Genomic DNA, 1,052,998 nt, shown 5'->3' on the forward strand with positions numbered 1-1,052,998 from the left:
TACGTTTTCTTCGTTGTGGGCGCTCCATTTCCTTTATTTGTAAATGTGAATGAAAATGAAATAGGGCGGGAAATGTACAGAACATAAGCAACTGAATTGAGTGGGATACCATTTATCTCTTTTCGCCCTCACAACGCATTGTTCCGTTGATTCCCTGTTCTTTAAACGAAATCTGAAACAAAATTCGACAAATAATTACCGTGGCTATCCGTACTTTCGCTAAGTAAACAATAAAATGGATTTAATTACAAACAGAAATTACAAAAAGGAATCTCGGCTATAATTCAGTAATACTTACTTAAAGTACGATATATCCTTGGTTTTATTACTCCGATTTGAACAACCATACGCTGGCATTTTTGAAAGCGAGAATCTGTTTTCACTTCTTAAAACTTAGGGAATTAAATTGGCATGCACGATCTCCCTGTCACCTCAACATATGCTCTCGCGCCAATTCGCTTTGTTTTGACAACCGTTAACAAGGCTGCCCCTTATCAACTTGCTTCAAGCAGGGAGCGCTGATGACAGGCTTACAGCCCCTCTATGTTATTCTAGCTCGTTGAGTAGTACCACAACAAATAAATACGACGATCAACGACATTAAACATATAGACTGCTAATCTGATGGCCATCTTTGAATCTACTTGAACCACTGGCAGCCATATGCTTGTAGGCAAAACGTATGCTTATTTCCTCTGAATCTGGCATAGAAAGGCTCTGCAGAAGTTGTTGCGTGATGGAGTACGGTCTTTGAGAAGGTGTGCAAGGTTAAAATAAATAAATAAATGTAGGCTATGAATTCAGTCGAATGAAGTCAGGCGAGGTTTGACCAAGAGAGGTCCGGTAGAAACATTAAAGTGGTAAAGCTGGTACGATACCGTATGTGGAAGGAATGTTACACTCAACCAGGGATCAGGTGTTCTCAACTTTAGAATCTGGGGTTACCCCATTTAGTGGCCCCTTACGACAGGCAGAGGATGCCGTAGAGATATTGTACACCGCAACCAATGGACGTCTGTGCTACATGTCGCACAGCAGTTCTTAGAAAGTAGCCGTAAGTAGCAAAAAGCATAAAACGTAACAAACCAGACAAAGAAGCAAAATTCAAAAATTATACCAGAATGACACTGAAGGTGTAATGGAGTTTGAATAACTACTCGTCATGGTACTATGTCGTCTCTATTACATTCATGCCTTCACATCATTTGTCTGCATCTCCGAGTGTTGAATATCGTAACTGCATGGGCTTTTCATTAAATTGCTCATGGTGAGCCATCTAGTGGTGGATTTAGTACTAACAATTCGAAGTGAGTAGTTGGTGCTGCTATCTGGCCGCCAAGAAGATAAGCTTGCTTGGCCGTGAACCGTGCTCTAACAATCAACGTGAGCAGTTGTTCTGCTTCTTGGCTTTTAAACTGGAAGACGCGTTCAGCTAATCTCTGCTGGTTGTACCTTAAAGATACAAATTATCTTACAAGAAGGGAAGATGGTGTGGATATTTGATCCCGGGTGATGGATTCTCCATCTGGCATAAGTGCCGAAGATGTGGTTTGTTTTTTGAAACGATTTAATTTCTCGTAAACACCGACCTCGTAAGTAGCTTCATTGGATGTCATGACTGTTTTAACTGAGGAACTAATCCTGTTATTTTATGGTGCTAAGACGCTGAGCACTTAAGTCTACGATATGTGAGAATTTCTAAAGGTGATGTTCGGATCATTTGTGGGTAAAAAAAATTTAGAGTCGAAAACAGGTCATTGTCGTTAACTTGTAATGTGAAAATATTTGAGGTTTCAATTTAATTTAAGAAGATAATTATATGTTAATTTTTGCTTCTGCATTCAGTTATATTAGGTTTCGTGCACGAAAGGAATAATTATGTTCAAGGAGCTCCGACAAGATGGTGTACGAATTAATTGTATAACCTTAAAAGCCTGGTTTTATTTCTTTTCTTGTTTTAAAACATAATCAAATATTTATTATTTAAAATATTTTCAAACCATTTCGGGCTGTTAAAAAGAAAACTTGTGCTTTAAATGAAAGCTGATCTAATGACTTACTCGGTACATCGTGTTCTCATTTTATCATGGCGGTTGTCCTGTGTAACACAGCTGTGTAATAGAATGCAAACGCAATGAGGGCGTTGCTGTGTTGTATCTGACATTTGAGTGTCTGATTATTATTGTGGTCTTGACGTTCATCTGTATTGGGAATAGTTGCGTGCATTGGATCATTTCTGCTGTATTTGACTTACTCCTTCGATTTTAGTTATCGTCTCTGGGGGATATTGGATTATTTAATCCTACTTCTGTATTTTATTGCATGTTCGTGAATTATTTCTTCGATTTGTGATATAGTGTGTTTGGTTGGTCCTTACTGTTTTCACGCAACCTTCGAAAACCGAGATAGTCTATTAGATAGGTTTTCATTCTCCATTCTATAATGGTGGATTTAATTATTTAATTTTCAATTGAACCTCGTTCATTTATTATTCTAAAGAGGTCTTCTGTTTTCATTCAGCAATTATTGATATAAGGATTTTACTTTCTACTGGGTTATTCTTTTAATTGATCTAAATAGAATTCAGTATTTATCGTATTTTTAAATCAATTAAAAAAATATTAATTTTGAGGTCGGTAAATTATAAATGTTTTGGTATTATTAAAGTTTTCTTAAATGAATCAAGGAATTATTATTTCAGTCAATTAGTTAAGCTTATTTTAAGTTGATTCGCTTGGCCTCTTGAGTCCAGTGCTTCCTCAATCAGCAACGGCCTTTGGGTTGGGATAATTGTAAGTATTTCCTTTAATTTATTTATTTATCCCTGGTCGTGCTAACACTCTTGACCTTTACTTACGTTGTGAGAGTGTGTTTGGTAGCAGAGCGTGGTTTTCTGTACAGCTACGTTCTGATATCTTGTGAAAGCACATTTTTCTTTCTTGTTTCTTGTGACTGTTGGCTATTTCGTCAGGCCATTGATATCACCTTGGCTGAAATAATAAGTCAATTGAGACTAGTTAATTAAACTTGTGAAGGGAAAGACAGGCTTATATTGAGTGCTAACCTTGGTGTTTTCTGTTTCATATCAATATGAGTGCACGTGCTGTGTTGTTGCCAAGAATGCTGAGGAAGGGTGAGCTCGATATTCGGGGTTTGATGTCCACTGGTTCTATGGAAGGCGATGTTAACTTGCTTCTGGCCTCCCTTGATTCCCCTGTAGATCCAGGTAACATGAGCATCGACTTGGGTAAGTCAGTGCATGCAATGTCCAGTTCTATTAACGAATTTTTAGTGTTTATAAAACAGTTAAAAGAGTGTAGTCCATCAGATTACCAATTGAGAAGATTAAAAGCTCGTACCAATCACTTTATTAACAGGGTGCAAGATTTGATTTCTCTTGGACCTGAAGGTGAATTGATGTCTCAATGCACTTCGTTGTTGACTTCAGTAATTAATGTTTCGGTTGAACTCGATTTTATGATTAATATGAAGAAGGTTGGTCGGTTATCATTAAGTGATGAGATTGAAACTAATGAAGGTAACAACCTTGGTGCCACTAATGAGTTAATTACTCCTCAGACCGTCAATAATCCATCCTCATCTCATTGCTGCGGACTTAGTCCTGCGGTTGAGAATTTGTTGATTAGGTCATGTTCGGCTCCTAATTCTATTAAGGATCTTTTCAAAAATGTAATGACCTTTTCTGTAGATTCCATTGACGAAACCATCAGATTCCTGCGGTTTCTAGTAGAATTATCTGAGTCGGCTAATGTGTATTGCATGGATGCTCTTGGAATTTTTAGAGTATTATTTCCCAACTGTCAAGGTGTACTTAAAAGAGAAATTTCTAAGGCTATTAGCAGTAATTTAAGTGTAAATGAATTTCACGAGTTAATCTGGACAAGGTTTATTCCGTCCCTTGCGTTACAAAGTCTGGTTCCAAAACATTGTTATAGAACGCAGTTCTTGCATGAAAATCTATTGGCCTATGTCTTGGATTTGAAATTTTATTGCGAGGTTTTTAAAATCATGGTACCGGAAGAAGAGATGGTAGGTCGTATAATCAAAGGCATTACTCCTCAATATCGGTCCTTTTTATCCTTGATTAAGTGCCCGAGTAGTTTTGCAGAACTCGAGCAAGCTTGTACATTTGCCGAGGATGTAAAACATGGAGATGAGTCCCGGCACACTAGGTATCCCCCTCCCTGTGTTTCATTTCGGTCTAACAATGTCTCCGCTCATCCTGTGCCTTCTTCTTCCTTCAAAAAATGTTACGCTTGTGGATCTAGAGATCACCTGAGGAATAATTGCCCTTCCGAGAGAAGTAAAGATACATTGTGTCGTAGACAAAATGGTAGTTGTTATGTTTGCGGATCTAAGTCACATATGAAAAGGCAGTGCCCTAAGGTAAACAATAGCAATTTTCAATGACCGTGTGGTATGCCCAATGCAGATAATGAGAGCTGGTCGGTTGAAGGTCATGTGAATAATGAGTGTTCTTTTCCGGGAATGTTAGGTATTTCTAGTAATGTTGTTTCTAAAACCTCGACCATTTGTCTTGAAGTGAATAACGAACCTGCATTGGGATTGATAGATTCCGGTAGTGCTGTGTCACTTATGAGTGAGACTTGGTATTCGAGGATGAAGGTTTGTTGCAAATTACCTGAAATTAGGACTTCTAAACTTAATTGTGTGACTGCTAATGGAGGCAGATTAAGAATTCTAGGTTGTATATCTGTCAAAATTAGAATTGCCGAGTTTACTTGGAAAACAGATTGTCTCGTGGCTTCTGATTTATCTTATCAAGTAATTTTAGGGACGGATTTTATGGGCAAGGTTGGAATGATTTTGAATTTACAAGATAGGAACTTTAGTTTCAAATTTTGTCCTAATAGAATTTTCAAATTTCATGAAGATGTAGTGTTTCAAGGGTATTCTGCTTGTGCATTGGATGAGGATGTTGAGGAAGGCGAAGGTAATAAATTAGATCTTGATCACCTGCCTCTCGATCAAGCTCGTAAAATTCGTGATCTTTGTGCTAGGTATCCTGAAGTTTTCACTGATAAATTGGGATTGACTAATGTGCTTAAATACCACATTGATATTACGGACAAGATTCCTGTTAGATCTCCGCCCTATAGGTTATCACCACCTAAGATGGTTGAATTAAAGAAAATCATCGATAAGATGCTTCAGGATGGTGTTATTCGACCTTCTATCTCTCCGTACTCGTCTCCGATGTTTCTGGTGCCCAAGTCATCTGGAGGTTTCAGGCCAGTGACGGATTATAGAGAGTTAAACCGTAAGATCGTCATGCAGTCTGTGCCCCTACCGGATTTGCATACTTGCTTCTCTTGGTTCCATGGTGCTAATTATTTTTCGACCTTTGATTTGAATCAGGCATACAACCAAATACCTCTTGATGAGGAATCTATTCCTCTCACTGCTTTTGCCACTGACTGGAATCTGTATGAATACACGGTTATACCTTTTGGGCTGTCGACGGGAGCGGCTGTGTTAACTCGATTACTGGATTCTGTGTTTGGGGATGTGAAATTTAAGTACGTTATTCATTATCTTGACGATCTTGTTGTATATTCTGCAAATTTCGAAGATCATCTCAAGCATGTACAGGAGGTAGTTGAAAGATTGAAGAAAGCAGGTTTAACTGTCAAGCTTTCCAAGACCAATTTTGCCAAATCTCAAATCTCCTTCTTGGGACATATAGTATCGTCACAGGGTATTTCAATTGATCATGCCCGTACTCAAGCTATTCACGATTTTAAACCACCTAAAGATGTAAAAGGGATTGCCAGATTCATCGGCATGACTAATTTCTTTAGAAAATTCGTTCCGAATTATGCTGAAATTGCTGCCCCTTTGAATTCCTTACGTAGAAAGAATGTCAAATTTGTGTGGGAAGACCCTCAACAAAGAGCCTTTGAAACCTTGAAGAGAGCTCTCAGTAATGCCCCTATACTTGCTATTCCTGATTTTAATAAAAGATTCATTATCCAGACTGATGCCTCAGGCAAGGCTATTGCAGGAGTCTTATTGCAAGAGTCGGAAATGGGTAGAAGTCCTATCGCTTACGCATCTAGAGCTCTCTCCCCTCTGGAAAGAAAATATTCTGTCTATGAATTAGAGTGTTTAGCGGTACTATTTTCGTTGGAGAAATTCCGTGTTTATGTGGAGCACGTTAATTTTGATTTAGAGACAGACAATGAAGCTCTTTCCTGGGTTCTGAAAAGACCCAAAAGAACTGGAAGACTAACTAGGTGGGCGCTGAGAATTTCTGCTTTTAAATTTAATGTTCGGCACATTCGTGGAACGGAAAATGTAAACGCTGATGGGCTTAGTCGCATGTTTGATGAGGAGGATGGTTTTGAAAACTTGGAAGCGAAGAGTGTACCTCAAGTTGGTTCGGTAAATGTGAATTCTATCTTGACTAATCTTCCAATGTTGTATCAAGATATTGCTCTGCATCAAAACGATGATCCTCAGTTAAAGGAAATTCTGGAAAAGATTAATTCTGGTAAAATTATCAAACCCTATCCTTGGTGAAAGTGGTACTCTGTTGTCAATCTCGTTATGATAAAAGGATAAAGATCGTTGTCCCCAAGGTTTTAATTCCTGTCATATTTCAGTATTACCATGATAGTCCTGTTGGTGAACAGTTGGGAAACTTCAAAACTAGGTCAAAATAACGGAGTTCTTTATTTGGAAAAACATGGATCGGGATATCACATCCATGGTTAAGTCTTGTAAAAGTTGCGCCATTAGTAAACCTAATCTAAACAAACGTGCGGGGTTGTTGTCATCGACTCAAGCTTCCAGAGCTATGGAGCGATTGTTTATCGATCATGTTGGACCTTTTCCACGTTCCAGTCGAGGAAATACTCATGCATTGGTGTGCATTGATGGGTTTACCAGGTTTTGCTGGATCTTCCCGACTAGATCGACCAATTCGCAGTCCACTATTTCTTGTTTAAATTCTAATTTTGCCTCCTTTGGAACTCCTAAGTTTCTTGTATCTGACAATGCTGCTGGGTTTACTAGTCATTTATTCAGGAAGTACTTGTTTGACTTGTGCATCTCCCATGTGACCACTACTCCATATTATCCCAATCCCTCATATTCCGAGAGAATGAATAGAAATTTAAAGTCTGCTCTCATAGCTTACCACCACTCGAATCATACCAAGTGGGACACCTGTCTTCATTGGTTGTCATATGCATTTAATACTGCTGTTCATGAGTCTCATGGCAAAACTCCTATGGAATTAATGTTGAGTTTTGTTCCATTTTCTCCTCTATCTAATCTCCTTCGAATTGAGGAACTGCTTCCTGAATTCTCTACTCCTCGCGATGTGCGAAAGGTGTGGGATGAGGCCAAAACGAGGTTGGCTGTGTCGTATGAAAAGGTACGAAAGAACTATGACAAAGGCCGAAAACCCACCAAGCTAAGTGTTGGAGACCAAGTCTTCGTAAAATGTTATCCTGTCAGCAAGGCTATAAATAAATTTACTTCAAAATTAGCTCCTAGATTTCAGGGACCTTGTACGATATTGCAGTTTTTGAGCCCTGTATCTATGCTTGTCAGTGATCCTGTGGCAAAAAGGATTCGGAGAGTTCATTTATCCCAAGTGAAAGCGACTTGATATATTGTGGGGGGTTGGTTGAGTTCAAAATCTTATTTGTGGTTGGTAATTATGGATCGGGTTATTGTTTGATTAAAATGGATAATGGAAGTGCGGAAATTGTGCTGTCCATATGGAGGTTGGGAAGTTATGTATTGGGGCGTGTGTATCTGGATAATTTTCATCCTTGGTGAGTATGAATCTTGTTGAAGTGGACAAAAGTAAGAAAGACTGTATTAGATGTTTCATCATGTTTAAGTAGGGAATATCTGTGAAATTAATACTCAGTGATCAATGGATGGGAGTTTGAAATAATGTTATTATTATCATTGTTAAGTATTATCGGTGTGAATTTAATTGGAGCCTGTTGTGGTGGGGGATTGAAATTTGAGAATTGAGGTGGTTCCCAGTTTTGGTAATATGGCCTTGGTAGTATGATTCAGCGGTGTGCAGGATGGATGTCTATAAGAGAACCTTCTGTGTTAAAATTTTTTTTTGGTGAAATTGGTATTGATATAGTGTCTATTAGAAAAATTCTATGATTTTAATTATCTATGTTGAGTGTTGCGTTCCATAACGTAGTACAGTAAAATTTCTGATGTATCTTGTAATCTCGAGATTTTTCCTTGTCTGGGTACTTACTTGCGGTGATAATAAGAAATGTGTTTCTCTGGAGCTATGGGTATTAAAGGTTTTGTTATGAAAACTTGAGGAAAGGTGTTGAGGATATTGGATACTCTGCCTTTATCCGAGTGAAGTTAATTGGGTGAAATCCTGTCGCCCGGAGCTGGAGAAGAGTTACTGGTTGTTGTGTGCATGAGCCTTGTGCTCTTACTGTATCTTAATTCTTGGTTTCTGGGGAAAAATGGATTTCTTTTTTTTTGGGTAAATGAACTTCACATTTTTCTTTGAAGTAATTTGGTTCTCTGTATACATCGCGTTTATTTCATGAACCTCTTGTTGCTGTTCTTTAATTTCGTTTGGCATGTGAATTACTAAGGTAGGTGGTCCGCTAAATCTTGTAGCGTTATTTCTGAGCCTATGCAAGTTGTAATCGGGTGGCCTTATTTTGAATTGCAGTCGAGTATCTTGCCTGTACATCACTGTTTTCTTTCTGCTGAGGGTTTTAGGAAAATTTAAACCTATTTTGCTGTACTGATTTGGTGTAGAGTTGTAGAGTCATGTTAGAGGTTTGGCATTCGTCGGCTTATGGGTTATTGTGAGATTTTGGTTTAGGTAATATAGGATTCATGACCTTAGGAGTGTAGGCCTACATCCTTTGACCTTATGGTATGGTTTCTGATCCTTGTGTATCGGTGAAGTTTGGAATTATGGGTTTGATTTTGGGAATTATTTGGGGTGGCATTATGGTTTCGTTGAGAGGTAACTGTGTTCCTCTGAAGTCATGATGGTGGTTATTGCGGTTGTTGTAATGATATTGGGTGGGCACTCTGTGATTTGTGGGATGCTGACGAGGATTTGTATGTCCTTTACCATTGTGGCTGACATATCGGCACTGGTAATCATTAGAGTGGTGTTGGATTGTTGTTGTGGTAATCTAGTTTGGGGAAGTTTTCGATGGACATCAAGAGAAGGTTGGACATGACCTCTGATGTGATTTCTTGGTGTCGAGTGGGATTTAAATAGAACTAATCTATGCATCTACAACTCTTTTGGGAATGATTATTAGCTAATTGGTACCTTGGTGACTGTCGTCTTGTTCTTGGTTCAACTTCTTATATTCTCTGCCATAACCCGTTCTTCTGAAGTCATCTTGTTAATCCTACGATCTTAATTTTCATTTCGATTAACCTGCCTGTCTAGCGCATTTTTTTTAAATGGAGCCTTTCCTGGATTAGTGTCATTGGTATCGTAACTTATCGTTCTGTGATGTAGAACAATAAGTATGGGATTATTCTCCTTATACAGTCGGTATTGCAGTCATCGATCCTCTACCTGCATATGGGAGCTTGTAGTAGGACTGTGTGATTTCAGGCTAGTTTGTCTCCGGTGTTTCTCCTGGTCATTTTCTATCCCGGTGTAAGTGTTGATATTGTGTGTTGATTGCCTGGTAATTGCTGATAGTTCGGTTGTTGATGACCCACCTTACGCGTACCCTACATCTGAATTGTACATATGTCTCCAACTGTAATTAACCTTTAACCAGTGCTCTAAACATTCTTATCTTCTACTCTTGCTTAGCTGCCTGTTCTAAACGTGTTATTCAGTATTTTTCTATTTATTATTGTTTCTTGTTTTCACCTTCTGCTTGGAACGAGTATATGTGTAGTAAGCCTATGGAAGTTGAAGCTGTGAGAATGGAATATTAATTTAAGCCAAGAAATGATTTGAAAATTTAAAAAAAGGTTATCATCTATTGATTGGGGGGTTTTGATTTCACAGATGTGTCTGTTAAAATTTTAACTTTATTGATATTTTGATTTATTTGCTACACTTAAACTTGATGTGATAATTATCGTGAATGATCTGATATTCAGGTTTCGGCTCTTGCTGTGGTATTCTGATCGGATTGGAGGAAACTGACGATTGAGTGATTAGTGTGATAAGTTACTTAAATAATTATCTAATGTTTGTTGCACTGACTTACTTCTTGTAGAGGCTTATGTTTTCCTATTTATTTTGGTCCTTTTCTTCTTCTTTTTCTTCTTCTTGTGTTTTCCTTTTGGGGTATTTATGTGGTAATATGGTTATCACTCTTGAAGTCTTGTCATTCCCTATAATTGAAGCCCTGAATTATGTTCGAATGAGAATTATGCTATGTTTTAAACATTGTAAGACCTGTTTTCTTGTGTAGGTTATGTGTCTGAAAATTTATTGTGATTAAGCAAACTCCGATTACCTTAGTAATCTTAGTATTATCTGAACATTTCAAGGAAAATTGGCGTGCTGATGATATTACGCGTGAAAACATGGACTTAATTGAACACTAAACAACTGTGAGTGGTCTGATCACTGTTATATATCACCCAAGTATATCTCTGTTCACATTGAGAAGTGTTTATGTTAAATTATCGAAGATGGAACCTTTATTACACATATTCTTGAGACAACAGATGGTTTTCAACTATGACTGCTTGTTATACGCCACCCCAGGTTGATGGATTCGGGGGGGAGGCTGTAATGGAGTTTGAATAACTACTCGTCATGGTACTATGTTGTCTCTATTACATTCATGCCTTCACATCATTTGTCTGCATCTCCGAGTGTTGAATATCGTAACTGTATGGGCTTTTCATTAAATTGCTGATGGTGAGCCATCTAGTGGTTGATTTAGTACTAACAATTCGAAGTGAGTAGTTGGTGCTGCTATCTGGCCGCCAAGAAGATAAGCTTGCTTGGCCGTGAACCGTGCTCTAACAATCAACGTGAACAGTTGTTCTGCTTCTTGGCTTTTAAACTGGAAGACGCGTTCAGCTAATCTCTGCTGGTTGTGCCTTAAAGATACAAATTATCTTACAAGAAGGGAGGATGGTGTGGATATTTGATCCCGGCTGATGGATTCTCCATCTGGCATAAGTGCCGAAGATGTGGTTTGTTTTTTTGAAACGATTTAATTTCTCGTAAACACCGACCTCGTAAGTAGCTTCATTGGATGTCATGACTGTTTTAACTGAGGAACTAATCCTGTTATTTTATGGTGCTAAGACGCTGAGCACTTAAGTCTACGATATGTGAGAATTTCTAAAGGTGATGTTCGGATCATTTGTGGGTTAAAAAAAATTTAGAGTCGAAAACAGGTCATTGTTGTTAACTTGTAATGTGAAAATATTTGAGGTTTCAATTTAATTTAAGAAGATAATTATATGTTAATTTTTGCTTCTGCATTCAGTTATATTAGGTTTCGTGCAAGAAAGGAATAATTATGTTCAAGGAGCTCCGACAAGATGGTGTACGAATTAATTGTATAACCTTAAAAGCCTGGTTTTATTTCTTTTCTTGTTTTAAAACATAATCAAATATTTATTATTTAAAATATTTTCAAACCATTTCGGGCTGTTAAAAAGAAAACTTGTGCTTTAAATGAAAGCTGATCTAATGACTTACTCGGTACATCGTGTTCTCATTTTGATCATGGCGGTTGTCCTGTGTAACACAGCTGTGTAATAGAATGCAAACGCAATGGGGGCGTTGCTGTGTTGTATCTGACATTTGAGTGTCTGATTATTATTGTGGTCTTGACGTTCATCTGTATTGGGAATAGTTGCGTGCATTGGATCATTTCTGCTGTATTTGACTTACTCCTTCGATTTTAGTTATCGTCTCTGGGGGATATTGGATTATTTAATCCTACTTCTGTATTTTATTGCATGTTCGTGAATTATTTCTTCGATTTGTGATATAGTGTGTTTGGTTGGTCCTTACTGTTTTCACGCAACCTTCGAAAACCGAGATAGTCTATTAGATAGGTTTTCATTCTCCATTCTATAATGGTGGATTTAATTATTTAATTTTCAATTGAACCTCGTTCATTTATTATTCTAAAGAGGTCTTCTGTTTTCATTCAGCAATTATTGATATAAGGATTTTACTTTCTACTGGGTTATTCTTTTAATTGATCTAAATAGAATTCAGTATTTATCGTATTTTTAAATCAATTAAAAAAATATTAATTTTGAGGTCGGTAAATTATAAATGTTTTGGTATTATTAAAGTTTTCTTAAATGAATCAAGGAATTATTATTTCAGTCAATTAGTTAAGCTTATTTTAAGTTGATTCGCTTGGCCTCTTGAGTCCAGTGCTTCCTCAATCAGCAACGGCCTTTGGGTTGGGATAATTGTAAGTATTTCCTTTAATTTATTTATTTATCCCTGGTCGTGCTAACACTCTTGACCTTTACTTACGTTGTGAGAAAGGTATGTCATGAAAAGGCAGGGTATCTTTCTCTACGCGTGTGAATTCCTCAATGAACTGTTGTACGTATAACATGTCTTTCTGTAGTGAATGACTTTATTGTTAGTGCATGACGCCGAATTATCCATCCTTCTACATTCGTAATTCTCGTTTTAACCAAGCAAATGCTCACCATATTCACTGCGCTTATTTCATTATAACATCAATGCAACATTAAGCATGTTTGAAAATGTCGTGTTTATTCTTAAATATATCTTTAATTTGCAATAACGTATAATCTCATCAATTCATTGAAGGGCTAACTGTCAAGACCAAGAAATGGCAACCGCCATGACAGTTGCAGGTAAAAGTTAGTTCGCTGTGCTTCAACCAGGGGCGCTGTAACGAGTATGTTTAGCAGTCTATATATCTTTTAATGTCGTTGACGACGATTGATCGAAGTTTCACTTTCGTATGTTATTACGTTTTCACTTTCTGCCGCCAACTATAACAGAGCGCTTCCATCGTGAAGCCTCCGTCTGAATTCAAGCACTGCTAGAAGGTCGGAGACTTGCCTGCGGACTTTTTGTCGGCGGACTTAACGACCATACACGCAGAGACTCTTCTGGAAAGACTGGCTTGTGCAGACTTACCTCCGGCTAAGTCTGCGCGTGTATGGGGCCCTTAAGATCAAGATAGGAATTAGCGGGAAAACAAGTGAATGTTAACAGCAACATCAGTGCAGTCACCTTTGGAACGATAAAGTTTCTTATTGTTATATTTACTCTTTGATGCGCAAAAAATTAAAAAAATAGTAGAAAATCATTCCTATTCACCCCTGCATTCCTATTGACCCCGTTCTACGGTATGTAATAAATTTAAGTGTTCATAATATGATTAATACAGTGTAGATTTATATCTTCTAGGGTCCGTTAAATATGCGAAAGTGAAGAAGGCTGTAGATATATTTCCCAAGAAGAGGGCGATAACTGACAAGGGTGCTGTTATTACCATCGATGAAGTAGGAAAAACAGATCTAGAAAATTCGCCTTGGACTGAAATGATTAGAGCGGAGATGAAAACAGAGTATGCATCGGTAGCTAAAAGTTTGTGTGAAGAGCTGTGCAACAATAGCGTCAATATTGGCATAAGAACAAAATTTTATAAACTCGTGAACGAGTGGCTTCACCTTAAGATGATTCCACAGTATTCACTTCTGGAGAGTTTGTTTTAGGTGACGATTTTTATACTTCCCACATTACAGTAACAACAGAAAAAAATAGTCGATATACCGGTAGCATTTAAAACTCAGTTTCCAAGTGAAGATGATGAATGGTTGAAGGTGCGGGCACTACGCATTTCCGCTTTAAGTCGCTCATGAATTAGCAAAAAAATTCCTTGAGGAAACTCCCATGTCTCATAGAAATCTTATTTATGGCAAGGCTACTGAGGGCATTGCCCTGAAAGAGTACTCCTCTTTAACAGGAATGGAATGTGTAATCTCGGGGGTAGTAATACACTGTAAACAACCCTGGCTTTGTGCTACACCGGACGGGTTGGTTCTAGGAAAGGACGGACATATTTCCAAGGTTCTAGAAATTAAGTGTCCGATTTCGTGCAATGATAGACCAATAATTGAACCTCCTGACACCATAAATGTTAAATACTTGCACAGAGACCTAGGTGGTAATTTGAGACTGAAAAATAGTCATATCTATTACAGTCACTGTCAGATACTGTTATATTGTACATGACTTCAGGAGCTGGATTTTTAAGTATATTCACCTCTGGGTTCTGTTATTGTCCCTGTGAAGTATGATTATTTCTTTCTTGAAACATCCATTCCATGGTTGGAAAGGTTTTATTTTGGCCACTTCATCTCTTTATTGCAGCAGAAGACGAAAGCCTAAGGTCAGTAAATGATTGTTGAATTATCAGTACATCAAACGAGAAGAATTAAAGTCAAACAGTGTTATTATATGCTCTTTTTATTAAATAGCGAATTATGACTACAATGTACAAGCGTTAATCTCCTGTAAAGCACATCTTATCTGTCAGCATGTTGAAAATACTGTGCACACTTTTTAAATATAACTTAGGTTCCAAAAAAAAGTACTGTAGATATAAACATACATTTAAACCTGATATTATTGTCACAGGCGAAATTAATAACAACTGTAACTACCTCATATCTATGAATCTGTGAAAACTCAAATTTCGTGAGTGAGATTTCCGGTGTGTTTTTGACAAGCTATTGACAGGCAACATCCAGTAAGCAAACGAACAGGAATTCAGTTGGAATTCAGTGGATTATGTGCAGGGGTTACAGCTCTACGTTCTTTATTATTGCTAGCACACAAGCTATGTAAACAATGTCGCTGATACACGGTGTACCAAGAGGAACTCTCCTTCGTCATGTACTTTTAAATTTACAATTCATACAGGTCGATCTGCATATATTATATCTTTGTAACATGTGTGTTTTTTTCTTCCTATCTTAATAAAGTACAAATGTTGTCCCGTTCCCTCATGGCCCCAGGGAAATGAGAAATTATTTCCGCCCTGGTGGCACCCTCCAAATTGTGTTGGCAAGCCTTCCTCCGACCTGCGCACTTGTCGTGTTCTCTCTCCACCTTGCCCCTCCTCGCCTCTGCCGAGGGATGGCACGGTGCTCGCAGAAAACTTCGTTCAGTTCGCTTGGAGCGAGCAAGCAGCTTGGTCATCTAGCCGCGAGCGTGGAGGTAGGAAAGCTTACCAACCAACGTTAGGCTTAGGGAGGGAGTTGCCTTATATTGAGAATGTAACGTATTTGTTCTCTTGTTAATAGAGGCTAAGAGCCTCAGTAAATAGAAGAGGGTTTGCTTCTGTAAAAGTTAATGTGTTAACGGGGTTTCTTTTAATTCAACATGTTGTCACTAAAAGGAGTTTGTTAAGAATTGAGAATTGAGAGTTGTAATATTTGAATTGTTGGAGGGCAGGTCCCCCAAATGAATACGGACTTTATTTGTGCGCACTTATTATTGTAATAAATGTTTAGCATTACAACGACTCGGTTTTCGCTGACTGCGTTATGGCTCTCCTTGCCCGTCACTGGTATTCAGCCTTCGGTCTTGAAGCCCGCACCTTCCTTATTTCCACATCGCTGCCAATTTTACTTGGTGCAGCAGTCTGGTAGCAGAGCGTGGTTTGTGCTCCTACCAGTTCTTTCGGGCAATTTTGAGTGTGCGTGGTCTCTCTCTCTCTTTCGGTTACGGTGTTTCCCGTTCAGCTTGGTGGCCGGCGATATCTTTACCATGGCTACTAGAGACGTGGCATATCCTGGGTCTCTTAGAAAAGAAGAGTTGTTATACGAACTGTCAATTCGTAATGTAGAGTCTAAAGGGACAGTTAAAGCGGATGAGTTATTATTACGAACTAATTTAGATAAAGTTGTTGTGGTACCCAAGCTCTCTGACGGTGAGGCTGCGAGTGTGGCGTCCCTTATTCAGGCCAATTTGACTGAAATATCCTCAATTATGGATTTTTTAGAGAACGATGTAGCGTCTCTCCATCAGTTAAAACGAGTCCAAGGGCGTCTAACCCATTACGTTTATCGGACGGAAGATTTACTCTCCTTAGAATTAAAGGAGGAACTAGTAAGTCAAATTGGAGCTTTGAAGGACAAGGCGGTCCAACTTTTAGGAAAGGTTGAGGCTTGGTTGGCCGCACTCTCCATTAAATCTAAACCTGTCACTCCTTCTGTTAATCGGGTTGACGAGGAACCCAATAAGGTTATTGGTAATCCTGAGTTGGATGGTGTGCAAGGCTTGCTGGAATCGCAGCAAGGTTCTTTACCTAGGATTCTCCCCCAGGCTAATCTTCCAGTTCAGCAATCGATCTTGCCTTCTGTGAATTTGCCCTTTTCTAGTATCCCTCACCCGTTAAGTAGTATGTTGAAAGACGTTCCTCGTTATTCGGTAAATTCTGCCGATGTAGTTACCTTTTTGCGATTTTTGTGGAATTTCAGGATCATGCTCTTGTGTTCGGGCTAACTCACGTTCAAATATTGCAAATTCTTTATCCGTATACTACAGGAGTGCTTTCCAATAAAATAGTTAGTGCTATTTCTGATCAGTTGTCACTTCAGCAGTTTCATGCTTATTTGCTTACTCATTTTATTCCGGCTAGGGCTCTCAGCTCTCTAGTGATGAAATTTTATTTCAGGGTTCAACGCTCGGACGAGCCTTTAACAGAATATGTTGCTGATGTTAAATTTTACGCTAGGGTGTTTGCGTTACATTATACAGAAGAGGAGATCGTTCTCACGATCGTAGAGGGCATTTCCCCGTTATACCGCTCCTGTCTTTGTTTTGCTGCTCAAACTCACAGTTTTGCGGAGCTCGAAGCGATAGTGGTATCGGCTGAAGGTGTTCGCCATGCGGACTCGCTTCGTATTGCTAGCTTGCCCCCGGTTGGTTCTAATGACAGGGAGTCTGTGGTGGTTCGTAAGCCTAACTTATTAAGAAAGTGTTATAATTGTGGTGCTTCTAATCATTTGCGTAATAAATGCCCCTCTCGGTCTCGTAACAACAGTCAGGGTGCTAGTGCTGGTTCTAGGGTAGAGGTTCCACCCAGAACCAGTAATATTGTATGCTTTCGGTGCGGGGTCGCAGGTCATCTTGCGCGACATTGTACCACCCATTCAAATAGCTCTTGACTACAGCGGGAGGTGGTGCAGGACAATGGTACCGCCTCGCCTTCCCCTGTTATTAATCAAACATCTTGTTCGTTTGGTGAACCGGCTCCTATTTGCCCTGTGGGCTGTTTAGAGATATCTACGGAAATTAAAGGTTTGAGTCCGTTGGTTGAGGTCGAAATAAACAATGAGCCCGTTTCGGCCCTTCTTGATTCTGGTAGTGTGGTGTCATTTATTAGTGAAAGATGGTTTGCTTTACATAAAGCTGTCTGTAAATTTCCTCATTTATCTCCGGTTTTGCATTCGTTTGTATCAGCCAGTTCTTCCAGAATTGAAATCCTGGGACTGGTAAAATGTAAAATTCGTCTTTCCAATTTTACTTGGAAATTTTCCTTGTATGTTGCGAGTAATTTACCGTATCCGGTCATTCTTGGTTCAAATTTTTTCGAACATTCTGGTTTAGTCTTAGATATTCAGGAGCGTTCATGTTGGTTTAAGTTTTCACCAATGAATAAAATACCTTTGCACATTAGTAATTCTGCTTCAGCGTCGTTGGTATCGCCGCCTCAGGACGTAGTGGTGTCAGATCTTAGACATTTGACTGAGGATGAGGCGCAGCGTATTAGGGAGTTGTGCGAGGCCTACCCGGATGTGTTTACTGAGAAATTGGGGATGACGAATATCTTAGAGTATAAAATAGAGGTCACGGATTCGGTCCCTGTCAGATTTCCGCCCTACCGTTTATCTCCTCCTAAGATGCAGGCATTGAAGGAGATCATTAACAACATGCTTGAGGAAGGGATCATCCGGCCCTCTACTTCGGCTTACTCTTCCCCCATTTTCCTGGTGCCCAAGCCCCAGGATGGTTATAGGCCTGTTTTGGATTACAGGGCTCTTAATCGTAAAGTGGTCTTGCAGTCTGTCCCGCTCCCGGATTTACATACGTGTTTTTCATGGTTCAAGAGGGCGAGGTACTTCACTGTCCTGGACCTCAATCAAGCTTATTACCAGATTCCGCTCGCGGAGGAGTCTCGTCATCTGACGGCCTTCGCGACGGACTGGAACCTTTATGAATTTTGCCGGCTGCCTTTTGGGATCTCGACAGGCGCCGCCGTTCTCACGAGACTCCTTGATCAGTTGTTTTCCGACATTAAATTTGACTTCCTTTATCACTATCTTGATGACGTAGTTTTGTATTCGGAGACGTTCGAGGATCATCTCCAGCACCTCGATGAAGTATTGTCACGCCTGAGGAAGGCTGGCTTGACAGTCAAATTGTCCAAGGTCTCGTTCGCCAAACCTCAGATGTCCTTTTTGGGGCATATTGTATCCTCTAACGGTGTCTCGGTCGATCACTCCCGCACTCAGGCCATTCAGGATTTTCCTCCTCCGCAGGATGTGAAAGGTGTGTCCCGCTTTGTCGGAATGGTTAACTTCTTCCGAAAATTCGTCCCGAATTTTACCAGTCGTGCGGCCCCTCTTAATGCACTCCGGCGTAAGGGAGTGAGGTTTCAGTGGGGAGCTTCTCAGCAGGCTGCTTTTGACGATCTCAAGCTGGCCATTTCTAACGCTCCGGTGTTAGCTATGCCGGATTTCACTAAGGTCTTCATAGTGCAAACCGACGCTTCTTCGTCAGCTGTCGCAGCCGTCTTGCTCCAGGAATCTGAGTTAGGGAGACGCCCCATTGCTTATGCTTCACGGGCTCTTACCCCTTTAGAAGCTAAGTACTCCGTGTACGAGCTTGAAGGCTTGGCTGTTCTTTTTGCTCTAGAACGCTTTCGTGTGTACCTAGAGCATGTTAAGTTTGAGCTTGAAACTGACAACCAGGCGTTAAGTTGGGTGCTTGGGAAACCACGGAAAACTGGTCGCTTGGCTCGTTGGGCCATTAGAATTTCCGCCTTTCAATTCAACGTCCGTCAGGATGTTTTCTGAACAACCTATTCTTGATGACGAACCAGGTCCTTCTGAGTTCTCTTTAGCAATATCTTTGGTTGGAGCGATTTTATCTGATACCCCTCTCTTGTATCACGATATAGGTAAATTTCAATTGGAAGATCCGCTCTTGGCTCCTATCGTCCAAGACTTGAAGGATGGGAAAATTGTCGATCCGTATGTATTGAGGAACGGAGTTCTTTGTTGCCCCTCCCGTCATGATCGTAAGATGAAGGTTGTAATTCCATCTGTATTGGTCCCTATGATCTTTAAGTATTTTCATGAAACTCCCCTCACAGGTCATCAGGGAGTATTTAAAACAAGGGAGAAGATCAGAGAAAATTTCATCTGGAAGGGAATGGACGGAGACGTTCGCGAACTTGTTAAGGCTTGTAAGATTTGTAGGATTAGCAAGCCATGTGTTAATTCTCGGGTTGGGTTGCTATCCTCTACCCAAGCTACCCGTCCTATGCAACGTCTATATATTGATTTCGTAGGACCTCTCCCGCGATCGAAATCTGAATCAAATAGGTTTATATTGGTCTGCGTGGATGGCTTCACTCGTTTTACATGGTTATTTCCGACGAGGATGGCCAACGCTGAAACAACCATTAGATGTTTAAAAACCATATTTTCATCATTTGGTCCTAGCCAGTATTTGGTTTCAGACAATGCTAAAGCCTTTACGTCTAATCTTTTTAAGAACTTCTGTTTTAGCCTGTCGATTACTCACGTCACGACTTCCCCTTACTACCCCCAGCCTTCGTACGCGGAGAGAGTTAATAGGAATTTACGCTCGGCCCTCATTGCTTTCCATCACCACGATGTTCAGAGGTGGGACACCACTTTGCCGTGGCTGGCTTATGCTTTTAATACTGCGGTGCATGAGGCGCACCAGTTTTCCTCTTTCTCTCTCATGTTTTCGTTTCTTCCGAACTCGCCGCTTTCCAATTTGTGGCATATTGATGATTTGTTGCCTGAGAGGGTGGATCCTCTTAATATTCGCGCGAACTGGAAGAAAGCTAAAGAGAATCTTCAGGTCTCCTACCAGAGGAAGAAGGAGCGCTACGATAAGGGGCGTCAGCCTACCAGCCTGGCTGTCGGGGATGAGGTATTCATTAAGAATTTTGTTCCCTGTGGGAAGTTGGCACCAAGGTTTCGTGGTCCTTTCCGGATTATTGATTTTCTTACCCCGGTCACCCTGTTGGTGAGAGACCCCGTGACCGAGAGAGTTTTTCGTGTTCATCTTTCTCAGCTTCAATCTGCTCAATGAAGTTTTTGCTTTAATTGGTTGGCGAGAAACGATACGTCTGTGGTGTTCATGTTTGCGGGGTTTGTTCCCCTGTTGTTTTGCTAACTTCTGTATTTTATAGGGAGTTGTATTTTACTTAGTTTGTAAGAGTTTTTAAATTTGGTATGTGAGCCCTCCTGCAGCCCTACCTAGCCTCCTACCTCCACGCCCGGCGCGCTGACCCAGGATTGTCTTCCTCCACCTTCACTCTTATATCTTATCGGCTCTTGTGAAGACAAAACTGCTGGCCTTAAACTTGTATGTTTCAGCATTATGGAGGTTCCATCTTCGCCGTCGCTCCGTGAGAAGGGCCCCTCATGTGGGCGTGTTTTGGCATGCGCTGACTCCATCGGCCGTCCTTCCGGGCCGTTTTTCTGCATGTTGTATGTTTGGCGCTGGCTAGCATTCGCCGCCAGTTGTGGCACGCATCGTCCATCTGGCTTATTGCATCTTGGTGTGCCTGGTTGCCGTGTGTTCGGCATTCGTCATTCATTTCGAGCCATGCCAGTTTCGTCCTCACTTGGACTTGCAAGCCGGTAGCTCGCCCGGAGATTCTCCTTCAACTTATTCTAATCTTTGAGATGTGCATCTTGAGATATGGATTCTCACGGACTGGCTTTTATTGCCTTTCGCCAAGCTAAAAGGTGTTTACCTAATGAAATGTTAGGCCAGTTGTTGGTGTATCCTTAGCAAAGACTCTTTCTCCAAGTGTTTTTAATTGCTTAAGCAAACTGTTATTTATTTGTTTGGAAAAAAGAACCTTTTATCAAGAGCTCTTGTGATGTCTAAAGTAAAAGAAGAAAGACTTTTCCAACCTGGTTGGAAACTTAGGGAGGGAGGTCTGTACCAAGAGGAACTCTCCTTCGTCATGTACTTTTAAATTTACAATTCATACAGGTCGATCTGCATATATTATATCTTTGTAACATGTGTGTTTTTTCTTCCTATCTTAATAAAGTACAAATGTTGTCCCGTTCCCTCATGGCCCCAGGGAAATGAGAAATTATTTCCGCCCTGGTGGCACCCTCCAAATTGTGTTGGCAAGCCTTCCTCCGACCTGCGCACTTGTCGTGTTCTCTCTCCACCTTGCCCCTCCTCGCCTCTGCCGAGGGATAGCACGGTGCTCGCAGAAAACTTCGTTCAGTTCGCTTGGAGCGAGCAAGCAGCTTGGTCATTTAGCCGCGAGCGTGGAGGTAGGAAAGTTTACCAACCAACGTTAGGCTTAGGGAGGGAGTTGCCTTATATTGAGAATGTAACGTATTTGTTCTCTTGTTAATAGAGGCTAAGAGCCTCAGTAAATAGTAAGAGGGTTTGCTTCTGTAAAAGTTAATGTGTTAACGGGGTTTCTTTTAATTCAACATGTTGTCACTAAAAGGAGTTTGTTAAGAATTGAGAATTGAGAGTTGTAATATTTGAATTGTTGGAGGGCAGGTCCCCCAAATGAATACGGACTTTATTTATGCGCACTTATTATTGTAATAAATGTTTAGCATTACAACGACTCGGTTTTCGCTGACTGCGTTATGGCTCTCCTTGCCCGTCACTGGTATTCAGCCTTCGGTCTTGAAGCCCGCACCTTCCTTATTTCCACATCGCTGCCAATTTTACTTGGTGCACACGGAAACAGATCTTTAGGAATAATTTTCAAGATTTCGAAATTTGTTGCCCTCTGTCTTTCAACATGAATTCGCACACTCTGAGTTTGTAACACTTCATCTTCTGTACATTGTGAAGAAAAGGCGACATAACAAGTAAAGACTGTGTTTTAATGCCTGGGAATCCTTTGTCAACGTCCCCTTCACTCAAAAGATTGAGGAAGCCTGAATTGTTAACAATAAAAGTATCACTAGTTCTTCCACCATAACAAGAGGAAACAAATACAGTAGTCCCATTTGGGTCCATAGCTAATAAAAATTTAAATGTACAACATGACTTATACGAAGAATACATGTAACATCTCTCATCTATTCTTGCTGGCGTTTCAGTTTTCATTTCTGTGCAATCTATTATATCTCGTGCGTCAGGATAAAATGTTTTTAAAGTGCGAGGCAAAGTATTTTGCACAGATAGTTTGCTAGGCCGGAAAATAAAATTAGAAGTGCGTTTCTTGATTACTCCGAGAGCAGTAAAAAATATTCGCGCAGCAGTAGTCCGATGTACACCAAATATGACTGCCAAGGCAGCAAAGGTTATACCAAAATTCATTTTCATTAAAAAGAGTAAACAAACATACTGTAGTTATTACTTATATTTATAGACACTTTAGAAACAAAAAAAAAGTAAAAACATTGAATGATTTAAATGAAACACTTGTTCAATCCTTCAACTGTGCCTTACTTTTTACGCTCTGGTATCCATGAAATCCTCTGTGTATGTCCAGGGGGGTGTTGGGACCACAACTTGCATCCACCTTCTCCGAAATACTTGGAGGTACTGTGCTTGAGTTGCACTGCGTGTCGTTGCTTCAATCTGAAATGCTGCTTGCACCGACTTGTGTAGTTTCTCACAATAAATTCATGAGTTTCCTGATTAGAAGACGTGTGTAGATTTGAGCATTTCATTCGTTTACTCGCTCTTTGAAACCGGGATACATCACATTCTCTTTTCGGTTTCTTCTTATAGCTCTCATGAAACACAGATGGTATATATGATGGATGATTTTCAATATTACTTGGTTTTCCTCCAACAAAATGTTCACTGCAAATGACGGAGCATTTGGTGGGTTCCCATGGAGTTCCATCTGCACTGAAATGCAGGGAAACATTTTATTATTATTATTATTATTATTATTATTATTATTATTATTATTATTATTATTACAAATATTCGGTGTAGTCAAGACACAAGCACATGGAAGGACATGAATGTAAACATACGAACCTGCTGCAATGCATGAAATGTACTACGATTATTTCAAAGTGTACTTAAATGAACGTGTTCTTGACTTGGCATACCGGTACCTGGTATGTTTGAAATGTGCGATATGAAATGCGTAATTTAAGTCGCAAATGAAATAAGGTACGGTACTGTACTTACTTGATTCTTCCCACAGCCGAAATCACTTCCTGCGTCTGTCCGATTCCCATGGACGACCAGGAAATGTGTGAAATGTAATTCCTTTTCCATGCGTGTTTCTTTGTGTGTTGTGACAGTTCACTGCGCAACAGTTTCTATTTGATTCAAGCATTTTGATACACTACTACTACCACAATTTCACACCCACAGTTACACAGCCTGGACTGACCGCTCAAGACAAGATCACCGAAACGTTACCGATTTCTTCCGCGAGAGGCGCTAAGAGCGGCCGTGCACGCTCCCTATAGGTAAAAATAAAGACAAATAATTAATATGTTCTTCTGGCATTCGGCTGTGCGGGGACCTGTGTTGTCAGGCGGATACTACTGCCCGGGTACATGACATTCCCACCCGCCGCTTCCTGGGTGGTTACTGACACCCCAGCGTCAGTGGGTAGGGTCTGACACATCCCAATCTGATGAGTCTAGTGTCAGACCTAAGACAAAACGCTGGTTAATAGCGCAAATGCCTGAAAAGCCTTACATCTGATCTGTTTTTTGAACAACGTTGCGTTGACTGAGAGATGCTTGAAGATGTTTCAGTTGTAGCACTTAGCGCAATTAACCACTCAATTACACTAAGTGACAGCACAAATTCTCGGACCATACCTAGAAGGTACCGATCCGAGTCGTGGAAACGTGCAAAACCAAACAAGTATCAAAAAGAAAAATGAACTAGGACTCACCGTTTAGTGAACCGGTGACACTAGAGGGGTGGATTAAATGGAGACCTGGTCATCTAAAAATGTTTTACCTTTTACAAATGAACACAACCACAACCTTGAAACAAAGAGAGATTTAATAATTGTTGAATACGTAGCGGCGAACCACTATAAGAACACAAATTTCAATAGCCATGCAGCCAGTCCAAAAATGTTTACAGAGAGGGTATAAATTATTACGCCGGTGTGCATGCTGAGCAAGACACTACGTAATCTTCAAGAGAAAAAGCACAGTGTGTGTTTTGTTATGCACAGAACTGATTATTACTAGATGAAATTGTGTGCCAAGTGTTCAATGATTCTCTGATTGATTCAACATGGCATTAGTCGTTCATTTATTCCACATTGAGAAGTTGTATAGTACAGTGAGGTTTTCCCATACAGTTATAACGCACAGTAAATTGATTCCACGGTGATGATGACCCTCGCCTTATTCATATGAAATCATCAATCTGAAGTGTGGCCTGCAGAACTACGTACATTTGTGGATGGTAGATTGTAGATGATGCTTGTGGATGTTTATTTTTGTAAGCGACAAAACGAGTTGATCTCATCACATGATGATTATTGCTGGGGTTTTTGTTATTTTTTATTTTGTTTCATGAGAAAATTTACATAGTGAAACTTATGGTAAATCTTTGTTTCTTTTTATTGGTGGAGTAACAAAAAGCCTGGCACACTACCCAAATTAATTTTAAGAGTTAAATAGTAGAAGGTAAGCCTGATGACCGTGGCCTTGGGAGAGCAGAGGCCTGGCAATGGGTGTATGCAATTCGGCCACAGTCACAACGTGGTTACGTCATAGGCTGTGAAGGTTGGGCGAAGTTCTTCCAGGCACTCTCGATCACTGCGTAATATCCCAGTTTGAAATGCATGCAGAAAATAATGAAAGAAAGAGGGCAGAAATCCCTATTTATGTTATAAGAAATAAGTACAATAAAGAGTTAGGCCAACAACATCAAATATTTTCAGTTCATGAAAGAATTGTCTCATAGAAGTCGACCTTTTCAATACAGTTTGTGATTTATTAAAAATCAAAATCAAAGTTACATGTTAAAATATCGGGACCTATAATATAATATGCATCTTCAGCCGTGTTGACCTTAACATTAAAGTTAAAATTAAAGAGATAGACTAGACTTAAAATGCTACATAAAGTGGCTTATAACTAGACCTGGGATTTTAAGGCAAATGCCTATTCTGTTCCTTACAAAATAACATGACTTTTTAAAAAATATGTTGACGTTTCATGATAAATCGCTTACATTAATAGAGTTTTATAGTGCCCTAAAATGCCTATTTGGACCTTTAGAGCCTATTTTACTATTTTAGTGCCTAAAATGCCTATTTTCTACATTTACAATAACATTCAACTGTCATTTTTACAATCACACAATGGATATCCCTGGAACGAGCAGAAGAGCAGAGGGTGGGGTTTTCACAGAAACGTGCTCTTCCCAGACAACTGTCACCAAAGGAAAGCTGAGTGAAGGGTGGAGGGGGAGGATTATCTAGGAAGAACAAGGAGCAGGTAGTAAGAAGGGACATACTGTGTCAAGTCGCCAGTCAAAGAACATCTGTTTAAGTGAATATAGTTCATCATAGTTAAAATTGAAATAATAAAGAGGTTCAACCTATTCAATACCAAAGAATAAGAAATGCAGTGATTACATTCTTATTTAATAATTAGAAGTGGTACCGGTTTCGACCTTAGTCCAGGCCATTATCAGCCGATTAAAACATGAAAAACAATGCATACGAAAAAGAAAATGTGTTATCGATTATTCGATTGTGTTATGACTTTGTGCCTAACAGTGTATACAAGCTAGCTCATTTAACCGTTCTCTGCTTTTCATAAACATTATAAGACTTTGCCTAACACTGCGTGTGCCATACTGCCGCTCAGAAAATTACGCACTGTTTTTTTTAAGTGACTTACATTTTACTTCTTCTGAATTTTACAGTGTCTACCCCCGTCATTTTTTATATCGCCTCTTCTACTGATCCGGAGTGAACTTGATCTTTTCTTTTCTTTTTCCTATGCATTGTTTTTCATGTTCTAATCGGCTGATGATGACCTGGACTAGGGTCGAAACCGGTACCACTTCTACTTATTATTAAATAAGAATGTAATCACTGCATTTCTTATTCTTTGGTATTGAATAGGTTGAATCTCTTTATTTATTATTTCAATTTTAACTGTGATACTTTTTAATGCGGAACAATGAAATTTTTATCTTTAAATATAGTTCATCATGCCTAAAACGAAATCATCTAAGATTACAATGGCTTGTACAATTTCTAGGGAGACATTTGATGGCAAGATTATTTTCTGCCAGTACTGCAATAAGCAGCTATGTGCATATATCTTAAATTTCATATTAATCTAAAACTAAGGTTTTGATATTGGCTCCTCTAATTAATTGTAGAGACCTAGTCCAGGCGACCTGGGTTCGATTTCCAGTACCGGCAGTAATTTAGAAATCTATGAGGTCTGGAACGGTGTTGACCCAGCACCGTGAGGACATTTGAGAAGCTACAGTAGGCAGGGGTCACGGAGGCAAGGCAATACGGCTGAGGGATCTATCGTGCTGACCACACACCACCCAATATCTGCAGGCCATGAGCTGGGCAGCAACCGTTATTGAAAGCCAAGGCACTTCGGGGACTGTAGTGTTCTTGTTCATAATTAAACTGAGAATAATAATGGCTTAATTTAAATAGTTCAAAATTACAAATTTTATTCAATAGCTCACCTTTTCTACTCCTCATCTTAGTCTCTAATTGACATCACTTTATTAAGTTTTAGATTTCACATGAGAAAAAATGCCACCTTCAGCAGCATGCGGATACTGTCAGTCACAAAGCGAAAGCAGCCATGAAAAGTAACATTAGACAGACTCTGCTCACACAAAGTATATCTCCTACAACGTATAATGGCTTCTATGCTAATATGTGTAGAGCCCTAGTTGCAGCAAATATCCCCTGGAATGCTGTGCATAATACGGTTTTCAGAGATTTTTTACAGAAATGCACAAAGCAGCACATCCCATCAGCATCTACATTAAAGAAAATATATTTGTTACAATGAGGTCATTTTGTCAATCAGGGAGGATATTGGGGAGTCTTGTATATGGTTGTGTGTGGACGAAACCACCGACTCTGTGGGGAGGTACATTGCTAACCTTATAGTAGGAAAACTGGAACCCAATCAGGCATCTGCCGCTCACCTTCTTTGCTCTAAACAGCTTGAGAAAGTCAATAGTCAGAGCATTGCGTACTTCATCAACAAGGGGATGCATTTGTTGTATCATGGGAGTGTTGATGATTCTAAAGTTTTTCTTCTTGTCTCCGATGCTGCTTCCTACATGATTGCCACTGCACCTCTCCTCAAAACTTTCTATCCTTCTTTAATTCATGTTACTTGCATGGCCCATGCCTAGCATAGACTCGCAGAAACAGTTAGGGCCGAGTTTCCTGCAGTAAATACTCTCATTTCAACAATGAAGAAAGTGTTCTTAAGGCTCCATCAAGAATAGCCATCTTTCGAGAGAAACTCCCCTCTATTCCCCTTCCACCGCAACCAATCATAACCGCTGGGGTTCCTGGATGGAAGCTGCCCTGTGTTATGCAGAACCTCTTGAGGAAATCATGACTGTGATAGACAACTTGCCTTTAACGGACACCTCTGCATGCATGTCGTCTGTCAAAGAGTTGTTAAATTATTGTTCCAGTGTTCAGAGAGACGTTGCGTATATTCAAGCAAATTTTTCATTTCTTCCAGTCACCATTACAAAAATGGAGTAAAAAGAAAACAGTCTCAAACAGCAATTTTCTGTAATTGAGGAAGCTGAGAATAACATACAAAGTGCTAGGGGTAATGTAGGGGATAAAATAAGAGACAAGTGGTCCAGTGTATTGCAGAAGAACCCAGTTTATTCAGTGCTGAAAAGGGTACATCAGGTAATGGATGGGGAAAAGGTAGACTTACCAAGTGAAATTAAATTGAAAAATGTGGGTAAATTTTCCTATGCCCCTCTAACATCTGTGAGTGTGGAGCGATCTTTTTCTGCTTTCAAAATGATTTTAACAGACAAAAGACACAGCCTGACTGTGGAAAATTTGAGAAGATTATTGTTATGTACTGTAAAGCAAACTACGAATGAAAGTACTGTAGGAATGTTCCTCATAAATAATAAACACATACTCCATTCGCGTTTACACAGTTATTGGATGCCTACAGTGCTGTAATTATGTACAGTGATTTTAGTATTAAGGTTTTAGATCAGTACTGATAATGATATATAATCCATAAATTTTTTGACACATGACTTTTTATATTGTTTTTGATAAATGTCTTTTTTATTCTGTCTTAATTTTACAGTTATTTTGGTTAATAATAGGGATACCACATTTGTTAAAGTAAAGAAAGTATCACGTTACATTTTAAGTGTATATTGTAATATTTTAAAGTCTATTTCCTGCCCATCCACACATTTTAAAAACATATTTTATGTGCCTATTTTCTCTTTTAAATGCCTATTTACTTGTCTTAAAAGCCTATTTTTGGTGCCTAAAACTAATTTTTTAGAGCCTAAAATCCCAGGTCTACTTATAACATTAAAAGAAGTATTACACAAACACACTGGTTTAGATAAAATAAGCACTTGAGTGTGGGTAAAACAATCAAGAGTAAGTATTGTAACAACACACTGCTGCACCTAGGCTGTGGACTAGTCTCCCACCACAACTTTCTCTTGAAGCCATATAGGGCTGCTCTGTCTTCAAGATGCACACAAACCAAGCCCAGCTACCATGACTCATAAGTTCAAGATTTTAAATAGCCACAATCACAGTCTTAATCAGCAGCAGCACTTTTATCCTAGGAAGACACAAGTTTTATGATTACAAGTACAAGTGTACCTGCGTGCTTGTAAATATTAACTGCCATACACAACCAACATCATTTTACCCACCATGATGTGCTTGAAATATTCTACCTGTTCCAGCTTTGTATCACTTCTCTTTGGTTTCTCACCTACTGACATAACTTTACTCTTAGAAAAGCTAATTTTTATATCATACTCATTACACCTATTTTCAAGTTCTAAGACAGACAAAATTCTGCTATTAGGACCAATTCGTCAGCATAGGCCAGACTCATTAATATATTTCTACTTAATTTAATCCCCAACAATCTCGTTCATCAACAAAATTTTTGCATAGAGTATTGTATGTTTTAATCAACAGGAGTATGAGTGGTGGCAGTATAAGATTTCTAATCACTAGATTACTCATATAGAGTGGAAAGGAAGGGGGTCTGTGTCGGTGTGACGTAAAGCAAATTATTTAAAAAAAATTCATCATGCAGTGTCAGGAAACTGCCATATAATACTAAAACCAGCTTGGGTAGCTCCAGAGATCCCAGAAATACCAAAAATAAGCTGAAAGAAATTTACTATTTTTTATTATTATTGTTATTAGACTCAAGCCATTGACATTCAGCAGAAAACTAAGTCCCTGGTTCTGTAAAGAATATATTTCTGGCACTTACACTACATTGTCCTATGGCTCACTGGCACTATTTGTACTTAGAAACTGACAAAAGAACAAACTCGAGACATTACTACGTACAAGTGACCATGGGTAAATACAGGCTAGGGTAAATATACATCAACATTGTCTAAAGTCCGTCCTTCAGCTTTGTTAATCATCGTACCGAATGCAAGGCAAATAGCAAACTAGAGCCTTAAAATTAAATGGAAGAATAGTATCGGTGGTTTTAAATCAATTCTATCGTCGCCATAAGACCTATCTGTGTCGGTGCGACGTAAAGCCCCTAGCAAAAAAAAATCAATTCTAGAAATCAAAACTCTCTGTCCAACATTTAACCCCTAATAATTTCAAGATCCAAATAATCACTGCATTTTTTGTACAATTAATCTTGTTCTGTTTAGAAGCTGCTGCGAATTTTCTTACTAACATTACAATTGCTCCAGGTTTAATTCTAATTAATTCTAATCTTGCCAGGACCATCCATAAAGTAAGCTTAATTTTATTTGTACTGTTCTCTTGCATAGCGATCATTAATGATGATCGTTCATCATTTGCTTTCTGAATAATTCAGTCATAATTAGTATCTGGGAGCATGGAAGATTCATTCCTTCCAGTAAATGTGTCACCCGAATGTTGGAAGAGAAAAAACTTTTAATTTTATCATCTTGCTGACGTCGCGGAGAAGAAGATCTCAATGTTTCTTTACCATCGGAGCTTTTTCATTCTTCTTTCTTTTTTCACATTGTCACTGTGCAAATCTCAGGAAGAAGAGAAGCAAGATGAGGTACAAGAAGATTTCAACGCTTCTTCCTTATCAAAACAAGTTCCTATACATCAACTTTCTGCATGTAGACAAGAGTGCTAAGAGCCTAGCATGATGCTCGTTATACAGACATAGAGCAAGAATAACATTGTGCAGGTATTGTTCAGAGTGAAGGTCTCAACTGTAAGTTCACTCCCCCTCCTCCTTAGGCCTCTAGCAGTAGAGTCGGTCTCAAGTTCGGATAAAGGAGGAGCGTCAGCTCACCTGAGAGCCCCTGTGTATATGCACTACCTCCCTAGTCGCATTGCAACACCTATCGTGGTCAGAAATGTTGTCTGTATACCTCTCTTTCTTTGGAAAAATAGCACGAACCATTTTTGGTTGTGATATAGAGTTGAGGTCTAAACCAAGCGTTCCTCACTTTAGTCTCTTTATCCCTCTAGTTTTTTTAATTTCTAAAAGCAATTCAATCATCCAAGACTTTAACATTCGAGGTTACTTTTACCTCAAAATTTTTAAAAGAAACACTTGTTATATATCACCTGTTAGAGATAATGAATTTTTAAATTAAGCGATGTTTCCACCCCGACTCATTTTTTACTTTAAATGTTACTAAAAGTATCATCGCTGCAGTCTCTTAATTGCGGCCAGTATCCAGTATTTGGGAGATAGTGGGTTTGAACCCCATTGTCGGCAGCCCTAAAGATGGTTTTCTGTAGTTTCCCGTTTTCACACCAGGCAAATGCTGGAAATGTACCTTCATTAACGCCACGGCCGCTTCCTTCCCAGTCCGAGCCCTTTCCTATCCCATCGTCGCCATAAGACCCACCTGTGTTGGTGCGATGTAAATCCAATAGAAAAAAGTATCATCAGAGACTTTTTAACGTTTGAGATTATTTTTACCTATAATTTTGAATAGTTATGCCATAATAAATCCATTGCCTACATTTAGGCTTCTAGCAACGAAACAAATTATCGGACTAATATGAAAGTTAATGAAATGGATCGTAAACATACCACTTAAACCTGTTTTACAAACTTTGGGGATTGGTTCCTTACACCAAAACAAGAAAAAAAGTTCATTTGAAAACATGTCCTCTAATCATTCATTTCTGTCATAGGTGGACCATTACTACGTTAATTTAATAATTATATTGTATTCATTTTTGTGTAATTAATTTATTGACACATTGAGAAACACATTGACACAATGACACAACAAAACACCTGCATTTATCTACGCACTCATTTCATAGAAGGTTTTGGCTCGTTGTATCCTACGTAGATGGCGATAGACTTGTTTACTTCAGTGTACCTTTGTTACAGTGAACGTGTTTCTTTCAACCATGGCAGGGTGTTGTACGGCCGTGCGAATGGTCACTTTGCCGAGACAGAGATCGTATGCCTGACACACTCTCCAGTCTATTTAAGAAGATCCAGGTATTAGCAGAGCCTTTCGCCTGCCGATCACCCACAACTGCCAATCCGCTGTTTGTCTCTGTTTACAGATGAGGCAACAACCAACACATCAGCCTTACAGGTGGTTGCTAGAGGACGTGACAAGAAATATGATGGGGCTCCATTGTTCGGGTGACTACCAGAAGAGATGGATAGGCACATTCCTCCTTTGGAAGGTACCTTAAACAACTGCTTTATGCAGCAAACAACTCTTCGACGTGTCATGGAAGGTTGCGAAACCATTGAAAGGGTGCAACAGTCCACGATTTGAAGACTGCATGCGTCAGAACCTGAATTAACACTTTCACATGGTTCAGAAGAGGTAGACACTTGAACTTCAGAAATTGAGTTAGGCAACTCGTCCCTTCAAGCAAGCCTACGATTTCCCTTTATCCAGCTGTAGCCGGGTAGGGGCAAATATGGTTCCTCTCCACTTTCTTTGGTCTTTCCACTACTCCTCCTCCAACACTGTGTCCCAGTCCAGGTTTCTTTCTATAATGCTGCGTTGGATGGTATCCTTCCATCTCAATCGTGGTCGTCCACGGCCTCTCCTTCCTTGGATTTGCATTTCCATCACCTTTTTTGGCATTCTTTCGTCGCTCATTCATCTTAGCCTAATGAGATGAGATGCATCCAGCATCTTCTCTATTCTATCATTCATTTTTTCCACTCCAATTTCTTCCCGGATTTTCTCATTCCTTATTTTGTCTCTTTTACTCTTCTGTATCATACTCCTCAAGAACTTCATTTCGGCTGCCTGTATTCGACTCTCATTCTTCTTTGTCATTGTCCAAGTTTCTGCTCCGTAAGTTGTTATGGGTACGTAATACATCTTGTACATAGTATCCTTTGCTTCCACTGGCACATCTTTGTCCCATAACATGTTTCTTACACTATGATAGAAACAACTTCCAGCTTGAATCCTCTTATTAATCTCAGCATCCAGTCGAGCATTCTCCATTAATTCACTCCCCAGGTATTTGAACGTTTCCGCTACTTCGAGGGGCTTGTCTGCAAGTCTAATCTGACCTTTCCCTTCTTTCTCCCCTCTAGTCATAACACGAGTTTTACTCTTTTCTCCACTTATTTTCAATGCATATTCTTCAATCTTCCTATTCACCACGTTCAACTGTTCTTGAACCTTCGTGTTGTCTTCTCCCCAAATCACAATATCTTTATTTATTTATTTATTTAATTACTAGATACAGCCTATGGAGGGCCATTTTACACTAATAATAATAATAATAAGTTTAAATACGTATAAAAGATAACAAAGGTATAAACAACAATATTAAGTAACAACAATAAATTAACAATTTTAACAGTAACAATGTAACAACAATGACAACGGTAACTGGCAAGTGTCGGTTACTGAAATTAGGAAGAAGAAAGGTCGAGGATTGGAGGGACGGAAGAAAGTGAAAACCTGGGGATGACTTAGAGGAATCTTCTAATTTTTTGTTTGAAGGATGCGAAAGGTGTGAATATGTCAATATCGGGTAGTGAGTTACCAAGAGTAGGGAGACGGTGGAAGATAGAGTGGTGTTGTAAAGTTAGGAGCGGATGGGACACATGATGAGTGCGCGGGTTGCGAGTAGTGCGGGGAGGAACGTGTATAGGGAAGTACGCCGGAAGAGTATTACATTTGGTGTAGCCATTGATTATTTTGTGAAGGTAACATAGATCAGAGAACTCTAAACGGCTTCTCAGGTCAAGTATACCCAGATAGTTCATAATGTCAGATTTAGTTTTGTTCTTAAAAACAGGATTGCGAGTCTTAACAATGAAAGTGAAAATGTTAAAAATACTATTTAGTTGAGACATGTTTGTGATAGCAGATGAGGACCAAATAGGGGAACAAAAGTCAATAATGGGGAGAACATACGAGACAAATTATAATTTTAAGGCGTTAATATAATTAATTTCAGTAAACCTGTAAAGAATGCCTAGAGTAAGCACAGCACGGGATTTTATAGAGTGAATGTGAGCAGAGAAGATTAGTTTACAGTCTATTATAATGCCTAGGTCTCTTACCTGAGAAGCCGATTGCAATGTATTTCCCTGGATGGTATATGCAGTGTTCATTCTTTGCTTTATCAATGAAAAGGAGATTGTATTGCACTTCTTAACATTGAGAGAAAGATTCCATTTCTTAAACCAGTCACCTCATGAATTGAGAACAGTCTGTAATTCATCACAGTCATCAGGCATAGACACTTCTCTTAGGATTTTCAGGTCGTCAGCGAACAAGAGGAGGGAACACTGACTATTTTCGGTACAAAGAATTATGTCGTCGATACAGAGAACCCAAGAATACTGCCCTGAGATACACGTGATAACACAGGTAACCATGATGAGGCAGATTCAGGGAGTACCACCCTTTGTTTTCTGCCGGAGAGGAAACTTGTTATCAATGACAAGACGGAGCGGTGGATATTAAATCTGGCAGCGAGCTTATGAAGATGAAGTGCATGATCCACTGTGTCGAATGCCTTGGCCAGATGTATATAGATTATATCTGAGATTTATTTTCCATTGCTGTATTGATGTGGTGATTGAGAACAGTGAGGTTAGTGAGGCATGATTTTCCGGGAGTGAATCCGTGTTGTTACGGCTGTGTGAAAAAGAGGAGTCGGCGGTGGATTATTCTTTCAAGGACAGAGGATAGTATTGGAACGATAGATACTAGGCGGTATGATAACATGTTTGTTGCCAGATTTAAAAATAGGTGTGATATCAGCTTGTTTCCAGCTGTCGGGGAATGTACCAGTAGCCATACACAGGTTTAAGATTGTAGATAACGGTACACAGAGAGATACAGAAGTATTTTTGAGGAATATAGGGCTAATATCATTGGGCCCGGTGGAACGGCTTGTTGGGAGACTATTGAGAATATTTTGAAATTCGTTAGGGGTCTTTGATATTTGCGACAGAGAGTAACTGCAAACACTACTGATCTGTGGTACTTCTGTGAGAGATGCAGGAGGGGTAAAGGTGGAGTGAAAGTACTCATTGAAATTTTGAGACCTTAATTCAGTTGGGACATCATCACTATGTATTTCAAGATTCAGTGGTATCCGGGGTGACTTTCTACGTGATGAAATGAGGGTCCAGATTTTTTTAGGGTTGCTTTTAATGTTTCCAGTTATAGAAGTGATGTGCCGGTTGTAGTCATTTTTAAGATGCGATTTTGAAATTTTCCTGAGGTGTTTAAAAGTATTATACGTGTGTGAAGTGGGGATGGACTTAGAGGGACCACGCACGGGTTTAGTTCTTTAGTAGCAATTTAGTTTCCGCACTCAGCCAGGGGGGATATTTGTGTGTTTTGGGTTTGGAGAAAGGCACGTGCTGTTTAATAGTGGTAAATATTAAATCCTCAAACAGGGAAACTGCACTGTTGACGTCACGCTCAGCTGATAACCAGCACCAAGGGAGGGATGACAAGTCCTGGTTGACGACTAGCCAGTCCACTTTACTCCACAGAGGAAATGTTTGCCTCGCAGCGGGTGGGAAGCCTTTATGTTGATAAGCAGGTAGGCTGAGGGTAGCTTCGATTGAGTCATGGTCTTGATTTATGAATTTCATTTTCCGTATTGACATTTACCAATCGTCATAAAAGGAAAGAAAAATTCCACCTAATCAATACATTTATTTTCTTGTAAAGTATTACAATCTAGGACCGGTTTCGACCCTCCATAGGTCATCCTCAGCTATATCAGAATCACATTTTCATTTCTATTTTATACCTCTGAAAGACCTTCATGATATATTGTTTCATAATTTTCAGTGAAAACTTATCTTAAAAACTTTCAAATTTCTAAGCGTTGTGTTAAAATTAAAAATTAAAATTACAAAAGTTTGTCTATTATATACATGCCCTTTGGCTGACAGAATGCGTCTTTGGGTTGATTAAGCATCTATCTTAGGTATTGTTGCTTATTCTTTGAATCGATCTCTAGGGGAGGTGAGCTTCGAGCGACAGGTGACGTCACTTGACTCCGCCTAGTGCACTCATGGAGTCTGGCACATACTGGAACATTCTTTACTTAGATGTTCGTACGTCGGTCGGATCTTTTATGCTGGAATAACGTTTCTTTCGATTGATATGGACCAGGAACTAGGCTTTCCTGGTACAGTATCTAGCTAAAGAGTGCAGCACTGAGGTTTGCGATGCAAGATGGCGGATGACAGCTGTGACGTAAAAATTACCCGCCACCACATTTCAAATGTAAGTAGCTAAAGAGGGCAGCACTGTGCTCTATGGATTAAAGATGGCGGATGACAGCTGTCAAAAAAGCACGTGGATTTGTTTATTTCGCGCTAGTGAGGTTAAGTTGGTAGTACTAAGGTTTAGGCCCGCCAAGATGGCAGCACTGCCGATGACAGGTGACGAATTTGCAGCTATTGCGATAAAGAGGGCAGCACGGTGCTCTGTAGTTTAAAGATGGCGGAAGACAGCTGTCAAAAAAGCACGTGGCTGTCAAAAACACGTGGATTTGTTTATTTCGCGCTAGTGAGGTTAAGTTGGTACCACTAAGGTTTAGGTCCGTCAAGATGGCTGCACTGAGGTTAGCGATACGTTGTTGTCTGTCAAAAACCACGTGGCTGTAAAAAACACGTGGATTTGTTTACAAATTCAAATCTCGCGCTAGTAAGGTTAAGTTGGTACTACTGAGGTTTAGGCCCGTCAAGTTGGCAGTACTGAGGTTAGCGATGCGTTGTTGTCTGTCAAAAAGCACGTGGCTGACAAAAAACACTAGGCTTTGTTTACCAATTCAAATCTCGCGCTAGTTAGGTTAAGTTGGTACCACTGAGGTTTAGGCCCGTCAAGATGGCAGCAGTGAGGTTAGCGATGCGTTGTTGTCGATGACAGCTGTCAAAAAGCACGTGCCTTTGTTTACAAATTCAAATCTCCCGCCAAAATTCAAATTTCTCGCCAAAATTCAAATTTCCCGCGGGAGGCGGAGGGGCCCCTGGGAGCCCGGAGGAGGAGGCGGCGCCCGAACCATCCAATTATACTACTTACATTAAAATATCATGTTACATCTTTATACCATATTGCTGGAGTGATATTATTTTAGGTAGAATATAAATGCGTGTTGACCTCTATAAAATATTTTTACATAAACACACTAATATATTTTAAAGTCTAATCATTGTACTTTAAAGTCTAAAATACTTATTGCTTTGGATCTTGCGTTGTTATGTGGTAAAATATCGTAACAATTTGTCTTATATAACATCAGATATTGATAATATTTAAATATGCCGTGTATGGTTGGCTTTTAAGTCTAATGATTAAATGTCAGTTCCTTCTTGCATAAAATTACAAGTTTCATATTATGTTGATTATGTATTGTATAAAACATAAATGTCTATTAAATAGAATGCTTATCATTTACTACAGAAGTTTTTTAAAAACACTTGAATGTCTAGTAATATAGTCAGTGTATTAGTGACACTGAAACGTGTTGGCCTTGATTCTTGCGTTATATTTCCATAATTTGCCTTTTTTTAAATATATGTCGAATGTTGGTCTTTATAGGTTCCATTTGTAAATAACAGCACTTTCCTATAATTGTGAAATGGATCAATATAAGCTTGATACGTGTTAAATTATGCACTATACGTGAGATTCAGTTCTGGCCTAACTTCTGGAGTTTTCTCCCATCAAATGCCGTAAGAATGTGGTGGTTCCTATCCCTTTTTGAGGCTGGTAAAGTCTGTAAGCCAAAATGAATGAAGTGAGTTAGATTTCAATAAAAGTGTCCTAGATTGTAATACTTTACAAGTAAATAAATGTATTGATTAGGTGGAGTTTTTCTTTCCTTTTATGACGATTGGTAAATGTCAATACGGAAAATGAAATTCATAAATCAAGATGTTAACGCCAACCAGGCAAAGAGTCAAGCATATGAACATAGGAATATCAGAATTAAATTAATGAGTACAATTAAGAACATCGCATTTTTGAAAGAATGCCTCGCTCATGACCTAATTCCAAAGTTTTTAACTAAATATAACAACAAACATAGAAACACAAGACAGACACGTGACACTTTAAAGAAAACCAATAAAATCTGGATAAAAACTGAAATGAAATTTTTTATCGTAAAAAGCAACACTTGAATAATATACTATACCCTTTACATTTGAAAGTATCCCAAGGGCTACCACGTAGCTATTGGGATCACTTCCAACATGTTACGAATGAGAAAATCGAACATCTAGCCATAAAAAAACAGAACACCCTAGACAAGAAATTAGAAACCTTGAAACGAACACAGAAAGAAAAACAGGTAACTCACCTTACAGAAAATAATAACTTAGCTCAGTCCACAGGAGATAGAATACATCACTTTTACCCACCATTAAAAAATCTCACGGATACAATATTCAGTAAAGCAGAGTATGAAGTTTTAAGCAAAGGACCAAAACATAACTGGAATAACGCCTCAATATTACAGAACGTTACTACCGCAATAGCAGAAACAGAATTAGCCATACGGAGAATTCTGCATGAAATACGTGAGGAAGTTAGACACGATATTGTAAAAAACTCCCGCAGTACATCAACAGAATACAAGAAAACATATCTAATAGCAATAAAATGGACAAAACAAACATTAACAGCCTAAAAGAAAAGGTCTAACGTGATAATCTCCTGATAACAAAAGCCGACAAAGGAAACACAACGGTAATTATGAACAAAGATATCTACAATCAAAAAACAAAAGAATGTTTCAATAATAACACATTCCGCACAATACGTATAAAGACTCCACATTTACAGTATAAAGGAATCTAAAAAACGTGCTTAAGAACACACTTTTTTACTCACCGAAGCAGAAGCAAATTGCTCAATAATAATGAACCCCCAGTTACCGAATGCTCTTCCCAAAATTCACAAAGAAAATACTCCTATGAGAGCCATAGTAAATTATAGATCTAGTCCCACATATAATCTCTCTAAATTTATTCAGAAATTTCTAAAAAAATCACTATTCCTTTCAGGCTAATAAGAGCATACGAAATTCCATAGATTTTTGCAATAAAACAAAGAACTTAAAGTTAGATAAATATCATTCCATAGCCTCCTATGATATAGCAAATATGTATCAAAATATCCCCACTGACAAATCCTTAAACATAATCAGAACTAATCTCTAAACACATAGAAAATTAAGCACATTGGAAATTGAAGAATTTATGATATTACTCAAATTTGCAGTCAATAACAATTTCTTTAAATTTCACGATACAATTTACCAACAAACAGGTCTACCTATGGGATCACCCGCCTCCGGGATAATAGCAGATATATACTTAGACTACTTAGAACATACTGCATTTAGTAAAATTGAAGGAATATCTTTCTGGTGCAGATTTGTGGATGATGTATTCGTCGTCATCAACAACAGAACAACCAACGAAAATGCAATATTGGATAAAATAAATGCCACAGATACATGTATACAATTCACCAAGGAATCTGAGAATAACGCTCAACTAAATTACCTAGATTTAACGGTTACTAGACACAAAAAACATCTCACCTTCAAAATTTACTGGAAACCTACACATACAATAAACACCATAGAAATAGATTCTAATCATCCTAAACCACATAAAAAGCAGCATATCAAAGTATGATTTATAGAGCGTTTAATATACCGATGTCAAAAGCAGATCTCAAAGATGAACTACAACTAATTCACGAAATAGCTAAAAAAATGGTTATAGAAAATAAATGGTTAATTCCATCATTCGTAAGTTCAAATCACGACCCAACACCACTCTGACGAAAGCAGATCAACCCAGAAAAAATTACGCAACTTTCACTTTCAATAATACAGGCGTATATTTACTAACCAATGTTCTGAAGAAGCATAACATTAAAATAGCATTTAAGACTACACAAAATAATAGGCATGTCATATATAATAGCAAATCAGTAAATAGCAGTAACAAATATCTTCAATCAGGAGTCTACCGAATGGAATGTAACAACTGTTTAACAAGTTATGTCGGGCGTACGGGCAGGAATTTCACGACTAGATATAATGAGCACGTAAACGCAATTAGGCATAATCATTTCTCGGCAATAGGGCAACATATGCATGAATATAAGCACAATTTTACGGACATAAATAACGATTTAAAAATATGAAGTGTAGAACCTAAAGGTCCTTTGCTTAATATAAGTGAAGAATTATATATAACACTAGATCAGTATGCAAATCCTAATTGTAACATAAATGAGTTACCTGAAAAAACTAATATTTTGTTCAATAAAATCGGTCCTGTCTTAAAAAACGACTACGTCAAAATAGTCAACAGACGACGTCATACACAAGCTACGGCGCAGACAGCGAACCTCAGTGACTCCGCCCATACACACGTAACAACCTCCCCTACTTATCCCTCCGCCCCTCTCACAACAGACAACACAAGAATCATCAGTACGAGGTACATTACTCGTCAAACGGCCAAGAAACTCGCATTTCAAACATCCAGCAGTAAGTAAATTAATTCAGGCTTTACAAATTCACACAATATTACACTTTTATTGAAATCTAACTCACTTCATTCATTTTGGCTTACAGACTTTACCAGCCTCAAAAAGGGATAGGAACCACCACATTCTTACGGCATTTGATGGGAGAAAACTCCAGAAGTTAGGCCAGAACTGAATCTCACGTATAGTGCATAATTTAACACGTATCAAGCTTATATTGATCCATTTTACAATTATAAGAAAGTGCTGTTATTTACAAATGGAACCTATAAAGACTAACATTCGACATATATTTAAAAAAAGGCAAATTATGGAAATATAACGCAAGAATCAAGGCCAACACGTTTCAGTGTCACTAATACACTGACTATATTACTAGACATTCAAGTGTTTTTAAAAAACTTCTGTAGTAAATGATAAGCGTTCTATTTAATAGACATTTATGTTTTATACAATACATAATCAACATAATATGAAACATGTAATTTTATGCAAGAAGGAACTGACATTTAATCATTAGACTTAAAAGCCAACCATACACGGCATATTTAAATATTATCAATATCTGATGTTATATAAGACAAATTGTTACGATATTTTACCACATAACAACGCAAGATCCAAAGCAATAAGTATTTTAGACTTTAAAGTACAATGATTAGACTTTAAAATATATTAGTGTGTTTATGTAAAAATATTTTATAGAGGTCAACACGCATTTATATTCTACCTAAAATAATATCACTCCAGCAATATGGTATAAAGTTGTAACATGATATTTTATTATAATTATCACACAAGCTTTATTTATTAAATTTTACTAATAGTCTATTCACGATTGTACATAAGTATAAAAGGGAATCGATTCAACAGAATAAGCAACAATACCTAAGATAGATGCTTAATCAACCCAACGACGCATTCTGTCAGCCAAAGGGCATGTATGTAATAGACAAAGTTTTGTAATTTTAATTTTTAATTTTTTTGCTAGGGGCTTTACGTCGCACCGACACAGACAGGTCTTATGGCGACGATGGGATAGGAAAGGCCTAGGAGTTGGAAGGAATCGGCCGTGGCCTTAATTAAGGTACAGCCCCAGCATTTGCCTGGTGTGAAAATGGGAAACCACGGAAAACCATCTTCAGCGCTGCCGATAGTGGGATTCGAACCTACTATCTCCCGGATGCAAGCTCACAGCCGCACGCCTCTACGCGCACGGCCAGCTCGCCCGGTAATTTTTAATTTTAACACAACGCTTAGAAATTTGTAAGTTTTTAAGATAAGTTTGCACTGAAAATTATGAAACAATATATCATGAATGTCTTTCAGAGGTATAAGATAGAAATGCAAATGTGATTCTGATATAGCTGAGGATGACCTATGAAGGGTCGAAACCGGTCCTAGATTGTAATACTTTACAAGAAAATAAATGTATTGATTAGGTGGAATTTTTCTTTCCTTTTATGACGATTGAGTCATGGTCAGCGCTAAGAATGTTTCTGCCAACAGATACACTAACAGTAGTTACTGTAGAGAAGAGGAGGTCCAATGTTGCCAGATTTCTGGTGGGTTTTAAGGAGAACTGATGTAGATGAAGAGCGTTTATGAAAGTAGACAAAATAAATGAGTCCACAGGGTCGGTTACTTTTCCACTGGTTGTAGATTGCCAGGATATGTGCGAATTGAAATCACCGATTAGCACAATATCGTTGGATTTATTCAGAGCCAAAACAGTTGAATTAAAGCAATTTTCTAACGCTGTGATATCACCGGAGGGTGGGCGGTAGAAGCACCCAACAAACACGTTTTTAGTTCTGGAGATCGTAATTTCAACCCAGGTTGTCTCACATTCAGTTTCTACCTCGGGTCTGTGACGGGCTTTAAGTTTATTACTTACTGCAATCATAACACCACTCGCACGTTTACCGGTACCTCTGTTTTTACGGAACACTGAAAACATGTTCATTTCTCTTCCTCCATATGCTGCTTTTGCTGTTCTCATGATGTCATCCCTTACTACTGTAAACAGGATTGGCGATAGAACACTTCCCTGTCTCACCCACTAGTTATTTTGAACCAACTTGTCCTGCCAACTTGTGTTTGCATGCAACTACAACATTCCATATACAATGCCATGATCATTTTTATTAATCCCTCTCCAATTCCCTTTTGAACCAAACTGTCCCAAACTTTAGACCTGGGGACACTGTCATGTGCCTTTTCGATGTCAATGAATGTCATCACCATATCATCCCCATACTCCCATTGCTTTTCCATCAGTTGTCTCATAACAAAAATGGGCTCTATTGTTGACCTTCCACTTCTGAAAACAAACTGATTTTCCTGTATCTGATTCTCAACCCTCAACCTTATTGTACTTTCCAGTATCCTTTCCATTATCACAGCAATATCAGAGTAATTCACATGTAGTTCAAAACTTTCTTATCACCTTTCTTTATGACTATTCATTTTTGCCAATCCTCAGGGACCTCCTTATTCTCCCAGACATTCCTGAGAACCTGATATGTCCACTGCAGTCCTACAGCTCCAGCTGCCTTTATTATCTCCACTGAAATTTCATCTATTCCAGCAGTTTTTCCATTCTTCATCTTTCTTACTGACATTTCAATTTCATTCATTGTAATTTCTTTATCCATTTCTTCATCAACTAATAGCCTTTCCTTGTCGTCCATTGAATGACTGTCATCCGTTCTTATATTCAGCAGCTTCTGAAAATACACTCTCCATCTATTTATTTTTTCTTCTGCCTTTGTTAATATTTTGCCATCTTCATCCTTCACAAATCTGGTGTTTACTTGATCTCTCTTTTTGTTTCTTAAGATACCATACAGTAATTTCTTGCTGCCCTGCATATCATCTCTCAATTTCTGTGTGAATAAGGCCCAGCTTTTCCTCTTTCCTTTCTCCACTACTTCCTTGGCCAAATTCTTTGCCTCCACATATTTTCTTCTACTTTCTTCAGTCTTAGATGTTTTCCATGCTTTCCATGCCTTTTTCTTTTCCTTCACTTTAATCTTTACCCTATCATTCCACCAGTGTGTCTATCTTTCACATTTCCTTATGTTCTACCACATACCTTTTCTGCACATCCAACCAGTGCTTCCTTAAATCTTTTCCATTCATATTCAACATTCCCCACCTCCGTCCTAGGTACCAAGGGTATTATTTCCCTTTGAAATTCTTCTTGTATGCTTTTGTCCTTCAACTTCCATACTTTAATTCTTTTCTCTCTTCTTAATGGGACTTTTTCAATCTTTCCCACTTTCAATTTTCCTATCACAACTCTATGATCTCCACCAAAGGCTTCTTCAGGCACGGCTGTTACATCTAAAAGGTTCTTCCGGTGTTCTTTCTCTATGATTATATAATCAATCGTGGTCTTTGTTTGTCTGTCTCCCCAACCATACCTTGTAATCTTCTGACTGTTCTTTTTCCTAAACCAGGTGTTTCAAACAATCATTTAATTCCTCATGCAAAAATCCACCAACAACTTGCCTTCTGGATTTACATTTCCATAATAAAAGGGCCCTACAACATCTTCCTTTCCTTGTCTTTCCATTCCAACTTGTGCATTTAGATCTCCCATCAATAGTACTTCCTTATCTTCTATCTGTCTCTCCACTTCCTCTAAGAAGTCCTCTAGATGTTCATCTATGCAACCAGTTTGTGGGGCATACAACTGAAATAGATCTTTCACTTCATTTTCAAACTGGAGTCTCATCATCATCATCCTATCGCTGACGAATTTTGTATATTCCACATATTCTTAGATTTCTCTTCTAAGTATGATGGCCACTCCATTTTTTGCTTCAGGTCCTCCGCTGTAATACAGCCTGTATCCTTCTCTCAGAGGAATCTCCCCTGTTCCCCTCTTCTTGGTCTCGCACAGTCCAAGTATGGCTATATCTTTTTCTATCATGAAGTCAACCAGTTCTTCTGTCTTTCCCGTCAGTGTCAGTACATTTATTGTTGCAATCTTGATGTAGTTTGGTGCTGATTGCCCATTTATCACAGTTCCCCCAGCACATGAAGAGCTGCGCGTCGCTTTTAGTAGGGGACGCCCTAACCTTTCCCGAGGCACCATGTCTACTTTGTCCATATAGGCTATTGTTGCGATGGACTCGTCACACCCAAAGGCATTTTATACCTACTGCCAGTTTCAAAATTAGGCCGCCCCTAACATGGAGACAGACAACTTTCGTAGCCGCTCCTCTAGAGTACAGACGCTACGCGTTTGCCTCTTCCGCTATCTCCACCGTACCGAGGTCCACCTTCTCTGCCGTAGATGCCGTTGAGGTCTTCACTCGTAACCCTGAGCTGGGACCCATACCAGATGTTACACACCGGGTCAGTGTGCTCTGGGACTCATAGGCAGGGGCGCCACTCCCTTGGTAGGGCTGCCTCCGAAGAGGGTCCCTACCTGCTACCTAAGATTCTGTCAAATATCCTAGGAAATTGTATTAATACTCACACTCCTGCCGCTCAACTACTGGCAATCTGAGAGACTACAAATCCAAAATCTGATCCAGATAATGTTGTAATTGTGCTTTAACACATACTAATTGACCATGTGAGGGCTCAGAAGAACAGAAAGCAACAAGAATGTCATTAAATTCTGGCAATTTATCTCTAACCGCTGCCAAGGACTCATGGAATTCGTCTGTAGTTAATGCAGGAATAGTTACCGGTAAATTAAGAGACTGTTTCAACAAGCTCAAGTCATCTGTGACATTTCCTGCAGAATTTAATTTACGAATTCCGAGTTCATAAATTAATTCTTCCTTTCTCAAATGAAAAGGTTTAGGAACAACGCGAGATATGTTGACAGCACGAAACTGCAATTCAAGATAATTCAACAACAACTTACATTTTTAGCTTATCTAAGACGATTACTGTTAATCTCTTTTATCTGCAACCACTTGGTCTGCTACCATTATGTAACCACTATGGATTTCATAACACAAAAAACAGTAAAATTATTTTTAAAAAGGATTTAAACTTCATGCGATTTGAACATTTTGAGTAAAACGAAACTTCCACACTATTAATATTGAGAAACAGCATAGAGAAATAAATTCCAGGTTAACCAACATTATGACAATAGGAAATGGTAAACCCTACAAGGTAGTGCGTTATCCCTTTCTGAACACTTAAATTTACTGAATAAAATCAAGCAGATTAAGATACAAAGCATATTAATCTGCAAAACAGCCAAAATATCACATCGAATCCAAATAATGTTAAATAGTTCCTATTATATACAATAAATCGTGTCAGTCAGTTATCAGGATTACAGACAATGGCCTTTTACAATTATATTTAATAAAATGAAATCACGATGAAAATAATACCGTTTACTAAGGGTTTCACTTTACATTTGAGAAAATGAAATCAACGTGAAAATTATACAGTTCACTATAAGGACTAATCTCATATAACAAGTGAAATTAAGAAAGGGGCATGTTGAAATGTTTACTAAGAGATAGATAGTTGCAAAAAAAAAAATTAAATTTAATGAAGAGGCCAATTAAGTTGTTGCCTTTCCTAAAACACTTGAGTAAAAGGCGCATAGCTTTAACTGATGTACATGTACCAGAGGCAACCCCATGGAAATTAAAACTTTACATATTACTTATAAGACCTTAAACCAACATTACATTTACCTTTTAATTAGAATATTCAAACAAAAAAAAGGGAATTGCCTCCTAAAATCAAATAGGTATGACTCTCTGAAAGGCCTAATTCATTTCGAAATTAAAAATAGGCGAATGCGAATATCGCGGGCAAACTCCGGTGCACATATTAAAATTTATATTAAAATTTACATTTGATGTTAAAATCCAAAAATATAAAGAGTGCTCACACCAAGGGCCGGTAGTCCCTTTGCCGGTCAGAAATCAGACGCTCTCACAGAGCTGCTGATGAGGGCGGATCTGACATTCACCAATAAGAAAATTGGTTATTCTAGCCTATCACGGAGCTTTTCTGCTGAACCTGCATCTTACAGTAAATTAGGAAATTACTGGAAAAATACTCTTAACTTTTAGACGTGGCAGTACACCCTGCCTCACATGTTACCTACCTACAACGCATACGTATTGTATGTATGTTGGGTATTCAGCCCGAAGGCTGGTCTGATCCCCCACAGCTCCACCAAAGGCTATCATAGACAGCCTAGGCATCACTGAAGAGGCATACTAGGGAAATGAGAAGTGAGGTAGTTTCCCATTGGTTTCCTCACTGAGCCAAAAGTTGCTATTGCATATCAGTCTGCCAAGTCCAATGAAAAGCATACACCAACTGACCCTATGGGCGATATTTTCACACCAATCATAACAGGGACTGGCTGCATAAGCAATGGTATTACTAGCATCGCTCATACCTCGGTCACTTTCATATTGTCAAAGCCAAGGATGAGACAGAGACAGGGCCATAGCGCACTGTAAACACTACATCTCGCCAGCGAGGGCAACATACTTATTTGTTTTCTAAAATAAATCCAGAATTACGTGCATTATCCATCTAAAATGCATAATTTCTTCAATTTACATAAATTATTTATAGAGTTAACATTCTCAAACCAAATAACACTATCCTTGACGTACAGAAAATAAAATGATAATAATAATAATCATCATTTTATCTTGCACCAAACAAGCTCCCAGAAGTTTTTTTTTAGTCCTCATCCAAAAAGATTTTAAATATTACAAAATATCGCAAAACCAAATAAAGACCTTCGGTAACAATTTGTATTCTGTTCCCGCATAGTTCTCAACCAGACAGTCATAAAGAAATACCGTTCTACTAACTGCTTTTACGGTCTTCGGAGATGCCGAGGTGCCGGAATTTAGTCCCGCAGGAGTTCTTTTACGTGCCAGTAAATCTACCGACACAATGCTGACGTATTTGAGCACCTCCAAATACCACCGGACTGAGCCAGGATCGAATCTGCCAAGTTGGGGTTAGCCGTCTGAGCCGCTCAGCCCGGCTACTGTGGAAGAGCAAAACAACCTTTCGTGAGGAGTGGGGAGGGAGACTCATGTAAAACTGGCATGGAGGGTAAGAAGGGGTTAAACTTGGAACACCCATCATATCCTCTTGTCCAGCTCCTGTTGATCACTTATTTGGTGGTTAATACACCCCTAGCACCCGTACGGAAGGGGTCGACAGGAAAAAAAGACTGAATTAGTGTCAAATCAATAGTTTTCGGGGTCATTGAGATGAATTGCAACATTCCTAGTTCAGCCTCCATAAGAACTCTAAGCTACAATATAGTTTGTCACAATTGTTTCAGACAGTCAAGCACTGGACAGCTAGTTTTTACTTTAGATAAGCAGGTAATGGATCAGTTCCTTCTCATATAGAGCTCTAGCCTGTTAAATGTTATGGGAATTATCCACATAACTCATTCCATCTAATTCCCATTGGGGCTGCATACATTCTTCTCATGGACATTATTGCTGCAGGGAAAAAACTGTTGTTAATATTATTGTATCTGCTGATGCATCTAAATCAACCAAGATAGGGAATTGCCTCTGGCTCGGATGTGTAGGAAAAGACACATTCTTTTCTTTGTCCCTATATTCTTGTCTGATTGGAATTCAGTGCAAATCAGGTGATTATCGTCACAACGAAGAGAATTTAATTTGGCATATAAATGCATATTTTGGCTATTTTTTGCCATAGTTTAGTAGAAACATCATATTTCGATCGTATTTCGTTTGATGACAGCTCTAGGTGTGCAAAATCACCTTCAACTTACCGAATGCGAACTAGTGTTCACAAAACTGCTTCTCGCTGTTGATAAAAGTGGAATGACTTTTGTATACAATGAAGGGCATAGACCTCATCCTAACAAAGCCACTCTACTCAGCAACCAGGTCTCCCAGATAGAGACAGAAATAAGCCAGCAGTGAGCCAACTACTTCTGGTGGTCACTCACTTGCCTTTCTTCAGTTTACTGTAAATTGTATCCCAGCACACATTCCACTATGCCTAAGGAAAAGTCTTCTACTAGTGTTCATGGTTCATGTGTGTGGGTTACTGTAGTCAAGTCCTAGATCGTGAACCATGGGCAACGGCTGAGTGGCCTAGTAAGTGGTCCTGAGAGTCGGGATACCAGTTGCTATGGAATGGGAGTGGGCATCTCGGACATATTCTGAGTCGTGGCCGTCCTTGTGCTCAGGCGGCTAGGACTATACAATTCACCGGTGGTCCATAACCCGTTAGAGGAGAGATTCTCACTTGGACTATGTGCAAGTAGGGTAGCATCCTGCTTCATGAATCGACCGAGCTCAGAACATTTTAAGCAAGCCTCGGACATATGGGAGTAACGGAGTCCCACTCCCATTTGACATGCAGGCGAGGGACTCCTTGGAAACAACTTGGCGAACGAAATGGAATTCGATGGGGAGCTATCAATATTAATGGGGCTTATGGAAGAAAGAAAGTAGAACTGGCTGAGTCAGCAAGGAGGATGCATCTGGATGTGCTAGGAGTAAGTGATATTCGGGTAAGGGGAGATAACGAGGAAGAGATAGGAGATTATGAAGTGTACTTGACGGGTGTTAGAAAGGGAAGGGCAGAGTCCAGGGTAGGTCTCTTTATCAGGAATACCATTGCACGCAACATAGTTTCTGTTAGGCATGTAAATGAGCGAATGATGTGGGTAGATTTGTTAGTTGGAGGAATTAGGACTAGAATTGTGTCCGTGTGAGGGTGCAGATGAGGATGAAGTTGACAAGTTTTATGAAGTATTGAGTGACATCGTGGTCAGGGTCAACAGCAAGGATAGAATAGTGCTAAAGGGCGATTTCAATGCGAGAGTTGGGAATAGAACTGAAGGATACGAAAGGGTGATTGGTAAATGTGGGGAAGATATGGAAGCTAATGGGAATGGGAAGCGTTTGCTGGACTTCTGTGCTAGTATGGGTTTAGCTGTTACGAATACATTCTTCAAGCATAAGGCTATTCACCGCTACACATGGGAGGCTAGGGGTACCAGATCCATAATAGATTATATCTTAACAGAATTCGAATTCAGGAAATCTGTGAGGAATGTACGAGTTTTCCGGGGATTTTTCGATTATACAGACCACTATCTAATCTGTAGTGAACTATGTATCTCTAGGCCTAAGGTAGAGAAAGTGAAATCTGTCTGCAAACGAATAAGAGTAGAAAATCTCCAGGACGAGGAAATTAGACGGAAGTACATGGATATGATTAGTGAGAAGTTTCGAACAGTAGACAGTATGCAGGTTCAGGATATAGAAAGTGAATGGTGGCATACAGGGATGCTGTAGTAGAAACAGTAAAGGAATGCCTAGGAACAACTGTATGTAAAGGTGGGAAAAGGCGAACATCTTGGTGGAATGATGAAGTAAGAGCAGCTTGTAAACATAAAAAGAAGGCTTATCAGAAATGGCTCCAAACAAGGGCCGAGGCAGACAGGGAGTTGTATGTAGATGAAAGAAACAGAGCGAAACAAATAGTTGTTGAATCCAAAAAGAAGGCATGGGAAGATTTTGGTAACAACCTGGAAAGACTAGGTCAAGCAGCAGGGAAACCTTTCTGGACAGTAATAAAGAATCTTAGGAAGGGAGGGAAAAAGGAAATGAACAGTGTTTTGAGTAATTCAGGTGAACTCATTATAGATCCCAGGGAATCACTGGAGAGGTAGAGGGAATATTTTGAACATCTTCTCAATGTAAAAGGAAATCATCCTGCTGGTGTTGTGAACAGACAAGCTCATGGGGAGGAGGAAAATGATGTGGGTGAAATTATGCTTGAGGAAGTGGAAAGGATGGTAAACAAACTCCATTGTCATAAGGCAGGAGGAATAGATGAAATTAGACCTGAAATGGTGAAGTATAGTGGGAAGGCAGGAATGAAATGGCTTCATAGAATAGTAAAATTAGCATGGAGTGTTGGTAAGATACCTTCAGATTGGGCAAAAGCAGTAATTGCACCTATCTATCAGCAAGGGAACAGGAAGGATTGCAACAACTATCGAGGTATTTCATTGATTAGTATACCAGGCAAAGTATTCACTGGCATCTTGGAAGGGAGGGTGCGATCAGTCGCTGAGAGGAAGTTAGATGAAAACCAGTGCGGTTTCAGACCACAGAGAGGCTGTCAGGATCAGATTTTCAGTATGCGCCAGGTAATTGAAAAATGCTACGAGGAATAGGCAGTTGTGTTTATGTTTCGTAGATCTAGAGAAGGCATATGACAGGGTACCGAGGGAAAAGATGTTCGCCATACTGGGGTACTATGGAATTAAAGACAGATTATTAAAAGCAATCAAAGGCATTTATGTTGACAATTGGGCCTCAGTGAGAATTGATGGTAGAATGAGTTCTTGGTTCAGGGTACTTACAGGGGTTAGACAAGGCTGTAATCTTTCACCTTTGCTGTTTGTAGTTTACATGGATCATCTGCTGAAAGGTATAAAATGGCAATTATGGATTCATTTAGGTGGAAATGTAGTAAGCAGTTTGGCCTATGCTGATGACTTGGTCTTAATGGCAGATTGTGCCGAAAGCGTGCAGTCTAATATCTTGGAAATTGAAAATAGGTGCAATAAGTATGGTATGAAAATTAGCCTCTCGAAGACTAAATTGATGTCAGTAGGTAAGAAATTCAACAGAATTGAATGTCAGATTGGTGATATAAAGCTATAACAGGTCGATAATTTCAAGTATTTAGGTTGTGTGTTCTCCCAGGATGGTAATATAGTGAGATTGAATCAAGGTGTCGTAAAGCTAATGCAGTGAGCTCGCAGCTGCGATCAACAGTATTCTGTAAGAAGGAAGTCAGCTCCCAGACGAAACTATCTTTACATCGGTCTGTTTTCAGACCAACTTTGCTTTACGGGAGCGAAAGCTGGGTGGACTCAGGATATCTTATTCATAAGTTAGAAGTAACAGACATGAAAGTAGCAAGAATGATTGCTGGTACAAACAGGTAGGAACAATAGCAGGAGGGTACTCGGAATGAGGAGATAAAGGCTAATTTAGGAATGAACTCGATGGATGAAGCTGTACGCATAAACCGGCTTCGGTGATGGGGTCATGTGAGGGGAATGGAGGAGGATAGGTTACCTATGAGAATAATGGACTCTGCTATGGAGGGTAAGAGAAGTAGAGGTAGACCAAGACGACGATGGTTAGACTCGGTTTCTAACGATTTGAAGATAAGAGGTATAGAACTAAATGAGACCACAACACTATTTGCAAATTGAGGATTGTGGCGACGTTTAGTAAATTCACAGAGGCTTGCAGACTGAACGCTGAAAGGCATAACAGTCTATAATGATAATGTATTGTAACTTTTTTGATAATAACTAAATAAAATCATGAATAAAAATATATAAATAAAATTACTCAAAAACTTAATAAAATTAATAAGCATAATTAACCGAAATGTCCGTAGTATGGGCGCCAGAGTTCACCAGAATGGATCCCTCGAATTTAGATAAGAGCATGATAGACTTTATATCCCAGGGCGTGTACATAATGCTGCGTACTGGTACATCTGCTGCAGTACCAGTAACCTCCTGAAAACGACTAATTAGGTAGGAACTGCACCTAGGTTCATCAATAAGACAGATTCTAAAATAGCTAACTATATTCTGAACAAATTCCGTGCATGAGCACCTCATCAACATACAACATTATACATATAATACACATATAAAATATTGCTGGAAGACTCCATATTTACAACAACAATAATAATGAAAATCGTGGGAAAACGAAAGCGAGAACTAAGTTACCATTTGTAAATAGTCCGATGAACAATGTACATGTATGAAGATAAATACCCTTCACTGTCTCTATATCAATTCGACTTACCGATTTTCATAATCGGCAGTTATCACATCACACAGATACTGTACCTTGTACTACTGTGTTCACATATTTTAACACTTGTAAAGATATATACACACGTCTGTCGATCCTCAACATAAATTATGGAAAGTCTGAGATAGCTTTCACCAACATATAACGCTAGGCCACCACAAGTGCTACAATACTTAATGCGCAAGCACTCTCCACAATCAGTCACTTTCCACGAACATAACAAGACTACCCTCCATGAACGTTTGAAGTCCAGTCCATTGCAGCCGTGTCACTCCAGTACCGTGTATCAGCACCACTTCCTTCCAGCACAGTCCGTCAGTTGTAGTTGTAGTTGTAGTTGTAGTTATCTTCCTTCTCGTTCCTTTACAATCACTTCTACAATCACCCTTACAATGTTCCTGGTTGCCGCCGTATGATCAACCTTTATAGACATCAACATCCCCCTCCTCTCAGATGAGACGTCTGGATTGGTGCTTGCCCACCAATCATGAGTGAACCTCTTGTCAAGACCAAGCCCTGAACTACATCTTCCTCCCAAGACAATAACAAACTCTGGGGTATATTCCATGAATCACCAAACTTTCCTAATACAACAACAAGCTCATCTCATCAGGCTGGGATATATACATGACTCATGAATTTCCCGACACAAGTACATCACAACAAACACTGGGGCAGCCATATGACTCATTCAAATTACCAGAGTTATTAAAGCAATGTTTCCCCACTCATGCAAAACAAATTATTCATACCTACATATGTGGATATCTTCCAGCTTACCAATATAAATGGCGAAAAATACAAATGAAATACTGATAATAGTAATAATAATAATAATAATAATAATAATAATAATAATAATAATAATAATAATAATAATAAATCGAATACTGACAATAATATCTCTACCTTCTACATATAATTCGGGGGTGTGATATATGTACTATCACAGTATGTATGTATGTATGTATGTATGTATGTATGTATGTATGTATGTAGTGTTAAGTTACGAAGCTTTCTTAAGGAATTTGGTAAGGAATATTTCTGTAGAGATGGTTTTAAGTTGTGTGAAGTGAAAGTCGTGGCTGAAGAACGTTTTAATGTGCAACAGCATTGTAACACTGCAAAACACAGCTGCAATGTCAAACGACAACATGTCGATAAGAAGAGGCAGCAATTGATATTCATAACGCTGTTACATCTTCTGCGATGGACAGATGTTTGGATTTTTCAAAGGAACTTTGTGAGATGATGGTGTCTGCAAACATTCCTCTAAACAAGATGAACAATCCCCATTTCAAGAAATTCCTGGAGAAACACACTAAAAATTCTGTTCCTACAGAATCAAGACTGTGAAAAAATTATTTACCACTTTGCTATGAAGATACTCTAAATCAAATACGACACAGTGTAGCAGAAAATAAGATTTGTATATCTACTGATGAGATGACGGACACTGCAGGTAGATATATAGGGAATTGAATTATTGGAACACTCCATGTTGTTTGCCCTGGGGATATTTTTCTACTAACCTGAGAAGTTTTAGAGAGAGCAAATCTTTCAACGATTGCAATTCTTTTCGATAATGCACTGAAAATTTTATGGAAGGATGAATTTACTGATGCTGCTTCGTACATGGTGAAAGCTGCTGAAGGCCTCAAGCTGTTTTATCCAAGAATGATTCACGTAACTTGTCTTGCGCGTGCTCTGCATAGGGTGGTAGAAGAAATTCGTGGACATTTTCCTGAAGTCGATAAATTAATATCCAACGTCAAATTTTTTTTGAAAGCACCACTGTGGGTTGCGATTTTCAAGGAGTTAGCTCCTTCGACACCACTCCCTCCACTAGGTGGGGGACGTGGCTCCATGCTGCTGCGTATTATTGCGAAAACTTCAACAAAGATGATGCCTCTTCTATCAAGATTGCGCAGGAATTGTTTTCCAACAGTTTGTCGAAAAGTCTGGCATATATTAAGTCGAACTTTGGAATTATGTAGAGTGCAATTACTCGTTTAGAATCTGGTAGCTTAGAATTCATGCAAGTATTGACATTGTGAGAAGTACGGTAAACTGGGGTGAATAGGGACAAAAACTGGGGAAATTAAATTGAATTAAGCAGCTCGCTTGTGTTTTGGTCTATGGTGATGGTACCGGTGCACTTAAGATGGATAGCCTGTTGTTTACAATATGTTTTGGTGCCAAAATTGTTATATTTCATTTCTTGTGTCAGCAGACCTGCTAATGGGATGTTAATTTTGTTAGAATTTCTATACTGTGTAAAATGTTGTCCGATGTCAACTTGTGGCTATACTGATGTGTTACTGCAATACTATTCTCATTTGAGAGTGTTTTGGTGATTATTTTCACAAAATAGATGTTAATGTACCTTTAATTTGAAATCAGCTGTTTATTTTCTTGTTGGAGGCATATTTTTTTCATTAAATCGGGGTGAATAGGGACAAGATGAAAAATGTACAAAATAAACACGTTTATCTGAAAAATTGAGTGTGACTGTAGGTGATTTTGATTAAACTAATGAAGATGTTCCAGAACAACAAGAATCTGTTCAAAATGAAGTAAACTCAAGTGAGGAAGAAGAACAAGATGGTGAAGTGGAGAAAGCAAGTGAAGGAATAAACGATCTGAAGGAAGGACACTGGGTCGAGGACCAATTTTTTTATGATAAGGGTGTGAAGATATTCAATGGAATGGTTCTACAAGAACTCGAAAAGGAAAAGGACAAATACATTGCAACTTTTCTTCGCCACTCAATCAAATGTTCAGATGTATTTGTGTTCCCTTATGTGCGTGATGAATACAAATTCTCAAAAGCTGATGAACTTGCTTTTTTAAAGCCACCGACTGTGCGAAGAGAACATTACACCTTCAAGCCAAACCTACTTTCAAAGTGACTGGTTTATTTGGAAAATTAATTTTTTTAAATAAATTATGTCAGCCGTCCTGTTAAAATTTGTAATGTGTGTCTTTGTGCCATTAAAATGATAGAAAAAGGTTTAAAATTAATATTTGTGTTTTTAATTTTGTAATAAATGATAATTTATTTTTAAAGAGTTAAATCATGTCCCTATTCACCCCTTGTTTGGTGTGAATAGGGACATGAATATATGTAAATATATATGTTCAGGGGAAAGGAGAAGCAGATTTGTTATATGTTATGAACAACCTACGGGACATTACAAAATATAAAAATATAACTTTCAATACTAAGTTATTCATTGCTAAGATATATAGCAAAAACTGAAAAAGTTGTCGCTATTCACCCACAATCACATGGAATAGTTGGTGACAGTGAAAAACATTAACTTCAAAATGCGCTTAATCGAAATGATGGTTTTCACCGAGTGTGCAAGATACATGATGTTCTTAGAGGAGAAGGTACCATTTAATTTCAAGATGAGTGCATAGTCGACAGCAGTGATTTAACATTATTTAAGTATGCACCAATAATGTTTTGTGACGTAGAAAGGAGCTTCTCTTCTTACAAGAATGTGTTAAGTGATAATGAGAGGTTTTTGAAGGTGAATCTTGTCATGCCTGCAGAGAAGAATGAAAACGGTATGCAAGTTTCCACTATACTGTATGCCCTACCATAAAGACATCTATTTAATTTGTTTCTTGGTGCTCAATTTACTTTAATGCATTTGAATAATGTTAATGAAATCTGGGCTTAAACATTCCAATCTATGTTTTTAAAGAGATTGATTTTTAGTTTTCTCGTATTTCAAACCACCGATGGAGGGTGCAAACATGTTTTGACTTTTAAAATGTTGTGTGATCTGATAATCTTAGTAGTCTATAGGTGTGTATTCACAAAAGGTTGATTAGTGAATCAAGGATAATAGACTGAATAACTGCTGCACATGTATATTCAGAAAACCAATATTAAAGTAAGAATAAAGAATTTAGTTAACAAATATGTATCAGAGGAATTGCCGTTTCGATTTACAATTTACGTTAAAATGCCCATACTTTAATTAATCATTTTTGGGTCATATTTTGTAATTTTTACATCATATTTTGTCACTTTTGAGGTCATATTTGCTTGCTTATTTGAGCTAATTTTAGGTCTTAAACATCCGAATCCTAATAACAATATTCTAGCTTATCTGAAGATTTAACGAAATATGGCAATTAATAATGTATGCTTACTGAGAAAAGGGCTAATATAATCTATTTAACAGACCAAGGCCTGGTTTCATCAACACCTTTTAAATATATACTAACAAATAATTAGTTAATAACATATTAGGTTTCTTCAAACTTTTCCTCAGAAATGTTAACTAATTGGCTCTTAACTGTCCCAACATAGCGAACTGGTGCGAATCAAGGAGGCAGCGCGCTCCGATGTACTTTTGTTTGATAATAGCTGTTAAAAAACAACTCAAAAAAGAAGTGAGACTCCCTGCAACAGTACCAAAGGAGGTCAAGTTTACGTCTGAAAGCGAGGGTGAGAACACAGAAGACATTGTTGTGAGTCTCTGCATAAACAGGAGGCCAACGTAACCAAAACTCACATTGACAGGAACCACAGAGTAGGACCAAAGGTGCCCGGAAAACCTCGACCCGTCATTGTGAATTTCACGTCGTTCCGCTCCAGGCAGGAGGTTTTTACATGGAAGCGCCAACTAAAAGGAACACTCGCCACGATACATGAGGACTTGACTGCAACTTGTCTAGCAATTTTGAAGGCAGCCATCACTGTTCATGGGCTGAGGAACACTTGGACTGATCATGGGGATGTTGTAATTAAGTTGGCAGATTGTAATCTGCAAACATCACTACATCTGCTTTTAATATGAGTACCCTTGCTTTCATAGGAGGAATACACTACAGTTAACTTTCACTTCCTATCACATCTTTTACTATCTGTTTTCCAAGTAGCTTGAACCATTAGATTCATTTGTATGATTTTTCTGTAGTGTATTCTGTCATTGTTATTAGCCTCGCATTATCTTTTATTTCTACAGTAATCGGTAACCGTAGTCCTCTCGTAAGTTCTGTTTTAGTTTTACTTCTCTATTCCATAGTTGGCATACCTTTTAGCACAACTAGGACATACACACATAGCTGGTAGGTCCTATTTCAGCCACTGAAACCGTGAAACAATTTCCAAGAGCTCTTAACAATTGTGCAGTCTTTGCTGTTTCAAACGCGCCTGACCTGTCTTTTTTGCGCCAGTTCCATCCAATTTTTATGCCTGAAGCGTGGTTGACCAGCACATGCCCCAGCTCAGCTGCGACATGACCGCCAAAGGTAAAGGCGTTGGGGGCATGGCTGCTTTATGTTGCCAGAGACCTCGATCCTCAAATAATTAGCCATTCACTTTATTTATTTAGCATATGATGCTTACAAGGCAATAAGAATTACATTAAATTATATATTGTTACATATATATACAATTTATAGCATTGGGACCACTTTTCAGATATGGATAGAAAGGTCTGCAATCCATTTCATTCCTTCTGGAGATGCTGAGTGAAGTTCATCCAAGGAGCCGGAATATACTCGTAGAGAGCACTCCTGCACAATATGCTTGATGGTTTGCAATTCAAAACCGCAGTCATATTGGGGAGAATTTATGCAACCCCACTGACATAGGGCTGCACCAGTTCGACCAGTACCACACCTCGATCAGACTGTCCGAGGTAGAGCTTCCTAGTGGGATCACTAACTGAAGTAGGCCATAAGGTGTAGAGTTTAACCATTCATCTCTCCAGGCATTTCAAAGGTTGAACCTGGTTGACGTAAGATCTACAGCCGTCTTGCAAGCTGGCTTTCTTGATTTTAATCTCGGTTTAGAAAGACGTTCGACATCATGTTGAATTTGAAGAGCATCATTTTCCATGATCCTACACCACAGGCGAACAAGAGCGATGTTACGTAGTACAGGCAACCACTGGGAGGGAGTACCAGAGATAATACGCATTGTCTGGCCTGCACAATATTCAGCTGGGGAATATACAACAGCCAAAGCAGTAGTCCTGAGTGTACTGGCGTCGGTACCCCATGATGTTCCAGCTACTAAGTATGTAGTTACGACTTTTCAGTTTTGCAGCTGTTTTTCCAATATGATTTTGGTAGGTCAGTGTCCTGTCCAATGTTACACATAAGTACTTAGGACAGCTATTGTATTGATTTCTAAACTTCACTCTAGGATGATAGTTTGCTTGTAGGTGACTAAGGTGAAATGTGGCAACCTCAGATTTTGAGGCACTTGGCTGGAGCTGCCAGTTTCTGAAGTACTCATCCATCTTCCCAAGATCTGCATTTATTATCTCCTCAGCTTCATAAAAGGTGTTAGCTTGAACTGTAAGATTTATATTGTCTGCAAAGGTCAATTTGCGAGATAGACTTTCGGGTAGATCATGAGTATACAAGTTGAATAGCAGAGGAGTTAGAACGGATCCCTGCGGTAGACCATTATTGATTGTGTGGAACCTCTTCCTGACATTTCCAATTAGAACTTGGAATAGCCTGCTACTCAGCAAATTGCCAATCAGTGTGAGTATTTTAACGCAAGGAACTGCCTTTATAAGTTTGAGGAGAATTCCTCTTTTCCAGACTGTGTCATAGGCTGCTGAGAGATACAGAAACACAGGAATACTTTTGAGCTTCTTCTCAAAACCAACTTCTAAGTAGGAAGACAGACAAGAACTTGATCAGTGCAGTCTTGTTTTTGGCAAAATCTGGCTTGTTCAATAGGAATCAACGACTCAATTGCAGGAACAATTCTATTTAGTAAAAGCTTTTCAAGTAGTTTGCGCGTGACATTAAGTAATGAAATTGGTCTGTAGCTTTGAAGTATCTTTGGATCCTTTCCTGGTTTTAATATTGCAATAATTTTGGCCTTCTTGAAAGATGGAGGCAGACACCCTGAATTCAAAATGGAGCTGAAGAAGGTCGTAAGCCATCGCAACACTTCTTAAGGAACTGTGGATAAACACCATGAAATCCTGCTGCTTTACCAGTCTGAAGACCATCTAAAACCTTTTGTATCTCTTCTAAAGTGAATGGCTGTGAGTACACCGGATGTGGGTTGACTTTCTGTTTTAACTGATTGAATTCCAATCGTATCTTTCTACTGAACTTCTTGTGTCCTACAGTCTTAGATGTAGAAACGAGGTGGTTAGCTATGGATTCCATATTGATACATGAATTCTTTCTTGATGGTATATATGTTGCGTACACCTTTTGTATGAGGGACCATGCTTTCCTACTTGAGTGAATAAAGTTCAAGGTTTCTAAACAGTCTTGGTCCATTTCTCTCTTCTAGCATTGTCACAAGTTCAAATGCTTTTTCATGAATACTGTCTTGTTCAAATTCACAGCTTTGGCGAGTTGTTTCTTCATTCCAACTGGAGACATAGTGCCATTTACCTTCACAGTATTAACATAAACCGGAGTTTTTGTTTGTAGAAATAACACTGTTTAGAGCGAAAAGCTTGCTAGGAGCAGTTTACAAGCCTCCGAAAGTAGGGTATTTGCCTGACTATGAACATGTTATTATAATGCGAGACTTCAACACAAATTTGTTACACAGTACCGCAGCTTCAACTTGCAGTGCATTAACACATGTGACAGATGACATAAGTCAAGCCATGGACAACAACTGACAGTTCTAGCATTATTAGACTTTGATTGACAGAGCCATACTTATAACCAAATTAAATAGTATAAATTTCTCCCCGAGTGCACTCCAGTGGATCAGTTCCTATCTCACCAACCGCCTGAATATTCAAATTGGCGTATGGTTGACATAGAAATACAACAGGGATCTGTACTGGGCCCCATTTTTCTCTTTGTATATAAATAGCATAGCTTCCAGATTAAAACACTGTAAATACCACTTATACGCAGACGACTTACAGATATACACTGACTGAGCAAATAGCGGAGCACTGATGCGCAGGTGTGTTGTCTGCGCACCACACGGCCCCTGTGCCAGCAGCAGTTGTTTAGGAGACCTTGTAAGCAGTGGCTGTGCATGTGATAGGTGTAACATGGAACGTCGTCGTGAGCTGACACCGTTCGAACTGGGTATGGTGATCGGTGCCCGACGGATGGGAAGTGCGATTTCGGAAGTGGTGCGGGAATTCGGCTTCACACAATCAACCGTGTCCCGGTTGTATCGTGAATGATTGAATGCGGATGTCACCGTCCACAATAGACGAACGACCGGCCATCCGGCCACCCTCTATGACCGTGACCGGCGACATCTGAGACAGATTGTCAATAGTGACAGGCGGGCAACCGTGGAACAAATCACGGGTCAATTCAACACAGGCCATGCTAGACACGTCTCCCAGTGGACAATCCGTAGGAACATGGGTTCTATGGGGTATGGGAGCCAGCACCGCACACGGGTGCCACTGTTAATCCAACGGCATCGGGCACAACGATGCACATTTGTCACCAGTGACCAGGGATGGACACTGGAACAATGGCGTAACGTGATATGGTCAGACAAATCACGATTTCAAATGCACCATGCCGATGGGAGGCACCGTGTATGGCGCAGACCACATGAAGCGATGGATCCCGCCTGCCTCGAAGGTGTGGTCCAGGGCGCTGGTGTGTCTGTTATGCTCTGGGATGCATTATCCTGGTATGGAATGGGCCCCCTAGTTGTTCTGGAATAGACTTTGAATGGTACGCGGTTAGTTGAGCTGCTCGGAGACCATCTCCACCCATTTTTGTCCTTCCAGCGCCCAGACGGTTCTGCGGTGTTTCAAGATGATAACGCGCCGCCACATCGCTTGCACGTCTCCCGAAAATGTTCCGGGAACATGCAGCGGAGGTCCAACGACTGCCATGGCCCCCCAGGAGCCCCGATATGAACCCTATCGAGCATATCTGGCATGTCCTGGAACGCAGGCTCCGTGCCATGGATCCTGAACCCACGAACAGACCAGCATTGGCGGCCGCTCTGCAAACGATTTGGTGTCAGCTGCGTCCAGAGGACTACCAGGGACTTGTCGACTCACTTCCACGGCGTCTCACTGCAGTTCGCAGGGCCAGAAGAGGCCCCACACGCTATTAGGTGACTGTCCCATGACATTTGCTATTAAAACACACACGCACACACACTAAACCTGAAAACGTACACTCAGAAACACTTCCTCTGAATGAAGACTTTATTATCATAGATATTGTACCGGGAACGCCGCTACGGAAGCGAAGTTCGAAGTATGTTTATTGAACTTCGCGCGAGACGGAAGATATGCAGCCCGCCGAACTCAATGACGTACGCAGCGAGTGACGTAGCCACCTCGGGTGTCCTCTACATGACCATATATGGTCGTGTTCCAGCCTACCTGCAAAAGTCTATTTTGCGTTAAAATATTGCTATTTTGACACTGCCAACGGAGAGACCATTATATTGGACGCAACCTGCCAACATTTCAGGGAAATCCACCGTATACTTTAAGAGTTATAAGGGTCGATAATACCCATGTTCTAGATACTTCCACACAATCGGGTATAAAAGGAGGACGACCCGGACTACTCCACCGTCTCTGCAGCAAGGGTGACGGGAGGAGCGCTGTGAGTGCAGACCGAACCTATAGTTGAAAAAGTCTTTGAAATCCGAGTGTTGGAACTTTGTTATTTTCTTAAAGTGCCGCGTCGGGACTTTGTTATTTTCTTAAAGTGTCGTGTTGGGACTTCGTTATTTTCTTAAAGTACCGCGTTGGAACTTTGTTATTTTCTTAAAGTACCGCGTTGGAACTTTGTTATTTTCTTAAAGTATCGCGTTGGAACTTTGTTATTTTCTTAAAGTACCGCGTTGGAACTTTGTTATTTTCTTAAAGTATCGCGTTGGAACTTTGTTATTTTCTGAAAGTACCGCGTCGGGACTTTGTTATTTTCTTAAAGTACCGCGTTGGAACTTTGTTATTTTCTTAAAGTACCGCGTTGGGACTTCGTTATTTTCTTAAAGTACCGCGTTGGAACTTTGTTATTTTCTTAAAGTATCGCGTTGGAACTTTGTTATTTTCTAAAAGTGTCGTGTTGGGACTTCGTTATTTTCTTAAAGTATCGCATTGGAACTTTGTTATTTTCTTAAAGTATCGTGTTGGAACTTTGTTATTTTCTTAAAATACCGCGTTGGAACTTTGTTATTTTCTGAAAGTGTCGTGTTGGAACTTAGTTATTTTCTTAAAGTACCGCGTTGGAACTTTGTTATTTTCTTAAAGTACCGCGTCGGAACTTTGTTATTTTCTTAAAGTACCGCGTTGGAACTTTGTTATTTTCTTAAAGTACCGCGTTGGAACTTTGTTATTTTCTTAAAGTATCGCGTTGGAACTTTGTTATTTTCTTAAAGTACCGCGTTGGAACTTTGTTATTTTCTTAAAGTACCGCGTTGGAACTTTGTTATTTTCTGAAAGTGTCGTGTCGGGACTTCGTTATTTTCTTAAAGTATCGCGTTGGAACTTTGTTATTTTCTAAAAGTACCGCGTTGGAACTTTGTTATTTTCTTAAAGTACCGCGTTGGGACTTCGTTATTTTCTTAAAGTACCGCGTTGGAACTTTGTTATTTTCTTAAAGTACCGCGTTGGGACTTCGTTATTTTCTTAAAGTATCGCGTTGGAACTTTGTTATTTTCTTAAAGTACCGCGTTGGAACTTTCTTATTTTCTTAAAGTATCGCGTTGGAACTGTTATTTTCTAAAAGTGTCGTGTTGGGACTTCGTTATTTTCTTAAAGTATCGCATTGGAACTTTGTTATTTTCTTAAAGTATCGTGTTGGAACTTTGTTATTTTCTTAAAGTACCGCGTTGGAACTTTGTTCTTTTCTGAAAGTGTCGTGTTGGAACTTAGTTATTTTCTTAAAGTACCGCGTTGGAACTTTGTTATTTTCTGAAAGTGTCGTGTTGGAACTTTGTTATTTTCTTAAAGTACCGCGTTGGAACTTTGTTATTTTCTTAAAGTACCGCGTTGGAACTTTGTTATTTTCTGAAAGTGTCGTGTCGGGACTTCGTTATTTTCTTAAAGTATCGCGTTGGAACTTTGTTATTTTCTAAAAGTACCGCGTTGGAACTTTGTTATTTTCTTAAAGTACCGCGTTGGGACTTCGTTATTTTCTTAAAGTACCGCGTTGGAACTTTGTTATTTTCTTAAAGTTCCGCGTCGGGACTTTGTTATTTTCTTAAAGTTCCGCGTTGGAACTTTGTTATTTTCTTCAAGTGCCACATTGAAACTTTGTCATTTTCTTCAAGTGTCGCGTTGGGACTTCGTCATTTTCTTCAAGTGTCGCGTTGGGACTTCGTTATTTTCTTCAAGTGTCACGTTGGAACTTCGTTATTTTCTTCAAGTGTCGCGTTGGGACTTCGTTATTTTCTTCAAGTGTCGCGTTGAGACTTTGTTATCCAGTGACTATTGAAGGAACTTAAAATTCTCGTGAGTGTTGTGACTTCTGCAAGTACCACGTTTGAACTTATATTTCGAACTTGTGCTTTCGTGGATCAATTTCAGGAACACAGAAATTCTCTGAGTATATAAGTTGGACTTGTGTTCTATGACAAGCTGTGTCAACGTAAACTTTCGTGTGAATGGTATGATTAAACGTAAGGAACTTCATCTTTTTGTCCGTATTGAACTGAGATCACAATTAAATTAGAATCTAGCGGGTTCCACCTTTTCAATACAAAATACAATGTTGTTGGATGGTATTTACAACATTGTTGGATTAAAAGTTCGTTATATACAATATGATTGTTAAAACTGAGCCGTCTTCTTAAATTTATTAAGTACAAAAAACTTATTTTTAATGCTGTATGCGTGGTTGGAACTAATTTAATTTGTCCTACAGTTGTTAGGCGGACATATATTCTCAGTTAAATGGAACCCTGCAATGATGAAACCCAATGTTAAGAGAAAAGCGAGAATATTGATAAAGAAAACTAATAGAATCTAACTGTTGATACGGCTGACTCACCTCTAAAGCTGTGTACTTCGCGTGACGGCTGTGTCTGCTAGTATCTTGTGCTGAGTGAGGAAGCGCCAGGGAAGGAGAAGGGGATGTTTCTAGAACGTCAAACTTTTTGGGAGAGAGTCCAGGGGGCATTGTGGACGAAGACAGTAGTAAGCAAAGTTGTTACGTAGAGTTCGAAACACGTTCGAATTTTCTGGAATTTTTAACTTGTTAAGTAATAGAATCAAACAATGAAATAATACCTTGGGGTTTTCCGAGATTTCATTCAGATTAAGGTTAGCGTTATAGTATTGGTCTAGATGTATTAGACATGCCTCCGTAATGTCAACAGCTGAACAAAACATTTAATAATAATAATAATAATAATAGTAATAATAATAATAATAATCATAATAATATTAATAATAATAATAATCATAATATTAATGATAATAATAATCCACAAGGCCGGAGACCCCATTAGGCCAATAATCAATTACAGACCTAGCCCCCCACTATCCGTAACCTTGGCACTTGATGGGGTAAAGTGGTTAGCTCTACGCCCGGCCGCCTTTGCCCCCAGGAATTAACCTGGTACTCATTTTTGGTGTAGGCTAAGTGAACCTCATGGCCATATGCACCTCCGGAAGTGGAAATCTCATTTCTTAAATTATACGACTTCCTGACTGGGATTTGAACCCACGTCCTTCCGGGCGAACCGAGCACTCCTTTACTGCCTCGGCCAGGCAATTGTCAATATCATGTGTACGTAGACACACGCACATCATCGTGACTAACACCCCTGAATCTTCTAGTACTCCTACCAGATCATCATCCACCTCATCGTTCACCGCTCAACTGACTACAGTCTCCGCCAGTCGAATTGGGAATCCTCTACCCGCATGTCAAACCACCCCGCTTTAAGAAATTCTGTCAAACATGGTTAATAAACAATAATTATTGATAACATACTGTGCCAGGACAAAATGTTTATCTTTGAGGCGCTTGACACTAATTTGATGAGCATGGACAATGTCTTAGGGTTGCAGTTGGTACAGAGAGGGGCATAGTTCATCGAATTTAGAGATTTTTTAAAATAATCTGAGTTGTTTGATCATTATTATTATTCTCGTGTCAGATACATCAAAAAAGAAAACAGTTACAATAATTTCAAGTACGGTAACATTTAAATAATCTTAGACCAATACAACGCTACTTCGAGTCCTATCTTCGTAGCTCGATGCAGGTCATCTTGCGTGCACAAAGATGGACACAGCGGACACTGAAGCATATGCTGGATGGTTTGATCTTCTCCGCAGTCACACTTGGTGTTGGCGCCATTGATGAAGCCCCATCTTGCCAAATTAACTTTGGACCTTCCCACTCCTGATCTCAACCTATTGAGAGATTTCCAGATTGTCCAGCTCTCATTGCAACCGGGTGGCAAATGTTCCTCAACCGCCATCTGCTCAGAGCCTTGGGGGATCTTCGTCTTCCATAGCTGTATCCTTGCCTTCTCAGCTGGTACTATAAGTTCCTGAGATGTTCGTAGGAAGTAGTCTCTGTACTGGAAGCTCATGTCCATGCAGTAGATGAGTACTTTCGTGCTTAACCTTTGTCCTTTCCTTATTTGCAGCTACTTCTCTTCGCACACCGGGTGGTGCTATCCCTGCAAGACGATAGAGTTTTTCAGATTTTAGACAACCTGTAACAAGCCTGCAGGTCTCATTAAGTGCTATGTTTACCTGTCTGGCATGAGATGAATTGTACCAAACAGGGCAGGCATATTCCGCTGCAGAATAACATACTGCCATGGCGGAAGCACGAATAGTTTTTGGTTGACTGCCCCATTCTGATCCAGATAATTTACGTAGAAGATGATTTGTGGTGGAAAATTTCAGTTTAGTGTTCATGCAGTGTTTCTTGAATGTAAGAGCTCTATCAAGCGTCACTCCTAGGTATTTTGGAGTTTCACAGTATTGTAACTCAACACCTGATGCAGCTTACGATGAGCTTCCCTATTTTTCAGATGAAAGGCACAAACTTGTGTTTTCATAGGGTTAGGCCTTAACTGGTTTGCCTTGTAATAGGATGACAAACTTTCGAGGGCGATGGTTAGATTCCTTTCCACTGTCTCAAAGTCTGTACATTGTGTTGCCAGAGCAAGATCATCAGCATACAAGAAACTTCTGCTATTTGGAGCTACCGGCTGGTCATTCGTGTATATATTAAAGAGGATTGGTGCCAGCACACTTCCTTGAGGTAAACCGTTTTCTTTGTGTCCTCCACCGACTGCGCTGTCCTTGGAAGTCCACCAAAAACCTACGGTTCTGAAGAAGGGTTGCGATAAATCTGGTTATCTTTATATCCTTGGCCAGATTGTAGACTTTAACTAACAGAAGTTGACGGTTGACGGAGTCATACGCTCCAGTCAAATCTACAAAGACTACACTTGTCACCTTGTGTCTTTCAGAGCCATCCTCAACGAATTGTGTAAGATTCAGTAGTTGTTCAGTGCTGCTCTTACGCGGACGAAATCCAGCTTTTTGTTGATGAATATTGAATATTCACGACCGCATTGTAATCGAAACTGACTTCCAACGTATAGGTCGTGTTACGTACATGCAGTACGTGTTGAAGAGATGTTAAGTACAGAACAAAAATGGCCAGCCAGACACCAGTGGGATCCGAACACAAAACCTTCCGATTTCGCGTTCGTTGCTCTACCAATTGAGCAATGGTGGCCTAGGAAATCTTTGTTCTGTTTGAAAGGGTCTGAGCTACAGGTCTGGCACTGCTAATAGCAAACTGTAAAGTGCGTTTAAGTCGCTCGTTGTGGGGCATGTCAATGAATATTGCATTGTCACGACCGTATTGTAATCGAAACTGACTTTCACGTATAGGTCGTGTTACATACATGTAGTACGTGTTGAAGAGATGTTAAGTGCAGATCAAAAATTGTCAGCCGGACACCAGTCGGATCCGAAACGACAATCTCCCGATTTCGCGTCGGTTGCTTTACCAGTTGAGCTATGGTGGCCTAGAAAAATCATTGTTCTGTTTGAAAGGGTCTGAGCTACAGGTCTGGCACTGCTGCTAGCAAACTGTAGAGTGCGTTTAAGTCCCCCGTTGTGGGGCATGTCAATGAATATTGAATTTTCACGACCGCATAGTAATCGAAACCGACTTCCAACGTATTAGGTCGTGTTACGTAAATGTAGTACGTGTTGAAGAGATGTTAGGTACAGAACAAAAATGGCGAGCCTGACACCAGTGGGATCCGAACCCTCAACCTCCCGATTTCGCGTCGGATGCTCTACGAATAGTGCTATGGTGGCCTAGGCCATCATTGTTCTGTTTAAATGGACCTGAGCTACAAGTCTGGCGCTGCTGCTAGAACAATGTACAGTGCGTTAATGTCGCCCGTTGTGGGGCATGTCAATGAATATTGAATTTTCAAGAGCGCATTGTAATGAAAACGGGCTTTCAACGCATTAGGTCGTGTTATGTGCAACTGGGGAGAATGACCAGTACCTCGCCCAGGCGGCCTCACCTGTTATGCTGAACAGGTGCCTTGTGGAGGGATGGGAAGACTGGAAGGGATAGGCAAGGAAGAGCGAAGGAAGCGGCCGTGGCCTTGTGTTAGGTACCATCTCGGCATTCGCCTGGAGGAGAAGTGGGAAACCACGGAAAACCACTTCCAGGATGGCTGAGGTGGGAATCGAACCCACCTCTACTCAGTTGACCTCCCGAGGGTGAGTGGACCCCGTTCCAGCACTCATACCACTTTTCAAATTTCGTGGCAGAGCCGGGAATCGAACCCTGGCCTCCGGGGGTGGCAGGTAATCACGTTAAGCACTACACCACAGAGGAGGCCGGGATGTAAAGTACAGAAGAAATATAGCCAGCCGGACACCGGTGGGATCCGAACCCAAAACCTCCTGAGTTCGCGTCAGTTGCTCTACCAATTGAGCTATGGTGGCCTAGGCCATCTTTGTTCTGTTTGAAAGGATCAGAGCTACAGGTCAGGCACTGCTTCTAGCACACTGTAGAGTGCGTTTAATGTGGGGCATGTCAATGAATATTGAATATTCACGACCGCATTGTAATCGAAACAGACTTTCAACGCATTAGGTCGTGTTACGTACATGTAGTACGTGTTGAAGTGATGTTAAGTACAGAACAAAAATGGCCAGCCGGACACCAGTGGGATACCAACCCACAACCGTCCGACTTTGCGTCGGTTGCTCTACCAATTGAGCTATGGTGGCCAAGGCCATCTTTGCTCTGTTTGAAAGGATCTGAGCTACGGGTCTGGCACTGCTGCTAGAACAATCTAGAGTGCGTTAAAGTAAACCGTTGTGGGGCATGTCAATGAATATTTAAATTTTCACGACCGCATTGTAATCGAAACAGACTTTCAACGAATTAGGTCGTGTTACGTACTAATAATACGTGTTGAAGGGATGTTAAGTGCAGAACAAAAATGGCCAGCCAGACACCAGTGTGATCCGAAACCACAACCTCCCGATTTCGCGTCGGTTGCCCTACCAATTGCGCTATGGTGGCCACATTGTTCTGCTGGAAAGGATCTGAGCTACAGGTCTGGCACTGCTGCTAGCACACTGTAGAGTGCGTTTAAGTCGCCCGTTGTGGGGCATGTTAATGATTATTGAATTTTCACGACCGCGTTGTAATCGAAACAGACTTTCAACGCATTAGGTCGTGTTTCGTACATGTAGTACGTGTTGAAGGAATGTTAAGTACAGATCAAAAGTGGCCAGCTGGACACCAGTGGGATCCGAACCCACAACCCCCCGGTTTCGCGTCGGTTGCTCTATCAATTGAGCTCTGGTGGCCTAAACCATCTTTATTCTGTTTGAAAGGACCTGAGGTACAGGGCTGGCACTGCTGCTGGCACACTGTAGAGTGATTTTAAGTCGCCCGTTGTGGGGCATATCAATGAATATTGAATTTTCACGACCGCGTTGTAATCGAAACAGACTTTCAACGCATTAGGTCGTGTTTCGTACATGTAGTACGTGTTGAAGGAATGTTAAGTACAGATCAAAAGTGGCCAGCCGGACACCAGTGGGATCCGAACCCACAACCTCCCGGTTTCGCGTCGGCTGCTCTACGAATTGAGCTATGGTGGCCTAAGCCATTCTTGTTCTGTTTGAAAGGATCTGAGCTACGGGTCTGGCACTGCTGCTAGCACACTGTAGAGTGCGTTTAAGTCGCCCGTTGTGGGGCATGTCAATGAATATTAAATTTTCACGACCGCATAGTAATCGAAACAGACTTTCAACGTATTAGGTCGTATTACGTACATGTTGAAGTGATGATAAGTACAGAACAAAAATGTCCAGCCTGACACCTGTGGGATCCGAACCCACAACCTCCCGATTTCGGGTCGGTTGCTCTACCAATTGAACTATGGTGGCCCAGGCCATCTTTGTTCTGTTTGAAAAGATCTGAGCTACAGGTCTGGCACTGCTGCTAGCACACTGTAGAGTGCGTTTAACTCGCACCTTTTGGGGCATGTTAATGAATATTGAATTTTCACGGCCGTATTGCAAGCGAAACACACCTGCAACGCATTAGGTCGTGTTACGTACATCTAGTACATGTTGAAGTGATGTTAAGTACAGAACATAAATGGCCAGTCGGACACCAGTGGTATCTGAACCCACAACCTCCCGTTTTCGGGTCAGTTGCTCTACCAATTGAGCTATGGCGGCCTAGGCTACCTATGTTCTGTTTGAATGGATCTGAGCCACAGGTCTGGCACTGCTGCTAGCACACTGTAGAGTGCGCTTAAGTCGCCCGTATTGGGGCATGTCAATGAATACTGAATTTTCACGATCGCATTGTAATCGCAACAGACTTTCAACGTATTAGGTCGTGTTACGTATATATAGTACGTGTTGAAGAGATATTAAGTACGGAACAAGAATGGCCAGCCGGAAACCAGTGGGATCCGAACCTACAACCTCCCGATTTCGCGTCGGTTTCTCCACCAATTGAGCTATGGTGGCCTCGGCCATCTTTCTTCTGTTTGAAAGGATCGGAGCTACAGGTCAGGCACTGCTGCTATCACACTGTAGAGTGCGTTTAAGTCGCCCGTTGTGGGACATGTCACTGAATATTGAATTGTCACGACCGCATTGTAATCGAGACCGACATTCAATGTATTAGGTCGTTTTACGTACATGTAGTACGTGTTGAGAAGTTAAGTACAGAACAAAAATGGCCAGCCGGTCACCAGTGGGATCCGAACCCACAACCTCCCGATTTCGCGTTGGTTCCTCTACCAATTGAGCTATGGTGGCCCAGGCCAACTTTGTTCTGTTTGAAAGGATCTGAGCTACAGGTCGAGCATTGCTGCTGGCATACTGTACAGTGCGTTTAAGTCGCCCGTTGTGAGGCATGTCATGAATACTTAATTTTCACGACCGCATTGTATTCGAAACAGACTGTCAACGTATTAGGTCGTGTTACGTACATATAGTACGTGTTGAAGAGATGTTAAGTCATCATCATCATCATCATCATCATCATCATCATCCGTTTACCCTCCAGGTTCGGTTTTTAGATCGGACTTAGCGGTGGATCCCACCTCTACCGCCTCAAGGGCAGTGTCCTGGAGCTTCAGACTCTTCGTCGGGGGATTCGCCTAAAGGAGAAGTGGGAAACCACGGAAAACCACTTCCACGATGGCTGAGGTGGGAATCGAACCCACCTGTACTCAGTTGACCTCCCGAGGCTGAGTGGACCCCGTTCCAGCGCCACGTACAATTTTTCGAATTTCGTGGCAGAGCCGGGAATCGAACCCGGGCCTCTGCGGGTGGCAGCTAATCACGCTAACTACTACACCACAGAGGCGGACTGAAGAGATGTTAATTACAGAACAAAATGGCCAGCCGGACACCAGTGAGATCCGAACCCACAACCTCCCGTTTTCGGGTCAGTTGCTCTACCAATTGAGCTATGGCGGCCTAGGCCATCTTTGTTCTGATTGAAAGCATCTGAGCTACAGGTCTGGCACTGCATCTAGCACACTGTAGAGTGCGTTTAAGTCGCCCGTTGTGGGGCATGTCAATGAATATTGAATTTTCACGACCGCATTGTAACCGAAATAGACTTTCAACGCATTAGGTCGTGTTACGTTCATGTAGTACGTGTTGAAGATATGTGCAGTGCAGAACAAAAATGGCCAGACGGACACCAGTGGGATCCGAACCGACAACCTACCGATTCCGCGTCGGCTGCTCTACCAATTGAGCTGTGGTGGCCTAAGCCATTCTTGTTCTGTTTGAAAGGATCTGAGCTTCAGGTCTGGCCCCTCTGCCAGTACACTGTAGAGTGCGTATAAGTCGCACGTTGTGGGGCATGTCAATGAATATTGAACTTTTACGACCGCATTGTAATCGAAACAGGCCTTCAACGTATTAGGTCGTGTTACGTACATGTAGCACGTGTTGAAGAGATGTTAAGTACAGAACAAAAATGACCAGCCGGGCACCAGTGCGATCGGAACCCACAGCCTCCCGATTTCGCGTCGGTTGCTCTACCAATTGAGCTATGGTGGCCTAGGCCATCTTTGTTTTGTTTGAAAGGATCTGAGCTACAGGTCTTGCACTGCTGCTACCACACTGTAGAGTGCGCTTAAGTCGACCGTATTGCGGCATGTCAATGAATACTGAATTTTCAAGACCGCATTGTAATCGAAACAGACCTTCAACGCATTAGGTCGGGTTACGTACATGTAATACGTGTTGAGGAGATGTTAAGTACAGAACAAAAATGGCCAGCCGGACACCAGTGGGATCCCAACCCACAACCGCCCGATTTCGCGTCGGTTGCTCCAGCAATTGAGCTATGGTGGAATAATCAATTATTGTTCTGTTTGAAAGGATCTGAGCTACAGGTCTGGCACTGCTGCTAGCACACTGTAGAGTGCGCTTAGGTCACCCGTAGTGCGGCATGTCAATGAATATTTAAATTTTCACGACCGCATTGTAATCGAAACAGACTTTCAAAGCATTAGGTCGTGTTACGTACATGTAATACACGTTGAAGAGATGTTAAGTACAGAACAAACGTGGCCAGCCGGACACCAGTGGGATCCGAACCCACAACCTCACGATTTCACGTCGGTTGCTCTACCAATTTAGCTTTGGTGGCCAAGGCCACCCTTGTTCTGTTTGAAAGGATCTGAGCTACAGGTCTGACCCCTCTGCCAGTACACTGTAAAGTGCGTCTAAGTCGCACGTTGTGGGGCATGTCAATGACTATAGAACTTTTACGACCGCATTGTAATCGAAACAGTCATCATCATCATCATAATCTGTTTACCCTCCAGGTTCGGTTTTTCCATCGGACTTAGCGAGGGATCCCACCTCTACCGCCTCAAGGGCAGTGTCCTGGAGCTTCAGACTCTTGGTCGGGGGATTCAACTGGGGAGTATGACCAGTACCTCACCCAGGCGGTTTCACCTGCTGTGCTGAACAGGGGCCTTGTGGAGGGATGGGAAGATTGGAAGGGATAGGCAAGGAAGAGGGAAGGAAGCGGCCGTGGCCTTAACTTAGGTACCATCCCGGCATTCGCCTGGAGGAGAAGTGGGAAACCACGGAAAACCACTTCCAGGATGGCTGAGGTGGGAATCGAACCCACCTCTACTCAGTTGACCTCCCGAGGCTGAGTGGACCCCATTCCAGCCCTCCTACCACTTTTCAAATTTCGTGGCAGAGCCGGGAATCGAACCCGGGCCTCCGGGGGTGGCAGCTAATCACGATAACCACTACACCACAGAGGCGGACGTGATGATAAGTACAGAACAAAAATGTCCAGCCTGACACCTGTGGGATCCGAACCCACAACCTCCCGATTTCGGGTTGGTTGCTCTACCAATTGAACTATGGTGGCCCAGGCCATCTTCGTTCTGTTTGAAAAGATCTGTGCTACAGGTCTGGCACTGCTGCTAGCACACTGTAGAGTGCGCTTAAGTCGACCGTATTGGGGCATGTCAATGAACACTGAATTTTCACGACCACATTGTAATCGAAACAGACCTTCAACGCTTTAGGTCAGATTACGTACATGTAATACGTGTTGAAGAGATGTTAAGTACAGAACAAAAATGGCCAGCCGGACACCAGTGGGATCCGAACCCACAACCTCCCGATTTCGCGTCGGTTCCTCTACCAATTGAGCTATGGTGGAATAATCCATTATTTTTCTGTTTGAAAGGATCTGAGCTACAGGTCTGGCACTGCTGCTAGCACACTGTAGAGTGCGCTTAAGTCACCCGTAGTGAGGCATGTCAATGAATATTTAAATTTTCACGACCGCATTGTAATCGAAACAGACTTTCAACGTATTAGGTCGTGTTACGTACATGTAATACGTGTTCAAGAGATGTTAAGTACAGAACAAAAATGGCCAGCCTGACACCAGTGGGATCCGAACCCACAACCTCCCGATTTCGCGTCGGTTGCTCTACCAATTGAGCTTTGGTGGCCAGGCCATCTTTGTTCTGTTGGAAAGGATCAGAGCTACGTGTCTGGCACTGCTGCTAGCACACTATAGAGTGCGTTTAAGTCGCCCGTTGTGGGGCATGTCAATGAATGTTAAATTTTCACGACCGCATAGTAATCGAAACAGACTTTCAACGTATTAGGTCGTGTTACGTACATGTTGAAGTGATGTTATGTACAGAACAAAAATGGCCAGCCGGACACCAGTGGTATCCGAACCCACAACCTCCCGTTTTCGGGTCAGTTGTTCTACCAATTGAGCTATGGCGGCCTAGGCTACCATTGTTCTGTTTGAAAGGATCTGAGCTGCAGGTCTGGCACTGCTGCTAGCACACTGTAGAGAGGGTTTAAGTCGGCCGTTGTTGGGCATGTCAATGAATATTGAATTTTCACTAGCGCATTGTAATCGAACCAGATTTTCAACGTATTAGGTCGTGTTACGTACATGTTGAAGTGATGTTATGTACAGAACAAAAATGGCCAGCCGGATACCAGTGGTATCCGAACCCACAACCTCCCGTTTTCGGGTCAGTTGTTCTACCAATTGAGCTATGGCGGCCTAGGCTACCATTGTTCTGTTTGAAAGGATCTGAGCTGCAGGTCTGGCACTGCTGCTAGCATACTGTAGAGAGAGTTTAAGTCGGCCGTTGTGGGGCATGTACTGGGTTTATACCCGGTAGCTTTCAAGGAAAGAAGCGGTGGGCCAAGGCACGATAAGTTTGCCAGATAACAATTTATTATATAAATGGAAGCTTGCGTTACTTCGGTATACAATATTTAACAACACCAGGGACATGTCCCAATTTGAAGCACCATTCTAAAAGAATTTAAATACATGTGACCAGCACAATTTACTGATTAGTATAATATTCGTTAGAAACCGGGGCCTAGCCCTGTAAACCATACATCATTTACTTTACAAACACCCAACTTAGGGTCTCCTGGTATCCCAGACTCCTCAATAGTACCAAAAGTTCTAGATCATACCAGTATAATCTTTAACTTAGAAAACTACGCAAGAGCGTTTACCACATAAGTATCGTACATAACAGCAAGAATTTTAAACACATGATACTTGCTCAATACATCATAGCCTTCTGGTACCCTCTCGTACTCAGTAATTACACACATTTACCGAAACTCTTTTAAACTTCTAAGACGGAATGGTTTACGCTAATACAAATTTAAAAACATTGTTTAAAAGTGATCTGTCCCATACATAAGGACAACATGGCAAAAAGAAACACAGGTCTTATGACCCTAAAGTACCTCCATCATACATACTATATTTTTGAGTGAAAACTTGCCCGGGGCGAGAACCCATTAAAACCTTACGTAAACTAGAGCTTTAACATGAAATTCTTTAAGATTGCGATCCGCTTCCTCAACTTTCCTAACGCGCTACACAAGGGAGTAACTCTCTAAATTCTTACCTCCACGTCTGGTGAGTCCTCGGTTCGAGGCCGCAGCGGGACCGGCTGCAAATGTGCAGCGAGCGAGTAAGTCAGTCAGAATGACGGCAAGGTCCAGCGAGCGCTCACCTGCCCAGCAGGGAGCGGCGCGCGCACACCCAAAGGGGAGGGGAGTTTTCTCACCAGATCGTGAAGGCAAGAGGACGATAGCCAACATAAGATGGAAAATACCCCATGACGGGAAGAAACTTCCCCTTATCCTGGGACCATGAGGGAATGAGGACAACGTTTTATTTAAGGAAAGGGCAATGCAAAACATAATACAATATAACATGTATAAATAACACCTGAATTAAAACAGCTTGCAAGCACAATTACACACGAATAAAATAAGACGAGGAGTGGAAAGGACATTTTCTTCACGGTACAGATCTCCCCCCCCCCCCAAAAAAAACTCCAAACAGGGTGCAAAGTTCCATAGAAAACCTTGGTTTACGTAGAAGTGATTGTCGTTCAGGAGTAAGTTCCAGACCCCAAACAAGGTGGTCGTACATGAGACGCACACAACAATTCGCGCCACGCGACCCCTCCGAGGATAGCTTTTCATTTGATGTTTCGAAGAAGGTTACCAGCACTCTGGAGAGTAGGGTCCAATGCCCAGCAGCGCTGAGCGATGTAATAGTGCTTTATACCATAGCACAGTTGGAAATTCCATCAGGACGGAAAGAGCCTGAGAGGCAAGCAACCTCCATGTGAAGATCAATCCAGGGAGCATGGTAGCCCTGGGGCTCAGTGCATACGGAAGTGTCCGTACTAGCCGTAAGGAACGGCCGCCGAAGACGTAGAAGCCGACAAGAGGCTCAACTGAGGGGCCCTCTCAGAGAGCAAACGGCGAGGCAGAAACTCCAGGCAACTGGAAAATAAATGCAGAGCCAACAGTATGTTTCACCAACATCCCAATTCTTGGGGAGGGACGGGCATAGAGAGGGGGGAGCGACCGCACACGGAATAACCGAGCACAGACGTGGAGGTAAGGACCATACCCAAAAACCAATAGGGAGGGGAGGGTGATACAGAAAAGGATGAGGAAGCGGAAGCATAACAAATTCAAACAATAATTTAATTTAACGCCCCATAAACGTAAACACAGTTTACCTTAGAAATACCAAGAAACCCCACACTACAATACAGAAGCAAGGCAAATTCGTTCCACTTTGAACAAAAGAAAACTTAAGCAAGCTTAACCTGCGAGAGGTGGACCCTAAAAGTTCTTCCGTCTTTGGGGTCCCTGAGAAGTAGAGTTACGGGAGTAAGAAAATCCACTACCGTACAGGGCCCCCGAAACCGAAGAGCTAATTTACCAGACGGGGTGAAATTCTTCACAAATACACTGTTGCCGACGGCGATGTTCGAGGGCCTACGCCCCTGATTATAACGCTCCTCTTTCTTCAAACGGTAGCTCTTAAGATTATTCAAGGCACGCTTCCAGGTGGCCCTAATGTTAGGAGGATCGATGTTCTCAGGCAATAGTTCACCAATGCTCCACAAGTTGCATAAGGGAGAATTAGGGACAAACGAAAACATTAAAGAGAAGGGGGTCGCCTTATGGGCCTCATGATTAGCCGTATTAAAGGCGTAAGCCAACCAGGGAATCGAGGTGTCCCACCTCAAAACATCTTCATGGTGGAAGGCAATGAGGGCAGAACGCAAATTACGGTTGACCCTTTCGGCGTACGAGGGTTGGGGATAGTACGCCGAGGTGGTAACATGAGATATGGAAAGACTAAAACAAAACTTTCTAAATAGGTTGGAAGTAAAAGCTTTAGCGTTATCTGAAACTAAAACCTGGCAGGGACCAAAGACGGAAAAATGGACTTCAAGCACCTTACCGTGGTTTCAGCGGTAGCGAGTTTAGTTGGGAACAGCCACGTAAAACGAGTAAACCCGTCAACACAAACTAAAACGAACCTGTTCCCATCTCCCTTAGATTTAGGTAAGGGTCCCACGAAATCGATGAAAAGACGCTGCATGGGGCGCGTAGCTTGAGTAGAGGAGAGAAATCCTACCTTAGAATTCAACGCTGGCTTACTAACTCTACAGATCTTACAAGCCTTAACCAACTCCCGTACTTCACCATCTAGACCCTTCCAAATGAAATTTTCCCTGATTCTCTCCCTCGTTTTGAACACTCCCAGATGCCCCGCAAGAGGAGTCTCATGATAATATTTAAATATCATGGGTACTAATATAGCAGGTACCACCACCTTCATCTTTTGGTCGTGCCTAGCGGGACAACAGAACATTCCTCAGAACATACGGAGGGAGGTGTTTCCCACTCTCCAAATCTCGCACAATAGGACCTAACACCGGATCTTCGCTTTGAAACTTGGCAACATCATGGTACAAAAGCGGGGTGTCAGACAAAATCGCGCCCGTAAGGGTCGGTGAACCATTAAGCAGGGGAAGGGACGAGTCGTCGTCTTGAACCTCGGGATGACCAAGCATACGACTCAGGGAGTCAGCCAAGACATTATCGGTGCCCCGAATATGACGGACGTCAAATTGTAACGCCGAAATTCGAATCGCCCACCGAGCTAATCGACCGGTTTACCTTGGCCTACCTAACACCCAGCTCAATGCCTGGTTATCCGTCTCGAGCTCGAATTTTACATGCTCCAAGTACATACGGAATTTTTCAAGAGCGAATAATACAGCCAATCCTTCCAGCTCATAAATCGAGTACTTAGACTCAAGGGGTGAAAGCGTCCTAGACGCATAAGCAATCAGACGTCTCCCAAACTCTGACTCTTGCAACAATACAGCCGCTACCGCAGATGAAGAGGCATCGGTTTGCACGATAAAGGTTTTAGAAAAGTCTGGCATCGCCAAGACCGGGGCATTCGAAATGGCTAACTTAAGGTCGTCGAAAGCCGCTTGTTGGGACGGACCCCACTCAAATTTTACCCCTTTACGACGCAACAAATTAAGCGGAGCCGCACGCCTAGCCAGATCCGGGATAAACTTCCGAAAGAAACTGATCATGCCCACAAAGCGAGCAACTCCTTTCACATCGTTCGGAGGACGGAACTCACGAATCGCCTGTGTACGAGACAGATCCACAGACACGCCCTCAGCCGACAAAATATGCCCCAGGAAGGACATCTGCGGTTTCGCGAAAGAAACCTTAGACAGCTTGACGGTCAACCCGGCGTGGCGAAGACGAGTCAAGACTTCACGTAGATGTAGGAGATGGTCTTCAAATGTCTCAGAGTACACAACTACATCATCCAAATAGTGATAAAGGTACTTGAACTTGACGTCCGAAAAGAGCTTATCCAGGAGCCTCGTGAGCACAGCGGCTCCAGTCGAAATTCCGAAAGGCAGGCGGCAAAATTCGTACAAATTCCAATCGGTGGCAAAGGCGGTCAAATGGCGCGATTGTTCCGTGAGAGGAATTTGATAATAGGCTTGGTTTAAGTCTAACACAGTGAAATACTTGGCCTTCTTAAACCAAGAAAAGCACGAGTGTAAATCCGGGAGAGGAACCGACTGTAATACAATCTTCTTATTCAAGACCCTGTAATCCAAAACAGGCCTAAACCCACCTTGAGGTTTAGGGACGAGAAAAATAGGCGACGAATAGGCAGACGTCGAAGGCCGAATAATTCCCTCCCGAAGCATATTATCGACAATCTCCTTCAAAGCCTTCATCTTAGGAGGAGAGAGCCGATAAGGGGAATCCTGACTGGGATCGAATCCGAGACCTCAATTTTATATTCTAAGATGTTAGTCATGCCTAATTTTTCCGTGAATACATCTGAAAAGGTATTACACATCTCCCTAATACTCTGCGCCTGTTCCTCAGGTAGATGGCTAAAATCACACACCGTCTCACACTGAGGGGGCGTGACAGAAAATAGCGAAGCAGAATTAACGAAAGTTAACGGAATCTTCACCGTCTCACAAAACTTGAACCAGCAGGAACGGTCCTGGAGGTCCAATACTAATCCAGAATAGGAAAAGAAATTAGTCCCCAAAATAACAGGGCACGACAAATTTTTTGCAACATAAAAAGAAAACCTCCAAGTAAAATTGGAGACACGGGCTTTACATTTAACCAAACCCATAATCTCAACTTTAGAGGAATTAGCAGAAACGCAAGTAATGGAAGTGGGTTCTAAATTGGAAAACTTACAAATAGTTTTATGAGCGACATACCACTGCTCACTAAGCAGAGAGACTACACTGCCAGAGTCCAAGAGCGCAGAAACAGGCTCGTTGCCAAGTTCGACTTTGATGAAAGGGACACATCCTCTAACATCAGCGGAAATGCGCGCACACTCCACCGGACACGTAATAGAGCACTGATTTATCAGGACATCTTTACTGCGGTTATCCAAGGGGGTTCCATCGGTGAAAGAATCCACACTGGCCCCCTGTCCTAGTCAACTGGAACTCGGGTTCGCGGTACAACGTCTCGCCACATGTCCAGCAAGGCCACAGCGAAAACAAATGACACTGCCACTGCTAGCAGAAATGTTCACATCAGCTGCCACATGAGGTGGCCGCGCGCCCGGCGTACGAGAAGGACAGCGGTTTCGTAAATGATCAGCGGACCCACAGGCATAGCATTTCCTAGAATTACTTCTTCTTCTTGCTAGGGGCTTTACGTCGCACCGACACAGATAGGTCTTATGGCGACGATGGGATGGGAAAGGCCTAGGAGTTGGAAGGAAGCGGCCGTGGCCTTAATTAAGGTACAGCCCCAGCATTTGCCTGGTGTGAAAATGGGAAACCACGGAAAACCATCTTCAAGGCTGCCGATAGTGGGATTCGAACCTACTATCTCCCGGATGCAAGCTCACAGCCGCGCGCCTCTACTTTCCTAGAATTAACCGGCTTTCGTAACATAGGGGTACTAGCAACTTTAGCTGGCAAGGACTCACTACCCATACGTAAAGAGTCCGCATGGCGAACCCCTTCGGCCGAGACGACCATAGCCTCCAATTCAACGAAGGAGTGGGGGTGAGCCACGAAACACAAACAAGACCTATAGATGGGTGAAATCCCCTCCACAATCGTAGCAACCATCTGCTCTTCCGAATAATCCAGAGCAAACACCCTCGCATAAAATCTAATATCAGAGATAAAGGCATATAATGATTCCTCCATACGTTGTACCCTGAAATAAAACTTCTGAATAAATGAATTGAGAGCCCTAGATAGAATATAATGGGTCAATAGATACGCATGAAACTGCTGAAGGGACATTTGTTCGGCAATAGCACTGACGATTTTTTGAGAAAGAACTCCATCCGTATGCGGGTAGATAATCTGTAAAACTTGATCATGCGATAACCCGAAAACTAAGGCATGATCTTAAAATTCAACGAAAAATCGGAGAAAAGACACCGCGTCACTAGCCGAATTGACAGAGTACCGGAGAGCCCCCTTTAACATTAATGTCAGCGGGTGGGGAATGCTAGAAAAGGCAGAAACATAAGACGGTAAGGTGGGCCGTACAGATTGCTGTTCAGTAAACGCACCATTCTCCGTAGGTTTACTTAGCTCCTCTCCAAGTAAAATAGAACTGGCAGGAACCGACTTAGGTTTAGTTACTAAATTAGAAAGCCATTGGTCAGTTTTCTCTAAGGGATTAAGCGCTTTAGTCTCCAATCCCTTTACCTGGCTCCTTATTTCCTCGCCTAAGTCCAAGGAGAGAAGGTCTCCGATACGATGGACATAGTGGGTCAAGCGACCTTGAACTCTTCGAAGCTGATGATGTGAAGCGACATCACTTTCTAGGAAATCGATTACTGAAAGAATATCAGAAAGATTCGCGTCAATCAGGGCCGCAGCAGTCCCGACCTCGTCGTCAGTACATTGAGGGACAGAAATAGCCCTATCTAAGCTCGACCTTAATAACGCTTCATCACCCTTCATTGTACCACTGGTTTCAACATTACGGATTTTTTGCTCATATAGTAGCTCATCCTTTCGGAGCGCCCCCGGGTTGGGAACGTCACGAGTAGACATTTTAAGAAAGGCAAAAACTCAAGAAATACTCTGACAAAAGAACTTCCAGACTCCACCCCTACACAAGGTTAACTGCCAAGTATAAGTAAGATAAGCCCCATTCAACCCACACTCTGCTACCAGATTTTGTACTGGGTTTATACCCGGTAGCTTTCAAGGAAAGAAGCGGTGGGCCAAGGGAATGGGGCGTAAAGGCACGATAAGTTTGCCAGATAACAATTTATTATATAAATGGAAGCTTGCGTTACTTCGGTATACAATATTTAACAACACCAGGGACATGTCCCAATTTGAAGCACCATTCTAAAAGAATTTAAATACATGTGACCAGCACAATTTACTGATTAGTATAATATTCGTTAGAAACCGGGGCCTAGCCCTGTAAACAATACATCATTTACTTTACAAACACCCAACTTAGGGTCTCCTGGTATCCCAGACTCCCCAATAGTACCAAAAGGTTCTAGATCATACCAGTATAACCTTTAACTTAGAAAACTACGCAAGAGCGTTTACCACAAAAGTATCGTACATAACAGCAAGAATTTTAAACACATGATACTTGCTCAATACATCATAGCCTTCTGATACCCTCTCGTACTCAGTAATTACACACATTTACCGAAACTCTTTTAAACTTCTGAGACCAAAATGGTTTACGCTAATACAAATTTAAAAACATTGTTTAAAAGTGATCTGTCCCATACATAAGGACAACATGGCAAAAAGAAACACAGGTCTTATGACCCTAAAGTACCTCCATCATACATACTATATTTTTGAGTGAAAACTTGCCCGCGGCAAGAACACATTAAAACCTTACGTAAACTAGAGTTTTAACATGAAATTCTTTAAGATTGCGATCCGCTTCCTCAACTTTCATAACGCGCTACACAAGGGGGTAACTCCCTAAAGTCTTACCTCCACGTCTGGTGAATCCTCGGTTCGAGGCCGCAGCGGGACCGGCTGCAAATGTGCAGCGAGCGAGTACGTCAGTCAGAATGACGGCAAGGTCCAGCGAGCGCTCGCCTGCCCAGCAGGGAGAGGCGCGCGCAAACCCAGAGTTATCTCACCAGATCGTGAAGGCAAGAGGACGATAGCCAACATAAGATGGAAAATACCCCAGGACGGGAAGAAACTTCCCTTTATCCTGGGGCCATGAGGGAATGAGGACAACGTTTTATTTAAGGAAAGGGAAATGCAAAAAATAATACAATATAACATGTATAAATAACACCTGAATTAAAACAGCTTGCAAGCACAATTACACACGAATAAAATAAGACGAGGAGTGGAAAGAAAATTTTATTCACAGTACAGGGCATGTCAACGAATATTGAATATTCACTACCGTATTGCAATCGAGACAGACTTTCAACGCATTAGGTCGTGTTACTTACATGTAGTACGTGTTGAAGAGATGTTAAGTACAGAACAAAAAAGGCCAGCCGGACACCAGTGGGATCCGAACTTACAACCTCCTGATTTCGCGCCGGTTTCTCTACCAATTGAGCTAGGGTGGCCTAGGCCATCTTTGTTCTGTTTGAAAGGATCTGAGCTACAGGTCTGGCACTGCTGCTAGCACACTGTAGAGTGCGTTTTAAGTCGCCCGTTGTGGGGCATATCAGTGAATATTGAATTTTCACGACCGCATTGTAATCGCAACAGACTTCCAACGTATTAGGTCGTGTTACGTACATGTAGTATATGTTGAAGGGATGTTAGGTACAGAACAAAAATGGCCAGCTGGACACCAGTGGGGTCCGAACCCACAACCTCCCGATTTCGCGTCGGTTTCTCCACCAATTGAGCTATGGTGGCCTAGGCCATTTTTGTTCTTTTTGAAAGGATCTGAGCTACAGGTCTGGCACTGCTGCTATCACACTGTAGAGTGCGTTTAAGTAGCCCGTTGTGGGGCATGTCACTGAATACTGAATTGTCACGACCGCATTGTAATCGAGACCGACTTTCAATGTATTAGGTCGTTTTATGTACATGTAGTACGTGATGAGAAGTTAAGTACAGAACAAAAATGGCCAGCCGGTCACCAGTGGGATCCTAACCCACAACTTCCCGATTTCGCGTTGGTTCCTCTACCAATTGAGTTATGGTTGCCTAGGACATCTTTGTACTGTTTCAAAGGACCTGAGGTACAGGATCCCCTACCAATTGAGCTATGGTGTCCTAGGCCTTCTTCGTTCTGTTTGAAAGGATCTGAGCTACAGGTCGGGCACTGCTGCAAGCACATTGTAGAGAGCGTTTAAGTCGCCCGTTGTGGGGCATGTCAATGAATATTGAATTTTCACGACCGCATATTAATCGAAACAGGCTTTCAACGTATTAGGTTATGTTACGTACATGCTGAAGTGATGTTAAGTACAGAACAAAAATGGCCAGCCGGGCACCAGTGGGATCCGGACACACAACCTCCCGAATTCGCGTCGGTTGCTCTACCAATTGAGCTATGATGGCTCAGGTCAACTTTGTTCTGTTTGAAAGGATCTGAGCTATAGTTCGGGCACTGCTGCAAGCACATTGTAGAGAGCGTTTAAGTCGCCCGTTGTGAAGCATGTTAATGAATATAAAATTTTCACTAGCGCATTGTTATCGAACCAGATTTTCAACGTATTAGGTCGTGTTACGTATAGGTAGTACGTGTTGAAGAGATGTTAAGTACAGAACAAAAATGGCCAGCCGGACACCAGTGGGATCCGAACCCACAACCGGCCGGTTTTGCGTCGGTTTCTCCACCAATTGAGCTATGGTGGCCTAGGCCACCTTTGTTCTGTTTCGAAGGACCTGATCTACAGGTCTGGAACTGCTGCTAGCACACTGTAGATTGCGCTTAAGTCGCCCGTACTGGGGCATGTCAATGAATACTGAATTTTCACGACCGCATTGTAATCGAAACAGACTTTCAACGTATTAGGTCGTGTAACGTACATGTAGTACCTACGTGTTGAAGAGATGTTAAGTACAGAACAAAAATGGCCAGCCGGACACCAGTGGGAAACGAACACCCAACCGCCCGACTTTGCGACGGTTGCTCTACCATTTTAGCTAAGGTGGCCTAATCCATCTTTGTTCTGTTTGAAAGGATCTGAGCTTCAGTTCTGGCACTGCTGGTAACACACTGTAGAGTGCGTTTAAGTCACCCGTTGTGGGGCATCTCAATGAATATTGAATTTTCACGACCGTATTGCAATCGAGACAGATTTTCAACGCATTAGGTCGTGTTACTTACATGTAGTACGTGTTGAAGGGATGTTAAGTACAGAAAAAAAAGGCCAGCCGGACACCAGTGGGATCCGAACCCACTACCTCCCGATTTCGCGTCGGTTCCTCTAACAATTGAGCTATGGTGGCCCAGGCCAACATTTTTCTGTTTGAAAGGATCTGAGCTACAGGTCGGGCACTGCTGCAAGCACACTGTACAGAGCGTTTAAGTCGCCCGTTGTGGGGCATGTCAATGAATATTGAATTTTCACGACCGCATATTAATCGAAACAGACTTTCAACGTATTAGGTCATGTTACGTACATGCTGAAGTTATGTTAAGTACAGAACAAAAATGGCCAGCCGGGCACCAGTGGGATCCGGACACACAACCCCCGATTTCGCGTCGGTTGCTCTACCAATTGAGCTATGGTGGCCCACGCCAACTTTGTTCTGTTTGAAAGGATCTGAGCTACAGGTCTGGCACTGCTGCTAGCACACTGTAGAGTGCGTTTAAGTCACCCGTTGTGAGGCACGTCAATGAATACTGAATTTTCACAACCCCATGTTATTCGAAACAGACTTTCAACGTATTAGGTCCTGTTACGTACATATAGTACGTGTAGAAGAGATATTAAGCACAGAACGAGAATGGCCATCCGGACACCAGTGGGATCCGAACCTACAACCGCCCGATTTCGCGTCGGTTTCTCCACCAACTGAGCTATGGTGGCCTAGGCCATCGTTGTTCTGTTTCAAAGTACCTGAGCTACAGGTCCGGCACTGCTGCTAGCACAATGTAGAGTGCGTTAAAGTCGCCCTGTGTCGGACATGTCAATGAATATTGAATATTCACGACCGCATTGTAATCGAGACAGACTTTCAATGTATTATGTCATGTTACTTACATGTAGTACGTGTTGAAGAGATGTTAAGTACAGAACAAAAAAGGCCAGCCGGACACCAGTGGGATCCGAACCCACTACCTCCCGATTTCGCGTCGGTTCCTCTAACAATTGAGCTATGGTGGCCCAGGCCAACATTTTTCTGTTTGAAAGGATCTGAGCTACAGGTCGGGCACTGCTGCATGCACACTGTACAGAGCGTTTAAGTCGCCCGTTGTGGGGCATGTCAATGAATATTGAATATTCACGACCGCATTTTAATCGAAGCAGACTTTCAACGCAAGAGGTCGTGTTACGTCCATGTAGTACGTGTTGAAGTGATGTTAAGTCATCATCATCATCATCATCATCATCATCATCATCTGTTTACCCTCCAGGTTCGGTTTTTCCATCGGACTTAGCGAGGGATCCCACCTCTACCGCCTCAAGGGCAGTGTCCTGGAGCTTCAGACTCTTGGTCGGGGGATTCAACTGGGGAGTATGACCAGTACCTCACCCAGGCGGCTTCACCTGCTGTGCTGAACAGGGCCTTGCGGACGTATGGGAAGCTTGGAAGGGATAAGCAAGGAAGAGGGAAGGAAGCGGCCGTGGCCTTAACTTAGGTACCATCCCGGCATTCGCCTGGAGGAGAAGAGGGAAACCACGGAAAACCACTTCCACGATGGCTGCGGTGGGAATCGAACCCACCTCTACTCAGTTGACCTCCCGAGGCTGAGTGGACCACGTTCCAAACCTCGTACAATTTTTCAAATTTCGTGGCAGAGTCGGGATTTGAACCCTGGCCTCTGGGGGTGGCAGCTAATCACGCTAACCACTACACCACAGAGGCGGACTGAAGAGATGTTAAGTGCAGAACAAAAATGTCCAGCCGGACACCAGTGGGATCCGAACCCACAACCACCCCATTTCGCGTCGGTTTCTCTACAAATTGAGTTATGGTTGCCTAGGACATCTTTGTACTGTTTCAAAGGACCTGAGGTACAGGTCTGGCACTGCTGCTAGCACACTGTAGAGTGCGTTTAAGTCGCCCGTTGTGAGGCATGTCAATGAATATTGAATATTCATGACCGCATTGTAATCGAAACAGACTTTCAACGTATTACGTCGTGCTACGTACATGTAATACGTGTTGAGGATATGTACAGTGCAGAACAAAAATGGCTAGACGGACACCAGTGGGATCCGAACCCACAACCAACCGATTCCGCGTCGGCTGCTCTACCAATTGAGCTATGGTGGCCTGAGCCATTCCTGTTCTGTTTGAAAGGATCTGAGCTACAGGTCTGGCCCCTCTGCCAGTACACTGTAGAGTGCGTCTAAGTCGCACGTTGTGGGGCATGTCAATGAATATTGAACATTTACGACCGCATTGTAATCGAAACAGGCCTTCAACGTATTAGGTCGTGTTACGTACATGTAGCATGTGTTGAAGTGATGTTAAGTACAGAACAAAAATGGCCAGCCGGACACTATTGCGATCCGAACCCACAACTTCCCGATTTCGCGTCGGTTGCTCTACCAATTGAGCTATGGTGGCCTAGGCCATCTTTGTTCTGTTTCAAAGTACCTGAGCTACAGGTCTGGCACTGCTGCTAGCACACTGTAGAGTGCGTCTAAGTCGCCCGTTGTGAGGCATGTCAATGAATACTGAATTTTCACGACCGCATTTTATTCGAAACAGACTTTCAACGTATTAGGTCGTGTTACGTACATATAGTACGTGTTGAAGAGATATTAAGTACAGAACAAGAATGGCCAGCCGTACACCAGTGGGATCCGAACCTACAACCTCCCGATTTCGCGTCGGTTTCTCCACCAATTGAGCTAGGGTGGCCTAGGCCATCTTTGTTCTGTTTGAAAGGATGTGAGCTACAGTTCAGGCACTGCTGCTATCACACTGTAGAGTGCGTTTAAGTCGCCCGTTGTGGGACATGTCACTGAATATTGAATTGTCACGACCGCATTGTAATCGAGACCGACTTTCAATGTATTAGGTCGTTTTACGTACATGTAGTACGTGTTGTGAAGTTAAGTACAGAACAAAAATGGCCAGCCGGACACCAGTGGGATCCGAACCCACAACCTCCCGATTTCGCGTTGGTTCCTCTACCAATTGAGCTATGGTGGCCCAGGCCAACTTTGTTCTGTTTGAAATGATCTGGGCTACGGGTCGGGCACTGCTGCTAGCACACTGTAGAGTGCGTTTAAGTCGCCCGTTGTGAGGCATGTCAATGAATACTGAATTTTCACGACCGCGTTGTATTCGAAACAGACTTTCAACGTATTAGGTCGTGTTACGTACATATAGGACGTGTTGAGAAGTTAAGTACAGAACAAGAATGGCCAGCCGGACACCAGTGGGATCCGAACCCATTACCTCCCGACTACCGCGTAGGTTGCTCTACCAATTGAGCTATGGTGGCCTAGGCCATCTCTGTTCTGTTTGGAAGGATCTGAGCTACAGGTCTGGAACTGCTGCTGGCACACTGTAGAGTGAGTTTAAGTCGCCCGTTGTGGGGCATGTCAATGAATATTGAATATTCACAACCGCATTTTAATCGAAGCAGACTTTCAACGCAAGAGGTCGTGTTACGTACATGTATTACGTGTTGAAGAGATGTTAAGTCATCATCATCATCATCATCATCTGTTTACCCTCCAGGTCCGGTTTTTCCCTCGGACTTAGCGAGGGATCCCACCTCTACCGCCTCAAGGGCAGTGTCCTGGAGCTTCAGACTCTTGGTCAGGGGATTCAACTGGGGAGTATGACCAGTACCTCACCCAGGCGGCCTCACCTGCTGTGCTGAACAGGGCCCTTGTGGAGGGATGGGAAGCTTGGAAGGGATAAGCAAGGAGGAGGGAAGGAAGCGGCCGTGGCCTTAACTTAGGTACCATCGAGGCATTCGCCTGGAGGAGAAGTGGGAAACCACGGAGGGACACTTCCAGGATGGCTGAGGTGGGAATCGAACCCACATCTACTCAGTTGACCTCCCGAGGCTGAGTGGACCCCGTTCCAGCCCTCATACAATTTTTCAAATTTCGTGGCAGAGCCGGGAATCGAACCCGGGCCTCTGGGGGTGGCAGCTAATCACGCTAACCTCTACACCACAGAGGCGGACTGAAGAGATGTTATGTACAGAACAAAAATGGCCAGCCGTACAACAATGGATCCGAACCCACAACCTCCCGATTTCGCGTCGGTTTCTCTACCATTTGAGTCATGGTTGCCTAGGCCATCTTTGTTCTGTTTGAAAGGACCTGAGGTACAGGTCTGGCACTGCTGCTAACACACTGTAGAGTGCGTTTAAGTCGCCCCTTGTGAGGCATGTCAATGAATATTGAATATTCACGACCGCATTGTAATCGAAACAGGCTTTCAACGTATTACGTCTTGCTACGTACATGTAGAACGTGTTGAAGAGATATTAGGTGCAGAAAACAATGGCCAGCCGGACACCAGTGGGATACGAACCCACAACCTCCCGATTTCGCGTCGGTTGCTCTACCAATTGAGCTATGGTGGCCTAGGCCATCTTTGTTCTGTTTCAAAGTACCTGAGCTACAGGTCTGGCACTGCTACTAGCACACTGTAGAGTGCGTCAAAGTCGCCCGTTGTGGGGCATGTCAATGAATATTGAATATTCACGACCGCATTGTAATCGAACCAGACTTTCAACTTATTAGGTCGTGTTACGTACATGTAGTACGTGTTGAAGAGATGTTAAGTACAGAACAAAAATGGCCAGCGGGGCACCAGTGGGACTCGAACCCACAACCTCCCGTTTACGCGTCAGTTGCTCTACCAATTGAGCTATGGCGGCTTAGGCCATCTTTGTTCTGATTGAAAGGATCTGAGCTACAGGTCTGGCACTGCTTCTAGCACATTGTAGAGTGCGTTTAAGTCACTCGTTTTGGGGCATGTCAATGAATATTGAATTTTCACGACCGCATTGTAATCGAAACAGACTTTCAACGTATTAGGTCCTGTTACGTACATGTAGTACGTGTTGAAGAGATGTTAGGTACAGAACAAGAATGGCCAGCTGGACACCAGTGGGTTCCGAACCCAGAACCTCTCGAATTCGCGTTGGTTCCTTTACCAATTGAGCTATAGTTGCCTAGGCCATCTTCGTTCTGTTTGAAAAGATCTGAGCTACAGGTCGGGCACTGCCGCTAGCACAGTGTACAGTGCGTTAAAGTCGCCCGTAGTGGGGCATGTCAATGAACACTGAATTTTCACGACCGCATTGTAATCGAAACAGGCCTTCAACGTATTAGGTCATGTAACGTATATGTTGAAGTGATGTTAAGTACAGAACAAAAATGGCCAGCCGGACACCAGTGGGATTCGAACCCATAACCTCCCGACTATCGCGTCGGTTGCTCTACCAATTGAGCTGTGGTGGCGTAGACCACCTTTGTTCTGTTTGGAAGGATCTGAGCTACAGCTCTGGCACTGCTGCTAGCACACTGTAGAGTGCACTTAAGTCGCCCGTTGTGGGGCATGTCAATGAATATTGAATTTTCACGACCGCATTGTAATCGAAACACACATTCAATGTTATAGGTCGTCTTACGTACATGTAGTACGTGTTGAGATGTTATGTACAGAACAAAAATGACCAGCCGGTCACCAGAGGGATACTGTGCCCTACAGGACTCTAAAGTTCCGGCCAGGCGAAAGCCGGTCTCGAACCCAGAGTACAGTAGTGAAAGAACTCTCACAAACGTGAGCTGGTGCACATAGTGTTACCTGAACACATACCTTCGCTCAGCCGTATAAAAGCGCTCTTCTCAGGGATAACATGGGGATAATGGGCAACATAAAGATAAACACTAGGATATGTGACTAATCAGGTAAGAATCAGCTAAATAAAAATTAAAAAATATCTAACAGAAAACATCGCTGCATTCAAAGTTTAACAAACAGGGATTTATTACATAAAATTAAATTATTTACAAATATAAGAGCTTTCAAAATGCTTGGGTCAAGATAATGTTGAGCCGATGACAACCAGTTCACTGCCTTCACGAAAACAGCTGTGCTGTAACAAGCATGTTACAATTGTGTAAGTAACGAATTCTCTAGAAAAACGAATATCTGCTGAAACACACATCTAACAATAATTCCCATAAAATTTACTATGCCTCGTACCATCGAACCCCGGGGCAAACAAATATCACCACATAATGTACAGTGTCCTGACTCGGTCACGAACCCTAGTCCCATGAAGAGTAAGGCGTATCATATTCATATGCAAACAATATAAAAAGAATACAACCAACATATCCAAGGGTGTCAATATCAAACGGGTCAGTGTAAAATGAATGTAGAGCAAATAGAACATTAAAAAAATCTCTCCCGGCTTTCAAAACATCAAGGTCGTATCTTCCCCTTACCACACTCGACAAGCTGCAGACGGTAATATCACCAAGTTTCAAGACTGTGACGTCAGGCACAACACATTCACCCTCCGACCACTTTACAAGCGACAGTCCACATAATTTACGAGCTCAGCTGGGCCGCAGGCTAAAAAATCTCGCCTCTCAAAAACACCGTACGTAATCTGACTGCTAAAGCACTCTTTTAAATACACCTGGGCTATCCGCCCTCATCTCAATATCACCAGCACTATAATAAATCTTACTTCCGCCTCCCATGGGCTCAACCTTGATAATACAAAAACACAAATCACGAAATGATAGTCACATAACCATATTAAGGCATCTCCAATACATCAAATACACTCTCTAACTGTGCTGGGCTTTCTCATATCAATACATACAGTCAGCTGTCTGCATAATGCTCATATCTCTCAAATATTCGGACTCGCTCGCCCTGTCATTGAAGCTAGGTGGATTACGGGTTATATCCTGGTCACAACTATACACATCTACGTCTGCAGAAACAAATGCCTGAACGCGACACAATAAAAAATGCCTGCCTGTTAGACTAACCTACTATGACCAAGGGAGTTCGACCTGACCCATAAAGACAACACGTACGCTAATATAATACTTTCAAAGGAAATATAAACACGCCAACAAGAAATCTACAAACAATCATCTACCCTAATGTACGGGGTTCGAGCTTGAGGCCTAGCTCTATATTACTAAGAATTTTTCCTACCATAACTAATCTGTTGACTGACGGCCCCCCTATGCCTATCTAAATTTAAATGACATGCTTGAAACAGAATTGGAAAGCTCTGACCTTATGTTATTGATGACATGACGGAACGGCCCTCCCTGTGGACCACTGAATTTACCACATCATGACAGACTGCGACGCTTGCAGCAGATACTGTTCACCACTTGGAGACATTCTTTCTTGCGTGACTCCTTCGTACAGCTCCCTAGTTGGATAGAAGATGTCCCCTTCGACGTCGCGCTGATCAGGTGCTCCCAACGTTCCTGGATCGATGCCCGTTGTCGTGTTGGCTTCAGCTCCGGTTGTGGCTTCCTCGCAATGATGATGTCAAAACTCGTTCTGACTTGATGCTGGGGTAGTTCCTCGCAGATACAGTAGTACCAGTAGTATGCGCAGCTCGAAGACAAAGCGTTGTTCTCACTACCAACACGCAGTATGACGACTCGTTCAAGCAGCCTTCCGGTCAAAGAATGAGCTTGATATGCCAGGCGGCCTCACTTTTATAATCCAGTTTAGCGTAACCACGCCGCTTGATCGCGTGCAGGATACGCGCGCCCGCGACTCGAAGTTTCCCGCACAAAGTACGTCGCGTACTCTATTTAACGAGTCCATTTATGATTGCAGCCCTAATGCATATCAAAATTAAGCAGAAATTATGCAGGTTGCAATTCTTGCATCAAATCCAATGCAACGCTTCCGTAACCAAAGATATTAATTTAATTCTTTCTTCCCTCCTAATGTAAGTTTTGCCGGGATCTTCATTAAGAGGCTTGGCTTGGGACATAACTCCCTTTAATGAGGTTCTGGAGATTTCTCATAACGACGCTCCAGCTCTCTTCACACAAGAACGCGTCTTCTGGACTCTTTTATGAAATATGCTATAAGACAATGACTTCGTGGGTGGTCTCATGTAATCCCAATCTCAATACTGTAATCGATACTCTTAGTCCATGAACAGTATGGTTCAATACGAACACACAACCGCCCGATTTTTCGTCGCTTGCTCTACCAATTGAGCTATGGTGGCCTAGACCATCTTTGTTCTGATTGAAAGGATCTGATCTGCAGGTCTGGCACTGCTGCTAGCACACTGTAGAGTGCGTTTAAGTCGCCTGTTGTGCGGCCTGTCACTGAATATTGAATTGTCGCGAACGCATTGTAATCGAAACAGACTTTCAACGTATTAGGTCCTGTTACGTACATGTAGCACGTGTTGGAGAGATGTTAAGTACAGAACAAAAATGGCCAGCCGGACAACAGTGGGTTCCGAACCCACAACCTCCCGATTTCGCGTCGGTTGCTCTACCAATTCAGTTATGGTGGCCTAGGCCATCTTTGTTCTGTGAGAAAGGATCTGATCTGCAGTTCTGGCACTGCTGCTAGCAAACTGTAGAGAGCGTTTAAATCGCCCCTTGTGGGGCATGTCAAAGACTATTGAATTTTCACAACCGCATTGTAATCGAAACACACTTTCAACGTATTAGGTCGTGTTACGTACATGTAGTACGTCTTGAAGAGATGTTAAGTACAGAACACAAATGGCCAGCCTGACGCCAGTGGGATCCGAACCCACGACCTCCCGATTTCGCGTCGGTTGCTCTACCAATAGAGCTATGGTGGCCTAGGCCATCTTTGGTATGAGCTACAGTTCTGGCACTGCTGCTAGCACACTGTAGAGTGCGCTTAAGTCACCCGTTGTGGGGCATGTCAATGAATACTGAATTTTCACGACCGCGTTGTAATTGAAACAGACTTTCAACGTATTAGGTCGTGTTACGAACATGTAGTACGTGTTGAAGGGATGTTAAGTACAGAACAAAAATGGCCAGCCGGACACCAGTGGGATACGAACACAGAACCGCCCGATTTTGCGTCGGTTGCTCTACCAATTGAGCTATGGTGGCCTAGGCCATCTTTGGTCTGAGCTACAGTTCTGGCACTGCTGCTAGCACACTGTAGAGTTTGCTTAAGTCAGCCGTTGTGGGGCATGTCAATGAATACTGAATTTTCACGACCGCATTGTACTTGAAACAGACTTTCAACGTATTAGGTCGTGTTACGTACACGTAGTACGTGTTGAAGAGATGTTAAGTACAGGACAAAAATGGCCAGCCGGACACCAGTGGGATCCGAACCCACAACGTCCCGATTTCGCGTCGGTTGCTCTACCAATTGAGCTATGGTGTCCTAGGCCATCTTTGTTCTGTTTGAAAGGATTCGAGCTACAGGTCAAGCACTGGTGCTAGCACACTGTAGAGTGCGTTTAAGTCGCCCGATGTGAGGCATGTCAATGAATACTGAATTTTCACGACCGCATATTAATCGCAACAGACTTTCAACGTATTAGGTCGCGTTACGTACATGTATTACATGTTGAAGGGATGTTAGGTACAGAACAAAAATAGCCAGCTGGACACGAGTGAGATCCGAACCCACAACCTCCCGATTTCGCGTTGGTTCCTCTACCAATTGAGCTATGGTGGCCTAGGCCTTCTTCGTTCTGTTTGAAAGGATCTGAGCTTCAGGTCGGGCACTGCTGCTAGCACACTGTAGAGAGCGTTTAAGTCGCCCGTTCAATCAATCAATCAATCAATCAATCAATCAATCAATCAATCAATCAATCAATCAATCAATCAATCAATACTGATCTGCATTTAGGGCCGTCGCCCAGGTGGCAGATTCCCTTCTGTTGCTTTCCTACCCTTTTCCGAAATGATTTCAAAGGAATTGTTAATTTATTGAACATCTCCCTTGGTAAGTTATTCCAATCCCTAACTCCCCTTCCTATAAATGAATATTTGCCCCAGTTTGTCCTCTTGAATTCCAACTTTATCTTCATATTGTGATCTTTCCTACTTTTATAAACGCCATTCAAACTTATTCGTCTACTAATGTCATTCCACGCCATATCTCCGCTGACAGCTCGGAACATACCACTTAGTCGAGCAGCTCTTCTTCTTTCTCTCAATTCTTCCCAACCCAAACATTGCAACATTTTTGTAACGCTACTCTTTTGTCGGAAATCACTCAGAACAAATCGAGCTGCTTTTCTGTGGATTTTTTCCAGTTCTTGAATCAGGTAATCCTGCTGAGGTTCCCATACACTGGAACCATACTCTAGTTGGGGTCTTACCAGAGACTTATATGCACTCTCCTTTACATCCTTACTACAACCCCTAAACACCCTCATAACCATGTGCAGAGATCTGTACCCTTTATTTACAATCCCATTTACGTGATTACCCCAGTGAAGATCTTTCCTTATATTAACACCTAGATACGTACAATGATCCCCAAAAGGAACTTTCACCCCATCAACGCAGTAATTAAAACTGAGAGGACTTTTCCTATTTGTGAAACTCACAACCTGACTTTTAGGCCCGTTTATCAACATACCATTGCCTGCTGTCCATCTCACAACATTTTCGAGGTCACGTTGCAGTTGCTCACAATCTTGTAACTTATTTATCACTCTATAGAGAATAACATCATCCGCAAAAAGCCTTACCTCGGATTCCACTCCTTTACTCATATCATTTATATATATAAGAAAACATAAAGGTCCGATAACACTGCCCTGAGGAACTCCCCTCTCAACTATTACAGGGTCAGACAAAGCTTCATCTACTCTAACTCTCTGAGATCTATTTTCTAGAAATATAGCAACCCATTCAGTCACTCTTTTGTCTAGTCCAATTGCACTCATTTTTGCCAGTAGTTTCCCATGATCTACCCTATCAAATGCTTTAGACAGGTCAATCGCGATACAGTCGATTTGACCTCCAGAATCCATAATATCTGCTATATCTTGCTGGAATCCTACAAGTTGAGCTTCAGTGGAATAATCTTTCCTAAAACCGAATTGCCTTCTATCGAACCAGTTTTTAATTTCACAAACATGTCTAATGTAATCAGAAATAATGCCTTCCCAAAGCTTACATACAATGCATGTCAAACTTACTGGCCTGTAATTTTCAGCTTTGTGTCTATCACCCTTTCCTTTATACACAGGGCTACTATAGCAACTCTCCATTCATCTGGTATAGCTCCTTCAACCAAACAATAATCAAATAAGTACTTCAGATATGGTACTATATCCCAACCCATTGTCTTTAGTATATCCCCAGAAATCTGATCAATTCCAGCCGCTTTTCTAGTTTTCAACTTTTGTATCCTTTTGTAAATGTCATTGTTATCATATGTAAATTTTATTACTTCTTTGGCCTTAGTATCCTCCTCTGTCTCGACCTTATCCTTGTAACCAACAATCTTTACATACTGCTGACTGAATACTTCTGCCTTTTGAAGATCCTCACATACACACTCCCCTTGTTCATTAATTATTCCTGGAATGTCCTTCTTGGAACCATACCTATACATACCCTTCCATTTTTCACTAAAATTTGTATGACTGCCAATTATGCTTGCCATCATGTTATCCTTAGCTGCCTTCTTTGCTAGATTCAATTTTCTAGTAAGTTCCTTCAATTTCTCCTTACTTCCACAGCCATTTCTAACTCTATTTCTTTCCAGTCTGCACCTCCTTCTTAGTCTCTTTATTTCTCTATTATAATAAGGCGGGTCCCTACCATTCCTTACCACCCTTAAAGGTACAAACCTGTTTTCGCATTCCTCAACAATTTCTTTAAACCCATCCCAGAGTCTGTTTACATTTTTATTTACCGTTTTCCACCGATCATAGTTTCTTTTTAGAAACTGCCTCATGCCTGCTTTATCAGCCATATGGTACTGCCTAACAGGCCTACTTTTAAGACCTTCCTTTCTATCACATTTATTTTTAACTACCACAAAAACAGCTTCGTGATCACAAATACCATGTATTGCTTCAGTTTCCCTATAGAGCTCAACTGGTTTTATCAGCACGACATCCAGGATATTTTTCCCTCTGGTTGGTTCCATCACTTTCTGAATCAGCTGACCTTCCCATATTAACTTATTTGCCATTTGTTGGTCATGCTTCCTGTCGTTCGCATTTCCATCCCAATTTACACCTGGCAAATTCAGATCTCCCGCTACAATCACATTTCATTCCATGTCGTTTCCCACATAGCTGACTATCCTATCAAATAATTCCGAATCCGCATCAGTGCTACCCTTTCCCGATCTGTACACTCCAAATATATCAAGTTGCCTATTATCTTTAGAAATGAGCCTTACACCTAGAATTTCAAGTGTCTCATGTTTAACTTTTTCGTAGCTTACAAATTCCTCTTTCACCAGAATGAACACTCCCCCGCCCGCAATTCCTATCCTATCTCTACGATACACACTCCAGTGCCTTGAGAAAATTTCTGCATCCATTATATCATTTCTCAGCCATGATTCAACTCCTATTACAATATCTGGTAAATATATATCTATTAAATTACTTAATTCTATTCCTTTCTTTACAATACTTCTACAGTTCAACACTAACAATTTTATGTCATCCCTAGTTGATTTCCAGTTCCCTGTTCCCTTATCACCGCTCCCTAGGCCATCCCGTTTCCCTGAATGTACCTCCCTATTACCCTTCCAAACAAATTTCCTAACTTATACATACCACTGCGGTTTTAATGAAGGCCATCCGAGCGAAGATCCCTACCTCCTACCCATCCATTAGGATCAAGAAATTTCACTCCCAGTTTCCCACATACCCACTCCATAGTCTCATTTCAATCCCCAATCACCCTCCAGTCAGTATCCGTCCTACACAGTTGAAGGGCATGTCAATGAACATTGAATTTTCACGACCGCATTGTAATCGACACAGACTTTCAACGTATTAGGTCGTGTTACGTATAGGTAGTACGTGTTGAAGGGATGTTAAGTACAAAACAAAAATGGACAGCCGGACAACAGTGGGATCCGAAACACAACCGCGAGATTTTGCGTCAGTTGCTCCATCAGTTGAGCTATGGTGGCCTAGGCAATCTTTGTTCTGTTTGAAAGGATCTCAGCTACAGCTATAGCGCTGCTGCTAGCACACTGCACAGTGCGTTTAATTCGCCCGTTGTGGGCATGTCCATGAATATTGAATTTTCACTAGCGCATTGTAATCGAACCAGATTTTCAACGTATTAGGTCGTGTTACGTATAGGTAGTACGTGTTGAAGGGATGTTAAGTACAGAACAAAAATGGCCAGCCGGACACCAGTGGGATACGAACACCCAACCGCCCGATTTTGCGATGGTTGCTCTACCAATTTAGCTAAGGTGGCCTAATCCATTTTTGTTCTGTTTGAAAGGATCTGAGCTACAGGTGTGGCACTGCTGCTAGCACACTGTAGAGGGCGTTTAAGTCACCCGTTGTGGGGGATGTCAATGAACATTGAATTTTCACGACCGCATTGTAATCGACACAGACTTTCAACGTATTAGATCGTGTTCCGTACATGTAGTATGCGTTGAAGAGATGTTAAGCACAGAACAATAATGGCCACCCGGACACCAGTGGGATCCGAACCCACAACCTCCCGATTTCGCGTCGGTTGCTCTACCAATTGAGCTATGGTGGCCTAGGCCATCTTTGTTCTGTTTGAAAGGATTTGAGCTACAGGTCTGGCACTGCTGCTAGCACACAGTAGAGTGTGTTTAAGTCGCCCGTTGTGGGGCATGTCAATGAATATTGAATTTTCACGACCGTATTGCAATAGAAACAGACTTTCAACGCTCTAAGTCGTGTTACGTACATGAAGTACGTGTTGAAGTGATGTTAAGTACAGAACGAAAATTGCCACCCGGACACCAGTGGAATCCGAACCCACAACCTCCCGAATTCGCGTCGGTTGCTTCACCAATTGAGCTTTGGTGGCCTACGGCATCTTTGTTCTGTATGAAAGGATCTGAGCTACAGGTCTGGCACTGCTGCTAGCATAGTGTAGAGTGCGTTTAAGTTGCCCGTTGTGGGGCATCAATGAATATTGAATTTTCACGACCGCATATTAATCGAAACAAACTTTCAACGTATTAGATCGTGTTACGTACATGTTGAAGTGATGTTAAGTACAGAACAAAAATGGCCAGCCGGACACCAGTGGGGTCCGAACCCACAACCTCCCGATTTCGCGTCGGTTGCTCCACCAATTGAGCTTTGGTGGCCTACGGCATCTTTGTTCTGTTTGAATGGATCTGAGCTACAGGTCTGGCACTGCTGCTAGCAAAGTGTAGAGTGCGTTTAAGTCGCCCGTTTTGGATCATGTCAATGAATATTGAATTTTCACGACCGCATTGTAATCGAAACAGACTTTCAACGCATTACGTCGTGTTACATACATGTAGTACGTGTTGAAGAGATGTTAAGTACAGAACGAAAATTGCCACCCGGACACCAGTGGGATCCGAACCCACAACCTCCCGAATTCGCGTCGGTTGCTCTACCAATTGAGCTATGGTGCCCTAGGCCACCTCTTTCAATGGATCTGAGCTACAGGTCTGGCACTGCTGCTAGCACACTGTAGAGTGCACTTAAGTCGACCGTTGTGGGGCATGTCAGTGAATATTGAATTTTCACGACAGTATTGTAATCGAAACAGACTTTCAACGCATTAGGTCGTGTTATTTACATGTAGTACGTGTTGAAGAGGTGTTAAGTACAGAACGAAAATTGCCACCCGGACACCAGTGGGATCCGAACCCACAACCGCCCGATTTCGCGTCGGTTGCTCTACCAATTGAGCTATGGAGGCCGAGGCCAACTTGGTTCTGTTTGAAATGATCTGGTCCACACATCTGGCACTGCTGCTAGCACACTGTAGAGTGCGTTAAAGTCGACCGTTGTGGGGCATGTCCATGAATACTGAATTTTCACGACCGCATTGCAATCGAAACAGACTTTCAACGTATTAGGTCGTGTTACGTACAAGTAGTACGTTTTGAAGAGATGTTAAGTACAAAACAAAAATGGCCAGCCGGACACCAGTGGGATACGGACCCACAACCGCCCGATTTTGCGTCGGTTGCTCTACAAATTGAGCTATGATGGCCTAGGCCATCTTTGTTCTGTTTGAAAAGATCTGAGCTACAGGTCTGGCACGGCTGCTATCACACTGCAGAGTACGCTTATGTCACCCGTCGTGAGGCATGTCAATAAATATTTAAATTTTCACGACCGCATAGTAATCGAAACAGTCTTTCAACGTATTCGGTCGTGTTACGTACGAGTAGTACGTGCTGAAGAGGTGTTAAGTACAGAACAAAAATGGCCAGCCGGACACCAGTGGGATACGAACCCACAACCGCCCGATTTTGCGTCCGTTGCTCTACCAATTGAGCTATGGTGGCCTAGGCCAACTTTGTTCTGTTTGAAAGGATCTGAGCTACAGTTCTGGCACTGCTGCTAGCACACTGTAGAGTGCGTTAAAATCGCTAGTTGTGGGGCATGTCAATGAATACAGAAATTTCACGACCGCATTGTAACCGAAACAGACTTTCAACGCATTAGGTCGTGTTACGTACATGTAGAACGTGGTGAAGAGATGCTAAGCACACAACAAAAATGGCCAGCCGGACACCAGTGGGATCCGAACCCACAACCGCCCTTTTTCGCGTCGAAGTCTTGAAGTTTGAAAGATAGCGTGAAGGCTTCTTCCTTTTATCTTGTAGGCCGTATTTATCTGTAAGTAGAAACTTAGTGTGTGAGAAGTTGCGTCTACTAGGTTTTAAGTTAGAGGTAAAAGAGTGTGCGTTGTACTTACAATGGATGTTGACACTGTTGTGCATACACGGCAGCACGGCGAGTACTGTAGCATTTTTGTCTAGAGCTGCTGCTAGTGGCTGCTGAGGGGAAGTTTGAAGGGGTAGAAGGTGCGGCTGCTGGGAGAGTGAGACCTGAGTGGCGGGTATCTCTTGGCGTTCTTTTGTGTGTATCGGGTGTTGCTTCTTAACTCTTTTTAGGTAATTATTTTTTAAGAGGGGGATGACTGCATCAAAAAGGATGTTGGTTTTTTCTGTGATTTCGTTCAAATTAAAATTTGGGTTGACATATTGATCTAGGTTTTATAAAATTCTTCCATTATATTGAGTAAGGGGCTCTTGGGGTTAGTACTTAGTATTTGCATGTCATTTTCAATATTTGTAAATTTGTGTTTGTCATCTTCGATATGTTGTCCTGTGGTTGAAAAATGACTGTTTTATTGCATTCATATGCTCATTGTATCGTATCTGGATGTTCCTCCCAGTACGTCCAATGTAACTGGCTTCACAGTCGTTGCACCTCATGCGATAGACTCCTGAGTGGCAGTATTGATTATTATTGTTAATAGATTTGGAATTATGTAGGATGCTGATATTATTGTGTGTAGTTTTATAGGCAATTTTTAGGCCTCGTTTCTTGAAGATGTTCGTTATGGGATATATATGGGTGTTGTTGTAGGTGAATAGTACGTAATCTTTCTTGGTTTTTTCAGTTCTGATTAATTTGGATTTGGATTGATTTTTTATTTTGTATATGATTTTGTTGATCATCTTTTTTAATATCCGTTTTGTCTGGCTATTTCATGGATCAAGTTGAGTTCTTTATTTAGTTCTTCTTTTGTTAGTGGTATATTAAAAGCTCTATATATCATACTATAGTATGCTGCTTTCTTGTGTGCGTTGGGGTGGGTGGAGTCTATTTCTATTGTGTTGGATGTATGTGTGGGCTTTCTGTTTCCATGGTGAATTTTATATGCGTGTCTATTGTAATTAATTGTTCTAAAATTTTGGTTTCATATGTGTATCTATTGTCTATTATGACAAATATATCATCCACAAATCTACACCAGAAAATAATATTGTCTATTTTTTGGATTTCTTGGTGTTCTATATAATATATATAGATTTCAGCTAATATACCTGATGTTGGGGAATCCCATTGGTAAACCTTGCTGGTGATATATGGTGTCATGAAATTTAAAATAGTTGTTGGTGATAGCAAAACGGAGTAATTTAATGAACTCTTCTATTTCTAGGGTACTGAGTTTGCTGTGGTTTTTGAGATTAGATTACATTATTTTTATGGTTTTTTGCGTGGGTATGATAGGGTACATGTTTATTATATCATATGATGGCGGTCTATGGCGTTATTCTATTTTTGTTTCTTTTGTGGTGTTGCAGAATCTATTGAATTTTGTATTGACTTTTAGCTAAAAATACGTTGTATTTTTTAATGAATGTTTGGATAAATTGTGACAGTTTGTAAGCTGGACTCGGTCTGTAGTTTATTATAGGCCTCATTGGGACGTTGTCTTTGTGAATTTTCGGGTATGCTTTGGCGGTTGGTAGTCCTGGGTTCATTGTAATGAGTTTCGCAGTTTCTTGTTCGTTTAGAAGAAAATGGGTGTTGTTAGTAATGTTTTTAGGTTTCTTTGGATGCTGTTAGTAGGGTCTTTGTTTTTGATTTGGAAAGTTTCATCTTGAAAACAGATTTTGGTTTTGGCTATGTATTCCTTTTTGTCCATGATGACAGTTGTGTTGCCTTTATCTGCTTTAGTGATTAATAAATTGTTCTGTTTGATTTTGTTTTTGAGTTTTTTAATCTGTATATTGTTCTTGGTACCTTTGTTGCTGTTCTCCTTACTGATTTTGTTAATATACTGTGATAATCTTTTCCTAATTTCGTATCTAATTTCATCGCGTTGTTCATGAGGTATTTTATTTACGGCATTCTGAGTTTCTGTAATGATTGTAGTGATATTTTGGAAAACTGAATTGTTTCCCCAATTATGTTTGGGTCCCTTACTCAGTATAATGGATTCTGTTTCATCGAATTTCGTATTCGTTAAATTTTTCATTGGTGGATGAAATGTATGTTGGTTGCTATCGTTAGGTCTAGTCAAATTCTGTCTATTGGGGGCACAACCCTGCATATCCTGGCTATGTGATTGTTTCAATGCGTTTAACTTCCTATTTAATGTGTTCTGTTTTTGGATCGCTATGTTTGTTAGTTTTTCATTAGTTATTTGTTGGAAATTGTCCCAGTAACTGTCCGGTAGGTCATGGGAAGTTGTTTTTTCCTATATAAGAATTTTAATTCTTCTTTTAGCCAAACTTCGTTTGTCTTTTTCTGTGTATTACGGGTTTGGTTAGTGTGCCTGCGTTTGTTGTTGTATTTTCTGAGAAATTTAGGCATTAGTCCACTTGATAGGCATTATTTTTAAAAAGGTGATGCTTTTGACTACATTTGTTATTTTCATTTTTAAATTTTGATATTTATACGCAGTTTGTTTCAGTTTGGGATAGGGATGTTTCATGGTGTGGGTTACTGTAGTCACGTCCTAGTTCGTGAACCATGGGCAACGGCTGAGTGGCCTAGTAAGTGGTCCCGAGAGTCGGGATACCAGTTGCTATGGAATGGGAGTGGGCATCTCTGACATATTCTGAGTCATCGCCCTCCTTGTGCTCAGGCGGCTAGGACTATACAATTCACTGGTGGTCCATAACCCGTTAGAGGAGAGATCCTCACTTGGACTACGTGCAAGTAGGGCAGCATCCTGCTTCATGAATTTACCAAGCTCAGAACATTTTAAGCAAGCCTCGGACCTATGGGAGTAATGGAGTCCCACTCCCATTTGACAGGGGAGGGACTTCTTGGAAACAACTTGGCGAACGAAATGGAATTCGATGAGGTGCTATCAATATTAATGGGACTTATGGAAGAAAGAAGGTAGAACTGGCTGAGTCAGTAAAGAGGATGCATCTGGATGTGCTAGAAGTAAGTGATATTCGGGTAACGGGAGATAATTAGGAAGAGATAGGAGATTATAAAGTGTACTTGACCGGTGTTAGAAAGGGAACGGCAGAGTCTGGGGTAGGGCTCTTTATCAGGAATACCATTGCACGCAACATAGTTTCTGTTAGGCACATAAATGAGCGAATGAGGTGGGTAGATTTGTCAGTTGGAGGAATTAGGACAAGAATTGTGTCCATGTATTCACCATGTGAGGGTGCAGATGAGGATGAAGTTGACAAGTCTTATGAAGCATTGAGTGACATCGTGGTCAGGGTCAACAGCAAGGATAGAGTAGTGCTCAGGGCGATTTCAATGCGAGAGTTGGGAATAGAACTGAAGGATATGAAAGGGTGATTGGTAAATGTGGAGAAGATATGGAAGCTAATGGGAATGGGAAGCGTTTGCTGGACTTCTGTGCGAGTACCGTATGGGTTTAGCTGTTACAAATACATTCTTCAAGCATAAGGCTATTCACCGCTACACACGGGAGGCTAGGGGTACCAGATCCATAATATACTATATCTTAACAGACTTTGCATTCAGGAAATCTGTTAGGAATGTACGAGTTTTTCGTGGATTTTTCGATGATACAGACCACTATCTGATCTGTAGTGAACTAAGTATCTCTACGCCTAGGGTAGAGAAAGTGAAATCTGTCTGCAAACGAATAAGGGTAGAAAATCTCCAGGACGAGGAAATTAGACAGAAGTACATGGATTTGATTAGTGAGAAGTTTCGAACAGTAGACAGTAAGCAGATTCAGGATATAGAAAGTGAATGGGTGGCATACAGGGATGCTGTAGTAGAAACAGCAAGGGAATGCCTAGGAACAACTGTATGTAAAGATGGAAAAGGCGAACATCTTGGTGGAATGATGAAGTGAGAGCAGCCTGTAAACGTAAAAAAGATGGCACCCAGATCCTTGATCATAATCTCGCATGAATTGTTGAACTGGAAGCATATGATGCAAAACTTTGTTCCTCTCTTCTGAGACATGCTAATATAGCATGTCCGTAAAAAGCAATGTTTCCTTTATTGCTAAGAGCTTGTATCAGCTTTAGCTTGATTGACTATTTCCAAGGTTGTACTACAGAGGGCAGCACTCTCAGTTGTGAACACGGAGGGTTATTCTTTCCGGCGAGTCTGTAACTTTATCTCTTTGACTCGAATGTCTGTTGTGGTTATGAAAGAGGAATATAAAATGGACTCCCCGCAGATCGGAGTGGCTTTTCTGAGCTACAGATGGGTATTTAGTCGATTTAAATTCAGCCTATATAGCTAACATTCTTTTTTAATTTGATGGCTGATATTGCAGGTATGGTGATCCTTGTATTTATATTGGTCCCATGATTATCTCGTGGTTTTCTTGTGCCTTTAAGCATAGCTGATTGACATGCATCTTTCTGCTCTGCGGCGTGAATGGACCGCGTGTTTGTTGATGTTATTGTTGTAACCGTCCAGGCTTCTCCAGCCCTACTAATTTAATATAATATCATTTTACGCGATATCATTTGATATCAAGTTTATCCGCCATCGGCAATTATTTGTAATAACATATTTATTCAACGTCAATCATTTGTAATCAAGGCATTTTGGAATCATATTGTATATATAATAGCATCGTTTTATTATTTAAATTATTATATTATGTAGGATAAGAATTCATTATGTTGTAAATACGGTCAATATGCTGAGACATAGTTGTTTTCATTTCATCTCATGTTTATGTATACGGAGGTTTATTCTTGAAGCTTGGAATTTTGCGTGCGTCATGGGTTTATTTTATGACCAAGGCTAGTAAACAGCGACCCGTGCGCGAGGCTTGCAAGCTAGTCAGCTATATCATCGCCACGCCTTCGGGACTTGTCGAGGAAGAAGGGAAGGGGAGTTGATGCTTCGATCTATCGAATCCGATACTTCGTTGTATGTGAGTTTTGAGATTGAACTGTTACCAAGAGTGGGGGTGAGCCCGGATATATACTGATTCTCAACACGAGAACGGGACCGTACAACCTTAGAACCTTCAAACCTGACAACCTAACTACGTGAACTCCATCACTACTACTTCTATTGTGAACATCTACTTTGTACGACGTGATTTGATATTGGAAACAGTGTGTGGTCGCTCTGCGACATAGTTACTTTTGTACAATGAGTTGTCGCTTCGGTTATGTTATCGGATCTACGAGAAACGAAACAAGCTTATGGCTTGTGTGATATTCAGTAAATATTGTGGACGAAGAACTATGTTTAGTTCAAGTCTACGGAATTTTGGTACAAGTCTGTACCGTATAAATAGTATAGCTCAGTTGGATTGAGATTTCTACTAATATGGAAAAATTCATATCTCTGAATTTTCTTCTCATACGATCAACGCTGATCAGTTTTTACAAGTATAGGGCCAATGTCTAATTTAAAGACAAGGCAAATAGGGAGTGCTAGTCCAGATATCCCGTACCATATCAGAGAAGGAAGGAAGGATGTCCATGGAGCAAAGTCTACATCGAGAAGAAGAGAAGGAGTAACCACGGAAACCAGATGACTTCAACGGAAGCTGCAATTGGTGAGCTTCAATTAGATAAAGCAAACAATAATTAAATTCAGTAAATTGAATTATAAATTCCTCCACGCTTTAAGGAAACTTCTCCGTTTCATCTCATTTTTTGGTATAATAAATTCATTTGTATTTTATATTGCGTTAATTTTCTTTCTTAAGCGATACTTAATGGTTAATTATTTAAAATCCTACCCCTGTGATTTAAGTATAAGTCTCTATGCTAGTAAATATAAATTTTGGTTTACAGTTTTACTTAAAACTGTAACCATGGCGCCCAAACATTACATAGAGAAATGGGGAACCATGGAATATTAATTGTTTCTATTTGCATGGCAATTTGCGGGCAAGCCACAAATAGTTTAGTTAATATTCATGTGTCCCAAGATAATAATCTCCCCAAGTGTTTTGACGAGAGGGAACAGTTACATTGTGATGGTGTGATATGGGTAACTGGGTCTCTGATCAATTCTATTTATGTGCACTGCATTCTAATGTATGTTGCCCTCAAATGAATGTATGCCCTGCGTGTCGACGCGGAGTTCCATTCGTGTCGTACGGAGTGCGTATGCTGGTGGACCTATGCGTGACCAACGAGTACCTATTATCCTGCTGATGAAATATTTGCGTCGTGCAAGTTACTCCGACATAGGTGAGACCTTTGTTTGTGACCAACTTATTGAATGGAGCTACTGCTCGCATTATTGCCCGATACCGGCAATGTCTGAATATTTGGGTGTGTGTTCGTGAGTGTGGGGAGTAAAAAGATGACGTATAAGTCAGTTTAATTCTTCCTTTTGATCTTGTTTCCGTATCATGTGTTTGTTTTTTGGTATGGTGTTAATTATTTTGCCTTGGTCCCTATTTTGACAGTTTGCTTACACGCGAGGGCGCCATGTTTGTTTACTTAAATTCAGGTGATGCGCTGCCTGTGATTCTCTTTGGATTTGACATTTGTTACCTTTCTATAGCTATTGTTGTCGAGATGATGGAGTTTGATGGACGCGTATGTAAAACAATGTAATTAATCTCGTGGAAAGAACAACCAAATCTGTGTGGATTGTTTTCAAATTATCTAATTATGTAGCGAAATTATAATTGAGATGGTGAGCACGTCGTAAATTAAATATTAATTTGGGTGTTTGAGAAATGATGTGCTCACGGATTTGTGTTACTACATCGACTGAACCAAATGAACACAAGTATGTATCCTTTTTTATTGGTGGCTTCATTTTCCTTTTCTTTGAAATCTTATTATATTAATAAACCCTCATTTAAAATGTATTTTAATTTTACTGCTAGTAGTTAGTTTCAACCCTGTTGTGCATTGTTAATGAGGGACGTTTCCAGTTCAGGGCTGTCTCTTGGCCTTTCCTAGTCGGGGTCTGCGCCTCGAATCTCCCAATGTGCGTATAGTATTATGTAGTATATCATCGGTAAGGGAGGGGTGTAGTTCAAATAGTAGCAGATGCGTGCTCGACTAGGATTTCTCCTCTGAAAAAGGCTCGGGCGAGATAGAACTGGTGATTCACATTTGATATATTAAGTGAATCCTTAACTTACCCTCGATTTAGCCTTGTGAAGCCACTATATTCTGACCTTAATCTTGAGTGTTACTTACAATGTATGTGTATTGCTGTGACCATTTGCATGCGTGTGTCGTGTCTGTTACCGTTGAAAAACATTGCCTCGAATATGGAAAGTCAGAAAACCTTAGAGATGAGTAAAAATACCAAAGTTTTTACTGGGGAGGTCTCCACCATTGAGAGAGATGAGAGGGAAGGTATTGATGAAGTAAATGCATCGCTCGTGTCTGGTAGCGATAGTGGTAGATGCCCTGATGGTAGGAATGCTATTGCATGTAGAAATTGTGCCCTCGACGAGAACCGTGTGGAGCACATTTCCTCCATTTCTAGACCTGCTAGTGATCGTAATGCTAATGCAAATGTGAACCCTGTTTTTGATGTCGTCTGGAAATGAAAGCTAATTTTTTCTGGAGAAGGGAACAGCTCCAGTGCCATAGAATTTCTAGAGCGGGTGGAAGATATCGCCGAATGTAGCTCACTACCCCTTGACCTATTCGTTCACATCATCCCCGGGATGCTGCAAAGGCCAGCGTTAAAATGGTTCAGGCTGATCAAACCTAGTATTGTCATGGGATGATTTTGCTGCTCGTATCAAACAGCGCTTTGGGTTCTCCGACATGGACTACTGTTTAAAACAAGAAATTCTCAGAAGGACTCGGGGAGTAGGGGAAGGATTTGATGATTACGCCACAAGCATTTTGACATTGTTCAACCGTTTGTGTGACAAGGTACTTGAATCTGAAATCTACGACCAGTTTTATCGAAATATTGCCCCTGATTATAAACTACGCATTATAAGATCTCAGGTTGAATGTGTTGAAGATATTGTTAATTTAGATCGTGAGTTCGAGTCGACAGTCAGTCAGAATAAATTGTACCGTCCGCCTCCGGCTCCGTCCGGTTGTTCATTTCCCGACGTTGCCTGTCTTACGCCCGTCAGATTGGTCTCTTTTGGTACAACCCCTTCTCTATCTCGCCCCTATGGTAGTCCCGATTGCAGGTCCGGCGTTGTATGTCCGCCTCGACGCTGTGTAAACGCCATTCAACCTTCTAACTCGCCTATAGTAAGTGATGGTAGAGCAAGGAAGTGCTGGAATTGTGGGAAAGTAGGGCATGTTTCAAAGAATTGCTGGTCTAAGCCTCCTCTGAAATGTTCAAATTGTGGTCTAGCTGGTGTCACTAGGCACGTGTGTGCTCGGTGCAGCCCTCAGCAGGGAAACTAAAGGCTTGTCGCTGGCGCCTGATGTTGGGGTTAATAAAAGGATCTGGGGCCATCCCTCATCTACACACTGGGCCAAGATTTATGTTGCATCGCGTGTACTGTATGCCTTTTTAGACACCGGTTCCTGCGTTTCGTTCATGAACCAATCCCTTGTGTCTTCTATGGATTTAAAATATCTCCAAGCCTGTGAGAGCTTGGGAAAGTTCATGTCTGCTGATGGCCGACAGGTATGTCCGGTGGGTCAAGTGTCATATTAAAATTCATGACCTTTCATGGGATTGGACATTTAATGTTGTTCCCGATCTGTCTGTCCCCGTTATTTTAGGAACCAATTTTATGCTGACTACAGGTCTATCTATTGATTTCATCACTCGTACCTTTGCCTTTTGATTCAAATCGGGTGTAAGTTACCCTTTTGAAGACCCTTTCCAACGTGCCACTGTATGTGCTTTTTCAAAATCTCAACTACCCAACGCCTCATGTGATTTGACTGACAACCAAAACTTAATGTTAAACGGTCTTTTGGAAGAATTTTCTGATGTTTTAACTGCTGATTTAGGTTGTGCTAAAAAAATTCTTATTCCATCGAACTGAAAGATGATACCCCTGTTAGGTCGCCTCCAAAACTATCTGCTACGAGAGAATGTGTTAACAACTGTTGGAAAAGAAGGTAATTAGTCCCGAAAAAGGACGGTAAATTTAGGTTCGTGATAGATTATCGTAAGGTCAATAAGAACATTGTCTTCGACAGCTTCCCCTTACCCACCAGTGAAAGTGCCTTTCAACATTTTCATGGCGCTAAATTCTTCACCGTTTTTGACTTTAATTCGGCGTTATTTCCAAATCCCTTTGGACCCCAAAAGACGCCCTTGCATAGCCTTCGCCACTCCTTTCGGACTATTTGAATTTAATAAAGTACCGATGGGCATCTCTATTGATGGATCTGATCTTCGGAGATCTGAAATTTTCCTGTATTCAATTTTCTGGATGAAATTCTAATTTTTTCTCCAAGCTTTGACGAGCACCTAGCTCACCTACGTGAGGTACTTAGTCGTTTGCGCTAGCACGGTTTTACTATCAATCCCAAAAAGGTGTCTTCTTTGCTCCAAGCGCTTAAATTTCCTAGGTCATGTCATATCCAATTCTGGAATTGCTGTGAACCCTGACAGAGCCAAAGAATGTCCGCGGTGTGAGAAGATTCTAGGGTATGGTCGGTTTCTACAGCCGTTTCATCCAAGACTTTTCCCAAATTTTGGCCCCCTTACACCTTCTGAAGAGGAAAAAACTCCTGTTTCGTCCGGGGCGAAGCTCATACCCATGCTTTCGACAACTGAAAAATTCCCTTTGCCAAGCCCGTGTTCTCCACAGACCAAATTTTTCCCTGTCTTTGTCCTGCAGTGTGACTCAAGTGAACTTGCCGTTTCTGCTGTACTTAACCAATCCGATGAGGATGGGAAGCTAGTCCCTATTGCGTATTTCAGCAAGTTGTTGCATGGAGCTGAAATACGATATTCCATTTACGAAAAGGAATGCCTGGCCGTAGTTTTAGGTGTTGAGAAATTCCGTTCTTATTTGGAGCAACGTCATTTCTTCGTCCATACGGATGATCAAACCCTATCGTGGATGAGCGCCAACGTCAAGCGACTTAGCACGACAGCTAGGAGGATCCTCCAGTTATCAGCCTACAAATTCACAGTTGTGCACGTTCGTGGGAAGGAGAATGTTGTGGCCGACTGTTTGTCACGTATGTTCGACGGGGTAAAAGAGTGAGGTCGAACCTGAGGAAAACTGTCATCAGTCTGATAGTGTTGAAAGTGTCAATATTTTGCAAAATTATCCTTGGTCCTTTACGGACATTTCTGAGCACCAGAAAGATGACAGCGAGTGTCAGGAACTGATGAAAGGAGTCGCTGATGGGTGTCTTTGAGACAAGTTGTTTGGTATCAAACGAGGGTTGTTTGTTCATCGTAGCCGTAAAAATAGAAAGGATAAGATTTACGTTCCTCTCAAATTAAGATCCATGATGTTGCATTACTATCTTGATTCTTACCTGGGTGCTCATCTAGGTCAATACAAAACCTTGCATCGTATCTCTCGTGATTTCTTTTGGCCTAGCCTCAAAAAGGATGTATTAGAGTATGTGAAAAGTTGCGACGTATGTCAACGATGAAAATCTGCGCAATCCTGTCAAATTGGACTTCATTCCGCTGACGTTGCATCCTACCCGGGAGAAAAGTTATTTGTCGATTATCTCGGTCCTCTCACGAAATCCAAGAATGGCAACATTGGAATTCTGTCCGTCGTCGACGCCTTCTCTAAATTCATATGGTTGTTCCCAGTCTGAAAAATAAACTCGAGCAGCGCCATTCGCTTCTTATCTCGGCAAATCTTTGGAGTTTATGGCCCCCTGAAAGTGTTTCTCGGACAACGCGTCTACCTTCAGCTGGCGTAAATTTCATCACCTGTGTTTTGGATGGGGAGTAAAGCATGTTTTTCTGAGCTCCCACTACCCCAAACATTCCCACGTTGAAAGATTTCACCGTAATCTGAAATCCTATCTTGAGTGCTTTCCAAAGCGCTGATCAGCGCAGCTGGGATGATAATTTGGAATTTTCTGTTTTAGCCTTCAACAGCGCTGTACACGTATCACACCGCCGCACCCCCAGCTTATCTACTTCTAGGTAGAAACCTTGCTTACTCGCTGCAGTTGAAATGGCACATTGAGTATGTCAGAGCCATCGAGGAAGATGAATACTGAGCAAAAATGGAAGGAATCGTTGCTCACTTGGTCCGAACCCGAGACCGGGTGGCAAAAAGATTCCACCGGGGGAGGAAAAACGTCACCCTGGAAGTCGGAGACTTGGTTGTGGAGAAAATGTTCCCTATAAGCTTGACGGCGAACCAAATCGCCGCCAAACTCTGCTATAAATGGTAAAGTCCCAAGAGAATTGTAAGGTTCCTGGGACCGGTAACTGTAGAATTGGAGGATCTGACAAGCAAGAAGTTACTAAGGCTCATGGTCTCACTATTGAAACCATATCATCAATGGAGCCAGTAAAACTTTATCTACACTGACTGACAGAGCAAATGCAACACCAAGAAGGAGTGGTCAGAACTTTATGCCAATTGCAGGGTAGACTGACGTCACTGAGGTATGCTCATGATGTGAAATGCGCCGCTGTGCTGCGCACGTAGCGAACGATAAATGGGACACGACGTTGGCGAATGGCCCACTTCGTAACGTGATTTCTCAGCCGACAGTCATTGTAGAACGTGTTGTCGTGTGCCACAGGACACGTGTACAGCTAAGAATGCCAGGCCGCCGTCAACGGAGGCATTTCCAGCAGACAGACGACTTTACGAGGGGTATGGTGATCGGGCTGAGAAGGGCAGGTTGATCGCTTCGTCAAATCGCAGTCGATACCCATAGGGATGTGTCCACGGTGCAGCGCCTGTGGCGAAGATGGTTGGCGCAGGGACATGTGGCACGTACGAGGGGTCCAGGCGCAGCCCGAGTGACGTCAGCACGCGAGGATCGGCGCATCCGCCGCCAAGCGGTGGCAGCCCCGCACGCCACGTCAACCGCCATTCTTCAGCATGTGCAAGACACCCTGGCTGTTCCAATATCGACCAGAACAATTTCCCGTCGATTGGTTGAAGGAGGCCTGCACTCCCGGCGTCCGCTCAGAAGACTACCATTGACTCCACAGCATAGACGTGCACGCCTGGCATGGTGCCGGGCTACAGAGACTTGGATGAGGGAATGGCGGAACGTCGTGTTCTCCGATGAGTCACGCTTCTGTTCTGTCAGTGATAGTCACCGCAGACGAGTGTGGCGTCGGCGTGGAGAAAGGTCAAATCCGGCAGTAACTGTGGAGCGCCCTACCGCTAGACAACGCGGCATCATGGTTTGGGGCGCTATTGCGTATGATTCCACGTCACCTCTAGTGCGTATTCAAGGCACGTTAAATGCCCACCGCTACGTGCAGCATGTGCTGCGGCCGGTGGCACTCCCGTACCTTCAGGGGCTGCCCAATGCTCTGTTTCAGCAGGATAATGCCCGCCCACACACTGCTCGCATCTCCCAACAGGCTCTACGAGGTGTACAGATGCTTCCGTGGCCAGCGTACTCTCCGGATCTCTCACCAATCGAACACGTGTGGGATCTCATTGAACGCCGTTTGCAAACTCTGCCCCAGCCTCGTACGGACGACCAACTGTGGCAAATGGTTGACAGAGAATGGAGAACCATCCCTCAGGACACCATCCGCACTCTTATTGACACTGTACCTCGACGTGTTTCTGCGTGCATCGCCGCTCGCGGTGGTCCTACATCCTACTGAGTCGATGCCGTGCGCATTGTGTAACCTGCATATCGGTTTGAAATAAACATCAATTATTCGTCCGTGCCGTCTCGGTTTTTTCCCCAACTTTCATCCCTTTCGAACCACTCCTTCTTGGTGTTGCATTTGTTCTGTCAGTCAGTGTATTTTCCATTATATTTTAGTAGTTGTGCATGTTCATTTTGCTTGTTGTATAATTACCTGTGTTCTAAAGTCCTTTTTCTTTCAGGGAAAATAATATTGAGAAAAGAAAGGGAAAGGAAAGGAATATCGGTCACTGGGTGAAGATGAGACGAAATAGTTGCGAATTCCTTGGAGACCTGAGGATTTTGTGGTTAATATCAATTTTCCCTTGGCTACCTGAATCATGCTCGTGAATATATTGAATGAATTGCTTGAAAAACAAAAGACTGATTGGTTCAGCGTGATATCGATAAAGAAAATACTGAGCCTATGATTGAGGCGGACTGCTTTTTTGTGCATTGATATAACTGATTTTTTGTAACTGTGTATATAATAGGCATTTACCTAGTTTTAGTTAGATTTTAGGTTCTTTAGTATTTAGTAGTGCGCACACTTTAATTTTAAGGGTTTTTGAACCTCACTTTAAAATGCGTCTCCTTGTCTGATCAACAAGAAAAGACATTTTAAAGGGGGGCAGTGTGATGAAGAGACATGCTAATATAGCACGTCAGTAAAAAGCGATGTTTTCTTTATTGTTAAGAGCTGTATCAGCTTTAGCTTGATTGACTTAACTATTTCCAAGGCTGTACTACAGAGGGCAGCACCCTCAGTTGTGAACACAGAGGGTCATTCTTTCCGGCGAGTCTAACTTTATCTCCTTGACTCGAATGTTTGTTGTGGTTATGAGAGAGGAATATAAAATGGACTCCCCGCAGATTGGAGTGGCTTTTCTGAGCTACACATGGGTATTTTGTCGATTTAAACTCAGCCTACACAGCCATCCTTCTTTTTAATTTGACTTCTGATATTGCAGGTATGGTGATCCTTGTATTTATATTGGTCCCGTGATTATCTCGTGGTTTTCTTGTGCCTTTAATCATAGTTGATTGACATGCATCTTTCTGCTCTGCGGCGTGAATGGACCGCGTGTTTGTTGATGTTATTGTGATGGTGTGATATGGGTAACTGGGTCTCTGATCAATCCTATTCATGTGCACGGCATTCTAACGTATGTTGCCCTCAAATGAATGTATGCCCTGCGTGTCGACGCGGAGTTCCATTCGTGTCGTACGGAGTGCGTATGCTGGTGGACCTATGCGTGACCAATGAGTACCTATTATCCTGCTGATGAAATATTTGCATCGTGCAAGTTACTCTGACATAGGTGAGACCTTTGTGACCATGAGTTTGTGACCAACTTATTGAATGGAGCTACTGCTCGCATTGTTGCCTGATGCCAGCAATGTCTGAATGTTTGTGTGTGTGTGCGTGAGTGTGGGGAGTAAAAAATGACGTATTGGTCAGTTTAATGTTTCCTTTTGATCTTGTTTCCATACCTTGTGTTTGTTTTTTGGTACGGTGTTAATTATTTTGCCTTGGTCCCTGTTTTAACCGTTTGCTTGCGCACAAGGCCGCCGTGTTTGTTTACTTAAATTCAGGTGATGCGCTGCCTGTGATTCTCTTTGGATTTGACATTTGTTCTTTGGTCCAGTGATATTTTCTCTCTCGGCCATCCCGATACCTGCATTCCTTTAATATATCTGCTGTGTGTTTCTTCTCCGGGATGCTTGGGGATGTTATCTTTCTATAGCTATTGTTATCGAGATGATGGAGTTTGATGGAGGTGTATGTAAATCAATGTAATTAATCTCGTGGAAAGAACGACCAAGCAAATCCGTGTGGATTGTTTTCAAATTAGCTAATTATGTAGCAAAATTATAATTGCGACGGTGAGCACGTCGTAAATTAAATATTAATTTGGGTGTTTGAAAAATGCTGTGCTCACGGATTTATGTTACTACTTTGACTGAACCAAATGAACACAAGTATGTATCCTTTTTTTTTTATTGGCGGCTTCATTTTCTTTTTTTTGAAATCTTATTATATTAATAAACCCCCATTCAAAATTTATTTGAATTTTACTGCTAGTAGTTAGTTTCATCCCTGTTGTACATTGATAATGAGGGACATTTTCAGTTCAGGGCTGTGTCTTGGCCTTTCCTAGTCAGGGTCCACGCCTCGAATCTCCCGATGTGCGTATTGTATTATGTAGTATATTATCGGTAAGGGAGGGGTGTGGTTCACTTCTTTGAACTTAACAGAATCAGTTTTGTGATCGTTGTTTTGAAACTTTTCATTAGTAGATGGAAGTTTAATTTTTCCCAATCCGTAACATAATGTCATATGTTCCTAATTTAAAAAGAAAATGTTTTCAGTTTTCACATAAATAAATGTTCCTGCCTGTATAAATGAAATAACAAATGCATCTCTGTTCTCCTTGTTGGCAACACTTCAGCTCTGTACTATTAAGTCATATTTCAACCGCCTTGTAATATTATTGCACGTATATGTATTTTCTTGGCTTTCATCATAAATTTCAAATCTGACTGAAGAATGCCCTGTAACCGCTGTTTTAAAATGGAAAATACTCCCCCATCTTCCTCTTCCTATGCCGTCTATAGGAAGAGGTAGGGATCAGGGACGGCCGGAAGCTGAAAAAAAGCAAGGGCGAGAAAGGAGGAGGGTAGAGATGGGAGAGCACGAGCGGTGCCACACGCCCTACCCGCTTCGTTCTAAGTCAAATTGTCATAGGACCTCTTCTGTTATAAATGTTGTCTACTTTCCATATTTCCAGGCATTACTTCCCAAAAATACAAAAATGGTTTCTTAAAAAATCCATGAGTGAAGGGTTTTCTTAAAATTTTGGGGGACTGTGGAGGACGTTTTGATGGGGAGTTAAAAATTCAGATTCAGCAACCCAAAATACAAAAGTAAGTCAATTTCCAGAACTGCCATGGATTTTTTCAGGTATAATAGAGATGGCCTCAGGTAGTGTGCAGATATTTTTATTTAACGCCACATGGCTGGCTGCTCATCAAGTGGGCGTCTGTGGTGGAGTGTCAATGTGATTAGTCTGTGCTGTTGTGCCCTGACTTACCTTGTCTACCGGCCATTCACACTGCACTACCATCCGCCAGACTTGTTCTCCACTGACTGATCGTCATTTTGAACGATCATCTGACTTCGCTTTAATGTCTTGCACGTTCAAGAATGAAGTGTCCATCATATATATACGCCTCACCTCGCCCAGCTGGGCAGGTTGAACAAGATGTGCGAGCACATCACACTGGACAAAGCTGGTTCTCTAATCCCTTGACTGCTGCTCTCTTTGGCTTCAGGTGAGACAGAGAGATCAACTCATAAAACATTGCGCATTTATATTTCTAAATAATGACGGAGTTGGGAGAATCATGCATTCACACGGCATCGAAATTCATCTGTGTTTTTTTGGTCAGTGACCCTCAATGCAAGCTTGGACTTACACACCTTACCATATTTTGATCTACTTCACTCTTCAAGCAAGTTTTATTTTTCATGTCCCTGCCGTTATTCCTATTAGAACTCAGTTGTGTCAGTTGTGTCTCTCAGTTCCCTCATTCCCGTCCTGCCTCCACCCCTTATCTTGTTTGAAATTTTGTACAACTCTATGGTATTAGGAATTTAAAATTTAGATCTGAACTTAACTATCACTTGATCAATCTCATTGTTGATTTTTTGAATTGTGTTACTCATTCAGTTAAATTTATATCACTTTTTAACGATTTGGCACAAGAGTTTCCATGTCTATGCATCTGTATTAACTATACAATGTATTTAAACTAAACACGTACCATACACTTTCAATATTTATCCTAGTATCCGTCGAATTATATTTGTTATGCTTTGCACCCGCTGGTTGGTTGTGTACACAAACATATATCTATTCTAGTATGTTGTTATGATTACTGAAATTACCTTTTCATTTAGTTGTATATCTTGTTACCATCCTTTATGCCCCGGATACCTCTGGGCTATATCCACTGCGCACAAAAGTGTTTAGTCATTATTATTATTATTATTATTATTATTATTACTACTGTCATCGTCATCAGTAATATTAATGATAAACCTGTACTCTGTCATTGAGCAGTAGCTTCGGCCTAACATACGGTCACCACATGGTGCCAGAATACCAATATAACCTAGTAACAGTTGATAACGTAGTAACATTTTATAAGAACATGAAAAGCAATAACAACAACAAAATGTAACATGTCAAAATGTAACAAGTCCACCTTGATCAATACATTAAATGTGCCGAAGGATATTCTGAAGTAAAATCAAATTAAAGGTACATATTTTGACCTTGAAAAAGAAAAGTTTATAGACCAGTCTAAGAAACACCAAACTAAAAGGCCAAATGAAAGATTAATTTCCAAACATTTAAACTCATTGTAATGTAAAAAAATAAACATAACAAAAACATTTAGAAGAATATTATACAAACACTCATTCTTCAAGTCTCGATAAGTATCAATATGTAAGATAGCATACAAATTATTGTCCTGTAGAAAAGTTTAGAAGTTAGATACATTCTTTTTGAAGGAATAGTATTTTTTAAATTATAATATGTTATATTACAATAAAAGCCTAAGGCACTGGTACACATTAAAATAAGTTACATTACAATAAAAGCTTACCACACTGGTATACATTAAAATAAGTTACATTACAATAAAAGCGTAAGGCACTGGTACACATTAAAATAAGTTACATTACAATAAAAGCGTAAGGCACTGGTACACATTAAAATATGTTATATTACAATAAAAGCCTATCTTTTATGAACGAATCACCCCTTCACCTGCCAATGAGATACTTAGTGGAATATAACCATCTGAGCTGAGAATCATGTCCTGTTTATACTGGATTGCAGCTGATGGTTGGAAATACAATTTGAGAACAACAACTTCTTTTCCTTCGATAGGAACAACAGTTCTTTGAGTGGTGAATGGTGAACTTAAATTGCCGACCTTGACCTGTGAAAACAAATGGCATTGTTAGTACTGAAGAGGAAAAAATGGGAGGAGGAGAAGAAGGACAGTATGAGAGGCCAAACAAACCTGTAACGGATTTGCAGACTCGTTCCTCATGATACACTTGACAACAGAAGCAGATCCGACTGCAGTCTTCCGAAACTCCAGATTTTTACTCTCGCAATGAAGAGGCAATGGTTTTCTGCATTTTCGTTGCAAGTTATTATCCTTTGGCTTAGAAGAAGGTGACATTTTTTTGGTAGAGGTATCATCCATTTTTTGCAAATCTGGTGAAGGTTCAGGTGGTTTGTTGTTCTTTATGTTGATGGGCACACACTTCACATCGTTCTCCATGTAGACCTAAACAAGAACAGTAAACTTGTCAACATTTCAATCAGGTTATACCCTAATGTGTCACCGTCAGATACTCGTGTTCATTGTAACCATATTATAATAGGGCCTTGCATTGAAAATACACTGAAATGCATTAATGGTGACTAAAACGGTCCCCATTGCTCATAAAAAAATTACTTATTAAACTTGATAAAAGGAACATAAATTCTCCTTTTCAGTTTCAAGAAGGTTAAAAAGCAATCGACTACTGACTGACAAGAGGAGCCTCAAACTTTGGGAGATTGTGCCAATGGCCAGCGTACCTACTGTGAGTATATATGTAGCACTTCCATCTGGGCAACTCAGCTTCGATGCGGATGAGGAAATGTGCATGTTAAATACAAGCTGTACCATTGTTATTTGCTGCTTCACAAATGCTCACTTTTTCTGTTATTTTTATAATTGCTGCCGTCATGATAGACTGTTGCTGATTATATATAAGACAGCGGCTCTCAAACAGGAGCAGGGAAACAATACATAAAAGCATACAGAAAATGGGAGAAAATGACAGTTATGATTAGGGGCCGTATATTTTGGTAATAGTGATATACACAAAGTTTTTCATATCTTCTTTCTTGCCTACATATGACCTCACAGGTACTGTACCGTATTTTAGCAAAATATTGCAAAATCTGATTTATTATGCGAACTGCACAAATAATCACAAAATATACCCCACTTGGTACAAAAAATGAGAAACCATATCAGAAAAGCTCCCCAATGCTACTGAGAACTTGACTGTTTGGTCTCCTTCTCAGTTGCTTGATAGCACAGTGTATTCAGTTCTGCGATCTCTAAGGCAATCTGTTATTGATTACAGCAAATGGTGGTGTGGTCGTAGATACAACAGTGTGCATTATACTCTTTTGCAGTGAGAATTCGCTACAAACATGCCGAAAACTAAAGTCACAACAGTTTTTTTGAGCGCCGAGGAATACAACAGTGAGGCGTTCCATGTATTTGATGCTGCAAGAAAGATTGTAATGTGTAAGTACTGTAATAAATACTGCAGAGAATCAGAAACACACAAAAAGAAGAAAGAAGCAAATGAACATAATTGTAAGCAGCAAACAACAGTCGGCAATACTTAACACATTGCAAAGAAGTTGGAATTTGTAATAGATACAACAAGAGTACGAGGACTACATTAGGCCCCTTATTGTAAATGTTACTGATTTAACATCGCACTAACTACTTTTATGGTTTTTGGAGATGCCAAGATGTTGTCCCACAGGAGTTCTTTTACTAGTAACACGGGGCTGGGCAGGACCAGCATATCCACTGCTTAGCCTGATACATTATTAGTGAAGTTTTAGGAGGTTTGAAAGAAGAACACAGTAAAGTTGCATCCAAGTATTCACAAGCATTATGGTTTCGACATCTACACAAAGATACTTTCTGACTGTTGCACAACTCTGCACCCTGATGAGATTGAAACCATGCTTAGTTTGTACTTCGGAGAAAAGTAATTCAAAATGTAAAAAAATGTAGGCTATATATAAATTCCTAACTTCCACTTCATTTATGTGTGAGTATTTATTTCTATAATATGGCTGAATTTTGGAAAGTAGTGGGGAAATGATGGAAGCCTCTTCATCTATTGTTTAGAAAAATTGATTTATTGTTTTGGAATTTTTTAGTTATGCTGTTGTACAAGATCATGTTTAGCCCTTTGGACATTGAAAAAAAAAAAAAAAAAAAAAAATTATTAATATGTGAATTCTTTTTGTATCTAAATAGTGAAACAGCCTATACCTACACATGCCGTTTCTAGAAGCACATTTCCTGTCACTTCTTGTTTCGCAAAAGACTTTTGAATCATCAAGAATGAAGAGACGTTTGATTGGTCACAATGAGCATAATTATTATTTGTGAATATGAAAGTCAAGAATAAATTCAGTATCCTGATAGGTTACTTCAGTGCTTGCACCATTTCCTATTTCTCAATCTCATCGGCTCCTTCCGTGGGAGCGAGGTAGCCTCCTCGTCTTTTGCTTCTTGACCACCTTTGAGAGTGGTCGTGCTCCTGCATCAATCCCGTCATGGGATAGCAGTCTTGGGGTAAGCACTATTTCTTCTTGTTTTTCAGACATTAACTTAATTTAAATGTGATTATTTTCCTTTATTGCTCAGGAGTTTATCCTTTGGATTCACATTCATCACTTTCCCCTCGGGTTTCTCTTATCAATGTTCTTTATCTGAAGTTACTGATGCTAGTTTTTGGTGCCTCTGTGTTAGATTTTGTTTCTTTCTTTTTTCCTAATTTGTAGCATATATCATTGTGTGTAACTTGTAGCGCATATCTGCAGGCCCAGTTAAAACCTTAATCTTGTGAGTTTGTTTACCTCTTTTGTTATGATTTTTGGTTTGCCATTCTATTAATTTATTTTGTTTATCACATAACTTTTCGAAATACCTCAAATAAAATGTCAAGGGCAATTACTATCTTTTAGTTCTTTATTCACAAATGAATATGTTCTATTACCTCTACGGACCTCGCCATTTTCCACATCCATTTTGTACTTGTCAAGTTTCCCAACCTGTTGTTTAAGTCTTATGCTACTTCGAGTCAATGCAGCACGAGTCTGTTCTAATATTTTTAATGTGTTTTTAAATTCATAATATTTATCATAAACTTTTATTACATTATCATAATTATTTTATTATTGTTATTATGATTGTGTAACCCGTGAAGTGGTTACTTTTGATAGCAGAGCGTGGTTGTGAACGAAGGATTAGTGGTGGTTGACCCGAGCTAACCTTAAAATTAGTTAAATAGCAAATGCAAACTATCTTGCATTCTAGTTTCATCCTTTCATGATGTCTCGAGCTGTTCCTACTCATTTGAGAAAGGAGGAATTACGTTACAAACTCTGGATTGTAAGGTAAATCCCGGAAGGACTGTTAGGGACGACATGATTAGATTTTTCTCTTAACTTACCGGTGACCGTTTCTGTGCTAACTGCAGATGAACTGCGCGAGTCTTTGGCGGCGATTCGAGATAAATTACCTGAGTTTAATGCTATAATTTTGTCTTTTCATTCTTCTAAGACCCCAGAAAATCAATCAATGCAGGCTAAAGGTCAATTAAAATATTACATGGATCATATCCGGGATTTGTCGTCCCTCAATATTCAGGAAAATTAGCGGCAGGAGTGTGAATCACTGTTAACATTATTTTCCCAATTGTTTGACAAAACTGTAAGCTTGCTTGAAGGGCATGATTTGTCTAAGTGTCTGATGTTCAAGTCCCTACCTCTTCAGAATCTTGTGAAAGAGATTGTAATTAACTACTGATTGAATCTCCAGTTATTCCTCAAACAAGTGAAAGTGTTACTCCAATTTCTATTTCAACAGCTCCTCAAGCTTGTACGGTAGTCACTAATGCTAATGTTATTTGGGAATCTAATGTGGGTAACACTTCCCAGGTTTCTTCCTCTGCTCTCTTTTCAAGTGCTTTGGTGGTCGTAAATTATGCATGTAATGTGTCTTCTTCGCATGTCGGCATACCAGCTAATCTTTCTATCACATCTACTAACTCTAAGAGTTTCTCAGTGTCAGCCTATCTTTGGTGCACAAACTGTTTCTCATGCGATAGTGCAAAACTATCCTCCTATACAAGTGCCATCTGTACCAGGTGTTCCTTTAGGTTGCATAACCGCTAAACAAGTAGTCAATGCTCCGACAGTTTCTCAAATTAGTGAAAATGTTTTGGAGATTAGGATGTTACATTACAGTCTAGCCTCACTCTCAGTGCTCCATCCTTTCCTCAAGTGCGCTGAAATCAGGGTTATTATGCTGCTGTAATTTCTTCTCAGGAACACTCTAGTCCTTCCCTTCTCCCAGACTTTCTCCGATTTACCTCAACCATTGACAACTATATTTAAGGGAGTGTATTTTTTAAAAATTTTTAAAATTAATTTATTTATTTATTTATTTATTTTTTTTTTTTGTGGGTTACTGTAGTCACATCCTAGTTTGTGAACCATGGGCAACGGCTGAGTGGCCTAGTAAGTGGTCCTGAGAGTCAGGATACCAGTTGCTATGGAACGGGAGTGGGCATCTCTGACATATTCTGAGTCATGGCCCTCCTTGTGCTCAGGGGGCTAGGACTATACAATCCACCGGTGGTCCATAACCCGTTAGAGGAGAGATCCTCACTTGGACTATGTGCAAGTAGGGCAGCATCCTGCTTCATGAATTTACCGAGCTCAGAACATTTTGAGCAAGCCTTGGACTTATGGGAGTAATGGAGTCCCACTCCCATTTGACAGGCGAGGGACTCCTTGGAAAAAACTTGGCGAACAAAATGGAATTCGATGGGGAGCTATCAATATTAATGGGGCTTATGGAAGAAACAAGGTAGAACTGGCTGAGTCAGCAAAGAGGTTGCATCCAGATGTGCTAGGGGTAAGTGATATTCGGGTAAAGGGAGACAACGAGGAAGAGATAGGAGATTATAAAGTGTACTTGACCGGTGTTAGAAAGGGAAGGGCAGAGTCTGGGGTAGGGATCTTTATCAGGAATACCATTGCACGCAACACAGTTTCTGTTAGGCATGTAAATGAGCGAATGATGTGGGTAGATTTGTAAGTTGGAGGAATTAGGACAAGAATTGTGTCCGTGTATTCATCATGTGAGGGTGCAGATGAGGATGAAGTTGACAAGTTTTATGAAGCATTGAGTGACATCGTGGTCAGGGTCAACAGCAAGGATAGAATAGTGCTAATGGGCGATTTCAATGCGAGAGTTGGGAATAGAACTTAAGAATACGAAAGGGTGATTGCTGATTGGTAAATGTGGGGAAGATATGGAAGCTAACGGGAAAGGGAAGCGTTTGCTGGACTTCTGTGCTAGTATGGGCTTAGCTGTTACGAATACATTCTTCAAGCATAAGGCTATTCACCGCTACACATGGGAGGCTAGGGGTACCAGATCCATAATAAACTATATCTTAACAGAATTTGAATTCACGAAATTTGTTAGGAATGTAAGAGTTTTTTGCGGATTTTTCAATGATACAGACCACTATCCGATCTGTAGTGAACTAAGTATCTCTAGGCCTAGGGTAGAGAAAGTGAAATCTGTCTGCAAACGAATAAGGGTAGAAAATCTCCAGGACGAGGAAATTAGACAGAAGGGCATGGATACGATTAGCGAGAAGTTTCGAGCAGTAGACAGTAAGCAGGTTCAGGATATAGAAATTGAATGGGTGGCATACAGGGATGCTGTAGTAGAAACAGCAACGGAATGCCTAGGAACAACTGTGTGTAAAGATGGGAAAAGGCAAACATCTTGGTGGAATGATGAAGTGAGAGCAGCCTGTAAACGTAAAAAGAAGGCTTATCAGAAATGGCTCTAAACAAGGGCTGAGGCAGACAGGGATTTGTACGTAGATGAAAGAAACAGCGAAACAAATAGTTGTTGAATCCAAAAAGAAGTCATGGGAAGATTTTGGTAATAACCTGGAAAGACTAGGTCAAGCAGCAGGGAAACCTTTCTGGACAGTAATAAAGAATCTTAGGAAGGGAGGGAAAAACGAAATGAACAGTGTTTTGAGTAATTCAGGTGAACTAATAATAGATCCCAGGGAATCACTGGAGAGGTGGAGGGAATATTTTGAACATTCTCAATGTAAAAGGAAATCATCCTGGTGATGTTTCAAACAGCCAAGCCCATGGGAAGGAGGAAAATGATGTTGGTGAAATTATGCTTGAGGAAGTTGAAAGGATGGTAAATAAACTCCATTGTCATAAGGCAGGAGGAATAGATGAAATTAGACCAGAAATGGTGAAGTATAGAGGAAAGGCAGTGGTGAAATGGCTTCATAGAGTAGTAAAATTAGCGTGGAGTGTTGGTAAGGTACTTTCAGATTGGACAAAAGCAGTAATTGCACCTATCTATAAGCAAGGGAACAGGAAAGATTGCAACAACTATCGAGGTATCTCGTTGATTAGTGTACCAGGCAAAGTATTCACCGGCATCTTGGAAGGGAGGGTGCGATCAGTCGTTGAGAGGAAGTTGGATGAAAACCAGTGTGGTTCCAGACCACAGAGAGGCTGTCAGGATCAGATTTTCAGTATGCGCCAGGTAATTGAAAAATGCTACGAGAGGAATAGGCAGTTGTGTTTATGTTTCGTAGATCTAGAGAAAGCATATGAAAGGGTACCGAGGGAAATGATGTTCGCTATACTGGGGGATTATGGAATTAAAGGTAGATTATTAAAATCAATCAAAGGCATTTATGTTGACAATTGGGCTTCAGTGAGAATTGATGGTAGAATGAGTTCTCGGTTCAGGGTACTTACAGGGGTTAAACAAGGCTGTAATCTTTCACCTTTGCTGTTCGTAGTTTACATGGATCATGTGCTGAAAGGTTTAAAATGGCAGGGAGGGATTCAGTTAGGTGGAAATGTAGCAAGCAGTTTGGCCTATGCTGACGACTTGGTCTTAATGGCAGATTGTGCTGAAAACCTGCAGTCTAATATCTTGGAACTTGAAAATAGGTGCAATGAGTATGGTATGAAAATTAGCCTCTCGAAGACTAAATTGATATCAGTAGGTAAGAAATTCAACAGAAGTGAATGTCAGATTGGTGATACAAAGCTAGAACAGGTCGATAATTTCAAGTATTTAGGTTGTGTGTTCTCCCAGGATGGTAATATAGTGAGATTGAATCAAGATGATGTAAAGCTAATGCAGTGAGCTCGCAGTTGCCATCAACAGTATTCTGTAAGAAGGAAGTCAGCTCCCAGACGAAACTATCTTTACATCAGTCTGTTTTCAGACCAACTTTGCTTTACGGGAGCGAAAGCTGGGTTGACTCGGGATATCTTATTCATAAGTTAGAAGTAAAAGACATGAAAGTAGCAAGAATGATTGCTGGTACAAACAGGTGGGAACAATGGCAGGGGGGTACTCTGAATGAGGAGATAAAGGCTAATTTAGGAATGAACTTGATGGATGAAGCTGTACTCATAAACCGGCTTCGGTGGTGGGGTCATGTGAGGCGAATGGAGTGTGACGATATTAAATAATGTGAGCCTCCCCCTTATAAACATTTTGAACTGGCCTGTGAGTCCTAGAATATCCGTGTCAATTGAGTGCTCGACATACCGTTTTAAACTAATGTAAGCCGCGCGCCGTTCTCCTAGCTCTGTTTGGTTGCGCATGCGCAGACCTGCTACCAGGCAAAACTTGCCTGCTGCTTGCTTGCCGACGCGAGTTCAGTTCGCTTGAGTCAGCCATGATAGCGAGCTCGTGTGGTTTTGTGTCCGGCGTCATGGAGTCGTGGAGTAGCTGGAAACCACCGTAATCTCCCGATAACGGGGATTTGCCCCAGATGAACTAATTGGAGACCTCCTGCCATTCCTTCTGACCATGTTTTTAGATTTATTTTTCGTCTGGATACTTCACAACGAGGTCTGGATGCTGGTGGTGTGACTGTTTTTCTTCATCAACAATGTCAGGTTAAAATTCTTCTCATTTCTTCATCACCAAAGGTATGTACCAGTGTTTGGCACACTTTAAACGTCGTCCTGAAGAGGATTTTGATATTTTCGAAGATTTCTGGAAAAATAATAATAATAAATATTTGGACTTCGCCGTTAACTTAATTCCTATTTGCGTGTGTGGTATCGAAAATCTGAAAAACAGTTTCGGCAGCTAATCACAGTAATGTGGAAGGTTCACCATGAACTAAATTGGAATTATTAATTTAAAATTTTACTGTTCTACTTTTGGCACTTTCAAATTGTAACCTTCTTTGTAAACCAAGGTACAGCCTCCAAGGTATCGTGCTTTACCTTCTTCGGCTTTCTGTTTGCTTTCCTGTGTTTTGTTTTCTAATTTGTTTGGTATGTTTTCTCCCCCCCCCCCCTTCTGGGGTTTTTGGGGTGAATTATTTTCTCTAGCCTGTTTTCCTCCGTGTTTTTGGTGGCGTTGCTTTTGTTTTTCGGGTTTCCTTGGCAACGGTTCGTGTGTGTATTGTTGTCGGGTTAAGAGTTGTCTGGCGTGTTGAGCCGGTGTGGATCTTGAATTATATATTTCGGGGTTGAGTGTATCGTTTTCTGTTTAAATTAATTTATTTTATTTTCTCCTCCTTTTATGTTGTGTTACCATTCCCTTGCCCCGCGTGAGGAGGTATTTTAACGTAAAATTCTGTTTGTCTTGGAAACTGTCCTTGGTGTAAACTGAACGTTTTCAAATTTGGTAATTATGAGAAGCGACCGCGTTGAAGATCCAGTTTATTGAATAATTGTTAACTTAGTTTTTTTATTAAATAACTATCCGTGATCGATCACATTTTTTTTAAGTTGTACTTATGTAAGAGAGTCTATTGGTTTTCCGTTGTTTTCTGATCACATTTTATTAGGTAGGGAGGTCACCCCTTTCCTTTCTTTGTTGTTTTCATAAAGTTCCCCATTTATTATCTGTTAAAGAGTATTTATTTTCCATTAATTGTCAATTAGTAATGAATTAATTTTCTTTTAAACCCTACCTGGGTATATTCTTATTTATTTAATTTATTGTTAACTTCCCTTTCCATTTTTCAACCTTACGTTTATTTTATTTACATTTTGGCCTTACGCTTTAAAATAAACTTAGGTTTTATCAACTTAATGTCTTGGTTTGTTACTTACTATTTGCCCTTCCATTAAGTATTTTTTTAAACTTCATGTAAATGCTGGTTTTCATTCGCCACGTTCGGTGGAGCACTGCCACCGTTTTTCTTGTGCATTAACGTCCACGGCCTTTTAGTCGTCTTCCTCCGCTGTTTCCGGTAAGTTTTCTATGGTTCTTGTTTTTTATATTGTGACTGTACTTGTTGCTCTTCTTGTGCCCATCTTCTCCCTCGTGTTCGCTATTTCTCCCTTTTTGGGGCGGACACGCTAACAACCTTCTCACCAGGGTCTCTCTCTCTCTCTCTTTTTCTCTCTCTCTCTCTCTCTCTCTCTCTCTCTTCTCCTCTCTTCTTCTCTCACCCTGGTGGGTAAGGTTATTCACCTCATCACCCCTAGGTGGTACCGGGGACCTAGAGGGTGGTGAGCGGTGAGAGTGGTATCAGAGCGGTGGTTGTTTGTTGTTCCACTGTTGTTGCTCTGCTGCCTAATCTCTGTTGTTCTGCCTTGTGCAGCCTAATTTTCCTCCCTTTCTATCCTTGGTTGGTGCAGTGCTGTAGTGAATGTTGGTGATTGAAAATCAAAGATTTAAGAAACAAAAGGTGTTATTGTCAATAACTATTGTAAAAGGAAATGCAAGGATCTCGTGTAATTCCCTATGTTATTTGTTTCATGTACCTGTGTTTTGGAGTTCCCTGTTGCTTTCAACTGTGTTTTTGCTGAGCTGTATGGACTTATCTACTTGCTGATTATGATTTTGAAACCCTTTGGGTACCTGTGCTGTGAATTCTGCTTCTGCTTTGCTGTTTCGAGGTGACCTGTAGATTTTTTCTTCCTTTTCCTGGCGGATTTGGTGAGTGACTGCATGTAATTAATTATTCTGGGTTGGTGGAAGTTGTAAAAATTGAACAACTTGTAATGGAGTATGACTTGGTTGACTCAGGGCTACTGGTGTACTACCGCCTGGTACATGTCCTGTATTATGCGTACTGGCTGTCAACCTTGTATTTTTGCTGCCTACCTGCATACTGTGGTTGCGATTTCGGTGGGAATTAATCTGGTTTTATCGTGGAGAGCTTTTCTGATCATTATGTTAGGTGAAGGTTGCTCGGTTGCTTTTGGAGAGTGACATAGTGTGTCCTGGGATCACCTTGTTGTGTTACCTGCTCTGGCCTTGCTTTGGGCTCCGAGACTTAATGTTGTTATTATCATTTCTAGCATATTTCCTGTATGGTACCTTGGTGGTGTACATGCTAACCGTTTATTGGTCTTCTAAATTTAATACCTTCTTCTGCGTTAACTCTAGTGTGTGATTCTGATTATAATTTGACCTGGCCACTAAGCATGTCCAAATATGCCTACTTATATGTGTAATCGGTTATGTGCTGTAGTGTACGGTGATGTGTTATGCCCTTTCATGGTTTTGAAATGTGACCCGGTGTTTTGGCATTGATGGTTGTATGTGCTTTTCATTTAATTGGGGCTGTGTGGGTAAGTTATTTGCCCCTACTAACTTATGGCTAACCTCCGTTGTTTCTATGCCAGTAACCGTTCTTGGCTGTTAGTATCTGATAATCTAGGGGGCAACATCATGGTATTTTGAAACTTTTCAAGCCTGTAATGTTTCTGTGCTCTTTGGTTGGTTTTTAATTTGGAAGTTGCTTAACCTTACTTGTCTTTTATTATTTCTTTATATTTGGTTTAAGTTTCTGTTATCTGAAGTGTAGTTGGCTTTTAGTGTGGCATTAAATATGCACCCTTGTGAGATCATGTCTGGTTTATTTGACCTGTTATTATAGAGACGTGTTCCCATCCTTGTGTGGAATTTGGTATATTGAAATCTGCCTATATGATGTGCCTCAATCATTACCGAGCTGTGTGTGTTTGTGCTTTGGCTGAGTACTGTGTGTTGTTGGCATGAGTGTTCTTTCATTTCATCATCCCACCTGTGAATATGTGTATGTATGCCTGGTCTTGGTTTGTGGTTGGAGTTATCTTTTCTGTCAACTGGTTGTGAGGCAGTCATCAGTTATGGTTAGGCCATGTTGGCCGGTATTAGGTTGGGATTACTAGATGGCCTTGTGCTTGAGCTATTATAGTTTTAACTGGTTTTTCCCTTCCTGATTATTGGTCGGACGTACTTAGCTATTTCTGGTGTGTCGTGAACCATCTTCCTCGTGTAACCTATCAACTAGTTCAAGGATATTTATCTGGTGTCTGGGCCACTTCAAGTTTTGCTACTCGTAACTTGCCTTGCTGTGTAGTAATTAATCTGACTGACCTTTTCTGAACTACTGCTTTGGATTTCATCCTGCTGTAAACATTACTTGGTAATTTGGTGTTGCTTATGCCCGATTATTCACTCCATTTTGGTATCGTGCACTACCGCGGTAATTATAGGCCTAGAATATGTGTTGTCAAAATTTTGTTAACCTATTGGTATTTATCTAATTCCTTTGAGTTGTGGGTTCAAGTATTCCCTACCATATCTACTTGTCGGGTCTTGTGTTGTGTTGTTGATGATCCTCTGCCTGAGGGGTGGTATATGCCCTTTTGAACCTTGATTGGGATGGCTTTGGACATATGTAAGGTGGTTGTGTTGTGACGGTACCGTGGATTATTTTTGGGGATGTATTTTGGGGTGGCATGAGAACTTCACGGCATGTTGTTGAGGATGTTTGTGTTCCTTTAATCCCTTTGTGGAGCTGACACATGTCCGGTGTGGTTTGTCATGGTTGGGTTATTCTTTGTGTTGTATTATTTGGTGATGTTGGCACCTTGGTATGGGCAGTGTTCGTGTCTGTCTTTGATTTACCTCCATGTTCTGTGGATATGGCCATTTCTTCTACATGAATCTACTACTCTCAGAATTAGCTTGTTGGTTTTCAGTAATGTGTCTGTTTGGTATGCTCGGGTTTTACTTTCCCCTGTTGTCACCCTTTTGCAACTCGAGATCATGCATTCCCTTAATATCATAGGAGACTTGTAAAGGTATTCATGCATTAAAAATTAATTTACCACCGTGCTTGAGAAAATAACCTGGATGCGTGGACTTATAACCATGTGGGTTTTGTTTAATTTTGGTCAGTATATCTGTGATTAGTGTGAGAGTGGCCGAAACTCAAGGTGAACTGCGTCATGTGTCATAAACTGTATCATTGTGTGATGCATTGAAAACATGTGTATTAGGTGAACCTGAAACTTTGGTGAACTCTGGTCATTGTGCTCTCTATTTGATGATAAACATTATTCTGGTGATTTACCGAGTGATCGGTTAACGTTTGTGGACACTGATGTTGATTGCACCCCGCCAATTATTTCTAAAAGCTATGTGATATGGAACTGTGTCTTGGACTATTAACCTGGTCATGTGAACTTCTAACTAAAACTAGTTAATCTTGGTGGTCGTTTTCTGTTGAACAACTCCGCCCAAATTTAGTGTATGTGTGACCACCTCATCATTGATGGCATGTGCATGAGATTTTGTCGTCGATTCGGGGCGGGAGGGCTGTGACGATATTAAATAATGTGAGCCTCCCCCTTATAAACATTTTGAACTGGCCTGTGAGTCCTAGAATATCCGTGTCAATTGAGTGCTCGACATACCGTTTTAAACTAATGTAAGCCGCGCGCCGTTCTCCTAGCTCTGTTTGGTTGCGCATGCGCAGACCTGCTACCAGGCAAAACTTGCCTGCTGCTTGCTTGCCGACGCGAGTTCAGTTCGCTTGAGTCAGCCATGATAGCGAGCTCGTGTGGTTTTGTGTCCGGCGTCATGGAGTCGTGGAGTAGCTGGAAACCACCGTAATCTCCCGATAACGGGGATTTGCCCCAGATGAACTAATTGGAGACCTCCTGCCATTCCTTCTGACCATGTTTTTAGATTTATTTTTCGTCTGGATACTTCACAACGAGGTCTGGATGCTGGTGGTGTGACTGTTTTTCTTCATCAACAATGTCAGGTTAAAATTCTTCTCATTTCTTCATCACCAAAGGTATGTACCAGTGTTTGGCACACTTTAAACGTCGTCCTGAAGAGGATTTTGATATTTTCGAAGATTTCTGGAAAAATAATAATAATAATAATAAATATTTGGACTTCGCCGTTAACTTAATTCCTATTTGCGTGTGTGGTATCGAAAATCTGAAAAACAGTTTCGGCAGCTAATCACAGTAATGTGGAAGGTTCACCATGAACTAAATTGGAATTATTAATTTAAAATTTTACTGTTCTACTTTTGGCACTTTCAAATTGTAACCTTCTTTGTAAACCAAGGTACAGCCTCCAAGGTATCGTGCTTTACCTTCTTCGGCTTTCTGTTTGCTTTCCTGTGTTTTGTTTTCTAATTTGTTTGGTATGTTTTCTCCCCCCCCCCCTTCTGGGGTTTTTGGGGTGAATTATTTTCTCTAGCCTGTTTTCCTCCGTGTTTTTGGTGGCGTTGCTTTTGTTTTTCGGGTTTCCTTGGCAACGGTTCGTGTGTGTATTGTTGTCGGGTTAAGAGTTGTCTGGCGTGTTGAGCCGGTGTGGATCTTGAATTATATATTTCGGGGTTGAGTGTATCGTTTTCTGTTTAAATTAATTTATTTTATTTTCTCCTCCTTTTATGTTGTGTTACCATTCCCTTGCCCCGCGTGAGGAGGTATTTTAACGTAAAATTCTGTTTGTCTTGGAAACTGTCCTTGGTGTAAACTGAACGTTTTCAAATTTGGTAATTATGAGAAGCGACCGCGTTGAAGATCCAGTTTATTGAATAATTGTTAACTTAGTTTTTTTATTAAATAACTATCCGTGATCGATCACATTTTTTTTAAGTTGTACTTATGTAAGAGAGTCTATTGGTTTTCCGTTGTTTTCTGATCACATTTTATTAGGTAGGGAGGTCACCCCTTTCCTTTCTTTGTTGTTTTCATAAAGTTCCCCATTTATTATCTGTTAAAGAGTATTTATTTTCCATTAATTGTCAATTAGTAATGAATTAATTTTCTTTTAAACCCTACCTGGGTATATTCTTATTTATTTAATTTATTGTTAACTTCCCTTTCCATTTTTCAACCTTACGTTTATTTTATTTACATTTTGGCCTTACGCTTTAAAATAAACTTAGGTTTTATCAACTTAATGTCTTGGTTTGTTACTTACTATTTGCCCTTCCATTAAGTATTTTTTTAAACTTCATGTAAATGCTGGTTTTCATTCGCCACGTTCGGTGGAGCACTGCCACCGTTTTTCTTGTGCATTAACGTCCACGGCCTTTTAGTCGTCTTCCTCCGCTGTTTCCGGTAAGTTTTCTATGGTTCTTGTTTTTTATATTGTGACTGTACTTGTTGCTCTTCTTGTGCCCATCTTCTCCCTCGTGTTCGCTATTTCTCCCTTTTTGGGGCGGACACGCTAACAACCTTCTCACCAGGGTCTCTCTCTCTCTCTCTCTTTTTCTCTCTCTCTCTCTCTCTCTCTCTCTCTCTCTCTTCTCCTCTCTTCTCTCACCCTGGTGGGTAAGGTTATTCACCTCATCACCCCTAGGTGGTACCGGGGACCTAGAGGGTGGTGAGCGGTGAGAGGAGGAGGATAGGTTACCTAGGAGAATAATGGGCTCTGCTATGGAGGGTAAGAAAAGTAGAGGGAGACCAAGACGACGATGGTTAGACTTCGTTTCCAACGATTTGAAAATAAGAGGTATAGAACTAAATGAGGCCACATCACTAGTTGCAAATCGAGGATTGTGGCGACGTTTAGTAAATTCACAGAGGCTTGCAGACTGAACGCTGAAAGGCATAACAGTCTATAATGATAATGTTTGTATGTATGTATGTATGTATGTTTTCTTTTTGCTATTTGCTTTACATCACACCGACAAAGATATGTCTTACGGCAACGATGGGATAGGAAAGGCCTAGGAATTGGAAGGAAGCGGCCGTGGCCTTAATTTAGGTACAGCCCCGGCATTTGCCTGGTATGAAAATGGGAAACCACGGAAAACCATCTTCAGGGCTGCCGACAGTGGGGCTCGAACCCACTATCTCCCGATTACTGGATACTGGCCACACTTAAGCGACTGCAGGTTTCGAGCTCCGTAAGGGAGTGTATAAATTTTTCTATTGATGAAGTTATATATTTCCTTCGGTTTTTAATAGAATTTAAAGATCAGGCTATTTGGTACAATTTGATTAATGATCACATTTTTCAAGTCTTATATCCACATGTATCTGGAGCTCTTCCTGAGCATATCATTAGAGCAATTTCTGAGAGATGGACGGTGGATCAGTTTTTGTGCATGTACTTGAATTATTCATTCCTTTAGTAAAATTAATGAACTTCATTGTTTGTCCATATTGAACCACGATTACAACTTTTATTATAATTTTGGGTCCATCTTAATTTGTTGCGTAGATGTAATTACAACATATATTTTTCAATCAGTACTAGTTTTGATGCCCCACTGCGTCATCATCAGCTGATAGAAGTTTGTAGAAAAATTGACAATCATGTAAGTTTATCAACGTCAAATTCATCACAATTTAAAACCATCTTAATAACACTAACTGTGTTAAAAATATACTGTCTCTAAGTTCATATTTTGAACAAGTCAAAGACTTGCAAGACTTATGCTATAAACTAATAAAAACATATGCAAACCGGTCTGTTCACTTATGATATCAAGTGGATTTAAAAAAGAACAACAAATTATAAAATAGAATAGTCTTGAAACACTATGTGCTTAATTTATCACACTTCTTAAAACTTCACGTATTATCGTAGTAGAAATAATTCAATAAAAACTACAGTGTCCCTTTAATGGAGCAATCCTAATGAGGTGGAAACGGGCACTAAGAACAACATTCCTGGTCAATGCGGACCTGTAATAATATAAAATTGTCTTTTACAACGTAATTGTTTTTACGCGACTCACCTAAAAATGTTGCTGTCTATGCGAAGCGCAATGAATCACAGCAAGTGGTGTTGTGATAAAAATCAAGTGTCCAAGGTGGGTTGGGATTGAAGAGAGGAAGTGGGGGAAAGTGGGAGGAGCAACTGAGGGACAGCAATTTGTATGAGCTCTGGAGAGCGTGCTCGTAAGAAGCAACTAGCAAAGCTCATGAAACTCTGAACTGTACGTTTAAAAAAAAACGCAAAAAAGGAAATCAAATAGAATATTTAATTTTTCAGAAATCTCATTTAAATTAAGGTTTGGATTAAAATACTGTTCCAGGTGAATATAGCAACACTCAGTAACATCCAGCAAACTTCCTTTTCCTAAGTTCTCCAAGACTTCAATGTCATGTTCTATAGATGTAAATTTATGCTTTAGATCGTGCATATCCTGTCCTACCGTGGATAACCTGTCGTATTTTATGGCATTAGTATGTTCTGTATATCTAATTTTAAAGTTTCGTCCTGTTTGACCTAGATACAGTATTGCACCCACAGTCGTTACATTTAAATCTATACACACCCGATTTGGAATATGGGTTCGATCTATTGACTGAGGCTGAATTATGCAATACATCACTATTATTATTATCATCATCATCAGCAGTATGAAACAAAACCCTGACATTATGCTTCTTGAAAATATTAGTAAACATATATCCTTGTTGTAAGTAAATATTGTGAATGCCTTTTGATTAGGTTTGTGAACAAATTCAACAATTCTAGCTTTTAATTAATGTACATATTGTAAACTATGTAAATATCACGTAAGGCACTACTTTTGTAAAAAAAAAAATTTTTTTTTTAGCATAAGACCATTGTATTTAGTATTAAGTTCCAATGTTTAATAGATTTAAGACTTGACCTTAAGATTAGTATTAGGCTGAAGATGCCCAAAAGTAGGGTGAAACATGTTCCTAACTAGTGTTTATAATTCATGTAGGATTTAATAACTACAAAATAGAATTGTACTTAATAGGTGCACACAGTAATTTTATTCTTGTAAGAATTTTACTTATTGTATCTTCAGTATGGAACAAAATGAGATTAGTTACTTGTAACATACGACTTGCACGTTACAATTCTCATTTTGGTACGTATTGAAAAGTGCGTTAAGACAAAGAATGTTACAAGTGTTTATTAATTTCCACCTAATCAATACAAAGTGAGTTCTTGTGATTAAGAATTATATTTCATCATATTAATTACAGGGACATGTTTTGCCCATCATCAGCCTTAAACTCAAACCTGTAGGATAAAAATCAGGATCCTGAATGTTCTTAATCGAAGTTTTGAAGAGAAAAGTACATATCATAAAGTTGAGGAAACTTGTTTAACATTTACGTACTAAAAGATGAAAGAGTAGGATGACTGTTGTTACAACACTCTTACAATAAAATCTTTTTTTAAACCTTACAATCAGTTCTTATTTATAACTTTTAAGAATGTCCATAGCTAAAATTGTGATATCAAGTTGCATGTTATAAGCTCTACATGAACACTTGTTGGGTGCGTTAAATGGAACCTGGTTAAAGGCGTCCCATAATGGCTGAGGGCGTAAAATGTTAAAGAATATGAAAAGCTTAATCTTTAGATAATGATGTAGAAATGTGTTTTAGATCACTCCTAGTGGAGGTAAAGTTAGAATGTAAAGCTGTTGGACTGTTTAAGTTGTTACGGTTGTTAATCTTGTATGATAAGATGAATCAACAGTGTTTTTAAAGTTCATTGTAGAAGCGAGGAAGGGTGTAGCCGTATTTATCTTAGCTTGAAGGTGTGACTGCAGCTTCTTATATTGATAGTCGACAGGGAACACTCAGGTTTTATGTAGATCAGAGCTTGGATGTTGACTTTTAGGAATGTGTGGTGTATTGTCTGTAAAGAGAGGAGAGTAAAATACTTAGGAATAAAATGAAAGAAAGGATGAGTTTAAAGAAAAACGTTCTGTGTATACTCACTCCTTTGACTTCGAGAAATCGTCAGTGATAATCCATATTATCTGTTTTATCTGTATTTCCGATTTTTGGATTTCTGTTGGTGGATTCTTCACATACTCCTATTATGAGAATTTTCGATACAGTAGGATTTGAATATTTGTCTGTGATTATGCTCTATTTCTCAGTTAATAATTAACTTAGTAAATGAATGATTACCGTATTTCACGGCATAATCGTCGCACTTTTTATACCAAAATTTTCGAAAAAAATTGTAGGGTGCGACCATTATACGATGAATATTTAATACCAGTATTTGTATTTCTCAAAAAATGTATTTATAACTAAATTGTATTTGATACAAATTTAAGATGCACGTAATACTCGCGTTTATACATCAAAATAATTAAAATAGTCTAAAACAAAATTCATAATTTTTTGCAACAATTCGGCGAACGTTTTTCCAACCTGAAAATAAAAATGAACGTATTAAGTTAATTTGTCATTAATTTGAGTATTAAAGTTAAAATATTACACTTGCAAAAAATGATCGCTTTGTTGTGAAATGCGGACTTACTGGTTCGCAATTTATTCCAAATCTTAGGTGTCGCTATCGCAGATTTCCCTATCTGATGCGCCGTCCTCGCCTCTGTTAATACCAGTATCAGATTCTTTGTCTCCCTGCCACACTGCGTCATCTTCGGAACCGTCTAGTGCAAATGGAAATTCTAAGTTCCCATGGAGGGAATTAGATTCTTTTCCACCAATAGAGCATATCAAAAATCAGATCAAAAATTAGATGGATGGCTTTTCCAGCGTTTGCTCTATTAACCAGCGTTTCGTCTTAGGTCTGACACTAGACTCTTCAGAGTGGGATGTGTCAGACCCTACCCACTGACGCTGGGGTGTATGCAGGTGAACTTATCAGAAGCTTATTTATGAAGCACAGTCTGATAACTGCATACGGGAGATAAATCTCCACAATGGAATTATTGCCCGTCTAGCAATTCCGAATGGATTTTTGATCTGATGTTTGATATGCTCTATTGGTGGAAAAGAATCTAATTCCCTCCATGGGAACTTAGAATTTCCATTTGGAATTGCTAGGCGGGCATTAATTCCATTGTGGAGTTTTATCTCCCGTATGCAGTTATCAGACTGTGCTTCATAAATAAGCTTCTGATAAGTTCACCTGCATACACCCCAGCGTCAGTGGGTAGGGTCTGACACATCCCACTCTGAAGAGTCTAGTGTCAGACCTAAGACGAAACGCTGGTTAATAGAGCAAACGCTGGAAAAGCCATCCATCTAATTTTTGATCTGATTTTTGATATGCTCTATTGGTGGAAAAGAATCTATTTCCTTCCATGGGAACTTAGAATTTCCATTTGGAATTGCTAGGCGGGCATTAATTCCATTGTGGAGTTTTATCTCCCGTATGCAGTTATCACACTGTGCTTCATAAATAAGCTTATGATAAGTTCACCTGCATACACCCCAGCGTCAGTGGGTAGGGTCTGACACATCCCACTCTGAAGAGTCTAGTGTCAGACCTAAGACGAAACGCTGGTTAATAGAGCAAACGCTAGAAAAGCCATCCATCTAATTTTTGATCTGACCGTCTAGTGCATTCGAAATCCCAGTCCTTTTGAAGCTCTTGGAGACTAGTTCAGGTGGTATGAGATCCCAACTCTTCTTCACCCACGAGCATAACAAGTCCAAGGGTGGACGCCTGATATTTCCGGCGGGCGTCAATTGCTGATCGCCGCTCATCATCCACTCGTAAAATCGACGTACGTGGTCTTTAAAGGGTTTATTAACACATACGTCTAGTGGCTGCAAAGCAGATGTTAGGCCACCAGGAATGACTATCTGTCGTGTCTTATTTGTAGTGAGAATTTGCTTCACTTCGTTCACGAGGTGACCTCGGAAACTATCTAAAACAAGCAGAGCTGGTTGTTTTAGTAGTGCACCAGGTCTTCTATTCCACACAGTTTTAACCCAGTCCAGCATGAGTTCTACGTCCATCCAACCCTTTGGTTGCACTCGTACATGAATTCCACGGGGAAACTGTATATTCTTAGGCATCGTTTTCCTCTTGAAAATGATGTAAGGCGGCAACTTTCTCCCGTCAGCTGTAATGGCTAGCATTGCCGTGCATCGCAACTTCTCACTACCGCTGGTTTTCATTAATACACTCCGTGATCCTTTTAGCGCAATAGTGCTGTTGCGAGGCATATCAAAAAAGATTGGAGTCTGATCGGCATTACCGATTTGAGAAAGCAAGTACGAAGTTTCCTTGCGCAAACGTATGACAAATCGGTGAAAATTTACAATCTTGTCCGTGTAATCAGCAGGCAACTTTTGGCTTAGTGTTGTTCTCCTTCGCACTGACAGATTGTGTCGTCGCATGAACCCCTTAATCCACCCACGAGTCGCCTTAAACTGAGTTACCGGTATGTTGTGTTTGCGCGCTACCTCCTGTCCCTTAATTTGTAACATTTCATATGATACACTGCAGCCATTGTTACGTATTTCACTGACGTACCTAAACACTTCTTCGTCAATTATAGGAAACTTCCCTGTTTTAGGACCTTTAAACGCGCGTCTAGAAGGGTTTGTGCTTTTTAGCTTGTTTACTTTCCGCCAGTCACGCACCATCTTTTCACTCACAGAAAATTTTCTTTCTGCCGCTCTGTTCCCGTGCTGTTCAGCGAAGGCAATTACGCTTAGCTTGAAGCCCGCAGAATAGTTTCTATATTTACCCATAATCGCTTATAAATGCTTCACACGTTAATGTTTTGCGATATAAATGACTTTCCGTAATTGCAGGACATATCAGATCAGTTAGATTCAGGAGGCCAGTTAGATTGCACAGCTATAGATCTTTCCAAAGCCTTTGATAGAGTGGAACATGGAATATTATTAAAGAAATTGGAGGGAATAGGATTGGATGTAAGGGTTATACGTTGGATAAGAACATTTCTAAATTCAAGGGTTCAGAAAGTCAAAGTAGGAAATAATATATCACAGGAAGAGAAAGTCTGGAAGGGAATTGCACAGGGTAGTATAATCGGTCCGTTACTTTTCTTAATATACGCAAATGATTTAGGGAACAATATAACATCGAAAATAAGATTGTATGCAGATGACATAATTGTTTATAGGGAAATAAATAACATTGAGGATTGTTCAGAATTACAAAGGGACCTTGACAGTATCCAAGAATGGGTTGAAGAAAATAATATGAAGATTAATGGAGGCAAATCAACTGTTACAACATTTACAAACAGGAGCTTTATAACTGAATTTGAATATACTTTGGATGAGGTAGTTATTCCAAAAGATGGCAAGTGCAAATACTTAGGTGTGAGATTTGAAAGTAATTTGCACTGGAAGGGTCACGTTGATGACATTGTTGGGAAAGCATACAGATCGTCACATGTCATAATGAGACTACTTAAAGGATGCAACAAAGAATTAAAAGAAAAAAGTTACTTAAGTATGGTTCGTCCATTATTGGAATATGCAAACAGTGTTTGGGATCCTCACCAAGAATACCTAATAAAAGAACTAGATGGTGTGCAGAGGAAAGCAGCAAGATTTGTAACAGGGGATTTCAGGAGAAAGAGTAGTGTATCAGAAATGTTAGAGGAACTTGGGTGGGAAACTTTAAGTAAGAGAAGGGAGAAAACTAGACTTACAGGATTATATAGAGCCTATACAGGAGAAGAAGAAGAAGCATGGGGAGATATCCGTGAGAGGCTTCGGTTGGAAAATAATTATATTGGTAGAACTGACCACAAGTACAAAATTAGAAGGAATTTTAGCAGAAGCGATTGGGGTAAATTTTCTTTCACTGGGAAGGGCGTGAAGGAGTGGAACAGTTTACCAGGGGTAGTGTTTGATCCTTTTCCCAAATCTGTACAGATATTCAAGAAGAGAATAAACAACAACAGAGATAATAAATTAAATGTTAGAGGGCATTCGACCAGTGCAGAATATTGTAAATAATAAATGTGTGTGATTAAATTAATTCCATCCCCTGGTCTAAGGAGTTTGGACAGCCCAAGTAGGGGACTGCCTGTAGGGGTGAAGTACAGTGGGGACTTCGAGGGCCCTGGGACCGCTACGGTAGCTGTGAAGGCCCTTCAGGAACTCTGAAAAGTGGTGGCAAAAGGGGCTCTGGTTAAGACGCAGCAGGTCGTTATGCTACTTAGGTTCCAAAATGGGTAAAATATAAATATGTAAATAAATTCATGTTAATTTTAATCTTATACCAGTTGTATAGTATTATTAGAAGTAATTTCACATACCGTACTGTATATGAGTTGACTATGTTTGTAAGATATTTTAAGTAGAATTTTGTAAACAATATAAATTTATTAAGGATGATATGTGTGTTTAATAGAAAAAATTATTAGCGTAAATTGTATAATATTGTATTCTAGGAAAATTTTCTTCGTTTCCTGTTAATTTAAAGTTTAGTGCTTGACAATAATGTATTTTAGTGTACCATTTGCCACCGAGGTAGACACCTCATTTGCAAATAAAGAGATTTTGATTTGATTTGATTTGATTTGTTCACTATTAAAACAAATTATTTCTGCAAACACCCAAAACACAAATTAAAAACTTAAATTCTCACGCACACATGTCTACAGTAATCACGTAAATCTGAAACAAATAAATGCATCTGTGATCTGTCCATTTCAGAGCAGCCAATACTGTTAGGCAGCAAGGAAGCATGCAACAATTTATCAGTTTAGCTCGTTGGTTGCGACACACTACTGCGCTTGCGCAAAGCTCGCAAACCGGAGCTCTAGCTAGCGCGGTGTAGATCTACTGTATAGTTGACTGTATTCCGAGACGTCAGTAACAAACATTCATTTTTTTCAATTTCTTTTAAACATACGGTAATTAGGTTAATATTTCTTCCCAGTTATTGATGATTTTACATTACATTACTGACGAGTTTATAAAATAAAACTTTAATAGCATTGGATAATAATTATCTTGACTGCTTGGATAAAAGTTTTCATCCCATGCCCGGACACGTATGACGTAGTAGTAAGATAAGAGTCTAGCGATGACAACTGAGACATCGTAAATAATTCGGCTGAATAATTCTGTGGAAATCTGCGTTATCGTCTTGGATTTCACTTCGTGCACAATAACACAGGAGCCGGCCCCATGGTGTAGGGGTAGCGTGCTTGCCTCTTACACGGAGGCCTCGGGTTCAATTCACGGCCGGGTCAAGGAATTTTACCTGTATCTGAGGGCTGGTTCGAGGTCCATTCAACCTACCTAGCCGGTATTTCCTGGCGACGTTGCCGATAAGCGATAACTTACAGCCTTACGTATTTCAAATGGGAACTCCTAATATGTACAGTAGGTGGTGAATAAATAGTACACTGCCTCGCGACCACGTTGTCAAACTGCCGATAGCCTACCGGTAAGCATAATATGTAGGTGGTGAATAAATAGTACACTGTCTCGCGACCACGTTGTCAAACTGCCGATAGTCTACCGGTAATCCATGCGTCGTACATATACCGGTATTATTTATTTATACGTTGTGCAACATGTCGCAAACGTGACTGTGTTGCCAAATTGCCCATAAACCATACACATATTTAAATTGCGCATTCATGTGCAACTTACGTTGCAGTTCCATTTACCTTTTAACCAGATTAGTGAACAAAATTTGGACGTGCGACGATTATGTAATTAAAGTTTTAAAGTCCGATTTTTGTACTGAAAATAAAGGATGCGACAATTACGCGGTGGCGACGATTATGCCGTGAAATACGGTATTCGCAACTAGATGTAGGAATTCAATCAAACAGAATCTGCGAAGGAAGGGAATCAGCCAAAGAACTTGAATAAATAATTGTAAAAGAATTTGAGAATAATTGTAAACAAATTTGAGAAGTTTTAAAAGAATTTGAACGAAATTTATTTGTAAAAGGAAATACTTGAATTATAACTAATTATTAATTCGTAAATGAAATAGAGGAAGCAAGAGTATTACCTAGAGCCTAATTTTAAAGGAATGTAGATACAGTGATGTTCAATTATGACAAACATTTCTACTAATATTATTTTGATTTGTTCAATGTTACAGTCACGTTAAATCAACATTGAGACTGGAGGAAATACTTGTGGATAAAGAATTCAAGAAATATTTTGATTGTGACTTTAAAGGAAAGCAAAAGCACACAGTGTAAATAAGTTTTTATTCAAGGAGTCCAGGTGCACTCATTTCTTAAATTTTACGACTTCCTGACGGGGATTCGAACCCACGTCCTTCCGGGTGAACCGAGCACACCTTTACCGCCTTGGCCAGGCAGCCCCTAAATCTGAGAACTTTATTTAATTGATGATATGTTTCTTTTATCGGTTGTAGTGCATTCCTAATTCCTGTTTATTTGTGTTTTTCATGAAGTTTGCTCGAGTTCAATATTCACATTCCGAGAGAGCTACCTATTATCTCTTATAAGGCATTTGAATGTGTTTAGCATTTTGTCTGTCATGTGGAATCTGTGTTTTACTGTTTGTAACCTTGGAGGAAATGGTAAGCCACTGTCCGTAACCTTTTCAGTTTTACTGTCAATTTCCATATAGAGTTTTCTTGGTGGCAAGCCTTCTGCTAAACACGTGTTTGTTGGTGTTAAGTTATATTATCACATTGCGTGTGCGTGTGTCGTGTTTGAATTCTTAAGTCTTCTGTAATAAGTTCAAAATGTGTTTGATCATTTAAAGTTTTCTAGATCCGAGTGTTTCTATCGTAATATCTGCGTGATCACCTGTTGCGTTGAACTACCAGTATATCATGAAATTATGCTAAGTGCTGTACTTTTTGTGTGACTTCGCTTATCTTTAAAAGAGCGGGCGTTCGTATCTGTGGGAGACAGCTGATTACTAACCTATACTGAGTGGTGCCGGCATATTCCATCCTAAAAGTTACTCATGTCGTATTCTTCTTGTCTTCTCCAGATTTGCAAGTTGTCCACTTCATGACCGTTTCAATGAGTATAATGAGGTGGTTCTTTAATTATACTTGTTGATTCTCCAGATTTTGTAAATATGTAGTGTTGATCATTGTACTCATTATCGTGTTCGGTTTAATAATTTTTAGCATGGAGTCTCATTGGATTTTTTGATTAAACATCTGTTTTGGTGAAGTTTGAGCAATACAATTTTAGGTTAATGGCCGTAATTTTGTCAACAATGTTTGAGTATTTTTCTGTTTTGCAAATCTCATGTTTCGGCTAATTATTTTCAAATTGCATTTTTTGTCGCATCCTGTGTTTTATTTGGAATTATTCTTCGTGTGTGATCTTTTAAAATTCTGATACGGGGTGTTTTGGCTCAGTGTATATATCTAAATTTCTGGTCATGTACGGTGTGGTGTTTCGGTCTTCTACTGTACCTGGGATTGTTTGTGAGGAGATATGGGACTACTTGGGCAGTTCCCAGCCAGTTGCTAAATTCTTCAATCAGATAAGAGGTTATGAGGTCTCTCGATATAATGTTCTTGTTCTTCTGTTGAGCGTTTCCATCGTGCTACTTTTTGTTTCCTTGTCACGTATGTTTATTTACCCGTGTATTCCTATACTTGCTAGGAAGGTTCTATGAGGACTGGCATATTCTCATAGGGTGAAACATGCTCACCATATTTTTATAAACCAAGTAACGCTGAGGCCATAATGGCAAAATTTTGACGGGTTGTGGATCTGCACTTGTGCTCATGACATATTTGAAATCTGGTGTGCATCTGATGAGATTCTTCTGTAATGGAAAATAGTGTTCATTGTTGTTGTAAATTATGTACTAGGGTGTTTGCTATGTGCTTCCCTTTCCCCACAACGCCATACTTTCCCATGGCCTCATTAGGGTTTCTTCCACATTTCCACATCCTTCCACAGTTGTCACTTGTTAGACCTGTAAGTTAAAGTTGTTGTAATGCAAACATGGGGTTAATTTGATTTTAATTTCATATTTTCCCTTTTATTATTATTATTATTATTATTATTTTTATTTTTATTATTATTATTATTATTATTATTATGTGCACTCAACTGCTGCTACAAGTATCAACCTACCTACCTACCTACCTACCGGTAATTCTTGTGAATATCTAAATTTAGGCCTAATTGGAATTTTCACTTCTATTTGTGCTTAGTAAGAAGCTAGGATACCTCCGAACGTAGTTTTAACATTATTGTAGTGTAGTGTAGTGTAGTATAGTGACTTATTAGAAATTAGAGTGCCTATTCTATAATTTTGAGTAGTTTTGCGAATTTCGAACTTTAATGGTAATTTTCTTTTCTGTTTTTGCTTGGTAATAACCTGTTGTAATTAGAATACGTCTGAACGTAGTTTAAAATTATTGTAGTGCATCTTATTAGAAAGTAGTGTGTTTATTCTATTACTGTGAAATATTTGCACAGTATAGTACCGTTTCTGTGGTATCTGCAGTAACTCTCTTTTTTTTTTTGCTAGGGGCTTTACGTCGCACCGACACAGATAGGTCTTATGGCAACGATGGGATAGGAAAGGCCTAGGAGTTGGAAGGAAGCGGCCGTGGCCTTAATTAAGGTACAGCCCCAGCATTTGCCTGGTGTGAAAATGGGAAACCACGGAAAACCATCTTCAGGGCTGCCGATAGCGGGATTCGAACCTACTATCAGCCCGGATGCAAGCTCACAGCCGAGCGCCTCTACGCGCACGGCCAACTCGCCCGGTCAGTAACTCTCTTACTAAAATTCTGTTGTTGTAGTTAGGGTAGACTTAACTGCAGTTACGAATTGTGTAATTCTTGTGTATTATTCACTGTTTCCAGTAATTAACAGCAATTTTAATCGTGTTAGCGGGTTGTAGGAATAAAAATAGTACAATTAAGAAGTATTGTAGTGTAGTAGTAGCCTATATTAAATAACTTACTGTCATGTGTTATTTGTGAACTAACCTAGACAATATTTCTTTCCTTTCATTTTTATTTTGCACAGAATAAGTTATCTTATTTTTCCTTTTCTTTTCATTATTTAGTAAAAAATGGTTATGCAGTGCGAGTGTAGGAACTGTGGGTGTGGCCAGGCATTAAGGAGTATGAGGGAGGAGTTGGAGAGCTTGAGGGAGATAATTAGGATTCTCTCAGAGGACAGGAAGGAAAGTAGGCCTCCCTCAAACAATCTACAGGATACAGTAGGTGTAATAGAGGGATGGGAAGGAAAGGGGGGGAATTGTGGAAGACAGGTGGACTAATGCTTTAAGGGGAAGGAGATTGCAGGCTAAGGGCTCCTTTCAGGATCAAAATTCAGGACAGGTGACTGTGAGAAATCTGTACGAGTCACTGCAGGTAGAACAACTGAGGGAAGGTGAGGAACAGGGAAATGTGGAGTAGCGGATAGGAAAAGACAGGTGGAACAGGGTCATGGGATGGAGAAAAGGGAGGAGGAAGTAGGTTCTGCAACTGTCAGGAAAGATAGGACTGACTAGGAGGGGAGGGGATCAAATGAGGTGGGTAGGATTGAAGCTCTGGTCATGGGGGATTCTATCGTCAGACATGTCGGGAAAGTGTGTGGAGGAAAGGGAACCAGGGTAGAGTGTTATCCAGGAATTAGGTTAAGGCAGATGTTGAAGAAAGTAGAAGAGAACGAGGAGGGAAAGGAGAAGGTGGTAGTGTTTCACGTTGGTACTAACAACATAAGACAAGCAGGTACAAGTACCAACATAGTTGGGGATGTGTGGGATCTGGTAAATGCAGCACGGATGAAGTTTAAGGAAGCAGAGATTGTTATCAGTGGAATACTGTGTAGGAGGGATACTGACTGGAAGGTGATTGGGGATTTAAATGAGACTATGGAGTGGGTATGTGGGAAACTGTCTAGATCCTAATGGGTGGGTAGGAGATAGGGATCTGTGCTCGGATGGCCTTCACTTAAACCGCAGTGGTACATATAAGTTAAGAAATTTGTTTAGAAGGGTAATAGGGAGTTACATTCAGGGAAACAGGGTGCGCTAGGCAGCGGTGTTAATGGAACAGGGAACTGGAAATCAAGTAGGGATGACATAAAACTGTTAGTGCTCAACTGTAGAAGTATTGTAAAGAAAGGAATAGAATTAAGTAATTTAATAGATATATACTTACCAGATATTGTAATAGGAGTTGAATCATGGCTGAGAAATGATATAATAGATGCAGAAATTTTCTCACGGAACTGGAGGGTGTATCATAGAGATAGGATAGGAAAGGTAGGAGGGGGAGTATTCATTCTCGTGAAAGAAGAATTTGTAAGCTACGAAAAAGTTAAAGATGACAAGCACAAAATTCTAGGGGTAAGGCTCATTTCTAATGATAATAGGCAACTAGATGTCTTTGGAGTGTACAGACCAGGAAAGGGTAGCGCAGATGCTGATTCAGAATTATTTGATAAGATAATCAGCTATGTGGGAAACTATAAGGAAAGGAACGTGATCATAGCGGGTGATCTCAATTTACCAAATGTCAATTGGGAAGGTAATGCGAATGACAGGAAGCATGACCAACAAATGGCAAATAAGTTAATATGGGAAGGGCACCTGATTCAGAAAGTGATAGAACCAACTAGAGGGAAGAATATTCTGAATGTGGTGCTGGTAAAACCAGATGAGCTTTATAGAGAAACTGAAGTAATAGATGGTATTAGTGATCACGAAGCTGTTTTTGTGGTGATTAAAAATAAATGTGAAAGAAAGGAAGAGATTAAAATTTGGACTGTTAGGCAGTATCATATGGCTGATAAAACAGGCATGAGGGAGTTTTTAATAAGCAACTATGATCGGTGGAAAACTGTAAATAAAAATGAAAACAGACTCTGGGATGGGTTTAAAGCAATTCTTGAGGAATGTGAAAATAGGTTTGTACCTTTAAAGGTGGTAACGAATGGTAAAGATCCACTGTATTATAACAGGGAAGTAAAGAGACTAAGAAGGAGGTGCAGGTTGGAAAGAAATAGAGTTAGAAATGGCTGTGGAAGTAAGGAGAAATTGAAGGAACTTACTAGGAAATTGAATCTAGCAAAGAAGTCAGCTAAGGATAACATGATGGCAAGCATAATTGGTGGCCACACTAATTTTAGTGAAAAAAGGAAGAGTATGTATAGGTACTTTAAGGCAGAAACATGTCCCAAGAAGGACATTCCAGGAATCATTAATGAACAAGGGGAGTGTGTATGTGAGGATCTTCAAAAGGCAGAAGTATTCAGTCAGCAGTATGTAAATATTGTTGGTTACAAGGATATTGTCCAGATAGAGGAGGTGACTAATACTATAGAAGTATTAAAATTTACCTATGACAGCAATGACATTTACAGCAAGATAAAGTTGAAAACTAGAAAAGCAGCTGGAATTGATAAGGTTTCGGGGGATATACTAAAGACAATGGGTTGGGTTATAGTACCATATCTGAAGTACTTGTTTGATTTTTGTTTGCATGAAGGAACTTTACCAAATGAATGGAGAGTTGCTATAGTAGCCCCTGTATATAAAGGAAAGGGTGATAGGCACAAAGCTGAAAATTACAGGCCAGTAAGTTTGACATGCATTGTATGCAAGCGTTGGGAAAGCATTCTTTCTGATTATATAAGACATGTTTGTGAAATTAATACATGGTTTGACAGAAGGCAGTTTGGGTTTAGGAAAGGTTATTCCACTGAAGCCCAACTTGTATGATTCCAGCAAGATATAGCAGATATCCTGGATTCAGAAGGTCAATTGGACTGTATTGCGATTGACTTATCTAAGTCATTTGACAGGGTAGATCATGGGAGACTACTGGCTAAAATGAGTGCAATTGGACTTGACAAAAGAGTGACTGAATGGGTGGCTTGGTTTCTAGAAAGTAGAACTCAGAGAATTAGAGTAGGTGAAGCTTTATCTGTCCCTGTAAAAATTAAGAGGGGAATTCCTAAAGGCAGTATTATTGGACCTTTATGTTTTCTTATATATATCAATGATATGTGTAAAGAAGTGGAATCAGAAAGGCTTTTCGCAGATGATGTTATTCTGTACAGAGTAATAAATAATAAGTTACAAGTTACAGGGGAGAATGAGCCTTACCTTGATAGTTGCTTTGCAGGCCTTTTTCTTGGCAGAGCAAGTGATAGTCAAAATTGTCTCCCCCATGGCAGGAACAATACCTGAACTGGGCTGAATGTTGAGGAAGGTATCACTACTTTGAGCTTCAAACATCTGGTCTTCCTTAAACTTGCTGCTCAGCGTTATGCAACCTCCCATAATGTCGGGAATCATCAGCGTCAGACTAGAAGGCGTAACATTCCACGTGCCGTCGGCATACATGTCCGACTCGTCGCTTGCGCAAGTGAAAGTCGTATTGTCTTGGAGCATTGTTGTGAAAAACACACCCTGGCCTGCTGCATCTCCCCCACCGACATACGTTTGCATAGCAAAGGACTTGTCCGCCAACTTCTCAACTGTAAGAGCTATTTCTTGCTGTTGGAATGTTCGGTATAAGAACTGCAGAGATGTCTGGAAGAAAATAAACAATAACCTGATAATCTTTCTATATAAGTCCAGCAAAGCAATAAATTAGGAATAGTATGAGCTCATAAGTTGACTGGATTAACTGAAATAAGCAGACAGAACAGTAGAAAGTGTTCACAATAACAAAATATTTATAACAGTAAACTTCAAAGGCACAGGCCTAAACATACATTATGACATCTTTGAAATTTGAAAAGTAATCCTAATTGCTTTGCCAACCTTTCTCATTTGATCCACTTAGCACACATTTTCTTCCTAACTTCTGTACTCTGCCAAGGACGCACCATTTACAATCTTTTTCCATTACTTTTAATTCTTATAAACATGATGGTGTATAGGCTTTTGGGCTTATGCCGTATCAAGAAAATTATGTGAAATTCATAACATTTTGCAGAAAACTGTGCTCTGCGTCCTCAGAAGAAATCTCGACTGACCACGAGAAAGGCTTCTTAAACAATGACACTTTGAAATTTGGACGTTATAATAGAAGTAGAAATGGTACGTTCGCCACCAGATGGCCCCCAGGACGTGGCACAACGCTAGCGTTTAAAGTGGAAGCTGACCGAACCATCATAATCAGCCTAAGCAGTTCACATAACATGTTTGCATAACATATGACATAGACACAAGCCTGGAATGAAACACATGAAGACAAGGAACATATGAATTTGGAAAACACTGAGACGAAATAACATTAGTGAAATGGACAGGGGAGGGAACTACCTAAGTAAATTCTTAATGGCTGGCAACCAGGTATTACTTAATTGATAGCCGGTGTCCCTGTTGAAATTGTTAGGACTTCTACGTATTTCCACAGCTTCCTGTATAATCCTGGACCTGTACTGTCTAGTGTGGGCAAGAGCTCCAACATCTTGGAACATGACATCATGACCCAACGATAGAGCGTGCTAAGTACGGGCAACTTTTAATTATTGTAAGGGCTTACTCAATAATATGATGTTAACATAATGAACTATACAATACAAATCACAAGATGAGTTACACTGAATTCACAACAACAGGAGTCAACTTGCAGCCATTTTTAAAATGTTGCAGATTGAATTGTCAGTTTTGATTTTTGCTTTTCCTTGCAATCTAGTACACAAGAAGGGTATCTACTCAGCATAGCAGAGGAGGAGAGTCAACAGTGGACGCTTGAGATTATTCAGCAGTTCTGCAACCAAAGAAATAGGAGCTCAGTGTGTTTACAAGTAAATGAAGAAAAGAGGAAATACAGGAGAAAGAGTTGTGCAGCCCTGACAAATGCTTGCAGTAACATGACAGGGAATCATAATTTAAAAAAAAAGTACATTTGTGTTCTTTCTATGGGTTTATTTATTTAGGATTTGGCTGTACATATCAACATTAGTAAAAATAAAATACGTATTTACATTATTTACAGTTTACAATCATTCACCATTCATCACCTTGCCAGATCACATCTGGCATTGTAAGCCCTGACTTCGGTCAGAAATGTATTGATCATTGATCAGACAATCAGCCTATTATGATTTGTCTTCTAATGAAATATCCACCGGTTTGGATACACACGATCATCAGATCCAAACAAAGACACCATTCGGATACGGTGGGGTGTCACATGGAAGACCAAGGCGAGTCGGAGCGCCTGCAACCCATTAAACAACATGCAGACCCATCCGATCAAGAGGAAACTTAAATTTAATAAATCAGGACACTTCTCATATTTCGCTACAGTGAACATAAATTCATTAATGAAAGTGGGCAAATTAAAATATCTCACAGACGTCTTAGATCAACATAAGATACTGATAACTGCTCTTCAAGAATTGCGCAATACGGATCAAGACCCCCTTGAGTCAGGGGGATATCGCCTATACAAGGGTCCCCCAGGTGAAAGAGTACTAAAGAGTGTTCCTCAGTTTGGAGTCGGCTTTTTGGTTCATACTAGTATCTTAGATTCAATTGAAGATTTTTCTTCCACCTCCCCCCGAACGGCATTGATGACAAAGTAGAGAATAAAACGTACACATTGATAAACGTCTATGCTCCAATGAATGAAAAAAACAGGACCAACAGGGAAGACGCAGACAAATTTTGGGAAGAACTAGACCAACTATTATCATCCATTTCCGATAACCATATTAAAATTATGGTTGGCGATTTCAATGCTAAAATAGGCCATGAGAAAAAGTTTCGTAATGTTGTAGGTAAGTGGCCAGCTCATCATCTAACTAACAGGAATGGTCAGAGATTGATCGATCTTTGTATTGATCATGGGCTACTTTTGGAAACCACACGATTAAAACGACGACCACATAAACTGATGACTTGGAAGTGCCCTAATGTTAAATTAGGGGAGTTCCAAATTGATCATGTAGCTATGGATAAGAACTATCATAAGGAAATTTACAATGTGAGGGTCCTCCGTGGAGTGGACATAGATTCAGATCATTATTTGTCCAAAATTAAAATAAAATTAACTCCAAAAAAGAAACGCATTCTCTCCAAATATAATAGGAAGAAAACATATGACCCTAGCTATCTCATTAATAATAAATTATATTATGAACAATCTAAAAACTATCTAAGTGATGATTTGGGGACGGTAATTAACAGGCTAAAAACCATTGCTGACGAAAACGCTCCCGTTAAAAAGAGGAAAAAACATGCTTGGTGGAATGAGGAGTGCGATGCAGCGATTTAACACCGACACAAGGCATGGTTGATTGATCAACAACGGAAAACAGAACAGTCACGCGAAGAACTTGTTATTGCTAGACGACATACGGCTAAAATCATCCGAAGGGTTAAGAGAAATTATCACACGGAGATCTTACACTCTATTGACGAAGCATCTCTATTGACGAAGCATTTACTCAACATAAGACAAGAGATTACTATAAAACATTTCGGCAATACCAAACTAATTATACTCCCCCAACACTCCTAATGAGAGATACTAATGGAAAACAGGCACATACGAATCAAGATAATGCGGAAATTTTAGCTAGATACTTTGAGAACTTACTTAACAGTGAGGAACCTTCAGAATATCTGCAATATGACACACATCCAAAAAATAGGATACCTTTAGAAAAGGTTACACCACCCATTTATAATGAAGTACGAGCAGCAATTGATTCCCTTAAAAATTATAAAGCACCGGGAGAGAACCAAATCGTCGCAGAGGTATGGAAGTATGCTAATGACCAAACCGTTCAGAATCTACATAAACATCTTATAGATATTTGGAATACTGCTACAATGCCTGAAGAGTGGAATATGGCAATAATTCAACCATTGCATAAAAAGGGCGATAGATCTGATCCAAATAATTATCGGGGAGTATCATTATTAGATAATACATATAAGATTTTATCTAAGATTATCTATAACAGAATACCGGGTCATCGTGACTGTGAACTAGGGGAATATCAAGGTGGATTTCGTCCAGGAAGAAGCTGCCCTGACCAAATCATCAGTTTAAAATGGATTATGAAACATCATAGATCTAGAAACAAAAATTTAGTTATTACGTTTGTTGATTTTCAAAAGGCGTATGATAGTATATATCGTGAATCACTGTTGAATGTCCTTCAGGAATTTGGTCTACATTCCAAACTTATTAGCCTGATTGGTATGACTCTTAAGAATACTCAATCTAAAGTTAGATTCAGAAATGAGTTATCTAAATCATTTGCAATTACAACAGGCCTCCGCCAGGGAGATGGACTATCGCCATTATTGTTCAATTGTGTATTGGAAAAGGTCATGCGAGAGTGGACTAAGGTATGTCCTCCAAAAGTCAAAATTGGAAAAAATATCAAACTAAACTGCTTGGCATTTGCGGATGATCTTGCGATACCGGCAAATGGTTTCGAAGAGGCTAAAGTTCAATTGGAAGAACTTGCAAATGTAGCGAAAAAAGGTGGATTGCAAATTTCGTATGATAAAACAAAAATAATGCCTACTTGCAGAACTTTAAATTCAGAGCTATTATTAAATAATAGTAAACGAATTGAAATTGTAAGTACATTTAAATATTTGGGTGAAAATCTCATTTGGAATTGCAATGAAAAACCATCAATAGAGAGCAGAATATATAAACTGAAGCAGGCACAACGGATAACTTGGCCTACATACAAAAAGAAATGTCTTTCGATTAATGCTAAATTTAGGCATTACAACTCTGTTATTAAACCAGAAGCAACTTATGCTTGTGAAACATTATTTAAACTCAATACTAGATCAACAACAGAACGCTTGCAACGAGTTGATCGAAGAATACTCAGGACGATCATAAACAAGAAACATCAGGTGGATGGACAGTGGAGATTGTTGCCGAATGAGGTTATCTATCGGGAAAGTGAGTCCATCACAGACACGATGAGAAAAAGAAGAATTGCCTTTTTTTGTCATACATTTCAAAATTCAAGTTTCAAATCAACTATACGTTTAGTTACCAATGCAGTTGTACAATGCAATTTACAGTGATGTGAAAAGGGTTATCCAAAATCTAGCGTACCTCAAGTGATACAGAACTACCGGAGGCAAACCCCAAGGGAAATAATATTCAACTACAATCTACATATTTTAGTGAAACAAGAAATGGTAATGCCTCGGAAACGAACAGGTAAGCCCAGCTGAAAAACTAAGGCGTCATAAGTAACTAATTTGGTGAATCTAGGCGAGGTTAGGGCAGACTCCTGTATGAAAAGCAAATCGGAACATTGCGGAAATTTTAGCAGGAACGGAATTCAAGAGTGCTTACCCGAGGAGAGTGCCATCCCGGAAACCGGGAGACGTCAACCAGATAGGCTGCTCGCAGACAGATAGACCAAGAACGACAGAATTCAGGATACAGAATTCATTTGAACACTGCCTCGCTCACTATATATAGGAAATTCCGGCCTTGGAGGCAGCCAATCAGCGTGCACAAGTTCCCTATCGCCACCTAGACTCACCAATCACAACCTTACTTTCGGTCGCGAACTTTGACTAACATTCTAGAATACGCCTGATCGCGAATGTCGTATTTCCAGAACAGTCAGAAATATTTTCTAGAATACATTACCCACAAAACAACACACCCTGTTCCATAATTCATGTAACTTTCTGGATCCTTCCAGGAAATATAGAACAGAATTCTACTATTTACAAATGCCTATGTTACAATATTATACAGTACAGGTTAGGTCATAATAAATAAAACATCATATTGTACTTCACAAATACAGTCTTAAAAAAAAAAAACCTTTCCACTTGCACTACATAGTTCACTTGTGACAGTCCGTGCTCCCCCGTGCAGCAGAAAATCTGGCGTCAGTAGTTCACTAGGTTCAGACTGGACTTGTGAGGACACAGATCATGTCATACAATATGTTGGACTCCTGTCTGTGTACTGACATAAAGCGCGGCTGCAATGCTGTATTAAACATAATAATTGGAGGTTTTACGACATTTAGGATGTCGTACCTACGACAAATCTAGCTGTGTGAACCTAGTGAACTACTCACACCAGCTGTTCTGCTGCAGAGCGGAGCAGTGATGACAAGCAGTACTGATGCTCCGCTCTACGTCAGTACAGAGAAAGGACTCCGCCATGACGATATTGTACGAAATGGTCTGTGTCCTCACGAGTCCAACCTGAACCGAGTGAACTACTCACACCAGCTGTTCTGGTGCACAACGGAGCACTGACGACAAGAACTATTGCTGCCCCGCTCTATGTCAGTACACAGACAGGATGCCAACATGACAATATTGCACGACATGATCTGTGTCCTACTCGCAACTGTAGCCAGAACCTAGTGAACTACTGACGCCAGATGTTCTGCTGCACAGGGGAGCACAGACAACAAGCAGTATTGATGCCCCGCTCTATGCCAGTACACGGACAGGTCTCCGACATGACGATATTGTAAGACATGATCTGTGTCCTCCTCACAATTGTAGCCAGAACCTTGTGAACTACTGACGCCAGCTATTCTGTTGCATACAGGAGCACAGACGACAAGCAGTTGCTGCTCCGCTCTATGTCAGTACACGGACAGGTCTCCGACATGACGATATTGTAAGGCATGATCTGTGTCCTCCTCACAATTGTAGCCAGAACCTTGTGAACTACTGACGCCAGCTATTCTGTTGCACACAGGAGCACAGACGACAAGTAGTTGCTGCTCCGCTCTATGTCAGTACACGGACAGGTCTCCGACATGACGATATTTTAAGACATGATCTGTGTCCTCACAAGTGTAGGCAGAACCTTGTGAACTACTGACGCCAGCTATTCTGTTGCACACGGGAGCACAGACGACAAGCAGTATTGCTGCTCCGCTCTATGTCAGTACACGGACAGGTCTCCGACATGACGATATTGTAAGACATGATCTGTGTCCTCCTCACAATTGTAGCCAGAACCTTGTGAACTACTGACGCCAGCTATTCTGTTGCACACAGGAGCACAGACGACAAGCAGTTGCTGCTCCGCTCTGTGTCAGTACACGGACAGGTCTCCGACATGACGATATTGTAAGGCATGATCTGTGTCCTCACAAGTGTAGGCAGAACCTTGTGAACTACTGACGCCAGCTATTCTGTTGCACACAGGAGCACAGACGACGAGCAGTTGCTGCTCCGCTCTATGCCAGTACACGGACAGGTCTCCGACATGACGATATTTTAAGACATGATCTGTGTCCTCACAAGTGTAGGCAGAACCTTGTGAACTATTGATGCCAGCGGTTCTGCTGAACACATATTGTAGAAGTTGCATTATGTTAAGATATCTCTAGTTAACCTCTCGACGTAATGGCAAAGCACTTGGAAAAATACACCTAATTTGTATTTTGGAAATGGTGTAACTAGATTATGTGGATAGATGAATTTTGTTCGGAATTTACCTTGTAATGTTTATTTCGGAAAATAATATCTTGAATCAAGAGATCACCGTTGATTTTTCTGGAAACCAGCAACTTTCGTATCTCTATGGCCATGGTAGGTTTCCCAGCCCCGTTCCACGTTCCTTTATTATAGTCGTCAGGTTGCCCAGCCTGATATTTGTTTGTGTGTATTTGGCGCAGTTCATCTGATGTTTACTGCGTGTTAAGGTTTTAAAATACCATGTAATTTGATTTATTTTCCTCCTCTTTTAACTGTGCATCGTGTAACCACTGAAAACAGCTTACAGAAAGAGTCTCTCTCTTCCTACTTTGGCATTGGCGTCACCAAGGAATACTTTTACGTCGTAAGATTGTGTACCTTCGTATACCAATTCTAGATCTTTGTAGAAACTGTCTTTTTCATCATCTTTTTCTTCAGTAGGTGCATGGAATGATATCATTGTTAGGTTGTAAAACTTTCCTTTCATTCTTAACCAGTAGAACCTTTCACTGATTGCCTTGAAGTCCATAATGTTCCCTCTCATTCTACTGGCTACTGGAAAACCAACTCCAAATTGATGTCTGCCTTCTGCATTTCCACTATAGAAGTAGCTATAGAATTTATTTTTATGCATCCCTTCTCCAGGCCATCTCATCTCTTGCGGTGCCACTATGTCAAGATTTTACCTATTCAGTTCATCGAACAGCTTAACCGCTCCAGAAGTGTACAGTGATCTTACATTCCAAGAGCCACACTTCAGCCTGTGATTGTTTTGTGACCTTCTCTCATTAACCAGTGCCTTTCCAGTAATCATTATTGTCCCGTTTTGAATCCGAGGCTACATCTTGGCGTTTCGTAACAATTTGTTTTTTATGGTGTGGGGTTGTTGGCCCCACGCCCAACCTGGAGGATCAGACCCTAAAGACTAAGGTAGTAATATCTATCTGTCCAAAATATGTCCATTGTAAAGGTTCCAAAGGTATAGACTCCAACGTCGATAAGAGCATGTATAGTTTCCATGGCATTGACGGCAGACAAAACAGAATGGCTGACACTTATGGCAAATGCAAATATAGTCTATATATATATAAAATAAGAGTTTTGTCTGTACATTGCTCAGAATTTGAAAAGAATAGTATTTCTGTATCGATCATGTCCACAGTAACAAGAAAATGCAGTTTTTACTTTTCCGTAATTTCTGTATGTATGTATGTATGTATGTATGTATGTATGTATGTATGTATGTATGTACATGCATCACGAGAAAACGGCTGAAGAGAATTTAATAAAAATCGGTATGTAAAGTCGGGGGGTGAGCCGCTACAATCTAGGCTATAAATTATTTTATTCATGCTGAGTGAAATGGTAGTTTAGGGGAAGGCCTAAAATTATTTCTCAAATATTTATATTATTAGTGGTCATATTGATAAATACTACATAGCTAAAGTTATAAAGAATTTAATTTCTGATCATTTATGACTTATGCCTTTTTACCGTACCGGCCATGATGACACAGATATTCATGAATTTGGATTTGTGTTGCTAGATCCATATCAACGCCGAGCCCCGAGAAAATCGGTAAACAGAATTTAATGAAAATCAGTATATTGAGTCGCGGAATAAGAAGCTACAGTTTAAGCTATAAACAATGTTATTCACCCTGAGTGAAATGGTAGCTTAGGTAAAGGCACCTAAAATTTCATTTTTAAATACCTATGTTCTTGGTCCAATGGAAAAGTACTACATAACAAAAGTTATAGAGAATACAATTTCCGATCATTTATGTTTTATTCAGTTTTACCGTACCGACTATGATAAGAGTGGTATTTCAGAACCGGAAGACAATTAATAATGTGAAGGCCTACAATATCGAAAGCGCGTAACATTGATCAACAATAACATTACACTGGCCGTTGTTTGTTGTAATGTTCATTGTCTCTTATGCTGACATTCAACTTCGATAGATGGGATTACTGCTGCGTACCGAGTACAACAGCCTAACTGAATATTTGCGGGAAATAGCTGAGGAGTTAGATAACTTTCTTCTTTAGCATGCCATTCTTCTGGTTCATACATTTTCTGATACTGCTGGTACGTAACACACTGGTTCATCATAGTATGCCAGCTATTCGATACCTACTTTGACGCGCTGTTTTGAATAAGCAGTGTGCGCACTTAAGTCAGAGGCTCAGTTAGTAGTAGTAGTAGTAGTAGTAGTAGTAGTAGTAGTAGTAGTAGTAGTAGTAGTAGTAGTATGAACTGGTCTAGAATTACAATTTAGGCCTATTGCAAATTATAGTACCACAATTCAGTAAATAACAAAATTCAACCCTGAAAAGAGCAGTTTCTTAAGAAAAGCTTCTTCCTCTTCACTTTTATTACATCTACCTTCATTTTATTCCAAATTAGCAGTGAAGATGTGGTTTCTTCTCTGGCTTGGAGGAGAAATTGCCTCCACGTCAGATAGTTCTTTCCCCTGCCAGTGTGGTGAATTGAGATTTTCCGACTCATCGGGTACTCCCAGGAAACAGATAAGTAAACGGGCATAGTTTTTGCCCTGGAACTATCCACTATTCGACCCCTCCCCCCCGCCGAAAAAAAAAAAAAAAAACGAAGATTGTTCACAGATGTCTGCGTCTCGGTCATTCCAGCTCTGTAGCTTTGGCCTGTTAGTTCTGCAGCGTAGTACTGTTCATTAAAAGTGAGAAAATTTGTGGGTTTTAATTTGATCGAGTATTTCATATGAAAGCATTGCTTTTAATCGCGCCATTCCTACTGACGTCATTGTAATAATCCATGTTCATTTCAGTTGGGAAAACCGCTAAGAGAGTCTTTCTGAGAATCTATAAAGGCAGGCGGAGAGTGAGTGTCTGCCATTATAATGAAAACTCCCCAACCTGATTGTGACTGATGGTAGTCAAGCTGGCCTACCATTACAATGAAAATTCCCTAACCCAGTCTTCATAGGAGAAAAGACGTTGGTGACTTCCCCGTCGTGTTTCTAGGGCAATGTTAAGATCAATGCAACTTAATACAATCTTGCTCACAACGTTTACACTACCTAACCTAGAATTCTGTATAGCCTACAGTTTAGAATTCCATAGCGAAGCACGGGTAGATCAGCTAGTAAATAAATATATTGAGTGTCTCTCTTAGAAACATTGTCTATGGATTGAGGGCAAAACAAAATGACTATCGTCTATGGCATAAAAAACACAATAGACTTACATTAAAAAATCAATATCAAATGACCACAAATTCACTAGACGACACTCGCATACAGTAAATATATGCCACAGTGTCATAAATACTGCCAGGAAGCTGCTAACAAAGAACAGATCTCCTTATTTATAGATATTTGATGCTCTTACACCACACTAGATCTTGTATTTGAAAGCCATCTTTGTCATAAGGATTTCTAGTAATCGTTAAATCGAACAATTAATTACTTTATTAGTTTCTGACTCAAGCGTAAATTTAATGTGGGGGTCGATGTCATTTCGATCCTGCAGGGTGGAGATCGCGTTCTTAATTTGTTCATTCATAACAACTAATGTATTGCCAACGTAACTGGCCCATATAAGAGTATTTGGAAAGGTGTTACTGAATTTTGTATATTCTAGATAATGTAAGTAAATATAAACCAGCATTCCCGAAGCGGGTGATCCCATAGCCAGTCCATTTTGTTGATAGATGGTTTAATATAAAGAAATTGCTATTAATGACTAAGACAATATCTTGTCTTTCAAGTCTGCTAAGAGACTATCTGTGTACCGATGTGGAGCGGAGCAGCAATACTGCTAGTCGTCTGTGGTCCGCTGTGCAGCAGAACAGCTGCCGTGAGCAGTTCACTAAGTACACGATGGACGTGTAAGGACACAGACAGTGTTTACAACAAGTGCAGAATTCTGTTACTGACATTTAAGTAACTTCATGGTGTGTGTTACTGTAGTCACGTCCCAGATTGTGAACCATGGGCAAACGCTGAGTGGCCTAGTAAGTGGTCCTGAGAGTCGGGATACCAGTTGCTACGGAATGGGAGTGGGCATTTCGGACATATTCTGAGTCATTGCCCTCCTTGTGCTCAGGCGGCTAGGACTATACAATTCACGGGTGGTCCATAACCCGTTAGAGGAGAGATCCTCACTTGGACTATGTGCAAGTAGCGCAGCATCCTGCTTCATGAATTTACCGAGCTCAGAACATTTTGAGCAAGCCTCGGACCTATGGGAGTAACGGAGTCCCACTCCCATTTGACAGGCGAGGGACTCCTTGGAAAAAACTTGGCGAACAAAATGGAATTCGATGGGGAGCTATCAATATTAATGGGGCTTATGGAGGAAAGAAAGAAGAACTGGCTGAGTCAGCAAAGAGGATGCATCTGGATGTGCTAGGAGTTAGTGATATTCGGGTAAGGGGAGAACACGAGGAAGAGAAAGGAGATTATAAAGGGTACCTGATGGGTGTTAGAAAGGGAAGGGCAGAATCTAGGGTAGGGCTCTTTATCAGGAATACCATTGCACGCAACATAGTTTCTGTTAGGCACGTAAATGAGCGAATGATGTGGGTATTTTTGTCAGTTGGATGAATTAGGACTAGAATTGTCTCCGTGTATTCACCACGTGAGGGTGCAGATGAGGATAAAGTAGACAAATTTTATGAAGCATTGAGTTTAAAGTTAAGAACTTCATATTTAGGTTCCGTATTGAAGCAGAATTCACATCAAAGAAAAGTACAATAAGTTCCACCTTTTCAATACATTATATTATGTGACAGTTTTACGTTACAGTTAAACCTTCACATTTTTATACACTCGGGACCGGTTTCGACAGTGTACCTGTCATCATCAGCCAAGAACAATTAATCGAGGACAATAAACCTTACAATACTTCAGGTATGATATAACAGTGAATATAAAATTATACATTATCTATCTACAAAAAGGTGTGAACATGTCCAGGTAAAAAATCACGATTTAAGAAAATCATAGTCCTGTAGGGTGTACACTTATAAAATTTCTAATTAAAATAACGTGTTAAAAACCTGCTGTTATATTATAGCTATAGCAGAGATGTTTATAGGTGTAAATCTATGGAGTTTTGGCACTCAAGACATATAGCTGTGTTTGACAAGTTAAAGTGTTCAAACATTTAGTTAAATGGTGTTCCACTTAGAATATGTGATACAGTTCAGCTGAGGTTATAGTAATATGTTTGTAGGCTTAGTTTTGGTATTTTTAACACTCGGGACATATAGCCATGTGTGACAAGTTAAAAGTTGATAAAACATTTAGTTAATGGTGTTCCACTTAAAATATATGGTAAAGTTCAGCTGAAGCTACAACTTGGACTTGAGGAGCAGATAATTATGTAAAATATCAATATAAGTAGAAATGAACAATTTGAATGGGTCACTGCTTATTGATGTAGATGATCAGCGAGTCCTATTAAACAATTATACATGTCGACATGTGGTTGTATATCATCTTGCTGAGAAGTAACAAAGGTCCTGGCTAAAATGGTGCTTGTAGATCTTATGTTGTAGGTTGTGATTACATAAATTGACTAGAAGGGATCGTAGTGGAACTACGTTCCGTCTACCATCAACTTGGCACCTGAGGTTCCGACTTGGATCAGGATCCCTTCTAGTCAATTTATGTAATCACAACCTACAACATAAGATCTACAAGCACCATTTTAGCCAGGACCTTTGTTACTTCTCAGCAAGATGATATACAACCACATGTCGACATGTATAATTGTTTAATAGGACTCGCTGATCATCTACATCAATAAGCAGTGACCCATTCAAATTGTTCATTTCTACTTATATTGATATTTTACATAATTATCTGCTCCTCAAGTCCAAGTTGTAGCTTCAGCTGAACTTTACCATATATTTTAAGTGGAACACCATTAACTAAATGTTTTATCAACTTTTAACTTGTCACACATGGCTATATGTCCCGAGTGTTAAAAATACCAAAACTAAGCCTACAAACATATTACTATAACCTCAGCTGAACTGTATCACATATTCTAAGTGGAACACCATTTAACTAAATGTTTGAACACTTTAACTTGTCAAACACAGCTATATGTCTTGAGTGCCAAAACTCCATAGATTTACACCTATAAACATCTCTGCTATAGCTATAATATAACAGCAGGTTTTTAACACGTTATTTTAATTAGAAATTTTATAAGTGTACACCCTACAGGACTATGATTTTCTTAAATCGTGATTTTTTACCTGGACATGTTCACACCTTTTTGTAGATAGATAATGTATAATTTTATATTCACTGTTATATCATACCTGAAGTATTGTAAGGTTTATTGTCCTCGATTAATTGTTCTTGGCTGATGATGACAGGTACACTGTCGAAACCGGTCCCGAGTGTATAAAAATGTGAAGGTTTAACTGTAACGTAAAACTGTCACATAATATAATGTATTGAAAAGGTGGAACTTATTGTACTTTTCTTTGATGTGAAGCATTGAGTGACGTCATGGTCAGGGTCAACAGCAAGGATAGAATAGTGCTAAAAGGTGATTTCAATGCGAGAGTGATTGGTAAATGTGGGGAAGATATGGAAGCTAATAGGACTGGGAAGCATTTTCTGGACTTCTGTGCTAGTATGGGTTTAGCAGTTACGAATACATTCTTCAAGCATGAGGCTATTCACCACTACACATGTGAGGCTAGGGGTACCAGATCCATAATAGACTATATCTTAACAGACTTTGAATTCAGAAAATCTGTTAGGAATGTACGAGTTTTTTTGGGAATTATTCGATGATACAGACCACTATCTGATCTGTAGTGAACTAAGTATCTCTACGCCTAGGGTAGAGAAAGTGAAATCTGTCTGCAAACTAATAAGGGTAGAAAATCTCTAGGACGAGGAAATTAGACAGAAGTAGATGGATATGATTAGTGAGAAGTTTCGAACAGTAGACAGTAAGCAGGTTCAGGATATAGAAAGTGAATGGGTGGCATACAGGGATGCTGCAGTAGTAACAACAAGGGAATGCCTAGGAACAACTGTGTGTAAGGATGGGAAAAGGCGAACGTCTTGGTGGAATGATGAAGTGAGAGCAGCTTGTAAACGTAAAAAGAAGGCTTATCAGAAATGGCTCCAAACAAGGGCCGAGGCAGACAGGGATTTGTACGTAAATGAAAGAAACAGAGCGAAACAGTTGTTGAATCCTAAAAGAAGTCGTGGGAAGATTTTGGTAATAACCTGGAAAGGCTCGGTCAAGCTGTAGGGAAACCTTTCTGGACAGTAATAAAGAATCTTTTAATGAACAGTGTTTTGAGTAATTCAGGTGAACTCATAATAGATCCCAGGGAATCACTGGAGAGGTGGAGGGAATATTTTGAACATCATCTCAATCTAAACGGAAATCATCCGGGTGGTGTTGCGAACAGCCAAGCTCATGAAGAGGAGGAAAATGATGTTGGAAAGCAGCAGGAATAGATGAAATTAGACCTGAAATGGTGAAGTATAGCGGGAAGGCAGGGATGAAATGGCTTCATAGAGTAGTAAAATTAGCGTGGAGTGTTGGTAAGGTACCTTCAGATTGGACAAAAGCAGTAATTGCACCTATCTATAAGCAAGGGAACAGGAAGGATTGCAACAACTATTGAGGTATCTCATTGATTAGTATACCAGGCAAAGTATTCACTGGCATCTTGCAAGGGAGGGTGCGATCAGTCGTTGAGAGGAAGTTGGATGAAAACCAGTGTGGTTTCAGACCACAGAGAGGCTGTCAGGATCAGATTTTCAGTATGCACCAGATAATTGAAAAATGCAATGAGAGTAAAAGGCAGTTGTGTTTATGTTTCGTAGATCTAGAGAAAGCATATGACAGGGTACCAAGGGAAAAGATGTTCACTATACTGGGAGACTATGGAATTAAAGGTAGATTATTAAAATCAATCACAGGCATTTATGTTAACAACTGGGCTTTGGTGAGAATTGATGGTAGAACGAGTTCTTGGTTCAGGGTACTTACAGGGGTTAAACAAGGCTGTAATCTTTCATCTTTGCTGTTCGTAGTTTACATGGATCATGTGCTGAAAGGTTTAAAATGGCAGGGAGGGTTTAAGTGTTCATTCTGGTGAAAGAAGAATTTGTAAGCTACGAAAAAGTTAAAGATGAGACACATGAAATTCTAGGTGTAAGGCTCATTTCTAAAGATAATAGGCAACTTGATATATTTGGAGTGTACAGATCGGGAAAGGGTAGCACTGACGCGGATTCAGAATTATTTGATAGGATAGTCAGCTATGTGGGAAACGACATGGAAAGAAATGTGATTGTAGCGGGAGACCTGAATTTGCCAGATGTCAATTGGGAAGGAAATGCGAACGACAGAAAGCATGACCAACAAATGGCAAATAAGTTAATATGGGAAGGACAGCTGATTCAGAAAGTGATGGAACCAACCAGAGGGAAAAATATCCTGGATGTCGTGCTGATAAAACCAGATGAGCTCTATAGGGAAACTGAAGTAATAGATGGTATTAGTGATCATGAAGCTGTTTTTGTGGTAGTTAAAAATAAATGTGATAGAAAGGAAGGTCTTAAAAGTAGGACTGTTAGGCAGTACCACATGGCTGATAAAGCAGGCATGAGGCAGTTTCTAAAAAGTAGCTATGATCGGTGGAAAACGGTAAATATAAATGTAAACAGACTCTGGGATGGGTTTAAAGAAATTGTTGAGGAATGCGAAAACAGGTTTGTACCATTAAGGGTGGTAAGGAATCGTAAAGACCCACCTTATTATAATAGAGAAGTAAAGAGACTAAGAAGGAGGTGCAGACTGGAAAGAAATAGAGTTAGAAATGGCTGTGGAAGTAAGGAGAAATTGAAGGAACTTACTAGAAAATTGAATCAAGCAAAGAAGGCAGCTAAGGATAATATGATGGCAAGCATAATTGGCAGTCATACGAATTTTAGTGAAAAATGGAAGGGTATGTATAGGTATTTTAAGGCAGAAACAGGTTCCAAGAAGGACATTCCAGGAATAATTAATGAACAAGGGGAGTGTGTATGTGAGGATCTTCAAAAGGCAGAAGTATTCAGTCAGCAGTATGTAAAGATTGTTGGTTACAAGGATAATGTCGAGATAGAAGAGGAGACTAAGGCCAAAGAAGAAATAAAATTTACATATGATAACAATGACAGTTACAATAAGATACAAAAGTTAAAAACTAGAAAAGCGACTGGAATTGATCAGATTTCTGGGGATATACTAAAGACAATGGGTTGGGATATAGTACCATATCCGAAGTACTTATTTGATTATTGTTTGGTCGGAGGAGCTATACCAGATGAATGGAGAGTTGCTATAGTTGCCCCTGTGTATAAAGGAAAGGGTGATAGACATAAAGCTGAAAATTACAGGCCAGTAAGTTTGACATGCACTGTATGTAAGCGTTGGGAAGGCATTCTTTCTGATTATATTAGACATGTTTGTGAAATTAATAACTGGTTCGATAGAAGGCAATTCGGTTTTAGGAAAGGTTATTCCACTGAAGCTCAACTTGTAGGATTCCAGCAAGATATAGCAGATATCTTGGATTCAGGAGGTCAAATGGACTGTATCGCGATTGACCTGTCTAAAGCATTTGATAGGGTGGATCATGGGAGACTACTGGCAAAAATGAGTGCAATTGGACTAGACAAAAGAGTGACTGAATGGGTTGCTATATTTCTAGAAAATAGATCTCAGAGAATTAGAGTAGGTAAAGCTTTATCTGACCCTGTAATAATTAAGAGGGGAATTCCTCAAGGCAGTATTATCGGACCTTTATGTTTTCTTATATATATAAATGATATGAGAAAAGGAGTGGAATCGGAGGTAAGGCTTTTTGCGGATGATGTTATTCTCTATAGAGTGATAAATAAGTTACAAGATTGTGAGCAACTGCAACGTGACCTCGAAAATGTTGTGAGATGGACAGCAGGCAATGGTATGTTGATAAACGGGGTTAAAAGTCAGGTTGTGAGTTTCACAAATAGGAAAAGTCCTCTCAGTTTTAATTACTGCGTTGATGGGGTGAAAGTTCCTTTTGGGGATCATTGTAAGTATCTAGGTGTTAATATAAGGAAAGATCTTCATTGGGGTAATCACATAAATGGGATTGTAAATAAAGGGTACAGATCTCTGCACATGGTTATGAGGGTGTTTAGGGGTTGTAGTAAGGATGTAAAGGAGAGGGCATATAAGTCTCTGGTAAGACCCCAACTAGAGTATGGTTCCAGTATATGGGACCCTCACCAGGATTACCTGATTCAAGAACTGGAAAAAATCCAAAGAAAAGCAGCTCGATTTGTTCTGGACGATTTCCGACAAAAGAGTAGCGTTACAAAAATGTTGCAATGTTTGGGTTGGGAAGAATTGAGAGAAAGAAGAAGAGCTGCTCGACTAAGTGGCATGTTCCGGGCTGTCAGCGGAGAGATGGCGTGGAATGACATTAGTAGACGAATAAGTTTGAATGGCGTTTATAAAAGTAGGAAAGATCACAATATGAAGATAAAGTTGGAATTCAAGAGGACAAACTGGGGCAAATATTCATTTATAGGAAGGGGAGTTAGGGATTGGAATAACTTACCAAGAGGGATGTTCAATAAATTTCCAATTTCTTTGAAATCATTTAGGAAAAGGCTAGGAAAACAACAAATAGGGAATCTGCCACCTGGGCGACTGCCCTAAATGCAGATCAGTACTGATTGATTGATTGAAGTTAGGTGGAAATGTAGTAAGCAGTTTGGCCTATGCTGAAGACTTGGTCTTAATGGCAGACTGTGCCGAAAGCCTGCAGTGTAATATCTTGGAACTTGAAAATAGGTGCAATGAGTATGGTATGAAAATTAGCCTCCCTAAGACTAAATTGATGTCAGTTGGTAAGAAATTCTACAGAATTGAATGTCAGATTGGTGATACAAAGCTAGAACAGGTCGATAATTTCAAGCATTTACGTTGTGTGTTCTCCCAGGATGGTAATATAGTAAGTGAGATTGAATCAAGGTGTCGTAAAGCTAATGCAGTGAGCTTACAGTTGCGATCAGCAGTATTCTGTAAGAAGGAAGTCAGCTCCCAGACGAAACCTTCTTTACATCGGTCTGTTTTCAGACCAACTTTGCTTTATGGGAGCGAAAGCTGGGTGGACTCAGGATATCTTATTCATAAGTTAGAAGTAACAGACATGAAAGTAGCAAGAATGATTGCTTGTACAAACAGGTAGGAACAATGGCAGGGGGTACTCGGAATGAGGAGATGAAGGCTAATTTAGAATGAACTGGATGGATGAAGCTGTACTCATAAACTGGCTTCGGTGGTGGGTCATGTGAGGCGAATGGAGGAGGATAGGTTACCTAGGAGAATAATGGACTCAGTTGTGGAGGGTAAGAGAAGTAGAGGTAGACCAAGGTGACAATGGTTAGACTCAGTTTCTAACGATTTAAAAATAAGAGGTTAGAAGTATCAATGAGGTATCTCATTGATTAGTATACCAGGCGAAGTATTCACTGGCATCTTGGAAGGGAGGGTGCGATCAGTCGTTGAGAGGAAGTTGGATGAAAACCAGTGTGGTTTCAGACCACAGAGAGGCTGTCAGGATCAGATTTTCAGTATGCACCGGATAATTGAAAAATGCAATGAGAGTAAAAGGCAGTTGTGTTTATGTTTCGTAGATCTAGAGAAACATTGAGAAATTGAGGATTGTGGCGACGTTTAGCAAATTCACAGGGGCTTGCAGACTGAATGCTGAAAGGTATAACAGTCTATAATGATAATGTATGTATGTATGTATGTATGTATGTATGTATGTATGTATGTATGTATGTATGTATGTATTGTGCCATTTCACCGTTCTATAGTTGCAGTATTAGGAACAAAAATGGCGTTCCAGCCATTAAAGAATTAAAATAAAGTAATTAGCAGCGGTACGAGCCGAAGAGACAATAAATTCAACCGGCAATCATGGAAAGAACCACTTTTAGAAGGCGGTGCGAAAGAATGACTAGAGCAGATTATTTAAACCTATTATTGAAAAAAAGTCTTCCATTAGAACAAATCTCAATCCAGCACTGCATCGAAGAAAGGACGGAGTCGAGTAAAGAAACCAGTTACTTATCGGATTCTTTAATCAATTATTGAAGAAAAGATCAAATCTGCGATAACCCGCTTAACATCAGCTGTGGTTGACACATATACGTGAGATTATAGATCAGCTGTTAGGAAACGTCAAGTTGGATCTGTACTACGTCACGGTTGGGCTCGGAACATTGTATTTGCCCGATACTGCACAACGTCAAGAGAGCTGAATTAAACGGAAAATAAAGTGCAATTCTAAAAGCACGTAAAATTCACACCGTTTCGGCGAGCAAGGCAGTTGGAATAAGACGATATTTAGAGCTGTTATAAGCAAACTAGACGGACCAAATTATATATATATTTTTCGCATTAGCACTACTAAGCAGATTACAGCATGTATAAATCAACTAATGCCTTGTGTTATTCTGTCCTTGACGCAATGAAGACCACTATGATGTTCTAAGAAGCTGAGGCAGAGACTACTCCGGCTATGGTGGCGCTTCACGAGATTGATGACCCAGGAGGGCGGTAATCAGCTGTGAGGACGAGATGGACCCGATTACCTAAGCCGAACCATGGAGCGAGGCCTACCATCCCATGACGATTAACAGCGAGATGGAAGTCAATATCCAATAAGCAAAGTTAAGTCCCCATTTGAGTCGTGTCGTAAGTAGAAACCTTTATTCTTTTGGTCAATATATAATGTGCATTATGACATTGTGTGTGCGTAGTTAATATACAAGTGTACTTACAAGGAAATAGGTATTCATCTGAAGTTACCATAAATCCCAGACATAGGTGTAAAATACCAGTGAATGCCGTTCGTAAGTTTGTCAATATGGTATTGGAGAAGTGATTGATATCTTCCTTAATTCGTTGTCAGTGAAGTGTTAGAGTATTAAGAGGAAGCTAATATATACATGCGTGATGGCTTTAACAAAATAACAAGCGTAAAGATCGTATTTAGGGAATGTTACAATAAAATATAGTGGCACAGTTTTAAGGTTACGATGTGCTGTTCTTTGATACTATGACAGTAATGATAATGATTTATATATGTGTAGGTTATGGCACATATGTTGCGTATTTTGATGAAACGAGTGCTTTGATTATGAATGATACGCGATAATTGAAGTGTTAAATGGTGAATGTAATAAGTATATGAGTTGATAGTATATTTTGATGGTGATAGTTATTGTTATTTAGGAAGTTGGTCATAGTATTCTTCGAGAGATGGTAGTATGTGTAGGTTGCACATGCTCTCTCTCTTTCTTAGCATTAATCCCGACTTGCAGGGTCTGCTGCTTTGCTACATCTCCTCCATTTCTGTCTGTCGTTGACATCTTCTGGTGTTAAGCCAACACTGTGCATGTCTGCCCTGATGTTGTCAGTCCATCTCTTTGCCGGTCTTCCTCGTGGTCTTGTTCCCTCTGGGTTGATGTGGAGCGCTGTTTTGGCAACTGAGTCGTCCTGTTTTCTCATGACGTGGCCGTACCAGCGGAGACGGGCTTCCCTCACTTTGTCTATGATGGGCGCGACACCAAACCTTTGCCGGACGTCCGTGTTCCTTATGTGGTCACATCGGGTCAGCCCCATGGACCATCGAAGCATCTTCATCTCCATGGTTGTCAACATTTGCTCCTGTTGTTTCGTCATGGGGCGACATTCAGTCCCATAGATCGCTGATGGCCGTACCACACTCTTATAAACTTTTGCCTTTAGATATTGAGGCATCTTTTTATCACAGAGGACTCCAGTGACCTGTCTCCACTTGAGCCAAGCTGCATTTACCCTCATCCGAGTATCAGGAGTGGTGTCACAGTTTGAGGTGACGACGGATCCTAAGTACTTAAATTGCATGGTCTTCTGCAGGTCTTCTTCACTGATACTGATGGCTACGTCTCTTGTAGGTTGCACATGCTAAGGTATATGTATTGAAACATACTGTTTTCAATTGCTATTTATTCCCTAATATATATAATACAGATTAGGATACGATCTCAATGCCATCAGTATAGAATTAATTGAGTAAGTAGGATCATCAGAAGAGCCGAGAGGCCACTTACGTCAATATTTAGGCCTTCACTGACATATCTACGATTGTTTTCATGTATTCTCACATACGGCAATTTAACTTATGATTTTATGGGAGCAACTTAACACATCACTGGTAACTTAGTCTTTCATATGTGGATTTTAGATGAAGATAGAGTCTTCCTATGTGTCAATTTTTCCACCTATGGTATTATTTCGTTGGAAGTTAATTAAATACACTTGGTAATGCTATATTAAGTCATATACGCATTTTAATTGATTTTCAACCATGAATTAAAATAATAATTGAATGATTTAGCCACATAAGCCTTACGATGGAATTAATTTGAGATTGCTTACGACTTAAAGTGGACTTAGATTTGCTTATATGGAGGTCAGTTAGTATGAAATATGAAACATACGAAAATTTGAAATATCAATTAGTGAAAATCCCTAATGGACAGACATCATTTTCTCACACGATTTTTCTACTGTGCGTGGACATTGATGTGAAGTGTTCAGCCGAGTGATATGCATTTCTTTTATTGCATGTGAATTTAGGTTCAGACGATTGAATTTTGGTAATTTTAAGGAGCAATCCAGCTTAATATGGAAAGATTCCAGATCTTAATTAATTAATTAATTGATTGATTAATTATTGGCTACCTTCTTTGCGTTTTCACATTTTCAATTGAAACCCAATTTGAACATTGTATATGGTAGGGAGTATAGCCTGTTTTACTTAAATCATTTGGATGCATCCAATTATTACAATTATGTTGAATAATTTTACTTGATTATATAATTTATTTATTTTTCTTTTCATTTAATTTCCTTGGATACTACTTAATTATGATACAATTCTTCGACAGGCCAGGATTAAGACATAGATAAATGAGGCCTAATTTCATTTATTTATTAGAGGTTTCTCTAAACCTGTTTTCTCCAAGGCAACATAATTACATCATTTAGAGATGTTGATTGCGTAGGAAACCAGCCACATTGTATAAATAATTTTCCAAGTTATTCTACCTTTATTTCAACTCATACTTAGACCAATTTATTAATAAAAGCTGAGTAGTGGAAACATTAAAATTCTTTCAATGTCTACTTAGAATAAGTACTAGATATAAGCTAGATATAAGCTTATAATGACTAATTCTGATTGCGATTATGATGATGACATGTACGGAATTCTTGACAAGCCATGATAATCTGATTTTTACGATAAAATTCGGTATCATACAAGTACGGTATCCGACTGATAGCGTGTTGAAGACGTTCATCTACGTAGGTTGGGATTTACCGTAGGCCATTGGTGTACTTTCTCACGCGGAACTCACAACCCAGCAATAGTTGGCAGATGGAATTATTATTAAGAGCTAGTCTGGAACTCGTGTATTCCCACCTGGACGCGGGAGTGGTGCAGTATGTATGTATGTATGTATGTACAGGTATGTATGTATGTGTTAGAGTATCCTCCAGTGGGATACATTAAAAGCTGATGAAAAGTATTGTGAAGTATTGTTTTACCAATATTTGAATTAGTTTAATAATGTGAAACGCCCCGCCCGCATGTGTGTTCACATGTGTGATTTTTGTGTTGGTTTAGTTGGCTTTTTTAAGAGATGTGCATCTTTATTGCTTCCTTTATGTATAATTATTGGCTTTTTTAAATGTGTAAAATTCTTAGACTTCTGCCGTTGGTTCATGTTACCATCATCAATGCATGATCCGAGCGTGTTGACAAGTCACTTACTTTCCAGTCTAATATAAATGGAAGAAGTGAAGAAGTGCCTGCCCTTGGAGTTTGGGTTTAGCTCCTGTGTTAAGAACAGACATTATTAGCGCTACAGAAGTCGTGGAAGAGTCTCCCTCAACCGGGCTGTCCCAGGAACCGTGATAAGCAGTGATTTCCCACGCAGATCATCGCATATTTCTTGAATAGCATTTAAGTCTATAGCCAAGTAAACATTACATTCACGCTGAACTGAGTTAGCAACACTATAGCCGCTAAACAAGTGGTATTTCTTGAACTATGCATGTGAAAGCCTATTACGTTATTATTCCTTACATTTGGTGCCTGTAGGCAGATACTAGTTCTCTCATTGTGTTCATGATTTAGAAGCAGCTCCTGTGTAGGCACAATTGATTTGTGCAAATTTTATTGGTATATTATCAGCTTAATCTTGGATTTAATAATATTAAATATTTTCCTGTAAATTTGACAATCTGGTGATATAGCAGGATGCTGGGTGTTCAATTTTTCTTGCTGTTTTCTTGTAGCTTGTTTTTGATTTTGAGACTTGCAGTTGATTTTAGGACAGTCGTCAACATTATGAGACCGAACTGTCATATACGACCTCTCAGTCAAGGAAAACGGAGAAGCAGCACACCTAGAGGTCCTTCTCAGGGCCCTCAAGTTCGTAACATTGGCCCTTCAATGAAAATATGCCAGCTTAACATCGAGGGCATAAGCAGAGCAAAGCGTGAACACCTAGCAAAGATTCTCAAAGAACACCAGGCTCATATCATCCTGCTTCAAGAAACCCACACGGAAAATGATCTCCAACTGCAATCCAGAGGGAGAATTCCAGGATTTAAATTAGTGTCTGCAGTTAATCATGCAAAGTACGGGATTGCCACCTACGTGAGGAGCGATATCACCCACTATCAAGTCTTGCCATCCTCCTCAGATAATGAAATATTTACTACCTCAGTCAAAGTCTGTGATTTGACAGTAGTTAATGAATATAAACCTGCTGGAACTCTCTGGCCATCTCCACCAATTCCAACCCTGCGAAATCCAAGTATAACTGCATGCGACTTCAACACACTATGGGGATACAAGGAGAATGACAGTAATGGGGAAAAGCTCACTGACTGGATGGAAACTAAAAACTTTAAACTTATCTATGATGCCAAGGATATAGCTTCCTTCTCTTCTGCACGATGGAACAAAGAATACACTCCTGACCTCTGTTTTGTAACACAGTCACAACACCCACTCAGCAACATACGATGCACAGTGCTCAATAAATTTCCTCACAGTCAGCACAGACCAATAATTCTCCAATCCGGATTGCTTGTGCCCATCATTCACTTCTGCCCGAAACAGAGATGGAATTTTAAAAAAGCCAATTGGGAAGAATTTTCTAAACAGGTTGACTCCAACCTGCGATGGATAAGACCTATCCATAGTAACTACAGCAGATTCATCGGTGTAGTTGTAAGTGCAGCAAAATGATGTATCAAAAGAGGATATCGTAAACAATACATCCCCGGCTGGAACGAGGAGGGTGAAAAGGCTCTTTAAAGAATATGAGGCCAATGGTGATCCAGATACAGTTTCGGAACTGTTACAATCCCTAAATGAAAACAGGAAGAGAATTTGGCAAGAAACTGTCGAGTCAATAGACCACTCACTCCAGCAGGGAAGCTTGGAGCCTGATCAGGAAATTGGTCACACCAAACAGCAAAATTAGACCGAAAACAAGCATTAGTCTGGACGACATGGCCAAGCATATGATCTCTACCTCAAAGGTTTCAGTTGAAAAGCATCATAGAAGGCACATAAAGCACCTCTTGAAGGAAAAGAAACATTTGGTTCAACGATCCTCTGAATTCTCTGCTCCTTTTCAACCACAAAAACTAAGCAGGCCTTAGAAAGTCTAAAACCTGGCAAAGCGGCAGGTGCAGATGGTCTATACCCAGAGTTCCGTCTTCATCTTGGACCAGCTGCTGCTAAATGGCTTACCAACTTCTTCACAAACATACTAGAGACAGGTAACCTACTTTCAGTCTTCAAGAAAACAAAAATAATAGCTGTACTGAAAATATCTAAGGACCCAACAAAAGTTGAGAGTTACCGGCCAATAGCACTACTCAGTGTTACAATGAAGCTTCTGGAAAGGCTGATATATAACAGGATCTCTGCGACAATAAACGAGCATATTCCAGTCGAGTAAGCCGGATTTAGACCTGGATGAGGATGTGAAGAACAGGTTTTAGCAGTAGTTACCCACATTGAAAATGGATTTGAGAACAAAATGGTAAGCACGGGTGTCTTCTTAGATCTGACAGCTGCATATGACACCGTGTGGCAAGATAAGCTCCTTCTCAAATTTATCAGCATTATGCCTTGCCTGAAACTCTCCACATTACTCAGTAACATGCTGAGTAATAGGTACTTTCAAATTTTTTCAGGAGACTCCACAAGTAAAGTACATAAGATATATGGTAGACTCCCTCAGGGCTCTGTATTGGCCCCACTTCTATTCAACCTGTACACATATGACCTTCCAGTAACCAAATCCAGAAAACTCATCTACGCAAATGACATCGCATTGGTCGCCCAACACCAACACTTCAATGAGCGAGTCTATGCTTACATCAAACTTAAAGATTCTAGACAGTTACTTTCATCAGAACAACGTTAGACCAAACCCTCAGAAAACTGTTGTGTCTACCTTCCACTTGCGGAATAGACGTGCTGGGTACAAACCAACCATACCATTCAGAGAAGAGAATCTACAGTATTGTAGTAACCCAAAGTACCTGGGAGTCAGCCTGGACAGGTCCTTGACCTACAAGAATCACCTCTATAATGTGTCAGCCAAGATAAAGACCAGGAATAACATCCTTCAAAAGCTGGCAGGTACATCCTGGGGTGCTAATGCCCAAATCCTGAGATCCACTGCTCTTGCACTTTCTTATTGTGTCGCTGAATATTGCTGCTCTACCTGGCTTAACAGTGCTCACACTGGATTAGTAGACTCCCCGCTGAACCAAACAATGCGTATCATTACAGGATGTATCCGACCAACTAACACACACACTGGCTTCCCACCTTAAACCACATACCACCTCCATCCCTAAGATGATTACAGTCACTGATTAACTTATGGAAGAAAACAGAAAAGAATCCTCACCTCCCTATTAATTCTGACATAGCAGCCTCTCCAGCTAAAGGACTGAAATACAGACACCCTTCTCGGCCTACTGCAATGAATCTACAGGACACCTTTAATGTATCGGACGCCTGAAAAAAACAATGGCAACAGCAATCCTCGTTACCACATCATCACATCATAGAGAACCCGTGCAAGTGCCCAAATGGATTTCCCTTCCCAGACGGCAGTGGAGGACGCTAAACCGAATTAGGATCAGCCAAAGTAGATGTGGAGCCACTCTCTACAAATGGCGATGGAAGACATCACCACAATTGTGACTGTGAAGAAGAGGAGCAGACAGTGGATAACATTGCATTTGAGTGTCCTTTGCGTGCTTATAGAAGCCTAACATTGTTTGTTAGTTTGTTTCTTAAGATATTAAGATGTTGAGAGATGGCGACACACAATATGCCGTTGTTGCAGTCACCCCTGCCATCTTGAAGAAACTTTGTATTGGATACACCAGATGCAGTGTTAATGAATACATCTCCATTACAAATGTCTCGGTTATGGCCATTTTTCCATTGAGATTTGAGTTTTGTAATCTACCACGTGATTTTATGGCTGAATTAAGTCTCAAATAGAGAAGAAACATGTCCCTAAATATTTTTAATATGTTTTTAATTAATTACATAGTTCACTTGTAAAGTGATGTGTATTGATTGGGTGGTCCAGCATTGTTTCTTAATTTTTAACTCGATCTACACAACAAAGTTCTTCATCTCTTACCGGTCGTCTCACATCGCTAGCTCATTATTGGGAAAACTAACCTCAATTCCATGTATAATAATTCTAGGACTATTTAAGAGTGGAATTGAAGCTCTTAGCTCAGAGCAATTTGTACGGACGGAATCTATGACAGTTTGGCATTCCTCTACTTTTTAGAGTTCTAAAGGACTCCTTTGTTACGAATTTTCTTCACACTTAACTCCTATTCTTGCTGTGCTTTCTTTGGTTGTTGATTGCAACAACTTTAAAGTCTGCTCAGAATCCTTAACCAAGTTTTCATCTTTGGGAGATATTTGAGAACTTTGGAATACCATTACAAGATGTTATTTCTCCTGTCAACTTCATTTTTTAAATCTTCCCAGCGTGTGTTTAATCATGTCCACAGAGAAAAGCACTTCCTGACACCAATTTTTGTTACTGCGTTTGTCACCATTTAAGATACTGATTTGCGGCAGAGCGATACAGCTTACCCACGTCCACTGCCATCTTCAATTCACTCTTGCTTAGTCTACCTCTGTGCTATTCCAGATTTTTTTTTTTGCTAGTGGCTTTACATCGCACCGACACAGACAGGCCTTATGGCGATGATGGGACAGGAAGGAACTAGGAGTGGGAACGAAGCACCCGTGGTCTTAATTAGGTGCAGCCCCAGCATTTACCTGGTGTGTAAATGGGAAACCACGGAAAACCATCTTCAAGGCAACTGAAAGTGGGGTTTGAACCCACTACCTCCCGAATACTGGATACTGGCCGTAATTAAGCGACTGCAGCTATCAAGCTCGGTAAAAGAAGAATAATATCCTGGACATGGTGCTGGTAAAACCAGATGAGCTCTATAGAGAAACCAAAGTAATAGATGGTATTAGTGATCAAGAAGCTGTTTTTGTCATAGTTATGATGATGATGATGATGATGATGATGATGCTTGTTGTTTAAAGGGGCTTAACATCTAGGTCATCGGCCCCTAATTGTACAAAATGAGATGAAATGAAATGACAAATTAAAAGCCCAAAAACATCCACTGACCACAATTCAAAAGTTGAGGATAAAGAATAAATGGATGGATGGATATGAATTTGAAACTATCAGTGGAACCGACCCACAGTGTCTCACATGCACAGAAACTGGCGTAGAACAATAGTAGTACCGACTAAGGGACTCCTTCTATAGCACAATACTCAATCGATGATACTTTTAGTCAAAAGGGGTCCAAAATCCCAGTTAGCGGCCCCTCACAACGATACTTATCGGTAAGAAAGTAGAACCATGGTATTTGTCATGTTGTGGTACTAATAAACAGTAGCGTAGACTCACGACATTCCATACAGTAGGGTACTACTCGGATAATGAAATTCGCACATGTATTACAGACCAACACTGTTTCGCACATTGCGGCGCCTTTTACAGGCAATAATGTAGAGTTGGAAGGATGTTCCACCATTCAACACATTGCAACAATTTATTAAATTATAAGAAGACCGGTTTCGACTCCCATGGAGTTATCATCAGTTCTTGGTGAAACTTAAATTAAGGGGAATCTGATAATCATCATAATGAAAAATCCATGCACCTATAGGTGGTTCCATGGAAATACATCATTGAGTTGATAGATATTACCTTGAATTGCAACATACACTTGGCAAGGAGAACTTGGAGCTTAGAAAGTTCCCAGTTCTGGCTCTAACAGTCTTGTGTTCATAGAATTACATGTACTGGATTGAAAATATATACAAAACACAATAAGGACACTTATAATGGTGTGGAAAACTTGGCTCTCTAGGAGCATCCTTGGATTTGACAGTCCTCTTTCTGTCTGAAGAAGATTGGATGAAATACACACAATGAGAGGTGCAACAGTAGCGTAAGACATAGATCTAGTCTAAACTATCGCGCGTTCATGTACACGGAACACTGAACACTTGTATTGATTGATAACACAGTTGTTCAAATGAAAACACTTATAACCACATGAAATATTGGCGTTACAAGAACGTTTATGGGTTTGACTGTCCTGCTTCCCAAAAGGTTCACATATTCCGGTTGATTGTGACAAGACCGCTCGACAAGTCTATGTCAAGTTGTGTAAACATACAATATTTTACTCAGATCGAAGAATATTAAAGTGCCAAGTGTTTCGCATTGGTGCATAAACTTTTAATCAATTAATTTCAACTGCGTTAATGCATTAGTTTCCAGTAGACAGAAGTAGGACCAGCAGTTCTATTCTGTGTTCCATGAACACATGACAATTTCTGAAACAAAAACCCAGAACTTTAAATACCATACAATGTATATTTATTTCACTAGTTTAGTCAGGGGAAGCTTGCCTATGATTATCATCATCATCATCATCTTCCTTCCAAGTGCTTGACCATGTGTCCCGTTACTGTCTTGCATTTTTCTTTTTACAAGACTTGAAAGCATTCAAATGTCCTTCCGACGGGTTGCTAGCCTGAAGGAAGTAAGACCATTGGTGGGGCTGCCACCTCTCAGCTAATGGATTAGCTGAAATTACAGCATTTCCTCCATAATTGATGTAATGGTTATACCGCCGTGACCGCCCACTATATGAGAAACACCACAGGATAGTACGAGTCCCTGTGGATAGTACCCTTATGTGATGAACACCATAGGTTTGCGTTGCCTGTAAAATCGTAAGTTATGATCTTCATTTCCGTGTTGACGTTTAACCAATAATGTAGAGTTTGAGGGATGTTCCACCATTCAACACATTGCAACAATTTATTAAATTATAAGAAGACCGGTTTCGACTCCCATGGAGTCACCATCAGTTCTTGGTGAATATTAAATTAACCCCTCAGCGTCGCAGCCGTTTAAAGAACTTCCTACCGCGCGGCCGGATGAGATTTCAACTACGCGCGACAGAAATACATTGATTCACTTAAAGCATTACTACTAGTATAAGAGTAGCCCGATATTAACGAAATTTGGAATTCCTTATGGTAGAACTATGTACATGAAGGTAATTACATAATTGTTTCACATTTCCTTAGTAATTTAGTTCCGTGTGATAAAGTTCGAAGCACTCTTCGAGACAGAGACCCAAGGCACACTCCTGGCAGCAGTACACCGATGTCTTCTTTTCACCGTGTTTTGAACACGCGATACAACATCTCTGAGGTTTGGATATCTCACTCTTGGGTGCTAATTATCTGATAAAATGTATTTCCTGCAACCTTGGAACTGTATTATCTGATGCGCGCCGACCTTGAATATTTCATTTCCCGCCCGAGAAGCGTATTTTGTACTACGTAAACAAACCTTCCTTCAGCTGAAACTGATAAGATAACTGCTCAATGTTTGTCCCTGCGACTTGTCTAAATATTATTGGAGAATCTAGGAATCATAATTCACTGTTGAAAACTTCCCTTTGACCTGTATGAGTATCTATAGTCTCCTACATGAAATTTCCAAGTACTGGTTCCTCCTCATCGTCACTCTCATCATTTACCACTGCATCGGCCACAGCCACATCATCTATTTCATTATCACTACTGCTAATACTGTCAATACTACTTCCGACTAAACTTTCATTTGAATTATACAATATTTCAAGCACGTTACTCTCAGCAGGAGCTAGCCATTGAGCGTGGTGCGTCACACAAGCTGATGAAGCTGCAGCGGGACCGAAAGCGGCAGGACGAAACTGAATGAGGGGAATAACATTTATGATGAATCAAACCAACTCGATACATATTTCAGATTAAAAGGTCGATACATCGTCTTTCAAATGAGATATATACCATGCACAACTGCTTCTCGTGTCGTATGACAGAAAGCAGCATTAACTGATGCCTACACAGAGCACTCGTGGAGAGTTACGAAAAGACTACACGCTGAGAAATAAAGACAAATATAATAAATAAACCGCACTCTTAATACAAAATTAGAGCAAAGAACATCACACGAAAAGACAAACTTCTCAGATATTCGTTTCTTTATTTTATTCTGTGGGAAAGAGTGAAGCAAACGGACTATTAAAAAAGCAGGGATTGGTGCTTGGACATAATTGACAAATAATTATCATTGCAAACACAACTACACTTTAACGATTTTCAATTCTTATTTACAACACTGATAAACCCAAAAATGTCTTCTTGGAAACAAAACAAGTTGCATATAAAAAACTCCAAAACTCTTCGCGCTATAGCCGTAAATGCGAAACCATGTATGGGTCTATACCACGTATAGAGGTTGGCGGCTACGGAAGAAAAGGGGGTCTATACCACGTATACAGGTCGGTGCTGAGGGGTTAAGGGGAATCTGATGGGTTCCCTCATCCCATGGTGTTGCTCATATAGTGCTACTAATCACAGGTACTGTAAAAGGCGTCAAGCCCTCGTTTGCTACTAATCACAAGCAGTGTCATGGTTCTATATAATCATCCCTTGGTCGCCCTTTTTAGCTGCCTCTTACGACAGACAAGGGATACCGTGGGTGAATTTTTCATCTGGTTCCCCCAACCACAGGGGGTTTGTCATAGTTTAAAATAAATGTGAAAGAAATGAAGGTTGTAAAAGTAGGACTATTAAAAACAGGCATGAGGGAGTTTTTAAAAAGTAACTATGATCTGTGGAAAATGGTAAGTAAAAATGTAAACAGACCCTGGGATGGGTTTAAAGCAATTGTTGAGGAATGTGAAAACAGGTATGTACCTTTAAGGGTGGTAAGGAATGGTAAAGATCCACTCTACCATGACAGAGAAGTAAAGAGACTAAGGAACTTACTAGGAAATTGAATCTAGCAAATAAGTCAGATAAGGGCAACCATAATTGGCGGTCATAAAAATTATAGTGAAAAATGGAAGGGTATGTATAGGTACTTTAAGGCAGAAACAGGTTCCAAGGACATTCCAGAAATCATTAATAACTAAGGTGTGTATGTGAGGATCTTCAAAAGGAAGCAGTATTCAGTCAGCAGTATGTAACGATTGTTGGTTACAAGGATAATTTCCAGATAGAGGAGGTGACTAATGCTAACGAAGTATTAAAATTTACATACAATAACAATGACATTTACAATAAGAAGCAAACATTGAAAACTAGAAAAGCAGCTGGAATTGATAAGATTTCTTCGGATATACTGAAGACAATGGGTTGGGGTACGGTACCATATCTGAAGTACCATATTAATGCGAATAATCCCTGCATATTATTTTTTTTAAATTGGAGGTACGAAATAGGGGTGCGGGTTTTATTTGCGTTAAGGTTGGCAACACGCTCCTGGTGTTCAGTTATGCTTTATGTAACTGCAGACAGAAGAACACTGCCATATTTAAAGGAAATACAATTCCGACTTTGAATTCAAAACTGCCTTTGCATTAACCCATTGACATACTTATTTTAATGTACTGAGCATGCGCATGAATATAATTTTTGCATGCATTTTTTCCTAAACCCGAACTGCCATTTATCGAACCAGTTGCTAATTTCGCACACATGTGTAGTATAATCAGAAAAAATGTTTTCCCCAACCTCAAATGCAACGCATGTCAAACTTACTGGCCTGTGTTTTTCAGCTTTATGCCTATCACCCTTTCCTGTATACACAGTGGCTACTACAGTGGAACCTCGATTCTCCGTTTTTGGAGGGACCACGAGATACAAAAAAAGAAAAAACATACAACACGGAGAAACAGAAAATCCCGGAACGAATGAACTATCAACAATTTGGCTAAACATTACAAAAATGAAATATGTATACTTAAAATCTTACAAACAACCTTAAACCAAAACAAACTACAGCCCCAATGGGCCTTCTGCTTACCAAGAGTTTGCTGTTCGGTCCGAAGGCCTGTGGATTACGAGGTGACGACGCAGGGTCAGTGTGACGAATCCTCTGGGCTGTTATTGCTGGCTCTCTAAACCGGAGTCGCCATCTCGCCATTAAATAGCTCCTCAATTAAAGATAATCGTAGAATGAGTGAACCTGTAACCAGCTCTCATATCCAGGTAAAAATGAGTGACCTGGCCGGGAAACGAACCCAGGCCCTCTGGGTGAGAGGCAGGCATGTTAGACCGCAGGGCCGGCTTCATACATTAATTACTGGTACGCGACTTAAAAATCTCCAAATTTTACATTCAGTTTTATCGGGGAAACTTCGTCAGTTTCCTCTGAAAACTTCTTTCAGTTCAGCACCTTTGATCAGTCAAACTCTTTGAAAAATCTAATACCTGTAACGCCAAGCCAAACAACAATCAACCACAAGTTGTTTTTAATTCTCTAATAGAATAAAACAATGCACATTAGATACAAAAGCACCCAACATGATGGCAAAATCCCTTTTTCTTTAATCTTCCATTGTAATTTGGTCACCAGTATACTGTTCGTAGTAAGTTTATGGAAATCTTGTATCATGTAAATTAAGCCTATATCAACTTTTAAAGGTTATGTTGAACTACAGAATATGGTTTCGAATGCAAGTATCGATTCTCAAGTTCTCAAATGCATTATATTCAATTCTCCCTGTCACCAATCACAATGAAATTGGAAAGAGAGAAAATATCATTAACACTTCCAAAATTACGGTTATTTGCGACCTTGAGCTCAGCTGGAAAGCATGCTCGCTGTACAAGTCTGTACGAGTGCGGAATGATACAAAGTTTTTAAATGTAACATACGCAGATAAAACGACTGTGGTTTTTATAACATTTTAACACAAAAACATGAAATTCCCAGTTTTATATTAGGACCAAAACAGTAATAGGCAATCCCAAAACCTCCCATGGCTTTTTGTATGCAAGGTGCAACATGTTCTGGTCTCGATAACAATCGTATATGATAAAATTAAAATACTAAATTTGTGTTGCTTAAGAAGGAGCAATTTCGATTCCTGCCTGAAAGCCCAGGGACTATACAGTGCCCTGAGGGAAGTGCCGAAAACCTGTTCGGCGATACCCTCGAAAAAAAGAAAAAAAGTAAAAGATAAATAAATAAATAAATAAATAAATAAAAATAAACATCTAACCCTGGACATAATGTGGACATTTCAATAAACCCATTCCATCTTCCAGTAGAGCTGTCAAAATGCGTTCTATCTCCTTCCAGTTGTTGTATACACACTGATTTCTGAGGATTCTCTAAACAATACCATCCGAATGCAATGGCTAAGATGGTCCCTTATGCAAGTTCACCGCCAGTACAGTACCGTACTTTCTCAAATGACCGCAATAACGGGACGTTAACACCAAGATCTGTAAGTATGCTTTAGCTGTCTTTCGCGAGATACAGTTTCTTGAAAAACATGTGATTTCGGTTTTAGCATTGATCCCGGATACCATTTCCTCGAGGAACGGATAATGCAACACTTTTACTATGTGCCTTAATTAGGACGCTCGTGGGACCATGTAATTTGAACAAATAATATGGGGAAACGTAGTTTCGGGGAATGCATAATCGAGGTTCAACTGTATAGCAACTCTCCATTCATTTGGTATAGCTCCTTCAGGCAAATAACAGTGAAGTATGTACCGTATTTATACGAATAATCCCCGCACCCTAATTCTTGAAAGGATACTTTTGAAAAAATGAAAAGAACTTAAATTCCTTCCAGCAAAAGCATAACGTAGGCATAAACAAACATTTCATATCACTCCTCGAGTTGCACGTGGCCTTTACGCAAATATGAACATGACGGATATAGCTTCTTCACCTGAACATATTTGAGATGATAAAAATGCATTATTGCTCCTATAAAATTAGCAAGTAGGCCTTCTTACGTGACAGGCATTTCATTAATCTGAACTTGCAATAGGCTGTAGAGAGGAAGATTCTTTGTTTCTTGCATCACTAGAATCCTCTCCTAAATTACTTAGGGCCTACAAACTTACTAACTACAGTACTTAGTAGTAAAGTGTTCCATGACAACAAACATTATCAAGAAAGGGTCATTTTGTCTGTATGTGAGAAAAATGTTATATATTGAAAATGTATCATGTAAAACTGAATAACATAACGTCTTAAGATATGGGGATTATTAATGTATGATGTAGAAATCGCTGATGAAGGGAGTTGGACTTCCGAAACATGTACGAGTGAAGCATTGTACAAAATTAGAAACTGATAATATATCGACAGGGTGGACCAAACAATCACCCGTAGTATATTATATATACCTCACTTTACCCTCCACAGCAGAAGACCAACTATTAAAATTACATTCATTCTCAATCACATGGTTAACTTAACATGGTATCTTGTATTATCCCTAGGATATTGCTTCACCTGATATATGTGACTGGAATGCCCTTCCTACTTTGTGTTCCCATTCCAGTGTGGAGTTTATTGAACTCTTTTCACAACTTACCTCAGGATCATTGAGAGCACCAACATCAATTACAGGTTCTCCAGGGAATGGAGCACATATTTTCTCTAAGTTTGGAATATCAGTGTCTTCCTTACTTCGCTTCTCTCTGATCCTAGAAAAGAATGAAGCAAATATCTTACATCATACCATGGAGAATTACATGACATACATTTAAATAAAGTTGTTGTTCTTTCTCTATTGGGTCGGGTATGAAGAGAGATGAATCTTTGTAGGGAGTCTTTACGACTGAGTGCACCTCATCAGAGGATGTGTTGTATGATTGTAGGGAGAGTGCCAGCACATAGCATCACATGCCCTCATTCCATATCAAGATTGCAGAGAGCATTGGAACCAAACCAGGCTTTTGGCACGCAAATTAAGTGATCACCACCACCTCCCCTACCCTGCAGGCCACCATTTTTTTTTCGACCAATGTGACTAAGTGTGAGACTTGAGGTCTGCACTGTCATGGCCACCAGCTGGGTAACTTAACAACTCAATATTCAAATCAGACTTCAGTTTTGTTGAATCAAAACTTCCAAGAGAACTTGGGTAATAAATTTCTATTTCAGCACCAAAACTAACAGATTGTTAGACGTTTAACCAATTGTTTTAATTCACGTAATGCATTTTTGCGTTTAACGATAACCACGTAAGTAATTCTGTATAACTGTCAGAAAGTGGAAATGACATCCATTTGGTTAACATTTCTTGACATTTACTAGTGATCTATTTAAATCAAACAGCAGCTTTTTGCTTTGAGCAAAGTAAATACTGTATACACAGTTTTAGACTGAGAAGGAAAAGGATGTTGAAGTCCTTCAATTTCCCATTTTAATTTGTTTTAAAGATTTCAAATTGATTAACTTTTCATTATACAGTGTTTTATAATGGATATGAACCAGATTTATTAAGGGACTGATCCAACTGAAACCACTGGTTGGGCAGCTATCAATTATATAATTTCTCTTGTGTTATCATTAAAGATTGATGTAAAAAAGAAGCAGCCCCAAATAAAATCTGAATATGTCAGCATTAAAGAAACTTACCTTCGAAGTCTATGGCGTGTAGCTTCGTCACCGTACAAGATAGAAAGCATTCCTACTTCGATCACCTCTCTCTCATCCTTCATTAGAAACTTTACATCCTCTGGATGCAAGTGATAACGAACCTCGACCAGAACAGAACATCCAGCTCCTACAACTACTTCCGATGGCTCGATGTTTACCACTGGCTGCAGCAGAGGGCCAATTCCTGTATTAAAAGAACGTACTTTAGTTGACCTTTCTTCAAATTGTGATAACTTGTGCAAATAATTCTATTGTCGACAACTCAGCATGTCCTGTATAACTGCAGATCTTTAAGCATTTCTGTTTGGTCAGCAGAGGGAAGGGAGCATGGGAAAGAGAACAACTTACCCTAATAGGATTTGAGAAATTTTATTTCTTTCCTTTCAGACTGATATTAATTGAACAACAAGCAACAAAGAGCACAGATGCTCAAACAATATGATAGTTAGCAATATCAGTGGAGCTTGTCAGCCCTGAATAAATGAAAAAAACCCAGCTTTTAAGCCCCAAACAGGTACAATTATTTATTTTGTATGGCGTATAGAGGGTACACAGAAACTATATGTGTGTTCACTGGTGTCAACAATACCAAAGCTAATTCCCTCAATGATCGTCTGTTCCGACAACTTTGCCATGAAAATGGTGAGGAATTCGAATGCTTGCTTCCACATAAGGCCGTGAGGTGGCTTTCCAAAGGAAACTGTTTGCGCCGTTTCTTCGAATTATTTGACATGGTTACTGAATTTCTCGACATGTCTGATCCTCTTTTAAGTGAGAATTTGAATTAACTCAAGTTAGAACTTGCGAACCTTACAGATATTTTTGAAAAAAATGAACAAAGTCAATATAAGGCGACAAGGAAACAAGATGAACCTTATCAAGGCTAAAGAAATCATTTCATCATTCATCGGCAAGTTTGATATTCACAATGTAAATATTGGCCGTAAAAGGCTGGTTCAGTTTCCGACCCTTCAAAACTGTTCAGTGTCAGATAAGGAGACTCCTGAACTCCCAAAAGACAAAATCCTAATTTTTATTGATAACCCTGACCAGTTAAAAAGTGACATGGAATCAAGATTTGAAGATTTGACCAACTTACAAATTCCAGATTGGATTCTAGATCCATTCTCTTTTGAAGCTGTGGATAAGCTTGATAATTTTTGGAGACGGAGTTTCTAGATCTAAAGTATAAATGTGAGGCGAAAATCATTTTCAAGCAGAGCAGTTACGAGTTAGCTTATGGACACTTATCCACAAATGTGGGGTAAAACTGAACCACTTCTCGTTGTCCAGCCCCGCACAAAACAAAGAAATAAGTTGGACATTTGCCTCAAAGGAGACTTGTGCCTGAACTTGGCGAACGTAAAGCCGGATATTCAAGCTTTAAGCGATTCCACCAAGCACAAGGCAGCCATTGAAAAGGTAAAATAAAACAATAACCAAGTTTTCAAACTTTCATTTGTTTTTTAAAATTTTAACTGTCAACTTGCTCAATTTTTCCAGATTCCAGTTTGAAAATATGTACTCTTGTTTTTTAAATGTACCTCAATGATCTTAGTTAATTACTTCACTCCTTTTTTCTTAAAAATATCTGTAAAAAGTACATTTTCTATTTTATTTAAGAGTGACCGGATAAAACTGCTTTGGTTGTTTTTATATACAGTATTAAATTGTTTAAAATAATAAAACTGCTTTATTATTTACACTTTACTTCAAATTAAAATTAGGTATACAATGAAAATGAAAAGGGGGCGATAGGTGTTAGTCAACTTCCAGAAAGGGGCGATGGGCCACAAAAGTTTGGGAACCACTGGCCTAGATAAACATATTCGTCCACGTATTGCAATGCATTTCCGTTGATTGTAATGGAGTTTGATGTCCTATTGGACATTAGTTTTGTTTTGCCATGGTTTATTGCAAGTCCTACTGTTTTACTGGCTGCACTTAGACTGATAAGCATTTGAGGTAGTTCCCTGACAGAGCGTGCGACCAGCACGATATCGTCAGCAAATCGCATGTTTATCAGTCTCTTCCCTGTTTATCTTTATGCCGTACGTCATCCCATTTTAGTTTTCTGAAGATATCTTCCAGCATGTAGTTGAATAGTTTGGGGAAGATGGGATCGCCCTCTCTCACTCCTCTGCCCAGACGGAAGGGCTGTCCCTCTTTCCCGGTGTTCACTTTGGCGATGTTCTGACTGTAGATTTTTTCCAGAATGCTGATGTATTTAAAGTCTATTCCTTGGTTGCTTAGTGCCTGGAGTACACTTGAATGTTCCACTGAGTGGAATGCCTTGCTGTAATCAGTGAAGGCTATATGCCGCAGTAGATTGTATTCCACTGACATCTTTATGATTTGGTTGAGGGTGTGAATGGAAACCTGCTTGTTCACATGGTTGGTTCTCATCCAGTCATTTCATCAGCCTTCTTGAGAACAGTTCATATAAGCTGGCGGTCTGTAATTGTTTAGATCGTCTTGTGCTGCTTGATTTCCATTGCTCTGGAATGATTTTTGTTTCCAAGATCTCATTGTACTAGAAGTTCTGCTCCCTGCTTTATGAACTTATTCCAGATACCGTCTTTACCTGGTGTTTGCCGTTCTTGAGTTCTGCAATTGCACTTCTTACTTTGCTTGGCAGTATAGGGGGAACTTGCAATCTGATGTCTTTCTTGTTTGTCGTCTTATTCTGGTGAGAGCTCGTATCTAGAGTTTTGTAGGAACTAGTTGCTTCTTCTAATATTTCTGTTCTCTTTGTCGTGCTGTACCCTGATACTTTCTTCTCTCCCAACATCCACCATTTCCCTTTGGTTAGATTTTTCTTCACTCTTCTGGTAGACTTTGTAGTTTTCAGTATTTGTCTCGTTAATTGTGTTCCGGAGTTCCTGTATATCTTTCCGAATTTCTCTTTTAGTCGATCTGTCTAGCTCGGCATAATCGGCTTTGGCTCTGTCTGAGTTGAATCTGGAGTTCTGAAGCTTTTCTCTCTGTTCTATAAGTGGGATGGTTGATGGCTTTAGGTTGTTTATGGACCTCTTGGTGTCCTTTATTCTTACGCTGTGTTGCCTGTTTCTAGTATGTACCGTTCCAGTGCGTTGTAGAGCTCCGCGACTTTGTGATCCGTGTTAAAGTCTGCCTGTGAGAGGTGGATTTCTAAGTGCTCCTGAAAATTGTTTTCGCCCATTGTTTCTATATTTGGCCTAGCTCGTTGCTATTGACCTTAATTACTGCTCTTATCATTCTTGATCAATTTTGAATTTTAGGTTCCTGATCACCTGGATGTCCTTTATTTCTTTTAGTTCAGTGCTAAGGATACAGTCGATTTCGTTTTGTGTTTTCCTGTCAAGCGACAGCCATGTCCATCTTGACTGTGGGTTCTTTTTAAAGAATGGGTTTATAATTTTCAATTTCTGCTCTTGTGCAAACCGGATCAGTCTTTCATCTGTTTCATTGTGTTCTCAATAGCGCCAGCTTGCTCTGCTCCTATGACAAGGTTCGTTGGCAGTCTCCAGCAGTTCGTAGAAATCTTCTATTTCTTGCGAAGACTAAATCTAAAAAAACAACTTTCACAAATTTCAATGGACGGTCCAATTGTTAATAAAAAATTCCTTCAGGGTATGAATAATTTATTAACCTCTTAAGCGAGGAGCTCCCAGGTGGGGAGCGATTTATCTGAATTACTTGCTTAAATTTTTGACATTAAATAAAAGTAATCATACACTAAAATGAACTATAGAAATAATTACTTGAATATAGGGTATTCAAATGCTGAAAAATTCTATTATAATTTTTTGATACTTTGTGCAAAGAACATACTGTGACACTGAGCTTGTTTCTTCCCTGGTTTTCGTTTACACAGTAACTTATACCTAAATACTTAAGCAGTTTACTAACAATCTCTGCCTGGAAATAAAATTTTTGTTCATGTAAACTGTGGATTAGAAAGTTTACATGTACTTAAATAAAAGATTTAGAGTTGAATAAATTACATAACTTGCAAAATTTTCTGCTAGGTTTGTTAGTGTTTTTGAAGGATCCTATGGTTCGTAGGTTACACACACAAACTATATTTACAGTCTTCACACTGTTATATCTTTTACAGCCGTTCATTATGATTCACAAAGACGCAGATCATGTTACATACCCTGACCTGGCTACGCATAATTTGTATGATTCTATTCTGAAATGCGGTAGTTTTCTTGGCATGTAAACTTTCCACCCTAGCCACCCTTTCCATAACAAGAAGTTCTCATTAATAGACACTTTACAATCAGTGGTGTAAGCTACAAAGTGGTCAAGTATTGGCTTTATCTTTTAAGTTGTCCATTATACGCCAGAGGAATGTGAAAAAATGTCATCAGCTCATAGAAAATAGGTATCATCAACAAGCGATTATTTCTGTACAATTCCCTGTGGCAGCAGTATGCCCATCTTGATTTTGTCAGGACCCCGTCTCTATCTTGACTCCTTTGTTTCATCATACTAAACTGAGTTTTATGTACGTTTTTCTGCTGGGTGTAAAGATTTGTCTGTTGGACCGAGTGGCTCAGATGGCTGAGGCGCTGGTCTTCTGACCCCAACTTGGCAAGTTCGATCCTGGCTCAGTTCGGTGGTGTTCGAAGGTGCACCAGCCTCGTGCCTGTAAATTTACTGGTACGTAAAAGAACTCATGAGGGACAAAATTCTGGCACCTCGGCGTCTCCCAAAACCGTAAAAGTACTTAGTGGGAGGTAAAGGAAATAACATTCATATTAAGATTTGTCTGTTCGGATATGTTCTGGCATAACTCATCATCAAAAAATAATTCAAATATTTCGCTCTGTTTTGATTTCCCTAAAGACCCTCCCTTTACACCATGATGGAATTTTAAATCAAAGGAGGACCTTCTTTGTCCATTTTCAGGCTAAGTTGACGAAGAAGTTGCTCTGGTTGGAATATTATCAGTACAGTGGAACCTTGATATCTGGAATCACCTCGGGAGCTAAATTTTATTTAGAGTTATCAAAATTTTGAGATAGAGAGAATACCGTTTTTGAGCATGTACTGTATAGCACATAACTGAATCATATATATCTACAGGCTTATTCTGAATACATCATTTTTAACAGTATCTAAAAATATACAAACTCTGTTTTATGACATCACTTTGATTTTAAGCTTTATTATAGAAACTTTTAAAAAGAAAGGATACAGTACACTGATAGATAGATAGATGTCTTTTTTGGTGTAGTTAAGGCCATTAGGCCCTCTCTTACACTAAACCAATTTGTACATAGAATCAAAGTTAACACTACTGTAATTAATACTAAGTATAGCACAGTTAAATACAATCTAAATACTTTATAACAGAAATAAAATTCCACCCCAGTGATATATACATACTTACAATAATAATAAGAAGAAGGAGTAAAGAAGAAGAAGGAAAAGAAATGCCTTAATGAACTCCTATATCGACCAAAAGATGAAACTGCTACTTCATAAAGTTGGAACTTTAACCAGAAGATGTCACTGCTGAAGTATTAAGGAATTGTGTTATTGTGAAGTTGCCTAAACTGACTGGACTTATTTGCTTTGTGTTGGTTTAAACTTTCCTCCATAGATGTCATTTCAAAACTCTGGTCATGCACTTTGGTGCAAGGTGGAAGAACTTATAATTTAAAGAAGTTTTGTGTTCCTAGGTTTTCATAACTGAATCAATGTCAATTATTTTTGGGTTGGGTACACTTCCTTTTCATTCCACCAGTTCTGAATCTGACCTATTAGAAATTTCTGTAATTATTTTTCAGCCTATCACAGGCTTCTTGGATGTAACTTTTGAGTTTACCAATAAAATTGAGAGGGTGTGTCCGGACTAGTCCGGAATCCTCTCGAACCTTCCCTTCGGGTACATAAGCTGAGGCTTTTCTCGGCTACCTTGTCTCATTGATAGCCGTCTTTCTGAGTGTGAGTTACGGCAGGAAGCGGGGAGCCCCATTCTTCGGCAGGCAGAACAAATGCCAGGTAATGGCCACATAAATTCTATCTTTCTTGCTGTCTTCGCAAATTTATCCGAGGGGAAGGTCCGAATTTCTAACTATGTAACCAACATTTTCTAAAATGTAAATTTTCGTTCAGCTAATGTAATACTTCATAAAGTCTTTAACTGTAAATCGGGGATAGAGAGTGCGTTACCCTCCGAGTTCCCCTTTAACTTGGTTTGAGGTGACTACGATTTTGTAACCATTTTTTCTTCTTTTCTGTATTGCCTTAAAGTAACTTTCATTTGAGTCACCTCAGTAGCTTGGGATTAACCCCTGTATCACTGGGCCGAGAGCCCCGTTAGGATTTTATTTTTCATTTAGGAGTGCAAGTATACGCCTCCATTCATTTTTTGTTCCGGCCATTAATTTAACCTGTTATTCGTTTTCCACAAAGGCCCCGTAGGTTGGGTACTAGATACCACTGTATACTAACTTTTATCAACAGTAAATTGTGCCCAGAAAGGCCAGAGATCTTAAAATTTTGTGTAATGTTGCCTTGAGAAGGCTGTTTGAAATTGAGAGCATGTAGGCTCTTTTCTGAGTTTTGGAATAGTGAGGCGTGCCTCTGGAAGGCTAAATATTGTAACTTTTGGAGCAAGTGCTCTTAAATTGGGATATTTCCATCCTTGTCTAAACTTTGAGATTTTGCAAGTTTTGTAAACTGGATCCAGTATCTCAGAATTTGTAAACTAAGGGCTTGAAGACCCAAATCTGTAAAAATTCAAGACTGGCATTGTACCTGAGATTTCCTTGTTATTTCACCTAGTGAAAATTTGTAAAGTTTTTTTTTTTTGAAAGAAATATAACCTTTTTTTAAAGTTTTAATTCAAATTTTGATATCGTAGTTAGACCCATTCAAACCCAGCACCTCTTTCTGCTCCAAGGATAACCCTGGATCAATAATAATAATAATAATAATAATAATAATAATAATAATAGCTAGTGGTAATAATGTGCTAGCATGATCATTAAAATACTACAAATGCACAGTTCATTCGTATCCTGCTGTACCTCTTAACACTCTTTTAAATGACCCTGTGGTTGGTATTCCTCTGATGTCATCTGGTAAATGATACCATTCTCAGGTGGCAAACACAGAAAATGAGTTATTACATGTGGCAGTTCGATAGTGAGGAATGATGAGCAGGTTTGATGTTTGAGCCCTTGTATCTCTTTATGCACATTTGAGAAATAATGAAAACGAAAGAAAGGTAGGATGGGGAAGATGTAACAAAGACTCTGTGGAGGAGAGACACAATGTGATGATTGCGGTGAACGTGGAGTCATGACCACTCTAGTTCTAGGAAAGATGACGACACATGGTCATATTTTCTTAGATTGCATATATACCGCACACATGCATTTTGAGCACGTTGTAGCCTTAGGGACAACAGTGGCCTCACATCACTGAAAACAACATCACAATAGTCGTAATGTGGCATTACAAGAGCCTCGATTAATTTCTGCTTAAGTTTTATTGGAAATATATATTTATATAAAGAATGAAGAGCAGAGAAAACCTTTTGGCAGATATGTAAGATATGCTCAGACCAAGTCATGCGTTCGTCCACGATAACGCCGAGGTTCTTCACTTATGATACAAAAGGAATCGCAACATTCGGAAGGATTACTCTCGGCAATGGACGTTTATTAATACTTGCCATTTGATTTTGATGGCCAAGAAGGATTATTTGTGACTTTGTAGGGTTCAATTGCAGGCCATGCACAGCAGACCACTCACTAACAGTCTGTAAGTCAATTTTTAGTAAGTCTATATTTTCCTGAAGGTCTTGTGCTGTAGAGTCCGTGTAGAGTTAAAGGTCATCAGTGTACATGTGGTATTTGCAATGCCTTAAATTGGATGATATGTCATTCACAAAGAGTGTGAAAAGAAGAGGTCCAAGTACAGAGCCTTGAAGGACTCTTCTATGCACGTGGCGCCATGAGGAAACAATTCCATTAATACCTTTCACACACTGTTGATGTCCGTGAAGATAGGAATGCATCCAAGCAATTGTACTCTGAGAGAAATGTAGAACCTTGAGTTTTACAAGTAATATGTAAATGTCTATGCTGTCAAAAGCTTTACTGTAATCCAGCAGTACTAGAACCGTGACTCGTCCTCTGTCTATTTCTTGTTGAACGTCCTCAGTAACTTTGAGTAAAGCTGTAGTTGTACTATGTTCTTGTCAGAATCCGGACTGGAAAGGATTAAGGAGAGTGTGCATTTGAAGGTACTCTGACATTTGTGTATGGGCTATACTGTATATTCCAAGATTTTAGATAAAGCTGATAAAATACAGCTTGGATGATAGTCTCCCTCGTTCGAAGGCGTTTGACTTTTCGGAAGAGGTTGAATATGTGGATTATAGAAGAGAGAAATTGATTATATGGGTAAGGTTGGTAATATAAAATCAAGAATTAGTTTGACAACATCAGTCCCAATGTCATCAATTCCTTTCGCTTTCGTGCTTATCCTAAGGACTGCTTTTCTGATTTGGAGGGGTGTCACGTGACTGAAATAGAATCGTAATGGTTCAGAAGTATCTGTTTGTCGACAGGGCGTACTGCGGAGGAACTATCAATGATGTACTCGTTAAGAGCCTAGAGAGGTACTGTAATTTCATCTTTGTTTTTGTTCTTCATAAGTCCAAGGTTATTAATAGATTTCCACAGTGTCATCGCTGTTTTACTGTTGGGCCTAATTAAACTGTAAGCGCGCCGCAGTTTAGCATTCCGTATTTGTAGCGTTGATTAGAGCGCGTACACAGATAAATAATAATAATAAAAATAATAAATATTTACATAAAATATGAATAAAGAAATAGTAAAATGACGCAGTGGCGGTGATTACACATCAAAACATGGAAACGGGATGGAAAACATATTAAAAATAACGAAGAAAGTTTTACAAGAAGCAGGTTAAATTACATAGCAACTGATGCTTGACGCAATGACAGATACACGTTGGCTAACCAAAGCGAAAACATACTCATGATGCTTAACTCCTTTAGTAAAACACAAGTTAAACGTATGTAGATTTACACAAGGCTTGTCAATTCAAATGTAGGTATAAGACTTGAAGTTACAACCTACGAGAATCTAGGGCAAACTCGGACACGTTAAAACAAAACCTTAAAAATTATATTAAGCGAGAAAATACCAAAATACAAAAGTAGTTAAATTAAATCAAAATCAGAAAACATTGAAATGGCACATACCAAAAAGGAGGTAGGGTCCTCGGAGGGGAAACCCTCGAGCACAACTGCACTCGCTAGGGTGGTCAGATGGAAATGACGCCAAGCACACGCAGCATTTTCCCAAAGCCGGCAAGAAGATCGTAAATGGGCCGATCAAAATTAACCAATAAGAAACAATTTCTACTAGATTCTCGTTTACCAATGGTCATTTCCTGGCCTACTGATTCGAGAGGGATTACATCACCTGTTTCAACATCCGTAACTGCGCGTGCAGTATAGGATACTTCAAAATAAAGCACCTTACAAAATTTTACATCAGATACAATTTTGACATACAGAATTACAAAAATTAATTTTTAAATAATTCAAAAATTCTTGAAGTTAAACATCACAAATGTTTTTTTTTTAATGCTTGCTGACATGATTTTTAAATGATCGATTACATAAAATTTACATACAGAAAAAATCACTTCGAAACAATTCTCGCATCTTGCAATGTTCATTTTAAAAAAATATTTTAAAAAATAAAAATTATTACACATATATTTAAATTACATAAATATTATAGCAGAGTCCAGGATTCTTATTTCTTCGTTTCTCACAATACAAAATATTACAAAAAAAAAATTAAATTCTGCTGTCCTTTCTTGATGACCAAATTGCAATTCTGCTGTTCTTTCTTAATAATACACCTGCCACAGTATTTGTTGTGTTGTCTTGTTTCGTAACTTTCTATATTCGTCAAACTTTTGTACATACATACATTATCATTATAGACTGTTATGCCTTTCAGCGTTCAATCTGCAAGCCTCTGAGAATTTACTAAACTTCGCCACAATCCTCGATTTGCAACTAGTGTTGTGGCCTCAGTTAGTTATACACCTCTTATCTTTAAATCGTTAGAAACCCAGTCTAACCATCGTCGTCTTGGTCTACCTCTACTTCTTTTACCCTCCATAGCAGAGTCCATTATTCTCCTACGTAACCTATCCTCCTCCATTCGCCTCACACGACCCCACCACCGAAGCCGGTTTATGCGTACAGCTTCATCCATAGAGTTCATTCCTAAATTAGCCTTTATCTCCTCATTCCGAGTACCATCCTGCCATTGTTCCCACCTGTTTGTACCAGCAATCATTCTTGCTACTTTCATGTCTGTTACTTCTAACTTATGAATAAGATATCCTGAGTCCACCCAGCTTTCGCTCCCGTAAAGCAAAGTTGGTCTGAAAACAGACCGATGTAAGGACTAGTTTCGTCTGGGAGCTGACTTCCTTCTTACAGAATACTGCTGATCGCAACTGCGAGCTCACTGCATTAGCTTTACTACACCTTGATTCAATCTCACTATATTACCATCCTGGGAGAACACACAACCTAAATACTTGAAATTATCACCAATCAGACATTAAATTCTGCTGAATTTCTTAATTACTGACATAAATTTAGTCTTCGAGAGGCTAATTTCATACCATAATCATTGCACCTATTTTCAAGTTCCAAGATATTAGACTGCAGGCTTTCGGCACAGTCTGGCATTAAGACCAAGTCGTCAGCATAGGCCAGACTGCTTACTACATTTCCACCTAACTGAATTCCTCCCTGGCATTTTATACCTTTCAGCAGATGATCCATGTAAACTACGAACAGCATAGATGAAAGATTACAGCCTTGTCTAACCCCTGCAAGTACCCTGAACCAAGAACTCATTCTACCATCAATTCTCAATGAAGCCCAATTGTCAACATAAATGCCTTTGATTGATTTTAATAATCTACCTTTAATTCCATAGTCCCCCAGTACGGCGAACATCTTTTCCCTCTGTATCCTGTCAAATGGTTTCTCTAGATCTACGAAACATAAACACAACTGCCTATTCCTCTCGTAGCATTTTTCAATTACCTGGCGCATACTGAAAATCTGATCCTGACAGCCTCTCTGTGGTCTGAAACCACACTGGTTTTCATCCAACTTCCTCTCAACGACTGATCGCACCCTCCCTTCCAAGATGCCAGTGAATACTTTGCCTGGTATACTAATCAATGAGATACCTCAATAGTTGTTGCAATCCTTCCTGTTCCCTTGCTTATAGATAGGTGCAATTACTGCTTTTGTCCAATCTGAAGGTACCTTACCAACACTCCATGCTAATTCTACTACTCTATGAAGCCATTTCATCCCTGCTTTCCCACTATACTTCACCATTTTACGTCTAATTTCATCTATTCCTGCTGCCTTATGACAATGGAGTTTATTTACTATCCTTTCCACTTCCTCAAGCATAATTTCACCAACATCATTTTCCTCCTCCCCATGAGCTTGGCTGTTCGCAACACCACCAGGATGATTTCCTTTTACATTGAGAAGATGTTCAAAATATTCCCTCCACCTCTCCAGTGATTCCCTGGGATCTATTATGAGTTCACCTGAATTACTCAGAACACTGTTCATTACCATTTTCCCTCCCTTCCTAAGATTCTTTTTTACTGTCCAGAAAGGTTTCCCTGCTGCTTGTCCTAGCCTTTCCAGGTTATTACCAAAATCTTCCCAGGACTTCTTTTTGGATTCAACAACTATTTGTTTCGCTCTGTTTCTTTCATCTACGTACAAATCCCTGTCTGCCTCGGCCCTTGTTTGGGGCCATTTCCGATAAGCCTTCTTTTTACGTTTACAGGCTGCTCTCACTTCATCATTCCACCAAGATGTTCGCCTTTTCCCATCTTTACACACAGTTGTTCCTAGGCATTCCCTTGCTGTTTCTACTACAGCATCCCTGTATGCCACCCATTCACTTTCTATATCCTGAACCTGCTTACTGTCTACTGTTCGAAACTTCTCACTAATCATATCCATCTACTTCTGTCTAATTTCCTCGTCCTGGAGATTTTCTACCCTTATTCGTTTGCAGACAGATTTCACTTTCTCTACCCTAGGTGTAGAGATACTTAGTTCACTACAGATCAGATAGTGGTCTGTATCATGGAATAATCCGCGAAAAACTCGTACATTCCTAACAGATTTTCTGAATTCAAAGTCGGTTAGGATATAGTCTATTATGGATCTGGTACCCCTAGCCTCCCATGTGTAGCGGTGAATAGCCTTATGCTTGAAGAATGTATTCGTAACAGCTAAACCCATACTAGCACAGAAGTCCAGCACACGCTTCCCATTCCCATTAGCTTCCATATCTTCCCCACATTTACCAATCACCCTTTCGTATCCTTCAGTTCTATTCCCAACTCTCGCATTGAAATCGCCCATTAGCACTATTCTATCATTGCTGTTGACCCTGACCATGATGTCACTCAATGCTTCATAAAACTTGTCAACTTCATCCTCATCTGCACCCTCACATGGTGAATACATGGACACAATTCTAGTCCTAATTCCTCCAACTGACAAATCTACCCACATCATTCGCTCATTTACATGCCTAACAGAAACTATGTTGCGTGCAATGGTATTCCTGATAAAGAGCCCTACCTCAGACTCTGCCCTTCCCTTTCTAACACCTGTCAAGTACACTTTATAATCTCCTATCTCTTCCTCATTATCTCCCCTTACCCGAATATCACTTAATCCTAGCACATCCAGATGCATTGTCTTTGCTGACTCATCTAGTTCTACCTTCTTTCTTCCATAAGCCCCATTAATATTGATAGCTCCCCGTCGAATTCCATTTCGTTCGCCAAGTTGTTTCCAAGGAGTCCCTCGCCTGTCAAATGTGAGTGGGACTCCATTACTCCCATAGGTCCGAGGCTTGCTTAAATTGTTCTGAGATCGGTAAATTCATGAAGCAGGATGCTACCCTACTTGCACATAGTCCAAGTGAGGATCTCTCCTCTAACGGGTTATGGACCACTGGTGAATTGTATAGTCCTAGCCGCCTGAGCACAAGGAGGGCCATGACTCAGAATATGTCAGAGATGCCCACTCCCATTCCATAGCAACTCGTATCCCGACTCTCGGGACCACTTACTAGACCACTCAGCCGTTGCCCATGGTTCACGAACTATGACGTGACTACAGTAACCCACAAATATGTAGTAGGGTCATTTTTGTATTATCTGTCTCATCATTTAACCACGGGGAGGGTCCTTCGGATATTCTCACTCGCCGCTTCGGGGCATGCTTGTCAGATAGTTTCGTTACTTTGCTGTTAAAGATGGTGACTTTGTCCCCTAGTTTGTTACAGGTCGTTATGTTATGCTAGGGTATGTTGCTTGCGTCCTCGAAGAGTCTATCTTTATTTATATTTTTCAATGGTCGATGGTTAATAAATTTCTGGGAGGGTTTCGGTGGCCAGAGGTTATACGAGATGTATATTGCATCATGTGCAGAAATATCAGGCAGAGAGCTTTGACCAATATTGAGAACTCTGTCTGAATTGCTGGTAACTATAAGATCTAACAGTGTGGTCGAATGAGATGTGTGGCGAGTTGGAGAGAGAGGCAAGATGTACATATTATAGGCTTGAAACAATGTTTTAAGTCACGTGGATTTGGGAGAAGTTACGTCAATTAAGTCCGTATTAAAATCTCCCATAATTAGTCTGGCAGCAGTTCAGTTCAGTTCAAAATCTTCTAAGTGGCCTATATTCGGAGGTTTGTAAACTACTCCTACAAGGACTTTAATCCCATTCACTTATTTCTACAAACATGTATTCTGGTTTCCTCTCATACCTGTCTGGTGAATGACCTAACATTTAGGGTTTAAGGCTGGTTAAGGAATAGCCACATACCCCTCCACCTTGCTTGTGGGTGCAGTCATTTCTCAGAAGCAAGTAACCATGACTCAGACACTAGTAGGAATTGGAAAACTGGGCTGAATATTTCTGTAAGCTCATCCATTTGAGTGGCAGCTAATAAGCTTTTGCCGTTTATATGACAGACCCGAAGGTCTGTAGGATCTTGCGAGATGAAGTTCTTAAGAATGTTAGTGGTACTTTAGTCAGGGTTGGAACTAGAGCGTGGGAGGAGTGGAGACAGCGGAAGGAAAGGGTAGATGGCCTGGTGGCTGCTGAGATAGACAGGTGACGTCAGAGGAATGTGCATTGTGACACGTAACAGTAACCAACTTGGTAGAATGTAAATGACGAAAATACACAAACGCGAGGGGCTAGGAGGAGATTATCGTTAACTGAAGTACAGGGATGCAGGTAATGAATTAACTGTGCATACAATTATGTAATATTCTTAAAGTCCAACTAAATTGGTGGTCTCTTGTCTAAAATTAATGAAGTATATTGTACCGGGAATGCTGCTACGGAAGCGAAGTTCGAAGTATGCTTATTGAACTTCGCGCGAGGCGGAAGATATGCAGCCCGCCGAACTCAATGCCGTACGCAGCGAGTGACGTAGCCGCCTCGGGTGTCCTCTACATGACCATATATGGTCGTGTTCCAGCCTACCTGCAAAAGTCTATTTTGTGTTAAAATATTGCTACTTTGACACTGCCATCGTAAAGACCATTATAGTGGACGCAACCTGCCAACATTTCAGGGAAATCCACCGTATACTTTAAGAGTTATAAGGGTCGATAATACCCATGTTCTAGATACTTCCCCACAATTGGGTATAGAAGGAGGACGACCCGGATTACAAATTCAGTATCTGTCACTCCACCGTCTCTGCAGCACGGGTGACGGGAGGAGCGCTGTGAGTGCAGACCGAACCTATAGTTGGAAAAGTCTTTGAAATCAGAGTGTCGGAACTTTGTTATTTTCTTCATGTGTCGCGTTGGAACTTGTTATCCGGTGACTACTGAAGGAACTTAGAATTCTCGCGAGTGTCGTGGCTTCTGCAAGTAACACGTTTGAACTTATATTTCGAACTTGTGCTTTCGTGGATCAATTTCAGGAACATAGAAATTCTCCGAGTGTGTAAGTTGGACTTGTGTTCTACAACAAAGCTGTGTCAACGTAAACTTTCGTGTGAATGATATGGTTTTTGTTCCAAGTACCACATTGAACTTATGTCTTATGACAAACTGTGGAACTTAAGGTATTTTTAAACATTGCGTTCGATTGTGAAAATATGAAATACCTTCCGAGTACTGCATCAGGACTTGTGCTTAGGCTCGTGTCAACATAATAGACTGTGACAACTTAGAATACAGATGCCATGTTCCAAGGGAACATAGAACTTTCCAGCGTTATAAGTGAACTCACAATTTACGGAGTTAGACTTTTTCCAAGTACCATTTTTTCTTTAATGATTATTTACTTTGCTTATCGACGGAATAAGACATTTTCCGAGTGCTATTTCATTTACTAAGCTTATTGCAAATGTGCCAATGTGTTCCAAACCTTCATAAACTGTGCATTAAGAACTGTGGTGACTATAAACGGCAATCCTATAGAACATTCTAGTTTACCGTGCCTGTGTTAGAAAGCTCTCGTCACGAACTTAACATGTTACACATTAATTCCACCAGTACAAGGTCAAATATTTAATGCAATCATCCTGTTTTCCATTGACTGTTTAGGAACATTTTCGATTCAATGAAGTGTCTGAATCAAGTAGATGCAATCATTGAACGAAATGGCGTAACAGTGCCACAAATAAATGGAGGGCCATACAGGGACTTGCACGTGAATCACGTCTTAAAAATCGAACCCCAGAACGTGTGCGTCCAGAACTTCGAGAAATTCCAGAACTTCACATCCAGGCGGGCGTGGTTCCTACCCAGGCCATATCCAGCGCCATCCCAGGACCCGGAGTTACCAACCAGCCACAACGCTTCAATTCTACTGTATGAAGGCGATATTAACTTTTTTTCAATGGTCAATAAACTCAGATTATCCAAAAAATCTCCAAGTTCGATGAACTATACCCCTCTCTGTACCAACTCCAATGTTTTAAGCCACACCCTAAGATATAGTCCATGCTCATCAATTTAGTGTCAAGCGCCTCTAAGATAAACATCTTTTCCTGGTATAATATATTACTGGTAAAGTACTGAAATTATGTTACATTAATATTAATAATAAAAAATAAGAATGCAAATACACGTATTTAGTTAAATTAAATTCAAAACTTAATTAAAATTAAACATGAAGTGTTATGAATAGGAAAGGTATATACAAATATAGTAATACTGAAATATTAAAGTTAAAGTTCAGAATAGTGGGCAACGGAGTTTCATAACTGTGGAAAATAATGTTATCTTAATATTTACAATGTGATGTGTTCCATCCGTGTTGCACGGATTTTCCACACGTTACGCAATCCGTAGAGCTCCACTGCTGCACGAAGGATGCTCAGCCGGCAGGTCGTCAGATCTTCCTGGATGGTGAGTCCACTCTGGTCCACACGCTACGCAGTCCTTGGAGCTCCACTGCTGAACGAAGGGTGCTCAGCCGGCAGGTCGTCAGATCTTCCTGGATGGTGACCCCACTCTGGTCCACACGCTACGCAGTCCATGGAGCTCCAGTGCTGCACTCAGCCGGCAGGTCGTCAGATCTTCCTGGATGGTGACCCCACTGTGGTCCACACGCTACGCAGTCAGTGGACCTCCACTGCTGCACTCAGCCGGCAGGTCGTCAGATCTTCCTGGATGATGACCCCACTCTGGTCCACACGCTACGCAGTCCGTGGAGCTCCACTGCAGCACTCAGCCGGCAGGTTGTCAGATCTTCCTGGATGGTGACCCCACTCTGGTCCACACGCTACGCAGTCCATGGAGCTCCACTGCTGCACTCAGCCGGCAGGTCGTCAGATCTTCCTGGATGATGACCCCACTCTGGTCCACACGCTACGCAGTCCATGGAGCTCCACTGCTGCACTCAGCCGGCAGGTCGTCAGATCTTCCTGGATGATGACCCCACTCTGGTCCACACGCTACGCAGTCCGTGGAGCTCCACTGTTGCGTGAAGGATGCTCAGCCGGCAGGTCTTCCTGGATGGTGACCCCACCCTGGTTCACACGCTACGCAGTCCGTGGAGCTCCACTGCTGCATTCAGCCGGCAGGTCGGCAGATCTTCCTGGATGATGACCCCACTCTGGTCCACAAGCTACGCAGTCCATGGAGCTCCACTGCTGCACTCAGCCGGCAGGTCGTCAGATCTTCCTGGATGATGACCCCACTCTGGTCCACACGCTACGCAGTCCGTGGAGCTCCACTGTTGCGTGAAGGATGCTCAGCCGGCAGGTCGTCAGATCCTCCTGGATGGTGACCCCACTCTGGTCCACACGGTACGCAGTCCGTGGAGCTCCACTGCTGCGCGAAGGATGCTCAGCCGGCAGGTCGTCAGATCTTCCTGGATGGTGACCCCACTCTGGTCCACACACTACGCAGTCCGTGGAGCTTCACTGCTGCACTCAGCCGGCAGGTCGTCAGATCTTCCTGGATGGTGACCCCACTCTGGTCCACACGCTACGCAGTCCGTGGAGCTCCACTGCTGCACTCAGCCGGCAGGTCGTCAGATCTTCCTGGATGATGACCCCACTGTGGTCCACACGCTACGCAGTCCGTGGAGCTCCACTGCTGCACTCAGCCGGCAGGTCGGCAAATCTTCCTGGATGATGACCCCACTCTGGTCCACACGCTACGCAGTCCGTGGAGCTCCACTGTTGCGTGAAGGATGCTCAGCCGGCAGGTCGTCAGATCCTCCTGGATGGTCACCCCACTCTGGTCCACACGCTACGCAGTCCGTGGAGCTCCACTGCTGCACTCAGCCGGCAGGTCGTCAGATCTTCCTGGATAATGACCCCACTCTGGTCCACACGCTACGCAGTCCGTGGAGCTCCACTGCTGCACTCAGCTGGCAGGTAGTCAGATCTTTCTGGATGATGACCCCACTCTGGTCCACACGCTACGCAGTCTGTGGAGCTCCACTGCTGCACTCAGCCGGCAGGTCGGCAGATCTTCCTGGATGGTGACCCCACTCTGGTCCACACGCTACGCAGTCCGTGGAGCTCCACTGCTGCACTCAGTCGGCAGGTCGGCAGATCTTCCTGGATGATGACCCCACTCTGGTCCACACGCTACGCAGTCCGTGGAGCTCCACTGCTGTACTCAGCCGGCAGGTCGTCAGATCTTCCTGGATGATGACCCCACTCTGGTCCACATGCTACGCAGTCCGTGGAGCTCCACTGCTGCACTCAGCCGACAGGTCGTCAGATCTTCCTGGATGATGACCCCACTCTGGTCCACACGCTACGCAGTCCATGGAGCTCCACTGTTGCGTGAAGGATGCTCAGCCGGCAGGTCGTCAGATCCTCCTGGATGGTGACCTCACTCCGGTCCACACGCTACGCAGTCCGTGGAGCTCCACTGTTGCGTGAAGGATGCTCAGCCGGCAGGTCGTCAGATCTTCCTGGATGGTGACCGCACTCTGGTCCACACGCTACGCAGTCCGTGGAGCTCCACTGTTGCGTGAAGGATGCTCAGCCGGCAGGTCGTCAGATCGTCCTGGATGGTGACCCCACTCTGGTCCACACGCTACGCAGTCCGTGGAGCTCCACTGTTGCGTGAAGGATGCTCAGCCGGCAGGTCGTCAGATCCTCCTGGATGGTCACCCCACTCTGGTCCACACGCTACGCAGTCCGTGGAGCTCCACTGCTGCACTCAGCCGGCAGGTCGTCAGATCTTCCTGGATAATGACCCCACTCTGGTCCACACGCTACGCAGTCCGTGGAGCTCCACTGCTGCACTCAGCTGGCAGGTAGTCAGATCTTTCTGGATGATGACCCCACTCTGGTCCACACGCTACGCAGTCTGTGGAGCTCCACTGCTGCACTCAGCCGGCAGGTCGGCAGATCTTCCTGGATGGTGACCCCACTCTGGTCCACACGCTACGCAGTCCGTGGAGCTCCACTGCTGCACTCAGTCGGCAGGTCGGCAGATCTTCCTGGATGATGACCCCACTCTGGTCCACACGCTACGCAGTCCGTGGAGCTCCACTGCTGTACTCAGCCGGCAGGTCGTCAGATCTTCCTGGATGATGACCCCACTCTGGTCCACATGCTACGCAGTCCGTGGAGCTCCACTGCTGCACTCAGCCGACAGGTCGTCAGATCTTCCTGGATGATGACCCCACTCTGGTCCACACGCTACGCAGTCCATGGAGCTCCACTGTTGCGTGAAGGATGCTCAGCCGGCAGGTCGTCAGATCCTCCTGGATGGTGACCTCACTCCGGTCCACACGCTACGCAGTCCGTGGAGCTCCACTGTTGCGTGAAGGATGCTCAGCCGGCAGGTCGTCAGATCTTCCTGGATGGTGACCGCACTCTGGTCCACACGCTACGCAGTCCGTGGAGCTCCACTGTTGCGTGAAGGATGCTCAGCCGGCAGGTCGTCAGATCGTCCTGGATGGTGACCCCACTCTGGTCCACACGCTACGCAGTCCGTGGAGCTCCACTGCTGCACTCAGCCGGCAGGTCGTCAGATCTTCCTGGATGATGACCCCACTCTGGTCCACACGCTAAGCAGTCCGTGGAGCTCCACTGCTGCACTCAGCCGGCAGGTCGTCAGATCTTCCTGGATGGTGACCGCACTCTGGTCCACACGCTACGCAGTCCGTGGAGTTCCACTGTTGCGTGAAGGATGCTCAGCCGGCAGGTCGTCAGATCCTCCTGGATGGTGACTCCACTCCCTTTAAGCTTCGTCTTGTTATGAAACAGTCTGCTGCAGTCTCCATACGACACAAATTTAACGATTATTGGGTGAGGTTTCTGCCCCGCCTTCGGACCAACACGGTGGCTAACTGAATGTCAGCTCCTATTTTTCGTGCAACATCCAGTACAAGATGGTCAGTGTCTTCCCCTCCAGTCTCTGGCAGATTGTCTCTCCTCTGGTACTGTTCGAGAGATAATATCTTCTTTAGACAATGTCCTTAGCTCCTCCAAGCTTTGTTCAATTTTACTGTCGTTTAAACTGAGTTGTTTTACACAGTCTTGAACTCTGACAGTGCCTCCTCCACTCTATTTAAAATTGGCCAGCACCTTCGCTACGTCCGGCTGAATGGTGTCCTCCACGCTAGGGTTGGCAGCACTTCCTCTGGGCTTGGATGCAGGCATGACGCTACTTCACTAAGCAATCAATGATTTAAAGATTATGAAACCACAGCTTTTTCGTACATGGTACTTAGCTATCAATTAAACACACTTCACACGTGGAACACAAGCACAGTTTCAATGCACAATTCGCTGTTTTACCCCTCCTATTTTAACTTTCTCGAGGTGCTTCACAACTCGCGTGTTAGACGTGCGCAAACATAACAGTCGTACATACAGTAGTGAAACAAGAAACATACCTCTGTTAACACCTTTGGAAAAAATCTGTTAGTCTCTCCTCCTTGTTACTGTTAACCCTACCTCCCTTCAGGTTGAAACTTCACAATACCACGCAGCCAAGATTCGTAAATGGAGCTTGTCATCCGCGACTTCAGGGGTTGCTTTCATACGTGACCGGTAATTAATTCACACCGAAGAAACAGCGAGGCTTCCCCGATTTTCCAACCGCTAGAAGTTTCAGTTTTTCTGTTCCCGTCATAGCTCCCAGCATCGACGTAACTCTTTCTTTACTTGTTAACTGTTCCTCACAAACCAGAAATGCCGTATTGCACAGTTAATGTTGCATAAATTTTGAGTTACAGGGTATTTTTTGCTTCAAGGGAGGAAATGTTTGCTTTGAGAAATAGAGAAATTTGTGTAACCATATTTCAAGGACCGTAATAGAGAAATAAATACACGCGAAGAATAGGACCTCTCTAAAGAACCAGAGAAACAAGGAAATGCCATTTGGTCCTTGTTTCAATGATGGTGTAATCCTGACATTCAACTCCCCGCGGTAGAGAGGGGGCAATGACTGCATATAAAAATAATATGTTATACGCAGGCGGCTAACGAATGAAGGGACTGATTATCTCCCGGTATAAGGAGATCCCCTATACCAAGTGCCAACAGTCTCTCTGAGAGTGGATGAGCGGGTATGGGTAAGGGCACTCTATTGTCCTGGGGACAAGAAATTGTTTCCAAAGGCGGAGGAACCAGTTTGGTCAACGGCATTAGGATGCAGAAGGCAAAGGGAAACCACTGCATTAAAGATCCTGAGAGATATTCCAATAAATCCACATGGCATGGCTGCAACGTCAAGATCGGAGCTGGCCGTGTGTATTGTCTATCTCTGTTTGGAGACGGCTTAAGAAGAAGAAGAAGAATAGGACGAGAGGCAGGGAAATTTAAGTTACTTCGATATACTGAAAATTCGAGTAGTTGAGGTTCAAGATATCAAGGTGTGACTGTATTAACGTCACTATTGTCACTTTTGCCTTTGCTGGCAGGACCTAGTGTTCACAGTGCACTATGTCTTCTGGTATGGGCTAGAGCAATTTTGTTACTTTCATAGATCTGTCTCTGTCTTATACTTGGCTTTGACATTACAAAAGTGACAGGTATGAGCGAAGCTAGTAATGCCATTCCTTCTGCAGCCAGTCCCTGCTATGAATGGTTTGAGAATGTTGCTCATAGGGTCGGTTGGTGCATGCATTTCAGTGGGCTTGGCAGGCTGATATGTAATAGCAACTTCTGGCTCGGTGGGAAAAGCAACGGGAAACTACCTCACTCCTCATTTCCCTAGTACTCCTCTTCAGTGATGCCTAAGCCATCGATGACAGCTGATGGCGGAGCTGTTGAGGATCCAACCAGCCTTAGGGCTGAAGACTGAACATACATATACATACATTGTCACTGATACAATATTAAATAGAAGGAAGGATCCACCGTTCAATACTCTGTTACTAAGTTGAACCAAATTGAAGTTACAACCTGTTCATATGGGACCAGTTTCAACACATTTGAAGTGTCATCGTCAGCCAATTAGCAAAGCACTGCAAAAATTAAGTCATAAAGATCTGAAAAGACATCACACACTGATCACAGACAAGAAGAGTACCAGTACATGGAAAAATTAACAATATTTCGTGCCGAAGCAATTCCGGTTGATGTTCATAACACAATGATCATAGTCAAAAGAGTAAAAAGAACATTATTTCGTGCCGAAAGAAATCCAGTTGAAGTTCATAAACAGTTCTAGTACAATTTTATTGTGCCGCATTCGCATATGAAGACGTACGAAGATGTTGTATTTGAGGTCAGTAACGAGTTAAAGGACTTGTTCTAAGATGAAAACTTGAAGCATAACTCATGAAACTGAACTTGTGATATGCAGTTATATATATACACACAGTTATATATAGTTGCTGCTAGGCAGGTCTTGTAGGCATTTGTTTCCCTAGCTGAAGAATAAAAGGTGACATAAATTAAGTCTTATAAATACACTGTAGGACTTAATTTCAACAATTCAAAGTGGATATAAAAATTTTAAAAAGAATTTAAATCGTTAAAAAGAATAAAACCAAATTTAAAAGAAAATACAATGTGAGGCTCAACTCAACCAGCTAGCCGTGGTGATTGAAAAATGAATGGGAGACGATAAATAGAGAAAAGGGTGGGGAATAATGAGAGGTTATTAGAGGGTGGGGGGGAAAGGAAAAAATGGGGGGGGGGGAGTATCAAGGGGCACGTAGCACGAGAGGGTATTGTGTAAATTGTGATTGATCACTTACTTGTTGACTTGAGGTTATTCAAAATGGAGATGAAAAAAATCGAAAAGGGCTTTAGGCTTCTCAGAAATATCGTTCAGGTTGAAGTTTGGATTGAAAGACAGGTCGAGGTGTATAAAACAGTTTTCAGTGATGTCTAGGAGAGGGCCTTTATTTAGAGTGCTGAGAATTTCAATATCGTGGTATGTTGTAGTGAAAATATGTTTCGTATCATGTATATTTGTTTTATTTTATTGCATTAACGTGTTCAAAGTACCTAATTTTGAAGTTGTGACCAGTTTGACCTATTGCAAGTAATCACCTTCATTTCCCACATCAAAATCTAATCACTGAGATTTACAATATTAAAATTCTTCCACCGTTTTGATACTTTTTTATTTGCCTTTTAGCAAATTTTTATTTGTAAACAGTACATGTTTCGTTCCTACTTAGGAACATTCTCAGCTGTTATTAAAGCTTACGTGAATTGCTAAGATTTTAAACACGTTAATTTGCAGGTACATTGATTCTCTTAAAAACTACTAAAATACCAATTAAGTTAAATGATATTAAAAACAATGTAGGGGTTAGTGTGTTAATGATATGAGAACGGATGATTACATTGTTGGTCAGCTTAAAAACTATGTCTATTCATTTGAATAGTTGTTAAAAAAAATTTCATTTTGTTACATTAATAATGTCTGTTTGAGGTTAAAAAAAAGTTTTAAAAATATTTGTCTTCGTGACACTGTTCAAATTGTGGAATGTTTTTCCTTCAGTTCCTTCCAGGTAAGTTGTTATATTTTATGAGTTTGCTTAAAGTGCCTTTGATTGAGTCTAATGTGGAACTTTGAAGCTGATTGCTGATCAATTTTTGGGAAGGGAGCTTCGTCTTAATTTCTGAAATGAAATAAAATAAGGAAATGGGAATTTGTTTGAAAACATGTGTCTTTACGTAATAACTAAATGTATAAAAAAGTTCTTTACTTTGCTATTGTTAGGCTCCAATTCTACTGTGACCCTGGAGGGACGTTTGATGCTGCTTTACGTCTAGTATATTAATGGTGTGTGTGTTCCATTGTTTGCTCCTCCTTTCGGGGAGGCAAGGCTGCGGAGAGGGGAGCGGGGGTGTCGCTTACTGTCACGGCTTCAACTTTAGAAGGGGTGGGGAGAGGAGATGTACAAAATGGCGGAGGCTCGGTCTTATTTATCCTTTTACTAATTGTATCGTGTCTTTTGCCTAAAATTTCAAGACTTCATAATGTTCCTTCAAATATAGGGTTTCTATTGTCAATTATTTCATTCAGGTTATTGTCCTGATTACTTTTTTGTTCTAAATAAATATAGATTTTCTAATGTATTTAGGAGAGCTCCTTTGTTTATTTTTTTGCAATATAGTTAAATCCTGCTCTATGGTTGTGAATTGATGTCCGGTTGAACTCATGTGTTGACCAATCGCGGAAATTTTTTTTATGTCTTTCAGCATTGACATGCTCTTGGTATCTTACGGTAAAACTGCGCCCTGTTTGTCCGACATAACTTTCTTTACATTGATGACAGTTCAATTTATAAACTCCCGATTCAGATTGTTTGTTTTTTCCTAGGGAATTAACACTATTGTAATTAAATAATTTATGCTTTGTGTTGTTGCTGGTTGAATATGCGATCTTATAATTATATTTTCTAAACAAATTGGTTACTGTGTATAAGTTAGGGTTATTGAACGTGAACTTGGCGTATTTGTCTTTCTTTTTTGTTTCGGGTGTTAGATTAGTTTGTAATTTCTGTTTGAATTTACCAATTATTTTGTTTATTATTTTCAGCTCAAAACCGTTGTATTGGGCTTGTTTGCGAATAAAGAGCAGTTCTTTTTCTCTTTCTGTGTGTGTAAGGGGTATATTAAACGCTCTATATATGTAACTGTAATAAGCTGACCTTTTTTGCGATTCCGGGTGCAATGAGTTGTTCTTTATTGTAATGGGAGTAAAAGTGGGTTTTCTGTGTATCTTGAAGACAAACTCTTTCTTTTTCTGTGTTATATTTATGTCTAAAAAATTTATGGAGCTTTCTTTTTCTTTTTCTACTGTAAACTTTATTCTAGAATCAAGTGTATTTAATTTATTGAGGATATCGTCACTGTTATTCTCTCTTCGACCTATTACAGCAAAAAATGTCGTCTACAAAGCGTATCCATAAATTGAGACCTTCTATTTGTCCTATTATTTTGGTATGTTCGAGGTAATCAAGATAAATATTGGCTAAAATGCCCGAAACGGGAGCACCCATTGGGAGGCCTTCCTGTCTGTATATTTTTTTTATTGAAAGTGAAGTAATTGTGTTTCGTAACGAATTTGAGTATATTAATGAAATCTTCTACTTCTGGTATGCCGAGTTGTTTATGTTCTATAAGATTCTTCCTGATAATTTTTATTGTTTCGTCCACTGGAATATTTGTATACATGTCCTTGATATCAAAGGAACATGTTACTTGATGTGGTGTTAATTTAAAGTTTTTGAGTACTTTGCAAAAACCTACCGAATTTTTTATTGGTGTCTTGTTGTGAAAAACATAATGTTTGGTTAAGAATGTATGTAGGTATTGCAATGTTTTATAAGTAGGACTGTTGCGGAAGTTTATTACTGGTCTTATGGGAATTCCTTCTTTATGTAACTTGGGTAAGGCTCTTGCTGTTGGAAGGCCAGGATTCATGTTTATCAGTTTTTGGACGTCTTGTTCACTTAAAATAAAGGTTGCGTTTCTTAATAGTGTTTTTAACTCTGAGTTTTAGTTGTAGGGTCTCGATCTATTTCCAAAAAAGTGCTATTGCTGAAAAAAGTTTGTTTTGTTCATGTATTCCTCCTTATCTTGTCCCTCCCTTGTCAGCTTTGGTAATTACTATTTCCTCCTGTTTTATTTTATGTGATAAACTAGAAGTAGGTTTATTTCTGTTATGGGAAACTTTTAAGCCTTTTACTAGTTTCGGAATTTTCTTTTTTACCTCGTATCTGACGTCATTCTGAACTTCGTTAGGGAGTTTTTGTATAGCCATTTCTACTTCTGCAATGGTAGTTATTAGCTCTTTTTATTTGTTCTTACCTATCCAATTGAAATTAGGGCCTTGACTTAGGGTTCTCTTGATTAATAAATTTCATGATGTTCGTATTGATATCTATAGTATGTCATAGAAAGAAAGAGATCCACCTTATCAATACTAAATTTATTAATGTTTTTAAAACAGGACCGGTTTCGACTTTTCACAAGTCATCCTCAGTTGTCATATACATACACATTAGAATACATGTTTTAATAGTTGTATCTTACAAATAAATATGTCATATTTGATAGACATTAGGTAGTATGTCTAGAAGTGAAATTCTGCTTCTTACGTCTAAGTTTAGAGGATCAAGAATATATTATCTATCTTTAACACATTAAAAGAATTACAACACATGATAAAATTTGTTGTTTACACCTGACCTTGAATATAGCATTAACATTCAAGTTTAACCAGTAAAAGTTCTTTAAAAAGACTTTCATATTGCGTTGTTTTTAGTCGACTAAATATGCTTAAATGTAGCTGCATGTGCTTATACACTATACTTTTTTTAGGCTTAAACTTTGTCAAAATGAGTAATGTGAATCTGAATTTGAAAATTACGATAACAAAGTGAAATACCAATATAAATGGTCCGTTATTGGGCATTATAAATTTTCCAGCCAGCTCATTCCCGGTTGCCAGCGTTTCGCCCTCGTGTGCTAGGGCGGGCTCATCAGTTGGTACCTAGCACACCTACCAATACGCTGGGCTAGTGCATACCGTGGAGGCCACTGCGTAGGTGTGCTAGGAACCAACTGATGAGCCCGCCGTAGCACACGAGGGCGAAACGCTGGCAACCGGGAATGAGCTGGCTGGAAAATTTATAATGTCCAATAACGGACCATTTATATTGGTATTATAAATTTGCTCATTCAGGACAAATATTTCAGATTCCCTATGGGAATCAACATCTATATCAACAAAGTGAAATGCGTTTGAAATAACAGTAAGCTAGGTAATTGAAACCTGTGTTGAATGACTCTTTCAATTATATGCTATTTAAAATACATTACATTCAAATAAGACAATAGCACACTTCAATATGTAAAAGTTAAAAGGTATAAGACAATCATGTAAGTTTTGTGAAATTCATATGAAGTATTGTTCTTTCTTCATGCGTATGTGTCAAGTTCAAATGGGGTAGTATATTTTATATAAACTTTGTCAAAATAAATAATGTGAATCTGAATTTGAGATTGCGTTGACAAATGAAATGCCAGGTGATTAAAACCTGTATTGAATGACCTCTTCAAATATATACTGTGTAAAATACATTATATGCAACATAAGACAATGGTACACTTCAATATGCAAGTTAAAAAGTAAGAGGCAGTCCTGCAAATTTTGTAAAGCTTCATATGAAGTACTGTTCTTCACGTGTACATGCCAAGTTCAAATGGGGCACTATTGGCCACTATTTGCTAAAGTCCAATCACTATAAACTTATATTGTCTTGTTAAATATACAGATTGAAGATGAATGTGCTGCTGGGATTATAAAAGCTGTTGTTGTAGGTGGTTCTTTTTCGATCTATGATACTTGCTAACTATTGTCGTGAGATGATTGGGAAGTGTATCGCTTGGCTCCATAAATTCTTTAGACAAATATAACACGGAAAAAGGAAGAGTTTGTCTTCAAGATACACAGAAAACCCACTTTTACTCCCATTACAATAAAGAACAACTCATTGCACCCAGAATCGCAAAAAAAGGTCAGCTTATTACAGTTACATATATAGAGCGTTTAATATACCCCTTACACACACAGAAAGAGAAAAAGAACTGCTCTTTATTCGCAAACAAGCCCAATACAACGGTTTTGAGCTAAAAATAATAAACAAAATAATTGGTCAATTCAAACAGAAATTACAAACTAATCTAACACCCGAAACAAAAAAGAAAGACAAATACGCCAAGTTCACGTTCAATAACCTTAACTTATACACAGTAACCAATTTGTTTAGAAAATATAATTATAAGATCGCATATTCAACCAGCAACAACACAAAGCATAAATTATTTAATTACAATAGTGTTAATTCCCTAGGAAAAAACAAACAATCTGAATCAGGAGTCATGTCAATGCTGAAAGACATAAAAAAATTTCCGCGATTGGTCAACACATGAGTTCAACCGGACATCAATTCACAACCATAGAGCAGGATTTAACTATATTGCAAAAAAATAAACAAAGGAGCTCTCCTAAATACATTAGAAAATCTATATTTATTTAGAACAAAAAAGTAATCAGGACAATAACCTGAATGAAACAAGTGACAATAGAAACCCTATATTTGAAGGAACATTATGAAGTCTTGAAATTTTAGGCAAAAGACACGATACAATTAGTAAAAGGATAAATAAGACCGAGCCTCCGCCATTTTGTACAACCCCTCTCCCCACCCCTTCTAAATTTGAAGCTGTGACAGTAAGCGACACCCCCGCTCCCCTCTCCGCAGCCTTGCCTCCCCGAAAGGAGGAGCAAACAATGGAACACACACACCATTAATATACTAGACGTAAAGCAGCATCAAACGTCCCTCCAGGGTCACAGTAGAATTGGAGCCTAACAATAGCAAAGTAAAGAACTTTTTTATACATTTAGTTATTACGTAAAGACACATGTTTTCAAACAAATTCCCATTTCCTTATTTTATTTCATTTCAGAAATTAAGACGAAGCTCCCTTCCCAAAAATTGATCAGCAATCAGCTTCAAAGTTCCACATTAGACTCAATCAAAGGCACTTTAAGCAAACTCATAAAATATAACAACTTACCTGGAAGGAACTGAAGGAAAAACATTCCACAATTTGAACAGTGTCACGAAGACAAATATTTTTAAAACTTTTTTTTTAACCTCAAACAGACATTATTAATGTAACAAAATGAAATTTTTTTTAACAACTATTCAAATGAATAGACATAGTTTTTAAGCTGACCAACAATGTAATCATCCGTTCTCATATCATTAACACACTAACCCCTACATTGTTTTTAATATCATTTAACTTAATTGGTATTTTAGTAGTTTTTAAGAGAATCAATGTACCTGCAAATTAACGTGTTTAAAATCTTAGCAATTCACGTAAGCTTTAATAACAGCTGAGGATGTTCCTAAGTAGGAACGAAACATGTACTGTTTACAAATAAAAATTTGCTAAAAGGCAAATAAGAAAGTATCAAAACGGTGGAAGAATTTTTATATTGTAAATCTCAGTTTGACCTATGTAAGAAGAGTTTAAGTTGTCGCATTAAAAATGGTATACGCCTGATTTAGAAAAGACACTTGTTTTATTTAAGGAGTTGGAGTTATGTAATAATTCAAGGTTTCTATTATTAGTTCGAAAAGAAATCACGGTATTGTGTTTTTTGAAGACATTAGCAATACTGTAGGCATTTATATCGAATGTGAATGTGGAGTAAGCAGCTGGTTTAGGATTATCTATTAAGAGTGTTGTGTTAGGATGGTGTTTAAATTTGTTAATAATTTGCTCAATAAAACATCTATGATAACCATTAAATTTGGCGATGGAGCGGATGATATTTAGTTCTTTAAAGTTATGCTTTGATAGCGGAATTTTGAAGGCACGGTTAACCATACTGTTGTACGAGGCACGTTTATGTGTCTGTGGGTGAAAAGAGTCTTGTTTTATGGTATTGGCTGTATATGTGGGTTTTCTATAAATCATATATGATAATGAGGAAGGTAATCTGATTATTGTTGTATCAAGAAAATTAACTGATTTGTTTGATTCTGTTCCAAGAGTGAATTTAATATGTTGATCAATTTTATTGAGGTTATTAAGAGTAGATGCCGCATTAATAACTCTATCATCTAGGATCACAAATGTGTCATCTACATGCCTGGCCCAAAATAATACGTGTTTAAAGTTGTCGTTATCAATGAAATTGTGTTGAATTGTTGAAATTAAGTCCTACACTGTATTCCTAAGACTTCAATTATGTCACCTTTTACTCTTCAGCCTGAGAAACAAATGCCTACAAGACCTGCCTAGCAACAACTATACATAACTGCATATCACAAGTTCACAACGAGTTATCCTTCAAGTTTAAATATTAGATCAAGTCCTTTAACTTGTTATTGACCTCAAATACAACATCTTCATAAGTCTTCATATGTGAATGCGGCACAACAAGATTGTACTCGACCTGCATATGAACTTCAACTGGATTTGTTTCAGCATGAAATTCAGTTTTTTTTTTTTTTTGACTGATCACTGTGTTATGAACATCAACTGGTATTGCTTTGGCACAAAATAGTGTTAATTTTTCTACGTACCTGTACTCTTTTTGTCTGTGATCATTGTGTTATATGTTTTTAGATCTTTATGACTTATTTTTTGCACTACTTTGCTCATTGACTGATGATGACACTTCAAATGTGTTGAAACCGGTCCCAAATGAACAGGTTGTAACTTCTATTTGGTTCAACTTAATAACAGAGTATTGAAAGGTGGATCCTTCCTTCTATTTAATATTGTATATTTCTCTATTCAATACAGAAAATCATGAAATTTTTAACTTCAAAACTATTCTCACTGCCACGATCGCTACTTGAACTAGAATCGAACACGTGTTGTCTTTCAAGACTGCTGAACATTCGCATCATCTGCGCCTGAACCCTGTACTTTCGAGCCTGCAGTACTTGTTCCAGGAAAATTCCCATTACTTTCAAATTGTTCTTTGGCAGAACTTACTTCACAAAGATTACAATCCTCCCCACCAAAATACAACATTTTGTTTATCATAGTCCGTAAATCAGCCTCCACTAATGGTGGGGCAGGTAATTCCTTTTAGATATTTTAGTGGAAAAAAACATAAGAAAAAAGAATCAAATAGAACCCTGATCGATGCAGTTTGGAAGGAAATCACGAACTGTGCCTGTATTACGGAAAACATGCGTGTGATGATAAATTATATGTAACTTGCAGTAAACACACACTCCTGTCATGGAGGAAGGTCACAGTTCTAATGTGTCATCAGAGAGGTCTGTTGAGTATCACAATCTCCAGAAATACCTTCTACAGCAATATTATTACATCCGAGGGACAATTAGGCAATGAGCTAAAGCTTCATCAAGAGGCTATTAGGCTTTAGGTTGCTTTTGCCTGGACGTAAGTTGCATTCTTTATGATGCAACTTGTGGATGACACATTGGTATTGGGAGAACATAGTTGAAGAAATTCACCTCAGAGGGCAGACTCATCCAAAACACACTGCTGAAAAAGAAATAAACCTCTGCAGGCAAGCAACTGAGAAAAACTTTAATTAGAATCGGTGGATATATCAACGTTCCCCGCCAAGCAAATGACTTGTAGCCGCGGAACTTGCTGCATTACCCACAGAACAGGTTAAATGATGATCCAGATGCTCCTATTTTGGCGAACATTAGATCTTGCGACTTGCATCCTATGCACAATTCATATAAAGTGGCAGTAAAAGAAATCCAATTGAATATTGCACAGTTTCTTCGTGCTCTTCACTTCGGTTTTGTCAACAGTAAATTTGAAAACAGAAAAGTTGGCTTCATTTCTGAAAATAATCCTAATATTGTTTCATGTTTCTGTAAATAAAGAAATTACGGTAGAGAAGATGCTACAAGAATCCCTAGTAGCACAAAGAACATACAATGCTATTTAAACCTCGGTGGAGGTGAAGGAATGCTCATTCTTTGCATGTTCAAAATGTAAAGGAGAAACGTGAAACATCGGAAGTTGAAGAGAAAGGCCGCTTTGTTGCTGAAACAATTAGAAGAAATGATCAATAGTCCAGCCCTCGTTACCCCACTTTCGACACACATACAGGAACGACTGTCGTTTGTTTACTTCTTGTGGTACACAAAATTGCCAACCTGTCTACTTAGGTTGGAGCCATGGTCTGGATACGTTAGGATAAGGCCTGGACAAGAGTAGTGCTATGGGGACAAGCAGAGAGATATAAAGACTAGAAACAACACTAATTACTGAAGAAAATGCAAAAGATCGCGAAATATACAGAATACCACGCACGGCGAGCGAGGTGGCTTAACCACATGGTGATGTAAGGCAATACAGTTGGCAGCCAGGTTTTGAGACCACGCTCAACCGATATAAATTGATATGAATGGCAGCTTGGGATTGGCTGGATCAAGACCGAACACACACTGCACAAACTCAAAATCTCTAAACCAACAAGCAACTTTTGTCTTACAATGCGCTGTCACCTTATTCCAATCTGTACTCACAAAATTCGCATGCGTGATATTACAAGCTACTAGTTGTGCCTCCAAACATCTGAACCCTCACACAATAGGTACGTTAGAAACTCAACACTGCACAGCCCAAATGGTGTCACGATGCATTACACATGTACACAAGGCTTGCCTACGTCAGCATATTTAATAATAAGGAATAGAAGTAATGACTAACATAAAATATACACCACCTTAACTTTGGATGAAATAAAGGGGCATCAGGCAAGTACTGTATAAATATTTAAGTAGCTGGATGAGATCATCGCGAAAAATGGAATGGACAAAGAAGCACTTAGGGAATGAATACGCAAACGTCACACTCGATCTACAGAACACTAAGATATGGAACGGTTCTGAAGCCGGTACATATGTATCTCTAAATGCCAATAAAGAAGTGGAGCACAGAACAATTAGGAGAATCATGGGATCCAACTACAAGCATCGAAGGAAGTCTCAATTTTACGGTCACCTCAAACGAACGTTAACCAAACAGAGCTTTCACTTGTTTGATTCAAAACCTAAAGCTTTGGTTTAGAACCAAGTGCTACAGATCAAACTGGAAGACGCCTTTGACAGGTCTTTTCCGAAAAAAGATAGTGAAGAACACGCTAAACAGAGACGGAAAGTCCAAAAGAAGACACTGTGCCCCTTGGACAGAGGAATGCAAGCAGATCCACTCAGAAAGAATGAGGGAATTTTGGGCTCAAAAGAAAGCAAAGTTCACTGCCAAATGTAGCACGGCTTAATATGGTCCTTGACGGCCCCAACGAATGAATGAATGAATAAATAAATAAATAAATAAATAAATAAATAAATAAATAAATAAATAAATAAATAAATAAATAAATAAATAAATAACGAGGTCTTGAATCAGTACGTGGTATTAAGTTTGAGTGAATTTCACACTTTGCTGTATTGTCAGTTTTTTTTTTTGGTCTGTTTTTACATTTTATGAGGTAGTGACAATTATACACGTCATTACAAGGTAAACAAACACAGTCATCCGCTGGGTTGTGGAATTCTATCTATGCACATATTTTGTGGTGGAAGCATCTAATAATTAGAAAACCTGCTAATGCAATACAACTGATTACGATCACCATTCCCCAACAATCATAAGTAATTCATTTCATATGAGCAATATAATGTAAAGACACCTGAGGCAGCACTACACCACTCAGCTCTGCTTTATTTCTTTGCTTTTGCTCTTTCAATGATCCATATTGGAACATCTCAGCACTTTCTCATCAACATTATTCTGTTCACACTTGTTTCAGCTGAACTTAATTCAAGTGCTAGTATTTTAAGGGTCTGACCTGGTTTTTTGTGAAGTGCATTCTTCAAGTTGGAAAAATGTTGAGAACTTACACAAGATGTGTGATCATGACGAGTGTTTAAAATTCACCTCTTTACTTGTCTTGCACTGAATATCAACAACACATATATTTTCCATATATTTAATCTATTATAATTCATGTCTTGCCTTAATTTTAATGAATTTGATAACAGTCTAGTTAGATTACAATAAATAGTACTGAATAGGTGAAAACGGTTCAGCTTTTGTTTTACATTCTATTTCTCTTCAATACGGAATAACACAAAATTTATTACCTCAATTCTAACACCAACCAGGCAAAGAAAAAAAGCCTACTTATACTTAAGCTTGAAATTCAAAATAGTAGTTAGGCAAAGGCAATTTGTAATACATAACTTGACCCCTCATTTTTTAAAGGTGAATTCTAAGAAACACAGATCTTCCTTTCAAATAATAAAAACCCAAATTTACACTAATAAAATTTGGCTCAGAGAAGAAATCAAGTTCCTCTATAAGAAGAAATCTTTCCTCAATACGAAGGTATTCCCAAAAATAAGATCTATTTTTTTTATAAATACACAGACCTGTTTATTACTATAATGGTTTACATCATTTTACAGCTTGAACATTTAGCCATTTTTCTCCATAATCACCATTTTGGTCGATGCATTTTTGTAGACGCTGTGACATATGCCCATGTCATACCAGCTCGCCGCCATGCTGTTCAGGAGGTTGTGAGCGGCGCTTCAGAAACCTCAGGAACCACAGTGCAGAGATCATCCAGGGTGATCCGCCGATCTTCACGCGTGATTTGCTCAATCTTCACAACTGTCTCGACAGAAATCGACAGTCTCCCTCTCCTTTGTTCGTTCGTCATGAATTTCAGTCCAATTGGCTGCAAACTCTCCACACCACTTTCAAAAATTTTTGACATCCATGCACGACTCACCATACACTTCCATGAATTGGTGATGGATTTCAATCGGTTCAGTACGTTCTGTGTTTAAGAACCGAATAACTACGCGCATCCAACGGGAGCTCCATTCTCAACGGCTGCCAAGCCAAGACCGAGTGCCTCAGCGCGGCGTGCGCATGTTTATATGCGAGCGTGGGAAACACTCTTCACAATATTGTGACTAACAGCCACACGAACAAAGTTCTGTATTTATAAAAGTATAGAAGACCTTATTTTTGGGATTACCCTCGTAATAAGCTCTATGAAACTCGCCTTGAATCTACCAAGTTACTATCTCAATCTCAATGGGATCTTTTTCAATCACACATTGAATATAAATTGTAAATCACTATCCTGCTAAACAAGTTTTAGAGAAAAAGTCACTCAATCTGAAAAATTCTAAACCCACTTCTAACTATAACACAGCACATCCATCTACCACTAACAATTTTACCAATTTCCATCCTTCGATCACTAACTTATCTAATGTTGTCTTTGACGATATTGAAACTTCTATTTTGAGTCGAGGTCCAAAACAGAATTGGCCTAAACCTAACATAACTGACAACAACTACGGTAGAAACTGAATTAGCAATCGACAAAAAAAAAGATCATCAAAGGCCTAGAGGAAGACCACCAGACAGAGAACTGCTCGAGACCATTCTACCTGGAGAGTTCTGCTAAAGATTTACCTGAGTACACGACTTAAACAGGCCACATCATGTAATGATAGAATTGGCTGATGATGATGATGAATTTAGAACATACCAGAATTTTTAACAATAATATTTTCAACAACACTTAATTTTAGGCCAGATAAGTAGATACAGTTATAATGGATGATAGCTTAATAGACGCTACCACCACCCTTTCAAACTTAAACACACTTGATCCATACATCAAATTCACTCTAGAATCAGGAACTGAACATAAAATAAATTTTTTTAGACAAAATCAAAACACCATAATTCCCTTATCTACAAAATTTATAGGAAACCAACACAAACAATAAACACCATTCATCAAGACTCTTTACATCCACAAGCCCAAAAGTGTGCTGTACCAGTACCTACTAATACAACAGGCCTCACAGCACGGCTGATGACGTCACAAGGATAGGCAGTCACTCCTGAAGCGTGCAACGGCACTTCAATGGTTGTTGAACGAATTACTTTGATGATGAGAACTTGTGTGCTTTACAAAACGTTTTCAAAAGATGCTCTTTCAGGGTATTAAAGCACATTCAGTTGTACCGAGACCAATTAAAGCAGAAGAAAGACGGAGAGATGGCGCACTCTGTTTTCTGGAAATTTCGTAAAAGTTCAGATTGATAGTAAATAGCAACAAGGGGTTTTAATTTGATTGTTACTATTTTTTAGTTAATAATAATTTTATGACCCTTGGTGATTAGTAATTAACCTACGTTTTACTCATGAAGTATCAGTTAACATTTTACTGGAAAATAAAATAATTATATTAATTAATAATCAAGGTCTTTCGTATATACTACTAATTATAAGCCAAAGTAAACTGGAATTTCGTCCCATTCAAGACTCTTTAATGTGCCGGAAACCTTCCTTTATTTCTTATTTAGAACATTTTATTTTTACTATTTTGGTAAATATTTCTGTCTTAGTGCTGACTTAGAAACAAATCGGATATTATACATAATGGAAATAATTAGTTACAAATGAAAAATGGAATACAAAGGAAGGAATAATTCACTGAGGATGAAGAAATTATGCTGAAATTCATAACAGGAAATACAACAATTTAACAATAATAACAGAGTTTTAGTTAAATAACTTAATTCTTCTGTACAAACATTACATCAATACACATTTCTGAACTGTTAATTCTTAATCAAGGTAATTTTCTCATGGAAACTTGTTTAAACTCATTTGTTTATTTAGATGAAATTAAATCCTGTAAATTTTCAATGTATAATAATAAGAATAAGAATATAATAATTCCACAAACTTTACTGAAAATCCACTAAAATTTTCCTTAAGTCTTCCAGTGAAATAATCTGACATTTGTCCTAGATGTTCCGTATTTCTTTTCTCCATTTCTGGCAAGATGCAGTAATTAACTTAATTATTTACTTTTCAAGTAATACCCTGTCAATCACATTCCGTTAATGTAAAAGCTCTTTTTCTCTCCAACACACTGGTTTCAACATATTTTGCTCAAATTGCAAGAAAAGTGTTAAATATATTTTTATGGAAGACAATTTAACTTAGAAACTGGCATAACATAGGAAAAATTCTAAGCAAAAAGAAATCTAAAAATTCCAACAAGTGCATATTTTGCACAAATTGCAAGAAAGATGTTAAATATGTTTTTTTGTGGAAGACAAATTAGGCTAACTAAGAAAATAGCATAATATGAAAAAAAATTCTTAGTATAAGAAATTTAAAATTTCAAATAAGTGCATATTTTGCTCAAATTACAAGAAAATTTTTAAATATGTTTTAATGAAGACAAATTAACTTAGAGACTAGCATACAATTAGGATGATGGAAGAAAAGCCTTTTATGGCAATAGACTAACCTTGAAACAGTGAATCAACTACAATACACTCAGAATATGAGTACATGGACTTAATAATATCACAAAATTAGAGCCCAGAAATGCCTCATTAAATTCAGATTACATGGAAGTACTGATACTGAATTATGTACTCTCAAACTCAACATGTCAAAAATTAAAAGTATGTATTTGAAAATATTTTAACTTGGCTATAAAGTACCACTGACCATTTAGATAATGTTTGAAAGATATTTTTTCATTGTCAATAGAAATATGCAAAGGTTTGGAGTATATTTTTTAAAGAAATAATTTACAGCATACAATTATGCATCCAAACCATAGTCCCTGCAAGATATTAATTCTTAAAATTACAAGACACATTTAAAAGGGTATGCAAGCACCTAATATTTTCCAAGGAAACTCATTAATGAAACTGTGCAAAGATTTAGGTTCATTAAAAGCATGATGTGATTTAATTTCAATTTCAACCTTGGCATAGAGCTCGAAAGTGAACTACTAAGTTTTTCACTAAGGCAGTACTTTAAAATTTAAAGATTTTTTCTTCTTTGCAGGAACACATACAACTTATGGTTCCGCTGCCATTGTGATAGGAATGAACACTTTATATTAATTGAAGAACACTTTGAAAATATGACACTTTTTGAATTACACTACACTGCATTTATGATAATATCAGAACCAGTTTATCACTGACTAAAGGGTGGAATATGACAACATAATAGCCAAGTTTACAGGGTATGCCTACATTATAACATTTCATCCTCTTACTGTAGAATCACTCTATTACAAGATAATTTAGTACCCTTAACCTATGAGGCTGTTAAGTTTCCTCCTCTTTGTATGTATGCGACTCTGGACATTATTAAGTTTCTTAACATAATTATTAAGGAATATGTTACATCCTGTTTTTACAATGTAAGAGAGAATTTTTTCATGAGTATGGTCATCTTGAGTACATGGCAACTCCACAAGATAATAATTAATAATGTTATTTGTTTTACGTCCCACTAACTACTTTTTAAGGTCCTCGGAGACGCCGAGGTGCCGGAATTTAGTCCCGCAGGAGTTCTTTTACGTGCCAGTAAATCTACCAACACGAGGCTGTCGTATTTGAGCACCTTCAAATACCACCGGACTGAGCCAGGATCGAACCTGCCAAGTTGGGGTTAGAAGGCCAGCGCCTTAACCGTCTGAGCCACTCAGCCCGGCAACTCCACAAGAAGTACACCTTCTTTTCTAATCACAGACATTGCCAATGTTACAAGTAAATTTTGCTGTGATGGGTGCTTCATAAACAAGTATTCATACTTCTCAGATACCAAGGTTTTAACAGTCAAGTAAGTGAAAATAATGGCATTAACAACTTCTGGGTGGGGACAATGCAGACCCCCCCCTGTCAACACTTTTTATAAGCTCATAATTACCTTGATCATCTGTTAATGATAATGTTCTATCCAAAACGAGTGATGTTTTACAAATTTCACACTTCAACCTTCGAAGAACTGCTCTTACACAATATCCTGACAAATATGTGATAACAGGCAAATATTCCTGAATGGATAAAAGCTGGTCTTCACTGATATCTACACAGTAAAGGTCAACATCTGGGGGACTAGCCTCAAAGTCATCCAGTTTGAGATCACATTCAAATGAATCCAGGTCCAAATCAATTTCACCAAAAGCATTAGATGCAATTTTCAATGACAATAGAGTTTGAATTCTTATCTTTGATTCAATTTCAAATACTTGTCGCAGAGATATTAGGTACTGAGATCCAGCCATTGTTCTGTACTTACCAAATCGTGCTTCAAGTGTATCTGTTTGAATTTTACCTGGCAAAAGGTATTTGAAATTCTGCTCTTGAGTACAGTATTTAGTGATTTCTAAAAGTGCACGAGTAGTATGTGGTATGGCTAGATGTGTTTCATTTGACAGAGCACTTGCACGATTCGGTAAATTTTTCCAGAAATCTAACCAACACAAGAAACGTTCCAGAAATGTGAAATTTTCATTACTTGGAGTTGACAATTTTTTTTTTGACAGATATCCTTAAAACGAATATCTCTACCAGGTGATCCTACATTTACAATTCTCCACCATGTACAAATTAATTTAATGAAAGTGGCAGTTGCCTTAAAATTTACAATTCTGTTGCTTTCTCCAAGAGCTTCCAGCCCCTGAATAGTCATTTCATTGAAAACATTCAGTACAAGTTTTACATTTTGACGTTCAAGATTGGTATGAAATAGTGACTTCAAGTTCAGCCTGTTGGCATATTTTACAATCTGAGTACTCTCAATGTCATGAAGTGTCTTAATGGCTGAGAATTTGGCCACTGCTAACTCAGTGTCTTGTGGAAATGTCTCAAATGAGGGATACATTATCGACTGATCAACATCTTTTTGGTTAAGCCAATTTTTTCTAATACATTTGAGAATGTGAACAGAATCTAACACATAGAAAAGAGGCTTGTTGTCATCACATGGGTGCCTATAAACAATTGATAATTTTGGTGGTGAGGCAAAAAAAAGACATAGCCCTTCTATTGAGTGCATTATTGTCAGTTACAATGCATATGACCTTAAAACCTATTGCATGTAATCCACAAGCCACTTTCTTAATAAATTGAAACAGACCCTCACCATTGAGCTTCTTGACTGGAAGTATGTGTACTACATCTTTGAATGATGACAATAAACTTTGAATCATAAAAACTTGAGCACTAGCAGCAGCATTTGAAGAATTATATGCAGCACCTAGGATGTTACCACCAGTATAATCTAGGTAAGGTTTCAGATGGATTTCATCAACCATTAGTGAAACAATACTATCTGATACACTAAGAAATTTATATTTCTGCCTTATATAAAAGAGAAAATTCTTGTCAATTTGCTCCACAGCTGGGTTGGTATTATATGCTGAGCAAATTTTATGCAGTGTGTTGGGATGGGGCAGTATCAAATAGCCTGAACTTCTCATAAATCTATATGCATGAGGTGAAATAGAAAATAAAATGCTGCAAAAAATGAGGAAATCTGATGAATAAGAATAATGATTCTTGGGTAAATTAAATAACAGTAACTGTTCACATATGAAGTTGATCAAACTAGATTCTTCTCCTTTAAGTAGCTCTGATAACTTCATTAAACTGTCCTTAATAAACTGAAAATGATCTTTTATAAAATCCTGATTTTCTAATCGTCCAATCTTATCAAGTTTGAACATACTGTCTGCTACATCATTGATATTACTAACTATTATAGGAAACTTCCTTTTATCTAGGTTAGTAAGTTCCATTTTCCCCACATGTAAGGACATACTCAGGTCACTTTTTACCACAATGGAAGCTAGGAGTGTGGGAATATTGCATGTCTCGAGTAGGACAAATGAAACATTAGATTCTGATTTAACACAGATGTAGTCATCTAAAATTTGGATATTAGGGAGACATTGAAGAAAACCTTGAAAGTCTGTGAAATTCCTTTTGTCTTGGTACTGAGCATGGGTTTTCAAACTTTCTGCTAATGAAGTTTCAAGATCCCTGTTTTCCAACCTTTCTCTTCTTTGATCACCACTCTCTCTACACGAAGAAGTGGAAGAGAGATAAGAGGGGCAGTTGGGCATAATTGTTGGCACTGCTCCCTGTTTCAGACGAGGTTTCTGAAGAGTTATACAATACTTATTTCCAGTCTTACTGTCATAGCAGTCACTATGTCTCAGGATTTGGTCCTCACTGAAATGCAGTTCACAGACCTTAAAAAGAAAAAGAAAAGTGTAATTTGTTATGCCAATACCTTAGAAAACAGTGAGGTAATTAATTAACTACGGATAATCATCTCAAGGTGGGCAGTAAAACTGTGGAACAGGACAGCAACTTGATGTGTGTGGTTCAAATTAGGGTGGTCTTAGACTCAAATATTATAAATCTTAAATGTTCACGTTTATCACCTGGTTCAGTTTGAGAGATAATGAATACGGTATAACAAGCTTCCTAGACCTTTAAGTGAAAAATAAGAGCTCACAACCTAAAACAAACAGAATTTTCAAAATATAAGTACTGAGCTTACCTTTGAATTCTGCATGACCTGGAAATTGTCTCAGCGTATTGCGTTAACCCGTATCTTGCGAAGTCCTTCATCGCCTGGGAAGGAAAACACAGCTACACGGGATCCTTTATCATAATTTCCCCTGCAGCGGGGAACGGAACATTTAAACACCATTCTTCTACGACCTGTAATACCGGTACACTACACTAATTATTTCGACCATACGCCAGTATTAAACAGATTCAGCACAGCATTATTTAGTCGCATGTTCCTCACGCACAACTCAACATAGCAGTCATGTTTGATGATACTCATTACAGAAGGGGTGCCAACATGGAAACTTCAATTTTTCTCCAGGTGAATCAATCAATCAATCAATCAATCAATCAATCAATCAATCAATCAATCAATCAATCAATCAATCAATCAATCAATCAATCAATACTGATCTGCATTTAGGGCAGTCGCCCAGGTGGCAGATTCCCTATCTGTTGCTTTCCTAGCCTTTTCCGAAATGATTTCAAAGAAATTGGAAATTTATTGAACATCTCCCTTGGTAAGTTATTCCAATCCCTAACTCCCCTTCCTATAAATGAATATTTGCCCCAGTTTGTCCTCTTGAATTCCAACTTTATCTTCATATTGTGATCTTTCCTATGAAGACAAAGAGGCAGGGAAGGGAAAATAAATTGGTTCGAAGTACATTTAACCGTTTTTATTCATTAATGAACTTCGCTGTTCTTTGTAGTTCATCATAATCACATTTATTTACGATGCTGAGCGTGGAAATATTCCATACATGGGGTGAAATCATAGACGTTGGCACCTCTACTATGCTTAGTTCCTCCTTTCACCGCCAAGGAATCTCTATCCTTGCTGTAATCTAAATGCTGGGTCGTCGACTGGCCACGTCTGCCTATCCCCGTGACGTCACATACCTCACAACACATCTGTTGTAAGGCCCGTAGTATTAGTAGGTACTGGCTGTACACTACAGCATGGTTCATCGTGCATTCGATATCCCAATTAAAAAAAAAAAAATTAAAAATCTTATACCATCAGAAACATAGCCAAGGCTAAGAGATATAATAAACAATTCATTGAAGGAGTAATAAATGAAGTCAGACATAGACTTTCCATCACCCTCACTAAAGAAAAACTAACAAAACCTTATTTTCCAATTTCACTTTTAATAATCCACAGATACACCAGATTTCTAGCAAAAATATCTTTTAAAACAGACAATAATAATAATGCATCAATTCCACACAACACAAACTCAATAATACTAATAATAATAATAATAATAATAATAATAATAATAATAATAATAATAATAATAATACCCGTGCGGGGATTTACCAGTTACCTCCATCGGGCACGTCCCATTAGAATTGGGGAAGCTCGCTGGCTCTGCCGCCAGCAGAGTCAGAGGGTAGTAGGGAAATAAAATACCACCGTGAAAAAAGAACTGGTCCCTTGCCTGGGTTACGGCGAAGACTGGTAAATGACCAGAAGCCAGAAAACATCTTGAGGCAACCTCTAGGGCTAACAACCCTAGTTGTAAAAGGATGGGTACCCGTCCAAAGCAAAGTCAAGTCAAAAAGCATGATGGCACAACATTTCAAGAAACATACCCCAGGGGGTAAATCTTCAGATAAATCCCTCGTCGTGAACGCCACGGCGCACGAGTCTCATTCGGATTCTGGGGGAGACTCGACATCATGCAAGAGACGAGTCAGAGCGTCTCGGTGTACCCCGAAGAGTCAAAAACTCAGGCCAAAATCTAAAACCTTTCTAGCACCTTTCAACATAAATTCACTTACACAAACTGACAAGCTGAAAACCCTCACCAAAGCTCTTCACGAAAATCAGATATCCATAATGGCCCTACAGGAAACAAGGTACCCGGATGAAGAGATTTTTGAATCCGAAGGCTACCGATTTTTCAAGAGCAAAGCGCAAAGAGGAATCCTCAATGGAGCTGTGATGCTTGGAACTGCGTTTGCTGTTAGAACCAAGATCCTTAAATCGGTTGCAAATTTCGAACCTGTGAATGACAGATTGTCTATACTCACAATTAAATGCGCGAACAAAACCTACGCCCTAGTTAACGCACATGCTCCTACAAACGATAAGAACAAGTCTGATCCAATCTTCTTAAAAGGAAAGAAAAATTCCACCTAATCAATACATTTATTTTCTTGCAAATAAATCAAGTCTGATCCAGACGAAGTTGATAATTTCTGGGACCTACTGGATGAAAAATTAAACGAAATCCCCAAACACCATGTCAAGCTTCTTTTGGGCGACTTCAATGCCCAACTAGGTCGTGAACAGAAGTACAAGAAAGTTATAGGAAATTACCCTGCTCACAAAAGAACCAATCCCAATGGCAAAAGACTGGTGTCCATTTGCGAAAATCACAACCTGCAGGTCATGTCGACCCACTTTCACCATCTTCCCAGAAAGCAAATGACTTGGCGTTCTCCCGTCCAAACTCTTGGAGAGTTCCAAATTGATCATGTTGCAATCTCCAGGAGAAACAGCCCTGAGATTATGAATGTCAAGGTAAAGAAAGGCATCAATGTGGCCTCAGATCACTATATGTCTCTTATCAAATTCAAACCAATTCCCGCAAACACAAGGAAGACAACCAAACAGATCACACGCTCGACAATGATAAACTTCGGCAAAGGGTCGAGGAGTTCCAGGAGAAGGCTAGACCAAATGACTGTGACTTTAACAAAGCCAAAAATCTCCTTGTTGAGGCCGCCAAAGACGTTGCAGAAATCAAGAGAAGCAAAAAGCATGCCTGGTGGAATGGTACCTGCGAATCAGTCCTCCAAGAAAGACTCAATGCGTGGAAACAGTACTACTCTACGAAATCAGAAAATGATTGGGAAACCTACAAAACCCAACGTGCCCAAGCAGGTAGGGTGTTCAGAACTGAGAAACGTAAATACGAAAAATCTCTCATTGAAAAGATAGAACAAAGCTTTAGGAAGAATGAAAGCAGAGAGTACTACAGGGCCTTCAAACGCAAACTCACTGGCTATAAACCACCATCTCTATGCTTTGAGCGAAAGGACGGCACTCTGGCGACGTCAAATGAAGAAAATTGCAGCATTCTGGCAGACTACTTCAAGAATTTACTTAATTGCTCTAAACCGCAAAGCCCCATTGAGACCAAGGAACCCTTACTCAGGTACCCAGATTCCCGACCACCCGACAGAGATGAAATCAAGCGCCACATTGCCCGTCTCAAAAATAACAAAGCGCCGGGGGAAGACTCAGTAGTAGCAGCAGAACTATGGAAGTATGCCCCAGAGGAATCACTTGATATCTTGCAAAAGCAAATAGAAGAAATTTGGAACAAGGAGACCCTACCCGAAGATTGGAAAATAGCTTTGATCCATCCATTACACAAAAAAGGCAGCATGAAGAACATCAACAACTACAGAGGAATATCTTTGCTACCCGTGACTTACAAAATTCTATCACTTGCCATCCTGGAGCGTTTGGAAGCACAAGTCGAACATCAAATAGGTGAATACCAAGGAGGGTTCAGAAAAGGTCGCTCAACAGCCAAACAGATACAAAATCTCAAAACGATCATCAGATATTGTGCACTAAGGTCCAAGCAGTATGTGTCTGTCTTTGTGGACTTTAAGAAAGCGTACGACTGCATTGACCAGGAAGTCCTGCTAAACATCTTAAATGAATTTGGAGTTGATTTGAAACTGCTGGCATTAATTAGAGCCACCCTGACCGATACAAAATCCAAGGTGAAGTTCCACGGATGTCTCTCGCATTCCTTTGACATCAAAACAGGAGTCTGACAAGGTGATGGGCTATCCCCGATACTCTTCAACTGTGTTCTTGAAAAGATCATCAGAACCTGGCGGGTGAGATTACAGGAAACCAACTACAGTGCATTGAGAATAGGAACCAAATCCAAGGAGATCGCAACAGACTGCTTAGCATTTGCCGATGATATTGCTGTTCTCTCAAACGACATAGAAACCGCTAGAGCTCAAGTTGAAATTTTAAAGGAAATTGCCGAACAAACTGGTTTACAGATATCGTTTGAGAAAATGGAAGTAATGACTAACATCAAAGAGGCTCCATCAAAACTCCATACGAAATACGGGGACATCACCCGAGTAGACAAATTCAAATACCTGAGTGAGATAATCATGAAAAATGGACTGGACAAAGAAGCACTTCAGGAGCGAGTACGCAAACTGGAAATAGCCTACCAAACATCCCGCACAATCTACAACAAAAAATGCCTTTCCCAAAACACCAAGATACGTCACTATGAAACAGTTCTGAAGCCAGTAGTTCTATATGCAGCCGAAACCCTGTCTCTAAATGCCAACAAAGGACTCCTTGAAGAACTGGAGAAAAAAGAACGCAAAATTGTGAGAGGAATCTTGGGATCAAAGTACAGAAATGGAATCCATCAAAAGAGATCCAACGAGGAAGTCTACAGCAAAATAGAGAAAATTACCGACATAAACAGAAAAAGACGGGCACGGTTTTATGGTCATCTGAAAAGAATGGACGGAAGAAAGTTAACTAAAGAAATCTTTCACTTTTTTGATTCAAACCCCAAAACCACAATTCCCTGGTTTAGAAATACCAAAGAAGACCTGCAAATGCTACATATCTCAGCTGAAGACGCCCTTAACAGAGATCTCTTCCGCAAGAAAATATTGACGAACGGGATAAACCGAGACGAGCAACCGAAGAGAAGACATGGTGCCCCTTGGACAGAGGAGCGCAAGCAGGCCCACTCACAAAGAATGAGGGAAATTTGGGCTCTAAAGAAGGCCAAGTTCAGTGTCAAATGCAACAAGACTTAACGTGGTCCTTGATGGCCCCAGCGAATTATATATAATAATAATAATAATAATAATAATAATAATAATAATAATAAATCCTACTATAGATCAGGTGTTCATATGATTAAATGTAGTAGCTGTCCGTCCACATGTATTGGCCAAACAGGTAAAAACTTTGTCACGAGATACTTAGAAAATGTAAATTCATGTAAATATAATAGATTCTCAGCTATGGGAAAACATATGATGGGCTGAAACCATAAATCACAAATATTGATCAAGACTAAGAATCTTAAAAATGGTTAATAAGGGCTCTCTGCTCTATATCTTTGAAAACTTTTTAATTCACTGGAACTAGTTTCAAATATATGTTACCTTTTAAGGTTACAATAAATGGAAACCTTTTAGCTCTTGTTTCACGTTATTCCCCAAGAAGACAGAATATTCAATAGTAAGCAGATCAAAACATTACAAATTTGATCAATCGATTGTATTAATATAATTAATGATTTTCATTCTGTGCTGATATAGAGAATGCCTTAAAGAAATTGGGGTAGGTGTTCCACTTCAATATATGATAGGAATATTTATTTCATGTTGTTATACTAGTTCATCCTACGACATGACACCTTCCTAGGGAAGAACTCGAGAGGAAGACCATGTCTCTCGTACCTTTGGATGGATGGATGGATGGATGGATGGATGGATGGATGGATGGATGGATGGATGGATGGATACTAGTTTCAATCTTCCCAAATTAGCTTTTGATAACTTTATTTTCAATGACAATGTATTTACAACTAGGCCTTCCTATGGGCTTTTCTGCATCACAGATCATGGCAGAAGTATATCTTCACCATTTAGAACATAGTGCCATCAAGAATATAAATAACTTTTTGGAGGCGAGATACGCCAACATTTTTTAAAATCATAGACAAACATTTTACAAGTGGACAGTCCATGTCAGAAACCCTTAAGAACATAAATCCTTTCATTAAATTTACCTTGAAATAGAATTAGGTAATTCCTTAAATTATTTGGACTTAACTGTATCCAGACATTTGGACCACATCTTTGATGTGTATAGAAAAACCGACTTGCATGGCCAACACCATCAGATAAGATTCCCTCCATCCCTCCTCATATAAAAAAGGAGTCTTGCTATTCTACGATTTATTATTATTAGGTTCGTTACGACCCCTGAGGATCACGAGTGACTTGTTCGGTACGTCTTCTTTCTTCCCAATACCTCTTCATTCTCTCACTCCTCCTCTTTCTCTCGGCTTCCGTGATCTGAATCTGGATCCTGGTGTCTGTCCATCTGTGACCTTCCACGAGCTTTTTGTATTTGGACCTATCCTGTACTGTCATCAGTGGATATTTTTCCTTTATGCCAATAGTCTCCCAATCTTCTCTGACTTCCTTCATCCACTTATTTCCAGTTAAGCAGGTTGCATTCCATATCTTCTTCGTCAGCCTACTGTCATCCATCCTCATGAGATGTCCAACAAATCCTAACCTCTTTCTTATCACACTTGAGATTGGTTCTATACTCGCATATAGTTCCTGCCTTGATCTGTGTACCCAAATTTCACCTTGCTTTTTGGTGCCCCATATATGTCTCAAGATTCTTCTTTCCTCCTTCTCCAATTGTATGCAAGCTCTCTTGCCTAATGTCAGCGTTTCAGTTGCATATAATGCAGCATTCCTGATGGTTATCATGTAGTGTCGCAGTTTGGCGTTCCTCGAGAGGTTCTTCTTTCCATATGTAGTCATGGCTGCATATCGTAGTTTCAGCAGCAGTTGAGCTCTGTCTGTGGTACTTTTGTTGCTTTGTACTTTACCCGTGATGGTCTCACCTAGGTACCAGAAGCTGTCGACTCTCTCTACCACTTGGCCTTTTACATTCCAATCGGTCTTCGTATTCAGTACCTTCGTCTTGTTGTAGGCTATTTTCAGACCAACCATTGCTGCAGTTTCTGCTAGATTTGCTAGTGCCAACTTTGCTTCTTCCTTCTCATGTAACAACACCATATCATCTGCGAAGGCAAGGCAATCCACTATGACATTGTTTTTGATCTTATATCCAATATGTACACCTTCAATTCCCATGGTTCTATTCAACTGTCTCCACTGCTTCACCACTTCATCCAAAACTAGGTTAAATAATATTGGCGACAGCCCATCCCCTTGTCGGACTCGTGTCTAAATTTCAAAGCTGTCTGACAACATACTCCGGTATCTTACTCTAGCAGTTGTATCCTTCAATGTTTCCCCCACCAATCCATGTGTTGTAGAATCCAATCCTCTGTCGCGTAGGATGTTCAGTAGTGTGTTCCTGTCTATTGAATCGTAGGCTTTTGCGAAGTCTACAGATGTAACTATTGTGTCTTTTCCTTTCCTGTGTCTGTGTTCTATGATTCTCTTTAGTCCAAAGATCTGTTCTACGCAGTTTCTCCCTTTCCGGAAACCACCCTGGTATTCTCCTATGGTCGATTCAAGCTGTGCTTCCACTCTGTTCAGCAATAATCTCGAGAATATCTTGTACCCAATATTTAGCAGTATTCTTTTGTCTCCTTTCTTATGTACTGGTATAATTATGGCTTCTTTCCAGTCGCTAGGTATCTTCTTATTTATCGAGATGTCCATTATTATTCTGTACATGCTTTCTTCCATTGCAGGACCACCCCATTTGATCTCCTCGGCGCATATACCATCATTACCTGCCGATTTATTCATGATTTCTTTTCAAATTTGTTTATTTATGTGCTATTAATCTTATTAGATTATATTGTGTACTGATTAGCTTCTCATTAAAGTAGCCTACAAAACCCACTACCTAGAGCACGTTAACACACAGACCAAGGGTACTGCAGTCAATATAACGGAAGAACTTTTCATACAGTGAGATCAATATCCAATCCCCTCGAGCAATTTGAATGAAATCACTGAAAAACCCAATGTTCTTTACAACAGTGTTGCCAGGTCTACAAATAAAATCAGTACATTGTACGTAAACATTTCAGCAGTTTTAATGAAAATTTCGGTAGTTTCTCGAGCACTGAGATGTTATAACTAAATTAAGAATGCAATAGTTATATGAAGTTGTTATGAAAAATATATACAATTTCACTCACCCATTCTATACTTATTCTGCTTCTTATTATTCTTCTCTTTCTCCCTACTTTTCCTGTAGATGTAGTTATTCATCAGGTGTAGAAATTGTGTATCAATTTGTAAGTTGTAGCAGGATGCAGATTGTATATTCTATTTCCCTTAGAATGAAGCAGTCAAGCGTGAGTTTTGAATTCAATACAAGGGGAGAGATTGCGTAATTCGAGCCTAAAATGAATGCTGGAAAGTACCTAACGAGTGATGTTATCGGCAGTGGCACGAGAAAATAGTTTTTCGGCACAAACGTATTATGTACGATTATTATTCATTTTCCTTAACTTTGGTTTAGAAGAAATTTCAGGAGATATTGTTTTTTTTGGGGGGGGGGGGGCTTCTGGTGTGTTGCAAAAAAAAAACAGGATATGTCCTGAAATTTTGGGAGACCTGGCAACACTGCTCTTCAATTCCATTCTTCCATTTATTTAAAAAAACTTATGATAGACAGTCAGCCAGAAGATACCTCTCAACACTGCGAGACGCAGCACACATACAAAGAGGAAGTAACTTTGTTTTCTTTATATCCATTATTTCTTTCCCTCCCTACCCCCCTTTTCATTAGTTTTTGTGCTTCCATTTCTTTATTTCCTCGTTTTTCTGTTTTTAACATTTCAGGTTCTGAGGCTGGCACTCTGCAATAATCTTGTCTACAGTACAGTACAGTCCTGCCCACAGTTCAACTACTGTACATAGGACATCTTACTAAAGACCTATTCAGGTTATGTTTCCTACTACAAGCAATTCTTCAATACAGTGTATCAAACATTTTTAGCAACTATTGCTCCCTATTTATTTTATCTTCAATGGGTGAGAATATGCCTTTTTTTTAATGTGTGGCACTCCAGAACTTTGGCATTTTAAAAATATGTTTATACACTTGATCTCAAAACCTGCACTACGTGGTATTAGTGAACTTTTTAACAAAGATATTAGAACTCTGTATTTCCTGTATTGTTCTTATTTGAATTCAGTTTTTATCTACTTTTTTGAGGATATACGAGACAGTTTTGATGTTTTTGTGTATTTAGGTATTTTACGTGCTAACTTCTTTTTTCTTGTTTCCGAATTTGGCGGCCTATGAACCACATTGAACCTAAGGCTCTCTCTTCTCCTCCTCCTCCTCCTCCTCCTCCCAGAACCTCTTCATCCTTTCACTTTCAATCTTCCTTTTTTTTATCTCATGACCAATTTGGGTCTACATTTTGGTGGTTTCTCCTGGAATGTTTTGATGCTGTCCACTCGGCTTCTAAATTGTTGTGAATCATATCCACTGTAAGTCCACTTTCTATTGCATCTCTTTTTACCTCTTCGACCCACTTCGAAGCTTTTGGTCCAGTGATGTACTTGAATATTTTCTAAGTTAACCCTTTCTCATCCATTATTTCAGGATGCCCATAGAATTTTAGCCTTCGCTTTCGCATGGAAACAGTGACTTTTTTGGTGTATTTGTAGAGATCATCATTTTTAATAATACAATAGCTAGTGGCTCTAAGTTGCACTGACACAGATAGGTCTTACGGCGATGATGGGATAGGGAAGGGCTAGGAGTTGGAAGGAAGCGACCGCGGCTTTAATTATGGTATAGCCCAAGCATTTGCCTGGTGTGAAAATGGGAAACCACGGAAAACCATCTTCAGGGCTGCCGACAGTGGGATTCATCCCACTATCTCTCTATCCCGCACGGCCAACTTGCCTGGTGATGATAATGTTTTCTATTCCTCCACTCCGCATCAGCATTTTTCTGTGGTCCTAAAAATTTTCCTTAAGATTCTCCTATCCCTTTTTTTTTTTTTTTTTTTTTTTTTCCGAGTTCTTGAAGCTCACCCTTTTTATTCAATGCCAGGTTCTCTGAACCATAGAGACCCTCTGGCTTTACCACTGTGCTGTAGTGTCTAAGTTTCACCTTGTAAGATATTGCTCTTTTGTTGTACCTGTACTGGGTTAACCTGTAAGCTAATTCTAGTTTTTAATTCTTGCCCTATTCGCCTCTTTATCCAATCCGTTAAGTTCTATCCATTCCCCTAGATATTTAAATTTCTTGGTTCTTTTTAAAGTCCCATGCTTCACTTCTAAGTGCCTCTCCCCTTGATGTCCATACTTCTTGTATTCCGTCTTCTCATATGAGACTTTGAGACCTGTTTTCCCAGCGATCTCATGTAAAGTATTCAGCATAACGTGAGCATTTCTTCGGTTGTAAGCCAAGAGAGCAAGATCACCTGCAGAAGCCAAACACTTAATTTCTAAGTTCTGTCCTTTCCTCCCTAAATGTATTCCCCTTATTCCTTTCACTTCCAAAGGTTTTTCCCAGGTTGTAATGAATTTTTAAATTTTAAATGGTTCAGAAATTTCACCCAAGAATTTGAGTTTTGAGAAAGTTTCTGTCAGGGTTTGTTTTATAAACATTCTTGTTTTCCTGTCTATTCTGAATTCCTCTAGGATGTTAAATGGAGTCTGCCTGTCAACTGAATCATACGCTTTCTTAAAAACAACAAATAATACCACAGTGTTCTGGAGTCTCAAAGCTCTGATTCTGAGAATGCTCTTAAATGTGCTAATTTATTCTTTAGCTTTCGCAGATGATCTTGTCCTCTTGGCTCACAACTGAGAAAATGCCCAAATTATACTGAATACTCTACATGAGATCGCTGAGAAAAAGGGTCTCAGAGTCTGATATGAGAAGATGGTACCACAGGTAGTGAAACTAGCATAATATGAAATAAATATTTCTATCTTATATTGAAGTGTTGATTAGGTGGAACACCTACCTCCAATTTGTTTAACGATTGATTGTAGTCACTACTGCTTGCTACAGGCTATCCATATATCTACTGATGCTATTTTTTTATCTTTTTTTATTTAAAGGGCTGACACAGCCGGTCCACCTGTCTATAGATGGTGCGCGAGAATTTAAATTTTTTTTGAGTTTCCTGGTTCACTTTTGAGTGCGAATTTGATCTCTGACATGTTCTGCAATCTGTTGGGCATTTTGTAGAACTAACTGATCAGAGATTATAGCTTCGGGAAGTAACTTACAGAGCTTTTTGTAGACGTCTGTGGAGTTCATCTGTGATGTAAACAAACATGACAGAGCAACAATTTAGTTGCTCTTGCAGCGATGTTATTTCGGATCACAGAATCTTTTAGTTATTAACCACAGCGGAAAGTGATGATGGAGATCATCATTTTTAAGGAATTGTTAAGCGATTTTGAAAGTGAGAGTGATAGAGAGAGTGCCGAAAATATTGTATATGAGAGAGAAACAGAGCCTCCTTCTAAACGAAAGAAGAAAAACACGGTGAGTACAAATGCTATTTTATCGCTAACTTCGTGTCGGGTGGATTACTTTTCTTCACCAGAGTTTCAGGTAACTGTGACAGGCTCTGAGGGCCAAGTAGTGTTTGATGACAACCCCAGAAACCACTGATTTTAGGCATGAGGTTATGGCTGATGATGCCCATACAATGGGCAAAACATGTCCCGTTAAATTAGAATGACAAGATGTAAATCTTAATTTTTAAGAATCCATTGTGTATTGAATAGGTAGATCTCAACAAACTTTTGAATAGTATCGATTGTGTGGAATCATTGATTTATTTCTTTCAATTGTATGGCAGGAACTTCCGTGAAACACAATTCTATCCCGACAGAGCTGTTTCATCCACCGGCGAGCAAAGAATCTACAGCTAAATGAGCCGTGAATTAAAATGTGTGTACATGCACATTTTTTAAAACAAGTAATTCCAGTTTCTTACATCAGCACAGCAGACATTGCTAGTAAGTGATATATTCTTTTCCTCACAAACATTCTTCAAGGCATCCGAGCAAGTTAAGTCTCTGGTGAAAACTGCAGTCTATGTTATCATCATCATCATTCTAAACCATCTCCAGTTTCCCCACATGTGGTATATGACCCTCTTCCATCTCATCCTGTCCTTGTACCATTCTTCCTCCATCAACTTGTCCCAATCATGACCTCTCAGCAGTACATCGCTCTTAACTAAATCTATCCATTTCCTTCGTGGCCTTCCCATGGGTCGTCTTCCTTCTACTTTTCTGTCAAATTCCTTCCTTGCAGTTGTGTTAACTGGCATCCTCTTCATGTGACCAAACCACTTCAGTCTTGATATCTGAATCTTATTGAGGAGAGTCATCTATACCTACTTCTCTAATTTTCTCATTCTTAATCTTGTCTTTCCTGGTTTTCTGGATCATAGTGCGTGAGAATTTCATTTCAGCTGCCTGAAGTTTGGAGTTATCTCTATTGGTCAGTGTTGTGGTTTCGAGACAGTATGTAAGAATTGGTGTATAATAGGACTTGTACAATGTCATTTTTGTTTTCGTAGGTATTTGCTCATCCCACAGCAGGTGTCTTACCTGGTGGTAAAATTGTGTTGCCTTATTGATTCGATTGTTCACCTCACGTTTTGCTAGGTTGTCATTTGATATAACGCTACCCAAGTATTTGAAAACTGAAACGCTGTCCAGTTGAGCTTCATTTAACATGACTATTGGTTCTGCTCCTTCCCCATACACTTTCATCACCACTGTCTTGGTCTTGCTGATGTTTAAACCACATTTCTTAAACTCCTCATTCCAGCTTTGCATTCTTTCTCCCAATTCCTCTTCTGAGTCACTCCAGATCGCAACATCATCTGCAAATGTGAAGGCTTTGATATCTCCATGTTCTTTTCTTTTAATAGATTTCATTAACACATCCATCACAATAATGAGCTGCCCTGCTGCACTCCTCTCTTTGCTTCAAACCAGTCCGACAAACCACGTCCTATTTGAATACTCCCACTATACAGCATTTTCACTTTGTCTATGAGGCTGTCTCGCACTTGCAGTTCTTTCATGCATTGCCAAATTCTTTCCCTTGGTACACTGTCGTTGGCTTTCTCAGTGTCCAAAAATATTAGATATAAAGGCTTGTTCTTCTCTCAGTATCTTTCCATTAGCATCCTAATTGCAAATATAAGGTCTGTAGTTGACGTTCCTGGTCTGAAACCATACTGCTCTGGGTTCAACAATATCTCTGATTCTGGTCTCTATTATTTTTTCCAATATTTTCAGGAATAGTATTTTCCTCCCATATCTTTTTGAGCAGTCTGTAGAACCACTGGATTCCTGGAATTCCCGCTGCTTTCAGCATATCTGCACTTAGTTCATCTATGACCACTGCCTTTCCTTTCTTCATGCTCTTGAGCGCATTTTCAACTTCAAGCCATGTAGTTGGTGGTTCAGTTGTGGTTCCTCGACTTGGCTCTCCTCTATCCGTTATGTTTTCTGCATCTCCATTCAGCAGCTTTTTGAAATAGATCTTGAGTTCCTGTTTACTTTCTCCCTCTTCTTGTGCCCGAGTTCCATCATCACATTCTATTGTTTTCAAGGTCTCTTGATCCCTTTGCTTGTTTTTCACTACTCTGTATAGTAATTTCATATTTCCTCTACTGTCCTCTTCCAGTTTGCCTGCAAACTCATTCCATTTCTTCTCTTTTTCTAATGTTCTTTACAGCAAGTTTCTTATTTCTGTATACTCCTTGGAGTCTTTATATTTCTTGTTCACTGCGTTCTTGTCCCTGTTTTTGTTTTTCCTTGTCCAGTGCCTTCTTTATTTGGTTTCTTTCTTTCTCAGCTGTTTTCACTATAATTTCACCATGGTGTCTCCTTTTTTCTTTTGATGGAACTTGTAACTCCACAAAGGTGTCTTTAAAAGCTTTCCATTCTTCATTAACGTTGGTTACTTCACCCTTTGGCAGACTCTGTTGAATCCCTAGTTTGTATTCTTCCTTTATTTGGACTTCATGCAACTTCCTAGTTTTAACCCTTGATTTTTTCATAATAATTTTCTGCGTTTCATTAGTCTGACGTTTCAAGTCTACTACCAGCAATCACATTTACATCTGTGATGTATCTACCACCATCTTTATTCATGATTACATAATCAATGTTCTATACTGGCCATCTCAACTGTATCTTGTTACTTTGTGACTGTCTCTTTTTTTTGAGGAATGTATTTTTGATTATAAGATCATTCCTTCTGCATAGATCTAATAGTTGTTCTCCTGGGGTCCTTAGTCCAAATCCATGTGGACCAATGATGTTCTCGTACCCCAGTCTGTCTACTCCAACTTGCGCGTTTAGATCTCCAATAATAATAATTATGTTTTCCTCATTAACTGTATCTTCCAGGTCTTGTCAAAATTTCTCTTTGTCTTCCTCACTGCAGCCTGTCTGTGGGGCACACACTTGTATGACGGTGTACTTAGTGTTCTCCACTTTCATGAACATTTTAATGATTCTAGCACTTTTGCAGATAACTTCAGCTGTAGCATCAGTCCCTTCGTTAATTAAGAATCCAACACTATTTTTCGCTACCTTCCCCTGTCCACTGCAGTATAATTTGTATCCTCCAAGAAGTGTCTTACTTCCAATCCCTTTCCTTTTGGTCTCACTTAATCCCCATATCGATATTTTTCTTCTATCCATCATGTCTAGGAGTTCTTCTACCTTTCCAGTTAATAATAGAATGTTCATAGTTCCAATTCGGTATTTGAATCTCTTATTTATTTTGGGTTCCCTTTCAGAACACACTATATATCATCAGCCTTAGAGTCATCACACTTTACAATTATTTGAAAGGATGTGTCAGTCTGGTTCATAATCTTCTTTCCAAGGCCCTTTCTCTTACTGAATGCGACTGTACTCAATACTCTCCTGCTGACTTGCTAGGCCTAATGCATAAGAGGATTTTCTTTCAGGGTTTACTCCTTTAGCCTCTGAGGATGCCTTCCTTGTCCTACAAGGCAGTAGGTTCCATCTGTACACCGCCAGAAGGATGGGTTGCCTCTTCCGCCATCTCCATCGTACCAAAGTCCATCTTCTCCATCATAGATGCTGTTGAGATCTTTACCCTTAACTTAGGGCAAGGGCCCTAAACATTTATGACCCCTGGAGAGAGGGTGTCCCAGTATTCTAAAGCCCCCAGGAATTGGGTTACGCGGGTTGTATGGGTTATTTCAATCCAGCCCTACATACTGTAGGGGCCCACTATCTGCCACCTGGGGATGCGCTCTGTAGGGATCAGGTATGTATCAAGTGGAAATCCTAATTCCCTTTGTGGAAAAGTTTCTATGTTCTTCTGCAACCAGTCCCACTCTATTTTCGATGTTGTTTTGGGTATCATTTGATGCAAGTCATATTAAGTCTGGGTTAAGGTGGAAATTGAATTTTTAGCATTACTAGAATTTACTTTGGAAATAACTATTTCATTTTTTACAACAAAATTTACAAACAATCTAAAGGCCTAGCAATGGGTGTGTCGGCTTCAGGTAATGAGGGAGGGCGGCATCTGCCATGTGTAGGTAACTGAATGTTATTGTGGTTGAGGATAGTGTTATGTGAAATAGTAGATAAAATAGATGGATTGATTACATGGTTAAGATACGTCAATGATATATTTGTTATTATCATCGATGAACAAAAGGTAAAACGTGACTGACTATTAGAGTGCATTTTACAATGGAATCTGAGAATGGAACTTTAAATTAATTAGATTTAACAATTACTAGAAAGTCTGGTCATTTCGATTTTCAAATTTCAGAAAGGCTACTCAAACAGATACTATTATCAGAAATGACTCCTATCATCCATTTCAACATAAAAAGGCAACATTTTACAGCTTAATTAGAGCTATGGTGTCAGTCTAAAATCATTGAAGAGCTGCAGTTAATCTTTGAAGATATTTGGAGAACAGAGAGGATTCCAGAAGAATGGAACGTGGCTCTAATACACCCATTGCATAAAAGAGGGGACAAACAAAAGGTTGATAACTACAGAGGCATCTCTCTTCTGCAAATTGCATACAAGGTATTCTCAAAAATATTGTTGAATAGAGAAGAAACATCACTTGACAAGCAACTGGGTGAATATCAAGCTGGATTTTGAAAAGGTAGATCTTGTTCAGAACAAAAATTTAACTTAAAATCCATAATTCGCCATAGGATATTGAATTCAAAAGACATTGTTGTGACTTTTGTAGATTTTAAAATGGCCTTTGACTCGGTTGATAGAGAAACCATAGATAAAACAATTCGTTAATTTGAAGTGTGAACTAAATCAGCAAACCTAATACATGAAACCCTTACTGACACAATTTCAAAGGTGAAATTTATGGGTGAGATATCCAAACCTATTAAGATAAATACAGGGGTACGGTAAGGTGACGTTTGTCATCCCTTCTATTCAACTGTGTTTTAGAGAAAATTGTAAGAATTTGGAATGTAAAGCTTAAAGAGCATAACATTTTGCCGGTAGCTTTGGGGAGAAGAAAGAAAGGCATTGAAATAAATTGCCTAGCATTTGCAGACGATTTCACTATATTGTCAGAAAACCTAACAAATGCAACAACACAAATCAACCTCTTGGAAGAAATAGCCAACAAGACAGGATTGAAAATCTCCGTAGAAAAAACAAAATTTATTACAAACATCAAGAATGCTCCAACATTTTTGGCAACAGATATTGGTCCAGTAGAAAGAGTGCCATAACGAAATTCAAATGTCTGGGAGAAATAATTCAAGAAAATGGTTTGGACAAATCTGCAATAGAAGAAAGGGTAAACAAGATGGAAAGAGCATATGGTATTACAAAGAATTTTTATAACAATAAGTGTCTATCTAAAAATCTTAAAATAAGGCACTACACTAACGTGGTGAAACCTGAATGCTTATATGCAAGTGAATGACTGGTACTAAACTATATATTAGATAAACATGAGGTACTAGAAAGGAGAATCCTGAGAAAAATCTTAGGCCCTGTGAAAACAACAGAAGTACAGAAATTAAGATCTAATGATGAAATATACAGGAACATAGAAAACATAACAGAAACCATAAGAAAAAGGAGATTGCAATTTTCTGGACATATTTACAGAATGAATGATTCCAGATTAACAAAAGGGATTTTCAAGTACCTTTGGGACAAAAAGGCAACAACTAGCTGGATTCAAGAAGTAAGGAAAGATTTAGAAAGAAATAATATAAGAGAAGAAGAAACTGTGGACAGAGAAATTTTTTGAAAGAGGATACGTATGGAAGGATTCCCAGGAAGATTGAACAAGAAACCTGGTGCGAAGTGGTCCGAGGAAAGTAGGAAACAGCATAGTGAAAGGATGAAAGAATATTAGAAGGAGTGAAAGAGAAAACAACAAAGTACGAAGAACTGAATTGAAATCGGAACGTGGTCCTTAGCAGGCCTCATCGGAAAGAAGAACAAGAGCTATGAACATATCTATAGTATATCTAAGAAGAATTATAATAGAGGGATAACCCACCAAAATGCTCGTAACAATGGATACCCCAGAAAATTTATTAACAGAATGATCAATGAAATTTAAAAACTGAACCAAAAACAACTTTAAAGATTGAAAGGAGGAAAAAAAATTTGTACATATAATTTTTTGAAATAAGCACTCTTATCAACTGGCTAAAATTTTCAGAGAAAAGAACATCAGTGTCGCATACTAAACTGATAAACTATATATATAAAATAACTTGTCCCGACTCATTCATCATCGCCGAGCCAAAACTACTGGATATTACGAAATCAAAATTTTGGGGATACATTCATATTACAATGTAGGTTCTCACTAAAGGGAGGAATTTTGGATATTCTGTTGCTAAGGGGGTGAAAATGGGGGTGAATTTTTAAAATATGTGTATGTATATCTCAAAAACTGAACAGTTTAAAGACATGAACATTGGTATGTGGAATCTCCTTTAAAAAGAAAGAAACACACATTTTTTGGTTTTTGGAAAATCCTGTTAAGTGGGGTGAAAAAAGGTGAAAAAAGATTTGAATACCTTTCATGTGGATACTTATTTCTCAAAAACTGAAGACGTTTCAGACGTGAAAATTTGTATTTGGAATCTCCTTTTAAAATGTACCAGGAGGTACACCTCAACCCCGTGCATTTAAATGATGCACCTTGAAGAACGCTATCTATTATATAAAAATTGAAACATCTAGTACAAGAACTTGGGACATTGATCAAAAGATGTCACTACTAAACTGACTGGATCTCTTTTAATTTGTTTTAGTGTATCACAGGTTGCAACAACTATTTCAAGAAATTTGGACTTCTTTCCAAAGATGCCTCTATTAAAGAACTGATGTCATGCACTGTCTGAACTGAATGGACTTTCTTTATTTTTGATACTTCAAGGTTTGCAACACACTTACTCATCCTGCCAGTGTTTGATTCTGACAAATTGGAAATTTTGTGTATTTATTTTTCAGCTAATCATAGGCCTTTTGCAACTTTTTGTCTGTCCAATAAAATGAGAGGGTGTGTCCGGATGTTGTCCAGAGCCTTCTCGAACCTTCCCCTCGGGTATAAAAGCTGACACCTTATTGAGCTAACTTGTCTTGTTGATCGTCACGTTATTGAGTGTGTATGCTAAGAGAGAAGGCGGAGGTCCTCATTCTTCGGCAGGCAAAACATCAGTCCAGGTAATGGCCACCAGTTTTCTATCTCAGTAGTTATCTCCGCAAGCTGAACTCGAGGAGAAGGTTCCAATCTTTAACTATGCAACTGTCAATTTCCTAAAATCTACACTTTCTGCCCTCTCGTGTAAAATTTTGTGTAAGTCCTAAGGACTTAAACTGTAAACCGGGGAGAAAGAGAGTGCATTACTCTCTTGAATATTATGTGAAGAAATAAAATTGTAGTCCAAGAGAAGAAGGGTGCTTGATGGTAAGTGGCTTGTCAAATGGTAGTTGGAAGGAGTCACTTGTGTAGAATTGAAAGAGAAATTAGGATTGAAGTCTGAAACAAAAGGAGAATTGTGTGTTAAAGAAAGGATTTTACAGAAAGGAGAGTTTAAAGAGAAAATGAAGTGTGTAGATTGCTTACCTTCTTAGTAATGCTGAAATAGGTTGACTTAAAGAAGAGTTGAAGAGAAAATGTTGTTTGTAATTTCATTTATTTTCAATTGTAATAGTATTAAATGGTTGCTATGGTAACGATGAAATGACTGATATTTAAGTTGCTAGTGTTGCAGAATGAAGTGAGATTAAAGGAGGAGAGGGTTGAAGCAGTGCTAAGTGTATGTGCTGTTGGCTGTGGCGGGTAGCGGGAAAATTAGTTTAAATTTTAGAATAAAATAAAGAGAAACGATAATCAGTATCAAGAGGAATTCATATAAAAATGGTCTAGTTTAAAGTCGATTTTTAGTGTGGAGATAAATTAGTCTTCCTTTCGAATTATGAAGCGGAAATGAGGGAAAGTGTGGCAGTGAATAAACATTAAGGAGAAAGTATGAGTTAATGGAGTTAAACAGAAGTTGTTTGTTGTTTGAGCTTCTGGTATTATAACGGTGCGAGAAAGTGGGAGGTGCAAGTGGCGGAGGTGAGGGGTTGGGAGGGGTGTTAAGTTTATGTGGTGGGATTAAAGGGTAGGGGTGGGGTAGGAGTAGTGTTTCTTGGAATTAATTGGGATTTGGAATTTAATAATTTAGTATTATTTAGAATGTTGTGTTGATTTAAATTTAATGTTAGCAGTAATTTTGATAAAATTTCATATAGTGGGTTTTTTATTTCAACTATATCGTTGAGGTTTGGATTTTTGTTATAGTATTGGTCAAAAAATATATAGATGTTTTCTAATTCATTCATTAATTTTCCTTTATTTAGTTTCTCAATAATTGTGAGGTCTTGATCTATGGTGGTGAAGTGATGTCCGGTTTCTTTCATATGAGAATTCATAGCTGACAATTTGTTATGTTTGATAGCATTAAAATGTTCTAAGTACCTAGTTTGAAAGCTTCGGCCTGTTTGACCAATGTAAGAGGCGCCACATTTTGTGCATGCGAGTCTGGAAATGCCTGAACCTGTGTATAAATTGTTGTTAGAGTTGATTGTGTTGTGATTGAAGAATAATTTTTGGATAGTGTTGGATGTATAGAGGAACTTTATTTCTTCTCTGAGCCAAATTTTATTAGTGTAAATTTGGGTTTTTATTATTTGAAAGGAAGATCTGTGTTTCTTAGAATTCACCTTTAAAAAATGAGGGGTCAAGTTATGTATTACAAATTGCCTTTGCCTAACTACTATTTTGAATTTCAAGCTTAAGTATAAGTAGGCTTTTTTTCTTTGCCTGGTTGGTGTTAGAATTGAGGTAATAAATTTTGTGTTATTGCGTATTGAAGAGAAATAGAATGTAAAACAAACGCTGAACCGTTTCCACCTATTCAGTACTATTTATTGTAATCTAACTAGACTGTTATCAAACTCATTAAAATTAAGGCAAGACATGAATTATAATATTAAATATATGGAAAATATATGTGTTGTTGATATTCAGTGCAAGACAAGTAAAGAGGTGAATTTTAAACACTCGTCATGATCACACATCTTGTGTAAGTTCTCAACATTTTTTCCAACTTGAAGAATGCACTTCACAAAAAACCAGGTCAGACCCTTAAAATACTAGCACTTGAATTAAGTTCAGCTGAAACAAGTGTGAACAGAATAATGTTGATGAGAAAGTGCTGAGATGTTCCAATATGGATCATTGAAAGAGCAAAAGCAAAGAAATAAAGCAGAGCTGAGTGGTGTAGTGCTGCCTCAGGTGTCTTTACATTATATTGCTCATATGAAATGAATTACTTATGATTGTTGGGGAATGGTGAGCGTAATCAGTTGTATTGCATTAGCAGGTTTTCTAATTATTAGATGCTTCCACCACAAAATATGTGCATAGATAGAATTCCACAACCCAGCGGATGACTGTGTTTGTTTACCTTGTAATGACGTGTATAATTGTCACTACCTCATAAAATGTAAAAACAGACCCAAAAAAAAAAAAAAAAAAAAAAAAACTGACTGAATACAGCAAAGTGTGAAATTCACTCAAACTTAATACCATGTACTGATTCAAGACCTCATATTTATTTATTTATTTATTTATTTATTTATTTATTTATTCATCCATTCATTCATTCATTCGTTGGGGCCGTCAAGGACCATATTAAGCCGTGTTACATTTGGCAGTGAACTTTGCTTTCTTTTGAGCCCAAAATTCCCTCATTCTTTCTGAGTGGATCTGCTTGCATTCCTCTGTCCAAGGGGCACAGTGTCTTCTTTTGGATTTTCCGTCTCTGTTTAGCGTGTTCTTCACTATCTTTTTTCGGAAAAGACCTGTCAAAGGCGTCTTCCAGTTTGATCTGTAGCACTTTGTTCTAAACCAAAGCTTTAGGTTTTGAATCAAACAAGTGAAAGCTCTGTTTGGTTAACGTTCGTTTGAGGTGACCGTAAAATTGAGACTTCCTTCGATGCTTGTAGTTGGATCCCATGATTCTCCTAATTGTTCTGTGCTCCACTTCTTTATTGGCATTTACGGATACATATGTACTGGCTTCAGAACCGTTCCATATCTTAGTGTTCTGTAGATCGAGTGTGACGTTTGCGTATTCATTCCCTAAGTGCTTCTTTGTCCATTCCATTTTTCGCGATGATCTCATCCAGCTACTTAAATATTTATACAGTACTTGCCTGATGCCCCTTTATTTCATCCAAAGTTAAGGTGGTGTATATTTTATGTTAGTCATTACTTCTATTCCTTATTATTAAATATGCTGACGTAGGCAAGCCTTGTGTACATGTGTAATGCATCGTGACACCATTTGGGCTGTGCAGTGTTGAGTTTCTAATGTACCTATTGTGTGAGGGTTCAGATGTTTGGAGGCACAACTAGTAGCTTGTAATATCACGCATGCGAATTTTGTGAGTACAGATTGGAATAAGGTGACAGCGCATTGTAAGACAAAAGTTGCTTGTTGGTTTAGAGATTTTGAGTTTGTGCAGTGTGTGTTCGGTCTTGATCCAGCCAATCCCAAGCTGCCATTCATATCAATTTATATCGGTTGAGCGTGGTCTCAAAACCTGGCTGCCAACTGTATTGCCTTACATCACCATGTGGTTAAGCCACCTCGCTCGCCGTGCGTGGTATTCTGTATATTTCGCGATCTTTTGCATTTTCTTCAGTAATTAGTGTTGTTTCTAGTCTTTATATCTCTCTGCTTGTCCCCATAGCACTACTCTTGTCCAGGCCTTATCCTAACGTATCCAGACCATGGCTCCAACCTAAGTAGACAGGTTGGCAATTTTGTGTACCACAAGAAGTAAACAAACGACAGTCGTTCCTGTATGTGTGTCGAAAGTGGGGTAACGAGGGCTGGACTATTGATCATTTCTTCTAATTGTTTCAGCAACAAAGCGGCCTTTCTCTTCAACTTCCGATGTTTCACGTTTCTCCTTTACATTTTGAACATGCAAAGAATGAGCATTCCTTCACCTCCACCGAGGTTTAAATAGCATCGTATGTTCTTTGTGCTACTAGGGATTCTTGTAGCATCTTCTCTACTGTAATTTCTTTATTTACAGAAACATGAAACAATATTAGGATTATTTTCAGAAATGAAGCCAACTTTTCTGTTTTCAAATTTACTGTTGACAAAACCGAAGTGAAGAGCATGAAGAAACTGTGCAATATTCAATTGGATTTCTTTTACTGCCACTTTATATGAATTGTGCATAGGATGCAAGTCGCAAGATCTAATGTTCGCCAAAATAGGAGCATCTGGATCATCATTTAACCTGTTCTGTGGGTAATGCAGCAAGTTCCGCGGCTACAAGTCATTTGCTTGGCGGGGAACGTTGATATATCCACCGATTCTAATTAAAGTTTTTCTCAGTTGCTTGCCTGCAGAGGTTTATTTCTTTTTCAGCAGTGTGTTTTGCACTCTGATGTGAATTTCTTTAACTATGTTCTCCCAATACCAATGTGTCATCCACAAGTTGCATCATAAAGAATGTAACTTACGTCCAGGCAAAAGCAACCTAAAGCCTAATAGCCTCTTGATGAAGCTTTAGCTCATTGCCTAATTGTCCCTCGGATGTAATAATATTGCTGTAGAAGGTATTCCTGGAGATTGTGATACTCAACAGACCTCTCTGATGACACATTAGAACTGTGACCTTCCTCCATGACAGGAGTGTGTGTTTACTGCAAGTTACATAACATTTATCATCACACGCATGTTTTCCATAATACAGGCACAGTTCGTGATTTCCTTCCAAACTGCATCGATCAGGGTTCTATTTGATTCTTTTTTCTTATGTTTTTTTCCACTAAAATATCTAAAAGGAATTACCTGCCCCACCATTAGTGGAGGCTGATTTACGGACTATGATAAACAAAATGTTGTATTTTGGTGGGGAGGATTGTAAATCTTTGTGAAGTAAGTTCTGCCAAAGAACAATTTGAAAGTAACGGGAATTTACCTGGAACAAGTACTGCAGGCTCGAAAGTACAGGGTTCAGGCGCAGATGATGCGAATGTTCAGCAGTCTTGAAAGACAACACGTGTTCGATTCTAGTTCAAGTAGCGATCGTGGCAGTGAGAATAGTTTTGAAGTTAAAAATTTCATGATTTTCTGTATTGAATAGAGAAATATACAATATTAAATAGAAGGAAGAATCCACCTTTCAATACTCTGTTATTAAGTTGAACCAAATAGAAGTTACAACCTGTTCATTTGGGACCGGTTTCAACACATTTGAAGTGTCATCATCAGTCAATGAGCAAAGCAGTGCAAAAAATAAGTCATAAAGATCTAAAAACATATAACACAATGATCACAGACAAAAAGAGTACAGGTACGTAGAAAAATTAACACTATTTCGTGCCAAAGCATTGTTGTTGTGAAAGTAATGAACTTATTCTTTTTGGGTTTGTCAGGGATGAGGTTTTTTGTTAATTTGAGTTTGATTTTTTGATTAAATTGTTAATTATTTTTTGCAAAGTTTTTTATATAATTGAGTTCTGTTTTTAAGTTTTAAGGGATTTTAAAGGCTCTGTAAATTAAGCTGTGAAAGGTAGCTAGTTTATGGGATTTTGGATGTAATGAAATATTTTTTATTGTTGTTGAGGTGTGGGTGGGTTTTCTGTAAATTTGGAAGTCAAAGTTATCTGTAAAGACCCCAACGTACTCGTAAAACGTTTATAACTGCTAAGAGCCTATCATGATGCTGGTTACACACAGTACAAAGAAGATATTTTTGAAATACAGCATTAATTACGTCGTATAGTTATTATTAAGCAAGTCATCCATCTGTAGTATATAGTCGATCGAGTAGCTATATTCGTGTAGATTATTTCCCAACATTCTCCCTTCCTTAGGGTGTTAACTCCGCCTCTGGTTGTAGAGCCGGTCTCAAGCCCGGATAAAGAGAGGAGAGGCACCCTAGCCCTTTAGCCCTTTTGCCCATTAGCCCTTTAGCCTATTAGCGCTACAAGGAATGTGCGGTAACCTAATCTTCTTAGAACAAAGGTATCCCCTGACATGTTCTAAACACATGTTGTATCGAGTACAGTGTTCTATTTTAGTCTTGATCACTTATTTAGTGTTCTAAACACTTCAATCAATGTTCCGATCACATGATAAAGTTAACGGCATAGAGTGCAGTGTTCAATTCTAGTCTTGTTATGTTTCTTTAGTGATTTGCAAGTCTAAACATGCATAATGACATCATCACTGCAGCACGTGCTTACTCTAGCTATCCTGATGCAGGTTTAAACTTGTTCGATAGAGCTATGCCTTGACATAAGAGGAGGCCTTAACAGCTTATGTATAGCCGCTATTGTTTAAAGATAGCTGCTGTTAAGAGAAAAGCACGTAGAATTTTTCAAATTACCCGCCACCACATTTCAAAGGTATGAGGTTTAGTGCTGTAAAGATACCTGCACGATGCAAAGCTAGCTTTCTTCATCAGAGCAGCCACCATCTTGTGTGAGCACCTCTAGGCCGTATCATAAGGAGCTGTGTATAGTCACCGTTTTGTCGCTGCTACCTTGCGCAAGCACCCCTAGGGCGTCTCATAAGAGCAGCAGCCATCTTGCGCAAGCACCCTTAAGGCGTCTCATAAGGAGTCGTGTATAGCCGCCATCTAGCGCAAGCATCCTTAGGGCGTCTCATAAGGAGCCTTGTATAACCGCCATCTTGCGCAAGCATCCCAAGGGCGTCTCATAAGAACCTATGTATAGCGGCCATCTTGCATAAGCACCTTTATGGAGTCATGTACAGCCACCATCTTGTGCAATTAGCGTCGAGAGATGGCTGCTGTAGAATTTTTCTTTTTAAGTTATCCGCCACCATATTTCAAAGGTATGTACCTAAAGAGCGTAGCACTGAGGTTTGCGATATAAGATGGCGGATGACCGCTGACAAAAAAGCGCGTGAGTTTGTTTACTAAACAAGAGCACGTGGAATTTTTCAATTTGCCGCCACTACATTTCAAAGGTATCTAGCTAAAGATGGCAGCACAGTGCTCTCTTGATTAAAGATGGCGGATGACAGCTAACAGAACTTTTCAAATTGCCCGCTACTATATGTCATAAAGAGGGCAGCACGGTGCTCTGTGGATTAAAGATGGCGGATGACAGCTGACGAAATTGCCCGCATGATAGCAGCACAGTGCTCTATTGATTAAAGATGGTGGATGACAGCTGTCAAAAAAGCACGTGGCTTTGTTTACTAAACAAGAGCACATAGAAATTTTCAAATTGCTGCCACCACATTTCAAAGTTATCTAGCTAAAGAGGGCAGCACGGTGCTCTCTTGATTAAAGATGGCGGATGACAGCTAACAGAACTTTTCAAATTGCCCGCTACTACATGTCATAAAGAGGGCAGCACGGTGCTCTGTGGATTAAAGATGGCGGATGACAGCTGACGAAATTGCCCGCATGATAGCAGCACAGTGCTCTATTGATTAAAGATGGTGGATGACAGCTGTCAAAGCACGTGGCTTTGTTTCCAAACAAGAGCACATAGAATTTTTCAAAATGCTGCCACCACATTTCAAAGGTAACTAGCTAACGAGTGCAGCACTGAGGTTTGTGATGCAAGATGGTGGATGATAGCTGTCAGAAAAAAGCACGTGAGTTTGTTTCCAAACAAGAGCACGTGGAATTTGCCACCACCACAAAGAGGGCAGCACGGTGCTCTCTTGATTAAAGATGGTGGATGACAGCTGAAGAGCACGTAGAATTTGCTGCCACCACATTTCAACTAAAGAGTGCAGCACGGTTCTCTCTGGATTAAAGATGGCGGTTGACAGCTGTCAGAAAAGCACATGGGTTTGTTTCCAAACAAGAGCACGTACAATTTGCCGCCACCACATTTCAACTAAGGAGGGCAGCACGGTGCTCTCTGGATTAAAGATGGCGGATGGTAGCTGTCAAAAAAAGCGCATAGGTTTGTTTCCAAACAAGAGAATGTAGAATTTTTCAAATTGCCGCCACCACATTTCAAAGGCATCTGGCTAAAGAGTGCAGCACTGAGGTTTGTGATGCAAGATGGCGGATGACAGCTGTCAGAAAAAAGCACGTGAGTTTGTTTCCAAACAAGAGCACGTGGAATTTTCCGCCACCACAAAGAGGGCAGCACTGTGCTCAAAGATGGCTGCTGTCACGTGGAATTGTCTGCCACCACAGGTATCTAGCTAAAGAGGGCAGCACGGTGCTCAAAGATGGCTGCTGTCAAAAAGCATTTTTCAAATTATCCGCCACCACATTTCAAAGGTAAGTAGCTAAAGAGGGCAGCACTGTGTTCTATAGATTGAAGATGGCGGATGACAGCTGTCAGAAAAGCACGTGGATTTGTTTACCGATTCAAATTTCGCGCTAGTGAGGTTAAGTTGGTAGCACTAAGGTTTAGGCCCGCCAAGATGGCAGCACTGCCGATGACAGGTGACGAATTTGCAGCTACTGCGATAAAGAGGGCAGCACGGTGCTCTGTAGTTTAAAGATGGCGGATGACAGTTGTCAAAAAAGCATGGGGATTTGTTTACAAATTCAAATCTCGCGCTGGTTAGGTTAAGTTGGTATTACTGAGGTTTAGGCCCGTCAAGATGGCAGTACTGAGGTTAGCGATGCGTTGTTGTCTGTCAAAAAGCACGTGGCTTTGTTTATCAATTCAAATTTCCGCGGGAGGCGGAGGAGGCCTCTGGGAAGGCCCCTCGGGAGGCGGAGGAGGCCTCTGGGAGGGCCACCCGTGAGGCGGAGGGGGCCTCTGGGAGCCCTGAGGCGGAGGCGGCCGCAGAACCCGCCTATTATACTACTTACTACTCTTCTTGTTTCAATTTACCGTAGACCTCACTTGAAGTAAGCAATGTATTAATGCACTATTTGGAATTGTCAGCTACATTTTATTCATTAATGTGTTGTACCTGCGGTCAGGCAGTCAGCACCCTATTCTCCCGGTAGCTCTATTTCTTCTCAGGGTATTCTACATATCGCTCATAAAATCTGAGATTTTTCATTTGGTTGTTTTTAACGTGGTTTCGGAAGAGACTCGGTCTGCTGAGACACGTATCACTGGGGAATCTATTCGCTCGAGTAAGTACCAACGGCCGGAAACCTCCAAAAAAAATCTTTTTCATTCATCAAATCCTTCAGTTACTTGTCTACTTAACTTAACAGATAACTTATAAACTAGGTGTTACCAAAAAGAATTCATAACACAGACACGTTCTAGAAAAATAATATAACAAGATTTATTGGAATAAAATAACGTTCAATGAAAAGTTGATGTGGATTCTGGGTAGTATAAGCTTGATAACCTGTATGCATAAGGGATCAGAGTCAGCGCTGGCTCAAATAAAAGTAAAATAATTGAGATTTTTAAACTATTTACACTCATTCGTACTCTACCTATTCATGCTCATTCTCATTCAAGGTTCAAGTTCACATTCATTATTTATGTCTATATTCGTAGTCATGTTCCGAAATGAGTTTAAATTACTCTGATTATATTCAATAGATCACTGAGCAATCACAGTCTCCATTTAAATACTTCTGTCTGTTGATGTGAATACTGTCACGATAATTACATTAATTATTCTCACCACATTTAAGTCAATTCTGTGTGATAAAAACGTTTAGTTTGCTAGAATGAAGCGTAATAATAATTAAATGGGTTAAAGTCAGATTGTGAATATAAATCTGAGCATATCTTTGGTTATATGTCTCCGAAATAAACTCTAGCGTGAGTATGAAATCATAAAACTGCTCTCCTAAGTTTGCATTCATAAATCTGAACTCCAATTATTTGGTCCTTCTTCTTGAATACGCTTAAACAACAACTTACGGGCTAAGACAATACCTCCCTAGAGCCTACGACATACGGCTCCTAGCTTACCATTTTCCTACTCATTGTATTCTTTAAGAACTTCAACTCAAATCATTTCTGCGTTAAAAGAAATAAATCATCTATCTAACTGTTTAGGTAGTTTCCGATCTAGATGCTCGATGTGCTTTGGCTATCTCCTATTACACAATATCTCTCATGTATGTGAACTACTCAACTCATATGGTCAGTACAGAATGAAATTAATACGCATTCATATTGAAATATGTCACCGCACCAAAGAATATCATAAGTAGACTTAGTCATGAGCATAGTTAAACCACATGTTAATGAACTCTCTCGTATATGCTACACAGCATTTACCAATGTCAGATAAAACTGTCACGATTCACAATTCTACCATAGTACATGTCAATCTTAAAGCGAAAACAATCATGTACCACACTTACTTCCTACCAGTCCTCACGTACGGTTTAGAGACATGTATCCTACTAAACAAAGACTTCAGTAGAATCCAAGCAACTGAAATGAGATTGATTAGAACCATGAACCAAACAACCAGGAAGGACAAGATCAGAAATGAAGTGAATAGGAAAGTAGCTGGTATTGAGTTTCCTATTATCAGTGTCATAAAGAAACGCAGACTTCAGTGGTATGGGCACATAATGAGAATGAACAGGGAAAGACCTGCCAGAAAATATTTCGACCTTAATATCGTAGGAAGAAGACCACAGGGAAGACCAAGAAAACATTGGATAGAGACTATATCATCAGATGTGGAGGAGAGATGATACAAATGGGAGGATGTACTCGATCAGAAGATGTATGAAGGCAGAAGGAGATGGCGAGCGCTTGTACACCACACTCAGGAAACTGGAGTTGGGAAATGATGATGATGCAACATACGGACTATAAACACTAGGAACTATCGGTAATAAGAGACAAGGTAGTAAGATGCAAGCAGTAGAAATGAAATTTTTACGAACATCGGTTAAGAAAACAACAAGAGATAGAATTCAAAATATTCAAATCAGAGAAGACCTAAATATAGAACCTTTAGTACAGAACACACAGAAAGCAAGACTGACATGGTTCGGACATGTAAAAAGAATGGGGAAGGAATGGGTAGCAGAAAGGCAATTAGAAAGAGAAGTTAACGGAAAGAGACCAGTTGGAAGAACGAGAAGGTGGATTGATCAGATTTGGAAGGACATTAGAGAAGCTGGATTGGATGTGGCAGAATTAATGGAACGGGAATAGTGGAAGGACTGAAAGGAGTGGAGCAGGCTTGTTAACCACACCTGGGCGACTGGAGTGGGACTATGATGATGAGTTATATATATATGAAGAGCGTATTATATTGTTTTACACTTTATTTTTTTTCTACTCAAATGAAGTACATTACACATTAGTTGTTATGTCCACCTTTTCAACAATCTCCTTGTAACTGCATGCACTTTTGCCATTGATATGTTAGTCTCTCCAGATCTTCCTGAAACCATTCTTTCGGAGTGCTGCATTGCCCATGCCTTCCCAGCTGTGTCCAGTTCTGCAAAATCCACAAAACAGCGACCATGGAGAGGTTTCTTCATGTTCCCGAACAGGTGATAATCACTTGGTGCCAAGTCGGGAGAGTATGGTGGGTGTGGCAGCACCGTGAATCCCATTTGATCAATGCAGCAGTGGTCTCTTGGCTAGTGTGGGGCCAGGCATTGTCATGTTGCACACCTTTAGCCCATTTGATTGGCCCGACGTAAGCGCTTAAGCATTGTCGCATATGCTGCGCTGTAAATTGTGGCCCCAAATTCCAGCCAGTCAATGAGGATGATGGCCTTTGTGTCCCAGAGCACTGTCGCCATTCGCTTGCCAAGTGATGGCACTGTTCGACTTCTGGATCTTGATCATGGTGTTGCAAAAGTTCTGCACATGTCCGCACGCCTCTGCTTTTCATCTGCAGACAAGAGTCTAGGCACCCACGTGGATGACACATTCCCCAAATGTAATTGGCCGTGTACGATCCGCTGCAGGTTATTTTGGCTAATTCCCGTGGCTGTCTCCATTTCCATAAATGTAATGCATTTATTTCCTTGGGCAATGTTGGCTGGTGTTGACAACGTCTCATTCCTTCCAGAACTAGTTCACTTGTCCACCGATGTGCACCCTGTTTTCCAACCTTCCACCCAATTTAAACTTTTTCTAAGCTTGTGCATGTTCTCCACAGAATGCCAGTAAGCGCCGATGAATTTCTGCAGTGGTCATGCCTTCTTTCCATAGGGATCACCACCTTCAAAAGTGAAATGTGAACTATACCCGGACGTACAGAAAATAAAGTGTGAAACGATATAGTACGCACCTCACATTTTGTGCATGTATTTACGTTCACTGACTTACAATGAATTTTTGTGTCATTTTCTCAAATGTTGCAAGATTTATTGCCTCGCTGTAGAATTGTCCAGCATTGAGAAGGAATTTTCTAGAAATGGAGATAAAATTTGATAAAGGAATTTACTTTTTTTATTTTGAGATAATTAACTGGTGGAGGACGACTGAACAACAAGTCAAGCAACCAGTCAAATACCAAGTCAATGGAATTGTTATGTACATGACAGGAGATAACACGGTGATACGTTGAATTACCACTGAAAGCATGTTAGATGTTCAGTAATTTAAAGCACATGATTTAATTTAACTTGAATAAATTTATACATTAACAGTTCAATTAAGGAATGATGAAAGGCTAAACAATAATGAAGTTATACCGTATTTACGCGAATCCCCGCATATTAAATATTTTTTGAGGCATGGTATTGAGGTCCAGGTTTTATTTGCGACAAGGTTGCCAACACGCTCCTTGCTCACCTAGTTTTCGATGCTGAGTATACAGTTATGCTTTGTGCAAGCATAGATGGAAGAAAACAGTCCCCACATGTAATATTTAAACAGAAAACAATTCAGACTTAATTCTAAACTGACTTGACATTTTGTTAAATAGTACCGTATTTTACAGAGTAATTTAAATTCAAAATTTCTCCGCGTCACGATAGAACGCGTCTTCCGGAACGTGCAGGGGTAGCTATCCGCACTTTCACTTACTTCGGTGTGCCATTAGTGTGTTTCATAGTTGAAAATAGAGTGAAATCAAGTGTTTACATTGCACAAAAGGAATTATCCACCACCGGTAGTGTTACTGTCCAGTAAAAAGAGACCACGTGTGAGAAGTGTTTTAGGCGTGGAGTGTAACGAACTTGTAATTTAGGGGAGGATTCTAGTGATGCAAGAGACAACGAATCTTTTGTATTCAGGGTTTTAAGAAACGCCACAATATCACGTAGCAGGCAGTACGCGGAAAAGCAGAATCCGCGAAAACTGGCGAGGGTTAGCATTTCTGAATTACAAGATGGCTGTTAATTCAAAAATCACGTAATTGCAAGTCCAATATCTGTATTACAAAGAGTTTGAATTAACAAGGTTTTACTGTATCGCAAAACTAACATCAGGTTTCGCCCGTGTCTCTATTTCAAGTGTTTACATTGCACAAAAAGAATTATCCACCACCGGTAGTGTTACTGTCCAGTAAAGAGAGACCACGTGTGAGAAGTGTTTTAGGCGTGGAGTGTAACGAACTTGTAATTTAGGGGAGGATTCTAGTGATGCAAGAGACAACGAATCTTCCCATCTACAGGGAATTGAGCCTATTGCAAGTTCAGATTAATGAAATACCTATCACATGATCATATTTGCGTAAAGACCACGTGGACCTCGCGGAGTGATGTGAAATGTTTATGCCTATGTTACTCTTTCGATGGAAGGAATTTTAGTTCATTTCATTTTTTTAAATGAGCCTTCCTAAAATGAGCGTGTGGGCATTATTCGACGGCCGGAATTATTCCGGTAAATACGGTAATTTAATTGATGATTGAAACAGCAAATGAGAGGCATAGGAGTGTCAGAAGAATGAACTAATTACTTGATGTAAGATTTGTTGTTCAAAATATGATGTAAATTTTAGATTAGTAAGCCCATCAAGTTAGATGAAATTTAATTTATCCTAAGCATTAATTTGAATGATGTCTGTTCTCACGTATGTCGTTTTCGTTGAACTAAGATTTACTCTAACCAATGAAGTGAGATTTAATTTTCCATCAGAGGCTCAAATTCATGTTTCTTATTTTCATTTTGCCATTCTGGTGTTGTTGATCATGCTTTAGTTTAATAAAGTTTGAATTTTATTTTATTTTATTTGTGTTATATGGTATTATTTCAATCAAAGGTGTTCCTAGAGTTGTCCTTTCCTCTCTTATAAGTGTGCTCGACCGATAACAACTGGGTGAGAGTCTGACTAGCATGGGCACAATATATAACAATTTCATATTACTTCTAATTATGAAACAGATGGCAGGAAAGTGCACAACTTGTTGATTCAGAAGGTGAAAAATGATCCCGGAATACAGCAGTGAAGCCTGTGTAGTAGGCATTCTAACTTCTGCTTCCACTGACCTTTTGCGGTACGTCAAACCGGACTACAATGTCAATGACAAAGAACATTTTCAGGGCTGGGAAAAACGTGTTTGTACTAACTGGTAATAGCAAAAATAGTCAAGGGAGAGAGAGGGAGAAAATAAAGGAAAAAGAAGAATAAGCCTTTCTATATAAATTTGATGAGAACTCGGACGTGAAATTTACGTCATGCCAAGCAAGAAAATGACTTAATGAGGAATGCACTAAGGAAGAGCTGTGCTGTTAGCAGTCATTTTACCTTTACTGTTAGTGTAAATGAATGGTATGTTTAAATATTGAAAAGAAGAGCACATTCAACTGACAATGAAGACGATTATTAATTATCGCTAAACTAGTGAGAGCAAGCTAATTATCCTTTTGACATACAAACTGATGCACTTACCTCTACTTATGTGCATTATCAAAGCAAAGGCACCCAGGTTCCCCTTATTGATGATCTTGAAATGAGTCTGCAGTGACCGTTCTACTTGGCCTAGGTTTAGACACATGTGGCCCGTCTTGTCTCTAACAACGTCTCTGATGCTGAACTTTATGGAACCACCGTAGCCACAGAGTGGAATCTAGGGAAAAGAAAACACAATTCAGTGAGAATCACATCTTCGGTTGGCTTCGATCCTGTACAGATAACATTACGGTATTGTTCATCGAGACCCTTACTTGATCAGAGGTAGTCAGTCTCCCCAGCAACTATGAACATCTCCACATTTACTACCTCCAGTGAACAGACCAGGACTGCCCCACAGATGCTAGACTCAAAATTGTGTTACGTAATGCTATGATGTTAATGCTCACCAACTTCTAGGACAACTGTAATTCTCTCGTCGTTTTGGAAGCCAATCCATACCAGCAGAGCCACATCACAGACCGATGCTATGCCAATCTGCCTTATGATGGTCTCACTGCTTTTGCGCTCAATGCACCCTGGTGTTGAAAGCTGAGGAGAAACTAATGCTCGATCATTACTAAATATGAAGTCAGAAAGCCTCTCCTGGAGGAAAGTCCTATTCAATGAACACAGTGTAGTACAGAATGGCAGACTGTTCACAGTCTCACCACGAGAATGGATCTGGAACCAGGCTACCTCTTCCCCACTTCAAGCTAAAACAGCGAGAGTAAAGCAGAGAGCGAAGACAGCAGCAGTGACAGATGTCACTGTGTTCCTCACCTTACTGTTCTTTCCATGTGCAGGACCTTCTTTTGCTACTATTACAGCAGAAAGCATTGCAGTAAAGTTCTGATATGCTGCTGGGTTGTTGTGCGAATTAATCTGGTACACAGCTGACGCTCTAGTTCAACAGAAAGATGTTCAATGGGGTTCAGGTTGGGGCTTTGAGCAGGCCAGTCCAACATATCCAACAGATTTTCTTCGAACGACGATGCGATGGTCATGGCTTCATGGAATGGGTCATGTTGGAAGTTTCACCAAACAAGAAAAGTTCTCGCACTTTTAATTACTGTGTTGATAGGGTGACTAACTTATGTAGGCACCTAGGTGTTAATGTAAAGAAAGATCTTCATTAGGGTAATCACATAAAGGTTAGATATCTAGGGGTTGCAGTATGGATGTAAAGGAGAGGTCAGTAGAGTGACCCTCACCAGGATTACTTGATACAAGGACTGGAAAAGAGCCAAAGAAAGGTCGTTGTGGGCAATTTCTGACAAACAAGTAGAGTTACAAAAATATTGCAAACATTGGGCTGGGAAGACTTCGAAGTAAGAAGATGAACAGCTTGACTGAGCAGAAGGTTTCGAGCTGTCAAGAGAGGAGATGGCTTGGTATGACATTAGTAAATTAATAAAGCTTGAGTGAAGTTTTTAAAAGTAGGAAAAATCATAATATGAAGTTGGAATACAAGAGGACAAATTCAGGAAAATACTTGTTTATAGGAAGAGGTATTTGGGAGTAGAATTATATCAAGGGAGATGTTTGTAAATTTTCAACTACTTTGAAATCATTTAACAAAAGTCTAGGTAAACAACTAACAGGGCATCTGCCACCTGAGCAATAGCCCTAAATGGATACAGAACAACTTGATCAAGCCCCTTTCAATAACATTTATAGATTTTAGGAAAGCTTACAACTCCATCCACAGACCATAATTATTGAAAATGTTAAGACATTTCAGACTTACCCAAAGCTAATCAAATTGATTGAACTTACCCTAACTAATACAATTTCTAAAATTAAGTTCAGAGGAGAACTTTCTGAACCATTCTTGGCAACAACTGGTTTAAGACAGGATGGCGGATTATCACCTCTTCTTTTTAACTGTGCGCTAGAGTACGTTATAAGGGAATGGTACAAGAATAACTTGAAAAATATAAAAATTAGGACCCAGAAGGATAACATCCATTTGAACTGTCTAGGATTTGCTGATGATCTCGCTCTTCTGGCCAATAATATTTAGGAAACAAAACAACAAATAAAATCTCTAGAGGAAATAGCTCAAAATATTGGTCTGAAAATTTCATTAAAAGAAAAAACAGAAATTATGCTAACTCCTGCTTGCAAACAAAATTAAACTGGGTGACCAAGAAAAAAAATTCTAGAAAAATTTAAATATTTAGGTTAAATAATCATATACAAACTGAACAAGAAATTGAAACACTTCAAAACAGTCACCCAGCCACACATTACATATGCATGTGAAACATTATTCAAAACAACGAACAGAGTTGCAATAGATAGAGTACTCAAGTTAGAAAGAAGAATAGTGAGAACCTGTTTAAATAAAAACTATCAAGTAAACGGAGTCTGGAGACTAGCTTTCAATGAAACAGTTTATAAAGAAATAGAAACTGTGACTAGCAAAATGAAAAAGAAGCAAAAATAATTCTTAGGGCATTTAATACAGTCACTAGAAAATAGAATCAGTAGGGAAAATAGAAAAATTATGGAAGAGTAAGAGTATGAATAATATTAGATGGATCACAGAACTCAAGGAAGACATGAGAGAGTTGCTTATTACAATAGAAAGTTTAAAATACAAAACAAATACAGTCAACATATTGACAGATAAATACTGTGGCTACTCCAACCACTACTCTTATACCTTCATCTCCTTCACACAATATACATAACATTTGTCTGAGTGCCAGTTGCTTTTTAAGAAAAAACAACAAAATTTGGTAGAGCATGCCTCATATCTCAATTATCTCAAGGCGTGAGGTGATAAACTCACACATCTGGCAGTATACAGGGATATGGATCAGGACAATATTAGATTATTGAGGATTGTGCATGGAACTAGAATCACTTATTATAATTAAAATAAAACTGAGTTTATGACTATAATTTACGTCACAATGAACAAGCATTGACATATTTTAATTTAACAAAAGAAAATATATATATTTTGAGATTTGCAGTAACATTTAAAAAGAAAATTTAATCTAAACAAAGAAAACTATTGGCATGAACTTGAAGTGAAATGTGATATTGCCGCCGATTACATTCTTCTTCATGTTATGAATGCATAACATGTCTGATGCTTTAATTACCTGATGTCTGCATATACCGCTGTTGAACTTGAAATTCCTAGAAAAACCTATGAGCTGAAGTCGGGAGCCGTCTGCTGTTATCTTCTTATGTAACAAGGAGTTGTACGCGTGTAGGAAGCTCCAATGTAGTTACGTCCACTCAATAGATCGTAACAAATTGGAAAATAATATTGAAACACCTTGTGAAGTCCATCCTCACAAGTAAATGATGTTTCACTATCAGCATAGTACCAGTCTCTCCTCGGATCCAACTACCACTTGTAGAACTCCTCGATGATTCCAAAACCTCTTCAAACACAACTCTTAGCTCTGATCACTACTCTAAAACCACTGACCATCACTCTTCCTTCACTTCTTCCATTTGATACATGATACCTCTCACCACCGTTGCATCGACTTTTATAACCTCGCGATGACGACTCACCTCCCTACTCTCTGGTCATCCCTTCCACTACTAAGGTTAAGTTATGAGTAGGTTCCCACCTTCCAATTCTTATCAATTCCTGTATAACAGGTATATTAATTACATAATATAAACCATCTTAATCTCTAGTACATGTTTCGTTCCGATTATGGAACATCTTCAGCTAAAATTTGATAAAATGGCAAGACAATTAAAACACATTGATGTTATTATGATACGAAAGCTAAAAGATATGACAGAATGGCACGAAGATTAAAACATATGATTATGATGATGAAATAAAGTTCATTCATGTTGGTTAAAAATTCAACAAGTCAATGTTCAAGTGACGAAGTAAAATCGGCGATAAGGTTCTTCTTTATGTTGGAGACGTGTACATTTTGTTAATCTTGAAGATAAATTGGAGAAATACAAGATTTTCTTAACGTATGTTTATCGGGGAAACTCTTGATAAAACAACCGTAGTTGAAGTTGAGTTGTGGTTTGATTATTTTTGATTATTATGTTATTTTAAAGAATAATTTTCTTAGGATTTTGCCAAAAGTGATCTTTGCTCCAATACGGCTGATGATGACCCCTAGATGGGTCGAAACTAGTACCGTGTAATTTATAATTTTGTGAATATATTTTAGTACTGAAAAGGTGGAAACGTTTACGTTATTATTATTACTTATATATCATGTCTTCAGATGTATAGCCGTTTTCCTTCATGGATGTTGTCAGTTCTCTCATTGCACTCGAGCGGTTATCATCGTCTGCAACATTATTCACCCTAGTATATAACGTTCGAAGGAGAGCTGCTTTTTGGGAGGGGTGGTGATGTGAAGACTTATGAAGGTATCTTTCAGAATGTGTAGGTTTCTTGTACATTGCATGGTCTAGTGTACCATCGTTCTTCTTGTATACTAACACATCAAGAAAAGGTAATTTGCCTTCATTTTCCACTTCCATTGTGAACTTGATCTTACTGTTAATGGAATTTAGGTGCTCTAAAAATTCATTTAAAGTTTTTTATTTATGGGTTCCATTATGTATTTTCTTCTGACATCATTTTGATGAATTGCCATTTGAACATAAGAGGGTAGATGGACGGAAACACTCAAGTGGAATTTCATCCCATCTTCTACCACATTTTTTTTAAAGCAGCAAAAAGGTAATAAGAACCATCTAATAATATTATTGGTGGTTTCTTTTATGATTGAACTACCCAAATGAGGATGTTTAGGAAAAATTAAAGTACAGACCTGGCACAAGTGGAAAAAATTCTAGGACTCAGCTGAGGGTCCTGTGGTTGACAACCCGCGCTTCCATGTTAAGAGTCCTTGGCGACCCTTTTAGTGACCTTTTATGACAGGCAGTGATACTGTGAGTGTTATTCTATCACTCCTATGCATAGGGTGTGAAGAGTATGAAAGCCAATACAAAGTGGATCACAGATATCGACCGTAAGTGTTATACAACTCCTGTGAAAGTCAGACATGTGATTCAAATGACAAGTGTAGCTCAATATTCACTAACGCCAAAGTCAATGTTGTCTTCTTACGATTATGATTATTATCTTGAATTTTTGTCTTTCCAAAACCCAAATGAAGACTGCAGCCCTACAAATTATGATCACAAGTTTTCAAATGATGTTGACATAAACGTAACACAGATGTCGGCTTTGTACTATTTTGTATGGGCAGTGGAAATACATCCAATGTATCCCCTGCGTGTCGTAGGACGGGACTAAAAGGGGTCCCAGGGACACTAACTTTGGGAGCATGGGTTGGCGACCATGGGGTCCTTAGCTGAGTTCTGGCATTGCTATAACTTACTTGTGCAAGGCTCTTCACTTTTTTTCTATAATATCCCTGGGTCAACTCTTGTTTCTTACGACCCCAATGCTATTAGAACATTCGAGGCCTAGGGAGCATTTCATTTTCACGAACTTCATGGCCTTTGTCTTTCATTGGCTGATACCTTCATTTTTCGAAATGTCAGATCCCTTCCATGTTTTCCCTCTGAATAGTGTTAACAGAGGATGGTTGCCAAGTAGTACTCCCTGTTAACCTCAGTCGCCAAGCTACTGGCTCACCACACTTGGTCACATTGCATCGCAGTGAAAGTAGTGTTCTAAAACAGAATAGTAATGATTCTACAAGATCAGGAATACGCAATTCATGAATAATTTTGTAGGAATCGGCAAAGCATAACGAACAGTAGCATATTTTGTAAAGATGTAGTGGGTCTTAGTTGTTGTAATACAGTAAAACCTCGAAGCATCTCTTTTCAAGGGAGAGGAGGAAAATGACGATGGATGCCGAAAAACTATAAATGCGGGTCACAAAGTAATAAAATACAGGTACTGTATTTGGGCATTTTTCGTCATATGAATATAATAATAATAATAATAATAATAATAATAATAATAATAATAATAATAATAATACGACTCCGTGGATAGGATCACACTCTTCAACACCTTCAGAAAACTGGGACTAAATGAAAAAATTAATAGGTTGGTGCAAGCCACCCTGCACAACACCACTTCCAAAGTTAAGTTTAGAGGTCAATTATCAGAGAGCTTCACAATCAAAACAGGGGTGAGGCAAGGAGATTGTATCTCATGCATATTATTTAACTGTGTCCTGGAAAAGATCATAAGAGAATGGACCATGTCATTATCTGAGAACACCGGATTAAGAATGGGGTTTAAATCAGACAACCTGAGGATTCCATGCCTGGCCTTTGCTGATGACCTTACTTTATTAGCAAACAACATGCATGAGGCCACTATGCAGCTTCAAACACTGCACTCTATAGCAGCTAAAGCGGGCCTCATGATCAACATTGGAAAGACCGAGTTTATGACCAACATCAAAGATGCCCCTACAACAATGGGAGTCAGTGATACAAAACACATCAAGAGAGCTAAAAATGTGAAGTACCTCGGAGAGTGGATATCGGAGGACCTAAGTGAAACGATGGCTCTTGAACAAAGGAGAATCAAATTAGACAAGGCCTACCATGCCTGCAGAAAACTATATGCCTCAAAGCATTTATCAAAGAATGTAAAACTGAGACACTATAATGCAGTAGTCAGACCATCAGTCCTCTACGCAGCAGAATGCCTATCCCTAACTAAAAAAACCCTCCGAGAGCCCTGGAAGTGCATGAACGGAAATTCCTGAGAAGAATAATAGGGCCAAGGATCCTACCAGATGGAAGGCGATGGTACAAACCCAACAATGAGCTCTACCAGCATCAAGAAAACCTCATAGATGCCATCAGGAGAAAACGTCTGACTTTCTATGGACACCTATACAGAATGGATCCTAATAGATTATCCCATAAGATCTTCAAGGTTGCTAACAAAAGCAAAGCTACTGGATTCCCCTGGACCAAACAAGTGGACAAAGATCTTGCAGAGCTTAATATTAATCAAGCCGCCATTACTGACAGAAATGCATACCGTTTAATGGTCAAAACTAAACCTTTTCTAACATCCCTTACATCAGCTAGCCACAAAGGAGCCGGGAATTGGTCAGAGGAGCGCAGGAAAGAATTCAGCGAGAAAATGAAGGAATACTGGGCCAACAGGAAGGCTCAAGAGGCCACTAAGAACACAATCCAGTATGCTAAAAGGGGCAGACGACATAAAAAACACAGCTAGAACACAAGCACCGTGGTCCACAGATGGCTTAAACGCAAAGAAAAAAAGAAAAGAAAAAAAAAAAAAATAATAATGGCGTGTGGACTCCGAACATGGCTGCAGATCTTTCGAGTTGTCGCGTGACAGGTGATCTACGCGCCTATAAAAATGCGGCTCTGCCTAGGATGAATCCCAATGCGCAAGTTGCCACACACACACACAGCTCCCGAATTGTCAGAATTAACCAATAAAAGATAAAATCCCCGACCTGATCATGACCCCTTGAACTGAATCCTAACGCGTGCTAACCATTTAGCCATTGAGCTGGACATGCTCATACTATACATAACGGTATCAAAACATTGCAATCATGATAAACATGATAAAAATAAAAAGCGCGCCTTTTACGCTGTTTCATTTCACTTCTTACATCTCATTGGAAAACCTTCAAGGTCAGTTCTCTTATGGCAAATTAATGATATACGTGGGTATTACGGCGATAACCAGCAATTAATGGAAAGGATCTGGTCATGACTTTATAGATCTAACAAAGGCATACGATAATGTTCCCAGTGAGAAGAGACTGGGTACACAAACTGCAGACATGGTGCATGCAATATACAACCACTGTGTCAGCAGCGTACGGACTCCGGTTCAAAAGACGGAATGTTGAAATGGAAGCGTTCTGTCATCTCTTATTTCTAATGGTTATGGACAAAATTATGAAGGAAACAAAGGAAGCATACAGGAATAGGGAGATGAAGTTATTGGTCTGGGGAATGAGAAGTACAAAAACAACTTGATGAGAGTATTGCTCCAGTGTAGGGGACCTTGACCAGGATTACTTGATTCACTAACTGGAAGGAACCCAAAGAAAAACGGCTCAATTTGTTCTGGTGATTTTTGACATCAACGTCAGGTTTTTAGTGCCATTTCCTCTTCTGAAGACTCGCAACGGAGACCCTGGCTGTATGGTCTATCCCATACAGTAGCAAAGCAAGACCACGGCCACACAGTCCCACTCCTATAGATAACGTAAAAACAAACAGTATATAAATAGGCATGAACTTCGGAGCCCAACAGAGGAAGGACAGCATCTGTGGTTCGAATCCTGAGCATAGTACGTTTTAAATTAAATGTCACATCCCCAAGAATACATATTGAAATATGTGTATCACTCACACACCATAACAAAGAGAAGAGATAGACTTACAGCTAATCTATTGGTGGTCATTCTCGAAGAAATTTCGCATAATTTAATTTTTCCAAATGCAGCACCACATTTTGATGGGGAGAAGACAACAGTGAATGTTGAACATTCTAAAGAATGTAGAGTTATCTTACGCTGAACAACTGCTTCTCCGAGTTCATTCAGCAACTGTAAAATAAAAACAGAGACAGATTAACAAGTGGTAACACACTTTAGTACAACATTTTGTAGAACACAGCAGGAGAATATCATACTTTATATGAGTTTGTAGGGTCATAGACTGTCATTAGAAGTTTGATGGGAGTATTCAGCTCGTTTCTTAATGAGCACGATTCTGTCACAGACTTTCCTACTGGAACACTGCCCCATACCAACTGCTTCTGAGTGGTCACTATGGTTCTCCCCGAGGAACTTCTTGAGGTTCGTCCAGACATAGCATCGTCTAGAAAAAACAAAGTTAGTTTGTTTATACTTAACACAAAAATAAACATCAATGCTGTTGGAAAAAAAAGGCACAAATCAAGAAAGGCATCAGATAGGGTTTCGCTCTCTCTCTATACTGTCAAATGCGGTTACACATTTCTAAATTTCCGTGCAATACAAATTCTATCGATGCATTTGTAGTGGATGTTCCCAAACAAACAAACAAACAAACAAACAAACAATGCTGAGTGCCATTCACATGCAAACACTGAATTACTGAGACCAGGAAAGAAAGTGTTCAGGACTACCATTGCAATATTACACAATCATCAATGTTTGAGAGATAACAGAGTAGAGTAAAACTGATCAGACCACAATATTATAAGAAGATGTATAATCCAGTACTTTTTGGAAAATGCAGTCCAGGAAATGGTAACACTGAATAGCACGTTAACCCCTCAGTGACAGAGAACATTTGTGTGCTGCATTAGGCAGCAGATGGAGGCGACTCCAGTGCGAGCATTAAGAAAATGTGGCAATCTAAAAATTCACTGATACAACAGTTTAGCTCACATTATTTTCAAGTATTCACAGAAGAGTCTTAAAAGAATATAGTTAATATTCATTGAACTTTTTCCTTCCTTATATTAATGAAGAAGTCTGTCGTAATTTAGACAGAATGATAGTGACATTCATGTATTTGCTGGCATGATCAAAGCAATAGGTACACCTGGAGTGCAGTGGCCATATGGAACTTCGACAGCTATATGGGGATGCAGAAGAAAATGTGCTAACTATAGGGGTATCACACTTCTCTGAAAAAAAAAACAGGAAAAATTCCAGACTGTGGGCAGTCATGAAACCTGACCTGGAAGAAGAACAGCATGGATTCAAACCCAACAGAAGAAGAGACCTGATCTTCACCTTAAAGATGTCAATGGAACAGCACTGGGAAAGAGGGAAAGACCTAATTGTAAGGCATACTACTCGTATAGGGTGCCTAGACAGTCACATCAAAGTGCCTGAATCTCTCATAGGCAAGGTCCAGAAGCTGTGTGTGTATTGGAGATGGCCATTCAGAACACAGGGTGTCCACATTCACCATTGATATTCATGGTGTTTGCTCTGGGAGAGGCGCAAACAAGGCTGGAAGAGTGGTCTTCCACGTGGTGGTACGCCATTGAGTGGGTAGTCCTGTACCGGTGGAGACAAGCTTCCCTTACTTTCTCCACAATCGGAGCAACGTGTGCAGTTCTCACGTGGTATGAAGAGCCTGCTGTCAATGGGTGAACCACAGTGCTGAGGCATCTCGGCTGCGTTTACCCTCAGAAGCAGAATCACAGGTCGAGATCGTTACTTTTGGTGGTACCACTGGTTTAGGGGCCACATTCAGTGTATTCAGTCATCTGTATGTTGAGGCTCAGTCCATGTTTAGGCCTGGTACTGGAGTTCAAGGCGTTTTTCTTGGGCAAGTGCGTAGAGAAATGTCCAGAAGTGCAGCCATTGCTGATACTGTTTATGCAGAGGATGATAATAGTGGTGATAGAGCAGAGCCCTGATGTACACCAACAGTGATATGAAAAGGTACAGAAATTCCGGCTGGACTCCGGACCATACTAGTGATATTCTGATATAGACTCCTGGAACTCCATGATAGCACAGAGCACGCCAAATAAGACCGTGTGGGACTGGGTCAAAGCTTTCTCCAGGTCTAGAAATGCCTGGTGTACATTTTTCTGCCTCTGTCTGCGTTCTTCTATCAATAGGGAGGAGGCATGGATTGCATCAATGGTGCTGTAGCCCTTAACAAATCCATACTGGTTGGGTGAGCCAGCTATCCAGGACTCACTCGGACAGAGGAGTCGAATAGTTGAGCTGTCGGTCACAGGTCCTTTACCTTTCAAAATTAGAACTGTCATGCTAGGTGTCCGTGTGCGAGTGATTATTTGGTTGAAGAGTGTAGCAAGGACTCGTGAGGTTTTTTCCCATATTTCTCCTGGTACATCGTCTGGGCCAGCTGCTCTCCCATTCTTCATCTTGTTGATGGCAGTCACTACTTCCTCAGCTATAATTAAGGGCACAGGTGTGAAGGTGGGAGCAGAACTTACAGTTGGTGGTTATGTAAATTCTTTGTTGCTGATTATCGGCAAAGTAGTCTGACTGCCGTTGGAGGATAGCCGATCGATCTGTAGGAGTTTGTTGTCGGTTCCTTTGTATGCATTAGGCCTACATGTCACAAGTGCTGGCTTGAACGGTTACGAGATTTAGCACAGTGATTTTCAGTACGTTGTTTTCTTCTGATGGCACGTCAAGCTGGTTGAACAGATCTATGAAATAAGTCTTTTGCAACAGCCACTCCTCTTCCATTTTTTTAGAAATATATATATATATATTTTTTTTTTTCTTTTCAGTATTCGATATCAGAGAAGGTAGCAGGTATCGTTTTTCCCAGGGTTACTGTTGCTGCCCGATTACGATCGTTATCAGTGCATTCATGGGCGAGTTTTAGGCGGTCACACTAACACATCGAAGGTTTTCAGTGACTAAAGGTGTGAAATGGGGAACCTGTCCCTGTGTATTTTCTGTTCTATTTCCATCTAGCGTATTATTTGATGACATAGTGGTTCACCAGGAGCAAGCTGATGTTTTGTTTCTTTAGTCAAGTTGTGCGGGGAGCGAGTAGACCACGTGACACGGACTGAGGCAATTCAAGGCTAGCACGTGCTGAGGAGAATAAGAGTTTGTTCTGAAAGAGAAACTAACCAATAATGTGAATGATGGCAGGGCAAAATATACCGTGTGACGCACCTCCATAGAAACAATTAAGCAAGGTGAAGTAGACCTCATATCCCCTATTTTTCTGAAATCGAGAGCTAAGATACTGTCATTTTGCTCTGGAATTATTTTATAGACAGGTCGGAACACATACTAATGGATTTTTGTACGTTTCAGCTATCCATGACAACTTATCAAGAAGAGGAGAAACATCCCGAATTCTGCAAAGCATCACACATTTGATCGTACCAACGTTAGGAAGAGGATTCCCAGATCAACATCTCTAACCAGTGAGAGATCTCATCCTTGGAAATGTGTATTTAAAATGTGAGCGCAATGCTATGTTGTAACAATGAAACACCAGGAACCATGAGCCATAAGAAGCCATCAATCTAGGATCAAGTCTCATCATCCAAATAAACTACCTTTCTTAATGTAATCTATCAATCTTTCTTAGAATATAATACGATCTTCCTTCTAGGAGTAATATTTTCTATTACTTTGTGGTATTTACATCATATTTTCACCTTTCAACTTCGCTCATGTATTACTAGCCTTTGTCTGTGAATGTGGAGTAATTTTGTCTTCTATTGATTGATGGATGAGTAGTTATCATGTCATTGCTCATAGAAGCACAGCTATGAGCACTCTTCCTCACCCGTACGTGCTTTCTCATCACAACAAACTAACAACTTTAAATTTTATTTTAAACCCCCCTTGGAGTGATCAGAAATATTTTCTTCATCATTATTCTAAAGATCAAACTGTTTCAGCTCTAATTTCAGTAGAATTAACTGTGTCTCATAGAACTTTATAGTTGTGGCTACTTACTATCAGGCATTTCCCTCGCTCCAACAGCGTAATTTGGGAGAGTGGCAGAATTGTCTCATCACAAAAGATTAACTACAATCTAGCTTTAAAATTTATTCAAACTCCACATGGAGTAATTCAGTAACATTTTTCTTCATCATTATTCTGAAGATTAAACTGTTTAGGCTCTAAACTTATTTCTTACGCCCTCAACCAACACAAGATTCGATGCAGCAATAATTGTGTTCTTGTAGAACTGCTAGTATGCAACTTGTTACCATATTTTTAGAAAAAGGACATTCATAAAAGTATATAAATTAGGACTGTTTGTTAGGCATTATAAAGGCTTTGTTATAAGAATATCTTAACTACTGTCATCCCTCTCACTCATTTTCTGACGTATGGATTGGCGGGAAAACCATAACGTTTGAACAACTAGGATGAACTTGCAGCGTTTCATTTATCACCAATTCATACTTCATTAATCACCTTTCCAGATCACATCTGAAATTGTAAAGCCTGACCGCGGTCAGAAATGTTTCGATCGAAAGATCAGACAATCAATGATGATGAGTCTTCTAATGAATAAATCCACCGGTGTGGACAAACGACAACAAGGGTCTGCACAAAGACGCCACTCAGAATCGGTGGGGTGTCAAGTAGAAGACCTAGGCGAGTCGGAGCACCTGGAAGCCAAACAGACAATCAACAGACAGCGGATAAACCCAACAATGTAAGAAGAGACTACAGTAAGGTGGGCAAGTTGAAACATTTAACTGATGTGATGGACCAAAATAGGATTTTAATAATGGCTTTACAAGAACTTACGAACACAGACCACGACCCAATTGAATCAGGAGGTTATCGTCTCTACAAAGGACCTGCAGGACAAAGAGTAAAGAAGAATGTCCCCCAATTTGGTGTAGATTTTCTTGTTCATAGTAGCATAATAGATTCAATTGAAGATTTTTCTTCAAACTCTTCGAGGATGGCACTTCTAACAGTTAAAGTAGGGAATAAAACTTATACTTTAATAAATGTCCATGCACCAACAAATGACAAAAACAATAAAGATAGAGAAGGAGTTGAAAACTTTTGGGAAGAACTTGATTACATATTATCGAAGATCCCTGATGAGCATATAAAAATCTTACTTGGAGATTTCAATGCTAAAATAGGCAGAGAAAAGGAGTATCGCACAGTTGCAGGAAAATAGTCAGCTAATAAACTAACAAACAAAAATGGCCAAAGATTAATTGAACTTTGTGCAGATCATGGACTTATTTTGGAAACCACCAGATTCATGAGGCGACCACATAAACTTATGACATGGAAATGCCCTACTGTAAAATTGGGAGAGTTTCAGATTGATCATGTTGCCATGGATAAAGATTATCATAAAGAAATTTATAATGTCCGAGTCCTCCGTGGGGTAGACATTGACTCGAATCATTGAAAATGAAAAATGAAAATCAAGTTAACACCAAAAAGGAAACACAAACGTAATCATCTCAAAGCAAGGAGAAATTATGATCCCAGTTACTTAATAAATAATAAAATATATTTAGAGAGATCCAAAACACCTCTAAATGACAAATTAGAGACGATGATCAACAAACTTAAAACCCTAGCTGAAGAAATCGCTCCAATTAAAAGGAGAAAGAAACATGCGTGGTGGAACGGGGAATGTGACAAAGCAATTCAAGCAAGGCACAAGCCATGGTTAAATGATCAACAGAGGAAAACAGAAAAATCTCGAGAAGAACTAATTAATGCCAGAAGACGAACAGCTAAAGGAATTAGGACAATTAAAAGGAATTATCAAAAGGAAATGCTTAACACTATAGAGGAAACATTCAATCAGCATAAAACAAGAGACTATTACAAAACATTCAAGCAATATCAATCTAAGTTTACCCCTCTCACACTTATGTTAACAAATGAAAATGGAAAAATGGCACACAATAATCAAGATAATGCTAACATCCTTGCAGAATACTTTAATGAGTTACTTAATTGTGAGGATCCTGAGGAACATTTAAAATTTGACCCTAATCCAAAAAAATAAAACTCCATTACAAAAGATTATACCACCAGTTTACAATGAAGTGAAAACAGCAATTAATGCACTTAAAAACTACAAAGCAGCAGGAGAAAATCAAATAGTAGCAGAAATATGGAAGAATGCTAATGATCAGACTATTCAAAACCTACATAAATGCATCATTGATATTTGGAACACGGAGAAGCTTCCCAAGGAATGGAATACAGCGATAATCCACCCGCTGTATAAGAAAGGTGATCGCTCCGATTAAAATTATTATCGGGGTATATCCTTGCTTGATATTACAATACTTTATCCAAGATAATATATATAAGAATCCAAGAACAACTTGATCAAGAACTTGGAGAATATCAGGGAGGATTTTGACCAGGTAGAAGCTGTCCAGATCAAATCATTAGTTTAGAATGGATAATGAAGCACCAAAGAGTTTGAAGTAAGGGTCTAGTCATCACGTTTGTAGATTTAAAAAAAGCATGGGACAGTATTCATCGTTAATCATTATTAAAAAGCCTTAAAGAATTTTGTTTACACCAAAAACTTGTTAACCTCATTAGTATGACTTTTAAACATATGAAGGCAAAAGTTAAATTTGGAGGTGAATTATCAGAATCATTCATTATAAGAACTGGACTTCGACAAGGAGACGTACATTCACCATTGTTATTTAATTGTGCATTGGAGAAGGTTATGCGTGAATGGAACAAGAAATGCCAACCAGCTATCAAGATCGGTAGAAATATTAAACTCAACTGCCTTGCTTTTGCAGACGATTTAGCATTACTTGCAAATACAATAGAAGAGGCTAAATTTCAAATTGAACAACTAGAAATTATAGCAAAAAAATGGGATTACAAATTTCAATTGAAAAAACAGAAACGATGCCAACTTTTAAAGTTGATTGACCAGTTATTCAACTGAACAGTAATAAAGAGATTAAAATTGTTCAGAAATTCAAATGTCTTGGGGAAATAATAACATGGAACACAAATTAAAAAGAAGCAACAGTATACAGAACAACTAAATTTAAACAAGCACGAAGACTTACTTGGCCAACCTATTAAAAAAAATCTCTTTCGATAAACGCTAAGCTGAAACACTATAATTCCATAGTTAAACCAGAGGCAACGTATGCTAGTGAAACTTTATTCAAATTAAATGTAAAATCTACAACAGACAAATTACAGAAAAATGATAGAAGAATCCTTAGAACAAGTATTAATAAAAAACACCAAGTTGATGGATAGTGGAGATTGTTGTCTAACAACATTGTCTATCGTGAGTAGTATAATAGGCGGATTCGGCGGCCACCACCTCCTCCGGCTCTTGGGAGAGGCCTCCACCACCCGCGGGAAATTTGAATTTTGGCTGGATATTTGAATTTTGGCTGGAGATTTGAATTTGTAAACAAAGCCACGTGCTTTTTGACAGCTGTCATCGACAACAACGCATTGCTAACCTCACTGCTGCCATCTTGACGGGCCTAAACCCCAGTAGTACCAACTTAACCTCACAAGTGCAAGATTTGAATTTGTAAACAAATCCACGTGTTTCTTGACAGACAACAACGTATCACAAACCTCAGTGCAGCCATCTTGATGGACCTAAACCTTAGTGGTACCAACTTAACCTCACTAGGGCGTGATTTGAATGTGTAAACAAATCCACGTGCTTTTTTGACAGCTGTCATCCACCATCTTTAAACGACAGAGCACCGTGCTGCCCTCTTTATCGCAGTAGCTGCAAATTCGTCACCTGTCATCCGCAGTTCTGTCATCTTGGCGGGCCTAAACCTCAGTGCCACCAACTTGACCTCACTAGCGCGAGATTTGAATCAGTAAACAAATCCACGTGCTTTTTTGACAGCTGTCATCCGCCGTCTTTAATCAAGAGAGCGCCGTGCTGCACTCTTATGTGGTGGCGGCAAATTCGAAGTGCTTTACAAACTCACGTGCTTTTGCTATCCACCATCTTTAATCCAGAGAGGACCGTGCTGCCCTCTTTGTGGCGGTGGCAAGTTCCACGTGCTTTACAAACCCACGTGCTTTTTTGACAGCTATCATCCGCCATCTTTAATCAAGAGAGCGCCGTGCTGCACTCTATGTGGTGGCGGCAAAGTCGAAGTGCTTTACAAACTCACGTGCTTTTGCTATCCGCCATCTTTAATACAGAGAGGACCGCGCTGCCCTCTTTGTGGCGGTGGCAAATTCCACGTGCTCTTGTTTGGAAACAAACTCACGTGCTTTCTTCTGACAGCAGTCATCCGCCATCTTTAATCAAGAGAGCACCGTGCTGCTATCATGCGGGCAATTTCGTCAGCTGTCATCCGCCATCTTTAATCTACAGAGCACAGTGCTGCAATCTTTAGCTGAAATGTGGTGGCGGTAAATTCTACATACTTTACAAAGCCACGTGCAGCTGTCATCTGTCATGAGAGCACCGTGCTGAACACTGCATTGTATGACTAGAATCAAACACTGTTTAGAAAGAAAAAAATATCTTCTCAACTTACTTACTAAGCTGCTCTTCTTCCTCTGTCAAGGTACATCTCTATCGAACATGCATCGCAAAAGCAAGAGTGTGCAAGTTTAGACTTGAACAATACTACCGTTTATAGTTCGATGTTGTTGAACACTGCATTGCAAGACTAGAATCAAACACTGTTTAGAAAAAGAAAAAAATTCTCTTCTCAACATGAGCTAGACAATAACATACTTACGAATCTGCTCAACACCTTTTTTCTTGCTTTTCTTCTTTGAGTAATAAGCGAAACTCTATCTTGCAAATAAGGAGCGGGAGGAAGGTAATACCTAATCTAAAATAAAAGAATATGCCAATTCTACATTATTTATTTACATCTTGTATGTACAAGTTTTATCTCGAATCATTTTACCGTAGTGATGTTTGCGTACTTCTCCTATTCTCGACACAATTCTTGTATGTACAAGTTTAAATTTGCCGTACTACGCTCTCAGCGTACCTCTCCCTATCTTTATACAATATGTACAGTGAATTGTGATGTAAGACAGCTTAACGTATATATTACAAAGTACACACCTCTAGCATAATGTTTACACACATCTGCTTTATGTAAAGTAGTACCTATCAATACTACTATGTCCCCAGGCTAGAGTGTTGGTAGAATTTGGAATGACAAACCGTTTGCAATCAACATTATTAAGGGCTACCTTACTAATTAAATGTGTACAACTGGTGCTTCTTGCTTCTAATGACAGACATTTGCTTATGCAAAATAGGTGGATTACTTTTAATGCAATTGTTATAGTTTTCAAAACTTAGCTGATTCTGAACGACATTCTTTTTAATCAACTTCAATCTCTTTATTTGTAGTTCATTTAAGACTTTTATGCAATATGACTTTTTTTTTTTTTTTTTGCTAGTTGTTTTCCGTAGCACCGACACAGATAGGTCTTACGGCGACGGTGGGACAGGAAAGGGCTAGGAGTGGGAAGGTAGCGGCCGTGGCCTTAATTAAGGTACAGCTCCAGCATTTGCCTGGTGTGAAAATGGGAAACCACGGAAAACCATTTTCAGGGCTGCCGACAGTGGGGTTCGAACCTAGTATCTCACGAATACTGGATACTGGCCGCACTTAAGCGACTGCAGCTATCGAGCTCAGTTGACTTGATTTAGTACCTACAAATGAATCGATAATATTTCCAGCACATTCATCTTTCATTTTACCTAGAACCTTTTTGTTCACTAGCGGTAGATGATATTGATTATTTGCAGGATAGTTACTAGTATCAAACCTACCCAAGTCTGGCTTTATATCATTGTAATAGTCATCAGTGTTGATTTGATAAATAAATGAATCGGTATCCGTGTAGAGCAATTGCGCATTATGCGCGTACTTCTTCATCATATAATCGTAATGGAATTCATACATGAGTGTTTTAGCCAATTCAAGTACTGCAAAGCCGACGCAGGTAGGTTTGTCGTACTTAACCCTAACACGATTCATCTGTATAATAACTAAATTTGCATGTATGATGGTACAGCTGTGGAAATTTGGTTTACTTATTAAATAGTTAGCACCATATCTTTTCTTAATATTTTCCCAGTTTGTAATCAATTTTACATCAACGCGTTTGTCAACGTTTTCCATAGTCTTACCAAACACACTGTTATTCATGAGCTTGTAGAAATCTTTCTCAAACTTGTTAACTGCATTTGTTCTTAAATTATTGTTCAGATCGATATATGGCTTTAGCCACGGTGACTGATTAAATTCTAGTACGCGATGAATTTTGGATAACTTCAAACCATGCTGCAAACACTGTTTTAAATTTCGGTAATGAATAACATAATTAGATTTATCACACAAATTAGCAAGTAGCATTTTCGTCGTTGATGCGATGTACGGGGGCTTCATATTTTCAGGGCAGAATGGTAAGTCATTATAAGTGTGTAACTCTTTAGGATATTGTAAGTCAACTTCGAGGAAATAGCCTTTATCAGCTTCATCGCCTAGGGCGTGCAAATGTAAAGCATCAATTTCGCACTGCGTTAGCCAACGGAAACCACTCACCGGTAGATGCTGACTCATCGCCCACCCATACTGATTATTAGCATCGAGATAAACAATATACTGAGATTCCTGACCAGAATCGAAACTCGGCATGTACTACTTATTTGCCTTAGACCGTCTCGAATAGACGATTTTATAAAGTGCACCATATCAATATCAGTTCCAAATTCACCTGCGTGTATTTTAACATGGCATCCCAACTTAACCCAGGCGCTGTAAAATACTGACATGGGTCAAGGCTGTAGGTTTTCTTGCAAACACAGCGAAAATTTTCGAAAACATCAGCTAACAAAAGTACATTTGTCTTTAAATATAAGTCGGAGTATTCACCTAGCGTTTGAATGTGGAACTGCTCCCAGATATGTTGTGCGTGTAGTCATCATCACTAATATCCGCTGAATTCAGCGAGCTGTAAAATGATTGTTTCGATGGTAAAGCACGTTCTTCGAGGCGTTCTAAGCAGTCAAGATATTCCTAACAAAAAACACCCTTACGCCGAAGTAAATTAAACTGCCCTTCTTCAGGGAAAAAAGCGTCTAATTTCCGTAAATTGTTCTGGCTGTAAATGACTAGAAAGTTTATCGAGGCTACTCGCCATAAAGCGAAACGAGTCAAGGAATCTCAGTTTTATAGAATGCTCCTCATCTACTTTTACAGACTTTGCAAATGCAATGTACCGCTCTTTATTCTGAGGGATTATATCTACTTTTTCATCTGAAGCTCCAAATTGTGAAATGATGAAATGTGAGTCGTAACCAGATAAGTTATGAAAAATTACAGGGATAAATTTTGGAACTCTGTACTTAAGATTACAGCTATTATGAGTGGCGCATCTGTACAAACCAGTTAAATGATCATGGACAAAACTTTAGGGTCATTTTCGGAAAATTCCCCATCACAAATACTACACTTTGTAGCACGTTCATGATCATTTAACTGAATTTCGGTGAGTGGTTTCATAGGAATATTACTATGTAGAATACGACCAAGACGTACTGCATCACTTTCAAGTCTTTCTAAAAATACTTTAGCAGCATCAGGTCCTTGATACAGCTCTAACTTGTTAAGCGTACTATCATAACTACACTTGATGTAATACATGAAGTTATACGGGACATGCATGTGCGTAGCATATGTGAAAGAGTTGTCAGGATTAGGCGAGCATGTGCTGCATGACATGAGGATGGCTTCAAAGTCTGCATAAATCACGAAAGGTACCCTCATCTGCTTGTCATAATTTGTAAATTTTAAAACATTATTGCCTGTAGTAGGTATCTCTGTACGTACATGATTGCAGTCATTCTTGGAATGGTTCGTTAACTGATCTTCAGTTTTAAAATACTGCAAGCATCCATCACATAGCCACTTTTTACACCTATCTTTTGACAACTGACTACTAACAAGTCTACTCAGATTTTTAATCCAGCAAAAGTGGCTACTCTCACTGTTTTCGATATAGAGTAAGTTAACATGAGTACTCCTCCTATGACATGTATAATACAGAGGACCTACTACAAACTTTTTCTCTACACCATACACATTAATGCTAATGTTATTTAGTTCTTCAAAGAGCTTAATGTCCTTTAACTGCACAGGAAATTCTATACTATCGAAATTTAGTTGCGTTGAATAGTGTGGATACGATGTTCTTTTAGCTACGTCTGATTTAGCAGGATTTAAAACCGACATCATCGCCCATGCAAAACATGCTTCGTCATTGTTTTGGATGTCTACAACAGCTTCTTTTCGCTGAATCCATGTCGGCAGCTCGATGTACGATGAACCTTGCATAGGATTGTACTTAATGATGTTAACTTCTAGATACATTATTTCAACTAAAGCCCACCCCGATTCCTTTTCCTGAAATTCCTTGCTCTTAGTTGAAAAAATGTTCGAGACATCCCTAAGTACATCACCAAAATTAGTCGACTGACTTATGACGAAATTTTTCGTATTAAATGATTTAATGTCCGTTATTTCCGATTCATCCGTGCTTTTAATGTACAAGGCGAAAAGTTCAAAATTAACTTTAAATAAATTTTGATTAGACAAAGTTTTAGCAAGAGTACATCCGGTTGAATGCAATTTAAAAAGTGTTCAGTACTCTGAAACTTTTGACTAACACGAATTCTGCAACTAGAAAGCCTACTTTTAAATGCTGTATTAATTTCCTCAATGTTTGCATTGCAGCCACTTCTACTAGCATCATTTTTATGCGCATTACTCTATAAGTGACCCTGAAAATGTGAAGATGGTACATCAGTGTTACAGTGCTCGCAGTGAATAGTTTGAAGTTCATGATTTGTTCTAGGTTTTTTACTACTAGTACTTTCTACAGCTACATCCGTTTTTTTTACACTTTTCTCCTATTACCTGAGGGTTATAGTTGCAAGTAGATACCTGATACGCTTCTACTAAGTGAGCCTCGTATCGCTCTACGTTAACAGTTCAACAATAATAAAGGTGTTTTAATTTATTCCACCTATTCAATACTTATATTTTCACTTAAAGTTGTTACATAATTAAATTCTTAGTTACATGGGACATGTTTCGCCCTCAATTAAGGGCATCTTCAGCCTAAATACAATAATCAAAAACACAACTAAATTAAAAGTGGAAGTTAAATACAATCATCAAAAATACAACTAAAATAAAAAGTGGAAGTTAAAAGTTTAGTCTGTTCTTAAAATTCGGAACAATAAAAATGTGAAAAATGATAAAATAAAAAGATGCTAACGGAAAACTGTCTTATGATTAAACTATAATCTTGTCGGAGACTAAAACTTCTATTAAAATTCTAATTAAAACAGTTCATATAAAATATTGGAAAATCAAAGTGGTAGTAATAAAAAGCCAACGACATGAGGGCGTGTACACAAGCATAAACTTGATTACAGCTTATAAATCTCATATTTATTCCGTATTGGCTCAGCTCAACTAAGGTTAAGTTATGAGTAGGTTCCCACCTTCCAATACTTATCAATTTCTATATAATAGGCTTATTAATTACATAATATAAACCATATAATCTCTAGTACATGTTTCGTTCCGATTATGGAACATCTTCAGCTAAAATTTGATAAAATGGCAAGACAATTAAAATACATTGATACTGTGATGATACAAAAGCTAAAAGATATGATAAGATGGCTCGAAGATTAAAAACATATGATAATGATGATGAGATAAAGTTCATTCATGTTGGTTAAAAATTCAACAAGTCAGTGTTCAAATGACGATGAAGAAGAACCTTATCGCCGTTTTTAATCGTCATTTGAACACTGACTTGTTGAATTTTTAACCAACATGAATGAACTTTATCTCATCATCATTATCATATGTTTTTAATCTTCGAGCCATCTTATCATATCTTTTAGCTTTTGTATCATCACAATATCAATGTATTTTAATTGTCTTGCCATTTTATCAAATTTTAGCTGAAGATGTTCCATAATCGGAACGAAACATGTACTAGAGATTATATGGTTTATATTATGTAATTAATAAGCCTATTATATAGAAATTGATAAGTATTGGAAGGTGGGAACCTACTCATAACTTAACCTTAGATAAACTTGATTGTCATGAATACAATCTTTTCAAGGCCGCTGATGAAATTCGTAGCAAGTAAGGCAGAAGCGTCTATTGAAAAATTGTAAGAGGCCGTTAGCATCGGTAGGTAATAAAATGGCTGAATCCTTGCCAGAAAATGTCAACAGATGCAGAAATAAGTTTTATGTAAGTGGAAGTTGTTATTTGTTAACTACTGTTGAGTTGGTTGCTGCCCGTCTGTTGGCTCCGAGTCTGGTGTTATAACTGTGCTGCAGAGGCGGTAGTGAACTCGGAGGGGAAGGAATAGGGGAGTGCGGAAGGGAGGAGAGGATGGGTGGAGTCAAATGTGACGAGGCTGACAAAGGGGCGGAGTCAACTGCATTGCTGGAAGTAGGCCTAATATCTGTAGGTATGGGAGGAGTATTAGGGTTTGAAGAATTAAATATATTAGGTATCCTAAATTTATTCGAACTAACTGACTTTAATAATTCCGGCATTAATTCATGTAGCATACTTTTATTGTCCGTGGTTTCATTGAGATTCGTTTGCTTATTGTACGTCTGATCTAAATAGATGTATAAACTTTCTAATTCGTTCAGCATTCTTCCTTTTTGTATGTTTCTAATTATCGCTAAGTCTTTCTCTATGGATTCAAATCTGTGACCAGTCTCCCTCATATGCAAACTCATCGCTGAGTATTTCCTATGTTTTTCCGCGTTAACATGTTCCTCTACGTTAGCGAAATACACACCACGAACTTTACATAAAGCAGATGTTATGCTAGGGTGTTTTGATTTCATATGGCGAATGAAGTTATCTCGCCTTGTAAACGTTACATTGCATTCCTCACTGGAGGGGAACATCTGAAAAGAGAACAACCAATAGAGATTAGGCAAAAGAAAGAAACCAAGTTTCAACCTATAGAAGTCAGACATTGCTGAAAGTTTGAAATTATAAGATTAACCTCTTCTACAGCATGTGGATTGAAGAGAACAACTATTTATCAATAGACTAAAGTTACGATGTTCGGAAGAAACCAAGTTTCAACGTATAGAGGTCGGACATGACTGTGAGTTTGAAATTACAAGATTAACCTCTTCTATAGCATGAGGATTGAAGAGAACAACTATTTATCAATAGAGATTAGCTTAAAGTTACAATGTTCGGAAGAAACCAAGTTTCAACCTATATAGGTCAGATATACCTTAAAATCTTCGCGCTGCAAACTGTTACTCGGATGAATAAAATGCGAGAGTTCAAGCCTGAAACTCGAATGATAATATTCTGGTCGTACCTAAAAAGAACAAACATATATGAATGTAGTGTAGGGTACGTCAGCTAGCCTAGCTATCTTTACAACTCAAAGTTTGAAACATACCTTAAAAATGCACGTGCTGCAGACTGTTACTCGGATGAATAAAATGCGTACTTTCAAGCCTGTAACTCGAATGATAATATTCTAGTTGTACCTAAAAAAGAAAAGAAAATAGATGAATGTAGATGTTTATTACCTAGCGTAGAAGTTGCTTTGTAAACAGTAACTAACAGTTCAGGCTTACCTTAAGTTGAAGGCTGAAGAATAATATTCACAGCAGACAGTACTTAGACGGGTGATGTGCACGCAATAAACACACACAAAGAACTGTGAGCGCTTCACGCAGACTGCAGCGAGTAAATATGCTCCTCGTTACCAAGCGGATATCAAGAATTGCAGACGTTTGCAGTACAGTTAGAACGAAATGTTTATGCAACAAGAGCCTTACGCTGAGTTCTGCAGGCTGACGCATTTAAGCCGGGATCGAACCTGCTGTTGATGCCGAGGTGTCAGAATTTAAGAGTTCTGCAGTGGATCGAGCCTTAGAAAGTTAGCGCACGATCCTCGACCTCTGGACTTAAACAGGAGGGTACTAAGCTAAGCAAGAAGCCGACATCCGCAGTATTCCTTACCTATAGGCACTTATAGGTATTGAGCTAAGACCACATCCGGCTAGATCATGTAATTACACGTTATAATATAGGAGAATTTATTGGACTCCAACCTATTCAATACATTACAGGATGTTAACATTTTTAGTTAAACTTTGTTAAAATGGAGACATGTTTCACCCTCCACGTGGGGCATCATCAGTCATATCAAAGCACCTCAAAATTAAACCAGACGTCTGGTTGGAAATTATGAACATAATATGTATGAAAGAATACATTAAAAAACACGTACAAAGTCCTATCCTAAACGAAATAACAACAGACTAGTTACACATAGTAAAATACGCTAGTGGTTTCTTAATATTAAAATGAGGCCGTCATATGCACAGTATAAAAATGAAAGAAATCAAAGTGTATATGATATTGAGTTCGATTGTAGTTCTACGTAGTATATACAAATGTTCGCAAAATAAAACACAATTTATAATTACTGTACACTTATTTATAATTGTTAAAATTGATGAGGTAAAACATTCCAATTTGTCTATTCGTAATTTGGCTCCAACAAAAATAATTCGCCCTAGGATTCATGAGATAGTCAACTCCGTTGGCCACTCTCTATTTGAATGGAGTGCACAGTGCAAGTGAACAGCTTTTGTTGATTATAAAATGAGGCTGTGCTAAGACAGAGTTAAAACAACACCGGCTTCAAATGAAGATAGTTAAAACATCATTAGGTCCTTCCTAGTTGACTAAAGTTTTGCGTATATTTTGTTGTTGAAGTGTGGGAAAGTCAGTTGTTGGTTGAATGGGCAACGGTCGAAAATGTTGTGCAGTGCAATCGGTGTTTGAGCTGTCCTACATGTGAGGGAAATCTGAAAATGGAGGATTTGTCTTAATTAGTTAAGTGAAATGACGGAAAAAGAGAAGAAAAGGGGAAATCATTGAGAAATGAAAGATGTGAAAGTTAAAACATACCTTGAAAGCTGTTGAGCTGTTATCTAATTGTTAGGAGTTTTGTGGAGCACTGGCTGTCGCTAATGTCCTGCTCCTCGTGTTGTACGTGTGACGTCTTAGAGGAGGGGGGTGGATTTGAGAAGGCGGGGCTGTGGGTATGTGATTGGCGCTTGGGGAGGAGTTGTGTGTATTGGAGGGGGAATAGTGGCGTGATGAGTTGAGCAGCTTAGTGGGGGTGCTTGGAGAGCTTGTTTTGAGGACGTTAACAAGCCTTTTGTCTTTCAGATTTAAACTACTGAGTGAAAATATAAATTCTTCGTAAAGAGGGCCTCGGTTGTCTATTGGATCATTTAAATGTTTATTCTTATTATATTTTTGGCCCAAAAAAATATGTAAATTTTCGAACTCAGTCATGAGCCTGCCTTAATATAGTCTTTTTAAAATTTGGAGATCCTGTTCGATTGTGGTAAAGCTATGTCCGGTGTCTTTCATATGGATGCTCATGGCTGAGTGTTTATTGTGCTTTTGGGCATTGAAATGTTCTGCATATCTAATTGCAAAGCTTCTACCAGTTTGACCGATATATTAGCAAACAAGGGCCCTTTACTCAACATAATGGAAAATTACTACATACACCTAGACCAATACTTTAATGCCAGTCACAATGAAATCTCAGAGAAACCCAACATACTCTTCGATCTATTTATCACTTTCCTCAGAAACAACAATGCAGCCAACCTAAACTCAATCCTAAATTTAATCAAAGGTACTTTTCCAAGACAATTACACTTTCTCCCGCACCCTTCAGCCCCACCTTAAGCCCTCTTCCTAAGCCATATATAATTTTATATATGTCATTTCAATACAAGAACTTACTGATTTCCATGATTATAATTTTTACAACACCCCATTTATACTTTATTCTTTGTTAAAAACCTGTTAGTATGTATATTCCTTGTATTATTAACTATTACCATAATAACATCTCATTTCACTTGTTATTCTTTAAAATAACATTTTCTTAGGTTTTCACCAAAAGTGATCTTTGCACCAATACGGCTGATGATGACCCCTAGATGGGTCAAAACTAGTACCGTGTAATTTATAATTTTGTGAATATATTTTAGTATTGAAAAGGTGGAAACGTTTACGTTGTTATTATTATTACTTATATATTATTCTCAGTTCAATACGGACCAAAAACATGAAATTCATAACCATTAATATGAACTGTTACATTCAGCACATTTCAGTCTATAAATGCCAGAGCCCGAAAATTTATTGTTGTCCGAGTTTATCTTATTGTGGTAGCCTATAAGACCCATAATTCTAATCAAAAGCTGTTTTTCAACCACAATAAGATAAACTCGGACAACAATAAATTTTCAGGCTCTGGCATTTATAGACTGAAATGTGCTGAATCTAACAGTTCATATATCGGTCAAACTGGTAGAAGCTTTGCAATTAGATATGCAGAACATTTCAATGCCCAAAAGCACAATAAACACTCAGCCATGAGCATCCATATGAAAGACACCAGACATAGCTTTACCACAATCGAACAGGATCTCCAAATTTTAAAAAGACTAGATAAAGGCAAGCTCATGACCGAGTTCGAAAATTTATATATTTTTTTGGGCGAAAAATATAATAAGAATAAAAATTTAAATGATCCAATAGACAACCGAAGCCCTTTTTACGAAGAATTAATATTTTCGCTCAGTAGTTTAAATCTGAAAGACAAAAGACTTTGTAACGTCCTCAAAACAAGCTCTCCAAGCACCCCCACTAAGCTGCTCAACTCATCACGCCCCTATTCTCCCTCCAATACACACAACTCCTCCCCAAGCGCCAATCACATACCCACAGCCCCGCCTTCTCAAATCCACCCCCCTCCTCTAAGACGTCACACGTACAACACGAGGAGCAGGACATTAGTGACAGCCAGTGCTCCACAAAACTCCTAACAATTACGTAACAGCTCAAAAGCTTTCAAGGTAAGTTTTAACTTTCACATCTTTCATTTCTCAATGATTTCCCCTTTTCTTCTCTTTTTCCATCATTTCACTTAACTAATTAAGACAAATCCTCCATTTTCAGATTTCCCTCACATGTAGGACAGCTCAAACACCGATTGCACTGCACAACATTTTCGACCGTTGCCCATTCAACCAACAACTGACTTTCCCACACTTCAACAACAAAATATACGCAAACCTTTAGTCAACTAGGAAGAACCTAATGATGTTTTTAACTATCTTCATTTGAAGCCGGTGTTGTTTTAACTCTGTCTTAGCACAGCCTCATTTTATAATCAACAAAAGCTGTTCACTTGCACTGTGCGCTCTATTCAAATAGAGAGTGAACAACGGAGTTTACTACCTCATGAATCCTAGGGCGAATTATTTTCGTTGGAGCCAAATTACGAATAGACAAATTGGAATGTTTTACCTCATCAATTTTAACAATTATAAATAAGTGTACAGTAATTATAAATTGTGTTTTATTTTGCCAACATTTGTATATACTACGTAGAACTACCATCGAACTCAATATCATATAGACTTTGATTACTTTCATTTTTATACTGTGCATATGTGTAACTAGTCTATTGTTATTTCGTTTAGGATAGGACTTTGTACGTGTTTTTTAACGTATTCTTTCTTGCGTATTATGTTCATATAATTACATATTATGTTCATATAATTTCCAACCAGACGTCTGGTTTAATTTTGAGGTGCTTTGATATGACTGATGATGCCCAACATGGAGGGTAAAACATGTCTCCATTTTAACGATATTTAACTAAAAATGTTAACATCCTGTAATGTATTGTGTGGCGTTATTAAAATAGAAACTCTTATTGAATCATATACCTTCGACCATCTACGGATATTGGACATTTATTTAAATTGTGTCTATTTTTGACACTTGTAATTCTTATTCTCTGCTAATGACCTTGGGTTCCCAGCCTAGTAACTGAGTTGAACTATTATTTTACCACGTTCATATGAGGCTGGAGTTCGACTATATTTGAAGTATAAATTAAGAAAGACTTCGTATCTCGTGAACTTGGATTATATCTGCCCTAGCACCTTGGACGTTTGGCTACTAAGTACCTGCTCTGCCTATACGAGGAGAGATGAACTTTCCGTTGTATGGTTACTCTATGTGTGTAGTTTCTAAACGTGTAATTGCACGGTAGGCCAGCTACGGGGACTGCTACGCTATCTATCAGATTGAATGTAGTACCAAAGAGTGTGATGTGACTGTTGCTCGCCAGGCCGCGTATCGAGTCTGCCAGGTGTCACGCCTAGCGGCGAACTTGGTAGCGCGACATTTTTGCGCAGGATGTCTTGGAGGCTGGTTGTAGCAATGATGGCTGCGGAGACTGTTACCAGAACGATGTGTAATCCAACTGGTGTTGGATGATAAACAAAAAAGGCCACATCGAGTGATGGGAGTTTAAGTATTTTGTTTTGGTGTATAATATGTGTGTTAATTTGTAAATATGTAATTATATAGGTAGTTTATTTATACTTGTGGAGTGATATTGTTAGGTCGAACTACGAGGCGAGTTATCTTGGCATAAGGCTTGCTTGTAAGTATTTTAAAGTATCATTGCTATTAATATTATTTTACTGCGTGTGTGTAATATTTGAATTGGTGTGGAACATGAACATTCTGGACATCTAAGTTTTAGTGATGCCGTGTTTTGCTCCTAGTGTACGTGATGTACATAACGGTGGGCCATCCTTGTGCTAAGATAACATTTGAAAATTTTATCGTGTCCTTGTTCTAAATTTGTCATTCTCTTCGCTCGGGCTTTACCTTTTGGTGTTTTTGCTTGTGATTTTCCTTGTAATGCCCGTATGCGGGTGCCGCCTTCCTTTTATACTGTGGTATTTTATCGTTTTCTTACGTGTTGTATTTTTGGCGTATATTCGTGTTTCTGCTTGTCTCCTTGTGCGAACTGTGTTGGTTGTCGCATGTTTTGGCTATCCTGTGCCCGTATTTTGGCCTAACAATGCACTTACATTTCTCTCCATAATTTTCTTTAATCTTTTTTTTTCATTATTATTATTATTATTATTAGTCACCTTTGGTAAGTTGAATTATGCTTAATTTTCTTGGTGAATAATTGAGTTGAGTCTGTTTTAGTTATATTCCTTCCCTTTGAGGGCTTTAAATTAAATATCATTCCATTGTTGGTGTAATATCGTATAAATGTTATCAGTTTCAACAATACAAGTAACGTTTAGTAGGTCGAGGGCTGGACACCCCTGGAGAATGGGATGGTTCCTTATCTTATCCTTTTGTGTGGGTATTGTTGTTATTATCACTTCGGGCCTGACAGTTATGTAACTTTGTTAGTGTGTGATGTGTGTGTGCATTGTGTCTGCCCCGATGACTGTATCGTGTATTATACTCCATAAATTATTCGTTGTATTGAGTTTTTTTTCTTCTGAATCTGTTGGTTCTATATTGTGTTCTGGGTTATGCTAAGTGATCTGTTCGTGCTTTTCTTCATGTTACTGTGGCTCATGTTTACGTTTGTTCACCTAGGTTTGGTGATTGAAAATTTATTGTAACTTGGGATATTTCTTTTAATCGGTGCCGCGTGAGCTTGTGATTGTAACATGTTCGTAATCGTGGCTTGATTTGACTGTCACGTTCCGTGGTGATGCCTTCGTATCCGGGTTTGGTGCGGGCCATTTACTTCTACCGGGTGCTGTCTCAGTCCTCGATTTGCTAACCTTTCTCCCCTTTCGGGCTTAAATGTTAAAATTTCATTTAATTTTAGAATATGTCAAACATGTGCGTACCATAGTACCTACGTAGTTTTCCTGATGCATCAGTATATAGGTGTATGAATATGGTTGTTCTGAAAGAAATGAATGATTTTATTTATTAACAATGAATTTCTTTCTACTTATATAATTCTGTGATTTTCTGTATATTTATTTTACCCTAATGTTGGGTGTTAATTGTAAGCTTAATACCTTTTTCAGTTTATTTAAATTTGACCCAAAGGTTTAAATTGTAGTGTAAAAGATTTATTTATTATATTTTATTTTAAATTTTTGAATTTTTCTGGTGTCATTTCTTGGTGTGTTTGCTAAGCAATTTCCTGATCCCGTCCTCTCTCATTAAATGGGTAGGCTCCTGGTCCCTTCATGCTTCCTCTTGTCTATTTCCTTGGGTATGTTTTATTGTGTTATCTTATTTTTACTCTGCTGAAAATTTATTTGTAAGCGCTCGTCCCTATGACCATCGTCATTTACTCATACTTATTAGGGGCGTTGCAGTAGTGGTAGCAGAGCGTGGTTTTCTGTGTTGAAGCTACGCAGTACAGCTAGTTATGAAATTGCCACGCAGGCAGCCTGAATGACACCAAGAAATAAGTAAATATTTATGTATGTCTTTGTAAGCTGAGGTGAATCCCACTGATTATTTTGGCTTTTGTTTCATGTACACCCCCATGATGGCTGCACGGTCGATAATGGATCCGAGCATGCTGAGAAGCGAGGAGCTGTCTTACGAACTGAACATTCGTGGATGCGAGTCCAGTGGAACCAATGCTGTCAAAGTTCAAAGACTGAGGGAATCCGCCCACTTTCCCATCATGGTACCCGAATTGGACCGGCAGGCGGTTGGTGAGTCGATTACCCTTATTCATGATAACATTGATGAATTGAGGGAATTATGTTCTTCTTTTACTGATGTTACGCCTTCTAAGGCACAACTGAAAAGAATTAAAGTTAGGGTAGATCACTATTTAAATCGAATCAAGGATCTGCTTACTTTAGAACTTAATCCTTTCCATCGCCAAGAAATTTCTGAACTATTGTCCGTGGCCATTGCCTTGTCCTGTGATGTTCATGCAATTGAGATGTTTATCGATGTACAAAAACTTACTATCATTGATGTTGATCCACAGGCGAGTAGGGTCGAACTGGTTGATGCATCATCCTCCCTCCCGTCTCGTACATTGACTCCGCAAGGAGAAGGCAAATGTCAAGCATGTTTACCGGTGAACTCCTTTGTTGTACCTCCTCCTGTTTTAGAGTTATTTAAAGGCTTGCCTGATTTCTCGGTGGACTCTATCGAAGAAACGATTCGATTTTTAAGATTCTGGATAGAATTGTTGGAAACTGCACATGTTTTTGAACTAACTTTGCTAAATGTTTTCCGTGTCTGCTTCCCTCACTGTCAGGGCATGCTGAAGGATGAGCTACGGGATGCCATTACTGAAAACGTCACTGTAGAGGACTTTCATGACACGATATTGAATAAGTATATTCCTTGGACTGCACAACAGTCTCTCGTCCAAAGTTGTTGTTTCCGTAGGCAATCCTTAAATGAGAAATTGTCCAGTTATATAAAAGATGTGAAATACTATTGCAAGGTCTTCAGGCAATCCATTTCGGAAACGAATTTGGTGAATCATTTGGTAAGGGGTATCTCGCCGCAGTACCGTTCTTACATGTGCTTTACTCCGAGACCTGTAACCCTTAAGGAACTGGAGGCGGCTTGTGTTGAGGCAGAGAGTGTGCGTTATGAGGATTCGTGCCGCGTGACGGACGTTCCCCCACCCTCGCTTTGCACTCGGAATGTTTCTCTAACATTACCTCCGGCTGTACAGCCCGTTAAGAAGTGTTATGCATGTGGTGCCAGAGATCATCTTCGGGACAAGTGCCCGAGCCTAAAACAATCAAGTGCATCTCAGAACTTTAACAACAACCATCGTACATGTTTCATTTGTGGGTCCAAACAACATGTTAAACGTTATTGTCCAAATAAGCCCAGTCCTTTAACAAATTCTCCTCAAAATCAACCAAGAATATGACTAGCTGAAGCAAAAGTACCTGTGAATTTGTCTCCTGTTTCAACTAGACATGTGAACTTGGGTAATCAGTATAGTGATATCCTGTGTCATGTTGATTGTCAGTGTATTTCTGCCCAGGTATGTGTTAACTTACCTTTTATTCCAGCTGAGGTCAACGGAGAGCCTGTGTCTGCTCTCGTGGATTCTGGGAGCGTGTACTCCTTAGTCAACATGTCCTGGTATGAAAGGTGTAAATCCCCTTGTAACCTTCCTGAACTCCAACCGGTAACTATAAATTGTGTCACAGCTAACAGTTCTACCGTATGTGTTGTTGGATCTATTCTTGTCAAAATCAGAATTGTAAACTTCACGTGGAAATTTAAGTTAATAGTAGTTAGGGAATTGTGTTGTGATCTTATTTTGGGAGCTGACTTCTTGACCCATGTTGGTTTAGTGATTGACCTTCGGGAAAGAAAATTATTTTTCAAGTTTTCTCCGGATTCGAATGTTCCTTTAATTGGCAGGCGTATTATTCCATCCAGTTTAATTTCTTCTGTTGAGAGTGCTTCTAATGTTGAAACCGCCCAAATTAACTTGCAGCATTTACCTGATGACCAAGCTGTACAGATCCGCGATTTGTGTGCAAAATTTCCCGACGTTTTCACCGATAAGCTTGGGTTAACTAACGTCCTTGAGTATAAAATTGATGTGTCCGACAATATCCCTGTCAGATCCCCTCCTTATCGCTTGGCTCCTCCCCGTATGAAAATTTTGAAAGACATTATCCAAGATATGTTGAATGAAGGTGTCATACGTCCATCCATCTCTGCCTATTCCTCCCCCATCTTTCTTGTGCCCAAACCTAACGGTGGTTATCGTCCTGTCGTGGATTATCGTGCATTAAACCGCAAGGTGGCTCTGCAGTCTGTACCATTACCTGACATTCATTCTTGTTTTTCCTGGTTTCATGGTGCTAAATTTTATACTTCGTTTGATTTGAACAGCGCGTATCTTCAGATTCCTCTTGCTGAAGAGTCTCGTCATCTTACTGCCTTTGCGACGGACTGGAATCTGTATGAATTCTGTCGCGTACCGTTCGGCCTATCGACTGGTGCTGCTATTCTCACACGCCTCCTAGATTCCATCCTTTCGGACATTAAATTTCACTACGTGTATCATTATCTGGATGATCTGATAATTTATTCTGAAACCTTCCAGGAACATGTCCAACATATCCATGAGGTACTTACTAGGTTAAAGCAAGCTGGCCTGACTGTCAAAATCGCTAAGGTGTCCTTCGCAAAACCCCAGATGTCCTTTCTCGGCCACATTGTATCTCCCGAAGGGGTTGCTATCGATAAAAGTCGAACTCAAACCATTCACGACTTCCCTCCTCCCAAAAACCAAAAAGATGTTGCTCGTTTCATTGGCATGGCTAACTTCTTTAGGAAATTTGTGCCAAATTTTGCTGAAATCGCTGCTCCTCTCAATGCGTTAAGACGCAAAGATGCCAAATTTATATGGGACCTACCCCAAAAAGAAGCTTTCCAAAAATTGAAAACCGCATTGGCTAACTCTCCCGTCTTGGCCATTCCTGACTTCTCCAAAAAATTCATAGTACAGACCGATGCTTCTTGTTCGGCTGTTGCTGGTGTTCTTCTTCAGGAGTCTGAACTGGGAAGACGCCCCATTGCGTATGCATCTCGTGCATTGAGTTCATTAGAATCTAAGTACTCCGTGTATGAACTTGAATGTTTGGCAGTCATCTTTGCCTTAGAAAAATTTCGAATGTATATTGAGCATGCCCCCTTTCTCTTGGAAACTGATAACATGGCCTTAAGTTGGGTTCTGAATCGCCCGCGTCGTACTGGTCGTCTTACTAGATGGGCAATTCGAATTTCTGCCTTCAAGTTTGAAGTACGTCACATAAAAGGTACTGATAATGTTGTTGCAGACTGTCTAAGTCGTATGTTTGGTGACTCCCCTGTTGAGAATATTGATCCTGTAACTGTCGATCTCCCTCAACCATGTCTTGGTGTCTCTGGTTGTGTCAATGCTCTATTATCTGACTGCCCTCTGTTATATCAGGACATCAGTAAGCATCAGAAGGATGATCCTGAGTTGAATTTGATCATCAATGACATTAAAGCTGGTAAAATGGTAAAACCCTATAGTATGCGTAATGGTATCTTGTGTTGTAAGGCTCGTAACGATAAGAAATGGAAAATTGTTTGTCCTCAACTCTTGATTCCGGTTGTTTTTCAGTACTACCATAATTCTGCTATTGGTGGACATCTTGGTATCTTCAAAACCCGTCAAAAGATCAGACATTTCTTTATTTGGAAGGGCATGGATTTTCAAATTGCTGAAATGGTAAGGTCTTGTCGTGTGTGTGCGATTAGCAAATCGGCGTTGAACACTAAAATTGGTATGTTAGCATCATCCCAAGCTTCCTCCCCCATGGAAAGACTGTTTGTGGACTTCGTTGGTCCGTTACCCCGTTCGAGGCAAGGCTCCAGATTCATACTTGTGTGTGTAGACGGATATTCCCGTTTTTCGTGGACCTTCTCGACTCGGTCGGCTAACGCTCCTACGGTTATTAAATGTTTAAACTCCATTTTTAGTTCTTTTGGACCTCCTAAATTTTTGGTAACGGATAATGCTAAGTACTTCTCATGTAATCTGTTCAAGAAATTTTGTTTTGAGCTATCTATCTCCCATGTCACTACTTCTCCCTACCATCCTGCCCCATCGTATGCTGAGAGAGTGAATAGGAATCTTAAATCAGCGTTGATTGCGTTCCATCATAAGGATCATCAAAATTGGGATTCCTCTCTGCACTGGCTAACATATGCATTAAATTCAGCTGTTCATGAGTCTCATATGCAAACTCCTATGTCACTGATGTTCTCCTTCACCCCCTTTTCACCCATTTCTAATCTGTTGAGGATTGATGAATTGCTTCCTGAGAAAAAGGATCCTGAGGAGATTAAAAGAGTGTGGAAGAAAGCTAAAGATAGATTAAAAGTTTCACATGCTAAAGTGGAAAAGCAGTATAATAAGGGCCGTCGACCCACTGACCTGGCTGTTGGTGACGAAGTCTATATCATGACTCATTACCAAAGTAAGGCGGTGGATAAATTCAGTCGTAAGCTTGCTCCCCGTTTCCATGGTCCTTGTACTATCTTAGAGTTTTTGACCCCTGTTTCTGTTTTGGTAAATGATCCCATTTCTAAAAGAATCAGGCGAGTTCATCTCAGCCAAGTAAAACCAGCTTAAATTATTAATTTATGTCCGTTGTAAATGTTAGACTCTTGTTGTATGTTTTAATATGTAACATTTCATGTGTAAGGCCTTGATGGCAGAAGTATTTCCTATGTAACTAGTGAGGGTTAGGTACTCCTTATCACTCCATGCAATAATTTTCCCGTGCTATGTGCACGTATTTTTTTTAAATGAAATTTTGAGATGTAATCTCATGTCACTGTAAGTGTTGGAACTTACTATTGCCCCGTGATTTTTCTAAAACCTTATCGTTACTCCGGGTCATGAGAACCCAGTTCGTATTAAATGTACTGGACCATTTTGCATTTATTAGTATATGTGTGGTGTGCTTGTTCCCTCGTTGTCTGCTTCCTCGTTCATGTTGCAGCTTGTGCGCACATTCTCCATCCTGAAGCTGCTGTTTCCTGAAGCGCCCGAGGACCGGTACATCACAGGATGTCATGGAAGCTCAACATTTGGTGCTGCTGATTGCAAGTCATGTGTCTGTTTTCCACCTGGTGCGTTGTACGCTGTCCTTACTGGCCATTTGAACACCGTCTTCTTGCACATTGAACAGTCCATGTGTGCCCTGTGTTGTTTCTTCTATGTCACTCCATGACCAAGTAAGACTGTTCCTAAGTTATTCTATATGCATGAAAGGAAACATACTCAACGTCAAGAAAAGTTGATGCTAAATTGGTGATGCCTAAATGCATTATGAACATATCTTGTGGACTTATATCCATCCTTGAACGTTCTTGTACTCTGCGACGCAGTGACTCCTTCCTGAGTGCACAAGACTGTATGCTACCTGCTTCGTCTCGGCCCCCAGTGGTCCTCTTTCGGCGGGGGGTGACTGTGGCGTTATTAAAATAGAAACTCTTATTGAATCATATACCTTCGACCATCTACGGATATTGGACATTTATTTAAATTGTGTCTATTTTTGACACTTGTAATTCTTATTCTCTGCTAATGACCTTGGGTTCCCAGCCTAGTAACTGAGTTGAACTATTATTTTACCACGTTCATATGAGGCTGGAGTTCGACTATATTTGAAGTATAAATTAAGAAAGACTTCGTATCTCGTGAACTTGGATTATATCTGCCCTAGCACCTTGGACGTTTGGCTACTAAGTACCTGCTCTGCCTATACGAGGAGAGATGAACTTTCCGTTGTATGGTTACTCTATGTGTGTAGTTTCTAAACGTGTAATTGCACGGTAGGCCAGCTACGGGGACTGCTACGCTATCTATCAGATTGAATGTAGTACCAAAGAGTGTGATGTGACTGTTGCTCGCCAGGGCGCGTATCGAGTCTGCCAGGTGTCACGCCTAGCGGCGAACTTGGTAGCACGACATTTTTGCGCAGGATGTCTTGGAGGCTGGTTGTAGCAATGATGGCTGCGGAGACTGTTACCAGAACGATGTGTAATCCAACTGGTGTTGGATGATAAACAAAAAAGGCCACATCGAGTGATGGGAGTTTAAGTATTTTGTTTTAGTGTATAATATGTGTGTTAATTTGTAAATATGTAATTATATAGGTAGTTTATTTATACTTGTGGAGTGATATTGTTAGGTCGAACTACGAGGTGAGTTATCTTGGCATAAGGCTTGCTTGTAAGTATTTTAAAGTATCATTGCTATTAATATTATTTTACTGCGTGTGTGTAATATTTGAATTGGTGTGGAACATGAACATTCTGGACATCTAAGTTTTAGTGATGCCGTGTTTTGCTCCTAGTGTACGTGATGTACATAACGGTGGGCCATCCTTGTGCTAAGATAACATTTGAAAATTTTATCGTGTCCTTGTTCTAAATTTGTCATTCTCTTCGCTCGGGCTTTACCTTTTGGTGTTTTTGCTTGTGATTTTCCTTGTAATGCCCGTATGCGGGTGCCGCCTTCCTTTTATACTGTGGTATTTTATCGTTTTCTTACGTGTTGTATTTTTGGCGTATATTCGTGTTTCTGCTTGTCTCCTTGTGCGAACTGTGTTGGTTGTCGCATGTTTTGGCTATCCTGTGCCCGTATTTTGGCCTAACAATGCACTTACATTTCTCTCCATAATTTTCTTTAATCTTTTTTTTTCATTATTATTATTATTATTATTAGTCACCTTTGGTAAGTTGAATTATGCTTAATTTTCTTGGTGAATAATTGAGTTGAGTCTGTTTTAGTTATATTCCTTCCCTTTGAGGGCTTTAAATTAAATATCATTCCATTGTTGGTGTAATATCGTATAAATGTTATCAGTTTCAACAATACAAGTAACGTTTAGTAGGTCGAGGGCTGGACACCCCTGGAGAATGGGATGGTTCCTTATCTTATCCTTTTGTGTGGGTATTGTTGTTATTATCACTTCGGGCCTGACAGTTATGTAACTTTGTTAGTGTGTGATGTGTGTGTGCATTGTGTCTGCCCCGATGACTGTATCGTGTATTATACTCCATAAATTATTCGTTGTATTGAGTTTTTTTTCTTCTGAATCTGTTGGTTCTATATTGTGTTCTGGGTTATGCTAAGTGATCTGTTCGTGCTTTTCTTCATGTTACTGTGGCTCATGTTTACGTTTGTTCACCTAGGTTTGGTGATTGAAAATTTATTGTAACTTGGGATATTTCTTTTAATCGGTGCCGCGTGAGCTTGTGATTGTAACATGTTCGTAATCGTGGCTTGATTTGACTGTCACGTTCCGTGGTGATGCCTTCGTATCCGGGTTTGGTGCGGGCCATTTACTTCTACCGGGTGCTGTCTCAGTCCTCGATTTGCTAACCTTTCTCCCCTTTCGGGCTTAAATGTTAAAATTTCATTTAATTTTAGAATACGTCAAACATGTGCGTACCATGGTACCTACGTAGTTTTCCTGATGCATCAGTATATAGGTGTATGAATATGGTTGTTCTGAAAGAAATGAATGATTTTATTTATTAACAATGAATTTCTTTCTACTTATATAATTCTGTGATTTTCTGTATATTTATTTTACCCTAATGTTGGGTGTTAATTGTAAGCTTAATACCTTTTTCAGTTTATTTAAATTTGACCCAAAGGTTTAAATTGTAGTGTAAAAGATTTATTTATTATATTTTATTTTAAATTTTTGAATTTTTCTGGTGTCATTTCTTGGTGTGTTTGCTAAGCAATTTCCTGATCCCGTCCTCTCTCATTAAATGGGTAGGCTCCTGGTCCCTTCATGCTTCCTCTTGTCTATTTCCTTGGGTATGTTTTATTGTGTTATCTTATTTTTACTCTGCTGAAAATTTATTTGTAAGCGCTCGTCCCTATGACCATCGTCATTTACTCATACTTATTAGGGGCGTTGCAATTGAATAGGTTGGAGTCCAATAAATTCTCTTATATTATTATTGAGATTCTTTCAATACGGAAAATAAAATGATTTTCATTACTTGTAATGATAAAGCCAATCAGGCTAATAAAAATAAAAATAGATATCAAAACCTCAAAATCAAAATCGGTAAAATTTCAAAAGATATCTTATTCTTAAAAGAATGTTTAAGATTAGGTCTGGTGCCGAATTTCTTAAAATCAACTCAAACTAAAAACATTCCAACACTTAAATCTAAAGACGTCCAAAAAAAAGTCAACACCATCTGGCTTAGAAATGAAATTAAACTAATGTATAGAAAAAAATCCCTACTAAACCTGCAGCTTTACCGGGAACATTTTATCACTGCTCAATCATTATCACCTCTCGAATGGAGCTCATACCAAAGACACATTGCACGTAAATTGCAGAATATATTAGACAAAAAACAAAAAAACCTTAGATCACAAGTTGACATGTCTATTAGAAGAGAAACCTAAATCCATAAACCAAAAAAAAAAAAAAAATAGAGAAACTTTCACCCCCTCATGGAAAAACACTCCAACCACCATCAATTTATCTAACACCACATTTTCGGATAATGAAATCAATTTCTTTGACCAAGGCCTAAAATATAATTGGCCTAGTCCAAATAAAGCCGAGGACATAATTACCACAATAGCCGAAGTTGAATCCAACATAAATAAACAAATTCCCTTCGACAGACAAAATGACGCGAGATATGAGATAAAAAAGAAATTACCCACCCTTGCAAAAGTAGTTTCTGACTCAATAATTTCAAATGGTAATTCTAAATTCCCATGGAGGGAATTAGATATTGGAATTGCTAGGCGGGCATTAATTCCATTGTGGAGTTTTATCTCCCGTATGCAGTTATCAGACTGTGCCACATAAGAGGCTTCTGATAAGTTTACCTGCATACACCCCAGCATAAGTGGGTAGGGTCTGACACATCCCACACTGACGAGTCTAGTGTCAGACCTAAGACGAAATGCTGGTTAATAGAGCAAACGCCTGAAAAGCCATACATCTAATTTTTGATCTGATCAATAATTTCACCATTCTCAAACAAACCCACGAATTTAAAAAAAAAGGTAAACACCAATAATGTTATAGTAACGAAATCCGACAAAGGCAATGCCGTAGTCCTAATGAATAAACACGACTACATCCAAAAAACGGAGGAATTCTTTTCTGATAATTCTTACTCAATAATTTCAAAAGATCCTATCTTAAAAACTCAGCGTAATTTAAAAACACTCCTAAAAAATTCACCTTTTTTATTTAATGAACACGAACATCAAAAACTCATCAACATGAATCCCAAATTACCCACCGTCAGATCACTGCCAAAAATACATAAAAATGACGTTCCCATTCGACCCATCATAAATAGCCAAAATAGCCCAACTTACAAAACTTCTCAGTTCCTCCAAAAATTCCTTAAGAAACACTTCACATTCCACAATAAACACCCTATTAAAAATTCAACAGAATTATGCGAAACTTTAAATAAATTTAATTTGCAGCCTAACCACATAATGTGCTCATTTGACATTACCAATATGTTCTCGAACATTCCCGCTAAAAAAACTATCGAAATCATACGAACTAATCTTTCTAAATACAGCACCTTAAGTCAGTTAGAAATAGAAGAATGCTTACAATTACTAACTTTCGTCCTTCATAACAATTATTTTACGTTCAATAATAAGATATACAAACAAGAAGGTCTAGCTATGGGTGATCCCATTTCGGGAATACTCGCCGAAATTTATATGGACAACCTCGAAAATAGTAAAATGACAAACAGCATCAATGGTTTGTGTCTTTGGCTACGTTATGTCGATGACACACTAGCAATAATAGACAAAAGCTGCAAAAATAGTGAAGACACACTAACTTACTTAAACAGCCTTGATAATTGCATCAAGTTTACTAAAGAAGATGAGGACAATAATTTCATCAATTTTTTAGACATTACAATCACCAGGACCTTAAACAATTTATATTTCCAGATTCACAGAAAACCTTCATTCACTCCCACAACCATAAAACAAAATTCTCTTCACCCACAATCGCACAAACAAGCCTCATTTTACAGTTTAGTGTACAGAGCATTAAAAATTCCCATGTCAACCGTCAATTTAAAAAAAGAAATAAGTACCATAAAAGAAATAGCTGTTTTCAATGGATACAAACCCTCAATCATACAGAAAATAATCAATAAAGTGAAATTGAAATTGGCCACAAACCCCTCCCCAAGAAAAATTAATAAGCCTAAATATGCATCATTCACCTACATTAAACCCATTATACATCAAATCGCTACCCCTTTAAAAAAACATGATATTAGGGTAGCCTATAAGATCCCATAATTCTAATCAAAAGCTATTTTTCAACCACAATAAGATAAACTCGGACAACAATAAATTTTCGGGCTCTGGCATTTATAGCCTGAAACGTGCTGAATGTAACAGTTCATATATTGGTCAAACTGGTAGAAGCTTTGCAATTAGATATGCAGAACATTTCAATGCCCAAAAGCACAATAAACACTCAGCCATGAGCATCCATATGAAAGACACCGGACATAGCTTTACCACAATCGAACAGGATCTCCAAATTTTAAAAAGACTAGATAAAGGCAGGCTCATGACCGAGTTCGAAAATTTATATATTTTTTTGGACCAAAAATATAATAATAAAAATTTAAATGATCCAATAGACAACCGAAGCCCTCTTTACGAAGAATTAATATTTTCGCTCAGTAGTTTAAATCTGAAAGACAAAAGACTTGTTAACGTCCTCAAAACAAGCTCTCCAAGCACCCCCACTAAGCTGCTCAACTCATCACGCCACTATTCCCCCTCCAATACACACAACTCCTCCCCAAGCGCCAATCACATACCCACAGCCCCGCCTTCTCAAATCCACTCCCCTCCTCTAAGACGTCACACGTACAACACGAGGAGCAGGACATTAGTGACAGCCAGTGCTCCACAAAACTCCTAACAATTAGGTAACAGCTCAACAGCTTTCAAGGTAAGTTTTAACTTTCACATCTTTCATTTCTCAATGATTTCCCCTTTTCTTCTCTTTTTCCGTCATTTCACTTAACTAATTAAGACAAATCCTCCATTTTCAGATTTCCCTCACATGCATGACAGCTCAAACACCGATTGCACTGCACAACATTTTCGACCGTTGCCCATTCAACCAACAACTGACTTTCCCACACTTCAACAACAAAATATACGCAAACCTTTAGTCAACTAGGAAGAACCTAATGATGTTTTTAACTATCTTCATTTGAAGCCGGTGTTGTTTTAACTCTGTCTTAGCACAGCCTCATTTTATAATCAACAAAAGCTGTTCACTTGCACTGTGCACTCCATTCAAATAGAGTTGACTACCTCATGAATCCTAGGGCGAATTATTTTCGTTGGAGCCAAATTACGAATAGACAAATTGGAATGTCTTACCTCATCAATTTTAACAATTATAAATAAGTGTACAGTAATTATAAATTGTGTTTTATTTTGCCAACATTTGTATATACTACGTAGAACTACCATCGAACTCAATATCATATAGACTTTGATTACTTTCATTTTTATACTGTGCATATGATGGCCTCATTTTAATATTAAGAAACCACTAGCGTATTTTACTATGTGTAACTAGTCTATTGTTATTTCGTTTAGGATAGGACTTAGTACGTGTTTTTTAACGTATTCTTTCATGCATATTATGTTCATATAATTACATATTATGTTCATATAATTTCCAACCAGACGTCTGGTTTAATTTTGAGGTGCTTTGATATGACTGATGATGCCCCACATGGAGGGTGAAACATGTCTCCATTTTAACGATGTTTAACTAAAAATGTTAACATCCTGTAATGTATTGAAGAGGTTGGAGTCCAATAAATTCTCTTATATTATTATTGAGATTCCTTCAATACGGAAAATAAAATGATTTTCATTACTTGTAATTACACGTTATGACGATCGCGCAGGTCCCTCGCCTAGCATTTGCTATTTTTACGGCTTCCGACAGTAGGGGTTCGAACCCGCTATCTCCCGAAGTAGCGAGAATGATTGCGGGTACAAGAGTGTTGAGGGTCATTCATCTGTCAGATGGGGGCGATCCTACTGTTACATATTACATTCTCAGGTAGTTTCGAATAACCAGAGGGCGTGCGAAAAGCCAGCATTAAGTAAGGGCATATAACGCTGTTGATGGGGACGTTAAACCTTGTGCAGGCTCCTTCGAAAATGATTGTGAGTACAAGATGTTGATGGTGATTCATCTGTCGGATGGAGGCGATAAGCTATGTGCAGGAAGTTGAAAGAATATATGGAGAGATAGAAGATGTAATACAATATGTAAAAGGTGACGAGAATCTAATTGTGATGGGAGACTGGAATGCAGTGGTAGGCCAAGGAAGAGAAGGTAATACAGTAGGAGAATTCGGATTGGGACAAAGGAACGAAAGATGAAGTCGGCTGGTTGAATTCTGCACTGATCATAATTTAGTCCTTGCCAATACTTGGTTCAAACACCACAAACGACGGCTGTATATCTGGACGAGACCTGGAGACACTGGAAGGTATAAAATAGACTTCATTATGATTAGGCAGAGATTCAGAAACCGGGTGTTGGATTGCAAAACTTTCCCCAGGAGCAGACGTGGACTCTGACCACAACTTGTTGGTCATGAAATGCCATCTGAAGCTGAAGAAATTGAAGAAAGGAAAGAATGCAAAAAGATGGTTTCTAGACAAGTTGAAAGAAAAGAGTGTGAGGGATTGTTTCAAGGAACATGTTGCACAGGGATTAAATGAAAAGGCTGGAGGAAACACAATAGAGGAAGTCATGAAAAATGAAGTCAGTAGGGCTGCTGAAGAAATGTTGGGAAGGAAGAAAAGATAAACTAAGAATCAGTGTATAACTCAGGAGATACTAGATCTGATTGATGAACGACAAAAATACAAGAATGCTAGAAATGAAGAGGGCAGAAAAGAATACAGGCGATTAAAGAATCAAGTGGATAGAAAGTGCAAGGTAGCTAAGGAAGAATGGCTGAAGGAAAAGTGCAAGGATGTCAAAGGTTGTATAGTTCTAGGAAAGGTAGATGCTGCATACAGGAATATCAAGGAAACCTGTGGAGAAAGGAAATCTAGGTGTATGAATATTAAGAGCTCAGATGGAAAAGCCACTTCCAGGGAAAGAAGAAAAAGCAGAAAGATGGCAAGAAAATATCCAACAGTTGTATCAAGGTAAAGATGTAGATAATTTGGTTCTGGAACATGAGGAGTCTGTTGATGCTGATGAAATGGGAGACCCAATTTTGAGGTCAGAGTTTGACAGAACTGTGAGCGTCCTAAATAGGAACAAGGGACCTGGAATTGATGACATTCCCTCTGAATTACTGACTGCCTTATGAGAAACCAGCATGGCAAGGTTATTCCATTTAGTGTGCAAGATATATGAGACAGGAGAAGTCCCATCCGATTTTCGGCAGAATGTTGTTATACCTATTCCCAAGAAAGCCGGTGCTGACAGGTGTGAAAACTACCGTACCATTAGTTTAGTATCTCATGCCTGCAAAATTTTAACACGTATTATTTACAGAAGAATGGAAAAACAAGTTGAAGCTGAGTTGGGAGAAGATCAATTTGGCTTCAGAAGAAATGTAGGAACATGTGAAGCAATCCTGACTTTACGTCTGATCTTAGAGGATCGAATCAGGAAGGACAAGCCCACGTACATGGCATTCGTAGATCAAGAAAAGGTATTTGATAATGTTGATTGGACCAAGCTATTTAAGATAATGAAGGTGATTGGGATCAGATACCAAGAACGAAGAATTATCTATAATCTGTATAAAAATCAGTCTGCAGTAATAAGAATAGAGGGCTTTGAAAAAGAAGCGGCAATCCAGAAAGGAGTGAGACAAGGCTGCAGTTTGTCTCACTCCTTTTCAATGTTTACATAGAACAGGCAGTAAAGGAAACCAAAGAGGAATTTGGAAAGGGAATCACAATCCAAGGAGAGGAAATCATAACCTTGAGATTTGCTGATGATATTGTTATTTTATTTGAGACTGCAGAAGATCATGAGAAGTTGCTGAATGGTATGGACCAAGTCTTGGGTATGGAGTACAAGATGAAAATAAATAAGTCCAAAACAAAAGTAATGGAGTGCAGTCGAACAAAGGCAGGTGATGCAGGAAATATTAAATTAGGAAATGAAGTCTTAAAGGAAGTAAATGAATACTGTTACTTGGGTAGTAAAGTAACTAATGATGGCAAAAGTAAGTAGGACATAAAATGTAGATTAGCACAAGCAAGGAAGAGCTTTCTTAAGAAAAGAAATTTGCTTACTTCAAACATTGATATAGGAATCAGAAAGACGTTTTTGAAGACTTTCATGTGGAGCGTGGCATTGTATGGAAGTGAAATGTACAGTAGAGGATAGGAAAAGACAGGTGGAAAGGGGTCATGGGAAGGAGAAAAGGGAGGAGGAAGTAGCTTCTGCAGCTATCAGGAAAGATAGGGCTGACCAGGAGGGGAGAGGATCAAATGAAGTGGGTAGGGTTGAGGCTCTGGTCGTGGGGGATTCCATCGTTAGACACGTGGGGAAAGTGTGTGGAGGAAAGGGAACCAGGATAGAACGTTATCCAGGAATTAGCTTGAGGCAGATGTTGAGGAAAGTAGAAGAGAGCGAGGAGGGGAAGGAGAAGGTGGTAGTGTTTCACATTGGTACCAACAACGTAAGGCAAGCTGATATAAGTACCAACATAGTTGGAGATGTGTGGGATCTGGTAAATGCAGCACGGGTGAAGTTTAAGAAAGCGGAGATTGTTATTAGTGGAATACTGTCTGGAAGGTGATTGGGGATTTAAATGAGACTATGAAGTGGGTATGTGGGAAACTGGGAGTGAAATTTCTAGATCCTAATGGGTGGGTAGGAGATAGGGATCTGCGCTCGGATGGCCTTCACTTAAACCGCAGTGGTACGTATAAGTTAGGAAATTTGTTTGGAAGGGTAATAGGGAGGTACATTCAGGGAAATGGGGTGGCCCAGGGAGTGGTGATAAGGGAACAGGAAACTGGAAATCAATTAAGGATGACATAAAATAGCTAGTGTTGAACTGTAGAAGTATTGTACAGAAAGGAATAGAACTGAGTAATTTAACAGATATATATTTACCAGATATTGTAATAGGAGTTGAATCATGGCTGAGAAATGATATAATGGATGCAGAAATTTTCTCAAGGCACTGGAGTGTGTATCGTAGAGATAGGATAGGAATGGTGAGAGGGGGGGTATTCATTCTGGTGAAAGAAGAATTTGTAAGCTACGAAAAAGTTAAAGATGAGACATATGAAATTCTAGGTGTAAGGCTCATTTCTAAAGATAATAGGCAACTTGATATATTTGGAGTGTACAGACCGGGAAAGGGTAGCACTGACACAGATTCAGAATTATTTGATAAGATAATCAGCTATGTAGGAAACGAGATGGAAAGAAATGTGATTGTAGCGGGAGATCTGAATTTACCAGATGTCAATTGGGAAGGAAATGCGAACGATAGGAAGCATAACCAACAAATGGCAAATAAGTTAATATGGGAAGGACAGTTGATTCAGACAGTGATGGAACCAACCAGAGGGAAAAATATCCTGGATGTGGTGCTGATAAAACCAGATGAGCTCTATAGAGAAACTGAAGTAATAGATGGTATTAGTGATCATGAAGCTGTTTTTGTCGTAGTGAAAAATAAATGTGATAGAAAGGAAGGTCTTAAAAGTATGACTATTAGGCAGTACCATATGGCTGATAAAGCAGGCATGAGGCAGTTTCTAAAAAGTAACTATGATCGGTGGAAAGCAGTAAATAAAAATGGAAACAGACTCTGGGATGGGTTTAAAGAAATTGTTGAGGAATGCAAAAACAGGTTTGTACCTTTAAGGGAGGTAAGGAATGGTAAAGACCCACCTTATTATAATAGAGAAATAAAGAGACTAAGAAGGAGGTGCAGACTGGAAAGAAATATAGTTAGAAATGGCTGCGGAAGTAAGGAGAAATTGAAGGAACTTACTAGAAAATTGAATCTAGCAAAGACGGCAGCCAAGGATAACATGATGGCAAGCATAATTGGAAGTCATACAAATTTTAGTGAAAAATGGAATGATATGTATAGGTATTTTAAGGCAGAAACAGGTTCCAAGAAGGTCATTCCAGGAATAATTAATGAACAAGGGGAGTGTGTATGTGAAGATTTTCAAAAAGCAGAAGTATTCAGTCAGCAGTATGTAAAGATTGTTGGTTACAAGGATAATGTCCATATAGAGGAGAAGACTAAGGCTAACGAAGTATTAAAATTTACATATGATAACGATGACATTTACAATAAGGTACAAAAGTTGAAAACCAGAAAAGCCGCTGGAATTGATAAGATTTCTGGGGATATACTAAAGACAATGGGTTGGGATATAGTACCATATCTAAAGTACTTATTTGATTATTGTTTGGTCGGAGGAGCTATACCAAATGAATGGAGAGTTGCTATAGTAGCCACTGTGTATAAAGGAAAGGGTGATAGACATAAAGCTGAAAATTACAGGCCAGTAAGTTTGACATGCACTGTATGTAAGCGTTGGGAAGGCATTCTTTCTGATTTTATTAGACATGTTTGTGAAATTAATAACTGGTTCGAGAGAAGGCAGTTCGGTTTTAGGAAAGGTTATTCCACTGAAGTTCAACTTGTAGGATTCCAGCAAGATATAGCAGATATCTTGGATTCAGGTGGTCAAATGGACTGTATCGCGATTGACCTGTCTATAGCATTTGATAGGGTGGATCATGGGAGACTACTGGCAAAAATGAGTGCAATTGGACTAGACAAAAGAGTGACTGAATGGGTTGTTATATTTCTAGAAAATAGATCTCAGAGAATTAGAGTAGGTGAAGCTTTATCTGACCCTGTAATAATTAAGAGGGGAATTCCTCAAGGCAGTATTATCGGACATTTATGTTTTCTTACATATATAAATGATATGAGTAAAGGAGTGGAATCAGAGGCAAGGCTTTTTGCAGATGATGTTATTCTGTATAGAGTAATAAATAAGTTACAAGACTGTGAGCAACTGCAACATGACCTCGAAAATGTTGTGAGATGGACAGCAGGCAATGGTATGTTGATAAACGGGGTTAAAAGTCAGGTTGTGAGTTTCACAAATAGGAAAAGTCCTTCCAGTTTTACTTACTGTGTTGATGGGGTGAAAGTTCCCTTTGGGGATCATTGTAAGTATCTAGGGGTTAATATAAGGAAAGATCTTCATTGGAGTAATCACATATATGGGATTGTAAATAAAGGGTACAGATTTCTGCACGTGCTTATGATGGTGTTTAGGGGTTGTAGTAAGGATGTAAAGGAGAGGGCATATAAGTCTCTGGTAAGACCCCAACTAGGGTATGGTTCCAGTGTATGGTACCCTCACCAGGATTACCTGATTCAGGAACTGGAAAAAATCCAAAGAAAAGCAGCTCGATTTATTCGGGGTGATTTCCAACAAAAGAGTAGCGTTACAAAAATCTTGCAAAGTTTTGGGTGGGAAGAATTGAGAGAAAGAAGAAGAGCTGCTCGACTAAGTGGTATGTTCCAAGCTGTCAGCCGAGAGATTGTGTGGAATGACATTAGTAGACAAATAAGTTTGAGTGGCGTTTATAAAAGTAGGAAAGAAAACAATATGAAGATAAAGTTGGAATTGAAGAGGACAAACTGGGACAAATATTCATTTATAGGAAGGGGAGTTAGGGATTGGAATAACTTACCAAGGGAGATGTTCAATTAATTTCCAATTTCTTTGAAATCATTTAGGAAAAGGCTAGGAAAAGAACAGATAGGGAATCTGCCACCTGGGTGACTGCCCTAAATGCAGATCAGTATTGATTGATTGATTGAAACATGGACGATAACTAGGTCAGAAAGAAAGAGAATAGAAGCTTTTGAAATGTGGTGTTACAGAAGAATGGTGAAGGTGAGATGGATAGATCGGATCGTGAATGAAGAGATACTGAATCAAATTGGCGAGAGGAGATTGATTTGGCTAAATTTGACGAGAAGAAGAGATAGAATGATAGGACACATCTTAAGACACCCAGGACTTGTTCAGTTGGTTTTTCAAGGAAGTGTAGGTGGTAAGAACGATAGGGGTAGACCAAAGTGTGAATATGACAGGCATATTAGAGCAGATGTAGGATGCAATAGTTACGTAGAAATGAAAAGGTTAGCACAGGATAGGGTGGCATGGAGGGCTGCATCAAAGCAGTCTATGGACTGATGACTCAAACAACAACACAAGAATTTGAATCACGTATACAGTATATACGTACATTCATTGTGTTGCAAGAAATTCATATTATTAAATTCAAATTTTATGTAACGTTAAACTTAATTTTGTAATTATATTTTGAGAGTCAAAGTGCCAAGATTCTCCTTCCCATGGGAGTATATGGTAAAAATTTCCCTTTTTTTTTTTTTTTTTTTTTCCTCATGTTCTCACCCTCTCATGCTGTCCCTCCCATTCATTTTAAGGTAAAATACGCCTCACTTGATGGTGAGTACATTTTATGATCTTGTTGTTGAAGTGTTTGATGTTTTGGTTGATTGATTTACCTTTTCACATGCTTCCTCCCATTTCTTGTTTGTGTGTTCTGTTGTTTGATACTGTGATTCTTTGGTTCTTTATCCATTATTTCTTGTTTCTGTGCTGCATTCCTAGTGTTATTTTCCATTAATTCATGCTAGGACATATCGTGTCTAATAAGAGTAACCTTCAGTGTTGTTGCAATTTGTGACCACTGTTTGGATCATGGCCCTGGAGAACTTTAATGTTTGTTGGAGAGATATTGATTAATGTTTGATCCAGAAGATTCCAGAATTTTTCTGATTCTTCTCAGTGGGAGCGTGTGCATTAATAATTGAGTAGATTTTATTTGCAGATTTTAGAGTTAGGGTTGCAAGTCTGGGGGATTGAGATTTTAATTCTATAACTGAGTATATGATTGAAATTTATTAGAAATCCATTACCAAATTGTAAGTAATTTTTCACTAAACATTTACCTAGAATTTGTTTATAAAGTCTTTATCCTTGCGATTCTACAGGGCCTTGATCGCTGCTCCCAATTTCTTTAACTGCCATGATTACAATTTGGTATTTGTTTATGTTACAAGTAACTATTCTCATTTTGGTTCCGTATTGAAGTTGACGTATATCTCAAGTATTATTACAATTGTTCAATACAATACAATATGATCCACTATTTCATATGGTCAAATATTTTTTATACATAATACATAAAAGTCAAAGGTACATGTTTCACCCTCCTTACGGGCATCATCAGCCTATATCAATCTTAAAAATAATACATATACTTATAAATTATAGGTTAAAATGTTGAAAAATGGTTTCGTAAAACATTATACAATAACATCTAAAACAACGATAATGCACCAAAGTATGTTAAAAGAGAGTGAAATTAACAGTTTTGAAGATTAAAACGTGATTAAACATGAAATTTTGAGAGTCTAGAACTAAAATGGATCCATATTTTTATAATATCATTAAGACTGTGATGGCCTTGAGTATAAACACAATCATCAAAGGGGGATGTTTCTTCAATTCCCAAGTTGAATCCAAGGTGGTAAAATCACTTTCAGTTATTTAAAACGGAAGTGTGAATGTAATAAACAAGTTTAAAATGTATATGTTTGGGATATCTGAAAGTCGAGAAGAAAATGGAACTACTGTAGAGGTGTTGCTTGTGATAAAACGTATGTCAAAGCTAGCGGAGTTCGGAAATTATGGTAGTCGAATGGATCTAAAAGATAGTCAAGTTGATAGTATAATTCCGTTGAAACATTTGTTGGAAGAAATGTTCAGGATTTTCTTCTACGTAGAAGAATATCATTAAGACTGTGATGGCCTTGAGTATAAACACAATCATCAAAGGGGGATGTTTCTTCAATTCCCAAGTTGAATCCAAGGTGGTAAAATCACTTTCAGTTATTTAAAACAGAAGTGTGAATGTAATAAACATTTTAAACTTGTTTATTACATTCACACTTCCGTTTTAAATAACTGAAAGTGATTTTACCACCTTCTACGTAGAAGAAAATCCTGAACATTTCTTCCAACAAATGTTTCAACGGAATTATAATATCAACTTGACTATCTTTTAGATCCATTCGACTACCATAATTTCCGAACTCCGCTAGCTTTGACATACGTTTTATCACAAGCAACGCCTCTACAGTAGTTCCATTTTCTTCTCGACTTTCAGATATCCCAAACATATACATTTTAAACTTGTTTATTACATTCACACTTCCGTTTTAAATAACTGAAAGTGATTTTACCACCCTGGATTCAACTTGGGAATTGAAGAAACATCCCCCTTTGATGATTGTGTTTATACTCAAGGCCATCACAGTCTTAATGATATTATAAAAATATGGATCCATTTTAGTTTTAGACTCTCAAAATTTCATGTTTAATCACGTTTTAATCTTCAAAACTGTTAATTTCACTCTCTTTTAACATACTTTGGTGCATTATCGTTGTTTTAGATGTTATTGTATAATGTTTTACGAAACCATTTTTCAACATTTTAACCTATAATTTATAACTTAAGTATATGTATTATTTTTAAGATTGATATAGGCTGATGATGCCCGTAAGGAGGGTGAAACATGTACCTTTGACTTTTATGTATTATGTATAAAAAATATTTGACCATATGAAATAGTGGATCATATTGTATTGTATTGAACAGGTGGATAATAATACTTGAGACATTTGTTCATGTTGTCGGTGATCTTTAATCTTCCAGTTTGACCAAGGGAATTAACATTATATTTTGGGAAGAATATATATAGATCAACCGCCTAATCAATACACAATATTGTAATCTAAAAAGGATTATTTATCAAACAAAAGTGAACATGTTTTGGCTCTCAGAACCATCATCACTTTAGATTAAATTTTGTACTGTTGTGTTTTCAGACGCTTCAATCCATCATGTTCTGATCGACAGCCCACTTAATCAGAATGTTGTCTTCTCTGCAATTTATAGTTGCAGATGGTGGAATTCTTCTTCAAGAGACCTCTCATGGTTGAGTGTCTAAGGTGTCACTTCAAATTACAATTCTGAATGTTACTGAGAAAGGTGTGTTATATTAGGCTGCTCTTAACATATAATACAGACAACGCATAAAGAATTTCGGTGGCAGTTCCTCCACAGTGGAGATCATCACCCTACTCAAAAGAATTCATCCGCCTGACATTCAGCATAGAGACACTGGCTGTACCATAGTGGAATGAACCAGCCAGGTACACAAACTGGAGTAACTTAGCAGTTGAGGCTTTCATGGCCAGCGTTATGCCCCATGTCTGTAGGTCCAAGAGCAGAGAGTTTAAATAACTAACATTATACTTATTTCAAAACTTTAAGGGCACCAGTATGTATTGAGGCTCATATGTAAGAAACAATTTTTTCCAAGACTACATACTTTCTTCATTACCTGTTTGCTTTAGTCCATCAATAGGATTGTAAAGAGCATTTCTGCCAGATAGAATTTCCACAGAAGATATGAGTCATGTGCCAGTTAATACCTACAAGAGTATCCAAAAAGTATTTCACTCTGTTAGAATGGGCTCGGAGGAAAAAAAAAAAAAAAAAAATTTGCTTCAAACATTTGTAGGAGTCATACTTACCAAACCAAACCCCATGGCACTACAGCCCTAGAAGGGCCTTGGCCTACCAAGCGACCGCTGCTCAGGCTGAAGGCATGCAGATTACGAGGTGTCGTGTGGTCAGCATGACGAATCCTCTTGGCTGTTATTCTTGGCTTTTTAGACCGGGGCCGCTATCTAACCGTCAGATAGCTCCTCAATTCTAATCACGTACGCTGAGTGGTCCTCGAACCAGCCCTCAGGTCCACGTAAAACTCCCTGACCTGGCCGGGAATCGAACCCGGGGCCTCCGGGTGAGAGGCAGGCACGCCACCCCTACACCACGGGGCCGGCAGGAGTCATACTAACGATACCAATAGAGTTGGTCCGTTATTGGACATTATAAATTTTCCAGCGAACTCATTCCTGGTTGCCAGCATTTCACCCCAGGGTGCTAAGTTGGGCTCATCAGTTGGTAAATAGCACACCCACCAAGACGCATGGCTATTGCGTACTGCGTAGGCTACTTGGACCCACCGGCGGTGCCAATGCACTATGAGAGACATTGTCTTTTTTGAAAATTGATACCTGCCTGGCCATCACATGATAAATATGTTGATTCCCATAGGGAACCTGAAATATTTGTTCCAAATGAGTAAATTTATAATACCAATGTAGTTGGTCCGTTATCATTTATCATCTGATGGCCAGGCAGGCATCAATATTTGAAAAAGAGACATAGTGCATTGGCAGTGCCAATGGCGCCAAGTAGCCTACGCAGTGGCCTCCAGAGTATGCACTAGCCATGCGTCTTGGTGGGAGTGTCCGATTTACCACACTGGGGTGTAACGCTGGCAACCAAGAATGAGTTAGCTGGAAAATTTATAATGTCCAATAAGTACCAACTAAATTGGTATTATAAATTTACTCATTCGGAACAAATATTTCAGGTTCGCTATGGAAATCAACATCTTTATCATACTAACGATGTCTTCACTTTCCTGAGAAAAGTGTTAACAAATGTATTGCTGCCAGCATTTTTAATTAGGCATTTGTTGGATCCAGAAAGACTTACTGTTGTAGTAATTGATGATGGTTATGTACTTAAATGAATAATAGAAAAGGGATGGTGCATTTGTGTGTTTAACACTCCAAGTATCGTGGGGACGAACGTAAAACATGAATAATAAGAGAGAATATAGATAATATTAGAAGCACAGAACATCAATATATAGAAGTCTTCGGAACATAAACAAAGTTCAAGGAGTTTATAAACATATGAGTTTATACACATATATTAATACTCGAGGCCGCCACACACTCCCTCCGCAGTGACAGCGTCCATGTATTTTCGAGGGAAGTTGACCCTTCGACCTGATCTGGCGATCCGCGGTGCGGGTGTATTGGGTTGAGTGCTGCCTGTCTTCTTCTGAAGGTTGACAGTCTTTGGAATGGAACTCAACGGAATGTCCAGAGTAGTTTCTCCAGATATGTCTTCCTTGTTGTCCGATGATTGGTCTGCCAGAAGGAAGGCAGGTTTCAATCTGTCAATGCTAATAGTTTGTTTCCCTGTTGGCATCTCCACCTCGAAGTGTTTGTCACTGCCCGTCATATGGTGATTGAAGAGGTGTTCTGACCGCATCATGTCGAAAGAAAACGAACTTGCTCGTCATCAGCCGTGAGTGAATGAAGATCTTTTTGCGGTCATGATGTTCTGTTGGGACTTGTCTTAGGTTCCTCAACTGTTCCTTCAATTTGAAAACGAAGGTTGGGATGTCAGTTACTAGTTTCTGTTCGTTGAGAAATGCTCCTGGTAGCCTAATTGTGGAGCCGTAAGTCATTTCCACTGGCGGGGTGTTGACTTGCGGAATTATGTAGGAACGAAGTCCTAACAGGACCAGAGGAAGCTTCGAAACCCAATCATCACACATCCGTGCCTTCAAAGCAGATTTTAATTGATGGTGCCAGCGTTCAATTTTTCCATTTGCTGCCGGATGACATGCTGTCGTTTTAATGTGGACGATGCCCAGTGTGCTTGTAAGGCATTTGAAAAGTTGACATTCAAACTGCCTTCCGCGGTCAGTAGTTATGATATGAGGCACGCCAAAACGAGATATCCATGTTGAGACTATGGCAAATGAAACTGCTTCTGCTGTGATGTCAGCTAATGGGACTGCTTCTGGCCATCGGGAGAAACGATCAGTAATTGTTAGTAAATAGCGGTATCCTTGTGATGGAGGTAGTGGTCCTACTACGTCCATGTTAATGTGACTTGAATCTTGCTGCCGATAGAGGGTAATGTCCCACTGCACTGTTAGTGTGTCTCCAGACTTTACTTCGTTGGCAGGGAATACATGCTGATGTCCAGGTCTTCAAGTCCTTTCTTAGTGATGGCCAAATGAAGTGCTTTTTTTACTAAATTAATGGTTGCTTGAACACTGTGACAAGTGAACTATGTAGTGCAAGTGGAAAGTGTTTTTTTTTTAAGACTTTATTTGTGAAGTACAATATGATATTTTATTTATTATGACCTAACCTGTACTGTTATTTGTAAAGCATGATATAACGTAACAACCAAACCTGTACTGTGTAAGATTGGTCACATGCGCATTTGTAAATAGTAGAATTCTGTTCTATATTTCCTGGAAGGATCCAGAAAGTTACATGAATTATGGAACAGGGTGTGTTGTTTTGTGGGTAATGTATTCTAGAAAATATTTCTGACTGTTCTGGAAATACGACATTCGCGATCAGGCGTATTCTGGTATGTTAGTCAAAGTTCGCGACCGAAAATAAGGTCGTGATTGGTGAGTCTAGGTGGCGATAGGGAACTCATGCATGCTGATCGGCTGCTCCAAGGCTGGAATTTCCTATATATAGAGAGCGAGGCAGTGTTCGAAAAAAATTCGGTATTCTGAATTCTATGATATACTAACAATTTGTTGGTTATTTTGATCCACCTTTTCAATACAAATTACAGTTTGTGTTGCTAAGTTGTAATAGCATAGTTCAATACGGGTCTAATAATGAGATTAGTTACATGTAATAATTCTGAATTCTGTCAGTCTTGGTCTATCTGTCTGTGAGCAGCCTATCTGGTTGACGTCGCCCGGTTCCCGGGATGGCACTCTCCTCGGGTAAGCACTCTTGAATTCCGTTCCTGCTAAAATTTCCGTAATGTTCCGATTTTCATTTTCTTTTCATACAGGAGTTTGCCCTAACCTCGCCTAGATTCGCCAATTAAGTTACTTATGACGCCTTAGTTTTTCAGCTGGGCTTACCTGTTCGTTTCCGAGGCATTCCCATTTCTTGTTTTCACTAAGATATGTAGGTTGTAGTTTATAATCAAAGAACCTCTAAGCTATGTATATCACTGAACCTACAGCTCGTAACTTGAAATTGTACTTGGAATGTATTTGTAAAATTATTTTGTACATAATATTTTTCAAATTTAAGGATCATGGCGATTTATTTCAGAATCCACAATCTAAGCCATGTCCATGCCTTTGGTAGGTCCCCAGCCTTTTTCATCTTCCCGGTTTGTTGTCCACTAGTTGGCCCTACTGATATTTACGTACGCGTTTTTGTTGGAGATCCGCGTAATGCCAGCTACTGTTTTTCCGAGTGTGTAGTGATTTCTTATATTGTGTAGTTTGCTCTTACCTTCCCCTTTTAACTGTGTTTGTGCCTTGTTTTGTGTTACCACTGTAGTAGAGGTAACAAACACCAGGGTGAGCTAGATTGTGTAGCGAGTTGAAAATTGCTTGTCGTAGTTGTTGAGGTACATATGGTCGAATCATATCTTCAGTCATGTCGCAAACGAGTTCTTTACCATTGGGCAACATTATGTTCGAAGTGCAAGTGATGTATTGAAGCAATTCGTGAACAAGCATCAGCTGCGATGTTCTCCTTCCCAGTAGTGTAACGTATGTCTGTGGTGAACAGTCCAATGAAACTAATGTGTCGGATCTGACGTGGAGAAGCTTTGTCTGAACGTTGCTTGAACATGAAAGCGAGTGGCTTGTGGTCAGTGTAAATCGGGAAAACACGTCCTTCAAGCATGTACTGAAAGTGCTTCACAGCTGAGTAAGCAGCGAGGAGTTCTCTGTCGTAGGTTGAGTAATTCCTCTCTGCATTTGTCAGTTTCTTGGAGAAGAATGCTAATGGTTACAAATTATTGTCTTTGATTTGTTGCAAAGATGCACCAATAGCATAATCTGAGGCATCTACCATTAAAATTAGAGGTAAATTTGAAGATGGATGAGCTAGAAGTGCTGAATCGGCCAAGCTATTTTTTAGGTCATTAAAGGCTGGTTGAAGATTTTCTGTCTAATTAATTTTCTGTTGTCATTTTTCTTAGCCCCGTGGAGAAGGTTCAAAAGCTCTGCTTGTTTACTGGCTGAATTTGGCAGTGCTCTTCGGTAAAAGTTAATGAGGCGAAGAAACCGGCGCAGTTCTTTAGTGTTGTGGGTAGTGGATAGTCAACAATGGTTTGTACTCGCTCTGGTAGTGGTCTGATTCCTTCTGCAGGTATCACATATCCCAGGAAAGGTACTTCTGTTGAACAGAAAATGCATTTGTTCAGATTGATTCTGATGTTGAACTTACTGAAGCGTTCGATTTGAAGATGCTTCTTGTGCTCTTCTTCATCTTGTGATGCCACTAGGATGTGTCATCTATATAACAGTACACGAAATCGAGGTCTCTGAGTATACTGTCAATATATCTTTGAGAAGTTTGAGCCGCATTACAGAGTCCAAATGGGAGTCGAAAAAATTCAAACAAACCAAATGGAGTTATCACTGCTGTCTTAGGTACATTGTCCAGATGTACAGTGATGTGATGATAAGCTCTGATCAGATCTATTTTTGAAAATATTCGTTTTCCATGTAGTTGGCTGTTAAAATCTTGAAGGTTAGGAATAGGATATCTGTCAGGCTTCGTGATGTTGTCGAGAGCACGGTAGTCTCCGCAAGGTCTCCAGGATCCGTCTTTCTTGGGAACTAAGTGGAGAGGACTTGCCCAGGCGCTCTTTGATGGCTGGCAGATTTTCATATTGATCATTTGTTGAAACTCTGCTTTAGCTGCTTTGAGTTTATCTGGTGGTAGTCGTCGTGCCTTTGCTGCTACAGGATGTCCTTTTGTGACAATGGTATGAAAAACAGAGGTATCTAGTATGTCGAAATGGATGTTTTCATGGAGCAAGTTGGGAAATTTCTTTAGAATGTAACCATGTTTTTGATCTGGTGGCATTACATAAACTGTTTCTATGCCAGAGACTTTAATCAATGTGCCAGGTGTCTCTGCTGACGTTAATGGGTCAATGATACGCCTGTTCTTTAGATCTACTATAAGGTTGTAATGGTGAATGAAGTCGGCTCCGATAATAGGTGATTGCACATTGGCAATTACGAAATTCCATGTGAAATTGCGCCGTAAGCCTAAACTGAGTACTAGTAGACGCTCTCCATAAATATTAATACCAGTGCCGTTTGCTGCATAAAGTTTACGATCTGCTTTTTTGGGGCGATCACTATCCGAAGGCGGAATCACAGAAATGTCAGCTCCGGTATCGATTAGGAAACTACTTCCGCTACTTCTGTCTGTGAGAAATAGGCGGCGTGAAAAATGACTGATCACCTGCCGCCGCTAGCGTGGAGCATTTTAGTTTGACTGCATGTTGGAATTCAGAGTGGAACGTGGTTGATATGAGCATGGGCTCTGACATTTCTTTGCCCTGCTGCGATATCTAAAGTGATACCAACATAGTGCTCCATTAGGATTAAAAGAATGGACTGATCGGGACCTGTCTCGTGACCTGCTTGGTGAGGAACGAGATTAAGTAAAGTAAACTCGTGTCCTCATCCTGAGGTGGTGCAGCTCTTTTCAGGCACACCCCCATTGGAGGTGAGCTGCATGTACCATTTCAACCACATACCAGCCCTCCTGCCATTCTTAAATTTCTGGCAGTACCGGGAATCGAACCCGGGCCCCCGAGGACGGCAGCTAATAACACTAACCGTTACGCTACGGAGGCGGACAGGAACGAGATGATCGTGAGCTACTTCTTGAAGAACGTGACAACGTTTTCAATTCATTGATTTTTAGTGTTAAGTCAGAGATCTGCATTTCTAGTCTTGAGATACGATCGTTACTAACATCATTTACTATATTGACTGTAATGGTGGGTGGTGCATGCACGGTCTGAGCACAAACATTTAAGCCCGGTTGTGAAATTTCAACAATTTTGTCAGCCATACTGGCTATGGTGTCCAGATCATCTTTACTTGTAGCTAATATAGAACGTGCAATAACAGGAAGCCTCTGCATAAATATGGTTTTCAAGAAATAGTCCTTGACTTGCATACCGGCTAAAGTTCGCATCTCACGCAAGAGCTGAGTTGGCTTCTGATCACCTAATTCTAATTCTGTTAATAATTTCGTCACTTTCCTATTCTCTGACTGTTCAAATTCCTGAAGTAATCTTGCTTTAAGCTCTGTGAACGGAGTGGTAGATAATGGTCGAGATAAAAGGTCAGAAATTAATTCCACAATATCCGCTTCTAATGATGCAACAACATGATTAAATTTCGTGGTTTCGTTAGTGATACCCAACATAGTAAACTGTGTTTCAACTTGAAGAAACCATACCTTTATGTTTCTTTTCCAGATGGGCAGAATCTTGACTGAAACGCGAGCAATACCCGCTTCGTTCCATACTGTTGTTGGCGGTGAATTTGTTCCGTTGCTGGCATCGGTCATTTTCACACTTGACTAACCACAAAATGTGTTCCGTGCCGTATTTTAATATCACATCGGGAGTCACCAATGTAGTTATTGATGATGTTTATGTACTTAAATGAATAATAGAAAAGGGATGGTGCATTTATGTGTTTAATTAACACTCCAAGTATCGTGGGGACGAACGTAAAACATGAATAATAATCAGAGAGAATATAGATAATATTAGAAGCACAGAACATCAATATATAGAAGTCTTCGAAACATAAACAAAGTTCAAGGAATTTATAAACATATATTAATACTCGAGGCCGCCACACTGTATTTAAATCTGAACCGGAACTCACCACTTCCTAGACTCTGTGGTCTGCTGACAACAGATGATGCGGAGGAACTAGATGACACATCAGCAGGCTCGGAGTTCTCTTCATCAGAAACAGCTTGTTTACTGATTCTGCCTATCACAGTCACTTCAAACATCTCACCATTGGGTTCAATGGCCATCACCAACGTCCTGCACACAAAGAAGTCATATTCCAATGTTACACACTTTCCTAAATTTGAGGCACTGAACTTTGAAAATTACACAACTAGCTCTTATCTTTACAAAGGCTGAATGGGATTTCTTCATACTGTCTCTTTTTTGGAAATTGATGCCTGCCTGGCCATGTTGATTCCCATAGGGAACCTGAAATTTGAACACAACATTCAATGGATCCCACCAGCTCTTGTAAACTAGAACCGGTTTAGCAAAGAAGCACATTGCCAGAGGATTTCAAAACGAATACATCCCAGGGAGGACCGAGAGGTGATATGAGCTGCAAGAATACCAACGCAGCAATCAAACGGAAGTCTCCAACGAATTACTGCATTGCTTAGATTCTGCATACACTGACGTCTAGCATTAACTTCCAACACTCCAGAAGAAAAGCATGGTCCCTCCTTAGGAAGCTGGGCAGTAGTACCCCTAATTACCATAGCAAGAACTCTATAATAAAGGCAGAACTTCTTGGCTTAACCAGAACATCAAGAGACACAAAAAGGGATGAAACAAGGCAAATCCATACGAACTAAAGATAGAACTATCCAGAGCTGAAACTCGCAGCTCTCCGAGGATTTCTCTGTTGCAGAGATCTCAGCTGCTCTGAAGGAAACAAAATCGGGGAACGCAGCAGGCTTGGATGGTATCCATCCCGAATTTCTGACGCACAGTGATCCTAGAACTATGGAATGGCTTGCTAAATTCTTTAGTGGCATTCTAAAGAAAAGAAGGCTCCCACCTCTTCTTGAAAGTACTAAAGTAGTTGCTATTGTAAAGCCTGGAAAAAGTGGCTGTAATGCGGAAGATTATCGACCTATTGCTCTACTGAGTATCTGCTGCAAACTACTACAGAGATTGATCTGTAACAGAATAGCAGCTACAGTACTTCAGCACATTCCAGTTGAAGAGGCAGGGTTCAGCCATAACAGGAGCTGTTGTGATCAGGTTTTGGCACTAACCAGCCATATTGAGCAGGGCTTTAAAAAAAAAAAAAAAAAAAAAAAACCTAAAAAAAAAAAAAAAAAAACAGGTACTGTGTTTGTGGACTTATCAGCCTATGATACAGTCTGGCAAAAAGGAATGATCCTGAAGTTTTTGAAAATTATCCCTTGCGAGATGCTAGCTTCCTTGCTCAACAACATGCTATGCAATTGCCCAATTCAAGTACACCTCAATGGAAACGTAAGCAGATCCTACAGATTAAATTATGGATTGCCACAGGGTTCTGATATTGCTCCACTTCTCTTCAATCTGTACATGGCAGATCTTCCATCTACTGGGTGCCGAAAGTTTATGCTGATGACATAGCCCTAACAGCACAATCCACAGACTGAGATCGCTGAAGCCATTCTGCTGAAAATGGATAGATACTTCAACACCTGGTGATTGAAACTGAATGTAAACAAAACAGAGATCAGTAGCTTTCATCTAAAGAACAGGAGAGCACATTACATTCCACAAGTTCAATTCAGAGGCCAACAGCTAAAATACTGTGCTCATCCAAAATACTTGGGTATTGTGCTGGATCGATCTTTGATGTATAGAGGACACCTCTGCAGAACTGCAGCAAAGGTTAAAAGATGTAACATCATTCACAAACTCTGTGGCACTAGCTGGGGAGCAAATGCTAATGTCCTCTTGCCCTAGTATACCCTGTTGCAGAATACTGCAGCCCTGTATGGATCAACAGCTCACACACGGGAAAAGTTGATATCCAGCTGAATGATACCATAAGGACAGTGTCTGGCACACTCAAATCCACACCATTTAAATGGCTGCCAGTATTAACTACATCCATCCTCCTCCTCCTCACCTTCGAAAGCTAACTGCTCTGAACAAGGGATGGTTAAAATGCACTGCAAATACACTCTTGCCGATTCATCAGGACTGCAACCCTCAGAAGCAAGGAAGACATCTTGACATCCATCATGGCAACTAGGAAAGAGGCTGATTGAGTCACAGTATAACATGAATAATGCCAGGAGGAAAGAGTGGGCTGCTTGAAACCCTGACCAGCCAGGGTTGATATTCGACACCTGCGGGAAACCTGCTGGGTTCAACTTGCCAAGAAGAATCTGGGCTTCGTTGAGCAGAGTGCGGACTGGTCTTGGAAGATGCAACTTCTGGCTCCACAAGTGGGGAAAAATTTTTAGCCGTCATTGCGACTGAGGTGACGCGGCTCAGACAGTCCACCATATTGTGATGATGTGCCAACTTCGTCACGTTTAGGGAGGATATCACGAACTTTATGCAGCATGTAAAGAGGCAGTGAACTGGCTAAATTCTCTGGACATTAAACTATAAGTTATATTTCCATCCATTCATCCTCTGTCTGATTGTTGTTCTACCTGCTTTAAGAGTATATAGTTCTAAATATAAAAATAATTTCTCTGTACCCTCTGCATACCATACAAAATAAATAAATAAATAAATAAATAAATAAATACATAACTAACTAACTAACTAACTAACTAACTAACTAACTAACTAACTAACTAACTAACTAACTAACTAACTAGAATCCAAGTCAAACCATAGTCGTCTTGGTCTCCCTCTACTTCTCTTATTCTCCATTAATATTCTACCCTAGTCGCCTCACATGACCTCACCTCTGAAGCAGGCTCTCTTCATTGAGTATATTCCTAGCATCTTTCTCCTCATTGTGAGTGCCCACCTGTTTGTATCTCACTACTTTCATGTCTGTTACTTTTAACTTATGAATACAATATCCTCCTATGGTTCATGTTTGTGGGTTACTGTAGTCACGTCCTAGTTCGTGAACCATGGGCAACGGCTGAGTGGCCTAGTAAGTGGTCCTGTGAGTCGGGATACCAGTTGCTATGGAATGGGAGTGGGCATCTCGGACATATTCTGAGTCCTGGCCCTCCTTGCGCTCAGGCGGCTAGGACTATACAATCCACCGGTGGTCCATAACCCGTTAGAGGAGAGATCCTCACTTGGACTATGTGCAAGTAGGGCAGCATCCTGCTTCATGAATCGACCGAGCTCAGAACATTTTAAGCAAGCCTCGGACCTATGGGAGTAACGGAGTCCCACTCCCATTTGACAGGCGAGGGACTCCTTGGAAACAACTTGGCGAACGAATTGGAATTAGATGGGGAGCTATCAATATTAATGGGGCTTATGGAAGAAAGAAAGTAGAACTGGCTGAGTCAGCAAAGAGGATGAGTCTGGATGTGCTAGGAGTAAGTGATATTCGGGTAAGGGGAGATAACGAGGAAGAGATAGGAGATTATAAAGTGTACTCGACGGGTGTTAGAAAGGGAAGGGCAGAGTCTGGGGTAGGGCTCTTTATCAGGAATACCATTACACGGAACATAGTTTCTGTTAGGCACGTAAATGAGCGAATGATGTGGGTAGATTTGTCAGTTGGAGGAATTAGGACTAGAATAGTGTCCATGTATTCACCATGTGAGGGTGCAGATGAGGATGAAGTTGACAAGTTTTATGAAGCATTGAGTGACATCGTGGTCAGGGTCAACAGCAAGGATAGAATAGTGCTAATGGGCGATTTCAATGCGAGAGTTGGGAATAGAACTGAAGGATACGAAAGGGTGATTGGTAAATGTGGGGAAGATAGGTAGGTAGGTAAAGGAAAATTAATGAAAATTAATGAATGAATTAGAAAACATCTATATATTTTTAGACCAATACTGTAACTAAAATCTAGTTGAAGTAAAAAAAACCATTATACGAAATTTTACCAAAATTACTGCAATCACATAATTTTAATCAACATAACATTCTAAATAACATTAAATTATTAACTTCCAAGTCCCCTTTAATTTCATAAAACACAACTCCTGCCAAAGATTGACTATAGACTGGTCCTAACTTTTATTTGAAATCCACTTGATATTGATGATATCGTTTCTCTTTATATTGTTCTAAGAATTGAACTCATTTCCCGTTACCCACCACGGCCAATAGCATATAAACCTGGCACGCAGCTTCGAGCCTCTCCTCCATTAATCTTGCATCATCTGTAACACTAGTAACTTAAATAATGTTATTTGCTTTACGTCCCACTAACTACTTTTTTTAAGGTCTTCGGAGACGCCGAGGTGCCGGAATTTAGTCCCGCAGGAGTTGTTCTACGTGCCAGTAAATCTACCGACACTGGGCTGTCGTATTTGAGCACCTTAAAATACCACCGGACTGAGCCAGGATCGAACCTGCCAAGTTGGGGTTAGAAGGCCAGCGCCTTAACCGTCTGAGCCACTCAGCCCGGCACTAGTAACTTAAATATCAGTCATTTCAATGCTACCATAGCAACTATTTAACACTATTACTATTGAAAATAAAAGAAATTACGCACGTTTTTCCCTCCACCTCTTCTTTACGTCAACCAATTTCAACATTAATAAAGAGGTAAGTGTTTTTACACACTTCGATTTCCCTTTAAACTCTCCTTTCATTCAATTTCATTTATTAACATGTAAATTCTCCTATTGTTACAGACTTCATATTTAACACACCTACTTACAACAAGCACTCTTCTTCACTCGTGCTTCTAGAAGACTCTCTTCACATGAGAGTTTCAACAGTTTAACAATTTTTATGCTGACGCTTGAACTGTTTAATACCCGATAAATTTTCTCTAACACCCTCAACCATCAAAAGGCCCTGCTTTATTTGTTTCAACGTAACAGTTTATTTCAAACCTCACTTGAAGTGAACAACGGAAATGTATCTTTACAAAATTTATGTTCTTAAAAAACTACCAGTATACAATTTGTTATCAGTTTTTAAAAAAAGGACATTCATAAATTTACGACTATTTGTATATTAGACTTTATTAAGGTTTCATTTTAAGAACACCAAAACTATTGTCAACCATTTCGCTCACCATTTGAAACACATTTCCAACATCATCTTCATATTCATATGTATTTTAATTACAATCAGATACCTGATTAATTAACTTTCAGATTGAGATTAGGCTGAAGATGCCCTTAATTAAAGGGCGAAACATGTCCCTATAGTTTTATTTACAGATTTAATTCTTTATTAACATCTCTTTTTATGTACTGAATAGGTGGAATAATTGAACTTTATTATTTATTTGACTTCAACATTTGGTTAACCAACGAAACTAAATTCCTTTATAAGAAAAATATTTCCCGAACAATCGTCTTTATGAGTCTCGCCTCGAAGCAACTCACCTACTATCAAGCGCTCAATGGGACTTATTTCAAACCCATGTAGAAGATAAGTTATTCATTACAATTTCCAAAAAGCAATCAACTTTAGATAGAAAGCTCAACAGTCTCAAAAACATCTCTATGACAGGAAAACCTTTTACTAAATTATCTAAAGACCGATAAATCACAACAATATAATTAGTAATTTCCACCCCCCTGTTGTCAACTTATCCAAAACAATCCTAGATGATGATGACAAGTTAATCCTATCGAAAGGCCCTAAACATAACTGGCCTTAACTTAAATAAAAATAACACTATTTTTAATATAATTCACTGAATCTGAATTAGCTAACAATAAAATGCCCTTATAATTCTAAGGCGAAATTAGACTTGATGTAAAAAGAAAACTTAAGATTTACACCCCTAACGATAATAGCAACATTATTCCCTTCACTGAATGTAAACACATTCTTAACCTTAAAAAGAAAATTAAAGACCATAACCTCATTATCACAAAAGCTTACAAAGGTAACACTATAGTAATAATGGATAAAGTTGATAATGTCTCAAATATTATTACAATATTTTTAAGTCCACCTGTTCAATACAATACAATATAATCCACTATTTCATATGGTTAAAATTTTATACATAATACATAAAAGTCAATGGTACATGTTTCACCCTCCTTTATGGACATCATCAGCCTATATCAATCTTAAAAATAATACATATGGAGTCATTCTAATCTTATAAATTATAGGGTACAATGATGAACAATGATTTCGTAAAATATTATACAATAACATCTAAAACAACGATAATGCACCAAAGTGTGTTAAAAAAAGAGTAAATTAACAGTTTTTGAAGATTAAAACGTGGTTAAACATGAATATTTGAGAGTTTACAACTAAAATGGATCCTTTTGTTATATATCATTATGACTGTGACGGCCTTGAGTGTAAACACAATCATCAAAGGGGATGTTTCTTCAATTCCCATAGTATGAATCCAAGATGGTAAAATCACTGTCAGTTATTTAAAACAGAAGTGTGAACGTAATAAACATGTTAAAATGTATACGGTTGATATATCTGAAAGTAGAAAAGGAAACGGAACTTCTTGTGGAGGCGTTGCTAATGATAAAACGTACGTTAAAGCTAGCGGATGTCAGTAATTATGTTGGTGTGGTAGTCAATTGGATCCAAAAGACGGTCAAGTTGGTGTTATAACCCCGTTGAAACATTTGCTGGAAGAAATGATCGAGTTTTTTCTGAAACAAGATGTTAAAAAAGGTTGGTTAAATAATACTGTACAAGAGACTTCCCGTACGTAAAAAATGCCTAAGGCGGTGCTTACACGTACGGTGCATATTAAGTACGTCGGGCTGTTCCAGCAACGCTAGCTTAACTGAGCTTTCTACTTCTAGTATTATAACAGTGTGGCTGAGGCAGTGAAGGACATGGAGGGGGGATAAGGGTGGGTGGATCCTTGTGCGCATGTGTTGTTATTGGAGGGCTGTTAGGAGCAAGATGGGCGGGCCTAACATTTGACGAGATGGTGGAAGCTTTCGAACAAGAAGTTCTAAAAGTTTGCGGGATTGTATTATGTTTTGAATTCACAATGCCTAATAACGTTGGAGTTAGATCATATAAAGGATTTTTTGCCTCCGTGGTATCATTAAGATTATGGTCTTTGTTATAGGCTTGGTCTAAAAAGATGTAAAGATTTTCTAATTCATTCATAAGTTTTCCTTTGCCTATACATTTTAGAATAGTGAGATCCTCATCAATTGATGTAAACTGGTGTCCTTCTTTCACTCATGTGTGAGCTCATCGCTGAATATTTGTTGTGTTTTAAGGCATTGTAATGCTCCATGTATCTCGTATAAAAGCTGCGCCCAGTCTGTCCAATATAACTAAATCCACACTGAGCACAAAGTTAATCTGTAAATACCAGATCTCGAAAAACGGCTGTTTTTATAATTGACTTTATTATGATTAAAAAATATACTTTGATTTGTATTTACTGTTCTGAAAGCAATATTAGTGTCATATTTCTTCAGTGTGTTGACAATTTGGTGGATGGCTGGGTTATTGTATGTAAACATAGCGTAACTAGTTTTTTTAGGTTTATCTGGAATTAGATTTGTGGACAGTTTATATTTAACTTTATTGATTAACTGTTTAATCATTTCAACTTTGAACCCATTAAGTTTAGCCAAGTTCCTTATATAGTTTAATTCTATTTTTAAGTTGTAAGGGGAGAGTGGGATTTTCAAGGCTCTGTATTAAATTGTAGAATGACGCTTGTTTTTGAGATTTAGGATGTAAAGAGGAATTATTTATGGTTATAGGAGATTGTGTGGGTTTCCTGTAGATTTGAAAATTGAAAGTATTATTGGTGCGCGTGATCGTTATATCTAAAAAATTTAAGGACTGTTTAACTTAGTCTTCCATGGTGAATTTTACATTAGTGTCAATTTTATTTAAATTCTCTAAAACTTCGTCGCTGTTAGTAACATTTTTGTCAATAACCACAAAAGTGTCATCCACAAATCTTAGCCATAAACATATACCTTTTATATGTTCTTTGATTTTCGTGTACTCTATTGAGTCCATGTAAATGTCAGCCAAGATGCCGCACAAAGGGTCACCCATGGCTAAGCCAGTCTGTTGATAAATCTTACCATTAAAGGAGAAAAAGTTGTTATTCAGTACAAAATTCAGGATCTTCATAAATTCATCAATTTCCAGCTTACTCAGGCTGCTATGTTTTGAAATATTGTCATAGATAATTTTGACTGTTTCTTTAGTAGGTATATTTGGGTACATGTTTATGACATCATAGGAACACATTGTATGGTTAGGTTATAAGTCAAATTTACTTAAAATATCACCAAATTTTATTGAATTCTTTAAAGGAAGTTTATTATTAAACTTATGTTGTTTTAGAAAACCATGAATATATTTGGAAACTTTATAGGTAGGGCTATTACGGCAATTAATAATCGGACGTACGGGAATGTTGTTTTTATGGATTTTAGGTAGGGCTCTGGCTATTGGAATGCTGGGGTTCATGTTGATCAGTTTCTGTTGTTCCTGTTCATTGAGAAGGAATGTGGAGTTCTTAATTATAGATTTTAAATAGCGTTGTATTCTTACGATAGGATCTTTGCTAACTATTGTATAAATCTTATCCTTAAAAAATTCTTCAGTTTTATTTATGTAATTGTCCTTATCCATTAACACCATAGACCCTCCCTTGTCAGCTATTGTGACTATGATGTCATTATTTTCTATTTTAGTTCTCAAATTACGTATTAGAGTTTTTTGATTAGAGTCGGATTTAGCATTAAGTTCTTTAGCTAGTGTAGGTAATTTTTTTTTATGTCAAATCGAATGTCATTTTGAACTTCAAAGGGGAGTTTAGAAATGTTAGCCTCTACCTCAGCCACTGTGGTAATAATATGTAAGTCCTCTTTCACTAGGCCAGTTATACTTTGGACCTTTCTTCAGGAGTTCCGTTTCTGTTCCAGAAAACTGCATGTTGGTTAAATTAACAATTGTAGGTGTATGGACATTTGAAGGACTTGTTCTTTGTTTATCTGTATTCTGTACAATGGATTGCATTTGAGATTCTTTTAAATGTGATATAATTTCTTGTCTAAAGTAGCCTGTTTCTTGTCAAGTAAAACGATCATTTTGTAGTCTACGTGAATTTGGAAAGAGTTCCATTCTAATGGGGCTAATGTCTGAGCTACCGTTAAATGAATTTTATATAGTTGTAAGTTCAATTGGGATTTCTTCCATTTTCTTTTCTACTTTCAGATATATCAACCGTATACATTTTAACACGTTTATTATGTTCACACTTCTGTTTTAAATAACTGACAGTGATTTTACCATCTTGGATTCATACTATGGGAACTGAAGAAACATCCCCCTTTGACGATTGTGTTTACACTCAAGGCCATCACAGTCATAATGATATATAACAAAAGGATCCATTTTAGTTTTAAACTCTCAAATATTCATGTTTAACCACGTTTTAATCTTCAAAAACTGTTAATTTAATCTTTCTTTTAACACACTTTGGTGCATTATCGTTATGTTATTGTATAATATTTTATGAAATCATTGTTCAACATTTTACCCTATAATTTATAAGATTAGAAAGACTCCATATGTATTACTTTTAAGATTGATATAGGCTGATGATGCCCGTAAAGGAGGGTGAAACATGTACCATTGACTTATGTATTATGTATAAAATTTTAACCTTATGAAATAGTGGATTATATTGTATTGTATTGAACAGGTGGAATTAAAAATATTGTAATAATATTTGAGACATACGTCAACTTCAATACGGAACAAAAATGAGAATAGTTACTTGTAACTAAAGTTGATTATATCGAAAAAACCAAAACATTCTTCAGTAATAATTCCTTTTCTATACTCTACTCAAAAGATTCAACGTCTCCTCAAACAAACCCTAAAGAACTCTTCTTTCTTATTTACTGAACATGAAAAAACAAGATTATTAAGCATGAATCCAGTCCTGACAACTGCAAAATCTCTCCCTAAAATTCATAAGACTGACGTCCCCATTCGTCCAATTATTAAATACAGACCCAGCCCACTTTACAAATTAGCACAATTCATTCAAAAATTTCTTAAGAATAATTAGAAGTTTTTATCGAATAAGTCTGTAAAACACACAATAGAACTAGTTGAGAAATTAAATAACTTTAAAATCCAACCACACCATTCTCTACACTCTTTCGATATTGTCAATATGTACCCCAGCATTAATGTCAAAAAATTATTTCCTATTATTGAGAAGAATTTAAACTCATATAGTTGCTTAAGCAAACTTGATATTAATGATTTTATGACCATCTTAAAATTAGTAGTTAATAACTTCATCTTTGACAATATAATTTATCAACAAGGTGGTTTGGCTATGGGTTCTCCAGCCTCAGGGATCCTAGCAGAAATATACCTAGACTTTTTAGAACATAATTTCATTGATAACAGCGACAACTTTAAACACATATTATTTTGAGCTAGATTTGTAGATGACACATTTGTGATCCTAGATGATAGAGTTATTAATGCAGCATCTACTCTTAATAGCCTCAATAAAATTGCTCCGCATATTAAATTCACTTTTGAAACAGAATCAAACAAATCAATTAACTTTCTAGATATAACAATAAGCAGATTACCTTCCTCATTATATATGATCTATAGAAAACCCACACATACAGCTAATACCATAAAACAAGACTTTTCACCCACAGACACATAAACGTGACTCATACAACAGTACGGTTAACCATGCCTTCAAAATTCCACTATCAAAGGATAACTTAAATAAAGAAGTAAATATCATCTGCTCCATTGCCAAATTTAATGGTTATAATAGATATTTTATTGAACAAATTATTAACAAATTTAAATACCATCCTAACACAACACTCTTAAGAGATAATCCTAAACCAGCTGCTTACTCCACATTCACATTCAATATAAATGCCTTGCTAATGTCTTCAAAAAACACAATACCATCATTTTTTCTCAAACTAATAATAGAAACCTTGAATTATTACATAACTCCAACTCCTTAAATAAAACAAGTGTCTTCTCTAAATCAGGCATATACCGTTTTAAGTGCAACAACTGTAACTCTTCTTACATAGCTCAAAATGGTCGTAATTTCAAAATTAGGCACTTTGAACACGTTAATGCGATAAAATACAACATATTTTCGGCAGTGGGGCAACATATACATGACATAAGAAATATTTTCACTACAACAAACCAGGATATTGAAATTCTCAGCACTCTAAATAAAGGCCCTCTCCTAGACATCACTGAAAACAGTTTTATACACCCCGACCAGTTTTTCAATCCAAACCTCAACCTGAATGATACTTCTGAGAAGCCCAATGCCCTTTTCGATTTTCTTATCTCCATTTTAAATAACCTAATGTCAACAAGCAAGCATTCAATCTTTCACAATTTACACAATACCCTTTCATACCACTTCCCCCTTCCACAACACCCCCATGATCCTCCTTACATACCCCCCCCCCCCATTTTTCCTTTCCCTCCCAACCTCTAATAAGCGCTCATTATTTCCCACCCTTTTCTCTATTTATCATCTCCCATTCATTTCTCAATCACCATGGCAAGCTGTTTCAAGTTGAGCCTCACAATGCAATTTCTTTTAAAATTTCTTCCTATTTTTTAAATATTTTTATTTGGTTTTATTCTTTTTAATGATTTAAATTATTTTAAAATTTATATATCCGCTTCGAATTGTCGAAATTAAGTCCTACACTGTTTTCCTAAGACTTCAATTACGTCACCTTTTACTCTTCAGCCTGAGAAACAAATGCCTACAAGACCTGCCTAGCAACAACTATACATAACTGCATATCATAAGTTCAATTTCATAACGAGTTATCCTTCAAGTTTGCATATTAGAACAAGTCCTTTAACTCGTTATCGATCCCAAATACAACATCTTCTTAAGTCTTCATACGTGAATGCGGCATAACAGGATTGTACTAGACCTGCTTATGAACTTCAATTGCATTTGTTTCGGCACGAAATAGGGGTTTATTTTATTTATCGTATGATGTGCACAGATAGATTATATAAATAAGTACACAATATATACAAGCAGAAGCCTATAGTTCCAAATCAAGTCCATTGATCCATTTCAAGGCCTCTTCAGTTGCGTTGTGTACGAAATAGTGGTGTTCTTTTTACTCTTTTGACTGCGATCATTGTGTTATGAACATCTACTGGAATTGCTTCGGCACGAAATAGTGTTAAATTTTTGCCTGTGATCATTGTGTTAGTTGTTTTTAGACCTTTATGACTTAATTTTTGCACTGCTTTGCTCAATGGCTGATGACACTTCAAATGTGTTGAAACTGGTCCCAAATGAACAGGTTGTAACTTCTATTTGGTTCAACTTAAAAACAGAGTATTGAAAGGTGGATCCTTTCTTCTATTTAACCTAGTACGGTACGCAAAAGATCACAATTATGAACATTAAAATAAGAATAATATTACTTGTAACAGGAAGGATCTTCAAAACAGACTTGTGTGAATTCAGTGAGTGATACGACACGTAGAAAATTTTTGATAGAATATGGATTTTATAAATTCAGCGAGTGCAACGACAATTTTTCAATAACACAGTGACACATGGTAGTTGTCAACTTCGTGTTTTCTAACCATAGTTTAAGATGTCAGTGACAAGAAGTTATTTAAAGCTTTAATACTGATGGCTGATTGACGATTGTTGTTTAAAGGGGCCTAACATCTAGGTCACCGGCCCTTAATGGTACAAAATGAGACTAAATGAAATGACAAATTAAAAACACAAAATCCTCCACTGACCACAAATCAAAACGTGAGGACGAAGAATGAATGGATGGATGGATTTAAAACGATCAGTGAAATTGACGCACAGTGCCTCACATGCACAGAAGCTGGTGTAGAACAATAGTATTACTGACTAAGGGACTGCCTCTATAGCACGATACTGAAACGATGATGCTTATAGTCGAAAGGAGTCCAAAATCCAGGACATTGACCCTCATAATGATATTTATTGCTAGAAAAGTAGAAACATGGTATTTGCCATGTTGCGGTACTAATCAAGAGTAGCGTAAACTCGCGGTATTCCATACATTATGGTACAACTCACAGGTAATTAAATTTGCACATGTATTACAGACCTAATGCGTAATACAGATGTTGATTCCCATAGGGAGTTTAAAATGTTTGTCCTGAATGAGTAAATTTATAATACCAATATAATGGTCCATTATGTGTTTCGCACATTGCGGTGCCCTTGACAGGCAACGCAAACCTATGGTGTTCATCACCTAAGTATACTAACCACAGGGACTCTTACTATCCCGCGGTGTTCCTCATATAGTGGGTACTAATCATAGGCAAGTGAGAACCATGGGTTCCTTCATCCCATGGTGTCGCTCATATAGTGCTACTAATCACATGTGTCTTCCAATTGGAGCGTGGCCTAAGATGACCCAATATATATGGGGTCGAAACTAGTCCCAGTTTTATAAGACAATATACAAACTAAGATTATTGAATAGGTGGAGCCTTCCTACCCTTTAAAAGTACTGTAAAAGCCGTTGAGCCCTCGTTTGCTACTAATCACAAACCTATTTGGTACCCAACATAGTGGTACTATGCACAAGTAAAAGCGACCCATGATGATCCTCGCGTGGTGGTATTAATGACAAGTAGTTTCATGGTTCTAATTTAATCATTCCTTGGTCGCCTCTTTTAGTCATCTCTTATGAGAGGCAGAGGATACCGTGGGTGAATTCTTCGCCTGCGTCCCCCACCTACAGGGGGAAAGCTTTAATACTAACAATCACGTGTGAATTCAGAACACTTCTGACTAAATTAAGGAATACTCTCCAAAATAGACTGGTCGCAATCATACTTTAACGTGTGTATTTGAAGACTCTGGAATGGTGATACATTCATGGCGAGAGCGAGACATTGAGTTACATTTTTTCTTTCTTTCTTTCTTTCTTTCTTACACATTCAAAATCTGAATTTTGGAGACTGTTCTAGTGATGAATGGACTTTATTGTCGAGCGTTAATACGTCTAAATATTGCGAGACTTATAATTCTTCTTCATGAGTAGCTTCTATCATTGCGTGCAGACACTTATAAAATTATATGAAGTGAAATTTGATTTTTGCAACGATATTTGAGAAATGCAATTTTGTTAAACTCTGTTCCTACTGACACTATTTATAAATTTGATTTCGTTCCCAAGTAACGACACTCATAAATTATTTCTAGTGAACTATGCTTTCAATAGACTGTTATTTCGGAGTGCATACTTGCCAACTTTTAGAAACCAAAAATAGGAAGATTGTTTAATTCTTGGATTACATCACCACGGTCTAGGTGAAGAAAGGTCAGGATAAAAGGCGTACATATATACAGTTACAATGCAAATTGATCATTAAATTTAAAATCTTAAACTAAGAAAACATAAAAATGGTTACAAGAAAATGTACTTAATCATTCTCATGTATGACACTTTCATACGAATAATATTTATGTCACACTGACACATGCAACACGATGCATAATACCATATTTTCTCGCACTTTTTTGACCAAAAATACAGGTGAAAACTTTAGATGCGTAAATTATTCTAGCAATTCAGATATTTCAAAACTATTTACAATTCATTTACATTTAAAAGATACATCAAATATAATATAAACACAACTGGTTCAACTCAATTGCGGTTATAGTCATTTCACGTAAAATTCCGGCGTGAGATTTTTTTCTGAAAAGTCAAATAAGGGCACATCAGGTAAGTTAGACATGTGGGTTTTGAAGTACTGACACTGGAAAATATTCTTCCCGTTACGAGATGACTATATAACCTGAAGTGAAATATACATTAACTAATAAAAGTAAAATTCATGTAATGTCATAAAAATGACATACTGGCAAAATAAGAAAACTGTTCAACAGGAGAAGGGCCAGGCATCGAAGGAGAGATCCTGCTATATTACCCCAAACCGTTCGTATTCAATCTTGTATGAGTGACATATCCATCCACCCTTTTTCTTGAATAAGAACACGGATCACTTGCGGAAATTTTGCTTTAGGGATTGTTTTTTGTTTTAGAACAATGTAAGGTGCAAGCTTCCTGCCATCAGCTGTTAAAGCAAGCATTGCAGTACATCGTTTTCCTCTTCCGGTAGCGCATACGATAACACTCGATATTCCTTTCTTACAGATTGTTAGACTTTGTGGCCTATGGAAAATGATTGGCGGTTCCTATTTGGGAGATCAAATATTCCTTCACTTTACACTTCTCAATCACAAAGCGATGAAAATGGTTGAAATCATTTGTCATATTTTGGCACAATGTTGTTCTTCGTCAAAGAGAAAGTCCATTTCTCTTCATATAATTAATCAAGTCTCATTCTTTAAATTACAGCATTTCGTGAGAAATGGCTTATCCAACGTTGCAGAACAAAATCATACATTTAAGCAGATCCCCCTCTACTTGTGGAAACTTGCCACATTATGGTCTGGGAAATGCTTTGCGAGATTTGTTGGTGTTTGAAGTGCACTTCTCTGAGGTTACCGTGGTAGCACACATTGCATTTGCACACTGAATACTTGCTGCCCGCTGCCCTATTCTCGTAAGTTTCGGTGTAACTTATCACCGCGAGTTTGTATGATGCAGTATTATTACATAAAATCAGCTTCATGGTTTGTATTGCACTTTAACAGATTCACAACTAAGTATTTTTTATTTTCCACCTTGTCGATACATTAATTGCTTAAGGCAACTTATTGGTTAAAAGTGATGCATGTTTCATATATTATTAACATCTTCAGCCACATAACACTGTTTAGATGAAAAATTCATATACAGTATTGACAAAGTATCAATGCCTGAGATGAAGTGTCCTTAAAATTAATTCAGTCAGTGTAAATGATGTAAAGCATATTTTGAATTCAGTTAAGTCACCAGCTAAAGGAGCAGATAACATTCCAATAGGGTTTATAAAAAACATTATTGATGCGGTCCTACCAATTATTACCCACATTGTCTCACCACAGGGACGTTTCCAACTGCATGGAAGGATGCTCTAGTAACCCCAATATTAAAGCATACTGGTACCACAGCAAATGCGCCATCTGATTACTGGCCTACTTTGATTCTTTCCCCTCTCTCGAAAGTTCCTGAACGAGTTGAACACAAGCAGCTAGTACAATTCTTAACCAGACATTCTCTTTAAGACCCATTGCAATCTGGCTTCAGAAAGGGACACGGTACTACGACTGCACTTCTTTGGGTAACAGATGACATAAGACTAGCAAGGGACAAATGGCAGGTGACTATACTGACACTCCTTGACTTTAGTAATGCGTTCGACACGGTAAATATAGACATACAGTATGCGCCAAATTATACAGTACTGGAAATTATGTTAGTCTTATTGTCATTACCTTACTTCTTTTTTTTACCTTACCTTACTTATCGAGATGATAGTAGAAATGTTCAAAATGTGCTCCATTGCGCTGTAGGCAGTGTTCATAACGATCACGCACATTTTCCAACATATTCTGGAACTTACGTTGCTGCAAAGTCCCGAAGAACGAGACAATCTTCTGACGTAATGCAAGCACAGTTTTGGGTGGATCTGGGACAACTGAAAATTTGTTCCTTTAACATTCCCCACATGTAAGCATCAGTGGTGTGAGATTGGGGAATGTGATGGGTACGGGAACTCAGCCCCACAGGAAATTACTCGTCCTGGAAAGGTTTCTTGCAGCATAGCCATAGTCTGCCGAGTGGTGTGGCAGGTTGTCCCGTCTTGTTGGAACCACTGTCTATTCATCTGCATGTTCCTGGCACGACAAAACCTTCTTAGATCCTGAATAAATGGCCTGATCACCGTGTTCTTATAGCGTTCCTGGTTAACAGTAAGAGGTGCACCATTATCATTCTATATGAAATACGCACCTAGCACACCGTTTTCTGACACTGCACACCAAATCATCACGTGCACACTATGTAGCAGTTTCTGGACTATAGTTTCTGGCCTCTTGAAACCAAGAAAGCGAGTTGTATGGCGATTGATAAAACCATCCAAGTGAATGTGACTTTCGTCGAAGAACCACGCTTCCTATTATACTGAAACTAGTCAGAAGTAACCCATTTTGTTTGATAATACAAACACCTGTAGAAAAGTTCTGCTCTAAGGAACTTAGAATGGATGCTTCTACTTCTACCTTACCTGGTTACCTGTGCTAAAGGATTCTTCTAATTTTCGTTTCCTTTCCTCATTCTATGAAATTAGTACACGTTCTGGTTCCCTACTTGAAATTCCACTAAGTCAAACAAATTCCTACAATCATTCCTTTTTAGTTATTGCATCGAGGCTCTGGAATGCACTCCCAATGGACATTAGGCACCTTACTTCCTCTCATAAATTCAAATCTGCCTGCCGATAGTTTTTCCTGGGAACATAAAACTGAGTTGTGCGAGTCATTGTGTGTACGTTGTGTGAATGGGTTTTCTTCATTTATTATTATTATTTTTTTTTTTCTCTTCGTTATGCCCATTCATAGAGCGCATTTGAACTTGTTAGTTGGTTTGATGGTTTGTGCCTTCTTATCCTCCCAAAATCTCTTCATGAATGCACTGTGTTGCATCTTGCGTTCTGTCGACCACTTCCTATTATTATTAGTAGTAGTATTATTATTGTCACACTAATTGCCGCACTGGTATGTAGGCCTAACTTAGTCTTAGAATTATCTGTCCGCAGTATTATTTCCTTTTAGAATTTCTATGTCTTATATGATTACATTTTTAAATTTTATTATTTATAGTGGTTAAGTGTAAGAGAGGGCCGTGAGCTCTTAACTTCAAAATAAATAAATAAATAAATAAATAAAAAATAAAAAATAAATAAATAAATAAATAAATAAATAAATAAATAAATAAATAAATAAATAAATAAATAAATAAATAAATAAATAAATAAATAAATAAATAAATAAATAAATAAATAAATAAATCATGTGAGGACATAAAATGCAAAAGCTGCCAAGTCCACATTGACAAAATTTTCAGAAATAGAAAAAACTTGCCTCTGCTTTACAATTTGTTCTTATTGTGTGTGTATTGGACAAGAGATATGTAAGGGTTTTGAGCAAAGAAAAATAAACATATACCTATTATTTTTGCTATAAATGTGGAATTTATTTTGGATTTAGAGAATCATCAATTCAAAATTCCGTCATGTAGATGAATGAGACGCTAAGTCTCTGCAATCAAGTATTTTACGTTAAATGAAATCTTTCAATAATAAAGAGCTTTTCTACAACTGTAAATTCAAGAATAATGTTTTAATTGAATTAGTTGTGGTTCACCAAATAGATCATGACAATCAAAAAAACATTCACATTGTTTTAAACTCTCAGATCAGGCACACATTCACTCCCGTTCCCTTCACAGGAAACACAGGCAGGCTCATCTTCCCCTAATTCAGGTAGATTTTCATAGGAAGCTTCGATGAGACCCTTGTAGAATTTGAGGCTCTCCATTTCTTGCTATTCCATTCTATTGCTTTCTCAGTAGGTTGTCTACGTCTATCACCGTTTCCATTTTTACTTGGACACCATTTGGAAGAATATTGTTTCCTAAGCTCTTTCCCTTCTTGAGAATACTGTTAGGGATATTGTAACATTCATCATCAGGCCATAGGCATGTCATGAGGCCCAGTTAACAATATATGCCATTTTCTGCAACATTCTGTGTCGTAATTAGCAATTTAGGCACAGTCCGGGATGCGAGTTGCGGTACGCAAGCTCGAAGGGTGCAGGTCTAATTGCTTGTACTGAGAGAGAGAAGGCACATTACAGCAGAAAATTGCTCTCTCTTTGCAAGATAGAAAAAACAGAGACAACGCCATACACAGAAGAGTATACGGGTCAGAATTTATTTATTTAGCGTATGGCATTACAGATACAACACACAATGATTTTGAAAAACAAACTATATATTTATATCCAGGTTATTTATATAGCTAACTGTCTCTGGAAGCGCATGAGCAAAGTCACTGATATCATCACTGTACTTTCTTTTGGGACATTCGCTGATATACGGGTCAGAAAGTAGGGTGGATCACGGCCTGTTAACCCAAGAAATAGAAATTCTTAGCAAATTACCCTCACATTCATTCGTGCCAACCCACCATATTAAAATGTTGTTAATTTTTTTTTAAAGATATAACCTACGGAAATTTATGAGTAAGGACTCATCTGAACCAGCGTATTTTACGCAAATTAATGATGTATGAAAACGTAATATTTTATGAATGGAGCAGTAATGACGCACGTCATACAACAGTGCGTAGATTGAAGCCAAGGGTTAGGGTCTGGCCACGTGAGAGGAAAGTGGAGATAACCCACGATGCATGGATTTATGAAAAGGGCGCTTTTGAGATTATGAGCGACCCAACGATCGGATCTACAAGAAATTAGATTAGTATAAAGTAGGAGGCAAAAGCTACAATTTGATTACCCTCACATCACTGAAAGATCATGATTAGCACAGCTAATTTTTGGCTAGGGGCGTGCTTTACCATCTCTCTGACCACCCGCCCAACTAACTACAAATGAAACCGAGACTTAGCTCCACCATTCCATTGTAATCTGTGCGACCACAGTACTTACGTGTTGGCGTGAAACGTATTGAAATACAGTGTGTAATTACTGTGACCCATTGCAACATGGATAATATGTGAATTGCAGTGTCGAGTACAATATATCAGCACGGTGCAACTATCGCAAAAACAGGCGTGTGGTATAAGACAAATACGGTTGTGTCTGAATAGAAGTCCCATACATTTTTGTAACTTCAGTGAAGGCTCATAAAGTGATTATTAAAAGAACGGGCAAACGCCTAAGGTCGCTCAGAGTTAGTGAGACGCCGACTACATTTTAATGATAAGTGACCAAAATTAAGCTAGCTGTATAGTGATTGATGCCTGATAAACTAATAGAATTGTGTTTTTAAGAGCAGAACATCTGCCTACTCCAGGGACACTCATAATTAACGGCAACCATTAATCAGGCTGTGTGACAAAAAGGGAATGAATAGTTACTTGCACAGACTTACCACTATTCAGGTTAGTCCACTTGAGTCAATGAGTGGGTCTAATCACCAGTAGGTTATTTGAAAACACACACAGTATTCATTAACCATTTCCCATTTTTGCCTGTATGTTCATGAATGGTCATCGAAGCCAGGATTGGAACCAACTAGAGTCGTGCCTTAGTGCCAGTATTCATCTCTTCAAGGAACGTCGAGAAATTCCAACTGCGGAAGACCACAGTTCAAGAAATCACGGACGGCATCAAAGGGAAGAGGAACCAAGGACTACCTACAAACAAAGCTGTAGTGATGGAGGCCTAAAAACCCCAAGTGTACCCCCAAGATAACAGCAGACTGCAGACAGTATTGATAAGTACATTTTCGAATACTAAGCATGAGATCCGCGTAGCCGCATAATAAAATACAATTTGTACATATAATTTTATTTTTATATATAATTAATAGTATTAAATATAGATGGATGCTATATTCACGTTACTGGGAAAGATCATTTATTAATTTGATTTTTATTATGATTTTCTTCTGTGATTTAAGGATAATCACTCATTTCTTCCGCAAACTTATTTGCATGAATTAGTATGGCCATTGGGCTCAGTTGCGTGTGAAGCGTATGTTAAAGGGTGGAACTAGATTTCGACTGATTTTATAATTCATTCCTGATTTCAATAAATGGTATGGATCTCCACAATATTTTGATTATTGTGTTTTGAACATTAACTGAATTGCTACGATGTGATACAATGTTAATATTTTGCCTGTGTTCAATATGTTAGTTATTTTAAGATCTTCGCTAATTGGCTGATGATGACACTCTAAATGTGTTGAAACCGGTCCCAATAAACAGGTTGTAACTACTTTTTATTACGGAGTATTGAAAGGTGGATCCTTCCCTATAATATTGTACATCTTCTTATCATATATAACATATTCGCTTCACATGGTAATGCATGTATTTTAATAATTCCCTTAATATTTAAGAATGCTGATCGTCGAAGACTTCAAGGTCCGAGGTGCAACCCACGAATTATATAATTATATAATTACACGAGTGAGGTGCTATTAGTTAACTGCCTCTAAATGAATGAATAAGCTGGATTTGAGATGCAGTAGTGTGAAGGTGGGGGATATGATGCTTGTGAAATATTTGAGATGACAGAATGAAAGATGACACAGAATTAGAATAATTATGATTATCGTGATGTAGTGAATTGGGCTAAATAGAATGAGTAATAAGAATTGGCAGCCTTTGAATAATTATGTACCTGGAAGGAAGCAAGTGAGAAGTACGGAGAAAGTGTCCGTGTGGGCCCGCTGGTTGAACGCTGCCCACTGCAAAAGGGGACAGATTTATGATATGAAGGTGTGTCAGGTCCTGTAGTGCGGACCAAGTTGTCTGTCAAAACTCTCGGAATATTAGCACTGGTAGTCTCCTTCATTTAACACTGCATTAATGATCCCATGCCAATGACATATTAAGACCAGCATTGTGAATTTAATGTGTCTGTGGAAGATAGACTCCTCCCCATTTTTATAGATTAAATTAGATCGTAATAGGAGTTTCAGATTTTGTGCCTCCGAGACTGATGAACGCGGGTTTGACGTGCGTCAGGCTAATAAATTTGGCTTAACTAGGCCACATTTTCAAGATGTATTGTTTGTCAGTGTATTTACTAGTGATTGTTCATTTCTTCGTATACTGTACTAGTGTTATTCATGAATGTTTTATGGTGATGGGCAGGAAACCAACGTTGTATTGGTCCGCTTGGTAAATAATACGGTAAGGCATGCCCAGAAACATGTATATAAGATATGTGTAATGTGTAATTGATCTGGTCAAGTAGACCGTAGATTCGATATGCGGCGATGTGATTTCGTGGGTAGGAAAATGTGCATAGCCATAACCATGACGGCCAAATAAAATAGTACGGCCTTACGAGAAATGTCATTTGCATAATTTGTCAATACATTCAGTGAACAGACATCATCAGGTATCACTGCGAGGCAATAGATCAACCTGTGATTTGTATAAATTGTAAATTAAAAATACGTGTTAATAAGGCAATTTAACGCATGCCAAGTGATAGCCAAAACAGACATGAACTGCCAAGGACATTCTGCAATTCTGAATATAATTGACTTTTATGTATGTAATATGGCATTATCTCATACGATTTGATTTAAATATTGGGAACAAAAATTCTTCTCATTTAATAGTATTAGTGTATTCCTTTCATATTAGAGAACACCCTACTTTCAATATATTTAAATTAGTGCCCTTTTCTGTTTTGTTTTTTAGCGAACATGGCACATGCATTTAGAACATATTGTGGGTTTTGCATATGTCCTCATTTAATCAATGAGTTAAAACACAAAATGAATGAGGAAACGACACCTAATTAATTCAAACAACTTCAGTGAGCAAAGACATCACACACAAAAGTGTTAGACAAACAAAACCCATACGGAAGTGCTGCAACGTAGCAGAAAAAATAGTTTTAAGGTAGTAAAGTATGTATCCATATTATTCTCTACAACTAAAATATTTCATACTATTTTTTTATTTGTCGCAGATTTTACACTTTGAGTAAAAGCAATTATTATCTTCCATTTGGGACAAATATTACAGTGACATTTCCTGTTCCCTTGCTTACAGTGTAACGGTTCAAATCCCGTTACAAGATGATATCTGTATTTTTATTATTGTATGATTTTATCTGTATTATTATTATTATTATTATTATTATTATTATTATTATTATTATTATTATTATTATTATTATTATGTCAGTATTATTATTATTTTATCTGTGATATTGTTACTATTATTGTAATTATCCGTTTTATTCAATTTTGCAATTGCCTGTTGCTTGCAAGATTGCACTTAAATGTATGCATATATACGTATGTGTAGATTATCATTAAACACCTGTACAGTGAGAATTGTTGTATACATCAGAGATTGGAAGTGACGTTGTTATATTGCGACACCACTGGCGATTCTGCCAAGTCATCGCTACTCCATGGCTATGTCATTGTATTTATTTAGATATGCGTGCACGAAGTCGATCGCCGCGGGGCTATTTCACCACTGTGCGTAATATCTGTCGCGTAGGTGGGAGTATGTCATTGTTATTTCTGGAGATTACGTAGTTGTGTCAACCAACGTCTATATAAGGTGGGTGCACATTGTAGCGTCAGTCATTACTTATACGGATGCAGTACAGTGAAGTAGTCTACTAGATCAAGAGGCCTTAAGTGGTCAGCCAACCAGTGTGAACGAGAGATGGTGAAGACTCAGTGAGCCATTATTGGTCATTGAGAGAGTGAGACCAAATGGTTGGTCCGTCACTTAGTGGAAGACGCGGACGCAAGGCTTACCAAGGAGTCAGAGAGGGCAACCCTGGACCTACCAAGAGGTCATACCATATTGACTTACAAAGAAGTCAGATGATATGGAGAAGAAGCAGTCTCAAGGATGTATCACCACGTTAGGCGTGACACATCTACAGTAAACACCAGAGCAATGGATTACGTCGTAATTACACTCAAAGTGTTAAAGGTACAGTCAAGTGAATCAGTGAGGGAAATATTTCGTATAAATTGTTAAATGTCCGGTCAAGAAGAATTCAAATTCATGCCTAGTTTCTGTCAGTTGCAATGTCATAATTTCATATTCTCATCTGTTTTATCGCAACAAGACTCACTATTTTTTGATATATTATTTAAAGAATATATATTGTTCTATCAAACGAATTCAGAGTTTCATTTCATTGACAGTAAAATATCTTAACCTCAAAATTAATGGGGAAACCGAACGCCAATCTCCTTTTCTCAGAACTTATATGGTATGTTGTCAAAAGTAAGCTTATTACCCCACACCCTAGAGATGGTCAAGAGTCTCATTCTATTATTGCTGTACTGAGTGACAGCTGGCGCCCTTCAAATAACGTATGTGTAAGTAAGCAGGTAACAAGTAAGTGTGAGTACAAGGTTCGACGAGTGTGTATTTTATTTAATGAATGTTAATTTTCAGATTTTCCATTTTAAATGAAGATATTCAGATTTTCCAATTAAATGTAGTTTTATATAATAATATGTTTGTAAAATAAGTCAGCGACTCAGGAACATATCTCAACAGGTGGGTGAAATTACTGCTTTCGTCAAATTACAAGGTACCTTACTAACATTGCATGCTTATCTTATTACTCTGCCTTCTCGCTGCTGCTTTATGACAATGGATATCCTTTTCCACTCCTCATGCACAACATTACCCTCCCCTCCAAGACGACCTTCCACTTGTGCATTGATTCCCTGGAATCAACCGAGTTTACTCGATTTACCCAAACAATATTCATTTCCTTTTTCCTCCCTTCCTGTAATTCTTTATTATTGTCCAAGAAGGTTTTCCTGCTGCCTCACCAAACATTTTCAGGTTATTACCAAAATCTTCCCATGACTTCTTGTATTACAAATGATTTGTTTCGCGCTGTTTCTTTCATCATCCTTCTTTGGAGCCATTTATGATTTTTATTTTTTCCTTCTTACATTTACACTCTACCCTCACTTCATCATTTCACCAACATGTCTGATGTTACCCATCTTTACACAGAGTTGTTCCTAGGCGTTCCCTTGCTGTTTCTACTACAGCATCCCCGTACGCCACTCATTCTCTGAATCCTTGTCCTGCATATCCATGTACTTCTAATTTTCTTGTCCCGGAGATTCTTTACTCTTAATCGTCTGTCACTTTTTCTATGCTACGCCTAGATACTTGTCAACTGCATCCTTGCATAGTGAACAGACCACTGATAAATCACTCATTTACCCGTCTAAGAGAAACTGTGTTTCATGCAATTGTGAACAGTCCTACCACAGACTGTGACCTTCCATTCCTAACACCTGTTGAGAACATTTTATAATCTCCTACCTCTTTCCCGAATATCATAACTCCCAACACATCCAGATGCATCCTCTTCGTGGACTCAGCCAGTTTTTCCATAAGCCCCGTTAATAGTGATAGCTCCCATCAAATTTTATTTAGGTAACCAAGTTGTTTCCTAGGAGTCCTTTCCTGTCAAATGGAAATGGGACTCCATTACTCACATAGGTCTGAGGCTTGCTTAAAATATTATGAACGTGGTAAATTCTGTGCAGCAGTACATACACAAGAGTTTCAGTGCGAATATCTCCTGAAATGGGTTAGGAACTACTGGTGGATTGTATAGTCCTAGCTGCCTAAGCATAAGGAGAACCACGACTCTTAATATGTCCATGATGCCCACTCCTATTCCATAGCAACTCTTACTCGATTTCTCAGGACCACTTATTAGGCTACTCAGCCATTGCCTATGGTTCAGGAACCACAACATGACTACAGTAACCCACACCACGTGTTTGTCAAACCTGTGTGATGGTGTAGGTTCTGGGAGTACATCTATTAAAGTCTGGACTACTTCTTTCAAATGTCTCAAGATTTCAAGATAATATGAGTGGGTAACTCTTTAACACTCAGGTAGAAATTCATGGTGCACAAAACAGTTATCATCAAAAGACCATCATTAACACTTCCAGGTTTTTGATGTGGCTTGCTGCGTTATCTTCGGTCTCAAACTTTTCATAATACCAATATAAATGGTCCGTTATTGGACATTATAAATTTTCCAGCTAACTCAATCCTGGTTGCCCTCGTGTGCTAGGTTGGGCTCATCAGTTGGTACGTGTGGTAGAGGCAGATAATGTATAATGAACTCACAATTTCAAAAGTCTATTAAGCAGTAACATATTATTACACAAAAGTACACCCAACCATCATTTCTTTTATAGTTATTCATTGTCATTCCGTGAGATAGCTGGCAATTGACTTATATTGATATCAACATTTCTTCAGCTTGCTTGTGTAATGAACGCCAAAAAAGAAATGGAAAAGCTTACGAAAGGATCAAAAGCTCCTAACTGGGGTAGTACGGAAAACGTAAGCAATTGTAATTCAATCGGCGAGTTGAAAAGGGTACACATTCCAAAATCCTTACTTTTCAGGAGAAAGGAAAAACTGTTTTGTAGCTTAAAAGAAAAGTTTGATCAAAAAAGTTTCTATTATGCATTTATACATCATATTTCTGCGTATTCAACTACAAAGTATGGAAATCATATTGCATGTGGTTTTCAAGTTATGCCATTTTTTATCTCTAGGAATATGTCCCCTTTTATAGGTACTCAAATTTGAGAAGGATCTTTGTAGGGGTACATAATGTACAATAAACTCGCAATATCAAAAGTCTATTAAGCAGTAACACATTATTACACAAAAGTACGCCCAACCATCATTTCTTTTATAGTTATTCATTGTCATTCCGTCTCTTTAAAGTGTTTTACTTTACGAAGATGTCTAGCCTCCATAACCTCTGAATGGTGTATGTCTTCTATGTTTAAAATATCGTGAAGATCATCAACGTTATCGTCCATTCTTTCAATGTGTGTTCAATGTTAAATGGAAGTCTAATATTTCACTACGATTACCTTACTGTAAACAATAAATACCACAAAAATAAACTGCTCACTCGTTTCTTTTTCCGCTACTCACTGCTATACAACGCTTATACAAGGGTCCTGGTCTGTATAAGCAATTCAATGAATAACTATAACAGATGTATACACAGGAGGCTTATACACGGTTTATTAGTAACGAATTTCACATAAACGGTGTATAAACCTTGTATAAAAGTTATACAGCGTTTATTAGTAAGACGGCTATTCAATACATTAAAAGCAATTATAAAATTAGGATCTCATCCTTATTTTATTGCTAATATAATAAAACACAGGACATGTTTGTTACGTTATTAACTGAATGGTAAGTGTACACAATTTCCACTTTAACATTTCATCACGATTTTTTCACTCAATTAACACCACACTTCTGGTTTCCTTTTGCAGATTCAACTGTCACACTTCCGTTTCGACTTGAATGTCAATCAACCACACATTCTTAACAACATTGCAGCTTTGCATCAAATTGAGATGGTCCATAAAGGTCCTATTTAAACATCGTTCTTCAACTTCAACTTCGTATTTTTTTTATCAAAGTAAACCACCAAGTTTGACTTTCAACTTATCTCTTGTAAACAAATATTGCTGGTCACATGACCATATTTCATTATTATTTTATTCTGCATTGTTTATTAAATACGATTTTTAGGCATTTTCGTTGTAACCGCTGGTCGGCCAACATACTGTTTTTAGCAATCTTATCACTCGTTCATGACAGACTGTTGCTTTGTTCATTTTAATTATAATAGAAGCCTTCTAATGTCAATATTACTATTCCTTTCACCAATTCTATTTTTATTCACTCATTGTAATATCTTTATAACTAACTTCATTACAAGTCTTTTAGCATATGTTAATTTTAATTCAAATCTCTCCAAGGTTTTTTTAAAAAAATTGTTTTATTTCATGTATATGTAAATCAGGTGCCTGTTTCTATTTTAAGGTTAACATAATGGCTGATGATGCCTGAATTCAAGGCGAAACGTGTACCATTTTAGTTAACATGCCAAAGTAAATCAACTAAAAGAAGACTTTTTGTATTGATTAGGTGGTGAATTCAATAGATTAACTTATTGTTATTATTCTATTCAAGTATCATCAATACGGATCAAGAATGATATTTATCACATGTAATAAAATTTACTAAATGTTGCCACAATCCTCTATTTGCAACTAGTGCTGTGGCCTCATTTAGTTCTATACCTCCTCTCTCTAAATCGTTAGAAACCGAGTCTAACCATCATCGTCTTAGTCTCCCTCTACTTCTCTTACCCTCCATATACAAATCCATTATTCTCCTAAGTAACCTATCCTCCTCCATTCGCCTCACGACCCCACTACTGAAGCCGGTTTATGCTACAGCTTCATCCATCGAGTTCATCCCTAAATTAGCCTTTATCTCCTCATTCCGAGTACCTTCCTTCCATTGTTCCCACTTGTTTGTACCAGCAATCATTCTCGCTACTTTCATGTCTGTTACTTCTAACTTGTGAATAAGATATCCTGAGTCCACCCAGCTTTTGCTCCCGTAAAGCAAAGTTGGTCTGAAAACAGACCAGTGTAAAGATAATTTAGTCCAGGAGCCGATCTCCTTCTCACAGAATATTGTTGATCGCAACTGCGAACTCACTGCATTAGCTTTACAGCCTTGATTAAATCTGACTTACTATATTAGTATCCTGGGAGAACACACATCCTAAATACTTGAAATTATCTTCCTGTTCCAGCTTTGTATCACCAATCTGACATTCAATTCTGTTGAATTTCTTACCTACTGATATCAATTTAGTCTTCGAAAGGCTAATTTTCATACCTACCCATTGCACCTATTTTTAAGTTCCAACATATTAGACTGCAGGCTTTCGGCACAATCTGCCGATCAGACCAAGTCGTCAGAATCGGCCAGACTGCTGACTACATTACCACCTAACTGAATCCCTCCCTGCCACTTTATTCCTTCATGTAAACTATGAACAACAAAGGTCAAACATTACAGCCTTGTCTAACCCCTGTAAGTATCCTGAACCATGAACTCATTCTACCATCAATTTTCACTGCAGCCCAATTGTCAATGTAAATGCCTTTGATTGATTTTAGTAATCTACCTTTAATCCCATAGTCCCCTAGTATGGTGAACATATTTTCACCATCAAATAGTATCTGGATTTTACGAAGTTCCACACTGAACCAAAAGATGGCAATACAGTATGGCATCGTGTATTTTGTCGGCTAAGATATGTTGGTATTATAAGAGACGGCAGACGAACGGTTGGTGATATGTAATACGACCGGAAAGACAATATCGTAATATCGGGCATCTCCCAACATCCCAGGATAATAGAGTATACTGCACTGACACCGAGTGTTGGGTGAAGGAAAATAACCCAGACTTCTTCACAGTAAATTAAAACTTTTCTTTCTTTTTCTCTTTTCCGACTCGTTAACAATTGACAGATAAGACACCACCAAATACCAAATTTCAACTACGGCAGAGAAAACAACCGTGCTTCTGTAAGAGCATGCAAAAATTTAACAGGACATAAGGGATGCTCCACTGAACAATTTGAGGTAGAGAACCTGGAGTCGGAAAAGCCAGCGTAACTCTCTTGGTGCCAGGCGGTAGTGCGAGCATCCGCCCTTTAAATTTAACAATCCAGTCGGAAGTTGCCAGAGCCGATTACATCGGCCAGCTTAAAATTCTGTGATATACATCATTTTGAGGTAACCTATAGTGACGCGCATACTGTAGTAAAGGGGCTACACGTTATTGTGTGCCTGGCCTTGCTTTGGCAATTCTAAGAGGGTGTAATACCTCTCACAAGAGTCGTTTTCTGTGTTTACAAATACCGCTAACAGGTCAGTAAGAGATTGCTCCTTGCAGTAAGTGGATTTGTGACAGGAAAATGGCATGTTCATGTGATATTTTTTCACCAGGTATTGATGACAATAAATTAATGCAGTATTTGGAACAGTGCGAAGTTAACGAGGATGATTTATTGGATAGCGATAGGGAATTTAGTTCAGAGAGTAGCGACGAAATTATACCGGACACGTCCGCGGAATTACCGCAGCTAAAGAAGAGACGTTTAATTGCGTCTAACAGCACTACTCTGAATATAGTGGTAGATGAAACTAGTGATAACGAATATGATAATATCTCTGGAGAACATTTTGTGGAAATTTGTCCCAATGAACCCAACAACATTCCTCAACCTCCTGTTTCCTTCAAGGAAGTTCTTGGACCTAAACATGTCCTACAGTCTGATTCTCCGCCCATATCATATTTCAATTTACTTTTCACTTACTCTCAGCTAAACCTTACAGTCACATATAGTCCTCTATCATTACCTAAATTCCGGTCTCCGCGGGCCAAATGTAGCGTGCCTGCCTCTCACCCGGAGGTCATGGGTTCGATTCCAGCCCAGCTCAAGAATTTGCAGTAAAGATGTTGACAGAAAAGTACTGGGAATACGGAAGAAATCTTGTGATTGCATTTGTGGACATTGAAAAAGCATATGACAGTGTTCCTCAAAACAAGATATGGGAATGTCTGGAAGACCTAAAGGTGCCAAAGTACTTAATGGACAAAGTCAAGATGCTATACCAGAAGTGCTACAGCTGTGTCCAGATAGCAACGGACGATCAAGATGGTTTGAGACAAAGAGAGGTGTCCAATAAGGAAATGCCCTATCACCACTCCTGTTCGTAATAGTAACGGACAAGGTCATAAAATCTGTCAAGAAAATGGACAGTGAACCAAACGCCCTGGTATTTGCTGATGATGTGCTTTTATGGGGAAAGACAGAAGCTGAAGTTCAGAAGAAACTTAATGAATGAAACTATACACTCAAGAATTTTGGGCTGAAGATGAGCAAAACAAACAAAGACCATCAACAGGGAAGAAACAAGCTCAAATATATTTCTGGAAGGAGTAAAAAATCAAATCAGCTTCCCACTTCAAGTACCTCGGAAGCACAATCTCGCAAGACAACACTGTTAGGCAGGAAATACACAGCAGGACACAAAAAGCATCAAACTTCTACAGTCAAGTCAGAAATCTCTGGGACTGCAAAATACCACAAAAAGCAAAGACAATCATGTACCACACTTACTTTGCACCAATCCTCACGTACGGTTTAGAGACATTAACCCTACTGAACACAGACTTCGATAGAATCCAAGCAACTGAAATGAGATTCATTAGAACCATGAACCAAACTACCAGAAAGGACAAGATCAGAAATGAAGTGAATAGGAAAGCAGCTGGTATCAAGGTTCCTATTACCAGTGTCATAAAAAAATGCCAGTCTAACTCAAGCTAGCAAATGAAGCGGATGTGCTGAGTGGAGGGTGCAGAACAATGGTTGGTGTGGAGCAGTACCCAGCAGCGATACGGAGGTGGTCATGGAAAGGAATGGGTATGGATCAAAACTGTTAGAGATATGTGCCACAGGCAAATTTTATATTTTGAATGGATGGTGGGAAGGAGAGGGGGGGGGGGGGGGGGCAAGCTGACATTCATTACGAGATGGGGGGGCGGGGGGGTGATTGATATAGTATTGTGTTCAGAAGATATGCTAGAGTATATAAAAAAGATGCATGTTGGAGACTGGGCTCAGTCCCATCATGTCACAGTATGGGTGATGATAGAAAGAAGCAAGGGAAAAATAGAGGGGGGGGAAGGAAAGGTAAAGGGATGCATGGGGAAGGGCATTAGCTATAATAAATACAGGTCGACGGAAAATACAAAACAGGAGTTAAATGCCCTTTTAGAGAAGGTGCTGGATGTAATTAGGTGTGGATGGGAAGAGGCCTTAAGAGAAGGTAATTCTGATAGAGCGTTAGAACTAATTGAATACCCAAAAAAAGGGTAGCACAGACGAATTGAGTCCCTAGGGGGTGGAAGAAGAACAAAGAGGGCTGGTACCACAATGAACGTAAATAAATGAGAAAATTAGTGATGGTGGCGTTAAAAGAATTTAGGGAGAATAGAGGGTGCAAAGAAAGAATTGCATTCTGTAGCCTAAGAAAAGAATATAAATTAAAAATCGCAGAGAGAAAGAGAATCTGGATGAACAAGCAAGTACAGCTAATAAATAAGTATTGCACGATGAAACAATTGGAAAGGGTATGGGACAGATAAATAAAATTAATAAGGGAGGGAAGATAGTTGGCAAACTGAATATAGCGGACGACCAATGGTTTGACTATTTCTGGGAACTGTTAGGGGGTGAAGACAAATGGAACCAGGTAGAAAGGGAAATGACAGGAGGGAGAAATTTAGAGGTTCAAATTCAGGAACTTGATAAAGAGATTTCACGGGATGAAGTGATAAGGGTGCTGAATAATCTTAAGAGCAAATCAGCGGGAGGATGAAATGGTATTAGCAATGTTTTTTGGTAGTTTGGTATGGAAAGGAGAACAGCACACACAGAGAGATAATAGGGAGAGTTAAAGACATCCAAAGGCAGCACCTGATAGAGGAATGTAGGGAGAAGTGTTCTCTTAGCCTGTACAATAAAGTCACTAAAACTGCAAGAATAAGCCTTACCAATGTAAACAGAGAAGAGGTTTGTTATGGTGGTTTATGGGGCTGTATAAGAACAAAGAATGAACTAGAAGAACAGACAATTCACAGTGTTTATTGTGCGAGAAAGTGTCCAATGACCTTCACTAGGTGAAAGAATGAGTAGCACTAGAAAAAGTGAGAAGTAAGTTATTAAACCCAAAGAAACAAGCCCTACTCAAGCAGGGGAATGAACAGTAAAATTATAAAATGGGTGACGAATGAATGGACCAGGGCCGGTAATTTAAATAAATACCTATGTGCCGTTATAAAAATTATGTGTGGTCAAAATAGAAAAAAGATATGGCCAAGTATCTTAAAATAAACTGCTCTTCAATAGCGAGTCAGAGGTTTAGGATATTTCGAGTTAAAAGTAGTTAATGCATAACTCAGCAGGCAGAAGGAACGACATGCGTGTGCAGCAAATTGGAGTACAGTAGAACCTCGATCTTACGTTCCTGGAAACTACATTATTCGTTAAAATTATTTGGTCCCGCATGCATCCTAATTAAATCACATTGCAAAAATCCCGCACTATCCGTTCCTCGAAGAAACGATTTCCCGGGTCAACCGTCCACAATATTTCAGTCCCATCAACGCTAAATCCTTGATCACGCGTTTTTCAAGAAACTGTATCTTACGAAAGGACGGCTACGGCACACTTAAGCATCTAGGTGATAACGTCCTGTCATTGCGGTAATTTGAAGAAGTACTGCACTGGAAAAGCGATCGGCGGTGAACTTGCAAAAGGGATCATCTTAGTATCGCATTCGGGTAGTATTGTTTAGAGAATCCTCGGAAATCATAAAGCAGAGAGTGCCCACGACAATTTGAAGGAGACAGAACGCATTTTGACAGCTCTTTTTGAAGATGGAACGAGCTTTGTCAAATGTTCATACTTGCAAAACGTCTACATTATGTCCAGGGTTAGAAGTTTATTTTATTTTTTTACTTTTTTCGAGTATCGCCGAACAGGTTTTTGGCATTTCCCTCAGGGCACGGTATAGTCATTGGGCTTTCAGGCAGGAATCAAAACTGCTCCTTCTTAAGTAACACAAATTTAGTATTTTAATATTACCGTATACGATTATGTTATCGAGACCAGAACAGATGTTGCACCTTACATACATAAAGACATAGGAGGTTTTGGAATTGCCTATTACTGTTTTCGTCCTAATTTAAGACTGGGAATTTCATGTTTTTGTGTTAAAATGTTATAAAAGCAGCAGTCGTTTTATTTGCGCATGTTACACTTAAAAATTTTGTACCATTACGCAATCGTACCGATGTGTACAGCGAGCGCGCCTTCCAGCCGAGCTCAAGGTCGCGAATAATCGTAATTTCGGAAGTGTTAATGATATATTTTTCTCTTTCCAACTTGATTGTGATTAGTGACGGGCAGAACGAAATATAATCCATTCGAGAACTTGAGGATCGATACTTTCGAAACCATATTCTCACGTTCAACATAACCTTTAAAAGTCGATACAGGCCTAATTTACGCGGTACAAGATTTCCATAAACTGACTAGGAACAGTGTACCGGTGACCAAATTACAATGGAAGATTTAAAAAAAAGTATTTTGCCATCATGTTGGATGCTTTTGTATCTAATGTACTTTACTTTATTAGATTAGAGAATGAAAAACTACTTGTGTTCGATTGTTGTTTGGCTTGGTGTTAGGGGTATTAGATTTTTCAAAGAGTTTTGCTGATTAAAGTTTTCAAAGGAATATGATGAAGTTTTCAGAGGAAACTGACGAAGTTTCCCCGGTAAAACTGAATGTAAAGTTCTGAGATTTTTAAGTCACGTACCAGTAATAAACGTTTGAAGCCAGCCCCACGGTCTAACTTGCCTGCCACTCACCCGGAGGGCCCAGGTTCGATTACTAGCCAGGTCAGGCAGTTTCACGTGGATATGAGGGCTGGTTCCAGGTTCAGTCATTCTAGTATTACAGTACCTTTAATTGAGGAGCTATTTAATGGTGATATGGCGACCCCGGTCTAGAGAGCCAGGAATAACGGAAGAGAAGGTTCGTCACACTGACCAAGCGTCACCTCGTAATCTGCAGGCCTTCGGACCGAGGGCTGTCGCTTGGTAGGCAGAAGGCCCATTGGGGCTGTAGTTTGGTTTGGTTTGGTTTGGTTTAGAGGCGTTTGTAGGATTGTAAGTATACATATATCACTTCTGTGATGTTTAGCCAAATTGTTGATGTTTCATTCATTCCTGGATTTTCCGTTTTCCCATGTTGCAAATTTTTTTCCACGGTCCCTCCAGAAATGGAGAATCAAGGTTCCACCGTAATAGAGGACGTCATGATTAAGATCAAGCAGACAGGTTCAAACATATGGAACATGGTTCAAGGACACTGGCTGCTTGCTAAGATACGTATGTGTGAGGAGGAAATGAATAGGCGAGTGTTGCTGACACAGAGGATGCGGGCAGGTCATGTACCCCCACAGAGTGCCGTTGTGTTTTATTTATTTTACTGTGTTATATCGCCGAAAGGCATTTATTTCCTTTATTCAGTGTTGTACTGTCAAAGTCTCCGAATAGGAGCTAAAAGTTTCTCTGTTTTTATTAGTTCTATATGTCTTGGGTTACATGTAAATTAGTAATTATATTTGGTAGGAAGCAGTACGAGGTATAACATATTTGGTTTTAAGGGTATTGTGAACATGTATTTGGGTGAAAGCCTGCTAAAATGTGTAATAAATTATAAATAAACTCAGATTTCAGTGGCATGGGCACATAATGAGAATTAACAGGGAAAGACATGCCAGAAAATATTTTGACCCTAATCTCATAGGAAGAATACAGGGAAGATCAAGAAAATGCCAGATAGAGACTGTAAGATCAGATGTGGAGGAGAGAGGACACAAATGGGAGGAAGTACTGGAACAGAAGATGTATGAAGGCAGTAGGAAATGGCGAGCAATTCTACACCACACCTGGGAAACGGGAGTTGGGAAATGATGATGATGATGATGATGATGATGAGTTGCATTGCATAGCCATAGACCTTTCCAAAGCATTTGACAGAGGAACATGGAATGTAAACAGGAAGGAATAGGATTTGACACAAGGGTTATACGTTGCATAAGAACATTTCTAAATTCAAGGATCCAGGAAAGTCAAAGCAGGAAATCATGTATCACAAAGTTTGGAAGGGGATTCCACAGGGTAGGATAATCACTCCATTACTTTTCTTATAATATGCAAACTAGTTAGGGAACAATATAAGATCAAAAATAAGATTGTATGCAGGTGACAATTGTTTATAGAGGAATAAGATAAGTGTTTTTCCAACTCTTCTTTTACTGATTCCGTGGACTGAACTGAATGTTTTGAAATGTGAAGTGCGTACCGGGACATAATGTAGCTTTGCGTCATCTAAATTCCGTACTTTAGCCTTGTGGTTTTCGAACATTTTTCTGGTTATGAAAAAAGAAATTATATGTAAACCACTAGGGACTTGCGTCTACTATAAATTAATATTAATTCATTCTTATTCTTGGAAATTGTAAATTTAATACTTGATGTTTGGTTGTGGCCTTCTGGGCATAATTTTGAGGGGTTAACACAATGTTTTGGCAAGGTTACTAACCAAGCGAGTTGCTACAAGGGTGTGGGGTTTACGTTTGTATTCCATTTCAATTTTTACTTCATTTTCTTATTTATATTTTAAAATTAATTTGCTTAGTATTTTCGTTGTACTTCAGCGTCCTATTCTTCTTTTATCTCTTAATATGTATTTGCCTATTGTTGATTGGTGGCCTGTAAAGACATCCCAACCTCCAAGAGAACAGGCCTGAGTTGACTATGTGGGAAATCGTTGAGCACTGTACGTCGAATTTGATTGTATGAATTATGAAGCCGACTTGTGAAACAAAGATCTGGGGTGTAGCCTCGAGACCAGCGAGCTGATTGAAAGGTAGACAGGTCCTTAGCATGATTCAAATTTTCAGTTTCCATCCAGTCCACAAGAACTTCACCATTAGAGTCATCCTTGTTACATCCCCAAAGATGATGATGACTGTTGAAATCACCAAGATATATAGTAGGATATTGCAGAGAAGGTATAGGAGGATTAGGCCAAGTAATATCTGGTGGCTTGTACACATTAACTATTGTCAAGTTTTCAATGTTAACTGTAGTAGTAAAATGTCATTTTCAGAGTTTACTGATAGTAATTGGTAATTTGTTATATCATTCCTTACATAAGTTGCAAGGCCATAATTTTGATGGTAGACGCTACCGATTTAAAGCCTGGAATTTTCCCCCTACTCTGTAACTGTAGTTCGTCTGCTGTGTGTGTTTCTTGAAGCACGATGACATCAACTGCATATTTTAGTGCAATCCTGGAAAGATACATTTCACTCAACTAATCCCTTCGATATTCAATTGACAAATGCGCAGCGATGGTCCAATGGTCCGACAGTTCGGTCTCATCTTATCACCGTTGCTTTCTTAGCACCACCCGGGAAACACGTTAAGGGCAGTGTAGCATCTACGTACGTGAAGCAACGTAGACGATGCATCCCTAGAGGATATCGTAAGGAGTATATCCCTGGCTGGAGTTCAGAGGAATTACTACGAGAATATGAAGAACACCCTAATTCTGACAATGCAGCTGGTCTCCTCCAACCCTTGGATGAGAGTCGAAGAAGGATCTGGCACGAAACAGTGGAATCCCTAGATTACATCCATTCTAGCAGAAAGGCCTGGTCTATAATTAGGAAATTGGATTTTTCAAACCCTGCAACTAAGAGATCAAAAACAGCCATCAATCTGAATAATTTTGATAATCATCTAATATCAGTTTCCAAAAACACAGAAGACAAGCGAACCAAAAAAGGATATCAAATTAAAGTTGAACATCAAGAAAAGAGCAGCGCCACAGTCTTCTGAATTCTTTACTCCATTCAAAGAAGGGGAAACTAAAGCTGCAATAAAAAGTATGAAACTTGGAAAAGCTGCAGGATTTGATGAAATTTATCCTCAATTTTTGGCTCATTGCAGACCAGCTACAATAAAATGGTTAACCAACTTCTTCACTAATATTCTCCAAACTGGAAACATCCCACCTCTGATGAAGAAAACAAAGATAATAGCCATACTGAAACCAAATAAAGATCCATCTAAAGTGGAAAGCTACCGTCCAATAGCACTTCTAAGTGTTACACATAAACTCCTTGAGCGACTGATCTACAATATAATTTATGAAACAATAAACAGGTACATTCCTAGAGAGCAAACAGGATTTAGACCCGAAAGAAGCTGTAATGATCAAGTGCTGCCTCTCGCCACGTATATAAAAAATGGATATGAGAGGAAATCAGTAAGCGTAGCTGCCTTTTTAGATCTATCAGCTGCCTATGATACCGTCTGGCGAGAAGGACTACTCCTAAAATTTTTGAGTGTGATCCCATGTCATAAACTTACGGCCTTACTTAGCAATATGCTTAGTAATAGGTACTTCCAGATCTACGCCGATAATGACAGAAGTGGAGTGTTTAAATTAAACTATGGTTTACCTCAAGGATCAGTCCTCGCCCCCCTTCTTTTCAGTCTGTACATATACGACTTCCCAGACACATCATCAAGAAAATTCATTTATGCTGATGACATTTGTTTGGTGACTCAGTGCTCCAACTTTTATGATGCTGAAACTACTTTAGCCACTGATCTGGAAGCCTTGGATGTACACTTCAAGAAATGGTGCCTTCACCTAAATCCTCAAAAAACAGTTATATTTACATTCTACTTACGCAACACACAGTCTGATAAAACACCAACAAAATTCCGAGGTCAAGTGTTGCTGTTCTGCAGTGCACCAAAATACTTGGGAATAACAACTGATAGAACTTTGACTTCCAAGCAACATCTCTCAAATGTAGCTGCTAAAGTAAAAACTAGAAATAATATTCTTCAGAAACTTGCTGGTACATCATGGGGAGCCAATACTCATGTTCTAAGATCAACAGCATTACCCTTATCATATTGTGTTACTGTATACTGCCGCCCCTCTTGGATCAATTTCACACAAAGAAGATCGATGTACAACTCAATCAGGCAATGCGCATAATCACGGGTTGCATTCGGAGCACGAACACACTATGGCTTCCGGTTCTCAGCAATATTCCACCTTCAGCCCTAAGACTATCAGACGCTCTCCTAAAGGTTTAGAAGAACATTCAGCAGAACCCTCAACTACCCATCCATCAAGATATTACGCACACTGAACATCAACGACTGAAATCAAGGAAACCACCCTGGCATACAGCAATGGATCTTGAAAGAACCTCTTTTCATGTTAACAGTTCATGGAAAGCCCAGTGGGACCAGTCTTCAGTAGTGAACATACATCTGGTTGAGAATCCTTCTAAATGCGTACAAGGATTTGATCTTCCAAGACGACAGTGGAGAATCATCAATCGGATAAGAACTGGACAAGGCAGATGTGCAAATGGGGTTGGACTAACTCTGCAGATTGTGATTGTGGTGTCTCTTCTCAGTCAATCCACCACATTGTTGCTCACTGCCTAATTCGAGCTTTCAAAGTAATGCTAATGGACATTCACTGCACATCGGATGAAGCAGTTGATTGGGTCAAAATGCTAGACCTAGAGTTGTAGTCTTGTACAGACTTGTGACAACGCACATTTATCCTGAAACTATATACATGTGTGTACATCGATTCATCATACGATAAATGAATAAATAAATTGGTGGCCTGTGATTGGCCCTTTCCCTTAAATGACCTAGCGTGTTTTCGTTGCCATGGGAATGCTAATGTTGATAGATGGTGATGCTGATTGTTGATGGATGTTCGTGGAAATGAACTAATGTTCCTGTTATGTAATTTAGTATTGTGGGTGGTTTAACCTGTTTTTTTTCCTTTAATTAAATTTTGCATTTTTCTCTCCCTGATGGCATATTTTCCTACCCCGTGTTGCGGACCTGATTATTATTATTATTATTATTATTATTATTATTATTATTATTTTGGCGTAAACTTTTCTTGAAACTTGATCCTGATATTCCACCCTTCCTTGTGGGAGCTTCTTGGAATATACTCCAAATAAAATTTCAGATTAAAAAAAAAAAGTTGAAGAGGTGTTTGAGAATTGTGTGTAGTCTATTTATTAATTAATTCAATTATTTCCTAATGAAAGGGTCGACCAATTTTTTTTTAAATCTTTGACAACTAAGATTTTTTTGGGTTTATTTCCAGCGAAGATTTTAATTAAATTGTAAGCTTCTTCTTCTTCTTCTTCTTGTCCGTTTCACCCTCTTTGGGGTACGATAGATCAATCAATGGTTAGTGAGTCGTGTTTTCCTGTCCTCCCAGTACTTTTTCATTCTTTCAGATCTTGCTTTCCTCTCTTCTTCAGAAATTCTGTATATTCACAATTAAGTATTTAATTTATTTTCCACCTAGTCGATACAATGATTGCTTAAGGCAATTTTTAATGGTCAAAAGTGGTACATGTTTCGTATATTATCAACATCTTCAGCCACATAACACTGTTTAGATGAAAAATATATAAAATTGACAAAGTAATGCTTTAGAGGAAGTTTGAAACTTCAAAAAACAACCACCTCTTACTTGGAAACAAAGAGATAGGAAATCAGAAAGGATTTCCGACACAATAAGGAAAAGGAGAATTGACTTCTATGGCGATATCCTAAGAATGGATCCGAAAAGGATAACTAAAAGAGTAGTCCTCTAAAGCATTACTTTGTCAATTTTATATATTTTTCATCTAAACAGTGTTATGTGGCTGAAGATGTTGATAATATACAAAACATGTACCACTTTTGACCATTAAAAATTGCCTTAAGCAATCATTGTATCGACTAGGTGGAAAATAAATTAAATACTTAATTGTGAATCTATTGAAGTGCGATACGGACCATGAAGCTGATTTTATGTAAATTCTGTATAGTCGCTTGAGCTTCACCCTGTCCTGAAACCTCATTTTATCTTTGGTTATTTTCTTTGCAGATCCATCTACAAGCATCTCTTCTGTAATTTGGAATTCTCGTAGGCCCTTCTCAGTTTCCTTAAACCTTGGTTTTCTTATTACGGAAATAGTCGAAGATTCTTTTAGTTACCCTTTTCGGATCCATTCTTAGGATGTCACCATAGAAGTCAATTCTCCTTTTCCTTATTGTGTCGGAAATCCTTTCTGATTTCCTATCTCTTTGTTTCCAAGTAAGAGGTGGTTGTTTTTTGAAGGTAGGTAAACATTTTAAGATGATGACCAGGTCTCCATTTTATCCACCTCTCTGGTGTCATCGGTTTATTTAATGGTGAGTACTTGTTCGTTTTTCTTATTTCATGTTTGTTTGGATGCACACGTTTCCACAACTCTGATCTGTACTTATCCTTTTTTATGTATGGTCAGAGCAATTGTGCTGTCACTTGGGGTAACTGTGTAATTAATTGTGCTAAGTGGTACAAACTTAGAATGTATTTAAGTTATACTGGCTATTTTCATCAGAAGGCAGTATTTCTAAACGTAAAAAGACACGACTTTTAGGCTTACGGTACATATAAATGTCTGTTTTAGTTACTCATTTCAGGTCATTCTTTACATCTCATTAATTCTTCTGGTGAGATTGACTTCAGGAAGGGCATACGGGCGTAAAAATAACTTAATGGCCAGTCATTTGTCTCTGTCAGTTCAGCAGTAGGCCTACCACACAGTAAATCTGATCGCTATTTTCATTTGAATTATCGCTTTGCGCTGCAACTTCCCTGCTTTGCTACCGGCGTGTCGGCATTCTAAGTGACGTCATCTTCACTGCTATCTCTCGTCAGTCGCGTCAGCCATGCTTCATTCTCTTTGAGCCTTGCACTGATATCAAGAGCATATGAGGTCCCGTCTTCTTGAACCTTTTAAAAATAATTTTATTCCCGACTATAGAGTCTAAAGAGTGTAAAACTATTTCCAGATGGTCTCTGATATTCCCAGTTGGTGTATACGTAGCAGAAGCCACTCCTTCCGAATAAAGCCGTGCTTGTAGAAGGCATGCCAAACCATCAGCTTGATAACTAGCTGCCTCTGTGGATCCGTGGTAGAGTGTCGGCCTCCAAATCCCAAGATAGCGGGTTCAAACCCAGCAGAGGTAGTCGGATTTTTGAAGGGCGGAAAAAAGTCCATTCGACACTCCATGTCATACGATGTCGGCATGTAAAAGATCTCTGGTGATACATTTGGTATTTACCTGACAAAATTAATTAACTCTCAGCCATAGACGCCCAAGAGAGATCCGGTTTACTCTGTCTGCCATCTAGCAGACCTAGAGTAAAACGGAATGTCGAAATTGACGAGCAGACAGCCAGTTGGCGTCAAATCGAAATGTCTGCACTCGGTAGCTGAGGCCATACGATTATTATTATTATTGTTATTATTATTATTATTATTATTATTATTATTATTATTATTATTATTATTATTATTAGCTGATAACTAGCGTATATTACAAGTTGTACTTCCGAATGTAATGCATAGTAACTGGAAACATTCTTTTGAAAACTGCGGCTGTTGAAACACAATTTTAAGTACATTTCATGCTTGTTCTCTACATTTATCACATCAGGATTTGCGTAAACAGCTGTCCATGAGATAAGACAGACCACATTGTTTAGGTTACGTATATTATCGCCCTGATAGTGTCAATAGTTCGACGGAAAAAATAAAAATAAATAACAGGAAAATATACCGTATTTATGGATATCTACAGGTATGGCAGTAATGCGTTTTATTATGATGTTTAATTATATACGTTCGTTGCCACTTTTTTTATTAACGCATACCCTAGTATGTTTTGTTTGGAGTCTCCGAAAATCGTTTAAAGTATGTGGGGGCATAAAATTATTATTATTTCCTGGGTAAGTTGGCGAGTAAAACAATTTTTTTAATTGGATAGCTTTTACCACGTTTTAAACTTACAACTCTCCAAATATATACCTATATTGGCCCGAATTACGAGATATTAAATGACCATTTATTAATGATCTCGCCTGCTGTATAAATAGCAACAACTGTGAATATTTCTCAACTAAAGTAAACTCGTTTCCTCATCCCCAGTGGAGGAGAGTTAAATGTACTGCTTTTACAGCATGTCAATCTTCCTGCCATTCGTACATCTCTGGCTGTACAGTACCGGGAAAACAGCAACTAATTGTGCTAACCATTACGCTGGCAGACATTATTAACTACAAAGCACAGACATATAGCATGACTGATTCATGCTTGCAATACGCGGGTTGGACAAGAAGCTAGGCCTATTCATCTATTTGTGCGACGTCATCAGAGCTGCAGTAGACGTACGCTACAGAGGCGGACATTTCTTAACTACTAAACACAGATGTACCGCAAGGATTCGACGCGTTTTCATTAAGCAGGTCGTACGGATGAAACTATTCACAAATTTGTGCGATGTCATCAGAGCTGCAATAAGACTTGTACCCACTTCGAAGCGGAATTGTCGTCATTCTCTGACAAATTACGTTTGGGGGGCGGGGTCTTATAGGCGAGATTTTTTTTTTTTTCATTTTCTTCATCTCGAAAGGCCAGGGGTGTTCTAATACGCAAGGGGGTCTAATACACGAGTAAATACGGTAAATGCCTTTGCTTGATTTTAATAATCTACCTTTAATTCCATAATCCCCCAGTTGACGAACATCTTTTCCCTCGGTACCCTGTCATATGCTTTCTCTAGATCTACGAAACATAAACACAACTGCCTATTCCTCTCATAGCATTTTTCAATTACCTGGCGCATACTGAAAATCTGATCCTGACAGCCTCTCTGTGGTCTGAAACCACACTGGTTTTCATCCAACTTCCTCTCAGCGACTGATCGCACCCTCCCTTCCAAGATGTCAGTGAATACTTTGCCTGGTATACTAATCAATGAGATACCTCGATAGTTGTTGCAATCCTTCCTGTTCCCTTGCTTATAGAGAGGTGCAATTACTGCTTTTGTCCAATCTGAAGGTACCTTACCAACACTCCATGCTAATCTTACTACTATATGAAGCCATTTCATCCCTGCCTTCCCACTATACTTCACCATTTCAGGTCTAATTTCATCTATTCCTGCTGCTTTATGACAATGGAGTTTATTTACCATCCTTTCCACTTCCTCAAGTGTAATTTCACCAACATTATTTTCCTCCTCTCCATAAGTTTGGCTATTCACAACACCCCCAGGCAGATTTCCTTTTACGGTGAAAAGATGTTCAAAATATTCCCTCCACCTCTCCAGTGATTCCCATGGATCTATTCTGAGTTCACCTGAATTACTCAAAACACGGTTCGTTTCCTTTTTCCCTGCCTTCGTAAGATTTTTTATTACTGTCCAAAAGGGTTTCCCTGCTGCTGACCTAGCCTTTCCAGATTATTAGCAAAATCTTCCCATAATTTCTTTTTGGATTCAACAACTTCTGTATTTGTTTCGCTTTGTTTCTTTCATCTATGTACAAATCCCTGTCTGCCTCGGCCCTTGTTTGGAGCCATTTCTGATAAGCCTTTTTACATTTAAAAGCTGCTCTCATTCCACCAAGATGTTCACCTTTTCCCATCTATACACACAGTTGTTCCTAGGCATTCCCTTACTGTTTCTACTACAGCATCCCTGTATGCCACCCATTCTCTTTCTATATCCTGAACCTGCTTACTGTCTACTGCTCGAAATTTCTCACTAATTATATCCATGTACTTCTGTTGAATTTCTTCGTCCTGGAGATTTTCTACCCTTATTCATTTGCTGACAGATTTCACTTTCTCTACCCTAGGCCTAGAGATACTTAGTTCACTACAGATCAGATGGTGGTCTGTATCATTGAAAAATCCCCGGAAAACTCTTACATTCCTAACAGATTTCCTGAATTTGAAGTCGGTTAAGATATAATCTATTATGGATCTGGTACCCCTAGCCTCCCATGTGTAGCAGTGAACAGCCTTATGCTTGAAGAATGTATTCATAACTGCTAAACCCGTACTATCACAGAAGTCCAACAAATGCTTCCCATTCCCTTTAGTTTCCATATCTTCCCCACATTTACCAATCACCCTTTCGTATCCTTCAGTTCTATTTCCAATTCTCGCATTGAAATCGCCCATTAGCACTATCCTATCCCTGCCATTGACCCTGACTATGATGCCTCTCAAGGCTTCGTAAAACTTGTCAACTTCATCCTCATCTGCACCCTCACATGGTGAATACACTGAGACAATTCTCGTCCTAATTCCTCCAATTGGCAAATCTACCCACATCATTCGCTCATTTATGTGCCTAACAGAAACTATGTTGCGCGCAATGGTATTCCTGGTAAACAGCCATATCCCATACTCTGCCCTTCCCTTTCTAACAACCGTGAAGTACACACCACTCTTCCTCGTTATCTCCCCTTACCCGAATATCACTTACTCCTAGCATATCCAGATGCATCCTCTTAGCTGTCTCAGCCAGTTCTACCTTCTTTCTTCCATAAGCCCCATTAATATTGATAGCTCCCCATCGAATTCCATTTTGTTTGCCAAGTTGTTTCCATGGAGTCCCTCGCCTGTCAAATGGGAGTGGGACTCTGTTACTCCCATAGGTCCAAGGCTTGCAAAATGTTCTGAGCTGGGTAAATTCATGAAGCACGATGCTACTCTACTTGCACATAGTCCAAGTGAGGATCTCTCCTCTAACAGGTTAGGGACCACCGGTGGATTGTATAGTGTTAGCCGCCTGAGCAGAAGGAAGGCCATGACTCAGAATATGTCCGAGATGCCCACTCGCATTCTATAGCAACTGGTATCCCGACACTCAGGACCACTTACTAGGCCACTCAGCCGTTGCCCATGGTTCACGAACTCTGACCGACTACAGTAAACCACACCATGAACTATTGCAAGGGTCATGTTGGTGACATTGCTGGGAAAGCATACAGATCGTTACATGTCATAATAAGACTACTTATAATTTCTTCGCTCGAGCAAGCCAGGTGCAGTTGTGTACGAGCCTCCTCCAGTTTGTTCTATTATCCACAGATGCTTCTCATATTTGCGACACCAGTTCGCATCTCTAATTTCAAGGTCCTTCATTATCTGTTTTTCCCAAACATCACGAGGTTTTCCTCTTGGTCTCTTCCCATGAACATTGTGGTCAAAGTATGTTCGAGGAGTCCTGTGAGGGTTCATTCTTTTCATGTGACCAAACCATTGCTGGACTGCACTCTTCGTTTCAAACCAGCCTGACCTTCCATCCTGGACCTGGACACAACACCTGGTTTCATCATATAATCGTTGTACTTGTGCTATGATGTCATCGGGCACTTTCTTATGTCTCAAACATTTCCATATATGCCTGCATGGTACATGGTCATATGCTTTTTCTATGTCCAGAAAAACAGTTATAAGTGTTTTACCTTTCCCCGAATACTTCTCATAGAGCATTCTGGTGGCAATAATGAGGTCTATAGTTGATCTATGAGGTCTAAATCCATATTGTTCCTCAAGTGTAGGTTCAACATATTTTCTATTCCTGCTCTCAAGGACGGATTCGTAGATTTTGAGGCCATTTGACAGCAGAGTAATACCTCTGTAGTTGGTACATTTCTTTCTATCACCTTTTCTCAACAATGGGATGATGACTGCTTGTTTCCAGTCATTGGGTATTACATTCTCTTTCCAGATTCTATTTCGTACCCTGTACATCCACTGTTGTCCTACCTCTCCTAGTGCTTTCATCATCTCAACACTCAATTCATCTGATCTAGTTGATGTGTTGTTTTTCAGCTTAGATATTGCTGTCTCTACTTCCAACCATGTCAGATTAGTGGTATTTGTGCTGCCAAAATCATAATGTTCGTCATTTAATGGGGTGACATTTTCATAACAGTTCAGCAAAGTTTCAAAGTGCCTGCGTTATTTTGGTAGCCAGATCTTCCTTGCATTTCTGCTTTTCAGCTACAACCAACTGTTTGACGTGTAATTTTTTCTTTCTGTAAAGTGCCAGCTTCTCCTCTATTTCATGTTGATCTCCCCGTGTTCTTGCTTGATATAAGGATATTCTTGCATGGTTTCTGCCTTCCACCAGGCAGTTTCTTTAGATTTTCTTACTTGACTCTGTTGTTCACATATGTTTTCTGCTGTACCACCCACAACCTTCTTTAGAGTATCCCATTCTTCATCTACCAATTTCAGTTCTTCTCTTGGCAACAACCTGCGGACACCTCCCCTGTATTCTTCCTTTACACTTGGCTCGGTTAGTCGCCAAGTTTTTATTTTTGGGACTCTTTTGTTACAGACTATGGGAGGTCTTTTCTCTGCAATAACTGTAACCAACAGTCTATGGTCTCCACCAAGGTCTTCACTTGGAATGACCTTTACATCATTGACATTTTTCCATACATTTTGATCTATCAGAATATAATCTATTACTGTACCTATTTTATCATTTTAGAGGAATACCTAATAAAGGAAATAGATGGCATGCAGAGGAAAGCAGCAAGAATCGTAACAGGGGACTCCTGCAGAAAAAGTAGAGTATCAGAAATATTACAGAAAATTGGGTGGGAAACTTTAAGTAGGAGAAGGCAGAAAACTAGACTATGGGATTATATAAAGCCTATCCAGGAGAAGAGGCATGGGGAGAAATCCGTGAGAGGCTTCAGTTGGAAAATAATTATATTGGCAGGGCTGACCACAGGTTTAAAATTATATGGGATTTTAGCAGAAGCAATTGGGAAGGGCATGAAAAGTGGAACAGTTTATCAGGGGAAGTGTTTGATCCTTTTCCAATACCTGTACAGATATTCAAGAACAGTGACAGAGAAAAGAAATGAATTTTAGAGAGAGTCAACTGGTGTAGGTTATTGTAAATAAAGAATTTATGAGAATAATTTAATTCCATTCCCTTGTCTATGGAGATTTGACAGCCAAAGTAGGAGACTGTGTGTAGGGGTGAAGTACAGTGGGGATTTTGAGGCCCTAGGACTGCTACGGTAGCTGTGAAGGCCCATCAGGAACTCTGAAAAGCAGTGGCAAAAGGGGCTCTGGTTAAGACGGATCAGGTCGTTATGCATGTTACATACCAAGATGGGTAAAAAAATGTTAAAAAATATGCATTGTAAATTTGAGTCTTACAGCAGTTGCATAGTAGCCTATTATTTGACGTGATTCCACATGCTGTATACGAGTTGATTATGTGTGAGATGTGATGAGTAGAATTTTGTAAATAATAGGAATATAAATTTATTAAGGATGAGGTGTGTGTTTGTTAGTGTAAATTCTATAATGCTGTGTTTTAGGAAAATGTCTTTTCTTTTTAATTTAAAATTTAGTGCTTGATAATGCGTTTTTCTGTGTATCATTTGCCATTTCTTTGCAAATAAAGTGATTTTGATTTATACGTTAGAATAGACAGTACGTAAAACTGAAGACTCATTTTCTGTGTCTTTAATCAAAGCTATTTGGGTCAGATTAAACAAACAAACAAACAAACAAACAAACAAACAAACAAACAAACAAATAAATAGTTTACAGTAGTACTGGAAGATAAAAACACATTTCTAAAACAGTACAATGGACATGCCACTACTACAATTTAGGTTGAGATCTAAAATTATTTTAGATGTATTCTCACCCCAATTGCATCATTTAACGAGCTATGGTCACGCTAAATTGTTATGGCATATGAATCGTTACTTCACTGTTTAGTATGAAGACATCCAATTCAAATGCCCCTTGAATGCGTCCTGAAATGAACGGTGGACTTGTGACTAACACCCCACTTCCCTGATCTCAGTAGTTCTGAAGGCAGGGATAATGAAACTGTGTGTGAAAAGAAAATTCTGTAAATACCAATAACAAGAGGAAGTGACGTAAACCACGATGATGCTTGTTGTTTAACAGGGTGTACCATCCAGGTCATTGGCCCCTAATCGTAAAACAATAGTACCTACTGACCAAGGGGCTGCTTCTAAAGCACAATCCTGAATCGATGATGCTTGTCGTCTAAAGGGGTCCAAAATCCAGGTCAACGGCCCCTCATAATGGTACTTATCCCTTGTAAAGTAGAACATAGTATTTCACACATTAAGCTATTACCCACAACTAATATAAGTCGCATAGGTAATGCGGATCTATGGTATTTCTCACATAATGGCACCACTCATATGCACCACAAACCCGTTGTGTTTCTTACATAGGTGTACTAATCACGAGCGCCTGTATTCCCGTTATGTTCATCACATAGCGGATACTAATCACAGGCACTCGTAAACCCACGTGAACCACTCTCTGCTGCTATTAATCACAAACCTATTGTGTACCTCACGTCCGGCTCCATGGCTAAATGGTTAGCGTGCTGGCCTTTGGTCACAGGGGTCCCGGGTTTGATTCCCGGCAGGGTCGGGAATTTTAACCATCATTGGTTAATTTCGCTGGCACGGGGACTGGGTGTATGTGTCGTCTTCATCATCATTTCAACACCATCATGACGCGCAGGTCACCTACGGGTGTCAAATCAAAAGACCTGCACCTGGCGAGCCGAACATGTCCTCGGACACTCCCGGCACTAAAAGCCATACGCCATTTCATTTCATTTGTGTACCTAACATAGTGGTACTACTCGCAAGTAGAGGCGACTTATCGTGTTCCTCACATTATGGTACTCATCAAAACTAGTCTAATGGTTCTAACTCAATCGTCCCTTAGTTAGTCGGCCCCTTTAGTTGCCTCTTACGACAGGCAGGGGATACCGTGGGTGTATTCTTCGCCTGTGTCCCACAGCCACAGGAGGTGAAACAGAGTGACTGGAACTGGATAATGAAAATGAAAAATCCTGTTATTTACACATTTACCAAATTAGTAAAGACATGGAATAAGTCTAACAAGGAAACATTGACAATGGTTAAATCGCCGATTGCGATGAAACTTGGAAAACACATTGAGGTACACGTAAAAAACGATGTCGCATCAATTTTGGGTGCCAACATTCATTAGGGCGTTAACTACGGGGCCTAAAAGTTGCGACATTTCAAATTCCACGCAGTCAGCGATGAATACCTGCTGGCCAATGCTAAGCTGGCACACTCTGCGTGCCTGGAGACACGCCTCTGCACCACCTCCTCGAACTGGTTCGCCACAGCACATTTCCCTTCATCGCGCGCTTGCCGGCTGCTTAGCTGTTCAACAGGACCGGCTCTATATTTTGCTTCTTTTCGTACTATAATTATTGAAATCCTTAATAATAATATTATTCGCTTTACGTCCCACTAACCACTCTTTTACGGTTTTCGGTGATGTCGAGGTGCCGGAATTTATTCCTACAGGAGTTCTTTTACGTGCCAGTAAATCTACCGACACGAGGCTGACGTATTTGAGCACCTTCAAATACCACCGGACCGAGCCAGGATCAAACCTGCCATATTGGGGTCAGAAGGCCAGCGCCTCAACCGTCTGAGCCACTCCGCCCGACAGAAATCCTTTAATTAACATTCCATTTCACACATAATGGTAATAAATAACCTACACTAATATACCCGTATCTTATTCAAATGTTATACCGTATTTTCATTCCTGCTAATTTCGGTGAGTTGTCACATTTGTGGGATGGGGCACCGCGTCCTATTATTTACTTCTAAAACGCCTTAAAGCTGTCGTTAGTGTCCTTTAGAGTGGATATACATATGGAATTAAATTAAATCACCCACCACTAAATAAATCTCCCATCTTTAAACAACGTTAAATACCTTTTTTACGTAAAGAAATTACGTGCCCGTGTACAGGGTCTCAATGAATGTAATGAGATTCGGTACCTCGGGATATCAAAACCTGGTCATAGGTCCAGATCATCTTTTTATGTCCCCATCCCCCCACCCATTTTGTGTACGCCATCAATTGTGTCATAACGAAATGACATCACGGACGACAACAACAACAATTATAAACTTCGAGTTTGAAACTACTGGTATTATCCGTATTGCGTACTCTGGTATAAGGAATAGGCCTATAGCTAGAATGTTTTTATTTGTGCTTGTACTGAATGATTTATTTATATTTTGCAGTGACAGGCACAACACATTTCAATTGCAGAAATGGTTGTCGAATATAAATAAATATAATGCATAGGCAACTTTGGTATGGGTATAATATGAAATGTAGTAACGTTTGACGTAATAAGAAAAGCCTTGAAAAATAGAAACTATGTGCATTTATATATGCAGTAGATATACAGTAATCACAGGCAGACCTGTAGTCTTATTGTACCGGCATTTTTGCGTTATAGCTGACGAAGGTCTATGTATTCAACAAGTACCGGTATTAAAGTATCACACTACAGTCTTCTGGGTATAATGGCAGTTACACACGCAAAAAGTTGAATGGCTATTGTACGAACGGGTACAACAACAAACAATTACAAGGCAACACAGTAAATGACTCCGTATAAATTACATCGGGCAAACACCCCGTCAATAACTGATAGTAAACAAAAACAATCTTTGGTCTACTCGAAACATTAAAAAATAGTGAAAAGAAAACCGAAACAAAATACAATTAACAACAGGCACCATACTTTTTTTGCTAATTGCTTTACGTCGCACCGACACACATAGGTCTTATGGCGACAATGGGATAGGAAATGCCTAGGAGTTGGAAGGAAACGGCCGTGGCCTTAATTAAGGTACAACGCCTGGTGTGAAAATGGGAAACCACGGAAAACGATCTTCAGGTTTGCCGGCAGTAGGAGTCGAACCCACTATCTCCCAGATGCCTCTAACCGCACGGCCAACTCGCTCGGTGCAAACGTTTTCATAAGTCTTTCAGAAAACGTAAACTGACCAATACAATGAGGAAGGCTGATAGAGTACGCAAAGTGTAGCACCGGTTCTCCTTGACAGCTAAGCAGCCGGCAAGCGCGGGGAGAAGGGAAACGTGCTGCGGCGAACCAATTGGGGTGGGGAGGGGAGGAGATGCAGAGGCGTGTCTCCAGCCACGCAGTGTGCCGGCTTAGCATTGGCCAGCAGGTATTCATCGGTGATCGCGCGGAATTTGAAATGTCGCAAATTTTAGGCCCCGTAGTTAACACCCTAATGAATGTTGGCTCCCAAAATTGATGCCGACATCATTTTTACGTGTACCTCAATGTGTTTTCCAAGTTTCATCGCGATCAGCGACTTAACCATTGCCAATGTTCCCTTGTAAGATGCCATTACCATTCGAGCTTTCGATTTTTCTGTAGCAAGTGGCACCTTTGTTAGACAAAATTTCTGATCAAACCAATACATGTGTGAGAAAAATGAAAAATTACAGTAGAAGTCCACTACAGACTGGCCAAAAAAGCAAAACAAATTGCCTGGGTTTTGCCGACCATTTAGCATTACCAACAGTTGACATAACAGACGCGAAAACCCAGATATCGGAAATTCAAAACATTGCAAATAAAATTGGCCTCAAAATATCATTTGAAAAAAACAGAAATTAAGCCCCAAAAACCATCACAACTAAAAGAAGTTACCATAAGTGGTAATAAAATCAAAATAGTAACTCAATTTAAATATCTTGAAGTAATAACACATAACCTAAATGAAAAAACTCCAAACAAGAACAAATAGATTAGCTAAAGTACAAAAATTCACATGGGGCATCTACAACAAGAAATGTCTATCAATAAATGCAGAAATAAAACACAACACAGTTATAAAAATGGAAACTACACATGCAGCAGAAACACCTTTTCACCTGAATAAACAATCAAAGACTGACAGACGTCACAAAATTGAGAGGAGGATTGGAAGAACTTGCATCAACAAAATACCACAAAGATGGACAGTGGTGGATATTAGGCCTACCTAACAAAGTCTTGTACAAAGAGCTAGAACCCATTACAGATACTATGCATAAGAAGAGACTGGGATTCTTTGGACATATCATGAGGATGCAGGATTCAAGACTTCTGAAACAACCAGTACAACACAATCTAGTCTCAAAAATTACCACAACAGGATGTTCCAAGGAAGACAATATGGGAATGCTTAAGAAAGAAAAATGTACCCAAAGGGCTTATCCAGAAAGTTAAAATGCTTTACGAAGACTGCTGCAGTTGCGTACAGATGGGAAACAGTAAATCTGATTGGTTCCAAACCACTAAAGGAGTGCAACAAGGCAGTACCCTTTCACCCTTACTTTTTATCACTGTCATGGAAGAAGTCATGAAAGAAATTAAGCAGAAGAACAATACGGACATCAACGCATTTGCATTTGCAGATGATGTTGTAATTTGGGGAAATACAGAGAAGGAAATACAAGAGAGGCTGAACACCTGAAACATTTGAAAGCACACGGATTAACAATAAATAAATCTAAAACTGTTACTATGTCTGTCAACAGGCAGAAGAAAGGAAAAATAATGCTGGAAGGTACACAACTGGAAACAGTAGACCAATATAAATATCTTGGATGCATCATTTCAAGTGATAACAGAATACAGCATGAGATTAACAACCACATTCAAAAATCAGCTCAGTTTTACCATCAAGTTCGGAACCTCCTCTGGAACAAACAAGTTTCCTTAAGATCAAAGCAGATTCTATTCCAATCATAATTCACCCCCATAATAACATATGGCCTAGCAACCTGCACAACAACCAACAAGTGGATAGCAAACTACAAGCCACAGGAATGAAGTTCCTACGAACTATGGTACAGAAGACAAAAAGGGACAGGGTAAGGAATGAGAGAATAAGGGAGGAAGCTGGTGTGTACCCATCCCTGAATGAAAAAGTGACAAGGCCCCGTTTGAAATGGTTTGGCTATGTCAAACGAATGGACGATAGAAGGACAGCAAAACAAGGTTACACACAGTCGTGGCTGGAAAACGACCTAGGAAGAGATGGCTGGACCAAGTGAAAGAGGACATAGGAACAAGAGGAGTCAGCTGGGATGTCGTCTTGAGAGAGGAGTGGTACATGGACAGACAGAAGTGGAGAGAGCTCGTAAACCACACCCGGGCAACTACTGATGATGATGATGATGTTGTAAATGGATCAGAGAAGTATGAGAGGATCTGAAGGAAAGAGGCCTTACAACAGAATATAAAACTCAAGAATATAAACCTTTTCTTCATTCTTACACAAAGGAAACCCACAACATGCACATTTTCAATTATGGAAAGGGCATGAAGATCGGAGCGTCTGAAGAAGTACTGGCAGGACTGCAAAGCCCAAACAATCCCCTCAAAGACACCTGAACTATGGACTGACTACAGTGATCCTATTCGGTCATAAAACAAGAAGTAGTCCGCTATAGCAACTACAGCATATAGCAATAACCCCACTGTAACAGGTTTTTAAAGTTTTCTTTTCTGCCGCTTGAAAATTTCCATATTAAACCGAGTATTATCCTTCGGTTACACCGACAACTTTATCACTGTTGCATCCATTATTAAGAGTGATTAAGCGGGTGTTATTTTTGCCATTATTGATGGTTACGCACTCTAGTGATTATATTGAATGTGATCGATCATTTTCTCACTATGTGCACTAGGTTCTCGTCAACATTTGAAGGCAATGTCGGACTAGTGTACTGTAAACAAAATTTGAAGTGAAAGAACATAAGTCTTCATAATAAATGGGTAAATAATGTGGCCAATAGCAGCTGTCAACTGATTAGAAATAGAGGCAGAAATTAGCCATCACTTAATTGTAATGCTATTAAGTACGAACTGGTTAAATTTTGGAAAAGTTATTCCCATGTAAATTTATAGCGAAAAGGTTATTACTCTACTGGCACTGGAAGTATGTTTTCATGATCGGTTAAGTTGGGTTAGGCGACATAGTTTGCACAAGAAAACTGGGACGTTCATCATAGAAGCCTCTGGAACAATACTATTACAATTTTAAGAATGTAATTAATGTAATATCAGAATGGTAAAAATAACCAATGAGTAAGCTGTAGTTTCATATCAATTTTAAAGTAGGTGCATGTGTGTCCCGACTTTTATGAAGAATCGGATATAATGATAATTATGAATTCTCACTATAATGACTTCTATTATATAGCGCGCGTAAAATATTGATTTTATACGGCCTTCTAAATGACACAGTGCTTCCAACACCTCAGCTAATATAATTTCTAATTCACAAGTCATCTTGGGTTACAGGGCATGGGGAAAAAGATACAATAATTAGGGACCTGTCCCCATCGGGGGTTCGGGTCGATTCCCAGCGGTACTGCCAGGAGGGCTGGAGGGCATAGTCAGGTAGTCTCTGAATATATTAAATAGGAGACAACAAAACAAGGTGTCAAGTTAGGTTTGCCAACAGGAGAAGTCTCTTGAAGGGAGCCTCGGGGAAACATTGTAAAATCAGCACAGTTATCATCATCATCATTTCCCTACTCTAGTTTCCCGGGTGTGGTGTACAAGTGCTCGTCATCTCCTTCTGTCTTCATATATCATCTGTTTCAATACATCCTCCCATTTGCGTCCTCTCTCCTCCCCATCTGATCTTACAGTCTCTATCCAGTATTTTCTTGGTCTTCCCTGTGGGTCTGCTTCCTATGAGATTAAGGTCAAAACATTTTCTGGCAGGTTCTTTTTCATTATATGCCCATACCACTGAAGTCTGCGTTTCTTTATGACACTGGTAATAGGAACCTCGATACCAGCTACTTTTCTATTCACTTCATTTCTGATCTTGTCCTTTCTGGTAGTTTGGTTCATGGTTCTAATGAATCTCATTTCAGTTGCTTGGATTTCCTCCTTTTCTGCTATGTGCTTTACGTCGCACCGACACAGATAGGTATTATGGCGACGATGGGATAGGGAAGTGGCTGTGGCCTTAATTAAGGTACAGCCTCAGCATTTGCCCGGTGTGAAAATGGGAAACTATGGAAAACCATCCTCGGGGCTGCAAACTGTGGGATTTGAACCCACTATCTCTCGGATGCAAGCTCACAACTACGCGACTAACTGCATGGCCAATTCGCCTGGTGCTTGGATTCTAATGAAGTCTTTGTTTAGTATGGTATATCTCTAAACTGTACGCGAGGATTGGTGCAAAGTAGGTGTGGTACATGATGTTTTTGCTTTTTGTGGTATTTTGCAGTCCGAGAGAAGATTTCTGACTTGAGTGCAGAAGTTTGATGCTTTCTGTGCCTCCTGCCTAACAGTGTTGTCTTTCGAGATTGTGCTTCCGAGGTACTTGAAGTGGGAAGCTGATTTGATTTTTTACTCCTTCCAGAAATATATTTGAGCTTGTTCCTTCCCTGTTGATGGTCTTTGTTTGTTTTGCTCATCTTCAGACCAAAATTCTTGAGTGTATAGTTTCATTCGTTAAGTTTCTTCTGAACTTCAGCTTCTGTCTTTCCCCATAAAAGCACATCATCAGCAAATACCAGGGCGTTTGGTTCACTGTCCATTTTCTTGACAGATTTTATGACCTTCTCCATTACTATTACGAACAGGAGTGGTGATAGGGCATTCCCTGTTTGACACCTCTCTTTGTTTCAAACCATTTTGATCGTCCGTTGCCTATCTAAACACAGCTGTAGCACTTCTGGTATACCATCTTGACTTTGTCAATTAAGTACTTTGGCACCTTTAGGTCTTCCAGACATTCCCATATCTTGTTTTGAGGAACACTATCATATGCTTTTTCGATGTCCACAAATGCAATCACAAGATTTCTTCCATATTCCCAGTACTTTATGTCAGCATTTTTACTGCACTTCAACCTTTCCTGAACCCGTGTTGTTCTTCCTCAAGCAAGGGTCTCATTTCCATGATCTTTTTCAGCAGCTTCAGTGTGTGTGACAACAGCGGGATGCCTCTAATTTTCACATTTTCGTTGGTTGCCCTTTTTGAACAGTGGGATGACGACTCGTTTACTCCAATCTTCTGGGATTTTGTTTCTTTCCCAAATCACTTATAACACACTATATAGCCAATTCGAGCCTGGTATACCAGCTTCCTTTATCATGTCTGAGCTGAGGACTTCCCATTTCACATGCTCTTTACTGCTGTTTCTATTTCAAGCTATGTTAATAGGTATTGGGTTAATGGCTACGGTAGCTGTGAAGGCCCTTCAGGAACTCTGAAAAGTGGTAGCAAAAGGGGCTCTGGTTAAGACACAGCAGGACGTTATGCTACATAGGTTCCAGAATGGGTAATTAAAAAAAAAAAAGTAAATAAATGCAATGTAAAGTTTAATCCTATACCATTTGTATAGTATCATTCAAAGTAATTCCACATACTGTATATCAGTTGACTATATTTGTAAGTAGTACAGGAGATATTGTAAGTAGAATTTTTTAAACAATATAAATTTATTAAGGATGAGCTGTGTGTTTAATAGAAAAAAATTGTTAGCGTAAATTGTATAGTATTGTATTATAGGAAAATTTTCTTTTCTTGTTAATTTAATATTTAGTGTTTGACAATAACGTATTTCAGTGTACCATTTGCCACCGAGGTAGACACCTCATTTGCAAATAAAGAGATTGTGATTTGATTTGAAATCAACTGAAATCTATTCAAGTATATTCGTACATTTTTCTGTCACGTCTTTCTCGATAAATCAGCAATACTTTAAAGACCATGTTTTTATTCCTATTAATATGAGAATAGAGATTTTTATCCATTTAGATTCTTCCTCCTTCAATTTATATGTCGTCTTCAGCTTCTTCCTTTCATAAAGAAAATTACTGTATGAATATCTTTCAAAGAACTTCACAATTTTTAAAGCTCATTTGTTTTTTCATTGAGATAATTGAAACATGATATGCCGAGTACTGTAAGAAATGTTCATTAAAATAGTTCTGAAATTTGTAATGGTAGTTTAAGCTGCTAAAGAAGAGAACTTTGGTTGTTGTTCAGTGTATTGAAATTGTAATAAATTTCATATTAATGAATTATGTTACTGGCTTAAGATCCTAACTACTTTTTCATGGTTTTCATATATGTCAAAGCACCAGAATTTTGTCCTGCGCGAATTCTTTTATATACCAGTAAATCTACGAACATGAGGCTTATGTATCTGAGCACTGGACTGACCCATGATTGAACCTGCCAAGTTGGGGTAAGAAGGCCCGGCCAAATTTTCGATTAGTGTTGACAAAGTGGACGTTCATATTTATTTGACCTTTTGATATGATATGGATCAATTTACTATTGACTATTATGGTTAAGATTACCAATTAGTTTTCATTCTTTGCATTCAAATCATCCCTTCAGATATTCCGTTTCAATTTAGACGTGTGCAGTTCCCCATTTGTTTCAATTTCACTAAGTTCAGAAACAAGGACAATTGCATAAAGTGCTTCTCCCATGGTCAACTATAGCGACTTGTTCAAGAGTTGGAAAGGCAAACACATTATACATCTTAGGAAGGACACCTAATATAATTTATCCAGAAGCTGTAGTTTAATTTAAAAAGTATATTATATGGTCTTCTATACTGTTCAGCCACACAGAAATACTGTTCAATTTTCATGGTAATGATTGTCATCAGTATGAGAATGGAAATGAGGAGTCAACATTGGATGTCTTAACCCATAAAACAATAATAAGAAGCATACCTCTTAAGTGGTGAAGAGAATTTGTGACCAGGACAGAAAGTAATGTGAATAGCATCCTCCTGGTTTGGCTCCAGTGACAGTTCAGCTCTGTTAAGACGTATGGTGCCGTCGGTTGTCGGGTCTAAGATCTTCACACCAAGAGATAAAGGCACCACACCACTGTTCTTGATAGGTACTGTTCTATTTATGGTCTGTCCAGACCATCGCGCAGACAGTATTACCGGTGATTGGGCTCCTATTAACAGTTTACAGCGGCCAACACAACCTCGAATATGCATTTTCTTCAAGAGCAGCGGCTTGGCTGATGGAACATCCATACTTATGCAGAGGTAAGCAGACAACTTGAGGAAATCAAACGATGCTGGAAAATTTAATTGTAAAATTTAGCATCATGGAACATTTTGTGAGAAAAGATTACATTCACTTTAAAAGATGGATCAAAAAGCAACAATCAGCTTATTAGCACTGAAGCATAATCTGAAATACAGGTATGTTTGATTATGTATGGCATTGGTCATGAGCAGCACAGTGGCCTAATGATAACTAAGAAACAAGGTACAATAGGGCGTGTGCATATTACGATACACACTGTGTAAAAGAAAACTGTCCTGTTGTACTGCATTTCCAAGTTATCATTTCAGTTTTGTTGTTGTAATGGTGGCAAAGTTATCATCACACAAGATGGTGGTTTGAATGCAAGCATACACTCGTAGATTCCCATACTCTTTCAAACTTATCAGGTGTTGGTGGCTGCCCTGCAAACTTATACAATTTCTTCAATATGCTCAAAAATCTACTCTCCATGGCAACAGTTCAGAAAACCTGTCATTACAGTCTTCTAGTCGCTTTAACTTATAAATCTCGTTTCTGTCCCGTATTTTGAGTGGAGAATCCCACCTTCCAATACTTATTTGTTTTTTACTGCTAGTCTTAAAATCTAATTACAATACTAAAAAGTACACGTTTCATTCCTAATGTGGAACATCTTCAGCTAAAAAGGATACACAAATTGGCATTAAAAAAAATAAAAACACTTATGATAGGGGCTAATGATAAGATAAAATGTGCCTTCATGTTGAGTTAAAACCTCAACAAGTCAATGTTAGAGTTTGAGATAAAATCTGACGTAAGGGGTCTTCTTTTTTCAAAAGCTGAAGAAATATGTACCTTTAGTATCTTGAGTATAACTTAAAATGTAAAATTTTAAAATACGATGATCGGGAAAACTCCTAAAGAATAACCAGAGTTGAGGTTGATTTTATAAAGTTTTAAGATGTTGAAGGAAGTCTGTAACAAAAAGAATGAAACATTTGTTTTAAAGTAGGAAATAAAGAAAAAACCTTGTAGTGGCCATGACTATATCATTACATATATGAGAAGCTCTGTATTAGTACTATTATAATAGTGATTTTTTTCTGGACGGATAGAGATATGATGCTGTTGTTATGAAACTTAAGTCATCTTTGAAATATACACTTACTGGTTTCCTGAATTTTATAGATTTTTTTTTTTTTTTTTTTTTGGGAAAATATGAAAAATATGGTACTGTGAAGGATTATTGACAGTAGCTATGGTTATTATAAACAAGTCATTTATATTCTTAGAAGATTGAAGTTTCCTTATACAGTGAATATTTAAAGATCATGAAATTTTATACACTTTATATGTATTTTATCTATACCATCAAGAACTTGGCATATTAACCTTGTTGTTATTGTTCTGTACAACATCCAAAATTTATGTGGAATACATAACCTCTCCTGGCAAAGAAAAGGACAGTGAAATGGACAAAGATTGGAAGAAAAATACTTTTAGATGTGCTACCTGGATTGTACACAAAGATGACCAGCTGGACAACATTCTCGCAAAAAAAAAAAAAAAAAGGAAGAAGGACATTTGAATTGCAGCAATTTCAGAAACGAAAAGAAAGCTTCAGAGATCAAAAGTGACGGTAAATTTTTTACAATTTTACAGTGGGGTTGACAGAGACACTAGAGCACAGGCGGGTGTACTGCTCACGGTACACAAAAGATTAAGATCAACAATTGATAACTACACTTTTTGGAATGAAAGGATAATCCAATTCAGACTAAAACTATCCAGGGGTTATCTTACAGTATACGCTCCAGTGGAGAGCAATTCAAAAGAAAGTGATGGGTTCTATAATAATCTGCAAAAGATAGCCAAAATTAACAAATAAGATATGCTACTATTACTGGGAGACTTCAATGCCAGAGTTGGTAATGAGAAAACTGAGAATCACATCGGAATCCATGGAGAAACAACTTGTAATAACAATGGAACGAAATTAATAGATTTCACTGTCTTCAATCAGTTAAAGATCATCAATACAATGTTCCCACACAAGGACAGCCACAAGTACACGATTATATAATTTGTAATGGTAAATTGGAAGATTTAGTCTTGGATACAAGAGTCTATCGAGGCCCTGAATTGGAAACTGATCACTATGTATTAGTAGCACCTATTCATCTGAGGCCTAGATGGTATAAAAGAAACAAACAAACAACACAAGAAATTAAAACTTCTTACAAGGTTAACCTGTTAAGAGACTCCAGTAAAAAATGGCTGTACCAAAACAGACTTAATAATCTTACGCAGATGACACCAGTTAGTGACAACGTGGAAATGGAGTTGTCTAATTTGTGTTTAATTTTAAATCAGTCTGCTTTTGAGAGTTTGGGAGTTAAGAAAAAATGGCAGAGGAAAAAGGGTTTAAGAATCTGGGGTGAAGAAATTGAAGAAGTTATTTCAGACAAAAGAAATGCTTACAATTTTTTTTTTGTCAACTAGTAAATTAGAAGATAAATAGAGTATCACCACAACACAGCAACAGCAAAAAGGGAAGTGCAGAAAAAGCACAGAAAGAGTTGGGAAAACGTTATTTCACACCTCGAGACTGATGTAACAAGACTACAACCACAGACCTATAAAGAAACTGAATAATGATGTAAAAGAAGACATACACATTAATGCAATACCTCTAACGGAGTGGCTCATTTAGTTTCAGAACCTTTGGAGGGGCTCAAATATTGAGTCATTTCTTCCGCCACCATCTCTTTACAAGTCTTTGGAATGATATACTAACAATTTGTTGGTTATTTTGATCCACCTTTTCAATACAAACTACAGTTTGTGTTGCTAAGTTGTAAAGTTACAACACTAATTTACCGGGACATGTTTCGCTTTTATTCACAAGCATCATCAGCCTATACAATTGCCTCAAGGTTTGTCATTTTTGGGTTGTTGTTACAATTTTCATTACATTGAATGTAAATCTAATTTCAGTGATAACAATATTTAAAACAAGAATAATATACACATTAAAAAATTATGACAATATGATTTGCAATGTTAAAATGGATTAACTCTTAATTCTAAAACACATTGACGTCCAAAACACAGTTTTTAATTTGGCTAAAAATTGTTTGCGATGTTAAAATAAAATTGATTCAACTATATAAGAATTGTGCTCTCTAAATAATGTTATTTAAAAAGACTGTAATTTTGCATTATGCGTGATTAGTCATGATAATCTAGAATTGAAGTCTTGAGTTCGTTGGAAAATGGCTTCTAGATTTGATGAGGCTTGCTGCTGCAGTTCAGTTTGGCAATTTGATCAGAGGAAGTATTGACATATTTAATTCTTGTTTGTAGCGACCAGACTCTCCGTTGGAAGTTGATTGTTTTGATGTAAGTTATGGTTAAAAGGGGCTTCAATCCAAATTTTGAGTACTGGTATCTGATTATGTTTCTTTCGATTTATGGAATGGAAGAAGCATTTGGAACAAATGGAAATGAACTTAAGTAATATTGTGTGTGTGTGTGTGTGTGTGTGTGTGTGTGTGTGTGTTGTGCTTATAATGTGAGTGTTGATGTTGCATTATCACTTACCCCTTTGTCTGCTGCTACAGAATCTTGTGGGCCTTATTGCGTTACTGTGACTATTGTCTGTTGTACGTATGAAGGAGCTGTTGTGAAGGGCGGGTAGGGGGTTGAGGGGAAGAGATGTTGGACGGGGCGTTTGCTATTGACGTGCTACGTGGTCGGGAATTCTTATTTGTTGTCGAGGTGGGGGTAGAGGACGATCCTGCAGGCGGGGCGTTAAGCTTTGGCGTGTTATGTGGAGGGGGACTTTTTTGCGTTGCTGAAATGGTTTCAGTTGTGAGTGTATTTAGATTGAATATTTTAAAGAATTTGCTTTTATCTGATTTGAGATTTCGTAATAATGTTGGCAACTGTTCTATTAACGGACTTTTTATTTCAACCGCGTCATTCAAGTTTTTTCCTTTATTAAAGTATTGATCCAAATAAATATATATGTTTTCGAATTCTGTCATTAGCTTCCCCTTTTCGATTCTTTTGATTATTGTAAGGTCCTTATCTATTGAGGTGTAATGATGGCCGGTTTCTTTCATATGATTACTCATTGCGGAGTATTTATTGTGTTTTAAGGCATTAAAGTTTTCCATGTATCTGGTTAGGAAACTGCGTCCAGTTTGGCCAACATATGAAGATTTACACTGTGCGCATGTTAGTCTGTATATTCCGGAGCCTTGAAATTTGTTATTGTAGGCATTTACTGTGTTATGGTTAGAAAATAAGTTTTTGTTAGTGTTATATGTTTTAAAGGCTATTTGCATATATCGTTTTTTGAGTGGGTTTGCTATTTGGTGAATCTTTGAACTGGTGTAAGTGAAGGTTGCATATTTGGATTTTTTAGTCTTTTCCGGTGTGAGGTTTGTGGCTATTTTGAGCTTTACTTTGTTGATAATTCGATTTACTATGTCTGCTTTATATCCATTGGCTAGTGCTAGTTCTTTTATAAAATTTATTTCTTTTGTAAAGTTCGCGAGTGATAAGGGGATTTTGTAGGCTCTGTAGACCATACTGAAAAAGGTTGCTTGTTTGTGGGATTTGGGGTGGAGTGAGTCATTTCTTATTGTTACTGGCGTGTGTGTTGGTTTTCTGTATATCTGATAATCAAATTTGGATTTTAAGCGTGTTACAGTAACATCTAAATAATTCAATGAGTTGTTTTTTCGTCTTCTTTGGTAAATTTTACGTATCTATCGATGTTGTTTAAAAATTCAAGGATTTTTTCGCTGTTATTTTTTCGGTTGTCTGTTATACAAATGTATCGTCAACAAATCTCAGCCAAAGACAGATTCCTTCTATGTTATCCATATAAATATCCGCTAATATTCCCGAGCTGGGGTCACCCATGGCTAAACTTAATTGGTGGTAAATTTTATTGTTAAAGGTGAAATAGTTATTATTTAGTACGAATTTTTGTTAAAGGTGAAATAGTTATTATTTAGTACGAATTTAAGTAGTATAATAAATTCATCTACTTCTAGCTTACTTAAGTTGCTATATTTGGAAAGGTTTGAGTTAATAATTTCGATCGTTTCTCTAATGGGGATATTGGAATACATATTGGAAATGTCAAATGAGCTCATTCTATGGTGGGGTTGTAAGTTGAAATTTTCTAATCCTTTGCAAAATTCAATTGAGTTTTTAATTGAGGAGTTACTCTGGAACTTATAATGCTTTTTGAGGAACTGATGTATAAATTTTGATATTTTATATGTTGGGCTATTTCTGCTGTTTATAATTGGTCGAATGGGTGTATTGTTTTTGTGTACTTTAGGTAGTGCCTTTGCCTTGGGTAATGTTGGGTTCATGTTGACCATTTTTTTGTTGTTCTTGCTCGGTGTAATACCGAAATTCTTAAGGTCTACCCAAAGAAAGAACATATCAAGCTCAAAATCTCTTGACACCCAAAACAGAGTAAACAAAATATGGCTAAAACACGAATTAAAGTTACTGTACAGAAAAAAATCGCTACTAAACTTACAGCTCTACAAAGCACACTTAAGTATATCCCATTTTACATCGCCTTTAGACTGGAGCTCCATTCAACGACATACCATTGAAAAACTCTCAAACATCTTAGACAGAAAGCAAAAAACTCTAGAAAACAAACTAAAACACCTAATAGAAGATCAAAAAAAGTTAACCGTTAATGGAAAAAATGATTCAATTCCTTTAAAGATAAACAACCCCACGACAATTAATTTATCAGACACCAATTTTTCTGAAAATGAAATGAACATACTCAACAAAGGAACTAAGTTCAATTGGCCTAACCCGTACAAAATGGAAGAATTAACTATCACAATAGCGGAATCTGAAGCAAATACAGGGAAACTGCCAGCAGAAATACAAAATGACATTAAATATGAAGTAAAAAAGAAACTCCCAAGTTTAGTAAAAGAAATGAAAACTAATTCCGACCAGACTCTCCTAAAACAAATAAAAGATTTAAAGACAAAAATAAAAGATAACGACATTATCGTGACTAAGGCAGATAAAGGCGAAACAATAGTCCTAGTAAATAAAAGTGACTATATCAAAAAACCCGAAGAATTCTTTTCTAATGAATCTTACACTATGGTAAATAAAGACCCGATCTCTAGAATTCAAAGGAATCTAAAAACAATCCTTAAAAATTCAATTTGTTTATTTAATGAGCAAGAACAACAAAAAATGGTCAACATGAACCCAACATTACCCAAGGCAAAGGCACTACCTAAAGTACACAAAAACAATACACCCATTCAACCAATTATAAACAGCAGAAATAGCCCAACATATAAAATATCAAAATATATACATCAGTTCCTCAAAAAGCATAATAAGTTCCAGAGTAACTCCTGAATTAAAAACTCAATTGAATTTTGCGAAAGATTAAAAAACTTCAACTTACAACCCCACCATAGAATGAGCTCGTTTGATATTTCCAATATGTATTCAAATATCCCCATTAAAGAAACGATCGAAATTATTAACTCAAACCTTTCCAAATATAGCAACTTAAGTAAGCTAGAAGTAGATGAATTTATTATACTACTTAAATTCATACTAAATAATAACTATTTCACCTTTAACAATAAAATTTACCACCAATTAAGTTTAGCCATGGGTGACCCCAGCTCGGGAATATTAGCGGATATTTATATGGATAACATAGAAGGAATCTGTCTTTGGCTGAGATTTGTTGACGATACATTTGTAATAACAGACAACCGAAAAAATAACAGCGAAAAAATCCTTGAATTTTTAAACAACATCGATAGATACGTAAATTTACCAAAGACGACGAAAAAAACAACTCATTGAATTATTTAGATGTTACTGTAACACGCTTAAAATCCAAATTTGATTATCAGATATACAGAAAACCAACACACACGCCAATAACAATAAGAAATGACTCACTCCACCCCAAATCCCACAAACAAGCAACCCTTTCCAGTATGGTCTACAGAGTCTACAAAATACCCTTATCACCAGCAAACTTTACAAAAGAAATAAATTTTATAAAAGAACTAGCACTAGCCAATGGATATAAAGCAGACATAGTAAATCGAATCATCAACAAAGTAAAGCTCAAAATAGCCACAAACCTCACACCGGAAAAGACTAAAAAATCCAAATATGCAACCTTCACTTACACCAGTTCAAAGATTCACCAAATAGCAAACCCACTCAAAAAACGAGATATGCAAATAGCCTTTAAAACATATAACACTAACAAAAACTTATTTTCTAACCATAACACAGTAAATGCCTATAATAACAAATTTCAAGGCTCTGGAATATACAGACTAACATGCGCACAGTGTAAATCTTCATATGTTGGCCAAACTGGACGCAGTTTCCTAACCAGATACATGGAAAACTTTAATGCCTTAAAACACAATAAATACTCTGCAATGAGTAATCATATGAAAGAAACCGGCCATCATTACACCTCAATAGATAAAGACCTTACAATAATCAAAAGAATCGAAAAGGGGAAGCTAATGACAGAATTCGAAAACATATATTTATTTGGATCAATCTATATATATAAAATAAGAGTTTTGTCTGTACATTGCTCAGAATTTGAAAAGAATTGTATTTCTGTATCGGTCATGTCCACAGTAACAAGGAAATGCAATTTTTACTTTTTCGTAATTTCTGTCTGTCTGTCTGTCTATGTATGTATGTACACGCATCACTAGAAAACGGCTGAACAGAATTTAATAAAAATCGGTATGCAAAGTCGGAGAATAAGTCGCTACAATCTAGGCCATAAATAATTTTATTCACGCTGATTGAAATGGTAGTTTAGGGGAAGGCCTAAAATTTAATTCTCAAACATTTGTATTATTAGTGGTCCTATCTTAATGAAAATCGGTATACAAAGTCGTGAAGTAAGTCACTACAATATAGGCTATAAATAATCGTATTCACGCTGAAAGAAATGGTAGATTAGGGGAAGGTCTTAATTTAAATTCTCAAATTTTTATGTTATTAATGGTCCTATTTTAATTAAAATCGGTATACAAATTCAGAAAATAAGTCACTACAGTCTAGGTCATAAAGAATTTTATTCACGCTGAATGGAATGGTAGTTTAGGGGAAGACCTAAAATTCAATTCTCAAATATTTGTGTTATTACTGGCCCTACTGACAACTACTTCATGACTAAAGTTATATAGTATTACATTTCCGATCATTTATGTCTTATACATTTTTACCGTACCGGCTATGATAACAGAGATATTCATGAATTTGGTTTATTGTGGCAAAGTCCATATCAGCGCCAAGTCACGAGAAAATGGGTAAACAGAATTTAATGAAAATCGTTATGTAAAGTCGGGAAATAAGGAACTACATTTCGTAAGATGCCCTAATATCACAGAGTCGAAAGAAAGCTATGTGAAGGCCTACAATACCGAAAGCTCATAACATTGAACAACAATAACATTATATTGACCATTGTTTGTTGTGATGTGCTTTGTGTCTTCTGTTGCCACACATGTCCGATAGACGGGATTACTGCTGCATACCGAGTATTGTTTTTAATTTGCTTAAGTCGCACCGACACGCATAGGTATTATGGCGATGATGGGATAGGCCTTTCCTATCCCATCGTCGCCATAAGACCTATCTGAGTCGGCGCGACGTAAAGCAAAATAGCATAAAAAGGGATAGGAAAGGGCTAGGAGTTGAAAGGAAGCGGCCCTGGCGTTAATTACGATGCCCCAGTATTTGCCTGGTGTGAAAATGGGAGACCACGGAAAACCATCTTCAGGGCTGTCGGCAGTGGTTTTCGAACTCACAACCTTCCGAATGCAAACTCACAGCTGCACGCCCCTAACCGCATGGCCAACTTGCCCGGTCGTACTGAGTAGGCCTATAACAGCCTGCCTGAATATTAGCGGGAAGTAGCAGGGGAGTTAGATAACTTTCTTCTTTAGCATGCCATTCCTCTGGTTCATAAATTTCCTGATACTACTGGTACGTAACAAACTGGTTCATCATAGCATTCAAACTATTCAATCCCTATCCTGAGGCATTGATTGGGATGAGCAGTGTGCATATTTAACAGAACAATGGCAGAGGAGTGTTCACAGCTGTCTGTGGCCTGGTCATTCCAGCAATGGAACTTTGGACTGTTAGGTCGACACCGTAGTACTGTTCGTTAAATGTGAGAAAATGTGCGGTTTTCCATTTGAGCGATTATTTTATATTGCTTTTAATCCCTACATTCCTACTGACGTTTTTGTAGTGGCCTAAGTTAACTGTAGTTAGGAAAACCACAAAGACAGTTTTTCTGAGAATCCCGTAGCGAAGCACGGGTACATCAGCTAGTACTTTAATAAAGGAAAAAACTTGAATGACACGGTTGAAATAAAAAGTCCGTTAATAGAACAGTTGCCAACATTATTACGAAATCTCAAATCAGATAAAAGCAAATTCTTTAAAATATTCAATCTAAATACACTCACAACTGAAACCATTTCGGCAACGCAAAAAAGTCCCCCTCCACATAACACGCCAAAGCTTAACGCCCCGCCTGCAGGATCGTCCTCTACCCCCACCTCGACAACAAATAAGAATTCCCGACCACGTAGCACGTCAATAGCAAACGCCCCGCCCAACATCTCTTCCCCTCAACCCCCTACCCGCCCTTCACAACAGCTCTTTCATACGTACAACAGACAATAGTCACAGTAACGCAATAAGGCCCACAAGATTCTGTAGCAGCAGACAAAGGGGTAAGTGATAATGCAACATCAACACTCACATTATAAGCACAACACACACACACACACACACACACACACACACACACACACACACACACACACACACACACACACACACACAATATTACTTAAGTTCATTTCCATTTGTTCCAAATGCTTCTTCCATTCCATAAATCGAAAGAAACATAATCAGATACCAGTACTCAAAATTTGGATTGAAGCCCCTTTTAACCATAACTTACATCAAAACAATCAACTTCCAACGGAAAGTCTGGTCGCTACAAACAAGAATTAAATATGTCAATACTTCCTCTGATCAAATTGCCAAACTGAACTGCAGCAGCAAGCCTCATCAAATCTAGAAGCCATTTTCCAACGAACTCAAGACTTCAATTCTAGATTATCATCATGACTAATCACGCATAATGCAAAATTACAGTCTTTTTAAATAACATTATTTAGAGAGCACAATTCTTATATAGTTGAATCAATTTTATTTTAACATCGCAAACAATTTTTAGCCAAATTAAAAACTGTGTTTTGGACGTCAATGTGTTTTAGAATTAAGAGTTAATCCATTTTAACATTGCAAATCATATTGTCATAATTTTTTAATGTGTATATTATTCTTGTTTTAAATATTGTTATCACTGAAATTAGATTTACATTCAATGTAATGAAAATTGTAACAACAACCCAAAAATGACAAACCTTGAGGCAATTGTATAGGCTGATGATGCTTGTGAATAAAAGCGAAACATGTCCCGGTAAATTAGTGTTGTAACATTACAACTTAGCAACACAAACTGTAATTTGTATTGTAAAGGTGGATCAAAATAACCAACAAATTGTTAGTAGATCATAGCATAGTTCAATACGGGTCTAATAATGAGATTAGTTACATGTAAAGTCTTTGGAAACCATTACACTCTAAGAACTGGAGCTAGTACTCAGAAAACTTAGAAATGGAAAAGCATCTGGAGAAGACTCAATAAATGCAGAACTATTCAAGTACTCCAGTGACATCTTCAAGCAAAGCTTTCTCAAATTCATTAATTTGGAATGGCAACAGACCACTAGAGAATTGGTAAAAAGCTTTAGTTATTCCTCTTTATAAGAAGGGGAGTGTGAAAGATTGTGGAAATTACAGAGGAATAAGTATACTCAACTCAGCTTACAAAATTTACTCAAATATTGTCAGAGAAGAATTATGCAGGTATTATGTAAATGTGATTGGTAATGAACAACATGGATTTCAAAAGGGATGCTCATGTGCTGATGCTTAATGTACATTGAAAATCTTAGTAGAAAAACGCAGGGAAACTCGTGTAGCATTTGTTGATTTTAAGAAAGCCTTTGACTTAGCTAACAGGAACAGACTTCTTAATATCTTAGCAGAAGATAATGTCCCACAACAGTTAATAGATAACATATACAACATGTGCAGCAAAGTTAGGTAATCATCAGAGTGAATAATCTATATGAACAACTTAATGCAGGAATGGAGTCATGAAAGGCATGGATCAATCCCAGTCAGCAGATATCTCACACATCTAGACGCCATACTCTTTGCTGATGATGTTGCATTGGTAGCATCAGAAGATGATCTTCAGTGGTCAATGTTTAATCTCCAGAAAGTCTCTTCTAAATTCGACATGATCATTTCACGACAAAAGAGCATAATAATGGCCTCTAAGGGGAAGGACCCTACCCCCAGTAAAATCTGTTTAGATAATAAAATTTTGGAAAGAGTCAATGAATTCAGTTATTGGGATACAAATTATCTTACCAAGGGGAAATTGACATCTCTGCAAAAATAACCAAATTTACCAGAACTACAGGAATAATAAATCATATCATATGAAGCCATCTCTTGTCCAAAAACACACTCGCTTACGTCTTTACAACACTTGAACCGGATCAACACTTTGCTACGGCAGTGAGGCATGGACAATAAGAACTCAAGACATTTCCAGAATTACAGCACGTGAAATGATGTTCATGCGTAGAACAGCAGGCTACATGAAATGGGATCGTATAAGAAATGAATATGTGCTTAAGGGACTGAATGTGAAACCAGTAATCAATTACATCTATGATTACCAAGAAAACTGGAAACGTCATGTTCAAAGGATGGAATCTGGAAGACCACCGAAGGAGATCCTATGCTTTCAACCAAGAGGACAGAGATCTATAGGATGTCCAATGAAGCGATGGAAAGAAAATGCAAGACCATAACGGGCCACATGGCCCAGTACTTGGAAGGATGATGATGATGATGATGATGATGATGACATAACCTCTCCTGCCCAAATGCCAACCTCACCTTCCCAAGATGAACAAACCTGTTCCCACAGACGAGGCCCTGTCGACCGAGTCACGGCGGTATAACCGTTATATCAATTACGGAGGAAATGCTGTAATTTCAGCTAGTCCGTTAGCTGAGAGCTGGCAGCCCCACCAATGGTCTTACTTCCTTCAGGCTAGCAACCCGTCGGAAGGACATTTGATTGCTTTCAAGTCTTGCAAAAACAAAAATGCAACACCGTAACAGGACACATGGCCCATTACTTGGAAGGAAGATGATGATGATGACCTTGTAAATATACAGTCATGACGAGTATAAGGAACAATGAAAATGCTTTACCTCCCATCCGATCCACTTCCCTTATGCTGTGCCCACAGCCGACAGTGTGTATGTGTATGGCTATGAGAGGAGCACGAGGTGAAAGAGAGGAAACTGAGAGGAAAGTAGGGGAAATGTCGTGGAAAGTGAAGCCGATGGGAGGGAAACGTACGGGATGTATCTCCACATCCTTTTTTGATGGCCTTCCTACATAAATCTAGGTTGGAAGCCTCTTCCAACAGTATATTTATATTATCAGTTATTTCATTTACATTCTGACTAAGGTTTTGTTTTTGATCAATCTCAATATAAATAATGTCTAAAATATTCATCAATTTACCCTTATTTAAAGTTCACAAAATGGTTAAGTCTCTTTCTATTGTTGTAAAAATATGGTTATATTCAGTCACATGTAAGCTCATGGCCAAGTATTACTTATATTTTTCGGCATTTACATGTTCCCGGTATCTCACTAGGAAATTTTGTCCTGTTTGCCCAACGTAAGAAAATGGCACAATCTATACACTTGAGATTATATATCCCCAGATTTAAATATCTATTATTACTCGCAACACTTTGGTGATTAAAGTTTATTATAATTGGTACGAAAGGCTATATTGAATCTTGAAAGTATTAGTGATCTGATATGAAGTTGTTTGAGATTTACTTTTTTTTTGTCTATCCGTTACTTATCGCTATTTTGCAAATAAGGCCAATTTCTTTCTGAAAGTCGTTCTAGGACAAGGGGATATTAAAGGCTCTATTCAAAACGCTTAGAAAATAACTTCTTTTATGTGCTTCACGGTGGTGTGAATCTTTTCATATAGTATTTATGGTTTGAGTTGGCTTTCTGAAAATCTAAAAGGACAGGTGTTCTTTTGTTTTATTTTGATAGTTAGATCCAGAAAATGTAGTTTACTATTATTATCAATTTCTAATGTCAATGTTATAAAAGGGTATAAACTATTGATTTGGTCTATTAAATTGGCACTACTACGATTTGTTCATCCACAATTTACAAAGATGTCATCAACAAACCTTAGCCAGACGACAATGTCTTTTTCATGGTTTAAAATTTTGTGTTTCTCTAAATAATCCATGTAAATTTCAGCTAAGATGCCCGATGATGGGGCGCCCATCGGAAGACCTCTTTGTTGGTACACTGTGTCATTGAAAGAAAAATTAAATTGTTGTTGAGGGTAAATTCCAAAAGTAGCATGAATTCTTCAATTTCATGGTTACTAAGGTTTTTGTGTGTCCTTAAGTTGTTCTTGATTATATCAAGGGTCTCTTTGTTGGGATGTTGGAATACATATTGGTAACGTCAAATGAATTCAAGGTGAAAGATGGTTTCAATTTTATGTTTTCAGTAGTTATGCAAAATTCAATTGAATTTCTAATTGTTGTTCCACTCTGAAATATGTAGTGCTTTTTTAAGAAAAAGTGAATAAATTTAGAGGTAGGACAGTTTTTGAGATTAATAATCGGTCTTATGGGTGTATCGGGTTTGAGAATTTTGGGTAAAGCTCTTGCTAAAGGTAGCCTTAGGTTCATACTAATTCAGTCAGGTTGAAGGATGTTGCTGATTTCAATTAAATTCATTATGGAGATTGAGACGGACGGATGCCTTCCTTTCATTGATGTTCTAGTAAGAAAGAAACCGGACGGCTCCTTAGGATATACCATCTATCGTAAGCCTACCCACACAAATCGCCATCTTCATACAGATTCTCACCACCATCCAGCACAAAAACAAGGCATTCTCTCGACACTCACCAAGAGCAGAAAATTCTAAGTTCCCATAGAGGGAATTAGATATTTTTCACAAATAGAGCATGTCAAAAACAGATCAGATGTAAGGCTTTTCAGGCGTTTGCTCTATTAACCAGCGTTTTGTCTTAGGTCTAACACTAGACTCATCAAGAGTGGGATGTGTCAGACCCTACCCACTGACGCTGGGGTGTATGCAGGTGAACTTACCAGAAGCCCATTATAAGAGGCACAGTCTGATAACTGCATACGGGAGATAAATCTCCACAATGGAACTTAGAATTTTCCATTCAGAATTGCTAGGCGGGCAATAATTCCATTGTGGAGATTTATCTCCTGCATGCAGTTATCAGACTGTGCCTCTTATAATGGGCTTCTGATAAGTTCACCTGCATACACCCCAGCGTCAGTGGGTAGGGTCTGACACATCCCACTCTGATGAGTCTAGTGTCAGACCTAAGACGAAACGCTGGTTAATAGAGCAAATGCCTGAAAAGCCTTACATCTGACTCACCAAGAGGGCGAGACGAATTTGTGAGCCATCAAATATCCAGGTGGAGATGGATACACTCAAGGTCACGTTCAAGTGTAATGGTTACAGTGACTTGCAGAGAGCCCTGCATCCCACAGAAACGACCAAGCAGCTCACAGAAGAAGTGAATTGAACTTACATTCACAACACCACAGATCGAATTGCCATGGTCCTCCACAAACACAATATAAAAACCGTGTTTGGCACCGTCACTAAAATTGCTCACAGTGTGAGTAAAACCAAGGACAAATTGTCCCCACTTTTACATCCTGGGGCATACGAAATTCCCCGTACTTGCGGTAAGGTAAGGCCAAACATACCAATCCATTGGTATTTGTCTCAACCAGCAATAGCTTACAACACTATCATTGGGTCACGATGCTCGAGCTCTTACCCACACTAAACATTACACTATACGAGAAGCTGTAGAAATCCTAACAATTTCAACAGGGACACTGGCTAAGTAATTTGTGGTTGCCAGCCATTAAGGATTTCCCTTCACTATTGTTATTTTGTTTCGGTGTTTTCCAAATTCGTATGTTCCTCGTCGCCAGATGTTTCATTCCAGGCTTGTGTCAATGTCATACTTTCTTTCATATGTGCATACACATGTTGTGTTATGTGAACCTCTCTGACACATTCTGATGGTGCAACATAAAGATAATTGAGAAGTCTCCACCTTATCAATACATTAATTTATTTACTCTAAAGTAGTAAATTCAGTCAGTACCGGTTTTGATCCCTATGGGATCATCCTCAGCTGACACACAAAGAAACAGTTACAAAAACATCACATATGAAATATTACACCTTGTAAAACTAGTCCGATTAAATCAGACATTAAAAGTTGTTTGTTAAAATATTGGTGAGTGCATCTTTGGTTTAAAAGCGCCTGCTGTGTGAGGCATATGACCCCACTATGGCTAGACTATTATACATTGAATGGATTTTACATTTGTTTACATTAGTGTTTAGGATATTACACTTAATATCATTGGTCCATTTGATTCAAACATTAAAACTGACTTATTAAAATGGTAAGTATGTCTATCTTTGGCTTGAAAAGTACTTGTTGTTTAAGGCATATCGTCACACTGTGCCTATATTATTGAACATGGAATGAAGTGTGCACTTATACACACTAGTAATCGTAAATTTGTTATAATGTCTTGAAAATATTTGTTGTTTGAGGCATATCACTTCGTTGTATCTGATCTATGAAATGTCATTAGGATTGTTTACACTTTTGCATTGATATTTAGGATATTTCACTTTGTGTAGCTAGTCCAATTGGAACAAACATGAAAAATGCTTATTAAAATGGAACTTTCTTGGCTAAAAAATATGCTTCAACACTAGTACTATGAGATTGCTTTTTTTTTTTTTTTGCTAGGGGCTTTACGTCGCACCGACACAGATAGGTCTTATGGCGACGATGGGATAGGAAAGGCCTAGGAGTTGGAAGGAAGCGGCCGTGGCCTTAATTAAGGTACAGCCCCAGCATTTGCCTGGTGTGAAAATGGGAAACCACGGAAAACCATTTTCAGGGCTGCCGATAGTGGGATTCGAACCTACTATCTCCCGGATGCAAGCTCACAGCCACGCGCCTCTACGCGCACGGCCAACTCGCCCGGTATATGAGATTGTTATCGTCTATAGTATGTACATAAACAATTTTTGATCTGACATAGCAGGCCGGTTAAAAGTAAATAAAATAGTAAACTAATGGAATAGGTGCTATTCCTTATTCATACCGTTTGTTTTTACCACTTTGTACTAGTGAATTGGCAAGTGCATGACGTATGTATGCTAAATTAAAGCTTATATTGTTTTTCATTTATTACAATTTTCATAAATTGCTGCTAGTGATGAAGTTATCTTGGTCTATAGATATCGTTGAGAAAAGTTGCGTGTATGGTGACTATTATGAGTTGAATTTCGTTTGAAGTGCCGTGCATCTTGATGAAATTTAAATGATGTAGTTGTTGGCCAATACACGTTTATTATGATGATAGCGTGGAGGCTTCTTGTATGTTGTAGGGTATATGTATCTGCAAGTAGAAATAATTGGTATAAGAGATGGTGTATTATGGACTGTGACGCTGTGTGCTCTGCGCGGCTGCCTGTCGAGATCTGTTGCGTGTTATCCTGGGACTGTAGTTTGCGGAGGGGAGGTTTGGAGGGATGGGTGGAGCGCGGTTGGAGGAGGGGAGATCATTGAGCGGTTCATTTGTATGTGTGGGTTGTTGTTTGTTAATTCTTTTTAAATAATAATTTGTTAAGAGGGGAATGACTGCATCAAAAAGAATATTGTTTTTATCTGTGGTTTCATTTAAGTTGAAATTTGGGTGACGTATTCGTCTAGGCTTATGTAGAATTCTTCTAGTATACTGAGTAAAGGGGCTCTTCGGATTGGTATTGAGGATTATTGATATTTGTGAATCTGTGTTTTTGGTCATTGATATGTTGTCCCATGGCTGGAAAGTGTCTATGCTTGATTGCATTTATATGTTCGTTGTATCGTATCTGAAAGTTTCTTCCGGTATGCCCCATATAGCTGGCTCTGTAGTCATTGCATTTCAGGCGGTAGACACCCGCGTGGTTGTATTTATTGATAGTATTGACTGATTTGGAATTGTATAGTATGTTAGTATTGCTACGTGTGGTTTTGTAGGCTATTTTTAAGCCTTGTTTTTTAAAAATGTTAGTTATGGAGTGTATATGGTTATTATTGTAGGTAAATAGTGCATAGTCTTTTTTATCTTTTACGGTTCTGGTTAACTTGGTTTTTGATTGGTTTTTTATTTTCTTGATAATTTGGTTTATCATTTCTTTTTTGTATCCGTTCTGTTCGGCTATTTCATGAATTAGGTTCAATTCTTTGTTTAAGTCTTTTTTTGTGAGTGGAATATTGTATGCTCTGTATATAATGCTATAGTATGCGGCTTTCTTGTGGGTGTGTGGGTGGGTGGAATCTATTTTTACTGTGTTAGATGTGTGGGTAGGTTTCCTGTATATGTTGTATGTTAAATGGCTGTTGTGTCTAGTTATGGATATATCTAGGTAGTTTTGTCATATCCTAAGGATATGGCAAGCTGGGGACTGGATAGGGTTCTAAAATGCACTATACTCTACAATGATAACACCAAATTAAGGTGGCTTAATGCCAAGAATTAATATATTGAAATTTCCCAAAATTATTCACTGTACAATATATACATCTATATATACAACTATTGATATTAATTTGATCTTGAATTAGGGAACTTCCTAATCCTGCACAACTTTCTCTCTAGCTAAAAGTTCTTAGTTCCCTATTTAGTTCATTCAATACTAGTTAATACTTATCTTCCGAGCGATGGGAGTCTTCTACGATGTCTTCCTTCTTGAAGCCTGAGTTTCACTATCACACGTTAGCACACGCTGATACACTTCTTCCCTTCACTGGTTCTCCAAGAGATACAGTTCTGATTTACAATGTTACAGTCCAGGCTATTCACTAGGTGATTGAGTTCATATGTTGTACTGGAACCTGTCGATCCGTGGTTACCTCTTCCCTACTGACCGGCCCAATCGTGTATAGTCTTATCCCTGTTTCCTTGATAATAGGAGACTTTAGTCCCTGAGTGATGCTTCCCTCTAGCGTCCTCTGTATAGTTAGTGTCTATTGAGTGGGTTCCTCCAGAGAACTTCACTCCTATTGAAGAACAGTCAAAGTCCTTAATTGTCACCCTTTACTTTACGTCTTTACTAGAGCAGTATAGATTATGTGCTTCCAGTGCTTGTCAGAATCCGGTACTTTTCCTTGGTTGCGTAAGCCTAATTTACTTAAAAGGCTTCCCTTATTTTCTCGTTAAATTACGAGTCCGCCAGTGCGTTCTCTTCACCCTACCACTCATTTACTGGAGCGATCAGACCCCTGACGTATTGTCTTAGAGTACTATTATTAGTGATCTGACTTCGAACTTAACTTCAAGTTCTGTTCGCGACCTGACTGGCTCAATGTCCCCGCCAGACCTTCAGCTTCCTTCCCAACTACCTCCTCTGACTGTGAGCTATGAACTAACTGATCCCTCTCTGAGTTCTCCCTTAAGTTAATTCTGTATTTCGCTGTTGCTATGCTCAGCCGAACTTTGAACCCTGTATACTTCTGATTTGTCTTATTCTCATTGGCTGGCAGCATCCCTTCCCTGAGGGAATTCTCAACCTTCTCAATTGTTCCAGAAGGTCGAACCTCGGAATTTTCCCTGTACTACGTGCGGTTTAAGCCGCGCTCTGTCATCCTTGACCATGTACATACAGTGATACAGTGTGTTTGTTCAAACATTTCACCACTGCCTGAAAGCTCAGAACTGCATCTCTTTTAGTAATTCCCAATGAATATTTCAATCTCATTTTCTTACCCATATAATTATTTCCTCTTGATACCTTAAGTTTTATTTCATATTCTGACTCAACATTTCTTATATCTACTTTTATTTCTGCACTGTGAGGTCGCGGTTCGAATTTATTTTCGAACCGCTTGCTCACGACTTATGACATGCGGGAGTGCCTGATCAGCGATACGACAGTTTATAGTGGTGTTATTTTCAGTTTCCATAGTGAATTTTATGTGAAGGTCTATTTTATTTAGTTGTTCTAGGATTTTATTTTCATTGGTATGCCTATTATCCATAAGAATTATCTAGAAGAATTCTACATAAGCCTAGACGAATACGTCACCCAAATTTCAACTTAAATGAAACCACAGATAAAAATAATATTATTTTTGATGCAGTCATTTCCCTCCTAACAAATTATTATTTAAAAAGAATTAACAAACAACAACCCACACATACAAATGAACCGCTCAATGATCTCCCCTCCTCCAACCCCGCTCCCCTCACAGCGCTCCAAACCTCCCCTCCGCAAACTACAGTCCCAGGATAACACGTAACAGATCTCGACAGGCAGCCGCGCAGAGCACACAGTGTCACAGTCCATAATACACCATCTCTTATACCAATTATTTCTACTTGCAGATACATATACCCTACAACATACAAGAAGCCTCCACGCTATCATCACAACAAACGTGTATTGGCCAACAACTACATCATTTAAATTTCATCAAGATGCACGGCACTTCTAATGAAATTCAACTCATAATAGTCACCATTTAACTCAGTAACGACAAACGCAACTTTTCTCAACGATATCTATAGACCAAGATAACTTCACCACTAGCAGCAATTTATGAAAATTGTAATAAATGAAAAACAATATAAGCTTTAATTTAGCATACATACGTCATGCAATTGCCAATTCACTAGTACAAAGTGGTAAAAACAAACGGTATGAATAAGGAATTGCACCTATTCCATTAGTTTACTATTTTATTTACTTTTAACCGGCCTGCTATGTCAGATCAAAAATTGTGTATGTACATACTATAGACGACGATAATCTCATAGTACTAGTGTTGAAGCATATTTTTTAGCCAAGAAAGTTCCATTTTAATAAGCATTTTTCATGTTTGTTCCAATTGGACTAGCTACACACAGTGAAATATCCTAAATATCAATGCAAAAGTGTAAACAATCCTATTGACATTTCATAGATCAGACACAATGAAGTGATATGCCTCAAACAACAAATATTTTCAAGACATTATAACAAATTTACGATTACTAGTGTGTATAAGTGCACACTTCATTCCATGTTCAATAATATAGGCACAGTGTGACGATATGCCTTAAACAACAAGTACTTTTCAAGCCAAAGATAGACATACTTACCATTTTAATAAGTCAGTTTTAATGTTTGAATCAAATGGACCAATGATATTAAGTGTAATATCCTAAACACTAATGTAAACAAATGTAAAATCCATTCAATGTATAATAGTCTAGCCATAGTGGGGTCATATGCCTCACACAGCAGGCGCTTTTAAACCAAAGATGCACTCACCAATATTTTAACAAACAACTTTTAATGTCTGATTTAATTGGACTAGTTTTACAAGGTGTAATCTTTCATATGTGATGTTTCTGTAACTATTTCTTTGTGTGTCAGCTGAGGATGATCCGATAGGGATCGAAACCGGTACTGACTGAATTTACTACTTTAGGGTAAATAAATTAATGTATTGATAAGGTGCAGACTTCTCAATTTTCCCTATATTGTAGTAGCAATCAATATGGAGATGAAGCTAATAGACTATGACATTCTGATGGTTCCGTCAATTTCTGCTTCGAACGCTAACGCTAAACCGTGTCCGGGGAGCCATCTGGTGATAAATGAACGTACCTCTTCCACTTCTATAACAACATCTAAATTCAAAACTCATTGTTTTAGAAGCCTTTCTCGTGGACAGTAGAGATTTTCTTCTGAAGATGCAGAGCATAGTTCTCTGTGAAACGTAAAGAATTTCATCTTATTTTCTTGACACGGAATAAGCCCAAAAGCCCATATTGTGTCTATAAGTTCGGACCGTGAAAGCATCAATGGCAACATTCACTATTATTATCTAAATATATGGCCTGATTCAATTCGAAGACTGGACCAGGAATGGAATGATGCCCTATCTAGCTCCAAGTATTTGAAATGAGCCTGCCAGAGAGGTCTGTCATGCTACTCATGGGTGATTGATACTTGAATTAACTTGAAACTGACGGGGAAACTTGGGGATCCAGGCGAAAACCTGTCCCACCCCTGTTTTGTCAGCATGATTTCAATAAATTGATTATTACAAATATATTTTTATAAAATAATATTTTTACATATTATTATTATTATTATTATTATTATTATTATTATCATCATCATCATCATCATGCAGGAGGTTTCAGCGTTAGCTTACCTTGTGTCACAGTAATTAATCTGTATCACTATGGAGTGGCTGTACACAAAAGTTGGAATCAGAGTTGGGGCCAGCACACGAGGTATCGTCACTGAAGCTGTCATCATTGAGATTGATCACAATCTCGTCGTGAAGACGTTCTATGAGGCAATCAGCTTCCCACATGCAATTCTTCGTCTGTTTTATGTGTTCTACATAATTTCGCCATTGTTCTAAAATCACTATACATATTCACTCTCACATTAATTGTTCCACTCCTGGGAACTTGTAACGTTTGTTGTTATCCGCAATGTATCCCTTCACTTGGCTCCACACAAGTTCTATGGGATTTAGCTCGCAGTGATATGGACGGAGACGTAACACCTCATGACCAACAGCTGCTGCCAGATTGTCATTGCGTAGTTGGCATCATAATTTGCTCGAATTTTATTGAGTATTTCCACAAGTTCAAGTTTATTGATAGAGGCTTTCCAAGTACACCTGAATAACAGGTTTCAAAGCACTTTTTGTGGGCACACACTCAATTTTCATTGCGTGATATGAAGCAATATCTAGGACAATAACTGAATTAGGTGGTATGTTCAGTAATAGTTCCTCGTATCGCTCACCGTCCATTTCCCCAAGATAGTCACCTGTCTTCTTCTGCGCCCTCAATAAACCCTGCATTGAGCAGTACACACCTTGCTGCCTGTGGCGAGGCTATCCCTCCATGCCTGCATGGCTGTCTTAATAGATGTATCAACCCAAACCCGGTGGCTGGCTTTGCCCATGTCTCATCTGTGTACACCATGGCTTTTCCCTTGGCCCTTACTTTGTGATTACTGCATAAATACCTATGATGCCAAGCAACAATGTCTTCCCTGTCAATTAACAATGATTCTCTTCTTCGCCTTATATACTTAAATCCCATATCAAAAAACAGCCTCTGCAAGGTTATTTTAGAGAACTTTGGAAGTTCCTTGTCCTCATTAACAATTTCATTCTCCCTGTACAAGACATGGACTTTTCTCCTTATTGCTGTTGAAGATAACTTTTCTTTCTGTTCCTCTATGCTTTCGAGGTGTCTCCAACCCTTTCCCGGTTTTATAATTGGCTTTTACCTGGAATACGGAGCACACTGCCTTTGCTATTTGTCTTGCTGCTTCACGAAAAGTAGTATTCCCGTCGTCAATAGTTTTTGCTCGGAAATGCTTATAAACAAACAGAATCAAGTTTCTCTTGCCGCACATAAAAATCTTGCGTTTCTTCTTCAACTGATAAGAGTCTGGTGAATTTTTTGTTCGGATCCATTGCACAATAATATCCAATAACGAGTAAGAAGAAACCAAACATCATACAAGAGACCACAAGAATAATGAATTAGCACACAATATGCCCATACACAATTTTTATAAAAGTGAAGCACACTGATGAAATTCTCTCACTGCTTTTTTAAACGGACTATGATTGGAACTGTATCTACGTGTTCAAGACATTCACCGAGCGAGTAAGTAAGTATGGCAGCTCCGCATTGCCAGAACTCCACTGAGTATCGCGCCCTTCACCTACCATGTGACAACACCATTGCTGCCCCTGGTCCTGGTCCATGCACTCACTTTCGCTTTAGTGTGCTCAAAAGGTGGTCTGGAGAACAGAATCATTAGTCAAGAGATTAAGCAGACAACCAGAACTCAAGACTGCTTATGCAGATTTCAATGATGAATATCAAAAATTAGGTCATATGAGCTTGAATGAAACAAACAAGATGTACCAGAATCATATTTCACACCCCATCAACCAGTGGTACGTCCAGATGGTGACATCACAAAGGTCAGAGTGGTATTGATGCCTTGGCAAAGACATTGCTTAGAACGTCACTCAATGACACTCATGACAGGGCCTAACTTACAGTGAGATCTTTATCACTCGCGACGATTTTTATATGTTGCCATTGATGCTTTCACGGCCCGTACTTACAGACATGATACTGAATAGGGCTTTTGCCATGTCAAGAAAATAAGGCGAAATTCTTTACATTTCGCAGAGAACTGTGTTCTGTGTCACCAGAAGAAAATCTCGACTGTCCACGAGAATGGCTTCTTAAACAATGAGTTTTTGAAATTTAGACGTTATAATAGGAGTGGAAATGGTACGTTCATTCGTCACCAGATGGTTCCCCTGATGTGGCACAGCGCTAGCATTCAAAGCAGAAGCTGACAGAACATCGGAATCAGTCTAAGAGGATCACATAACACGTGTACGTAACATATGGTATTGACAGGTGTATGACATTGACACAAGCCTGGAATGAAACATCTGGCGATGAACGTACGAATTTGGAAAACACCAAGACGAAATAACAATAGTGAATTTTTATATGGATGACTGCTTAAGTGGAGGAGACATCCTAGAAAACATGATCTGGCTATGGCAGCAGATACAATATATCCTCAAGAGCGGTGGAATCCATTTCAGGAAATGGGAGGTCCAACAGTGAACGGATTTTGCAGGATTTGGAGAGTAAAAGTGACGAAGGGACTTTACTGATTTTAGACAAAGATGAAGCCAGTTAGACTCTTGGACTCCTTCGGGACTCGGCATAAGACTGTTTTCAGTTTCATGTTGAGCTGGCAAAACAGTCAGCAAGATCCAAAAGAAAAGTCGGCTCCACCAGAACTCTTTGGTCCAGTACTGGGAAGTCGTTGATGCAACACACTGCCATTGTTCCCAGAACACCTACAGATTTGTCATTAGAAAGATAGAACAACATGATAATAATGAGAAACGTAAACCCTGTAAAGTACTGGAATGGTGATTTTTTAATGAATTTGTTTGAAACTTTTATATTACTCGGAATTAGCAATGCTTCAGTGAAGTCTTTTGGAGCCTACATTTATGCTCTTTGTCTAACGTAAAGTGGTCTGTACGTTTCCAATTTATTTGTGCAAAAAACGTATTTCATTGACAAGGTTTGAACTGGAGGCAGCCCTTCTCGCACAACTCGTCAAAGCAACAGTGAGCACTTTGAAAGAAAAAAATTGGTCAGATCAAATTATGGAGTGACAATACAATTGTTTTGGGATGGATCAACAATGAGCCATGGTTGCTGAATACATTTGTGGCAAACAGGATTACAAAGATTCAGGAAGCCACCCATGCAACTGCCTGGACTTCGACTGAAAATCCAGCTGATCTAATCTCAAGGGGAATTACTTCAGCAGAACTCAAAGAAAAAAATACATTGGTGGACCGGGTATTCTTCGCTTCGCATCCGATATCAACAATCAGAGTATTCAGAAGAATTTGAAACAGAACTACCGGAGCTGAAGGTCACGTCAGCAGTTATGTTGACAGCAACATCAACCAGTATTTTACTCAAATTTTCATCATTCTTGAAGGTATGCCATATAGTAGCATAATGTCAAAGATTCATTTACAACTGCGATCACAAACCACCGGAAAGAACAAAAGAAAGGTTCAAAAGAAATACAAGAAACTTGTAAAGCAGAGAAACAGGTAGTCAGATGGACACAATTAGAAGCATTCCCTAAAGTACTACAGTGCTTAATAACCAACACCATCTGAAGAAGAGTTCTCTAAAGCCACTCAGTCCATTTTTGGACAGTAACAGACTGATTAAAGCTTTGTTTTTCAGAGCTAACATCAGAACAAGGACATCCTATGCTTCTACCAGTAAATCACTAGAATTATGATGGAAAATGAACATCATCCTATGAAGCACTGCTACTCAACAATGATATTGGCCTAGTAGCGGCAGAAGAGAAACAAAAAAGATTATCAAGAGGTGTTTGAAGTGCTTTCTTTTGTTACAATCCTACAGTTCCAGATGTACGCATAGCAAATTTAAAAAAAGAAAGGGTCAGTTATCAGAGGAGTGGACTATGCAGGTCCAATATCTGTAAGACAAAGCCACAGAAGAGGCCACATTCATACTTAGAGTTACATAACTGTATTTACGTGCTTCAGTACCAAGGCAGTGCACTCTGAGTTAGTGTCTGAGCTAACGACCAAAGCTTTCTTAGATACACTGGAACACTTTATGGTGAGAAGAGGTTTGTGCAAGCAGCTTCTCTCTAATAATGGAGCAGCCAATGAATACAAGATATCCAGTCCTTTTTGGAAAAAGGGGTCAACGAGTATTACCTCCTCACTCGCTGATCAGCAGATAGAGTGGAGTTCATTCCTCCCCGACCACCCCACTTAGCGGGATTGTGGGAAGCAGCTGTAAAAGACGATGAAAAGACACTTGCTAACTAATAATTTCGTGTGGCTATTTGTAGCCGAGTGCAGTCCTTGTAAGGCAGACCCTCCTATGAGTGTGGGCAGCAACTACTATGTGTAGGCAACTGTGTGTTATTGTGGTGTAGGATAGTGTTGTGTGTGGTGTGCGAGTCGTAAGGATGTTGGGGACAGCACAAATACCCAGCCCCCGAGCCACTGGAATTAACCAATGAAGGTTAAAATCCCCGACCCAGCCGGGAATCGAACCCGGGACCCTCTGAACCGAAGGCCAGTACTTTGACCATTCAGCCAACCAGTCTGACACTTGCTAACTGAAACACAGGAACGAATGCTAACCTTCCAAGAAACCTAGACTGTTCTTTCCCGATCACCCCACTTACGGGGCATTATGGGAAGCAGCTAGGTGTTAAGATAATGAAAAGACATTTGCTAAGCGAAACATAGGGACGCATGCTAACCTTCAAGGAATCCTATTTCATTCCTCCCCGATCACCCCACTTACGGGGATTGTGGGAAGCAGCTAAGGCACTTGCTAAGTAAAACACAGGGATGCATGCTAACCTTCAAGGAATCCTATTTCATTCCTCCCTGATCACCCCACTTAGGGGGATTGTGGGAAGCAGCTAAGGCACTTGCTAAGTGAAACACAGGGATGCATGCTAACCTTCAAGGAATCCTATTTCATTCCTCCCCGATCACCCCACTTACGGGGATTGTGGGAAGCAGCTAAGGCACTTGCTAAGTAAAACACAGGGATGCATGCTAACCTTCAAGGAATCCTATTTCATTCCTCCCCGATCACCCCACTTAGGGGGATTGTGGGAAGCAGCTAAGGCACTTGCTAAGTGAAACACAGGGATGCATGCTAACCTTCAAGGAATCCTATTTCATTCATCCCCGATCACCCCACTTAGGGGGATTGTGGGAAGCAGCTAAGGCACTTGCTAAGTGAAACACAGGGACGCATGCTAACCTTCAAGGAATCCTATTTCATTCCTCCCTGATCACCCCACTTAGGGGGATTGTGGGAAGCAGCTAAGGCACTTGCTAAGTGAAACACAGGGATGCATGCTAACCTTCAAGGAATCCTATTTCATTCCTCCCCGATCACCCCACTTAGGGGGATTGTGGGAAGCAGCTAAGGCACTTGCTAAGTGAAACACAGGGATGCATGCTAACCTTCAAGGAAACCTACACTGAGGCTGTACCAAATTCACGCCCCCTTACTCCCTTGCCAAACAATCCAAATGATTTACAAGTCCTAACATTTGCACATTTTCTTCTAAACGAATCAATCGTGCAACCTGTGCAAAAGGACGTGACTAAAGAACCTGATAACCACTTGTCTCATTGGCAGCATTTGCAAAAAATCCGGCAGTTGTGGCAGAGATGGCAGAAACAAGTATTTCCAGGGTTGAAAAACACATCAAGTGGCATGATACTGATCGACGTACTTGTGTCAATTCTTTGGTGCTCTTAACTGAGGATAACATCCCACCTGTAGAGTGGCTTAGGGTAGGATAGTTCAAGTTCACCCTGGAAGAGATGGTTAGGTGAGGGTTGTCACAGGTCAGACGCCTACTGGAATATTCAGCTGAAGCATTAAGAAGATATGCCCTTTTCCCATTGAAACTGAGAACTGGATTCAAGATTTCCTGCAATTTATTTAACTTTGTTATATTTGTCATCGACGATATTATTTCAATATTTCTTCCTTTAATCGTAAAAAAATCTATGTATGTTGAGCTTTGTATTATTATATATGATAAGGCTATTCTATTATTTTTACAGTAGGTATAATATTACAATAGTCAGTTGAACAAACTCCTCTCAGGGGGAGGGGGTGGAGGGGCAAAATGTTATGAAGAGACTTTTTTTTCATCTTTTATAATTTGCTTTACGTCGCACTGAAAGAGATAGGTCTTATGAAGACGATGGGACAGGAAAGGGAAAGGAATGGGAAGGAAGAGGGTGTGGCCATAATTAAAGGTATAGCCCCAGCATTTGTCTGGTGTGAAAGTGAGAAACCACAGAAAACCACTTTCAGGGTTGCCGACAGTGCGGTTTTGACCCACTATCTCCTGAATGTTGCATTACCCAAACCGCACGGCAACCTGCTTGGTACTTTATTTATTTCTTATAAATCTATTTCATTACTTGAAGTTGGCAGTTTACGAGGCAATTTCTGATTGGTTGGAATATAGTATTGAAGGCACAAATTACCTTTAGCTCAAAATCAATCAAAAACAATGTGGAAGTTATTAATTTTATTGCCAGCCGCATGGTTTGGGGGTAGCAACCTTGCCGCTTACCCTGAGGCCTCTGGTTCGATTCTGGGCCAGTTCAGGATTTTTACCCGGATCTGAGGGCTGGCTCAATGTCCACTCAACGTACACGATTACAATTGAGGAGCTATCTGATGGTGAGATAGTGACCCAAGTCTGGAAAGCCAAGAATAATGGACGAGAGGATTCGTCGCGCTGACCACATGTGACACCTCGTAACCTGCAGGCCTTCAGGCTGAGCCGCGGTCCCTTGCTAGGCCATGGGGTTGACCACTTAAAGAAAACCATCAATTTCTGTTAATATAAATCTGACAGTCTTCTCCTCCAGGATTTTAAATCAAAATATGCATTCCATCAATGGCTCCAATAATCAAGAACGAATTATGACAACTACTTACGAATGAACATGAAACCATGTACTGGTACATAGCCTACCTCTGCCGAATAGCACCAATGGGTCTGTTCAAGGCTTAAAGTCTCCATATGACAGATTATTCATCATATGCCCTGCCTCCATATGAGCACTGCAGAGAGCTTTGGAATTGAATCCAGGCTTTTGGCATCCAATCCGGAAATTATAAATTGTATATCACCACCTTCCCTATTCTGCTGGCCAACATTCTGATAGTGAAAATAATTTCAATGAACGGGACTCGAACAAGTTATCCACGGCATCAGACTTCAAGCATTAATGATCGTGGCCACACATTATATGGAATATTAATGCAGACAATAGACTGAAATAATTATCTGAGGGAAGTGAGCAATATTTCTTTTTCAGCAGGAAAATTTACGTACTGAAGTGAGAGTCTAGCGATGGCATCAGGTCGACCGACCGTGGGCCGACTAGTTCCATGCAAAATCTGCGTTATCTCCTTGTGCGCAATAATGCAGGGCAATTAAAATTCTGTTCTCTATGGGAACAGGCAATGGTTGCATGCTAGTATATGTTAGGATGAACAGCTTTTATCAGATCTCTTGAATCTTACTTCTATTCTTAAAACTGATATCGTCATCGTCCTGATTTCCCTTATTTTGCAAACTAACGCAACTTCAAGTACAACGTCCATGTTATTGAAGTTAGTCCTCAGCTAAACTAACTTTAGGATCATTCTCGGACTAACCGAGTATGAATAAGAAAGACGTTTGCTCTTAGTCCAGACTAAAGACGACTATGTGCTCACAGGAAGACTGGCTGGGTGTGTTGTAAGGCTATTATCGCGATAGCTGAGTATACCACAGCGCAGACAATATTTTTTGATTGAGTCTTATTTGCAAAAGAAGAAGAAACGTGCCTTTGAAAATTCCGTAGACAGTTACAGTACCATCAAAACAAGTGGCGTAGTACTCTCATACACGAGAGGTTAGAAGATATACAGGCTTCAGAGTGTAGCTCAGCACATAGTGCAACAAGATGTTACTGCACTCATTCAGTCCATAACATACAGCCTACCGAGTGAGTTGGCCATGCGATTACGGAGGAGCAGGTGAAACCTTGCATTCAAGAGACAGTGGGTTCGAACCCCATGTCGGCAAAACCGATGATGGTTAGCAATTTTCGCACTAAGCTAATTCTGGAGCTGTATCTTGATGGCTATAGCCGCTTCCTTACAACTCCTAATCCTTTACTATCCTATGGTCGCCATAAGATCTATCTGTATCAATGCGACGTAGAGCCAAATGGAAAAAAACAAAAACAAAATACAGCTTACAGAAGTCACTGCAAGAATAAGATTTTGCAACTGGTTAATGAATAGTGTCCAGCCCTACACTCTATGGGTAGCATACCTGCCTTTAAATAAGGGGCCCCGGGTCGATTCCCGACGAGGTCAGAGATTTTTGTGGTCCTGAAGGTTGGTTCGAGGACCGCTCAGTCTACGTGATTACAAATGAGGAGCTATCTGACGTAAGATGGCGACCCTGCTGTAGTGCCATGGAGTTCTTATTTGATGAATAGTGTCCACGATGGTATCATGGATTAGACCTTTCTTTTTATGAGTGATGGAGCATGCTTTCATTTCAGAGGATATGTCCATTCACAGAATAGGATCAGAGAACCTGCACATTTTACAGCTGGCACCTCTGCACGATGCATGACGAATTATCGGTCTGATATTTTTCAGGACTCATTACTTCTGACAACATTCTTGATGCCAAAATGACCGAAGAAGAAAAACTACGGCTATTTTCAACAGAATGGAGTGACGGTAACTATGCAACGGTTTCAGGAAGTGTTTGATGATCAGATCCTCAGTAAAGGCCTATGTCAGGGATGGCTAACATTTTCCAACTAGTGTGCCATTTTATGTCTGGTTTATTATTCTCCACTGTTGACTGTGCCACTTGTTATTTTCCTTTAAGAAATGGCTAAAACCTACAAACCCCTCCCATCTTCCACGACTTCCTTTCCGAATTCCAATTATTTCATAATATTTATTTATTTACTGATTTATTTTCTTTTTAGATATTTTGTAAATACATTTTATTACATGTTCCATGGTTGTATTTTGCAACTACTGCAAAAAAAAAAAAACATTTTTAAAATGTAAGCTTTTAGAATAACTTACCGGTACCCAGTATTAATTGTTGAAATGTACATAATATTCTCCCATTTTAACACACTTTGTCATTAAGTACTAATACCGGGCGAGGTGGCTGCGCGGTTAGGGCACGAAACTGTGAGCTTGCATCCGGGAAATAGTGGGTTCGAGCCCCACTGTTGGCAGCCCTGAAGATGGTTTCCGTGGTTTCCCATTTTCACACCAGGCAAATGCTGGGGCTGTACCTCACTTAAGGCCATGGTGGTTTCCTTCCTACTCGTAAGCCTTTCCTCTCCTATCGTCACCATAAGGCCTACCGGTATCTGTGTCGGTGCGATGTAAAACAACATGTAAGACATAGCCAGCAACTTGAGCATTGCTTTTACAAATTTTTACTTTTATATGGCGCACTGGACTTTTTCATGGATCTCTATTTTATAACATAGTGTAGCGCATCTCTGGATTCTTAAGCCTCCACCCACAACAATCACCTTCTTTCAAGTTCCAAAAAAACAGAAGAGCCTTTCTAGCATCCATATGTTTTTACATCTATGAATATCTCGTAAAATGACGTAACTTCGTCCCAGTTGTTCTTCGAATGTACAACAGCATATTTAAGGAGCAAGTATATATTGAAATCCTTGACCTACAACTGAAAGATTTCCATCACTAACAATCTTTTAATGTTGTACGGCACACTGGACTTTAATTGTAAATAAACGACGTGACTTTGGCTCAGTTGTTCTTCAATTGGATAACAGCATCTTAAAGGAGCCAGCATATACTAATCTCCTTATCCAGCAACTCAAGGATTCCTTTCTTTAACATCTGGACTGGACTTTTTATGAATCTCTGTCATGGAGTTATTTTTTAACGTAGTGCTGCACGTCTCTATAATTGTTTTCTCAAAAATCTCACAGATATAAAAAATTAAAAGTACGAATATTTCCAATGGACTATACTTCCTCCTTTAGCTTCATTATCTTTCCATGTTGTCGTAGTTCGTATGCTCAACAATTTTACTTATTTCTCCCTCATCACATCTCCATAAGAAAATCGGAAAAGGTCGATGACCTTAGATGTTACACCGCTTTAAACAACAAGCAAGCAAGCAAAATTGTAAAAAACAGCTATCCTTGCTTGTAAGGTTACATCCATGCTTTTATTATAACATGCTGCATACATCTGGGAGTTATCCAAATTATCTTGCAATTGCTCCAAAACTTCTTCACTCACTCTTATTATTCTATCCTTGACAGCAGTTCAACTGGCTGGCTTTCCTTTAATTCTGTTAATTATTTGTTGTTTGTTAGGCAAGTTCTCAAATAATGTGTCAGACACCAATAAGGAAGTTTATGTCAAGAACGCACCGTCAGAAAGCGGTTTCCCATGCATGCTGTACTATGCAGTGAGACAGATATAACAGCCGCACTGATACTATTCCTCGGGTGGAAATATGATGCAAAATAATTTCTTTTGTGTAAAGTTCGATATTATGTGAAACAAAATCGCTTCTTTCTTCATTTGGCATGGAACAAACATTTGAATGATTAGTCTCGAAATGGCGCTTTACATCAAATGTAGGGAAAACAATTGTTCTCGAACGCAGGCAATAAATCTTTCTGTCAGTCCGATTTCTCTTGTCCACTGTTCTTGAAAAATCCGGTCACTACGTTTCTTAAGTTTCTGTTCTTTTCGGCACTGAAAACATATTTGCAAGGTCCATATACAAAACCACCAGAAAACGACACTTATCTAACTTGACTTTCAGACCTATCGGTGTAGCAGTGTTGCCATATTGCATGTCCGAATGAAGCAAGTATTTAGATTTTCGATATTTATTTCTAACACGTGAAACACTATAAGATATGTATTGTCTGTAGTAAAAGACGTATATAAAAATATTATGTCCAATTGGCGTGCCACCGAAATCATGTTCGCGTGTCACCTAGTGACACGCGTGGCATAGGTTCGCCATCCCTGGCCTATGTCCTCCTTGTTTGCCTGATTTAAGCACATGAAACATCTATGGGGAATTCTCAAAGGAAAAGTTTACAGGAATAATTCTCGAACTGCAGAAAAATTAAAAACTGAAATTAGGAAAACTGTACGTTCCATCAGTGCCAATGAATTGCAAAGTGTATTATGAAATCTTACTGAAAGAAGTGGAGCTCAACACCACTTTCAATATTTTCTGTAAATAATGGTGAGTTCAGCTTCTATAGACATAATCATGCCACTACTTTTAGACTGTCACTGCTTCTCTGTACTTCGCCATGCAGTCAGACTATACTCCCTATATCAAATGGCTACAGGTCCTCTGCTGTAACTAGTGACAAAGCCATCTCTTTGTAGTGAACAAGTGAAACTATGAGAAGTCTGCAAAATGGAATGATTTGCAGTTTATTACTAAAAACTACAGTGGAGCTTCAGTTACTGGACACAGTATCACACCAAACATTGGTGTACAGTCATAATGTGGGGAGAAAACGAAACACTCTCACACTTGAACTATCTTACAAATGAGAGAAGAGTAAGGAAATTCTTGAGGAAGAGAATAGGTCAGTTCATTTTCCTAGTAAGGATGCTGCAACGTTCATGGTATAAGAAAATGTCATATTCACAGACTGTGTAAAAATCCAGAGACAAAGGTCGATATTATATCATCGTTTTAACATTGTAATGAAATGGATCGAACAAGAAATGCTTACTGAAGTACAGAGCATGGGACTGACCATTGTCGAGAATTGTTCTGATATAGGGTACTTGTACTTGATACAGATGTTGATTCCCATAGGGAACATGAAATATTTGTCCTGAATGAGTAAATTTATAATAGCAATATAATGGTCCGTTATTGGACATTATAAATTTTCTAGCTAACTCATTCTTTGATGTAGATGTTGATTCCCATAGGGAACCTAAAATATTTGTCCTGAATGAGTAAATTTATAATAGCAATATAATGGTCCATTATTGGACATTATAAATTTTCCAGCTAACTCATTCTTGGTTGCCTGCGTTTCGCCCTCGTGTGCTAAGTTAGGCTCGTCAGTTGGGACTTAGGACACCACCCAAGACGCAAGGCTAGTGCATACCGTGGAGGTCACTGCATAGGCTACTTGAAGCCACCAGCAGTGCCAATGCACTATGAGAGCTATGTCTCATTTCCAAAAATTGATGCCTGCCTGGCCATCAAATGATGTAGTCCCAACTGACGAGCCTAACTTAGCACACGAGGGCGAAACGCAGGCAACCAAGAATGAGTTAGCTGGAAATTTTATAATGTCCAATAACGGACCATTATATTGGTATTATAACTCATTCTTGCTTGCCTGCGTTTTGCCCTCGTGTGCTAAGTTGGGCTCATCAGTTGGTAATGCAGTGGCCTCCACGGTATGCACTAGCCTTGCGTCTTGGTAGGTGTGCTAAGTACTAACTGATGAGCCCAACTTAGCACATGAGGGCGAAACGCAGGCAACCAAGAATGAGTTAGCTGGAAAATTTATAATATCCAATAACGGACCATTATATTGGTATTATAGTACTTGTACTTGTGCTGTATAGTAATAAGCCACAAGCTACCACTGAGCAGCAGTCTGGTGTTGATACGGTAAGTCCACTTCAAACTGGGCTAAATAACAAATGAAGATAACTTATGGCGATTCACCTGAGACGAAAGGAAGCGCGCAGGTCAAGTTAAACGTGTTGATGTTTTCTTTCTTTTACATAAATGGAGTTATAAAATATTAATTTCTATCTGAGAGTCAAACAGTGAAATACTGGTATAATCTCAAACTCCAAGGAGGTTTGAGAGAAAAGATTAGACCTGTAAACAATACACGGCTCGTCCATCGAGACAAACTGTGCTTCCCTATCCTACTCACTTGACAAACTGAAAAACGCCCTGAAACAAGATCTAACTGAGGACTGCTTTCGTAGGTACAAAGTGTGTTTTATGTATGAATAGAATGCATCTCTGATGTAAAGTAGGAATGTGATGACCCCATCACCCAGTGGGCAACCACTGCAATCACCTACCCTAATACTGAGCAGAAAACCATAACGTTTGCGGGGTATGGAGGAAATGCCTATTCCAGTTCTGAACAACTAGGATGAAATAAGACAGAAAGCCTTCTTCACAATTTCATAAAATCATCCTTTATCTCTCATCCTCACCTTTCCAAATAACATTTAGAATTGTACTGCGAGGACCTAACCTCATCTCTAGGTGACACCTTAGACAGTCTTAACTTAAAAATGAGTACAAAATTTTATTGTTCCACCTTCTCAATACTTAAAATCATTTAACATTTATCAAAACATTACAACATAATAATAACAACAGGTACTAGTTTCGGTCCATTTTTTGGACCATCATCAGCCTAGCCAAAATTACAAGCAAAAAACAATCTAAAAATGAAGTGATGTGGATGAACAAGGGGATGGGATGGTGATGGAATGACATACAAAAGTAAAAACCTGATACATGTGTTACAATAAATATGCACGATACACCAAGCACACCTTCAATACATTTATTTGTTATTCTCTCAACTCGTACATACAATCGATAAGATAAAATCGATACAGATGTTAGTACCTAAACTCCCTGGTAGATGGCGGGGCAATGGCTATTTACAATCCTCAATATCCTCCCCACCCTGGTCGATCTCGAGGAGGATGACCAGTTGTATGGGCTTGCAGATAGTGGTCCCGTCAGCTGTCCGTAAGATGGGTGTACGCACCTTCCCGTCTTGTCCAGGTCTTCTTTCTGTGATGCAAGCTCTCTGCCACATATGCCTTGGTCTCATGTCCTCTTGAAGAAGGACAACGTCTCCTACTCTGCACTCCGTCAATCTTCCTTTCGGGCTCTGGACTTCATGGTAGTTCCTGAGTTCGAGAAGATATTCCTTCTTCCATCTCTTCAGAAAGTCCTCACGCAGCTTTTGTCTGAGTCTCACTTGTCTTCTGAGGTCTTTGAGGATACTGGGCTCTGGACCAGTGGGCAACGTCGTCAACTTTCACCATTAAAAAAATGGCTAGGTGTCAGTGTCTCGGCGCCATCTTGGATAATAGGTCGAGAGTTTAGGGCGGCTTCTATTTCCACCAGTAAGGTTGTAAGTGTCTCTTCGTCAACCTGCGACCGTCCCAACACTTTTCTTAGGCACCGTTTGGTCGTTCTGACCATCCTTTCCCACCAGCCTCCCGTGGAGCAATGAACTTCCAAGAGACCTGAAGGTGAGCGAAGTGCTGGCTCGTGAGTGGCTGGTGAACAGTTGGGTGAGAATGTCCAGTTCCTTATTAGCTGCTTGGAACGTCTTCGCATTGTCAGAGTAGATAGTATGTGGTACTCCTCTTCTACCGCAGAACCGTCTAAACGCCATTAGAAACTTCTCTGTGCTCATATCCGATGCTAGTTCAAGGTGCAGAGCTCGTCATAGCGCACGTGAAGAGGACGATGTAAGATTTCTGTGGCCGGCTCCCCACCTTGAGGTAAAGTGGGCCGGCGAAATCGACACCCGTGACGGCAAATGGTTGCGCGAGTTGCACACGAGCAGGTAGCAAAGGAGCTTCAATTTCACGTCCTCGGTCGTTCTTGGCAATTTTGCATGGTAAACATCTGTGAATGACCTTCTTGACTGACTGTCTAGCCTTGAGAACCCAAAGTTCCTTGTGTAGCTCCGATAACACAATCCTAACTCCCAAATGATGTAGGCGTATATGGGTCTGTTTTATCAGCAGTTTCACAAATGGATGGGAACCAACGAGAAGAAGAGGGTGTTTTTCCTACCGAGTCAATTCTGCATATTAGAGGCGTTCTAGTCGTATGAGGCCGTCCTGTAGGAAGGGATTGAAGCGTCCAATTTTGGATCTTCCTGGGAGTTCTCTTTTGTCACTCAAGGCGTTGTACTCGGCGGTAAAACTCTTTCGCTGGGACATTCGGATCCAACACAGTCTTGCAGCTTCCAATTCGCGCGCGGTCAGATGGGCCGTGAGTTTTTCGGAGTGCCTTGCATTATGGATGAAACGTAGAATCCATGCCATCATGTGTAATATCTTCCAGAAGGAACTGTATTTTGAGGCGTCGATGGGAGGTTCCCAGGTAATCATTGTCAGCACCTGCTGGTGCGTCTTTCGGATTTCTGGAAGTGAATCCTCGGGGAATACGTTGGGAGGCCAAGTATCTGGGTGTTCGGAGAGCCATGGTGGTCCCTGCCACCACATCACGGAAGACTGTATTTCTTGCGGTGACATTCCACATGACACGAGATCTGCTGGATTACTATCCGTGGGACAATGTCGCCATTGAGCTGGAGTCAGATATTCTTGAATTTCCGTGACACGGTTACAGAGAAACATCTTCCATCGATTGGGGTCATTGTGTATCCAACCCAGTGCTACCATAGAGTCGCTCCACATTGTTGCATTCGTGATGTCACATCCAGTTGACTTACAGAAATATTTTAATAAGCGTGAGCCCATCAAGGCGGCCAGTAGCTCCAGTCTTGGCAGCGTCACTTTCTTTACTGGTGACACTGTTTTTGCTGCATGCTAGACGAACCGTAATATTGTCGGCGAGTTGTGTTCTCACGTACAACACAGCTCCGTAAGCCCTCTCGGATGCGTCGCAGAAAACATGAACCTGGAAAGCCTCGTGTTCGACTAGACATCTCTAACCAACGAGGGACCATTATGACTGACAAGTGAGATAGGCTTGAAATCCAAATTTGCCATCTTGCTGCGAAGTCTGAGGGAAGAATATCGTCCCATTTTATGCCCCTACACCACGGGTCTTGGAACAGGATTTTTCCCACGATAGATACTGGAGAGAGGATGCCGAGAGGGTCGTAAAATCTGGATATAGTGTGAAGCACCTGTCTCTTGGTAGCGGGTTCGTCCTGCAGCCTGTCAGTGACATCGCGATGGTCGAAGAGCAGTGAGTCAGATTCATTGTCCCAGCTGACGCCCAGAACTGTAGTTTCCCGTTTGATTTCCTGTCCTTCTGCCCTCCATATATCTTTGAGTGGCACGGAGTTCGTAGCCCACTTTGCCATTGGTAGGCGTATTTGCCGCAACAGCGCTGTCATCTCGTAGTACAAGGTTATAGCCTTGTTGTCGTCTTCGGAACTGGCGGCAAAGTCATCCATGAACGTACTCTTGTCAAGCGGTTTCGCAGCCATGGGGAACTGATCACTGAACATGGTAGCCAATTCATGCAGAGTAGCAGAGAGGAGGAAGGGACTACACGTGAGCCCGAATGGTAGGCGAGTGAATCTGTACGTGATTACGTCATCTGTCATACACCAAGTTCCATTTTCGTCCTTCTCGACGCGAAACCAGAAGAACCTGATAATAATAAATATTGCAGATAAAAGGTTGGACCGCCATAATTAATTGAGCGTTGATAAAGATGTTAAACGGGAATCTAAATGAGAATATGCAACCGATAATAATAGTAACAATGTTAGGACGATGTCAAATCGTCGCGGTCAGATTAATAATAATTGTCATAATAATAGCAGTAATGATGTCGTTGGTTGATCAGTGAAATAATTGTAATTGCGACCTATATCCTAATGCATTTTGGCGGAAGTGACCGGTTCAGTAATAATAATAATAATAATAATAATAATAATAATAATAATAATAATAAAATCTTGAGTGACATTATTATTAATAATAATAATAATAATAATAATAATAATAATAATAATAATAATAATAATAATAATAATAATAATAATAATAATAACAACATCTTGAGTGACGTTAATAATAATTATAAAATCTGAAGTCACCTATTCATTAATAATAATAATAACCACAAGAGGGATATACTAATAATAATAACAGTAATAACCATTTGTGTGTGCGTCCCGCATAATAATGATGATATTAACCAAACGTGGCAGTGCCAGGAACCGTTGAGTAATAATAATAATAATAATAATAATAATAATAATAATAATAATAATAATAATAATAATAATAATAATAATAATAATAATTTCAAGGTTGATAATTTCGTGGATAAATGAATATTCCGACGATAGTGAATTAATTAGTTGGTGACAACATCCCTCTACTCGTATGTTTGAATAATAAGAATGATAAATATTATAGTCATTTGTTACCTCGTTATCATACGGTTTCCGCACGGGACGAGTTACAGTAATACTTGGTGTGTTTGTTTACTTCGCTCGCGATGCGAGGGGAGGTCATCGGCACGGTATTTCCCACCGCTTCTCGTTATCTCATCTGTGGCAGTAGTCTACTGAGGCTACTTTGTAACATTTCAAATCATGTGTAAAAAAAAAATATAAATGCTAATTCAGTGGTATGGCATCAGCTGGACATCGTAAGATAGGAACTGTCCGTGTAATCCATTTTTCGTAATTCACGAGAAACATTACCCAGTCCGAGTACCGGTCTCAGAAAAATGTATATAGCCGGGGTACATCATCTTAGTTAAATCGAGAAGCCGACCGTAACATGGGTTATGCTCGGGCTCCCGATAGAAGGAAGCTATATCCTTGAACAACGGTTCAATTCAAATGGAATCGATCCATAAGTTATACTCCACTTGTAGTTTCTTTCAGAAGCAACCCAGCAACATATTGATACCACTTGCGGTACAGCAAGTGATTTGTTTATGCAACATGTGTGGAAATTTAAATATCATTGCCAAATGTATCAAAGTTTCGTATGTCGGATGGCGTAATATACTGCTCCTTCTGGCAATTATTTCAAAGGAAACCATTCTCATAATATTTTTATTGTAGTTAGATGATACCCTTTTTAAAGTTAACTGCAACTTCCTAGTCCTATCATGGGGTCCTTAAATTCAAGTTTACAATCGAGCTTTCCCCATTTTAATTTTAATTGCTCCGTTCATTCCCGTGTTCTATTATGCCTCTATATTTATATATTCATGGACTTAAAATAATGAACCGACACCCCTGAGATAAATGCTAGTCTGGGACTCGGGAGGTGGACAGGTGCAGTATGTATGTATTTTGAGGTCTTTTCTTAACCCTTGGAGATAATTTTATTTTGATCGTAACATAGTGATCTGACCCTGCATCTTCCCTCCTTAGGACTTTGACATTGTGGATGTCACAGTGGTGAAATTTATCCATGCATACATGGTCCAGTTGCCATTCACCTTTTTGGAAATCAGGATGTTTCCAAGTTTGTAATTTGTGAGGTTTCCTTTTAAAGTATGTTGATTTTGAGATAAGATTGTGGTTTCTGCTTAATTCAACCAATCATTGGCCATTTTTATTCGTCCTCTTGATGTGGTGACCATTTTCCAATGATATCCCAGTACCTGCTTTCTTGTCCCAGTTGTGCATTGAAATCGCCAAGGAGAATTTTAACGTGTAATGGAGGCATGTTGATTAAAGTTTGATCTAGGAGATGCCAGAATTTTTGTGCTTCTTCTTTATCCTTCAGGGTGTAATTTTCCCGATTAGTGGGAGCGTGTGCATTGATAATTGTGTGTAGATTTTATTTTATTTTATTTGCAGATTTCAGTGTTAGTGTTACAAGTCTGGGGCACCGAGATTTAAATTCCATGACTGAATCTATGATTTTGAGATTTATTAGAAATCCATTACCAAACTGCAGACAGTTTTTCATCAGTTGTTTTCCATGGATTCTTTTATACAATTGGTACTCTTCTGATTGTATTGGGTCTTGATCACTATTCCTTATTTGCTGAAGGGCCATGATTAGAATTTTATATTTGTCCATGATGTCAGTGACAATCTTTAATTTTCCAATTTGGCACAAAGAGTTTCTATTGTGTCTCGTCTCAGGGGAGCCTGTTAATCCGTAGAGGGCGCGCCCCTGGATGGCGGACCCTGCTGTTCAGTAGAGGTGGTTGAAATATCCAGTACAACCCGTGGACCAACAGGCAGCCCAGTTCCTGGGGGCTTTAAAATACTGGGACACCCTCTCTCCAGGGGTCACATATGGTGGTCCCAAGTCCAGGATATGGCAGAGGAGTTGGACTTCGGTAAGGCATTGGTGGCGGAAGAGGGGAAACTTGTAGAGTCTGTACTCCAGTGGAGCGGCCTAGAATAACACCTGGCAATAGGTATAAAATGCTTTTGAGAGTGGTGACCCCATTACCAGTGAACCAACCTCGGAAAAGCAACATACAGTTCTCAGGGGCACTGTAACCAACATTAAGATAGCATTAATAAATGTTGTGACCCTGACGGGAAAGGCAGAGGAAGTAGTAGATTTCGTGAAGAAGGAGAAGGTGGAGGGCTGAGTGAAGTGAAATGGGAGGAAGAAATTGAGGAAAGGAAGTGGTAGAATGTGTGAGTGACAGAATAATGAAGATTGTACTAAGGATGAAGTGATGAACTTCATACAAGTGTATACACCACAGATGGAAAATAGGGAAAGAAGACATTGAAGGATTTTAGGAGAAAGTGGAAAGAGAAATTTCTGGTGTGGAAGTGGTTATTATGGGAGACCTGAATGCACAGGTCAGAACAAGAGGCAAGTAAAGGAAGAAGTCACTGGACCATATGGATATGGGGAAAAGAATCGTGAAGGAGAGGAACTAGTGGACTTATAGTGGGGAATACATGGTTTCAAAAGGAAAACAGCAGGAAAATTATGAGATATTACGAGAACAAAATTAGTAATTGACTACTTTTTGGTGGAAAGGAAAAATTGCAGGGAATTGATGGATGAGACAGCCTTACCAGGAGAAGCATTTCATGGGGACCGTAGAGGTGTGGTGGCAAAAATACAGATGGGAAAAATGGAAAATCTAAAAGATAAGAGAAAGTGAAATAAAAGTATGGAAATTGAAAGATAAAAATGTACAGGAACATTTTCAGGAGAGATTGAAGCAACAAATCAGAGTTACTGAAGTGGAAAATGTAGAAGAAGAGTAGGCCAATTTTAAAAAGACACTTGTTAATGTGGCAGGACATCTACAAGAGTGAAAGAAATGGAAACACCATGGTGGAATGAGGAAGTGAGGAAAGTGATGAAAGAAGACAGCCTGGCGAGAATGGAACCAAGATGAAACAGAAGAAAGCAAAAGGAAGTATCTCAACAGCAAACAAAGATGTAAGAACGTGGGAGGAGAAGAAAAGAAGAGGAGCTGGGAAGAATTTACACAAAAAATGGAATTGGATGTAAGTGGCAGTAAAAGGATACTATATGGACTTATAAGTAAGAGGACAGAAAGAGTTGCCATAAAGCTAGTGAAAAAGGAAGATGGGAAATTATTAACACACCCAGAAGAGATGAAAAGAAGATAGGAGTGTTTTGATAAGCTATTAAATGTGAACAACTGTACAGGGGAGATAGAAGCAGTACAGTGTGAGGACTCAACAACAGAGGATGATATAACAATGCAGGAGGTGGAGTTTGCAGTACAAAGGATGAAGATGGGAAAAGCAACAGGGATGGATGAAATCAGTGTGGAAATGATAGAGGCTGCTGGAGCTGTTGGTATGCATTGGTTGTACCAAATATTAAAGTGTGTGTGGAAACACATGTATACCAGAAGACTTGAAAAAAGGGATAATAATACCAGTGTTTGAGAAAGGGGACAAGAAAGTTTGTGGTATCTATAGAGGAATCACACTTACATTGCAGGTAGTTAAAATACTGGAAAGAATATTACAAAGAAGAATGAGAAGAAAGATTGAAGGAGAGTTACAAGAGGAACAATACAGCTGCAGGATTGGAGACAGCTGATGGAAAAGAACTGGGAATATGGAAAAGATATGGTCATGACTTTCATAGATATAGGTAGGGTCCCCAGAGGCAAGGTTTGGGAAACCATGGTTAAAAAGAGACTCGGAAGAGAAATGGTGCAAGCAATGTACAACAGTGTTAGCAGAGTACTGACTCCAGTTGGAAAGACAGAATGGTTTAGGAATAAGACAGGGAGTGTGCTGTCACCTCTTTCGTTTATTATGGTCATGAACAAAATTGTAAAGGAAACGAAGGAAGCCTATGGAGATGAAGATACAGATGATGTTGTGATCTCGGGATAGAACAGTGAAGAAGTGCAACAACAACTAGATCTACTGAATGAGAAAATTGAGAAGTATGGCATGAAAATCAGTACAGAGAAAAGCAAGAGTATGGTGATGTCAAAGGGGGAAATGCAAGGAAAGGGCACTGTGAAAATTGGAAGTCAGAGTCTGGAAATTGTGGACTGCTTTAAATACCTAGGAAGTGAATCAATGCAAAATGCTCGGGTGGACATGGAGGAGATTAGTAGTAGGGTACAGCAGGGTAATGAGTTCTACCAAAATGTAAGAAAACTTGTTTGGAGCAAAGTACCAAGGAAAAGTAAAGAGATAATGTGCAAAATGTACTATGTACTCATACTGACTAATGCAGCTGAGACTTTGACTAGCAAGCAAGAGAGTAGAATTCAAGCCAGTCAGATGGAATTCCTAAGAAGTATGATAGGAAAGACAGAGTGAGAAATGAAGATGTTAGGAAGGAAGTTGGGAGAGGAAAGCTAAATGAGAGAATTGAATAGATAAAGTAAGGTGGTTTGGACATGTAAAAAGGATGGAGGAGAATAGAATTCCAAGACAGATGGTGGTGGTGAAGTGCAAGGGCAAGAGAGCAAGAGGAGAGAGGACCTAGAAAAAGGTGGATTGAATCAGTGAAGAGTGGCATAAAATGACAGAATTTAGACTGGGACAAGTTCGTAGAAGGGGAATGGTGGAAGGAAAGAGGAAGATGGAGAAGTGCCATAAATACCCCGACCCGGTAGGAGGTGGAAAAGGGGAAATGATGATGATCTTTGAAGTTTTTGTGTAGATCCTGGCTGTTGAGTTTTCAGATGGCCCGATCCATCATAATCTTCCAAATGACAGCCCACTGCATCCGAATTCTGTCTTTTCTGCAACATATGATTACAGTTGGTGGAATTCTTCTTTAAAAGACTCTTCATGGTAGACTGTCTAAAGTAATAAACTTCATGTTGGGTTCCGTATTGAGTTAAGACTTAATTTAAAAATGAGTACGAAATTTTATTGTTCCACCTTCTCAATACTTGAAATCATTCAACGTTTATCAAAACATTACAATATAATAACAGGTACTAGTTTCGGTCCATTTTTTTTTACCATCATCAGCCTAGCCAAAATTACAAACAAGACATAATCTAAAAATGAAGTGATGTGGATGAACAAGGGGATGGGATGGGATGGAATGACATACAAAAGTAAAAACCTTATACATGTGTTACAATAAATATGACCAGAATATGTTAAAATTAACAGATAAATAAAAGCAGTGTAATGTTGTATAAAATCACTTGATGACAAAGTCTTAGGTTGACGGTTCAACTTGTGTTGCACACTTAAATTCGAGTGAAATCTTATGTAAGTTCTTATGTTTCTGAAAGGTTCTCAAAGCGAGTTCCACAATGGCGCAGAGGGAATTGTCCAATATGACCAGTATAGACTTGACAAATTGAGAAAGATGGACTCGTTCTATGTAGCATGAACAATTGCTGTTTTTTAAAGGTAGTCTTAATTCAGTCGGAACCCAATGAACCTTGCGCTTTTTGTAGAACAAGCTGCTGGAATGAGTGCAACCGACAGAGTGACTACCTTTATAAAACGGCAATCGTTCATGCTACATAGAACGAGTACATCTTTCTCAATTCGTCAAGTCTATACTGGTCATATTGGACAATTCCCTCTGCGTCAGTGTGGAACTCGCTTTTAGAACCTTCCAGAAACATAAGAACTTGCATAAGATTTCACTCGAATTTAAGTGTGCAACACAAGTTCAACCGTGAACTTAAGACTTTGTCATCAAGTGATTTTATACGACATCACATTGCTTTTATTCATCTGTTAATTTTAACATATTCTGGTTGTTGAGGATTGTAAATAGCCATTGCCCCGCCATCTACCAGGGAGTTTAGGTACTAACATCTGTATCGATTTTATCTGTATCGATTGTATGTACGAGTTGAGAGAATAACAAATAAATGTATTGAAGGTGTGCTTGGTGTGTCGTGTTTTATTCCCTAACATTTTGGTGCCGAAACCCGGGAATGACTGTTACAATACGTGATACGGCTGTGTGAGAAGACTAACGACAACCTCCAGGAATTTGGATGTCCACGCAGCGAGAGAAGAGTTGAAAACGACGAATGTGTAACCAGCCACTCCAGACGCCACAAACACATCACCACAGAGCTAAGTCGCATGGACTTATATTTGGGACACATACTTTACAGATCAATTGGAACTAATGCATGATTGCAAATATAATAGAAAAATCGCTAATGCTTAAAGATAATGCATCACAAGAAGACAATATATTCATATTAACAAAAGCATGATACCAGCGATATCTAGTAGCAGTGAGATGTACTAACAAGCACGCTGATTTTCATCGCGACCCTAGCGCCTAAGTCGACTCGAAGACGAACGTTGCAGATTTAGCGCCATCTGTTATCTATTCACTGTACTGTAACCTCAGTCTACGATCTCCATCTAACGGCTACTGAGTGTACTACTGCTGCTAGCCCTCACCGTTGCTTCATCCCTCTCACAACTACCCTCCTCTTCTAGCGAGCAGGTAGTGAAAGGAATTATAGCCAGCCGGTCCCCTTCTTTACTACTTAAAACATTTCAGTCGACCAGCACACCATGACAGAAGACAAGCCTGATTTACAACTGAGGAATTTGAAAAGGAAAAGGACGACTTCCGGGGCACTGCTAACTAAGTACTGCAGTTAACGAGGCTACTGTGGACACAGTAATTGACTACGAATACAATAGCATAAGACTTCAAGATACACTAGATAATCTCATCACCCTGGACTCTGCTATACACGATCTTTTATCCGACGAAGAATATGAAACTGATGCCGCTAAGTGCGAAGAGTACATTGACAAAGCCAAGAGAGCAATTCTTAAAGCAAAACGCGCGATCGAAGAGAGACTTTCCTCATCGGTCGCCAGTTTGAACCTCACTCCAGTCACTCCAGCAGTACAAACACCGCAACCCTTTATGCATACCGTGAAACTCCCTGTCATCAGATTAGAGCCCTTCTCTGGGGACGTAGAGAAGTGGTCCCGCTTCTGGGAGCAGTTCCAGTCATCAGTAGACAGCAACCCTTCAATCTCTAATATCGACAAACATGTCTTCCTCCGCGGGTACCTAGAGGACGAACCTAAGGATTTGGTTGATGGAATACCAATAACCGGCGACGCATACGAGGAGACAAAACGGATCCTAGTTTCACGATACGGAGACAAGAATCGTATAATCCAGGCTCATCTGGATTATCTCGAAGCTCTGAAACCCATATCACACGCTTCTCCCGATGCCTTAAATAGCACTTACATTGAATGTAACAGACGCATACAGGCATAACGAGCATTAGGGGAAAAGGTTGACGACTACGGACGGTTGCTAGCTCCCAAGATATTACGTGCGTTTCCGGAGGATATCGTCTGCCGATGGATCATGTATTCTAAGAGAGAAAAGATCGCAGAAAGTCATATAACGAAACTTATGGAATTCTTGAATGACGAGGTGGAAGGTGCCGTGACCTCATACAAAATTAGGGGAGACAGTACCTTTTCAGACACGTTCACACCCACAGCTGCTACGCTTCACGTGAATGCGAAGTTGAAAACGGTGGACAGAAGAACGAAGAAAGGACCATCGGCATTCTGCGTATTCTGCGAGTCACGAGACCACAAGACTGTTACAAGGTGTCCAACATTAAGGAACGAACTGATAAGCTACGAGCTGCTCATCGATGCTTCTTGTGTCTCAAGTGAGGACACAATACAAAAGACTGCAGCAAAAGAAGCAAGGTAGCTTGTTCAAAATGCAAGAAATCTCACGTGTCAATCTGCAACGAAGAACGGAAAGTTTCCGTAGGAAAGATCGACGTAGAATTGCCTCACTTCACGCATCTCCAGACTGCCAGTATTTGGATCATGGGCCCGACTGGGTTAGGGAAACGTACATGTTGCCTATTCGACACAGGAAGCCAATCCAGCTTCATCAGCATGGAACTGGTAAATCAATTGAAGCTACGCTTCGTGGGACACAAGGCTATAACCGTTGCAGGTTTCGAATCACCTCACTCTACATACAGAAATCGTCGTCTCATCCAGTTCAGCATTACCGGAGTTTGGACAAACGCTACAGTAAACCTCTCAGCGTTTGAAAGCGAAAAAACGTCCTCACCACATCCACCTGTCCCGCACGACATTCAAGCCTTACCACGAATTAGAAAGCTGCAGCTTGCGGATCCCAATGATGACGGACATGACCATCCTATTGAAATCCTAATAGGGCGGAGATCAGTACTGGAAGGTGATGAAAGATGATGAACTGATTCGCCTTTCAAGTTACGCAGTGCTCCTTCCATCGATATTTGGTTGGGTTTTAAGTGGCAAAAAATCCGGTATCACTGTAAACCATGCTGCTGTGAATCACGTGCACTTCAACGACGAACCTCCAGCAATGGACCACGTAATTCGCCGCTTCTGGGACCTGGAGACTTTGGGAATTAAGGAACAGCAGGAGCGATCACTAACGACGAAAGACGCTGCCAATCTACAAGACTTTCACGACACCTACCGAACAGAAGGTGGACGGAGAGTGGTTTCTTTGATTAGAAAGGAAGACGCATGCCTGTCTTCAAACCGCTGCAATGCAGAAAAACGTTTCCAAACACTTCAAAGAAAACTTAATGGCAATTCAGAGTTCCGCGAAATGTACCATTCGCTAATGATAGACTACATTGAAGAGAGGACACGTCGAGATGATCAACACTCAGGACACCACGGACGACATATTCTACCTTCCTCATCACACAGTGAAGAAAGAGAGACACAGAACAACCAAATGGAGGATTGTCTTCGATGCTTCATCCCACGACAAGGATTAACCATCCCTCAATGATGGTCTGGAGGCAGGGCCTAATCTCTTGCCAGAAATACTGTCGACACTCATCTGTTTCCGAATGTTTCAACGAGCGATCATCGGGGACGGAACTCAAGCATTTTTGCAATTGTCTTTGGACAAGTGTGACAGGAACTTAATCAGGTTCAAATCAAAAATCAAAATCTCTTTATTTGCAAATGAGGTGTCTACCTCGGTGGCAAATGGTACACTAAAATACATTATTGTCAAGCACTAAATATTAAATTAACAAGAGAAGAAAATTTTTCCTATAATACAATATTATACAATTTACGCTAACAATGTTTTCTATTAAACACACAGCTCATCCTTAATAAATTTATATTGTTTACAAAATTCTACTTATAATATCTCCTGTACTACTTACAAATATAGTCAACTGATATACAGTATGTGGAATTACTTCAAATGATACTATACAACTGGTATAACATTAATATTTACATTGCATTTATTTATTTACTATATATATATATATTTTTTTTTTACCCGTTCTGGATCCTAAGTAGCATAACGACCTGCTGCGTCTTAACCAGAGCCCCTTTTGCCACCACTTTTCAGAGTTCCTGAAGGGCCTTCATAGCTACCGTAGCGGTCCCAGGGCCCTCGAAGTCCCCACTGTACTTCACCCCTACAGGCAGTCCCCTACTTTGGCTGTCCAAACTCCTTAGACCAGGGGATGGAATTAATTTATTCACACACATTTTTTTTTTTTTTTTTACAATAACCTGCACTGGTCGAATGCCCTCTAACACTTCATTTATTTTCTCTGTTGCTGTTTATTCTCTTCTTGAATATCTGTACAGATTTTGGAAAAGGATCAAACACTACCCCTGGTAAACTGTTCCACTCCTTCACACCCTTCCCAATGAATGAAAATTTACCCCAATCGCTTCTGCTAAAATTCCTTCTAATTTTATATTTGTGGTCAGTCCTGCCGATATAATTATTTTCCAACTGAAGCCTCTCACGGATATCTCCCCATGCTTCTTCTCCTGTATAGGCTCTATATAATCCTGTAAGTCTAGTTTTCTCCCTTCTCTTACTTAAAGTTTCCCACCCAAGTTCCTTTAACATTTCTGATACACTACTCTTTCTCCTGAAATCCCCTGTTACAAATCTTGCTGCTTTCCTCTGCACACTATCTATTTCTTTTATTAGGTATTCTTGGTGAGGATCCCAAACACTGTTTGCATATTCCAATAATGGACGAACCATACTCAAGTAACTTTTTTCTTTTAATTCTTTGTTGCATCCTCTAAGTAGCCTCATTATGACATGTAATGATCTGGATGCTTTCCCAACAATGTCATCAATATGACCCTTCCAGTGCAAATTGCTTTCAAATCTCACACCTAAGTATTTGCACTTGCCATCTTTTGGGATAACTACCTCATCCAAAGTATATTCAAATTCAGTTTTAAAGCTCCTGTTTGTAAAAGTTGTAACAGTTGATTTGCCTCCGTTAACCTTCATATTATTTTCTTCAACCCATTGTTGACGGGAGGTCGGTTTTTTTAATTCGGAATTAAAGTGTGTGGTAAGTTAACTTGATAAATTAATAATATTGAAATGTAATGATAATTAAATGATTTCCGACAAACTCAACACCTGATCACTTAAATATTATTATTACGCACGGCTCACTAAAATTCCAATATCTTATGAATTATTATTATTATTATTAATATCGCTTCTCACAAATTTAACAACTTTACTTTGGCATGACAATGCTGGACTTTGCTTCAATTGTCATTACATAACTCGTCAAACTGACAAACAGAAAAGCACATATCGGGTCTATTAGACTATGATAACAAAATCAAATGTACAGAAAATATTCTTGACTACAAAGAAAATATGAATGCATGCATGACTTAACGTACTACCCTATATCTACAAAATTTACACCTACAACAAACTGAATACATAAAAAGACCCGATTATTTACATTGTTATTATTTAATACTGTCCGTGCTACAAATTTAGCATGGGGTCGTTAAGCGACACATCTTGTTACCGAAGGTAACCAAGTCTAACCAAATTATTCCCATTTTTCCAATCACGCCAACATTTCCCAAATATTATCTACATTTTAGTACTCATCTTAGTTATCGGTAATCCATTGCAGCTTGGCAGATGAGAGGCTCCTTTCGGCCCCTCTCCGCCGTATTACTCCTCCATTCTTGATGGCGTAGTTCCACAAATGATTTCCTGGCACATTACCATTTTTACACTAATACCTTAATTATCACAATACTTCACCATTGACAATGTTAACACTGAAAACTTTACTTTTATAAAACAAATTAATACCCTAGACCCAAAAATTTAATATTTTACACTGTTTTAAGCTTCGTCCAATTACTGCACAATGGACATGGACACGTACGATGGTGTGTCGAATTTTACGGCCGTCGCGATTCATGTCGTCCGACGCGATATGCCTGTTTCTTACGGCCCTCTTGAAGTGTGCATGATAGCGGTTCGATATTCCAAAGTACAGGCTATTATTCCCTCAAAGTACTGTTCGTCACACAGTATGTTATTTACGTACTTATTGCGGTGCAATTTATATTACTCACTCTTACAAGGCAATTAATTGACTTCAGTATTAAGATCAAAAATGCCAGCAAATCTGAAGAAAACAGTATTTGACCAATGCATCCTTCCTGTGCTGACTTATGGCTGTGAGACTTGGACTCTGAATGAATTCACAAAAGGGAAACTTCGGACCGCGCAGAGAGCCATGGAAAGGTCAATGCTAGGCTATACAAAGAAAGATAGGAAAAGAGCTGATGACATCCGGTCTGTTACAAAGGTTAAAGACATCTTAGAGAGAGTACGCTCCTTAAAATGGCAGTGGGCTGGCCATGTTGCACGAAGAAATGATGATAGATGGACAAAACTAGTGCTGGAGTGGAGTCCGAGAGAACATCGAAGGCCTAGAGGAAGACCACCGGACAGATGGGACAAAGATATCAAGAAGATCGCTGGTACCACTTGGATGAGATCTGCCCAAGACCGTTCTACTTGGAGAAGACTGTTGAAGGCCTACCTATACCCACGACTTAAAGAGGCCACATCATTTTAATGATTGAAATGGCTGATTGTATTGTATTGTATTGTACTATGATATTTATAACTGGCAAACCCTGTCCTAATTTAACTACTTCCAGTTCATGTTGCTTGAGCGCGATCACATTTTATAAGTACTGGTTAATGCTCGCGCCATTAAATGTTGAGTTACTGTACACCCGACGGATTTGAAGCCAGCTGCGAAACGGTTCAGCTCCAGAGATTCATTTCAAGTGTGTTGGCGAGTATCCCTTGTCCCGTATATATGGATGAAGCTTTCCCTCGCGGATTCATTGACGTCATACCCATGAGGGAGGGGGGTGGATTTTTAATATCGGCACTTGCACTCCGAATTGGACGTTAAAATTTATATCAAATTAATCCACTCCTCTAGCTTATTTGCTGGATTAAATATGAACTCCTGGCGATCATAGATTTAGGAGATAAAGGTGGATTTAGCTCCCCACATTTCGCGCCTTTGGAAGCGTCCCTTACAACGTGGTTTTCGTCCAGCCAATGACATTCAAGCTGTCTGGTTTCCAACAAATCCAGCCTTCAATTTATTTAATTTGCCAATAATTATTGATTATTTTTCCATGCGTGACATCTAATAAATTCATTACATTGCTCCGTGTACTCACAATAATTTATTACTGATTACTTTTGAAGTTACGAGAATATCTCATCCATCATCTCTTAAGATGGTATCCCTGAGTCTCCGTCTAAATTTTCGTGATTGGCCTATAAGTGGTCACGTGATTTAAATTTTCACCTGTGATAACCTAGGCTAGCGAATGTCCTCGAAACCACTGTACTTTTCCATGACGTCACGGAAATTTCCGTCCGCCAAAAATATCCCAGCGCACTACTCATGTTGCAAGATTCCTTTGTGTCAAACTACCCCCTTCTCTTTCTGACCAAGACTTATTTGTGGACTTGTATTTTTCCTGGTCACCAACTAATGGGGTCCCCTGCTGTGAAGTAGCTAAATGTTGTTGTGTCGAGCTAATCCGTCAGGCTCCAGTCTGTCATATTCCTTCGCTCATATTTCAACATTACACAGATGAAATATTTTCAACTACACTTCTGTATTTCAATAAATGTACTATTTTCCTTCATAAATCAAATCATGATTGACTTTGGGCCTAAGTCACTTGGGTTCAATACATACATTCATTATCATTATAGACTATTATGCCTTTCAGCGATCAGTCTGCAAGCCTCTGAGAATTTACTAAACGATGCCACAATCCTCGATTTGCAACTAATGTTGTGGCAGCATTTAGTTCTATACCTCTTATCTTCAAATCGTTAGAAACTGAGTCTAACCATCGTCTACTTCTCTACTTTTCTTACCCTCCATAACAGAGTCCATTACTCTCCTAGGTAACCTATCCTCCTCCATTTGCCTCACATGACCCCACCAAAGAAGCCAGTTTATGCGTACAGCTTCATCCATCGAGTTCATTCCTAAATTAGCCTTTAATTCCTCATTCTGAGTACCCTCCTGCCATTGTTCCCTCCTGTTTGTACCAGCAATCATTCTAGCTACTTTCATGTCTGTTACTTCTAACTGATGAATAAGATATCCTGAGTCCACCCAGCTTTCGCTCCCGTAAAGCAAAGTTGGTCCGAGAACAGACTGATGTAAAAATAGTTTTATCGGGGAGCTGACTTCCTTCTTACAGAATACTGTTGATCAGAACTGCGAGCCCACTGCATTAGCTTTATGACACCTTGATTTAATCTCACTTACTATATTACTATCTTGGGAGAACACACAACCTAAATACTTGAAATTATCAACCTGTTCTAGCTTTGTATCACCAATCTGACATTCAATTATGTTGAATTTCTTAATTACTGACATCAATTTAGTCTTCGAGATGCTAATTTTCATACCATACTCATTGCACCTATTTTCAAGTTCCAAGATATTAGACTGCAGGCTTTCAGCACAATCTGCCATCAAGACCAAGTCGTCAGCATAGACCAGACTGCTTACTACATTTCCACCTAACTGAATCCCTCCCTGCCATTTTATACCTTTCAGCAGATGATCCATGTAAACTACAAACAGCAAAGGTGAAAGATTACAGCCTTGTCTAACCCCTGTAAGTACCCTGAACCAAGAACTCATTCTACCACCAATTCACACTGAAGCCCAATTGTCAACATAAATGCCTTTGATTGATTTTAATACTCTACCTTTAATTCCGTAGTCACCCAGTATAGCGAACATCTTTTCCATCGTACCCTGTCATGCTTTCTCTAGATCCACGAAACATGAACACAACTGCCTATTCTTCTCGTACCATTTTTCAATTATTTGGCGCATACTGAAAATCTCTCCTGCAAATAACCTTACTCCTTGTGGGTGGGGTTAACTTATAATAAGTAACGAGGGGAACCTGACCCCTACAGAGCGCATCCCCAGGTGGCAGATAGGGGGCCCCTACAGTATGTAGGGCTGGTTGAAATAACCAATACAACCCGCGGACCAACACGTAGCCCAATTCCTGGAGGTTTTAAAATACTGGGACACCCTCTCTCCAGGGGTCATAAATATCGAGGGCCCTTGCCCTGGGTTAAGGGTGAAGACCTCAATGGCATCTACGGCGGAGAAGATGGACTTTGGTACGGCGGAGATGGCGGAAGAGGCAACCCATCCTTCTGGGGTGTACAGATGGAACCTACTGCCTTGTAGGAATACGAAGGCATCCTCAAAGGCTAAGGGAGTAAACCCTGAAAGAAAATCCTCTTATGCGTTAGGCCTAGCAAGTCAGCAGGAGAGTACAGTATTGAGTACAGTTGCTTTCAATAAGAAAACGAGCCTCAGAAAGAATATTATAGACCGGACTGACACATCCTCTCAGACAATTGTAAAGTATGATGACCGTAAGGCTGATGATATACAATGTTCTGAAAGGAAACCCCAAATAAAAAAGAGACCCAAATACCGAATTGGAACTATGAACATTCTATCATTAACTGGAAAGTTAGAAGAACTCCTAGACATGATGGATAGAAGAAAAATATCAATATTGGGATTAAGTGAGACCAAATGGAAAGGGATTGGAAGTAAGACACTTCGTGGAGGTTATAAATTATACTGGAGTGGACAGGAGAAGGTAGCGAAAAATGGTTTTGGATTCTTAATTAACCAAAAGGACTGATGCTACAGCTGAAGTTATCTGCAAAAGTGATAGAATCATTAAAATGTTCATGAAACTGGAGAACACTAAGTACACCATCATACAAGTGTATGCCCCACAGACAGGCTGCAGTGAGGAAGACAAAGAGAAATTTCGGCAAGACCTGGAAGATACAGTTAATGAGGAAAATGTTATTATTGGAGATCTAAATGCGCAAGTTGGGGTAGACAGACTTCGGTACGAGAACATCATTGGTCCACATGGATTTGGACAAAGGAACTCAGAAGGAGAACAACTATTAGATCTATGCAGAAGAAATGATCTTATAATCAAAAATACATTCTTCAAAAAAAGAGAGTCACAGAATAACAAGGTACAGTTGGGATGGCCAGTATAGAACATTGATTGACTACGTAATCACAAATAAAGATGGTGGCAGGTACATCACAGATGTAAAGGTCATCCCTAGTGAAAGCATGGACAGTGACTACAGATTGTTTGTAGTAGACTTCAAACATAAGGCAAATGGAACGCAGAAACTTGTTACGAAAAAACCCACGGTTAAAACTTGGAAGTTGCAAGAAGTCCAAATAAAGGAAGAATACAATCTAAGGATTCAACAGACTTTGCCGAAGTGTGAAGTAACCAGCGTTAATGAAGAATGGAAGGCCTTCAAAGACACCTTTGTGGGAGAAGCCAAAAACCTATGTGGAGTTACAAGTTTTCAAAAGAAAAAAGGAGACACCATGGTGAAATGATAGAGTGAAAACAGCGGTGAAAGAAAGAAACCAAATAAAGAAGGCACTGGACAAGGAAAAACAAAAACAGGGACAAGAACGAAATGAACAAGAAATACGAAGACTTCAAGGAGTATACAGGAACAAGAAACGTGCTGTAAAGAACATTGTAAGGGAAGAAAAAGTGAAGAAATGGAATGAGTTTGCAGACAAACTGGAAGAGGACAGTAGAGGAAATATGAAATTGCTATACAGAGTAGTGCAAAATAAGCGAAGGGATCAAGAGACCATAAAAGCAATAGAACGTGATGATGGAACTCTGACACAAGAAGAGGGAGAAATTAAACAAGAACTCAAGATCTATTTCGAAAAGCTGCTGAATGTGGAGATACAGAAAACATAACGGATAGAGGAGAGCCAAGTCGAGGAACCACAACTGAACCACCAATTACATGGTTTGAGGTTGAAAATGCGCTCAAGAGCATGAAGAAAGGAAAGGAGGAAAATACTATTCCTGAGGACTGGAAGATGGGCATCATTGTACCTCTGTTCAAGAAAGGAAGCCGACGAAAATGTACTAATTACCGTGGTATCACACTACTGTCTCATGTCCTGAAAATATTGGAAAAAATAATAGAGACCAGAATCAGAGATATTGTTGAACCAATTTTGGAAGAAGAGCAGTATGGTTTCAGAGGGCTAGGGAGTCTTTCATTTTCACGCCCTTCGTGGCCCTTGTCTTCCTTTAACCGATATCTTCATTTTTCGAAGTGTCGGATCTCTTCCTCTTTTTTCCTCGAATTAGTGTTATATAAAGGATTGTTGCCCAATTGTATTTCCTCTAATAACAATAACCACCATCACCACCCTCTAATAAACGTTCCCCACCCCTTTCTCTATTTATCATTTCTTTATCAATTACAACGGCAAGTTGTTTCGAGTTGAACCTCGTATTTCTTTCATTATTTCTTCCTCTTTTTTTTTTTTGGCTTTATTCTTTTTTAATGTTTTAAATTATTTTAAAACCTATATATCCACTTTGAATTTGACGAAATTAAATCCTACACTGTTTTCCTAAGACTTCATTCACGTCACCTTTTACTCTTCGGCCGGAGAAACAAATGCCTACAAGACCTGCCTAGCAACGACTTTACATAAGTGCATACTTGACCTGCTTATGAACTTCAACTATATTTGTTTTTGGCGCAGGATAGTGATGTTCTGTTTACTCTCTTGACTGTGATTATTGTGTTTTGAACATTAACTGAATTGCTACGATATGATACAATGTTAATTTTTTTGCCTGTGTTCAATGTATTACTTGTTTTCAGATCTTCGCTAATTGGCTGATGATGACACTTGAAATGTGTTGAAACCGGTCCCAATAAACAGGTTGTAACTACTTTTTAGTTCAACTTACTACGGAGTATTGAAAGGTGGATCCTTCTCTATAATATTGTACATCTTCTTATTTCTCTATTCAATACGGAACAATCATGAAGTTTTTAACTTTAAATTTAAACTCAAGGGTTGTTGCATTCGCGGCCTAACAGTAAGTTAATGGATACCACTGGCAACTACCGCGGTAACCACGCTACTGCTTTTCACACGCGCACAGAACTCATTGACAATAAACGACCGCCTCTTTACTACACATCGCTACCGGCTGTACGGTGCACAGTGCCTGTGTGTTTCTCAAATCTGCAGAATGGCATCAAAACATGCAACCCTTCGAATTCTTAGGAAAGCCATGGCTACTCAGTGGCAGAGTCATAACGCGTCTATTGCACTTGTCACTTAGTAAAATTAAGGTTTATAGACAGCAGGAATATTTTCGTAATGGATAATCGTATTGTAAAGATACATGGAAAAGGTATTGCCGGCCAATTTTCAACAGGTTCTAGTCGATATTATGATGCCAAGTTTAAGTTAATGTTTATTAAACACTCGGAAATGTAGAATAATTGTGCAGCCACAAGAAAATACGGCATAGGCCTAACTAAAGCCAATATTTGGCGTTAGCGTGAAGACAAAAAAATGCGTACCGGTACTGTACAAAAAATTGCATTCAGTGGTCCACAACAAGGACACTTTAAAGAAGTCGATGATGAAATTGTGAGGTATGTGCACGAAAAACGCAAGGGCGGTTGGCCATACCGTGGCGCAATAAACTCGTTCGTGACTTTCAACGTTCGCGATTAGGCCTATAAATCGCTAGCCGTTGAATTTGGCCGCACCCGACAAGCGAGACGTGCATGTAGCGGTAGCCGGTTATATCGACGCTGCATAAAAGTAACAGTTTTATAGACAGCAAGAATAATGTCCTGATGGTTCGTTGTATTGTAGAGACGCATGGAATAGGTATTGCTGGAAAATTCTCAACGAGTTATCTTCGGTATTATGATGCCAATGTTAAGTTAATGGTCCTTAAACCCGCGGAAATAAAGAATAATTGTGCAGCCGCAAAAAAAGAAATACGGCATGACGACAGTCAATGTTCGGCGTCTAAAAATAGTCTAAAAATGCGTAGGCTTGTATGATTTTACAGACATCTTTTTGAGCCTGATTTAAATTTTTTGAAGGAAAAAGTGGGGTTAATCTTGGATTCGGAGGAATACGGAACTAAATTTTTTTTCCAGAATGAAATTAAACATACACTTTCACGTAGTATCGGATTACGAAAAATAGCAAACAAGTAAGTCGTAGTGTGGATATCATCTGCGGAAACGCAAGTTTTGAACAAACTGATTGCCGTTTCATACTGAATTTAAAGTGCATGAAGGGTTTTCCGACTTGTATACAAAAATCGGATATAACGACAATCCGTTATAGCGAGTAAATTTTTCGCTGTTATCAATTCTCGCTATAACGGACTTCTACTGTAATTCCAAACTTCAGGCAGCTGAAATGAAATTCCTATGCACTATGATCCAGAAAACCAGGAAAGACAAGATTAGGAATGAGAAAATTAGAGAAGAAGTAGGAATAGATGATTCTCTCCTCAATAAGATTCAGATATCAAAACTGAAGTGGTTTGGTCACATGAAGAGGATGCCAGTAAACAGAACTGCAAGGAAGGAATTTGACAGAAAGGTAGAAGGAAGACGACCCGTGGGAAGGCCGCAAAGGAAATGGATAGATTTAGTTAAGAGCGATGTACTGCTGAGAGGTCATGATTGGGACAAGTTGGTGGAGGAAGAATGGTACAATGACAGGATGAGATGGAGGAGGCTCATATACCACACCCGGGAAACTGGAGATGGTTTAGGATGATGATGATACTGAAAATCTGATCCTGACAGCCTCTCTGTGGTCTGAAATCACACTGGTTTTCATCCAACTTCCTCTCAACGACTGATCGCACTGCCAGTGAATACTTTGCCTGGTATACTAATCAGTGAGATAACTTGATAGTTGTTGCAATCCTTCCTGTTCCCTTGCTTATAGATAGGTGCAATTACTGCTTTTATCCAATCTGAAGGTACCTTACCAACACTCCATGCTGATCTTATTACTCTATGAAGCCATTTCATCCCTGCCTTCCCACTATACTTCACCATTTCAGGTCTAATTTCATCTATTCCTGCTGCTTTATGACAATGGAGTTTATTTACCATCCTTTCAACTTCCTCAAGCGTAATTTTACCAACATCATTTCCCTCCTCCCCATGAGTTTGGCTGTTCGCAACACCACCAGGATGATATCATTTTACACTGAGAAGATGTTCAAAATATTCCCTCCACCTCTCCAGTGATTCCTTGGGATCTATTATGAGTTCAACTGAATTACTCAAAACACTGTTCATTTCCATTTATCCCTCCCTTCCTAGGATTCGTTATTACTGTCCAGAAAGGTTTCCCCTGCTGCTTGACCTAGCCTTTCCAGTTTATTACCAAAATATTCCCCCGACTTCTTTTTGGATACAAAAACTATTTGTTTCGCTCTGTTTCTTTCATCTACGTACAACTCCCTGTCTGCCTCGGCCTTGGTTTGGAGCCATTTCTGATAAGCCTTCTTTTTACGTTTACAAGCTGCTATCACAATCATTCCACAAAGATGTTTGCCTTATCCCATCTTTACACACAGTTTTTCTTAGGCATTCCCTTGCTGTTTCTACTACAGCATCCCTGTATGCCATCCATTCTCTTTCTATATCCCGAACCTGCCTACTGTCTACTGTTCAAAACTTCTCACTAATCATATCCATGTACTTCTGTCCAATTTCCTCATCCTGGAATTTTTTTTTCCCTTTATTCGTTTGCAGACAGATTTCACTTTCTCTATCTTAGGCCTAGAGATACTTAGTTCACTACAGATCAGATAGTGGTCTGTATCATCAAAAAATTCCCGAAAAACTCGTACATTCCTAACGGATTTCCTGAATTCGAAGTTGGCTAAGATATAGTCTATTATGGATCCGGTACCCCTAGCCTCCCATGTGTAGCGGTAAATAGCCTTAGGCTTGAAGAATCTATTTGTAACTGCTAAAACCATACTAGCACAGAAGTCCAGCAAATGCTTCCCATTCCCATTAGCTTCCATATCTTCCCCACATTTACCAATCACCCTTTCATATCCTTCAGTTCTATTCCCAACTCTCGCATTGAAATCGCCCATTAGCACTATTCTATCCTTGCTGTTGACCCTGACCACGATGTCACTCAATGCTTCATAAAATTTGTCAACTTCATCCTCATCTGCACCCTCACATGGTGAATACACGGACACAATTCTAGTCCTAATTCCTCCAACTGACAAATCTACCCACATCATTCGCTCATTTACGTGCCTAACAGAAACTATGTTGCGTGCAATGGTATTCCTGATAAAGAGCCCAACCCCAGACTCTGCCCTTCCCTTTCTAACACCCGTCAAGTACACTTTATAATCTCCTATCTCTTCCTCATTATCTCCCCTTACCCGAATATCACTTACTCCTAGCGCATTGAGATGCATTCTCTTTGCTGACTCAGCCAGATCTACTTTCTTCAATAAGCCCCATTAATATTGATAGCCCCCCATCGAATTCCATTTCCTTTGCCAAGTTGCTTCCATGGAGTCCCTCGCCTGTCAAATGGTAGTGGGACTCCGTTACTCCCATAGATCCGAGGCTTGCTTAAAATATTCTCATGAAGCAGGATGCTACCCTACTTGCACATAGTCCCAGTGAGGATCTCTCCTCTAACAGGTTAGGGACCACCGGTGGATTGTATAGTCCTAGCCGCCTGAGCACAAGGCGGGCCAGGACTCAGAATATGTCCGAAATGCCCACTCCCATTCCATAGCAACTGGTATCCTGACTCAGGACCACTTACTAGGCCACTCAGCTGTTGCCCATGGTTCACGAACTAGGACGTGACTACAGTAACCCACACCATGAACCATAGACCTAAAAAAAAAATTGACCTCACCACCTTAATAAACAACAACAACAATAATAATAATAATAATAATAATAATAATAATAATAATAATAATAATAATAAGAATAAGAGGGACATAACTTTTGCCAGTAGCCTAAAAGATAGTTTCTATACCACTCAAGCGTAGGATAGAAGGACATATAGATAAAACAATTAGAATATCAAGCTGGCTTTCGATAAGGGCAGTCATGTACAGAACAGATTTTCGCCATCAAGACCTTAATCAAAACTAAGATATTAGCAGCAGATAAGAAAGTGATAATGACATTCATTGATTTCAAAAAAGCATATGACTCCATACACCGGGACACACTGGAATGAGATTAGGTCACAAGAGAACTGGGCTTAAATTTGAAAGCCTCGCATTTGCAGATGATGTAGTCTTTTTTGCAGAGAATTTGCAAATTGTAACTAAGCAGATTGAAGTCCTCAAGGAAATAGCAGACAAACAAGGGGCCTGTTCCACGAACGAACTTTGCAAGTTTTCACTTTGTCCTTTTCAGTTCAGATTTTGTTCCACCATCACTTTTCAGATTTAGCTTGCAAAGCCAAAAGTGAAAAGTTAGGAATCTTTTCACATTTCAAGCCTGTTATGTACCTCCATTGGTACAGAATTGCAAAGTGCAAAGAAATGAAAAGTTTTCATGAATCTTGCAAAGAGATGATTCCCTTTTCATCTGTTAATTAACAAGTATGTACACTAGTTTCTCGCCGTAGATATTTCTTTAGTGATATGTAAGCTTTTGTTAGCATCAAGTGAGGACAGTGATGAAGAATACAATAAGAGAACGTACAAAGACGAGATTAATTTTCATAACCTCACTTCAACGGACTTTCGCGAGTGATTTCGTTTTACCCCAACACAGGCTGACTATATTCTTGAAATGATCGGTAATTTATTGAAACATGCAACAAAAAGAAGACAATTCCTTTCCGAAAAAGAACAAATACTTATATGGTTAGTAAATGGTGCCCAGCTGCACGGTGTAGCGGCAAAGTATGGGACATCGAAGTCCGTTATAGTAAATGTAATGTTTCCTAACAGTAGGTTGGCCTGATAATCCACATAATATAGCGACGGGATTTCCAACGAAGGGTGAATTTCCTTCTGTGTGTGGATGTGTTGACGGTACACTCGTTAACATTGATGGGTGTCATTTGAGAGGTTATCTTTAAAGTTGTCAAAAAGGATGTCACGTTTCTCCTTGACAACTTCCAGCACAGCCAGCTTCTTGTAATACTAACGTTTCTTTCCCCTGATAAGAACTTAAACGGTACCACAATTATACCGTCAAGTTCGCCGTGAAAAGTAAAGCATTAAAATCATACCGTCTTACTAATAAACGGTGCATAACTTTTATACAAGGTTTATACACTGTTTATGTGAAATTCGTTACTAATAAACCGCGTATAAGCCTCCTGTGTATACATCTGTTATAGTTATTCATTGAATTGCTTATACAGACCAGGACCCTTGTATAAGCGCTCTATAGCAGCAAGTAGCGGAAAATGAAACTAGTGAGCAGTTTATTTTCGTGGTATTTATTGTCTACAGTAATATAATCGCGGTGAAATATTCGACTTATCCATTTAACATGAACACACATTGAAAGAATGGGTGATAACGTTGATAATCTTCACGGTATTTTAAACATAGAAGACATACACCATTCAGAGGTTATGGAGGCTAGACATCTTCGTGAAGTAAAACACTTTAAAGAGACGGAATGACAATGAATGACTATAAAAGAAATGATGGTTGGGCGTATTTTTGGGTAATAACGTGTTATGGCACTGCTTAATAGACTTTTGAAACTGCGAATTTATTATACATTATCTGCCTCTACAAAGATCTTTATCAAATTTGAGTACCGGTACACTAAAAAGGGACATATTCCTCGACATAAAAAATGGTATAACTTGAAAACCGTACGTAATATGATTTCCATACTTGGTAGTTGAATACGCAGAAATATGATCTATAAATGCCTAATAGAAACTTTTTTGATCAAACCTTTCTTTTAAGTTACAAAACAGTTTTTCCTTTCTCCTGAAAAGTAAGGAGTTTGGAATGTGTACATTTTTCAACTCGCCGATTCAATTACAATTGCTTACGTTTTCCGTACTATCCCAGATAGGAGCTTCTGATCTTTTCTTAAGCTTTTGCATTTCTTTTCTGGCGTTCATTACACAAGCAAGCTGAAGAAATGTTGATATTAATATAAGCTCATTTCCAGCTGTCTCACGGAATGACAATGAATAACGATAAATGAAATGATGGTTGGGCGTATTTTTGGGTAATAATGTGTTACTGCTTAATAGACTTTTGAAATTGTGAATTTATTATACATTATCTGCCTCTACAAAGATCTTTATCAAATTTGAGTACCCTCGTCATAAAAAATGGTATAACTTGAAAACCGTACGTAATATGATTTCCATACTTTGTCCCTGAATACGCAGAAATATGATGTACAAATGCCTAATAGAAACTTTTTTGATCAAACCTTTCATTTAGCTACAAAACAGGTTTTCCTTTCTGCTGAAAAGTAAGGATTTTGGAATGTGTACACTTTTCAACTCACCGATTCAACTACAATTGCTTACGTTTTCCGTACTAGCCCAGTTAGGAGCTATTGATCTTTTCTTAGGCTTTTCCATTTATTTTTTGGCGTTCATTACACAAGCAAGCTGAAGAAATGTTGATATTAGTATAAGCCAATTTCCAGCTGACTCACTTTGTGATGCCACTGCCTTTTCGATATGCTGTGCTACTGCGCGACTTTCCGGAAAGTTTTGCCTGTAGATAACCAGCAGAAGCGATCATAAAGGCGGTGAACGTGCGAAAAACGCCAGTGAACTCCAGGAAGAGATCCCTACGCCGTGGAACGGGTGTATACGTGCTGTATAGTCATACAATGCGTATACCATGTTTATTAGTAAGAAAAATATAAAACGCTTATACAGGGTTTATCCACTGTATTACTATACAAGTGTTAAACAACTGTATAAGGACTTTTTATTAGTAAGACCGATAGAGTATTAGGCTTATATAGTTTGCTCATGGAATAAACTCGATTGGATAGCTCATTCGCAAAGACTTTTCACTTTGCAAAGAAATTGAAAAGTACAACCTAGATCATGGTAGAACAGAAAGACTTTGCACTTTGCAAGAAATGAAAAGTGAAAAGTTGCAAAGTTCGTTCGTGGAACAGGCCCCAGGATTGCAAATATCTTTTGAGAAAACGGAGTATATGAACATAAATACCACTGACCCAACCTGGACAATGAGGACGAAGTACGATGACATCAAGGAAACTGCATTTAGATTATGTCAGAAAACCTATAAATCTGAGTCACTCCCCTACCAGGGCAAATTCAAGCACTACAACACGATAGTCAAACGTGAATGTTTATAGGCAGCTGAGACAATAGCCACGAAGGGACTCTCAGATTTGGAAAAGAAAGAAAAGAGATTGCATAGAAAGATTCGTGGACCCAGAAAATCATCCGACAAGTTTACATTTCGCATGAGACCAAACCAAGAACTATATCAACAATTTGAAAACATCACAACCACAATGAGAAAGAGGAGATTGACATTCTATGGACATATTAAAAGGATGAGATCAGAGAGACTCGCCAATAGGATCCTCACCTTCCAGGAGAACAGGAAAACACAAGTACCGTGGGTAAAAGAAGTCCACCGAGATTTAGAAAAATGTGGGATCAAGCAGAAGATATAACAGAAAAATCTTCAGGCAGAGAGTTGCGGAGGTGAAGGACCTCGCTGATGAGAAAACGAGGAAGAATAGAGTATTCTTGGCAGAAGAACGAGCACAAGCAAGTCAACGGATGAAGGAATACTGGCGAAAGAGGAAGGAGAAAGAACTTGAGAAACAATGGAAGTTGTGTAGTTGCAGCCCATAGATGGCTGAAATGAAAAGAAGAATAAGAATAAAAACCTGTGCCCAGGCACAGCTTACATGGAGGAATAGCTTTGAACTGAGTAGGGGCTTTTCTGTACTCTGTGGAAGATGGATCTCGGCGGGAAAGTCTTCAACCGCGACACGGCACGTCCCAATGGCTGATAGGGGCTCTCAACGAGTGTGGTGCTTGCAATCGCGGATCAACTGAGGACATGATATAGTGGCAGCAGTTATATCATTATTTTTTATACAAAGACCGATCCATTGACTTTGTATCGGCAAACAGCTGCATCGTATCGTGACATGCTTGGATGATGGGATTTGATGTGGTCACTGCACATTGAGGAAAGCAATGGGAAACCACTTCAATTATATTTCCCTAGTACATGAACAACTATGATATTGTCACAGCAAGGTGTAAAGTCTACTGATCATGAGGCACAGAACCCAAGATTCAGCAGGGGAAGGACTGAGGCTTCTCAGGTCGTCATCCAGCGAAATCCTCAAAAGAATGAATCGATGACCATTGAAACTTGGAATGTAAGGACCTTACTAGAGGAAGGAAAACTGGAAGAAGCCAAAAATGTAATGAATGAGAAACACATGGATGTTCTGGGGTTGTGTGAAATCAGATGGCCAGGTAATGGCGATTTCTACAGTGATGATTTCAGAATGATGTACAGTGGCAGCAAAAGTGGAGTAGGACTTCTAATTAGAAGCAAATGTGATGAACACCTATCACGTAAAGGAAAGGATGCTAGTTGTAAAAATTAAAACTAATCCCAGGAATATAGTTGTTGTTCAAGCGTACTTTCCTACTTATTACAAGTAACAACTCTCATTATTGTTCCATATTGAAGATGACGTTAGGCATAGATATCAAGGATAATTACTTTCCTACATCGAACAGCTCGGATGAAGAAATTGAAGAAATTTATGAAAATGTTGACCAAATATGGAACCTGACAAAGGAATGAGATAATGGGTCATATGAATAAACTGGAGACATATCTCTTGTCTCATAAATATTAAGACATGTCTCAAATGTATATGAATAAAAAAGCGATGTCTCAGCAGTGACCTTTGTTCCTTGAGACACAGCTCGTTAGCGGATTCTCTCTGAGACACATCTCCAAATGAATATGGATAAACTGGAGTTTAGTCTCTCTGAATGGAGACTGATCTCAGAATTTTTTGAGACAGCCCAGAAGGTGACTCAAGGCTGAAAACGTGATGGAGGAGTTTATGATGGTTTTACAACGGAGAAGAAAAATTTATAAAGCACGAGGAGATTCTCTCGAACATGATTATAAAGATCTCTACCGTTTCCGGAAAGAAAATGGGGAATGGTTAGCATTACATTTTCTGGAGCCTATACACGAGACATTCATATAACAATAATCATAAAGATGAGGACGATGACAGCCATTGGCGATAGGATTTACCTGCATCACAAAGTCTAAAATGTTCAAAATCAAACCAGAAATATGCAAAACCGTGCAACATATAATTCTGAAAATTTTCTTAATAATTATTCAATTAATTTAATTATTCTTAATCTATTCCATATTTGTGATTTTTTCTGTAAGTTGACATTTTTTATATTCACAAAATACGACTAACATTTTATAAATAAAATTAATTCACAATCACGGAAAAGGCCGAAACAAAACAAAGCTATGTTTAAGATATGACTTACAATTATTCAAGGTTTTCATTATTCGCTTTGTCCTACTCCTTAGCTGAATGGTCAGTGTAGTACTCTTCGGTTCAGGGGGCCCCTGGGTTCAATTCGCGGTCGGGTAAGAGATTTTAACCTTAAATCCTCAACATTCCTGCAACTCTCACACAACACTATCCTCCATTACAATCACATGGCAGATGACACCTATCCTCGTCGGAGGGTCTGCCTTACAAGTGCTGTACCAAGCTAGAAACAGCCACACGAAATTATTATCTTTATTATTATTATTATTATTATTATTATTATTATTATTATTTGCGATTATTTAATTACTTTTGGAATAGTAAATCAAAAAACAATTGGTTTAAAGAAGTTCAAAGTGATTTGGAGGAGTTGAATATTACCATGCAAACCATAGAAAACAGAGGCGAGAAAAGTATTTTGAAGAATAAATGCATCAGGCTTCCTCTGACCACTGTACAGAGGAAACAATATGTTATAACGGATGCGGAGAGGGCAGCCAGGTCAACAAGACTCAAGACTTTTTGGGAGAAGAAAAGGAAGACAAATTTGTTGTAGTCTGATTTAAGTGCTCCAATGTGGGCGTAAACTCTGTAAATAAATAAATAAATAAATAAATAAATAAATAAATAAATAAATAAATTATTATTATTATTATTATTATTATTATTATTATTATTATTATTCATATTTCGATATCTGGAAGGATATTTTTTCAAGTCTAAAAATTATCGCTATCTATCACATGTTGGCCAAATGGTATTGAACGAATGTGTGAGTATCTTTGGTCCTGGTGTAAGCTATCCCATTTATGTTTACTTCAAGTGGCGTGAAATTCCCTGCCCATGCCTTTTTCGATTGCACTGCTTCTAAGTTTATTTAAAAAGTTTCAACCGGCGACTCGTGCCCTTGAGAAAAATATGCTGTAATTAGCTTCACAACATTTAACAGATTCGCATAATGACATTATTCGGCCAATGATTTGCTGCCTCTATGAGTGCTGCTCTTTCGCAACCATCGCACCAAAATCTCACTTGCGCCGAATACTACAAGGGAAGCATTTGGTTTGGATCAGACAGATTTCGATGAAACTTCGATGAATTGTCAATCCACGTGTCCTAAATTTATTGCTGATATTCACTTTGTCATAAAATCAACGACATTGTTATAATTAATTGCTAAAGAACACAGCTGGGTGGTTTGCAGCTGCATTGACCTCGCGTATGCACTGTAGAAATGCACTGATAGTTCTGTTTTAAAGAAATGCACTGATAGTTCTATTTTAAAATTACATTAAACAGTGCACTTTAGAGTGAAAATTAGATTTTGACAAAATGAACAGAATGTCTTGCTCGTCAAACCCATTTTTACTAACATGCACAGTATATGAATATTTCAAAATATTAGTCTTTAAATACTTCTTTGTCGTTTACAATTGAAGCTAAAATATGTATTATGAAATCGTCATTTGTGTATAAATTTACATGGTATAAATAGCCTTAAACTTTTGGATTCTTGTTGAGTGTCAGTCATTTTGTCACACTGCGGGTAACCTATAAAACAACGTCAATCATGCAGCGATGTTCTGATGTCTTAACTGATCATCCTACCATCTCTCATTGAAATCGCTACCATCTACACACCACGTTCCATTTAAAACTGGAGCAAGAATTTACTGTCAATAAATACCAGTACGAAAATATTATTTCACGGCAGAACGGATATCTAGTATTAAAAACTTCATTTTTTGTCCGTATTGACTCCAGATTTTACAATGCTTGGTAACGCTAAAGGTTCCACCTATTCAATACATTATCATAATGGTCTGTTTAGAACATCACATATTTAACTTATTGTAAAATAAATCCACTATGCCATCATCAGCCATTGAAAGTTTAATAGCAAGGAACATTCAAAAAAGTAAAAATATACTATAGAATCAGTATAGAATGTATGCTTGGCATACTTTTAACAGCAAGTCCTATTCTACATGAAAAACATTAAAAATAGCTAGATAACATTGACATGTCTTTTTTGAAAAAAAAAAAAAAAAAAAAAACAACGAACAGTATTATTTGGTGCGTCTAAAATTATTTTGTATATGATTGAAAGAGTCTATAATTTGGTGTAGCTTATGTACAAGAAATTCATATGAAATTGATAAGTGATTCTACAAAGCACTTGCCATTTTAAACCACAGTTTCTTAACAGCAAGTCCTATTCTACATGAAAAACATTAAAAATGGCTAGATAACATTGACCCATTGTATTATACAATTCTTTTTTAAAAATACAGTATTATTTGGTGCATCTAAAATTGTTTTTTAGGTGATGCTGATTTCAGCATTTGTTCCTCACTCTCTCTACATGCTGTTACATTCAATCTGAGGTCCATGCTGGTTCAAGATTAATACTAATTACTGCCCACTTCCACCTGGCATATAAAATAATATTCAAGATCTCAACCATAGTTTCGGCCTCAGCCAAACAGTTATTTATTTTGAAAACATATTCAAAGCAAGGTTCAAATACTAAAATAAGATTAAACATATCAGAAATCTGCCACTCCTTATATTAGTCGAAGCATAGACTGTTTTGTCAATTTTTAAGAAAGAAGAACCTGTATATATTATCAAATAGTATAAGTCGCATATCATGAGGAACCAAAAAAACTGTGCTTTAATAATGGCAGATGTTTTGTAGAATCATTTATCAATTTTATATGAACTTCCTGTACATCAACTACACCAAATTTATAGACTTTTTCAATCACCTAAAAAACAATTTTAGATGCACCAAATAATACTGTATTTTTAAACAAGACTTGTATAATACAATGGGTCAATGTTATCTAGCCATTTTTAATGTTTTTCATGTAGAATAGGACTTGCTTTTAAAAAACTGTGGTTTAAAATGGCAAATGCTTTTAATCACTTATCAATTTCATATGAATTTCTTGTACATAAGCTACACCAAATTATAGACTCTTTCAATCATATACAAAATAATTTTAGACGCACCAAATAATACTGTTTTTTTTTTTTTTCAAAAAAGACATGTTATTTGTATAGTACAATGGGTCAATGTTATCTAGCTATTTTTAATATTTTTCATGTAGAATAGGACTTGCTGTTAAAAATATGCCAAGCATACATTCTATAGTATTATTTATTTATTATTATTTACATATTTTACGCCCACATTGGAGCACTGAAATCAATACATTTGAGTTAATTTCTTCTTCTTCTTCTTCTCCCAGAACTTTTTCATCCTCTCCGACCTGGAAGCCCTTTGTGTGTCCGATATAGTATATTTTTAATTTTTTGAATGTTCCTTGCTATTAAACTTTCAATGGCTGATGATGGCATAGTGGATTGCCGAAACTGGTCCCAAAGATGTATTTTACAATGAGTTAAATAAATATGTGATGTTCTAAACAGAGCATTATGATAATGTATTGAATAGGTTTAACCTTTAGTTTTACCAAGCATTGTAGAACGGATATCACCATTGAGTTCCGGATGTCTTAGCTCATAATGTTAGTAAGTTTAGTAAGCAATTTGTCCAGTCCAAATCAAACAACTCCCTTGTTAGTTATATTCGTTTATGAATATGGATAGCATTTTTTTTTTTCTCTATGCTTTTGAAGTTTGAAATTTAGACAGTTTATGCAACAGCATATAGGTATTGGTTGTATATTATATACCGGGTGAGTTGGCCGTGCGGTTAGGGGCGCGCGGCTGTGAGCTTACATCTGGGAGGTAGTGGGTTCAAGCCCCACTGTCGGCAACCCTGAATATCGTTTTCAGTGGTTTCCCCATTTTCACACCAGGCAAATGCTGTGACTGTACCTTAATTAAGGCCACGGTCGCTTCCATCCCACTCCTAAACCTACCCCATCATCGCCATAAGACCTATATGTGTCGGTGCGATGTAAAACAAATTGTAGAAAAAGTACATTATATGCAGAAACACCCCTAGCTATGCACAGGTATGATCAATAAACTCTTCATATTCGTGAAACATGAAGTACGAAGCGCGTTTAAAAAGTGATTGAGTGACATTTAATGACTGCAGAAAATTATGCATTTGAATGTGGATCCTAAATGTGATGATAAATACAATGTAACTTCTTACACAATATCTTGAAGGAAACTTACAAGAAAAGAATCCTTAAATCAGTCGTTCCCAAGCGGTGCAAGTATACCAAGCATACAACCCACTACGTTTATGTAGTGATTATTGAATATTAATACAAAAGGTATAGTTTGCAGAATAGGCTCCCAAGTGAAACACAACTGAAGAAGAAAAGTCTGTCAAGAGCTATTCTAAATGAAAAAAATATTTCGGTTGTACTTGTTTGTTCTGCTCCTTTCTCCCTTTCAAGTAAAAGATTTTCCATTTGGAGTTGCAAACCCTGTTTTTGCACTGAAATGAGTTGTTCTGTTTTTTCGAGAGCACAATGTTGCTTTTCAACCTTTTTCGCTTGTAAATCTAACACTTTCATCTGTTCCAACAAAACCACTCTTTGTAGCTCTCCGATTGTTAATTCACTCGTCAGCTGACAGATACCAGAGCCAGTGTGCGAGACTCATCTCAAGCGGAAGGATACAAGTCTCGTTAGCGAGAAACAAACTTTATTCATACATATGACGAGTTCTGTCTCACAAGTGACTTCTGTCTCAATCCTCCTTCGAGACTTGTCTCCGAGATACATCTCATTTTTATTCATATCACCCAACGTAATAATTATGGGAGATTTTAATGCTATTGTTGGAAGTCATCCAGATGGAGAAGGAATTGTAAGTTCGGACTGGGAATTAGAAATAAACGAGGAGAGAGACTACTTGATTTCTGTGATCAGTATAATATGATCATGACAAAAACGTTATTTGATGTACCATTATGGCGGAGATATAGCTGGAAAGCCCCGGGTGACACTGCTCGTTATCAGAATGATTATATACTTGTCAAGAGAAAGTATCGCAATCAAGTTAAAACAAGCCATAGCTACCTTGGAGCAGAGATTGGTAGTGATCATTGCCTAGTCATGGCCAAATGCAATATCCAAATGAAAAAGAACTGGCATCGACAAACAAAACCTCTAGATGTGACCAAACTAAAGGACAACAACAATAAAGAGATTTTTGCGCACAAAACGAATAAACTGGCTGAAAGACTTGAAGAACTGAAATGGGAAAATATTAAGGAAGGTTTGATAAATATAGCTCATGAAACACTGGGAACAAGAATCTTAGAACCAAGGAAACCGCAGATTACAAGAGAAAAATTGGATCTGATAGTAAAGCGAAACCAGTACAGGAGGGAGAATACCATAAGTAGTCCGGAACAATATAGACTTGTTAAAAATCAAATTAAAACCCTTTATAGAAAAGCAAAGGAGAAATGGATGGCTGAGAAAACTAAGAACAATGGAAATGATATTGCGGAGGGAAAAACTGACAGAGCTCATTGACACATCAGAGCTTTAAACCAGAAACCGAAAGTGAAAAGTTCTATAATAAAGGATAAAAATGGGAAAATCTTAATAGATGCGGATGAAGTTAGGTGGAAAGAATACCTTGAAGAACTGTATGATGAGAATGTATAATAATACATGGTATATTGAACTGGAAAATGATATAGAAGAAGATAAGAGCCTTGTAATCACAAGAAGAGAATTTGAATCAGCGCTTGAGAGAATAAGTGACAAAGTTTGTGGTCCAGGTAACATACCAGGAGAACTACTGAAGAATATGGTGAGAAAATGAAAGACCTACTTTATGATGTAATCTGCAGATGCTACGGTGAAGACTTCACCACAAGCAGAACAGTTATGATACCAAAGAAAGGAAGTAGTTTAGAATGCTCTGAACACAGAACCATAACAATGCTCCCTCATGCATCCAAAATATTATTGATTTCCAAATTGATCCAGACCAGGAGAGGGATGGGAACAAGAGAAGCATTTCTGGCCCTAAGAACAATATTAGAAAGAAGAATGGAGATGAATAGAAACACATATATAGCATTTGTACATATTGAAAAGGCTTTTGATAATGTAATTTGTGACCAACTCTTCAAAATTATTTAATCTTTGAGATTAGACTGGAAAGATAGGAGGCTGATACTAAGACTTATGAAGATCATGCCACAGGAAGCAGCCAGGAAGTAAAAATCACAAAGGGAGTAAGACAGGGTTGCCCACTATCACCATACCTCTTTAATGTATTCATTGAAAAAGCTATAAAGAAGTTCAAGACCAACACAAAAGGAATTAAAATAAATGGGAAGCAAATCCATTGTTTTCAATTTGCAGATGATATAACAGTGGTTGCTTTATGTTGCATTGACACAGATAGGTCTTATGGTGACGATGGGAGAGGAAAGGCCTAGGAATGGGAAGGAAGCGGCCGTGGCCTTAGTTAAGGTACAGACCCCAGCCTTTGCTTGGTGTGAAAATGGGAAACCACAGAAAATCATATTCAGGGCTGGCGACAGTGGGGTTCGAACCCACTATCTCCCGGATGAGAGCTCACAGCTGCGTGCTCCTAACTGCACAGTCAACTCGCCCGGTAGAAGAGGAATTATCCAAGATGTTGAATATACTGTCATCAAATTTAGTAAACTTTAACATTAACGTGAAGAAAACAAAAATATTAATTGTAAGTAAACAGCCTGAGCGAAATCACACCAACATCAGGCTTGCTAACAAAGTAGTGGAACAAGTCACTAGTTTCCCTAACCTCGGAAGTCTAATCACCACATGATAACCGTTGCAGAAAAGAGATAAGAAGAACAATAACACTTGCCAAACAAGCATTCAGCAACAAAAGAAATCTTCTGACCAATATACATCAGGATATTGAGATTAGGAAAAGTTTTGTGATGTCATTTGTGTGTAACGTACCCTTATATGGACAATCCAAGAAGAGGGTAGGAAACGGCTTGAAGCATTTGAGATGTGAGACTGGAGACGAATGCTAAAAGTCAGAACGAAAAAGGAACCCACGAAAGTATCCTGCAAGACATACAGGAGAATAAACAGCTGATGATAACAATACATAGAAGAGCAGCTAAGTTAATTGGACACGTAGAGCGTCATAATACCTTTCCGAACAATCTACTAGAAGGAATGATCTTAGGAAAGAAGGGAAGAGGTTGACCTAAGAAGCAATTCCTTCAAGTATTGATGCAAAACGTTGGATGTAGTTCCTACTATGAGATGAAACAAGGCATTGCCTTTAGACACTGATTGATATAGGATCTGTCAACACTAACACATTAGACCGGACTACCAAACTAAATGCGATAGCAGAAAAGTTAGCTCCAACAAATCCTAGGTAAAAACATGAATAGTGAAATGAAGAATGTAACCAGGCAATTGAGAGAAGACACCAAGCTTGGATAAAATATCAAACCCAAAAGTCAGACAAATCAAATTTAGAACTAATAAAACAAAGATAGTCAACACAAAAATAAAAATAACAAAATGCAAATCTTAAAAATACTTTACAATAAATAGAAGAGAGTTTTAATAAAAAACAATCATGAGATTATTATAAAACCTATGGAAAATACCTTTAAAAATATGAGCCCCTAATATTAATGCCGAGAGACAAATCAGGAAGGTTAGCCCATGGTAATCAAGAAAATGCAGAGATACTCGCAGATACATTCAACAAATTTTTCAATTGCGATTACCCACAGAGGTGTGAGTTACCGTAGTCACGTCTTAGATCATGAACCATGGGCAACGGCTGAGGGGCCTAATAAATGGTTCTGAGAGTCGGAATACCAGTTGCTATGGAATGGGAGTGGGCATCTCCGATATATTCCGAGTCATGGCCCTCCTTGTGCTCATGTGGCTAGGAATATACAATCCACCGGTGGCCCATAACACATTAGAGGAGAGATCCTCACATGGACTATGTGTAAGTAGAGTAGCATAATGCTTCATGAATTTACCGAGCTCAGAACATTTTAAGGAAGCCTCGGACCTATGGGAGTAATGGAGTCCCACTACCATTTGACAGGCGATGGACTCCTTGGAAACAACTTGGTGAACGAAATGGAATTCGATGGAGAGCTATCAATAGTAATGGGGCTTATGGAAGAAAGAAAGTAGAACTGGCTGAGTCACCTAAGAGGAAGCATCTGAATGTGCTAGGAGTAAGTCATATTCGGGTAAGGGGAGAAAACGAGGAAGAGATAGGAGACTATAAAGTGTACTTGACGGGTGTTAGAAAGGGAAGGGCAGAGTACGGGGTAGGGCTGTCTATCAGGAATACCACTGCACGCACCATAGTTTCTGTTAAGGAACATCAATGAGCGAATTATGTGGGTAGGTTTGTCAGTTGGGGGAATTAAGAACTGTCTCAGTGTATTCACCATGTGAGGGTGCAGATGAGGATGAAGTTGACAAGTTTTATGAAGCATTGAGCAACATTGTGGTCAGGGTCAGCAGCAAGGACAGAATAGTGCTAATGGGCGATTTCAATGCGAGAGTTGGAAATAGAACTGAAGGATACAAAAGGGTGATTGATAAATGTGGGGAAGATATGGAAGCTAATGGGAACGGGAAGCATTTGCTGGACTTATGTGCTAGTATGGGTTTAGCAGTTATGAATACATTCTTCAAGCATAAGGCTATTCACCGCTACACATGGGAGGCGAGGGGTACCAGATCCATAATAGACTATATCCTAACCGACTTCGAATTCAGGAAATCTGTTAGGAATGTATGAGTTTTCCAGGGATTTTTTGATGATATAGACCACTATCTGATCTGTAGTGAACTAAGTATCTCTAGGCCTAGGGTAGAGAAAGTGAAATCTGTATACAAACGAATAAGGGTACAAAATCTCCAGGACTAGGAAATTAGACAGAAGTACATGGATATGATTAGTGAGAAGTTTTGAACAGTAAACAGTAAGCAGGTTCAGGATATAGAAAGAGAATGGTGGCATACAGGGATGCTGTAGTAGAAACAGCAAGGGAATGCCTAGGAACAACTGTGTGTAAAGATGGGAAAAGGCGAACATCTTGGTGGAAAGATGAAGTGAGAGCAGCTTGTAAACGTAAAAAGAAGGCTTATCAGAAATGGCTCCAAACAAGGACCGAGGCTGACAAGGATTTGTACATAGATGAAAGAAACAGAGCAAAACAAATAGTTGTTGAATACAAAAAGAAGTCGTGGGAAGATTTTGGTACCGGGCGAGTTGGCCGTGCGCGTAGAGGCGCAGCGGCCGTGAGCTTGCATCCGGGAGATAGTAGGTTCGAATCCCACTATCGGCAGCCCTGAAGATGGTTTTCCGTGGTTTCCCATTTTCACACCAGGCAAATGCTGGGGCTGTACCTTCATTAAGGCCACGGCCGCTTCCTTCCAACTCCTAGGCCTTTCCTATCCCATCGTCGCCATAAGACCAATCTGTGTCGGTGCGACGTAAAGCCCCTAGCAAAAAAAAAATTTTGGTAATAAACTGGAAAGGCTAGGTCAAGCAGCACATATACCTTTCTGGACAGTAATAAGAAATCTTAGGAAGGGAGAGAAAAAGGAAATTAATAGTGTTCTGAGTAATTCAGGTGAACTCATAATAGATCCCAGAGAATCACTGGAGAGGTGGAGGGAATATTTTTAATATCTTCTCAATGTAAAAGGAAATCATCCTGGTAGTGTTGCAAACAGCCAAGCTCATGGGGAGGAGAAAATGATATTGGTGAAATTACGCTTGAGGAAGTGGAAAGGATGGTAAATAAACTCCATTGTCATAAAGCAGCAGGAATAGATGAAATTAGACCTGAAATGGTGAAGTATAGTGGGAAGGCAGGGATGAAATGGCTTCATATAGTAGTAAGATTAGCATGGAGTGTTGGTAAGGTACCTTCAGCTTGGACAAAAGCAGTAGTTGCACCTATCTATAAGCAAGGGAACAGGAAGGATTGCAACAACTATCAAGGTATCTCACTGATTAGTATACCAGGCAAAGTATTACAGGCATCTTGGAAGGGAGGGTGCGATCAGTAGTTGAGAGGAAGTTGGATGAAAACCAGTGTGGTTTCAGACCACAGAGGGGCTGTCAGGATCAGATTTTCAGCATGTGCCAGGTAATTGAAAAATGCTACGAGAGGAACAGACAGTTGTGTTTATGTTTTGTAGATCTAGAGAAAGCATATGACAGGGTACCGAGGGAAAAGCTGTTCGCCATACTGGGGGACTATGGAATTAATAGTAGATCAATCAAAGGCATTTATGTTGACAATTGGGCTTCAGTGATAATTGATGGTCAAATGAGTTCTTGGTTCAGGGTACTTACAGGGGTTAGACAAGGCTGTAATCTTTCACCTTTGCTGTTCATAGTTTACATGGATCATCTGCTGAAAGGTATAAAATGGCAGGGTGGGATTCAGTTATGTGGAAATGTAGTAAGCAGTCTGGCCTATGCTGACGACTTGGTCTTGATGGCAGATTGTGCCGAAAGCCTGCAGTCTAATATGTTGGAACTTGAAAATAGGTGCAATGAGTATGATATGAAAATTAGCCTCTCGAAGACTAAATTGATGTCAGTAGGTAAGAAATTCAACAGAACTGAATGTCAGACTGGCGACACAAAGCTAGAACAGGTCGATAATTTCAAGTATTTAGGTTGTGTGTTCTCCCAGGATGATAATAAAGTAAGTGAGATTGAATCAAGGTGTAGTAAAGCTAATGCAGTGAGCTCGCAGCTGCGATCAACAGTATTCTGTAAGAAGGAAGTCAGCTCCCAGACCAAACTATCTTTATCGGTCTGTATTCAGACCAACTTTGCTTTATTGGAGCGAAAGTTGGGTAGACTCGGGATATCTTATTCGTAAGTTAGAAGTAACAGACATGAAAGTAGCAAGAATGATTGCTGGTGCAAAAGGGCAGGAGGGTGCTCACAATGAGGAGATAAAGGCTAATTTAGGAATGAACTCTATGGATGAAGCTGTGCGCATAAACCGACTTCGGTGTTGGGGATCATGTGTGGTGAATGGAGAAGGATAGGTTACCTAGAAGAATAATGGACTCCGTTATGGAGGGTAAGAGAAGTAGAGGTAGACCGAGATGACGATTGTTAGACTCAGTTTCTAAAGATTTAAATATAAGAGGTATAGAAATAAATGAGGCCACAGCACTAGTTGCAAAAAGAGGATTGTGGTGTCGTTTAGTAAATTCTCAGGGGCTTGCAGACTGAACGTTGAAAGGCATAACAGTCTATAATGATAATGTATGTGTGTACCCACTGAGAGCACAAACTAAACACCGACACCCATTTTAACCACCCCAGATCTAACAGATCCCCCCACTATCAATGAGGTAGAATTCACAATTAAGGAGCTAAAAAAATTATAAGGCATGTGGTGAAGACCCAGTCTTTGCAGAAATCTGAAAAAAAAAACGCAGGGAAACCAGCAATCGTAAATCTACATCAGCATCTTGTCATTATTGCCATCCATTATTCAAGAAAGGAGATAAAACTAATCCAGACAATTGCAGAGGAATAACCCTTTTGGACTGAACTTAAAAAAATTTCCTGCCGCATAATTTACAATAGGATAAAAAACCTTCTGGAATCACAAGTAAAACCAAGGAGAATTTCACCCTGTCCAGATCAAATTCTCAGCCTGAAACTAAAATGGAATATTACAAAAACAGAAATAAACTGCTGTTTATTTCATTCATAGATTTCACGAAGGCTTATGATAGTATACACGGACCCACTCTTAAAAATCCTCATATCATATGGCCTTCATCCTAAATTAACAAATATTATTAAACTAACTTTAACAAACACAATTTTGAAGGTAAAGTTTAGGGGAGACAATCAATTCAGGCCTCAGAGAAGGTGACTGATTATCTCCACTGCTTGTCAATGTGGCTCTAGATTACATCATGAAAATTTGGCATAAAGAAAACCCACCTAAAATCAAAATTGGAGCAAAACAGTCAATAAGGACAAACCACCTAGAGTCAGCAGATTTATCTCTCATAGCACTTGACATGGAAGAACTCCGTGCTCAGATCACCAGACTCCAGAAAATTGCATTAAAGTTGCATTGAGAAAACTGAGATCATGCCAATGAAACTCCTTGACAAACAAAATGATAAAAAAAATTAACATAGTCCTACAATTTAAATACCTTGGAGAAATCATTATGCACAACTTAAACGAGAAAGCAACATGGATAAATAGAACCAACAAAATAAAATAAAGCACAATTTCTAACCTGGTCGACTTATAACAAAAAATGCTTGGCAATAGAAACTACGATCCAACACTACAAAACTGTAACTTTGCTCGAAGCCACTTACGCTTGCAAACCTTGTTCCAAATTAAAAAAGAAAGAAGAACTGATCAGCTCCCCAAAACTGAAAGAACGTGCATGTGCATAAATAAAAAGTACCAGTTTGAAGGAGTCTGGATAATTCTCCCCAATGAAAGTGTCTAATCGAGAGATTGACCCAGTTACCAGCAGGATGAAGCTTACGATTACCAGAAAACAGGATTTTACGACAACTAGTGATGAGAAAACTGGGAAAGAACAGAGGAGGACATTGGATCAAAGAAATTCAAGAGCATCTCAAAACAGTTGGACTCTAAATTACAGATGCAGAGAACAGGAATAAAATTACCACCCTTCTTAAGAATCACAAATTTTCAACTGAAATGATGCACAGAAGGCCTGTAGAGATTTCAGACGAATTAAGAACACTGCGATCAGAACGAACGGAGAAATACTGGACAGATAAGAAGAATCAAACAATATAACCTTCAAAGAAAAATTGTACATGGAAGACTCAAGTGGTCCAATGTGGCCAAGAAAGTTAATAATAATAATAATAATAATAATAATAATAATAATAATAATAATAATAATAGAGTAGAGGTTGCACTGTAACACTTACACCCCATCTGGTCGATGCCGGGAGAATCAAATAGAACTTTGAACTTGAAAGGACGTTCAAGCCCACCACAAAAATGATGCTGCATAGATGTCACCTTCTTCTGCTTCGCTCTGTTTGTCTTCGAGCCAGGTACATCTGCACAAGCCAGGAAGAAGGTCTTTTTGCTGCCCTGAAATAGAAGTCACCTGTTAAACTGACAATCTTTAGTTCTGATTTCCTTTTATTGAGAGGATGCCAGTTCATGTTACCTGTTGTAGTGCAAGATTTAATGGTAATTCAAGGCTACGGTCAGTTCCACTGATGATCGTTAGAGTGAAGTCCACGGAACATTTTTCTGGTAAAGTTCCAAAGTCAATTTCATCTGCAGATTCTTCATGCAATAGCACACTGATCTACAAATTAAAGAAAAACAAACATGAATAAAAAGCTTATACAAGTTCATTTTCTACCTAGTAATAATGTTATTCCAAGATACAGGGATTCCTTTATGTGCCAGTAAATCTACAGGTACATTACCAGACTGAGCTGGAATCCCTTAGAACAGTCCTCATTATTTTCCCAAAGTCTCTTGTACCAAGGCATTCCATCTCCTTAGATCAGGACATGAACTACTACTTAAATATTCATACTGCTGAACTAAGTCAAAAATAAACAGGGTTTGATTTGTAGCATTTACTGCACGACTATCGGTAACCCGTCCCTGCAGTCACCTACTCTCTACTTTCCCGTACTTTCTGTAGGCCTTAATTAAATTTGCACAATCTGCATCCCACCTCTGTGTTTGAGAGTTGCTGACTTGCAAGGATTTCTCAAGCCTTGAGAGCCACACACTTCCTATTCCGCACGGACAGATAGCTTACTGCTACAGTAACGGTGCTACAAATTGCCACCAGGTCTGGAGGCTGTGAAAGTGTAAAAGCCCTGCTTGTTTTTGACGTACATCAAAAAAAGGAGTGTCCTCTCACTGAACTTTGCCTCTGTTTCCAGGCACCACCTTTGCTTTTCATCCTGTAACATAAGATCTTAGTTTCTTACTGACAGAATTTAGAGGAAAGGGTACACTGCTGGAATGATTGCTTTGCAGTTCAACGTTACAAAAACTGAGCCAGAAACAAAAGAGACGATGAAGGTTTCCAGCCAAGATCTTGTTAAAGCCACCCAATTTAGATGTTGACTAATTGTAATGTTTGCACGATTTTTCGACCGTTGATGAAGTGAATGGTATACGAATAAGGAATAATGTTTTAGAGTAAACAAATATTAACAGAGTAGACCCACTACAAACCCCTTTGTGTTATTTAGTCGCAGCAAAACAAGTGACACTAAAATGTTCTTTAAACCAGAAACTATGGCACAGAGTGCCCGAAGCAATTCTCAATTCACAGTAAATTTGGTGTTCGCAACTCCTATAGTCTCCTACCTACGTTACTTTTCTTTGACCTTCGTACTCTGTCAGCTCGTTCACTAATCGTAATGAGTGGGGCATTCGGTTCTCCAGTATACCTTTGTACTTTACGTCAAGAGTCTCTGAAAGCAGTGAACAGCTTTTGCCAGAATAATACAGATCTCAGCCTAATATTCTTTACGATTTTGTTTGCATTCTAAACAACGATGGAAATAAATGTTGACGAAGATGATGTGACAATACATCTATATATTTTCCCTGTGTGCTTCATATAAACTTACTTTCATATTGGGAGAAAAATTAATAAAATTTTGGGTATAAGGACAACTGGAAATCCCATCAACACACAGAGGAATCCATCTTTCTATGCCACAAAAATGGTATTTACGATACCCATTCTGCCAGATCTGGAATGTGTAACGACTGTCCATAGAATCTAAGATCACTATTATTTGCAGTGAACAAAAGATATTCGTATGCATTTTTTAAAAAAGGCTAGAATTGTGCCCAAACTTTGCGAAGCGAACCTTTATAGTAGTACCAAAACCAAAAGGTAAATTTTTAAAAATGTGAGCTTTTTATTTTATTTTATTTCATTTCATTAGCAGTGATTACAACCCTGTTCTAATTTGCAAATATATATTGACATATTGAAAATAATCCATTTTCCTGATTTAACGAGATTTAAACATAAATCTTAAGTCTGAATGTGTAAAATACGTGTTTCAGTGCCCCGGTGTACATGGAGTGCTCATTGCTCTATATACACACAAGTAATAATAATAATAATAATAATAATAATAATAATACTTTATTAACGGTAATACCATTTTACACAACAACAGAGAAAAATAAAACAAAACACACTAAAAAGAAAGTTCAGTGGAGTATAAGTAGAAAAATATGTACAGATATATGCACAAGTTATAGTACAAGTAAGCACAGGAATGTAATAATCAATTCTGGAGATTATGTAAGTGATTTCTAAATTTTGACAATGAGCACTTAAATATATCAATATCCACTTTGTTTAGAGATCTTGACATTCGTTCAGTTGGCCCACTGAAAGCATAGTTAGTTCTATGCCAATCTGTAGACAATGTATTCTTGAACCTCGTGCGTCTGTCTGGTACATGTACATTAATTTTTTCAAGGAGTTGTGGACAATTCGCCAAGGAATGAAGCAATTTAAAAATGAAGAGTGTATCTAGGAATTCTTTCTTGCTATTGGCTTTTCGTTGCACCGACACAGATAGGTCTTATGGCGATGATGGGACAGGAAAGGACTAGGACTGGGAAGGAAGCGGCCGTGGCCTTAAGGTACAGCCCCAGCATTTGACTGGTGTGAAAAACAGGAAACCATGCAAAACCATCTTCAGGGCTGCCGACAGTGGGGTTCGAACCTACTATATCCCGAATACTGGATACTGGCCGCACTTAAGAGACTGCAGCTATCGAGCTCGGTATATCCAGGGATTCACAGTGTTGTGACAGACTATGCAGATTTAAGGACTGTTGTAGGGCTGTATAATCAACATTTTCATATGATAATCCTGCTTGAAATGAATGTAAATGAAGAAATTTATGTTCTACTGAATCTAATCTATGGATAGAGGTCTGATGAGAAGGGTTCCATACAGGTGTACAGTATTCTAGTATAAGGCGTACCACAGATACATACAGCAATCGATAGGTAGCCAAGTTTGAAAATTCTCTAGAATATCTACTAATGCAACCCAGTCTTTGAAATGATTTCTTACAAATATTTTCAATATCTTCATTAAATGATACGTTATAACTAAATAAATCACCAAGGTCATTAACTTGTGAAACAGGAGTTAGAATGTTATTACTAATTTTGTACTGAAATGATATCTTCTTGTTTTAAAAAAACTATATTATACATTTTTCATGATCATTATTTTTTTTTTTGCTAGGGGCTTTACGTCGCACGGGCACAGATAGGTCTTATGGCGACGATGGGACAGGAATGGCCTAGGAGTTGGAACGAAGCGGCCGTGGCCTTAAGGTACAGCTCCAGCATTTGCCTGGTGTGAAAATGGGAAACCACGGAAAACCATCTTCAGGGCTGCCGACAGTGGGATTCGAACCCCCTATCTCCTGGATGCAAGCTCACAGCCGCGCGCCTCTACGTGCACGACCAACTCGCCCGGTTTTTCATTATTAAGTTTCAACCCATTTCGAATACAGTACTTTTCCAGATGATGTAAATCTTCTTGAAGTTTTGACCAATCAAGTGGACTATTAATTTGCATTAAATATTTGCATCATCAGCAAACAAAAGCAATTCCGAATTCTTAAGTATATTTTTAATGTCATTTACGTAGAGAATAAAACGCAAGGGCACAAGGTGAGACCCTTGAGGAACTCCAAAGGTAACAAGAATAGCCACAGAAAAATGATTCCTTATTTTAACAATCTGCAGGCGATTTTTAAGATACGATTCGTATCAGGAGGGGAGAGACCCATTAATTCCATAACCTGTTAGTTTTTGCAGCCAGATATCGTGGTCAACAGTGTCAAAACCTTTTGAGAAGTCTGTATAAATGCAGTCCACCCGAGAGTGGTTCTCTATTGCATCCAAGAGGAACTGATAGAATAAAAGAAGATTGCTACAGGTTGACCGTCCTGAAAAGAATCTATGTTGCTCATCAATGATTATGTTTCTAAAGAGGTGTGATCTTGTCAAGAATTATTGAGTCAAAAATTTTGGAAATCTGAGAAGAAATTATAACTGGTCTATATTGTTTTATGTCAGTTTTATCACCATTTTTGAAAACTGGACAAACAAATCCTTTCTTACATGTGATATTTAAAGAACTCAGGGCCCTGACCTTAAGCTTTGTATATTTATAGCTGATGATGTTCGCAAAGACGGATGAAACATGTCCTATTAACCAATGTACCTCATGATTATTTTATAAATAATTGAGTGCATTATTTTTGTATTGAATAGGTGGTAATAAAAAGTTTTTAACTTCTAAGAAATCCTTTCTTCCATTCCACTGGTAAGACACCTCGGTTTAATGATAAATTGGACAAAAGAGTGCTCCATGTAAAATAAATGAGCAGTACTTGGGTAGGTAAGTTGAAACATCATCAGGTCCTACCATTTTCTTCACTTCCAGCGATTTCAGTTTGTTGCAAATTTTTGCCTTACTAATGTTTAGAACCGACAGATTGACAGAGAAAGGATAATCACATCACATACTATTCTGATAAGAAGAATAAAAAGATGAAAAGTGTTTAGCAAAAAGATTGACAATATTTTCTCCAGCATGTGCTGTAACTTCATTAAGATGCATTGTTGAGGGAATATTATTACATGACCTTTTAGAAGTTAGATATTGCCAGAATTTCTGTGGATTGGAAGTAACACTTTGTTCACAGTTGGAGACATAGTTTGTATAACAAGATTTGGATTCAGACCTGCATTCATTTCTTAATTTCGAGAAATGCTAATGATCACTATTGAGACCTGATATTTTGTACCGCTTGTGTGCTTTCTTCTTTTCAGTAATCAGTGACTTCAATGTCCGACTTGTTGGGTGAATGGTCAGCGTACTGGCCTTCGGTTCAGAGGGTCCTGGGTTCGATTCCCGACCGGGTCGGGGATTTTAACCTTCATTGGTTAATTTCAATGGCCCGGGGGCTGGGTGTTTGTGCTGCCCCCAACATCCCTGCAACTCACACACCACACATAACACTATCCTCCACCACAATAACACGCAGTTACCTACGCATGGCAGATGCCGTCCACCCTCATCGGAGGGTCTGCATTACAAGGGCTGCACTCTGCTAGAAATAGCCACACGAAATTATATGGTGACTTCAATTTATGATTATACCACTGTGGGAATTGGAAGTCTTAAAATTCCATATAGGGATGTAAAATTCCATGCCATAATGTAAATGCGGGGTAATACTGTATTGTCCCCCTCGATAGACACCACCCAGCATTAGAGATTTCTTTGAGCTATACAATTCCGCTGACTTTTTAAATGGTGGCTATAATGGACTAAATCATTACCTGTCACAGTTCAGCTGGAAGGTGATGTTTATTGTTTTCCTGCTAATAATGGAAAAAAAACTTTCACTATGGATGAGAAAGTTCAAGTATTAGTAAAAAGGTTGATTCGTACCGCGGAACACGTATTTCATTGGCACGCGAATTGGAGCTTCCTGTATCCACGCTCAATACAATTGTGAAAAGCAGAGGAATCATTACATCAAGTGCTTCAGAATGCGGACCAAACTCCAAGAAAAGGAAGTATGCGTCATATTGCAAATACGAGAAAATGGAAAAAATTGTAAAAAGTTGGTTTGAAACTTCAAGAGCTGCAGGCATTCCAACTGATGGTGTGCTCTTAAGGGAAAAGGCACTTAAAGTGGCAAACATTCTTCGCATTGAAAATTTCAGTGTGTCCAATGGCTGGATCGACCGATTTAGGAAAAGGTATAACCCAAACTATAAAACTGTTTGTGGGGAATCTAATGCAGTTAGTGATGAAACTGTGGAAGAATTGATCGATAGAAGATTGCAGGAGCTGACCAAGGATTACGAACCCAGGAACATTTTCAACTTAGACGAAACTGGACTCTTTTTCAGTGTGTTGCCCAGTAAGACTTCAGCATTCAAAGGAGATAAATGCCATGGTGGAAAAAACAGCAAGATGAGGCACACAGTGATGTTGGGAGCTCTGAAAAGCTCCACCCCTATGTGATAGGGAAATCTAAAAAGCCTCGTTGCTTCAAGGATGTGTGATCGTTACCTACTGCCTATGATGCCAATCGTAACGCTTGGATGACCTCAGATCTTTTCCGACAGCAGTTAATTACCCTGGATTCAAAAATGGGTGCACAAAATAGCGAGATCCTTCTTTCATACCTGCCAACTTTACAAAACCGAAAATCAGGAGATTTTGATATGAAAATTAGGAGAAATCAGGAGATACAAAGGCTCAAACCTGCTTATTCTACATGTCTTGCGCAATACAGTACTATATAACACTTATTGTCTCAATGCCCGATTGTTGCTATACGAGACTACAAGGCTAAAAATTACACATCTCTATTGCCTCACAGGAAGTATGTTAGTGAGATGATCGGTCCCTGATAAGCCTCCTGAAAATATTATGAACTCATGCTCCACACACGTGAATCAGTCATGCACTTAGATGCCATTATTTAGCAAATGCATAGATTAATGTATTGCATCACACGCCCGCGTGATTATGCGAAGCGCAACACTATTTTTATCAAGTTATAAATTAAAATTCGCCAGAATTGTCTCCAAATGAATCCTAAAATCTCTAGAAAAGACACTAGTCACTATCTTTGAAATTCTGTCACTACATTACTAAAATAGGCCCCAAATCTAGTGACTAGTCTTTAGAATCGACCAGACTGATGTGAATGAACACAAACATAGCATGCGAGAATGAGAGATTTACAATCTATATACGCGTCGCGATATACAGGTTTCAACAAACATCCCACATTCGCGAGCATTTCTCATATTAATATACGTCGATACTTCATTTGAAAGCGGCCAATGAGCGAAGGACATTCAGCCAATGACGTACAATGCTGAAATGGCCGAATCTGAAAACAAATGTTTGAAGTTCACCAAAAAATAAGCTAAAATCGGGAGAAATAATACAATAATTGGGAGGCGGGAAAAACTGTCGAAAATCAGGAGTCTACAAGTAACTAATCGGGAGTCTCCCGCCTAAATCGGGAAAGTTGGCAGGTATGTTCTTTTCATCGACCGTTGTCCTACACAACCCATGGATGTTAATTTGAGGAATGTGCAGTTAGAATTTCTGCCTGCTAACTGCACAAGCAAGCTACAACCTATGGATTTAAGGGTTACTCACTCCTTTAGGACACTTTATAGGAAGAAGCTGGTGCAGCAAATTTTATTCCTTATGGAAGCTGGAAAGGATCCATCATCATTTAAAGTTTCAATCCTGGATGCGCTTCACTTCACTGCAAAGTCTTGGAAAGCCGTGAAGCAGACTACCATCTCAAATCTTTTCTTGAAAGCAGGATTTTTTAAGAATCATGCCAAATCTCAGCTGCCAGAAGAAGGCCTGCTACCTGATGTATGGAGAATGTTGCAGTCAGACTGCACTACTGAAGATTTTCTTCAGGTAGATGATTCTGTGATCACTGCAGAGGAAAGAAGTGTGGAGCAGCCGAGTCTTGCACCGGTGACAGTGAAATGATGCCTACCAGTGCTGATGCAAGTGCAGCAGTGCATGTTTTACGCAGGTATCTGTCATCTGTAGAGGGGGGTGAAAATAATTTTCATAACCTTTATGAGCTTGAAAAACAAACAGAGGTCATAAGAAATAAAAAGTGTAAACGGAGATCGATTCTGGACTATTTTGGTAGGAAGCAGTGATTGTGTAGTTTTCCAACTGGAATAAATTTGTGTTGATGTATATATATATTGAATGAATCAACGACTTCCCGCGATTACGGGTTGCCACAATGGACAAAGTAAAGCTTACAGAATGCTTTTATCACATAGAAATATAGTGATGATACGGATTTTTTAGGTTATGGAGGTCCAAACAGGTGAGATTTTAGGATGTGTACAGATCCATGTATGGTGGTGGTAACTATTCTTTTGATGCTGTTCATAGGCAGGTCAAACTTCTTCCAGGTTCAATAATGTTGTAAATACAGGTACGATAGTAGCAATTAAAATGTTTCATTCAGAGAAAATATTGCATCTTAGATAATTCTATAGCAATTCTAAGAAAGTAACTGTTGTAATAAAAGAATATATCACACAAATTTTTAACCACCTACCAGTAATCTTATCCTGGGCAAAGGATGAGCAGAATTACAAAGGCAGTGTAATCAACACTTAATACAGTACAGTATATAATAATTTCATGTGGCTTTTTTATGCCGAGTGCAGCCCTTGTAAGGCAGACCCTCCGTTGAGGGTGGGCGGCAACTGCCATTTGTAGGTAACAGTGTTATTGTGGTGGAGGATAGTATTGTGTGGTGTGTGAGTTGCAGGGATATTGGGGACAGCAAAAACACCCAGCCCCCGGGCCACTGGAATTAACCAATGAAGGTTAAAATCCCCGACCCGGCCGGGAATCGAACCCGGGACCCTCTGAACCAAAGGCCAGTATGCTGACCATTCAGCCAACAAGTCGGACATACAGTACAGTATGTAACTTACATGGACCTTTATTTGATATAAGTACAGTAAATCGATTGAGACTGAAATACTCTATAAGTTAATAATAAGCATTTGTGTAACATTTACCTCCTTTTCCAGAGCATTTTTATATATACTTGTACAAGTTGTTTCCCCCGATCTACACTTTCCCCCTTTTACACCAATATTCCTTGGTCCCTTGAAAAGTGAAAAAGAGGGGTAATATTGTATTTTTCGTTACTAGATTTTACTTCAATGGAACAGGAATTACTGAAAACCAAATCAAGAAAACAATTCAGAAAATTTGGGATAGCATTAAACTGATTTTATTTATTGTATTTATTCACGAAGCACAAGATACAGCTACACTGAGCAAATTTCACTTGCACTGTCAACAGACTATTTAACAAATGTAAACTTTCATAATAAAATATAACAAACATAAACAGAGATAAGAAAATGTGTCTAACTAAACTGGACTGCACCGTGCGGTTACCTACAACACAAGGCCAGAAAATGTTTCTTCATTTACTATACTATTCAATTAAGAGTGTTAGATAGCAGTCACCAACAAGGAGCAATAAATGGTTGTCGAGATTTGACATAATTTTTTAAACAGCAATGGAATATTCGAAATATTTTTGGACAGGAGACTTGGGTGGAATTTATACAGCACCAATGATTAATTTTGTGGTGTGAAAAGTCAGGGACACAAACAACTGTTCATCTGTGCTAATGCACGGTATCAGAATAGGTTTAAATCTCTTGCTAATACAGATCATTACACCCCCATGGGATGCCTTCGCACTCGTTAAAGAAGAACTATCACATCTGAAAACCGAATAGGTTTCGTCATCACTTATTTCATCATTTAAATCTGTTTCAGTTAATATCATTAAATCGTAGTCAGCTAAACATGAAGAAATTCTAAGTTCAGTTAGTTTGTTTCGAAGCCCATTTACATTTTGATAGTATCCTCTAAAGTGTTCAACTAGCCATTTTATTGATGTCTCTAGTGCTTTCTTAGTATTGTGTATCTGACCTCTGTGAAATGATTCCCGATCTACATTTTGTATTATATTCCTGATATAAGTTATACTTTCTAAATCATTTTCTGTATCACTTAAGTTTTTGCCATTAGGATTATCATCCCCCCCTCATTTTCTTAATTAGTTTCCCGAAAGCATTGTTCTAGATATTCTATTGAGAAGTCTACCAAACTTGGGGATTCCTTTTCTGTTAAGGTGTAGCCCATCTTTTCAAACATCACTGTCTCTAAGCCAACTATTAGCGTCGACAAAATGGACATCTCCATTACGGCATAACCAGTCAAGAGTGGAGTTTACAGCATCTATATAGTGAAAATCAACACAGTGCCAATATAAAACACCACTGAGACAAAGCTTTGCCGCTGGAAACCACCTTTTTATCGCAGTAGTAAGTCTATCAGTCTCGGCCATTATGTCACTGGATGTTCACAAATTATGAAGGTCATTTGTGCCAATGTGAACCATCAAGGTGTCAGGATTTTCTTTAATACTATCACTGTTCACATGTTCTGCAAGCTGACCCATTCATATACCTGGAGAGCAGTACGCAATACCCTCTTCATCCTCGGGCCCAATATTTCTTATAGAGTCCCCCACCATTACTGTACAGGCTTGTTTATGTACCGGTTGCCAACGGGATTTTTCTTTTTGACACTGCAACTGAGTCATATCCTATGTTTACCTCATTTGATTCTGGCACTTGAAAAGTGTTTTGTGTCACTAAATTATTATTTATAGAATCTTTAAATGCAACGTGTTTCTGGGTAGGTCTAACGTTCTTAGACTTAATCTCTTTAAAATCATTTTCCCATTGTCTAGTATTTCAAGTAATGATTATCATCTTGCGTAATTAGGGAACAAAAATAAAATTAACACCCTTCCTAAAGACACTCAAATTTTCAGCAAAATTGATTTATAGAAAGACTATAGTGGTCTCAGACGAAATGAGAAAATTACGATTGGAACAAATGAAAAAGTACTGGGTGGATCACAAGAACCAAACTGTACAACCTTCAAAGAGAAAGCGAGCGTGGAATGACTCAAGTAGTCCAATGAGGCCAATAAAGTTAGTAATAATTACATGCCTGCTAAGCTTGTGTGGGGGTTTGACTCTGAATTGAGTAAGAGCTAGGCATTACCCTGCGTGGGAGCCCTCAACTCCAAAGTGGCACGTCCCAATGGCTGATGGGGGAAGTTCCTGTAGATATGCAGCACAGGTATGAATAAGCCATAGCAAAATTAGCATCCGCGGATCAACTGCGGTGAAGGGGAAAGTGGTCAACGGCCTCAAAGGCAGAAGAGAACATATCCCAACGGCAGCGAATTGGAAGAGCCAACTCAAATCCACTTCACGTCAAACTTTCAGCAAGCGGCAAAGTGGTCAGTGTCTGATCACCAGAGGTGTGGCTGGAACTCACCACTCCAGTCCTAAGAACTGGACCTTGGTCCAAACTTGTGATCAATCAAGTACCATGAGGCGTGTTAGAAATCAAACTTTTACCCCAGGTGGTAACCAATCCACTGCTGTCAAGAACAGTACAACCAGACTGTCTGAATCTGGGGAGTCTGGACTGACACGCAGACAGAGGGAGTCGAAGCCCTCTGGCCAAATTTGCTCAAACAACAAAATCTTTAATACCAATGTAGTTTGTCCATTATTGGACATTATAAATTTTCCAGCTAACACATTCCTGGTTGCCAGTGTTTCGCCCCAGTGTGCTAAGTTGGGCTCATCAGTTGGTAAATAGCACACCTACCAAAACGCATGTCTAGTGCATACCAAGGAGAGCACTGCGTAGGCTACTTGGAGCCACCGGCAGTGCCAATGCACTATGAAAGGCTTTGTCTCATTTTCAAAAATTGATACCTGCCTGACCATCAGATGATATAGATGTTGAACTGTGGGATTCAACATCAATATCAGCACAATCTTTTTCGAAACACTAAACATAAATACTCTCGTACGAGCAGGAAAATTGTATGAAGAGCAAACCTTAAACAAACAAGAAATACAGATACTCGCACTACAAGAAACAAGACTGACAAAAACACAATGGATTTCGGGAACTACAGACACTTCAAAAGTAAAACAAACGAATTCTCAAAAACACACCACTTTTAAGAGTCACTTCTGCAATCAAGAAAAAAATACTCAATTTGATAACAAATATAAAGCCTGTAAATGATAGACTAATGACAAACCACCATAAAATGTGCAAATAAAAAACACACACTAATTAATGCACACATGCCAATCAACGAGGACAATAAAACAGACCGTGAAAAATCAGACAAATCCTCGGCAACTCTAGAAGAAATAACATAAAAAATTCCTCCAAATCGCGTCAAAATCTTACTAGGCGACTTCAATGCACAATTAGGCAAAGAAAGAAAACACGGAAAAACATAGGAAAATTCCCAGCACATAAATGGACCAACCAAGTCAAACTCTGCAGGATATTTAACTTCTAAATCATGTCAACACACTTAAAAAAGAAACCATAAAAACAAATGGCATGGAGATCACTGCACACGTTCACTGGCAAATTCCAATTTGACCATGAAGCAATCTCTTATCCAAACCACAGAGAAATTATGAATGTTCAAGTTAGAAGGGGTGCAAACATGGAGTCAGATCATTACCTGACAAGAATCAAATTACAGTTGAAACCTCAGATTCAAAAAGAAGCCACTAATCCCAAAATTTAACCCCACTGGGATCCAACCATCTCTCACACAAGAATTAGAGAGAAAGGAGGCAAAAAACTGGCAACAACTCAAAAGCAAACTGATTACAACAGCACAAACACTAATCCTCTGCAGAAAAGGAAGAGACACTCTTGGTGGAATGAGGAGTGTGAACAAGACAGAAGTCATACAACTGAAGCAGCAGAAAGGTGGAGAATAACTACAAAACATTCCTGACAGTGAGGAAAGAGATAGCTCAATTGATCAGACAGACCAAGACGAAATTTGAAAAGGTCAATTACTGGAAATCGAGAAAGACTTTGCGAGAAACAATACATGAAATTTCTATAAGAATTTCAAAACAAAGCTTGCAAGATATCAACAACAAAGTCTCTGTTTCATGAAAGAAAATTGATAATTGGCACTAAACCACCAAGAAAACTGTGATGAACTCGCCAGATATTTTAAAAAATTACTGAACTGTCCAGAACCAATACAAAGATCTTCTCCACAAGAACCTGAAAGTACTAATCCAAATTCATTACCACCAGATGAAGAAGACATCACTGGACATATCAAAAGACTTAAAAACAACAAAGCATTGGCTCAAACACCATAAAAGAAATCCCAAAAGTCATGCAAGACATTTGAAAAACAGAACAAATCCCAGAAGACCAAAAAAACGCATTAATTCACCTGCTACACAACAAGGGAGACAGAAGAGATGTAAACAACTACAGAGGAATCTCACTAGTATCAGTTGCATACAAAATTATATCCCAATGTCTTCTTGATAGAGCACAACAACAACAACAACAACAACAACAACTAGAACAACAAAGCTGAGAATATCAGGCAGGATTCACACCAGGCCGATTGTGTCCAGAGCAAATATTTAACTAAAGCTAATCCTAAGATATCAGAGAATTTGTAGCAAAAATTTAGAGTGCACATTTGTTGATTTCAAAAAAGGCCATGATTCAGTTGATCGAAAATCACCCTTTTAAATATTGAAAGAACAAGGTTTAGACATTAAACACTCGCAAACATAAGACAGAAACAAAGTCCAAGGTTAAATTCATGGGGAAAACCTCAGATTCCTTTGAAATCAAAACGGGAGTAAGACAAGGAGATGGACTATCCTTTACTCTTCAACTGCATCCTTGAAAAAGTGATACGAGAATGGGGCAAACAATTACTGATCCTCAAAATTCACCAACCAATCATTTTAGTCAGAGGAAAACTAGCGATGAATCGCTTAGCATTTGCGGACCACCTAGCAGTATTAACCAAAGACATTTTAACAGCCCAAAATGAGATTGAACTCCTAAGAGAAATTGTGGAAAAAGTCTGCCTTCAGACATCTTTTGAAAAGACAGAATACATGCGCCAAAATTCATGGAAACGAAATATGGCAGAATTAAACGAGCTTCACAATTTGCTAGTTGGTTTACGTCGCACAGATACTGATAGGTCTTATGGCAACTATGGGACAGGAAAGGCCTAGGAATGCGAAGGAAGCAGCCGTGGCCTTAAGGTACAGCCCCAGCATTTGCCTGGTGTGAAAATGGGAAACCACAGAAAACCGTCTTCAGGGCTGTCAACAGTGGGGTTCGAACCCACTATCTCCCGGATGTGAGCTCACAGCTGTGAGCTCCTAACTGCATGCCCAACTTGCCCGGTAGCTTCACAATTTAAGTACCTTGGTGAAACAATTCAGGAAAATGGACACTAAACAAGAGCCAATGAAATTAGATGCCAAAATATGCAAACTGCACGACTAACCCAAAATAGCTATAACAAAAAATGTATCTCCAATCATACAAAACTGAGACATTACAATACTGTCATTAAATACAAATGTCTTAATGGATTAGAAATGCTAATTTTGAACAGGAAAGCAAAAACTGAAAACATTGAGAAAAAGGAATGCAAAATCATAAGAAAAATTCATCCTAACCAACCAACCAACCAACCAACCAACCAACCAACCAATACCAACTTAGAGGCAGACAGGAATTCAAAAAATACACAAATATTCATAGTGACATTAGAAAATGCAGGCTAAGATTCTATGGTCATATTAAATAGTCAAATTCTATGAAAATGTGTTGCAGACACAATGAAATGGATTGGTGAAATAAAAACTGATTTGAAACAGGCAGGAATTATACCAGCAGATGTCCAAAGTCTTCATTAAAAATCTTGCACAAGAAGTTAGATGCGCTTACAGCCTCACCTTTGTTAAAGGCAGATAAAAAGTTCATCGTTTTGAACAAAGCAGTCAGCCCTACTCTTGTGTGTGCTTTTCAGACCGCTGAAATTGGACAAGTACAGCTTAGCTTCCTGAAAAACGCTGACAAAATGGTAAAGAGCTCTCTAAAGGAAAATCTGCAGGTACCCACGGATACACCCGATAGTGCTCTGTATTCTGATTTAAGATTCAAAGGCCTCAGACTTTTCAAAGCAATCTGGGAAGTACATCTGCAACAAATAAGCGTATGCAATGCTCTTCGCCGAGCCAGCAATAGGTATGTTTTGAAGGTGCGCGATCTGTCATCCAAAACGACGCATTGTTTACAGGCTCTCAACATCACAGATATCAGCCAATTCTCCAATAAAGGCAGTAACCTTTCATATCAAAGAAAAATCAACACAGCAATTTACGTATTCTTTTCAAAATTTTCACTAACTAGTTGTCACCACATTTAAAAAACAAGACATTTGTAAAGATGTACAATGAGGATTGATTATAAGACTTTGTCAAAAGAGTACTTATAACTACTGTATTCTACTTGCTAGCCGTTTTATACACATTTGTACCTAAAACAGTATCCTCTTATTTATATTTTAGACATTCATTAAAAACTATGTATTACAACAATCAGGATCCTGATTTTTCTATCTTTCTTTCAGGTATGAGATTTTTAGGCTGATGATGCCCTCATTCGTCTGCGGAATATCTGGAAAGATAATATCACCACCATCAATACAAAAAAGAAGGTCGTTGAATCTCTAGTCTTCTCAGTCTTCTTGTATGGTGCAGAGACGTGGACCATCCTCAAACGTGATCGTGAACGGATAGAAAGCTTTGAAATGTGGTGCTGGAGGTAAAATTTAAGGATTCCTTGGACAGCTCATCGCACGAACACATCAATCCTGAACCAACATCAGATAAAAGTTGGTCTATCGTGTAAGGTCTCTCAGCGGATTGTACGCTACTTTGGACATATAATGCGCCGAAATGGTAGTCTTCAAAAGCTGATTGTTGAGGGCAAAGTCCAGGGAACCAGACAACGAGGACGAGTACCAACGTGATGGATTGACATGGTGAACGGCACCCTACAGAGTTCTCTCAGAGCAACCACATTGAAAGATTTAGATAGGGAAGAATGGCGGAGTATGGTAAATCAACTAGAGGGCTGAATATTATGATAGTCACGGCACCTCAGCCATGAGGCAAAACGAAAAGAAGAAGAAGAAGCCCTCATTATGAGTGAAACATGTCCCTATATCTTACATGTTAAGAACTATTTCTTAAATTTAAATAAAAAATGTATTGAACAGGTGGAATTTATAATCTAGTATTATTATTTGATTAAGTACATTTCAATACGGACAATAACATGAGATTTGTAACACGTAATAAGAACAAGTAATAACTCTCATTATTGTTCCGTATTGAAGATGACGTTAGGCATAGATATCAAGGATAATTTAATTAAAAACCACCTATTCAATACTTTCCACGTTTAATGTGGTTATTATCTACATGATTTTATGTAGACTTATTTAGGTCAGGTACATGTTTCACCCATTATTTTGGGCATCTTCAGCCTGTATACAACCTTTAGGTCAAGGTTTGGGACCTTTTTAATCAATATAAACATACCAATATATACACTATATACAATATATACATTATATACAATATATACAAACATTAATGAACCCTTAAGATGGGTAACATAAGTTAATACAGTTAAGTTTTTTGGTCCTAATCTATCTAATATGAAAAATGTCCAAAACTAAAATGGATCTTCTTTTTGGTAAAGAGGATTACATATCGGGGTTTAAGTGACCCCTATATCATATCATGTTCCTGACGTACCGTGTCTGTTGATAGGATGTGTCGTCAACAATAAGTGGAGATTTGAACTGATTGTTGATTGTACGTTGGTCAAGATTGAAAATATAAATTAAATGTGTTTTAACTTGGCAGTTCTATTCTGGTTAACTTAAAATGTTCAAAAATAAATATTTTTTTTTTTTTTTTGCTATTGGTTTGGCTTTACATCGCACCGACACAGATATGTCTTATGGCGACGATGGGACAGGAAAGGGCTTGGAGTGGAAAGGAAGCGGCCGTGGCCTTAATTAAGGTACAGCCCCAGCATTTGCCTGGTGTGAAAATGGGAAACCACGGAAAACCATTTTCAGGGCTGAAATGGATCTTTTTTATCGTAAGTCTTGAGAAAGGGTGATATTAAAACTGGGGCTAATTTGACCCACGATTTTCATTTTTGTGTTCTTGACGTAACTAATATTTAAACGTGTTGTCATGCACAAGTGGAGATTTAAAAAACCAATTGTTGTAGGTAGACTGGTCAAGAACGTTGTGAATGAAACTGTTAGCGTCTTGACTTTGGGTCTCATGTAACGTCAAGGAATTGACAAGAGTACAATATTAAGCTGTTTCTTAGTTTTAGGCTGCTGCTTAATTGAGAAGGAACATCCTAGACACTTGATACAGTCTTGTATGAATATTGTTCCCGTTTATGTGTTGCTTGGTCTTTGGGAGGGATCTTAATATCTGTAATGAAGTAGAAAAGTAATATTGAATTAAAAATTTAGAGCACGCGTTGTGATAAAATGTATTAAATTAACACCTCTTAACTGTAAAATGACATTTATGTTGATAAGACAGGCGCTGCCGGAACAGACAGGTCCATCTAGTATTAATGGAACAAGGTGGTCCACGTGATGTTGCAGCATGGAAAGCATCTTCTGAAGTGCAGTTGTGCCATCTTCGGATGTCCTTCAGCCATGAATTCTTCCTCCTGCCAACAGACCTTTTCCCCTGTATTTTACCTTCAATGATGAGTTGTAACAGCTGGTACTCCTCGCTTCTCATAATGTGCCCTAGATATTGGGTTTTCTTTTTTTAACAGTAAGTATTAGTTCTTTTTGTTTCTTCATGCGATGAAGGACTTCGTCATTTGAAATTTTCAGCACCCACGGTATTCGGAGTAGGCGGCGATATAGATACATTTCAAAAGCATCAATTCTTTTTTCTAGATTTTGGTCAAGGGTCCAGCTTTCACATCCAAAGAGAAAAATGGAGAATACATAGCACTGAATCATTCGCATTCTTAATTGCTCACTTAGGTCCGATTTTGTAAATAGCTGTTTCATGCTAAAAAATTGCCTCCTGGCCTATTCTATTCTAGATTTTATCTCTCTCTCTTGGAATCACATTCCTCATCTAGCACAGTACCCAAGTATTTGAAGGAGGATACTTGTTCAATCTTACTGCTGTTTATTGACAGGGTTGCTGGAATTTTTCTTTTAGAGAAGACTAAAACTTTGGTCTTGGAAGCGTTGACAAACAGGCCAAACTCTTCACTGCGCTGGACTAATTTGTCTATAATGCGTTGGAGCACAGGTAATTCATTTGCTATGACAACAGTATCATCTGCGTACCTGATATTGTTAATTGCCTGTCCATTTATAACTATCCCGCTGTTTTCCTCCAACAACACCACCTTAAATATTGCCTCAGAATAAATATTGAATAAGAGAGGTGACAGCACACAACCCTGACGAACACCTTTTCTGATTGTAGTCGCTTCTGATGTTCTTTGGTTGATTTTGACATCTGCGGTTTGATTCCAGTACAGTGCGCTGATAATGCGTAAATCGCATTGGTCAATCTCTATCATCTTTTCATGTTTCACACAGTCGAAGCCTTTTTTGTAGTCAATAAAACAAGTATATACATTGACATTCATGTCCCTGCACCTCTGTACTAGTACATTTAAGGAGAAGAGTGCTTCACGTATGCCGACCCCATTTCGGAAACCAAACTGGGTCTGATCCATGTAAGATTCACATTTCTTGTAAATCCGGGTGTGTATGATTCGCAGAAATATTTTAAGGACATGGGACATCAAACTAATCATACGGTAATCATCACACTGGGAAGAGTTCTGCTTCTTCGGTATTGGTATGATAGTTGATCTCAGCCAGTCAGAAGGTATCTCTCCTGATGTATAGATGATGTTGAACAACGATGTTAGTAGACTGAGGCCGGTTGAGTCCCGTTCAGCTTAACGCAGTGGCCTCCACGGTATGCACTAGCCAGCGTATTGGTAGGTGTGCTAGGTACCAACTGATGAGCCCACCCTAGCACACGAGGGCAAAACGCTGGCAACCAAGAATGAGTTAGCTGGAAAATTTATAATGTCCAATAATGGACCATTTATATTGGTATTTAACAACTTCGGCGTAAATTCTGTCTGAACCAGTGGCTTTACCATTCTTCTGAAGTTTAATGGCATTCAATACTTCACTCTGTTATTTCAGGACTGGCTTCATTGATTCTTTCGTCAGGTGGGGGAGGATCATCTCTGTCATCATTGAAGAGATATTCGATGTATTTCTTCCATCTTTTAAGTTTTTCTTCAACTCCTAAAATAATAAAATAATCTCACTGTTTGTGCTCCTTAATACTTGTCCGCATCGCTTCTTTTGTAGACCACTCAGCTCTTTCACCTTTTTATATAGGTTAAAGTGATCATGCTTCTCCTGAAGCTCCTCGATTTCCTTGCATTTGTCAGACATCCAGGATTCCTTTGCTTCTCTGCATTTTCTACATATCTCTTTGTGTAGATTTTTGTATTTAACAGGGTCTTTATATTTCCTCCTTTCATTCATAAGCTCCAGGATTTCATCAGTCATCAGTTTTGCTTTTTGCTGCTGTTGACGTATCCTATGTTATTTTCCTGGACTTGAGTTATGCTATCTCTTATAGAGTTCAATGTGGATTCTACTTCTATATGTTGAGACTCTTTTATTGCTTGCATCTTTTCTTCCAGAGCAGCACCAACACTAGTTCTGACATCAGAACTGGCCAATTTTCTGATGTCTATGCGTCTTGATATTTTAGCACACCTGTAGCGTTTCTAAAGCGTTGCATTTTAAAGTCCATTACTACTGGGTTGTGGTCACTATTAATGTCGGCACCAGGATAGGTTTTTACTGATTTCACGAATTTCTTCAGCTCTTGTTTCACTAAAATAAAATTGATTTGATTTCTGACAGTCTTTTCTTCATTATCTGCAGGTGAAGTCCACATGTATAGCCTCCTAGGGTGAAGTTTGAAAAAGGTATTAGAAACGAAAACTTCATGTTCTGTGCAAAACTGCACCAATCTGTCTCCCCTTGTGTTTTGTTCACCAAGACCATAGCTCCCTACAATATCACCTTCAGCACCGAGGCCAATCTTTGAGCTGAAATTACCCATGACCAGTGTTCTCTCCCCTTTCATTGTAAGTTTCAGTGCTTCATTCAATGTATCATAGAATGATTCTACCTCTTCATCATCTTTGTCAGAAGTTGGTGCATGAATCTGGATGATATTACACAAGATGGCGCATGTAGTTAAACGTGTGTGAAAGTGCTCCGTAATTCGCCTACCGAATATCAAAATATATCACACATATTTACCGTGAGTGGGATCCACTAGATTTATTAAATATATATATTTCATTTTTAGTCATCAAACATGACCCTCAAAGCTGTAAATGAGAAGATTAGTGAATTTGAAAGACGTATGTCTCAATTCCAAGGGCGCCTGGAGGAAGCTCTAACTGCTACTACTAACAATGCCACTAATCCCAAAGAGTTGGTACGTGTGCTTGAAAGTGACTTCCGTGACTTTCGAGAATCTATTTCAGCGGAAATATCCGATTTGAAGAGAAGTATAAGTGAAATTGAACAGCGTCTTGAGATACAAGAAGCATTGTCAGATGAAGCGGCCCAATACAGCAGACGCAATTGTCTCCTGTTGCATGGTGTTAAGGAGACTGCTGATGAAGATGTGTACAGCAAGGCCTTGGATACCATCAGAGATAAACTGCAGATTGACCTGAATATTGAGTGCATTGATCGATGTCACAGATTAGGGCGACAACAGAGATCGACTGCTGATGTGGTGACTTCAGGAAACAGGCCAATTATCATAAAATTTCTTAGATGTCAACAACGAGATAGAGTGTGGCGCGCTAAGCGGCTGCTAAAAGGCACTAAAGTTCTTATTACTGAATCTCTGACAGCTACAAGGAAGGAGATGTTCCGCAAGGCACGTGATATATTTGGAATGCGTAACACCTATACGCAAAATGGCACGATTATCGTCCTCACAGCCGATGGAAAGAAGATGCACTTAAACACTCCTGCAGAATTAAATTCTTTGATTAGACGGATAGGTGAAAGCACGAGGAAATAATTATGATTGTGTTCTTGTTATTGCTAATGTATACTAGGCCAATTCTATGTTTTAGGTTAGTTATGGTTAGTAAGTGTGTGTGTTTGTGTGAATCAGCTGGAAGTTATATTTTATGCTATGTCAAGGTAAGCCGCTATCTGTTTATTCTCAACTTCTGCCTGAGGATTTAAGTATAACAACGTCATTCACTTCTATTGCGAGCATAGACTTGGACACAGACACCACCCCTCCTTTCTCTTTGGCACCGACTTCTAGTTTTACTCCTCTTGCCCCTCTTTCTTCCCAGATTCTCTCTTCAGATCTATCTGTTCGCAGTATTTTAGAAACGGAAGTGAAAGCATTTCCACGCGCTTTGTTGTGTGCTCATGTTAACAGCCAATCTGTTGTAGCTCACCATGATGAACTGAAAGCTATATTTGAAAACAGTTTATTTCATATAATTGCTGTAAGTGAGAGTTGGCTATGTAGTTCAATTCCTTCCAGTATGGTTGAAATACAAGGGTATCGTATTCATCGATTTGATAGGATGAGCAGGCGTGGTGGTGGTGTTGCATTGTTTTGTAAGCTTAATCTCAGGAGTACAGTGGTAAAAACTTCTACCACTACTACAAATCCTGTTCCTGAATTTGTTGAAATTATTATAGACACTGTTAAAGTACTCATTGGGGTTGTATATAGGCCTCCAAATCCAGGGGGCATTGGTGAGTTAGAGGACGATTTAATGAGACTTTTACCATCTTATGAACACGTGATTATACTAGGCGACTTTAATACAAATTTGTTAACTCGGACTAGTGAAACAATACGTTTTCGAAATATTTTTCTCTCCTGTGACATGACAATATTGCCCTTGGAACCAACTAACCACGTTCATACTTCTACCGTCTCTTCCGATTCACTGATTGATCTCATGATAACTAATAATCCACACAAGGTTCTTAAACACGGTCAAATACCTGTTCCTGAAATATCAACTCATGACCTTATATACTTAGCGTATTCGCTAAGAGTTCCTAAATATAGGTCGAAATACGTGACTTTTAGAGACTTTAAAAATATAGATTTCAATCACCTAAAAGAAGATGCATGCAAATGTCCTTGGGGTGATATAATACTAATGAATAACATAGATGAAAAACTGGAAAATATTAATTCTCATATTCATGGACTTTACAATAAGCATGCTCCTAAGCGCTGTGTGAAAGTAACACGGCCGCCCTGTCCGTGGCTGACAACTGAAATTAAATCTTTGATGGCTCAGCGTGATTCGTTATATAGACGTTACAAACGAAATTTATCAGCTGACACATTTGAACAATACCGTGTACTGCGTAATCGAATTAAACAAATTATCCGCAATAAGAAATTTGATTACTTCCGGCGTCTCTCCAATAATATAAACGCTGGTAGTACTTGGCGACAACTTCGTTCATTAGGTATTGGAAGGCCTCCTGTGAACCATGCTAAACCAGAAATACCGGTTGATGATATTAATAGACACTTTTCAACAGATGTTTTTACTCCTGAACACGATATAGTGCAGGCCACCATCAAGTCTATAATACGACAACAATCATCTGATCGTCCATATTTCGAATTTCGAACTGTTTCAGAGTCTGAAGTGAGACGAGTACTGATTTCAATTAAATCTCATGCAACAGGGGCTGATGAAATCCCTATTTTCTTTATTACTAACATTATGGATATAATATTGCCGGTTATTACTGACTTATTTAATGCATGCCTCTCCCGTAGTTATTTTCTGACAAAATGGAAAGATACGCAAGTTGTCCCAGTTCCAAAAAGGTCGCCAGCTAATGTAGCATCCGACTTTCGTCCTGTATGCATTCTTTCAGCACTGTCTAAAGCTCTAGAAAAATTTATCTATAGCCAACTTGAACAATACCTGGAAAAATATTCTCTGCGTGACCCCTTCCAATCTGGTTTCAAGAAAGGACATAGCACAGGGACGGCACTGCTAAGAATTACAGACGACATTAGACGAGCTATAGATGAGCGAAAAGTGACTATACTTATTCTACTTGACTTCAGTAGTGCGTTTGACACAGTAAATATTGACATATTATTAGCGAAACTACAAAGATTTAATCTGAGTCCCTCTGCTATTCAGCTCTTTGCTTCGTACCTCTCCAATCGGCGACAACGTGTTGTCATAAACGGCACTACCACAGATTGGAAGACGAAGCAAACAGGTGTCTCACAGGGATCCGTGCTTGGACCTCTTCTGTTTACTCTATATATCAATGATATATCTTCTCAGTTCAGTAACTGTTAAGTATCATTTATATGCAGATGATCTACAAATATATTATCACTGTAAAGCTATTGAAATTGAGTTTGGAATTCATCAGATGAATTCCATTTTAAATCTGATTAGCTCCTATTCTAATAAGAATTGTTTATTAATTAATCCTAAAAAGACACAAGCGATTATAATAGGGCAACAAAGGCAGTTAAATATCCTTAATAAGAAATTATTGCCTTCACTTTTGCTTTGTGGTGTAGCTATACCATTTCAGAAGTCGGTAAAAAATCTTGGAATTATCATATGTGACACACTAGATTGGAGTGAGCACATAACAAGCATCTGTAGGAAAATTCACTCGTCACTTCACCCTCTCAAAACTCGCCAATCACTTCTTCCACTAAGCTTGAAAATTAAACTTATAAAGACCCTCATATTTCCCATACTTAATTATTGTGATATTGTAATGATAGATGCCACCATGGAACAGACACTAAAATTACAGAGGGCAATGAACTCATGCATTAGGTTTATATTTTCAATTAAATTTTCAACTCATATCTCCCCCTATTATGAACTTCTCTCCTTCTCATCTTCACGTTGCTACTCTCGTATTTCGTCTGCTGAATGAAACTAAACCCCCGTATTTATCCTCAAAGTTTAATTTACTCTCCTCCTCTCATGAACACAACACTCGATCGACTACGACACTCTCAATTCCTGCGCATCGCTCATCTTCATTTAACCGCTCCTTTCAAGTGTCTGGTGCAAGGCTATGGAATTCCCTTCCAGTTAGTGTTAGGAATTGCACTTCCTTAGCTTCTTTCAAGCGGTCTTGCCGAGATTACCTATTAAATGTATAACCAGCTTGTATGAATGGCAGTATGAATGGAAGAATGAATGAGGTTAGGATTTATATTTTGTTAAATTATTTCATTATTCTGTTTTATAAAGTTTATTAGATATGTGGTTATTTCATTAATCTGTTTTATAAAGTTTATTAGATATGTGGTTAAGTGTAAGAGAGGGCCGTGAGCCTTAACTTCGCCACAAATGAAGGCATGAAATAAATAAATAAATAAATAAATAAATAAATAAATAAATAAATAAATAAATAAATAAATAAATAAATAAATAAATAAATAAATATTCATAGATTCACAATTAAGTATTTATTATTTTACACCTAGTTGATACAATGATTGCTTAAGGCAATTTAATGGTTAAAAGTGGTACATGTTTCGTATATTATCAACATCTTCAGCCACATACCACTTTTAACCATTAAATTGCCTTAAGCAATCATTGTATCGACTAGGTGGAAAATAATAAATACTTAACTGTGAATCTATTGAAGTGCGATACGGACCATGAAGCTGATTTTATGTAATGATATTCATAGGTCGGTGTGTCGTTTGCAACCTTAGTAACAATACTCGATCACTAATTGGAACGAAATCTAAAACTGATTTTGCAATCATTGATGACACAATAATGCTAACTCCATACCTGTGGTTAATATCATCTCCCCCTGAAAAGTACAAGGATCCTTCCTTCATAATCTGATTCCCTGATCCAGGCCATCTTACTTCACTTAACCCAAGAATGTCAATTTTCAGCCTTCATCTTTCTGCTTCCACGTTTGCAAGCTTCCCGGTCATATATAAGCTGCGTACATTCCATGTAGCAATTCGAACTTTGTTGTCATACACTTTGATCTTTCCAAAACTGTCGGGCTTTCTAACCACAGCAGCGTTCAAAACATTCCACCCTGGAGATCCGAATGGGGAAATAGAAACTCAGGCTAATAGTTTAACATTAAACAGAGGCATGCCATATGAACTCAAAGGGATATCCTTCAGGATCTTTAATGCAGTGGTTTCCCGTTGCCTTCTGCATCCTAATGCCGTTGACCAGTTGAAGGTTCATCCGCCTTTTGGGACCATTTCCTGTCCCAAGGACAATAGAGTGGCCTAACCTCTACCCGCTCATCCACCCTCTAGGAGACTGTTGGCACTTTATAGAGGGTATCTTCTTATACCGGAAGATACTCTGTCATCTTCACACTACCCTATACAATTTCCTTCTCGTTCTCTTGCGGCCGTTATCATTTAGGTACCACAAGCTCAATTTTCTTAGTTGATTTCCTAATTTAGTTATTCTTGCTAAGACTGAACAGAGGAACTTTGTTAGCTTAAAGTACAGGAGTATAATTTCAGCTACACAGTAGTATTCTAAATAATTGGAGGTTAAGTCAGTATTCCATCTTTACAACACCATAAGTTTATTGTCTATTTATTTAAACAACATTATTAACTATAAGAGACAAGTTTCGTCTAACTTGTAGACATCATCAGCCATAAGAAGAAAAACCCACCATGCTAGCTAATTACTCTTTGAGAAGCGAGAACGCAAGTAATCAGATGTGCCACAATCTTCCTTTTTTTCATTCTTTTGTTTTTATATCGTAAAAGCTTGATTAATTTCAATTTTTTCAATTTTTATAATAATCTTTATTCTCATTCTAGGGCCGTCCACTGTATTTTTACGTACGTCAAACGATCTGATATTCCACCTAGTTTTAATAAGAAATATCAACCTTGCACCAATGTGACGTTCTTTACATCTTCTCACTGGATTCCCTACACATGCTCGTTGATCGTCTTTTTTGCTACAAATAACATTATGCACTTCATTATCAGCTTTTGCCGACGCACCTGAATGCTGCATGTCAACGGCACCCTCAAGAAGAACTTGAGCAACAATTTTTACTGTATCGTCTTATGTGTATGATTTTAATTTTGTTCAACAGCTTTTGAATGTTCGTACTTGGAACAATCTGGAACATACTCGCTATTTTGGTTGACGTGTTCGGAAACCCGATTTATTTTAATGTGTTGTTCTGTCCTTGTCTTTTTTTTTGTGCTTTTTCTTAAATATCTTACAGCTGATGATGTCTACAAGTTAGACGAAACATGTCCCGTTATAGTTAATAATGTTGTTTAAATAAATAGACAATAAACTTATGGTATTGTAAAGGTGGAATATTGACTTAACCTAAAAGTATACGTACGACAATGCAGACTTTACGATGAAATTTATTTTATGTAATATATTAATTTATACGACAACTAATGATTATATACAAATAATTCGAGGACTGTAATCAGAATCAATTGATTGATTTTGGTATTTTCAAGCAGATACTTCACAATTTATCAATCATATTTCCTTTTCATGAATAAATATTAGTAAATAAGGTATACATTAATATCATTTATAGCTAGTTGGAACAGTACGTTTGGTAGAGACATCCATCAATATATTTTTTTATTGAATAAATGCATACTTGCCTATCTGCATCATCATGAATCCATGTAAAAATTTTAAAAAAAGAAAAAGGATTTAACAAAATTAAATTTAACTTCGATATTTATCCTGAGATGCGTACCGACCCTGGCTGGAGTTTGTACTGGGTTGTTAACATACCTTGGGCAGCAAGCTCACGATGTGCAACAGGCAAGGAACGTTCTTTACATCCTTGGTGACGACGTCTTGTAGTCTGATGTTAGTGACCACAGTTAGCTGGCCATGGACGAGGGGCACCACTAAAACCTGACACATACAGTGGGTCATGAGTAGAGCCCGGGAGTTGAGGCTAAAGCAGGCAGACAAACATTTAGGAAATAGGCAGTAAAATAATAAAGATGCTATAAGGTAACACACTTCCCCCGTCTATCATCAGAAGAGCCAAGTATTACTTACCCCAATGGTCGTGGTCCTTACTTTTTTTTTTTTTTTTTTTTTCCAGTGTTACCAAGTTGTTGTTCCTCTCAAAGCAATAACCACCACCAACAATTTTACGTAGCAAGGACGACCATTTAGCTTGTGGAGTTTTCAGTATGTTATGAAAATATTTATGTAAATGTTATTTTTTATCTATTAAATTAAAATTAAATTTTTGTTTCTTATTAATACAGTGCATCATATTTATATATTTCTTCTTTCCACTGATTAATTTTAATACATAAATAACAGCATAAAATATGTACAACTTAAAATCAGCCAAAAAAAAAAATCAAGAGTACAACTAATATTAAAAGTGGAAGCTAAAAGTTTAGCCAGTTATTAAAATTCGGGACATAAAAATGTGAAAAATGATACAATGTATAAAGATGCTAATGGAAACACTGTCAATGATTAAACTATAATCTTGTATTTCAGTATCTACTGACATTTCCTGGCAAGGTTTCAGCCAATAGTATTACCTACTGGTGCTAAGGGCCACTTACAATTTTTCAACTGATGCTTCTGTCTCACTTCATGCTGACGAATTTCATCAGCGGCCTTGGACATATTGTATTTATGACAATCATGTTTATGCTTGTGTTCACGCCCTCATGTCGTTGGCTTTATATTATTATCACTTTGGTTTTCCACTAACATTTTAAATGAACTGTTTTAATTGGAATTTTAATGGAAGAAGTTTTAGTTACGTTATAAATCTCATATTATGTTCCGTATTGCTGCGTTGAATTTTACGTATTATTTTTAAACTTCTAACTAACCACTTGTTACCACATTTTAAAAAACAGGACATTCGCAAAAAACTATACAATTTGTACCTCTTAAGTATAAAAACAATCAGGATCCTGATCCATCTTTCTTTTAGGTTTGAGGTTTTTAGGCTGATGATGCCCTCAGCATGGGTGAAACATGCCCCTGTATGTAATATCTTAGGAACTATAACTTAAATTTAAATAAAAAACACTTATGTATTGAACAGGTGAAATTTTTAATCTAATATTATTTGATTAGAAGTTTTAGTCTTCGACAAGATTATAGTTTAATCACTGACAGTGTTTCCATTAGCATCTTTATATATTGTATCATTTTTCACATTTTTATGTCCCGAATTTTAATAATTGGCTAAACTTTTAGCTTCCACTTTTAATATTAGTTGTATTCTTGATGATAGTTTTTAGGCTGAAGATGCCCTTAATTTAGGGCGAAACATGTCCCATTTAACTGTGAGTCTATTTATGTAACCACTATAAGTGAAAATAGAAGTATTGAATAGGTGGATTAAATTAAAATACCCCGGGGCTTGACGAAAATAATTATACTTCTGGGCTACAAAATACAATAATTCATGCTTTAAAAAGGATACTTCAATTAAATCCTATCTACTTACACCATAGGCCAATGATTTTTAGATGAACATAACAATCAAGAAGAAATCTATGTTAAACAGCAGGAGGTGTGCTGAATATTAGTTTGGAACATACAGTACATAACAGGACTTCCTTGATAAATTAAGCAGATATACAATAAATGAAAAAGGCTTTACACTACAAATTTTTTTTAACATAACACAGACAAGAAATAATATAATACACAGTGCAAATCACACACTAGTTCGACTTTAGTCATAGTTGAGGCCGTTTTAGCTTTCTGCAAAAAATTCTTGAGAAAATGTTTTCCAAAGATTCATTAGACATTGATGATCTGAACTCTGTTCTATTTTTCTTCAGAAGGCTGAAAACACGTTCACATTCTAGATTGCTTTGGGGTATGGTGAGAACAGAGAGCATTACTCTAGTAATTCGTTTATACTTCAGAAGTCCATCGGCTCCATGAATTCTTGATAATTGTGACAACTGGAATCTCTTGCAACATCTTGATTTGCAACCAAACTGTCATCTACCTAAAGAGCTGTGAATTACCTCTGAAGCTCATTCACCACTTCATCTGTAGTTTCATTCTCTTCCTTGCCTAACATATTAGGAAACTTTTCCAAGAAAAACCGAATGGGAAAAAACTGTGCATCTTCAATTTTGTCTAACCTAGCAACTTGAGCAGACTAACACTTTATTCTTGAGTGAAAACATGTTCATGATGTAGTCACAGGCAGTACAAAAGTAGTTTCTCACTGATGAAACAAAAGGGATTTATGTGTATCCTGAAGATCACTATGTTCGAAGTTTGAATGCCAATAACTAACTCATCATCACATCTTTTAGATTTTCAATAAAGTACTGTTTCTTATTGGATTTTTTCATGATAATCTACAACGTGAATAAAGCGCATGAAAATGTCCGAGAACAAATGTCTTGATATCTACTGAAACATAGGAAGGAACCTGGATCACTGAACGTCACATAAAATGATAAACACTCAAGGCAATCAAACACTTCATTAAAACATGTCAAAGCACACAAAGTCTTCAACCATAAAATAAACACAACGCCAACCTCGTGAACAAAGAATATGCACATGGTAGAAAACATACACACACACATGGAACTAACATAATTCTTTATAATTTAATGGGCTTCACTAATAGTGATACACCCAGTCACTGGAACGAATGTAATTAATCCAACGAATACAGGAAAGTGCGAAGCACGAAGTTATAACAAAAGAACTAACAGTTCATCAAAATATGTCATAACCTTAAAAGGCCAAAACATTCGAGGAAAGCCAACTTCGTGAACAAAGAACAACGCTCATGTGTCAAAGAATATAGGTTAAATCACAACAAGCGAACGGAGCGGAACAAAGAATTTGCGGAGCAGAACCTGTCGACACTTAAGATTCACAGTCAGACCGTTACCCTGGCTTTAAATTCAATTCCAATAACGAGACAAACATCACACGGTTAAAAATACCAATCATATTGAAGAATGAGTTATTGACTACTGTGGACTTGCCTTCGACCAAGACCAACTCCAATCCTCAGGCCGTAATATTAAAAAACATGGTGGCCGAAGTAGTCGTATTGCTGGTATTGGCTAACACGAAAATATCACGTACGTATTATATAAACGGCGGTAATTTAACATGATAAATGTAACATGGTAGGGAAAATCACTTTTACACACATGGAAACGCTTCGCCAACAAGTACGCACCACATATAATCAACTAGAATCACATAATATTCTAATAGAGAAGAGACAAACAAGCTGATTATTTAGAAATTTCAATTAGTCAAATAACGTTTCCTCTTAGATTTCACTTCGCTGGATAGATTAAAACAGATGATAAAACTGTTAAAATTATATTTATAACATCATCTTGAATGTTTCAAAATAAATTAAGCTGCAAAATTCCTCGATTAATTCACTCTCAAGAGAACTATGAAACAATATGTAGCCTTAGTTTTGAAGTGGTGGATAATTTCTTAAATTCAGCACCCAATGAAAGGGAAGTATACCCAAAATAATGTTATTGGTTTTAGGTCACACTAAATACATTTTTTACGGTTTTTTGAGACGGCGAAGTGCCAGAATATAGTTCTGCATTGGTTCTTTGACATGCCAGTAAATCTACTGACACAAGGCTGACGTATTTGAGCCCCTTCAAATATCACCGGACTGAGCCAGGATTGAATCTGCCAACTTGAGTTCAAAAGGCCAGCACCTTAATCGTCTGACCACTCAGCCCAAGTACACCCGAAATGACTATGTTAACTGAATGAACGGCCCTGGTAATGTTAACATAACATTGGCATATGGCATAGCAGCACTTCACACAATGATGGTAACGTTCAGACAATAAAGATATAATAGGTTTTTACCCATTAAAGAACATGAGTGCAAAATCTCCATTGACTCTCAACATTGATATTTAACCACACGGGTGAGCTTCAGTTCGGCGTAGTCTGCTTGATAACAGATAACCACAGTTTGAACCGGAAGCGTTAGTAGTGTAAAACCCTACGTTACAAACCCAGCTAATCCCTCCAAGTCACTATTACTTCTGCGTAACAGTCACAGATTGCTCCATTTGTCACACTTATAAGTTTTGTTATACTCTAAGATCCAGCCAAGCATTTCTGCAGGCAAAGCACAGATTATTGTAAAATACACTTGCATCCAAATCACTCGACACTTTGAAGCACATAGACACTGACGGAATATCACAATATCAACTATATTCCATCTAAATTAATATTTTTTGAGGAACACAAATAGTTAGGAATTAGAGAAATGTCTTCCCTAACCTCAGACTTATTCTCAAAATGATGTATGCATACTACAGTTTTGTCATCCACTTCAAAATAATCACGACGTATATTCCTAATACATTCCTCTCTTAATGTTTTATTCCTTACGAAACTTAAGAATAATTGTATAAGAGGCATTGCCGTAGTTAGACTAAAACCTGGTCCACCTGGTGAACTCATGTTCTTTAATGGGTAAAAACATGATCAAAACAAGCACATTCCCACATTACTGCATATAATTACAGATCCCAAGTGTCCACTGACTCATGAATACACACGCCCACTTATATTCTACAAAGAAACTAACATTCATTGTCAACTTTCATGAAATTAGACTGACTATATACGATGACGGCAAACCAAAACAAACCCACATTTTCAACATTTCCGGCTACTCGATTCGCCATCTTTGAATGATCGAGAAGAGCATTAAGGTCTGAGCAAGACCAACTACAATACCTCAGACCTCAACCAAATTATCAAAATTGTCCATAATGACAGCAACTGGAGTGCTAGCATGCATTTGTTTTCATTTGTGTAAGTCATGTTGTTACCAAATATTTACAGAAATTTGAATATTATTAATCGTACATTATATTTATTTATAGTCTTAAGAACGTTATAGATCCTCTTTCAGTTCCATAAGGAGCTATTTGTTCTGAAAGAGCTTATTTATTCCAACAATATCGATGGTGATTTTAAAGTTGATTCTTGTGTTCTTCTCTGCAAATATTTTCTTTATTTTTAGTTACCTATGCAATATGTTTATAGTTTAATGTGCTGTGTGCCTGGATATAAGTAAGAGGTAGGACACAAGAGTCAGTGTTCCCATTTTCGAACGACGTAGTATTAAAGCAAAATTGGGTTAAGAGCATTCGTAAGGAAAACATTGAACCAAATGATAGGACTAATAATGTTGTGTGCATTAATCACTTTTGAAATCAAATTTATTGTTAGGGAAGATATTATATACCCATAGAATATTGTGATCTAATTTGAGTGCCACCTAAACTTCCGAAGTTAAACTAATTATGCCTATCTAGCATTTGCCCTGTCAGTCAACGTACCTTACTACAAAGAAAATTAAATCAGTCCCGGAAAGACCTGGAAAATCTTGACCAAGATGAGTTTTAAGGTGGTGAGTGCTTTAGATGGTCGAGTGTATCATACAAATATCACTCATACCCACTCAACAATCCAGGTGGATTTTGGAGGGTTGAAATTTTGTTGGAGGAATTTGTGTGCGTGTTTTACACAATGGGCTGTGGTTGATGGTGGTGTTGCATAGTACGAGGGAGAGTCCATAAATAAGTCACAAAACAGAATTGAGGCAAAAATAATCAAAGTAACTTTCTGACATTTATTTCACTTTTCCATATATTCACCCTGTACATTCAGGCACTTATCTCATCTCTTTACAAGTCCTTGAAAGCCAGCAGCAAAGAAATCCAAAGGTTGTTGTCACAGCCAACGTGTAACCTCATAGATTACGGCATCATCTGTGTTAAAATGACGGCCAACCAAATGATTTTTTAGGAGCCCGAACAGATGAAAATCACTGGGGGCTAAGTCAGGACTGTACGGTGGATGTCCCAAGCGCTCCCCATCTTTGATGCTTTTCCTTCCATGGTTAAACTTCTGGATCAAATTGAACACAGCTTTCCATGAGAAACAGTTTTCACCATAGACGGGATGCATTTCTTCTGTGGAGTCCTTTGGCCCACAAAAAAATGCACAAATGCACGCTGTTCATCTCGTATACAGTCATGCAACACATGTCATCGTGCACTAACAGCCTCTGACTGACTGAGTGCCTGAGAGATATATAAGTAATAATAATAACAACGTAAACGTTGTTGTTATTATTATTTATATATTATTCTCAGTTCAATACGGACCAAAAACATGAAATTCATAACCATCAATGCCTGAGAGATGTCGTACGACAAGCATACATATGCTGCCATCTGCTGGCAAAACTTCTATGCGTAATTTCAAATGGTATAAGGCACAAACGTTTGCGACTTATTTATTGACTCACTCTCGTATTTCATGTAAGGTTAATAATGTTCTTTGTTGAAATCTATATATCTTATTTGCTGACCAGAGTTTCACACGTGAAATATTTTTATACTCTGTCTGTTTCAACCTGACGTTGATACAATAATTCTCCCTTTGTTATTTTCTCCTCTGAAATTACATTTAGACATACAATACGCGATAACACAATGTCACAGGTGAACATGTAGTGGAAGTAGAAAGTGTTTTTTGAAGACTTTATTTGTAAAGTATGATATAATGTTTTATTTGTAATGACCTAACCTGTACTGTGCAATATTTGTAACATATGTATTTGTAAATAGTAGTATTCAGTTCTATATTTACTGGAAGTATCCAGAAACTTTTGTTACATGAATTTTTGAACAGGGTGTATTGCCTTTTGTTGGTTAGGTATTCTAGAATGTATTTTCCAACTGTTCTGGAAATAGAAGGTTCGCAATCGCGCATTCGAGAATGTAGGTTAAGTTCGCGACTAAAGTTGGAGTTGTGATTGGTGAACCTAGGAGGGGATGGGCGGACTCGTGCATTCTGATTTGCTACTCCAAGGCCAGGGTTTTACTACATATAGAGAGCGAGGCAGTGTTCGTAATAATTCGGTCTGTTTAGTCTGTCTGAAGTTTTACGTCGTGTGCGATGCTTCGCTACCGGGATGGGCCACCTTCGGGTAAGTACTCTTGAATTCCTTTCCGGCTAAAATTTCCGTAATGTTCGGTTGCTATGTCGTATAGGAGTCTGCCCTAGCCTAACACAGATTTGCCAAATTAATTATTCATGACGCCTTAGCTTTTCAGCTGGGCTTGCCTGTTTGTATTCGAGCCATTCCCATTTCTTATTTTACTAACTATGTAGATTGTAATTTAATATATTTAACTTGGGGTTTGCATCTGGTAGTTCAGAGTCACTTGATGTATGCTAGAGTTTTGAAGAGTACGTTTCCTTCACTGTATATTGCATTGTACAACTGCTTTGGTAACTAGATGTATAGTTGATTTGAAATTTTGAATTTGCAGAGAAGCATTATCTAAGAACCTCTACGTTATGTGTATCAGAGCTTATAGTTCGTAAGTTGCAAGTTGGTGGATTTTGTTTCGGAATGTATTTGTAAAATTTCACTTGTAAATAATATTTTTCAAATTTAAGGATCACGGCGAATTATTTCGGAATCTGCAACCTAAGCCATGTCCATGCCCTCAGTAGGTCATAGCTCCTTCCACTTTCCTGGTTTATTGTCCACTAGTTGGCCCTACTGATACTTACGTATGTTTTGGTCGGCGGAGATCCGCGTAATTTCAGTGGTTTCTGATGTGTAGTCGCTCTTACCTACCCCCCATTTACTGTGTTTCGTGCTTTGTTTTGTGTAACCACTATAGTAAAGGTTACACACAACTTTTAGTGTTCAATTATTCATACTTTGAGTTAGCGAGTTGCATTTTATGACTTTCAACTTGTGATCTTTTCTTTAGGTGACTCGGAATAAACATGCATAACCTTCCCCTCAAACTCTCTTATCGCCCACCGATGTCCACCATGTTTTTCCTGGATTACGGTCTGAGATGATGTAGTTGGTCTTGGTCTGAGGATTGGAGTCGGTTTTGCTTTGACCTACGCATACAATCGATTGTACGGAAGTAGAGTGATTATCGAATTTTAACATTTCAAATTTTTGTCCACAAAGTCTTAAAATGATACCGTTCATCCGTAAAACTGTCAGATGCTGCAATTTCCGTAAATTTTATGGATAAACCGTAAATGTTGGCAGGTATGAAATGGCATTAAAGATCTATTCCAGCTGTATGCCCCAAAAATGGGGTTGCGTAGATTAACATCTACAGGACTTTTCAGAGGAGGTGGAGAGACAGATAGAAGATGGGAGATCTAAATGCACAAGTTGGAATGGAAAGACAAGGAAAGGAAAATGTTGTAGGGGCCTTAGGATAGTTAAATTAACAAATTTCATTGTTTGTCCGTATTGAACCAAGATTACAACTTTTATTATAATTTGGATCCACCTTATTCAATACATAAAAACTGTTGTTTAGATAAAATTATAACATATATTTCAATCAGAACTAGTTTCGACTCCCTTTTTGAGTCATCATCAGCTGATATAGGTTCTTGAAAAAATTGGCAATCATATAAGTTTATCTACGTCAAATTGAACACAATTTAAAACCATATTAACAACCTAAAACTGTGTTAAGATTATACTGTCTCAAAGTCCGTATTTTCTACAAGTCCGAGACTTGCGAGTCTTAAACCTTAAATTGATGGAAACATATCTAAAGCGGTTTGCTCACTAATAAAATAACGTGGATTAAAAAGAACAACAACTTAAAAATAAAATAGTCTTGAAGAAACATTAGCTTAATTTAACACACTTCTTAAAACGTGATGTAGAATCGTATTAAAATACTTCAATAAAATCTTCAGAGTCACTTTAATGGAGCAATCCTAGTGAGGTGGAAACGAGCAATCGGTCCTTTAAGATGTTAACAAGTACACCGTTCCCAGTTCAATGCGGCCAAAAAGACCACAAAACTTGTGGTGGAATCGGAGGTTGCGATTGGCAAATTACCACATGAGGTGCAAGAGGAAGTTAGATTAGATTTAAAAAGAAAGTTACCCAATAGTTTAGTTACTAACAATATAGATAATGCCGTTTACAATTCCAATGACATCAGTATTGATAAAAAGTGCGTTATAGAACTTAAAAAGAAGGTTAAAGACGAGGAGCTCATTATCACTAAAGCAGATAAGGGTAATGTGACGGTAATCATGCATAAGGATGATTACATTCATAAGACTAAACAATTTTTCGATAATGAAAACTTTTTATTGATCAAGAAAGACCCAATGCAAACTCTACAACACCAATTAAAACAAACATTAAAGAATACTTCCTTCCTCTTTACCGAACAGGAGAAGCAAAAACGAGTAAATATGAACCCGGGCCTTCCAACAGCGAGAGCACTCCCCAAGATTCACAAGGCCGGGATTCCCATTTGGCCCATAATAAATTACAGACCCAGTCCTCTACACAAATTGGCTAAGTTCATTCAGAAATTCCTTAAACAGCACTATAGATTTACGGCAAACAAATCCATAAAGAACTCCATAGAAGTGGTTAATAAATTAAGCAATTTTAAAATACAAGCTCACCATACCTTACATTCATTTGATATTGTCAACATGTTTCCAAGTATTAGAACTAATAAGTTGCTTCCTATTGTTTTTAAGAATCTAAGATCCTACAGTCAGCTAAGTGAACCTGAAATACAAGATTTCATGAAATTGGTTAAGTTACTTGTAAATAATAACTACTTCGTCTTTGACATGGTCATTTATAAACAGGATGGGTTGGCAATGGGATCTCCGGCCTCGGGAATCTTGGCGGAGATTTATCTGGATTCTTTTGAAACATAAGTGATGGAGAATGACAGAGAATTTGACAACATTCTGTTTTGGTCTAGATTTGTGGACGATACATTAGAATACATTAAAAAACACATACAAGGTCCTATCCTAAACGAAATAACATAGACTAGTTACACATAGGGTAGTAAAATACACTAGTGGTTTCTTAATATTAAAATGAGGGCTATCATATGTACAATGAAAGTAATCAAAGTCTATATGATGTTGAGTTCGATGGTAGTTCTACATAGTATATACAAATGTTGGCAAAATAAAATACAATTTATAATTACTGTACACTTATTTATAATTGTTAAAATTGATGAGGTAAAACATTCCAATTTGTCTATTTGTAATTTGGCTCCAACCGAAATAATCTGCCCTAGGATTCATGAGGTAGTCAACTCCGTTGGTCACTCCCTATATGAATGGAGTGCACAGTGCAAGTGAACAGCTTTTGTCGATTATAAAATGAGGCTGTGCTAAGACAGAGTTAAAACAACATCGGCTTCAAATGAAGATAGTTAAAAACATCATTAGATTCTTCCTAGTTGACTAGAGGTTTGCGTATATTTTGTTGTTGAAGTGTGGGAAAGTCAGTTGTTGATTGAATGGGCAACGGTCGAAAATGTTGTGCAGTGCAATCGATGTTCGAGCTGTCCTACATGTGAGGGAATCTGAAAATGGAGGATTTGTCTTAATTAGTTAAGTGAAATGACGGAAAAAGAGAAGAAAAGGGGAAATCATTGAGAAATGAAAGATGTGAAAGTTAAAACTTACCTTGAAAGTTGTTGAGCTGTTACCTAATTGCTAGGAGGTTTGTGGAGCACTGGCTGTCGCTAATGTCCTGCTCCTCGTGTTGTACGTGTGACGTCTCAGAGGAGGGGAGTGAATTTGAGAAGGCGGGGCTGTGGGTATGTGATTGGCGCTTGGGGAGGAGTTGTGTGTATTGGAGGGAGAATAGGGGCGCGATGAGTTGAGCGGTTTCGTGGGGGTACTTGGAGAGCTTGTTTTGAGGACATTAACAAGTCTTTTGTCTTTCTTACATATTATGTCCATAATTTCCAACCAGACGTCTGGTTTAATTTTGAGGTGCTTTGATATGACTGATGATGCCCCACATGGAGGGCGAAACATGTCTCCATTTTAACGATATTTAACTAAAAAAAGTTAACATTCTGCAATGTATTGAATAGGTTGGAGTCTAATAAATTCTCTTATATTATTATTGCTCCATTAAAGCGACTCTGAAGATTCTTTTGAAGTATTCTAATACGATTCTACGTCACGTTTTATTTTATTTTATGCTAGGGGCTTTACGTCGCACCGACACAGATAGGTCTTATGGCGACGATGGGATAGGAACGGCTTAGGAGTTGGAAGGAAGCGGCCGTGGCCTTAATTAAGGTACAGCCTGTGTTGCCTGGTGTGAAAATGGGAAACCACGGAAAACCATTTTCAGGGCTGCCGATAGTGGGACTCGAACCTACTATCTCCCGGATGCAAGCTCACAGCCGCGCGCCTCTACGCGCACGGCCAACTCGCCCGGTTGTCACGTTTTAAGAAGTGTGTTAAATTAAGCTAATGTTTCTTCAAGACTATTTTATTTGTAATTTGTTGTTCTTTTAAATCCATGTTATTTTATTAGTGAGCAAACCGGTTTACATATGTTTCCATCAATTCAAGGTTTAAGACTCGTAAGTCTCGGACTTGTAGAAAATATGGACTTTGAGACAGTATAATCGTAACACAGTTTTCGGTTGTTAATATGGTTTTAAATTATCTTCAATTTGGCGTAGATAAACTTATGTGATTGCCAATTTTTCCAAGAACCTATATCAGCTGATGACTCAAAAAGGGTGTCGAAACTAGTTCTGATTGAAATATATGTTGTAATTTCATCTAAACAACAGTTTTTATGTATTGAATAAGGTGGGTCCAAATTATAATAAAAGGGCGCTTAGGATACGTAAATGTTAATCCAGAAGGCGAGGAGTTGGTGGAATTTTGCATGAGGAACCAAATGATTGTCGGAAACACCTGGTTTAGGAAGAAGAACAGTCAGAAGATTACAAGGTATGGTTGGGGAGACAGACGAACAAAGACCATGATTGATTATATAAGCATCGAGAAAGAACACCGGAAGAATCTTTTAGATGTTACAATCATTCCTAAAGCCTTTGGTGGAGATCATAGAGTTGTGATAGGAAAACAAAGTGGGAAAGATTGGAAACCCCACATTAACAAGAGAGAAAGGAATTTAAGTATGTAAGATGAAGGAGAAAAGCACACAGGAAGAATTTCAAAGGGAAATAATACCCTTTGTACCCAGGACAAAGATGAGGAATGTGTAAGATGGATGGAATAGATTCAAGGAAGCACTGGTTGGATGTGCAGAAAAGATATATGGTAGAACATCAGGAAATGTGAAAGACAAAGAGAGACACTGGTGGAATAATAGGGTAAAGATTAAAGTGAAGGAAAAGAAAATGGCATGGAAAGAATGGAAATCGTCTAAGACTGAAGAGAGTAGAAGAAAATATGTGAAGGCAAAGAATTTGGCCAAGAAAGTAGTGGAGGAAGAAAAGAGGAAAATCTGGGCCTTATTATCACAGTGTCCCTGTTTTTACCATCGAGGTAATTTGCCTCAGACTAGTCAGCCGATCCCAGACATGCTCAGTCCAAAATATGATAAAAATAATGCCCTAAAAATACATACACCCTGGATTTTGATGGGGAACGTATAACTAAATACGGACACGGTGAGGTCAATCGAAACTACAAATAAAACAAGGCGAAGCATGACGTCAGTTTTGGAGGAAAATCTGTTTAAAATCAATAATATATATATAGTTTTTTAAAGTATAAAATAATCCAGATTTACATGACTCAGATTTTTTTTTTTTTCAGCTGGATAAAGTCCATCTTGAGAATCAGAACATATTACAAATTTACAGTGTATGCCGACACACATACTGAACATATCTAATCAAATTTTTAAGGTTTTTATTTATTTTAACACATGGGCTTGTGTGCTCTTATCACGCTCCTGGCTTTATTTTTTGTTAACGCTTTTAACTGTAGATGAGTATGTTCACCATTTCTGCACACTTGACATTGCAGTGGGGTCCCTAACCTTAAGAAAAGACGTGATCTAATGCGTAAAAGCGGGGACGAAACTAACCTAACTGTACAATATATAACACGCAGAGTGGTAAAACATCCTACGCACAAAATATACATCTCGAGTCATGAGCAATCTCATGAGCACTACAAACAGTGTGGATCGGAACCACACAAATCAAAAACATATAAATAGTAATATATACATTCAAAGAAACACAAACATGATATAATATTTTCCAGGGTTCACCAAGGAAAGCATGCGGCATTCACGCAACTCTCATCCACTCAAAGCCTCAACAAAAATAAAAGGAAACATAATTACACGTTAAGCAACACTTCCTATTCAACACAGGTTCCTGAAAAATAATTATACGACACAAAATCAATAAAGAAATGACAGAGTAGGCTTTACCTTTCAACACCTATTTCAACGTTGTAACCTGGAAGAGATGACATGACAAAATATTCCTCCAGGGTTATATCCTAAAAGAAAATCCGGAACAAACGTCGCGATATAAAACTCTCGTCAACTACAACAACTGTAGAGACATGGACAGAAACAATAAAATCACAAGTATAGGCCGCTCAAATAAAACTCTCCTCGGTAGACAAACATATCACCCTCGCTAACACACGGAGGAATGACTCAAAGTGGAGATCAACGTCTCCCAAAATAAAGCAATAATACCAAAACCACAGAGTCCAACCCTTTACACACGCTGCTCAACAGTCTACCTGAGGCAAGTCACACAATAAAGATAATGCAGGCCTTTCAGATGAGGAACGCGTCAGCTTACTCAAAATCACACAAATAATATCGTGTCCTAAATTTGTGTAAAGAAAAGAAACAAGACCGCGCTGGTAACAAAGTACTCGAGCACAAAGTAAACATGAATAATAAAGTGGCCCAACTGTAATAAATATGTTAAACTGAAACTAAGAAATTGCCACATTGACAATCGATCATGTCTGAACATCAGAAAGTTACTGAAATATCTCAATCCAACATCGCGCGAAACTCATATTGATGATAATAATAAATATTAAATTGATAATACATTTTACAGAAATTTTATTCTAATATTCGGAACTCGAAATACGAAACTGCCTTCGTGGAACTCTTGAACCAATAATTAATCTAAACATAGATATACAAAATAGTCGTGAAGATGACGCTAACAACTTCGTAGATCCACACTCCACCGTCTTACACACTCATTCACACATAAAGCAATAAATCCCAGAAAACGTGATGGCATGTATCCGTACACTTTGAGCTCCCATTAATAATACATTAATCTAGTCCTTCCTGACTTTAATTTGAATCCTTATATACAATTAATCCCCGAGACGTACACAGTGTCTCAAACATCAAAGCAAACAAATCCAAATATTATGTGTTGTTTGAGTCATCAGTCCATAGACTGCTTTGATGCAGCCCTCCATGCCACCCTATCCTGTGTTAACCTTTTCATTCCTACATAACTATTGCATCCTACATCTGCTCTAATATGCCTGTCATATTCATACCTTGGTCTACCCCTACCGTTCTTACCACCTATACTTCCTTCAAAAACCAACTGAACAAGTCCTGGGTGTCTTAAGATGTGTCTTATCATTCTATCTCTTCTTCTCGTCAAATTTAGCCAAATCGATCTCCCCTCACCAATTCGATTCAGTATCTCTTTATTCGTGAATCGATCTATCCATCTCACCTTCAGCATTCTTCTGTAACACCACATTTCAAAAGCTTGATTCCCTTTTTTTCCGAGCTAGTTATGGTCCATGTTTCACTTCCATACAATGCCACGCTCCACACGGAAGTCTTCAAAAACATCTTTCTAATTCCGATATCAATGTTTGAAGTGAGCAAATTTCTTTTCTTAAGAAAGCTCTTCCTTGCTTGTGCTAGTCTGCATGTTATGTCCTCCTTACTTCTGCCATCGTTAGTTATTCTACTACCCAAGCAACAATATTCATCTACTTTCTTTAAGACTTCATTTCCTAATCTAATATTTCCTACATCACCTGCCTTCGTTTGACTGCACTTCATTACTTTTGTTTTGGACTTATTTATTTTCATCTTGTACTCCTTACCCAAGACTTCATCCATACCATTCAGCAACTTCGAGATCTTCTGCAGTCTCAGATAAAATAACAATATCATCGGCAAAACTCAAGGTTTTAATTTCCTCTCCATGGACTGTGATTCCCTTTCCAAATTTCTCTTTGATTTCCTTTATTGCCTGTTCTACGTAAACATTGAAAAGGAGAGGGGACAAACTGCAGCCTTGCCTCACTCCTTTCTGGATTGCTGCTTCTTTTTCAAAGCCCTCGATTCTTAACACTGCAGACTGATTTTTATACAGATTGTAGATAATTCTTCGTTCTCGGTATCTGATCCCTATCATCTTCAGAATCATAAATAGCTTGGTCCAATCAACATTATCGAATGCCTTTTCTAGATCTACGAATGCCATGTACGTGGGCTTGTCCTTCTTGATTCGATCCTCCAAGATCAGACGTAAAATCAGGATTGCTTCACGTGTTCCTTCATTTCTTCTGAAGCCAAATTGATCTTCTCCTAACTCAGCTTCAACTTGTTTTTCTATTCTTCTGTAAATAATACGTGTTAAAATTTTGCAGGCATGAGATACTAAACTAATGGTGCGGTAGTTTTCACACCTGTCAGCACCGGCTTTCTTGGGAATAGGTATAACAACATTCTGCCGAAAATCAGATGGGACTTCTCCTGTCTCATACATCTTGCACACTAAATGAAATAACCTTGCAATGCTGGTTTCTCCTAAGGCAGTCAGTAATTCAGAGGGAATGTCATCACCTCCAGGTGCCATGTTCCTATTTAGGTCACTCACAGCTCTGTCAAACTCTGACCTCAAAATTGGGTCTCCCATTTCATCAGCATCAACAGCCTCTTCATGTTCCAGAGCCAAATTATCTACATCTTTACCTTGATACAACTGTTGGATATGCTCCTGCCATCTTTCTGCTTTGTCTTCTTTCCCTAGAAGTGGCTTTCCATCTGAGCTCTTACTATTCGTACACCTAGATTTCCTTTCTCCAAAGGTTTCCTTGATTTTCCTGTATGCAGCATCTACCTTTCCCAGGACCATACAGCCTTCGACATCCTTGCACTTCTCCTTCAGCCATCCTTCCTTAGCTACCATGCACTTTTATCCACTTGATTCTTTAATCACCTGTATTCTTTTCTGCCCTTTTCATTTCTAGCATTCTTGTATTTTTGTCATTTATCAATCAGGTCTAGTCTCTCCTGAGTTTTTCACTGATTCTTAGTTGATGTTTTCTTCCTTCCTAACATCTCTTCAGTAGCCCTACTGACTTCATTTTTCATGACTCTCCACTCTTCCTCTATAGTGTTTCCTTCAGCCTTTTCATTTACTCCTTTTGCAACATGTTCCTTGAAACAATCCCTCACACTCTTTTCTTTCAACTTGTCTAGATCCCATCTTTTTGCATTCTTTCCTTTCTTCAATTTCAACTTCAGATGGTATTTCATGACCAACAAGTTGTGGTCAGAGTCCACGTCTGCTCCTGGGAAAGTTTTGCAATCCAACACCTGGTTTCTGAATCTCTGCCTAATCATAATGAAGTCTATTTGATACCTTCCAGTGTCTCCAGGTCTCGTCCAGATATACAGCCGTCGTTTGTGATGTTTGAACCAAGTATTGGCAAGGACTAAATTATGATCAGTGCAGAATGCAACCAGCCGACTTCCTCTTTCATTCCTTTGTCCCTATCTGAATTCTCCTACTGTACTACCTTCTCTTCCTTGGCCTACCACTGCATTCCAGTCTCCCATCACAATTAGATTCTCGTCACCTTTTACATATTGTATTAAATCTTCTATCTCCTCATATATGCTTTCGATTTCATCATCTGCTGAACTAGTAGACATATAGACCTGCACTATTGTGGTGGGCATTGGTTTGGTGTCTATCTTGACGACAATAATTCTTTCACTATGCTGGTCGTAGTAGCTTACCTGCTGCCCTATTTTCTTATTCATTATTAAACCAACTCCTGCATTTCCCCTGTTTGATTTTGTGTTGATAATTCAGTAGTCGCCTGACCAAAAACTTGTTCTTCCTGCCAACCTCCTTCACTTATACCAACTACATCTAACTTTAGCCTATCCATCTCCCTTTTCAGATTCTCCAACCTACCACAACGATTCAAAATTCTAACATTCCACGCTCCGACTCGCAGAATGTCAGTATCCATTTTCCTGATGATCGCCCCCTCTCGTGTAGTCCCCACCCAGAGATCCGAATGGGGGACTAGTTTACCTCCGGAATATTTTACCTGGGAGGAAGCCATCATCAGTACATCATTCATACAGAGAGAGCTGCATGTCCTCGGGAGGTAGTTACGGCTGTAGTTTCCCGTTGCTTTCAGCTGTGTAGCAGTATCAACACAGCTAAGCCATGTTGAGTATTATTACAAGGCCGTATCAGTCAATCATCTAGACTGCTGCCCTTGCAACTACCGAAAGGCTGCTACCCCCCTTTCGAAGAACCATTCGTTAGTCTAGTCTCTCAACAGATACCCATCCGATATGGTTGCACCTGCGGCTTGGCTATCTGCATCATGGGACATGCAAGCCTCCCCACTGCGGCAAGGTCACATGGTTCGCAGAGGAGATCAGGCTAAAATAAGAAACTGACTCGTAAATAAATGACGCTAACCACTCAGCTAAATGAATCAGAATAAAATGTAAGAAAGCAAGCTGCGACCTCATGCAAACGGTCCATATTTATATTACAATTTATATTTACATTCACAAGCTTCTTATCATTTACTTTAAATGGGACGTAGTCCTTCCAAACAAACCTACATCTACAGAAATTAAATATCAAACTAACCTATCCCCCTTTGCAACATTAAACACGTTCACACTCACATAATTACATTAAAACACTGTACACATCTGTTATGTTGACTTATGGCCGCTCGTCCTCAGGAGATAGCCGACCCCATCTTGCTTTTAGCCCGCCATATCGACGATAATGTTGCCTTCAGAAAAGACTTGGCCCAGTCCTTTTGTCTCCATCGAGGGGTAGAAAGGTGATGCAGTAGTTTCCGTTGCTGCTTCTGCTTCAGGATGTCATCTAAAACATCCCCTCATTCACAATGTAGAAACTAGGTCAAGATCAACCGGCCGGTTACGAGAATACTACAGCCGGGGTAAATTCCACCGACCGTGAAACCAGTTCCCATTCAGCAGCGGAACCGCTTCTCTTATCTACTCCCGTAACTAGGTCAAATATTTCCCATTTATAAAAGGCTGGACTGGAAATTGTTAAAGTTTACGCCCTCGGAAAACTATTTACACAGGCAGGCCACTATGCGTTTTGAAATGATTAAATGGAACTGTTCTCTCTCTTTGGTAATCGTAAGTTAAATGCCATTCTCCTAGTATTAGAAAACTTGAGTATATCAAATGTAGAGTGAGCGTCTTCCAACAAAATCTTACAAGTCCCCATACAATCACTCGCGTAAATAACAAAATCTCGCCGAATAATAGGGTAACTAACTGATGCGGTCATCATTTTTATTAACTCGTCCTCGAAGATGCCATCATATCCTCGATTGGGGCCATCTCTTCCCTAGACCAATGCCTCGCCATATCGACGGTGGCTCTATCATTTCATTGGTTCAACACATCACGTACCTGACGCTTACTTCAAACATCTCCTATAAGCGACCCTAGCCTCTCGTCCGGGCATCCGAAATAAGAATAAGAATATTTATTCACCATTGATCATTTACATGAAATAGGTTTTGTCATCCAATACTACAGTATTATTTCTAACAAGAGTCTAGCTCCTGAGGGAGCAATAGATTCATGTTTCGCCATATAGCGCTGCAAGAAAATAATCGGACAACTTCGGGAAAGTTTGGTGAGTGAGCTTTATTTTCAAGCTATGGCACGTAATGTTGCAAGCGCGCTGAGAGACATGCTTATACAACGTAAACACTAACAGCTGGTACTGATATGGAGTGCGACTCGGTCTTCATTACTATTATACATATAATACTAGGCCTATAAAATAACTACGTAAACGCATGTACCGAATGAAATTACAGTGAAGTCGCCAAGTAAGGACTTTTGTCAACCAAACAAGAAGAAATTATAATAAAAATATAATACTCACCATTAATGACTAGCGTATGGAAGAACGGCGACTTGTCACTTGTCGAAGCACATTACAAACGCGCTCATACTATAGGCAATAAAACACTTGTCATTGTCCGAAAATTAAGTTTGGATAACTGTCAAATATGCATTTCTAAGCTTACTAGATACCCTAATGCTACTGTACTACAAAATATTGGTTCAGTGTGGTACCATAAGACAGTTTCTTAACCTATAAAATACTTTTTGCTGAGGTGTGTGTCTCAGTCAGTCTTAACTTAGATGTAGGATGGTTAATAATGCACTTTTGGTCACTGTATTACTTTTTGTCGATCTTTTCTTCTTGGATGAGATGAGTCCCCGTTGAGGTTTAATTTTTCTTTTCTGAGATGTATCTGTTTGATTATAGGGCATGTTAAAACTTTGAACTGCTGCTAATGTAGGCTTAATTGGTAACAATAATTTCTCTAAAGCATGTGCTTCTTGAATGGTTGTAAAATTTTGCACCAATTCCTTGATTTCATTTAACTGAGATAATAATTTTTGTTTCTTAATATCTAACCACCTGTGTTGATTATTGGTTTCTGTAGTACTGGTGCTTTGAAAGGCATCGGTAGAGATTTGGTTCAATAATACTTCTTTTTCAACAACTTGTAACTCTTTTTCAGAACATATTTGAAGGTGTTCTTGGCATTCTTTAGGCTGGACCTCTACCTTTGAAATAATCTGGCATACAAGATGAATGTGTTTGCACATGTTGAATCATATGGCAGAATCGATGCATGTGCAAGAGTAGCTGTGAATGCATGACTTGCAGTCATTACATGCTAACTGGCACTCACAGTTTTGTTTCAGGGGGACAACTGTGTATATATCAGAACTGGATGTTGATGGAATAGACCATATGTTGCCTTCCTGTATAACTAAATCTTTTCTTAATGTCAGACTAGTTTTGTGTCTTTGCCTAAGGTCCCTCAGCTTACTTGTCACTTTACCTTTATGCATAGTGATGACCCTGTCAAACATCTTATCTTTGAGGAATCTCATTATTGCACAAATGGATTTGTCCAGGCGCTTTATTTTCTTTCCTTGCAAGTATATATGTTTTATGCACTTGTGCAGGTTCTCAATGTGCATATTTGTGTTCAAACCACAGTGCATCCGATAGCTATATGCCCACTGTCTGGCTGTGGGAACATAATTTTCTAAAAAAATATTTACCAAAATCATGGGTGTCAGGGTCATCAATTAATTTCTGAACAGCTGGCTCAAAAATAATACTGAATGTATTCACATCTCGCTCTTGCATAAGTGATCTTATAATTTTGTACACTTCTGCTTGTTTGTCTCTAGATTTGATTTTGCCAAGGTTCTTACGCCATGCCCGGTCAATGTGCCAGGAGCAATACAGCCTTTGATTTGGTTCCCCCATAACTTCAATCCAAGCATTAAAAAATGAATCTGCCATATCTGACATAAAAATCTTTGGAGACAAATTGCCAAGCTGGTCTTTGATTTTTGAAAATAGAATCTTTAAGACTTCTTTATCAGTTCTGTTTGTAAATAAAAATGAACATGGGAAACCCTGACGCATATCATCAATAATTATAAGAGTTATCAATTCAAAATCATACGCATTGAGTCCATGGGTACCATCAATGCATACAGCATCCCCTCCATATTTCTCCAGCATAGAAGCTTGTGCATCATTCATTAATGCTAACACCAAGTCATTTTTAGCCAAGAAAGGATACTCTTCAGAAACCTTCCCATGAGGCTTATAAAATAACATACAGTCCCCACTTCCTGCTCTCACCTCATTCACCCAGGCATCAACACTCACTGCATCATTAGAATGCTTCACAGCTTCTGAGCTCAAATTATAGGACTTCTCAATGTTATGCAAGTCTTTTCTTGCGAGGAGATGAACTCTTTGCAGTAGTTCTGGGGTTTTCAGACTGCTTCGAATATCATCTAATATGACATCAAAAGGAATTTTTAATGCTATTTTAGCTGCCAAAGAATTCTTTTCATCCTGAGTTAAAAATAAATGCTCTAAATCATTTTGATGCCCCACATGAGTAGGTGAAAACGCAGCCTCACACCTTCCCTCTTCAACTAAAGAAACTTTTATTGTCGAAGGGCAGAAACCATCAGTCTTTTTTGGTGCCGTGGCTCTTTAAATGACGGGCACCCGACCCCTTTGATTTAAAGTGTCGTGAACGATGACAATTGTAATATACTGTTCCACTTTTTGCAATGTCCTCAGAACCAAACATTAAAACATATTTCACAAGGTTTTTTGCTTCATAATTTCTTTTCCATTCCTTAAACTCTTCAAAAGAATTAAATGACTTGCTTTCACTTATCACTACAATGTCATGAATATTGCGGAAATGTAACAATATATCTGACTTTTTAGAATATGTATGTGAACATACACTGCATGTAAAATTACCGGCACTAGTAGCATTAGGGCCACTTGAGTTAATTTCCTTATGTGTACTGTTAATGTGTCTATTTAAACTTTGTCTATGCCTGTATAATAAACCACACTCACTACACTTGAACATTGTAAAAGAAACCTGAAATTATCCACATAAATGTATACACTTATAAAACAGTAACACCCATCTATTTACATGTTACAGTGCTGGCTAATCGTGGCAACATTCCATCAAACACGAGCGCGGACAAACAGATACAAAGTATGTTACAAGTGTTTATTTATATATCCACCTATTCAATACAAACGCCTGATGTATAATCACTTAAAATAGATGCGTTGCACTTCCTAAATTGTAATACACATTTACATGGTACTACTCTAGCTAATCCCTCGTTCAAACATGAGCGCGGACTAATGAAGAACGAAAGAATGAAAATACTATTTATTAATCTGTCACCCGAATTACTTTTATTTTCCTACGGTGCTACGCGGCGCCAAACTCACCGAAGTTTTCCGAAGGGCCCCGATTACTATTTTCCTCCGGCGCTATGCGGTGAAACACGAAACTATGGCTCTCCCGAAGAATTAGATTTATTTTCCTACGGCACTACGTGGCGGCAAATACAGATTCTTTTCCAGTCTGAGAAATTCAGTCACCAACGGAATAATTTTCTTTCGAAATGAATTAATTTGGGTTTGCAAATGCCCTTGAATGTCTCTTGCCTACAGTTCAACTAGCAAATTCGATCGTTCATTTTCTTCAGGAGAGCAAATTAACAGGATAACATAAGATTTTCAGTGGCTAGCCGTATAAGCGGATTCCAATAACGATCAAGAAGGAAAAAGTAATTTGTTGTGGGAACAATGCGCTTAGGGGCGCACAGCTTTGAGCTTGCATTCGGGAGTTCGAATTCCACTGTCGGCAGCCCTGAAGAACGCTTTGCGTGGTTTCCCATTTACACACCAGGCAAATGCTATGGGGGCTTTAGAATAACACTCGCGTATATCCTGACTGCCGTAAGAGGCGACTAAAAGGGGCCCCAGGGGCTCATACCTTTGGAGCGTGGATTGGTGACCACGGGGCCCTGAGCTGAGTACTAGCATTGCTTCCTCTTACTTGTGCCAAGCTCCTCACTTTTATCTATCGTATCTGATCTTCCTTGGTCAACACGTGTTCTTTCCCGACCCCGACGCTATCAGAGCACTCGAGGCCTCGGGAGTCTTTCATTTTCACGCCCTTCGTGGCCCTTATCTTCCTTTGGCCGATACCTTCATTTTTCGAAGTGTCGGATCCCTTCCATTTTTTCTTTCTGATAAGTGTTATATAGAAGATGGTTGCCTAGTTGTATTTCCTCTTAAAACAATTATCACCACCACAACCTGGGGCTCTACCTTAAGGCCACGGCCGCCTCCTCACTCCTAGCCCCTTTCTATCGCATCGTCACCATAAGATCTATCTGTGTCGGTGCGACGTAAACCCAATGGTAAATATATATACACTATGTAGTATTTTAATTTCTACTAGGACGTGAACTTTGCAGTCGCAATCGTCATAGGAATATCACTTTTCTATTCAAAACGCATTTTAAAAAATCTTTCTAATGTGCTTTTATGGGGAGACCAGGACATTGGAGCGAACCGAGACTTCGTCTCTACAACAACACAGGCACTCAGAGTCGCCTGCATCTTCGAAGAATCCATTGAAATGATGGTAATGATGATGATAAAAGAGTGATGAAAAATAATTTGCTTTTGTGTGCAAGTCATTCTCATAATGCCAATTGGAATCGCGCTCAGGAATGGAGCGATAGCCGTATATCTAGTGGCACTGTTTTAACTGTTGCTTCTCTGTCAATTTAGTAAGCCTGCTTAAAAAGACCGCACATGCAGAGGTCTTTACTTATCTCGTAGACAACGACCCATTTCATAGCTCATTCGCAAGATCGGCAAGATCCACTACACCAGCGCGCTCCCGACGTAACGTGCCATAGCATGAAACTAAAGCTCCCTCGCGAAAGTTTCCGAAAGTTTCCGATGTCTTCCGATTATTTTCGTACAGCGCTATACGGCAAAACACGAAACTATTGCTCCCTCAGGAGCTAGACTCTTGTTTATTTCTACTATCTATATACAGTTATTAAAAGTCAATATCAACAGTTTTCATTTCTAAGAATTCCTTTACATCATAAAATGGATTTTCCAACATCCAGTTATACAGTTTTCTTTTAAAATGATTGATGGGCACATCATGTGCAGAGAAGAGTAATTTATTAAAAAATATTATACTATTTACTTTATGTGAGTTACCTGTTTTCACAAGTCCATGTCTTGGGACCCTTATTACGAGTATTGTGTTAATGGATGTTTTCCCTGATGGTAAATTCATTCAGATGGTTTTTAATATACAATAATGAGATAAAAATATACAGATTTATAACTGTTAATATTTTAAGCCTGATAAAAAGGGGACGACAGTGCTCAGAAGAACCAGCTTTACACATTACACGAAGCTTCTTCTGAATTAACAATACATTATGGACATAAGATGAAAGTCCCCACAATAGCAGCCTATATGAAATATGGGACTGGAAAAGTCCAAAATATGCCATTCTCAAATAGTCAGCTGTTACTAATTCCCTCAATTTCCACATACGATACGAGACCCGTGATAACTTTTTACAGACATGATTGACATGTACTTCCCAGCTTAATTTGGTATCAATATGAATACCTAGTAGCTCGACTGACTGAATTTCTATATTATTGGACAATCCTAACAGAATATGTTGGGTTTTATTCTCGTTGCAGAGTAGTTTATTAGATGAAAACAATTTCACTGCAGTCCTAAGAGCATCATGTGACATCTCTTGCAGATTTAATACGTCCTGATGCATGTTGATTAGTGTTGTGTCATATGCATATGATACAACTGATTGTGACATAACATTTTGTTGTAGGTCATTAACAGCAACATTAAAGAGAAATGGGCCAAGTACAGATCCTTGTGGAATGCCTGTAATAATATTTTTCAATGTGGAATGTCTATTTCTAATTGCAACAAACTGGCATCTGTTACTTAAATACATCGTAATTACATCCAAAGTGGGACTATTTATGCCATAATATGGAAGTTTTCCTAACAAAATGTCATGATTTATACAGTCAAATGCTTTACTCAAATCACATAAAACCAGAGAAACCATTTTCCTATTTTCAAAGGCTGTTAAAGTTTGATTGACAATTTCCAGAGCCGCAGAGGTAGTACTTTTACCCTGTCAGAATCCATATTGACTACTAGACAACAGGGCATGATTTTCAAAGTAGTTACTAAGTTGACTATAAATAACCGATCCATTTATTTTAGATAATATGGGAACAATTGAGACTGCACGGTAATTTTGGGGAAGATGTTTGTCACCACTTTTGAAGACCAGAATAACTTTTGAAATTTTAAGCATATTCGGAAAAAACCCAATCTTTAAACATTTATTGATACTAAACGCTACTGGTTCACAAATCAGATATATTGTTTGTTTAATAATGTAATTGGACAGCCAATAACAGTCCATACTTTTAGAATTGGATAATTTTGAGACCGTCTTTATGATTTCATTTGACGTAATATCAACCCATTGGAAAGTATGTCCCCCTAACTGATGTGGACCAGGCTCAATGATAGCAGATGTACCTGTTGGATTAACTTTATCACCTATTTCTTTCACTGTGTTAAAAAAGTAATCATTGTAAAAGTAAAAATTGTCCGTTGGAATTCTATTGTCCCCTTGTTCGGCTTTGTGTGCGTCATGTCGAAATCCCACCTTCCAAACTTAGCTGGCTAGCAAACAAACCCGAGCTCCACGCTCCCTGCAGTAATTGCGACGTGCTGCTGAATGTAGATGTTTCCTGCCAGTTACTAGTACTTAATAAAATGAAATATTCTCTGTATATTCAAATAAATGACGGATTAATTAAATGAGCACTTCAATAAGGGCTCAACAGAAATTGAGAGATGATATGCAGGGCAGCAAGAAATTAATGTATGGTATTTTAAAAAACAAAAAGAGAGATCAAGTCAACACGAATTTGTGAAGGATGAAGACGGCATAATATTAACAAAGCCAGAAGAAATAAGAAATAGATGGAGAGAGTATTTTCAGAAGTTGCTGAACATGAGAACTAACTGCAGTCATTCCATGGACGACCAGGAAAGGCAATTACTTGATGAAGAAATGGATAAAGAAATTAAAGTGAATGAAATTGAAATGGCAGTAAGAAAAATGAAGAATGGAAAACTGCTGGAATAGATGAAGTTTCAGTAGAGATGATAAAGGCAGCTGGAGTTGTTGGTATGCAGTGGACATATCGAGTTCTCAGGATTGTCTGGGAGAATAAGGAGGTCCCTGAGGATTGGCAAAAAAGAATAATCATCCCAATGTTCAAGAAAGGGGAATTACTCTGATATACCAAGTTGCTAAGATAATGGAGAGGATAATCGAAAGTAGGATAAGGTTGAGGGTTGAAAATAAGATACAGGAAAATCAGTTTGGTTTCAGAAGTGGAAGGTCAACAATAGAGCCTATTTTCATTATGAGACAACTAGTGGAAAAGCAATGGGAGTATGGAAATGATATGGTGATGACATTCATTGACATTGAAAAGGCATATGACAGTGTCTTCTGGACTAAAGTTTGGGACACTGGTGGAAAAAGGAATTGGACAGGGATTAATAAAAATGATCATTGCAGTGTACAAGGAATGCTGTAGTTGTGTGCAAACACAAGTTGGCAGGACATGTTAGTTCAAAATCATTATTGGGCTGAGGCAGGGAAATGTTCTATCACCAATCCTGTTTACAATAGTAATGGATGACATCATGAGAACGGCAAAAGCAGCATATGGAGGAAGAGACATGAACATCATGTTATGTGCAGATGATATTGTGACTTGGGGAGAAGATAACATGAAGGTTCAAGAACAGTTAGATGTAGTGAATGGGAAGATTGAAGAATGTGGATTGAAAATAAGTATAGAAAAGAATAAAACTCTTGTATTGACTAGAGGGGAGAAAGAAGGGAAAGGTCAGATTAGACTTGCAGACAAGCCCCTGGAAGTAGTGGAGACGTTCAAATACCTGGGGAGTGAATTAATGGAGAATGCTCGACTGGATGCTGAAATTCAAGCTGAAAGCTGTTTCTATCATAGTGTACGAAACATGTTATGGGACAAAGATGTGCCACTATGTACAGGATGTATTACGAAGTGTACCATTTCTTCGCCCTGATTATTTAAAACGGAATGTTAAAGTCGTAATTTGCCGTGAATAACGCTAAAATTTTCATATATCAAACGGCAGAAAATACAAGTTAAATGATACGAGCAAGTGGAATCAAAGTGGCCGTGACCGAGACAAATGTAGTAATTTCAAATTGTTAAAGTCAACAGAGAGAACAATCGAACACTGAATTGAAATAAGCCACGAATTTCGTGAAGAAAATAACGAATTTTAAAGGAAGAATACAAAATTATCGATAAAACTAAAAATATTACGTAATCCTAGCGCTGTACATCTCAAATATATGAGATTTAAAGTGAAATATATATATATATATACACACACGAGATAAAAATACAATTGAATGTATGATTGCACTGAAGAATAACGAAAGTTTTTTTAGGGGACACTTTAAGAAAACGCTAATATTTAGAGCAAATTATCAATAAATTAAGACAATCCTAAGCTACCATTAAAATCATAGAAACTTCTGTAGCAGATCATTTGAAGTCATATTTTACCTTACAAAACATAGTAATAATACAAGAAGGCTTTGTAACTAAGAAGATGATATTAACATTGTCTTTGGACATGTTTTTCATGCATGTGCCCAAGAACATCATGATGGCTTGCTAAATCAGAGATGGGATTGAGATCTGATGGAATCCAGCCGACTCTACCTATGAACTGTATATAGGATAATATCTTTTGTTTATTTCCACCTATTCAATACATTACAAGAAGTTGGCATTTACTTTAAAACATTATTCAGATGAGACATGTTTCGCCTCTCACTGTGAGGCATCTTCAGTCATTATCAAAAACCTTATTATTTTACCAGGCATCTGGTTAAAGATATTCAAAAATGTGTTTGATGATTATAAGAGAGGTAAGATTTACGTTAGTTATAAACATGTTCATGAAGTAACTAAAAATCTAATATATTGATAAAAACATAAGTAGTTCTTTGTTGAATAGGACTTGTTTGATTGTACTATATAGTAAAAGAAGGTGGTTTGAAGCCGTAGTCATTAATAGATGTCTAATACATAGTGGAAGGCTTAAATATCAGTTCTATGAGAATATATATTACATTCAAATGATACTAAAAACTAGTGGATTCAAAGGTAGTACATATAAAATGTTCAATGAAATAACTATAGATCTAATAAAATGATAAACACATATGTAGTTCTTTGTTAATTAGGACGTCGTAAGATTGTACGGCTTAAAGCCGTACTGTAGTCATTAATAGATGTCTAATACATAGCGGAAGGCATATGAAATCAGTTCAATGAGAATATATAATACAAACAATTGGTACATAAAAACTGGTAGATTCATAAGAGGTACATTTAAAAATGAAGGCGTCATGTGACTATAAAAGACAGTTGATGGCTTAAAGCCGTAGTCAAAGTTTGAAATGTAGGTCAAATAACTGCTAAATATATGGTAAAAAGATATAATTCAAAATATACAGCTTAGTATAAAAAATATGAAGGAAAAACATTCCAATTGCTTGACAAAAGTTACTTGACGTTGGCATGCGTTTGTCCGTGATATTTATTGGTCAACATTTCGTAGGTTATTTTAGATTTATTCGGCAAGATTGCGTTGACAAGAAGTTCACCAGATGTTTATAGTTGGCCTAATTTGTAAAAAGAAAGTTGCAGAGATGATGATGGGTGGAAATTCTCAACGTTGGTGTGGTTTTCAAACGTGAAGGTTGGAGAGCTGTTGTGTTCTTCTTCGATGACAATATATTTATAAAACGTTGATTGTAAATAATTTATACTATTGAAGAGTATTATGGAAGTTTGATGAAGCTGTTGAATTATTGTTGTTATAGAATGGTTCTAAGGCGTTGTAGGCCCATTTAACAAGCTGTGTGAGGCGTTATTAGGATCCTCTCCAACCTTCACGTTTGAAAACCACACCAACGTTGAGAATTTCCACCCATCATCATCTCTGCAACTTTCTTTTTACAAATTAGGCCAACTATAAACATCTGGTGAACTTCTTGTCAACGCAATCTTGCCGAATAAATCTAAAATAACCTACGAAATGTTGACCAATAAATATCACGGACAAACGCATGCCAACGTCAAGTAACTTTTGTCAAGCAATTGGAATGTTTTTCCTTCATATTTTTTATACTAAGCTGTATATTTTGAATTATATCTTTTTACCATATATTTAGCAGTTATTTGACCTACATTTCAAACTTTGACTACGGCTTTAAGCCATCAACTGTCTTTTATAGTCACATGACGCCTTCATTTTTAAATGTACCTCTTATGAATCTACCAGTTTTTATGTACCAATTGTTTGTATTATATATTCTCATTGAACTGATTTCATATGCCTTCCGCTATGTATTAGACATCTATTAATGACTACAGTACGGCTTTAAGCCGTACAATCTTACGACGTCCTAATTAACAAAGAACTACATATGTGTTTATCATTTTATTAGATCTATAGTTATTTCATTGAACATTTTATATGTACTACCTTTGAATCCACTAGTTTTTAGTATCATTTGAATGTAATATATATTCTCATAGAACTGATATTTAAGCCTTCCACTATGTATTAGACATCTATTAATGACTACGGCTTCAAACCACCTTCTTTTACTATATAGTACAATCAAACAAGTCCTATTCAACAAAGAACTACTTATGTTTTTATCAATATATTAGATTATTAGTTACTTCATGAACATGTTTATAACTAACGTAAATCTTACCTCTCTTATAATCATCAAACACATTTTTGAATATCTTTAACCAGATGCCTGGTAAAATAATAAGGTTTTTGATAATGACTGAAGATGCCTCACAGTGAGAGGCGAAACATGTCTCATCTGAATAATGTTTTAAAGTAAATGCCAACTTCTTGTAATGTATTGAATAGGTGGAAATAAACAAAAGATATTATCCTATATACAGTTTATGAAACTTTCAATACGGACGAAAAATGATTTTCATCTCTACCTATGAATACGAGATGACTGAACTGAGGTCCAGAGAGGAACGTTCCCAAGGAAGGATGTAGCAACAACTATCCCGGCCCACAAGCACACGCAAAATAAGGTAAGTCTCACGAAGTATTTTTAAAATTAATTATGTTTTTCTGTCTTGTAGTGAGTTGTTGATTGTGATGTTTATAAGGAATAGGTCTTTATTTCTTCGTGAAGTGTTTTAAATATGTAGTTTCAACGTGAGTGAATTCATAGGGATGTTTTAAGGAAGTTATGTCAATGAAGTGTTATGCTAACAATATTTCAGTTTATTCTCAAGAAGCAATACCAAAGATAGTGAGTTTTGATGAAGATGAAGTACAATATAGGTTAATATCAAGTCATAGGTTACCGAGGTCATAAATATCGGCAACTTATTGCCAAATGTAAGTCAATATTGTTAGAAATATGTTAGTTGTTGATCCATGAAATATTAATTTTACTGAGTTGAGAAGTTAATTGAGTTGTGCATTACATTGAATTGATTGAATAATATTTGCATATGCGGCGATATATATGATGAAAATATAAGGTAAGGAATGTGAGATTAAGGAATATCTTGGATAAAGTAGTGGAGGAATAATGATAAATATGATGACATATGAGGAAAGATTTTTATGTAAGGTTAATTAATGAAAGATTAGGTAATGCAAATATGGATCATGATCATGATAGATCCCGATTGCCTGGAGATTGGGTAACTTTGGTATAAACATGTGAAGGTAATTGTGAAGCAGTGGAAACAAGTTTCTAATTTTATATTAAAATGGATAAGCTTAATCGTTTGAACCCTTTTGCCATTGCCCTTAATGCTGCTCAGAAATACAACTGTATTACTTTCCAAGCTGCTACAAGTGTGAAAGAATCTTCAAATGGACTTTGAAGGTTCAAAAGGACAAAAAATCAAATTAAAATTCAAAAACAGATATAATATGGCTCATTTCTTAGCTTACACGCTGCATGTAAAATTTGGAATACCTGTGTTAAAAGTACACACAGTACCTCTATTTATTTTACAATCATGAAGATAGAACACCTGCTTACTGCAATGCATAAATCAGCAACTGACTAAAAATGGCATCCGCTATTGTAAGCGGGGTGGCCATGGTAAACCAGGCTCGGCATCCACTACTCGAATACAGAGGTATACTTTACCTTGAGCATGAAATCATTCTCTGGGTGCTGGCTGGGTGCAAGTAGGGGTACTTTCTCCGAAAAGACTACCCGAGCCAAGTTCCTGTGGTCTACACCTTGCATTCTGTCCCACAGGATATTCTCTAGTCGACAGTCACAGTTGAGCCACCGACTGCTGTTGTTTCTTATGCAAAGCACAGCTACACATTCAGCTCCTATGTGGACAGGTAATTCCGGTGTGCGCACGTCTATGTTTACCCAACTCAAATCTAGAGAAAGAAAAGGAGAAATGTACCTTCTATATTCACTTAACGTAGAGCTGGAAGTGACTGAGCATTTCAATGCTGTGTGCATATGATGGTGATGAAATTATTATATTATTATGCAATCCTCCTGTAACTGCTGCAGGTTGCCCAAAGACAAAGAGTACTTAACATCAATAATGGGACTTAAGATAAAACACAGTCCAAAAATTTTGAAACAAAAATATCCAAAGTGACAAGTTACAAAAATATTTTTTGGAAGATTTAACATGAAATATTTTAAAATGCTGCTTGATAAGTAGGACAATACTTCAAAAACTACGCTGCCCTCCAAAAAAATTCATGCCAATTGATATTTAGGGAGAAAGCTCAGTTAAATTTTGCAATGAATGATTATTGTACTTTTTCCAATATTTATTTATTTATTTATTTATTTATTTATTTATTTATTTATTTATTTATTATTTCCAATGTTTTAATGGCTAACGAATAACAACAGCAGGGTTTTTAACTTAATATTTTAACCTATTCAAACCCACGGGGAAGCCTATCAATGCCTAAAAGGCACATGGCCAGGTAGCGGCAACCCTATACCCGGGAACTTCACAATACTGAGAACACCCTCTCTCCAGGGGTCATAAATATGGAGGGGCCTCAGTCAGGGTTATGAGTGAAGTCTAGAATGGTGGCTACTGTGGAGAAGCTGGAATTCAAAACAGTGCAGCTGGGAGAAATGCCATCCTAATACTCGGGATTAATAAGAGTAAAAGCTATTTGTCCATAACTATGGGCATGTCTCAGGGTTAAACTAGTTAAATGAACACTCATGAAACCTAGTTTACCACTGGCTAAGGCCATGCCTAAGATCTACAATGATGGCATCCCCAGCAGGCCAATTAACTTTAGAAAAAGCCCAATTATAAATTCTCAATTTATAAAAAAGAAAAAGAAAAAAAAAGACTTAAAAACTCACAGACTTATGTATGAAAACCAAGAACTTGAACAGTCTACCACTCATTTGACATAGTTAATATGTATCCCAGTATTTATATCAAGGACACCATTAATTTAATAGAAAATAACCAGAACGAATACAGTACGCTGAGTAAAAGAGAAACATATGAATTCAGAGGCATCCTAGAATTTATGTTATATAAGAACTATTTTGATTTAACAATACCACCTACCGACAGAAGGGTCTGCCAATAGGTGGGCAGCCTCAGGGATCTTGGCAGAAATATTTTTAGACCATCTCGAAAAACTAAAATCATTGGTACACTAAAAGGAACAAGTACAGGGTGGTGCACGAATAGCTGACACATTTGAAAAGCAAATATAAAATGCAACTTATGTACTATGTTGTTCAAATTTCGCGCACACCTTCCCTGTTTCATGGAAATAACTACAGAGGCGACACTGCTGCTTTGTCACCGAATGCCTGCATTCCAGTGAGCTTTATGCCATGGCCAACCACGGCCGACTCTCCGTTCAGCAGTGCGCCAAAACAGTTATATTTCAATGCGAATCAAAAAGTGTTACAGCGACACAAAGTAAATTTCGAGCTGTATTTCAGACTAGGTGGGCACCAGCAAGGAACACTATCCTTGGCTTATACAAAATATTTGAAGAACAAGGCAGTGTGAAGGAAGAAAAGAGACCATGTGCACCAGCAGTTCGGTCTCCTGTGCGTCGCCATGCAGCGCAGCCCACACAAGTCAACACGTGGAGCTTCAGGAGAAAGTGGAATATCACGCCATTCAGTTCAAAGAACATTACACGGTGACCTACCATACCCGTATAAAATAACTGTACTACACAAGCTAACAGAAGAGGACTGCAGTACGCCTCATGGACTCAAGATAAACATGAAGTACTGTTTAACACTTGGTTCTCTGATGAAGCCTATTTTCATATCAATGGGGCAGTTAAAAAACAAAATGTGCATTTTTCTGCTACAGAAAAACCAGATATTATTAATGAAAAACCACGTATGGGCAAAAAGTGAGTGTGTAGCTCTGTCAAGTCATGGGTTAAATTGACCATTTTTCTTCAGTCAGACAGCGATACAAGGACATGCTGGAGAATGAATCCATGCCTCAACTTCTTGCTACAGAACTCCCTGGCTTTCACAAAACACTCCAGAGAACACAGAAAGATATGCCATATGCAAGATGGTGCAATATCTCTCACAGCTAACGATGTTCTTGACATTTTGATGGGAGTTTTTGGTGATCGTGTAATGTCTCATCGTTACCCACAGTACAACAATAATGGCGGATTCTTCTGTCCTCTCTTAAGCCCAAATTTAAACATTTTGTGATTTATTTTTATAGGACTATTTGAAAGAAAAACTCTTCGCTTCAAGACCTCAAGGCCACATGGAAATGTGTGCTCGGATTGTGCAGCTCTGCAGTGAAATTCATGAAGACCTGTGCCGCAAAGCCATCAGAAACATGCGTACTCGTCTCAAAGAGGTTGTCCGCCGTAGTGGAGGCCACTTTCAACATGTGATATAGTGAAATGTATTTCCAGGGTCCAAGCTACCTATGTCTCAAATTTCATTAGTGTTCTGTGAAAAACAAAGTTGTTAATCTAAAAGTAAATGTATCAACTATTCGTGAGCCACCCTGTATGTTCATGACCAGTTTGCCATTATTGATCTATTAACAGTAACGACCTACTGGACCATTTGAAGAAAAAAGACCCGTTTATAAAATTCATGACAGAATATGAAAGTAATAAGCTGTTAAACTACCTACCAATAATAATAATAATAATAATAATAATAATAATAATAATAATAATAATAATAATAATAATAATAATAATAATAATAATAATAATAATAATGTCTGGGTCCCATGAAATTAACCTGGGAGGAGTCATTTTGACTCTGGCAAATGGGAGTGAAATGTATCGTTGCCAACATCTGCAACATTAATATATTGGGTTCAGTAAGAAAATCCAACTAGCCTCTTTCAGTCCAATTCCAGCACATAACCTACAAGAGGTGGTGGTGATTACTCTTTTAAGAAGAAGTACAACTAGGCAACCATCCTCTATATAACACTAATCACAGAGAAAAAATGGAAGGGATCCGACACTTCAAAAAATGAAGGTATCGGCCAAAGAAAGGCAAGGGCCACGAAGGGCATGAAAATGAAAGACACCCTCACAAACCTAACAGCGTCGGGGTAGGAAAAGAACAAGAGTTGACCAAGGAAGGTCAGATAGGATAGATAAAAGTGAGGAGCCTGACACAAATATGTGGAAGCAATGCCAGGACTCAGCCAAGGGCCCCATGGTCATCAACCCATGCTCCAAAGTTCAGAGCCCCTGGGGCCCCTTTCAGTCACCTCTTACGACAGGCAGGGGATACCGTGGATGTTATTCTACCGCCCCCACCCACGGGGGGATAACCTACAAGAGGTGCCCCTCTTATTTCGAACAACCTAGCAGGAAACTGGGTCGATGAGCCGATCAGTGCTGGGGGCTCCAAGACTCATCACCCTGGTAGCAAAGAGAAGCCAGAAAACATCTTGAGGTAACAACCTTGGTTGCAAGATGTATTTGTATGCATCTAAAACAAATTCAAGTTAAGTAAGCATGATGGCAAAACATTTCAGGAAAGCCACCCCTCGTCGTGAAACCCGCGGCACAAAGACTTGATATCTCTGTGTGTCCCGACCAGTCAAACTCTGTATCCGAATCGAAAACCTTTCTAGCAACATTCAACATAAATTCCCTTACACAAATTGGCAAACTAAAAACTCTCACCAAAGCCATACATGAAAATCACATATCCATAATTGTCCTACAAGAAACACGTTACACAGATGAAGAGACTTGAATCTGAAGGTTACCATTTCTTCAAGGCATACAGAAACTGGGTTTCACAAAACACTCCAGAGAACAGAGAAAGATATGCCATATCCAAATGTGAGGCTAATAAAGCTGTCTATGAAGCTAGGCACAGTCACTTTAATGGCCTCTATACAACAATGGACTCAAAGGAAGGAGAGAAAAATATCTTCCAGCTGATCAAAGCTAGAACAAAGTCAGCAAAGGATATTGAGCACTACCAATAATGAAAACCATTATTACAGAACAGTAGTTGTTCATGTATCTCTGATGCTGATTGACCAGTATCTGATCATTACACGAGGGGTTTCTGAACTATAAACAACTCTTTAACGTGCCTCCAATTGCCATGGACTCTGAAAGCAGTAGCATTGGTGAAATGGCAATAGGTAACAGAGGTTCCACATATGTCTCCTACAAGCATTCATCAGGCTGTGAAACATTTTCAGGATCATCATAATCTGGTTTAGGCAGTGTCAGATCTTGAGGCTACAAGTGTTAAGAGTGGTTGAGGCTTGTAGTAGTGTGATTCAGGGTAACAAGATAGCTGTGAGTGAGAACACAGTCAAAGGGAGGCACCAATGAGGCAAATTTAGCCTCTAGAAACCAGCCCTTTTAGCACAACACTGGTGAGGCCATGAGGTGCACGAGAGTCAGTGGGAACATGTACTCTGCAGTGACTAGTTCAGATTCAACGTGAGGTAACCTGATGGAAGAGAGAGGGTGAGGAGAAGGACACGAGGAAGCTTTGCCGAGATTATACTGTTCTGATGATGTTCTCTGATGGTGTGGGGTGGTGTAACAAAGATAAACGTACTGATCTTGTACTCATTGAGAACGGCTCCTTCACGGCACACAGATACATTAAGAGGATTCTCATTTATGATGTAATACCATTTGCATTCCTTTTTGATAAAAACTTTGATCTTATGCATGAGAATGCATGAACCCATGCTGCCTAGAGTCAGTTTTTTGGGTGGTCAACGTTCCCACTCTCGGCCGGCCAGCCATGAGTTAAGACCTCAACCCTGCTGAGCATGCGTGATCTGGTTGAACTAAACCAGTTAATTTCCATAAACTCACGTCATTTAAATAAACATCTTTGATTATCGAAATTCTGTCAGATTCTGCTTTAATGGAAAAAACAAAAACAAAATAAGGTAGCTTCTTTAACCCTGACAGTAACACCATACATTTTTCTGATGTGTTGTGTGAATGAATGCCATCTATTCCTCTTAAGGAGGGGAGAGTTATCCCCTCCACCACCTCTATTCCTTGTTCATTCCATCTGGTAACTTTAATGTAACTTTAAATAATAGGCTTTGAGTGTGGTGTAACTAAAGCGATATTTATAGACCTGTTACTGTCGGGGTTAACAGAGATGTTTTGAACATTGTCTTTGGAATAGGTACGGAAAGATACCTTCAGTTCTGTGGTGATGACATGAAAATACACTATGTTCACTTGGCTTCTCTTTTTCTCTTTTCCACAGTGCATGACTACAGTTTTCTTTATACTAATTACCATCCCAAACTCCTTCAGATTTACATTCCAAATGTCCAGTCTCTTTTGTACTTCCTTTTCTCACTTTCCCCAAATCACCACATCTGCAAATATTGAAGCATTCACTTCATCACTACTGATACTCTGTTTTACCGAGCTCGATAGCTGCAGTGGCTTAAGTGCGGCCAGTATCCAGTATTCGGGAGATAGTAGGTTCGAACCCCACTGTCGGCAGCCCTGAAAATGGTTTTCCGTGGTTTCCTATTTTCACACCAGGCAAATGCTGGGGCTGTACCTTAATTAAGGCCACGGCCGCTTCCTTCCAACTCCTAGCCCTTTCCTGTCCCATCGTCGCCATAAGACCTATCTGTGTCGGTGCGATGTAAAGCAAATAGCAATCGATACTCTGTTTTACACGTTTTATGATTTCATCCATCAATATAATAAACAATAATGGTGACAACGCACTTCCTTGCTTGAGATCTTTTTTGTATAAAATACTTCAGAGTCAACACTCTCCACTTGTACACTGCTTTTACTCTCATTATACAACATTTTTATCTTGCTAATTAATGATTTTGGTAAATTCCTTTTAGGTAGGTATTCCCATACATGTTTTCTCTTAACTGTATCATAAGCCATTATAATCATTTTGTATTGACGGTTTTCACTTTACAATGCAAAAAATTAAAGGTATCCTAATTGAATTAGGAAGACACATTTAATTTTTTCCGTTTTATAGTGTATCAAATCCAAAAATATTAATATAATTTCCTTGTTCCTTTCCAAATGTTTTTCCATTATCGTTCCTACTGTAAATATCAAGCCTATTGTTGATCTATTATTATTTATAAGTTTCATATTCCGTATTGATTGAATTCAATGTAATAGACAAGAAAAATGTTCCACCGATCAATACATTTATTGTGAATGAATTATTGCACTAGTACCGGTTTCGGCCTATCTTGGGTACGTCTGGGGCTCATGTGAGCTGTGTGGAGGATGTTGGTGGAGGGAATGGAGGAGTGGCTATTGTGAAGGTAGGAGCGGGGTTAGGTTTGTGATTCGTCGGTTTGTTATGACGTGTGTTTACTAATTTGAGATAGTCATTTTTTATTGCAGGAATGACTTTGTCTAAGATGATACTGGTTTTCTCTGTAATGTCGTTAATGTTATGATTGGGGTTAGCATATTGATCCAAAGAAATATAGAAATCTTTGGTTATGTTGAGCAGGGGGCCCTTAGAGTTTATGTTTAATATCATCATGTCATTATTGATGTCTGTGAAGTTGTGCTTAGATTCTTCTACATGTTGGCCTATTGATGAGAAATGGTTGTGCTTTACTGCATTTATATGTTCATTATAACGGACGGTGAAGTTTCTGCCTGTACGTCCAATGTAGCTTGTGTCACAGTTGTTACATTTGATGCGGTAGACACCTGATTGGTTGTATTTATTATTATTATTATTATTATTATTATTATTATTATTATTATTATTATTATTGACTGTTTTGGTGTTGTGTATAGTGTTGATGCTGTTGTGTGTGGTTTTGAATGCTATTTTCAGATTGTGCTTCTTAAAGATATTAGTTATAGTATATATATTGGTGTTGTTGAAGGTAAATAGGACATAATCTTTTTTCGGTTTGGCTGTTTTGATTAATTTAGTTTTAGGTTGGGATTTTATTTTGTGGATGATTTTGTTGACCATTTCTTTGCTGTATCCATTGTATTTGGCTATGTCGTGGATTAATTTTAATTCATTATTTCGATCTTCTATTGTCATTGGGATATTGAAAGCTCTATGTATCATACAATAATAGGCTGCTCTTTTATGTGTGTTAGGATGAATGGAGTCATTTTCTCTGGTATTTAAAGTGTGTGTGGGTTTCCTATAGATCTTGTAAGATAAGTGAGTGTCATGCCTGGTTATTGTTAAGTCCAAGTAATTTAAGGTACGGTTATTTTCTGTTTCTATGGTGAATTTAATTTGGGGGTCTAAATTGTTAAGTTTGTCTAGTATAGTATCTGCATCAGTGAATCTATTATCTATAATTACGAAGATATCGTCGACAAATCTACACTAAAAAAAATATATTATCTATTTTATTAATTGACGTGTGTTCTAGGTAGTCGATATATATTTCTGCTAATATTCCGGAAGCAGGAGATCCCATAGGTAATCCTTGTTGCTGATATATGGTATCATGAAATTTGAAGTAGTTATTGTTTAAGGCGAATTTAAGCAGAATCACGAATTCTTCTATTTCTAAGGTGCTCAAGTTCTATGGTTTTTTAGGTTAGATTCAATAATTTTGACTGTTTGTTTAATAGGAATGTTAGGGTACATGTTTGTTATATGAAATGAAGTAAGGGTATGATGTTTTTCGATCTTTAGTTCTTTGGTTCTGTTGCAAAAATTATTGAGTTTTGTATTGTTTTGTTTGCTAAAAATGAATAATGCTTTTTCAAAAATTTCTGAATGAATTGAGATAACTTATAGGTTGGACTGGCTTTATAGTTTATAATCGGTCTCATGGGTACATTTTCTTTGAGTATTTTAGGGTAGGCCCTTGCGGATGGTAATTGGGGGTTCATAGTTATAAGCTTAGCAGATTCTCTTTCGGTGAGAATAAAGTGTGTGTTCTTGAGTAGATTTTTTAAATTTGTTTGTATATTATTGGTTGGATCTCGGCGTTTAATTGAAAAAGTGTTGTCCTGGAAACATTCTTTAGTCTTTGTTATGTATTCATTCTTATCCATAATGACCGTAGTGTTGCCTTTGTCGCCTTTTGTTATCAGTAGATTGTTCTGTTTTATTTTGTTTTTGTGTTTGTTTAGGTTCGATTTATTGGTGGTATTCATGTTTAGGTTATTATTGTGAACATTATTGATATATTGCGGGATCTTTCTACTGATTTCGTGTCTAACTTCGTCTCGTACATCGTACAGAATTTTCTGTAAAGCGAGTTCTGTTTCGGTAACGGCAGTTATAATATTCTGATAGGATGATGCATTACCCCAGTTATGTTTGGGTCCCCTGCTCAACATAGCCGCCTCTACATCGTCAAATACGGTTAGTGTGAGATTTTTTACGGGTGGGTGGAATTTATGTTGGGAATTCTTGTTAAGATGAGAAGGATCTTTATTTTCAGTTATGGTTAGTGGTTTCGGTTTGCTTTGTTGTTTCAGTGTTTCCAGATTTTTGTTTAATGTGTTTTGTTTCTTTATGGCTAAATCTTCTATTTTATTTCTAGAAATTTGTTGAAAGCAATTCCAATAGCTATGTGGGAGTTCATGGGATACTTAGAGATGTGTTGAATAAAGTTCATTATTGAGATGTTGTTTCTTACGATATAGGAATTTTATTTCTTCTTTTAACCAAATTTCATTAGTCTTGTTTAGTGTGTTGGGTGTCTGAGCAGTTCGTCTATGTTTGTTATTGTATTTCTGGAGAAATTTCGGTGTTAAGTTGTTTGAAAGGCATTCCTTCAAGAAGGCAATGCTTTTGGTTGCATTCATTAGCTTGATTTTTAGGTTTTGGTATTTGTATGCATTACGTTTTGCCTGCTTGGCTTCCTTATTATTATTTATAAGTTTCATATTCCGTATTGATTGAATTCAGGCATTCCTTCGTACATACGCTATACTCATATTAGCTTTTCTTTACAGATAACAACCATGTAACGTGCATAGACGAGAGAAGTGTCACCACCAACTGCTCTAAAATTAAACCCTATCTTGCTGTATATATAAATCTTACCTGACTACATCAACAGTTGAATTGCACAGTACTCAATTTTCAAATTTTAATGAAAAGAGTTCTTATAACATACCAATACAAAGTATATCAGCCATAGAACATTCTCGATATTCACCTAATACAACTTAATCAACACAAGAACTACAAGAGGATTGAAGAATGAATGCAACGCAACATGAACTCAAATTTTAATAGACGTTTTTAAAATATACCATGTTTTAGTGTGTTTAATGTGCTATATTTTTTAGTGTCTTATGATGTGGCATATATATTTTAATGTGTTTATGTACTCATGTCCATGCTCAATCAATAGGTTTTAGTTTATTCTAACCATCACCACTTTTAATCAGAGATATTTAAACGCAACATACTGCAATATATTTTACTTCCATTTTTCATTAGACATCCGGATGCTCTAACGTAACATCTTTGTAATTTTGTCTAATGACTGTAAATTTGTGTGCTAGCTGATGATGGCCAAGATAGGCCGAAACCGGTACTAGTGCAATAATTCATTCACAATAAATGTATTGATCGGTGGAACATTTTTCTTGTCTATTACATTATATTGTTGATCTATTCGGTCTAAAGCCATATTTTTCTTCCTGTGTGTTTCTATTATATCCCTCAGTCTTTTGTCTATGACTTTCTCCATTATTTTCAGCCCATGTGAAAATAGGGTTATACCTCTATAATTTTCACATTTCTTCCTATTTCCTTTTTCGAATAGTGGTACAATGCTTTCTTGTTGCCAATCTTCAGGTATCCTTTCATCTTTGCATATGGCATTGAGCGCTCTGTATAGCCACTGCAGTCCAATGTTTCCTACCGCCTTAATCATATCAGCATTGAATTACAGTAGTCTTTTACACTTGCTTTACCTTTGGTCATTGCTTTCACTGCCCTTTCAAGTTCCAACCATGTTATCGGGTTCTCTTCTTTTTCTCCGTCTATGATTTCCATTTTCTTATCTCGTCCTTCCTTCGAGCAGTCATCCTCATTATAAAGTTTTTCCAAATACTTCGCCGTCACCTTCCGAAGAACCTTTTCATTATGTACTATGGAGCCCTCTTCTCTCTCTAATGCCTTGATTTTTTCTTTTTTGATTTTATTAGTCTGTATAATAGTTTCTGATTTCCTGGACTATCTTGCTCAATTTTTTTGGTAAACTCTCCCCAACATTTCTCCTTTTCTTCTTTGAAACTACAAGTAAGAGGAGTATCAAACTTTCGTATTCCACATGTAACCTTTCAATTTCTCATCCCTCTAATACTTTTTCTTTCTTTTCCATTTCTTTCTTCACCTTGTTCCTTTCTTTTATTTTTTTATTTTGTCTGTCCATCACCGTGTCTCCTTTCCCTTAACCTTTGTTTTGTTTTCTCGCATACCTCAATTGCGGCTTCCACAAATATCTGTCTTAAATTGTCCCACACTACTTCTCCACTTTGTATTTTCGTGTTAGGCAACTTCCTTTTTATACAATCTTGGAATGCCATTGAAATAATTGTATTTATTAATTTATCGTAAGAATCTTACTGTCTACGTCTGTTGTACTACAACATAAGATTTATTCTGAAGCCTCCACCTTATCAATACATTTGTTTACATAATATCATTCACAGTACCGGTTTGTTGTAGCTACAATCAATACAGAAATGAAACTTATAAATTATGATGCCTGTTGTACTAGCCTAGATCAAACATAGCGTTCACCAGGTCCGGCAACTAGAAGTCAAGCTCGGTCAACTATTTTAAATAAAACTGTTATTGCTGTGACTTCCGACAACAAGAACATTAACTGTTAATGTTTTTGATCACTTTAATCCAGCCAAACAACAGTTCTGCTTAATGTGTTGAAACTAACTCAAACAGTTTTGCAAGATTGTAATAATTAAGCTTTTTGAAATACTACAACAGTGTCTTGTTGAAAAGCGCACCCAGAAGTAATGAAGTAACAATTTTCTCCGCCGGTCCGATAACACAAAGAGCAGCCCTGTATAATTTAGATACACTTATCAAAATACCTGAAATGAATTTTTCATTGGTTTTGAAGGAATTAAAGCTGCTGCCTTTATGGTCCTTCAATACTTTATTGAATCAGACATGCTTCCCTGTGTTTCAGCTGCTTCCCACAATCCCCCTCAGTGGGGAAAGAAACTCCACTCCATCTGCTACTGAGCGAGTGAGAAAGTAATGCTTGTTGACCCTTTATGTTTGCGTTGGCTGCTCCAATGAAATTCTTTCCATCATCAGAGAAATGGTCCTCTTGTCAAGAGTTGTTTCATTATAGGTTTGTATTGATGGTATAACCGTATTAGTGTATTTTTAATGTCAATACATACATTTAAAGATATAAACTATTGCTTAGGTGGGAAATTTCAATCTATAATTGACTGGGTGAGATCAAGAAGGAAAATATTCCAGTCACAGTAGTTTCCAGTAAACTAAAAAAACATTTTACTACTAAAACTATTACTCAGATTGAAAAACATACCATACTGTAATATATATTACCACGTAGTATTAATATTCTGGCTCCTGGCTCAATTTAAAATCAATGGAATATTTTCCTTCCTTATGTGACGGGGCTTGAAAATGCGAACCGTCTAATGCCTACTCTTCGAAGGGTCCTATCTCTTTCTCTACTGATTAATAGTTGAAAAAGAGCTATTATTGTTCATTATAATAATCACCACCATCAGCATCAAGACGAGCGAGTCAAAAGATCTCGATTATAATTGAATGGCTGAGGTTAAAAAGGAAAAGATTCCATTGCAACATATCCTGGTTCCTCTATTTTGAAATTCAGATGTTTGCACCTAAAATGAGCTGGTCACCTTTTTTATAGCCCTTAATTTCTTCATTTAGTACTGTCTGAAAACATTTTTTTTTTTTTTTTTGCCTCTATATTAATTTTATCCTATTCTCCTAGAGTTACAAAAGCAAATTGGTTACAAGCTGAGTTCTTGGAATGTTTTCCTTTTAACACTCACTCTGAACTTCAACACTAACTCTAAATGCACTGCACTGGTGCTGTCAAAGGGTAATCATTTCCGTCAGATGCGTTGAGATAACTGATGTGGTATAAGCAAACCCATACTGTTTTAACCTTATTAAGTATAACAACTTGAGACCCATGGAGGGCATTGGGACTATGATGGTCATAAAGATGCCACGCCACAACAACATTAGATAATTGTTAACCAGATCAATTTTAATACCATACACACTCATGTTCATAAAAACCAGAACACCCTGAAAGACTAGAGATATGAAGTTCATACACACAGTAGATGAGCATTAGTATGTCAGCCCTCAGGTTCAAGGTCCACATCAATAACTCAGCGCACCACCACTGACTGGTGAAATTTGTGCCTGCAGGTCTCGTCAGTATAAACTGAGACTTGACCAGACGTGCAAGATGCCACGCAGTCTTATGCAAGAACCATACCATCAAATGAGTGAGTTTGAAAGAGGGCGCATTATTGGAATGAGAGACCGTGATGCATCCACGTGGGCAATTGCTGCTCATGTGGGATGAAATGTTCTTGATTTATAAATTTCATTTTTCCGTATTGATAGTTACCAATAGTCATAAAAGGAAAAGAAAGTTCCACCTGATCAATACTTTTTATTTACATGTAATGCAGATTATCACATGTCTAGGACCGGTTTCGACCTCTTAACAAGGTCATCCTCAGCTACATTCGAATCTTATTTGCATTTTCACCTTATGCCCCATAAAGATCTTTATGACATACTCTATTGTTTAACAATATTATTTAAAATATTTTTTATACTCTTGTTAAAAAAATTTAAAACATTACATCATAACCGAAACTGTGACAAAACAAACATATCTTAATATGCACACGCAATTGTAGCGTAATGTAGCTTATTGTGTGTAAATGTTTACCATTCAGTTGACATAAGCCCCATTTTACAAACGTATAGTCATATTTGAGGGGAGCTTTGTTTATATTCGTGAATGTTATAGCAATGAGCTACCAGTAAAATATACTAATTAACTAAAGTTGTGTGTAGATAAAATGTTATATTACATGTTCACATAAAAATATTAAAGTATGATATTGTACTTAGTAGACTAAATTGCGTGTTGACTTCAATAAAATTTTACATATTCACATTAAAATGTTATGAAGTGTGACTAATGTACTTTGTGACACTGAAAGTCTAAAATAGCTGTTGGCCTTAGTTCTTGCATTATATTATGTTGTTGCATTAAAATACTGAACAAATTTGCCTTTTACACAAAACATTAGATATTTGACACATCTATATGCTATATATGAATGTCTTTTAAGTCCAAAGAGTGACAGCACTTCCTTATATTTTATAAATGCAAATTCAAATTACAAGCTTTAATATGCAATCCTTATACACTTTGTGTATGACTCAGCCACTTTTTAATTGGCTTGAACATATTCTGGCCTGTCTGATGTGACTGTTGTTCTGGAATTTTCTCACTCTGAATGTCGTAAATGTTGGTGGTTTCCTTTCCCTTTTCATGAAGTTGGCAAAATTTGTAAGTCGGAATGAATGAATTGAATTAAAATTCTAGTTGAAAGGAAACTTTATGTGATATAGTATAAGTTCTGAAATAATCTACTTACTGCTGTGGGGTGGTTGTGATGCGAGTTGCTTGGCTGTCTGTCACGTATTGTATCTCGTACTAATGGTTCTGGTGTTGTCTGTTGTGAGGGGGGCGGAGGGACAAGTGGGGGATGTTTCAGCGTGTGTGTGGGCGGAGTCAGGCAAGTTTGCTGTCTGCGCTGTAGCCTGTATATGACGTTGTTTGTTGACTAGTCTGACGTAGTCATTCTTTAAGATAGGGATAATCTTATAGAACAAAATATTGTTTTTTTTTTTTTTTTTTCTTTCAGATATTTCATTAATGTTGTAGTTGGGATTTGTATACTGATCAAATGTTATGTACAATTCTTCATTTATATTAAGTAAAGGACCTTTGGGTTTTGTACTTAATATTTTCAAATCATTACCTATATCCGTGAATTTGTGGCTGTACTCGTGCATGTGCTGTTCTATTGCAGAAAAATGATTATGCTTGATGGGATTAACATGCTCATTATATCTAATTGTGATAATTTCTGCCAGTACGTCACACATAACTTGTTAGACAGTTATTGCAATTCATCCGATAGACTCCTGACTGAAGATATTTGTTGTTATCGTTGACTGATTTGGTATTATATATGATATGTCTGTTATTATGTGTAGTTCTAAAAGCTATTCTATTATTATGTTTCTTAAGGATATTAGTTAGTGAGTATATACTTGTATTATTAAAAGTGAAAGTTGTGATCTTTTTTAGGTTGTTCTGGTTTCGTCAGTGTAGTTTTGGGTCGTGATTTGAACTTACGAATGATGGAATTAATCATTTCTTTTTTATAACCATTTTTTGGGCTATTTCATGAATTAATTGTAATTCATCGTTGAGATCTGTTTTTGACAACGGTATACTAAATGCTCTATGAATCATGCTTTGGTATGCTGCTTTCTTATAGGGATTAGGGTGAATAGAATCCATTTTTATAGTATTTATTGTATGAGTGGGTTTGCGGTAAATTTTGAAAGCAAGATTTTTTCGTGCCTAGTAATCGTTAGATCTAGATAATTTAGTTCACAGTTATTCTCGGATTCCTTCGTGTATTGTATACATGTGTCTATGGCATTTAATTAATCCAATATTGCATTATCATTAGTTGTTCTATTGTCGATAATGACAAAGACGTCATCCCCATCAGACTGACCTAAGTGAATGACATCCTGAGACCCATAGCCATACCCTTTGTGCACGACACCCCAGACACCATATTTCAGCAGAACAATGCGCGACCACATGTTGCTGCACGAACACGTACCTTCTTGTTGTCACAGGATGTCAGACTGTTGCCATGGCCCACCCGATCACTGGACTTGTTGCCAATCGAAAATGTGTGGGATATGGTGAAATGACGAGTGCGGTGCTGTGACCCAATGCCAACCACCAAAGATGAGCTGTGGAACCATGTGAATACAGCATGGATGGCTATACCCCAGGATGCCATTCGCACCATCATGCATGGACACATGCTGAGCCTAGGTGACAAATGCTAATCCTTTCTGCAGAACATTTTAATGAACATGTCCTGTGAATATGAACTTCCTATCTCTACTCTTTCAAGGCAGTTTTTAATGAACATGAGTGTATAACCCTTTTACAGGTCTTTTACATGCATATAAAATGACAAGATCGTCGAACGAACATTAGCATCCTCGAGGAGGCCAACACTACAAGCACAGAGGCAAAGATAGTCAGGCATCAGCTACGCTGGGCTGGCCATATCGTCCGCATGACAGATACACACCTCCCAAAGAAAATCTTCTACTCCTAACTAAGGAATGGCCAGCGTAACCATGGAGGGCAGCTTAAAAGATACAAGGATGTTCTAAAATATAATCTTAAAAGATGTCATATTGATACGATCAACTGGGAAACTACAGCCGAGGATAGGCCCAAATGGCGTAGCATTGTATACAATGGAGTTGAACATCTAGAAAAAGATAGGAGAAGATTAGAAGCTGAGAGGAGGAACCACAGGAAAGAACGAGCGAATGCGAGGGATGGCATTCTTGCACAACCATCTGCTGCAACTACTAGTGTGTGCTGTCACTGCAATAAAATCTGTGCATCCAGAATCAGACTGTTCAGCCATCTGAGACGACACAATATGTCCAAATGACATTGTGTTTATATACTACATATTCGTTGACGAATAAATGCCTATTATGATGATGATGATTTTAATCCGTAATCTGAAGAAGAGAATATTGATTCCCAAAACATGTACTTATATATATATTTATGTATTTGATGTATTAGTAAATATATTACATTTGGAATTGTATTGGCAAGGCAGAAAATATAAACCTAAAACAAAAATAATAAAACTGATGGAATTCCACAGAAGATTACAATCTATTTTCAAACTATTTAGTAAGACTGTTTTAACCGGTCGTAAATATGTGCAATATTAAGAGAATAGTGAAGCAAAATACAATAAAAACATATTATACAGATAAAAATATTACATTTAAGAGGCATTATACACAAAATTTCTACACAAGAACATAGTAAGTATCTACTCCACATCAGTATGTTTTATATCCCTTATTTGCAGGATGTTGGAACAAGTTTCCTCTCAATTTGCTCCTCTTCGATTTCCATTACATCCAAACTGTCCGGAAAGACAAAATATGTTTTGTCAGCCATAATCCTCTTCCTCAGAAACTTTGCTTCAAATGTGCCCGGACTAATTTTCATCATCTAGCCAACGAAACACCACATCCTTTCCTTCATCGGAAATGCAACGAGAACAAAGTCACTTATAGGCAACTCATCTTCTTCTCCCCTCCCCGCCCCTCTCTCAGCAAGAGTTGATAACGTGGAGATGGCGTGACATGCTTCGCTCACCTCAAAACTTAAATTGTCTCTTTCTGGTGAAGTTTATACTTCTTCAGAAGTTACTTTAATTTATTTATTTTCCTCATCATCCTTGACAGCACCACTGGAGGCCAAATCTCTGATCACAATCCTTTTGCCAAGAGGAATAGCCAGGGGCTTTGCAGAGCGAACTGGTGCACTTTTACTTGCCTCTCCAACACGAGCCCGCTCAAGATGTTGAACAATGCAGTCCACTATTGTTTGACTGCCATCGTCAGAACTGTTATCATGTGGAAAATGACCTAGCAAGTTTTCCGGGACCCAGATATAACATTGGTTGCACAAATTAGACCTATCTTCCCAAATGTCTCTTTTAGAAATTTTGGAAGTCCAAGGCTCTGATTTGTGCACCACTCTCCTATTATTATTCTTCCATTCATCCAAAACACTTGGCCAACTCATTCTTAGGGACTGAAAGAGAGGAACATCAAGTGGCTGGAAAATATGGGTAGCATTCAGAGACAAAAGCACAAATTCTATCTCAATACTATTCACACAACTTGATTGTGTTAAATGAGGGATGAGAGTTGTGCCCGTGTAATATTTTTACATAAGGCAACATAATTTTCTTAAACCATTGAACATCATGAGATCAAACCAGCTCCGGTGGTCCCTCCTCCTGTCCACGTATCATACAGGTGCTTACTTTTGTCGACAGATTCCTGTCTGCAGCCGCGGCCACCATAACACTTATACTAAGTTTTCGACGAGTCTAAAATTCTCTCTGGAGGCTTCACCCCAAGCTTCACATTTCCCACGTCATCACAGAAACATTGTAACCGTACACAAGTACGATCTATCGATTTTAGGTTAGGAAATTTTCATTAAATAACACTAGCCAACATGATTTTGCGGTAAAAAAGAAAATATGTAATTCTTATGGTAATCTCTGCCCTGATTCCGAAAATGCTATTTTTTTCCTATTGTGTCTATTTTTGACGCAATTTGGTTTTTTAGTATCTGCATGAATTCGTAAGATGTAATGTTGAGAGATGTTCTCGTGCAACTATTTTTAGAAAACAATTATGTGATTTGATTTGTTATTGTTTGCATTTTATTATAGGTTTATTTCTGTCTAAATTTTCATTTTGTAGTTGGGGGTTTCCTGGTAAATTCATAACAAACTCCCCCGGATACGCAATAGACCGCGAGGTATGTAGGATTGAAGATAAGACAGTTGAGAGTGTCTTTCATCTTAGACCACTTGAATAATCACACGTGTTAAAAGCCCCAGCACTTATGCAATGTTTATGATGGACTGATAAAGCAGTTTCCTTTCAAAGATAACAGCCCGAAAGTATTATACTCAAGAAGATGAACTTGTATTTGGTACGGATGTTTCAAATCTTCTACGTCAATTGAGAGAGAAAGAGTATGATCCTAGTAACTGGCGTGTTTTTATTCACTCTTCCAAAATAAGTTTAGAGGCTGTTTTGCTTCATAATACAAATGTTCTGGCATCCGTCCACTTGCACACTCCACAAAAATGTCTGAAATGTACGAGACCTTAAAGTTGGTGCTTGAAAAATTTACATATCATGAGCATGGGTGGCAAATTTGTGGTGATTTGAGGATCATTGCATTGTTGCTGGGACAACAAAAAGGCTATACAAAAATTTCCCTGTTTCCTATGCGAATGAGAGAGCAGGGCACGGGATAAACATTGGGATACAGTGAATTGGCCAGAAAGGAAACAACTACAATCAGGATCCAAAAATTTCCTGAATGTAAGTCTTATTGACTGTGAAAAAATTCTACTTCAACCCTTGCACATCAAATTAGGATTGATGAAACTGTATGTCAAGGCATTAGATAAAAGTAGCCTATGCTTCCAATATTTATCCACTGAAATTCCCCCATTATCAGATGAAAAAATCAAAGGCGGAGTATTTGATGGACCACAGATTCTTAAACTGATGAAGGATAAAAATTTCACAGACACGATGACCAAAATTGAGGAGGCATGGAACGCATTCAAAGATGTAGTGACTAAATTCCTTGGCAACATTAAGGACCCTCACTCAATACAAAGAAATTGTAAGGAAAATGTTGGTAAGATTAACCTCTTAACATACCAATTATTTACAAAATTGTGATCTTTTTTTTACCTAATTTTTTTATTGTTAAAATGGGCTATTTATTGAAAACTAAAGACAGTGGTAACAATGAAAATATATTTTAGAACTTAACAATGAAATATAAGGCACCGAAAAGCTCTTGTTTTAAAATCCCGAGTATACTCGTCATACTGCGAACCATGTGACCTTGCCGCGGTGGGGAGGCTTGCGTGTCCCAATGATGCAGATAGCCGAGCCGCAGGTGCAACCATATCGGATGGGTATCTGTTGAGAGACCAGACTAACGAATGGTTCATCGAAAGGGGGGTAGCAGCCTTTCGGTAGTTGCAAGGGCGGCAGTCTAGATAATTGACTGATACAGCCTTGTAATAATACTCAACATGGCTTAGCTGTGTTGATACTGCTACACGGCTGAAAGCAACGGGGAAACTACAGCCGTAACTACCTCCCGAGGACATGCAGCTCTCTCTGTATGAATGATGTACTGATGACGGCTTCCTCCTGGGTAAAATATTCCGGAGGTAAACTAGTCCCCCATTCGCATCTCCGGGTGGGGACTACACGAGAGGGGGCGATCATCAGGAAGATGGATACTGACATTCTGCGAGTCGGAGCGTGGAATGTTGGAAGTTTGAATCGTTGTGGTAGGTTAGAGAATCTGAAAAGGGAGATGGATAGGCTAAAGTTAGATGTAGTTGGTATAAGTGAAGTACGTTGGCAGGAAGAACACGACTTTTGGTCAGGTGACTAGCGAATTATCAACACGAAATCAAACGGGAAATGCAGGAGTTGGTTTAATAATGAATAAGAAAATAGGGCAGCGGGTAAGCTACTACAACCAGCATAGTGAAAGAATTATTGTCGGCAAGACAGACACCAAACCAGTGCCCACCACAATAGTGCAGGTCTATATGCCTACTAGTTCAGTGGATGATGAAGAAATTGAAAGAATATATGAGGAGATAGAAGATTTAATACAATATGTAAAAGGTGATGAGAATCTAATTGTGATGGGAGACTGGAATGCAGTGGTAGGCCAAGGAAGAGAAGGTAGTACAGTAGGAGAATTTGGACTGGGACAAAGGAACGAAAGAGGAAGTCGGCTGGTTGAATTTTGCACTGATCATAATTTAGTCCTTGCCAATACTTGGTTCAAACACCACAAACGACGGCTGTATACGTGGACGAGACCTGGAGACACTGGAAGGTATCAAATAGACTTCATTATGATTAAGCAGAGATTCAGAAACCAGGTGTTGGATTGCAAAACTTCCCAGGAGCAGACGTGGACTCTGACCACAACTTGTTGGTCATGAAATACCATCTGAAGTTGAAATTGAAGAAAGGAAAGAATGCAAAAAGATGGGATCTAGACAAGTTGAAAGAAAAGAGTGTGAGGGATTGTTTCAAGGAACATGTTGCACAAGGACTAAATGAAAAGGCTGAAGGAAACACTATAGAGGAAGAGTGGAGAGTCATGAAAAATGAAGTCAGTAGGGCTGCTGAAGAAATGTTAGGAAGGAAGAAAAGATCAACTAAGAATCAGTGGACGACTCAGGAGATACTAGACCTGATTGATGAATGACGAAAATACAAGAATGCTAGAAATGAAGAGGGCAGAAAAGAATACAGGTGATTAAAGAATCAAGTGGATAGAAAGTGCAAGGTAGCTAAGGAAGAATGGCTGAAGGAGAAGTGCAAGGATGTCGAAGGCTGTATTGTCCTGGGAAAGGTAGATGCTGCATACAGGAAAATCAAGGAAACCTTTGGAGAAAGGAAATCTAGGTGCATGAATATTAAGAGCTCAGATGGAAAGCCACTTCTAGGGAAAGAAGGCAAAGCAGAAAGATAGCAGGAGTATATCCAACAGTTGTATCAAGGTAAAGATGTAGATAATTTCGTTCTGGAACATGAAGAGGCTGTTGATGCTGATGAAATGGGAGACCCAATTTTGAGGTCAGAGTTTGACAGAGCTGTGAGTGACCTAAATAGGAACAAGGCACCTGGAATTGATGACATTCCCACTGAATTACTGACTGCCTTAGGAGAAACCAGCATGGCAAGGTTATTTCATTTAGTGTGCAAGATGTATGAGACAGGAGAAGTCCCATCCGATTTTCGGCAGAATGTTGTTATACCTATTCCCAAGAAAGCCGGTGCTGACAGGTGTGAAAACTACCGTACCATTAGTTCAGTATCTCATGCCTGCAAAATTTTAACACGTATTATTTACAGAAGAATGGAAAAACAAGTTGAAGCTGAATTGGGAGAAGATCAATTTGGCTTCAGAAGAAATGTAGGAACACGTGAAGCAATCCTGACTTTACGTCTGATCTTAGAGGATCGAATCAAGAAGGACAAGCCCACGTACATGGCATTTGTAGATCTAGAAAAGACATTTGATAATGTTGATTGGACCAAGCTATTTATGATTCTGAAGATGATAGGGATCAGATACCGAGAACAAAGAATGATCTACAATCTGTATAAAAATCAGTCTGCAGTGATAAGAATCGAGGGCTTTGAAAAAGAAGCAGCAATCCAGAAAGGAGTGAGGCAAGGCTGCAGTTTGTCCCCTCTCCTTTTCAATGTTTACGTAGAACAGGCAATAAAGGAAATCAAAGAGAAATTTGGAAAGGGAATCACAGTCCAAGGAGAGGAAATCAAAACCTTGAGATTTGCCGATGATATTGTTATTTTATCTGAGACTGCAGAAGATCTCGAGAAGTTGCTGAATGGTATGGATGAAGTCTTGGGTAAGGAGTACAAGATGAAAATAAACAAGTCCAAAACAAAAGTAATGAAGTGCAGCCGAACGAAGGCAGGTGATGTAGGAAGTATTAGATTAGGAAATGAAGTCTTAAAGGAAGTAGATGAATATTGTTACTTGGGTAGTAAAATAACTAACGATGGCAGAAGTAAGGAGGACATAAAATACAGACTAGCACAAGCAAGGAAGAGCTTTCTTAAGAAACGAAATTTGCTCACTTCAAACATTGATATCGAAATTAGAAAGATGTTTTTGAAGACTTTCGTGTGGAGCGTGGCATTGTATGGAAGTGAAACATGGACGATAACTAGCTCAGAAAGAAAGAAAATAGAAGCTTTTGAAACGTGGTGTTACAGAAGAATGCTTAAGGTGAGATGGATAGATCGAATCACGAATGACGAGATACTGAATCGAATTGGTGAGAGGAGATCGATTTGGCTAAATTTGACGAGAAGAAGAGATAGAATGATAGGATACATCTTAAGACACCCAGGACTAGTTCAGTTGGTTTTTGAAGGAAGTGTAGGTGGTAAGAACGGTAGGGGTAGACCAAGGTATGAATATGACAAGCAGATTAGAGCAGATGTAGGATGCAATAGTTACGTAGAAATGAAAAGATTAGCACAGGATAGGGTGGCTTGGAGAGCTGCATCAAACCAGTCTATGGACTGATGACTCAAACAACATTTTTTTCGTGTTCTAAAATAAATAACTCAGCACTAAACAGAGGGTAAGTAATACAACATGACACTCAATACTGTTCATTAGTTTGCGGCTGTGTGAAATGCCCTAAAACAAGGATCAACACACAATGCTACATCGGCGGGAAAGCCGCGAAAACGAGCTGCCTGAGTCACCGACATCCACTACGGTTGAGTCAGAGGCATCTGTTTGCAAAAATAGGACCCTGAAGTATGTCGTATCGCTGATCAGGCACTCCCGCATGTCATAAATTCGTGAGCAAGCGGTTCGAAAATAAATTCGAACCGCGACCTCACAGTGCAGAAATAAAAGTAGATATAAGAAATTTTGAGTCTGAAAATGAAAATAGGACTTAAGGCATCAAGAAGAAATAATTATATGTGTAAGAAAATGAGATTGAAATATTCATTGGGAATTACTAAAAGAGATGCAGTTCTGAGCTTTCAGGCAGTGGTGAAATGTTTGAACAAACACAGGATATTGGTCATTCCTTATCACTGTATGTACATGGTCAAGGATGACAGAGCGCGGCTTAAACCGCACGTAGTACAGGGAAAATTTCGAGGTTCGACCTTCTGGAACAATTGAGAAGGTTGAGAATTCCCTCAGGGAAGGGATCCTGCCAGCCAATGAGAATAAGACAAATCAGAAGTACACAGGGTTCAAAGTTCGGCTGAGCATAGCAACAGCGAAATACAGAATTAACTTAAGGGAGAACTCAGAGAGGTAATGAGTTAGTTAGTTGATAGCTCACAGTCAGAAGAGGTAGTTGGGAAGAAAGCTGAAGGTCTGGCGGGGACATTGAGCCGGGTCAGGTCGCGAACAGAACTTGAAGTGAAGTTCGAAGTCAGGAATATTGTCATTGACAATAGTACTTTTAGACAATACATCAGGAGTCTGAACACTCCTGTAAAAGAGTAGTAGGGTGAAGGGAACGCATTAGCGATCCTGTAAATTAACGAGAAAATAAGGGAAGCCTTTTAAGTAAACTAGGCTTACGCGACCAGGGAAAAGTAACGGATTCTGACAAGCAGTGGAAGCACATAATCTCTACTGCTCTAGTAAAGACGTAAAGTAAAGGGTGACAATTAAGGACTTTGACTGTTCTTCAATAGGAGTGAAGTTCTCTGGAGGAACCCACTCAATAGACACTAACTATACAGAGGAGGCTAGAGGGAAGCATCACTCAGGGACTAAAGTCTCCTATTATCAAGAAAACAGGGATAAGACTGTACAAGATTAGGCCGGTCAGTAGGGAAGAGGTAACCACGGATCGACAGGTTCCAGTACAACATATGAACTCAATCGCCTAGTGATTAGCCTGGACTGTAACATTGTAAATCAGAACTGTATCTCTTGGGGAACCAGTGAAGGGAAGAAGTGTAACAGCGTGTGCTAACGTGTGATAGTGAAACTCAGGCTTCAAGAAAGAAGACGCCGTAGAAGACTCCCGCCGCTCGGAAGATAAGTATTAACTAGTATTGAATAAACTCAATAGGGAACTAAGAACTTTTAGTTAGAGAGAAAGTTGTATAGGTTTAGGAAGTTCCCTAATTCAAGATCAAATTAGCATCAAGAGTTGTATATATAGATGTATATATTGTACAGTGAATAACTTTGGGAAATTTCAATATATTAACTCTTGGCATTAAGCCGCCTTAACCTGGTGTTCTTATTGTAGATTGGAGTGCATTTTTGAACCCTATCCAGTCCCCAGCTTGCCATATCCTTAGGATATGACAAGTAATAATTTCATAAACATTTGGCAGAAATATTGAAAAACACAAAGAAACGAGTATATTCGGGCTTTTAAATTAGGTAGCAATCAATGAGCGACATTCCTGAGTATATATTTCATGTTAAGAGGTTAAGGAACTCTGTTGTAATATGAACCTTAAGCTTAATTTCTTAGCTTCGCATCTGGATTATTTCCCTCCAAATTTAGGAACTGTCAGTGAAGAACAAGGTGAAAGGTTTCACCAGGATCTCAAAGATGCAGAACGACGCTATCAGGGACGTTGGGATGTGATTACTGCTGGTCAATTGCACGAGACGACCCTTCTAGAGATCATTCATGAACTTCTAAAACCCAGAAATTCCACGGAAAACGGGAAAAGATGGAGGTGTGAATCTAACCTGCATATAATGTAAGTAACAAAACTATGTATGATTAACCATGTAATTTTTATTCAAGGTACGGTTATATTAATTTAAAAGCAACTGTACAGCCGAAACTATATAGGCGTTTTATGCTTCAGTTTCACGAATTTCAATATACATTAAAAATATGATTAAACCATCTACTTGCTTACAAAGCAGCATTTGTGTATTCAAAGCATGCAAAATATGATTACGTTTTGCAAGCTGAAATTTATATTAATACATCAAATTTAATCAATACTAAGTATCAAATATTTTACATAAGAACAAAATAATATTTTGTAAAATTGCCACTAAACCAAACCTATTTTCATTTTTACTCCATAAAAATTTTTTTTTTTTTTTGCAGGCTAGTGTAATTTGTGATATAAAATATTGAAGATTGTGTGAATTTGTTAAATTAAGATGTAAGAACAGTGTGTTACAAGAAGAATTTGTAGTTAGGTAATACTGAACATGTATATCATATATGTATAACTTAATTTGGGTAAAAATCTGTACATATGGCATAGCAGTGGAGATTGCTTAAGAATGTGAACATGGGAAACAGTGACTTTATCAATAAAGATGGTTGAAGTGTGTTTAAAATGTTGCAATAAGTTTCTTGAAAACCCGGTCTACAATCGCGAAGTATAGACTAAAGATTGTAATTCATGAATGTGGATGGAACACTAGAGGAAGCTAATTTTCATATCAGACGTTTGATAGCTAATTCAAAAGCTCCAGTTTTTAATGAGGTTGTGTGGACAGAGATGCTTGGAGATGTGTCGGGGAGAGGACTGCTATCAGTGAACTTGCAAAAACTACAGCCACGTGTTCAGTTTGTGTGTTCATTCTGTGGAAGACACTACATGATGTTTTTTTTTGCTCGTTCATTTTCAGGGAGCTAATGTGTTTTTCGCACAGAACTGATTGGTAGATGAAATAGTAGACTAAGTATTCAATGGTTGGCCATTCTTTCACTGATTCAACCTGGCATTTGTCATTCATTGATTCTACGTTGTGAAGTTATTTGGGTCGATTTACATAGCATAGAGAGGTGACAGATCTCTCGTAGTTAGAACAGGGACAGCAATCTCGTACATATGAAATCATCACTTTGTACACATATTTGTGAACCAAGGAGGTGGAGTGGACTCAAGGCGCCAGACTGAAGAGGAGCTGCTTGTGTAATGAAGGTTACGGATGACCTTAGTAAATAGGGGGCATCCAAGTGTAAAGAAGGTCGTCGCACCTGTCCTTACCAGACCAGGTGGAATTCTAGTAGCATCAGGTTGTGCCTATTGGACCTTGAGGTATGTAATAAGTGTAAATACGTAAATTAAATCAAGACTGAATATATCTAAACTGTTGATACATCTGTGGTTTGTCAATTTTGGAGACATAAATTATGAGTTTAAGTAGCAAGATGAGTTGGTACCCTTAGATGATGACTGTTGTGGTTTTGTTTCAGGAGTAAATTCACGTAGTTAAACTTGCAGTATTGGTGGAGTGAAAACCTGGCATGTTACTCATACATTTTCAAGGTTAAAAAATAACAGCGGAGCCTCGTCAGCCTATGATCATCACTTCATGCTCAACCGAGTTATTTATTTCTGGAAGTATTTAGCAGATGGCACCACTTTCGTTATTCATTTCTTGTTTCTTCAAGTTACAACTTGTTTCATTATAATGTATAAACTTTAAGTGAGGAACTCCCTCGAATGTGTTCGTAACAACTGCCCTGGCTCCCAGTTCTCACCGTGAGTTTGCGATTCCTTCTCCCTGGTTAACACTGCCAGTGTTGTCTATGATATAGCAAACTGTCTGACAGCTTTTACTGCATTCTCTAAGTCCCACTTTCTTCCTCACTGTACAAGAAAACCGTCGCCGGTAATGAGAAATTCATAACGTGGATGGAATTATTTAATTCTTGTCGTTATGCTCAAAATTTATCATGAAATAGTCATTGAATGAACTAAGGAACTCTCAGACATTTTCGAAGAATTCAATTAAATACCAATCACCTGTCGGGTGAGGCTCGACATTTCGATATTCCCGTTCTGGACGCATGTCAGGGGAGACCCGACATGACATTTTATCGCCCACCGCTCGTCTGCCGTCTCTTAAAATGTATATAGGAAAATATTTAATATTTATTTCCACCTATTCAATACAATATAAGATGTTAGCATTTAAGTTAAAACATTTTTTAAATATGAGACATGTTTCACCTCTTACTGTGAGGCATCTTCAGTCACTATCAAAACATTATTTTTGTCCGGCAACAGGTTAAAATTATCCTAAAATGTGTTTGATAATGACTGTAGGTGAGATAAAAATTTAACAGTTATTGTAAAAATGTTCATGAATAACTAAAAATCTAATATAATGATAACTCATGTGTAATTCACTGGATGAACAGTACGCCATTTGATGGTACAGTAGCAAGAAGATGGCTTGAAGCCTTAGTCAATACCAGATATCCAACACATAGTGGAAAGCATATTTAAAAAACATTACAGTGAAGATATACAATACATTCAAATGATATTTAAAGAACTAGTAGATTCTTAGGTAGTACACTTAAAGATGGAGGTGTCATAATTATGAGTGACAGCTGATGGCTTAAAACCGTAGTCAAAGTTTGAAGTATAAGTAAAATAACATGCTAATATATAGTGAATAAATATGAAATAAAGTACATTGCTGAATATAAAATGTAAAGGAAAAACATTCCAATTTTGCTGGGCAAATATTATTTAACGTTAGCGTATATTTGCCCATGAGGTTTAATGGTCAAGAGTTCGTAGGTTATATATAGATTTGATCGGCGAGATTGTGTTGACACGAAGTTTGTAGTTAGCTTAAATTTAATTTAAGACATCCAAGTAAGTTTATAGAGATGATGATGAGCTGTTATTCTCTACGTTGGTATGATTTTGACACGAAGGTTGAATAGCTATTGTTTTCTTCATATGATGACAATATATTTTTTCAAAACATTGATAGTGGTAATTTATATTATTTAAGATGTTGTGGAAGTTTAATGGGGTTGTTGAATTATTGTTGTGATTGGTTGGTTCTGAAATGAAGAAAAAGCTGTAGTTAATTTTGATGAGAATGAAAAGAAAAAACTTGGGAATGTTTTGTCAAAGTGTTGTTGGAGAGAACATGTTGGTGCTTACCTATGGCATTGTTGGCCCGTTTGACTTGTTGTGTGAAGCGTTATCAGGATACTAGTGATCACTAATGTTTTTACTCCTTGTGTTGTATGTATGCCGTCTGGGCGGAGGGGGATGGGTTGAAGGGGGCGGGGTTGTAGGCTTGTGATTGGCAAATGGGAGGGAGTTGTGTATAATGGGGGAAGCGGGGGGGCGTGGAGCATTTAATGGCTTAAGATTGGCACGTGGAGGGGAATTACTAAGTCGGGAGGGGAAGGGAGGTGTGATGTATTTGTTGACGTGGAAGGAGTGTTTATTGATACCTTTTTGAAAATATTAAAAATATGTTTCTCCTGAAAGTTTACTTTATTGAATAATGTTACTATTTGATCATATAAAGGGCTTCTCTTGTCTACTGGATCATTTAAATTCTTATTAGTATTGAATTTTTGATCCAAAAATATGTATAAATTTTCAAATTCGGTCATGAGTCTACCTTTTTTTAGTCTTTTTAAAATTTGAAGGTCCTGTTCAATTGTGGTAAAGTTGTGCCCAGTTTCTTTCATGTGATTGCTCATTGCTGAGTGTTTATTGTGTTTCTGAGCATTGAAATGCTCGGTGTACCAAGTTATGAAGCTTCTTCCTGTTTGTCCAATGTATGAGCTGAGGCACTCACTACATTTTAATCTACAGATACCGGAGCCTGAGTATTTATTATTTTCAGAATTTATTGTATTGTGGTTGAAGAACATTTTTTGGTTTGAATTTTGAGTTTTGAAAGCTATTTTGATCTCTTGATTTTTTAAGGTATTGGTTACTTGATGTATGATTGGGTTGGTGTATGTAAAGGTTGCGTACTTTGATTTTTCATTTTTTATTGGGGAGAGGTTTGTGGATAGTTTCAATTTAACGTTATTAATTAGTTTGTCTATGATGGAGGAGTTGCATCCATTAAAAGTGGCTATTTCTTTTATTGTATTTATTTCTTTTTTTAAATTGGTGTTTTTATTTAATGTTTTCCCTTTACATTTTATATTCAACAATGTACTTTATTTCATATTTATTCATTAGCATGTTAGCATGTTATTTTACTTATACTTCAAACAATGACTACCGCGAGGTATGAAATCACAGACAGATTAGAGGTTTTCAGTTAATTTGTACACTGAAATTATTAACGAAACCGATCGGTATGCGTAATAATAATAATAATAATAATAATAATAATAATAATAATAATAATAATAATAATAATAAAAATGCAAAATAATTTGTCTTAAATTCCACATATTGCTTTTATTTGCTTCAGTATAGCTTGCTGTAAATGTGTGTAGCCTAACTACATCATTTAAAAGCAAGTGCTATCTCCAAAATTGTGAAACAAGAATACAGGTCATATAGGGTAAAAATTTACTTTTAAAATACGAGTAGTAGAGACAACACAGAGAACTTTAATTTGAGGGCTAAGGTAAGATATTTGTGAAGGACTTAATGAAATATTTGTTTTATTTGTTGTGAATTTTGGTGAATTTAAAAAAAAAGTAACAAGGATTTTCAGGACTCACAGGAGAGATATATTTATTTAACCACTATGAGTGTTGGAAGAAATTATGCTTGTTGTAACCCATTTTTGTATCACTCTGTATTTGGCACAGGAGGCTTCAATCCCAAAATCGCTGAGTTTCGTAATCAAAACCTCTAGAATACGTTTACTATATATGGTGCTCTGGTCCGCGTCTTTGGTTTTCGTACGTCTTCGCGGTCGGACGCACCTTCTTTATGGTCTGCTCAGCGGCTCCGGTTACCTCAGGGTAACCATGTTTTCTTTTCTCGAATGTCAAATTAATACGTAAATTTATTGGTTTCGGAATTTACCTTAGACCCTGGTTTTCACTGTGTTGCTTTGTAATGCCTTAGCTCGTCAGCTAGGCACATCCTTTGTTTTGGAGGCAATTCCTTTTTATTAACCTTTTGCGTAATGTAAAATTTAATTTTTCCATTCTGGTTGCCTCCCGTAGTGCTGTGTCAATTTAGGGTAAGCCTGTGGAGCAATGCATCTCTCGCTGATGTGTATTAGGGGAGGACACCAACTCTAAAGGCCCCTGCGTTAAATTTCAAATTCCATTATTTCCTTGGTAAACTATTGGCAATAATTTGTAAACCCTTTTTCTATTTGCCTTGTAAGAAAGTTGTAATTATGTTTATATTCCCTGTTAAAGTTCCATTGTGAATTGCATTGTCAAGCTATGCTCACCTTCCTTAAAAGTAGTTAAAATATTTTATCGTAATTTTCATTTTCGGAAGAACCATGGACAGAAATCTCGTGTTTCGTTTTGTCTTGTTTTCTGGTTAATGTTATCCTTTTAACTGATATAATATTAAAACTTGAATGAAGGGTAAACGCTCTCACGTCTTTTTCCCTACAACGTCACGTAAGATCACTCCTCTGTAGGGTTTCCTGGCCTTCTTCCTATATCCTTTCTCTAGTTGTCATGTTTGTAATCCCACGCATCTTTGTTTCTAGCCATGTGTATGTTGTTAAAATTTGAAATGTTTTTCATGGTGTGTTATCCGATGACGCATGTTCCTTCAGGTTTGTTATTTTGATTATTACATTATTACTTTGTTTGATATGTGCAAATATTATGTGACCCAGTTCCTAAACGGCGGGGGGGCTGTAGAAGAAAGTGACGCGAGAGCGGTAACCCACATCTAACCTAAAAAATTACCTGGTATCATCTCCTAACGTAATTTCTTGTTAACATGTCTCGTGCTATCCCTGTCCCTTTCCATTTGAGGAAGGAGGAATTAGTTTACGAATTTCGTATTCGTAAATTGAATTCAACAGGAAGGGTTAGAGATGATGTAAGCTTGTTAAAGCAATCGCTCCATGTACCAAAATCCGTACCCGGTTTATCAACAGACGAAGTGTATGCATCTATGACCCTTGTTAAAGATAAACTTACTGAATTTGAAGTTCTAAACCATCCAATGCTCAGTTAACACGCGTGAAAGCCAAAGTGCAGAATTACCTGGACAGGATTCGCGACCTGTCGGCTCTTAATTTATCTGTAAACGAGTGACGGGAATGTGAGCTGTTGTTATTAAAGTTTTCCTGTATTTTTTATAAAATAGTAGCTTTGCTACAAGGCAATGTGTCATCCTAGCTCCAGTTCTGTAGTTAATGTGTCTGCTCCATCTGAAACTTGTGACAGTGACACTATCTCTGTATCTACTGTTTCACAAATTAGTAATGTGGTAACTTGCGATAATGTTACCCTGCAATGCTCTGTTATATTTACAAGTGCTTCTCTGCCCGTTAGTAATGCCAGTGATGGTTCTTTTACACAAGTTGGTATGTCTATCATTCCTATGGGAACTGTTAATTCAACTGTACCTTTGTTTCAGCCTTCTCTTGCAACACAAGCTGTTTCTCTTCCAATAATGCAAAGATATCCCCGCGTCCACTTGCCAACTGTGTGAGAATCTTAGGTTGTTTCTCAAATGTGCGAAAATGTTTCGCAGATGCAAATATCTGCGCCAGTTTCGTTGCAATCTAACTGCAGTCCTAACCTTACTTTCAGTACTCCTACTTTTTCCTATGGGTATTTGAACCAAGATTACTATACAGCTGTGATTCTTTCTCATAACCAATCCAGTCCCTCTCAGATACCTACTACACCTGCTGTTTCTCAAATGTTTGCTAATTTACCTCACCCGTTAACTGCTCTATTTAAGAATGTATCTAAGTTCACTGCTAATTCAATTGATGAGATCATTACCTTTCTACGTTTCTTGGTTGAATTTAAAGATCAGGGTATTGTATACTCTCTAACCCGATGAGTGCTTCGCCCGCCTATAAGAAGGCTGACGCGGCCGGTCCAGCACTGCTATGCTCGCCTATGGACGGGCTGACACGGCCGGTCCAGCACTGCTACGCCCCCCTATAGACGGTCCATGAGAACTCAAAATAATATTGAACATAAGTAGGATTTTCCATTTGCATTTAGATTTATAAAGAACCAACATTTATACTGTAAATATTTTAAGCTAATAACCCCACTGATAAGTTAAAAATTAAGGCTTCTACAAACTTTTTTTACATGGGAATGAAAAAACTCAGCACTGAGGTACCAAACAGTCAACTGCTAACTCAGCATTTAAAAGGTTAAGTAGTGATAATTTCTTCCAAGTCCTATATCCACATGTATCTGGAGCTCTTTATGAGCATGTCATAAGAGCTATTTCTGAAACGTGGACAGCTGACCAATTTCACGCACATGTGCTTGAGTTCTTTATTCCTTTCCATGCATTGTCTTCTTTGGTGCAAAAGCATTATTTCTGTGTGCAGCATTTGAATGAAACATTGTCTGAATACATTCAGGATATTAAGTTCAATGCTAGGATTTTTATGCTCAACTATTCTGAGTCTCAAATGGTTGCTAGCATTGTTGATGGCCTTGCACCAAATTATCAGTTGTATCTTGCTCTGTCACCACGACCTGCTACGTTCGCTCAGTTGGAAACTATCACTGTTTCTACCGAAGGCATTAGGTATGCCGACCAACTACGCATTGCGTTAGCTTCTCCTATGAGCATGTCTTCTCAGGTCTCTAGTACCGTTTATTCTCCTTCCATGCCACGTAATTCACGTGCATGCTATAACTGTGACTCCACTGATCATTTTCAGAGGAACTGTCCTAAGACTGGGTCCTTAGGCAATTACAAACCTCCCGTAGGTGGTAAACTTGAAAATTTTCAGAGCAATTCTCCTAAGATTGAGACCTTAGGCAATTCAAATCCTAATGTGGGTAGAGTTTCTTTCTCGACTAATTCTTGTAGATACTGTGGGACGAATAGACATTTTTCTAGACAGTGTCCTCGCAATTCCTCTGGGTCTGGGCATTCTGGTAACGGCAACTGCCAAACCTCACAGTGTAGCTTCATGTTTCGTCCGTTATCACTGTCAGTTAGATGACGACTTACACAATCCTGTAGCTGATGATAAACCTCTGTCTGACCCTAGTGTCAATTTCCCACAATCTTGTGGTATTTCTGCTATTCCTCCTTGTAAAGTTACCTTACATATGTTTAGAGGTGAACAATGAACCTGTCTGTGCTTTGGTTGATTCTGAAAGTAGCATCACCTTGATGAGTGAAAGCTGGTATGATTCTGTGAAAACTGTAAGTTCCCTTCTTTAAAACCTGTATCTTTAACCTGCTATACGGCTAACTAATTCATTGAATGTGATTGGAAGTCTGAATGTCAAAATTAGAATCCGTAATTTAATGTGGAAAATGCCCATGCTAGTGGTGAAAGATTTATCTTGTCCATGCATTTTGGGTGCTAATTTTATTGCCAAAACTGGAATAATGTTGGACCTTCAGTATAACGAGTTCCAGTTTAAATTTTCCGTTAGAAACTTTGTGTAATCATTCCCCTATTCTTCCTTATGTCAATGCTGTCCCTGAGGACACAAGTGAACCCAAAGCTTTCAACATTAGTCATTTGCCTGCTGATCAAGCCAACCAAATTAGGAATCTTTGCGATAAATTTCCTGATGTGTTTACAGATAAGTTAGGCATAACCAATGTTTTGGAATATAAAATTGATGTAACTGACAATGTTGCTGTTCGTTCTCCTCCATACTGGTTGTCACATCCCTTAAGCCTATTATTGATCAAAGGCTTGATGATGGTGTAACACATAGCCCTAAATCTGCACAGTCTTCTCCCATATTTCTGGTCCCTAAACCACAGGGTGCATTTAGGCCTGTTATCGATTATAGGATGTTGAATAAGAGATTTGTGCTTCAATCTGTTCCTCTTCCTGAATTACACTCTTGTTTCTCTTGGTTGGCTAATGCCAAAATTTTTACCACTTTTGATTTGAATCAGGCATATTATCATATACCTCTTGCTGAGGAATCCAAGCATTTGACTGCTTTTGCCACTAACTGGAACCTCTATGAATTTAAAAGTGCCATTTGGCTAGGCCACAGGCTCTGCGGTCCTAACTCGCCTCCTCGATAATGTTTTGTCAGACATTAAATTCAAATTTGTCTACATTTGGATGATTTGGTTATTTTCAGTGAAAACTTCGAAGATCACCTTGTTCATCTCAATGAAGTCCTTGAAAGACTCCGTAAAGCAGGACTGACCCTTAAGGCTAGCAAAGTTACTTTCGCACAGCCCCAGATGTCCTTAGGATATATTGTGTCTGAAAAAGGTGTCTCAATTGACCAATCTCGCACTGCAGCTATTCAAAATTTTCCAACCCCTAAAGATGTCAAGGCTGTAGCTATGTTCATTAGCATGGTTAATTTCTTCTGTAAATTCATCCTCAATTTCGCTGAAAGAGCAGCCCCATTAAATGCCTTGAGGAGAAAAGATGCTAAATTTGAGTGGGGTGAAGCTCAACTTCAAGCCTTCTATGATCTGAAATCTGCCAAAATTTTGATTTTTCTAAATGTTTCATTCTCCAAACCAATTCTTCATCTTCTGGTATATCTGGTGTGCTCCTTCAGGAATTTGAAGATGGACATCATGCAATTTCTTATGCTTCCCGTAGCCTAAACCCTGGTGAACGCAACTATTCGTTCTATGAATTAGAAGCTTTAGCTGTTGTTTTCTCTCTAGAAAGATTTAGAATGTACCTCGAACACCTCCCATTTGATCTTGAAACGGATAACCAGGCGCTGAGTTGGGTACTGGACAAACCAAGAACGACCAGTCGTCTTGCACGTTGGGCAGTATGTATCTCAGCTTTTCAATTTGATGCTAGTCACATTCGTGGAACTCAAAATGTTGTTTCTGACAGTCTCAGTAGGATGTTCTACCCTGTCTGTTCTGATCCTCAATCAGAGCCTGCAGATCCCTCTTCTGAACAAGTTTTGGTCTTTGTTAATGTAGTACTGACTAATTCCCCTTTCCTTTTGAAAGATATTTCTAAACATCAGGAAGACAATTCTGAACTGAAGGCTATTATTGACAGGATTAACTCTGGTGAGCATTTCAAACCCTATGTTATTAAGAATGGTGTTCTGTGTTGTCCTGCTCATGGTCGCAGAGACCCCAAAATTGTTGTTCTAGCTAATTTAGTTCCTGCTCTTTTCAAATATTTCCACGAATCCCCTGTCGGACACCTCGGTGTATTCAAGACTAGAGAGAAAATCCGTAAACATTACATTTGGAAATCCAAAGATGGTGAAATCTTCACCTTGGTCATATCTTGTAAAACCTGTAACATTTGTAAACCCGCTCCTAACACCAGCCTTGGTCTGTTGTCATCTGAGCAAGTCGCCCGATGGAGAGACTGTTTATAGATCTCATTGATCCTTCTCCGCGATCACGGACCGGCCATCGTTTCATACTTGTGTGTGTTGATGCATTCTTGCGTTTTACATGGCCGTTCCCTACTCGTATGGCTAATGTTAATACTACTATTTCTTGCTTGAAACAGATCTTTGGTTCATTCGGACCCTGTCAATTTTTGGTGACAACGCTAGAGCTTTTACATCTGTGCATTTCCGTAACTTCTGTTTTAACTTATCTATTTCTCATGTAATGACTATCCCTTATTATCCCAGGCCTAATTATGCTGAATGAGTCAATCGAAATTTAAGATCTGCTCTTATTGCTATAACGTGCTCCTATTTTTTCTACTATTCTACATGATTCTACGTCTGCTACGGCTCTACATGCTGCTACTAACCTCTGTGTGTGTGCGCTCTCTTCGCCCGTCCAGCTGGTACTGTTCGCACTGCTGCCCTCCCTCCTTTCCCCTCCTATCACTTCGCTGCGCAATGTGTACCTTCTGCTCTCGTCTTTTCTGGACGTTTCCATCGTAATATAAATAAGGCCTGCTCTGGGCTCTATCGGCGAGTTGGACTAAGAAGACGATTTGTGTGGAGGGAGGACTTTCTTTTATTTGCGTTAGCAGCTGGTCCGTGTGCAATGTTTTAAAATGGTGTTTGTTGTTCCTTTTTTTTTTTTTTTTTTTTGCTAGTTTTACGTCGCACCGACACAGATAGGTCTTACGGCGACAATGGGACAGGAAAGGGCTAGGAGTGGGAAGGAAGCGGCCGTGGCCTTAATTAAGGTAAAGCCCCAGCATTTGCCTGGTGTGAAAATGGGAAACCACGGAAAACCATTTTCAGGGCTGCCGACAGTGGGGTTCGAACCTACTATCTCCCGAATACTGGATACTGTCCGCACTTAAGCGACTGCAGCTATCGAGCTCGGTTTTGTTGTTCCTGATTGAAGCTCAAGGACTGCTGGGCGGGTGAGCGAACTTTGAATCTGTATTCTTTTCCTGTTTTCCTATTTTCTACATGCCGTACTGGCTGCTAAAGACTGTTCATACTACCAAATATCACTAGTCAGAGCTATGGCCATTGGTGTTTGTCATGGAACTACACTACGGTTTTTTCCAAATTTTGTTTTCTACAACGTATAAATCACAGTGATATGAACCATTGGATACTAAAAGACTTGGTGAACAAACGCAAGAATAAGACTAACTGTATTGATATTAACGCCTAGTTTCTGTTCGACTTCATGATTTTTATTAAAATTCGTAGCTCCTAATTTTCCAAATCCCTGTTGCCAGCCCTAGGTTCTGATCTCTTCCTTGTTCTTTCTTTTTCCCACGCTCCTGTCCTGGGGTCCTCTTTTCCTTTTTTGCAATTTGTACAGTGGCCTTTTATGCTTGTAAAAATTCTTTTAATATTTTGCATCGATAGGTAATATCCGTTCAGCATTTGTAGGAAATTCATAATGAAAATTATTGTAAAAATTCATCCCTTGTTTTGAGTCCAGCTGTCTTGGATAGGAAATTGTGTTATTTTATGGTTGTCCCATTTATTTCAAAATTCGAAGTATCTACCCTTGAAAATATTGTTACTCTCTTTAATTGACTGTTCATTTTCTTTGCCGTGTAAAAAAATCGTTTTGGTATATGTTGTAATATATTATTATTATGAAAATGCAGTTCCTTTTCTTTCCCCGATTACTGTCACACGTATTTCCATCCCCCTTTTTATCTGTACTTACCTCGGGTCCCTTTGGAAAATGGACACAGTAAAATGCTTCCTTGTGCGCTCTGCTAAATCGCTTCACTTTGAATCTGAAATCTGAGTACTTGTTTTGGGCGATATACACATAGATTTTGTGGTGAACTGCAATGCTTTTCGTGGCATGCCATACTTTGATGGACTGCTATTTGTTTATGTTACCACGTTAGTCGGACTAGTGTCCAAGTTCATAACTTGGTTGTATTCTCCAATGATCCCTGATTATTTGTGAGTGCACTACAATTTTGGCTGTATTTCTTAGTTTTCATTATTGGTTTATTGATTTGGCATCTCCGTACTGCTATATTTCTATCATTCTCAGTGTACATGCATACACCCATACACAGACGACACGACACTAAAAGACGTTTCATTGCCTACCGTTCTTCTGACCACTCTAAGTGGGATTCATCATCTAATTGGTTATCATTTGCTTTAAACACTGCAGTTCATGAAAGTCACAAGCAAACTCCTGCCTCATTGATGCTAGTGTTCACTCCCAATTCTCCACTCTATAATCTGTGGTCTATTAACAATCTTCTACCTGATGTCGCAAATCCAGAAACAATCCGTGCTGCTGGGCACCATGCGCGTAAGAATTTGAAAGTATATTATGCTAAGGTTCAATGTAACTATAATAGTGGGTGAAGACCACACAATCTGTCTGTGGGTGACCAGGTTTATGTAAAGACTCATACTATGAGTAGTGCTGCGGACCATGTCATTAGTAAGTTGGCCCCTAGATTTCGAGGTCCCTGCACAATTTTGAAATTTTCAACCACTGTGTCATTGTTAGTCGGCGATCCTGAAAAGAAGAGGATCAGTCGAGTCCATTTGTCGCAAGTCAAGATTCCCTAGTTATGACATGATTATTTAGAAGCCATTTAGGTACTTAAAGAAACTTAGTTTTAAGCAAATTTTGGGGTAAATGTCTGGCCAGATACATTGGCAATTTTACAGATTATTAAAGATTTTAGTTGCAATAAGAATGGTCGTTTGAGAACGTGTTAGGTATAATTTAGTATGTCCTTTAGGTTAAGATTTTTATTCATTGTCATAACTAGGGATCACTTGAAAACTTTTTCGGGTATTAAGGTAAACTCCAGTGAACTTTCCTAATTTTATTTGGTCTCTTATGTTTGGTAAATTTTAGAACATTCTTGCCCTGGGGAGGGGGAGGGGGGCTTGGAGTTCCCAAAGATGATGATTATGATGATGCTTGTTGTTTAAAGGGGCCTAACATTGAGGTCAGCGGCCCCTAATGGTACGAAATGAGACGAAATGGAATGACAAATTAAAAGTCCAAAATTCTCCACTGACCAGAATTCAAAACGTGAGGACGAAGAATGAATGGATGGATATGAATTTAAAACAATCAGTGGATGCGACCCGTAATACCTTACATTCACAGAAACTGACAGAAAAACAATAGGATTACTGACCAAGGGACTGCTGCTATAGCATAACACTGAATAGATGATGCTTGCAGTCTAAAGGTGTTCCAAAATCCAAGTCATCGGCCCCTCATAATGGTACTTATCGCTAGGAAAGTAGAACCATGGTATTAGTCATGTTGCGGTACTAATCAAAAGTAGCAGAGACTCATGGTATTCCACACAATATGGTACTACTCACAGGTTATGAAATTCGACATATAATACAGGCCTATGGTTTTTCTCACTTTGCGGGGCCATTTACAGGCAACACAACCCTATGGTTTTCATCACATAAGAGAACAAACCACAGGGACCTCCACTATCCCGTGGTGTTCCTCATATAGTGGGTACTAATCATAGGGAAGGCAGAACCATGGTAGCTATCATCCCATGGTCCTGATCATATGGTGGTACTAATTACAGGTACTGCAAAAGCCGACCGCACGGTGCTCCTGTGCGCTACTAATCACAAAACTATTTGGTACCTAATATAGTGGTACTAGGCACAAGTAAAAGCGACCCATGGTGATCTCCGCGTGGTGGTACTAATCACAAGTAGTTTCATGGTTCCAAGACAATCATCCCTTGGTCGCCCCTTTTAGTCGCCTCTTACGACAGGCAGGGGATACAGAGGGTGTATTATTCGTCTGCGTCCCCCACCCACACGGGGTAGTTCCCAAAGATATATAGGGCGAGGTAATCATCCACGAATGGAATTTTAACAGTTCCTGTTATGTAGTAATAGTTGTCAAGAAAAATATAAAACCCACCCTTCAGTCTACGTTTCTAAGACTCTTCTGCATAGCCGAGCTATGGCTTTCCCTGTGGAACTTCCTTTTCTGCTGCAGATTGATCTCTGTTCCAGTTGTCACAATAACCTCGTCCAGCCAGGGAATCTGCCGTGCCTGTTGGAAGGGGCACTATGTATTCCTGACCAGTTTGCATCCAACCTGGGAGTGCAGTGTTGCAAAGTTCCTGGTGGTGGCAGTTGCCCAGTACTGCGACATGTCTGACTACTTGTTCACTGTGAGTTCACTACTCGAGTGAACTAAATGAAGCTTCATTGGAGACCCTGGTGGGACTGAAAAGGGAACAGTGTTGGCAGGCGGCCGATGTCAGTAATCCAATGGACAGCAATACCTGTGGTCGAGTTTAGGAAATTCTGCTTCCAAGATACTCCTAGTAAGAGTCGCATCAAGATGTGGGTGATATGCATTGGTATCGGTGTGTTTTCATAGACTTCGGACCTCCAGTTAAAACCTCCATTTTATTTAAAGAGTTTTTTAAAATTAATTATCGAGCAGAGCTCGAGATTCCGCGGTGAAGGATGTCGCCGGTGATGACAATAACGTGGATGGAATTATTTAATTCTTGTCATTATGCTACAAATTTATCATGAAATAGTCATTGAATGAACTAAGCAACCCTCAGACATTTTTAAAGAACTCAATTATCTGATTGCTTTTGGGTTGTGTATTTATGTACATTTTTTGTATCGCAAGAATTACAATATTTGTGAAGAAGTTGATGAAATGTTTGTTTTATTTGTTGTGAATTTTTGTGAATTAAAAAAAAGTAATAAGGATTTTCAAGACTCACAGGAGAGATATATTTATTTAACCATTATGAGTGTTGGAAGAAATTATGCTTGTTGTAACCCATTTTTGTATCACACTGTATTTGCCACGGGAGGCTTCGATCACAAAATCGCTGAGTTTCGTAATCAAAACCTCTACAATACGTTTACTATAATATGGTACTATAATCTTATTGGCTAAAATAACAATTTTGGGTCGAATTGTAGGCAGCTTTCCTGATTGGCTGTTTCTCAATTTCCGGCCTATGGCTACTCTGTAGTAGCAGGGCTCTTCTTGGGGGACCGCTCAGCGGCTCCAGTCAGCTCAGTGTAAGCACATTTTCTTTTCTTGAATGTTAAATTAATATGTAAATTTATTGGTTTCGGAGTTTACCTTAGACCCTGGTTGTTGCCGTTTTGCTTTGTAATGCCTTAGCTCGTCAGCTAGGAACATCCTTTGTTTTGAAGGCAATTCCTTTTTATTGACCTTTTGTGTAATGTAAAATTTAATTTTTCCATTCTGGTTGCCTCCCGTAGTGCTGTGTCAATTTAGGTTAAGCCTGTGGAGCGATACGTCTCTCGCTGATGTGTATTAGGGGAGGACACCAACTCTAAAGGCCCCTGCATTAAATTTCAAAATCATCCAGTACTGCTATGAAAACGGAGATATGCCAGAGGATTTTGTTGAAAGCAAAGCAGTACTTCTGCACAAAAAAAGGAGATTCAACAGAATGCTCCAATTACAGAATACTAAGTCTTGTTTCACATGCAGCAAAAATATTCACATGCATATTAAAAAACAGAATCAAAATGAAAATTGAGCAGAATCTAGATGATCAGTTTGGGTTCAGGAAAGGAGTAGGAACAAGAGAAGCTATTATAGCACTTAAAACCATCTTGGAGAGAAGACTGGAGCTTAACAGAAATACATATATAGCTTTTGTAGACCTGGAAAAAGCTTTTGACAATGTTCATTGGAAAAGGCTGTTCAAAATTATGAAGGACATTCATTTGGACTGGAAAGACAGAAAAGCAATACTCAACCTCTACATCAATCAAAGAATAAACATCGAAAGTAATGATAAAGTATGCAAGGTGAGAATCAGGAAAGGAGTAAGACAGGGGTGTTCCTTATCACCATTTCTATTTAATCTGTACATTGAAGAGGCCATGAAAATTTTTAAATCCAAAACACCTGGCATTAAAATAAATGGAACAACTGTACACTGTATTAGATTTGCCAATGATATTGCACTTCTGGCTGACAATGAGAAGAACATGCAGATCATGCTCAACAAATTAACATCCATCTTAAAAGATTTCCAACTTAACATTAATGTAAATAAAACTAATGTTATGGTTGTAAGCAAATCTAAAATGAAGCCAGAGGCACAGCTCAGAATTGGAAATATTTTAATAAAACAGGTGCACAAGTTCTGCTATTTAGGATCAGTTATTACCGATAACAACAGATGCACTGTGGAAATAAAAAAAAGGATTTCCCTGTGTAAGAAAGCCTTTGAGGAGAAGAAGCAGCTCTTAACTAATAAATCCTTAAATACTGAACAAAAGAAATTATTTATCAAAACGTTCATTTGGAGTGTGCTGCTATACGGCTGTGAAGGATGGACTCTCTTGAAGGAGGACGTGAAATGACTAGAAGCAGTGGAAATGTGGCTATGGAGGAAGATGACTAGAACTAGCTGGATTGAGAAGAAAACTAATGAAGCAGTGCTTAGAGGAATAAACACCCAGAGGCATTTAATAACAGCGATAAAAAGGAGAAAAGCATCAGTTTTCGGTCACATTCTCCGGCATAATAACTTCATAAAGAACTTGTTCGAAGGCAAGGTGATGGGAAAGAAAGGCAGAGGAAACCACGGAAGAAGATCATTGAAGAGGTAGTTGAGATGATGCGATGCCAAGGTTATGGAGAGATGAAAAGGATCGCAGAGAGAAGAGATCAATGGTTGCAGCGACAAGGCGAAGCCTTTAGATGATGATGATGATGATCCGTTATTTCCTTGGTAAACTATTGGCAATAATTTGTAAACTCTTTTTCTATTTGCCTTTTAAGATGGTTGTAATTATATTTATATTCCCTGTTAAATTTCCATAGTGAATTGCATTATCAAGCTATGCTCACCTTCCTTAAAAGTAGTTAAAACATTTTATCACGATTTTTATTTTTGGAAGAACTATGGACAGAAATCTTGTTTCATCTTGTTTTCTGGTTAATGTTATCCTTTTAATTACTGTAATATTAAAACTTGAATGAAGGGTAAACGCTCTCACGTCTTTTTTCCTACGTCATGTAAGATCACGTCCTCTGTAGGGTTTCCCGGCCTTCTTCCTATATCCTTTCTCTAGTTGTCATGTTTGTAATCCTGCGTATCTTTGTTTCTAGCCATGTGTGTGTGTTAAAATTTGAAATTTTTTAATGGTGTGTTATCGGCTGATGCACGTTCCTTGAGGTTGGTTATTTTGATTATCACATTATTACTTTGTTTGATATGTGCAAATATTATGTGACCCAGTTCCTAAATTGGGGGGTGACAAAAACATTGTATGTAAAAAGCCACACCTTTAAAACAGTGCAACCTAAAAACTCATGCAAAAGCTTTATATGAGATCACAAAAGTAATTTAATATAACGGAATCCACCTTTTCTATACATAACTGTTGCACATAGATTATGTTACAACATTTTAATTAGACACGTATACAATGTCATCAGCCATATATAAAACCAAGCAAGTGAATAGATTTAGATGTAGCAACAAGACACAAAGACTAGATAAAATTCATATAATGTAACATTTAAAATAGTTCATGTAAAAAGTACAACTGAAGCAGGTTTTCGGGTAAAGATGCTTAGGGGAGGGAAGGACAGGAAGGGAGGGGCTTGGAGAGGAAACGCCTACGGGGGAGATGTTGGTTTTCAAGCGGCGATGATGTTCATTCAGAGATCAATTGAAATTAAAGTACTGTAACATTGTCTTCTCAACATGTTTATAAACTACAAATAATTGTCCATGCGAAGTAAGATGCTAGAAGAAAGCTCTTCTGCTTCTGGAATCCTGAAGGACGATGGATGTTTAACGAGGCGGAATAATATATGGAGTTAAATAAAGGTGGATATAAATTCGCAGTTCAATGCGGACCATAAAATTGACTCAGAATCAACGACAGTAAGAAAAAAATAAATTTGGACAAGTGGAAGAAAATGTTTAATAAAATATGTCATAAGGGAATTTACGCGTGTTGTGATAAGCTGAAGAGAGAAATGGTGGTAGGTAAGGTTCAAAGGAAATCATGAGGAGGTGAAGGGAGAAAAATAAAGGAAGGAGAAGAAAAGGTTTGGGTGGTGTTTTTTTTTTTTTTTTTGTTTTTTTTTTTTTCGATTTCCACTTTCACAACTTGTCATTTTTATACCACGCACAGGACCTTTTTTATGGATCTCTATTTTTTAACATAATATAGCGCTTCTCTGGACTCCTAAGCCTCCATGCGCAACAATTACCTAGTTCCAAAAAACTGAAAAGCCTTTCCAACATCCATGTGTTTTGACGTCTATGAATAGCTTAAAAAATGACGCAACTTCTTCGAATATACAACAGCAAACTCAAGAAGCCAGCATTCAACTGATAATTCTTCTTTATAACATCTTTTAGTGCACACTGGACTTTTATTGCTATACGGCGCACTGAACTTTATTCATAATTAAACAACATAACTTCCGCTCAGTGCTTCGTCAATTGGAAGAGTTATTATTTTTAATATATTGCTACTCTATATCCCACATGGTATGTACTTCTAAAAAGACTGTACTTGTGTTTACATTGTTTATTTTTTCTTCGATATTTACGCTTTAATTTACTTCAGGCTGATGATGACCTATTACTAGGTTGAAACTAGTCCCTATGTAATTTATACTATTTACATTTTGTATTGAAAAGGTGGACCCAAAATAATATATTAATTTACTCTATTGTTAGCACAGTTCAATACGGATCTATCATTATGAAACTTATTTCTTTTAATTTAATTTCTTTGAAGGGTCGAAACAGGGATTTGAGCTTCTGGTCTGCGATGAAAACTGGAATTATATTGTGCTTCCTATGAATGCGCCCTATTCTGTCAGTTATACCTGCCACGTAAGGAAGAAATACTTTCTTCTTTTTACTGTAGTCCTGGTTGATACAATCCGTGTTAGGCTCCTTGATCTTCAAAGCTCATGCTATGTCTCCTGACGTATAGCCGTTTTTTTTTTTTCATGGATGTTGTCAGTTCTCTTAATGTACTTAAGCGGTTATCAGCGCCTGCAACATTACTGACCCTAGTAAATAACGTTCAAAGGAGAGCTGTTTTTGGCACGGGTGGTGATGTAAGGACTTATGAAGGTATCTTTCAGAATATGTAGGTTTCTTGGACATTGCATGGCCTAGTGTACCATCATTCTTCTTGTATACTAGCACATCAAGAAAAGGTAATTTACCTTCATTTTCTACTTCCATCGTCAACTGGATCTTACTGGTAATGGAATTTAGGTGTTCCAAAAATTCACTTAATGTTTCCCTTCCATGTGGCCAGACTGAAAATGTATCATCTACGAAACGATACAAGCACTTAGGTTTCAATGGCACTGTAGTTAATGCAGCAGACTCAAAGTGTTAGCAGCCACTGGTGACAGAGGTGAACACATTGCTGCTCCTTCTGTATGTTCGTAATAATCCCCTTTGTAGTAGAATTAAGTAGATTTTAAACAAACTGCTGCCAGATTGGTCAAGTCCTCAGACAGGTATTGTCTGATGAAAGCGTCTCTTCTACTGGTTGCTCATATATTGGCATGAAGCACCAAGGTGAAAGAACACATTACGTCAGTAAAGAATGTCGCTCTTTCATCCTATAAGCCATAAGCCAGTCTGCCGTAGCAGAACATTTCTACAGTACAGACCATGAAATCCTCTTTGACCAGGCGAAGGTCATCGCACCTGTAAAAGACTTCTATGCTCGACTGCCAAGAGAAGCCATACAGATAGAGTTACGCCCAAATAACATCAACAGGGAAGACGGCTTCAAGTTATCAAATACATGGAGACCTGTACTGCAGAAATACATGCATAACACCACCATAGAACAGCAGGACGCACTCACGAAACCATCGACAGAGGGCGGTGTATCAGAAAAATGATCCTCGAGTCCAATTAGTGAGGTAGTCCGTGGATAGTACGGTCATGACTTCCACGTTTCTTTGAATTTCTTTGCTCACTGTTGAACTTAACATGCCCTGATGAAGGCCAATGCAATTTGGCTGAAAGCTCTGCTTCATTAAATAAATATAGTGGCTTTAATCCAGTAACAATAAAAATTAAATAATTGAAGTTCAACCAATTCAATACATAAAAGAAAGAAATGTAGTAATTACATTCTTATTTAAATGGGACCGGTTTCGACCCTAGTCCAGGTCATCGTCAGCCATAAAAACAAGTAGGCGAAATCACACAATGTTTATGAATATTGGAGAAATGGGTCAGTTTCACACTCTGTCATGCACAAAGTCACAAACACTATCAAATAATATATGAAGATTATAAATAAACTTGAAGTCCCAGACGAATAGATTTGTAGAAGCAAACCGCCAGTTCCCGGTGATCAGCGCGGCACATTCAAGGTCATGCGCTGCGGTCTCGAACGCCAAAGTAGAGTGGAGAATGTCTTGAAGATCCAATATTTGTCTCGGTTGCGGGAAGTTAAGTACGTATATAAAAAATATACGACGCAAATCAGTATAATTGAATGAGAACTTGTGCTACTGCTAAGTTCTTGGAAAACAGTTGACTTGAAAAAACAATTGTAAAGAGAAAAAAATGTAGTAAAAAGCGCAATATCGGAAAACAAATGAAAACTTATATGCACAGTGCGCTATTTTTTAAATTGAAAAAAATTATTAGGACATGATTGAAGTAGTCGAAGTTGGCGCAAGACAAGAGTTAAAATTTGAAAGAGGAGAACCGAAATGAAGGTCGATTGGTTTTTTTTTATAAATAGAGAAGGTAGAATAAATTAACAGAGGAAGAGTGATAGTGAAAAAAGAGAAAAAATAAAAGAGATTGAAGTTAGATGGTATTGAGGAAGGATAAGATAGGGAAAATGAAGGAGGGGTAGTTTAGGGTGGGTTAGGAGGGTGGGTTATTGGAGGTAGAAAATGTTGGTGGGAACTTTGTAAGGCATGGAAAATAGAATTGGGGTTTTGGAATTTGGAATTTTTGAGAAGAAGAATTAGGAAGTCAAAAAGGATATTGGGTTTTTTAGAAATGTCGTTTAAATTGAAATTAGGGTTGAAGTACTGGTCAAGGTGGATAAAGCAATTTTCAGTAATGTTTAAGAGGGGGCCTTTGTTAATGATTTTAAGTATATTCATGTCATTGTTAATACTGGTGAAACTATGCTTGGAGTCTTGTATGTGTTGTCCTATGGCAGAGAATCTGTTGTATTTAATGGCGTTGACATGTTCAGAGTACCTGATATTGAAGTTGCGGCCAGTTTGTCCAACGTAGGAGGAATTGCAGTTGTTGCATTTGAATCTGTATACACCAGATTTACAAAAAGCATTCGATTTATTTAGAGATTTAGAGTTGTGTAAGATATCAAGATTTCTATTGTTAGTTCTAAAAGAAATTTTCATGTTATGTTTTTTAAAAATATTAGTTATTTTATAAGCATCCTGAGTGAAAGTGAAGGTGGAAAAAGCAGTTGGTTTTATTGTGTCTTTAGATAAAGTGGTTTTTGGACGGTGTTTGAATTTGTTGATGATGCGGTTAGTGAAGGAGTTGTTAAAGCCATTAAATTTAGCAATGTTGCGGATGGTGTTTAATTCATTATTTAAATCTTTTTTGGACATAGGGGTGTTGAAAGCACGAAAAATTAAGCTGTTATAAGTAGCACGTTTATGAGCTTGGGGGTGCGAAGAATCTTGTCTTATTGTAGTTGCTGTTTGGGTTGGTTTTCTGAAAATTTTGTAAGATAAAGAGGAAGGATGTCTAGTAATAGTTAGGTCTAGAAAATTAAGAGTTTGGTTGTGTTCTGATTCGAGGGTGAATTTAATGTTAGAGTCTAAGTTGTTGAGAAGAAGAAGTGTAGAGGCTGCGTTGGTTGATTCCTCATTTAATATTACTAGTGTGTCGTCGACATATCTCGCCCAAAAGAGGATGTTGGAGAAATTATTATTATTATTAATTTTAGTGTTTTCTAAGAAGTCGAGGTAAATTTCAGCAAGAATGCCAGAAGCTGGTGAGCCCATAGCCAAGCCATCTTGTTGATAAATGGTGTTGTCAAAGGTAAAATAATTATTGTTGAGAACTAATTTTAAAATAGACATGAAGTCTTGAATTTCAAGTTTACTTAGGTTACTGAATTTGTTTAGGTTGTTGTTTATAATGGGGAATAATTTTGAAATTGGAATACTAGGGTACATGTTCACAATGTCAAAAGAATTGAGAGAAAAATTTGGTTGGATTTGTTGATTAGATCAGAAGTGTTTTTGATAGATTTGTTGGATAAAATTCGATAATTTTTTAGTAAAAATGTTTGGATAAATTTAGAAGTGTTGTATAGGGGACTGGGTCTGTAATTGATTATTGGATGGATGGGAATGTTAGTTTTGTGAATTTTAGTGAGTGCTTTGGCAGTGGGTAATCCTGGGTTCATGTTTATTAATTTATTTTTTTCTTGATCTGTGAGGAGAAAGGAAGCGTTTTTTAAAGTATGTTTGAGTAGGCGTTGGATTTTTGTGGTTGGGTCTTTTTTTTTTACTATAGAAAAAGAAGGGTCACTGAAAAAGTTTTTGGTTTTATCTAAGTAGTCAGTTTTATCCATTATGACAGTGTTGCCTTTAAGATTTGGTGATAATGAGATTATTGTCATTGATTTTCTTTTTAAGATCTGAAATGATTTTATTATCTTTAATTAAATTAATATTATTATTATTATTATTATTATTATTATTATTATTATTATTATTATTATTATTATTATTATTATTATTATTAAGAGAAGTGTTTTTGTTATTGTTAATGAAGACTTTTTCGAGTTTCCTTTTTACTTCATATCTGATTTCATCTTTTACATCTGTTGGCATTTTATTAATGGCTATTTCAGATTCAATAATTAAATTGGTGGCACATTGAAAGTGTTGAGATTGGGCCAATTGTGTTTGAAGCCCTTTGAAAGAATTGAGTTTTCAGCATAACTCAGAGTTGTTTTAGATAGATTTACGATGGGAGGATGGAATTGTTCAATAGTTTTGGAGGGTGTGTTACGGTTCTTAAACTGGAATTTATGTGAAGAAGAGTTGTTCTTAAGAATTTTGAGTTTTTTCTCTAGGGTTTGTTGTTTGATTGACAGTACGTGAAATAATTTATTGTCTACTTGAGTTAGGAAGAGGTTCCATTGTGCACTCAGGAGAAGATTAGCAATTTCTAGATGTGTTTCGTATAATCTGTTGTTTAAAAATGATTTTTTCTTGTATAAGAAACGAATTTCGTTTTTTAACCAAATTTTGTTGGTTATTCTTTGGGTTTTTAACATGTGAGGAGAAGAAATGTTTTTTCTGGTACAACTTTGAGGAAATTTCGGGGTTAGATTGTAGGATATGCATTGTTTCAGGAAAGATTCACAAGCTAACCAAGCTAAACAAAAAGCCTTCTCTTACATGGGCCTTAAGATCAAGATCGCTAAATTAGGAAAAGATATCGACTTCCTGAAACAATGCATATCCTACAATCTAACCCCGAAATTTCCTCAAAGTTGTACCAGAAAAAACATTTCTTCTCCTCACATGTTAAAAACCCAAAGAATAACCAACAAAATTTGGTTAAAAAACGAAATTCGTTTCTTATACAAGAAAAAATCATTTTTAAACAACAGATTATACGAAACACATCTAGAAATTGCTAATCTTCTCCCGAGTGCACAATGGAACCTCTTCCTAACTCAAGTAGACAATAAATTATTTCATGTACTGTCAATCAAACAACAAACCCTAGAGAGAAAACTCAAAATTCTTAAGAACAACTCTTCTTCACATAAATTCCAGTTTAAGAACCGTAACACACCCTCCAAAACTATTGAACAATTCCATCCTCCCATCGTAAATCTATCTAAAACAACTCTGAGTTATGCTGAAAACTCAATTCTTTCAAAGGGCTTCAAACACAATTGGCCCAATCTCAACACTTTCAATGTAGCCACCAATTTAATTATTGAATCTGAAATAGCCATTAACAAAATGCCAACAGATGTACAAGATGAAATCAGATATGAAGTAAAAAGGAAACTCGAAAAAGTCTTCATTAATAATAACAAAAACACTTCTCTTAATAATAATAATAATAATAATAATAATAATAATAATAATAATAATAATAATAATAATAATAATAATACTAATTTAATTAAAGATAATAAAATCATTTCAGATCTTAAAAAGAAAATCAATGACAATAATCTCATTATCACCAAATCTGATAAAGGCAACACTACTGTCATAATGGATAAAAATGACTACTTAGATAAAACCAAAAACTTTTTCAGTGACCCTTCTTTTTCTATAGTAAAAAAAGACCCAACCACAAAAATCCAATGCCTACTCAAACATACTTTAAAAAATGCGTCCTTTCTCCTCACAGATCAAGAAAAAAATAAATTAATAAACATGAACCCAGGACTACCCACTGCCAAAGCACTCCCTAAAATTCACAAAACTAACATTCCCATCCGTCCAATAATCAATTACAGACCCAGTCCCCTATACAACACTTCTAAATTTATCCAAACATTTTTACTAAAAAATTATCGATTTTTATCCAACAAATCTATCAAAAACACTTCTGATCTAATCAACAAATCCAACCAAATTTTTCTCTCAATTCTTTTGACATTGTGAACATGTACCCTAGTATTCCAATTTCAAAATTATTCCCCATTATAAACAACAACCTAAACAAATTCAGTAACCTAAGTAAACTTGAAATTCAAGACTTCATGTCTATTTTAAAATTAGTTCTCAACAATAATTATTTTACCTTTGACAACACCATTTATCAACAAGATGGCTTGGCTATGGGCTCACCAGCTTCTGGCATTCTTGCTGAAATTTACCTCGACTTCTTAGAAAACACTAAAATTAATAATAATAATAATTTCTCCAACATCCTCTTTTGGGCGAGATATGTCGACGACACACTAGTAATATTAAATGAGGAATCAACCAACGCAGCCTCTACACTTCTTCTTCTCAACAACTTAGACTCTAACATTAAATTCACCCTCGAATCAGAACACAACCAAACTCTTAATTTTCTAGACCTAACTATTACTAGACATCCTTCCTCTTTATCTTACAAAAATTTTCAGAAAACCAACCCAAACAGCAACTACAATAAGACAAGATTCTTCGCACCCCCAAGCTCATAAACGTGCTACTTATAACAGCTTAATTTTTCGTGCCTTCAACACCCCTATGTCCAAAAAAGATTTAAATAATGAATTAAACACCATCCGCAACATTGCTAAATTTAATGGCTTTAACAACTCCTTCACTAACCGCATCATCAACAAATTCAAACACCGTCCAAAAACCACTTTATCTAAAGACACAATAAAACCAACTGCTTTTTCCACCTTCACTTTCACTCAGGATGCTTATAAAATAACTAATATTTTTAAAAAACATAACATGAAAATTTCTTTTAGAACTAACAATAGAAATCTTGATATCTTACACAACTCTAAATCTCTAAATAAGTCTAATGCTTTTTCTAAATCTGGTGTATACAGATTCAAATGCAACAACTGCAATTCCTCCTACGTCGGACAAACTGGCCGCAACTTCAATATCAGGTACTCTGAACATGTCAACGCCATTAAATACAACAGATTCTCTGCCATAGGACAGCACATACAAGACTCCAAGCATAGTTTCACCAGTATTAACAATGACATGAATATACTTAAAATCATTAACAAAGGCCCCCTCTTAAACATTACTGAAAATTGCTTTATCCACCTTGACCAGTACTTCAACCCTAATTTCAATTTAAACGACATTTCTAAAAAACCCAATATCCTTTTTGACTTCCTAATTCTTCTTCTCAAAAATTCCAAATTCCAAAACCCCAATTCTATTTTCCATGCCTTACAAAGTTCCCACCCACATTTTCTACCTCCAATAACCCACCCTCCTAACCCACCCTAAACTACCCCTCCTTCATTTTCCCTATCTCATCCTTCCTCAATACCATCTAACTTCAATCTCTTATTTTTTCTCTTTTTTCACTATCACTCTTCCTCTGTTAATTTATTCTACCTTCTCTATTTATTAAAAAAAAAAAAAAACCAATCGACCTTCATTTCGGTTCTCCTCTTTCAAATTTTAACTCTTGTCTTGCGCCAACTTCGACTACTTCAATCATGTCCTAATAATTTTTTTCAATTTAAAAAATAGCGCACTGTGCATATAAGTTTTCATTTGTTTTCCGATATTGCGCTTTTTACTACATTTTTTTCTCTTTACAATTGTTTTTTCAAGTCAACTGTTTTCCAAGAACTTAGCAGGAGCACAAGTTCTCATACAATTATACTGATTTGCGTCATATATTTTTTATATACGTACTTAACTTCCCGCAACCGAGACAAATATTGGATCTTCAAGACATTCTCCACTCTACTTTGGCGTTCGAGACCGCAGCGCATGACCTTGAATGTGCCGCGCTGATCACCGGGAACTGGCGGTTTGCTTCTACAAATCTATTCGTCTGCGACTTCAAGTTTATTTATAATCTTCATATATTATTTGATAGTGTTTGTGATTTTGTGCCTGACAGAGTGTGAAACTGACCCATTTCTCCAATATTCATAAACATTGTGTGATTTCGCCTACTTGTTTTTACGGCTGACGATGACCTGGACTAGGGTCGAAACCGGTCCCATTTAAATAAGAATGTAATTACTACATTTCTTTCTTTTATGTATTGAATTGGTTGAACTTCAATTATTTAATTTTTATTGTTAATAATTTCAATACGGAACAATGAAATTGTTATCTTTAAATTTTAATCCAGTATTCATTTACGTTAATACTATGAGCCACGAAAAACCACGTTCATTACTTATTTTACTTCCCTTTGTTTATTTCTGCATAATTTACGTTTCTTTATTCTTTTTACTCCTTTGACCCCGCATTGAACTGAGAAATATTCCCTTGAAGTTCTTATTGATATTACAACTTCCACCTTTTTAACCTTCCGTCGGTTGCAATATATAAAGTTTCAAGGCAGGTCGCAATGAGCCCGAGAGATCTCCCCACGTATACATTTCGGGAAGTTCAAGTGGGCAGCTATGAAGTACTCCTTACGTTACACAGGTGTGTTTGAGTCAGTTAAAAAATGGTTTAACGAAATTCTGATCCCAAAATAAGCCGCATTTTATCACCAAAATTTTAGGTGTCTTTGCAGTATTCACAATTTTAATCATAGAGAAAATCTTATGTTGTAGGAAACTATGTTCATACATCTGAACAATAACAACAACAAACTTGGGAAATATCATAAACAGGACTAAACAGGTCATACATTCATCAGTAAGGATTCTGCAAGAAAACTAATATTTTCCACACAAAAGAAAATCCGTCTCGTTTAAGTGAGCAGTAATCAGAGAGCACTAGTATTTATGTGATACTACACGTGGTGATAACACGTGAAATAAATTTGTTTTCTTGATTGAGCATACGAAAATAAGCATCGGCACCATAATAATAAATTAATAATAATAATATAAAAAGCCTATAGTGTCAGAAGTTTTGATGTAAACTGTGTGACATTTTCTCCAGCTTCATTTACCACATTCACTACGTATTTATCAGTTTAAATATAAAATACACCAGCATCCATGTTTCAACCTTTTCTAGCACAAGTTCACTTCACTTTAGTGTCTTAATTAACACTCACAGAAGTTACAGTAGCATCCACTGCAAACAAAATCTGCATGCTGGAAACAGATTGCTGAGGAACAAACTCTGCATTCATACTTCGACAATCTTCTCTTGCCAGTTTCAGCTGTGCACATGAAACATCTCCACCTTTTTTGTTCTTGTCCTGGCCTATAGTCTTCTTCATCCTCCTCGGGCTGTACTGGACGGTATCGTTTCAATCTCATCTGCAGACATAATGGCATTCCAATTGTTTTCAAACTCCTCCTAGAAAGTCGTTGTAGAACAAGCTCATTTGAAAGCTGCTTCAGATACACTCTCCTGAGCTATTTCTAGCCATTTCCTACATAAATAATCTGGGAGTTGATGCCTGCTATGTTAAACATGGCATACAATATCACCAAAGGCCAGCGACAAGTGTTTCTGGCTACATTGAATGATACAAATTCTTATAATTTTGTAAATTACCACCTATTCAATACAAGTAGATCTTCAATACGGACAAAGAAGATGAAATTTATAACCTGCAATGCATTGAATGAGGCACACATTTTGTCAGCTGTATCAACACCTCCCTTCGTCTGGTTATAAAATGTATTGATACAAGGCTTGCGCTTTTCCTTTGTTTCTGGGTCTATTTCAGAGTCACTGTGTAGTGTTGATATCAGTAAAACAGTTCTGCCCCTCTTTGGAACATATGATACCAAAGTAGTAGAATCTTGAAATCTGAAGAGGCTAGAATATTGTTCTCTTCCTCTCGAGGAAGTAAATTCAGGCAGCAGTTCTCTATTTTTTTTTTTTTTACTGTTCCCACATAAGACAAATTGTTTTGCTTCATATCTTCAACCCGAGGTACACTGATGAACCCATTATCAGCAGTGATGTTGCGACCAGATCCAATAATTGGTTCAGTGAGCCTTTTCACAACATCTGTAGGCTTGTTGCTGACACAGAAAGGCCCGTCAGGCTTCCTACCAGCATATATTTCTAAGTTGTAAATGTAACACATTTTTGCATCAACTAATGCATAAATCTTTATCCCATACTTATTGGGTTTCGAAGGTATATATTGGCGGAAGGAACATTTACCTCGGAAACCTTCCAACTTTTCATCTGAAGTTACATTTTTACCCAAACTATAGGATTTCATGCAGTTCTCCACAAACCGCGTAAAAATATTTCGTACAGGTGCTAGTCGATCATGTTCCTTTCTTTCTTCACAGGTTTGGCGGTCGTCAAATCTTAAACAATGAATCAAGAACTTAAATCTCCTGAGGCTCATCACCAGTGCAAACTTTTCTATACCATCTCCATCAGTGCCCCAGAGATCTTCAAGGCTCTGCTTATTCCCTCTAAGATCCTGCCAAGTACAACAGGCCAAAGAATGCTTTTATCTCTATCCGGTCTGTAAGCTCAGCATCCCTCTCATGAGTAAAAGTTTTCTTTCACGTAGTCCACGTATTGATTTGTGCAAGTTACAATAGTGCCTATTATTTCCTCTGTAAAGAAACACTGCCAGGAGTCAAGCAGTGATTTAGCTTACCTTGCTAGTCCTATAACTCCAGATAGATGTCGTACGTGATTGTGCTTCCTGGCGCGGACCCGTTGGGATAGCGGCACCGTACACCATTTTGTCTTTGTCTTTCCCTTCATAATAATTAGCACTGGCCCCTAATGCTCCTTGTTCATCAGCATCACCGTTGTCATCATCTTGTTCTGTTTCCAAGGGACCATCTCTTGATTCCAGAAGAGAGTCACTGTTTGTGTCACTTTTGTCTTCAAAATTCTCATGTTACGCATCATCGTCTTCATCCAGCAAGAGTCGTTGGACATCCTCCACATCTTCTGCTCTGTCTAAGTTAAAATGTTCCTTCCTACTGGCCATAATGTATGGTATGGTAAATCTAAAATAAAGAGAAAGTAGTCCCAATGTGCCTGTGAGGCACTATCTATATGTTTACATGGGAAATTACACCAACTTTAGGGTAAAGAAATGATTTAACTACTTACAGAACAGCAATTGTTTGGATCTCTTTGAACAGTTGCAATGATCTACCAGATCAGATGGAACACAGGCTGCCTGTGGCAAGGAGCAAGGCTAGTCAGAGGATGAAAATTGTAGGTCCGCGCATTGGAGCGGTAGCGACCGATGGAAGGTTAAATAGATTTCAATATTCAAGTTAAAGGAAACTATCCACAGCTGTATTACAGTTTCCATAGAAACATTTTACAACATTTAAAACAGATGACTGTTCACAGTTTGCTTTTGAAGAATAATTTTAATGTTTATAAAGAAACTTTATACAGTGAAACCTCGATTCTCCGTTTTTCGAGGGACCATGAAAATAAAACGTACAACACGGGAAAACGGAAATCCGGGAATGAATGAAAACCATCAACAATTTGGCTAAACATCACAAAAATGAAGTATGTATAATTATAATCTTACAAAAACTCCTAAACCAAACCAAACCAAACCACAGCCCCAGAGGGACTTTGCCTACCAAGCGACCGCTGCTCAGCCCAAAGGCCTCCAGATTACGAGGTGCGCATGGTCAGTGCGACGAATCCTCTCGGCCGATATTCCTGGCTCTGTAGATCGGGGTCGCCATCTCACCATTAGATAGCTCCACAATTAAAGGTAATCACGTAGGCTGAGTGGACCTAGAACCAGACTTATATCCAGGTTAAATTGCCTGACCTGGTCGCAATCAAACTCGGGCCCTCTGGATGAGAGGCGGGCATGTTAGACCGCGAAACCGCATTAATTACTGGTACGCGAGTTCAAAATCTCGATACTTTATATTCAATTTTACAGGAGAATCTTTGACAGTTTCCCATGAAAACTTCTTTCAGCTCAGCAACTTTGATTAGGCTAGCCAAACTATTCGAAAAATCTAATAACGCCAAGCCAAACGACAATCGACCCCAAGTAGTTTGTAATTCTCTCATCTAATAAAATAAGGCACATTAGATACAAAAACACCCAAAATGATGGCGAAATCCGTTCACTTCTTAATCTTTCATCGTAATTTGGTCTCCGGTATACTGTTCGTTGCGAGGTGGTCTCGCTAACAAAATCATGTACGATAATATCAAAAATACTGAATTTGTGTTAAGGAGCAGTTTCGATTCCTGCCTGAAAGCCCAGTTACTCTGCAGTGCCCTGAGCAAAGTGCCGCAAACCTCTTCGGCAGTACCATCGAAAAATGTAAAAATATATACATCTAACCCTGGACATAATATAGACGTTTTATAAGTGCGAACATTTGACGAAACTCGTTCCGTCTTCAAGCAGAGCTGTCAAAATGCACCGTGTCTCCTTGCAATTGTTGTGGCCAGTCTCTGCTTTATGATTTTCCGAGATTCTCTAAACAATACCACTCGAATGCGATGCTAAGATGGTCCCTTATGCAAGTTCACCGCCGATCGCTTTTCCAGTACCGGTACAGTACTTGCTTTAATTATCGCAGTGACGGGGCGTTAACGCCAAGATCCATAAATATGCCATAGCCATACTTTCGTGAGATACAGTTTATTAAAAAACGATTGATCGAGGATTTAGCATTGATGGGACTGGAATTTCTGGACAGTTGATCCGGGAAATCGTTTGTTTGAGGAACGGATAATGCGGGACTTTTACAACGTGATTTAATTACGATGCTCGCGGGACCACGTAATTTGAACGCACATTCCGGGAAAACGTATTTTCCGGGAACGGATAATCGAGGTTCCACTGTACATGTTTCATCATTTCTGCTTCTGATCAATTGTGACAAGACCTTTTATTTAAATTTAGAATCTTCCTACTCTAAGTAAAACTCACGACTTTCAAGATTCCATCTTGAGTAAAATAATTAAGTGTCGTTCTAATTGTGACTATCATATTTACAGAGAAACTCTGTGTGTGGTTTCGACCTTTGTATAACACTTCATTTATGACAGGACGTCCTCGGACACTCCCGGCACTAAAAGCCATACGCCATTTCATATGACAGGACTTTTTATTTATTAAGGACCTTACAATTCTAAGTCGAACTCAATACTTTCAAAGTTCTAACTTGAGTGAAAGGAATTATACTGTGTTAAGTGGTGTTGTAATCGTAACTTCAAGATTTTGAAATTGTGATTTTTTGAAGTTTTATTCTCCAGATACTTTCAGAGGCATCAGAAGTCCCATATTAAGAATGTTTATATGTGCATTGATTTAATGATATGTATATTTATGATCTGCCTGCTGTCATTTCTTGATGGATACAGTACTTTTGCATCCATCTCCTGGCACAGGCCAGAGTAAAGTGTAGCTTCCACGAAGTCCCAGTCAACATCCATGGCTGTGACAACATGGAAGTTGCTGGGGTATGGGTAGTGCTGAGTAATGACATTCAGAGCATGACTAGTGCATCTGAGTGTTATGAAAGGTGCTGCTCATAGGGTCAGTCGTGCTGCAATAGTACTTCCTGATCCAGTGAGGAAAGCAATGGCAAACTACCTCACTCCTCATCTTGCCTAGTACGCCTCATTTTGGTGCTGCCATTGGTTTTTGGGGTTTCCTTATAACCGCATAACCTTTGGTGGTGCTATTTGAGGATCCAACCAGCCTCTGGGCTGATGACCTAACAGACAGACATATTTATGATTGGCTGTTCTAATATTTGGTTGAAGATGACTCTCACCAGTGTCAAAACTAGTTCCAAGTAAATGTTATAAATTATTTAGTTTAATATTAGTATTGAAAAGGTGGATTTTTAATTTTACTTATCTATTATTCTCAGTTCAATACTAACTTCAAAATGAAATTTAAATAATAATAATAATAATAATAATAATAATAATAATAATAATAATAATAATAATGCCACAGTACCATACACAAAAACCAATGTAAAAGTCAATTAAGGACTAGTGTACATGTTGACTGATTCTGTGAAGTCCATTGTATCTCTGTCCCAAATTACCATAGATAACAACACGAGAATACATTCCAGATCCAGGTCAAACAGGAAAGAGGGTGAAAAAACAGCTGCCTACCTTGTTCAGGGACACTGCTTCCATCAAGAGTCAAAGCAGTGTTTTCTTCAGATTTAAGCATCTTTCTATCACTGTTATAACTGTTAGAACTTTTACTTCTCTCCAATATCTGCACAGAGCTGTGATCTTTATTTTCCTTAAGATCATCTGCGGTGTCATCTAAAGTGATGACAGAAATTGAGCCTCGACCATCCTGAGAAGTGGTGCCGATGATCTGAGCAGACTGAGAATCTTCCACTCTCTTGATCTCACTTGGTCTACTCTCAAAGCAATTTGATGTATCTTTTAGAATATTCGGCTTAGGTTTATAGGCCATTATGTTGCTAGCAATTGTGCGTGGCGAATCTTCAGCCAACATCTCGTAAATTGCTGTGAGACTAGGGGAGCCTGATAAGGTTTCTTCTTTAGATTCATCTGCATTGCTATCAATTCGGATATCTGCAAAAGAAAAAACAAATTACAATCATTAACATACACACACAATCCAAAATAATGACTGCTTTAATTGAACTATTTGTTTCAAATATGATGTAGAATACCTCCTCAACCCACTCTGTTGGCGAGCACAGCAACCCTGCATTGCTATGCTCGACACACTCCCACAGAACTTAACTGAGAGACATGGAGACACTTCCATATGGGGTTACTAGAGTATGTACAGTATACTGACTTCAGGAACCACTAAGCAGCAGCTACCCCTGACATAGTGTCACATGTCATCATAATGTCCTCTTTCACAACTTTCGATAACTTTATATCACTTGGTTGCTCTGTACTTTTCCCCACATTCCTTACTGTGTTACAGACATTTTGGCAGTTGACTAGCCTGTGGGACATTTAAGCAGGTCTATCTACTTGTTAGGGTCTGACTTCACCCCAAAGTTTAGTTCACTTAAATGCTCACATTCTAGTGAAGTAAACACATTTTCAGTCTGACACTCACTGTTACCTTAACATTTTCTCTCCAGCAAGTCCAAGTTCAACTGTGCTTCATGAAGATCGTCTATTATTCGATTTCTTAGGCCGAATGACCCAATGCTGGCTCGAAACATGTCTATTTATGTGTGAACTTTACTCTTAATTGGACATAAACACGTAGTATTGACTAGGAGGATTAAAATAGGTTTTGTACAATTTTGTAAGATCAACAGTCAATATGGATTCAACAATACGATTCAGTGTTTGTAATGAATTTCCAAGCACAAAATGCCATCTTCGCAGTGGAGGGCATGTCCATTCACATTCTGTTCATGAGCAGCGTTCTGAATGTCTGTGTTCCTGATATAGTTCAGTCAGGTCAGCCCAAGTGACCAGCGAAGCACGCGCATTTCCATAACACTCACAGTAGCTGGTGGTTCCATACGTCTGTGGTCTGCATTCTGCCTTTCTAAGGTACAGTCCTACTCCGTGTGAATCCTGTACTTGAATACTTTGGTGAACTACTGGAGTTCCGAGGTGATTTTATCTATGCATAAGATGAATGAAAGGTGTACACCAATTCCAATTGAGAAGAGGGGCAGCAGGCGACACTTCAGAGCCGCCATTTGATCAGAGTGAATGCCTGAGCAACTACATCCCTTCAGAAATCCACATCTCAGCTTGTCAGCCTGAATATCATGAGAAGATTGGTTTCTGGAGTATCATAACATTGGCAATGGTCGGTCTGGGACATGCATCTCTTGTACGAAAGCAAGTGTTCTCCGAGCATTAATAATTGGTAAAACGTGTCGTGACCTCATGACGATTTGAAAAAACTTGTTGCAAGCGAAAAATGTTCAGTTAATTGTCTCACTAATGATGGGGAGAGTGGGGATAGAACATCTGCACAAAAGAAGGGTGAGAAACAGGGCATCTCTTGTCCAACCCTTTACTGCATGTAACTTTTAACCTGTATAAATGGAAACAGATTGTGGAAAGAGCTACTTTTACAGTCAATTAAACACAGATACCAGTGATGCCTTTTTTAAATAACATATGACAAAACATTCCTAGAACCAAAGATACACTTTATACCCTGTCAATAACAGGAGTACCTCTGGCTCAACCTCTAAGACATTACCGACCTTGCGCCTTGCAATACGTACCCATGGCCAGTAGGCAGTAATGTTCGGTCTTTGAATGTTAAAAGCTTAGCATAAAATAATGAAAAATCGTATATATACCCCATTATGGCAATCCACATTACATACGAGTGTTAAGCTATTAGCCCCAGTTAAGAATTGCTGGTAGATCTAAAACACTGAACTTAAATTGAACATGAAAGCTTGAAATTTTCTTCACCACACAAAAACGAAAAATAATTCATGCAGTAAAGGTTAATAACAAACCGGCTCTTTGTACGCAGCATTCTGCGCCCAGACAGATACGTCAATCCATGAGACAAAGCCTCAGAAGAGCTACCAGATTCCTTGGCCCTGTTCCGTAATGACCAGCTCCTAACCTCAGGAGGCAGAGTTCAGAGTGTAATCCAACAAGCAGGAGAAATAGAGAGTTTGAGACACGTGGTCAGTGTATCATGCTCTGAAGTCCTCGCAGACAATGAATGATACCTTGGATCGAGTTCAACATAATTATGACAATTTATACTGCCAGAGACTTCAATCTTGAAATTGCTTGGTCGAGAAATGCCGCCCCAGTGCCAAACAGTTTCCTCTCAACTTTCTATGTTATTTTTCTCCATCAGTGTTTGAAGGTACTTGCATTACTCAAAATTCCCTTTCTATACTAGATAAATTCCTTACTAACTCCCAATCACCTGTCCAGTCCCTAGATGTAATTCCTGGATTTTGTGATCACCAAGCAATATTTACAACTTTAGCCTACAGGAAAACCTTCCCCAAACTTCAGCCGAGAACAATATGCATATTTTTTCCGACACTAACTGGAACAATCTTTCTTCACTACTATTGAAAAAATCTTCCTTTTCCCTTAACGTCCACCAGCAATAGAAATATCAGTAAGACCTGGCAAAACTGGAAAGAAAAATAATCCTTCAAACTAGGAGAATACCAAGGCGGATTCAGAAAAGGGCATTCTTGTATTGAACAGATACTCTAAACATATCATCGTCTTTGTTTTCACTTGACAGACCTAGTGCAAGAACTAGGACTGGACCCATAAGCACACTTTAAATAACACAAGGTCACGAGTGAAGTTCAGAGGAACATTCTCAGAAAATTTTGTATCAATACAGGGGTAAGACAAGACCTCTAATTGTGCACTGGAAAAGGTACGAGGGCGGAACAATATAAACAGGGATTGCCTTCTTCTTCTTCTTCTCTTCTTCTTTTAGGCCTACGATGGACCACATGGTTCTTAACTCTGGTAAGCTCTTTTCTTCCTCTTAGCCCAGTATTCTTTCATTCTAGAGCTATGGATGTCTTTTCTTTCTTTCTTTCTTTCTTTCTTTCTTTCTTTCTTTCTTTCTTTCTTTCTTGAGTCCTGGATGCAGTGGATGCAGTGATTTAGTTGTTAGAGACTGGAGAGAGATGTCTTGACTAACTTTCTAAATTTATCTCGGTTGTAAATGTCCATGTGATCAATGTTTAGGTATTGTAGGTCTTTCCGTACTAAATTCGTCCATTTGGCATTTGTTTATTTATTTATTTTTTATTTATTTTATTTACTTTATTTTCCCCATTGGATTGGTATGTTTTTGATGCTGTCCTGATAGAGAGTAGAGGGACATGTCCGGAGCCAGTTGCATATGAACTCTCCTACACTTGCATCATCAATGAACCGCTGTCCTCCTAGGTCTTGTTTAAGTGGTCCAAACAAGTGGTAGTCCCAGGGCAATAAATCTTGACTGTATGGAGGGTGTTCCAGAGGTGTCCAGTGAATTTTCTCCAGTTTTTCCCTGCGTTAAAGCGGCAGTGTGCGGCCTTGCATTGTCATGGAGAAGAATACCAACATAAACGGTCCGTTATTGGACATTATAAATTTTCCAGCTAACTCATTCCTGGTTGCCAGCGTTTCACCCCCATATGCTAGCCATGCATCTTGGTGGGTGTGCTAGGTACCAACTGATGAGCCCAACCTAGCACACAGGGGTGAAACGCTGGCAACCAGGAATGAGTTAGCTGGAAAATTTATAATGTCCAATAACGGACCATTTATATTGGTATTATAAATTTACTCATTCAGGACAAATATTTCAGATTCCCTATGGGAATCAACATCTATATCACATGGAGAAGAATGATATTTCGGATCGGTTGCCGGCGCCGCTTTTCGCAAAGCGCAGCTTTTGCTACATCCTAAAGGCAACAGTAATACACTGCATTAATTGTCCATTGTCCGCGAAGAAAATGCACCAGCAAAACGCCTGCGGAGTCCCAGAAAAGGGTTGCAAACACCATTCCAGCAGATGGGCATTTTGGTCTTGACCGGACTTGCTTCGTCTCTTCGCCACCACTCCATGCTTGCTTGCTTGCTTGCTTTGACTCCGGGGTGTAATGATACACCGAAGTTTCATCTCAAGTCACAATACGACGCAAGAAATCCTCTCCTTCCCCTCGTAGTGACAAAATTCCTAGTGTAAAGTTTTTTGTAGCTGGCTGAGGAGATGAGGAAACCACCTGGCAGACAATTTTCTAAAATGGAGTTCACCTCGGATGATGGCTTGAACACTTCCGTGACGCATTTCTACAGCTAACACAATGTGAAATTTTTAATCACCGATCTTTACTAATAATGTCACGAACTGCAACAATGTTGTCTACAGTGATGCTCAATCTCCTTTCATGAGGTTCAATTCCCACAGCTTCTCTTCCTGCCAAAAACCTTTTAGCCCACTCATACACTCGAGTCAGCTCTGTGCATGGAGCTGTCTCAAAATTTTGGAAGTATACCTGCCAACTTTGCTAATGACCTATCAGTAAAATCCCCATCCATCAAAATAAGTGGAAACGCAATGCACCAAAATGCGGTAAAAAAACCCAACAAAATTCATGTATTTTCTTACTTCAGATATTTAAGAGTTAAACAGCATTAATATAAAACACTACATGATATAACGGATAAAATATTTTCACCTCAAAAACGAACACAAATATCTTTAAAATGCATCAATGAAATCTAACACAATGTAATTTGTTTCTGCGCTCAACTAATTAAAACTTCAAAATCTTTTTTTCTTCAAGTGGAGGTGTTGACTCACTATTTAAGACAGATCGTAAGACTAGAAGCTCAGAAGCTGATTAGCATTTATTCTACTTTAGAATTAACCAAGTAGCTTCAGTAAAGAGAAGTGGTTGAAGCTCTTGTGTAGTATTAGATGTAACAAAGTAGTGAACAAAGCTTCATTTATCTTCGTAACTAAAAACCCCATAATATCACGTGTGAACGGAACTAAATTCACATTCCGTAAATATCAAGTGTCATGTTACAATAGCGTGTGAATGGAACTAAATTCATGTCTGTACTTAACATGTTGTTAGTCTCACCGACTCGCAAATAATTCTGACAATAGTAGGACGTAACAAAACTTGTTATGTATGTTGTGCCCTCTTACTTCATGTACTGTGAAACACACAAGTGAATTACTACTTTGAATTTATTTAAAACCGTGCCCAGTGAAATTTTCAACACTGTGCCAAGTGAAATTTTTCTTTAGAAAATCTTTAAAAACTGCGTCAAGTGAATTTTGCTTTTGAGTCTGTGTTTCATCCTATTAACATTCAAACTGCAGAATAATCTTATTTTCATAAGTGCAGTTATAGTGAAGAAATGTTCGTGTGATAGATTCACAGACAGTTCCTTTCCTCGCCGCTAGAGGGGGGCTTCATTCATTCCATTCCTGACCCGGTCAAATGACTGGAAACAGGCTGTGGATTTTCAAGAGGTGTTCAATCTTTTTAATTAAATATGTTTTCCTTCTACTTATCTATCAACATATTGGAATCCTTCGTGAGTTATGTATATTAGCAGCTAAAATAAGTGTAGTAGCCTTAACTCCAATTTTTATTAATCACGAGGTAATAGCATATTACAATACCTTCATGTGAATATTTTATGTGGTAGAACATGTATGGTTAACAAACAAAAAAAATGAGTACTTTAAAATACTGCTAGTAGGTCCTTTCTGTGTGGTCTGAAACCAGACTGGCGTGTATACATACAAGTGCAAGCTCATTGCACTAGGTTTGCTGCACCTAGCTTACTATACAGCCATCCTGGGAGAACACACAGCCAAAATACCTACCTGAAATTATCTGCCTGTTCCAGTTTTGTATTCCCAACCTGACATTCAGTACTCTTTTAGGTGTCTGCCATCTCTTTGACATGAAAATTAGTCTTTTCAAGACGAATCTCATTGCACCTTGCACTGTTTTAGCAGAACAAGTTGCCTGCATAGGGCAAACTGCTCACTACATTTCTACCTAACTGAATCCCTCCCTGCCACTTTATACCTTTCTAACTTAGCCTTTATCTTCTCATTCCAAGTACTCTCCTGCCATTGATCAAAACTGTTTGCACCAGCGAACAATCTCCCTACTTCCATGTTTGTTACTTATAACTTATTAATAACATATACTGAGGGTGTCATGGCAGACCCATTCTCTTGTTTCTTGTGCTGTAGATCTATGTAAACAATGAAAAACAAAGGTGAAAGATTCAATAGCAATTATTTTGAAAGGTGTTTCTACCAGTGTTTTGTAGATTTTAATCTATAAAATAAAAAACTGCACTTTATGTGATTTAATATTAAGGGAATATGATGGCTGAAAATCAATTTATTAAAAATATATTTATATGACAGTTACATGCTTGTAATAAAAGGTTTAGTTGGTGTGAGGTACTGTTTTGTGGACCATGGCATATGTTCAAAAACATGTTCCCCTAATTTTTTTGAACTATGTAATTTAAGAAAAGACTAGGTGATAGGAAATTTACCACTTTCTAGTGTAGACAGCCATAGTATTTAGTTGTTAGAGAGGCATACTCTTCACTTCTGAAATAGAAGGCAAGGTGCTTGCTATTAGCACCTATTATTGTTTTGCAGTGTTTGGTAGTCATTTTTGGTGAAAATGAAGGCAAAGTTTTCATTTTCCTTCTACTGATTCATAAAGAAAGTATTTCAGGATGGATAGGCTTGGTAGTGTTCACATGACTAAAGAAGATACGTATCAACAATATACAGAAAGGCAAAATCATCACCGAGGTAGGAAAGAGAGTCCTACCACTCTTTTGTGGAAAAATTTGTCACTCTGTACCAAGGAGTTTACCAGTAACTGGGAGAGAAGTGCAGGATTTAGATTAATTGGTTTATTATTGCCAAGTGAGCAATTAGATCAACTTGCCAGTGCAAAGTTTGGGGAGATAGAAGTTTACGCATAGTGAAGAGGGTAATAAACAAGACGATGGTAGTTTACACATAGTGATGACAGTAATAAACAAGACCTTATGTGTAATCTACATGTAGTCCTGGTAAGTATCAGTCTATTACACTGCCAATTTACTCATAAGAACAATATTCCAGAAGCTTTTCCTTAAGTTATCAAGCCAGTGTACAGGGCACTAGCCTTACTTGAACTCCTCAAAAAATGTACACATATGTGAATACAAAGAACCCAAATGAGAATTTAAATTTTCTACTTAGGAAGAGACGCCCATAGACAACCTTTCTTCACAGCCATTTGGTAAAAGTAGCCGCCTTTGAAGCTGCTGTAGTCTTCATTGATGTAAATACAGGATTGTCAATCTTGCAAAGTTTGGATTTGGATCTGGATTCTTTGCACAGAAGACAGTACGGAAATTCAGCAACATGCTTGTCAGGAAAGCGATATACTAATATTCTGAACTTGGCACAATAACAAAGAAGAGGAGAGGCAACAAGAGATTTGCAGAGGATCATGAGGGAGAGAAAAAGTACAGTTACAGGGGATACTGAACAGTGAAAGGAACTTTTCCTTTGTGACGTGCGCTTCGAGAGTTTGTATATTTGGCCTTCAAGTAAATTCTGGATCATTTAAAATTGTATTAAATATTATTGTCTAAAATTGTGGTACACCCTGTACCACACGTGTAGATTTTTCTTGGACTTGCACTAGATACAAGCTTTGAGATGTTTCCTAACAAGCATTCAATTAAGCATTTAAATTTGATTGGTTTAAATAAATCAAAAGGTAACTCCTGTGTGGTCATTGGTCATTAATTTTGCTGTGCCATTTCTGGTTACACCATCCAGCACGGGCTACTTTCGGGAAACGCATCGCAGAGTGTCTGAATACTGTGTTCGGCATCACGCAGAGTGGACGTGATGTCCAGGAGCTCGGTGCTCCATGGGAGATCTGCCTTCTCTTGGGGCAAGCAAATCTTAACTTCCCTAATATAACTTTATTTTATTTTATTTTATTTCAAGTCTTAATTTGTCACAGGATTTTGCTATCAGAAATCAACTGTAATTACGACAGTGTAAAGAGGCCTTACATCAATCTTCATGCTGCCAAGAGGCAAGTTTTCTCTAACCGTTTTGTAACTTCAATTAATTTCTTATTAAGCTTGACCTCAGTAATTCTCATTTAATTTTCCTATGACCTGTATTTCATTTCTTTGGTGAAGGTGGTCACTTCACGTAAAGATTAGTACTGGCAAGATTGTAAGATGCAACTTAATTACATCAGGGTTTGTTTTTCTATTTTGTGTTTATGTTACCGGTAGCGTTCCTTAGTTCCTTTTTTCAATGTTTTAATAATAAATAAGTATTTACTATAATAAAATTATTCTTTGGTCGAAGTATCAACCACAAATATTCTTCAATCCACAACCTTGTACGGTTCCTTCCGCCGACCACATCCTGCTGTTAGTTTCTGTGTATTTTACCTTGTTTAATTTTGATTTTATGACATGGCTTTAAAATTTATACTTGTATTTAATGTCTAAATGTTTCTCTTTATAAGTGCATTATTATTGAAGCCCCAAATTCTGCTATATCCTTGTTTTCCTCAATTTTACAATATTCAAAACACATGTACATTTTTTTCTCTTTCAAAATTATTTACAGGATTGTAATGAAAACACCCTATTTCAACATCAGGTAATGTAAATTTTAACTGGGAAGCATTTCCTGTATGTCTTATTTTGGTCTCACCAAGTGATATGAAGAAAAAACAAGAATAATAATATAATAAGCACCTCAGAATATCATTTGAAAAGACAGTAATTACATCCCAAGAACCAGCATCATTTAAAAAAAATAAGCATAAATGGTAATAAAGTCTTATAGCTGAAGTACAATGAGCCACTCTTGCAAGGCTTCTGCAATTTTCTCCCAGTCTTCTTTTGGGAAATCTAGAGAAATGAATTTCATTTTATGGGTCCGTATTGAACTTTGATTCGACCAAATTAAAATAATAAGCAAGTTATTCCACCTTTTCAATACAAATAAACATTTGATAGGATTATTTTCGACCTATTTAAAGGTCATCTTCAGCCATATCGTGTGTACAACAGAGTATTTGAAACACACTGGTTTTAAAGATGGTCTTAAAACATTGAAGTTTGACACTATCAAAAACAGTTTTTAGAATTTCCTGAAAACACTTTTGTTGTAAGAAATTAGTTCACTTAGCTGTAGGAATATACAACAAGAAGAAGAATAAGAATAAGAATAATAATAATAATAATAAGAAGAAGAAGCAGTCTTATAATATTCTTTGTAGTATTCTAGAGCTTAGTTATAAATCAAAATTCACAGTCTTTACGAGATGTGGAAATGGGCACATGCATAGTGTTGTTGTGGTCGAGGAAAAAAAGTCTTTTGATATTCTTCTTTGACTGCAAAGCGTAGATACAACTTAAAATCATTCACAATCTTGATGAGATGTAGAGTTGAGCATATATGCAAAGTATTGCCTTGGGTAAAATGTGAAACGAACAAATATATTATTGCAGTGGAAAGGAAATTCAATAGAGTTGTGTATAAAGAAAACAACGTAAAAAATATTGAAGGTATCGACAGAGATTAATGACTAAAAATGAAGGTCAAAAGGCACTTCAAGATATGAATTAAGTTAAAAAAATTATTCTTTGTATTAAAATGGTGGAATCAATTCTCATCTAATGTTGATATAAAGAAACGAAAAATAAATTAGAAAAATGTAGGAAATATTGTACCTTTTTAACGTTGCTTGACAAGATTGGGAGATCTTTTTAATGTCACCAACTTCTCATTCAATTGTATCATATTTTCTTCACAATAATATAATCATTTAGATTTACAATATGAGATAAGGTCAAACATTCCTTTCTTTATATGGAGAAATCATATAGTAACCAACTTGTAACCACAACCTTATCAGAAAAGGGGGGGCGAGGTCTTGCATATGAATTAAGAATTCTTTGTATGTAACAACAATCTCCAAGGAATTAGCATCGAGAAAAAGATAATACATGGGCAAAGAAGTACTTTTGCCAAAAGATGAACCGTGAAATACAGAGGTTATAGGGAAGTGAGGGAAGCTAAAGGTTCCCATAGTTACACAAAAGAAATATATATACATACTCCCAGAGCCTCATCGAACCATTTCTTTTTCTTACTAACTCCTTTTGGTATCACTTTCACCGCTACTGTTGTCGTGATTTGTTTCGCGTTATTCCACATTCGTTCACAAACTTAGTCATTTCTTTTATCAATGTCTTCTGTAAGATCTTCTCCCAGAATATCAAATCTGTTTGCAATTTCCACATTATACTTTAATCTTTCATCCTCCTGCTCCAGTTTCTCAGTGTCAACTTTTCATCTTTCCTCAGTCTGTGACTCAAAAGAGGTTTTCAATTTAATTTTAACAGTAGCAATTATCATATTGTGATCAGATCTATTTCAGCTCTCTGTAAGCTAAGATATCAGTTATGGAACTTTTATGCCTGTTCTCAATTAGTACAGGACCTATCTGATTGGCAGTCTTACCGTCACACGAATACCATGTTTTCTTACGTGTTTATGTAGGAAAGTGGTACTCTGCACATTCATGTTTGTGGATGCAGCGAAACTGATTAGTCTAATGGCATTACCATTGCTTTCATCATGCAGACTTTCGCTTCCTATTATTGGCCCGAAAAGTTCTTCCTTCCCATCTTTTCCATCAAAATCTCCCAAAATCATTTTTACATGAAGTTTGGGTAATTTATTCCACAGTTCTAACAAATCCTCATCAAAGGAGTCTTTAACATGAACATCCATGTCGTTTGTGGGGGCATGGCAGTTCCCCAGTGATATGTTACACCATTTAGAACGTACCTTCAAATAGCATAGTCTTTCATTCACATGTTCGAAGGACAGCACTGACGATACGAGTGAATTTCAGACACAAAATGCAGTATCAAATTCGTGGACTCCAGCTTCTTTACCACTCTTAAAAAGTGTATACTTCTCCATGTCCTGAATACCATTACCTAATAATCTAGTCCCCTGAATTGCAGCAATTCCCACTCTATACTTCTCCAGCTGTTGACAGAGGATTTTGAAGGATACAGGTGTATACAGGATTATTACATTCCAAGTTCCTATTCATAAAGCCGATTTCCATTGCAGGGTTGTCATATTTTGATATCCATTCTTATTCATCCGAGGCAAATGTGAGATATTCGTAACAACTCTTTTTTTGCTTTGCTTTAATGCAATAGAGCCATTAACCCTATGTGCAACCACCAACCTGGGGACCAGAGACTTTTCTGTCAGGGTTAGCATACCTTAGCCAAGTAGTCCCAATTTTAAGGCACTAGGTACTCGCCCTCACCCCTTCTATTACAATAGGATTTGCTGGTTATAATTTATAGCACGTGGTCCATCAGCCAAATATTTGAGTTTTAGCAGGTACATGGGTGCAACCTCCCAAGGTTCTCAACCAGCCGATACTTGGGATACCCTTTCAGATCTTTAATGGAGTGGTTTGCCGTTCCCTTCCCCATCCTATGCCGTTGGCCATCTAGTGACTCTTCCGTCTTTAGGAGCAGTTTCTCACTCCGAGGGCAAGAGAGTGCCCTTCCTTCTACCCGCTCATCCACCTTCCTCGGACGCCATTGGCATTTGGTAGAAGGTGGTCTCCTTACACCAGGAGATACTTGGTCCCTGCATTCGTTAGCCGTCTGTATGTAATATATACTGTACATACAACCGTTGCCCCCTCTCTACCACGGGGAGGTGAATGTCACCATTTCACAGTCGCTGAAACCGAGACAAAAAGGTATTTTCCAGTTTCTCTAGTTCTTTAGAGAGTTCAGAATCATTCATAGTACCCAAAAATGCAGTGTTCTTCAAAAGGTGCCTAATCTGCAGTCCATTGAATATCCTAGCTTCGGACAGGAGTGAAAATCTTCTATTTAAATACTCCATACAGTGCTACATTTTTTTAAATTACAAATTGCTTAGCGATCCCAAGCCGGCCCCTGTTGTGTAGGGGTAGCGTGCCTGCCTCTTACCCGGAGGCCCCGGGTTCGATTCCTGGCCAGGTCATGGATTTTTACCTGGACCTGAGGGCTGGTTTGAGGTCCACTCAGCCTACGTGATTACAATTGAGGAGCTATATGACGGTGAGATAGCGGCCCCAGTCTAGAAAGCCAAGAATAACGGCAGAGAGGGTTCGTCGCGCTGACCACATGACACCTGGTAATCTGCAGGCCTTCGGCCTGAGCAGCGGTTGATTGGTAGGCCAAGGCCCTTCAAGGGCTGTAGTGCCATGGGGTTTGGTTTTAGTGATCCCAAGTTTGAGATGCAAAGGAAGAAGTACTGCTGGTACCTTTTCTTTTTTTTAGGGTCAACCAGAGTAGCACAAATTACAGTTTTCTCATCAAGAGTAAAATTTTCTCCCTTAGGGCACTCTTTTGTTATCCAATGTTTATCCCTACTTCTACAATCCCAATGACACAAAAAGCAAGCAAATTTTGTGTTACCTGCTTGCTGACCTAGCAAGATAGTGGTTGCCTTTACGTCTCCACACTGTGTTCCTGGTAGTTAATTTTTCTACTATCAACTGAAGTTCGTAAGTTTCTTTGAGAAAAACAGAATACCTAACAGGAATCTAAGGAAATTCACCAACTGAAGACTATGGTGGTACTATGTTAAGATATATTTATATAAGGGCTGTGCTTATTTTAACGTCTTTTCTTTCGCCTCTTCTTAGCCAAGCTCCCCCAGGGTCACCATGTTGATGGCAAGCTTAGTGCGGACACCAAGACAATGTAGGTCACTGAGCACCACAACTCCTGACCTCAAACTATCCTCTAAACCCAGCCTCCAAGTAGCTTGATTACAGGAGCACGCCACAACTCCCACGACTACTTTTTGTCAGGTCAGGTACATCCTGCTACCGTGTGCGACAGTAGACTGTACTACCTGCGAGTGTCTGGCCGAGGGTTGGGCGGTTGTTACCAAACCTGACAAACTAAGGGAGAACCAATAGCTATGGGCAGAGAAGTTCACCCTTAGGGGGCTTGTTGAAGCCATTATGTAGGAAATGACACATACATTCAACTGGAAGCTGCTGCCTTGCAGATGTGGCAGGGGACTGCTAAAGGCTAAGGGAGATAACCCTGACAGAAAATCTTCTCTAACGTCAGGCCTAGAGAGTGTAATCCCTTTCAACACTTATACGAGCCTCGGATGCAAACAAAGAACTCGGAGTAGCCAACAGCACCCGCAGACCCACGCCAGGTATGATGGCTTACAGCCTGATGATAGGCCAGGCCTTGCGATTGTGCAACAACTCAAGAGAAGACAAAACACTCGAATAGGAACAATTAGTGTACTGAGTTTGACTGGAAAATGTGGAGTTAGTGGATATCATGGAGAGAAGAAAAATATCAATCCTAGGACTGAGTGAAACTAACTGGCAAGGTAAAGGGAAGAAAGAGTTGAGGAAAAGGTGGTGGTGGTGGTGGTGGTGGTGGTGGTGGTGATTATTGTTTTAAAAGGAAGTACAACTGGGCAACCATCCTCTATATAACACTAATCAGAGAGGAAAAATGGAAGGGGTCCGACACTTCGAAAAATGAAGGTATCGGCCAAAGGAAGACAAGGGCCACGAAGGGCATGAAAATGAAAGACTCCCTAGGCCTCCATACATAATACCGTCTGGGTCTGAAAAGAACAAGAGTTGACCAAGGAAGGTCGGATAGGATAGACGAAAGTGAGGAGCCTGGCACAAATAAGTGGAAGCAATGCCAAAACTAAGCTGAGGGCCCCGTGGTCGCCAACCCACGCTCCAAAGTTCAGAGTCCCTGAGGCCCCTTTTAGTCGCCTCTTACAACAGGCAGGGGATAGCGTGGATGTTATTCTACCACCCCCACCCACAGGGGGTAGTTGAGGAAAAACTATATCCTCTACTGTAAAGTAACAACAGAGAGATGACAAATGGGGTAGGATTGATATCGTATGCAGAGTTAGACGGTATTACAGAGTTTTTGTACATCAATGAGAGGATTATAAAGGCAACAGTCCACGTTGGGAAAGAGAAGCTGACATTGGTGCAAGTGTATAACCCTCACACGGGTTGCAATCAAGATGAAAAGAAGAAGTTTCATTATTTATGAGATCATCAGTGAAGAGAAGGCAATCGTCAAGTCAGTCACAAGATTACCTGTTACAGCTGGGATGGAAAGAGCAAGACAGTCATTGACTATGTCGTTACAGATAAAGAAAGAAGTATACTTATGACTGATGTCAAGGTGATTCCAAGTGAGAACCTCAATAGCAACCACCGGTAATTTGTAGCAGACCTGAAAGACATTGATGCACCAAAGATAACAACCAGGAAATTACCTAAGATTAAGGTGTGGGAACTTAAACAGATTGGAAAAAAGGACAGACTATCAGGCCTGTATAAGAGGACAACTGCCTACAGAAGAAGTAGAGAGTGGTGAGGCAGAGAGGACAAGATTTAAAAACACATTGATAAAAGAAGCAACAGAGGTTTGCGGGAAGACAAGTGCGAGAGTAAGGGAAAAAGAGACACCCTGGTGGAATGAGAGAGTAAGTTCCTCAATAAAGGAAAGGAACATGGCACAAAAAGAATGAGACAGAGAGAAATCCAAGCCAGAACAGGTAAGGGATGAGGGGAAATCAGAGACCTTGAGCAAGTTTACCGGGACAAGAATCTGAGTGTTAAAAGAGTAGTAGAAGAGGAGAAGATAAAGTGCTGGGAGAAATTTACTCAAAAACTGAAGAAAGACAGCAGAGGCAATATGAAACTATTGTTCAGAGTGATCAAAAACAAAAGGAATTCAGTTCAAACCATCAAAGCAATTTAGGATCTTAATGGAAACCTGGCCAGGAAAGACGAGGACATCAGAGAAGTTCTGAGGAATCATTTTGATCATCTACTGAACAGGACAGAAGCAGATCAGAGAACAAAAGGACCAACTGATGAAACCTACACAGAGGTATCTCGCATTACATGGGCAGAAACAGAAGCAGCCCTTAAGAAGATGCAGCAAAGGAAATCCCCAGGAATCGGACATGATTAAAGCAGCAGGAGTCCAGGGTTTACAGTGGCTACACAGAGTGCTCAATGCGGTTTGGAAAGATGGCAAGATACCTGCTGAACTGGAGCAAGAGTGTCATTATCCCCCTTTTTAAGAAAGGAAATCGCCAAAAAGCTCCAACTACCAGGGAATAACATTCCTTTCTCATGGGCTTAAATGCGGTTTGGAAAGATGGCAAGATACCTGCTGAACTGGAGCAAGGGTGTCATTATCCCCCTTTTTAAGAAAGGAAATCGCCAAATATGCTCCAACTACCAGGGAATAACACTCCTTTCTCATGGGCTTAAGATTCTTGAGAATATCTTAGAGAGCAGATTGTGAGTCCTCTTAGAGCCACATCTCAAACATCGATATACATAGAATAAGTACATAAAATCTGTAGGTTTTATGGCGAAATGGTTGGAGTTTTCAAAATCAGCACATGAAGCAGCTATCTGCACCAAAACCACGAAATCAATGACAAACTTAAACTCTCTCCCATCATTTGTAGATTTACAGACATTCCGAGGCGTCTGCATACCAAGCCGACCAATCAATGGATTGAACTACAATTCCTTCAAGGAAATATTAAGAAATATAAATAAATATATGTTTTTAATGCTGTAATTGTTAAGATCTTCCTTATGGCTAACTACCTGTCACTATTATAAAAACCCAACGCATACCTGCCAACTTTTAGCAACCAAAAATAGGAAGATTTTTAAATTCTTGGATTTCATCACATATATTCCACCACAGTCTACGTGAATAAAGGTCAGGATAAAAGATATATCTACAGTTACAATGCAAATTGACCATTGAATTTAAAATCTAAAACTTAAAAAAACATAAAAATGGTTATAAGAAAATGTACCTAATCACTCTCATTTATGACACATACGAATTTATGTCACACCGACACACACAACAAAATGCATACGATGGAGAATGCTTTACTACTTTCATCATTAATGAAATATAAACCCAAGATTCTTTAGTGGTTTCTGCTTCAGTTATTTTGATAATGTACCGATTATAGTTCTGAAGATGAACTCACAACATAGCAGTCTAAACTAGTTCCTTTGAATGAAAAATAGTCCTGTCTAAACTGTATCGAAAAGGTGGACCCACTCCCATTCAACACGGATCAAAATGAAATTTGTCACATGCGACAGAAAAGAGCCTAGTGTATGGATGACAGTACTGTAGCTCCACCTGGCTCTCAATGGAACAGATCTTAGAAACAACACTTCACATACCTTCACTTCTTGATTCGTCGATCAGTTGAAGTCTCTGGCGTCCAGAAGCTGGGCTCTTGATATTACTCCCGAAGTTTGGCTGCAACATTACAAAGTAGCATTAGTTTTCAAGTCTCCCATGCTTCAACATCCTACACCGCTACTTTGAGGACAGCACACACTGTTATCACTGCCACACCCAGCGAAATGTATAGACTAGGGATGGCACACCACACAACTTCAATGTTTTTAACATGTAATAAGTATTGGGCATTACCAACTACATTGATATTATAAATTTACTCATTCGGGACAAGTATTTCTATCTCATCGTGTAATAAATATGTCTGAAAACTAGCAACATAGTAGTTTAATATTACGCTTTAATGAAGAAGTGTATCGCAATTCTATAGCCATTTTTAATACATACTTTATTATGTAACATGCAGTATTCTTAAAATTTACCTGTTTTTAAAATGTAATTTTCAGTGATGTTCGCAAAATAAAATAATGAACCATTCCGTCTAATGGATTTATCTGTAATGCAATCTACAGTAAAACCTTGATTATCCATCGCAACAAAAAAATCAAGATTTTTTTAAAAAGCAATATACAGTTGCTCCAAAACAGAATGAGTGTACTCTTGATGTCAATAATAATAATAATAATAATAATAATAATAATAATAATAATGTTATTGGTTTTACATCCCACTAACCACTTTGACAGTTTTCGGAGACTCCCAGGTACCGAAATTTTGTCTTGCAGGAGTTCTTTTTCGTGCCAGTAAATCTACCAACACGAGGCTGACGTATTTGAGCACCTTCATATACCACTGGACTGAGTTAGGATCAAAACTGCCACTCAGCCCGGCTCTTGATACTGTATTCTGTTTTGGAGCGACCGTACACTGACTCATTACAGACCATTATTCTCGTCATTATTCCGTATTGAAAAATAGCTAATCACAAAGTTTACACAAGGAGTAATTTTAATACCACCTATTAAACACAATTTATTCCGCTATTGTGTGGTTAAATACACATAGAAATCACCAGAATTTTAAAGGTACATGTTTCGCCCACTATTTATTGGGCATCATCAGCCTCTTTCAATCTTAAAACACACACTGGTCTAAGGAATCTTAACAATTTACATAAAACGTATTGATGAACATTTACAGGTGTTGATACTGTGGTTGCATAATGATTACAGCACAAAAATATTGAATAAAACAGAGCTTATACTAAAATCAATTGAAAAATTAAAATGTTCATCTAAAAGTAATTGTCACATATTGTCAAAAAAAATCCATATCTGACACTGAAATAGTGGGCGAAACGTGTACCTTTAAAATTCTGGTAATTTCTATGTGTATTTAACTAAACAATAGTGGAATAAATTGTATTGAATAGGTGGTATTAAAATTACTCCTTGTGTAAACTTGGAGATTGTACATTGACTCTCCGACTTCTGAGTCCAGGATCATACATATTTTATTCAACATTATGTTTTGAAAATACGATTCCGATCGTCATTCACATTATTATCTAGTTCCAACCGCCAGATGGTCAACATTATTTTACAGCAATTTTACTAATTGTCTACAACAAACTGCCCCTTTATTTATTTTCTCATACTAATAGTCTTTCAATCTTACTATTGTAAATACTTTCACCAATTGTAAACTTCTTACCCACAGCATTGTTTTTAAAACCATATGTCCTTTTACCATATATTAATTTTCTTTCAAGTCTCTTCAAGACTTTATATAAATTGGTTTTTCTTTTTTTTATGTAAATCAGGTGCCTGATTTTATTTCAAGGTTAAACCCACGGCTGATGATGCCTGTATGTAAAGCGATACATGTACCATTTTAATTAACATGTCAATGTAATTTAAGACTAGGTGGACAAATGAATAAATTGTTATTATTTCAGTCAAATATCAATACAGATCAAAAATGATATTTATCACTTGTAATGTACATTGACTCTCCGACTCCTGAATCCACGATCATAACGTACGTACACGCGCATAGACCGACACTGGAGACATGACATCATACATTTTTTTACTATGTAATTTTATGTAGTGTAGAATTATTCAACTTTTAACTGTTACGAAATAAGAGGGATGCTATTCAAATTCAAGTCACAAACTTTATTATCCATTCCATTGTTGACGAATAATGTACTCTAATGTGCCCTCTCCCAGCCCACGGAGCATAGAGTACGGTATGCTGGTCATTTCTACTTCAGAATGATACCGACAACTTATTTGGTAGCGTGAAACATCTCCAAGTACCATACGTAGATCTTTCATATTGTTCTGTCAAGGTTAAATATTTTCACCACAGAATACTGCATCGTAAATATTTCACAATGCACAGGAATCGGAAACCAGCCTAAACAGTCCGTCATAGTCAACCTCCGCTATTAGTAGACAGGTACGCTAAATTCTGTACTGTAGTGCAAAGTACGAAAAGGTGAGTGTGATTGAGAAAGTTGAACATTTATTTTCCGTTCTAACAGCCGAGAAATGATGAGATTGAAATCTGCAGTAAAAAGAAGACGTGTGGTTTTTTAACCATACAAAATAAAGTTAATATAACAGAAAGGTGAACTAGCCTCAAATTTAGCATCAAAGTTCGGTGTGGGTGTGACAACAGTGCAGGACCTAATAAAGAATAAAGACGAAGTATTGCAGTTTACAGCGAGTTCTGACAGTTCGTATGGACTCGCTAAAAGAAAAACAATGAAAGCATCATCTTTAAAAGGACTGGATGTTGCATTATTCATGTGGTTTCAGCAAAAGAGAGGCGAAGGTGTACCTATTAGGGGTCCTATGATAACAAGGCAGGCACAAGTTTTTTACGAAAAGATGGGGCTCTCAGGGTCCTCACCAGCATCCAATGGTTGGCTACAGAGATTTAAGGACAGACATGGCATTCGAGAATTAAACATCGAAGGAGAAACTAAGCGGTGACAGCAGTGCAGCAGTAAACCTTAAATACGAGTCTAAGCCCATAATTGAGAGATACAATTTCATTCCAAGTCCAGTGCAGCAGTAAACCTTAAATACGAGTCTAAGCCCATAATTGAGAGATACAATTTCATTCCAAGTCAAGTGTATAATGCCAATAAAACTGGACTTTACCAGCTGCTAGCGTTTTACTGGGTGAGCACTTCTGGTAAAGAGAAATCAGCTCCTGGTCACAAATCTAGTAAAGAGCACATTACCATCTTGTGCTGTGCGAACGCTGGTGGCAACCTTAAATTAAAATTAGCTGTTGTTGGTAAAGCAAAAAATCCGCATTCTTTCAAAGGAACAGTGATTATCTCCCAGCAGATTATTGTTTTAAAAATCTACATGGATAACTCGCGATATTTTATTTAAATCTAAGAATTTCATTATTGTCCGTATTGAACTGAGAATGGAGGTGGACCCTTTTAAGTTTCCTATCTTCCATTCGCGATATTTTCACAACTTGGTTCCATCATAAGTTTGTACCGTGGGTTCGAGATTTCTTGACGTCCAAAGGCTTGCCAATAAAGGTCGTCCTTTTTCTTGATAATGCACCCTCTCACCCTGTTGACACAGAGCTAATATCAGAGGATGGAAATATTTTTGTTTCCTATTTGCCACCTAATGTAACTTCATTAATTCAGCAGATGGACCAAGGCGTCACCGCAACCTTTAAGGCGCACTATAAGCGGGAATTGGTAGGCCTCTTACTTTCCGAAGAAACGTCGACGGTTGAGTTCTGGAAAAAGCTCAATCTTAAAGAAGCGCTTTATCTTGCCCAGAAATCATGGGATCTAGTAACCGCTCAGATCATCACTCGATCGTGGAGAAAATTGTACTATATGTTGATGAAGAGCTCGCTGACGATTTTCATGGGTTCACTGGTGATGAAAATGAGGGATAGATGATCAAAGATATCCTGAAGACTATTGAAAATAACATCACATTTTAACTGATGACGAAATAGTAAATAAAAGTGCAAATGAGAACTCTGCAGTCAGCTGCGAACCGACGAGTGAAAGTGAGGGGGGGGGGGGAAGAAGAGTGCGTCACAAACAATCGCGTACCGCTTCAGACCGCACTGCAGTCGGCTGAAACGTTAATAGAATTCTTGGAGCAAGGGGACGATACGGATTCTTCAGACATTCTTGTAATTAGAAAGCTCAGAATGGACATAAAAGAAGAAAATAAGTTGTAGGAGAGTGCAAAAAAATAAAGTAACAGATTATTTTAACGCAGCTTAAATGACACCAGGTAAATTAATTATTTATGGTCTGCTGGTAATTTTGTTTAATATTTAGTATGTATTGTTGTAGCTTTGAATACATTTTGGTTTTAAGGAGGGTTTAATGCACTGCATTTTAAGGTTACACGGTATGTATTTTATGTTTTTTGAAGTCCATTAAAATTAGTAGTATGGATTATCCAGTGTTTTTTTTTATTAACCGTTCACCCCTTCCCGGGCATTAGAACGGATAATTGAGGTTTTACTGTAATACCTAAATGACGTCAGATGATTGGTTTTCAGGATGATTTTACAGGGAAAACCTATGGCACAGTATACTTTAAAAAGTAACAAGACCATAATTCACATGCTAGTCTGTAAAGGTTTGCCATCCCTGGTACAGACCAATCAACGTACGCTCATCCTTCAGACACTAGTTCCTTTGAGTGTTTTTTTTTTTTTTTTTTTTTACGGAAAACCAAAAGATTCAGAATTTTCTTAATACTGTAACAAGTAGGAGTAGACTATATGAGCTAAACAAGTCAAGTGCAGAAATTTAACCGAAGCCATAGCATTTACTAAATCACGGACATTGTAATGAATCACAGCCATTATTTCATCCATTACAATCCAAATTTATGATGTCTTCAAGAGATTTGCAATATCTTCACCAGTGAATTCACCTCTTCAAGTGGTACTCAATGTACATATCGTCCCTTGACAGCAAAAAGGGCCAATGTTACATTTCGTTAATTTTTCAGGAGAAGCAAAAAACATTTCAGGAAATGTTGGTTTATCTTCAGGTAAATAATGATAGTTCATATAAAGCGTGCAACTTTTCTATTTACGTTGATACTATTTTTTTCTGTTATTATTGGGAATAACTGAAATAGATATAAAATACATGTTAAAACTGTGACGTTCGCTCTTTTGCCAGTAAGCCTCCATATTGGAATTAATACCTTGGCCCTTTTGGCAGCAAGTATTTGAATGTCAGTTTTGCTGTGCTGAATCTCAATCTGGAGTAATTATTATTGAAAGAAGTAAAACTGCACACAAATTAAATGGAAATTGGGTAATCAAATCACATCAATGCATTTAATCATTTTAAAATTACCTTACAGCCATAAATATAGATTACACGTAACAAATGATCAAACATGTTAGCAGCGTACTAATACTAAAAGGGTAAAAAAAAAAAGTCTGGGGTGATCTAACTAGAAATTTAAACTACATTACTTGAAATAAAACCAAAATACTCGAGTACAGTGTGTCTGGTGCATTAGGCATGGGCTTCAGACTGATGTATTCATCATAGTAACAAGGAGGAATAACACCTGATGTCTTGATTTATGAATTTCATTTTCCGTATTGACATTTACCAATCTTCATAAAAGGAAAGAAAAATTCCACCTAATCAATACATTTATTTTCTTGCAAAGTATTACAATCTAGGACCGGTTTCGACCCTTCATAGGTCATCTTCAGCTATATCAGAATCACATTTGCATTTCTATCTTATACCTCTGAAAGACCTTCATGATATATTGTTTCATAATTTTCAGTGAAAACTTATCTTAAAAACTTACAAATTTCTAAGCGTTGTGTTAAAATTAAAAATTAAAATTACAAAACTTTGTCTATTATATACATGCCCCTGGGCTGACAGAATGCATCCTTGGGTTGATTAAGCATTTATCTTAGGTATTGTTGCTTATTTTGTTGAATCGAATCCCTTTTATACTTATGTACAATCGTGAATAGACTATCAGTAAAATTTGATAAATAAAACTTGCGTGATAATTATAATAAAATATCATGTTACATCTTTATACCTTATTGCTGGAGTGATATTATTTTAGGCAAAATATAAATGCGGGTTGATCTCTATAAAATATTTTACATAAACACACTAATATATTTTTTAAAGTCTAATCATTGTACTTTAAAGTCTAAAATACTTATTGCTTTGGATCTTGCGTTGTTATGTGGTAAAATATTATAACAATTTGTCTTATATAACATCAGATATTGATAATATTTAAATATGCCGTGTATGGTTGGCTTTTAAATCTAATGATTAAATGTCATTTCCTTCTTGCATAAAATTACAAGTTTCATATTATGTTGATTATGTATTGTATAAAACATAAATATCTAATAAATTGAATGCTTATCATTTACTAAAAGCACATGAATGTCTAGTAATATAGTCAGTGTGTTTAGTGACACAGAAACATGTTGGCCTTGATTCTTGCGTTATATTTCCATAATTTGCCTAATTTTTTATATATGTCGAATGTTGGTCTTTATAGGTTCCATTTGTAAAATAACAGCACTTTCCTATAATTGAATCAGTCATTTAAGAAAGGGCACATGTCCAGAAATGCAACTTTTCAGGAGGAGCAAAAAACTGATTTAAAAGCCAGTCTTGCTAGTTACGTTAAATGTATGTATTTTGTCCGTTAGTGTTAACGGTTGTGGATAGTTTACATTATAAAATATGGAATAGAGATGAAGGACTTTATGGTGATTGGCAGATAAAAAAATTGGATATATGCCCTTTCTAAAATGACGGCTGAATGAAAATCGGTTTTGGAGCAAAAACACTTTGTTTATTCAGATAACTTAGACACACTGTGTCGTTGTTCTACAATAATAATCATTTGAATGATGACAGTTAATCACAATCATCGTCAGTCACACGAACAGTTGGCCATGCAAGTATTTCGTTGAAAAATTCGTTGTACTCCCCCGGAATGTACACTTCTAGACGCTTTAGGTCATTCATCTTATTCCTGTCAATAGGGATTGGTTCGTCGTAGGCTAGTTCGTTAGGAAGCTGAACGTTGCTGTCTAGATGCAAACGGAAGGTGTGTTCAATAAGGCCATTGATGAACTGTTTTGTTCGTACAGTTCCCGGATCATTGGCAGAGTAAAGAAAGTGCATGAATGATGCTGGCTGGAAACGAATTTTCAAGTTGGTAGGCACTCCTCTTCCACGAGATTCATCTGACAACCCTCCCCTCTTATAAAATTTCGGCCACCATGCGGTAAAGTTAAGAATATCACTCGTCTCTACCAGAATGATGGTGAACTTGTCATGGCGTTTAGGTGCCCGTAAGATGATTTCACAGTATTGCTTCACATCATAAATTCGATCAATTTTTTTAACAGCTCGTTTAATGATAGCAAAATCTCTATCACAGGCATTGAATGAGTGCCCTCGCATAGGGAAGTAATGGTGAATGGTTTCAAATCGCTTCATGTCAACGAGTGCTGCACATAATCGGATCACTGTATGATTTTTGTTCTGCCCTACAGCGCCATCAGAGAACAGTCGAAGTTCCTTTACACTCTTTGGTACACATGTTTGGATATAGTCTAACAAAAAACTACACACTTCATTGGCACCTTTACGAGCTTTACCTTCGTGGTAAACATAAAGCACTGACGAATTTGTTTGCATATTGTGAATGCCAAACGTGTTCACCCAAAGCTGTCGCATGTAGAATATGTCCTGCACTGGTATTTTTGGCAGGGGAAGGTTCTGACAATAATCAAAACACAGTCCTAGTATTTTGGGATTACTCTTGCATTCTAATGCAGTTTTCTTCATTACTGAAAAATACTTCTTGCTCCTGCGTTTATGCACTTCTAGTTCAGCCTCAGCCGCCTTCCTGGCATTTAAATTCAGGAAAGGACTCTTCATCCTCATGGTCAGCTCCTCACACTTAATGCATGTGTCAATTTGAGGCGGGCCAAATGACAGGTCAAAATTCTGTTTGAAGTACTTAACATAGTACTTGTACGTTATATTGGTAGTAGGGTATTTCTCCTTGAAAAGTTCATACATCTTCTGGCAACTTAAATCGGATGAAAGAAATCTGTACTCTCGCGATGAATAATGTGAAGACGTTACGGGGAATGAAGCTATATGATCATTAAGCACTCGCACCGAATCTTCACTATGAGCTCTGTTTTTATTTCCTTTTCCTCTCATATCTTGTGGAGATTTCCCCTGAAGAAGTAAACTCTGGAGCCTCCGCAGGCGTTTGGCACTGACATCACCAAAGAAGCTCATAAAAGCCACCTTGCAAACTTGCACCCGCTGTGCATTGACTAAGACATTGTACTTGAACACTCCAGAATGTGGCTTACTAATTTTGGGGTTGCAGGTAGGTCTTCTACGTTTTATATGCTCATATTCAAGAAGACTCGATAAATATATGTCTTGTTCATCCTTACTGTTCAGTTCACTGTAAAGTTTTATTATCTTCATCTGCTCATTTTCACCTACTATCTCAAAACACTTCTTCGAACACCTGAAAAATAAATAACAAATTATTTAACCTATCTTCTGTTACAAAGAGACACAGGCCAAGCCAATGGGCACATAAACATTAAGCTAGGCTTTGTATCGATCAACTGTGGTAATTAACAGATAATTTTTACACACCAGTTGTGATTAGAACCTTACAAATACAATAATATCAACAAGCAAAGTCGTCTTAAGTATTAAAGTGTCGTAAAATAAATGTAGTTCCGTATTAACTTGATATAAAACAAGACACAAAATGTGAGGTTATAATTACCTGCAAGGTTGGCCTGTTGTGCGAGCTGGAATCACTCGTCCTGAATAGTTGACATATTCACTACCTCTAATCCTTGCTTGCTTTATCACATTACATTTGTAATTTTGCACATTTCTTACACCCCTTTTACGCTTTTTAACGCTACCAGAACACTCAGAAACTGCATTAACCGATGCCATAATCTTGGTAATCGAAGTTAGTAAACAAGTGAAGGTGCACTCAGCTGTTTGACCAAAGAACAGGCAGATGTTCCTTCCGGTAAGCAAAGAAGTCATTCAAGAAAGGGCTCTTATCCTGGGACATGTGCCCTTTCTTAAATGACTTCCAAACAACACCCAAATGAACCTTAAATATCAGCATGATACTGGCTGGATAAGTGACCTTTCTTTTGTGACAAGGTGCGCCAGGATGAAAAGAATGTTAATCTGAAAAAAAATAAAAAATGACAATTTGGACATGTGCCCTTTCTTAAATGACTGATTCAATTGTGAAATGAATCAATAAGCTTGACACGTGTTAAATTATGGAATATATGTGTGATTCAGTTCTGGCCTAACTTCTGGAGTTTTCTCCCATCAAATGCCGTAAGACTGTGGTGGTTCCTTTCCCTTTTTAAGGCTGGTAAAGTCTGTAAGCCAAAATGAATGAAGTGAGTTAGATTTCAATAGAAGTGTAATGTTGTGTGAATTTGTAAGCCTGAATTAATTTACTTACTGCTGGATGTTTGAAATGCAAGTTTCTTGGCCGTTTGACGAGTAATGTACCTCGTACTGATGGTTCTAGTGTTGTCTGTTGTGAGAGGGGCGGAGGAATAAGTAGGGGAGGTTGTTACGTGTGTATGGGCGGAGTCGCTGAGGTTCGCTGTCTGCGCCGTAGCCTGTGTATGACGTCGTCTGTTGACTATTTTGACATAGTCGTTTTTTAAGATAGGAACGATTTTATTGAACAAAATGTTAGTTTTTTCAGATAACTCATTTATGTTATAATTAGGATTTGCATACTGATCTAGTGTTATATATAATTCTTCACTTATATTAAGCAAAGGACCTTTAAGTTCTACATTTAATATTTTTAAATCGTTATTTATGTCCGTAAAATTGTGCTTATATTCATGCATATGTTGCCCTATTGCCGAGAAATGATTATGCCTAATTGCGTTTACATGTTCATTATATCTAGTCGTGAAATTCCTGCCCGTACGCCCGACATAACTTGTTAAACAGTTGTTACATTCCATTCGGTAGACTCCTGATTGAAGATATTTGTTACTACTATTTACTGATTTGCTATTATATATGATATGCCTATTATTTTGTGTAGTCTTAAATGCTATTTTAATGTTATGCTTCCTCAGAACATTGGTTAGTGAATATACGCCCGTATTATTGAAAGTGAAAGTTGCGTAATTTTTTCTGGGTTGATATAAGTGAAGAATTATATATAACACTAGATCAGTATGCAAATCCTAATTATAACATAAATGAGTTATCTGAAAAAACTAACATTTTGTTCAATAAAATCGTTCCTATCTTAAAAAACGACTACGTCAAAATAGTCAACAGACGACGTCATACACAGGCTACGGCGCAGACAGCGAACCTCAGCGACTCCGCCCATACACACGTAACAACCTCCCCTACTTATTCCTCCGCCCCTCTCACAACAGACAACACAAGAACCATCAGTACGAGGTACATTACTCGTCAAACGGCCAAGAAACTTGCATTTCAAACATCCAGCAGTAAGTAAATTAATTCAGGCTTACAAATTCACACAACATTACACTTCTATTGAAATCTAACTCACTTCATTCATTTTGGCTTACAGACTTTACCAGCCTTAAAAAGGGAAAGGAACCACCACAGTCTTACGGCATTTGATGGGAGAAAACTCCAGAAGTTAGGCCAGAACTGAATCACACATATATTCCATAATTTAACACGTGTCAAGCTTATTGATTCATTTCACAATTATAGGAAAGTGCTGTTATTTTACAAATGGAACCTATAAAGACCAACATTCGACATATACAAAAAATTAGGCAAATTATGGAAATATAACGCAAGAATCAAGGCCAACATGTTTCTGTGTCACTAAACACACTGACTATATTACTAGACATTCATGTGCTTTTAGTAAATGATAAGCATTCAATTTATTAGATATTTATGTTTTATACAATACATAATCAACATAATATGAAACTTGTAATTTTATGCAAGAAGGAAATGACATTTAATCATTAGATTTAAAAGCCAACCATACATGGCATATTTAAATATTATCAATATCTGATGTTATATAAGACAAATTGTTATAATATTTTACCACATAACAACGCAAGATCCAAAGCAATAAGTATTTTAGACTTTAAAGTACAATGATTAGACTTTAAAAAATATATTAGTGTGTTTATGTAAAATATTTTATAGAGATCAACCCGCATTTATATTTTGCCTAAAATAATATCACTCCAGCAATAAGGTATAAAGATGTAACATGATATTTTATTATAATTATCACGCAAGTTTTATTTATCAAATTTTACTGATAGTCTATTCACGATTGTACATAAGTATAAAAGGGATTCGATTCAACAAAATAAGCAACAATACCTAAGATAAATGCTTAATCAACCCAAGGATGCATTCTGTCAGCCCAAGGGCATGTATATAATAGACAAAGTTTTGTAATTTTAATTTTTAATTTTAACACAACGCTTAGAAATTTGTAAGTTTTTAAGATAAGTTTTCACTGAAAATTATGAAACAATATATCATGAAGGTCTTTCAGAGGTATAAGATAGAAATGCAAATGTGATTCTGATATAGCTGAAGATGACCTATGAAGGGTCGAAACCGGTCCTAGATTGTAATACTTTGCAAGAAAATAAATGTATTGATTAGGTGGAATTTTTCTTTCCTTTTATGAAGATTAACACCTGATGTGCACAAGTTACTCATATCCTTGTACTTGGCTGAAGATACTGGAAGTTTCTTAGTATAAAGAACTTGAGGTTTTACTAAGGCCGCTCGGGGTGATCTCTTAGATTTTTGCTTGATTTCAGTCTCTATACCCGGTACTATCAATAAGCTGCAATGAGCATTTTACTAATACCTTATACGAGTCCTTAGAAAATACAACCTGTCTTACATCCTTCCATATTACCTTAGTCCCATCTCGTCTTATCATGGAAATATCACTAACAAATTCTTTCCAGCCATGGAAATCATTGTATGTCAGCACTTTTACCTCACGTGGAGCAGGCTGTGTTCGGGCACTTTCTGGGAGCCCATATACTGTAGTTCTCCTTCAGTAGTTTCATTCAATTGTGGAATGCGTTAAATCGGCAGGAATGAAGGAATGCCCTGGCATTAGGTATGTTATTTTAATTGTCTGGACTAAAATAGATTGGCTTAGAAATGATCTCAATGTTCCTAGCATTTGCTGATTCTTGTTCTGTCCAGACCATGAACCACAGTAAAGGGGCAAGTGCTTGATGCTTCGTTCATCTACTTCCTGCAGATACATATCCATAACAGAACATTCATTCCCATAAGTGGGCTCTTGGTAAATTTGACTCTATTTTGTAAAAAAACATCACATACCATCTGAACACATTAAGTTCCTTTTGGTTTCCTCTACTCCTTTTGGGTACTCCAATTTTTTTTGTTAGGCGGTGTAGGCCTATATAATACAGGATCAACAAGCTCAACAATTTCACTATTTACCAATGGCTGAGTTTTAGATTCTGGAGACGTACTCTCTCCAATGCTGACATTAAGGGCTCCTTCAAATGTGTGTAATGTGAGTTGAACAATACGACGAGACCGTGCTAACATAGTGGTACAGTTCACTGAAATATAAAAGACATGATTTATTTACAGCCTGCACGAGGTTTAAAATCACTATTTCAAAATGTTCTCTTATTTTAAAATCAAGTAAAAGACTTTGCGAACTTCGTATAAACTTATTCGTAATTATGAAATAAATATTGAAAAACAATAGAAAGCCCATCTCTGGAAGTATGGCTAAGCCTAAACTTTATTTATAATCTAACTACAATAATGGAAATATTAAAATAACATAACCTCACAAGGCACAATCTTAAGTTATGTACTTTGATATAAAATAAAATTTTAATACCTTACCTCCAAATGTTGTTATGGATGACTTATTTGTAAACTGAAGTGTGTTGGAATTATTTCTTCTCTAACTGTTGCTATTCGACATAAATAAGACAGTCCATGAGATTGTGTTATAAACAGATTTTGTCAACATGAATATTACAAATAAAACACAGTAAACTATACCTCTAGCTGATGCTGAAGCATAATACGGGTATATACGTAATGATACATTGTAAATTACATTATCTGTAATTGTAACAAAGCTCCAACTAAGGATATAACGTACCCTATTTTCGTTCGTAAAGCAGGCTACATGTACTGTCAAGATAGGACATTGGCCCTTATGGCGGTAACTTCTGGAGAACGTTCGCCCTTGACTCATACTTTAATTTTGTATTTTTCGGCTTACTATGGGACTAAGATGTCTGCCCCTTTGCCAGAATGTGCATTTCACATCGCCAAATACGAATATACCAATAACTCAATTTCGCAAAAAATGTAACGTTGGCCCTTTTGGCTATCAAGGGACGATAATGTAAACATGATAATCACTTGAGATTTTACAGAGCCAAAGAAAGGTAAAAATAAGGACAAAGCGTCCCAACTATTTACATCCTGAGGTGTACAAATTTCCCTGTACTTGCAGCAAGACACACATTGGCCAAAAATGTTTGGACACTGGGACTCGCATCAAGGGATGCCAAAGAGCCACATAACTCAGTAACAGCTGAGCACACCCTATCGACAAGTCTTAAACAACACAAAACACATTATGGGAAGCAAAAATGTGTAAAAGGAACCTAATACTTTCAAGAAGGATACTGCCCCTGTCCCTGTCTTCACATTCTCTTCCAACTTCTTCATACTATTGCCATCTCCCCACCTCTGTTCTATAGTACTATAGTATTAAATAGTACTCCTCCCCTGCCACTGTCTGTTCTGCAACACACAGGTATGAACAAGAGGTAGGAGAGCAGTGTCACTTGCTACAGCACATAGCAAGCAATCTGGTGACAATCCAACTGTCTTTGTTAGAGAAGTATTAGTTTTGGGCAGAGGTGTTCCTCATTTGAAGGCATGAATCAAAACCTCTGTGAAATATAAATAATTCCTACTCTTTCTTCACAAAGATAACATTTCAAATTATTGTTGCAGATATAGTTTTTAAAATAGAAGTCTTTAGTCTTAGTGCCACGAGCATCCCCTGTGAATCGTGCAACCTTGCCACGGTGGGGGGCGTATGGGTCCCAATGAAGCAGATAGCTGAGCCGCAGGTGCAACCATATCGGATGGGTATCTGTCGAAAGACCAGATTAACGATTGGGTCATCGAAAGCGAGATAGCAGCCTTTCGGAAGTTACAAGGGAGGCAGTCTGGATGATCGACTGATATGGCCTCATAAATAAATAATTTGTGTGGCTATTTCTAGCCGGGTGCAGTCCTTGTAAGGCAGACCCTCCTATGAGGGTGGGCGGCATCTGCCATGTGTAGGTAACTGCGTGTTATTGGGGTGGAGAATAGTGTTGTGTGTGGTGTGTGAGTTGCAGGGATGTTCGGGACAGCACAAACACCAAGCCCCCGACCCACTGGAATTAACCAATGAAGGTTAAAATCCCCGACCTGGCCGGGAATTGAACCCTCTGAACTGAAGGACAGTATGCTGACCATTCAGCCAACATGGCTTAGCTGTATTGATCTGCTACACGGCTGAAAGCAATGGGAAACTACAGCCATAACTAACTCCGGAGGATATGCATCTCTCTCCCTCTGTACAAATGAGGGCGATACTTGACCCAATTGATGGACAACAAAAGTACAAAAACGCAAATAATTAGGTGGGGAGAAAAGAATAAAAGCGATTAAAGAATGATGTGGATAGAAAGTGCAGGACAACTAAGAAAGAATGACTGAAAGGGAAATAGTGCAAGGATGTTGAAAGTTGTGTGTATAGTCCTAGGAAAGGTAGGTGCTACATACAGGAAAATCAAGGAAACCTTTGGAGAAAGGAAAACTAGGTGTATGAATATCAAGAGCTCAGATGGAAAACGACTTCTAGGGAATGAAGACAAGCCAGAAAGATGGCAAGAACATATTCAACAGCTGTATCAAATAACAGAAGTAGATGAAATAGTTTTTGAACAAGAGGCTGTTGATGCTGATGATATCTAAGACCCAATTTTGGGGTCAGAATTCAACAGAGCTTTGAGAGATCTAAATAAGAACAAGGCACCGAGAGTTGATGACGTGCCATCAGAATTACCGACTGCCTTAGGAGAAACCAACATGGCGAGGTTATTCCATTTAGTGTGTAAGATGTATGGTACCAGAGTAGTGCCATCCGTTTTTTGGCAGAATATTGGTATTACATGCGATACAAATCATTTTGGATCTGTATTGATAATATTTGACTTGTTGTTATTATTATTATTATTATTATTATTATTATTATTATTATTATTATTATTATTATTATTCGTTTAGGCCTACGATGGACCATGTGGTTCTTAACTCTGGTGAACTCTTTTCTTCCTTTTAACCCAGTATTCCTTCATTCTAGTGCTATGGATGTCTTCTTTCTTGAGTCCATTTCACTCCTACTCCTGGATGCAGTGATTTAGTTGTTAGTGACTGGAGAGAGATGTCTTGACTAACTTTCTGAACTTATCTCGGTTGTAAATGTCCATGTGATCAATGTTTAGGTATTGTAGGTCTTTCCGAACTAAATTCGTCCATTTGGCATTTGTTGCTTTCCCTCTAGACACAGTGTTGAAGATCCTTTAAGTGAGTCTCTGGCTGTTCATCCTGACTACGCGACCATAGAACATTAGTCTTCTCTTCCTCATAGCTGTTGTATAATGCTCTCTATTTTACTGTACAGTTCCTTGTTGTGCCTGATTATGTAGCCATCTCCTCCTTTAATGGGACCCATAATCCTTCTGAGGATCTTTCGCTCTTTCAGTTCCAGTTTTCTCAGTTGTCCTTTCCGGGTCATGTTTAGGCATTCTGAGGTGTACAGTACAGACGGTCTTACTACGGTGATGTAGTGTCTAAGTTTAAAATTCAAGGAGAGGGATTTAGACTTGTATATGTTCTTACAAAGATAAGCTCTTTCTAATAGTGCATTTATTCTTCATTGCAAGGTCCTCATTAACATTTGGGGTTATCAGTTCTCCAAGATATTTGAATGAGTTGGCCTTGTGTATTATTTTGACCCCCAAAGAAATGAAGATGAGTGGTTCTCTGATGTTGGTCAGAAATTCTGTTTTATTGACAGTGATCTTCAGCCCTACTTTAGCTGCTATGCGTTCTAGGGAGGATAGCTGGTACGTAGCTTCTTCCATACTTGAAGCCAAGAGTGTAAGGTCATCTGTGAAGGCTAAGCAAGTGACTATTAACTTGTCCTTTTTGTAGCGGATTTTTTATCCAGAGTTGTCGGCTAGTGTGTTCGTACATTCCCGAATGACCTTCTCCAGCAGACAGTTACAACAGGATGGGGGACAAACCATCTCCTTGTCTAACACCTATTTTGATATACAATAATAAAGTTTTATTATGAATCCACCTGTTCAATACATTATAATGCTGTCACATTTAAAATAACTTCATTAGTTAAAAAGTTATATATGGGACATGTTTCGCTCCCTTATAGAGCATCATCAGCCAAATCTGAATCTCGAATAATTGTTATTTACGTAAATAATGACTTAAGAATATCTTTGTATACATGGCTTAATTACATGTGTTAAATAGGAAGATACACTAAAATTATGGAAGAGAGAGTACTAAGTTTGTCAAAAATGTTCTAATAGTTCTTAAGTCATTATTTACGTAAATAACAATTATTCGAGATTCAGATTTGGCTGATGATGCTCTATAAGGGAGCGAAACATGTCCCATATATAACTTTTTAACTAATGAAGTTATTTTAAATGTGACAACATTATAATGTATTGAACAGGTCGATTCATAATAAAACTTTATTATTGTATATCAACAGATTTCAATACGGATTAAAACGAGATTAGTCACTTGCAACCTATTTTGATCTCGAAGCTTTTTGATAATACCCCTCTGAATATGACTTTGGACATGGTGTTCGTTAGAGTAGCCTTCACAAGATTCAAAGTCTTCTTATCCAGTCCCATTTCAGTCAACGCCTCAAAGAGGGACTGTCTGTCTGCCGAGCCATAGGCCTTATGGAAGTCAACGAAAATTGCTACATAGGGTGAGGTGGTGAGGTTTTTGTAGGTAAATATAGTTTTGAGGTTCAGAATCTGCTCTGTGCATGACCTTGACTTCCTAAATCCAGCTTGGTACTCTCCTACGCAGGAGTCTAATTGTGCCTCCACTTTTTTAAGCAATACTTTGGAAAAGATTTTGTAAGTCACTGATAGGAGAGTTGTTAGGGTCTAACTTGTCTCCTTTCTTGTGCAGCAGGTGGATGATAGCTGAAGTCCAATCCCCTGGTAGTGTTTGTTGTCCAGATGTCAGTTATGATTAGAGATGGGAATTTGCCTATTTGCCTATTTTATTTCTGTGTTCAAAAACGTTGGCTATTGAGATATAAATCCGTTTTAGGGCCTTTTTAGCTGTATTTCGTTGGTTTTATTGTGCCTATAAATGCCTAATTCAAGGGTTTGTGCCTATTTGGAGTATAAATGCCTATTTGATGTCTTTTTACTGTATTTTAAAAAAGCTGATTTTCTTGCAGTGTATTATATTGCAACTAATGTGCTCGACAGAATTATCTTCTCTTTTTTCGATATCTGTTAACCCCGCAAACAAAAATGGGAATTCTCAGAAGTCACCAGAAGTAGTTCTAGGGAAATTTCCATCAGGAGAAACAAGGAACAATTTGACCTTGAAGCCTTCAACCCCTCCAACCTCCTAAGACATATGCGAGAACCAGTCAACGTCGAACTATGTTGCACAACCCATGTGCCCTGTACCTCCCTTTCGATGCGAACTGTTGTACGCATACACTTTATGTTCAGAACATGTGAAGTGGAAGAAGAAAAAATGTGTGTTTGCGGCAATGCCCAAAGAAAAATTGTCGAAGTCCTCTGAAGCAGTGGACCACAGGGGATCCCAGTTTCACTACGGATGGAAGGGTAGTCTGTCAAGCTTGCAGTAAGGAGGTAAGTTCGTTTGTTCCTTTTATCTTTTTTCGTGATTGAGAATTACGATCGCATTTCATTGTAGCGTATATAGGCCTATTAATTTGTGTATTGTGGCAAGTTGTTTTGTTGCAATGCTGTATTAGTCGTGAGCTTTCAAATCTTTTATATCGCTAAAATGTAAATAATCATTCAATTACTGAACGAGGAGTTAGAACGCCGGTGGTCTCTTGTCACAGAATGGATGAAAATTAAATCGTTACTTTGAACTGCGATTCATTTCCTGTAAAAATAGAGATTTACAACTGAAATATATCTTTTAAACTCCCTTTAAAAATTGTGAACCGAGCTCGATAGCTGCAGTCGCTTAAGTGTGGCCAGTATCCAGTATTCGGGATATAGTGGGATTGGTGAGGTCCGGTTAGTAACCGTTGTGGTTGGGGGGAGGGGAGGGAGCAACTGAGGGGTGAAAGCTCCCAGGTTAACAAGCCTCTAGCATCCCCTCTAGAGTCTTACTAAATTGTGACAAAAATAAGGTCATGAGCGCATGTCAAGACAATTTCAAGTTACGCGGTTTTTAATTTTCAATGAGGGTGGCGGCCTTGTGGGCAAACATGATGCAGGCAACAGAAAATAGTCTTCATGACAGCTGACCAAAGCTAAAATGTTCACAAATCTGAGATTTATAGTGCCTCTGTTTTAATTCTTCTTCGTGATTTCAAATGTGGCCACCTATGGACCGCATTGAACCTAAGGTGCTTCTTCTTTCTTTCTTTCTTTCTTTCTCAGATATGACCAGTTTGGGTCTACATTTTGGTGGTTTCTCCTGAAAGATTTTGGTGCTGTATACTTGGCTTCTAAATTATTTTCTGTTGCGAATCATATCCATTGTAACTCCGCTTTCTATTTCAACTCTACCTACTTTGTCAAAGCTTTCAGTCCAGTGATGTACTTTAATACTTTCTTAGTTAGCCGTTTCTCATCCATTCTTTCTAGATGCCCATAGAATTTTAGCCTTTGCTTTCGCATGGCGACTGATTTCTTCGGTGTATTTGTAGAGATCATCAGTTTTCCTATTCCTCCAATCCCCATCAGCATTTTTCTGGGTCCTAAAATTTTCCTTAAGATTCTCCTCTCCTTTCTTTCAAGATCTTTTGTTCATTGTCAGGCTCTCTGAAGCGCAGAGACCCTCTGGCTTTACCACTGTGCTGTAGTGTCAAAGTTTCGCTTTCATTCTTCTATATAAGTAAGAATACTGCTAGGGCCAGCTTGGTGGGTCCTTGGCAAGCATAAAGGACTGATCTCTCCTCTACGCTACTCCGGTATCTTTTCACACCTTTTTTATTATATTTTTCACCCGGTGAACTCGATATGATACTGCCAAATTATTACAGAAGATCCTTGAGGACATATTTCCATGTAAATTACTAATTCCCTTGTTCCTACTTTAAAGTTTTGTACTTCTAGAATAGTATTGTTTAATGAAACAAATGCATGATATATACTAAGCATTATTGCCAATTAACCCAACTGTAGAAATTTAAGATATAGGGACAATGTAATTTATGTCAAATTTATTATTTTTCAGATCAAATGTGAGAAAAATACCACATATTTCAACTTAGAAATACTGAGATGCATCTGATACGAGTACAGAAATCTGTATCAACGCAGCCTTTCTACCAGTCCACTTCAGGCAGCAACCAACAACCATTTTTTTCAGACATATGCACTGCAATGTTTGGAGCTAATACGCCCCTGCATAAACTGGAGCATCTTCAAATTTCAACAAGCTGCCGGGATCAATCACCAAGTTGGAGAAAAGTGGCATGCCCCTGGTTGAGTCAGGTAAGATTGTGGAAGAAGTCAGGGGAAGTTTTGTCCGAACCTCTGGGAAGGCAGCCGCTGTCAGCAAAATAAAACCAGATGAAGTGACTTCATTGTAGTTTTGTCCAATCACTTCATGTGATGTTGAGAGATCTTTCTCTCAGTACAAAAACATAATGCACGAGAGGAGAACAAGACTGTTACCGGAAAACATTGAAACATTGCTTGTAAATTCCTTTTATAGTAATCGAGTGTCTTATTAAATTTTAAGTAATTTTTTTGTGCCTATTTTGTTCCCTATTTTACACGTTAGTGCCTATTTAAATGTCTATTTTGGCTAATTTAAGAGCCTATATGCCTTTCTATTTTAACTGTTTTTAGTGCCTATAATTCTCGTCTAGTTATGATGATGCGGATACTGTCAATTGACTCTTCATCTGCATGTTTCCATAATTCTGCAATGATGCCATCTTCGCCTGATGCTGTGTTAGATTTCAGTTCAGAGATGATCTGTTAGATTTCTTCTTTGGTAGGAGGAAGGGAGTCAAGGTTAATAACATTCTTGGGTTGAAATTGTAGTTTTTCCTCTAGTTCTTCTGCATTGAGGAGGTCATCAAAATATTTTGCAAGGGCTGTAGTACAATCTTTAGTACAATCTTCATTGTTCATTTTCAGTTCTCCGTTATTTCATTATTTTAACCACCTAATCAATACATTAAACACAGAATTAGGATCTTGTCCTTGTTAAATTGTTCACTGACATGTTATTTAAAATATGGTACGTTTCATCTTTGTTGTAGGCACCATCAGCCATGATTTGACTGTAAAATAAAATCAGATACCTGACTTATGGACTAATGCTGAAATAAGACTATATTATAAAGAACCTTGAAAGGTCTTGAATAAGAAATTCACATGTGGTAAAAAAATCATTACATAGGTGGCCAACATCAATTTTAAATAACAACTAGGAGCTACCAGCCAACACATCATAAAAGTGAAATATATTATACCATATGCTAATGACATTTATCTTACCTAAACAAATGTTCATTCTTCAGTCATACGACTATCATTCAATGATATCTTAAATTGTTAATGTTTATCATCACATTTAAAAAATACATTTGACTTGATAATTCGGAATGTTTCTCTGTTTTAAACCACTTGTTAATCAACATTACTACATATTAACTTCAATCACTAGTTCATAATCAACCTTTGCATTAATCACTTTACTCGTAGTTACGAGCCTTTTAAAGCCACCTATGTAACGGATTTTAGCATTAGTTCGTAAGTCAATCAGGTGCCTGATTTTATTTTAAGGTCAAATCATGGCTAATGATGTCTACAACATTAAGGCGAAACAGGTACCATATTTTAAATAATGTGACAATGAACAACTTAACAAGGACAAGATCCTAATTGTGTTTAATGTATTGATTAGGTGGTTAAAATAATAACTTATTGTTATTATATAAGTAGAATATTGTTACACGCATTCCCAAGAAAGCCAGTGCTGACATATGAAAACTACCAGACCATTAGTTTATTATCTTACGCCTGCAAAATTTAAAATGCACTATTTACAGATGAATGGAAAGACAAGTTGAAACTGAGATGGGAGAAGATCAGTTTGCCTTTATAAGAAATGTAGCAACGTGTGAAACAAGCCTGACTTTACGTCTGACCTGTGAGGATCGAATTAAGGAGGAAAAGCACATCTACAGGGTGTTCATAGATCTCGAAAAGGCACTCGATAATATTCATTGCATCAAGCTATTTGAGATTCTGAAGGTGATTGGGTATAGATACCAAGGACGAAGAATTATGTACAATATGTATACAAATAAGTCTGCTGTGAAAAGAACTAAGGGCTTCGAAAAAGCAGCAGCAATCCAGAAAGAAGTGAGGAAAGGCTGCATATTGTCTCCCCCCCTCATTTTCAATGTTTATATAGAATGTGGAGTAAAGGAAATCAAAACCTTGAGATTCGCCGATGATATTTTATCGGAGAGTGCAGAAGATCTGAAGAATTGCTGAATGGTATGGGCAGTCTTGGGTAAAGAGTACAAGATGAAAATAAATAAATCCAAATCAAAAGTAATAAATTGAATGCAGTTGAAAAACGTCAGGTGATGCAGGAAATATCAGATTAGGAAATGAAGTCTTAAAGGAAGTAGATGAGTATTGTTACCTGGGTAGTAAAATAACAAATGATGGCAAGAAGTAAGGTGGACATAAAATGCAGACTAGCACAATCATGGAAGGCCTTTCTTAAGAAAAGAAATTCGTTCACCTCCAACACTGATACAGGAATTGCAAAGTTGTTTTTGAAGACTTTCATCTGGAGCGTGGCATTGTATGGAAGTGAAACGTGGATGATAACTAGCTCAGAAAGAGAATAGAAGCTTTTAAAATGTGGTGTTACAGAAGAATGCTGAAGGTGAGATGGATAGATCGAAACACGAATGAAGAGATACTGAATTGAATTGGTGAGAGGAGATCGATTTGGCAAAATATGACAAGAACAGATAGAATGATATGACTTGTTCAGTTGGTTTTTGAGGGAAGTGTAGGGGTATGGCAAGGGATGTAGTAGTTACTTAGCACCAATCTGTCGCATCTCTTTACGAGGAAATTAGTTAAAATACAATGGTGATTTAAAATAAAGGAAATTGTTTGATGTTATGTTCCATTAAAATTAAGTGAGAATAAGATTAAATTGTTCAATTGTAGTTTTAAGCAAACATCGGACCTATGAGAGTAACGGATTCCCACTGCTATTTGACAAGTGAGGAACAGATTTACATGTTACATATCTCATGTTATGGTCCATATTGAAATGTACTTCAAATCAAATTATAATACTAGATTATAAATTCCACCTGTTCAATACATAAGAGTTCTTTTATTTTAATTTAAGAAATAGTTCTTAACATATTAGATATAGAGTTATGTTTTACCCATTACGAGGGCATCATCAGCCTAAAAATCTCATACCTGAAAGAAAGATCCTGATTGTTCTTATACATCTAAAATATAAATTAGAGGATACTGTTTTAGGTACAATGTGTATAAAATGACTAGCAAGTAGAATATGGTAGTTATAGGTTCTCTTATGATGAAGTCTTATAATCAATCCTTATCGTAGATCTTAATGAATGTCTTGTCTTTCGAATGTTGTAAAAAGTAGTTAGTTAAAAGTTCGAAAAGAATACATAAATTGCTGCGTTGAAATGAAATCTGGTAAACATGGTGCCTTATTCTGAAGATGGCATAAGGAGCTTAGTATAAGAGTCACTCTTAGTGGTAGTTAAGTTTAAATTCAAAGTTGAAGTTGTTAATTTTATATGAAACGATAAGAGGACAAACTTCTTGAAGCACTTAGGAGCGAGAACAAGTACTCATCAGAAACGTAGCTATTTTTATAATTAGCTGGTAGACGTGTTTGTAGCTTCTTGTATTAAAAGTCGAAAGGAAAATGTGCAAGGATAAGTAGAGCTTGTGGTGTTATGTCCCTTCGACAGTTATGTTAATTTGGTTAAAGCTACAACCACGTCTACCAGCTAATTATAGCTACGTTTTCTGACAAGTACTTGTCCTCACTCCTAAGGGCTTCAAGAAGTTTGCCGTCTTATCTTTTCATATAAAATTAACAACTTCAACTTTGAATTTCAATTTAACTACCACTAAGAGTGACGCCATCTCCAGAATAAAGCACCATATCTACCAGATTTTATTTCAATGCAGCAATTTACGTATTCTTTTCGAACTTTTAACTAACTACTTGTTACCACATTCGAAAAACAAGACATTCGTAAAGATCTACAATAAGGATTGATCATAAGAGTACTATATTCTACTTGCTAGTCATATCTATATATATAAAATAAGAGTTTTGTCTGTACATTGCTCAGAATTTGAAAAGAATGGTATTTCTGTATCGGTCATGTCCTCAGTAACAAGAAAATGCATTTTTTACTTTTCCGTAATTTCTGTCTGTCTGTCTGTACACGCATCACGAGAAAACGGCTGAAGAGAATTTAATGAAAATAGGATTGTAAAGTCGGGTGATGAACCGCTACAATCTAGGCTATAAATTATTTTAATCACGCTGAGTGAAATGGTAGTTTAGGGGAAGGCCTGAAATTTAATTCTCAAATATTTATGTTATTAGTGGTCGTGTCCTAATGAAAATCGCTAGACAAAGATGAGAAATGAGTCGCTACAATATAGGCTATACACGCTGAGCAAAATGGTAGTTTAGGGGAAGGCCTAAAATTTAATTGTCAAAGATTTATTTTATTAGTGGTCGTATCTTCATGAAAATTGGTATGCAAAGTCGGGGAATAGGTCGCTATAATCTAGGCTATCAATAATGTTATTCACAGAGAGTGAAATGGTAGTTTAGAGGAAGGCCTGAAATGTAATCTATATATAAAATAAGTGTTTTGCCTGTACATTGCTCAGAATTTGAAATGAGTGGTATTTCTGAATCTGTCATGTCCACAGTAACAAGGAAATGCATTTTTTTTACTTTTCCATAATTTCTGTCTGTCTGTCTGTATGATTGTACACGCATCAATAGAAAATGGCTGAAGAGAATTTAATGAAAATCGGCATGTAATGTCGGGTGATGAACCGCTACAAGCTCGGCTATAAATTATTTTATTCACGCTGAGTGAAATGGTAGTTAAGGGAAGGTCTGAAATGTAATTCTCAAATAAGTTATTTATGTTATTAGTGGTCGTATCGATAAATCTGTATATATAAAATAAGAGTTTTGTCTGTACATTACTTAGAATTTGAAAAGAATGGTATTTCTGTATCGGTCATGTCAACAATAACAACGAAATGCATTTTTTACTTTTCCGTAATTTCTGTCTGTCTGTCTGTCTGTCTGTCTGTATGTACACGCATCATGATAAAACAGCTGAAGATAATTTAAAGAAAATCGGTATGTAATGTCCGGAGATGAACCACTGCAATCCAGGCTGCAAATTATTGTCTTCACGCTGAGTGAAATGGTAGTTTAAGGGAAGGTCTGAAATGTAATTCTCAAATTATTTATGTTATTAGTGGTCGTATCGATAAATACTACACAACTAACATAACTTTAGTTATGTCGTAAGTTAGTAGTAGTTATGTAAGAAGTTATTAAATTTCCGATCACTTATGTCTTATACATTGTTACCGTACCGCATATAATCGGAGATATTCATGAATTTGGATTTTTGTTATTAAGTCCATATCAGCGCCGAGTCACGAGAAAATGGGTAAACAGAATTTAGTGAAAATCATATGTAAAGTCTGAGAATAAGGAACTACAGTCTACGATATATATTACTTTGTAAGACACCCTAATATCACAGAGTCGAAAGAAAACTAATGTGAAGGCCTGCAATATAGAAAGCTCATAAACTTTATCAACAATAACATTACATTGACCATTGTTTGTTGCGATGTGCTTTTTGTCTTCTGTTTCCTCACATCCCCGATAGATAGGATTACTGCAGCGTACCAAGGTTTTTTTAATTTGTTTGACGTCGCACCGACACAGGTAGGTCTTATGGCGACGATGGGATAGGAAATGAATAGTGCTGTGAAGGAAGCGGTCTTGGCTTTAAGGTACAGCCTGGTGTGACTGGTGTGAAAATGGGAAACCACGGAATGCCATTTTTTTTTTTTTTGCTTAACGTCGCACCGTCACAGATATGCCTTATGGCGACGATGGGATAGGAAAGGTCTAGGAAGTGGAAGGAAGCGGCCGTGGCTTTAATTAAGGTACAGTTCCGGCATTTGCCTGGTTTGAAAATGGGAAACCACGGAAACCATCGTCAGGGCTGCCGACAGTGGGGCTCGAACCCACTATCTCCCGAATACGATCTTCAGGGTTGCCGGCAGTGGGTTTCGAATCTACTATCTCCAGGATGCAAGCTCACAGCTGCGCGCCCGTAACCACACGGCCAACTCACCTGGTCGTACCAACTGTAACAGCCTACCTGTATTGGTGGGAAGTAGCTGGGGTGTAAGATAACTTTCTTCTTTAGCATGCCATTCCTCTGGTTCATACATTTTCTGATATATCTGGTACGTAACACACTGGTTCATCATAGTATTCGAGCTATACAATCCCTACTCTGAGCCACTGATTGGAATGAGTAGTGTGCATATTTAACGGAATAATGACAGAGGAGTGTTCACGGCAGTCTGCGACCTAGTTATTCCAGCTCTGGAACTTTGGACTCTTACATCGACACCGTAGTACTGTTCGTTGAAAGTGAGAAAGTGTGCGGTTATTCATTTTATCGAGTATTTTATATGATAAAATTGCCTTCAATCGCTACATTCCTACTGACCTTTTTGGTAATGACCTATGTTGAATTCAGTTAGGAAAACCACCAAGTCAGTCTTTCTGAGAATCCCGTAGCGAAGCACGGGTACATCAGCTAGTTGTACCTAAAACAGTATCCTCTTTTTTTTTATCTATCGGCTTTACACACATAGGTCTTACGGGAAGGAAGCGGTCATGGCCTTAATTAAGGTACAGCCCCAGCATTTGCCTGGTGTGAAAATGAGAAACCACTGAAAACTATCTTCAGGGCTGCCGACAGTGGCGTTCGAACCCACTACCTCCCGAATACTGGATACTGGCCGCAGCTATCGAGCTCGGTAAACAGTATCCTCTTATTTATATTTTAGATGTATAAGAACAATCAGGATCCTGATCTTTCTTTCTTTCTTTCTTTCTTTCTTTCTTTCTTTCTTTCTTTCTTTCTTTCTTTCTTTCTTTCAGGTATGAGATTTTTAGGCTGATGATGCCCTCATTATGGGTGAAACATGTACCTATATCTAATATGTTAAGGACTATTTCTTAAATTTAAATAACAAAACTCTTATGTATTGAACAAGTGGAATTTATAATCTAGTATTATTTGTCTTTGCGGAACAGCTTTGCGAACAAAATGGAATTCGATGGGGAACTATCAATATTAATGGGACTTATGGAAGAATGAAAGTAGAACTGGCTGAATCAACGAAGAGGATGTATCTGGATATGTTAGATAGAGAGATAATGCCTTTATTGGTGGAGAAGTTAGGGCTCAAGGCCCTCTCTTACACTTAACCACTAGACGAGTATACATGTACATAACTTATACAGTACTTACAAATACAAATAAAACAAATAATATTAATAGCAAAAACAATAGTAATAATATTTAAAATGACAATACCGTGCCCAGTGGGTAAGATCATGTGTAATGGTGCTGCGTCATTTGTCGGCTTATACAGAAGAACTGTACTTCTTTTATGGCTTCTGAGGAATAATAGTGGTTCTACTTGTGGTGTTACAAATGAGTTAGTGTTATCTTGTGATTTTGTTGTTATATAACAGGGTTTTTGGTTAATATTTAAAATGAATTTCATGCCGTAAATGTCCGCCATATTGGTAAATACGACAATTATTCCATAGATAACACGATCTAGAGGTCACTTCATATATCTAGTGAACATTTTTGATATAACTGCACTCATTTTGTTTCCTTTGTCATCAATTCCATAGAAACCACGAATAAGATATGCAATATTCCTTTTACTATCAACGTTGCCAAGGCCACACTGCCGGCCACTATATTGTCAGCCATTTTTAAGCCTGGCAATGTGACGCAGATGTAATGGACAGCATAATGCATTATTACCTGGTCAGCTCACGTGGGGGTTTAGTTCCGAACTGAGTACGAACTAAGCATAACCCTGCGTGAGACACTGGGATGGGGCTCTCAACCCCGACACGGCGCGTCCCAATGGCTAATAGGGGAAGTCTCCTGTAGATATACAGGACAAGTGTGAATAAGACGTAGTCAAATAAGCACTCGCGGATCAACTGAGGAAACTAGAACTGTGGTCAACGGCTTCGATGGCAGAAGAGGACATATGTCTCAATGGCTGAGAGGGCGGAAGAACCAAAAATAAAATCCACCTCGCGTCTGACTCGGATCGAGCGGTGAAGTGGTCAGCGTCTGTTTACCTAGTAGGTACGGCTGTATAGTTACGTTCCAGGAACTAGCAATCCCTGGTCCTAATTTCCCAGTGGAAACACTGGATCAATCTTTGATTACAAGCTATGATGATTCGTGAGAGTAAAATCAGCATTACCCCAGGTGGTAACCAATCCACCCGTCATGAGACGGCTACTGGGTATTCGGATTCTGGGGAACCCAGGCAATCACGAACGCAGAGAAAGTCGGAGTTCTCTGGCAAACTAACATCCAAAACCTTCACATACATTGGCATGTTCAATGTAAATACCTTAATCCAACCTGGTAAATTGCACAATCTTGCAACAGAACTAGATCAACAGAAAATTCAGATACTTGCCCTGCAGGAAACGAGATTCACTGATGAGGACACAGCTGATTATGGAAACTACCGTATCTTCAAGAGTAAAACGGAGCGGAGAGTTGGTAAGGGAACTCCCTTACTAGGAATGGCCTTCATGGTACATAAAAGTATTGTAGACTCAATAAAAGAAGTTACTCCCATAAGTAACCGGCTCATGACAATGCGAATCCAATGTGCTAACAAGAAATATACAATAGTGAATGTACATGCACCCACTAACGCGGACAATAAAAAAGAACCGCAAAAAACTAATGCATTCTGGGCTAAACTTGAGAAAATCATGGCGAAGATTCCAAAAGAGGATACAAAAATTTTGCTGGGCGACTTTAACGCACAAATTGGTAAAGAAAAAGAACATCAGAAAACTGTTGGCAAATTCCCTGCTCACAAATTCACTAACAAAAACGGGTTGAGACTCATTGAACTGTGTCAACAAAACAATCTTAAAATCATATCAACTTCTCTGAGAAAATCTCCACGGAAACAGAAGACCTGGAGGTCTCCCGTTCCAGGGATCGGTGAATTTCAAATCGACCACATTGCCATCTCTCATCCCATGCAGAGAGAGGTACACGATGTACAGGTACGCCGAGGAGCAAACGTCGATTCCGATCACTACCTAGTGAGAATAAAAGTAAAATTCACCCCGAAGAAAATTCATCATAAGAGGTCACAAATACCGAAGTTTGATACGACACAGATTGGAAATACTAATCTGCAAGAAGTGTGGGAAAGGGAACATGCAGGCACCTGGGAGAAATTCCGCAACAAAATCATCCAGAAAGCTCGAGAGCATATTCCCCTGAAAAAGAATACTAAACACCCTTGGTGTCTTTCTGAATGTGAACGTGCCTTGCAGGAACGAAAAGAAGCATTCCAGAAATACAACAGCAAGAAATCACCAGAAAACCAAACATATTTCAATGAAACTAGAAAACGAGTAGCCAAAATCATCAGGCAGGTCAAGAGAAAACACTTGAAGCAACAACTGGACTCGATTGAAGACAACTTTCGTAACTACAATGTACGAGATTTCTACAGGGAATTCGGAGGACAAGTGCGTGGGTATGCTCCTCAAAACCTGGCTTTCAAAAGATCAGATGGAAAACTTGCATTCAGTAATCAGGATAATTGTCAGGAATTAGCACTTTACTTCGCTGATCTCCTCAACTGTCCAGAGCCCCTCACAAGATTCCCTCAAGAACCCCCAAGTCACACTTTCCCAGAATCTCCACCACCGACAGAGGAAGAAATCCGCGGCCACATCCTCAAACTTAAAAACAATAGGACCTCCGGAGAAGACGGCATCATTGCGGAACTTCTGAAAAATCTTGGACCTAACTCCCTCAAGGAGCTCACTCAAATCATCACAGATATCTGGCAATCAGAAGAATTACCTCAGGACTGGAAGTGCGCCCTCATCCACCCATTACACAAAAAGGGAGATAAGACCGACGTAAACAATTACAGGGGCATTTCTCTTCTCCAAGTGACTTACAAAATTCTTTCAGCTTGCCTTTTGAAGAGAACGCAAGAACAACTTGAACAAAATATAGGCGAATATCAAGCAGGCTTCCGCCCTGGTCGCTCGTGTGCAGAACAAATATTCAACTTGAAGGCAACACTTAAATACAAAGCATTGAGGAACAAACCGGTCATCTGCATTTTTGTTGACTTCAGGAAAGCGTACGACTCGGTTGATCGACAGTCTCTCTTCGTTATTCTTGAGGAACTGGGGCTTGATTCCAAGACCCTCAACCTCATCAAGGCAACACTCACTGACACTATCTCCAAAGTTAAATTCATGGGGGAGATCTCTGAACCATTCCCGATTAAAACTGGCGTCCGACAAGGTGACGGCTTATCTCCGCTTCTTTTCAACCTCGTCCTAGACAAAGTCATCCGCGAGTGGGAAAAGGTATTGAAAGACATGGGATACTGGCGCCCCATACGACTAGGACGACCCAAAGACGGTATTGAGATATCATGCCTCGCTTTTGCAGATGACTTGGCCATACTTACAGATGATGTATTCACAGCCGTTAAACAAATTGAAACCCTTAGCGAATGTGCTGGAAAGGTTGGCCTACAAATTTCCTTTGAAAAGACCAAGTTCTTCTGCTCAAAACTTGACATCCAAACTTTGAACACGACACATGGGCAAATCAACCGAGTACCACACTTCAAGTACTTGGGAGAAATACTTGAACCAACGGGAGGCGAGAAGGTTGCCCAGAAAATTCGCCTACAAAAATTTCGGAAAGTCTACGGTAGGGTTCACAACATATACAATAAAAAGTGCTTGTCCCGCCATGCAAAGATCAGACACTATAATACAGTAATAAAGCCCGAAGTCTTATATGCCAGTGAGACCCTTACACTAAACGGTAAAGGTGACCTAGAAAATATTTTAAAAGAAGAAAGGAGAATCCTGAGGAAAATTCTCGGCCCCCGAAAAACAGAAGATGGATATAGACTGAGGTTACGCAGAGAGACAGAAGAGCATTCCAACATTGCAGCAGACATCCGTAAAAGACGTCTGAAATTCTATGGGCACGTCCACAGATTGCCGGCAAGTAGACTGACACACAAGATTCTCACCTACATAGAACATCTAAAAAATATTCCATGGGTACTAGAAGTGAAGAAGGATCTGGAAAAAGCCCAGATAAACCCAAATGACACCGCGGACAGAAACCTTTATAGGAAAAAAATTAATGGATGGAAAGTGCAACCAGAGAACGAAGTGAAAAAGAAGACTGGAGCAAAGTGGACAGAAGAACGAAAAAGGATCCACGGAGAAAGGATGAGAGCTGTTTGGCAACTCAGAAAGCAGAATCGTTAGAGCTTTGCGTGATCCATTGGGTCCATACGCACATAATAATAATAATAATAAAATGACAATAAAAGAATCCTTAATTTTAAAATACACAAAGTAAAATACACTGCAATCTGTTCATTCATCCCATTCATTCTTTCATTCACTCAACAATTATCCAGCAAGTCAGCAGGATCTACTCAACAAATACTCGCGGCACTTTAAACTTGCGATGAGAGGGATTGTCCCTAATGTTCGCAGGTAGCAAATTCCATGCCCTGGACGCAGAGATTATAAAGGAGGGGTTGTAAGCAGCAGTGCGGTTTACAGGTATGGTAAGAGAGAAGCCAGATCTCGTATTGTGGTCATGATATGAAGAGAGGTAAGAAAAAGGTGAAGAAAGATAGTTGGGAGTATTAGTGGAAAGTATTTTGAGCAGAAGTGATAACATGTGAAATTCATGGCGCTGGTGCACTCGAAGCCACGACAATTCCTTATAATATCGTGATATGTGATCATCATATCGCAGATTAAATATATATCTTACGCAGCTATTGAGGCTCCAGTCGAGTTTCTTGTTACTGTCGCAGGTAATTTCAGTCAATACGGTGTCAATAGTCAAGTATAGGTAGTATAAGAGAGTGAATTAGTTGTACTTTAAGTCGAACCGAGAATGCATTGCAGAATCGCTTCAGAGGATATAAGCATTTGTGTACTTTATTACATGTGCTTATCACCTGTTGAGTCCAATTTAGGGTCTCAGTCATAATTCCTAAGTTAGTCACTGAAGGAGAGTAGGGTAAGATTTTATTGTTTAAAATTATTGGAGAGATGTCCCGTTGCTCAAGGGAATATAGGTTTTTACTGGTACCAATAATAATAACTTGAGTTTTATTCGGGTTTATTAGTAAACTGTTATTTGCATAGTCACTAAGATGTTTTAGGTCGGAATTTATTTTAGTAATTGCAGTATCAATATCACTCGGTTTTGAATGACAGTAAATTTGTACATCATCTGCGTACACTTGCACTTTACAGAATTTAAGAGCTTTCGATATATCATTAATTTGGATGATAAATAACAGTGGTCCCAGGACCGACCCCTGAGGGACACCGAGGGTCTTACTTTGCCACCCTGAAGTCACATTTCCCACTGTCACACGTTGCCGGCGATTTTCAAGGTAAGAGGAAAAGAACCAAAGCGACACACTATTAAAATTTAGTTCTCAAAGTTTGTGCAGTAGTAACTGAGGGTTGACAGTGTCAAAGGCACTACTGAGGTCTAATAATGTCAGTACAGTCACGTCCCAATGGTCCATTGCACGTCTAATATCATCTGTCACTCGTAGTAAAGCTGTCACAGTGCTATGTCCTTTCCTGAAGTCGGATTGGAAGGGATTGAGGAGGGAATGCTTGGTAAGGTATTCAGTAACTTGTGTGTGAACTAGGTGTTCAAGTACCTTGGATAGGGGTGGTAGGATGGATACTGGATGATAATCTGAAGGAGAATCTAACTTGGAGCTCTTCGGGATGGGTCTAATTAGTGCATCTTTCCAAACATCTGGGAACACTCCGTTTGTCAGGCAGTAGTTAAATATATGTGTTAGTATTGGCAGAACAGCTCCCAAGATATCTTTAATCAGCGATATAGGAATGTCATCATTACCTGTGGCATTAGATGTAATAGAGTATATCACACCTTTAACTTCATTCGAAGTGATATTTCTAAAAGAGAACTGCTCATGCACAGAATGCTGTTGAAACAAGGGTAGTGAACTTTTAGGGAAGGAGGTAGAGGCTATTCTTGGCCGTGCGAAATAATCACTTAGCCTCTAGTGATATGCTTGGTACATGTTCTACGGTTTTACCTATACCTAACGTACGTAATTTACTCCATTTTTGTCTTGGGCTGTTAGTGTTCATCAGTTCCTGAAAGTATTTAAATTTTTAGAGTTCCTAATTAGTTGCTTTGTTCTGTTTCTCAGAATCCTGTACCGCTCAAAATCATCTGTGTCATGCGTCAGTTTGTATTGTCTGTACAGTTTGTCACGACTGGCCATAGCAGATCTTATCTCGGCCATTAGCCACCCGGATGAATGGCGAGTGATTCTTACCTGTTTCTTTGGTGCGTGCTTATCAAATATTTCCAGTACCATTGAACTGAATTTGTTTACTTTAGAGTTTATGTTCTGAAAATTACGTATACTGTCCCAAGGCAAGTTATATGCATCATGGCGCAGTTTATTCCGGTCCATATGTCGTAAGTCTCGTATTGTAATGTAGCGTGGTTTCTACTTAGGTATTCGCGTAGAGTAACACATGTACAATAGGTCATGTGAAGAGATGCCAGGAGCAGGGATCTGTCCGTGTTTAATTACTTTCTGAGGTTGATTTGTCACAAGAAGGTCAATTAAGGTATGACTTGTGCGGTCAGAGTAATGAACGTGATTAGTAGCATTGAGGGGTAGAACAGTCATGTTTGTGGCGAGAAATAAATTCAGTAGGTTATTCGCTTCACTAGTCTGCTTTAAAAGGTCAGTGTTAAAATCACCCATGCTTATAATGTCATCATATGCCGAGATAAGATTTGCTAATGCCTCTTCAAAATCATCAGTCTGTCTTATTTTAGGTGGCTTGTATACAATCCCTATTAATATCTTTTTATGGCAGTCTAATTCTACAAACATAAATTCTGGTCGTAGTGTAAGTCTTGGGACAGAAATGGAAATTATCTTACATTTCAGGTCATTTCTGCAATAAAGTAGAAGCCCACCACCTATTTTGTCAGTGCGGTCATGACGTAATATTGAGTATCTGTCAAGGTTAGCTGCCGATGACAGCATGTCTGTACGCATCCAGCTTTCACTGATTCCAATAATATGTACATTGTTTACTTCAAAAATAGCCTGTACCTCCTCCATATGAGCTAATAATGACTGGCCATTTAGGTGGCAACAATGTAACGATCGCGGGTGGCTACTGAGCTGCTCTTTCAACACAAGTCCTGTTGAAGGTGGTAGGGACAAAAGAGAAGGGGTGGGTGAGGGATGTGGAGAGGAATGCACGTCAATGGTATTACCGTTGTACTGGTCAACGAACAATTGAAAGTAAGCAGTAGGACATACAATTAAACAAGTAAAATGAGCTTACCCGAGCAGCTTGGCGAGTAGATCCACTGAGTTTCACAAGCGCACACACACACACACACACACACACACACACACACACACACACACAAACCAATTAGTATACACATAATTTCTTTCACTAAGTTCACATGTTCAACCTACTCCCTGCAATGTTTTTTAATTGAGCTATCGTGCATATATTTGAATTTTACTTCCATCTTCCCGTAAAACACAAATGCGCCCATCTTGAGTCCAGAATTTCTGCATTCCCCATAAATCTCTTGCCTTATTAAGGATGTTTTTTCTCACACTTGTGAGAGACTGAGTTAGCATGAGTCCACTGCCCTTCAAAGCTCGCTTCGCGCGCCACACTCGATCACGATCATGGTATCAAAGGAATTTGATAATGATCGGTCGATTTCCATGTGAGACCACCTCAGCAGACGTTCGATTACGGCGGCCCAGCCTGTGGCACCAATCCACATCCAGAATTGAAAGTTCTATTGAGAGTTTATTTTTTAGTGTCTCTAGCATTTTTATGTAAACGTCCTCGGACGGCTGTTCCAGCACACCAAGCAATAAAAGGCAGTTCCGGCGACTGTACTGTTCGGCCTCATCCAAAACGTCATCTTGTTTCTGAAGCCGATTTTCCAGAGCCTTCAACTCCCCTTTAAGTTTAGAGATGTCTTCGTTGGCCTGTTTCTTGAATGCCTGGAACTCGCCACCAAGCGCTTGGAGCATGTTCGGTGGGTTGGCGGCACTGACTGCTGAGTCTAGGCGATCTTGAAAGTCTTTCATGGAATTTTCAAAAGCCAATATCTTCTTAGGTACTTTCTTCAAAGACATGGTGTTTACTTTTTAAGGAAGAAGGCACTTGAAAATATAACTCAGTTCACACGGATTAGCACTTTCTGCAACTTAACTTTCTATTTACGCAGGGTGTAGCAAGAGCAACTTTACTCGAACATCTCACTTGCCGCCATCTTGCAGTTAGATATATTTGGGTAAGGGGAAAAATAACAAGATTATAAAGAGTTAAAAAGGACTGTACTATTACATACAACTAGCGATGTGCGCCTGGTAAATACCCAGCGGGAAGGTAAATATAAATTGGGTATTCACCTGGGTATATACCCAGGGGTCATTTAAATACCCAAAAACAGGGCATTTTCAGTTTTTGAGCTCTGTACAACACTATCTGATGTGTTGATAAAGTGTTGGACAAACAAGGACAAACACAGGTATTTGATGCCTTAAGGGGGTGGGGGTCATACAGTAGATTATACTAAAAATGTCATTTTTAAAAATAAATCTCATACAAAAGGTTGAGGCTTTCTAAACACAGATACAAAGTTTTATGTAAAAATTCCTCATGGTTTTAGAGATATTTGCATTTTAGTGACAGCTTGCACATTATGATAGGCGTGGCTACGAAGCAATGGATGCAAATGTGCAGCGCCATGTGGTTTCTCTTTTTGTTAATTTCTTGTACACGTATACCATGCCTGTATCCTTGGTTAAGTGAATTGTCTTTAAGAGTGGAAAGCTTTGAACTTCTGTTTCAAAGGTTTCTGTTGTGTACTCCTTGTCGGTAGCAGTTTACTTTGAAACTTTCCACGTGCTTCTATTACGTTGTGTTGTGAATTGTGATCATAATACGTGGCAAGACGATAAAAGAGGTGATTTGCTGGAAATCGCTTTTCTAATGACGAGAGGTGATAATGGTAATGTCATTGACGTAACCAGTAGGCCTAGTGCATCAGCCAGGAAATTTGGGCCAGAGCTTTGGTCGCCTGTCAGTGATGACAGTGTGTCATACAGGATCATAGATTTTTCTTCTTTAGTGGATAATATACGTGAACATTTGTGTAGCAAATTGTGTCATGGAAATGTGAGATTAACTGGAAGTAATATATCTGGGTTGGCAAAACAGAGTTACTGAGAATATATCTAAAAGGGAGAAACCAAAATGCAACTGAGTCATTCAACTATAAAGTTTAGTTCATTTGTCCCAAAATATCATGCAATGGTAATAAAATTGTTCAAATAACAACCAACAGTGCAGTGGCCAGTTTTACTGATGGAGCTAACAGTAGTCTACAAGGACTGAAGGCATTGGGAATGAAAGATGGGAAGAATACTGTGGAAGCTTTGAGCAAGTTTGACAAAGTATGTGTAGATTCAGCTGAAAAAAGTAAAAAAAAACCTCAACTTTGGAGGCTAAAAGGACTCAGACTGGAAGAACATATGGCAGTGGAGCCTTCTAAGGTGAACGGTGAATAGAACTGTGTGCGACAACTTTACATGTGATTTTCTGAAAACTTTATTTTTTTCAAACAAGAAACGTAATATTGTAATATGTGGCGAGACGGAGAACTGGAACTATAGAAAATCATATTTTAAAGTTTTTTTAATTTAACGTGTCTAAAGGATTTCATTTTTGGTTTGTAATATTTTGTATTGTGAGAAAGGAAGAAGGCAATGGTATGATGATAAACGGGGTTAAAAGTCAGGTTGTGAGTTTCACAATTAGGAAAAGTCCTCTCAGTTTTAATTACTGCGTTGATGGGGTGAAAGTTCCTTTTGGGGATCAATGTAAGTATCTTGGTGTTAATATAAGGAAAGGAAAGATCTTCATTGGGGTAATCACATAAATATGATTGTAAATAAAAGGTACAGATCTCTGCACATGGTTATGAGGGTGTTTAGGGGTTGTAGTAAGGATGTAAAGGAGAGGCCTTATAAGTCTCTGGTAAGACCCCAACTAGAGTATGGTTCCAGTGTATGGGACCCTCACCAGCATTACCTGATTCAAGAACTGAAAAAGATCCAAAGAAAAGCAGCTCGATTTGTTCTGGGCGATTTCCGACAAAAGAGTAGCGTTACAAAAATGTTGCACAAATGTTGCAAAGTTTGGGTTGGGAAGAACTGAGAGAAAGAAGAAGAGCTGCTCGACTAAGTGGTATGTGATATACTAACAATTTGTTGGTTGTTTTGATTCACCTTTTCAATACAAATTACAGTTTGTGTTGCTAAGTTGTAATGTTACAACACTAATTTACCGGGACATGTTTCGCTTTTATTCACAAGCATCATCAGCCTATGCAATTGCCTCAAGGTTTGTCATATTTGAATTGTTGTTACAAATTTCATTATATTGAATGTAAATCTAATTTCAGTGATAATATTTAAAACATAAGAATAATATACACATTAAAAATTATGACAATATGATTTTAATTCTGAAACACATTGACGTCCAAAAACACAGTTTTTACAATTTAAAAATTTGGCTAAAAACTGTTTGCAATGTTAAAATAAAATTGATTCAACTATAATTTGGCATTAAAATTTGAGTCATAAATATAAATATTGGATGTTAATATATAGGAGCCATAGTTTCTGAAGTGCGTTGGTTTCTAGAATACAGTAACATTTAAGTATTGAGAATTTTAGTTAAGAATTGTGCTCTCTAAATAATGTTATATAAAAAGACTGTAATTTTGCATCATGCGTGATTAGAGTCATGATGATAATCTAGAATTGAAGTCTTGGGTTCGTTGGAGAATGGCTTCTAGATTTGATGAGGCTTGCTGCTGCAGTTTGGCAATTTGATTTGAGGAAGTACCGACATATTTAATACTTGTTTGTAGCGACCAGACTCTCCGTTGGAAGTTGATTGTATATTATATTAAGTATATTATCCTCAAGGTTAAAGTCAGTATGATTGCTAAAGATATCTGGTTTTTGAAAGAATGTTTAAGGTGCGCTGTAATACCGAAATTCTTAAGGTCTACCCAAAGAAAGAACATATCAAGTTCAAAATCTCTTGACACCCAAAACAGATTAAACAAAATATGGCTAAAAAACTAATTTAAGTTACAGAAAAAAATCGCTACTAAACTTGCAGCTCTACAAAGCACACTTAAGTATATCCCATTTTACATCACCCTTAGACTGGAGCTCCATTCAACGACATACTATTGAAAAACTCTCCAACGTCTTAGACAGAAAGCAAAAAAACTCTAGAAAACAAACTAAAACACCTAATAGAAGATCAAAAAAAGTTAACCGTTAATGGAAAAAATTATTCAATTCCTTTAAAGATAAACAACCCCGCGACAATTAATTTATCAAGACACCAATTTTTCTGAAAATGAAATGAACATACTCAACAAAGGAGCGGAGTTGTTAGTTTATAGTGGAAACAGATTTTCATTTCAGTCTTATCTGAACTTGTATGAGGAGATCTTTAGCTTCAGTTGATGTTTTATGTCAAAACACTTGATAACATTATTTTTGTGAACTATTAGTGTGAGAAAAATGGGCAAAAAAAAAGTCCAGCTCAGCAGTTATTTAAAGACAATAACAAAGGCAGTGTTGCCTGCAGGTATTGTAATGTTGTATACAAACATGCTAATGTTAATAAAATGACCAATCATATGAGAAAATTCTTCAAATGTCCTGAAGAAAATTCTTGTTCAGCAAAACACTGTATATACAAAAGTAGGCCATTCCATTCATAAATCCAGCACAAAGAAAATACCTGAATGTCTTCAACAGCAAGAGGAATTGGAAGCAGATGTGTCTTTTGAATCAGAAGAATCAAATCCAGGGCCGAGTTCAACATTACATACATACATTATCATTATAGACTCTTATGCCTTTCAGCGTTCAGTCTGCAAGCCTCTGAGAACTTACTAAATAATACCAATATAATGGTCCGTTATTGGACATTATAAATTTTCCAGCTAACCCATTCTTGGTTGCAGTGGCCTCCACGGTATGCACTAGCCTTGCGTCTCGGGAGGTGTGCCAAGTCCCAACTGACGAGCCCAACGAAGGCGAAACGCAAGCAACCAAGATTGAGTTAGCTGGAAAATTTATAATGTCCAATAACGGACCATTACATTGGTATTATAAATTTACTCATTCAGGACAAATATTTTAAGCTCCCTATGGGAATCAACATCTACATCAACTTACTAAACGTCGCCACAATCCTCGATTTGCGACTAGTGTTGTGGCCACATATAGTTCCATACCTCTTATATTTAAATCGTTAGAAACTGAGTCTAACCATCGTCATCTTGGTCTACCTCTACTTCTCTTACCCTCCATAACAGAGTCCATTATTCTCCTAGGTAACCTATCCTCTTTCATTTGCCTCACATGTCCCCACCATCGAAACCGGTTTATGCGTACAGCTTCAACCAACGAGTTCATTCCTAAATTAGCCTTTATATCCTCATTCTGAGCACCCTCCTGTCATTGTTCCCAACTGTTTGTATCAGAAATAATTCTTGCTACTTTCATGTCTGTTACTTCTAACTTATGAATAAGATATCCTGAGTCCACCCAGCTTTCGCTCCCATAAAGCAAAGATAGTTTCGTCTGGGAGCTGACTTCCTTCTTACAGAATACTGTTGATCGCAACTGCGAGCTCACTGCATTAGCTTTACGACACCTTGATCCAATCTCACTTACTATATTACCATCCTGGGAAAACACACAACCTAAATACTTGAAATTATTGATCTGTTCTAGCTTCGTATCACCAATGTGACATTCAATTCTGTTGAATTTCTTACCTACTGACATCACTTTAGTCTTCGAGAGGCTAATTTTCATACCATACTCATTACACCTATTTTCAAGTTCCAAGATATTAGACTGTAGGCTTTCGGCACATTCTGCCATTAAGACCAAGTCGTCAGCATAGGCCGGACTGCTTACTACATTTCCACCTAACTTAATCCCTCCCTGCCATTTTATACCTTTCAGCAGATGATCCATGTAAACTACGAACAGCAAAGGTGAAAGATTACAGCCTTGTCTAACTCCTGTAAGTACCCTGAACCAAGAACTCATTCTACCATCAATTCTCACTGAAGCCCAATTGTCAACATAAATGCCTTTGATTGATTTTAATAATCTACCTTTAATTCCATAGTCACCCAGTATAGCAAACATCTTTTCCCTCAGTACCCTGTCATGTGCTTTCTCTAGATCTAGAAAACAAACACAACTGCATATTCCTCTCGTAGCATTTTTCAATTACCTGGCGCATACTGAAAATCTGATCCTGACAACCTCTCTGTGGTCTGAAACCACACTGGTTTCCATCCAACTTCCTCTCAACGACTGATCGCACCCTCCCTTCCAAGATGCCAGTGAATACCTTGCCTGGTACACTAATCAACGAGATACCTCGATAGTTGTTGCAAACCTTTCTGTTCCCTTGCTTATAGATAGGTGCAATTACTGCTTTTGTCCAATCTGAAGGTACCTTACCAACACTCCCACGCTCATTTTACTACTCTATGAAGCCATTTCATCCCTGCCTTCCCACTATACTTCACCATTTCAGGTCTAATTTCATCTATTCCTGTTGCTTTATGACAATGGAGTTTATTTACCATCCTTTCCACTTCCTCAAGCGTAATTCCACCAACATCATTTTCCTCCTCCCCATGAGCTTGGCTGTTTGCAACACCTCCAGGATGATTTCCTTTTACATTGAGAAGATGTTGAAAATATTCCCTCTACCTCTCCAGTGATTCCCTGGGATCTATTACGAGTTCACCTGAATTACTCAAAACACTGCTCATTTCCTTTTTTCCCTCCCTTCCTAAGATTCTTTATTACTGTCCAGAAAGGTTTCCCTGCTGCTTGACCTAGCCTTTCCAGGTTATTACCAAAATCTTCCCAAGACTTCTTTTTGGATTCAACAACTATTTGTTTCGCTCTGTTTCTTTCATCTACGTACAAATCCCTGTCTGCCTCGGCCCTTGTTTGGAGCCACTTCTGATAAGCCTTCACGTTTACAGGCTGCTCTCACTTCATCATTCCACTAAGATGTTCACCTTTTTCCCATCTTTACACACAGTTGTTCCCAAATTTTTAATTTAACATCCCCAGGCAGTGTGAGTAGCCTATCTAGAAGGAGCGACCATTCCACCTTTAGTCGACCTCGACCATCATCAAGCGCCAGCGGAGGAGACTTATTCACCTTTTTGGACTACATGGACAGTCAATTAAATGTAAGTAAAATAATATTTGTTTATACTATATATTGCAGTTCCGTTACAGTATAAACATTATGTCCAATGACCGATACCCATTTAACTGCAGTATCTTCTTGAATATAATCAATTTGCCTAAGTAACAAATTTGGGCAATTGCTTACTATTATTGTATCACCTTCGATTTTTTCATACTTTTATATTTACTTTCTGTAATGAAAATGTAGGCAATATAATATATAAACAAAAACAGCGAGCGCTACATGACGTTGTAGCGGTTTAGCGCTGAACAGTTCAGTGATAAAGGCTTGCGGACAATAAGTTCCTTATCGGACTTTCGGACATGTCGATGCACGTTTGGGACACCTAATTTTGCTGTTTTTGCTTCTCTTTTTATATCAGAAAGTAAATAGTAACTAGTCTTGTAAAGAAATTGTTTACTCACGAACACTTGTTTTGTTGTAGGCTATAATAACGACATGTCTAATAGTTTTTTAAAATTTTTTGAAAGCCTCAACCAAAGTCGTCATAAACGGACCTCCGTTATCTATTGTTGAACATCCACTGTGGTTAGAATTCTTGAAAAAAACTTTGTCCATCTTACAAACCACCATCCAGGTATTGTCGATTTTCTTCATATCTCAAAGCTCAGTATGCAGAAATGCAAAATGAAGTCACAAGCCAGCTAAATGACTTGAAACACTTAGATTTACAGAGTGACGATTGGAGTAATATCAGAAATGAGTCAATAGTAAACTGTCATCTCAAAACCAGAACTGCTTTTTGTGGAGTTTGTAGCAACAAAAGAAAACAGACACATTGCACCTTACTTAGCTGAGTTGATGATCAATGTGACTGAAAGATATAGTTCTGAGAAGTTTCTTGTAATATATAAGTAATAATAATAACAACGTTGTTACGAGCTCAACTTCGCCTACCTTATGGCTGCTTCTCCGTCTTGATTTAGTGCACACTATATTGCGCTGCTCTATGAACCTTCTGCTTGCTATGCTGTCTTACCACTGCTTCATCTGCTACACCGCCACGCGCAATCTCCGTGACGTCACCTGTTCTAGTGTGTTCTCGAGCTCGCTTCGCTCCGTGTATATATACTCGCCGCTTTCTCCTGTCCGGCGATCAGGTGTGACTTGGTGTTGTAATCGGCAGTGGGAGCTCAAGCCCTGCACCGGCTGGTCCGAGTGCATTTGGACTTTACCTGGTTCTCCGTTACGTGTTGGGTGAGCAGACTTTTACTGTAATTATTTACCATTCATTTTTATTTCGCCCTCTCATTCATCATATGGGCTTGAATAACGCTTCGATATTGAACTATCGTCCCTTCAGGACACAGCGAAGTTTCACGGTGTCAAATTATTGACTTTGACTTTATGATGGAAATATGAAGGAGGAAGCGTGCTGGGCTTCAAGTTTTGAACAGTTGTACTGGAACCTTTTCTATCGTTTGGAGCAGACATCGTACCCTGGTCAATCCCCTTTCCCTGCTTGAATCTCTTTCCCGATTTTTCCTTCTTTTCGTCTACCTTTCGTACCTCTAGTAACATATTAATAAATTTGTAGCTTGGTGCTCTGCTAAAAATTTTTACACTTCATCTGGCGTGTGCCTTTCGATTACTCTGGTGTCTACTTGCTTTAAAAAGAAAAAAGGTGTGCCTTAGTTTTAGGGGGATAGCCTGTTCTTTTATCACGTGCCTTTGTGAGCACTGGAAAAATTCCTTTTAACTAATGTTAATTTTCTTGTTCCTGTTTCCATAATTCCTTGCTACTTTTGTGGCATTCGCATGAACATTGGTATAAAATTTTATTCTGGTTTCGTGCTTGGCCCCCCCCCCCCAAGCTCTATTGTGGTTTGGTGATTACCCCTTTAAGATACGTACACTAAACAAAAAAAAAAAGGAGAGAAAACCTGTTGATAATTTGAACAATTTCCCACTTTAATGGTGTATCAAATGGTCGAAGTTCTCATTCTTATAGTGTAAACAATTGTTATTTCTTGGAGTTGTTTTAATATATGTGTTCATTTTTTTGAAACCTGTGCTTGTGGGAGTTTTCTTGGGTGTTCTCCCCCCCTTTTCCACGTGTCCCTTCCGCGATAGTTCCTCTGGGGAAAGGCCCCATAATTGAAATCACCACTTGATTTGGGATGTGATCACTGCTATCTGGTTATTCTAGACACGACATTTAAATATTGGTGTTACCTCACTTTACGCCCTTCCCTGCGCATTGCTCTGCTGAGTCCTCTTCCCCCCCCGCACCGGCAAGTATTTCGTGAGTCCCTTTGCCTACTTTACGTTGAACTTGGTCGGTTTATGCTTAGTGATTGCTGCAAGCACTTGAAAGTACATATCTGTTTAAATGTGTCAACGCTCACCGTAACAACGTAAACGTTTCCACCTTTTCAATACTAAAATATATTCACAAAATTATAAATTACACAGTACTAGTTTCGACCCATCTAGGGGACATCATCAGCCATACTGAAGCAAAGATCACTTTTGGCGAAATCCTAAGAAAATGTTATTTTAAAGAATAACAATTGAATGTGGTAGATGAAGTGAGATGTTATTATGGTAATAGTTAATAATACAAGGAATATACATACTAAGAGGTTTTTAACAAAGAATAAAGTATAAATGGGGTGTTGTAAAAAATCAGTAAGTCCTTGTATTGAAATGACATATATAAAATTATATATGGCTTAGGAAGAGTGGAAGAGGGCTTAAGGTGGGGCTGAAGGGTGCGGGAGAAAGTGTAATTGTCTCGGAAAAGTACCTTTGATTAAATTTAGGATTGAGTTTAGGTTGGCTGCATTATTGTTTCTGAGGAAAGTGATAAATAGATCGAAGAGTATGTTCGGTTTCTTTTCCGAGACAATTACACTTTCTCCCGCACCGTTCAGCCCCACCTTAAGCCCTCTTCCACTCTTCCTAAGCCATATATAATTTTATATATGTCATTTCAATACAAGGACTTACGGATTTCCATGATTATAATTTTTACAACACCCCATTTATACTTTATTCTTTGTTAAAAACCTCTTAGTATGTATATTCCTTGTATTATTAACTATTACCATAATAACATCTCATTTCATCTACCACATTCACTTGTTATTCTTTAAAATAACATTTTCTTAGGATTTCGCCAAAAGTGATCTTCGCTTCAATACGGCTGATGATGACCCCTAGATGGGTCGAAACTAGTACCGTGTAATTTATAATTTTGTGAATATATTTTAGTATTGAAAAGGTGGAAACATTTACGTTGTTATTATTATTACTTATATATTATTCTCAGTTCAATACGGACCAAAAACATGAAATTCATAACCATTAATAAGTTTCTGGTAGTAACACTTCCAACATGAGAGCTGCTTTGGCCTCGGTTAAGGAGAAATATCCGTCAATCATACCACTTGGTTGCCTTGCTCACCTCTTGCATCTTGTATGCGAAGATATTTTAAAATATAACACCGTGAAATCTTTCATGGCAACTGTCATTAGCATAATCTTTGAAACTTCCTGGGCAGACTAGCCGGGGAAGCAACTTGTTTCGTTGACAAAGTTTACTAGCAAATGAATCTGTGTTTCAAAAGCTAGCTGCTAGTGAGGAATCTGATATCACACCAGAAATTAAAAGGCAGCTACTTGGTGGAGTGTTTTAGGTTCGAGTTCAAAAGCTGGTGAACATTTCTGATCCAATCATTGAACTTATTTCTGCCTTTGAGTCCAACACTCCCATAATTCACAATGTTTTCACGAAGTTTCACAAACTACCCAACACTCTCAAGCAAGAAATTCCAGAATCCCCTCTTTAAAAATCTGAAGAGAAAACTCTGCTAGCCAAACTGGAGAAACCTGTGAAATTTGGTGTCGGTCAAATTCATCTGGCTGCCGACTTATTGCACCCTTCATCTCAAGGTTGCAACTTGAAACCTGTTGAACAACTTGATGCTATTGAGTTTGTCTGTGAAGTCGGCAGTAGCATGGGAACAAAAGTAGTTGAACTTCGGCAAAACATTGCCGACTACAGAGACAAAGAGGGGCTGTGGCAGCGGCCCTTTCTTTGGGAAGGATTAATAGATACTGAAAAAGAGAAAGCAATTAGCCCTATGTTATGGTGGAGGGGCTTGAAAGGAACATGTGTGCTAGCTGATGTTGGTGTGAGAATTTTAGGTGCTCCAGTAACATCTACTGTTATTGAAAGAAGGTTTAGCACATTCAGCTGGATCCACTGTAAGAAAAGAAAATGACTTACAACTGAAAGGGCTGGACAGATAGCTTACTTGTCACACAACTGGAATCTGCTAAATAAAACACCAAAACCAAGAAAAGAAAAGTCTCCAAGGAAACACGGCGGGTGCAGCAAAAAAGAAGTTGAAAACACCAATAATGATCAAATGCAAGTTTCCTGTAGCGACAATAACGAGGACAGCAATGATTGCCACATTTCACCCTCAGATGAAGAGTACATCTCTGAGAATGAGCGTGATGAACTCAGGTTAGTTGTACTTGTACTCAATTGATATTTTTCATTGTAAATTGGTATGTTGGCCTAAGCCCAAAGAGATTCATTATTTATCATTATGAATAACCTAATACATTTGTTAAGCTTCATTAAACCTAAATTAAGTAAGGCCTCTATTCTTTTAATGTAACTGTTAATTTTCTATTTACTAGACTTTTTGGTTATTTGATTATTTCAAATATGAATGTTATTACAAACTGTTCTGAAAAACATATACAGTGTATTGAAAACTGTATATTACACCTTTTGTAGAACTTGGTCAATGCTCTGAATAAATTTTCCCCAACTTCTATCTCAATATTTGCAAAAGGCCTAGTTCAACTCTGAGTTTTTGAGGTTATAACTATTGAATTTTATCTCCTGATCTAATTCCCAATTCTAATTCTGTTTTTAAGTCTGAATTCTAATTAAATTTGATTTTATTAACTATCTAATGTTACATTTCTAAAAAGTTAATGTAGAATAGTTTGCATACCGGTACCCTTTTTTAAGGCTCAACTTACCACGACACAGGATTTTTAATGAAAAATCTAAAATACCGGGTATTTACCCCCAATTTATAAATACCTGGGTATTTTACATCACTGCATGCAACATAGTTTGTTAGGCAGTAAATGGGTTAGACTGAGCTGCTGAACAAATGAGAAGTAGAAATGTCTTGGTATATTCACCACACGAGGATGAAATGGGCAAATTTTATGAAGCACTGAGTGACATTGTAGTCAGGGTCAACAGGAGGAATAGAATAGTGCTAATGGCTGATTTCAATGTCAGAGGTGGAAATACAAGTGAGGAAGATATGAAACCTAATAGGAATGGAAAGTGTGTACTGGACTTTTGTGCCAGTGTAGGGTTAGCAGATATGAATACATTCTTCAGGCATAAGGCTATTCACTCCTTCACATGGGAGGGTAAGGGCACCAGATTCATAACAGACTACATCTTAACAGATTTTTAGATTAAGAAAATTTGTTAGGAATATGTGGGCATTCCACAAATTTTTTGGCAATATAGACCAATATCTGATGTGTACTTAACTATCCCTAGGCCGAGGTTCTCTGCAGATGAATTATTTCCAAGACCAAAGTGATGTCACTGGTTGGGATTACACAAGATCATTTCATGTAATCAGCAGAATGGTAAGCCAGATGCAACAAATCTAATACAGTGAGTTTGCAGTCACAGTCTGTAAGAAAGAACACAGCTCCCTGTTTCCAGACCAACTTTGCTGTATGAGTATGAAAGCTGCATGGACTCATATGATGTTCAAAAGCCAGAAGTAACAAACACAGAGGCAGTAGTCAATTTTTACTGGTATAAACAGGTGGGAACTGAGAATGAGGAGATAAAGGACGAAGATATACGCACAAACTGGCTTCAGTGGTGAGGTCACTTGAGGCAAATGGAGAAAGAGAGGTTAGCTAGGAGAATAATGCTTTGGACAGGCAAAGTAAGAAGTAGAGGGAGACCAAGACCACAATGGTCATACACAGTTCCTAATAATTTAAAGATAAGTTATGGAACGAACCAAGACCAGAGAGCTAGTTCTAAATTGAGGATTGTGGAAGCATTTAGCAAATTTACAGTGGTTTGCAGACTAAACGCTGAAAAACAAAGAGTCTATAATGAATATTTATGTATTGTATCCGTCCCATTAATAAGAAAGGACGTAATGTAATTGCATTGGTTTGATGAGCCAAACAGACTGCTCTGTTGAAGCAAACAAGCCGTGGAAACTCGTACTAAGAGAGGGGAGGTTGTAGAGTGTATTCAAGGCCATGCGCAAGCCACCTCACAATCTGTGAAGGGAAGATGCGTGTGAACCAAAAAGTTGGAATAAAACAGACAATTATCTGTGTTTCCGGCGTACTGAACCAATGATAATTTAGATATGAATTCCAGCCAATAACAGCTTGAAATGACGAGTTACACCTCAAGTTATAAAGTGAAGAAGTGCAATTGCGAGAAGGAACTAGCAAACAAATTATTCCTTTACAAGTCATCTCTCTTACAAGTTCTCTCGTACCATTTGACTTTCTTTTGGTTTGACTTCTCACAATTCTGTAAGTCATCTCTCAATAATTGTAAGCAATCAGAGCTACATGTTGTATCCTGAACCAAGTGAAAGTGTAACAGTATTCAACGAGGAGACTGCCGTAGTGAGGGGTTCGACAACAGGCCATTCAGTCTTATCTACTGCAAGGAATGACAATAATTACGGACTTCTACGAGATAATTAAGTCAGCCAACGCACGCTTTGAAATCCTGTTAATGTCTTTATAATTCCTGGAAGTCTGTGGGAGAATGAAATAAAATCACAGGAATAGAACCAGCTTGTGGGTGGTTAGGCCGTGTGCATTATGCAATAGTTAAACGTGCATGTTGTACATCTTTACGACACAAGAGAAATTATGAGTTAAGTATAATATACAAAGCTTATGGTGTTACAATTCGTGTGTATCACATTCTAAATTTAAGAATTAGTTTCAGTGAGCCTCCAATTACAAGACCATTGGCCAAATGAAGCAACAAAGGAGAGCCTCAACTTGTAAAACCATGGATCATCGCCAACAATTATTGAAGGAGATCATGCATGCCTAAACCTAATTGTGTGAGCCAGCGCAATGGAACTGTACTACCCAACCTGATGGAATAGGACATCCGTCACCATGGTCACATAGCCCAGCTGAATCTGTCTTCAACTTTGCTGTTGGTTTATTAGAGTGTGGATGGATTAGATCTATCTTTTTTGAACATGTCTTCTGAATGTGTTACTGATTTTTTTTTTTTTTTTTTTTTTTTTTTGCTAGGGGCGACGTAAAGCCCTTAACAAAAAAAAATCAGAAAGAAAATAATAATAATAATAATAATAATAATAATAATAATAATAATAATAATAATAATCTTCTTCAGAGTTTGCCCCACCTGGTGGCAGGATCCGCTGCGAGGATTCGTTGTCTCCGTTTAATTCCGCCTCGGGCAATGTCTTGATGTAGTCTTACAGCTTTCAGGTCGTCGTGTACTGTATAGGTCTATTGCTGTCTTGGTCGTCCCTTAGACCTCTTTCCAGCGACTTCCAATTTATATGCTGACTTTGCCAATGTATTGTCTTCTGCATGCAAAACATGCCCAAACCAGTGCAGACGGTTTTCCTGCATTTTCTTCTGGATTGGTGCAACACCAAAATGTATCCTAATATCGTCGTTTGAAATATGATCCAGTCTAGTGATGCCAGCTGTCCACCTAAGCATCTTTGTCTCCATGACGCTTGGTCGACGTTCTACCTGTTCTGTAGCTGGCCAACACTCTGCGCCATAGAGAGCGACAGGGTGGACAACAGTCCGGTAGATCTTATATTTCAGATGGTCCTTCATCCGACGGTCGCAGGTGATGGCTGTTGTCATTTGCCACTTCAGCCAGGCTGTGTCCATCCTTGTGTTGACCTCGTCAATAAGTCTGCCATTGTCAGAGATTGTGGAGCCAAGATATTTAAATTTCTCTACTCGTGGTAGATCTTCTCCGTCAATGTGGATGGTTCCAACTTCTTGAGGATCTAATGTCATTTATTCCGTCTTTTTGTTGAGGCACAGGCCATATTGCGCTAGTCGGTTGTTTGGCGCTGGAGATCATGCTTATTCTCAGCAGCCAACACAAGATCATCAGCACAGAGAAGTGTCCATGGTATTGGCTTGTGCAGGTCTAATGTAACAGTGTCCATCACAAGAATGAACAGCACTGGTGATAAGGCACAGCCTTGATGGACTCCTAAAGTGATGCGGAAATCATTGGACACTCCTGTGGCAGCTTGGTTCTACGTAGATCATCTGTACCCACTTAAGGGGCTCTGGAATGCTATGTTCTTGTAGCGCTAACCAGATAAGATCACGTGGCACCTGATCAAAGGCTTTCTCAAGATCCAGAAATGTGAGATGAAGCAGCTTATTCTTTTCTCAACTAACAGCCATGCAGCGTAGATTGCATCTGTTGTGCCATAATTTTTCACAAATCCAGCTTGGTTCATTGTAGGTTTGGCTATGTCGCGAAACTTTTTGTCGGGAATATGTTCGAAGACCTTCATTGCGTGGCTCAGAAGTCTGATCCGGCGATAATTAGAACAATCGGCAGGACTTCCCTTCTTGAAGATTGGTACAGTAATGCTCTGTTGCCAATCTGATGGTGTTTGACCTCCTTTGATGATCTCGTCGAAAAGCTGTGTTAGCCACACTGCCGCATCCCACCACTGAGAGCAACAGACTCTGCTGGAAGATCATCGGGGCCGGAGGCTTTCCCTGGTTTCAGCTCCTTCAGAACAGCCTGGACATCAGTGACGTCAATTTCCTTCACTGGGCCTTCAATAGCGGAGGTGGTTGGGATTGGTGGGTGGGAAAATTCTTTGGTTGAATATTTCTCAAAATATCTCTGCCAGCATTTTAGCGCTTTCTTCACGTCGACCAGCAGGTCACCTGTTTTGTCACTGATACTGTAAAAACATTGGACATCTTCCGTTTCGCGATGCCTTGATTTGAGTAGCCGATGAATATGCCGCTCGCCTTTGCGCATGTCAAGTTTTGTATATAGGTCTGCGTTTGTTACGGCAATGACCTGCTTTGCTTCACTACGGGCTGCTTTGTAGGTATTCCAACTAGATGGTGTCTTATCTGAAAGAAACTCGTGGTACAGCTGTTTTTCTTCCGCATTGCATCTTTAACATCGTCATTCCAAAGCCATGCGTCTTTGTCAATGTCAGAGTGTGCAGCTTCATGAACGGCATCTTTCAGTTTATTCCAGCCCTCTTCAACTGATGTAATTGATGGCACTGTAATTCTTGTAACAACGTCAGCCTCCTCCTCCTTGAAGCGCCACCATTTAATTCTTTTAGGTCCATTTCTGGGCAAGTATTTGGCTCTTGGCGACTTTATCCGTAGCTTACAGATGACTGGTCGATATTGCATCGTGACGGTTTCGTAAGGAACAACTTTTGTATCTAGACCATCTTTGAAATTCTGTCATCTCACAAGGATGTAGTCAATCTGAGTTGCATTGGAGCCACTGTAATATGTGATTAGATGAGTATCACGCTTTTTGAACCAGGTGTTCGTAATGATCAGATCACGAGTTTCTGCATAATTGAGAATTTGTTGGCTGTCGTCCTTCTCTCCATATCCATGTCCGCCATGGGCAGTGTGGTCTTCTTTCCTCTGTTCGACGTGTCCATTCAGATCACTGGCAATGATAAGGTAGTCTTCTGGTGACTCTTCAACAGTCTTCTCATCAAGCAGTTCCCAGAAGGAATCTTTTGTTTCTGCGTCTAGGCCGGTTTGTAGAGCGTAGTCACTGAAAAAAATGGATCTTCCTTCTAACTGCAACATATACAATTTTCATCCAATTTTGCTGATATAACAATGCCAAGACAATCAGTTGTTCTTCGGGTTCCGTTGCATACAAGTTTGTATTTGTACCCATTGTTGCATGAATTTTCTCCACTCAATAATAATAATAATAATAATAATAATAATAATAATAATAATAATAATAATAATAATAATAATAATAATAATAATAATAAATTTTTTAAAATGTATTCAGTTAGTTTTCAAGTCCATGTTACATACAAAGATTCCACACATTTACATACACACTTTCTGCACACTATTTACAGTACCAGGACCGCCTACATCTGGTCTATCATTCTTTGCAAGTCCTTCATCCAGAACTCGTTATCCAAGTTGCCATGTCTGAAGTGGATTAGCACACACTCACATGTTCTTTTTAGTATGATGGTCTGTAGGTAGGCCTGTAGCTGTTTGTTCACTTCCAACTTGTCCATGTGCTTCTTGAACAAGTTGGTGACTAGCCCGTCCCACGTTATTACCCCAGGGACCATCGTGACCTTGGCTCCATTGTACATAAGTGAAAGTTCGTTGGCTAGCATCTCTTACTTTCTTCCTTTAGTAGTTTCAGTCTGTTTCAGGATATTTTCGTTTGTGATTCCAACTTCAAGGATTTCATTCTTTACAAGGTGATGTATCATCAGATCTGGTTTGTTGTGTTCAATGCGAAGCGCAGTCTGTATAGTGATGTCAGACTTTATTCTAATCCGCTGAGTGGATATGACATTTTCCACTTTATAGTTCTTTATTTTCTTAGAATTATTCAGCTCAAACTTTTTAGTGAACATGAAATGCAAGCATCTGACGTCAATGTAGCGTTTCTTGTAGTCCAAATTAAGCATTCGTCCACATTGTGTTTCCATATGGTCTACTGTCTTATTGCCGTGATTGCAGCGTGGACACCTCTGGAACATACTCCCATGACTAAAAATTTTTCTGTCTTGTATCTTACAGAACATTCCTTATTCCTGCGGAGATATATTCCCCCTCATTAGCCATAACGATGACTATTTTACATCTACAAATTTCTCCTATTGTTCACGGAATGCATCGACTTAGCCATGGCTTGATCCATTCTCATCTGTTTTTGTTTCTGCTTAACTACTGTTACCATTACATCGTTTCCTTCCTCAATTAGCTACTTCCGTCTCAAATGCTCTTCAATCAGTCCATTATGGGTTGCATTTCTTCTTTTACTTTGTGATAAAATTCGTTCTTGTACTTGTTGACAAATATTTACATAGTTCAAGTAAAATCAATTCGGCCTTCTCAGAAACATTTTGTAGTCCTCTTCCTAACTCATGTCTTTTCAGGTACAGTCGTTCCGTATTACCTGCTGTTCAAACGACATTATGCTCTCTCAAGATTCCTCTCACCTTCAGATCAATGTTAAATTCTTCCTGCTCATACGGGATCAGGCCAATATAATAGTTAATGGTTGACAACGCATACTCGTTTATTGCTGCAAACAGGTTTCTTGCATTCAATTTTGTTACCTGTGATTCAACCTCGTTCGCTATGATAACTTTATTCTCGGGCTTAATTACATTTCTCGAGTCTTACAACATTCCTAGGTATTTGTATCCTTCCACGTCATTTACCTTCTCTCCAAAGATATGGTTCGAATTGATATTGCTTGCTGACTTTTGCTGATTGATTGTAAAACCCATGCTGTTGAGACATTGATTCGCCCACTCCCTCAGCTCATTCAATGTCTGCACATCTTTGGCAAACAATTTAATGTCATCGATGAAAATGTGGTTTATCATCATCATCGTATGGCAAATGAGGTGGTTGCACTAAATTCTTCCATGTTCATCTGCTTGGATCTTCTCGCAGTTCTTATTTAAGATTCTGATCAACGATACCATAGCAACTTGGATGATAGAGCACCTCCTTGTAATATTCCTCTATTTTCGTAAGAGAATTTACATAGAGAGGTGTACGACAAATCGTATAGCATACGTAGATGTTTCAGTTCGCATACAACACTTAAATTATTTATTTTTTAAAAACCTATTTTAATGTCTTTGTTATACTTTCCTAGCCTGATGATTACATACGTTATTGCCGAAACTAGTCCCACAAATGTGAATAAATAAAGATATATGATGATTTAATGACTATCACGATTTTTAGTACTGAATAGGTGGATCTCTATACCTATTATTTTTTTAATGTAAATCTCAATTCAATACGGACCCTAAAAATGAAATTTTTGACACTAAATTCTGAATGTCCACCCAAGCAGTACACAATTTAGTATTGTACTTTTCTTTTATAGTTTTGCTTATAAGTGCTTGTTCCTTAGCGCCTTGACATCGGTTGTGTGTTCCCATTTGATTACTTGAGATAATATTGTTCACGTCACAAAAATCATTGACTATTACCGCGAACACTTTGCTGATTAATTTGAATAAATTCGAAAGGCATGTAATTGGCCTCAGGAGCTGCGGTATATTTGCATTAGGGATTTTTGGAATCAAATATGTTATTCCAGCACGAAGTTCTTCATCGATCAAGTCTGGGTTTTGAATTATTTCGTAGATTAGTTGTTCTAACCTCTCATGTAGTGCATACATCCTCTTAATAAAGTAATTATATACAAAATCACGTCCTGTTGCTTTCTAGTTCGCTAGGTACTTCATACACCTGGATATGAGCTCTTATCTCTATCCATGTCTACCTCCACTTCTGCTGGACTTGGTTCTTGGATCAGTTGTTCATAATCTTGTCTTTCATTATATTACCAAATTGTAGTCCAAAAGCATTTGGTTTCTTCAAGATTAATATCTTCACTTACTGTAAATCTATCGCCTTCAAGGTCATGATAGAAGGTCTTCCTATTAAACTCGAACTTTCTGTTACCGGGTGAATTGGCCGTGCAGTTAGGGGCGCGCTGCTGTGAGCTTGCATCCGGGAGATAGTCCGTTCAAATTCCACTGACGACAGCCCTGAAGATGGTTTTTTGTGGTGTTTCCCATTTTCACACCAGGCTGTACCTTAATAAGGCCACGCCCGCTTCCAACTCCTAGGCCCTTCCTATTCCATCATCGCCATAAGACCTATCTGTGTCGGTGCGACGTAAAGCGACTAGCAAAAAAGAAAAAAAAAACTGTGTTCCTAGATGCTATACGATTTTTAGCTATCACTATCTTCTTGTAAATAGCTATTTTCTTAAGAATCGTATCACACATCTTCTGAATATCACTACTCTTGTTTGAATGAATTCGAGTTTCTCTACACATTCTATTCAACTCTTTACTTGCTCTTTCATTTGGGCGGTGGGCATAAATTATTTCCAATTTCCTATTCAATTTGTTGATCTTGGCTTCAATAGAGCTTTTCCAGCCAGATACCTTCTTTTCTTTAGCTGTCACCATCTCATACGTCTGTTGGCATGCATACAACACATCATTAATTTGGGCGATCGTGGTTATTTGCTGTTCTACTCGTTCCGATTTTATGATTACATTCATCATTTCAAGTAGTCCTCGATTTATTTCCGGGCTAAATACTTTCTTAGTTCTTGTCCTTGCCTCTTTCTTCTTACAATATTCATCAATATTTGTCAATAACATTCGTTTCACTTTGAGGAACAAGTCTGTGTTCACCATAGATGGCACCTGTATTGCATTATTTTCTTCGATGTTGTCTACTTCACATGCATTAATACTCTGACTCTTGTGCCTGAATCGATTGTATAAATTCCTGATGTCAATTTGACAAGCTCCTTGGTCAAAGCGTTGTTGAAACTCTTTGGTTATTTTCGGCCACCATCCTCGGGGCATCCTGCTATACTGTGCATCAATAATCTGCTGCAATCTTTCGATCCATTTCATTTTACAAGTTATTATCCTCATTTTGTCCTCATTATTTCATCCTCATTATTTCATTTTGTGGCCTTCTTTAATCTCATTGACTAATGTTACAAGCTCTCTGGTTTGTGCTTTGGCCGCCTCGAGCATTTTTGGTACTTGCTTAATCGTTCCAACACTTTCACCTTCAATATATCCATTGTTCTCCACCCCCCCCCCTTTCTTCTTCCTCTCCATCTACCCCTTCTCCCTCTCCCTCACCTTGTTGTACAGCTGTAGACAGGGTAATTAGATCGGTATCTCGCAAAACATTGTTTGATTGTTTCAATGTATTCGATGCTCAGAGTAACCATTTTATTTTGATCACGCATGTTTGTGTTAGTAGAAGTTTCCATTTATCACCAGAACATTACGCGAACGACCCACATTAGCACTAGGTGTACAACTGCGCTCTAATGTTGTTTCCTCACAACTCAAGTGATAGTTCCACAAACTTATAGCTCCAATATGCCTTTAGCGGTGGTCTTGTGAACTAATTATGTTTCGATGTTGTCTAAGCTTCGATCCCAACTTTTCTTCTTTTAGGTTAAGTACCTTCATGCAATCATGGTTCTTGATTCTTAACGACACTAAATACTTTACACAGACTCACCTTTATTGTTCGTTGATCAGCGTTTGCTTCTTACACTCTTCACAAATAATAGAGTCTGTATTGTGCTATATTGCTTTTATCAGTACCAATAATAATACATGCCGGCTATTAAGGAGCGACTTAATTAAATTACGATTGAGTGTTGAATGCAGCCACATGGTGCAAGTGTTTGGACATGGATTTCATTCGTTAATGTGTTAGACAGAGACTAAAAAATCAGTTAATAATAATAATAATAATAATAATAATAATAATAATAATAATAATAATAATAATAATAATCATGAAATACAAGGACAACATAGAACAATGAGTAAAATAAACAGACTGGAGTATGTGATATTGCTGAAATGCTGATTATGCCCAATTCAACTGATGGAATAAGTCGTATGAGAAAAATTCAACAATTTGGAGCCTGAGCAAATTTATGCAGCAATTTGTAGGAATGATTTTTATGAACATGTGATAGCTATTGGAGCAAGTGTTGGCAAATAATACAATAATCATTCAGTAGGAAAAGTCAACAATGCATAAATAAATTCAAACTATTACTTTGAAAATCTTGATGTTAGATAAACACAGATTATGGAGTGACATTTAATGATTTTTATCCCTGTGGTACATTGAAGTAGAATGATTTATGTTGTGTACGAGATTCTTCCATTTTAATCTCGCTTCCTATGAATAGGGTTGTATAACAAGAGTTTCTGTAGGGTCATCTACAGAGTTTTATGGCGTAGAAAATTAACAAATTAATAATTAAATGCCTAAGAAAGTTGAAAAAAAAATATAAGAACCCACGTAAAGACATGAGCGTTTGCATGTATTGTGGAATTAAGTGATGTTTGGAACATACTTCTGTGTAAATGTTCCATGTGCAACTTGCTATTGGATTTTCTGAACTTCCTACGTTCACAGAGCACGAGTGTCAAATCTTATTGAACTCGGGACTGTTCATTTATGGAAGATTATACTCTAATATTTTCCAACATGTGATTAACAATTTAAGTGAATAATTTTAATCTAACAGAATTTTAGACTGCATACAATCTATGGAAGAGAAGGGATCACCAAAGAGAGATAAAGGAGTTTGAGCAACAGGAAAGAAATAATTTGTCACAGTTTCAGTTGAAGTTGTAAGCACGTATTCGTATGCAACAGGAAGATATCAAAGTTAATGGCTAGGGATAATAATACAATTTATTATAGGGTAATTATTTGACCTAAACTGAGATTAGAAGTAAACAGTATTGTAAATGTGATAACATTAAATACTGAAGAATTAATTTAACGCTAAATCTATCTTTGGGGAAATGTTTCTTCAATCATGTGTTTGATAACACTAGTCTGCGATGAAAATGCTGCCTCCGAAGTTTGTTTTGGGTGTATTTTTAGAATGCTGAATTCAAATTCAAAGCCAGAAAGTTCCTATCACCTACCAGTAATTTTTTTTTTAAATTTCATTTTATTTTCCTTATAGTGCAATTTTTGTATGCCCAAAGAGTAATTATGTGAACTGTATTACTTTACCATGTGTAGTTTTATGATGTCAGGATTTGAACACCAAATGTATTTTTAACATATTTATAGTACACACCAAGGGCACCAGATGTTTCTCATCTGATACAGGAAGTTAGATCGATATAACGTGCACCCTTGCAACCTTAGGTTTATTGCAGGAGATAGAGAGCCACTCCACATTATCTTATCTCTGTGAAAACTTTCACATCCTGTCTTAGTTTCTCTCGCATTGCATTAGTGTGTGTCATTTTTAGAGTTGAGCTTAACCGCCATTTCAGAACATCAGTGACAAAAATACAGTATCTGACTTGTGTGAACCAGTCACAGGAAGCACGAGCATATGATTATTGTCACGGTCACTCTTTGGTCGCGGGCAGCCAGTATGGAAATACTTCTAGTTGATATGATGAAGTCAGGTAGTATTTTTTGGAAGATTCAGAACATTAGAAGTGGGAAAAATAATATTCACATTTATAATTTGAAGTTTTAAGAATGCATAGGGAAAAGGTTGTTAACATGATGTGCAATAAATTAACAAGCATCATTAAGATTATGGTCTTTGTTATAGGTTTGGTCTAAAAAGGTGTAAATACTTTCTAATTCATTCATAAGTTTTCCTTTCCCTATACATCTTAGAATTGTGAGATCCTTATCAATTGACGTAAACTGGTGTCCTGTTTCACGCGTGTGAGCTCACTGCTGAATATTTGTTATGTTTTAAGGCATTGTAATGTTCCATATATCTCATATAGAAGCTGCGCCCAGTTTGACCAACATAACTAAATCCACACTGAGCGCAAGTTAGTCTGTAAATACCAGATCTCGAAAAATGGCTGTTTTTATAATTGACTTTATTATGATTAAAAAATATACTTTGATTTGTATTTACTGTTCTGAAAGCAATATTAGTGTCATATTTCTTCAGTGTGTTCGCGATCTGGTGGATGGCTGGGTTATTGTATGTAAACGTGGCGTAACTAGTCTTTTTAGGTTTATCCGGAATGAGATTCGTGGATAGTTTATATTTAACTTTGTTGATTAACCAGTTAATCATTTCAACTTTGAACCCATTGAGTTTAGCCAAGTTCCTTATATAGTTTAATTCTATTTTTACGTTGTGAGGGGAGAGTGGGATTTTCAAAGCTCTGTGTATTAAATTATAGAATGACGCCTTTTTTTGAGAATTGGGATGTAAAGAGGAATTATTTATGGCTACAGGAGATTGTGTGGGTTTCCTGTAGATTTGAAAATCAACGCGCGTGATCGTTATATCTAGAAAATTTAAGGACTGTTTAACTTCGTCTCCCTTAGTGAATTTTACACTAGGGTAAATTTTATTTAAATTCTCTAAAACTTCGTCACTGTTAGTAACATTTTTGTCAATAACCACAAAAGTGTCGTCCACGAATCTTAGCCATAAACATATACCTTTTATATGTTCTTTGATTTTCGTATACTCTATTGAATCCATGTAAATGTCAGCCAAGTTGCCGGACAAAGGGTCACCCATGGCTAAGCCAGTCTGTTGATAAATCTTTCCATTAAATGAGAAAAAGTTGTTATTCAATACAAAATTCAAGATCTTCATAAATTCATCAATTTCCAGCTTACTCAGGCTGCTATGTTTTGAAATACTGTCATAGATAATTTTGACCATTTCTTTAGTAGGTATATTTGGGTACATGTTTATGACATAGGAACACATTATATGGTTAGGTTGTAAGTCAAATTTACTTAAAATATCACCAAATTTGATTGAATTCTTTAAAGGAAGTTTATTATTAAACTTATGTTGTTTTAGAAAACCATGGATATATTTGGAAACTTTATAGGTAGGACTATTATGGCAATTAATAATCGGACGTACGGGAATGTTGTTTTTATAGATTTTAGGTAGGGCTCTGGCTATTGAAATACTGGGGTTCATGTTTATCAGTCTCTGTTGTTCCTGTTCATTGAGAAGGAATGTGGAGTTCTTAATTATAGATTTTAAATTACGTTGTATTCTTACGATAGGATCTTTGCTAACTATTGCATACCTGCCAACTTTACATAACCAAAAATCAGGAGATTTTGCTATGATAATCAGGAAAAATCAGGAGATACAATTGGTAAAAACTGCTTATTCTACATGTCTTGCACAATACAGTACTATGATATATTTATAACACTCGTCTCAAAGCCCGACTGTTGCTATACAAGGCTACAAGGCTAAAAATTACACATCTCTATTCACTCACAGGAAGTGAGATGATCGGTCTCTGATAAGCCTACCGAAAATAGTATGAACTCATGCTCCACATGTGTGAATCACTTACATGCCATTACTTAGCAAATGCATAAATTAATATATTATTGCATCAAGAGCAATGCTATTTGGAGCAAATAACTAGCTGATGTACCCGTGCTTCGCTACGGAATTCCCAGAAAGACTGTCCTTATAGTTTTCCCAACTGAAGTCAGCATAGGTCATTACAATGATGCCAGTATGAATGTGCGATTAAAAGCAATGCTATCATATGAAATATTCGTTAAAATGAAAAACAGCACATTTTCTCACTTTTAGCGAAAAGTACTATGGTTACATAAAATCAGCTTCATGGTCCGTATCGCACTTCAATAGATTCACAATTAAGTATTTATTTATTTTCCACCTAGTCGATACAATGATTGCTTAAGGCAATTTAATGGTTAAAAGTGGTACATGTTTCGTATATTATCAACATCTTCAGCCACATAACACAGTATAGATGAAAAATATATAAATTGACAAAGTAATGCTTTAGAGGAAGTGTCCTTAAAATTAACATAAGATTGACAACATTAAAACAAACAAATAACTCAAGAGAAAATATATAAATTATTTCTGCAATAGAAAGCAGTCGTCAAGGAAACACTTGTACAATATTCCATAGAGAATATGTCCTAATGAATATTCTTTTCTTAATAATTAATGAAAAAAGGTCAATTTATAAATTAAAAATTATACAATTTATAAGTAATTGTTGAAATGAAGAAATCCAGATATCACAGTGTGGCTCTTATTATTAATGCAGATGAAAATATAACTAATTCCTAGTTGTCAATTCTTATTAAGCCTGCTTTCCTTTGGAACAGTAACTCCTGTCATTCTTTCACAGTTTTGCGTCGGGTGTAATATTGATGATGCGTTCTTCCTTGCTCTTGCACCTGAGGAGGTGGAGGAGCGGGGGATATAGGTGTGTCAAGAACTTCCTTGCTGTCACCTATAGCTTCAACTGAAAAGGAATAAGTTGTAGGGCTATCTGTAGGTGGAGAAATTCCAATTCTTTTTTCGTGATCTTTCTCAAGCATTTTCAAATATACTAGAATTTGATAATATAATGGATTCTTATATTCTACAGCCTCATTAAGGTTATCATTTTTCTTTACAACTTGGTCTAGATGAATGTATAGATCTTCATATGTGTTCATTAAGCTGCCCTTTTTTAACTTTTTTATGATGGTCAGGTCTTGTTCTATGTTGGTAAATTTATGACCTGTGGCAGTCATGTGTGATCCCATAGCTGAGAATCTTCTTGAATAGTTTCAACAATAACATGATTGATAAAATAATTAATAAATTTCCGGAGAAGCAACAATCTAAATTAACAGTCAAACCTAGTAAAACTGAAAAATACATCAAGTTCACATAGAATAATCCAAACATACGCGTAATAACAAATTTATTTAAGAGAAAAAAATTCAAAATTGCATTTTCCACCAATAACAACATTATCAACCATGATACAATAAATCTCTCGGAAAAAGATAAATTTTTTGATTCGGGAATATATAAACTCACATGCTTTGAATGCAAAAATACATACATAGGACAATCTGGCCGCAATTTTAAAGTTAGATATTTGGAACATGTGAATGCTGAAAAATATAGAAGATTAGTCCCGCAGGAGTTCTTTCAAGTGCCAGTAAATCTACCGACACGGGGCTGTCGTATTTGAGCACCCTCAAATACCACCGGACTGAGCCAGGATCGAACCTGCTAAGTTGGGGTTAGAAGGCCAGCGCCTTAACCGTCTGAGCCACTCAGCCCGGCGACTTAGCAAAGAATCCAAATTCATGAATATCTCTGTTATCATAGCGGGTGTGGTAAAAATGTATAAGACATAAATGATAGGAAATTTAATATAATATAACTTTAGTTATGTAGCATTTATCAATAGGGCCAATAATAACAAATATCATCATCATCATCATCATCATCATCATCATCCAGTTTTCCACTCCAGTTGCCCGGGTGTGGTTTACGAGCACTCTCCACTTCTGTCTGTCCATGTACCAAATATTTGAGATTAAAATTATAGGCCTTCTCCGAAACTACCATTACACTCAGCGTGAATGAAATTATTTATGGCCTAGATTGTAGCGACTTATTCCCCGACATTATATACCGATTTTCATTAAATTCTCTTCAGCCGTTTTCTCGTGATGAGCGAGCGTGCGTACATACATACAGACCGAAATTACGGAAAATTAAAACTTCCATTCCCCCTTGTTATTATAGTCGCGACCGGTACGGAAATATAATTATTTTTAAATTATGAGCAATGTACAGACAATACTCTTATTTTATTTATATTGAGATAAAATTAGTCAAAATTGTCTCCAAATGGCTCCTAAAATCTCTAGAAAAGTCACTAGTTATCATTGAAATTCTGTCACTAAATTACTAAGTAAAACTCAATATCTAACGACTAGTCTCTGGAATTGACCAAAGAGAACGGAATCGATTAGACTGATGTGAACGAACATGAACATAGCACGCGATATACAGATTTCAATAAACATCGCACATTCGCGCACATTTCTCGCATTAATAAACGTAGATATTTCGTTTGAAAGTGGCCAATGAGCGAAGGACTTCCGGCCACCGGCGAAAAAAAGTTGAAATTGCGGGATTTGAAAACAAATATTTGCAATTCACCGAAAAATAGGCTAAAATCAGGAGAAATAATAGAATAATCGGGAGGCGGGAAGAACTGTCGAAAATCGGGAGTCTTTTTTATTATTATTTATAAGTTTCATATTCCATATTGATTGGATTCAATGTAATAGACAAGAAAAATGTTCCACCGATCAATACATCAAATGTTCCACCGATCAATACATCAACACATCAAATGTTCCACCGATCAATACATCAATAAATGTATTGATCGGTGGAACATTTTTCTTGTCTATTACAATCAGGAGTCTCCCACTTAAATTGGGAAAGTTGGCAGGTATGCTATTGTATAAACCTTATCCTTATCGAGATCTGGTTTTTACAGACTAACTTGCGCTCAGTGTGGATTTAGTTATGTTGGTGAAACTGGGCGCAGCTTCTATACAAGATATATGGAGCAATACAATGCCTTAAAACATAAATATTCAGCGATCAGCTCGCACGAGTGAAATAGGACATCAGTTTACATCAATTGATAAGGAACTCACAATTCTAAGATATATAGGCAAAGGAAAACTTATGAATGAATTAGAAAGTATTTACACCTTTCTAGACCAAACCTATAACAAAGACCATAATCTTAATGATGCCACGGAGGCAAAAAATTTCTTTATATGAGCTAACTCCAAAGTTATTAGGCATTGTGAATTCAAAACATAATACAATCCCACAGACTTTTAGAACTTCTTGTTCTAAAGCTTCCACCACCTCGCCAAATGTAAGGCCCGCCCCATCTTGATCCTAACGGCCCTCCAATAACACCTGCGCGCAAAGATCCGCCCACCCTTACCTCCCCCCCTCCATGTCTTTCACTGCCTCAGCCACACCGTTATAATACTAGAAGTCAAGCTAGCGTTGCTGGAACGGCCCGACGTACTTAACACGCACCGTACGAGTAAGTACCGCCTTAGGCATTTTTGACGTACGGGAAGTCTCATGCACAGTACTATTTAACTAACTTTCTTTAACATTTTGTTTCAGAAAAACTATCATTTCTTTCAACAAATGTTTCAACGGGGTTAATAACACCCACTTGACCGTCTCTTGGATCCAATTTATTACCGCACCAACATAATTACTGACATCCGCTAGCTTTGACACAACATTTTATCATTAGCAACGCCTCCACAAGAAGTTCCATTTTCTTTTCTACGACTTTCAGATATATCAACCGTACACATTTTAACATATTTGTTACGTTCACACTTCTGTTTTAAATAACTGACAGTGATTTTACCATCTTGGACTCATGCTATGGGAATGAACAAACATCCCCCTTGATGACTGTGCTTACACTCAAGGCCGTCACAGTCTTAATGATACATAAGAAGAGGATCCGTTTTGGTTTTAAACTCTCAAATATTCATGATTACCCATGTTTTAATCTTCAAAAACTTAATTCACTGGTTTTTAACATACTTTGGTGCAATATCGTTATTTTAGACATTATAGTATAATATTTTATGAAATCATTGTCCAACATTTTACTCTATAGTTTATAAGATTGGAAAGATTCCATATCCATTAATTTTTAAGATTGATATAGGCTGATGATGCCCGTAAAATAAGGGTGAAACATGTATCATTGACTTTTATGTATTATGTATAAATTTTAACCACATGAAATAGTGGATTATATTGTATTGTACTGAACAGGTGGACCTATAAATATTATAATAATATTTGACATACAGTATATGTCAACTTCAGTTCAGAACCAAAATGAGAATAGTACTTGTAACTTAGTAGCCAACCAGGCAAAATTCAAATTAAATAGTTTTATCGATCTTAATTTAAGTAATAATTTCACTGAAAATTCTCAAAGAAAACACTCAAATCCACGTCTTGAACTTCACCTCGTTACCGCAAGCTACAGATTACTGATTGAAAGCATCTTTTCACGCGGGATCTTCGAGAATGCATACACTAAGTTAAGAACTTCATTTTCCCATACTGAACTGAGATTCACAATTAGAATTCAAGAAGGTTCAACCTATTCAATACAAAATGTGTTGTGAACACCTTGTACAACACATTTTGTATTGAATAGGTTGAACCTTCTTGAATTCTAATTGTGAATGCGGACACTACAAGAAAGAAAAGAAAGTCTTGTCTATTAATAAAAGGAAGCACGGGTAAAACATACCGGGCACACAAAGTTATTTTTGACTATTTTAGAATTAAATAATACACTAGTTTAATTGGTTTCACTTCAAGATTCGCAAGTAATCAAAAGTAAGCGGGACCTGTGATGACACGATGCGTTCGGCACCATGAGCCGAGTGACAGCATATATAGGCGATGACGGCTCCTGAATGTCAAGCGCTAGACGGAAGTGCAGTGTGCCCATGCTTGTGTTGGAGAGTTCCCTGTTCTGTCATATCCTCTTTGTTTTGTGAGTTCCGTTGCACCGGCCACTGGCCTTTGGTAGTAAATCGGTACATGCGAATAACTTAATGTGTTCTGTTTTTTCTTCAACTGTTCTATAAGAGTGTTTTCATTGAAGCCTAGGAATATATACCGTACAAAAGACGGAAACCTTTCCATGACGTCGCATCAGAGTCCTGTTTGGGACTTTTTTACTAGAATAAAACCTGACAGAGTGAAATTCAATATATGTTTTTCAATTTTGTGTGCAAAGGGATTTTCAACCGGCACAATGACGAGACATTTCAGACTTGAACCTCCCACAACAGACATTTATCAAAGTAGGTTCGTATCGGCACATCATGACTCAGAAGATGAAAAGGCAACAACTGAAGCTTAAAGTCATGTGCCTGCCACATCTGTTCAAGTAATAACTGGACAAACCTATCTTCCTGTGTCGCTAATGAAAGCTGTTTCATCATCATCTACCACCAACACTACTACAACAGGTATGTCCGATCATACACTCGAGTTAAGCACATTAAGCAGAGGGAAGGTACAAAGATTGAAACAAAATAAAATAAAAGCCTATTCATCCAGGCCTATGTCAACAACTAAGAAAGAGGAACTTGACAAACAGTTGTTGAAATGGATTGCAAAAGATTGTGTACCTTTCAATATAGTCGAGGCTGAGGAGTTTTAGAAGTTTTTATCGATGTTAAATTAGTCTCCCAAACCGTAAAACACTTTCGAATAGTCTCTTGAATAAACTCTATGACACAACATTGCAAGATGTCAAGGCTAACGTATCAGAAAAGGCTTCATATGTAGCCCTCACAACAGATGGGTGGACTTAATTGAAAAACGAAAACTATATAGCAGTTACTGCTCATTTCATATGTAAAAGGGATGGCACACCCTCTTCAAAGCTTCTGTCCTGCACGAAGTTTGTAGGAAGACATACAGCAGACAACAGTGCCGAAGAACTCAAGAAAGTGGTAATAGAATGGGATCTTCAGAACAAAATCGTGGCCTGCACAACAGATAATGCTTCAAATATGGTTAGTGCGGTTCAGAAGTGCAACTGGTGGCACGTTCCATGTTTGGCGCATAGTTTGAATCTAGTAGCACAATCAAGCCTGAAAGAAATAAAACCAATGAGAGAGAAGGTAAAACGTATTGTCGAATTCTTTAAAAGGAGCCCACAATCCTTGGAGAAACTTCACAGCATTCAAAAACAGATGGGCTATCCTGTTCCGACTCTAAGCAGGACTATCCAACACGGTGGAATTCGACATACGAGATGATGAATAGAGTCATTCAGACCAAGGAACTACTACAAAGTACTCTTGCAATAATGAACAATAATTCTGTGGAAGTTTTAAACTATGAAGACTGGAACATTATTGAGAAATCAGTTGAAATTCTACGATGCTTCGATGAAATGACGAGGGAAGTCAGCAGTGAAAAGCATGTTGCCCTTTCAAAAATTGGATTGATGAGTAGGAACCTTCGAACTCATTACCAACAGCTGCGGGAGATGGAATATGACAGTCCAGCCATTTCTCGACTCCTTGGCAAGATATATGAAGAACTGACATGTAAAATTTTCAACAAGTACCGCAATATAAATATATTGTGGGAAGAAACACTTTTAGATCCAAAATTTAAGATGTATGGTTTTATGAAGGATGAAAGCAAAGTTAAAGAAATAAAGGAAAAACTTATTAATAATGCCGCTACCGTTATTTGCACTGCACACCAACAGACAGCTGTTAACACATCAGGTGGAACAGCGACATCAGCTCCCTGTAAACGAGTGTTCTCAAAGCAGGGACAGACCATCACAGAAAACCGTACACGTCTAAAAATTGACAAAGTTTCTAAAATCATGTTCCTGAATGCAAATATGCCGTGAACTTTTTTTGAGCACCATTTAAAGTGTAGTATTGGAAGATTAACATTTGTCGGAAGTTTCACTTAATTTTTATTTTCGTGTTCTCCTTGTACAGTATAATATAGTGTTTAATTTTTATTTTCGTGTTCTCCTATAATATTGTGTAAGTAAATAGAGTACCTGTACTGACAAATATTTCTTCCATTGTGCGAGTGTATGTTTAATTAGTGAAAATAACATTGAGACATTTGTAAACACATTTACTGCCAGTGTAATTATGACAGGTGGATTTTAGAATGAATGAAAACATTCTTATCCCAAAAACAACAATTTAGACATGATTTTCCTGGGTTTATATTTCAGATTTCAGACTGGTTTTTCACGTGCCGTGAAGTTTTATCCTGGCCCTAATTACAATACCGGCCAATACATTCAACTGGTGAAAGTATCCTTGGATTAGTTACTTTTAAACACCTGTACTGCCATTGTAACCGTGTTATCTGTATGTCGTATCGACCGAAAAAATCTTAACCTAAACGCAGCCTTTAAACGTGATTATCGGGCACAAATTTAAGTGTTCTGACTGTTCGTTCACGTTTCCTGAAGCTTTATGCTGGGCATGGCTATAACTACACACAGCACGTTCGTAACAAGCATATTCCCGCTAGCGCAGAGCATGTAATGTTGCCTCTCGAAGTTCTCTCTACTGTGCAGTTACAGTCTCGTGTCGGTACAGGCACATTTCAGCTGACGCAGAGCATGTCATGTTCATTCTCTCTCTCTCTCTCTCTCTCTCTCTCTCTCTCTCTACTACACAGTTACAGTCCCGTGTGGCGGCACTCTGTACTAAACACTCCGCCTCAAGCTCCTAATGTTGCGGAACAACTGAATGTTCCAGTCTGCCCAACCCTAATAAGCTGGTGGACAAACAAGCCTTATGCACTGCATGTGAGAAATTTCCAATGATATATGAAGCAAAATTAAAAGAAGGTATATTTAATGATCCTCATTTAAGAAAATTGATGTCAGATGCAGCGTTTAAAAGCACTATGGATGAAAAGGAGAAAGCAGCATGGATGTCCTGTGAAGTTGTTTCAAAATTTCTAGGTGACAGTAAGGATCCCAATTACCGAAACGTTGTGGCTAACATGCTTGTAGCATACAAGGAACTTGGTTGTAACACGAGTATGAAAATTCATTTCCCGTTTTCTCACCTAGATTATTTCCCTGAAAATCTAGGATGGTTGAGTGAGGAACAAGGTGAACGATTTCACAAGGATGTGCTGGAGTTTGAAAGGGGATACCAGGGATGCTGGACCATCAGTATGCTTAGAGACTATTGTTGGATGTTAAAGCATCAAATACCTAAGCACAAACATAAAAGAAAAAGGAACAGGAGGACCTTCTCAAGTAAGAAGCGAAGAGTGCAAACTTTGTGTGAAACTTTCCAATAGTGAAGTAAACAAGACAAAACAAAAACACTAGCAACATGTACTAACAACCATACACATTAATTTCATCAACTTCTGTATATTAAATACTGTTTAATCTTTAAAATAAAAATTATGAAAACGTTTGCAATGAATTTTGCGTAATTTATACAATACATGTAAAGTGTTTTTGCAAGAAAACCTTAAGTGATAGATGTAAACGGATTGAAAATTCAGATTCAGCACATAGACACTATATAAAATCACATCTTTTACATTAACAAACAAAAAGTTAAAATTTGCAGGATTGTGTAATCACTAATAACTAGTTGGGGCTAATGAGTGTAAGGGCATAAATAATTAATTTAATAAGACAAACCAGATTTGTCTGTATATAGTACAGTAGACTTTGGAAGAATGGAATATTGTATATAGATGATGTTTGTACCACATGATAGTGTAAGGAGCAAACACTGATCAACGGACGTGTGAAATGTTAGAGTTAGGATCAAAGCTTAGACAACATCACAAGATGCGTATTGGAGCATTAAGTTTGTGGAACTATCACTTGAGTTGTGAGGAAAGAACACTACACCTAGTACTAATGTTCTGGTGATAAATGGAAACATCTACTAACACAATCACGCGTGATCAAAATCGAATGGTTACTCCGAGCATCGAATAAACTGAAAGAATCAAGCGATGTCTTGCGAGATACCGACCTAATTATCCTGTCTACAGCTGTAGAACAAGGTGAGGGAAAGGGGGAAGATGACCCAAACCTGGTCGAGACGGCAGAAGCACAAAACAAAGAGCTTATATTTGTAACATTAGTCAATGAGATTAAAGAATGCGACAAAGTAAAATGGTATAATACCAATATAAATGGTCCGTTATTGGACATTATAAATTTTCCAGCTAGCTCATTCTTGGTTGCCAGCGTTTCGCCCTCGTGTGCTAGGGTGGGCTCATCAGTTAGTACCTAGCACACCTACCAATACGCTGGCTAGTGCATACCGTGGAGGCCACTGCGTAGACTAACTGGAGCCACCGGCAGTGCCAATGCACTAAGAGACTTTGTCTCATCACTAAAAATTGATGCCTGCTTGGCCATCAGATGATATAGATGTTGATTCCCATAGGGAATCTGAAATATTTGTCCTGAATGAGCAAATTTATAATACCAATATAAATGGTCCGTTATTGGACATTATAAATTTTCCAGCTAGCTCATTCTTGGTTGCCATACCGTGGTATGCACTAGCCAGCGTATTGGTAGGTGTGCTAGGTACCAACTGATGAGCCCACCCTAGCACACGAGGGCGAAACGCTGGCAACCAAGAATGAGCCAGCTGGAAAATTTATAATGTCCAATAACGGACCATTTATATTGGTATTATAAATTTGCTCATTCAGGACAAATATTTCAGATTCCCTATGGGAATCAACATCTATATCAAAGTAAAATGGATCGAAAGATTGCAGCAGACGATTGATGCATGGTTTAGCAGGATGCCCCGAGGATGGTGGCCGAAAATGACCAAAGAGTTTCAACAACGCTTTGACCAAGGAGCCCGTCAAATTGATGTCAGGAATTTACACAATCGATTCAGACACAAGAGTCAGAATATTAACGCATGTGAAACGGATAACCTCAAAGAAAATATTGCAATACAAATGCCATCTATGGTGAAGAACACAGACTTGTTCCTCAAAGTGAAACGAACGTTATTAACAAATATTGATGAATACTGTAGAAGAAAGAGGCAAAAACAAGAACTAAGAAAATATTTAGTCAGGAAATAAATCAAGAAATGATGAATATAATCATAAAATCGGAACGAGTAGCACAGCAAATAACCACGATCGCCCAAATTAATGATGTGTTGTATGCATGCCAACAGACGTATGAGATGGTGACAGCTAAAGAAAAGAAGGTATCTGGCTGGAAAAGCTCTATCGAAGCCAAGATCAACAAATTGAATAGAAAATTGGAAATAATTGATGCCCACCGCCCAAATGAAAGAGCAAGTAAAGAGTTGATTAGAACGTGTAGAGAAAATCAAATTCATTCAAACAAGAGTAGTGATATTCAGAAGATGAGTGATACGATTCTTGAGAAAATAGCTATTTACAAGAAGAAGATAGTGATAGCTGAAAATCGTATAGCAACTAGGAACACAAACCGAAAGTTTGAGTTTAATAGGAAGACCTTCTATCGTGACCTTGAAGGCGACAAATTTACAGTAAGTGAAGATATTAATCTTGAAGAAACCAAACACTTTTGGACTACAATTTGGCAATATGATGAAATATACAATAATAAAGTTTTATTATGAATCCACCTGTTCCCAATATATTGTATTGAACAGGTGGATTCATAATAAAACTTTATTATTGTATATCAACAGATTTCAATACGGATTAAAACATGAGATTAGTCACTTGCAATATGATGAAATGTAGGATGCTAAAAGGTTTGTTTTGTCACCTATTCAATACATATAAATTTTAAAATTTAGGAATTTATTATTGATTCCACTTGAGACATGTTTCGCCATTCATTGAGGCCATCATCAGTCAAATTATCTCCTCAAGGCAAAAATCAGGTACCTGGTTAGTAGTTGACATGCACAAATTAATACATATTATTAATACACATTACAAAAATTAAGTATGAGAAACAGTTGTACAATAGTGATGGTTGAAACTTATAGGTTTATAGAATAAAAAGTCAGCACCAATGCATAAAATTAAAATAGAGTTCGGCAGTGGTGCTCTGGAGAACAATTGACGCAATCATAGGAAAATATAAAGTTTTAAAAATATACATTATAACAATCAAGGGAGAAAGGGTGTAGTGCTCGGCGTCGATATTTGTAACCAATGGTTGGTAACTATACAGTATTTACATTGTCCAATTGAACAGTTGAGAATAAGGTTTTTAAAAATATGTACCTTATAACAATCAGGGGAGAAAGGGTATAGTGTTCGGCGTCAATGTTTGTAACCAAAAATTAATGGCAATGGTTGGTAACTATACAGTATTTACATTTCCAATTGAACAGTTGAGAATTTTACAATTTATATACATATTTACACAAAAGCAGCTTGGTGCGCAAGGATATAAAAAAAAAAAAATAATAATAATAATAATCTAGTACCAAGTGCGTCCTGTTGTTTTAAAGGTTGGAAGAAGAATGTAGCATTGATATTTCAGAATATGCAGAGTGGTTTATCTTAGTTAAAATCACCGGGGGTAGGGAAATATTCCATAGCCAAATGAGGTTTTATAGGACTCAAGCTGATAGTTGTCTGGTTGCTGCACCGAGATCGGTACGGAGGCTGGTCAGTGTGGATGGAGACTCATGGGTATTCAGTGCATTTGAATGGCAACAATGATGACAGTTATTTGTAGGTAATTGCTTTTAAGGAATATGTTGCGGGTTGAAACTTTCGCTTATTCTTTTAGTTGACTTCTGTAGCTTCGAATGTTATGTGAAGACATCGGTGTGAGATGCCGGTGAGACTAAAATGATATTATTCTGTGCAAAAGTATGACGGACCTCGGGATGAAGTTATTGTTTTTTGTTGCTGGTCTGGTGAAACAGAATAGAGTTGCTTGTGTTGTGAACTGCGGTGGAGAGATTAGAATGTATACGGTAACTGCAGAGTCAGAGCGTTGTAGCTGGGATGAGGCATCTTCTCATTCTGACTGCGAAGAGGAGCCGTAGTGGCACGCCATTTTCGTGCCGATGTGCGCTGGGTTCTGGCGTGTTGTTGAAAGTTTTATTGTATGGAGTGGAAGTTATCTGATGTGTCGCTGAGAGGTAATTGTTAATGAGTATTGGTGCACTTTTCCTATGATTGCGTCAACTGTTCTCCAGAGCACCACTGCCGAACTCTATTTTAATTTTACGCATTGGTGCTAACTTCTTATTCTATAAACCTATAAGTTTCAACCATCACTATTGTACAACTGTTTCTCATACTTAATTCTTGTAATGTGTATTAATAATATGTATTAATTTGTGCATGTCAACTACTAACCAGGTACCTGATTTTTGCCTTGAGGAGATAATTTGACTGATGATGCCCTCAATGAAGGGCGAAATATGTCTCAAGTGGAATCAATAATAAATTCCTAAATTGTAAAATTTATATGTATTGAATAGGTGACAAAACAAACCTTTTAGCATCCTACATTCAGTATCTTCAATACGGATAACAATTATTTTTATCACTTGCAATATGATGAAAGAAGATTACAAATAACTGATCCAAGAACAAAGTCCAGCGGAAGTGGAGGTAGACATGGATAGAGATAAGATAAAAGAAGTCATATCCAGGTGTATAAAGTACCTAGGGACTGGAAAGCAACAGGACCTGATTTTGTATATAATTACTTTATTAAGGGGATGTATGCACTACATGAGAGGTTAGAACAACTAATCTACGAAATAATTCAAAACCCAGACTTGATCGATAAAGAGCTTTATGCTGGGATAACATATGATTCCAAAAGTCCCGAATGCAAACATACCGCAGCTCCTGAGGCCAATTACATGCCTTTCGAATTTATTCAAATTAATCAACAAAGTGTTCGCGGTAATAGTCAATGATTTCTGTGGCGTGAACAACATTATCTCAAGTTATCAAATGGGAACACGCAACCGATGTCAAGGCGCTAAGGAACATGCACTTATAAGCAAAACCATAAACGAAAAGTACAATAATAAATGGTGTACTGCTTGGGTGGACATTCAGAAAGCATATGATTCGTTGTCACATGAATATCTAATTGAATGCCTACGGAAAATACATATGCCAGAAAACATCATTAAATTTGTCAATAGAACACTTGACAAACAGAGAACAACATTAATATGTGAAAATAAAGTGGTCGGTGACGTGAAAATAAATAGAGGAATATTACAAGGAGATGCTCTATCACCCAAGTTGTTCGTAATTGCTATGGAATCGTTAAGCAGAATTTTAAATAAGAACTGCGAGAAGATTCAAGCAGATAAACACGGAAGAATTGAGTGCAACCACCTCATTTTCATTGATGACATCAAATTGATTTAATTTCAATCTAAGAATTTCATTTTTGTCCATTTTCGCCAAGGATGTGCAGACATTGAACGAGCTGAGCCAGTGGACGAATCAATGTCTCAACAACATGGGTTTTACAATCAATCAGCAAAAGTCAGCGAACAATATCAATTCGAACCATATCTTTGGAGAGAAGGTAAATGACGTGGAAGGATACAAATACCTAAGAATACTAGAAGACTCGAGAAATGTAATTAAACCCGAGAACAAAGTTATCATAGCCAACAAGATCGAATCACGGGTAACAAATGAATGCCAAACAAAGTTGAACGCGAAAAACCTGTTTGCAGCAATAAATGAGTATGGGTTGTCAACTATTAACTATTAATATTGGCCTGATCCCATACGAGCACGAAGAATTTAACAACATTGATCTGAAGATGAGAGGAATCTTGAGAGAACATAATATCGTCAGAACAGCAGGTAATATGGAACGACTGTACCTGAAAAGACATGAGTTAGGAAGAGGACTACAAAATATTTCTGAGAAGGCCGAATTGATTTTACTTGAACTATGTAAATATTTGGCAACAAACACAAGAACGAAGTTTATCGCAGAAAGTGAAAGAAGAAATGCAACCCATAATGGACTGATTGAAGAACATTTGAAACGGAAGTACCTAATTGAGGAAGGAAACGATGTCACGGTAAAAGTAATTAAGCAGAAACAAAAAGAGATGCGAATGGATCGAATCACGGCTAAGTCAATGCATTCCACATTGTTCCGTGAACAACAGGAGAAATTTGTGGACGTAAAACAGTCATCGTTATGGCTAATGAGGGGGAATATATCTCCACAGGAAGAAGGAATGTTCTGTAAGATACAAGACAGAAACATCTTCTTTAGTCATGGGAGTATGTTCCAGAGGTGCCCACACTGCAACCAGGGCAATAAGACACTAGATCACCTGGGAACACAATGTGGACGAATGCTTAATTTGGACTACAAGAAATGCCACAATGACGTTGTCAGATACTTGCATTTCATGTTCACCAAAAAGTATGGGCTGAATAATTCTAAGAAAATAAAGAACTATAAAGTTGAACATGTTATACAATAAAGTAAAATAATATATTATTATTGGTCCACCTTTTCAACACAAAATGAAAATTACATAGGGACTAGTTTCGACCTAGTAATAGGTCATCATCAGCCTGAAGTAAATTAAAGCGTAAATATCGAAGAAAAACATAAACAATGTAAACACAAGTACAGTCTTTTTAAAGGTACATACCATGTGGGAATTTGAGTAGAGATATATTAAAAATAATAACTCTTCCAATTGACGAAGCACTGAGCGGAAGTTATGTAAAGTAATAATAATAATAATAACTTAAATGTTTCCACCTTTTCAATACAATATATTCACAAAATTACAAAATTATACGGTACTAGTTTCGACCCATCTAGGGGTCATCATCAGCCGTATTGGAGCAAAGATCATTTGTGGCGAAATCCTAAGACAATATTATTTTAAAGAATAACAAGTGAAATGAGATGTTATGGTAATAATTAATAATACAAGGAATATACATAATCAGAGGTTTTTAACAAAGAATAAAGTATAAATGGGGTGTTGTAAAAATTATAATCATGGAAATCAGTAAGTTCTTGTATTGAAATGAAATATGGCTTAGGAAGAGGGCTTAAGGTGGGGCTGAAGGGTGCGGGAGAAAGTGTAATTGTCTTGGAAAAGTACTTTTGATTAAATTTAGGATTGAGTTTAGGTTGGCTGCATTATTGTTTCTGAGGAAAGTGATAAATAGATCGAAGAGTATGTTGGGTTTCTCAGAGATTTCATTGAGATTGTGACTGGTCTAGGTGTATGTAGTAATTTTCCATTATGTTCAGTAAAGGGCCCTTGTTTGCTAATACGAGGATGTCCATGTCTTGTTCAATATTGGTGAAATTATGGTTATAATCTTGCATGTGTTGGCCGATGGCTGAAAACTTGTTGTATTTTATTGCGTTAGTGTGCTCGTGGTATCTGATAATGAAGTTTCTCCCGGTTTGCCCGATGTAGGTTTTTTTTACAGGTGGTACATTTGATCCTATAAACTCCTGATTTTAAAAAACTGCTGGTCTTGTTGATGTGTGAAGTATTGTATAAAACATTCATGTTGTTATTGTTGGTTTTGAAGGCTATTTTAACGCCTTGTTTCTTAAAGATGTTGGTTAACTTGTAGATATCATTGTTGAACGTGAAGGTGGAAAATGTTAGAGGTTTGGTTATTTCTTTTTTGAGGGTAGTTTTTGGGCGATGTTTGTGTTTATTGATTATCCTTTCTATAAAATGATTGCTGAAGCCGTTGAATTTTGCGATTCCGCGGATTGTGTTGAGTTCGTTTTTTAGATCTTTATTGGACATAGGTATGCTGAAGGCTCGGTGAACTAGGCTGTTGTATGTGGCTCGTTTGTGGGACTGGGGGTGCACTGAATCTTGGCGAATGGTGGAGGCTGTTTGAGTGGGTTTTCTGAAAATTTTATAACTGAAAGAATCTGAGTTTCTAGTGATGGTTAAATCTAGAAAGTTGATTTTTTGATTTGATTCGGATTCTAGTGTGAATTTGATATGAGGATCAATATTGTTGAGTCTTAAGAGGGTGGTGGGTGCGTTAATTGATTTCTCATTCATGATTACAAAGACATCGTCGACATATCTGGCCCAAAAGAGAATGTTTTCGAATTCGTTGTCAATTTTGGTGTATTCGAGGAAGTCCAGGTATATTTCTGCTAAGATACCTGAGGCCGGTGACCCCATTGCCAAACCATTTTGTTGATATATGACATTGTCAAAAGTGAAGAAGTTATTGTCGATGATAAGTTTTAATATTGTGATAAAGTCTTGTATCTCTAGTTTGCTTAAGTGGCTGTTTTTGTTTAAATTGTTTATAATTATCGGAATTAATTTTGATACTTGTATGCTTGGGTACATGTTTACAATATCGAAAGAGTGGATGGAGTGATCCGGTTGCAAATTGAACTTGTTTAGTTTTTCTACTAGCTCAGATGTGTTTTTAATAGACTTTTTGGATAAGAATTGATAATTTTTTCTTAAGAAACATTGGATGAATTGTGATATTCTGTATAAGGGGCTCGGTCTATAGTTGATAATTGGCCGGATGGGAATTCCGGTTTTGTGAATTTTGGGAAGAGCTTTAGCAGTGGGGAGTCCTGGGTTCATATGTATGAGTTTGGATTTTTCCTGTTCGGTAAATAAAAATGAAGTGTTTTTAAGAGTTTGTTTAAGTAGTTTTTGAATTTTTTGGGTGGGGTCTTTTTTGATTATGGAAAATGAGCTGTCTGTGAAAAAGTTTTTTGTTTTTTCAATATATACTTTTTTATCCATGATAACTGTTGCATTGCCTTTGTCAGCTTTGGTTATGATGAGTTCGTTGTCTTTAATTTTCTTCTTGAGGGCGTATATGCGCTTTTGTTCAGCAATTTTTTCTTTATTATTGAGGTTATTTGCGGGGTTGGTTAAATTGTGGAGGATATCAGTCAGTTTCCTTTTAACATCGGTTCTAACCTCATTTTGCGTGTCTTCCGGCATTTTGCTGATGGCTAGCTCTGATTCTGTGATCATAGTAGCGGCTATGTTGAGGCTGTTCAAGTTTGGCCAGTTGTGTTTCGGTCCTTTGGATAAAGTTAAGTGTTCACTTTCACTTAAGGGCGTGATAGATAGATTTACAACAGCTGGATGAAACTGCGTACGAACGAACGTGTTACTATTGGAGTTTCTAGTTTGTTGGTTATGTAGTTGGCAGTTTTTTAGCCTGTTGAGTTTATTCTCCAAATTTGACTGTTTTTTGGCTAGTTCGTAGAATAATTTGTTCTCTACTTCTTGATAGAATAGTGTCCATTGTGCGTTTGAAAGTAGTTTAGTCGCTGCGAGGTGAGTGTCGTATAATTTCTGATTCAAAAAATATTTCTTCCTGTACAAGAATTTAATTTCGTCTCTTAACCATATTTTGTTTGTTTTGTTTTGAGTTTTGATGGTTTGAGGTGAAGTCCGATGTTTCTTTTTATTGCTTCTTAGAAAATTAGGTGTCACGTTAAGTGATATACATTGCTTTAGGAAATCGATGTCTTTGCGTAATTTGGCTATCTTTAATTTTAGGCCTAGATATTGAAAGGACTCCCCACTGCTAAAGCTCTTCCCAAAATTCACAAAACCGGAATTCCCATCCGGCCAATTATCAACTATAGACCGAGCCCCTTACACAGAATATCACAATTCATCCAATGTTTCTTAAGAAAAAATTATCAATTCTTATCCAAAAAGTCTATTAAAAACACATCTGAGCTAGTAGAAAAACTAAACAAGTTCAATTTGCAACCGGATCACTCCATCCACTCTTTCGATATTGTAAACATGTACCCAAGCATACAAGTATCAAAATTAATTCCGATAATTATAAACAATTTAAACAAAAACAGCCACTTAAGCAAACTAGAGATACAAGACTTTATCACAATATTAAAACTTATCATCGACAATAACTTCTTCACTTTTGACAATGTCATATATCAACAAAATGGTTTGGCAATGGGGTCACCGGCCTCAGGTATCTTAGCAGAAATATACCTGGACTTCCTCGAATACACTAAAATTGACAACGAATTCGAAAACATTCTCTTTTGGGCCAGATATGTCGACGATGTCTTTGTAATCATGAATGAGAAATCAATTAACGCACCCACCACCCTCTTAAGACTCAACAATATTGATCCTCATATCAAATTCACACTAGAATCCGAATCAAATCAAAAAATCAACTTTCTAGATTTAACCATCACTAGAAACTCAGATTCTTTCAGTTATAAAATTTTCAGAAAACCCACTCAAACAGCCTTCACCATTCGCCAAGATTCAGTGCACCCCCAGTCCCACAAACGAGCCACATACAACAGCCTAGTTCACCGAGCCTTCAGCATACCTATGTCCAATAAAGATCTAAAAAACGAACTCAACACAATCCGCGGAATCGCAAAATTCAACGGCTTCAGCAATCATTTTATAGAAAGGATAATCAATAAACACAAACATCGCCCAAAAACTACCCTCAAAAAAGAAATAACCAAACCTCTAACATTTTCCACCTTCACGTTCAACAATGATATCTACAAGTTAACCAACATCTTTAAGAAACAAGGCGTTAAAATAGCCTTCAAAACCAACAATAACAACATGAATGTTTTATACAATACTTCACACATCAACAAGACCAGCAGTTTTTTAAAATCAGGAGTTTATAGGATCAAATGTACCACCTGTAAAAAAACCTACATCGGGCAAACCGGGAGAAACTTCATTATCAGATACCACGAGCACACTAACGCAATAAAATACAACAAGTTTTCAGCCATCGGCCAACACATGCAAGATTATAACCATAATTTCACCAATATTGAACAAGACATGGACATCCTCGTATTAGCAAACAAGGGCCCTTTACTGAACATAATGGAAAATTACTACATACACCTAGACCAGTCACAATCTCAATGAAATCTCTGAGAAACCCAACATACTCTTCGATCTATTTATCACTTTCCTCAGAAACAATAATGCAGCCAACCTAAACTCAATCCTAAATTTAATCAAAAGTACTTTTCCAAGACAATTACACTTTCTCCCGCACCCTTCAGCCCCACCTTAAGCCCTCTTCCTAAGCCATATTTCATTTCAATACAAGAACTTACTGATTTCCATGATTATAATTTTTACAACACCCCATTTATACTTTATTCTTTGTTAAAAACCTCTGATTATGTATATTCCTTGTATTATTAACTATTACCATAACATCTCATTTCACTTGTTATTCTTTAAAATAATATTGTCTTAGGATTTCGCCACAAATGATCTTTGCTCCAATACGGCTGATGACCCCTAGATGGGTCGAAACTAGTACCGTATAATTTTGTAATTTTGTGAATATATTGTATTGAAAAGGTGGAAACATTTAAGTTATTATTATTATTATTACTTATATATTGTTCAATACGGACCAAAAACATGAAATTCATAACCATCAGTTATGTAAAGTTCGGTGCGCCGTATATTATAAAAGACCACTGTGCACTAAATGATGTAATAAAGAAGAGTAGGTTGAATGCTGGCTTCTTCTTAGCTGTTGTATATTCGAAGAAGATTACGTCGTATTTTATAAGGTATTGAAAGACGTCAAAATACATGGATTAGAATAGAATCAGGCGTCATCATACAGACACTGAGCTTCGCATTGAACACAACAAACCGGATCTGATGATACATGACCTTGTAAAGAATGAAATCGTATTAATTGAAGTTGGAATCACAAACAAAAATGTCCTGAAACAGACCGAAACCACTAAAGGAAGAAAGTACAAGATGCTAGCCAACGAACTCTCACTTATGTACAATGGAGCCAAGGTGACGATGGTCCCTGTGGTAATAACGTGGGACGGGCTAGTAACCAACTTGTTCAAGAAGCACATGAACAAACTGGAAGTGAGCAAACAGCTACAGGCCTACCTACAGACAATCGTACTAAAAAGAACGTGTGAGTGTGTGTGCTAATCGACTTCAGACGAGGCAACTTGGATAACGAGTTGTGGACGGAGGACTTACAAAGAATGATGGACCAGATGGAGGCGGTCCTGGTACCGTAAATGGTGTGCAAGAACTGTGTATATAAATGCGTAGAATCATTGGATGTAACATGGACTTGAAAACTAACTGAATAAATTTATTATTATTATTATTATTATTATTATTATTATTATTTGCGTATGGACCCTGTTGGATCACGCATTACATTTATGATTTGCCTTTCTAACAGACCATATTGCTTTCATTCTTTCACTGTTGTGCCTGTTTTCTTTCTTCTGACCACTTAGTCCCCGATCTTTCAGGGACTTCATTCTCTGGCTTTACTACCCAACTATTTATCTTGAGACTGTAAATGTTTCTGTCCAGTATTACTGATGGTTCTATCTGGGCCTTTTCCAGATCATTTTTAACATCTTGTATCCATGGTACGTTCTTCAGGTTTTCAGTATATGTTAAAATCTTGTGGGTTAGCCTTGAAGATGACAGTCTGTGAATGTGTCCATAGAATTTCAGCCTTCGTTTCCTGACGTCTGCGGCAAGGTTGGACAGTCTTTCCGTAGCTTTGCGTGATTTGAGCCTATACCCTTCTTTTTTCTCTGGGCCCAGAATTTTCCTCAAGATCTTCCTTTCCTCCTTCAAGATGTTTTCCAGATCGCCTTCATTATTAAGTACCAAGATTTCACTTGCATACAGCACTTCAGGTTTAATCACTGTATCAGAATGTTTAATTTTTGTGTGTATGGACATGCATTTCTTGTAGCTGTCACGGGTTCTCCAATATGCTCTTTTGAGTTTTTGTAATCGAACTTTCTGTGCTTCCTTTTCCAACCCTGTTGGTTCTAGGATCTCACCAAGATATTTAAAGTATGGAACTTGTTTGATCTGCTCGTATTTTGCTTGTAATTCCTGAATGTCGAATTTAGTGCAAATAAACTTGGTCTTCTCGAATGAGATATGTAGTTCAGTTTTCTCAGCGCATTCCTTGAGGCCTTCAATCTGATCGCTGAAATATCACTGTCTGTTAGTATCGCTAGGTCATCTGCGAAAGCTAAACAACTGACCTTTATGTCATCGTTCTTTCGGCCAAGCTGAATGGGTTTCCAGTGCTTCTGAACTTTCAATTCCTTCTCCCATTCTCGAATGACTGTCTAGAACAAGGTTGAAAAGCTGTGATGACAGTCCGTCACCCTGTCGCACGCCGGTCTTAATGGCAAAGGGCTCCGATACTTCACCCATGAATTTCACTTTTGACTTCGTGTCTGTGAGTGTTTCTTTGATGAGTTAATGTCTTTGGGTCAAGCCCTTGTTCCTCTAAGATGTTAAAAATTTGTTCAACACAGGACCGCCCTGGTCGGAAACCAGCTTGATATTCTCTGATTTTGTGTTCAAGCTGTTCTCTTTGAAGAAGACATGCGGAGAGAATCTTGTAGGTGACTTGAACGAGAGAAATCCCTCTGTAGTTATTTACACCGGTTTTGTCACCTTTCTTGTGTACCGGATGGATAAGTGCAAATTTCCATTCTTCAGGTAGCTTTTCTTTTTTCCACATGTCCATGATTATTAGTGTGAGCTCCTCAAGTGTATTTGGGCCTATATTCTTCAACCCTCTTAGTGCCAGGCCCGGGTGCTCACAGTATGCCAAGAGTGCCAGACAGATTTAGAGAATTTTGCAGGTTCTCACTCTTTGGACTAAATAGTTCACAAATGTTATAACTATGACTAGAAATTTTTATTGAATGTTAACAAGAAGACACACTTACTGCTGAACTAAATTAAAACACTAAAATTCCCTTGGGTATTTTGAAAAAAATATTTTCCAAACAATTTTCAAACACCAAAATTTAAAAATCAGAAAATTTAACTCAACGATATATATTGACGACTTCTTAGCAATGTCCTATTTCAGATGAATAAACATGTAAAATTTCACATTTTTATCTTGAGTATTTTAAGAGTTATGTACAGTGGTATCGTAATATACAATTGGCATGGCCAACAATGGGATTGAACCTGGCACATGGGATGTAGTCAGGGTGACCAGATGGTGATAGATTATCATTGTTCACAAGATGAAGGAATCTCAAGATCAATTGGAATCTGTTTCTTGAGAACATATTTCCAAACCATGGAATATAACGCGAGTTTTTTACCCAATAAGAAAATAAGCTCGGCCTTCTAGCTACACCCATTTCCAACAAAACAGCAATGAAAGCCTTCATTTCAATCAATGTAACCGGGCGCCACTGCTGTGGTGACAAGACATGATTTCTCATATCGGTTTGTCTCTGTAGTTATGAGGTTCCATAACTGAGCCGTGAAAAATAAAATAAAAATACGCTATAGGTTTGCGTCTGACGAAGGGGCATGTCTCGGGCCAGGAGTATCATAATATTCACATGAGGGTTGGTATTTTGCATCTTGACCTAATTGAATTTCACGGAAAAAAAGAAATTTTTGCTGTTGGGTATTGTTACAGCCGTCATCGTCAGTACTGTCACTCAGACGGTCATTACCACTTTCAATGTTTACGATCGGACAATGAGCACGTGGTTGAGTGTTTACAGAAAACTCGCCGTTATCACTCCAAATAACACTTTCATTTTCCCCTTCCTCACTTGTTGGAGGAGTGAATTCCTTATCTGAGTCTTCATCATCCTGTTCCTTACTAAAAATTAAAATATACAGCCAGTTCGTCATCGTTAACAAAATAACTTCTCCCGCTAGTCGCCATTTTACTAACGCGACATGGAGATCATACGTCGTAGATGAACACGGACTTTAGAAATTCAATGCATAATACGAATGAATTTACGCACTATCTAGTGACGTAGTTAAAATCTAATGACAATTCTCTATGGACTGGACACACAAAATGTTTCAATCTGACGGCCCAAGTTGTACAAACTCGTACAGAATTGCGCACTATCCAAACAACGATATAATGTGGTTGGCATTTTACGCGTATATAGGAAACTATATATCGTTGTCTGGCTCTCTACGGGTTAAGAGTTCTGCAACTATGCCATCTTCTCCAGACGCCTGTTATATCTGAGTCTGAAGATGTGTGTCTGGATTTCTTCTTTGGTAGGTGGTGGAGATTCAGGGTTTACGTGTACAGGAGTTTCTTTCGGCCATCGTAATGTTGGCTCCTGGCAATTGAGTAATTCAGAGAAATATCTAACCAACTCCTTACAATTATCCTGGTTAGACAGCGCAAGCTTTTCGCGAGCTTTCCGTCTTGTTTTCGGAAGCATAAATTCTGCGGGGTGTATCCACGGATTCTTCCTGCGAAAGTCCTGTAGAAGTCCTGCATATTGTGATCTCGGAAATCTTTCTATAGATTCCAGTCGATCCTTCATGTATCTCCTCTTCGTTTGCCTGATTACTTTTGACACTTTCTTCCTTGTCTGAAGATAATGTTGTTGAGTCTTGAGTGACTTCTTACAGTTATATTTCTGAAAGGCTCTCTTCCGTTTTGCCAGTGCTTCTTCACATGCAGAGTCCCACCAAGGGTGTTACGTATTCTTCTTCAATGGAATCATCTCTTTAGCTCTTGTAATGATCTTGACATGGAACTGTTGCCAGGTGTCCGCCTTTTCCCATTCTTTTATGATAGTTTCCTTTATCTTTTTCGTGTCGAACTTTTGAAGATGAGATTTCTTGTAGTGGATTCTTTTCGGGGTAAATTTCACTTTGATATTATTATTATTCTTTTCGTTTCAGCCATCTATGGGCTGCGATCATGCAACTTCCATTGCTTTCTCAAGTTCTCTCTCCTTCCTCTTTCGCCAGTACTCCTTCACAACAAATATGTAGGTGGATGGTCCGCCTAGTCAATACTAAGTATTAAACAATACAATTTAATGGGATGTGTCTCTTCCTGTTCTCCTGGAAGGTGTGGATCCTGTTGGCGAGTCTCTTTGATCTCATCCTTTTAATATGTCTGTAGAACGTCAATCTCCTCATTTCATTGTGGTGGTGATGTTTTCAAATTTTTGGTATAGTTCTTGGTTTGGTCTCATGCGAAACATAAACTTGTCTGATGATTTTCTGGGTCCAAGAATCTAAGGAACCTCCTTTCATTCTTTTCCAAATCTGAGAGTCTCTTCGTGGCTATTATCTCAGTTGCGTATAAACATTCAGGTTTGACTATCGTGCTGTAGTGCTTGAATTTGGCCTGGTAGAAGAGTGACAGATTTGTAGGTGTTTTGACATAATCTAAATGTTGTTTCCATCTTTCTTGCACGTTCTTGAATTGCTGTTTTTTCATTCATGTTTGGAATCAAAATCTCTCCTAGGTACTTGAATTTTGTAGCTCTTTTCATGTCACTGTACTTAGACCTATTTGTCCAAGTTGGGTCAGTGGTATTTATGTTCATGTATTCCATCATCATCATCATCATCATCATCATCATCATCATATGGCATTTACAAGGATAATGTGCAAAAATATACAATGAACATATAACCTAAAATAGAGAAATAATTAAACTAGCATGTCTAGCTTCGACAACCAGTCCACTGCACTTCATGTCAATTCATGCAGAGCCCGTAAACCATCCTTAAATGCTGACAGTGGACAGCTCTCAACAACATGAAGCATTGTCCACTTCTCAGCACCACACACACATGCAGCACTTTCACAATATCTCCACTTTTTCCATCATATATCGGCACCTGCCATGGCCTGTTCTGAAACGGTTGAGTTTTGACCACTCATGAAGTAAGTATAAATAACCACCTAATCGATACTTTATTAATGCCTCAGGCAAAATTGAATAAAATTAAAAACTTACAGGACATGTTTCGACCACTTAGTGGTCCTCTTCAGCTGTATAAATAAAGAACTGAAAAGAAAAACATTGACAATAAGCACAAATAAAAGTTCTTTGGAGACTCCTTTGATAAAAATGGAGGTCGTCAGAATAAGTCATCTTGCCTTTCGTTCTTGTTTGGAAAAGATGTTTATTCTGCGCTGTCTAGAGGGTCTGTCTTTGAGCGCGACCTGGTGAAGTAACGATGTGATACAAAAAACAATATAAATATAAGTCACCACCTTATCAATACAAAATTTATTCACATTCAGCTAGTAAATATGGTCAAGACCGGTTTCGACCCCTAGGGGGTCATCTTCAGTTGACATGCATAAAAGATATATTTTACAAAAACATCACATATAATGATTAGAACTTAAATTAAATCGAACTGATCATAAATGTTGGTATGTATGTCTTGGTACATTTGAGCTATATTATGTGTCAATCCTAAGTTTTCCAGCATACAGTGTCAAGGTAAGTAGTTAGCTAATATACATCATCCATGAAATTGCATGCTATTTTTCATGTTATCACTATCTAATTTGGTTTGTACAATGTGGAATGAAATATACATACATTTGTGTAAATTAATAGTAGTAAGTTCAGTAATATACATTAAAAATTGGTTCTTAAATTACATTAATTGATTATTGATCAGTCATATAAAAATGTAGAATTATTGGTTTGGACACTTGTGATTAAAATATTAGTATGCAATACCTTGTTGGCATATATCTTAAATACTAAAGTATCAGTTTATAAAGCCTATTATTCTTATTTTATGTCTTGGAATAGGGTTAAACTTTTTAAAAAACTATTTGTTTTGTTTAGCATACGCATTGGATAATCTTGTTAAATTGGACACATAACTAAAACAGTGGTATATATATGCCTGGTTAAAAATACATTGCATTAACATTATTGATATGTGGTGCTATATATACATTGTTTGGGGTAAAATGGGGTTAACGAGGTTTTCACAACAGTATTTGATTAGTTATAATGTTCCGATAAAATGGGTCCGTAAAAATATATAACTATATACAAAATTGCGGTTAGGTAAGTATTTGTATAATCTGCTTGCAATTCAGGTAATATTTGGTTGTATGTCTGGAGATATTTTAGGCAGCTACTGTTGTTAGAGCTATTAAGAGTCTTGAATATATTGATGGAGCAAGTTCTTCTTTTCGTGTGCCGTAATATGTTGAGTTGGTGACATTTGTAAGAACGCGTTGAATGTTGTGCGTCCTGGTAGGGTGCACGTTGATTTTATCGTAGAAGCATATATGTTGTGAAAACAAAGTATCTGGAAATAGAAATAATGAGTGTGAAAATGGTGTAATATGAAAGTGTAATAGTAAATCGTATGTCGTTTCACTTACGTTAGGTGTTGGAACCGTGCATTCTGTGTAGCTGCCTGTTGAGATCTGATACGTGTTGCTCTGAGATTGTAGTTGGCGACGGTAGAGGGGAGGTTTGGGGGAATGGGTGGAGTGTTAGTAACGGGAGTGGGGTTGGAGGGGAGGAGGTCTTGGGGCGGTTGATTTGAACGTATGGATTTTTGTTTATTAATTCTTTTAAGGTAGAAATCTTTTAGTAAGGGAATTACTGCATGAAAAAGAATATTGTTTCTGTCTATGCTTGCATTTAAGTTGGAGTTCGGATTGACGTATTTGTCTAAATTTATGTAAAATTCTTCTATTATACTGAGCAAAGGACTTTTTGGATTCATATTGAGGATTTGCATGTCACTATTAATGTCCGTGAAATTGTGTTTTTGATCGTCAATGTGCTGACCCATAGCTGAGAAGTGTCTGTGTATGACGGCATTTACATGTTCATTATATCGTATTAAAAAACTCCTACCAGTAAGCCCTACATAACTGGCTCGGCAGTCGTTGCATTTGAGGCGATAGACTCCTGAGTGATTGTATTTATTTATGTTATTAACTGATTTGGAATTGTATAGTATGTTGGCGTTATTGCGTGTAGTTTTGTATGCTATTTTTAGACCTTGTTTTTTGAAGATATTTGTTATGGGATGTATATGGTTATTGTAAGTAAACAGTGCATATTCTTTTTTATCTTTGGTGATTCTGGTTAGCTTGGTTTTCGGTTGGTTTTTGACTTTGTTGATGATCCGGTTTATCATTTCTCTTTTATATCCGTTTTGTTTTGCTATTTCGTGGATTGTGTTTAATTCTTTATTTAGATTTTCCTTTGAAAGTGGAATGTTATATGCTCTGTGAATCATACTATAGTATGCAGCTCTCTTGTGAGTATGTGGGTGGGTGGAGTCTATTGTATTTGATGTATGGGTAGGTTTTCTATATATGTTGTATGTTAGGTGGTTGTTATGTCTGGTTATGGATATATCCAAGTAGTTTATGGTGGTGTTACATTCAGTGTCCATGGTAAATTTAATATGGGGATCTATTTTATTTAGTTGTTCTAAGATTATGTTTTCATTAGTATGTCTATTGTCCATGATTATGAATGCATCATCGATAAACCTGCACCAATAGATGATATTTCCTATTTTTTTGATTTCTTGGTGTTCTAAATAGTCCATATATATATCAGCTATTATGCCTGATATTGGTGATCCCATGGGTAATCCTTTCTGTTGATAGATAGTGTCATGGAACTTGAAATAATTGTTATTGATAGCAAATTGTAATAGTTTTATAAATTCATCTATTTCCAATTTGCTTAGCTTACTATGGTTATAAAGATTGGATTCTATGATAGTAATAGTTTTTTGTGTGGGTATATTAGGATACATGTTTGTTATATCATATGTTGCTAGCTTGTAGAAATGTTCTATTCTTATATTCTTAGTAATACTGCAAAATTCTATTGAGTTTCTTATGGTTTTATTTGCTTGAAAGACAATGTTTTTTGAGGAATTTTTGTATGTATTTGGATAATTTATAGATAGATATTACTGAACTTACTACTATTAATTTACACAAATGTATGTAAATTTCATTCCACATTGTACAACCCAAATTAGATAGTGATAACATGAAAAATAGCATGCAATTTCATGGATGATGTATATTAGCTAACTACTTACCTTGACACTGTATGCTGGAAAACTTAGGATTGACACATACAATAGCTCAAATGTACCAAGACATACATACCAACATTTATGATCAGTTCGATTTAATTTAAGTTTTAATCATTATATGTGATGTTTTTGTAAAATATATCTTTTATGCATGTCAACTGAAGATGACCCCCTAGGGGTCGAAACCGGTCTTAACCATATTTACTAGCTGAATGTGAATAAATTTTGTATTGATAAGGTGGTGACTTATATTTATATTGTTTTTTGTAAAGTAATATCTATCAATACGGAAATGAAACTTATAAACAACAACCTGGCACTTTCTTCGTTGGGTCTTTAATCAGAAAGGCGATGGTGGGGGGACATTATTCCCATCGCTGTCTCTATTCTGCTGTTACACTGAATTTTTCATAGGAGTGTAGATCAGTCCAGAGTGGATTCCGTGATTTTAACCTCATCACAGGTGGATCTTGTAAGGAATTGAACAGGAGTGAGTTCCTGTGTGCAAAGGTCTTCTTGAGCAACTGTACTGTCCCTGCTTTTCTCCTCAGATCTGGAGGAGCAATGTTTGCTAAAACAGGCAGCCACTGAGTAGGAGTGGACCTCACAGTACCAGTAACAACTCTCAAGGTTTCATTGTGCTGTACGTCAATCTTGCTCATAATGTACACTGTTTTCTCACACAGGAGCGTAGTACTCACCAGCTGAGTATGCTAGGGAAAGTGAAGCAGTGCGAAGAGTGTTTGCATCTGCACCCCAGTTGCTGCCCGCTAGTTTATGCAACATTTTTACTCTTGTACTCAGCTTCTTAGATAGATTCAAGCAATGCTGTTTGCTGCTAGATGTTTTACGTCGCACCGACACAGATAGATCTTATGGCGACGATGGGACAGAAGGGCTAGGAGTGGGAAGGAAGCGACCGTGGCCTTAATTAAGGTACAGCCCCAGCATTTGCCTGGTGTGAAAATAGGAAACTACGGAAAACCATTTTCAGGGCTGCCAACAGTGGGGTTCAAACCTACTATCTCCCGAATACTGGATACTGGCCAATGCTGTTTGAACGACAAACAATCCAGTGTGACACCCAGATAATTTGTGAAGAAATTGTGGGAGACTTCTGTTCTGTTAAACAGCACATGTAGCTTCCGATTAGCTTCCATGTTATGCAAGTGGAATGCTCTTACATCCGTTTTACCAGGATTTGGCTGGAGTCTCCATTTGTGGAAACAGTCACACATGGTAGCTAGGTCCTCTGTAAATACATCCTCACAGTGTGCTAAATCCATACTCGGAGTAATTAAAAGCTGGATCGTCTGGAAACTGTATCTACTTTGAAGTTATTCTTGGAAGGTCATGGAAGTTATGAATCTCATTCCGTATTGATGGTTATCACTTTACAAAAGAAAATATTTATAAAATCCTCCTATCAATACAAGTCATGGATGTAAAGATTGAATAGAATGGGAGACAATACCATACCTGCCAACCTTTGAAAAGGGCTATCAGTAAAACTCAAGCGCGACAAAAAAATCCAACAATTTGACATACTCCACCTTTACAAATTATAATTTTCATGTTAGGTCCATATTGAAATGTACGTAAATACAAAGTATGTTACAAGTGTTATTTTTAATATCCACCTATTCAATACAAAGATATCTAGTAAATTAAGAATTAAATCTTATCATAAAAAGTTACAAGAGACATGTTTCGCCCAACCATCAGCCTCAAATTCAAACCTGTAAGGTGAATAATCAGGATCCTGATTTTTCTTACAAATCGTAAAAAGAGGATATCAATGTAGGTGTTCGTCTAACATAAAATGATTAGAATGTCCTTGGTTAAAATCGTAATATCAAGCTGCATGTCATAAGTTCACAAGATTACACTTTTCGGAGCGCCACGTCAATGCGCCCAAAACCTGTTGAGAGTAGAGCAATAAACGGCTCAATCTTTATAATGAAATAAAAATGTATTTCCTTGAATACTCATATTGGAGGATAAGAAAAAGTAAAGCCGATAGAATGTTAAAGATGTTAATTTCACATGTTAAGATAAGACAACAGTCTTCCTAAGTAGCTGTTCAGCTATTTAACTGGCTTGAAGGAGTGAAAGTCGAATGTGTTACGATAAGGTAACAGTCTTCTTAAGTAGTTGTGGAAGCAAGGAAAGTTATTCGGCTTATTTATTTTGCTTGAAGGAATGAAAATTGAAGGTACATTGACGTTGATTAGAGCTTTTCGGTGTGAAGTCTGTAACAAGAGGAAGAGTGAATGCTTAGGAAAGGTAATTTTGAAGTGAATGTGGGTTTTAAAAGAAAAATGGAGAATGTTTAAACACTTACCGTTTTGTCTGTAAAGATGTAAATCAGTTATGGAAAGGTTAGTTGAAGAAAAACAACGTTATGTGAATGTTCATTTATTTCTTTGACTGTCATGGTGTTAATCAGTTGCTACAGTAGCGTTGAATGACTGACACTTGTGCTTCTAGTATTGTATCGATGTGAGCATGGCGGAGGAGGGTGTGGTGGAGGGGAGGGGGGAGCGGGGCGTTAAGTTTATATGTTGTTGGTTGCGAGAGATTTGCATGGTCGGACGGGGGGGGGGGATAGTGTTGAGTTGCGGGAGATTTCCGGGGGCGGGGCGGACATGAAGGGAGTCATATTAGTTAAAGTAGTGGAGGTTCTAGAAAATGTTAATTTAAAGTTAAAAATTCCATTGTTCCGTATTGAAGGATATTACAGTTAAAATTGAAATAATTGATAAAGAGATTCAAATTATTCAATACAAAAGAATAAGAAATATAGTGAATTACATTCTTACTTAATAATAAGTAGAAGTGGTACCGGTTTTGACCCTAGTCCAGGTCATCATCAGCCGATTAAAACATGAAAAACAATGCATAGGAAAAGGAGATAAAAGATCAAGTACACTCCGGATCAGTAGAAGAGGCGATATAAAAATGAATGGGGGTAGACACTGTAAAATTCAGAAGAAGTAAAATGTAAGTCACTTAAAAGAAAACAGTGCGTAATTTTCTGAGCGGCAGTATGGCACACGCAGTGTTAGGCAAAGTCTTATAATGTTTATGAATAGTGGAGAACGGTTAAATGAACTAGTTTTTAAACAATGTCAGGCACAAAGTCATATCATAATCGAACACATACGAAGATCCATAATCATGCAGGAGTTGAAGATGAGATCTATTGAAGTAACTTGCCAGCTCCCGGCGATCAGCGCGATATATTTAACATCAGGCACTGTGGTTTCAAACGCCAACGTAAAATGGAGAATAGCTTCATGATCCAGTAATTTTCTTTGGTTGCAGGAAAGTAAGTATATAGATAAATATAATATAATTCAATATAATTGAATAAGTAATTGTGCTCCTATAGAATTCTTAGAAGAGTTGACGTGAAAAAAACAATTTAAGAGAAAAAAATATAGTAAAAAGCGCAATACCGGAAACAAATGAAAAGATATATGCACAGTGCGCAATTTTTAAAACGTAAAAAATTCAGGTCATTATTGAAGTAGTCAAAATCGGCACAAGGCAGGAGTTGAGTATGAATGAGAAGAACCGAAATGAAGGTGGAATTGATATTTTTTTAAAAAGAAAAGATAGAATAAATTAATAGAGGAAGAGGAATAGTGGAATAAGAGAAGAATAAAAGAAATTGAAGTTAAATGGTGTTGAAGGATAAGATAGGGAGATGAAGGAGGGGTAGTTTAGGGTGGGTTATTGGAGGTAGAAAATGTGGGTAGGAAATTTGTAAGGCATGGAAAATAGAACTGGGGTTTTGAAATTTAGAAGTTTTGAGAAGACGAATTAGGAATTAGGAAGAATGATGAAGAGGATGTTGGAGAAATTATTATTATTGATTTTTGTGTTTCCTAAGAAGTCAAGGTTCTCAATAATAATTATTTTACCTTTGATAACACCATTTATCGACAACATGGCTTGGCTATGGGCTCACCAGCTTCAGGCATTCTTGCTGAAATTTACCTCATCCTCTTTTGGGCCAGATATGTCGACGACACTTTGGTAATTTTAAATGAAGAATCAACCAACGTAGCCTCTACACTTATTCATCTCAACAACTTAGACCCTAACATTAAATTCACCCTCGAATCAGAACACAACCAAACTCTTAACTTTCTAGACTTAACTATCACTAGACATCCTTCTTCTTTATCTTACAAAATATTCGGAAAACCAACCCAAACAGCAACCACAATACGGCAAGATTCTTCGCACCCTCAAGCACATAAACATGCTACTTATAACAGCTTAATTTTTCGTGCCTTCAACACCCCTATGTCTAAAAAAGATTTAAATAATGAATTGAACACCATCCGTAACATCGCTAAATTCAATGGCTTTAACAATTCCTTCATAAACCGCATCATCAACAAATTCAAACACCGTCCTAAAACCACTTTATCTAAAGACATAACAAAACAAACTGCATTTTCCACTTTCACTTAAGATGCTTATAAAATAACTAATATTTTTTAAAAACACAACATGAAAATTTCTTTTAGAACTAACAATAGAAATTTGGATTTTTTACACAACTCTAAATCACTAAATAAATCTAATGCTTTTTCTAAATCTGGAGTGTACAGATTCAAATGTAACAACTGCAGCTCCTCATACATCGGTCAAACTGGCCGTAACTTCAATATCAGGTACTCCGAACATATCAATGCCATTAAATACAATAGATTCTCCGCCATAGGACAACACATACAAGACTCCAAGCATAGTTACACCAATATTGAAAAAGACATGAAAATTCTTAAAATCATAAACAAAGGTCCCCTCTTAAACACTACTGAAAATTGCTTTATTCACCTTGACCAATACTTCAACCCAAATTTCAATTTAAACGACATTTCTGAAAAACCCAACATCCTTTTCGACTTCCTAATTCTTCTTTGATTGGAATAATAACAGTAAGTTATTTATTAAATAGACCACCTAATCAATGCAAAGTCTAGTCTTGGATGATTTACATAGATTTGTTAACTAATAGTGGTACATGTTTCGCCTTGTATGAAGGCATCATCAGCCACTGTCTTAACCTTAGATTGAAAATAAGCGTCTAATTAACATGTAATAATGAAATGAATTTTAAAAATCTTGAAGAGATTTGAAGTAAAATAACATTAAAAATAACAATGATGGTTTAAAAATATACAATGTGATGAGTTACAATGGTGGGAAGTATTAACAAAATTAACATTAGGAGGCTGCTATAATAAGTACAATGGATAAAACAACAGACTGTTATACAACAAGTAGTAAGATTTCTATGAAAATAAAGTTGACTGTCTGGCGGTTACAATTAGACGATGGCGAAAAAAGCCCAGCTGAAAAACTAAGGCCTCATAAGTAACTAATTTGGTGAATCTAGGCGAGGTTAGGGCAGACTCCTGTATGAAAAGCAAATCGGAACATTATGGAAATTTTAGCAGGACGGAATTCAAGAGTGCTTACCGGAGGAGAGTGCCATCCCGGAAACCGGGAGACGTCAACCAGATAGGCTGCTCGCAGACAGGTAAACCAAGACCGACAGAATTCAGGATACAGAATTAATTCGAACACTGCCTCGTTCACTATATATAGGAATTTCCGCCCTTGGATGCAGCCAATCAGCGTGTACGAGTTCCCTATCGCCACCTAGACTCACAAATCATAACCTTACTTTCGATCGCGAACTTTGACTAACATTCTAGAATATGCCTGATCGCGAATGTCGTATTTCCAGAACAGTCAGAAATATTTTCTAGAATACACTACAAACAAAGTAACACACCCTGTACAAAAGTTATGAAACTTTCTGGATCCTTCCAGGAACTATAGAACAGAATTCTACTATTTACAAATGCCTATGTTACAATGTTATACAGTACAGGTTAGGTCATTAAAAATAAAACATATCGTATTTTACAAATAAATTAAAAGTAATAAACTTCATTGTTAGGTTCCGTATTGAGTTGAGACTGTGCTTAAAGTAAATACAAAATTTTTATTTTAATATTCCACCTTCTCAATACTAAAAAATCATTTGATGTTTTTACAAAAACATTACAATGACGTTAAAAGGTACTAGTTTCGGTCCACTGTGGACCATCATCAGCCTAGCCAAATTACAACAGTAAAAGACATGGTGATAAAAATAGTATGGAGAAATGAGAGAGGATCTAGAAGGATGGGATGGTGGTGGAATGACAGATAAAAGTGAAAAAACCGTATTTGCGAATAATGATAAAAGTAACAGAAGTGTTCACAATGACAAGTAAAATCTTGTGAAGTCACATAAAAACTCTTGATGAGATAGTCTTTGGTTGGCAGTTGCTCCTGTGTTGCACGATTGACATATATAACTACGTATATGCTTCTAGAAAGTTGTAGATGTAAGTTCCACTTTTGCGTAGAGGGAAGAATTGTCCGATGAGACTAGCACCAGATTAAAATTGACAAAGTTGAACCTGTTCTATGGTGGAATTAAAGGCTTTCTGTGTTAAACAGAAGTAGTCTCAGTTCAATCGGGACCCCAATGAACCTGGGGAAAGAAGATAGTATTAACGCGGGTAATCGGATAGAGAACAAGCGAGGCACCGGAAAATATAAACGATGACTCACCTTGCGCTGCGTGGAACAAGCTTGCTGGATTGAATGCAACTTACGGAGTGAGCGTAGCGCGGAGTAGATCAGCAGGAAAGGGGTAGGTGAATACGGAGGGGAGGAATGACGTAAGTGGTGGAGGGTGGGAGGGATGGGAAAGGTTCAAGGCGGGGTGGACGGGAGAGGAAGTGATGGCGTTTGTATCGTCGGGGGACCCTTAATTGACTTAAAAAAAGAATTTTGAATGACCGATTTGTTTTTTCTGTAATAAGTAATGAAAAGGTCAAATAAAATGTTGGGTTTCTCAGTTATTTCGTTAAGATTATAGTTGGCATTAAAGTATTGATCTAAATGAATGTAAAAGTTCTCCATTATATTGAGTAGAGGTCCTTTCTTAGCTATTGAGAATGTCCACGTCTGTTTCAATATTCGTGAATTTGTGGTTATAGTCGACCATATGTTGGCCAATAGCTGGAAATTTTGTTGTATCTGACTGCATTGAAATGTTCTAAATATCTAATGTTGAAGCTCCGGCCGGTTTGCCCCACATAAGAAATATTAGAGCATGTATTACATTTAATCCTGTAGACGCCTGATTTTGTGTACCTATTTATTTTATTAATATGTGATGTGTTATGTAAGATTTGTGTGTTGTTGTTGTTGTTGGTTTTAAAGGCCATTTTCATACCTTTTTTCTTTAAAACATTGGTGATCTTGTGAATTCCATTGACGTAAGTGAAGATGGAAAAAGAGTCATGTTTAGGTGGTTCTTTTTTAAGTGTGGTCTTGGGGCGAAATTTATGTTTGTTAATGATGTTTTCTATGAAATGGCTATTGAAGCCATTGAATCTGGCAATGTAGCGGATAGTATTCAATTCGGTATGAAGATCTTTTTTATTCATAGGAACGTTGAATGCTCTATGTACAATGTTATATGTTGCTGCTTTGTGGGGGAGGGGGTGAGCTGAATCTTGTCGGATTGTGACGGCCGATTGGGTGGGCTTTCTGTAGATTTTGTAGGTTAAAGATTCCTGTTGTCTAGTGATCGTAATATCCAGAAAATTGATTTTTTGATCTACTTCTGACTCCAATGTGAATTTAATACGCGGATCGATGTTATTAAGTGTTTGGAGTGTGGTGTGAGCATCTTCCAAGTTCTCGTTGATAACTACTAGGACATCGTCGACGTACGTAGCCCAAAGGAGAATATTGTCGAATGTACTAACCGATTTGAAGTTCCTGCACACCCTAAACAAAAAAATTAAAGACAACGACCTAATCGTGACCAAGGCCGATAAAGGCAACACGACCGTAATCATCGATAAGAATGAATATATCAGTAAAATGTCAGATTTCTTTAAAGATAGTTCCTTTTCCATAATTAAAAAAGACCCCACACAAAAAGTCCAAAGACTCCTTAAACAAACCTTAAAAAACTCCTTCCTACTCACTGAACATGAAAAAAGCCAGCTTATAAGTATGAACCCTAGGCTTCCTACGGCTAGAGCTCTTCCAAAAATTCATAAGGCAGGTGCTCCCATTCGTCCAATCATCAATATTAGACCGAGCCCTTTATATAAAACCGCACAATTTATTCAAAAGTTCCTAAGCAAAAATTACCGTTTTTCATCCAATAAATCGGTTAGAAATACCTTTGAATTAATAGACAAACTTAATAAATTTAACATGCAACCTCATTACTCACTTCACTCCTTTGATATCGTAAACATGTACCCAAACATTCCAATTTCTAAATTAATTCCCATCATCAAAAGTAACTTATACAAAAACAGTCATTTGAGTAAATTGGAAATTCAAGATTTCATTACATTGTTGAAATTAGTCGTAAACAACTTTTTTACGTTTAATGGTACCATCTATCAACAAAACGGTCTGGCAATGGGTTCACCTGCACCAGGCATTCTCGCAGAAATCTATCTGGACTTTCTCGAGAATACTAAAATCGACAATAAATTCGACAATATTCTCCTTTGGGCTAGGTATGTCGACGATGTCCTAGTAGTTATCAACGAGAACTTGGAAGATGCTCACACCACACTCCAAACACTTAATAACATCGATCCGCATATTAAATTCACATTGGAGTCAGAAGTAGATCAAAAAATCAATTTTCTGGATATTACGATCACTAGACAACAGGAATCTTTAACCTACAAGATCTACAGAAAGCCCACCCAATCGGCCGTCACAATCCGACAAGATTCAGCTCACCCCCTCCCCCACAAAGCAGCAACATATAACAGTCTTGTACATAGAGCATTCAACGTTCCTATGAATAAAAAAGATCTTCATACCGAATTGAATACTATCCGCTACATTGCCAGATTCAATGGCTTCAATAGCCATTTCATAGAAAACATCATTAACAAACATAAATTTCGCCCCAAGACCACACTTAAAAAAGAACCACCTAAACATGACTCTTTTTCCATCTTCACTTACGTCAATGGAATTCACAAGATCACCAATGTTTTAAAGAAAAAAGGTATGAAAATAGCCTTTAAAACCAACAACAACAACAACACACAAATCTTACATAACACATCACATATTAATAAAATAAATAGGTACACAAAATCAGGCGTCTACAGGATTAAATGTAATACATGCTCTAATATTTCTTATGTGGGGCAAACCGGCCGGAGCTTCAACATTAGATATTTAGAACATTTCAATGCAGTCAGATACAACAAAATTTCCAGCTATTGGCCAACATATGGTCGACTATAACCACAAATTCACGAATATTGAAACAGACATGGACATTCTCAAAATAGCTAAGAAAGGACCTCTACTCAATATAATAGAGATCTTTTACATTCATTTAGATCAATACTTAATGCCAACTATAACCTTAACGAAATAACTGAGAAACCCAACATTTTATTTGACCTTTTCATGACTTATTACAGAAAAAACAAATCGGTCCTTCAAAATTCTTTTTTTTAAGTCAATTAAGGGTCCCCCGACGATACAAACACCATCACTTCCTCTCCCGTCCACCCCGCCTTGAACCTTTCCCATCCCTCCCACCCTCCACCACTTACGTCATTCCTCCCCTCCGTATTCACCTACCCCTTTCCTGCTGATCTACTCCGCGCTACGCTCACTCCGTAAGTTGCATTCAATCCAGCAAGCTTGTTCCACACAGCGCAAGGTGAGTCATCGTTTATATTTTCCGGTGCCTCGCTTGTTCTCTATCCGATTACCCGCGTTAATACTATCTTCTTTCCCCAGGTTCATTGGGGTCCCGATTGAACTGAGACTACTTCTGTTTAACACAGAAAGCCTTTAATTCCACCATAGAACAGGTTCAACTTTGTCAATTTTAATCTGGTGCTAGTCTCATCGGACAATTCTTCCCTCATTTAAACATAGGAATTTCATTTTGACCGTATTGAACTGAAAAAGGATGTTAGGAAAAACTTAAAACGGTCCACCTTTTCAATACAAAAATGTTATATTTATTTATAACATGTATTTGCACTTGGAACTAGTTTCAACGCTGTGTTTATAAGATGTGTATTGTTTAATGTAACGCCTTGTGTAATATAAATGCCTACATCTTGCCTATTTCCCACATTTTGGCTGATGACGCAAACACAGCGTCGAAACTAGTTCCAAGTGCAAATACATGTTATAAATAAATATAACATTTTTGTATTGAAAAGGTGGACCGTTTTAAGTTTTTCCTAAATTCTTCCCTCTACGCAAAAGTGGAACTTACATCTACAACTTTCTAGAAGCATATACGTAGTTATATATGTCAATCGTGCAACACAGGAGCAGCTGCCAACCAAAGACTATCTCATCAAGAGTTTTTACGTGACTTCACAAGATTTTACTTGTCATTGTGAACACTTCTGTTACTTTTATCATTATTCGCAAATACGGTTTTTTCACTTTTATCTGTCATTCCACCACCATCCCATCCTTCTAGATCCTCTCTCATTTCTCCATACTATTTTTATCACCATGTCTTTTACTGTTGTAATTTGGCTAGGCTGATGATGGTCCACAGTGGACCGAAACTAGTACCTTTTAACGTCATTGTAATGTTTTTGTAAAAACATCAAATGATTTTTTAGTATTGAGAAGGTGGAATATTAAAATAAAAATTTTGTTTTTACAAATAAGGTCTTAAAAAAAACACTTTCCACTTGCACTACATAGTTCACTTGTGACAATAATAATAATAATTTCCCTAAGAAATTTAATCAAATGAAAATCCACAGCCTATTTCCAGTCATTCGACCAGGTCAGGAATGGAATGGATGAAGCCCCCATCTAGCGGAGAGGATAGGAATTGTGCCGGTTGCCGAAGCCTGTCGCACTCCTCTGTAGCAATGATTGATGAATGAATGACAGAAGAAATTAAATGATAGTCTAGAGTACTGCTGGAAAGAAATATGACATTGAAAACCAGAGTACCCGGAGAAAAACCTGTCCTGCCTCCGCTTTGTCCAGCACAAATCCAACATGGATATTTAACCAAATATTATACATATTTTATAGTGTGTTAAAATGAAAGTATAATACACTTTAGGCGGTGACAACACGTATCGAAGCAGGAAAAAGAAATCTAATAAACATGGGTTTTACAACACAAGTTCTGAGATCTGAACTCGTGTTTATAAGAGGTGCCTAATGTGATGTCGTTCATGGCAATGCCTTTCTCAGCCCTGTATAACATCAGACTACCCCTGACATGGAATGGAAACAATCTGGTTTCTCACCAATGCAAGTGAAGTTCAAATCCCGGCCAAGGTATATGGGTTTTGCTGTGTAGTTTAATAAAAAGAGCAACTTTGGCCACATACTGTAGCTATCACCTTGCAGTCGGGAGATAGTGGGTTCGAACCCCCCCTCCCTGTCGGCAGCCATGAAGATGGTTTTCCATGGTTTCCCATTTTCACTCCAGGCAAATGCTGGGGCTGTACCTTAATTAAGGCCATGGTCGCTTCCTTCCCACTCCTAGCACTTTTCTATTCCATCGTCGCCACAAGACGGACGTAAAAGAAATTCAAAAATGTTTAAACAAGTAATAAGGAATACTGTAGGTCCAAGTTTTACAAAAAGAACATTGCGTGTGTAACATATTGAATGGTGCTACAATAAAATTAATAGTAAAATCCAAGGAGATATGACATCCCTTTTCTTCCGGGGTTACAAACCCATGGACGAGCTTAGAACCAGAAACATCATTACAGCCCAAAAGGTCTTGCACGTGGAGTAGATTTTCAATCTATATAAATAAAATCATAATGACCATGTGTGTGTACATTGAATATTTTGGGGAAGTTTTCATACAGTTATCTGTTTCAGGTCTAAAACTGCATATTTTTAGTCATAGGTTAAGAAGGAAGGAAAAGAAAGTGCCTTACAAATTCAATCTCTCCACTGCCTTCCTAGTCCTAGTAGAGCACCATTTTCTCTCCTTCAGGCGTCGCGGTTGGCTGCGAACCCGTATTGCCTGGTCCAGTGCCGGACCTCCACAGGGCAGGCTGCAGGGCAGAGTCTGTATCGGCTGAAGTGGCCATCACAATCTGGTTGTCGGTGTCACTGGTAGAGTAACTGTTGTCATTATGATTGGTCATCCTTTCTGGATGATGTAAAGGGAAAGGGACGAAGACTGTAGTTGGGTGTCTCTTGAACTGAAGGTCCACAAGACTTCATCTGGCCGATATGCCTTCGCCATAATTGGCCACTGACAGATAGTTTGTAGTTCAGCACTCCATCCTTACTTAGGACTGTACCTATGACATTTTTTATTGGGAGACCTGTAGTCACCCTTTCACCTTCGGAGAAATACCCGCGTCCTTAATGGAATCCTGTTTCAGGATGTCCAGTCTGAACCGTATCTGAAGTTTGAAAACCACTGGTAGACAAGCACATCATCATTCTTGTCCAAATTTAGCTGGTTGGGGTGAACACGTTTCAAATTAGATGTTCCTCCTCCTGATGCAAGGGAACGCTCACACACTTTACACTTGGCCCACTTCTTGCTCGTGTCTCGTTCGAAGAATGACCAACCTACTGATTGACGTCGCAGCATTTAGTCGAAAAATGCGGAAACTAACGTCCTCCGGTTACTTCACTGCCACACGGATATCTCTGGAAGGGCTCTGTAATCGCTACTACCGCTTCAATCACTCCGAGCAGGCACTTCTCTCCAGTCCTAGCCGGATAAGGAACAAAAGTTTGCAATAAAAAGCTGCAAATTACACTGGAATTTCCATTAGTACACAAGTGAAAGGATGCTATTTCACTATGAGATCTCCATAGGCCTTTTCTAAATCAAAGAAAACAGTGACCAAATGCTGTTCCTTGACGGAACTCTCCAGGCATGCCAAGTGGTCAGTGATGGAGCAGGCAGCTCATAAACCACATTATTACTTGGAAAATATTCTCTTTTCTCCAATAACCACACTAGTCAGCAATTCATCATCTCTCAAATAGTTTACACAGACAGTTAGCATACCTGGGATCTTTGTCAGGCTTGAGGAGAGGAATTACTATTCCCTCTCGGCACTCACTCTCTAGCCAGATTCGGTTGAATACTGCAAGAAGAGCCAGGAATCTCCTGGAACCAGACATCTGCAAAATGACTTGCTAGATGATTAGCCATGGTGACGATACTGCCTGCAATGGAAATTCTTGGTATTAAGGATGCCCTTGCATGTGTCAAATGTTAGTCCACACTTGAAATGATGGCATATGTGATGTCATGGACGACTCATATCTTTCACATGAAGCATCTGTTGAATAAGAACTTACGCCTTAACGTGAAGTTTTTAAAATGTTACAAATTTGGCCACAGTAGGCTGCCTACGTTAGTGTTTATCAGCATGACATTGTTCTTTTATAGCTGCTGCAATTTCTTCGTTTCTTCGTTCCATCAAGGAATGCATTTTCTTCTAAAAGTCCCAGGAAAAGATGGAGTGGACTCCTCAGCAGCAACAAGAATAACTTCTATGTTATATGTTAAATCATTATTTATGTTCCGGCTATTTACGTCAAAGACAGCTAGTGATGTGAACCTTGGCCAAACAGCACGTTTAAGAATCCATCGGGGAGGAAACCCTGCTGGATTTCTGTTTAAGTAAGAATAAAGGGGAAATGGTCACTGTCACAGAGGTGATCGTGTAGATCCCACCGAAGCAGGGGAACTACCATATGGCTGCAATGTGGAAGAACGTACTGTGTGCTACGGTGAAATGTGTTGGTTCTCCTGTATTCAAAATGCATAAATCCAGCTCTCCTATTAAATGTTTAAAATCCCTGTCCCTGGGGCAAGGCATTTCAGACCCCATAATAGGTGGTGGGCGTTAAAAAAATCAATAACAGGAAACCAGGTGGCAGGTAACCTACAAGTTCAATTACATCATTGATTTTTTTAAGAGGCTGGCCTCGTGGAAAATAAACATTACAAACCATAGTTATGTCAGGCAATGTAAAAAGCACTCAAAGACATTTTTAGCAATTATCTAGCTATCAGTAAATGGAATTCCAAGCATTTAGTTTATTTTTGGTTTTAAAAAACTGACAACCAAGGAAGCAAAGGAAGTGAAATACAAATACAGACAATACTTACTCGCTCAGCATCAGTCAAATGTTCTCCATGTAAGCTGCCAATGTTATCAGTCCTTAAGGCAAAAAATTCCTCAGGTTTTAGCTTCCTCTTCGATAGGCCTGCAGCGTCCAAGACTGAAGATCTGAGAACAAACAACAATATTACACTCGTCACTCTCTAACAACCATCTTCCAATATAGTCAAGCATTTTGGTGTCGAGGGCTGGTATGTTGTTGCGTTACACTGTGTTCTATGGAAAAATTTGTTTTTGTTACGGGTTTAAAGTGGCAGGCGAGAAGCCTTGCCTGGGAAAACCATCTTCGGAGCTGAATTCGCCATCTCCCGAGTGCGAGCTCACAGCTATGCGACCCTAACTGCGTGGTCAAGTCACTCAGTTATTCTAAGGAAAATATCCCATGCCAAAATAGTTTTATTTCACAAAAACAACCATTTGACATAGACTTCATAGAGCACTGTCCTTAGGTATCCTTATGTCAGCTGTGTTAATGTAACATGAAGTCTTGAAATCTTTCAAGAAACACGACGGGAAAGAGGTTATTTTGCAGTTATCAGGCACAAGTGCTAGGACATAAGAAGAAAAGCCCTTGTGATGAGATTCCAGAGAACATACACACCTTGCACGTCATATTCTAAAACTAGTATTGTACAGTAAATACAGACGAGTATTCAGCTTTCAGGCCCTTTACAATGCCACACATCGGACATCACATTCAAAGTACAGTATATTTCTCCCTGCAAAGTATAACCAAAATATGACTAAATTTGACCGAAATATCATGAAAACAATTTATAAAATGCCCTGTAAAATACAGTAGATGTCTGTTATAGCGAGAATTCATAACTTTACAAAGGTGAAAAATGATTCTAATAGCTTGTAATAGAATACATAACGGCGAAAAACTTATTCGCTACTACGGATTGTCATTATATCTGATTTTTATGAAAGATGGGGGGGGGGGGGAGGGGGACATACACACATTAAAACAGGTATGAAACGGCAATCAGTTTGTTTGTTCAAAACTTACGTTTTCGCAGATTTCAAAACTACGACTTCCTAGTTATTTTTCTAATTCCGAGAAAATGTGAACGCGTATGTTGAAATTCAATCTGAAAAACTGGAGTAGTATCCACTAACTTAACCTACATCTTTCAAGCGCTGGTAGAGTAATGATAAACAATTTCCTATACATTTACATGCCAATAGCCTTTAAAAAATTTAACTAGACAGTAGAAAATACAGTAAAACCTCCACAATAGATTTTCTTACGATGATTTCTCCCTTAGAACATCGTACATTCGAAGTCCTAGTTCACATCTTGATTTATGAATTTCATTTTCCGTACTGACATTTACCAATCTTCATAAAAGGAAAGAAAAATTCCACCTAATCAATACATTTATTTTCTTGTAAAGTATTACAATCTAGGACCGGTTTCGACCCTTCGTAGGTCATCTTCAGCTATATCAGAATCACACTTGCATTTCTATCTTATACCTCTGAAAGACCTTCATGATATATTGTTTCATAATTTTCAGTGAAAACTTATCTTAAAAACTTACAAATTTCTAAGCGTTGTGTTAAAATTAAAAATTAAAATTACAAAACTTTGTCTGGTATATACATGCCCTTGGGCTGACAGAATGCATCCTTGGGTTGATTAAGCATCTACCTTAGGTATTGTTGCTTATTCTGTTGAATCGAATCCCTTTTATACTTATGTACAATCGTGAATAGACTATCAGTAAAATTTGATAAATAAAGCTTGCGTGATAATTATAATAAAATATCATGTTACATCTTTATACCTTATTGCTGGAGTGATATTATTTTAGGCAAAATATAAATGCGTGTTGACCTCTATAAAATATTTTACATAAACACACTAATGTATTTTAAAGTCTAATCATTGTACTTTAAAGTCTAAAATACTTATTACTTGGATCTTGCATTGTTATGTGGTAAAATATTATAACAATTTGTCTTATATAACATCAGATATTGATAATGTCAGTTCCTTCTTGCATAAAATTACAAGTTTCATATTATGTTGATTATGTATTGTATAAAACATAAATGTCTATTAAATTGAATGCTTATCATTTACTACAGAAGTTTTAAAAACACTTGAATGTCTAGTAATATAGTCAGTGTGTTTAGTGACACTGAAACGTGTTAGCCTTGATTCTTGCGTTATATTTCCATAATTGCCTTTTTTTAAATCTATGTCGAATGTTGATCTTTATAGGTTCCATTTGTAAATAACAGCACTTTCCTATAATTGTGAAATGGATCAATATAAGCTTGATACGTGTTAAATTATGGAATATATGTGTGATTCAGTTCTGGCCTAACTTCTGGAGTTTTCTCCCATCAAATGCCATAAGACTGTGGTGGTTCCTTTCCCTTTTTTAAGGCTGGTAAAGTCTGTAAGCCAAAATGAATGAAGTGAGTTAGATTTCAATAAAAGTGTAATATTGTGTGAATTTGTAAAACCTAAATTAATTTACTTACTGCTGGATGTTTGAAATGCAAGTTTCTTGGCCGTTTGACGAGTAATGTACCTCATACTGATGGTTCTAGTGTTGTCTGTTGTGAGAGGGGCGGAGGGATAAGTAGGGGAGGTTGTTACGTGTGTATGGGCGGAGTCACTGAGGTTCGCTGTCTGCGCCGTAGCTTGTGTATGACGTCGTCTGTTGACTATTTTGACGTAGTCGTTTTTTAAGATAGGAACGATTTTATTGAACAAAATATTAGTTTTCTCAGATAACTCATTTATGTTATAATTAGTTTTTGCATACTGATCTAGTGTTATATATAATTCTTCACTTATATTAAGCAAAGGACCTTTAGGTTCTACATTTAATATTTTTAAATCGTTATTTATGTCCGTAAAATTGTGCTTATATTCATGCATATGTTGCCCTATTGCCGAGAAATGATTATGCCTAATTGCGTTTATGTGCTCATTATATCTAGTCGTGAAATTCCTGCCCGTACGCCCCACATAAGTTGTTAAACAGTTGTTACATTCCATTCGGTAGACTCCTGATTGAAGATATTTGTTACTACTATTTACTGATTTGCTATTATATATGATATGCCTATTATTTTGTGTAGTCTTAAATGCTATTTTAATGTTATGCTTCCTCAGAACATTGGTTAGTGAATATACGCCCGTATTATTGAAAGTGAAAGTTGCGTAATTTTTTCTGGGTTGATATGTTTTCGTCAGAGTGTTGTTGGGTCGTGATTTGAACTTACGAATGATGGAATTATACTATAACCATTTTTTTGAGCTATTTCGTGAATACATCATCCACAAATCTGCACCAGAAAGATATTCCTTCAATTTTACTAAATGCAGTATGTTCTAAGTAGTCTAAGTATATATCTGCTATTATCCCGGAGGCGGGTGATCCCACAGGTAGACCTGTTTGTTGATAAATTGTATTGTGAAATTTAAAGAAATTGTTATTGACTGCAAATTTAAGTAATATCATAAATTCCTCAATTTCCAATGTGCTTAATTTACTATATGTTTTGAGATTAGTTCTGATTATGTCATCGACAACAGAACAACCAACGAAAATGCAATATTGGATAAAATAAATGCCATAGATACATGTATACAATTCGCCAAGGAATCTGAGAGTAACGGTCAACTAAATTACCTAGATCTAACGGTTACTAGACACGAAAAACATCTCACCTTCAAAATTTACTGGAAACCTACACATACAATAAACACCATAAAAATAGATTCTAATCACCCTAATCCACAAAAAAATGCAGCATATCAAAGTATGATTTATAGAGCGTTTAATATACCGATGTCAAAAGCAGATCTCAAAGATGAACTACAACTAATTCACGAAATAGCTCAAAAAAAATGGTTATAGTAAAGAAATGGTTAATTCCATCATTCGTAAGTTCAAATCACGACCCAACACCACTCTGACGAAAACATATCAACCCAGAAAATATTACGCAACTTTCACTTTCAATAATACGGGTGTATATTCACTAACCAATGTTCTGAGGAAGCATAACATTAAAATAGCATTTAAGACTACACAAAATAATAGGCATGTCATATATAATAGCAAATCAGTAAATAGTAGTAACAAATATCTTCAATCAGGAGTCTACCGAATGGAATGTAACAACTGTTTAACAAGTTATGTCGGGCGTACGGGCAGGAATTTCACGACTAGATATAATGAGCACGTAAACGGAATTAGGCATAATCATTTCTCGGCAATAGGGCAACATATGCATGAATATAAGCACAATTTTACGGACATAAATAACGATTTAAAAATATTAAATGTAGAACCTAAAGGTCCTTTGCTTAATATAAGTGAAGAATTATATATAACACTAGATCAGTATGCAAATCCTAAATATAACATAAATGAGTTATCTGAAAAAACTAATATTTTGTTCAATAAAATCGTTCCTATCTTAAAAAACGACTACGTCAAAATAGTCAACAGACGACGTCATACACAAGCTACGGCGCAGACAGCGAACCTCAGTGACTCCGCCCATACACACGTAACAACCTCCCCTACTTATCCCTCCGCCCCTCTCACAACAGACAACACTAGAACCATCAGTATGAGGTACATTACTCGTCAAACGGCCAAGAAACTTGCATTTCAAACATCCAGCAGTAAGTAAATTAATTTAGGATTTAAAAATTCACACAATATTACACTTCTATTGAAATCTAACTCACTTCATTCATTTTGGCTTACAGACTTTACCAGCCTTAAAAAAGGGAAAGGAACCACCACAGTCTTACGGCATTTGATGGGAGAAAACTCCAGAAGTTAGGCCAGAACTGAATCACACATATATTCCATAATTTAACACGTATCAAGCTTATATTGATCCATTTCACAATTATAGGAAAGTGCTGTTATTTACAAATTGAACCTATAAAGATCAACATTCGACATAGATTTAAAAAAAGGCAAATTATGGAAATATAACGCAAGAATCAAGGCCAACACGTTTCAGTGTCACTAAACACACTGACTATATTACTAGACATTCAAGTGTTTTTAAAACTTCTGTAGTAAATGATAAGCATTCAATTTAATAGACATTTATGTTTTATACAATACATAATCAACATAATATGAAACTTGTAATTTTATGCAAGAAGGAACTGACATTATCAATATCTGATGTTATATAAGACAAATTGTTATAATATTTTACCACATAACAATGCAAGATCCAAGTAATAAGTATTTTAGACTTTAAAGTACAATGATTAGACTTTAAAATACATTAGTGTGTTTATGTAAAATATTTTATAGAGGTCAACACGCATTTATATTTTGCCTAAAATAATATCACTCCAGCAATAAGGTATAAAGATGTAACATGATATTTTATTATAATTATCACGCAAGCTTTATTTATCAAATTTTACTGATAGTCTATTCACGATTGTACATAAGTATAAAAGGGATTCGATTCAACAGAATAAGCAACAATACCTAAGGTAGATGCTTAATCAACCCAAGGATGCATTCTGTCAGCCCAAGGGCATGTATATACCAGACAAAGTTTTGTAATTTTAATTTTTAATTTTAACACAACGCTTAGAAATTTGTAAGTTTTTAAGATAAGTTTTCACTGAAAATTATGAAACAATATATCATGAAGGTCTTTCAGAGGTATAAGATAGAAATGCAAGTGTGATTCTGATATAGCTGAGGATGACCTATGAAGGGTCGAAACCGGTCCTAGATTGTAATACTTTACAAGAAAATAAATGTATTGATTAGGTGGAATTTTTCTTTCCTTTTATGAAGTCCTGGTTCACGTCGTATTAAATCTATACACAGTATAAAAATACCTCACTTATTGTGTAACAAATTTTAACAGTTACTGCTTAGTATGATCACATTTTTCCTAGCCCTGAACATGTTCTTCGTCATCCCTGTGAAAGGAGCATGATTTCCAACAAAGATGAGAGCACTCGTAGCAGGAGGCCGGACGGAGAAAGTTCCTTGATAACGAGCAATGGTCTTAAGTTCTTAAACTTTACAGAGTAAGCCTCAGAAAAGTTCAATTTTGCTCTTCCGTTTTCACTGATATTGCTGAATAACCCAGTAAGGATGTTTGTGCTCGCATTAGGAATGTATTCTGTGTTGGGTAGCGAATATTTAACCTACATACAAATTAGGAACATAATCGTGTTAAGGTGACGAGCGTGGTGCGTATTTGTGCTGCACAGTTATCAATACTGGACAAATTGTGATATCACTTACTAATGAAGACAGAATTAACATGTAGGAAGTGGACAGGCATCAGCATCTAACAACAGTGACGCGTATGTTGAAACTACGCGACTCGAGTGGATCGAAGCATTCGAGATCATGGTCGAAGTAATACTCTCGCACATGGCCGGTTTTAACCTCCAACTAATTCACGGCCGAAGAATGTGTCCAGAAAACAACATTTTATAACCCACTGCTCCAAAATATAAGGCTTCAGCTGAGATTCGTTTTACAAAATTGTGACCAATGTAGAACAGCCATGTGCAGAGATCAATGAAACTACAGAAATCCTTGTCGTTACTTAATTTTGCCCTTGTCATCATTTTATGTAAAACAGCTGTTTGCGAAAACAAAAAGGGAACATTTAAAGACTGAAGAGCTTACATTGAAAGTTATTTTTTTAATTATTTTAATTCATGGGCATGAAGAAGAATTACTGAACTAAACTGTATTATCATTTTATATTCTGTACATCAAGAATTGTAATTTTGAAACGTGTTTGAAAAATTTAAAAGGGTCTTTATTTTTTATTACAAGATATTAGGATCACTCCGTATTGATGGTTTTCACTTTACAAAGGTAAAAAATTGAGTGTATCCTCCTAATTCAATACATCATTTAATCCCATCATTAGATGGAGTAATCAAATCCAAACATGTTTCGGCTCGTTTGAGCCATCTTCAGTGAAAAAGAGGAGGGGGGAATGAGTGAAATAATTTACATAATACAAGCTAAAAAATGCCAAAAAAAAAAAAATAATAATAAAGGAACAAATGAAACGACTGCTTACTATACTTATCCTTCTTGACTTCAGTAGCGCCTTTGACACTATAGACATTCAGACTATGATAAAGAAAATGGAACTACTAAATTTTGACCTGGCTGCGCTAAATCTTTTTAGTTCTTATTTGAGTAACCGTCAACAGCGTGTAACAGTAAACGACAAGGTCTCTAAATGGAAAATGAAACTTAGTGGTGCCCCACAGGGCAGTATTCTAGGGCCCTTCTTTTCTGTATTTATATCAATGACATATCATCTGTGACAGGAAATAACACACACCACCTCTATGCTGACGATCTTCAGGTTTATCGACACAGCAAGACTTCAGACTTAGATGAAACAATACAAGATATTAACAATGACCTCCGACAACTCAATATGTATGCACAACGAAATTCTCTTATACTAAACTCCACAAAATCTCAGGCAATCATAATTGGAACACGAAAATTACTGAACTGCTCAAACAATATTGCAATCCCGCCTATACTACTAAATGGTAACTTTATTCTCTACAATAAAAGAGTTAAAAATCTCGGCGTAATTATGAATGAAACACTTGATTGGTCTGGTCACACGAAAATCATCTGTAAAAGGATTTTGGGAGAGCTTCACCCTCTTAAACGGCAAAGGGATGTATTTCTATTTGAGCTTAAGGCCAAACTAATACAGACACTGGTTCTCCCTTTCTTGATTATTCTGACGTTCTAGTTGATATGACAAGAGAAGAAACACTTAAACTTCAACGAGCACTGAATTCCTGCCTGCGATTTATTTACAATATTGGGTACGATGTTCACATTACCCCATACCATAAGGCTCTCTCATGGCTGAAGTCTGATAAACGTCGGCAGCTACACATTTTAACGATGGTGTTTAAAGTACTAGCGGAAAGTCAGCCACTGTATATTTCTTCTAAATTCACCTTTTTATCATCATTTCACAACTTAAATACACGTTCGAGATCCACTCTTTCTATTACAGTGCACCGCACAAATAAAATTAATAGATCGTTTGTAGTGACCGGCGCCAGATTATGGAATTCGCTGCCAGCTCAGAGAAACTAGCTCTTTACAAAGGTTTAAGGTCACCTGCCGAGACTACCTGCTGAGGACAGCTAACTGAATGGCTGAAGTATGAATGTGTGCACGCCTGAGGATTAGTCATTATTAAGAGTTCTTACTATTAGAGCAGAAGTCCGTTATAGCGAGAATTCATAACAGCGAAAAATTTGCTCGCTATAACGGATTGTCGTTATATCCGATTTTTGTATAAAACTCTGAAAACCCTTCATGCACTTTAAAGTCGGTATGAAACTGCAATCAGTTTGTTCAAAACTTGCGTTTCCGCAGATGATATTCACACTACGACTTACCTGTTTGCTATTTTTCGTAATCCGATACTACGTGAAAGTGTATGTTTAATTTCATTCTGAAAAAAATATAGTTCCGTAGGCCCCATTCCTCCGAATCCAAGATTAACCCCACTTTTCCCTTCAAAAAATTTAAATCAGGCTCAAAAAGAAGTTTGTAAATTCATACAAGTCTACGCATTTTTAGACTATTTTTACACGCCGAACATTGACTTTTGTCACACCGTATTTCATTTTTTTACGGCTGCACAATTATTCTTTATTTCCGCGGGTTTAAGGACCATTAACTTAACATTGGCATCATAATACCGAAGACAACTCGTTGAAAATTTTCCGGCAATACCTATTCCATGCGTCTCTACAATACAACGAACCATCAGGAAATTATTCGTGTTGTCTATAAAACTGTTACTTTTATGCAGCGTCAGATATAACCGGCTACCGCTACACGCACGTCTCGCTTGTCGGGTGCGGACAAATTCAACGGCTAGCGATGTATAGGCCTAATCGCGAACGTTGAAAGTCACGAACGAGTTTACTGCGCCACAGTATGGCCAATCGCCCTTGCGTTTTTCGTGCACATACCTCACAATTTCATCATTGACTTCTTTAAAGCATCCTTATTGCGGACCACGGAATGCATTTTTTGTACAGTACCGGTACGCTTTTTTTCTTAATTTTTTTTGTCTTTCACGCTAACGCCAATTATTGGCTTTAATTAGGCCTATGCCGTATTTTCTTGCGGCTGCACAATTATTCTACATTTCCGAGTGTTTAATAAACATTAACTTAAACTTGGCATCATAATAGCGACTAGAACCTGTTGAAAATTTGCCTCTTCCACGTATCTTTACAATACGACCATCCATCACGAAAATATTCCTGCTGTCTATAAACCTTAATTTTACTAAGCGTCAATGCGTTATGACTCTGCCACTGAGTAGCCAAGGCTTTTCTAAGAATTCGAAGGGTCGCATGTTTTGATGCCATTCTGCAGATTTGAGAAACACACAGGCCCTGTACACTGTACAACCGGTAGCGATGTGTAGTAAAGAAGCGGTCGTCAATGAGTTCTGTGCGCGTGGGAAAAGAAGCAGCGTGGTTACCGCGGTAGTTGCCAGTGGTATCCATTAACTTACTGTTAGGCCGCGAATGCAACAACCCTTGAGTTTTCGCATGAGATTCTGAGAAAAAAAACGTCTTGGAGTCTGAGAAATATGGTATCACTCCAGAGATTTCTGTGGCAAACACCCGAGCTTTCTTCTTCAAACAGCGTCACCTAACCTAACCGTATATGTAACGTATCATAAAAACATATTTGAAACGCATGTAGAGAAATAACCTCCTCGTGAAAAATTTACGTGTAACTAGCCATAACTAGACGCGAGAAGATATGAAACATCCTCTGAAATATGTGATGTACTCTGCCATATCTTGAGGTGTATGACATTCTTACGTAATTTCTGTATATAGCATTAAAATTAAGATATCGTTTATTCAGTCTTTAATTTTACGAGTTAACTGCTATCGGCCTCGTCATTTATGCATTTATTACGAAAACGTGTTATCCTCTTTTTCATTTCGAATTTTCTTTACAGAACAGCAGTCGATGAGTATTACTAATCAACTCCAACATTGCCTTTGAATTTCAATGAGAGAGCTCGCAAATGCACAAAGTGAGTAAACTATACCGGACCGAAGATGATCGATCGGATTTTGTTGCAAACGTTTCAGTTTTCTTATTCAAACAGCGTTACGAATCCTAACTTAATCGTACTAAACGTATGATGAAAACACACTTCAAGCGCCGGTAGAGAAATTATACCTTTCTCGCTATAAATTTTCATAATAGCCTTTCCGTAATTTAACCAGACGCGACAAAATACAAACTAACGTATGAAATCAATTAAGCACTCTGTCATATCTCGAGGTGTATCCCATTCTTACTTAATTGCAGTATTTAGCCTCAAAATTAAGCGGTCGTTTAGTCAGCCTTAATTTTTAACGAGTTAACGACCGTTCACAATTAAGTATTTATTTTCCACCTAGTCGATACAATGATTGCTTAAGGCAATTTTTAATGGTCAAAAGTGGTACAGGTTCGTATCCCACTATCGGCAGCCCTGAAGATGGTTTTCCGTGGTTTCCCATTTTCACACCAGGCAAATGCTGGGGCTGTACCTTAATATAGGCCACGGCCGCTTCCTTCCAACTCCTAGGCCTTTCCTATCCCATCGTCGCCATAAGACCTATCTGTGTCGGTGCGACGTAAAGCCCCTAGCAAAAAAAAAGTGGTACATGTTTCGTATATTATCAACATCTTCAGCCACATAACACTGTTTAGATGAAAAATGTATAAAATTGACAAAGTAATGCTTTAGAGGAAGTGTCCTTAAAATTAATGGAAAAAATCGGACGCGCTTAATCGCTCGTAATAACAGATGCGCCAGTGATAGGCTTCTCGCTGTAACCGAAGGACGATACACAGTTTAATATAGTAATTTTGAAGGGACAGAAAAAAGTCGTCGCTATAGCGGAGTTCTCGTTATATGCCATACTCGCTAAAGCGGACTTCTACTGTAATTAGTTTTATTATTAACTTAGTAATGTATTTAAATTTGTTCTCAACTATTAATTTTTTGTTTGGTTTTAACTATTTTAAATATATCAATTTTATTTATGATTTTGATTAGTATGTGGTTAAGTGGAAGAGAGGGCCTCGAGTCCTAACTTCGCCACTGAAAAAAAGTCATTAATAAATAAATAAATAAAATAAATAAATGAAAAAACAAAAGAGACATGACAGAAACAAAATTACCACAATATACAATATTTACATCATCATGTGGAGACAAAACAACTCGCTGAGATAAAATTCAGTGAAAACAGGGGTTAATAAAAAACAAATGAAACTTAAAACTGTGTTAACCTAAGAAAAGAAATGAAAAACGGTACAGATGGAAACGAACAATAAGTGCACATAGCGAGGTTGCGGACCTCTTAGAAAAATATTGGTTTTTTAACAATACAAAACAGGTTGAAATCACTGTCGAAAATTCAGGCCGAAAGTTTGTCTTTGTAGAAACACCTTCACATTGAATGGCTAGGAGGGGAGCGGGAGCGAAAAAGTTTGAGAAACCAAGCCTGAGATAATGTGCAGGCCAAACGTCTGCGACAAGTGATAGAAAAACGCCGATGAAATTTAAAACTTTAGAACAGCAGCATTCTCAATATCTTCTCAACCTAGCGGTCCCAATCTTGATTATTGTTTGATAATGTAGGCTGGTTGGTTTGCCTTATTATAAGAGGTCGGAAGGGCCGCGACATAAAATCGAAAAGCTGTGTTAGAGGAAATGACAGATGCATGGTGAACTATAAGTGACCTAATGGAAACCGTCAATGAAGTTCCAATCTGTAATGGGAAAAAAATGAGGTTGTGTGAGAAACTTGGGGAAAGTAAAAAGTGTGGAATGGGTGTGAAGAAAGCTTTAAACTTACGGTTTAGAAGGTGGCTGTCCTCTCAAACAGCCTGACCTTCTCAAAGTAACGGTCTCGTTCGCACGATCAAGTCTATTGTTGGCTCAGCTGTATTTGCGAGGATGTAAGGAGCGAAGGGGGAAGGGGTGGTGCAGGACTGGTGGGGAGATGGTGGGGAGGGGAGAGTGGTGGTGAGTTGGAGACATGGAGGCGGGGTTTATTTATATTATGTAAGTTCTGACAAATACATGGAATGAATGTTTCAAGTAGAATGTCCTCTTTTACATTGACTTTCCACATTCCACAATCCTTTCATAGTTGTCGTTAGACCTGTAAGTTATATTTATAAGTCAACTGTCTCATTTCCCAGCGTAGATGTGAAGACGCTACATTGATATTTTTCTAATCCATTTTTTATTATTATTATTATTATTATTTTTGAGGCAGCCTATACAGCACAGGTAAAATTTTGAGATTGTGAAATTGCTGTGTTTCGTAAATCCAACTCTCTTGAACTCACCCATATAAGGAAATGTACTTTTATTGGTTGGAATAACAACTTTTCCCATTTGTGAATATGTAAACCCAGGAAAATACCATGTTTTCATTGGCTGCCTTGTAATCGCAAGAGTTCCTGTTTTGGGCTCCTCGTGTGAGCAATACATTTTGTCCACGTCTTTTCCATCTGACCGTCCTCGTGAGTGTACGTGCTCGGGGCCTACCCCGTCTGGGAATCCCCGGTCCCTTAAGGTAAGCGCTATGTTTTTGCTTTTCAGTTTATTTAAATTCAATCTTGTGTTTCAGCCTTTTCTAATCTTATGTAACTTTCTGTGGTAATGTAATTTGTTTTTGCATAAATGAGTTTCTCTCTAGATTTCCAGATTAACCTATTTTAAGTTTCCAATGACTATGCTTTCAGCTTTCGGAGGTAACCTTTATTGTTCTACATTTTGTAACTTAACCCTTTGGCACTCAGCCTATATACAGGTGTTTGCTCGAAAACACTCAGACCAATTTTTGTGATTTTCCAAAGCAAATTACAAAAATTCAACACGTAAAGAGTTTAACATACATTAAAATAAAATTAATCACACCAATACAGGAAACTATGAGCATTTCAGAAATGAATATACATTGGACGTATTGTTATTGGTTAAGCCCAAAATAATTATTAAATTTCGAAAATATTTTTTTTAAAATAAATTATTGTTTTCAATGACAGAAAAATTAGACATTATTGAGTCTTCCTTCTTTACTCTTAGACGTGGATGAAAGAACATTTAATTCTGAATAATTTGATATCAATATGATATGTGTGCTGCAATTCACTCATGAAGCATGGCACAAAGTTATTCAGGGTACATGTAACGGTCATCGATGTCAGGGCTATCGGTCCGATGCACGGTGAGCAGTTACGACCATGTCACTTCCCACATAACGGGAATCACTTTCGGCAAAAGGAGGTCATTATTACTGTCTAAATCATCTGAAAATTCATGGATATCGGCCTCATTCGGCCTTGAATATGGCCTAGCCATTACTATAAAAAGATGACGCAAGCACGTGCAACAACGGAGTTATGAAAAGGAGTAAAATTGTAGTTTACGAAGTGCATCGAACACACGATATACCAAAGAAACGAAATAAACTATAAACAAAACTCATAGCAAGATCAACTTCTTGTATTCATAAGCCAATCAAAACAGATCCACGCAATAACAACTTCAAATAACCACAACATAAACATTCACGGTCAACAGATTTCATTTGTCGAAAATAAAAATATTTTGTAGGGCTGGTGGATATATCTGTTGAGTTAAACGCAAATTCAACGCTTTAATGTACCGTCACGATCAACTGTTACGATTTAACAGCTATGCAAATGACCAAAATCCGTAAATAAGACAGAGCCGATGTATGAGCGTTTTCGCCATAACCTCTCGCGCCGATAGATTAGCGCGCTGAGTGCGAAAGGGTTAAAGTTTGTAGGTTTGTTAGTATAACTCATTTTTTGAAGAGATGTAATATCCAATTGTCTGATAAAGTTTTGTAACCAAATCCTACAATCAGAAAACCTATAATTTACTATGATTGTTATGTATATTAGTTTACGGGTTCTTGTGTTTTATTTCCAAAATTTAGCTGGCTGCTGTTATGTTTCAAGTTTGTTTAATATACAGTAGAAGTCCATTATAGCGAGAATTAACAACAGCGGAGAATTTACTCCCTGTAGCGGATTGTCGTTATATCCGATTTTTGTATAAAATTCGGAACCCCCCCCCCCCCATGCACATTAAAATCAGTATCAAACGGCAATCAATTTGTTCAAAACTTGTATTTCCATGGATGATATCCACACTACGACTTACTTGTTTGTTACTATTAAAATGAAATAATAACGTAGTTCAACCTATTCAATACAAGTAAATAAGAAATGTAGTGTTACATTCCTATTTAATTATAAGCGGAAGCGGTACCGGTTTCGACCCCAATCTGGGTCATCATCAGTCGACTAAAATGCAAAAACAATGCATAGGTATATAAGAAATTAAAGAATGAGTCTTTCACAAAAATAGTTGAAGAAATATACGATAATGGGAATTGGCACTGCGCGAATTTAAATTGTAAAATCTAGAAGAAATAGGTCAGTCACTTATATGAAGTAAGGCGCAAGTATTGGAAAGGTGGTGTTAACTATTATTCTTATTTTAAAGTTCATAATCTGATGTCCAATACGGTCTACAATGAGATTTATAACTTGTAATAAATCACCGAGTCACCAACCGGCATCGAACCGAAGACTACTTTTCAAAGAATATTCTGTTTATATAGGTCCTATATTGATGTTTTATAACCTATTTTACTTCATATATTTGATTCACTGTAAATAAAATCATCCACTTACAGAATTTCATATTCTCAACATGTGTCATTCAGCAAAGAAATGTGCTCAAATAAACCCTAACTAGCACGATTGTGCAGGTGGTTTTCCAGAAGAACAGCGACGAAAATTTTTTTAAAACTATTTTTCCTGAAATCTAGGCTCAAAATTACATACATTGAAGTAAGAAAGAATTCAAATTTCAAAGAAAATATCTCAGGGTGGAAAGGGATACTGCTACCATAACTGCTGAGTCATCGCTCTGTCATTGTATGCATTTAGCGATGAGCTCATATTCAGGGAAAGACCTAGACGCCTTAGGCTTTTTCACAACAACCTGCAACACTGAGTTGGGTGGACGTGACATCATTGTTATTTTGGGAAATTACGTGTGGGTGTCAACTTATGACTATATATGTGAGCTGTATATTATAGCGGCAATCATTTGGATAGAGAGGCCTCAGTCGGTCAGTCAGCTGGAGAGTTCAGTTAGTTGGAAGGAGATGGAGACGACTTGCCATGAAGTCAGTTGAATACAGAGCCTTGCCATACGGAGTACTACTGAGATGGTAGTAGTCAGTCAGTGAGATGGAGAAGCAGCACAAGAATACTTCGTCGTCAGTCAACATATGGATTCAATGTTCGCAGTGTTTGTATATCTGTTCGGTCGCGTTTTTGTGACAGTACGGTGACAGCCGATTATTAAGTCGTCATAATTCAGACTAACAGTTATCAGTGAATTACTTGTAAAGTTCATTGTCAAGTGTGAATCCAATTTCAAGGCATGCTATATCTATTCCGTGAAACAAAAAGGATACATCACCAAATTAGGCTTGAGATACCTACAGAAAACACCAACTCAAAGGAATGTGTCGTAATTACACCCAAAGTGTTGAAGGTACTGTTATGTGAACCAGTGAGGGATAAATTTCGTGTACAACTTTTAAATGTCCGGTCAAGAGGAATTCAAATTTAATGCCTAGCTTCTTTCAGTTGTAATATCATAATTTTATATTCTCATCTGTTTTATCGCTGCAAGTCTTACCACTTTAGAACAAAATTTAAAGAATGTATTTTGTTCAATATCAAATTAATTTATCATTTTATTTCAATGGTAGAATTAAATAACCTCAAATTTAATGGGGAAACAAAATGACAATCTCCTTTTCCTAGAACCTTTATGTTATGCTGTCTAAGTAAGCTTATTACCCCACACCCTAGAGATAGTCAAGTGTCGGTGCGCCGTAAAGCAATTAGCAAAAAAAAAATATATATATATATATATATTCAAGACTCTCATTCTATTATTGCTGCATTGAGTTGTAGCTGGCACCCATCAAATATTAATATATAAGTAATAATAATAATAACGTAAACGTTTCCACCTTTTCAATACTACAATATATTCACAAAATTACAAAATTATACGGTGAATAAGTAGTCACACCATCATTTCAAATTTCAATCCTAGATGCGCTTAACTTCATTGCAAAGTCTTGGAAAGCCGTGAAGCAGACTACCATCTCTGAAAGCAGGATTTTTCAAGAATCATCCCGAATCTCAGCTGCCAGAAGAAGGCCTGCTACCTGATGCATGGAGAATGTTGCAGTCAGACTGCACTACTGAAGATTTTCTTCAGGTAGATGATTCTGTGATCACTGCAAAGGAAAGAAGTGTGGAGGAGTTGGTTGCTGAGCACACAGCAGCCGAGTCTCGCACTGGTGACAGTGAAATGATGCCTACCAGTGCTGATGCAAGTGCAGCAGTGCATGTGTTACGCAGGTATCAGTCATCTGTAGAGGGGGGGGGAAACATTTTCATAACCTTTAAGAGCATGAAAAACAGAGGTAATAAGACATAAGAAGTGTAAACAGATTAATTCTCGACTATTTTGGTACAATCTTCATAAAAGGAAAGAAAATTCCACCTAATCAATACATTTATTTTCTTGTAAACTATTACAATCTAGGACCGGTTTCAACCCTTCATAGGTCATCCTCACCTATATCAGAATCACATTTGCATTTCTATCTTATACCTCTAAAAGACCTTCATGATGTATTGTTTCATAATTTTTCAGTGAAAACTTATCTAAAAACTTACAAATTTCTAAGCGTTGAGTTAAAATTAAAAATTAAAATTACAAAACTTTGTCTATTATATACATGCCCTTGGGCTGACAGAATGCATCCTTGGGTTGATTAAGCACATATCTTAAGTATTGCTTATTCTGTTGAATCGAAACCCTTTTATACTTGTGTACAATCGTGAATAGACTATCAGTAAAATTTGATAAATAAAGCTTGCGTGATAATTATAATAAAATATCATGTTACATCTTTATACCTTATTGCTGGAGTGATATTATTTTAGGCAAAATATAAATGCGTGTTGACCTCTATAAAATATTTTTACATAAACACACTAATGTACTTTAAAGTCTAATCATTGTACTTTAAAGTCTAAAATACTTATTGCTTAACATAAATGAGTTATCTGAAAAAACTAATATTTTGTTCAATAAAATCGTTCCTATCTTAAAAAACGACTACGTCAAAATAGTCAACAGACGACGTCATACACAAGCTACGGCGCAGACAGCGAACCTCAGTGACTCCGCCCATACACACGTAACAACCTCCCCTACTTATCCCTCCGCCCCTCTCACAACAGACAACACTAGAACCATCAGTACGAGGTACATTACTCATCAAACGGCCAAGAAACTTGCATTTCAAACATCCAGCAGTAAGTAAATTAATTCAGGCTTTACAAATTCACACAATATTACACTTCTATTGAAATCTAACTCACTTCATTCATTTTGGCTTACAGACTTTACCAGCCTTAGAAAAAGGGAAAGGAACCACCACAGTCTTACGGCATTTGATGGGAGAAAACTCCAGAAGTTAGGCCAGAACTGAATCATACATATATTCCATAATTTAACACGTATCAAGCTTACACAAATGGAACCTATAAAGTTCAACATTCGACATATATAAGAAAAGGCAAATTATGGAAATATAACGCAAGAATCAAGGCCAACACGTTTCAGTGTCACTAAACACACTGACTATATTACTAGACATTCAAGTGTTTTTTAAAACTTCTGTAGTAAATGATAAGCATTCAATTTAATAGACATTTATGTTTTATACATAATATGAAACTCGTAATTTTATGCAAGAAGGAACTGACATTTAATCATTAGGTTTAAAAGCCAACCATACACGGCATATTCAAACATTATCAATATCTGATGTTATACAAGACAAATTGTTATAATATTTTACCACATAACAACGCAAGATCCAAGCAATAAGTATTTTAGACTTTAAAGTACAATGATTAGACTTTAAAGTACATTAGTGTGTTTATGTAAAAATATTTTATAGAGGTCAACACGCATTTATATTTTGCCTAAAATAATATCACTCCAGCAATAAGGTATAAAGATGTAACATGATATTTTATTATAATTATCACGCAAGCTTTATTTATCAAATTTTACTGATAGTCTATTCACGATTGTACATAAGTATAAAAGGGTTTCGATTCAACAGAATAAGCAATACTTAAGATATGTGCTTAATCAACCCAAGGATGCATTCTGTCAGCCCAAGGGCATGTATATAATAGACAAAGTTTTGTAATTTTAATTTTTAATTTTAACACAACGCTTAGAAATTTGTAAGTTTTTAGATAAGTTTTCACTGAAAAATTATGAAACAATACATCATGAAGGTCTTTTAGAGGTATAAGATAGAAATGCAAATGTGATTCTGATATAGCTGAGGATGACCTATGAAGGGTCGAAACCGGTCCTAGATTGTAATAGTTTACAAGAAAATAAATGTATTGATTAGGTGGAATTTTCTTTCCTTTTATGAAGATTGGTAAATGTCAATACGGAAAATGAAATTCATAAATCAAGATATTTTGGTACAAAGCAGTGATTGTGTAATTTTCCACCTGGAATAAATTTGTGTTAATGTTCTAAATACATGTACAATAGTAGCAATTAAAATATTTCATTCAGAGTAAATATTGCATACATACATAATCATTAAAGACTGTTATGCCTTTCAGCGTTCAGTTTCCAAACCTCTGTGAATTTACTAAACATCGCCACCATCATCTATTTGCAACTAGTGCTGTGGCCTCATTTAGTTCTATACCTCTTATCCTTAAATCGTTAGAAACTGAGCCTAAACATTGTCGTCTTGGTCTACCTCTACTTCTCTTACCCTACATAACAGAATCCATTATTCTCCTACACAACCTATCCTCCTCCATTCGCCTTGCATGACCCCACCACCGAAGACGGTTTATGCGTCACAGCTTCATCCATCAAGTTTATTCCTAAATTAGCCTGCATCTCCTCATTCCGAGTACCCTCCCGCCATTGTTACCACCTGTTAACACCAGCAATCATTCTCGCTACTTTCTTGTATGTTACTTCTAACTTATGAATAAGATATCCTGAGTCCACCCAGCTTTCGCTCCCATAAAGCAAAGTTGGTCTGAAAACAGACCGATGTAAAGATAGTTCCGTTTGGGAGCTGACTTCCTTCTTAGAGAACACTGTTGATCGTAACTGTGAGCTCACTGCATTAGCTTTACGACACCTTGATTCAATCTCACTTACTATATTACCATCCTAGGAAAACACACAACCTAAATACTTTAAAATATCGACCTGTTCTAGCTTTGCATCACCAATCTGACATTCAATTCTGTTGAATTTCTTACCTACTGACATAAATTTAGTCTTCAAAAGGCTACTTTTCATACCATACTCATTGCACCTATTTTCAAGTCCCAAGATATTACACTGCAGGCTTTCGGCACAATCTGCCATCAAAACCAAACTGCTTACTACATTTCCACCTAACTGAATCCCTCCCTGCCATTTTATACCTTTCAGCAGATGAGCCATGTAAACTACAAACAGCAAAGGTGGAAGATTACAGCCTTGTCTAACCCCTGTAAGTACCTTGAACCAAGAACTCATTCTACCATCAATTCTCACTCAGGCCCAATTGTCAACATAAATGCCTTTGATTTATTTTAATAATCTACCTTTAATTCCGTAGTCCCCCAGTATGGCGAACATCTTTTCCCTCGGTACCCTGTCATGTGCTTTCTCTAGACCTACAAAACATAAACACAACTGCCTATTCCTCTTGTAGCATTTCTCAATTACCTGGCGCATACTGAAAACTTGATCCCGACAGCCCTTCTGTGGTCTGAAACCACACTGGTTTTCATCAAACTTCCTCTCAACGACTGATCACACCCTCCCTTCCCAGATGCCAGTGAATACTTTGCCTGGTATACTAATCAATGAGATACCTCAATAGTTGTTGCAATCCTTCCTTTTCCCTTGCTTATAGATAGGAGCAATTACTGCTTTTGTCCAATCTGAAGGTACCTTACCAGCACTCCATGCTAATCTTAGTAGTCTATGAAGCCATTTCATCCCTGCATTCCCACTATACTTCACCATTTCAGGTCTAATTTCATCTATTCCTGCTGCTTTATGACAATGGAGTTTATTTACCATCCTTTCCACTTCTTCAAGCATAATTTCACCAACATCATTTTCCTCTTCCCCATGAGCTTGGCTGTTCACAACACCTCCAGGAAGATTAAATTACTCAAAAGACTGTTCATTTCCTTTTTCCCTCCCTTCTGTTGCTTGACCTAACCTTTCCAGGTTATTACCAAAATCTTCCCATGACTTATTTTTGGATACAACTACTATTTGTTTCACTCTGTTTCTTTCATCTACATACAAATCTGTGCCTGCCTCGGCCCTTGTTTGGAGCCATTTCTGATAAGCCTTCTTTTTACGTTTACAAGCTGCTCTCACTTCATCATTCCACCAAGATGTTTGCCTTTTCCCATCTTTACACTCAGTTGTTCCTAAGCATTGTCTTGCTGTTTCTACTACAGCAACCCTGTATGCCACCCATTCTCTTTCTATATCCTGAATTACTGACTGCCTTAGGAGAAACCAGCATGGCAAGGTTATTTCATTTAGTGTGCAAGATGTATGAGACAGGATAAGTCCCATCCGATTTTCGGCAGAATGTTATACCTATTCCCAACAAAGCCAGTGCTGACAGGTGTGAAAACTACCGCACCATTAGTTTAGTATCTCATGCCTGCAAAATATTAATACGTATTATTTACAGAAGAATGGAAAAACAAGTTGAAGCTGAGTTGGGAGAAGATCAATTTGGCTTCAGAAGAAATGTAGGAACACATCAAGCAATCCTGACTTTATGTCTGATCTTAAGAGGATCGAATCAAGAAGGACAAGCCCACGTACATGTCATTCGTAGATCTAGAAAAGGCATTCAATAATGTTGATTACCAAGCTATTTATGATTCTGAAGATGATAGGGATCAGATACCGAGAACGAAGAATTATCTACAATCTGTATAAAAATCAGTCTGCAGTGATAAGAATCGAGGGCTTTGAAAAAGCAGCAATCCAGAAAGGAGTGAGGCAAGGCTGCAGTTTGTCCCCTCTTCTTTTCAATGTTTACATAGAACAGGCAGTAAAGGAAATCAAAGAGAAATTTGGAAAGGGAATCACAGTCCAAGGAGAGAAAATAAAAACTTTGAAATTTGCTGATGATATTGTTATTTCATCTGAGACTGCAGAAGATCGAGAAGTTGCTGAATGGTATGGATGAAGTCTTGGGTAAGGAGTACAAGATGAAAATAAATAAGTCCAAAACAAAAGTAATGGAGTGCAGTCAAACGAAGGCACGTGATGTAGGAAATATTAGATTAGGAAAGGAAGTCTTAAAGGAAGTAAATGAATATTGTTACTTGGGTAGAAAAATAACTAACGATGGCAGAAGTAAGGAGGACATAAAATGCAGACTAGCACAAGCAAGGAAAATCTTTCTTAAGGAAAGAAATTTGCTTACTTCAAGCATCAATATCGGAATTAGAAAGATGTTTTTGAAGACTTTTGTGTGGAGCATGGCATTGTATGGAAGTGAAACATGGACGATAACTAGCTCAGAAAGAAAGAGAATAGAAGCTTTTGAAATGTGGTGTTACAGAAGAATGCTGAAGGTGAGATGGATAGACCGAATCACAAATGAAGAGATACTGAATCGAAGTGGTGAGAGGAGATTGATTTGGCTAAATTTGACGAGAAGAGATAGAATGATAGGACACATCTTAAGACACCCAGGACTTGTTCAGTTGGTTTTTGAAGGAAGTGTAGGTGGTAAGAACGGTAGGGGTAGACCAAGGTATGGATATGACAAGCAGATTAGAGCAGATGTAGGATACAATAGTTACGTAGAAATGAAAAGGTTAGCACAGGATAGGGTAGCATGGAGAGTTGCATCAAACCAGTCTATGGACTGATGACTCAAACAACAACAACAACAACAATCCTGAACTTGCGTATTATCTACTGTTGAAAACTTCTCACTAATCATATCCATGTACTTCTGTCTAATTTCCTTGTGCTGGAGATTTTCTACCCTTATTCGTTTGCAGACAGATTTCACTTTCTCTACCCTAGGCCTAGAGATACTTAGTTCACTACAGATCAGATAGTGGTCTGTATCATCGTAAAATCCCTAGAAAAAGTCGTACATTCCTAACAGATTTCCTGAATTCGAAGTCGGTTAGGATATAGTCTATTATGGATCTGGTACCCCTAGCCTCCCATATGTAGCGGTGAACAGCCTTATGCTTGAAGAATGTGCAGTAGAACCTCAATAATTCAAAATTGGTTAATTCATAATCGCGCCTAATTCAAAGAAGCTCTCGTTCCCAGAAACAAGAGATACAGTTTTGCATGTTATTTAAAATGTTTAATTTAAAATACGAATAATTCGTAATCTGAAGTACAATGTTGGCCACATTACCGAAATTCAGACTTTTAATTCGAAACTGCCTTTACATTTTAAAACAATAGTATGTTACAGAGTAATTTCAAATCGAAATTTATCCACATTATAATAGAACGCCTGTTCCGGAACATGGATGGGTAGCACTCCGCACTTACAATCACTTCGGTGGGTCTACAGTGCACTTCATGATTGCTAAGTTGAATGAAATCGGAATTCTTTTGTATTCAACCTTTTAAGGAACGCGTAATATCACGCAACAGGCAGTGTGCAGAAAAACAGAGTCCGCGAACAATGGCCATGCCAACAGTTGACGAAAAAACGTGGCTTAGGTAATAAATTCATAGGCACCAAACAATATTGCCATTGCCGATGAAACTGCATTGCTTTATTTTAATATGAGCCCAAACGGTCTTAGGGTTTTAAAGGAGAAAGTGACAGCCGAGGAATCATACAAGGCTGGAAGTGAGGGTCATTGTAGTGCGTTGCAATGCACATGGAAACAAGAAATTTTATCCCCTCGTCATAGGAAAGTTCGGTAAGCCACAATATTTTAAGGGCGTTGGGCACTTTCTACACCAGTACAAAGCATCTAAAAATGCAAACACTACAGACATCAAAAAAATAATGCATTTGCACAGGGGAACCGGCATAATTTATCCTTGTCTTTGAATTGTGTTAATTTTTTTTTCTTTCGTTGCGTGAGGTTATTATTTCACTGATTTATCCATTGTAACATTGTAAATGCACCTTGTTGGAAACATTTCAGAAATAGATTTTCAAGGCACTTGAAAGGTTTAAACTGTGAATCGAGGTGATTTGCATGTATTAATGGGTCTTAGAATACTTTGTGACGCAGCAAGTGTTTATATTTCTGAAGTATGAGAGAAGTGCCATGGTGGGAAATCGTACAAGGATAGAGTCATAGGAAAGTTTGATTTTAAGGGCATCGGGTACTTTCTGTGCTAATACAAGGCATCTAAAATGCATACAGTTATAGTAATCTAATGAATAAAGCACTTGCACATGGGAGCCAGCATAGATTTCTCCTCGTCTTTGAATCGTGCTTTTTTTATCTTTCTTTCGTTGCGTGAGGTTATGTTTACCAGCGAGATATCCGAGTGCATTATTTGAATACTGTAAATGCACCTTCTTGGATACATTTTGGAAATAGATCTTTTTTCATGGCATTTGAAAGGTATAAACTGTGAACCAAGGTTAACTGCATGCAGTAACAGGCCTTAGAATATTTTGTAACGCGGAAAGGGTTGGTACTTCTGAATTGCGAAATGGCGGTTAATTCGAAATCACGTAATTCGAAGTCCGATTTTTTAGTCCCAACGACTTTGAATTAACGAGGTTTTACTGTATTCATAACTGCTAAACCCATACTAGCACAGAAGTCCAGCAAATGCTTCCCATTCCTGTTAGCTTCCATATCTTCCGCACATTTACCAATCACCCTTTAGTAACCTTCACTTTTATTTCCAACAGTCGCATTGACATTGCGCATTAGCACTATTCTATCCTTGCTGTTGACCCCGACCACGATGTCACTCAATGCTTCATAAAACTTGTCAATTTCATCCTGATCTGCAACCTCACATGGTGAATACACTGAGACAATTCTCATCCTAATTCCTCCGACTGCCAAAGCTACCCACATCATTCTCTCATTAACGTGCCTAACAGAAACTATGTTGCATGCAATGGTATTCCAGGAAAACAGACCTACCCCATACTCTATTCTGCCCTTCCCTTTCTAACACCCGTCAAGTACACTTTATAATCTCTCTTCCTCGTTATCTCGCCTTACCCGAATATCACTTGCTTGTAGCAAATCCAGGTGCATCCTCATGCTGACTCAGCCAGTTCTACTTTCTTTCTTCCATAAGCCCCATTAATATTGTTAGCTCCCCATCGAATTCCATTTCGTTCGCCAAGTTGTTACCAAGGAGTCCCTCGCCTGTCAAATGGGAGTGGGACTCCGTTACTCCCATAGGTCCGAGGCTTGCTTAAAATGTTCCGAGCTCGGTAAATTCATGAAGCCATTGCCCATGGTTCACGAACTAGGACGTGACTACAGTAACCAACACCATGCACCACAGAAAATATTGCATCTTAGATAATTCTATCGCCATTCTAAGAAAGTAACTACTGTACACTGCCTGAGCAAATGTCATGTGATAGCGGAGCACTGATGTGCAGGTGTGTTGTCTGCGCACCACACGCCCCCTGTGCCAGCGGCAGTTGTATAGGAGACCTTGTGAGCAGTGGCTGTGCATGTGACAGGTGTAACATGGAACGTCGTCGTGAGCTAACACCGTTCGAACGGGGTATGGTGTTCAATGCCCGACGGATGGGAAGTGCGATTTCGGAAGTGGCGCGGGAATTCGGCTTCACGCGATCAACCGTATCTAGGGTGTATCCTGAATGGTTGAATGCGGGTGTCACCGTCTACAACAAACGAACGACCAGCCGTCCAGCCACCCTCGATGACCGTGACCGGCGACATCTGAGACAGATTGTCAATAGTGACAGACGGGCAACCGTGCAACAAATCACGGCTCAATTCAACACAGGCCGTGCTAGACACGTCTCCCAGTGGACACTCCGTAGGAATACTGGTTCTATGGAGTATGGGAGCCGGCGTCGCACGCTGGTGCCACTGTTAACCCAACATCATCAGGCGCAACGATGCGCATTTGTCGCCAGTCACCAGGGATGGACACTGAACAATGCGTAACTTGATGTGGTCGGACGAATCACGATTTCAACTGCACCATGCCGATGGGAGGCACCGTGTATGGCGCAGACCACATGAAGCGATGGATCCCGCCTGCCTCGAAGGTATGGTCCAGGGCGCTGGTGTCTCTGTTATGGTCTGGGGTGCATTTTCCTGGTATGGAATGGGCCCCCTAGTTGTTCTGGTACGCGGTATGTTGAGCTGGTCGGAGACCATCTCCACCCATTTTTGGCCTTCCAGTGCCCAGACGGTTCTGTGGTGTTTCAAGACAATAACGTGCCGCCACATCGCTCCCACGTCACCCGGGAGCCCCGATATAATCCCTATCGAGCATATTGGGATGTCCTAGAACGCAGGCTCCGTGCCATGGATCCTGCACCCACGAACAGACCAGCATTGGCAGCCGCTCTGCAAATGATTTGGCATCGGCTGTGTCCAGGACTACTAGTGACTTGACTCAATTCCATGGCGTCTCACTGCAGTTCGGAGGGCCAGAGGAGGCCCCACACGCTATTAGGTGACTATCCCTTGACATTTGCTAAGTCAGTGTATATTAAAAGAATACATACATACATACATTATCATTATAGACTGCTATGCCTTTCAACGTTCAGTCTGCAAGCCTCTGAGAATTTACTAAACGTCGCCACAATCCTCGATTTGCAACTAGTGTTGTGGCCTCATTTAGTTCTATACCTCTTATCTTTAAATCGTTAGAAACCGAGTCTAACCATCGTCGTCTTGGTCTCCCTCTACTTCTCTTACCCTCCATAACAGAGTCCATTATTCTCCTAGGTAACCTATCCTCCTCCATTCGCCTCACATGACCCCACCACCGAAGCCGGTTTATGCCTACAGCTTCATCCATCGAGTTCATTCCTAAATTAGCCTTTATCTCCTCATTCCGAGTACCCTCCTGCTATTGTTCCCACCGGTTTGTACCAACAATCATTTTTGCTACTTTCATGTCTGTTACTTCTAACTTATGAATAAGATATCCTGAGTCCACCTAGCTTTCGCTCCCGTAAAGCAACGTTGGTCTGAAAACAGACCGATGTAAAGATAGTTTCGTCTGGGAGCTGACTTCCTTCTTACAGAATACTGCTGATCGCAACTGCGAGCTCACTGCATTAGCTTTACTACAACTTGATTCAATCTCGCTTACTGTATTACCATCCTGGGAGAACACACAACCTAAATACTTGAAATTATCGACCTGTTCTAGCTTTGTATCACCAATCTGACATTCAATTCTGTTGAATTTCTTTCCCGCTGACATCAATTTAGTCTTCGAGAGGCTAATTTTCGTACCATACTCATTGCACCTATTTTCAAGTTCCAAGATATTAGACCGCAGGCTTTCGGCACAATCTGCCATTAAGACCAAGTCGTCAGCATAGGCCAAACTGCTTACTACATTTCCACCTAACTGAATCCCTCTTGCCATTTTATACCTTTCAGCAGATGATCCATGTAAACTACGAAGAGCAAAGGTGAAAGATTACAGCCTTGTCTGACCCCTGTAAGTACCCTGAACCAAGAACTCATTCTACCATCAATTCTCACTGAAGCCCAATTGTCAACATAAATGCCTTTGATTGATTTTAATAATCTACCTTTAATTCCACAGTCCCCCAGTACAGTGAACATCATTTCCCTTGGTACCCTGTCATATGCTTTCTCTAGATCTACGAAACAAACACAACTGCCTATTCTTCTCGTAGCATTTTTCAATTACCTGGCGCATACTGAAAATCTGATCCTGACAGCCTATCTGTGGTCTGAAACCACACTGGTTTTCATCCAACTTCCTCTCAACGACTGATCGCACCCTCCCTTCCAAAGAATATATTACATAAATTTTTAACCACCTGCCGGTAACCTTCACCTGGGCAAAGGATGAGCAGAATTACAAAGGCAGTGTAGTCAACAGTTAATACAGTACAGTAATTAACACATGGGACCTTTACTTGAGGTAAGTACAGTAAATCAACTGAGATTGAAATACTCTAAAAATTAATAATATGCATTTGTGTAAAATTAACTTCCTTTTCCAGAGCATTTTCATATATACCTGTACAGGTTGTATCCAACGATTTACACTTTCCCCACTTTTACGCCAGTATTCCTTGGTCCCTTAAAGTTTAATAGAGGGGTGTAATATTGCACCACTCGTTTCATCACTAAATCAAACAGCTACAACAATTTTTTTATTGATAGAATAATTCATAAGTACAGACATGACCCTTCAACTACTTTAATAAAAGATAAACATAACACCACAGTAATTTCAACTTTCACCACGGTCATTTACAAAATCACCTTTAAAAAATACAATATAAATATATCATTCAGACATCTTATACAACTCCACCTCTATTTTAAATTTAATTGTTTCTCTAAATAAGGTGTTTATAGATTCAATGTCATGATTGCAATTTTTCTTATATCGGAAAAACAGGAAGAAACTTCATCACTACATACTCAGAACATAAGAATGCCATTAAATACAATAATATTTCAGCACATGCATGACTATAAACATAATTTCACCAATATTCGACAAGACCTAAAAATTCTTTAAACATTACACAAAAAAATTCTTCATACAATTAGATCAATATTTTAACTCTAATTACAACCAAAATGAAATATGTGAAAAAAAAACCAACATTCTTTTTGACCATTTTATCATTATTCTTAAAAATTTTAATTTAACTGATCTAAATTCAATCTTCCATTCTATTCATTCCACCTCTCCTCAGCATTTACCCCCATTCCCTCATTTCTCAGCCCCACCTTGTTTTTTCCCTCCATTCATAACACCTTTCATTATAACTATATATTTATTCAACTTTTAAACCTTATAAAAAAAATTTCTTTTCCGTGTCTTTTGCTTCTAAGTACGTTAGTTTACTAACATGTAGAACATTTGGGTACGTAAGATGAGCCACATTTTGGCTTATTTCCTTTTTTTCTTTCAATATTTTACATCCCATTAATTTCATTATTATTTCCTACATTTTTCTAATTTCATTTATTTTTCCTTTCTCTTATATCAGCATTAGATGAGAATTAATTCCACTACCTTAATATAAAGAATATAATTTTTTTAACTAATTCATATCTTAAAGTGCCTTTTCACTTTCATTTTTTAAAATCATTAATCTTCATGAATATCTTCAACTATTTTTACATTGTTTACCTATATACACAACTACATGGAATTTCCTTTCCACTGCAATAATATATTTGTTCAACTCACATTTTACTAAGGAATACTTTGCATATATGCTCAATTCTACATCTCATCAAGATTATGAATGATTTTAAAGTGTTATCTACGCTTTGCAGTGATAAGAATACTAAGAATACTGCTTGAATACTACGAAGAATATTTTAAAACTTCTTCTCGCATATTCCTACAGCTAAGCGAACTAATTTCTTACAACAAATGTGTTTTCAGGAAATTCTATCAACAGTTTTTCATAGTGTCAAACTTTTATAGGTTTTAAGACCATCTTTAAAACAACTGTGTTTCAAATACTTTGTTCTACACAAGATATGGTTGATGATGACCTTTAAATAGGTCGAACTAGTCCCATTAAATGTTTATTTAATAAACACTATTTAATTTGTATTGAAAAGGTGGAATAACTCAATTATTATTTAATCTGGTTTAATCAAAGTTAAATATGGACCCATAAAATGAAATTCATTTCTCTACACTATCACTATCATCATCATCACCACCACCACCATCTTACAGTTCCAGTTTCCAAGACACTGTTAGCGAGTCTCTTCCATTCTGTCTTATTGAGATACGCTCTGTTGTTAATGACCTCCTCCAGTGTCCTTCCACAATCTGCAATGTCCATCTTCACGTTGTCCATCCAGTGGGTTCTTGGTCTTCCCACCATCCATTTCCCTGCCACATGTCACTTCAAGTTAACATATGCTGTCACTTTTTGCTTCATCCGCATTACATGCCCAAACCACCTCAGTCTGGACATGCTGATCCAATCTAACAATGATGTAACAATCCCAGCTTCCTTCCTAACCACATCATTCCTCAACTTGTCCAGTTTGGTTTTTCTGAATTGTGGACCTAAGGAACTTCATCTCTGATGCCTGCAACCTTGATGAGTCTTTCTTAGTGAGGGTGCAAGTTTCAATACCATAGGTTAAGATTGGAATGAAGAACTAATTGTACATCACCAGCTTCGATTTTGTTGGTACTTTGTGATCCCAGAGGAGTGTTCATACTTTCTGGTAAAAGTGAGAGCTCTTCTGCACTCTATCTGCCACCTCCTTTGTGGCTAGTAGTGTTGGCTACTGAATGCATGATTCGAAGCAGTGTATCGATTCATTCAAGTGTCCGAGTGAATCGATTCACAGGAAAGGCGAGCTCACGGCACATGATTCAGCTTACTCCCAGCGGACAGTGCAGAGTGGCGCACTCACTGGACGTTGGCGGGGAGCCGAGCTTCCGCTGCAGCGAGACAGTGTATCATGGCACATCGAAAGAATCGTGAACGAGCGCGGCTCAGTGAGACACATGATACACACGGCTCCTTCGGCTCACTGGACACGCGGAGAGCCGAGCTTCCGCTGCAGCGAGGCATACAGTGAATCATGGCACATCGAAAGAATCGTGAACGAGCGCGGCTCAGTGAGACACATGATACACACGGCTCCTTATCGGCTCACTGGACACGCGGAGAGCCGAGCTTCCGCTGCAGCGAGACATACAGTGAGACATGCTAGACTGAAAGAATCGTATGCTATAATGGACTCTCGAGCTCAGCTCATTTGAAAATAATACCCATTTGCATTCACTGTCCTCTTCTTACAAGGAAGTTTAAATAATAGATGGATTTATTTGCAGTGTTAAAAAGGTAGTCACAACATAATTCTGAAGTAGCTAGTAAGTATGTAGGCTATTAGGTTATACTATTTATTAGTTTAATGAATCTTAGTATTATAACTTAGTTGACATTTGACATTTGACTCAGTATTCTCTCAGTTCATATGTCACATCGTTGCACAAGACTTCAATCATATGTGGACAGACGCAATAACAGTATTTTGAATCCGAAAACCAGCGGGCTACTGTACATCTCGAGTAGCCTATACAAAATATGACGATTTAAAAAAATCCTCAGCTGATAGAAAAATACTTTTAAAAAAAGGATTGAGTGAGTTGTCGTGCGGTTAACATCGCGTGGCTATGCGTTTGCATTCGGGGGATGGTGGGTTCGAATCCCACCGTCGGCAGCCATTAAGATGGTTTTTCCGTAGTTTCCCCATTTTCACACCAGAAAATGCTGGCTCTGTACCTTAATTCAGGCCATGGCTGCTACCTTCCTAATCCTAACCTTTCCCACCCTGCGTTGCCGGAAACCTTCGATGTATTAGAGTAACTAGCATTTTTTCTAAGAAAGGAGTTCATAGTATGAAGACCAGATGGCAGCTGCGAGCACTGAATGCTGTTGCTGCTGTCTTACCAGCACATACTACACTGATGCAGTAGGAGCGGTGACCAATGAGCCGTGAATCGGATCACTGTATCGATTCAGTAACGTGAACGGAATCAAATGAATCGATTCAGTAAAATGAATCGAATGTCCCATCACTAGTGGCTAGTGTATGTCGAGATATTACACTTGTGGTATACCAACGATCAAAGAAGTGGGTAATGAAACAACTGAAATCACAATACCGCAGCCCAAGTCTTCAACCGTCAGCGCAACCACCAAAGAGATAAGAGGCGCCTCCCCAGCGCGGATTCACGCCAACTACGGAGGGAAGGACCTCGATAGAACAAACACAGAATAGGAGGCGCCTCTTATCTCTTTGGTGTTTGTGCTAGCGGTCGATGACTTGGGCTGCTGTATTGTGATTTCAGTCGTTTCAATGCCCGTCTTCTTCAATCATTGGTATGCCACAGAGAGTGAGAGGTAGCAGAGCGTGGTTCTGGCTACGCTGTTGCTATGACTACCGAAGTGAGCAACATTTCACTTCGAGAAATTATTATCACCGAAACTCAGTAAATATTGGTACGCTCCTCATCCTTGCTTCCTAACCTTTTTCTGCCTGTAGGTTTACCTCACTCATTACGTTGGTGGAGCAATTCATCATGGGTAACAGTGTATATTTTGTAAAAATTTAGTTACTGGCCATGCACCCGCTTATTGTTCTGGTAACTTGTGTTACATATTCATCCGTGATGCCTGCCAGACCTATACCAGATCCTCGTATGCTGAGGTGTGCTGAGCTCGATTACAAGCTGAAGATCCGTAATGTGAGCAGCACGGGTACTACTGCTTCTGATGCTGTATTGCTGTCTGGTGTTGGTGACGCACTTGTTATTCCTGATCTTAGCCCTGAGGATATATGTGAGCATACGACCTTCATTAAGCATTCCTTGGTAGAAATTAGTGAGATTTGTAATCATTTTGAGGACTTGAACCATCTAAATATCAGCTAGATAGGATTAAGGCACGTATCTCACACCTTGTAGGTCGCATGCACGACTTGCTAGATATTTGTATGGGTGTACAGAATTTGAAGGAGTGTTCTGAATTACTTTCTCTCGGTGTAACATTGTTTGATCATACTGGTATCGTACTTAACTCACTTGGAATTAAGACTATGTCCTTTAATGTAACTCATGATAGTAATGCTAACAAGGGTGTACTATTTGAGAATGTCAGTGTACCTGTTACGTCTAATAATCCTGTACCTAGTATAAGAGTGTTACGCGAACACTGTTCATCTACGGTAGCAATAACGTTCCCTCTTCCATTAGTGATATGTTCAAGGGTTGGAATTGTGATTTCAATATTGACACCATTGAAGAGATTATCAGATTCCTAACATTTTTTGTGCAGTTAACTCTAACAGTAAATTGTTATGAATCTAAATCAAACGAGTTAATTCGGTCTGGAAAATATTACTGAACCTTTAAAATTGTTTGAAATTGTTGGTATTCTAGCTTGGTGACCACGCTTGGTAGTAATTTTGAAAATGAGCCTTGTCATTAGTTTTTCTTTTTTACAACTTAATTGTTTTCAATTCGTTTTGTATATTTAAATTGCATCACCCACCCAACTTATTGTCTTTCTTATATTACATTAAATTTTAGTCTTTAAGTGTGACGGAGAGTGTTATTATAGTGAATTGCTCTACCCCTTATTCCTTCCACCCTCTGTTATGGTCGTTGACCTATCGGCCTTGCCCAGATTCCATCACTTCCCTTTTCTGTGTTGTGTTTTATCGAGGCCCTTCCCTCCATACTTGGCGTGAATCCGGACCGAGGAGGCGCCTCTTATCTCTTTGGCGGTTGCGCTGATGGTCGAATACTTGAGCTGCGGTATTGTGATTTCAGTTGTTTCATTGCCCCTCTTTTTCGATCGTTGGTATGCCACAGAGAGTAATAGCAGAGCGTGGTTGTAAGTGCGAATGGATCTTCAGTCCACCACAAAAAAATAATGTCACATGGCGAGCAGACATACTGGATTGCTTATAACAGCAAAATGGAGTATCATGCAATCACATATGGTATACAAGGTTGGACTTACCCGTGGTACTGAGGCCTTTTCACAATGTACAGATTTTAAAACTTATGTCCGTTGCGACGTTATATCCATGTATTACGGCGCGCTTTGCTGGGAAAGGAACAGTCACATTAAACTTTCAAAATAAGAACTGCACACAAATAACTGTATCAACCACCCACCATTAATGTTAATTCAACTTGCAACGAAACACATATTAGGGTGGTTTGAATACACACACAGACCATTTGCTAGCCATTGTAACAGGAGGCAGCCGCCGAGACATCCTTATTCAAGCGAAGATGGCCACAAACAACCCGGTACCAGCCGCTTACGGCAGGGTGCGCTGTGGGAACAGTCAACAGTCAAGTGGCACGCTAACCAATACCAACTTCATAACAACGAAGCTCTACGTAATATCCAATGGTGAGGAATAAGCCCACCATTATATTACAATTTACACCAATAAGAACCTCAAATGCATGACAGTTATCACAGTGTTGCGTTATATTGGGCAAGGTTAAACAATGGATTCCTTTCTCTCTTTCTTTTAAATTCCACATGAACAGATTTCTGGTGTAGCGGTAATTCCACATAGTCCTCATAATTATACCACTACATAGTGCTGAGGTGTGTAAAGCTTTCCACACTTTCTAGTGGAGATGTTCGCTGGTCGTCCCTCTGTTTATTGCCATCACTACTGTTTTGAGTTCGCTTATCTTGAGACTGAACTCCTGGAACTTAACTTTCCATTCATTGAGTCTTGACTGTACTTGTTCCTCAGTTTCTCCCCAGATCATAACATCAGCAAAGGCCATTGCATTTAGTTCACCCGAGGTTTTCTTGATGTTCATTATGTCATCCATGATGGTGATAAACAATAATGGGGATAGTGCACTGCCTTGCTGGACTCTACTTTCGGTCTTGAACCAGGATGAATGTCCATCATCCAATTGCACACAGCTGGCACAGTTTTCATACAGCATCTGAACGTTCTTCACCAGACTGTCATTACGGTTTATTTTCACATATATATAACATTTAAAGCAAGAAAAAGAGTCATATAGGCTCAGAAAGACAAAAATACGTCGTAACATCGAAATATGTGCATATAGGCAATATGAAATTCCATTTCCTGTGACTGTAGGTGCATAATACAGATAACTGACACAGATAGGCTCCAGAGGATCTTCAGAAAACAGAAGGAAAAAACCTAAAGATCCGATGTCTACTTACGACCTACAACAGGACACTAAATATCTACCTGTCAGCATTAAACTAGGAAATTAATTTATTTTAATTTAATTTAATTTATACAAACCAATCTTGTCTTCTCACAAAACCAGGACATGGTTAATATCTACCTATCAGCATTACACTATATACACTATTTTCTCGAACAGTAATTTGTACAAAACATCCTGCCTTACCCGAGAGAAATTTCAGCATCTCCAATAATTCCAGAAAAGCATGAGAGATCAACTCTCTGGCCTTGAAAGGAACGTGACGATAAATCAGCAAACTCCCTCCTCCACTCCACCTCATCTGCCTTGAGTTTGTCAATGACCTCATCTAAAAGGGAAAGAAAAAGTTTGGTTCAACCACTAAACTTAATAAAGTTCTGAAATATTTTCACAGCATGTGATACATATTATGAAAATCTGGTAGAAAAAAAAACAAGCAGTATCTTTGAAATTTAATTAATATTGGACAAAAGGAAAGTAAACATCCTCAAACCTCTGCAGGCATTTATAACAGGCATTGCAAGGAAAACATAGGACAGGAAGGGAATAGGTCTGGGTGTCTTGAACAAGTTATGTTAAATACCAGTGGATTGGTATGTTTGACCTTACCTTACCGCAAGTACGGGGAATTTCGTATGCCCCAGGATGTAAAAGTGGGGACAATTTGTCCTTGGTTTTACTCACACTGTGAGCAATTTTAGTGACGGTGCCAATCACGGTTTTTATATTGTGTTTGCGGAGGACCATGGCAATTCGATCTGTGGTGTTGTGAATGTAAGTTCCCTTCACTTCTTCCTTCTGTGAGCTGCTTGGTCGTTTCTGTGGGATGCAGGGCTCTCTGCAAGTCACTGTAACCATTACACTTGAACGTGACCTTGAGTGTATCCATCTCCACCTGGATATTTGATGGCTCACAAATTCGTCTCGCCCTCTTGGTGAGTCAGATGTAAGGCTTTTCAGGCATTTGCTCTATTAACCAGCGTTTCGTCTTAGGTCTGACACTAGACTCGTCAGAGTGGGATGTGTCAGACCCTACCCACTGACGCTGGGGTGTATGCAGGTGAACTTATCAGAAGCCTATTTAAGAGGCACAGTCTGATAACTGCATACGGGAGATAAAACTCCACAATGGAATTAATGCCCGCCTAGCAATTCCGAATGGAAATTCTAAGTTCCCATGGAGGGAATTAGAGTCTAGTGTCAGACCTAAGACAAAACGCTGGTTAATAGAGCAAACGCCTGAAAAGCCATACATCTAATTTTTTATTTGATTTTTGATATGCTCTATTGGTGGAAAAATATCTAATTCCTCTCCATGGGAACTTAGAATTTCCTATCACAATCTGTTCAGTAATAAGGAGAGGGTCCTTGACAGGCATCTTCGTGAACATGTTATCCTAAACCCCAATTAACTAGGATTTACTAACTCCTCTGGAACGCATGTCAACACTGCGATACTCGACTCCCTACTCCGTGAAGCCAAAAACAAACAAGCTAATCTGACTACTATATTCTTAGATATACAGAAAGCCTTTGACAACGTTGGTCATGCCCATTTAAATGAGACACAACCAAACTTACGAATTTAATCATGAATCTGCAAACAAGAAATGTCACACAAATTCAGACGCAGGGAAGCAAAACAAGACCTCTCTTGATAAGCAGGAAGTTATGGAAGGTTCTCCTCTGTCGCCAATCCTGTCCAATCTCGCCATCAATCATATTCCGGATGACCTTAGCGAAACGTTGATATCTACCCAATATGCCTTTCAGTTGAGTCCAGATCATGAAGCTCTAACAGTATTAAGTTTTGCTGATGATGTAGTTATTGTTGGAAAAGATTCTGAGTCAGCTTTAGTACTTGCTTATGCAGCCATACATCAACTACAAGAAATCGGACTTAACATCAATATTGGAAAATGTACAGGAATATGCATCAAACATGGTCACCTATCAGACGAAAAACTATTCACAGCAGATGAAAAACAGATACCATGTCTGAAGAAAGGAGAATCTATTAAGTATTTGGGAGTAAATTTCTCCAATGAAATTACTTTCCACTCCATCGAGATCCTAAATAAGCTCAAAAACACCCTAGAGCTCCTCATTTCTTCACTGCTTTTGCACTCCGATCAGAAATTTGTAATTACACACTTCAATCTGTCCCAGTTTGGTATATAAATTTCAGACAGTACCACCACAAAGGATTCCAGTCAAATTTATAAATGACACCGATATGGTTAGGGGGGCATTAAAGGAAATTTTGCAACTTCCCATGGATGTCCCAAATGATATGATATAGGCTGAAATGAAATTTAAAGGTCTGGGTTTATTTTGTGTATCATGGGAAATATATCTGCAACATATTAATGCATGCAAAATTTTGAAATCTTCCAAAAATAATTTTTCACACTCAACGAGAAACTTATATCAAGAAATCAGCACGAGCCTCGCCGCAATGAATGTAGCAGAAACAGAATCTATTCAAGACAAAAGAGATGGTTTTCTAGATACAAATAAAGTCCGACTCGAATTGATAAGAAGAGCTTTTGACAACTAGAGCAAGAAAGAGCACAAAGGCAAAGGTGTAGCCCTGTTTAAACAGTATACTCCGGCGAATACATAGATTCATGATCATAAAGGATTGTATTGCAGCGAATGGCGTGATGCAATAAAAATGAACGCCAATGTTTCTGCCTCTGTCGGCGTTGCCACAGAGAGTTCGAAACTCTTTCACATGTCCTGGGAGCCTCTCCACATGGTGAATTACTACACACCTCACGCCATAATGTAGCCAGATCAATGATAGCTAACGCTCTGAGACGACAAGGTTATAATGTCTATGAAGAAGTACACGGTCTCTCCAACAGAGGAAGCAACCGACACATTGACGTTATGGCTTTTAAACCATCCTGTTCTGAAGGTTTCATCATTGTTCCAACAATTAGAATTGAGACCAACGAAAACCAGCCGGAAGAGGTTGATGCAGAAAAAATCATTTATGAAGAAACGGTGGACTTCTATAAGTGGAAATATAAGTTCTCTTCCATTTCTGTAATCGGATTGATGTTAAGTGCTCGAGGAACGATACCTACATTTTTTGTCTACTTCTTCAATACCTCTGGGCTGAATAGAGATTTTATCTATAACATCGCGATTACCATACTCAAGAAGTCCATCCTGATCTTCAAAAACCATGCTTGCAGACCTCAAATGTTTGACATGCCTCACTCAATTGCCTACATTTAACATCATATGATCACATTATCTATTGTATCCACATCCATTATTGTTGTCCATCATATTGTCACTGAATGTCCAAGGTCATACTCCAGTCAGCTGAAGGAGTTTGTGTGTGCTTCTGACGGGGTTGAACAATGGTTGGACAGCTTAGATTTGAGTTTATGAACTGTTTTTGAGATTGGTGTCATATTGTTTGTTATATTTTTGAATATTTGTATGTCGAGTTATGTACTAGCCACAAGCTAAATACATAATAATTGTTGTTAAGGTACTCTTTGTCTTTGGGCAACCTGCAGCTGTTGCAGGAAGATTGTGAGACCTATGTAGAATTCCTATGATGTGGAAAGTTGTTGTGGAGTGTTTTATTTGCAAATCTTAAAGTAATACTGTATGATGTGGACTGTTGAGGTAGAATATTTTATTCATATTCCATTTAGCTACCTAACCTGTATGATGTAAAATACTTTTGTAGTATGTTTTATTTTTATTCACTTTATCCACTTTGTAACTCTTAGATCGTAATGAATTTTCGGTAATGGCTGAAACAGTCCAGAAAGGTTGTGACGTAGACTTTTAGAACAAGGTATGCTGGCCTTTGCCAGTTGTGGATTCTAGAAATACGTCCTTACATATTCTGGAAAATGGAAAGTTCGCGACTGTATATGTTCTGGAATACTGACATGATATTTTATAGGCTTTTGGGCTTCTGCTGTGTCAAGAAAATAAGGTGAAATTCTTAGCGTTGCTCTGTGTCCTCAGAAGAATTCTCGACTGTCCACGAGAAAGGCTTCTTAAACAATGACACTTTTGAATTTGGAACATTATAATAGAAGTAGAAGCAGAAATGGTATGTTCATTCACCACCAGATGGCCCACAGGACGTGGCACAACACTAGCGTTCGAAGCGGAAGCTGACCGAACCATCACAATCAGACTAAGCGGTACACATAACGTGTTTGTGTAACATATGACAGGTGTAACACATAGACATAAGCCTGGAATGAAACATCTGGCAACGAGGAACGTACGAATTTGGAAAACACAGACGAAATAACAGTAATGAAGGGGAATATTGTTTAAACATCGCGACTGGATACAGAGCTGTGATTGGTGTACCTGGGTGGCGATAGGCAAACTCCTGCGTTCTGATTGGCCACTCCGTAATCGGCCAAGGCCAGACTTCCCTTTTTGAAGTGAGCGAGGCAGGATTTCGTGGTCTGTCTGTCGTTCTCTCATCTGTCCAAAGTTTTGATGTCGTCGGCGAATCCTCGCTTCTGGGATGGGCCACCTCGGTGTTAAGCACTTTCGATTTCAGTTCCACCTTAAATTATATTTACTGTTCGCTTGCATTATCATATGGGAGTTTGACCTAACCCCACCCTGACTCGCCACTCAATTGAGTTTCTCTGATGTTTTAGAAGGTACGTTCACCTTCTTTCTTATTTGTAATTGTATTTTGTGTGCCTTGTTCCCTTCTGTATCGTATTGTAGAACTTAGGTTATGCAAAAATGTTTTGGGATAACTTCTTGCCTTAATACCAAAGTTCTAGAATATCTAATCTTGTATTCGTAAATTGTGTATCTGGATTGTTAGATAGATGAATTTTGTGCGAAACTCACCTTGCAGATGTTTCCTTTGAAAACAAGACATAACCGTTGATTTTTCTCGAGACCCGCAACCTTCGCCTTCCTACGACCTCTGGTAGGTGCCCAGACCCTGTTCCACGTTCCTTGTTTATAGCTGCCAAGTTATCCTACCTGTTATTTGTCTCTGTATATCGCGGCACAGTTCAGCTGATGTTAATTGTGTATCTAGGGGTTTGATTTATTTTCCTCCATTTTAAACTGTGTATCTGTAACCGCCCAGTACCGGTAACAGATTGTATAATAAATAATAATACATATTTGGTTTTTTAAAGGATAATGTATTTAGGTCAAGTTGTATGCTAGGCATCAAATTACAGTCTATGTGGACACTCATTAGAATTCAAATCTTGTAAGGACAACCTTAAAATTACTATCTGATTACACATCTACAATATCGTAAAATGATTTTATAGCAATCCAATTATGGGAATTGACTATGGTATTAAAACGTTTAAAAAGTAAAATGCTGAAAGGGAAACTCCTCTCAGATGACAATTGTGTTATATGGAATATGTGTAATCTGACAATAACTACAATGTATTGAGTCTAAAGGAGTATGAGTACTGTGTACCTTTTACAACAACATTGTAAGTTCATATGTATTATTTTCATACTTTTACACTTTTTTTTTCTTTTTCTTATTTAACAGTTGATGTCAACAGGGCTACATTTTAAACTCATTTTAACTAATTTTGACAACACACTCATGTGGAATTAAAGTTAAATTCTAACACTGATGATAGACCTTAGCGTCCGAAAACTGGTTATGTTTTAAAAAAGTGTGCGCTGATACGACTGTATATAATTAATAATTAATAATAATAATAATAATAATAATAATAATAATAATAATAATAATAATAATAATAATAATAATAATAAAAAATAACTACATCAGCAATGTTAATAAGAAATGGATTTGATATTTTATAATGGTTAGAATAAAGCGTGTCAAATTGCGTTTCTTAAAATGTACCTTAAGAATTGAAAAACAGCCCCTACAAGATTAGTTTACAAGCTAGCAAAAGAATCCTTCTACACAGAGCACCTTAGGATAAAATCATCATTGCCATCTACAAGACCATCTATACACCTATCAGAATGTAGACAAGGAGATGAGAGATTGATCAAAACTTTCATATTTCTGAAGCTATGATCGACAGAACGTGGACCAACAAGGATCAAGATCAGAGGCAACATTCCGCAGTCTGAGTGACGTGTATGTGCACTATGTTACCAAAGGTGTATCCGGTACAATCTTACGATGTGCCACAAAAGAACAAAATCTTTTAGTGAATACAGTACGAATCAAGATGTTCTTACCTTTGTGTTTCATAAACGATATATAAAGCAGTGTAACAGGATGCCATAGACAATGACTGAAAATATCAAGAAAATTCTAGAATGCTTCCTCACACAGTAAAACACAGTGACAAACATACCTGCAGAAATGAATTCTTCAGATGCGTATTCCTGAAACACCGTCTGCAGATCTTCATTTGCTCCAACATCAGAGCCACTGAAAACAGTAATGTGACAACAATGAACACAATGAGAGGGGAGATTAGCACTATCTCTCTCCCAGTCCATGTATATCCATTTCATTTCTGCTTCAACACTCACTAAGCGACCATCTTCATGTGGCAAGAATCAGATAAACACCAACCACTTTTACAGTTTTCAGAAACTCCTTGAGGGAGGCACCAGCCAGCTTCACAACCCAGCACTTGCACTGACTACTTTATCCCTCTGTCTCTTACCCCACGTGAAGATTGGCCCTTCCACAGAGTGTTGAAGTGTGTTATTTCCAGATAAACAATTAAACAACATTCATTAGTGACATACAGCTAGGAACAGTGTCAACATGTTCACAACAGCACAGATTTCCCTCATCCTCATTTCCACAAACCACCTGGTTATTGCATTTGTTTTATCAATGTGTACATTGTCGTGTTGATACTGAAAAGGATCAGTTCTAAATTGTGCCTCAGGGTGGGTGGCAGAAAACTGTACAATAACGCCCAACAGGCTTCCACATCCATCGTTCAAAGAATTAAAATCAGCGAGCCAAGACCATCTATCTATCTATCTCCCACATCGTTCTATCTTAAGCAATGGTCGGCGAATGAGGCTTCCCCACCAGTTGCGGCCTCTGAACTACTCTCCTTGTTCGATGCTTTCCAAAGTGTGTCCTCGCTGTTCAATGTCAATCTTCACCATGTCCTTGTACCTGAGTCTTGGTCTCCTACTTGGTCTTTTGTCTTCAAGTTTTAGATCATACATTTGTTTCGGTAATCTGTTATTTCCCATGCATCGCGTATGTCCATACCATCTCAGTCGCTGCGCTGTTATTCTGTCCTGCAGTCTTACAACTTGAGCCTGCTTGCGGATTTCCTAATTACGGACTCTGTCCGTCTGTGTTTTACCGATCATGCAACAGACAAATCTCCTTTCTGCTGTCTGGATTCTACTGACATCTTTATTTCTCATGGTTCATGTTTCGCAACCATAGGTCAGGATTGGTACATAATAGGTTTCATATATGACACTCTACATTTTGTTGGTATTTTCTTGTCCCATATTATGTCCTTTAACTATCTTATAAAAGTTGCTACCTGCCCGGATTCTGTGGGAAATTTCCTTGTCTATAGAACCAGTATCAGAGATAACATTTCCAAGATATTTGAACTGATGGTTCGTCTGTAGCTGTTTCCCCTCCGTTTCAATGTATCCCACTGGTTATCCTATCTCTTCATGACCATAACCTCACTTTTCTCATGGCTGAAGATGAGTCCATATTCCTTAGCAGCTTCTGTCCAGGAGTTTATTTCTCGAAGGTCTTCTTTAGAATCTCCCCACAAGCATAAATCATCAACAAAGAAGATAATTTTCATTTTCTTTGCTCCAATGGTTTGGTGAACTTTTCTCTGAATCTCGTTCATCATAGTGATGAAAAGAATAGGAAACAAAACACCATCCTGTCTTAACCCAGATTTTATATCAAAGGTTTCGGTCATTCCCACAGGTGTTTTGACTTTACTTTGAGTATCTTCATACAAATTCTTGATCCTGTGTATCATGTCATCCTGTATTCCAATTTTCTTCAGTGTTTCCCACACCTTCTCTCCATTCACAGCATCAAATGCTTTCCTGATATCCAGAAAGGCTAACCACAAATCTCTGTTGTGTTCGTAGTATTTTTCCATTAACTGATGGACTGTAAAGATTAAATCAGTTCATCTCCCATTCCTGAATCCATACTGTTCTTCGAAGAGGTTCTCTTCAATAATGGGTCTGATTTTACGCTCTATAACTCTTTCATAAAGTTGAGATGTTAAAGTGATACCTCTATAGTTGAAACATTTCTTTCTATCTCCTTTCTTGAAAACTGGAATTATGATGCATGTCTTCCAATCAACTGCTACGTCCCCTTCTTTCCCAGATCTTATGAAAGTCTGTAGATCCATTGTTTTCCAGAAATGCCAATAGCCTTGATCATTTCTCCATTAATTTCATCAGCACCAGCTGATTTTCCGGTTTTGATGTATTTCCAGGCATAGTCTAACCCACTGTCAGAGGCAGAGTTGTATGATATAGTACTGTGTTTTTTATTGTTTTGTTTTTCTGTATAGGCTGCATGCAATTCACATTTAGCAATTCCTCAAAGTAAGTCCTCCAAGTCTCAGTGATCAGATTTTCATTATCATCCCTTAGGTATTCGGAGTGTTCATCTCTTTTTCTATTTTTCATCATCCCATATAACATTCTTATTAGCATTAACATCCTCTTTCAATTTATCACTCCACTTGTTCATCCACTTCCCTCATTCTTCTGTAAACTTGTTTTGCTTGTTTTTTAGCAACCCTGTATAGTACCTTATTATGGTCATTCTGGTCCTTAAAGGATTTTCTAAACATGTTGTTCTTGTTCAGGACAGCAGTTCTTGTTCTGTCATTCGACCATGGATTTTCCTTCCATCTTGTGCCACTGGTTCGTCCACATACCTTCTCAATTATCATTACTAGATTTTCTTTCAGATCCTTCCATTTCTTCTCAACCAAGACCAAACGACAATTAAACAATGCGTTCTACCTCATATTTCATGGTGGGAACAATGCACTTGGGTTATTGGCTTTACGTCGCACTGACACACAGTGGTGACGAGAGGATAGTAAAATGGGTACGAGTGGGAAGAAAGTGGCCATACAGGTTATCCACAATCTCAACATCTGCCTGTTGTGAAAACAGAAAACCAACTTCAGCACTGCCAACTCGATCGATACTCTAGTAACTAACATTCGCCATCTGAGTACCACTATCATTCGATCCGATGCTTTCCGCTGTTCTAGAATCCACTGCAGTCAATGCCAAGCATTCAGTTTATTGATCCTTGGTGAGCAAACACCTTCTAACACATGGTTCAGGTAGTGGTATTACTTTCAAATGCTAACTGAAAGACTGTACTCATGGTGTCTAAGGCATGATAATCCAGAGGTATCAATTGCTTTGGCTTCCTTAGTCAAGGTGGGGTTTTTGTAACTCCCCACATCACTATGTTGAACACAATATCTTCATCTTGTAATAAATGTCATGATTGCAATGAGCAAATTCGTGGGCATCAGTAATCATATCCCCTTTCAGCCTTCCTCAGCTCCCGTCATATACGAGCACTATGTGCCTGAGTGATCTATCACGAGTGTAGCAACTGAGGCTAAATAATGTCTGTATTTTCCAGGCTTGTAGCTCATATGATGGTCACGACATTACCAAGGGCTCACTGTTACATGGATCAAAAAGTGGTTCAGTTGTCTAGCATATAACGGACTTTGGAAAGTGAATAACATACGAAAATAACAAATTCCTAGACTTGTCAGTCTCACAATGATAAGTCTCCAGACCAGCTTTACTGTACGGCAGAAGGCAATAAGGGAAGACCAAATCTCTGTGACTAAAGCACTTCGAGTCATAACAGCATCTGGTTTATTATTCTAATTCACACACACACCAGGGACTCCCAGCTCGTCATGCTTTCACTTCTCTAAGCCCAGCAACTGTGCACAGACACGTTTGAACTTGTGCAGTAAACATTCTCAACAACTGTTTATTTGTTTCAAATTCATGTTGATTGTGATTCAACAGGAAAATACTTGAAGTCAATGAGAACTAAAAGAACATTATTTGCAATTTTATTTTGTGTTATATAAAGAAGATTATCATTATTGTTATTTGATTTTGAGTAGGTCGTGTACTGTTATTTTAGTCTGAACTGGTGAACATTTTAAATATTATCTGTATGAAAATCTGTTTAGGTCAATTTTAGTAATAAATCATATGTTTGTGTTTTAAAAGTCATGTACCGTTACTTAAATTTTTAGGCAACCTGTAACGCCACGTCATTAATTTTGAAATTGCTATTGTATCAGCAACCTTCTAGAACTTACAGGACTAAACTTGAAGTGCTTTATAATCCGATTAAATAACAACTGTTTTAATTGGTCAGTATATTAAAGTTTCTAAATGGCGAATGTGGATGTTGGAGGTAATGCGATTGGTCTCCCGTGATTGCTCGATTTCCGGTTTAGGGCTCCTCGTGAGAGCGAGGCAACTGTCCGTGCCTTAGCGGCCGGACGCACTTTGCGTCCATCCCGTCCCGGGACTCCACCTCCTGGGTATTGTAACCGTTTGTGGGTGGTTTGACTAACGGTTTGAAATAATGTAGATGCACCTCAGCTGGTGTCAGCGGAGTTCACGAGATTCCACTCACGGGCATGGACATTCGACAAGCACCGGTTAAAAGCCACTTTTATTCAACATCAGGCTCTTATTAATATAACGAGAATCCATTCCACTTAACTGTGTAAGGCTATGCTAATTCTTAACTTAGCGGGGGAAAAAAAGAGAATATCACAAATTTCAGTTTCTTTGGAAGGACATCCCGATTTAATTAAATATTCGTATAAGAAGATAATAATAATAATAATAATAATAATAATAATAATGTTTGACATGACAACATGATTAGAAAATAAGGAAATTAAATTAACATTATATGCTTTCTCTGCAAATAACCTCACTCCTTGTGGGTAGGGTTAACTTCCAATAAGTAACCAGAGGAACCTGCCCCCTACAGAGCGCGTCCCCAGGTGGCGGATAGGGGGCCCCTACAGTATGTAGGGCTGGTTGAAATAACCAATACAACCCGCAGACCAATAGGTAGACCAATTCCTGAGGGTTTTAAAATACTGGGAGACCCTCTCTCCAGGCGTCATAAATATGGAGGGCCCTTGCCCTGGGTTAAGACCTCAACGGCATCTACGGCGGAGAAGATGGACTTCGGAATGGTGGAGATGGCAGAAGAGGCAACCCATCCTTCTGGGGTGTACAGATGGAACCTACTGCCTTGTAGGACGAGGAAGGCATCCTCAAAGGCTAAGGGAGTAAACCCTGAAAGAAAATTCTCTTATGCGTTAGGCCTAGCAAGTCAGCAGGAGAGTATTGAGTACAGTCGCTTTCACTAAGAAAAAGAGCCTCGGAAAGAAGATTGTAGACCGGACTGACACGTCCTCTCAGACAATTGTACAGTATGATGACCGTAAGGCTGATGATATACAATGTTCTGAAAGGAAACCCCCAATAAAAAAAAGACCCAAATACCGAACTGGAACTATGAACATTCCATCATTAACTGGAAAGGTGGAAGAACTCCTAGACATGATGGATAGAAGAAAAATATCGATATTGGGACTAAGTGAGACCAAATGGAAAGGGATTGCAAGTAAGACACTTCGTGGAGGATATAAATTATACTGGAGTGGACAGAAGAAGGTAGCGAAAAATGGTGTTGGATTCTTAATTAACGAAGGGACTGATGCTACAGCTGAAGTTATCTGCAAAAGTGATACAATCATTAAAATGTTCATGAAACGGAGAACACTAAGTACACCATCATACAAGTGTCTGCCCCACAGACAGGCTGCAGTGAGGAAGACAAAGAGAAACTTCGGCAAGACCTGGAAGATACAGTTAATGAGGAAAATATTATTATTACTATTATTATTATTATTATTATTATTATTATTATTATTGGAGATCTAAATGCGCAACTTGGGGTAGACAGACTTGGGTACGAGAACATCATTGGTCCACATGGATTTGGACAAAGGAACCCAGAAGGAGAACAACTATTAGATCTGTGCAGAAGAAATAATTAAAAATACATTCTTCAGAAAAAGAGACAAGGTACAGTTGGGATGGCCAGTATAGAATACTGATTATGTAATCACGAATAAAGATGGTGGTAGATACATCAAAGATGTAAAGGTCATCCCTAGTGAAAACATGGACAGTGACCACAGATTGCTGGTAGTAGACCTGAAACATAAGACTAATGAAACACAGAAAATTATGAACAAACCAAGGGTTAAAACTTGGAAGTTGCATGAAGTCCAAATAAAGAATACAAACTAAGGATTCAACCGAGTTTGCCGAAGGGTGAAGTAACCAGCGTTAATGAAGAGTGGAAGGCCTTCAAAGACACCTTTGTGGGGGAAGCCAAAAACCTATGTGGAGTTACAAGTTCTATGAAAAGAAAAAAGGAGACACCATGGTGGAATGATAGAGTGAAAACAGCAGTGAAAGAAAGAAACCAAATAAAGAAGGCACCGGACAAGGAAAAACAAGAACAGGGACAAGAACGAAATGAACAAGAAATACAGAGACTTCAAAGAGTATACAGGAACAAGAAACTTGCTGTAAAGAACATTGTAAGGGAAGAAAAAGGGAAGAAATGAAATGAGTTTGCAGACAAACTGGAAGAGGACAGTAGAGGATATATGAAATTGCTATACAGAGTAGTGAAAAACAAGCAAAGGGATCAAGAGACCATAAAAGCAATAGAACGTTATGATGGAACTCTGGCACAAGACGGAGAAATTAAACAAGAACTCAAGATCTATTTCAAAAAGCTGCTGAATGGAGATACAGAAAACATAATATATAAGTAATAATAATAATAATAATAACGTAAATGTTTCCACCTTTTCAATACTACAATATATTGACAAAATTACAAAATTATACGGTACTAGTTTCGACCCATCTAAGGGTCATCATCAAAGATCTTTGCTCCAATACGGCTGATGATGACCCCTAGATGGGTCGAAACTAGTACCGTATAATTTCGTAATTTTGTGAATATACTGTAGTATTGAAAAGGTGGAAACATTTACGTTATTATTATTATTACTTATATATTATTCTCAGTTCAATACGGACCAAAAACATGAAATTCATAACCATCAACAGAAAACATAACAACGGATAGAGGAGAGCCAAGTCGAGGAACCACAACTGAACCACCAATTACATGGCTTGAGGTTGAAAATGCGCTCAAGAGCATGAAGAAAGGAAAGGCAGTGGGCATAGATGAACTAAGTGCAGATATGCTGAAAGCAGCGGGAATTCCAGGAATCCAGTGGCTCTACAGACTGCTCAAAAAGATATGGGAGGAAAATACTATTCCTGAGGACTGGAAGATGGGCATCATTGTACCTCTGTTCAAGAAAGAATACCGATGAAAATGTACTAATTATCGTGGTATCACACTACTGTCTCATGTCCTAAAAATATTGGCAAAAATAATAGAGTCCACAATCAGAGATATTGTTGAACCCAGAGCAGTATGGTTTCAGACCAGGAAGGTCAACTACAGACCTTGTATTTGCAATTAGGATGCTAATGGAAAAATATTGGGAGAAGAACAAGCCTTTATTCCTAATATTTTTGGACACTAAGAAAGCATACGACAGTATACCAAGGGAAAGAATTTGGCAATCCATGAAAGAACTTCAAGTGCGAGACAGCCTATAGACAAAATGAAAATGTTGTATAGTGGGAATAGAAGCTGTATTCAAGTAGGATGTGTTTTGTCGGACTGGTTTGAAACAAAGAAAGGAGTGCAGCAGGGCAGCTCATTATCGCCACTTCTATTTATTATTGTAATGGATGTAGTAATGAAATCTATTAAATGGAAAGAACATGGAGATATCAAAGCCTTCACATTTGCAGATGATGTTGCGATCTGGAGTGACTCAGAAGAGGAATTGGGAGAGAGAATGCAAAGCTGGAATGAGGAGTTTAAGAAATATGGTTTAAGCATAAGCAAGACCAAGACGGTGGTGATGAAAGTGTATGGGAGAGGAGCAGAACCAATAGTCATGTTAAATGAAGCCCAACTGGACAGCGTTCCAGTTTTCAAATACTTGGGTAGCGTTATATCAAATGACAACCTAGCAAAACATGGTGAACAATCGAATCAATAAGGCAACACAATTTTACCACCAGGTAAGACACCTGCTGTGGGATGGCCACGAAAGAAAGTTAAGAATGATGTATTGCTGAGAGGTCATGATTGGGACAAGTTGGTGGAGGAGGAATGGTACAAGGACAGGATGAGATGGAGAAGGCTCATATACCACACCCGGGAAACTAGAGATGGTTTAGGATGATGATATATGCTTTGTTGGTTTTGTTTCATAAAATTAATATGCTGGCGATTGGCTAACTTAAACTCAAATCTTTATAATTTATAAATCCAATAGGGCACTTGCTGAAGGCTTGATTATCAAGAAAATTGAAATTATTATATTCTTCTTTTACTGTCCGCCAATAACAAAATAATAAACATTTAATTTAATCACTCGTACTTTGTCACTCATTAATCCAACATCTTGTCTTCCCGTATTTCATTAATATAATTCATCGCCTGAATTATCTATTTGACAACTTAAGTATCCCATAATAACTTACGTCCAACGTTTTGCTTCTTAAAGTAATCATATGCTATTCAGAGAAATTGTAGTTAATTCCAACAAATAAATTCAATCATATCACAGAAACTCACACTCCTGGAATCCTATGCTCTGCTGCACCTAAATATACAATATCTAGCTACTGACATCATTAAGAGGTAAGAAAATTTTGAACTGATTCCACAGCTTCTGGCCTCGTCCGAAGATTCTCCTGAAAAGTATGAACATCTACTACTATCTACGAAATTCAAACACTACAAAGCAACTACTCAAAATAAATAAGTCAGGCACTGCTTCAGGTGACAACAATATCGTTTACATATGAAACATCTCATTACTTCACATTTGTGTCGTTTTGTACCGAAGATCTTCTAACAATGATCAACCACATAAATGGGTAAATTTCGCTTCCTTACCGTGCCATGGATTAACATTCCGATGACTCTTCACACGTTTCAATACACATAGTCTTCGGAATATCATTTGAAATATTATCATCCAATCGTAGCGCTTGTCTACTTTCAGTACCATTCCAAACTTCATATGATGAACATCTTATTTAACTATTTTCAACATTAAATTCATTGAAATTCTCAAAAATTATATTACATTTCCGTAATACTTATTTTCAATGAACCACACTGTTACAACAACCGTATTTATCACCAAAATATTCTATCGACGATCCAATCAATCACAATTCTTTATCACCTTACATGCGCACCATGCCTTTCATACTTATCCATCAAAAAATATACAAGCACATATCCAAAGAAACTATCTCATAACCAAATATGTCAGAACCATTGTCCCCGTTTCTACCATCAAGGTAATTTGCCCCAGACTAGTCAGCTGCTCCCAGGGGTTCTCAGCTCGAACTATGATAAAAAATTGCCCTAAAGTTACATACACACTGGATTTGCTGGGGAACATATAACTAAATATGGACATGGCGAGGTCACCTAAAAAAAAAAAAAACTAAAAATAAAGCAAGGCGAAGCATGACGTCAGTTTTGAAGGAAACATGTTTATTAAAATAAACAAGAAAGAATGAAAAAAAAAAGTGCAAAAAGTATCAATTGATCCAAATTTTTACACTACTTAATTACTTCTTCAGCATGATAAAGTCCATCTTGACAATCAAAAATATATTACAAATGTACAATGTATGCCAACACACATACTTAATATATCAAATCAAATCTTGAAGTTTCATTAATTTTACACCTTGGGCTTGCGTGCTTGCACCATGCTTTACCTTTTGTTAACACTTTGAACTGTAGATGAGTACGTTCCCCTTTCCTGCACACTTGACATTGCAGTGGGGGACCCTAACCTAAACATGATTTAATGCGCAAAAAGGGCAGACAAAAACTAATCTAACTGTACAAAATATAACACGCTGAGTGGTAAAACATCCTACGCACAGATATATACACCCCGAATCACAAGCAATCTTATGAGCACAACAAACAATGTGGATCAGAACCACACAAATCAAAATCACATAAATAGCAAATATACACATTCAAAGAAACAAAAACATGTCATATTTCCCAGGGATCACCAAGAAAAGCATGTAGCATTCCCACAACTCTCATTCATCCAAAGCCTCGCTGGAAAATATAAGGAAACCAATTACACTTTAAGCAACACTTTCTATTCAACACAGGTTCCTGAAATAAATTACATTACACAAATTTTTAAAAAAACTATCAGAGCAAGCTTCAACGTTCAACACAATAATTCAAAGTTGTGTCCTGAAAAAGATTACACGACACAAAATATTCCTCAGCGTGGTTATATCCTCAAAGAAAATCCAAACTAAACGTCGCGATAAAAAAATCGTCTACGGCAACACGTAGTGACATGGACAAAACTCAATAAAATCATCACAAAGTGTAGCCACTCATACAAAATTCTCCTCGGTAGACAAACATATCACCCTCGCAAACACACGGCGCAATGACTCAAAGAGGAGATTCGCGTCTCCCAAAATAGTGCAGCAAACATCAAAACCAAAGGGTCCAACCCTTTGTACACGCTGCTCAACAGTCTACCCAAGGCAAGTCACACAATCAAGAAAAATGCAAGCCTTTCAGATGAGGAACATGTTCTTATTCAAAATCACACTAAAATCATGTCCTAAAGTTGCCGAATCCAGAAAAATATATTAAATGACATCGTCTAACATACGCTGGCATGAAAAGAAACAAGACCGCGTTGGTCACAAATCAAAGCACTCACGCTCAAAGTTAAACATGAATAATAAAGTGCCCAACTCTGTAATAAATATGATAAACTGAAACTAAGAAATTGCCTCATTGACAATCGATCATGTATGAACATTGGAAAGTTACTGAAATATCTCAATTGTACAACTCGAGGAACTCTCATAGATAATAAAATACTAATAATAAATTATAAATAATAAATAATAAATAATAAATCATGTATGAACATTGGAAAGTTACTGAAATATCTCAATTGTACAACTCGAGGAACTCTCATAGATAATAAAATACTAATAATAAATTTTACAGAAGATTTATTCTAATATTCGGAACTCGAAATACAAAATTGTGTTCATGGAATTCGTGAATAAATTACTAATTTATAATCTTAATATATAAAATAGTCGTGAAGATGATGCTATCAAAATTTGTGGATCCAAACTCCACCATCTCGCACACACTCATTCACACATCATGGAATAAATACCAGAAAACGTGACTGCATGTTTCCATACACTTTGAGCTCCCATTAATAGTACTTTAATCTAGTCCTTCCCGACTTTAATTTCAATCCTCATTTACATTTATGCCCCGAGACGTAGACCGCGTCTCGAACATCAAAGCAAAACAAATCAAAATATATATACACGAGGCTAAAATAAGAAAGTGACTTGTAAAAGAAATGACGCTAACCACTCAGCTAAATAAATCAGAATAAAATGTAAGAAAGCAAGCTGCTAGTTTATGCAAACGGCCCACATTTACATTACAATTATATTTACAGTAACAAGTTTCCTAACATTTACTTTAAATAGGACGCTGTCCTTCCAAACAAAGCAAAATTTATTGTCACTATCCCCTTTTGCACACGTTCACACTCACACAATTACATTGAAAATTCTGCACTCATCTATTTCATTGACTTATCGCCGCCAACCTTTCAGGACAGCTGGCCCCCATGGTGTTTTAGCCAACCATATCGATGATGCCTTCAGAAAAGACTTGGATCAGTCCACTGGTCTCCATTCTGGCATCGAAAAGTGATGTCATATTTTCAATCGCTGCTTCTGCTTCTGGATGTCGTCGAAAACATCCCCTCGTTCACAATGTACAAACTAGGTCAAGATTAAACTAGAATAATACAGCCGGGGTAATTTCCACTGACCGTGAAACCAGTTCCCATTCAATCGCGAAACTAATGATGGAATTATATGATTTATTGAATTAGGAGGATACACCTCCGCTATGTTCTTGTTTTCACTTAATTCAAATTCATTTTGGGTTTCGGCCTTTTCTTCTTTTATGTAACTTTCCGTGGTAAATTTTGAGTTGGTGATGGAGTTTACTCTTGACATTCACATTCTATTTAAGTATCATCATGACTTGCTCGTCAGCTAGTCCCCAAAGTTTTATTTTTCTGAGCCAATTCTCCTAATTGGTTCAGTGAATTGTAATTAATGTAAATTTACTTTTCTTCTCTTGATTAACGATAATTGTCAGTCACTTGTGAATTTTGTTTCCTTTTGAGTTTGCCTCACGTAGTTCTGCATCAGCTTCTGTGTTCAAGTTCCAGGCTCTTACCATTACAAACCATTTCTCTCATCCTTGTTCCGTATTGGAAACAGCTAACTCACTAAGTTTACAAAAGGAATATTTCATTACTCCACCTATTCAATACAATTAATTCCAAGTTTATGTGGTTATATGAACATAGAAATTACTAGATTTAAAGGGACATGTTTTGCCCTTCTTGATATCAATGCAAAGAAAGAACTTGGTTATAACATAAACAAAATTCAAAATAAAGTAAATGATATTTGGTTAAAGAATGAAATTAAAATAATGTACAAAAAGAAAGCCCAGTTGAACTTACAATTATATAAGACACATTTAATAGTAGCCCAGATATTGGCCCCATTAGAATGGAAATCATTCCAACTACACATAGATAATTTGACACACTTGTTGGATAAGAAACAGGCGACACTGGATAGAAAACTAATGCAGTATCTCAAACAACCCTTTAGGTACCAACACTCCTACAGTGGTAAATCTGACAGATACATATTTTTCGGATAAAGAGATAGAGCTCTTGAATAAAGGTCCTAAATATAACTGGCCTAACAAACATCATAAACATCATAAACACAGTGGCTGAGATGAAACCAACATTTCCAAACTCCCATATGAAATACAAAACGACATAAAAGAATTAAAGAAAAAGCTTCTGAGGTTAGCAGAAGATCTAAATACACAATCTGATCCTAGTCAACACACATTAATACAAAACATGAAAACTAAGATAGAAAACAACAACGACTAAAGCCGACAAGGGGGATCAATAGTTCTACTAGACAAAGAAATATACAACCAAAAAATGGAAGATTTTTTAAATAGTGGTAGTTACACAGTGGTTAATAAGGACCCATTAGTAAAAATACAATGTAATTTAAAGATAAAAAGAAATCTACAGTTCTTTTTAATGAACAAGATCAACAGAGACTCACAAATATGAATCCTAACATCCCTGTAGCAAGAGAACTTCCTAAAGTACATAAGAATGATATCCCAATACGTCCCATTATTAACTGCCGTAACAGTCCAACATATAAAGCATGGCTTCCTTAAGAAACATTACATATTTAATAACAAGCAATCTTTAAAGAATTCTACTGATTTTTGCGCGATCCTAAGCAAGTTCAATCCACAACCTAATCACACAATACGCTCTTTTGACGTGATTAATATGTACCCAAATATTCCGACCAGAGATACAATCAACATCATCTATAATAATATCTGTAAATATAGAGGCCTCAGTAGAATGGAGATCGACGAGTTCATGATGAGACTATTGAATTTTGTTTTAGACAACTATTTCACATTTAATTAGAAAATTTATAAACAGAAGAGTTCAGCCACGGGTGACCCAATATTGGGCATCCTAGCGGATATTTACATGGACTCGATTGAACACAAAAATAAGAACCAATATCGAAGGAATTTGTTTGTGGTTGAGATACGTGGATGACATGTTTGTAATAATTGATAAGAATGTCACCAATAGAAGCGAAATCTTAAAAAGTTTAAATAATATCAACCCTAACTTAAATTTCACCAAGGAAGATGAAGACAAGAGCTCCTTAAATTTTTTAGACATAAAGGTCACCCGAACCATTTAACAACTTTGATTTCCAGATGTATAGAAAGCCTACACATTCATCTAACCATAAATGATTCCTCATTACACACCGGTTCTCAGAAACAGACATCTTTTCATAGTTTAATATATAGAGCGTTAAGAATCCCACTTTCCCCCAGTAGCTTAAAGACCGAGTTAAACTACATAAGAAACCTTGCCAGGGTTGAAATGGTAAACTGCTTAATTCATAAAATCAAAAACAAGTTATCCACAAATCTTATACCCAACAAACCTAAAAGAACTGAATATGCCACTTTCACATATAGTAGTCTAGTTGTCCCCCAAATTGCCAACACTTTCAACAAATGTAATATGAACATAGCCTTTAGAACAATCAACACAACTCAAAATATATTCAATTATAATAAAATTAACAATAATTATCGTTCTACGATGCGATTTTATTTTACGTAAATAAATATCACATGAGAACACGTTCACTTCCTTGTATAAATTACTTTATTTACTCGGTAAGTCACAACACACAATTAGACATACTAGCAAGTGACACTGCAACCCTTAATAGCGGAGTACCCCGAAGTCGATTCTGACAAGTACAGATATCAACAACACTGACTCGCGCACTGTAACATACACTCTCTTGAAATCACCGACTCCACCTCGGAGCCCAACAGTCACTCGCAGTCCATCACTTGCCTTCGAATCCAACCTGACTCCGAGTCCAACACTTACTCGCAGTCCTAACGTGACTTCCCCTCTCACCGACAGGCAGCTCGATATATATAATATCAATCAACCATATAGAATTATCAATTTCTGGAAGAGTTCTTACAACACTCTAATGGAAAACACTCTAAACATTGATCGATCAGCTAGTCGAATGGGTACTCGAACTTTCGTTTACTATTTACCAACAGGCATGGAAATCTCTACAACATTCCTAATATCTCTACATGCATCTGGATAATAAAAACTTACAGTAAGTTTCCAGAACCCTTCATATATACCAAATTATAGTACAGGGAGGTTATACAAATTTATACTACATATTTACAGGGAAACCATGTACTAGTCATGTTTAACATTTAATAAAAGATAATTTAGCATTAAATAAACTATAATTAAAATATATTATACATAATAATTGAAGGTTTTATACCAGTTACGATGTTGTACCTATGACATAATAGATATTCTCAGGTTCAGGAGTCCACAGATAAACATGTTCGCAGTATGGAATTTTGTATGTTGGACAGGCTGGACAAAACATCTATATAAGATACATGGAACAATTCAATGCAGAAAAACACATTAAATATTCGGCAATGAGCACGCATATGAAGGAAACAGACTAATGCTGCTATATATATATCGTATGGCATGAGGATACATTGTTACAATTTGGTTATTAACAAATGTGTACAATTACACGAAAAACAGTTTAATCTATACACACAGAACAAGTACGTAATAAACAAACTATATTTATACATTTCAGCTCATCAATATCTGCATTGCTGCTAAAGCTGTATGTCCAGTTTTGTTAGCCAACTCACAGCTTCATCACTGGCCTCGTGGATATCCTTTATTGTCCCACTGAATCTTCGGAGTGGGCAATCTGTGACGATATGTTGAACGGTCTGAGGCACGTCACAGCAGTCGCAATAAGGCTCGCTGGTAATCTTCCACTTGTGTTTCCAGAAGTTGCATCTGCCATGTTGAGTTCTGATCTGATTATGTGATGACCAGATTTTTCTGGGTAAGTTGAAACCAGAAGGTTGCATAACTGGATCCGAAATTAGACCTGATCTGTCAGGGTTTGAAGCTGCCCATCCATCGCGTCAGGCAGTGTTAGTATGAAACACATCTTGGGCTAGCCTCTTTCCTAGTAACCAAGAAGGGTTCCTAGATTTCAGCCTAAGATCTTCACATAGGCAGTCTTGATGTATTGGTAGAAGAGGATTGTCACAGCATTTAACCCATTCTTTCTTCAGTGCCATTTGTCTTCGGAGATGAGGAGGTGGAATATTTGAAAGAACTGGTAACCAATTCAAAGGTGTGGATTGGATGGTTCCTGATATAGTCCTCATTGTATCGTTTAACTGAGTGTCTATCTTCTTTGTATGGGCACTGTGAGCCATACTGGGCAGCAGTATTCGGATACTGGGTATACTAACACAAGTGCTGTAGTTCAGAGGGTGGATGCAGATGGGCCCCAGCTTGTTCCTATGAGTTGGTGCAGGATGTTATTGCGGGTTTTGATCTTGGCAGATGTTTTGCATACATGTTCGCTGTAAGTCAAAGATCGATCCAAGGTAACGCCTAGATATTTTGGACGAGGATTGAACTTCAGTATATGACCTCTAAATTGAACCTGAGGGACATAATTGGCTTGTCTGTTGCTCAAATGAAAGCAGCTGACCTCTATTTTTGTTATGCTGCTGATACACTAAGACGGACATAGTTTACGGTGAATGAGAAAGTACCAGTTTTACATAGCAAATAACTCTTAGGGATTCACACACGTTCTAATCAAACACCATCAAGCTCGTTTCTTGTTTCATTACAAAGTAACCACGTTCTTTTCCTTGGATGACTACAACTTCAAGAGACTGTCAAATAAAGCCGTCAAATGCTATGATAAATTTGTCTTGGCAGCGACTTTAAGCAACATATTAATGCTTTCTTGCATTAGTCATCATACAATGATTTTTGTTTACTCAACATATAAGACAATTTCAACCCGTTCGCCTTCTTTCTGGCCAAGCATATTTAGCTCCCGTGTTTTTCGCATTAAAAAAAAAAAAAAATTCAGCCTCAGCTTTTGAGTTTTGTCATACCACTCTTGTCTACTGAGATCTTGGGCTCGATAATCCAATCTCCAAGCAAAGCGTTATGTTCAAACTTTTTACGAAGAGAATCCATCTGTGTCGGACATACATTACTTTCAGAATTAATGACACAAAATTCTTTTCTTTTTAGACGAACATTTTAAAATGTTTAAAATAATTTTACCATGTATATGTTATGTCTCAATATTTTTATTTTGTATAATAACTATTCCACAATGTCAATACTTTCAAGAAATCAACAGTTCAATTTTGTAAGTGATAATGTCCTCAAACCAAAACTTGTTTTAAGATTAAATAAGGCCGATGATGCCCAATAAAAGAAGGGCAAAACGTGTCCCTTTAAATCTAGTAATTTCTATGTTCATTTAATCACATAACCATGGAATTAATTGTATTGAGTAGGTGGGGTAATGAAATACTCCTTTTGTAAACTTAGTGAGTTAGGCTGTTATAACTCCAAGAGTTTGATTTTTCAGTTATTACCATTTTTATTTTGTTTAAAGATTATTTATATGTAAGTAGTGTTCGCTGGCACTACGGTGTTTTAAATTTTCACATACTATGTTGCCTTGGTTTGCTTTTGATCATTTTATGTCTTAATTTTCTTTTTCTTTCAATTTAGTAAAAATTGAAAGGGCGATTGTCGGTTTCTCCCCCCCCTCCCCCACACACACAATGTGATGCGTTCTCATGGACTTCATAGGGTTCCTTCCGCTCTCCACTTCCTGTCATTAGTTGCCGTATATTTTACCTCACTTTAATATTCATTTTATGATTGGTTTTATGTTTCTAAATTAAGCAAGTTTTTTTAATGTCCAAATTCCAACCACCACAGAATTCGGGGCTACTCGCCACACAACACATGATTGTTGTTCTCGAGTTCAACTCCAAAGCCAGTCCAGTAATTCCCAATAACAACTAAAGAGCAACTATTACCACAGATGCAAACACTGACACATGGCGGTCCTCAGTCCATACACAGTACTCAAGGCAACTCCTCGTTCAGACCTGTGTGGCACACTAGCAACAACTCTGTCACCCCCAAACTCCAACAGGAAACTTGGACTTGTTTTGAAGTGTGGTAATTTTGATGGAATGTTGAGTGGGCGCTGGACGGTAAAATTAACAGCAGGTGGGGTGGTGAAATCTTGCTGCATTCAGTAGTAATCATGGCTTGCAATGAACACAGTTTTCTTTGTTTACTTTCAACCTTGGATTTTATTTCCTTAGTGCATTTTCCGCTTCCCATCGCCTTTTCTCATACGAGATATGGATGCTCAATGGAAGGTTTAGTAATGTTACACTGGACAATTTTCACAAGGGTTATTTACATACCTATACAATATTTAATTCTGTCAATATTCTTCTTTCTGTTCTGATGAGTCGGCATAAAGCATTAACTGCTTCCATACCTTCAACATTTTGTAATGTATTAGCCATATTTGTTTTCTTTACTTTCCCTTTTACGTAAGCCCAAATGGCACAATGGCAACCAAACAAGCTTTACATACAGTCCAAGAACGTTAGTTGTTCCAGCTTCTTTACTGGTGTTTAAATAGGGCCTGGCAAGGACAATCAGCTCTAATTTAGGTAGTTTGTTATAATTGTCAACTCCAGTTGGTAGTTATGTTATCTATGATATCATTTCAGGTTTCAGGCATGACATGTTCAACTTTTTAGTTGAACGATTGACCACCATATGATATGGAGCTTGATCTATAACGACAGCCAACCTTTGAGGCAATAAACTCATAATGAGCCAAGTACTTTTCATTGTGGTAATGACTGCTTCCTTTTTCTTGCCAATAAAACAAAGTTCTGCACTGTCAAGAGATAGTTTTTCACTTCGGAACTGCAAAATTATGATGTGTTTCCGAACTCCAGAATGTGTTTTGAACCTTTCAAAAATTACGATGTGTTTCCCAACTCCAGAATGTGTTCTGAACCTTTCAAAAATTACGATGTGTTTCCCAACTCCAGAATGTGTTTTGAACCTTTCAAGCCATCCATAAATTTCCTGAATGTACTCTGTACTGATTATAGTTGCCAAAGTTGTTTTCTAAAGAATCAACCTAGTTTCCTTGCCAACCATATCTCACTAAATAGTTCTGTCTACACTAGGTCTCGTATGTAACCCTGTGCTCATAGATCCCTCGTTCTTTTTAGGGAGGTATGTTGAATGTAGCAACAGATTCATTAGCACTGGTTTTCAGTTTTTTGAATCAGAATCAGAAGCTACCTTCAAAAGTATAAAAGTTGACAAAGGGAAATCCATCATATTTTCTAACAGTTTCAAGCAGAGGTTTTTAATGCCTATTCATGTAAAAAATGTGTATATTTCTTCGTATTGTGCCCGAAGTATACTCAAGTTTTAGTTTTGGACGTCCTGGCCTCTCACACTGCTCCATGACCTGGATGACATATTTCCAATTTTATCCTTAGAGGGGCACCTATTTTTACCACTGACAAGTGCGATAATCCAAGAAAAGACTTACTGGAAAATAGGGAACCTCTTGTCCCTTATGTTCCCCTCCATTCACTTTGAAGGTAAAAAAAATAACACTCAAAACCATTGCAAGTTGGTGCTCTGACACCGGTGGTCTCTGAGGCATCTTGAAGTGATGTGGCTAACATACAGAACACAGGCAGATTGGAAATAGCATGCAAACAAATCAAGATCACAAGCATTCCATATCAAAACTGCCCGTGACAAGCACACGGAAATGCTGCACCCGATTTCACCACCCTGCTTGCTATTAACACTGCACAGTCCAGCGCACACACAACCTCCCATCACCATCTCTCTTAAAATATTCAGTACCACAGTGTATGGTTACAGTGGTTGTAGTTTCTGATAACCACGACTGAGTGCTTCAAAACAAGCCCAAGTTTCCTGTAGTATATTTATCATGAGCTGAGAAAAATGTGCTTTAGAAAAATAATTAAGAACTTTTTTTGCAGTGGTTGAAAAATGAAACCGGAGTATTACAGTATGAATACATGTGGCTAAAGTATATAAACGTTTCATTGCCATCAGACAAGTAGTTTCCATGTACTAATATATTTAAAAGGGAGTGGTTCCTAGAGAAGTAAAAAACCCAGACAATACTTACAACCACAAATTTTAAAAATTCTTGAACTTCAAAAAATTTGTCTTATACACCCTTATAAAGAATTAAACGAGGAAAACATTGGTATAATTCATATTTCAATAGGCCAATCGATTCATGTAAAAAATAGTGTACAGCCTAAACTCTAATGTCCATAATAAATAATCCAACAGTAGTCTCAATTATAATGGTGTAATAGTATGAACAATGGTTGTCTGGAACCTAGCCTCATCAGGTTGCTGAAACTCACGAACCCTATATGGCTTTAACTTTGCCTTTTTCACAGATCATTCACACATGAAGTATGCGACTCTGCTCTCCTGCAACAGAAGCCTAGATGATCGGAACTACCACATCAACTGCCAGCCCTCCCATAAGTAAGAGTTCCAGCTTGCACGCAAACACCACTATTGTATTCCTCTCTGGATGATCGCAAATACCAAATTACCTCCGATATGTCCTTTGAGCTGCAATGTTACATTTGTTATTGAGAACTACTTCACAAAAAAAGATATATTCACTGTAGTGTCTACTGCATCTTCAATGAATAAAATTGTAATGGTGCACAAACAACTGAAACATCCAAAACACTGCCATTTCAAGACAACTATACATACTCCTGCGCAATTTCCACGGAAAATGAAACACTGGGATGAAACCAAGCCCGCACATACGATCTTGCAACACACGGATGACTACAAGACCTTCTATGCAATTTTAAAGGAAAACTAAACATGGGATGAATTGCTGCTCAAAGCACAAATTTTATATGAATAACCCTGAATACACTAGTCAAGGTTACCATGTAAACAGAAGCATTACACACAAACAAGTCTGAAAATTGTCAATAACCATCCCCCCCATCTGGCGAACTAGTAAAAAAGAAAAATGAGTGAATCTGCAGTGAAGGTCTAGATCCTCTGACAAAGTCTGCAGCTCGTTCCGTATGACACACACAAAACCAACTATAAAAATGGATTTGATGTGAGCTATCCCAACTTGTTTCAGTTCTGATAAACTGGCAATTTTCCCTTTCATTAGTTGCCAGTGGGGGAAGAATTACTGTATTTACACGAATAATCACTGCATATTTTTTTTTTAAATTTGAGGTAAATTCGGGTGCCATCGAGGCTGGAGTCAAACAGTCCATAAGACATCATAGAGGAAAATGTTTGAGTCTACACAGACAGTCCTGTCACAGGTGAACATGTAGTGGAAGTGGAAACTGTTTATTGAAGACCTTATTGGTAAAGTGTGGTAGTATGTTTTATTGGTATATTGGTAAAGTGTGGTAGTATGTTTTATTGGTAATGACCTAACCTGTACTGTGTAATATTTGTAACATATGGTATTTGTAAATAGTAGATTTCAGTTCTGTACTTACTGGAAGTATCCAGAAATGTTACATGAATTTTTGAGCAGGATGTGTTGTATTTTGTTGGTTGTGTGTTCTAGAAGGCATATTCTAACTATTCTGGAAATGGAAGATTCGCGAAGGTGCATATTCAAGTTAAAGTTCGCGACTGGAGTAGGAATTGTGATTGGTTAACCTGGGGGGGGCATAGGCGGACTCGTGCATTCTAATTGGCTACTCCAAGGCCAGGGTTTACCTATACAGAGAGAGCAAGGCAGCGTTCGTGATAATTCAGTCTGTCTTTTCCTGGCCTGGTCTGCCTTAGTCTGTCTTGGTCTGAAGTTTTACGTCGTGGGCGACGCCTCGCTAACGGGATGGGCCACCTTCGGGTAAGCACTCTTGAATTCCGTTCCGGCTAAAATTTCCATAATGTTTGGTTGTTATTTCGTATAGGAGTCTGCCCTAGCCTAACCTAGATCTGCCAAATTAATTATTTATGACGCCTTAGCTTTTCAGCTGGGCTTGCCTGTTTGTTTTCGAGGCATTCCCTTTTCTTGTTTTACTAAATACGTAGATTGTAGTTTAATATATTTACCTTGCGGTTTGCCTCTGGTAGTTCAGTGTCTCTTGATGTACGCTAGAGTTTTGGAGAGTACGTTTACTTCACTGTAAATTGCATTGTACAACTGGATTTGTAACTAGATGTATAGTTGGTTTGAAATTTGAACTTGTAGAAAGATATTATCAAAGAACCTCTAAGTTATGGTATCACAGAGAACATAGTTCGTAAGTTGCAAGTTGGTGGATTTTGTTCGGAATATATTTGTAAAATTTCACTTGTAAATAATATTTTTCAAATTTAAGGATCACAGTGAATTATTTCGGAAACCGCAACCTAAGCCATGTCCATGCCCTCGGTAGGTCGTAGTTCCTTCCACCTTCCTGGTTTATTGTCCACTAGTTACCCCTATTGATATTTACGTATCATGTTGGCGGAGAGCTGCGTAGTCCAGCTGATGTTTCGCTGAGTGCGTAGTGGATTCTGATATTGTGTAACCACTGTAGTAGCGGTTACATTTGGTAGCAGAGGCAAGCTCGAGGTTGCGGACGAAGAAAAGTGAACCGTGATCATACCTAACCTAAAACTCTGTAAAAGTTGTGATTCGTGTATCGCTTGAAATATTGTTTCTACCTGTCAGGATGGTTCGCGCTGTTCCTAATCCTTTCCATTTGAGAAAAGCAGAACTTGTTTATGAACTTCGTATCCGAAAAATTAATTCAACAGGCAATGTCAGAGATGACACTGGCCTGTTGAAACAGTCGCTTAACCTACCTATAACCATACCTGAGTTAACTACAGATGAGTTGCGCGAGTCTTTGGCCGTGATTAAAAATATGTTACCTGAATTTAACTCCATTCTTGTGTCCTTTGGTGTTTCTAAGCCCTCGCATGGCCAATTAGTGCGGGTTAAGGGGCAGTTACTACATTATCTCGACAGAATTAAGGATTTATTGTCTCTCGAATTGCCGGAAGTTGAGCGGCAAAAATGTCAAGCCTTACTAGAACAGTTTTCTACAATTTTCGACAAACCAGGCTAATAAAAACAAGTATCAAAACCTTAAAACTAAAATTAGCAAGATCTCAAAGGATATTCAGTTCCTAAAAGAATGTGTAAAATCCAATTTAGTGCCGAAGTTTTTAAAATCAACTCAAAGGAAAAGCATTCCGAAACATACAGTGGTTGATCATATTATTAGCGCCACTAGGTGAAAGTTGTATTTTTGAAACTTGATAAGACATACACAATTAAACTTCACTGATATACATTTAATTAATCTAAAATTGACTTTTGACAAACATATTACACAATTTTACATTTGAAATATTAATGAAAATCATGAAAACTAAGGAAACTAGGAAAATCCAATATTTTGTAACACCTCCCTTCGCAGCAATTACCACTTCGACTCTATCTGGCATACTACAAATGCATCTGAGGCAGCTTTTTTTAACTTCAACATCATGATGCCACACATTGATTAGTCTTTCGATCAGCTGGATCTTATTCGTGACATTATGAGCACAAATTTTCCTCTTCATTAGCCTCCAAAGGTTCTCGATCGGGTTGAGGTCAGGAGAATTGCCAGGCCAGTCCAGAACCTTCATTTTGTTGTCCAGAAGGAACTTTGTCACACTTTTAGCCTTGTGACACGGTGCAGAGTCATGCATAAACACAAATTTGCCATCTGGGAACCATTCACGAACTTGTGGAAGTATTCGTTTTTTCCAGAAAATTAATGTACTGGTGTTGGTTCATGGTTCCTTCGACAATATACAGGCGGCCGGTTCCATTACTACTGATGACGGACCACACCATGGCACTTAACGGTCTTGACTATGTAGTCACTATTGTATTTCTCACCGTTGCGCCTTCTCATAAATACAGACCTGTCATCAAGGATGTGTATTGATGTCTCATCCCAGAAGCAAACCTGAAAAAAAATGTAGTTTTGTATTAAAACCTATTTACGCCAAGTGCGGTTGAGCATAACAGGGAGGAAGTAAACGGCTTACCCTTTTCCATTCATCAGCAGTCCAATTTCGATGTTGTTTTGCCCAAAATAGTCGCTTCTTCATCATGGTTGGTGTCAGTAATGGTTTATTTGCTGGACGATGACAAGCGAAACCCAGCTCTTTGACCCTCCGACGAGCTGTCATTGAAGGATACGTTGATCCCCGCTTGTCGAATCTTTGTTGAAATGACTTTCATTGAAGCTTTTCTATGTTTAATGACGATATTTCTTAACAGGCGCTCTGCTCGTGGAGAAGTGATTCTTTTGCGGCCACATTTACCCACACGCTTAGGTGACAAATTCGTGCTTTGGTCAAGTTTTTACTTAATTATGTCCACTGTTGACTTTGAAACAGAAGTTATAGATGCTATTTTTCTATGAGAATAATCAGTATTCTTTAAAACTGTTTTAATTTCCGAAATTTTACAGGGAGAAATGTCTTTAGCTTTCCCCATGTTTGTTTTCTAAATACCCGTATTTTTAAGTATATACTGAACTACAATTAATTGTATTCTACTCTTGTCACTTCACTGTATCACATAGAGTGAAAAATTTACACAAGGGATGCAAGGAAACAAATCTACAATAAATCACGTGTGTTACTCCAACAACAGTCAGCAGGGAACTGTAACACAATTGGCGCCTTTCTCAATTCTTGACCAGAGTTTTCATTATTAGGCTTCTTAATGTAGGGCTGATTGTTGAATTTAACTACGGAAATGTGTAATAATATCCACCCATTAAAATGCGCAATAAGTAAACACTTACAAGAGAATAGTGATCCAAACATAAATTCTTCAATGTTTACCTAGTGGCCCTAATAATATGATCAACCACTGTAAATCTAAAGACATTCAAAATGAAATCAACATTTGGCTCAAAAATGAAATAAAAGAAATCTTTTTTTGAATACACAACTTTATCGCAAACATTTGATTATCGCGCAATCGTCATCACCTCTAGAATAGAATTCTTATCAACAACACATTTTATATAAAATACAAATTACATTGAACAAAACACAAGAAACTCTAAATCGCAAATTAACATATTTAAAAGAAAAAGCAAAATCGCTAAATCAGAACAGTAGTATAAAAATATCCCCCTCCCCTTGGAACAATGTTCCTACTACAAACAATCTATCCGACATCACTTTTTCAGACAAAGAAACACAATTGTTTAACCAAGGCCTAAAACATAATTGGCCCAACCCACATAAAGCAGAAGATATAATCACCACAATAGCCGAGGTTGAAGCTAACATAAACAAACAAATTCCAACAGACAAACAGAATGATGTAAAATATGGAATTAAAAAGAAATTACCTGCTCTTGTAAAAGAAATTTCTAACAAAAATAACTACCTCACAAAAACAGATCCTAGAACTAAGAAAAAAAGTTGACACTAATAACATCATAGTAACTAAAGCCAACAAAGGCAATACTACAGTATTAATGAAAAAACAAGACTACATCCGTAAAACAGAGGAGTTCTTCTCTAATGAAACTTACACAATAATCCCAAAAGATCCCACTATAAAAACTCAACGTAACCTTAAAACACTTTTAAAAGACTGTCCATTTTTATTTAATGAACATGAATACCAACGTCTGATTAATATGAACCCCAAATTACCCACCGTCAGATCATTACCTAAGGTACATAAAAAGGACGTTCCCATTCGACCGATCATAAACAGCCAAATTAGCCCGACATATAAAACTTCACAATTCCTCCAAAAATTGCTCAAAAAACATTTTAAATTCCATAACAAACACCCTAAAAATTCAATAGAATTATGTGAAACCCTTCAAAAATTCAACTTAAAACCTAATCACATAATGCGCTCTTTCGACGTCACTAACATGTATTCAAACAATCCCGCAAAAAAAAACTATAGAAATAATAAAAAACAATCTTTCCAAACATAGCAATCTAAGCAAAGTAGAAATAGAACTCTTAAAAGTACTAAACTTTGTCTCACAAAATCCTATTTCACTTTCAACGATAAAATATACAAAAAAGAAGGCCTGGCCATGGGAGACCCTTTGTCAGGAATCCTTGCTGAAATTTATATGGATGACCTCGAAAACAACAAAATAATAAAAAATATCAGTAGATTAAATCTATGGCTACGCTATGTCGATGAGACGCTAGTAATAATTGACAAAAATCTCAACAACAGTGAGAAAATATTAACTTATTTAAAAAATCTAGATAACAACATCAAATTCACTAAAGAGGATGAGAACCATAACTATTAATTTTCAATAAGTTTGATTTCCAAATTTACAGAAAGCCCACATTCACTCCTACAACTATTAAACAAAATTCCCTACATCCACAATCACACAAACAGTCGTCCTTTTACAGTATGGTATACAGAGCTCTTAAAATTCCCCTTTCAACCATCAATTAAAAAAAAGAAATAAATACAATAAAAGAAATAGCTTTTTTCAATGGATATAACCCCTCTATCATAGACAAACTAATTAATAAGGTTAAATTGAAACTATCCACAAACCTCTCCCCAATAAAAAATGAAAAATCAAAGAACGCAACCTTTACATACACCAACCCAACCATACATCAAATAACCAATACCTTAAAAAATCAAGAGATCAAAATAGCTTTCAAAACTCAAAATTCAAACCAAAAAATGTTTTTCAACCACAATTCAATAAATTCGGAAAATAATAAATACTCAGGCTCCGGTATCTATACATTAAAATGTAATGAGTGCCTCAGCTCATACATCGGACAAACAGGAAGAAGCTTCATAACTTGGTACACCGAGCATTTCAATGCTCAGAAACATAATAAACACTCAGCAATGAGCAATCACATGAAAGAAACTGGGCACAATTTTACCACAACTGAACAGGACCTTCAAATTTTAAAAAGATTAAAAAAAGGTAGACTCATGACTGAATTCGAGAATTTATATATATTTTTGGATCAAAAATTCAATGCTAAAAAAATTTTAATGATCCAATAGACAATAGAAGCCCTTTATATGACCAATTGGTGGCACTGTTTGATAAAGTAAACTTTCAGGACAAGAATTTCTTCAATATTTTCAATACAGTTTCAATAAACACTCCTTCCACGTCAACAAACACATCACACCCCCCTTCCCCTCCCAATTTACGTAACTCACCTCCACGGGACAATCTTAAGCCTAAAAATGCTTCACACACCTCCGCTTCCTCCACCATACACAACTCCCTTCCGTGCGCCAATCACAAACCTACAGCCCCGCCCCCTCCAAACCATTCCCCTCTGCACAGACGACATGCGTACAACACAAGGAGTAAAAACGTTAACGACCACTAGTATCCTGACAACGATTCTCACAACAACCCATTTTTTAAAAATTGATGCCTGCTTGGCCACCACATCCATATCATCTGGTGGCCAAACAGGCATCAATTTTTAAAAATGGGACAAAGTCTCTCATAGTGCATTGGCACTGCCGGTGGCTACAATCAGCCTACGCAGTGGCCTCCAAGGTATCCACTATCCAGCGTCTTGGTAGCTGTGCTAGGTACCAACTGAAGAGCCCAGCCTAGCACACGGGGGCGAAACGCTGGCAACCAGGAATGAGTTAGCTGGAAAATTTATAATGTCCAATAACGGACCATTTATATTGGTATTATAAATTTAGTCATTCGGAACAAATATTTCAGATTCCCTATGGGAATCCACATCCATATCAAACATACACTGGCGTAAACAACAATTGCCCAGCATTTTGGAATGTTTTTCTTTATCTTTTATTTCATTAATGTAATCTATTTCATATTCTTTTCTATGCTATTCTACTTATGCTTCAAACTGACTACGGCTTTAAGCCATCAACTGTCACTCATTATTATAAGATACCTCCATTTTTAAGTGTAACACCTAAGAACCTACTATTTTAATATCATTTAAATGTATTGTATATTTTTAATGAAATGATTTTATATGCTTTCCACTATGTATTTAAAATTTAATATTGACTAAGGCTTCAAGCCATCTTCCGTAATACTGTACCATCCTATGACGTCCTTTTCATCAAGTGAACAACACATGTTTTCATCACTACAAGAGAGTTTTAGTTATTTCATGAACATTTGTATAATAGCTGTAGAATATTTGGAAACGTTGTCTGACAGAAATAATAAGGTTTTGATTAGTGACTGAAGATGCCTCAAAATATGAGGCGAAACATGTCTCACTTTTGAAAAATGTTTTTAATTAAATGTCAATATCTTACATTGTATTGAATAGGTGGAAATAAAAATTTTAAATATTTTCCTATATACTTAACGAAATTTTCAATACGGATAAAAATGATTTTCATCACTTGTAATAGTACGAGACTGATCGATTGAGACACCCCTTCCCGACACAATATGTCCTAAGAAGGACATCTGGGGTTGTGCGAAGGAAACCTTGGATGCCTTGAGGGTTAGACCTGCTTTACGCAGTCCTTCAAGCACGTTGTTGAGATGGAGTAGGTGTTCTTCGAAGGTTTCACTAAAATTACGAGATCATCAAGGTATTTAAAGTTAAAAATTTCATGATTGTTCCGTACTGAATAGAGAAATATACAATATTATATAGTAGGAAGGATCCACCTTTCAATACTCCGTTGTTAAGTTGAACCAAATAGAAGTTACAACCTGTTCATTTGGGACCGGTTTCTACACATCTGAAGTGTCATCAGCATACCTGCCAACTTTTAGAAACCAAAAATAGGAAGATTTTTTAATTCTTGGATTTTATCACATATATTCCACCACGGTCTACGTGAAAAAAGGTCAGGATAAAAGGCATGCATACCTACAGTTACAATGCGAATTGACCATGAAATTTAAAATCTTAAACTAAGAAAACTTAAAAATGGTTACAAGAAAATGTACCTAATCACTCTCATTTATGACACATACGAATAATATTTGTCATACCGACACATGCAACAAAATGCATAATACCGTATTTTCTCGCGTAATTAACGCACTTTTTTGACGAAAAATGCAGGCGAAAACTTCGGAAGCGATTCAAGGAATTAGGATATTTACAAATTATTTACAATTCATTTACATTTAAAAGATACATCAAATATAATACAAACACTCATTTGCAGTTATCGTCATTTGGCGTAAAATTCCGGCTTGAGATTTTTTCTGAAAAGTCAAATACGGTACATCAAATAAGTTAGACACGTGGGTTTGAAGTACCGACACTGGAAAATATTCTTCCCATTACGAGCTGACAATACGACCTGAATGACATACCGGCAAAAAAGAAAACTGCCCAACACGAGAGGGGCCGGGCATCGAATGAGGGACCCTGTTACATTACCCCAAACTGTTCGTATCCAATCTTGTACGAGTGACGTGTCCATCGACCCTTTTTCTTGAATACGAACGTGGATCACTCGCGGAAATTTTGCTTTAGGCATTGTGTTTCGTTTTAGAACAATGTAAGGTGCAAGCTTTCTGCCATCAGCTGTTACAGCAAGCATTGCAGTACATCGTTGTTTTTTTGCTTCCGGTAGCGCGTGCGATAACATTGTATGTTCTCTTCTTAACGATTGTTCGACTTTGTTGTATATAGAAACTGATAGGCGTCTGACCTGCGGTTCCTATAAGGGAGATCAAATATTCCTTCTCTTTACGCTTCTCAATCACAAAGCGATGAAAATGGTTGAAATCATTCGTCACTTTTTGTCATAATGTTGTTCTTCGTCGAAGAAAATGTCCATTTCTCTTCATAAAATTAATTCAGCCTCGGCTAACCTTCAAATACGAGACAATGATTCCACGTGCAGCGGCTATTTCTCATTCTTTAAAATGCAGCATTTTTTGAGAAACGGCTTATCCAACATTGCGTAACAAAATCATATAGTTAAGCAGATAATCCTCTACTTGCGGAAACTTGCCGCTTTTTGGTCCGCGAAATGCTTTGCGAGACTTGTTGGCCGCTTGAAGTGCACTTCTGTTACCGCTGTAGCGCATGTTTCATTTGGACACTGAAAACTTGCTGCCCGCTGCTCTATTTCCGCATGTTTCGGCGTAACTAATCACCGCAAGCTCGTATGATGCAATATTAATCGAGTACTGTGGACTGACACGCAATTTTGAGATCACAGAATGTCCCGTACGCGAAACACTAGTAAAACTAGTGCAGTGGGATTTCCTGCCGGCTTATACGGCACGTTGCCCTGTATTTGGAATGCCCGCTTTCGCAATAGGAAGCCTGCTACCTGAGTAGCCAGGTTGGCATCTATATTATCTTTATTTCGAAACACATCCGGAGCTGAGTGATGGATGTTCGAAGTTGCGGGTGCGTCAAATTCCACTTTGGACCAAAAAATATTGGGATGTGTAAATTATGCAAGGGCGTCGATTACGGTACGCGAGAAAATACGGTAGTTTCCTTTAATAGCCGGTAAAATGAACGGAAATTTATAGGCATCTCTGAACACTTAGAGATAACGTTTGTCATATTTTTTGGCCATAACGAGAAAAGAAAATACCAGAAACTCTCACCGACACAACCCCCTTAAAAACATTCAACACATTAAAATTATGCACTTAAATACGCCAAACTACCACATACAAAACAATTCAATATGTCCCATACATTATTAACATAAGACTGACACGGGGGGGGGGGGCATAGAAATGCAAGGAAAAACACGTGGCCTACAACTCCGACGAAACTACGCACAGAAACGATGTTAACAGCGCGCGAACAACACAATAACTCTTTCTTTCGCCCCGATTAACTGAGTCGTTAGCGCGCGCTATTCTCTCGCTTGCAGGACGACTGCCGCCCCGAATCCCCAGCTGTATAAAGCGCACACGCTGCTGTGGTGTGATCCCCATAATAACAAAAATTGCAAGGAAATGGTTATGATTGCATGACACCTATTCCTAACTAACACAACCTCTGGACTTTATCCAGCCCACATCCTTGCATGTGCTATCACAAGATGTAGGTTTTACATGTAGGCTCTTTCTTCTTTCTGACTATGTGGTTTTTCCCTGACCCTTCAATACCATACTTCAACACCATATACCTAACACAAACTCTTGCCGTGGTAGCGAGTCTGACTCGGAAACCGGCAGATACTCCTTGTATCACCTCCCACTCCTCCCTGCTATCTCTTTCTTCTTCTTAGAAATAATAGCATGTCGGAGGCCATGTAGATTGAGTCGATGGTCACGCGGGGGGAGCGGGCTTCGGCCCCCCCCCCCGACAAAAAAACCAAAAAAAAAGGTGAGCGGGAAACACGATACACGAAGGCGACGGGCGAAACACTCACGAAATAAAGCATCAAATACGCTTGAAAATCAGGTTTCATAAAATACACAACCACATATGAATTTATCCTTTATTTTAGGGGAAGAGTATTGGCCGTACTAGAGGTTATATTAGTCAAAAATCGGAAGAAGTAAAAATAAATCGTAAAATCGGAAGACGAGTTAAAAACCGGAAAGTTTCCGGGTAAATCGAAAGGGTTGACAGGTATGCATCAGCCAATTAGCAAAGCAGTGCAAAAATTAAGACAAAGATCCAAAAACAACTAACACAATAATCACAGAAGAAATTAACAATATTTCATGTCGAAGCAATTTGAGTTGATGTTCATAGCACAATGATCACTGTCAAAAGAGTAAAAAGGACACCACTATTTCGTGCCAAAACAAATCTAGTTGAAGTTCATAAGCAGGTCTAGCACAATCCTATTATGCTGCATTCACGTATGAAGATGATGTATTTGAGATCGATAACTAGTTAAAGGATTTGTTCTAATATGCAGACTTGAAGGAGAACTAGTTATTAAACTGAACTTAAGATATGCAGTTATGTATAGTTGTTGCTAGGCAGGTCTTGTAGGCATTTGTTTCTCCGGCCGAAGAGTAAAAGGTGACGTAATTGAAGTCTTAGGAAAACTGTGTACGACTTAATTTCGACAATTCGAAGTGGATATATAAATTAGAAAATAATTTAAATCTTTAAAAAGAATAAAACCAAATAAAATATATAAAAAATAGGAAGAAATTTTAAGAGAAATTACAATGTGAGGCTCAACTCAAAACAGCTTGCTGTGGTGATTGATAAATGAATGGGAGATGATAGAGATGAGAGTGGGAGGGAAAGGAAAATGGGGTGGTATCTAAGGAGGATCATGGCGGTGTTGTGGAAGGGAGAAGTGGCATGAGAGGGTATTGTGTAAATTGTGAAAGATTGATCGCTTACTTGTTGACTTTACGTTATTTAAAATGGAGATGAGAAAATCTAAAAGGGCATTGGGCTTCTCAGAAATATCATTCAGGTTAAGATTTGGATTGAAAAACTGGTCGAGGTGTATAAAACAGTTTTCAGTGATGTCTAGGAGAGAGCCTTTATTTAGGGTGCTGAGAATTTCAATATCCTGGTCTATTGTAGTGAAAATATGTTTTGTGTCATGTATGTGTTGTCCCACTGCCGAAAATCTGTTGTATCTTATTGCATTAACGCCTTAATTTTTTCACTGCTTTGCTAATTGGCTGATGATGACACTTCAAATGTGTTGAAACCGGTCCCAATTGAACAAATTGTAACTTCTATTTGGTTCAACTTAACGGAGTATTGAAAGGTGGATCCTTCCTACTCTATAATATTGCATAATTCTCTATTCAACACGGAACAATCATAAAATTTTTAACTTTAAATGATAATGCTTACCAAGCAAAATCTAAAGCCTATAACTACCAAGGCCTTAAAATCAAGATTGCTAAGCTGGGCAAAGATATTTATTTTCTCAAACAGTGTATCGCGCAAAATTTAACCTCCACTTTTCCTAAACCTACCACTTTTAGATTGTTCAAGAACACAAATGAAAGTCAACAAGATTTGGTTAACCAACGAAATTAAATTCCTTTATAAGAAGAAATCTTTCCTGAACAATCATCTTTATGAATCTCACCTCGAAGCAACTCGCCTACTATCAAGCACTCAACGGGACTTATTTCAAACCCATGCAGATGATAAGTTGTTCTTTACACTTTTCAAAAAGCAATCAACTTAAGATAGAAAGCTCATGAATCTCAAAAACATCGCTATGACAAGAGAACCTTTTACTAAATTATCTAAAGAACCGAAAAATCACGACAATATAATTAGTAAGTTCCACCCCTCTGTTGTCAACTTATACAAAATAATCCTAGATGATGACAACTTAATCCTATCGAAAGGCCCTAAACATAACTGGCCTAACTTAAAAATAACACTGTATTTAATATAATCACAGAATCTGAATTAGCTAACAATAAAATGCCTTTAGAATTACAGGACGAAATTTGACGTGACGTAAAAAGAAAACGTAATAAGATTTACACCCCTAACGATAATAGCAACACTATTCCCTTCACTGAACGTAAACACATTCTTAACCTTAAAAAGAAAATTAAAGACCAGAACCTCATTATCACAAAAGCTGACAAAGGTAACACTACAGTAATAATGGATAAAGTTGATTATATTGAAAAAACCAAAAATTTCTTCAGTAATAATTCCTTTTCTATAATAAAGAAAGATCCTACTTGACTCCTTAAACAAACCCTAAAGAACTCTTCTTTCTATATTTACTGAACATGAAAAAACAATATTATTAAGCCTGAATCCAGGCCTGCCAATCGCAAAATCTCTCCCTAAAATTTATAAGACTGACATGCCCATTCGACCAATTATTAATTACAGACCGAGTCCACTTTACAAATTAGCACAGTTCATTCAAAAATTTCTGAAGAATAATTACAAGTTTTTATCAAATAAGTCTATAACAACCACCACAGAACTAGTTGAGAAATTAAATAACTTTAAAATCCAACCACACCATTCTCTACACTCTTTCGATATTGTCAATATGTACCCCAGCATTAATGTTAAAAAATTATTTCCTATTATTGAGAAGAATTTAAACTCATATAGTTGCTTAAGCAAACTTGAAATTAATGATTTTATGAACATCTTAAAATTAGTAGTTAATAACTTCTTCATCTTCGACAATATAATTTATCAACAAGATGGTTTGGCTATGGGTTCTCCAGCCTCAGGGATCCTAGCAGAAATATACCTAGACTTTTTAGAACGCAATTTCATTGATAACGACAACGACGACTTTAAACACTTATTATTTTGGGCTAGATTTGTAGATGACACATTTGTGATCTCAGATGATAGAGTTATTAATGCAGCATCTACTCTTAATAGCCTCAATAAAATTGATCTGCATATTAAATTCACTCTTGAAACAGAATCAAACAAATCAATTAATTTTCTAGATATAACAATAAGCAGATTACCTTCCTCATCATATATGATTTATCGAAAACCCACACATATAGCTAATACCATAAAACAAGACTCTTTCCACCCACAGACACACACGTGCCTCATACAACAGTATGGTTAATCGTGCCTTCAAAATTCTGCTATCAAAGAAAAACTTAAATAAAGAACTAAATATCATCCGCGCCATTGCCAAATTTAATGGTTATAATAGATATTTTATTAAACAAATTATTAACAAATTTAAACACCGTCCTAACACAACACTCTTAAAAGATAATCCTAAACCAGCTGCTTACTCCACATTCACATTCAATATAAATGCCTACAGTATTGCTAATGTCCTCAAAAAACACAATACCATGATTTCTTTTCGAACTAATAATAGAAACCTTGAATCATTACATAACTCCAACTACTTAAATAAAACAAGTGTCTTTTCTATATCAGGCGTATACCGTTTTAAGTGCAACAACTGTAACTCTTCTTACATAGATCAAACTGGTCGTAACTTCAAAATTAGGTACTTTGAACACGTTAATGCAATAAAAAACAGATTTTCGGCAGTGGGACAACACATATATGACACAAAACATATTTTCACTACAATAGACCAGGATATTGAAATTCTCAGCACTCTAAATAAAGGCCCTCTCCTAGACTTCACTGAAAACTGTTTTATACACCTCGACCAGTTTTTCAATCCAAATCTTAACCTGAATGATATTTCTGAGAAGCCCAATGCCCTTTTCGATTTTCTCATCTCCATTTTAAATAACCTAAAGTCAACAAGTAAGCGATCAATCTTTCACAATTTACACAATACCCTCTCATGCCATTTCCCCCTTCCGCAACACCCCCATGATCCTCCTTAGATACCCCCCCCCATTTTCCTTTCCCTCCCACCCTCATTATTCCCCACCTTTTTCTCTATTTATCATCTCCCATTCATTTATCAATCACCACAGCAAGCTGTTTCGAGTTGAGCCTCACATTGTAATTTCTTTTAAAATTTCTTCCTATTTTTTATATATTTTATTTGGTTTTATTTTTTTTAGATTTAAATTATTTTCTCATTTATATATCCGCTTCGAATTGTCGAAATTAAGTCGTACACTGTTTTCCTAAGACTTCAATTACGTCACCTTTTACTCTTCGGCCGGAGAAACAAATGCCTACAAGACCTGCCTAGCAACAAGTATACATAACTGCATATCATAAGTTCAGTTTAATAACTAGTTCTCCTTCAAGTCTGCGTATTAGAACAAATCCTTTAACTCATTATCGATCTCAAATGCAACATCTTCATACGTCTTCATGCATGAATGCAGCATAACAGGATTGTACTAGACCTGCTTATGAACTTCAACTAGATTTGTTTCGGCATGAAATAGTGGTGTTCTTTTTACTCTTTTGACAGTGATCATTGTGCTATGAACAACTCGAATTGCTTCGACATGAAATACTGTTAATTTTTTGTCTGTGATCATTGTGTTAGTTGTTTTTGGATCTTTATGTCTTAATTTTGCACTGCTTTGCTAATTGGCTGATGATGACACTTCAAATGTGTTGAAACCAGTCCCAAATGAACAGGTTGTAACCTCTATTTGGTTCAACTTAACAACAGAGTATTGAAAGGTGGATCCTTCCTACTATATATTATAGCATATCATCAAGGTAATTATAAACGAACTTGAACTTGATGTCCGATAAGACATAATCTAGTAACCGTGTAAGGACAGACGCTCCAGTCGCCAGACCAAAAGGGGCGCGCTCAAATTCATATAGGTTCCAATCGGTCCCAAATGCAGAGAGATGCTTGGATTCTTCAGCAAGAGGTATCTGCTCATACGCCTGATTTAAATCAAAGGTGGTGAAAATTTTTGCATTAGCAAACCAAGAAAAACAAGAGTGCAAATCGGAAAGGGGGACAGATTGGAGGACTACCTTACGGTTCAACATCCGATAGTCAACTACAGGCCGATAACCACCTTGCGGTTTAGGGACCAGAAACATGGGAGAAGAATAGGCTGACTTGGACGGGCGTATCACTCCGTCAGCGAGCATTTGATCAATGATAGCCTTCAGGGCTTTCATTTTGGGAGGTGACAACCGGTATGGAAGAGAGCGAACAGGTATGTTATCCGTAACCTCAATTTTGTATTCTAATACATTGGTGACACCTAACCTGTCGGTGAAGACATCAGGGAACTTATTGCAGAGTTTCCTAAGTTGATTGGTCTGCTCGTCGGGTAAGTGATTAAAATCAAAAGCCTTGGGTTCATCAGAATCTTCAGGAACAGCGTTAACGTGACCAGGCAGAATAGGTGAGCGATCACACAGCTCAAAGGTTCTTGCACAAAATTTAAAATGGAATCGGTTGAACTGGAGGTCCAAAATCATGCCTGTTTTAACAATAAAATTGGCACCCAATATGAATTGGCAGGATAAATCCTTTGCCACTAGTACTGGCATTTTCCAGGAGAAATCACGGACTCTAATCTTGACCTCTTGTGATCCTACAATGTTCAATGAATTAGAATTAACAGTATGGCATGTAAAGGACACAGGTTGTAATGTAGGTAACTTGCGAACAGTTTTCATAGAATCGTACCAGGTCTCATTCATCAAACTGACACTACTCCCAGAGTCTAGTAACGCACAGACAGGTTCATTATTTACCTCTATGCATAAATACGGTAGTTTACGAGAAGGTATGGCAGAAATCCTATAAGATTGCAAGAAGTGAACACCAGAGTCAGACTGGGAGCAATCATTAGCCTCAGAATTAAGTAATTCAAGGTACAGTCATGATCGACAAGACAAGAAGCCATGCTTTGGGGTTTTCCATCAGAACTGGCGGCTAGTCATCTAGCTCCACCATGGCCTGGGGGTCCAGAGCCAGAAGTGTTACGTGGGCACTGCCTAGAGAAATGCCTAGTTGATCCACAGTTATGGCAAGAAGTAATGGTGGAAGAGCCTCTACCCATCGCAGATTTTGCATTGCCTAATGTCCCAGCCTTGGAACAATCCCGCTTGAGATGAGCCATGGAGCGACAACTGAAGCACGAACGAGGATTACGCGAGTTGGAAGCAGTTGACGGGGTGGTTTTAGAATCCTGAGGAGAGGGCATGCATATAGGAGGTGGGGCTAATGCAGGGTGTAAGTGGTCGGCATATCGAATGCCTTCAGCAAACACTGTAACGGCTTCCAACTGGGCGAAAGTTGCTGGTCGAGGTGAAAGAGCCAGATATTATCTATAGTTTGGGGCGAGACCTTCAATTATGTTGGCAACCAACTGGGCCTAGGAATAGTGGAGCCGGAAAATCTTAGCTTGGAGCTTAATGTCTTGAACATATTCAGATAATAACTCGTTGAGATGTTGTACTCTGAAATAGTGCTTCTGCACTAATGCAGATAGGGCACGAGCAGGAATGAAATATTCAAGCACATGGGCATGAAAATGATCTACTGACCATCTTTCGGAAATGGCCCTGACAATATGCTCAGAAAGAGCCCCAGAGACATGCGGGTATAGAATTTGAAATACATTGTCGTTACTGAGATTATACAATATTGCCTGATCCTTGAACTTGGTTAGGAAGCGAAGGAAGGAAATAACTTCATCAACGGAGTTCGCTGAAAATTTAGAGACTCCCTTAAACACAGGGGTCAACGGGTGAGGCAGATTGGAGAAAATCTGGGGAAAAACAGGTGTAGGGGGTGCTTGGGAAGGCTTAGAATAGTCCAGAGGGTTTACTGAGGCCTCGTACCTTTGATTCGGGTGCCCTTGTGAAAAGGGCGGAGTACAGGATAGGTTAGGACTAACGTTATCTTGCAATGTTACGGGCGCAGACAACCTCATTTGAGAAAGGTTCTCATTAATCTGAGAGACCATTTGGGCATTAACCGGTTGTGTAGAGGTTTAACGTATTGCACCATTGCATCAGAACCAGGTTGATTAACAATAGAGGGCAGATACTGAGCCTCAACAGAATTACCAGGTAGCACAGGAAAACTTGTACGGGTACCAACATGCAAAGAAGATAGATCATTAGAAAGACTTACAGGTGTCCTAGTTCCAGACAATGAAACAGAAGATCCCAGGGCAGCATTATTCACTTCAGACTCTTGAATAGGCCTAACACTAGCACTAGGTGTCAGATTGCACACTTGAGCAGCAACAGATGCATCACCAAAATTAACAATTTCACTCATTTCAGATGGGATACACACTTGAATTTCGGAAACTGCGTTATTTAACGTATTGCCTTCAAGCAAACCACTTTTGAAAAATGTTTTAAGTTAAATGTCAAAATATCTTATATTGTATTGAATAGGTGGAAATAAAAAAATTCTAAACAGTCTCGTACTGTCGCCATCCAAAATTTTCCCCCTCCAAAGGACGTCAAGGATGTAGCCAGATTCATTGGCATGGTTAATTTTTTTTGCAAATTCATTCCCAATTTTGCTGAAAGTGCAGCTTTGAGAAGAAAGGATGCCAAATTTGTGTGGGGTGATGCCCAACGCGAAGCCTTCATGGACTTGAAATCTGCCTTAAGTATCGTTCCTGTGCTGGCTATGTAGGACTTTTCTAAATGCTTCATCCTTCAGACTGATGCCTCTTCCTCAGGCATATCTGATGTTCTTCAGGAATTTCAAGAAGGGCGTCGTCCTATTTCTTATGCTTCACGTGCCCTGAATCCTGCTGAGCGAAATTATTCCATTTATGAGTTGGAAGCCTTCTGTGTTGTCTTCTCGTTAGAACGCTTCAGAATGTACCTGGAACATCTTCCTTTCGATCTGGAAATTGATAATCAGGCATTGAGTTGGGTACTGGGCAAGCCGCGAAAGACCAGTCTAGCACGTTGGGCAGTGCGCATCTCAGCCTTCCAATTTGAAGCCCGCCACATTCGTGGCACGGAAAACGTTGTGGCTGATGGCCTCAGCAGGATGTCATATCCAGGCAGCTCTGACCCTCAATCAGAGCCAGCAGACTCATCTCCCGAACAAGTATCAGCATTTGTCAATGTAGTTCTCATTGACTCTCCCTTCCTTTTCAAGGATATAACCAAACATCAAGAGGACGATGCTAAGTTAAAAGCTATTATCGACAGGATTAAATCTGGTGAGCATGTTAAGTCCTACATCCTTAAGAATGGTGTCCTGTGTTGTCCTGCTCACGGTCGCAGAGACCCTAAAATTGTAGTCCCAACTAAACTGGTCCCGGCTCTCTTCAAATATTTTCATGAATCCCCAGTGGGCGGTCATCTGGGCGTTTTTAAAACAAGAGAGAAGATTCGTAACCACTTCATTTGGAAATCTATGGATAGTGAGATCCATACCCATGTCAAGTTCTGTAAAGATTTGTAACATCAGCAAACCCGCCCCGAATACTTGTCCAGGTCTCTTGTCTTCTGAGCAAGCTTCTCGCCCAATGGAAAGACGGTTCATAGACTATATCGGGCCCTTCCCGAGATCTCGGAATGGTCATCGTTTCATACTGGTGTGTGTTGACGCCTTTTCGCATTTTACGTGGCTGTTCCCCACTCGGATGGCTAATGCCAATACCACCATCTCGTGCTTGAAACAGATATTCACCTCGTTTGGACCCTCTCAATTTTTAATAAGTGATAACGCAAGAGCCTTTACTTCTGCCCAGTTCCGGAATTTCTGTTTTGATCTATCCATTGCTCATGTAACCACTACCCCGTATTACCCGAACCCCAATTATGCTGAGAGAGTGAATCGTAACCTGCAATCTGCCCTCATCGCTTATCACTCCTCAGACCACTCCAAGTGGGATTCCTCACTGAATTGGTTGTCATTTGCATTTAACACTGCTGTCCATGAAAGCCACAAGCAAACCCCTGTTTCGTTAATGTTGGCTTTTACCCCAAATTCTCCTCTATCTAACCTATAGTCAATTAATGATCTCCTGCCCGACAATGCCAGCCCAGAAAAGATCCGAGCTAGTTGGCACCGTGCACGAAAGAACTTGAAGGTTTATTACGCTAAGGTCCAGCGTAATTACAACCACGGGCGAAGACCGCACGATCTCCCTGTGGGCGACCAGTGTTTATTAAAATGCATCCCGTCAGTAGTGCTGTGGACCATATTATCAGTAAGTTGGCCCCCAGATTTCGAGGTCCCTGCACCATCTTAAAGTTCCTTGCCCCGGTGACATTATTGGTGAGCGATTCCGAAAGGAAAAGGATCAGCAGAGTCCACCTCTCCCAGATCAAGGTACCTTAAGTCTGATAGGGAAGGGTAAATACCATTGTTGGTGACCATGTAGATTTAGTTGTAAGCTATTTGTAAAAGTTTAGTTATAAGATAATGATAAGTTTATTGTAAGGTGTTTATAAGGTTTTAATTATAAGGTAATAATAAGTTTTGTTGTAAGTTAGTTTTAAGTAATTATGTAGGCAAATACTTTAGGTATCCTCTAGTGTAATGGTTTTAGTATTATTAGGTAGGTTTTAGTTTAGGGTCACTCCTTGGAATTTATTCCCCTTACATTCAGGTTTAGGGTAAACTCCTATAGGTTCCTTTCACCCCCACCATAATCTTGTCAAATGAATTATAGATAGCAGTGCTTACCCCGGGGCTAGTGCCCTAATATCCCTGGTGTGCGAGGGAGAGTCCCTACTGCATACTCATTAAGCCAACCGTTGGGTGACGCAAGATCCTTGAACCCAGCAGCATACTTTACTTCAAGTATTCCCCCGTCTGCTGCGGTTTGTTTGTGTTACAGTGGCTGCAGTGACCAGCTTCTTCTGACGGCAACCTGAAGTGCCAAGTTGGGAGGCACACACTGTGCCTTGGGCGCTACCATGCCATACCACAATCCTGTGACAAAAGTCCTGGTGGAGGCAGTCAGACTGGACGGTGTCTCACCCATCTGCAGATTTGGTGCAAGATACCACTGGACCGCAATTTACATAGCTATCTGGTTTGAACTGAAATTGAATGGAGGCTGGCGGCATACGGCCGTGTTGGCAGCCGCATCATCAGCGAGAATCTGTGGCCTAGCTGCGCTATGACTGGTGTGGAAAAGTGGTGCAAAATACTTAGTCCATAACTCGCCTAATAGGAGGCTTTGAACGCTGTCTAGCAACAAAGTGAGAAGTTTCTGGATGACTAACATTTGGCAGAAAGAATGTACATCCTTTGGTGGACAGAGTACAAATTGTCTAAACAATTGTAAAAGGTTCAGAAGGCGTTTTGAAGTGTAGTGTGACAATCCATGTGAATTTTTATGTGATATTTATTAAATAGGTGGATCTATGAACACCTTTATTATTTTTTTTGAAAATTATTGGTGAATCGTAAAATCTTGGCTACTAAAAGGACCTTGATGTAACGACAGTTTGCTTTGATTGGTTAGAAAGTCAACTTCAAGAAATCGTGTGTGTTAGAGTAATGTATCTTTACTATTTGTACTGTGTGAGAACGTTTTATCACTTTCTCCCCAGTGAAACTATGTTAATGCAAATTATTCCCCATAATAAACAACAACTTAAACAAATTCAGTAATCTGAGCAAACTAGAAATTCAAGACTTCATGCCAATCTTAAAATTGGTTCTCAACAATAATTATTTTACTTTACCTTTGACAACACCTTCCTTCAGGCTAGCAACCCGTCGGAAGGACATTTGATTGCTTTCAAGTCTTGCAAAAAGTAAAATGCAAGACCGTAACGGGTCACATGGCCCAATACTTGGAAGGAAGATGGTTTAGCTGAAATTTACCTCGACTTTTTAGAAAACACAAAAATTAATAATAATAATAATAATTTCTCTAACATCCTCTTTTGGGCCAGATATGTCGATGACACATTAGTAATTTTAAACGAAGAATCAACCAACGCAGCCTCTACACTTCTCCTCAACAACATTGACTCTAATATTAAATTCACCCTCGAATCAGAACACAACAAAACTCTTAATTTTCTAGACTTAACCATTACTAGACATCCTTCTTCATCTTACAAAATTTTCAGAAAACCATCCCAAACTGCAACCACAATACGACAAGATTCTTCGCACCCTCAAGCACATAAACGTGCTACTTATAACAGCCTAACTTTCCGTGCCTTCAACACCCCTATGTCTAAAAAAGATTTAAATAATGAATTAAACACCATCTGTAACATTGCTAAATTCAATGGCTTTAACAACTCCTTCATAAACCGTATCAGTAACAAATTCAAACACCGTCCTAAAACTACTTTATCTAAAGACAAAACCAAACCCACTGCATATTCCACTTTCACTTTCACTCAAGAAGCTTATAAAATAACTAATGTTCTTAAAAAAAAATAACATGAAAATTTCCTTTAGAACCAATAACAGAAATTTCGATATATTACACAACTCTAAATCACTAAATAAATCTAATGCTTTTTCAAAATCTGGAGTATACAGATTCAAATGTAACAACTGCAGCTCCTCGTACATCGTTCAAACTGGCCGCAACTTCAACATCAGATACTCTGAACATATCAACGCCATTAAATACAACAGATTCTCCGTCATAGGACAACACATACATGACTCCAAGCACAATTTCACCAATATTGAAGAAGATATGAAAAAACTTAAAATCATTAACAAAGGCCCCCCCTCTTAAACACTAGTGAAAATTGTTTTATTCACCTTGACCAATACTTCAACTCCAATTTCAACTTAAACGACATTTCTGAAAAACCCAACATCTTATTTGACTTCCTAATTCTTCTTCTCAAAAATTCTAAATTTAAATAGCTGAATTCAATTTTCCATGCCTTACAAAGTTCCTACGCACATTTTGTACCTCCATTAACCCACCGTAGACTACCCATCCTTCATCCCTATCTTATCCTTTCTCACCACCTTTTAACTTCAAACCCTTTTAATCTTTTCTTATCCACTAATCTTCTTTCTTTATTAACTTATCCTGTTTTTCTTTTCACCTCTACAAAAAAAAAAAAAAGCTACATTGCCACCTTCATTTTGGTCCCTCATTTTCAAATTTCAACTCATGTCTTGCGTGCGCCAACTTTGACTACTTCAATCACGACCTGAATCTTTTATATTAAAAAAATAGCGTACTGTGCATACACGTTTTCATTCGTTTCCATTATTGCGCTTTTTACCATTTTTTCTATTCACCATTGTTTTTTCACGTCAACTGTTCTAAAAATCTTCAAGATCATAATTACGTATTCAATTATATTGAATCGTATTATAAGTATATATATGTAAGTACATTTTCGTGAGCTAAGCAAATACTTGATCATTAATCTATCCTTCAATCTCCGTCAGCGTATGAAACTACAGGACTTGACGTTGTAAACACAGTGCCGATCTTCTGGAGCTTGCAAATTACTCTGGTTGAGCTGCTCGTCTTTGGCTTCTTCATGACTTTAGATCTTCATATTTGGATTGTGTTGTGACTTTGTGCCTGACGGTTTATGCAGTCTGGCTCATTTAACTGTTCTCTGCTTTTCGTGAACATCGTGAGGCAGTGCCAAACATTGCGTGTGCCATGCTGACTCTCGGAAGATTACGCATTACTTCTTTTAAGTGACTTACATTCCATTTCATCTGAATCTTACAGTGCCTACCGCTGCCATTTTTATATTGCCTCTTCAACTGATATTGTGTGAACTTGACCGTTAACTTCTTTCTTACTTATGCATTGTTTTTCTAATTATAATCGGCTGATGATGACCCAGACTGGGGTCGAAACCTGTACCATTTCCACTTTTAATTAAACAAGAATGTAATCTCTACATCTCTTATTTACTTGTATTGAATAGGTTGAACTCCCATATTTATTATTTCAATTTAACTTTGATACTTTTCAATACGGAACAATGAAATTTTTATCTTTAAATGGAACCTCCAAGGCGCTAGAAAGCGCGGACGTCCGGAGAAGACCTGGAAAAAGACGATCGAAGAGGAATGTCTAACAGTGGGGAAAATTTGGAACGAAATGGAGAGGTTAGCTAACAATAGGAACAGATGGAAGTGTTTCACGGAAGCCCTATGCTCCAGGAGGAGCAACAGGAAATAAGTTTTCTAGTGCAGGATGCCGGACACTGCTGCTACAGTAGTAGTATAATTGTGTTCACGTTTTTGTTTTGTTTTATGCGACTCCTACTTCGTTAATTCATGAACCATTTATAATTTTTATTTGCTTATTACTGTACTATTTACAGTAAAACCTCATTAATTTGAAGTCGTTGGGACTCAAAAATCGGACTTTGAATTACGTGATTTTGAATTAACCGCCAATTCGCAATTCAGAAGTACCAACCCTTACCGCATTACAAAATATTCTAAGGCCTGTTACTGCATGCAGTTAACCTTGATTCACAGTTTATACCTTTCAAATGCCATGAAAAAAGATCTATTTCCAAAATGTATCCAAGAAGGTGCATTTACAGTATTCAAATAATGCACTCTGATATCTCACTCGTAAACATAACCTCACACAACGAAAGAAAGATAAAAAGAGCACGATTCAAAGACGAGGAGAAATCTATGCTGGCTCCCATGTGCAAGTGCTTTATTCATTGGATTACTATAACTGTATGCATTTTAGATGCCTTGTATTAGCACAGAAAGTACCCGATGCCCTTAAAATCAAACTTTCCTATGACTCTATCCTTGTACGATTTCCCACCATGGCACTTCTCTCGTACTTCAGAAATATAAACACTTGCCGCGTCACAAAGTATTCTAAGACCCATTAATACATGCAAATCACCTCGATTCACAGTTTAAACCTTTCAAGTGCCTTGAAAAAACTATTTCTGAAATGTTTCCAACAAGGTGCATTTACAATGTTACAATGGATAAATCACTGAAATAATAACCTCACGCAACGAAAGAAAAAAAATTAACACAATTCAAAGACGAGGATAAATTATGCCGGTTCCCCTGTGCAAATGCATTTTTTTTTTTTTAATTTCTGCAGTGTTTGCATTTTTAGATGCTTTGTACTGGCATGGAAAGTGCCCGACGCCCTTAAAATATTGTGGCTTACCGAACTTTCCTATGACGAGGGGAAAAAGTATCTCGCTTCCATGAGCATTGCAACGCACTACTATGACCTCCATCCCTCACACTGTACGATTTCCTGACTGGCAACTTCTCCTTTAAAACCATAAGACCGTTTGGGCTCGCATTAAAATAAAGCAATGCAGTTTCACCGGCAATGACAATATTGTTCGGTGCCTACGAATTTCGTCAACTGTCGGCATGGCCATTGTTCGCGGATTCTGTTTTCCCGCACACTGCCTGTTGCGTGATATAACGGCGTTCCTTAAAAGTTTGAACACACAAGAATTCCGATTTCAGTCAACTTAGCAATCATGAAGCGCACTGTTAGACCCACCGAAGTGAGTGTAAGTGCGGAAAGCTACCCCTCCACGTTCCGGAACGCGCGTTCTATTATGACGCGGAGCGGATAAATTTCGATTTGAAATTACTCTGTAACATACTATTGTTTTAAAATGTAAGGGCAGTTTCGAATTAAAAGTCTGAATTTCGGTAATGGAGCAGACATTGTACTTCGAATTATGAATTATCCGTATTTCAAATTAAACAATTGAAATAACATGCAAAACTGTATCTCATGTTTCCGGGAACGAGAGCTTCTTCGAATTAGGTGGGATTTTGAATTAACCGATTTCGAATTATCGAGGTTCTACTGTATAATGTTTATTTGCTTATTTATGTGTAAACAAAACCATGTGATTTCGACCGCTTCACACTTCCTTTGTCTGCCCAGTAAATGGTCTTTCTAAATTTTGTATGATTGCAATGAATTGTTTATGGCAATTTGAAGTATGAAGTAATGAGGGCAAAAATAATATTAGCCCTAATGTTCCAAGCTTCTAGCGAATATCTTCAATATCCAGTATGTTCTTCAAAATCATTGTGTATTGTATCTGTAAAGCCATATGCTAAATAAATAAATATCCAATATCTGCCCGCGGAAATCCCCTATTTATCTGCTAGCTGTAGCAGCTGCGGAGATCATGAACGCACGAGCTTGATTCTGTTACTGCAATGATTGTTCGCAGAGCAGTTCCTGTAAGTGTAAAACATAAAGAGAGGAAAATCTCTGAAAAGGAGAGAAGACTGTTGTGTTAAATGTATTTAATAAATTTATGGAAACCATATCGCGACCGTATGATTGATATCACAAATTAACATCCCAGTTCGCTGGTGTGTCTGTTTCCATCATTGGTCGTTTACTATCCGCGTGTGAGAAGTGTTAGATGTGGAGAGTGAACAATTTGTAAGTAATTTTGGAGAGGATTCTAGTGATGCAAGAGACAAAGAATCTTCAGATCTACAGGGAATCGAGCCTCTCATAAGTTCACATTAATGAAATACCTGTCATGTACGTAGGCCTACTTGTTGATTTTCATTGCAAATATATTTTATAGCAGCGATAATGTATTTTTATCACTTCATATGTTCAGGCAAAGCAGCTATATCCGTAAAATTACATTTCATATTTGTGTCGAGACCAGGTAGACCTCGCTGAATGATACAAAATATTTGTTTAGTTCATTTAATTTTTTTTTTCAAAATGAACTTTCCTAAAATTAGGGCATAGGGATTATTTGCTTAAATACAGTACATAATGATTGTTTTAAACCACCTTCAACACAATGGAACTAGTAGTGACTAGGATACTTACCTGAATGGATTTTGAGTCACTATTTTAGTGCTAGTACTTTGCATGGAATACTCTTCATTCTCAGGCACCACCTGTTCAATAGAATACATTTTGTACAAATTACTGACTTCTTTGCATTACTAAAACTTAACTATTTTCAGGATTTCAAAGAAAGAAGCATACTTTTACAGTCAGAAGTAGAAGTACAGAAGAAAATGACTATTTGAAATAAAGAATATGGAATGAAAGTACAGACCAAGAACACAATTCAAAATCTCTTAGGAGGGAACCTCGGCCTACAAGCCTGGAAAATACAGATGGTTTATATTAAAGATTACACTTGCTAACAATTAAAATTTCAACAAGCAAACACAAGCAGTAATGTTGGTTCAAAGTAGTTTCAGGGTCAGACTAGGCTGTAATTCTTCATCCTTATCGTTACATGGATCATTTACTGACAGGGAGAGAGGAGTAGTGTAGAAATGTAGTAAGCAGTTCGGCCTATAGCGACGACTTTGTTTAATAGGAGACTGTGCTGAGAGCCTGCAGTCTAAGATCTTGGAAAGAGGTGTAGTGAATAAAATACGAAAATAATAATTTCCAAGGCTTAAATGATGTCAGTAAGGAAGAAACCTAAGAAGGCAGAAAATTAGAAACTGTTACTAGTTTATCATTTCTCAGGTGGCAGCAAAGGTAATAGAGCAAGCTCACAATAATATTCTATAAGAAGTTAAGTCTGCAAACCAACTAAAATCTAGATAATAAATAGATCTAAATAACTGGAGACCAATAGCTATCTCTATTCACTAGTGAGAAGAGTAATAGAGTACATATTAGATACACTATTATGTAGCTTCGTGACAATCAACGTGGTTTCACAAACTCTGCTGGCACTTGTGGCGGTATAATTTAAAGGGGACTGGTATAACTACTGCCATCCATGGCTGTTGTATGTGCAGAATTTAAAATGTATCATTTAACCATGCCCCATGAACTGCTGCAATCTGTTAACTGTGGTCTAGCACCTGACAATGTGCAGCCACTTGGCTACGCTCGGGCGAAATCTTTCGGCTGTTCTACTGGCGCGCCTTCATTCAAATAGTAACGGGGGCGCCTTCCGATAGTAGTGGAATATGAACGTCGAAATATTAGGCAGTTTTCAAATATTACGTTGTTTTACTGTAATTTAAAATTCAATACCGAATGGCAAGGCAGTACTGAGAATACAGTTACTAAGTAGCAGCCTACATTTTTATGACTTTTGTAATATAGAGCTGACCTAATTTGCTCCCTCAAGACATCCAGTAAACTTTAAACTTAACAGCACTTCATCCTATTAAAATAATAAAATAAATTGATCATGCCTTAGTGCGAATGGCAAGGCAATAGCATAAGTACAATTGCAATACCGTAACTACAATTATTAACTAGTACACATTTTTATGGCTTTTGTAATATAGGCCCTCCAGACATCTCCACATAGACTTCAGATATGAAATTAACAGAATAAAGAGATCATGACTCAGTACGATATTTACACATCTTCACCTGTCATGTATATTCTTACTCAAATGATATTTATGTCGCTCACTCAGGCATGCAGATGCACATGTACAGTACAGTAACATACACTATGTACACTCACGCATTTATACTTTAATAATAATGTTAGGGGCTTTACGTCCCACTAACTACGTTTTTGGGGTTTCAGAGACGCCGATATGCCAAAATTTTGTCCTGGAGGAGTTCTTTTACGTACCAGTAAATGTTCCGACATGACGCTGATGTATTTGAGCACCTTCAAAGACCACCGGACTAAGCCAGGATCGAACCTGGCATGTTGGAGTCAGAAGGTGAGCGCCTCAACCGTCTAAGCCACTCAGCACGGCTATTTATACTTTAAACAAATCAGCGTAGCAATACTTTGGCAGCAATAGCTTCTTGCTTGCTACCGGTAGGGCTTGATAAACTCAACGGTGTCTTTTTATGGGCCTTCTTTGTGAAGAACAGTCTTTTTTTAAAATTGAAACTTGACTGCACCAGGTGATGAAATTGCAGTCAATACTAACCCTTTATTTTGGGTGTGGATAATTGAAATTATAGGCCTAAGCTGATTTTCAACAATTTCTGCATGCTCAAGTGACTGGATTTAGGCGAAAATTGTTTCCAAATGTTCTGGAAGTTGTAACTTTTCCTTTTCCACGCCACTGTCAAGTTTTCTCTTGAGAGGTTCTGCAGTTCCTTGAAAACAGCTGCACTTTTATCACAAGAGGGCGATACTTGAATAGTCAGTTCATCTCCTGCGCTGGCACTTTCGTTCCTACCACTTCCGTCTCTGATACTGATTAAACCCTTTCCAATCAGATGGATGTGTTTGCATATTAAAACTGATGGGACGAATCAATGTACGTACAAATGCAAGCATGGAGGCAGAACTTGCATTCGATACACCTTAAACTGCAGTCACAGTTTTGCCATCCACCTTCCTTACTTCATAAAATTCAAACTGCTTTTCAGAAGGAATTTCCCATATGCTGTCGTCATAGTTTACTCCCTCGGAGGAGAGTGATAGTGATTTCATGCGCCTTTTCTGAGCGCCGACAATTTATGTGTAAACTTGCATTTATTAAGAAAAATTGAGCGATCGAACAGCTTGTCTCGGACAAACCTCAAGAGTATGGATGGCTAGGTCAAGTCTCTTGGGACTCTTGCCTTTCAAAACATGTGCTTAACTACTCCATGCATATGTTTTAGGTGCATATAAGTGTCGAGCCCTGCCCGGAGGCGACGACAATTAGCCCAATTAGTCACCGTCCATTTGTAGTTAGCCTCAAAATACTCGCCGAATTCCCTGGTGCCGGGATCACCTTTCAGGTCATTTGCTAAGTTACCAAGCATCCTAGAAAAGGCAACTTCGTCTCTTTCCTCCAGTAGTATTGCAAGCTCTTTGTAGATATCAACTTGTTTCTCGCGCCCTTTGATTTTGCAGAGGTTTTTCCTCCATGCACGATCTACATGCCACGAACAAAATAAACTAAACTTGGGAGGCATCATGACTGCAAGCCATGCATTATAAAATGTTTCAGCCATGTCCGATATGAACACTTTAGGGTTCAAGGTGTCTGGAAGAGCATTTCTAATTATCGTAAATAACAATTCAAATACTGCTGTGTCGGACCTATTTGATAGCATGAAAGCGCAAGGGAAACCCTGACATTTATCCTCTATCACTAAGAGGGTAGTCAGTTCGAAAGCGTACTTACTTAGTCATAGGTTATAAACTTCATGGTTCTGATCCGTATTATCAGCAAGATTTAACAAGCACCATGAGAGCATCTCATTTATTATTTTGATTGAGGATGAAACAACATCTAACAGTTCCCCGTCAGCTAGTGGTAATTTACAGCAGTGTCCAATGGATTACATATAGCTAACACCACACAAATAGATTTGATGACAAACTACAGGATCAACATTTACCAGTTCCCAGCAGTATTAGAACTAACAGTTCTGTGTATATAAATTAATACTTGAAATTATTCTCAATGATGAACATACTCAAGATGTTAGAACCTAGTTCATTTTCAAATTAATTCATAATTCCATCCCAGTTTTTAATGTCACTTTGTATATATTTGTTTTCATTTGGTTTATGTCAATTGTGTGCATGTACATTTGTTTAGTTATTAGGTGTTTTACATTAAGGCTGAAGATGGCCAGCCCAGGCCGAAACTAGTCCCTAATTAATGTAATTTAGAATATTACATATTATAGTATTGAAAGGTGGACCATTACTACATTAATTTAATAATTATATTGTACTTACTTAGACCGTGGGTACCATCAATACCAACAATGTTCCTTCCAAAACGTTCAAGTATTTCTTTCTAGGCTTCATTCATAATAATGAGGACAAAATCTTCCTCTTTTAGGTCAGGATTTGCTTCAGAAGGTATTACCTGACCTTTGTAGAAACGAACTACGCCACCGATTTCCTGCATCTCTTGGATCCACGATTCAACCCTCGTATAGTCGTTACCACGGTGTACAGCTTCGGACTTGCTGCTCAATGTTTAAAAGATCCTCATTCACCGCTAGTACCATCCAATATATTATGGAATGGAATTTTTATGGCAATTTTTGTTGCCAGCTCCTTTCTGTCTCAACTTGCCCTGGTGAGCGACACGAGATTTACAGTACGACGCTGATAGATGAAATGCAACATCAATTGGCGCTGGCCAGTTTCCATTTATTTTATTGCTACCTAGCATTTTTTGATGGCGCAGTTCATTGCCTTTACCGTCTCTGTGGCATCGATAGGAACATTTCGCTGAGCCATCAATCTTTTGAATGTATTTTGACCACCATGTAACAAATTAACACAAATCATCATTTTCTATTTTGATTTTCCAGTTTTTAAACTCCTGTTCGTTTGAGAATTATGAAAGATCAGTCTTAACTGGAATGTTATGATCACTAATAAAATGTTGAACAATTTCATCCCTAGTTACACAATCTTTTACACAAGGGGGGCATTTCACTTTTGATTGAATTTCAGAAATCTGGCTCCTAAGCTTTAAATTCTTATGGCACATGAATTGATTATTCGTACTAATGGAGCACAAATCGCACTGAAACTCGGGAGAGGAATTAAAATGTTTTGATCTAACATGACTAAGTTTTTCCTATAATTAAAGTCCTAACTGCACACATTGTACCTGATTTTCTCCATTCTAAGAACACTGCGGAACTGATTTGTCCCCCACAATTACTACTTAGAAGACTCGAAACCATTCTCTCTATATACTTCACTCACCAATACTCAACACTAAACCACAACGCTTCAGTGGAAACTGTGCCAATAAAACTAGCTGTAGGTGCGACCGACCTTAGCCGAGTTGCTCCGAGTGGCTGCACATTGTCAGGCGCTAGACACAAGTCATCTAATATCTTGACTGGACGACATAGAGTAATTCCTACAGCTTTTATTCCTTGACTCCGCTGGGAGTGAGTCGATTGTAAATGTGCGCCGACTTGTAGTCCTACTCTGTGAACAGAAAGTCAGCATCTGATCATCCCCAAGATGGCTGTGTTTGAAGAGAGACTTGGAGAGATCCATAGGTATCTTGAATAAAAGTTCTAAACTGACGTAATCATAACCTCAGACAAAGATGGTAAATCTTGCGTCGATGTAGTAGGTGTTTCAGCAATAACATCTGTAGTTAAAAATTTGGCACGCTTAGATGGTGATGTATTATTAAGTTCTTCTTCCCTATCCTCTTCCTCTTCTTGATCTACATCTTGCTTCTCTCCCTTATCTTGTTCATGCTTTTCTTCTTCTTCATGCTTCTCTTTATGATATGATGTTTGCATAGAAGCAAAACTTGAAGTAGACTGCGGTAATGACATAGAATTAAAAATTTCTTTGAGTCGTGTACTTAGTTGTGTTTTTTAAAATAAATCCGTGTCTGCTTGAATACGTTTAAGCTCTTTAAATTTCCGTCGAATATTGTTTCGAGCTTGGATGATATGTTTTGTAATCTCCTTGCTAGATGTTAACATGATGGTTTTTAATCAAGTAGTTACTGTAATTATGTGTTAATGCATATAAAATGATCGAAACCCATGCGATATCGTCCATGCTGAACATCACTTTCTTTATCAATAACTAAAAAGCTGTAACGGTGTAATGACCAACATTTAGCACACATACGTTTAAAGTTATCGAATGTCATATCAGTGTTAACATGATCGTTATACACATGTCGCATGTTGCGCTCATCTTGCCGAAAAAGCACAATAACATTTGCGTTATCGCGTATCAACTGCTTAGGCACACGAGAATAAGTTTGGCACAAATAGATGCAATCAACATATTTATACCGTCCCATACTAAAGAATGCACGAATAACGTTTTGCTGTTCTGTTGCAACATCAAAGATCATAAGAAAATTAGGAAGCATATCGTCTGGTGATGGTACTTGCTCATGCGAATTCAATTTAAAATATCTTATTCCATCTTTAACTAGATCAAGCATCACAGTTTGTAGAATAGTACATAGCAGTTGATAGAGTGACTTTGCAAAATCGCAAATATTCTCGAAGCGTATACCACTTACAGAAGTAATCAGTGTAAGTAAAAGATTTGTTTTCCCGCATCCCGATGGGCCTGATATAATACATCGAACAGTAAAAGGAAACAACGTTCCATGACGTTTTCTTGTAGTTGTACTAGAACTGGGTAAGAGATGTGGTACAATGTCGGTAACAGGTAGTGTGTCTTGCTGCTTTATAATCTTCACGATAACTGCATCATAAAGTAGGTAATAGTAATATATATATTAAATGAAACAAGAGGTAACGGTTAGTTTATGATTTGCTCTTAACCAGTAAAGTCGTGTGCAGCATGGTAAAACGATATCCAAACGACATGAAGAAGAAAGCAAAAACTGTTGGATGGAAAGATGTTACAAAGGCTGCACAAAAAGCTATTCGAGGGGAATACAATCCTCGTGTAGCTATTACTAAAGCATTACGCGCAGCAAGAGCGAGAATTTCTCCAAAGTGCAGAGCAATATTTAGTAAACGTGCACGAATTATTCCTGTACCAAAACAAGGATGATTTCTTCCTGCGCTCTTTGCTGGACTAGCAGCTTTAGGGTCATTGCTGGGTGGTGCTACTCCTGTAGCGAGAACTGTTAAAGCTGTAGAAGAAGCGAAACAACAGTTGAAAGAGAGTGAACGTCATAACAAGACGATGGAAGCAATTGTATTACGAGGCAAAGGTGTGCACATGAAGCTAGCACCATACAAGAAAGGGCTTTGTATCTGCATTTCTCAAAAAAACTTCTACTGAATGCACTGCCACATCCAGCTCTAACGCATGATGAAGTTTTTACGTTTGCTAAACAACTAGGAATTCATTATTTTCGAGGTGTGTATATGCGCGATCAACTACCAGCGCGCCCACGTGAACGTGAAAGTGCCGTAATTAACTTGGACAACAGTCGTGGACCTGGAACTCATTACGTTGCTTATGTAAAACGTAAATCTAAAGTATGGTATTTCGATAGTTATGGAGACTTACCTCCTCCCTTTGAGCTTATACGTTATTTCGGAAGCAGTGCAGACATTGTTTACAATAAAAACCATGTGCAAAACTTTAATACACGCATGTGCAGACGATTATGTCTTATGTTTTTATATCAAACCCAGACAGTAGAGAAAGAGGATTAGTGTCTACGTGATGACTAACACTGAAAGAACGTTTGCTGTACGCTGAGAAGGACCTGAAACAACAGTCTATTTTAATCTGCCGATCGAACTTGGCTATCAGCTGCATAGTCTTGGATTAGTATCGTTTGAAAGCTACAATAAAATCTATAATGTGCGTGATGGTGTAAACAAGTTCTATTACGATGAGTATGTGCTAACACTACCCTCAGGTAGTTATTGAGTAGACGATATTCATGACTATATTGAAAGTACGTTAATTGATCAGTTTGGAGAAGATAGTTTTAGTAATCATAATTACAAGTTCTCAATCACTGTACGCAACATTACACAAATGTGTTATTGAATCATCATTTAAGATTGACTTCAAATCACAACCTGATTCGATTGGACCATTGCTTGGATTTTCATCAAGGGAACTCCTACCGAACGTACGTCATGAGTCTGATCAGCCTATAACACTCTTCGATGATTATCATGTGAACATTACTTGTAATATTATTACAGACTTGAATAGTAATCTACAACCTTCGCACATCCCGCACGACTTTATTGTTACAGAGGAATGTGGATACACTATTTGTGAGAAACCAGCAGTAGTTCATCATCCTGTGTCTGTAAAACACATTAGTAACATTACTCTTAGGCTTGTAAATAAACATAATCAGCTTATTCATTTAGATCGGCACGCGTATGTAGCTTACAAACTTCATCTCAAACCAGTATGAAAAACATCTATAAAACACTGTGTACATTCCAAAGACATACTACATGTGTGCAGAGACTCATCGAGTTAACAGATACCCATAAGCAGATACTCCAAGATTTAGGTTATATGCTACTACAACAGAATGGAAGAAATGCTGGACATTACGAATACAGTAGAAACTCGTGAAGGTGTAGTACGAAGTGAGCTTCATTCCTATCAACCTTTTACATTTGGATTAAATAACAATGATGAGTGAGCCTCCGTGGCTCAGACGGCAGCGCATCGGCCTCTCACCGCTGGATACCGTGGTTCAAATCCCGGTCCCTCCATGTAAGATTTGTGCTGGACAAGGCGGAGGCGGAACAGGTTTTTCTCCGGGTACTCCGGTTTTCCCTGTCATCTTTCATTCCAGCAACACTCTCCATTCTCATTTCATAGCATCTATCATTCATTAATAAATCACTTTGGGAGTGGCGACCCCATCGTACTAATAGCCTATATATGATTCATTCACTACATCCCTGACCCGGTCAATGACTGGAAAACAGGTTGTAGGTTTTCATTTTCATTTTCAACAATGATGAAATTCATTTTATTATTAATCAGCAAGATGTATGCACCTTACCACACGAAAGCTACCTCTATATTGAAGGACGACTAGAAAAGTCGGAAGTGGACCAAGCACATCGCAACTAAACAACCATGCTCTAGCTTTTTCTCTTTTCTGAAGTGCGATATGAAGCAAATAATGTTGAAATAGATTGAGCGAAGAATGTTGGTATGACAAGTGCAATGAAACTCTACCCTTTTTTCTGTGATGAAGGAAGTAATCTTTCGCGGATGACTGGATGGTGTCCAAAAGCTACTAACAACTGGATGATTAATGAGGATGGAACTTTTACGGGTATGTTATCACTGAAACATATTTTTGGCTTTGCAGAAGACTTTACACGTATTATAATCAATGCAAAACAAGAGCTTATTCTAATCAGTGATCGAAGTGATTATAATTCTCTTAAAGCAGTAGAAACACCAGTAGAATCGAAAATTACACTTCATCGTATACTGTGGAGGATTCCACATGTAACCTTATCTGATCGTGAAAAACTTCGATTGCTCAAGATTGTAGAAAATGATACACCATTACCTATACGTTTTCGAAGTTGGGAACTGCATGAATATCCTGTGTTACCACCTACAAACAAGCATAGCTGGGCTGTTAAAACATCACATTTTACTGAGAAGCCCTTGTATATTATTTTTGGATTTCAAACTAATCGTAAATTCAATCACGAAAAAGATAGCTCACTGTTTGATCACTGTAAATTAAGACACGTTAGACTATATCTCAACAGAATTACGTATCCCTACGAAAACATAGACATTAACTTTGAGAAAAATAAGTTTCGGATGCTCTATGACATGTTTTGTAAAATTCAATCATCGCATTATCAGAAAGAAGATCGTCCGCTATTTACACCTCAAGAATTTAAAAATAAAGCACCGATTGTAGTTATAGACTGCTCTTATCATGAAGAATCTATAAAAGAATCTCCAGTTGATATTCGTTTAGAATTTGAAACATCTGAAAACATTCCTGCTAACACAGCAGCCTATTGTCTTATTATTCATATGAGTGATGTTACTTACCATCCGCTAACGAATATTGTTACGAGACTATAAATAAGAATAGCTCTTTATCATTTACATTAGTGTGTGCTTCGACATCGTACGCTATGGAACGAAACTGTAAATGTGCGTGCTGTTTGCATGCTCATACGCAACATCGTATTTATCTTACGAGTAAGTGAGGCTAGTAAGATGTTCTATAAACATAGAACCTCGATGCCAAAACATCTTATTCAATACTTACCGCCAGAATTTTTATGTACATACTCGGCCTCTTCTTCTTATTCTTCTTATTCTTCTTCAAGTGCCATATCTGGTTGCCCAGACGTCGGCGATTACTCTGGAGAAAGTTTTTCTGTCTTCTGCTAGTCGGAAGAGTCTCTCAGTTGTCTCAATACCGGTCCACTGCTTGATGTTGTGTAACCATGTTATCTCTGGTCTGCCAACTCGCCGTTTGCCCTCTATTTTACCTTGGAGAATGAGTTTTATGAGGCCATATTTGTTTCCTCTTAATATGTGGCCTAGATAAGCTGTTTTACAAACTTTTATAGTTATTAGTTCTTGCTTTGTCCTAGCTCTCCTTAGGACTTCATCGTTTGTTATCATAGCTGTCCAGGGTATTCTAAGCATTCTTCTGTGCAACCACATTTCAAAGGCGGCAAGTCGTTTGATACTTGCGGCTTTTAAGGTCCATGTTTCTGCTCCATATAACGTACATAATTTTTGGGACATCCTTCCTCTACACCGTAAGATGTCGATCGATGTAGCTTTATGCAGAACCTGTCAACGACATTACAAGCATCGAGGAGAAAATGGTGATGATTGGGATGGACCAAATCTGAGGATTGAACACTGTACACAGTGTATGAATGAACTTTTTCTAGTACCTCATGATGATTCAGAAAAGGAATAACAACAAGGTAAGAAGTGTATGATCTTCTCTGTAAAGCATAACATACTTAGTATAATATATTTCTAAATGTTTTGTTTAATTTGAATGTTGCAGAAGGCATTTCGGGAGCATACCGCAAAACGTTGTTAAGAAGCATACCAACCTTGTCAGCAGCAAAACGAACCCTGTTGTAGTACACTGTAAATAAATATTTAATCGCATTCAAAATGTTGTACTTATTGCATTCCTTACACCTACTTACTCTTAAGAAAACGATCAAGTCTCAACATGCACAATGACTTCATCACTGCAGCACGTACTTACTCTAGCTATCGCGATGCATGTTTAATCTTGTTCGATAAAGCTATGCCTTAACAGAGGAGGAGGAGGAGGTGGTGGTGGTTGTGGAGGTAGAGGAGGAGGAGGCTATAACAGCCAACGCTATCTTGTGTAGTAGCCTCTAAGTGCTAATTAGCGAGGTAGTAGCTAAAGATAGCAGCATGATGCTCTCTTGATTAAAGATGGCTGCTGTCAAATAGAATTTTTCAAATTGCCGCCGCCACATTTCAAAGGTAAGTAGCTAAAGCATGCAGCAGTGAGGTTTGCGATGCAAGATGGCAGATGACAGCTGACAAAAAAGCTCGTGGATTTTAAATTACCAGCAGTGCCGTAAAGAGGGCAGCACTATGGTTAGCGAAGCAAGATGGCGGATGACAGCTGTCAAAAAAGCACGTGCCTTTGTTTACCAATTCAAATCTCGCGCTAGTAAGAATTACTGCCGTAAAGAGGGCAGCACTGAGGTTTGCGATGCAAGATGGCGGTGTAATGCAAGTGCTGTGTATGTAAACATGAGAATGTGCTAACGCTAAGAAAGCAAGTGGCTTTGTTTACCAATTCAAATCTCGCGCTAGTAAGAATTAGTGCCGTAAAGAGGGGAGCACAGGTTAGCGACGCGTTGTTGTCGATGTCAGCTGTCAAAAAGCACGTGGCTTTGTTTACAAACAAGAGCACGTGGTGATGACGTCACGGTCATGTGGTCAATGACCTCGGGTGCTGACTCAGCAAAAAAAATGCTGACGAGGTGGTTCAGAATGCCCACTGTTCCTCTACTCTAACTGATTTTCCTGTATCTGATTTTCAACTCTCGACCTTATCCTAGTTTCCAGTATTCTCTCCATTATCTTAGCAACATGGGATATCAGAGTAATTCCCCTGTAGATCTTTATTATCGCCTTTCTTGAAAATTGGTATGATTATTCCTTTTTGCCAAACCTCAGGGACCACCTCATTCTCCCAGCCTATCCCGAGAACTTTATTCCACTGCAGGTCTACAACTCAGGCTGCCTTTATCATCTCCACTGAAATTTCATCTATTCCAGCAGTTTTTCCATTCTCCATCTTTCATACTACCATTTCAATTTCATTCCCTGTAATTTCTTTATCCATTTCTTCATCAACTAATTGCCTTTCCTTTGTTACTAGCCCAAGTCAAGGTTGGAAGTGGAGGCCTCGCCCACACATGCTAGAGAGGCAACCATGGTTCCTCCACTTGGGTGATACGGTGGTTCAGATGAAGTGGGGCTGGTGATTGAGGTGAAGGCTCACTGCGGGGTGCTGCAACCAACACATCACTTTGCTCTACGTAGCCTGGACGAGCCGCAGGTTGGGAAAGGGGCAATCCCTATCTAGGGAGAAAGTCATGGCTGTGAACTCAGTCATGATAATGCCAAGTGGAGACCAGACCACGTGAGTAGGCCTACTGAAGGGGTAACAAACCTGGCTAGGTTCGGGCCAGGGGCGGACCGGTGGATGAACGACTCGGGCGTGGTCTCTGATACAGACAGCCTGAGTTGCGGGAGGACAATGTCTGGCTGTATGCCTCACCACGGAAGGTGAGAACGACACTCAGGACCCTAGAAGGGGCAAAAACCCTACAATTGATTGAAATATTGATGATTATAAAGAACCAATTTCAAAAATTTCGACATCAAGGGAAGCCATGGAAGCTCCAGTAGAGCACATCTGGGAGCTAGCCCAAGATGAAAAAATGGAGACAGAAGTCCCAATTGGACAGGCTGTCGCTGACTCAAAACAAGAAATGGCAACAGAAGCTCCAGTAGAGCAGACCTTACCACAAGCAAACCAGGAACGTCCTTAGAGAGAACTGAAGATTTCTGCATCGAAATCAACAGATTTCATATCGACAGACCACCTCGCAACAGTGCATATTACAAGGAAAGGAAGAGAGCGAGAAAGGAAGCCAAAATAGCGGCTGGAACTTGGACGGAGAAGAAGCCAAGGAACAGGGATCGGCCAGAGGCTATCCCTCCGACAACACCAAAAAGGCCAAGGTCGGGGGATAGTACGCCATCAAGTTCAGCTACAAAACCACCCACCGAGAAACAGAAAGAAGAGATGGTCATGTCTTTTTTGGAAAGACTAACTTCAATGAAGGTAGGAATAATACCTAAAACCTTATATTACATGTTATGAGTCTCATTATGATAGCCGTATTGGAGTACAGAATATAATAAATTTGTTTGAAACTTTTACATTCTGTAAACCTAAAACCTTTCCAGACAGGAAACTGAAGGAGGAAGATGTGAAGGAACTTTCATCTGCTCTGATATCGCAAATGAAACCGCTGTTGGGCGGATGCCTTCCAGGCTTCGAGTCTCCAAGCTTGGAATGTGGAGCAAAGGTATTGATCTGTGCAAATCCAGAAACTAAAAGCCGGCTGGAACAGACAGTGGCCAATTGCAACCCTTGGAAAGGGGAGATTTTCGAGGTGACAGAAGCCAAGAAGGTGCTGAACATTACAAAGGTCATCACCAACTTTCCTCCTCCATTTGACAAGATGATGGCTGATGATATGCTTGTCAGGATACATCAGCATGACACCAAACTTCCCATGAAAGGGTGGAGAGTGCTGAATGCAACAACTACTAATGGCACAGGAAGGACAATTGTTTTGGCCCTTAATGAACAAGATTTTGAAGAGCTCAGGAAGAGAGGCCTTAAGGCCGAGCTTGGACTTGGGCAGATCAAATTTCAAGTAATTAAGGGAAAAACAAAACCTAGCGTTGGCAAGGATAGTATTGGAAGTTCTACAGGCAAACCTACAACATAAAAAAATTACCTGTGGCCAATTTCGTCAGGAAGTTGAACCATGCTTATCGCATGTTCCACAATTTGACATTTAATTATGTAAATGGCTTCCTTCAGTTTTGTCTTTCAATGTTTACATCTGTCAGTCTAATGATGTCCAGTAGGGAGCAGCACACGCTATGTTTTTATCTGCGAGGTCGTTCGTTTCGCTGAGCGATAATTTTTACTCTGTGGAGTTCTTCTGCTGTTCTGTGTGGGACGGTTACTAACAATGGCTGCCGCTATGTTTGGTGTGGCATTTTTATGCTTTAAATATTCTTTTAATGTGTTCAAGCATGGACCTTTCACGCTAACTGCTATCCGATTTTATCAGGTATGTGATAGTTGGTTTATATTTAAATTTGGTGACGAGTTATTCCCGTGTGTTACGGTCGATGGCATACATCTTTCCGCTCCGTCGTACGATGTGCTTTGAATGAATGTGTTTGTGGTCTTGTTGTGATAATTGAAAAAGGGTCTCTGTGGTTATGATTTGGTGCACTGCGTGCTTTAATACTACGTGATCCTCGTGATGTGCCCCTTGTCTCGACCGCAGGAGATACCAATCCAGGTTGTACAAGACGCAACATGCCTGTGATGTGAATAAAGTAATGTTCAATTCTGACCTTATGTGTAATTGCACGCCGCACGCAAACATTTGAGTACGTGAGACCCGCTGATAATGACCGTGGAGTCATAATTTATGGTTTGTATTTGACTACGAAATCTGAACGGCCGTTCGTGTTTTATTTTCCCGATACCCTCATTGTGTGTGCGTGAATGTGGTATGCATGTGAGTTCGGATGTGTGGGGGAGAAAAAGGTGATATGTCGATCGACCTGTTGTATTTGTCTTTCAAATTCTGCGCCTTGTTTGGTTTTCAGCGCAGAGCTATATATTTATTTATTATTCATGGCTGATGCTCAGTTTGAGTACCCGCCATGTTGGTTTCATATTTGCGCATGGGCGTACCTATTGTATTCTTTGGATCTGTCTTGGGTTTGATTGGTCCATAGAGGCTGTGCTCAGTCTCATCTGTCGTTATTCTTATCTGCCTTTTGTTCTCCGACACGGCTTATTGTTGTGCTAACGTTTCTCATTGTTAGTTGCCTGATGTAATATGTGGTGCAGTGCCTTGGATATGTGTATCCTGGTAAAACGAGCGACCTGGTTGAATTGTTAACGATGGAAAGGAAGTTGCTGGTAATGTAAGAGTGATGTGTTGAGAGGCAGTGAGCATTTTAAATTACGTATCAATATTTATTTTTGAAGAGTATTAGCTTGAGCTCACGCCATGTTTCAACTATGTGAAAAAGAACAAGGTATGTCCATGAGTATTACGATTAATTTCCCTATTTATTTTGTGTGATTTTCTTCTCTTGGTTTAAATTTTTTCTCTCATATTTATTTAATAAATCCCCTGGTTTAAACAATTTCTTCTTTTATTTCAAATAGATGTAGTCTTACCCTTGTTGCCTGATTACAAGGGGGGTTTTCAGCTCAGGGTTATGTATGTGCCTTGCCCAGTCGACACGATCCGGGCCTCAAATATTGTTCCCCATGAATATTTCACTAAGGTATTGCTTGGATCACTGAGTTATGTAGTGATAGATGGGGAGGGTTTGGCACAGTAAATGGTAGCAGAAGCGTGCTCGACTGGGATACCTCCTCTGAAAGGAAATCGGACGAGGTAGAGCTGGAAACCCATTCGAAGTCAGTTCTGGTCGCTTTAATTTAATCTCATGATTCAGTTAAGTCTCTGGCCCTTATTTTAGGTGTGATCTATAATTTATGTGCATTGTTGAATTCAAATCTATTGTTGTTATATTGTGCATGTGTCTCGTGTTCAAACCTTTGAAACTTGGGTTGCGATATGGATAATCAGAAGGCTGTAGAAATAATTAATCGTAACGATAGTGTTACTAGCGACATGCCTAACCCGGAAAGCGAAATGGAGCAAGGGACAAATGAACTCAATGCTTCGTCCGCGGGAAGCAACCGCTGTAATTCATGCCCTGACGATAACAATGTCATTACCTTTCGTAATCGTATTCCTGACGAAAATCGTAAGCGATTAACTTCCCCTTCTCCTAGGCCCAGTTCCAACCGCCATGCTGAAGTGAACCCCGTGTTTGAAATTGTGAGGAAATGGAGGTTAAATTTCTCTGGTGAAGGGAAAACCTCCAGTGTAATTGAATTTTTGGAGCGAGTTGAGGACATAGCTGAGTGTAGCTCGTTACCTCTCGATTTGTTTGTGCCCGTCATCCCGGGAATGCTAGAAGGGCCGGCTCTAAAATGGTATAGGCTTATTAAAGGGAGTATCATAACGTGGAGTGAATTAGCCAGCCGCATAAAGGAGCGATTTGGGGTATCTGATATGGACTACTGTCTGAAGCAGGTAATCTTCCGTAGAACGCAAGGAGTAGGTGAAAGCATCGATGACTATGCCACTGGGATTTTGACGTTATTTAACCGCATGAATATTAAGGTGCCCGAAGACGAGATTTTCGACCAATTCTATAGAAATCTTGCCCCAACTACAAGCTACACATTAAACGTTCTCTAGTTCAGAGCGTCGACGACATCATCAACCTGGGTCGCGAATTCGAGGGCGTAGTTAGCCAAAACAAACAATACCGTCCGCCTCCCATTCCATCCAAGTGCTCTTTTCCTGACGTCGCTTGTCGTACGCCCATCAAATCTGTTAGTTTTGGTACCTCCCCTCCTCCGTCTCGTCCGTAGCCCCGAACGCAGGCCCAGCCCTCAAACTCCGCCCCCGCTTTATGTCAGTGCAACCCAACCATCCAACACGGTTCCTGTAAAGGGTGGTAGAGCCAAGTCGTGCTGGAATTGTGGTAAATCAGGTCACGTCTCGATGAACTGTTGGTCCAGGCCCCCTGCAAAATGTTGTCAGTGTGGTCTTGTTGGTGTCACAGTGCACGTATGTCCTCGTTGTAACCCTCAGCAGGGAAACTAGAGGCGAGCTGGCGTGATGGCCCGCCGTTGGCCCCCGAAGTTGTCCGCTATGAGGGAATATGTCAACGACCTGCTAGATAAGGTCATCAGTCACTCCAAGTCCCCTTTTAGTAGTCCCGCCTTCCTAATCCCTAAAAAGGACGGCAAACTGAGATTCGTGAGAAAGGTCAACAAGAACATTGTCTTCGACAGCTTCCCATTACCCACCATCGAAAGTGCCTTCCAGCATTTTCATGGCGCCAAGTACTTCACTGTATTTGACTTCAATTCCGCATATTATCAGATCCCCTTGGACCTTAAAAGTCGCCCCTGTACTGCCTTCGCCACTCCGTTTGGATTGTTCGAATTCAATAAAGTCCCGATGGGCATTTCTGTGGGAGGACAAGTGCTTAGCCGCGTGATGGACTCAATTTTCGGTGACCTCAAATTTTCCTGTGTATTTAATTTTTTGGACGATCTTCTGATCTTTTCGCCCAGCTTTGACGAGCACCTGGCCCATCTTCGCGAAGTTCTCAGTCGGTTGCGCAAGCACAGCTTCACGATCAAGCCAAAGAAGGTCTCTCTTTGTACCAAACGGCTAAATTTTCTAGGCCACGTTGTATCACTCTGGAATCGCTGTAAACCCTGACCGGGTTAAGTGCATCAAAGATTTTCCCCCGCCCAAAAACGTTCGCGGTGTGCAAAGATTTCTTGGTATGGTAGGATTTTACAGCCGGTTCATTAAAAATTTCTCTCAGATTTCGGCCCCTTTAAACCTGCTAAAAAGAAAAGGTGGTCGCTTTTCCTGGAGCCATGATCAAACCCAGGCCTTCGAACAATTGAAACAGGCACTCTGTGAAGCCCCTGTATTGCATAGTCCGCATTTTTCCCGCGATTTCATCTTGCAATGCGACTCCAGCGAGCTCGCTGTGTCCGCGGTGCTCAATCAAGCTGACGAGCAGGGTAAGCTAGTCCCCGTCGCGTACTTCAGTAAACTACTACATGGAGCTGAACTGAGGTATTCCATTTATGAAAAAGAATGCCTAGCAGTAGTTTTGGGCGTCGAAAAGTTTCGCTCGCATCTTGAGCACCGCCATTTTTACATCCACACGGACAATCAAGCTCTCTCGTGGATGAGCGCTAATGTGAAAAGACTTGGTCGAACCGCCAGATGGATTCTCCGATTATCTGCGCACAAATTTACTGACGTACATGTCCGTGGAAAGGACAATGTTGTAGCCGACTGCTTGTCGCGCATGTTCGAGGGAGTGAAGGAGAGTGAGGTCGAACTTGAGGAAGACCGTGTCCCAACCGAAGAAGATAACACCATTAGTATTTTGCAAAATTTCCCATGGTCCTTCACGGATATCTCCGAACACCAGAAGGACGACTCCGAGTGTCGTGAGTTGTTGAAACGAATCGCGGATGGCTCTCTTGAATGTAATAGACAAGAAAAATGTTCCACCGATCAATACATTTATTGTGAATGAATTATTGCACTAGTACCGGTTTCGACCTATCTTGGCCATCATCAGCTAGCACACAAATTTACAGTCATAGGACAAAATTATAAAGATGTTACGTAAGAGCATCTGGATGTCTGATAAAAATGGAAGTAAAATATATTGCAGTATGTTGCGTTAAAATATCTCTGATTAAAAGTGGTGATGGTTAGAATAAACTAAAAAAATAAAATATACCATGTTTTAATGTGTATAATGTGCTATATTTTTTAGTGTCTTATGATGTGGCATTTATATTTTAATGTGTTTATGTACTCATGTCCATGCTCAATCAATAGGTTTTAGTTTATTCTAACCATCACCACTTTTAATCAGATATTTTAACGCAACATACTGCAATATATTTTACTTCCATTTTTTATCAGACATCCGGATGCTCTTACGTAACATCTTTGTAATTTTGTCCTATGACTGTAAATTTGTGTGCTAGCTGATGATGGCCAAGATAGGTCGAAACCGGTACTAGTGCAATAATTCATTCACAATAAATGTATTGATCGGTGGAACATTTTTCTTGTCTGTTACATTGAATCCAATCAATATGGAATATGAAACTTATAAATAATAAAATGGCTCTCTTGAAGACGAGTCGTATAGTGTTAAGAGAGGATTGTTGTCCCATCGAAGTCGGAAAAATGGTAGTGACAATTTACGTACCCTTGAAATTGAGGCCCACGCTACTTCAGTTTTATCACGACTCCTATCTGGGCGCTCATTTAGGTCAATATAAGACTAAATCGAATCTCTCGCGACTACTTCTGGCCTAACTTGAAAAAGAGATGTTTTGGAGTATGTAAAAAGTTGCGATGTTTGCCAGAGGGCTAAACCCGCGCAGTGTTCTCTCGTTGGACCCCATTCTGCTGACATAGCGACATGCCCCGGGGAAAGGTTATTCATAGACTATTTTGGCCCCCTCACCAAGTCCAAGAGTGGCAACGTTGGGATCTTGTCCGTCGTTGACGCATTTTCAAAATTTGTTTGGCTATTTCCCGTGCGCAATATAAATTCGAACAACGTTGTGCACTTCCTATCCCGGCACATTTTTGGAATTTACGGACCCCTTAAAACGATAGTGACTGACAATGCGTCCACCTTTAACTGTCGTAAGCTCCGACACTTATGCTTTGGGTGGGGAATCAAGCATGTGTTTTTAAGCCCTCACTATCCCAAACCCTTGCACGTCGAAAGGTTCCATCGAAATCTCAAAGCTTGTTTGACGGCCTTTCACAGCGCTGACCAGCGCAACTGGGACTGTAATCTTGACTTCTTTGTTTTAGCATTCAACAGCAGTGTACATGAGTCGCACCGGTAAGCCCTGGCTGTTCTATTTCTAGGTAGAGATCTCGTCAACCCACTACAATTGAAGTGGAATATTGGGTATCTGACCAAACCGTCCAGGACGATGGACGTAGAGGCAAAATGGAAGGGAGCAGTGACTCAGTTAACCAAGGCTCGAGACCGTATGGCCAAGAGGTACAATCGAAACAGAAAGAGAGTAAAGCTGGAAGTTGGAGACTTGGTCGTAGTGAAAGTTTTTTAAATTGAGCTCAGCGGCAAATCAAGTCACGGCCAAATTATGTTATAAGTGGTCTCAGCCTAAAAAGGTAACGAGATTCCTGGGACCTGTGACAGTAGAACTGGAAGACGTAGTAAGTAAGAGGGTGAGCAAAGCTCACGTCTCGATGGTAAAGGCTTACCAGTGTTCTCCCCAGAAATTTTCGTCAGTCGGGTGGCAGGACTGAGTAGCCGGGAAGGGAATACTATGTAAAAACATTAAGAAGATAAAACTTCAGTTTATTCCCTTTAGGGCATTAACGATAATAATAATAATAATAATAATAATAATAATAATAATAATAATAATAATAATAATAATAATAATAATAATAATAATAATAATAATATGGCTTCAGCTACCCTGTAAAAACATCTTAATTTGACGCCTTCTGGCTGCTTGCTCGTCAATTTCGACGTTCCGTTTTACTCTAGACCTACTAGATGGCAGAAAAATCGAATCTGTCTTGGGCGTCTATGACTGAGTTTTCGTGAATTTTGTCGGGTAAACACCAAATATGACACTAGAGATATTTTACAGGCCGACATCGTACGACATGTAGTGTCACCCTTCAAATATACGACGACCTCTGCCGAGTTTGAACCCGCTATCTCTATCAATGATCCACAAAGGGCATTAACAGTAATACCGGACAGATACGCTATGTTAGTGTTATTACGACAAATAATATGTTCTAGTGTTCTACTGCTTGTTCATAATCAAACACCAGGGCTTACCATACGGGTTTGTGACGTCATGAGGAAGCGAGTGCTCTCGTGTGATTCCACGCTAATCGAGATACCACTCGCGCACGACACTACGTTATAGTCAACCTAAACATTTCAACTCCGATGTAATTGATGCAAATATGTTGACAATAATGAAGATTTATCATTGAAATATACGTTTTACAGTATTTACATGTTAACTGGAGCACGCAGTGACTCAAATATGTATTAATATTACGTAACTAGCATGTATCTAGGTTATGTTAGCCGGGCGGTCTGTAAAAACAGCAGGGCGGTGCGCCCATTAAAAAGGTCCTAGGGAGAACACTGCTTACCATCAAAGAAGCCAGTAAACCTCGTATATTTCCATATCTTACGTATCTGTAGTGGTGTATATTAACCTTGTCCTTAATGAATTCCCAATTTTCTAACATGCCTTTTCTTTCACGTAAAAATCGTGTTTCATGAATGAGAACGGAAATGAAGGAAAGGAAAGAAAGGAAATAGAAAAAAAAAAAGGGAAGTGGTTCGAATTGCTGGAGTTGAACTGAATTCACATCCAGATCCCTGAGTGCATGGAAATATTATACCCAACCGCCTTGACTTTTTGAATGCCTAGATTTCAACCTGAGTGCGCGAATGAAACAGTGTAATATTGGACTGAGAAAATACTGGCACACAGGTGTATCCGGAAACCGTAAAAGTAGTTAGTGGGACAAAAACAATAACATTATTATTTTAAAATGTTTTCCGGTTAATCCGAAAATTTCGTAATCCGAACAGACTCCGCTACCAATTAGTTCGGATTAACGAGACTGTACTGTACTTAACAATTCCACTTTCTAATTATTGAACATAAGTACCAAAAAATTATCAATATGAATCCTAAATTACCAATGGCTAAAGCTCTACCTAAAGTCCATAAAGCACACATGCCTGTTAGACCTATAATCAATAGTAGAGGAAGTCCCACTTATAAAATCTCAAAATTTTTACACCACGTTTAAAGAAACACTACAAATTTAACTGTGGTACCATGATCAGTAGTTCAATTGAATTTCATGAAAAATGAAATATTTTTAACGTACAATCACATCACAGGAGTGTTCCTATGATATAACCAATAAGTATCCGAACATACTGTGATGGTTATAGCGTCCACCATGCCAACTGGCAGTGGGCTCTGCCCGGCACCATATAGGCCCACCCCTTACACTTCAATCGCGCCAATCACGAGCAGCACTTAAGTGCTAGGCCAGCCCCACTCGCTTCTGCCCGTGGTCCCTTAACAGAGGAGTATGGAAATGACTCCACGATTAATCTGGAGTGTTCAACAATGATAAAGGTGTTTTAATTTATTCCACCTATTCAATACTTATATTATCACGTATAGTTGTTACATAATTAAATTCTTAGTTACATGGGACATGTTTCGCCCTCAATTAAGGGCATCTTCAGCCTAAATACAATAATCAAAAATACAACTAAATTAAAAGTGGACGTTAAATACAATCATCAAAAATACAACTAAAATAAAAAGTGGAAGTTAAAAGTTTAGTCTGTTCTTAAAATTCAGAACAATAAAATTGTGAAAAATGATAAAATAAAAAGATGCTAATGGAAAACTGTCTTATGATTAAACTATAATCTTGTCAGAGACTAAAACTTCTATTAAAATTCGAATTAAAACAGTTCATATAAAATATTGGAAAATCAAAGTGGTAGTAATACAAAGCCAACGACATGAGGGCGTGTACACAAGCATAAACTTGATTGTCATGAATACAATCTTTTCAAGGCCGTTGATGAAATTCGTAGTAAGGCAGAAGCGTCTATTGAAAAATTGTAAGAGGCCGTTAGCACCGGTAGGTAATAAAATGGCTGAATCCTTGCCAGAAAATGTCAACAGATGCAGAAATAAGTTTTCTGTAAGAGAAGGAAAAGAAGAAATAAGAAATTGAACGTAAGGAGAGAATTCAGTCTTACATAATTTTGAAACAGAGGAGGACTTACATGTAAGTGGAAGTTGTTATTTCTTAACTACTGTTGAGTTGGTTGCTGCCCGTCTGTTGGCTCTAAGTCTGGTGTTATAACTGTGCTGCAGAGTCGGTAGCGAACTCGGAGGGGAAGGAATAGGGGAGTGCGGAAGGGAGGAGAGGATGGGTGGAGTCAAATGTGACGAGGCTGACAAAGGGGCGGAGTCAACTGCATTGCTTGAAGTAGGCCTAATATCTGTAGGTATGGGAGGAGTATTAGGGTTTGAAGAATTAAATATATTAGGTATCCTAAATTTATTCGAACTAACTGACTTTAATAATTTCGGCATTAATTCATGTAACATACTTTTATTGTCCGTGGTTTCATTGAGATTCTTTTGCTTATTGTACGTCTGATCTAAATAGATGTATAAATTTTCTAATTCATTCAGCATTCTTCCTTTTTGTATGTTTCTAATTATCGTTAAGTCTTTCTCTATGGATTCAAATCTGTGGCCAGTCTCCCTCATATGCAAACTCATCGCTGAGTATTTCCTATGTTTTTCCGCGTTAACATGTTCCATGTATCTTGTCATAAAATTTCTCCCAGTCTGTCCAACATATGAAAAATTACACTGAGTACATTTAAGCCTGTATACTCCCGATCCTAAATAACGATTCTTATCATAATTAACTTTTTTATGATTAAAGAATATGGACTGGTTAGTATTAGTAGTTTTAAAAGCTATATTAAAATTATGTTTCTTGAATACGCTAGTAATCTGGTGTATAGCTGGATTATTAAAAGTGAATGTAGCATACTCAGTTTTTTTTGGTCTTTTCTGGTATCAGATTCGTAGATAATTTGTTCTTAATTTTATTGATTAATTTGTTGATCATTTCTATTTTGAAACCATTTTGTTTAGCGAGGTATCTAATATAATTTAATTCTTTCTTCAAATTCATGGGAGATAGAGGGATTCTAAATGCTCTATAAATTAGACTGTGAAAAGATGCTTGTTTATGTGAACTCGGGTGTAAAGAGGAATTGTTTATAGTTGTAGATGATTGTGTCGGTTTTCTAAATATTTGGAAATCAAAAGTGTTAACCTTACGCGTAACTGTTATATCTAGAAAATTCAATGAGTTATCGACTTCGTCCTCTTTCGTAAATTTCAAATTAGGTTCGATTTCATTTAATTTATTTAAGATTTCTTGACTATTAGTGATATCTTTGTTTATGATTACAAATGTATCATCTACATATCTCAACCATAAATCTATTCCTTTAATTTTTGCTATTATTTCATTGTGTTCGATTGAATCCATAAATATGTCGGCAAGGATGCCCGATATTGGGTCACCCATTGCTAATCCATTCTGTTTATAAATATTATTGTTAAATGTGAAGTAGTTATTGTCTAATACGTACTTTAACAATCTAGTGAATTCTTCTACTTCCATTTTACTAAGATTACTGTGTTTACAAATATTATCATGAATGATATTAACAGTTTTATCTGTCGGAATATTCGGGAACATATTCACTACGTCATACGAACACATCATCTGGTTTGGAAGTACGCCAAATCCAAGCAAAATGTCACACAAGTCAATGGAATTTCTTAATGGTTGTTTATTATTAAAAGTGTAATGTCTTTTCAAAAAATTGTGAATGTATTTGGAGACTTTATACGTGGGAGAATTACGGCAATTGATAATCGGACGAATCGGAATATCTTTTTTATGTATTTTGGGCATAGCTCTAGTTTCCGGGAGCCTAGGATTCATATTGACAAGTTTTAATTGTTCTTGTTCAGTAAAGAGAGATGTGGATCTTTTAAGTAAGGCTTTTAAGTTACGTTGAATTTTAGTTAGCGGATTTTTTGTTACTAATGTGTATTTATTATTATCAAAAAAATCTTCAGTTTTTTTGATATATGTATCTTTATCCATCAAAACGATCGCACCCCCCTTGTCAGCCTTGGTTACTATAATATTGTTATCTTCAATTTTCGATTTCATGTTTTTTATTGTTTTCTGTTGTTTGGGATCAAAATTGGAATAAATTTCTTTAGCCAGTCTGGGTAATTTCTTCTTTAACTCCAATTTTACTTCATCTTGTACATCGCGTGGGAGTTTTGATATGTTCGCCTCCACTTCTGCAACTGTGTTAATGATATCTATTTCTCTATCTTTATTAGGCCAATTGTATTTTGGACCCCTTTTAAGTAGGTCATTCTCTCCTTCCGTAAATTTTACCTTGGTCAAGTTAACTACCGTGGGAGTGACATTGTCCGATGGGCCCTTAATTTGTTCTTGTTTCGTTTGTTTACTACGACGTATTTGTGTGTCTATTAAATGATTCAATTTCTTATTCAATGTATCCTGTTTCTTACTAAGTGCGTATGTTAATTTGTGTTCCATGTGTTGATAAAAAGACTGCCATTCTAATGGGGCTAAATCCTGTGTCACCGCTAAGTGAACGTTATATAATTGCAAATTCAATTTGGACTTCTTCCTTAATATGCCTTGATTTCATTTTTAAGCCATAATTCATTTACCTTATTTTGGGTTACATTATGGCTTGGATTGCTTATGTTCTTACGTTGTGTTGATTTTAGAAAAGTAGGTACAAGTTTTAGTCTCAGACATTGTTTAAGAAAAGCTAAATCTTTTCCTAACTTACAAATCTTCATTTTCAGATTGAGAAACTTATTTAATCTACATTTTGCCTGGTTGGCTGTCACATTACATGTTATAAACCTCATTTTAGGTCCGTATTGAAAATTTAACAGTTCAACAATGATAAAGGTGTTTTAATTTATTCCACCTATTCAATACTTATATTATCACGTATAGTTGTTACATAATTAAATTCTTAGTTACATGGGACATGTTTCGCCCTCAATTAAGGGCATCTTCAGCCTAAATACAATAATCAAAAATACAACTAAATTAAAAGTGGACGTTAAATACAATCATCAAAAATACAACTAAAATTAAAAGTGGAAGTTAAAATTAAAGGAATAGATTTATGGTTGAGATATGTAGATGATACATTTGTAATCATAAACAAAGATGTCACTAATAGTCAAGAAATCTTAAATAAATTAAATGAAATCGAACCTAATTTGAAATTTACGAAAGAGGACGAAGTCGATAACTCATTGAATTTTCTAGATATAACAGTTACGCGTAAGGTTAACACTTTTGATTTCCAAATATTTAGAAAACCGACACAATCATCTACAACTATAAACAATTCCTCTTTACACCCGAGTTCACATAAACAAGCATCTTTTCACAGTCTAATTTATAGAGCATTTAGAATCCCTCTATCTCCCATGAATTTGAAGAAAGAATTAAATTATATTAGATACCTCGCTAAACAAAATGGTTTCAAAATAGAAATGATCAACAAATTAATCAATAAAATTAAGAACAAATTATCTACGAATCTGATACCAGAAAAGACCAAAAAAACTGAGTATGCTACATTCACTTTTAATAATCCAGCTATACACCAGATTACTAGCGTATTCAAGAAACATAATTTTAATATAGCTTTTAAAACTACTAATACTAACCAGTCCATATTCTTTGATCATAAAAAAGTTAATTATGATAAGAATCGTTATTTAGGATCGGGAGTATACAGACTTAAATGTACTCAGTGTAATTTTTCATATGTTGGACAGACTGGGAGAAATTTTATGACAAGATACATGGAACATGTTAACGCGGAAAAACATAGGAAATACTCAGCGATGAGTTTGCATATGAGGGAGACTGGCCACAGATTTGAATCCATAGAGAAAGACTTAACGATAATTAGAAACATACAAAAAGGAAGAATGCTGAATGAATTAGAAAGTTTATACATCTATTTAGATCAGACGTACAATAAGCAAAAGAATCTCAATGAAACCACGGACAATAAAAGTATGTTACATGAATTAATGCCGAAATTATTAAAGTCAGTTAGTTCGAATAAATTTAGGATACCTAATATATTTAATTCTTCAAACCCTAATACTCCTCCCATACCTACAGATATTAGGCCTACTTCCAGCAATGCAGTTGACTCCGCCCTTTGTCAGCCTCGTCACATTTGACTCCACCCATCCTCTCCTCCCTTCCGCACTCCCCTATTCCTTCCCCTCCGAGTTCGCTAGCGCCTCTGCAGCACAGTTATAACACCAGACTTAGAGCCAACAGACGGGCAGCAACCAACTCAACAGTAGTTAAGAAATAACAACTTCCACTTACATGTAAGTCCTCATCTGTTTCAAAATTATGTAAGACTGAATTCTCTCCTTGCGTTCAATTTCTTATTTCTTCTTTTCCTTCTCTTACAGAAAACTTATTTCTGCATCTGTTGACATTTTCTGGCAAGGATTCAGCCATTTTATTACCTACCGGTGCTAACGGCCTCTTACAATTTTTCAATAGACGCTTCTGCCTTACTACGAATTTCATCAACGGCCTTGAAAAGATTGTATTCATGACAATCAAGTTTATGCTTGTGTACACGCCCTCATGTCGTTGGCTTTTTATTACTACCATTTTGATTTTCCAATATTTTATATGAACTGTTTTAATTCGAATTTTAATAGAAGTTTTAGTCTCTGACAAGATTATAGTTTAATCATAAGACAGTTTTCCATTAGCATCTTTTTATTTAATCATTTTTCACAATTTTATTGTTCTGAATTTTAAGAACAGACTAAACTTTTAACTTCCACTTTTAATTTTAGTTGTATTTTTGATGATTGTATTTAACGTCCACTTTTAATGTAGTTGTATTTTTGATTATTGTATTTAGGCTGAAGATGCCCTTAATTGAGGGCGAAACATGTCCCATGTAACTAAGAATTTAATTATGTAACAACTATACGTGATAATATAAGTATTGAATAGGTGGAATAAATTAAAACACCTTTATCATTGTTGAACTGTTAAATTTTCAATACGGACCTAAAATGAGGTTTATAACATGTAATCTGGAGTGTTCCATCTCGCAAGATTCCTGGATCCATCAAGCATCCGGACTATTCTAGAAGGGCCAACGCAGATATATAAGAGAGGAATGACCTGCCTGCAGTCAGTGAGAGTAGACTGGAGTTAGTGAGAGTGAGTTAGTGAGTGAGCAAGATTGAGTTCGCTGGTGTGAGTTAGCGAAGAGCGCAGTCAGTGATAGCCTGGGGTGAGATGTCAGTCTGATGGAGTATCTGCCTGTTGGAGCCGAGGACTCGTTCCTGTTTTCCTGATGTGTGTGTGTCCCTTGAGGCCGGCTGCTGGAGAAGAACCTTGGCACGAAGGGAACACTGGGTGCCGACGTGTGCAGACTGCGAACGGGGTTCGACAGCTTCAGTGAAGAGCGGATACTACCCCGACCTGCGAGACTGACGTGTAGGCTGTGGACCGTGACAGCGCTAACGAGTGTGACTGAGTGGCTGAGTGAGTGTAGTGTAAATAATCGATGACCTTGTGTGTGAGTGTAAAACTCTGCAGTGTGAGAACAAGTGAGAATTTGAGGAAGAGAGAGAGCGCACGTAAACCGTGTAAGTGTGTAACCTTGTACGTGTGTAAGTTGTAAGCTTGGTTATCGTCTGTGTGTGTGTGTAAATCTGTAATTGTAGTGCTTAGTTAATAAATCTTAGAAATAGGACGCTACCAGGTTCTGTACTCATTTATTTACTTATTTACCCCGCCAACACGTTACAATACCTATTAAAGAAACCGTTGAAATCATCAAGTCCAATCTAACCAAACAGGGCAAGTTAATACATGTGAAATAGAAGAGTTTATAAATTTATTAAATTTTGTTTTAAACAATTATTTCACATTCAACAATAAAATTTACAAACAGATGTGTTTGGGGGTGGGAGATCCCACGTCTGGAATTTTAGACAATATTTACATGGATCATTTTGAGCATGGTAAAATAAAAACAAGCATAAAAGGACTGTTTGTGGTTGAGATATGTAGACGATACCTTTGTTTCAATAGATAGCGAACTTAACATACATACATAATTATAGACTGTTATGCCTTTCAGCGTTCAGTCTGCAAGCCTCTGAGAATTTACTAAACGTCGCCACAATCCTCTATTTGCAACTAGTGTTGTGGCCTCATTTAGTTCTATACCTCTTAAATCGTTAGAAACAGAGTCTAACCATCGTCGTCTTGGTCTCCCTCTACTTCTCTTACCCTCCATAACAGAGTCCATTATTCTCCTAGGTAACCTATCCTCCTCCATTCGCCTCACATGACCCCACCACCGAAGCCGGTTTATGCCTACAGCTTCATCCATCGAGTTCATTCCTAAATTAGCCTTTATCTCATTCCGAGTGCCCTCCTGCCATTGTTCCCACCTCTTTGTACCAGCAATCATTCTTGCTACTTTCATGTCTGTTACTTCTAACTTATGAATAAGATATCCTGAGTCCACCCAGCTTTCGCTCCCGTAAAGCAAAGTTGGTCTGAAAGCAGACCGATGTAAAGATAGTTTCGTCTGGGAGCTGACTTCCTTCTTACAGAATACTGCTGATCGCAACTGCGAGCTCACTGCATTAGCTTTACTACACCTTGATTCAATCTCTCTTACTATATTACCATCCTGGGAAAAAACACAACCTAAATACTTGAAATTATCGACCTGTTCTAGCTTTGTATCACCAATCTGACATTCAATTCTGTTGAATTTCTTACCTACTGACATCAATTTAGTCTTCGGGAGGCTAATTTTCATACCATACTCATTGCACCTATTTTCAAGTTCCAAGATGTTAAGACTGCAGGCTTTCGGCACAGTCTGCCATTAAGACCAAGTCGTCAGCATAGGCCAAACTATTTACTACATTTCCACCTAACTGAATCCCTCCCTGCCATTTTAAACCTTTGAGCATATGATCCATGTAAACTACAAACAGCAAAGGTGAAAGATTACAGCCTTGTCTAACTCCTGTAAGTACCCTGAACCAAGAACTCATTCTACCATCAATTCTCACTGAAGCCCAATTGTCAACATAAATGCCTTTGATTGATTTTAATAATCTACCTTTAATTCCATAGTCCCCCAGTATAGCGAACATCTTTTCCCTCGGTACCCTGTCATATGCTTTCTCTAGATCTACGAAACATAAACACAACTGCCTATTCCTCTCGTAGCATTTTTCAATTACCTGGCGCATACTGAATATCTGATCCTGACAGCCTCTCTGTGGTCTGAAACCACACTGGTTTTCATCCAACTTCCTCTCAACGACTGATCGCACCCTCCCTTCCAAGATGCCAGTGAATACTTTGCCTGGTATACTAATCAATGAGATACTTAATGACAGCAATAATATATTAAACTTCTTAAATAACCTCAACCAAAGAGTAAAATTTACTAAGGAGGAAGAAAATAAACATTTGTTAAACTCTTTGGATATTAGAGTAACACGAACAGAAAATAAATTTGTCTTTCAAATTTATAGAAAGCCATCTTACGTCTCAATAACTATCAAAAAAGATTCCCTACATCCAAAATCACAGAAGCAAGCCGCTTTCTTTAGTCGGAAATACAGAGCCTTTAAAATTCCACTCTCTGATAATAGTTTAAGGAATGAAATTAAATTCATAGAAGACTTCGCTTCTGTTAATGGTTATAACATAGATTTTGTTAGTAAAATTATTAATATAGTGAAATTGAAACTGGCCACTAACCTCATCCCAATCAAAACTGCAAAGCAAAATTTTGCAACATTTACATCCACCAATCCAGCAGTACATCAAATCACGAATCCGATTAAAAAACTACAAATTAATATTGCATTTAAAACACAAAATACAAATAGAAATATATTTTTCAACCATAACAGGGTAAATTCAAGCAATAAATGCCAATGTTCAGCTTACTTGCTCTGAGTGTGGTTTTTCTTACGCTGGCCAAACTGGCAGAAGTTTTATAACTAGATATTTAGAACATGTATATCAGTGTTCTCCCCAGAAAATTTCGTTAGCCGGGTGGCAGGAATGAGTAGCCGGGCAGGGAATACTACGTAAAACTTCAATAAGAAAAAAAGAAAAAAAATGAAGAAAACAATTCATCTCCCTCAAGGCATGAACAATTATATCAGACAGGTAAACACTAACTATTGAGTTATCACGAACAAGACATAACAGAGAATTTTGAACTTCTAGTGTTCAAATGCTCCTTCCAAATCATGTAACAGCGGACGTAGGCCTACCACTTGGTATCTGTGGACATGTGGACAGCGATGCGATTCCACTCTAATCCAGACGCCACTTGCGCACGACACTACGTTGTGGTTGAGCTAAACATTTGATCTCCGATGTAATTGATGTAATTATGCTGACAATGATTTGTCATTTAAATTAACAGTTTTACAGTATTTACATGCTAATTTGGTACATCCAATGGCTCAAATATGTATTAGTATTATGTAAATAGCATACATCTAGATCATATTAGCCGGACGGTCTGTAAAAACGGCAGGGCATTGCGCCCATTAAAAAGGTCCAAGGCAGAACACTGATGTAAATGCTGCGAAACATAAATTTTCCGCTATGAGTAATCATATGCAAGAAAAAGGACACCATTTTACTACTATAGAAAAAGATTTTAAAATAATCAGAAAGATCGATAAAGGAAAACTGATGAATGAACTGGAGAACATATATATCCACCTAGACAAACACTTCAACAAAGATAAAAACTTGAATGACGAAATAGAAATCAAAAGCCCATTAATTGAACAAATACAAAAATTAATACAAACATTCCAACTTGATAGCACAAAATTTGCAAACATTTTTATTCCGGATGATAATAATAATAATAATAATAATAATAATAATAATAACAATAATAATAGTCATTCTACGAGTACATATACCCCCTCCTACACTACTTCTGAACATTTCCCTCCACGAATCACGACATTCGCTAGGACGCCGCCCTCTGCTACCTCCCCTCCCAACGCCCTGCAATTACGGAGACACATATACAACATAAGAGTGCAAGTAGAAGGACAAGCAGTCAAACAGCTGAGAGCACTAGTGTAACCGTGGGCAGGAGTAGAAGGGGTGAGTGCTGATCCTTCAACATTAGTTTTCTGATATCACACCATTTAGCATATTCTTACATATATTTCCCTGTTACAAATATGTCAACAGACTTACTTACATAGCTTGGAAGAAATCACTACTCATCTATCACCAAAGCTTGAGTGTCTCCATCTGACTTAGACCCTGCTTACGTTCATACGATTGTTGTAAGCCGGTTAAGATTACAAGAAAATTGTGAATTCAACAAATTCTGATGTTAAATATTTTAAAGTGTTATGAATATTATAACTTATCAATATGGCGCATCAGTTTAGATGTTTTGTGGATGAACAGAATAATACTTACGCCTAAACTCAGCTGTTTTGAGAGTGTATTAAGATTTCATTTTTATATGGTATAACACGTGAAAAATTTTACACCAGATTTTAACAAAGTGTTTTTATGTTCAAACAACAAAAAATTTTAAGACATTCAGCAGTTTAATAGATTGTACATGTGGTTATACAGAGACCAACTGACAGGCATTGTATTTTGAGTATTAGAATAAGATTACTTTTAATTTCAAACTCAACAAATTGTCATATTCTTAATTAGACGACGTAATGTATAAACTATTTATATTTAATAGGGTTTCTTAAAGTTTGTTATTGATAAGTTTGTTAACGGCAAACCATACATGTAAGTTCTGGAACAATGTTACCAATCAACCTTGTAAAAATACAGGGTATTTATTTATGCTTGGCAGGGAGTTTATCGCTCGAACTTGGCCGCCAGTGACAGACCGCTACCAGCCGCTGGCGCGTACGGTTTCTGGCACTTCTGCAGTTGTTGTGAAATATTTGTTATGTGAACGTGTATATCTGCACAATACTTACATTAAGTGCAGAAAATCGTGCGTTAGGATAAGACAAAAATGTCAAGCAAAATTTCCAGGGAGACCAATTGCTGTCAATCGGACAATAAAACAACTAGCCAAGAGATTCAAACCTACAGGTTCAGTAAACAATAAAAGTAGACATAAAGGTCGTTACTTCCTTAATGAAGCGTGTTTGGTTCGAGGATCATAAATAGCCCAGATTTAATGGCATGTTATTTTTATTTGAGGGGAATGTTTATGGGAACAACCCTCACACACAACATGAACTTAAAGACAATATAAGAGCTGCAATTGCATACATCAATGCTGAAGAACTTTGTACAGTAACCGAAAACTTCATTAGGAGATGCAGATTATATTTGGCAGCGCATGGGAAACATTTTTCAGCATAAACTGTAAAAATGGTGAGTAAAATGCATGATCAATGCATAATAATGATTTTCGAGCATAAACTGTAAAAATGGTGAGTAAAATGCACGATAATAAGTTTGAGCACCGTATTCTGCCGTACATATGCATGCGCGGTAGCCGGCAACTAAACCGTCACAGGTGGCCAAGGTTGAGCGAGAAAGTCCCTCCCAAGCATAAATAAAGACCCTGTATTTATGGCTGAAGATGTTCAGAAAAAGAACAAAACATATCCTATGTTTTAACAATCAAGCAATAAAATAAAGATGAGATCCTAATTTTGTATTTGCTTTTTAAGTATTGAATAGTCTGAAATCTAAGTTTCATTATTCTCCTTTTAACAGACTCAATACGGGAAAAAAATGAGGACAGTCTCATGTTCTGAGCTGTCGGTGCAGAAATAGAATCTGATGTTAGTAGGTCAGGCTTGAGTGGAGTTCTTAAAAGTAGGAAAGATCATGTAGATGAAGTTTGAATTCAAAAGTGACACAGGGGTAAAATATATTAGATGTGGAAAGTGTTATACATTTTATTTGTAAACCTTGTTAAGTAGTACTTACTGTATGATCTGAAGTGTGGTGATAGAATGTTTTATTTTTATTTTATTTTTATTCCATGTAACTACCTAACATGTACAGTGTAAATATTTTAGTAACATATGGTATTTGTAACTACTAGATTTCATTTCTATATTTACTGGAACTGTCCAGAAAGTTGTGACAATTTTTGAACAGAGTGTGTTAGCCTTTGTTAGTTATGTATTCTAGAAAGTATGTTCTATTCTGGAATTGGAAGATTCGCGATATTTGAGAAAGTATTTAAACATCATGACTGAAGTAAGTGTTGTGATTGGTCAATCTGGGCAAGCTCCTGTGTTCTGATTTGCTACTTCCCCTTTAAAAGAGGTTAGGCAGCATTTCGTGAGAGGTCTGAGGTCTTAAGTCTCTGAACCGTCTTGGTTTTGCCCTGCCAAGCCTCCCGAAGTTTTGACGTTGTGAACGTCTCCGCGGTACCAGCATGACCTGCCTTGGGGTAAGCGCTGTTTCTTTCTGTCCGGTTTTAAGTTCCTTTTAGTTTTCGTTGGTGTATCACAGGAGTTTACCCTAATCGCCAATCTTTTGATCACATGTGAAAAACAAGTTTCGATTTCGCTCTAAAATGTAATAGTATTATATGCTTCCCCTTACCTTCAATATTGTATTTGTGGAATTTGATTTGTACAGGGATGTACTTGCTTGAAGCTCTCGTCAAAGAATATATAACTGATCGGTGATGTGTCTCTAAGAACATGTATCTGCATCTTACGAAAGGTGTATCGGCATTTTCCACACTGACTGAAACTGTTCGTAATTTATTTATTTTGTAAAGTCCATTTTGTAAATAATATTTTGAAAATCAAAGATCACTTAATTTTTCCGAACCGCAACCTAGGCATATCCATGCCCCTGGTAAGTTCCCAGTTACGTCCAACGTTCCTTGTTTGTTATCGTCAAGTTGCCCTCAGTGATATTTACTTCTCCTGCTTTCACCACAGTTCATTACATGATTACGGTGTGTATAGGGTTTAGGTACCTTGTAATTTGATTTACTTTCCTCCCTTTAACTGTGTTTATGTAGCCGCTGAAGTACCGGTTACAAAAAGGACAAATTAGGGAAAATGTATGCGTTTATAGAAACAGAAATTCAGGATTGGAATACCAAGGGAGATGTTCCAGAAAATTCCAATTTCTTTGAAATCATTTAAGAAAACTCTAGGTAAACAAATGATAAGGAATCTGCCACCTGGTTGATTGAATGTTAGTGCTCATCTAAAGCCCATCATGTACAGGAGCAGGTGCAACTGTGTTCTCATCCCAAGGCGGTGCAGCACTTTCAAGCAAACCCCCAATGGAGCACTCCTGCCATTCTTAAATCTGACAGCACCGAGAATCAAATCCGGGGCACCAAAGACGGCAGCTAATAGTGTTAACCATTACACTACGGAGGCAGACATTTTGAGGGGTGACCAATATAAATCTTACCTCTAATTACTTGGAGAGGGATGTGAAATGGCTGAGGAACATAAATTAGCAGTGTTGAGATTATCCCAGAAAATGGAAACTATTAAATATTTAAGGATATATGAAAGTGCTGGAAGTATCATGCCTATTAATGATTTAGTCTGAACGACTGTCAATTATATCAGACATCATGTGGACTAAGTTGAAGGTCATGTTTAACATGATGACTGTCATGCAGTGCATTTTCTCATTTCTCACTGATGCCAACCACTAACAGATAATTTTCTACTCCAGTTAAGCTTCCAACAATACAGATTTTTCACAAAGAAACAGGAATAGCAGTCATCACATTTTATAATCATTGTTCAGGCCAAAGCATTCAAGCAAGCCCAGGACAATGGTAACAGGAGTACCAGCTGATCCGGGAGCCTGGATATTGGACATGAGCAAGCTCCGAATAGGCTCATGGCCGGTTTCACCAAGCTTTGTTCTAATATGCTTGACGGCTGTCAAAAATGACAACCCGTTTCTTTTTGACGCTTCGTCAAAACCTTTTATATTTCATCATCACTAGTGAGCTGGAATAGACGCTCCGTTTATTTTGACACGATCTCGCATTTCAAAACGACGTTATATCGCGATATATCGAGTTTTATCGTGCGTTCGGATTGCCATTTCTCGATTAATAATTGAAGTACTGAGCCGTGATTGAAAATAGACTTGTTTTGTAATTTAATTTTCTGTTGTAAGAGTGGTCTCAAAAATGGAAGATAATAATATTTCGTCAAATTCTCTGAAGACGAGAAGAGTTTGTTCGTGAGTCTTGTTGCCGAAAGGAACGAGACAATCGAAAACAAGAAAACCGATGGCATAATGTTGCGTGATAAAGAGAAAGCGTGGATAGAACTTGCAAATTGTTTTAATTCTCGTGAATTTGTTTGTAAGGTCAGTGAAACAACTGAAAATGTTTTACGACAACTTCAAAAGAAGGGCTAAGCAAAAAAGATGCCAGGATAAGGTGAATATGTTTAAAACTGGAGGTGGAGTTGCTGTAACCCCTTCATTAGATCAAACATCATCACAACTCCTAGAAATAATCAGGGACCAAGTAGAGCCTCTTCCCAACAACTTGGATAGCGATTCTGCATACATAGGCCTAACCGCATCCAGTAGCAACACTATTGAACCATGCAATGTACTGGTGATGTTTGAAGAAGAACCCAGTACAGAGATCCTTATTCCTACCAGTGAAGAAACTGTCCCGAATACAATCCATGACCTTCCACCATCAACTAGCGGTAGCAAGATATCGTGGGCATCAAGAAACCGGCCTTCTTTTAAGACGACAAAGAAATCAGAAGCATTGAAAGCTCGTGAAAAAGTTATTGAATTGTCAGAAGCAAGAAGGGATCTCTGCATGCAAGAATTAGACATGCTGCAATTAAGGCATAACGAAGAACTAGCCTTAATACACATGAAAAAAGAAACCGAAAAAATTAAGCAAGAAAATGAAAAACTGAGAAGTGCAGTGCTAGAGGCAAAACTTTCCTTTTATTTGAAGAAACAATAGACTAAATTTAATAATAATAATAATAATAATAACAACAACGTAATAATGATCTACGAATGTATTAACCTATAAACTTAAGTAACATTATTAACCAATGACCTATTAGTAACAAACATACAGTCACATTAAATATTGCCTGTTATATGCTATAGAAAACAATAAAGTGTGTGCTTGTTTTTATAATATTAGTGATACAGAACTCGTGTGTTTTAAATGTATTCCACTTTTAAAGCAGTGTCTTAACGGAAATGGTTTTCAACGATTCAGTTCCGATTAACAACTGGAGGACCATCTTGATCAGCTAAGCCAGGTAGGCCTACATTAATTTCCTCAAAGACTAAATAATTCCTGTTAAGTCGTCTTTTTTCTTCTAGATAGTGATGGAGTACTTCATCTTCTGGGGGTTCATTTTCCTTTGTTTGCATAGCAATATTATGTAGCACAGCGGTAGCCACTATGACAGACAAAGATGTTGTTACTGTTGTTTTTAAACCCAGTGATAAGGCCGGAAATCTCCTTTTCCATACTCCATATTGTCGTTCAACAGTGTTTCTTGTCTTAATATGGGCTATGTTGTAGTTTTCCTCGCCTTGATTTCGTGGATTTAAGAATGGCGTAAGAAGAAAACGTGTAAGCCGATATCCATTATCCCCTAGGAGATGTCCGTCTTGGATTCCTCCCGTATCAAATTTCATTCTTATTTCAGAATTATCAAAAATAAAACTGTCATGAACCGATCCAGGCCATCTAGCAACAATATTCCTTATTAGTAAATTAGCATCACAAATAGTCTGTACATTAATTGAGAAATAGGACTTTCTGTTGCGGAAAACTTCTGCATTATGTCCACCAGGAGACAGTATAGGTATATGTGTGCAGTCGATGGCACCTATTACTCCAGGGAAGTTGCTTATCATATAAAAATCGCGAATAACTGAACGAGCGTCGTCACCTTCAGAAAAATTCACATACAGGGGTCTCAAGGAACCAATTCCTTCGGAAACTTTTCTAATATAGCGACAAATTGTTGATTTAGATACACTACTCACATCTGCTAGTACCAATTGAAAAGAACCAGTAGCATAAAAACGTAGAGTTAAAAGTAGTTGTTGTATCGGTGTTAACGGACGGCTTCTATTAGTAGGATATTCCAGTCTATTTTCAATTTGCTCTAAAAGTTTCAGTACTACTCTCTTGGAAAGTCTGTACCTAGTTACAAAATTGAAGTCATCTACTGAGAAGAAATGATCATTATGGTCAGAAATTGCACGTTCAGGTCCCAGATTTTCCAATAATTCTATATACAGTAATTCAGCATCAAAGTCTTCTAAATAACGTTCTGTGAAATGCTTTAACACTTCCTGTAAAATGTCAAAACGCTTAAAACACTTTAAAAGAGATCTGTAATTTCCAACTACTATTGAACACTGCAATGTTTACAACACGGACACACCATTTTAAACGAATCGTCATATTTGAAGGTCGAAAATCGGCGCGTCAAAATTGACGGTGCGTTTGACGATCGTCAAAGTAAACAGACATTGAAGAAACTAAAAAATGGACGATAAACGAAAGGTCAAAGTTAAACAGTCGTCAAATTCATAAACGAAGCTTGGTGAAACCGGCCATCAGAGTGAATGCAGCAATTTAAACCAGTGAAACCTATACGAAATGTGCTAACAAGGTAGTCAATATCCTACATTGTGCACACTAAGGCCATCAACACAGTCTGATTGTGTTTGTTTTATAATTTTTATTTCATTTATTGAATTTGTGCATTATTCATGGAATACAACTCTGCCTGTCTCCTAAAGGTCAGTTTCATTTGTTATTGGGGTATAATAAACATCTTACCTCTTCATTTGGGCCTGCAGATACATCAGAGTCCCTGAACTCAGGTGAATGTTCTATAATAAGGGCATTCATCATATTTGTTATTCTGTGGGTCCAATCATCTGACTTGGAGTCCAAAAAGGAATTTCCATCTTCCTCCACGTGCTCTTGCGAAACTCCTTAAAAAAAAAAAAAAAGAATAAATGCATTTAGCTACCATAAAAAAAGTCTAAATCAAATTAAGTACAAAGAAAACATCTCTTACACCTAGTTACACTGAAGAACTCAATCAGAATCAGCATGGCATGAAGTGTGTGCCTAGGCATTAAAAATCTTGTTTTAGGCATCATTGATCTCAAGATACTCTCCACTTATACAACCTTACTGGATGCGACGATGCTATTTCCACTCGTGACAGTTCTATTGTCTTGGCTGAACAACTTTCATAGAAGACATTATCTGTTTTACATTTTCCCAAACAGGATTCCAGGTCCTCAAAGCGCTGTGCATATCTCCAGGAAGTTCGTGCCCTTTGCCGTTCAACAAGATACAGACATGCCAACTTTCAAAAGTAAAAAATCAGGAGAAATTTGGCAGCAAATCGCGACTTATTCAGACATCACTGATGGCAGAACATGTACTAATTCATTATAATTCAAAACATTAACAATTCTATTTGGCCTACATATATATATTTTGCTGAGGGAGACCAAGACGACGATGGTTAGACTCGGTTTCTAACGATTTAAAGATAAGAGGTATAGAACTAAATGAGGCCACAACACTAGTTGCAAATCGAGGATTGTGGCGACGTTTAGTAAATTCAGAGGCTTGCAGACTGAACGCTGAAAGGCATAACAGTCTATAATGATTATGTATGTATGTATGCATTTACATGTGAATACTACATACGGGACATACCTGAACTGTAGGAGCATATGACATCTCATCCTTCAACGTGGTGTTCACATTACGGCTAACTGTTGTTCAACACACCAGTAGCTGACTTAGCCCTCTTCAGAAAATCTGAACTAAATTTTTGTTCAAAGCACTTGCCTTGCTGAACTGATTTTATAGTTATAAATTTCTCCAACGTTTGTTCAGATAGCAAGGATCTCAACTGTGTTTTCGTCTTTGTGACTCTGTAAAAATCCTCTCACATTCTGCATTGCTATGTGGAATTGATAAAATAGCATTACCTTAGAGTGTGTCACATTTAAGTACATTACCAGCTGATTTTGCCCATTGAACATCAATTCTTCCTTTTGCCAGGTCTGTTTCTTTGAGCTGAAAGTTACAGCAGGGAGTGCAGAATATCAGTTTCTTTATCTAAATGGTCCGTTTCCCTAGTCAGAATGTTCAGAAACTTGTTAATGAAAAATCTAAGGCTAGAAAATGATGCCTTTCTTATAGCAGAAATATTTGCAACTTTTGCATTAATTAAAACTTTTTCTTTGAAAATAAATTTGTGTACCATGTAGTCGCACGATGAAAAGAAATACTTCCTACCAGACTTAAAGAACATGCACCTTTCCTCAGACTTCAAGGTGTTCACTAAAACAAACGCAAAGTTCCCTATCATCAGATCACAATCATCCTTTTGATTTGCTGGAGTTTGATAATCTACATCGAGGAGAGAGGAGGAGCTTTTAATAACGTGTGGTTTCACAAACCTTGCCATCATATTCTTCAATAGTTCAACTGACCTCAGTAAGTAGATGTGCGGCATATCCATAAAACTTGAGAGAAAAGGGCAAAAAGACTTATGTAAATTCGATGAAAGGAACACGAACAGTAGTTTCTTCATGTGACAATTCATGGCACTTAGTGTCATCAGCAGATTCAATTTTTTTTAGTGAAACTGATGACTGGGTTTTCTTTTTAACTGAGGAGTGTGGTGAAATGTTATGACAATGCTTCACCTTTTCAGACAAACAAGACACATCTGCACTTAAACTGTGCTTAGAAATTTTGTAAGTCTTCAAAGTTCCCATCTGAGAATCCTTACTCACAATTTTGCTCCTGAATAAACTAACCAAAGGGTCCCACTGCAGCAAACTCCTAAACACCCTACTTAGTGATAACCTTCGAGTAAGCACATGGTTCAGAATTTTCCTGATCTCTGTGTTGTGTAAAGTATGAAATTCTCTGAACTTTCCTTTCCTCTTTGCACTCCTTTCCAGATAATAAAATATATCAATTATAGTTTCACCTACATTTACAGGCAAGCACACCGCACCCTTCTCTGCAACAAGATTAATTAGGTGACAAGAGCAGCCTACGATGATTATGTTACTATTTTCCTGTTTCATACATCCTGCCACACCATTCTTTAATCCTACCATTTCTGGAGCATTATCAGCACCAAGAGCTAGGCAGTTTTCTAATGGAATGCGGAATTCCCAAAAAGTTGAGAGCAAAAGATTGACAGTGTTAGCTCCAGTAGCATTTCCTTCTAAATTAGGCACAGAGAGTAGACAACTCAATTTCATTGAGTTCAGGCCTAAAAGATGTTACAACAATGGGACATATTTTCAAGTCGCTTTTATTGCTACCATCAGTAGCAACAGAAAATGCATTCACCTGCAAATGTTTTACAATTTTTGCCCTTTCTTCCATGAACATTTCTGTAATTACAGCCACTGTTTTCGTTTTAGCGCACCCATATCATTTAGCGATTTCTGAATCAAGAAACATTTTGCGAAACAAAGGTCCCGCGTGGTCAACACAATTTACAGGCAGGTAATGTTCTACAATAAATGACTTAAATAACGCCTCGGCATTCGTCACAGGATTTACATTTTAGTTTTTACATGAAAAGTTCAGTTTCTGGTTTCTTTCTCCACACTGGACACTCTCCTTATGTATTTTCTTTTGCATAAACGCAACTGAAAAATCACACCTACATATAGTACAGAATGTGAATGTTTGTTCCTTCCTGGATTCACTCAAATACGGAAACTCTTCCCTATAAGCACTTTTAAACACTGTATCTATTTCTTTCTTGACATTTTGGCGAAAACAAATATTAAGACACAACAGGAGCACTTCTGCAGGTCCTGGCCCAGGTAGACGACTATGGCGTGCTACTTCTGAGGTTAGGTTACTCAGTTGCACAGAGAATGACTATTATAGAGCAAAGAGGAGCAGATGACTGGCCATCGTGCTCCATACTGCCCTCTGGTATTATTAGAACTACTATCGATAGGAAGAGGAAATCCACAGGAGTTTCAAATAACATTAAAATTACGGATACTGCTCTGAAAATCAGGAGATCGGTCCCGCTTAAATCGGGAGACTTGGCATATCTGAAGATATATCCATGCAAAAAGTAAAATAATATACAATTGTAAAAATTGAAACTGTTGAGGTTTAAGCCACTCAAATAGGCATTTATCACATAATAGGCACTAATGGCCAAAATAAGCATTTATAGGAACTAACAAATGCCTTTTAACAGTCATAACAGATTTTTAACTTTACAAATTTAGCAAGTATAAGAACAAATAACTGAACACAGCAACTGGGAGCAGACAGTGAACAAAACAAATGTGACAGATCTGAACAAGAACAGAAATTCTCTTCAGCATGTAGCATGTGGTTGTGAACTTTATCACAGAACGTGAAAAACTATCCATGAAATTTTCCGAATGCAAGCTCACAACTATGCGATTATTAACGGCACAGCCCACTCAAGCAGTACCCGTGACATACCATGCAAACCAAAAGGCTTGGCTGAGCACTGAAATTTGTTCACAATTTTTACGGTCTTTCACTGCCTCTATGAGTGCACTAGGAAGAAATGTGCTCTTTGTGAATAACTGTGCTACTCATTCAGAACACAGCCTCTTGATCTTGGGGTAACTATCACAAGCACCTAGTGCAAACTGCTGTGTGCTTGTTGGATGCTGGGTGGTAAGTGAACAGAAATCCATTTCACAGTGGAGGTATACCAACCTACTGTGGTGAACTGTTTTCAAAAAGGTTGTTTCAGCTACAAGGGCAGAAACTCTTTGTGCTAATGGTGAAAAGAGTGATTAAGATGAAGACTGGGAACAATTAAGGGATAGAAATGACTGTCCCCATAGATTTTGAAGTGGAAACAACTGAAGGGCTGTGTGATCAAGGGCAGAGCAGAGAAGTGATGAAGGGGAGAAAGAATCATGAGCGCCAAGTCTAAAAACTCTTTCAATTCATAATAATAAAAAATTACACATTCTCTGAAATTATTTGTATTTTGCTAAAAACGCAGGTTAATCGCTATAATATACGCTTATAGCACTGATTTGCAATAAGAGAATTGACATTAAAAGTTTTTAACTATTACCAGATGTAATGAACAGTGAAAAGAAATGGTGTAAATATCATTTTCATTTACATCGCGCACATTACACTTGCAATATTTCGATACCTCTACGAGGTTGACATGAACCAAAAATCTCCAACTACAGTACCTGTATTTCATTATTTTGCTCTCCCCACCTCTGTTACCCGTGTTTATCATTTTCCGCATTCTCCTCAAAAAATGATGCATCAGGGTTTTACTGTATTAAGAAAGAAGACAAGAAAATATGTGATAATTATCAAGAAATTATGTATTTGTATTAGGTTAGGTTATCATGTAAGACATATCTTGAGCATGTAGTGTAAGGGATTTTGTAAGAGTATCAACATTTTTTTTTTTAGAAAATTGTAGAATATTTAGATTTAGTGGAAAGCTGAATGTATAAAGTATTATTCAGGATGTTAAAACTTGAAACGTTTAGAGTTATATTTGAAACGGCTGTTGGTCTCATTGGGTGAGTCGTCTGGGAAGATGCCATCATACTCAGGCGAGAATAGCTTTCATGCTAAAGAGGAGATTACTGTGTACCAGTCAACTTGGCATTTCCCTCTCAAAGTGTATTTATATGGATGGATGCTAAATAAAAATGAAAAGAACCATCTTGTGCGATTGAAAGATGAAAAATGCGATGCGAAGAATTAAGAACACTGGAAACCAATGAAGATCAATCCTTCGACTGACGCAAGAGTAATAGACTAATAGAACTTGGAAACAATATAAGGGAGTATATATGAGTCAAATTCACATGGAGTGGTAAAGTCTGTACATTCACAACTTCAGTATCATTCATGTCCAACAGTTTTCACTGTAATAAGAGGGTCTATAGATTCATCAAGAAGACAGAGAAGTCGAAGGGATGGTAGAGCAATAAAAATGAGTAACTGCGGGAAGGACAGTACAAATTACTGCAATTGTTTGTCCTTCAAGTAGGTAACGATGCGTAAATTTATTAAATATTAAACTTCTTATGATATAAGCTACTAGGACAGTGATTATTAATAGAATAGAGAGTGTACGATCATGAAAATAAAAAAAAATTGTTCTATTAAAGGGGAGGCACTATTTTGTAAATTTAAATTCGATCAGGTTGCCATGTTCTAATAAAAGGGTGAACTTTATATGTAGAGCTTAAATCTACCGCACTACTCTGCCATATTAGAAGTTGGTTAATATAGGTAATTCAGGGTATGAATGTTCAGCAGGAGGATGAGATTGATATTCTAATGAACTTACTATATTTATAGGAAATAACACAGTTCGGTTCGAAATCATTCTCTCTCAGATAATGAAAATGAAGATAATACCAATAAATGAAATAGTTGACCCTAGTCTTGAAACAATATTACAAGAGGTGTAACTATCTGGCTAGTCTGAAATAGCGACAGGGTATACCTGCTAATCCTAAGAGGTCTGAAGAATCAAAAAAGTTGTTGATAAAAAATAGGATCTCCACCACCAGCAGGATCAAAAAATGAGGTATTTAAGTTTCGATCAGTAAGTAGTATGAGCTCCTGCTAGACAGGTAGAGAATGGAGAAGTAAAGCGGTAATTCCTACGGCTCTTACAAATAAAGGTGTTTGATCTAGCAATATCCCAGGAGCCCGTATATTGATAGTTGTGGTAATAAAATTAACAGCACCCAAAATAGATTAAACCCCTGCTCAGTGGAGAGAGAAAATTGCAAAATCAACAGAGGCACCAGCATGAGCAATTCCTGAGCAATTTTACATTAATAAGTACTCTTGCACCATCACTTATCGTTTGTATTAAACGTTTTTAACAATGAAGTGCCTGATAAGGATTACTGTGATAGAGTAAATCATGTAATTATTTACCTTCATTGTATCTAACAGATTTAAACTACTCCCTAAAGTATCAAAAAATTTCGCGTTTCATACAGCTAAATATATCCATGGGTAAATACCGCAAATATCGATTCGTAGTAGTAGTAGTAGTAGTAGTAGTAGTAGTAGTAGTAGTAGTAGTAGTAGTAGTAGTATGACTTGTGAGGTGTGGCTATGAAGTTGTTTAGATTATTATTTCGTTGCCATAAGATCTGTGTCAGAGCGACATATAACAAATTCTTTAAAAAAATACATTTTTTTTTACATAGTTATGTCCAGACTTTATTTGGTATAATATTGATCGTATTATTTGTGAGGTTATGTCATGAAACATCTGCTGTGTGTGTATATATATACAGTTGAACCTGCTTTATACGTAACTCGGTTCTACGTAATTCGTATTTGTACGTAATTTCCTTTAGGTCCCGGCAAAATATAATTTAAAAGCGTGTTAATTAAACCTTATTTATACGTAATCCGTTTATACGTAATTCGCTGTTATACGTATTAAGTGACAGTGAAATATAACTGAGTTGTGCGTAATTGTAATGAGAATGTGCTTTTAAAAAAGGAACTACTGTGTTTACGAAGTTTCCTCTTTGTCGGCGTAGGTGGAAGTAGAGCGATCGGTTTTCGGTGCTGTTGAGTTTCGCCGAATGACATTGTTGACCCGTACTTACTGGCGGCTTAACAAAGGCGAGTTATCTTCGCTCCTCCTCTACCTTCGTCGTTTCTTTGACACGCCGCCAAAAATTAAGATACATTATAAGCAAAGTGGGCTGTTTTGGTGCGAAACAAAAGAAAATACAGTAAATTTGTTTGAATATGAGAATTTCTTTCGTGGGAACAACGGAGAAGTAAAATATCCACGATGCCGGTATCTGGTGTTTACTGTTGAACAGTAATTTTGTCATTCAGTTGCTTTTGATTAGCCATGGAGAACAGAAAAAGGAAACGTTTTACGCTATTTTGGATGAGTTCTTAAAACTGGGTTCAAAATCAACAGAGCGCAGCCTTCAGCAGGAAGGAATGTACGTAGATTTGGAGAAAGCACTTTTCAAATGGTTCCAGCAAAAGTGGGCTGCAGCTCTACCAATTAGTGGAGACATGCTGAAGGCAAAGGCGAAGGATTTAGTTAAAATAATGAGTATCATTGCTGATATCAAGGCTTCATTAGGATGGTTGCAAGGATTTAAGGATCGTCATGGAATCACAGGGAGAACAATTTGCGGTGACTCAAAATCTGCAGACGACGTCACGGTGCAACACTGGAAAGAAAAGGTTCTGCCGGGTATCGTAAGCGATTATCAGCCTCCAAACATCTACAACTGTGATGAGACCGGCCTATTCTACAATTTCCTTCCTAATTAAACATTAGCTGAAAGAGGCGACTCATTCCATTGAGGGAAGAAAAGTAAAATTCGTGTAACAGCACTTCTCGCCACCAATGCAGATGGACCTGACAAACTTCCTCCACTTGTGATAGGAAAATCGAAGAATCCGAGGTGTTTTAAGGGTGTGAAAACAAAACCTAAGGAATATGAATCCAATTGAGCAGTGGTTGAAAAACTGGACTTTAAAATGAAAAAGAAACAGAAGAAGATCCTTCTTCTTATGGATCGTTGTGCAGCACATCCACCTCAAATCGTTCTGGAGAATGTCCGAATGGAATTTTTCCCTCCTAATGGTACCAGTGTTCTACAACCACTTGATTTGGGCATCATTGCAAATATCAAAGTGCATTATAAAAATGCTGGTTCAACATCAAATCAAAATAAAATCAAAATCTCTTTATTTGCAAATGAGCTGTCTACCTCGGTGGCAAATGGTACACTAAAATACATTATTGTCAAGCACTAAATATTAAATTAACAAGAGAAGAAAATTTTTCCTATAATACAATATTATACAATTTACGCTAACAATGTTTTCTATTAAACACACAGCTCATCCTTAATAAATTTATATTGTTTACAAAATTCTAATTGTAATATCTCCTGTACTACTTACAAATATAGTCAATTGCTTCAAATGATACTATAAAACTGGTATAACATTAATATTTACATTGCATTTATTTATTTACTATTTTTTTTTTTTTTACCGTTCTGGATCCTAAGTAGCATAACGACCTGCTGCGTCTTAACCAGAGCCCCTTTTGCCACCACTTTTCAGAGTTCCTGAAGGGCCTTCACAGCTACCGTAGCGGTCCCAGGGCCCTCGAAGTCCCCACTGTACTTCACCCCTACAGGCAGTCCCCTACTTTGGTTGTCCAAACTCCTTAGACCAGGGGATGGAATTAATTTATTCACACACATTTTTTTATTTACAATAACCTGCACCGGTCGAATGCCCTCTAACACTTCATTTATTTTCTCTGTTGCTGTTTATTCTCTTCTTGAATATCTGTACAGATTTTGGAAAAGGATCAAACACTACCCCTGGTAAACTGTTCCACTCCTTCACACCCTTCCCAATGAATGAAAATTTACCCCAATCGCTTCTGCTAAAATTCCTTCTAATTTTATATTTGTGGTCAGTCCTGCCGATATAATTATTTTCCAACTGAAGCCTCTCACGGATATCTCCCCATGCTGCTTCTCCTGTATAGGCTCTATATAATCCTGTAAGTCTAGTTTTCTCCCTTCTCTTACTTAAAGTTTCCCACCCAAGTTCCTTTAACATTTCTGATACACTACTCTTTCTCCTGAAATCCCCTGTTACAAATCTTGCTGCTTTCCTTTGCACACTATCTATTTCTTTTATTAGGTATTCTTGGTGAGGATCCCAAACACTGTTTGCATATTCCAATAATGGACGAACCATACTCAAGTAACTTTTTTCTTTTAATTCTTTGTTGCATCCTTTAAGTAGCCTCATTATGACATGTAATGATCTGTATGCTTTCCCAACAATGTCATCAATATGACCCTTCCAGTGCAAATTACTTTCAAATCTCACACCTAAGTATTTGCACTTGCCATCTTTTGGGATAACTACCTCATCCAAAGTATATTCAAATTCAGTTTTAAAGCTCCTGTTTGTAAAAGTTGTAACAGTTGATTTGCCTCCATTAACCTTCATATTATTTTCTTCAACCCATTGTTGGATACTTTCAAGGTCCCTTTGTAATTCTGAACAATCCTCAATGTTGTTTATTTCTCTATAAACAATTATGTCATCTGCATACAATCTTATTTTTGATGTTATATTGTTCCCTAAATCATTTGCGTATATTAAGAAAAGTAACGGACCGATTATACTACCCTGTGCAATTCCCTTCCAAACTTTCTCTTCCTGCGATACATTATTTCCTACTTTGACTTTCTGAACCCTTGAATTTAGAAATGCTTTTATCCAACGTGTAACCCTTACGTCCAATCCTATTCCCTCCAATTTCTTTAATAATATTCCATGTTCCACTCTATCAAAGGCTTTGGAAAGATCTATGGCTATGCAATCTAACTGACCTCCTGAATCCAACTGATCTGATATGTCCTGCTGAAATCCCACCAGTTGTGCCTCACAAGAAAATTTCTTTCTAAATCCATACTGGCTCCTCATGAACCAATTTTTATCATCACATATCCCTCTGATGTACTTCGATATTAAACTCTCCAGAATTTTACAAACTATACTGGTCAGGCTGATTGATCTGTAGTTCTTTGGTTTCCTTTTATCACCCTTTCCTTTATAAATTGGTATTATTATAGATTCCTTCCATTCCTTTGGTATTACACTATTATTTATGACATAGTCAAAGAGAAATTTTAAATAAGGCACTATGTACCACCCCATTGTCTTTAATACCTCCCCAGTAATTTGATCACTTCCTGCAGCTTTTCCTTGCTGAAGCAGTTGGATTTCTCTGAAAATATCTTCGTTTGTGAATGAGAAGCTACTCCCTCTCTATCTCCTGTTTCGGTTTCCAACTCTTGACAATCATCGACTGAATCTCTAAATTCCCTACTAAATAGGTTTGCTTTCTCAGTATCTGTTAAATAGTGTTCACCCCCTTCTCCCACCATTGTAGGAATTTGGACTCCTTTTCCTTTTTGATTCCTGATATATGAATACAGCTTTTTCCATTTCCCTTTTTGGTCATTACCCTCTTGAAGTATGCCATTCATATAATTCTCTTTTGCTTCCTTTTTCACTCTATTCAGTTCCCTCATTAGCTGTTTTCTAGTTTCTCTACTCTCCCTACCCTCTTTGATTTTCCTGTTTACTATTCTACATTTTCTTTTTAATTTTCTTATTTCCCTTGTATAATAAACAGGGTCTGAGGTCATTTTACCCTTCTTAACAGGTACAAATCTCTTCTCTCCTTCCCAAATAATTCCTTTAAATTTAGCCCAAAGTGTATCCACGTTACTCCCTTCACTTATCCAACAACTGAATTGTGATTTAAGGTAAGTCCCAAATTCATCAACTTTAGTTTTTCTGTACAATTTCTTGTCTTGTGTAACCCTCTTATTAAGCCTTTTTGGTACGAGTCCTACATCCATTATTACAGCCTTATGGTCTCCTATTCCTTCAATTACCTCAGTTTTATCAACAATTTCCCATGGTTTAACCAAGAATACATCTAGTAAGTTATTGAGACGAGTCGGTTCTTGTACTACTTGTGTAAATCCTCCCTCCCAAATTAACTTATTTGCCAGTTTCTGTTCATGGGCTTCGCTTGCAGCTCCTTTCCATTCAACTTCAGGCAAATTTAGATCTCCCCCAATTATTACCATATCATTATTATTGTTTTTATGAGTATAATCTATTATTTTTTCAAAGATTTCCATGTCTCTTTCCTCTCTTCCAGGCCTGTATGTTCCTATAATTCCCACCTCCTTCATATTATCACAAACTAATTTTATCCCTAATATTTCATCCCTTTCATCGGTAAACCATTCATGTGAACAGTAAGTTTCCTTCACCAGAATAAACACACCCCCTCCCTTTTTATCTCCTCGGTCTCTACGATAGACTGTGTACCCTTCTGGAAATACTTCTCTATTACCCACCCCTTCTTTCAACCACGATTCCACTCCTATCACCACATCAGTCTCATAAGATTCCATCAATGTACCGAATTTTAATTGTTTATTTACTACACTTTGACAGTTTACCAAGAGCAATCTCAGACCCCCTTCCTCCCTAAAACTTGACTGTTACAATTGGGTAACTTGAAATTAATAACACTGAGTGACGCAGGAAATGAACATCTCTCCATTAATTTGCTATAAGCCATGGACTTTATTTCGGCTGCCTGGAAGCAGGTGTCATCCTCCATAATCAGCAACTGTTTCCGCAAAGCTGGTGTCTTACTGGAAGAGGCTGTCTCTAATGATGACTATGGGGACGAAGTTTTGTCTGGCAATGAGCTAACGCTACCGGTGGGTGTAGAATTCGATACTTTTGTGCATTTCGATGACAGTCTGGCTGTATGTGTAGAACTACCGGATGAAGTGATTATTGCTGATGTATGCCAACAACACGGCAGTGATGGACCAGCTACAAGCGATAGTGACATTGGATATGGAGATAACGACTTGAATCTTGACACCTGAACTAAGTGAAGTGTTATAAGTGGAATCGAAGTGTGTAGGCGTTACATCAATGCGAAAAGTTGTAGTGAAAATGCTTTGAATTCATTACTAAGTTTGCTAAAGGAGGGTTATACTCTTAATGCAAGAAAAGTGAAATACGCCAAATTATCTGATTTCTTTAAGGCTGGGCCAAGTTCAAAATAATAGTCTCTGTCTTAATGTATTTATTATTTACAAGGATTTACACAAGTAGGTCTATTGTTTTTTCGGTAAATATGTGATGTATTGCGTAAGTCTGATTTCTAAGTAATTCTGAGTTACAAGTAGTTTCTTCTCTTCCCCTTGATATACGTATAAGTCAGGTTCAACTGTATATATATATATATATATATATATATTAATGAGCTTACTTAATGTAAGAACACGTAATTAATAGTATATAATTTATTGTTAACTGTATATATCATCGTAGGTTATGATTTTCATTTCCGTGTTGACGTATAACCAATATAATAGAGTTTGAGGGATGTTCCACCATTCAACGCATTGTAAAATGTATTAAATTTATTGGGCAAAGACTGGTTTTGACTCCCTTGGAGTCATCAGTTCTTGTTGAATATCAAATCAAGGGGAATCTGATGACAATCGTCATTAGGATTGCCTACATACAACTCAATTGGTTGATATAAAACATAATAAAAAATTATACACATAATGGCGATTGCCTAAAAACACATCAATGGGTTGCAAAACATACACCTTGAATTGTAGCATACACATGGTATGCAATACTTGAAACTTCAAAAGTTCTTAGTTCTGGTTTAAACTGTCGTGTGTTCATGGAACACGGCACACTGGAAACATATGCACTGGTTGAAAATATACACATCAACACGAAATACTTATGATATGAAACACATGGTGCTTTAAGAATGTTCTTGGACTTATTGGTCTTGTTTCAATCGAATTAAACTGGATGAAATATATACACATTGAAATGAAATCCACACAAACTACTTGGCACTTAAAAAGTTCTTGGTTCTGGTTTAAAAAACTGTTGTGTGTTCGTGGAAAACTGAATAACTTGTTGGTCTTGTTTCAATTTATTAGAAATAAATGCACTAGTTGAAAATACACATAGACATGAAAATTAATACATTGACATGAAACACGTGGCACTTCAATGATCTTGGATTTGGGTTAAAAAGTACTGTCATATGTTTGTATAACTGAGAATCAGATCAACCATTTCACTATCAGCAAGACATGGCGAATCTCCCTCTTGGAGGTGAGGAACAAAAGGGGGGCAGATGTGGAAAATGACTATCACTTAGTAGTAGCTACGCTCCGACTGAAGATTGCAAGTACTAGGCACATACATCAGAAGAGGAGGATAAAGTATAACTGGGATAAACTGAAGGATAAGGAGGTGCAACAATATTTTTCACTAGAATTGAGTAACCGATTCCAACAGCTAAGAGAGGAAGTAAGACAGGATATTGAACAATTGGAAGAGCATAGAGAATACCTACATTAATACCTGTGAAAAGGTCTTAGGCAAAAGGGAGAGAGGAAGAGAGGAATGGATTACTGAGACATGGGAAGCCATGAATCAAAGGAAGGAATGTAAGAAAAGACTCAAAACTACAAGAACGCAAGAAGAGAAGGTACAAGCTAGAACAGACTTTAATGAACTTAAAAAAATAATGAAGAGATTTCGACATGACAAATAAGCATTTCAATTAAATTGAAATAACAAATAACGTAGTTTAACCTATTCAATACAAATAAGAAATGTAGAGTTACATTTCTATTGAATTATAAGCGGAAGCGGTACCGGTTTCGACCCAAATCTGGGTCATCAGCCGAGTAAAATGTAAAAACAATGCATAGGTAAATAAGAAATTAAAGAATGAGTCTTTCACAAAATAAGATGATGGGGATTGGCACTGTGCAATTTTAAATCGTAAAATCTAGAAGAAGTAGAAGGTCAGTCACTTATATGAAGTAAGGTGCGATCTTCTGAATAGTAGCATAACACACGCAAAGTTCGGCACTGTCTCCAAATGTTTACGAGAAGAGGTGAACAGTTAAGTGAGTCAGCATGCGTATATTATCAGGCGCAAAGTCACAACATAATTTAATGAATATGAAGTCCAAAATAGTGTAGAAATCGAAGACGAGTCGCTTGATTGAAGCGAATTGCTAGCTCCTGAAGATCAGCGCAACACACTCAATGTCCGACACTGTGCTTTCAAATGCCGACGGAACTCTGAATAGCTTGATGATCCAGTCCGTAATTGTTTCGGTTGCGAAAGTGTGTATATATACATATATATAATTTCACCAATATTGAAAAAGACATAAAAATACTTAAAATCATTAACATAGCCCTCCTCCTAAACACTACTGAAAATTGTTTTATTCACCTTGACCAATACTTCAACCCTAATTTCAATTCAAACGACATTTCTGAAAAATCCAATATCCTATCTGACTTCCTAATTCTTCTCAGAAATTCTAAATTTCAAAACCCAAATTCAATTTTCCATGCCTTACAAAGTTCTTACCCACGTTTTCTACCTCCAATAATCCACCCTCCTAACCCACCCTAAACTACCCCTCCTTTATTTTTGATGGTTATGAATTTCATGTTTTTGGTCTGTATTGAACAATATATAAGTAATAATAATAATAACTTAAATGTTTCCACCTTTTCAATACAATATATTCACAAAATTACAAAATTATACGGTACTAGTTTCGACCCATCTAGGGGTCATCATCAGCCACAAATGATCTTTGCTCCAATACGGCTGATGATGACCCCTAGATGGGTCGAAACTAGTACCGTATAATTTTGTAATTTTGTGAATATATTGTATTGAAAAGGTGGAAACATTTAAGTTATTATTATTATTACTCCTCCTTTATTTCCCTATCTTATCCTTTCCCATCCTCTTAACTTCCAATCCTTTTAATCTTCTCTTATCCACTAATCCTCTTCCTTATTGTTTCTTCTCTTTTCACCTCTCCTCTCGGAAAAAAAAAAAAAAACTACTTTCCGAATTTCTACACTATTTTGGACTTCATATTCATTAAATTATGTTGTGGCTTCGCGGCTGATAATATATGCATGCTGGCTCACTTAACTGTTACATTTTTACATTTTATTCGGCTGATGACCCAGATTGGGGTCGAAACCAGTACCGCTTCCACTTATAATTAAATAGAAATGTAACTCTACATTTCTTATTTATTTGTATTGAATAGGTTGAACTACGTTATGTGTTATTTCAATTTAATTGTGATACAGTTCAATATGGAACATCATGAAATTTTTATCTTTAAAAACAAGCATTTATCAATCTTGCAACACAAGCTGAGACGGCAGCACAAAACAATGATAGTAAGACCCTTTACCACATCAAGAGATTAACAGAAAAGTATTCTAGATGTGACAAGCCAGTGAAAGCCAAAGATGGGAAATTATTGTCCACACACAAGGAACAGCTAGAAAGATGGAGAGAACTCTTTCTGGAGATCTTGAATCGTGAAACAATCGAGGAAGAGAAGACAGAGGTGATGACAGAAGAGCAGGAAGATGTTACTATCAGTACAGAACCACCATCAAGAACAAAGATCCAAAGGGCCATTAAACAACTAAAGAATGGCAAAGCGGCAGATATGGACAATATCGCACCGGAAGCCTTGAAAGTGGATGTGGGTACTTCAGTCAAGATTCTGTTCCCAATTTTCAAGAAGATTTGGGAAGAAGAGAAGATCCCCACAGATTGGAAGAACGGATTGTTGATTAAGCTTCCGAAGAATGGAGATTTATTAGAATGTGATAACTGGAGAGGGATTACCCTCCTTTCGATACCAAGTAAGGTACTCTCACGAGTAATTTTAGAAAGGATGAAAAAGCGTGTTAACTCAAGGCTGAGAAAAGTAAAAGCAGGATTTAGAGGTTATTCCTGTACAGACTAGATCAACATATTGCGCATAATTACAGTACAATCCACGAAGCTGCAATCATCACTGTATCTACTATTTGTAGGCATTTGGTAGTGTAATGAGGAAGAAGATGTGGAAAGCCATGAAAGGGTTTGGGATTCCAAAGAAAATTATAAAGATAACCCAAGAAATGTATGAGAACTACACATGTCAAGTTTTACATCAGGGGATGTTGTCTGAGCCCATGCCAGTACACACAGGAGTTACGCAAGGATGTTTGCTGTCATCTATACTATTTCTGATGGTGCTGGATCTTATGATGAAGGCAATGAATCGCCGAAGGGGAATTCAATGGGGTCTGACAGGCAGGTTGGAGGACTTGGACTTCACGGATGACTTGTGTTTGCTAGCCAGCAGTTTTAACGATATAGAAACAAAGTTGAATGATTTAAAAACTGAAGCATCAGAGGTGGGATTGAAGATAAATGGAAGGAAAACCGAGAAGATGCATTATAATAACCGAAACAAGGCACTATTATTTTTAGGAAGCCAAGAGATCGAGCAAGTCGAGCAGTTTTGCTACCTGGGAAGTATAGTCACCCCTGAGGGAGGAACTACAGAGGATATAGGAAATAGAATAAATAAGGCTAAAGGAGCATTTGCAATGCTGAGACCAATCTGGAAATCAAGGCAACTTCACACCTATCCCAAACTACGCATCTTCAATACAAATGAGTCGGGTGGAGCTAAAGGGTAATAAGTCACAATATGTCTTATTTTTCTAAGCGAAACATATAACCAATGTGATGCGCTTTGAACGGTGAAAGAAGGAATCAAGTCAGACTTCTCCCTCTTGCCTGAATCATATACCATGAATTGTTATACGGTGGAAGAAAGAACTAACTCTGAGTTGATTCCTTATAGCGCCATATCTTGAATCTAATGTTGGCACCACTGACATCCACGACCTTCATTTCTTTCTCTGCAACTCACTCGACAATTTCGCGCTATAATATTGTCATTGTTTACATTGATAAAACGTGGAAGATAGGTTTGTTATGTCGCCCAAAACGGAAAAGGAACGACGCATCCCATAAAAAGTGCTATAGTGAAAGGTTTAAAATACACAAATCATAGTGGAAATGTTGTGAATGAAAAGACAATAGGAGACTACTACAGGTGAGTAGTTTGGTTAGTTTATCACACCATGGTTTGTCACTAAGGCACATTTCCGGTAATGAATATTTCAGCATGGTTAGTATTTTTACGTATCTTGTTTCCAGATGTCGGACGAAATGTTTTCAAACTATAGGTGGTGATATGAAGAATAGTATTTTCACGACCTTTCACAATATTACATGTTATATTACATGTTATAAACCTCATTTTAGGTCCGTATTGAAAATTTACAGTTCAACAATAAAGGTGTTTTAATTTGCTCCACCTATTCAATACTTTTATTTTCACTTATAGTGGTTACATAAATAGACTCCTAGTTAAATGGGACATGTTTCGCCCTCAATTAAAGGGCATCTTCAGCCTAAAAATAATCATCAAGAATACAAGTAATATTAAAAGTGGAAGCTAAAAGTTTAGCCAGTTATTAAAATTCAGAACATAAAAATGTGAAAAATGATACAACATATAAAGATGCTAATGGAAAACTGTCTATGATTAAACTATAATCTTGTCGGAGACTAAAACTTCTTCCATTAAAATTCTAGTTAAAAACAGTTCATTTAAAATATTGGTGGAAAACCAAAGTGGTAATAATATAAAGCCAACGACATGAGGGCGTGAACACAAGCATAAACATGATTGTCATAAATACAATCTTTTCAAGGCCGCTGATGAAATTCGTCAGCATAAAGTGAGACAGAAGCATCTGTTGAAAAATTGTAAGTGGCCCTTAGCACCGGTAGGTAATACAATTAGCTGAAACCTTGCCAGGAAATGTCAGTAGATGCAGAAATAATGTTTTCTGTAAGAGAAGGAAAAAAAAAAAAAAGAGAAATAAGAAGTTGAACGTAAGGAGAGAATTCGGATTACATAAATTGAAACAGATGAGGACTTATATGTTAGTGGAAGTTATTTGTTATCTACTGTTCTGCATCTACTGACATTTCCTGGCAAGGTTTCAGCCAATTGTATTACCTACCGGTGCTCAGGACCACTTACAATTTTTCAACAGATGCTTCTGTCTCACTTTTTGCTGACGAATTTCATCAGCGGCCTTGAAAAGATTGTATTTATGACAATCATATTTATGCTTGTGTTCATGCCCTCATGTCATTGGCTTTATATTCTTACCACTTTGGTTTTCCCCTAATATTTGAAATGAACTTTTTTAAATTAGAATTTCAATGGAAGAAGTTTTAGTCTCCGACAAGATTATAGTTTAATCATAGACAGTTTTCCATTAGCATCTTTATATATTGTATCATTTTTCATGTTTTTATGATCTGAATTTTAATAACTGGCTAAACTTTTAGCTTCCACTTTTAATATTAGTTGTATTCTTGATGATTGTTTTTAGGCTGAAGATGTCCTTAATTGAGGGCGAAACATGTCCCATTTAACTAGGAGTCTATTTATGTAACCACTTTAAGTGAAAGAAGTATTGAATAGGTGGAGCAAATTAAAACACCTTTATTGTTGTTGAACTGTAAATTTTCAATACGGACCTAAAATGAGGTTTATAACATGTAATAAGACAGCCAACCAGGCAAAATGTAGATTAAATAAGTTTCTCAATCTGAAAATGAAAATTTGTAAGTTAGGAAAGGATTTAGCTTTTCTTAATGTCAGACTAAAACTGGTACCTCCTTTTCTTGAATCAACACAAAGCAGTCCAAGCCATAATGTAACCCAAAATAAGGTAAATGAATTATGGCTTAAAAATGAAATCAAGGCATATTACAGGAAGAAATCCAAATTGAATTTGCAATTTTATAACGTTCACTTAGCGGTGACACAGGATTTAGCCTCATTAGAATGGCAGTCATTTTATCAACACATGGAACACAAATTAACATACACACTTAGTAAGAAACAGGATACATTGAATAAGAAATTGAATCATTTGATAGACACACAAATACGTCGCAGTAAACAAACGAAACAAGAACAAATTAAAGGCCCATTGGACACTGTTACTCCCACGGTAGTTAACTTAACCAGGGTAAAATTTACGGAAGGAGAGAATGACCTACTTAAAAGGGGTCCGAAATACAATTGGCCTAATAAAGATAGAGAAATAGACATCATTAACACAGTTGCAGAAGCGAAGGCGAACATATCAAAACTCCCACGCGATGTACAATATGAAGTAAGATTGGAGTTATAGAAGAGATTATCCAGATTGGCTAAAGAAATTTATACCAATTTTGATCCCAAACAACAGAAAATAATAAAAAACAAGAAATCGAAAATTGAAGATAATATTATAGTAACCAAGGCTGACAAAGGGGGCGCGATCGTTTTGATGGATAAAGATACATATATCAAGAAAACTGAAGAATTTTTTGATAATAACAAATACACATTAGTGACTAAAAATCCGTTAGCTAAAATTCAACGCAACTTAAAGGCATTACTTAAAAGATCCACATCTCTCTTTACCGAACAAGAACAATTAAAACTTGTCAATATGAATCCTAGGCTCCCAGAAACTAGAGCATTGCCCAAAATACATAAAAAAGATATTCTGATTCGTCCGATTATCAATTGCCGAAATTCTCCCACGTATAAGGTCTCCAAATACATTCATAATTTTTTGAAGAGACATTACACTTTGAATAATAAACAACCATTAAGAAATTCCATTGACTTGTGTGACATTTTGCTTAAATAAGCCGTGCGTCCAAACCAGATGATGTGTTCGTATGACGTAGTGAATATGTTCCCGAATATTCAGACATAAAACTGTTAATATCATTCATGATAATATTTGTAAACACAGTAATCTTAGTAAAATGGAAGTAGAAGAATTCACTAGATTGTTAAATTTCGTATTAGACAATAATTACTTCTCATTTAACAATAATATTTATAAACAGAATGGATTAGCAATGGGTGACCCAATATCGGGCATCCTTGCCGACATATTTATGGATTCAGATGATGATGATTCCCATAGGGAATCAGAAATATTTTGTCCTGAATGAGTAAATTTATAATACCAATGTAAATGGTCCGTTATTGGACATTATAAATTTTCCAGCTAACTCATTCTTGGTTGCCAGCGTTTCGCCCTCGTGTGCTAGGGTGGGCTCATCAGTTGGTACCTAGCACACCTACCAATACGCTGGCTGGCCAAGCAGGCATCAATTTTTAGTGATGAGACAAAGTCTCTTAGTGCATTGGCACTGCCGGTGGCTCCAGTTAGCCTACGCAGTGGCCTCCACGGTGTGCACTAGCCAGCGTATTGGTAGGTGTGCTAGGTACCAACTGATGAGCCCACCCTAGCACACGAGGGCGAAACGCTGGCAACCAAGAATGAGTTAGCTGGAAAATTTATAATGTCCAATAACGGACCATTTACATTGGTATTATATTTATGGATTCAATCGAACACAATGAAATAATAGCAAAAATTAAAGGAATTGATTTATGGTTGAGATATGTAGATGATATTTTTTTTTGCTAGGGGCTTTACGTCACACCGACACAGATAGGTCTTATGGCGACGATGGGATAGGAAAGGCTTAGGAGTTGGAAGGAAGTGGCCGTGGCCTTAATTAAGGTACAGCCCCAGCATTTGCCTGGTGTGAAAATGGGAAACCACGGAAAACCATCTTCAGGGCTGCCGACAGTGGGATTCGAACCTACTATCTCCCGGATGCAAGCTCACAGCCTACGCGCACGGCCAACTCGCCCGGTATGTAGATGATACATTTGTAATTATAAACGAAGATGTCACTAATAGTCAAGAAATCTTAAATAAATTAAATGAAATCGAACCTAATTTGAAATTCACGAAAGAGGACAAAGTCTATAACTCATTGAATTTTCTAGATATAACAGTTACGTGTAAGGTTAACACTTTTGATTTCCAAATATTTAGAAAACCGATACAATCATCTACAACTATAAACAATTTTTCTTTACACCCGAATTCACATAAATAAGCATCTTTTCACAGTCTAATTTACAGAGCAAGAATTAAATTATATTAGGTACCTCGCTAAACAAAATGGTTTTAAAATAGAAATGATTAACAAATTAATCAATAAAATTAAGAACAAGTTATCTACGAATCTGATACCAGAAAAAACCAAAAAACTGAGTATGCTACATTCACTTTTAATAATCCAGCTATACACCAGATTACTAACGTATTCAAGAAACATAATTTTAATATAGCTTTTAGAACTACTAATACTAACTAGTCCATATTCTTTAATCATAAAAAAGTTAATGATAAAAATCGTTATTTGGGATCGGGAGTATACAGACACAAATGTACTCAGTGTAATTTTTCATATGTTGGATAGACTGGGAGAAGTTTTATGACAAGATACATGGAACATGTTAACGCGGAAAAACATAAGAAATATTCAGCGATGAGTTTGCATATGAGGGAGACTGCTCACAGATTTGAAACCATAGAGAAAGACTTAGCAATAATTAGAAACATACAAAACGGGAGAATGTTGAACGAATTTGAAAGTTTATACATCTATTTAGATCAGACATACAATAAGCAACAGAATCTTAATGAAACCACGGACAATAAAAGTATGTTACATGAATTAATGCCGAAATTATTAAAGTCAGTTAGTTCGAATAAATTTAGGATACCTAATATATTTAATTCTTCAAACTCTAATACTCCTCCCATACCTACAGATATTAGGCCTACTTCCAGCAATACGGTTGACTACGCCCCTTTGTCTGCCTCGTCACAATTGACTCCACCCATCCTCTCCTCCCTTCCACACTCCCCTATTCCTTCCCCTCCGAGTTCACTGCTGCCTCTGCAGCACAGTTACAACACCAGACTCAGAGCCAACAGACGGGCAGCAACCACCACAACAGTAGATAACAAATAACTTCCACTAACATGTAAACATGTAAGTCATCTGTTTCAATTTATGTAATCCGAATTCTCTTCTTATGTTCAACTTTTTTTTAAATTTTTTTTTTTTTACAGAAAACATTATTTCTGCATCTACTGACATTTCCTGGCAAGGTTTCAGCCAATTGTATTACCTACTGGTTCTAAGGGCCACTTACAATTTTTCAACAGATGCTTCTGTCTCACTTTATGCTGACGAATTTCATCAGCGGCCTTGAAAAGATTATATTTATGACAATCATGTTTATGCTTGTGTTCATGCCCTCATGTCGTTGGCTTTATATTATTACCACTTTGGTTTTCCACTAATATTTTAAATGAACTGTTTTTAACTAGAATTTTAATGGAAGAAGTTTTAGTCTCCAACAAGATTATAGTTTAATCATAGACAATTTTCCATTAGCATCTTTATATATTGTATCATTTTTCACATTTTTATGTTCTGAATTTTAATAACTGGCTAAACTTTTAGCTTCCACTTTTAATATTAGTTGTATTCTTTATGATTGTTTTTAGGCTGAAGATGCCCTTAATTGAGGGCAAAACATGTCCCATTTAACTAGGAGTCTATTTATGTAACCACTATAAGTGAAAATAAAAGTATTGAATAGGTGGAGCAAATTAAAACACCTTTATTGTTGTTGAACTTTCACAATGTGCCAGACAAAAGCACGCAAGATGTATACTTACAGGGTCTCAAAGTGGTGCAAGTTAAACAGCGCAGACTTAGGGTAAAAGATGGCCTACAAGAAAACAGACGCATTACAAGTTTTCAATATTTTGTTATGGATGGGTCGTTTAGGACAATGGTATGTCGTCAAGCTTTCTGCAGCTTACACGCTATAGGGACAAAACAAGTTTTTACTTTGACACGAAGTCTGCTGAGGGGTGAACAACCGATAGACAAGAGGGGCAGAACACCAGCTGTGAACAAGATTCCTGCAAATGTGACTCAGAGCATTGATGGGCACATCAGATCACTCCTGGTGAAATCTTCGCATTATGCTGGGAAATAAACGCAATAGTTACATGCCACATTGGATGTTAAACAAATGCATGAAATGTACTGCACTACACACCCAGAATATAAAGTCAAATATGATTCTTACAGGCAGTACTTCCGTAATAATTTTAATTATCGTTTTGGAAGACCGCAAATAGACATGTTCTTTATGTGAAGAGCTTAATGCTAAAATAAAGAGTCCTCACTTAAAATCATCATCATCATTTCCCTTTATCCAGCTGTAGCCTGGTAAGGGCAAAAATGGTTCCTCTCCACTTTCTTCGGTCTTTCCACCACTCCCCTTCCAACACTGTGTCCCAGTCCAGGTTTCTTTCTATAATGCTGCATTGGATGGTATCCTTCCATCTCAATTGTGGTCGTCCACGGCCTCTCCTTCCTTGGATTTGCATTTCCATCTCCTTTTTTGGCATTCTTTCGTTGCTCATTCGCTTTATGTGCCCAAACCATCTTCTCTATTCTATCATTCATTTTTTCCACTCCAATTTCTTCCTGGATTTTCTCATTCCTTATTTTGTCTCTTCTACTCTTCTGTATCATACTCCTCAAGAACTTCATTTCGGCTGCCTGTATTCGACTCTCATCCTTCGTTGTCATTGTCCAAGTTTCTGCTCCGTAAGTTGTTATGGGTACGTAATACATCTTGTACATAGTATCCTTTGCTTCCGTTGGCACATCTTTGTCCCATAACATGTTTCTTACACTATGATAGAAACAACTTCCAGCTTGAATCCTTTTACTAATCTCAGCATCCAGTCGAGCATTCTCCATTAATTCACTCCCCAGGTATTTAAACGTTTCCACTACTTCCAGGGGCTTGTCTGCAAGTCTAATCTGACCTTTCCCTTCTTTCTCCCCTCTAGTCATAACAAGAGTTTTACTCTTTTCTACACTTATTTTCAATCCACATTCTTCGATCTTTCCATTCACCACATTCAACTGTTCTTGAACCTTCCTGTCGTCTTCTCCCCAAATCACAATATCATCTGCAAATAACATCATGTTCATTTCTCTTCCTCCATATGCTGCTTTTGCTGTTCTCATGATGTCATCCATTACTATTGTAAACAGGATTGGTGATAAAACACTTTCCTGTCTCAGCCCACTAGTTATTTTGAACAAACTTGTCCTGCCAACTTGTGTTTGCACGCAACTACAACATTCCTTATACAATGCCATGATCATTTTTTTATTTATCATTTTATTCCTTTTTGCACCAGACTGTCCCAAACTTTCGTCCTGGGGACACTATCATATGCCTTTTCAATGTCAATGAATGTCATCACCCTATCATTCCCGTACTCCCAATGCTTTTCCATTAGTTGTCTCATAATGAAAATGGGCTCTATTGTTGACCTTTCACTTCTGAAACCAAACTGATTTTCCTGTATCTGATTCTCAACCCTCAACCTTATTCTACTTTCCAGTATCCTTTCCATTATCTTAGCAACATGGGATATTAGAGTAATTCCCCTGTAGTTCTTCAAAACTTTCTTATCACCTTTCTTGAAAATTGGGATGATTACAGTAGAACCTCGATAACTCGAAATCGGTTAATTCAAAATCCCACGTAATTCGAAGAAGCTCTCGTTCCCGGAAACATGAGATACAGTTTTGCATGTTATTTAATTGTTTAATTCGAAATGCGGATAATTCGTAATTCGAAGTACAATGTCGGCCCCATTACCGAAATTCAGACTTTTAATTCGAAACTGCCTTTACATTTTAAAACAATAGTATGTTACAGAGTAATTTCAACTCGAAATTTATCCGCGTCATAATTGAACGCGTGTTCCAGAACGTGGAGGGGTAGCTTTCCGCACTTACACTCACTTCGGTGGCTCTACAGTGCGCTTCATGATTGCCAAGTTGAATGAAATCTGAATTTTTTTTTTGTATTCAACCTTTTAAGGAACGCCGTAATATCATGCAAACGCAACAGGCAGTGTGCGGGAAAACAGAATGCGCGAACACTGGTGATGCCGACAGTTGACGAAAGAGCGTGGCTCATATAATAAATTTGTAGGCACCGAACAATACTGTCATTGCCGATGAAACTGTATTGCTTTATTTTATTGCGAGCACAAACGGTCTTATGGTTTTAAAGGAGAAAGTGCCAGCCGGAGAATCGTACAAGGGTCGGGGATGGGGGTCATTGTAGTGCGTTGCAATGTTTTAAGGCCGTCTGGCACTTTCCATCCCAGTACAAAGCATCTAAAAATGCAAAAAATCAAAAAATAATGCATTTGCACATGGGAACCAGCATAATTTATCCTCGTCTTTGAATTGTGTGATTTTTTTCTTTCGTTGCGTGAGGTTATGTTCGTCAGTGATTTATCCAAACATTGTAAATGCACCTTGTTGGATACATTTCGGAAATAGTTTTTCCATGGCATTGGAAAGGTTTAAAATGTGAATCGAGGTGATTGCATGTATTAATGGGTTTTAGAATACTTTGTGACGCGGCAAGTGTTTACATTTCTGAAGTACGAGAAGTGCCATGGCCGGAAATCGTACAAGGATAGAGTCATAGGAAAGTTTGATTTTAAGGGTATCGGGTCCTTTCTGTGTAAATACAAGGCATCTAAAATGTATACAGTATAGTACTCCAATGAATAACGCACTTGCACATGGGAGCCAGCATAGATTTTTCCTCGTCTTTGAATCGTGCTTTTTTTTTTTTTTTTTTTTTTCTTTCTTTCGTTGCGTGAGGTTATATTTGCCAGTGAGATATGCAAGTGCATTATTTGAATACTGTAAATGCACCTTTTTGGATACATTTTGGAAATAGTTCTTTTTTCATGGCATTTGAAAGGTATAAACTGTGAATCAAGGTTAACTGCAGGCAGTAACGGGCCTTAGAATATTTCGTAATGCGGCAAGGGTTGGTACTTCTGAATTGCGAATTGGCGGTTAATTCGAAATCACGTAATTCGAAGTCCGATTTTTGAGTCCCAACGACTTCGAATTAACGAGGTTTTACTGTACTTCTTTTTGCCAATCCTGAGGGACCCCCTTATTCTCCCAGACATTCCTGAGAACCCGATATGTCCACTGCAGGCCTACAGCTCCAGCTGCCTTTATCATCTCCACCGAAATTTCATCTATTCCAGCAGTTTTTCCATTCTTCATCTTTCTTACTGCCATTTCAATTTCATTCATTGTAATTTCTTTACCCATTTCTTCATCAACTAATTGCCTTTCCTGGTGGTCCATTGAATGACTCATCTGTTCTTATGTTCAGCAGCTTCTGAAAATACTCTATCCATCTATTTCTTATTTCTTCTGGCTTTGTTAAAATTATGCCACCTTCATCCTTCACAAATCTGGTGTTTACTTGATCTCTCTTTTTGTTTCTTAAGATACCTTACAGTAATTTCTTGCTGCCCTGCTTATGATCTCTCAATTTCTGTGTGAATAAGGCCCAGCTTTTCCTCTTTTCTTCCTCCACTACTTTCTTGGCCAAATTCTTTGCCTCCACGTATTTTCTTCTACTTTCTTCAGTCTTAGATGTTTTCATGCTTTCCATGCCATTTTCTTTTCCTTCACTTTAATCTTTACCCTATCATTCCACCAGTGTGTTTCTTTGTCTTTCACATTTCCTGATGTTCTACCACACACCTTTTCTGCACATCCAACCAGTGCTTCCTTAAATCTTTTCCATTCCTCTTCAACATTCCTCACTTAAATGACAATGTTAAATTAGCAGCCAAAGCAGAGTTGGAAGTACATCTTCGCCGGGGTCTGAAATTTTATAGTTCCCTACACAGCATGAAGACCTTATGTAATGTGAACGACAGGACATGTGCTTCGGCTTTCGATTTCATGCAGAATCTTCCACTCCCTAATATTCCGGTGCAAGATATATTCTATTTGCGGCAACTCTGGGTGAATATTTTCAATCTGCATGATATTAAGACGGACAAATCTGTAATTTACCTGTATCATGAAGGAGAAGGGCAAAAGGGTACAAACGAAGTTTGTTCATTCCTGTCGCATTACTTTGAAAATTATGTGCCCCAACATATTAAACATGTCAACTTATTCTCTGATGGCTGTCCAGGTCAGAACAAGAACCACATGATCAAAATGTACATGGCCTTGACAGCCAATGGGAGATTCCAATCCATTTTCCATAGATTTCCTGAGCGCGGGCATTCGTTTTTGCCGTGCGACAGGAATTTTGGAGTATTCAAAAAGAAGATTTAAAAAAAGTGATCGTATTTACACTCCAATGGAATACATAGAGATATTAGCAAATAGCAAGAAAAACATTGAAGTTCATATGGTGAAAACAGAAGAAATACCTAACTTCGATAATTGGTGGCCGCTCTTCTTTAAGAAAACTGTACCGTCTGTGCAAACTAAAAATCTGCAGAGAAACCAGAAATAGCAATTCACACCAGCAAGCTTTAAACAGTTTACGTATAAAACTGCAAAAGTAGGAGCAGTTGAAGCAGCAATCTACATCAACTCTCCCGTTAAACATACATTCTTCTTAGGGAAACCAAAATTCTTTTCAGGGATAACTATGCCAAACATCAAAGCCTATGATGATAAAATTCCTGTTAATGCAAACAAACTTGACAACATAAAAAAGGTGGTGAAATATGTTAGCCATGATGCTAGATTCTTCTATGATGAACTATTGGAATGGCCAATTGCATAAATAGTTGAGTATGGCATCAAAGTAGTGACAGTGCATTATAGAGTGTTTGTATTGTCATAAACATCATTCAAGACTAAATCTACATTACATAATGTTTCCGAATATCCATTTCAATGGTAATTTAATTTATACAGAGCTAAAAGGCATTTAAGTCCAAAAATTGTTAATGTTCATTTCTCAACTGTATATAGCAATTTACTGTCAACGTTTGTCTCAGTGAAGTCTCTTTTCATTATCTATAACATAGAAATCTTCTGATACAAATATATAAAACAGTTTAAACAGTGGAATGTTTTGTGCTTCTCCTAAAAAGTTGTAAAAACTGACTTAGTACTCTTTAGCTCCGACTGATTCAAATGTAAAGTCAGTATTGCTCTATGGGTGTGATTGTTGGTTACAAGGATAATGTCGAGATAGAGGCCAAAGAAATAATAAAATTTACATATGATAACAATGACATTTACAATAAGATACAAAAGTTGAAAACTAGAAAAGCGGCTGGAATTGATCAGATTTCTGGGGATATACTAAAGACAATGGGTTGGGATATAGTACCATATCTGAAGTACTTATTTGATTATTGTTTGGTCGGAGGAGCTATACCAGATGAATGGAGAGTTGCTATAGTAGCCCCTGTGTATAAAGGAAAGGGTGATAGACATAAAGCTGAAAATTACAGGCCAGTAAGTTTGACATGTGTTGCATGTAAGCTTTGAGAAGGCATTCTTTCTGATTATATTAGACATGTTTGTGAAATTAATAACTGGTTCGATAGAAGGCAGTTCGGTTTTAGGAAAGGTTATTCCACTGAAGCTCAACTTGTAGGATTCCAGCAAGATATAGCAGATATCTTGAATTCTGGAGGTCAAATGGACTGTATCGCGATTGACCTGTCTAAAGCATTTGATAGGGTGGATCATGGGAGACTACTGGCAAAAATGAGTGCAATTGGACTAGACAAAAGAGTGACTGAATGGGTTGTTATATTTCTAGAAAATAGATCTCAGAGAATTAAAGTAGGTGAAGCTTTATCTGACCCTGTAATAATTAAGAGAGGAATTCCTCAAGGCAGTATAATCAGACCCTTATGTTTTCTTATATATATAAATGATATGACTAAAGGAGTGGAATCGGAGGTAAGGCTTTTTGCGGATGATGTTATTCTCTATAGAGTGATAAATAAGTTACAAGATTGTGACCAACTGCAACGTGACCTCGAAAATGTGGTGAGATGGACAGCAGGCAATGGTATGTTGATAAACGGGGTTAAAAGTCAGGTTGTGAGTTTCACAAATAGGAAAAGTCCTCTCAGTTTTAATTACTGCGTTGATGGGGTGAAAGTTCCTTTTGGGGATCATTGTAAGTATCTAGGTGTTAATATAAGGAAAGATCTTCATTGGGGTAATCACAAATGGGATTGTAAATAAAGGGTACAGATCGCTGCACATGGTTATGAGGGTGTTTAGGGGTTGTAGTAAGGATGTAAAGGAGAGTGCATAGAAGTCTCTGGTAAGACCCCAACTAGAGTATGGTTCCAGTGTATGGGACCCTCACCAGGATTACCCGATTCAAGAACTGGAAAAAATCCAAAGAAAAGCAGCTCGATTTGTTCTGGGTGATTTCCGACAAAAGAGTAGCGTTACAAAAATGTTGCAATGTTTGGGTTGGGAAGAATTGAGAGAAAGAAGAAGAGCTGCTCGACTAAGTGGTATGTTCCGAGCTGTCAGCGGAGAGATGGCGTGGAATGACATTAGTAGACGAATAAGTTTGAATGACGTTTATAAAAGTAGGAAAGATCACAATATGAAGATAAGGTTGGAATTCAAGAGGACAAACTGGGGCAAATATTCATTTATAGGAAGGGGAGTTAGGGATTGGAATAACTTACCAAGGGAGATGTTCAATAAATTTCCAATTTCTTTGAAATCGTTTAGGAAAAGGCTAGGAAAGCAACAGATAGGGAATCTGCCACCTGGGCGACTGCCCTAAATGCAGATCAGTATTGATTGATTGATTGAACATGGAAGACTAACAAACAACTGATTAGCAGACTTCAAACATTTATTAACAGACGTTTGAGGAATATCTTGAGGATATGGTGGCCGAAAAACTATGGAGAAGAACTCATCAAACACCCATTAAGATGCGTCGTAGGAAATAGAAGTGGATCGGGCATACATTACGGCGAGATAAAGACAACATAGCAAGACAAGCCCTGGAATGGAACCCACAAGGCAGCAGGAGAAAAGGCAGACCGAGGAATACATGGAGAAGGAGTGTAATAGCAGAAGGGATGGAGAAAGGAGAGAAGACCTGAATCGAGATCAGGACGATGGTGCAGAACAAAGTCTGGTGGCGTAAGTTCACTGATGCCCTATTCTCCACTTACAGGAAGTAAGTTAAGTCAAGTATACACACGCCATCTGTTCTCAATACTTTGTTGTGCAGTCAACATCTTCCCATCCTAGCATCTTACTGCTTCTTTACGAGCACTACCCTCAACAGGCATTCCTTGACTGTAATTTTATTTATGGAAATTAACCATACACAACTTACGTGATTCCACAGAGCATTCTTGTATATCAGAGCAGTCGTGAGACTTGTCGAGAAGAGATTGTGCGAGGGCCCTCTGAAGACGGAGACGTAGATCTATATCCACATCAGATAGCGCACTGTTCATCCGACTAGAATCTTTTTTCTTAAGCTCACTAGAGAAGGAAAATCCCTTGGTCAATGACCTACGAGTGAGGTCGTCAATTATTTCTTTACCATCCTCATCAGTAACAGAGAAGTCTGAAACAAAGCAGAAAGTTTATTAACTCTTAGTGAAAGCAAACAGGCAGGAATACCATAAAATTTATTAAAATGGGAAGTTCAACATTATCTACAACTTGCACTACAAACAGAAACACTGAACGTTCTCCTTGCCATTAGGGCCCAAATTTTTCTTTCTCCACATCATCCGCTTTCCTGAAAGATAAGAATGTCAACAGCTGTAGCCATTATCAGAATTCGATGTTCTCTCAACAGCTCCACCATTCCTCTTTCATCATTTTGACCTCAGCACTCCTCTTCATTGAATCGATCTACCTCCCTCTCATTCCCTCAAACTTCGTCTCCATCATGTTTTCATGGTCCGTATTGACTAATGTGCTCCAACTGCTGTAACATGTTCACATTTATTCCATTAATAATATTTTTAGATTGCAATGTGTACTGATCATTATCACTGTGCAATTCCAGTTTCCCTGGTATTCTTAAAGAGCCTCTTCCACTTCTTCATGTCCATATACAACTTATCATCCATCGGGTTTTAGGTCTTCCTGCAGGTCTTTTCTCCTCCAACTGTCTTTCCAAATTTATTCTGGCCGTACCACCGTAGTCTGGATGTGCCGATTCTGTCTAATAGAGACGTCCTTATTCCAGCTTCTTTCCTAACCTCATTTCTTAACTTGTCCATCTTGGTCTTCTGAATGGTGGATGTAAGAAGATGCTTGCAGTCCTGATGAATCTTTCTGTGAGGGTGCATGCTTCAATATCAAAGGTCAATATTGGTACGAAATAGCTTTTAAACAGCAATTTGGCCAGTTTTGGGATCATGTCATCCCATAAAAGTGTTCTTACTTGTTGGTAGAATTCTGTACCACTTTTGCGCCCTGTCTGTAATTTCCTTCCTGATCAAATTATCACTGGAGATAAGGTAAGGAAAACTATCCACACTCTAGCTGATGGTCTCCTAGTTTTACACTTGCTGGATGCCCATCTCTGTTGACTGCCATCACCACTGTCTTCGTCTCGCTGATGTTGAGGTTATATTTCTGGAACTGGGATTTCCATACGCTGAGTCCGGTCTGTACTTCCTCTTCTGTTTCACCCCAAATCATGATATCATCAGCAAAGACCACTGCATTCAGTTCACCTAACGTTTCCTTAACGTTCATTATATTGCCCATAACAGTGATGAACAGCAGTGGGGACAGTGCATTTCCTTGCTGAACTCAACTCTTGGTCTCAAACCATGATGATCGACCTTCCCCAATTTGTATACAGCTAGTACAGTCTTTGTACAACATCTGAATTTTCCTTTCCAGTCCTTCAGGTACATTTCTTTTACTCAGACACTCCCAGATCTTATCTCTTATAACACTAACACTTATCATAAGCCTTTTCTATATCCAGGAATAGAATGACCAGCTCCCAATACTTTTCCATCAGCATGTGGGTGCTAAAAATTAGATCCATTGTTGATCTGTTACTTCTGAATCCATATTGCTCCTCCTCTAACTGTGGTTCAATGATGGTTCTCAATCGCCTTTCTATGATCTTCTCTTCAAATTTTAGCCCATGAGACAGCAGGGTTATTCCTCTATAGTTTGTGGGTTTCCGTCTGCTGCCTTTCTTAAACAGGTGAATTATAACACCCTTGCTCCAATCTGCATGTATTTTGTTGTCTGTCCATACGGCATGTAGTACTTTATGCAGCCACTGTATACCCTCGATGCCTGCTACATTTATCATGTCCGCCTTCACTTCATCTTCACCTGAAGATTTTCCTTGAGGCATATATTTTAAGGCTGCCTCAGTTTCTCTCCAGGTGATGGGAGATACCTCATTGTAGGCTTGGATTTCCAGTTCTGTATTTGGTTCTTGAACTGGTCTATTCAGTAGGTGGTCAAAATGGTTCTTCAGGACTTCTCTCATGTCACTTTGTCCTAACCAGATTTCCATTTTCATCTTCAAGTGCCTTTATGGTATTTATTGGTTTCCTTTTACATGTTGAAAGTATCTTACCGTAAAACTACACCCAGTTTGTCCAACATAAATTTTTTCACACTGATGACATTTCAATTTGTAAACTCCAGATTCTGAATGTTTTTTCTAGGGAATTAACACTTCTGTAATTAAAGAATGTTTGCTTTGTTATTGCTGGTTGAATACCGCGGATACCGATAGATTGTTACCTTGAAAGCGAAAGGGTTAAAGCAAAATTACAATCTCAAACTAAAACTTAAAATTAAACACACAACAATAACTCTAAATTTACAAGAGAGTTCGTAAACTATCAGTCAACGTCCAATAAAGAAGTCTACAAAAAAAAAAAAAGTAACTTCAAACAGTTAGCACAATTCCTAAAATTAAACATTCAAAGAAAGTGCCTGAGCAGAGCCGGGTACTACAGCTGGTAGGGAATAAAATCATATTTTTGCTCATATGATTCAGAACTTTTGTGCCCATAATGCCAAGTGATTTCATTGGTGTGATTTAGGAAGAGCTCGGGGTAATTAAGCTAAGAGGGTTAATAGAAAATTACAAAGTGTGCTACAATGAAATCCGGATATTGTGAATGGTAAGTGCGTGAGAGTGAACCAAGATTCCAGCAATGATTTGATTGTTTTTTAAATATGCCACTTATGTTGTGAGGCAGAACACAGTTCTCCAAGCAAAAGATAAATCTAAGGTCATTGAAAATTCATCTCTTTTAAAACTCTGCTGAAAAGGTAGAAAAATATTATTTTGGAAATACCAGTATTCTTATCGCAACCGACTTTCAAGTGACGCAAAATTGGGAGGTTGTGGGTTCGGATCCCACTAGTGTCCAGTTGGCCATTTTTGTTCTGTACTTAACATTCTAAATGTACGTAACAAAAGTTGGTTTTGATTACAATGTGGTCATGAAAATTCAATATTCATTGACGAGTATTCTTATTTAAATACATTTTCCTGTTTTCATGGGAAAAATTAATTCAGTTTATTCTACTCTTTATAGGGCAAATGGTGCAAGATCAGGCAGGAGTTAAGATCTTCAGTCTGTTGAACACAAAATATAAGACCGTTTAAAAAGCATTACTAAAGTGAAGTGCTCCAGTAGTGAGATCAAGCTCTTCATCATCACCACTACACATCTTATGACAACAATTAAATAGAAAAGAGCTACAAGTGGGAAGGAGCACGGCCAACTTGCTCTGTGTCGGGTCATTATTTTCTTTTTTGTGAAATAAATTGCGATAGAGTCTTTAATGTTGAAGGATTTGCTTTTATTTTTGATGTGTATAATTTTTAATCCATGCTGATGTCTGCAAAATGGAGTTGGAGTAGAAGTGCTCTCTGAAGGCTGAATGTTGGTGTTCTTTTTATCTGGTGTGGAAATTAAGTTTTGTTCAGTATATATAGTCTGGTTCTTTACCACGTAGAATCAACATTTTCTAGCCTTTGTTTTAGCCCAAGAGTGGCAAGTCTTCCTCAAATCTTTCAGATTTCATTTCAATCACGTAGATTTGGTGATCCTAGTTCTGTCTGTCTGTACCAATTTGGCCAGGCAACTTTGTACTTTTAAAATGTGTGGATTTCGAGTGTGTCTGAGCCCATTCTTTTTAAGTGCCCCGTGAATTGCGCACTGTGTATGATTTTGGAAATTTGTTTATATATGTCTGCATTAGGGTTGGTCCTTTAAGCAATTTTTGGACAATATTTAACTTCTTTTAAATTATATTTCCAAGTTTTTGTGTCATATTCTGGTAATAAGAGCTAAAGTTCTTACCTGAAAAACTTGTATCCAGAAGACCAAGAGAGGAGGGAGGGGATGTCGACTTCTTAGCACTGTCAACTATACTGTGGAGCTCTTCCATAGCTGTGATAAGCTGGTTAGTACCAGGCATATCGCTATCCACATGGACATCGATCTCCTCACTGAAACAATACAAACATTCTATTTCCACAACGGAACCAAAATTCAGGCTTTTTTATCAGTGTTTTGCCCCAGTGTGGCAATGAGATTTTCTATTTTGCATAGAAAGATGGCATATGATTTCCCTTGTTTTCACTATGTCAAATGAGTTGTTAAGCAAAACAACAGACAACCTGCAATTTTTTGCTGAACAATACAACCTTATTCTCTACAATAAACAGAGCTCTCTCTTACCTTAGAACACTTCGTCGATCTACAGTTGAAGTTGCCTGAGGAACAGGAGTGACAGCAATTGTCTCTTCCAAAGGGAAACGTGCAGGTGTCAGCAATTTATACGCACGATTAGAGGTCATGGTTAAAATCTCTACCTGCAAAAAGGAAGGAACAATGCAAACTGTAAACTGACAGCTCAAACACAGAGAAATCGCCTCCTGAATCCCCGTAGAGAACAGAAAATTTTGACATTCACACTTGTTCACAATATCACCACAACAAACAATATTTTACACATATATACCATATTTATGCAAATAATCCTCACCACTGAATAACCCCCCACACCCTAATTTTAGAAAGGCTCATTTTGATAAAAATTAAATAAACTAAAATTCCTTCCATCAAAAGAGTAACGTAGGCATTAATATTTCATATCACTCCGCGAGGTCCACGTGGTCTTTACGCAAATAAGAACATGTAAATTTATGGATATAGCTGCTTTGTCGCAACATATTTGAGATGGTAAAAATACATTATCACTGCTATAAAACATATTTGCCAAGAAAATTAACAAGTAGGCCTTCTTATGTGACCTTTATTAATCTGAACTTCCAAGAGGCTCAATTCCCTGTACATCACAAGATTCGTAGTCTCTTGCATCACTAGAATCCTGTCCTAAATTACTTACAAATTGTTCACAGCATATCTAAAACACTTCTCACCCATGGTCTCTTTACTCTGATAGTAACATGACTGGTTGTGGATAATTTTTCTGTGCAATGTAAACACTCAAAACAGACACCAGTGAGCACTGATGTTAGTTTTGCAATATTATCAATTATATGATCGGGATATGTTTCCATAAACTTGTGTATGTATGTTCAATCCTCAGCCCTAAGGCTGGTTGGATCGTCCACAGCTCTGCCATCAACTGTCATAGATGGCCTATTCATCACTGAAGAGGCGTACAAGGGAAATGAGGAGCGAGGTAGTTTCCCGTTGCTTTCCTCACCGAGCCAGAAGTTGCTATTACATATCAGTCTGCCAAGTCCACTGAAATGCATACACCAACCAATGCTATGAGCAATATTTTCACACCATTCATAGCAGGGACTGGTTGCAGAAGGAATGGCATCACAAGCATCTCTCACACCTAAGTCACTTTCATATTGTCAAAGCTAAAGATAAGACAGACAGGTCAATGCAAGTAACAGAATTGCTCTAGCCTATACCAGAAGACATAATGCACTGTAAACACTAGGTCCTGCCAGAAAAGGCATACATTTAACACAACAGTCTTCTCCCTCCCTTTTCCTCTCTATGTTTTACATGTGCAGAAACCGCTCTGTGAATAACCATTGCAGCGAACATGATCTCCGCAGCTGCTACAACTAGCAGATAGATAGGGGATTTCTGCAAGCAGATAATGTATGTTTACGACACCACATGGCCTTTACGCAAATAAGAACATGTAAATTTATGGATATAGCTGCTTTGTCTGAACACTTTTTAGTTGGTAAAAATACATAATTTTGCACTCAATATTTCATACTTCAGAGAGACTGTCATAAACAACTCGTTACAACTGTACGAAATTCAGAAATGGACTATTTACTGGGCAGACAAAGGAAGTGTGAAGTGGTCAAAATCACATGGTTTTGTTTATACCTACTTCATTTTCTGAATGGAAAGTGCAGTTTTTTTTTTTTTTTTTTACTTTACTGGAATAAGTTACAAAGGCTTAAATAAGAAATATACAAAATAATATCCGCATCCGCACCTGCGAATGGTTATCCACGGATATTGTAAATATTGAACTACAGTATATTACACCCAAGATATTGAAACAGATAGATCTCTTAACATAATCCAATAGGCCTGAAACCTAGCACCCTTACAGTCACAGGTTCATAAGGGACTTCCTCTTGCAAAAACTACCTTTGTTCCTTCCATTAATTGAGGACGGGAGCCAGCTAGGCTTAGGTCAGATTTTTGGCTTCATGGTCTCAGTGCTCTTTATATATCACTGTTCTCCCATACCACTGTCAACGGTCGCCTAACCACAAGCAAAAATAAGAGTATGCCTGAGTGAAAATCAATAAACGTCATTATTTAGAAATTATCAGCGAAATTATCCGCATTGCCACACAGTTTGTATCCGCCAAGTCCACGGATATCCATGCAGGGCTCTATACATAAGTTGGCAAATAAAAATTTAAATAGTAGGCTACATGAATCAGCAAATTAAAAAATTATAAACACTACATAAATTAGCGAAGTGCAGGAGTCACATACAACAAAAAGAATGTAAACACAAAAGTTTTTCATTATGTTTATACTTGTATATTCAGTATCTGTCAATACATGTTCATATTATCACCTAACTCTCTATCAATAGGTTTACGCAACGTAAACAATACCGTACATATATATCCATGTTTTAAGTGATTTGATAGAATCTGAAGATGTTCTTGGAGAACAAAACATGTCATTCTTCGTATAACAGTGTGTACTTTTTACAGATAAGTTTATATTGAAATTGTTGTGTGTTTGACAGACTGGAAAGTTTTTTTGTTACATCCATCACCATTCTGAACAGTAAAGGTGACAGCACACTCCAAACCATTCCGTTTTCCCACTGTTGTTTTCACACAGCTGTAACTGTTAGTTCCTTGCTAATGCCCTTGTGCGTTCTCTTCTGAGGTTGCTATCATACGCAGTTTCTAAATCTATAAAAGGTGATGCGATTGTTTTAAGATACAATCATTCTCTATTAACACTAATCAGAGAGAAAATAAGTTGAAGGTGTCCAACACTTAGATATATGCAGGTATCTGCCAGAGAAAGACAAGGGCCATGAACGGTGGGAGAATGAAAGACTCTCTGGCCCTCACAACCTAATAACGTTGGGGTCGGACAAAAACTAAAGTTGACCACGGAAGACGGGATAGCATAGAAGAAAGTGAGCAGCCCGGCAGAAGTAAGTGGAAGTAATGCCAGGACCCATTATCATAAAAAAATCCCCGGAAGACCCTCACATTCCTGACAGATTTTCTGAATTCAAAGTCAGTTATGAAATAGTCTATTATGGATCTGGTACCCCTACTGTCCCATGTGTAGCAGTGAATAGCCTTATGCTTGAAGAAAATTTTCGTAATAGCTAAACCCATACTAGCACAGAAATCCAGCAAACCCTTCCCATTCCCATTAGCTTTCATATCTTCCCCACATTTACCAATCACCCTTTCGTATCCTTCAGTTCTATTTCCAATTCTCGCATTGAAATCACGCATTAGCACTATTCTATCCTTGCTGTTGACCCTGACCACGATGTCGCTCAATGCTTCATAAAACTTGTCAACTTCATCCTCATCTGCAGCCTCGCATAGTGAATACACTGAGATAATTCTTGTCCTAATTCATCCAACCACCAAATGTACCCACATCATTCGCTCATTTACGTGCCTAACAGAAACTATGTTGCGTGCAATGGTATTCCTGATAAACAGCCCTACCCCAGACTCTGCCCTTCCCTTTCTAACACCCGTCATGTACACTTTATAATCTCTTATCTCTTCCTCGTTATCTCCTTACCCGAATATCACTTACTCCTAGCACATCCAGATGCATCCTCTTTGCTGACTCAGCCAGTTCTACTTTCTTTCTTCTATAAGCCCCATTAATATTGATACCTCCCCATCGAATTCCATTTTGTTCGCCAAGTTGTTTCCAAAGACTCTCCTGTCAAATGGAGCAGGACTCCATTACTCCCATACGTCTCAGGCTTGCTTAAAACATTCTGAGCGTGCTCGATGAAAATTCTGTGAAGCAGGATGTTATCCTTCCTTTCACATAGTCCAAGTAAGGATTTCTCCTCTAACGGGTTAAGGACCACTGATGGATTGCATAGTCCTAGCCGTCTGAGCACAAGGAGGGCCACGATTTAGAATATGCCCAAGATGTCCACTCCCATTCTATAGCAACAGATATCCCGATTCTCGGGACCACTAACTAGGCCACTCAGCCGTTACCCACGGTTCACGAACTAGGACGTGACTACAGTAATCCACACCATGAACCATTCAATAAATTAAAGCTCCATTTATTGATATAGCTTGGTTTTCTTGTATCTGGATGCCATTAACAAGAAATATAAACAACTACTTGAACCAATGTTCAAAAATGTATGAGTTGGCAGCAGTTAAAAACATTGTCAATTGACTTGTTTGGCAGTGAATGTGTTATTTTTATGATTGCCATGATACTGCATTGAGCTCTACATGTTTCAAACTTAGAAAAATGGTCTGAAAATAATGGAGTAACTCTCCTTGTCCTTGGCTAGACTATTCCTCATCAACCCATCAAATGCTGTTAACTTGATACAACCACAGCCAGAGTTCACACTTTTATATCCATGCTGATGGAATTTTCTTAACCAAAAGGGCTACAGAACAGAATATATTCCAAGCCTTTCTAACAGAAATATCTCTCTCTCCCTCCTGAAAAATTACCATGACGTATACAATAAACAATGAAAAATGGACAAGTGCTCAAAGATAGAATGACTTTGTCAGTAATATCAACAGTTGACATTCTTAGCATCAGCTTACTCATCGGCCTCTCAATTCTGCTAGAGTAAATGAAAACCAAATGGCAAATCACCTGCTGTTAAATGGAAAGACTTCAAAATCAAATAAGAATGAATTTAAATGAAATGTTGAGGAAACTGATCTCTTTACGAAAGTTTACTCTGGGTGCCTGGAGAAGATGACGTCAAAAGAAGGTGGGCATGCAATTGACTGCTGGCAGACTGGTAGAATACCTGGTGACTGGAAAACACCTCGAAGAAATCGTTACATAAGTCTCAAATCAAGTCAAAGAGAGAGGTCAGCAACAGGGAGAGAGAGCAAGAGAAGACAGACACGGAAACATCTTTATACACTGCCGTCTTGAGTCACTGAAATCCTTTGATTAGTGCGACGTTAAACAACTGGCAAAAAAATTCTTCCTGGCCCTAGCAGTGACTAGTAACTTAACATTTCATGATATAATATTTTATTCATTTATTTATTTATTTATTTATATTATCAAACACAAACTAAGTGTGATATACATAATATATAGTATATTCAACATTATACAAACAATTCGGTTAAATATTGGACATAGTTTTCATGTTCGTGGATACTCCGAACAATCATTTTAAGGAAGGAAGGAGGTATTTGAAATACATTGAGTACACCGTTATCTCAATATTAAACCCAGGCACTTCAATAGCTACCACAAAAAGATGACTCAGACGGGGACAAACTGGAGATACAAGTGGAGAGTTTTTAAGTATCATGCATTGGATTTAAGCACTAATATGAAAACAGCTACACCATCAGGTGTTCTGGTGTTAATATACAAGAACAGGCTTGAAGATGCATACCGTACTCCAGCATGACAGCATTGGAAGAGTTTTCCTGATAATATAGTACCAGTCTCAGCTGCCTCAAATGAGGAGTTTTAGCAAACTAAAGATCACAAAAAATTACTCCAGAAAGTTAACAGAATGACTAACCAACCTTAGCTTCAAAGCTAACTTTTGAGGACATTGTAAAAAAAAGGCTTAACGTATTGATCAAGCCTTCTGAGTTTTAATTTTTCTTAAAATTTGGTCAATAGATAAAGAAATTGTGTAAAATCTGTATTCCCATTTTTGTCGCCAATTTTTGGAAACATATCTGCCAATTACATTAAGAGAGATTGCCATCATAGCTTTAAGGGGTTCAAATATCAAATATACAATGGTCAATTATTAGTTCATTCTTCTTATTTATTTTACTGCTAGGATTAAGTTATATCATGAAGGAAATCAAGGTGCTTTAGAATGAGCATATTAGGGTTGTAGTTAATTATAACATTTGACTTGCACTCTAAAAGTATTGGTTTCTCAATCTACCTTAAATAAGAAGCAATAAATTGCAATCAGTTTCGACCTGATCTTATATGATTACATCCTTATTTACCTTTAATTGAAACCAAAGTTAATAATATTAACATTAAAGAAATGGGTTGATCAAATTAAAGCTGCTAACTTTTTATTTTAATGGTTTAATTCCATTAACATTTCTCAATTTATATAGTTTAAATAAAACAATACATTTTCATTGTATAAATAATATACCATTAATATTTATAAATACCTAGAAGTTAGTCAACTTCCCCAACATCTTCAGTGTTGTGCTCTATATAAGCTGTCTTAAGTATAAAATCAACATAATCATTCATAAAACAAAGCTAATTTAATAAATTTCAACACTATAATTCTGTCAATTTTGAACCACTGAACTGATCATTCTAAGAAATCATTGTTACAATTAGCTTACCATCAACATCTCCCAAGTACATTTCTCTTCTAAAAATTAACGTAAATGTATACTTTGTAACAAGGCACCCTCTGCATGACAGGAAGTATTTCATAAAATAAAAAATACTTTTTATCATAAATATCCTATTCTAAAGCAACAGTCTGTTGATTCAGCTCACACATATACACATCCTGATTAGTTTAACTTTTTCTCATTATGATCAATGTGAAAGAATATACCAAACATGCTACACTCAGATTATTTGTTGATGAAATATTTTAGAATTAATTTGGTATTTTATCTTGTACTAAAAATTAAAATACTGCAAATCTGAAATCAACAACTTACCATCCAAGAAAAAAAATATATAATAGGGAGGGTTTTGACTTAGTCAGTGCTAGAGGCAGGGACCGGCACTAAAGCGAGTTCTTACCCCGAGTGGAAACTACTGTAGACTAGTTTCTGCTAAGGGTTATACCATTTGGTATTGCTTTCAAGTTTGACAGATAGGGGAACATATACTGCTAGAACCTCTCATTTATTGGTGGCAAAAGCATCAGCATTGCTTCAGGAGTTATTGTGCCATGGTTGGTAATGGCATTAAGTATTTGTACTGAGTTATAGGAGTGATGCCTAATGATTGAAAGATTTCAGCCAATAGTGGAGGTTCTTCACCTAGCTACTTTGCAAATGTTTTACTATAAAAGTAAAAATACTATTTAGAGCAGGTTACTGGGTCCCCAGCACTGGCACTGAACACTTCTCTTTCTCCTACACATAATATGAGGAAAAATTACAAAGATACCACTTCTTAGTTTATGTAGCCTACTTTCCCTTTTGCACCATTATCAAACCATTATCAAGACAAACTGAATGCTGAAAGGCATTTCAGTCCAATATAAATCTCCAAATGTGTAACCAGAATACTTTTATTTATGGCAGACATTCTCCACAACTTCTAGATGGTTAATGTTTCATAAGTGATAAATATCATTATGGATCCATATTGAAGATACTGTCCGCCTCTGTGGTGTAGTGGTTAGCGTGATTAGCTGCCACCCCCGGAGGCCCGGGTTCGACTCCCGGCTCTGCCACGAAATTTGAAAAGTGGTACGAGGGCTGGAACGGGGTCCACTCAGCCTCAGGAGGTCAACTGAGTAGAGGTGGGTTCGATTCCCACCTCAGCCATCCTGGAAGTGGTTTTCCGTGGTTTCCCAACATGGTGAATGCCGGGATGGTTAGCTAACTTAAGGCCACGGCCGCTTCCTTCCCTCCTCCTTGCCTATCCCTTCCAATCTTCCCATCCCTCTACAAGGCCCCTGTTCAGCATAGCAAGTGAGGCCGCCTGGGCGAGGTACTGGTCGTACTCCCCAGTTTCATCCCCGACCAAGAGTTTGAAGCTCCAGGACACTGCCCTTGAGGCGGTAGAGGTGGGATCGCTCGCTAAGTCCGAGGGAAAAACCGAACCTGGAGGGTAAACAGATGATGATTATGATGACGATGATTGAAGATACTATATGCAGGATGCTAATATCACTAATATCACCTATTTAATACATTAAAATGTATTCATAATTTTAGAATTGGAAAAACGGCAAAATTTGTAACATTAAGTAATGAACTAACTTAGAGCTTATTACATAAGGATAAGTAAACGTGATACTAGTTTTCCGTCAAGTGCAATAAAATCAAAATACCGTTTTCAACAAGACATGAAAAAGAGAATGTAATATTTAATTTACACCCTGAATTAAAATACCAAACCAGTTAGAATCAATAATGACTGATGAAAGCAACTTTACATAAACGAAATGGACACAATTCAGGGAGCTAATTAAATAGATTAAATAAATACTTCAGTAACAACCTGGGAATATTCACTCTAAACTTATATATTTTAGTAAAACAAAACGGCCTCAATGCCAATTAAGTAAACAGACGTGATGTTACTTAACATTATCATACGTGAGGAGTTATAACGGGTCATATTTATCAGATTTACAATTTCCTTAGATAAACCCACACTTACAGCAGTATCAGTTTTATACAAACATCCCTCATAGAGCAAAATACAATTAAAATGTCAGCACAAACAGCTGATTACTTTTCGAAAGACAGAACACATACTCGTTATGGACAAATATTCAAAAACATTTTAAAACGAGTTTGACAGACGTATTATACCAGACTTGGAGCATGAAGAAATATGTCATTCATAAAATTCACACTGCATATTCGAACGAACTCCTCACTCACGGCAATAATTACCTTTATTGTGATCTCTTACATGATCCTTGAAACACACCGACGAGGACGAGGTTCACACTGCAGTTAAAGAAGACCGCAAATTTAAGTTGTACTCTTGAAACAAAATCTCTCAAGCTACCAACCGCATCAATAGAAAATGCCTATATGGAAAACCAAAGGAGTTTATATTTCCCTACAGTGTGGAAATTACACATAAAAATTAAGAAACTGTGAGGATCGTAAGTGATCCATTTATCTAAATAGCTGAGGTGAAAACGTAGAAACCTAAATACCGAACAAAACGGTGTAGGACAATGATGAAGACTTAGCCATTAGACGAGGGGAAGATACTACAAGAGAAGTTACGCTAGAAGAACCCATCCGAGAAGAATCAACCGAGAACAGTGACCTAATCACAGAATATACCAGACAGGACATACGAAATGCAGAATTAATTGAAGAATACAAGGAGAAGAATGTGAACATGGATAGCTTTACCCAAGGAGAACGGAGAGGTCAAAGAAGACGGCAGCGAATTATAATAGGGTCTTCGGTTGAAGGAAACGATTCCATTCAAGCAGGAGAAAGAATGGCATGGCTCTGTGTCGGTAGACTAGCAAGACAAGTCAGGACTGAAAAACTCCAAAGCTACCTCTACAAAAATAGGAATAGCAAATAATATAGAATCTGAAGAACTGATCACTAGACGATTAAATAACGCTTTCAAGATAGGTTTCCTGATGGCACACCTCAGGGACACTTGAAGCGCAGATTTCTGCCTTCAAGGAGTCATTATTCAAACGGACAGAACAAGGGTGTCGAATGTAAATACTCTGTAATCAGTTCTTATGCCTCTGTACCTCTGTGTTATGTATAGGCCTACGCACTGTAAATACTCCGTAATCAATTCTTGTACGTCTGCAACTTTTATGTTCTGTAATTGTAAATAATCTGAAATCTATTCTTGTACTTCTGCAACTCTTATGTTATGTAAATGAAAATACTCTGTAATCTATTCTTGTACCTTTGGAACTATCGTGTTATGTAAATGTAAATAGTCAGAAATAATTATTTGTAATACTGATATTGATGATGTACATATTTTATACATTGTATGTGTTTATATGCTCAACCGTATACCGGTACTATAATCTTACATAGACAAACTATAATGTTAATATGTAAGTGCCCGCCAGTATGTAATGTCCTGTACAATTCCTATGTATGAGCCTGCAGGCTCGTTGGAATTAATTGAAATGAATGAATGAATGAATGAATGAATGAATGAATGAATGAACGAACCTGGACTCACATATGTAACGAAAATACGCCAATGAACATAAAGAGAACAATTCATGAACGTAAAACGAATCTCCAAAAAGAGTGGGTGAGAATATTATTATGGAACTCTGAAGAAATTAGAAACGTCGTCCAACTCGTCCCAGGAGACCTCCTACAGATATACGACGTAGTGATACTGACTGAAACTTTCCTTACATTAGAATAGAGCCACGGAAAGTTTTATTCCGAACACTCTCTTGCGAAACAAGGCAATCGAGGAAGGCCGAAAGACAGCATAACTGTTCTTCTAAAACCCAAACTAGCTCCCTTTAAAGTGATTCTAAAAACAGACAATATTCTAGCTGTAGAAACAAAATCATGTAAAATTATAGGTGCATATTTTCAACCAGAATATAAAGAAGAGGATATAATAGCCGGAGATCTGAACTGCAGAATCCATTTAGAGCAAACAAAATCAGAAGCAGTACCTAATAATTATATAAATGCGGAAGGACTAACTTGAATTAATGAACGCAGCGAAAAAACTTATATAGGAGTAAACGGCACCAGTACAATAGATCTGGCCTTTAGCAACAAAGTATAGCTCAACAAAACATCATCACGAATGTAGTTACGAGAAAACATATGCCTGTGGATACTACTATAAATCTGCCAAGCATACAACAAGCGAATGTCCAAAAGGAAAAGACGAAACTCAATGGAATAGACACGGATGCAATTGCCCTCATCGACACGCACTATATACAGCAGGAAATGCGGATGGCGAAGTTGGACTCAGCAGTAGCAAACGTGGAAATTCTCATCAAAGATAACACCGTCGATATAGCTCTACGAAAACGGACGAAAAATCCGTGGTTCAACAAAAAATTGCACCCAAGCAAAGAAAGAGGCCTTAACAGCGCTGCTAGCAAATGTACCCATGCTTCGCTACGGTACTCTACATTGTATACGGATATCGAAGTAAGTTACTGCACATGAAGTGAATAAGGTTTTTAAATTGGGTGTGTCTTGGCTTTATCCGAGAAACAGCTTTGTGAAATCCACAGACGTTGTTTCCAATGAAAGTGTGATTTGCGGAATTGCGATTATAACGGCAAGTCCACTTGTCTACTGCAATTCACAAAGAAGTTGGTAATATTCATTTAACTGCAGGCCCCATTGCCTAGTGCGCGGCCAAAATCGATTTGGGGAGGTTTCATTACAATGACATTTCCTACTTTCAGATAGATTACAAGTAGTATAATAGGACAGTTCTGCGGCCTCCTCCTTCTCCCGCGGGAAATTTGAATTTTGGCGGGAAATTTGAATTTTGGCGGGAGATTTGAATTTTGGCGCGAGATTTGAATTTGTAAACAAAGCCACGTGCTTTTTGACAGCTGTCATCGACAACAACGCATCGCTAACCTCACTGCTGCCATCTTGACGGGCCTAAACCTCAGTGGTACCAACTTAACCTAACTAGCGCGAGATTTGAATAGGTAAACAAATCCACGTGTTTTTTGACAGCCACGTGCTTTTTGACAGACAACAACGTATCGCAAACCTCAGTGCAGCCATCTTGACGGACCTAAACCTTAGTGGTACCAACTTAACCTCACTAGCGCGAGATTTTAATTTGTAAACAAATCCACGTGCTTTTTGACAGCTGTCATCCGCCATCTTTAAACTACAGAGCACCGTGCTGCCCTCTTTATCGCAGTAGCTGCAAATTCGTCACCTGTCATCCGCAGTGCTGCCATCTTGGCGGGCCTAAACCTTAGTGCTACCAACTTAACCTCACTAGCGCGAGATTTGAATTTGTAAACAAAGCCACGTGAATTTTTTGACAGCTGTCATCCGCCATCTTTAATCAAGAGAGCGCCGTGCTGCACTCTATATGGTGGCGGTAAATTCGAAGTGCTTTACAAACTTAAGTGCTTTTGTCATCCGCCATCTTTAATCCAGAGAGGACCGTGCTGCCCTCTTTGAGGCGGTGGCAAATTCCACGTGCTTTACAAATCCACGTGCTTTTTTGACAGCTGTCATCCGCCATCTTCAATCTATAGAGCACAGTGCTGCCCTCTTTAGCTACTTACCTTTGAAATGTGGTGGCGGATAATTTGAAAAATGCTTTTTGACAGCAGACATCTTTGAGCACCGTGCTGCCCTCTTTAGCTAGATACCTTTGAAATGTGGTGGCAGACAATTCCACGTGACCGCAGCCATCTTTGAGCACAGTGCTGCCCTCTTTGTGGTGGCGGCAAATTCCACGTGCTCTTGTGTGGAAACAAACCTATGTGCTTTTCTGACAGCTACCATCAGCCATCTTTAATCAACAGAGTACCGTGCTGCACTCTATGTGGTGGCGGCAAATTCCACGTGCTCTTGTTTGGTAACAAAGCCACGTGCGTTTTGTCATCCGCCATCTTTAATCTAGCGACCGCCGTGCTGCCCTCTTGCGTCAGCTCATATCCGCCATCTTTAAACTACAGAGCACTATGCTGCTCTCTGTAGTAGTGGGTAATTTGAAAAGTTCTGTCAGCTATCATCCGCCATCTTTAATCTAGAAAGCACCGTGCTGTCCTCTTTGTGGTGGTGATAAATTCCACGTGCTCTTGTTTGGAAACAAACTCACGTGCTTTTTTGACAGCTGTCATCCGCCATCTTTAATCTACAGAGCACCGCGCTGCACTCTGTTATGGCGGACAATTCGAAAAGCTGCCAAGAGAGCATCGTGTTGGCATCTTTATTCTTTGACATGTGGTGGCGGCTACGTGCCTTTTGTCATCCGCCATCTTTAATCTCGAGAGCACCGTGCTGCCCTCTTGCGTCAGCTGACATCCGCCATCTTTAAACTACAGAGCACTATGCTGCTCTCTGTAGTAGCGGGTAATTTGAAAAGTTCTGTCAGCTATCAGCATCGTGCTGCTATTATGCGGGCAATTTGAAAAGCTGACGAGAGAGCATCGTGTTGGCATCTTTATTCTTCGACATGTGGTGGCGGCAAATTCCACATCCGCCACCTGAGAGCACCGTTCTGCGCTCTTGATCGTAGTAGCGGACAATTTAAAAAGAAGCTATTAAGAATATAATCGAACACTGTACTCGATACAACATATGATCAGAACATCGATTTGTTCTAAGAGAAAACAAGACTACAGTTTTAAATAGCTTGCGTAAGATAGCGATTGTTTGCTTAGCTTCAACATGTGATCAGAACATTAAAACATAGCAATACTAGAATCGAACACTGCACTCGATATTGTTAACCTTAAGATGTGATCAGAACATTAATTGATGTGTTCAAAACACTAGATAAGTGATCAAGACTAGATTCGAACACTGTACTCGATACAACATGTATTTAGAATATGTTAGGGGATACCTTTGTTCTAAGAAAATAAAATTGAAACATAACAAGACTAGAATCGAACACTGCACTCGATGTTGTTAACTTTAACATGTGATCAGGACATTAATTGATGTGTATAACTTTCTTTACCTTTACTTCCTCAGCCAAGGTACATCTTTATCGAACATGCATTGCAAAAGCGAGAGTGTACAAGTTTAGACTTGAACACATACTACCGTTCAAAAAACATATATATACATACTATAGTGCGATGTTGTAGTACACTGCATTGGAAGACTAGAATCAAGCACTGTTTAGGAAAAATATCTCTTCTCAACATACTAGACGATAACATACTTACGAATTTAATCAACACCTTCTTTCTTGCTCTTATTCTTCTTCGAGAGGAAGGAGTAGGAGGAGAAGGTAATACCTAACCTAAAATAAAAGAATATGCCAATTCTACAGTATTTATTTACATCTTGTATGTACTAGTTTTATCATAAATTTACTTTTGCTTTCTCGATGTAATTCTTGTATGTACATGCTTTTACGCGTCAATAAAACTAATAACACAAGATTTGTTCTCTATCCCGCGATATATAATGAAAATAGAACGTTGATTTAGTTCTTCTATTTCTAAATCAGTTAGCACGCTAAATCTATTAGGTAAAATCTTGAAAGTCTTAGCAGACGAATAAAATCCTTTCTCCAAATTTCGTTTCTAATCTTCGTCGTGAAATAACTTTAAATTTCTAACTTAGCGGTAGACTTGTTGACGGCTTGGTACTTGGAGTTGAAATATGACCTAACTGGTTAATCATCTCCATGGTTTTTCTAATAAGAACAAATATATAAATGTAGCGTTAGCACTTGCATCACACATAGTAATAATGGGATATAAAAGGGTAAGTGTGCTAGCCTAGAGTTACGATGTTCGGAAGAAACCAAGTTTCAACCTATAGAGGTCAGACATTGCTGTAAGTTTGAAATTATAAGATTAACCAGCATGAGGATTGAGGAGAACAACTATTTATCATTAGACTAATGTTACGACGTTCGGAAGAAACCAAGTTTCAACCTATAGAGGTTTGACATTGCTGTAAGTTTGAAATTATAAGATTAACCTCTTCTATAGCATGTGGATTGAAGAGAATAACTATTTATCAAGAGACTAAAGTTACCATGTTCGGAAGAAACCCAGTTTCAACCTATAGAAATCGGACATGGTTGCAAGTTTGAAATTATAAGATTAACCTCTTCTGTAGCATGAGGATTGAAGAGAATAAATATTAACCAATAGACTAAAGTTACGATGTTCGGAAGAAACCAAGTTCCAACCTATAGAGGTCAGACATGGCTGTAAGTTTGAAATTATAAGATTAACATCTTCTATAGCATGCGGATAGAAGAGGGAAACTATTTACTAATAGACTAAAGTTACGATGTTCGGAATAAACCAAGTTTCAACCTATAGAGGTCAGACATAGCTGTGAGTTTGAAATTATAAGATTAACCTCTTCTATAGCATGAGGATTGAAAAGAACAACTATTTATCATTAGACTAATGTTACGACGTTCGGAAGAAACCAAGTTTCAACCTATAGAGGTTAGACATTGCTGTAAGTTCGAAATTATAAGATTAACCTCTTCTATGGTATGCAGATTAAAGAAAATAACTATTTATCAATGGACTAAAGTTACGATGTTCGGAAGAAACCAAGTTTGAACCTATACAGGTCAGACATTGCTGTGAGTTGGAAATTATAAGATTAACATCTTCTATAGCATGTGGATTAAAGCGAACAACTATTTATCATTAGACTAAAGTTACGATGTTCGGAAGAAACCAAGTTTGAACCTGTACAGGTCAAACATTGCTGTGAGTTTGAAATTATAAGATTAACATCTTCTATAGTATGTGGATTAAAGCGAACAACTATTTATCATTAGACTAAAGTTAGGATGTTCAGAAGAAACCAAGTTTCAACCTATAGAGGTCAGACATTTCTGTAAGTTTGAAATTATAAGATTAACCTCTTCTATAGCATGAGGATTCAAGAGAACAACTATTTATCAATAGACTAAAGTTGCGATGTTCGGAAGAAACCAAGTTTCAACTTATAGAGGTCAGACATTGCTGTAAGTTTGAAATTATAAGATTAACCTCTTCTACAGCATATAGATAGAAGAGAACAACTATTTATCAATAGACTAAATTTATGATGTTCGGAAGAAACCAAGTTTCAACCTACAGAGGTCTTACATTGCTGTGAGTTTGATATTATAAGATTAACCAGCATGAGGATTGAAGAGAACAACTATTTATCAATAGACTAAAGTTACGATGTTCGGAAGAAACGAAGTTTCAACCTATAGAGGTTAGACATTGCTGTAAGTTTGAAATTATAAGATTAACCTCTTCTATAGCATGTGGATTGAAGAGAATAACTATTTATCAATAGACTAAAGTTACGATGTTCGAAAGAAACCCAGTTTCAACCTATAGAAATCGGACATGGTTGTAAGTTTGAAATTATAAGGTTAACCTCTTCTATACCATGAGGTTTGAAGAGAATAAGTATTTATCATTAGACTAAAGTTACGATGTTCGGAAGAAACCAAGTTTCAACCTATTGAGGTCGGACATTGCTGAAAGTTTGAAATTATAAGATTATCCTCTTCTATTGCATGCAGATTGAAGAGAATAACTATTTATCATTAGACTAAAGTTGCGATGTTCGGAAGAAACCAAGTTTCAACCTGTACAGGTCAGACATTGCTGTGAGTTTGAAATTATAAGATTAACCTCTTCTATAGCGTGCGGATAAGAAAACAACTATTTATCAATAGACTAAAGTTGCAATGCTCGGAAGAAACCAAGTTTCAACCTATAGAGGACAGACATTGCTGTGAGTTTGAAATTATAAGATTAACTTCTTCTATAGCGTGCGGATTGGAGAGAACAAATATTTATCAATAGACTAAAGTTGCAATGTTCGAAAGAAAGCAAGTTTCAACCTATAGAGGTCGGATATTGCTGTATGTTTAATATTATAAGATTAACCTCTTTTACAGCATGTAGATTAAAGAGAACAACTACTTGTGATTAGACTTAAGTTACGATGTTCAGAAGAAACCAAGTTTCAACGTATAGAGGTCGGACATTGCTGTGAGTTTGAAATTATAAGATTAACCTCTTCTATAGCATGAGGATTGAGGAGAACAACTATTTATCAATAGACTAAAGTTGCGATGTTCGGAAGAAACCAAGTTTGAACCTGTACAGTTCCGACATTGCTGTAAGTTTGAAATTATAAGATTAACCTCTTCTACAGCATGTGGATAGAAGAGAATAACTATTTATCAATAGACTAAAGTTATGATGTTCGGAAGAAACCACGTTTCAACGTATAGAGGTCGGACATTGCTGTGAGTTTGAAATTATAAGATTAACCTCTTCTATAGCATGAGGATTGAAGAGAACAACTATTTATCAATAGACTATAGTTACGATGTTCGGAAGAAACGAAGTTTCAGCCTATAGAAGTCAGACATGGCTGTGAGTTTGAAATTATAAGATTAACCTCTTCTACAGCATGCTGATTGAAGAGAATAACTATTTATCATTATACTAAAGTTACGATGTTCGGAAGAAACCAAGTTTCAACTTATTGAGGTCGGACATTGCTGAAAGTTTGAAATTATAAGATTAACCTCTTCTACAGCATGCTGATTGAAGAGAATAACTATTTTTCATTAGTCTAAAGTTGCTATGTTCAGAAGAAACCAAGTTTGAACCTTTAGAGGTCGGACATTACTGAAAGTTTGAAATTATAAGATTAACCTCTTCTACAGCATGCTGATTGAAGAGAATAACTATTTATCATTAGACTAAAGTTACGATGTTCGGAAGAAACCAAGTTTCAACCTATAGAAGTCAGACATACCTGAAAATGTTCGCGCTGCAGACTGTTACTCGGATGAATAAAATGCGTACTTTCAAGCCTGTAACTCGAATGATAATATTCTAGTTGTACCTATAAAGAACAAAAATATATTAACGTAGATGTTTATTACCTAGCGTAGAAGTTGCTTTGCAAACAGTAACTAACAGTTCAGGCTTACCTTAAGTTGAAGGCTGAAGAATAATATTCACAGCAGACAGTACTTAGACGGGGGATGTGCACGTAACAAACACACACAAAGAAATGTGAGCGCTTCACGCAGACTGCAGCGAGTAAATATGCTGCTTGTTACCAAGCGAATGTGAAAGTCGCTGACAACTGCAGTACAGTTGGAACTATATGTTTATGCAACAAGAGCTCTCCTGAGGGTCTTACGCTGAGTTCTGCAGTCCGACGTATTTAAGCCGGGATCGAACCTGCTGTTGATGCCGAGGTGACAGAATTTAAGAGTTCTGCAGCGGATCGAGCCTTGGAAAGTTAGCGCGCGATCCTCGACCTGTGGACTTAAACGGGAGGGTACTAAGCTAAGCAAGAAGCCGACATCCGCGGTATTCCTTACCTGTAGGCACTTAAAGGTATTGAGCTAAGAACGCATCCGGCTAGATCATGTAATTACACGTTATGACGATCGCTCAGGTCCCTCGCCTAGCATTTGCTATTTTTACAGCTTCCGACAGTAGGGGGTTCGAACCCTCTATCTCCCGAAGTAGCGAGAATGATTGCGGGTACAAGAGTGTTGAGGGTGATTCATCTGTCGGATGAAGGTGATCCTACTGTTGCATATTACATTCTCAGGTAGTTTCGAATAACCAGAGGGCGTGCAAAAAGCCAGCATTAAGTAAGGGCATATAAGGCTGTTGATGGGGGTGTTAAACCTTGTGCAGGCTCCTTCGAAAATGATTGTGAGTACAAGATGTTGATGGTGATTCATCTGTCGGATGGAGGCGATAAGCTGTGTGCAGGCTTCATCGGTAGGAGTAGGCTATGTACCGGCACCGGGTTTTACCCTCTCCCTACTATTGTATATTACATTCTTAGGTAGTTTCGAATAACCAGAGGGTGTGCAAAAAGCCAGCATTAAGTAAGAGTATATAACGGTGTTGATGGGGACCTTAAACCTTGTGCAGACTCCTGCGAAAATGATTGTGAGTACAAGATGTTGAAGGTGATTCATCTGTCGGATGGAGGTGATAAGCTGTGTGCAGGCTTCATCGGTAGGAGTAGGCTATGTACCGGCAGTGGGTTTTACCCTCTCCCTACTGTTGTTTATTACATTCTTAAGCAGTTTCGAATAACCAGAGGGTGTGCAAAAACCCAGCATTAAGTAAGGGTATATAACGGTGTTGATGGGTTCGTTAAACCTTGTGCAGACTCCTTCGAAAATGATTGTGAGTACAAGATGTTGATGGTGATTCATCTGTCGGATGAAGGCGATAAGCTGTGTGCAGGCTTCATCGGTAGGAGTAGGCTATGTGCCGGCACCGGGTTTTACCCTCTCCCTACTATTGTATATTACATTCTTAGGTAGTTTCGAATAACCATAGGGTGTGCAAAAACCAGCATTAAGTAAGGGTATATAACGGTGTTGATGGGGACGTTAAACCTTGTGCAGACTCCTTCGAAAATGATTGTGAGTACAAGATGTTGATGGCGATTAATCTGTCGGATGGAGGCGATAAGCTGTGTGCAGGCTTCATCGGTAGGAGTAGGCTATGTACCGGCACCGTGCAGGCTCTTTCGATAGAACTTACACCAGAAGGAATTACTAACACGATTAAGAAAATGTTCCGTGAGTTACAAGTAGCTTATCATACACGCACTGTCCTCGCTGAAGGTTACTACAGCCGGAAGACTAGCGTACAATTTCAGTCAACGCATGCATTCCTCACCTCGCTCTGACTGACTGCGCTGATACAACGTCAAAGACAGTGTTCTAAGCAGCGGAACAAAAATGTAACCTGGTGTGAGCACATAGCCTGCTCCTAAAGCTTAACACTGTAAATGTTTGGAGCTCCTGTTTTTACAGCTAGATATGGTTCCTAACGTAACACGGCCGGGATCAAAAATATGTTTTACAGCCGAGTGCCCCCTCCTGACGCAAGAGTTTAAATCGCAAGAATCTGTTTTACAGCCGATTGCCTTTCCTGACGCTAAAGGACCAGGATTTAGCCAGTTACCCTTCCTGATGTAACAAGACTAGGATTTATTTTTAGACTGCACTTGGCTAGAAATAGCCACACGAAATGATTATATAGAAAGAGAATTGCCGGCTCCTACGGTTTGGTTTAGTGTGCTTGCCTCTAACCCGGTAGTCTCGGGTTCGATTCTCCTAGAACGAAGGTGCACCCCAAACACATCATTCAATGTTCTGATCATATGTTGTATCGAGTAGAGTGTTCGATTATATTCTTCATCACTTATTTTGTAATATAATCTTCAAGTATTCGATAAAGCTATGCCTTAACAGAGCAGGGAAGAGGAGGTTATAACAATCGCTATCTTACGCAAGCCGTTCAGAACTGTAGTCTTGTTTTCTTTTAGAACAAAGGTATTCCTTGACATGTTCTTTTTAAATTGTCCGCTACTACGATCAAGAGCGCAGCACGGTGCTCTCAGATGGCGGATGTGGAATTTGCCGCCACCACATGTCGAAGAATAAAGATGCCAACACGATGCTCCCTTGGCAGCTTTTCAAATTGCCCGCCACCACAGAGTGCAGCGCGGCGCTCTGTAGATTGAAGATGACGGAAGACAGCTGTCAAAAAAAGTACGTGAGTTTGTTTCCAAACAAGAGCACGTGGAATTTATCACCACCACAAAGAGGGCAGCACGGTGCTCTCTAGATTAAAGATGGCGGATGATAGCTGACAGAACTTTACAAATTACCCGCTACTACAGAGAGCAGCATAGTGCTCTGTAGTTTAAAGATGGTGGATGTCAGCTGACGTAAGAGGGCAGCACGGTGGTCTCTAGATTAAAGATGGCGGATGACAAAAAGCTCGTGGCCTTGTTGCCAAACAAGAGCACGTGGAATTTGCCGCCACCACATAGAGTGCAGCACGGTGCTCTGTTAATTAAAGATGACTGATGGTAGCTGTCAGAAAAGCACATAGGTTTGTTTCCAAACAAGAGCACGTGGAATTTACCGCCACCACAAAGAGGGCAGCACTGTGCTCAAAGATGGCTGCTGTCACGTGGAATTGTTTGCCACCACATTTCAAAGGTATAAGCTAAAGAGGGCAGCACGGTGCTCAAAGATGTCTGCTGTCAAAAAGCATTTTTCAAATTATCCGCCACCACATTTCAAAGGTAAGTAGCTAAAGAGGGCAGCACTGTGCTCTATAGATTGAAGATGGCGGATGACAAACGCACGTGAGTTTGTAAAGCACTTCGAATTTGCCGCCATCACATAGAGTGCAGCACGGCAATCTCTTGATTAAAGATGGCGGATGACAGCTGTCAAAAAAGCACGTGGATTTGTTTACAAATTAAAATCTCGCGCTAGTGAGGTTAAGTTGGTACCACTAAGGTTTAGGTCCGTCAAGATGGCAGCAGTGAGGTTAGCGATGCGTTGTTGTCTGTCAAAAAGCACGTGGCTGTCAAAAAAGTGGCTTTGTTTACAAATTCAAATCTCGCGCTAGTTAGGTTAAGTTGGTACCACTGAGGTTTAGGCCCGTCAAGATGGCAGCAGTGAGGTTAGCGATGCGTTGTTGTCGATGACAGCTGTCAAAAAGCACGTGGCTTTGTTTACAAATTCAAATCTCGCGCCAAAATTCAAATCTCCCGCCAAAATTCAAATGTCCCGCCAAAATTCCAATTTCCCGCAGGAGGAGGCCGCAGAACTGTCCTATTATACTACTATTACAGTTGAGGAACTTTTATTATATTTGCAAGAACCTTCCTTACTGCCAGTCAAAAGTTCTTATCATTATAATGGCAGAAGAATTTTCTAATACCAGTCAGCTTACTGCCAGTCACACTGAGCTGGTGAGTTTCCAAGGCCACTATGCCTAACGTCAGTCACATTTTAGACAAACAGGATCGGGTAAAAGTGTTTTGGAAAAAATTGCATGCTCCCTTGTCTTCTGCTAGTCGAATCGAGAAGGGAATTATGCATTAAAATAGTGCACAGGAGATGGAGGACGACCCCATTCTTACTGCGTGTCAAGGTCGATGTGGGGAGGACTGAATACAATAGCAGACGCCCTCTTTCTGACAGTCGCTATCGATTTGCAAAGTATTTAATAACAATGGCGGACAAACCCTTTCTAGATCGCTAAAAATTGACGTCAATGAAATAATATAGTCGTCATACGGAAGTATATGGATGTTTACCCTCATTTACAGAATAACTGCTGCTAAACGGTACATCAAATCGAAACACGGATTGTACGATAAGACGCACTTTTTGGCCACATTTACCGATCTAAATAGGTGGTCCTATGATATGTTCAAGTATCTCGTCTATTTAAAGGTAAGATTGTTTTAGAAAAATTGATTAGGGTGAAATAGGTGTAAGTTTTCACATATAGAATTACTTTTCAGATATGTAACAGCTTAAAACATACAAATTTGCACAAATATGGCTACTGGGTGGGCCAATATTCGTGTAGAATTTGATGATCCTATCTTTCCAATAAGTGTGTCAAACAATGAAATAAACTTGTAAAAATCACCAAATTTACGAACAATCCAAAATACGGCGAAATCTAATGTATAAGGGAGAGAGATACGACAAAATGTCATAGGACCAAAGTTGTAGATCACTCCGAATTGAAGTGAGATTGTGCCATACGTTTTGTGATACGACTTACCGTTTAGCCAACAAATAGCTCAAAAGGAATGTCTGCACAGTCATTAAAATTGTCTCCATATTTCGATATCTTTGGGGGTAAAAAGTTAAAAATTTCAACTTCTTGGAGTTTTTCCGTCGGTTAGTGACCAAAAGCTATTATTTCACCAAATTTCAAATGCTTTTACATATATAGATGACGGACAAGCAAGAGCAAGTTGAAAAGTGCAGACTTCCACTTCGAGATTCATAACTCCTAAACGGTACATGATATCAACAAACGGTTTGCGCCATCAGACGCCTCATTTATCGCTCTACATGTTGTTTGTTTCTGAACCATTTCCTAGTATCTCCCATATTTAGGGGCAAATTGGGTTCAAAATTTGAATAGGGTGAAATTTGGGAACATTTTTAACGTTTTACATATTACTTTTTGCCTACTTACGTATAAGCTAGAATAATGAAATTTCGTCCACATAAGGCCCTTGATTGTGCCAATATGCGCACCGAACTTGATGATCCTATCACTCTTATAAGTGTGTCAAACAATGAAATATACTTGTAAAAATCACCAAATTTACCAACAATCAAGAAATACGGCCAAATCTAACGTATAAGGGAGAGTGATACAACAAAATGTCATAGGAGCAAAGTTGTAGATCACTCCCATTTGAAGTCAGATTGTGCCATCCGTTTTGTGATACGACTTACCGTTTAGCCAACAAATAGCTCAAAAGAATGTCTGCACAGTCATTAAAATTGTCTCCATATTCCGATATCTTTGGGGGTAAAAAGTGAAAAATTTGAACATCTTGGTTTTTTTACGTCGGTTAAGGACCAAAAGCTATAATTTCACCAAAGTTCACTTTTCTACCTCGTCTGGCACATTGTGCCGCCATCTTGATTTGGGGGGACGGGGGATAAAAATTAGGAAATTCCCGAAAATGTTTAAGCCCACGAAACCTATAGGATGTCGTTTTGGATAAATTATACGACTGTGTTTTTATGCTGAGCCCAAAATGTAAGGCCTCCCAGCGTGCCCCCTTCAGGTAATTTTGAGAATTTTCGATTTTTCTATGGATCCTGGGGTTATCAGCTTCTCCCGTACCAAGTTTGAAATTTCTGAGATTTATGAGAGTGCGTCCTTAATTCAGGTCTTTTTTCATTTTTAAATATTTAACTATACATAGCTCCAGACCGACTTGCTTATATATATATAAGTAGTGAAAACCTATTGAAATAGCTTAATTTTGTGTATATCTGATTCATTTAGTGCTGTTTATATAGTGGTGTTTAGTGCTTGTTGGTAGAAATTGGGAGTAGTAATAATTATTTAAATTTTGTAACAAGTAATTCAGTTGGTCTTCAGTAAATTACGTTTTCTAGGTTAAGTGGGGTAGCTAGGTGCACCTTGTTTCGAATTTAGGTTTAGGTAATACTTTAGGTAATAATATTAACTTTAAAAATATTTGTAAATACCGGTATCTGTAGGATCGTTGGTTGTACTTACAAAGGCAGATTATCATAAGGAATAGTAGGTACCGTAACATCTGCAGCAACTTCTCCGGTATTTCGTATAGATATACGTTCAAACTATCGCGAAGGTAATAATTTACTACATTAAAAACACGATACGCCTATAAACTTCCATATAAAAAGAAGTTAAAGAGATTACACGGTAATAGTTAACAGTCGTATTGTTACTGATTATTGTCGCTCCTCATATTCAAATATTGCATTGTTGGCTACAGTCGTGAACAAAGGGTGTAGTGTAGTCAAGTAAATATAAATAAAAATCAGCTGACCTTGTATTCCATTCATTTGTACTTCTGAGTAGGTAGTTAGTATCCGTAATTTATATTTCGCTCCCTCGATCTTTCAGTATTTATGAGCGGTTAGCTAATAATAATAAAGTTCATATATCCCAGTAATTGCAGTTCAAGTCCCTGGAGTAATAGTAGTAGTAGTTTTGACAGAAATATTCGAGAAATTATTGTAGACAACCTCGTATTTTTCAGTAGGCCTAATTAAGGACACTTTTTTTTTCTCTTTCCCGTGGAGTAGGGAAAATAATAGTAATCCACCAGCTGTAATAATCACATAACCACATTTGAGTAGAATTGTAGTGAAGATAAGGTATAATATATTAGATAGTATCTTGCCAGTTATATTCGTGTTTTTCTTCGTGTACGGCAATCCTTTTGATACTTAAGCAAGTAGTGATAAAAAGGGGACTCTGGGCCAGGGGCTAATGCGCAAGATGGCCGCCGCGCGCAATCTACCTCTAGGGCTACCGCGCAAGATGGCCGCCACGCGCAATCTACCTCTAGCTACGCGCTACGTCCTCGGACACCTTCAGAAAATAGGATGTCGTTATCTTATGGAATACTGTCGAAAGAGGCTACTAAAAGGGATACCTGACTTGAAAGAGAAAGTGTTACCGAACTAGGGGTCATTAGCTGAGGCTAGGTATGATGTATGCTAAGCTGTTGTGTATAACCTCCCTTGACCAACTCCTGTAGGTCACTTTATTCCGAGCTCCTCCAGGGGCACCGAGCAACCTGTGCTGTTGTTGTGTCTGCAATGGCGAACTTAGGTTTGGCCAACTCTTGTAGGACACTTCATTCTGATGTGGTAAGTTACAAGTTGTCAGCCTATGAGACAGCCCTCTAGTTAAGTCTAAACGAATAAAGTATAGCAGCTATCTTGCATAGTAGCCTTGTTCCGAATGTTAAGCTAATAAAAACTAATAGCTTATGAGTTACAAGTTGTAAACCCTGTAGTAGCTCTGCAGAGTTAGACTTATGCCAGACTCAGCTATAGACCCCTTTGTGCCAACAGATGCAGAGTTGTATTCAAAGAGTCGAAGTGTGTGCGGGTCAGATATTTCATTCATGTCAATTGTAACGGCATGCATCTCTGCGACAGCTGAGTTGCTTACATAGCGTAACCGGCTACACTGTCAGCAGATTCCTGAAGCCTCGTGGTTGTGAGTAGAAGATTGTTCTCGAGTCACTAAATCTTCGATTCCCTATTAAAAAATGTTAAACAACTATAATTAATGCCAGACTCAGCTTGAGGTCCTCTTGTCGCTTATACCACGCTCGGAAGTTAAAAGCCCTCGAGCACCCCTTTTTTAGTCGTTTCTTACAGCAGTATTCCATCACCCTCCTACATCACTCCACCGAGAGTTGCAAGTTAGGAGGGCATCCGGTTAGGAGGATAGAACCTCGAATTAGGGTAATTCCAGGCTGGGTCATGGATTTTATTAGATACAAGGCAAAAAGCCCTAGCACAGCCTCCACCGGGTTAGTGCCATAAGAGCCCATGTATACGCATGCTTCTACTTACTTGTGTTAGGTCACTCACTTTTATCCGACCTTCCTCGGTTAACTCTTGTTCTTTTCCGACCCTTACGCTATTAGGTTTACGAAGGCTAAGGAATCTTTAATTTTCACGCCTTTCGTAGCCTTTGTCTTTCTTTGGCTGATACCTTGCGCGGTCGCTCATCTCCCTGGACTTAAGGTTGCTTTTCAGCCTTATGTCTCAATGAATGAAGCATGTTATGTATTAAGGCTTACACCATCGCCTAGGAGGTTAACGCGTGGTCAGCGCAACGTCAGGCCTGCAGGGGTATCGAACGTAAAGTGTAAGTAAGGATTTTATTCTGTATTCGGGAATTCTGATAATACGCGAAATGCTGCAGAGCTATATTCCGGCACCACATTAATTTTACGTATTACATTGGGTATTCAGTACAAGGATAGGTAAGGTCTTCCTGCGTGATTGTACCTAAGATGCAAACTTGTAGGGAAAAAATACTTTGTATTCTATGTGTTAGCAAATACATCGAAAGCTAGTCAACTTGCACGTGCAGTTATTTCTTCTATGTTATGCTAGGCTCTCCGTTTTTAGAACTTCGAAGATGCTCCCCAATATTACGCTGTCTGTAAATAAAGCATTTGTATTACACCTCACACCATATCCCTAGTCCTTCCACCAATCTCAGCATCAAAGTCCCTGGATCATGTCTTATCTCGTCTAGTTGGGTTGAGCGTAAGATCGAATCTCAAATTTGAGACTGTAACGCCCTTGTAAAGTTAAGCCTGGCGTCATATGCATAGGTTAACCTAGCACTCTTAACCATAATCAGGTAAGCAGCTAAGTCTTAAGAAGTTAACGATAGGCCATGTAAGGCGAGGTACTGGTATCCCCCGACCCAGAGTCTGTAGCTCTTGAATACTGTCATTAAGGCGATAGAGGTGGGATCCCTCGCTGAAAGAAAGAAAGAAGAAAACTAGAGAATGCGTCTATAAGGCTCTGTATATGTCTAATTACCTCTGTGTCCTAGCACAGCTCTCTCCTGAATTAGCCCATCCCTGTTAGTTACCCTTACGACTAGCAGTATACCATTAATAAAAATCTACCCCTCCACCCTACCTCATAAAACAATTCAGATCTAAGTAGAGTAACGTTATCTTGGTAGCAAGAGCTGTAGTTCCGTCATCGCGAACAAGCTATGACCTGTAGCTGAAGACTCCGCGTTCTCTCTCAAGTCAAGTGTCTCGCATCATAACATATTGTCAACATTTTTTAGTACTACACCAGGTAGGGGAAAATACAGCTTAGCTCGCAAAGTCATTCTTTTTCTGCTGAGATGAACATGTCTCCACATTTACTGTAGTCAGTACACATCGTACACATATTTCAATCAGGGTGAGGATATTTGAATTGCACTTAAGCTCTTTAGTTTTGAGTTTATGTCAACTCCACGTTCGAATCCTTAGGAGTAGCATTTACTCTGCTCCTCTAGGGCTGAAGTACTCCCTACAAGAGTTGGCCAAGCAGGTTGGATAGACGATAGCTTAGCACACAACATGCCTACACCCAGCTAAGAAACCCGAGTTCGCTAATGCAGGCACAACATCACAGGTTGCTCGGCTCCTACCTAAGGCAAGGGTGCCCCTGGAGGAGCTTTACTCTGCTAGAACCTTACCACATCAGAATGAAGTGTCCTACAAGAGTTGGCCAAGGAGGTTAAAACAGACGACAGCTTAGCACACATCACAGCTAGACTCAGGTAAAAAACCTAAGTTCGCCATTGCAGACACAACAACAGCACAGGTTGCTCGGTGCCCCTGGAGGAGCTTTACTCTGATCAACCCCCGCCCCCTCGGAATAAAGTGACCTACAGGAGTTGGCCAAGGGAGGTTATACACAACAGCTTAGCATACATCATACCTAGGCTCAGCTAATGACCCCTAGTTCGCTAACACTTGCTCTTCCAAATCAGGTATCCCTTTTAGTAGCCTCTTTCGACAGTATTCCATAAGATAACGACATCCTATTTTCTGAAGGTGTCCGAGGACGTAGCGCGTAGCTAGAGGTAGATTGCGCGTGGCGGCCATCTTGCGCGGTAGCCCTAGAGGTAGATTGCTCGTGGCGGCCATCTTGCGCGGTAGCCCTAGAGGTAGATTGCGCGCGGCGGCCATCTTGCGCATTAGCCCCTGGCCCAGAGTCCCCTTTTTATCACTACTACATGAATTGAACTTGAAACGGAACAGTAACACGGGACTAGGAAAAATTGTAAACGATTTAATACTTATGCTTTTCACATAGGGACATAGCGGCTACACATAGTATTGATAGGGCTAGAAAGAATAGTGTAAAAAACAATGCATGTACTTTATTGATAGGGACAGCCCTTTTGCCCTTTTGCTAGGAGGAGGATCCCTTTAGCCCCTTTGCTAGGAGCAGGATCCCTTTTGATAGGAGGAGGATCCCTTTAGCCCCTTTGCTAGGAGCAGGATCCCTTTTGATAGGAGGAGAAAGCCCTTTTGCCCTTTTGCAGGAGGAGGATCCCTTTAGCCCATTTGCTAGGAGCAGGATCCATTTTGATAGGAGGAGAAAGCCCTTTTGCTCTTTTGCTAGGAGGTGGAAGCCCTTTTGCCTTATAATAAGACGTAAGCCCTGGGTTCCGTTCACTATCATGTGTGTAGCACGAATTTCTTTTTTGGTTCTGAACACACAGTTTTAACTCATTGTCATTAGCACGGTAAACTTTTCGTTTTCTTAGAATCAGACATTTATCAGTTTCGCGTGTACCTTAGCAGGAATAATATACAATGTTGAGAAGCTTAGGTTGTAACTGCTTATAGTAAAGGACTATAACAAAACCATAAGTCTAGTAGATCATCCAGTGCAGTTGTTTATTGAAGAAGAATAACCACAGATATACACAACACGAATAGATTACATTACTGTAAGGTACATTGTGAACAGTCATTGATCATGAACAACAGAGGTTACACATCGTCACGAGTTTTAAAGTTAGAAGAGATAAACCATTTGCCAATAGAGATTAATTTGCTATTCCTAACAAAGTAGAAGCGTTCTTGCAGATAACAATCGATAAGGGTGTTGCTGCTATCAAAAATGTACCAACTTCAGCTGAATCGTTAAATGTTCTTCCGTCGAGTCGCAAGTTTAAAAATTAGTCTGTCTGTTAGGTTATCAGCCCAGAGGCTGGTTGGATCCGCAAATTGCACCACCAAAGGTTATGCGGCTGTAAGGAAAACCCAAAAACCAATGGCAGCACCGTAATGAGGCGTACTAGGCAAGATGATGAGTGAGGTAGTTTGTCATTGCTTTCCTCACTGGGTCAGAAAGTACTATTGCAGCACGACTGACCCTATGAGCAGCACCTGTCATAACACTCAGATGCACTAGTCATGCTCTGAATGTCATTACTCAGCACTACCCATACCCCAGCAATTTCAATATTGTCACAGCCATGAATGTTGACTGGGACTTCGGTGGAAGCTACACTTTACTCTGGCCTGTGCCAAGAGATGGATGTAAAGTACTGTATCCATCAAGAAATGACAGCAGGCAGTTAAACATTAGAAGAAACGAAATTTGGATTAATAAAGGTCAGATAGGTAACCAGTTTGAAGTCAGAAGAGAACGACAATTTTTCAATAGAGTTAGACGTAAGAGTAAAATGTTATATACACATAAACAAACCCCATAACACTACAGCCCTTGAAGGGCCTTGGCCTACCAAGCGGCCTTCGCTCAGCCCGAAGGATTGCGGATTACGAGGTGTCGTATAGTCAGCACGACGAATCCTCTCGGCCGTTATTCTTAGCTTTCTAGACCGGGGCCGCTATCTCATCGTCAGATAGCCCGTCAATTCTAATCACGTACGCTAAGTAGACCTCGAACCAACCCACAAGTCCAGGTAAAAATCCTTAACCTAGCCAGGAATCGAACCCGGGGCCTCCGGGTAAGAGGCAGGCACACTACAGGTTATATATACGAGTATAGCCTATATAGTTTAAATGTTAAGCTCGAAAGAAACCAAGTGTTAACCAATAGACGTTGCGACATCGTTGCGACTTTAAAGATAGAAGAGACTAACATTTTATCAGTAGAGCTTAAATGTACATTTTCTAAGAGTAATAAGAGACACACAGTTAATAACCCCTCGTAGTTCACTTAATAGTTTGTATTGTCGAGGGCTGATGTAATTTCAGGCCGGGTCATGGATTTTATTAGATACAAGGCTCCTCGGTTGTAAACCTTAAGTTTACAAGGCGTTGGGTTCGATCCCCGGCGGGTCGTGATTTTAACTGCGTATGATTATGTTTTGTGGCTTGAGAACTAAGTGTTTCCGTCGTAATAAACTTCTCTTCATCTACATCAACAAGGGCTTAGATTTAATTTTCGGCTGGGTCATAAATTTAACTGTGCATGATTACGTTTTCTGGCTTGCGAACTATGTGTTTTCGTCGTGTTAATCCAAATATATTGAGAAAAAGGTTAAGGAGGAGAAGAAGAAAGAGAAATAACAGGTCCTGTACGCTACATTCCGTGTTTGACACAATTGTAATGCATGAGGTCTTAAGTTACAAGTTGTCAGCCTATGAGAGAGCCCTCTAGTTAAGTCTAAACGAATAAAGTATAGCAGCTATCTTGCATGGTAGCCTTGTTCCGAATGTTAAGCTAATAAAAACTAATAGCTTATGAGTTACAAGTTGTAAACCCTGTAGTAGCTCTGCAGAGTTAGACTTATGCCAGACTCAGCTATAGACCCATTTGTGCCAACAGATGCAGAGTCGTATTCAAAGAGTCGAAGTGTGTGCGGGTCAGATATTTCATTCATGTCAATTGTAATGGCATGCATCTCTGCGACAGCTGAGTTGCTTACATAGCGTAACCGGCTACACTGTCAGCAGATTCCTGAAGCCTCGTGGTTGTGAGTAGAAGATTGTTCTCGAGTCACTAAACCTTCGATTCCCTATTCAAAAATGTTAAACAACTATAATTAATGCCAGACTCAGCTTGAGGTCCTCTTGTCGCTTATACCACCCTCGGAAGTTAAAAGCCCTCGAGCACCCCTTTTTTAGTCGTTTCTTACAGCAGTATTCCATCACCCTCCTACATCACTCCACCGAGAGTTGCAAGTTAGGAGGGCATCCGGTTAGGAGGATAGAACCTCGAATTAGGGTAATTCCAGGCTGGGTCATGGATTTTATTAGATACAAGGCAAAAAGCCCTAGCACAGCCTCCACCGGGTTAGTGCCATAAGAGCCCATGTATACGCATGCTTCTACTTACTTGTGTTAGGTCACTCACTTTTATCTATCCTATCCGACCTTCCTCGGTTAACTCTTGTTCTTTTCCGACCCTTACGCTATTAGGTTTACGAAGGCTAAGGAATCTTTAATTTTCACGCCTTTCGTAGCCTTTGTCTTTCTTTGGCTGATACCTTGCGCGGTCGCTCATCTCCCCTGGACCTAAGGTTGCTTTTCAGCCTTACGTCTCAATGAATGAAGCATGTTATGTATTAAGGCTTACACCATCGCCTAGGAGGTTAACGCGTGGTCAGCGCAACGTCAGGCCTGCAGGGGTATCGAACGTAAAGTGTAAGTAAGGATTTTATTCTGTATTCGGGAATTCTGATAATACGCGAAATGCTGCAGAGCTATATTCCGGCACCACATTAATTTTACGTATTACATTGGGTATTCAGTACAAGGATAGGTAAGGTCTTCCTGCGTGATTGTACCTAAGATGCAAACTTGTAGGGAAAAAATACTTTGTATTGTATGTGTTAGCAAATACATCGAAAGCTAGTCAACTTGCACGTGCAGTTATTTCTTCTATGTTATGCTAGGCTCTCCGTTTTTAGAACTTCGAAGATGCTCCCCAATATTACGCTGTCTGTAAATAAAGCATTTGTATTACACCTCACACCATATCCCTAGTCCTTCCACCAATCTCAGCATCAAAGTCCCTGGATCATGTCTTATCTCGTCTAGTTGGGTTGAGCGTAAGATCGAATCTCAAATTTGAGACTGTAACGCCCTTGTAAAGTTAAGCCTGGCGTCATATGCATGGGTTAAACTAGCACTCTTAACCATAATCAGGTAAGCAGCTAAGTCTTAAGAAGTTAACGATAGGCCATGTAAGGCGAGGTACTGGTATCCCCCGACCCAGAGTCTGTAGCTCTTGAATACTGTCATTAAGGCGGTAGAGGTGGGATCCCTCGCTGAGTCCAAGGGAAAAATCAACCCTGGATGGTAAGCAGGTTAAGAAAGAAAGAAGAAAACTAGAGAATGCGTCTATAAGGCTCTGTATATGTCTAATTACCTCTGTGTCCTAGCACAGCTCTCTCCTGAGTTAGCCCATCCCTGTTAGTTACCCTTACGACTAGCAGTATACTATTAATAAAAATCTACCCCTCCACCCTACCTCATAAAACAATTCAGATCTAAGTAGAGTAACGTTATCTTGGTAGCAAGAGCTGTAGTTCCGTCATCGCGAACAAGCTATGACCTGTAGCTGAAGACTCCGCGTTCTCTCTCAAGTCAAGTGTCTCGCATCATAACATATTGTCAACATTTTTTAGTACTACACCAGGTAGGGGAAAATACAGCTTAGCTCGCAAAGTCATTCTTTTTCTGCTGAGATGAACATGTCTCCATATTTACTGTAGTCAGTATACATCGTACACATATTTCAATCAGGGTGAGGATATTTGAATTGCACTTAAGCTCTTTAGTTTTGAGTTTATGTCAACTCCACGTTCGAATCCTTAGGAGTAGCATTTACTCTGCTTCTCTAGGGCTGAAGTACTCCCTACAAGAGTTGGCCAAGCAGGTTGGATAGACGATAGCTTAGCACACAACATGCCTACACCCAGCTAAAAAACCCGAGTTCGCTAATGCAGGCACAACATCACAGGTTGCTCGGCTCCTACCTAAGGCAAGGGTGCCCCTGGAGGAGCTTTACTCTGCTAGAACCTTACCACATCAGAATGAAGTGTCCTACAAGAGTTGGCCAAACCTAAGTTCGCCATTGCAGACACAACAACAGCACAGGTTGCTCGGTGCCCCTGGAGGAGCTCGGAATAAAGTGACCTACAGGAGTTGGTCAAGGGAGGTTATACACAACAGCTTAGCATACATCATACCTAGCCTTAGCTAATGACCCCTAGTTCGGTAACACTTTCTCTTTCAAGTCAGGTATCCCTTTTAGTAGCCTCTTTCGACAGTATTCCATAAGATAACGACATCCTATTTTCTGAAGGTGTCCGAGGACGTAGCGCGTAGCTAGAGGTAGATTGCGCGTGGCGGCCATCTTGCGCGGTAGCCCTAGAGGTAGATTGCGCGCGGCGGCCATCTTGCGCATTAGCCCCTGGCCCAGAGTCCCCTTTTTATCACTACTTAAGCATTTAACCAAACGCAGTATAGTGTAGTGTAGATACATTGTAGTATAGATACAGTACGGTACATTTAGATAGTGCCGTATCTTGCCTGCTATATTCGTGTGTTATCTTTCGTGTGTATCTATTAGACCCTAATACTAATAATAATTTGTCTAAGCATTTAGCTTCGTTGGTAATCTTTGAGTACAGTAGTTCTTGCAAATTTCATTTCTGTTGGGCTTAGTAGTGACATACGGTACGGTACCGGTATCGTAATTAGGATACGTCTGAAAGTAGTTAAAAAAATTACTGTAGTGTACTGTACAGTAGTATATGAGTAATATCCTATTAGAATTTAGTGTGCTTATTTTATTATTGTAAAATATTTGTGTAGTACTGGTGTAGTAGAGGTATCCGTAGAAACTCTTACTAAAATATTGTTGAAATTAGGATAGGCTTAATTGCAGTTTGGAATTGTGTAGTTCTTGTGTATTACTTTCGATATTCAGTAATTAACAGCAGTTTTTATCCTGTTAGGGGTTGTAGGATAAAAAAAAATTGAGCACGACTAAGTAGTATTGTAGTGTAGTCGTATATTAATTACCTTATTGTTGTGTACTATCCCAGACAATATATCCCTCCGTTCATTTATTTTTTTGCAAATAAGTTACTTTTTTTAATTCGTTAGGGCCATCTATGGACCACGGTGCTTGTGTTTTAGCTGTTTCTTGAAGTCATCGTCGTTGTTTGCCACAATTGGTGTTCTTAGCGGCTGGTTTGGCAGCTGTTTTCTTGTTGGTACCTCGAGCTTTCCTGATGGCCCAGTAGTCCTTCATTTTCCGGCTAAATTCAATCTTACGTTCCTCAGACCATTTCCTGGTCTCGTCTTTTGGTCTGTGGGTAACTTCTGTGAGGGATGTTACAAAGGATTTAGTTTTAAGAGTTGTATGATAGTTACACCGATCAGCTATGTCGTTTTGATTTATGTGGAGTTCCGAAAGGTCCTTCTCCACTTGCTTCATCCACACGAACCCAGTAGCTTTGCCCTTGTTAGCAGCCTTGAAGATCCTATGAGATAATCTATTTGAGTCCATTCTGGATAGGTGTCCGTAAAAAGCCAGTCGCCTTCTTCTGATGGCATCTATGAGATTTTCTTGGTGTTTATATAGCTCACGATTTGGTTGATACCATCGGCTTCCATCTGGTAAAAATTCTTGGTCCCACTATCCGTCTCAGGAACTTTCTTTCTTGTACCTCGAGGGCTCTTAGTGGGGTCTTCTTAGTTAAATATAGACACTCTGCTGCATAGAGGACTGACGGTCTGATTACTGCATTGTAGTGTCTTAGTTTGACATTCATCGACAGATTTTTTGAAGCATACAGCTTTCTACAGGCATGGTAAGCCTTATCTAGTTTGAGTCTCCTGTGTTCAAGAGCCATTGTTTCACTGAGGTCCTCTGAGAACCATTCCCCAAGGTACTTTACACTTTTGACTCTCTTGATGTAGATATTATCACTGACTCTCATCTTTCCAGGGGCATCTTTGATGTTAGTAACAAACTCGGTCTTTCCTATGTTGATCAAAAGACCCGTTTTAGCCGCTATTGAGTGCAGTGTTTGGAGCTGAGTAGTAGCCTCCTGTATGTCATTTGCCAATAAAGTCAGATCGTCTGCAAAGGCTAGGCATGGTATCCTCAGGTTGTCTGCTTTAATCCCCATCCGTAATCCAGTGTTCTCTGGAAGGAATCTCATCCACTCTCTAATTATCTTTTCCAGAACGCAGTTAAATAATATACATGAGATGCCATCTCCTTGTCTCACCCCTGTTTTAATGGCGAAACTCTCCGAGAGTTGTCCTCTAAACTTTACTCTGGCTGTGGTATTGTGCAAGGTTGCTTGCACCAGCCTGTTGATCTTGTCGTTAAGTCCTAGTTCTCTTAATGTATTGTAAAGAGTAATTCTATCTACTGAGTCGTATGCTTTCTGGAAGTCGACAAATATAGCTACCCATTGTCGAGCTCTTGATTTGCTGTATTGAAGGATGGTCTTCAGATTTTGTATCTGCTCGGTACAGGACCTCGATGCTCTGAACCCTGCTTGATATTCTCCTAACTCTTTATCCAACTGTCTTGTGACATGGCGTTCCAGAATCTTGGAAAATATCTTATAGGTAACAGCAAGGAGTGATATTCCTCTGTAGTTACTGGGATCTGTTTTGCTTCCCTTCTTGTGGATTGGATGGATAATGGCTGACGTCCAATCATCTGGGAGCCTCTCACTAGTCCATATGTCCAGAATTACTTTATGTATACTCCTGAAGGTGTGTTCTCCGGCATGTTTTAGCATTTCTGCTACTATCCCGTCTTCTCCAGAAGCTTTATTGTTCTTGAGTAATTTAATTACATCTCTGACTTCTTCATACGTTGGAGGAGGGATAAACTCAGTATTGGGGTTAGTTGGTTCTGTAACTTGGAGACGTTCAATAGGTTCTTCTGCATTTAAGAGTCCTTTGAAGTAGTTAGCTAGGGTCTTGGTACAATCGCTGTCATTAAGACACAGCGATCCATCTGGTCTCTGGAGATGTAAAGCAGGGGAAACGAATTGGGTTGTTTGTTGCTTGAGGCCCTTGTATAGATCTCTAGAGTTGTTCCTTACAAAATCCTCCTCTGCTTGCTTAATCAGTTCCTGGTTGTGCTTCCTCTTGGCCCCTCTTATGATGCTCGACGTAGTTTTCCTCTGTGCAATGAAGGCTTGTAAATTAGCTTCGTTCTTATGTACATTCCATTTGATCCACGCTAGCCGCCTAGCTTCTATAGCTTTATCACATTCGCTGGACCACCACGGATGCTTGTTCCCTTTAGGTCTATTGGGGATTGTTTCCTGAGCCGCTACTGTTATGGCATCCCTAAGTTGATCCCATTTTGTAGATGTGTTAATCCTGTTGGTATTATGAATCAGCCTCTCTTGGTAACTAGTGCTGTAAAGAATGGCTAAGGAGCGCGAGTGTACTTATTGTGGGTGTGGTGAGGCATTGAGGGGTGTGAGGGAGGAGTTGGAAAGTTTGAGGGAGATAATTAGGATTCTCACAGAAGACAGGAAGGAAGATAGGACTCCCTCAAACAATGTACAGGTTACAGTAGGTGTACAAGAGGGAGGGGAAGGAAAGGGAGGAGTTGTAGAAGACAGGTGGTCTAATGTTCTAAGGGGAAGGAGATTGCAGGCCAAGGGCTCTTTTCAGGATCAGAATTCAGGACAAGTGTCTGTGCGAAATCCGTACGAGTCACTCCAGGTAGAACAACAGAGGGAAGATGAGGGACAGGGAACTGTTGCTGAGATGCATGGAAATAGGAGGAAGGGAAAAGGTAGGAAAGGGAAATGTAGAGTAGAGGATAGGAAAAGACAGGTGGAACAGGGTCATGGGAAGGAGAAAAGGGAGGAGGAAGTAGCTTCTGCAGCTATCAGGAAAGATAGGGCTGACCAGGAGGGGAGGGGATCAAATGAGGTGGGTAGGGTTGAGGCTCTGATCATGGGGGATTCCATCGTTAGACACGTGGGGAAAGTGTGTGGAGGAAAGGGAACCAGGGTAGAATGTTATCCAGGAATTAGGTTGAGGCAGATGTTGAGGAAAGTAGAAGAGAGGGAGGAGGGGAAGGAGAAGGTGGTAGTGTTTCACGTTGGTACCAACAACGTAAGGCAAGCTGATATAAGTACCAACATAGTTGGAGATGTGTGGGATCTGGTAAATGCAGCACGGGTGAAGTTTAAGAAAGCGGAGATTGTTATTAGTGGAATACTGTGTAGGAGGGATACTGACCGGAGGGTGATTGGGGATTTAAATGAGACTATGGAGTGGGTATGTGGGAAACTGGGAGTGAAATTTCTAGATCCTAATGGGTGGGTAGGAGATAGGGATCTGCGCTCGGATGGCCTTCATTTAAACCGCAGTGGTACGTATAAGTTAGGAAATTTGTTTGGAAGGGTAATAGGGAAGTATATTCAGGGAAATGGGATGGCCTAGGGAGCGGTGATAAGGGAACAGGGAACTGGAAATCAAGTAGGGATGACATAAAATTATAGTGCTGAACTGTAGAAGTATTGTAAAGAAAGGAATAGAATTAAGTAATTTAATAGATATATATTTACCAGATATTGTAATAGGAGTTGAATCATGGCTGAGAAATGATATAATGGATGCAGAAATTTTCTCACGGCACTGGAGTGTGTATCGTAGAGATAGGATAGGAAAGGTGGGAGGGGGAGTTTTCATTCTGGTGAAAGAAGAATTTGTAAGCTACGAAAAAGTTAAAGATGAGAAACATGAAATTCTAGGTGTAAGGCTCATTTCTAAAGATAATAGGCAACTTGATATATTTGGAGTGTACAGATCGGGAAAGGGTAGCACTGATGCGGATTCGGAATTATTTGATAGGATAGTCAGCTATGTGGGAAACGACATGGAATGAAATGTGATTGTAGCGGGAGATCTGAATTTGCCAGATGTAAATTGGGAAGGAAATGCGAACGACAGGAAACATGACCAACAAATGGCAAATAAGTTAATATGGGAAGGACAGCTGATTCAGAAAGTGATGGAACCCACCAGAGGGAAAAATATCCTGGATGTGGTGCTGATAAAACCAGATGAGCTCTATAGGGAAACTGAAGTAATAGATGGTATTAGTGATCATGAAGCTGTTTTTGTGGTAGTTAAAAATAAATGCGATAGAAAGGAAGGTCTTAAAAGTAGGACTGTTTGGCAGTACCATATGGCTGATAAAGCAGGTATGAGGCAGTTTCTAAAAAGTAACTATGATCGGTGGAAAACGGTAAATAAAAATGTAAACAGACTCTGGGATGGGTTTAAAAGAAATTGTTGAGGAATGCAAAAACAGGTTTGTACCTTTAAGGGTGGTAAGGAATGGTAAAGACCCACCTTATTATAATAGAGAAATAAAGAGACTAAGAAGGAGGTGCAGACTGGAAAGAAATAGAGTTAGAAATGGCTGTGGAAGTAAGGAGAAATTGAAGGAACTTACTAGAAAATTGAATCTAGCAAAGAAGGCAGCTAAGGATAACATGATGGCAAGCATAATTGGCAGTCATACAAATTTTAGTGAAAAATGGAAGGGTATGTATAGGTATTTTAAGGCAGAAACAGGTTCCAAGAAGGACATTCCAGGAATAATTAATGAACAAGGGGAGTGTGTATGTGAGGATCTTCAAAAGGCAGAAGTATTCAGTCAGCAGTATGTAAAGATTGTTGGTTACAAGGATAATGTCAAGATAGAGGAAGAGACTAAGGCCAAAGAAGTAATAAAATTTACATATGATAACAATAACATTTACAATAAGATACAAAAGTTGAAAACTAGAAAAGCGGCTGGAATTGATCAGATTTCTGGGGATATACTAAAGACAATGGGTTGGAATGTAGTACCATATCTGAAGTACTTATTTGATTATTGTTTTGTCAAAGGAGCTATACCAGATGAATGGAGAGTTGCTATAGTAGCCCCTGTGTATAAAGGAAAGGGTGATAGACATAAAGCTGAAAATTACAGGCCAGTAAGTTTGACATGCATTGTATGTAAGCTTTGGGAAGGCATTCTTTCTGATCATATTAGACATGTTTGTGAAATTAATAACTGGTTCGATAGAAGGCAATTCGGTTTTAGGGTAAGGTTATTCCACTGAAGCTCAACTTGTAGGATTCCAGCAAGATATAGCAGATATCTTGGATTCTGGAGGTCAAATGGACTGTATCGCGAATGACATGTCTAAAGCATTTGATAGGGTGGATCATGGGAGACTACTGGCAAAAATGAGTGCAATTGGACTAGACAAAAGAGTGACTGAATGGGTTGCTATATTTCTAGAAAATAGATCTCAGAGAGTTAGAGTAGGTGAAGCTTTGTCTGACCCTGTAATAGTTGAGAGGGGAGTTCCTCAGGGCAGTGTTATCGGACCTTTATGTTTTCTTATATATATAAATGATATGATTAAAGGAGTGGAATCGGAGGTAAGGCTTTTTGCGGATGATGTTATTCTCTATAGAGTGATAAATAAGTTACAAGATTGTGAGCAACTGCAACGTGACCTCGAAAATGTTGTGAGATGGACAGCAGACAATGGTATGTTGATAAACGGGGCTAAAAGTCAGGTGGTGAGTTTCACAAATAGGAAAAGTCCTCTCAGTTTTAATTACTGCGTTGATGGGGTGAAAGTTCCTTTTGGGGATCATTGTAAGTATCTAGGTGTTAATATAAGGAAAGATCTTCACTGGGGTAATCACATAAATGGGATTGTAAATAAAGGGTACCGATCTCTACACATGGTTATGAGGGTGTTTAGGGGTTGTAGTAAGGATGTAAAGGAGAGGGCATATAAGTCTCTGGTAAGACCCCAACTAGAGTATGGTTCCAGTGTATGGGACCCTCACCAGGATTACCTGATTCAAGAACTGGAAAAAATCCAAAGAAAAGCAGCTCGATTTGTTCTGGGTGATTTCCGACAAAAGAGTAGCGTTACAAAAATGTTGCAATGTTTGGGTTGGGAAGAATTGAGAGAAAGAAGAAGAGCTGCTCGACTAAGTGGTATGTTCCGAGCTGTCAGCGGAGAGATGGCGTGGAATGACATTAGTAGACGAATAAGTTTGAATGGCGTTTATAAAAGTAGGAAAGATCACGATATGAAGATAAAGTTGGAATTCAAGAGGACAAACGGGGGGCAAATATTCATTTATAGGAAGGGGAGTTAGGGATTGGAATAACTTACCAAGGGAGATGTTCAATAAATTTCCAATTTCTTTGAAATCATTTCGGAAAAGGGTAGGAAAGCAACAGATAGGGAATCTGCCACCTGGGCGACTACCCTAAATGCAGATCAGTATTGATTGATTGAGATATATATATATAGATAAAACAACCCAATGCTATTCATTTACAGCATTGCAACGATGCCAGGAACAATACAGAGAAAACGTGAAAAGGGCTGTCGTGTCCGCCCCAGTTCGAGCTCACGACTCACTCTTCCGAGGATCGAACCCATGACCGGGAACGTAGGAGGAATGGTGTCGCTGACACATACATTGATATTAAGGGGAAATTAAGAACTAATATTTATAACTATGTAATGGCAGTGAGGCCAAGTTATCATCATATTAAGAATGAGAAAAGAATATAAGTAAACTTAAGAACCACATAGGTCTTATGAGTTTGAAGGCACACAAAAGCTGTAAGCAACAGGTTGTGCAATTGGAAGTAAGGCTTGGTCGAAGTAGGGTGAATCAGTTGCTGCACCCTGCTGAAGGTGCGTAGTATGTCTTTAGAAAAGGTGGGTGGAAAGTGAACGGAAAGAGGCAATTCCGTTTTTGTGTGTCTGTGGACAGTCTCCATAGGATGAGAACTTTGATGGCCTTCTCGAAGGGAGGCGAAAGTTAGTGAAGGTATAAAACAGGGATACACACCCTGGTCGAGGCTTTTTGGAACAAGTCTACCAGGAGGCGGGCGGAAGCTTTGTCAGTCAGGTCTCCGATGATAATAATAATAATAATAATATAAATAATAATAATAATAATAATAATAATAATAATAATAATAATAATAATAATAATAATAATAATAATAATAATAATAATAATAAAGTCCGAGTTTGGACTTAGAGTATTCACTTCAATACTTCGACCAAGCCAAGTCTTCTATGTTAGTGATAATTGAAGTTGAGAAGGAGATTGTAAATACTGTATATAATTATACATACTCATCAGTCTACAATTAAAGAAGGTTTTGGGAAGCAGAGGACACGGAGCAAATCACTCAGGCCCATTGAAGTAAAACTCCCAATTGCTCGGGGGAAAACAATCTGATTATTCATCACTATTCGTCGTGGCAAAAACTGTGTCACGACAGACTACCAATATTAACTGGTGTGGCAGCTGTGGGGTACTGGGTTCGATTCCGCCTCAGTGAAGAGACAGATTTTTAAGAGCCCCGCAGAAGAGGCTAGCTCAGTTCAGAAGATTCGCAGATTCGGTCCAGAGTAGCAGACGAGAGGCCTACCGTTCCAGTCGACGCAGGAGGAAGCGGACATCAGGACAGGAGGGCAGCAGGAGGCACCTGGAGGAGCTCAACGCCGAGACGCCGGGAGAAGACAGCAGATATTCGGGCAGTGGTAAGTACCCACAAGTGTTGTACCCAATGATGTGCCAGATAATGTTTCGGATTATGATAGTGCGGGAGACGCGCAAGATGGACATTTATACGTGTCAGTTACTGAGGGATAGCGGTTAATAGGTCATGAATTCAGTGGCGCTAAACCAGAGCAATTGCGTGAGTTTATTGCTAATGTATATGCCGCACAGAGTATGATTAAGGATAGGGAGCAACCTTTGTTCTTTATATATATTTTGACAAAGATTACGGGTTCTGCTCGCTAAAAGTTGTTGTATAGAGGTGATATAGTCAATTGGGAAAGAGCTAAGGACGCTCTTTGGGAATATTATGGAAAACAGGGCACTTTTGACTTGTATTTGCGTCAATTGTTCCAAAAAAGCCAAGGACCGAAGGAGACGGTGGCCGAATGGGCACATAGGGTTGAAGAAATCGAGTTGATGTTTCGAAACGCTATCCTAGAAAATGAACCGATAGAATATCGTACAGGGCAGCGCAGAATGCTAGTGAAAATCGTGATAGCGGCTTTCATTCAGGGGATCCATACAGCGCGAATACAGGGTAAGCTACAGGATCGTAATCCTCAAACTTTTGAGGCAGCTGTAGCCATTGCTAGACAGGAAGAAGCCTTAATTAATTCCCAGAAGCAGAGAGGGGCACTCCTCAGGAATAGTGCGGCTTCTAGAAGAGAAGGCGCGTACACCCAGCCGGCAAGCTACACGAAAGGTCAGTGGCAAGGCAAGGCCGCGCAGGGGTCGCAAAAACCTAGTAAATCTCCCCATTATAATAAGGTGCTACTAATATGCTTTAATTGTAACAAGGAGGGACACATGGCTAAGGATTGTAAGCAGAAACATCAGGGCTCAAAGGCAAAGGAATCCCTTACTCCTCGAAGAAACTCCAGAGGAGAGATGAGATGTAATTTTTGTGGAAAGCCAGGCCATTGGGCACGGCAGTGCAAAAAGAAATTAGCTAATCAGAACCGAAATAAAGAGACCGGTAACGAGGTGAACATAGTGCGCACCTCTGGTTACCAACAGATCGCGAATAAGGTGGGACCGAAATGCTTTAAGTGCAATGAAAGGGTGCCCACGTAGAGTTTCGAAGCCAGAATCCAGGCGTTGTTATGCTTGCGGCAAGGTTGGCCACCTACAGTGGCAGTGACGCACCAGATGCGATAGTGAGCCCAAAGGTAGAACAGAGTTCTTGCCTAGAAGTCGAACTAGGAATATTCAGAGCGGTAGCAATAATAATAATAATAATAATAATAATAATAATAATAATAATAATAATAATAATAATAATAATAATAATAATAATAAATCCTGTGACAAATCACGCGAAAAGGCGCGGTGTAGAATCTGTAAGAGATGGTCGCACTCAGCCAAGGAGTGCTGGTTCAATTCTGAAAGAGAAGCTTTCAACTAGGCAGGGATGCTTGGGACCTCCCCGAAGACCATCAGTCCCAGAAGGTCGGACAGCATGAGGAAGGTACCGTACTAGTGACGGTAACCGGGCGTAAGGATGCATTAAGATGTCTCTCTTATTAAGGAAGGTAGTGTTCCTTACGGTGCTTGGGTTAACCGCAAGGAAACTTTGAAGTTAAGAGGGATAACGAAGGGGTCGAAGCAAACCAAGGGAAAGGTTCGAATTCCCGTTGGTGGTAGATGTCCGGATTTCCATGTAGTGGACAACGACTTTAACTTGAAGCAAGACGGTACAATTATAATGGACGTGTTAAGAGACAGCGTTTTAAATTATAAAGAAAATAGACAAACAGTCAGCCGAAGGCCTGATAGAGCGACAGGAAGTAAAACCAGGCGTATATTTAGCTGAGTGTTTAAACGAAGGCCAAGGATTATGTCGCACTCGTTAGTATGTTGAATACTGCTGACAAGGAGTGACGATTGAGAAGCCCAGTTGTTAAGTTATTGGATGTAGAAAGCGAAAGAGGTACACAAGGTTGAAGAAGCCATAGCGGTAAAGGGCGATAGTCAGGCCAAGAGCCCGATCGCGCAGAGGGATGATAATAACAATAATAATAATAATAATAATAATAATAATAATAATAATAATAATCATCATCATCATCATCATCATCATGATCAGGAAGGTAAATCTCGAACGCAGCGAATACGGGAGCTGCTTAGAGTAGATCATTTAGCTCCCCAAGACAGGGAGAAAATTTATGCTATCTGTACGGCTTATCAGGATATCTTTCATCTAGAAGGGAATAAATTGACGCATACGAATATACTTCAACATGCTATCCCTATACGTGTAGATCAACCTCCAATTCATGTGAGGCAGTACAGGTTACCTGAAGCTCAGAAGGAAGAGATAGGTCGCCAGTTAAATCAGATGTTACGGGATGATATTATTACTCCTTCAACTTCTCCATGGTCTAGTCCCATTCTTTTGGTTCCAAAGAAAATGGACTCTTCTGGTAAGCAAAAGTGGAGGGTCGTTGTAGACTTCAGACTTTTGAATGACGTCACCATAGGAACTACGTATCCTATTCAGTTAATTTCTGAGATATTAGATACCTTAGGAAAAGCGAAGTATTTTTCCACTATGGATCTGGCCAGTGGATACCATCAGCTATTACTGAAGCCTGAGGACAGAGAAAAGACAGCATTTTCCGCCTTAGGAAAGCATTATGAATACAAGAGGTTAGCTTCGAGACGCGCCAGCAACTTTTACGCTTTTGATGAAAACGGCACTAACAGGGTTAGAAGGCATTAAATGTCTGGCTTATATGGATGATCTGATTGTGTATGCTAGCTCTGTAGAGGACCACAATCAGAGATTACGTGATGTTTTTCAGAGATTGAGAGAGGTGAATCTTAAATTAGGACCGGATAAGTGCGAATTTCTAAGAACAGAGGTAGCTTTCTTAGGACACATGATTACCAAGGACGGTGTTCAACCTGATGATCGGAAGGTTCAAGTAGTAAGGGAATATGCGCAGCCCACCAATACGAAACAGCTGAAAGGATTTCTAGGCTTGTCAGGCTATTATCGTAGGTTCATTCCGAACTACAGTAAGATAGCGAAACCACTGTACGAGCTGCTTAAGAAGGAAGTACCGTACGAGTGGACGGATAGGCAAGAGCACGCATTCCAGATCTTAAAGAAAAAGTTAACAGAGAAACCAATATTGCAGTACCCAGACTTTGAAAAACCTTTCATATTGACTACAGACGCTAGTAATGAGGCCTTAGGAGCAGTCTGTCACAAGGACAGATAGATAAGGATTTGCCGATAGCTTACGCCAGTAGAACTTTAAATAAGGCCGAGAAGAATTATTCTGTGACAGAGAAAGAATTACTAGCAATTGTTTGGAGTGTGAAGTATTTTAGGCCGTACTTGTTCGGCAGGCAATCTACGGTAGTAACAGACCATAAGCCTTTGAAATGGGTATGTAATGTCCAAGACCCATCCTCTAGATTAATTAAATTCCAATTGAAATCAGCAGAGTACGACTTTGAGATAGTGTACAAGGAAGGCAAGCGTAACTGAAACGCAGATGCCTTAAGTAGAATTCCAGTTAGGAACGAAGAGCCTGATCAAAAACTGCGACTAGTTAAATCTGGTGATACAAACCAAGAGACTAGTAATGAGGATCGTGAAGCTAATGACCCCTTAGGAGCACCTGTTAGCTCAGATAATAATGCGCAACCACGGAGACTCAGCTCTGAATCCGAGGACGGCACGGCAGAGGTGACAGAGCCTGAGAGTGAGGGTGAAGAAGGTAGTGATAAGGAGGACTTAACCGAAGAGGCTAGGAACACTAGCCCGGAGCTAACAGAACAAGAGAAATTAGAGATTATTAAGGAATGTCACGAGTCATTAGTATCAGGCCATCAGGGCATATCAAGAACGTATGCCCGGATAAAAGACCACTATCAACGGGAAGGGATGCAAAAGGATGTAGAAAGGTATATACGTTCTTGCCCATCGTGTCAAAAGAATAAGATTACCGGGCCTGAAGTAAGGGTACAAATGGAAATCACAGATACTCGGAAAGCAGTCTTTGAAAAAATAGCACTGGATATAGCAGGACCTTTAAATGTAACGGAAGCAGGGAACAGGTACATACTCACCTGTCAAGATCAGCTGTCTAAGTGCAAGTGCTATGCCAGACCAAAGTGCAGAAACTATAGCACGAACTCTGATTAATAGAGTAATTAGTGTATTCGGTATACCAAATACCATACTGACAGATCAGGGTGCAAATTTTATATCAGAGGTTTTTAAAAAAATATGCAGAATATTGCGAATCAAGAAAGTCCATACGGCGGCATTCCGACCGCAATCTAACGGTAGTCTGGAGCGCTCTCATAGAGTGCTAGCAGAATATTGACATTATGTATGCAGTTCACAAGATGACTGGGATTCCTATGGCAATGTTTGTGTATAACACGACCAAGCACACTAGTACAGGTTATATACCACTTGAGTTAATATTCGGGCGAAAGGCAAATATTGCTGGTGTTCTCCAAAGGAAACCAGAACCGAATTATAACGAATGTCAGAATGTCTTGGAGCAGTTAACCAGACAACTGCAAGAGAGTCATGAAATAGCTAGGAAGACGTTAATTAAAACCAAGGAGCGAGATAAAGAGTATTATGACAAAGCGAAGAATGAAGTTTCATTCAAAGTAGATCTTGTGTTGTTACGTAACGATGCCCTACGAAGGGGACGTTCAAGGAAACGTTCTCCGCCGTATCAAGGTCCTTATAAAATTACTAAGGTATCGGGAGTGAATTGCACGTTACAGGTAAACAAACGTGGTAAGAAAATTGTGGTCCACCAGAACAGACATTAGAAAAGAAATGTAAGGTCATGGTTCCTATTTAGGTCGCAGTGAGTTACACTTCCCTCACTCCAACGGCATTGTGGATTATCGTGTACCGCTGATAGAGTTAGTTGAAATACTCTGTCAGGTCGCGTCGAAATCAGGAAACTACTAGAAATTTTAACCTAAGTAAGAGAGGAACCTAGGAATTTTGGTACGGGAGTACCATTGTGAGTACGTCCTAAGTACCCGTCAGGTGACGAGACTGTATGTCCAGATATCAACTCGTCAAAAGGGAACCGCAGGGTTCGAACTGAGTATGGAGAGTTCGAGTTCATAATGAGGATTTAAATTATCTACACTTGTTATGTGCACGTTCTGAAGAATCCTTCACTTACTGTCACTAGAAAATTAGATGAATAATTTAGGTAGCGTTGTATGTAAAAGTAAATGAGATCTGTTTGTAATTATTAACATTAGAAGGGGCGTGATGCCAAGCCTAGTTCCACTGAAACGAAATTCATTCATGGTACAGAAAAATTTCACAGATAGACGTTTTACGTAATCCAGGAGATAGCCGGATAAGGGCCGTTATCATGAGGATAACCCCGTGTGGTGTCGGGATTTACGCAAACAACACTCTACACTTCAATACTTTTCTTCCCATACAGTTACACAGCCAGAATAACACCACGATTCGAACCTGTCTGTCGTAGGAGGCGACTAAAGGTTCCACTTAGGAAATGGCCTTGTATTTAGTCCTTTATGCACAAATACGGGCGCCCTGAGTGAGGCATGAACTCAGTGAGGCGGGTTCTGCCTGGGATATGTCACCATTAGGCCGGTGATTATCCACAACAGTGTGATTCTCGTGGCAACAGAATCCACTGAAAGGGAAGTTCTCACTAAGTCGAGAACCATCCCGTGAGATGTGACTCCCAGAAAGGTCACTTCGGTAGATTCATACATGTATTTAACGTTAACTTCTGTAACCATTCCTCGAGGCAAATCCTCTGCAGTCTTTAGCAGATGCTATTCAAATTTCTTAATTGCCAGTGATATTTACCAACCAGGCGTTAGGTAAAGAAGTGACACAGGTACATCAGTCAAATAATGAGAGAGAATTTTTGAACGGGCTAATGACAGCTCTAAAATTTTGTTAGAGCTGCCCAGAGTTGAAGTTTTACCGAGATATCAGTTACGAAAAGGAATTCGTAGAGTTTAGTAAAATTACTCACGAGTATACTAGTAGACTAGTACAGAGCACAATTACGATAAGACAAACGTTACAGTAAGACAGTCAGTCACACTAAGTGTGTATTCAGGTACAGGCAAACAGTGAAGAGTAGAGTCCACTACACCCTAACGGTATAGTGCGTAAGGTGGAGAGAAAGTGAAAGTCATTGTTTACCTTGCAGGGAGGTGAACGAACCAGGCGGATGGAAGGGATGACAGGCCACACGACCTGGGGAATGCTGGTCGTCGCAGTTATGTTGCTAGGCGTGTCCATACCCACCAGTCAATTGGATTTCAAGATGAATCGGTATGAAAATACAGCCGGAGTCTATTTTGAGTATCAAGGGGAAGTACAATTGTACACTGTAGAATGGAAACTGATCACTTACACGTTTGGCAGATCTATTTAACGTAGCCCGCAGAAATTTACAGAAGACTAAAACCCTGTGTATCCAGACAGAAAAGGAAATGCATATTAAGTGCGAACATGAGATAATGTTGGTAGAACAACAGTTTCAAAGGATTCAAGGGATTAAGGACTTAATTAGGAAAATTACTAGGGTCGGTACGCCGGAAGGCAACGGGAAACAAAGTAAGCGCGCGTTAATTAATGCAATCGGCACCATTGCGAAGACGTTATTCGGAACCATGGATGAGAGTGACGCTATTTACTACGAGGGCAAAATTAAAGAACTAGAAGAGGAACAATTGTCCATGAAACAAGTAGCAAAATGTCAAATGTTAGTTGTAAAGTCAACTTTATAATCTGTTATATTATACTCTGTATGACATCACAGCAAATGAACTCAAACTAAGTGAAAATTTTGAGCAACTTAAGAGTTTCATTCAGAATGAAACAACGAGCATAAATGAGGCTTTTAGACAGTCAGAAATGCAGATATCATTGAATAAACACTTAACTGAGTTGCAAGGGTTTCAATGCAATTGCATGAGCATTATCAGATCTTATTACATAGTATTGTAAGTTCTCAGACAGGCACAGTGAGTGTCCAAGTGTTAAGCCCCGATGATCTAGTAAGGGCATATAAGAAGGCCCAAAGAGATTTTCCTAAGGGTTATGATCTGCCATATGATTTGCAAGTCACTTACGGGTACTTGATTTTGAAAATATCATCAGTGAGTGTATATATAACCCAAGATACTTTAGTGTATATTTTACGCACCCCTCTCACTAACAAAATAAAGTACAATTTGTACCATTGTCTACCTTTCCCCTCTCCCATGAAAAGTAATCCAAACCACTTTGTGTATATATCTAATGAGAAACAGTATGTATTAATTGGTCAAGGAAGACAGACATATGTAGAATTAAGTGATGAACAAGTGAAACAGTGTCAGTTTATGAACTCAGATGGATACCTATTGATGATAATATGTATATTTTTGTATCGCCTCATGAAACAAAGGTCACCAGTGTTTGTCAGGATATTACCAGTTATATAAGTTTAAATGGTGTGGGAATAATAAAATTCACGGACTTGTGTACAGTTTACAGTCCCACAAGTAAAATTCAGAGTACAGGTTCAGTAAATACTACCACGAAGAAGGACTTAGTACCAGAAGTGATGTTGATATATGATTGTTGTGAACAATTAGACAGTGAGATTAAATTAGAGGATGTACCAGAATTAAATAGGGTTACAATAGGAAGCTTACTGAACCATATAAGTGACCTAAGGTTTGCCAGCCATAAAACAGAAGATGTAGAAGCACTGGTAATACAGAAAGGAAAGGAATTTAATATGCAAATGACCCAACAGTATGCAAGTGTATATCAAACTGTAACTGGTATTATCTTGTTTGCAGTGTTTTTAATAGTCTGTTGCTATTGTTGTTACTGTTATGGTTGCTGTAGAAGGTGTAGATCCTTATGTAGATGCATAGAAGACAACAGGGAGAGCTGTCCCAACTTATGTGTTTTCCAAAATGTGATCGCTAATGACCACAGAGCTAAGGTCTCTGATGAGGACATTACTGTTCACTTTCAGCATCCTCGACTGGCTGGAAGGGCCCCTAGCCACTCGGGATCGCTGCCGGGATTAGAGTTACATGAGCGCCCTGCTACGGGCAGAGCAATTATCAGACATAACTTGGCTCAGCGCACCCACGAGCAAGAGCATAGAGACTCCGACAGGATGTAAGAGTAAGAGTAAAAATGAATGCAGAGGTATTGCATTCATTTTTCTCTAAGGGGGGAGGTGTCGTGTCCGCCCCCAGTTCGAGCTCACGACTCACTCTTCCGAGGATCGAACCCATGACCGGGAACGTAGGAGGAATGGTGTCGCTGACACATACATTGATATTATGGGGAAATTAAGAGCTAATATTCATAACTATGTAATGGCAGTGAGGCCAAGGTATCATCATATTAAGAATGAGAAACGAATGTAAGTATACTTAAGAACCACATAGGTCTTAAGAGTTTGAAGGCACACAAAAGCTGTAAGCAACAGGTTGTGCAATTGGAAGTAAGGCATGGTCGAAATAGGGTGAATCAGATGCTGCACCCTGCTGAAGGTGCGTAGTATGTCTTTAGAAAAGGTGGGTGAAATCTGAACGGAAAGAGGCAATTCCGTTTTTGTGTGTCTGTGGACAGTCTCCATAGGATGAGAACTTTGATGGCCTTCTCGAAGGGAGGCGAAAGTTAGTAAAGGTATAAAACAGGGATACACACCCTGGTCGAGGCTTTTTGGAACAAGTCTACCAGGAGGCGGGCGGAAGCTTTGTCAGTCAGGTCTCCGATGATAATAATAATAATAATAATAATAATAATAATAATAATAATGATGATGAAGTCCGAGTTTGGACTTAGAGTATTCACTTCAGTACTTCGACCACGCCAAGCTTTCTATGTTAGTGATAATTGAAGTTGAGAAGGAGATTGTAAATACTGTATATAATTATACATACTCATCAGTCTACAATTAAAGAAGTTTTTGGGAAGCAGAGGACTTCGTCTCTTTCACACGGAGCAAATCACTCAGGCCCATTGAAGTAAAACTCCCAACCGCTCGGGGGAAAACAATCTGATTATTCATCATTATTCGTCGTGGCAAAACCTGTGTCACGACAGGGCAAAAGAAGAATTCAAAAACCGCGAAGAACAGAAGATGATAGAAGAAGCAACAAAGAAGTGGTACAAGGCACTAAACACAAAACAGTCTCATTTCCCGTAAGATATACCTATGAATGTATGGGAAGACCATTTAAAAAAAGTCCTTCAAACACGTGAAACACAACCAAACGAGACAAATGTTATGGAAGTGCATTTTGAACCTTCACTCGAACAGAAATAGATAAAGCAATTAAGAACACTCAGAACCTTAAAGCATATGGACCAGGTGGAATTTACTATGAACATATCAAAAGCACGTCGCCATACTTTTTAGACCTATGGAAGGACATTTTCAGCGAATGTCTGAAACAAGGCACAGTGAAAATCTAAGGGCTTGTGTCAAATTGATTGGTAACTATTGCTTAGCGTGTAAGATTCTACAGTTCACCTTGAGCCACCGGCAAGTGCAGACGTACGAAGTGGAGGGTCCCTGGAATGGGAGAAGGTAGTGTAAGTGCGGAGTGTTGGAAGGCAGCGAGGTGCTTACAGGCAATGACTGGTGTAGAACAGTACAGGGCGAGCATAGGAAGTTGGGAGGGAAGAAAGAAGAAGTGAAGACAAGAGGATGTAAAATAGAACTAGATAAAATAGGAGAATTAATGCTTTCTGAGCGGTGATTTTGATATTGCTTTGGATCGGTGGAGTAGAACTGAATCCAGGTCCGACTTCCAGGGGAAATATGAGCTGGGAGGACATGGAAACAATAAAAACATCGTAAAAGAGATGGTCGCGGAGGCATGTCCCTTCGAACAAATCAAAAACATGATCAAGAAACAAACCAGGGAGTTTGAAAAAATGAAGGGTGGTTTCAAGAAAAGGCAGAAGACACAGCTTCACAGGTGAGAAGAAATGGCGCAGAAGTTTCAGCATTAAGAGAGGAGATAGGGAGATTGGAAGAGGAGAGGTCGAAACTGAAAGCCGAAGTAGTTGGTAACATTGGAAATCGCAGAAATAAATGCCTATTTATATATGGAGTGCAAGAGGGGAAGAAAGAAGATAAGACGAGTATAATTTATAAAGTAGTGGACATAATTCAGTGAAGTGGACATTGATGATGTGACAAGGGTGGGAAGATTTAGAGGTAATAGGCCTATCAAAGTGCAATTATTTTCTACATTGATGGCTGATACAGTGGTGCGTAATGCAGGTAACGTGCAGAGGGAAAAAATATGGATAAGGAGGGACATGGGAACTAAAGCGCGGAGGAATGAAAGAATTCTTAAAAGCACATGATACGAGCCAGGCAGCAGGGGTTGAATGCAATCATCAGAGGACAGGAATTAGTGGTGTCAGGCAACAACTGAAGGAGAATATGGTCGGTGAATAGACTGATGGATCTAGAACGGAGGATGAAACAAGATGAGGAGGCAAAGAGAAGTGTAGAGAATAATGGGGAAGACAAACGAGTGAAAACGGTAAATATAAATGTAAACAGACTCTGGGATGGGTTTAAAGAAATGGTTGAGGAATGCGAAAACAGGTTTGTACCATTAAGGGTGGTTAGGAATCGTAAAGACCCACCTTATTATAATAGGGAAATAAAGAGACTAAGAAGGAGGTGCAGACTGGAAAGAAATAGAGTTAGAAATGGCTGTGGAAGTAAGGAGAAATTGAAGGAACTTACTAGAAAATTGAATCTAGCAAAGAAGGCAGCTAAGGATAATATGATTGCAAGCATAATTGGCAGTCATACGAATTTTAGTGAAAAATGGAAGGGTATGTATAGGTATTTTAAGGCAGAAACAGGTTCCAAGAAGGACATTCCAGGAATAATTAATGAACAAGGGGAGTGTGTATGTGAGGATCTTCAAAACGCAGAAGTATTCAGTCAGCAGTGTGTAAAGATTGTTGGTTACACGGATAATGTCGAGATAGAGGAGGAGTCTAAGGCCAAAGAAGTAATAAAATTTACATATGATAACAATGACATTTACAATAAGATACAAAAGTTGAAAACTAGAAAAGCGACTGGAATTGATCAGATTTCTGGGGATATACTAAAGACAATGGGTTGGGATATAGTACCATATCTGAAGTACTTATTTGATTATTGTTTGGTCGGAGGAGCTATACCAGATGAATGGAGAGTTGCTATAGTTGCCCCTGTGTATAAAGGAAAGGGTGATAAACATAAAGCTGAAAATTACAGGCCAGTAAGTTTGACATGCATTGTATGTAAGCTTTGGGAAGGCATTCTTTCTGATTATATTAGACATGTTTGTGAAATTAATAACTGGTTCGATAGAAGGCAATTCGGTTTTAGGAAAGGTTATTCCACTGAAGCTCAACTTGTAGGATTCCAGCAAGATATAGCAGATTCAGGAGGTCAAATGGACTGTATCGCGATTGACCTGTCTAAAGCATTTGATAGGGTGGATCATGGGAGACTACTGGCAAAAATAAGTGCAATTGGACTAGACAAAAGAGTGACTGAATGGGTTGCTATATTTCTAGAAAATAGATCTCAGAGAATTAGAGTAGGTGAAGCTTTATCTGACCCTGTAATAATTAAGAGGGGAATTCCTCAAGGCAGTATTATCGGACCTTTATGTTTTCTTATATATATAAATGATATGAGTAAAGGAGTGGAATCGGAGGTAAGGCTTTTTGCGGATGATGTTATTCTCTATAGAGTGATAAATAAGTTACAAGATTGTGAGCAACTGCGACGTGACCTCGAAAATGTTGTGAGATGGACAGCAGGCAATGGTATGTTGATAAACGGGGTTAAAAGTCAGGTTGTGAGTTTTACAAGTAGGAAAAGTCCTCTCAGTTTTAATTACTGCGTTGATGGGGTGAAAGTTCCTTTTGGGGATCATTGTAAGTATCTAGGTGTTAATATAAGGAAAGATCTTCATTGGGGTAATCACATAAATGGGATTGTAAATAAAGGGTACAGATCTCTGCACATGGTTATGAGGGTGTTTAGGGGTTGTAGTAAGGATGTAAAGGAGAGGGCATATAAGTCTCTGGTAAGACCCCAACTAGAGTATGGTTCCAGTGTATGGGACCCTCACCAGGATTACCTGATTCAAGAACTGGAAAAAATCCAAAGAAAAGCAGCTCGATTTGTTCTGGGCGATTTCCGACAAAAGAGTAGCGTTACAAAAATGTTGCAATGTTTGGGTTGGGAAGAATTGAGAGAAAGAAGAAGAGCTGCTCGACTACGTGGTATGTTCCGGGCTATCAGCAGAGAGATGGCGTGGAATGACATTAGTAGACGAATAAGTTTGAATGGCGTTTATAAAAGTAGGAAAGATCACAATATGAAGATAAAGTTGGAATTCAAGAGGACAAACTGGGGCAAATATTCATTTATAGGAAGGGGAGTTAGGGATTGGAATAACTTACCAACAGAGATGTTCAATAAATTTCCAATTTCTTTGAAATCATTTAGGAAAAGGCTAGGAAAACAACAAATAGGGAATCTGCCACCTGGGCGACTGCCCTAAATGCAGATCAGTAGTGATTGATTGATTGATTGATTGATTGATTGATTGATTGATTGATTGATTGATTGATTGATTGATTGATTGATTGATTGATTGATTGATTGATTGATTGATTGATTGGAATTGATGTGTGGAGAGGATTTAGAATCGGAGGGTGTGAAAAGAATAGTTAGATACTGGATGAATTTAAAAAGATAGGAAATTGGGAGGGTATTGCAGGCAGCGTATGAACAACAAAGCAAGAGCTTGTATAAGGGGGATGGCTAGATAAAATTAAGGGGATATTTGGAGATGATAGGATTAGGGCACCTGTGGGGGGAGGTATGGACGAAGACAGAAGTTAGAGGGGTGAAGATCCTTGTGAGGAGGATCAGAGATATAAATAGGCAGAAATTAATAGGAGAAAGTAGACTGAGAAATTCGTTGAATGTTTTGACGAATATAGAGGAGATAGTAGGGATGAATATTAGATTCCATGATAGGTCAAAAAGGTATGGGATGATTTGGTGGATTTTAGGATTGCATAGGAATAGGGGGTGGCTGCAAGGGAGGGACAAGACTGTGTGTATACTCTGCAGTGTAAGATTCTAACTTTGTTTTAGCTTCGCTCGTGGTCCAGATCATGTGTTGAAAAATTTGTTATTTTTATATTTCTCTTCCAGTGCCTGTGTTCCCGCCTGGCTGTTCGGAGTGGGCGTGTGAAAATGTATTTACAATCTTGACCCATGGATACCTTTCTTTTCAGCTTATTCTGTTTGTGGACTTGCTCTGCCCTGGTTATTGAATGTCATGTATGGTGTTAGTGAGATTTGTTGACATAGTGAGATTTCAGTTGATAATTGGTAGTTGGTATTATGGATACTTACCTATGACTTGCGCTATGGGAATGTGTTCGTATTTGGCTTATGAGAGTCTGGTGCATGTTCCCTGGGTGATATTGTGTTGTTATTGTGGCCTTGTGTGGTATTCTTGTACGAATATATGATGTAATGGTGATATATTGATGATGGTAACCATGGGCTGTGTTCTTGTTCTGATGTACTCGGCTATGTTTTCGTTGGTTGTATGGTGATAGGCTATGGCTGTATGGTCCATCGGAGGTTATATTGACCTTTTATTTAATTTGATGTGTCCATGCCAGGTAGTTCTGGCAATTCTCTCTTGCGCTGATCCATTTCTACTGATAATGTTTATCATGTGGTGTCCTGTTCTGGTACTACTAACCTTCTTGTTGCTTCTGGTACTTGGTGCATGTGGTCAAATTGTAACTAGGTGGGTTCTAAATTTATTGGTCATGTTTTCATTCTTAACGCCTGTAGTTTTATGGGACTAGGTAAGGGTGGTTACTGCTTGTTAGCTTCTTCCCCATCACATTCACCTTTTCTGTTATCTGTGAATTGGATTTCTGCTCCTGTATTGTATTTTCTGTAACTCGCCTCGGATGACTAGTGTCATGCACGTGGTGTACCTGCTGCTTCTGGTTGATGCGTGTCAGTTTTAGCCTTGTGCTTGAATGTAAATGTTCTTTCTTCCTGATATTTCATTTTCTGGTGCTGGTTGGTTATTGTATGTATTGGTGCTGACTCATTTTTACCTGTAAATGTAAAATCCGTTCTCGGTACTGGTGCTACTTTGCGGTTGTGTGGGTTGATTGCTGGGGTCTCGGTTTGGATCATGGCTGGCTTATTGATGAAGCGATCATTCGTTTTTCCCGTGTTTTCATCCTGGGATTTTGGTTGTGGGTCTCGCAGTTGTCATGTGGTTATTGGTATTCACTCATTTTCCTGATAATCGTGGAATCTGCTATTAACTTAGCAGTTCCTTTCATGATTTCCTACCTGTCCATTTTGCTGAGGATTGTGGGAGTACATTTAATCATCGCAGTCAGTCTTGTGGGTGCTGTTTATTTAGTTGAGTGTGGTGTCGTCGAAAATGAAGTGAAGTCTTCTCTAGTGTATCCTTGAGCCTGTACGTTATCGTATGTCCATATCTTGGCTGGTTTATTTATTTATCCTTGAGTCCTAGTGTAGGCAAGGTGTTTGCGAGTCAGTATGGGATGTCTTTCAGGTGATTCAGTTCACACTATTATTAGCCCAAGATCTTTCTTGAGGCACGTCCGGCCATTTGTGGTCATTTCATGGATGTACACTTGCTACGACCATGTTTAGTTGGGTATTGTGTGCTATGAGATCTTCCAGTTCTTCAACATGATATATGTAGGTCAGATGTGAAAAAAGGTGTATATCGAGAAGCGTTTCCCTTGCACCCTAAGGCTGTTTACATGTAGTCTCATTCCATCTATCTTATTTACATAATCTTGTCCCTTAGTTTACACTTTGGTCTGCCCATCATCTGCTTTACTTCCTCTTGAGATTTGGTTGCTTCTAGCTCAAACTGGCATGTTTTTACAATATTATATTGTCACTTGCTTGTCATCGGACTGTTCTGGGGTCTGTTCCCGTGATTATGGGTTCATGTGGGATGGCTCTAGGTCGGTCGCTGAAATTCTTGCTGTGTCAATTGACTGATTGAAGGTTCTTCTCCATCAACTCATGAGCTTTGTCATCGTGTCACCTATCAATTCTGCATCGTTTATTGTCTTATTATATCCCGCGAATTCCGACTGGCTGGAAGGGTGTGGGTTGGCATAATCTCACAGGGTGTCTTTACGTCACCATCTTTTTAGTCCTGGGTTATCCAGAGGTTCCCTGAACACTTGATGGATTTGGTAGAACACCTATGCTGGTTGTATTCAAGAATGATTCATATGGAGTGGAATTTTCTTTAATTTTGGCACTTATGTATGCTGCTTTGAGTTGGTTCTGCCTGGTGCTATAATTTCTGTTTCATTTCTTGTTATGTTCCATGTCGTCCTGGATGTAATTGTGGGCTGTCATGTGGTAGTTGACCTGGGTATCCGTTGCACGGTGATCTCTTGCGGACACACTTTGAGTACTCCCCGTCACCTTATTATGCTAGCGAAGTCTCCAGTTTTGGCCATTGTCTTCTTTATTCTGGGTCAATTGCCATGTGATCTCTGCGTTATGGTTATGGATGATTTTTTTTTGCTAGTTGCTTTACGTCGCACCGACACAGATAGGTCTTATGACGACGATGGGACAGGGAAGGGCTGGAAGTGGGAAGGAAGCGGCCGTGGCCTTAATTAAGGTACAGCCCCAGCATTTGCCTGGTGTGAAAATGGGAAACCACGGAAAACCATCTTCAGGGCTGCCGACAGTGGGGTTCGAACCTACTATCTCCCGAATACTGGATACTGGCCGCACTTAACCGACTGCAGCTATCGAGCTCGGTGGTTATGGATGATATGGGGACCAGTGGTTTCTGTTTCTTGGTGCTGACCTTTCTGCCTTTCATTTTCTTCTGGCTTATCTGGTTATTTAGTAGCTTGTGTTATGCAAATGAGTTGATCGTTGTGGATGAATTCTGTCCGTTTCGCTGTGTGATAATCCTCCCTTCCTGTATCCTCTGTCGTTGTATTATTCCTCATGTGAATCGTGCCTCCCTTTTATCTGTTTATCTCATCTGTTAAATTATGTAAGGTGTGGAAGAATGCTAAGTAGTTTCTTGTAAAAATAAAGGTGGAAAACTATTTAATAATGGTCTTCGACCTTGGGTCTGGTGTTTGACTCCCCGGGTTTGGGCTTGTTAAATATTTGGTCCTGTTGGGGACAAAATTACCGTTTATATTCCCGGTATTTCATGACCCAGCATCTGTGTTCCAAATTTTTACTCTATTTTATGATATTTTATTCCCCTTTCTTAAGTATTAAATTATTAGGAACATTCAGTTAGGTTAGGTACCCTGTTCGTTGTAGATATGGGTTGCTTTATTTTAATATTGTAAGATTATCTAAATTTATTAGTCCTAATTCAATTTTTTAAATAGATTATAGTAATTTACTTCCACTAATGTAATATTTAGTAGAGATAACTGTAAAAGTTACCAAATGTCAATGCCAGAAATGGCAAATGAACTGTACTCAAGCAATGGGTGTTACCCGTGTGTTCAAACTTGAAGTTAATACTGGAGAAGATTATCTTATCATTGTAAGTGCCATGCTTACTACAGTCCCATGAACTTTCAAAAACACTATTTCAAGTGGGTCGTGGAAACCCGATTCGAAACTAATGAATTCCCTAATGAGTGTGTGGGGACCAATTTGGTGACTAATTATGTTTAGACTGTACTTGTTCCGTCGCTTGCTGCTTTCTTATTCTTGCTGCAGCTATTTGTGCGCCCTTTTGAGCTGTCGTTGCAAGAAGCTAAGCTGGACTCGTGCATCTGAAAACCTGTGTCATTGGAGCTCAACATTTGGTGCTGAAATGTCGCAAGTCATGAGTCCGTTTACCACCTGGTGTGTTGTACGCTGTGCTGACTGGCCATTGGTACTCCGTCTTCCTGCACATTGAATAGTCCGTGTGTGCCCTGTGTTGCTTCTTCGATGTCATCTAATCCCAAGTAAGACTGTTCCAATGGTTTTTTTCTATGCATGAAAGGAAACATACTCGACGTATCTGCAGATATAGAAAAAGTGAAAGCCAAATTCTAAAAAAAAAAAGCTGTATGTGTATCAAAGTACACCCGATCGCGCCTGGTATATGTGCTGGCAAGAGAAACATTTTCATAGAAGTTCTCCGCCTACAACTGCAACTAACCTCTACACCGGCATACCAGAATTTGCTCATAGACCTTCAGAGAAAAAGGGAAGAAATATGTCTGGAGTTCTATTCAACAGACGCTATGTTAAACAGCGAATGGAAAAATCCCAGATATGAACTTCGACACGTAATGTCGCGATTTGCTCTTCATGGATTTCACCACTGGATATGCAGTAGAGCCAATTACCATGAACCAAACGAACTACAGTGTTCATGCAAATTGTGTGTGGAAAGCTGAGAGGTACCACGCAATGTTATGCTGGAAAAGATTAGTGTCACTGACTAAATTCTGCCTCGATGAAAAGAGAGCTAAAATAATTTTCTTTGCACATTGTGCGAATCTTTTCTATTAAATAAATAAGGGTGTACCACAATGATGAATGAAAACCGTTCAGGCAAAACCCAACACCCAAAAAAGAAAAATGTATATGATAATTTCTCCACTACACGGAAAAAGCATAAAACCACTAGTGTCTGATTAACATGTTAAGAGAACGACGTGAATGTTCTCAGGCAGAGTCAGCTGCAGCGCTGCTTTCTATCTGAAGGCTAACAGGAGCCAGTGATATATTTATTTATTTATTTATTTATTTGTTTATTTATTTATGATTGATTGATTGATTGATTGATTGATTGATTGATTGATTGATTGATTGATTGATAGATTGATTGATTGATTGATTGATTGATTTTTATTCAGGAAACAAACACGTAAATAACTACGTAAACCAGCAACGATTATCATAGCTAATACAGTACCACTCCGGTATCACAAAAGTGACTGAGAGCAAGGCAATCCTTAAATGTGGCATCTCTGTTATCGTTGCCATAGCAACAGAAATGTTATAGCAGCGTTAATCAACATTTTCTCGCCAGTGGCGCTAAACGTCAGACTGCAACTCTCGTGGGCCCAAATATACAGCATGTGAATATCACTACAAATTGCAATGACTCTGGTTTAATTATTTATATATATTTGTAGTTGGAGGCGATTAAATGAAGAGTTTCAGGGCGAAAATTATGCCTTCTTACCCATCTGTTTCCTAGGATTACCCGATGAGACGGAAAATATCTAGTTTACTGCACTGACTGGGGGGGGGGGCAAACTGGCATAGAGGTGGTATTTCCTCTAGCCAGAGCTACGGAATTTGGAAAAAGTTTAACTCAGTAGTACAATAAGATCGAGAGGTGGCCAGGTCTCCTAAGAAACGGTCCTTTTCAGGGTTAAATTTTGATTGCAGTTGGTGAGGTACAGTGTAAATTTAGAATAATCCGAAATTTAACTCACACCAGGTCATAAGTGAGCGAAGTACCGTGGGTGTTTGAGCCACATACCACCTCCATCCCTAAGAAGATCACAGTCACTGCTTAACTTGTGGAAGAAAATTGAAAACAATCCTCACCTTCCTATTCATTCTGACATAGCAGCTTCCCCAGCTAAACGACTGAAATCCAGACACCCTTCTTGGCGTACTGCAATGAATTTACAGGACACCTCCTTTAATGTATCGGACGCCTGGAAAGAACAATGGCAACAGCAATCCGCATTACCACATCACCACATCATTGAGAACCCATGCAAGTGCCCAGATGGTTTTTCTCTTCCCAGACGGCAGTGGAGGATGCTAAATCGAATTAGGACCGGCCAAGGTAGATGTGGAGCCACTCTCTTCAAATGGGGATGGAAGACATCACCGCAATGTGACTGCGGACAAGGGGAACAGACAGTGGAACACCCTGCATTTGAGTGTCCTTTGCGTAGTTACAGAGGCTCTATTGAGGACTTAAACTGTGTCTCAAACGAAGCTCTTCTCTGGCTATTAAATTTTGACATGGAACTTTAGTTACGAGCTTGAGATGGTAGTTGTATATATTGTAAATAATATTGTATTCATCATACGCTAAATAAATAAATAAATAAATAAATAATTGTGATTTATAAATGTAGCTAATAAAGGAAGGATGTGATGCAACTGATCAGGGGTTTTCAAAACTCTAAGCCACGAGGCAAGCGTACGATAGGAAGCCACGCAGTTTAGGAGGTGCTCACTCTGCTATGTGATTCGGAACGGCTCGGACGTAAATGTGTGGTCGTCGCCGTGGAACGGGAATTTGAGCATTTCTCAGCCTATGTTGATAACGCATAACTGAATCCACTGGATTTATTATTATCAGAGAATTTGGGGCATAAATTGCTAAAATTTTGATATATAAAGTATCACGTGTATAAACTTGTTCGTCGGGCAGTAAGGACCGAAATGGTGTGAAATGGCTGGACGCTTTGCAGTGCCACGGGTCGGAAATAGCGAAGTTTGCGGAGACGGAGTATTTACTAAACTGTGACAGGATTGTAATGTGTAATTGTGTATAATCTATATAAATAAAATCGTAACGACCGTGTGTCTGTACATTGATTATTTTGGCGTAATTTCCGTACAGTTATCCGTTTCAGGTCTAATAATGACCATCTGCATCATTTTTAGCTTTGGTGTCTGTTTGTCTGTTTGTCTGTTTGTCTGTTTGTCAGTCCCTCTATAACTTGAAAACTACTGGATATATTTCCACCAAACTTCATATTTAGAATCCATCTGTCCTTAGGTAGGTTATAGCGCAAATATCGTTTCTAAATCCCTGATCTGAGTGGGGATTTTTATGAAACCGAAACCGTGATTTTGCACTCCCTCAAAGTATACACAACCGAACTTATTGGAAATCTACCTGCCTTAATGAAAACTAATTTATAAACCTTTTTTCTCATGTGCATCATTTCGATAACAGGATTTAATAAGGGAGATGTCATTAACGGACCGTTTTTCGGTGCAAATTCAGGCGGACTTGACGCAAAAGCGGGTGCGTGTAAAGCGTATTTCTTACAACTTGAAAACTACTGAAGATATTTGAACCAAACTTTATATATTGCATCCATCTGTCCAAGGGTAGGTTTCCTTGGTGTCTGTTTGTTAGTTAGTTAGTTAGTTAGTTAGTTAGTTAGTTAGTTAGTTAGTTTGTTTGTTTGTTTGTCTGTTGGTCTGTTTGTCTGTCTTTCTATAACTTGAAAACTACTGGATATATTTCCCCCAAATTCATATTTAGAATCCACCTGTCGTTGGGTAGGTTTTAGGGCAAATATTGTTTCTAAATCCCTGAACTAATTGGGGGTTTATACGAAACCGAAACCGTGATTTTGCACTCCCTCAAAATATACACAAGCAAACTTAATGGAAATCTACCTGCCTTAATGGAAATTAATTTCTAAACCTTTTTTTATCATGTGCATCATTTCGATACCAGGATTAATAACAGAGATATCATTAACGGACCGTTTTTCGGTACAAGTCCCACCGGACTTAACGCAAGAGCAGGTGCGCGTAAAGCGTATTTCTTACAACTTGAAAACTACTGAGATATTTGAACCAAACTTTATATTTAGCATCCACCCATCCAAGGGTTGGTTTTAAGGTTTATACCATTTCAAATTCCCGGAATGGACTGGGGTTTTATAGAGGACCGAAATGGTGATTTTTACTCTCCCACAATATATAAAGTACAAGACCAACCTGACTGGAAATCGACCAGACTGTAAGGAAATCCAATTCTAATTTTTTCTCATGTGCATTTTTCAACGGGAGGATTAATAGGGGAGATAACATGAAAGGTCGGTTTTCAGGCTAAGTCTAGAGGACATAGCCCAAAAGGTGTTATACGTGGAGCAGATTCCTTATCTATCTAGATAAATCATATCGTAACGACCGTGTGTCTGCGCATTGACTATTTTGGCGAAATTTTCGTACAGCTTTCCGTTTAAGGGGTAATAATGACCACCTGCATATTTTTCCTTGGAAGTCCTAAATTTTACCCCCCCCCCCTCGCCCAAAATCAAGATTGCCTCACAATCTGCCACACGAGCTCAAAAATTGAAATTAAGCAAATATATACGTTTTAGCCGGTAACCTACGGAAAACTTCCAAGATCTTTAAATATGTCACTTTTTATGCCGAATAATATAGAAATATAGGCAATTTAATGACGGTGCAGACCTTCGTTTCGAGGTATTTCGCGGCTAAACGGCAAGTCCTATCACGAAACGGATGGCACGATCTCCTTTGAATTAGGAGTGATCTTCAACCTTGGTCTTATGACTTTTTGTCGCATCTGTATCGCTTATACGTTAGATTCGTCTCTATTTCTCGATTTTAAGTAAATTTGAACTCTTTACCTATATAATTCATACTTTCAATCACTTACAGGAAAGATAGTATGATCAAACTCTACACGAACATTGGCCCACCCAGTACCCATATTTGAGCCAAATGCTATGTCACATAATTTTCCGAAAAGTAATGCAATGTAAGATAATCTTACACAAATTTCAACCTATTCGACGTTTCTGACTCAATCTGAATCATGAATAGATAAGATGCGAGAAAATATCATAGGACCAGCCAATTAGATCGGTAAATACTGCAATCCTTTGTCAAAATGACGTACCGTTTATCAGCAGTTAATCTGTAAATGAAGGTCTGCAATATTGTAAACATCCATATACTTTCGTATGTCCATCTATATCTATTCATTGATGTCGATTTGTAGCGATTGAGAACGGGTGTGTCTGCTATTGTAATCAGTACTCCCTACACCGACTTTGACTGCTGGCAGTAGGAATGGGGTCCTTCTCCAACTCCTGTGTAACTGGCATTAGTAAGGAGGGGCTACCATATTAATGAATAATTCACTTCTCGATTTGTCTTGCAGAAGGCAAGGGATCATGCAGTTTTGTTCGAAAGTCCCCTACCCTATTGTGTTTGGCTCTAGATCAGGGTGCCCGCCATTATAAACAAATGTTCCAATCTAAAATTTGACTAGCATTAGGCATAGTGGCCTGCTATTTTCATGGAAACTCACTAATTCTGTGTGACTGGCAGTAAGCTGGCTGGCAGCAGTAAAAACGGCCTGTCATTATAATGATAACTGTACAACTCAATTTTGACTGGTGGTAGGGAAGTTGCCTGCTATTATAATAAAAACTCCTCAACTGTAATCTGTCTGAAAGTAGGAAATGGGTCTGCCATTGTAACTAAAACTCCCCAAATCGATTGTGCCCGCGCAGTAGGCAATGGGGCCTGCAATTATAATGTAAACTTGCCAACTCGGTTGTGAATGGCAGTAGGCAAGTGAGCCTGCCGTTATCATCACAAATCCGCAACCCTCACTTTACATTGGAAACAACGTATGGGGACTTCCCCATGCTATTTCTCAGATAAGGCTAAGAGACATGCAACTTTAAAACAATCTCATTTACTGCACGCACAGTATTTACGTCGATATCCGTATACAATGTAGAATACCGTAGCGAAGCACGGGTACATTTGCTAGTTTATTTATATTTTGTTTGTGTATTTAGTGTAAAATGCGAGTTACATCGTGTGCGATGTCGTACAAAACACGGGCCAAAGAAATGGACGTCGAGGAAGGCATTTATGTATACGGTAATGCTACCGTCATGATGGAGTTATCCAAATAATAGGGGCCAATCTGAAGCTCCAAATGCTGTATGGCTGACATGGAGCGACGCCGGATTCGACAAGTACTTCCTGATTTATACTACTTCACATACGCATGTAATACCTAGAGTTAAATTTCTAAATAATTTTCTTGCATGAAATGGTTAAGTTCAATATTTTTAATTTTCAAGTAGCAAGTATTAGCTAGATATATGTAGTTAATTTCAATACTGATGCCTTGGGGTGTGTGAGTATGTGTATAATAAGAGACGTGTGTCGAGATATGATCTTCTATAACAATAAGATACGTGTGATGAGAGATGATCTTTGATGAAAATATGAACGTGTGATATTCTAAAATGGTACTAGTGTGTGTACTGTAAATATATTAATTAGAATAGATGGCATTCAGTACGTGTTTGTAGTCATTGGGGTATGTCAGTGATAGGTGTGGCATGTTGCATGGATAATTTTAATCGGCGAGAGAGAGTTCATTGATATCATGAAGAAGATATGAACCAGTGACCAGTCATGCACATTACAGTGGATATTTAGAGTTCTTTTCATCAATAAGTAAAATGTATTTGACAAGTAAATGAGAATGTGTTGTGAGGGAAAAGATTTTCTGTTATATACTTCATTTTTGTGATTTAGTTGAGCTTAGGGTGGAGTATGATATTTAACATTCAAACGCTAGTAGCAGGTAACAATCCAGCGATATTACGGAACGGGATATTAAAATATATTGCCGGAAAACGAAATAAATTGTTTCTCGATAAGTTATGACTAATCCTGGTGAGAATTTGAACCAGTGGATATGTGAAGTGTGTGATATTGTACCGGTTACGACCTGTACTTGCATATTTTTTGAGAGTTGATCGTATTTTATCACCACGCGTAGCAGCCTGGTTTGTTTACATTAAGCAGGACGAGCGAGCAAGCTGAGAACAGCTGTATGCGTGACGTAGCCGCAGGGGCTAGTTAGATCACCCGCCTGTCATGCCACGTGCAGCTAGCCTGAACTCGTATGTTCCAGATTCAAGCGTCACACCTTCCGGAACATTCGATGGAGAAAAAATTTAAAACTCCTATAATAATTGTGGTAGCGACTTGATCAACATGTCATTTTAAAGGGAATTACATAAACGTCGCTATGCTTGAATTTCAAGAAAATCCGTTGAGGGATTCAGGAGATAACCAGCTTCACGCCATATGCGACGTAGATGCCCCCAACCAAATATAAGGAGGGCTCAATATAACCTGATATCTCAGTCTCAGTCAGTCAGTCACAGTCGAGTAGTCAGCGTGGCTCTACTCGCTGCCATAATCGTCGGAGGCTATGTTCGTGTGGTTATAGTCTCACTGAGGTACTCTGAATTTCCTCGAAGACTTTATTTACGAATGTTGAGGAACGAATTCTTCTAAGTCTTTATAAATGGGACTTGTAATATTTACGAGTGTTGAGGAACGAATTCTTCTAAGTCTTTATAAATGGGACTTGGAATATTTACGAGTGCTGAGGAACTCTGAATTCTTCTAAGTCTTTATAAATGGGACTTGTAATATTTACGAGTGTTGAGGAACTCTGAATTCTTCTAAGTCTTTATAAATGGGACTTGTAATATTTACGTGTGTTGAAAAACTCTGAATTCTTCTAAGACTTTATAAGTGGGACTTGTAATATTTGCGTGTGTTGAGAAACTCTGAATTCTTCCAAGTCTTTATAAATGGGACTTGTAATATTTACGAGTGTTGAGGAACTCTGAATTTTTCTAAGTCTTTATAAATGGGACTTGTAATATTTACGAGTGTTGAGGAACTCTGAATTTTTCTAAGTCTTTATAAATGGGACTTGTAATATTTACCAGTGATGGACTCTAAATTTTCTCCAGTGATTTTTCAAAGACTTGTAATATTTACCAGAGATCGACTCTAACATTTCACCAGTGATTTTTCAAAGACTTGTGTTATTTACGAGTGATGAACTCTAACATTATTCAAAATTTTCATGAGCATAGACTTGTGATTTTCACCAGTGATTTTTCAAAGACTTGTAATATTAACCAGTGATGGACTCTAACTTTTCGCCAGTGATTATTCAAAGACTTGTAATATTCACGAGTCATGAACTCAAAATTTATTCGAAGTTTTCATGAGCATAGACTTGTGATTTTTGCCAGTGATTTCTTAAAGACTTGTAATTTATTGAAAGTCTTCATGAACACGGACTTGTCATTTCCATGAGTGTTAAAGAGTGAATTTTTGAAAGTCTTTATGAACATTGATTAGTGATTTTACTAGTGGTGAGAAAACTAATTATTCAAGGTTTTCATGAACTTTGACTTATAAATTCTGCGAGTGACGAAGAGCACATTTTGGAGTTTTGTGGGCATCAACCTCATTGTACTTGGGTAATGTGATTACCTGCAACATCGTCAGGAACCATCGGAGGTCATCCCGAGCATAGGGAATTTGAGGCGTATTCCATGCAACCAACCTGGGTGGTCCGTCCGCATCTTGACGGAGTACTTGGGCATCTTCTGGAACGTGTTCCAGCCGGTGCGGCCTGGTGAGCTGGAGACCCGGGCCATTTAAAGGACAATGTGGAAGACAACCCCTATCTACCATGAGGTGATGTGCAATTTAATATGCATTACATGAATGAACTCTTATCAAATGAGATTCAAACTTTTCTTGTAGATAGGACCCTGCTTCCTGTACCAAGCCCTGGCTAATATTCATCCAGTTTAGCCCTGAGAACTATTCCATGCTTACGTTGAACATAAATCTTAAGGGGGTACGGAATGCCCTATGCTCCCAATGATAAAATCGGCTGTTTATATTGTACCTTTTCTCTGAAACCACTGGAGGTAGACACTTCAAATTTTTGCAGCTTATAGTTGAATATCTTGGTCTTCTACTGAAACAAGCATAATTTTTATAACGACCTACTTAAGGAAGATATTATTTTTTATTTTGAAACTAGATATTTTTGGTATTTTTAGAATATATTTTTGCTAATAAAATTTGTAATATTCAGACAAATTAAAAACTCTTGTTTCAGCAATTGAAAGAGGTATTTGTAAGTATGTCCTACAAATTTCAAGTTCATATAATCAAAACTGGCTGAGAAAATGCACCTTAAGTTTAAAAAAGTAAACTTACGGGAAACGGGCTTCAAAGTTAACACATCAATGCATTCCAGGTCCATAGCTTGGATTACCTTTATCTTCTTCAAATTCCTCCTGTAGTCTCTTCTTGGCACATCTCCTGTCCTTTTTGCCTTGAAAAGCTTTTCTTTTAAAGGGCATTTTCATCAGACCTTAGCCTTAGCTTTATGCAACATTGCATCAACCGTACGACACCCAACATTCAACCCTAACACCTTCAGAACTTTGCAACTTGTGATGTTTCCCTGGTTAAAACTTGAAACAGCATCATATACACCAAAATGAAGAGTGCTGATACCCACAAACACTGTTTTGGATAGGCGGTTCCAGATGACACTATTGACACATTCCTTTGGCTTTTGTGTCCTGCCGTGCAGGCATTTTTTCAGGAGATTTTTGTCAAAAAGATCCCTGAAAATTGGTTTGATTTCATCCATAATGGCTGGTGGCAAACTATGAGGATGGTTATATTTCTCCCCTGTTACTTTGCTCCTGTTATATTTGCACCAGCTGTCTGTCCCTGAAAGACACAAGCCATGTACAGGATTTTCATTACTGGAATAAATGTTGAAATATGATGTCCAGACAGCTTTCCTCATTGCTTCCACATTATCAGTATTTTTCCTGATGGTCAGACCACGGTAATTATGGAGAGTATCAATGACTGAATCAGTCAATCTGTTCTTACCCTCTAATATTCTACCATCACTAAGTTTCTTTCCCTTTATGCTTGATTTTAGTCTTCTCAATCTTGTCCGCATACGATTCCGAACGTGACCAACACATTCCAGTTTGGTTATATTTACGTCATTTCCATAGGGCTTAGAATCCTGAACAACTTTGAAAGCCTTAGAGTCACCACCCCGTAAGTAATACAAATATCTAGCATTGTACCACTGAATAGAACGTCGGTCAAGTGACTTGCAAGAGACCGTCATGTCTACTCACAGCAGAAATCTAGCGTGCATCATCATATAAATTATTTTAAAAAGCACACTTGTAGTTATCATATCATCATAATTCATACACCATTTTAAAGAGGGCACTTGACATATTAAGAAATAACAATAATATAAAAATGACAAATTTTTGGCAAAATACCCATTCCGTATCCTCTTAAAGTCGGGCTCTTTTACTGGTACAATATATATATAGTGTATTGAAAGTGTTGTATGCTAATGAATAATTGGTATTGTAGCCCAAGGGGAGCTAATTTATACAGAAGATGATTTTTGAGAGGAACATATGGACTTAATTAGAACGGAGAGATATTAGTTTGTGTTGACAGACAGATTGCCGTGCGTGTGAAATAAATAAATGAGTTGCATTCCCAGATACTGCTCTGCGTGTTCCTCAAACCATGTTTGATAGGGTCATAAAATGTCTTTATTAGATAATTCCGATTGAATGATTAGGAACAGCACATTGAGATTTAAAGGTTTAATAATATTTTTCGCGACATTTCATTGTGAGATACGGAATTATAGGCCTCTGGAATGTTGCGATCCAGATGGCCGGAACTTCGATTCCCGACCAGTTCAATGAACATGATATTCCAGCTAATTATAATGATGATTGATTTTATTTGTGGCATATGTGACTTACATTCACTGTGTATTTGATAACGCAAATTTTTATTTGTGGTTATAACCTGTGTTAGATTTTTGTGAATACATTTCAAATGGTTGTTGCGTTTGAAGCAAAACGTTTCTGTCCTATTGTCATAGATTCAGTGTAGATTAAGTTTTCTTGGTGGGAATTTAAATCAGTTTAGGTCCCTTCGCTACAAGATTATGTTTATTTTATGTATTAGTGAAACAGCTGATTATGTATATGTGAAATAATATCTTATTTGTAAATCAGAATGGTAACTTAATTTTATTTGCATCTGGAGTAGTTATCGATCCGGTTGCCTTCTGTACTAGGTGTATATAGATGAAAGGGGAAGCCGATATAAAAGAGTGATTTAATAATATTTATATTTAATGATTTTAACATTGTAATGATTTAATAATTTCTAACAGTTAATGAGTTAATAATAAAAGCGAAATGTCGTATGGCTTTTAGTGCCGGGATATCCCAGAACGGGTTCGGCTCGCCAGGTGCAGGTCTTTCTATTTGACACCCGTAGGCGAGCTGCGCGTCGTGATGAGGATGAAATGATGATGAAGACAACACATGCACCCAGCCCCCGTGCCGTAGCAATTAACCAATTAAGGTTAAAATCCCCGACCCGGCCGGGAATCGAACCCGGGACCCTCTGAACCGAAGGCCAGTACGCTGACCGTTCAGATAACGAGTCGGACATAAGTTAATGATTGAACATCTTGTAATTATTTCATAATTTATAATAATAATAATAATAATAATAATAATAATAATAATAATAATAATAATAATAATAATAATAATAATAATTTTTAAATCTATATTTATAAAATAAGAGTTTTGTCTGTACATTGCTCAGAATTCAAAAAGGATGGTATTTCTCTATCGTTCGTGTCCATAGTAGCAAGGAAATGTACTTTATAATTTTACGTAATTTCTGTCTGTCTGTCTGTCTGTCTGTCTGTATGTATGTAGGGCCGATGACCTTCGATGTTAGGCCCATTAAAACAACAAGCATCATGTCTGTATGTATGTGTGTATGTATGTATGAATGTACACGCATCACGAGAAAACGGCTAAAGAGAATTTAATGAAAATCGGTATGTAGTGTCCGGGAATACGTCGCTACAATCTAGGCCATAAATAATTTATTTATTCAGTGATGAACATAACAGGCTTTTTGCCCAGTTACAATGTTCACAATATACAGTAAAATTAATAGTTACACTACTAAACATTAAATGAAAAAAGACAATACAAAGAATACAATGAACTACCCAAACAATACAAAGTTGGTAATACAATAAAAATATACAAATACTGCATTAATAATTACTTTTTACAGTGGTGCCTAACACAAAGTAACACATTCAGTTATACAGTCTTAGTATTAAACATGACACATGACACATTATCCAAAATAATATTCTAAAAGAGAAATAAAGTGTTTAATTCACAGGTCATTTGAAAACTGTGAATTCAAATAGAAGAGAAATAAAAGAACAACTAGAAGAATGAAATAAAGAACATATACAGAAAACAGAGATGATATTCAACAGTATGTGCATTATAGGAAAGTATCACACGCCAATTCAAAGTTGATTCGATTCATGAAAAGGATATCCAAATTATATGTATTTAATGTATCAAAAGTTTCAGAATTTTATTAAGAGGGGAATTCTTATGGGCTCCTGTGCGGCATTTCTTAATGTAAAACAAATTCTTGAAACTGCCAGACTTCCGAGGAACGTAAAATGGTATCTTTCTAAGTAACTCTTCATCATCAATTTTACTATTCAATATTTTATACAAAAATAACATCATGGACATTTTACGTCTTTGTTCCAAAATTTTAACACCAAAGTGTGATAACATTGTGGAGTAGGACAGAAATGTCGGGTACTCGTGTGACTGTTTCCAGTACACATACTTTAAGAATTGCTTTTGTACTTCATCAATTAATTTGATGTACTTAGTGTCTGAAGGACTCCAGATAATAGAACCATATTCTAGTTTCCGTCTTATTAAAGAGTTGTACAAAATAAATAACGTTGTACGTTGAAAATTTAAGGAATTTCGAAATATGAAACCCAAATTTCTATAGGCTTTATTAACTCTATATTCAATATGACTTCCAAATTTCAAATCTATATTGAACTGAATACCTAAATCCATCTTTTTTCGACTTCCTTCAAGACGGAACCGTTGATGTTGTAAGTATACCTGATATGCTGGTGACATCTTGTGAAAGACATTTACTTACATTGAATGGTAATTTATTTTCTTTACTCCACAATGATATAGCATTTAGATCGTTTTGTAAATTCTTACAGTCATCGGTGGATTTATTTGCAGAAAAACCTTCAGATCATCGGCAAAGAGTAATATTTCAGACTTAGACACGACATCTACAACATCATTAACATAAATTAGAAACAGTAAAGGTCCTAGATTTGAGCCCTGTGGTACACCTGAATTGGCTATAAAGTTGTGAGATGAATATCCTTTATAACACACATATTGTTTTCTGTTAACTAGGTAAGACCTCATCAAGGAGTAAAAGCCCTGAGAGAAATTCAAGGAGTCAATTTTCTTTAAAAGTATATCATGATCTACTTTGTCAAACGCTTTCTGAATGTCAGTAAATACAACATCAACTTGACCTCTCTCATCCAAATGCTCTGAAATATACTCTGAAAGTTGGATTACATTTGTGGTGGTAGAACGCATTGGCATGAAACCATGCTGACGAATAGAAATAATGGGTTTTGCATGATTCAAAAAGAATACTTTCAAATAGTTTTGCAGGAGTTGACAATATAGTTACTGATCTATAATTACTGATTAAGCTAAGGTCACCAGTTTTGGGAATAGGAGTAATTTTTGAATATTTCCAAGCATCAGGAAAAATCGAAGAGCTAACAATCATATTGAACATTATTGCCAGTGGATACAGTAATTGATCTTTGCATCCCTTGAAAATAAACGGAGGAATACCATCTGGTCCTGACGATTTCGTTGGGTTGAGTTTCTTTATTGCTTTCTCGATCTCACAGATAGTTATTCTACCCAAGAGAAGCAAATCCAATTTTACGTTTGAGTTACCAGTTGAACAGAGCGGATTGTATGATGCAGTATTTTCTGAGTACACTTTAGAAAAATATTCTGTATAACAATTCCCAATACTTTCATTACTATTGAATACTTTACCATCTAATTTCATCACTGTAGTTTTATTCCAGTTTTTTCTTACGTTTTTTATAAAATTCCAGAATGAATGTATGTTCGTTGGTATTTCTAACTCAATACTTTCGATGTATTGGTTGAACGCAATATTAATTTCTTTCTTAATATTTGCTCTTAATTCTTTATACATAATCAAATTAAAATTATTTTCCTTTTATTTTCCTAATTTTTTCTTTAAGCTTCAGTTTACGTATCAAATCCTTAGTGAACCAGACTGGATATCTCCGTTTATAGGACTTAGTTTTTGGAACGCATTTATTAAAAATTGAATACAACTTATCGTAAAACACATCTACAGCTAGATTTACATCATCACAATTCAGAATATCATTCCAATTTTCTTCCCTAAGCAGAACATAAAGGTGTAAAAAATCTGCTCGTTTAAAATTGAATCTATTTTCACATCCGTGGATTTTACTTGTGTTTTATTTTCTGTATATTTGATAGTGGCTAACAAAGGAGGATGGTGTTGATCAATGGGAATAATTATCTCTGATTCTTCGCTCAGATCAACTTTATCTATATTTGAAAGCACAAGGTCAAGGGTTCTTCCATTTTTATTCCGTACATAATTAATTGATTTTAAATTAAACAAGTGTAAATACTTTAGGACTTCTTTAACCTTGTTGCTACCTTGACTCATATCATAATTGCTGCCTGTTATTTCAGGTAAATTAAAGTCACCCTTTATAATAATATTTGATGTAAATATGATGATAGCAAACACTCGTAATCGAGTAGGCTTGTCTTCCAGGTAGGATGTCTCTTCATCTATGTGTTCGGAGGTGACTATACAGTCCAGTGCGGGAGTTACACAATTTGCCACAGTGATGACAGGTAGTCCCAGGTGGAGCAGTCATGTTATTTCTATGTCTTCTCAGCACTTCTTTTTCTTTCCTACGTTGCCTCTTGTCATTCGCTGTACGTCGGCGGTTTTCTTCAAAAGACAGTATGGCGTAATGGACTAGTGATCTCCAGGATGAATGGTCAAGCGCTAAGCTCTCCCAGTTATCAACATCAATGTTACATTTCTTCAAGTTAGCCTTGATTACATCTTTAAATCGCTTCCGCTGACCGCCTACACAGCGTTTACCTAATGATAGCTCAGAGTAAAACACTTGTTTGGGAATGCGATTATTGGGCATGCAAACTACGTGGCCTGTCCATCGTAACTGGCGTCTTAAAACCATCAATTCTATACTGGTGGTGTGTGCCTCTTCAAGAACGCTGATATTTGTGCGCCTGTCTTGCCAAGTTATTTGCAGTATTCTCCTCAAGCAACGTTGATGATACTGTTCCAGCTTCTTAAGGTGTCGACTGTAGCATGTCCAGGATTCAGATCCGTAGAGTAAGGTTGGAACTACAACAGAATTGTACACAAGAATCTTTGTTGTGATATTGACATCGTGATTGTCAAAAACTCGAGATCTTAACTTAGCAAAGGATGCTCCTGCACGGTTAATTCTGTGTTGGATTTCTGAATCTATATTTGCGCTTGATGAGAGGGTGCTGCCAAGGTATGGGAAGGTGTTTACAACTTGAAGGCTCACTCCATCAATTGTGATATTGATATCTCTTTGACCTTCCCCGGGGGCTGGTTGGTATAGGATCTGCCTTTTGCTGGTATTCAGTTTGAGTCCGATCTTGTTGTATGCAGCAGAGAAAGCATTCAGTATTCTCACAAGCTCTTCTTGTGTCTGAGCTACGACAGCATTATCATCAGCGTACTGTAACTCAACTAATGCTGCAGACGATGTCCGAGTTCCTGCCTTTAAACGGCTCAAATTAAAAAGTTTACCATCCATCCTGTAAGTTATATGAATTCCTGGAGGGAGATCATCTCTGACAAGTTCCATGATAGTGGCAACATACAAGGAAAACAAAGTGAGGGCTATCACACAGCCTTGCTTAACACCGGTATTGATATGGAATGGCTCCCCAATAGAGCCGTTGCCAATGACAGCTGCCATCATACCAGTCTAGAGCAATTTCAAGATGGCAATAAATTTCTGCGGAAAGCCATATAGAGCTAAAATTTTCCACAAAGCTTCTCGGTTCACAGAGTCAAATGCCTTAGTAAGATCAATAAAGGCTATATAAAGAGGTATATTTTGTTCTCTACATTATTCCTGGAGTTGACGAGCTGTGAATGTCATATCTGTGGTTCCTCTAGAAGGCCTGAAGACACACTGACTCTCTGGAAGTATTTTCTCCACCAGGGATACGATTTGCCAAGATTCGAGCAATAAGCTTTCCCAGGCACGACAGTAAGGATATTCCCCGATAGTTACTGCAGTTTGTTCGATCCCCTTTCTTAAATATGGGAACTACCAGACTGTCTCTGAAATCAGGAGGCATTTCTTCTGTGCTCCAAATTTTGACTATCAGTTCATGTATGGGTCTTACTAGTTCCTCACCACTTTCTTTGAGAGCTTCCACTGGTATACCATCAGGACCAGAGGCTTTGTGACGCTTTGCTTGATTGACAGCATGTTTAACTTCATCTAGTGTTGGTGGGGAGCCAAGTTCATCATTGATGGGAGCTTGTTTTAATATATCATACACCTGTTCATCAATAATCGAATCCTGGTTCAAGAGGTCTTCAAAATGCTCTGTCCACCTATTCATGATCGAGTGCTGATCTTTTAAAAGTATACTCTTATCGCTGGACCAAAGAGGATTCCTCCCAAAGGTGGTGGGACCATAAACTGCTTTTGTCGCTTGGAAGAACTGTCGTGAATCTTTATCTGCTAGATATTCCAACTCTTTTGCCTTTGCTGTCCACCATGCATTCTTGAGCTCACGGGTTTTTCTTTGGACATTTGCTTTGGCAATATTTACGGCTTGTTTCTTAGAGTGGGAGTTCATGTCCCTTCGCCATGCTTGCAAGGCTTTTCTCTTCTCTGAGATCAATGCTTCAATTTCTTCATCATTTTCATCAAACCAGTCCTGAAGTTTTCTGTTCTTATATCCTACTGTTTCTTTGCAAGCATCTTGAATAGTGGTCTTCAGACTCTCCTAGTGTTGCGTTCATCAGGTTGATATTCCTTCGGCAAAGTCCGATAAAGGACCTCTCTGTATTTTGAAGTAATTTCTGCATTGCCAAACTTCTCGGTGTCAAAGGTATGCCTGAAGCTCTTCCGTTGTTTCCTCCTCTGGGTGGACAGTGACAAATGCATCACTGATCTAGTAAGTCGGTGATCTGTCCAACAGTCATCAGCTCCCGTCATTGCTTTGGTGATAAGAACATCGCGTAGATCTTGCTTGCGGACAATCACATAGTCAATGAGGTGCCAATGTTTCGATCTAGGATGCTGCCATGATGTTTTGAAGCGATCCCTTTGGCGAAAGATGGTGTTGGTGATTATCAACCCAGGCTCAGCACATTTTGAGAGGAATCTAATACCATTGGAGTTTTCACTGCCAACTCCCTCCTTGCCAATGACATCATTCCATACTTTATGGTCCTTTCCCACTCTGGCATTAAAATCACCAAGCAAGATGATTTTATCTAGTCGATTGATGTTTGATAGGATGTCATCCAGATCTGAACAGAATGTTTCTTTGATGTCATCATCAGAGTCTAATGTGGGGGCATATGCGCAAATTACTGTGGCATGCTGGTCGCCATTTAATCGAAGTCTTAATGTCATGATGCGTTCATTACGTCCAGTTGGAAGCTTCTGCAGGTCTCTGAGAAGCTTATTCTTGATAGCAAAGCCTACTCCATGTGTTCGGTGTTCACTGGTAGGTTTACCCTTCCAGAAGAAAGTGTATCCTGCTCCGTTTTCATTCAACTGACCTTCTTCAGCAAGACGGGTCTCCTGGAGTGCTGCTATGCCGATATTGTATCTTCGTAACTCTCTACCCACAAGGGCTGTTCTCCTTTCGGGTCTCTCATTTGAAGGGTCATCATTAAGTGTTCTTACGTTCCATGTAGCTAAATATAATTTCTTTCTTGTTCGACCGCATTGAGGTGATACCATTGGACGCGGCTATCCAATCGGTACTAGAAGTGGCTGACTATATTTAGGGCACCTTTTCTAGCCCTTTCCCCATGTGAGGTGAGCAGAGTGGACCCTAAGTAGGACTGCTCAGCCGTAGATGCAGCAACCGAATTGCTCTACAGCCACAATCCTAAGCAAGATGACCGATCACACATCTACCGCCTACGTGCCAAGTTATCACTAGAGGCTTCCAGACATCACAATCCTGCCCCCGTCGCAACTTCCTGATCGCCGCAGGACTTTTAGAAGAGTCAATCTGTTCTTGGAAGACTGCTGTGCGTGAGATTCCTTTAGAGTGAGAGTGTTGGTGCACTTCAACAAACGCACTGTACTTGATGACTTAAGAACTGTTTTCAATGGCAAGTCGATGCAAGACGATTGAAGGGTTCCTAGTCACTGCAGCCTTCGTCCGCCATTCCAGCCGAGGAGGGACTTCCTGTCCTTACGCCTGGTCCACCGTTGAGGACTTTCTATGCCGTTGCCCAAATATGGTTCATCCGCCTTTAGGGGAAGTTTTCCACCCCAAGGCAAGAGAGTGCCCTGAACTTGATGAATTTATGTGTCATTTCCTACACAAAGGCTTCATCAAACCTACTAAGGGAGAGCTCATCCGCCCGTAGCCGTTCGTTCTCCCCTAGTTTGCCAGGTTTGGTACTAGCCGCCTGACCCTTGGCCAGACAGTCGCAGGTAGTACCGTCTACTGTCACATACGGTAGCAGGGTGACCCTCACCTGACAAACTGACCTTTGATTTGAATTAGTCTTTCAAAGGAGAAACTATGTCTGTCAGATCTGAATTTGGTGGAAAATAGGCCACGCAAATAATGTACCTTGCATTGTTACTAAGGAATGAAATGCATAGTGAATCAGCATTTCTTTTAACTAGATTTATTCTTTCAGCGATGATACTATTCTTTACACCAATCAACACCCCTCCACCTCTGCTCTTACTAGTGAGTTGTATATTCCTGTCCTGGCGATATACATGATACCTATCGTCAAACACTTCGGAATCATAAATAGAATTATGGAGCCATGTTTTTCAGTTAATACAATAAGATCATAAGAATTACACAGTACATTGTTATAAAATACGTTTGTCTTTGATCTGAGATCTCTGACATTCTGATAATAAATATCATAGAGTGAAGTTAACATTTAAACTTATTTAAATCACTTTCGCATTGAATTCTAATTATTTGTGAGCCATCTTCTTTCCTCATAAAACTTTTTCCGATTCTGATCCAGAGGTATTTCACATTTTTGGAAATCTTAACTTCCCTAGCTTTCGAAAACAGTTTCCTAAGTGTAGGACAAAGACTCTAGTTTATATAGAAGGGATTACTGAATGTGTGGCCAATATCCAGTGTAGAAAAGTTCCTTTTTATTCTCCTCTGACGGAGAAGTTCTTCCTTGAAATACCTACGGCAGAATCGAACAATTATGGTAGGGGAGTTCGGACTGTTGCTGTTAGGGAGCCTATGGCAAGCATCAATGTCAGTTTCTTCAATACTGACATTGAGTGCTCTACCAACAGCTACCACTTTTCACTCACATTTTCGTTCTGTTCATGCGGAACTCCATGGATTTCTAAGGTGTTCACCCCGGAATATTGTTCACAGTCAGTAATCCTCTCGCTTAAGTTTTCAATTCTTTTTTTAACTCATTATTTTCATTTTTCAGGGACTCGATCATGAGTAGAAACGAGTCAAATTTTCTCCCATACTCAGCAATCATAGTAGCGTTACTGTCTAGCTTTTCATGACATAGTTCTAAAGATCTGCCCATTTCCCTTTCTTGAATTTTCTGCGTGTCTTTAATTTGTTGAATTTCTTTCCTTAAATCCACCATTTCCTTTGTAATATCCTTCAGAATTGTTAACACTTCCTTCAACGTCACTGTGTCTTCATTTTTGGCTTTCTCATCTCTAGTAGAAAAACATTCTGAACACTTCCACTGGCCACCGACTGCTCTAAGTTGCTCAATTTCCCCCCTCTTCAAGCTTACACATTTAGCATGCGATGTTCTTTTGCATTCAAAACACTGCAATTTATCAAATTTATCTGATTTGTTTGGGAGTTTCAAATTACACACATAGCAATCGCTCATTGTAGTTTAGTTTTATGGGATACTCCTAAGTAATTCCTAACGTGCGTTCTTATTATTTAACTGAAATGTCTGTTGAAAAACAAAGCTGTAATAGCAAGAAATACGTCACATGCAATGTAGAGTAATTTTAGTAACACGGAGTATACACCGACATCTAGCGGACCAAAACTCTACCTTGCGAGAGAAAAATGACGTTTCAAAGGTGGTAGCATGAGGTAAGTGGGCAGAATAATCACTGTCGACAGTCTTCGATTATCGAGATCATATAACCTCCAAATATTAGCTTGTCACTACACAAAGCTAATTTTGATCTCATAACTTTTATATCGAAGTTAACCACATGAGCTAATGATATTAATTTGCCATGTACTACTTACAGCAGCAGAAGACACCATTTACAGCTAATGAACAGCACATATTACATCTAAATTATACACGTTAATCGGAGCACTACCCACATACGTCTTCACACCGCCATGTCGCTATGCTATGCTTATTCACGCTGAGATAAATGGTACCGTAGTTTAGGGGAAGGCCTAAAATTTAATTCTCAAATATTTGTTATTAGTGGTCCTCTCTTAATGAAAATCGGTATGAAAAGTCGGAAAATAAGTCTCTAAAACATAGGCAATAAATAATGTTATTCACGCTGACTGAAATGGTAGTTTAGAGGAAGGCCTAAATTTAATTTCTCAAATGTTTATATTATAAATTGTCCTATCGGAATGAATATTGGTATGCAATGCCGGGAAATAAGTCGCTACAACCTAGGCCATAAATAACGTTATTCACGCTGACTGAAATGGTAGTTTAGAGGAAGGCCTAAATTTAAATTCTCAAATGTTTATATTATAAGTTGTCCTATCGGAATGAAAATTGGTATGCAATGCCGGGATATAAGTCGCTACAACCTAGGCCATAAATAATTTTATTCACGCTGACTGAAATGGTAGTTTAGGGGAAGGCCTAAATTTTAATTCTCAAATATTGTGTTATTAGTGGACCTATCGAAAAATACTACATTACTAAAGTTATATAGTATTAAATTTCCGATCATTTATGTCTTATAATTTTTACCGTACCAGCTATGATAACGGAGATATTCATGAATTTGAATTTTTGTTGCTAAGTCCATATCAGCGCCAAGTCACGAGAAAATGGGTAAACAGAATTTAATGAAAATCTTAATGTAAAGTCGGGGAATAAGGAACTACAGTATGCGCTATAAATAGTTACGTAAGACGCCCTAATATCACAGAGTCGAAAGAAAACTAAATGTGAAGGCCTATAATACAGAAAGCTCATAAAATTGAACAACAATAAGATTACATTGACCATTCATTCATTCATTCATTCATTTCAATTAATTCCAACGAGCCTGCAGGCTTATACATAGGAATTGTACAGGACATTACATACTGGCGGGCACTTACAAATCAAAATATAGTTTGTGTATATAAGATAACTAGTAAATGGTTGAACATATAAACACATACAATATATAAAATGTGTACATCATCAATATGAGGATTACAGAGAATTATTTCTGACTGTATTTACATTTACATAACATGAAAGTTGCAAAGGTACAAGAATGGATTATGGAGTATTTTCATTTACATTAGAGTTGCTGAAGTACAAGAATAGATTTCAGATTATTTACAATTACATAACACAAAAGTTGCAGACGTACAGGAATTGATTACAGAGTATTTACAGTATATATACATAACAGAGTTGCAGAGGTACAAGAACAGACTACAGAGTATTTACATTTACATAACATAAAAGTTGTAGAGGTACAAGAATAGTTCCGGACAGTTTGCAAGATTGTTTGGGAGAATGCCTTAAATGACAACTGTTATTTTGATTTAAACAGCACTGTACCTTTCCCAAAAATAATGCTTGACTCTTTGTTTGAATTTTGCCAAAGTTGGAGCTGTTTTTACCTCCACAGGGATGTTATTAAATAACTGGATCGCAGAGAACTTCAAGCTGTTTATACCATATTTATAAGAGCAAACATCGTATAAGGCAAAGTCATTTGCATGCCTAGTACTATATGGATGGTTGTCAGAATTCAGAGTATATGTAGTGTTGTGTTGTATAAATTTATGTTTTATTTTATACATGAGTACAGCTGTATTGAATTCTGCACTCATGCTTAGGGGTGGTATTTTAGCACTTAGGTATAGATTTTTTATTGGTGTTAAGTAGGGAAGATTAGGTATATTTCTAACAGCTCTATTTTGTACTACCTTTAGCTCATTCAAGTCGGACTTCTTACAGCGCATCCAGATTACATTCAAATATTGTAGGTGACTATGAATTAAAGAGTAGTAGATGTGTTTTAGAAGATGTTGTGGGATAAGATAACTAAGTTTCTTTAAAATTCCTGCAACAGGTGTGATCTTTTTAGTAATGTATTCAACATGGTCTGTCCAGTTCAAGTTCCTATCAATCACCAACCCAAGATATTTGACAGTTCTAACTAGTTTTATTTCAGTATTCTGCATATATATTTTACTGTGTGGGATTTCATTCTGACCTTGTTTTGTCATTATCATATAATTAGTCTTTTGCACATTAATTGTTAATTTATTTGCTTGAAACCAAAAGCACAGAGTATTGAGATCTTCATGCATATCCTTAACAATGGAGTCTATATTACTACCAGTATAGAACAAGTTTGTGTCGTCGGCATACAGTGTGATACGTCCTTTCAAGCGGCAAGTTGCAATATCATTGATGTAGACCAGGAAGAGAATCGGCCCTAATACTGACCCCTGTGGAACGCCATGGGTTACCCTAATTGCCGAGCTCCTACAGTTATTCAGCACTACATACTGTTTTCTATAGGCCGGTCTCCACTGTTTAACATTTAACACCAACATGTTGAATTTAACATGTTACAATTGACATGTATATTGTGATTGTGTCTTCCAATTGACTTTGCATGTTTACTCAGAATGTTGAGTTAACACTTTTAACATGTTGGCGTGTTTTCCGCTCCAAGTGGAAAACATGTCAAGTCAATTCGTTGTTCGTGCGTTGTCGGCACAGCTTCGGCAACTTCCATGATGTTTCCATGCCAACACATAACCTAAACGACGCAAACGACGTGCTCCTCATGAAGTAGGATTATAATTACACACTCCGTAACAATCCTTCTCTTTGTTATAAGCTACAAATACAGTACACGCACGTGTGTCGTTCTCTCTGCACTATACTAAAATGTATAGTCAGGAATGGAGTAGAGCAAGAAGATTAATCTGGACTTAATTAATGATATAATAGAAAGGCCTTATTTGTGGGATGTCTCATCAGAGGAATACAGATATAAAGCGAAGAAAGCAGACAGTTTCCAGGAACTCGAAAATATCTATAATTGTTCCCGCGAGTAAATGAAAAAAAAACTAGCGTCCCTCCGCTCCCAGTACAGTCGAGAATTGCAGAAAGTTCAGAAAATTCGGTAGTCGGGAGCGGACGAAGTTTATACTTCAAAGTGGTTTGCTTTTGAAGCAATGAGCAGAGTGAGGAGAGGAAATGTGCCTAATAAAACTGCTTTTCTAAATTGCAACAGTGGCAATAACAAAGGCCAATTCCTCTTCATCTGAGTCCATTGTCCTTATTTAAAAATACTAGACACCATCTAAATGTATTACCATAAATTGATATGATGAACTACCTGTATACAAACAAAGGATGTTAAGTTTAACATGTTTATTAAGTGTGGACACAATGTTTAATGAAACAGTATTTGACATTCAACATTTAACATGCTGATGGTGTCACCAGTTAACATTTAACACTTTTAACATTTAACATGTTGGTGCTAAATGTTAATCAGTGGAGACCGGCCTTATCGGACAGGTAATTATCAAACCACTTCAATGCAACACCACGAACTCCTGCTCTCTCTAATTTAGCTAACAGTCTTTCATGGTCCACTGTATCAAAGGCCTTCTTTAGATCTATAAACAACCCACCAGCAAAACTATTAAAATCTATTGACTCTTGCAGCATATTTATGAGATCTACGGTTGCTATTTCAGTGTTAGAGTTCTCACGAAAGCCATATTGTGCATTGTAAAAGAAATTATTTTTGTTTAAAAAAGTGAGAAGTCTATTTTTAACAATAGTTTCTAATATTTTGGAGATTATGGAAAGAATACAAATAGGCCTATAGTTACTAGGATTCCTTCCGTCCCCACCCTTGAAGACAGGAACTACTTTAGCTACTTTTAGCTCACTAGGTAATGTACCAGATGCCAAGGATTCGTTAATATCTGTTAGCATCCCACTTAAAGAATCCTGGAATTCTTTTAGAAAGTTGGCAGTTATACCATCCTGCCCACAGCTACTGTTGTTTTTTAGATTTGATATTATAGATCTTACTTCGGTTTCATCAGTTGGATATAGGTAAAATGAGTTCAAGTAACTAGGAACTGCAAGTGTTTCAGTGCTCTGGGAAGGGATTGCTGAAGCCAGGGTTTTTGCAATATTTGTAAAATATAAATTTAATGATTCACATATTTCCTGACTGTCTGTAATTATCTTGTTATCTATTTCTAGAGATGTACAATTATCGCCTTTTGTTGTTTTTTTGTTATGTATGATTTCATTGATTATTTTCCACGTTTCCTTTGGGTTCTTGTTATGAATTCTAAATTTTTCAGAGTAATAATTGTTTTTAAGCTCCGTTTTAGATTTGTCACATTGTTTCTACACCTGCGATATTCCTGATTGAGATTGATGTTATTCTTTAGGGTGGGATTTTTAAGTTTTGCATGTAAAATGTCACGTCGCTTAATAAGGCTGAGAAGTTCAGAAGATATCCATGGCAAGCTACCAGTTCTTGTTGTTCGATGACTTTGTGCTTTCTGTTTTTGTGTACTAAGCGGTAGCTGGTCAATAAAGGAATTATACATTATGTCAATTCTACTAGTAGTCTTGTTTATGACTTTTGTGTTATGTTCAGTGATATTACTACTTTCAGGTCTATCATTATTTTGGTCTACATTAGTTGCTTTCAGCCTTTTCAGTTCAAGCGATTATGATGGAGATTTAGAATTTGGCAAAAGAATATCAAATATTAATATATTATGGTCACTTATATAGCTAACAACATTTGATAAATAATAATATATTCCAGAATTATTTATAGACACATGATCTATTAAAGTGCTTGTGGTATCACATATTCGTGTTGGATATACATTATTGCATTGCTTGAAATCATAGCAAGAAAGCAGGTTCACGTATTTTCTTTTTAGTTCGTCACTAGTTAAGATATCAATATTCGTGTCACCCAAAAATAGGCATAAATTGTTAGTTGTTTTACTTAGAAAATTTTCGAGGGATGCTAGAAATGGTATGGCATTGTTCCTATTTGGGTTAAATCCCGCAATTAAATCAATACTTTTATATTTACTACTACTAAATTTATCCCTATAAATTTCAACCCATATCAAGCTATGGTCAAGTTCACAATTCATTTTCACATTTGCTTTCCAAGAGTGCGAAATGTAAATACCTAAGCCACCTCCAGCTTTGCCGTCTCTGTGTGAAAAGATGCTTCTATAATTTGGTATATTACAGTATTTCGCCTCCTCGCTTTTTACCCAAGTTTCTGTCACAACCAATATATCTACCTGGCCTATAATGTGCAACAGAATTTCTATTTCCTCAACTTTGTTTCGGATACTCCTGCTGTTTAGGTACAAGCACCTAACCGCACTGTAAGATTTTGACGGGCCAGTAGAGCTGTTTCCGTCCAGGTGAGAAGCAACTGTATATGAACTGATGTTCTGTAAATCAAAATTATTTATGGAATCGTATTGTATTTCATAACAGCCTAATGGAAAAATGGAATATTTGTTGTAACACTTAGGTACTGCCATTAACGAGTGTTGGTATGATATCTTGGCTGTGCCGTTATACTTGCGTCTTCGCTCTGCAACTTTCTAATATCATCAATGCTCCTAATTCGCACTGATCGATGGTTTTCAGTCCTTCTTACGTAGATTTTGCAGTCCCTTGTCCACATATATATTTATATCCATGTTGCCGTAGATCCCTGGCCATCTTGTGGAGATATTTATTCCCCGATGTCAGATGTTCGTTGATATATACAGCTCGGTTAGCTGCTTGGATACCTAAATCTTTTGAGCTTAAAGTTGATTTATTCTTCCTTGCTGCGAGCAGCTGATCCTTTTTTTAACCGGCTGCAAAATTTTACAAGGAGAGGAGGAGGGAGTTCCTGCTTCTTTTGGGGTAGACGATGACACGCATCAATATCAATGTCGGTCACTTCGACACCGAGCGCATAGCCACGTGCTTTCACAACTGCGACTGGATTCTCGTCACCAAGCTGAGGCAGTCCATGAATTTCTACGTTGTTTTTTCGTGAAGTGCTGCCTTCTGTTGCCAGTCATGTCCGATAGATGGGATTACTGATGTATACCGAGTTTCTTTTAATTTGCTTTACGTCGCGCCGACACAGATAGGACTCATGGCGACGATGGGACACGAAAGGGCTAGGAGTGGTAAGGAAGCGGCCCTGGCCTTAATTACGGTACAGCCCCCAGCACTTGCCTGGTGTGAAAATGGGTGACCACGGAAATCCATATTCAGGGCTGTCGACAGTGGTTTTCGAACCCACTACCTCCCGGATGTAAACTCACACCTGCGCGCCCCTAACTGCACGGCCAACTCGCACAGTCGTACCGAGTATAACAGTCTGCCTGAATATTGGCGGAAAGTAGCTGGGAAGTTAGATAACTTTCTTCTTAAGCATGCCATTCCTCTGGTTCATAAATTTTCTGATACTACTGGTACGCAACAAACTGGTTCATCATAGCATTCGAGCTATTCAATCCCTACCCTGAGGCACTGATTGGAATGAGCAGTGTGTATATTTAACGGAACATTGGCAGAGGAGTGTTCACGGCTGTCTGCGACCTGGTCATTCCAGCACTGGAACTTTGGACTATTACATCGGCATCATAGTACTGTTCGTTAAAAGTGAGAATATGTGCGGTTTTACATTTGAGCGAGTATTTTATTTGATAACATTGTTTTTAATCCCTACATTCCTCCTGATGTTATCTGTACTTAGGAAAACCACAAAGACAGTCTTTCTGAGAATCCAGTGACGAAGCACGGGTACATTAGCTAGTGATTTAATAATTTAATAATTTTGAAAATATAATGAATAAATGATTCTGTATCAAGTTAAATAATTTATATTCAGAAATAACTTTATGTTTTCAACGAGTCATGGATAGAAGGAAGATCGGATACGAATTAAGGAGTTCATGTATAGAGAAGAATGTATTTCAAATTTTGGATCTCAAGTGAAGGTGATAGATGTAATAATGGTAAACTATATTATTTCTTTTGAAATATGGTAATAACCAGATACAATAAAAACCCGAGATGTATTAATAATAGGAACAAGTTGATTAAATTAATGTCGGCATATGATAATGTGATGTAATAAGAGTTCAATAAAGTGAGATGTACTCGTAATTGGATGAATTTGGAATTCAGTAACAAGATTGTTTTTTCATAGTAATAATTGATTATGAAAGTAAATTGTTTTGATACTTAGGCTGACGAAATTTCAATAGAGATATTAGTGAGTGACTTGGAGTGAATCATTGAGTGAATTAAACAAATTTTATATAAGAAATAAATTATAATGTGGTTATGGTTGACCAGATTTTATGAGTGACGTATTTGTACAGCGAAATATTAGCCAAATTATTTTATTTGTGTAGGGATTTTCCTTTTACTTTGCCAAAATTTATCTTTTTATTTTAATAAATTGGTGTTTTTACTAAATGTTCTCATTCAGATCTTTTTATTTAATTTATCTTCTCTCTTATCCTTCCTGCTCAATAATTTAAGATTCGTTGTATGATTCAAAGATATTACCCGTTTAGCGACCGTGGGATTCAATTTTGCCGGTGCCACATTTCAAATGTTGGAAGGATAGAATACGAGTATTCACTCAGGGGGTTGAGTGGAATTACATCCCTGGTCCTTTGAATCCCGCTGACCTCCCTTATAGAGGATGTACATTTGAACTTCTCATCACTTCACATTGGTGGGATGGGCCCCCATGGTTGAGACAACATCACGATGGTTGGCCACTGTCTTCTTGTATATACGTTGAGGAAGAATTGATCAGCGAAAAGCTTAAGAAAACTACTGCACTCCTCGTTGCGCACAAGGCAAACGGCACAACTACAGCAAATATGAACATATTGTTCTCATGATGACCTGGATTTTTCGGTTCAAGCATAATGGCCTTTGTCAGAATGAAAAGAGGCATGGACCAATTTCTACTGGCTGAGAGCACTGTTTGGAGACTTGTACAAAACTAAACTTTTCATTCAATAGAATCTCCTAAGACGAAGCAGGTGTGATACGTGTAAAGACGCTGATTACGGAAAGGAATGATGGCTGTTTATTTGCCACCACGCGGGTGTGAAGCATGTCGGTGCTGTGGTCAAATTCAAGAGAAAATGTGTGGATACTGAAAGGACGTGTGCTGTCTGTCGTCTCCACGCTGATTCTTCGCCGCCCCCTGCATCCATACTAATTGACGCCTCAATATTTGAGGTGTGTGGGACTGATTACGCCGGTCCTCTCATTCTGAAAGGCTGCCAAAAGCATGGGTAACCCTGTTTAAATATGGAGTCTACAGGGCCATTCATTTGGAGATTGTCACGTCTCAAAGTAGCTATTCCTTTTTGTTAGTTCTGCGGCGATTTATTGCACGTAGAGGAAGACCGATTGCGATTTACTCTGACAATTCAATTCGTTTTCGACAGATGAGAAAGCTTTTGCAGCTCTTGATTGGAATAGAATAGAGTTGCACTGCTCACTTGAAAAAATTCAATGGAAATTGCGGCCACCAACTGCCTCATGGTGGGGAGAATTGTACCAGAGGATGGTTCGAAATATTAATCGGTTTCTTCGACGGAACTTGGGGTGAGCATCATTGAACCTGGATGAGTAGTATACCGTTCTCTTCGAATGTGAAAGCATTGTCAATTCCAGACCAATCACTGTTTAATCATAAACCAATTAAGATCCTGTTGCCTTGACACCGGAGATGTTCCTCAAATATATTCACAATACTGGAACCGCAGATATTGACGAAATTGAAAAGAACCATTTGGAACGTCGTTTCCGTTCCGGTTCCGTTCAGAATACTTAGGCTCACTGCTAGAATCATCGCAAGAAGACCCGTCTGCCGTCAGTAGGAGAAATCGTGTTAATTGGTTCAGATGATACCAAAAGAATCTACTGGCTACATGAACGAGTAGAAAACATAATTCAGGGACGCGATGGTAATATGCGAGTTATTCGGTTGAGAACTGAAAGGGAACAATATCTCGCACGCTACAACGTGTGTTTCCATGGGAGATCGAAGGACAGTGAAGAGGTGTTGAGCACTGTTGCGGCTTGTATTACGAATTCTTGTGATCAAACTGAGTCATACCGCCAGTGTTTAGTATCGGACCTCAATTTACCCGAGCTGTAAGACCATCGTCTGGACTTGTAGAGAAGGAAGATACTCCGTTGTTTCTTCCTTTTTGCGGGAAAATGTCTTGTCACTATGTTTAGTAATTTTCATTTCAGAAAATTAGGTGGGAGGATGTGGCAGCACCAGTGTGAACCACAGAACTATAATTGTATTCATTGGACCTTTCTTGGTATGAGTGAGGGTTTTTTCATTATGTGTTCTTCTTTGTATCCAACATATGTTTTCGATGCTCTTTTCATAAAGTATGGGACGGAATATTAAAATGTAGTTCAAATAAAAATCACTGTAGCACTTAGAGCAATTAATGACACAATCACCCCAAGTGACAGCACAAATGCTCTGACATTGCAGCCAAGACCCAGATCAGAGTGATCGAAACGTGCAGGACCAACACTAATGAAAGAAAAAAGGAACAAACATTCACCATTTAATAAACCGATGACACCAGAGGGGTGGATTAAATGTAGACCTGGTCATTTCAAAATTACCCTTAAAAAAAAACACCAACACTTACTTGGAAACAAAGAGAGATTTAATGACCAACTTTAAGTAACTTACAAATTAATAAAGGTATATCCTCGCTGGAAAATTACATTTTTAAAACTTAATGCTCAAAGATCAGAAAAACCTACGGTCGACCGCCATAAAAGGAAAAAATTAATTAATTAATTAATTAAGGAATAAGAAAATTAATCTACTACATACAATTCTGAAACGCCTCTTCAACTCGAAGGTATCTTTTAAATACCAATAAATTATCTTGACATCTTATTCAACCTAGAATCAATTTGAATTAAATAGTTATTTTGTTGATACTGAAACGTTATTTAGGGTATTTCCAAATGAGCTCTTACAGGGATGAGTGGGAAATTACGATCAAGTTTCCAAGGGAAGAAAACCCAAAAAATAATAATAATAATAATAATAATAATAATAATAATAATAATAATAATAATAATAATAATAATAATAATAATAAGATCCGCAACACCGCGTAGAAAAATATTCAGGTAGGGAGAGAAAATTGCCAAAATCAACTAAAGGGAAACAGGTTAATCCACCCACAAAGCAAAATTCGTAACAGGGATATCAATTCATCTTCATCAACATTCATCAATAATCTCAACAACATTTTCATTTCCATAGCAACAAAACCACGACAGGTCGGTCAAAGGAAAGGGCCAATCACAGGCCGCGAACCAACAATAGGCGAAAACATCTTAACATACAAGAGAAAACGGGACGCTGAAATACCACCCAAATACCAAGCAAATAGGAAATAAAATTAAATAAGGAAGTCGGAAATGAAGATAGAACGGAAACAGTATACACGTAAATTCAACACCCTTGTAGCAACTCGCTTGGTTAGTAACCCAGCTAAAACATAGCGTTTACCACCTACTTATTATGTCTAGAAAGCCATAATCAACCATTAAGTTTTGAGGTACAATCTCGAAAAATAAGAAAAAATGTTCGTTTACTGTTCACGGAATTTCCTAGTAAACAAACGTTACTTACATATACAGTAAGTTCTTTTTGATAACCTGAAAAATGTTCGAATACCACAAGGCAAAAACGTAGGTTTTAGATGACGCAAAACTACATCGTGTCCCGGCACACACTTCACATTTTGGAATTTTCATTTCGCCACATAGAAACGGTATAAGATGAGTTGGAAAAACACAGATTACCATGCCGCCGTAGTTGTGAGGACGCTCCAGCATAATATCCTTACTTACATACAGTAGAGGAAATCCTTTAAATGTACTACAAATTCCAGGCGAGGAAGAAAAATCGAAAGAAAACCTTCGAGGTTCACTAGGGCTTAAGCCCTAGCAAGGTAACTTCAGCCAGGGTCCACCATAATTCCACAATTCATCTCGCAAGGGAGAGAGGCACGCCACACAACCATCTCGCTTCACCTTCCAAACCGTAATGGCGATTACCCAAGATCAGTCAGTTCACTGCTTCCACGATAACGTGCGCACACGCGTCCAGAGGGATAAGGAGCGAGTGGTGAGGTAGTTCATACCTACGCCACTAGAATACAGGAAAATACAGTAAGGCACCGTCTGGACTCACAGGACAGAAGGCATCTTAATAACCTTTCCAGCCGGAGAAGGTTTCAGTTTATAAGTACTGAAAATAAGGATATCTTTGACCATGAATTACTTAATAAATAACGAAGCGGCGAACCACTTTAAGAACACGAATTTCCACAACCATGCAGTTAGTCCAAAAATATTAACGGAGAGGGTATAAATTATTACGCTGGTAATATCACGACGGGAAGGTCGCCTATAAACGTCAAATCAAAACACCTGCATCTGACCAGCCAATTTGTCTTCGGACACTCCCGGCACTAAAAGCCATACGCCATTTTATTTAATACAGAGGAGGCAAAAGGCAGTCCGTTTTCAGTCCTAACAAGTCTACCAGAATATAGTAACTCACCCATCTATCCCATTTACCCATCGAATTAATTATTTATGTTTTCTCATGTACAGGAAGTTGTGAGAAATTTTAGTGTACAAGAAGCATTTGGGAAGAAATATTTCAAGAATTCCTGGATGGTTTACCTCCAATTACTGTTTCTCATGGACTTGGGTGCTGTACTGAACATTACTCAGGACTTGGTACCAAAATTAATTTTCCATTACAATACGATGCCGAATTTATTTCCGAATAAAAGAAGTAAGGAAAAAATGCAAGCTCGTATGACCGCAAAACGTACGCTGAAAATGTCAAAGGTGTCCAGTTAACTGACTGATGGGGTGAAGTGCTGGCAAGATTCATTAAGCTAAGCATGTTAATATATTTTTAAGTAGTTATGTATCAATTAAATGTGTATGCCATACCGGTACGTAACAATCATGTGGGCACTTTCAGAGATATACAGTAATACGTTTATATTACGTAGCATGTACACTAACAGTTGAACGTGGGTTTTAAGGTTATAATTGATAATTGCAACTGAGTTTGATTTCGTGGTCAATTAATGAAAGATCACTTAGCTCTACAGACACGTACACGTTTGAGATATTCATTAACATACTGACTAACCAATTTCAGAAGTAATGTTATTAAATCATTACTAAACGCAAAATATTTCCTACGTATTTTTCTCTCATTACTTTCAAAACAAAGAACACTGTATCTTAATTTGAACGAAACACAGATCGCACACAAACACAATCATCGATCAGTAAACAGAATACACAGTCCTGAAACATCACAACAATTAACACACTGTTTTAAATCATTTATTTAAATGATAAATTCCGAATTAAATCACATCAGATCTCATTTAGAATCACATGTTCCGAGACATCTGATCACCTTCTATCTACACCAGCGCCGCGCAGTGTAGGAACATATCAACCAGGAGAAGTGTCTCACTATGCATTTCTGTTCGGCCTGCCTAAGGCGTTGTCTGCGATAAATAAACATACGTAAACATAAGACAGACATACCGCTCGTAGAGGTTTGCGATGGAAGTGATGACCAATTTAACGACCTATTCTATACATTACGCTGCCCAGTCACCTTCTTTTTTGTGCCACCCCAGGCATGGGCGCCCACAGGATAGTTTGTAGAGGGGAATAGACCTGGGGGGTATGTAGTATTTTTAATATTTTGGAAGATGAATGGCGACTTGTAATCCATGGTAGTGTACCACGCACGGTATCCCCTACCACTTCTACGTAATACCGATTGTTAAATCATTCTCTTGAAAGAAAAAACCTCTGACGAAATCAGATTCTTCACCTTGCCCCCGGGCATGGGTGCACATGCCCCCAGGGCACAAGGCCGAGCAGCTTTCAATCTTCTTCAAATATGGCAGGTCATCCACCAGTCTATGTAGTATAATATAGGTAGTTGTTAACCATACATGTATGTTAATACTTTCATTGCTTTTGTTGTTTATAGGATATACTCATCATAATCCTCCCCTGCGAACCATGTGCTCTTGCCGCGTCTTGCGTGTCCCAATGAAGCAGATAGCCGAGCCATAGGTGCAACCATATCGGATGGGTATCTGTCGAGCGACCAGACAAACGAATGGTTTATCGAAATGGGGGTAGCACCCTTTCGGAAGTTGCAAGGGCGGCAGTCTAGATGATTGACTGATATGGTCAACATGTTTTAGCTGTGTTGATTTTGCTACACGGCTGAAAACAACGGGAAAGTAAGCCGTAACAAACTCCCAAGGACATGCAGCTAACTCTGTATGAATTATGTACTGATGATGGCTTCCTCTCGGGCAAAATATTCCGGAGGTAAAATAGTCCCCCATTCGGATATCCGGGTGGGGACTACGCGAGAGGGGGCAATCATCAGGAAGATGGATACTGACATTCTGCGAGTCTGAGCGTGGAATGTTGAAAGTTTGAATCGCTGTGGTAGGTAAGAGAATTTGTAAAGTGAAATGGAAAGAGCAAAGTTAGATGTAGTTGGCATAAAAGGCTAAGGAAGTAACATTTCATCGTAAAAGTGTAAATTCTCATCAATAAGGAAGGCTGTTATGCAATATCAAACTTAGGTGAATGACTTTCAGCGCGCAGTTCAGGTTGAAGGTAAGGCTCGGACTCTCGAGCTTCCGTCATAGGATATAGTGTGGGTGAGGGGAGAAGGGTGCGGGAAGAGGGTTTAAGCTCGGAAGAATCCGCAGGAGTAAAGGCAACTTCACAAACCTCTCTACGAGCATGCGCCAGCCATGGATGCATATAATGACATCTTCTTATAAAAATAAAAGGAAATGTGTGTCTGTCTGTGCGCGATGCCCAGCAAAATCTACAGCACGCAGAGATCTGAAATTTTGAACATTCTTAGATGGAAGGGGGTCCGAATACACCTCGAAGCCGGAATTTTCATTTTCGCTTTCGGTGGTGAGTTACGAAGGAAAAAAACATCGGAAAACGTGTATTGGGATATGACAATCCAACGTGCTGTCACCAAGATTATATGCATAAAGTCACTGTCCCTAGGCAACGTACATAACATAGGTAGAGAACACAATTCAAGGAGCCATTCTACGTCCATGGCGTAGGAAACCGTTTTTGGTCTTATATGTTGTGAGGGCATATGACGCTGTTGATGGTGATTCGTACGTCGATAGGGGACATAAAGTCTTAAGCTATTCGAGAGGAGTGGGCTATGTGCCGGCGCCTGGTTTCATCCTCTTCATTCTTACTATCATATATCATGTAATTAATTTCATCTCATTTTATTGTATAGTCATTGAATTAAGATCAGATAAAGATGTGCTGAGAAGTTTATGGATTTATTAAGAACTAATGCCTCAGTTGTGGTTCTAAGAGCTATCCGTGGTGTGTTTATATGTGATGTTCATGTGGTGAATACATGTTGTTACAAGCGATATTAAGTTCATATTTTTACTATATTTATGTGCCCTAAGTGTCAGACATCTTGTTTTCCTACAATCCATCCATAGTAAACACTAGTCAGAGGAGCAATTTATTATTCTTTTCTAAATTCTTTTTTTTCTATCACTCTTACTGCCCTAAATGTCTGCCATTTTACACAGCCATGGAAACCACGATGCAGATGGGAACTCTAAGCTACATTTTATGCGTTGCCTAGGCCACAGAACTTAAATTGTTTATTTACACCTTCTGCCCTTACTTAGTCAGCCATCTTTAGAGCGGGGTTTTCGTTGCTTCACGTCCGTAGGTTTAACCTCATGTTACCCTACACGTGACCCCTGGGTGGTGCTAAGAGAGCAACAACTTTGGCTGCTGGACCCAAAGCTCTTCTTTCTGGATATCCCAGCAATTCAGGGGATTCATCAACTCAATATGAGAAAAATGATTAAAATCGTAAATGGCCCTTTTCAGAGCCCCACTGAAAATCATGATCCTATTCTAAACATTCTGAAGCTCAATATCGAAGGAGCAAGTCGACCGAAAGTGACTATCTAACAAAAATACTCAGTAATCACAAGGTGGATATTGTTCTACTGCAGGAGACCCATTGTGAAACCAGGACCAGCTTTATGCCAGATGTAGGATTCCCGGATACAATCTGCTCAATGCAACGTTTCATAAACAGTACGGAACAGCAACATACGTAAAAAACGATATAGAGGAAGCTGAAATAATAAGCACAAATACTGATAACAACATGTTTTGCTCTAAAACAAAGATTGCAAATACAGAAATTGTAAACATCTACAAACCACTTTGTCAACCCTGGAGCCTAAACAAGACCATCCTGAATATACAGCACCCAGCCGTAATCCTTGGACATTTTAACACTCAGAACACTAAATGGGGTTATAACTATACCAACAAAGAGGGACAAGATGTGTCTGAAAGGGCTGATGCCGAATATCTTTTTCTATTGTTTGATGCCAAAGAAAAGGGCTCCTTCCACTCTACCAGATGGAATAAGGACTATGACCCTGATCTGTGTTTTGTATCAAAAGACTCTCTTGGAAGACATCTACACTGTACTAGGAAAATTCTGAACAACTTTCCCCGAAGCCAACACAGACCAGTGCTTGTCAAAATCGGCCTGGAAATACCTGCCATCAAATCAGTCCCAATTCTCCGCTGGAAATTTTTCAAAACCAACTGGTCTAAATTCACCAGCGAACTGGATCATAATGTACAGTGGATTCCTCCTACAACAGGAAATTACGGGCGCTTTGTCAAACTAAAATCCGCCATCGCGAAAAACCATATTCCAAGAGGATACAGGAAGGATTATATTCCTGGATGGAACCCAAAATGCAAAGAGCTATACGAGGAATATATGCTCAGCAGTGACCCTGAAATTGCAGATGAACTGATCCAGTCTCTAGATTCATCTAGAAAAGAAAAATGGTTCAATCTCATGGAAAATATGAGTTTTCAACATTCCAGTCGAAAAGCATGGTCACTTCTAAGGAAACTTGGCAACAGCACTCCCAAATTCGGTCCCAAGAGCTCTAAGATAAAACCAAACGAGGTGGCAAACAGATTAGTTAGCCTGACAAGAAAACCTGTCGGCACAAATAAGAAAGAGTCAAAAAGAATTCAACAAGAGCTAAAATCGAGGATAACCCAGGCCAAAGCAGTCTTTCAGTGTTCCTCTGATTTCACAGCTGCTGAGATCTCAACTGCGCTAAAAGAAATAAAGTCAGGAAAAGCAGCCGAATTGGATGGAATGTACCCAGAATTCCTTATACATTGTGGCCCCCGAACAACCGAATGGCTTGCCAAATTTTACAGCAATATCTTACATGTTGGACAACTACCATCAATACTGAAAAGAACAAAAATAGTAGCAATCCTTAAACCAGGGAAAAGTGGAGACAGTGCAGAAGATTACAGACCCATAGCCCTTTTAAGTGTCTGCTACAAACTACTGGAAAGAGTAATATACAATAGAATCCCAGCCAAAATCCTAGAGCACATACCACTTGAACAAGCTGGGTTCAGACCAAGCCGCAGCTGTACCGACCAGGTGTTAGCCCTAACCACCCATATTGAGAGGGCATTTCAAGATCGAAAGAAGACCGTAGCAGTGTTCGTAGATCTGTCATCAGCTTATGACACAGTCTGGCGAAAAGGAATGATCCTCAAATTCCTGAAGTTAATCCCTTGTAAGACGCTTGCCACCCTGCTGAATAATATGTTGGCTAATAGAATGATTGAAGTACACCTACATGGCAACATAAGTAAAACTTACAAACTGAGTTACGGAGTACCACAGGGATCGGTACTGGCCCCATTGCTCTTCAACCTATATACAGCAGATCTACCTTCAACTATAACTAGGAAGTTTATATACGCTGACGACATCTGTTTGGCAGCCCAGTCTGGTGATTTTGCTGGAGCAGAAACCACACTCACTAAAGATCTCTGCAGAATTGATAATTATTTTAAAACCTGGTGACTGAAACCAAACATAACAAAAATAGAGGTCAGCTGCTTTCATTTGAGCAACAGACAAGCCAATTATGTCCCTCAGGTTCAATTCAGAGGTTATATACTGAAGTTCAATCCTCATCCAAAATATCTAGGCGTTACCTTGGATCGATCCTTGACTTACAGCGAACATGTACGCAAAACATCTGCCAAGATCAAAACCGCAATAACATCCTGCACAAACTCACAGGAACATGCTGGGGCCCATCTGCATCCACCCTCCGAACTACAGCACTTGCGTTAGTATACCCAGTAGCCGAATACTGCTGCCCAGTATGGCTCAACAGTGCCCATTCAAAGAAGATAGACACTCAGTTAAACGATACAATGAGGACTATATCAGGAACCATCCAATCCACACCTTTGGATTGGTTACCAGTTCTTTCAAATATTCCACCTCTTCATCTGCGAAGACAAATGGCACTGAAGAAAGAATGGCTTAAATGCTGTGACAATCCTCTTCTACCAATACATCAAGACTGCCTACGTGAAGATCTCAGGCTGAAATCTAGGAACCCTTCTTGGTTACTAGGAAAGAGGCTAGCCCAAGATGAATTTCATACTAACACTGCCTGGCGCGATGGATGGGCAGCTTCAAACCCTGACAGATTAGGTCTAATTTCGGATCCAGTTATGCAACCTCCTGGTTTCAACTTACCCAGAAAAATCTGGTCATCACTTAATCGGATCAGAACTCAATATGGCAGATGCAACTTCTGGAAACACAAGTGGAAGATTACCAGCGATCCTTATTGCGACTGCTCTGACGTGCCTCAGACCGTTCAACATATCGTCACAGAGTGCCCACTCCGAAGATTCAGTGGGACAATAAAGGATATCCACGAGGCCAGTGATGAAGCTGTGAGTTGGCTAACAAAACTGGACATACAGCTTTAGCAGCAATGCAGATATTGATGAGCTCAAATGTATAAATATAGTTTGTTTATTACGTACTTGTTCTGTGTGTATAGATGAAACTGTTTTTTGTGTAATTGTACATATTTGTAAATAACCAAGTTGTAACAATGTACCCTCATGCCATACGAAATATATATATCATTAACTCATCTGATTAGGTTGACGTCATGAAAGATATCCGGTCGTAAAAACTCGCTACAAAAATTCACCTCACTTCAAACACAAAACGCGTAGAGAAAGGGGACAAGGGTTGGACATGTATACATTTAGAGGAAATTTATAGGACGCAAGATAGACGATAAGAATAAACAAGGATAATACAAAAATCTGTGAAGATGCCATTTTTAAATCCGTGGAATAGGAAGCCATTTTCCTTCGGTCCATGATGTCTGTCTGTCTGTCTGTCTGTCTGTCTGTCTGTCTGTCTGTCTGTCTGTCTGTCTGTCTGTCTGTCTGTCTGTCTGTCTGTCTGTCTGTCTGTGTGCATGTGTGCGATGCCCAGCTAAATCTACGGCAAAGAAAGATCTGAAATATTTGTGATAGGTGGGCACATGCTTTCACGCATGGCTGTGTCTAAGAGCAGTTCTTGGATCGTGACATGAAGCTGTTAATGTCATCAATAAGCAACACTAACAAGGATTATCCGGTTACCACGTTTTCTTCCAACTAACTCAGTCACATGTTTTATTATTTCATTTATAGAAATCATAGGCCATAGTAAAGAAGATCAGATTATAATAAACACGCAGAGATCTGGCCACAGCATTTCTCCAATTACGCATGGCTATGTCAAAAAACAATTCTTGCTCCAAGATGTTCTACAAAGTTACAAGTTTATCGACTACACGGCAGAGCTTGTGAAAGACTTGGGAGTCACCTGGAGTACCTTCCAACATCTTAGAGTGGACGTTTGTGGCCAGGGTCTGATTAAGGGTGGGGGGTGGGGTAAAAAGGCTGCAGCTCCGGGCCCCGCGTGGCTCTCAAAATATCTAACACGCACTTTTCCTTCCCTCTTATCAGCTGACCGCGTTAGTATTTCATCACTGCTAGAATCAATTACCGTCCAGAGACTCGAATCCTCGCTACTTACGCACTGTAATTATTGTAGAGGTTATTGTTGACGAAAATTTAAATCTGGCAGCTTGCGAGTAGGGGCAGAGTGGGAAGGGGGGGAAGTGATCTAGGAAGTGAGTGGGAAGGGACAGTGGAAGCACGGTGGAATGTGCATGCTATACTATATCTCCGCATCAGGATGAGAACTTCCAGTTCACCTCTGATTATTGAACCATTCGTAAGTTACATCTCCAATGTTCATGTAAAATGGATAGAAAATATCCTAGTGGTGCCAGAAAACGTAAATTAAAAGAACAACATTTGAAAGAAATTGTCAAGTTGCCGAAAATATCAACATTTTTTGACAGGAAGTTTACAAGTGCATCGACGACGGAAGAGACTGTTACTGGTGAATTGGAATCTTCTACAGGTAAGCAAATAGTGTAATATCTAAGTCTGCTGTTTTAAGAGTGATTAGGTCTTTACGGAATTTGAAAGCATGAGCATTAGGAAGATGGTTTTAGGAACAATGGAAGGGAATCCTAATGTGTATTTTAAACTTCAGTCAAATTGTATGGAATACTCGGAGTCGTAAGTAATAAATTGCCGATCTCGTTGGTGTAGTGCTAGCAATAGTGACTGTCACCCCAAAGACCCAGGTACCTTCCGCGGCGCTGCCTGGGGGGGGACTTGGTTACGAAGAGGGGCCCCACATTTCAAATAGCCCAGGGGCCCCACATTTCAAATAGCCCAGGGTCCCCAAACACCTTAATCCAGCACTGACTGTGGCACGGATTATCCTCCTTAAGAATAAGAATACTGCCTTCTGCAATGAACACGACTGTGAAACTGATGACTAATATTATTGAAGCCATTCTCATGATTGGTCATGCCGCAAGCGAAGTAATATTCATTCATCGGATTCGAATAATTTCTTTGGATATACAGTTTAAGTTTAGATGTCTGCAGTTCCCCGTTTGTTTCAGTTTCGCTATGAACATCAACAAGGCGCAAGAACAATCTCTTAAAGTTGTAGGACTCCATCTTCGAAAAGGCTGCTTCTCCCATTGGGGATTTAAATGAGACTATGGAGTGGGTATGTGGGAAACTGGGAGTTAAATTTCTAGATCCTAATGAGTGGATGGGAGATAGGGATCTGCGCTCAGATGGCCATCATTTAAACCGCAGTGGTACGTATAAGTTAGGAAATTTGTTTGGAAGGGTAATAGGGAGGTACATTCAGGGAAATGGGGTTGTCTAGGGAGCGATGATAAGGGTATAGAAATCTGGAAGTCAAGCAGGGATGACATAAAAATGTTAGTGTTGAACTGTAGAAGTATTGTAAAGAAAAGAATAGAATTAGGTAATTTAATAGATATATATTTACCAGATATTGTAATAGGAGTTGAATCATTGCTGTGAAATGATATAATGGATGCAGAAATTTTCTCACGGAACTGGAGAGTGTATCGTAGAGATAGGATAGGAATGGTAGGAGGGGGAGTATTCATTCTGGGGAAAGAAGAATTTGTAAGCTACGAAAACGTTAAAGATGAGAAACATGAAATTCTAGGCGTAAGGCTCATTACTAAAGATAATAGGCAAATTGATGTCTTTGGAGTGTACAGACCGGGAAAGGGTAGCGCTGACACGGATTCAGAATTATGTGATATGATAATCAGCTATGTGGGTTACGACATGGAAAGGAATGTGATTGTAGCGGGGGATCTGAATTTACCAAATGTTAATTGGGAAGGAAATGCGAACGACAGGAAGCATGACCAACAAATGGCAAATAAGCTAATATGGGAAGGACAGCTGATTCAGAAAGTGATGGAACCAACTGAAGGGAAAAATATTCTGGATGTGGTGCAGGTAAAACCAGATGAGCTCTACAGAGAAACCGAAGTGATAGACGGTATTAGTGATCATGAAGCTATTTTTGTCGTAGTTAAAAATAAATGTGATAAAAAGGAAGGTATTAAAAGAAAGACTATTAAGCAGTACCATATGGCTGATAGAGCAGGCATGAGACAGTTTCTAAAAAGTAACTATGATCGGTGGAAAACGGTAAATAAAAATGTAAACAGACTCTGGGAAGGGTTTAAGGCAATTGTTGAGGAATGTGAAAAAGAGTTTGTACCTTTAAAGGTGGTAAGGAATGATATAAACCCACCCTATTATAATAGAGAAATAAGGAGACTAAGGAGAAGGTGCAGACTGGAAAGAAATAGAGTTAGAAATGGCTGTGGAAGTAAGGAGAAATTGAAGGAACTTACTAGAAAATTGAATCTAGCAAAGAAGGCAGCTAAGGACAACATGATGGCAAGCATAATTGGCAGTCATACAAATTTTAGTGAAAAATGGAAGGGTATGTATAGGTATCTTAAGGTAGAAACAGGTTCCAAGAAGGACATTCCAGGAATAATTAATGAACAAGGGAGTGTGTATGTGAGGATCTTCAAAAGGCAGAAGTATTCAGTCAGCAGTATAAGCAGATTAGAGCAGATGTAAGATGCAATAGTTACGTAGAAATGCAAAGGTTAGCACAGAATAGGGTAGCATGGAAAGCTGCATCAAACCAGTCTATGGACTGATGACTCAAACAACAACAACAATGACATTTACAATAAGATACAAAAGTTGAAAACTAGAAAAGCGGCTGGAATTGATCAGATTTCTGGGGATATACTAAAGACAATGGGTTGAGATATAGTACCATATCTGAAGTACTTATTTGATTATTGTTTGGTTGAAGGAGCTATACCAGATGAATGGAGAGTTGCTATAGTAGCCCCTGTGTATAAAGGAAAGGGTGATAGACATAAAGCTGAAAATTACAGGCCAGTAAGTTTGCATGTGTTGCATGTAAGCTTTGGGAAGGCATTGTTTCTGATTATAATAGACATGTTTGCTAAATTAATAACCGGTTCGATAGAAGGCAGTTCGGTTTTAGGAAAGGTTATTCCACTGAAGCTCAACTTGTAGGATTCCAGCAAGATATAGCAGATATCTTGGATTTAGGAGGTCAAATGGACTGTATCGCGATTGACCTGTCTAAAGCAATGGTAGGGTGGATCATGGGAGACTACTGGCAAAAATTAGTGCAATTTGACTAGACAAAAGAGTGACTGAATGGGTTGCTAAATTTCTAGAAAATAGATCTCAGAGAATTAGAGCAGGCGAAGCTTTATCTGACCCTGTAATAATTAAGAGGCGAATTCCTCAGGGCAGTATTATTCGACCTTTATGTTTTCTTATATATATAAATGATATGGGCAAAAAAGTGGAATCAGAGGTAAGGCTTTTTGCACATGATGTTATTCCGTATTGAATAATAAATAAGTTACAAGATTGTGAGCAACTGCAACGCACCTCGAAAATGTTGTGAGAAGGACAGCAAGCAAGGGTATGTTGATAAACGGGGTTAAAAGTCAGTTTGTCGGTTTCACAAATAGGAAAAGTCCTATCAGTTTTAATTACAGCGTTGATGGGGTGAAATCTACTTTTGGGGATCATTGTAAGTATCTAGGTGTTAATATAAGGAAAGATCTTCATTGGGGTAAATGGGATTTTAAATAAAGGGTACAGATCTCTGCACATGGTTATGACGGTGTTTAGGGGTTGCAGTAAGGATGTAAAGGAGAAGGCACATAAGTCTCTGGTAAGACCCCAACTAGATTATGGTTCCAGTGTATGGCACCCTCACCAGGATTACCTGATTTAAGAACTGAAAAAAATCCAAAACTTAGCAGCTCGATTGGTTCTGGGGGATTTCCGACAAAAGAGTAGCGTTAAAAAATGTTGCAACGTTTGGGCTGGGAAGAATTGGAAGAAAGAAGACGAGCTGCTCGACTAAGTTGTATGTTCCGAGCTGTCAGCGGAGAGATGACGTGGAGTGACATTAGTAGACGAATAAGTTTGAGTGGCGTCTTTAAAAGCAGGAAAGATCACAATATGAAGATAAAGTTGGAATTCAAGAGGACAAATTGGGACAAATATTGATTTATAGGAAGGGAAGTTACGGATTGGAATAACTTACCAAGCGAGATAATCAATAAATTTCCAATTTCTTTGAAATCATTTAAGAAAAGGCTATGAAATCAACGGATAGGGAATCTGCCACCTGGGCGACTGCCCTAAATGCAGATCAATATTGATTGATTGATTGATTGATTGATTGATTGATTGATTGATTGATTGATTGATTGATTGATTGATTGATTGATTGATTGATTGATTGATTGATTGAACTGTACGTGGTTTGTTGAAGAGTTGGAAATGTAAACGCACTATATATCTCAGCTCCATTTGAAAGAACACTAATATAGTTCAACCGAAAGCTATGGAAGAAATAGTTAATTATATAAAACAGTTGAATTAATAAACGCGGGAAAAGCCGCGGGTACATGCTAGTACTGTATAAGAGAACATGCCTCGACTGACTGACTGACTGACTGACTGACTGACACATTCATCATCACCGAGCCAAAACTACTGGACATCAAGAAATGAAATTTTGAGGATACATTTATATTACAACGTAGGTGATAGCTAAGGGAGGATTTTTGGATATTCCGTCGCTAAGGGGGGTGAAATGGGGGGATGAATATTTAAAATGAGTGTATCTATATCTCAAAACTTTAAAAAATTACAGATGTAAAAATTGGTATTTAGAATCTACTTTAAAAATAAAGAAACACGTATTTTTGGCTTCGGAAAATCCCACTAGGTGGGGGTGAAAAAGGGGTTGAATGCCTTTAATGAGGATACTTATATCTCAGAAACCGAAGATATTACGGATCTGAAAATTGGTATTTGGAATCTCTTTTAAAAATCAATTAACACCTATCTTTTTTTGGAAAATCCAATTCATGTGGTTTAAGCAGGAGTGACAAATACGGTGAATTTTTAGAAAGGCTATATCTAAAGTATATCTCAGAAACGTAAAATGTTACAGACGTTAAAATTGGTATTTGTAATCGCCTGTAAAAGTAATGAAATATAGGTGATTAGTTTTCGGAAACTCCACTTAAGGGGAACCAGAAAGAGGGTGAAATTTTAAAATGAGCATTTCTACAGTATATCTCAAAAACTTAACATGTTACAGAAGTGAATAATTGCATTCTAATCTCTATTTAAAAATAAAGAAACTTGTACTTTTTTATTTTCGGTAAAACCGCTTGGTGGGGGTAAAAATGACTGAAAATGGGGTTGAATTATTTTTATGAGGATACTGATATCTAAAAAACTGAAGATGTTACAGACGTGAAACTTGGTATTTGGAATCTCCATTAAAAATAAAGAAATGCGTACATTTTCTTCGGAAATCCACTCAAGGGGGGATTGACGAATGGAGTTGAATTATTTAACATCATCATCATCATCATATTCTAAAGGCTAAGCCTTGTCGCTGCGGCCACAGTTGTCTATGTTGAGCCAGTCTTTTCAACTCAGCGTAGGTCTTGCACTTCGTCCTCAGAAGCAGGTTCTTGAAGTACGACACTCTGGCTCGTCCTCTTCCTCTTTTTCCAGCAATTTTTCCTTCAATGATATTACAAAGGAACTCCTCATGCCGCAGAATGTGACCAATAAATTTTATTTTCCGTTTTTAAATTTCAGTTATCAGATTCCGTTCTTCTCTTATATCTCCAAGGACTTCGGTATTGCTCTCCATTTCAGTCCAACTTATCCTCTGCATTCTTCTCCAGATCCACATTTCAACTGCCTCTAGTTTTTTCTTTTCTTGCATTCCTAATGTCCAGCTTTCGCAACCATACAGAAGCACGCTCCATACAAAGGTTTTTGCAAAGGCCTCCCGAGTTTGAATATCTATATGTTTGTTGGGCAACAGATGCTTTTTATCTTGGAATGCTCTCTGTGCCATGGCTATCCTCTTCGTGACTTCTGATATACTCCGATTGTCACTCGTGATCAGGGTCCTAGGTAGCAAAACTGTTTCACTTGTTCTATTTTATCAGGGCCAATTTTGAAGTGTGTTATAGGTGTTTTCTTGTCTTTACATATTGTCAATGTTTTTGTTTTCCTTGTATTAACTTTTTAGGTTCCATTTGCCTAAAGTTTCTGTTAATATGTTGATCATTCTCTGCATACTTTTACCTGTTTCTGCTAGTATGGCAATATCAACAGCAAATCTTATAGAGTGTAATTGTTTGCCATTAATTTTGATCCCCGTTGTTTTCCCTTTCATGACTGCGATGGCTTCTTCGATGAACATATTGAAGAGATAAGGAGACTGTGGGCATCCTTGCCTAACTCCTCTTCTTATTTTGGCATTTTTCTTTGTCCTACTGATTTCTAAATCAGTGTTCTGCATTCTGTATAAATTTAGTATGAGGCGTCTATCCTTCCAATCAGTTCCTGCTTTTTTCATGGTAGGGAAAAGTTGTTCCCAGTCTACTCGATCAAAAGCTTTCTCTAAGTGGACAAAGGTCACGTATACTTTCCTATTCTTCTCAATTCTTCTCTCCAGAATTAAACGTAATGCAAGAATTGCTTCCCTAGTACCCCTCCCTGATCGAAATCCAAACTGGTCATTATCGATGTAGTGTTCTAACTTCCCTTTAATTCTATTCTTGATGATGTTGAGCAGTATTTTTGAAGCATGAGACAGGAGGGTGACAGTTCGATAATCTGAACAGTCCGTGGCATTCCTATTTTGTGGTACTGCAACAGTTCTGGTTTTACTAAAGTCAGGTGGAACTATGCCATTCTCATGGCAATCTGACACCAGCCGAAGAAGGTATCGTTTAATATCGTAACCCAAGTGTTTCATAAGTTCTGCTGGAATGTTATCTGGACCGGGAGCTTTCTTTTCCTGGAGACTGTGTAGTGCTGCATTAAACTCTGAATATGTGATTGAGGGACCCTTTCTGCATTCGTCTATCTCGTGTTCTTTTTCAATGTAGCTGGTTGTATTATTTACATCGTTTCCTTGGTACACGTCTTCAATGTATTCTTTCCCACGTTCACAGATTTCTTCGGTGTTGAACAGGAGGTTTCCTATTTTATCTCTGAGCATGGAACTTGTGCTGTAGGGTTCTGATACTGAAATATGCCTTTTCCTCTGATCATGTCCTCTCGCTTGTTTCCTTCATCCAGTTCTCCTTTGCTTCGCGACACTTCGTTGTGATCTGATTTCTAAATTCTTTGTACTGTTCTTTATTCCCCACTCTCCTCTCCTTATTACTTTCGCGAATAAGGTTTATGATTTCCTCAGTCATCCATGGCTTCCTCGGCTGTAACTGTCTCCTTCCCAGCACTTCCTCAGCAGCTTCAGTTATACCATTCCTGAATTCCTCCCATTTTGCACTGTCATGAAAAGTCTCTATCAGATTAGTTTTTATTTTGTATGCCTTTTGTATGCCAGTGTTCTTTAAACTTTGTGTTTTCCATTTGTGCTGGGCCATTTTCATATTCTTCTTTAGCTTAATGTCACACTTGGCTAATACAAGATTGTGGTCGCTGTCCACATCAGGTCCTGGATAGCTGTGGCTGGATTTAATCTGGTTTCGATATCGCTGTCTGACTAATATATAATGAATCTGATATCGTGCATTATCTCCAGGTGCTTTCCATGTGTATCTTCTTCGGACAGGTACTTCGAAGAATGTGTTTGTTATAACCGTGTCATGCTGTTCACAAAATTCCAAAAGTCTCTAACCTCTTTTGTTCTTGTTCCCTAGTCCGAATTTACCAGCATATTTCAAGTTGCTGTGTGAACCAATTGGTGATACAAAGCTAGAACAGGTTGATAATTTCAAGTGTTTAGGTTGTATGTTCTCCCAGGATGGTAATATAGAAAGTGAGATTGAATCAAGGTGTAGTAAAGCTAACGCAGTGAGCTCGCAGTTGCGATCAGCAGTATTCTGTAAGAAGGAAGTCAGCTCTCAGACGAAACTATCTTTACATCGGTCTGTTTTCAGACCAACTTTGCTTTACGGGAGCGAAAGCTGGGTGGACTCAGGATATCTTATTCATAAGTTAGAAGTAACAGACATGAAAGTAGCAAGAATGATTGCTGGTACAAACAGGTGGGAACAATGGCAGGAGGGTACTCGGAATGAGGAGATAAAGGCTAATTTAGGAATGAACTCGATGGATGAAGCTGTATGTATTAACCGACTTCGGTGGTGGGGTCATGTGAGGCGAATGGAGGAGGATAGGTTACCTAGGAGAATAATGGAGTCTGCTATGGAGGGTAAGAGAAGTAGAGGTAGACCAAGACGACGATGGTTAGACTCGGTTTCTAACGATTTAAAGATAAGAGGTATAGAACTAAATGAGGCCACAACACTAGTTGCAAATCGAGAATTGTGGCGACGTTTAGTAAATTCACAGAAGCTTGTAGACTGAACGCTGAAAGGCATAACAGTCTATAATGTATGTATGTATGTATGTATGTATGTATGTATGTATGTATGTATGTATGTATGTATGTATGTATGTATGTATGTATGTATGTGAACCAACAGAGGCATTGAAATTGCCCATTATGACCACATAATATTTATTTCCTATGAGTTCCAACAAGCTTTCAATTTGCTCGTAGACTACCTCTTCATCGGAACTGTTTGAAGTTGGGCAGTATACCTGAACGATCACTAAAGGTGGGCCGGCGTAAGGTTGCACATGACAGCTGCGCACAATATTGGTCACACTGCAATGGCGCACGAAGCGATGTTGCCGCTGCAACAACAGCTGATTGCACGACACATGGGTTTTTAAAAACATGGGAGAAATGTTTTTAATGTCATCGCGATGATACACAATACAAATGAAATCTGCCGACAAAAATTGAACTTTCAACTCACCGATTATTCATCACACAAAATTATACGAGATAAATATACTACGAAGCTCTTACTATCGCGATGTTAGAAAACACGGAAGAAATCGGCCGACAAGGATCTCACTTCGTATACACCTACACCAATAAATGTTGGAATAATATACACCGGTGCTAACACAAAATGTTTCAAGTAAATTCTATAAAATTTACGAAAATTCAGAAACCTTATTTTCATACCTGATTCACAAAGGCAGAGGCTCGATACCCTCCAGTTCACTGCCATCACTACCGTCGCCTTCGTTGTCACTGTCATCATCGTCTAGGCAGATCATCAACTCCTGAGAGTCACTGATGATGCCATGTATTGCCATTGCCGAATTAATGAATGCTGCGACATGGCTAAATTTCTTCCTGCACAAAGCCGCACCCATTCGAGCAGTACTCTCCCGGAACAGTCCTTCCACTTCAGTAACTGTGAAGGACTTGTTATAAGTGCGTACGTAATGTTTTACTTCACCCCATACCGTACCAACTCAATGAGGTTGAAGTGACAGTGGTACGGCGGCAACCTAATAACCTCGTGCCCTTGTTCCTTCGCTACCTCGTCGACTATTTTTTTTTTTTTTTTTTTGCTATTTGCTTTACATCGCACCGATAGGTTTTATAGCGACGATGGGACAGGAAAGGCCTAGGAATGGGAAGGAAGCGACCGTTGCCTTAATTAAGGTACACCCCCAGCATTTGCCTGGAGTGAAAATGGGAAACCACGGAAAAACATCTTCAGGGCTGCCGACAGTGGAATTCGAACCCACTATCTCCCGGATGCGAGCTCTCAGCTGCGCGCCCCTAACCGCACGGCCAACTCGCCCGGTGTTGACTAATTTAGTCATACACATATGCGCTGGGATATTTCTTTACTGCAGCCATTCCACTTACACGGGCGCTTGAAGAAGGGGTCTTGTCCATTATTACGGAGCGGTAACGTGCATTGTCCATAACAATGACAGGAGAGACTTTGAGCTGTAAAAATCGTACTCGTGTCTTCGTATTGCATCAGCCTGGAAAGAATTAATTCCTGTTACAGGAGATAGCTTAATTCGTTTCTTTCCCGGAGTGCTGTGAAACAAGTCCCTACTATCAGCCCCGTTTTTGCTACTGCTATGTACCCCAGTAACGTTTTCCTTCTGTTCTTGGAGGCGAACACCTGTTTGAATGACAGTACGCTTTGAAAGCCCTAATGTTTGAGATATGCGGTCCACAACATGATCTACAGGAACGGACAGACAGCTATACAAGCGTACGAATTTCGTCTCCCTCTCGTAAAACTCACGAGTTCTCCGCACTAATTCTAATGCCTGACTATTAAGGGACACTCCGCGGCTCAAAGGATTATCACTTCGCGCTTCATGTTGTCATTTCCGAGACATCGCACTGCATTCGTTAAAATAAAATTTCACAATTATCTCACAATGAAAACAAAACTTGCATAAACGCGCGAATCACACCTGACCACGTGCTAGCGGCGACAGACAAAACGGCAACACTTCAGTACAGTAGTCAAGCTACTTATAGATGGCACCACAATACTACCTATATTGCCAACAACAATCAACTGAAAATAGTTCGTATTTATTTTGTAGCTCGCTTAAACTTTATAATATCTTTTAAATGCTCATATTTGTGTAGGCAAATAAAAGATTATGAACACTATACGGAATTAAATACGAATTAACATGAATAAAATGCGTAACTGTATCTGACATAAAAAGTAGTGGATTGGTGATTCTGATTGACGGGTGACGTTCTTCGTTTCATTTTTTGTAGTGGTGCCAACATGACTTACAACTGTCAAGTGCAACCTTGTGCCGGCCCACCTATAGATCAACTGGAGTGGCTTTCACTTTGATCATCATCAATCTGTCACTTACATGATACGTGTTGATCACGAGATTGGACCATTTTTTCGCAAGATAATAGCCACTCCATTCATTCCCGACTACTCACTTCCACTGTAAATTATTCTAAATTCGACTGAACATAAGTCCCCGTTTCCTGACCACCTTGTTTCACATATTCCTAAAATATCAAGTGATGTTTCTTGAATTGCGATTTTGATTTCTTCTAGTTTTCCCATTCTTAGCAACGTTTTCACATTTGAAGTCCCTATATTGAATTTATTGCGCACTTTCCTGCAAGGATTTCGTTGGATGACGACCTGAGAGGCCTTGCAGCCATCCCCTCTCCTGCCGGATCTTGGGTCCCGAAGCCCATGATCAGTATTTACAGTTTCGCTCAAGCTTCTATCTATGACTGCAAATCTTGGGATTTTGCCTGTGCAGTGATTTCCCGTTGCCTTCTGCACATCAGGTTAACAGCCGCCCCTAACCTGGAGAACAGACGCTGCCCATAAGTCGCCCACTATGGGTCAGACGCTTGCAGTTATGAATTCCAGTGGCATTTCCTCCACTGAGGGTTCATCGCACTACCAAGAGGACTCCTCCACCCGAAGCCATTGGTCCCCTCAGTTGGCTGGGTTATTTCCCGCCGCCCAACACTCGGCGTTGAGACACTGGCTGTACGACCTACTCAATTACCGTAGCAGGATATACCTGGCCACACAGGGGAATTATTTATATGAAGATATTATTATCTGAAAAACGAAAGATGTTGCAGATGTAAAAATTGGTATTTGGATCTGCTTTAAAAGAAAAGAAAACCACTTAGGTGGGACTGAAAATGGGGTTGAAGTCCTTTCATTAGGATACTGATATCTCAAAAACCGAAGATGTTACAGACGTGAAAATTAGTACTTGGAAGGAATCTCCTTTAAAAGTAAAGACATACTTATTTTTATGTTTTCGAAAATCCACTCTAGTGCCGGGGGGGGGGGGGGAATTGAAAAATTAGTTGAATTATTTGTATGAAGATAAGAAAAGAAACACCTTATTCCTTTTATTTCGAAAAATCCAATTAAGGGGGTGAAAGAATTGAAAAACTAATTGAATTAATTGTATGACGATACTTACATTTAATAAAAACTAAAACTGTACCATATGTGGAAATTGGTATTCGGATCCCCGAGTCAGATCGCGAATTTTGTTGGATTTTATATAAAATGTTAAGCATTTAATTATCATTTAGAGTATAATACCGTAGCGAAGCTAATTAATAATTAAGGTCCTTGTGTTATATTTGAAGACGAAACATGAGAATGAATGATAATGAATTTGAGACGAGGAAGGTCTCTGGCTTCGTCAGGGTTGGAAGCAGTCAGAGAATTTGCGGTCATACTACTCTTTTTGTAATCTTCCTTTATGTCGTGCATCGTGGTGTTTATCCTGTACGCTTTTAAGCTTTGAAGGTAGTGTGAGTTAATCTACAGGTGCGATTGTGACTTGCAAACGCTTGTGATCCTCGCAATTTCTTTAATTGTATTTAATAATAATAATAATAATAATAATAATAATAATAATAATAATAATAATAATAATAATAATAATAATAATAATAATAAAATGATTGCTGCCGTGCTCTTGAGCTGAAAACTGGTGAGTTGTACTGAAAACTTAATCGTCTTTCCTTTTTTTAAATTGTTCATAGTTAATTAAATAGTTAGAGTGTTTAATTATTCCTGCTTTTGAAAATGAATTCTGTGGACGCTCTTTTCAAGAGCAGACGTATTTCTTTTGACAGTATATTAGAACTGAAAAGTCCAGGACCTCTGAAACCCGTTTTAAATATTACACAGGTTCAGAGTACTTGCAAAAGTAAAACGCAAAACTAAAAAGCATGCAGACTGGTTGTGCGAATTTGAAATATGAACTGCGTTCTTTTGCTACAAGGGTTTGGCTATGAATTCTCGTGATCTTGCCTGGACATTAACTGGTGTTACGGACCTAAAAACTTTTGAACGAGTTGAAAAACAAGGCATCTAAACAATAGTATTCAGTTCTCCGTGCTTGGTAAGGTGCCAGTTAGATGGTGCGTATAGTTGAAAAATTAAACAGTTCAATGAGGACGTATCGAAAAACCGTTACATACTCAGGAAACTGACTGACTGCATCAATTTTTGTGGAAAATCTGAGATTGCACTGCGAGGACACAATGAATGAAATTCATCGGATTATCCTGGAATTTTTCGTGGGGTTGGGTAATTTAACCCTCTCCATTCCAAATTTATTTGACACACGGAAAAGAAAATTCTTGAAAATCCTCTTCAGATAGTTCTGAATACAGTTTCTGTGTAAAAATTCATACCATTTAAGGAAAAAAGGAAATAGGACAGTGATTCCAAATGGAATGTGAAAGAGTTAGGCACTTAGGAAATACACAGAAAGCATTAAAGTTAATGATTCCAGTTGGAAGAGGATCTGCGGATGAAGGGTTAGTTGTCGAGTTAGGGGCTCGTTCGAGAATGCTAACAGTCGTGTTTTTGTGGAACTATCTTAAACTATACAGAAAGAGCTTTTAGACTCAATCTGTTCTGCACGCTTTCAGTTGATATGCGACGAGATTTCTCTAACAATAACCATTTCAGTCAGCATTTCTAGAAACGAAAACATCTCTCATGCATACTGCCCTAAAACTCCATCTAGTTGTGGAAAATATTTTGGGAATCCTTTCTAAACGATCCCATCTAATGTAATATGGCTGTCCGTTCCGAAGATTTGGACCAAAACGTGGAAACGTCTTCTAAATTGTTATTTTAAAAATGTTTCACTTGCTTGTTGGGTTGCACAGCGTTCGATGGGCGTGACTATGAACACTTATCACATTCGAACAATCATAGCTCTGAGCTATTACGTTGACTAATTCCGTATACCGGTATGCGTAATTTTCACATCAGATCTTCAGTGATGGTATCATTTAAATGTAATCGACCTTGTATATCCAAATGGCAAAAACAGCTGGTAAGGGCGGCCTTAATATCTCAGTTTGCTCTTATCTTTTCTGCAAAGTTGTCAAGAAATAGGTGTGTGTGTGTAAAAGTATTGTGACCGCCCCCCTCCCGACATAACACTCCGCTGGCCGCCACTGTCAAACAGACTTCATTATGATTAGGCAGAGATTTAGAAACCAGGGGTTGGATTGCAAAACGTGGACTCTGACCACAACCTGTTTTTCATGAAATGCCATCTGAAGTTGAAGAAATTGAAGAAAGGAAGGAATGCAAGGAGATGGGATCTAGACAATTTGAAAGAAAATATTGTGAAGGATTGTTTCAAGGAATATTTAACACAGGGACTAAATGAAAAGACTGAAGGAAACACAGTAAAGGAAGAATACACAGTATGAAGAATGAGATCAGTAAGGCTGCTGAACAAAAGTTAGGAAAAAAAGGAAAGATCACCTAAGAAACAATGGATAACTCAAGAGATACTAGACCTGATTGACGAGCGGCGAAAGTACAAGAATGCAAAAAATGAGGAGGACAGGAAAGATTACAGGCGAATAAAGAATGAAATAGATAGAAGGTGCGGGACAGCTAACGAAGAATGGCTGAAAGATATGTGCAACGATGTTGAAGGTTGTATGGCACTAGGAAAGGTCGATGATGCATACAGGAAAATCAAGGAAATATTTGAAGAAATTAAAAGAAGGTGTATGAATATTAAAAGCTCAGATGGATAACCACTTCTAGAAAAGAAGACAAATCAGAAAGGTGGCAGGAACATATCCAACAGTTGTATCAAGGTAAAGAAGTAGATGGCAGTGTTTTGGATAAAGAAGTGTCTGGCGATGCTGATGACATGGGAGACCCAATTTTGAGATCAGAATTCGACAGACCTTTGAGAAATCTACGTAGGAACAAGGCACCGGGTATTGATGACATAACCTCAGAATTACTGGCTGCCTTAGGAGAAACCAGCATAGAGAGGTTATTCTGTTTTGTGTTTAAGATGTAATAATAATAATAATAATGCTATTTGATTTACGTCCCACTAACTACTTTTACTGTATTCGGAGACGCCGAGGTGCCGGAATTTAGTCCCGCAGGAGTTCTTTTACGTGCCAGTAAATCTACCGACACGGGGCTGTCGTATATGAGCACCTTCAAATACCACCGGACTGAGCCAGGATCGAACCTGCCAAGTTGGGGTTAGAAGGCCAGCGCCTTAACCGTCTGAGCCACTCAGCCCGGCTGTGTAAGATGTATGATACAGGAGAAGTGCCATTCGATTTTCAGCAGAATGTCCTTATACCTATTCTCGAGAAGGCCAGTGCTGACAAGTGTGAAAAATACCACACCATTAGTTTAGTATCTCGCGCCTAAAAATGTTAACACGTTTTATTTACAGAAGAATGGAAAGACAAGTTGAAACTGAGTTGGGAGAAGATCAATTTGGCATTAGAAGAAACGTGGGAACACGTGAAGAAAACCCGACTTTACGTCTGATCTCAGAGGACCGAATTAAGGAAGACAAACCCACGTACATGGCTTTCGTAGATCTAGAAAAGGCATTCGATAATGTTGATTGGACCAAGCTGTTTGAGATTCTGAACGTGAGCAGTATAATTGGATGGTTCGGCCGCCACCACCCCCACCGGCTCCCAGAGGCCACCTCCACCACCACCACCACAGCCAGAGGCCTCCCAGATGCCTCCTCCACCACCACCACCACAGCCAGAGGCCTCCCAGATGCCTCCTCCACCACCACCACCACCACCACCACAGCCAGAGGCCTCCCAAAGGTCTCCTCCACCACCCGCGAGATATTTGAATTGTCAACAAAGCCACGTGCTTTTTGACAGCTGTCATCGACAACAACGCATCGCTAACCTCAGTACTGCCATCTTGACGGGCCTAAACCTCAGTAGTACCAACTTAACCTAACTAGCGCGTGGTAAACAAAGCCACGTGCTTTTTGACAGCTGTCATCCGCCATCTTTAAACCACAGAGCACTGTGCTGCCCTCTTTATCGCAGTAGCTGCAAATTCGTCACCTGTCATCCACAGTGCTGCCATCTTGGCGGGCCTAAACCTTAGTGCTACCAACTTAACCTCACTAGCGGGAGATAAACAAATCCACGTGCTTTTTGACAGCTGTCATCCGCCATCTTTAAACTACAGAGCACCGTGCTGCCCTCTTTATTGCAGTAGCTGCAAATTCGTCACCTGTCATCCGCAGTGCTGCCATCTTGGCGGGTCTAAACCTTAGTGCTACCAACTTAACCTCACTAGCGCGAGATTAGAATCGGTAAACAAATCCACGTGCTTTTCTGACAGCTGTCATCCGCCACCTTTAATTAACAGAACACCATGCTGCCCTCTATATCTTTGAAATGTGGTGGCGGATAATTTGAAAAATGCTTTTTGATAGCAGCCATCTTTAATCAAGAGAGCACCGTGCTGCCCTCTATGAGGTGGCGGCAATTTGAAAAATTCTACATGCTCTTGTTTGGAAACAAACTCACGCGCTTTTTTGACAGCCGTCATCCGCCATCTTTAATCAACAGAGCACAGTGCTGCCCTCTTTAGTTTGAAATGTGGTGGTGGAAAATTCCACGTGCTCTTGTTTGGAAACAAAGCCATGTGCTTTTTTGACAGCTGACATCCGCCATCTTTAATCTATAGAGCACAGTGCTGCCCTCTTTAGCTACTTACCTTTGAAATGTGGTACGTCACAGCTGTCATCCGCAGTGCTGCCATCTTAACGGGCCTAAACCTCAGTGCTACCAACTTAACCTTACTAGCGCGAGATAAACAAATCCACGTGCTTTTTTGACAGCTGTCATCCATCATCTTTAATCTATAGAGAACAGTGCTGCCCTCTTTAGCTACTTACCTTTGAAATGTGGTGGCGGATAATTTGAAAAATGCTTTTTTTGACAGCTGTCATCCGCCATCATTAATCTATAGAGTGCCGTGCTGCCCTCATGCGGGTAATTTCGTCAGCTGTCATCCGCCGTCTTTAATGAACAGAGCACCGTGCTGCCCTCATGCGGGACAATTTCGCTAGCTGTCATCCGCCATCTTTAATCGACAGAGCACCGTGCTGCCCTCATGCGGGGCAATTTCGTTAGCTGTCATCCGCCATCTTTAATCGACAGAGCACCGTGCTGCCCTCATGCGGGGCAATTTCGTTAGCTGTCATCCGCCATCTTTTAATGAACAGAGCACCATGCTGCCCTCATGCGGGGCAATTTCGTTAGCTGTCATCCGCCATCTTTTAATGAACAGAGCACCGTGCTGCCCTCATGCGGGGCAATTTCGTTAGCTGTCATCCGCCATCTTTTAATGAACAGAGCACCGTGCTGCCATCTTCGTGTTGGCATCTTTATTCTTTGACATGCGGTGGCGGCAAGTTCTACATCCACAATCTGAGAGCACCGTGACGTACTCTTCGTTGTGGCGGACAATTTAAAAAAAGAACATGTCAAGGAATACCTTTGTTCTAAAAGAAAACAAGACTACGGTCCTGAACGGCTTGCGTAAGATAGCGATTGTTATGACCTCCTTTTCCCTGCTCTGTTAAGGCATAGCTTTATCGAACATACAACGCGATCTTACACATAAGACAGCATGCATATCACGTACCTGCAAGTTTAGGCTTGAACACATAATACTGCTTATAGTTCGACGTTGTTGAACACTGCATTGCATGACTAGAATCGAGCACTGTTTAGAATATCAAGCTACATCTCTATCGAACATGCATTGCAAAAGCAAGAGTATTGCAAGTTTAGACTTGAACACATACTACCGTTTATAGTTCGATGTTGTTGAACACTGCATTGCAATCAAACACTGTTTAGAAAAAAATTCTCTTCTCAACATGAGCTAGATAATAACATACTTACGAATCTGCTCATCACCTTCTTTCTTGCTTTTCTTCTATGAGTAATAAACAAAAACTCTATCTTGCAAATAAGGAGCGGGAAGAAGGTAATACCTAATCTAAAATAAAAGAATATGCCAATTCTACATTATTTATTTACATCTTGTATGTACAAGTTTTATCTCGAATCATTTTACCGTAGTGATGTTTGCGTACTTCTCGTCGCAATTCTTGTATGTACAAGTTTAAACTTGCCTTACTACGCTCTCAGCGTACCTCTCCCTACAATATGTACAGTGAATTGTGATGTAAGACAGCTTAACGTTGTACACACCTCTAGCATAATGTTTACACACACATCTGCTTTATGTAAAGTAGTACCGATCAATACTACTATGCCCCCAGGCTAGAGTGTTGGTAGAATTTGGAATGACAAACCCTTTGCAATCATCGCTATTAAGGGCTACCTTACTAATTAAATGAGTGTACAACTGGTGCTTCTTGCTTCTAATGACAGACATTTGCTTATGCAAAACAGGTGGATTACTTTTAATGCAATTGTTATAGTTTTCAAAACTTAGCTGATTCTGGACGACATTCTTTTTAACCCCCTTCAATCTCTTTATTTGTAATTCATTTAAGAGTTTTATGCAACATGACTTGGATTTAGTACCTACAAATGAATCGATAATATTCCCAGCACATTCATCTTTCATTTTACCTAGAACCTTTTTGTTCACTAGCGGCAGATGATATTGATTATTTGCAGGATAGTTACTTGTATCAAACCTACCCAAGTCTGGCTTTATATCATTGTAATAGTCATCAGTTTTGATTTGATAAATAAACGAATCGGTATCTGTGTAGAGCAATTGCGCATTCTTCATCATATAATCGTAATGGAATTCATACATGAGTGTTTTAGCCAATTCAAGTACTGCGAAGCCGACGTAGGTAGGTTTGTCATACTTAACCTTAACACGATTCATCTGTATAATAACTAAATTCTCATGTATGATGGTGCAGCTGTGGAAATTTGGTTTACTTATTAAATAGTTAGCACCATACCTTTTCTTAATATTTTCCCAGTTTGTAATCAATTTTACATCAACGCGTTTGTCAACATTTTCCATAGTCTTACCAAACACACTATTATTCATGAGCTTGTAGAAATCTTTTTCAAACTCGTTAACCGCAATCGTTCTTAAATTATTGTTCAGATCGATATATGGCTTTAGCCACGGTGACCGATTAAATTCTAGTACGCGATGAATTTTGGATAACTTCAAACCATGCTGCAAACACTGTTTTAAATTTCGGTAATGAATGATATACTTAGATTTATCACACAAATTAGCAATGAGCATTTTCGTCGTTGATGCGATGTACGGAGGCTTCATATTTTCAGGGCAGAACGGTAAGTCATTATGAGAAGTGTGTAACTCTTTAGGATACTGTAAGTCAACTTCGAGGAAATAGCCTTTATCAGCTTCATCGCCTAGGGCGTGCAGCTGTAAAGCATCAATTTCGCACTGCGTTAGCCAGCGGAAACCACTCACCGGTAGATGCTGACTCATCGCCCACCCATACTGATTATTAGCATCGAGATAAACGATATACTGAGATTCCTGACTAGAATCGAAACCCGGCATGTACTTATTATTTGCCTTGGAATACCGCCCGCTGCACTGACTTAGACCGCCTCGAATAGATGATTTTATAAAGTGCACCATATCAATATCAGTTAGCAGTTCCAATTTCACCAGCGTGTATTTTAACATGGCATCCCAACTTAACCCAGGCGCAGTAAAATACTGACATGGGTCAAGGCTGTAGGTTTTCTTACAAACACAGCGAAAATTTTAACAAACATCAGCTAACAAAAGTACATCCGTCTTTAAATATAAGTCGGGGTATTCACCTAGCGTTTGAATGTGGAACTGCTCCCAGATATGTTGTGCATGTAAATAGTCATCATCACTAATATCTGCTCAATTCAGCGAGCTGTAAAAGGATTGTTTCGATGGTAAAGCACGTTCTTCGAGGCGTTCTAAGCAGTCAAGATATTCATAACAAAAAACGCCCTTACGCCGAAGTAAATTAATGTGCGCTTCTTCAGGAAAAACGCGTCGAATTTCCGTAAATTGTTCTGGCTGTAAATGACTAGAAAGTTTATCGAGGCTACTCGCCATAAAGCGAAACGAGTCAAGGAATCTCAGTTTTATAGAATGCTCCGCATCTACTTTTACAGACTTTGCAAACGCAATGTACCGCTCTTTATTCTGAGGGATTATATGTACTTTTTCGTCTGAAGCTCCAAATTATGAAATGATGAAATGAGAGTCGTAACCAGATAAGTTATGAAAAATTACAGGGATAAATTTAGGAACTCTGTACTTAAGATTACAGCTATAATGAGCGGCACATCTGTAGAAACCAGTTAAATGATCATGATCAAAACTTTAGGGTCATTTTCGGAAAATTCCCCATCACAAATGCTACACTTTGTAGCACGTTCATGATCATTTAACTGAATTTCGGTGAGTGGCTTCATAGGAATATTACTATTTAGAATACGACCAAGACGAACTGCATCACTTTCAAGTCTTTCTAAAAATACTTTAGCAGCATCATGCCCTCGATACAGCTCCAACTTGTTAAGCGTACTATCATAACTACACTTGATGTAATACGCGAAGCTATACGGGACATGCATGTGCGTAGTATTAGTGAAAGAGTTGTCAGGATAAGGTGAGCATGTGTTGCATGGCGTGAGGATGGCTTCAGAGTCTGCATAAATCACGAACGGTACCCACATCTGCTTGTGAAAATTTGTAAATTTTAAAACATTATTGCATGTAGTAGGTATCTCTGTACGTACATGATTGCAGTCATTCTTGGAATGGTTCTTTAACTGATCTCCAGTTCTAAAATACTGCAAGCATCCATCACATAGCCACTTTTTGTTACACCTGTTTGACAACTGACTACCAACAAGTCTACTCAGATTTTTAATCCAGCAAAAGTGACTATTCTCACTGTTTTCAATATAGAGTAAGTTAACATGGGTACTCTTCTTATGACATGTATAATACAGAGGGCCTACTACAGACTTTTTCTCTACACCATACACATTAATGCTAATGTTATTTAGTTCCTCAAAGCGCTTAATATCCTTTATCTGCACAGGAAATTCTATGCTATCAAAATTTAGCTGCGTTGAATAGTGTGGATACGATGATGTTCTATTCGCTACAATCGATTTAGCAGGATTTAAAGCCGACATCACCGCCCAAGCAAAACATGCTTCGTCATTGTTTTGGATGTTTACAACAGCTTCTTTTCGCTGAATCCATGTCGGCAGCTCGATGTGCGAAGATCCTCGCATAGGACTGTACTTATTGATGTTAACTTCTAGATACATTATTTCAACTAAAGCCCACCCTGATTCCTTTTCCTGAAATTCCTCGCTCTTACTTGAAATAATGTTAGATACATCCCTAAGTACATCACCAAACTTAGTCGACTCACTTATGACAAAATTCTTCGTATTAAATGATTTAATGTCCGTTATTTCGGATTCATCCGTGCTTTTAATGTACAAGGCGAAAAGTTCAAAATTAACTTTAAATAAATTATGATTGGACAAAGATTTAGCAAGAAGCTGTTGTACATCCGGTTGAACACAATTTAAAAAGTTTGAAGTGCTCTGAAACTTTTGACTAGTGCGAATTCTGTAACTAGAAATCCTACTTTTAAATGCTGTAGTAATTTCCTCGATGTTTGCGTTACTACCACTTCTACACGCATTATTTTTATGCGCATTACTCCGTAAGTGTCCCTGAACATGTGAAGATGGTACATCAGTGTTACAGTGCTCGCAGTGAATAGTTTGAAGTTCATTTTTCCTAGGTTTTTTACTACTAGTACTTTCTACAGCTACATCAGTAGCTGCACGCTTTTTCCCTACTACTACCTGAGGGCAAGTAGATATTTGATGTACCTCTGCTAAGTGAGCCTGATATTGCTCTACATCAGCGAAGTACAGCCCGCAAACATCACATAAAGCGGATGTTATGCTAGGGTGTTTTACTTTTTTATGCCGCGTAAGGGCATCTACCCTCGTAAACGTCGTCTCACACTGCTCGCAGGTGAACGTAGTAGACGCTTCTCCATGTTTCATTTTTAAATGTCGTGTAAGAGCATCTCGTCCTTAAACGTTACATTGCATTCCTCACAGCAGGGGAACATCTAAAAAGAGAACAACCAATAGAGATTAGGTGAATGTTACGATGTTCGGAAGAAACCAAGTTTCAACGTATAGAGGCCGGACATGGCTGTGAGTTTGAAATTATAAGATTAACCTCGTCTATAGCATGGGGATTGAAGAGAACGACTATTTATCAATAGACTAAAGTTACGATGTTCGGAAGAAATCAAGTTTCAACGTATAGAGGTCGGACATTGCTGTGAGTTTGAAATTATAAGATTAACCTCGCCTATAGCATGATGATTGAAGAGAACAACTATTTATGATTAGCTTAAAGTTAAGATGTTCGGAAGAAACCAAGATTCAACGTATAGAGGACGGACATTGCTGTGAGTTTGAAATTATAAGATTAACCTCTTCTATGACATGCAGATTAAAGAAAATAACTATTTATCAATAGACTAAAGTTACGATGTTTTAGAAGAAACCAAGTTTCAGCCTGTTGAGATCAGACATAGCTATGTGTGTGTTTAAAATTATAAAATTAACCTCATCTATAGCATGAGGATTGAAGAGAACGACTATTTATCAATAGACTAAAGTTACGATGTTTTAGAAGAAACCAAGTTTCAGCCTGTTGAGGGCAGACATAGCTATGTGTGTGTTTGAAATTATAAAATTAACCTCGTCTATAGCATGAGGATTGAAGAGAACGACTATTTATCAATAGACTAAAGTTACGATGTTTTAGAAGAAACCAAGTTTTAGCCTGTTGAGGTCAGACATAGCTATGTGTGTGTGTTTGAAATTATAAAATTAACCTCGTCTATAGTATGAGGATTGAAGAGAACGACTATTTATCAATAGACTAAAGTTACGATGTTCGGAAGAAACCAAATTTCAACGTATAGAGGGCGGACATTGCTGTGTGTTTGAAATTATAAGATTAACCTCGTCTATAGCATGAGGATTGAAGAGAAGAACTATTTATGATTAGCTTAAAGTTAAGATGTTCGGAAGAAACCAAGTTTCAACGTATAGAGGTCAGACATTGCTGTGAGTTTGAAATTATAAAATTAACCTCGTCTATAGCATGAGGATTGAAGAGAACGACTATTTATCAATAGACTAAAGTTACGATGTTTTAGAAGAAACCAAGTTTCAGCCTGTTGAGGTCAGACATAGCTATGTGTGTTTGAAATTATAAAATTAACCTCGTCTATAGTATGAGGATTGAAGAGAACGGCTATTTATTAATAGACTAAAGTTACGATGTTTTAGAAGAAACCAGGTTTCAGCCTGTTGAGGTCAGACATAGCTATGTGTGTTTGAAATTATAAGATTAACCTCGTCTATAGCATGAGGATTGAAGAGAACAACTATTTATGATTAGCTTAAAGTTACGATGTTCGGAAGAAACCAAGTTTCAACGTATAGAGGTCAGACATACCTTAAAATCTTCGCACTGCAAACTGTTACTCGGATGAATAAAATGTGTGCGTTCAAGCCTGAAACTCGAATGATAATATTCTGGTCGCACCTAAAAAGAAAAGAACAAACATATATGAATGTAGTGTAGGGTACATCAGCTAGCCTAGCTATCTTTACAACTCAAAGTTCGAAAACATACCTTAAAAATGCACGTGTTGCAGACTGTTACCCGGATGAATAAAATGCGTGCTTTCAAGCTTGAAACTCGAATGATAATATTCTTGTCGCACCTAAAAAAGAACAAACATATATGAATGTAGTGTAGGGTACATCAGCTAGCCTAGCTATCTTTACAACTCAAAGTTCGAAAACATACCTTAAAAATGCACGTGCTGCAGACTGTTACTCGGATGAATAAAATGCGTACATTCAAGCCTGTAACTCGAATGATAATATTCTGGTCGTACCTAAAAGAAAAGAACAAACATATATGAATGTAGTGTAGGGTACATCAGCTAGCCTAGCTATCTTTACAACTCAAAGTTCGAAAACATACCTTAAAAATGCACGTGTTGCAGACTGTTACCCGGATGAATAAAATGTGTGCTTTCAAGCTTGAAACTCGAATGATAATATTCTTGTCGCACCTAAAAAAGAACAAACATATATGAATGTAGTGTAGGGTACATCAGCTAGCCTAGCTATCTTTACAACTCAAAGTTCGAAAACATACCTTAAAAATGCACGTGCTGCAGACTGTTACTCGGATGAATAAAATGCGTACATTCAAGCCTGTAACTCGAATGATAATATTCTGGTCGTACCTAAAAGAAAAGAACAAACATATATGAATGTAGTGTAGGGTACATCAGCTAACCTAGCTATCTTTACAACTCAAAGTTCGAAAACATACCTTAAAAATGCACGTGCTGCAGACTGTTACTCGGATGAATAAAATGCGTACTTTCAAGCCTGAAACTCGAATGATAATATTCTGGTCGTACCTAAAAAAGAACAAACATATATGAATGTAGTGTAGGGTACATCAGCTAACCTAGCTATCTTTACAACTCAAAGTTCGAAAACATACCTTAAAAATGCACGTGCTGCAGACTGTTACTCGGATGAATAAAATGCGTACTTTCAAGCCTGTAACTCGAATGATAATATTCTAGTTGTACCTAAAAAGAAAAGAACAAATATGAATGTAGATGTTTATTACCTAGCGTAGAAATTGCTTTGCAAACAGTAACTAACAGTTCTAGCTTACCTTAAGCTAAAGGTTGAATAATAATATTCACAGCAGACAGTACTTAGACGGGAGATGTGTACGTAATAAACGCATACAGAGAACGGTGAGCGCTTCACGCAGACTGAAGCGAGTGAGGGTCTTACGCTGAGTTCTGCAGGCTGACGTATTTAAGCCGGAATCGAACCTGCTGTTGATGCCGAGGTGTTAGAATTTAAGAGTTCTGCAGCGGATCGAGCCTTGGAAAGTTAGCGCGCGATCCTCGACCTCTGGACTTAAACGGGAGGGTACTAAGCTACATCCGCGGTATTCCTTACCTGTAGGCACTTAAAGGTATTGAGCTAAAACCGCATCTAGCAAGATCATGTAATTACACGTTATGACGATCGCGCAGGCCCCCTCGCCTAGCATTTGCTATTTTTACGGCTTCCAACCGTAGGAATTCGAACCCGCTGTCTTCCGAAGTAGCGAGAATGTTTGCGGGTACAGGAGTGTTTAGGGTGATTCATTTGTCGGATGGAGGTTATAAGCCTTGTGCAGGCTTCTTCGGTAGGAGTAGGCTATGTGCCGGTACTAGGATATCTAGTTATAAAACCCGCTACAACAAATTTATCGCGTATACTGCGATTAAAAATCCTAGTTAGGAAGGGTAACCGGTTGTAAAACTATGGTGTATGATCTAAGAGGCGGGGTGTGCAAAAAAGCTAGCATTAAGTAAGGGCTGTTGATGGGGATGTTAAACCTTATGCAGACTCCTTCGAAAATGATTGCAGGTACAAGAATGTTGAGGGTGATTCATTTGTCGGATGGAGGTGATAAGCCTTGTGCAGGCTTCTTCGGTAGGAGTAGGCTATGTGCCGGTACTAGGATATCTAGTTATAAAACCCGCTACAACAAATTTATCGCGTATACTGCGATTTAAAATCCTAGTCAGGAAGGGTAAGCGGTCGTAAAACTATGGTGTATGATCTAAGAGGCGGGGTGTGCAAAAAAGCCAGCATTAAGAAAGGGCTGTTCATGGGGACATTAAACCTTTTGCAGACTCCTTCGAAAATGATTGCAGGTACAGGAGTGTTGAGGGTGATTCATTTGTCGGATGGAGGTGATAAGCCTTGTGCAGGCATCTTCGGTAGGAGTAGGCTATGTGCCGGTACCGGGATATCTAGATATAAAACCCGCTACAACAAATTTATCACGTATACTGCGATTTAAAATCTCGCGTCAGGAAGGGTAACCGGTCGTAAAACTATGGTGTATGATCTAAGAGGTGGGGTGTGCAAAAAGCCAGCATTAAGTAAGGGCTGTTGATGGGGACGTTAAACCTTGTGCAGACTCCTTCGAAAATGATTATGAGTATAAGATGTTGAGGGTGATTTATCTGTCGGATGGAGGCGTTAAGCCTTGTGCAGGCTTCTTCGGTAGGAGTAGGCTATGTGCCGGCACCGGGTTTTACCCTCTCCCTACGGTAGTATATTACATTCTTAGGTAGTTTCGAGGGCGTGCAAAAAGCCAGCATTAAGTAAGGGCTGTTGATGGAGGGGTGTTAAACCTTGTACAGGCTCCTTCAACAGGAGTAGCCTATATACCGGCGCCGTGCAGGCTCTTTCGATAGGAGTGGGCTATATGCTGGCACTGTGTTTTAACCTCTCCGTACAATCATAATATTTTATGTTAGGAACTTACACGAGCTAAATTCTACACAGCTAAGAAAACGTTCCGCGAGTTACAAGTGGCTTATCAGCACACAGTGTCTTCGTTCAAGGTTACTACAGCCGGAAGATGAGTGTACAATTTCAGCCAACACATGCATTCCGCACATCGCTCTGAATGACTGCGCCGATACAACTTCAAAGATAGTGTTCTATGCAGTAGAACAAAAAAATGTAAAATGTAACCCATAACCCGTTCCTAAAGCTTAAAACTGTAAATGTTTGGAGCTCCTGTTTTTACAGCTAGATGTGGTTCCTAACGTAGCAGGGCCGGAATTAAAAATATGTTTTACAGCCGAGTGCCTCCTCCTGACGCAAGAGTTTAAATCGCAATAATCTGTTTTACGACCGGTTGCCCTTCCTGACGCGAGATTTTAAGTCACAAGAATCCGTTTTACAACAGGATGTCCTTCTAGGATTTTAAAAAGCAGTATCTAGCCTCTTATATCATACACTATTGTTTTACGGTACGGCCGGTTGCCCTTCCTGACGCGAGATTTTAAATCACAAGAATCTGTTTTACAACTGGATGCCCTCCAAGGATTTTAAATAGCAGTATCTAGCCTCTTACATCATACACTATTGTTTTCGACCGGTTGCCCTTCCTGACGTCAAAGAACTGGGATTAAGAATCTGTTTTACAACTAGATGCTCTTTTTAACACGAGAATCGGGGTTTTACAGCTAGATGCATTACTTAGATTTTAAATCGCAGTATCTAGTGTTACACTTCACAAGAATCTGTTTTACGACTGGTTGCCCTTCCTGACACAAAACTATTAGTATCTAGCCTCTTACATCATACGCTATTGTTTTACGGTCGGTTGCCCTTCCTGACGTCAAAGAACTAGGATTAGGAATCTGTTTTACAACTGGTTGCCCTTTCTAACACGAGAATCGGGTTTTACAGCTAGATGCTCTTCTTGGTGTAGGAACTAAGATTTTAAATCGCTGTATCACGAACTATTGTTTTACGGCCGGTTGCCCTTCCTAACGCTGAAAGACATGGATTTAGCCAGTTACCCTTCCTGATGTAATAAGACTAGGATTTATTTTTAGACTGCATTTTGCTAGAAATAGCTACATGAAATTATTATATAGAAAGAGAATCGCGTTGTATGTTCGATAAAGCTATGCCTTAACAGAGCAGGGAAAAGGAGGTTATAACAATCGCTATCTTACGCAAGCCGTTCAGAACCGTAGTCTTGTTTACTTTTAGAACAAAGGTATTCCTTGAAATGTTCTTTTTTTTAAATTGTCCGCCACAACGAAGAGTACGTCACGGTGCTCTCAGATTGTGGATGTAGAACTTGCCGCCACCGCATGTCAAAGAATAAAGATGCGAACACAAAGATGGCAGCACGGTGCTCTGTTCATTAAAAGATGGCGGATGACAGCTAACGAAATTGCCCCGCATGAGGGCAGCATGGTGCTCTGTTCATTAAAAGATGGCGGATGACAGCTAACGAAATTGCCCCGCATGAGGGCAGCACGGCGCTCTATAGATTAAAGATGGCGGATGACAGTTGTCAAAAAAAGCATTTTTCAAATTATCCGCCACCACATTTCAAAGGTAAGTAGCTAAAGAGGGCAACACTGTGCTCTATAGATTAAAGATGATGGATGACAGCTGTCAAAAAAGAACGTGGATTTGTTTATCTCGCGCTAGTGAGGTTAAGTTGGTAGCACTAAGGTTTAGGTCCGTTAAGATGGCAGCACTGCGGATGGCAGCTGTGACGTACCACATTTCAAAGGTAAGTAGCTAAAGAGGGCAGCACTGTGCTCTATAGATTAAAGATGGCGGATGTCAGCTGTCAAAAAAGCACGTGGCTTTGTTTCCAAACAAGAGCACGTGGAATTTGCCACCACCACATTTCAAACTAAAGAGGGCAGCACTGTGCTCTGTTGATTAAAGATGGCGGATGACGGCTGTCAAAAAGCGCGTGAGTTTGTTTCCAAACAAGAGCATGTAGAATTTTTCAAATTGCCGCCACCACATAGAGGGCAGCACGGTGCTCTCTTGATTAAAGATGGCTGCTATCAAAAAGCATTTTGCAAATAATCCGCCACCACATTTCAAAGATATAGAGGGCAGCATGGTGTTCTGTTGATTAAAGATGGTGGATGACAGCTGTCAGAAAAGCACGTGGATGTGTTTACCGATTCAAATCTCGCGCTAGTGAGGTTAAATTGGTAGCACTAAGGTTTAGACCCGTTAAGATGGCAGCACTGCGGATGACAGGTGACGAATTTGCAGCTACTGCAATAAAGAGGGCAGCACGGTGCTCTGTAGTTTAAAGATGGCGGATGACAGCTGTCAAAAAGCATGTGGATTTGTTTATCTCGCGCTAGTGAGGTTAAGTTGGTAGCACTAAGGTTTAGGCCCGCCAAGATGGCAGCACTGCGGATGACAGGTGACGAATTTGCAGCTACTGCGATAAAGAGGGCAGCACAGTGCTCTGTGGTTTAAAGATGGCGGATGACAGCTGTCAAAAAAGCACTTGGCTGTTAAAAAGCACGTGGCTTTGTTTACCACGCGCTAGTTAGGTTAAGTTGGTACTACTGAGGTTTAGGCCCGTCAAGATGGCAGTACTGAGGTTAGCGATGCGTTGTTGTCGATGACAGCTGTCAAAAAGCACGTTACTTTGTTTACAAATTCAAATTTCCCGCGGGTGGTGGAGGAGACCTCTGGGAGGCCTCTGGCTGTGGTAGTGGTGGAGGAGGGATCTGGGAGGCCTCTGGCTGTGGTGGTGGTGTGGGAGGCATCTGGGAGGCCTCTGGCTGTGGTGGTGGTGGAGGTGGCCTCTGGGAGCCGCCATCCAATTATACTACTAACGTGATCGGGGTCAGATACCGAGAAAGGAGAATTATCTGCAATCTATACAAAAATCAGTCTGCGGTGATAAGAATAGACGGCTTTGAAAAAGGGGCAGCAATCCAGAAAGGATTGTGAAAGACTGCAGTTTGTCCCCTGTCCTTTTCAATGTTTACATAGAACAGGCAATAAAGAAAATCAAAGTTGAATTTGGAAATGGTATCAAAGTTGAAGGGGAGGAAATCAAAACCTTGAAATTTGTCAATGAAATTGTTATTTTTTCCGACTCTCCAAAAGATATGGAGAAATTGCTGAATTGTATGCACAGTCTTGGGGAGGGAATACAAGATGAAAATAAATACGTCAAAACAAAATTAAAGGAGTGCGTTTGAACAAAGTCAAGTGATGCAGGAAATGGAGACTTAAATGAAGTATATGACTATTGTTACTCGGGTAGTAAAATAAGTAATGATATCAGAAGTAAGGAGGACATAAAATGCAGACTAGCACAAGCAAGGATGGCCTATTTTAAGAAAAGAAAGTTGTTCACCTTGAACATTGATATGGGAATTAGAAATATTTTTGAAGACTTCGTCTGGAGCTCGGCCTTGTATGGAATTGGGCCATGGACGATCACTAGATCAGAAGGAAAGAGAATAGAAGGATTTGAAATGTGGTGTTACAGAAGCATGCTGAATGTGAGATGGCTAGATAGAATCACGAATATAGAGTTACTGACTTGAATACGTGAGAGGAGATTGATTTGGCTAAATTTGATCAGAATAAGAGATAGAATCATAGGACACACCTTAACCCTCTTGAAGCCAAGAGCCGATCTAGTCGGCCGCTCCCCATCAGCTGGAAGAGGCCAGAGCTCCGCCTCTACTCTACTACTGTAAAGTGCCAGGCCGTTTTCAGTGAAAATACATGTATTTTAAAATTCGCGTATATCTACCGGTGTATAGAAAATATCGGCATGAAAGTTTCTACATATCGACTACGTAGAATAAGAAACTGGTTTGGAGAGATATAAAGAGTCAAAAACGTTTTATTGTTGATTTATAGTTGTCGAAAACGTTCATTTTTAGGAAGAGAAATATATTTTCGCATTTTCTCTCTCAATATCTACATTGAAAAAATTATTTACGATACAAAAGAATATACGCAATTATGTATAATGTATTTCTAAATACAATTCTATAGAATAACTAATTTGAACGAGAAAAATAAAAACGTAAAGAATAAAAATTTAAACATATGTCACTAATAAAAACAAGACAATTTTACTCACCGATAAAATTCGCGTGTATGCATCGGTGTTTGGCAAATACTGACAACAAATTTTCTACGTGTGGACAACACAGTATTAAAATAATTCTGAATTATTAAATAAGTAAAAAGTAGTAGTTGATATAATAGTTTTTGTTTTCAGAAAAAAATAGTTTCTCGCTTTCGGTTGTAGTATATATTAGAAAAATACTTTTACAATACAACAGAATTTACAAAATTAAGAAATGTATGGCACTAAAGCCGTGATTTGCTTTGACCTACTAAGCGACCGCTGACCAGTTCGGTACCTGCACTTTACGAGGTGAATCATGGTCAGTGAGACGGATCCTTTCAATAATTATTCTTGGTTTTCCAGACCGGGGTCCTCTCACCCTCAGATATCTCCTCAGTTGCAATCACTTACGGTCACTTATATTGAGTGAACCTCGAACCAACCCTCAGGACCAGGCGAAAATTCTTGACCTGGGCGGGAATGGAACCCATGACCTCCGGGTGAGAGGCACGCACGCTACACTTGGCCCGCGGAGACCGTCATTTAGGTAATGATAGAGGACTATATATGACTATAAGGTTTTTTTTTTTTTTTGCTAGGGGCTTTACGTCGCACCGACACAGATAGGTCTTACGGCGACGAGACTATAAGGTTTAGCAGAAAGTAAGTAAAGAGTAAATTGAAGTGCGATATGGGCGGAGAATCAGACGGTAGGTCATGTTTAGGTCCAAGAACTTCCTTGAAGGAGACAGGAGGTTGAGGAATGTTGTCGGTTTCATTGTGACAAATTTCCACAAAATGTTCTCCAGAGACGTCATCATCATCATATTCGTTATCACTAGTTTCATCTACCACCATATTCAGAGTAGCTTTAGTGCTGTTAGACACAATTAAACGTCTCTTCTTTAGCTGCGGTGATTCCGCGGACGTGTCCGGTATAATTTCGTCGCTACTCTCTGAACTAAATTCCCTATCGCTATCCGATAAATCATCAGCGTTAACTTCGCACTGTTCTAAATACTGCATTAATTTATTGTCATCAATACCTGCTGAAAAATTATCACGTGAATAACATGCCATTTTCCTGTCACAAATCCACTCACTGCAAGGAGCAATCTCTTACTGACCGGTTAGCGGTATTTGTAAACACAGGAAACGACTCTTTTGAAAGGTATAACACCCTCTTAGAACTGCCAAAGCAAGGCCAGGCACACAATAACGTGTAGCCCCTTTACTACAGGTTGTAACAAAAGTATGCACTTCACTATAGGTTGCCTCAAAATTACGTATATCACAGAATTTTAAGCCGGCCGATGTAATCGGCTCTGGCAACTTCCGACTGGATTGTTAACGGCCGACCAGATCGGCTCTGGCAATTTAAAGGGCGGATGCTCGCACTACCGCCTGGCACCAAGAGAGTTAAGACACCTAGGTCTTTTACTTTGGTTTTTAAGGGAAGTATAGGTGGAAAAAAACGGGAGAGGTAGACCAAGATATGAATATGACAAGCAGATTAGATCAGATGTAGGATGTAAGTAGGTGTGTAGGAATGAAAAGTTAAGCACGAGATAGGGTGGCACGGAGAGCTGTATCAAACCAGTCTATGGGCTGTTGATTCAAATGACAGACTCATCATAATGTGTGGACAGTCCTCCTTAATAAATCTTGGAATAAAATGATGGAGGCTTTGGATTAAACCTACCTCAAACCAAATTACAAGCCATGTGCAGGAGTAACGAAGAAATAAATAAATTATATTAACATAATTTTTAGTATCTACGGCCACGGTGGAATGGGATAGGAAAAGGCTAGATTTGGAAATGACTATTGCCTTAATCAAGGTATTCCAGGTCATAAAATGGACCCCGGAAAATCTTCTTCGGAGATGCCGATATTTGGGATCAAACCCTTATCTCTTGAATCCAAGTCAATCCCTATAAAACGCAAACCGCGTAGCGTACTCGCTCCGTAGATACATAATGTGAAAGTGAGTGTAAACCAGAACTTGTATCTTATGTATAGGCCTATGCATGTTTCAAACGGAACTTCTGCCCGGCATTCCGTCTGATATTGAAGGCCCAGTAGGAAAGTACACTCATTGACAAACTTGTTTAAGAACTGACAACCCTAATATCTAGGCCTAACATGAGTGCAGTCAAGAGGAGCCGTTGCTGGTTATATTCTTTCTGTCACACTTATTTTGTAACATGAAGTTTTGTGCCAGTTTGAGGAAATTTATTTCACAATATAGCTTTAATAACGATGTACCACACATAACCTGAACGATATGTTTATCCCACAGTGAAATCCAGCGTGTCCTACTCTTAAAAATGCTTTTAATTTAACTAATATTCTAAATAGCATCTCATGTTTACATATTCCCTGGTCCAATTCAATTTTTGAGAATTCACACGCCCATGTCCCTCCTGGAAGCATTTCTCGCATTGTTAATAAATCAGAAACTTATATCATACCGAGCGAGTGGGTCACGTAGCTGTCAGCTTGCTTTCGGGAGGTAGTGGGTTCGAACACCACTGTTGGCAGCCCTGAACATGGATTTTCGTTGTTTTCCATTTTCACACCAGGCAATTAAGGCCATGGGCGCTTCGTTCCCACTCCAAGTCCATTCCTAACATATCGTCACCATAGGTGCGGCCTAAAGCACCTGGTAAAAGTATATAAGTGAGTAAATGCTCAGCGTGAGACAAATATCAGCCTAGTGAGCATATACTGATCAATATGAGAAGGTTGAGTGTACTTTCAGACTTTTACTGATATGAATTAATTTCTACTACACCACCTCCACCACATGAATACATACTCCGCTGGTGAGTGCATTCTCCGTGCATTTATTCTTAAGGAATGGAGTATATGCTGAGAAAAGTTAGTTAGTAGAAATATTACATTACATATATTACATTACAATATTTCGACTAAATACCAATCAAATAATACAAGAATGATGAATAATGAGAATAAATTAGACATAATAAAAGGATAAATTCTTAAAACTAATTTCTTACATGTAAAAAAGAGGTAATACATAACATTTAATAACATTTGAGAAACAAATCGGGTCAGAATGTTAGACAAAACTTCTTCCAGGACATCCATGACAATAGAATAGTTGTAAGTAGCAACATCAGGTTTACTATTGTCCCCGTCAAATTTGGCGATCTCGAGAATATTTCCAACAAATTAATATTTAAAGTTTTATTGTCTGCCGGGAGCTGTAATTTGTCATTTGAGAAGTAGTCAGTGAGCTCCAAACCGGTTTTTTTCTTCATTCAGAGGGGCGATGCATTGATCCAGCTTCGACAAGGGCAAGGTAAATCACGTGACGACCCCATGTGCTGTCCTGCCACGCGCGAACGACTGACAGCCAGCTTTTCGAACAGTCAGAGCCAATTACAAGTGACCTAACAACCAATTACCATCTTCGTAGAGTACACGCCTCCCAAGCCAAGAATATAAAAAGCCTTGTTCCGAGTAAATCACTCTTTTGGATGTTCGATTTTCTGCTGGATAACTCTCTGCTGTGCGACGCTACGTTACTCGACCACGTGGGAAAATAACTTTGCAGTATGAGCAGACGCCCGTTATGCCACAATTTAGTGGAATAATTAACTAACTCGTATGGAGTAAAATTCAACTTAAAAACCAAGTTAAGTGTGACTATCCAGGAGAATATTTAGTAATTCTGCGTGTGTTTGTGCCTATATAAACATTTACCGTCTCAGTTACAGCTTTCACGTCTGGAACGCAACAGAAGTCAACCTGAAAATCGCAGCACATCAAGATGGATAATTCTTCAAGAATCTATACCTCAACTTCATTGTGGGACGTCTACTGCAGTGTATCCATGGATTTCTAAAATGTGAGGCGTATCTGGTCAGGAGGAGGTGACTGACCGGGGAAATGCTGGAATGATTGACTACTACCTGGGATCGAACCTCACCTAAAACTTGAGTACCATTTAACAATTTTATTTCTGTCTCATCTTTGTAAAACTAGAGGTCTTTCTTCTTTAAATCGTAGATCTATTAGTTTTGTTGTAGTTAGAAACGTTTCATTTTTCCATTTCTTGAGGTGTCGTGGTAGACGAGTGTCATGTGTGTGACTGAAATTTGGAACCTATTAGATTAGATGTGTAGTCTGTCTTTGAATGATTTCCCATACATATGAGTGAGGTATCTAAAAATCACTGACCACGCGATAAACCTTCTTGCTTTGTAATATTGAAATTAATCGGACTTGAATTTACGTGTACAACTTGTGAGATAGGGTCGAACCTAGTGTCTTTCTAAGATCACTTGTATATTTTATGATCGAGTCATCTAATTTTACGATATTTCATGAGGATTGATAGATGTAATAATCACTTGAGTAATAATAAAATTAACTAAAGGTCGGGTAAAAAGAGAATTAAACGCTCGTGAGCTATAACTTATCTTAGATTCCCTATATGTGAGATAATGTGCTCTGTTCATGAAGTGTCTGGAATACGGCAAATCCTGCGGGATATTTATTATGTAATTGAGCAATTGGAGAATTTATTTGTGATGATTGACTTGTTCTTGTGTCATTGGGAGCACAAGGGAACTTACTGTAAGTGGAGCAGGTGTTGCGTGTGTATTTCATGGATAGGGAATAATAATAATGCGATTGAGGCTCACGGACGCGATAGTTGCGAATTGTAACCCATGTGATGGTAGTGATTATGGATTTTATTGGAATCTTAAATTATATTTCCAAAATTTAGATGAATCTCCATCGTTGTGAGAAGAATATTTCAACCCAAGTGATATCCCTAATTTCGATCACTAGTCACTATTGAGATATAATAATTTCCGTATACGAATTTATCTTCTATTGAATGTTGACGTGGCAATGCTTAAAATTAAAGAATAAACTTATAAGGGCAGGATTCAATGTAAATAATGTATACAAAAGTACGTGTTTCCCTGTGTGAATGTGGTGAGTGTGTGTGTGTAAATACTAGTATTTTTCATGTATCTTGATTGTCCCATTTGATTTTATCTGGTCGTGTACTTGTGGCGACACAGATTACGTTCATCGTTGTGTGCCACCTTGAGAAGTTATTTTTGCGCCCTTAAGGGAAAATTTAATAAGTTTAAGTCGAGGAAGACTAGAAAAGGATTTTATTTTGTTGATTAGTGTGATTTAAAAGGAAAGATCATCTCGTTATTTTCGCAAAGGCAAACGATTTGTAAAATAAATTATTATTTAATTAGCTCACACGTGGATAACAAAATTTTCCAAGACATTTATGTTTAAAATTTCGAAACATTTTAAAATTAATTTTAAATGTGAATGCCATGCAAAGGTCAGAATTAAATGTTCACAGACGGCATAATTATCTTGAATCCTAATGATAATGAGTGACAATCATTAACTGAAGAATAATTATTTAAAATATAAATGATAATTGCCATGTGGATAATGCAGTGAGATACATTGATTAGAAACACGATCGTGTGATGGTAAAGAACATGTTACTCAAATAAGGCTAGAGATTAATAATAACAACAATTAATTAATTATGAAAAGTTGAAATTAATTTGATTTTTATTAAAGCTTATACGGGTGTAAATGACAAATGTCATATACTTTAAATGTTAAAATTTATCAGAATTCAGCTTAAACCACGTGTTGAGACTAGAAACCTCTAGCAACTTTTATTGTGGAACCATCAGCGAGACAGCTGTGTAATTATTTTGTAAAAACCCTTTTGTTAAAGTTTTGAATTCTTTCAGCCAAGTATTTAATTGTAAAAGGCGGTAGAGGCCTAATTTTTCTTTGATTTTCATTCCAGAACAGTAAGGCTGGATGTCGAGAAATACGTGTGATTCTCAAACACTGCGGAAGCAAAATATTATGAAAGTTCATTGTAACAAAAACCATCAAGGATACTTTTTGTGATATGCTTATGTCAATAAATGTCAGAGTGTTGTTTTGCCTGGTCATCAAACCTTTTCCCTTAAATGCCTCTAGAAAACGATAACTCTCTCGCTCACTGGCTGGGCTTAGCTAGGCAATATTGGGGGCACTATAATCCTTACTTGTACATAACATGTCTCCAAAGTGTTTCTTGAAAGTGCGAATAGCGCTTAACCCTCTGATATTTTCGTGAAGGAGATTCCACTCACAGCAGGCAATTACTGTGAATGAATTATCGTAGATGGCGGTTCAATGGGTAGGTAAAGTAAGGATGGAATTACTAGTAGATCTGGTGTTAAGACTGTGATAAGAAGAGAGGTATTTGAAATATGAAGTAAGGTAAAATGGCTGTGAAGGATGAAGTATTCTATGGAGATGTCATAGGGTATGCACAGTTGGACGGATTTCTAGTCGGGGCCAAGACAGGTGGTTATTTGAAGGAGTTACAGACGTATGCCACACATTCATTTTGACCACGTTGTAATCTGCTCAATAACTTGCACCCCGCGTCTCTATAAATCGCGTCACAATAGTCGAAATGAAGGAAAGCCAGGGCTTCTATCAGCCTTTTCTTGTTTTTTAGGAAATAATTATTTATACCCCTGCAGAGAATGTTTTCTGGGTGATGTTCGTAATATGACATGTCATCATCGAAAGTAATGCCTAGGACGTTTACTGATGACATGTCAGTATTACATAACGTTATAGATGGAAACTCTGGTCGATTGACCTTCGCGAGTAGTTTCGGGTATGCAAGAATAATGGCTTGCATTTTCGCTGGGTTTAACCTAAGACCACATCTCAAAGACCTAGAAGAAAACGATCTTAGGTCCAGATTGATTTTGTCTATGGCCGAAAATATTACATCTGGATATGTATGGAGGTACATTTGTCCATCATCAGCGTAAATATGCTATTTGCAGTGCGTTAGGTTTTTGGAGACACCATTAATGTAAATATAACAAATAATGGGTCCTAACACCTACCCTTGGGACACACCACACCGCACAGACCATCAAGTTGATTTGTTTATCCTATCTGTAACACACTGCCGACGGCCATGCAGGTAGGAATACAACCAAATGAGGATACTGTCTGAGAAATGGAGAGAATAAAATTTCGAGAGCAAAATGTCAATATCGACAGAGTCAAAAGTTTTGCTCAGGTCTAGAAGTATTAAAACTGTCACTTCCTTGTTGTCCAATGCTTCTTGAATGTCTTCTGTGACCTTCAGTAATGCCGTTGTAGTACGGTGTGCGTGACGTAAACCAGATTGTAGTGGGTCAAGTAAGTTCTAAGTCGTCATGTAGGCTGTTATTGTCTGTGAGCGATGAACTTTAACGCTTTGAATGAAGCAGAAATTATGCAGATGGCTCTGCAGTCAGGTGGATCAGAAGGGGAAGCTACTTTTTTCAGAGGACGTATAATGCCCGCTTTCCATGTTTCGGAAAATGTGCTATCTACAGGGAAAAAGTTAAATAAATTAGTGCAGGTAAATATCACATCCAGAATGATTTTTATCATCTCTATTCCTACACTGTCATTTCCTTTCGCGGTTGATGTTATCCGATGCATAGCAAACCTAACTTGTGATTGGATTGCTGGACGGAAGTATAAGTTTTCTCTATCTCCTCGCGTCTTTGCGTAACTTCCTGTTTCAGGGCTGCATTTAATGTGCAGTTAGATGAAAAAATAATCGTTTAATTTTTCCAAGGGTAATGCCAAAGCTCTTTATGGACTTTCACAACACAGCTGTTGAAACATTTGGTTGAATTAAACTGTGAGCGTGTCGTAATATCGCGTTTCTATCTGTTGGGTCGTAATGTTTCTCAGTCTCTTATAGTTAATTCGATTGTCCGGGGCGCAATGTTTTCCAACTCGTGTATAAGCAGCATCGCGTTACGCCATTAATGCTCTAATCTCATTTGAAAGCCAGGGAGCTGGCTTCTGCGAAACTTGAGCCTTCTTTTCTGGGGCATTTCTATAGTACACCTCAGTCATATGTTGATTGAAAGGGGTCCTTTTGTCACCTAGGTCTTTAAGTTTAAATATCCCATGCCATGGTACTGTAACTGCGTAGTGTAGAAGTTTATTCTTATCGATTCTTCGTAGATCTCGATATGAAATTATTTTCGGTTTGAACTTGGGACTTTTAATAGAATAGGCCATAAATACAGCATCGTGCCGCGATATATCTGGGACATTAATTTGACCGTAGTGAAGAACTAATTCATGCTAGTTAGTGGCAATGAGATCAATTAAAAGGTATGTTTTAACGTTTCGAAGGAAAATCCACAATTCTGAACCGATTTTTTGAGTTTCGTACCATAAAACAAAAAATATTAGACTAACATTTTCGTATAATGCAATCAAAATTTTGTGCCTTATCTTCACCCAAAAATTAGTTTAATGAAAAAAACACATAAATTTTCAAAATGTCATAAAATTTCCAAAAATGTTATAATCTTGAAATTGTTTTCACCAAGTTGAAGTATTTCATTCATAGAATGTTGTGAACTAGGATCTTCTAATTATCAAAAACAGAAAGGGAGCTGGACATAATTTTTGACAAAAGTTTAAAAATAATTTATCACCCGTGTTACAATGGCTATTAAAATAATAATAACAATAACAATATTCACAATATTAAGAAAGTACTAGTTTACAACATTCCCACATTCATTAGCTTTAATTTAATCTATCATTGATTTTTCTATCTCAATTTTAAGGATATTTAAATGTATTTGAAATGTGGGAAGGTGTGCAAAACATTACATTCAAGAAAAACAGCACTGAAGTTTTAGGACTAAGTTATGAACATAACCCACTTATTTGGGCACCTAGAAACTTGCCTGTTCCATAGGCTCTACCCTCTTTTAGAAGTTTCTTGTCTTCTTTTAGTTTCCTTCTGCCTCTCAAGTACTGCCTCCTCTGCTTTTGTTCTGCAGTACTTTGATTTGCACCTTTGTGCAACCGTATTGCATCAGCTTCAAGTACACCAGATGATGTGTACTTGCCAAGAGCAATTCCCATCCTCTTCAGTATTTCTATTTCAACTCCGTTCTCCCAGTTTAAATGGCAAACTGCATCCATCACTCCTAATTTTAAGGTATCAAGCCCCACATTTATGTCTCCTTAGGACAGCTTCTCCATACCATGGCATTGAATGACTCATTATTTTGAGTCAATCCATGCAAGGACTTAGCATTTCTGGGTCGGTGAGTAGCTCATATATAGGCTTCAGTTTGAAGAATGCCAAAGGACAGGCCTGGTTTGAATTAAAATTGTTCTATCTCATTATTTGCTTTAGCTCACTGATATGAGCACCAGCTGTCAGTTCCTACAGGACACCAATGGTGGGTGGGACGGTCCTCTGTTGCTATAAATGGTACAATGTGGCCCATATGCCATTTGACATGGCGTGAATACTGCTTGTGTTGGAACGTAAAGCAATTCCAAATAATTTTGCATCTTATCGATGAGTGCTCCTGTCAGTTGCGGAATTCATAATCACAGTTGCTGCAAAACAATGCAAGGGACATTCCCCAACCAAATCTCAGAATTTCTAGGTTTTCTACAAAAACTGTATTACAGCTGAAGCAACTAGGGCAAGCTAATGCAGACAATATACGTGTAAAGCACTCTATGTCAATAATGATACTGTAAATGTCACTAGCACTATCAGATTCAATATTTACAGATGAAAGTTTGGACTGAGAATCACTAGCAAATGATTCCCTTACATTAGGCCTACCTCCCGTCTCACTATTTATATTGATAGCACAAGTAACACTGACATTCACCTTGCTATGTCTGTTTCCATGAAATTTTCTCTTTTTCTTTGCTCTACATTGGCTTTTAGAACCCATTTTATACACACTCACAGAGAATCAAGCTCTTTGGTCGCAATGTGAAAAACCACTTGGCCACAAGGAAGGTTTGTTTATATCCGTTGCCTATCAATGGAATAAAAGTCTTTGGAATATACAAGTATTGACATCTGTTAGTCAGAACTATGAACTCTGTACTCAGGAGGCATGTCACACCAAAGAGGTAAATTTGAATAAGAAAATCTGACGAGATGTTTACATGTAGGCAGGACACTGCAGCCACGCCCCTTATCACGCACGCACGTGGCTAGTTAAATCTTATTTTCGGATACTTACAGTTGGAATATATGTATGAATTATATCTCATTTTGAAGTAGAGATTTCAAGCTTTCATTTCCAGTGAAAAAATTAAAATGGCATTTTTTGGCGAAAAAGGCGATTTCGAACGTTAAAAGTTGTGTTGTCTGAGGAGAGTTGGTTTAAAGAAGGTTTATGTTGAAGTCGCCCATTATAATTATATTTCAGTAATCAGTGACTAAATCTTGTATTTGAGTCTCTCGATCGCATAAAAAAGCCGCGTTCGGTGGCTTGTATACTACACCCAGAAGACATTTTACTTCACTCGCAGTTATTTCCAGAATAATGAAGTAAGGTTTTCGCTGGTACGGACCTGGAGACTTATAGATTATTTTAAGGCGTAGACTGGTCATAACATATGCGGGGGTACCCAGGAGGTCTTATATAACCTGTCGGATATAAGCAATATACAACCCGCCAGCTGCAGGCTTTCTATTGCGTGGTGTGCTTTTATCCTAGATTCGGAAATTAATATTACGTGGAAACTGGGAGGGATAAATAGGGCTTTAGTTTTGTACATTCGCGCTCAGCAAGGAGGCTTATATGACAACGGCTGTACAACGACGGCCTACCGGCGCTTGCGCAAGATGCCGGCTATACATAAGGTCTTATGCGACGGCCTAGGGCCGCTTGCGCAAGATGGCGGCTGCTCTTATAAGACGCCTAGGAGCGCTTGCGCAAGATGGCGGCTATACATAGGCTCTTATGAGACTCCCTAGGGGCGCTTGCGCAAGATGGCAGCTATACATAGGCTCTTATGAGGCGGCCTAGGAGCGCTTGCGCAAGATGGCAGCAGCTCTTACGAGATGGCCCAGGGGCCTACTGTGCAAGATGCCGGCTATACACACGCTCTTATAATGCCTAAGAAGGCCGGCGCAAGATGGCGGCTATACACAGGCTCTTATGGAGAAAGAAGACCTAGGGGCCTACTGCACAAGATGGCGGCTAAACGAAGAAGCCCTAAGGGCGCTTGCGCAAGTTGGCGGCTATAGAAAGCTCTAATGGAGAAAACTAGCCTAGGAGCCTACTGCACACGATGGCGCCTAAACAAAGACAGCCTAAGGGTGCTTGCACAGGATGGCGGCGATACATACGCTCTTATGAGTCAGCCTAGGAGCTCTACGCAAGATGGCGGCTGCTATTTTGAGATGGCTCAGGAGCCTGCTGTGCAAGATGTCTGCTACACACAGGCTCCTATGAGATGGCCTAAGATCGCTAGCGCAAGATGGCGGATATACACAGGCTTTTATGGAGAAAGCTGGTCTAGGGGCATACTGTACAAGATGGCGGCTAAACAAAGATGGTCTAAGAGCGCATGCGAAAGATGGCGGCTATACACAGGCTCTAATAATACGGCACAGGGGCGCTTGCGTAAGATGGCGGCTATACATAAGCTCTTCCTCCTCCGACGTGACACAGCCGCCCTCCTCCTACACCTCCTCATGCCTATAGCAAAAGGGCTCCTCCTACTGGCAAAAGGGCAAATGGGAAAAAGAACACCTCCTCCTCATCCGTAGGGCAAAAGGGCAAGAAGGCTCCCCTTCCTGGCAAAAGGGCAAAAGGACTCCTCCTTATCCGTTTAGCAAAGAGACACCTCCTCCTGGCAAAAGGGAAAAAGGGCTCCTCTTCCTGCCAATAGGACAAAAGGGCAAAAGGGCTCCTTCTTATCCATATGGCAAAAGGGCAAAAAGGTCCTCTTCTTCGCAAAAGGGCTTCTCCTTCTGGCAAAAGGGCTCCTCCTTACAGTTACTGAGGTTAGCTCAATCCCTCCTCCTACGGACAGATGCCTTCCTGAATTGAACGTTACATTACAAACAAATATACTTACTTTATGTAGCGTTGTCCTCGTCGCATAAGTTGTGCGATTGAGGAGGAGGCGGTAAGGAGAAGGTAATACTCTTTTCAGCATACAAAAATATTTTAGGATAAGCAAATGCTGTATCCGACAAGACAAAGCAGGTTTAATCTAGTTACAGAATGAAATTGCAAAACTATAGTATTGACATGCTATATGTCTTTATCCGACAAGAAAAAATCATGTTGACTATTAGTGTTTAGAACAGAAAAATTTATTAAGCAAAACATTATAAGATTAACCTCTCTGTTGATACAATCGTACTTCTATGCAATCAACGCGCACACATAGAATTTCAAATGTTGTATACTTCTTCTTAATCACTGCAGATAAAATGATTTTAGTTACTACTTAGCAGAGGATACCTTTATCCTAAGGAGATGGATTTTGTGGGATTCGAACACATGCATCGGAAAAAATCTGTTTAGTGACCGTAACAGAATAAAAAATCACACTACTGTGCAGATAAAATAATTTTATTACTTAGTAGGTGATACATTTGTGCTACATCATATTGTGTTAAGGAGAAACTTATGGATTCAGTCCTGTTCTAACACAATAAAATTCATATGATTGAAACTTTGTTTACAAGGGAGAGGAATAGAAGTGTACGTACTCTTTAAATCAATAATCACTACTATTATGTAGATAACATGAGCTGTATAAGGGGGATCGGAAATGTATATTGTTAACTTACCTTGATTTTAGGGACGACTACTTACGCGACACCATTTTTAAGTCGACAGGTGTTTTGAACTGATGTAACCTCGAAGAATTCACTTCTACGAATCGGAGCCTCGGCCTCATAAACTACCACATAGTAGAACGGAATGCTGACACAACATTTTTTGTTTAGAACACTGATTGTCTGATTAAAACATTTTATGAATATAGATTTAAATACTAGAGTTATTTCATGGTCTACTGCAATTTTTACAAGACTAGAAAGGGGAAAAAGTACGAAAGGACTCTTCCTGTTACTCCTCCTGACCGCGCCCTCCTCCTAGGGTAAAGGGCTAATAGGCTAAGGTGCATCTCCTCTCTTTATCCGGGCTTGAGCCCGGCTCTACATCTAGAGGCGGATTTAACATCCTAAGGAAGGGAGAATGTTGGAAAATAATCTATACAAATATAGCTACTCGATCGACTATATACTACAGAAGGATGACTTAGGTGAGGTTAAGCGCTGGGAATGTAGGAAGGTGTTTAGACTGTAGTACTGTCGAGAGAGAGAGAGAGAGAGAGAGCTATTAGTCAATAATACCTACACGACGTAATTCTTGCTCTATGTCAAAAATATCTGCTTTATACTCTGTGTAACCAGCACCGTGATACGCTCTTAGCAGTTGCAAACGTTTTTCAAGCACGTTCGTGTCTTTACCGTATCTTACGTATACATGAAATAATAGAGGCTTGTTGTGAACTTCGAGCCTATATGCAGACAGTGGATGTGTAGGGACTTGTTTTAATGTAATACGTGCTTCAGCAGTAGCGTTTCCAGGTACAAACTTAACTTGTTTCGATAGCAACGATGCGTTGAAATTTTCTTCTACTTCACCTAGCATCTCTTCTTGAGATGTTCGCACGGCGACAGAACGTGCTGTAGGCTTAGAAAATGAAGTAAAATCATAAAGCTCTAATGGCAATGAAACATTGAGGTCTTCGTTTTCTTCTTCTCCTTTTCTTTTATTGCAGTAGACCATGAAATAACTCTAGTGTTTAAATCTATATTCATAAAATGTTTTAATCAGACAATCAGTGTTCTAAACAAAAAATGTTGTGTCAGCATTCTGTTCTACTATGTGGTAGTTTATGAGGCCGAGGGTCCGATTCGTAGAAGTGAATCCTTCGAGGTTACATCAGTTCAAAACACCTGTCGACTTAAAAAGGGTGTCGCGTATGTAGTCGTCCCTAAAATCAAGGTAAGTTAACATTATGCATTTCCGATCCCTCTTACAGCTCATGTTATCTGCATAATAGTAGTGATTATTGATTTAAGAGTACGTACACTTCTATTCCTCACCCTTGTGAACAAAGTTTCAATCATATGAATTTTATTGTGTTAGAACAGGACTGAATCCATAAGTTTCTCCTTAACACAATATGATGTAGCACAAATGTATCGCCTACTAAGTAGTAAAATCATTTTATCTGCACAGTAGTGTGATTTTTTATTCTGTTACGGTCACTAAACAGATTTTTTCCATGCATGTGTTCGAATCCCACAAAATCCATCTCCTTAGGATAAAGGTATCCTCTGCTAAGTAGTAACTAAAATCTGCAGTGATTAAGAAGAAGTATACAACATTTGAAATTCTATGTGTGCGCGTTGATTGCATAGCAGTACGATTGTATCAACAGAGAGATTAATCTTATACCGGTTTGCGTTATAAGTTTTTCTGTTCTAAACACTAATAGCCAACATGTTTTGTCTGGTTCTGCAATCAATTCTAGTGTGTGCCTTATTGTAATCTGTCTTTTCGAATAGAGACATACAACACAGTAGCGATAAAAGTTTTCTGTCTTGTCGGATAAAGACATACAGCATGTCAATACTATATTTTTGCAATTTCATTCTGTAACTAGATTAAACCTGCTTTGTCTTGTCGGATACAGCATTTGCTTATCTTAAAATATTTTTGTATGCTGAAAAGAGTATTACCTTCTCCTTACCGCTCCCTCCTCACTCGCACAACTTATGCGACGAGGACAACGCTACATAAAGTAAGTATATTTGTTTGTAATGTAACGTTCAATTCAGGAAGGCATCTGTCCGTAGGAGGAGGGATTGAGCTAACCTCAGTAACTGTAAGGAGGACTCCTTTTGCGCGTTTGCCAGGAGGAGGAGCCCTTTTGCCCTTTTGTCAGGAGGTAAGGCACTTTTGCCATACGTATAAGGAGGAGCCCTTTTGCCCTCTTGCCCGGAAGAGGAGCCCTTTTGTCCATTTGCCAGGAGGAGGAGCCTCTTTGCTAAACGGATAAAGAGGAGTCCTTTTGCCTTTTTGCCAGGATGAAATCCCTTTTGCCCTTTTGCCCTACGGATGAGGAGGAGAGATCCTTTTCTCCTACTTGGCCTTTTGAAAGTAGGAGGAGCCCTTTTGCTATACGGTTGAGGAGGAGTAGGAGTAGGAGGGGGGCTGTGTCACGTCGGAGGACGAAGAGGCCATAAGAGCCTATGTATAGCCGCCACCTTACGCAAGCGCCCCTGTGCCGTCTCATTAGAGCATGTGTAGGGGGATGACCGTTGCTCACGTCCGCAGGTTTGTACCTATTGATTGCCCTGCACGTGTGCCACGGGTGGTGCTAAGCGAGCAACAGCGAACTAAGGTGATTGAATTGAATGTCATAATGTATCAAACTTTTGGAAATAACGGTTCTTTTTAGAACCACTCAACAATAGACATTGGACCTTCAGTCCGTAAATACCAAGTAAATATTGAAGGCTTAAGTCGTGCCATGTGTGAATATCTTAGAAAACAGCTGAATAACCTTGACATTGATATCGTCAACATACAGGAGACGCACACAACAGAGGAACAGGACTTTGATAGAAGAGTACGAATATTGGGCTATACCCTTATCGACGCTATCCACCATCAGCAGTATGGAATTGCCACCTATGTCAAATCCAGTCTTACAGGAGTTCGGGTTGTTCAGTCAAGTGTAAAGGATTTCATTTTCTCTATAGTAATACAGGTTAATAACGTAACGTAACAGTTGTCAACGTGTATAAGCCTCCTAGCATTAGATGGCCTCCCAGCATTTTGCCAAACTTCAGCCATCCCTGCATTTACACTGGTGATTTTAACAGCCATCATACTAAGTGGCGATATGACACAGTTTATGAAGATGGTGACGCATTAATTCGGTGGGCTGAAATATCCGATTTCCACCTAGATTTTGATGCGAAAGACAAGGGCATTTTCAATTTTGCTTGCTGGAGAAGAGACTACAACCCCGACCTAACATTTGTGTCCAAGGACTGCTTTGATCAACCTCCCAGTATTACTCGTACAATACTGTCGAGTTTCCCAAGCAGCCAGCATCCACCAGTCCTGTGTAAAGCAGGTATTAATATACACCTGGTGACCTCAGTAGCTGAACCCAGGTGGGATTTTAATCGTGCAAACTGGGATAAATTCTCTAAAGATCTTGATCAGAAGCTGTGTGATACAATTCTAGAACCACCTGCTAGTAACTGTGATGACTTTGTCAGCTTAGTCGTTTCAGCTGCCAAATCGAACATTCCGAGAGGTTTCAGAAAATATTATGTGCCCGGTTGGAATCCAGAAAGTGAGGCCCTGTATGAAGAATATCAAACAACAGGCAGCCATGAAATAGGTTCACAGCTTCTACGGTCATTAGACAATAATAGGATAGAAAAGTGGGAAACAACAGTGAAAGATATGGACTTTACAAAATCGAGCAGAAAAGCTTGGAGAGTCTTAAATCAACTTACTGGAAAACATTATTGTAAAAAGCAGTGCACTAACTAGAGCCCAGATGCCATTGCAAATAGAATGGTTGAAGTCACCCGAGCCAAGAGAGATAAAAGCCACACGAAAACTGTGAAACGTAAGCTCACCGAGCTCAAACATGGAACAAAGAAGAATGAGGAACTGTCTAGACCATTCTCTATTAAGGAAGTTGAAGCTGCTATCAAAATGCTGAAAACCGGTAAGGCCGCTGGCCCTGATAATATCTGCAACGAATTCCTTCGAAACATGGGTCTACATAGCATAAAATGGATCACTTCTCTTTTTGCTTACATCCTTGAGACTAATAACCTGCTGAAGCAGTTCAAACGGTCAAAGGTGATAGCCCTTCTTAAACCTTGAAAGTCGGAGCAGAGACCTGAAAACTACCGCCCAATAGCACTTCTCAGTTGCACTTATAAAGTCTTGGAGCGAGTCCTCCTCACTAGGATAGCGCCACGCATTGACGCTGTAATTCCCCCAGAGCAAGCTGGTTTCAGAAAAATCGTAGCTGCACTGATCAAGTTTTGTCTCTTACTACTCACATCGAGGCAGGCTTCCAAAATAAGTTAAAATCAACAGCTGTCTTTATTGATCTGACAAGTGCATATGATACTGTCTAGTCACATGGACTAATTCTTAAAGTGCTGGAAGTAATTCCCTGCTTGGAAATTGCAAACGTAATTTCCAACATGCTCTGTGAGAGCGAGTTTGTAGTATTCCTAGGTGATTCTAAAAGTCGCAAAAGAATATTAAATTACGGTCTTCCACAGGGATCAGTATTGGGCCCAGTTCTCTTTAACCTATACCTCCATGACTTACCACCAACCACAGCTACTAAGTTCATCTATGCAGACGACATTGCATTAGTAGCACAAAGCAGAAATTTTGAGTATGGAGAAGGCATTCTTTCAGCAGACTTGGTCAAAATGGCAACTTTCTTCAAGTCTTGGCGTTTGATCCCAAGTGCTTCTAAGGTTTCATGTTTTCATCTCAGCAACCGACTCGCAAACTATGAGCCATCTCTCTTTTTCCTTGGTGAAAAAGTAAAGTACAACCCATTCCCGAAATATCTAGGAGCCACACTGGACAGAACTCTGAGCTACAAAGATCATCTCACCAAGCTCTCTCACAAAATCGCTACAAGGAATAACATCCCACACAAGCTTTGTGGCAGTTCCTGGGGAGCCTCTGCTGACTGCTTACGATTAACGGGTATCAGTCTTGTCTACTCTGCAGCGGAATACTGTGCCCCGGTATGGCTGGAAAGTGCACATGGCAGTTCCTGGGGAGCCTCCAGTCTTGTCTAGTCTGCAGCGGAATACTGTGCCCCTGTATGGCTGGAAAGTGCACATGGCAGTTCCTGGAGAGCCTCCAGTCTTGTCTAGTCTGCAGCGGAATACTGTGCCCCTGTATGGCTGGAAAGTGCACATGTGCATAAAGTGGATACTAAGCGGAATGATACCATGCGCTGCATAATAGGTACTGTAAAGTCAACACCTCGCCAGTGGTTACCTGTACTTAGTCATATCCCACCACCCCACCTGAGGAAAAAGGAAGCTCTGCTGAGAGAAGCAAAGAAGATCTGGTCATCCCAGTCATTACCAGCTCACCAGGAATTTTGTTACCCATCGCCACGACGACTTCGATCTAGGAGACCAGCAAGTATACTCGCTAGAAGACACTTGAGGGATAATTTTAATCTAAACGAGAGCTGGCGGGATGAGTGGTCAATTTCAACATCTGGAACAAATGCTCATGACCTAAATCCAACCCTGAAAATAAAGGGATTCGACCCCCCAAGGAAACTATGGTGTCGCCTCAACAGACTGAGAACTGCGCATGTACGCTGCAATTTCTTACGCCATAAGTAGGGTTGGATGGATTCTCCAATGTGTGAATGCAATGAAGAGGAGCAGACCATGGACCATGTCGTCCTGCGCTGCCCTCTTCATGCCTACTCCGGAAGCCCCAGCGACCTGTTTCATCTTTCAGAAAGTGCTGTAGAGTGGCTGAAACACTTGGACCTGGACTTATAAATTTGTAGTTATAATCACCATACGATTGAATAAATAAATAAGAGCCTGTGTATAGCCGCCATCTTGCGCAAGCGCTCTGCCGTCTTTGTTTAGCCGCCATCTTGTGCAGTGGGCCCCTAGGCCATCACATAAGTGCGTATGTATAGACGCCGTCTTACGCAAACGACTCCGTGTCACCTCATAAGAGCCTGTATATAGCCGCCAACGTGCGCTGTAGGCCCCTCGGCTAGCTTTCTCCAAAGAACTTGTGTATAGCCGCCATCTTGCGTAAGCGCTCTTAGGCCATCTCATAAGAGCCTATGTATAGCCGCCATTTTTCGCTGTAGGCCCCTCGGCTAGCTTTCTTTGTTTAGCCGCCATCTTGTGCAGTAGGCCCTAGGCTAGCTTTCTCTATAAGAGCTTGTGTATAGCCGCCATCTTGGGTAAGCGCATTAGGCCATCTCATAAGAGCCTGTGTATAGCTGCCATTTTTCCCTGTAGGCCTCTCGGCTAGCTTTCTTTGTTTAGCCGCCATCTTGTGCAGAAGGCCCTAGGCTAGCTTTCTCTATAAGAGCTTGTGTATAGCCGCCATCTTGCGCAAGCGCATTAGGCCATCTCATAAGAGCCTGTGTATAGCTGCCATTTTTCGCTGTAGGCCTCTCGGCTAGCTTTCTTTGTTTAGCCGCCATCTTGTGCAGTAGGCCCTAGGCTAGCTTTCTCTATAAGAGCTTGTGTATAGCCGCCATCTTGCGCAAGCGCATTAGGCCATCTCATAAGAGCCTGTGTATAGCTGCCATTTTTCGCTGTAGGCCTCTCGGCTAGCTTTCTTTGTTTAGCCGCCATCTTGTGCAGTAGGCCCTAGGCTAGCTTTCTCTATAAGAGCTTGTGTATAGCCGCCATCTTGCGCAAGCGCATAAGGCCATCTCATAAGAGCCTGTGTATAGCCGCCATCTTGCGCAGTAGGCCCTTCGACTAGCTTTCTCCATAAGCTTGTGTATAGCTGCCGACGTGCGCTGTAGGGCCTCTCACGACAGTAAAATAAATAGGCAAGAGTGTTAGCACGACCTGGGATAATAACAAGCAAATGAGAAATAAAAATAACCCGTATACATACCAGATATCCCAAGGAAAAGGCCGTCGCGATTTGCAGAAGCTAGGGCACAAGAGGCCAAGTGACTCAATTAAAACTAAGTTTAATTAAGTAATTGGCTGAAATAATAACCCGTCAATTAAATTTTTGAAAGAAAACTTTCATAAGGCAAAATCATTTAAAAGGACTTCCGACCTCCCAAAACTACAATTCAAATTCAGAGCAATTAATAAATGGAAGATTAATTCAAAATTAAAATCTTAAAAACAACTATCACAGTATGAACGCTGAAAACTTCTCTAATGGACTATCTCGGTTACCCAAATGTTGCATGAAAACTATCATAACCCACAACAACACCCAACTTCAGTAATCAGGAAGAAATAATCAAATGAGCAGGCAAATAATCCGCAAGTAGGATAAATGAACAAATATCGCACTAGAGATCGAAACCTTAATTAAGTGAGAAACTCAACACTGCAGAAAAGTCATCAACACGCACAAAAAATAATCTCCAAATCAGATGAAAGTCAAGACATCAATAATTAGCTGATACTCATATGTCAAATACAACAGAGCAACGCCCCCCTGCGGTTTGCATTCTATTACACGGCTGCGTAACAGATGACTACCACCAAGATCAAAATGGCTACTCGAAAGTACCGAGGAATTCGTTAGAAAAGCTTTCATCTAAAAAATTCTTTTACTTGCTCGAAATGGCTTGAAAATATTTAAATAATAAATATGATTATTATGATAAATAAGAGAAAATGAAATTAAACCACCATCTAGGTTATACAGAGACTTCGTACATACGTGCATGAAACATTAGATAACTGTATCAAGAAGGTAAAACTAATATCGTCCTTACAATTTAAAATTGAAGCCCCAAACAGTTGAACATCATAGTTATGATGAAGACCAGTCTTTTAAATATTTTTTAACCTCAAAAGTCCGAAGATTAGATGCAGAATTTGTCACATATAGTAGCCTTTAAAGGGTCTGCATGTCTCTTAACACCGTGAAATAGTAGGTTTTCGTTGGCTAGGTTAACCCAGTACTGAAGTGCTTTGAAGTCTACTTACGAGGTCGGAGGATTAGAACGATTAAATTTAAAAAAAACAAACCAAAACTTCGGGCCTTATGCCCAGATGAAGAATCCATAAACCAGGATCAAATCCCATCACCATCTTCACGTTCTGAAGTGATAATTTACTCCTTAATGCACAATCAGGAGCTTAGCTTCCAAGGCGTCTTTTTTCAATTCCAGAATCAAGAATTAAAAAGCAACTGCTATTCACTTACATTCTCGAGCCACGGTTCATCGCATAGCAAGCTTATCTTCTCGCGGCCAGAGAGCAGCACCAACTAGCCACCTCGTAATACCAGTACCAAGTCGACCGCTAGATGGCTCAATATCATCAAATCAGAGGAAAGGCCATACAATCTCGATATTAGTACTCACGGTGACGCTGACAATCATATGAACGCATGAATGAGATGCAAAATACACCGTACCATGGCGAGGAATAATTCTAAATCCATTACAGGCCCACGGCTAGCTTCCTCCATAACAGCTTTTGTATAGGTGCCATCTTGCGCAAGCGGCCTTAGGCCGTCTTTGTTTAGCCGCCATCTTGAGCAGTACGCCCTAGGCTAGCTTTCTCCATAAGAGCTTGTGTATAGCCGCCAACTTGCGCAAGCGCCCTTAGGCAGTCTTTGTTTAGCCACTATCTTGTGCAGTAGGCCCCTAGCCCAGCTTTCTCCATAAGAGCCTGTGTATAGCCGCCATCTTGCGCAACCGCCCTTAGGACATCTCATAAGAGCCTGTGTATAGCCGCCATCTTGCGCAGTAGGCCCCTGGGCCATCTCATAAGAGCAGCTGCCATCTTGCACAAGCGCTCCTAGGCCGTCTCATGAGAGCCTATGTATAGCGGCCATCTTGCGCAAGGGCCCCTAGGGAGTCTCCTAAGAGCAGGCAACATTTTGCGCAAGCGCTCCTAGGCCGTCTTATAAGAGCAGCCGTCATCTTGCGCAAGCGCCCCTAGGTCATCTCATAAGAGCTTATGTATAGCCGCTCTCTTGCGCAAGCGCTCCTAGGCCATCTCATAAGAGTCTGTGTATAGCCGCCATCATGCGCAAGCGCCCTTAGGCCGTCATTGTACAGCCGCCACCTTGCGCAAGCTCCTTTCGGCCGTTTTCATAAGGGCATATATATATAGACGACATCTTGCGCAAGCGCCCCTAGGGAGTCTCATAAGAGTAGCCGCCATCTTGCGCAAGCGCTCCTAGACCGTCTTATAAGAGCAGCCGTCATCTTACGCAAGCGCCCTTAGGCCGCCATTGTACAGCCGCCAACTTGCGCAAGCGCCCTTCGGCCGTTTTTATAAGGGCCTATGTATAGCCGACATCTTGCGCAAGCGCGTCTAGGACGTCTCATAAGGAGCTGTGTATAGCCGCCATCTTGCGCAAGCGCCCGTAGGGAGCCTCATAAGAGCAGTCGCCATCCTGTGCTAGCGCATCTAGGTCGTCTCATAAGGAGCTGTGTATAGCCGCCATCTTGTGCAAATGGCGTGGGGAAGGGCATCTACCCGTCAAAGTAAGGTAGGCCCTTAAGATAGTGACTGTGAGGTTAGGCTGCTCTCTTATGCAAATCAGCAAAATCACCATTGTAAACCTACTATTCTAGGGGTCAATGATCTCGGGTCAGAACCCGCATAGCTACACTACTAGACCTCGGGTGCTGACTCAGCAAAAAAGGCTGACGCTTTGGAGTGGGAATCCGACTGCTCTACTACTTACGGAAACTTGTATACTTCAGCCATGCGAAATAAATAAATAAATAAATAAATAAATAAATAAATAAATAAATAAATAAATAAATAAATAAATAAATAAATAAATAAATAAATAAATAAATAAATAAATAAATGAATAAATAAATTACAATTTGCTTTACGTTGCACCGACACAGATAGGTCGTATGGCGACGATGGGATCGGAAAGTTCTAGGAGTAGAAAAGGAGAGGCAGTTGCCTTAATTAAGGTACAGCCTAGTTCACTACCGATCAGATAGTGGAATATGTCAGAAAATCCCCGAAAAACTCAGTTTCAGGAAAGTTTTCATAACACTGTTCCCGTACTAGCAAAGAAGTCTAGTAAGCGTTTCCCAAGGCTCTTAATAGTTTATATGAAGGTTGGTCTTCTACATCCTAGATGTTAATCAATATTTAAAAGCATTCACCCTTATATATGTATTAATTCCGCCATTATTCTTCGATGTAGGGACGGGAACGATTTATCGGTTTGTACGAAAGACCGAGTTTTTCGTTTCGATTTATCGATATATCGATAGCGAAATTTCCATTCAATTTACCGCACAATATACCGGTTTTTCCATAAATGTATTGTTTTTCTTTAAATAATAATAATAATAAACAATATTATTAATAATAATTGTACCGGAGGTACACCCGCCCCGTGGATTTAAATTAAGCGCCTTTGAGACGGCCGTCTGTAAGTTGGACTGCAAACTATGAGGTAAAAGAAGTTCGAACGTTTTTCGACAGAGGTCTCTACTGTCAAACTTGGTACTCCCTCTGATGCGAGGATGTACAATTAATTTTTGAAGTAATTTTGTGTGTCAAGGTTTCCTGAACTGAATTGTTTATTCCTATCTCTTCCCGCCAACTTAATATTTCAGCCAATAAGAAATTTTGTACATTTACTTATGTAAGCAATCAAAGTTTTCGATATTTATTTGACTGTCCAATGAAAATTGTGGGTGTGTTAGGGCCTCGGCCCAAAGAAATCTGGAACCTTCCTCTCCGGTATAACAGCTGGGACCATTCGGGCCATGTTGTCTTTGTGATCGCTTGACTCAAGAGGTTTAGAGTGTGTTCGTAATGGAGACAGGGGGAAGGGAGGTGCGCCAGCTCAATGATATAGCAGACTCAGTTAACCATGTAATAATCTTTGAAAGCTAGCTCGTGGGGAAGGTTTCAAATTTCTTTCATAATGTAACATTTGTTCTCAATGTAAATTCTCCAACAAGTTTAAAGAACTCAGGGAATAAAGAGTGAGGACCCTCTTGTCAACTTGATATTGAGGTGACTAGGATTTTATAATCTATCTGTAAACTTTCTCTCCATCTAGTCACCTCCGTAACTTCGGGCCAAGATGTGCAAGTGCTCGCCTCCTTACATTTTGATTTTAGGCCAGTAACTTCAACCTATTTTTTTTAAATAAGGCCACGTAGAATGGTTACATGTTATCCCTGTTAAATCCAGCTTCCTTTTCTTTATTTTGTGTCCTGGTAAATCAGACGGTTGAGATCCGTATCCTTGAGTGTGGGTTGTTAATATTGTAACTAGGGAGCTTCAAGCTCAGGTTGTTATCTGATTTTTCTAATATTGTTACTGAAGTTCACGAGCTAGGCCTTGTACCTCATTTTTGTTATTTGCTTAGAGAATTGTTAATTTTGAAAGGAAAAGAAATATATTTCAAAATTTTAAAGTTTTAAATTGCTATTTCTCTATCCGCCCATTCATACCAGCACCTTCTTTCACCTCTGCGTTCAGCTTCCGTGGCTCATACGGCAGCGCGTCGGCCTCTCACCGCTGGATACCGTGGTTCAAATCCCGGTCACTCCATGTGAGATTTGTGCTGGACAAAGCGGAAGCAGGACAGGTTTTTCTCCGGGTACTCCGGTTTTCCCTGTCACCTTTCATTCCAGCAACACTCTCCATTCTCATTTCATTGCATCTATCAGTCATTAATAAATCACTTTGGGAGTGGCGACCCCATCGTACTAACAGCCTATATCTGCTTCATTCATTACATCCCTGACCTGGTCAATGACTGGAAAACAGGTTGTAGGTTTTCATTTTTTCAATAATAATAATAATAATAATAATAATAATAATAATAATAATAATAATAATAATAATAATAATAATAGTAACAATACCGGGCGAGTTGGCCGTGCGCGTAGAGGCCCGCGGCTGTGAGCTTGCATCTGGGAGATAGTAGGTTCGAATCCCACTATCGGCAGCCCTGAAGATGGTTTTCCGTGGTTTCCCATTTTCACACCAGGCAAATGCTGGGGCTGTACCTTAATTAAGGCCACGGCCGCTTCCTTCCAACTCCTAGGCCTTTCCTATCCCATCGTCGCCATAAGACCTATCTGTGTCGGTGCGACGTAAAGCCCCTAGCAATAATAATAATAATAATAATAATAATAATAATAATAATAATAATAATAATAATAATAATAATAATAATAATAATAATAATAATAATAATAATAATAATCAACTAAGATCACAACAACAGGAAACGGACCGACAACACCTGGTAGCAGGAACGTGTAAGTGTGAAGTGTGAAGAAATGCTGGGCTGATCCAAAAAATGAATGATGTTTAACGTGGTCCATAGTAGACGCTAAAAACAAAACAAGAAATGAAATTGTTCATTCATAAAATGGTGGTTGCAGAACTATTAATTGGACCAAACCATAAATATTAATGATAGCAATTATGGAAATTTCTATGACTTACGGTTTTTACAAAAAATATTAGGGATATTATTGCTAAAATTAATTCATGTAATAATGCGTTAAGTAAATCCTTTTAAAATACAGATATTTATGCGAGGTGTTAAGGAAGAGGATATACTATTTTTGGTGATATTATCATTCAATAAGTAATTTCATCATTAATACCAAACTAATGCTGCATTTAGTCCCGTAATTACAGTGATATTAATTCCAGATGCTCGAAGCAAGATTGTAAAAATTACCTCAACCATTATGAAAATTATTGCTGAGGCTAACCTACCGTTCAGCACTGTGAAGTGGAGTGCCTCTCATTATATAATTCCTAACAGATGACAATCACGAATCTTGTGTATCTATTAGGAATTAACATCTATAGATAATGAAACATTAACAACAGAAATATCGACAGACATTCATATCAAAAGGCTTTAGTGGCGACCCTGCACTGTGCATCGGAACAGGAATTAAATTCAGTATTTCAGTATTTATTCTTGAACATAACAGGCGTTCAGCCCCAAATACATGTTCGCAATAAAAAGATAATAATAATAATAATGTAATAATAGTAATAATAATAATAATAGTAATAATAATAATAGTCGTAATAGTAGTCATAATAATAATAATAATAATAATAATAGGAATAAATAATAAAAACACGATAACAGTTAGCTGTAGCAGTCCCGACTCATGGTTCCCTTATCACGTGGCCTTAATGCACTCATGCACTTTCGTCACTCTCATTGTTCTTGACCTAATCCCGATCAATACCAAAACATGGACAGTCAGCAATTACATACCAACCAGCCATAACACAACAAAAAATCCCTACCTTTATGAAATCACATATCACTTGCCCAACTCCACCCACTTAACTATGTACTCAGCACCAATACTCCCTTTTCCATTAAATTTTGTCATACTATCTCCATCCGTTGCATAACATCCTATTATTAAACACCCTTCCCATAGACATACATCACTATTCCACACACTTACCCTCGTGTCCACCCTCCAGCTCTCCCTCATTAATTCTGTTCTCACAAGACTTTTTACCGCACATAAATACTTGTTCAACTCACCCCCGCTATCCCACTGCTTTATAATCCATCTTAAAATAGATTGCTCATCCACTCTCCCCAATAGTTTCCGATGCTCGGCACTCAGTAATTTATTTCTTACCTTTTTCATTTCTTCACAGTCACGTAATAAGTGAAAATCGTCATTCACTGCCCCGCAAGGTATACATGCTGTTTTGTCCTTCCCTTGTAGATAACCCTTATTCCTATGCAATCCCATCAACCACCACATCATCCCATATCTTTTTGACCTGTCAACGTATCTAATATTTATCCCTGCTACCTCCTCTATTTTAATAAAAACATTCAAATAATTTCTTATTCTACTTTCCCCCAATAATTTCTGCCTATGAATGTCCCTAATCCTCCTTTCAAGCACCCTCATCCCTCTAACTTCTGTCTTCGCCCATACCTCCCCCCACAGATCCCCTAATCCTATCATCTCCAAATATCTCTTAATTTTTTCTAGCCATCCGCCCTTATACATGCTCTTACGTTGCTGTTCATACGCTGCCTGTAAAACCCTCCCACCTTCCCGTCTTTTTAAATTCATTCAGTATCTAATTATTCTTTTCACACCCTCCGATTATAAATCCTCCCGACACATTAATTCCGCCCCCGCATTCGCTGTGCACCTTGGCAGACCCATTACTATTTTACCAAAACTACTAATAATACTTCTTAATTCCTCTCTTTTCTCATCCAACCCCCACACTTCTGCGCCATACAACACCCTCCCGAAAATAACAGATCTTAACACTAGCCTCAAGGTTTTATAACTAATACCCGGGTATTTAGCTAGTAAGTTTCTGACTGAGGCTAGGGCTGGCAATCCTCTGCTCTTCACCCTACAGACCTGATCGTTCCAGGTTCCTTTCCTGTTTATAATAACTCCTAAATATTCCAACTCCCTTACCTGTTCCAACCTTTGTCCTAGAAGTACCCATTTCCCTTCCGCCTTTCTTCCCTTGTTTACCTGGGCTACTACTATTTTAGATTTATTGCCATTAATTTTCAAGCCCCATTGCCTCGCAAACAGTGACACTTTATTTAACGCTCTCTGCACCCCAACTGAAGTTAGAGTCATCAAAATCACATCATCAGCAAATATCAGTCCCGGTACCTCCATGCCATTAATTACCGGCACCGCCCAATTGTTCGCCCCGTGCCCCTCCAAAATATCGTTAATAAATAAAATAAACAATATTGGCGATAACTTGCACCCTTGCTTTAAACGCACCTCGGACTCTAAGGGTCTACTCAGTCACCAGTCTCCCAGTTTTACACAAAATCTGACAACCCTATATATTCCCTCCACTGCCCTCAATATCTTTTCCGAAATCCCTAGCCTGCCTAATATCTCTAATAAAGCTTCTCTATTCACCTTATGAAACGCTTTTTCAAAATCTATTGCTGCAACATAAACCGTACTTCTGGCCAGGCTCTTATACTTTTCTAAAACAGTCTTTACTATCATTATATTATCCACTGTTCTTTTCTTTTTCCTAAATCCTCCTTGAAAATCTGTAAATATTTCATTTTCTTCAGCCCACACGCTTATCCTGTTCGCCAGCACCCCAGTGTATATTTTACTTAAGGAGTCAAACAGAGATATTCATCTATAATTGTTCAAACTGTTCCTACTACCCTTCCCCTTATATATTGGACATACAATCCCTGTTTCCCATTCCTTCGGGTACTTACCTCCCTCATAGATCTTATTGAATAGTTTCACTATACCCCCTATCATTATCTCATTTTTGCTAATTTCTTTCCAAAACTTATTATTTATCCCATTACATCCCCCGGCCGACTTTCACCTAACTCTGCTTATTACTCTCAGAATTTCTTCCCTTGTAATTTCCTTGTCCAGTTCATAAATTGCCTCTCTCCTATTCCTCCAAATTTCTTCTTCTCCCGACCCTCTCCATCTTTCTTTCCCCTTTTCCCCTAGTAATTCCCCAAAGTACCTCACCCATTGAACTTCCTCAATGTTCGCTCTCTCTATATTCCTTCCACCCTTAATTATTCTATTAATCTTCACCCATACTTTCTCAATGTTGTTAGTCTTACAGTCCTTATTTATGGCTTCAATTTGTTCCTCTAACCACGCTCTTTTTACCTCACAAATTTTGTTTTTATACTCCTTCCTCAATTTTCAGAAAATCTCCCTTTCCGCCCCACCACCCACCTGTCTTTCTGTACTCTCCTAACGCACCCATCACCCTCCTCCGCACCCCTTCACACTCTCTATTAAACCATTCTTCACCCTCTTTCTTATTACTCTTTCTACATTCTGCCTTCTGCGCTATCATCTTAATTGGATGTAGCAGCAATTCTAAGGCTTTATCAATATTATTCTCCTCTAACGCATCTTCCCACCCATATTTCATAAGTTGTAATTCCTCTTTTACTACCCTATTCCAATCCCGGCCCACTTTCTCTGACCATTTATACTTAATATATCCACTCCCTTGTTTATCCTTCGTCTCAGCTTCCTTCCTTATACACTTCTCTTCCCCCTTTTTCATTATAACCCACACTGGGAAATGGTGTGATTCAATCCGGTCTCCTATTTCCATTCTTACAATATCCTCCAACACTCCTTCCGAGCTTAAAACCATATCTATCACACTACCTCCCTTCTCAGTAACATATGTCAATTTCCCCGTACTGTCACCCTCCATCCATCCATTCAGAATATACAAATTCCCTACCGCGCACATCTCTATAAGCTTCTCCCCATAATTGTTTATAAATTAAATTCAGTAAATGTTGGGGGTACGTGAGCTGAGTGAGTCACAAATAGCAAAATACGTAGGCTCGAAGTTGAAGTTCTGAAAGAATCTGCTGTCATTACAAGCTGTAGTAGTTAATAATACACATTTGGAGAAATTCTACATATAGGTCTACCATGTTTTTCACAACCTCTGACTCCTTGCAATATTCAGAAGGCGTTAAACGATGATTTCAAAATTTAGGGATTGATTTTCATGGTTTAAACATCATTGTAAATGCAAGTGTTGATCTAAGGAATATATGAGGGGACGTCGTTGAACCTCATTCCAAATTAAAAAAACAAGATGGGACTTTGCATTCTATATGCTAGAGATAAAGGCATCAACCCATCTGCCCCCCCCCCCACCTCACGGCATACACCAACGACACTAAGTTAATTGAAATTCAGTTTCTCAAAAAGCTGACACATGAACAGGCCGAGAACAGATGAACATGAAGCTTTGAGAGCTACGTAATCGCGCTCGGCGTGCTGAGGGGGCTAAATATTGCCCAACAGCACAATGAAACGATTCGTAGTGAGAACGCGAGGGATATCCAGATAACGCTTCAATTGCAGGGTATCCCAGCTTTTTCAGTGTCGCGGATGTGAACACGAAATAGGCCAGTCAAAGGCTGCCTCTTCCTGGATGCCTTGGTGAACACCCAGGACGGGACAACTTGCGAAAAATGCGACTTCTGTCAAATATGCTGGTGACAGTCGAGCCGTACCGCACCCCCCCCCCCCCGCCAGCCACTGTCCACAATGTGGAGTGTGCCAGAGACACAAGCTTTCAGGTGTGGCCTGCCGACTGGATCCCAGGTGCCGCAGATGCGCCGCCCCTCACTTGTCTCGCGACTGCCCCCACGGCAGCGACCTCCCGTACTCTAAGCGCGCTAATTGTGGGGGGAAAACACGCGGCTAACTACAGGGAATGCCCCAGGCGCAGGCACTACGAAGCCGTACATCAAGGCAAAGGGAAAAAGGGTGACAAGCGTGGCGACCCAAAAGGACAAGCAGGCCCCGCAGGCACAGGACCTTCAGGCAAAAAGAACCAAGGCCCCTCAAGCAAAAAGGACCCTTAAGGTCCCGCAGGTCACTCGGACAAACGGGCCAAAAGTAAGACCCATCAGGAAAACCAGACCCTTTAGGCGGAGGCAAACACAATTTGCAACCTCCACGGACGGACGGCGAACCCAAACCTGGGCCCTCAGATCAGCTACCCCTACCACCGTCCAAGTTAAGCCCTCCAGGAATAATAGAGATATGAAGGCCCAGCCCCTACAACTATCAAAAGGCAGGTTAAGCCCATGCAAACTGCCCGCGCGTTGCCCCAGGTGCCCCCCCTGGCCAGATCCAACCCCCACAGAAAACCTGCCGCTAGCAAACCGGAACCTGCAACGTCCGCCCCCGCACCATAACAGCCTAACCCCTTACATCACCTACACCATAAATACAAAACCAGTGCAGCAGCCCTCAAGGAACATGGCAGAAAGAGCGTTTAAGGAAAAGTCGTCTTCCCGAACCTTGACTTCACCGCAGTCATAACCACTGGAATTCTGATGGTCAACATGAACAGAAACCTTCCTCCTAGCGAGGTCGAAATTCAACATGAGAAGCTACAAGGTACACAGACGTGACAAGGCAAACCGCGTCGGCGGCAGTCCTGGTAAGAAAACACATTAAACATATGGAGCTAGACTTACCAGAACTCGTAGAGCTATGAGCATATCAGTGCGAGGGAGTCTAATTAATGTCGTGGCAGCATGCATCGGACCGAGAAGGTTAAACACGCAAGATATAGAAAATGTATTAGGGCTGAACAGAAACACAATCCTCGGAGGAGACTTTAACTCGAAGCATGATAGCTGGGGGTGCCTGAAGCCTAACGCTGAAGGTCCAACACTGTATAACCATACGATATCCCAGGAGGACATGGTAACTGTCCCAGGCGATAGCACCCGGCGAACAAGTCTCGCCCTATTACGGTGCAACAGGCATACTATCACCACAGTAAACGACCTAGGGTTGAGGCTGCTATATACATCGGGTGATAAACCCGAGGAATACGAACACAAACTAGACACACTTCTATAGAGAAAAGAGGGCATGCTATTAGAAAGCCAAGCCCAAATAGACGAAGCAGTCAAAACCCTAGTAGAAGCAATACACAGCGAGCATACCGGTGCACAAACACAAGGACTACCCTCATTACGAAATTCCAGCCCACGTAGGTGCAACAGCCACAGACGTAATTGGGCACGAGTTCATTCAAACTATGACCGCTTAATGAAAAACGAACTTAACACAGAAATACAAACACAATTACAAGGAAGCAGGTCACGCGAATGGAGCAATAAACTACGTCTATTGGACACAAATACCAGGTCTGTGTGGAACTTAGCAACGCACTTCAAGCGAGAGCCTACTATTAAGGGCCCAATGACCCGGTATACAAGAACCGTGACAAAGCAGAAGTCATAGCGGACTCGCTTGAGGCGGCATTCATCCCGAACGAAACACCAGCTGACACGGCCTTCACCAGGCTAACTGAGGCAAAGGTAGCAGAATTCCTCTAAAACGCACCTAAGCCGGAGTTAAGAGGACTAATATACACGAAATCAAGTGGATAATAGATCATCTTCACCCCAAGAAGGCGCCTGGCCCGAACAAGATCCAGAATATCATAATTAAGAAACTGACCCATAAAGCCCTTGCCCAACTCACCAGCATCTTCAATGCAATATTCAGGCTCCAGTACTACCCTGAACAGTGGAAGAGGGCTAAGATACTTGTATTTGGGAAACCAGGCAAAGACAAGTCAGACCCAAACAATTACAGACCCATCAATCTTCTGGATGCCCTCAGAAAAGTATTCAAAAAAAATACTACTGAAAAGGCTAATAGGGCGTATAAAGGAAAAAGAAATAATTCGCAACGAGCAATTTGGCTTTAAGAACGGGAATTCTGCCCCACAATTACTCCGCGATTCATAGAACAAGCCGCCATCGGTTTCAATAAACGAAGGGACGTGGGTTCGGTTTTCCTTGATATCCAGAAAGTATTCGACAAAGTCTGGCACGAAGACTAACTAGCAAAACGAATATACCTCAAATTCCACCCAGGCTATATAAGACTATTAAAACATTATCAGGAGGGCCGAGAGTTCCAAGCTGACGTACACAACACGCTGTCAAGCACGCGAAGGATTAGAGTGGGCATACCCCAAGGGTACCTTATTGGCCCGATCCTCTTCATCCTATTTACAAACGACATGCCAACAGCGGAACTTACTACCACACATCTCAACACTGAAGACACTGCTATCACAGTTCATCAGCCTCAGCTAGCGTGCACTCGGAAGAGGTTACAAGTTGCACTAGAACTCTCGAGCTTTGGCTAACGAAATGGCGCATCAAGGTCAATGTCGACAAGTGCCAAGCTGTGCTTTCACAAGAAATAATAGACACACGCCAGCCAATATTGAACCGCTAAAGCTGTTTAATGAGGATATAGCGTGGCATGACAAAGCCAAATACCTAGGAGCAGTCCTAGATAGAAAGCTTACCATGCTACATCAGATTAAAGCCACCCAGAGAAATGTACACATACGATTCAACCAGCTGTATCCAATACTGAACAAAAAGTCCAGTATAAACGCAAAGGTAGCTATAAACATGTATAAGGCCTTCATTAGGCCAATAATCATTTATACACCCCCTGCGTAGGGGTTCACTGCAATGACGAACTTGGATAAGCTGGAAAACATACAACACAAATGCATTCGAGCAGTGGCTGAACTACCGAGATACACACCACTACGGCACCTCTACAACGTTCGCACGATAAGACATCATATTCACAAATGAACACTTCGAATGTACACCAGGTCATGGGGTAACAATATCAACCCACTAGTAAGTGAGGCAGGACGCTATGACGTTGATCTTTACACCAAGTTTCCCAAATTCTGTTCAGCCACAGGTTTAGGAGGCGGGAGGCCTATAGCCGGCCCCCTCCCTAAGCTGACACCTATACATTACATATGCACACAATACACTGTATACGTCATGTATATCTGTAAATATGCTCCTATGATTACAGCTGTCTTCACCCCGAGGGACCCAGGCGAGGAAAGATTGATAAGAAACACAACACAAGAAGATGATGGCAGCGCAGCCAGACGGCCAAGGACGAATCAATCCACCTCTGCCCCCAGACAGAGACATTGGAGAGGAAAACCAGCCCGCTCCCTTATAACGACGACAGTAGTACTAATTTAGATGGTTATTCTCTTATTTTTATTCTTTACTTAGGCAGAATCCTGGACACGAGAGCAGGCATAATAACCTTAGCATAGTTGCAGATCTGCGATGACAATGTGTTCCAGCGTTGGGAAAACAACTGACAGAATAGGGAGGCTACTTGAGTCGCATGGGGTTAAAACCATATATAGGCCAACGAAGAAACTCCAGGAACTATTTAGGTCTGCCAAAAACTCCTCTCTCCACAGCAGGTGTCTACAAGATCCCGTGCAGCTACAGCCAGGTGTACATAGGCACTACATAACGCAGCATCGCCACACGGCTGAAAGAACACAACAGGCATAGCCGGGTAGGACAAGCGGATAGATAAATCAGTTGCCGAACACTCGTTGGTGGCAGGCCATGGCATACAGTACTGCGATACCAAAGTACTGTCAACTACTGTGTCTTATCACGCCCGGCTACAGAGGGAAGCCATTGAAATCCTAAAGCACACCAACAGCTTCATCCGTAAGGAGGAATATGAACGGGTAAACAAAGCCTGGTTTCCAATCTTGAAAGCCTTAAATTCTGAAGGAAATGATGGACAAGGCAGAACAGAAAAAGCAACGGGTTATCAGTTGCCTGTCTCCGCCAAGGCAGGTCGATGCTTATCGGGCTCCTTAATGCTTCAGCCATTGGCCGAAAAACAGCCAATCAGCGACCGCACTTCCCCCCGCCAGCATGGCGGACCAATATGCGAACAGCGTACCGTAACCTGCACTGAACCATGCTCCTTTAGCATGTTTCTCATATGTTATGTTTAACTACTCAAACAAGTTTTGTTGACCTCAGTTCGAGGAAAAACCTGTGTATTGAACCCTATTGGTCATTATTATGGAGGCATGATTTTAACCTGTGGTATCATGTACATTCAAGACCACCCTCAAACATCTTAGAGATCCTCGTATTCTAATTTATTGCCTGAGAGCGGTTGAGTGGTGCAGTGCTCGTGGGAAAGATTAAAGAAATCTCTGGAACCTCTTAAGACAAATTTACGACCCCAAGCCAAGCGCTTTAATTTAGACGCGGGACGCGAAACCCTTGACAAAGGGAGCGTGTCAACAAAGATTTGGAGCGAAAGGGAAATTAATTTATATCTTGAAGCACAGAAGGAATGCATTCAATCTGAGAAGAATATTGCAACCTCCGTAAAATGAGCAAAATTTTGATACGCGTTATTAGCATAAGTATAAGTGCATATGCCAGATTATTACTTAGCGCGCTTCCTGCACAAAGACCGCCGGAGGGAAGATCTCGCGGGGAAATCTTTAGCTTGGCTACGCGTGACGGGTTATAAATATGCAGTAGTAGTGCACTCGAGAGCTGACTCTTTGACTGTCTCGCGACGGCGACGGGGTGAGACTACGCCAGGAGAACTTCGTGTATCAGACCTGTGCTGCGAGCTGTTAACATCCAGTACTATCTACTTGGGAATAGAAGTAAGTGAATAATTTGCATAATCAAGTTGTATTTTTCTGACTACATGTGTTGTTTGCCTGTCATGGAAATGTACTGCCAATAACTCCACTATCTCGCTTGTAGTTTCGTATAACTTTGAGGGCCAAGTATTAGAAACGAGGTTCGTAATCTGGTTACAGCTCAGATAATATCTGGCCGCTTGGAATAACACTTCTGTTGTAAAAAAAAATGAATTTAGGCACTATTTGTGAATGTGTGTATGTTGGATGGACGTGATGTCGCTCAGAAAGGAGCTTTAAAACGTGTGATATGGGACGTAATTGGAGACTGACATTTAAGCAGAACTCTTGGTAACTTATGTCTCTTTTACAGTTTCCCTTCACGTATACCACGCGAAACATCACCGAGAACGGGAGAGAAGGACAGCAGGCTACAGGAACGAAACAGCTGTCAAGACAATCGAGCATCGACGCGGGGGCTCCAGAAGCAGTGCCCAACGCAAGACTTCACGGGAGCTGTTAGAAGATCCTTCACCAGCCAACATGGACCCAGTGATCTACATCCCTTCGCAGTGGGCAGTGTCATCTGTCAGCATGGGCTAAGTCCCATGGTTCCATAGAGAGCCGCCTCACAATGTCATCGGTACTCCCAGGTCAGGCAATTCCAATTTTTTATAAGCATGGGCTAGATTCAAATTAAAATTCAAGGTTGTGTCAGCCACGATAGTCCTGTAAATAATGGTTGACATAGGATAGGGATGCACAGACCTCGAACTCTGGACGGTAGAATTTATTAGATATTTTATGTTTTCCCCTTGTATTATGTTTGTTTCTGTCAGTGTCATCTTTATACATTGGTCACGGTAGCTAGGTCTTTTAGTAGACGCAGGAATTTCGGGAGCTGCGGATTTCCTTGCATTTTCTTAGTTTTTGTATACAGGATTTCCTTTTATTTTCTTAGTTTTTTGTATATAAGTTTTTCAAACTGAAGACTGATCCCTTGATTTGCACAGATTAGTATGGCTGAAGGCGTTAATCATGAGAGGTAGCTAATTGCACGCATGGAAGTTATATGTATGAGTGCTGTTGATATGATGAATGATTGTGGTAGAGCCAGGGAATTGAACCCGGGTGTCATTATGAAACGTCCTATGGGGCGGATGTGAGATATGAATAATTTGATAGTGCCAGGGAATTGAACCCAGGTGTCATGATAATATGGCCTATGGAGGCAGATGTGAAATATGAATAAGTTTGGTAGTGCCAGGGATTGAACCCCGGTGTCATAATGAATAAGCCTATGGAGGCGAATGAGGTGAAAGTAATATGTATGTCTAAGCCCTATGAAGGCAAAGATAGATGATTTCAGCACTAAATGATCAAATGCGGGTTACTATAAGGTGGCAAGAATTCCCTAGGGTTGAACAGCTGTGCGTAATGTAAGATGCGGGTGGAACACTCAGCCATGTGATGTGTGTGAAGCAGGACAGTCAAGTGTGACGTCAGAGACGGGGTGATTTGTCTCTGTCTGTGTGTTTATTTTTCAAGGGCTAAGGGAGTCGCCCTGGGTTTGTGACCTTGAGTAGAGCGGCTGGTTTGGACCGCAGTTCGTTTGTTTGACTTACATTTTTTTATTCTGTCTACGTAATCTTGCTTCTTGTTTATTTAGCCAGGTATTGAGGGAGGGGGGAAATCTATTGTTGGTATTGATAGATGTGGATACCTTTATTGGGTTGGACGGTGAGCTTTCATCCTGTTCAGGTCTTTTATTGTATAGCTTTGTTTACGGCAGGATATGAGTTCGAGGTCGTGGGATGCAACGTTTACGCATGGGAGATCGCTTTTGATTGTTTTCCATTTTGCACAGATAGTGATCCTATCTTCCTGTTTAGTCTTATTCTGTTGTTCAACCCTTGTTCCAGTCTGGCAGACCGATGGTGTTGGGAGATGGAGGCCCTCAACATGATCATTTTTGAAAATATCAGATATTCGATTCCTTTGTGTACATTCTTTTGGATTTGAGACATTTTGTAATAAACTCATTTTGTTAATTTTTATGAATGCAGCTTGGTTTTTCGTATTCTGTTAATTTTTATTTTAGGTTATTCTTACCTGATTAGTCACATATCCTGTTGTTTATCGTAATTTCACCCTTTGCTTTCCCACGTATTCCCTGAGATGTGCGCGACTGAGTTGCTGTGCGACAAGATACAGGTAAGACTAGGTGCATAAGCTCACGGTTGTGGGAGTTTCTTTCACTACTGTACTCTGGGTTCGAGACCGGCATCCGCCTGGCCGGAACCATAGGGTCCTGTAGGGCACAGTATATCCCTTGATAGGCCACAGAGCGCAGTACGAGACTACTGTTTTCATCTTTTGACGCATATCTTTGCCTTCCTCACTCGTGATATTTTTTTAAACAATGGAGGCTAGACGATGTGGAATCGCCTTCCTTTGCTTTAGGTGGATTTTTAACATATTTAAATGAGCCTTTACCACCATTCATGTCGTAAGTAATGTATTGATTTAACAGGTATGTGCTTTTAGTCGTCACTTTATTATTACTATGTTTGCATAACTCTTTTCACGATCCTTGATGACCGGTCGATGTGCATCTTCTACTTCGGTTCGTGTAAATGACGCGTGCGACTGTGAGAGGTTAATATTATGATTACTGCTGATTTGGAAATTTGGTCTCGAACCCATCACATTTTTGGTGCACTTGTTTTGGTGCATTTGTTTTGGTTGTACCTGGCCGTCTTCGAAGCAACGACTTTCGTGTCGACAAAGTTTTATTTGAAGTCGTACGAAACTCGAGCTTAATGTGATTTGGTGCACGATCCTGCCTGTTTTGCCCGATTATATAAAATACATATACTCTTATTTTGTGCTCCCATAGTGCACGTTATTAGTTGAATATGCGAGATCTGGAGCTGTGTTAAGGTGAGTCATGTGATGTGTATTTGTACCTCGGGTGAATGTTATGAGTGAATGCTGGTGTCTGATGCAAGTAAAAGATGGGCTATCGATTGGTTTATTCATGTTTTATTTCAGTTTCATTTCGATTTTGTTTTGATACCCCATTTTCTTTTCTTGGTACAGATTTGTTATTTACTTGGCCATGTGTTTGTTTGGGCTCGGCCTAACCGCCTGTCGGCCATGTTGGTATTCTTATTTTTCGTATCTCTGCGCATGCCTGTTTTATATTGCTGGACCAAAGATGCTGTACTCAGCACTTTTGGCTGATTCCTTCCTTTACTCCTTGCGTCTTATGTTGATCTCTCTGGTCACGTGGGTAAGAATGTTTTTGTAGTAGGAGGCTTCTATTGTTGTCGCGCGAATTGAGAATGGAAAGATATTCGCTGTGAATAATGTAATCTGAAGTGAAAAAAGAATATTGCCTCTACTACCGTGCGCACGGCAAATTTAATCGAAATACTAATGGTAATGAGGTCACTACTGTATCAGTGAGCTGATAATGAAATATTTGGTGTGTTTTATGATAATTTATGTTGAGCTCACTCCACGATCTCGGCAGGGACGCTTGTGAAGGTATGTTTATGTCTTAAGTTTTTTCTCTGTTATTCGATTGGCTTCTTTTTCCATGTTTTGATTCTATTATTAATTTATTAATAAACCCTGCCCTTATGTTTATTCAGCGTTTCATTTATAGTAGTCTTCTACAATCGTCCTCGTTGGTTAATAACGAGGCCCATCTTGAGCTCAGGGCCGTTTACTGCCTTCCCTAATCGCGGTCCGCACCTCATTCTCCCGTTACGTTTGTTTCATGCGATCTGTAAGGGAGGGGTTCGGCACAGCACTACACAATGAGGCTACTTCATTCCATTGTGAGCTTCAGTGCTATCGAATTCAGTCTTCGGTGAAACATCGGGACCATCACATAACACTGACATGATTTGTAGCGCCGGCCGTCAAATCCTCAATTGCTATTACATTTTATACAAAAAGTTGTCTTAAACCAAGGGTTTCTAACTGGAGGGTGAGGAAAGATGACAAAAATATGTGTTTGTATGAAACTTTGAATTATGAAGTTAAAATTTCAAATGATATCCTAGGGGTTAAATAACAGAGAGTTTGAAACAAATTTAACCCCTTAGAGTGTTGAATGGGGCTTAAGATCCGAAAATAAATACATTCCTTCCTTCCTCCGAAATGGTTTAACGTACGAAGCAAACGTTACAAATAACGTAATATACTCAAAATCCTAGGTTGAAATAGGAAATATATTTATAGTTTCTGTATCTGGGGTACACCTTCTCCGTCCCGCTGAACTGCGCGCCTTCTAGAAGGCAATATGTGTGGTGAATCCGGAACTAATGTAACTGAAGTTACTTGGACATTAAACCTTCAGATGTCTCTACTATTGGTCTATATGCCCCCTCTGGCGGGATTACGGACAATTACCCTTTAAGGGAATTTTCATTTTTCAATGTATGTAAACCTTAAATTTTGTAAATTTGTCATGTGCTAAGGTTGTCAGCACTCCTACGGATTCCTTCTACCTCAGTTATTAACCAATCAGGAATTGTGTGTATATTTCTCTAGCCAATTAAAATTGGGGGTGTGTACATGCATTCTGCCTAACTCAAGAGAGTTCTGAAACTACCCCTCTGAGATGCTATACAAGCTGGGTGCTTTAGGGCCGTATTATCATCTTCATCGCTCCGGTCTAGTGTGTGTAAGGGCGTAATCAGGAGGCAGTGGCAGCAGGGCGGTATTAGGAACGCCCAACAAATCAAGGTAATGGCAGACATCTTTTATCATCTAATAGATCCAGGCAGATAACTCGAGGGGAAGGTTTCAAACATCCTTTATTAATATTAAGTCCTAAAGTCTCTGTTTAAATGTAAATTTCCCTGCTGGGAAATACGTAAATTTATGGAATTAAAGAGTGTTCACAATCTGTTAGGTTACTAAGATCTTCTAAACCTCTATATTCTTCACAATGCTTTGGTACATAATATTCCCCATCTTGTCTTAGCCTCTGCAACTTCGGGCCATAAGCCCATTCAGGATTTTGTGTGTTTTTGAAAAGGAGTTTCGCCTCCTACCCTTTTGTTCATGGCCGATCTTCTGAAACCTTTTATTTTTGCATTAAGGCCATTTAGTATGGGCTCGTATTACCCACGTTTAGAATGTAATTACCGATAGATAAATGCGTAAATGACTGTAAACACAGTTTTTTAAGTTTATCTAGCGAAGAAGCTTGTGCCTCTGAGAGGCTGGACTGTAGTAAATTTTGGAGCTCAGTCTTCTAGGATGTCAGTGAGTGGAGCTCTTGTAAAATAGTGAAGTTTAGAGCTACAATATTCATTCTTTGTAAACTATTGTGTACCTCTATTGTACCTGATTTTTGACTTTAAGTCATTGTTATTGTGGGAGCTGACATGCTCATCTTTATACTATTGTTCTTCATCCAGAATTTCTAACCGTCAAACTTGAAACTGAAAAAAAAAACAGAAATAAAATGGCAAAATTTAGAGCTTTAACATATGCTTCACCCCTCTGGTCCACAAAATTACGATAACACCATTCCATACCTGAAGTGTTAAATGTAGTTAGCCCCGGAAACGAAATTATTCATCTATACAAAAGCGTTGTAATTTTACTTCTTTCAAAATATTTCTCCCCTAAGGTGCTTTGACACGGCTGTCTCTCAAAAACCCAACATTCGCTTTTTCAAAACGGTTTCAGGCACGAACTTAATATTTTACATGAGGGGTGATTTTCTATATCCTAGATGTTAATAAATATTTTAAAATATTCACCCCCTAAATATGCATGAACTTCTGCATTACTGTTCGACTTAAAAAGTCATAACCTCACATATTGGTCGGTTTTACGTCGTATACGAAGGTAGGATTTAGAACATTCCTGTTCTTCTGTATGGGGTTTAAATTAATGTTAGATTAGAAAATAAAGAATCATTCCCCCAAAATCGTTTGACGTAGGGTTTATTTAACAAGCTCAGCGGAACTTGTCAACTTCATCCGCATATGGACTTGTGAATAGACTGAGACAACTCTCGTCCTAATTCCTTCAAGTGCATTAGTTCATTTACGTTCCTAACAGAAACTTTGCTGCGTGCAATAGTATAACTTAGCTGAAGAACACTCCGTTCTACCCTTTTATCAGTTCTTAAGAACACTTTATTATCCTCCATCTCTTCCTGGTTATCTCCCCCTACCCGAATTTCGTTAACTCCTAACACATCCAGACGTATACCCTTGGCTGTCTCTGCCAATTCTACTTTCCCATTAATAATGGTATCTATCTAGGTATTCTGCCTTATGGCAGGTCTTGTCATGGGATGAACCTCTTCCACTGTTGCCTGTCCTGCGCCAAGTTTTTCATGTCCGAATATTTATTTCCTTGGATATTGTCCAACATTTGATATTTTTTCCTTCCTCTTCCTCGTTTGCCTTTCACCATTCCTTCTACTCCTTCTTTCAGTAAACAGTCCCTCCTCAAACAATGTCCGATCCAGTTCATTTTTCTCCTTCTAATGGTTTGTAACATACTTCGTTCTTCTCCAACTCTTCGTAATACCTCCTCATTCCTTACTCGGTCTTCCCATTTCACTCGTTCTATTCTCCTCCATACCCACATCTCTAGTGCCTCCAATCTCCTCTCATCTTTCTTTCTCAATGTCCAAGTCTCTGCGCCATACAGCGCTATGCTCCAAATGTAACACTTAGCAAGTCTTTTCCTCAAATCTTTGTTTAGTGGTCCACAAAATAATTTTGATTTTTTCCTAAAGCCTTCTTTTGCTATGGCAATTCTTTTCTTAATTTCTGTTGTGCAATACATATCATCTCTGATCATACTTCCCAAACACTTGAAGTTACTGACTTGTTCTATTTCTTCTCCTCCTATACAAATATGACAACTTCTACCTTTTCCTCCAATTATCATACTTTTGGTCTTCTTCTTATTAATTCTCATTCCATATTCTTCTAGTTTCGTGTTGAGTTTATCTAACATTTGTATCATTTCACGTTCGCTTTCTCCCATCACAACCATACCATCTGCAAATCTTATACATCCTACTCTCCTACCTACAACACAAACTCCACTATTTCCATTAAAACTTTCATTGATTATTTCTTCGAGATAGATGTTGAACAGTGTCGGTGATAAAGAGCAGCCCTGTCTGACACCTCTTCCTAATTCAATTTCTTCACTCAACTCATCTCCTATTCTCACTCTTGCTCTCTGGTTTATATACAAATTCTTTATTCGCCTTCTATCCCTCCAATCAACTCCATGTTTCTTCAGGATTATCATCAATTTGTCCCATCTGACACAGTCAAAAGCCTTCTCAAGGTCAATAAATACAGCATAAACCTTCCTGTTTTCCTCTATGTACCTCTCTCCTATCACCCTCAGAAGTCCAATGGCGTCTCTTGTTCCAACTCCTCTCCTGAAACCAAACTGTTCTTCACCTATAAAGTTATTCAGCTTTCCATATATCCTTCTGTTGAGCGTCCGCAGTAAGACTTTGGCTGCATGTGAAATTAGACTCAATGTCCTATGTTCTTCACATTTTTTGCTGTTCTTTTTTCTTTTCCATAGGGATTAAGATGATTTCACTGAAGTCCTTTGGCCATTTTCCTGTCATGTATATTTGATTACATAATCCAATCAACTCCTTTCTCCCTTCATTATTTAACGCTTTTAACAGTTCAACAGAAATCTCATCTATTCCCATTGCTTTTCTATTTTTAATCTCATTCAGTGATGCTTCGATCTCTCTTCTCAGTATGGTTTCCCCTTTATCATCCTCTTTAACCATATCTTCCTCCTCTAATTCAAGTTCTTCTTCATTTGGTCGATTGTCCCGATCATATAGCCATTCTATGTATTCTTCCCATATTTTCATTATTTCTTGGGGTTCATATTGAAACGGTAACACCCTACGAGCATTCACGTTTCATTCTTTTATTAAGAGAAGCTCGCTAACACCCGGCCGTAAGCATTTAAAACTTGCGCCGAGCGCACAGGCATAATGGGAACTGCGAGCAAGTTCGCGACGTTCCTGAACACCGGCCAAGGACAAGCGACGTCACGCAGAAGGTTCCTTCGTGTTCCATTGCTGCATGAACGAAATATAAGCGAGTCGCCAGCCTGGGGTAAGGCAGAATGTAAGCAGAGAGCCTGCAGTAAAGCAGAAAGAGAGTGTGCGGTATGCGACGGCAGTGTGCTGAAGGCAGAGAGTGGAGTGAGTCGGCAGTAAGCCGTGAGTCAACGAGTGTGTGCAAGTAAGCACGTCGCGACATAATTCGTCTCTCGGTCCGGCTGTATACTTGAATTCGTTTAAAGACTGTGTTCTCGCCAGCTTGAATTCATTTAAAGACTGTGTTCTCACATAAACTGTGCCAGCTTTGAATTCGTTTAAAACTGTGTTCTTGCATTAATTGTGTCAGCTTTGAATTCGTTTAAAGACTGTGTTCTCGCCAGCTTGAATTCATTTAAAGACTGTGTTCTCACATAAACTGTGCCAGCTTTGAATTCGTTTAAAACTGTGTTCTTGCATTAATTGTGTCAGCTTTGAATTCGTTTAAAGACTGTGTTCTCGCCAGCTTGAATTCATTTAAAGACTGTGTTCTCACATAAACTGTGCCAGCTTTGAATTCGTTTAAAACTGTGTTCTTGCATTAATTGTGTCAGCTTTGAATTCGTTTAAAGACTGTGTTCTCGCCAGCTTGAATTCATTTAAAGACTGTGTTCTCACATAAACTGTGCCAGCTTTGAATTCGTTTAAAACTGTGTTCTTGCATTAATTGTGTCTATCCGTTGAACTGTGTTGCATTATGATCTTAAGTGCCAGTGATAATCTGAAAATCACGACGTACTGGAACTTGGACTGTCATTTATTTCAACAAATGTATTATGCTGGTGGAGTACAGTGCAGAGACTGTACTCGATTTTCTTTATGAAGTGCTTGATCACCGCACCTCGGAAGGTCCTTGATTGTTTCATTTGCGTATTATTCCAAATACGAACTGTGACTCTAACTTTATCCTTGCTGCTGTGGGAACTATTTCGGCGTGCTTCGCCATAGGGAAGTGTCACACCAGTACCCCATGACGTCAAATGTGGAAGCTCCACATTTCCCCGTTCCTGCCTCTGGTTCGAGTCATCAACACTAATACAAACACCAACGACGGAAGACAACGCCGACGCCGACCGCAAGACGACGCAGCCGCCGCGGGACAACGTCCTCTTCACGCCCTCAGGGACAAATCTACAATTCAGCTATAAAAGGTGACATAATTATTTGCCTATTTATTGAATAAACTGAAGGATCCACTTAATCATGAATTTTTCTTTCACTACCCTTCTCTCTTACTCTCTTAGCATGGGCCGTACACGCCTTGTCGTTCCTCATGCTCTCCGATATACTGAAGTACGGGCGTTCCTGTTACAGAGAGAAGGTAGTGAATAGTGGCACCCGTGACGTTGGGGCCAGATTAAAGAGAGTAAAGTGATAAAAATTAACTTTGAAAGCAGTGATATCTTAACTTACCAATTCAAATAAAAGTGCATAGTACGTACGTTAATTCCAGTTCAGTGAATATGTTAAAATTTTACGAAGTTCAATTCAATGACTTTGACGAAATTTTAAACTTTTGGCACAGAACTCTGATCAAGTTTATGGCACAAGTGATTATTTTTCTCTTGCTCTTGCTATGTAAAACATTTCAGGCATAATATTCATGCACAGGCTTATATAAATTTTGATATTTATGTTGGTGAAATTTTGAACTTTACCATTGGACAATAATGGTGATATTTAATTTTATGCACAAGTGTTTGATATTTTGTGTTGGTGAAATTTTGAACTTTACCATTGGACAATAATGGTGACATTTAATTTTATGCACAAGTGTTTGATATTTTGTGTTGGTGAAATTTTGAACTTTACCATTGGACAATAATGGTGATTTTACGTATGAGGTGAATGATTGTATTTTCTGCATTTTGTGAAAATAACGACATTAATATGGAAAATATACTAGCTGCCATTGAGGCTTTAAAAATCAGTCTAAATGACAGGATTACGGAAAGTAACACTAATCTCGGGCGTAGGATTGCTGAATCTAATAACACTTTAGGAGCTCAACTTAAAGAATCTAACAATACTTTAGGAGCTCAACTTAAAGAATCTAACGCGACCCTGGAAGCCACTAAGGCTAGTATAGGTCAACTTAGGGAGGCTAATGAAGCAACTAATCGTAGTATCACTCAACTTAGGGAGGCTAATGAAGCAACTAATCGTAGTATCACTCAACTTAGGGAGGCTAATGAAGCAACTAATCGTAGTATCACTCAACTAAGGGAGGCTAATGAAGCAACTAATCGTAGTATCACTCAACTAAGGGAAGCTAATGATGCCAACATTGTAAAATTGACAGAATCTGTTGATCAAAAATTTGCGGAAGTTAATAATAATTTGGAACGTAGGCTCAATAGTGCAGGTGCCGAAATTGAAAAAAGATTTAAAGAATCTAACAAAAGAATGGATTCTAAGTTTACGGAAATAAATGAAAGATTAACACGTGACTTAGAAACCATTAAGCAAGATATAAAAACACAAGTGGCGGAGGACTTAAAACTTGCTTTCCCGTCTTCTTCTCAGGAAGTCCTTAAAGAAGTAGAAAGCTTAAAGGAAGAATTTCAAGAGTCCCATGCTCAATTATCTCTTGCGCAAACTAAAATCGCGTCTATTCAAGACAAACTTCATGAATCTGTTAAAAATAGTTTCATGAAGTTGGGAAACGAAATTACTCTTCTGAAAAGTCAGCAAGAGGAGGCCGATAAACGTGTCAAGACTCAGTTAGATAATGCTCACACGCAGATTACTCGTATCTGTCGCGATGTAGCAGAAGTCAAGACCGACATAGAGAAGGAGGTCAAGGAAATTGAGAATTCCGTACAGGGGAAAATTAAAACCCTAAAACTTGAACTCCAAGGGGGTATAGAAGCTCTCAACAGCAAAGTATCGCAAATCGAACAGGATGTTTCATCATCTAGCCTTCACAACACTAGTGGAGAATCCATGAATGTTTCCACAATTTTTAAAATAACTGAGGAAAAACCAGCCAAATTTTCGGGAAAGGAGGAGTATACTGCTAAGGAGTTTCTCCTCAACCTCGAAGAATTCTTTCAAGAAAATCACGTTAAGACCGACCGTCGTTTACGAATAGCATCTCGATTGTTAGAAGGCAAGGCGTTAATGTGGTTTACCGCTTTTAAATTCAGTATTAACACTTACGAAGAATTTAAGGAAGCCTTACTTAGACGATTTTGGAGTGCTGAGGCTCAGCACCTGATAAAACTTCAATTATACTCTAGAAAGTATAACACGTCCGTCAATTCCTCGCGATATTCAGATTATCTCATATCTCAGCTTAAAAAAATGCAGTTTTTCGACCCTCCTTTACCGGAGCAAGAACTTATTCAGGTCATAACGCTGCAATTTCCACCAAATGTTCAGGAAATATTGGTGGCAGCAAACGTCCAGGACTTGGAGCAGCTCGATGATGTCCTGAGGAAACTCGATACTGCGAACACTCAGAGCGCAGCAAAAGCAGGTCGAACCAAAGAAACTACAACCAACTTTACGGAAATGAAAACTCCAGTTCAAGTAAATCCAGAACCGCGAGAAGAAAGAGAAACTCGCCGAGATATTCCGTTTCGGTATAGAAGATCTAGGAATCGCCCCTACGAAGGGAGGGCTAAGTTTCAACCTGGACCTTCATGGAGGCAGGCAGCTAATCAACCCAATGATAATAGAAACTCCCAGCGGGAAGAATTAGAGAAACGTTGGAGAGAGACTACGGAATATGTAAGGAATAAGAACAGGGAAGAGGGCTTACCTGGAGCAGCTTCTTTGGAATACCAGGCAGAGATACAGAGAAGAAATGAGAGAACGGAAATGGATCCAAGAGCTACGGGTACAAAAAAAAACTTTGTCGAAACAATAAAGAGACTGCCTGAAAACCCGGAGGGAGGAGAAGTAGTATGTAGCGCACTCATTAACCATTGGTATTTAGAGGATGCAGATTTACTATATGAGGATTCAACACCACGACAGCCTCAGATACAACGCGGCTTACCGATCATTATCATTAAGTTAGGCAATATGATTGTCCACTCTCTAGTAGACTCGGGATCGCAAGCCTCACTAATTTCGCAGAAATTAATAGATGTGGCGCAGGAGACGACCTACATCTCCATCTTGCCGGTTGCTCAAGTTAAGGTTAAAGGCATAGTTCCTGACAAAGCTATTAAATGCAAATTCCAAGCGTTTCTTGAGTTAGAAATTGGTGGTGTTAAGTTCCAACATCTATTTTTGATCTTGACGCAAATGAAATTCGACTTAATTCTTGGATCAGACTTTCTCATTCAACATGGGGGAATCATTGATTATCCCGCTAATGTGATTAAATTTTTTCACGTCGAATCTGTAGGGCTACAGTTGGTTACTTATAATGACGTGAAGAATCCGGAATGTGAGACCCCGGTGGGCATAGTAGAAGGCAAGATGAGCGAGGCTCCGCCTGTCGAAGAAAGCGTCCACGAAGAGGGGCGACCCGAGGAAGTGGGATCCGTAGAGGACCAGATGGCGTCCATTATCGATGATGAGTTTAACGAGGACCACTACAACTTCACGCTTTACGCCAATGTAGCTGAAAGCCCAGATTACGATGATGATAAAGTAATAAAGGCAATCCAAGAGCTTTTTAAGAAGTTTCCAGATGTATTTTCTGAGAAACCTGGAGTCATTAAGGGTTTCAAGCACCACTTAGATGTTACTGACACATCACCTTATAAGAAACGGCCTTATCCGATACCCATGAAGTACTTGGAAGAAGCACGGGTCATCATTAAACAGATGGAGAATGATGGAATCATATCAAAATGCGTCACACCTTACATTAATCCTCTGGCTATAGTAAGAAAACCAAATGGTAATCTGCGCATATGCCTCGATGCGAGGGCTTTGAACGATAGGCTTGTGCTAGAATATGACCACCCTCCCCTACTCCGGGATGTAATTAGGAGATTTCATAACATGAAAGTATTTTCTGCTATGGCATGGCTTCTTCATATTTTCACATTTTATTGGATGAAGATAGTCGGAAATTTACCGGATTCATCTTTGATAATGTCACTTATGCCTTTAATAGACTCCCTTTTGGCATTAAGAACTCTGGTGCAGTTCTTATCAGAGCCTTAGAGGAACAACTCTCCGATGAAGTAAAGGCAATCACCACCATTTATGTGGACGATATCATCATCGCGTCCGAGTCCCTGGAACAACATGTGCGAGATGTTCATAAGGTGTTGGAGGAATTACAGACCAAGAACTTTAAAATTAACGCCAAGAAAAGCCAGTTTTTCAAAACTGAAATTTTGTTTTTAGGCCATCTTATTGGAGGGAATGGGATCAAGCCCAATCCGGCTAAGATTCAATGTATTCTAGAATTTCCTAAACCCACAAGAATGAAACACATCAGGCAATTCTTAGGCCTCTGCCAGTTCTTCGCGCAGCATTGCCCTAATTTTACTGAAACGGTAGCACCCCTGCAGCAGTTGTTGAGGAAGAACAACAGGTGGAAGTGGACTGATGTCTGCGATAAAGCATTTGTGGCGACAAAACAGATGTTGAAAGACAATGTTCAACTCGCCTATCCTAATTACGAGCTACCCTTTTATATTGAATGTGACGCCAGCCACGTAGGGATCGGTGCAGCTCTTTTCCAAATTGATCCAAGGGAACCTGAAGTTCGCATCTTTCTCTCGTTCATGAGCCGCAAGTTGAGACCCCATGAAAAGACTTATACGATAACAGAGTTAGAAGCCCTTGCCGTAGTACATTCTCTCATTTACTGGAAGAAAATAATCTTTGGATATCCGGTGATCATTTGCACAGATCATCAAGCACTGACGTTTATTCTCAAGTCAGACATTACAAGCGAACGGATAATCCCGATGGGCGCTGTTTGTACAGCAATTTGATATCACTGTTGTTCACAGGCCCGGAAGGAAAAATATCCTAGCCGACGCATTAAGTCGGAATCCGACAGATGAGGTTTCGATCCATGCGATTGAAGTCATGAATGAGGAAGACGAAGAGTTCTTGCGACGACTAAAGTATCTAGCGCAAGCTCAAGGAAGAGATCCTCTAAGCCATAAGCTGATTCGTTTTTTAAAAGGATTTATCCCTCAAGACGACGACGAGTATCCTCGTATATCTAGGATAGCTCAAAATTTTTGCTACCATGATGGCCTACTTCACAAGTACGTCGACCTCGCTAGAACAACAGATCGTATTTATGCCCCTCCTCGAATAAGGACTGCTATTATATGGCATTGCCATTCCATTTCTGGACACGCCGGTACGGACAAGGTCCTAAACCTGATTAGAGAAAGGTTTACCTGGGAATACTTACGCCGTGACATCCGTAACACCATTAGGACTTGTGATATTTGCCAAAGGATCAAGCCCAATAACAGGCTCCTCCGGGAATATCCACGACCTCTAATACCTGAAAAACCTGGCCAGATCTTCGCAATGGACCTATATGGACCTTTGCCCAAGGCGTTACGTGCCAACAGATACATTGTTGTCACCATAGATGCATTTTCTAAATACACTATGTTGCTTCCAATTCAGAAGGCAAATACCGGGAACATTCTCCGCAGGATTCGTCGAAACATCATCCCCGAGATGGGCAAGCCGGAATTTCTCTTAACAGACCATGGAAGTCAGTTTACCTCCATGGAATTCCAACTTGCACTGGAAGAACTTGGGATAAGGCATATCATGAACTCCATCCGACACCCGGAAGCCAACCCAGCCGAACGGGTTATGCGCGAAATTGCCAGATTCTGTAGATTGTATTGTGGACAACAGCATTGGAAGTGGGTTGAAGTTCTGCCCATTATGCAAAGGATCGTCAATACCACCATGCATGAGTCTATTCAGGACATCCCTTTGAGTGTACATAAAGGCCTCACCCCTGACAGACCTTGGGATCGAGTTTTACCTGATCAACCTGACGCAGCAGTGAGCCAACAAGCTCGCATTACCGAGGCACTTCGGCAATTACGACATGCTGCTCAAATCCGAGAAAAGAAGTTACGACATCACAAGTTTCGACAACCCTTACAAGTGGATGACCTAGTATTAATACGCAAGCCTGCAGTTTCACACCCTGACCAGGGAATTTACGCCTAATTTTGTCCCTTGTTCATAGGACCCTTCAGGATACTTACCGCACTAGATAATGGTGCCTACGAAGTAGGAAGGGCAGATAGCGACGTTGAGGGAATCTTCAACCCGGCCAATCTCAAGAAATACTTTACTAGGAGATGAGCGAAAAGAAAATCGCCCAGCAATTTTCTTTTTCCCGAGCAGGGGGGGAGATGAAACGGTAACACCCTACGAGCATTCACGTTTCATTCTTTTATTAAGAGAAGCTCGCTAACACCCGGCCGTAAGCATTTAAAACTTGCGCCGAGCGCACAGGCATAATGGGAACTGCGAGCAAGTTCGCGACGTTCCAGAACACCGGCCAAGGACAAGCGACGTCACGCAGAAGGTTCCTTCGTGTTCCATTGCTGCATGAACGAAATATAAGCGAGTCGCCAGCCTGGGGTAAGGCAGAATGTAAGCAGAGAGCCTGCAGTAAAGCAGAAAGAGAGTGTGCGGTATGCGACGGCAGTGTGCTGAAGGCAGAGAGTGGAGTGAGTCGGCAGTAAGCCGTGAGTCAACGAGTGTGTGCAAGTAAGCACGTCGCGACATAATTCGTCTCTCGGTCCGGCTGTATACTTGAATTCGTTTAAAGACTGTGTTCTCGCCAGCTTGAATTCATTTAAAGACTGTGTTCTCACATAAACTGTGCCAGCTTTGAATTCGTTTAAAACTGTGTTCTTGCATTAATTGTGTCAGCTTTGAATTCGTTTAAAGACTGTGTTCTCGCCAGCTTGAATTCATTTAAAGACTGTGTTCTCACATAAACTGTGCCAGCTTTGAATTCGTTTAAAACTGTGTTCTTGCATTAATTGTGTCAGCTTTGAATTCGTTTAAAGACTGTGTTCTCGCCAGCTTGAATTCATTTAAAGACTGTGTTCTCACATAAACTGTGCCAGCTTTGAATTCGTTTAAAACTGTGTTCTTGCATTAATTGTGTCAGCTTTGAATTCGTTTAAAGACTGTGTTCTCGCCAGCTTGAATTCATTTAAAGACTGTGTTCTCACATAAACTGTGCCAGCTTTGAATTCGTTTAAAACTGTGTTCTTGCATTAATTGTGTCAGCTTTGAATTCGTTTAAAGACTGTGTTCTCGCCAGCTTGAATTCATTTAAAGACTGTGTTCTCACATAAACTGTGCCAGCTTTGAATTCGTTTAAAACTGTGTTCTTGCATTAATTGTGTCTATCCGTTGAACTGTGTTGCATTATGATCTTAAGTGCCAGTGATAATCTGAAAATCACGACGTACTGGAACTTGGACTGTCATTTATTTCAACAAATGTATTATGCTGGTGGAGTACAGTGCAGAGACTGTACTCGATTTTCTTTATGAAGTGCTTGATCACCGCACCTCGGAAGGTCCTTGATTGTTTCATTTGCGTATTATTCCAAATACGAACTGTGACTCTAACTTTATCCTTGCTGCTGTGGGAACTATTTCGGCGTGCTTCGCCATAGGGAAGTGTCACACCAGTACCCCATGACGTCAAATGTGGAAGCTCCACATTTCCCCGTTCCTGCCTCTGGTTCGAGTCATCAACACTAATACAAACACCAACGACGGAAGACAACGCCGACGCCGACCGCAAGACGACGCAGCCGCCGCGGGACAACGTCCTCTTCACGCCCTCAGGGACAAATCTACAATTCAGCTATAAAAGGTGACATAATTATTTGCCTATTTATTGAATAAACTGAAGGATCCACTTAATCATGAATTTTTCTTTCACTACCCTTCTCTCTTACTCTCTTAGCATGGGCCGTACACGCCTTGTCGTTCCTCATGCTCTCCGATATACTGAAGTACGGGCGTTCCTGTTACAATATATCATTGTGCCATCTGTAGCCTCTATTTCCTTATTGCTGTTGTTCCTTCTCTTTTCTCTGAATACTATATTTGTTGCTTCCTTGTACATCAAGTCATATTTCCCTTCTTTCTCCAGTTGCTCTATCTCATCACACTTTTCTGACAACCATTTCTTCTTTGCCTTTTCTGTTTCTCTTCTTAATTCATTATTTAACTTCCTGTAGTTACGCTTTCCTTCTTCTGTATTTACTGTTTTCCATTTCCTGCGTTCCTCCATTTTACTTATCATTTCTGATGTTATCCATCCTTCTTTGCCCTTTTCCTCTCCTTGACTCCAAGCGTTTTCTTAGCTGCTTCTTTTATCCCATTTTTAAAAGTTTCCCATCTCCTTTCTACGTTTTCTGTTTCATTTCCTAATGTATTATTGTTACAATACTCATCCTCTAGTTCTCTACACTTGTCTTTATCTTTCAGTTTCTCAATATTAATTTCTTCTCTCTTCTTTCCTTTCCATACTATTTTCAATTTAATCATTACCTCTGCTACAACTAATATATGGTCAGAATAAATGTCTGCTCCTGGGTAACATTTAGCATTCTTTAGGCAGTTTCTGTACCGTTGTTGTATCATTATATAATCAATTTGATATTTCTTGTCATCTAATCGAGATATCCAAGTATACCTTCTCCTTTTGTGGTTGTCAAACAAAGTGTTTCCAACCACCATGCAATTTTCATTACAGAATTCAATCAACCTTTCTCCCCTCTCATTTCTGTCTCCCAATCCAAATTTACCAATGGTCTTACCATCTGATCCTTCACCAACAACCGCATTCCAATCACCCATTACAAAAATACATGCATTCTTTTCCTTTTTCTCAATGAGTTGATCTATCTTCTCATAACACTCTTCTACCTCTTCATCAGAATGATTACAGGTCGGCATATAAACTTGAATGATCACTAAGTCTTTTCTTTTCCCGTTCAGTCTTATCATCATAATCCTTCCATTGATATATTCAACCTTCATAACTTTGTTCTTCAGACGTTTTCCAATCAGTATTCCCACTCCATGCAATCCATTTTTATCTTCACCCGAATAGTACATTCGGAAGTCACCGCTTTCTAGTTCTCCACATCCACCCCATCTCACTTCACACATTCCAAGTACATCCAAATTATTTCTCTTCATCTCATATTTAGCGTTTTCTAATTTTCCTTCCTGTAAAAGGGTTAGAACATTCCATGTCCCTATCCGCAATAATTCTTCTTTCTTCTTCTCCTTCCTTCCATATTTTAAAAACCTCGTTGTACACCCCTCCCGGAGATCCGAATGAGGGGAATCTTTACCTCCGGAATCTTTTACAAAGAGGTCCATCTCATGAACGTCTTGGAAGATACTGCCAGTGGTGGTTTCCCGTAGCCCTCCACTGTCCTCCACATCCTGTCGGCTCGCTGACCCAGATTCCCGCTGGGGTTGATACCCAACCTTCCGCTGGGTTGCTCAGCTTAACAGGGGCACCACGTGTATGTAGAAATGTGGAGAATTGGGGTGAGAGAGGCTAAGAGAACTCTCTTGTTGAGTTCTTATATTCGTATCTCACCCCCATTTATTAGCCAGAGTCACAAGGTTGAATTAATAACTCCCCCAGCTCACCGTCAAATTCAATTTCGTTCGCCAAGTTGTGTCCATGGAGTCCCTCGCCTCTCAAATGGAAGTGGGACTCCGTTACTATATAGGTCCAAGGCTTGCTTCAGAAATTTATCTTAGGTTTCTAAAATCAGGAATGCTTCCATTTGATCGACATGCTTTTAATGATAAAGATTTCCTATGCATTTCTATGCTAGGTAGGCCTGCAGTTGAAGCCTCATGTGGTGAAGCAAATGGGTCTTCGTAAGACATAGTCCTACTGTGCTAACCCAGACAACGGATCTTCTGAAACACCGCTCGTATGTGTGTGTCTTGTAAACATTCAAAAATATAAGAACATACTTGTTAGTAGTATTTTCGGTCCATTGTGCTCCATCCAGCACAATACTTCTACGTCCTGGGTATTTTACTATTATCTGAGGTCGGCACTTTGAATGGATTTACCCTGCTTTTAATAATACAGTAATAATAATAATAATAATAATAATAATAATAATAATAATAATAATGTTATTTGTTTACGCCCACTAACTACTGTTACGGTTTTCGGAGACACGGAGGTGCCGGAATTCAGTCCCGCAGGAGATCTTTTACGTGCCAGTAAATCTACCGACACGACGCTGACCACCGGACTGGGCCTGATGCCAGTACTGATGGATTGTACGAGTTTCTGCGGTTAATGTGTTGGTGTATTTGAAAATGTGTAATTTGTTTCACAATTTGTTTTACGTCAACACCGACACATAAAGTTCTTATGGTGACGATGGGATGGCAAAGGCCTAGGAGTGAGAAGGAAGCTGCCGTGGCCTTAATTAAGATACAGCCCCAGCATTTTCTTGGTGTGAAAAAGATGCGTATTAAGATGAACACAAATAGATGGAGGAATTAAGCAGATGCGATTAAAATCTCCGACCTAACCCTCTGAAGTAGCCTGCTCTGGCCATTCAGCCAAAGCGCCGGGTATGTAAATAAATAAATAAATAAATAAATAAATAAATAAATAAATAAATAAATAAATAAATAAATAAATAAATAAATAAATAAATAAATAACTTCGCCATTGTCGGTCCCAAGCCCCGGGCCTCATCTTGCAAGTGATGGAGAAGGAGGAGGGGAGGAGTAACAACCTCGTTAAAAAACCTGGGTCCATCTGGCTCCGGATGGTAGCACCCTGTAAGGGCCCTTGCCTAATGTTACAGGTGAAACCTGGTCAACGGTTTCGAAGGCGAATGAGGAATTTAATGTCCCAACGGCCGAGAGAGCGGAAGAACCTAGTGGAGTAAAGCACGAATAAAAAATAATTTAGGACTAACAATCCGATCTTATCTTGGAATTAATTTCATACCTTATACAATGTACAATTTCAATTGCAGAATGGAAAGTCCGATGAATGAAACCACTACCCCCACGTGGTAGCTCGGAAGAGAAATCCACCATTGGGTTATGCAATGCATCGGGACCTAGTGTTCTGGGGAGTGCCAACATCTGCAATAATGGTGAGTCGGAGCATCCTTGGAGTCCTTTCAGACTCAAATTTAACAGGAAATTCTTTGCAGGCACTCTTAATGTAAATTCCTTCCTAAAAACTGACAAAGAGAAAGAACTAAAAATTTTCTTAGATAGACATGAAATCTAGATCTTAGCAGCTCAAGAGATACGGTTTATGGATGAGAATGTAACAGAAACCAAAGATTATAGAATATTTTAAAGGTAAACCGGCAATCAAAATTATGAAAGGAATGCCACTACTAGATACCGCCTTTTATGTCCATAAAGCAATAGTTGATAATATTATGGAATTAAAAACTAGTTCAGAAAGGTTATCTCTTCACACACTTAAATGCAAAACAAAAATATTCATTTGTTAACTGTCATGCACCAATAAATGAAGATAATAGGAAGAACTCAAGTAAAACTGAAAAATTCTGGAGTCTTCTAGATGATGAAATACCAAAAATTCCTAAATCAAATGTTATTATTCCACTAGGTGATTTTAATGCACAGATAGGCAAAGAAAAAGTTTTCAGCAAAACAGTAGGGGCATATCCGGCACATAAAAGAATAAAGAAAAATGGCATGAGACTAATTAATCTCTGTAAATCCTTTCACCTAAAATTAATGTCGACCTTCTTTAAGAAACTTCCAAGAAAGGCTTAAATATGGGTGTCCCCAAACCCGATGTTTGGTGAGTTTCAATTGGACCATGTATTTAGGAAATTATGAATGTTAAAGTAATAAGAAGTGGGGAGTTTGACTCCGATCACTACCTCCCTAAAACTAAGCTAAAGCTTCTACGTCGCAGGAGTCAAAGAAGGCCGAGAAAATTAATTAAATAAAACATAGGTAGGCTCAACTTTACACAAGCAACTATAGAATACTTTCAGGAAGAAATTAAAATAACTCAGCATGGCAAATGGACAGAATGATCTAAACAGATTAATAGTGCAGCAAAGAAAGTATTTGGATCAGTTAAAACTATAAAGAAAGTATGGTGGAATAACGTATGTGAGGAAGCACTAATCGAAATGTCGAAAAAATGGAAATGTTCCGGAAAGAATGAACACTATGAGCTATTCAAACTACAGTACAAAGAAAAGAAACAACACGAATAATAAAGCAGGTTAAAATATCTTTTGAAAAATCGCAGCTAGTAGAAATTGAGATTAATTTTGTAAGAAATAATCTGGAAATTTCTATCGGACCTTTAAGAATAACCTGAAAGGTTGTCGTTCCCCGAGTATTTGCTTCAGAGATGCAAATGGTAAAATTGGCCTTAACAATGTCGAGAACTGTGAGACTCTGGAAAAAGATTTCGAACACCTGCTGAACTGCCTTGAGCCAAATCATAAATTAAAATTTTCAGAAATTCGCGAAAATCTAGAAGCTGATTCACCTCCAACAGCGGAAGAAATTAAGGAAGCCTTAAAAAATCTTAAAAATAACAAAGCTAGTGGGGAATACTCCATAACAGTTGAACTTTTAAAATGGGCTGAACCAAAAATTATAGAAGATCTACAAATAATCTTTGAAGAATTTGGGAAACAGAAAATATCCCAGATAATTGGAAAGTGCCTCTAATACACCCATTACACAAGAACGGTAACAAGAAAGATGTCAACAACTAGAGAGGTATCTCTCTCTTGCCAGTTGCTTAAAAGATATTATCAACAATACTACTAAACAGAGTAAAATTGACACTGGACAGTCAATTAGGTGAATATCAAGGTGGATTTAGAGAGGAAAGATCTTGCTCCGAACAGATTTTCAAACTGAAATATATAATTCGACACAGATTAAAAAATTCCAAAGACATAGTTGTAACATTTATTGACTTTATAAAATCTTTTGACTCTGTTGATAGGGAAACCCTAGATAAAGCAATCCGTGATTTTGGAGTTAAAACTAAATTGGCAAACCTAATTCGTGAAACCCATTCAGACACTATCTCGAAAGTAAAATTTATGGGTGAAATGTCTCGACCTTTCAAAATAAATACAGGTGTCAGGCAGGGCGATGGTTTATCTTCACTCCTTTTCAATTGTGTCATGGAAAAAATTGTAAGAATTTGGAATGAAAAACTGAAAGGATCCAAAATATTGCCACTCGTGCTGGGGAAAAAGAACAAAGGTGTTGCAATAAATTGCCTACCATTTGCAGATGACTTTACCATACTTTCAGAAAGCCTTACAGATGCAGCAATATAAGTCAATCTCCTTGAAAAGACAGCCAACATGACAGGGTTGAGAATCTCTGCCGAGAAAACAAAATTTTTGACGAATATAAGAAGTGCCCCGAATAATACATTTTATTGCGCACAATGTGCATAGGGGTTCAAAATCAGATAAAAGAGCGTGGCGTCTAATGCGCTCTGCATAAGTGTTAGTCCTTAATAAATTCACTAATCGAACAGGACCTCCAGGAACACTTTTAGATATATCTTTCACATACTTGGTCACACACACAGTTTATGTTCGGTTCGTGAAATACTTTGCTTTTACACATCTTGAAGTGGAATCCGTGCACAGCCAATCTCGTAACTATGTGTCTCAGTTGGTAGCCCGTTTCCAACCATTTCGGATCCGTCATGGGCTCCGTTGAGTAGAAGTCTTCGCAAATGTACCTCTTTTTCCTCTAAGTTTATGCAACAGGTCACCGTATGCTGCGCCTCCTGGTAGAACAAGATTGTATCTCAGGTCCTCAATCGGGAAAGTTTCTCTCGCGAGTTCATATACAAGTCGAGATCTTGTAGTCGTTAATACACTCAGGACTCGCTTCAGATATCTGGATTTTATCTTTTCCAGGTCTTCTAATTGCTTCACACTCAGAAATTCACCTATGATATCAAGCCCATAGGTTAACACTGGTAGCACTTTTATTCGAAAAAGCACCATGGCTGTATCTACTGCAATTTGTGTGATATTCTCAATGTTATTCATCGCTTTCAGAGCTGCAATCATTCTAGCTCTTATATGGATCCTGAAACTGCTGCATGTGGTCTGCAAGGTTACACCTAGGTATATGAAACTGTTAACTCTGCTAAGGCGGACGTTATTATACCATATGTGCTCTGTTTCCTTTAGTTTACCTCCTTTCCTGAATACGACTAGTTCAGTCTTATCCTCATTTATTTACATTTCATTCCTGTTTGCCTAGTCCACTAGCAAGTTCATCGCACGTTTTAATTCTGTTATATCTTCAGCCGCAATTGCCATGTCATCAGCTTACAGGTACATTTCTGTGTCTGTCGTTTCCTTTATCTCTGACACTACATCAGAGGTGAAAGCGTTAAATAATATAGGGCTAAGTGGATCACCTTGAAGAACTGCTATAGTCTACGGAATCCAATCTAACGAACCAATGCCGTCGTCCACCTATATATAATTCTCAGCCAACAGGTTTGATATGAGTGTTGTGACATTAGATGTTCCGATTAACTTCTCCAGCTTATCTATGAGTAACCTTCTGTTTACCCAATCAAATGCCTTGGAGTAGTAAATGAATGCCACAAATAATTTGCCTCGTGGCATTTCTAGGGTCGTACGAATGTGTTTCAGTAAATTCTCCAGTGCCATCGTTGTAGATCTTTTACGTCTGAACCAGAGCCATCTACAGTTAAAGCCGGAAGGTACGCTTGGCAACGCTGTATCTGTCAAGCGGAGGCCGAGAGAAAAGGGGGCGTGTCCGATTTTGAATGACTTCACCCATATTCACTACATTTAGACCAACACGATGATTGTGATAAATGCACACTCTTCGTAAAATGGTACTAAGAAACACACACACCAGTAAATGCATTCACTGATGTTAGAAATACACGTTTAACATGAAAACAAACCACTTTAAGAACAGTACTCACAAGCTCGATTATTGTGGAGCGTCGATAGCTTCCTCCGCTTAGTGTTTTTTATCCTCACTGCAGACATAACTCGTGTTCTTCATCTGCTTTCAGCACTTATTTAACACGACATTGGAAAATGTAGACAATAAACAATCTATCGCACCATTATTGTCACGCCCACAATGACGGCGTTCAAACCAGAACTGTTGATTGTCATCTCTTCCTAAAGGAGCTCAGGATAGAGAGAACAGAAATCATTCTTTATAATTTTCACAACCCAGATGGTCTTCGTATACCACTGTTCTGCAGAAACACACAATGCAATGTGATGGCACCACTAACCCACCTCTCTGAAGTTCTTCAAAATAGGGATCACCAGTTTCATTACTCTGCAGGAGACCTGAACAAGTGTCACAGCTTATCCTTCTGGATATTATACTTATTGTATACCCAGAAATGCACAGCATATTACCCCTGACATCTCAAAATGCCCACAAAAGAAATTCACATGATAAATGTGAGTCTAACTTGTTTATTATTTCCATACTGAGCCCAATAACATATGTCTTGATGGAATCAGCCATTTATAATTGGCTACAGCTAAACCTCACTTTTCCATACCATCACCACCACCACCACCTCAACCCTAGAACACCTTTAATTCTAATTTTCATCCCACTTTCTTGGACTTGAAGTGCAGTAACATTGTAGTTACAACCAATTAGCTATAAGTACTAACTAAGCTTTCTTTCTAAGTTATCACTTTGAAAGTTTCTTGACAGTAATAATTTGCTTTCACAATTACAAACGAAACTTTTGAATAGGGTGTAACTCTTTCTCCTTTTAGTGCAAATAATAATAACAATGTTATTTGCTTTACGTCCCAATAACTACCTTTACGGTCTTTGGAGACGCCAATGTGCCGGAATTTAGCCCCTCAGGAGTTATTTTACGTACCAGTAAATCTGCCGACACAAGGGTCTTTTCTTTTAATATTTTCGATAATAAATATTTTGGAAAATTTGGGAAAATAATTGGACATGCATCAGGGAGAAATTCATTAGGTTTAGGCGATAGTATAGTTACGTTGACTTTACTGTCACAAATTTTATCCCCTGTTGAAAAACTTTCGTGTGTGACATGCTTTATGCATACGACTGAATCCTTCCCATGTTCCCAATTATCCCGTTTAAAATGACAAATCCATTTTTGTTTTAATTCCTCGTCTGAAGGAAAACTAAACGAGGTAACAAAACACTTTTTAATGCTATAGTTGTTACGATACATAAGAACACAACATTTTTTCGGCATCTGCAAATACACGAAACATTTTATTAATAAGCCAAATTCAGTCCGCACCATCACAAAAAAATAACGTTATTGATTTAACGTCGCACTAACTACTTTTACGGCTTTTTGGGAGACGCCGAGATGCCGGAATATTTCCCGGAGGAGTTCTTTAACGTGCCAGTACCGACACGTGGCTGACGTATTTGAGCACCTTCAAATACCACCGGACTGAGCTGGGCTTAGAAAGCCAGCTCTACAGTCCAAGCTATTCAGCCCTGGTTAGCCTTCACATTATTTCGATAATAGGCTCTGCATATGCTTATTCTGTCACGTATCTTGTTATATCTAGGTACTCGAACATATTCGTGAAAAATGAAATGAAACACAAGACGAAGTTCACTAGACAACAACATACACGGATAGATCCCGCGCTTTCACCTTGGCCTCCACTGGACGTTGACAAACTTACATAACTCCGGCTTGTAACTGTAGTCGGCTATGGTCTGAACCCCAATTGCTCCTCTGGTAACAGTGGATCCAATTTATTCATCACTCTCTTCGTTAAGATCCTCGTCAGGAGTTTCAAACCTGTTTGTTCCATCGCGATCCCTCTGTAGGAATTCGGGTCATCTGCGTCTCTTTTCCCCTTATATAGCATTCGGATTGTTGCATTCCTCCAATCTGTTCGGACCCTTCCAGTTTCGAGGCGTTTGTTCAATAAGTCACTCCATACCGGTAACATTTCCCTCACTGTCTCTTTTAGATGCTCATTTCTGACTCCATCCGGTCCTGGTGTTCTGTTGCTTCTTTCTTCGTTGATGGCCTGAACGATTTCATCTTCCGTTACGACATCTGATGGTTCTCTGTGTTCTGGACACCTGAGTGTTGGTCTCGTGTCTCTCGAAGCAGTTGTTTTGTTGAGGTGTGATTTCCATGTTTCCATATCGATATTAGAATGTATTTTGCTCGTTTTCGGCTGTAGAGCCTTGTATGGGTCCAATTTAGCTTCTTCTATGATCCTTTTCTGTTGTTCTTCTATGTACTGAATTCTTTTCCTCTTCAGGAGCTCTTTGTACGAACTCTCTGTTGCCAGTTCTCTTCCAGGTTTTCCATGTTCCTTCTTTCTCTTGCTCTGTTCAATTTTTCGAATTTGCTTCTCCTTGCCTCATAACATTGTTTGTCGAACCAAGGTTTTGACTCTCTCGTCCCTAGGCTTAGAGGAGCCGCTTCTTCATAGCAACTTGCTATCTACCATGCTACGGAATCTATTTCACCTTCATCTATCATTGTCTTCACTGGTCGATCAGGCTTGTGTTTGCTTTTACTTTATTTATGTCTATATTCTTTCTGATTTTGATTCCTTTTCTTAGGTCAGCCGTCTCCCTTTTCTTCGTGATGATGTCTGTGCTCACTGGCAAGCGCTTTCTTACAATGGAGCCTTCTTTGAGGACCAGCTTTGTTTTTCCCGATGTTATGAGACCCCTTGAAAGCATTACATCTATTGTGCTGCCTCCATTTGGTCCTACATATGTCCATTCCTGTTTCTGGTTTAACAGCACGAATCCACTGTGTCTCAGGTAGTACATAACTTCTTCAGTTTTCGAACTGTGTTTATCTACTGGAAAGTTCAAGTTACCGACAATTAACACCTTTTCTTCATCATTTATCATATTCAACGCATTTCGAAGTGTATCAACTATGTCTGCTGCAGTGCGTTCCGGGCTGAAGTATACTGCCATGATCACTAATATTTTCATTCGTAAAGTCAATTTGTTTTCGTCTCTCAACAGTTGTTTACATGGGGTTAGATGGGGTTTAACGAGTACGGATACCCCTCCTGATGACCGTCCCATTTTCTTGAGTTGATTGGCGTACACATAATAGTTGTAGTAACCTGGTACATTTATTACTGAGTCCTCCCTGATGAATGTTTCTGTTAGTACACATATGCCAAATTCCTCTAGTATGTTACTTGTGCACCTCTCAGTCCTTCTACATTCCAAGTCATTGCTGTATACTACGAAATTTCCAAGGTTTCCGAAAATGCTGACATACTACACGGGCGGGCCAGAACGAACTATCATGCACTCGTTCTAGGTCTTTGTACGGAATTCCAATTTTAAATGCTGTGCCGGTTGGCCTCTCGCTAACTGTATCACAGAACACCTTTCCGTCTATACCGTTTTCCTTGAGATATTCGCATATGTCATCCTTGGCTGTATTTGGTTCCAGTCTTCTTACACATAACCATGCGTTTGACTCCGCTTCGTTGGGTGGTTGCACCACGAATATCGTCAAGCTCACTCCCGGTTTTCGTCTCTCCTCTTTTATCTATCCCTTTCCTCTCGTATACATTCCAGTTACTCTCATTTTCTATTCGGTAGTCTCCGGATTCTAGTTCTTTCATTACTTCCCTTCCTTCTTTGTTCGCGATAAAATCTCTTGATTCTTTAACCGCTAGTTTCTGGTTGCCATTTGGTATTTCTTCTTTGCCATGCATCGCCTCATTCAATGATGTTAGCTCATAGGTTATCATTGTGGGACGTTCCTGGTTGTGTGTTATTCCTCTTCCTTGCTCTGAGGCGGGGGCTGAGGAGCTTTCTCTTTGATTGTCATTTGTCTAGTTGATGTCCTTTGATTTTCCATATGCCTTTCTATCTCCGTTAGTATCATGGTTTTAATTTACACCAATTTATTTTCCATGCTTTTTCCATGTTAACGAACATGTCCTCCAACCTTGCAGTTATCTTTTCTAGTTTGTCTTCGTTGCGTGTTTTTTTCAAGACCGCTGGCTTGCATTCTGTGCACAACCATCTTAGTTTGCAGTGTCTTCGTTTGATAATATCCCATTCACCTTTAGATATGCCACAGCAATCTACGTGGTGCCATTTGTCGCAACCTTCGCATTGCACTGCGTTCTCATTACCTCCAACTTCCTTGCTACAGATGTCGCACGTATAGTGGTCGTCATGCTTTCTGTTTCCAGCCTAGATGAGTAACTGATGTTTACCCTTTCCTATTCACTTTCAGTAACAGTACAGTCTGGCTTGAGCAACCGTGGAGTGAAGTCGCGTGGTGCAGTGCGTGCCGAGAACATGGTCGGTATTGAGCAGTACCGGGCCGCGATTGGGAAATAGCACGTGAAGCTGAAGAAGGAGACCTACAATGGACGGGTGTTAAGAAAAGAAGGAGTGAAAATGGGTGAAGCGGTGCTGGTAGTGAGAGTGATAGCGGTGCTACTGGTTGTTGGTGGGGTGGAATTAAACCCAGGCCCAAATACCAGCGGAAAATTTAGCATGGAGGACTTGGCAGCACTCAAGGTGGTAGTGAGTGAGGTAATACAGGAAAAGTGTCAATGGGATAAGCTAGAGGAAATAAAGGACATGATGGAGGAGCAGAGAAAGGAGATAGGGAACATGAAGAAATGGCTAGAAACGAAGACGGAGGAATCGAACAGGAGAGTGGACAATAATGAGAAGGAAATGGAATTATTAAGAGGGAAAGTGAAACATCTGGAAGAGGAGGTGATGATGATGAAGAGAGAGGCGGTGGGGTACAGGCAGGAGAGAATGAAGAAAGCCATATTTATATATGGTGTGGTCATCAGTCGATTGGAGCCCTGCAAACGAAGCAGACGTGTGTGCGGAGTGCTGAGTGTTGTGGCATAAGCATAATGGGAATAAGCATAGAATCTACCGAGCGGTCATCGGCTGATGGAACAATCGAATAAAATATCAGGTATGTGGTTTAAAATGTGATATAAAATACTCTGAAATCGTGCTGGCAGCGTTAGTGATTGCTGCATTATTAGTAATTGGAGGAGTGGAAAGCAACCCTGGGCCACTGATTGGGAAGATATAGCTAGGATCAAGGAGGTGATAAAAGAGGGCAGCCAAACAGACACAACGAGGGAGCTCATTATGGCACAGAATAAAGATATTCGGGATATGAAAGACAGCCTTCGGGGTGATATGGCAGATATAAAAGAATCTCTAGATAAATACCAGGAAGAAATGAAAATTGCTAAGGAACACCGACTGGTGTTGGAGCAGCGCACACGGGGGCTGGAGATGCAGGTCCGGAAATCAGTGCTTGCCCAACGTAGCAGATGTCTGGTCATACATGGGATTAAGGATAATAGAAGCGAGGACAAACTGGCGTTACTAGATGCTGTGTTGGAAGTGTTCACACAAGGAGTGAAAGTAAATTGCACGGAATCCGATGTGGACGACTTGCAGAGAATAGGAAGGATCCAAGGGAACAGGCCGATTAAAGTACAATTGGTATCTGGAATGAAAACCCACCAAATTCTCCGGAATGCCAGGAATTTAAAAGGGACGGAAGTCTGGATCCAGAGAGACCTGAGAATTGAAGAAAGGAAAGAGATAAAAATCCTACGATTTCACTTGCGGAGAGCAACAAGGGAGGGCCTTACAGCGTTTATTAGAGGCAAGAGACTATTCATCACAGGCGATGGTTGGAGAAGGAACTACACGCCATCCCAGCTGGAAGCCCTGGCGCGAGGAGGAAGTGCGGTACCGGTGCAACACGGAAGAAAGAATGATGACGTGCAGGAAACAGGAGCAGAGCTCGTGTCGCCAAGGTTGCTGACACCTACTGACAGTGAGGGCGTTGCCACTACTACGGAGAGACGACCTGTAAGTAAATGTTAAACACCTGATGAGGAACCGGGTAATAGCTCGTGTACTACTCCGGTAGCTGAAAAAAGCAGCTGCAGGACAGAGGACGATAAGAAAAAGAAGCAGGGACAGAGCCTGAAGGACTTATGGGCTAAGAAGGGAGTGTTCTCAGATGGAAAAGGTAATAAACGGGAAGGAAAGAAGTTAGGGGAAATTTATAGTTCCCCTCATGGAAGTATAGTACAAATTGATAAAACAATAAACACACGTAGTAAAACAGGTAGTGTCTCAGATAATAGGGAGGTAAAATAACTAGCATTGAAAATTGGTTTTGTAAATATAGAAGGCATATTAAGTAAACTGGGGAATGATGGAGTGTCTGAGCTTGTGGAAAATTTTGAGATATTTGCTTTTTTAGAAACATGGATGCCGGAAGGAAAGATTTTAACATTAAAGGGCTATGTTACGAGAAGTGTAATAAAAAGGAAACGATGGACTCGAGGGAGAATTCCGGGAGGAATAACATTTCTGATAAAGGAAGAGTTTAGTAGTCAGATAGAAGAATTGCCTAACGATATGCAAGATGTAATTTGGATCAAACTTAAACTGGAAGGGAGTAAACAGGGAGACATATGCTTAGCCTTTATATATAACCATCCGATGGGGTCACCATATACCAATGTGAACTTTTTTGAGGATTTAATAGAGGAAATTAACCTAATGAGAGGTAAATATGAAGAAGCAGGAATCATTATGTTGGGGGATTGGAACGCGCGAATTGGAGAGTCAATTCCCGCATATAGTAAAGAAGGAATATAGCCAATGAGAGGTAGCAGAAACAGTCGGGATAAAGAACGTAATGCATATGGGGATAAACTACTAGAACTATGTACCGCAGAGAATTTATATATTCTAAATGGATGGTGGCGAGGAGATGAAACGGGAAAGCTAACATATATTACACCGCAGGGAGGTAGTGTAATTGATTTGGTTGTGTGTACGGGTGATATTTTAGAGATGGTAAAGGAAATAAAGATATTAGAATGGGCAGAATCACATCATTCCCCGGTATCTGTTACCCTAGAAGTGTATGAGAAAGAACAGGAGGAACGTAACACTGTAACAGAAGAAGATAATATTAGGATAATTAATAAATACAAGGGTAATAATACAGCCCGGGAGGCACTACATTTGTAATGTTATAAGTGAGTGGAAATTAATGCAATCTTACTTGGAGAGCGTCCGAGGGGAGAGATGTGATCATTACGATGTCCAGGAACCCACCAACCCGCCCCAAAAACTACATTTACTTTTATAACCTAATTCAGATTATTACACGCCATATTCATTTCTCAAGTAGCTTCTTGTATTCCTATTGGCCAATGTAAACTGGCACGTGATCTCCTTCCCGAGAAGGAACTTCATCATAATGCGTTACCAACCACAGCACAATAAAAGCGCAAGTAAATGTAACATGTGAAGAAAACAATGTACAATACCGAACAGCAATAAAGATACGTGAAACTTACCTTAATGTAGAGGAGGGTAGAGGGTTGCTGCAGCCTTGAGGAATTCGTGCACCCGGGCGTTTAAGGGGAACGAGCTCTTGAAGAGAGATTCTGCAAGATAGCCGTGGAAAAATCGTTTCCTTCTGCCGAATCCCGGAACCGAGTAGCTCCCGTGCTTCAGATAACGCCACCGGTTTTCAATGTTCTGCGTGTGCACGGTAGGGCGATTGATGGGCATCACCCTCCTGTTCCCCCTATTCACGTGACCACTCTTCTTCGTGTCCACAAACTGAACAGAGTGATTCACGCGGAGGTGCACGAATCCCTCGTCCTCCAAACAGTCGTAGGCCTTCCAGCAATCTGATATTATTATCGTCCCTGGCAAGATCCACTCTTTAATGATGTCAAGTAACGTGGCTTTATCCCTTTTCTGGACAGGGACCACGAAAAAGTTTTTGAAGTTTTCCCTCTTGACGCCTCCGAAGAGCCACTGCCCTTCTATCCGCCTGCCGCGATTGTACTTTCTTTTCCCGAACTTGCTTTCGTCTATTTCCACTACGATGTTGGGTCCTCCAATTTTTCTTTTTATTATCGTCGACCCACGCAATACAGACCTCCCTACAGAAATTTGACCAATCGACAACAGTTGTACCTGAGAAACCTAACTCATGTTTAACAGTAGGACCCAGGGGTTTCGGTGAAAGGCACCAGAGGATCGCGAACTGACCAGTTTGAAATAAACTCAAATTAGAGCCTTCAAAGAAAGTATTTGTTCTCCCACTAGCTCTCCAAGTACATTTCACACCCCGTTCGGCTCGTCGACACCGAAATTCAATTTTTTCATTTCTTTCGCAACACTTGATCACACGCAATGGAACATCACGTCCGCACTTTTGACAAACTGTCTTATTCGACAACAAACCGTGACGTTGGTAGAATTCAACTAAATCGTTTAAATTGCTGTGATATTTGATTGCAAATTCGGTGTAGGTAGTAACACATCCACCGCAGGCAGCCATTACATCAATAATGAAGCAACAATTATGGAGGGAACATGTGTTATCGAAAACAATCGACAATCGGCAATCGAAGTTCGAAGTGAAAGAAAGATCTTGTAATTCATATTCGAAACACTAGAATTCATAGATAGCGCTGATGTCGTCGTCCCAGTCCACGAAACTAGAGGGCTAGGGCCGCGCTCAGGAAACTAGGGGCCTAACGCCGCTTCGCGGCTTCTAACCGTCCAGACCAATGGTCTTGTCCACGGCAAGAATCCTAACTATCCAGACCAATGGTTTTCTCCACGGCAAGAATCCTAACTGTCCAGACCAATGGTCTTTCCTCACGAAACTAGGGGCCTAACGCCGCTTCGCGGCTTCTAACCGTCCAGACCAATGGTCTTGTCCACGGCAAGAATCCTAACTATCCAAACCAATGGTTTTCTCCACGGCAAGAATCCTAACTGTCCAGACCAATCGTCTTTCCTCACGAAACTAGGGGCCTAACGCCGCTTCGCGGCTTCTAACCGACCAGACCAATGGTCTTGTCTACGGCAAGAATCCTAACTATCCAGACCAATGGTTTTCTCCACGGCAAGGATCCTAACTATCCAGACCAATGGTTTTCTCCACGGCAAGAATCCTAACTATCCAGACCAATGGTCTTGTCCACGGCAAGAATCAAACTAATAATCACCACCACCACCACTACCAGCAAGCGAAGCAAGCATAGTTCCTAAGTACAGAGGTTGGCAGCGCTGAGCACTGCTAGAGAACATCCTTCTCGAGTAGGCCGCGAGCGAGGAAACAAACGACAGTCGGTACGCGTGAGTGCCTCCCGGGCTGGACTAATGATAATACAAGTGGTGCGAGAATACCGCAAAAAGAGTAGAGTCATATTTAAAGGGAGAAGAATTCCAGATAATTAAGAGTGGAATAGAGGTTGCGTTACTGAGTGGTAAGGTGGACTTAGCGGTAGAACTGGTAGAGAAACCCTTTAAAACTATAGCCCATGTAAAAATGAAACAGAATAATAATAAAGATAAAAGGAAAGGATGGTACAATGATGTATGTAAAACAAAGAAAATGGAGGTGATTAGAGCCCTAAAGGCATATAGAAAAGAGGGGGAGCCTAAGGTTCGGGCACACTATTGTAAACTAAGAAAAGAATATAAAGTGTTGTTAGTAGAGCAAAAGAGGATATGGCAACAGGAGGAGGCAAAATTAATAAACAGACTGTAAGAATAATGAAAGTGATAAGGTATGGAATAGAATTAACAAAATAAGTAGAGGTGAGAGAGGATATGCCACTGTTAAAATTGAGAATGGAGTCTGGATTGATTATTTTAATAAATTGCTAGGAGGACAGGATACTTGGATAAATAATAGAACTTGTATGGATATCTCGAGGGGCTTAGAGATTTGTATCCCCTGCTTAGATGAAGAAATAACAGAATGTGAGGTTTTAGAAATGATTAGAAAGGTCAAATGTAGGAAAGCGGGGGGCTTCAATGGTATAACTAATGAATTTTGGAAAGAAGCTGTAAAAAGTCAACAAATGCTGGAAATATTAGTAAAATTGTTCAATAGGATATTTGATTCTTTGGAGTTTCCTAAGGCATGGCAGACAGGTATAATATATCCAATTTACAAGAAGCGTGGGGAGAGAAGTAATCCAAACAACTACAGAGGTATAACACTATTGGACTCCCTAAGTAAATTATATACAGGAATTCTGGCAGATAGACTGATGAAATGGGCGGAAGAATTCTCCATCCTGTCGAAATATCAAAGTGGTTTCAGAAAACGCAGAAGAACAATAGATAACATCATGATTGTAAAAACAATAATAGATAAGTATATAAAACCGAAAGCAGGAAAATTATATATATCGGCTATAGATTTTGAAAAGGCCTTTGACACAGTCAGCAGTGGTGCATTGTTCGCAAAATTACGCATATTAGGGGTATCTAGTAAGATGGTACAAGCATTGGAGGCAGTTTACCGAAGGGTGCAATGCAGTATAAGGGTAAGTGATGGGGTAGCATGTGGTCAAATAGATTCTTTATTGGGTTTGAAACAAGGATGTAAGCTATCTCCTATTTTATTTCTGTTATTTATAAACGATATATTAAATGGACATGGAGGTGATAATTGGATGAGCCCAGTTTTAGTAAATCAAGAAATACCAGGCCTAATTTTCGCGGACGATGTCCTGCTGATGACGTTAACGGCCGGAGGCATGCAAAAGAGCATTAATGCTGTGACAGAGTTTGCTAAAACGTGGTCATTAAAAATTAACATTTCCAAGACGAAAGTTTTGATCTGTAAGAAAGGCCGTAAACGAGCGAAGAATGAACAATGGACGATTGATGGTTGTCAAGTGGAGGTCACAAATAGATTAGAGTACCTGGGAATATATATAGCAAACAACGGGAAGTGGATCCACCAAATAAAACAAGCCAAATGGAAAGGTCTTGCAGCATTATCAGTAATTAGAATTCTTGAAAATAAATTCCGAAATATAGACTATAAGATTCAGAGAAATGTCCTGCAAGCCGTAGTTAAAAATCGAATGCTTTATGGAGCTGAGCTATGGGGTGTAGAGAAGGAGTGTGAGATGCTGAATCAGGTTATAAGTAAGTTCTGTAAAATTGTAATGCGGTTACCAAATTGTACAGCTAATTGTGGAGTAGGATTAATATGTGAATACAATATCCAAGTAGATGTTCTTAAGAGAGTTCTGAAATATCTGTTGAGATTGAAAGGAAGAGAGGGTGGCGAGCTTCTGCAGATCGCATATCAACGTCAGAGAGATAATATCCAGGGAGAGTATTGGTTAACGAAAATCAGAAGTATATTATTGGGAGAGGTTGGAAAGATCAACGAATAAACTAATCATTAGACGACTCGGAGATATTCAAAGACAGTGGTTGGTATCCGAGTGTAGAAGCAAGGCGACCCTCTCAGAGTTTATTAGGATAAGGCAGGATATGAACATAAATATTGTGAGTGTAAATAGAAGAGAAATCAGGGGTTTGATATGGTGGTTAATGGGTATTTACAAGAACAGGGGATGGATTAAAGTGAAAGATGCAACAAGGTGCCTTCTCTGTGGTGAAAACAGAGAAGAATTTCACATGTTGAAATTATGTAAAGAAACCATAGCGGTGAGAAGGAAATTTTTGAATAACAAGGAACAATATATGATAAATGAGGATGAGAATGGCTATAGGATTAATAAGATGATAAGCAAAGAATGGTATAAACCTGGTAATCTCAGTAAACTGTTAATTGTAATTAGAAATTCATGTAGAAGAGTGTTGAAAGAGCCTACAATGAGGGTAGGTCATATTACGGATGGATGATTGTGTTGCGAACCGATTAGTTAATAAATTGCCAATAGGGATATGTAGTAAAAGGAATATTAGTATACGTAGCACTGTAAAGTCGATATGTTAGTAAGCCATAACGTAATTAACTGTCAAACTGTTTGTAATGAGACAGGGCCCAATGGATATAATGCTTCATCCTCAGCTGCTGGCGATCCATGGCTGTAGGTTGATAACATTCACTCATTCATTCACTACTCATTCCACATATATTATTCATTCAATAATTTATTTAATTCATAATAAGGGCTCTCTCCCCAGTTACTGGTTATCCGTACTGGGAGGGATGAGTATTTTTTCCTAACATGCATGCATGAATATCCATATACCCATTCATAAATCCATCAATACGTGTTTTCTCAATACGGTTAGGGAATTGGTAATTAATTAATTCATTCATTTATTCATACACTCATGTAGATAATCGTAGGCGTGGCCCTTGCATGTGGAATGGCGATCCGCCTGTGCAAAGGGCACTATTTTAGATAGGGAATCATAGCCAATTAATTCATTCATTCATTAATTCATACACTTATGTAAGGCTATAACCGAAGTAGGACGGGATAGGACGGGCCTATCCCAATCGAATATGTAGAGTGATCTAAATGCAACAGAGAAAGAAGAATAGGGAGGGGGCACATGGGGAGCGGGATTTCCGCTTACGTGTGCCTCGCAGAAATTAGGGAATGGTGAGAAATTAGTGTTTGACAGCTATTAGATCAGGTGGGGTCTTCCGTTTGGGCCTCAGGGGAAAGGGCCGGACGTGTTATCCTTGGGAAGGTGGCTCCTTTTTCTCACCAGGGGTGGATAACACGACCGGGCAGTAGTCATGCATAATCCCATCCATGCATTTATCCTGCCAACCGAATGCTCTCTCCTCAGTTGGTGGCTATCCGTGACTGGGAGAGAAGTGTTCATTCATTTATTCATGCATGCATGACAATTTAATTCGGCCATGGAATAAAAAACCCTCATTCATGCATTTATGTACACCTATGTATAGTGTCTGTGAAAATGGAGGAGAACCCTGTACAGACTTAATGATAAATAAATAAATAAATAAATAAATAAATAAATAAATAAATAAATAAATAAATAAATAAATAAATAAATATGGTGTGGAGGAAGGTGAGAGGGAAGGCATGATCGACCTGATATCCAAGGTGGTAGAGGTCATATGGGATAGGATGAAGATTAACTTCAGTGAAGTGGACATAGACGATGTGGAAAGAGTGGGAAAAGCTTTGGACGGAGGCCAATTAGGGTAAAATGTTTCTCAACGCTAATGGCAGAAATTGTGATAGGAAACAGTAATAATTTACAGGGCCAGAAAATAGGGGTGAAAAGAGACATGGGAAAGGAAGGAGGTGAAAATATGAAGATCTTGAACAGACACCTATGGAAGGCGAGAAATCAGGGGCTAAAGGCCCGAATAAGAGGTCAGAGGTTGGTGGTGACTAACGGACGATGGGTTAGGGAGCACTCAGTGGCGAAGCTAAAGGAGATGGACGAATGCGTTAGTTCCGAGAGAGGAAAGATGACAGGGCGAGATGGAAGGAAGAAAGAAGTAACAAAGAGGAGTGAAGACGAGGAAGGAGAGAACGGACAGTGCAGTATGGATACAGAAGATCAAAGCAGTGAAGGGATGAGTGAGAGTGAGCAGCAGAGTGCAGTGGTTAAGGACACGAGAAGACTGATCGACAGGAAGGTAAAGACCTCTGGGGTAAAGTACGTAAAGGGATGGAGGATACGGAGGGCATGGAACGGAATAGGTTGGTAAAAAGGAGGAATGGAGACAAGGGATGAGGGGTCGATAACTACAAGGAGTAAGATTAGGAGAGGAAACTTAGAAGGGAGGGAGGGAGGGAAAGTTATATCTATATTGGAAAATAGGATGTGTGAATATTGAGGGACTAATGAACAAATTAGGAAATAAGAAAGTTCGGGAAGTAATAGAAAGTTTCGATGTTGTGGCACTCTTGGAGACCTGGCTAGAAACAGGGAGGGGAAATCTCATGGAAAGGGTTTATGATTAAATATAAGTATAGGAGAAAGGAGAGGACCAAGGGACGCGCACCAGGAGGGATGATAATATTAATTAGGGAAGAAATCAGCGAACTGGTGTAGGATATAGAGACAGATATGAAAGAAACCATATGGTTGAGATTGAATATGGGAGGGGTAGAGAGAAGGGAGAAGAAAATAAATCTAGCGTTCGTATATTGCCATCCGAGTAGTTCACCGTACGCAAATAAGTATCTTTTTGAAGAGTTATTGGTGGATATTAGTATGATAAGAGAGAAGTTTGCAGGAGAAGAGACTGGAACGCTAGAATAGGGGAACAGAGCCCAGTATATAGTAGGGAGGATGGAAGGTGTATGTTGAAAAGTAGAAGTAGTGAGGATAAAATTATCAACAGCTATGGGGAGAAACTCCTAGAGATGTGCGCTGTGGGGAATTAATATATTCTGAATGGATGGATGGAGGGCGACAGTACGGGGAAATTGACCTATGTTACTGAGAAGGGAGATAGTGTGATAGATATGGTTTTAAGCTCGGAAGGAGTGTTGGAGGATATCGTAAGGATGGAAGTAGGTGACTGGATTGAAACACACTACTTCCCAGTGTGGGTTATGTTGAAAAAGGGGGAAGAGACGCATATAAGGAAGGAAGTTGAGACGAAAGATATATTAGGGAGGGGATATAGCAAGTACAAATGGTCAGAGAAAGTGGGACAGGATTGGGATAGGGTAGTAATAGAGGAATTACAACTTCTGAAATGTGGTTGGGAAGGTGCGTTAGAGGAGAATAATATTGATAAAGCCTTGGAATTGATGCTACATCCAATAAGGAAGATAGCACAGAAGGTAGAAAGTAGAAGGAAGAAAAAGAAAGAGGTTGAAGAATGGTTTAATAGAGAGTGTGAAGGAATGCGGAGGAGGGTGCTGGGTGCCTTACAAGAGTATAGAAAGAAAGGTGGGAGTGCAGAAGGAGAGGTCTTTTGTAGGATGAGGAAGGAGTATAAAAAGAAAATTTGTGAGGTAAAAAGGCGTGGTTAGAGGAACAAACTGAAGCCATAAATAGAGAATGTAAGACTAACTGCATTGAAAGAGTTTGGGAAAGGATTAACAGAATAATAAACGGTGGAAGGAGTTTAGAGGTAAAGAGCATTGAAGATGTACAGTGGGTGAGCTACTTTGGTGAATTACTCGGGGTAAGGGGGAAGAATGCTGGGGGAAGACGGGGGATGAAGTAATTTGGAGAAATAGGAGAGTGGCAAATTACGATCTCGACAAGGAAATTACGAGGGAGGAAACCTTAAGAGTGATAAAAAGAATCAGGGGCAGGTCGGCAGGGGGGTGTAATGGGATCAGTAATAAGTTTTGGAAAGAAATGAGCAAAAATGAAACAATGATAGAGGGCATGGTGAAACTATTTAATAAGATCTTTGAACAGGGGAAGTACCCGAAGGAATGGGAAACAGGAATTGTGTGTCCAATATATAAGGGGAAGAGTAATAAAACAGTTTGAATAGTTATAGAGGAATATCTCTGTTAGAATCCTTAAGTAAAATTTACCCAGGGGTGTTGACGAACAGGTTGAGTGAATGGGCAGAAAAGAATGAAGTATTGTCTGATTTCCAAGGAGGATTTAGAAGGAAGAAAAGAATAGTTGATAATATAATGATAATGATGACAGTTCTGGAAAAGTATAGGAGCCTGTCAAGAAGGAAGGTGTGTGTGGCGGCAATCGATTTTGAAAAGGCGTTTGATAAGGTGGATAGGGAAGCTCAACTAGAGAAACTGGGAAGGTTGGGGGTTTCGGGAAAGATGATGAGGGCAGTGCAGGGGTGCAAATTATCGCCAATTTTGTTTATTTTATTTATTAACGATATCTTGGAGGGGTATGGAGCAAGCAATTGGGTAGTACCTGTAATTAATGGGGTGGAGGTCCCAGGATTGATTTTTGCTAATGATGTGATTTTGATGACTCTAACCCCAGGGGGGATGCAAAAGGCTTTAAATACAGTGTCGGATTTTTCGAAGAAATGGGCCTTGAAAATTAATGGGAAGAAATCTAAAATGCTTATAGCCCAGGCACACAAAGGAAGAAAGGATGGTGGGAAATGGGTTGTGCAGGGAGAAAGGTTGGAACTGGTAAGCAAGTTAGAATATCTAGGAGTCATTATTAATAGTAAAGGCACCTGGAATGTTCATATTAAGAGGGCGAGGAACAGAGGGTTGGCCGCCCTAGCCTCAGTCAAAAACTTGCTAGCGAAATATCCGGGTATCAATTATAAAACACTAAGGTTAGTTCTAAGATCGGTGATTTTCGGGAGGGTATTGTATGGCGCTGAAGTTTGGGGGTTGGATGACAAAAGAGTTGAGTTAAGACGTATTATTACTAATTTCGGTAAGATGGTGATGGGACTCCCGATGTGCACAGCTAGTGCAGGGGTGGAATTAATGTGTGGGGAGGATTTAGAATCTGAGTGTGTGAAAAGAATAGTTAGATATTGGATGAATTTGAAAAGACAGGAAGGAGGGGGTTATTACAGGCCGCGTACGAACAACAACGGAAGAGTATGTATAAGGGATGCTGGCTAGATAAAATTAAGGGATACTTGGAGATGATAGGCCTGGGGTACATCTGGGAAGAGGTGTGGACGAAGACAGAAGCTAGAGGGATGAAGGTACTGGTAAGGAGGATTAGAGATCTGGCTAGGCAGAAATTAGTGGCCGAGAGCAGATTAAGAAGTTCCCTTAGTGCTTTTAATAAAGTTGAGGAAGTAACGGGGATTAATATTAGATACGTTGATAGGTTGAGAAGGAGAGGGTTGGTATGGTGGTTATTGGGACTACATAAAAATACGGGGTGGCTAAGAGGTAAGGATTAAGGCAGTATGTATACTCTGTGGGGCGGAGAACGGTTATTTTCACTTATTAGGTGAGTGTGAAGAAACAAATAAGATTAGAAATAGTTTACTGAGTGCCAAAGATCGGAAAATTCTAGGTGAAGGGGATGAGCAGAGTATTATAAGGTGGATTATTAAGGAATGGGAAAAGGGAGGAGAACTGAACAGGTAAAAAATTCCTGTGTGAAAAAAAATGGAAGAGGAAGGGGCATAGGACGATATGTCAGGATGTAAAGGAGAAGTGGTTAAGAGTAGGAGGATATTTAGTCGTTAGAGTTTGTGGAAAATTTAGAAGTTAGTGAAGTGTGAGTGATGTGGCTATAGTGAAGTAGTTTGAATTCGAGTACGGAGGCTAAGTAAGACCAAGTGATAACAAAGGTTGTTGAGGTGGCTAGGTAGTGAGTGAGTAAATGTTTTTGTATCTTGGAATGTAGATGCCTTACCGAATGCGATATGGAAGGTGGTACGCAATTGTTGTAATTTGGTTTACTTGAATCCAGAGGATTTAGGTCATGAAACAAATAATGCGGAGTAAGCAGTAGTGATTACAAGGCCGTGAGCCGAAACTGTTGTAATGTACAGTCAGCGGTTATTGCACTACAATCTGTTGTGAAAGTCATGTGGTGAATGCAAGGTCAGGGTAGGACCAGAGTAGTTGTTTTGAGTTAGTTTTTTGTTTACTATTATTATTATTATTATTATTATTATTATTATTATTAGTATTATTATTATTATTATTATTTTCTGATTATTATTATTATTATTATTATTATTATTATTATTATTATTATTATTATTATTATTATTATTATTATTATTGGTACTTGGTTGTATTATTTCTTTATTTATTTTATTATCCTTTATTGTTCATTTTATTTTGTGTCTTAATGAGCTGTCCAGGTGAGCATGTATCGGGGCAAATTTGCCTGTTATGTTCAATAAATATCTGATCTGATCTGATCAGTAACAGT

The 1,052,998-nt window shown here is 38.8% G+C and overlaps 1 protein-coding gene, 1 long non-coding RNA gene and 3 other non-coding genes across 5 annotated transcripts; 1 reads left to right on the top strand and 4 right to left on the bottom strand.

Annotated features, from left to right (window-relative positions):
• Window positions 1–86,571: 86,571 nt before the first annotated feature.
• TRNAP-CGG (transfer RNA proline (anticodon CGG)) lies at window positions 86,572–86,645 on the bottom strand. The gene has a single exon. It is a non-coding gene; the product is annotated as a tRNA-Pro (tRNA).
• Window positions 86,646–88,851: 2,206 nt separating this feature from the next.
• Window positions 88,852–88,928, bottom strand: TRNAS-CGA (transfer RNA serine (anticodon CGA)). Its single transcript has one exon. It is a non-coding gene; the product is annotated as a tRNA-Ser (tRNA).
• A 9,952-nt stretch (window positions 88,929–98,880) lies between these two features.
• Window positions 98,881–98,953, bottom strand: TRNAS-CGA (transfer RNA serine (anticodon CGA)). The gene has a single exon. It is a non-coding gene; the product is annotated as a tRNA-Ser (tRNA).
• An 18,317-nt stretch (window positions 98,954–117,270) lies between these two features.
• On the bottom strand, window positions 117,271–857,499 carry spd-2 (spindle defective 2). Its single transcript, XM_067150605.2, has 25 exons — window positions 857,442–857,499; window positions 848,923–849,056; window positions 848,542–848,690; window positions 844,560–844,796; window positions 814,567–814,724; window positions 776,451–776,521; window positions 729,757–729,833; window positions 723,611–723,752; window positions 689,173–689,293; window positions 587,437–587,515; window positions 570,719–571,156; window positions 512,864–513,111; window positions 481,663–481,788; window positions 455,298–455,441; window positions 455,050–455,218; window positions 376,160–376,520; window positions 318,364–318,530; window positions 267,274–267,461; window positions 267,023–267,187; window positions 258,633–258,810; window positions 184,496–184,700; window positions 183,447–183,558; window positions 147,988–148,416; window positions 118,097–118,369; window positions 117,271–118,012 (listed from the first exon to the last, which is right to left on the bottom strand). The coding sequence occupies exons 1-25, from the start codon at window positions 857,472–857,474 to the stop codon at window positions 117,815–117,817; spliced, it is 4,602 nt and encodes a 1,533-aa protein (XP_067006706.2). The 5' UTR covers window positions 857,475–857,499; the 3' UTR covers window positions 117,271–117,814.
• Window positions 524,388–538,009, top strand: LOC136876849 (uncharacterized). Its single transcript, XR_010860671.2, has 3 exons — window positions 524,388–524,525; window positions 537,256–537,457; window positions 537,820–538,009. It is a non-coding gene; the product is annotated as an uncharacterized lncRNA (long non-coding RNA).
• Window positions 857,500–1,052,998: the final 195,499 nt, after the last annotated feature.

This window comes from Anabrus simplex, chromosome 7 (assembly GCF_040414725.1).
Source record: "Anabrus simplex isolate iqAnaSimp1 chromosome 7, ASM4041472v1, whole genome shotgun sequence".
NCBI lineage: Eukaryota > Metazoa > Arthropoda > Insecta > Orthoptera > Tettigoniidae > Anabrus > Anabrus simplex.

Coding starts and splice junctions, on each gene's coding strand:
- spd-2 (XM_067150605.2), bottom strand. CDS start 857,474: ATGAATGACATATTTCTTCATGCTCCAAGTCTG. Junction 513,112..570,718: donor AAGCAGTGTCCCTGAACAAG/GTAGGCAGCTGT, acceptor TTCTTTCTCTAG/ATTTGAGTTGGGTAAACATA. Junction 118,370..147,987: donor CCTGCAAAGCAACTATCAAG/GTAAGGCTCATT, acceptor GTTCTTGTTTAG/GTCTACATGGAGAACGATGT.